At 51.5% G+C, this 1053440-nt stretch overlaps 30 protein-coding genes and 24 long non-coding RNA genes across 95 annotated transcripts in view; 37 read left to right on the top strand and 17 right to left on the bottom strand.

Annotated features, from left to right (window-relative positions):
- Positions 1 to 32877, bottom strand: part of SND1 (staphylococcal nuclease and tudor domain containing 1) — a 280994-nt gene extending 248117 nt beyond the window's left edge. For both annotated transcript variants that reach the window (XM_084504489.1, XM_084504488.1), the window contains exons 1-10: positions 32718 to 32877; positions 30243 to 30392; positions 29105 to 29225; positions 26490 to 26568; positions 23775 to 23935; positions 23399 to 23490; positions 22102 to 22260; positions 21626 to 21732; positions 21316 to 21406; positions 15429 to 15542 (exon numbers count right to left, since the gene is read on the bottom strand). In XM_084504489.1, the coding sequence (XP_084360615.1) occupies positions 15429 to 15542; positions 21316 to 21406; positions 21626 to 21732; positions 22102 to 22260; positions 23399 to 23490; positions 23775 to 23935; positions 26490 to 26568; positions 29105 to 29225; positions 30243 to 30392; positions 32718 to 32792 (1149 nt within the window). In that variant the 5' untranslated portion in view covers positions 32793 to 32877. The remainder of the gene's footprint in view (positions 1 to 15428; positions 15543 to 21315; positions 21407 to 21625; positions 21733 to 22101; positions 22261 to 23398; positions 23491 to 23774; positions 23936 to 26489; positions 26569 to 29104; positions 29226 to 30242; positions 30393 to 32717) is intronic.
- Positions 32878 to 42107: 9230 nt separating this feature from the next.
- On the top strand, positions 42108 to 49322 carry PAX4 (paired box 4; the record flags this gene model as incomplete). The annotated part of the gene is made up of 10 exons (XM_084507929.1): positions 42108 to 42156; positions 45510 to 45611; positions 46144 to 46274; positions 46360 to 46575; positions 47468 to 47558; positions 47851 to 48042; positions 48143 to 48225; positions 48652 to 48787; positions 48934 to 48992; positions 49212 to 49322. Exons 2-10 carry the CDS (start codon positions 45599 to 45601, stop codon positions 49320 to 49322), a joined length of 1032 nt encoding a protein of 343 aa, XP_084364055.1. The 5' UTR covers positions 42108 to 42156; positions 45510 to 45598.
- A 3054-nt stretch (positions 49323 to 52376) lies between these two features.
- On the bottom strand, positions 52377 to 56330 carry ARF5 (ARF GTPase 5). Its single transcript, XM_084507172.1, has 6 exons — positions 56201 to 56330; positions 55430 to 55510; positions 53967 to 54076; positions 53665 to 53736; positions 52960 to 53085; positions 52377 to 52848 (listed from the first exon to the last, which is right to left on the bottom strand). Exons 1-6 carry the CDS (start codon positions 56265 to 56267, stop codon positions 52762 to 52764), a joined length of 543 nt encoding a protein of 180 aa, XP_084363298.1. The 5' UTR covers positions 56268 to 56330; the 3' UTR covers positions 52377 to 52761.
- A 316-nt stretch (positions 56331 to 56646) lies between these two features.
- GCC1 (GRIP and coiled-coil domain containing 1) lies at positions 56647 to 63215 on the top strand. The gene is made up of 3 exons (XM_084507173.1): positions 56647 to 56696; positions 57228 to 58289; positions 59348 to 63215. The coding sequence occupies exons 2-3, from the start codon at positions 57243 to 57245 to the stop codon at positions 60653 to 60655; spliced, it is 2355 nt and encodes a 784-aa protein (XP_084363299.1). The 5' UTR covers positions 56647 to 56696; positions 57228 to 57242; the 3' UTR covers positions 60656 to 63215.
- Positions 63216 to 63347: 132 nt separating this feature from the next.
- LOC311430523 (uncharacterized protein) lies at positions 63348 to 69470 on the top strand. 4 transcript variants are annotated; one of them, XM_084507174.1, is made up of 11 exons: positions 63348 to 64331; positions 64988 to 65031; positions 65326 to 65389; positions 65656 to 65796; positions 66155 to 66253; positions 66477 to 66532; positions 66620 to 66754; positions 66973 to 67015; positions 67396 to 67549; positions 68096 to 68166; positions 68636 to 69470. In XM_084507174.1, exons 1-11 carry the CDS (start codon positions 63791 to 63793, stop codon positions 69373 to 69375), a joined length of 2088 nt encoding a protein of 695 aa, XP_084363300.1. In that variant the 5' UTR covers positions 63348 to 63790; the 3' UTR covers positions 69376 to 69470. The 4 variants fall into 4 exon arrangements, with proteins under 4 accessions (XP_084363300.1, XP_084363302.1, XP_084363301.1 ...); XM_084507176.1 differs by lacking the exon at positions 65326 to 65389 and adding an exon at positions 67244 to 67324 and having other exon boundaries at positions 68636 to 68943; XM_084507175.1 differs by lacking the exon at positions 65326 to 65389 and having other exon boundaries at positions 67362 to 67549.
- A 2188-nt stretch (positions 69471 to 71658) lies between these two features.
- On the bottom strand, positions 71659 to 93735 carry DENND6B (DENN domain containing 6B; the record flags this gene model as incomplete). Its single annotated transcript, XM_084504808.1, has 20 exons — positions 71659 to 72120; positions 72440 to 72514; positions 73380 to 73482; positions 75892 to 76001; positions 76368 to 76421; positions 77418 to 77507; positions 77950 to 78014; positions 78660 to 78725; positions 79367 to 79461; positions 79564 to 79659; positions 80086 to 80208; positions 80822 to 80877; positions 81511 to 81573; positions 81812 to 81891; positions 82442 to 82547; positions 85054 to 85134; positions 86519 to 86631; positions 87925 to 87967; positions 88050 to 88088; positions 93592 to 93735. The coding sequence occupies 20 exons, from the start codon at positions 93733 to 93735 to the stop codon at positions 71998 to 72000; spliced, it is 1725 nt and encodes a 574-aa protein (XP_084360934.1). The 3' UTR covers positions 71659 to 71997.
- Positions 93736 to 94025: 290 nt separating this feature from the next.
- LOC311434742 lies at positions 94026 to 97980 on the top strand. The gene is made up of 3 exons (XR_014691704.1): positions 94026 to 94227; positions 95016 to 95136; positions 97661 to 97980. It is a non-coding gene; the product is annotated as an uncharacterized lncRNA (long non-coding RNA).
- Positions 97981 to 101838: 3858 nt separating this feature from the next.
- Positions 101839 to 207890, top strand: PPP6R2 (protein phosphatase 6 regulatory subunit 2). 3 transcript variants are annotated; one of them, XM_084520611.1, is made up of 25 exons: positions 101839 to 102016; positions 126662 to 126794; positions 135389 to 135465; positions 139433 to 139678; positions 145848 to 146034; positions 146745 to 146882; positions 155426 to 155491; positions 156903 to 157015; positions 161015 to 161128; positions 162372 to 162498; positions 162998 to 163150; positions 163802 to 164005; positions 164661 to 164725; positions 168696 to 168811; positions 169707 to 169792; positions 170140 to 170220; positions 171831 to 171928; positions 174588 to 174645; positions 176130 to 176257; positions 177111 to 177286; positions 178837 to 178999; positions 179428 to 179516; positions 180700 to 180907; positions 191345 to 191500; positions 192934 to 207890. In XM_084520611.1, the coding sequence occupies exons 4-25, from the start codon at positions 139452 to 139454 to the stop codon at positions 192983 to 192985; spliced, it is 2805 nt and encodes a 934-aa protein (XP_084376737.1). In that variant the 5' UTR covers positions 101839 to 102016; positions 126662 to 126794; positions 135389 to 135465; positions 139433 to 139451; the 3' UTR covers positions 192986 to 207890. The 3 variants fall into 3 exon arrangements, with proteins under 3 accessions (XP_084376737.1, XP_084376735.1, XP_084376736.1); XM_084520609.1 differs by lacking the exon at positions 135389 to 135465 and having other exon boundaries at positions 101840 to 102016; XM_084520610.1 differs by lacking the exons at positions 101839 to 102016; positions 135389 to 135465 and adding an exon at positions 113633 to 113760.
- A 1851-nt stretch (positions 207891 to 209741) lies between these two features.
- Positions 209742 to 271981, bottom strand: SBF1 (SET binding factor 1). Of its 7 annotated transcripts, XM_084520542.1 has the most exons (43): positions 271822 to 271981; positions 243801 to 243886; positions 238312 to 238449; positions 238061 to 238189; positions 235390 to 235500; positions 232654 to 232759; positions 232224 to 232356; positions 230890 to 230998; positions 229819 to 229932; positions 229084 to 229161; positions 228492 to 228605; positions 227221 to 227349; positions 226884 to 226982; positions 226113 to 226317; positions 225656 to 225768; positions 225027 to 225176; positions 224827 to 224895; positions 224233 to 224391; positions 223787 to 224046; positions 223376 to 223548; positions 223099 to 223172; positions 222791 to 222986; positions 222376 to 222503; positions 221430 to 221605; positions 220778 to 220855; positions 218938 to 219077; positions 218047 to 218251; positions 217710 to 217906; positions 217474 to 217611; positions 216448 to 216540; positions 216065 to 216142; positions 215313 to 215497; positions 215064 to 215240; positions 214443 to 214544; positions 214177 to 214362; positions 213937 to 214063; positions 213722 to 213852; positions 213028 to 213261; positions 212803 to 212913; positions 212446 to 212657; positions 212161 to 212248; positions 211938 to 212069; positions 209742 to 211788 (listed from the first exon to the last, which is right to left on the bottom strand). In XM_084520542.1, the coding sequence occupies exons 1-43, from the start codon at positions 271874 to 271876 to the stop codon at positions 211690 to 211692; spliced, it is 5817 nt and encodes a 1938-aa protein (XP_084376668.1). In that variant the 5' UTR covers positions 271877 to 271981; the 3' UTR covers positions 209742 to 211689. The 7 variants fall into 7 exon arrangements, with proteins under 7 accessions (XP_084376668.1, XP_084376669.1, XP_084376671.1 ...); XM_084520543.1 differs by lacking the exon at positions 220778 to 220855; XM_084520545.1 differs by lacking the exon at positions 216448 to 216540.
- Positions 271982 to 276193: 4212 nt separating this feature from the next.
- Positions 276194 to 280830, top strand: ADM2 (adrenomedullin 2). The gene is made up of 3 exons (XM_084506717.1): positions 276194 to 276323; positions 276672 to 276810; positions 280309 to 280830. The coding sequence occupies exons 2-3, from the start codon at positions 276704 to 276706 to the stop codon at positions 280760 to 280762; spliced, it is 561 nt and encodes a 186-aa protein (XP_084362843.1). The 5' UTR covers positions 276194 to 276323; positions 276672 to 276703; the 3' UTR covers positions 280763 to 280830.
- A 74-nt stretch (positions 280831 to 280904) lies between these two features.
- Positions 280905 to 286587, top strand: MIOX (myo-inositol oxygenase; the record flags this gene model as incomplete). The annotated part of the gene is made up of 10 exons (XM_084508072.1): positions 280905 to 281129; positions 284953 to 285026; positions 285077 to 285215; positions 285329 to 285491; positions 285569 to 285636; positions 285720 to 285829; positions 285928 to 285995; positions 286114 to 286163; positions 286259 to 286371; positions 286460 to 286587. The coding sequence occupies 10 exons, from the start codon at positions 280905 to 280907 to the stop codon at positions 286566 to 286568; spliced, it is 1119 nt and encodes a 372-aa protein (XP_084364198.1). The 3' UTR covers positions 286569 to 286587.
- Positions 286588 to 286838: 251 nt separating this feature from the next.
- Positions 286839 to 294147, bottom strand: LMF2 (lipase maturation factor 2). Its single transcript, XM_084529346.1, has 14 exons — positions 293989 to 294147; positions 293644 to 293897; positions 290740 to 290768; positions 290398 to 290594; positions 290047 to 290225; positions 289819 to 289957; positions 289391 to 289525; positions 289171 to 289276; positions 288905 to 289001; positions 288595 to 288777; positions 288233 to 288401; positions 288046 to 288157; positions 287727 to 287835; positions 286839 to 287631 (listed from the first exon to the last, which is right to left on the bottom strand). The coding sequence occupies exons 1-14, from the start codon at positions 294083 to 294085 to the stop codon at positions 287293 to 287295; spliced, it is 2145 nt and encodes a 714-aa protein (XP_084385472.1). The 5' UTR covers positions 294086 to 294147; the 3' UTR covers positions 286839 to 287292.
- A 40-nt stretch (positions 294148 to 294187) lies between these two features.
- Positions 294188 to 302281, top strand: NCAPH2 (non-SMC condensin II complex subunit H2). Its single transcript, XM_084529361.1, has 21 exons — positions 294188 to 294316; positions 295297 to 295528; positions 295871 to 295972; positions 296383 to 296438; positions 297653 to 297728; positions 298174 to 298245; positions 298373 to 298452; positions 298845 to 298996; positions 299343 to 299438; positions 299678 to 299778; positions 299880 to 299951; positions 300118 to 300184; positions 300266 to 300373; positions 300786 to 300839; positions 300938 to 301008; positions 301092 to 301191; positions 301268 to 301333; positions 301448 to 301521; positions 301641 to 301742; positions 301821 to 301970; positions 302050 to 302281. The coding sequence occupies exons 2-21, from the start codon at positions 295421 to 295423 to the stop codon at positions 302185 to 302187; spliced, it is 1845 nt and encodes a 614-aa protein (XP_084385487.1). The 5' UTR covers positions 294188 to 294316; positions 295297 to 295420; the 3' UTR covers positions 302188 to 302281.
- SCO2 (synthesis of cytochrome C oxidase 2) lies at positions 302277 to 304240 on the bottom strand. 2 transcript variants are annotated; one of them, XM_084529386.1, is made up of 2 exons: positions 303915 to 304240; positions 302277 to 303276 (listed from the first exon to the last, which is right to left on the bottom strand). In XM_084529386.1, exon 2 carries the CDS (start codon positions 303267 to 303269, stop codon positions 302442 to 302444), a length of 828 nt encoding a protein of 275 aa, XP_084385512.1. In that variant the 5' UTR covers positions 303270 to 303276; positions 303915 to 304240; the 3' UTR covers positions 302277 to 302441. The 2 variants fall into 2 exon arrangements, with proteins under 2 accessions (XP_084385512.1, XP_084385513.1); XM_084529387.1 differs by having other exon boundaries at positions 303935 to 304239.
- Positions 304241 to 305355: 1115 nt separating this feature from the next.
- Positions 305356 to 309436, bottom strand: TYMP (thymidine phosphorylase). The gene is made up of 9 exons (XM_084529385.1): positions 309208 to 309436; positions 308539 to 308741; positions 308319 to 308417; positions 307478 to 307607; positions 307243 to 307361; positions 306968 to 307130; positions 306321 to 306551; positions 305914 to 306054; positions 305356 to 305817 (listed from the first exon to the last, which is right to left on the bottom strand). The coding sequence occupies exons 1-9, from the start codon at positions 309335 to 309337 to the stop codon at positions 305657 to 305659; spliced, it is 1377 nt and encodes a 458-aa protein (XP_084385511.1). The 5' UTR covers positions 309338 to 309436; the 3' UTR covers positions 305356 to 305656.
- Positions 309437 to 310585: 1149 nt separating this feature from the next.
- On the bottom strand, positions 310586 to 312827 carry CIMAP1B (ciliary microtubule associated protein 1B). Its single transcript, XM_084491631.1, has 7 exons — positions 312813 to 312827; positions 312038 to 312171; positions 311736 to 311939; positions 311535 to 311636; positions 311038 to 311159; positions 310816 to 310956; positions 310586 to 310724 (listed from the first exon to the last, which is right to left on the bottom strand). Exons 2-7 carry the CDS (start codon positions 312144 to 312146, stop codon positions 310647 to 310649), a joined length of 756 nt encoding a protein of 251 aa, XP_084347757.1. The 5' UTR covers positions 312147 to 312171; positions 312813 to 312827; the 3' UTR covers positions 310586 to 310646.
- A 6783-nt stretch (positions 312828 to 319610) lies between these two features.
- Positions 319611 to 320985, bottom strand: LOC311430108 (rheacalcin-1-like). The gene is made up of 5 exons (XM_084506461.1): positions 320914 to 320985; positions 320531 to 320625; positions 320293 to 320433; positions 319910 to 320015; positions 319611 to 319745 (listed from the first exon to the last, which is right to left on the bottom strand). Exons 1-5 carry the CDS (start codon positions 320975 to 320977, stop codon positions 319678 to 319680), a joined length of 474 nt encoding a protein of 157 aa, XP_084362587.1. The 5' UTR covers positions 320978 to 320985; the 3' UTR covers positions 319611 to 319677.
- A 2250-nt stretch (positions 320986 to 323235) lies between these two features.
- On the bottom strand, positions 323236 to 331230 carry CPT1B (carnitine palmitoyltransferase 1B). Its single transcript, XM_084515084.1, has 19 exons — positions 331091 to 331230; positions 329244 to 329403; positions 329025 to 329164; positions 328555 to 328726; positions 328317 to 328418; positions 328091 to 328228; positions 327367 to 327444; positions 327146 to 327253; positions 326835 to 326919; positions 326508 to 326703; positions 326197 to 326382; positions 325998 to 326103; positions 325347 to 325463; positions 324984 to 325148; positions 324766 to 324900; positions 324278 to 324430; positions 323950 to 324063; positions 323747 to 323839; positions 323236 to 323382 (listed from the first exon to the last, which is right to left on the bottom strand). Exons 2-19 carry the CDS (start codon positions 329382 to 329384, stop codon positions 323293 to 323295), a joined length of 2319 nt encoding a protein of 772 aa, XP_084371210.1. The 5' UTR covers positions 329385 to 329403; positions 331091 to 331230; the 3' UTR covers positions 323236 to 323292.
- A 1119-nt stretch (positions 331231 to 332349) lies between these two features.
- On the bottom strand, positions 332350 to 336601 carry CHKB (choline kinase beta). Its single transcript, XM_084506716.1, has 11 exons — positions 336411 to 336601; positions 335903 to 336011; positions 335711 to 335824; positions 334576 to 334709; positions 334347 to 334451; positions 334179 to 334237; positions 334002 to 334089; positions 333808 to 333916; positions 333602 to 333708; positions 333420 to 333501; positions 332350 to 333161 (listed from the first exon to the last, which is right to left on the bottom strand). Exons 1-11 carry the CDS (start codon positions 336584 to 336586, stop codon positions 333105 to 333107), a joined length of 1140 nt encoding a protein of 379 aa, XP_084362842.1. The 5' UTR covers positions 336587 to 336601; the 3' UTR covers positions 332350 to 333104.
- An 80-nt stretch (positions 336602 to 336681) lies between these two features.
- On the top strand, positions 336682 to 338383 carry LOC311430205 (adenylate cyclase CyaB-like). The gene is made up of 4 exons (XM_084506718.1): positions 336682 to 336855; positions 337694 to 337795; positions 337886 to 338011; positions 338098 to 338383. The coding sequence occupies exons 1-4, from the start codon at positions 336697 to 336699 to the stop codon at positions 338242 to 338244; spliced, it is 534 nt and encodes a 177-aa protein (XP_084362844.1). The 5' UTR covers positions 336682 to 336696; the 3' UTR covers positions 338245 to 338383.
- Positions 338384 to 340333: 1950 nt separating this feature from the next.
- On the top strand, positions 340334 to 352748 carry MAPK8IP2 (mitogen-activated protein kinase 8 interacting protein 2). 2 transcript variants are annotated; one of them, XM_084505687.1, is made up of 13 exons: positions 340334 to 340423; positions 345109 to 345214; positions 345752 to 345991; positions 347587 to 347689; positions 348036 to 348191; positions 348318 to 350495; positions 350789 to 350864; positions 351026 to 351198; positions 351316 to 351425; positions 351653 to 351772; positions 351859 to 351929; positions 352103 to 352201; positions 352327 to 352748. In XM_084505687.1, exons 1-13 carry the CDS (start codon positions 340359 to 340361, stop codon positions 352397 to 352399), a joined length of 3570 nt encoding a protein of 1189 aa, XP_084361813.1. In that variant the 5' UTR covers positions 340334 to 340358; the 3' UTR covers positions 352400 to 352748. The 2 variants fall into 2 exon arrangements, with proteins under 2 accessions (XP_084361813.1, XP_084361812.1); XM_084505686.1 differs by having other exon boundaries at positions 348036 to 350495.
- Positions 352749 to 360725: 7977 nt separating this feature from the next.
- On the bottom strand, positions 360726 to 730392 carry SHANK3 (SH3 and multiple ankyrin repeat domains 3). Of its 2 annotated transcripts, none has more exons than XM_084506714.1 (23): positions 730196 to 730392; positions 720572 to 720621; positions 707059 to 707358; positions 670893 to 671096; positions 667710 to 667781; positions 655959 to 656067; positions 640876 to 641027; positions 640409 to 640576; positions 639187 to 639303; positions 636726 to 636803; positions 614433 to 614499; positions 598143 to 598482; positions 550186 to 550379; positions 502603 to 502716; positions 476840 to 476915; positions 442430 to 442512; positions 428972 to 429096; positions 409083 to 409218; positions 407167 to 407247; positions 400476 to 400603; positions 399476 to 399581; positions 385238 to 387563; positions 360726 to 361529 (listed from the first exon to the last, which is right to left on the bottom strand). In XM_084506714.1, exons 3-23 carry the CDS (start codon positions 707311 to 707313, stop codon positions 360986 to 360988), a joined length of 5475 nt encoding a protein of 1824 aa, XP_084362840.1. In that variant the 5' UTR covers positions 707314 to 707358; positions 720572 to 720621; positions 730196 to 730392; the 3' UTR covers positions 360726 to 360985. The 2 variants fall into 2 exon arrangements, with proteins under 2 accessions (XP_084362840.1, XP_084362841.1); XM_084506715.1 differs by lacking the exons at positions 720572 to 720621; positions 730196 to 730392 and adding exons at positions 403984 to 404007; positions 713395 to 713521.
- LOC311430206 lies at positions 482028 to 484421 on the bottom strand. Its single transcript, XR_014688616.1, has 3 exons — positions 484312 to 484421; positions 484007 to 484178; positions 482028 to 483347 (listed from the first exon to the last, which is right to left on the bottom strand). It is a non-coding gene; the product is annotated as an uncharacterized lncRNA (long non-coding RNA).
- Positions 730393 to 753339: 22947 nt separating the features above from the next.
- Positions 753340 to 756212, top strand: ACR (acrosin; the record flags this gene model as incomplete). The annotated part of the gene is made up of 6 exons (XM_084508194.1): positions 753340 to 753924; positions 754232 to 754429; positions 754695 to 754960; positions 755245 to 755390; positions 755859 to 756029; positions 756147 to 756212. Exons 1-6 carry the CDS (start codon positions 753548 to 753550, stop codon positions 756210 to 756212), a joined length of 1224 nt encoding a protein of 407 aa, XP_084364320.1. The 5' UTR covers positions 753340 to 753547.
- A 3491-nt stretch (positions 756213 to 759703) lies between these two features.
- Positions 759704 to 764617, top strand: ARSA (arylsulfatase A). Of its 2 annotated transcripts, none has more exons than XM_084529442.1 (8): positions 759704 to 759960; positions 760274 to 760514; positions 761007 to 761138; positions 761720 to 761889; positions 762338 to 762462; positions 762639 to 762766; positions 763168 to 763270; positions 763377 to 764617. In XM_084529442.1, exons 1-8 carry the CDS (start codon positions 759728 to 759730, stop codon positions 763676 to 763678), a joined length of 1434 nt encoding a protein of 477 aa, XP_084385568.1. In that variant the 5' UTR covers positions 759704 to 759727; the 3' UTR covers positions 763679 to 764617. The 2 variants fall into 2 exon arrangements, with proteins under 2 accessions (XP_084385568.1, XP_084385567.1); XM_084529441.1 differs by having other exon boundaries at positions 759705 to 759960; positions 761007 to 761225.
- Positions 764618 to 766788: 2171 nt separating this feature from the next.
- Positions 766789 to 772101, top strand: LOC311430465 (acrosin-like). Its single transcript, XM_084507062.1, has 5 exons — positions 766789 to 769655; positions 769963 to 770160; positions 770426 to 770691; positions 770976 to 771121; positions 771576 to 772101. Exons 1-5 carry the CDS (start codon positions 769279 to 769281, stop codon positions 771918 to 771920), a joined length of 1332 nt encoding a protein of 443 aa, XP_084363188.1. The 5' UTR covers positions 766789 to 769278; the 3' UTR covers positions 771921 to 772101.
- A 943-nt stretch (positions 772102 to 773044) lies between these two features.
- Positions 773045 to 784101, bottom strand: RABL2B (RAB, member of RAS oncogene family like 2B). Its single transcript, XM_084507063.1, has 8 exons — positions 783937 to 784101; positions 783816 to 783845; positions 783542 to 783621; positions 777504 to 777583; positions 776420 to 776531; positions 774386 to 774483; positions 774034 to 774117; positions 773045 to 773740 (listed from the first exon to the last, which is right to left on the bottom strand). The coding sequence occupies exons 1-8, from the start codon at positions 784041 to 784043 to the stop codon at positions 773660 to 773662; spliced, it is 672 nt and encodes a 223-aa protein (XP_084363189.1). The 5' UTR covers positions 784044 to 784101; the 3' UTR covers positions 773045 to 773659.
- A 12-nt stretch (positions 784102 to 784113) lies between these two features.
- LOC311430468 (nucleoside diphosphate kinase 6-like) lies at positions 784114 to 788136 on the top strand. 2 transcript variants are annotated; one of them, XM_084507066.1, is made up of 6 exons: positions 784114 to 784251; positions 784373 to 784475; positions 784567 to 784606; positions 785030 to 785190; positions 785456 to 785633; positions 787180 to 788136. In XM_084507066.1, exons 1-5 carry the CDS (start codon positions 784162 to 784164, stop codon positions 785620 to 785622), a joined length of 561 nt encoding a protein of 186 aa, XP_084363192.1. In that variant the 5' UTR covers positions 784114 to 784161; the 3' UTR covers positions 785623 to 785633; positions 787180 to 788136. The 2 variants fall into 2 exon arrangements, with proteins under 2 accessions (XP_084363192.1, XP_084363191.1); XM_084507065.1 differs by having other exon boundaries at positions 785456 to 788136.
- A 20907-nt stretch (positions 788137 to 809043) lies between these two features.
- Positions 809044 to 810033, top strand: LOC311431100 (olfactory receptor 5AP2-like; the record flags this gene model as incomplete). The annotated part of the gene is made up of 1 exon (XM_084508314.1): positions 809044 to 810033. The coding sequence occupies one exon, from the start codon at positions 809044 to 809046 to the stop codon at positions 810031 to 810033; it is 990 nt and encodes a 329-aa protein (XP_084364440.1).
- Positions 810034 to 811169: 1136 nt separating this feature from the next.
- Positions 811170 to 827637, bottom strand: LOC311430464 (hematopoietic lineage cell-specific protein-like). 4 transcript variants are annotated; one of them, XM_084507061.1, is made up of 15 exons: positions 827497 to 827637; positions 825128 to 825211; positions 823572 to 823645; positions 822371 to 822500; positions 821507 to 821617; positions 820784 to 820838; positions 818864 to 818974; positions 818383 to 818493; positions 817615 to 817670; positions 816540 to 816609; positions 815968 to 816101; positions 815238 to 815345; positions 814446 to 814749; positions 813607 to 813678; positions 811170 to 813218 (listed from the first exon to the last, which is right to left on the bottom strand). In XM_084507061.1, exons 2-15 carry the CDS (start codon positions 825209 to 825211, stop codon positions 813082 to 813084), a joined length of 1557 nt encoding a protein of 518 aa, XP_084363187.1. In that variant the 5' UTR covers positions 827497 to 827637; the 3' UTR covers positions 811170 to 813081. The 4 variants fall into 4 exon arrangements, with proteins under 4 accessions (XP_084363187.1, XP_084363185.1, XP_084363186.1 ...); XM_084507059.1 differs by having other exon boundaries at positions 815238 to 815348; XM_084507060.1 differs by having other exon boundaries at positions 815968 to 816104.
- A 2425-nt stretch (positions 827638 to 830062) lies between these two features.
- On the bottom strand, positions 830063 to 898473 carry GOLGB1 (golgin B1). 5 transcript variants are annotated; one of them, XM_084507055.1, is made up of 25 exons: positions 898105 to 898196; positions 895135 to 895264; positions 893438 to 893582; positions 888254 to 888350; positions 887506 to 887658; positions 886912 to 887064; positions 883135 to 883287; positions 881226 to 881348; positions 880660 to 880773; positions 874329 to 874737; positions 872703 to 872794; positions 872305 to 872404; positions 868028 to 868101; positions 864978 to 865068; positions 863336 to 863403; positions 856978 to 862013; positions 850321 to 852271; positions 848124 to 848302; positions 846235 to 846400; positions 844986 to 845117; positions 843265 to 843423; positions 843041 to 843135; positions 842248 to 842382; positions 832691 to 832796; positions 830063 to 831438 (listed from the first exon to the last, which is right to left on the bottom strand). In XM_084507055.1, the coding sequence occupies exons 4-25, from the start codon at positions 888341 to 888343 to the stop codon at positions 831304 to 831306; spliced, it is 9714 nt and encodes a 3237-aa protein (XP_084363181.1). In that variant the 5' UTR covers positions 888344 to 888350; positions 893438 to 893582; positions 895135 to 895264; positions 898105 to 898196; the 3' UTR covers positions 830063 to 831303. The 5 variants fall into 5 exon arrangements, 4 of the variants coding, with proteins under 4 accessions (XP_084363181.1, XP_084363182.1, XP_084363180.1 ...); XM_084507056.1 differs by lacking the exons at positions 895135 to 895264; positions 898105 to 898196 and adding an exon at positions 898232 to 898473; XM_084507054.1 differs by lacking the exon at positions 895135 to 895264 and having other exon boundaries at positions 898105 to 898204.
- LOC311430469 lies at positions 860641 to 866291 on the top strand. 2 transcript variants are annotated; one of them, XR_014688808.1, is made up of 3 exons: positions 860641 to 860747; positions 865604 to 865724; positions 866026 to 866291. It is a non-coding gene; the product is annotated as an uncharacterized lncRNA (long non-coding RNA). The 2 variants fall into 2 exon arrangements; XR_014688809.1 differs by having other exon boundaries at positions 860666 to 860747; positions 865604 to 866291.
- A 4116-nt stretch (positions 898474 to 902589) lies between the features above and the next one.
- LOC311430467 (guanylyl cyclase-activating protein 1-like) lies at positions 902590 to 908554 on the top strand. The gene is made up of 4 exons (XM_084507064.1): positions 902590 to 902803; positions 904941 to 905090; positions 906479 to 906569; positions 907592 to 908554. Exons 1-4 carry the CDS (start codon positions 902606 to 902608, stop codon positions 907717 to 907719), a joined length of 567 nt encoding a protein of 188 aa, XP_084363190.1. The 5' UTR covers positions 902590 to 902605; the 3' UTR covers positions 907720 to 908554.
- A 2945-nt stretch (positions 908555 to 911499) lies between these two features.
- LOC311430473 lies at positions 911500 to 913754 on the top strand. Its single transcript, XR_014688817.1, has 4 exons — positions 911500 to 911606; positions 913277 to 913337; positions 913498 to 913548; positions 913678 to 913754. It is a non-coding gene; the product is annotated as an uncharacterized lncRNA (long non-coding RNA).
- Positions 913755 to 916918: 3164 nt separating this feature from the next.
- On the top strand, positions 916919 to 963172 carry LOC311430470. Its single transcript, XR_014688810.1, has 17 exons — positions 916919 to 916999; positions 950412 to 950452; positions 950723 to 950776; positions 952646 to 952758; positions 952880 to 952929; positions 953315 to 953408; positions 953518 to 953653; positions 954371 to 954500; positions 954699 to 954737; positions 955416 to 955561; positions 956742 to 957129; positions 957816 to 957914; positions 958662 to 958735; positions 959166 to 959311; positions 960386 to 960783; positions 961576 to 961674; positions 962098 to 963172. It is a non-coding gene; the product is annotated as an uncharacterized lncRNA (long non-coding RNA).
- Positions 917263 to 935455, top strand: LOC311430472. 6 transcript variants are annotated; one of them, XR_014688812.1, is made up of 6 exons: positions 924324 to 924626; positions 927018 to 927146; positions 929444 to 930595; positions 934692 to 934804; positions 934926 to 934975; positions 935361 to 935455. It is a non-coding gene; the product is annotated as an uncharacterized lncRNA (long non-coding RNA). The 6 variants fall into 6 exon arrangements; XR_014688811.1 differs by lacking the exons at positions 934692 to 934804; positions 934926 to 934975; positions 935361 to 935455 and adding exons at positions 917263 to 917452; positions 931984 to 933064 and having other exon boundaries at positions 924464 to 924626; XR_014688815.1 differs by lacking the exons at positions 934692 to 934804; positions 934926 to 934975; positions 935361 to 935455 and adding an exon at positions 931984 to 933064 and having other exon boundaries at positions 929444 to 929890; positions 930414 to 930595.
- On the top strand, positions 939075 to 943121 carry LOC311424712. Its single transcript, XR_014686169.1, has 4 exons — positions 939075 to 939175; positions 940709 to 940782; positions 941213 to 941358; positions 942432 to 943121. It is a non-coding gene; the product is annotated as an uncharacterized lncRNA (long non-coding RNA).
- Positions 943558 to 945219, top strand: LOC311424716. Its single transcript, XR_014686170.1, has 2 exons — positions 943558 to 943720; positions 944145 to 945219. It is a non-coding gene; the product is annotated as an uncharacterized lncRNA (long non-coding RNA).
- A 3451-nt stretch (positions 963173 to 966623) lies between the features above and the next one.
- On the top strand, positions 966624 to 969927 carry LOC311430475. Of its 3 annotated transcripts, none has more exons than XR_014688820.1 (4): positions 966624 to 966662; positions 968285 to 968325; positions 968596 to 968649; positions 968750 to 969927. It is a non-coding gene; the product is annotated as an uncharacterized lncRNA (long non-coding RNA). The 3 variants fall into 3 exon arrangements; XR_014688821.1 differs by lacking the exon at positions 966624 to 966662 and adding an exon at positions 967380 to 967458; XR_014688822.1 differs by lacking the exon at positions 966624 to 966662 and adding an exon at positions 968066 to 968197.
- A 3173-nt stretch (positions 969928 to 973100) lies between these two features.
- LOC311430474 lies at positions 973101 to 981050 on the top strand. 2 transcript variants are annotated; one of them, XR_014688818.1, is made up of 8 exons: positions 973101 to 973430; positions 974898 to 974999; positions 975686 to 975784; positions 976532 to 976605; positions 977036 to 977181; positions 978256 to 978653; positions 979447 to 979545; positions 980729 to 981050. It is a non-coding gene; the product is annotated as an uncharacterized lncRNA (long non-coding RNA). The 2 variants fall into 2 exon arrangements; XR_014688819.1 differs by lacking the exons at positions 973101 to 973430; positions 979447 to 979545; positions 980729 to 981050 and adding an exon at positions 974657 to 974779 and having other exon boundaries at positions 978256 to 978945.
- Positions 981051 to 984565: 3515 nt separating this feature from the next.
- On the top strand, positions 984566 to 987891 carry LOC311430477. Of its 3 annotated transcripts, none has more exons than XR_014688827.1 (4): positions 984566 to 984626; positions 986249 to 986289; positions 986560 to 986613; positions 986714 to 987891. It is a non-coding gene; the product is annotated as an uncharacterized lncRNA (long non-coding RNA). The 3 variants fall into 3 exon arrangements; XR_014688828.1 differs by lacking the exon at positions 984566 to 984626 and adding an exon at positions 985374 to 985422; XR_014688829.1 differs by lacking the exon at positions 984566 to 984626 and adding an exon at positions 986030 to 986161.
- A 594-nt stretch (positions 987892 to 988485) lies between these two features.
- LOC311430481 lies at positions 988486 to 989729 on the top strand. The gene is made up of 4 exons (XR_014688834.1): positions 988486 to 988595; positions 988717 to 988766; positions 989152 to 989245; positions 989355 to 989729. It is a non-coding gene; the product is annotated as an uncharacterized lncRNA (long non-coding RNA).
- A 478-nt stretch (positions 989730 to 990207) lies between these two features.
- On the top strand, positions 990208 to 999017 carry LOC311430476. Of its 4 annotated transcripts, XR_014688825.1 has the most exons (8): positions 991126 to 991398; positions 992866 to 992967; positions 993653 to 993751; positions 994499 to 994572; positions 995003 to 995148; positions 996224 to 996621; positions 997414 to 997512; positions 998701 to 999017. It is a non-coding gene; the product is annotated as an uncharacterized lncRNA (long non-coding RNA). The 4 variants fall into 4 exon arrangements; XR_014688823.1 differs by lacking the exons at positions 991126 to 991398; positions 997414 to 997512; positions 998701 to 999017 and adding exons at positions 990208 to 990337; positions 990536 to 990574 and having other exon boundaries at positions 996224 to 996913; XR_014688824.1 differs by lacking the exons at positions 997414 to 997512; positions 998701 to 999017 and having other exon boundaries at positions 991069 to 991398; positions 996224 to 996913.
- A 4981-nt stretch (positions 999018 to 1003998) lies between these two features.
- On the top strand, positions 1003999 to 1005860 carry LOC311430480. 2 transcript variants are annotated; one of them, XR_014688832.1, is made up of 4 exons: positions 1003999 to 1004130; positions 1004218 to 1004258; positions 1004529 to 1004582; positions 1004657 to 1005860. It is a non-coding gene; the product is annotated as an uncharacterized lncRNA (long non-coding RNA). The 2 variants fall into 2 exon arrangements; XR_014688833.1 differs by having other exon boundaries at positions 1004683 to 1005860.
- A 580-nt stretch (positions 1005861 to 1006440) lies between these two features.
- Positions 1006441 to 1007698, top strand: LOC311430479. Its single transcript, XR_014688831.1, has 4 exons — positions 1006441 to 1006564; positions 1006686 to 1006735; positions 1007121 to 1007214; positions 1007324 to 1007698. It is a non-coding gene; the product is annotated as an uncharacterized lncRNA (long non-coding RNA).
- Positions 1007699 to 1009037: 1339 nt separating this feature from the next.
- LOC311430478 lies at positions 1009038 to 1014876 on the top strand. The gene is made up of 5 exons (XR_014688830.1): positions 1009038 to 1009367; positions 1010835 to 1010936; positions 1012468 to 1012541; positions 1012972 to 1013117; positions 1014187 to 1014876. It is a non-coding gene; the product is annotated as an uncharacterized lncRNA (long non-coding RNA).
- Positions 1014877 to 1017307: 2431 nt separating this feature from the next.
- On the top strand, positions 1017308 to 1017989 carry LOC311430482. Its single transcript, XR_014688835.1, has 2 exons — positions 1017308 to 1017383; positions 1017487 to 1017989. It is a non-coding gene; the product is annotated as an uncharacterized lncRNA (long non-coding RNA).
- A 3617-nt stretch (positions 1017990 to 1021606) lies between these two features.
- Positions 1021607 to 1023763, top strand: LOC311430483. Its single transcript, XR_014688836.1, has 3 exons — positions 1021607 to 1022161; positions 1022432 to 1022485; positions 1022586 to 1023763. It is a non-coding gene; the product is annotated as an uncharacterized lncRNA (long non-coding RNA).
- Positions 1023764 to 1024343: 580 nt separating this feature from the next.
- Positions 1024344 to 1025601, top strand: LOC311430485. Its single transcript, XR_014688838.1, has 4 exons — positions 1024344 to 1024467; positions 1024589 to 1024638; positions 1025024 to 1025117; positions 1025227 to 1025601. It is a non-coding gene; the product is annotated as an uncharacterized lncRNA (long non-coding RNA).
- A 5276-nt stretch (positions 1025602 to 1030877) lies between these two features.
- On the top strand, positions 1030878 to 1032777 carry LOC311430488. The gene is made up of 2 exons (XR_014688843.1): positions 1030878 to 1031019; positions 1032088 to 1032777. It is a non-coding gene; the product is annotated as an uncharacterized lncRNA (long non-coding RNA).
- Positions 1032778 to 1035062: 2285 nt separating this feature from the next.
- Positions 1035063 to 1036957, bottom strand: LOC311430490. The gene is made up of 2 exons (XR_014688844.1): positions 1036908 to 1036957; positions 1035063 to 1036585 (listed from the first exon to the last, which is right to left on the bottom strand). It is a non-coding gene; the product is annotated as an uncharacterized lncRNA (long non-coding RNA).
- Positions 1036958 to 1039694: 2737 nt separating this feature from the next.
- Positions 1039695 to 1041743, top strand: LOC311430484. Its single transcript, XR_014688837.1, has 3 exons — positions 1039695 to 1040141; positions 1040412 to 1040465; positions 1040566 to 1041743. It is a non-coding gene; the product is annotated as an uncharacterized lncRNA (long non-coding RNA).
- A 580-nt stretch (positions 1041744 to 1042323) lies between these two features.
- LOC311430486 lies at positions 1042324 to 1044136 on the top strand. 2 transcript variants are annotated; one of them, XR_014688839.1, is made up of 5 exons: positions 1042324 to 1042447; positions 1042569 to 1042618; positions 1043004 to 1043097; positions 1043207 to 1043342; positions 1044060 to 1044136. It is a non-coding gene; the product is annotated as an uncharacterized lncRNA (long non-coding RNA). The 2 variants fall into 2 exon arrangements; XR_014688840.1 differs by lacking the exon at positions 1044060 to 1044136 and having other exon boundaries at positions 1043207 to 1043581.
- A 573-nt stretch (positions 1044137 to 1044709) lies between these two features.
- LOC311430487 lies at positions 1044710 to 1050760 on the top strand. Of its 2 annotated transcripts, XR_014688841.1 has the most exons (5): positions 1044710 to 1045250; positions 1046718 to 1046819; positions 1048351 to 1048424; positions 1048855 to 1049000; positions 1050071 to 1050760. It is a non-coding gene; the product is annotated as an uncharacterized lncRNA (long non-coding RNA). The 2 variants fall into 2 exon arrangements; XR_014688842.1 differs by lacking the exon at positions 1046718 to 1046819.
- The last annotated feature ends 2680 nt before the right edge of the window (positions 1050761 to 1053440 follow it).

A 1053440-nucleotide genomic window follows, 5' to 3' on the forward strand; every position in this document is an offset into this window, starting at 1 on the left:
CCCCGGAGCGAGCCATCTGCACCCTCGTGACCCCTACCCGCTGTCCTTGGGGACCAAAAAAGGCAGGGCAGGAGAGTGAGCAAGCTGCAGAAGGCAGCTACTGGGAAAAGCAACGGCTCTGTCCAGGCATCTCCCATAAAACCTGCCCTGTGACCGTCCTCTGCCTCTCCCCTAAAACCCTTCAGCGCCCAGCCCAGTGTTTATGGTGCCGCGGGGACGCCCTCCCCAGGGCTCTGGGTCTCCGCGCTCCTTAACACTCTCCAGCAACCATCAAACTCCATCAGGCCTGAAAGCACTCGCTAAGCCCTTCGGGAGAAGCTCTGATTTACACTTTTTACCCCCAATCACGGGGGTCTCCTCTGCCACGCTGTGATGGGAAGAGCAAGGGGAGCCCCCTGCCCGCGCACCGCAGCCTCCGAGGGCGCAGGGCTTTCTGCTTTTCAGCCCAGGGGGGCGCACACCGACTGCCCGAAATCACAGCTGGGGTGATGTCCCCATCGCTCTGACCCACGGACACAAGGCACGGACAGACAGCTGCCCAGCCCAGGAGGGCGCAGAGGCAGCAGGGGAAGCAGGACGTGGAATTTTCTGCAGGGATTTCAGCCTCTGCAGGCAGCGCCTTCCACCACGCGCACAGCTCCGCGGGGACCCTGACCTCGCTCCCCCTCGTCCTGCATCCTGCAGGGGACATCATCCACACCTCCCCTACCCCACGAGAGCCACGCACCCTGCGGGCAGCACCGCAGCATCCCGGGGCAAAAGGCAGGCACATCACCAGCAGCTCCATCTGCCCTGGAAGCAGCCCCCCCCCCGGCAGGCTCAAAACCGAGCTGGGGCGCAGCTGAGGCTGAGGCAGCCGCACTCCTAATTGCTTGCGAGAGCTGAGCGCTTATCTCCCGTCACCACTGTGCTCAGCGTCCCTAATTCCTCAAAAGCCAGCACAAAAAGCACGTTCCTGCTCGCAGCCTGGGCTTCTGCAGCCTCCTCGCTCCTCGCCCGCAGCCGCGTGGTTTGGGAAGGGTCCCCGCGCCCCTGCATCGCTGCGTCACAGCCTGCTGCCATCGCCGTAGCAGCGGGCTCAAATTAATATTGCTCAAATTAATATTATATCGTCTCGTCAGCCTCAGCTGCAGGTTGAGCAGGCGCCCTCTCGGGAGCTGGCTCTCCAGAAGCAGAGGGACGGGACGGATCCTGCCCGTGCAGCGCCGGGACGAGCCAGCATCACTGCAGGATCTGTCCCGAGCCCACAAGCACTTTTGGCACGCTGAGGGTCCAGTGGCCATGGGGCCACCGTGCCCCAGCCCAGACAAGGGAAAGCTGCTCACCCCCAGTGCCCCTCTCCTAGCCCCGCACACCGATCGCAGCCCGGGGCTGCTCCAGGAAGCACAGGATGGTGGCAGGGGGACCTGGAGAGCTCCACCCGCAGAGCTCCTGCGTGAGCAGGATCTGGGTTAGCGAGGGCTGAGCTCTTGGGGCACACGTGTGCTCCGAGGGGGTGCCCGGGCATCGCTGGGGGTGAGGGGAGCAGGCAGATTGGGGTCACGGTGGAGTCTCCATGGGGAAATAACAGAGCCCTGCAGAGCAGCCACGGGACACACGGAAACCACCTGCAACCGGTGCCCTCGCCAGCTCTCTCCCAGCAGGAAAATAAAAAGCAAAGCTGCAGATTCTGCCTCTACGTCCCCCAGGCGGCCACCCTGCCACCCCCGGGACCCCCGGAGGCAGACCCCAGCAGCGAGGCTGCAAGCAGCTAATGGAAGTTATTTATTAGGCGATTACCAACTTGGCTGTGCCTGCGCTGAATTAAGATAATTTGTAATTACGCGCAACGCTTTCAGAATACGGCACGCTTATGTTTTTAGTCACTTGTTTTATTAAATTAAACGCTCGGGCTAATTACAGGCATCCTTTGGATATCTCCCTCTCAACTATCGACACTCGGGGAGCCTGTCGCCGGCAGATAGCGTGTTTATTGCTCCAAGTGTGTTTGCTCACACAGGAACGTTCAGGGCTGTAATCAGCAACTATAAATTACATCGTTAAAAACGGGATCACCCTCTGCAAGGAAAGCCTCTGCTTAAGCCCATCAAAATTCCCACGGAAAGTAATTTCTGAGCGACCGAAGTTTTTGTTTCGCGGATACTGGAGGAGAATGGCTGCAGCCGGGGGAGGTTTGGGAAATAAACCCCGATTCGCACGTCTCCGCGCGGCCACGTGCGGCTGTCGCCATCTCCTCAAGCTGGGAAAACAGGGGAGCATCTTTCTGTGCCGGTAGGAAACCCAGCACCCCTTCCTCTCACACGGCACAGGAACTAATCTGAAAAATCATCTGAGTACAAAATTGCGCATCAATGGGGAATTCATTAGCTGGTGGCGCTTTGGCAACTCGCACAGACAAAGAGCTACCTCTCCACGGACGAGGAGATAATGTCGTCGCTAATGAGGAAATTGAGATGTGTAAAAATACTCGGCAATTTCAGAAGGGTTTTTTTTTCTTCTTCTTCTTTAATTTTAATTTTAACCACCACAATACTTGAATTCTATTTTCAGCGAAGCTGCCTTCCCACAGCCAGGCCCAGGGAGCAGCAAAAAGCACCTGGTGCAGGATGCCCTCAGATCACCCCCAGCTGGCTGCGTGTTCACGAGCCCAAAGCGGACACAGGGGTGGTGGGCAGCACTGCCCAAACGTGGGCTGGCTCACTGCACCTGCAGCATCTCCCCCAGCAAGTTTTTTTTGTCCAAAACAACGCTGTTTCATTTGGATTTAGGTCTGACACCTGCTTGCCCTAACGCAGACCCTCGGAGGGCTCATGCGACATTTAAAAGAATATTTTTCCTCGGTGGGTTTGATGGCTCCTCCTTCCCAATTACTCCTCTTTTGCCTGAAGCCTCAGGAGGCTCGAGGGGACCTGAGCCCCCCTGGAGCTCCCCCCAACCATCCCAGCTCCACACAGCAGCAACAGGAGCGGGCAAAACCCATCCCCTGCAGTGCTCCAGCTCCGGCACTGCCGCGTTCGCCCTGCGCCTCTCCACCCGCACCCATGGGGCAGCTGGGGGCACAGCCCTGCACTGACACCAGGAATGAAACTTCCAGCTGGTGGCTGGCAAGCCATGAAGTTGTCATCCTCTGGCGTTTCCAGACCATAAACTCCTCTCATTTGAAGCAGGGGGATGGGGTGTGCCACCTGAGCTGCCCCTTCTCGCGACACCCCACGCAGAGCAGCACGGCGGTGGGGCCGGGGGGACTCGGATGCAACTCCCCGAGTGCCAAGGCTGGAGACACAAGGCCATGCAGACAAGTTGGGGCAAAAGAAAGAAAAAAAAAAGGAATCCTGGTTCCTGCACAGAGCCAGGTGCTGCTCTGGGTAGAGCTGGAGCACCACAGCCATGCCTGCGGCTGGCACCAGGGAGGAAACGCACCCAAAGCACCAGGAGAGGCGCGGAGCAGAGGAGGAGCAGAAAAGAGGAGAGTGCAGGGCTGGGAGGCACAGAGGAGACCAGAGAGCAGCAACCAGCAGCAGGGCTCAGGGCTCAATTCGCCACCCATTAATCCCAGCTGCTGGGCTGCAAACGGAAGAATTTGGGGCCGAAACCCTTCAAGCACCAGGGGGAAGATGAAGGGAACGCAACTTGGGAAAGGCAGCAGAAAGCCTGGCTGGCCCTGCTCAGGATTGCAACAGAAAACTGTGCCAGCCCCATCACACCTGGTCCCCAGGGTCCCCAGGGCTTGGCTGCAGCAACTGTGCCACACCAGCAGCACGTCAGCACCGCCTGGGCAGCCCCCAAGGGCTGCTCCTGCGTCCAGCACCACCAGGACCCGGGCTGGGCTGCGGCACGCTCATGGCACACTCGTGGCACAACGCCTGCAGCAAGGGGATGCTCATGCCAAGCCGTGCTGCAATCCAGCCACAACCTCGGAAAGAAGGTGGCTATGCAGGAGCAGCAGCAGCACGGTGCAGAGCAGCTCCAGGGGCCGGGCTGTGCCAGCCCTTGGTCAGGGCAGGCGAGGCGCCAGCCCCGTCCCCGCTGCGCGCTCCTGCAGCTGGAGGAAGCCTTCAGGAAGGAGCAGGCTGCCAGGCCGAGCTAGCTCCGGGGCTTTGCACAGCAATCACATCCTGCACTGCCTCCCGAGCCAGAGGGAAACGATGAAATGGAGCTGGCGGTGCTGGGAAGAGGACTCCTGCCAGCCGGGGGAGGCAGCGCAGGGCAGCAGCAGCAGCAGCACCCTCGGTGCTGCCGGGCGCCCACGCTCCTTCAGCCTCTGCGCAGCGTGCAGGAAGGAGCACGAAAAAACAGCAGCTGGCAAAATCGCCAAACCGTGACACTTTTCACCCGGAGGAAGGGACCAAAGCCTTGGCGTGATGTGGAGCACCCTGGGCACCCCGAGTGGCCTTTGGCACCGTGCTGATGGGGTGTCTGGGACCAGCACCGGTCCCTCCTGGGAGCAACAGAGGCTCCACCACGGCACAGGTCACCGAGGGTCCCTCCTGCCACCCTCTGTGCCCAAAGCGCTTCAGGGATTTGCCCGACACGAGCCCCAGGCACCGACTTTGTTCCCACCCAGCCAATTGGAAACTCGTTAAAAAGTGCAAAACCCACTGAGGAGCAGCAGACTGGCTCCATAAACGCTCTCATCGGCACATAATGGGGCTTTTATGCTATTTTCCGACGGAAAAGTAATTTATCGTCCCCGGTCTTGCAGGGAAGTGATTCGATATGCTAATTGTCCCAAACAGCAGCACGGCGGGCGGCTCGCACGGCTGGCTGCGGGCGGAGGAGTAACTCTGCCCACAGGCAAGGCAGGGGGACAGACGGACACCCAACTGCTGCTGGTGGTGAGCACCCACCCCGCGGCGTCACCCCAACGTCTGGCACACGTGCCACGACCCACGGGGTCACCCCAGAGCCTCCAACCTGCTGCAGCAGGGGCTGGGGGCAATGCAGATCTTGCAAAATGGTGTTTAGGAGAGGGTTTTGGGTACCCCTGAGGATGCCAGGCCAGCAGGACACAGGCACGTGCAGGGTTCCCCACATTGTTCCCATGTCCCTGAGCTCCTGCAGGTCCCCAAACCTCTCCCAGCTTCTCCCTGCACTGCTGGTGCTGGAGCAGCAGCTGGGGCAGAGCAGCTCGCAGCGGGCACGGAGCCACAGCCGCTGGAAACTCGGAGCCAGCATCATCTGAAAGTCACCACCAAGCGGCTCAGGGTGGCGCGGGCAGCGAGCCCAGAGCCCCCAGCACCAATTAGCCGCTTGCTGATGACCTCTGCTGAGGATTAAACGTGCTGGAGGAGCGGGGCTGCCTCTGGGAGCAGGCACTGCTGCAGAGCGATGCTGCGGGGCACCGAGGAAGGGCTCGTGCTGCGTTCTGGTCTCGAGCAGCATTTTGGCTGATCCAAGCACAAGGAGCGTGAAAATGCAGCTGCCGGTCTCAGAACGGGGCTGGTTCTGTAGCCAGGCACCGGGATGCTCGGCGAAGCCTGCTGGAAAACATTTCTGCTTCGCTTCAGCCCGGCCCTAAAAGCGGCCCCGAGGTGCCGGGGGCTGGCTCTGCTCAGAGCCAAAGACCCAGGAGCGCTCGCAGGCTCCCTGCCTCGGGTCTGGCAGCCATGTCAGGATTTTTACACCACCTCCATCCTTTCCGAACCGTTAACCCGAATTTTCGATGATGCTGCAAAACCCGGCCGCTTCCTCGCAGCGCCGGCACTCGGCGGACTGCGCCGAGCGCCCCTTCAGAGACCGGTGTGGGGGAGCCTCCTCCTCCCACCACATCCCTGCTCCCGGGGACTTTTACGCCTGTGCACACCCTGTGTGAGCTGCTGAAGCTCAGCACGGTGCTGAGCCATGCACCGAGCCGGCAGCCAGGCAGGGATGCATTTTAATTCACCCGCAACCCCGCTCCGCAGAAGTCAGCAGAAGACAAAGCCCTATTTAAGCACAACGTGCCGAAACTGCGTGTGACGGGGGAAAAGAATAGAAGCGAGGGAAAAGTAGGCCAGCAGAGCCCGGGCCAGGCGGGAGGCAAAAAGCTTTTAAGGATGGAGCTGGGGTCCCCTCCGCGTGGCCCAGGAGAGGGGACCCCACGAGCCACCACCACCGGGGCACGGGCACCCCATCTCGGAGCAGCCACGGGCACCGCCTGCCCCATTTCTCCACAGCGTGCCAAATCTCTGCTCTTTCATCTCATCCATCCCAGATTTCACAGGCCAGCACTTGGGCAGCTCTGGCCGGGTTTAATTCCAGCACCCAGAGGCTGCTGTGAGGCTGGGTCCGTGCTCAGAGCCTGCAGCAGAGGGGAAGGGGTGGGAGCTGCTCACCGGAGAGCTTCCTCCCCCGTGCTCTTCTTCCTCGTTCCCTTTTCCAGCACCTTCCACAGAAGGGGGGGACACAAAGCTGTGCACCACGGGACGGTGCAGGCAGGAACACCCCTCACAACCCAGTGCTCCTCTGTACCCACACGCAGCCTGTGTGCCAGGAACGTGATTTGGGAGCCGGGAGCTGACCGCGTGGCACAGGGGGAGCAGGGTCCTTGGTGCACCCCCAGCCCTCAGCCCCCTCCCCATTGCACCAGCTTTAAAATAGGTCAGCGCCGGGACCCGCTCCCCTCCAGCACACGGCGTGCTGCTGGGCTGCTTCCTGGGGGCAAAATGAAAGAGAAATAGTAAAATTGAGCCTGAGCTGGATGAGCAGGTCAGGGCTGGGGGCAGGCAGAGCCTCCCCAAGGCAGGACACGGCCACGCTTCTGCTGCCCCCCAGGGAGGCAGAGGCTTGCAGCGAGCAGCCCGTGCAGAGGGGCTGTGGGCATTAGCAGGGCCCCTGCTCGCAGGAGGCTTCGTTCTGAGCACGTTGGGAGAACAGAGATCTTCAGAGGCTGGCACTGGTGGCAGGGGCTAAAGCTTTGAGCACCGCACAGCCGGAGAGGTGCGGGGAGGGATGGGCAAACAGCAAAACACCGTGGTGCGGGGGCACCGAGCTCTCCACGCCAGCCACCATCCCCTCTGCGGGGCCGGGGATGCTTTTGCCATCCTTCAGGCTGGAGGCTGAAGAGCTGAGATAAGGCAGCAGGCACGTGCACTGAGCTGTAAAGACGACACTGGCTCTGAGGCAGTGCCCCCGAGCGCACTCACGTGCAGCAATGCCCTACAGCGTGCATCCCAGTACCCCCAGTAGGGCCAGGGGCGATGCTGGGAACTTGCAGGGCACCACAGGGCATGGCACTGCTGGCAGGGACAGCTCTGAGGGCCACCCGGATGGAGCAGAGAGTCCCAAAGCCATCCTCTGCTGGAAAAAAAAAAAAAGTGTTTTTTTGCAGAGGCAGGTCGGTCGCGTACCTAAAATCACAGGCTCAAGTTTCCCGAGGCACAAGGGTGCTGTTGCTAGGCAGGACGTTAATTGCACAGTTCAGCAACGTGGCAGAATTGCACGGCTCCTCTCTAATTTAGTGCAATTTAACCATCAATAGAGGATTCAGAGCAGCTTCCTGATGAGATCAAAAGGTCAAAGCTTCATCCTCCCATCACGGATTCCGTGCTCGCCCGCCAGACTGAGAGGCATTTGCCACCACCACAGCGCTCCATCAGCCCCGGCCACCCCGAGAAGCCGGGGTGAGGCGTGCAGGGTGGCCGGGTCTGAGGCTCGTGCACTGCAAGCCCCGCAGTCCCCAGGGCTCGCCAAGTGCTGCAGCACCAGCTCCTCGTGCCCACAGAGCACCAGGCACAGCCCCAGCGGGGTCACCAGCCTCGAAGCAAGCTGGCAGCTGCCGGGATCCTCCTCGGAGCATCGGTGTCAGAGCACCAGGCGCTTCTGCTGGGTCAGAAGAGTGACAACACTTAAACCTACGGCGCTGGGGAAGCGTTTTAGCACAGCCCAATCTTCGGGGCGTATTACTTACACGGCATCAATGAGACCGAGCACTTAAGTGGTGCCGCGATTCGCACAACATATGGTGTGGAGACAACTTCTTCCTCCCGGCGATGCGCCCCGGGGCCGTGCGCTCTGCTTTGCCTGGGGCAGGGAGCCCGGCCCCCAGGAGCCCATCTCCCCCAGGAGCCCGTCTCCCCCAGCCAGCACCAGCCACGGGCCCAGGGGCTGGCCAGGTGCCTGTAAACTTCAGGCAATCCCCAGCGCTCTGCTGCTTTTCTTTCTGCTTCTTTTCTTTTCGCTCGGCTTTTGCTCTGTAAGCCGCGAGCAATTTACCGGGACGTCAGAGGCACTAATCCCCAGGGGAAGCCAGCTGTGCCAGCTCGCTCAAATGAACCCACCTCGGATCAGGACCCGTGCCCGGCCCCGGCACAGCCCCGAGAGCCAGGCTCTCCTCAGGCCAGGGTGAAAAACCTGCCTGAGGTGAAGCAGCCTGACCTCGTGCATGGCTCCAGCCTGCTCCCTGCTGTAGGGTGGCGAAGCAGGTGCAGAGAGGTTAGGACAAGGTGCCCGAGACAGAACAGCAGGAAGAAAGGAGAACAGCACGGCCAGGGCTGCCAGAACACCTGCACACTGCTCAGGGAGGCTCTGCCCAAAACAGAGAGGAGCGCCTGCTGCGGTGATCGCCCCCATCCACGGCACCCCGAGCGGCCAGGAGCCGGATCCTGGCAAGCCGAAGCCGCAGACCACGTGCCAGACAATCGCCTTCCAGCAGTGGGAAGGCAGGGGGGAAGGGAGAGAAGAACTGCTGAGAGAGATGCAAGCTAATCATTTTTACACTAGAAGGAGCATGCTACCCGGAGGGCAAAAAACAGGTTGCGAGAACATGCTGACTTCATGCGTCTTCGCCCTGGAAGCTATTGCAGCCCCTATTAAATATTGATCGGGGAACTCCAGTGCCCCCACTTTCTGCTCCCGCCTCTCCTCAGATGCACCTCTCCTCTGCCAATATTTAGAATACATTAGGGCCATATGCCCGAGCACTTAGCATTTTACGCTGCACTGCTCCGCCGGCGAAGCCGCGCTCGCCGCGCGCCCCATCCATGCCCGCCATCAGTTCTGTTACACGATACATGGATGAGTTACTGTGATCCTTGTAGCTGTAATTTAGCGGAGATGAGACACTGATGAGTTCGTGGTTTTGTTTCTCATTAATCTTTTATGCTCGTTGAGTGCGGTGCGCTCTTCCTAGTACAAACCCTGCTCGACAAACAGGGAAACAAGACGGTGTCTCCAGGCGGACCCCGCGGCCACAGGAGGCCATCCCTCGCCGCCGGGCAGGGCGCACGGTGGCTGTGGCAGCCTCGGATTCATCTCCAGGAGCAGTGACCCCAGCCAAGTGCCACTCGAAGGCTTTGAGCTGTGGAGGATGGGGGACGTCCTCTCTGCACCTCCTGTGGGTGACGGTGTCGGGCTGGAGGTCCCAGGGAGCGCGGTGGAGCCGGGGACCCGCTGGTTCCTCCAAGGCTCGTTGTGCTGAGCCGCCCTCCTCGGTTAGTGGAAGGAGGGAGGCACCAAGAGCAGACCAAAGCGATGGGAGAAGCCAGGAGATGGGCATTAAAAAAGGAAACGAGGGATGGAAAGCCCTGCTCGAGCTCGGGGCAGCCTGGATGCCCCGGGACAGAAACCAGGAGGGCGCTTGGTGGTGCCAGGCAGAGGGGACATCCAACAGCACCAGCCCAGCCTCGCTGCTGCTGCCCTTTGAGCATCCAGAAGGGGAAGTCTCAGGTGCACCCCGGCCTGGGAACACCCCAGTGGGGCTCCTGTGCCCCAGCCCAGTGCTGGAGGGGCCGCTTGGTGCCCCCCACCAGGGTCACGCCGCCTGCCAAGCCGCACGCAGCCCCTGCAGGAGGGCTGGCTGCAGCACCTGTAAATCGTGACCGAGCAGCTGCAGCGCACGGAGCCACATCCTGGACAGCCTGACCTGACCGAGGAGTGCAGTGCTGCAGTACAAAGCTCTTTTCTGGGGGTAAACCAGCTAAAAACAGGCGTGATGTGACCCCTCCTGAACAGCTTGCCTCCGAATCTTAAAAGGGGTTATAAATCCAGCTCCAACAGAGCCCGAACCAGTAGCTGGAGGGGTGCGGGCTTCCCCTGACCCCCAGATCCATCTCCTGCCTGTCCAGGGCCACGTGGACGTCAGCAGCTCCGGCTGTGCTGGAGGCGGCCGGCAGCAAGCTGGGCAGCTCGCTCTTACAAAGCACTTCCAGCCTCACATAAATATCTTGGCAATCAGCAAGTGACAGCGAAAGGAGCAGAGAGAAAGTACCGCAGTTCAATGGGGTTTGAGTAAAATATTACTCTTTCTAAAATCTGCTGGAGCGTGGGAGAGACTGAGCGATAAAGGAGGGGGTGCGGGGACTCGGCGGTGCCCGCGGGGGTGCGGGACCGACCCTGGCAGCTGCCCTGGTGCCCCGCAGAGGGGGCTCTGCCCTCACCCAGGCCCCGCTTTCCATCAGGAGGTGGCGGAGGTCACGGCACCGAGCCGCAGAAGCCAGGTTGGACAAGAGATTGCGGGCACAGGGAAACCTCATCAGGACTCCACCAGCAGCACCTCGGGGAGCCGCCTGGTTGCCGTCCAGGTCGCTGCCCCAGCGCCGACCTCCTTGCTCTCTGCAGAGGGACAGGGCCACGTGCGTTGTGCACAGCATCCCGCCCCCGGCAGCTTCCATCCCTCTGCTCTTCTCACCTTGAACGGCGAGGAAAGGGGACTGCCTGCTCGGTGAAGCAGCGAGCCAGCCCCGGTGCCAGCTCTGGGCTAGGAGCCCGGCCAGCGCCCACGGCGGGGGCTTCCCACGGATGCTGCGCACAGCAGAGATGCTCTCGGCAGGAGGGGGGTGCTGAGCAAGCACCCAGCTGCAGCCCCCTCTTGCAGGGTGCCCCAAATTCATCTCTGACAGCCTAATGCCAGGCAGGGGAAGGGGAAAGCACACGGCCAGTGGCACAGGTGGGTGCTGCTGGGCACCAGTCCCCAGGGAACAGTGGGAGCTGGGATGCTAGGGGGGCAATGCATGCACCGTGCCCACCACACGCTCACCGGGACGGGCAGGAAAGGTGCCTACCTCTCTCAGACAAGTGGAGATGCTGAGACCCCCAAGCAGGTTAGGCCTGATGGTATCGGGGCTCTGCCATCACACCCAGGCTCCCCCTTCCTCTAATGTTGCTAATTCCTGGCTGTGAGCCCTCCTGTCAGCAGGGACCGCGTGGTGCGTAAAAGCTCTGGGGATGCGTGGGGCCATCTCAGCCAAAAGTTCCCTGCTCCATCAGCAGCCCAAGGAAAAAAAAAAAAAAAAAACAGCCCCAAATCCATCTGTTTTTTTGCCTCTGAAGCCATTTCCAGCTTCCCTACGCTTCCAGCTCCTCGCTGCTTTGTGGGAGTGACGGTTCCCCTAAGCCTGCCTGGTGCGGTGACGGCCGCCAAGACGCACGTCGAGCTCACGGTTAGCAGCCACTGTGCCAGGAAAGCTCCGAGCAGGCACGAGCTCCAGCAGCCCTGGAGGCATGGCTGGGGGGCCAGCAGAGTGTGCAACCCCCCCCAGCTCCCACCGCAGCCTCCTCTGCCTCCAGGGCCTGGCAGGGGCAGCACGGCCCCGGCCCCCCTCGTGTCCTGCACCCCTCCAGGGTAGCGGCCCCGTTCAGGCCCCCAAACACCACCCCCAAGGGCTGCTTCCCTGCGCCTTTTTCCTCCTCAAGCCAGGGTCCGTGTCTGATTCCCCCTCTCCGAGAGTTTTACCAATTAAGATATCAATTTAGATAAATTGTGGGATCGGAGCAGATTTGTGGTGCGGTTGCACCAATTGAGCAAATGCGGCTTGCTAGAACACAGAGCTGCTAACAAGGTTCTGTAATTTAGCTGTCCAAGGGAATGAACTTCTGATTAAAAAAGCTCAGCTGAAATCAAGCTCCCCCGGAGCACCGCGGACGGGAGCTGCCCAAGGGAGCCCGAGGGAGTCCCAGCCCTGGGGTCAGACGCGCGCTCAGCGTCGCCAGCACCGGGCTCTGCCCCAGCTGCCTGGACAGAGCCATCACCAGGACAGACAGACAGACCACAAAACCTTCTGATGGGCTGAGTAGTGCTGGAAACCGGGGTGATTGGTATCAGCTGCAGTGATGGGAGAGGTTTCACCACACCCCAAGGCGCCCTGCTCGCCCCAGAGGTGCCCGAGGTGCCCAAAGCGCACCCAAAGCGCACCCAAAGCGCACCCCATGCTCCAAGCCCCACATTTGGGGCTCAGCCCTGAAGCCAGGTCCTGCCTCAAGCTCCGACCCGACAAATCCCTAAGCTCATGAAGGGGAAGGATCGCTGTGAACACCCAGCCTTTGATGCTGCCCACAAGCACGTGCTCCCCCAAACGGCACCCCAGCCGTGGCAAGGAGCTGCCCCGTGTCTCGGTCCAGACCCTGGCATCGTCCCCGTGCTGCCGCAGCACCGGCACCACACCTGCAGCCCCAGCACCTGGGCAGTGGTGGGAGATGCATCTTCATCTGAATATATTACGTTCCTCGACAGAGAGGAGCAATAGAGATATTAAATGCTATCAGCTCCCGCGCTCAGGATTCATTTCGCGCTGGGTGATGAAGGCGGAAGATGAAAGGCTGTAGGGTTTTATTACATTGAATTTTCAGTTTGTCATTTCCCATCCACTCGATCAGGTGCCTAGGGACCGATTTGCATTCCGTGCGATGGAGACGGATCTCCCCAGCGGAGCAGCACTAGCTACTCGCTGCCTACTACAGGGTGCACGTACCCGGACCCAGGGCAGGGACGAGGCTGCGAGGAGCCCAGGCGAGCCGCAACGGGGCCGCATGCACCTGCCTGAGGACAACGCCAGCAGCTCTGCCGTGAGCTGCCAGACCCATGCACCACGCTGGGAACTCGTGCAGTCCTTGCAAAACAACCTGAAATCAGTCCAAAACATGCCTGTTTTCACGCTCCTTCTTTACAAGGGCAGTTGGGATGGGGTCTGTGACACCAGAAGCGCCCTGCGCCCTGCCCATGTGGAGCTGTGCCGTGTGCCAGCCCCCAAAGCACGGTGCACGAGCCCAGCACCTGCTCAGCGGAGGTGGAGAGGGGCGCACAGACCCCAGTAAGGGCAGGGCTTGGTTGGCCGGGGCTGTTCTGGTTTGCTGTTTAAATTCTAAAGGGAAATCTGGAAGGGGAGGGAGGCAAACATTTCACCGATGGCATTCACAGGTAATTAAGCAGAGCCGGAGATGAAAATGCAGGAGGACCCGAAGAAGGATGAGAAGGAAAAAGAAAGAAATGAGGTTTAACGCGACCACCCACGAGCCAGCGTGGCAGAAGGCGCTCCCTGCAGGGCACAGCAGCAGCCTCGGGCAGCCCAGCACAGCACGGGGGGCACGGTGACATGAGGGACCCAATGCTCTCCTGGGGGGGCTGTCCAAGGAAGGGGGGCAGGCAAAGATGCGCTGCGAGGATGCTCTCCAGGCACCTCTGCCAAAAACCTTCAGAGGAATGGGCCCAGGAGCTGCAGTGCCATGGCTCAGCCCCCGTGGGGACGCGCTCTGAAGCCACCAGCACAGGATGGGGACGTGCGGGGACACCACGCAGGCAGCGGGCACTGCGCGCCCTGGGGTTACGCCGGCACTGCCGCGCTCACAGCACCACACAATCACACACGGTGTGGGGGTTTGGCTGCAGGATGCCAGCACCTGCAATCTCAGGATGCTATTTAATGATGCAGCTGCTTCCAAACGCCCCACCGCTTCCACCAGACGAGCGTCTCAAAGCAGAAGCCAGCAGCGGGCGAGTGGATTCGGGGCGGCGTGGCACCGGCAGCGGGCTGGTGGCCCAGCCCCAACCACTGCTCAGGCTGCTGCTGCAGAGATGCAGCAGGCAGAAAGAGGCCAAATACTGGGCAGAAAGGGTCAGGAGTCCCCCAGAGCCCACATTCTGGGCATCCCCAGGGTATGCCTGTCCAACACGGTGGGGCCGGTGATGAACCCGGCAGGCACGGAGAACGTGACTGCCCGTGCCGTGGGGACACCACTCCCAAAGGAGCAACGCTTCCACGAGCAGAGCGGGCAGCGAGGAGCCTTTCTGCAGTCTCCTTGGAGACCGTGACCACTGCAAATGATCCGTGCTCCCCCCGCAGCACGGCCGCTCCAGGGCAGCCCCCCTGCTGGCACCGGTGCCCGGCCCCGCGCCCTCCCCGCCGCGCAGCGCGCCGCATCTCCGGTCCACCCAGCTCTGACGCCAAAGGAACAGCAGGAGGAACGGGCTAATCTGGGAAGTTATTCATAATTCAGTGTGTACAAAACAAGGCAGCAGCCGAGGTAGGCAGGAATTTCCAAATTATGGTTCCCACAGCAACCCGAGCTCGGTCCCCGCAGCCGTGCGCGGCTCCACGCGCTCGGGGGCTCCCGGCGCCGCTGCGGCCACGCAAAATGCCACGTTGTGTGCGAGCCGGTGCTGCGTGGGGAGAAACAGCCCTGGAAAAGGCAAGCTTTCACGCAATCCTGCACGAAGGCTGGCTTTCTGCTCCCAGCTGGAAACCCCTCCTCTCGCTCGCGGGCTTGGAGCAGCCCTCGCCATCTCGGGAGGCGCGGGATGACAGGGACGGTTCCGCTGCAGGCAAGGCAGGCACCTGGTGGGCAGCTCAGCAGCTCGTGAGTGCATCCACCGCTGGAGGATGGGGGTAAAAAAAAAAAAAAAAAGCAGCCAGCAGGTAAATCCCTGCCCCACGGGGCTCTTGGAGCGGTTCAGAGCCAGCGCCACCAGGCAGCACCTGGCTCCTGTCCCTGCACGACGGGTGCCAGCCCCGCCAGCGGGTGCCCCCGTCCCCTCTGCCGACCTTTCTGGAGGGAGACAGCGGAGATGGAACCAACGCCCTGGCTCCTGTCCCGGCACACGGGCGTGATGCACGGCACCGGGAGCGCGGTTACGCAGAGGCTCAGTGTGTGGCCGCAGCGTACAAATGGCAGGGGTTATTTGGGGCACTTACACTCACGGTCCTGTCGTTCACTCGCAGGACGCGGAAACCCAGCGCAGAGCAGACCGAGGCACGCACAAACGCAGCATTTCTGGATTTCTGCTTTTCTCCTGACACTTTGGGGCCAGGCTGCACGGGGACCCCAGCCCTGCCACTTGTCACGGGATGCCAGCAGCTCTCGTTTTCCCCACACAAGCACTAACACGGCCCCGTGCAGAGCTCCCTCCAACACTGTGGGGCCGCAGACAGCGGCTGAGCACTCGCTGAAGGGCAGGGAGGACAAGGAAAACCAAAGAGGGATTTGTGCACCACACAACACCTCCAGCAGCCCGCAGGCTCCTGCTTCGCCCCCTGGCAATGGGCAAGCAGCAGGGAAGCAGGACAGGGATGGTCACTGTGATGGGAAAGCCCAATTCCCATCTCCTGCAACCCTCAAGAGAGAGGACAGCGCTAAGCAGGAGCTCACAGGGACGGGAATCCACCCGGGGACGGTCACAGACACCGGTGACACTGCCACAGACGCCCCCTCTCACCCCAACGCCACCTCCCCACGGTCACCTGAGTGCTGTCGCCCTCCAGCCGGGGGGGTCGGATGCTGGACAGATGAATGGTTTTGTGGTCCCCAGAGTTCAGCTTCACCACGATGGCGTCGGCGTTCAGCACCTGCATCACCTGGGGAGGGAGAGAGCGCAGCGGTGAGCGGCGTCCCTGCAGGCACCACGACCCCAAACAGCACCACGACCCCAAACAGCACCAGCACGGGGCACGTTCCCAACCCACCCCAGCTCCAGGGGCTGCCATCCAGCGTGGAAGGAGCAGCTCTGAGCCTTGCTTGGGTAGCCAAGGCTCACCAAGACAAGAGCAGCTCACCAGTGCGTCCACCATCCTGCTCTCCAAGCCCAGCACCACTCAGAGCCCCACGGTATTCCCCAGTGATGCCACAGCACACAGGCACACTGATCCATCATGGATAATTATCGAGGTGATGCCCACTTCTCTCTCAAGTGATGGGATGTTTGCTTTATGTATGGGCAAAGGGGCCCCTGCACGCATGGTGCCAGCAGCTGGAGCAGCCAGGGCATGACTGGGTTAGCTGAGGAGCAGGGGAAGGAGCAACGAGGGAACGGAGGAGCCCTGCAGACTCCTCACAGCCTCGTGGATTAGATATATTTTTCACACGACAAGTTTCTCTTGCTGCAAACGTTGCTCCCAACAAGGTTTCCAATTTTCCAGAGCCGTGCCGGGCATCGTTCACCTCCGTGGTGCCCGCAGCGGTGCAGCACAGGGGAGGAACAGCAGCCCCCAACGCACAGCATCCATCCGATGGCACGGTGCCACCGTGAACAGGGGACAACGTGGGGTGCGTCCTGCAGGGGGGGGATCAGGTCCCACAGGGAGCAAACCTCACAGAAAGCTCGGGTGCGTGCATCAGACCTGGGACCAGAGAGCAGCGAGCGCAGGCACAGACCTCACGGCTCAGCTGGTGGCTCTGCACGCACTCAGGGAGCAAATTAATTAGAGCAACTGGTGGCAGAGGCAGGCAGGGCCATGCAAGTAGACGGAGGGGGGCAGGAGGCTCCCAGCTCGCTGTTGTGATCATTTTGGTTTTCGTGAACCACCGCTCCCCAGCCGGGACCAGGAGCATCTCCAAGAGCAGGATGAGACACCGGGGCTCTCCCACCGCCACCATCAGCCCAGCAGGACCAACACAAACTCTCCCTGACCTCCTGCTGGTACCCGTGAGGCTCACCCGTGCCCCGTGTGCCCATCCCAGACACCCCAAACCCACGGCCAGAGCCGGCAGGGAGCTCAGCAGGGACCGGCCCTTCCCCGCCTGAGGCGCTTTTTGCCCCAGCAGGCACATCAGTCCCTCCCCATGCGCTTAGTCAAAGGGATAACAGGATTACAGGAATTAGAATTAAAACAGACATTAAGGATTTCCAGGGCTCCTCGGCACAGCAAAGCCCTCGGGGGGACATCCCTGCCCCCAGCCTCCGCCTCTCCGGGGAGGCAGATCCGGAGGTTTTGCAGGCAGAGCAGAGCCCACGGCCGTCTGCACGCTATAGGGAGCGATCACAGCTTGTGCTTCGGGGCATTCAGGGGTCGGGCAGGGGTCCCAGCCTCCCCGCATGGGTTACACGGGGCTGGGGAAGAGCCCCCCGGTGGGGGCTGCAGGAGCGGGGGCTCCCTGTAAGGGCAGGAGGAGCTGGGTGACCCCACAGGGGTGCTCCCCAAGCCCCTCTACCCCGTGGCATCCCCTCCCCGTGGGCACCAGCACACAGATCAAGGGCAGGCCTCTCCCCCCCCTCACCCTACAGGGCAAAGCCCCCGCTCCTGCAGCCCCCGCCGAGCCGAGGAGACTGGCAGCAAAACCCCAAGGCTCAGCACAGCTCAGGCGCGGGGCCATTTTTCTTGCTCACAATTTCTCAGCTTGCTGCGGACAGCTTCCTTTATCCAATATTTATTGTGGCTTCACCTGCCTCAGAAAGGCACTTTGATAAACGGATTGAAAGGGATTTTTTTTTTTTTTTTTTTTTTTAAATCTCTGCAGCTGCTGCTCGAGGAGCCTGCGTGCCGCGGTGCCGCTCCCCCCCCCCCCCCCCCCAACCCAGCCTTCCCCCAATTCGCAGCCCCCCCCAGGGGGGCCAGGGGCACCTCTCCAAGCCCGGGCATCCTCCTCCTCTCACCCCTCCACCTGTGCCCGAAGGTGAAGGCAGCAGGCAGTGACAATTTCTCACATGAGAAGTTTCCCTGGCTGCAAGCGCTGCTCCCAACAAGGTTTCCAATTTTCCAAGCCAGAGCCTTGCAACACCCTGGGCAGGAACCGGCACCGACCCGGCTGCTGGGGGGGGCGAGGAGGGGCCGGGAAGGGGTGGCTGCACAGGGCACCCCTTGGGGACCCCCGGGACGGGCAGAGGCTGGCCTCCTCCTGGCCTCCGAAGCGCTGCTGCCTCCTCCTTGCACCGTTTTGCCCTGGCTGCGTGCTGGGGAACAGAGACCCCATTCAGAGCTCTCCCAGCTGCCGCGGGGCCACGCAGCAGCAGCCTGGCAGGTCCCCAGGGCTCCCCTCCCCGCGCTAACGAGGGCAGCTCGTTATGGCAGCGCTCCTGGGAGGGGGCTCGGGGACAGGCCACGGGGCAGGGACTGTCCCCAGGGTGGTCCCTGGGCGCTGCTCCGTGCCCAGGCAGAGATGGGCAGGGTGATTTTTTGGGGAGCCAGAGCCCTGCGTGCACAGCACCGTCCCCCTACCCCAGTTCCCCAAATGGGGAAGCGCTCTTGGAGAGGTTTTGGCTTGCTTCTGCAGTCAACTCCAGCAGGAAAGCAGCTCCCCAGACTTGCTTTGGCAGATTCCGCCGAGATTTGAGATGATTTGGCCACGATAAAGGGGCTAAGCATTTCGGAAAGGGAATCAAAAAAAAAAAATAAAAATAAAAACCACAAGGCTGGGAGCTCATCCACGAACGCCTTCTCCGTTTTTCTCCATTTTGCAGAAAGGCTGGAGCCGATCCACAGCGCAAGGCAGGGCAGGACGCACACAGCCAGCCTGCCTGGGGCCCCCCCGAGGGATGCCCGGGGTCACCGTGCGCAGCCCCCACCCGGGTGCACGGGGGGACACGCGGCTCCAGCAGCGCAGTGACAGCTCCCCGGGCACCCAGGGCCCCAGACGAGCGCTGCTGTCATCCCTCTCCTCTTCCTCAGCATCCCCAGCCCCTCCTCGCTCGGGGGGAGCTGATCCTGCCCCAGGGGTTGGGGAGGGGGCAGAGTCCTCCCCGAGCCCTCGCAGCCCCGGGAGCCGCAGAGAAAGAGCGAAAACCGAGCTGCAAACAGCTTTTGGCACGGCCTCGCTGCGAGCGTGATGCGTTCAGCTCCAAGCAACGCTGTCCCAAATTCTTGGGTGCTCTAAGACAAGCTGACGTAGGAAATTCTGAAGAGAGCCTCCTGTCTCTTCAGATTTTTATCCCACCTCTTTTCGTCTTGCCACTCGCCCCACCGTTTATCGGCGGCGAGTCCGCAGCTGGGGCCGAGATTTCAGCCCTGCCCGAACCAAGCCCCCTGCTCAGAGCACCCCCCTCGCTCCACACCGCAGCAGGACCCCAAAATCAGCCACAGCCACGTTGTGCCCATCACTCAGCACCACGGGGGCAGGTTGGGACCTTCCCCTTGTGCCCACTGCCCCCAGGATTGGGCAGGTCCCTTCTGCCACCCCGCCTCGGCCAAGCCAAAGCGACTCATCCACCCCCTCTGCGGTGCGAGGCTGCACCCCACAGAGCCCCCCCGGGGAATATGAGGATTGAGGGGTGTTTATGGCCCCTTCCACGCAGCCCCCCGGGCGCTAGGAGGATTGATGGGTGTTTATGGCCCCTTGGGTGCGGCACCGGGCGCGCGCCCAAGCCGCGTTTAAGCTCCTGCGCTCCCGAGCGCGCGGGCATTTGTCCTGATTTTCCCTGTCACTTGCAATTCTCGGGGAGGGAAAAGGACCAAAAATTGACACTGCAAAAACGACATCGCCCAGGGGGGGCTCTGGCTGACTGCTCCCTAAATGCTGATTTGCGCGTTCCTGCATAAGCAGCAGTTTTTAAGCACAGGCAGAGACTTTCTGCTGCCTCCCCGGGAGGCAGGGGGCACGACGCGGTGTCCGGGGCTCCTCCTGCGGAGCGAGCGCAGCCCGACTGCACCAGAGCCGTGCTCCTGGGGAGGAATTCATCCCTCCCCCGGAGCTGCAGAAAGCTGGGGGGGTGAGTGGGGGGCACAAGGGGCTGTGCCCAGGACCTGGGGCAATCCTGGGTGCTCTGCTCCCAGCGACTGGACGCCCCCTGTGCTTGCCCATCCAAGCCCAGGGAGAGGGCTCGGACCCCCAGGGGGGATGCGCTGCCCCCCCTACCCCACCCCCAGCTATGGGGGCACCCCCACACCTCCAGCATCATCTTCGCCCCACAGCAGTGCCCAGGGGGCTCGGGACCAGAGCCCTGCCCGCTGCAGCTCCCCGGCAGCGCCCCAGCTCGCACGCGAGCCGCTCGACAAAAATGACGGGCGTCTTGGAAATGCCAGGAGCATCCATCCGCCCCCCCTTGCCTCCGCAAGCTGCTGAGCAAAGCATGACTAATGCCCCCCGCGTCTGGTCCTGGCGCGGGCTTGCGTCTGCAGCCTCTGCCAGCGCAGGATGAGCGCTGCGGAGCCGCCAGCGCCGACACACGGCGCTCCCCTGCCCTGCACGGGGCGCTCACCGTCACCGTGCCACCTGGGGCAGGGTCCCCCCACCCTGTGGGGCTTCTCCTCCCTGCCAGGGGCTCACCTCCGTGTTTGGGGAGGGGTCTCGCAGGCCAGGCTCTGGCTGCGCCCCCAAGGAGCCCCCCCCTGGGGTTGGTGCTCAGGACACTTTGATGCACTGCTCAGAAGGGAAGAGCACAGCCAAGCCTTCGCTTGGCTTACGTGAGCAAGCGCCTCCCTGCCCTCGCCCTGCAGGACAGGAGCTGTCACACGGGGACCAGCGACAGCGCCGTGCCTTTGGTGGATGAGATGATGAAGCTGCTGGATTACACCCTCAAGACAGGACCAGGGGCAGGAGCTCCTCACCCCACCCTGCCCGGCACCACCACCGCTCCCTGAGCCAGTGGCCAGGCACAGCCCCGCACCCTGCATCATCCCCTAATTCCTCCTAATTCTCCCCCAAAACAGGGTGAAGCAGCGGCTGGGCAGGACACGGGGACACGATGCTCTCCAGGGGGGGAAACACGGAGCTGGTGCCCAGGAGGTGGCTGCGAGGGGGGGCCGTGGCCCAGCACCGCCCGGCGCGGGGGCTCAGCGCGCTTCCCAAAAAACCCAACTGCGCATTTCCCAGGGCTCCCAGCCCAGCTGCAGCCCGGCGGCTGGGCGAGCCGGCAGCACCACCTAGCGGGGCTCAGCACCCGGCTCAGCACCCGCTCAGCTCGGGGCTCCCTGCTGCAGCACCCCCGACGCGATGCTCCTCCGGTGGGACGCGCGCCCGGGGCAGGCACGGCACCCGGACGGCCACACTCTGCTGCCAACAGCGACCAAACCTCGCCGGGGAAGGGGTGAGCACGGCTTCAGGATGGTGTGCCCACACCAGGGATAAAGGGAAGGGACATGGAGCCACCGTGATGGGAAGGGGAAGCTCTGCTGAGCCCTGTCCCCTGCAGCACCCAAGGGTGCCCAGCAGCCTGTCCCCAGCCCGCAGCCCCCTCCCCTCTGCCCTGTTCCACTTCTCCCCACCCCAAGCACGGTGCAGGGACCATGGGCTGCACGGATGCCATCAAGCCCTGGCTCCAACCCACAGAGGGCAGCCCAAGCCCAGGGGGCACCCAGGTGGTCCACAGAGGGGAATTGAAGCCGCAGGCATAGCCGGGGCAGAGCCCAGCTTTGGGGTTTTTCCAACCACACGCAGGTGCCCAGCACCCGTCCCTGCCCTGCTCCACCAGGCACTCACCTTGGCCACAAACTGCTTGTCCTTCTGGTCCAGGTTGGCCGTGGGGGCCACGTAGTCCCTCCAGATCCTCAGCTTGCGCTCCTTGGCGAACCTGGCGGGGTGGGGGAGACACCCGGTGACACCCGGGCAGGGGTCCCCGGGCACAAAGCTGCCACCTTTATTCTATTCCAGAGGGCATCAGCAAGTGGCCGAGGGCTGCTCCAAGCCACAGCCTGCCCGTGCCACGGCTCAGTGACACCAGGGACACCCGATGGACGTGGACGGGGATGGGGCCAGCACCCCGTGCACCCGCTGGCAGCCCCGGGCTCACCTTTCGGCGGCGCGCAGCTTGTCGGCCCCGCGGGTGTAGACGGCGATGGACCAGTCCACGCAGCGGGCGAAGCCCTCCTTCAGCAGCAGCTCGGTGATGTTGCCGTTCTGCAGACGGGGAGGGGGGTGCACGCTCACACACGGGGCCCCACGGCATCGGGATTTATCCTTCCCTTCCCCAGTGCGCAGCCCCTTCGCCGTCACGGGTCCCCAGTGCCCACAAACGGTGCAAGGCCTGGCCACAGCACCCCAAGGGTGCCACGGCACACCCAGAGGACCCCAAAAGACCACAGGGCTCTGCTCAAACGGTCCCGTGCCCTCCTACATCCCCTGGCAGAGAGCACAGCTCCCAGCCCTGCGGGGCTGCTCCGAGCCCCATGGAGGCGGCAGGACCTCGCAGCGAGCTCCAGCAGGGGATGAAGAGCAGCCTGGAAGCCCCCAGTGCCCCCCCTCCCGCCCCTCACCGCCCCCACTTGCCGGGTGCAGGATGGTGCCCAGGATGTTCTGGTTGTGGCAGCTCTCCAGCACGATCTGCACGTCCCTCTGCAGCAGCCGCGACTCCGTGAAAAACTTTGCCTCGGCCGCAAACGGCTCGGGGACCTCCGGGGCGTCCGCCTCCCGCTTGAACGTGGGGCACTGCGGCACAGGGACACGGTCAGGGCACGGGCGGGCTCCCACAGCACGAGCTGGGCCCCAAAAAACTCGGCAAGGGGGAGAGCATCACCCACAGAGATGGGATCACGGCACTGCGGGGCACCGTGGCACGGAGCCGTGCCGCGAGACCGCGCACGGAGCTTGGCCGGCCCCAAAAACCCCATGCCCCAGAGTCAGGAGGCTCTAAAGGGGTCTGATGTCTGCTCCAGCCCATCCTCCCTGCTGAGGCACCTTGGGCAGTCCCTGCTTGCTCAGGAAATTGGGCTTAAAAAGGGTGCTCACAGAGGGCTGACGGGGCAGGAGCTGGCAGAGCTGCCAGGGACGGACGGGTCCCGGCAGCAGCGGGGCCATGGGGAGGACACAGCAGCTCCACGGGCACCCCATGGGGCCTCTCCCCGTGCTGGCTCCCCAGGAAAAGTGGAGAGGAGCCACGAGCACAAGACTCAGCACAAGGCTGGGCTCAGCATCCCAGAAGTGGAGGAGGAAAACCCCAAGTGCCTCGAGGAGATGTGACCGGGGATGTGTGCACAGCGAAGCTCCGCGGCCGCTCCGTGCTGACGCAGCCCTTTACCCGCCCCAGCAAACATTGCCAGGAGCAAACCAGGGCACGGAAACAAACTCCCAGCGCAGTCCTGCTGAGGATGGCAAGGAAAATGGCAAGGTTCAAACAGAAAGGGGAAAAAAATAAAAAAATAAAATAAAAAATTACTCGTGCTGCAGCAAAGGGCGCGCCCAGAGCGCACGGAGCAGCAGCCCCCAGCACCGGGGGGCACAGGGATGTCCCCAGCTGCCCCCAAAACCCCCCACCATGCAGTCACACAGGGGCTGAGCCCTCCTGGTGGGACGGGGCCTTTCCTCCCCCAGCTGCCTGGGACCCTCCCAGGGCATCCCCCACCATGGAGCTGGTGCCTGCTGACCCCAAGTGTCCCCATCCCGCAGTGACGGCCCCACAACGGTGCGCGCACCCCAGGGGCTGTGCCAAGCACGGTGCCAAGGGACACCCGATGGCTCTGGGAGCAGAGGGTGTGGGTGAGGCCCCTCGGAGGCCAGATCCAGTGCCAAGAGCACGGAGGTGACAGCGAGCACGATGAGCAGGCAGGGGACAGCGGCCAAACCTCACCTTGATCCCCGAGAGCATGACGGTGACCAGGTAGTAGTCCGGGAGCAGGAGGGCTCTCACCACGCTGCCATCCCGGACGTGCTCTATGATGGCTGCAGGACGAGAGCAGAGGTTGGTGCTGGCCACGGAGGGGCTCAGCAGGAGCTGCAGAGCCAGGGCTGCCCCCCTCCCTCCCCATGGCCATGCGCTGCTGCATGGCCGTGCTCTTAAAAAGCCAAGAAGAGCATCACAGCAGCGTGCAGTGCCACGTGTGCAGCTTTGGGGACAGGCTGGTCCCAAAAGCCACTTACAGGCCAGCCACAAAACCCCAGAGCAGGCAGGGAGACGCAGCCCCAGCCACCACCACGTCCCCGTGTCCCCACGGCCACCAGCTCACCGTTGACCGGCTTCTGGTGCATGGAGTCCACGAAGTGCCGGGGGTTCTCGATGGTGTACTTGAGGTCCCGGATGGTGTGGGAGCCCGTGCCCTCGCTCCACATCCCCTTCTTGGCACTCTTGGCCTGCTCCTCCAGCTCTGCCAGCCTGCTCTGCTCAGGGCTGCAAGGAGGGGGGACAGAAACCAGGTCAGGGCAGTGCCACGGCGCTCAGCGGGCACGGGGACAAGCAGGCAGGTCCTGCACATTTTATCCATGGGGACATCCATCTCTCAGGTGCTTTTCTGGATGCTTTAGCACTCTGAGCACTCAGGTCTAGGGAGGGCACAGCCTGGGTGAGCAATGGTTTATGCTGCTGCCAGCAGCGCTCCGTAAATCGAAGCCTCTCCAGCACCCAGGTGGCCGAATACAGCCCAGCTTTAACAGGACAGCGAAGGTGTGAGCTGCACGAGGCTGGTTTTGTGCACCGTGATGGGAAGGTGACCGCTTGGGAAGGTCGGGGCACGGGTCCTGACCCTGCAGGTCCTGACCCTGCGGCAGGGCAGCAGCAGCCCCGGCCACCAGCACCAGGTTTGGGAGCGAGGGCCGTGGAGCTGAGGCTGTGCCAGGGGCTCACCGGGGGCACAGACAGCCCGGGGCGAGCAGCAGGAGGCTTCCAAAGCCAGGAGGCAGCAGCAGGCATCTCTCCACGCCGAGGGGACCGAGTCCCCGATGAAGGAGAGCGCTGCCAAGCGCCGTCACACTTGGCTAAACACACCCCGGGATATTTTGGGTTCATCATTCTTCGGCTCAGCTGAGGGCAAAGCTGCAACCTGAGGAATCCCGAGCTCTGTGCAGAAGCTGAGCAGCCCCGCGGACCAGGAGCCCCCAGGTAAATGAGCCTGGCTTTAAATACCTGCATCCCACGGGGGCACAGCAGCTCCCCGGCACCCCTGGGGCTCACCCAGCACCTCCAGCAGCCTCCTCTGCCTGCACCTGGTAAGCTGAGGATGGACGGAGGCTCCTGGTGCACCCGTTAATTAACACATCCTTTGAATTAGGAGAGCAGCAACAAGCCCCAGGCAGGGTTTAATTGCAGGAAGCTGGGTCCTGTGGGGACAGAGGCACACCAGCAGATCCGCACAGACCAGGGCAGCCACACGTCCTGCACCCCAGCCTTGCAGCAGGCGGCTGCTGGAGCAGAGGGGACAAAGCCCAGAGAGCCCGAGGCCACCAGAAGGTCCCCATGGCCAAGGTCCCTTGGCACAAGCACCACAACCCTGAGCACAGCACGACAGCACCCAGCCTGCGCCGTGATCTCCTCCCATGCCATCGCTGCCCCAGCTCCTCGGGGGTGTCCCCGTGCCACTGCCTGCCCTGGGGTGGGCAGCAAACACCTCCTGCCTCAGGGGGTTTGGGCTAGGGTAGCTGTGGGGCCATGGCACTGAAGGGTCTTGTCCCTGGGGGATGCAAGGAGCAGCCTGGGGTCCAAAGAGCTGGGCTGCCCCCAACTTGTGGTGCTGTTTGCTTCCCAGGGTCCCCCCGTGTGCCATGAACAGACCCAAAGCCACAAACAAGGCACAGCAGCACGGGGCACCTCCTGGGCACAGGGCAGGGGCCACGCTGAAGGTTGGTGCCTGCATCTGTGGTGGAGGAGCTGAGCTCCTGCCTGGTCTGCGCCCCGGTGCCAGGCACGCAGGGGAGCCCCAGCCCTGATGTCCCTGTGGTGTCCCTGCACGGTGACAGCTTCCTCCGGCTGTCACAGCACCACGGCCACAGGCTGCAAGTGACCCAAAGCAGGAACACCAGCGGGGAGCCAGCCCCATGCTCACCTTCATCACCATCACCTTCACCACGGGTGCCAGAGGTGGGAGCCCACAGCACCGGAGCAGGAGCTGGCTCCAGCGATCCTCGTGCATCCCATGCACATGGTTGTGCCTTGCAAGACCCCTGCGAGGGGGCTGCTTGGCTACACTCGCTCTCCCACCAGCATGGGGCACGTCCCTGATGTCCTGCACAGCCCCGTGCCACCTCCCGGGGCCAGGCTCACCACGCAGGTCACAGCAGAGCCCTTGGTGCACCCAGCACGGGGGGACGCAGGGTGCCCATGGCTCACCCCGACCATGCTACAGCTGAGCCTTAATTCCTGTGGGTCACGCAGACCCTACAAGCCCAGGCAGGGGCCACGAAGGCGTTAGGGGGTGGCTGGGCACAGGGACAGGGACCGTGTCCCCGGACAGACAGGGAGCAGGACCCAACAGCGCTCGGGGCTCCTGCAGCGGGGAGCCCGGGCACAAAGCACCCCGTCCTTGCCCTTGGCAGCGCACGCTGTTTACTCGGTGTACCTGTTTACAGGCTGTGCGACTGAAAACACTGCATGGAAAGCACCCAAGTGTGCCAGGAACAGTTTTAGGAAGCGACACGGGCGAGCTTCCAGCCCAGCAGGCACAGGATGGAAATAGCGTCCCGCCGGTATTTATAGCGCCGGCGCAGCAACCGCTCACGGCCCTATAACGGCCCCCGCGGGGCTGCCGGCACGGTGGGCACGGCCAGGCTTCTCCCAGCACCAAGCTGGGACCCCTCTGGGACCACCAATTCCCAGCAGGGCCGGGATAAAGCCACGGCTCCGAGGCTCAGCCCCGTGCACCCAGCACGGGCGCCCTGCTGCCGGGAACCAACGGCGGAGCCCCGCGGTGCGGAGCCGCTTCCCGGGGCTGGAGGCACGGCCACGTACGTACTTGTTGGCTCGGATCCCTTCCCGGCGGGAGGCCAGTCCTTCTGCCACCAGGGACTCGGCGATGTTCTCTCCGCTCGTGTCTGTGGGAAGAGGAGAGGGGTCAGTGGTGGCACGCGGCGGGCGCACGGCACCACGCGGAGCCCGGCACCGGGGTGATTTCGCTGAGCGGGGAGGGAAAAGGGGGGCCAGGCCACGAGGCAGGCTCTGAGCATGGTCTGGGCTCTGTGACAGGCAGCACAGGCTGCCATCGGGGTCTGGAGGCACCCAACCCCACGGTATTTGGGTGGGCTGTGAGACCACCCCCAGCACCACGCGGGGAGGGAGCCCCCGGTGCCTCCGTGTGGGCTCACGGAGATCAGAGCCTCGAGGACAGACCCCAGCCCATCCGCACACCCTAATAACCACGCCGCCCCGCAGCACAACCCGTGGCTGCCTTGCACCAAGTGCCCTGCAGCAGCTCCTCCATGCCCCAAAACCCACGCACGGCGCAGAGCTCCCCTGGGACAGCACCTCCCAGGGGCAGGGGGCCCCCAGCTGGTGCCCAGCCCCGCATCCAGGCGGGTTTGGAGACCCCCAGGAGGAGACCCAGCCAGGAGCCGACCCGATGATCCTCGGGGGTCCCTTCCAACGTGGGATGTTCAATCCTGTGACCCCCCCAGCTCCCCTGCACACCCTTCCTGAGCACAGGGGGCTGCAGCTTTGCTCTCCCCCACCCCAAGCCTACACAAACAGCAGCCCCAACCCCCTCACATTGGAGATTACCCCCCTGCACTTCACCCAGCACTTCCACCTTCCCCGAGCCTTTGGGGAAAGCTCCGTGTGCCCACAAATGACCCCAGGGAGATGCGCTCCGGGACCCCCAGCAGTGTCCCACCTCGACGCCCCCCGTCCCGGGGCACAGCGACCCCCCCCCAGCACCGCTGCCGAGGCATCTGCTGCAGCGCTTCCATATTAATTGCATTTAAACCTTGACAAACTCCATCAGGAAACATTTTATGCTTCATTTCTCACCGCAGCGGCGTGACAGGCTGGGATTTAACAATGAGGACGACACCTACACGGGAGGCTCAGCATTAAAAAAAAAAAAATCCTTCAAGTGGCAGACAACGAGGCTGCAGGTGACTGAAACAAGAGCGCTTCGACTGATCGCGGTGTCACCCGACAACAACCAGGAGTTATTTGTTGCAGGGAACACGACCACATCCAGCCTTTGGTGCTGAGCCGGGTGTCCCACGCGGAGGGGCTGGCTGCGCACACCTCCCCGATGGGAAGCAGCAGCTCTCCGAAGGATGCTCGCCCTGCACGCACATCCCCAGGGGCTCCTGGTGCTCTCCAGCCACAGGCAGCCCTCAGCAGGCTCAGGAACAACTCAATATGGACCCAGGTACCTGTGCTTTGGGCTCACCTGGCAGCGTTTGGGCACCGGGGACGCCCTCCCCAAATGCGCCTCCTTCGCACCGCCCCGGTGCTGGGGTCTCCCCACGCTGCGAGGAGCCAGGGCTGGAGCCTGCTGCACCCCGAGCACCTCGGAGAGCCTCCTGCCCTGTCCTGGGGCACGCGAGCACCCACCCGGCAGCCCCATGGCACACATCAAGGGATGAGCTGCGCCCTGGGAGCCACCCCACGTGGAGCAACTCGTCCCCGCTTCCTGGGAGCTCAGGGTTCAACCAGGAGCCGACCCAGCAGCGTACAGGGCAGCAGGATGCCAGCACCCCCCTGTCCCCAAGCAGCCTTCTCCCTGCCCCTCTCACCAGAGCCCAGAGCCGAATGGGGCCCAAAAACTCCTCCACAAGCTCGGGCTGGGACTCGGCACTGCAGCGAGTGCTCAAACCAGAGGCTTAGAGGCAACAGTCCAACGACAAGATCCCTGCAAGCATCTGGAGGTGGCTGGCCCCATTACGGGTCCCCCTGCCCCACTGAGGGACCCAGGACACCGTGTTCCCTCTGGGATGGCTCAGCAGCACCATCGCGAGCTCTTCCCACTCCTGCTCCCCACTTTGTGTTTTCCTTCTCCACCCCTCAGTGCTCAGGTCCCGGCGCTGCCCACCAGGACGTGCAGCTTGCCCAGCCCAGCCCCAGGGGACCAAACCAGACGTGAAGCCCACCCATGCTAGCAGCGGGTCAAACACCCAAAAAAAAGGCTCTTTGACCCAAATTGCTTATAGCCTGAGCCGGGGAAAGCTCTGCCTGCAGGTACTGCGCACGGCTCGGGGTTGGTGGCTGGGCTCCAGGCGCTCTGCTGCCTGCTCGGGGATGCAGGGAAGCGGGCAGGTAGGTGGGCTCCTTCCAGGTGACTGCTGTCAGCCAGAGGCGAGCGTGAGATTTATAATAACAAGAGATTTATAATGACAAAATGCTCAGCAGATGGAAGTCCCTGGGGATTTGCCCAGCGCCACGACCCAGGCGTGCCCGCAGCGGCACCACCAGAGAGGGGGGAACCCCCCACAGCTCCACAGGCAGCTGGGACGGCCTCTGGCCATCACCCCCTGCTGAAAATTGGGTGACAAAAACTGCCACCGACCACCTCATCCCACCCACCACCTCATCCCACCCACCCTCCTCGGACAGCACCCCAGCCGCGAGCCCTGCGCGCCCCCGCGCCCCCCCGGCGCTCACCTTTGCCCAGGTACACCATGCCGTACTCGCGGCCCTGCGGGGTCTTGTACTCCACGGTGAAGCACACCTCCTTCCCGATCAGCTTCTTCCGCAGGAACTCCCGGGCTGGGAACCCCCAGGGCTGGAAGGAAAGGAAGGAGAGCAGCGGGCATCAGCTCCCCTGCGGGGCACCCGGGGCTGGCACACGGTGCCGAGCCCATGGAGAGGGTGCAGAGCTGGCACAGCTCATCTGTGGCTGTGCCCAGCATGTCCCTGTGTCCCCATCCCTCTGTCCCTGTCCCTCCATCCCCATCTCTCCATCCCCATCCCTTCATCCTTCCTGCACCGGAGGCACGAGCGCGACTCACGGCAGCGCCAGGGCGAGCTCAGCCCCACTCCACCGCAGCAGCGGGTGGGTGGAGAAAGTGGTCCGGAGGAGAGAACATGACGTGCTAATAAACAATTAGCAAAACTGACAGGCGTAATTTTTTAAAAGAGTGACATTTAACGGCTGAAGCAGTGTTTAGAAGACAAACTCCCCAGGGAGAGCAATTAGCTGAGCGCTCTGCGCCACCCCCGGGGCTGGGAGGATGGGTGGCCCCAGGCTCAGCTCTCTGCTACCCAACCCTGCTTCTTCCATGCTCTGCGCCAAGCCAGCGGCACGGGCAGCCCCTGCTGCACCCCAAAATGCAGCATCACCCCTAAGTCCTGTCCCCACGCCTTCAGAGGAGCTGCCAGTGCCAGCACTGCCTGCGACCAGGTCCCCTGAGTCCCCGCTCAGCCCCAGCCGGAGCTCACCAAGCCCCACGCGAGGCTGAAGCCTGATCCCGATCCCCGCTCTGATTAACGCTCCTCCACCCACAGCTAATGAGGTGCCTGCTCCAGAGACGCAGAGGATGCAGGGCCCTCGTGCAGACCCCTTCTCTTGGAGCCCTGAGGCTGAAGATCAGTGAGGAAGATTTCCACAGGGCGTAAAGCGAAGCTCTTCGCACCGCATCCACCCAAAGCGCGCCGGGAGGAGAGATCTGAGCAAAACCCATGGGTCTCCAGGGCGTGAATTCACCCCCAGCAGCTCCCCCTGCTCCAGCTCCTCCCCGACCACGAGCGAGAGACCCCAGCACCACGTCCCCAGGTCCCCACGTCCCCGGGGAGCACCCACCTCGTCCGGGGTGTCCTTGGCGTCCGGCTGCCCGGCGGCGGCGCGGCGCGCGAGGCTGCCGGCACGGATGTTGCTGAGGTTGATCTGCCGCTCAGGAGGGGGCCCGCCACGGGGCTGCCCACGGACGATGATGGCACAACCCGAGAGCACCTGCGGGGAGGCATAGGGTGAGCGGGGACCCCCACGAGATGCCCGGACCCCCAGCCACGCACCTAGCCGAGCCCACACCATTGCGCACGGCAGCTACAAGAACGCGTCCTGGGCACGCTGAACATCCCAGCCCCCCCTCAACACCCAGCATCACCACTCCTGGGGCAGTTTCAGCTTGGCAGGTAATGGGAAGGACGCAGGAGATGGGATTTTGAGTCCTAACCCTGGTCATGTCCCCCTGGGGGGCTGTTTCTGGCCAGAGCTCGGAGCCAGGAGCACCACGCGCGCTCGCTGTGCTCCCATCCTGTCCCATCCGTCCCTCCAGGCTCCAGCAGCCCCATTGCATCCCGCTGCCACCTGGGAGCATTGGGGAGGGCACAGGGGCAGCAGGGCACGGCTCTGCCTCCTCCAGGGTGCTGGGCACAGCAGAGGCACCCACGGGATGTGCTGGGGGACCCTGCTTGGCACCGGACCTGTCCCACTGCTGGAGGTGGCAACCCACTTCTCTTGGTCACACCCTGGCCCCAGCAGGGCCCCCCCAGCCGGGTTTGGAGACCCCCCCAGCCCCTGTTCCCAGTGCCAGGTCCCAGCCCCATCCTCGTGCAGCTCCCTGGGGGTTCGAAGGTTGTAGGGGACCCCCCCCAGAACGAGCAGCCCCAGCTCCCGCAGCCTCCCCTCGCAGCAGGGGGGGGCTCCAGGTCCTGCAGCACCCCGGGGACCCTGTGCTGGGCTCCCCCCAGCCTGCCCAGTCCCCTCTCATACTGGGGGGCACACACGGGGCCCAGTTCCCCGTGCGCTGCTTTGCCCAGCACAGCCCCAGGACGTTCACCTCTCACACGGCAACGGCTCGGGGACCCCCACCGGGACCCCCAGCACCAACCCCTCGTGCACACCACGAGCTGCTGGACCCCGTGCTGCCGACCACCACCCCCGGGGCCGTTCAGCCACCCTCTGACCCCCCTCACTGCCCAGCCCCGTGCAGGCACAACCTTCCCAGGTGGCCACCCTCGGCCCCAAGCCGTGATTTTTGGAAGAGGTCCCAGGACCCTCTCCAAAACCTGGACCCAAACCGCACCTCTCCCTGCGACAGTCACCAGCACCATCCTGCCCAGCAAAAATAAATTAAAAAAAACAAGGTTTTTTTTTTTTTTTAACAGCTCTGTCTGCACATGGCCACGAGCTGCCCGTTCACCGGTGGTGGCCCCGCTCCGTGCCAACCCGGGCACGTGCCGGGGATCCCCGTGCTCCCGGTTTCAGCCCGCAGGCAGCCCCGGGGTTGGGTTTCAGCAGGCGCTGGCTCCCTGCCCGCCTGCAGCCCTCGTCCGGCCGCTCCAGGGCTCGGAGGTTTCATCGGGGTAATTAACCCTGGGCTTTAATTTATAGGGTGCAGGGAAGGAGCCGGGCGCTGTAACCGTTCGGTCCCGTTACCGTCACCCCGGGGTTTGGGGCGGGGACGGGTTTTTGGCCACCCGGTGCACCCCCTGGCACCTTCACGGGGCAGGAGGGGCTCGGAAATTCTGCAGAAACGGGGAAATGGTGAGAAAGGGACGGGCACCACGGGACGGGGAGCAGCGGTGGCAACGGGGACGGGGCCACCCCATGTCCCGGTGCCCACGTGTGGCGCCCGTCCCGGCCCCGCTGCCCCCACGTGCGCACGTCCCATGGGTGGCAGGAGGCCAGGAGGAACCGGGCGCTTTTTGGGGGGGTCCCCGGTGCCCCCCAGGAACCGGGCGGTGCCACCGGGACCTGGCAGCACCCCCCGAGCAGCCGGACCCTCGGGGCAGCCCCCGGCCCGTGCCCCCAGCCCACGTTCCCCGGTTTCCCCCGGGCTCTGCACGGAGCCCCCCGGCCCGGTGCGACCCCTGCCCAGCCTCGGTGGACGGGGGGGGGCTCCGGGGCTGTCCCGGCACCGTCCCCAGGCCGACTTCCAACCCCCCCCCGGCGGGTTTCGGTTCCGGGCCACGCCGCACCGGAGGGGGGGGAGCAACCGGGGCCCGGCTCCGGGGCTGGGCAGCGTCCCCGAGCCCCGTCCGGTACAACCGGGGGGCGAGCGCCGCGACCCCACAGCCCACCCCCTAACCCCAAAACCGGGGGTCACGGCGGGGGATGGGGCAGCACGGAGCGGCCCCCCCGGTGCCGGTACCCCCGGGAGCAGGTCCCGGTAAGGGGGGGGGAACCGGGACCAAGCCCCAACCCCTCCCTAGTCCCGGTTCACAACCGGAGAGCACCGGAGGGGGATGAACCGGGGGGGCCCGGGAAGCACCGGGGGGGCACCGGGGGGGCCCGGTGCCGGTGCCGGTCCCGGTGCCGGTTCCCGGCCCTTACCATCTTGACGATGCCGCGCTGCACGGTGAGGGGGGGCGCGGGGCCGCCCTGCCCGGGGGCCGCCCCGGAGGCCATGGCGGGGGCGCGGCGGCGGCGGCGGCAGCGGCGGGAGCGCGGCGGAGGGAGCGCGGAAGGGAGCCGCGGGGCGGGGCCAAGGGGGCGGGGCCTCTTTCGCGCCGCCGCGCCCGCCCCGCGCCCGCCCCGCGCCGCCGCCGCGCGCCGGCCAATGGGAGGCGCGCCCCGCCGCAAGCCCCGCCCCGCCCCGCCGCGCGCCGGCCAATGGCGGGAGAGCGGAGCCGGCGCGCCGGGCCGAGAGGTTGCCGCGCGGGTGACGTCACCGCGAGGCCCCGCCCCTCCGGCCCCGCCCCTCCCGAGCCCCGCGGAGGAGGGCGGGACTTCCGGGGCACGCGGCGCCAGGGACACGTCGGCAAAGGGGGGCCCCGCGCTCCCACGTGGCCTCCGCCGCGCCGGGGGCGGGGCTTCTGCGGGACACGCCCCCTCGCCGTGACGTCACCGCCGCGCCCCGGCTGCGCGCCGGCGGGACGGGACCGGGACGGGGGGAGACGGGGGAGGGGCGGGGGGAGGGGTTCGGGACCCCCGGGGGGGCTCGGGACCGGCGGGGGCGTCCCCGTGGTGCCCCCCCCGCTCCGCACCCCCACCTCCGGGGGTCCCGGTGCGGGGGGAGCCGCCGGTGCCAGCCCCCCCGGGACCCCCCGGAGCCCCCCCGAGCCCCCCCCAGCCCCCCCGGGACCCCTCGGACCCCCCCCGGGACCCCCCCAACCCCCCGCCCCCATCCGCCGCCTCCCGGTTTTGGGGGGGGGGTCGGGGAACGGGACCCCCGGAGCCCCCCCCCACCGGCGGTGCGCACCGGGGGCACCGGGGCCGTGCAGGGGGGGCCCTGCCCGGTGGCCTCGTCCCCCCCCTTCCCCGGTCCTGAGCCCCGGGGGGGCTGCGGTGCTCCGGGCGCTGCCCCCAGCCCCAGCCGGGCTGGAGCCGTTCGGGGGTGGCTGGAAATCGGCGTCCCCGTGCTCGTGGTGGGCGCACCGAGCCCCCGGGGCACCTGGAGGTGCGCTGTGTGCATCGCTCCCAGGGCACGCACGGGTCCTGGGCACACAGAGACCCCAGGGCATGCACAGATCCCAGAGCACACAGAGATCCCAAATCATGCAGAGACCCCAGGTCATGCACAAACCCCAGCTCACACACAGACCCCAGGGCACACACAGGTCCCAGGGCACGCAGAGATCCCAGATCATGCACAGACCCCAGGGCATGCAGCGATCCCAGGGCATGCACAGATCCCAGATCACACACAGACCCCAGGGCACATGCAGGTCCCAGGGCATGCACAGATCCCGGGGCGCACACAGACCCCAAATCACAGACCCGAGGGCACGCACAGACCCCAGATTCCACACAGACCCCAGGGCACGCAGCAATCCCAGGGCACAGACCCCAGGACACACAGTGATCCCAGGGCACGCACAGACCCCAATCACAGACCCCAATCATGCACAGACCCCAACCACACACAGACCCCCGTCACACACAGACCCCAATCACACACAGACCCCAATCACACACAGACCCCAACCACACACAGACCCCAATCACACACAGACCCCAATCACAGACCCCAACCACACAGACCCCAATCACACACAGACCCCAACCACACACAAACCCCAATCACACAGACCCCAATCACACAGACCCCAATCACACACAGCCCCCAATCACTCACAGCCCCGTGCAGCCCCCAGCACCGACCCATCCCAACCCGCCCCACACCCCAGCCGCTCCCCAAACCCCAAGAGCGGGCACAGCACGGCAAGGTCCCCACGGGGCACCACGCACGCTGCGCCCTCGGGACAGACCAGCCCCTGCCGGTGTCCTCCAGCCGCCCCGGGTGGCGTTTGGCAGCCTGGCTGCTCCCAACGGGGGGGCTCATCCCCTTCCCGGTGGTCCCGGTGCCCGGTGCTGTGCCCTGCCCGAAATTTCGGGTCCCTGGGGCAGGCTGGTGCCCCGCCGCAGGGTGCCCGCCCATCCCTGCCCTCGGCGGGGTTTAATTTCCTCGCTCCCGTCCCGTTTGGCGGTGATGGATGGGTGTGTTTGTTTTCTCCCCCTTTTTCCTTTTTAATATTTCGTGCCGTGATTCACGAGCGCCAGGATGAGCGATGGCGTGTGAAGGGCAGGAAATCATCCCCCTGCCCGCCAGCCCGGCACGGCCGCTCCCGTACTGGGATTTATGGTGTGCCTGCGGCCAGCCTCCCCATGCTGCCTTCCCAGAGCCCCGTCCCACAGTCCCAAACCCCTTCCACAGCCACAAGCCCCATCCCACAGCCTGAAGCCCCTTCCCACAGCCCCAAGCCTGGTCCCACAGCCCCGAGCCCCTTCCCACAGCCCCTAAACCCCATCTTAGTCCCAAGCCCCATCCCACAGCCTTGAGCCCCATCCCACAGCTCCAAGCCCCGTCCCACAGCCCCAATCCCTGTCCCACAGCCTGGAGCCCCATTCCACAACCTGGAACCCCATCCCATAGCCCTAAGTCCCATCCCACAGCTCCAAGCCCAGTCCCACAGCCCTGAGCCCCATCCCAGTCCCAAGCTCCATCCCACAGCCTCAGGCCCCATCCCACAGCCCCAAGCCTGGTCCCACAGCCCTGAGCCCTGTCCCACAGCCCCAAGCTCCATCCCACCGCCCCAAGCCCTGTCCCAAGCCCAGACCCACAGCCCGGAGCCCCGTCCCACAGCCCCAAGCCCTGTCCCACAACCCCAAGCCCTGTCCCAGTCCTGAGCCCCATCCCACAGCCCCAGTCCCTGTCCCACAGCCCCGACCTCCATCCCATAGCCCCAAGCCTTGTCCCACAGCCCTGAGCCCCATCCCACAGCCCCGAGCCCTGTCCCAGTCCCAAACCCCATCCCACAGCCCCAAGCCCCATCCCACAGCCTGGAGCCCCATCCCACAGCCCCGATCCCAGTCCCACAGCCGAGTCCCCTGGCACAACCCCACACCAGCCCCCACTGCAGCTCCCCCCAGCCCCAGGGCTGCCAGTTTCAGCCCGAATCTTTAATAATCGCTTTTTTTTGACTGAAGAAAGAAAGTCGGGGTGTAGGTGGGAGCCCTTTGATGAAATAGGTTCCCTCAGCTGCTGACTCACCCGGGCTTTTAACTCCGAAGTGCGCTCCCCGTAGGAGAAAATCACTTTCCTTGCAGCCACCCCCCCTATGAGGAGTGGGAGCCACCCCCTTGGGAGAGCCCCAAAAAGCCCCGAGCAGCCCCCGCAGGCAGAGGAGCCCCAAGGAGGAAGGGACTGGCTTGTGGGGGCACGGAGCTGACCCCCCTCCGCCGTGCGCACCCCAGCTGAGCCCCCCGTGCCCAAAAGGATGGGGACGGTGCGGCCGTGTGGGGCTGGGGGCACGGGGCAGGAGCTCCCCACGAAGCCCCCGGGGGTTGCAGCCACCTCGGTGAGGTGTGAGGGGGTGTGAAACGCACCCACGGGACGAGGCATGGCCCCGTGGAGGAGGAGGAGGAGGAGGCGAAGGCTGCCCTGCTCTCGGCTCCACGGGGGTGTCCGTGCCCCCGGCGGTGCCGCAGGACCCCGCGCTGCACCAGGACCACCCTGAATCCTGAACCCTGAGCTCGGTCCTGTTGAAATGCTGCCAAAAAAAAGGGCCAAGCCGTGGTGTCGAGGCTGGAGAACCAGAGCCAGGGGACAGGGAAAGCCACCGCTGGATGCCCAAACTCCTGAACACCCTGCTCTCCTTTCTGCAGGGCAGGTAAGGAAATCCCAGAAGTGCTCCAAGAGCCAGCCCCCATCTCACCACCCCATGCGCAGCCCCCAAACAGCTCCAGGACCTCCCCGCACCCATGGGTGCAGGCAGGCGGGGACAACACCTGAACCCCTCTGAGCAGAGGGAGGCAGAAACGCTCTGCCCCCTGCCCCCTGCCCCTGCTCCCTGCTCGGGGGGACTGGGAGATGGAGCCTGAAAAAGCTCCGGGCACCAGCTGGGACCGTCAGGGAGCTTCTGGCTGCAAAAAACCTCTGGCCAGGATCGTTTCTGACCCAGCTCCTGGTGCCATGGAGCTGCTGATGGCATCACCTGGATAAATGAACGTGAGCTGTGCTTGTACTCTCCTCTCAGGAGGCAGGGGGAAGAGGGGCAGCTGCCCCCAGCCCCCCAGTTTGGCATCGCTGGTGCCCAGGGAGCCAACACCAGTGCGCGCCTGGCACGAGGGGGCCGGGATCCGGGGCTGCTCCCCGCTCCAGCTCGTTAGTGCTGACGATCATCACGCCCTGGTGGGGAAGCTACACATCACCGTGGGCAGAGGCTGGATCCCAGAGGAGGAAAAACCCTTCTGGGCATCTCCAGGGGGATGGAGGAGCGGTCTCTGGGAGGGGAAGAGGCCCCCAGCACCCACCAGCACGGCACGAGCTGCTCCGCTCAGCTCAGGCTCTCAAAGCCCGTGGGGACAATGGGGACAGCTCCACAGCACCCAGCCACCCGCTGAAGCCTGGGGCTGATCACAGCGAGGGGTTAATTAAGGCTCAGCAGAGCTCACTCACGTCTGCCCTCAGAGCTCAGGGCTGGGGGTGACCCCCGGGGGCTCCCCCCTTCCCCAGCCACCCCCCGGCCCGTGGTGGTCCCCGGCCGCCCCGCTCCCAGGTCCCCCTGTCCTGTCCTGTCCCTGTGCCACGGGGACACCGCTGGCACCAGGAGATGCCACCAGCCCAAGGCGTTGCTCGGGAATTCCGTGGGGCTCTCAACCTGCCTGTCGGGGGCTCTGCTCGTTTTGCTTAACGAGCGGTTTTTAATTAAACTGTCCTGCTGCACTAAGTCAAACGCCCTGCAGACATCCAATCACCCTATATCAACGCAGGTGCCGTTAGCAGCCAGACCCACGAGGCACCTAAACAAGGAGCTGAGGACAAGGACGGATCCCTCGTGCACCAACAGCACCCCGCTGCTGAGCGGGTCCCAGACAGCATCCCAGCTCCTTCCCTGGGCTTTGCCCTCTCCCTGGGACTTCCTACACCAACATCCACAGCCCCCCACACCCTGGAAGTCCCCCGTTGGTGCCAGTGGTGGCGGGGGGCACCTGGCTGCTTGTGGGGGCTCTCGGGGGGTAGCAGAGCCAGGCACTGACTTGCTCCAGCCCTGGGTACCCGAGGCTGGGAACCAAACCTCCCCGCAGCTCCCTGCCCTGCCGGAGGGGCATGGCTGTGAGGAAGCTGAGATTACACCTCCTCCTCTTCCTCCCCCTGATATCCTTGCTGGAGCTGCCCCCAGTGGCATCCGAGCCAGGGCTGTGTGGGCTCCCTGCCCTCCGGTCCCTGCAGTGCCAGGGGGAGGGAGAAGGGAGCAGATCTGGAGAGCCCCATGGGGTGGGGGGATGCCCCAGGGCCCCCAGCCCCGAGGGATGGGCGCTGCCCCAGCGGCAGAAGGCTCACATCCACATTCAGCTCCGTGCCAGGGGTCAGGATGTCCCAAAAGAGACAAAGGGATGGGTGCACCCGGCTCCTCCTGCCCTGCTCGCAGCCCCGTGCCCCATCCACCTCTGGGCATCGTCACAAACCCACAGCCGTGCTGCACAAAACTCTGCTCTGGGACCTCAAAACCTCAAAAGCTGCAGCTGGAACTGGCCAGTTATCAGGAGAGCATCTCCCCATGGCAAAGCAGAGTTTTCCTGGGGTCAGGAACCTAACTTGCTGATATTTTTTATGTGTGTTCAGATCCATTCCTTCCTGCTGGGCCCCCTCGGGCTGCCCAGCCACCCAGCACGATGCCAGGAAAGACATTTTCAGGGCCAGCTGCGGGGATGCCACAAAGGCTCCGCACGGGATTTTGGAGGCTGCAGCTGCACTTCTTACAGCTGATTTCCTTCTGTCCATCCACCCTTCCTTCCAGCACATCCCACCTTTGTCTTGCCTTGCCTTGCTTTGCCTTTCCTTCCCAATCCTTCCCTCTTCTGCACGAAGGGGAATGGCTCACCCTAAATACCTGCCACGTGTTTATGAGGGGCAGGGAGCTCCCCGGGTGTGCAGGGAGCCTCACCATGCTCATGCCATGCTCTCACCGAGCTCACACCATGCTCACGCCAAGCTCACCTGTGGTGAGAAGCAGCAGCGAATCCCCCCAGTTCCCCTCTCTCCCCCCCCAGCCCCTCAGCACCTCTCAGCCCTGCACACAGACCCTGGGCAGCCCCCGCACACCCAGGGAGGGACACATGGAGGGACCCAGGGAGGGGGACACTCGGTGCCCACCAGCCACCATGCGCAGGGACTGGGGGCAGGCGATCAGCCAGCAGCATCCCAGGCTACTGGGCTGCCAGCTGCTGGAATCCCAGGCAGCACGGCATCCCTGTCCCTCCACAAGGAAGGACAGCACCCTCATCCTTTCCCTGGGATGCACAGCACCCCCACCAGGCAGCTCCCTGGCTTCCAGTGCTCAGAACCCCGGCTCCTCCACAGCCAGAGCACCGCCTGCACCAGGACTGGAGCATCTCCCCCGTGGTGCTGGTCTGCCAGGGAAGGACGTGGAACACAAGAGAATCGTGGCTGTGCTGGGGCAGGGGAGGGAGGAGCTGCAGACACCACCTCTGAGCCCCCTCCAGCAGCACCAGTAAACCCTCTCCATCCCCAGGAGCTCCCTGCCCACCTCTTAGGGGTAAATTTGTGAAAGTGGATCTGAAGCGGAGATCCTGGGATTGATGTTCACGGCCAGGCTGAAGCGAGCTGTGTTCGGCTTTGAAATGAAGTACTGGGTTGGAGAAACAGTAATTATGCCATGATGATAAACAGCAGCGCCTGTGACACGGCCAAGTTCACCAGAAATAGCAATCCATCATCCCAGCGCACAGTGGAAGTTGTTAAGGTGCAAAAACCCTCCCTGGCTTTCTGGGCTGGGTTCTGAGGCACGCTGCAGTGCTGGGTATTTGCAAGGCACGGTCTGAGCTCCAAGCACAGCAGGAGAAGCAGAGACCTGCGCGGTCCTGGAGCACAGGGTGTGGAGACCCCAACCCAGGACCACACACTTCTCAGGTGACGGTGGCACAGGAGGTGCAGGCTCAGGGCCAGGGGAACACCAGAGAGGACAGGGAGCGAGGTGCCAGCACCCAGCGCTGCTTCTGGGGGGACTGCAGGCTGCCCCGCTGCGTGCCCCCCACTCTGTGACTGCCAGGACTGCCCTCCTGTCAGCACCTGCCTGGCACCATCCCACTGTGCCCTGTCCCTGCCCCAAAACTCTCCCAGTGTGCTGCACACCAGAGCTGCCGTGCTTCTGGCCATGAAGGAAATGTCTGCAAAAAGCTCTTCCCTGAGACACAGAGGCAGATGGACAGGAGACACACAAGCACAAACTGCAGGCAGCACGGCAGGGCCTGGAGGATGTCTCCACTTCTCCAACTCCCTCTCTGTCTCTCCATCTCTCCTTCTCTCCATCTGCCTACCTGTCCACCTCTCCATCTCTTCACTTCTCCATCTCTCATGTTTTTCTCCATCTCTCCCTGTATCCACATCTCCACATCTCCATGTCTCCACATCTCTGACTATTTCACCATCTGTCCATGTCTCCATCCCATCATCTTTCCATCTCTCCACCTCTCCATCTCTCCACCTCTCCACCTCTCCACCTCTCCACCTTTCCATCTCTCCACCTCACCACCTCTCTACCTCTCCATTTCTTCACCTCTCCACCTCTCCATTTCTCCACCTCACCACCTCTCCATCTCTGCACCTCTCCACCTCTCTTTCCCTCGCCTCCCCTCGCCACTCCGGACGTCTCCTCCCCTCCGTGCCCGCCCTCGCCCCGTCCCCGCCGCTGTTCACGCTCCCGCCGCTGCGCCCAGGACGCACGGCCCGGCGCCCCGCGCTCCCGCTTTCCCCAGCCCTGCCCCGGCCTGGAGGGCTCCGAGGGCCGCCCCGAGCTGGGGGGGGACCCTCCGGGCTCCATCCGCCGCCGGGGGAGCGGCGGGCACCGCTCGCCTCCGCCGCGCCGGCCCGTGCCCCGCGCCGCACCCCCGGTAGCCGCCTGCGCGCTCGGCCCCCGGTGCGCGCAGCCCGGGGACGCGCCCCGCCGCTCCCGGCCCGGCTCGACCCCGCGTCGCCGAGGCCCCCGCGGCTCCCCGCCGCCTCCCGCCCGCAGCCGCCGCCCGGTTCGGCACGGCCCGGCGCGGGGCGCAGCGGCGAGGCCCGGGGCGGCGGCGGCGGCCGCTTGGAGAGGCCGCGCCGTGCGCCCTGCCCGGTGCGCGGCGGCGGCGGCCGCGGCACGGCGGGGGGCCGGGGCGGCGGGGTGCCGCCGGGGACCGGAGGCGGCCGGCGCCGGGGGGGAGCGGCGGGGCCATCCCGGAGCCGCCGGGGCCCCCGCGCCCCGCCGCGCCCCGCGCCGCGCTCCCCGGCGGCGCGTTACGCACGGGGCTCCCCCGGTCCCGCGGCTCCGCCGGGGCTCCCCGGTGCCCGGAGCGGAGCGGGAGGCCCGGACCCGGGTGCCAGCGCTCCCCGAGCCGCTCGGCCCCGGCTCCGGCTCCCGCGGGCGGCCAGGGGGAGAGGGGGACCGGGGCTCCCCGGGGCCGTCGGGGGGGCTGCGCCGCGGCTCCCCGGGGGCTGGGTCCGGGCCCGGGCCCGTGCCCCGGAGGGCTGTGGTTAATGTGTAATTCGGAGCATATGGCATTTTCAAAGGCGGCCTCTCGTGCGGGGAGAGTGGGGGCCGGGAGCGGGGTGCTAATAATGGCCAATTACTCCCGGGGCTGGGCGAAGAGGGCCGCGTCGCAGGGCTCCTCGCTTGCTAATATTTGCTCTTCAAATATTTTACTTGAAAGGTTTACAACGTGTTTTTATCTGCGGCCCGGGCGAGGGGGGCCATCTGTGCCGGGCCTCGGGCTGCACACCGGGGCAGTCCCCGCAGTGCCCATCCACCCCGGGCCGCCTTCTATTTGTTCAACGCAGGAAAAAAAACTATATCTACGTAATAAAACAGAATCTGGCCTCGATTTATGATTGAATCCGAAGCACTCTACCATATGGCAGGTGTGTCTGCAACACAGCCTGTCCCTGTTTGCTTTGCGGGGGACGCGGGAGCGCAGCCCCCGGGGCTCGCGGGGCACCGGCCGGGCTCCGGGGAGGCTCCGCCGGGGGCTGCGGGGATGCTCGGGGCGGGATGCGGCGGGGCACCTGCTGTCCGCCGCCCGCTGGTGCTGAAATACCGGCGGCACCACCGGCACCGGCCCCGCTGCCCGGCTCGGGGGGCTCCGCCGGGGCTCGGGGCCGGCCGCGTGGGCTGGGCGCGGCTGCTCGGTCCCCATCGGGGCCGCCCCTTCCTCCCCTTCCTCCTCTTCCTCCTGCCCCGTGACATCACGGCCCCGCTCCCTCTCGAGCAGCCCCGCACGGCAGCAGCACGGCAGCACCGGCTGGCTCCGAGGACGGCCCGGTTCGGCTCCACAGGTACCGACCCCCCCGGGAGCCCCCATGCGCGGGGACGCGCTCGCATGGGCACGCGTGTGTGCACGAGAGGCTGTGGACACACGGGCACATGCACAGGTGCATGCACGAGCACTTGCACACGTGTAGGTGTGCACGGGCACATGTGCACAGCCTTGCACCGAGGAAGGGACGTGTGCGTGCATAAATGTGCGTCCATGCACAAAAGTGCACTCGGGTGCACAGATCTGCACCAAGGAAGGAACGTGTGGCTGTGTAAATGTGCACCCACGCCCAAAAGCGCACTCCGATGTGTGTGTGCGTGCACTCACGTACAGGTGTGCACACCTCCACGCACGGCTGCACACACAGAATTTAGGGCAGGACGCGGGAGGGCTGCGTGGGGAGTGTGGGGTCGCGATTTCTGGTCAGGGCAGGTTCACCTGTGCAGCCACGGCGAGCGATTCCTGGTGGCAGTGGGGTGGTGAGGATGCTTTAACACTGGGAAGGTTTGGAGTTTCCTCTGGGAACGGTCTGCTCTGCTCTGTCCCAGTCCATTCCTGTCCCATTTAACTCCTTTCCTTTCCTCTCCTCGCCTCTGCACAAAGCCCACACTCACCACGCCTCTGGCTACAGCTGAGGTCCCCCAACAGCACCCGAGGAGCTCACACCTCTGAGCCGTTTTTGGCTTTCTCAATGCACCCATGGGGAAAGAAGTCCCTGGGTGTCCTGCTGGCGCACTGGCCAAGCCCTCGGGTGGCACAAAGCTGGGGAATGCCAGCGGGGCTATGCTGACCCCCATGGGGAAACACTCCTGGTGGGAAAGGTTTGTTCTCTGCCACCATGCACAGCCTCGGGAGCTTTGCACAGGGGCAATCCGTCCCCTTCCTAGCAGAGAGGGAGACTGGGTGCAGTGCTTGTTGGCATTTCAGGGAGATCTCTGAGTTCCCTCTCTTGTTGAGTTACTTGGATTTATTTTACTTTTGTTGAACTTCATAATCACAGTCAGTGTCTCCAAACAACATCCCCAGGCTGTGCGGGGAGGCATTGAAAATGCTGCTGTGGGATTAGGAGACTCCAGCAGGGAGACCCTCATGCTGGGGACAGGCAGGAGTTTTCTGGGGTATTTTGGGTTAAACTCCAGGTTTAGCAGGCGTGCAGGAGGCTGCCTGCGACTTCTTTAAGGCAGCAGTTGCAGCAGCAGCCACAGGTCTGTGTGGCACCTCCGTGGCTCAGCACGCTGCTCAGGAACTGCCACGACTGCTACTGCATGAGCAGGGAGGGGACTGGGATTTTCCTTGTGAGAGGGGCTGGCACCAGTGCCCTCACTGGAACCATCCCCAATCCCCTCTGCACTGTGAGACGTGGGGCTGCGCTGTGGGGCTGCCCCCCTGGCCCCAGTGAAAGCTGTTTTGTGGAGCACGTGGGGCAGTGCTTGCTCCAGAGGGGTTTGGTGCCATGGGGCTGTCCCCACAGGGGTTTGCCTCGGTTTGCTGTGCCGGAGGAAGGAGGCTGTGGCTTTGGTGTCTCAATCCATGGGAATGCCTGAGGTCGGGATCTGGGGTGAGGGAAGCTGCAGCAGGCAAACAGAAGCACTCAGGGACTTGGGAAAGTTCTCAGGGACTCTGGAAGCGTGCGTGTGCGTGGGGAAACCCAGCCACGGTCTGCTGAGCTGCCAGAGGTGATGGCAAAGCGCTGGCGCGGCTCCGGCTGGAGGAGGAGAGGCTCCTTGTCAGCGGGTTGTCCCTCGCAAATGTCCCTTGGCTGGGCGACACAGGGCTGTAAATCCAGCCCCACGCCATTGCCTGCAGCTGAGCAACCTTGGATTTATGGCAGGGCAATCAGAGCACGGAGCCAGACCACGGCCCTGGGATAAATGCGCTGCGAGACGGTGACGCTGCCTGCGCAGAAGCAGGGGAAGTGGTGAGCTCACGCACTTGTGCCTGGAGCTGCTGGGCAGGCAGCAGAGAGGGGTTCAAGTGGGTGATAAAAGGCTTGTGAATCAGCACGGGAGCTGTTGTGCATGAAAACAGAGCTCCCGATCCTGCTTTTTCTCGGGCTGGTGTAAAGCAGCAGCAGCTCTGCAGAGCCCGCGGCACCGCGCTCCTGCGGCTGCCGGGTCCCTGCTCCCACGGCGTGGACCTGGAGGGATTTCGGGGAGGCTGGTGCGCTTCTGATTCACGTGGGAAAGAGCAGCTGGGTTCAAAATAAATCGAGGGGAGGCTGGAGGAGGCTCAGAGGAGGGCAGTGCCACCGGAGGCCGTGCAGTGAGGGCAGCATTCACCCCTGGGGGCAGCCACCCTGCGTGCACAGAGCGCTGCACGCACCAGGAGGTTGGGGACACTCAGTGCTGACAGCAGCCCCTTGCAGGGGTAGTGGCCTTGACACAGGGGACCCGTGGCACCCCTGCTTCCCATCCCTGCTCTGTGCTTTGTGCTGCAAACCTCTTCTTCCCTCACCCGGCTGTGGCTGCGTTTCCCCCATGCCCGTGCACTGCCCAAGCCCCAGCCCCAGGAAAGCACCACACGTGTGGCAGCTTCTCACAGCAGAAGAGGCGATGAGAAAGAGGCAGAAGTCCGTGACGTCCTGGTAGGATGCGGGGGAAGAAGAGGGAAGCACTGCTCCCTGTCCCTGAAGTGACAGGACTGGGGAATGGAAGGGAAGCAGCAGCAGGGCTGTCAGGAGGCAGCGCTCCCGGCTGCATGGAGCTGGGCTGGCACGGGATAAAAGGGAGCCTGATGCTGTGTGCTTGCAAAAAACAACAGGGCCAGTTTGGAGATGCAAAGTCCCCACAGGGTTATGAACAGGAGGACCCCCCCGGCAGGGGGAGCCCCTGAGCTGTGGCTTGCTGCAGCCAGGGAGGTTTGGAGATGTCACCCGGTGCTGGCCTGGAGGTCACCGGCTCCCCAAAGTGTGCGCATCCCCTGGCTGCTGGTAGAGCTGGGCCGTGGGCTGCAGACACACTCAGATCATGTCCCTGTGAGTCTCCCATCAGCTCCTCTGCCCCCAGAACCTCCTGTCCTGAGACAGCCCGGCTCTGGGGTGGGCACAGGGAACCCCCCACCAGCCTCAGCTCATCCCCAGGAGCGCACGCAGGCGCCGGGATGCGGCTCTGCCAAGCCAGCTGTGCTGCACGCCCTGGGTACAGGCAGTGCTGGAGCAATGCAGGCAGTGCAGGCAGCGTCCCCTGCACCTCCCCAGGCACCTCAGAACCCGAGGGCCTCTTCCAGCTCTGTGAGCACTTTAAAGCCCGAGCTCTGTTGGAGCTCCCCTGGAGTGCAATGATTTTCCAAACGCTCTGATGCCCTCGAACATTTCCATCCTCCTCTGGGTACTTCTGCTCTTGCTCCCTTTTCTTCTCACAGGAGAGTGGGCAGGGGACGTGGCCGAGCCCTGGACATTGGCACTGATTTATCCCCCTTCACCTGAAAGTTCCCCAGCACGGGAAGCCCCGTGAGGCCTCGCCATGCAGCATCAAGGTGAGCAGCGGGGGGGCTGCGGGGAGCAGAGTCCCTGTCCCTGCATCCATGGTCCTGGGGACATCGGGGAGGTGCCGCTGGCCCCAGCTCTGTGACAAGGAGGCTGCCGTTCCCTGCCACTGTGTGTTTAGTGCTGATGGCTGACGTGTGGCTCTGCGGGGTCCTCCTGGTCCCCAGCTGATGTTCGGTGCCCCCCCGCCTACCCCGGCTGCTGGGACCCCCATTTGTGCAGCCCCAGCTCTCCGCTGCTGCCACCAGGATCGCCCTCCTCCCTGTGCCCCTTCACGGGGTGTTTTTTTTCTGCTGGTACCACCTGGGTTCGTGCCCCTGTCCCTGCCTGGTGCCCCTGCACCCTGCTCACACCCACACATGGGATCACCCCAGCACCCCCCACCCCAACAAGCAAGCAGCACCGAGCTCAATCCCACTGCCTGACCCCACCAAAGCTCCCCCAGCACACAGGGGATGGACCCCCCCCAAACCTCATTCCTTCACCCTGCAAAGCCCCCCCTGTCCCCTGTCCTCTCCCCAGGCCCCAGCGCTGTGAACCAGCTGGGGGGGCTCTTTGTGAACGGCCGCCCCCTCCCCTCCTGCAAGAGGAAGCGGATCATCGAGCTGGCCTCCTGCGGCGTGCGCACCTCCGACATCTCCCGCAGCCTCAAGGTGCGCCGGGGCTGGTGGTTGGGGTCCCGGTTCTCCCCCCCCCAAACCTTTCCACCGAGCACCCCCCAGCCTCTCCGTGCCGCAGGTGTCCAACGGCTGCGTCAGCAAGATCCTGGGACGTTTCTACCGGACGGGGGCCGTGGAGCCCAAAGCCATCGGGGGCAGCAAGCCCCGCACGGCCACCCCCGAGGTGGTGGCACGGATCATGCAGCTAAAACGGGAGCAGCCGGCACTCTTCGCCTGGGAGATCCGGCAGCAGCTGCATGCTGAGGGTGTCTGTGCCAGTGACAGGACCCCCAGTGTGAGTCCTGGCCAGGGGGGACATGGGGGTGCCGGGGTCAGGCACCACGCAGGGTCCGAGCCCATGGCTGGGGGCTGGTGGGTGGGGGTCCCGTATTGGGGAGGTGGGATGGGGCAGGCAGGGATGCTCGGAGGGACAGCAAGAACCAAGCAGGGGTGAAGTCTGGATTGTGGGGATGAGGCAGGGGAGCCAGGACCACCGCCTGCAGTAGGAAACACAGCACGGCCACCCTGCGGGGACAGCGCCTGCCTGTCCCGGGGACCCGTCCCCATCCGCACCCAGCCGCCGAGCCCCGTGCCACCCCAAGGGGGATGCGCAGCAGGAGCCAAATCCCGAGGAGGGCAGGGTGCTGCCCAGGGCTGGGGGCTGCCCCTGGGGCTTCCTGGCGAGAGGAGAAAAGCCTTGGGCAGGGAGGGGAGGGGAGGAAAAGAGCTGCCTCTGAGCTAAATCAGCGCGCACAAGCCTGGTGTCAGCTCCAGCGTTTGGCTGCTGTAGCGATGGGTCTGCCACAAGTGTCCCGGCAGGGAGAGGGGACAGAGTGCAGCCTGTACATCTGAGAGCCGTGTGCTGTAACCACAGACCCCCCACAATAACCCCACAGACCCCAGCTCCTCTGCAGATTGCCCCGTTAGGAGCAGATGGGCACGTCCCCAGCACGGACAACCCTTGGCACGTGCTCAGGTGCTTGGTGACCCTGGCACGGCCACAGAAAAGCCCTTCTGGGACAAACATTGGGGCATCAGCTTCGATTCCTCCCTGCCTCGGTGCTGGCTCAGGCTTCCCCCACCGCCCCAAAGCTTCTCCTGGACCCCACTCCCACCTTCGCAGCACCCCATGGCCGTGGTGCCGTGCGCCCTGCTGGCGGCACAGCCAAATTTCTCCCCCCCCCCAGGTCTCCTCCATCAACCGGGTGCTGAGGACCCTGCAGAGGGACCCGTGCCCTGCAGCCGGCCGGGCTTCGGCGAGGGACCCGCTGCCACGGGGTGAGGCTGGCTGGGGGTGAGGCCCCAGGGAGAGGGGCTGGGGGGGCTGCACCCCACGGCAGGGACTGGTTTTGGGAGCACGGAGAGCTCCTGCCACTGCCCTCCAAGCTACACAGCCACGTGCAAATGGATGCACACACACCTGCATGCACATTGCTCCTCTGCTCACTCCCACACTGCCCCCGTGCCCCCAAATCAAAGGGGCTTTTGTCCCTCATTGCCCTCTCCCTACCCTTTCCGGGCATCCCCACAGGCACGGTCCCAGGCTCCTTCTCCCTTTCTGTCCCCGCAGCCCCCCCGCTCACCCCCACCTCCATCCCGCACCCCCTGGGCTGCTGCTCGCCCCCCGAAGCCGGCACAGCCACTGCTCCGGGGACCCAGCGCCCTCCCCGGGGCTCCACGTCCAGCCGGCAGCTCCCCCCAGGCACCCAGCAGCGCAGCAGGACGGTCTTCTCCAGCCAGCAGTCGGAGGCCCTGGAGGAAGGTGCGGGCTCCCCCGGGGCAGCAGCTGAGCAATCAGCCCCTCAGGGCACTGGGGGGGTCACCCCAAGGCAGGGGCTGATTGCACCTTGTCCCCCTTGCAGAATTTCGGAGGGGGCAGTACCCGGACACCAGCACCCGGGAGAGACTGGCTGCGGCCACCCAGCTGCCAGACACAACCATCAGGGTAGGAGCAGAGCCTGGTGGCCGGGGGGGGTCCCCAGCCTGGGCCCCCTCCTGGTCTGATGCCCCCCAACATGCGGGGACGTCTCCAAACAGGCTGAGGCAGGGCAGTGTGTGTGTGCCAGAATGGAGAGGGGGGGACCCCCCAAGAGCAGGTTTTGTCCCCAGAAGAGGGGCAGCGCTGCTCCATCGGTACCTGCCTGCTTCTCCTGCCCTCTCCTGTCTGCTGGGGGCAAGGATGGGGTGCTGGGGGGGGGGACCCCCAGGCTGCTCCGTGGCAGCAGCCCCCGTGCCCTGGAGGGGCTCCCACCACCCGGCCGGCCCCGGGCAGAGCCCCAGGTCCCCAGCCCAGCGTGACCGAGGGAGGGGGCTCTGCCCAGAACCCACCCTGAGGGGGGGGCACAGCCTCACCCCCTCCCTCCTCTCCCAGGTCTGGTTCTCAAACAGAAGGGCCAAGTGGCGGCGGGAGGCCAAGCAGAGGCTGGAGGCCGGCGGTGCAGGTGACAGCCCCCGGGCAGAGGGGACGGGGACGGGGACGGGGACGGGACCCACACCCAAAACCCCGGGCAGGGGCTGGGGGCTGCCCTGGGGGGGAGCACGGCTGCATCCAGGGCTGGGGAGGGGGCATGGCTGCTCGCTGTGCCCCCCAGGAACGGGAGACCCCAGCCCCAAAGCAGGGTCTCCACGCTGCCCTCCCGCTCTCCCCACGCAGGCTCCTGGTGCGACTGGATCCTGCCCCCCCCCGCCGTGACAGCCCCCATCTCTGCGCAGGTAGGAGGGGGTCCGGGCCTCTTCCTGCACCCCGGGGGGGCTGGGACGTGCGGGAGATGGGGGTCTCCAATGTGCCCCCCCCCAGGGTGGATGCTCCAGGAGCTGCCCCCGAGGGCGCGAGCCCCCCGCAGCGTGCCGTGCCCCCGCTGCAACTCAGAGCATCTCGGTGATGCCCCCCTCCCTGCTCCCCTCGCAGCACCTCCTGCCCGCCCCCCCCAGCTCTCTGGAGACCCTCCACGGCCACAGCCACCGCCTCAGCACCCCCCCGGCCCCCCCGGCCCCGCTGCACCTCTGCGCCTCCAGCCCCTGGGACGACGCTCGCTGCGGTAAAAGGGCCACGGGGCAGGGGGTGCCGGGGGCTGGGACCCCCGGGCACGGCCAGGGAGGGAGCCCCCGGTGCCCTGCGGGGTCCCAGGGGCTGCAGGAGGGTGGGGGGAGCTGCTCCCCCTCCCTGCCTGGCCCCGGCCCCGTGGGGGGGTTGCAGTGGGGTGGGTGCCCCTGGCCCCACTGCCGGAGCCCCGTGTGCCGTCCCGCAGGCCTGGCCCCCCGTGGAAGCCCCCCTCCGGCTCCCTGGCAGCCCCTGGAGGGCCCCCCCTTCGCCCTGCTACCCCCCCGAGCCCCCCTGCACCCCGCTGCTGCCTGCTGCGTGCCCGAGCCCCTCGCCCACCTCCACGCACCGCGGTGCCCCTGGCTCTGAGGGCGCACGGCGAGGTGAGGGGGGGGTCCGGCACGTGGCCCCCCCAGGCAGGGTCACCGCTGTGTCCCCAGCTACGTCCCTCGCTCCGTTTCAAGCCTCTTGTCCCCTCCTGTCTGCAACATCCCCAAATTATGGTCAGAAAACCTGATTGCCCACATGTGGGGAGGGGGCGCCGGGTGCCCAAGCGCCCATCCCACTGCCGGGGAGACCCCAGCCCTGCCTGGGGGGCACCGGCCCCAACACCCCCCTGCCCTCCTCACAGGACACCACAGAGCCGGGGGCATCATCCCCACAGCAGGGCCTTGACCACAAAAAAAAAAAAAAAAAAAAAAAAAAAAAAGGACCAAAATGTGCTAATTTGCATTGATTTGAAGAAGAGCTTGCACCAAAAAGCCGTCCCAGAAAGCCCCGCGCTTCTGTCCCTTGTTCTAAATAAAAAGTTTGGGGGTTGTTTGTTTAGAAATTGAATTTAAAACAGCGGAGCCGGGATGATCCCCAGCACGGGGCATCATTTTATTTGAAGGAAACAGCTCAGGGGTGGCTGCACGGGGACACTGCCCCCTGTCACTGTCCCCAAGCCCCCCACAGCCCCTGGCCTGGGCAGGGTAAGGGCCCCTCTCTCCTGGGACACCTCTCAGCTCCAGCTTAGTGCTTGATGAACAGGAAAAAATGATTTTTGTAAGCAAAAAAAAAATGTTCAGCTGGGGAGAGGTGGGGACAGGGATGGGGGAGACGTGGGGACAGGGATGGGGGAGACGTGGGGACGGGGTGACGTGGGGATGGGGCTGAAGAATGCATTTTCATACCCAGGCCTCCAAAAACATTAAAAATCAAAACTGACCGGAATATGCATGATGTAAAAACAAACATTTAGCAGTTTCAGGTGGGGATTTTATGGTCCAGGCCTCAGGGTTGGCACTGCAGCTGCAGAACCCACCCGCAACGAGCCCCGCAGGGGGCTGTGCGTGGTGCGGGATGCTGCCACCACTGGGATCCATCTGCCTGGGCTCAGAGCATGTTTGTAGGGGCTGGGTGCCCTCTGGGGCACCCAAAATGCTGCGGGGTGCTGGGAGCCAGCTGGGGGGAGCACCCTGCTTGCTCTCCTTCCCCTGGGGTCCTGGAGCTGATGGGGACCTCGGTGTGGCCACGGGGACGCGTCCTGTCCCCTCCGGCCACCACGTGCCAGCACCTCCAGCCACGCTGCTGGAGGAGAGGGGGCTCTGGAGGAGCCAGACACCCTCCTGCAGGGGGGACGTGGGGACAGCAGCACCCAAAGGGACCGAGGCAGGGCGAAGAAAAGGGCACGGAGGCTCCCAGGATAGGAGGTGGCAGCGGCTGGGTGCCAAAGTGACACCCGCAGCCACCCCACTGCCATGGGTAGCTCAGCCTGAGGCTGCTGGCCAGGCCAGGCGGGAGGAGCTGCTGGTAAATGGGGCATTAAATCACTCACATTTTTTTTTTCCCAGCTCTCTGAGAGCAGGCTGGCTGCGCCACGCCACTGGGAGAGGGGTAGCACAGGTTGAAGCCCCTCTCCCCTGTGCCACTGCTCCAGGGCGATGGGGACAGCGCTGTCCCCAGTGCCAGCGGGACCGTGCACGGGGCTGGGGGAAGCCCAGCACCAGGAGCTGAAGGGCAGGGCTGAGCCAGCTGGGTCCTGGCTTCTCCTGACCCCTTCTTAGCCCCGTGGGGCAGGGTGGGTGTGAGCCGTGAGACCCTGCCAAGCTGCTGGGGATGCTGTGAGATGTGTTGTGCATGGCTGGATGCCTGCAGTGAAAGCTGGAATCGGGCTGCACGTGCAGGGCAGGACCAAGGCGTGGGGAACAGGCTGAGGAAAGGACCCCACCGTCTCGGGACAGCAGCACCGAGCCCTGGGAACCTGAGCGATGGGGACCCAGTGGCCGCAGAACAAACCTGAATAAATGGTGGCACACGGCTGTAAGCCAGCCTGCAACGGGAGCCCACGCTGCAAAAAACAAACACAAGGGGTAAAAACCTGGGGAATCTGGAGAGCCTGGGACTGCTGTGGGAGCTGGTGGTGCCGTGGGAACCCGTAGACCCCAGCCCCAAGTGTGCTGCCCCAGTGCCACCCCGCAGGGACAGCGTGTCCCCAAAGGGACCGGCAGCGCATGGCTTGGCACGGGGAGCACCTTTCTGCAAGGCACACGGATAGGACACACATCCATCCACCTGGCAGGGGGACACGCACACCCCTGCAGACGTGTGGCAGTGCTGCTGGCAGTCCCCAGGGTGCTCTGTGCCCGTCATCCTTCCCCTGGCAGCGGGGAGGCAGCGGCTGAGCGCACGCGGCTCCGCTTCTGCCATCAGGCTTTGTGCAGCCCCACTAATTGCAACCCAATTAGCAGCCCTGCAGCACACGCCCCGAGGTGACCCCGTGTGCCAGCACGAGGGCTTCCCTCCCAGCACAGCCCCAGCAGCAGGGCTGGCCACGAGCAAACCACCAAACCTCTCCTGGTTTGGAGCATCCAGGCACCGGGGCGGCTATAGGATGGCTCAGGGGACAGTGGGACAGACCTGCAGAGCCTGGGCCCACCTCCTCTGTGTCCCAGCACAGTGCAGGTGAGGTTGAATTGAAGCCCAAATCCCCTTGCCCCAAGATGCTCATTGAAGACACGCGTGGAGAGCAGGGCTCCAAGGTGTCCCCGGAGGCAGCAGGGACGCGCCGGGCGCAGGGTACGAAGTGGTGGTGTTTAATTACTCCACGTACAACAGCACGTTACGCAGCCATACGCCCCCTCCCCGAGAGAACTATGCGGTTTGTGGAAGGACAAAAAGCAGGATCCTTCCTTTCCTGCAGCATCCATGCAGCCCGAGCCCCTCGCCCGGCCCCGCAGGCTCCCGGGGAGCCGCTCGCAGGCAGGGCATGGCCGGCACAGAGGCAGAGCTGCCTGAAGAGTCCTTGAGGTTCAAGTCCTGAACAGATAAACACACAGAGACGAGGCCACGCTGGGGGGAAAGGAAAAACACCCCCCAAAAAAAAGAAAATAAGTAAAGGAACCCAAAGAGAACAGCAGCTGGGAGACGTCCCCGGCCCGTCCGCGCCCCACGCTGCGGCTAGCGCTTGGAGAGCTCGTGCGACAGCCAGTCCAGCCCGTCGTAGAGGCCCGTGCCCTGGGTGGCACACGTCGCCTGCACGTACCACTGCAAAACAGAGGGAGAAGGGGAGGTGGCAGGCGGCCAGGCGGGGAAGGGGCTCCTGGCCGCACGCCCCGGGGTGGCCCCGAGGTCCCCCCGAGGTCCCCGTGCACTCACGGTCCTGCTGCGCAGCGCCTGCAGGCCCAGCTTGTCGGTCAGCTCGCTCACGGCCATGGCGTTGGGCATGTCCTGCTTGTTGGCAAACACCAGCAGCACGGCGTCCCGCAGCTCGTCCTCCTGCAGCTGCGGGGAGGTGGGGGCGGCTGAGCCAGGCACGGGGCCAGGAGGGCTCTGGATCCTCTGCCCCCACCCCTCCCCGCGTGCCCCCATCGCTGCCCGTTGGGCTCGGGGACCGCTGAGCTTCCAGCCCTGTGTCCCTGCACCCTGTGGCCTCCACAGGATCCCTGCAGCATGGAAAACCCCAGGGTTTCTGCAGCCTGGGGGCATCGGTGTCCCCGCAGGGGGGGCTCCCGAGCCCTGCGCCCAAGTCGTGCCCGCACAGGATGGCCCCGCAGCACGACCCCAGGTGACAGAGGGCACTGCTCTGCTCCCAAATGAGCAGCACTGCTTCAAACATGCTAGGGTCAGGGCAGCCAGCTGTCGGGGTTTTCCCAGTGCCTCAGCCAGCAGAGCCCTGGCTAATTATAATTATAACACAACTCAGCATCTCCTTGGCCATCTTCCCCTCTCCAAGTGGGAAAATGGTCCCTGTGCTTTGTCACCGCCATCGGACCCATCCCCAGGGAGCACGCCCCGAGCCGGCAGCAGCCCCGATTTGGGGAGAGCTCTCTTGGGGAGCAGCACCCCCCCAATGCCACTCACCATCTTCTGCAGCTCATCCGCAGACTCCTGCACCCTCTCCCGGTCGTTGCTGTCCACCACGAAGATGAGGCCCTGCAGGGGAGGCCGGGGGGCAGCAGGCAGCGGAGAGGACAGGGCCCCCCCACCCCCTGGCCACGCGGAGCACCGTGGGGGTCAGCGCTGCCACATTTTCCCTATACCTGCTCCCCCCAGGGGTTTCTCCACCTCAGACCCTCCCTTCCCATGGGGAATGCCCCCGTGGGCCCATCCCGATGACCGGGACCGTGGGGTCCCCGTGCCGTGCCCACGGCCACGCCGCGTACCTGCGTGTTCTGGAAGTAGTGCCGCCACAGGGGCCGGATCTTGTCCTGCCCGCCCACGTCCCAGACCGTGAAGCAGATGTTCTTGTACTCCACCGTCTCCACGTTGAACCCTGCAGAGGTTGGGTCGGGGGCACGGTGGGGAGGAGAGCAAGGGGGCACGGCCATGCGTCCCCGGGGAGCGCCTCCACCCGCAGCCGGCGCTGGTGCCGCGGGCTGGCTGGCTCTGAGAGGCACCCACGAAGGCTCTGCCCTCAGCCGAGCACCCCCGTCCCCTAAAGCACCCCCCAGCACGCTCGCCTGGGCCCTGCTGGCTGCCCAGCACCAGCAACACGCGATTGCCCCAGCCGTTTCCCAAAAGCATCCCCTGGAGAACCCGTGCGGCACAGCGCAGCGCGGCGCAGCGGGTGCTCACCCCCCCAAACCACGGCCAGCGGGGGCTGGGGGCACCCCAGGAGCCCGAGCCGTCAGCCCAGCACCACGTCCAGGTGAGTTTTGAAGACCCCCACGGGGGAGACCCCAAGGGGGAGACCCCACAACCTCCCTGCGGCAGGGCTCCGGCCCCCACCCGGCACAGGAGTGGTCAGCGGGAGCCTCCTGGCCCCAGTTTGTGCCCAGTGCTCCTGGTCCTGGCGCTGGGCTCCCCCCAAAAAAGGGATCCCTACACACCGATGAGATGCCCCCAAGCCATCCCAGCTCTCCTCCCGTGGGAGATGTCCCAGCCCCTCAGCACCGTGACCCCTCCCTGGGCTCATTCCCCTTTCTCCTTGTCCTGGGGGGCCCAGCAGCAGAGCCAGCACCCAGAGGTGTCTCAGCGGGGCCGGGCAGAGGGCAGGGGCACCTCTCCAGACCCGCTGCCCGGGGGTGCTGCTCTTCCCCCGTGTGCCTCCCCCTTGCCCCCCACATCCCCAGGGTCTCCGTGGAGCTGCTCTCCAGCAGGACCCGGTGCCTGGGGCTGCTCCTCCCCAGGGGCAGGACTTGGCACTGTCCTCGTTGAGCTTCTGGGGTTTCCCCTGCCCTGTTCCCCCTGCCCAGGTCCCCCAAAGGGCAGCGTGACCCTCTGGTGAGTTCTCCCAGCTCCTCACCACCAGCAGGATCACCATGGGTGCTCCCTGCCCCGTCACCCCGACCACCACCATAGGACACCCCATCGGGGCACCCCACGGCACCAGCCCCAGCCTCCCGGCCCCAATGGCTCAGACGGGTCCCGATGCTCTTCACCAGCCTGGACGGGCAGGGACGGGCCACTGGGATCCCCGTACTGGTGGCCACTGGTGGTATATTGGGGTGAGAGCCAAGATCCCACCCGCACAGCCTGTGGGGGATACTGGGAGGGCAGTGGTGGAGCACTGGGGTGGCCGGGGGCACGTCCTGCTCCTCGCCACCCTGGGGACACGGGGTGACGGTGCCTGGGGACACGGGGTGATGGTGCCTGGGGACACGGGGTGACGGTGCCCGGTGCTCACCGATGGTGGGGATGGTGGTGACGATCTCGCCCAGTTTCAGCTTGTAGAGGATGGTGGTCTTACCGGCAGCGTCCAGCCCCACTGCAACGGAGAGGAGGCATCACCAGCACCGCTCCGTGCCCCATCCCCATCCCCATCCCATCCCCATCCCATCCCCATCCCCATCCCATCCCCATCCCATCCCTATTCCCATCCCAACCCCATCCCATTCTATCTCCATCCTCATCGCCGTCCCCATCCCTATCCTGTCCTTATCCCCATCCCACCCCATTCCCATCCCATCCCTAACCCATTGCCAACCCCATCCCATCCCACCCCATCTCAATCCCAATCCCATCCCCATCCCTGTCTCCATCCCCATCCCAACCCATCCCTGTCCCAATCCCACCCCATTCCCATCCCATCCCTATCCTGTTGCCATCCCCATCCCACCCTGTCCCCATCCCCATCCCTATCCCCATCCCATCCCTGTCTCCATCCCAATCCCAATCCCACCCCATCCCCATCCTTGTCCCAATCCCATCCGCATCCCCCTCCCAATCCCAATTCCAATCCCAATCCCATCCCCATCCCACCCTGTCCCCATCCCAATCCCAACCCCAATCCCACCCCATCCCCATCCTTGACCCCATCCTGTTGCCATCCCCATCCCATCCCTGTCTCCATCCCAACCCCAATCCCAATCCCACCCCATCCCCATCCCCATCCCCATCCCCATCCCCATCCCAATCCCACCCCCTCCCCGCCCCCGCGGCCGCTCCGGGCGCTGACCCATGAGGATGCGCATCTGCTTCTTGCCGAAGATGCGGGAGAAGATGGCGGACACCGTCAGCCCCATGGCGGCGGCGGGGCCGGGCCGGGCCGGGCCGGGTGGGGGCGGCCGCGCTGCGACCCCGCTGCCGGAGCTGCGCCGCGCCCCAGGCCCCGCCCCCGCGCTCCAAGCCCCGCCCACTCCTCGCAGACCACGCCCACTCACACCAGGCCCCGCCCACTCCCTACCCCTCCGCCCTCTGCGCCCGTAGCGTTGCGCCCCGCCCCCTTAACCCAGACCACGCCCCTTTCGCGATTAGCCCCGCCCATGTCATTTTAGCCCCGCCTCCCCGTGCCGGCCGCTACCGACTCCGTCCCGCAAGGCTCCAGCAGCGCATGCGCAGCGTGCAGCCCGGCCCGGCCGTCCAGCCGTGCGCATGCGCGGTGAGCGCCGGTGGTGGGAGGGGGGGAGTCCTGCGCATGCGCTGTGGGCGGCGGCCCCGCGGCCCGGTGTGAGGTGAGGCCGGGGGGCGCTGAGGGGCTGGGGGGGGGCCGGGGGGGGCCTCACGGGGAGCCGGGCGCTGAGCTCTGCCCCCGGGGACAGCGGAGGGGCCCGAGGGGACGGCGTGGAGCTGGGCCGGGGGGGTTCCGGGGGGTTCCGGGGGGTGTGAGGGGGTTGGGGGCGGCACCGGGCCTGTCAGGGGGGGCCCTGAGGGAAGGGCCTGGGCTTGGGGGGGGTCTCTGGGGCCCTAGGGGCTGGGGGCAGGGAGCCCCGAGGGCCCCTTCCAGCCTGGGGCGTTCCGGGAGCCTGGCTCAGGAGCCTGAGGAGCCGGGGCTGTGGCAGGGCTGCGCTGAGCTCCCCCCTCCCCCCCGGCAGGGCTCCGGCACCCGCAGCCCCTTCGGGCCCTTTGCAGGGGGTTTAAAAATGCCCCGCAGGCGCTCGCTGTGCTGCTCTGGGGGGTGTGGGCACCGTGGTCCCAACCGGCCGCGTGCTGCTGGCCACAAAAGTGCTGTTCTTTCAGTCTTTGTGCTGTGTTTTGCCTTCCAGGTCGCGTGAAGAGTCATGGAGAAGTTTGGCATGAATTTCGGGGGCGGCCCGAGTAAGAAGGATCTTCTGGAGACCATCGAGGCGCAGAAGAAGCAGCTCCTTAATTACCAGGCGCGGCTGAAGGATGTCGTGATCGCCTACAAGAGCCTGATCAATGAGAAGGAAGCCTTGGAAGCCAGCTTGAAGGTGTTGTCCGTGTCTCACGAGGCAGATGTCGGCTTGAGCAGCGCTCAGCCCGCGTCCGTGGCTAGCTCCAGCTCTTCCTTTGCCGATTCTGCCGATGACAAGAGCTCGGTTCACAGCGAGGACGGCGTGGGGACAGCTACCAGCGCAGACACAGCCACCAGTTTGGCCAGTACCAAGGGCGAGCAAGGGGCTGAGGATGAGAAGCCCGCAGCGGCAGCCTCCTCCCTTAAATCAGAAGAGACAAATGGTTCGGAGAGCGGCGTCAGCACGAGCAGCGGGGATGTTCCCCCTGCTGCTGCCGAGGCTGACAAAAGAGTGCTCCAGCTGAAGACCCAGCTGGCCACCCTGACCAGCGCGCTGTCAACGGTCACACAGGAGAAATCCCGCATGGAAGCCTCGTACCAAGCGGACAAGAAGAAGATGAAGCAGGACCTGGATGACGCCATGAAGAAGGCGGAGGACGAGACCGACAAGCTGGAGACGGAGCTGAGGTCCGTCCAGGAGCAGCTGGCCGAGACCAAAGCCCGTCTGATCACGCAGCAGCACGACCGGGCCCAGGAGCAGAGCGACCACGCCGTCATGCTGCGGGAGCTGCAGAAGCTGCTGCAGAGCGAGCGGGCGCTGCGCCAGGACGCGGAGCTGAAGCTGGAGGAGACGAGGGAGGCGCTGGCCGGGAGGGTGAGCATGGCCGACCGAGCGGAGGGCTACGAGCTGCAGATCAGGCAGCTGAGCCAGGAGGTGGAAGACCTGAAGAGAGAGCTGCAGGCCGTGCAGGAGGAGAGGAAGAAGCCGGACCCCCGGGTGCAGGATCTGCAGGAGGAGATGGCCAGCCTGAAGAACCACTTCCAGTCCCAGCTGCTGCAGGAGATGCGGAAGGTAATTCCTGCTGCCCCTGTGGGCAGCACTGGGAGCAGGCTCTGAGGCTGGAGGAGCTCAGATTCTCCTTCCCTGCCTTGTCCTACAAAGTCCAGGAGGTTGGCAGCAGGGGAATGTCGCTGCTGTGTTTGCAGGATGAGGTTCCCTGAGGAAAATGAAAGCTGTTGGTGACTCGGTGTGCGAGTCGGGTGGTGGCTGCTGGGTCTGGTTACACAGTGACTGTCCTCAGCAGCCTCTTTCGGCTCTGGTATGGCCAGGCTGGGAGGAGAGAGACCTTTGCTCTGGCCTGCCGTGACAACGAGCACGGTCTTGTCTCTGTAAAGTACTTCAGTGCAGTGCAAGGCACCCTTAAAATAGCTCACAGAGGGAAATAACTGCTCAATAACCCTCCCTAAATCAGGAGGATTAGGGAGAGAGCCAAGGGAATCGGCTTTCCCCTCGTTTATGGTGCTGATGAGGGATTTCTGTGGGCTTCACAGCTTCTCTGACAAAGCCTGTCAGACCGCAGGGGTGCGGATGGGGTCGTGTGGAAGGAGCTGTGCAGCTGGTGGATCTGCACAGGTGGGACCAGCACGGAGAGGTTTGGCCCAGGGGCTCCCCAGACCCACGCTGCTGAAGGCCCAGGGCTTTGGTGGAGCTCGGAGAGCTGAAGGGAAAGGAAAAAAGGCAAAGACAGGGAGCGCTGTGTTTGGAACCGAGCAGTGAGGTGCAGTAAAGCTTTAGGGCACGGGCACGTTTCAAAAAACCCTGCAGCAGCTTGCGGCACGAGCCTGCTGCTTCCCACCCCCTGCACACCTACAGCAGCGCAGCTAATGCTGCTAACAGCCGTTCTGCAGAGCAGGGAACAGAACCAAGTTTATTTCATCATTTTATTTTGTCCTTGAATCTCCGTTTCAAAGGCAGGCACGGCAGGGTGGGGGGTCACATAGGGAGTTAGGGCACAGGATGGCCCCGTGCCTGCTTGGAGGTCAGCAGGGCAGAACCGAGGCCATGTATGGCTGCAGCCCTCATCCTAGAGCTCCGAGATAACTTCCCCTGCCCTGTCTCTTTGCTCCCAGACAGCACAGGCTGAGGAGCAGCTCCGCCAGCACGCCCAGATGGAGGAGCAGCGAGTGGCCGACCTGGAGGGGCAGGTGTCCGAGGTGTCGGGACTGCTCGGCACCTACGAGAAGGCCAGGCAGAAGGACCAGCTGGTCATTCAGAAGCTGAAGGACCGCATCGTGCAGCTGGACCAGGAGAACAAAACCCTGGCCATCGCGGCTTCCAGCCGCTCCCCGGTGGACGTCAGCGTAGAGGAAGCCAACCTGGACGTGAACGTCCTCAAGGACAAGATGGAGAAGCTGAAGAAGCTCCTGCAGGCGGCGGCGAAGAGGAGCCAGCCCGCCCTGGACATCGAGAAGCTGTGCGAGCTGGAGCTGCCGAAGGGCACCGAGGCTGCGGACGGCGAGAAGGCCACCGCCCTGTACTACCAGCAGGAGCTGAAGCAGCTGAAGGAGGAGTTTGAAAGGTACAAGATGCGGGCGCAGGTGGTTCTCAAGAACAAGTCCGTCAAAGACGTCAATCTGGCTAAAGAACTGGAGGAAGCTCAAGAGCAGCTGGCGGACCTGAAGGAGAAGTACGTCGTGCTTCAGCTGTCCGCGGAGGAGACGGAGAAGCAGCACCAGCTGGACGTGGAGGCCAGGAGGCAGGAGTTGTCCCACCTGCAGCAGCTTCACAGGCAGGAACTGGAGCGCTGCCAGCTGGACTACAGGGAACGGGCGCTGAAGCTGGAGGAGGAGATGCACAAGCAGCGGGACCGGGCGCTGGCGGTGCTGGCGGAAAAGGACCAAGAGCTGGAGCAGCTGAGAGCCATCGTGCTGCCTTACGCCGGGCTTCAGGGCTCCAAATCCTACGGGGCGCCGGGCGCCGACGTTGCCGGTGCTGATTCACCAGCCGAGGATTCCTCTGAGGTCCTCCCCCAGGCTCTGCACCTCTCTGCCACCAGCGAGCCCACCTTCTTCTTGTACGCGGAGCAGCTGGCTCGCAAGGAGGTGGAAATCGCAGCGCTGAGGAAGCAGAAGCACAAGCTGGAGATGGAAGTGCACCAGCTGCAGGAGAAAGTCCTGGCTGAGGAGGAGAAGCACCGGGAAGAGGTGTCGGCGCTTCAGAACGAGATCCAGAAGAACTTCAGAGACAAGAGCAGGGAGGGGGCCAACCTGGAGTACCTCAAGAACATCGTCTACAGGTTCCTGACGCTGCCGGACTCTCTCGGGCGCCAGCAGACTCTAACTGCCATACTGACCATTCTGCATTTCAGCCCAGAAGAGAAGCAAACGATCAGGAAACAGTCGGCGTACAGCAGCTGGTGGCCCTCTGGGAAGAGATGAGGTGGTCGGTGCTACCCCCACCAGCTCTTGCCCAGTAACACGCTTCTGATTCCCAGTTAGGACTGGGGGCAGCCTCTTCCCAGCTGTGCGAAGGAGCAGGGAGCTTCCAGCAAAGACCTGGGCTTAGCTGGTGCTGTTAGCACTGGTTTACACGAATTGTGCCAACTGCTCTGGTGGGATCACAGTGCTCTCTGCTGTGAGGATTTGCTCTGAGGTGGAATTTGACTAAAAAAAAAAAAAAAGATACGGATGCTTTTATTTTTTTAACAAAAAAATCTCTACTTGTCAGGCGTAGGGTGAGGAGCTCTGTTAGGGTGGAACTCGCTTGGGTCTTGAAATGCTGTGCAGGCTCGTGACTCAAATTTAAAAAGGGAAAAAAAAAAAAGCACTTAACGTGGTGTTAAAAGTCAAGGAAGCCAAGCTGAAAGCCTGCAGGAAGGGTGAGTCTTAATTACCAGCAGCATCCAAATGCAGCAAATCTTGAGCAGTTTCTCAAAACGTCTCATGACCTCGCACCAAATTTGTACCAGTGGCTGCAGCAGCCCCTCGTAGCGCTGGGGACCACCAGAGGACACTGCATTAAGCTGTTCTCTCGTTTCTGACCAGGAATCCTCTCTGTGCTGGTAGCTGTGTTTCCCAGCAGGATTTTCTAAGGACGCCTCGTGACTGCGGGGGGCACACGGTGCCAGCAGAAGGTGCTGTGTGCCGGGGCTGTTGGAGCTGAGAGCTCAGCCTGCTGACCCTGCCGGGGATGGGAACCAAGCAAGAGGCTGAAACAGGCAACGAGAAACCTTCAGCAGCCTCCTTTGAACCCGTGGGAGTTTCACTGAGCTGCTGGGGCTCCGCGGTTCTGTTTGGGGGCGAGGCGTCGATCCTGCTGGGATGGGAGAAGCCCGAGGAAGCGAGGGGCAGAAGGTGGCAGCTCCGGGAGCGGTGAGGCTGTGCTTTGCTGCCTGGCCCTGGAGGTTCTTGCTTAACTTCCCTGTGAACTGCTGAGCTTGCCAGGAAGGAAGCCGAAGCGTTTTGAAACACCTCAGGTCCTGGTACGCCGCTGTAAGGCCGGGGCTGGTGTTCCTGCTCTTTGCAGCTCTGCTCGGGAGCTGCTGGCTCCTGGCTGCTCAGACCCGAGCTGCGAGCCCTGGGTCGGTGGGGGGGTGTCTGTTGTGTGCCTTTTACAGCTGGCTGCAAAGGCAGAGCCTTTGTGGGGGGGTCACATCAGCCCCTCTGCCCTCCCTGCTGGGCTGGTTGGGAGCAGAGGGAGCAGCCAAGCAGCCGCCCTCCTCCAGGGGCAGGCTCTGTTCCCGGGGCTCTGCCCACCCTGTGGGGGGCTCGATGGATCCCTTGGGTGCTGCATCCACTAGAGGGCACCCCCCGGTCACCCAGGGCCCTGGGATGGGGATGGGGCCCCAAAAAGCCAGACAAAAACCAAGTCCGGGTGACATTTCGGCTGGAGCTGTGCCCCAGGGGGCCACAACCTCTGCCCGCAGCTCGCGTGGGGCTTTGTGGAGGGGATCGCTGTGCAAAGCACCGCTGCTGCAGCGAGCTGCTCCTGGGGCACGGCGCCTGGGCTTCGTGTCAGGGAGGTGAAGCAGGGCCAGGAGGGCAAAACGAGGGTGCCAGGTACTGCGCTGGCAGTGCCGCCTGCTGGCACCAAGTCACCACCTCCAAGAGGTTGGAGGAGCTGTGCCGGCTGGGAGGAGCCCCTCGGGAAGTGTTTGTGCTGGAGTTTAATCGGTCAGAGCTGGGCAGGGACGTTCTGCTTTCAGAAAGAGACGTGGGGGGCCTGGGAGCAAGGCTCTGGATGGGCTCTCGCTGCAGCTCCTGGAGCTGCCTCACCTGCGGGGGCAAAATCACGCTGGAGGCTGGTTGGGGTGCACTTGCTTTGTTTTAATGAAAGCCTGGGTGCTGAAGCACAACTTCCCCGTCCCGGAGCACAGGGGATGTTTGTAATCACGGGCACCAAGCCTTGTTTAACAGTCCCCAGCCCGCTGGGAGCTGTAGCAGCTCGCCAGGGCAGAGCCCTTTTTCCTTTCAGAGCCGTGCCAGCAGTCCTCGTCTCAGTAGCCAAATTCCTGGAGCCCTCTCCACAGCTCCTGCCTCGCTGCTGGCGAGGAGCAGAGCTCCGCAGGCACCTCTCTGCCAACAGCCCCCGGTGCTAATTTCTCCTCTAAAATTCCTCAGGGAAAACTGCCCCAGGCAGAATCCGCAGCTGACCAAGGAGGTCTTGGAAGGGGGCACCCAAGCCAAGCAAGGAACAGCTCCTGCTGCTGGAAGGTGCCTCCGTGCCGGGGCTGCATCCACGTGCTGCTCCGGTGGAGGTGGTGGGGTTGAAATTGGAGAGCTTGCTCCAGGGGTCTCAGGCTTTGAAGCAGTTGTTGGCCCTGCTGAGAGATGTCCCTTCTCCGGTCCCCGTTTGGTGAGCTGGAAGCAGGAGGTGCCTGTGGGGCTCTGTTCCCCCGTAGCCCCTCTCCTTCCCTCACACCTTCCCGCACATCCTTCCCTCTTTCCTCTCCGTTCAGCCAACTCTCTCCCAAATAAACCTGAAATCTCTATATTTGAAGCAGGACTTGGCGTGCTGTTTGGTGAGCTGGGTGGGGGCGCACACCTCGCGGCACCGCAGCCTCCGTGTCAGCACCGGGCACCGCGGGGCTCGGCCGGGCCGTGGAGCTGCTGAGGCAGCACCGGGGCGCTGGGTGCACCCACGGGGTCTTGCACACGCTTCTTTCCTGCTTCTTTCCTGCGCCTCCAGTCCCATCTCAGGCTGTGCATGGACACGGAGGAGTTCGCTCTGTGCACCCCGTACCTGAACATCCCTTGTCACAGGGGGAAGTGGCTGCAGTCACTGCGCCCAATGCGGTGGCCGCCCGCAGGGTGCCTGTCGCGTTTTGCTCGTCCCTCCCCACCTCCAGCAGCCTTTTTGCTGCGCTCAGCAGCGCCCGTCCTGCTCGTGGGGGCTTCCCCTGCCAGAGCTTCCTGCTTTGAGCTGCAGCATCCTGCAGTGAGTGGCTGTGCTGAGCCTGCCCAGCTCCCCGTCCCCGCTCACCCCAGGTGCTTGTGGAGCAAAGGGGCTCGCTTCCAGGGCCCTCTGGCACCATCGGGCCGGGCAGCCAGGCTGTGGGCTCACCTTGCACAGGGATGCCGTGCCTCAGTTTCCCCTTCTCCAGAAGCCATCCTGTGCCTGTAGCAGCAGCTGCGGGGATGCCCACACGGCCTTGTTCGCAGCAGGCCGAGCTGCGGGGATGTGCAGGGACAGAACGGGGCCGCGCTCACGCCTGCGCCCACGGGAGCTGCCTCTCCTGCTCTGTTCCTGCTCCAGGTGCGCGAGGGGAGGCGCGAAGGCTCTGCCGCACGCCCGCCCGGGCTCCACGAGGGGCCGGTCCCCTCCCTGCTCGCAGGGCTTGCACGCAGCAGCCTGCACGTTGCCGGGGAAGTGCCCGGCTGGGCAGGTTCCTCCGGCCGCACCGCGCAGCCAGAGCCACGGCCCAGTCCCACGGCCAGGCGCAGGAGCGAGCCCAGGCGGCTGCGGGAGAGGCTCCGCTGCCAGCGCCACCCCCCCGGCTCCCAGCCTGTCCCCAGGCTGTGCCCGGTGGCAGAGAGGAGACCGAAGGACCTGGCTCGGAGCTGCCTGGCCATGGCCAACGAAGAGGAGCATCCGTCAGCGCTCTCAGACAAGCAGGTAAAGGCGTGCAGAAAGCTGCTGCCAAGCGCTGCAGCCCCTGCTCAGGCCTCGCACACCTCCCTGCCTGGGGTCTTTCCTCGCACCAAAGATCTTGGGGGGGTTGGAGATGCGTTGTGGGGCGCTGCAAAGGGCGATGGCAGCTCGGGCTCCCCTGCAGCAAGGGGGCCAAGCCCGTGCAGCCGAGGCCGGGCAGGTTGGCGCTCGCTGGAGCCGGCGTTTCCCGGAGCTGCCGCTCGGCTCCTCGCCGTGACTCAGCCGTCGTCCTGCCGGTTCCTCCACGGCAGCCCCACACCACGCATGCAGCCTGGGAGCTGCTCTCAGCAGCACGGCCCCGAGCGGGACGCGGCTCTGTGGCACTCCCCAGCCCTGGGCGAGGGAAAGCGGGCGCCGCCGCGTCGCGCTCCGCCGGCTGCGGGGTTTGTCCCTCGTGGGGCTGGCGGGGCACCAGCCACGGGCTGGCAATGACCGAGGGGCTCCAGCCCCGGGCATGGCCATGAACCATGGTGTGGGGAAGGTGCTGGTTTTGCCTCGCTCCTGGCTGCTCCCCAGTGGTGATGGTACCAGGTGGGGATGCCCATGGGAGTGGGTCCGGCTGTGCCTGGGGCTCTGCGTCCTGAGCCTGGCCCTGTGTTCCTCTCTCTGTCCTTTCACAGGTCTTTGTGCTGACGTGCATCTACCTGCCGGCCCTGCTGCTCAGGTGGGTGCTGACCCCCCCAGCCCCTGTGGACATCGCTGGGGGGGGGCAGCGTGCAGTGGCCCTGGCCTCACACAACCTGCACACGGTCCCTTAGGGTGGGTTTGGGGGACGGCACCGTGCTCAGGCACCTGCAGCTGCCTCGGTCCGTGCACAAAAAGCTTCTGGCAATGGGGGTGTGGGCAGGGGGTGCAGCCTGAGCTCCTCGTGTCCTGGGTGTCACGGCTGGGACTCGTGGAGCTCTCCCACACGTGGCTGCTCCGCGGGGACGTTCACTACCAGCCCCGTCTCTTCCAGCCTCGTGGGCAGTGCCTCAGTCCTCGCTGTCACCTCCCGGCGCAGGCGGTGCTGCCACATCCAGGTGTGTGCTGCGGGCCCGGGGATGCGTTTTGGCCCCCTCTAAGCCAAAGCAGAGCTGGGCCAGCACCGCTGCTGCTGGGCTTCAGGCACAGCAGGGCTGGAAGGGGCAGGGATGCAGGACACCAGTGGGCAGGAGCTGCTCCCAGCTCTGCTCAACACAGCCCCGGGAGGGACGTGGCTGCAGCCGCTCTTCACAGCCCGGGGAGAGGCTGTGTCTGGCCAGGGCGGCACTGCCAGCCAGATCTAACGCCGTGTCCTGGCTCCCAGCTTCGCCCCCTGTTCCTGCTGGCCCTGGCAGATTTCCTGGCTGCCGCCGTGCTGCTGAGCACAGCCACCATCCAGCTGCTGCCAGCCCCGCTCTTCATCCCTGCGTACGCTGCCTGCCCCTACGGACTGATGCTGGCCACGGTGAGTGGGGCACCTCGCACCATGACCGGGGCTAACGGGACCTGTGCACCTCCTCCTGTACTGCTGGGAACAGAACAAGACCCCTCTGTGGGCCGGAGCATCCCTGGGGAAGTCCCGTGTGGGGAGGCATTGCTCCTACCAAGAGCTGTCTCCTCTTCCCCTTTGTCAGTCCTGAGCCACCACGACGGCTTCCTTGGGGAAGCACGGCCGGCAGCCCCGGGGAGATCAGCACTGCAGCCCCTCCACTTCCCTCTCATCGTCCCCATGCCCTTCCTCCAGCCACGCAGAGCAAGAGGAGGGATGGGGGCCGGTGCCTTCGGGGCTCTGGGCTCAGCAGGAGCCTGTTTTCCTCTCTCAGACCTTCTATGCAGTCTCATTCCTGATGGTTGTGGTCTATGCGTACGAAGCCTACCGCGCCATCCACGGCTGGAGAGCGTGGCACGTGGCAGCTCTGCAGGTCAGTGTCCCCCAGATGTGGCACAGCCGGGCTGCGCCCTCCCTGTACACGGCTTCTCCGGCCCCACGATGTCCTGGGAAGCAGCGTGGGCAGCCCCCTTCCCTGGGGCATCGCTGGCATCCCCCGCACCCTGCGGTCCTGCCCGGTCCCAGCAGAGCAGCGCTGGAGCCTTGAGCTGCTGTGGGTCCGGCAGGGCTGGGTCACGGCGGTTTCCTCCTTGCAGGAGAGGAGTGGGTGCCTGGAGAGCGCGTGGCGGGGTCTGCCCTACATCCTGGCCTGGTAGGTGCCAGCCACCAGCCCCATCCCTGCGGCACTGCCCTGCGCTGGGTGCCCAGCACGCCTTCACCTCCGCCTCTCCCTGCCAAGGCTGCTGCCGGCGCTGACGCTGCTGGGACAGCTGATTGCCCGCGGCACCTCCCTGACCGACATCGCTCCCAAGCCCATCCAGCCCGGCGTGCCGTCCAACCGCTCCAACGAGACCTACAGCCTGTACTGCTCCAGGTGCAGCACCAGCCTCGCCGCCCGGCCCCGAGAAAGGGCCAGGAGCAGGCACCACGCAGGCACCACGTGCTTTCCCAGCCGGGTTGTGTGGGAAGGCTCCCCACAGGGCAAACCTCAGGGTGGTGAAGGGTTTAGGGGTGGGAGACGGAATCAGAAAGTGCCACGGGGACGGGGCTGTGGCATCGGGGGCCCACCACCCGCACCCTCTGCTGTTTCAGCTGCCTGCTCCTCATTCGCCGTTCCCAGGATGTCTGCTACCAGGTGAGCGCTGCTGGTCCCGTCCCTTCCCCACCTGCAAGGGGGGCTGGAAGGGTGGCTGGGAAGGCAGCGGGTTCACGGTGCATGGGAAAATGCTGGAGGAGGGATGGGGACAGAGCTGTCCCCACCAGAGCAGAAGCGCAGCTCCCAGCTCCAGCACTGCCCCTGTGCCGAGGGCTTGCAGCACGTGGGGCTGCCCCACGGCCCCACTGTTTTCCCGTTGCCTCTCAGTACGTAGGTAGGAAGGACGTGGGCCTGGAGGGGAAAATCATCTTCTTCCTGTACCTGCTGCTGGTGCTCAGCTGCTGCACGGTGAGCCACGGGGCGAGCACGGGGCCCCTGCATCCAGCACGCCCCGGCTGATGCCACTGCCCCGTGCCCAGCTCCTGTACCGCAGGGTGAAGCTCTGGAGCCGCAGGAACGCCGCCGCTCCCTTGCTGGCCCTGGAGAAGGACGGCTTCGCAGGCAGGAGCATCCGCAGTGTCAGCAGAGTCTCGCACTACTTCCAGCTGGTTTTCCTGCTCTGCTGGGCGCCAGGTAAGTCGGGAGGGGGTCAGGCAGCCCCCCAGAACTGGCAGGCAAAAGCCACCGCAGCGCCTGCTCCAGCCCTGCTGGTCCTGGGCTGAGGCAGCGCCCAGGGCCACGAGATGAAGCTGGGAATGAATGTGAGCACACAGCTCGAGGGTGTCTGCAAGGGTCTGTGGCTGGATAAACCCCACAAACCCCACAAGAGGACCCCCCACACAGCATTAAGGCAGCCAGGAGGCTGCTGTAGCCCCCCCGGCCTTTCAGGCAGCATTTCTGAGCTGGAGGCTAGAGAGCATTTCTTGGTCCTGTTTTTATAAATGCCTCATCCCTTTCTGGGCCTGTTTCTACTTCCAATTTTACAGAACCCTGAGGCAATGGGGCTGGGGCAGTGTGCTGGGAAGGACTTTGTTTTACACGTAGGAGCTCGTCCTGCACAGAGCCCTGTGCCATGGGCAACAGGCGGTGCTAAAGGACGAACGTTGCCACTTGGCAAGAGAAGCTCATGATGAAGAGGGGACCAAAAACCATCTTTTTTTTTTTTTTTCCCACCTGCAGCCTTCCTCCTCACCATCCTCTCCTTCACCAGCGTCAAACCTGCCTCGGTCTTTGTCCTCTATGTTGCTACAGTAAGTAGAGCCCTTCCCTGGGCTGTGCACTGGGACTTTTGTCCCTGTTGGTGGTGTAAACGGAGGGGATGTGGGGTCCCAATGGGGCAGCACAGCCGGGAGCTGGGAGAGGGGACTGGGAGCACACCAGCCCCTGGCCACAGTGATGCCCCCCCAGGGCAGGGCGAGCTCCATGGGTGCTGCCACCCCCCTGGTGCCACCAGGATGGACACAAGGCAAAGGCCCTGGCTTGCTGGTGGCTGCCCAAGGCCCAGCTCAGCTTTTTGGGCACCTCAGCCACACAAGGAAGCACCATGGCCATGGGGCTGCCTCTGGTCTCCCCATGTTTTGCTGGGCGATGTCTGGGCCCTCAGCTCCTGCCAGGTGCTTTGGTTCATGTGGCCTCACCATGAGGAAGGCCACCTCCTCCCACCACATCGCCCTGCGTGCTGCTGAGCCCCGTTCCCCTCTGTCCTCTCCTCCCTCGCAGGCCCTGACCACGTCCCTGCAGGGCTTCCTGCACAGCCTGGCCTACGGGTGGCTGAGACGAAATTTCCGCCGGGAGGCAGTGGGCCCGCGGCCCTCCCTGCAGCACCCCCGGGGCCTCCAGGGCTTCTACGACGAGTCCCTGGGGGCCCTCCCCTAGGCTGCCACCCCCGGTCCCGCTGCTCCGAAGCCTCAGCACGATTTGCACATCCCCAGCAGCTCCCCGCAGCGGGGCAGGATCTCGTGGCCCCCTCCGTGCCTGGAGATGTTTGTGCAGCGAGCCACTGGCACGGGACAGGGTCCCCTGGGCAGGTTTCTGACCACGGTGGTGGCAGTGACGTTGCTGTGGTGGGACATCTGCCCAGAGACCCTGCTGGAGGTGGCTGCAGCGTGCAGACATCGAACCCAGGCGCTGCACGAGAGCACGACCGCGGCTTCCTTCCTTCAGACACAAACCCCCAGGCACGGCGCTGCGCCGGGGCCGCGGCTCCGCAGCCATTTCCTCCGCCTGCGCTGCTGCTGCCCCCGTCCCAAGGCAGCACCGAGCTGCTCCTGGCACTCTCACAGCCCACTGCAGAGCCAAATGCTCCGAGCAGCAAGGGCTCAGCCCCACGGCACAGCACAGAAGCTCCAGCAGTTTGCTATGGGGGGCTCGTGGGGCGAGGAAGCACCCTGGTGCTGGGGGGAGGCTGGCAGCGTGCGGGCGATTTGGCAGCCCCCAGCCCTTCCATCAACAGCAACTAAACCAAGGAAGGTGGCGGGGCTTTCTTCTGTCTGTTCTCTTTGGGCTTGTCTCAGTGTTGTTCTTCCTGCCAGCAAGAAATCCCAAGTCCTCTGCAGGGCTTGAGAGAAGGTGCTTGTAAATAAATGTGTTCAGCTGAGGCTCTGCTGCTGCTAGATAAGCAATTAAAGCAGGCAGAGCCGGGCAGCTCCCGCCTCCTTCCTGCCCCCAGGGAAGGCTCTTGGCCAAGGTCACGTCCACAGAGATGGAGGAGCCACGGCTGGGGCAGGTTCCAACCCCAAAGCCCAAAAAACGCCTGCCAGGGCCGGGTGCCTCTGCTCCACAATCAGGTTGGCAGCTCGCCCTCGGCTAATTCTGGTGCTGATGCTGCTCAGCCACGCTCACCCCCATGGCTACAGGGCTCAGCTAGCACAGACACAAGGACCAGCCTGGGGGCATCAGGCCCAGGGAAAATTGCTAAGGAAAAAAGAAGGGGATGGGGGCTGCCAAACCCTGCTGAGGCTGGGAATGGAGGTGGACCTGTTGAGGACTGGGTACAAGCTGACTAAAGATGAGCCAGCAGCTGCTGAGCAGTGCAGTGTGCAAGCACATCGATGCTGACCAAGATGCAGGAAGGCAAATGGCTTGTGTGGTGGCAGGGCAGGATGGGACAGTGCACACATTTAGGATGTGTTGACCCATGGCCACAACACATGGAGCGAGTCACAAGTGAACAGCAGCTAGCCAGGATGACAAAAAAAAAACAAACAAAAATCAATAAAAAAATAATCAATAAGAGGTGACCCCAAAACAGGAGACAGCTTGGTGTAGGGTTTGGTTTTGTTTTTTTTACTATTATTTATTATTTCCTACTATACATTAGTGCTTCATTCCACCACAGTCACTGCAGAGCTATCGCACAGACACACGCACAACCTATGTACAGAATGTACACTGTACAGGCAGGGCTGCCACCAGAACTCTACAGAGCCCGGTACCGGGGGGCAGCACGGCCGAGGCTCCTCACTTGGCTGCTCCAGGCAGGAAAAGGAGCAGCTGCCACTGATCCTGCACTGCCCACGCTGTGCTACGGAGTGGGGAAATGCAGGAAGGATTCAGTCACCTCCAGGACCTACTAACAGCTCCCCAAGCCTGAATTTGGGCTAGGAGGCAGTGCAGCAAGGGGCAGGGATTGTGGAACAAAAACCCAGCTTCCTCCCCAGAAGCACTCGGCACTGCCCAAGGGGTCCTGTGGCAGCTTGGGGCAGGTCTCAACTGAAGTGCTGAACGCCCCTACGGTGTGGAAAGGTGTGCTCCAGAGCCTCCTACACAACACGAGTGCTTCAGGCTGCCAGCCCCATCCTAAAACCCATTCCTTAGGCAAACATTCAGGCACTGGCCAAACTGGCAGATGGTGAAATGCAATTGCAGCAGCAGCAATTATGGGACCGCCCTGGGGTTACGGTAAATCCATTTCCAAGGTAGCTGGCAAAAAGGCTGCTCTCGCAGGCAGGGGGCAACTACCTCCAGAACTCGCAGAGGAGCCTCAAAGCTTTCCTGTATTCGGCCCAGAAGCACGTACCTGTGTCTCTCTTCCCCAGGAGGTGAAAGCGAACAGAATGACCGAGTTGGAAGCTGGGCTGAAGCAAGAACAGACACAGCCAAGGAGGATGCTCCTCACCGCCCTAAGCACAGGGCAGGCACACGCTTCTCACAGCCAGCCCTGCACGCTCACACGAGCACCACTCCACGAGCTTCCACTTGGCAAGGGTGCCACAGGCTGTAAAGATCAGATTCTCCACCAGGTTTTATCAGCAAGTGGGCTGACCGCATCAGATAAAGCTCAGTGTTGAAGGCAGAGCTCCAGCACTTGTACCTTACCACAGCACACAAATGTGACGCTTCCAAGCAGAATAAATTACGTTTGGAGGCCAGCTCCTCTCCGTGGAGCTGCAGCAGCTATCCCATTCACACAGCACACATCTGCCACCTCCAGAGAGCTCTGTTCCTTGCAGAGGCACCAGATCTTCATCTCTGCCTTGGAGAAAAAGCAGCAGCGTTCCACGTCCAGCAGTTCAGCCTCCCACTCCTATCACAGCCAAAGCTCTTGCTGGCGTGAGTCAGGCTGCTGAATGGGCAGCAACGTTTTTTTTTTTCCACGTCATTTACACGTGGGGGACTAGCATCTCTCATTATCCACAGGAGCTGTCCTGAAAACAACTCCCCCATACAGGGCTGGTCCTGCTTCTCCCAGGCTGGATGACGGCACTGAAATTTTGAGAGCCCAAGCCCTAGACAAAGCTGGATGTGTATATATGGGCAAAACATGTTCTGCACAGCCTATCACATGCTGCTGAAAGCCTGACTGTTGCTTTCTGACCTACTACCAGCCACACGGGGAACAGTTTTTCATCTACAGGCCCCTAAATCCAGCTCCAGGAGGCAGGATTAGACAGAATGGTGCACACAGTTCCCCACTGCTGCTACAGCTCTGATCCACGTGCTCAAAATCATACAGGTTTGCGAGCAAGGTCCAGATCTGGTGATGTTGGCTGGATCAGGGAGGAATTTTCCTTTCCAAGTGCAACTGCAGCTGCCCGCAGCATGGGAGGGCCCTTCCTTCTCCAACAGTCCCTTCGCCGTGCTCAGTGGTGGTGCAGCACTGCCTGGAGGTCCTCTGGCAAGGAGTCAATGACGGTGTCAATATAAAGGCCCACCCGCTGCAGAGTCTCCTCCTTCACAGGAAGGTGCTGGCACCTGGCTCTTACCTGCAGGAAGAGAGAGGAGAGAAACTGAGGATTTCTAAAACAGCTTCAGGTCCTCCTTCTGCCTTGCCACTGGCCAAGCAAACCTCCCACTGTCTCTTTGGCTGGGGTAAGAGAAAACAGACAGGAAACTGTCACCTGAATCTAAGGCTGATGAAAAGAAAAAGCTTTGAATCCTCTACTGCGTAACCACTAAGGTTTCATAACTGTCCTGTTTGCCAGTTCTCCAAATCAGGGAGCAAAGCAACAACCATGATCTATGTCCCTGGTCACTCCCTGACACAGAGACACAGAAAGGAACGAGCACAGGAGGAAAACCTACCAGCTTCTCTCGAAGTTTTAGCACCAGGTCTACAATCTCCACCTCAGACTTGTCCTTCATCCAGGCCACGATGTTCTAAAGAAAGAGAAGAACAGTTTCTTCAGGGACTTATCTTCTTTACAGTTTTTTTTCAAAGAGATACCCCTAAGCAAAACCTGAAATAAAAGCTAGGAGGAGGTTTCTCATCCTCTCTCACAACTCTGCTCGCAGCACTTAAGCCTAAGTGAGCAAGACAGAGCTCTCCCCACTTTTCTGCCCACGACAGCATCAAGCTCTTGCCTGCAAGAGAAGAACCAAGGAAAGATGCAGCAATACGTAGACGGTGCCGGTTCCCCTCCTCCAGTCAGCACCACGAATCTTGTGCTGTGCTCAGAATTTACATCTATTTGCAAGTCAGGCCTGTTAAAAAAGGAGACAGCTTTGGCATCCCCACACCATGCTTGAGGACCTGCACTGCTGAACAGTGAAGCGAGCTGCTGCAGCTGGAGATGCACCTGGGTGGGATGCCAGAGCTCCTGGGACCATCCCAGCAGCTGCTCAGTTTAAGAGATTGCACCAGCAGTCACTGCTAAAATTCCTACCTATCTTCAACAGGCATTAAGGAAGCCAGCAACAGATGACGTTTCCAGTCTGGGACTCTGTTGGCTTGGGAAGGGCCTGATGAATGAAAAAATACTTGACAGAAGCAGCCAGGGCAGGATTTGCACTGGCTAACGAAGCGAGGGAGCTGGGCTGCTCATATCCTTGTCCCCCACAAGTGCTGTTATCCCTCTGCTCTGAGGAACACGAGGCAGAACTGTGTTTCCCTCGGGCACAAAGCACTTGTCCCCACTCTTGTCAGTGCAGAAGCATCAATAAACACCCAAGGAGTGCTCTCATCTCCCAGGTTTCAGGTCTGGGCAGTCTGGCACTGGTTTTAATACCTGCAGCTGGGACATACCGCTTCACAGATTGCCTCCAAATGAAGGGCTTCCAGCTTCTGGGTCATTTCCTTATGCCTCTGACGGTACCAGCCATCAAAGTTGGGAGACTTGAAGAAACGCCTGCAGAAAGGGAGGTGACATTGAGAAGAGGGACAAGGAGGGATCCAGAGAAGTATGCTGGGCGCAGATTCCCCTTCTTGCTGCAGCAGACACAGATGTGAGAGGAAAAGACATTTTGATACACAGCGTCTTTAAGGATGTCAACTAATTATGAGCTATTTCACCCTTTTCCTATCTCTTCCTTTCTTCTGTCACGCATTAACATGATACAACTGAGCACCTTTAGCAGATTGTCACCAACAAGGGACAATCCTGCCAGTCTCAAATTCTCCTTTGCATCAGCTCAAGCCTAAGTGATTCAAGAAGTGGTGCTCTCTTCTGTAGCCTTAGTTAGGACCACTTTTCCTGGGCAGTTATGCTAACTAGGATGGTTCAACCACGGGAAGGAATTCACATTCCTCTGCAGTACCTTGCTGAATTCCTCTCCTTTCCTGATATTTAAAAGGTGTCAAACGCTTGCTGGCACAGACCTGAGGCCCATATAATTAGCAATTAATGTCTCTCCCACATAAATAAGGTATCATCGAGGCTGTGTCAATGGATGTGTAATTTCTACCCCTCCAGTGCAGACCAGTAATAAACCTCTGTTTTTACTGATCTACACAGGAAAGCGAACAGGGGGCAGCATAATACCTGTTTTCATCTCGGAGTGTTATAGATTTTTAGATCAAACTCAAAGTGGGATTGAAAAGCTGCTAACAACAACCCAAGGGTTGTGGCAGCAGAGAAAGAAAGTTTGAGATGCCAGAAGTGAGCTGGGCAACCAGCACTTTGTCAGCACATTCTCTGTAATGCTTTCAATAACAGTGGGGATATCTTAGGTGCGGTATTTTAGCATTTCCCCCTATTAAGACTGGCACGTGTAGGATCTTCCTTCACGCTACTTCCTCAGGCTACCTCCAGAGAGCACTTTGTCAGCAGAACTCAGGTGTTGTTTGTTTCTTTTTGCAACTACAGGGACTCCTTTGCTTGTGCACTCTCTCTCCCCAGCACAATGGAGTCCTAAACCGAGCCAAGATCTCAAGATGCTGCTGTGGTACTGACAGATGTTTCTGTAATTAAGGGTTTGACTTAGGAACACAACAAATGCTGCACGCACAAAATCTCACACAGTTAGGAGCCCAGGAATACAAAAGCTTCTGCATGTACATCAGTTCCCAGCAAATCTCAACCAATTTATTGAAGCAGCTTGTTGTTTGTTACTATTTTTCAAAATATTAGATATCCAAGATTAAATCTTGCTGTCTGCCACTCCCACGCCGTAAGGAGTGGAAATGTTTGTTTCCTGCTGAATACATTAAAGCACAAAATGACAAAGACAAAACACATTAATCCATGGTTCTCATTCTCTGCTCACTTTCTGGGCTTTCTTCCCATCTTCCAAACCCTTCTTGAACTCCAGCAGGCTCGGTGCTGTGCCCACTGCTCTGGGGAGCCTGTACTAGTGCTCGACCACCTCCTGGTAAGGAGCCTTTTCCTAACCCCCAGCCTGACCCTCCTCTGTCACAGCTCCACGCTGTTCCCTCAGGTCCTGTTGCTGTCACCTACTGTGGACACCCTGATAGCTTTATGCCCTTCTTATACTGTGGAGCCCAAAACTGCAAGCAGTACTCAAGGTGAGACCACAGCAGGCAGAGCAGAGCAGGACAGTCCCTTCCCTCGACCAGCTGGGTCTGATGCACCTCAGGATTTGGTTGGCCCTCCTGGCTGCCAGGGCACACTGATGGCTCGTGTTCAACTTGTTGTCAACCAGAACCCCCAGATACCTGATTTCTGAATTTTTCATACTCAAATTGTAACCAACTATCCTTTATGAAACAAGGGGTATAATATACTACATGCTCTTCTAAATTATACCCTGAAAAAAAGTATTTTAATGTCCTAACAACATTGCCAGCTTGCAGTAAGAATGAAGTGGCCACTGTACAAAAGTTTATGACAACTGCTGGGTGAGGACCTACAAGTCTTCCTACCCCATCTGCCAAGGACCAGACACTTCAAAAAGATGTATTCCCTGGAGGGCAGTAAATGACATAGCTGCTATCAGAGACGAGTCCCCTTCTTCCCCTTCAGTGAGGACCTCAGTGTTCTTAGGTTTTTGAAGGTAGAGAGTTTTAGCTTCTAAACCTGCATCTGCTCATTTAATAGATTACTTGAAACACAGGACTGATTCTGCCTTGCATTTGCTCTGCTCATTTAATAGATCACTTGAAACACAGGACTGATTCTGCCTTGCCTTTGCTCTTCCTGACCACTATTAATCAATTCTTTATGTGCACGAGTTTCTTAGGTGACCAGTTTCTGTCCCGAAATTTCCTTTTTGCTCCCAGTTCTAATTCAGGATTTGATGTTCATTATAATCTACACCAGCTGTTAAGGAGATAAGATAAGGACCTCCTAAACTCTTACCTGTAGAGGCCTAACCAGTCACCCTTAAGTACACAGGTAAGTTGGGGACCAGCATGCTCAAGGGTCTTCATGAAATCATCTTGTCGGAAAGGGCGAATTTGTGGAGGATTCTGCACAATGGAAAGACAATAATACATGCACCCAAAAGAAAACAGGAAAATAAGGTCTATATTCGCAATAGAAGAGACTGCACAAGGCAGATTCAAAACTATGAGAACTAAAGACGCGTGAACATCTTAACCAGCCTCGCTAGCAAAATTTAAATTAGACTCACAATAGCTGAGCTTACTGCAAAACAGGAAGCATCTGTCCCAATGTTTGTTTCACTTTTTTTTTTTTTTAAAGGAGTAATAACCCTCTTCCTTCAATGAGGGAAGTTCACACAGTATATCAGACTATGTGATCAGCATATGGCATAATTCTTCCCAATCCCTGCAGTCAAAAGAAAGCAGAAGAGACTGGAAAATTGAACTTACTTTCCATGGAGTAATGGCTCTCTGCAGGGGCATCAGACTTGCAATGTAGTGCTCCTAAGAAATACCAAAAAAAACAACCCGATGTCACAACATTGCCTCTTGCATTGTCACTGACCATTATGGTCTTCTCCAGTGCATCATAGGCACAATCACCAGCCTCTTACTCCATTTTTGCTTTAGATCAGGTCAGATGGGGCCCTGGGCAACGATCTGGTGGGTGGCATCTCTGCTCCTGGCAGGAGGGTTGACGATGATCTTTAAGGTCCCTTCCAACCCAAACCATTCTATAATTCTGTGACTTATGCTTGCATTTTACATGAGCCTACGTATCCCAGCTTGTTTCCCACCAAGGGTCGGGTCACAAAACTACGTGCTGCCAGAATCCGAAACATGATGTGAGGAAAGGTCAGGTGGGAAGAAGCTGGCAGGAAGGACTGGAATCCTAGAAGATATTCTGTCATCTCATTTACTGCCTCCTAGGGTGATGTAGAAAAGAAAGTGAAGGAGCCAGACGTGCACCTGAATGGTCACCAAAAAAATATTAATGGCTTTCTAATGAGACTAGACAGGGAAAGCTCTGAAATAAAACATCTGTTAAAATCCGCCTTAGGACAGCAATGGCCTCCTAAGCTGTACAACAGAGCTTTGTGGAAGGGAGATTTTCACACAGGCACTAGGTTTGACTCCAGTATTATAGGGCAAGAGCAATGTTTTGGGCTCCTGCCTCTTCACTACGTATCTGCTTTGACTACCAAATCACGGGGAAGGACTATGCCTGTATGGCAGGAAAAAACATCCTGTCTTCACACATAATGTGCAGCACATCCAACCTGCAGACTTGTACACTAATTACTGAAATTTGCAATCGAGAGAAATTTAATTTCTTACTACGAAGTGACACATCTCTAGAGTGCCACATCCTGAATCTATTACAGGTGCTCAAATATAGGTGAATAAAAAAGGGCAAGTGCAAACTTGTCACTTAAGCAAGCATCTCCTGTTCACCCCCCACACCTTTACACCACTCTGACAAGTCTCTGCTCAACTCACCAGGGGAATAATGAAGCTCTGGGTGAGCTCCAGGAGGTGACGCCTCAGAAGAGCACTTTGGACTTCAGACGGGCGTTTTCGCTGAATCCCCTGCAAGCACAAGCAGGGCGTTCACAAGGATGCTATTCTCTATTATGCAGATAGATGCAGAATTTGCAAACTCTGCAGCTATGAGCAACCAGTCCAGAGCAGCCTGGAAAGCGTAGTGCCCAAAATACATACTCCACTCCCTGGTTAAAGGAACCACTCGTGTTTCACTAGATGAATCTGTTTCTCCAGGCTCTTTTTGCCAATAAGGATTGTCCTCTCTTAGGTTATCATTTGTGCCAGCATTTATTCCATGATATCAAGTGAAAAAAATTAAAACTGGCCTGAGAAATCTGTTCAAGTCTACTTGACTAAATCGTTACAAACTTAAATCAAACTGAAAAAAGCAGTCTGTTCCTTGCAGGATTTTGTCTGTTTAAACCGAGCTGTTAGCACAGTTTTCCCACAATGCCATAAAGAATTTGGAACTGGTTGAATTGCTTACCTTTAGTAATCTTTTTATCAGAGTTTTATCTTTGTGGAGAAATGTTTTATAAGAAGTGTAGATTCCTAGATTGAAAGAAACAAAAACCACCATGTATGTAGAGAAGGCACCATTATATAGTGCAGGGATAACAGAACTGAATGTCCTAGCATAAACCATGGCAACTGTATCAGGGGGCTAATTACAAATATCATAAAAAATTAATTACAAAAATTTTAAATTTGCTAATGCAGCTAGCACTTGCAGCAGGATTAAAGGACACTACACTGCCTCAAGGACCTTCTTACACTAAACTTATGGTGAGATAACTCACTGGAGCCAGCTTATGGCTAGGCCTGACCTGAACAGCTAGTAAAATGACAGATCTGCATTTAAGTAAGCAAGTTCCTTTGACTTCCACTGCATCTAAAAGGCAAATCTGATATATAAAATAAAACCAAGAAAATTCAAACCTGTTCTCTAAAACTAAACTGATTTGTTCAATTATTTTATATTGGCTTTTTCAATCTCAAACGTGCACGGTTTTTCTCTATTAGGTGGGGATGCCATTACAGAGGGCTGTGTGGCAGATCAAGTGTAAGAACATCAAAGTGTCCATTTATTGCAATACAAAGAATAATGTGTGCATTGTTCACATGCCTGCAAAGCCACTAAAATCCCTCATGTGGAAGCGTAAACAGAATTAAACCATGCCTGACAAGAGGACCTACCTGGTTTTGTGTCTAGAGTTTTTAGTTTAGTTAGCTTCTTCACCTTAACTTGCTTGGGCAGGTCTCCTGTGGAAGGACATTAAGTAATTAGTTCAGGTTCTGAATCTCCCCTCACAGCACAGCACGCATGAGACTTCACACTTGAGAACATTCGGTGCTACACTTAGGCATCTGAAGTCACAACCTCCCTTAATTACATCCTCAGTCAAGCCTTCCTGTTTGCTAACTTTGGTGCTAAAAGTTTGGACCAGGAACATGTTAAGGACACACAGCAAAAATAAAAAATAAGTGGAAACCAACAAAAAAAAATAACCTCCCCATCTCCCTCCCCTCCAAAAACAAAACAAAACAGCTTTCTCAGCCTAGAGTGAAGCAGTTTTCTTGGCTTCGTAGACTCTACTTGTCTATGCAATTTTACCTTTCCTGACTAGAAACATTCTCATTTTGTTAATGATTCAGAAAAAAAGGAAAAAAACACAAGTTATGATCTCAACAATTTGTCTTCACCATTGTTCATGCTCATCTTGCATGTCAACTGACTCAGAGTTCAGCCTGGCCTTTGGTTTCTCAGCTCTCACAGCAATGAGGACATTAAACATAAATGAGACATAAAATGAGACATAAAACGTCTCACACTACAGCTGCCAGCTCCCTGCTAGCCCCTCACGAGGTACAGCAGCACAACGGGACCTGGGTTCCACCCCTACCTGACATTCTGAGCTCCCCGACCCGAAGGATGTGTGGCCAGTGCTGGAGTGTTTTGATGAAGAAAGGGTTTGTGACTCCCACGACGATGTTTGGCCTAGAAAGAAAGGAAAAAGTGCAGAACAATGCTACCCTCGGGTATCCTCCACCTCCACCCAGACAGCGGTGAGTGGGCAGCAAGCACCTACAGGCTACTTACGGAGCTTGAGTCCTGGTGGTGTACTCTTTAAATTCACTGTCGTGGATGGTAAAATAGGGACGGTAGTCACAACAGTACCTCAGAGGGGCAAGACAGCTGTAACAACAGACAGAATAGTTGCCACATAAGCTTCACAGAGAAGGAATGTGTGTTTATATCAGGTTAATATCCTACAGCAGTGTTTTGTCCTGCTAGAGGTAACACTGTGGAGGAGTTCCAGGCCTTTTTTTTTTCTTTCTTCTAAAGAAGAGCTCATAGCTGGGTAGAGAAAGCTACTCAGGGCTATAAACCATCAAGTCTCTCAACACAGTAGACTCACTTTTAGTCTTTGCCATTAGTGGAATGTGAGTGAGGCTGTCTTACCATGCTACTTCTTGCCTTAATACGCTATTTCTTGTCATACAAACTTTCACAGACAAACTAAACCTAACACAACTGACTTGCCAGAAGAGCATATGTGAAAGAGAAAAACTGTCAGAACTTATTATTATAGTTATCTGTATCTCAGAACGAGCGCGTTACCTGGTAAGAGCCATAACCATCTCTGAAGAAACTGTAGGGGATGGTGCCATTACAACAATTGGCTCTCCCAGTAACACCAGTTCCCATAACATCTGGATATGAATTAGCACTGGCTGGAAACACCTGTTAGTGAAAGGAAGAATGACAAACTCAGGTTAGAAAAGCAGTTCAGAAAAGACCAGGTACTATTATTGCATGTAAGTGTAACCAGATGTGTCTCTGGGGCATGTGAAATCTAGGACTGATTTCTAGTGTCCCACAACAGAATGTTTTGTGTCTTCACACCTGCTACAGCTCAGCCATCTTACTCATGTTTAGGGAAACACTTCAAGCAATGTAAAGCAACTTGTAGCAGAATGTCCTTTGATCTAAGCAAAATAAAATGCATGCTGATTACAGCAGATGTCTGTCTATTAGAGCAGTACCTACAGTGCTGAAAGGTTTGTTTCAGATGCACAATGTGTATGCTTCAGGGCTTAAGCTGATCAGCATTTGAGGTCAAGAAAAGAAACCCTGCTCTAACCAGGACCCTGGGTGATGTGTTAAAGGCCATGCATACTGGCTTAGACACCGCACAGGTTCTGCAACTCCAGCATTCTAAATGACACTCTGCAAAGCAATAATTTTTGATTCTTCATTTGATATCTTCATTATCCATATGACTTATAGAATACTCTGAGCAGGGAGTATGTAAAGCAGATGAAGAGAAGAGGGTTGTAGAGATAGTGACTCTCACCTGAAGAGATCCAGTTCATGAATGCTTGGCAGAACCATTGGGGCTGGCAAGAGATTCTAAATGAGAAAGGAAAAAAATCCAAAATTGTTAGTAAGTGGAAGCACTCTGACTGAAATGCCATCTAATTTGACACATCAATCAAAGTAGCTCCTTCTACAATAAGCATAAGAAGAAGGGAACAAGATTAATGCTTGGAGATATGAGTCAGGAATAGATCTGGATTGGGCAGTCAAGCTCCAAGTGAATTTCCTTTCTTAGAAGAGAGCCAAGAATCCCTTCTTTGCAAGACGTTAAAGACTTCCCATGGCTGCTACTTTGTTTTCTGGAGCTTCCTCTGGCTGCAGACAGAGCTCAAGATACAGATATGGGCAACAAGGGTTGGAAATATAAGTACCAAAAGTTCAGAAGTGTGTAAAAGACAATAACATTATTAAATGGATAAAAAAAAAGGAAAAGCTGAGATGAACAGGAAACAAAACCAAAGCTGAATCAAAGCAGTAAAGATGTTCTGAACGCAAAGACTACGAAATAACAAGGAAGACTAAGGCAGAGTCTCATGAAAGCATAAGACCCATGCATTAATTCCAAGTGGGACTAGGTCCAAGGAGCCCCATCTTTCTACATCCTCATTTTGTACTAGTCTAGATTCTGCCCATCAGTGGCTTGTGTCATGTCACTCTTTGTCTTACCTCTTGATTGAACTGCTTCACTGGACTTGTTCCTGGCTTATCCACCCTGGATGGGATCCTCACCTAGATTACAGTTAAGAACAGACAGGTGAACCAGGAGATGGAATCAGTTAGCCGTGTTGCTTTCTTCCCTAACAACCACTCATGAAAAGCTTTCTTAATTTTCAATTGCACTGAGGTTAGGCATAAAGGGAAAGAATCTAGAGTCAGCAGCAACTTTAACACCCAAAAGAAAAAGGAGTGTGCGCTCCCCTTCCTAGTTTGTCCCATTCTGCTACTGAGTATCACCAGCAACACGTACCTGAATGACAACTCCCATCACTGGAAGGTTCAGAGTCTGTCCTGGCACAGGGGGCGGCCACTGATCAATCTCATTGCACACTGCAGGGACACAGACAAAGGAAACAGTTGGAACTGAAGGTCAGTACAGCTAATTCAGCTGGTCCTACGAGTTCTGCCAATTTACTTATCGCTCACTCCTAGTTCACGTGTCCCCTTGGCTACTTGCAGACAAACACTACATCAAATAATCGTGCAAGTTTAGGTCAGACACCAGACTTATGTCTGCACCACTGCTTCCAGTGCAGACCCAGCAGCACTACAGTGTTGACAAATCATGATTAAGTTGCACAGTGCAATAAAGGCCCAGACAGAGATGTAGCATTAGCAGTTTTTTCCCTCCTCGGGAATACATTGTACACAAAACTGACAGCATCATCCATTAGGATTGTCAGACATTTCCCATTAATGCATCCTTTACAGCTGTTTATAATTTTGACAAGCCAGCCATTTGGATGAAAGTTTTTCCCTGCTGGAATTTGTTTCAGAACAAACTAATTGGGAACATTTCAGCTGTCTTTCAGGAACCTCCTGATAAAACCTCTGAAAGATTTCAATATGCAAACCATCCCTCCTAGATCTGACTGCTCACCTGCCTCCAGGCATGGCTCCAGCTTGTCAAAGTATTCTGGAGCAATCAACTGCAGCAATGACTGGAACAAGTTCACATACGGAAGGCGTGACACCAGCACCAGAGACTGAAAAAGCAGTACATTTAGGAGTCAGAGACCCCCTGTTGAGATAATTTCTAGCACTGCATACACCTATACTGCTTACTAGAGGACTACACTTAAAAAACAACATCAACAACATGAAAGAACTCAAAAGCAGCACTTTTACTGGTAAAATTTTTGCTAGCTGAGCCAGCAGGCTTAGGGAGACGATAGATATCAAGGAGTTTCTTAACAAGTGATCACAGCTGGCAGCTTCTAGAATGGAGCCGCTGCAACTAAGATGGATGAGTTTGTGATCTAGCAAAAGATCAACTGTAGGAAAAATAGATTCAAAGAGATTTTAGTAGATTAATTAAAATTAAAAATAAAAATAAATTGGCAATAGGTTCAAAGCTATGAAAACAACCATAGCAGACAGAGGAGTATCAAGGAGCAGGCAGCTGAAACTTAAATTATATATACAAATGAAACAAAGGGATGCTGGGGAAGAAAAAACAAAGTAATTCAAAATAATGCTAATTTGTCTCAAGCAATGACATTTGGGTTGTTACTTTGGCTTCTATTACTTTTTATAAAATATATATTTTGTTAAAAAAAAACACTTTTCAATTCAGTCTCGTTGGGGGAATTAATTACTCCACTGATAATTCTCCTCCTCTAATCATTAATGACTACATTATTTAGGATCCAGTGAATATATTTGCAACACTCAGCCAAACCCCTCCTTTCCAAGCCAAAACTTTCCCATTTGAAATTAAAAAAGCCATCCAAGCATGGCAGTATACTTCACCGAAGAATTCTATGTGCCCCTTACTTTTGCAGCTCTACAAAAGAGCACATTTGCTCAAGTTATCAAGTTTTCCCAATCCACCAACGTTTTGAGCAATCAGTCACAGAACGGCTTGGGTTGGAAGGGACCTTAGAGATCATCTAGCTCCAACCCCTCCCATAGAAAGGGATGCCACCCACTAGATCAGGTTGCCCAAGGCCTTGAACACCTCCAGGGATGGGGCAGCCACAGCTTCTCTGGGCAGCCTGTGCCAGTTCCTCACCACCCTCACAGTGAAGAATTTCTTCCTAATGCCTAAAGTAAACCTATCCTCTTTTAAAAGACCATTCCCCCTTGTCCTATCATTATGTACCCAAGCAAAGAGTCCTTCTCCATCTTTTTTATAAGACCCCTTTAAGCAATGAAAGGAATGAGGTCTCCGCAGAGCCTTCTCTTCTCCAGGCTGAACATCCCCAGCCCTCTCAGCCTTTCTTCATGGGAGAGGTGCTCCAGCCCTCTGAGCATCCTCGTGGCCTTCCTCTGGACCTGCTCTGACAAGTGCACACCCTTCTTGTGCTGGGGGGCTGGATTCAGACCTCCAGGTGGGGCCTCACAAGGGCAGAGCAGATGGGGACAATCACCTCCCTCTACCTGCTGGCTCACGTTGAGCTTTTTGTCCACCAGAACCCCAAGTCCTTCCTACAGGGCTGCTCTCAGTGAGTTCTTCTCCCAGTCTGTGCTCACGTCTGGGATTGCCCAGACCCAGGTGCAGCACCTTGCACTTGGACTTGTTGAACCTCATTTGGTTCACGTGGGCCCACTTCTCCAGCCTGCTTCAGGGGACATGAAGAAACTCACTTTTGTATTAATAAGTCTCTTTGAAAGAAACTCCTTGCCACTGCCTACATGTGGATGAGAGAAAGCACAACAGGCCAAAGTAACCACTGGAGGAGGATGGAGCCCCATTTTCCAACAAGGTACCAGACAGATCTACTATGAAGCACTGCTCTTTGAAAAGCAAGTCTTCAAAGTTTATCTGTTCAAGAGGATGCCCTTTTATTTTCTGAGACAGAAAATCACTACCAAAAGAGTATGTATCTATGGAGAAAAATGAATCTTAAGATCAAAGTAAAGTATTTTCCTTCTCTGGAAGGAGTCTGAAATTCCTCCCTGTCTCAGGTAGTTACCATACCTATCTGCCTGAGTAATACTAAGCACTTTGCTTATTTACACTGAAATAAGCATGCTGGTTCTTATTAGTTTTTCCAGTGTCTGTGTTAAAGGAAATTGTGATATGAGGCAAGGTTCGTGAGGTAATAGCAGTGTCATTGCTGCTAGTTAGAAGCAATCCACCCAGCAGGCAATTCATTCCCAGATGGCTTCTAGGAAGATTAACAAAATAAGAGCAATAATAAGAGCAGGACTGAGGCATAACTGGCACAGACTGCAACAGCGAAGTGCATCCCCTCACTGTCCGTAACACTAGAGCACATACTGAAGGAAACGCTCGAGGACTTCGGGATCTCATGATTCAGGCAGCAGGTCACCAACTCATGTGACTAACACACCATGGCAACCCCATCCAGGTTTGTTTGGAATTACACTTTCCACATATTCCTGCCCCCCGCGACCTTTGCTGCTTCCTGCAGAAACCCAGTGGGTGTCACGTAGGAAGTGGTGCTATTTTACAGCTACGGATGGGTGCTGCTTTACAGCGACGTACCAGCTGAGAGTAGCGAGCTATCTGGTTTCAGCACTCACCTTCTGAAAATAACCTCTCTTCATCGAGCTGTCCTTGACTTGCCTGAAGTATACGTAACCAAAGTAATGAGCCGACTCCCGCTGCAAGAGACCAACAGTGCTGTTATGTTCCTGCTAACAGCAGGAGGGGAGCCAGCCCCCCCCGGAGCTCATCCTGGCACCCCAAGCTACCTCAGCTCTGCTCCCACTGTTTCCTTCGGCAGGCAGAGGACAGCGTATTGCTGGACACGACACACCATCTCCTGTGAGGAAATGTTCCCTACCAGACCCACTGCGCTCCTCTCTAGCCAGGCATTTAAGGATAAACTTTGCTTCAGATGGAGGCTGCAGCTCAAAGCCAAATGATGCCCCATTGCATCCATGAAAACTATCAGATTGAACACAAATCCCAACGTTTCAAGCAATTTCTGTCTTCTTGGCTCCCAGAGACACCAAGAAGGAAGAATAGTTATCAGTGCAAACACAAAGATCTTCCTTAATACAACTTTCAGACACACCATGGGCATCATAGGCATCATGGTTTAAGGCACCTTTCTCTTTCCAAATGTTATTTTTCCACATCAGAATCCAGGGCTTTGGAAGTTTTGCTTTCCGTCTTAAAAGGCAGGTGGATTTGTAAGTGTCTGACAACCAACTGCTACAAAGCAGGAAAGATGTACACAAGCTGAACAATCTCTAAACCAGAGTTTCTGAAAAGAAACCCTCCTACTCCCCCCTCAGAGCAGCAATCCATTTCTTATCACGTATCACAAAAGGATCGTGTTAAAAGGCACATGCACAGGAAGAATCATCTCACTTGACAGAAAGTAGAAAGCAGAAGAGGACAATTTGATCTGATGGCCATCTGCTCTACAAAAAGAAGCAGCAGTGCTGAGCACATCCCTCCTCCTGCATGAAGGGGGCAGATAACTCACTGCTGGAAAAACCACAGCTAACAGACACCCCTGGTATTGATGCTTGGGTATGGTTAAACCAGCAAGCTCACAAAGCCAAAGTACACATATGTGCCATGACAGCTACACTGGCTGTTTTTACATCCATCCATCCTGCAATAAATGCAAAGAAGTGTCCTCCCTCAACAAAACAGGTAAACATCTCTTACCATGGACAAGGACATTCTCGTCTTGCCTCACAATAACATGCACAGGTAGCTGTGCACTGGTGGATGTCACCTGGGTCCCTCTAGCTCGACAGGGCCACTGCTCTAATCTGGGCTCCTCCCGGCTCAGCTCCATCGCTCAGAGCAGCTGCAATTCTCAGCACGGCCCTCTACACTTATTAATGTGAAAAGAAATCCCTGTGCTGAAAGCTTTCTTCTTTTCTGACTATTCCCATGGCTCGGGAAAACAACCAGAGACGGGGAGTAATTTAGGCACAGAAAATAAATCAAAAGCGTATTTGGATTTTAAACCCCAAAGCACAGCTGTTTGCTTTGTGTAAGTAGAGCACATGAAATGCAACTGACCTGCAGGGTGAGGGGTGCTTCTCTGTTGTACTCGCCATCATCCTCATAATGAGCAGTCCTCTGTCCCCCCGACTGGCGAAGACGGAAGCTAAACTGAGTGTCCCCCAGGCCACCTGAGACAGGAGATCACAGACGTTCAGGAAGAAGTTTCAGTAAGGGGAAAGCTGGAAATTGCTTAAGTCAGAAGCGCTGACAAAAACAGAGACAAGAAACCCAGAAACTGAACAAAGTGGAGAGTAACGGGACTCTCAGGACCCCAAACCCACTGCAAGACAGGGAGAACCCATCACTGGACACAAGAACTGGTACCATTAAGTTACACCTCGCCAGGTCATTGCCGGAAAACTTACAGACATCAGCCAGAATCATCTACCCCGAGTAGCTGCAGCTACCACCTCTTATCTTACATTGAAAAAAACCTACGAACAGCATTACCCCAAGACCACACAAATGCTGATTTAAGCAACAACCCCCTGCAATGGTTCTAGCAAGTGAGCTGCACAAGCACCACAGGCAGGAACCTCCCAGGTTATACAATATTGCTCTCCCCTGCACCAAAAAAAAAGCAGGGAAAAAAAAAAGGCATGAAATCCTCTGGAGGGGACAGGATGGGCAGGAGAATTTGGAGAACTGGGTTGAGTACTTACAAATAGGTGAGTTACAAGGAGAGCTAAATGTGCCAGAGCTCATTGAACAACCAAGGCTAAACACCCTACAACACTACCAAGGGGCAAGGGATGTGTTCCCTTCCCACCACGAAGAGTACAGACTGTCATGCCCGTTACAAAGGTATTACCAACAGTAAGGAATTGACTTTAATAAAAGGAACATTTAGTCCGGGTGTTCACTAAGCTCTGAGAAACTAGCAAAAGTCCATCCTTAAAAACATTTAAACTAAGCTGGGAAAAACTGTAGAAAACTAAGAGTCAGGAGTCAGTCCTTAAAAAAAGAGGTATTTGTGTGAATTAACATATGTCCTATTGCCACCTTTCTGATCTATAAACACAAGCTTTGGGACTACTTCTGCAGTGAAAGCATCCTCTCCCCATTTATTTGTCTTCAGTGAACGCTTCAGTCAAACACAGAAATGCTGACAGAGTCGACAGCTGCAAACCTCAGGAAGCTTACCCTTCGTGACTGCTTTTTAATCTTTCCTATGCACGGGTGAAGCATGAGCGTGCGGGATTATCAAGAAAATATCCTGTCACCCACGAGATCGCAGGTTCTGCACTGGGAGCAATCAGAATGACACTGAGCTCTGTGCTCAGGCTGCAGGGCTGGGCGCTGGGAGATGCAGCCCGTCAGGCTCTGCTCCATTAGCTGATGACTCACTCTCTCCATGAGAACCCATTTCTTTCACAACAACGATGAGCTGCCTGCAGGCGAGGCCAGCAGATGCCACCTACCTGAGTAGGAGTCCGGGAAGGACAAGTAGCAGATACTGGTCTTCTGCAACAAACAGGAAAACACGGTGAGAAAACCTACCACTGCTGCCCAGCGCCTTTAAAAACAGGAAGGAAGGAGCTGTTACCTCTTTCTCTGTCAGTCGGAAGTCATAGGGGTACACCAGCTGCAAAAGGGATGAGAGGCAGTAAGTCAGGCACGCTGCTCCCCCACGCCAACAAACATTGCTGGTGTACAGCAAGTCACTCGTTCTCCCCAAGGGAACAGACCCTAGAAGCAGCTACCCCTCCACATTCCAACCTGACCGTCCACACCCAGTGCTCTGAGCCTTTCACCGTCCGTATTTATCACAGCGGATTTGGAGACAGGCTGCAGAGCTTGGGTTTTACTTCGATTTTAACTTGAGAGTGCACGAACTGGTGAGGGCTCAGTGCTAGCGAGGGATAGCTCAGAGCACAAACAGCCTCACGACCTCGCTGCTAACTCCTCTGCGCCGATTACTGATATGCAAACACCGGCTGTCTCTGGAGCAGGCAGGATAGGGCTGCTTCAACACCACTTGAAATTACATTCACGTGCATTCACTCCCCAAGCCTAGGAAGCATTAACCATAGGATCACAGAATAGTCACTATTAATATTCACTTCTGATCTAAACATACGCTCACAAATTGCCCCAAATCATGTCCTAAACAGAAAGCTTTGAACTTTGTACATTCCTAGTTGTTTGCAGAAAGGTCACTTTTTGTTTTGATCCTTTGAATCCTGCTAGAAAGTCACTTACAATACGCTAGAAATACCAAATATCCTGAAGGAGCGAGGAAAGCTGGCCTGCTGAGCAGTAAATAAAGATTTCACAATGAAGAAATGAGAAGACAGACAGTGGGCACAGAGTAAGAACGGCTTTGAAAGCCAAGTTCTGCATACACGTGGCGAGAGGAGGACAGCAGACCAGCACGGGCACGGCACAGCGAGCTCGCTGTCCTCAAGGGCAGGGGAAAGGACGCAGCGATAATCGAGAGGGAGCCGACGACACCGGACAAAGGTTCTTGCTGCATGGCGAGATTAGGAAGCGATGTACCCTGCGTATATTAAGCAACACCACGTCTGGTGGTAGGCACGGTTTGTATCCCAGCCTCCGGGGTGCAAACGCTTCTTTATTTATATGAGAGTGGTCAGCTCGAGACGCTGTGCACAGCGACCAAGAACCAGCAAGTGCTCAGCAGAAGCTGGGAGGGATCCAGAGCTCTGCTTTAGCCTCATTGATCTGGGATCTGTTGTTAGAAAGACAAGCCGAGGTTTATTTTGTATGGCAAGAGGTGGTCTGGCACAGACCTCGGGATTCATGCTTTGTCAGCATACCAGTGACAGCTGATCGGAGTAACACCCAATTTATCACCCAGCACTGCAGATAAAGAGATCTTCAAGAAGTTTAAAGTATCTAGTTCAGGATCCTGGCTTTGCATCTGAGCTGTGTGCATGCTGCTCATGCTGCTTCTGCATTTACTGTAACTCATAAAAGAGAACTCAATGCAAGACTTCTCGGGTCAGGGTCGAGCACGGAGCTGCCCTCCATCCCCAGCGAGATCCACCACCAGGCAGTCTCAGCGAGGAGCAGGAGAGGTGAAAATGACGCAGCCACGGCCGTAGTGAGTTGCACGAGCCACTTGGCAGAGGATGGGAACTGAAGTACGTACTTACAAATCTGCAAAAGTAAACCACGCAGTGCTCACAGCACTTGGGGATGGGAAGTGCCGAAACTGCAGGTGGCTTTAAGTAAGAAAAAAAGAGAAAAAGAGAAAGAAACTAGCGCTGAATGACTTGAAAAACGGAGATCTGCTATCAGGCTTCCGCAGCTCCCAGGCAGTAACTGTTTGAGGTCAGCACCAGTCACCCAGCGCTCAGATCAGCAGCTCTGCCCCATGCCCGGCCGCTCGCGGGGCTGGAAATACCCAGGGCCCCCCGCCAGAGCACGGCGAGCTCACCAGCTGCCTCGCTCAGCTCTCAGCATTCCCCTCGGATTCTCGGGCAAAGGCAGCTAACCAGCTTCAGAGAGAGCACCAAACTAATTATTAAAAGCCATGATGATCAGCCTTTGGTAAAGCTTCACAGGAAGAAGAGAGCTGCAAGGAGGCAGGAGCAAAATGATCATGTACGTGCCACAGCACAGCGGGGCTGGAGGAAGGGGTGCACTACAGCTACGCCACGGGAGCCAACACCTCTCTGCTGCTGTGTTTTTGCATTCGACCAAATTCTTGTGGTTGTGACTAATTCAATGATCATACGTTTATTTTGTTCATTCCCCTATAGTAACAACCACACGAGACCTGCACGTCTGACCCCGACGCATCAAGGAGCGCAGGATCTCGCAGCATCCTCCTGTCCCTAACGCTTGCCTGTGATCTAAACTCCATCTGAAGAGCCAGGGCAGACTTCTGATTCTCACACTGCCTTTTCTGGGACGCCTTTCTGCAACTCGATCAGACCAGGTGGATGCTGATGGCTCCATGCCGCTTTGTTAGGATATTTTGGGCCCAAGCTTGAGATCTGCTGAGCGCGTGTTTCACTCAGATGTGTGCTCAGCGTTATGGAAAAAACTAACTCAGGTCCAAATGCTGTCTGAGCACAGAGGCACTGATGGATCCCAACGTTCAGATACTGTGTTTCTGAAAACTAGGCTTCATCTTCTGCATTTCTGCTTCCCCTTCAGGTCAACTGTCTGATGTGTGTCCTCTGTTTGGTGTGGGGGAAATCACTCAATAATGACAAGGCTAAAGAAACAATATAAAATATTAAGTATCGTAGTCACTAGAAGTTTTCAAAAGCAAGAAGACAGCAAACAAAAACACTTTTATTTGTGTTAGTCACTGGATATTACAGAAGTAGCCCAAAAGGGCTTAAATTACATCATTTTTTGGTGATGTGGCTCCCTCCCATCAATAGTGAGTTAACGAGCATGGAGGTGCCACACGCTGTTGAACAGAGCCTGAGCACTAAAGCATTGCTGTTGGTGCCTGCAGCTGTCATAGCAACGAGGAGAATATCCCAGAAAATGACTTCTGGTGACTGAAGCAACACAGCTTCAGAGCAACAAAGTGCCTGTGTCTGGAAAAGCTGGGGAGGGAGGAGTCAGCGCTGCCGTGCTGGGGATGTTTTGGGAGCAGGGGATGTGTTTTTAGCGTGACACAGCCCGTTCTGAGGGATCCCCTCAGAAACACACCCTCTCTCCCACCGCTGCTTTCACTGCCTGGAACCGACTGCTGGAAGAAAGGTAAACTGGTGGATGAGTCAGGACCAGTAATTACACCCCATTTCTGCATTAACCTATGCTTTTTGTGACACCTGTGCTGCCGTGTAAATATAGAGCAGAAGAGTCGGGACCCGCTGGATCCCAGGGTGATGTATCTACACTTGCACGAGTCGGGCGATGTTTGGAAACCTGGGCAGACCCCAAAGGAGCTCCTGGAGCAGGGGCAGCTCTGCTGCTGAAAGACACACAGCACACACACAGCGGGCTCCAGCAGCCTGGCTTCCACTTCGATTTGGGCAGCGAAGGAAGAAGAGATCCTTTATCTGGAAACAATGCTGTACTCAGGGAAAAATAACCTCCCGAAAGATGACAAAACCCAGTTTGTTTGGGTCCCGGTCGGGTTTCTTCCGGTGAGGTTTCCAGCAGATGCGTTTTATGAATTTACAAAGGCTTCTTTGCAGAATAATTAAATATGATTGCACCACAACGAGCAGCTAAGAAATCCCAACGCCTGGAATTAACGCACCCAGGGCACCCACAGGGTACTGAAAAGAACAATCCTGGTAACACTTTATACAGAGGGAGAAGCACCAGAGACCCCAGGGGGGAACAAGGCCTGCACCAATTTCCATTCCAGCAGGCCGAGGAGAAGGAAAGCAAAACCATGCATTACGAAATCTCCAGCTCTGCCCAATTTTTGGCAGGAAAGGGGCACCACCACCTCACTGCACACCTCGGAAGGGAGTGCTCCTCAGCTGTGCCCCCCCGGGGCGCAGACAGAATCACAGAATCACAGAATTTCTAGGTTGGAAGAGACCTCAAGATCACCGAGTCCAACCTCTGACCTAACGCTAACAGTCCCCACTAAACCATATCCCTAAGCTCGACATCTAAACGTCTTTTGAAGACTTCCAGGGATGGTGACTCCACCACTTCCCTGGGCAGCCTGTTCCAATGCCTCACAACCCTTTCAGTAAAGAAGTTCTTCCTAACATCCAACCTAAAACTCCCCTGGCACAACTTTAGCCCATTCCCCCTCGTCCTGTCACCAGGCACGTGGGAGAACAGGCCAACCCCCACCTCGCTACAGCCTCCCTTGAGGTACCCATAGAGAGCGATAAGGTCGCCCCTGAGCCTCCTCTTCTCCAGGCTGAACAAGCCCAGCTCCCTCAGCCGCTCCTCGTAGGACTTGTTCTCCAGGCCCCTCACCAGCTTCATTGCCCTTCTCTGGACTCGCTCAAGCACCTTGATGTCCTTCTTGTAGCGAGGGGCCTGCAGGTCTCAGCAGACCCTGACCAGGACAGCGTGCTCCCACAGCCGTCCCCTGACCCCAGGACCACCCTTCCATGCGTGCCTCTTCCCACACAGATTTGCTGAGACGATGCAAGCCTGTGCTGCCACTCCAGAAGGCTCAAGGCTGCCCTTCCTTCCCACTCGCTTTGCCACGAGCACGTTAGGCACTGTGAGTTACCCCAAGTACCCACAGCTGTCACTGCAGGGTGCTCTGTGAGCAGCCCCTGTCCATAAACCAGTCCTCATCGGGCCGTACCTGCACCCCAAACCACACAGCGCTCTGCCAAGACCTCATCTCAGCCAGCTGAGCCGAGCTGCTAACACCCATGGCAAGGCTCCCTGCAGCCTCCGCCAGGACTGAAGTCCCACGGGGCAGGGTGCCACAAGCCTTGTTCCAACTCTTTTTTTTTTTTTTTTAAGCCAAAAAACTTGCAGTCAAAAGCCCGACTCGTGACACGGCCTCTTCACAGCTGCAGGGGTCGGCACACCTGAGGACAGGGCACAGGATCTGGCCCTTATCTAAAACAACCAAAGCCACGGAGAGAAATAGGGAACAGGCAGAGGGATGATGACATTGCCTGGTGGCAACTGTCCCCTCCCTGTGATGGGTGAGAAAATGGGGAAGAAAGCACCTTGGTGGTAAGTGTCACAGCACGCCTATGGAACAGCAAACTGCAAATGCTCGTTAATATCCCAAAATTCACGTCCTTGGCGGGGTGTATCAGCTCTGGCCCCCCAGGAAAGAGCGTAGGGGTCGTGAATTGGGTCTGCACCTCGTGAATTGGGTCTGCACCAGGTATTTTCGTTTTTCACCAGGTATTTTCGTTTTTCACCAGGTATTTTCGTTTTTCACCAGGTATTTCTGTTTTCTTTTCTTCCGCGTGGGTATTTTGAAGGAGCCTGAGCCCCCCCCGTGCTGCCCGCCGCCGGCCCTGCCCCCCCCTTACATAACGGGACCCGGGGCCTGCACCCACACCGGGGGCCCGGCACCCCCAAGCCCCCGCCTCAGCTCCCCCGGGGCCCTTCCCAGACGCGATCCCCATTCCGGGGCAAATCTCCCCAAAAACCGGCTCCCGGTCCTGCCCCCCCCTTTTCCCCGCAGCCTCCCGGAGCCGCCCCCACGGCACCTCCATGGCCTGTCCCAGCTCCAGGTCGAAGGTGACGACGCACACGCACTCGAGCCAGGCGGAGAAGCGGGCCCAGGGCAGCGGCGAGGCGGCGGCGGCGGCGGCGGAGCGGGGCCGGGGCTGGGCCCGGCTCAGCGCGTCCATGGCAGCGCCCGCTCCGCCGCCACGCCCACTACCGGCCAGGCCACGCCCCCTACCGGCCAGACCACGCCTCCTACCGATGAAGCCACGCCCATCGGCCACGCCCCGCCGCGCCGCGCCCCCCGGTGGTGCGGAGGCCTCCCCCCCCCCCACCAGTGTCATGGCGGCCGTTGCCATGGAGCCGGGCGGAGCCGCGCCTCAGCCCCGGGCCCTGCCAGGCCGCGGACGGCGGCAGGGGGAGGCCGGGGGCGGCCCGGAGCCGTAGCGGGGCTCGCTTGGGTCGGGCTGAGGGCACGGAGTTGCTCCCCGCCGCCTCAGGGGCGGCAGGAGGGTGATTTGTAGGAGCTGGTGGAGCAGCGGCAGTGAGGAACGGCTCCGTGGCGGCTGTCCTGAGGGGCGGCGGAGCGCTGCTGGCTCTCTGTTGGTTGTTGGTGCATTGCTAGGCTGCTGCCGCCGCCACGGAGCTGATAAGCGCGAGGGCTGCTCCCGAAGGAGGTGCGGGAGGAGCAGGGCCTTTGGCTGCCTCACTCACACCCAGGGGTTCGGCCGCTGGGCTGCGTGGGGCAGGAGCTGCTGCCCAGGAGCTGGCGGCCTCATCCCCCAGTGTCACAGAATCACAAAACATCCGTGTTGGAAGAAACCTCCAAGATCACCCAGTCCAACCTCTGACCTAACACTGACCAGTCCTCCACTAACCCACACCACTGAGCTCTACACCTAAATATCTTGTGGAGACCTCCAGGGACGGGGACTCCACCACCTCCCTGGGCAGCCCATTCCAACGCCTAACAACCCTTGGGGAACAAGTTCTTCCAAATATCCAACCTATAGGTAATATTCTGTGGTGAATAACCCAATATCCAACCTATAGGTGTATAGGTTGTATAGGTATATAGGTGTATAGGTTGTATAGGTGTATAGGTATACTCCTGTGGTGTATAACCTAATATCCAACCGAGGTAGCAGTAACCTCAGCCCTAACATGATCCGTGTGTGCTTGACAGTAAAGCCTCTTTATTGGTCTTTTGTTTAATTTTTGGAAAAAAAAGATGTGCACATTCCTGGCTGCTTTCTTGACAAAATACATCATGACCAAAAGGTGCATTGGGGTAATTCTGTAAAAAAACAATCAACTTTTCGGATTTATGTGGTTTCAGAGGAGAACCTGGCCTATTCACTGCAGCTTTGAATAAAGTGGGGGTATCCTCTTGCCCATACAGATGAATTTGTGTCCTTTCTTTTGGTTGTGCCCAGTATACACATAAATTCATAACTCATTTTAGGATTCCAATACCTGCCTGTCTTGCAATACAACTCCTGGAAATTCCAGCTGTGAAGGGATGACTAGAGATCTTGGATTTGTCCTGGCTCGGGGCCTCTCATTGATTCCTGTTTGGATTAAAGGTGTGTCTTTCAATATTAATTTAAGTCTTTCAGCTATTGTTTTCACACGTCTCAGATGTTATAAGTACTTTGATTACCATTTTTATTCACAGTAAATTTTCTGATAATTGGCAAGCCAGGAGTAATGCGTGTGCAGCTGCGGTGAAGTCAGCTGTATAGGACCTCTTGGTAATAAGATCAAAGGTGATTTTTATTATGGGACAAAGGATAACAGGCCAAAAACATGTCCAGTATTTTTTATAATGGCTATTATTTATTTATTTATTTTGTATTCTCATCATGCCTCCTTTCTGGCAAGAATCAGCTGCAAGGTTGTTTTGTCCCTGCTTTTCTTTGATAATATACCCTACATATTAAGCAAGGAAGAAAAATGTAATGGGGTTTTCTGAGATTGTAAATAGGACCTGGCTCTTGTGCTGGACTTCTGTGGAGACCTCACCAACACTTCATATGATTGTGCTGATGAAATTGGCTGATCAGGGAAGTCTGCAGCAATAGGAAGACCAAAGAGCTTGTACGCCTTGTGACAGTTAGAGGACTACATGACACTACACTTTAGGGCTACGAAGTTGGTGAAGGTCCTGGAACACAAGTCTTAGAAGTGGCTGAGGGAACTGGGGCTGTTTAGTCTGGAGCAGAGGCAGCTCAGGAGAGAGCTCTCTCCTTAATAGCTCTCTCCTTAATTGCTCTCTCCTTAATTGCTCTCTCCAACTACCTGTAAGGAAGCTGTGGGGAGCTGGGGGTCAGCCTCTTCTCACAGGTAGCTAGTGACAGGACCAGAGGGAATGGCCTCAAGTTGCGCCAGGGGAGGTTCAGGTTGGAAATGAGGAGACATTTCTGCTCAGAGCAGTCAGGCATTGGGACGGGTTGCCCAGGGAGGTGGTGGAATCACAGTCCCTGGGGGTGTTCAAGGAGAGGTTGGACGTGGTGCTTGGGGACAGGGTTTAGTGGGTGATATTGGTGGTAGAGGGATGGTTGGACCAGATGATCTTGAAGGTCTTTTCCAACCTTAATGATTCCATGATTCTATGATACACATAACATTACTATCAAACAAGTAATGCAGCATATCATAACATACATTCTTTAGGTACAGTATGCTGAGAGCCTATAATAAATAATATTACTAACAGGTAATATAAAAATCCATTTTTTGTATTGGTTTAGCACCTCTGCACCCAAGTAATGGGCCACAGCTACATTTAGCAAGGTGCAATGCAAACTGGACAGAGAGATTATAGGGTTTAAGCGTGAAGAAGCAGCACGTCAAGGTAATCAAAGAAGTGCAAGGGAAAAAAAAAAAAAAAAAACAACAATAGGATGATGCTGGTTAGCACAATATGTGATGGTCCTACCACATCATTAGCCTAACCACAGTATTACTGCATTGCATTATGTTATGGTTTGGAAAACAGTTTATGACCACGTGTAGCTGCTGTGTCATAGCACACACAGGATATCTGAGGGAAGGCCTGGCATTTGATCTTTACTTTGATATCTCATGACAATTTACACAAACTGAGGACGTGCCCCAGAGTACTTTAGGCTTTATGTTGTCTAAACACGGAGCTTTTACAATTAATTTCCTCGGCTTGACGTGAAACAAAAACACAGAAGACTTAAAACAATGACGTGTATCTGGCTCTGTAGCCCTTTGCAAGGAGTAGGGAGAGTGCTGGTCCTGTGCTCCTCAGGACTCCTGCAGAGAAAGCTACAAAGTGGTATTTTCTCAGCAAAAATTTGATCTATTCAGCCTTTGAGGGCTGGGCCTTTTGAGCTTTCGGTCTCTACAAAACATCTAATCACAGGCCCATAATTTCTAGCCTTTTAAGCACCTATATGCTGCTGGACCATATTTGGGCAATAAAGGTTCTGCAGAACTTGAGAACACTGCAGATCCGATCCTCCCCAAAGCTCTGGCCTCGCTGGAGATACCGTGCTGCGCAGAGCCAGCATGTAGTTTTTGCACGGCTCCTAAGCAACCTGAGTAAATAGAACATTTCGCAACCTAAACCACAGCGGTTGCTACACTTTCATCTATAATTATCTTTTGCATCAGAGCTCTCAGGAGCACCGGCCTACCAGATTTTGCAGGATATTTTGCATTCTGCTTCAATTTGTCTGCCTTTTCTCTTGCATTGCCAGTCAGGATAATATTCCCCAGACAAAAGAAGAAACATAAATACCCTGCAGACTAGAGGAACGTGCAATATGCTGTAAGCCAAGAAATGTTAGCTCGCCAGTCTCACTTCTGATTGCTGTTTATATTCTGTGCACTTCAGAGCTTTGTTATTTGAACGAGGCCTTATAACTTGCCCCAAAAGGCAGCCAGATATAATTCTCGGTGTTTGGAAAGCCTAACACACAAATTATGTTTAGGAAAAGAACTTATGACTCCAGTAGAACGTAGCTAAGACTTCTCCCCTCCTCCCTTCAGTGTTTTTCAGAATTCGTGTCAGAACTGTAGCTTGGCAATCCTGATCCAATGTCTGTTCTAACCACTACATCACACTTCCTTTCACAGCCAGGAACGGAGCCCAGCATTCCTGATTGTCGACCTCCTGTTGCTGGTTGTGCAGCATCCTAGCAAAATGCGTGTGGAATCGCGCTCCAGGTGTGAACCGTCAGTGAGGCCCCGGCTCATCCTCCAGCTCCAGACTGGGGAACTGTGCTGAGGGTCTGGAGCCCATAATACTCACTGCGCTGTGGGTCTGAAGACAAAAGTGTCCATCGTCTGCCAAAGTCTCTGTGGCCATGATCTTTGGATTTCTGACAAAAATTCTGTGTCTTTTACACTTTCTCATTAAGCCTCAAATTCCCAAATAAAACTCACTTAGAACAAGGTTCAGTGATTCAAAGAAAGAACCAAACAAGCCATGCTATCCAGTAGTACAGCGAGTCACACCACAAAACAATGTGCAGTATGTCCTGGCGGCTTGATGTGCAAATCAGTTATTTGAGTTAACCAGTGGCAGCTTTTCAAGTTCGGGGGTGAAAGCTAACAACATAGTTTTAGCTGATTTTGTACAGATGTGGAATACATCCTCAATGCGTAGCTAAAAAAGTGAGGCAGTATTCACCAGACTTGTCCAATGACTACAAGTTTGCATACGGGACGAAAGTGCAATTATGCATGCTAATTCTGGGGGTGCGAGCCCAACGAGGGCAGGGCTAACCGCCAGGACAGGACACGGTGGCAGAGCCTGCGGCCGTGGCTCCAGGTGCAGTTCTGCAGCAGTGCAGGCAACGAAGCAACAGCGACCAACGGTCCTCGTTGGGGCCAGTGGGATGAATTCTTGTACCCGCAGAGTGCTTTCTTGGCCACCTGCTAGAATGAGTTCTGTTTGTTGCGTGCTTACACAATTCGGATTGTTTAGAAATGGTCTGTATCCATTATTGTTAGCGTCAACAGAATGCCGAATGACATACAAATTGGCACCGGGACAACTTTGCTATCTCAGAGAGCTTGCAGCTGAGCTACTCTTCCGCGAGACTTTTTGACACAGCGCAATGGCAGACAGATTCAGCTTCTTAATCTTTCTCTAAGACAGGGAGAGCTGAGGTCACCGGCCAGAATAGCGGCTGCATCCCATTGCTTGAGTTACTGTTAATTTAAGCAGAGCTGGCACTGTTGTACCTTGCTCTTTCTTTCTCTTTGTTCTATGTGAGATGAGCAGTAGTGAAACCGGGCGGATATAAAACACTACGTAAACAGCAAAGCTGTTTCTTTCTCTTATCCACAGGCCTTAGGATTTAAAAGTAAATTCACACTTTTGTAACCTGGTGAAATTACTGTTCTAGTTTAATAAGAAATGGTGAAAATCCTTAGGATTTTTTCCTATAAAACCGTGAAAGAGGCACTCCTTTTCTGAATATATTTTTGCTGGATTGGGCACTGACTAATCACAAGATCATTCAAGTGCACGTTGGACTGAATATGGCCAGCATGAATTTCAATAAACAATTGTCTGGAAATGCTAACACCATTGGAGCGAGGACACCAAATCATCGGCTCCTTCCTGTTTAGGAAGGCTGAGACATTGCTGAAAGGAGAGTGACAGGATAATATTTTTAATTATTTATATCCTGGCGTGGATTTTAATGACAGTGAGGGATGTGAAACTTGAAATTGCCAAATTTAAATATGTGCACAAGTGGACAGACATGATTTTTGTATCTGTTTGAACAGGAAAGAGGTCATACCAGTATTCAGCACCTGCGTGTCAGCACGAGTAGCCCCAGAAGAAACCCATGGCTGTTTGCAGCAGAATATAGCTGGCCTCATAAAACACCCAGGGGCTCGGTCCCGTGGGCCATTCTGCTGGCTCCAGTAGCACTCCCAGTTCCTGTGCCTGCCTGCGTGCCGGGTTGGGAGAGGTGAGTTGGCAGCCCGAGTCCGTCCTCACTGCCAAGCCTGTGCAGTTAAGCAGTGTTTTAGTGTATTTTGTAGATCTGGAGGAGAAAAGAAGGAAGCTGTTCCAAGACCTACATTCTAGAAATCAGCTGGGGCAGGCAGGGTCTCCAGCCCTGGCCCTCTGGCTCTGAGTGGGGAGACAGCAAACGAAAACCCTCTGGGCACGGCTGGAAGAATCGAGGATTTCCTTGGATTGCCATTGCTCCGTTCCCAGAAGCCACAGCATGCCATAAAAAGTGCTTTATAAGCTCATTACCCTCCAACAGACAAAACAGAGAAATGAAACTTAAGGAGTTGTACTAATATTTTCTTTTTTCCCTTGTTAATGGCCAACAAAGTGTTAATTACCATACTGGCTGTTAACAGTCCTGGAGCCTTTGCCTTCAAGCCCTTACGATGAGAAAACCAGGCCTAGATGAGAATCGTTGCCAATTTGGTATGCTCAGTGACGGTGGAGATTTTTTATGGTATTTCTGCGGGGAAAAAACCCACCCCTATGGTGCAAACAGGGTGGTTTTAAGGCAGCTCTCTCACCCGCCGTGCTGGCCCCATCTCCCCTGTGTGCTTCCATCCAGGGGGGGCCTGGTTGCCACTGAGACCCTCTCAGCAGGGTTTCCTCCTTAGGTCTGTCTGCAGGTGCTGGAGCAAACACCAATGCGTGACATTATGAACGTGTGACATTATAAATGTGAATTAATAGTGGCAGGCCGAGGGCTGAAGGCCGAGGACTGGCAGAGAAGACGAGACGCGGTGGCAAACCCAATGGCAAGAATTGGCTTTGGGATGAAGAATTAACTCAGTTCCTGCTCGGTTCCTGCGTGGTGCTGGCAGGGAGGAAGCAGTTTATGAGCACACCGAGACAAATCCGGGCAAGGCAGCAGCGAAGCCGACTTAATCCATCACGGCAGCGTGACTCAGAGGAGCCTTGCTGCCCAGCGCCGCTCCGCTCCATCTCTCGGATCGTCCCTTTTCCTTTTCCTTCCTCTCCCATTCCCCCCAGCCCCACACCCTCCGTCCCCATTCCCAGTGTCCCCAGCAGGGCCCAGTCCCCCAGTTCCCAGTGAGCCCAGCAGGGCCCTGCCCGGTGCTCGCAGCTCGGCCTCTGCGTCCCCGTGCCGGAGCTGTGCCCCCCAAGGGCTCTTGCTGTCCCCAGGCATTAAATGCCACCCCAAAGGCCGTGAGTTGCCCCACAGCGGCCCCCTTGGTGCGAAGCCCCCAGCCTGCACCCCCTGAGGCCCCGGGGCCTGTTCCAGCAGTGACAGGGGTTCCCCCATTCCTGACCCCTTCCCCTGGACCCTGTCCCCCTTTCCCCAGGCCCTGTCCCCTTCCCCTGGCCCCGTTCCCCTTCCCCTGGGCCCTGGCCCCTTTCCCCAGTGTCCACAGGGCCGGGACCAAACCACTGTGCCCTGTCCCCTTCTCCTCATGACCCCCCTGGCCCCTCATGTCCCCCCCCCAATCCCCTCACGTCCCCCTCAGGCACCCCTGATGCTCCCCATCATGCCGTGACCCCCCCATCCCCTCACCCTGTGTCCCCCCATCCCCTGACCCCCCCCTCACCCCGTGCACCCCTCCATCATGCCGTAACCCCCCCATCCTCCCACCCCCTCACCCTGTGACCCCCTTCATGGCTGTGACCCCCCCATCCCCTCACTCCCCCTCACCCCGTGCCCCCCCCATCCCCTGACTCCCCCCTAAGGCCGTGCCCCCCCACTGTCACACCCCCTCACCCCATGCCCCCCCATCATGCCGTGACCCCCCCAATCCCCTCACCCTGTGCCCCCCCCCTCAGGCTGTGGCCCCCCCATCCCCTCCCACCCCCTCATGCTGTGCCCCCCCTCACACCCCCTTCGTGCTGTGACCCCTCATCATGCTGTGACCCCCCCATCTCCTCACCCTGTGTCCCCCCATCCCCTCACTCCCCCCTCACCCCATGCCCCCCCATCCTCCCACCCCCTCCCCCTGTGACCCCCTTCATGGCTGTGACCCCCCCCATCCCCTCACCCTGTTCCCTCCCCATCCCCTCTCCCTGTGCCCCCCCCCCTCAGGCTGTGCCCCCCCTATCCCCTCTCACCCCCCCCATCCCATTTCCCCCCCTTCCTCCCCTCTCCCCCTCCCTCCCTCCCTCCCTCCCTCCCTCCCCGCCCCTCTCCCGGCCCCGCCCCCTCTCCCTCCCCGCCCCTCCCTCCCCGCCCCTCCCCTCCCCTCCCCCTTTGGCCCCGCCCCCCGCCCCCGCCCTCCCGCCCTCTTCCCCCCCCCCCTCTCTGGGCGCTGGGCAGCAGCGGGGCCGCCGCCATTTTGGAGGCCGCCGGAGCGCCCGCGCCCGCCGCCCGCTGTCAGCGCAGCCCCGGCCGCCGCCGCGCCCCCGCCTCGGCCGCGGCCCATGCCCGCCTCGCCGCGGGGCCTCGCAGCCAGGCAGCGCCACAGCGGCCCCGCCAGGGGCTGGACGGCAGGGCCGGACCCCAGCAGGTGAGACCCGCGGCCGGGCCCACCGCCGAGCTGTCACCGACACCGGGGCCGGGCCGCGCCGCGCCCCCCCCCCTCCGCACCCCCCTCACCTCCCTCCACCTCCGCCGCCTTCACGGAGGCTCCCGTGGAGGGCTCGGGCCCGCTGGGCCCGGTGGGGGCGGTGCGCGGCCTGCCCCTCACCCGCCTACACCGCGACCCCCGCCCGGGCCCCGCGACGCCGCCGGGAGCCCCCCCCACACCGTGCCGCGACCCCCGGGACCCCCCCGGGGCTGCCCCTTTGCAGGCCCTGGCCCGAGCCCTCCCCGCCGGCCCTGCCCGCGGCCGAGCACAGCGGGGTCTGAGGGGGAAAAGGGGGGATTTGGGGGTTGCTGTGGGGTCAGGGGGGTGCTGTGGGGTCGGGGGGAGCCCCCCGGTACTGTCCCGGTGCCGCCGTCCCGTTGCGGGGTCCCGCAGGGGGGGGGGGCCGCTGCCCTCAGGGGGTCCCTTCGGAAAGCCAGGGCCTTGTTTTGCAGCGCTTCAAAAAAAAAAAAGAAAAAAAAGGAAAAAAAACAGCACCACAAAAAAAAACAACAACAACTAGGAAGTGAAAAACAGGCGCAGAGAACTTGGGAGGGCCCGAGGTGCTTTTCGGCTCTTGATCTCCCCGTCAAGAACAGTGATTCGCAAAGCCGAGGCCTTGTTCCCGATGTAATCTATTTTCTCTGCAAAGCGAAAGGGGAAAGTTGCTATTTCGGGCCTGTCCAGGGCCCAGCGTGTAGCTGCCGCCCGGCAGGTTTTGCTTTTTAATAACGCACGGCTTTAAGGGTGACGGGAGAAGAAACATTTATGATTTTCCTTGTTATCCTGACACTTAGAGGCAAACAGCCTGCCAAAATATTTCGGTGGTTTAAAAAAAAAACAACCCTAGTGCATGGTAGTATAGCAATTTCCATAGCAACGGCTGGTGATATCATGGTAAGCAAAGTTACATTTTGGGCCGCGCAGGAGGGGCGTAAAACGATCCACAGGGCCCTGAGCGAGCCCATAAACGCCTGCTCGGGGGATGACCCAGGGCTGGGCAAGAACACAACCCTTGGAAACTGGAGGCCTGCTTTGATTTTCGTCTCTCTGTCGTGCAGACGTTTCTGGGGCCTTTGGCACGTTCTGGGTGTTACGTTGCAAATCTGGGGACAGCGTCCTGGTGAGAAATGGGGTGGAAGTTGTGGTGTGGCAGCTCCTGGGAGGAGCTGAGGCGGTGGCACAGCGGGGTCGGGCAGGGGGACAGGGGGCAGATTTGAGGTGCTGGGGGGCTCCTGCCCGCTTCAACCCCCTGGGAGGCAGCTGCTGTGCACGGGGCGTTTGCGTGGGGGTGGTGGGGAGCAGCAAATTGCCCTCGTTCTGAGCACGGTGCTCGATGGAACCATAACACTGCCATAGGGACGGGCTGGAGTTTTAAGTTCATAGTTCAGAAATCGGAGAGTGCCATGTTCAAATGGATGATAAAGCGAGCTATCTCCAGCCCCGTATCTCGTTACCCTAGTAATATTTGAGCACCCTCAGACCGTGGGTTTGAGTTGCCCGTAGGACGCGGCAGGGTACTGTCAGCAGTGTCACAGCCCTTCTGCCCTGCTCCCTTGCGAGGGGATGGTGGAAAGCAGGGGGTGCCTGTGGGGCTGCTGGGGACAGGCAGTGCTTTGGGGTCTCCCCAGCTCAGGGCTTGCTGCTCAGGACTCAGCTGGGATGAGCTGGGGCCTCGCTGTCCCCAGGTTGTGCAGTCCTGAGCTCCAGGAGGAAGCAGCTCCATGGACGGGCTTCTCCTCCTCTTCGCAGGGCTGTGCTGGCTGGAAGGAGCCCTTCCTCCCATGCCTGCTCCTTGCTTTTACCGGCTGCCAGCTGAGGTGCCAAAGAGAAACCAAAAGCGCTGCTCTGTCCTGAGCACCACAGAGCTTGGGTGACCGAAGGTGCTGTGTTTGGGGAGAGGGAGGACGGGCTTTCGTGTTCCCTGCTGCTGGTAACGAGGTCTGTAGAGGTGTAAGGGTAAAAGCTGCAGATTATACGTTGGGGAGAGTGACTCCACATGCATAATCAAGCAGTGTGTTTTCTTAACACAGTGGCTTGGAGTCTGAAGTGTCAGTGCCTGAAGGGCAGCAGCTAGAGCAGCCTAATAAGCTCGGCTGTAAAAACGGGTGAACTGGAATGCCGAGAAAGAGGAGAGAGCCTCGTTAGAGTAAATGCTGCTGAAACAATAGTAGAATGACGAGAATAACAGGGAAACTTGGGTGTAAGTGACACGGGAAGAACAGTTGAGGTCAGGGAGTGGGGAGCGAAGCAGGAGCCGAGTGTTGGCAGCCCGGGAGCTTTGCAGGGAGGAGCACCTGGGGGAGGTCTTGTTGCTGGTGGTGGGAGCTTGGTGGAGCACTAATTGCGGGGAGCAGAGGTAAGAGGCTGTGCTCCGGAGCGATGTCGGCTCCCATCTAGGCAGTCAAATATGGAGCTGCAGTGCAGAGGAGCAGTCGTGCGCTCCCGGCCCTATTTATAGGGTAAGGCAGTTCTGTTCTTAATTATCTTTTATGGGCCGGGGGATCGCTTTGGCTGTTTGTTACCTCCTTCTCACGGGAGATCTACAGACGTGAGCGGGTTTACGTGAGGATCAGGGAAGAATGTGGCCTCTCCGTGACCAGTAGTAGCAACAAAGGAGCTGAGGTGTCCTCTCTGATTCAATATTATGAGAAGCAGAAGCATGTTGGCTTTTCTGGCCGCGGCTGTGTTCCTGGGCCGCTTGTTCCTTTCATTGCGCTTTGCTCCTTCCCTCCCCGTGCCCTCCCCTCCCCCTGGGCCTTGTTTTGGTCCTAAGGCAGGCGGCAGAGCAATAACCAATATTGACTTTATCCTGACGTGCCTGGGCTATTTTTACCTGCGTGTTAACTCAGGCAGGGGGGAAATCCAGGCAGAGAAATGTTGAAGTTATCTCAGGGAAGGAAGCTTTCACAGCCAGCGTGAAGAAGCTCGGATCTCTGCAGTGCCCTGTGTGTGCCTGGGGCTCGAGCCCACTCTGTGAGCTGCAGGTCGACAGCTCTGGCTGGATCTGGACAGCACCATTCTGGCTTTTTGCTTATTAATGCCTCTTGGTCCGAGGGAAACCCGAGGGGCTGCCGGTGGCCGCGTGCAGCCAACAGCGTGCTTTGGCAGGGGTCGGGAAGGGGCTGTCAGCAGGAGCGGGATGAGCTCGCTCAGAAGAACGTCCTGGCAGGAGGAGGAAGTCGAAAGCATCGGCCTGAGCCTGGAAGCTCTGCAGCTGTTGTGCTGGGGCTGCTGCCTGCTGCCAGGTTTTTTTCTATTTCTCTTTCTTGGTGCCTGCTGGACTTCTCGTCCCGCGTGGGGCGGCCGCTGGCCCTGTTGGGAGCGAGGTGCCAGCTGCCCTGCTCCCCTGGGCCCTGTCCCCGGCATGGCAAACACCGAATTTCTCACCGCTGCGTCCTGACACGGCTCTGACACAATCTTATCTGTACAGAAGGGAAGCCGGAAGGCACGAGAAAATAACATTATGGGTAAATGGCAAAGTTCAGGGAGCTCCTGAAGGCAGCCAGGCCGCGCTGGGGCCATTTCGTTACCTCGGCAAAATAAAACTTCCACCAAGCTCGGCTTTGGTGGGGGTGGTTGGCCATCTACAGGACTTGCAAAAACTTTCCCAAGGTACTGATTCCTTGAATTCAAGGTTTTTGTTCGGTTGGCAAACGACTCTGCTGCTCTTCCTCTCATGCCTGTTGTAGGCTTTTTTCCTCTTTTCAGTTCTGCAGTTTGCTGCTGTTCAGAACGTCGTGGCTCGCAGTGACACTGGTAAACATTTTGTCACTTTGATTTTGATTTTCTTTGGCAGAATCGGGAGCAGCAGCAGCAGAGCAGGCATCAGCACTGCTCGCTGAGGGGAAAGCACAAAAAGGGTGCAAAGACTGTGGTGGTGGAGGTGGCCGTTCCTGCTGCAGCCTGCGGCAGGAAGAAGGCAACACAACACGTTTCAGTTTCAATTTTGTCTTTAATTTTTCCCTGGTAGACTTATGTTAACAGACAGCGCGTGTGATGGGTATGCCCTCACGTTTCCTGATGATGCCGTGCATTCCCTGCCGTGTTCTCCCTTCCTTTCTCCCCCTTGCTCTTCGTTCCCGATGGTCTGGTGGAACCTGGGGCTGTTCCAGCTTCCCAGCTCCATGTGCACAGGGCAGGGTGGCACGAGGCAGGCTGTGTTTCTGCAGCCATTTACCGTTTCATTTTGTTCCTTCGGAGGATCCTCTGGCACCCCATTTACTGTGATCCTTCTCTTTTAAGACCGATTCCCACTTTTTAGAAGGATAACAGAGACTGCAAGCGGTCAGGTTGACAACTCTCTGCCTCCCCAAGCCAGAGGACAAGGGTGCAGCTCTGAGGCCCTGCGAGCTGGCCCCGGCCCAGGCTGCCGTGTGTTGGCATTAACACTTGTGCTGCCGCTGAACGCCAGCACTGCTCCAAGTGAGGAGCTTTCAGCTGGATCAGCTCCCACGAGCAGCTCGATGTGCAGTTGCACAAGCAGTGCTGACACACGGGAGGATGCGGGAAGCCGACCTGGGAGGGAGAGGAGGGCAGAGCAGGTCTCTGTCTGCATTTGAATAAGGTGTGGTTCCCATTTAACTGATCTGAGTTTGCAGCGTGGCTGTTCCTGCTTTGGTCCCGTGCTTCCAGGGAGCTGCGCTGTCAGGACTGCTCCTCCTGCTCAATTTCTGCTCCCTTATTGTACTCTGGGTACTCAGCACCATAGGGATTGAGCGCTGCTGCCCTGCTGGCAGACCGCTAAACGGGAAGGGGCTGCGGTGGTGTGAGGGAAGGCTGGGATTAAATCAGACTGAGCATAGCAGGTGCCATATCGGGTCATCCTCAGAGTCCTGAGACTTCAGCTCCTGAGCTATAGAGCATCCAGGTGCTGGCCAACAGATGCCCAGCCAGCTCTCTGTTTATCAAATAAGAAGATCCTAAATACCAGATTTCAGCTTGGTTCTATTGCACATTACCCTTTTCTAGTTCTTTTAGCGTGGGTGATTGCTTTTCTTAGGGCTCAGTTGGTTTTTGTTACTTAGGCCTTCTCGCAGTCCTTTATTATACCACTTTTTAACGTTGCATTGCCCATGGTGTGTGCTACATCCTGTTGGTGGCTTTTGTTTTCTCCCGTGGCTTTCTAAGCTGCTTTTCCATAACGTTGTGTTTCAGACTCTGCCTTCGTTTTCAGGGGATTGGAGACTTGTCCCTGAAGCTCAGATCTCTCTGATGTAAATGCCTACATCTGAGGTAACCGTTTAGGGTTCCTTTTTTTAGTCAATGGAGAGACACAGATGCTTATTTTCTTCTGATGCAAAAGTCTGAAATAGTTTTGCTGTAGAAGCGCTCGTTTCTCTCCTACAGCAGCGGGAGTTTGGGTGACTAATTCAGATTAGTCATCGATAGCATAAATATCTACAAGCTAGGTGAGGCAGATCCAGTTCCAGAAGAGCAGACTCGCTGGGCAGAGGTCCTGATGGGGCTCTCCTCGTCTCACTGAGGTTGCCTCCTTGCCCGTGATGGATTGTAAGGTTAATGTGGCCTTGGGTATGTTTTGCAACGTGCTGTGCCCTTAGCTCTGCGTGGTGAGTCTTCTTCCTCTTTCACAGCTGGCTGATGAGTTTGAGGTGGAAAGCAGAGTCTTTAAATATTTCGGAGCACCTGGTGACCTGCTTGAGACCAGTGCAAGCTGAAGTTTTTGTCATCTGCACGACCAGCACAGTTGGATTTCAAGGTTCTGGCTGAGACCTACAGGTGCTAACCAGCACAGTAACTATATCCTGTGGTTGTCTGCTGGGTTGGGGTCATAAACAAACAGTGAGCTCCGTGCTGCAGAAGGCAGCACTTCTCCACGCCTCTGCATTGGTAGCGGGGAGAGGACCCTGAGACGTACAGAAGTTTGGCGTCGCTGTTGCAGTAAACATAAATAGGAATCTTGCTCCTTTTCTAAAGACCATTTAAGTGTGACCAGTCATGGGACTGTTACACGCATCTGGGTTTTGTACAGACTTGGGGCTGAGGTGGCAGAGTTGTTTACAAAAATAAGTCATCTGAGGATGCCGAATTTTGCAGAGAAGTGCTTAATGTTTTAGGGATGCAGCGCCAGGAATAAATGCGTGTTTGCTTTCCATCCATGTTACGCTGTACCCACTGTTTCCTCTTACAAAACAGGCAGCTAATTTCATTACTTCTGCTTTTCCTGATGCTTCTGTCATCTTTGTTTTTAGTTAATCGTAGTCACTGTAAAGTCACCCTTTCAAATAATCAGTGCTAATATCTGCAGTTCTTTCAGCGTGGCGGCTTTTATCCAGTACCAAGTGTGTGTGTGACCCCCAGGTCTTCCTTTCCCCTCCGCTTCAGGCAGCAGCACTGCTGAGGAATGTTTTGTCTTTTCCATCTCGCAGAAAAGGCCTCACCACTTTGACTTCTGTTTTCTTGAGTAAAGTTTTAACTCTGTTGAAGTGAGCTTACAAGTGCTGGTTTTTAAAATACCTGGAAGAAAACGCTGGGATGAATTGGTACAGTTCCCAAGGACAAAACTATTTAATTTTAGTCTAAGAAGAGAAGAGCAAATAAAAATATTTAGTGTATACCTGGGTTTTTACCAAGGATCTGTGAAATGAAACCAAATCACTTGGCAGTCACGGCAGAAATTTGTCATGTGAGGGAAAAAATGGTTGTGTAGCCAAAGTTGGTAGGCTCTGCCATAGTCATGAGGGTACTATTTTGGAAAAGCAGGAATTTTACCAAGCTGCTAACAAACTGATGGCAGACCAAGTGTTTGGAGAAACAGGAGAGTCTCAAAAGCCCATGATAAAAATGAATTGTCTTCCATCGGCCCGTGTGTTGAAGTTTTGGGACATGAAAGGCACTCCTTGCTGGTAGGAAATGACTGCAATTGGTGCACGTGGGCCTGTCTAAACTCTGACTGCCTGATGGGGAAGAGATGGGAGAAGAGCAGGCAGCGCTGTTGGAAGGTCTCTGGAAATTCAGCTCCGTGTGTGAACAACAAGCCAAATAAGAGTGTAGTTGTTGGAATGGGTGCTGTGCCTGGAGATGGTGAAACGTTGTGTGTGGTAGTGGTAGAGACAACATTGAAGTGTCTTTAAAGAAAACAGCATGGCAGAGAAGACTGAAAAATAAGACCGGGTTATCTGCTATATAAAAAAAACAGCAAGGGGAACTGATAGGGTGTGTGGAAGCCCAGACGTATTTCTGGTTCACAATTTCTGGTGTGCAAACAGCTTGTGAAGCTTGGTGTCGGTTATTAATTAGGCCAAGAGTTTGTAGGCTTGACTTCGTGTGTGGGTGTTCCACCTGTGTAAGAGGAGGAAACGTTTGTGTGTGACGTTCGATGACACCTTCGTGTACTGGGAGCAGCACAGGTACCTGTGGAAGTTACTGGTGGAATTGAGAGGTGCCCCCCAGCACCTTGTTCTGCCCTGGTTCCCTCGTGGCTTCCCTTTACCTAATCCCGAGCCAGCTGACTGTGCCTGCTTTTGGGGCCGACTGCCCCAGGCTGTCTCTGTGATGCCGATCCCCATTTGAAACCAAGGATGCTCCCCTGGCCCGCACCGAAGCAGCAGGAACGTTACCTAATGTGGCACCATAAGGTAAGGCTTTGGTCCAACCACTTGTAGAACACAAAATGTGCTCTTGAAGGCATCTCCAGCCGTGTGCCTCCCGCTGGTACAGCCCTGTGCTGCCGGGTGCCTGTGTGGCTGCAGCTCCTGGTGCTCAGGGCTCTTGGCATGGGGGGAATGCAGCAGGGCAGTGGTTTTGCTGCCTGTAGCCTGCTTTGCTGGACGTGGAGTTGGTATTCCAACAAGCTTGGTGTCATGTAAATGAATCTCAAAGATGACTTCTAATTGTGTAGTCAGGTGCAGCACCGAGCAGTCTTGAATACGAGGCTTTACTGCAGCTGGGATGGTCACTGAGATGCTGCCCTGTTCCTGCAGCTACCCCAGTCTGTGTTCTCTGAGGGATTTTACAGACTGAGCGTGTTTACTGCTGATCTTCTGCGCAAGGCCGATGTATAAACTGTGGGAAAAGAAAACAAACTCTAGAATTTATTAAACTTGGAAAAATAGATATCGCTCTTTAAAGCCACTTGAAGTTATCACCCTTCCTGTTGCAGAACCTGTGCTTTTCGTTAGTGTTTTCGGTCATGTTTAAGGCTGTTGAGTTGCAATGTGAACTGCTTGAAACTGGAGCTTAAAGCCATAGTTTGACGTGCATTGAAGCTGGCAGCAGCGCTGGAAGGCTGTCCCTTTCTTGCTGCTCATCCCCATTCTTCGCTTCTCTGCCCTCACGCCTTGCTGGCGCAAGCATTTGTGCAGCCGTGCTGTGAGCCAGTCGGGGAACGATCCAGCTGAGTTCTCTTTCTGCTAGTAGTGCATGGAAAAGGAAAAACGACTTTTTTCATCAGTGCAGCCTTGAATACATGGCAAACTGCAGCAGAATCGCCAGCGCATGATTCCGGTTTGCCATTTGACGAGCAAGCTGAGCTCCAAAGCTTGTTTGTCCGAGTAAACGCCAGAAGGGTGGGTCTGAAACTTCCAAATGATCGTTTTCCTTTCAAGATGTCTCATGACATAAAGCTCGTAAATACACTGAAGTGGTGCCGTTCGATGGGAAAACAGATTGGTGGTCTGTTGTCGTATGGAAGATTTTTGAGTGTTGTAATATTTATTGTAACTGCAGAGATGCTTGGATTGAGTTCCTTGTGCGGACGGTGCCCATGTGATACCCCGAGCGATTAAGGAAATGAAGATGCACGTTTAATGACCTGTTTTAGGGCACTGAGGAGTTACAGTTCTGAAAAGCAGTGTGGTGCCTTGTTTGTGTGGTTTGGTAGAACAGCCGGACATGGGAATATTCTGGGAAAGCTGCAGCAGAGGCACGAGTGTGGCTGTGCCGCTTTGGACTTGTGTTGGGGACCAGCAGAGTAACGCGGGCAGTGGTTTGTCTCGCTTGGTTGAGGACATCGTGGTCCTGATGAAATAGGTGCGTCTGAAACCTACAGCTCTTGATCTTCTTGAAAAGCACAACAGGAAATCTTTTATTTGCAAATGCTGCTGTTTCACCGTCAGCAGTCTGAACGGCGTGCTGTGCTGCTGGCTTGTTCTGGGGGTGCAACGAGGAGAAAATACCCAGGGTCCGGATCTGTGCGGGATGTGGATCTGCACAGCACATTGTCTGTAAAATGCTCCTGGCTGGAGAACACCAGCATCTCGGTTTTGAGATGATGTAGCCAACGACTTCTGAAGGTGATCAGGAAGAGCTCAGTTTGTTGCTTAGAAGTCTGAGTGGCATCCAAGTCTCGTTCACTCAGGTAAGCAGGCAAGGGAGCGCGGGGTGGAGTGGCTGCGGAGTCCTGCAAGAGATGCAAATTGGCATTTAAAACCCCCGTGGTTTTGTTGTGCTTGTTTAACAGCGATTGAGTGCTGGCTTTGTAATATTCAAATTGAATTGCAAATCTTACACGTAAAGGGTAATCTTTAAAGTGAAGCACTGAAAATCCCTGCAGGAGGGTGACTTGGAAAGGCTGCCCCTGCTCGCTGACTTCACGGGGGGCCAGGCTCCAGGATGACTTGGTCCTGTAAGAGTGTGAAATGGTCAGGGATGGAGAGCATTGGGGGCTGGCAGCTCCGAGCTGGCTGTGCCCTTACAGATGGAGGGACGCTGTTAGGCTGGGGAGCCCCATACTTGGTGTGCTCAGTTCCACAGGCTTTCGGCTGACCTAGAAAAAAAAGCCTTTTTTTCTGTGCAATTATGTTCACACTGACTTTGGTGTATTTTTGTGGCTAGTTTTTCTGCATTTTTTGGAAGCATAGCAGTTTCTTCAGTGTCTGGGTGTGTTGAATTTCATTAAAAATGCAACATTTAAAAAAGCTGTGCAAACTTTGTCCTTAGCATGGGGTAGGGCAACGATTTAGCTAGATGCTGGGCTGTTTAGCTAGATGCTAGGTGGGGATAAAGCTGATCTTCAAAACAAAGTACTTCTTGATAGCATCTTTTTATTAGGAACTTCAGAAGCGTAAAATAATTAGAAGTAACTCTTAATTTCGGGTGCATATTTGTTCAACAGACAGCCTTCATCATGTTTTGCCTGCAGCAGTTTTTTATTTAAAGGAATAGAAATGCCTCGCTGTGCTGGTACACCAGGCTGCTGCAGCTTGGCATTTACTGCTTGTGTCCGAGGAGTGTAGGCACGGCCTCTTTCATCCCCCAGTTAGGTGCTACGAAAAAAAGAAGGAATTCCTATTGCTAGTTCAGAAGAGGAAAGCAGAGGCAGGCTCCTGGCTTGCTGCTGAGCTGCTGCTCTGCTTGGGAGCGGGTTTTATCTGATAGCTCCACGCGTGTCTTCGTGTTTGCACATCAGCAGCTGGGGCTGGGCGGTCCCGCGGGAAGGTGGCCGCCTCCTGGGTCAGGGCAAAGTTGTAGCCTCGTGGGGCCAAAGGAGGCAGCGCCTCGGGGCCCTGGGCTGGGGATTGGTCCCGGGTGGAGGATGTCAAAAAAACGCTCTGCTGGGAGACGTGGCTGTGGTGCCCAGGAGGTGCTGGGTGTGCTCGGCAGGACCCTGACCTGTCCTGTCCCTCCCAGAGGAGCTGAACCCTGGGGATAGAAGCAGAGGGGTGTGCTTGCTGCAGGAATGTGATCCCGCTCCCCAGGACCCCGGCCGGCCTTCCAGCAAAGTTTCGCTGCCCTTCTGCTGGGGAAGGGGCCCACAGGCACAGTCCTTGGGGTGTTTAACCAGAGACACATCCTTCACCTGAACGGAACAGAAACTGCTGACTGTTCACCTTTGGAGATCATCTGACTTGGAGGGAGTGGAAGGAAGATGAAGCAATAAATCAGTGATAAACTAATAAACTAAGTGCTTCTTAAACAACAACAACAACTGCCTGGTGAGCACATGGCATGAGATGCAAGGTTTTAAGTGCTAGTTATCCCAGCACTGAGTCAATGGCTAACTGCAGAGCTAACCCAGTACAACAGAGTCGATCAATAACGCTGTGTGCTCAGTTGTAGGAGGTGACAAAGGTTACAATGCCTGAGTGCTTTCTGGTGGTGAGACTTTGCTGTGTACAGGCTCAGCCAGAGCTTGGCAGAATTACAGTGGCTGGTGCCTTCGTCAGCTCCGAGGGCTCTCGTTCCTCCTGCTTTGCCTCCTGATCGCTGCCTGTCAGCGGGGTTGGGAAAATGGGTGAGAGTAGGGCACAAGGAGAAGAGTGCTGAGTGAGAAATGTGCTTATGGAGATTTCTGATGTTAAAAGAGAGGTTTTATTCACGTTCTGCAGCCACAAGGAGCCCTGGAGGTGCGGTGATGACTCTTGCAGGGTTTTACAGAGAACCTTCATGGATAATGCCTCTCGGCACCGCTGTCACTAAACCTGCAGCTGGCTGTTCTAGCAGGGATGGGCTGATGGCACGGTGCTAACTTGGGAGCAGAGAAGGCTGCTTTGGACTCATCCAGGCTCCCCTATTAGGGACAGCTGCTCATTTCATCTTAATTCCTTAATTTATTGCAGCTGTTGCTTACAAAAGCTGTGTTCTTGCACCTGAGGCCTACCTCAGGTTGCTGTGTGAGCTGTGTGTTTCTCACAGGCTGTAACCAACCCTCGCTTTCTGTTTTTCTCAGGGCTTTGTGCTCAGTCTTCCACTGTAGTAGGAAGCTTCAGTTTCAGTGTAGCACTAGGGTAAGTACAGATTTGCCTAAATGTTTTTGATCTTGGGAGATTAAGGCTCTGCATACCTGTAGAAGACAGATTTCTATCTTGCTCTTATGCCTAGTGCCTTACTGCTTGCAACATGCCGTACGTAAAATAATGCCTGCCCATGTTAGCATCAGGTGTGAGAGCACGTGGAGCACGTCAGGTAACCTGCCATAACGGCTGTACTGGGTTGGTGTGACACAGGAGATCTGCTGCTTGTGGGGGGGCCAAAATGAAGCCTGCCAAGGCTCGGTTTTCAAAGGGTGTCTGCAAGGGTATCCCAAAGGAGAACGAACCCCATGTGTCGGGTAGGAAGGGCTCCTCCATCAGAAGGGTGGATTTCCTCTGCCTGCTGAAGATAGCGAGATTACGAAGGGCAGGCATGCCACCGGTTTGAATTTGGAGCATATTTATGAAGACTGAGGTTTTCCAAGTTACAGACTAGATGGGAAGGAGGAGGCTGGCGAGGAAGCTTTAGGTATTTCTTGCCTTTAATTTTCTCGCTTTCACGTTGCCTTCTTGTGGCTCCGTGGACAGCTGCAGCACAGAAGTGCAGCTGGTGGCAAGGTGGGAGGTGGCTGCCTGAGAGGAATTTGCTTGGTTTCCACGTAGCGGTGGGCTTCAGCAGCTCCAGTACTTGCTGGGTACGGCAGGAAACCATCAGTGCCAGCTCAGTTTATCTGGAGACCCACTGACCTCTCAGGGATAAAATCACACTAATCCGAAAAACTTCCTTCATGTGCCATAGCGTTTGTTTACTTAGCAAACTTCTCATTTTCTGTTTTTTTTTTTTTTTTTCCACTTTTCTTCATGCCTGGTGTGAATGCAGTCGGGGCAAGCAGTGCAGATCACGGATGTAATCTTCACTATATTATACTGTGAATAAGGAAACATTTCTATCAGCGCTGTTTCATCCTGGAGATGAGCACTGAGAGAGCAAGGAAGGACCAGTCAGACCCAGCTAAACTCCTTCCATACAGCTGGTGGTTGGGAGGAGCTGCTCGCTGGGTCTGGGCTCTGTTCCTCAGCTGGTTTTGAATAGTTTCACTAACAACTCGTTCCTCATCCTGCTCTTAAGCAAGTAACTCCCTTCTGGTCACCTCCCGTGCAGCGCTGTGTTGTGCAGTCCTGGGAAGACCACAAGTGTCTTCTCAAGCTGGATTCTTTAGAAAAGCAAACATCCAGCTGCTCAGAGAGGTAGTGGATGAGATCCCGTGGGACACGGTCCTTAGGGGGGACGCAGGATCTGGTCAGAGCTGGCAGCTCTTTAAGGACATTTTTCTTAGGGCACAGGAGCTCTCTGTTCCCATATGTGGTAAATCAGGCAGGGAGGGTAGGAAGCAGGCATGGCTGAGCAAGGATCTGCTGCTCAAACTGAGGCAGAAGGAACTGCACAGGTGGTGGAAGCAGGGCTGTGTGCCCTGGGAAGAGGGCAGAAATGCTGTCTGGATGGGCAGGGATGGGGTCAGGAAGGCCAAGGCACGGATGGAATTAAACGTGGTGAGGGAGGCAAAGAATAACAAGAAGGGTTCTGCAGGTACATTGGTCACAAAAGAAAGACCAAGGAGAGCGTATTGCCTCTGACAAATGAAGACAGGACTGGTAACACACATGGAGAAGGCAGCAGGACTTAACAACAACTTCACTGGTGGTCGGGCTTCCCACGTCTCTTGAGACCCCAAACCTCTTGGCAGGGCTGGAGGGAGCAGAGCCCCTCATGCTGTAAGCAAGGAGCAGGTCCGGGACCTCCTGACACAACTGAACAGCTACAAGTCCATGGGACCCGATGCCATGCCTCCCAGGGGCCTGAGGGAACTGGCTGATGTAGTCCCCAAGCCTCTCTCCATCGTGTTTGAAAAATCCTGGCAGCCAGTTGAAGTCCCCAGTGACTGGAAAAAGGGAAACATCGCTCCCGTTTCTAAAAAGGGTGGGAAGAGAACCCAAGGATCTACAGGCTGGTGAGCCTCACCTCTGCGCCTGGCAAGATCCTCCTGGAGGCATTGTCAAGGCACGTGCAGGACAAGGAGGTGATCTGAGACAGCCAGCAGGGCTTCCCCAAGGGCAAATCATTCCTGATCCATCTGGTGGCCTTCTGTGATGGAGCGATTTCGCTGTGAGGGTGGTGAGAACCCGTGGCTGCCCCATCCCAGAGAAGCTGTGGCTGCCCCATCCCTGGAGGTGCTCAAGGCCAGGCTGGACGGGGCTTTGGGCAGCCTGATCTAGTGGGTGGCATCCCTGCCCGTGGCAGGGGGTTGGGGTTAGATGAGCTCTAAGGTCCCTTCCAACCCAAGCCATTCTGTGATTCTTCCCTTTTTCCACGATGCGCTCACCCACCCCTTGGCCAGTAACACAGCGTATCTGTGGAAAGGATGAGCAGAAGCGTGTTTGGGACAGCTGGGGGATGCTGTTAGCAGACCCGCTGGTTGTGCAGTAGGACCTCAGCAGGTGGGAGGAAGCTGAGCCATGGGACCTGTCCTGAGGACAACAGAGTTGTGTTCATGGCTGGGAGAGTCCAGCAGAGAGCCACGGAGATGCTGAAATGGAACATGTGCGATGTGAGTGTTACTGGGACTGATCCCGGAGAAGAGGTGCCCTGGGGGCTTCTCAGCAGTGCAACAAATCCCACGTGGGGGGCAGTAAAATGGGCCCAGGGGAACTCAGCGACAGGAGGAGAGGTCCCCAGGAGTGGATGCACGTGTGTGAGCCCTGGCACCCGCTGCCAGTCGCCTGTGACCCCGTTGGTGTGCCTGTCACAGGCACGGTGCAGCCCCCGAAGCGATGCGCCTGGTGCGGTGGCAGCACGGTGAGGGCTGGCCTGCTGCTTGCTGACGGCCTCAGTCATTCCTGGTGTGCATCCCCGGTGCTGCGTGCCCCTTCGAGAGATCAGCATCAGCTCTGGGGACTGAGCTTGGTGGTTTTTTTTTGTTTTGTTTTGTATCTCCTGGCTGCTGGAGCCAGCTTTGGCTGTGCTGGGGCTCGCCAGTTAACTGTGCATCAGTCTGGAGCTTTGGAAGGTATTGAATCAGCTGCTTCTATGGCAGCCCGTGTGCTTGCTGGCTTTATTTAAAGTTTGTCTGAATAGGAAATGCTCTTCCCAGAAAAGGGGGAATTGTGATTTCTGTCTGAATGGACCCTGACCTGACTGCCAAAGGGAAACTGAGGAAAACGGGTGTTGGAACAGGGAGCAGGCAGGGACCGATCCTTCCACCAGGCGCAGCGGCTTCTCGTCGGTGTGCTGCTGCTGTGGGGTGCTGAGGGACGCTTTTGCATCCGTGGGTGGCACTGGTGGTGTTTAGCCTTTGTGCCAGCCCCATTGTGCAGTGTGGGAGGATGCTGTGTGGTGCTGGCCGAGGTCTGGGCTCAGCACCTCTTGGACAGCACCTCAGTGACCGTGCGGGTTGCTGCCCTCCTGAGGCTCACTGCTGTGCCTGGTGCTGGCTGGCGGAGATGTTCCAAAATTGTTCTAGAGACATTAGAAAAATTTCTAAATAGGACTTGTTTCCAGCAGGAGGATGCGGTTTAAAATACTGCTGGAAGCAGGCGGCATGGGGAGCTGAGGGTGGCTGCGAGTGCTCGAGGAGAAACGACAAACTTCTGCGCTGACCTGGGGAGTGCTGGAGACCCTGGGGCGGGCTGCAGTGAAACTCTGCCTTGTGCTTGTTGGCAGCTCTGGCCCAGCTTCAACTTCAAGCAAAATGCCAGGTCCCCCTTCCCCTGTCCCCCCGAGGCTGGCGTGCCCCTTGGGGCAGCTCCGAGGCAGCCTGGCTTCGGGGGGCTCTCTGGGCACCGGGCAGCCGCTCTTCAGGGCTGTTACTCGGTGTGTGGGGGTGATGTTTTCCAGATTGAAAAGGGCTTCTCTCTTAGTGACAAGGAAAGAATGGGACAGAGCAAAAGTGAGAGCAGGCATCTCTTTACTAACCAAACTTATTTATTGCTGAGTCTTTCTGGCGAGTTAGGCTGACGTGGAAGACTGCCCAGGAGTTCTGCAGCCTTTTTGTTGGTGCAAAACATGTTACTGTAGGAGCTCGCCAGACGCATTTCTTCTGGCTGGTTAGCCAGTAAGTCTGTTAATAGGTACCAAACAGCTTAGCAGTGCTATTTTTTTCCTCCTCCAAGCTTCCAATGGACCCGAAGACTTGGAGCGTGCTACTTGTCAGCAGCGGGCTGCCAAAGCTGCCTTGGAGGGTTTGGAACTAGACACTTTTTCCATTTACTCTGCAAAGTTGTTTCTCTGGTAGTACAAAAAGAAATGTTCCTGGAGCTCTTGTTATGCAAGCTGGATTTCAGAGAAGGTGGCACGCAAATAATGGGCTGTGTACCTGGGAATCTCCTCCTGAGCGCCCGGCGAGGTGATGGGAAACGAGCACACCAGGAGCAGCATCTGCAGGTTCAGTAATTCCAGGAGTGATGCTTTTGCCACACGTGCAGCTGATGTATGTCAAAAGTAAGACTTCAGAAAGAGGTGTCCTGCTTGTCTGCACCATGCTTTGGGTGTGTTCTCCCTGGTGTTTCTGTAATTGCCGTGCTGTGCCTGTACTGTCGTGCTCTGATGGCACGGGATCATCGGTTCCAACAGCATCTTAAAATGCCTGTGTAGAAGCAAGTAAGACGTTCTTACATCTTTCTGTTTAATTCTTAGATGCAACGCCAAGCCCGAGATGAGGAGTGCTATTCTGGAGGTGTAAGCTATGCAGGGTATTTTTACTGGGGACATTTTCACTTTCTTTTGTTTGGCGGAGGGGTGTGCGGCAGTTGGTGTGGCGGCGTGAAGCACCTCTCGAGGCGCTCAGCGCTCTGCAGTGTGAGGCTCACTTCCTTTCAGCTGCAGATCTGATGAGTAAGTTGGTGCTCTACCTGTAAAAGCACTTGTGGGGAGAAGCGAAGAGCCTTGAAAATGAAAAATACGCCCTGGGTTCCTGGATGTAAACGCAGCAGTAGCACACTGAGCTGCCGGGAAGTCCGGCTTAGGAGCCGTGTGCTCTTGTAAGTCCTGCCGTGAGTCTTTTAAGACTGGAGCAGTTCAGTTGAGCAGTCCTCACGGCTGTTCAGCTGCTGTGTGTGAAAAGGATGCTGGATTATGACATTCAGGTTGCGTTGCCTTTGGGTGAGGACAGAAACACCGTGACTGTAGCTTGGAGCCCGTGCGCGGTTGGAATCGGTGTGGGTGCAGAGCAGTTTGCACCTTTCTGGCACAGGCTTTTGTGTGACCGCTTGCTGAGGTCCTGGACACTAAATTGGTCGAAATGGCCCTGGCCCTGCTGCTTGCTCCCTCACCACACGTTTCCTGCCTGCTCAGCACCCAGCCTGGGACCAGCACCGCTCGTGCAGGGCAGGAGGCGCGGCAGCGCGGGCTGGGAGGCTGGTGCTGAGCTCAGCGTGGTCAGGGCAAATAACTCGTGCAAGATCAAATTATTTCTTAGGTGTTTTTCTCTCTTGCTCTGGCCAGCGTAAGTCGTTTCTTGTGTTGTTGAACACATAAATAGAAACTGTTGACAACCCTGTTTTTTTCCAAAGACAGGGAAGAGGAAAATTGAGGAGAAGAGGCTCTGACCTCTCCTAGCAGCAAGGCCTGAGTGTGGGAGATGCATGATAACACGGTGAAAATAAAATGGTGAAAAAGCACAGAAGTCGCAGTGCTTCCAGGTTCTACCGGAATTGCTTCTGGACTGCCTGCTGTGTGGTTCTCTTATAGCTCTTTCATTAAAGTTGCTTCTTTTGTGCCTTGAGTCAGGAGCAGGCTAAGTAGTGAGGGTCTTCGTTTGGGGGTCTTCCAGAAATAGCTGTTGTCAGCTCTGGGCTCAGAGGGATTTTCTTTCTAGTGAGGGATTTTCTAGTTGCTCTGCTGACATTTTTCATTCTGTCCATGTGCCCTGTTCCCACGGGCCTGTGCGTCGGTGCTGTGGTACCTACAGCATTTAGCAAGCCTGCTTTTTGGCATGGCAGCACCAGGGGTTTTGTGCATTTAAGCTAAAAACTTGAATTCTGTTTGAGCAGAGCAAATTTAGCCTGTCTGCTCTGTGTCAGCAGGTTCAGGGCTGTGCATCTCCCCGACGGAGTGCCCGTGGCTGTGCTGAGCCCCCACAGAGGCTTCTTCCACTTGAGGCTGCTGGGGCTTGGCCTCAGGCTGTTGCTGAAGCGCGCTGGTCGCTTGCTCCGTTGCTTTAACTCCTGGTTGAGCTTTAGACCATGTCTGTTCTGCACAGAACAGTTTGGGTTGGAGACCTAGGGTTTTCTGGAGTGAGAGCTCAGGTAGGCAGGGGTGACCCGAGAGCATCTCCTGCCTTTTTGCAGCGACATGGCTCCAGGGTGGCGGTGGCTTTGCCTGCCTTCTGCAGCAGTCACGGCACGAAGACTTCAGATCTGTCTGAGGGCTTCATCGGAGATGACCTGGGACTTCACAGCACACTGGGTTTTGGAGACTCACCTCTGTGGGGAAGCTGTGACTCTTCTAGGCAACTTAAGCGGCGCAGTCAAAAACTTGGGATAACCCAAATTATCAAGTATCTGGGGAAAATCTTGGAGATAAAAATACCGAGAAATAAATTCCTGTGAGGTAACAGTGGTGTTATGTATGAAACTGGCAACTCTCCGCAGCTTGTTGAGTTACTGAGTGGCTTGACAGCTTCTTAAAATGGATTAGAGCTGACTTAAAGCATCAGCTGGGGAGTGTGAATGAGCAGGGCGTTACGTTGGCAGGAGGAGAAGAATTGGTTGCAGTGACTGTCCCCTGCCTTGTAATCGTTGGGCTTCCTTGTGACACTTCTGGTGTTACTGATGCGAGGTAAGAAAGACCAGAACAGTATTTGAGGCCTTCCAGGTGACTGCAAGGCATTTTTTTGGTAGGTTTTAGCTTCTTTTTAGCCAGTGCTTTTGACAGTAAAACGCTGTCCTTGATTTTCTTCCGTGCCACAGTTCAGTGCTGTTGGGCAGTTTATTGCCATGAATAACTGCCCTGCAGAGTCCCCGGCTGGTGCTCGTTGTCTGGCCATGCCTGACCTTGTGGACGGGACTTCTGAAGTCTTTAACTCAGAAAAAAGTGATGACTTCACGTTCAGCCTGTGTTGTACTTAACAGTTTAGAAAATATTTCCTGCGAGCTCTGCTGCCATAACGTGCTGGTTTTGTTAGGGGTCAGCTTCTGAGAGATTGCACGGTGCCTGGCCAGAAGGCTAAAATAGCAAGCGGGCTCGGTTACGTCTATAATTACCAGTCTCACTTCATGTATCTCATGATTTGCATATCGTTTTGCAAACGTCCAGATGGTGAGGAAAATAAGCTCTGAGCCTGAATTTACAAGGGATGTGCTCTGAGCTCCTGGGGGCTGTTAAGGCTGTGCTGGAGGTGGGCCGGGGGGAGCAGGGGGCTCCCTGGCCTGGGGGGCAGAACCAGAATGGAAATGGGAGGGCCTGTGCTGCTCGGAGGAATGCTGTTATCACAAAAGCACAAGAATATTACAAAGTTAATCAAAGATTAAACCGAGTGCTGGCCGCAGGACTGTGGTGTCATAGCTGTCCCTGGACCCTGGGCAGTCCCATTGCTGCAGAAATGCTGCCGATGCTGCCAGTTACCCTCTGGGCTGAAAAAGATGTGAAATGTCCAGTTTGCTGTCCGGGGGAGGTGTTGAAACCAAGCGGGCCGTGGGTTAAGGCAGCGGGCAGCCTTCGGTCTCGTTTGGGAGCAGCGCAAAGGCCGTGCCGAGAGGGCCGACGTGCAGCTGGCCGCTGGGTCTTGTCCGTGGCTCCTTGGGCTCAGTTGTCGCTGAGACAGCAATCTTCTGCTCCTGAACGTGTGCTGTTAACGGGGGGGGCAGGCAGTTTTGTTTGGTTTTTGATTTCTGCAACTTCCATCAAGCTTCAGGCACTCTGAAAATCTGTGGCGAGCAAAATCCGCTTCGGGAAGTGGCACGAGGAGGCAGTGGGAGTTCGAGGAGGGGGCACCCTTTGATTTTAACACAGCTCCTGAAAAGGTAGCACCACTGAGTGATAAGCACGTGCTGGTAACTACCTGAAGTATCCCTTAACTGTGCAGTGGTTCGTTGCTGTAAGCTGCTCTTTGTTTTCTGCTAGGACCAGTGACAGTGGGAATATTGAACTTCTTGAGTTGAGGTTGAGTCTCAAGGATCGTTGGGTGTTTTGTTTTTTTTTTTTTTATTCTCAGTGACAATTTTATACTCATCACACCCTTTTATCCCTGAATTCCTGCTGTTACTGTCTTTACAGAGGTACAATTAGGGAAGAGTTGATTTTGAAAAACAAAACGTCAGGGATTTGTTGCAAACGCGTGGCAGTATAAAAATGCCCTGAACGGGCACCAGTGTTAAAGAGTGCTTGTACTGCTCACTTGGTGCATCCCACGGGAAAGATGGCAAGGCTGACTGCTACGTACTGTCCTTCCCTCTTTGTTTTCCCCTTTGATCACCAGAAAAAAAAAATCATAATCCCATCTTAAAGCAGGTGGGAAGGAGCTGAATGAATTCCAAAATGCGTGCAAGTGGTGGTGAAGCAGATCAGAGGATTGTTGGTGGCTGTTGCTGCTTTTGTTAAGCTACCCGACTGCCTGTCCCCCTGTTTACCTTCTATGGGCATACCCTGCAGAAATGCTGTTTTTCTTAGTCTGGATAGCTAAAATTCAAACTTTATTAATAAGTCATGAGGAACATGGCAGGTTATACAGAAGACTGAATTTAGTGATTCTTGCTTGGTATTCCTGATCAACTACGTGAGCGTTACCAACACAGAACAGTGGTAAGACTTTAATTTCTTTAAAAATAACTGTTTTTGTACAGTATTAGCATGATGTGCCTATCCTTCCATGGGCTCACACCTTGCTGCTGCCAGGTGCCACCAGAACACGCGGGGAAGGCAGGAGTCTCCTCTTGCTCTGCCAAAGCCATGAGAATGGCTGGTGAGGATGCTCCTTTGCCTTCATGTTATCTTTTAAGAGTTAATTTTATTATTTTTACCTAGGGATTTGAATTCTCCTCAGTGTTTTCCTCTTCCAATGCCTCTTGCAGATAAAGTGCCCTCCAGTGCCGGTAGTTACTTAGGAGGAGCTGCGGTGCGGATTCGCTGCGGGGAGGGCGCGCTGCAGGTGCCTGGGTGAGGTTTGATCACTTTTTCCAGCTTCCACAGTAGCAGGGGAGCCCGGGGAGAGTTCTCTGCTTAATTACGGCTCCCTCGCCCTGCCTGCTCTGAGCAGAGGAGCCCTGTGAAAGCGTCAGAGCTGCAAGAGGAGCTCTGGCCTTCTGCTTCTCCGCTGGGTTTCAGTGATGCCAAGAGGAGAGTGATGGAAAAAAAAATAAAATAAAAAATCCCATTCTGGGTGGAAGTTGGTGGCTGGAGAGAGCAGAGAGCGTCACCTCTGCAGCCTCGGAGGCTCTCTTGGTGCCAAGCAGCAGGCCTGCTTCTGCTTTAGTTACATTCAGTCACGGGGCTGGGACTGAGCTGTGCTTCCCCGCAGTTTTTGGGATGTCCGCTGGCCTGTGCCAGGCTCCCACAGAGGCACTGGGCCACGCATGGGCAGCGCTGGGCCTCGTGCTGTGGCACCTGTGCCTCTGGTCCTGCACCATCCCACAAAACAAGGGTGGGTGTAGTGTGTCCTGCAGGCCCCTCGGTAAGTCGTCCCCATGCAGGAACTCGTGGGGAGGGCTTAGGGTGGCAGTCCAGGAGCTGGGCTGCTCGTGGCTTCTTTCTCCCCTTGCTGAAGCAGAAATGCTCTTTCAGGTGCCCGTACGGCTCTGCTTGCTGAGGTGCTTTTGGGGCTGTCTGCGTGGATCCCAGCAGGAGCTGGGGGATCTGTCAGGAGCCTGCTGCTGCCTTAGGGACCGCAGGGAGCAGCGCTGGGGAGGTGGCCGTGCTCGTGGGATATTCGGGGAGAATTGCACAGAGCTGCACCGCTGTGAGCTTGTGCTGGCTTAGAACAAAGCTTTGCACAAACGGGACTTTCTCTCTTGACTGATTATTTTAATTTGCGCCTTTCATGTAGGGATGCGTGCCTCCAAATGCATTAACTTAAAGATATTTTTAGCAGTTCCGTATATTTGGAAACACACTGGCTAATGAAAAGCTGTAAATCTGCAGTCTCTTGAATTCCTTTAGATTTTGCTCACACCAAACTTTGGGCAAGTTCCTCGGGCGTTTTGCCAGCGCTCTTTCATAAAGTGAAAGTGTTTCAATTTTTTCTGCCTTGTTCTTTCTAATGACTATTTGAAAGGTTTGGCTCGTGTGTGACTACTTTGAAGCTGGAAATCATTAAGTAATGACGAGCGGTACATTTATCAGCCTCTCATTCTTTCTATAACAACTTCATTATTCGCTTGCATAACCCAGGGTATTCCTTTTTCCAGGGGCTCCAAGACAGGCAGCGATGACGAGGTGCTGGCGTGGTGGCACGGAGTGCTCAGGGCGGTGGGGTCCCTGTGTCAGTGCTGGTTCCTGCTGCTCGCTCCCCACAGGACTTCGGGAGCTGAGCAGTGGCATTCCTGGGGTGGAATTTGAAAGCAGCTTCTGTGCCGTGTTTGCAGATGAGGATGAGAGGAGCATAGGGGTTACGAGGATTGCTCTGACCAGGTCTCATCCACGTCCCTGTGAACCCGCAGGGAGCTGCACGAGGCCGGGGCCGGGCTCTGCGTGGCACTGCCCAGGACAGGAGCGGAGGCCCCGGGTGCAGCCTGCAGCCAGGAGGCTCCCCCTGGCCCCCAGCAGCACTTCTGGGCTGGGGGGGCTGGAGCCCTGGCACTGGGACCAGGGGCTGGGGGGTCTCCCCCTGAGGGGTCTCCAAACCCACCTGGGAGTGAGGCCGGGGGGTCTGTGAGGATGCCGGGTGCCCCCAGCCTCAGCCAGGCTGCAGTTCTGTGCTGAGCTGCTTACATCCCTTACATCCCATCCCTGGTAGCGACGTGAAGCCCCTGACAACTTTTGGTTGTGGAATTCAAGAGCTAATGTAAGAGGACACTGCAGCCCCTCCCAACCCCACAGCCCCTCATGAACCCCTCTTCTTAATGCCGGCCTCTGGGCAGCTGCCTTGTTCTGTACCTCTGAGGATTTTAATTTTTTTCCCCAAAATGTTTGTCTGCATCCTTGAGCTGTCCAAACCTTCGTTATCCATTCAAACCCGAGATCTGTAGAATTTTACAAAAACTCCTGGCTTCAGTGGCCAAGCAGAGAATTGTGTTGATTAGCTCGGCCTTCAGAGTAATCAGTTCCCTATTGATCGTCCTCAGGCACGCTGCCTTGCCGGTGAGGACTTCCACTGTGAGCCTTGGGATGTGCACGCTGGAGGTTTTTAGGCTTGGAGCAGGTTTGGCACAGCAGCACCTACAGACACTTGATTTCCAAACCCCAAAATGCTCTGTTGGAGTGAGGAGGGCAGGCAGCTCGCATGGAAAAATTGAGAGTATAAAAAGATGACAGCCATGAGTGTGAGGCTGATGTCAGGCAAGCGGTGTTGGAGATCAAAATTAAGGTTAAATTTGGAGGTTAAATGCTCCTTTTCAGGCTAGGACAGCGCCGTGTGGGCTCGCTTCCTTCACACCAGGATGTGGGAAGGCTGTCCCAGTAGGACAGGGCTCTAAAATATGAATAGGTCCCCGAGGCCCTAAAACATGAAGATCCTTGAAATGCTTTTCCAGGGGGAGCGAGATGGGTCCTGGTCCCCCCTCTGTGCACTCGGTGGTACAGGAGGCTTGGGGGGCCTGCTGGGGCTGTCCCTGAAGCCTCAGCTCCCTGTGGGCTGTGTGGAGGTGTGAATGTCTGCGTGGCTCTGGGGCTCGGGAAGATCCACGGGGCGCTGCGTGTGCCAGGACTCAAATACAGAACCGGGGCTGGAGCAGTCCCACGGGTTGTGCAGAAATATGGTTTATCTGGACAGGCACAGCAAGCAAATGCCCAAATGGTAGAGATGTTTTGGATTTCCATAACAAAGCAGCTTTTAAGTACTAATTATGCTCTGTTAAACTTGTGCTGAAGTTGTTGCTCAGAGCTTTTCTTCTCACCCTTTTAAGTAGAAATACAGCAAATATCAAACTACAGATTAATTTCCAAAGCAGTTTGATTTGGAAGGGCTGTGTAGGAAGAGCAGGTTGGGCTTTCTCTGCAGTTCTGTGTCAGGGGGCTCACGTGGTCCTGAGCATCTGAGCATCCAGCTAAGGAGCTGCTGCTGATGTGATGAGGGCGCAGTGCCCTGCGAGCACCCTGCTGTGCTGGGGGGGCCTCCCCTGGCAGCAGTGTGCAGGGCTGGGGGCACAAGGAACGCATGCCCTGGTGTTCCCTAGGGTAACCCCGCTGTGTGTGGGTCGGGGCTGTCCTTGGGATGGGCACTGACAGACACTTTCTGCACGGTGACGTGCCTGTGGTGAGGGGGGTCCTGGCCTCCAGCAAGGCAGGGGATGGGGTAGGTGAAGCCGAGCTGGTCCCACCGTGAATCCTCGGCTGCAGCCGCTGGGGGCTGGCTCCTGGCCCCTGCACCCTCCTGAAGGCTGGAGGGCTCCTGGCCGAACGTGAAGCGTGGGGATTGTTGCTGCCGGCAGTCTTGGAAGGAGTGAAAATGACCTTTGGGTTTCCCTGACAACCTCAAACTTTCTTTCGAAGTGATGTCAGGAGGAGCAGTGTGCTCTTGGAGGAGCTACAGCTCTCGCAGCAGAAGCGAAGGGGTGGTTCAGCCCTGTGCTCACGGCCTGATGGAAAGGTTCATGCTCCTCCTGTGCTACAGGAGGGGAGGGGTGATTAAAAGGGGTAATTAAAAGGACTCATCTGACATGCTGCTGGCTTTGCACACCTACAGTACTATCATGGATTTTGAGTAAAGGGCTGTGGGGAAGTTTGTTCAGGCAGAAGTCTTTGACTGTCAGTTGCCCTTGGTTAACAACCACTTTCTAAAATTTTTTCCAGGATAGGAAGCTCGAGAGAGAATTCACACTGGATGAAAATAATTTCCTGAAGCTGGATATATTCCAGGAACCATAACCCAAATGTTTCTCTGTCCGTGGAGAAGATTTCACGTTTGAAATAACTTCTACTGAAGGTACGCACGTCTACCTTTTCTTCTGAAGCTCAGTAATGTCAGCACGTTTCGTACTTCTGTAGTGTGTGTGCTGGTGGTCGCTGCTGAGGTTGGTGTTGATATTTCATACCTGGAGGCATTTCAGAAGGAGCTGTAATGTCGCTGGGAGGGTCCTGCTGGTGATTCGGGGCTGGTTGTGTGCAGCTGGGGAGCTCTGCTGCTGTTGGATCTGCAGACTGGGCCTGGTGTGCTGGGTGGGATACTCCCTAAAAGCAGGCTGAACTGCCAACTGCTTCCCAAAACATGAACTTGAATTTAATGCCCATAGTTAATGGGAAGAAGACAACTTTTTTTTTTTTTTAAACTTTCCAGTGGCTATAATTCTGGAAGCTGCTTGTGGCTCTTCTAAGAAGTGGCAATATGGAAATGACACACAGAAAAAAGCTTGGTCACTGGGGTAGTGAAAGTGAATAGGCGTGACGTGAGAGTGAAAGGTTTTCATCGGGTGAAACTGGAAGCATGCACCAAAGTGATCAAGCAGGCAGTTTAAAGCAAGTGGAAGTGCCCTTCCATGCAGCCTGTAATTACCCAGGGGACTCGGTGCCCCAGGGTTATTTGGAGATGTCCTGGCTCTGTGAGGCAGGATGCTGGGCTGGCTGCTCATGGGAGCAGGCAGTCCTTGCTGGATCCATGCACGTGGTGGAACTAATGGATTTGGTCATGTTCCTGTGCGTATTTCAGTTAGGAAAAGCTTTCTTAATGCTACAAAGGTAAGAGACTGTGTGTGAAGAAAGGTTTCTCTAGGGGAGTAGGCTGTGAAGGAGTCCCCTTTCCTCTAGAGAAGTACTAGAAAAGTCTGCTGAACCCTTGGATGGAGTGAAGGCGTTCTCAAAGCTCCTGAGAGAATTCAGGAGATCCCAAGGGTTGTTACAGGTGAGCTGCAGAAAGAGGTGCTGCTGCTGCTGGAGCTGGTTATGGTTATGTAGCCTGTTGGACCTGATGGTTTGGAACTGGTGAAAATGGTTCTAGAAGCCATTTGAGCTGCAGCACGTGGATGGTAACAAGGCGGTTGTCTGTGCTAGCAAAATAGATAGAAAATAGTTGGAAATAAGTGTAGCCCACTGACAAATTGCAGTCATTCTCGAGACCCAGCTGGCTCAGGACGCTGATAGCTGTTCCTGCAAAGGATGTGCTGGGGGAGCTGAGAGCAGGGTTTGGGGAGGGCAGGCACTGCAGCTTGCTGACAGCCTCCAGGTTAGTGGTTTATTCTGAACTTGCACAGCTGTGAAACGTTTGAGGATCCTTCATAAACCTGGTTTCTGTCAGCTGGGCTAATGAACTCAGTGTGAAGAGAATTGAGCTTTTGGACACCGTGACCTTCTATGCCAGTAAACTCCCCAGGGTTTTTTCTTGCTGTGTGGAACATAATTAGTACTTCATTCTGCCTGCTCTTAAATTGGCTGCTTGATAGCTTTGAGGTGTCGCCATTCTGAGGTTTGTAGGAAGCTGTAAATGACTGACTGCCTATCCTCCTCCTCAGCGCCATTCACGGCTCTTTGTATCTGCTGGGTTCCTGAGCTGCAGCCATACATCAAGTCGAGTTTCATGCGGCTTGGGAAGCCGCGCTTGCTCTAGTTCTGCTCAGTCCCGTAGGGGAGCTGATCAGACCAGCTGTACTTGTTCTAGCTCTGCTCTCTTTGCAGAGAAGCTAACCAGACCAGTGCTTGAGATGCAAACACACGATAGTCAAAACGAAGTCACGCCTTCTGTTTACTTGCTTATTCCTACTCGTAATAAATCCTGGTGCTGCTTTTACGCCCTTGGCTGCTGCTCCGTATGGAGATCCTTGAGCAGTGGCTCCACAATCTTCTCCTAGTGGCTGTAACAAGCAGCAGCTGTTTAATTTGTGTTAAAGTGCCACATTGCTTCCAAGGAGGGCTGCTTGTTTGCTCCATGCTGGCTGCAGCACCTGATCCTGGTGGAAGCCAGGGAGGTGGCTCCATCCTGAGACAGCTCCGCGAGCCCGCAGGAGGAAGGAAGGAGGTCCTGAGCATGGAGTGGGCAGGCAGAGGAGTGTGAGTGTGTGAAGTTCAGAGGAAAGAAACAGGACAGTGTGGGGTACACCTCGGATCAGCGTGGTGCTGGCACCCCTGTCTGGGCACCGGGCGGCTGCAGGGCCCTGCTCAGAGGGGCACTGACAGCTCGCGGGTGGCTGCTGGGTGCTGGGTTTCCTGCCATGAGCACGGAGTTTGAGCTGCCCTTTTCTTGTCCAGTTGCTTATTACCATGCAATCGTTCTGCAGCTGGTTGTCAGCTTTGAGGTTTAAGCTAAATGTTTTTCTGTGGCTAGTGAATGCTGCTACCTTGCTGCTTGTCTTTCTTCTGATATTACTTACAATACGTCGAGGAGCTCTGGTTCTTTTGGGGCCTTACCTGCTGCATTTTTTCTCTTACTCTTTATGTTTATACCAGCTGCTGATTGACAAGAAACTGAACTTTTCCTTAGGATTATTTGGAGCAGTGTATGCAAAATTCTTCTTTGGGGCTTCAGGCGAACCACCGATCTTACTGTTCCTGGCCATCTGTTTGTTTTTGTTGTGTTTTTAATAAATTGCGTAACAATTTGCTTTAAGCAGACTTTTTGAAAGTAAGTTTCAGACCTCAAGTTCACCAGGTTAAATAACGTGATACTTTATTTCCTGCACTGGTTGTTCAGCAACAGTGTTTTAAAGTTGTGAAGTCTTTGGGTGAGTACCACTAGTCCTGGTGATCCGCTGTCATCTCACAGCTGTGTTCTGAAGCCGTCTCTGTTCGTGCTGCAGTTGGAGATAATTCTCCAGGTGGTTTTCTTTTTCCCATTGTAGAAAAGTTTGGTCACTTATGCTTATAGGGGAAATAAACGAAATTTCATATAAAAATTGAGCAAAAAAAATCATAGAATTCATTTCAGGAATCCACGTCTGGTAAGACTAAGGAGACACGTCGCAGTGAGTGAGACCTAGCGAGACTCTTCACCCCCCTGACTTAGCTGCTGAAGCGGTTGGCCTTTCATGTTTTCACTACAGACAGGATGTTACAGGAGAGTCAGAAGGATTCAAAAACGCTTTCATTTTGGAAACAAGAAGGCTAATACACTACTCAGCATTTCCATGTGTTTCCACTTAGTTACTAAGTGGAAAATGTTCAATGTTTTATTTTATCAGGAATGGGCTTAAATAGGCTTAAATAAAAAGTCCGTAAATCTTGGTAATTTCCTCCCAGTTTCCAGGAGGAGTTGCCTGTGGTGATTTCTGGCCCTCCAATGTTCGTTTTTACTGGTCTTGGAGTACTGAACACTCTGAGAGCATTCTAGAAGGTAGGAAAAATGGTGTGGGATTTTGGTGCTTGTGCGCCCATATTCAGTAAAGCTCAGGGTAGCCTTTGGTAACTATGGAAATAGCTACGGGAATGATCCTGGACAAAATGCAAATGCAGTAATTAAGACAAATTCATCCGAAGTTTTAGGGAAAGTAGGAAATGTGTGCATTTATGGCAGCCAGAGAACTGCAAGGTGCTGTAGGTGTTACGGTAACACAAGGATCGGGCTGCCTGTTGATGAATTTTAACCACGTGTTATTTCTGCAGGCTTTTTTCTAGTGAATGTGGAGGCCTCTGTCAAACCTAATGACACTTGGTGAAGGCTTTAAAAAAGGCCCTCCCTCCACCCCAGCACAACTGTTAACTGAAATAAAGGCCTGACCACAGAGCGGAAATCGCTGCTAGGCGGAAGGCTGAGACAAAGTGAGGCAGGAGGGGCAAAGCAGTCGCTGAAGGCCCCCCAAAAGAGAAAGTAGGCTTTTGATGCTACCTGGGTAAGCAATGAGACAAAAACGTGGTGCTGACTGAACCACGCGGTGAGAGAACTCCTTTATGTTGTGTAGCTCTCTGCCCAGCATCTGTGCTCAGTCACGAATGGCTCTGCGTGTTCTGCTGGTTCCTGATTGAAGCCTGTGCATACCTTGTAAATATTAAAACATTCCTGGAGTGTAGTGTTGGCAAATAGCAAGTGTTTGAATGACAGCTTAATTCTATGTCTATGAAATTCAGAAACGTTCTCCACAAAGCAGTTAATCTCCAGAAATGGCGTTATGCAGTCACAGGAAGCTTGTTTCCTGAAGTCGTCGTGGTTCTCCCTTCAGTGCTCCTGCTGAAATGCACAACCAGCAGCTTTGAAGGGCTTCAGTTGTCTGACTGAAAAAGCAAAAGCTGTTGCTAGTTTGCAGCTGACGCAGATGATCCAGACTGAGTCCCGATACCCGAGGTGTGGCAGGTGCCAGGAAAAAGGTGTGTTTTTGGGGACGTGTTAGGGCCTCGTCTGGTTTGGTGCCCGAGCGTAGCAGGGCTTAGTGCAGCTGTGCAAGTGTCTGACACGTACGGATCATTCATTTCATTAACAAACTGGAAGGGTGGTGATACCTGACTTGTTCAGAAGCATGTAGGAAATGTTTGTCTTTCTGTTCCGGTACTGAATTACAAGACTAACAAGCCCTGCCTCCTCAGAGCTCTGCATCTGGTATTTCTTGCCCACAAAACATGGGGAGGAGGTGTGGATGTGTTACTGACAGGCAGGCACTGAGGAGCAAAACCTTGCTGCAACAAACCCGTGTCCTTCCCTGCTCACACAGGTGAGCACAGCTATGGACCACATTTAAAGATGAGTTTGCAGAAAACTGTGACAGCTAAGCCACTTAGCATTTAAAAATACAAGGAACACCTTTTGGGCACCTTAGTTTTGTTCACTTTTCTTTCTCCTGTCCTCCATCTCCTCAGTACCCTGTGTTTTTTATCTGCCTCCTCCCTGTGTCTGGAAAGCACCTGCCTGCCTTCAAGGCTGTGAATTGTCATACAGGAATCAAGGCAGTCATCTATACAAAATGTTCTGAGCCTGACCTGGTTCTTGCTGTCAGTTGCAATGTGAAATATTTCCTGTTACCTCTTCTAATGGTGTGATTTGTCAGAGCTTCCTGCTGGTGGCAGCCTTCAGCGATGCGCTGGTTGTTCCTCCACCTGGCTTACAAGGAGCCTACTTTGGCAACTCCACACAAGAACAGAAGAAAACTAACAGATCAGAGGACTAAACTGACTTTATTTTGACACCAAAGACGATTGTCATAGGACAGCAAAGCACATTACAAGTTGCATTTAAGACCGTTTTTTTCTACTTGGTTTGCAGTTTGTGTTGCCCCAGCCAATACAGGATTGCCAGAGCCTCCTTTCTTAGTAGCTCTCTAGCAATAAAGGTTTTCTATTACCCTGTGATATTAAAGATGCAGAGGATGGGGAAAGTGCACTTACTCATAGGGATTACAAATATACCTACGTTATTTTAGGTATAAATGAAAATAAGGTCTTAAGGAAACTCCTCAGTAAACTTTCTGCCCAGGTAAAATCCCTTGCAACTGGGTGTCAAGTGCACCGATGTGGTTGAAATAACTCCCTGAAAATAAGTTACCCAGGTCCATTTACGTCTCTGTAGAAAGCTGGACTCCAAAGCTGTGTGAACAGCCCTGCTTCGTTGGGATGTCATTTGGCGACACTGAAGGTGTTAAAGGTCAGTACCAGTAATTGCTCCAGATCTGATTAAAGCAGTTGGGGAAAATTAAGTCCTCAAGTCCCTTACAAATTGTTGAGAACAGCATGTCTTGGCCAAATTGGAGGCAGAATTGCTTGGTAGCCTTCTGTCACCTTCCACGTTGCTCTGACCTAGGCTGCCGTGCAGACACCACCAGCACAGCCCGAGCAGTCCCTGCAAACCCTGCTGGGCCTCCAGGCTCCCAGTGGAACAGGGAGAGCTCTGGCTTCTGCCTCTGCTGCCTGGAAGCAGTGTGGTGCTCCTCGTTGCCTTTAACACTGCTGAAGGCAACCTGCAGGTCGGACAGGTGTCATTCTGACAGCTGTAGTGAGTCCCTTGCAATTTTTTTCCCAAACAAGAGGGCTGGAAAGAGCTTTAAAAGAAAAAATTATCAAGAGTTATCTTGAGTAGCAAGAATGTGAACCTTGACCCAAACATGTTTATTCTCATGTTCTGATTTAACTTTCTTTTTTTTCTTGTTGTCTGAGGAAGGAAAGTGAAACTCGAGGAGCGGTGTAGCAGGGATTGTTTTGAATACCTCCATGTCTGTAAGCAGCCTGTTGGTATCTCAAACGAACTTTGCCTCTACTACAAATAAAGACAGGCTGGTGGTGGAGGATAACAGCTTGGTGAAGAAATACCCGGTTAAGGAAAGCTTATTTTAAGCTGTTCACAGCTGCGAATCTCTACAACATCCCTGCGCTGCTGAGGATGTGCCAGTTCTGTAAAATTGGAAACTTGAACATGGGGACAATAAGTGAACCGTGGTACAGAGGGGTTTTTGGTGCATCGGGTAGGTATAGGCACATAGGGGGTTTTGTCATATGAAGCAGGTGGAAGAATGACAATTAATAGTTGAAAAGGAACACTGTTAGTAAAATTTAGAGAAGTCGAGTTCATTTTGACCGGTAACTATTTAGGCTTAATGGTTAATGCTGCTTAGTTCTGTGTTTGGGTAACTGAACCCACAAGATGGTGTCACGTCAATAGTCGTAAGGCCAAGAGACAAAGCTGAGTAAAAGTCTGTATTTGGGGGTAGAGCTGCATTTTTTGGCCTTTCTCCAGGTGTATGTATTAAAGTGCTCCTGAGTAAATTGATCCATCAGAGCTCTGAGCACCACAACTCGCTGACAGGTCCTGGGAGGCACGGGGGGAGCTGGGTGCTGTGCTGAGGTTAAAGCACCCACGGGGGCTCCCCTCTGGTGTGGGTCCCTTTCCTCGGGGATGCCAGGAAGCCTCTGAGGGCCTCCGGTCTGAGGACTGGGACCTCCTCAAGGGGAACGGCTGTGTGGGAAGCGGTGCAGCTCACTTCAAAGGCACAGGGACCACGCCGAGCTCCATCAGAAGATTCAGCAGTTCTGCAAGAGGAAACAGGGCAGACCACAGAATTACTCGGTGTAGGTGGGATGTTCCTTGTCCTGCTCTGAGCAGAAAATAGTGTCCGTGCCTCTGAGGAAGAGGCACAGCCCCCGAGGGGGCCACTTCTGCTTTTGTCCTCATTCAGACACAAGCTTCAGCTTCGATAGTGACCGCGTAGCTTGCAGTGAGCAGAGTGTGCTTCGTTTCCTAACCTCTTGACTTCCCTACATGGCTCTGGGTACTGCTGCTGTTCCCAAACCTAGCTTTTGCAGCAGAGTGAAACCTGCCTTTCAGCTACCGAGAGCTGGGTGGAAAGGCCCCAGAGCGCCCTGCGTTGTGCGATGGCTCAGATTGCATCAGCACCCCAGCAAAACCTGCAGCTCGAGCACAGAACTCGCAATGCTTAATAGTTGGGAGTACTTTAAAACTGGCAGCATCCACTTCTTTGTGGTCATTTGTCCTGGAAATCTGCAACCTTTTAGTTTTTTTTTTTGTTTTTTTTTTTTTCCCCATTAGGTGTGTAAGATGCTCCTGGCTTGATTTAATTTCCTGGTTTTTATTTTCTTAAGCTGTGCAATGCCACATGCTGCTAGAGAAAGGATGCTCTGTAGCATTCCTGTTTCTTAGCAGCTCCTCGTCTTCATCCATCTCTCAAGATGTGCTGTTTTGTATTCCTTAACTTTATAAGTGGCTTCTAGTGCTCGTAGTGTAGTGTTTAGAAGTTCCTCACCCTTAGCTTTCTGTTATGTCATCCTTCAGACACTGCAGTGACTCTTTGATGCACGGCTTACACAAGAAGAAATTGTGAATACAATTTATTGCTCTTGTAGTACTCAAACTCTCTAGCTGTTTTCAGTTTCTCTGATATTCAGTGGGCTTTTTTTTTTTTTTTTTTTCTTATCAACTGTTTGGCAGGAGGAGAAGATGCACTTTTTTGGTTTATAGAAAAAATGTGGATGCGTTTCTTAGTACCAAAACCAGACTTTCTCATTCTACCTCCTGTCTCTGAGACCCTGTGGTGGGTCCTGTTGATGGGCTGGAGCGTGCTAATTAATGCTGAGGTTTCTCACTGTAGCTCAGGTACCTTATGGGGACATACCATTTCTTAAGGTCCTTCTGTTCTGACTCCCCACAGTTTGTGGAGAATGAGTGCCCCGTTAGTGGTAACTTAGCTGCAGTGAAACACATGAAAGAAATTCATTACCTAATCACTGCAGAATGGGGCAGTTACTTTAGAAGATTACATTTTTTAGGTAATAATGAATGTATTGGATTGCTATAGGAGTAAGTGTTTCCTGACGACTCAAAATGAAGCATTCACAGACGAACACCTTTCTCATCAAACAGATCTTTTCTCCCCACCCTTGTACCTGTTTTCAGGGTGTTTTCATGTGCATCAGCAGCTCAGTAGCGTACTGCAGAAGGCTGCATGAAAACACACACTGAACTCATGTTGTATGCAGGCACCTGCACAGATGTGTGCTCTGGCTGTGTGGATGCTGGGTGGGAAGCTCCTCGGACCATGCAGGGCTGCTGGTGTCGAGGAACACCCTGGTGCCTGAGCTGCTCATTCAGCCTCAGCCACGTGTCTGTGTCCAGAGGCTGCGGGGCTCAGGCCACTGCTCATCGGCCTCTCCTTCGCACAGACAGCTGCTGTAGAACCACGACAAGGTGTGGGGAGAAACCTGCAACCGCTGTGTTCCTGACGGGTTGGTCTCCAAAGGTAAGTTCTGTGTGTCGGCCATGCACGCCTATGGGATATGTATGTATTTAGGTTAGCTGTGCACCCAAACACTCTTAATTTAAGGCCTTTTATGTCAGCTTTTCCCTCGGTGAATTTATAGCTAAGCGTAGTTCGTTAAAAATATCTGAAGAACAGTTTGTGATGAACAAGCTATGCGGGCAAACAGCGTTACTGCCACAGAAATGTCACGTAGGTTGAAAATTCAGATGTCTGTTCCCAGCTCAGAAATTCGTGGAAGCGCATTGCCATAGCTGCACGGACAGATGCAGAAGCTCTTGCTTCTTGCTGCAACGCTGAAATTGAACTTTTTTATTTCAAGAACATTGGGAGCTCAGATTAGAAACCACTTCTTTCTGCCACATGTTTTGCTATTTGTGGTGGGGGAGCTGCTCCCAGAAGATTGGGATCGGCCTAAACTGGTCAGCCTGGGGACATCGCTAGGGAGCGGCGGTGTCGGACCCCATGGGATGTTCAAACCCATTGTACCCCTCCCCAGCCCCACGCCTGGGTGCTGGTAGGTAGCTGCAGAAGCTGCATGGTGCTGAGGGTTTGGCTAAAACCATCGATACTGGGCGTTTAAGAGGAACTGGATGTGAAGTGCTTTTTTAGCTGTGAGGCCTGATCGGGATCTCGGTCCTGTGTCCCCTGGGATCCAGGCTGTACACATCCCCATAAGGTTATGGGATCTCTGCCCGAAGCCGAGGGCCAGCTGGTAAGCGTGCTGTGGGGAGGATGGAGGGAAGGTGGAGGTGGTTACGAGGATGCTGAGCTCTGTGGGTTCGTTTTGGAGCTGTTCCCTTTGTGATCTGCTCTTGTGCCACCGCTAAGTTCACTTTGTCACCTCAGCGCTGCGAAGGACAGGTTTGCAATCGCTGTCTCAATTTCCAAGTCTCTGAGATGAAGAAGGAGATTAAAATAAGAGAGAGTGATGATGTGGGAAAAAGCTCTCCAAACCAAACTCCCTGTGACGAAGGTTGAAGCACTGAGGGGAGCTCCAGAGAGCTGTTATCAAATATCATGGGTAACGGAGCTATTCCAAGAAAAAGAGATGCCTTAATTTCATAAGGTAACGATCCTTCTGTTAGGGATCCTTTGACGCACACGCGCACAGAGAAGAATTCTTAAACTGTAAAATAATAAAAGAAATCGATGTTTCTTTTAATGTGCTTCATGTAATGGTTACTGTAAGGCCTTCAGTTGCAGGTTGTGTTAATGTTACACTGAAAGGGACCCAGGTATTTAAACAAAGGTAATTAGAAAATTAGCCTCAGCAGTATCAGAGGCCCGCTTCTTCAGTAAACCTCCCTGCAGGAAAAACAGGGTTGGTTTCTGCTCCTTTTTTAAAAAGGATCATTTCAAGAATCTGTGGTAGAGGCAGTTATGCAAGCGATGGAGCTAGCAAAGGATGGGGTGTGGGAACGTGCTGGGTGCTGGAGAACGCAAAACTGAATGATTGGAGCAAGTGTTCTGCTGCTCCAGAAATAGTAATGTGGGTTAGGTTAAAAAAGGCATTGCAATGCTGCTGTACGATCCCGTACATCTCCAGACAATCTGCAATGTAGTGCTTTGACATCTTGCATCCGATTTGCTTTGTTTTTTAAACGTGTTGCGGCTTAATAGCGTTATTACGCAGAACATTTATCTTGTTTGAGCTACATCTATCACCTTTGTCAATGGGGAATGACAGTTACTCTCATTTCTGTAGTATTAATGATCGTTTATTTCTTGCAAGTCTCCGCTCCCCACAGCCTACACCACAACACCCTCACCCACTCCCCTGTGTGGCATTGCCCCTCGCTGTGCTCGGTGTCCTTCAGGAGCTGGCTCTTCCTTGCGTTAGGCTTCTGCGCCTGTGGTGGGGCCGTGGGCTCGGAGCGAGGATGGGGCAGTGCCTGGGGAAGGATTTGATCTGAAACACAAAGTGGGAGCCAGGAACGAAAGGCTGTACGTGAATCCTCAGGTAGTTACCTGACTGAGCTGCTTTTTGAAGTACAGATGCCTACAGGTGAGGGCTTGAAGTTACCTTGTACTTACTGAAGGTGCTGGAAGTGTCACTGGGGAAGAGGGAAGAGGTGGGTTACTGCCTTCTGCTCCTTGCAGGGAATGGTAACAGACCCAACGATGAGAAATGAAATGAAGCTCAGTAATGTAGGTTGTGCCAAACTGCTTTGAGCTCTTGCTTTGGCAGCTGATATTCTAAACAAAAGAAATTCAGTAAGTTGTCTTTCTTTGTGGAGGTCATTAAAATATTTTGTACAATAGAACGAGATTGGGAAAGGTTGTGGTTGGTTTAAGAGTCAAAGTGAGTTAGCCAGGTCCTGAGTGAGATGTCCAAGGGCAGAACTGTTAGAGAAAATATTAAGCTGGAGAAGGAGCACTGGACGTTTCTTAAGGATTGGGCTGGGCATTGTCTTGTTTGGTGTAAATAATGACTCTTCTGAAGATGTACTGGGGAAACGAATGAATTAGTAGAGCTCATGTAGAGAAAAGTCAGGATAACTGGAAAGGAAGTGTTAGAGGTAGGAATGGGATGAAAATGAATAATACAATGTGCAGTGCTCTGTATTTATATTTATGTTTGGAGGGGAATATCCCAAACACTGTGAGAGGGCTCGAGGGAGCCCTGGGCAGGGCGGTTCTGTGACTACAGCCAGGTGGGCTCGGAGGGGGCAGGACGTGCCGCTGGGGCTGGCTTTGTTCAGCACCAGACACTGTGCCATGGTTGTGTGGGACCAGACTGCAGCCCGAGGTGCTTTTCGGGAACTTGTCATTTTTTTTTGTTATATGCAGCCTCACTTTTACCACTTTTGTGAAGGACTGTATCAAAATCTGTTGAAATTTGTTGGGATTGATGAAAAATGTCTGGCTGAAGCTTAGTGTGAAGGAGATGATGGTGAGGAGAGTTTCCTTTCACCAAATGCCTACAAAGGCTTCAGACCCAGAGCATGCACAAAAGGAGAGCCTTGCTCGAGTTCTGGTTTCAGGCTTTGATTTGTAGTTTCCTTTCACCACTTGTGTAGTTGATGATCACCTTTAAGCCCCAACCTGAGCTCGCAGCACAACGTGTGAGCCCAGCCTGGCTGCCACGTGGCTGCATGCAGACTGTTAGTGTCGGCTTTGGGATGGGCAGGAGCAAACTTTGGCTGCCCAGTCTCACGTCCTTTAGGTAACAGGAACCACCGGTCTCCAAGCTGTGCTTTTCCCCCAGGAGGAGGAGGAGGGTTCAGGACTGCTGCAGGGGCATGGTGCCATAGGCTGCCTCATGCACTGCTGACATCCGTGGGCACCCAGGTGGGCTCTGTGTGTACCAGCAAAGTGTGCTTGCCTGCCCTGCCAGGGACCACTTGGCTGTGATGTCTGTGAGCTTAGCGGCTTGTAGTCTAGTGTTCATCTTTCTTTACTTCTCTCTTGCCTCTGTTGTTACACTGAAGGCCTTTCTTCCTCTTATGTAAATAAATAATTGCTGAAGTTTTGGCCAGTGAGCACAGTTCTGGAAACTGTAGTAGGAGTACAAAGAGGCAAACTGGGGGCAGTGTGGTTTCCTTATCTGTGAATGGCCTCTGTGGCTGGATCATCACCCTTCCCATGGCGGCAGCTGCTCTCCTAGCAGGCTCTGCACAGGCTGCTCCTAAAGGAAGATCCAGTGCCATCATCTGATGCTTTGCTTTTACAGATCTCCCCATTTGTGTGTACGAACACACTCTGTGGTTTTAGTTCATTACTTGCACTTAAAGCCAGGTCACACGTATATCACCTCCACTGTTGGTATCATACAGCTATAACCCGACTTCTCGCACCAGGAATCAAACAGGACTTAATAATTTTGTGTAAAGGATTTATCTGATTCTTAAAAGCTGGCTAGAAGCTATATTGAGCTATTCTGAAAATATAAAGGAGGAATAAATAATGAAAACTGAAGGGTAACTCCTGTTCTTCTGTGTTACAGCTAGGTGTGTCCCATCATCATGTTCTGGAAGTTTGATTTGAACACAACATCGCATGTGGATAAGCTGCTGGATAAAGAAGATGTGACACTTCACGAGCTGATGGATGAAGATGACATCTTACAGGAGTGCAAGGCTCAGAACCGCAAGCTGCTGGACTTCCTTTGCCAGCAGCACTGCATGGAGGAGCTGGTCAACCTCATCACACATGAGCCCCCTGTGGATATGGATGAGAAGGTCCGCTTCAAGTAGGTATTTGTTTTCTGTCCTATATGAGGAAAACTGAATGGGAGATCTCGATGTTAGAAATGCTCTGGTGCACAATGACACAATATTTTTGGTCGTGCAAAAATCCTTCAAATACTGAAAAATATTTCACAGCATTCTCATATTTGTGGTGAATTTTCAGAAGCTTGTTTCTTTATTATTGATGGTTTTTATTGAGATTGTCTAAAAAAAAAAAACCGTGTCTTGCTGTTTCTTCAAAAACTTTGCAAGCAGAATGATCGGTATCCCAGTAGTTTCTTTAGTACATTTTTATCAAAATTAATCATAAAATATCTGAGTTGGAAGGGACCCACAAGGAACATGGAGTCCAACTCAACTCTTAGCATAATGCTCATTATTTGCTTGCAATTTATAAATTTCCTAACTTGATTGGTTTTCAGTAGTCAACCCACAAAAGAAATTGATCTGTACAGTGAATAAAACATGTAATGTTTTCCATGTGCTGCATATACAAAATCTGTAGGTTTTATTGCACATGCAGTGAGGGAGAGCACCTGTGTAAACAACCTCTTCTTACGATGGTGAACTCCTTAGATGTGCCTGATTCTCTCATCAAGTTGTATTTATGCATCTTATTTAAGTGTATACTTGAAAATATTTGCATTTCGAATTTGGGAAGTTTGTTTTTTCTTTGCGAAGTTTATGTAAAAATAAAAGGCTGCTCCATGTATAAATAAATTAATAAAAGCGTACGAGTTTGTCGCTGTGGGAACGGGTCAGTGTTGGTTATTGCTGTTGTTGCTAGAAATCCACAGAAGGATGGGATTGTTTAGGTTTAGTATTCCGTGAGCCAGTCAGTCTGTTTAGGTGACTTTCCAGATAAGGAAATGCCAGGAAATGCACAATGTAGTAACTTGGAATACTGTATGGCTGATCTGCAAGGCTTCTGCTATCAAGGCTGAATTACCAGAAGGAGACAGGAGTATTTTTTTTATCCTCTTGTCCTACAAATGCGAATTTCACACAAGTACTCCTCAGCCAGGAGCACAGCACACAGCCCTTGCCCAGAGGCTGGGGGGTCTCCTCCTCGGGGGTCTCCAAACCCACCTGGATGTGGGGCTGGGCCAGGGGGGAAGCAGGTGGACCCAGAGGTCCCTTCCCAGCTCCACCAGTCTGGGATTCTGGGATTCTTTGGCCTTGCTGCCTTTCCTGCAGTGTGTCAGGGTAACTGGCTTTCCTGGGGGTGGCTGGCCTGGAGCTTCACGCAGCTCTTTACCCATGTTGTTTTCACATCTCACCTGAAACAAGCTCAAACCCCAAATCTCTTATTGAAGATGCTGGGTAATACCATTCCTTAATGAAGGAAAACTGATTAAAAGTTAATGAGCTGAGAAAATGCTGAACAATGTGAGACTTGTGCACACCTTCTGGTAAAGGGCCACGATGAGGTACCAGGTACCAAGGGCCATGGCAGCACTAATTCATACACTTCCCATTGCACTGCAGAATACTCTAGTACTCCATAAGCCAGGCCATATTTTTATTTTCTGTATTTTAAGGTTGTGATACAGTTCATATCTCTGCTCCTGTGTGCTGCAGGGTGAGGTAGAACAGCCTCTCCTAGCCAAACAGATAACGCAGTAGGAGAGGGGAGGCGAACAGATTGCTCAAGAAGCAAAATCCCTAAAGGAGGCTCTTCCATGAAGAGGGAAGCTCAGTTTGTGAGTGCTTGCTTCCAGGTGCCCTTGTCTTTCACAGGCAGGATGACGTGCCTCTGCAGGGTTTGAGGATACGCATGTGGTTTAGGGAGCCCCAGGTCACAGGGGCAGCCGTGGGCTGGAAGCAGCCTGCCTCCAGATGCCTCCACAGCTGTGGTGCCTGTGCTGGAGAGCTGGAGGAGCATCTGCTGTTGGGGAGGCCCTAAGTGCACAATTTAACTTACACCACCATCTGACACACACCTGTATATTCCTCTAAGAGCAGTGTGTGCAGTGCCTGCTGGACAAGCGGGTGCAGTGATGGGCAGGGTGACCTCCAGCGTGGAGCAGGGAGTGCTCAGCTCCTGAGAGCTGCGTGGTGCCCTGCTTGCTGGGACACAGCTGCTCTCATGAAGCATTTCTCTGGAAGTGTGTCCAGCACTACACACAGGTGGGGCAGAGGAGCATTTCCAAAGCAGGGTGAGGCACTGGAGAGAGGATTGAGAGTCTAAGAGTATTAAAAACCAGGGGTCCTTTTGGAATAGATAAAACCTACGTGAGAAGAATAGGCTAAGTCCAAGCAGAACCCAATTTTTGGCTCTTAAGAAAAGGTGTTAAAAGTTTTTAGACAGGAACAGGGAAGAGAGAAACTTGGTAGGTTTGGAAGGCTGTGCAGCTCAGAAGGATGCGTGCTGTAGAACCGGGATCGGCAGGGTGCTGTGTTCGTGAGGTGTCAGTAGGATGGAAACGTGTGGAGTTCAGAAAAGAAACTGCACGGGACAGCTCAGCCATAAATCCCCTTCCAACCACAGCATGTGAAACCAAACAACCCAATGAAGGCCTGTAGCAATCAAAGTAGTGTTTAATGATTTGAATTGTAATGTCCACTTATAATGAACCTGACCTACTAAGGGGTCTCAGAACTGGTGAGATCGTGCAGCTTCAGGACAGCTCGTAACTGCTCAACGAGCTGCGTGTTGAGTGAGATGAAGTGAGCATCCCAACCTTACGGGTTGGGATGAAGCTCCTGAATGGAAGGGGTGAAGAAAAGGCTGCAAGAGTTGGATGCTCTGTAATCTATAATAGCGAGAGATTTCATTTATTCACCTGGTGCCAGGACACGTGTCACAGGGAGGCACGGTGCATGAGTTCTTAGGAATCAGGAATGCCTTTTGCATGGAGAAATGAGTCAGAAAATTGAAAAAAACCCTCTTCATATAACCTTGAGAGTTGTAAGAAACATAACTTGTAAAATCATTTTGTAACAGTAACCATAAAGTACTCAAATTTGCCTTCCTTGTAGGAGCAAAAAAGATGAGCAGCGTTGTTGTGGGCTTGGGCTTTGCTTTTCGTAACTTTAAGGCACAGAACTGCACACGTGAGGAGACTGGTTAGGAGCTGAATGGTGCTGTAAATGGATAAAAAGCTCATGGTGCGTGCAGAGGTTGTATTGAAAGCAGTTAAATAGCAGGAGCCTGGCTTTGTTAAAGGCATATAATGCAGTACAGGTAGAGCTACATCCTAAAAAAGGACGGCTGTGTCCAGATGTGGAGAAAGGTTACAGTGGCTGGGCTGTGCGACTGGACAGGGGCATTCTGAGAAAGCTTGGTGAAGGCAAAATGCCTGATGCTCCAAAGCCATCAAACAAAGACAACCCATCAAACGTAGGGTGGAGAGATGATCGGAGTGTGAAGCAGACAGGAGCATTGCAGAAAACCTACTTAAATGGTGTGTGGTGGTGCTCACTTCAGAGACTTCTCAGGGGATTCCCAAATGGTTTCTGCCTGTGAGGAACTGTCTCAAACTGCAGCACCTGAGGAAGTACCTCTGGAAGAGAATCACTGGAATAACTGCCAGGATTCGCTGCTATTTCCCTGAGTCATTTGAGGAGTTTGAATACGGAGCAGGTCACCGGCAGAGCAGAAGTGGGAGATGAGACCCAAGTTCTTCGGGGCACTCCAGGGTGATGCAGGTCTGTGAGCCAGAAGAGCTGGCTTGTGCAAATGGAAGGAGAGAAATGGTTATAAAGTTGTGCTTCCGAGACACCTTTCCACATGCTGTCTCCTTGCCATTGCCCAGTCCAGCTCCTCTAGAGGGAAGTCAGGCTTCACAGGTCTCCAGGAGCTGAGTAATGGGGACAGTGAGGGCCGTGGACCTCGCGTGGCGTGAGCACTTCCCTCAGAAGTCTCCTTCAGATACTAAGGAAAGCCTGGAGAAAACAAGCTGTCAGGGGAGAGCAAAGAAGGGCTCTGTTATCAGCTATTAACTGTTTAAAGAGAGGAAATGCATGCGAAGGAGAAACGGGCAGTTCCAGCTTCCTGGATTTGCACTAATCCGAGCCCCAACCTGTTTGGTGTATTCCTGCCTGAAACAAGCAGGAGGGTGAGTTGTAATGTGGGATGGTGACCTGTAAAATCAGTGAGGTTGGTTAAATGAAACGGTAGAAAGGTTTCATGGTATTTTATGGCCAAGTAGAAGTAAAGTAAGTGTAGTCACTGCTGGCTGATGACCCAAGCTACATGTGCACGTTGGTGGGCGTCAGATCGGCTTTTACATCCTGGAAATCCTCAGTCTGGGTGTCCTGGAAGTCCTGCACAGACAGCGAACACCAGCTGTGCTCGGGGCTGAAGGCAGTCTTGGCTCTTCACCTGCTGCCAGGACACGAAGAGTTTTCCTTGCTGAGAAGCGAATGGGACTGGGATGGATAAAGCCAGGCCTACACCGAGAAGGCTGAGGTGTGGGATCTTCCAGAGTAAAAATCTATTGAGTGAGTGTAAGAAAAGCAAACCAGGGGCTGTTCAGAGGGTAAAGGTGGGTGTGAGGTTGGTGTGCTGGAATTTTGGAAGCCCCAGCACAAGCTGAGGGTGGGCAGGAGCTGTGTGTGCATGGTGCCTGGGCAGAGCTGCAGGCAAGCAGGCAGCCACCTGGAGAAGGAGAAGGAGCTGCAGGTGCCAAGAACAGCGTCAGACCCAAAACTGTCTCTCCTGGTGTCCTGCCCCTGGCCATGGTCCTGGCAGCTCCGTTTTAGGGTGGTGTGATTGTTCAGTGCTTGAGAAGCGAGCGTGCCATCGCCTTGCCCAGCAACAGTGTTCCTCCTGCCTGCCCCAAAATTTCTGAGTACCTGCAGTAATTGCACGGTTCCCTCTCTGCCAGGGGGTCGGCAGGTTAGGAAGCACCACGGGGCTGGGCTTGGGGAGGTGGGAGATCAGGGCTGGGCACAGGGGGCCCAGTTTCAGGCTCAGGCGGTGCCGTTAGGGTTTCCTTGTGGCTTTCTGTTGCAGGTGCTGAGGGCAGGAGCCTGACTCTTCAGCTGAGAGAAAGGCACAGCAGATAAGTGCTGCAACCTGGGCTCTGTAGGGCAGTCACAGGTCTTACTGCAAGGGAATTGGCAGACATGAGCATTTCCTGGTTCTTTACCCAACTCTTTTTTGCATTTTTCTTTAATTTGAAATTAAGGTTAGAAGAAATCTGTATATGGAGAGGTTGCGTCAGTTCACTTGTTCTGCAGAAGTCAAGGTATTCTCTGTGTTGTAGTGACGGCCATGGTATTGCAGAAGGGTTTCGTATTGGTTTTGGAGTCAGCTCGTTTCTAAAGTTACAAAAAGCACACCTTACAGGATTGCTAAAATGGGAAAAATGTGTTGGACTTGTGTCTCATGGAATGGCACAGTTGTTATTTGGAAAGTGACTGCACTAAGGAATGAATGGGCATTTGCAACAAGACTATTCGGTAGGATTTTTTAATGTTATTAATTTAATTGGCTGATTTTGAAATATGTAGCAAATTTGCCTTTTGTTTTTGAAAAAAACAAACAACCACCAACAGATTACCAGCTCTGCCTGCAGAGAGGAAATGACTCAGGCTGAAACAGATAGGTTCAGGTTTTGTATTTCTCTGTACCACTTGGTAACAATCAGAACTGCTTTAGGAATCAAGGGTCAGAACTCCACTCAGTTTGGGAAGTTTGGGCTTCAGAAATGCTTCTTCGTGCTTAGAACCTGAAGCACTCGAGCAGACCGGCTCTTTATCTGCAGTCAGTAATATGGATGTTCATTTTTAATTCACCTCCAGTAGTGGAAAGAACAACTTTTCAGAAACATCACAGAAACCTGCTAAATATGCATTCTTCAAATCAGCCCTCAAATTTTAGGTTAATTTTGCTTGTGCAAATGGATTTATGTTAAAAGACTTCAAGAGATGTTAAGCGTACTGAAACTGATTAAACCCCACTTCTAATGATCAGAACTAACTGTAATTTGCAGGCAGCTGAAATGTGCAATTCAGTGGTAAAAACCCCCAGGTGATGTGCAAAGGAAGCAGTTTTTCCTTAAATGTGGCATTAATGGAGATGACCCTCGTTTCTCCTGTTGTTTTCTGCTCCCCCCATCTCCAAGAGGGGTGATCCCCCTGCTCTTTACTTTGTAACTTTCAGAAGTGAAGATTTTCTTGAGAGTTTTCATTTCACCTTTAGTTGCTCTTGTTCCATCCTAGATACCCAAACACGGCCTGTGAACTGCTGACCTCGGACGTGCCCCAGATCAACGACAAGCTAGGAGGGGATGAAACTCTACTGAATATCCTCTATGACTTCTTGGATCACGAGCCTCCACTGAACCCGTTGCTTGCCAGTTTCTTCAGTAAGACGATTGGGAATCTCATTGCAAGAAAAACGGAACAGGTAGAGATGAGATTTGTCCTGATACGTATGCACAAATTAATTCACTATCACGGTTGGTGTTGCACAGCAGGGTCCTTTCTGTCCTCATGCTCTCACTATATTCTCAGAGCTGAAAAACAGCTTTACTCTTTAAGGGTGGAATTGCTTTGAAAAGTTCTTCAAACTTTCTTGGTTGGGGGAATTGCTGACTCGTTTGGACACCTTTATGTAATTTTTGTTCTGGAATTACAATAATAGGGATATTCCTGTGCTAAAGCTTTATTTTTGTACTAAAAGGTATTGATACAGCCTTTGATCATTGCCCAGAACCTTCTTGTTATATAAATCATGCCTCAGTCTCCTATAAAAGAGGTGCTGGAAACGTGCTGTATAGTGTTTTAGAGAAAGACGTGTTCCAGCTCAGAGGTATTATTTTAAATGGAGATTGTTGGAAAGCCATAGTGCAATGAAAAAATTTCCAGCTTCACTAATTCCTTGATACTCTTACTTCAGTGGGGCATAGAGGAAAGAAAAGATAGCAAAAAAGATCTGATTTACTACTGCCTTGAAATGAGAATGTTATTCTGTCTGCTGTCTGGAGAGTTTCTCAACCTTGTAGCTGTTCTGCATCAAGGCTGGGTGGTTGAGAAAAGAACATGAAGTATAGGAAGTCTGGTGCTGTTATGTCTGTTTGTTGTGCTGGCAGCTGATGGTGATGTTTTTATTTTTAGGTGATTGCATTCTTGAGGAAAAAAGACAAATTTATTAGCCTGGTGCTAAAGCATATAGATACATCAGCAATGATGGACCTCCTGCTTCGTCTCATCAGCTGCGTGGAGCCCGCGACTCTACGGCAGGAAGTGCTGAATGTGAGAATTTGCTTCTTTTTTCTTTACAAGATGAGAACAAGGCTTTGTGTTTGTTTGTTAAGGAATATAATTCTGTTTGTCATTTGTGTTGAGAGTGGATCCACTCTTCTGAGAGCTGCTTTTGTTAGTGCTGGAGTCTGCACGTTGGTCCCGTTGGGTACGTCAGCCTGTTTGCTTGCGCAGAGCGCGCCTGGGTCAGTCGCTGGCAGTAAAGGATTTTCGACTCGTTTTTCCATGTAGCAACCAGTGTTTACTCTAGCTGTTTTTGCTCTGACAAAGGAAATTCGTAATCTTTCCCAGTGTTCAGAATTTCATACTAATCATTTGGGACACTAATTTGTTTAATTCCTCACCGTTTTCAAGGGTGTATGAGATTTTTGGAGATGATATCCCGTGTCTCCTCTTCCCCCTTCCTCTTTAATATGCACCCTTATAAAATACCTCACCGAGACACTTGGTTTGCTGTACAGGTAGGGCGAGTTTTTCTCCCCTCATAGCCCAGTCTGGGTGAGGCTGCCTCATCCCCCCGTCTGTGAGCAGTCATGTAGGACTGCAGGAAGAAAGCCTACCTTGGCTCCTGCTCACTAACCCACAAGAACGGTGTGCCATATGGAAAACTGTACTCATGTCACTGAAAACCCAACCAGTATTTACACGTTTGGCAGGCTTTCCTGTCCAAGTCTTCTGTGTCCAGAGCACTGAGCACACCAGTGATTCGCAGAGCAAGCGGACGCTCTCTGCAGAGCCTCGCGATAGATCATGACATCGCTCAGTTCCCCCTCCCGGCCTTGCAGGGTGTAGTGCAGTACTCCTGCTGCTTCAGGGAAGGAGAAAGTCCAGGTGTAAATCGATCCTCAGACTGGTATGGGCATTCACCCATGAAAGGAAGTCATTTATTTTTTTTTAACAGGAAAGTCAGCAATTCAAACTGGTTAGAAATCACATAGTAATGCTAAGAAAAGAACTGGGAGGAAAAAGTCTTCAAGAGATGGACTGATGTTGGAAAGTGACGATGGAGGATGCCAGATGCAGGCAGGGATGCAGGCAGGGATGGCCCGAGGGCTGAGGGCTGGGGTTGCTCACCACTGCTGGCACCCAAGATACTGGGGCTAAGCAGAGGGCTCACTAATGCAGGACAGGCATTGCAATAGTGCAGCAAAGTAATTACCAGCGTAAATGCAGTTCTTTTTCCTTCTGATGTTAAATGACATTTTAACTGAGTAGCTTTTTCCCTGGTGGATGGCTTCCATCCAGGAAACTTCCAAATATCCAGGCTTCCAAAAAACAACCAGCCATAAACTGTCAAATCTGGATGGGATATATTTTAACCCCATCCTGTTACCTGAATTCCACCTGTTAAAGATTTCACACAGTCCAAAAAAGAAACAAAAAACAAATTGAAGATACCATGTGGCACTGGAGGTGTGCCTGACTTTTTTTTTCCAAATAGTCTTAATGTAAATATTATCCTGGAGAAGTTTAAAATCTGGTGGCATGGGGACTCTCTTCAGAAGGACAGAAAGTAGCAGCAATATTGAAATGTGGGTTTGAATGGGTAGAGCGGCCTTATATCTGTAATTATGGTGATATATTCAGAAAATCAGAAAAGTTAATTTGCAATCTTGATTTTTGGCAGCAATTGGAAATTAAATGCCGTGTTCAGGTGTTGTTCCCCATCTGCACGTATTCCTCCATGCAGTAGATGGTGTTCTGCATGGACATCCTGTGCCTTAGCTCTTTACCCATTATTTTTGTAACACTGACAGCAATTACACTTGATGTTTTAAGGTCTGCATGGTACTGATGTACATTTCTACTGGATGATATTTTAGGAGGTCTAATGTATCAAGGTTATGCTCCAGCTACTTCCCAAGTAGAGCATGAGTGCCATCTGAGCAACAAAACGCCTTCTACTGTGCATTTGTGTGACTTAGCAAAAGCTAAAACTTTGTTCCAGAAGAGTTTGAGAAGTGCTGTTGTTCACTAGAAGGTGCTGCTGTTGAGGGAGCCCCAGCACGTTTCCATCTGACACAGCTGTGCTGGCAAAATTCTGCTGCAAACTTCAGTTGGTTTGTTACGTTCCTTGCTGCCTGGAAAGGTGCTGCTCTACCATGTCAGATTTATGAAGAGGATATCTTAACCTTTAAGTTAAGTAAAATTATACTCTGCATACCAAGTCTCACAGCATCTCTTGTTAGGGTTTGATATCCACATTGTGCCTTTGACTTGGTAAGTCAGAGACTCCCTGATAACTGCACAAGAGCCTGTAGTTCTCTGTTTTGCAGATTCCGAGACTGCTAGGTGGTACTGGTGGCTCTGTTCTTTGTTCTGTTTCCTGCTGAATGGACCTTTTTTCAGCGTGTTTGAAGTTTCCTTGGCTGCTCCTTGCTGGGATGACGTTAGCCTCGATGGAGGTGCTCACTGTGTTAGTGCAGTGTTTGACATCCAGAGCCGAGTGAAGCAGAGCCAACAATTCCATGAGCACTTGAAGCTGGCATTGCCACAGAAAGCAGCAGTCTTGCTTCCACTGTCTCTTGCTGCCTGTTCTGCCCATCCAGCTCCTCTTGAATCTTTGCCAGCTGGAGTATTCGTGTGGCTGTAGAGAGACATGGATTGGGGAATCGATACGACTGTGAAAACACCTCTCTTATTTGTGTTCATTGCCAGGATTGTTTTCAGCTGGATCAATTCCTTGTTTTATTTTTTAATTATTATTATTTATTTATTTTTCTTATTATTTTTTTGCATGGCCTTGTACAATGATAAGGGAGTTGAAAAGGAGGAGAAGATAAGTGGACGAGTAGGAGCAGAGAGAAGGTTGGCAGTGCCATTTTGTGTTCTTACAGTGTCTGCAGAGTCTGTGGTGGTTTTTCCCTTTCTCTTCCCTAATCTGCAATTGAGGGCATACAGTTTACATGACAGTATGATAATTCTTTATTCATTTCCTTCTTTTAATGCATGATAGAGGAATGCTTTGTTTGTGTAGTTCAGATTTTGTTGCTTTGAAGAGCAGTGCCATCACGAATAAAACCTTGCTGGCACATGCTGTTCCTACGTACTTCTGTCCTGGGTTTGATAGAAGCACCACTGCATGAGGAAACCTCCAGGTTGAGCAGCCCATGGGTAGGTGCACTGTAGGTGAAATAATTCGTTGTCCACGGTGTGTCTTTACAGAGCTATCTCCTTCCTGCTTTGGACTTTCACAGTTGGAAATATTGGAAGGGTCTTTGGGAGAAGCCTCTAAGGAGGCCCTTCCAGGTAGCTTGTCTTTCAGGCCCTTACCTTTTAATATCCTTGGACAAAACCTACATTGTACAGGTGGATGACAGCATATTTTCTTTGATCACTGTCATTTGATCCTGAAATGTCTCTGTAAATTTGTAAAAGAAATGATATTGACTTTAAATAATTTACTTCTTGTGCAGCAGGAAGGCTCAAATGTAGGTTACTTCTTGAAGCATTTTAATATCAGGACAGATAAATGGCATCAAAGAAGTCTGTCCTCTGTCTGCATGTTATCACTGTACAGTCTTACCCAGAAAAACACAGAGACACAGTCACTATGAGAGGGCTCCACGTCTGATTTTGGTGGCATATACTTGGAATTCACGTGAGGCAGATCCAGTTATTCTGGATGTCTCTTGTGCACTTCACGTTCTCCTGCTTGCAGGAGTGTAAAAAGTCCAGCTCCTGCTTTATAATCTTTACTGAGAAGAATTAGTCTGTCTTCCCTGACTCAGGTCTGAAGGAGAAACCTGGCGTGACTCAGCGGGAGCAGTGAGTCACTGGGCTCTCGCTGCAAAACTCCACCTGTGGGTTGCAGATTTGGTTACACCAGTCCACATAGCTGATAAGGTTTCCTTAGTAACTGGGAGGATGTGATCGGTGGTATTCTGATGAGAAATCTGCTTGTCCTGGATGGATCAGTTTCTTCTCCCTGGTGCTGGTGAAGAGCGACGAGGCCCCGCGGCTTCCCAGGCTGTCTGACTGCACAGAAACCCCTTGCTAGTTCTGCACCGCTTTGGTCGATCTGATGTTCCAGTTCCCACCTCTGGCACCTGGAGTATCGTGGAGCCTTTTCATCAGAGCCTAATGTGGGTTATGATCATAGCACAAAAACTGCACGTTGACCTGCTTTTCTCTGTTGCTTTTGCAGGTAACAAAACACAAGAAAAAAAAAGGCGTACTTTTTATTCTATTTGTACCCTAAAGAAACAGAGCTTCTAGGGCTGGATTAGGCTAATGCAGATACCTTTCTGTGCTAACAAAGGTTGTCCCCCTGTGAGATCAGTCCTCAGCTGAGGGAAGTTTAACGTGAGTACTTTGGTTGAGTGTCTGTTGATGTTTTGATTCTCAAAAGAATCAGACAGCTTAGGCTGTTGATTGCTGCAGTCCCTTGTTTGACGGCTGCCTTCAATAAAAAAGCCTGAACTTTTTTTCTGGGGCTGATGAGGAATATCCAAGCCAAAGTCACACTGCTATTAGGTATATTTTCAGCAAGTTTTAGAAGAAGGAGTTTTGTTGATGTCCTAATAACAGACTCTTTCAAGCATTGACCTACAACACCTGCAAAATCCATTTGTGGCACAGTGCAGGTTGGAAGACCCCTATGGAGGTCCAGTTGCCACCTCAGAGCAGGTCCCACCACTGCAGATTGCTCAGGGCCTTATCCAGCCTGGTTTCCGTATCTCCAAGTGGGGAGACCTGTCTGAGCCCTCATCCGGTGTTTGACCACCCTCACGTAGAGGTTTGGTTTCCCAAAAACTTCTTGGAATTTCCCTTGGGCAGCTTGGGCCTCTTGTCCCATCGTGGCACTGCCAGAGGAGCCCAGCTCTGTCGCCTCTCCCCACCCTGTTAGGCACTCACAGATGGCAGTAAGGTTTCCTTTTCTCCCTGGTCTAAGAAAATCCCACTCTCAGCCTCTCCTCCTACCTCCTGCACCTCATGATGGTTGGGTTCCTCTGAATGACACTCCTTCCTCCTGCATATCTACTGCTGCCCCCCGAATTGCTGTTGTCCATGAACTTGCTAAGGGTGCATTTTTTCCCATTTTCAAGTCTTTAATGAAAACATTTAGTAGTGTTGAACCCTAGTGTGGATTCTTCTTTTTACTGGTAACGTCTCCTGCGAGGCCTGCCCAGCTGCTGAGCCTAGTAGCAGGTTCTGTGGGAGGGCAGTCATCGCAGAGGAGGGCAAGAGATAGAGCACAGCAGCAGAATGGGACGACCCCATGGGCAGAACGTGAGGCAGGCATGGGAGGTGAGCAGGGAACTGCGGCCTGGGCTCACAGAAAGAGCTCCCAAGGTGGAACAGGGCTGAGGTGGCCAGCAGCAGCTGCCAGAGGCTTCCCGAACCAGCAGGAAAGGTGATGAAAGTGCTTTTCTCATGGTGCCAGCTTCCAGCCATTCATGGTTTGGGAGCCTCCATCCTCTAATTTCTGCGTAGTCTCCAGCTGTCCCTTCTTCCATGCACAAAGAGGGCCCAGGAAACCCTGAACATCTCCACACTGCAAAGAAGCTGTTTAAATTCTGTTCGTCCATGCTGCTCTTACGTTGTCTTCTCAACTCCCCGCCTCATAACTCGGTCACTTGGCAGCACAGTGCCTCAGTGAGAGCATGTGAGCACCATTATTTCCACTGGGGGAAGCTCCGGGCCCTCAGGGGCTCCGGTGGCTCGAGGCCTCCCCTGCGCCAGATGTGGCTGCCCCAGCCGACGGTTGCGGCCATCTTGTGTGCCTCACTGTGGTTGCACTGATCTTGGAGTCCCTGTGGTCTCAGGCCCCTTCTGTGGCAGCCCCTTGCTACCTGCGGTACCTGCCACACATAAACACGAGTTTCTGTCCATCCGCTCCCTGCAGCTGCATCATTTATCGGTGAGAATAAACGCTGCTGGGCTGCACGGGGTCAGAAAGTTTGTGTCAGGCGTGAGTCTCGTCCCAAGGGAGGTGCTGAGGGTGGCGGTGCTGTGCTGCAGCCTGCAGAGCAGAGTCCTGCCAACACCACAGCTTCTGCGTGAGGAGTGAACTGAGGAGTATTCCTCCTCCTGTCATGTCAGAGCCCATCTCTTCGACCACAGCCTCGAGACAGAGAAGTCGGTCTCTTCCAGATATGCTGGGGGCCTGTTAATTCACCAAAATTTGGTATTGCTCTTCTGATCTTAACGGATTATTGCAGTTTATTTTGCTTTTGGATTTCATTTTCTGTGTCTCTCAGGAGCAGTGACTCCTCTGTGTGGATGAATGATCATGGTTCCCTCTCCTCAGTACCCCTCTCTGGCCGTCTGCCTTCCCCAGAGCCCATGATCATGACAGTCCAGGCAAAAAGAGCAAACCCACTTGTCCTTGCTTAACACTAATTCTTTGTTTAATGAGGGCCGGAGGTGCAGCCGGTCTGGGGCCTGGGGAGGGTGTTGATGAAGCTGAAACTACAGAATACAAAATAAAGTTGAACTACAGTGAGGGGCTGGGGTTTGACTTACCGTGCTCTGCAAGGGAAAGAAAATATAATGTGGGAGTGCCAATAAATAGCTTTCTGCTGGGCTGCAGAAGTCGTAAGGAGAGGGGGAGCTTTGGCAGGTAACAGTTCCTCTGCCGATGGGGGCTGGCAGGTCGGTTCTGCATGGGGTAAGAAACGGGCAGAAACAGCCACTGTGCTGTGTCTGGAGTTTGTTGTGTGAACAGAGGAAACTTGCAGGTATCAATGAATATAAGGCTTTGCTATCGGAGTTGGGTAATTTGTTTATGCTGTGGGGATACCCGGAGATCGCAGTCAAAATCGGGGCTCGTGGTTGTGCTGTGTAAACGTGTGGTGTGTAACTGATGATGAAGAATGAAGCATGTAAACATCCCACAGCGACGGGTAATGTTATTGTTACAGATAATTTACCAGGGATGGGTAATTTTATTGTTACAGAGGCTGCCAGTAGGCATAACGGATAGATTCCTGCGGGGGGTGGGGAAGGGTTGTCTGCTTGTTTTTGAAGATAGAAATTAGGAGATTTTCATTCATTTGATGAAGCTGTTTCGGTAAGTTACCAGAAGGCTGGGGTTTAGGATTTGAAAGAAGGATTTCGGTCGTCGTACTGAGATGCTTATCCAAGAGAAAAGATGTGTGTTGGCCAGGTGAGCACATGAGGACAGACAGGTGCTGTTAGTGGAACGGAGATGGCAAGGCAAGCAGCAAGACATGCAAGGGGTCAGCTCTGCTGCGGTGGGCTCGAGAAGGGTCAGGGGTTTAATTTTGGTGCTGGGAAACTAGAAACCAGTGGAAGCATCTGAAAAGAGAGGTTTTTAGGAAGAGTGGTGAGGAGAATTGTCTTAGGAACCCATTTTTTTGAACTTTGGGGTAAACTGGGTGTCAGGAAGAAGAAATTCCAGAAACCAGATCTGAAAATACAGCCTTGAATGAAATACTTGGATTCATATCTGTGTGCTGGAAGGATTTTGGGGACTCCAGAAAGGAGGCAAAGTGAGATGTTGCAGGCTTAGTAGGAAAACAGCAGTATTATTCATGGGAAAAGTCACTGAAAATAGTGATCTTGGATTTTTGTTCTAAATCAGACATACGTCACGCTCAACATGGCATTGGAGAGGACAGGTTGGGGTCTGTAGGAAGGCTGCTAGAACAAAACTGGTAAAGAATCAAGATAAGGGTTTGCCATAGTTGAAGTCATGTGAATAGATACCAAAAATTAGTGTTTGAGGGGAGAAGAGATGCACAGAGCTTTCTTACAAAGCAGTGGAAGGCAGGAGACTTCATTTTCTCCATGACTCATCTGAGGGGTGATGGAAGATTATATCATTGCAGAAACCTCCAGAGTAATTTTCCTTTTAATTAGGGTTTGGTCAGTCATTTCAGAAGCGACCGAGAATGCACTAGTTTGGCTGATTTGGCTGATTAGTTTGGTTGATGTTACAGATCTAGCCATTTGCCTGGAATGAAGACCACAGGAAGGTGGGTGAAGGTGGTTGGGTTGGAGGGTGAACTTGAGCTTATAGGTGAAGCTGGAAAGAGGGAAACTGGAATGCATTATTTGCAGATGGCGTACTTAGCTTACATGTGGTCAGGGAAGGGAGATAAAGCTTGCCCTAAGAAAAGGAAGTGGTCTGAAGTGTGGAATAGGGCAAGGAGGTGAGGTCCAGGGGTGGCACTGCTGGGTCATGGCAAAGTCTGAGCAATGGTTTAGGGTAAGCAGTAGTCTGACTGTAAGGATGGGAAGTGGCAGGAGAAAAATGTGGTGGTAGTTACGCCACTGCTGCTTCAGGTGAGACAGCATTTATGGCTGACCTGTTGCATGCTTTCCAAAGTATTTTGGTTTTTATTTTCCTGGGCAGGGTATACATACTGATGCAAATTAAAATACGTCTGTATCTGTGCCTTGGGAGATCATGTATTGCCTGTATCTTTGATTCTAAAATAAAAGAAAAGGGCTCTCCCTTATCAAAAAGCCAATACAATTTAAAGCTTCCCAAAGATCCTCTTGTTTTGAATTCTGTGATACCAAACAAGGATTTTCTTTTTTTTTTTTCCTTCCTTTCCCTCTAGTGGCTTAATGAAGCAAAAATTATTCAGAGACTTGTGGAACTGATCCATTCAAGCCAGGATGAGGATGTGAGTATGACAAGACTTAAGTTTTGTGTTTATGGATAGCGGGTCCCGTAAGGTTCAGAAGAACCTCTCTGTGTTTCCTTGAATGGTGCCCAAGTGCCTTATAGAAGGAGATAATGAGGGATGATCTTCATGGATGGACACCCTGTCCCTTCATTGCAGAGTGCGATATTGAAATGATTTCTTCTATTTTTGATCTGGTTTTGACTTTAATTTTACTAGGTTTCTCAGTTCATCCTAGTGTTACATCAGTTTGTCTCAGTATTTACAGTAGGAACAAGCTATATATAATATATATATATATAAAATATATATATATAATAAATATATATAATAAATAAACAAACAAACAAATAAATAATAAAAAATATATATTATATATATATAATATTTAAGTAGGAACAAGCTATTTGAAATAGACAGTTGAAAAACTTTCAAATTAACTGCTTCACTGTAGCCTTCAGGTCTTTTTAAACCATAAGTAAGTAAACATTCAGTTAAAATGTACAAGATGCAGTTCTCTGAGCTCATGAGAATGACATGGTGAGTATTAAATTACATTAGTGCTTTTTTTTTTTATTTCTATAATTTTAACAAAACTTCCAGGCCAGCTGTTCTCGTTCTGGATTTTGGTTTGCTATGCTATCAGCTGGGTGCTGACTGCCACCCCCAATGCTGAGCAGAAGGAACAGGAGCACGTTGGTCTCTGGCTGCAGCTTTGTGTTATGTGGGGATGGGGCAGTTGTTAACAGATGCCTGCGAGTGCCAGCAGTCAGCACGAACAGTGTGATTCCCTCCACATACTGCAGCAAAAATTGTCCCCTCTGAGAGAACGAATGGGAAGTAACATGCTGATTTGTACGTCTTCAGCAGCACTGTCTTATGGATGAATGCTAAATTACAGCATAAGATGTTACACATACAGCAGCTAGAGACAGTCTTTGATTGATAGCCAGAATGAGACTATTAATTTACCAAAATACTACTTTAAAGCCTTTTAATACATAGTAATTAAATTGTAAAGGGTTTTATCAAATCATTTATTTTTCCTCACGCAAAAGAAACCTCCTGAGTAGTGAGAAGTAAGAATGAAAGACTCGTATTTGAAATTTGCAAGTTAACACACTTGGTCAGAAAGTTTAAAAACAATTCTCTCTTTCTGGAATCTTTAACTGCATTTAATTATTAAGTTCAGGAAAACCCTCTCTTTGATTTTAAAATCTGTTAATGCTTCTAATAATTCATATAAACATACTTAGCAGATAAATAATCTAGAGCATGGTAGCACTGGTACTGAAAAGTTTTGATTTATTTAGCTTCTTGCATTCCCAGCTATGTTAGAATTTCTCTGACAGCCAGAAAGAGCCAAGCTGAGGAATTAGCACTGAAGTGTGCTCTTTGTTGTTGTTTACAGAGGCAATCAAATGCTTCCCAGACCCTGTGTGATATCATAAGACTGAGCAGAGACCAGAGCAATCAACTCCAGGATATACCTGAGCCTGATCCACTTCTCACAGCACTGGAATCGTAAGTACTTGTCAGGGGTTTGTTGCTAAACTAGTTGTTAAAAATATTGTCACTTCTTGATATCTCTGTGGAGACACAAATCATGCAGGAAATAGTCTTACACCTGGGCTTAACTCTTAACAATTATCCCAAGCATTTAATATTGCTTCTAAGTTGTAGTGTCCCTTAACCACCTGTGTTGAGATCTTTGATTTTGTAGCTCTGCATGAATGCGGGAGGTTGGGGTTAATGATTCTCAAAGCTCACAGTCTAGCTCAAGGCAAGGCAACGCTGGGGAGTGCGTTCAAATCTCACGGTGAATTCGGAGAAAGGTGAGCTGTGATGGCAACAGTTGAGGGAAAACCCACAAAGACAAATCCTAACATTCCTGTATTCACTATATTCTTCAGTGCCGAGTGTGACTTGATGTGAAAGGCTTCAGTCCTATTTGTCCAGTCAGTGACTTTTCCTCCCCATCAGTAAATGTATTGCACCGTACAGACAGGTTTCAGGTCGTCAAATTACTGTCCTTCCAAATGGGGAAGAAAATGCTGTGACAACAGAAGGAACTCTCTCACCACAGTAGCTTGCACGTCACTGTGCACTTGGTTTTGTACTGGGCATTTTCAGCTTGCCTTCCAAATATTTCTGAAGCCTGCTTACACGCTCTGAATGTCCTCTGGCATGCTATTTTTGGCTTCTGAGCCAAGTATTAGTTGAAGATTTCTTAACTTATGTAGACCTTGGGTTGTCTGCACTTCTGCATAGATAAGGTGCTGCCAAGATGCTTCGTGATTCTTCTCACCAAAGATTGTCTGCTTGGCTTTTACTTAGACTGAATCATTAATCTGGTTTTATTCTCCAAATTTTGTTGAACCCTGAAGGAAGGAACCCTGCACAATTTAATTGCCTCCCTAGGCCTCCCATCCATTTATTTGTGATGTTAGGGCTAGGCTGCAAGTTCAAATCTCTGTATGCCATCCCAGTGGGTACCTCAATACATTAGAGGTGCTGCCAGGTAGTCCTTTTTCCTCAGAGCCCTGACACCTTTGACCCCTGACACCTTTGACCCTCATGAGCTGTCATTGGGTCTCAGAAACATGGTGCACTGCTTTCATTAGAGGAGGCATGTCACAGTGCAGATATAGAATTGGTTTTTATCATTTTCTGACTTCTGGTTTGCAGACAAGATGTGTAAATAGAGATGTCATCTCTTATTAGGCCTGGTAGTTTGGCTGGAAAGAGCAGAAAAGCTGCTTTGCTTTGCAAGCTGTTTTGTCATGTTTGTACATCTTGTATAAATTAAGCAAAGGCATCACTTGTAATCGTGGGGAGTGGAATCTAGTGAATTCCACCATTTGGGAACTGTTGGTGAGTGCAGGTTGTTTTAAAGACTTAAGCTAGTAATACAGTGGTACTCTAGTGTACAGCCTGCGAAAGAAGCATTTGTACTATTTCAGTTTTTTTAAGCTACGTCCAATAGAAGGTGTTCTCTTGAAGAAAGGATACAGCAGTGCTTCTAGTCCCAGCACTTTTCAGAACCTGCAGTTGTATGTCCAGGCAACTTTCCATGAAACTTTGAGGATTTTTTTTTCCATCTGAAGTGGTTTAAGCTGACTTCTGTAATATTACTGAGGGAATACAGTGCTGATGAACTTTCGAAGAGTATTTTTGTTAGGAGTTATTTCCCAAATAATGTTAATTGAACAGCAAGGGCAGCTGTTAGGAAAGGATCTGGAGCATACAGGTGATAACAGGATGGGAGTTGTGCTGCACACAAACTCGGAAGAGCCACGTTCTCTGGAGATACGTGCTGGGTCTTCCACGGGCTTGAAGGATAAGCCTGCCCCTCTGAGGAAATGCTCTTTTTTAAATCATTTCCTTGATTGCACCTGCAGAAATATGGCGGATCTGGCCTTGTGTCCAATGACCTGCCATGGTTTTTTTTTATCAAGTAAGCACAACGTTGGATATTCAGCATAGATTGCATCCCTGATCCAGCATCTCATCAAAGCTGAATCAATTTTGAGCCCTTCCACTGCTCGATGAGCCTCCTGCTTGGCTGCTTCACCTGGAAAGCCCGGCACCTTTAACAGGTGTCAGCACTTGCAGCGGCATCAGGGGCGGGCAGCCTGGAGAACTCGGTAGTTTTTGACTTTCTCACTAGTTCAGCAGAGGGATGCGGAGCCCTGCTGTGCTCGGGGCAGAAGATTGCTGCCCCATGGTCTTCCGTGAGAGCCTCTGTGGTAGAATTCAAGCAAACTTCCCAGGTTGCACAAAGAATTGTACAAAGCTGCAGTTTGAGGTTTGGCTCATACATCATGGGATGGTCTTCAGCTGCTGCTTCGTCTTCTTTCCCTCTCCCTCCCAGCTGCCCTCTCTTGTGTGGTTTTCTTTGTCTGTGCCATGCTTTGCATGTTTTCAAGCACTATCTGTAACTTCCATGAGATAAATAAACATGCTTTTGCACTTTCAAAGAGCGTTTCTAAAATCGTTATACCACTTCACTATTTAGAAGAAAAAATACTTTCAACAAAAGTGACTTTTTGCACCACTGACGTTTCTGCTGGTGGCACACAGCTGTCACACATCTTGTTCCTGTCACATATCTCATTTCATTTCTTTTCTCTGGTAATTTTTCCAGGCATTACTGGTCACCTTTTTTGATCTTTGGATAACATTTTTTAATCTAGGAATCAGGAATTAATGACCAAGTATTGCTGCAAGAAGGAGCCATGATTAGGGTTACAGAATAAAAATCAAATCTAGATTGTCAATAACTATTTTCTAAACTGTCTGCAGCAGTTTGTTTCGTAGATTACCTGGATGCAACAAAAGTGAATTCGGGTAATCACAGTACATGGTTACTTTTTCCTTACTCTGCCACTTGAGCTTGTGCTGATAAAGTGTATTTAGATGCTATTTATTAAAATAGTTTTATCTCATACATTATTCATGTATTTTTACACTTTTATCTCATCATATGTGTACAAATGTAAATGAGATTTTTTCAAATGTTAGGAAATAGTAAAAATTAGACCGTGAACTTGAGTAGTACTGATTTTAGCTGGATATGTGATTTAGTAACTCAAGAAGGGCACTTGCTGAGTACTGGATTTTGGAGAAATTTCATTAACATTTGCAGAATTAGAAATGGGGAGAGAATCTCAGCCCAGAGGTGGAAGCAGGCACTGCTCTAGTCACTAGCTACAGATGGGTAACAGTGCCAGCCGAAACCTCGTGTTCCTCATATCTTTTATTCATTTAACATAGTAGATAGCAGAGAGAAAAACGTGTTGTTACCTTTGTGATGATTGTTTTTCAGTTCTAAGGTTGTTTTTGAGTATCAAAATCATTTTAAAGACTATAAAGGAATGTCACAATTCATTTCAACTCCAGGAGTCTTCAAGACTTCACTTGGTGATCCTTCCACCTGGCCCCAAATCTGTCAGGATTTGGAAGGTATCTTGATTTAAGGGCTCAAAGAGAAAGTGAATGGATGAAAATATTTCAAGTATATAATAGCTAAGACTATTACAAATGTGCATATTATTTACAATTTTGTTGGCCTCTCTTTCCTGGATCTTACTATGCCAGTGGCAAATGATAAGGGTCAGCTTCCAATGTTTGTTTTCTTTTTTGTGGGATTCTGATGGATAGTTTTAGACTATGAGCTCATAGCTTCATATTGTCTTTAACGAAGTAAATTGACCGAGTTAACACTTTGATTGTTTTCCAGTGTGTAATTAAGAGATGTATCTTGTTGATACAGGAGAACCAGCTTTGTTTGGGAGTCCGGGTGTTGGTAACTAGGTCTTACCTAGTGATGCGTAAGCAACTTTGGAACCTAATGCAGAAGCATTCTTGTATTTGCGTGGAATGTCTCTATTTTTTCTCAAAAACAAACAAACAAACAACTTTTTCTTTTGGAAAAAACAGAAGTGGGTTTTTCTGGTGACTAAAGCAGCTGCCAAACATTTCTGATTCTAATACTGCTGATGTGTGTGTGTTGATCAACAGGCAGGAATGTGTGGAGCAACTCCTGAAGAATATGTTCGATGGCGAACAGACTGAAAATTGCATAGTGAATGGAACACAAGTTCTTCTAACATTGCTGGAAACAAGGCGCTCTGGGTAAGTCAGCACACTTCCTTCCATAGCAAGAACAGTTTTAAGAATTCTGGTCTAGTTTTAATTAAGAAAAAAATTGAGGGTTGGGAGGGGGAATTTTTTTTTGACCTAACATGAAATACTGCGTAGAAATGGGTACAAGAAAAGCTGGTGTTTTTCTGTTTGTTTGATGCAGTGCCTGTACTTCATGACAGCCAAAAAAGGGCACCTTGGCTTTTTTAGGGGCTCTTCCAGTTCTCTTGCACGTGTGTAGCAGAGTTGTGTCTGTTATATCAGAGATCTCACAGCAGAATATACACAGAATGGGGGACAATGGTATAGCAGGCCTAATCTGTGTGATAGTGTGTATGTGGCTATATAGTTTTAATTTTGTTTCTCAAAACTATATCATGTTTTTATTTCTTTTTATGGAGATAGAGGAGAGGTGGGGATAGAGGGTTCTGGGGAAGAGAGACACTGGAGGTCTCACTTTTTAAAAAAGAAGAAAATAATGAACACTGGCAAATATAATGGAAGATTAGGAAGAGTTAGTGAAGAGAGAAGCAGACAGAAGATGGCACTGGGCAAACAACTTGTTACTCAGAGAGTCATGTACAGTTAAAACTGAGAAGTTGAGATACTGACTCTGCTGCGTCTTGTGCTTGGGATCTCTGAAGATTTATGAGTTAGAGACTTAAGTGTTCCAATCTAGAACATGCCTGCCTAGCTGAAATGAAAGCATTTATTTTATTCCAATATGAGACTTTGCTGTTGGAAGGGGCTATTAATAGTTGTTACGATTTACTGCTTACCAGCGAAGAGGTCTGACTGTGAGCATAGCTACGTGTCTGCTCTAGCATTTCACTAGATAGGATACTTAGGTAACATCTTTTGGAACACTTGCAGAAAGTTTTTTCTAGTTTTTAACAAATGTTTATAGATATAAACATCTGCTGATGCATTTTACTCCTCAAATATTTGTGAAGTTTTAAAACCAGGAAGCACTTCAGTAATTTGTCTTTGTCAGCTCCACAGACAGCTTGTTCTCTGTCTTCCCACTCATCTCATTCACAGCTTTGATTATGTGAATATCATCTTGCAAATAATATAATAACATAGTTACGTAAATACCTTCAGTAGCTGTCTGTTATTATTCTTCATGTTCATAGTTGCTTTTCAAGAGAAAATAACCAACATGGACAGCGTGCCTAGAGGCCATTTCAAGATTTTGTCAAATCTTGACTGTTGTGCTTTTTGTTTTTTACAGGGTGGAAGGACTGATGGACTCATACACTCAGGGATTTGAAAGGTCTTACACTGTCAATAGCAGCATCTTACATGGTATTGAACCAAGGCTAAAAGATTTCCACCAGCTGCTGCTCAGCCCTCCCAAGGTAAGGCATCTCATCTTTCTCAGGAGCAAATTGCTGCTGACTTGGATTTCAGGGTTTCCTCTTACTTATTCATGGGATTCCTGGGTATTTCTGAAAGTTGAGACAGGCAAACTCTACCTTGTATCTTTTGAAGAAAAATTCACACTTAATGTTCATAATTCACGTGCTTAGGAAATAGGCAGTAGGAATCGAAAGCCAGTGTGTTGTACTGGAGGAAAACTAAGAAGCACAGAGATGTGACCGATGGTTTATGTAAGGGTGGCTAGGGAGGGAAAGAGACTTCTAGTTAGTGGATATTTTGATCTCACTCTTCAGTTCTGGAAGTACAAATCTAATAGTTACAGGACACTGTTCCTATGTGGGAAGGTAATTTAGGTTTACCTGCAGAGAATATTTACGTAAGAAAAAGAAGTAGTTATATTTAGGCAAATCGATGTGCGTATATACTAAAGGGAATGTTGATCTCTGTTGAGGTTCTCAATATCTGTTTCTCTGATAGAAAACAGCAATCCTAACTACAATTGGTGTCTTGGAAGAGCCACTGGGGAACGCTCGTCTTCACGGATCTCGTCTAATAGCTGCTCTGCTTCACACAAACACTCCCAGTATTAATCAGGAACTATGCAGACTCAGTACCATGAATTTATTACTTGTGAGTAATACAGTATGACACTGCAAACGGTGGGGGGGAAATGGCTTCAAACCGAGAGCGTTTTTACTTTCCCTTTCATCTGTTTAGTGCAAGGTAGTTTGTTTCACGTGTGCCAGTCACATTATTTCCCTAATCTGCTGAAAGAAGGAGCTTTTGTAATACAATTACGGTTGCTTAATATGTTGAACCAAACATCTTGCTTCAAGTTTATTGTTACAAGAGTTCAGTAGTGCGTATGCCAAACAGTCTGGTTATTGAGAAAGCTCGGGGACGTTGTGGAGACAGGCCTCATAATGCTGAGAGCTGACTGCCATTATAAGCAGGACAGTCCTTCAGAAAATTATTTTTATACTTATAAATTTTGTTAATATTTTTCACTCACGGAATAGCTAACATTATTTTCAGTGTTCCTGTGTTACAAGAGCCCTAGCTGTCGATGAGGTCGTTTCCGTTGTGCTCAGTTCATAGCTAATTATGCATCAGAGCAGAGAGCACTGAGCACACTCAGATATAAGTGGATCCTAAATTCTTTTTAGTGTAATTGCTGATTAAACAATTACTTGAGCAGTGTTCTAATATCATTTGATTGTTAAAAATGGGAAAGTGTATTTAGAATGATTTTTAGTTTGTTTGTTTCTTGTTTTATTCCAGGACTTATTTTTTAAATACACATGGAATAACTTTTTGCATTTCCAAGTGGAATTGTCCATAGCAGCTATTCTCTCACACTCTGTGCAAGAGGGAAAAACAACTACTAATGACCTAGAAAGCAAAGAAGAGGTGCTGAATGGAAACGTGGCCACAGAGAACTTAGAGGCTCCAGAAAACAATACCGAGAATATCATGGTTACTCATGTAAGTCTGGTCATGTCACCTGAGAATTTTAGACTGATTGATTCAGTCTGAATATGCATTAGCAGGGGAATGATGTGATGAACTGTCCGAGAGCACGGAGTTTATTTAAAAGTGTTTGGATGTAACTTGGTTCTGCCGGTTCTGGTTGGAACTGTATTTGCTTTTGTAAATTTGTTTTTAGCATTTGGTTACTAGGAAACATACCACCCATCACATTTAATGGGCTTGCGAATTCCTTCTAATTTTTTTATAAAGATGCATATAAACTTTGGACAAAAAAAAAGAACCGTTATAGTAACTACAACTAACTAACCACATTTTAGCTTCTCTATTTTGGCCCTAATGATGAAAACATTTTGTTGTATTTGTAAAGTGACAACAATTATTCCTACTTTGGGGCTTGCGAAGCTCAAAACCAGACTGAAGATGTTTATATGTTTTGCTGTTTTCCATGGATCCTCTGAGAAAAAAAATTGAGAAAGAAGAAACTTGAGCTCTTAATAAAGATAAGTGCTGAACTTTAAGTTCTTGTTCAGTAGGAGTGAAGGAATGAGTGAAAGTAACTCTAGTTCAGTACAGGCTTCCTAAGGCATGAGTATTTCTTTGGCAAACTTTTGAAATGTTCTTCCTCTCTCTCTCTTTTTTTTTTCTCTAGTTGTTCCAGAAATGCTGCCTAGTGCAAAGGATATTGGATGCCTGGGAAGCCAATGACAAAATACAGTAAGGGATTTGGGGTTCAGAAGGCCTTGTTCCAGGGCTGCAGATGTTGAATATTCACTTGAAATATACTTTCAATTATTTGAATTATTTACAATTTAATGTTGTATGGATTTTGATTATGATTTGGGATTTCAACTATTTGCATGTTAAAAACCAAATTCACCAGATAGGTGTATAATGTGAAAGCACGAATGTTTTTATTGTTTACAACATTTCAACCCAAATACACAACATGCTTCTTTCCTGCTTTGTCAGAAAATGTTACATAGCATTTTAACTTTTTCTTCCTTTTTTTTTTTTCTTTTCATAAGTGCATAATTATATTTCTCTAGGGTGAGCAGCTGTGTAGAAACTGAGATGGGCAAGCTTATTTGCCCTAGATTGCACATTTAATATTCTAACTGTATAAAATGCTTAGATTCAGACACCTCCCACCAGACCCTAAACATTTCCAGGGATGGGGCACCCCCAGCTCCTCTGGGCAGCCAGCACCAGGGTCTCACTGCCCTCGTAGTAAAGAATTTCTTCTTACATCCAACCTGAATTTCCTCTCCTTTAGTTCAAAGCCATCCCCCTGCCCTACCCCTCACACACAGTCCCTCCCCAGCCCTCCTGCAGCCCCTTTAGCCCCTGGCAGCCCACTGGGAGCTCTCCCCAGCGCCTGCTCCTCTCCAGGCTGAGCACCCCCAGCTCCCTCAGCCCCCCAGCAGAGGGGCTCCAGCCCCTGCAGCACCCTCGTGGCCTCCTCTGGCCTTGCTCTGCCCCGTCCCTGTCCTGCTGCTGGGCCCCAGAGCTGAACGCAGGCTCCAGGTGGGGTCTCAGGAGGGCAGAGCAGAGGGGACAATCCCCTCCCTGCCCTGCTGCCCACGCAGTGCTGGTGCAGCCCAGGGTACGGGTGTTTTGGGGGCTGTAGGCACACATTGCTGGCTCTTGCTGAGCTTCTCAACCACCACCCCCAGGTCCTTCTCTAATGCTGCTTTCATGCTGATTGGTGTAACAACTAAATAATTAAAAACAAGCAAACAAAATACCACCACACAGATTGAAGTGAAAGTATTACCTATACTCCGGTTTCTTAGCCCATCTGAATGTTTTGGTCCCTCCTCCTTGTTTTTCTCTCTTTATAGCTTCAAAGTTCACTGTAGTCCCACTCTGTTTTAGGCTCGCTGTCAGGCCTGCAACCCCTTGGGCAGTTGATAACAAATTTTGCTGCACAGCTGTCATAGTGCACAGCTTTGGAGGCAGCAGAAATATCTGTGGTTCCTGCTTAAGAGTTTTCCTCATTAAATTAGATGGGGACTAGGACTCATCCATATTTCATGGCAAACAGTTCCAGTCACCACGCTGCAAAGAATCTTAGGGGTGAAAATAAATACTGGGCTAACAGAGAGGTGTCTCAGATGGTGTCCCTTCAGAAGTTTGAGTTCATACAAAGATAATTTTATGCGCTTGATGAGGGGATGGGATGAAGCCCTAGGACCCCCAGGGGCAGAGGTTCCAAGCTGAGAGCTTGGGAGCTAATTCTTAAAAATCAGCAGAGGGAATGGTGGTAATGTGTTCTCCTGTTGGAACGTGGAATTTCTCTTGGGGTTCTCCTGGTTTTAGGTGTTCCCTGCATTTTTGACTTTGTAACTGCTAGAACTTAACTTTTACATGCGGCACATAATTATTTTACTGCAGTACATTTGCCTCAGTAGTTAGAATTTAAAATAGGTAAATTCTGGTCATCAATACGAATTTGTAGGAAACAGCAGCTTACTGCAGCACTTTTCTTTTTTCCTTCTTATTCCTGTAAGTGTAGAAACCACCAAGCGTGGTGTGGTTGACAGCAGTTTATGACGGTGTTGAAATAAAAGTTAATTATACATGCTTGCTGTGTGCATTCCAGCAGTGAGTTAAGGACTGCTCAACTCAGAAAGAAAAAAGCTCGGTTGGTCCTCCCAGAGCACAGCACCTGAGACAGACACAGCATTGCTGCAGGCTGCTTCTGTCACCACGTACTTTAAATTTTTGAGAAAGCCAAGCTTGCAAGCTGGCTGAAAAAAAACCATGCATTTTTACAGAGAGGAACAGGAGAGTGCTGCTGTTCCGGGAAGGGCTGCGTGCCTTCACCCCGTCCGCTGGCAGGCTTTGTCCTCCAGAGCTCTCATGGGGGTGTTTGGCAGAGCCTTTAGGAGGTGCAGGGGGGTTTGCAGCCAGATGTGCCCGCGTGCCCCTCCTCGTGCTGCACCCACCGTCTGCAGCTGCCCTGGTGCAAGGGGGCTTGGGGCTGAGGGATCGGCGCTGGGGCTGGGGCTGTCTCCTGCTGGGCTGGGTACAGAAGAAAATGCCTCTTGCATCCAAAAGTCTGTAGCTTAGCACTGAAAACTCATTTGCAGGTGTTAACTTTTATTTGAATAGTTCTAAACCCTGAATTCGGGGTGCAGGTTAGAGGGCTGTCCTTGGTGCAGGAACCTACACACCATGACAGTTGGTACTGGGGGTACTGGGTTTGGGGACTGGTGTTTGGTGTGGGTACATGCAGACAGGTGTTTGTTTGTTTTCTTCCCAAAAGATCTAATCTCCTCACCTGCTATGTTCAGCTCTAGCACTAGGGGAAAGACTGAGATGATTTCAGTAGAAACTTTTCAGATGTTGAGGAGGTGATGACTGCACTTTCCAAGAGGGGCAGGGGTCATAAAGAAAACCAAAAGTTTGAAAATGTTGCTCTAACTGCATGTTGCCACAAGGAGCTGATGCTGGCTGATGGCTTTGCTGTGTTCTGTCAGCTTTGGTGCTACACACAAATCCCCAGAGCAAGGACAGAGAAGAACTGACATGAGCACAGGATACCAACTCAGAATTAATTCCCATGTATTTAGTGCCTTCCCTCTCCCAAGGAAAAATGGAATTCCTTATTATGTGCTGGCTCTGTTAACATCTAGGAAAGAAAGCTTAGTTGTACAGCTGGAGACCTAGTTAACATTAGCTGGAAACTTCCTGTCATGCTATTCGTGAGGGTTTTATTTTATTTACTTTATTTCCGACCCCCCAGTTTTATTCGTGGTTGCTTGAGTCAACCTTGCATACACCTGTGCTACGTAGAGAAATGATCATTTCTGAACTTAGCTTCAGTACCTGGCGTACTTTAATGTATGTAATGCTACAGCCGAGTAGCAGCGTTGTGTCTAGGAGCTTTGCCTGAGCTTATTTTCAGCACCTGCCAGTTTAAAACCAGAAATGCTGCTCTAAACATGGTGCTGTGAAATTCCTTGCCAGTGGTCTACCACTGGTGTTTCCATGTTTCTTCCCAAATAGTTTGCATACTGTGGAAAGTGGAATTATTGCAGGCCCTTCGTGCTCAGATTTTTGGATTCCTTCTTTGCTATCCAGTGAAGGAGAAGCAGTGCTAACTCAGAGTGGCTTAAAGACTGCCTGGGCTTAGTGTTGGCTTCTTGGGGCTTTGGTAAGGGAGAAACGCGTGGCTGCAGATAAGTCTCTTCTGTTCTCTTGAATTCATCTGCTAAATATTTCAATTGCAAGTAAAGCTTTAAAGCTTTTTTAGTAGGAGGGATGTAAATTCTTACTGCTGCGTTTCCATTATTGAAAATTATAACCAGAATATTGAACTTTGCATTCATCTTTAAAGGTACTGCGTTACCTTAAAGTTTAAGCCACTTACAAAGAGTGTGCAGTGCATTCAGAAATGGACGAATAATCTCTTCCTCTCGATACATGCAAAAATGCAGAAGGGTTCATTTGTTCTGAGTAAACTCATGCTGTGCCCTGCCTGCATGAATGCAGAGTGCTCCTGCTGCTTCGGAGCTGCAGCGTCTTTTATGTTAACGCTGCTTGTAGTAACGCTTGCATATGTCAAACTACTGCAGCAGTGGGAGCTCGCAGCGTTTCTGGGTTATGAAATGGGTTATGACTGTGACCATCTGACTCTCGGTGTCTGGTTATGTTGCTACTGGCTGTTCTCTCCTTGCAGGGCAGAAGGTGGAATGAGGCGAGGCAATATGGGCCACCTCACCCGGATAGCCAATGCTGTGGTACAGAACATGGAGAAGGGCCCCATGCAGACTCAGATTAGCGAGTTCATTAAAGGTATAATCTGCTTTCTCCATTCCATTGTTTTTTCCTTAATTAAATAATCTTTGCAGGACTTTTGGGAAAGTTTTATTGTATTGTATTACATGAGGGTCCCTTTTGTAATGAAAAGGATTGCTAATTAAATATCACAAATCGCCATAATTAAAAAAAAAAAAAACAAAAACAGACCAAATTCAGTTACTCCTTGTTTTCATACACTCATGTCAAAGCTGTTGGAACTTTGGTTTTGTAACCAGAGGCTGGAGGTAATCTTTTTGTGCTAAAGAATGCTTCTTTTCATGTGGATTTTTATATACTTCCTATGAGTGCTGGTTTACAGCATTCTAGGGTGATGTTTATAGCTGGAGTTTATATACTTAATTATTGTTAGACCTGTCTGAGAGGAGGAGAGAGACAAGAGTAAGTGATCACACAGGCCCTACCCCTCTGCTGTGTCAGAGATACTCATCTTTCCATCATATCTTCACTGGACTTTTTTTTGAGAACTAATTTTATCTGAGAGCTTTTGTGTGAGAGAAAATAAGATTTTCCATCTGCATCTATTAACAGAAACAGTGACTACAAACATGACTTGAATTTCCATTTTTGACTTCTCATGAGCATATCAAACAGTGTAGTGACTTGGTTTGTTGTCATATCTACATTAAAATTGATAAATATTTCAGTAAAGGCTGAAAGTTTCACAAGTCAATGTTATTTCTTTCCACTGTTTTGCTGTGCTGAGTCTGGCTGGGATGAAGTTGACTGTCTTCATAGCCCATACAATGCTGTGTTTTGGGTTTGCACTTACACAGTGCATCACTTAGCTCACCTGCAGATTTATGTGTCACTGGCTTTGAGCCTTTCTCTCTGAGTTGTGGTAATCTTTTTGGTGACCTTTGTTTTACAGAGCTGCCTGAAGACTGCAGAGGGAGATGGGAGAGTTTTGTAGAAGAGACGCTGATGGAAACAAACAGGAGGAATACAGTGGATTTGGTGAGAACAGTGATGTTGTGCATACTTCAGATAGGCCTGCTCTCTTCTGGAGTTTCTTTAATAAAGAAGAAGTGATAGTGCTGGTTTTTTTTCTTCTTGATTAAATGCAGTATGCTTTCAAGGACAGAGTGTCTGTAAACATATACGTACATGTATACGTATATATATACTCCATAATAGTTCAACTAGCAGCAGCTCTCATTTGTGTTGGTAAACTCCAGTCCATGCTTCTGTGTCATTCACTGAGACAGTTTCTGCTCTCTGGGGAGTTTTGTCTTAATGTGTTTTTGAATTAAAGTATTTGAGCTTTCTTAGCTTTCCTTTGTCCTTATTTTTTCTTCTTTCAGGTGAGCACTCACCATCTGCACTCTTCCAGTGAGGATGAAGATATTGAGAGTGCTTTTCCCAATGAACTTTCTCTCCAACAGGTGAGTTCACAACGTGTTTTTCACTGTTGCCGGGGAGTTTCCTTCTCTGATTCTTCTTAAATCCTTCCTGTTATAGAGCAGCTTTGTAAATTTTACTCTCGGTGTGTTCAGCTCTTAAGTGTTTTTCCAGTATTGTTACTTAAGTGGCCGGCTTCAATCTAGACTCCAGTTGGGAATAAATTTGGCTCAGACTGCATCCAAGTCCCAGATACATGATGTCTCTTAAATTCCTGTGAGACATTGCATATTTCTTTCTCTTTCCTGGTTCTCTGCACAGTAGTGGGTTGAGTCATCCTGGTGTAGGAGGCAAACTGTGGCATAGTGGTGTAGTTCCCAGCCAACAAGGTAGTTTGCATCACCCACCTGCATTAGAATTGGAGCTGGTAGGGGGGTTCTGCTTCCTCTTGAGCTATACTGACTTCAGTTAAAGATTGGAAAAGCCATACTAAAATGTTAGCAAGTAAAGATCATTAAACAGTAGCAGTAAGAGCAGTAAAAAGCCTGAACTTGAGAAACTGAGGAAATCAAAGCGATTTAGCAAAGACATCAGTCAGGATCCTCAAAATTTGGTGAAGGGTCATCAAATATTTGCAAGCTGCTTTTCAGGATGAAGAATTTAGGCAATCTCCTCCCCACCATTTTTGATGCTAAAAACATGAAGAGCGGTAACAGAAAATAGAAGTTTCAACATGTTCAATCTGAAATCTAGTTAAGGGTTAAAAAGAGCTGAAAAAGTTCTGTCCGAATACTCCAACTGGTTACACTGACATGACAAATACTTTTCTTTTCCTGTGCTGATATTTATAATGCTCATTAAAAAAATGAAATTGCATTGTTTTTGTGAAAAAAAATTGTCTTTTATTGTGAGAAGTATTAATAAAAATATTGACAGGAGCTGGCAGAACTCCTCAGACAGGAATGTGGATACTTCACATCACCTGCGGTGGAGTCATGGCAAAGTCCTGTTGTGTTTGAATTTCTTAGCTGTAGCTGGAGTGGGCCAACCACAGAATTCAGAATTATCCTCCAAATAGGAGGAGTGATCTGACAAATATACAATGCATATGAGCAAGCATAAGATTCTGTTTAGAGGCAGAATCAATCCTTTTCATACGTAGAGAATGAGACATGGATGAGTAGGCAAGAATGTGACCAAAAGAATATCTGGGCGATTATCCTGCATGCAGGCTGAAGAGCAGAGGACCCAAGCTGCAGTGGGAAACCAGAAATACCTTCTCGATGTCCATTATGGGTTTAAGTTGCTGTTAAATTTCATGTTCATCAGGGGAAAACAAACAAATGAATAAAAACCAGTACAATGTTCTATGTATAACACAGAGAATAATGAAGCCAACAAATGATTTCTTAGAAAAAAGTCATAACTCTCTTTGGAAGAAGTTAAGAGTAGATCAGAGAAGCATCTCTCCAGGCCTTGTAGACGTTTGTTTGGTCTTGCTTTGACAAAGGGGATTGGAGTAGGTGATTTCTCAAAGTTTATCAGTTTGCTGTTATTTTAGTGCTTTCTTAGAAAATGTGTTTTCAGCCAGCTTAACTGACACCTGGACACCTGGACACCTATCTGATAGCTCTTTTTGGGTTCCATTGCTCAGGCCTTCTCTGAGTACCAGATCCAGCAGATGACAGCCAACTTCGTGGATCAGTTTGGCTTTAACGATGAGGAGTTTGCAGACCAGGATGATAATATAAAGTAAGTTTATAAAACTTCAAGAGGCTTATGTTGAGCATTTAAGCCTCTTTGCGTCTAAGCTTTCTTCATGTGGTTCAGGTTTTAAAATGAAGCTCACTGTACACCTTCTTTGGTTTGAAACAAACAGAAGACTGGTCAATGGCCTGGAAACATCTGACAATTTACTCACAGTTGTTCTTTTTTATATATCTTAATAGATATTTATTGATTTATTTTTTTCTGATCTACAACATCAGTTGTAGATTCAAGGAAAAATACTTATTCATTTTCGTGAGTATCACTTTAATAAAACATGCAATTATTACCCAGACATATCCTAGAATAAATTTAGCTGCACAAAAAGCAAAGCATTAGAGTTAACTCTAGGGAATTATACAGATATTTGCCAGTGGCATTAAGTCTTTAATGAAAGTAGGAGTAAAAGAATGGTGTTCTGATAAAGTCCACAGAACAATTAGACATTTTTCACTTATGAATATGGAAATGTTTCTAAGGCAGGAAAAAATAATTGTTAAAAGAAGGTAAATTTGTGGATTTAGTGTTACATGACTGGCTGAATTCAGTGTTTAAAAGTCATGCTACTTTTATAGAAGAACTGCTGTAACACAATTAAAAATGCAACTTGTCTTCTCACCTCAAAAATCCAAGCTAAGGAAGTTATTGGGAGTGCAATTATCCTGATTGTCCATACTGGAGAGCTGTAACCATTTAGTATTACATTTATTGTCAGAACGGTGCTCCAGGAGGATACCCAGCATGGCATTCAGCTTCTCAGCTTTGCCCATTCACTTTCATCTCGTGCAGTGTTTGTTTCAATCACAAGAAGTATTTGTCCAAGGTGGCAGGGAGGGATTATGTGGTAGTACCTGCTGTACGTAATGTCCTGAGGGTTGATACTCATAGGCCAGCAAATGTTGGGGTCTGCTGTGCAAAACCTGCAGGATCCTGGTGTGCTGGAATTCTGACTGAAGCAGGAAGCTTTTAGCACAGAACGCTCTGGGCACACCTTATTGCTCTGTGGCTGCTCCAGATTTGTTTTATTGAGGATTCTTTTGCTGGTTCTGCAAAGACCATATTTATAGCAATTACTGGGCTCTGTGAAATACCTTAAATGAAATGACAATGTAGAAATAGTTTAGCTGCTACTGAGTTGCTTTCAAGCATGAATCAAAGTAGCTTGTCCTGATGGCCTTCCATTTTTGTTAGCTCTGAGAGTCTGAGGGCATTGCAGTCTCAGGAACTCCATCACTGTGTTTGCCAGACAGTTGGAAGCTGTAATTCTAATCTGGAGGAAGGTTTTAGAGCCCATCTTTCCTTTCGGAGCACTGTAGATGTCAAGATGTTCAATGAGTCTAATAAGTTTCAGAATGAGAGATTTCTTTGAATATGGATTACTTAGTTCTGTACATTAAAAATAAAAAGTCTTATCAGACAACATCAAATATTGAACTTGTGTGTAAGTGGAAAGGAAGGGTTAAATTACATGACTAGCTGCTGAAGGAAACTAATGTACTTACAGAACGTGAAACTGAACAAAGTCTGTAACAGATGTGCTAGACTTCTTCGTATTTGCAATTGGAAAGGAGAATATACTACAAAACTGTTCTGGTGCTGAGCCTTCCGTGAATGGTGCTCTGCGTCATTTGTTTTTCCAGCTGTTGAAAACTTTGATAGTTAACTTTAATATTTTAAGAAGTATTAATCATGCTTCCATGTCCTGGTGATTTGCAGAACAATGGTTTTTACTAATCAGTCTTCTTTAAAGGAAAATAACACTGTCCAAACGTAGAGATAACTAGATGCAGTGGAAAAACATTGCATGGGCCCAAATTGTGGTGGTAGGTTGGAGTTTTTTGACCTGTAGCACCCTCTGCTGTTCTTATAATACACACACAGGTCCAGATCAGAAATTGGGTTATTTAATGATTTTTTGCTTGATTTTTTTTGACTTTGCTTGTCTTAGTAATGCATCAGAGGTGTTGAGCCACTGTGTACTCTAAGATTCCCTGAGGTTCTTGTAATTATGTTAAAAACAGTCAGGTGTAGTCCTTCGAGGATATTTCTGGATGTATGCCCATCGTGCAGCATTCAGTCCCATCTTTGGGTCTTGCCTCATGCTGAGGAACCTAATGAAATTCTTGGTGAATGTAGTACAGGCATCCGGAGCAGTTGGATGCAGCTCCTTCTGTTTTTAATTAATTATTACTTTAGTTGTTTTGTTTTGTTTCTTTTTGTATAAGCTTTGATTCAGCTGGAGCGATTCAGTGAAAAATCTGAAGATGGCCATTACACTGCATAAGTAATATAAGAGTTGCAAAATAACAGCCAGACATTGCTGTGGTAGCCATGAAAACTCAAAATACCTTATCAGCAAGATAATGCCAAAGGTTCCTCTCAAGTATTGAATCAGACCCAGGAATGAATATCATACATTTAAAAAAAAAATATATTCAAAAATATGAAATGTTATTTTATCTCAAGGAAAGGAAACTATTGCATTTAATACAGCAGAGAATATTGAGGGAACAAGCACAGAAGGCAGTGAGTGTTATATGAAGTGTCTCTGTGGTTAGATGTCTCCTGGACTTGTGCTGGGGCTGGAAAAATGCTGTTTGTTATTCTGTGCTGTCACTGAAGCTTCTTTCCCTTCTTTTTGCAGTGCTCCTTTTGACAGGATTGCAGAGATAAACTTCAATATAGATGCAGATGATGACAGTGTAAGTGGGTATTTGGGGATATTTATTTAACAGGATGAATTCTGGCAAGTTAATTCATGCTTGAATCAGCTGTTGTTATTTTGAAATTGAAATAATCGTTAGGTTGTTTTGGTAAAAGGTGCCCTGGTAGCTGAGTCCAGTTAAGGAACTGGGACATTAAATGCACCCTTGTAGAATTTCCCTGTGTTTTATTGCTTTGATGAGGATCCCCAGAAGTAGCACCCTTTACATTGGAGGAATCTTACTCTATCTGCAGTGTGATTCTGTTGTCCCTATTTTCACTTTGATAATCTTTCCATACACCAATCAAGAAAAGATATAAATAGAGAACTGGGTTTCTTACGGGTCTAAATATTGCCATGCTGTATCTTGCCTTTTGTGTTTTATTGACCAAAATCAGTACTTACTGAAGAATCTGAGTAGTGGCTTAAAAGAGGTGATTCGAGGCTCATGTGTCCTGACTGAAGCTTGTTTTAGTCAATACTAAGACTTAGGTTTCCTTGGTCTTAACATACTTTCTTTTTCACTCAAAAGGTAGTATGAAGAGTTTTTCTTCCCCCTTCTGGCTGCGATAGGCAGTGCTCTATAGATGCAGAAAGTTTGAGTTCTTCATGAAACTGCCAGCTAAGTCTGCAGCCACCAGTTGTTATTGATAGGCTTATCTTAGCTTGGGTGAGGGTTTTTTTGTTTTGTTTTGGTTTTGGTTTTCCCCTAGTAGACTGTGTGTGTGATGGAATTCTAATACAGCTGTTGATTTGCACTGTGCACCATCTGGAAGACAGCATTATCCCTGAAAGCTCAAATGGGCAGATCATTTGTATATTTAGAGGGAAACCTCACTTTACCAGTGTCTGAAAAACTGCCATTTCCAGACCGGAGGGTTATGTGCTTTGAAGGGTGGGTGTGTGTGCATGAGTTAATTATCATCATACTTAGAACTTCCCTGTAATTCTGTCAAGAAGAATGCACTCACTGAAACAAATTGTGTTTCAGTGAGTTCAGTGAGAAACAAGTTGTTTCAGTGGATTTTTAGCCCAAGTGGGACAGATTGCATCGCTTTAATCTCTCAGTTCCAAGCTGGTCAGTTTGTGAATCTATTCTTAAGGAAATTCTTTCCAGCCCTCATACTACCGTGACTTTATATCCCTACCACAGTGAGGGATGCAAAGAGATTCATATAATAGAACAGCTATGAAGCAATGTGCAGGAGTTCCTCCTACTTTGGAAGTATTGTAGGGTGAGACTGTTCTGTTCCTTTCTTGACGTATCATGGGCTTGCTGCTTCTGAGTGTACCGTGCTGTTATTACTCTTGCACATCAGAGCATTGCTTACACAGCTTGGGATGTAAAATCAAATAAGCACCAACACCTTCATGGTACTAGTTGTGTACAAATGCTGGTTTGTGGACTTGCTTATAATCTAAGTTCTTGTTTCTGTCTCCAAAGAGTGAGTGGAATTTGACTTCTTTATAATACTGTTTCAGCCCAATGCTTCCCTCTTTGAAGCCTGCTGCAATGAACGAATCCAGCAATTTGATGACAATGAGGAGGAAGAAGATATCTGGGAAGAGAAGGAGATAACCTATGCAACACAAGTTAAATCAAGAACACGGTAAGGTGAAAATGAAAGATCAATTTTTTTTCCAAATGCTATGAAACTGTACATTTCAGTTAAGTATATGCTTAATTGTTTGTTATTTATGTGCTGTGAAACCTTTTTCTGGAATAAAACAGTGCTTTACATGCTACACTTCTGAAAAAAGAGCTGATGATTTGAATGTGAAAAGATAAAATTTGAGGGAATGCGATGACAGAAGCACCTAATCAGTGATTCCACTGTCAAAGGTTTAAAAAAAATAAAAACTCAGTTTGAAATACTTAGAACCCACTCCTTCCTCATGTTGGGACAATGCTGAAAGCATTGTAAGACTGAGGATAATAGGCAGAATATCCTTTTTCAAAATGCCAAATAAAGAAAAATAATGTTTTGCGTAATGAGTGACGTCCCATGGTGCATCTCTGTCACTGCAAATCATTTACAAATGTTAATCCTTTGATATAGTCAGTTACTAAATAAAGTCACGTCTCTAATTGCAAGTCTGAAAATATAATCAAATGAGACAGAAAAAGTGGTCAAGACCTTGATGTCTGTTTGCCTAGCATTAAAAAATGGGTTGTCTTGCTAATACACACAGTTGATACCAAACCAGTATTCCTCTCATTTGCTACTGTTTTGTCTGTTCATATCAGTCTCCAGCCCAAATATGCTGCTGCAGTTTATTTCTGATTACAGCTCTGCAGATGCATTTTGACAAGCAAAGCCCTTAGGGTCTTCAGTGGAAATATCTAAGAAGTGCCCACTATGAGTTGACAGTTTTTGCTTTCTGCCTGGGGCAGGGAGGAAGCAGCTGAAAGATGAACTGGATGATGTCAGGGTTTTTCTAATTCTGAGTTCTGTGATACAGGTTTGGAGCATCTCAGACCTCAGAGAGCTCATCAAAAAGTGATCTTGAGAATGGAGATCATGATGGTAGTGTGGACTCAGAAGAAGAAGAGGAAACAGAACAGCAGGTGCCTCCTTCCTCAGCAAACAGCAACAAGAATAATGTTTCTGAGCAGAAAGATTCAGACTCTTCTGAAGGTAAAGAGTTCAAAACAGCATCATCCCATTTGAAAAATTCCATTTAAAAACCGGGATGAGATCTGTATCACCTCATATGAGATCTGTAATCATCTCTGTGGAATAGCACTTTGCAGACTGCCTAGTTTCAGTGGCTGTTCTGTATTTCCACCTGCATAGATGAGAAGTGTGAATTTCAGTCTTCATTTTTTGCCTTTAAAACATCAGTGAGATTGAGCCCTGTCCAGCTTCTCCAGAGTAGCAGTGTGCTGCTTCAGTTACGCTAGGACAACCACAAAGGTACAAAAGCAATAATAATACAAGGTACTTTAGTGTGAAAACTAATGAATAAAGTATTAGTAGAGGAGCATGTCCTCCTTACAATATATTAGGAGAGTTTTGTACAGAGCCTTGCTGAGTATCTCCACACCCCCTGTATCTTCCTTTTCTGCCACATTGCTCTTCTAGTTTCAGTTTGCATGTTGTAAAACCGTTCTTAGTGCCTCATGGAAGACTGTAGGTAGACAGATTTTTCCCATGCCACGATACAAGTGATGCTGTGTAACTTCATGAGGCACACAGTGTTGTCAGCAGGACAAATTCAGCCAACAGAAGTAAAGGGACACAAATGTTTTCCCAAAAGTTCCTTGTTCTCTGCCTGTGGTACAGTACCTGCTGTTGGCGCAAACCTTTTCTGTTTAAAAAATGTTTATTTTTCTAGATGATATCTTTGTATTAGTAACTATAACCCATTTTTATTCCTGTAATCAGCTTTCTACAGTCATTTAGTAGTATCAGATATTTTCCATTTTTATTAGAAAGAACTAGTATAAATGACACAAATGGCAACCCTGTGCCTGATGTACATCAGAGTAGCTACCCATTCGGAGACTTTGGTTCAAATTTTGGTTCTAATTTTGCGTGAGTGTAGGTTAGAATAATCTCTCCCTCTCTGAGTTTTGTTACATGCAGATCCATTTGTATGACAGTCTTCTGCAATCTTTTCTTTTTCTTAAGAATAGATAATGAGAAATGCTTATTCAAAAATTATTATCTGTAGGAATAAAATATTCTAATGAATAGTGAGCAGACTAGGATCTTATAAACAGTATTATACTCTTAGTTTTACTTCAGATCACTTTTATGATATTAAATGTTTTAATCCATGTATTACTTCCTTACCTGTAATTCCAGAATTAAACAGTTAGTGATTGAAATGGGTGAAAATCTTGCCACTTAGGTTTTGACAAGAAATGAAGGTACTTGCACAGAGTTCGTTTGAAAAGCACCAGTACAAAGAGTGAAGAAATTTATAAAGTCATTTTTCTTAATTAATGCTTCTCTATTGTGGATAACATTAAGATATATCAGAAAAGGGATCTGGGAGCTACTTGTCTGTAACCTGTGAGACAGCTTCCTGAAGACATTGAAGGAGTGCCATTGGGTGGGCTCTTTTTTTATTTGTCTCTGGGATCTCGTGGGAGTGATCCAAATCACTTTGGAATGCTTTTAGGATGGCTGAAGATTCTGAAAATCCAGCTGAGTCCCAGTGGGTTGTTTTGTGTGTGCAGGGTCTGGATGGACAGCTGTGTTTGAGCCCGTGAACTCAAAGCCCCCCACCCCCTGTGTTGCCATGGATGTTGGATCAAGTGTATGGGATTCAGCAGCCCCGGAGAACACCACGCCAGAGGAGAAAGGATGGGCAAAGTTTACAGACTTCCAGCCTTTCTGTTGGTAAAAGAGGCATAAATTCTTTGCATTTCTTTCTAACTTCTGAATAAAAAAATACTGTAAATATGTTTTGATGAAATACAATGATTGTGATCTTTTTTTTTTTTTCTTTCTCCTCCTTCCTTTCCCTTTGCTGCCCCTTTTGTTTTTTCATATTGTGTGAGTATTCTGGCTCAGGGCATTATCTTTCCCTTTGCCTTCGAGTGCTTCTAACTGGTGTTAGCATGCATTATGATGCAGCAGTACTGTGTGTGCTGTAACTGCTGCTACACTGGGACTATGAAAACAGTAAATGAAGTTTGTAAAAAGTTCTGAGTATTTATGTAAGAAAAGAGCAGTGCTCTAATTCTAAGCCCTTCTTTCAGGGATACTTAGAAGCACAACCAGGATATCTGTACTTCATTCTCAACATTTTTTTTCCCTTACTTTAGCTCAGAATCAGGTCCACGATGCAGTTCTCCTGTGGACACAGAAAGCAACGATTCAGAGGGAAACCCGAAGCAGAGTCAGGACAAGAACTGTAAGTGAGAATGTTACAAGGCAAAACAAATGTATTGTTTAAGCTGTTTGAAATACTGCATGGCATACTGAGTCTACTGGGAAGAGCTTCCCTCCCCTGCTGTCTGCCTTATCTTACTTGACTTGACTCTTTTGTACAGAGATCAGCCTATGAAAACAGTAACTCAGAACCCTGAATATTTTGGGGGATAATACTTTTCAACAAGCAGAAGATGAAGTTTAAGTTAGGAAGAGTTGATGTCACAGAGACAATTCATTTGTAAACTGTTGAAAAACCCTATTTTTAACTGGATACTTGATTATAAAATTACCAAAAAATAAAAGGTTACCGTGAGTTATCTTACAGGTAATTGTACCAGGTCTGTTGGTTAACTTCAGCCTGATTTCTTTCCTCATCCCTTCTGAGGAAGGAGAAATAAAATTCCTTGGTGTAACTAAACCAAGGTTTTGTCTGTGGTTAAAACGGAGAGGTGGATAATGCTGGAATGGACAGCACAGTGCACTTCTCTGCTGCGTGCGTTTTCTGGTGTACTCTTCCAGCTGAATTCAAGATTGATTCAGTTCAGCAGAGCTCAGATAGCAGGTGATGACTGCTTTGTGTATGCACATTTTTAAATCTGCCCAGATAGTGCTCATCAGTCAGACACGGTGTGAAATCAAGCTAAGTGAACATCTGATACCAACCTGGGGAAGAAAAACACCTTCTGAGACTGCAGCACTTCTTTTCCTCTTTCCTGAGAGGAAAGTCCTTGCCAGGGTGCTTGTGGAATTCAAACCAGTGAACACTTCAGAAAGAACAGATAGCTAAGTGTTCCAGTAAGGACTTCTCAGAGCTAAGCTGCAGTCGGCTGGGGTCCCAAGGACTGTCCTAATCCTCCTCTCAGTCATCACCTTTTGCATGCTTTGCAAAGAGTGAAGAAAACAGTCTGCTCTGCAGCGTGTACTAAAATCGGACGTGAGGTGGCAGGACTTTCTCGATGGAGAACACTGATTCGTGTTTTCTTCTTTCCTTACAAAAACAATGTTGTGTGCTGTCAGTGCGGGATCTGCACAGAAACCCTTGTCTCAAAACTGGCAGTAGCTGTGAACGCTCTGTTTGCATCCCGGTAGTTGGCAGGGTCGTGCTGCAGAGTGGTTCCTGAGGTGGTGTTGGTTGTGCAACGCGAGCTGTTTGCTTCTCTCAGTCAGCGCTGCCTCGCCCTGCGTTTGGAACGTCTGCGTTACGAGGAAGGCGCCGCTCGTGGCCTCGGACAGCAGCTCCTCCGGCGGCTCGGACAGCGATGAGGAGGACGACAAAGCCGACGTGGTCACGGAAACCATCAGCACAGGCTCAGGCCAGGAGACCATCAAGCTGACCGTGGATGCTAAGAATGAGAAGGCAGTTTTCACCAGGTGCGAAAGGAATCACCTTGGGGTGGGGTAGATCTCTGCTTTTTCCTGTGTTCCCAAAGTCCTGCGTGATGATGGCTTACAGCTTTCTTGTCCCAGGCATTCTGTTCTAATAAAATGCTTAATTTAATTGATTTAGGCTCATTTTAAGAAACCTGTGGCTCATTTTAGCCACCGAGCCATGTCACAGAAGCATCTCCCATCTGTCCGTCTCGCTGCCCAAGAAGTTTAGGCCTGGCCTGGTGGCAGGGATGCCAGGTCAGATTGCACAGGGGAGTCACACAAAGCCTCAGATGATGGGGAGTACAAGGTCTGACATGGAATCAGTGTGCTGTTTTGCAGGGAGATCTGAATGCCTCAAGCTGCCATTTTTCTCTCATTCTCAAAGTAGTACACGATAAACAATAAAAGATAAATAGTACAAGATGTCTCCCCAAAAGATATGTCAGTTCCTGAGATCAGTTTTTTGGGCAGCAATTTGGTTGGAACTGCATGTGCTCAACTCCAGCCTGCTCTAATGATTTGAGAGTAGAAGTTGCTTTTGCAAAGAGTAGGCACCTAGTTCACCTTGGCACGTCAAGAAATATTACCCAATTTTAATATACGTGTTTGTTTTTTCTTCATATTCCTTACAGATACATAACCTGTGTAACATGCTCTAGGTGACCCTGCCTGGGCAGGGGGGTTGGACTGGATGGTGTCAGGAGGTCCTTTCCAACCTCAGCCCCTCTGTGCTCCTGTGATAGGTTGGGGTTTGATTTAGCTAGCTGCAGTTCCTGTATTTTATGCATATAACTCAGGAACAGATACGTAGTTTTTATGATGCTGTGGTTATGTGACTTTTTTAGATAGTTAACTCAAGCTGCCTGGTATGTGTACAGACTCCAGCAAATAGCTGCTGGGAGCTAAAAAGCAGTGGCTCAGCGAGCAAGTGAAATTACAGAACTAAGTAACATTATGTGAGGAAGTAAACCAAAGGTTTAAGCAACCCTGAATTTAACTTTAATAACTAGACTGTTTTTTAATTTTTGATATCCGCTTCAAATGGCCTTTGACTCTTCATTCTTGAAGTGAGTGAGATTCCAGAGATTGCTTTGCTTACAGTGGTTGCATCTGAAGAGCTATTTGGATAAATGGAGCTAGTTTGTATGCATAGGGATGGCATGGCCAAGCAGACTGGCTTCATGAAAAATGAAAAATGAGAAAAATAAGAATACTGCTTGCTGTGCTAGAAGCAGCCTCTCCTTTTCCAGTTTTCAGTTTTTATTGTATGTAATTAAATCCATTGGCATTTGCGTCTAAAACAAATTCTGTGCTCCAGATGTTTTTCCTCTCTGAATACATGGTGTGTTTGAGTTGTTTTACACATGTAACTATCTGTCTTGATTCTCAGTAGCAGTGTAAATCTTATTTGGCACAGTCTTTCATTTATTGCTTAGCAGGGATAGGGATTTTTTTTTTTTTTAATTTGGCTAGCTAGCTGTTGTAGGCTGTATCTGCTGTTCCAAGCAGTGCAATTACAAATGTTTTTCTCTCTAAATAAGCGTATGTATCTTGAGTACTGTCAGTAAGTACAAGGCTTCCAGAACCTGCTTGGTTTTGCATGATTGCAGTTCTACAAAAGTAATTCCATTTTGGCAAAGAAAGTAAATACTCGAATAACCACAGACTCCACTTTAAAGGTGTCTGTAGCTTTCCACAACTACAACCACAGCCAAAAACAAAAATAGAAGCTGTGGGAAGACAGAAACCTGTTGCATAGATTGTGATTTCAGCTGCTCCAGATCTGTTTCTTACAGTGTAGGAATTGCTGTATTGACCAGTGACAATAGTGGAAACTTCTGATATCCACAACTCCCCCAAACCAATCTGTCTTCTGCTGGAGCAGGTGCAGGTAAACTCAAATGGCCAGTAGAGAATATACTTATTTCTTACCATGTTCCCTAATGATTCCAAGTAAATTAACTGTACTAAACATTTAAGAATATTCTGGGTTGAATATGTGGTTCTTGATGGCTTTCTAGAAGCAAAATTTCAGTTGTGTTACAGCCTTGTGCTGCCCCACCTCCAGTATTGGATGCGGAGAGTTCTAGGTCCGGATACCTGCTTTGGCTTTGGCAAGTCCTTTTGGTATAAAGTTTCAAATTTGAGTGACTCAATCTGTTTTTAAGCATGTGCTTAAAACATAGTTATTTTTCTTTTGCCCAGAAATACTCAGCTTGTAACAAAGCACATTCCTGTTCCTGTAGAAACAAGTTGTTCTTTTTTTTTTTTTTTTTTTGCCCCCCTCTAGTCTTTTCCCAGTACTGAGATCAGTACAGTGAAGATCTTTAATATTCCTTGGAGCTCCCTAAGGTCTCTGTAGTTTCTATGGTCACCAAGGTTATGAAAGCTCCAGATGTTCCAGCACCTGCCTCTAAATGCTCTCTATGTTCATGGTGTTATTATTACTTGCTGATGCTTCTCTGCCTGCCCACACCACCCCGAACATCAAACTCCAGATAGTTAATGATTTCTCCTCACATGGCCTGGTAAAAACGTCCCTCATGGCAGGTTCTGCTTAAGGTAGCCAGTAAAATGAGTGGTAGCTTAAAAATCACATATAAAGAAGGTGTTTCAGATGTAGTTAGCTAACTTCCCAGATCTGATTTACATGGTAGTTTCTTGTGAAAAGTAAGTAGTTTGGTAAAAGTTCTCTCACTAAGGAGCTTCCAGTCCTGCTAAATCTCACAATTTGATAGCTTATGGATTTGTGTGTTGGGCTTGAGAAATACGCTTTTTATGGTGTATTGAATCTTCTACTTTTTATATGTTGATCTGAATTTTATGTGGGAAACGTGGTGTTCAGTGACTGTTCCCTTTGAATGAGCCTTCTGAATGTCCCTGCGTATTCACCTGGAAGGAACCCCAGTCGGAGATAAGGTTGCAAAGTTAACTCATTTGTCTGTTTTTTCATCAATCTTTACTGTTTTCTTCCTTTCTTTGCTCTCTTTTGTTTCTGCCTCTCTTGCCGCCTTTCTCTCTTGCTGTGGGTATTGCTCAGAGTATTTAGACCTGCAGTCAGAGGGTATGTATGACGGCGACGTGCTCAGGGTTCCAAACATCCACCTGACAAGTAGTCGCTCCCGTTAGTTACTTACACTGGGCTGGAAAAAAGAGCTGTTGGACCATTGGGAAAGAAAGCTCATCTTTTCACAATCAGATCAAGCAGATCCTAGAAATAATATGCTGAAATAACTAACAGAATCGGAGGTTGTGTGTAGTCCCTTGTGAAAGCATGCGCACAGTCAGCGTATCCGTTAATGAAATGTGCAAATGCAAATGTGGTGTTCACTCGTTCCATGCATCGTGTGTCCTTGAGCTTCTGCCGTTCCACCTGTTTGTGAGCTCTTTCTGCAAATAGGAATTTTTTATTATGGTTTTAAAGGAAAGTTCACGCTCGGTTCAGGATGACCATAATGAAGCTTTGCTGACTGCTCTTTGCTAACGCACCCACTGCTGGAATCGCTGCCTGCGTTAACTGGGGGCAGGGATAAAGTCTCTTGGGACTTTCTCACACCACCACTAACAAATATTTTTGTTTTACTTGGATGCTGTAATATGCCATGAAATAACACTAGGTATGTTTTCCAATTTTATTTTATTTTATTTTTTTAACAAAGTACTTATTTTTTCTGATGTTTGCTTTCTGTTCTAAATTGTGGGTTCTTAATAATTATTTTCAAAAAATCATTCATTTAAATGATGTTTCCCAGCCACTGTTCAGACTAGCAAGACTTTGCTGTAATTTCTGGATGAGATCAGAGACAAAAAGAGAAAGTCACTGTGTTATAAGCACATCTCCTAACTGTTTAATTTGAAAAGTATGTCACGGAAAGTATGTAAACCTTCATGTCTAGAAAGGACAGATACCTGATGACAGAAATATCATTCTGACCTCTGAGCAGGAGGTTCAAGAAACACAGCTCAGCATGTACCTCCATCCTCCAGAGACTCCAGGTTTTTCAAGTTACGAGCTGTGAGGTATTTCTAAAATACTTGTTTTATTACAACATGTCCTTATTTTACTTACAATTTTAATCATTTCCAAAGCTTCTGAAAGCTTTCTGCCTCTTGTGCAAGAGGTTGTGTACATGCTGCATCTCAGCAGCACTGGCTGCTGGCAGTGCTTTGTGCCAGAAGGACCTGGCAGCGCTCACGCCGTGACCGAGGGGTCGGCGAGGAGCAGCCGGCGCCAGGTCTCTGAGCTGCCCGCGCTGTGGGGGCTTCCCCGGGCTGTGGGACCAAGGGGTAGATGAGGCTGGGAAGCTCTGCCTGGTGCTGGCCTGGGCAGCCTCGCACTTCTCCTGGTCCTCGAGCAGCGAGACCTGCACTGAGTGCAGCAGCAAGTAATGGATGCGAAGCGTATGCAACGTGAGCAGTGCTTTTCTGGGGGAAATGGCTCGCATTTCCCTGTCTGTCTGCTTAACTTTTAGCTGTATGATATTAACGCAAGCTTTTGCACTTCTTTATGTTTTCAAAAGCTGTCTGAAGTATTTCACTGCTGAGCTGTTCAAGTAAGGTTTCTGAGCAGATCCATAGAAGATGAGCTGCACATTAGAAAAAAATTAAAAAGCACACAGCTTTTGCTGTGTATGGTGATAGTGGGCTTGGGATGTTTGTAACTTTTAATTTCTTTTTCAGTTTATTAACCTTACCTAACTACTCATGTTATTTTTTCTTAAACCTTTTTTGCTTTTTTTTTTTTTAAATTGTCCAATATGTTCATTCACTGCCCCCTTCTCCCCACTGCCTCCTCTGCTGGATGGTTTGATAAGCAACCGAAACAAGCAAATTTAGAGGGGAGGCTGGAGCTCCTTCTGAAAAGTGCTGCTTGCTATCTGCTAAAAACAGATGCATTTCTTTTGTGCCAGTATAATATCGACTCTGATTTTGTACATTCCTGAGCTTTGGAGGCAGCCGCTGGAAGTGCCACAGTGGTTTCCTTAGAACCGAGGTGAAAATGAGACAAAACCAGCAATTTCTGCAAAATCACGGTAGAAGTCTCCTCTTGTTTCTGATCACATGCAGTTCTGGGATGAAAGCACTAAACGTGGGTTCTGGCAGCAGTGAAAGCCTTACACCCTCCTGCTGGCACAGCTCAGACGCAGCGGCCGGCGCGGGGCTGACGTGCAGCAGAGACAAGCGCCCTCCATTTCCCCAGGCCGAGCGGAGTTACGTTGTCACAGTGGATGTTTTGAGCTCTCCCATTTTGGGATGCGTTTTTCTGTCCTGTGCCTGCTGACTGCCCACCCTGCATGCCGTGCCGATCTGCCCTTGCCACGACGAGCATGATAAAGCGGCGCGAGAAGTGGGTGCCTTGCTTCTGTCTCACGTCTCTGCCTAGCTGGGAAGAGCTGCTGGAATGCTTTGAAAAGATGATTAGGAGAAATGAGCATGCTGGGGAAGATTGGGCATGGAGCATGCCTCCAGCTTTTCTATAACATTTGGCTGCATATCGGTGTATTTTTATTCTGAGAGTGGAAGTGGCGCAACTAATCCAAGGTCCCACTGCACTACGTTTTCAATCAGAGGTGAACATTTAGTGCCAGAATTGGCATAGGTGGGATCTTGATGCTGACATGTACTGGCCTTTCTAATGTAAGCTTGCATGTACATTCGGCATTCGGACCTCCTGTGTTGGGTGACCCCGTGTAATCCTCACCCAGCGCCCACCTGGCAGCCCGCGGGGCAGCGCGCGTGGCCTGGGGCTGCTGCACCTCTTACGTTGTCTTCTGGTCGGTTGTTGCAGAGTCTGGCTTTTAAGGACTTGCTTGTGGGCTCCGCATGAGACTTGTGTTTAGGTACGCTTTTTATCCAAATCTTGCTTCTTCGTTCATGGTGCCACTGTTTTTCCTAGTGTGTCTTTACAGCGTTTTGTTGTCCATGATACTTATTGACTGTTTACCAAAGAGACTAGAATATACCCAAAGTGTATCCCAGGAGCCACAGTAGTGGGCTTCAGAGGTGGGTAGAACTGAACCCCAGCTGAGGCTGATCCATTCAGTGTCAAATCTTTCCTGAATTACTTAAAGCTCATTTGTGACTACAGCCTGAGTTCTTCACAGGTCCCTTGATAGCGAGATGTAGATCAGTGGGACTTGGCCTCAGGAGAAACTGCATTAGGTGCCATAGCGTGGTAGTACAATTCAGAGCCAGTTTGGCATATCTGAACCCCCAGCAAAGCCAGTACAGCTTAATTTATCTTGCTAGATGCAAGAGGCTCTCAATAAACAGTAGAAAACAGATGGAGAAGTGTGGTTTGTGGTAGTATTGTGGAAATGTTACAAGAAGTGAAACCGGGCAGAAAGAAGAGAGGTGTTCAAAAAATTGCAGTGCTAAAATTTACTCCATAAAGCTAATGGAAATCTACAGGTAGAACTGATTTGATATCAGAAGATATCAAGCTCCTGATGTTTTCATCTTCACAAACAGAACAGCATGTTCCTGTATTTTAATTGGGTGTTAGTTTTGATACAGGATGGTTTTGTGACAACCTCAGTAATTACAAAATGTGAATGTCCTTGTTTAATCCTGTTTTTCTAGGAAGAAATTGCACTGCAAGGAAAACAGTAATGTTGTTAGGCTGAGGAAGCTTTGCATTTGCTGGATTTGGGCACTAAAGCAAAAAATAAACAACCATTCTGTAGCACCTGAGGTCTGCAACGCGGATATAAAATATTTCTTGTAGTACGTGTAATATATTATGTGGTGTAAATGCTGAGAACTCCATGCAATCTATTTGCAATTTTTCTCTAAAAAACAAGTTCATGTAGTTGAATCTCATTAGCTGAGACAGCTCTGAGTTTTCAGTGCATGTGAGAAGCAAATCTCTTCAGAGAATTCACACGGGTGCAGGATGAGCAAGTCATAGACCTTGCACAGGATCGTCCTCGTGGTGCTTCTAGCGGAAGGTGAGAAATTCCCCAGGGGCAGCTGGAAGTCAGGGTTCATCTTCTCAAGCCTCCTGTCTGAAGTAATGTGTGTGCATTTGGGAAGTGGCACTGAAAGCCTTCTTGAAGCCATATATAGTACTACTGCAGCTTCCCATGAACTGCCTTGCCTTCTGGTTTGTTGGCTTAAGCACTGAAGCTGTTCACTTCTCCCAGCGGCGAGGCACTACGTGTGTACGTGTGTGTGCGCACAGGTCTTGCACGGACACTAGGGACTTCGGCCAGAAGGGTTTCAGTTGCCTTTCTTGTTTTATATATGTGTGTATCAGTTAAGACAAAATAACAGCTTGTCAAGAAGTTGTGTTATAAATACTCCTTTCCTTAAAATCAGCATTGTGATTTATCACATAGTTATTCTAACAAACCAAGGTGCTTGGCAGTACCCATCACCCTGGATTGTGCCTTACGATAGGAACCTGCTGCCTAAGGACAAACCATAGATGATGTTTAAGGTATGAAACACATCAGGTAACCATGAAGAGTGAACGGGAATGATTTAATTGCTTCCCTTTCACTCTCCTTAAAATCCCCTGCTGTGCTCCCAGCAGTCTGTGACGTGTCACTTGAGGCTGTCCCCCCCCAGGTGGCCGCAGCTCCCCAGCTTCCAGGTGCTGAAGTGACTCCAGCAGGAGGTGCTCCTTGCCATACATAGCACATAGTTACCTGCCCATCCCCGAAATCCCCAGCTCGTTGGTTTGCTGGCTTTCTTCACTTCCCTAGACACCAGGCAACAGTCTACTGCTGCCACACACCTTCTGTCTCTAGACCTCATCGTTTTCTTCTTCAGGCTCTCCTGTGAAGCCCTGCTGCATAAAGGCCAAGTGGGGACTGTCCTATTGAGCGTGGTGTGAGTTCACCCGTGCCCCACTGAGCGAGGCAGGCACAATAATGGTGCTGAGCACTGTGTTCTCTGGGCAGCCAGGCAGGGGCACGCCAGCAGCCTCTGCAGGGCAGCCCAGAGGCAGCAGGAGGAGACGGCTCCGTCTTACCTTATGCAGGCTGTGTCCTAACCCAGGGGTGAGGATGCCCAGACCTAGTAACGCAGGCCGTACCTTCCAGTCTTATTTACTGTAAGGCTGGAGAGTCTGGGCAGTCAGCTTGTGCTCCGGGGGGGAAGCATCTCAGAAAGCATGGCAGTGTTTGCCGAAAGAGAGAGGCCTCTGTTCTAAGTGACCTCCAGACAGCAGTATTTACAAACTCGGTGGTTCATTTGCAGTTTGGCCACAACACGGAGCTTAGCGAGCACAAAGAGAAGTGTCCGAGTGTGCTGGAAAGCCCCGTGGGCACGGCCGTAGGTGGCATTCACAAGTAGTTTGTGCTGAGTGCTTGGCTGCTGTGAAAAACAGCACAGTTGTGGGCAGACTTCAGCTGCTGCTGGGAGACTTGCAGGAGAGGCTTGGAGCTGGTTAGGACCTCGTTCTTCCTAGAGCAGGGAGAGGTGGAGACCTGGCTGCGGAGCTAACTCAGCAGAGGCTGTGGTAGGTCCGGGCGTTGCTGCTCGTACCTTGTCGTGCTCAGCCTGCCTTGGCCGAGCTTGACAGCAGTTGTGTTTGTTCGCAGGCAGCGTGCTGCCTCTGCCCGTCCCGGCTCCGAACAGCACGTAGCAGGGGCAGCATGTGGCAGGAGGTTTGCCTCTGGTCACCTGGAAGTGGCCCGCGTGGATGGTGGCGCTGGCAGCAGGGTTATACCCATCAGCTAAAAATAAGCTGGGCAGAGGAATAGAAATGCAAAGTATTTATAGGTACCGGAGTTTATTCTAGGCTAGAATTAGGTATTGTCATTAGCCTCCTGCGTGTTCCACACAACCCCTTGTTTTTCACCCCATTACTTTGGCCTCTGAGTGTCCTCCTGCGTAGCCTCGCGTGTCCAGCCTTGCTCTTCGTGAGGCTGTTGAGGAAAGATAAATTTCCATCGCCCTGCAGTGGTCAGGTAACCCCGGGACTTCATAAAACTGGAATCCTTGTATCATGGAAATTGTAGTGATTGAATTTAAGAAGTTTATCTTTGAGCAATTTAAATGTCATGAGCTCAAGTTTCTTGTGTGGGAAGTCATTTTCTAATGACATTTCTGGCAACTCGGTTTAATTCTCTGCTGTCTCAACTATCCCCTGCAGTTTCTCTGAAGTGTATTTTTGTACTTGTGGTATTTCCTTTTAAGAGCACATCAGCTCTTTAGGAAGATAAATGTTTTGATCTCATTATTCCGCATTTTTTATGTATTTTTTTTCACGAGCACACAGAAAAGTAGCTACAGAAATAGAGCCTAGGTCTCCGAATCTGGCCTGCCTTACTTCCCAAGCCGAACACGTCCGTACTTTATGTATGCATTCTGTGTTTTGCTGGGAGCTGTGACAGGATTCCAGCCCAGTCATCTGCTGAGGTTTCCTTCCATTTTTGTAGGCATGCCCTCTGAAAGGAGGAGAAATTTTTCTTGATTGGGTTGAAATGGTGTGGAAGATGATTCACAGGCAAAACTTTCCTCTGCCTTAGAAGGCAAAAAATAACAATGTGCACAGAAATCACTTCTCCCGTCAGAAACGTCGGTCTTTTTAATACAAACCTAGATGTTTGAGAGGTTTTGTACTAGCAGGTTTTTATTTTTTCAGGGTTTCAGCTTCTGTTTTTGTTGTAGTGAGACGTCATTGGAAATGTTATTCCTCCAGCGTGGGGATCTGTCATGGTACATGTTTCTGAAAGCAAGTCGGTTTGGCTGTGGTTGGCTTCCGAGGGTACCACCCATGAGCACCCAGTGAGCTTTTTGTCTCCCTCAGCTTTAGGTGCTGTACTTCAGTTTAAGTCCTTTCTAAGTGCACACAGAAATGCCAGTTCCCACTCCGTAAAAGCCTCAGATTACAGCAGGACAGGTGCCTGTGCTAGGTCGGGAAGGTGCTTTGCCAGAACCAAGAGCTCAAAGAGCTGGGGCCTGCAGGATTGCCTGGAGGTGGTGGGTAGCAGAGGGCAGCTCCAGGAAGGGTGAACGGCGGTGGTGTTGGTACTCAGAGCCATGGCCAGGTAAGCGGCGTGATGTTGGTTTATTTATCTCAGGAGTGACCATGATTTTCTGGACCTTCTAAACTTGCAGAGTTGTGGCTGAACGTGCTTCATGTGTGCATCCTTCCTACTGCTTGTTTTCTGTGTCACTCACAGGAGAGAGCACCAGAGGTAGCTGCAGCGGGTGACAAAGCGTCTTGTTTGCAGGCAGGGGGGATATGTTGGAAACTCTTAGGACCAATTTTGCTGCAGGAGACGAGAATGTCTTTCTTGAGGAGCTACTGTTCCTCCTCCAGTGTACATACAATGCTTTTAATTCCAGTTTATTTTCAGTTCTTACTTTATGAGAGTTGTGTGGCCTGTGCTAGGAGAGGAGGAGGAATATACATTTTTTTCTGTAGGAATTTAAGCCCCATTGATTGGCATTTTAACATGAACTTGACTTCTCCCCACACAGTGATGCAGACTGCATGGTTATTGATAAGCTGGCCATCACGGACATGGGAACGACAAAAGCTTCCAAACCACTGAACAACGTGGCCCAGCACCCGGAGGAACACCAGAACACAGCGGCTGTTGTTACAGCTGTCACGGAAACAGCCACAAAAGACAGGTGAGCTGGCCAAAATTCTCCTTTGCTTGCCTGTGCCAGAGAGTTGATTTTTACTTTGTCACTGATTGATGTTATTCTACCACTAATGTGTGGTCAGTGTTGCACACTGAGTACATCTGGAGTGTCCTGGGGTGCATTATACTGCTGGGAGTGCAGAGCTGTTCCTGTGCTGTACTGCATGCAACTTTCAGTCTCCTACAGGCTCTGCCAAATCATCCGTTACGTTAGAATAACAGACTTCTCATTTCTTCCTCATATAGCAATTATTCAGGTTGGTTTGTTCAAGTGAATGTATAGACACTTACAATTAAGATGGTGTGGGGAAATTTGGGAATGTGTTTTGTTAACTGAAACTGGAAGGAATCTAGAGGAGAAATTATTTCATAATTGTTGTGATTTTTACTGTTTAGGCTTCTTTTTAAAATATAGAAACCAACCATTCTGAGCACTTAGTGCTGTCACCCTCGTAGCTTTGCTGTGGCTTCTGTTTTTGGCCAGCGAGCTGTGTAACAATGAGGTGCTCCTGCTCATCTTGAACTAAAACATCATCTCTGGCATGGCTCATCCCTCCTAGGACAAGCTTGCTGATAGGTTCAGTCTCAGGTGATGGTGCTTAGCTGGAGCCAGACATCTGGGTTGTCCTGCAACGATTATCTTCTGCTAGATGCTTGTGGTGAGAGGAGGAGGTTCTGACAACTGCTTTGAGCTTCATGCAGCAGTACACTGAGCTCCATTAGCATGGATATCAGCAGTATTGGTTATTACATCTTCCCTGTACAGCTTCTGTGTGGCTTTCGAGTCCACAATTTGCAACCAGAACCACAAATTCTAGTGGTAGTTTAACACATGCCGGTGATCCCATCGGGTGGTTGTTCACCACTCCTCTAAGGTGCTGCCAGGGCTCTGAGCGCACCAGCAGGCAGGGGGACATCCACACGGGGCTGAGGGTGACAGTGAAGCCGGGACAGGATCCCCACAGCAAGGTGCCAGGTCCCACAGGACCCCATCCAGCAATGGCCATGCACATCCTAGTCCTGGGATGTGCCAGGGAGCCAAGGCAGCAGCTCTGTGCCAGCAGGGCACGAGGCCTGGCGCTGCGTGCCGCGGGCAGGGCTGAGCGCCAAGGTGCTCTCGGGACACGGTCGCGTGTGTTCCAGACTTCGTTCAGCACATTAATTGGTGTTGTGCAATCAGCAAAGTGGACTTCCCAGTTTCTGTTTTGATTTCTAAATGTGTTTTGTAAAAGATTCGGAAGAGGTTCTGACTAGGAAAGCTAATAAAGTTTTAGGAGGTCAAAGAAACAAAAATAGAGGAGGGATGGCTCAGATACTGGGGCAGAGGGAAGTACACAACCAGGATGAAAGTAAGCTTTAGGGGCGAGTCTGATCCAGTAGCTGTATTTCTCTAATATTACTCTTTGTCCTTGTCTTTAGGAAAGAAGAAGTCTTGCCCTGTGCTGAAGCCACATTAAATGGCCCTGCTTGATGAAACAGATGCAATGGGACGTGTGTGATCCAGGCCAGGCTGCTACCTGGTGATGCAATTTGTCAATTTTTTTTTTTTCATTTTAATTTTATTTTTTAATAAATGCTGCATTGATGAGAGAGCTGGCATTCAGGACCAGACATGCAGTTTCAACACCAACAATCTGTTCTGAAAGACACTTGCATTGTCTAAATGTAGCATTGATCAGTTAGTCATCACAGGAATGATGGGGTTCTTCCCAAGCAAGCCTTCTGCCTAATTTTAGTTCCTTGTCCCCTTCCCTCTCTCCCTTGTTTTTGTTTTGTATTTGGGGTTCAGTCCTATTTTCTTAGTGTTATTGCACACAGTATTCAGCTTCTCTTCAGAAAGGTAGCAGGTCTAACGCTGGGACTTGGACAGTGCACAGGAGTCCCGCAGTCGTGTGACCAAAGTTCCTGATGGAGCTGTCTTTGGGCAGCATTTGCACCGCTTTTGTATAGCAATAAAGCCTTATCAGAAACATTTCATAGGAGGAAAAGATGCAAACACTTTAAATGGGATGAGGCAGGGAGGGCTTTTATTTTACATTTTTGTGGGGTGGGAGGGAAATCATTGACATCATCCCAAGCCAGAGGCCAGGTAGCTAACTTACCGTAATGCTGAACCGTCTTGAGAAGCGGGATGTCTCTGCATTCCAGTGAATTGCTCAGTGCTCTCTCTCGGGAGATGGGACAGTTCACTGCAGGATCTTGGGTCGTTTAGCAATTGGCCTCTTCTGTCCGAGCCATCAAAACTCAACTTCCCGGATGTCGTCCTCAGTTGGCTGCAGAGTATGCAAAGAAGGTAGCATGTTGTTTGCCAGCTGAGAGGATAATGATCCACTGGACTGCTGCCGTGCAGGAACAAGAGCAGATATGGCACAAACAGGTTATCAGGTGTTTGCTGGCTTTTTGGAGACTAATGTATTTTCAAATTATTATGGAAATCCTTTTCTGTTTGTTTTGTTCTGTTTTTAAAGTTTTTAATGGATGCAGGAACAGCAACACTTTTGCACTTTGTACCTAGTGACAACATTGGAGAGTGAAACGGCCCCAGCACAGGACTCCTGCTGTTCCTTACCCCCAGGCAGTCGGGCATGGAGAGGTTGGGGGGGACATGCTGCTGCCTTGGGATGGTAGAGTAAAGCAGTATGGAGAAATGGACTGCGCTTCAAACTGCCTGGGAGCAAGGTCAGTTAAAGATGTGTACTTGACCCTGGAACACAGGATCTTCTGCACAGGCTGAAGGACCTACTCCTGTAAAGACTGTACCAGTTTCAGACACAGGTCTGCACTGGTTTGTGCTGGTCTCTGCATTGAGCTTGTTCCCAGACTGGACTTGTGCACATAGATGATACGGGTGTAGATGTTGGGCCACTTGCAGAACCAGGCTCGGGCTGGTAGCAGCAGATCGCCGTCACCAGTGCTCGTTCTCTACCCCTAGACTAGATACAGAGCTGGGCCTGCTTTTGTGTGTAAGCTGTATGCTGAAATCCACCTGTCAAATGTTAAATGCCGCTTATTTTATTAGTCCAAGATCTAAGCTGGAAAATCATTCACTTTGGAATAAAAGCATGAAGCTTGACACATAGGTAGCCAAATAGCTTATTTTCTGATATACTCTCACTTGTGCATAACGAGGGACTTTACCCTGTGAGTATGAAAAAGTACCTCACACAGATCTGTTGTTATGAGCAAAGGCATCCTAGCCAAACTTCAGTCTTTTAAAAAAATACTTTATTTTTAACTGTGATATGTATGTAGTGCATATGAAAATTTCTTAACTGTGTTGAGAGGTGGTGTGTGGGGGGGAGTGAGATGAACAAAATGTTTTCGCTGTTAGAGTCAGTCTGTTCTGCTGGATCAGTATCCGACGGTGACGTACCCACAGCACGAGGCTATCATATGCCCAAGGATTACATATTTCCATTTTTGCTCTTAGGGAAGGTTGAGGATTTGATTTGTTAGAATGCCAGCTATGGAGATTAGAGCGCAGAAAGCAGGATGAGATTACGCTGTGCATCGTTGAAGTTGCGTGCTGGGGTTGTGGGCCCCTTGTGTGCTGCTGACATAGCTGTGATTTCTCTCAGCTGCAATTACTTGGTAAGCAGGTGCTTTCATGGCACAGTACTGTTGTTCTGGAAGTCTTCTCACTCCCTCCTTGTAATTTAAAATAAATAATTTAAAGATACATTGTGCTAGAAGGAGAAATCTCACTTTCTGCTTCGGTTACCCCGCTTGCTATTTAGAGATCAGTCCCACTCTTAGCCCGGATTTTCAGAAGTGATTAGTAGTTTTGAGTTTCTAATTGGAGACACATTAAAGTCTTAATTTTCAGAGGATTGGTGCTAGAGATTTTCTGAAAATCAGGTTCTCTTTAGGGCGTTCTTTAAACACCCGAAAGTGAGACTATGAAAAATCATTCATCAAATACAGGCAGCATCAGTGTAACTGATTCCAGCAGCTGATTGAAGGCCGTGGTTGGGCTTCAGTCCCAGTAAATACTGGGTGATGACAGCAGTTCCTTTCCAGCCTCTTCTCGTGCACTGTTCCTGACTGTAGTGCTTGCAGGCTCCGCCGTGTTACAGCTACGACCAGGTCTGTTCAGGACTGCCAATAGCAGGCACAATTTGATCTTTCTCATGGCTTGATACATATCCAGCTACCTTGTTAGACTTACAAATGATCTTTGCATTAGGTTCTCATAGACCGGGGTTACCTTAAATCATCATGCTGGCTGATGTTGCAAGGACACTGGTTCGTTGTCCCTACGTGACCTGTTCGTGATGCCTTGGTTTGGGGAGCAGTAACCTCCACCTGTAAAGTGGTACTGAGCAGCTGGCAGCAATAACATCCTGAAGTGTTTCAGAAGGATATGCAAGGACGTGTCTGTCTGTGCCTTTTGTTGCATATTCTCAACTTGTTGTTCATTATCTGTTGGCTTCGAGTCTATACATTTAAACGAAAGCTTTAATGATGTATTTACAACCTTCCCAGTAAGCAGATCTAAAAGTATAGTATAGTTACTGAGGGGATCGTTATCTAAGTTCATTAACTTGATTGCTTGTGTCCAGTTACTTATGTGAACAGACAATTTACCCATAGTTAAAAAGACTGTAGAAATGCGTAAGGTCTCTTGCTTTTGTGACGGGGGGTGTGATTCCTCCCCATTTGGGATTTAAGCTCTGAACTATACCTCACTGGTACCATAGGATTGTTCTTCACACCAGCCAACAAACTGATCTAGGAGGAGGTTCTGACCCCTGCTATCTTGGAGTCTGAAGCTCAGACCAGGTCCAGAGTCAGGTGATGGCTTCCTCACCTGGCTCAGGTGGTTTTTATAGGTAATCTGGGCATACAATTCTTTCTCTTTGTGAATTGGAGCTTCTCATGGATCTCGAGTCGCAATGTGTGTGTGCAGGCTGAGGGTTCCCACTGCCTCTCTCGGTCCTCGTTGCTGTCTGAGCTTTCTTGCTTGCTGTTCCAGACTCGTGCCAAAGCTGCGTGGCAGCTGGGCGGTCTGACTGCTCTTCTGTTTTCAGGTGACCTTAAGGCACGACGTTCAGGGACGTGGCAGCAGCTGGGTGAACCCTTCCTCAGCGCAGTCCAGCGCTGTGTCCGTGGTGGTTGTTCCCAGGAGAGGCGTGTTACCTTCTCACTGAGTAGGCAGTAAGGGAAGGGCTGTCGCTCAGGGTCGGAGCAGGACATGCTGTCTTCCAAAATGGATCTATGTAACCCAGCTGTATCCTTTAAAAAACCATCAACCTATGCTAAGATACTTGGTCAGAAGGCAATGAAGATTAAACAGAAGTTGTATTTAGCACTGTCCTTCCTCATTTATGTGCAGTATTTTGAATCTGTCCATATCTATATGGTATATATAATTTTAGTTTTGAATATGTATACTGATGAGTGTGTATATAGATATATATTTGCAATATGTATTATTCCATGTATATTTATACACACACAGTTGGATATTGTAAGAAACCTGGTGAAGCAGAGACTTGGAGCACAGTGAGCCTGACTTTTGTATGTATGTAAAGGTACATGGTCAATAGCAAGTCACAGACAACCACTCATTGTACAAGCCCAGAAGCAGCAGGGCATGCCTTGGTCCCGTGTTGCTGCTCAGACATTCAGTGCTTCTGCCCAGCTGGGGTTTCGTGATTTTATGCCCAACCAGGTGTTGATGGAGAGCGGCCACGTGTGCTGTGATCCCTGGTGTCGCTCCTGGTGCGCCTGCTGCTGCAGAGCATTGCCCACACGCCTTCACACCGCGAGAGGAGGAGGTGTTTTCTGCAGTTAAAAAGTGGTCAGGTCAGCCAACACTAAGCAATTCTTGAATTGTGACACGTTTCTCTCTAGTTGGTTAGGTTGTGGGAAAAAACACGTTTCTTTGGGTGATCTGGCCATTCAGGAGTACTGTCAGGGTCACGCCAGCCGACTGCTTTCGGGTATCCAGATTTCTGTGTTCAGTACCTGGGTATGAAACATGGGGGCAGGGGAGCAGGGGGCACAGCTGTAGGGACTTGCAATCAGAAAAAACCCTCTGCTGCAGGAAGGTCAAGCATAACAAGTTTGGAGCCATAAGACATGATCTGATAGATAAAAACTTGGATGATTTGATTTTTTTTTTTTTTCTTTCGAATCAGAACTATTCAAATTCTTTTACGCTGCTCACTACAGGCTTTTAGTGCTAGGTGAGGGGAAAACAGAGAGCTACGAAGCAGGCTGGTGCTAGGTGTACCCTCTTCAGACCGAGGAGGGGATTTGGTGTTGGGTTTGTGGGTTTTGAATTCCCTTGCTGTCCCAAAGAGATGAGGTCCTCTCTAAAACTGTATCCATACAGGAGCACGTGCACCAAAATGAAAGTTTGGGTGAGAGAGTCTGCAGGAAAGGGATCAAATGAGGGAACAGGAGCGCAGTTTTTTCAACACTTTCACCAGTCTTCTAACAAAATGTTCTTACACAAATACATAATTTATTGATTCTTCTCTTAAGTTGTAAGAGTAAAGGCAGCCAAGATCCCAGCTGTTCATCTGGATGACATGTCCTCAGCAAAGACTGAATAAATTTCTTGAGTGTCCCAAGGTTTTGTTGCTCTCGTTGCCTTTTACAGATCTGCAGCTGGCAAGCCGAATGGAAAACCAGTGGGCGCACAAACTAAAAAGCAAAACCCAACAACAGTGGAACCTCAGCTACCTACTGCTGGTGGAAAGGCGCTGGGTGTGCCGCACCGTGCGGGGGGGTGAGCACTGAGGGTTATTCATCATTACATATCTAAGGGAGGAACTTTAAGGTGGCTTTCTTGTTCTTCACTGGCATCTCAAAATCATTTCTCCAAAAAGGAGCCAGTGAGCTGTAACTGAAATCAAGATTTATCAGTGGCACGACCTACCACAGCTGGAGACCTCACTGCCAGCTGCTGGGGTGGGCTCTGGGGACCCAGCTCCGTCGCCCCTCAGCCTCGGCTCACCCCGTCCCACCATGAAGCAGCCCCGTGATGGGGCTTCTTGCCTTTTCCCCTTTGTTTGCACTTCTTTTCTGGCACTCTATCTTCAGTAGTAGTTTAGTGGTAAGGTATTTCAGACTTGCTAAGCCCTGTCTTGGTGTAGTGGTAATCAGAAGGAAGCTGAAGGAGCCTCCTTTTCGTCAGTCGTTCATTTTGTCTCACGGGGGAAACAGCTGCTGTGTGGCAGAGTTCCCTTATTTCTGTAGATATTGGTAAAGACCAACGTGCTGTGCCAGTCGTGGTGGAGGAGGTGCCACAATCCCTGCAAGTCCTCGGGGAGTGACCGCGCAGTTTGATGTCCCCTGGGACTGTGCGAGAGCAGTCCTGCGTCCTGCCTGCCAGGTTAATTATTCGTGATGAATAAGATCATCTGATATTTTGGCAATGTAATTTTTGACTTTTTTGATACTATTTAGTAACTCACACTGCAATTTTCAGTCATTTAAAGAGTCAGTTATTTTTTTCCACGTGCTTTTCCCAAAGCAGTGATTTCACCCTGAACCATGTTCAAAACATACAAATTTGTAAACAGTTAAACTTATAAACAGTTTATAAACAGTGATTTTGTTCCTGTAAGCAGTTGATTTTGTTGTTACAAGAGGTTTTGATGTCATTGCAAAAAAGAAATAAAACTAGACCCGCTGTTTACAACAGCATGTTAATTTTTATTACTATTTTTTTAATTTTTAGTTTTTTACCATAATTCAGTTCTCTCTGAAGTCCTGTTCTGCCACGAACTTTGCTGTTGGAAAAGTACCTGTATCTCCGGTTGCAAGCTCTCACAAGGCAAGCATAATGCACTTACACGCTCTTTTGCCAGTCCCAGCTGTAAAACAAGATTTTTGGATGGTTCTCCCAGAAGTGAAAATCTTCATCTCATCTCAGTCCCTTGGTGTTAGGGAAGAGCACTCACTAGGGCAAAGCATTGAAGGGGCCGAGTGGTATTGGGCAGGTTCATGATTTAGGGGGATGGCTGTTGGCCTGTGATGCAGTAGAGTTTTTCTCTGGTTTGAACATTACAGCTCATTGAAAACAAACAACCAACAATTCTCCCTTGTTCTGAGAAGGTCTTACAGCTTTCTGCTCAGATTGTGTGGGCTGGGGGCTTTAGTTTGAAATAAATAAATACAAAATAAGTGTGTTGCCTAAGAAAGAACCGAAGAAAAACGGGGAGCTCTGCTTGTGTCCCTCTTGAGAATGCCATGCCAGGCAAGGGCTTAAACCAGGTCTCACTACGTTCAGTGCTGGGCACAGAAAAGTCCCAGGGGCTGTGCAGCTGTGAATTGATGGTGCCAAATGCTTCAGAGTGGCCTGAGAAAAGCTGTCCCTGTCACTGCAGAACACATTCCTCATCGCTGTTAGCTTCTGGCTTCCTGACAAACATGGTGTTACTGCTTCTTTCTTCTCTAGCCTTGTCCTAACTTGCATGGTTTCCTTAATCAGCGTGCAAAAGGATTTATTTCTGCCTTGTTACTCAAACCTGTGTGTACTCCATAGCGTGGCTGTGTGGAATACAGTGAAAGCTCGCCTTGGAAGCATTTAGTCTTTCTTTTCAATAGAACATGGGCAGTGAAGAGCTGAAGGCTCTCTGGAAGCTCATTAAAGAAAACCCTTGCCTTGGAGGCCATCGAGTGTATTGACAGTGCAGCAATGTGTATTTTCAGAAGGCTGGGGCTTGCCTGTCTGTTTGTAGCTGATCTGTGTTTGATTCAGTTGCTTATCTGATCAGGTTGCAGCAGGATTTTTTCTTTTGTTGCACTGAGATTTGAGTTCATAGCCCCTTGCACTTGTGCTGTGTACCTTTTCTTTTTCAGTCAGCCCCCTTCAGAGCACGTTCAGAAGCTGGAGCTGAGAGCAGCTGGTGTGCTGAGCTGATCAGAACGCCCTGCTGCTGGCACGTGGCACCGGGATGGGGGGGGCTGTCTGTTCTGTTATAACCTGGTGGGGTGGCCTGGATTGGCTGAACGCATCTGTATTTCCCCCTTTTCTTAAGAAATCTGTCTTCTTGTCAAAGTGCTTTTTTTTGTTTTGTTTTGTTTTTTTGTTAGTTAAAAGATGCCTACATTGTTCAAAGTAAAAATTGTTTTCTGAACAGTAAAACTACCTAGACCCTCCTGTAGCTAATTGAATCTTAGAAGGAGACGTTTCATATTAAATATGATTTCTTGAATCTTAAATACTGTCTTCTAAGGTTGCACTGGTACAACCAGTTCAGTGAATCCGAACAGAGTGCCATATCTCAGAGCTGGGCGTTGTGAGCTGTAAGTACATCATTTCCACTGGTACTGAATTTTAAAGTCACTTGGGATGAAGTTTGAAGTAGTCATTTTACCTCTACATGAAAACTTGCAAAAAAAGAAATCCTTCTGGTCAGGGCAACCGTGCGGTGTGAGTTTAGTTATGGACAGTGCCTTAGCTGATTTCCAGAATTATGCATCATTTTTGTAGGTCTTAGCAGAAATGGACACCTCTGGAAGTAGATAAAATGTATTAGACCATTTTTACAATTTACTTTGGTGAAAAATTAAGATCCTTTGGGTTTGATGCCATTCATGTTGATTTCATAATGGCTAAAGTTTCTGAATTTATGGAGAATGCAGGTTTTGTCTGAGGTGAGAAAGTGACTTTTGCGTAGTGGTTTCCCTCTCTGGTAGCTACTGACAGAATTCCAGCTGATGTGACGTTTCTTGTAAACCTAAGCAGGCATTTTCTATGGACAGTTACACATAAACTTTGACAAATTGAAATGCAGAAAATAAACAATTTGGCTCCTATATGTTAGCTTATCTCATCTGAAACTCACTTACCTCATTACTAGAAGGGCATTGTGGTGACCAGTCCAACCTCCCTATTAATTTTTGTACAAAAATTAACTGTATTTCCTAGTGACTGTTACCGGTCACCTTTCACAACTTAAGTATAAAAATGTTAGTGAAATATGCCTATGTGTAAAATGTATTTTTATATTTGATGCTGATCAGGAGAGAAAAATCCTTTTTCTCTCCGCGGAGCTGTGGGGCTTTTGTAAAGGACAGATTCTTCCCCATCTATTTTTTATTTTCTCAAGCGGTTTGGACAGATATAAGCTATTGAAAATCTTTTATCGCGTAATTTTGATGCTCATAGCTAGTTTTGCAAAACTTTCTAGATAGACACGCTGTAGAGAGTTTCCCGTTGTGGGTGGGTGTTGCGTGACCCCGTCTTCTGCAGTGCAGCACGGCGCTGCCGGGTCCTGCAGAAGCATCTCCTCGGCTCAGGCGCTCACGGAGCTAAGCTGGGAACAGAACTAGCTACAGGCACAGCAAATGTTGATCGAAACCTTCTTGTGTATGGCTTGAAACTGTTCCTTGTTCCCTAGTAAGCCCGCTGAAGTGCTGTGCCGGGAAGCTGGGCGTTGTGCCCCAGCCTGCAGGCACCTCGTGGTGTGACCGCGCCGCCTGCGGCCCTTGCGGAGAGCTCGTGCGCACGTCCTCGTCCTCGTAGCTGGGGCTCTGGGCACCCTGCAGCCGCACGTGCTTTCATGTGCAAAACGTGTGTTGAGAACTGGTCTGTGGTACGTGGTGGCATTGAGGTTACCTGAAAGGGAAGTTGTGCTCTCTGCTGCTGGAAGCCCGGAGCTGGCACCCGCGGCGGTCGGTAGCAGTGATTTTGCACTGCAACTCTCTCTCTTTTACTGCTCATCTCATGTTCATACGTAAACACCAAGCTATGACTGACTTCCCAAGGCAATCCGAAGGAAGGACTTTGTGTTGAAAATCGCCTCTTTTCTTTCCTGGGTCGGGTGACACCAGCCTGTACGCAGCCGCGCGTTTTGTCCTGGCGTCCCAGAGCCGCCCGCTCAAACCGCCCCGCAGGCAAAACGGGCTGGTTTGCAGTGGCACCTTACAGAGCAGGGCCGAGTCCTTTGTAGGGGATTTGTCAGATACCTGAAACTTGCCAGTATCGGTTAGAATACAAAGGGCACTAAACTTGCCTTAAAGTGCATTGATCACGTGTAATTTAAAATTCTGTGTTCTTATTCTTTCAGAAACAAAAAAACGTAAAGAAAACCATTAATTACCTCATGCTATAAATTTATGTAAATTGTTGACTGTAACATAAGGATCACTTGAATATATGCATGTTACATGAAAATGTTAGAAGTTAAAGAAAAAGAGTATTTAGTAAATAACATAGTGAATTGTAATAGTTAAGTCAGTGTTGAGTTCCTTTACATGATTTGAAACAGAAAGAGTATCTTTGTAAAAAAATCATCTTTGCAATCATTTTCAAAGCAGTGTTTTCTTTTTGCCTGAGACTTTGAACAGACTTTTCTTTCCTTCTTAAAGTAAACTGGGCAAAGCGCAGGGTGTGGGAGTTCAGAGCACTGGGGACTTCATTTCCTTTCAGAAACTTCTCTGGACGTGATGTGTATACTGTTAATGTGTAATTGAGTTCCAGTTATTCTGTCCCATCATTCCTAGTATTTCCCTTGTAAACTGCTGAATAACTCATCTTCCTCAAAAGAAAAAAAAAAATTATATCTGTCAGTGTACTCGCTGAAACTTTACTAAGAAAAGGAATTTGTGCTCACTTACAGACACTCATCAAGACCTAGCTGGCATAGAGACCTCTATCCTTTCCCTTCCCTTCCCTTCCCTTCCCTTCCCTTCCCTTCCCTTCCCTTCCCTTCCCTTCCCTTCCCTTCCCTTCCCTTCCCTTCCCTTCCCTTCCCTTCCCTTCCCTTCCCTTCCCTTCCCTTCCCTTCCCTTCCCTTCCCATTTCTGACGCTTCCAAACTTTACCTTTTATGCCACAACTGCACAAACCCCTCCTCCCCTTCCCCTGAGCCGCCTGTCCCGGAGACGAGGGGTAGCATCACATCACCTTGTGAGCAGGAACTTTGTCTTTCTGGCACCTGGGCGTGCACCCAGCGTTGACAGTCACTGTTCTGACTAAAATCTCACACGGGGTTTTTGGATATCTGGATGGCCCGTTCTGCAGGGACTGGGTTTGTCTCCCTGCCGTTCCCATCCCTGTCATGTCGGTCCTCACTCCAGGGGAGAGCTCGTCCCGCTCGCGTTCCAGCTGATGACTGAGTGCCCTCACGGGAGCGAACTGTCTGGTTATCTCTAGGGCAAAACGATGATCAGCAATAAAAATTCCAGATATAAAAACGCCAGTGCCTTTGTTTTAGTTCAGGAGTGATTTCTTCTCGTTCCAGCTTTGGAATCATTTTTGGAGTCAGTTTTCATCTCCAGATACCCCGAAATAAAGGGAAAGAGAAGGTGATGAGCAGAAGGATCCCATGCAGTAACAGTAGTGTTAAAGTACCCCGTTGTGGTTCCGAGTGCCTTAAAGCCACCCAGATTCCAACAAAAGGTGTTTCTGTTCATTGTGCTCTCCCTCCCCTGCCTCCCAGCCCTCAGAGCCCCTTACACCATTACCACACCCCCGGCACGTGCCGACCCCACGAGGTGGCCCTGAGGTCCTGGTCGAGGGCCCTCTGCCCCCCTTTGTGGTGCAGGAACCGCAGCCGGAGCACCATGAGCACCTCTAGCACCTGGGGTCTGTGCAGCGTGGTGGCGTTGGTGCCATCGTGGTTCCTGCGTGCTCCTTGGGTGCTGCAAGTCACCAAGTGACCCCTGCCAGCAGCCCGTGGGCTCCCTGCGGGTCGGGGCTGTGCAGGGAGAGCAGGTCCCTTATCCAAAGGAGAACAGAAACGATGTGACGGAGGCTAGTGCAGCAGAGCATTTAACGTGGAGCAGGAAGGGTGAATTCATGCACGTCCTCGTGTCTATTCAGAATGTTTTATTGATACCCAAATAGAAAGTGTGCATTGAACTTGTCCTCCAAGTGTTAGAGAAACTAGGCTTAAAAGCTCCTAAGAAATTGGTTATACATAATTTTGTGTTTAAATATAATATTTAATATTAAATATTTATTATTTAACATGTAATTTAAATAAAAAACACATTTGTCCATATGGCGTGTAAATATTTTCCCCTTATCAAATATAGATATTCCTCATCTGAATTGTGTTTTTTAAATGAAAAGAAACTTTTCTGTAAAACAGTGAGAAATACTTGAAAAGCTGCCGACAAGCTTTCCCATTTCACAATTGTTCACACCTGTCATGGCAGCAAAATACCAGTATAACTGAACGTCATGGAAATACTAAAACATTCTGCGTTAAGTTGCGATAGGCTGAAATTAGCTCTGGCTGCTGACCTTACCACGGAGCCAGCGGTGCCGTCAGGATCTGTGTTTGGTTGGGATCTGGGAACTCCACGGAGATGGAGCCCGGCCCCGAGCTGGGTGCCAGGGGCCGGGGCTGCTGCGGGCGCATGGTGCAGGAGGGAGCGGGGTGGCTCTGGGGGGCTGCCCGAGGCTCCGGGATGGGTGTGCCAACGGGATGGGGGCAGAAATCCCCAGCTCAGTGGTGTGTGGCTGGGCCCAGGGTCACCTTGTGAGGCTCCGGGGGCGCGGTGCTGTGCGTGGTGATGGAGGTGATGGAGACGGGGGCTCTGGTGGGGTGTTCGCCCTCGGCGTCTGCCTCTGCTGCAGAGCTTTAATGTTGGGGCCACCGGGTGACCCCGTGGCCATTTGGTGCCCGGGGAAGGGCTGCAGGGGGGCAAGGGAGAAAATTGTTCTGCCCGCGTTGGCGGTGATCCCCAGAGCAGGTCGAGGCGCGAGGAGCACCCTTCGTTTGTTGCTGTGCCTGAGAGGTTTTTCACCTATTTTTGATAAATTCTCCTGGAAGCATCAGTGTCTTCTCTGCATGCACAAGGCTGCGCGTGGCCGAGGGCAGTGCAGAGCTGGCAGAGGGGGTCGAGGAAGCTGTGGGGGCTGTGGGGGCTGCGGGGACTGTGGGGACTGTGGGGACTGCGGGCTGGGGCAGGACAGGGGCACAGGGACTGGGGCGGGGGCGCTGGGCTCACACGGGGCTGGCTTCCATTCCTTCTCTCGGCCTCTTGTTTGTCGTGTACATAGGGTCTATTTATATATGTATAAATATGTGTATATTTCTAAAATTTCTTCACCTTAGACCTATTTTTCTCAGAGCTTTTGGGTTTGCATTTAATTTCTTGATGGGTAAGTGTGCACCTTCTAAAACACCGTAATCGTTGGTACAAATAATAATAATAATAAAAAAGGTACTGGGCGCGTGGAGGAAGGGTTCTGGGAGGGCAGGATTCACTCGTGACTCGCTTCCACTGGGCTTAAATTTGAGACTTAAACGACTCGTTAGGGTTTCTCAGTTGACAATAACCTACTGTTTCGCTACAGTTATAAATACCTTGCTGCCATTTTCTCTAGGTAGGTGAAGTTAAGTTAAAGGAACATTTTCAGACTGAAAAAAAAAAAAAAAAAGTGCTCAATGGTTTCTCATTTTGGTGTTTTCTCAACGAGGCTCATGGAAAATAAGGTTGTTGATTTTTAATTTTTGTTCCTTGTCTGTTTCTCTGTTTGCCTTTTGTATCCAAACTGGGTTTTGACAGTGTTTAAAATCTAGATGAGCAGCTTCAGTTGAAATGTAAAGTTTTATAGAAACCTTTTTCTTGACCTGATATTTTGTAAACTTTTTCTTTAACACAACCCAAATATTGGCACTAGATCAGCTTGGCAGTGCTTAAGGTGGTCATCATATCTATGTGTGTGTGTGTGTGTGTATACTTATATGCATACATACATGTACGTACTTAGAGTGGGTAATATGTATTATTGCACATGAAAATATCCATGGTTCTAATGATATTTTTTATTATAGGGTGTATCTGCTCAGACAAACAGAAACTTCCTTTTCAAACTCGAAAAGACGCCATGGTTTAACCAGTTAATTTGCACTTGGCATATTTAAAGCAATCAGAATATTAAATATTCTTTGCCACTTTATTTTGATCCACGGTCTCTTGCCTGTAACTCCTGGAGTTGCTTTTCTGGGGGTTTTCCATAACCTCCGTCGGTTTCTGTTCGGTTTGGCGTTAGGCTGCGGTGTAGACGTGAGACAATTGGAGGTGTTTGGCTTTTTGACTGTTAGCACAAACCACTTATTCAAGGCCCGTCCACCCTAGGAAGCTCACCAGTTGCCACCCAGTGCCAGAGGACCTGGAATGCTTGTTTAAACTGAAAGTAACCCAAAACATATTTTTAAAAAAGAATTACTTAACTCGGACAAAACTGGAAGGCTCCAGGAGCCTCTGGCTGGGCAGCTCCATCCAAGCATCCCTGCGGAGCCGCGGCCGGGCGCGGTGCCTCATTTTGGGAGAGGAAATCGTGCAGCGGGCACCGCGCAGTCCCGGTGTCACCGCCGCTCAGCGCCGAGTCCCAGGGCTGGCAGGATGCAGGGCGAAGCCCTCCTGGCTCCTGGGACCCCTCGCAGCCCGGTGCAAGGTGGGCGAATTGCACCGCAGGGTGTGGATGGGGCTGTGGTGGGCTCGGGAGCCGGGCTCTGCAGTGCTCCGTGCCCAGACGGGGGCCCAGGTTTTCAGCAAAGCTCTGCACCCACTTTCTTCTGCTCTTCTAAAATTCCAGGTGTTTTGTTTTGGTGTCTGGAGAGCCAAGTTTCCTTGAAAAATCTGCCTGTTGAGCACTGTTGGAAAGCCCAGCTGTAGTGCTTCCCCGAGGAAAGGCTCGCTGCACATTGGGTTTGTAGGCGCCCCGGTGGCCTGGCTGGAAAAACAAGCATTAGGGGCTGAATCTATGCTTCTTTTTCTTTTCCTTTCTTTCTTTTTCTTTTTTCTTTTTTATTTTTTTTGCCTTTTAAACAAACCATAAAATGGTGGCTGACGATAGGTAAGATGCACTCTGTATAGCAATAAGAAATACTTGCCTGCATAGACGGTGTCCTGAGGCTGTGGTAGCGGACGTGCCAGGCAGCGGCTGCCCGGAGGCTGGGGCTGGCGCGGGGGGGTCCTCGCCGAGCCCCCGGGGGACGCGGAAGCTCAGTCCTAGCTTCAAGTGGCCTTTCCTCTGAATCGGGAGGGGGTGGCGAGGGGGGTGCCCCACTGGGTGAATTAATTTAGTGCAATGACATAGGGGAGCCTTTTTTTCTCATGATGCCTACTGCCCTTAAATGTTGAAACCGGGTCTTTGTAAGCAATGTCTGTGTATCTATGTGTATATATGAGGGACAAATTTTAAATTACTGCCTTTTTTCCCTGTTTATTTTTCTGAGTAATTCCAGATGTACTTTAGTCTCTCTACTGTCAAAACTTTTATATTGTAAAACTGATGCTGGTGGCTTTTGGTTATTTTGGTTTTTGTTTTTGTAAAAAAGAAGAAAAAAAAAGAAAAAAAGAAAAAAGAAAAAGAAAAAAAAAAAAAGTCTGCATCTCTCTATGTTGTCAGTTTTAGGCTGTAAATTCCAACTATCAATAAAAGCTCAAAATTCACGTGCCAGTGGTGGATTCCTGCAGGACGCTGAGCCCCGCCGTGCCGCTCCCGGGAGCCAGGCGCCGTCGCGGTCTCAGCCCGGCCGCTGTGCGCGGGCAGTGCCGGGGCTGTGGGACCCCCCTGCGGGGGTGCAGGAGCCGTGGCCAGGTCTCGGGGCACCTCCCGTGGACATTGTGGAAGCAGAGGCCAGGGCAGTGGGGCTTGAAGGCTTTTGTTGCTCTCGAAGGGGAGGAGAGAAGGTAAAAGCGCGCCGGCACCTGCACCTGCGCTGTCTGAGGAGGTGAAAAAGCAGCAGCAGCGTTGTAAGAGGAGCGAGGCTTTGCTTTTAATCTGCACCACTGAAGCGAGAGTGACCTGGCACCCATCAGGAGCTGGTACAGGGCAGGATTTGGGGCTCTGGATGAAACCTCCAGAGTGTCTGGGGGCTGTGACCAGGGACGTGGCTGATGGTGAGGCCAATGCACATCCGACTGCAGCCACGCTCCTGCTCACCCAGGTTTAGTCCTTGCCACAGCCCGGCCTGCAGGCAGGCAAACCACCCACAGCACCCCGGGTGCCTGGGCTGTTAGCAGCTTTGCCAAATGCTCTGTGTGCAGCCTGTCCCTTTTTGTTGACTCACTACTGTGTTGCAAGAAAAAGCTCCATCCCCAGGAGCCTCGTGACAAGTTTTCAAGTCTTCACTAGCAAGAAAGCCGTGCTTGTTGCAGGTAAAGGCTGTGCCAGCCACCGGCACAAACGTGGAGCAGGGCCGGGACTCACCCCTGGAGCTTGTTCCCCATTGACCCCGTTTCAGGGCTGTGGGATGAAGTCATCACATAAAGCCTTCTCTTGTTCCCTCTGTTTTTTCCAAGGGGTCCCCATCGTGGTGGCTGCAGCCAGGAGCAGGTTTAAGTGAGACAGTTGCGTGAAGTCACAGTTCCCATCCATAGTAATGAAGCTTTTTGGTTGCCCAAGGTGAGCAGCCCCAAGCGTGGTGCACCACCAAGGCATGATAGTGAGGTTGCAAACTGGCATCATTAGGTCTAGGTTTCTTTTTGCTTCAGCTTCACTGGTTTCCATCAGCTGCTGTAGATTTAAGGCAGTTTTCAGTGTGCCTCAGCAGTGCTGTGATTCATCCATGCACAGTGTGAGCTGCTTGGAGACAGCTCCTTGCATCGCCACATGAAAAATGGGAACTGGTTCAACCTCGAAACGCGCTCCTGGGGCTGGAGGGGACCCCAGGGGCGGTCAGTAGGATGGGGACAGGGCCTGAACCAGCTGTGTGCACAGCCTGAGAAAAATGGGGTTGTGTTCCTGCAAGGTGAAGAAGGAAGACAGAAACAAACAAAACCCTTTCATATGGACGGCAAATGGGGAAAAAAAGAAAAAAAAAAAAAAAGTCGTTTAACAAATTGAAAGTCACAGCTGCAAGTTGTGTAGGGGACAGGGGGGAGGATTGGAAACTGAGAGAAAACCAAGCATAAAATCTGAGCTGCTGGAGACTTACACAGCTGTACAGGGGCTGCTGGTTTTGTTCATTAGCTTTTAGTCTTAAAAGTAGCTGCTCCGGATGTCCCCACCACGATGTAGCAGGGACCAGCAGAGATGGCCTCACAGCAGAGCAGAGCTTTAATGCCCCAGGCAGCAAACACCTGATGAACCACACTCTGTGGGCACCGCGATGGGCACCACTGAACCCTGCTCAGCACAGTCCTGGCGGGGCTCCTGCCCTCCTCCTCCTCGCTGTGCTGGCTGCTCTCCTATGGGCCCTGGCCCCGGCCACAGGTGGCAGCCCCCATCCTGCAGCTCCTGTGATGCTGGGGGGCCACGGGGCACCCGCTGTTGGTGCAGTGAGGCACAAGGGGCACGTGTCATATTAATTTTTTTATTAAATTCAGTTAGTCTTCTCTTTTATATAATAACCTTTTTCCTCTAGGCACAATACAATACAAGGACTCTGTATGTTTGACACAATGTACAGAAACTTCAATAATCTACAACTGCTCAGGTAAGTTACAAAACCTCCATGTTACACCAGCTACCTGCCACAGCCATTATTGTACAATAAAACAAAGAGGGGAACCTGGGGATTAAGACTGTACAAAGACCTCTGCACTGAAATAAAACAAGGAACTCCTTTAAAAACAAGACAGGTAGGAGAGCTGGCTGAGCTTGCAGGAGAGGCGTGGAGGGTCGGGCCCTGGTCACGGTCGCTTCGCGGAGCTGGGAGGGCTGCGGGGGCCGGGTCCCATCCTGCGGACGGACGGACAGCCCTGAGCGACCTCCACCTGCCCAGGAAGCGACCTCGGGGTGAGCGGGGCCAAACCCCCCCGCAGTAACACCAGTGCAGGGGATGAGGTGCTGCAGGCTCTGATTCTGTACCGAGATTCCCCCTTTGCACTGACACTGTGACAGCAAGAAGCAGGGAGGCGGCAGCGGGGGGGACGCGCAGCCCCCAGCAGCGCTGTGGGGCCAAACCTGCCCTCCTGCGGGGCCGGGACCCCTCCACGGGTGGGCTCGGCCTGGCAGCGCTGGCAGGGGCCCAGCCTGAGCACAAGCAGGGGGGCTTGGGGAGGGGACGAGCCCCGGAGGTGGGGAGAAGCGGGCAGCACAGCGCAGTGCCCGGCACGGTGCCCGCCGAGGTGCTGCTCGCTCCCTGCCGCAGGACGCACGGGGTGGCCAGAGCGGAGACCAGAGCAGAGGCTGTGTGGCACCCGACAGTGCCCATCACATCCTGGCCCTGGCGTCATCACCTGGCTTCACAGCCCGTGGGCACCCTGGGCTGCAGCCGAGCAGGACCCCTTGCCCCTGGGGCTGGGTGGTCCCCACCTGGGAAGGGACCTGCAGGGACAGAGGGGCACCCCCCAGCCTGGGCCAGGGCCCCGAGGCTGCAGCATTTGGCACCTCCCGTGGGGAACGCACCCCCACCAGCAAGCCTGAGCAAGGAGGTAGAGGCTGCAGCCTGCCAGGGCAGGGAGCCCGCTGGTCACAGCCTGAGCAGGCACCAGCCACGTCCATGCCCTCCCCCGTACATGTGCCTGGCGCCTACAGCTACAACACCGCGAGCAGCCTGGGCAGGCAGCAGCTGTGCTCGTTTGTTCCTGTGCAAGTCTGTGAGAGCTCAAGGGCTGGGGAGCGCTGCCCGAGGGCCAGGGCAGGATGGTCCCAGAGCTCAGGCGAGCGCCCTCTGCACCCACGGGCACCCTGAGCTGCAGATCCCCGGCTCCAGCAGGGCAGGGGCTAAGCCTGGGCCACGCTCGGGCCAGCGACTGCACCGGGGGCAGCGGCACTGGGTGAGGAGGGAGCAGGCCCTGCCCCGTGGGTGCTCGGGCAGACATGCAAGCCGCGGGGAGGACGAGGAAGCCAGGCAGCTCCTGCTTTCTCTAGCAGCACGGGGCAGTGGCGGGGGGCACCCTCTCCAGCCAGCCGGCACCATCCCTGCTGCAGCAGAGCTGGAGCGAGGCCGCCTGGCCCGGAGGTGCAGAGCGGACACAGGGTAATTACAGGGCTCAGACAGGACGGGGGAGCAGAGCAGGACAGGCTCCCGCCCGCACCCCAGCCTGCTTCAATGCGACGAATTCCTCCACTACGCAGTCCTACCATAGTGTAACACGCTGATCCTGCCCCCACCACCACCTGCGGGAGCACGGGCGGCTGCGGGCACTCCGGTGCAGCACACCCGCGGCCGACGGGAAGGGTCCAGCTCCTCGCCAGTCAGTCACAGCCCCGGCTCAGCGCCGAGCCTGGGCACTGCCTCTGCTCCACGTGCTGGGGCGCGGGAGACTCTGTGCCTGGAATAGAGGCTCCTCTGAGCCAGGCTCACGCGTCCGACAAGCAGCTCTGGATGCGGTCGATCCACTGCTGGGCTAGCTGCACGTCCTGGGCGCAGAAATTGTAAACTCGTTTCGTCGTCTTCAGCTGCAGGGGAGGAGAGAGAAGGTGAGCGGGGCCGGGCGGCTGCTCCGGGCAAGACAGTGACACCACGGCCCCCAGGAGCCCAGCGAGGGGCAGGGGCCGTGGGCTGCCCAGCTCCCCTCCCTGCAGCAGGGGCTCAGTGCCCCACTCACATCGAAGAAAGCTTTCTCGTCCACCGTCTTGGGGGCCCCCATGGTGGGGGTGCCAGGCGTGATGGACTCCACGTCGGCCAGGTCAATGACGCCTTTGCACTCCGTGTCCATCCGGCTGTCGTAGTACCGCAGCTGGGGGGAGAGGTCCCGCACACAGCTCAGCACGCGGGGAGGGAGGAGGGGACCCCGGACACGTCCCTCGCCCTGCCCAGCCCCTGAGTACCTGATGCTTGGTTTTATCCAGCACAAACCAGCGAGGCTTCCAGGGTTTCATGAAGGCTCCTTTCTTGTACAGGGTCCCCTCATAGGACCTGCGGGGGGCAGGCAGTGCGTCAGTGCCCCATTGCACCCCGTGGGCAAAAGCAGAGAGGGGCCCGCGTGTGGGTCAGCTGGTGGCAGCCGGACACCAACAGGGACCACCGAGGTCCCTGTGCTGCAGAACCCAGGTGCCAGCTCTCTGGGAAGGGCCCCCCACCCCTGTCCCCCGCCCCTGTCCCCCCCTGCCTGCCTGTTCTCGCTCTCTGACATCTGGAACTGGCTGTAGAGCGTGCTGGTGCTCTTCCGGCCGCCCTGCTTCCCGCTGGACGGGGTGGAGGTGCTGCTGGTGTCGCTGTCCAGGCTGAGGTTGAGCGTGGAGCCCACGCCGCTCTCCTGCAGGTACACGCCCAGCGAGCGGCGGTGGTGGGAGAGGCCGGAGGACATCAGCAGGGAGCTGGGGGTCTGCGGGGGGCAGAGGGCACCGTGTGAGGGGGGACGGCTCCCCGGGCACGCCAAGCACCAGCCCCGGGCTGCAGGAGCCGACAGCAGCCTCGCTGGGCACCCTCGGCAGAACCGAGTCCTCCCTTCAGCCCTGTCGCAGCCCTACCCGGCTGCCCTCCTGCCGGGCCTCGGTGCGCTGGGAAGCTTTGATCTTGTCCCACGTGTCCTTCCAGCGCTCCGGGACCTGCCCCAGCTCCATCTCCAGGTTGTGCAGCTCCTGCAGGGAGGACTCAGGCATCAGCCCGAGCTGTCTGTGTCCCGGGGGGGGCTGCAGAGCGCCGTGCACGGGGCACTGCACCACCTCTGGGGCACCGTCCGAGCCCAAACTCACCTCCAGCAGCTTGGAGATGGCGTCGGGCTCCACGCGGCTGCGGTTGTCGTAGCAGGGCCAGATGATTTTGCGCTTTGTCTGCGGGGCACTGGTGTCCTGCCGGTCTGCCTCCTCCACGTGCTCCGGCTGCCCCTGCACCAGCTCCCAGTCGTAGGAGGGGCCCTCGGACAGCGTCTCCTCCGTGTAGTAGTCCCACACCTTCAGGTTGGAAATGTTGCTGTACGGCCTTAGCACCTAGGGAAGAGCCAGGGTTATGCTGAGAACAGCGGGCGGCATCCAGGCAGACCTGGCCCTGCGGCAGGGTCGCAGATGAGCCTGTGTTGTACTGGTTTTCTCTGTCTGGACTGGAAACCAGTCCCTTCACAAAGAGCTTTCCCCATGGTGATGCTTTCTGGCTGGTACCAAGAGGCTGCAGGCTGGTCAGCAGAGGGCAATGCTGGCCCGGAGACACCAGAGCTGCTGCCAGGACAGGACCCAGCCCAAATGCAGGCTCTGAGCTGCCCAGCCCCAGACTGGGCTCGCCATCCAGCTCGTGGTGGTGACGAGCCCATAAGGAGCCCTGACAGCACCAGCTCAGGATCTCTCCTGTGCTCGAGGGTCCCTGCAGCACCCCCAGAAATCCCTGAGCCCCTGCAGAGTGCGGGGACCTGGGGGGCTGGAGCAGGTGGATCCAGAGCAGCGGCAGAGCTCTCACCTCCCCATCCTCGGGGGCATACATGTAGTTGAAGAAGACGGGAGCTTTCTTGTTCAGCCGGTCGATGTAATCCCAAATGGACTTGTAGACCTGCTGGCTTTTCCGCTCGCCCTTCTCCTCATAAATGAGGCCTGCGGAGAGGAGGGCAGGAGGGCGTTATTTGGGGCCAGGCACTGAGCTGCCCCTCCCCTGCACACCCCGCACGCTGCCCTCACCCAGCTCGATGCGCTCGTAGTCCGAGTCCAGCAGGAACGTCCGGAAGCGGTTGGAAATGTAGTGGTAGCTGAGGAACTTCAGGTAGTACTGGCTGAACTCAAACTCCATGGGGAACTGCAGGTGGATCTGCGAGGAGGAGCATGGTGAAGGCTCCCAGCACACACCCACGCTGGCAGTTGCTGCCCAAATCATGGGCTGGCACCAGTGCTTGGGCAGCCCTGGCCTCACGGGGCCCTCACCTGATGCACGCAGTCCAGGAACTGCAGGAAGATGGGCGCAAAGCCGCTGCTCTGGCTGGCCAGGGTCTGTGCCCCGCGGTGGCTGAAGCGGTGCCCAAAGGACAGCCACTCCTTCTCCACCAGCAGGCGGAAGCCCTCCATCGTCCGGTAGTAGGGGTCCGAGAGTAGCTGCACCAAGGAGACCACCTGCAGGGACAGGGGGGGCTCGAGATGCTCCTGGGGATGCTCGGTGGCAGCCGTCGCGCCGGGCAGCTGAGGGCTCCTACCTGCGTGGTGATGTCCCAGCCGTCCTCCAGGCTGACCAGCACAGAGGAGCCCGTGTCCAGCAGCTCCACCACCAGCACTGAGATCTGCAGGATCTTGTGGATCTGCCAAGGCAAGGATTGACACTTAATAGGGAGCAGGAAGCTCATTTGCTGCTGTGGGGCAAAGCAAGCCCTTCTTCTGGAGCACTCTTCAAATGGAGCAGAGCACAAGGGCTCTGCAGGGCCAGGACACAACTCCAGTGCACCCCGGGTCTGTGCCCAGGGCAGCCCTGCAGACAAACCCCGTCCTGCAGAGAAGCAGAACCTGGGTCCCCCCGGCTCCTGGGTCCCTGCCCTGCTCCTCCAGCCAGCAGCTGCCCCAGATGCTTGCAGCGCTCATATCCAGAGCCACCAAGCAGCACGTTGTCTGGGCTCTTTCAGCCTTGTTCCTCCCAGCCCAGCTTGGTGTTCACTTGGTGTCCCCACTCTGTGCCCAGTGGCACTCGGGACAGAGCCCCCAGACCGCCCCCTCAGCCTCTGCTTCACCAGGAGGGACAAACACATCCCTGACACAAGCCAACAGCGAAGACTCCGGCCATGGGGACAGATTGGGGGCCCTGCAGCCTCCGGGGCACCACTGACCTGGGAGAGCCACTCGGACTCCTCCAGGGACCGCAGGTAGGTGACGGGCGGGTCGCCGGCGGGGCAGCCGGGCACGCAGGCCTTCATCAGCTTCTTGAAGCTGGCCTTCACCTGCCGCACGTCGAACACTTCGATGGGCACCACCTCCCAGTGCTGCAGCGGGTCCGGCTTCACCCCCTGCGGGAGGAGAGCGTCAGCACCGTGCGACCCGCCGCCCAGCCCCGCCGCCACCGCGTCCCCTTCGGCCACCTTCAGCTGCGACTTGTCCCCGATGATGTAGAGCGAGGCGCGGTGCTGCCGCAGGAAGCTGGCCTCGGCGGGGCTGCCGTTGTGCTGGGCGCTCAGCAGGTCCTTCCCCGCCAGGCGCGACCCGATCTCCACGTTCAGGGCGTAGCTGCTCATGCGCCCGCTGGCGCGGATGCTGCCCCACTTGCCTGCAAGACAGATGCAGTCACCAAGGGGCCCCGAGGCCGGGACGGCCGCTGCGCTCACCCCGACCCCGAGGGGCTGGCGCAGGGCGAGCAGCTCTCCGTGGGAGCTGAGCTGCAGGGCAGAGCCCTCGGAGCACATGCTGGGAAGGTGCTGGGCACCAGGTTTGCTTTTGCTCCGTCTCCTCGCTGGGTGCTGTAGGGCCTCCTGCCCGCCGTGTGCTGGGAACAGCCCCAGCCCCGAGCAAGGCGGGCTGCCCCCGTGCCCCCTTCCCTGCAAGCCAGACCCTCTCCTCCGCCGCCACCAGCGAGCACCAGCAGAAGTGCGAGGAGCCTAAAGCAAACCTGGGGGAGGGCGCGGGGTGGGCGCGGGCAGGCCCAGTACTTACCGCAGGCACCGCGGCCGGGCTGCACCGGGGCCGTGCTCAGCTGAGCGCAGGCGTGAGCGGGCGGGCGGTGGTGTTACTGGGGCATTAGTCGTGTGAGGGGGGCGTGGGGTGTGTGGGCTGTGGGTGTGGGGTCAGTCGTCAGGTTAGCACCCGGGTGGTGGTTATGCGCACGGCGGTACCGTACCTCGCGGCGCCTCGCGGCCCTTCGCCGACGCGCACTTGGGGGTGGAGAGGGTGATGACCCTGGCTCTGTGACCGAGCCCTGAGAGCACAGGACGAAAGCAACCTCAGCGAAGGCGCCGGGAAGAGCTGGACCAACGCTCTCGCTGGGCGGACATGGATGGAAGGGACGGGGGCCGGGATGGAGCGACTGGAGCCACGCATGGGATGGAGATGGCGCGGAGCTGCCTCCGGGTCCTGCGGCCGGTCCCTCCCTCCCCTCCCTGCGGCTGCCCCATGCCAGAGCTCTGGGGAAGCAAGAGGGAAGCAGCTACTCTACCCCAGCTGCCCCGGCCCGGGGGCCTTCGCGAGGCCCCCACGAGGCAGCGTTCACTCGCACGTCCTCACCTCCACGGCTAATAGTACCGGGCCCATCGTCCTTCCCTCCCATCACCTGCTTCATGAGCGATCCCAGCTTAGGCTGCCTCTTGTCGGAGAAATCTGTAGCACCAACAAAACGTCAGCTCTGAGCCTCGCTGCGCTGCTCCCGCAGGGCCCTCCCGCCCTGCCTCCCCACGGCTGCTCCAGAGGGAGGGAAGGGGCCCGAGAAGGAACCAGCGGCAAGCAGGAGAGCCCGGGGCCGGGACCAGGGGCCAGCATGCAGGAGACACCTTCCAGCTGCAGCCTGGCACCTGCGGCAGCAGCGTGAGCAGGGGCTGCACCCCACAGCACCAGCGAGTGCCACCGCCCTGCCCCAGCCCTGCTCTGGGTGTTTTGCACTGGGGGCATCCCCCAGCACCGTGCCCGCTCCCTCGCCGCCCCCCAGCCCCTCTGGCCGTGCTGCTCCTGCAGCAGCTTCGGGCAGGTCCCGCACCAGGGAACGAGCCCCGGGGGAGCTGGGCTCTCCTACACCCCTTTGGCCCCCGGTCACCTCCGCAGCAATGACGGGGTGGGATGGCAGGGACAGACGATGAATGGCAATGGAATGGCAGCAATGGAGAGCTCTGCTCGGGCAGCACGAGGCAGACTTACCGCAGCGTCCCGTGACAGACCCCGCGCTGCCCCCGCTGCGCTTGGTGCCGAGGTCTCAGCTGATGGGGTCCGTCCCCTCCCACCCACCCCTGGCTCTCAGCAAGCTCCTGGACCCAGTCGGGAGCTCCCAGTGCTTGCAGGTGCGGGGGCACTGCCTTGCCCAAACCCGTCCCCACCACCACCAGTCCTGGAGACCCGGTGGGAACTGGGAGCTCTGGGAAGTGCGCCGGGAAGGCTCTGCTGCCTTCGTGGACGTGGCAGACCAGGGAGAGCTGCTCACCTGGCTGTCCAGGCTCTGGGACACGCAGCAGGACCCACGAGCAGGGCCCCGTGCACCAGGTAAGGTGCGAGCCTCCTGCCTCCCCTGCGCCCTGCGCAGCGCCACGACCCAGCTGCTCTCACCTGCGCTGCTCATGTGTGCCGAGGTGAAGCCACTGAGCGTGTTGCGCCCACTGGCGTCAGCATAGTGAGGCATGGAGTTGATCACGGCCTGCAGATACTTTTCCTGCTCCAAACTGGTGGAGTCTGTCTGCGAGGGGCCTGGGAGAAAGCCAAGAGCATCAGCACTGCCCCGGGCACAGGAAGGGGCCACAGCCTGCCCCAGCACGGCAGTGCCCAGGGGTGAGGGGGACAGGCACCTGTGGTGGGGGCGTTTTGGGACTTGAAGAGGCCCACGACGCCCTTGCCGTGCAGCCCTCCCGAGCGCAGCAGCACGGCCTTGGTGCGGGAGTTGCGCCAGCACACCACGGGGAAGCGGTTCTGGCGGTAGCAGCGGGAGATGCGCTGGATCGTGTTGTCCTGGATGCTCTGCGGCACGATGAGCAGCCCGGGGTAGCTGCGGGGGAGAGCGGAGGCTCTGCAGGGCGCGGCGAGGGGCAGCACCAGCCCACCCGCAGCTCCCACGGGTGACCGGAGACCCTCGCTGCGCCCCCACGGCCTCTCCCCAGGGGCTGTCCCCGTGCTGCTCGGGCTCACCTCCGACAAATGGCGTACATGCGGTTCACCGTGGAGATGCGGAAGGGCTCGTTCTTGGAGCGCGTGAGGCTGCTGCTGAGCGTGCCCAACCCCAGCCGCTGGTAGTCGCGGCAGCAGGCTCGCTCCACCAGGTGGTTGATGGTCTTCTCCGAAGGTTTGATGGTGGTGGTGGGGGTCAAAGTGCTTCTGTCCATCTCCTCGGACACTGCGGAGACAAAGAGGGACCCGGCTCAGCCTGCAGCTGGGGGCATCGTCCAGCCTGGCAGAGACAGGACGGGACGGGAGCTGCACCCCACTGCCCTCCCCTGCAATGGAAGAGCTCTGACCCTTCCCAAGGGCTCTGAAGCAAGAGCCTTTGCTCGTTAGGTTAACAGAATTCAAAGCATCCTCGTGAACAGAAGGGAAGCTCTGCAACCAGCCATCTACAGTCAGAGGCCAGCCCCACACGCAGCAGGCTCCCTGTGGATACTGCTCCCCCCCAGATCCCACAGCCATGCCTCCTCCAACAGCCCTCCCCGGGGAAGGCTGGGATCCTCAGTACTGAGAACTCCTCCTGGTCCTTTGCTCCTCAGCCCAAACGAGTTTGTCCCACGTCTAATCCAAGCTTTCTTGCTGCAGCTCAAGGCTGCAAATTTTCTCCTGACAGGTTGAGGCCACAACCCCACATGGCTCACTGGGTGTTTTCAGTTCCTAACACAGCAATATCTCAGCTTGCTGCCCCCTACAAGGGGATGAGAGCTGGCAGGCTGCTGGGGACAGCCAGAGGTGACCAGGGCTGTGCGCAGGGAAGCTCCTGTGCCTGCTCCCTCAGCCGAGAGCTGACCCGAGGGGCTCCTGCTGCAGCCTCCCCCTGCTCCCACCACCTCCCTCCCCGCGCAGGGTGCCCCCAACCTGAGATCTCGTCCTCGTTGTCCTCTGCGAAGTGCTGGCTGCTCCGCTGCTCCCAGGCGGGCGGTGTGTATTTCTTCCGTGTCACGTACTGGCGGCCGATTGTTTTCTTGGCGTTTTTCACCAGGTTTTTGGAGAGCGTCCTGGAACAAGAGAAGAGGCCGGGGCCAGCTGACACCCGCTCCAGCACGAGCACAGCCACCAGGGCAGGCTGGAGCAGCACCCACATCACCCCCAGAGCGAAGCAGAGATGGAGCACCCTGAACACCAGAGCACCCTGAACACCAGAGCACCTCGACCACCCCAACCACCAGAGCACCCCGACCACTGGCACACCCCGATCACCCCAACCACCACCGACAGGCACGGTCGCAGTCACGGCCACCAGAGGATGGATGCCACCTGCAGTGCCCAGCACGGGGCGAGCGCTCGGCACCGAGCCCCGAGCCCAGGCTGCAGAGGCTGGGGGCAGCCAGGCTGAGCAGCCCCCAGCGCCCCATCCTCCCGGGAGCACCACGAGCATGGAGACAGACATGTCCCAGGCTCTGAAGCCACCACCTCCACATCTGAGCCCTCAAACCCGTTGATCTGTCGTGTCCCTAGACGATCGTGGATCCCAGAATGGTTTGGGTTGGAAGGGACCCCAGAGCCCATCTCGTTCCAAGCCCTGCCCCAGCCCCGGCTGCCCCCAGCCCCATCCAGCACTGCCAGGGATGGGCACCCCCAGCTCCTCGGGGCAGCCCGTGCCCACTGCCCCCACCATGAAAAAATCCTCATTCCTCCAAGGTGGGCTCCTTCTGACCCCCAGGGCAAGGTGATGGCTGCTGGAGGCTGCGTGGGGACGCTGCCAGCCCAGCCCAGCCCAGCCACGGGGCAGAGGGGAGCTGCTGAAGGCGAGCCCAGCGCTGTGTAAGGGACAGGGACAGCAGCTGGGCTCAGCCCCACACCCGCCCGTGGGGGGACTTCTCTGCCTGCCCAGGGCGGAATGGGAAGGCGCAGGAGGGAAATCTTCAAGAACCTGCAGGTGGTTAGGCTGCGTGGTCACAGCAGGCTCCTTAGGACACAGCTCCAGCAAGCCTATGCTTGAAGGCACGAATGGTCTGCATGTGTGCAGGACCTCACACATCATCATCATCATCATCATCATCATCATCATCATCATCTCAGGGAGCCCACGGGCTCAAAGAGGATCAAGTAAGGAAGCTGCAGGAATCAGGCAGGGATCGGCCACGTCCAGCCCAGAACAGCCAAGCTGGCGCACGGATCTCTGGTAATTCACCGGGTCAGGACTGGGGCCCAAGTGAGAGCAGGGGGCTCGTTTTGCTTTGCAAAGCAGACCAAGAGGGAATCTAACTGCTCCCTACAGTTATTAGAAGAAAAGCCTCAGGACTGGGCAACAGCACTGGGAACCAGTGGTCAGGTACAGAGGCTAGAAGCAGGAGTGCTTCCTAACCAAAGGAACACTGCAGGCAGTGTGGGGCACAGCCGGCAGCAGACGTGGGGTGGTGATGAAGCAGACCTCGCAAGATCTGGGACCGTGCCCAGCAGAGCTGTGCCCAGCAGCTCTGGTGGTCCCCAGAGGTTAGTAGGAAGATGCAGAGCTCCCTCAGCACGTCCTGGGGATCCCCCAGTGCCATGGAGCACTAGGACGGCCGCCCGCGAACTGAGGCTGCGGTAGGAGCGCACCCCAAACCTTCAGCCTGGAAAAGGGCGTCCCCGAAGTGCCAAGCCCCCAGCCCAGGCAGCATGCAGAGGAGGTGAGAAGAAGCCCTGGGAGCAGTGAAGGCTGCAGCCTGAGCCGAGGCCACCTCGCAAGCTCCCGCACAGGGTGAAGGCATCTTACGTGGTTGAATGGCCAAGGTGCCCGAGGGACATGACCCCCACTGTCAGGCCCTGGAACATACCGGTCACCTGCTGGGAGCTGAGTCACAAACACGGGAGAGCAGCTTAGACTCCAGGGCACACCAAGCACGACCAGCAGCAACCAGACCCACAGCTACAGCGGCCACCGAGCGCAGGAGCAGGGTCTGGCCTCGGGCCAGCACCAAGCACAGAGCTCTTCCACTGCCCCGCAGCGCTGCCCGTCCCCCGGGAAGGCAGAGACCACGCTCTCGTGCCCAGTGGAGCTTCTCCCACGAGATGCTTCCTCGGGATTTGTGCTGCTTCAGCCTGGGCGGCCGTGCAGGGAACAGCACTGAAGCCGTCAGCGCGCTTCCCAGGCTTGGCTGGTCCTCTGCTTGGAAAAGGACCCCAAAAAAAAGGGACCGTTCCCCTCCTTGCAAAAACCCAAAGGGAGCAGGGATCCTGTGCCAGGGAGGTCTGAGCAAGGCATGCCCAGGGACCCTGAGATCCAGCTCTGGACCCTGTGCCTGCTTTTCCCCTGCCTGGCATCTCTGCTGATGGGCTGGAGGAGGGAGAGAAGAGCCCCAGCACCGCCTGCGAGGGCCAGGAGCATCCCACGACCGCTCCCCCTGCTCCGGGGACGCTGCAGGTACCTGAGGGAGGGGTTCTTCTCCTTGGCCTTGGGCTGCATGGCTTGCTTGGGCGACTGGCCCACGGTGAAGGCGAAGGTGCCGTGGACGTGCTGGGGGTAGCGCAGTTTGTGCAGGTGCTTCCTGAAGACCTCGGCACTCTCCAAAGCCACCTCATCATCGAAGGCAATCTTCAGCAACTGCGAGGACAAGCAGAAGGCAGGCTCAGGGGGGTCACCGTGTGCCTGGCACCGTGGGGCGAGGGAGAGCAGCAGAGCTCCTCCAGCCCTTCCCCCAGCCCAGGTCCTGCTCAGCAGTGACCACCATGGGCACAGGCCAGGCAGGAGGCTCCCCGTCTGCCCCCTGTGCCAGTTATTTGGTGCCATACACGGCCCTTTTGGGGCTGCTCTGCACATGAGCACTGTCCCTGGGATGTCCCCAGAGCGCAGGGACAGGCAGCAAGGGGCAGGCAGCGCTCTGCGTGGTGCTCTCCTCCCCGAGCTGCTCTGCCTCCACGAGTCTCTCGGAGACACACAATGCTCAGAGGTGACTCCTCTCCTAACATCTCTTCCTGCTGGATTTCTCCTCTTCTAGGACCCACTACAAGGTTTGCAGGATCACCTCTGAGGGCATGAGCACGGCACGTGCCTTCCCAGGGCTCCAGCAGCTACTGAAGCAGTTGGAGAGGAGCCTCCAGCTACAAACAGCGACCAGCCCCGCATCGGGACCACAGCCCCGTCCCTCCTCTGCAAGGGGCCCTCAGGCTCTGTCCCCAGGTGCACTCACCCCCTTCAGAGGCCGTCTTTGGCCCCTGCAGGCAAAACTAACAAAAACCAGGTGAGCACAGGCAGCGAGTGCCTCATCCCAGGGGGTGAAGCCAGCGCCGGCCAGGTCCCTGCTGGGTCCCCCCACCAAGGCTCCCCTCAGCTGTGCTGATGCAGCTCCAAGGAGCAGCCCCCCGCGGCCTCACCTGGAATGTGCAGGAGCGTAGCTGCAGGCCCTCCGTGAGGAACTGATCCTGCTGGCTGTGGATGTTGATCTTCTTCTCTTTGGTCAGCGAGGCGATGGGGAAGGAACGGATCACCACCTGCTCCCCCACTGGGCACAACAGGGAACGCGTCAGCCACCGCCCGGCCAGCTCCCACCAGGCCCACAGCATCAGGAGGCCAGCAACAGGGCAGAGGTGCTACAGCAGGGCCACGGGGCTTTGGAGGTGGGCACGAGCGGTGTAACCTCTCCAGAGGGCGCACAGCAAGAGCAGGCATCCTCCTGTGCTCTGGGAGCACCCACCGAACCGCTGCAGCCCCTGCTTGGGATCGCCCCTGGCCGCCTGCCCCCAGCACCAACACCCCCAGCCGGGGGACGGGGCGCACGGGCAGCCTTACCCAGCGGGTCCGTGGGGGTGCCTTTGAAGATGATGCGGTAGGTGGTGAGGAAGATGGCTCCCTCGGCAGGCAGCAGGGGTGGGCCACCGACGCTGCCCCCCGCGGCCTCTTCCCGCTCGTCGGGCATGAGGCAGACGCGGAAGCCCTCCATCACGCACTCCTCGCCCACCAGCAGGTTGGGGCGCAGCAGCTTTGGCTACGGGGGTGTAAAAGAGGAGGTTTAGGGCCACGCGGACGTGGAAGGGGACTCGATAGCCCCGCGCAGCACCAGAACCTTCCCCACACCCTGCAGCGGGCCAGGCCGATACCTTCTGGATGGGAGGAAGCCTCTTGCTCTCCCTGTGCACGGCATCCAGCGTCTCGATGTGCATCTGCACAATATCTGCGGACAAGCACGAAGTTAGGGACCACGAGCAACTCGTTAGCTCACACACTCCCCAGGCGACCTGCCCCTAGCACTGAGTGCTCCTCTTTCGCCCTTCTTGCTGCTTCTTTCAGAATCCCCTGGTGAGCAGATCCCAGCTGCTCAGGAAGGGTCCTGCAGTGGGATCACGCGGCCGCCCGCCCCCCGGCAGAGCTCATTACCAGGGATCATGACGTGCAGCCCCTTGAGGTGCTCGTTGGTGACGCCGCTCTCCGTGCAGACTTTGTCCACGAAGCGGTTGATGAATCGCACCACGTAGTTGGCCACATCGGAGCTCTCGGCGTCCTCGAAGCCACTCTCTGTGTCATAGCTCTCAGCCACGCTGCCAGCGATGCTGCCATACAGAAGCAGAGAAGATTTAGCTTGGAGCACGTCTCCCCACTGCCACAACCACAGCAGGAGGCCCCTGCCCACGCCAGGCAGAGTCCTAAGGAGTCTTCATCCCTCTTCATATGAACCCAGGGGTTCCACCCTTGACATGAAACAGCCCTGGGCAGTGCAACCTGCACCAATCCTGCCTCGCAGCCCAGGTATGGTGCCAAGGTGTGCTCTTGGCACCGTGCCCCGTGTACCTGTTGGTGACCAGGCTGTTGCTGACACTCTCCACGTCCCCCAGCCCGGAGCTGCGCAGCAGGCGGTTCTTGCTGGTGTCAAGAGGCAGCAGCAGGTAGCTCATGCGGTTGGCGTAGTGGATGGCCTGGCTGAACACGGTGCTCTCCTCCTTCTGGATCAGCTCCTGCTGTTTCTCTCGGCTCATGGTGGGCCAGAGCCTCAGCTGCTCTGACGCTATCTCGAGGGCAGACTTGGCTTCCTGCGGCTCCTCCGTGCTCTCCTGAAGGAGGAGAAGGACGTGTCAGAGGTCTGCATGGACAGGAGACCTGCCAGCCTTCACCACGCTGCCCCCAGAGCAGCCTCCAGCAGCAGGCTGCAGTCCCTCGTCCATCCCTATCAGCCTGTGGACCTAGGGGGGCTGCTTCCGTGCAGCTGCTCTGCGGGAAGCCCGACACCACCACCTCACCTCCTCCGTGTGGTTCTCCTCGTTGCTGTCCAGGTACAGGGCTCGGATGTGGTTCTGCACATCGCAGTAGAACATCGCCTCCCAGAACTGGATGTTGGTCCACACCACGTGCTCCTGCACACAGCTGTAGGCAAACTGCGTGATGCCCGGGCCCAGTTTCTGAGGAAGCAGAAGACAGAAGCTGCATGCAGACACGGCCTTCGTGCCAGCCTCTCCTCCCCAGCTAACCCCTTCTCTCGCCTGTGCCCTTGGGCAGGCAGGAGGGCCGCTTGGATCAGAGCTCCTCCAAGCATTCCTTGCAAACTCTTCTCAGATTTGCTCAGCACTGACCCAGGGCCCAACAGAGATGGGTTTTGGAAGGCAGAATCGATCAGGTGTTGGGACAGGCTGCCCAGGGAAGTGGTGGTCTCCAACCCCAGAGGTATTTAAGAGATTTGTGGACGTGGCACTAAGGGACATGGTATAGCAATGGCACTCAGTGTGCCACATCGATGGTTGGACTCGATGATCCTGAAGGTTTTTTCCAGCCTAGATGGTTCCGTGACCTCAGCCCAGCCTGACTACAGCAGGCATCAGGGCACTGCGGGTACTCACTCGGCAGAAAGCAGTGACCAGCGGCAAGAGAGCAGCTGCAATCCCGTGCTCGTCCATGGCCGTGCAGTCCTGGGGAAGGGAACAGAGCTCAGGGGAGGATTCAGACACCCCGAGGTACCCCCAGCCCCGCACAAGGCTGCCTCCCCCAGCAGGACACGCTCTCCTTCCTGAGGGCTGTGCTCCCCCAGCCCCTCTCCTACCTGCAGGCAGCAGTTCATCATGCGGACTACGAAGTCGAACTGCTGGTGGTCCAGCACGGCCCGGTTCTGCTGCACGTGCAGGTTCAGCTCCTGGGTCAGGCAGTGCCGGGCTGCTCGGCCCTTCATGGCTCGCAGCACGGCAGGGAAGAGCTGCGGGAGGAGAGCAGGAAGATGGGGCCCGGCTGAGCTCTGGGGGACGGTGAGATCAAGGGCAGCCCCCGAGGAGAGGTGCAGGAGGGGCTTCAGGTTCTGGCTGTGCGGGCTGACACCACGTTGTCTGCATGCAGCTGATCCAACGTGGGTGCAAAGCAGAACATCCCCAGCGGGAGCACAGCTCGGGGGGGCTCCCTGCTCAGCAAGGCTGGGGGTAGGACCCCAGCCCGGCCACCTCCGTGGGACAGACCCTGAGGGGCACTGGGAGACCCTGGTGCGTTGGAGGGATCAGCCAACGGCCCAGGGACAGAGCAGGGAGGAACAGGGCTGCGAGAACAAGTGCCCACAGGGCAACTGAGCTGCCTGGCAGAGCTCTGGAGAGAGGCACGGAGCGGCCTCCCCAGCCCATCGTGGGGGAGAGGCAGCCACCTCAGTGCCCTCCCCTCAACCAGCAGCTCCTGGCGAGCCCCCCTCACCTTTTTGGCTTCTAACATCTTGTTCTCGAAGACGTAGGAGATGCAGTTCCTGACCACCTCCAGGCGCCGGGCACTGTTGGCCAGGGCGTTGCCGTTTCGCTCCAGGATGGCAGCTGGGGAGAGAGCGCGCTGTCAGCTCGGGCAGGGCAGGGCAGGGCCATCACCCCAGGGTGGGGGGCGAGGGGTGTCCCCAAGGCTCTGCTGGAGGAATCCTGCAGGGTCTGCAGCTGCTCCCTCATGCTGGCTCCAGCCCAGGGACCTCCAAGCTGGGGTCAGCTAACGGGGACAGCACAGCCGCTCAGCCAGGAGGCAGAACTGCCCACATTTTGCTCGCACGGGACCCTCAGACACGTCGCAGTGCAGAATTGAGGCAGCACCCCGAGAGTGGCACTGCCACGGGGAGCTCCTCCCGAGCAGGGCTGCTCACTGCAGGGACAGGAGCTGTGCGCACACCTACCGATGGGGGGGCCCGACGGCACCATGCACTTCTTCTCCGCCTTCACAGCAGGAGGGGCTGTCTGCAGCTTGGCCGTGGCCTGGTCGATGATCCACTGCACCGTGCCCTCATCCAGGCGGGGAAAAGGCTTCTGGTGGAGGCGCAGGTGGCAGCCCTCCGTGGGCTTCTGCACCTTGTGCATGGTCACTGCGGGGTACGGGTTCTCCTGGCACAGCAAAGGCAGGTTCTTTTCAGGCATGGGGAAGTCGTGTCCCTTCCCAGAGCAGGAGGCTCAGAAAGGCATTTCTGCAACCCCTGCTCCTCTCCTCCTCTCCCAGAAGGTGCTGTACAGCCCCCCGGACCTGCAGTCCTGAGTCCTTAGTTACAGTGCCATCGTGCTCTGCTCTCAGGAGCTGCAAGGACAGCACTCTGGCCCTGAACTCAGCAGCGAGCAGAAAGCCATTCAGGAGGGCTGAAACGCCCAAGGGGCTCTCAGGGCACTGCTCTGCTCTCGGAAGACCTCAGCAGGTCTGTCCTGCGCCATACAACACCTGCATCAGCTGGCCAGCTGCTCCAGAGCAAAGGAAGTGCCTGATGGCCAGGCCACCGCAAAAAAAGGGCTCCTGCTCCCAGGACAGACACCTTCGGGTGTCCTGCCACACCTAACAGTGCAGGGCAGGATGGAACAGCACCGCCAGCACCAGCTCACAGTAACACACGTGGAGGGGGGACAGGATGACCGGGGCTATGACCCAGGTTCCCATCAGTTCCCCTCCAGTGCTCAGGACTCACATTTTTGTAAAGTTTCTCTGCCAGCTCCTTGATGTGCCGCAGGATCTTCTGCTTGTTCCCCTCTTCTGCACGCATGCGCTTCACTTCATAAGCAACGAGCTGGAAGGAGGAGAGGTGGGTGAGAGGAGCAGCAGCCCGCTGGGCAGGATCCCACCGCCCTCCCCGTGCCCCAGCTCCGTCCCCAGAAGCTGCCAGGCCGGGCTCAGCACCGCAGCCAAGCGTCGAGGCAGATCCCCAGCCCGTGCCGTGGGATGGAGCACGTCCCCCCCGTTCCCACCCGTTCCCAGCGCGGGTGGCACGGTGCAGGGTGCCGGCAGGGACCCGGGGAGCTGCTCACCTCATCAAACAGGTCGATGGCACGGTACGGAGCACCCCTCTCGGTCACAAAGCCCGCGAATGCCATGCCCTCCAGCACCTTGGTGAGGAAGTCGTCCTCCGTCAGCCCCCGCTGCCCCAGGAAGGCTGCCTGCAACAGGGAAATGTGGAGCCGTCAGCAGCACGTGGGGCTCCCTGCTCCCCCAGCACCCTCACCCACCCGGTGAGCTGCTGGGAGCAGGGCTGCAGGGTGCTACAAGCAGTCAGCATGGCTATTTGGGCAAGAATGGGATGTTTCTGAGATGCTGCTGTGGCCAAAGCAGCCAAGTGAGCAGGGTTCAGGCTATTTTGTACCGCACGCAGCTGCTGCACGCGATGGTTTTATGAAGTGAATGTTCATTATGCTTCCTAAGCCCTATGGCTGTTTTACCAAGGTAAAGGTAAAAAGTAAAGTTTTTCTTGGTTTTACGGCGTGCTTATAGTTTTATGGAACACATGAATCTTTGTCAGCAATAAACGTTTACTGAGCATTAAAAAAATCATTCAAAACCTGTAAGAACACGCTGGCCACGCTGAGCTGCAGCACCCGAGTCCCTCTGCTCTCTGTCTGTTGTCTTCTCCTCTGCTTGGTCTCCCCACGGACCCCCAAACACCTTGAATATTTTCCTTTTCTCCCTGCCCTGCATTTGCCAACAGCCCCAAGGCACCCGGACAGGCTGGCCCTGCCTGCCTCCTCTCCCCAGGCTCTGCTTCCTTTGCCCAGACTTTAAGATTTTCCCTGAACTTCCTGGGTTTCAGAAAACCCACAGCTCCAGTCTGACATGAGGGATGCCCTCTGTAAGCCTCTGCACGACACCAGGCACAGGAACGTCAGCTGTGGTGCACCTGACATCGTGTGGGCACCAACAGGGAAATGGTATCAGACCTGTGGGACCTCGGGACTCCCAAGGACAAACACGGGATGCAGGTGGAGCTGGCACGGGTGCAGGGCAGGCACCTGCTGGCAACGCAGCTCTTTATTGCTAGATGCAGCTGCATTTGTGCAAACCTTCCCACAGATTCACTCCCCAGCCTTAATTCAACCCATTTGGTGAGGAGTTTATCCACAGACCTACAACGCAGCCTGAAAAAATAACTGCGGTGCGGGCACAAGGCACTGGGGCAGGAGGAGCAGAGTGCCTGCAGCACCACGTCCCCTGCCCGTCCCCTGCCCATCCCCTGCCCACCCCTGCTGGCTGAGCCCCCAGGTTTCCTGCCCTCCCACCACCCCGCGTGCTCCTGCCCCAGCCGTACCTTGTGGAAGCGGATGACGGGCTCGGGATGGATGCGGATGATGTGCAGGCACCAGCGATAGCCCTGCAGCAGCTGTGCAAACAAGCGAAGGAAGACGGCCCGGATCTCCTTGTCCTGCGAACAGGGACGCAGCGCGGTCAGAGGGGCGAGGAGCAGCCAGCAAGCGGGGCAGAAGTTTCCACCCAAGATCCGAGCCACGTGTCAGGCTCGGCCTCTGCTGAGCGGGGCAGGAAACCCAAAGGTTCAAGGGAAAAGGGAGAGGCAGACGGATCCCCCGTGCTCTGCCCTTCACAGTGTCCCTGACACCGCACACGGAGGAAGGAGCTCGCAGCCCCCAGGCGCTGCTCCCAGCAGGGCAGTGCTGCACAGCAAGTGCTGAGCCCCCTCTGGCAGTGCTGCTGGCTCCAGGTCAGAGCACGTCCTGGGGCTGGGGGCAGCGTGCTGAGCCCCCACCCACAGAGGCAGTGGTGCTGAGCGTGGGGCAGCCTGCTCTGTGCCAGCCTGCTCTGTGCCAGCCTGCTCTGTGCCCGCACAGCGCGGTGCCCGCAGGGGCTCTCTGCTCCTGCACCTCCCCTCTTGCCACTGCACTCACCTGCATTTTGAGAGAAGAGGCAGACACAGTGGAAGGGGGGAAGGCGAGATCTGCCACCTCCAGCTCCGGGTCCAAGACCTGCAGAGACAGGGCACAAAGCATGCTCGAGACCGCGGGGATCGGATCCGTCCTCCCAGCCGGGCACGGAGCAGCAGCGCTCCCCAGGAGCCCGGCAGGACCCACGGACGAGGTGTGAGGGGCTCGAAACCTGCAGCCACCAGCCATCAGACCCCCCCCCCGCTGTGCCACGGGCTCCCCGTGGCTGGATGGATGCAGCAGCCCAGGGACAGCTCGGCGGCTGCCTCTCCAGCCCCACGTCCTTGTCACAGCCAGGGAAACGCGTGCCACGGGGGGGGCTCACGCATGTAGCAGAGCTCGGCCCCTCTCCCCCCGGCCCCAGGCCAAGGCTCCCAGCCTTTGTTTGCCTGCGCTGTCCTGGGCACGCACTCGCACGGCCGGCAGGCTCTGGGAACGCGCTAGCAGCCAGAAAAGCAGCTTCAGGGCTGCAGCTGCTTCCTGCCCCAGGGCTGGGAGCCAGCCACCTGATTCCCAGAAACCTTTGGCAGAGGAGCCCCCTGCAGCCCTGCCACGCAGCAGAGGCCATCGGGAGCAGGAGAGGTCCCGTGCGGCGTGGCCAGGGGCGCCCCGAGGCAGGAGCCCTGCCCTCAGCTCCGCTCTGCCCGCTGCCCCCGCGCTCCCCCAGGCCTGGAGGTGCGGAGACGCCGCGGCACTTACCATGGAGAGGGCTTCCCGGGTCTGCTGGAGCAGCGGCTCGGGGAGCAGGGAGATGTGCACGCACTCGGGGACGTTCACTGTCCCACCATCCAGGTCTGCGATAACAACGTCCAGCTGCAAGGGGGGGACAGGCATGAGAGGGGGCCACGGGGAGCTAACGGGGAAGGAGCCCGGCCGAGGGGAGGCCCTCGGGAACCCCAGCTTGTCTCCTCTCCGTCTTCTGCAAGCCCAGAGCACTCTGGCCTTCAGCAGCAATGTTCCCCTACCCACTGTCACTGCACCCAGATATTTGCACTACAACGGCTGGAACAATCCCAGCACTGCCCGCACCCCGCTGCACAGAGCCCACGGCAACGGCACCCAGGAAACAGGGGGCAAGCTGGGTCTGAGGGAGCAGCAGGGGAGGAAAGCTGGCAGAAGAGGGAAGAAGAGGGACGCAGCCCTGCTCGGGAGGCTGGGTCACCGATCCTGGCTTTGTGGGATCAGACTCCTCAGCTGGCTGAGAGGTCTCATGGAGAACACAGACACCGACGCCAGCCCCAGCTCGTCCACCGCCCCGCTTAGCCCAAACGGCACTTCCCAGCTCGTTTGGGAGGCTGCACAAAAGCTTGTTTCAGTTTGGATCAGGCTCATTATGCTTTGATTTAATTCAGTTTCTGCACTGAAGGCTGTCAGGCTGAAGTGCCAACACAGCCTCTTGGACCAGAGCTGCCAGCTGAGTTCCAAACTCCAGCCCTCAGTTAACCCAGGCACTGCTGGCCGGCTGGAGACGTGAGCCCTGCCCAGGCAGCCCCAGGAAGCCCCTGGGAGCCCCAGGTAGCCCCAGGTAGCCCCAGACAGCCCCAGGTAGCCCAAAGCAGCCCCAGGTAGCCCCAAACAGCCCCCCTGGCTTGTGGCCGAGCTGCCTGGCCAGGACAGCACGCCGGGTGCAAGCTGGGTGCTCAGCCTGCTGAGCCAGGCGCCTTTTGGGGCCATTTTCTCTCTCTGGGACCCCTGGCACACAGCCCCACTGCTTCCCCTGGACCATTCCCCGCTCCCAGCCCCCCCAGGACAGGGCAGGGGGGGCCTCACCAGCTCCTGGGTCTCCGACTGGAAGATGGAGTGGACTCCGATGATGAAAGGTGTCGGCGTGCTCAGCACCTCCAGGAGCTGCGCGGGCAGGATGGGCACGTACGTGAAACTGCAAGCAGAAAAAGCAGGAAAGCTGTGAAATCGCTGCAGGCAGTGCAGCCCCTCTCGGTGCCCAGCCCCTGACCCCCCCACGCAGCCCCCCGGCAGAGCAGAGCCCACCAGCCTGGCTCTGCTGCCAGGAGCACAGCGGCGTGTCCCCGAGCAGGGTTTGTGAGCTAGGACATGAGGAGGCAGCACAGCGACCTGCCCCCATCCTCTCTCTGTTCCCTGGCAGCCGATGGTCCCCCCCCCTGCAGGACAGAGCTGTGGGGTGCCGCGTTCCCAGCCAAGCAGATTTTCGTCTGCCACTGTCAGCCCCCGAGGCAACACACGTCTCACAGCTCTGCGAGGTTCCTGAGTGCTTGTGGACACAGACCAGGATCGTTCCCTGGCCCTGGAGTCACAGCCCAAGTCTGGCTGGGGGAAAGGTTCCCAGCACCGCGACTGCAATCCAGCAGAAAGCTTTCCTTGGACTGCAGACAGCCCCTCTGCAGCCTGGGAACACGGCAGGCCAGGGTGGAAACAGCACGACAGGAGCTGGCAGCCACAAGAGCTGGGATGTGGGGATGTGCAGCTAGCGGGCGGGCTGGGGGCTGCGTCCCCACGGCCCCAGGAGGGCGAGCAGGGTGCCGGCTGTCCCACGGGACACTGGAAACAGCTCTGTGTGTGTGTGCCCCGTCCTGGGGGCAGGATCTGCCCCGAGGGTCTTTGGAAGCCTCCCAGCACCCAGCCCTGCCCAGTGGGACGCTGGGGCTGGGACTGGGACTGGGCTGCCCGCAGAAGTGGTGCCCAGAGGCTCAGGGCTCCGCACAGGGGGAGCTACGAGACAGGGGAAGGGAGGAAGGGACGGCCTCTGGGGCACTGCACCCTGCCAGCCCCTCTGAGCACACCCCGGGCTCTCTGCCTGCCCCCAGGGCTAGCAGCCCGATTCCCCTGCCCCAGGACAGGCAGGAGGCAGGGCTGGGAAGCTCACAGCCCTGTGCTGCTGGGGGCACCCGTGGAGTTTCACTGTTGTGCACACCAGAGGCTCCAGAAGGGGAGCTGTGAGCGCAGCCAAGAACAAATCCCTCCTGTTGCCCACGCTGCGTTCACCTGCCCCACGCGGGCAGTGCCCCGGAGGCAGTGATCCCCCAGCCAGGGCACGGAGTGAGGGGGTGGCAAATGCCTGGCTGGTTGTGGTGCCCCTGCTGCCTCCAGCTCTGCGGAGGGCTCGGGGAGCAGGGCGCTTCCCTCACCTGTACTTGAGGGGGAACATGAGGGCCAGGAGAGCCCGGCAGGCGTCGGTGAGCCTCTGGTAGCTGCTGGAGAGAAACAGGATCTTGTGTTCAGTAAGCGCCGCGCAGAAGAGATAGAGCACGTTGGTGATCCCTGGGGAGGAAGGGAGAGAAGAGCACTCAGGAACGAGGGCTGTGCCCCGGCACGGCCCCTTACAGCCCACCCGGCCCGATCCCACTCCCAGCTCCCCGCTCCATGCCGTGCACAGCGGAGGGGCTGACGTCCTGCAGGGAGCCACTGCTGCGGCAGGGTTTGCTCCAACGGGGCTGCAGCTGGAGCACAGCCCCGAGCCCCCACCCCGGGCTGTGGATCTGGTGGGAGCTGCAGCCCAGCGCTCTGCTGGCCTTGGCACTGGAGCCGATGGGAAGGAGGCGCGGGGAGAAGTCTCACCGAGCTGACGGAAGAGCAGGGCCACGCTGCAGCTGCTGACGGGAAGCGAGTCATTGATGGGCGTCTGGATCACCTGCCGGTCCCCCGCGCCCAGCGAGATCGTCCTCTGCAAGACAAAGCAGACGTGTCCGGGGCTTGCACCGAGCGAGGGGACAGCGCCGGCAGCAGCCCGAAGCCCTGCACCAGGACTGAGCCCTCAGCAGCACTTGCAGGAGCGGGGCAGAGCCGTGCTGCAGCTCACGAGGGCTCTCCGGGAGCTCCGTGCCCGAGGAGCAGCTCGCCTGCGCCGTGCCCCCCGGTGCCACCAGGCAGGGGCCGCAGCACCAGCTCTGCACCAGCTCTGCGCAGCCTCAGGCGAGGCCACATCCAAGCAGAGCTGGCCCCATTTGGCTCCTGGGGCAGGGGCTGGGGTGGGCACGCTGGGTGCAGCCCCACGTCTTCTCCCCTGGGGCAATTTTTCCCTGGGCACTGGGAGGCCCCCCAGGTCCTCAGCCTTTCCCCAGAGAGCCGAGGGCAGCCCCGGGTCGCTTTGCTCCTCTCCTTACTCCCCTCCAGGGACACGCTGCTCTGCAGCAGGAGGTTTCGCCACACGACCCACCTCCCCGCTCAGCTCACGCCACCGCAGCAGCCCAGCAGCCTGCCCCGAACGCCGGGCTGGCCACGCAAAGCACCCCTGACCTGCTCTGCCAGCACAGCAGGCCAGGTTTTCACAACCCCCGGGGGAGGCAGAGCACAGCAGCCCTGCTGCCCGGAGCACAGCCCCAAGCACGGCCAGGGCTCCGTGCCTGTGCTGGGGACAGACCCAGCTGCAGGGTGCACGGCCCCCGAGCCCTCGCAGGGCAGGGAGAGGTGGCTGAGGAGCAGACAGACCCGATGAAAGAAGAGGTGTGCGTACCGCTGCTTCGTCGTCCGCGTCAGGCTGAGATAGGGACAGACAGAGATAGCACAGTCAGTTAGAAACACACGGACACAGCCAGGAGAGGGGAGGCACGCACACAGCCACGGAGCAGGGACCCTCAGAGGAGGAGAGGTGCGCACAGACAAAGCGAAAGCAGTGAGACTACACGGAGAGCTCCGGGACACAGCTGGGAACGGGTGAAGCACAGGAAGGGAAGCGCCACCAACAAACTGTCCTCCCTGCAGCACGCTGCTTGTCCCCACGGCACAGATCCATCCTGCAAGGAGCGGGAGCTGACCAACAACTGTGCCAGAACGCACGGCTCACTGAGCCACAGCATCTCCAGAAACCTCCCGGGTGCGAGGCCTCTCCTCGCCCTGCCTGCTGCTGACAGGCTCCACCTGGGAGGAACCAGACGGAGTCAGCCAGCCCTGGGCAGCTCCTGCAGGAGAGCTGCTGCCCGTTCCCATAGCCGGACGCAGCCCGGGATGCTTGGCACAGCCCCAGCCCCGCAGGTTTTGGCAGCAGATTGCTTCCTGCTCCATAGGAGCGGGGTGTGCCCGGCACGCAGCCCTGCAGAGCTCACCCCCACCAGGACCCGCAGCCTCCGGGCTGTTGGGGCAGCACCGAACTGAGGCTGGGCCAAAAAGTCAGCCCAAGGGGCATTGCTGCCCAGCAGAAAGCACCCACACCAGGAACCTGCACGGGAGCAAGAGCGGCCGTCCCCTAGGGTCCTAGGGTCACGGGTGGTGGCAGAACCTCAGCCTGCAGGCAGCGGGGACCTGCAGCACAGCCAGGGCCTTGCAAAAGCTCCTTCCCCTGGGCGCAGAATTGGACGCTGCCTTTTGCTGAGCAGCTGGAAGCGAAGGCACGGCAGGAACAAGTGCCACAGCCGTGGCGATCGTCCAAGGGTTAGCATGGCAAAACAGCTCCGGGGGGTTGCGCTGCTGTCTCCAAGTGCTTCCAGCCACAGGCTCCAGCTGGGCGCTCTCCACTTTTTCCATCTCCTCGTCAATTAGCCCTTACACCCAGCTGCTGCTGGCGTGGGCCTGCAGCCCAGCTGGCCTTCCTGGAGCAGCAGGAGCAGCACAAGGGGAACGCACGGCTCAGGGGGGAAGGGGAGGCACTTTCTGATGGCCCGCTCTGGGCACAAGCAAGGCTGTTGCTCCTCCAGCCCTGTCCAACAATCACAGACACCGGCCACGCACGGGCACAAGCCAGTGGTTTGAGAAGAGAGCTCCGAGCTGTTCATCTAGCAACCAGGAGCCCTGCTTGGCCTGTCTCCCTCGAGCTGGCTCGTCCCTGCTCTCACAGCCGGCCTGTGACCAGCTCTGGAGCAGCTCTCCGTGCAATCAGACAGGGCTGAGTGGAGGAGCAAGACCTCCCTGGAGCAGGGGCAGCCGCAGACCGTGGCAGCTGTTTGCACAGACGGCTCTGCGACCACGCAGCTGGGGTGAGCCCATCCAGCTCTCCCTCCTGCAGGGAGCCACCACAAAGCTGCTTACTCACGGCAAGCCAAGCAGCGAGATGGCCTCAGCTGGTGCAGGAGCTGAGCTGCTCCAAATCACGGAGCTTTGCTGTTTGTACTCAGGAGCACTTGGGAAGGCACCGCGGGCACTACTCAACGCCGTGCCAGCAGCAGTGCCAGCTCGGCAGCAGCCAGCACGTGGAGCCAGCTGCTGCCTGCAGGCCCAGCAGCCCTGCTCAGCTCAGCTCAGCTCAGCTCAGTGCCCAGGACGCAGCCGAGGGGCTGATCCCTGCCCTGTGCCTCCGCTCTGCGGGAGCCGCACGAGGCAGAAGCACGGGGAGGTGGGAGGGGGCGCGGGCAGGCAACCCACCTGAGCTCCCCCGGTGATGGGGATGGTACACGTCAGCAGGTTCCCGATGACATTCTCCAGGGACACGCTCAGTCCGTCCACGTAGATGGTGTAGATCAGGCCCAGGCTGTTCTGCAGAGGGAAGCAGAGCGCGGCTCAGCACCGGCGCAGGGCGCAGCGCGAGGGCCTCCAGCCCGGGCACCGCTCCCTGAGCCTCCCAGTGCCTGTCCCACACAGGAGCACATCCCAGGACAGCCGAGCCCTGGGTGCAGGGCTCGAGGTCTCCCCTCGAGCTTCCTGCAGTGAGTCCTCGTTGGCAGGGTCAGGACATTCAGCCCGTGCCCAGCCTGCTCCCAGAGGGAGCTGGGGCTCAAGGACTCCACAGGCAGAGGGGGAGCTCTCCAGCACTCCTGGTCCCTGTGGAGTTTAACCAAGTCTCATAAAGACCCCAAACAGGGGACAGGGACGAGTCCCCTTGGTCACCGAGGGCTTGTTGGGGCCAGGCTCTGCTCTTCTCACTGCACACACCAAGGAGCCAGCATCAGCTCCTGCACAGGGGCGCAGGCACGGGGCCGTGTTCAACACGTCCTCTGCTGGGACACGAAGAGCCACAGTAATACAAGATATAAAACCAGGAATTCGAGGAATTTGTCTTCAAGGCACTCTGTTTTTTCTCCTCAAACCATCTCTCCGTGTTGGTAGGAAGAGAGGACACCGGCACTGGGCCTTTAGGAGAGAGGTCAGCAAGGGGCAGAGTGAGAAGCGAGTTCCTGTTCCTGCCTGCCCACGGGCACACGGACACACAGACACACGGACACATGGACACACGGACACACGGACACACGGACACAGGCAGCCCTGCTGGCCACACAGCGGAGGGAGCAGGGACCATGACCCCAGCCCAGCACCACAACGACCAAGGGGGAACAGGACGAGGTCTGGGGCTGTGCAGAGACCCCTTCAGAGACCAGAAGGGGCCAGGACAATGAGCCGTGTGCTGGGGAAGCACCAGGCTGCACTTCAAAGTCAGGAAATTCATCTGCTCAACCGAGGGGCAAACCGTGAGGTTTCACCTGTCCCCCTCCTGCTGGGAGGGGCAGGGAGCAGCAAGGATTGCAGCGAACGCTGCTGAAAACAAAACTGCAACAGCGACGCAGCTCCACGGCTCCTCGCAGATCCCAGTGACATTTCTGATCTTCTTGTCGTAGCTTCAGGGGGACACCCCAGGGCCCCAAAGCACAGGAGCTCAGTGCTGCCATGGCTAACTGCTGCCCCGTGGTCACTGGGGTGGGTAACGCACACGCACGCAGCGCTGACACCAAGCAACTGGGAGAGCAATGCCAACACTGCTCAGCCTCCCTGCGAGGGCAGCGGGGCAGAGCGGGCAGGTAGGCAGACATCGAGCTGGGAGCTGTGCCAGCCAGGCTCCAGGCACTGCTGCAGGAAACGTCTGTGTTGGGCAATAAGCGAGCTGACCCACTTTCCTCCAAAAACATCCCCAGCACAACCTGCTCCTGCCCCGTGCGGCAGGCGCGGCGGCCCGGCTGACCTCGCTCTGCCCTCCCAGACCCCAGCCACGAGCAGCTCCTGCGTTTTGGGGAGTCTCAGCTCCACGGGGGGCTGGACAAGGCACAGCTCATCCCCGACGTGAAGACGAACACAGGACACAACTGGTGAGGGGAATGGGTTTTGTGTCCCAGCTCCCGTCTGCTCTCACGCTCCCTCCTGTCCCGGTGTCACTGCTCTCACCGGAGGGTCTCTGTCTTTTCCTGCCACCCCTCAGCCAGCACGGCCTCACGTACACTCAGACACCTTCCCAGCACCATACACAGGTACAAGGTGCATGGTCTGCCTTGCTGTGAGGGTGCCCAAGCGTGGCCCAGGCTGCCCCGACACACTGCATCCGGACACGGTCCTGGGTGACCGGCTCCAGCTGACCCCGCTCCAGCAGGGGTTGGAGCAGAGGTCCCAGCAGGACGTCCCTGCCAGCCCCAGCTGCCCTGGGGTCCTGTGAAGCCCGAGGTCTGTTTGAAGCAGCTCCAGGCTGAAGAATGGAGTGATATTTTTCCCTGTCAGCTATTACCACCAGGAGGGCGCAGCGGCTGAGCACCCCCAAGGAACAGCCCGTGCCCACGGGGCAGGCTGGGAACAAGAGACTCAGGCACGGGGCAGCTACCCCGAAGTGATATCCTCACAGCAGGAGGGAAAAAAGGAAGAATAGAGCCCAGCCTGGTGGAAAATGCCACCCTCCACAAGCGCAGCACCTGGGCTAGCAGCGGATGCTGCCCACATGTGCAGGGCAGAGCTTTAGGAAGGTGCCAGGTCGCAGCCCGTGCCCTCCCAAACCATTTCCAGCCACATAATGCAACGAGTTTGAGGAAAACGCAGATGGTCAAGATAAAGGCTGTACAGGAACAGGCTGTGCTTCATGGTTTTTGCATTAACAGAAGTGGGTCAAGGCCACCAGCCGCCCAGCGTGGCCGGGTCCCTGGTTTGCTGCTCTGTGGCCAGACGTTTGGGTTCAGCGCGCCGAGCGCGGTGGTGCCATGGGACAGGGCGCAGGGAGCAGGCTGGGCTCTGGCAGCACATGGCACTGGGGGACTGCGTGGCCTCCTGCAGCTCCTGCAACCTCGAGGTCTTCACTGAGGTTGCTCCTCCTCGTCTCCCCTCTCCCAGATCGTTTCAGACTTACCCTGAAGACCTCGGCGTGGTCCAGCCGCGACACCAGCACCAGGCTTTTGGGAGCAAAGAGCTGCGCCGGTTGAACAGGAGATGAGGACGACTCTTCCTCCTCCTCGCCATTCCTGGGGTGGCTCTGAGGCTGCGGAGACACGCAGATCAGCCACGTCAGACACCTCTCCCTCTCCCAAATCCCAGGTTCTTCCAGCAGGGGAAAACCAGGCGCCCGCAGCACCAGGCACCCTCCCCGGCAGCCCGTGGTACCTGCGCGCTCTCCACGGCCTCCCAGAAGGTGAAGCAGGCGCAGTAGTGCCGCTCCGAGTTGATGTCAGTCAGCACGGCGACGAAGAAGGTGGGGGGGTTCCTCTCCGTGAAGAGCTGCCAGCCGCTGGGCTGGCAGAACTGCAAGAGAGAGCAGGGGAAGGGGGTGAGCACCGGGACCCGCTGCCACCCCCTGCCTGTCCCGGAGCTGGCACGGGGCTGGGGCTGAGCTGCGCATCGGGAGCGGTGCCTGCAGGATCCGTGCTGGGAGCTCCTCCAGATGGGGTGAGGCTGGGTGCGGGGTGAGGTCAGGGTATGGGGTGAGGCTGGGGCTGTGGGGCTCTGTTGGGGCTGTGGGGTGAGGCCGGGGTGCGGGCACAGCGCTCCGGGAGGGGGCACTGCTCCTGCGGGGCCGGGAGCGCCGACCCGGGCTGCTCCGTGCTGCAGCGCGCGGCTTGGCTGGTTCCTGGGGACTTCCCAAACACCCTCCCGGCCCAGCGGGTAATTCCAGCCCCAGAACTCCCCGCGGGGTTTCAAAATCTCAAGGGATTTTTCTGCATTTCCTCTTCTCAGCATCCGCGTTTGGCTGGTGCTGGCGCTGGAAAATTCCCGGTAGTTTTGGGACCCCACAGAAAGTGCTTGGAGAGCAGGAAAACGCGGCAGCTTCCGCGGGCACAGCCTGGCAGCCCCGAGGACGAGGCGATTTCAGCAAAACGGGGGCTGAGAGTGGGGAGGCCACAGGGCTGGACGGGCACAAACGCCAGCTCCAGCCCTCGCTGCTGAAAGCCTGGGTGCCAGGGGTTGAGCGTGCCATTTCTCAGGCCGTGGGATGAGCAATCTGCATCCCCTGGACTGCTCCCCGTGGAAAACTGCACAAGGACACCACCACCACCACCGCCACCACCGCCACCACCACAGGGCACGGGCCCTGCTCCGCTGCCCCCATAAAGCTGCCCCCTGTGCCGAGGCAGCTCAGACCCATTCTTTTGGGAGCTACGGCACCGCTAAATGGGCGCAGGGCAACGACGGTGCCACACGGACAGGGGCGTGCCTGAGGGTCTTCAGGTGGGCTTTCAGATCTGCCCCAGCTCAGCACCGGAGCCCAGACCTTGATCCTGCCGTGGGAGGCTCTGAACTGAGCCGTCCCGGGGCAGAGGAACGAGAAGAGCTTCAAAACATCCCAGGCTGCTTGGAAGCACAGCACCAGGGCCCAGCTCCTGCTGCTGGGTACCAGCCGTGCACGGCGTTGCTGCAGCCCGATGCACACGATGCTCCTCAGCCATTTATTGTGCACAAGTCCCCACAAAGCAGAGGTCTGATGGGCCTTGTGTCGAGCTCGGTCCTTCTGAAGGGACAAACTGATTCAGCTTCTCCATGGCACATGGGGAAGGATTCAGCTCCTCCGTGGGTGTAGACCAGCTGGGGGTAAGAACAGCAGCGCCCCGGGGCTGGTGCCCAAACGGCAGCACCGTGGAGCTGGGCCACACGGAGCTCACAAGCACAGGAGGACAAAGCCACGGGCCCCCAGGCAGAATTAATGATCCCTGCAGGAGGTGAGCCCGGGGCCTTGCCTCACCCAAACCCGCAGCGGGAGGACGCTGACCCCGTGCCCGTTTCCCCTACGGCTCTGCAGGGCCAGCACCCGAGGCGGGCTGCTCCTCAGCCTTCACGTCTGCAGGAAGGTCTCACAGCAAGACAGAGCCGTGTCCTGGGCTGTGCAGACTCTGCCTAGCGCAGCCAGAAGCATCTTCAGCAACAGAGCCATCCTCTCGTGCCCCTGTGCCTGTCTGCTTGCTGAGCCTTGTTCTCCACAGCTCCGCTTTACTCCTTCAACTCTTCTCCTTCACCGGTGGTGCTGCAGGTCCTCCCCAGGTCTGCAAGGATCGATCTGGGGGCATCTTGTCTATGGCGATCCAGGACAACCCCTGGATCCTTCACATCCACCCCGTGAGGCCAGGGGAGGGCAGAGCCCCCACCGCCCAGCAGGAGGGGAGGACACGGGGAGCCCCCAGCCCCAGCAGCCGGCTCGCTCCTCGCCAAGCCCAGCACAGCCACCGGTGGCTCTGCTCGCTCCTAGCACTGCCAACCCGCAGTCCATGGGTCCAGACCGAAGTGGCAGAGGAGCTCGGCTCAGCTCTCATCACAGCACAGGAGCAAAGTGCCCAAGGACATCTCTGTGCAGCCCGCAGGGGGCCGAGACCCCCAGAACGCAGCCCCACCGAGCCCCCTGCCAGGGCCAGGACCGGCGGCGGCGCGTGGCTGCACAGCCCCGTGCTCTGTTACCCGAACGAGGAGGCTGCAGCTGCCAACACGCAGGCAATTACCTTGTGGTCGGAAAACAAAAGGCCCTCGCTGCTTCACCCCGGGGAGCAGCAGCAGCCCTGATGCTCTCCAGCACGCGGGTGCCAAGAGGAAACGCAGGAAGCGTCTCATCTCTGCCAGCACGCACCAGCTCCCGAGCTGGCGTCTGCCAGCGTTCCCCCTTGGCCACAACGCGCACCTCGACGCCCAGGTGGCCAAAAGGCCAAGAGCATCCTGGCTTGTATCAGGAACAGCGTGACCAGCAGGGCTAGGGAGGTGATCGTCCCCCTGTACTCAGCTCTGGTGAGGCCGCACCTCGAGTACTGTGTTCAGTTTTGGGCCCCTCGCTACAAGAAGGACATCGAGGTGCTTGAGCGAGTCCAGAGAAATGCGACGAAGCTGGTGAGGGGCCTGGAGAACAAGTCCTACGAGGAGCGGCTGAGGGAGCTGGGCTTGTTCAGCCTGGAGAAGAGGAGGCTCAGGGGCGACCTTATTGCTCTTTACAGATACCTTAAAGGAGGCTGTAGCGAGGTGGGGGTTGGCCTGTTCTCCCACGTGCCTGGTGACAGGACGAGGGGGAATGGGCTAAAGTTGTGCCAGGGGAGTTTTAGGTTGGATGTTAGGAATAAATTCTTTACTGAAAGGCTGTCCTGCTGTCCTCGGCCTGTGCTTGGAGAGGAGCGGTGCTGCCACGGGGAAGCACTCACATCCTGTGCCTCTGGAGCAGCTTCCACCAGGAAAAAAAAAAACAAAACAAAACAAAAAACAATTTTTGTTTGGAAATGCTGTCAGCAAGCTGGGGCAGAAGCTGCCAATTCCTCAATTCCTGCTCCCTAAGACACTGAAAATGTGCTCCTCGGAGCAGTCGGACACAGAAGGGACAGCACTGGGGGGCACAAGGCTACCAGTGGGGGCTGCCCGGTGTCCCCACGCTGCCTGCCAGCCCCGCGTGCTGCTCGGCCACGAGCCTCCCGGCGACTGCTGGAAAGCCTCGGAGCCACCCCATGGCTCCCAACAGGACGAGGCTTCAATTGTTTAAATTCCGCAGATTTTTTGGCTGGACAGTTTGGCCCTTGGGAAAAAAGCGCAGCTTTCCTCTTTCTTGGCACAGGTCCCAAGTCCCCTGCAGACAACAAGGAAACGCGAACCAGAAAAATAATACAGATTTTTGCCTCAGACAAAGTAAATAGCGACGTCCAGGAGTGTGCTGGGATTACGGGGAGCACGCAGTAAATAGGAAGAAGGTTTCCCACCGGCGGTCCCGAGGACTGGTGGGCACGCAGCGCCACGTGGCAGCTAGAGGAGCTCCACGAGCAGAGCACCCGAGATGAGAACAGGGACCAGGAGACGTGTCCAGCCCCGAGCTGCTCGCTCCTGGCAGACACCCGGAGCACGTCGGCAGCCCCCTTGGGCAGGGGGTTCACGTGGCAAGGGTTGGGTAGTGGGGGCCAAAGGGGTGGCTGCTGTGAGAAGAGGCCAGAAGCTGACCTGTGTTAGATAAGGGGCCTGCTGCTGGCCAGAGCAGATTGAAGAAAGGGGAAAAAAATTGCTGGGGAACAGCAGCTGGGAGAGAGAGGAGTGAGAAAGCTCCCTGCAGCCCCCAGGTGAGTGCAGCAGGAGGCAGGAGGTGCTCCAGGCACGCAGCACAAGTTCCCCTGTGGGTTGTGGAGAGGCCCCTGGTGGAGCAGGCTGTCCCCCTGCACCCATGGGTCCCACACGGAGCAGATCTCCACGCTGCAGCCCGTGGAGAGGAGCCCACATGGAGCAGGGGGCTGGGGGGAGCTGCCACCCGTGGGGGCCCCGTGCTGGAGCAGTTTGGGACTGGGGGATGGACCCCGTGGGACGGAGCCGTGTGGGAGCAGTTCCTGAAGAGCTGCAGCCTTTGGTCAGTAGGATCATGTGGGATCAGCTGGGGAAGGACGGCATCCCATGGCAGGGACCCCACGGGGAGCAGGGGCACAGAGGGACCGAGGAGGAGCGGAGGAGGAAGAGCGCTGCAGGCTGACTGCAGGCCCCAGGCCCCTGCGCTGCTCGGGGGGAGGAGGTGGAAGAGAGCGGGTGGGGAAAGGTGTTTTGGGGTTGTTTTTGTTTCCCACTGCTCTAGCTTGTGAGCAACAGGCAATAAACTTCATTATCTCCTTTCTCAGAGTCTGTTTTGCCCGTGACGGCAATCGCTGAGTGACCTCCCTGTCCTTATCTCAACCCTCTCCACATTTTCTTCCCCTTTCCCTTTGAGCAGGGGGAGCTCGGCTGCCCACCCCAGTCAAACCCCCGCACCCTGCAGGCACCAGCAGAGGTTTGTGCACCCAAAGTGCTGCCCGTGGGAGAGGCAGGCAAGGCAGAGCCCAGCACACACCACCTCAGCCCCACGTCTGCTCGGAGGGGACGAAGCCCTGGGGACAGCGTGACCCCGATGGGGTCCCCTTCTACATCAGGAACCCGCAGCTCCCCTGGCCAACACGAGGGCTGCTCAGGGATCCTAATGCTTGTAGGGCAGCAAATGAACTTCTAAAACTTCGTCGTTGTCACAGTTTGTGCTCCGCTGCACTCAGCCAGGACCAGGGAAGAGCTGCAGGAGGAGGAACGCAGCCGAGAGGGGGCCTCGGCCTCATGGTGAGGGGGTCCCGCGGAGCCCACGCCGCTTTCCAGCAGAGCGGCAGCCCCGACGCAGCAGGGAAGGGTTTTAAAAGAACTCCTGCTCAAATTTAGAAACCGAGGAGAACAATCCTATTATCCTTGATTAGCTAAAAGCTGGTTTGTGAAGAACCCACGCAGCGCCAAATTAGACTGGGTGTGTCGCTCTGGGTACGACCCAGCAGCGATCGCAACCTCAAAGGGCTGCACGGCAGCGGCCGGAGGGCTGGGGGAGGGATCCAGGGCCCCCACCCCTGGCCCGGCGGATGCAAGAGGAGCACACCCAGCCCTGCAGCAGGGCGAGCCCCCGCCGGCCCGGGCTGGGCAGCGCTGGGAGAGCTCTGCTGATGGACGAGCCCCACTGCTGGGGACGGGGACGTGGAGCTTCATCCGTGCAGCTCCCGAGGGAAGCGTGGCCAGGAGCAGTGGGGGCACGCCGAAACCCACCGCTGCCAGGGCTGTGTTGGGGCGGGTGGGCGCTGCTCTCTGCTGGGGCAGTGCGGGGCCGTAGTGGGACAGCCGGCCCAGGCCCTGGCCCCAAAGGGCAGCACACTCACCAGCTCGATGCCTTGAGGAAAGGGGTTGTCCTCCCAGTCCTTCTCGGGGAAGCGCTGCAGGATCTGTCCCTGTCCATCCCCGCTGCCTGCAGGAAGGAGAGGAGGGTTAGAGGGCAGGCAGCCTCCTGGTGATGCCAGGCAGAGCTCCAGCAGCACGACACCCCCACGGACACGGCAGCGCAGCAGCGACCCCAGCCCCTCCACGGGCACGGCCACGCGCGCCCTGGCACAGGAGCAAACAGCCCCGAGCAGCTCTGGGGATGCACAACCTGGCACAGCAGAAGTGCAGCAGATCTCCGGCCAAGTTTACCCTTGGTTTCCTTCCTCCTTGCCACTGCTCGTTATCTGCAACTTGGCACTCGACGTTTTCCCCGAACAATGGAACCGAGCTGCTCTGTTTCATTTTCGGGTTCCCCTGGGGCCCGCAGCTGCCCCGTGGCTTTACATCACCTGAAGCCCACCCCGCTGCTGAAGGCCACCCACACCTTCCCCCGGCTGAACCCAGCAAAACGAGCATCCCCCGCTCGCCCCCTGCCCGAGCTGGCCACGTAAGCACGGAGCCGGGCACAGCAGGGACGAGGCCAGCGCTCCAGGAGGCACCCAGAGGGCCTGAAGCAGCAGCAAAACCCCACTGAGGCTCCTGTAACTCCTGCTGCGCTCCTGGAGCTGTCTGTGAGGCCAGCGATGTGGCCTGGCACTGCCCACGTCCCCTCAGCTATGAGCTTACACACGGTAAATCCCTGCTCCAGGGCACGGAGCTGCAGGGAGGCACCCAGGGCGCTGGCGGAGGGGTGGCCCCAGCCCACGGACCCGCCGGGGGTCCCGGCGGACGCCTCCTCTCCTCCTGGCAGGGACGTCCCAAGCCTGTGGGGCCACGTCACGGGAGGAGCCGTGCCGGGAGGTGCGCGCCGCCGGCGGGATATTTTGGGCACCCAGACCTGTCTCCACCACCCCGCTCACCACCGGCCAGCCACAGCTGAATTTAGCAGAAGACGGCATCAGAAGAGATGCCACTTATAGCCCGAGGACCGAAATGGAAAGGTCAGTGCCAAGTTGTGAAGAAAACAGTGCCAGGCGGCACGTTGGCCGAATCCCCCTCGCCCGCCCCTCGGGCAGGGCTGGCGCAGCGGTGGCACCAAGCGCCGCGAGGGCTGCCTGCTCCAGCACTGCGGGGCTGCACGGGCAGCACGAATGGAGAGGTCGCTCCGGCAGATGTTGGAGCAAGAGGGCACTCAGCCCCTGGGTTTCTCCAGCACGTTATTTAGCAAGGTGTGCCCTCCATGCGCCCCAGCTCCTTCTGCCAGCACCACCAACCGGCCTGGCCCACAAACTCCGAGCAGCCGTCGGTGCCGAGCCGTCCGGCGCTCCCCTCGGTCCCTCCTCGGGCAGCCCGACCCTGCCTCCTGCTCCCTGCCCCGGCACACATCTGCCTATCGGGCTGTTCCATCAGCGCAGCCCTTCCTGCGGCACGGAGCCGGCCCGGCTCGCCGATTCTTCTGCTCCCCGTCCCGGGAAGGCACGTGTGCGTGTGAACGGGCGCTGGCGCAGCTGCCGCGCTCCTCTCCTTCCTTCCTGCCGGCTCCTCCGCGCAGGAACGGCCGCGGGACCGAAGGTGACACCTGGCCGCTGCTCCTGGGGCAGCCTGCGACGCCCGGGATCCGTGTCGGGCTATATTTGGAAGTTTATGAGATCTTATCACAATACGGGAAACTCTAAATAAGCAAAAAGTTAAACACTCAGCTGACGCACCACAACCCAGTGACCTCAAGGCCCGGGCAGGCACGCTGGCACGCTGGGGACACTGGGGACGCTGGAGACACTCTCCCGGGGCAGGCAGCTCCCAGCCCGGCCAGGGCTGTGGCCGAGCGAGAAGCTCCCCACCGCTCCCCTTGCTCCTGACACCACTGAGTGCTGGGACGAGAGCAGCTCAGCCCCAGTGCCCAGCGGAACAGCCGGACCGGGGCTGCGCTCAGGGGCCCTGTGCCCTGCTCCCGGAGCATCCCCTGGGCCCTGCAGCCCCGTCCCCCCAGCCTGGAGGCTGCCCCCAGCCCCTGCGCACCTCTCCAGGCTGGCACTGCCCGCAGGAAGCTCGCAGCAGTGTTTCCATCCACTTGGACCTGCCCCTCGCTGTGACAGCAGCATGAGGGAACTTGAAGAAACACTTCCATGCAGGGGATCGTGGCTGGCTCAGCTCCTCCCAGGGCCGTGCCTGCAGCCCAGGGCCCTGCCTGCGTCCCCCAGCACTGCACAGCCCGTGCTCAGCCTCCAGAGCACTCAGACATCGCTCCCAAGGTCATTAGGAGCTTCAAATTGCTCCCCGGCATCTCACAGCTGAAATTGGTTCAAGCTCAGCTGTTTTAAAGCACCACGAGGTGCTCAGCCCCCACCGGGCCCAAACCTGCCCGCGCCGTGCCATGGAGGCGGGCACGGGGCTGCCCGCAGGCTGCTCATGGTGCTCCCGGAGCAAGCAGCGACCGAGATAACCCTCACCAGGCCACGAAGAGGGTGAAACAGCGTTGGGCAATCACCCCGCAAGAAGCAGGAGCTATTGCATCAACTGCTGCCCCGCTGTGACTAACGTGCCAGCACCTCTCTGCCGCGCTCAGCTCCACCTGCAGGGCCAGAATCTGGCACCGCTGCCACGCGGTGGCTGGAGAGAAACGGCACGGAAAGGGCCTGGGGAAAGCAGGCACCGTGGGGAAGTGCCCAGGCAAATGTGTGGACCAAACGAGCACCTGAGTGTCCAGGATGGCTGGCACTGAAGCAAGCAGAACGCCGCGTTCAGCTGCTGCGAGGAGGCTGGGGAAGGAAGCGAGCAGCAGGCGAGGCGCAGCAGCGAGCGGCACGGCCCCGGCTGAGCACGGGCCAAGAGCACCGGGCTGCAGGAGCCCGCAGCGAGAAAGCGGCAGCAGGAAGCTCCCCGATTCCTGTTTGCTGGCCAAGCACAAAAGATCTGGAGCACGGGACAGCAGCCCAAGGCTGCGACCCGCACGAGGTTGGCCAGGCACCAGCAGCTCCCCGCGGCACGCTCGGCTGCGGGCTGCAGGCTCGCCCTCGGCCGGAGCACTGCAGGCACCGTGACCTCTGCCAACACTCAAGCCTGCTGAGCAGCACCGAGCTGCCCAGAAAAGCCACTCCAGCTCTTGGAGGCACTACAACGAGTGCCCCCCTTCTCTCTGCCCAGCAGGAGGGCAGGGGACAAGCTGCAGCCACGACAGCCGTGGGGGACGTCGCTGCAGGGCCCTGCGCGGGCTGGAGTGGGCACAGCAGGGAGGGATGTGTCTCCTGCAGAGCCCTGGGAGCTGTGCGGGTCCCCTCCCCAGCTCCCCCAGCAGGAAGCAGCCTCCTTTTTCACCCCAGCACCACTCCTGCTGTTTCACTTTCAGACACAATCCTTACCGGCCGTCACCGCTGGCTCTCATTTCCCCTGCGTTGCCCGTCAGGCCTCACCCCAGAAGAGAAGCTTTGGAGACAGGCTCCAGCCAAATCCCTTCTCATTTCTTCCTTTCAGCCTCAGGAGGAAGCTCCTTTGAGGTCCTCCTCATACAAATGTCACACTGAGGCTCCTGTGTTCACCCCCTTGGCCCCAGAGTTTCCTCCAAGACGAGGGGATTCATCACGCTGAGCGGAGGAGACGAAGCACCGCAGCCAACGGGGGTCAGCACAAAGGCACACAAGAGGCAGGGACACCACAGGGACACCACGGACATCATCTCCTCCTCCGGGAGAAGCTTTGGGGGTTCACCAAACTGTGCAAGGAATCAGGGGGAAGTCAGGGGTTCGGAACTTGATCCTGCAAGCCACAGCCCTGCTTCTCCCTCAGTGCCCTGCAACTTCACAGCTGGTGCCTGGACACCAAGGTGAGCCCCAGGAGGCAGCCAAGGGACCGGTGGCAGCGAGACCGTGGACAGCACGAGGTGGATTTCAGGCCTGGTGCTCGGGAACTGAGAGCAGCCACAGCTCCACCGCCCCGGTACCTGGAGGCAGGGTGTCCCTGTGCTCCTGGGATCCAGCAGGATGGCAGGGTGTCCCTGTGCTCCTGGGATCCAGCAGGACAGCAGGCAGCTCTGTGCTGGGAGCAGGGTGCAGGACCCCGAGAGACCTGCGGTGATGTGCAGCACCACGGTCCCAGCGGCACGAGACTTCGTGCAACCTGCAGGAGCACCGGGCGCACCCCTGCGGAACGGAGAGCGGGGCGCTGCGGGCACCAGCAGCACGGCTGCTTCCCCTCGGGTCGGGGCTGCCCTAAGGGACAGGAGGGGTCTGAAGGCTGCCGTGAGCCAAAAGCCACCTGTACAACCCCAGGGTGAGACAGCAGGTACGGTGCCTGCAGAGAAAGGTGCCGAGCCGTGAGCAGGGCAGTGCTTCCTAAACCCAACCAGGTCCCGGCCGCCTTGGGGTGCTGTGCCGCTGCGGTGGCCCCAGGGAGCAGCGGGAGCATTGCCCCCCCTGGTCCACATCACCCCCCCTGGTCCCTGGGGGCTGCCCCAGCACGTCGAACAGCCCCAGCCCCAGCCCCAGCACCGGTGGCCGCGGCTGCCCCGGGACCAGGGTGGGGAGCGGAGGTCCCAGCCCGGCCAAACCCCGCGCACCGGAGGGCACGGCAGCCCCGAACAACACGGCGAGTGTCTGCCCGGGACACAATAACTGCAGTGTTCCCCCGTTACATATTTATGACACCAGCACGAAGAATGGCTTTGCTATGGGGGAGCACAAAAGGGCTGTGTGCGGTGCTGAGGATGGAGCTGCCCCGCTCCTCCCTGCCCCTGCGCGGTCCCAGCTCCCCCGGGGAGAAGCCCACCCGTGCCCCAAAGCCACCGCGGCCCCGCGGGAGCACGATGCCACCGCTGAGGGCACGGCTCACCGGGCAGCCAGCCGTGGTGGTGGCATTCGCTGGGCTCGTGCTGTCCCCTCCTGCTCCTCCCAGAGCCCCGACCCGCTGCCCCATGTGTCTGCAGAGGGGCCGGCGAGCCAGACCAATAAATAACCCACACTTTTTTCTTCGCTTCATGTTTTAGTGCCACTTCACAGGGCGAAAACTTGGGAAAAGACAAGAGTTCGGCCCTTTCCCAGGCGGCGAGAAAACCAGATGCCTGCGTGCCAGCTGAGTCAAGCAGCCCTGGAAGCAGCCGCAAACTCGAGGCAGATTTGAATCGACACCAACAGGAGCAGCGGCCCCACAGCAAACCTGCAGGACAAGAGCAGGGCGACGCGGAGGCTGCGGGCTCTAATTCCACTTCTGGTGGTTTTTAGGGCGAAACACTCCGTAAAGAACCAAGGTCGCGCTCAGCATGCCAGCTTCTGTGCCGGGTATATCAGAAATAAAAGGACGAAAACAAACGAGGTCTCTGTTTAAAGATCGCCTGGGTGATGTTTGAAGACACGCTCGGCTCTCCGTAAACACGAGGTGATAAGGATCAGAGGGACAAACAGTGCAGGATGGGACCGAACCGCTGGACGGGGAAACGAGCTGCCTACGTGCGGGCCCAACGAGGAGGGGAGCGCCCTGTTGCTGGGAAAGTTTCCTGCAGTTGCGGAACTTCTCCCAGCTGCAGGCGAAGCACTCGACTCTTGGGTCACTTCGCTCCCAGAAAAACGTCCCCGGCACCGCGTCCGCGGGACGACACGGCCCCCGGCCAGACCCGACAGCGTTCCTCCGGGGCACGGCGCTGCCGGGAGCCCTGGGAGCCCTGGCCGAGCTGGGGAGCTGCTCGGTAAGGAGACTTTTATAGAAGAGCTAAAATTAAAGCCTCCACAGAACTGGACGGCGTTGTTCTCCCTCGCAGACCTCTCCGTAATTCTATTTTCACACCATTCCTTGCCCGGGCCCCAGCTCTCGTCCCCAGGCTGTCATTACCGTTCTCAAACCCGTTCTTAGCGATCTCCAATTAGGGCCCAGAAGTGTCACCGAGACATCCCCTCTCCTTCCGGACACCATCCCGTGCGCGGCCACCGCCGGGGCCACCGGGGCCGGGACCCACCGGAGCCACTGCTCGGGGTCTGGGTGCTGCGGGGGGAACCCTGAGAAACCACAGGATGAGTCCCCTGCCCACTTGTGGCACCAGTCCCCTGCATGCCCACGGGACGGGTCCCCTGCCCACCCATGGGTGACCCCGGCTGCCCTCCCACCCCCTCCGGCAGTGCCCGCTCAGATCTCCGACCAAGGCGTCTCCCGAGGTCTCCGAAGCCGCTGCTCGTGCCCACGCAGGATGTTTCCACGATGACAGCCCTGACCCGCAGCCCAGGAGGAACTGAGCGGGTCCGGAGAGATCCCTCCTCGCTCAGGACCCGTCACAGAGGGTGGCTCAGGACCCCCGGGACAGCGGCACGTCCATTGTGCTGGGCAGGGGGGGGAGAAAACGCTTTACTGCCGCCTCCGGCACAGGTTGAGAGCCGAGGCACGGCACATGCTGATACGAAGCTTTCCTCTTTTGTAAAGCTTTCCTGTTCCTTGAGCACACGCCAAGAGGAGAGTCGTATTTATCTTTAGAAACATTAAGGCATAAGAGGAAGCAATTAAAAAAAAAATATCCGCCTGTTTCCAAGAGCTTGTCCCAGAGAAGTGCTGCTCGGGGCCCGCAGGGTTCCTGGCAGCCGGCGAGATAAGCGTTTTACAGCTGCCTACCGCTGGCTCACCCTTGGCCATTTCTGGAAATGCTCCTGCAGGGACATAAGAGGAAGTCCCACACAGAAACCTCGGGCTGTGGAAACAGCCCCCGGCCCACACAAGCCCCCGCTGTGCTCCCAAGGCACCTCGATGCCCTCGGCACGCTGAGGGGCCAGCCCCGGGTGCCCCCTGCGCCCCTGGAGACCCCCAGAGCCCTTCAAGGAGCCCCCCACAAAGGCCGTGCCGAGCCTCCGCGGCCCGAGGGTGCACGCAGGCACCGCAGCACCAGGAGCTGCAGCTCGTGTCGGGGGGATGCTGCTCCTGGTGACACGGTGTGGGCTGCTCCAGCCTCGTGGCTTGCACGCTCCTAACCCTGGTGAGAGCTCCTCACGGGGAACCCGAGCTCCCTGAACACCGGTTTGCCCAGCCGGCACTTTGCCAGACGGTCAGGATGCCAACTCAGCTCCCAGGTTTCCACAAACCACAACCCGAAAGCCACCGCTGCAGTGAAAAGCTGCTGGGGGGCCCCGCTTGTACCCAGCCCTGCCCGTGCCTGTGCCCAGGGCTCCCCAGCCCCAGTGTCAGAGCCCAGCCGAGGGGCGAGGTGTGCGAGGACCCCCAGCAGGCAGGGACACGCTGCCCGGCCCCGACACTCTCCGATTATCAGGGCTTTATGGAGGTGGAGAGAGCCCAAACGGTGCCATGTGGCATTTTACATCATCAGATCCATCAGTCCAGACAAACAGAGGAAGGAGGAGGGTTCTCAGTGTCCCACAGCCGTCCCCAGGCATTAAAACATGGCCTCGAGGAGCATCCCCAGCACAGGACGGGGGAGCCGAGCAGCACAACACCCCCGGCACGGCACTGCAGCCCGGGGCAGCAGGTGCCAGACACCACTGATGGGCTGGGGGATGGCAGAGGGCAGCAGGACAGCTACAGAGGGCATCGCTGCCTCGGCACCGAGCCTCCCCACGCCTTCCCCGTGCCAGGCAAGCCGTGCCATATCGGTTTGCACAAACCTGTGCCCCGTGAGGTTACACACACAGCACGGCTTCAGGCAGCAGGGGCGAGCACAGCGTGGCAACGAGTGCTGAGAGGGAGCTCCAGCTTCGGCCAGGGGCGGGCGCTCCGACGGGGAGAAGTTTCTCTCCTGCAGCTGCTGACCACAACAGGCATTTTCAGCGCAGGACAGCTGGTGTTTGGGGATACAAACCCCGTGATTCACCCACACCCCAAGCCCAACGCCCCGCGGTGCGCTCCAGGGCAGCACCCAGGAGCCGCAGGACCCGACCCACAGCGCTCGTGGCTCTGCTGGGTGGTGGAAGCAGGGCAGGGGCTGAGCTCTCGACGCCCGCCGGTGCCTTGGGCTCTCTGCTCGCCCAGCGTGCGCCCAGGAGGAGGAAGCGACGCAGCGTGCCAGCGTTACCTTCACCGCCTCTTTTCACCACATTTCCTCCTGGCTGCCGGAGGCTGCTGCGTGACGGCGGTGTGATGAGCTCAGTGGGGCTGCACCGGCTGCGGGCACTGCATCTGCTGCATCTGCTGCACCTGCCCCTGAGCACCGTGTCCACGGGAGCTGCAGCCGTTTAGCTGCAACGCAGGAACAGCTGAGTGAAAGCAGGCAGCGAGGGAGCGTGAGGCAGTGCTGGGGCTGGGAGGTGACACGGGCGGACAGCCCACGGTTACTCGGGCGAAACGGGCTGTGTGTGTGAGCATCTCCTTCCCCACAAGAGGCTTTTTGGGTTGACACGGTGCACTCAGGCGTGCTTCCCGAGCACGCGGGTGTTTATGGGCGCGCTGCCTCACGCCAGGAGTCTGTGCAGCCCCGTTCAGGACTTCCACATTCGCAGCAGGGCACATTTTATACAACCCCAGGTGCTCGCACAGCTAGCTGAGGTTCTCCCCGAGAAATGGACGCAGTGTCTGGATGCCTCCCGGGGGGGTTTGTGTCCCGTGGGGGCAGCCCCACGGCACCGCACCAGGCAGGAGAGGCCACAGGGCTGCTGCAAGTGCACTGGAGGAGAGGACGTGGAGCAGGGATGCTGCTCGGGAAGCCTGAGCTGGGTTTCCTCCACCAGCAGCAGCCTCGTGATGGAGGAGGAGCAGCTCAGGGCAGCGGGCACCGAGCAAACAGCGCGGCCCACGCACGGCTCCGCTCGGGGAGGGTGTGGGGGGGGGCCAGGGGACAGCGACTAAAAGCATTTTGGGGAGGAACATGCTCTATTTTTACCCAACGCCAAATTCCAGTTGCTTCCCGGGGGAGCCACGAGCCAGCTCCGAGGGCTCCTGTCCCGATAATTACAGGGCCGCAGCGCCAGCCTAAAAACAGCACGTGCTGCACGGCCCCCCCGCGGCACCGGGCACCTGCTGGCTGCTGCCCCCGGGGTATTTTTGGTGTCCCCCCAGAGCTGCTGGCTGCCTGCCAGCACTCCCACGGCCCTGCTGAGGCCGGGGGGCAAATCAGAGAGGTAAATTTGCCTCAAAAGTGGCACGGGCACCGCGCACATCCCGTAGGACACAGCGGCACGGAATGCCCCGAGCCTGCGAGGATCAGCGGGTCCAACTCCACTGGGGACCAACTAAAAATAAACCACATCCACAGAACCACAGAGCCACGATCAACACCGGCACTGCGAGCGCTCAGCCCGGGCTCACAGCCCCCAGGGCACCAAGGGCTCGCTCACCGACAGCACTGCCAACAGCTCCAGGCACCACACGTGGGCAGAGCCCTGCCCCTGTGCCACGAGCGCTGGGTCTGCTCCACCACCTCTCCTCCTGGAGCCCCACTTCCAGCACCTCTCTCAGCAGCTGAATTTGGGCTCTGAGCCTCCCAAAAGCCTGTCGGGGGCAAGCCAACCGCCCAGCTCTGAGTCAGCACCCCTGGAGCTCTTCAGGAAACGTATAGCTGTAGAACTGAGGTGTGTTTTAGTGGTGGACCTGTCACTGCCAGGGTAAGGGCTGGGCTGGATGGTCACTGAGGATTTTCCCAGCCTGACCCATTCCATGATTCAGCCTCACCCGGCCTTTGGCTGCACCACTGCTGCTCCCTGCGCCTCCCCCAGCCGCAGCGGGGCACGGCGCTGTGCCTGGGCACAGGGGGAGTGCTCGGCACATCCCTGCCCACAACCCATTTCACTGCAGGCCCTCGTAATGCCCAGCCCTCACACAGCCCTCAAACAGCCCCCAAAGAGCCCCCAAAGAGCCCCCAAACAGCCCCCGTCTCCTCCTGGCATTGCGCACCGTTGCGTGTGCCACCATCCCGGGTGACGCAGCCGAGTGCCGGATGAACGGCGCTGCCAGGAAGGGGCTGGGAGGAAAATCCCTCGCAGGTGACGGGCAGCACCGCCAGCAGTGCAAACACCGAGCACAGCGTGAGCACGGGGCACGCCACGGCCCTCACGTGGCGCCGCACGGGGCGGGAGAGGCGCTCCCGGCACGGGGCAGCCGGAGCTGCAGGACGCGGCGTGCCACGGCACGGCTTGGTGCTGCCGAAACTCAGCCGGTGCCAGGCGTCCGGGCAGGATGTGAGCCACATCTCGTGGGCACCGGGCTTCACTTCTTGGAGCTCTGACCCAAGCGTGGGGTTCTCCCACCGCACGACGTTACTGGTGCTGTAAGACCGATCTGCCTTCCTGCTTCGTTCCATTCCGCCGGCAATTCCCAAACGTTCCCCTGAGCTGTGCCATGCAGAGAGGCAGGGTGCTGGTGCCAAGGCAGGGCACGGCCCCGAGCCCCTTCCTGCAGCCCCGCCAGGCAGCGAGGGCTTTCCCCTAACCCCGGGCACTGCTCCCCAGCCGGACCCGCAGCGAGGCACCACCGGAGGCTCGGGACTCCCGGTGGCTGCTGGCCACGTCTGTGCCGTGTCACCATCGGGTGAGCACCGCCACCAGCCAGAACCATTCACCAACTGCTGCCCGCTGCCCAGCCGGGGCATTTCAGCCCCTGTCCCTATGGGATCGGGGCTCCTTCAGCCAGGTCTGCCTTCCTTTTAGGCTCATCTCCACGTGGGAATGGGAGCGCACTTCTGGCACCACGCGGAGTCTGTTACAAACGGTGGAGGACTGGTAACTTGTAAAATTGTATTAAAAACACAAAAGGCACCGGGAATTTCACCCTGAAGGGAACGACCTCTCCTAACCCTGACAGCCCAGTGAGGGACTGACACCAGATGTGAGGGCACGGAGAGGAGCTGGGGGGGACCCATCCCTGGGGGGGCCAAGGCCAGGCTGGAGGAGGGGTCGTGCCCACGGCAGGGGCTGGAACCAGGTGGGCTCTGAGGTCCCTTCCAACCCAAACTCCTTCATTCTCTGAACAGAGCAAGGAGACTCCAGCACCTCTCCCATCTGAGCACACGTGAGGAAAACGCTGCTCCTTTTGCTTGGCAGTAAACTGTAAGGCAGACAAAGAGAGGGGGAAAGAGGAGAAGCCGAGCAGAGCGCTGCTCACCGGCTCACGCGAATCCCCCCGAGCCCTCCCTCTTCCAGCACAGCAGGGAGAAGGAATGACCCGAGCACTTGCCCGGATTGCCCCGACCCCACCAGGAGATCGCTCACATCCACAGCGTTTGCCAGGACCAACATCTCCTGCAGCTGCAGGAGGAGGGTTTGTTCCCAGGTGCAGGAGGCAGCACCGAGGCTGCACCGAGGAGGGATCGGAGCCAGCACAGGGAACGCCACGCTCAGAGAGAACAAGGGCTGCGAGGGGCAACAGCAGCAACTGCCAGGACGTGACACGGGGAGCAGGCAGGGCTCCAGGTGCCACAGCCAGCGCCAGCACTGCTGGTTCTGCCCCGGTGTGTGTCAGGTGAAGGGAGAGGAATCGTTCAGAGGGGTGCCACTGACCCCACTGCACAGCACGGCCGTGTGCGCACCGACTTCTGGTGTGCTGGGGCCCTGGGCAGCCTGATCGAGCAGGAGGCGTCCCTGTCCACGGCAGGGGTTGGAGCTGGATGATCTTTGAGGTCCCCAACAACCCGAGCTGTTCTGTGACACACGGATGAGGGCAGCGGCCGTACCACAGAGCCACCATGTGCTGCAGAAGCAGCCATGGGAAGGCTCCTCAGTGCTCCTCCAGAGTCCATCCTGCCCCAGCCACCCCGAGCAGCCTGGCACGTGGCACTGCACGGGGATTTTGGCTCCCTGCATGAGAGCACAGCCGGGTGGTGCATGAGAAGCCACCGAGCACCACGACCCGCTGCACAGCCCAGCCTCACACCCAGCAGCACCAGCAGCACACGTGGTGGGGACGTCCCGCGGCGGTCACGGCCGCAGCTGCTGGCACGGGCACAAGCAGAGTCCCAGAGCCCTGCTGCAGCGTGGGCAGGGCGGCCCCGAGGTCCGGCTGCTTGCAGGGCTGTGTTTGAACTCGCAGGGCTTCGAGGTGGAGAGCAGGAACGCTGCAGAAACAGCACTTGGGGCCGGTGCTGATGGAGGGACCGGGTCATGGAGAGGGAGGGAAGCGCTGCCCGTGGCCGCGAGGAGGTGCAGGGGGACACTCGCCAGGCAGCCCAGGGCAGGCAGGCAGGGATGCTGCCTTCCCGACACTGGAATTCGCCTCAGACCGACCCAGTGCTTCCCCCGTCCCCCTGCTGGGAAGCGAGGACCGTGCCCCACTGCAGCCCTTGCTGAGAACTGCGCCAGCGGGGAAATGCGGGGATGCTGCGAAAAGTGACGGGCACAACAGCAGGCACGATGAGTCCTGGCCTGTCCATGGGGCCAGGGAACAACAAAACCACCTCGGAGGAGGAGGAGGAGGTAAAGGAGGAGGAGAGGCTGGGCAGAGGGGGGCTGCAGCAGGAACCGAAGCCGAACGGTTCCTGCAGGAACCTCTCCGAGCGCGCCAGGGCAGCCAAGCCCAGAGGGGGACGGGGCTGCTGCTAACGGGAACTGAGAGCAGCGCTAACCTCAGCCCTGCTAGGAGGGAGAACCGACACATTCCCCTTCGGCTTCCATGCGAGCAGCTCCCCGGCGAGCTGGGACTCGCTGCTTAGCTGGAAAGCCTTTAAGAGGCTGGGGAGTCCCCTGAGGTCGCTGGAGCTCGGAGGGAAGGACGGGCGGCACCACGCCGGGCGGCGGGGACACGTATCTCCACGAGCAGGTCCAGCACCTCCGGGCACCTCTTGGAGAGCAGCAGCGTGTGCAGCACCTCTCAGCTCCAGCCTGGCCACGGCAGCCGCTCTGTGCAGGGGGGAATCGCTGCCTTGGGACACCAAAGGCACAGCCTGCGCCCCACCAGCGCACCCAGCTCGCAGCACGGCTCCTGCAGGAGCAGCGCCCTCCTTGCAGACAGACAGACAGACAGACAGACTGACAGCAGCCCCAGGGGAGAATCCTGCAGACGATGCAGCACATCAGCCACCTCGGTGCAGGAGAGGCACTGTGTGATTAGGCAAGGGGACGCTGTGCAGCCTAACTCAGGAGCTGGAAACAAAATCCTCCTCCTCCTCTCCGAAATCAGCAGGACCGAGGCACCGGGCAGGCAGGAGACATCAGTGCCTGCCCCTGCCCACCCCGGGGTCCTCCCTCGGGTTTATCAGCCCCAAAAGTGGGAACCAGATCCTGGAAAGCAGAGGAAGAGGCTGGAAGGAGCTGCACATGGCCTGAAAACGCCTCCCTTCCCCACAGCTACAGCCTCCCAGAGAGCCAGGGGAGCCGTGAGACAACTTGAGACTGATTTTGAGGGTGAGAGAAGCCCGTGGGGCTCCGTGCTGGTGCTTCACCCCTCTCAGGGTCTGACAACCTGCTGCTAGATGAGGGAAGAGCACTGCTGGTGCACTGAGATGTCCTGAAGGCCGTCAGGGTTCCTGCAGCTGGAGAAGGCAGCGTCCAACCGATGCCATGGCCGAGGCACCTCACCGAGGCTCCGCTCGCTGCTCGCTCCCGTCCCACCTCGCCAACACCACTGCAGCTCCAGCCCTCGCCTCCTCCATTGCCCTGCTTCAGACAGATCTCAGCAGGGCTTCATCCTCTTCTCTTCACTATGCCCGTTTCACCCCCCGAGACAGAGATTTCCAGGAGGACAACCAGCTGCAAAGCAAAGCGAAAGCTGCCCAACTCCCTGGTGTCAGGGGACAGGAAGCCTCCAGCCTGCCTCACTGGGCATCGGGAACACCAACCAGCCTCCGTCCCATCTATAAGGGCTCTAGTTCTTCCACACTGAAGTTATTTTTTAAAAAAGAGTAATCACAGCCTCTTAGCAATGAGATGCCTGAGTTCACAGAAACGGTTAATCTTACAATCTAAGTTAGGGCAGTTTTGCCACTACCTCATAGACCAGTCGGAACCTCTTGGCAGCGCCCCTCCAGCAGCTCTGCCACGCACTCACCCGAGCCATCGGTGGCTTTAGGTCACTGCCAGCAGCTCTGCCCCTGAGGTGGGTGAAGGAGCTGCGTGTGCCGAGCCCTGCGCTGCTCCCCCCGCGGGCAGTAACGCCCCGGGGGCACAGGGGCTGCCCAAGTGTGCCTAAGATCCACGGGGGCAGCAGCCAAGGAGTCCAAAGGATGCAACCAGCCCCAGCCCTCGCCACCAGCACAGGCCCCGTGCCCCATTTCGGCGCCCCCACCACAGGTTGCTGCTGCTGCGTTTTACTGTCCTCGTCCCCCAGAGAGAAATCACAGAGCTGCAGCCCACAGGGGAGAAAAGGGGGAGAAAAAGGGGAGAAAAACAGGAGAAAAAGGGGAGAAAAAGCTCCACGCTGAGCTCCAGCACGGCGCAGGAGGCAGTGAGCAGCCAGGCAAGCCTCCAGCGACAGAGGGCTCGGCGTGACTCAACCCACGCGAGGTGCCCACGGGGCTGGGAGACGCAGGGTGCTCCGCAACGCGCGGCACCGCTCAGCGTTTGTGAACGGCTCCTTGCCACATTTGCTCCCCTAAATCAGATTTCACAACTTATCCCAAGAGACTCGAGGGAAAAAACTGCCCCCCACACGATTGCAGGACACGCCACGGGGAGCGTTGGCTCCCGACAGATCCCAAACCCTCATTTTCGAAGATTTTGGCCATTTGTAAAGAGACTCACACCCTGCAGGGGCCGAGCCTCCCACCACAGAGAAGATATTAATAACCTACTGAGCTACCACGTGGGGAAAGAGAAAACATGACCAAAATCAAAACCAAACCTAAAACAGGAGCTGAAGTGGAGGAACTGCACGGGGGGAACAACTCCCGGGGGCAGCTCCTCCAACCGGGCACCGCTCCCCGCACCGGTGGGGCTCCGTCCCGACCCCAGCACAGCACAGAAACCCCTCCAACCAGGGAACACATCAAGTTTTAGGCAGGTTTCAAGCCTTTCCTCCAACATGCCTGAAGGTTTCTGTGTGAATTAACGCAGATTTCCATACAGCCAAGCCCACAGGCGCTGGCTACAGGGCGCGTGCTGCCGCGAGGAAGAAGCCCCCGCAGGGTGGGGACGGCGCCCACCTCGCCTGGAGCCACTGGACTGTGACCAAAACGCCCAAAGAGCCCCTTCCCCACCTCCACACCGCCTGCTGCTCCAGAAGGCAGGCTGCAAGCACTGCACAGGCTGCTGGGGGCACTGCCTGCCGCCCCGCTTCGCTTTTAGCTCATCAATCTCAGCGCCGAGTCTCTCGCTGTCGGCAGCGCTAACGGGGGTGCAGAGGAAACAAAGTCCAACGCGGGCGGGCCGACTGCTGGGGACTGCACAAAAAGAGGAGCGTCAAGTGGAAAAACAACTGTTGTTCTTGATAGAGCAGGGGAAAAGAAACCAAGAGCGAAACTTTCACGCTGCGGGAAAACAAAGCAACGACACAAGCAGCCGACACACAAAACCAACACAGCGCACAAACCGCCCCCTAGTCCCAAAGTAATCCTGCCCGGAGCCAGAGCTGCCAACTGACGTGGTGCCAGGCTGCCAGCACGGATGCCCCTCGAGCATCAGAAGAGGGCCACGGTTTGGTGTGCTCATGGTGAGCATCTCCACGTGCCCTGTGCACGGGGCCAGACCCCGAGGTGCAGGAGCAGTGGGTGCAGTGCAGGACCCCCTGCCCGCAGCCATCAGGCTGGAGAAGCGAGGTCCTCAGCCTTTAAGAACCACAGGGTGCTAAAAAGTGAATTCTGCCCGAGCTCTCAAGCTGAAGGGACTGACTTGGAATAGACGCAGGGGCTGGGACTGCTTTGCCCCAGAGCAAACCACAGCACGGAGCCACAGCAGGAGGTGAAAGGGGCACCAGGCTGGGCGAGCGCGTGCACCCAGACAGCGCAGCCCTTCCTCTCCTCCTGCCGAGCTCCCAGCTTCTCCCGGGCGAGGGGCTCTGCTGTGCACACCCGGGGGCCTCAGAGCCAGCAGACCGTGGGTGAGGAGCCCACAAACAGCCCGAGAGCAGCAGCAGTCAGCGTGGCAGCAGCCAGCATCAGGCCGGGCCAGGCGGCACACGGTGCACAGCTCGGGAGGCAGGGGCAGGCAGTGAGCACGGATGCTCGCAGGGCACCAAGATGCAGGCCCCACGCAGCAAGCAGCTGTACAGGGCCACACACACGAGGCTGGCAGGCAGCAGCTCCTCCCGGCACTGCTCTCACATCCCCTTGGGCAGGCAGAGAGCGAAAGGGCCGTGGCCGCAGCCACCTCGCGACCATCGGGTACGCGGCGACTGCGTCTATATAAGGGAAGAGGAGCGAGGGCCCGCAGGCTGCACAGCACACCCCGGCTTCCTGCTTGGTCCCCTTCAGCCCACAAAAGTTTTTGTGCTTTTCTTTTTTTTTTTTTTCTCAGAGTGACAACAGCAAACAATAGCAGGAACACGATTTTAGTTAGCAGAGCGAGGAGAGCGGGCGGCCCCGGGGAGAGGCGCGCGCAGGCGCGGCGTGCCCACGAGCTCAGGGGCACCGCAGCACAACGCACGCTGCTGCCGGCTCCCCAGGTACGAAGTGTCATCGCCCCTGGCTCAGTTTTATTGTCTGAAGTGCATCAATTCAGCTCGCTGATTGCCTCTCCTCAGGAGAGATGCTAACGGGGTCCTGTTTGGGAAGGATCCTGCCCGCTAGGACAGCTCCGTGCGGGCGCAGGGGGAGCTGCTGGAGGACGCGCCAACAACCAGCAGGAAGCCGCTGGTTCCGAATTCTCGGACTGAAACCTGCTCAGATCCTGCAGAAATGGAGAAGCCACAAACACGGTGGCAGCACAGGCATGAGGGGTCCCTCCTGGTTTCTGTGTAGGGACACAAACTGACCGCAGAGCCCCTCTGCAAATCCCAAAGCCGCCGTGCCCCAGCGAGTGTCCATGCGGTGCCGTCGGTACAGCATGGAGCAGTCAGCACACGGGCTATGTCCCTCTGGGCTCAGCCCGAGCTGGAGAAGCTCCATGGTGAAGGGTGCTCAGCGAGGTGTGGGGCAGAGCCATGCGGGGAGAGGCCCCCCAGTACCCCCAGTCACCCCCTGGGCTCTGCTCCCCACACCAGCGAGCTGCTGGATGTGGAACCCGATTTGCCTCCGCTGTGGCTTCCACACCTCCAGCCCCAAAGGCCTTTGGAGAAGAGGGAAAGGTGCAGCCAGGTCTTACAAAGCCTCCCGACCTCACCAGCCCGTTCCCGTGGGGAGCTCCAGACACGCAGCTCCTGCCCATGGCCTTTCCCTGCCCGCCCAGGTCCGCGTGCCCCCAGGATCCCATCACTCACCGACCGCCCCCAGCCGCGCCAGCCCGGCTGGGGAAAGGAGCTTGGTTGGCTCAGAGCTGCTGAGCAGCAGGAGCCGGGGCTGGGAAGGACCTTCCTGGAGATCCTCAAGGAGGCTGCGACCACGGGAGGGGCTGAACCAGGGCCCCACCGCCCCCCGGAGCCCGGTTGCTGCAGGGCTGCTGGGACGGCACGTGGTGCAGCGATGCTCCCCCAGCTCTCCGTGGGCACAGAGTGCAGCAGCCTCACCCGGCAAGAGGGCCACCAAACAACGCGCTGCTTGGTGCTGGAAACACCAGTAAATCCCAGGATTTACATTAACTCCCAGCAGCGTCTCCATCTGGAAGCTCTGCAAATCCCCAGCCCTGCCCTGAAGCCCTGGCCCCCGGAGCTCACCCCGCAGGGCTGCCCCGTGCAGGTCTCGCTGCGTCCCCAACCAACAGCGGGGAGCTCACCGGGCACCAGCACCCCGATACAACCACACATCCCTCGTCCCGACACCCCGCAGCGCTCCCTGGCAGCTTGGTGGCACCGCACGGCTCCTCTGCCTGCCTCCAGCATCACTGCACCTCACTCGGTTCCACCTTCGTGGAGAGGCCACAAAGGGCACGACAGCGGCCACCCAAAGCCCCCTGCCCCTGCCTCAGCCATGGACTGAAGCGTGCGTGGGCTCAGGTGGAAAAGGTGGTGTCAGACAGAGTGCAACCAGGAGAAAATGGACCTCTGAAGCACAAACACGACGTTACCTGGCATGGGTGTGCTTTCCAAGGGCAACGAGCTACTCGAGAACCTCGGCGGTGCCGTTCCATGGGTACGGGTGCAGGAACAGAGCACAGACAGCTCCGTGGGGCGGACTGCCCGCTGCCAGGACAAACCTTTAATCCCCAGCACAGCCGTGTAACAGACTTCAAGCTGGCTGAAGCGAGTAGTGACCAGGCTGCTGGACGGCCCCTTCCTCCCAGGGCCGTACCTCAGGGCCGGGTCACCCCCACCTCTCCCCGTGCAGACACCTAACACCGCACCTAGAGCAGCTGCAGGCGTTGGAGGTACCCGAGACAGCTCCCTGCTCCCACCCTGCCTGCTCCCCAGTGCCACCAGTCCCATTTTCTCCTTATAACCTCTCTCACCTCCTGCAGTGCATGCCTGCAGACCACGGCCAGCTCCCCGTGCGCCTCCCGGACCCCGGGGACCTCCAGCCCCTGCCTCAAAGCTCTGAGGACACCCCTGTTTGAAGGGAGTGCTTCAGGCCCCCGCACCCCCCCTGCAGCAGGACGGCCCTGGGTTCTGCAATCACCCCTTGGAGCCCAGGATGCGGCTCCTTCCCGTGGCAGAAGTAGGGCAAAAGCTGTGGCAATTGCGCGGAGAGGCGGGGTTGGTTTGCTTGGCTTTTTGTTTGTTTTTTAAAAAACTGCACGGGGGCGTTGTCCTCGAGCAGCTCCCAGTGCTGCTGTTGGAGCACGGCCGCGGGCAGCCCCTCAGCCCCCAAACCAGGGTCCCCTCCGCGGGCAGGGCACCAGGACACCATCCTGCTGGGATGAGAGCAGCGTGCTGGTAGAGCTTTGTGCCCAGGATTTTCACTTCTCACCCTCTGCCGTGTGCGGATCCACAAGGAGCCACCACCACGAGCCACAGACGAGGGCGGCAGCTCCCAGGGTCACAGCACAGAGGCTGCAGGAGCACCGCCGGTCCCGCTCCCACTGCAGCCTGCCGTGCCGTGGCTGCTCCTCTCCTGCTGCCTCCCGGGCCGTGGCCACAGATTTCCTTCTCCAGCAGCTGACTCGGAGGCACCGCAGCCCCTGCGCTGCGCTGGGCTCATGGCTGCCCTGTGGCTGCGTTCCCATCCCCATCGGAGCAGCACTCGTGGTGCTGTCGTCCAGCCCAGTGTCCCACGACAGCACCCGACGACAGCGCGCTCCTTCCCCTTGGCCTGACGCCACCGAGACGCTTCGCATCCAGGAGACGGGGCCAAGATGTGCCCACGGATGCTTTTCAAGAGCCTTTGAGAACATGCAGCTACTTTTTCATGTGCAAAACCTTCTGCGGAAAGGCCGAGTCCATGAAGAAGGAGAGGTTCTGACCTCGTTTTGGGGAGGCGTGCTCAGCTTTCCCGCTGAATGACCTTACCGTCGTGCCCCTCACCGCACCTGTGAGTAAGGCGATAGCTGCACGCCTCTGGGGTTTCACAACACTCCGTCCACCCCTGCCAAAAATTCGGTTCTCTGGGGTTTATCTCATTTGTTCTCCCAGCAGCCTGGTGCAGCCTCAGGTCCTGGAGGCATCGTGGCCTCGGCCAGCCCTTCCCTGTGCCAGCAAACCCAGCAGCACCAACACCAGTGGCACCGACACCCAGCGCCCCAACCAACATCTCCAAGACACCGCCTGACACAGCCCGGCCACCCCACGGCCTCAAACCCAGCTCCTTCCCCCCTCAGAGGCTCGAACTGAGCGAGTCCCCAGACCAAGGAGGTGGGACGGGGGGCAGGAGAGGGGCTGGCACCTCCTCGCCAACGCCACCACCGCGGGGACACGGGGCTGGCCCCGGCCACAAGGCGCGGAGGTGATGGGAGGCAGCGGGCACGGCCACGGAGCACGGCACCACGACCAACCTGCCCGTGGCTGCAGCCCCACGCAGAGGGGCTCTCGGAGCTCACACCTTGCTCCTTCTCCTGCTCCAGGCTGCCCCCAGCCATCACATCAAACACGGAGGCTGCCGGTGGTGACGGTGCCAGGACCAGCCACAGGTGAACTCTCCAAAGGGAATGGCCCAAGCAGCAATCCCGGCCGTCCCCTGGGACAGCTCATTCTGGAGGGACACGAGTCTAAAAATGGGACAAACCTTGCGAAGGAGCATCAGTTTTTAAAAACATCCAACGTGATCACCCCGACATCCTCCACGCTGAGGAATTTCCCTGAGAAGCAGCGTTTCTGAGGCAGTTCTACAAAGTGAGAGTTGCTGAGAAAAGTTGAGGTCAGTAGGGAAGAGCCAACATCCCCATCCTCTGCTTCCTTAACTGCCCAAGCGGCCTCCACTGCCAGCACTCAGAGGGAAAACAGAACGGAGCTGGGAAGGTTACAGCAGGAAGGAGGCAGATAACTGCGCGAAGCAAGCGAGGAAGCCTCCAAACAGCCCAAAACCAGTCCAAACGGAGGAAAATAAAGAGCAAAACCAGAGCACGGTCAAGGCAGCTGAGGGAAACTCGGAGAGCCTGAAGCCAAGGCAGAACAAGCAGCGCGATTCAGCAGCAGGAATTCCCCCGCCAGCAGCTGCAGGAGCTGCAGCTCACGGCCCCGCGCACGCTGCTGGCAGCGCCGCTGCTCGCTGCCCTGCTCCACAGCCCGGGCACGCCGGCTGCTCCTGCCCAGCTCCGCTTCACACAGAGCCTTCGAGGAAACGGCCAGGCGGGAGCGGATCCTCTTCCAGTCAGGGACAGCTCCCCACGCCGAGCTGCCAGGGAAAAGGGCGCTACAAGGGCCTGGAAAACGAGAAACGCAGGCGGTAACCAAAACCCGACGGGAGCTACCCTAGAGCTGGGGAATGAAAAATCTCCCCTAAGGCCTCCGACGTTTTTTGTTCCTCACTCACTTTAAATGCACTGCTGGGAACGGAGCCGCTCCTCTGATCCACAGCCACTGTGCAATTACCCTAACGAGCCGCCCGGACCAGCAGCGTCCGCACAGCGAGGGCACCAGCTCCCCGCTGCGACCCCGGGAGGCTGCAGGGCACCCCCACCACCCGGCCCCTCACCTCAGTGACTCCCTGCGCCCCCACCTCCTCACCACATCTCCCAGTTCCCAGGTGTCCCACGCCCAGCAAGGGCCGAGGGCCCCCGGGGAGTCCCTGGGGTGACGGCGGGGAAGTTGGTGCTCAGCGCAGGGGCACGAGGCGCTCCATAAATCACTTCTGTGCCAGAAGGTGCTGGCAACTCCCTCGTCCCAACTGGCTGGGAATGCTAACGACAGACCTGCCCCAGCTCATTAGGGAGGCCATAATTAACATTACGGGACCTGCTGCAGTTGTCCTGACCGCCCAGCTCCCCCCGTGTGTAACTGGCTGCCCACAGCTCTTCAGCCCCCAGCTCCTGCTGCCCGCGCCACAGGGATCCCCAGCCCTCGGCTCAGAGACACAGATCGGCTGGGGCTGCTCCTGCCCCGCTCATGGAGCCGTGTGGGATCACTCCTCGCCTTCTAGGGGAAAAAAAAAAAGCACTGCCATGCCCCCGGGCAGCAGCAGACCCCGCCGACTCCCGGTTATCGCAGCCCGTGCCGCTGCGCTCATCTGGGCTTTAAGCACACCGCCGGCCGCGCTGCAGCAGCGAGGCTGAGATTTGCTTATCCACTCTAACATCTCAAACGGAGCCAAAAAACAGGAGCCATCGCGCTAGGGCTGGGTGCCCAGGTTTGATCTCTGACAGGGGTACGTGCACACACGGGATCCGTTTTAGCCAGCGCTGCCCGCACGGGAGCTTCCCGAGCTGCCTCTGCCGACGGGCGCTGACCCACGCGGTGAAGCTGCACCCGCACCTGAAGTGACACTGTCCTCACATCCAAGCCACTGCTGGCCCATCGGAGTCACCCCTGCAGATAATTGGCAATAAACTGACAATAAATCAGCATTTTTTTTTTTTTTTTTGCCAGGGGGCTCATTCTGCTCGTTAGGAAGCGAACTGGAGCAGCCTATCTCTGGGACGCCGCACGGCACCGCGCACGCTGCCTGCCCTCCTTCCTAAATAGGTCTGCTCAGTTCACATTCATCTCACCCAGGAGCTTATCTCTCCCCGTTTCTAATCACCTGGCTTTTCGTGGCGAGCCCTGCCACGCCAGCTGACGAAGCCCAGCGGCACGGAGGAGCCCTCTCACTCGCAGCCACCCGCGCATGCCGAGCGCCGCACGAAGCCGGGAGCGCCGCGCTGCTCTCACTGCTAAATAAAAGCGGTGACGCAGCCCCTCGCCGATACCCCTGCTGCCACCACAGCCGCTCCTCCAGAAGGAGCTGAAGCGAGCAATTGTCCTCCGGCCGCGTCCTATTCAGCGCCGAACAGAGATGCTGTGTCCCAGGCCAGCGCCCGGCCGCGTCCCGCTGCCCGCAGCTGCGCCCACCCCGGCTCCAGCTCCTGGTGGGGGGGGAGCCGTGGGGGTGGGGGGCCGCAGGGGGCAGCCCCCGCAGTGGGGAAGGGCTGGATGGGGGGAGGACCACACCGGGACCCACTGTGGTCCTGCTGCACGCGGCCATGCGGGCACCTGGCCCTGGCACAGGGCCTCTGCGCACCCAGCGCGCCCAAACCCCCCGGCTGGGGCTAGCACGGGATTTAGCACAGACCTCCCAGGTGTCGACCCACAGGCACAGCTCTGCTCGCACAACACTGGTGCCTGGCTGCAGGTACCCACACCTGGGCAAAGTCCCTAAATGCTGGGCAAGGTCCCTAAAACGGCATCGGAGGCCATCGCCTGCTCCAGAAGAGCGAGGGACGGGCGCACTGAGCACCAGGGTGGCTGCGTCGCGGGGCTCCCTCGGGACGCCCCATGCCAGGAGAACCCAGAGGCTGCCCAAATCAACCCCAGAGGCTGCCCAAATCGGGCCGGGCGTGGGGGCAGCAGCGCAGCATCGCCTCCCTCGGCGCTGCAGGGGCCGTGACTCAGCCGGAGCGAAGGCGCGCTTATCTGGGCCATCAGCGCGGTTCGGGGAGGAAGGTGACGTAGCGCCGAGGCAGTCAGCCTGCCTCGTTTCTGCTCCACTTCCTACGGCTACCCACAACACCAATGCGTCTAGCAAACAGACAGCTTCAATTCTTCCTCCCCCAAAAAACACCCTGCCGCACCACTTCGATCGAAAAGCAGTCAGAAAAAAAACACAACAACAAGACTCCCAGGCACGGCTATCCAAATCGCAGCTGCCAAACGCACGGGCTGCTCCTGCTCACTGACACGTGGCCGCTTCTGAGCCACGCCATAAACAAAGAGGGGACTGGAATCGGCACAAGGGAAGGGCCCCTGCTCCTCGGGGTGGCCGGCGCTCACAGGGAGCCCCCCGGCACCCCGGGCACCGCGGCTCCTCCTGCTGCCAAGCCGGCAGGGATGTGCGCGCTCATGGACACGCTCCTGGAGCAGGACGATCGCTGCCCCGTGGCACTCCCGGTACCTGCCACAATGGCACGGGGGCATCCAGCACATCACAGCCTCGGGGTGAAGCAGCCCGGCCCGTGAGGCTTCGTGCTGTGATCACAGTGGATGAGGATGGAAGGAGACCCGGCCGTGCCCGCAGGACCATGGCACCGGGGGCTCCTCCGCGCCATCTCCATCCCAGCGAGGCACCGGTGGAGCCGCTGGGCAAAGGGCAGGGCACGGCCCTGCTGCGGCCGAGCCTTCCCCGTGTTTGTTTGCTTTCAGCATCCACAGGACCACAGCTGCTCCTCGGATCTGGCACTGCAGCGCCAGGAACCGGGAAATAAAACCGGCTGGGAACAAAGCCCTCGGGTTCCTGCTGCCTGAGCTGAGGAAAACGCAGGCCGAAGCGAGAGAAATTTTCAAGAATTTGCAAAATTCTCACTGGCAGCGAGCAAAATATTACTAACAGTGGAAGAATTCGGTCACGGCATACGTTTCCAAAGGGTGCTTCCTCCTCACGGTCACCCCCTCTGCCCGAACCGTGACACACGGGGCTGGCAGCTCGGCACGGGGCGCAGCCCGGCCCCAAGGGAGGCTCCTGGTGAGCAGGGCTGGGCAGGACCCAGGGCTGGGGCTGTCACAGGAGGCTCTGCACGGGGCTGGGGCTGTCACACACGCGGCTGTCGGGCACAGGAGTCCCTGCAGGGCCCAACCTGCCCCCCCCGGGGTGACACACGGTGCCCACGGGGGAGGAGGGCCGCCCACGGCGGGGCTGAGTTTTCCATCCCGCCCCCAGTGACGCCGTGGGGTTCCCAGCTGCAGAGGTGAGCGGGTGGAAAGTTTTACCCCAGATGCTTCTTGTGCTGTAGGAGGCGGTTTCGGAGCATCACCCCCCTGGCAGCGCCCCGGGGCCGTGCCTGGAGCCCCCCCAGGCTGCAGCACGCAGCCCCCCCAGGCTGCCCGACCGCAGGACTTCTCCCCTCTGACCCACGGGAGCAGATTCACAGGACGCAGCCCAGGACGGGCTGGGTTGGTGGGGACCTCAAGGCCCCCCTGGTTCTGACCCCTCACCATGGGCACGACCCCTCCTCCAGCCCCCGCTGCCCCCGGCCCGGCCTTGAGACCCCCGGGGATGGGGCAGCCTGCAGCAGGGCCTGGCAGTAAAGAATTTCTTCCTTACACCCAACCTCAGCCTGCCCTCTGCTACTTTAAAGCCCTTACGCCGTGTCCCACCACCACAGGCCCTGATAAAGACCCCTCCCCAGCCGTACCCCCCCGTTAGGCACCGTGAGGTCCCCCAACGCCCCCAGCCCCACGGAGCTGCTCCCACCCCGAGCATCCCCGCAGCTGCCCCAGCCCCGCTCCAGCAGCTCCGTGTCCTTGTGCAGGGCCAGGGGCTGCCAGGTGCCCCCGCTCTGACCCACAGCACCTGGGGGTCTCCTCCAGGACGAGGCCACCCAAAAAAAACCACGATGAGCCCTGCACACGGATGGAGGTGTCGCGGTTCCCGGTACGGCTGGATGTCCCTGCACGGGGCAGGCTCAGCACGGGAGATGCCCCCACTCCCGGCAGCAGCAGCACAGCCCTGCAGGCCGTGTGTGCACGGATCACGTCCTCTCCTCCTGTGTTCCTGCCCCCAAATGTCTGTGTGGGGAGCAGAGCTCGCTGCCAGCACCCACGGGCTGGGCTCCCCGGTGCCCGCCCGGCACAGCGGGACGCGGTGGGACACCTCCAGCCTGCACCGGCTGCGTGTCCTCCTCCGGAGTGCCTCGTGAAGGAGAACGCCAGGGAACATTTTGGGAGCAGGCAGGAGTCACGGCGAGCCCAGAGCCCTCGGAGCAGGCTGCAGAACCAGAGAGAAAACCATTGGGACGGCCGGGAGGAGCGCGTGTCCTCCAGCAGCTCCGCGCGCAGCCGGGCCTCCACACCGAGAGTTTTTTCCGCTCTGCTGCCAAGTCCTAGAGCAGGATCCTGCCTTCCTGCTGCAACAGCTGAAGGGCTCGGCACAAACAAAGCACAGAGCAGCCCGGAGAGAAGCGCTGCACACGGAGGGCACGAGGGCAGGAGGCTCGGAAGGGCAGCTGCAAATTTGGACACGGGCAGAGCCAGCAGCGCGCTCACCAGGGCTCGTTCTGAGCGGCGTTTCCTAAAATCCCCGATTTTATTGTTGTTTTCCAGCTCCCCACAGGGAAGGGGCCGTGGTTCGCTCAGCGCTCCGTACAGAAATCCCAAAGAAACCCCAAAGAGAGCCCTCGGCACGCCCTGAGGCCGCGCTGCTCTGCACAGATCCGGCCCCGCGCAGCCCACAGAGGACGGAGAGAAACCTCCCGGCCCCGGGGGCAGCAGGCGGGCAGGAGGCCCGGCCCCACAGCGGCCCCACAGCGCGGCCGTTCCTCCCCGTCCGTGGGGCTGTGAGAGCCTGGGGGGCTGAGAACAGCCCGAGAGAAAGGCGAGCTGTGGTGGCAGCACGGGAACAGCCCCTGGATGAGCGGGGCCCTTCCCTCTGCCGGCTCCGTGCGCAGCCCCCGCAGGATGCAGCCCCTCGGCCGAGCACACGAAGCCAGCAGGAGCTGGGGGGCGATCCCAGGGCTCGGTGGGATCCTTTTTCTCTATCCCCAGCAGGACATCACCATCCCGGGCAGGCCACCACGACCCCGCACGGTGCGTGCCGGGGGGGCCAGGCCCTTGGCAGCCCCGAGATGCCAACCGTGACCCGGGGGCTGCAGCGGGCTCCCCCGCCAGCCCCGCTTCCTGCCTCTCCCCAGCCCTCGCGGCGCCTCCGCTCGCTTTCGGTTTTGCTCCCAGGAAGGCACAACGAGAGAACGAGCTGTGCCTGGGGACAGCATGGAGCCACCGGGGTCCCCTTCACTGCCACCGACCTGCCCCATCTGCCCACGAACCCCATCGGTGCTCGGGGGTCTCGCAGGCAGAGCCGAGCCCCTTCCCCAGCTGCTTGAGGGTCTCCCCGCGCCGCAGCAGGACCCCCGAGCCCCCCCGGAGGTGCTGGCAGCAGGCAGCTGGGGCGGCAGGGAGGGGACTGCACAGCCCTGCCGGGTCCGCCCCGACCTGCAGGGCAATTAGTCACGGGGGGGGGGCAATTAGTCACTGGGGGGGGCTCCCTCCTGGGAGGTGGCGCAGGAAATCGGCACGGGAACACCAAGTATTGCTGCCACGGCCCCCAGGATCGGATCGGGGGCACAGAGGTACCGGCCAGATACCTGCCAGACCGCGCTTCCGTGGCACTCACAGCCCCGGGCTCCTCACCGGGGGCTCCTGAGGTCGCTCCGAGGCACCCCCTGCCCCAAACCACCCCAATGCTGCGAGGGAGGGCAGCTGGGCTCGCAGCCGGGACGGAGAGCTGCCTGCCCTGCTGTCACTGCTGGGGCTGGCGTTTGCAAGGTGCCACCGGTGCCGTCCCCATCTCCTGGCCAAGGTGGCCTCCAGCGCAGCCCCAGGGGCACAGCGCCCGGGCTGTGTGCTGGGAGCCCCTCGTTGTGCCCTGTGCTCTCCCCTCCTCACCACACAGCTCTGTAAGCAGCTGTCCATCCGTCCATCCGTCCGTCCGTCCGTCCTGACAGCCAATTCTCTGGCTTAGGGCTGCAGCAGGAGGGAAAACGCAGCCCAGCCTCGTGTAGCACAGCACAGCCCGGCCACCAAGCCACCCGCAGGGACAGTGCCCAAAGACCCCAGGCCCCGTGGGGCCGCGGAGCCCTGAGCGCCTCCAGCCCCGCTGCAGCAGCGGCCCCACTGAGCGGTGAGGTGAGGAGAATCGTTAGGAGGCTCGTTAATTGAGGCTTGTTAATTGCTGACAGGTAACGGGGCTGCCCACTGAGCACAGCACCTGGCTGCACATCCCCGGGCAGGTCCCTGACGGCACCACAAGGACCGGTGGTGTTGATTTGTCCCTTCTGGAGCCCCGGTCCCCGAGGGCTGGCAGCGGGCGGCCGTGACACCGGCCCCTGCCACGGCACCGCCACCACCGACAGCTCCGGTACCGGCACCGGGCTGTGCAGGACGGAGCCGGAGGGGGAACTGCGGGGATCGAGGCAGGCACAGCGCGGCCACACGGCGCTGCCACGGCACCACCAGCACCCGGGGCCGCGGACACGGGTCCAGCATCGCCCCCGTCCCTGCACCACGCACAGGGACAGGGCCCGGTGCTCCCGGTACCGGCAGGGGAAGGCGGCCGAGCTCAGCTGGCCCTGCACCGGGACCCCCGGGGCTGCTGCTCGGTGCCCGGTGCTCGGAGCCAGGGTGGGGATGGGCCCCCCGGGCCCCCAGCCCCCCGCTGGGGCAGGACGGGCCCGGCCCGGTCCCCGCAGCCCCCGGGGGTGCGAACGGGGCCTGGCAGAGCCCGGTGCCGGTACCGGGATGGGCGGGGGGGCTGCGGGCAGAGCCACGGCCCCGGCCCCGGCCCCGGCCCTGCCCCGGGGGTCTCCCGGTGCCCGCCCCCCCCCGGCCCCGCCCCGGGGAGCTCCGGGAGCCGCCCCCGGGCCCGGCCCCGGTACCGGCCGCGGGCCCGCCCCGCCGCCCCGCCACGTCGCCACCCCCCCCGCTGCTCCCCCCGGTCCCCCTCATCTCCCCTCATCCCCCCCCGTTCCCCCCCGGTCCCTCCCGGTGCCCCCCGGTCCCGGCGCCGCCCGCGCCCCTCCCCCGCGGCGTTAGCTGCCAGCGGCGGCCCCGGCTCACCGCGCTTGTCCGCGTCGTAGCCCACGAGCACGAAGTAGTCGGCCAGGCGGGCCATGGCGGCGGGCAGGGCCGGGCCGGGCCGGGCCGGGCCGGGCCGGGGGAGGCGCCGCGCTCACAGCCCCGCTCCCGCCGCCGCCGCCGCCGCCCCGACCGCCGCCATCTTGGCGCCGCGCGCCGCCCGGCCCGGCCCCCGCACTGCGCCTGCGCCGCCGCTCCACGGGAGGGGGCGTGGCACCGGCACGCCGCGGGGAGAGGGGCGGGGCTTGGAGGGAAGGGGAGGGGCTTAGGGGGAGGGGGCGGGGCCCGGCGGGGCGCGAGGCGGGAGGGGGCGCGCACACAGCGGGGGGGAGGGGAGGGGACCGGGGGGGGACCGGGAGGGGTTGGGGGGGGTCGGGGGGTGCCGGGGGTCCCCTGGGGTCGGGGTGTCCCCAGCCACGGCACCGGGACCACACAGCCCCATGTCCCCCTGTCCCCGTGTCCCCATGACCCCGTGACCCCATGTCCCTGTGACCCCATGTCCCTGTGACCCCATATCCCTGTGTCCACATGTCCCCATGTCCCCATATCCCCATGACCCTATATCCCATTAAACCCATATCCCTGTATCTCCCCGTCCCCACATCCCCATGTCCCCATATCCCCATGTCCCATTATCCCTGTGTCCCTGTACCCCCATGTCCCCATATCCCCATATCCCTCTGTCCCCATATCCCCCTGTCTCCATGTCCCCATAATGTACCCATATCCCCCTGTCCCCACATCCCCATATCCCCCTGTCCCCATGTCCCCGTGTCCCCATATCCCCCTGTCCCCATATCCCATAACCCCCATATCCCCACACCCCCATATCCCGCTGTCCCCATATCCCCATGTCCCCATAACCCCATATCCCTCTGTCCCCATATCCCCATATCCCCATATCCCCCTGTCCCCATGTCCCTGTGTCCCCATATCCCATTATCCCTGTGTCCCCACATCCCCATATCCCAACATCCCCATATCCCCCTGTCCCCATAACCCCACATCCCCATGTCCCCCTGTCCCCACACCCGCCCAGCAGCCGGTGACGCTGAGCTCCCTGCAGCACCCAAGGCTGAGCCGTGCGTGGGTGCGAGCGGCTCCCAGGGGACACAGGGAGGGAGCGCGGCCGGGGGGCCGGGGCCGGAGGATTTGGGGCTGGGGGGATTTGGGGCCGCTGGAGCGGGTTGCGGTCCTGCCCATGGGGCTGTGGTGGCAGCAGTGGGGTCGATGCGGGGTGACAGCGATTCTCCCAAGTCCCCGTGCCCAGGGGGGCCGGGTCCTGCTGGGGGCTGGGGGCTGGGGGCTGGGTGACCGAGCACATCCATGGGGCAGCTCCGTCCGGGCTGGGTGACATCCTGCGGGTGTTCATCACCGCTCCTCCTCTCCCAAGGGTGGGTGGGTGACACCCCCTGGGTGGGTGACAGCCCCCAGCCCCCAGCCCACGGGGGCACCCCAGGGACCCATCCCTGCAGCGCCCCGTGCTCCGGCATGGCACCAGGTCCTGTGCTGGGGGGGCTCAGCCATGGGAGGGGGGGGGCTCAGCCGTGGTGTGGGGGTCCCAGCAGCACCGTGGGGGCACAGCACAGCCCCCCCCAGGCCCTGTGAGCGCACTGATCCAGGCCGGGTGCCACCCGCACCGTCGCAGCGCCGCGTTCCCCTTCCTGCACCTGCGGCGCTGCTGGACGGGGTGGGGGCTCTGTGGCTGCAGCCCCCAGCCCCATGCCCAGCCCCAGGCAGCCCCCCCAGCCCCGCGCTGTGCTCTGATGTCCCCAGGTGATGGCTCAGTCCCCTGAGTGCCGGCACCCGCTGAGGGGTCCAGGCACCGTGGTGCAGGTACGGTGGATGCAGGGGCACAGCAGGGCTCGGGCAGGGGGCACCAGAGCCTCCAGGAAGCCCCCCAGGGCTGGGGGCTGCAGGGACTGGTGTCACTGTGCCACTTTCCCTCCCCATCCCTGTCCCCGTCCCTGTCCCCAGCGGGTCCTCAGCCGTGTGGGTGCAGCCCCCCGCTGCCCCCCAGCCCCCAGATCTCTCTCTGCCCCCAGCAGGATTCGGGCTCAGGGCTCGGGTCTGCGCTCAGCTCCCTGCCCTCCCCTGCCAGGCGCTGGCCGGGAGGTAATTAAGCTAATTGAAACTTAGCCATCGATTCTTGTGGCTGGACGCCCGGTGTCTCCTCCAGGGGAGAAGCGCTGCCTGTGCCCAGCCACCAGCTGGGGGGGGTCCGGGCTCAGCCCTGCCTTGTCCCCGGGGCAGGGCACAGCCTGGAGCGAGGGCTGCTGGAGAGACCCGATCCTGATCCTGCTCCTGGCCCTGCTCCTGCTCCATGGCAGCACCTGGAGCCTCTGGTTCAAGGCACGTGGGGGCACCCAGCCGAGCCCCAGCCTCCTGCTCCCCCCTGTGTGGGGAGGAGTTGGACAAACCCCCCCCCGGCCACAAACACGAGCCACCCACACCCTGGTTCTCCCGTCCAGGCTCGTGCAGGCGCTGCAGCCCCCGGCCCCCTGACCCTGCCCGTGCGGGGGCACAGGAGGTGCCGTGGGTGTCCCCCCAGCATGGCACAGCTCAGGGCTTGGTTTGGGGTAATGGGGCCGGGCTGGTGGTGGCCGGGCTGCTCCCAGCCCTGGGGACAGCAGGGGACATCCAGGGGAAAGCCAGGGGACAGCCAGGGGACATCCAGGGGACATCCAGGGGACAGCCAGGGGACACCCCTCGCAGGGGCCACCCCTCGCAGGGCACTGGGGCTGGGCGGGGGCCAGGCAGGGTGCTCGTGCCCCCGGCCCCTGGCTGCAGCCCTGCGGCGCGGTTTCGCTGCTGTTTTTCCGTCTCTGCAGTAATCCAGCAACAAACAAGCGGAAGAATCCGGCGTGCCACAGAAATCCCCCGGGGAGACGCCAGCAGAGCCTGGGGATGTGGCACCGGCTGCTCGCCCAGGGCCGGGGGCTGCTCTGCTCTGCTGGGGGGGCTGCAGACGCGGCTCTGCCCCACGGGGGCTGCCTGGGTGCCCGACACCCTCTGGGCCGCACCGTGTGCCCTGTCCCCAGCCCCATCCCAGCCCCGTCCCGTCCCCGTCCCCGTCCCCGTCCCCCGTCCCCGCCGACACACGATCAGGTGCTGCTGCAAATCCTCCTGTGCTGGCCGCGGGTGTTTGAAGCCTTTGTGTCCTGATGATGCAGAAGAATCCGAGCGATTCGGAGCACGCGGGGCCCCCTCGGCACCAGGAGGCCTCAAGGGGGGAGCGGGGCACGGAGGGGGCACCAGCCCCCCGCCTTGGGGTGAGACCCCAGCCGGGGCAGCCCCGGGGTGCTCGGGCTCCTCGCCCTGCCCCAGCTCGGCAGCGGGGCCACTGCAGACGCCCAGACCCACTGAGCCCCCACCCTGGGGTCCCTGCGCCCCAGCTCCCCCTCCTCTTGGCCTGGCATCGCCTGGCGCACGGCCGGACACGGGGTGGATCTGAGCCAGCCTCGTCCCCAAAGCTGCCCCGCTCCCTCCCCTGCTCCTGGGGGCTGCAGCGAGCCCCCCGTCCCCAAACCCCTCCTGCAACCCGAGGGCACAGCAAGGGGCTGGGAGCACCCCCAGGGCTGAGCATCGCCCACCCTGTGAGCACCCCGAGCCTGGAGACCCCCGCGGCCCCCAGCTGAGGGCAGTGAGGCAGAGCAGCGGGGGATAGCGGGGAGCTGGGGGGGGCACCCGGGCTCGCTGCTCCCCAAATTGTGATAAAAGGCCCCAAGAGAAGCTTCAGCCCGGGTCAGCCCTGGGGGAAGCCCTGGGCAATCTGGGGGCAGCTCCGTGGTGGCACAGGGCTCGTGGGGTCCGTGGGGCCGTGAGGCTGGGGGTGCTGCCGCACCGGGCACCGAGTGGTCCCGGGCAGCCCGGCAGGGGGGCAGGATGCGGCCCCCGCCCCACCACCGGGTTTGCCCAGGGCTGTCCCGGGGGACTGGGGCTGGGCACGGCTCCGGGGCTGGGCACGGCTGAGCGCACCCCGGCGGGGCTCCAGCAGCGCTGCCACGGCCCGGCCGGCCCCGGGCAGGGGGCGCAGGTGCGGGAGGAGCCCCCCCAAACCCCCCCAAGCCCCCCCAAACCCCCCCAACCCTCCCCAAACCTCCCCAACTCCCCCCAGCCCCAACCCCGCTCCCGGCCCGGGGGGGTCCCGGCGGGCGGCTCCCGGGGCCGGTCCTTGGGCACCGCGGGGAGCGGGGCCGGGGGGGGCGGTGCGGGGCCGGCCCGGGCCGGGGGGGGCTGCCCCGCGCCCCGTGGCTCCTCCCGCGGCCGCTCGGCTCCTCCTCGCCGCGCCGAGCCCAGCGATATTTAACCTGGGCCGGGCAGCGCCAGCTCGGGCAGCACGGCCGGCGGCGGCACCCCGAGCACCCGCACCCCGAGCACCCGCACCCCGAGCACCCGCAGCCGGCGGCTGAGCCCGGCCCGACCCCATCGGACAGCACCGAGACCCCCCCCCCGAGCCCCCGGCCCGGCCCGGCCGCAGCCAGGTACGGGCGGGGCCGTGCGGGAGCCCCGGCACCGGGGGCACCGGGGGGGCACCGGGGGTGGGACCGGCAAGGGGGCACCGGGGGGTATCGGGGGACACCGGGGGGTATCGGAGGGTACTGGGGGGTACCGGGGGCAGCTCGACGGGGGGGATCCGGGGGCACCGGGCAGGGGGCGCCGGGCTGGGCGGAGCGGCTCGGCTCGGGTCGGGTCGGGCAGAGCCGGGCTGCGGCGCTGGGGTCCCGGAGCCGCTCGCTGCCGCCGAGCCGTGCTGAGCCGAGCTAAGCTGAGCCGTGCCGAGCCGAGCCGTGCCCTGCCGAGCCCTGAGCTTTTTTCTCTTCTCCTTGCAGCCCCGGATCCGCTGCCCCGGCCCAGCCCCGCCATGAGAGCCCCGGCGCCGCTTGCGCTGGGTTGCATCAGCTTGGTGCTGTGTCTGCTGCAGCTGCCCGGCTGCCGGCCCCTGCCCGCGGGGCGCTCGCCCAAGCACAGGTGAGCCAGCACCCAGCACCCCGCACCCCCACCCGGTCCCTCGGGGGGGACGCGAGCCCGACCCCCTGCTCAGGACCCAGCCCAGGACTGAGCCCCGCTGCCCTAAGCCCCCGCCCGGGACCTGTCTGGCACCGGACCTGGCCCCGTGTGCCTGCCCCGCGCCGCTGGGCTCTGCTCCTGGCTGCTGCTTGGTCTGGTGCCAGCAGGGGCCACGTCCCCGCAGCCGTCTGTCCCGCCAGGCACCGTGTGTCCACCTGTCCGGCCACCCAGCACTTCCCCATGGGGCTGCTCCAGCCCCGGACGCTCTCCCTGGGTTCCCCTGGGGTCCAGCACGGGGGGCACCGCTGTGCCTCCTGCCACCAGCACGTCCCCGCTGCAGGACGTGGCCCCAGACAGGGAGAGGACACCCAGCCCCATGCCAAAGCGCCCTTGTGCTGGCAGCAGGTTGGGTGCAGGGTCCTCTGGGTGCAGGGACGGCTCCTGGGGGTGTGTGGAGGGGGCAGGCTGGGGGCTGCCCCGGGTCCACGCGCTCCCTTGGTGATGTTCCCGAAGCGCTGCGGGAGCCCAGCAGCCTGCCCTGGTGTGAACGGGGCTGGGATGGGGCTGGGATTAACGCATGGGGCACATCGATGCGCATGGGGACGGGGGGTGGGAGGGCACAGGGGCCAGAGTGGTACCAGGGTGTGTGTGTGAGTACATCTGTGTCTGTGTGTGCATCTGTGTGTGTGTGTACATGCCCAAAGCCCGGGCAGAGTGTGAGCGTGTGCAAGGGCCGGGCAGAGTCCCTGTGCCCAAGTGTGAGCAGGGGCAGGACGAGGCGTCCGTGCGTGCCGTGCCGGGTGGTGCCTGTGCCAGGGGCCGGGGTGCGCGTGGACGGGGCCCGCGGGGGCGAGGACGGGCAGGGGCTGCGCGGCGCCAGGATCCCTTGTCAGAACTTTCTGCCGGAGGAGGAAGCTGGGAAGGGGATTAAAGCTCCTGCCGGCGCCGTGCGTGCGTGCACGCGCGGGCTGCGCGCCTGCATGTTGCTGCTTGAGGAGCTGGTTGGGGCTGTGCCCTGCGCCGTGGGAAGCCTGCGCCGGGCTCCGTGCGGCTTCGGGGCCGTGGCCGTGGGGTGGCACAGCACGACTGCTGCTGGGGCTGCTGTCCCTGGGGCTGAGGGTGCTGCGGGTGGGTGCCTGGGGCTGCCCCTGCGTGGGTGCTGGCTCGGCGCTGGTGCTATGGGAGCTGGGGTGGGCAGCAGTGAGAGGCAGAAGGAGGGAGGGGGGCTCACCTCGGGGCTGGAAGCTGCATGGAAAGGGCCCAGGGGAGCTGCGGGGAGGCTGCAGCCCGGCAGGGCAGGGGCTGTGGGGGGCCAGTGGGAGCCCATGAGCCTCGCAGAGCCCCAAGGACCAGGCAGGGAGCAGAGCTGCGGCTATCCCACGCGCTGCCGGATGCGCCGGGGCAAAGCCAGGGCCGGGCGGGGAACTCCCCAGCCGTCCTGCGGGAACCCAGCACGGGGCTTTTTGGGCTGGGGGCTCACTGGGGCTGCCTGGGTGAGCGCTGCCAGGGAAAGCCCCGCCGCCGGTTTCCGGGCAGCAGCTGCCTCCTGTAAACACGTCCGAGGAAGGGGCAGGCGAGCGCGAGGCCTTGCCCCGCCGGTGCTTCCTGTCCCTGCCGGGCTGCAGGAATTTGGCCTCCGTCCCTGCTCCCCGGGGCTCGTGGCCAAGCAGTGTCCAGCCTCGACCCCGACGAGCCGTGCCAGGACAAGCCCCCAGCCCCACGGTGCAGGGCCAGCAGCGCCGTGCGGCCACATCCAGCCCCGGCGGGGGGCTTGGTGGGCTCAGGGCGGTGCAGGGCTGCTGGGAGCAGTGTGCCCGTGTGTGCAGGGGGGGTACAGGGGGTGTGGGGGTCTGCGTGCCAGCAGGGGAGGGGGCACTGCGTGTGCACGGGGTCACCGCCCGTCCGTGCGCACTGCGGGACGTGGGTGCGGGTGTTGGAGCGCACGGACGCGTGTGCGTGCCGGGACATGCGTGCACCGCTGCGTGCTGGGCTTGGGGCGTGCGTGCGTGTCGGCATGCACACCGGCACGGGGGTGGACCTGTGTGTGTGCAGGGGTCACGGCACGCGTGTGCGTGTTCACAGGGGTGAGGGGGGGCCGCGTCTGCGGGGACAGCTGCGCGTGCGTGGGGTTGCACCATGCGGGTTGCCCCATGCCTGTGTGTGTCTGCGCGTGGGGTTGCACCATGGCTGTGCCCTCGTGTGCGTGGCACCGTGCTGGTGGTGCAGGGGGCTCAGGCTGGGCTGCAGGGCTGTGCTGGTGCTGCCGTGTGCCAGCAGTGCCGGTGTGTGCGTGGGGGGCTCCCCGACACAGTTCTTGGGTGCCCCCAGCCATGTGGTGCGTGATCCCCCACACACTGCCCCCACACCCTGCCACATGTTCTGCAGGGCAGGGGGCTGGTGTGGGGCAGGGCCTGGTGCCAATGGGGTTGGGGCAGCAGATGTGTGAGCACCGGGGGCTGGGGGGCAAGGGCTCAGCTGCCACACGAAGCCCCTTGGTGCCCTGTGGCTGTGCCGTGCCTGGAGCCAGGCCCCGGGCCAGGGCTGCTGCGCACTGGTCATGGTCACAAGGAGCAGGCGGAGAGGGGCCGGGGTGTCCGGGGTACCTGGGGCAGGCAGCGCCCCTGGGGTGTGGGGGCTGCAGGGGAGGTGGGCAGCAGGCTCAGCAGCCCCCCCAGACAGGGACCTGGCACAGCCGTGGGGCAGAGCACGGCCCCAGAGGTGTCAGCGCTTGTGGGGTGGGTGGGGGCTGGTGGCGGGGCTCCTGGACACGCTCACATAGCGCAGTGGCAGCGGCACGGGGTGGCTGTGGTGGGACGTGGGTTCCCGTGTCCCCGGGGAGCCCTGTGGGATGGGACGAGGGGGGCCGGGAGGGGCCGGGCACACATCCCAGTGCCACTGGTTTGGAGGCTGGGAGCCTGCGGGCGCAGCCGTGCCGCTGGCAGCAGCTCCCCGCCGGCCCTCGTGACGCAGCGTGGGTACGGGTGGGTACGGGTGGGGCTGCAGGGGGCTGCTCCCGGCCCCACGCAGCTCCCTGGGGCTTGGCGTGGGCAAGGGGCTGGGGTCGGGGTCCGGCTGCACCGTGGGTGGGGGGCACCGGGCGGCTGGGCTGGGGGCTGCCGGCACCGCGGAGCTTTGGACCTGCCCCATCCCGGGGGGCACAGGGCGGGGGGTGGGGGAGAGCCCGGGGCTGGGGTCCCCCTGGGGAGGGGGCTTGGTGTGGGGGGGCAGCTGCTGCCTGCAGAGCCGGCTCCCCGTGGCGAGCACCCCCTCCCCGGGGGCGAGCTCGCCCAGCGCTGGCCCCGGACGCCCTCTGCAGGACGCGGCCACCCAGGGCACGCTGCGGGGCTGGGGGTGCCCCAAAGGGGCCGCATCTCCCGGGGGTCCGCGCCCCTCTGCGGCCCCCCCAGCCCGGGGCTGTGCCGCCCACCCTCCTGCTCACCCCACGCTGCTCTCTTGCAGGGAGCCCCCGGACCGGAGACCCTCCCCGGCCTCGCTGCAGGCGCCCCGGCAGCGCCCGGCCCTGATCCCACTCCACGGGGACCCCCCAGGACTGCAGCCCCCAGCCCCACCGCAGCTTGCAGGTGGCCCCCGGCGCAGACAGCTCGCCCCCCGGCACGGCCCGAGGCTCACCCCGCGGCACGGACCCCGGCCAGCCCCCCGGCACGGCCCGAAGCTCGCCCCCCGGCACGGCCACCGCCGCGGTGCGCCCCTGGCCCCCCGGCACCCCGTTGCGCACCGGGGCCGTCGGCACGCCGGGGGCCGCCTGCACCACGCGCAGCTGCTGCGGGTGGGCTGCGTGCTGGGCACCTGCCAGGTGCAGAACCTCAGCCACCGCCTGTGGCAGCTGATGGGGCAGTCGGGCCGCCAGGACTCGTCCCCCATGAACCCCAACAGCCCCCACAGCTACGGCTGAGGGCGGCCGCCCCCCGCCAGACTGCCTGGAGCCCCCCTAGGGGCTCCCACTAAAGCACTTCCAGAGGCTGCCAGGCTCGTCTGCGCCTTTCTGCGGGGTGCCCAGGGTCCCCGCGCGGGGCTGAGCCCAGCGCCAGCCCGGGATGGGGCCGCAGGGCGGCGGTGGCCCCGTGGGGACGGGGTTTTGTCCCCACGGAGGGGCTCGGCGGGACGAGCGCCGTGTCACCGCGGAGCTCCTGGCCCGTGGCCCGGCCACCGGGGCTGTTGACCGCAGGTCCAAGGGGCACCGGTGCTGGCCCTTGTGCAACAGCTCGGGGCTGAGCCCCCGGCCCCGCTGCCGCCTGACTCAGCAGCTCAGCGGCCCCATGGCACCGCCTGCGCCCCCCCCGGGATGCGCGGCGACGCGGGGTCCCCCCCGGCACATCCTGGCCCACGCCTGCCCACTGCTGTGCCCAAACCTGGGGCTTTGTGGGCGCTGCCGGGGGGGGGCACGGGCAGGGGGTCCCTGCTGTCCCCAGGGCAGGGAGGGGCTGGGGATGGGGACACGCAGGGACCACAGGAGCAGAGTGTGGGGGGGTCCCTGCTCAGCCCGGCTGCCCCCAGCACCCTTCTCCTGGCGGGGGTCCCAGGTTGGGCTCAGTGCCCCAGGTCCCTTCCCAAGGCTGAGGAGAGGGTGTCTGTGGGGTCACATCCTCCCCGGGGAGGAGGCTGCCCCCTTCCCCTGAGGCCCTGTCCTCCTTGTCCCCCCCCGAGACCCCCGAAATGAGGCTGGGACCAGCTGCTGGTGGGCTCCAGGGCACGGTGAGAAGTTCTCCTGTCCCTGCCCTGACCCCATTCCTGTCCCTGACCCCATTCCTGCCCCATCCTGACCCCATTCCTGCCCTGCCCTGTCCCCATTCCCCTCCCAGCTCCTGCCCCCCCCCCCGGTCCTGGTGCCACCCCAGGGTGGTGCTGAGGCGCTGGGGACAGGCCCCGTGCCCCCGGAGCACGGCTGGGAAGGGCCCCGTGGTGTCTGGGGACCAGGATTTGGGGTGGGGGGAGGCACAGACACGAGGGGACCCCAAGTTTTCCAGGCACCCCACGCTGTGATGGGGATGTGCACCCCTACTTGGGGCCATGCCTGTCCCCCCCCCGGCTCTTGTCCTCCCCGTGAGCAAGGTGCTGGGGGCCCAGGACCACCCCTGGCCAAATCCCGGGAGCAGAGGGACCCCAACCTGCTGGCAATGGGGCCCAGCTGGGGGGGGGGGGGGGCATGGGATGGATCCAGCCCTCCGTGGAGAGGGTGGGGGGCACGGCGTGACTGCACCCCTTCCTCCTGCAGCCCCATCCCCACTGCCACGGGCACCCTCACCCAACGCCACCCCCATCGGCCCCATCCCTCGCATGAGCCCCCCCCGTCCCCCTGGGTGCAGCCCCCCCCCCCGGTGCCAGCAGTGCCCTCGTCTGTGCCCACAGCCCCCTCCGTCCCCAGGAGCACCCAGTGCCCCCCCCGAGCACCAGGGGGTGGGGGGCACCCACGGGTGCTGCTCCCGGCCCCTCGCCGCCCCAAACCACGGGGCTGGGTGGGAGCGAGACCTCAGACCCCGGCTGGGAGCTTAGCCCGGAAAATCTGGGGTCAGACTCCACGATTTTGGCCAAGCTGCCCGTGCCAGCGCTGGGCCCGTGGCCAGCTGAGCCAAGAGGCTGCAGCCGCTGCGTCGCTGCCCCTGGGACCCGTGGGGACTGGGACGACCCCTGCCCGGCCCCAGTGCCCCCCAGTGCCCCCCAGTGCCTCCCGGTGCCCCCCAGCCCCACTGCAGACAGGAGGCGTCACGGCCCCGGCACTCGGGGGCACGCCGGGCACTCACCCCCCCCCCTGCATATTCCAAAACCCAAAAATTCCAAAAATGGGGTTTGGGCAGAATAAAGCGTGAGACTTCCCAACGGGGGGGAGCGAGCGAACGCTGTCGTGTCATGATGTGTCGCGATGTGTCACGACGGGTTGGGTCGGGTCGTGACAGAGCCCTGCACGAGTGGCTGCTTGGGGGCACTGCCCTGGTCAGCACCAGGCTCCCCCCCCCCATCCCGCACGTCTGTCCGCCTGCCCCCCCCTCTCCCTGTCCGTCTGTCCCACCGCCCCCCTCCTGCCCCCCCAGCCCCCCTCACCTGCCCCCTTCCTGCCCCCCCAGCCCCATGGGATGTGGGGTCCATCCCCACGCCCTCCCCCCAGACGCTGCCCCACGGCCCCATCCCACTCCCGGGGGATGCGCTGGGTGCCCCAGCCCCTGTTGGACCCCCCCCATTTCCTCCTCCCCTCCTCCAGAGCCCCCTTCTCCCATCCCCGCTGGGGGGGGGGCAGCAGTAGGGCCGGGGCTGTCCCACGGAGACCCTTCCCCAGCATTAGGGTCTCTGCAGCCGGTGTCACCGGGACTCCCCCATGTTTCCCACGGCTGCAGCCCCCACCCCAGTGCCCCCCCAGCCGTGTCCCCCCCATGGCACCCCCATGCCCCATGCCCCAGAGCAGCGCAGCCACAACCCCACTGCCCATGGGGCTGCCGGCAGCTGGGGGTCCCCGGCCGGGTCTGGGGGCTCCCCCACTCGGGGGGGTGCAGCCTGGGTCACCCCAGCCCGGGGGCTGGGCCAGGACCCCCCCAGCACCCCCCTGCCCTGGGGAGCAGCGGCGGCGGCGCGGGCTCAAACATTAACCGGGGGCCGGTTAACTGGTGACCGATTGCCCCCGCGCCCGGGGATAAAGCCGGGGGTCCCGGCGGCCGCCCCGTGCGCCCTCTGCCCCTCGCCACGGCCAGCATGAGGCCCCCCCGGGCGGTGAGTACCCCCCCTCGGGGCCAGCCCTGCTCCCCCTGTGCCGTGCATCAGGGGCAGGAGCACCCCTGCAGCCCCCTCCCCACGACCCCCCTGTGCCGTGGGGCACAGCCCCGTGGATGTTGCCCCCCACCCATGGGGTCTGGCGCTCAGGGAACCCCCCACAGCTCGGTGTGATGTGGGGCCCGGCAGAGCTTGGCAGTGGGGTGGCTGAGGGGGGGCGGAGGGGGGGAAGGAGACCCCCCAGGACCCTCCAATGTCCCCCCAGCCCCACGTGGATCTGATCCCCACAGGGACCCATTCCCCGGGGGGGGGGTCCCATCCTCGTGGGGTTCCCACCTCCACAGGAGTCCCAGCCCCCGAGTGGACCCAAACCCCTGTGGATCCCACCCTCAGGTTGATCCCAGCCCCAGGGGGGTCCCAGCCCCGGGGGGGGGCTGATCCCACACAGTCCCACCCCGTGGCACACTGACCCCACACACTGCTCTATGGGGACTCGGGGCAGTGCTTCTGGCCTCCCCCCCCCCTCAGAACAGGGCTGGTGCCCCTCTTGTGCCCCTCTTTGCTCCCTGGGGACGCAGGAGACACGGCCCCGTGCTGGCCGGGTGGCACGGACTTCGTGCCCAGTGGGGACACGGCCTGGGACCCCCCTCCTGGGGGCTGCAACCCCCTGTGTGGGGCGGCCGTGGGATGGGGATGGGGCAAAGGAGCAGTGGGGCAGTGCTGTGTGGTGCTGTGCAGTGCCTGGCAGTGCTGTGCAGTGTGGTGCAATGCTGTGCAGTGCTGTGCAGGGTAATGCTGTGCAGTGCAGTGCAGTGCAGGGCCGTGCAGTGCCGTGCAGTGCAGGGCCGTGCAGTGCCGTGCAGTGCAGAGCAATGCTGCACAGTGCTGTGCAGTGCAACACTGTGCAGTGCCTTGCAGTGCTGTGCAGTGCAGTGCTGTGCAGCAGTGTTGTGCAATGCTGTGCAGTGCAGTGCCATGCAGCACCGTGCAGTGCCACGGAGCACAGCACAGATCAGTGCCACGCAGCACAGCACCACGCAGCGCACTGCAGTGCCATGCAGCACCGAGCAGCACAGCACTGCAGCATGCAGCACAGTGCCATGCAGCACACTGCAGTGCCACGCAGCGCAGCACAGAGCAGTGCCATGCAGCACAGCACCATGCAGCACAGCACCACACTGTGCAGCCTCGTGCAGTGCAGCGCAGTGCCCCCCACACTGCACTTCGCTGTGCAGTGCTGCCACTGCCCCCAGGGCTTCCCTTTGGAGCTCGTGTGGTCCCCACACCCTGCAGGGAACCTTTTGTCCCTGAGCCTTTTGTCTCTGTCCCCACGGCCGTGGGCTGGGTGTGGGATCGGCCCCGCTGACCCTGCCCCCGTGTCCCCAGGACGCTGACCCCTCCGAGGAGCCGCAGCCCGGCAAGGCCAAGTCCGAGTACCGCAACTACACGGTGAGCCGCCGGCACCGCGGGGCTGGCCCTGCCGCCCTCGGGGGGCAGCGGGACGGGGCAGCCCCCCCCCCAGCCCACCCCACTGGGCCGAGCCCCCCGAGCCTGACGCTGCGCCGCAGGAGGGGAAGCTGCTGGACCGCGTCTACAGCACCTACCTGCTGATGCACACCCACCAGACCGTCGACTTCGTCCGCAGGAAGGTGCGTGCCTCTCCTCCGGGCATCCAACCCCGCTGGCACCGTGGTCCTGGGGGTCCTGGGGGGGGGTCCCGGGGGTCCCCAGGCCGGTGCTCACCGCCCCGGTGCGCCCCCAGAGCGCCGAGTACGGGGGCTGCTCCCTGCGCAGGATGAGCGTGATGGAGGCGCTGGAGCTGCTGGACCAGCTGGTGGACGAGTCCGACCCCGACGTCGACTTCCCCAACTCCTTCCACGCCTACCAGACCGCCGAGGGCATCCGTCGCGCCCACCCCGACAAAGGTAGGGCTGGGATGGGGGGGCCCGAGCCCCGGGGGTGCCACCAGAGGGGGGTGACCGATGGTCCCGCTCGCCCCCAGACTGGTTCCACCTCGTGGGGCTGCTGCACGACCTGGGCAAGGTCCTGGCGCTGTTCGGGGAGCCCCAGGTGAGCGGGGTTTTGGGGAGGGGGGGGGGGCAGCGCCTGGCACCGCCACGGGCCCCCCCGGGACACTTGTGGCCGCCCCGCAGTGGGCCGTGGTGGGGGACACCTTCCCCGTGGGCTGCAAGGTGCAGAGCTCGGTGGTCTTCAGCGACTCCACCTTCCACCAGAACCCCGACAGCAGGGACCCCCGCTACAGGTGAGCGCGGCCCCTGCCCCTCTGTGTGTGTGTGTGGGGGGCTCGGGGGGGGCCCAGCCCCACAGCACAGCCCCGAGCCCAGGCCCCTGCCCCCCCAGCACGGAGTGCGGGATGTACCAGCCCCACTGCGGCCTGGAGAACGTGCTCATGTCCTGGGGACACGACGGTGAGCTGCAGCAGGGGGACCCCTTTTGGGGTGGGGGGGCGCAGGGGCTCTGCCCCCATCGCCCCCAATGTCTGGGCAGTGGCTGCCCGCCCCCCCCAGCCGCCCGCTGTCTCCGCAGAGTACATGTACAGAGTGATGAAGTTCAACAACTTCGCCCTGCCCAAGGAGGTGAGGGCTGGGGGCTCAGGGCGGGGGGCCGGGCACCCACAGCCCCCCCCATGCCACGGCCCTGTCCCCCCTCCCCCTTAATCCCCCCCCCCCAGGCCTTCTACATGGTGCGCTTCCACTCCTTCTACCCCTGGCACGCGCACGGGGACTACGGGCACCTCTGCAGCGAGGAGGACCTGCGCATGCTGCCCTGGGTCAAGGAGCTCAAGTGCGTGGTCGAGGAGCTGGGTGGGGGGGGCTGGGACGTTGTGCCCCCCCCTCCCCGTCCGGCTCTGACCCCCTGCTCGCTCCCACAGCAAGTTCGACCTCTACACCAAGCAGGAGGAGCTGCCCGCGGTGCAGGAGCTGCGGGGGTACTACCAGTCCCTCATCGACAAGTACTGCCCGGGGCAGCTCTGCTGGTGAGCTGGGACCCCCCCCCCGGAGCAGCCCCGGCCCCCCCCGGCACACAGCACTGCTCTCGCCCCCCCTGCTTGCCCCACGCCCTGCCCCAGGGCCCCAGGCCACCAATAAACCTGCTTGGCACGCAGCGCGGAGCTGGACGCAGCCAGGGCACAGGGCTGGGAGAGCCCCCTGGATGGGGTGGGAGGGGGGCGCAGAGGGACCGAGTGGGGTCAGCACAGCCCCCATTTCCTCCCCCCCAAACCTTTCTGGGGTGAAGGAGAGGCCTGGGGCTGGAATGTCAAAGGCTTTATTTAGAAAATCATAGCAAACCCCTGTGCGAGGGGAAGCGCGGTGCGGTCAGACCCCCCCCCGGCACGGGGCAGCGGGGGCACACGAGGCACGGGGCCCCTTGTGGGCACACGAGGCCGCGATGCAGCTGCCCCCCCAGCACCGCCCCTGCCCCACGGGACGGCCGGGGGTGGGGGGCAGAGGGGCAGCCCCCGCTGGGGGGCACGGGGAGGCCGCCCCCACCCGCACCGCTCCGTGAAGGCACTGGCAGGGAGAGCGGCGCGCTCACCCCGGGGCGGGGGCCGTGACGGCAGGGGGGGGGGCTGTGCCCCACCAGGACCCCCCCACGGGGACAGAGGCAGCGTCGGGCGGCCGGGGGGCGCAGAGGGGGGGGCCCGGAGCCAGCGGCATCATCCGGTGCCTGGAAGACGGGTCCTGGTGGCGCCCGGCGCTGCTGCTACTTCTTCTTCTTGGTGCCGCGGGGACCCTCGCCGTCGGCCGCCCCCCGGGCTCGGCCCTCGCCCTTCTCCTCCCTGTCCTCCTTCCTCCTCACCTGCCCGTTCTTCTCGCCGCCCCCTCGGTCCACCGGGTCCCCCCGCTTGGGCCCTTTGTGGCGGGCCGGGGGTGTCCCCCCCCGGTGCCGGCGGCCGAGGGCGCGCAGCAGGGCGGCGCTGGCGGCGCCGAGGTACAGGGACCACAGCACGGCCGGGGCCGACAACGGGAGGCTGAGGCGCCGGATGGACTCCAGCAGCCAGGGCAGGAAGGTGGTCGCCGGGCGCTTGGGGGGCGCCTTGTCCTGGGGGGGGGCACGGGGAGAGGGTGAGCGGCACCCCACGGCCACGCAGGGGGGGCACAAACGGGGCTCAGCGGGGTGCGGGGTCAGGGTCTGACCTTCAGCCCGTGCTGCGCGAGGAGGTTCTCCAGCGTGGGGTCGCCCAGAGACACGGTGGGGAAGAACTCCTGGACGTGCTGCCGCCGCCACCACCGCGTGGCCCCCTCCCTACGGGGCAGGGGATGAGTACCCGGGGGGGACGGGACCCCCCCCGCAGCCCCACGGCCCCCTGGAGCCGCGCTCGGGGTCCCGGTGAGCCCCCCATCCCCAGGGCTTGCCCCCGCGGCTGCCCAAGGACAGGCACACGCACGTCGGTGCGGGGTCACCCCCATGGTGGGGGGCAGGGGGGGCAGTGGGGGGTGCCCCCACCCAGCTCACCCGGTCTCGGCGCTGCCGGTGAACCAGTACTTGTAGAGCTGGGCGCGGATGTAGGTGGGCGGCTGCGCGCTGAACGGGTACTTGGCCTCATCCAGCTGCACCAGGCGGATCACTGCGGGGGCGCAGCGTTACGGGGGCCGCCCAAACCCCAGCCCCAGCTCCCCCTGACCCCCCCAGCCCCTCTCACCGTCCTTCTTGCCCTGCAGCAGGCGGTACACGAAGCTGGCGAACCAGGGGCTGCTGCTGTGGTGCCCCAGGGCCGCGAACCACATCTGCCAGTCCAGACGGGGCTGGTGCGGGGCCACCAGCGGCGGGGCCACGCTGACGTTGCCCGGCTTGTACATGAACTCGATCTCCTGCGGGCAGGGCGAGGGGCTCAAGTCCAGCCCACAGCTCCCCTACGCTCCCCCCCGTCACCTCCAGGGGCCGTGGGATGAACGAAGCCCCCCCAGCCCACGGGGACGGCCGGGTGCCCCAGCAGCGCCAAGGCAGCGGGGTGGGGATGCTCGGGGCTGGCTCCTCAGCCCCGTCCCAGCCCTGGGGGCTCACCGTCCAGGTCTGCTTGTCGTAGCTGCCCTCCAGCACCACCTCGGGCCGCCCCCCGACGCCCGTCATCCTGCGGAAGAGCCCGTAGGAGTTCACCACCTGGAAGCGCTCCACGGCGTTGAACATGTGGTGGATGCCGGGCCACAGCTTGCCGTTGGACTCGTAGTCGATGTAGGTGAAGGGCACCTGGGCAGCGCGATGGGGGGGGGCTGCAGGAGGCATGGGCAGAGCCCCCCTGCCCCGCTGCTGCCTGCCCACAGCCCCCAGCCCCAGCTGAAGGAGCGGGGACCACCCCCGTGCCCCCTGAGCTCACCAAGCTGACCGCGAACACCCCCACGGCGGCCGTGGCGAAGACAGCCCACTGCAGCAGAGCCCACAGCTTCCAGAAGCAGCCACGGACACTGATGCACCTGTAGGGGGTGAGATGGGGGGCTCAGACCCGCACGGCCCCCCCAGGCTGCGTGTGCATGGCGTGGGGACGGGGACCCGGGTGAGCCCCTCCGCAGCCCGGCTGGGAATTGCACCCCAGGGCGCAGGGCCCCGCGGGACGTGGTGCAGCAGGAGCCCCGCGGCACTCACCGGTACAAGGCGGAGAGGATCTCCCAGGACAGCGAGAGGAAGCCCACCCCGACCAGCGGCAGCGTCACCGTCCGCAGCCACTGGGTGAACTCGTGGTAGGTGAAGGCTGGGGCAGGGGGACAGCACGGGGTCAGGGCTGGCTGCGGCACCCGTGGGAGCAGCCGGGCCCTGGGAATGGGGACGGGGATGGGGACGGCCACCCAGTGGGGCCGGGACGTACCCACTTTGGATTCCAGCACCTTCTTCTCCCAGTCGATCTCCAGGCCGAAGTGCTGGACGCTCCAGTAGAGCAGCAGGGCGTAGGCAGCCAGCTCCAGCAGCGTGGAGAGGAAGGCGAGGAGGCTGGGGGGCCAGGCTGAGGGCGGGGGGCAGCTCAGCGCCGGGCCCTGACCCATGGCACGCAGCAAACCACGAGCCCAGCCCCAGGAGCCCACGCACAGGGGGGCAGGGGCAGCGCCCAGAGCACGGCCCCGCACCCCAGGGGAACCTGAGCGCCCCGGGGGCGGCAGCTCGCTCAGCACCAACCCGGGGCAGCCACAATGACACCCCCCGGGGCCACTCAGAGCTGTCCCCCCCCATCCCACCCCCAACCCCACGAACTGCAGAGGGCACTGCGCCCCCAAAGGGGCCGTGAGCCCCCCGACTCACAGCTGGCGTGCTTCTTCTTGCTGCGCCCCAGCCAGTACGCCACGTGCTCCTCATCCAGCAGGGAGAAGGCCAGCACGATGGTGAGCGCGTTGAAGAAGTTGTAGTTGCCCGTGAGGATGATGAGGACCTGCAGCAGGACCTGGGCGGGGGCAGAGGCAGGGCTGGGGGCGTCACGGCACCGAGCAGCCTGCGGGCAGCCCCCTGCCACCACCCCAACGCCCCCCGCACCTGGCAGTAGAAGGCGAAGAGCCGGAGGCGGCGGATGGGGGCGAAGAAGAGCAGCGGGACGGCGATCTCGATGACGTAGGTGGCCACCACGCTGAGCTTCTGGAACCACACGGGCAGCTGGTGGGCGAACCAGGCGGCCGGCGTGGGGATGCACTGCGTCTCGTAGTGGTAGGTGAGAGCTGGGGGGGGGGCAGCAGGGGGTCAGCGGCGTGCCCGGGGGCAGGGGAGCAGCTCGGGGCGGGCAGCGCCGTGCCGGGGGCGCTGAGCGCGGTGCGTTTGCACGGAGCTGCCCAGAGCCCCACGGCTGCCCGAGGGGCATAACCCGGGGCTGGGGGATGTGCCCCCCCTCACCTGTGAGCCCCCACCAAGTGGGGCAGCGGCTGGTCAGCTTCACCACGCCGGAGGCGAACATGAGGCGGAAGAGCAGCCAGCGCACCAGCCAGAAGGTGACCCCGTCGTGGGCGCGCCACGCCGCCGAGCGCCACCTGAAGAGGCGCAGGGGGGCCACCAGCACCCCCAGGAAACCCGCTTCCAGCAGGAGGCTGTCCCTAAGGGCACAGCCACAGTCCCACACTGACACCCCGGGGCCGCGTCCCCGAGGTGCCGAGCGGGGACGGAGGGGACGGGAGGCGCGGAGCCCCCCAGGAGGGCCCTGCGGGGTCCGCAGGGTGGGCGTGCGGGCGGCTGACTTACCACTGGAAGTAGAGGAAGACCTGGCCTACCTGCGGGGAGAGCGAGCAGTGAGCGGGGCGGGGGGCTCTGCGCTGCGGGGTGTTGCCCCCCGGGGCCCTGCCCCGCTCCCTGCCCGCGTGGAGCCCCCCCAGAGCCCTGCCAGACCCGAGGCGCGTGGCATTGCCTCGGCACGCCGTGGCGCTGCGATGCCACGGAGGCAGCCCCGGGGTGCGAGGTGGAGGAGGGAGGACGGAGGAGGACAGGACACGGTGCCAGGAACCGCAGCCCAGGAGCGGCTCCAGGCACGGCCACGTGGCCAGCGGGAGAAACGGGGCAGCCTCAGCGGGATGGGGACGGGGACGGGGACGGGGATGGGGACGGGGACGGTATGGGGCTGAGCCCTGCTGCATGGGGCTGCCCCTCCTGGCACAGCCCCTGGCTGAGCCCCGCTTGCAGGCAGGGCAGAGGGGAGGAGGAGGAAGAGGAGGAGGAGGAGGAGGGCAAGGATTTTTCTGCAGATCACCTTAAAAGGGAAGGACGAGGGCCTGGCATGCAGGGCTGGGTGGAGGCTGCTCCGGGAGCCTGCACGGCTCCTGCTGCTGCCTCTCCTGGGGCAGGAACCAAAACAGGCTCCTGTCCTGCCCCCCTGGGACACGGCACGGACAGGGGCACCCCGGGGACAGGGGCACCCAGGGGACAGGGGCACCCGGGGACAGAGGCACCCGGGGACAGGGGCACCCCAGAACAGGGGCAGCCGCGCGTTTTGGGGTTGGAGCAGTGCCACGTGGCCTCCCCAGCTCCAGCAGCAGGCGCCCTGCCGGGGGGGGTCCTGGTGAGCTGCTCCCTGCTGGGTTTCCCCGAATTGGGAGGGAAGAGGAACCGAGAGCCCTGCCGCAGCTGAGCTGACACACGCACACAGACAGGGGCACGCACAGCTGGCACACACCCAGCTCACACGCACACACATGCACAGTTCACACCCAGCTCACACACACAAGCACACGCTCACAATCACAGCCATGCACCCAGCTGACACACACACACAATCACAGCCAGCTCACAGACACCGCTCACACGCACACACAGCACACAGGCACCCAGCTCACAGCCCCCCAGCTCAGCCATGCACACCCAGCTCGCACACACTCATTCACACACACTGACCCAGCTCTTACACACACACGTGCACACACTCACAATCACACACACACAAAGCTCACACACACGCACCCAGCTCATACTTGCACAGCTCACCCATGCACCCAGTTCCGACACCCAGCTCAGCCATGCACACCCAGCTCTCACACACACAATTACACACTGACCCAGCTCACACACAGACAATCACACTCTCCTCCCCCCCCAGCCCCCCCCCAAAAAAAACCCTGAGCTGCAGCCGCGCAGTGCCCAGCTTCAGGATTCTGGGACAGGTCCCAGTGCCAGTCTCGGTGCCAGTCCTGTTCCCATCCCCATCCCCATCTCCATCCCATCCCATCCCAATCCCAATCCCAATCCCAATTCCAATCCCATCCCCATCCCAATTCCAATTTCAATCCCAATCCCACCCCACCCCAATCCCCCCCCGTTACCTGGTACAGTGACAGGTATGCCACGTGCATGGTCCCCATCCCCATCCCACCCCCATCCCATCCCAGTCCCAATCCCAATCCCAATTTCAATCCCATTCCCCATCCCAATCCCAACCCCACCCCACCCCATCCCCATCCCAATCCCCATCTCAATTCCATCCTAATCCCCATCCCCATCCCAATCCCAATCCCATCTCCATCCCAATCCCAATCCTATCCCATCCCAATCCCAACCCCACCCCACCCCACCCCATCCCCATCCCAATCCCCATCCCAATCCCATCCTAATCCCCATCCCCATCCCAATCCCAATCCCAATCCCAACCCCAATCCCATCCCACCCCCACCCCAATCCCAATCCTACCCCATCCCAATCCCAACCCCAATCCCATCCCCACCCCACCAGCATCCCCATCCCAATCCCATCCCAACCCAAACCCAACCCCCCCCCCCGCCCGTTACCTGGTACAGTGACAGATATGCCACGTGCATGGTCCCCATCCCCATCCCCATCCCCATCCCACCCCCATCCCATCCCCATCCCCATCCCACCCCAATCCCAATCCCAATCCCAATCCCAATCCCACCCCACCCCACCCAACCCCAACCCCCCCCCCCCCCGTTACCTGGTACAGTGACAGATATGCCACGTGCATGGTCCCCATCCCCATCCCCATCCCCATCCCACCCCCATCCCATCCCCATCCCCATCCCACCCCAATCCCAATCCCAATCCCAATCCCAATCCCACCCCACCCCACCCAACCCCAACCCCCCCCCCCCCCGTTACCTGGTACAGTGACAGATATGCCACGTGCATGGTCCCCCTCCCCATCCCATTCCCACCCCCATCCCATCCCAGTCCCAATCCCAATCCCAACCCCACCCCAACCCCAACCCCAACCCCCCCCCCCCCCCCGTTACCTGGTACAGTGACAGGTATGCCACGTGCATGGTCCCCATCCCCATCCCCATCCCACCCCCATCCCATCCCAGTCCCAATCCCAATCCCAATTTCAATCCCATCCCCATCCCAATCCCAACCCCACCCCACCCCACCCCATCCCCATCCCAATCCCCATCCTAATCCCAATCCCAATCCCAATTTCAATCCCCACCCCATCCCAATCCCAATTTCAATCCCACCCCACCCCAATCCCACCCCAATCCCAATCCCATCCCCACCCCACCCCAATCCCCCCCCCGTTACCTGGTACAGTGACAGGTATGCCACGTGCATGGTCCCCATCCCCATCCCATCCCAATCCCAATCCCCATCCCAATCCCAATCTCATCCCACCCCAACCCCAACCCCACCCCACTCCCCCCCCGTTACCTGGTACAGCGACAGGTACGCGGCGTGCATGGCGGCGAGCAGGACGCAGTCCCTGAGCGCGGCGCTGAGCAGGGCTCCGAGTGCGGCGGCGGCGCCCAGCAGGCAGAGCAGCTCCGCGCCGCGCTCCGCCGCCAGCCCCGCGCGGGGGCTCAGCCACAGCAGCGTGGGCTCGGCCCCCAGCAGCGCCCGCAGCCCCCGCCCGCCCGGCCGCAGCGCCCGCCGCACCGGCAGGATCCCGTCGTGGCCGTACAGCCCTGGGGGGACACAACGGGGACACAACGGGGACGGGGTCAGAGAGGCGCGGGGTTAACGGGAGGGGATGGGGATGGGGAGGGGGCGCCGTACCGGGCAGCTGCAGGTAGAGCGAGACGAAGGCGGCGAGGTAGGCGGCGGCCAGCCCGGCCAGGAACAGCTCCCGGGGGCGGCGAGGCGGCTCCGCCATGGCGGGGACGGGACCGGGAGGCGGCGGGGATGGCGGCGGGGCGGGGATGGCGGCGGGGCCGTGACGGCAGCGCCCCGCGACCGGGGCCGGCGGAGGGCGGGAAGCGCCAAATGGCGGCGGGGAGAGAGCGGCGCTGAGAGGGGAGGGGGCGGCTACGGGACGGGACCGGGATCGGGATCGGGATCGGGATCGGGACCGGGACCGGGACCAGGACCGGGACGGAGCGGAGCGGTGCGTGGCTGCGGGGTGCGGGCCTGCCGAGCGGAGCCGGGTCCCGGTTCCCGATCCCGGTCACAGGTTGCAGACCCTGTGCCCTGTCCCCGGTTCCCGATCCCGATCCCGATCCTGATCCCATTCCCCGATCCTGTCCTCGGTTCCTGCCCCCGGCCCCAGTTCCCGATCCCGGTCCCGGTCCTTGATCCCTGCCCCGGTTCCTGATCCCTGTCCCGGACCCCATCATGGGTCCCGGTCCCCATCCCAGTTCCTGATCCCGGTCTCGGTTCCTGGTCTCCCATCCCCGGTCCCCTGCCCCATCCTAATTCCCAGGCTCCTGTTCCCAGTGCCCTGCCCTAGGTCCCTGTTCTGGTTCCTGGTCCCTGTCCCTGGGCCCCGTCCCCATCCCTGGTCCCACCCCCAGTTCCTGATCCCTGCCCCAGTCCCCATCTCGAGTCCCAATTCCGGCCCCGGTTCCCGATCCCAGCCCCGGTTCCTGATCCCAGTCTCAGTTCCTGGTCCCCACCCTGGGTCCCAGTCCCCTGCCCCTGTCCCCATCCCCAGGCGCCCGTTCCCAGTCCCCTGCCCCAGGTCCCTGTTCTGGTTCCTGGTCCCCAGCCCCAGTCCCCGGTCCCCATCCCTGGTCCCACCCCCGGTTCCTGATCCCTGCTCCAGTTCCCAGTCCCCTGCCCTGGTTCCCAGTCCCGGTCCCTACTCCAGTCCCGGCCCCACTCCCCAGTTTGGGTCCTGGTCCCAGTCCCCGGTCCCAGCTGGTGCCCCCCGGCTGTGCCCCGGTGACACCCGCACCCTGTGCAGGCCACGCTGTGCCCCGGTGCCCATCCCAGTGCCCATCCCAGTGCTCAGCCCCCATCCCAGTGCCCATCCCAGTGCCCGTCCCAGTGCCCATCCCACCCGCCGGGGATCCCGAGGTAACACGCAGCCTTCCTTTCTTCCTCCATTGGGCTCTGCCCCGTGCCCGCCGGGCTCCTCACCCCCAGCTCTCACCTGCCGGAGCCCCGGGGCCGCCGCTGGCTTCGTGTGACTGCAGCCACCCGCTGCCACCGGACCCCGGGGGAGGCCACCGGCCCCCGGCGGCCTGAGCCCCGCCACCGAGGAGCCACCATGGAGGACGTGGAGTCGCGCTTCCTGCACCTCCTGCAGCCCATCCGCGACCTCACCAAGAACTGGGAGGTGGACGTGGCCGCGCAGCTCGGGGAGTACCTGGAGGAGGTGAGGGGGGCGCGGGGGGCTCCTGCCCCTGCCCCAGAGCAGGGCGGTGCCGTGGTCGCTGGGCTGTGCGGGTGGACGTGCGGGGTGTGAGGTCCAGCGTCGTCTCACGGCCGTCCCTTCTGCGTGCCCCCTGTTCTCAGGGGTGCCTTCCCTACAGTGCAGCCACAGAGGAGCTCCTCGTGCTGCAGGGAAAAGGGGAACGGGTTCCCTCTCTCCTCGTTACATCCCCAGGGTGTCACGTCAGGCAAACTGCTGCAGTTCTGACTTTTTCTTTTTGCAGCGCTACCCTTAAATCAGTCCGCAAACCAGCCCTTCATTTTCCTTCTCTTGTACGTTTTGCAGCTGGACCAAATCTCCATTTCCTTCGATGGCGGCAAAACCACCATGAACTTCATAGAGGCAGCTCTGGTTATCCAGGGCTCTGCCTGCATCTACAGCAGGAAGGTGAGCACGCCGGGGGGCACGGCCATGGCCTTGTCCTGCTCCTGGTCTTGGTCCCTCAGCTGGGGCTCCTGGGGCCGAGGCTCCCACAGGGGCTGCTTTGGGGAGCTGCCCTCAAGTTTGGGAGACTGGAATGTAATAACAGCCAAGGGGTTCAGAAGGTTATTGATCTCCCAAACTCCATCCCTTTATGTGTTGGGGTTGGCAGCCTGGAGAAAAAAGCAACAACCAACCTCTCTTCCCAAACCTGAATTCAAAATGGCTTGAATGGGAAAAAGATAATGAGATTGTCAAGAAACTGAACTCTGGCTGTCTGGGGATAAGGGAAGGGCTGTGGTCATCCTGGCATCAGCCAGAGGGTTTTTTTCTGGGAGCTGCTTTCTCTGTCTCTGAGCCTGGCCCCTGTGTTGCAGGTGGAGTATCTCTACTCTCTGGTGTACCAGGCACTCGACTTCATTTCCAATAAGAAGTAAGTAACGAGCCCCATCCGCTGGGAGGTGACCCTTGTAGGGGCTGGGGTCTTCCTGCAGATCCCACGGCTTTAGCACAACACACGGACGTGTCCCCTCGCTGCACAGCCCCTGTGTTGTGGCACGGCCCCGCTGAGCTGCGGAGCTCCTGCCGCAGCCATGTGCGAGCCCTGCTGGCACTGGGACGAGGCCGTGACCTGTCCCACCTACAGGGAGAGCCCCCGGGGCTCTGCCCCCGCTCAGCGCCACGCTGTGCTTTTCCTGAGCACCCCTCCCTCACGGCAATCCTTCCTTTTAAAAACAAGGCAGCCGATTGCAGCGGCAGCCCCAGGAGACGTTCTCTGGGGGCGAGGATTTCTGCAGGGACTCGGTTCTGTCTCGGGGGCGTGGGGCCGAGCTCTTCCCCCGGAGCATTTCCAGCAGCACCACGCTGGGGTTTTGTCACCCGGCTGTTGGGTAAGGAGAGGGCCGTGCCCTGCGCCCCTCAGCACGCCCCTCGGCACACGACGTGACCCGTGTGGCAAAGAGCCTCGTGATTTGTTTCCCCACCGTGGCAGGGAGCGGGGCGCTGCTCTTGCAGGCGCAGTTCCCAAGTTGTCTTGCACAAGTCGGCTCCTGCCAACCCGGCTTGAGTTCAGAACCTGGCTCCCACTAAGGAGGGGTCAGCTTGCGACACCGCTCTGTGTTTCTGTGCGCCCTCGGGTGGATTTTGTAAAACCTGAGGGTTTTGTGAGGCGCCTGGCACCAGAGGGTGCTGGGCTCGGGCAGCCCCTGCGGGAACCGTCCGTCCTCTGGCTCAGCCAGCCCCAAACCTCATCGGGAGCCTGGGGCAGGGCACCTGAGGGAGGCTCTGTTGGGGCTGCAGCACCGCGAAGCTGCTGCAGAGGTCCCTGAACATCCCCCAGAATTATCTCCACGCTTGCAGCGAAACGTTCTCCTCTTTCAAATTGAGCTCCTGAGCTGGGTGGGATGTTTTTGTTCAAGATAGGATTTACTAGATGGACTGAGTCCTCTCTTCCCTCAAGTCCTGATTCCTTTGCAGCCCCCCAGCACCGCCAGGACCGTGGGTGTCAGCTTGTCAGGGAACGAGCTGATGCCGTGGCTGTCCGTGCCTGTGTGTGCCACATCTGGGCCGGGGGAAGCCTGCTGCTGCTCTGCCCGAGCCTTTACCCGGTGCTGTGCAGTACCTGACCACGTTTCTGCTCCCTGACAGGCGGGAGAAGCAGCCCTGCTCCGTGGGGGAGGACGGCAGGGACGCCGACGCAACCTTCGGGACGGAGGAGGAGGAGGTGAGGGGACGCTGCGCCGTGCTCCCTGCTGCCTTCAGCCCCACGTCTGCCCCTCCTGCCCCCAAGCAGGGGCTCCCTGGGAGGTTTTTTGGTCACGAAACTCCTGTGTGGCCTCCCAGGGAAGGGATTTGCTGCCTCGCAGCCCTGCTGGGAGAGCTTGTCCCCTGCGCAGCACCTGGGGACCTGTCCTGTGCCTGAGCCTTCTGCTGGCACGGCTCGGGTCAGAAGGGACCCCAAAGGCCACCTGTTAAAGGGACCTTGAAAACCATGTGTTAAAGGGACCTTAAAGGCCAGCTCCTGTCCTGGCAGAGGCCCCAAACCCAGAGCTTTTCCCTCTGTTTGGTCCCGGCTGTGCAGCAGCAGCTCTCGGGCCCCACGGGGTGCCGTGGTGCGGCACGCCAGGCCCCGCTGCCAGCCGGTCACCACCACGGGCCTCTCTCTGCAGTTCCTCTCCCTGGACGACATCAAGGACACCAGCCAGGGCAGCGTGGACATGAGGAAGGACCAGCAGCCCAGCGTAAGGGAGCCTGCTGGCAGCCTTCTCATCCCCTGGGGCTGCGAGGGGCAGCGCTGCCCATGCCGTGCCCGCGCCTCCCGTCCGGCCCCCAGCAGTGGCAGCCACACTCCTGTTCTCGTCCCCGCAGGCTGTGAACATTGTTCCCCTGACCCCGATGTCTTTGGTGCCCCCGGAGGAGGCTGAGAAGAGGAACAACCCCCTGTTCAGGTGAGAGCCTGCCTCACTGCCTCCAGCGTCCAGCTGCGCCCCCAGCTCGTGCTGCAGTATGGCCGGGCTGTCCCTGTGCCGTCACGGAGGGAAGGGCCCTGTCCTGGTTAAATCCGGGAGGCAGGGAGGAGGAGGAGGAGGAGGAGGAGGAGAAATAATCCTGAGGGCTCCAGGAGCCCGCAAGGGGGCTGCTCCTGGTGCAGGGGGTGCAACGAGGTCGGGGCTGCGATGGGGAACCCAGGCAGAGCTCTGTGGGTTGGAGGAGCGTGAGGACAGCGGGTGGGGGCAGATCCCTCCTGGGGGCTGTTGGCCTGGGGGCGTCTCAGCCCCGCTCCCCCCATCTGGGGGTCCCCAGGGGGGCCCTGTCCCCCTGATGGGCCCGTTGTCCCCAGCCATAAAGGCGAGGTGCTGGCCAGCCGCAAGGATTTCCGCATGAACACCTGCACCCCTCACGCCACCGGCGCCTTCATGCTGGAGCTGGCGGGGCTCCTGCCCACGGGCCTGCAGGACTGGCACCACGAAGGGAGCGTCGGTGGAGCCGCAGGTACGGGGCCGGGGTGAGGGGCAGGAGGCAGCATGGAGCGGGGCTGCTCCGCTGGGATCCTTCGCTTGCCCTCTGCCTCGAGAGGCTGCGAGCTCTCGGCCCTGCTCCTGGGGGTGGAGGAGATGCGGCTCTGCCTCTCCTCTGCTGCCCTGCCTCTGTCAAAAACACCCAGACTGCCAGCACAGGGGCTGGTTAGGGTGGTTACTGCCAGCACAGGGGCCGGTTACTGCTGAAAATGGGGCATGGGGGAGACCTGGGGCTCCAGCCTGGGGAGCTGCCCCTGCCCTGCCACCACGGCCGCTCTGCATGTGGGGCCGCGGTGACCCCCGCCTCTGTCACCTCTCAGGAGCCCGGTCCTCGGTCCTCGGCGGCGGCAGGGAGCCCCTGCACCTCGGCGCTGGTGCGACGCCCGTGCAGGCACTGAACTTCTCTGAGGACGGAGGTGAGGTGCTGTCCGTGGGGTCTGTCCGTCCGTTCCGCCCTGCGTGCAGGCAGCTGCTGCCCGGGGTGTGCCGTGCTGCTCCCAGAGGTGCTCCCGTCCTCTGCGCACCCCCAGTTGGCCTGGGTGTCGTGATTTAAGGAGTAAAACTCCCCAGGGAAGCTCCCCCTCAGGCAGGGTGGAGAAGGGAGACCCCAGGAGAGGCCGTCCCAGCTCCTGACTGCATCCTGCTGTCCCCGTAGGTGCTGCGGGGCCGGACGACAGCGGGGACGACTTGCCCATGGTCCCCGAGGACAACGTGGAAATGGCTCCGGCTGCCGATGAGCACATCGAGGCGCAGAGGGTAGGGCAGGCAGGGTGTGGGGGGGCCCCGCAGCTCCTGGCTCCTGCCCCGGAGCCCGGCTGCCCGCGGCTCGCTGCTGCCTGACGCTTTGTGTCTGCCAGGGCGCGCCCCAGGCCAAGGGCTACGCGCTGCGGGAGCGAGCCCCTGCCCAGGACCCGCAGGAACACGTCAAGGTGAGGGCCTGGAGATGAGCCAGGAGGGCAGCAGCACTGCCTGGGTGCTGCAGGAAGCCCCAGGGTGTCCCTGCCCTCCCCACCCCGCTCTGTGCCGCGCTGGTGCCGGGGGAGCCGCGCGGCTCTGCTGCCCCCGTCCCGGCTGAGAGCTCGCTTCCTCCCCCAGGAGATGCTGGACCCGTGGCAGAGCCTGGACCCCTTTGGGGACTCCGAAGACAAACCCTTCAAGAAAGGTGGCTGAGGAGGGGCCGGGACACCTGCCTGCCCCCTGCCTCGCCGCTGCTCGCGTGTGGCTCATCCCCCTCTGCCTGCAGGGAGACCCTTCCTGGTGCCGCAGGGCCTGGACGACGTGGTCGGGAGCAAGCGGAAAAGGAAGGGGCCGAGGAAGCTGCAGGACTTCTTGAAGTGGTTCTCTGCCTCCTGTGAGTGTCGCGGCTCTGCCACCTCCCGCCCCGCCGCGGGGTCAGGGCAGGAGCTCTGACGGGAGGCCTCGGGGCTCCCTGGTGCTCCCCGTGTGCGCCCCAATTTGCCAGGTGGGGTGCGGGGTACAGCGGCTGCACCTCAGCACTCGTAGGGCTTCGAGGAGGGAGGAGCAGGTGGCCTTTTGGCTTTTTTATTTTATTTACTTTATTTTTATTGTATGAGTTGGAAGGGCCCCACAAGGATGGAGTCCAACTCCTGGCAGCACACAAATTTTGGGTCTAACCCAGAATTTTAGCCCAAGCAGGGCAGAGCTCTGCGCCCCACCGGGTGGTGCTGCCCTGGTGGGGCCACCAGGCACCTGCTAAGGGGACACTGACAGGGACACGGGGACTCCCCTCCTGCTTCCCGCAGACAGCGACGCCGCAGACGGCAGGAAAACGAAGAGGAAGGGGCCGACGTTCGCAGGTGAGTGGGGGGGTGACAGGAGGGGGGGCTGCAGGGGACCCCCCCCCATCGCTGCGGGGCCGTGGGGCGCTGAGGCCGTGCCCGTGCGGTGCCTGCAGACCTGGAGGTGCTGTACTGGAAGCAGCTGAAGGAGCGGCTGGCGGCACAGAGGAAGCTGCAGAGCAGGGCGGTGAGCGGGGACGGGGCTGGGGGGCTCGGGGGGTGGGTTTGGGGGGGGTCGGGGGGGCGCTGGGCTCAGCGCTGCCCCCCCAGAGGCCGCCCTGGGTGCTGCCGCTGGAGCGCGAGGAGGAGCCGGAGGCGCTGGGAGAGGAGCACGAGGATGACTTCGGGGGGGACGCCGAGGAAGGCCCAGGTACGGGTGGGGCCCCGGGGGGGGGCTGAGCAGGGCCTGGCAGTTGGGGTGCTGAGCAGGCCCCCCCTGCCCGCAGAGGATTTTCTGGAGCAGGAGGACATCCAGCTGCATGCCCCGGAGGTGGCAGTCGAGGGAGCTGCAGGTGAGTGCTTGTGGGGGGCTGTGGGAGGGCTCCCCCCGCTCAGCAGCAGCCCAGGGGGGGCCTCCCCTTCCCCGCTCAGCACCGGGGGGCTGGCACCACGCTGCCCCCCCCCAGCACCACCCTGCCCTCTCACAGGTCCCTGCGACTTGGACGCGCTGAGCTACGAGGAGCTGGTGAGGAGGAACGTGGTAGGTGTCACACACCAACAGCACCCATGGGCTCAGGGCACCCTGCACGCCCTGCAACCCCCTGTCCCCGTGCTCCCCCTGTCCCCGTGCTCCCCCCATCCCCGTCTCTGCCCCCCCAGGAGCTGTTCATCGCCAACTCGCAGCGGTACGTGCAGGAGACGGAGCTGTCGCAGCACATCCGCCAGTGGGAGGAGAAGATGGGGCCGCTGCTGCAGGAGCAGGCACGTTGGGGGGGGGTTGGAGGGGGGCCGGGGGAGGCGTGGGGCCGCCCTGACCCCCCCCCTGTCCTCATCCCGCAGGAGGAACGGGCGGCCTTCGACATCCACAGCTACGGGGACCGGCTGGCCGCACGCTTCGGGCGCCTGGGCGAGTGGCAGCCCTTCCGCAGCCTGGTGGCGGGGCTGCCAGCCTTCGAGGTGTGCCGCTACATGCTGGCCTCCCTGCAGCTGGTGAGTGGGGGTCTCAGGGGCCGGGGAGGGGTCCGGGGGGGCTCAACGCAGCCCTCCCGACCCCCGCCCCTCTCCGCAGGCCAACGACTACACGGTGGAGGTGGCGCAGGACCCGGGCCTGGAGGAGGCGGTGGACACCATGCGGCTGCGGCTCCTGCGGCAGGAGCAGGCCCGCGAGCGCTTCCGCACCTACCGCGCCTCCGTGCTCTGCGACTGAGCCCCCCCGGGTCCTGTACAGCCCCCCCCTTGTGTACAGCCTCCCCCCGCAGTGCCCCGTTGCTCAGCAATAAATGCCCAGTCTCCGTACCGCCTGCCTTATTGCCTTGTTGTGCCACCCCCAGCCCGTCCCCAGCAGCACCCGGCTCCAGCACAGCCCCGTGGGGTTGGGGAGGGTCCAGTCCCGGTGCCGCAGCCCCCATTCCTATGGGGTCCACACCAGGGGGCTGCTCGTTGCCCCCTCCCCATCGGCACTCAGTCGGGGAGCGGCTCGTAGGTCTGCATGTGGCGCCGCACGCTGTCGGCGATCTGGGTGGGGGTCTTGGCGCGGCCGTAGTAGTCGAGGAAGAGCCCGTCGGGGCCCAGCAGGTAGATGACGACCGTGTGGTCCACGATGTAGTCGCCGTCCTGGTCCTTGGGGCCGGCGCGGGCGTAGACGCGGTAGGCGCCGCCCGCCGCCCGCACCTGCTCGGGGCTGCCGGTCAGCCCCAGCAGCCGGGGGTGGAAGTCGCGCACGTAGCGCGCCACGGCCGCCACGTCGTCGCGCTCGGGGTCCACGGTGACGAAGAGGGGCTGCAGGGGGGGCAGCGCCGTGTCGCCCTCCAGCAGCTCCACCGCCCGGCTCAGCTTCTCCAGCTCGTCGGGGCAGACGTCGGGGCAGTGCGTGAAGCCAAAGTAGAGCAGCACCCACTGCCCCAGGAAATCCGCCTTGCGCCGCGGCCGCCCGGTGTGGTCCACCAGCTCGAAGTCGCCCTGGCCCAGCGCCAGCGCCCGCAGCTCCCGCGCCCGCCGCCGCCGCCGCTCCTGCTCCCGGCGCGCCCGCAGGTGCAGCCAGGCCCCCGCCGCCGCGCCCCCCAGCACCGCCACCGCCGCCAGGCGCTGCCACAGCGGCAGCGGGGCCCGGCCCCCTCCTCCTCCTGGCGGTGATGATGATGATGACGATGATGACGATGATGATGATGATGATGATGATGACCCCCGGGACCTCCACGGCCCGCAGGAGGGGTTGGGGGGCGCAGGGGGGGCCCGGAGCAGGGCCCAGCAGCAGCGCAGGCAGCGCGCGGGGAGCAGGGACTGGGCCATGGCGGGGCTGGGGGGCAAAACGGGGGGGGCACGGTGAGCACTGAGACCCCAGTGCCCCCTGACCCCCCCCCGGTGCCCCCTGACCCCCCCCCCGGTGCCCTCTGACCCCTGGTGCCCCCTGACCCCGTCAGAGCCCTTTGACCCCCAGTGCCCCCTGACCCCCCCAAATGCCCCCTGACCCCCCGGTGCCCCCTGACCCCCTCAGTGCCCTCTGACCCCCCCCAAATGCCTCCTGACCCCCCGGTGTCCTCTGGTCTCCGGTGCCCCCTGACCCCCCCGGCGCCCCCTGACCCCCCAGTGCCCTCTGATCCCTGGTGCCCCCTGACCCCCCAATGCCCCCTGCCCTCCTCAGAGCCCTTTGACCCCCAGTGCCCTTTGACCCCTGTTCCCCCTGCCCCCCCGCTGCCCCCTGACCCCTCCGGTGCCCCTCCCCCCCGCAGCACTGACCCCTGGTGCCCTCTGACCCCCCGGTGCCCCCTGACCCCCCCGGAGCCCTTTGACCCCCGGTGCCCCCTACCCTTCCCGGTGCCCCCCCGGTACCCTCTGACCCCCCGGTACCCTCTGACCCCCCGGTGCCCCCCCGGTGCCCCCCGGCCCCCCCCCCCCGTTGCCCTTTGCCCCCCCCCAGCCCCCTCCGCCCCCCACCTGGTCCCGTTGCCGCTCACCGGAAGTTCCCCGCGGGAGGGGCGGGGCGGCCGCGCGCGCACGCGCAGTGCCCGCGAGGGGCAGCGGTAACGCCAGGGGGCGCCGCTGAGCGCGGCCGGCGGGGGGGGGCACCCACGTGACCCTGCAGCTCCCCATGTGACCTTGCAGTGCCTCACGTGACCGCGGCGCTGCCTGCGGGGGGGCCCGGGGCGCCGTTGCACAGCAGGGGTCACAGCCGGGGTCACAGCCGGGGTCACACCGCCATGGCACACCCGGTGTCACCCCCATCACACCCGGTGTCACACCCGGTGTCACACTGTCCCGTCACACCCGGTGTCACACCTGGTGTCACACCTGGTGTCACACCCATCACACCTGGTGCTACACCCATCACAGCCCATGTCACATCCAGTATCACACCCGGTATCACACCCAGTGTCACACCCGGTGTCACACCCATCACACCTGGTTTCACACCCAGTGTCACACCCAATGTCACACCTAATGTAACACCCATCACACTCGGTATCACACCCAGTATCACACCCGGTGTCACACCCGGTGTCACACCCAGGTTCACACTGCCCTGTCACACCCGGTGTCACACCCTTCACACCTGTTTTCACACCCGGTGTCACACACAGTGTAACACCCGTCACAGCCATCACACCCAGTATCACACCTGGTATTACACCCGGTGTCACACCTGGTATCGCACCTGGTATCACACTGCCCTATCACATCCGGTGTCATACCCATCACACCCGGTGTCACACCCGGTGTCACAGTGTTTCCCCCATCACCCCGTACTGACAGGCCGCTAGCAGACCCGTACCAAGCAGCACGCTGACAGTACCCACACCTGGGTGCTAATTAGTGTCCTCGTAACTACCTGCACCGCGCTAATTAACTGAAGCACGCAGCCCCAGGTCCCTGATAAGGGCATGACCCTGTCCCCGGGCACTGGGAGGGACTGGTGCTGGGGGGAGATGAGGCACAGCCAGCAGCAACATCCCCAGCGATGGCAGGGATGGGAGGATGGGGGCTCGAGAATGGGGGCTCGCTTAATTGCATTAATGATTTCTAAATAAAATAATCATTACTGAAGCCAGGAATGGCAGAATGGGGCTCGCATTAAACTAGGCGTCGCTGTGTGTCTGTGCTTACTGCCCTGCAGATTCACCAAAACAAGGCGTCTCGGGGCCCCTCACAGGGGATGGTTCCTGACAAAAACGGGGAACCTGTCCCAAAAAACAGCTGAGACCGACCCGGTGGGTGGGACAGGAGCCGAGGAGCAGCTGAGCCTGCACACAGGCAGGGGGCAGCCAGCGGTGATGAAGAGGAGGCATCGGCCTTCATCCCCATGGCCCCCAGCGACCACCACCGGGAGGGGCTGATGGAAACGAGTTCTGGGATTAATTTAATGTGAAGCGGGGACAGGTTGTGAGTATCTACAGGCGCGTTGGGAAACGCCATGCCTATGGAGCTTTAATGCACGTAGCCAGGGCACGTTGCCGCGTCGGGTGGGCACGGCTTTGGTGGGAGCACCCCCGTGCTGCCCAGTGCCGGGTAAACACACCGAGCACACAGTCCTACTGACGCTGGGGGACGTTTTCCACAAGTCAACTGCTCATCATCACCATCACCATCATCACCATCACCATCACCATCACCATCATCATCATCGTCACCACCACCACCACCATCACCATCACCATCACCGTCACCATCCCCGTGTGCAGTCAGGGCGCACCACGGGGCAGCACGGTCTCGGCGATGCGGGACACGGCGGTGCCGGTGGTGTCGGTGCCGGTGCCGGTGCCCAGCAGCAGCGCGTCCTGCAGGGCCTGGCGCTGCTCAGCCCTCAGCCCCCCATCGTGGTGCAGCCGCAGCCAGGGCTCCCCTGCGGGCACGTGGATGCAGGGCATGGGGCGCAGGGATGGGGGCGCAGGGATGGGGTCCCCACGCCCCCGCTGTCACCCCCCCATGGCCCCCTTACCTTCCCGCAGGTGCTGCCCCACGGCCACCAGCAGCTCGGCGCCCACGCGGGGGTTGATGGCTTCCCCCGCACGCGTCCGGCCGGCCCCCAGCTCGTGCAGCACGCGGGCCAGCGGCAGCGCCTCGATCCCCTGCACCCTGCCTGCGCCAGCAGCAGTGTCACCGACGGCACCGGGCACCGGGCACCGGGGTGGTGGGGAGCTGGGGGGGGGGGTACTGGGACGTGGGGGTGCTGAGCAGTGGGGGGGTCACTGGGATGCAGGGATCTGGGGCTCGGCAGGGGGCTGAGCACCCCGTGGTGCCCACAGGGGTGGTGCTGGGGGTCTGGGGATCAGGGCACGGGCAGGGGGCACGGGGCTGTGCATGGGGTCGCAGGGTGCCGGCCGGGACCCCCGGCCCCCCCCTCACCTTCGCAGGGCGCCAGCAGCTCCTCGCGGGTGCCCGCCTGCCCCAGGACCTGGCGGCGCTGCTGGGGGGTCCCCGCGCAGAGCAGGCGGGCGGTGTCGGGGGGCACCCCCTGCGCCCCCAGCATGGCCTGGAAGGTGCGCAGGGCCGAGCCATCGTCCAGCGCCCGCGCCAGCAGCTCCTGGCCCTGCTCTGCTGTCGGGGCCATCCCGCACTGCCACAGCAGCAGCCCTCCTGTGGGACACGGCACGGCGCTGGGACCCCTGTGCTTACCCCCCCTCAAGGGTGCAGGGACCGGGAGCAGCCCCCCAGGGATGAGTGGGGGGAGCCTGGGGGCTGGGGGCGGTGGGTGGGGGGCGACAAGGGGCAGGGGACATGGGTGGGGGTGTGGGGAGGACGGGGACCGGGAGCAGCAACCTGGGGAGGAGGCGGAGGGCTCAGGGCATGGGGCACGGGGTGGGGGCACAGGACCGGGGGGTGGGACACAGGATGGGGTTGGGGGCCTGGGCTGTGTGTGGGGCACAGGGAAGGGGGGACATGGGGTCTGTGCATGGGTGCAGGGCTGGGGCAGGGGGCTCGTGGGTGCCCTTGGGCAGTGCCCACCCCATCCCCATCCCCGTCCCCGTCCCCGTCCCTGTCCCCGTGCTGACCCAGCACCGTCACCAGCTCCCTCAGGTCATCGGGGCCGCGTCCCTCCAGGCACTGCAGCGCCTCCAGCACCTCCAGCGAGTTGCCCACGCAGCGCCCCAGGGGCTGGTCCATGCTGCTCAGCACGGCGGCCGTGCGGATGCCCAGCTCCTCGCCCACCGCCACCTGCGCGGGGGCACCGGGCGTCGCGGGGGGGCTGCACGTGGCCCCGGCACCCACCGGGCTGGGGGCACCGGCCCCAGCGCTGTCCCCGGGGGGGTGCCCTGGGGGGTCTCACCAGGCTCTGTGCCAGCTCCCGCGCACTCTCCAGGGTCGGGTACAGCGCCGCGCTCCCGAACTTGACGTCCAGCACCAGCGCCGAGATCTGCTCCGCCGCCTTCTTGCTCAGGATGGAGGCTGGGGACGGGGCGGCCGCGTGGTCGCAGCAGTTCCAGCCCCACAGCCCCAGCCCCGCGCCCACTCCCAGGGTCCTGGTTGGACGGGGGGGGTCCCATCCCACAGCCCCCCGGTACCTGTGATGAGGGGGAGGCTGTCGACGGTGGCGGTGACGTCCCGCAGGCTGTACAGCACCCGGTCGGCCGGCACCAGCTCCTCGCTCTGCCCCACGATGCAGCAGCCCACCTGCTCCAGGATGCTCTGCATCTGCGGGGCCGGGGGCATCGGGGTCCTGCATCCCGCATCCAGCCCCCATCCTCCTCCACATCCCTGCCCCATATCCCACCCGGGTCCCACCAGCACCCCATATCCCATCAGTGTCCCATGTCCCATCACCATCCCATATCCCCTCTGATTCCCGTGTCTGTCTCATCATCCCACACCTCGTCCACATCCCAAGACCCTTCAGCATCCCGCATCCCATCGGTATCCCACATCCATCCACATCCCACATCCCATCCGCATCCCGTTGGCATCTTGCATCCCTTCCACATTCCGTCAGCTTCCTGCATCCCACTGGCATCCCACACCCTATTGGCATCCCAAAACCCATCAGCACATCCCAAAACCCATCAGCACATCCCACATCCCATCAGTGTCCCATGTCCTGCTCTGTGCCCCCCTGGCCCTGTGCCCCTCCCCACTCCCCCCATTGTCCCCTTGTGGGCCACCCCTGGTGCAGTGTGCGTGGAGCAGTGGGGTCTGTGAGCACCGGGGTGACCCCAGAGCACCACCCACCCGTCACGGCGGGGGTTAGGGGCAGCTGCCCCCGCAGGCAGAGCCTGGGCTCCAGCCAAATGGGAATGGAGCGGCCCCGTGCCAGTGGGACCGGCAGGGTGAGCGTGGCCACTGATTCTTGTCCCCATCCCATTCTGTGTCCCCATCCCATCCCCATCCCCATCCCGTGTCCCCCCGCACCTGCTCAGGGCTCTGGGAGACGCAGAAGCCAGGGATGGCCTCCAGCTTGTCCAGCGTGCCCCCGGTGTGCCCCAGCCCGCGGCCGCTGATCATGGGCACCTGTGGGTGCAGGAGGGTGGGCGCAGGCGGGGACCCTGCGGTGCTGCCCATCCCCATCCCCATCCCCATCCCCATCCCCATCCCCGTCCCCGTCCCCGTCCCCGTCCCCGTCCCCGCTCACCTTGCAGCCGCACGCGGCCAGGGCCGGGGCCAGGGCCAGGCTGACCTTGTCCCCGACGCCGCCGGTGGAGTGCTTGTCCACCAGCCGCCCCCGCCAGCCCCGCGGCCAGGCCAGCAGCCGGCCCGAGGCCGCCATGGCGCGCGTCAGAGCCAGCGTCTCCTGCGCGTCCATGCCCCGCAGCCGGATGGCCATCAGCATGGCACCTGGGGGCAGGGGGGGGACCCCAGTGACCCCGCGTGGGAGCCCCCAGTGTCCCCAGTGACCCCACCTGGGAGCCCCCAGTGCCCCCAGCCACGTCCCCCCGCTGTGTCCCGCTCCCTTTTGCTGCATCCCCATGCCAGGAGCCCCCCCTGCCCTCCCCATCCCTTCCACGTCCCCCCAGTGTCCCCCCAGCCCGTGTCCCCCCAGCCCTGCCGTGCCCCAGCTGCCTTTGGCCGTGTCCCTGTGCCAGGTCCCCTGGCTGTGTCCTCCCCAGGGATGTCCCCGGGTGTCCCCCCCCGTGCCCTATTCCCCACCACGTCCCCATGCCATGTCCCATACCGTGCCCCAGCTGCCCCCACCCCTCACCTGCCCCCTGCCCCATGCATGCCAGCAGCATCCCCCCGCCACCAGCCCCCTGGTCCCGTTCCAGGTCCCTGCAGTGCCCCCCCAGCCCCACTGTGCCCGCACCGATCTGTCCCTGCTGCGCAGAGCCCTCGGTCACGCCACGCACGAAGCTCTGGATCTCCTCGTCCCGCAGCCGCTCGCCGTCACGCTTCCTGCGGATGAGGGCCGGGAGCGAGACCGGGGGGGCGTCCATCGCTGCCCCCCTGCCACCGGCACCGCTCCTCTGCCACCGGCACCGCTCCTCTGTCACCGGCACCGCTCCTCTGCCACTGGCACCGTGCCCGCGTCACGGAGGCGCCTTGGGCACTGGACTCTGTCCCCAGGGCAGGGAGCGAGGTGGCAGAGCTGGGGCTGGGGCTGGGGCTGGGGCTGGGGCCGGTGCCCTCGTCCCTTCCTGGCTGCCCCCGGTGTTTCGGTTCCCAACGGTGACGCGGGGCAGGAGCAGGGCCCTGCGTGTCTCTGCCTGCCGTGGCACGGGGCGCGGCTCAGCACCCTCCACACCCACGGCACCCGCGGTGGGTGCAGCGCCCACGGGTCCCACGGTGCCCACAGCACCCCACGGGAGGTGCGGTACCCAGGGCGCCCCCAGCACCCCGGTCCCGCAGTGCCTTGCTGATGAGTGTCCCCTCCCTGTCCCCATGGGGCCGTGGTGACCTTGGCACGGCCGCAGCGGTGGCGCGGGGCACGGGAGGCAGCGCCACGGCCCAGACCCGATCGCTCCCAGCCCCACTCGTGCCCGCGGTGCCTGCACCCGTGGGGCTGTGACAGGAGTGGCTGCAGCGTCACCGGGGTCAGCAGGGGACAAGGGGTGGCGGGGGGCAGCTGTGGGGTTGGGGGGGGTAAAGGGGCGTGAGGGACATGGGGGTTTGGGGAGCATGAGGGGATACAGGGAGATGGAATGTGGGGGGACATGGGGATGGGATGGGATGGGATGGGATGGGATGGGGATTGGGATTGGGATTGAAATTGGGATGGGGATGGGGTGAAGATGGGGATGGGATGGGATTGAAATTGGGATTGGGATTGAAATTGGGATGGGATGGGGATGGGATGGGATGGGATGGGGTGGGGATGGAGTGGGGATGGGGTGGGGATTGGGATTGGAATTGAAATTGGGATGGGGATGGGATGGGGATGGGATGGGGATGGGGATGGGATGGGATGGGATGGGATGGGATGGGATGGGATGGGATGGGATGGGATGGGATGGGATGGGATGGGACAAGATAGGGACAGAATGGGATGGGTTGCAGCAGCCAGGCCAGGGCATCGTTGTGCATGGTAGGACTGGAGATCCCCTCCCTTGATCCCCACCTCCCCTTGCTCTCCAAATCCCCCCCTTGCTCCCTGCCCCCCCCATTGCTCCCCAGCCCTCCCCTCGCCCCAGCCCAGACGGGGCAGGCGCAGCCCCCGTCCCGCTGACGCGCTGAGACACGAGGCGAGCGGCCGAGCCTTTTGGCACCGATCTTTTCCCATCAGAGGCCGACCTCCCCCGCGCCCCCCTAGTCGGGCACGTCCACGATGAGCGGGGCCAGGTAGTCCGAGTGCCGGATCCCGAACGTCAGCCCCTGCGGCTTGCCCTGGGGGCGAAGCGGTGAGGGTGAGGGCGAGGGCGAGGGCTGGGGGCTGCCCCCCGTGCCCCGTCCCGTGCCCCCCCTGCCGTGTCCTCACCGTGCTGGGGCTGTAGGCGCCGGGTCCCGGCTTGAGGGTGGTGTCCCCGGGCAGCTCGTTGCGTGCCAGCATGCTGTACTGCGGCGCGCGGCTCTTGTAGACGTTGGCGTCCACCACGCGGTAGTTGCAGGGTCCCGGTGTCTGTGGGGACATGGGGGTGGTGATGCCTGGCTGCCCACCCCTCCCCGGTGCCCCCCCGGTGCCCCCTGACCCCCCCCTCACCTTGCACAGGTCCTGGTAGAAGGCGCCCACGTTGCTGCGCCCCGGCATGGAGTAGTTGGGGGCCGTGCTCTTGCTGACGATGCGGGGCCCCAGCATGGGGGGCAGGCGGTACGCGGCGGGGCCTGGGGGGGCGAGGGGGTCAGGGGGTCCGGGGGGGTTCGGGGGGTAGTGGGCGGTGGGCTTTGACCCGGGGGGAGAGGGGGGCAGAGGGGCTCAGCCCGGGGATGGGGGCTCAGTTCAGGGATGGGGGCACAGTCAAAGGATGGGGGATTGGTTCGTGGCTGGGGGGGCTCAGGATGGGCATGGGGGGGCTCAGGATGGGGTGGGGGCTTGTTGCAGGAAAGGGGGTCTCAGCTCAGGGTTGGGAAGGCTCAGCCTGGGGATGGGGGCTCAGCTCAGGGATGGGGGGGCTCAATTCACGTATCAGGGTCTCAGCCCGGGGTTGGGGGGCTCTCCCCCTGGGGATGGGGGCTCTCAGCCCACCCCCTTTCCCGTACCCGGCGTCTGGTCGCTGGCGAACTCCTTGGTGCGGGAGCGCAGGGAGTAGACGGGCGGCGAGGGGAATGCCCATCTCCCTGCCTTCTCCGGCGAGTAGCAGCCTGCAGCGGGGCGACAGCAGCACGGCCACGTGGGGAGGGGGCTCCCTCCTGCCTCCCCCCTCCCCACCACCACCCTCCGGCACCGTCAGGGCTCCCCACCTGGCCCCGGTGTCCGGAAAGGCTCCAGGTCCCGGGGGCGTCCGTAGATGGAGTACGCGGGGATCCCATCCTTGCCCTTGGCGGTGGTCCTGGGGGGCAGCATGTACGCGGGCCCCGGGGAGCGGTCGTCGCGGTGCTGCGCCGTGCGGGCGCCGAAGCTGTAGGCGGGCGCGCGGTGCCGGGACGGGTCGTGCAGCCGGTACCCTGCGGGGCACGGGGGGCACGGGGGGCACGGTGGGCACGGGGTACCCCGTCCGTCCCCTCACCGCCCCACGGCACCCTCCCGTCCCCCCCCTACTCACCGACATTGGTGGGGAGCCCGTACTTGGGCCCGGGGCTGCTGTAGAGGGCGGCGATGGGGCCGCGGGGGCGGTGGGGTCTCCAGGTGCCCACCCAGGCGCTGGTCGACATGGTGGGCGCGTGGCTCTGCCCAGCCCTGCGAGGTGGTCCCGGCCCCGTCAGCGGGTGGCCACCTCGGGGGTCTCACCGAGGGACGTGTCCCCCCCTCCCCTCTCCACCACGCAGCCCCCGGTTGAGTCCTGGTTCCCCAGGAGTGGTGCCCCCCGTCTGGGTGCCGTGCGGTGTCCCCGTCCCCGTCCCTGTCCCTGTCCCCCAGCAGCGGGGCCAGGCTCACCCCCGCAGGTCCTGGGGCACAGCCAGGCTGTCACAATGGCCCCCGCGGGTGGGGGGCTCTGGGTTCTTTCCCCCCCCCAGCCCTGGTACCCGTGGGGCTGAGCAGAGGCTGTGCCCCGGCTCCTGGGGAAAGAGACCCCGGGATTGCTCCCAGGATCACCCCCAGGTGCCAGGGGAGCCCCAGCAGCCCAGGACTGAACCAGGAGGAGCGGGACCCAGCACCTCCTGGATTTAGCCCCCAGCACTACCAAGATGAATCCCCCAGCACCCCACAAATTCAGCCCCAGCACCCTCTGCATGTTCCCCAAGCACCCCCTGGGTGCAGCCCCAGCACCCCCAGGATGCACCCCCTGCACCCCATGGATGCACCCCCTGCACCCCACGGATGCAGCCCTAGCATTTGGGGTCGGAGCCCCCCCAGCCCGAGCAGGGGTCGCCCCTTACCAGTCTCTGCCCGGGTTTGGGAGCCCGGGCCCGTCCCCTGCCCGTTACCACGGCACCCGGCACAACAAACGGTGCCTGCAGCCCTGCGTGGGGCTGGGACCTGCGGGCACGGCCACCCGGCTCCCTCGTGTCCTGGGGGGCTGCAGGCTGGGGGGGGGCTGCCCCACTGCGGGGCCAGGCTGCACCCGAGGTCATGGGCATGGGGGCTGCGGGGTCAAGGAGAGGTCACAGGGGTCCCTCGTGGCCATGGGGTCCCTCTGTGTCTGCAGGAACCCCATTGGGGTCTTGCGGGTCTCTGAGGCCGTGGGGGTCTCATGGGGTCCATGGGGGTGGGAAGTGCGCTGCAGGGCTGCCCAGAGACTCCCTGTGCTGTCCCCATTCCCATCCCATCCCCATCCCATATCCCCATCCCATATCCCCATCCCATATCCCCATCCCATCCCATCCCCATCCCATCCCCATCCCATCCCATCCCATCCCATCCCATCCCATCCCATCCCATCCCATCCCATCCCATATCCCCATCCCATCCCCATGTGCAGGTGCACGCAGGTGCAGACCAGGCTGAGCTCAGGGCCTTTATTGGGGGCCTGAGGCTGTGCCCGGGTGGGCAGGGGGTGTTGGGGCAGGGGGTGTTGGTGCAGGCACTGCAGGCACCGCGGGTGCTGCGGGCACTGCATGCAGTGCGGGCGCCGTGTCGCTCTAGGAGAGGGACTTGCAGATGAACGGTTTTCTGTCGCTGCAGGCTTCTGCTTCCCACGTGGTGAAATCTGGAAGGGAAATGCGCCGTGAGCCCCCCTCACAGCCCACCCCGCCGGCAGCCGGCACCGTGCCCCGGCATGCGCAGGGCCAGGTCCTGCAGCTGCCAGCCCAGCCCAGGGCACCAGGAGCGAGAGGTGGCCGTGTGTGTGCACAGCACGAGTGTGCGCGTGTGTGTGCCTGTGTCTGTGTGTGCACGCACGAGACACCCACGGGCTGCCCCGGCCATGGCCACGAGGCCACGGGGCTCAGCCGGTGCTGCCGGTGTTGGTGCCACCGGTGTCGGTGCCGCCGGTGTCGGTGCCCCGGTGCCGGGCTCACCCGTGGCGTCCTGCAGCGCGGCGCAGGCTCTCCTCCTGGTGAAGGACGCCCGGTGCCAGGAGTTGTAGGCCACCGCCGTGCCGTCCGACCACTGCCAGCTGCGGCTCTACGGGGGGACAGGGCGGTGCTGGGACCCCCGGGGACCCCCCGCACCCCCAGCCTCGGAGCATCCCGGGGCTGCCTCGGGGCAACGAGGGGGTTTGGGGCCGTTCCCCGGGGCTGTGCTCACCCGCAGAGGCCGGTGGAGGCCGATCCAGACCTCCTCGTCCAGCTCCTCCTCGCTGGCGTCGCCGGAGCGGGAGAAGAGCAGATCCGCCACGGCCTGCAGCTCCTCCTCGCTGTGCACCGAGGCCAGGTGGGTCCTGGAGCCGAAGCGCCGGCAGAAGGCCTGCAGCGGGGAGGGCAGCGTCAGCCTGGCCCCCACCTCCCCAGGAGGAGGGCGGTGGGAGCAGTGCCGGGGCTGTGGGGACGTGGGGACGCTGGCGCCTGGCACCGCAGCCTTGGCGCAGAGCAGCGGTGCCACCGCGGTGTCACCCGGTGCGGTGAGGGAAGGGAGCCCTTGGAGAGGGTCCCCATCATGGGGTGGCCCCGGGGTGCTGTGACACGGCCCCCCAGGGCTGCAGAGCCCCCACACTGCCCGCATCACTCACCTCAGCCCTGTTCCAGCTCAGCTCCCAGGGGAAGAAGCCGAGGCAGCCCCCGCTGACGGGCACCCAGCCCGGGCTGCAGTCGGACAGCTCGGACAGATCCTGCCCTGCAGAGGCACCGGGTGAGGAGGGGGGCAGCGGGGGGCAGCGGGGGCACAGTGGGACACGGGGGGGGCACGGGGCACTCACCCCACAGCGCGGGGACCAGCAGCAGGCAGCCCAGCAGCCAGAGCCCTGGCGTCCACGTCGGTGCCATCTCGCTTCCCTGGCAGGACACCACTGCGGGGACGGGGCCCCCTCAGCACCCTGCTCCTGGGGGCTGCCTCGACTGAGCCCCCCACCCCTACTGGCACAGGGGGGGGCTCCCTTGTGCCTGGAGCCTCTCTTTGTCCTGGAGCCGGGGGCTCAGGCAGGGGTGTGTGGGGACCCCAGCACCACGGGTGTGGGCACTGTTGAGTGGGGGGAGCAGGGAGCGTGGGTGCAGGGTGGGGAGCAGGGTGCGGGGGCAGGGGGTGCGTGGTGTGGGTGGGTGCAGGGCGCAGGCATTCAGGGATGCAAGGTGGGGGGTGCAGGATGCAAAATGTGGGGTGTAGGACACGAGCTGCAGGGTGTGCAGGGTTACAGGGGTGCAGGATGTGAGCTGCAGGGTGCAAGGTGTGGGGTGCAGGGCTACAGGGGTGCAAGGATGCTGGAGGGCAGGGTGTGGAGCACGGGGTGTGAGGATCAGGGCACTTTGTTGTGGGTTTGGGGATGCAGGGAACAAGGACGCCAGGCACGGGAATGAAGCTTACAGATGGTGTGGGGTAGCAGTGCTGGGGCACAGAGGTGCAAGGATGCAGCTTACAGGGGTGTGGGGTTACAGGGATGCAGGGGGCAGGGATATAGAGTGCAGGGATGCGGGGTGCAGGGATGCGGGGTGCAGGTTTTTGGTGCACAGAGCTGTGGGGTGCAGGGATGAAGAGTGCAGGTTTGCAGGGTGGAGGTTTGTGGGGTACAGGGCTGTGATGTGCAGGTTTGTGGGGTGCAGGTTTGTGGGGTGCAGGGCTGCAGGCTGCAGGGTTGCCGGGTACAGGGTTGCAGGGCGCAGGGATGCAGGTTTGGGGTGCAGGGATGGGGGGTGCAGTCTGCAGGGGACCCCAGACCGCTGTGGGGCCGGGCTGGGGGCCTGTGGCTGAGCAGAGGAGCGGGAGCGCAGCCGGGTGCAGCAGGCGGGGGCTGTGGGGGCTCACCTGTGTCCAGCAGCAGCAGCGCTCGTGTCCACGCTCCAGGCGGTCGGTGGCAGCCCCGGGGGTTTTATCCCTGCGAGGGCAGGGAGGGGTCCGTGGGGAGGCACAACACAAGCAGCCCGAAAATGTCATCCCTGCCCCAAAGCAAACAGGGATCACGCGCGGCGGCCTCATCGACGCACTTGGGGAGGCAGCGGCGTGTGGCCAGCGCTGCCGGCCTTTGATGGGGCGGGCGGGGGGGGCCGGGCACCCCTCTGCTGTCGTCCTCGCCGGGCACGGGGTGGCCGTGCTGGTGCCAAGGCGGAGATGAGGCACACTGCATGGCCGCGGGCCCCGGAGCTGCTCGGAGGGGCCGGGGGTGTCTCCGTGTCGGGGGCAGCGGGTGCAGAGCGCGCTGCTGCTGCCCGCCCTCATGCTGCCTTCACGCCCCAAGATCAAACGCCTCTGCCCGTGCCATGGCAGGCGCCGGGCCCTGCGCCAGGGCTGCTGGAGTGCCAGGAGAACCCCGTGCCCGGGGTCTGCGGGAGGGGGGCTCAGGAGGGGGAATGGGGAAATGGGGAAATGGGGGGGTCCCGGTGCCAACGGCTGCCGTGTGCCCAGGTGGCTCGGTGGGCACAGAGCCCAGCATGGTGCTGGTGTCACCCCACAGCGTGCCCCCACTGGCACCGGGCATGGTGTGGAGCAGTGTGAGGGGGGCCTGGGGGCTGCAGGCAGCGGTTGTGGCTGTGCCAGGCTGCCTGCTGGCACCCCGGTACACCGTGTGGTGCCACCCGGCCCCGCAGGGCTGCAGGAGGCTCCAGGCTGCTTTCTTGCAGGTCCCCCCAGCTCTGCCTTCTGTCCCCAGCCCCTTGGTCCTGCTGCCAGCCGGTGCTGCAGGGCACGGCGGGTCTGGGATGGGTTTTGGGGGGCCCTGGGCAGAAGGAGGACTCTGCTGAGCTGTGGCTGCAATCCAAGCCGTGCTGTTCCGCAGAGCTCCGCAGTGGTAGCTCAGGGTTTGTGTTTGGCACAGCGCGGGGCACCCGGCTCAGCACAGCCCCGGGGCGAGGAGCGGGGGCACTGCTCGCGCTGCCCCCTCCACCACATTGGGGGGCTTGTTTGGTGATTCGGCACAAGGTAAAACAGCGCTGGGGCAGCCAGCAGTCACACTGCTCAGATCACAGACACCATTTCTCAAGTGGTACCGAATCCCATGCCTGGTGTTGCTCACACCAGCTGCCACCAGATGCCAGCACAGCCGGCTCCCCAAGCACCTCAGTGCCAACCTCATTCAGCATCCCCAGCACCCCGAGTTGCTGCCTGCAGCCTCCCGAAGCACATTCACAGGACACAGCCCCGTCAGGACGCCCAGGGCACAGCCTGGGAGGGAAGAGGAGCGGCTGTAGCGGCACGCTGCCTTCCATCGCACCCAGGGCAGCTCCAAGGTAACTGCAGCGACCGCGCACAAGCTTGCAGTGATTCTGACCCAGAAACATCCTGGGCCTGCAATAACGAAGCCCCAGCTGCAGGCAGTGATGGGTTTGGCAGTCTGGGACTCGGGACGCTCACAGGGAGCGCGATGGAACAATTGCAAAGGCCCCGTAACGTCAGCGGCCCTGGCTGCACGCGCGGCTGTTCGCAGAGTGATGTTGGCTGCGTGCTGATGGTAATTAGGAAACACAGCGCCCAGGAGGCATCGCTGGCTGTGCAGATCGCCACCTCTCTCGGAGAAGCTCGTTAAGCCAAATGTGCTTCATAAAACTCGATTGCCCTCCCTGCGTGGTGCTCGTCTGCCCACACGGCAATGACTCTGCCGGCCGCTGGCTCTGGCTCCGTGGGGCTGGTGCCCACCAGAGGCACTGGTAGCACAGCACGTCTTTCTCCATTTGACCTAAAATTGTAATGTTTCACTCTCTGCACAGCCAGCACCCTGCACCCAACGGGTGCAAAGCCTTAACCCAGCAGGAAGGCCAGCCGGGCTTCTGCCTGTGACATCTCCAGTTCTGGGTGCGGGAAGGGTCAGCAGGCTGGGGCTGCTTCACTCTCACAGTCCAGAACCACTGGGCCTGGGATGTCCATGATCAGCCTCATGAAGGGGTTTGGGAGCCAACAAACACCCCCTGCCATGTTTACGCTACCCAACCCAAAGGAACTGAGCACGGTGCAATTGCCACTCCTGGTGACAGGGACCCGCCGGGTGACCCGGGGCCAGTGGCTCCATGGGGCCACCCTGGGGGCTCTGCGCTGGGCTCCCCCCAGCCTTCGCAGGCCCCTCTTGTACTGGGATCCCAGCACTGGACCCAGTTCAGAGCCCTTGGAGCAGGACGGGAACGCTGCACCCCCTCCACCACCCATGGAGCTGGGCCAGGGGGAGCAGGACACCAAGTGCTGGCACTCAGGACAAGTGACAAGGGACTGGGCTGGAGACCCCATGGGAGCACGAGGTCCTGGTCCCGATCCCTTTGCTGGGGAGGTCACCGCGTCCCGCTCCGCCTGGCGCCGCCCGTGGCCCGCCCCTGGCACCGCTCGCTGCGGATGCGGCGCGGGCAGCCCCAAAAAATGCTGCCAGTGGCACTGGGTGTGACACTGGACCTGGCACCGGCAGGCTGGCAGGCGTCTCTTGCTGCCCACAGGCGGCAGCTCAAGCAGCAGGAAGCGAGGAGGCTTCGTTGGAAAGCAGCAGGAACGGCCCGAGACGGTGACGTTGGCTTTGGAGAGTTTGGGTGAAATCTCCCAAACGCATTTCGTGCCTTGCCTTCTTAGCGGTGTGCGGACTGCAGGGAAGGGAAGGGTTTCTCATGCTCTGATTAAAGCTCTTTTATTTCTGTATCCCTCGAAATCCTACAAAATGAAGGAATGACTCCAGACCAGGTGGGGAACAGGAGTGGTCTGATAAATCCCTTATCAGCATCATGCTCTGCACCGAGGGCAGCCCGGTGGGCACAAGCAGGGGCAGTGCGTGGGGCAGGGGCAGGACGGGGATGGGGACAGGGACAGGGACAGGGATGGGGAGGGGGACGTTGTGCCAGAGGCACTTGGCACTACTGCAGCAGGGACCACTGGCTGTGCCACTTCTTATTTTGACCACAAACTGTACAAAACCCCCCGATTCCTCTCCGTGCCCCTCATTTGATCCTTCCTCGCTCTCCTCCTACGGGATCAGACCCCCCCATGCACACCCCCACCCATGCCCCCATCCCTTGCGCACCCTTTGCCTTCCCGCGGGCAGGGAATCCCCCACCCTGCCGCCTGCCCCATGCTCCCTGAGAGGTTTTTGGTGCTCGCTGCTTCCCCAAAAAGCCCCTGACCCCATGGCCCGGTGCAGCCCCGGTGCCCCCCATGGTGATACCCAGCCGGGGGGGGCACAGGGGGCTGGGGACCCCTCTCCTCCACCCCGGCACAGCCCCAGGCAGTGGCACCGCTGGTCCTGGTGCCACGTCCCCGTGTGCTGGGGGCTTCAGGGGTGCAGGAGAAGCACCACGGGGGGCTCTGTGCCCAGCTGTGCCCTTTGTGCCCCCCCCCACCAGGAGGCACGGCTGCCCCCTTTCCCCCAAATGAGCTCCAATTCCCTTCAGCAGTGTTCATCCCCCCGGCCCCTGCCCAACGCGCAGCCCCCCACCCACGGGCGCACCTCACTGCTGGCCCCGGTATCACACCATGTGGTGGGGGGCTGCAGACAGAGCCCCCCCAGGGGCAGCCCTGCGCCCTGCCATGACCAGGGGACAGCACCGAGCGGGGCAGGGGTGCAGCTGGAGGAAGAGACAGCACCAGGGTGTGCTTCGTGCGCATTTATTGAGGGGTTCCCCGCCACGGGCACGGCGAGGGCAATGGGAGCGGGGGGGCGCCGAGGGTCCGGGGCAGCAGGCAGTGGGGCGGGGGGACACGGGGTGCAGGGGGACGGCAGGGCCGGGGGGTGGCTCGCTGGTGGCCCCGCTTCTAGGCAGAGTACTTGCAGACGAAGGGGTTCCTCTCGCTGCAGGCGTTGTCCTCCCACGACATGAAACCTGCGAGGGGAGAGAGCAGAGCGAGCGCTGGGGGGGCGAGGGGGGCTGCGTGGGGAGAGCCTTGCTCAGGGTTGGGGGGTCCAGGAGCAGCCTGGGACCGGCGGTGCCAAAAGCAGGGACCGTCCCCCCAACCCCCCCACGGGACCAGCAGCGTCCCCGCTCACCCGAGGAGCCCTCCAGCACCGTGCAGTGCTTCCCCTTGGGGAACTCGTCGTCGTCCCAGGCGGAGTAGCGCTTCTTGGAGCCGTCTATCCACACCCGGGCTTGGTTCTGGGCCGCGGGAGGAGGGAGGCTGGCGTTAGGGGAGGGGGCTGCGGGCGGCTGGGGGGCTGCGTGGGCAAGGGGCTGTGGGGTAGGGGGACATGGAGGGGACACGGGGCAGCCAGGGACAGGGACCTGCTCTGGGATGGGGGCAAACTGGGGGCAAACTGGGGGCAACCAGCACGGTTCCCCTGCGCCCAGGCGGGGTTTGGAGCAGGGCATGCATCCAGGGCACCCACAGAGGGTGGGGGACGTGGGGGGGTCCCGGGCACCCCAGGGTGCTCACCCAGTGGTGGAGGCCGATCCAGACATTGTCCTCCTCCTCGCTGCGCTGGAACTTGGCGATGAACCTGGCGACGGCCGTGTGCTCCTCGGGGCTGTGCAGGGAGGCCAGGTGGCAGCCGGCGTGGATCGCCTTGCACCAAGCCTGGGGAGGGGACAACAGGTTGGTGAGGGGGGGGGAGGGCTGGGGGCTGCCAGGGCAGCGGGGAGCCCGGGACCCCCCTGCAGGGACCCCCACCTACCTCTGCCTTCCTCCAGGTGAGCTCCTGTCCGAAGTACCCGTAGCAGCTCCCCCTGAAGTCCAGCCAGCCCTTGGGGCACTTGTTGGCCTGCACCCCTGCGTGGCACAGGGCGCTTGGTGAGGGGGGGTCCAGCCCTGCCCCCCCCCCCTCCAAGAGCAGGGAGCCCAGGGGTGCTCTGCCCCATCCCTGCTGAGCCGCTGCTTTTTGGGGCAGCCCCGAGCACCTTCCCCCTCCCATGGGTGCTCCGTCCCCGGGGCGATGCAAAGAGCCGGGGGGGCCCAGCGTGTCCCTGGGGCCGGGGCAGGACGGGGTTGGGGGGGTCAGGAGAAGACAAGGGGCAGGGGCTGGGGGCAGGGGCTGGGGGCTGGGGGCTGGGGGCTCACCTGGCAGCGAGGGCAGAGACAGGAAACCCAGCAGGCAGAGGCTGAGGAACGCGGCTGGTCCCATCCTTGTCCTTCCTGCAAAGAGAGCGGCGATGGAGAGGTGTGGGGGCACCCAACGAGGGGGCACCCACCCAGGGGGCACCCACCCGGGGGGCACCCACCGCCCCGCGCCCACCCAGCACCTGTGTCAGAGGCGTGCAGGGGAGCGGGGCTGGTGCAGGACGTGGCCGTCCCGGTGCCTTTATAGCCCCGGTGCGGGTGGCAGCGCCGCGGGCTGGCGGCGAGATCAAAGCCTTGGGGCGACCGCCCCCGGGGATGCGCTGGTCCCTCGGGTGGGTGCCCGGACAGACAGACAGATGGACAGAGAGACAGACAGACAGACGGACAGGCCCCTGACCTCCTGTGGGACCCCAGCCCCCTGGCCCCGAGCCCCCAGCCCCACTTTGGCCACGCTTCTTGTACCCCGGCCAGCCCCAGGGGATGCCGCAGAGGGGCACGGAGCTGCGAGGTCAGCCCCACACTGCTTTGTGCTCCCCCCTTGTCCCCTTGCTGGGGTCCTGAGCCCCTGATACTGGTTGGGGGGGGTCGTGGCTGACTGCTGCACACCCTGCACAGAGCAGACGTCCCCTGGGACCCGGCCCCCCCTTGGCAAGGCTGGCCAAGAGCCCCCCGCGCCCCACAGGGCGGTGGCACCGAGGGGTCCCCGACACCCCCCTGCTCTCGGTGCTCTTTGCGCAGCGTTCGCTGCCCCCCCCAGACCCCGGCAGCCCCACGGCCCTGGGGTGCCCCCGGTGCTCCGCTCACTGCCGGGGGTCCTGGCACATCGCCGCTCACTGCTGGGGGGCCGAGGGGACCCTGTCCCTGCAGCTCCCAGTGGGCATGGGCCTGGGGAGGGACTGGAGGTGCTGGGGAGGGGGCTCAGCACACGCAGCCCCCCCAGCAGGGCCGTGCCGGGCAGCAGAGGGTTACGGCGCGGCTGCACCCGCAGCACCCGGCAGGGTTTGTGCTTATCGGGGGCATCAGATAAGGGACGGAGCTGGTGGGGCGGAGGAGCCCGGCTCCAGACACGCATCGGCAGCTCCTTTTCCTCCGGGCTCCGCCTGGCACAGCCGGCAGGATGCAGCTCTTGGGGTCCCGGCGGCACCTGGGGGGCCCCAAACCCCATCCAGGACCCCCCCAGGCGTGGGGCTGAGCCGTGCCGAGGGGCAGCGCTGGCTCCTGCAGCAAACCCCACACGGGGGTGGTGGCACAGCAGGAGGGGTGGCAGAGCCTGGGGTGCAGGATGAGACCCCAATGCAGTTTTGGGGTGCAGGATGGGGCTGTGGGTGCTCAGCCTGCGCCTGGTGGGCAGGGGGGTGCTGCGGGAGGGGCTTGTAGGGGGCATGGAGCCGAACCCAGGGGCTGGGGGCTGCAGAGCCTGACCCTAACACTAACCCTGACCCTAACCCCAACACCAATCCTAACCCTAGCCCCTAAACCTAACCCTAACGCTAACCCTAACCCCAACACTAATCCCAACCTTAACCCTAACCCTGACCGTCACCCTACCCCTACCCCAACCACAACCCTAACCCTAACCCTGACAGTAACCCTAAACCTAACCCCAACACTAACACCAACCCTGAACCCGACCCCAACCCCATCTCTGACCCTAACCTTCACCCTAAACCCCACCCCTACCCCTAACCCCAACCCCAACCCCAACCCTAACCCCAATCCCAACTGTAACCCTAACCCTAACCCTCACTCCTACCCCTAACCCCAACCCCAACCCCAACCCCAACCCTAACCCCAATCCACCCCTAACCCTGACCCTAACCCTGGGCCCCTCTCTGGGCACGGTGCATGCAGCTGCCCGCGCAGCGCTGTGGGATCACCTCCCCTGCCACCAGGGCGCGGGGCAGCTTGTAGCAGGCACGAGGGGCTCCGTGCTCTCACTGTCCGTATTTCCTGCCGTCTGTCCGTCCGTCCATCCGCTGCGCCAGGGCTGCGGGCCCCGTGGTGCGGGTGGGCGCCGCGCCGACACGGCTGGAGGCTCAGCGCCGCTCCCTGCCGCCGTGCCCCGCTGCACACCCCCGGCACTGCCACGCCGTGCTCCTGGCACCCCCACCGAGGCTCCTTATCCCTGCTGCCTGCGGGCAGGAGGGCCCCTGGGGACCCCACAGTGCCACCGTCCCCTTCCCGCAGCTCAGGGACCCCCACCCTGGCCGTGCCGTGCCCCGGAGAGGCCGCGGTTGGTGGCAGAAACAGCCTTTATTGGCAGCATTTACAGAGAAGCAAGGCCCTGCTCCCCCCCCCCACCCGCCCTCTCCCCGTGGCCCCCCGTGGTCCCGGCTCCTCCGTGTCCCCCGGGACCCCGCGGGGCCGCCCGCGCCCCCCTCACTTCGCCGCCTTCTTGGCCGGCACGTCGAAGAGCTCGGCGATGTCCAGCATGGCCTGGCGGATGTTCCTCCCGAAACGCTTCGAGTCCTGCGGCAGCGCCCGCGCCCCCATCAGCCCGTGCCCCCCCCAGAGAGGGGCACCCCAGCCCTGGGGACCCCCCCCAAGCCCCTGGGCCCAGCCTGTGTCTCCTGTGACCCCCTAGAACTCTGGGAACCCCCCCGAACCTTGGTACCCCCCCGTGTCCCTTGGGACCCCCCCAGCAGGTCCTGCATGGGCAGGAACTTGGAGCCTGGAGTGTGGTTGGGGTCCCATGGAGAGGGACTGGGATGCAGTGAGGCCCAGCACTGCGTGGGGTTTGGGGGGGGAGCTGTCCCTGCCCCAGCTGGGGGCTGCCCAGGCCCCCCCTGCCCCGGGGACCCCCAGCCTGGGGACCCCCAGCCTCAGCCCTCACCGTCTCGGGGCTGGAGTACTTGCTGGAGACGTGGAAGGTGATGAGGTTCTCGCCAGCAATGATGTAGGAGACGCCGTAGCCATCGTCAGCGACCTGGGGGGGGGATGAGAGATGGGGATGTGAGCGGGGCCGGGGGTGCCCAGGGTCTGATGGTCCCCCCCGGGGGGTCCCCATCCCCCTCCCCACGGCCAAGTGACACTGACCGGGCCAAAGCCACCGCCGGTGGAGACGTGGTCCGGGTACTTGTCCAGGTCGAACATCTTCAGCTGCTGCTGCGGCGTCTGGCTGGTGGAGAGGCGCCAGGGCTCCGACAGCACCTGTGGGGACGGGGTCAGAGCTGTGGCTGGTGCCCTGCTGCACCCCACTGCACCCTGCTGTGCCCCACTGTGCCCCACTGCGCCCCACTGCACCCCACTGCACTCCACTGCGCCCTGCTGTGCCCAACTGCACCCCGCTGTCCCCCTCTGCACCTACCCGTGCCCCGCTGCGCCCCACAGCAAAGCGCACTCCCCGGCGCCGTGCCCCGCTCACCTGTGCCAGGAAGGGGGACTCTACCCCCAGGTACCGGGACACCACGTAGAGGCAGAAGAGGTGCCGGTCGATGCCGGCGCCGGTCATGGCCATGCGGTACATGTGCTGGTGCTTCTCCGCCGCCAGCTTGAAGAGCCGCTGGCGCTCGGCTCGCTGCGGGGAGAGCCAAGCTCAGGGGCTGGCACACCCCAAAACCTACCCACCCCGGGGTGCACTGTGTGGGGGGGCGTCCTCTGTCCTGCCTGGGGCTGGCAGCGGCTCTGCAGCTCTGGGGAAACGGTCCCAAGGGATGGGGACATCCCCAAGGGACAGGGACATCCATCGGGGTCAGGGCCCTCCTGTGGAGATGGGTGCTGCCTCCGGGGACCTCCCCGAGGGGCAGGGGCCTCTGCTGGAGACGGGGATGTCCCCAAGGGGAGGGGACCCCCAGAGGGACAGGGATTTGGTCAAGGCACGGCATGAGGGGCGTGTGGCGGCGCGGTGCTCACGCTCTGCCCGGCGTCCCCCATGCTCCGCACGAAGGCGGTCGACTCGGAGGTGCAGGAGCGCACGGTCTCCGTCCGGCCCTCGCGGAAGAGCCGCGTCATGGAGGCCTCGTAGGTGAGGCAGAAGCAGCCCTTGTCCTGCGGAGAGAGGCGGCTGGCAGCGGGCACGGGGGGGGGGACGCCCGCCGGGGCCCCCCGCGCGTCCCCGCGGCGCAGCTCACGCGGAAGTGGGCGAGCTGCAGGGAGATCTGGATGAAGGCGTCGGGGCTGGTGCGGCACTTCTTGATCAGCCCCTTCCCGAAGTCGGAGAACTGGAAGCAGCAGAAGTCCACGTCGTCGGCCAGCGCCTTGGCCACGCGGTACGAGCTCTCGATGGCGGCCTGGCACTGCGGGGACACGCGGCCGTGGCGGTGGGCACGGGGCACCGACCGCCCCGGGACGGGGACGCCGAGGGTCAGCCCCAATCCCATGGGGCCAGGGCGGCACTGGGTGGCACCGGGTGGCACTGGGAGGCACTGGGAGGCACTGGGTGGCTGTGGGGCAGGGCTGGCTCCAGTGCAGGAACACCTCGGGGCTGCACCCACCTCCTGGGGGATGTCCCACTGCAGGCGCTGGGGTGGTGCCAGCCGCGTGTCGGGGTCCCCCACGCAGTGCCCCCCCTCGGTGTAGCCCAGCTGGAATTTGTCCGTCGCCAGCATGAACTGGGGGGAGGCAGGGACTGAGCGGGGGGCACCGGCCTCACAGTGCCCCCAACCCCCAGCCTTCCCCACACAGCGCCATTCACCCCCCAACCTGCCCCCAGCGTGGCCCCACACACAGCCCTCCTGCAGCCCCATTTACCCCCCCAGGCTGTCCCCTGCGCCCCCCAGGAGCTCGCTGTGTCCCCAGGATGGTGGTGCCCAGCCCCGGTGTCCCCAGGAGTGGTGCCCAGCCCGGGGATGCCCAGATTTGGGGGGAACAAGGGGGTGCCCAGTGGGGGGTGCCCACCTCCATGGTGGCCAGCTGGGGGTGCCCACTTCTGGGGGAGCCCAGTGGGGATGCCCAACGTGGGATACCCAGCTTGGGGGGGTGTGCGCCCATTTTGGGGGTGCCCAATTTGGGGGGAGCCCATTTGGGGGTGCCCATTTTGGGGGGTGCCCATTTTGGGGATGCCCATTTTGGGGGTGCCTATTTAGGGGTGTGTGCCCATTTGGGGGATGCCCCATGGGGGCGCAGGTCCCCCCCCCAGCCGGTACCTCCCAGAGGTGCCCGATGATGGGCGCATCAGCCCACGAGTGCTCGGCGTTGGCGCCCAGCTTGCCGTTCTTGTAGACCACCAGGGTGAAGGATTTGTCAAACCACCTGCGGGGGGGGCACGGGGTGAGCGGCGCGGTGCCGGGGGGCGTCCCAGGGGTGCGGGGGCTTGGGGAGGGGGGGACACCCGGGGCTGCCCACCGGTCGTAGCACTGCCCGTGCAGCAGGGACTTGGCGTAGGTGTCCATGCAGTCCTCCTGGTCCGCTCTGTAGCCGTGCGCCTCCTCGTCCAGCGTCAGGAAGAAGGCCGCCCGCTCGATGGCGTCCAGCGACACCTTGTTCTTGCCCTGGCTGAAGAATTTGGCCCGCGCCTCGGCCCAGGGCACCCTGCGGGCACCCCCAGCGGTGAGGGCGGGCGCCTGGCGATGCCCCCGTGCCCCGGCAGCCCCCGGGTGCCACCACCCCTTGGGGCAGCCGGGTCCCCCCTGGCCCCGCGTCCCCTCTCCGGGCACCTGTCCCCGGCCGTGAGCGCCGCCAGCCGCTCCTCGCCGGGCTGGGGGGGCGAGGGGTCGTCCAGGATGCGCTGGAACTGCAGCTCCAGGTCCCGCGGCTTCAGCAGCTGCCCCCCGTAGTACAGCCACACCTTGTAGAAGCGGCCCTTGTGGTACACGGCCAGGTGCTTGCTGTCCAGCAAGTGCAGCAGCGTGTCTGCGGGGGGGGCATCATTGCTCCGCTGCGGCCCCCCCCAGGCACCACGGGACCCCGGGGGGCAGGGGGCTGAGCCCCCCCGGGGCACCCCCCTGCGTGCAGGGCTCAGGACGGCCCCACCGGCCACGTACCCGTCTCCTTGCCGGGGATGCGGGTGGTGTTGAACATCCGCTCCGACTGGTAGGAGCACATGGGCACGATGCCCAGCGCCATCATCTGCGGGGGGGCAACGAGAGGGGCTCCCACCCCAGCCCACTGCAGCCCCCAGCCCCGCTGCAGCCCCCTGCCCCCCTGCCAGCCCCATAGCACTTGCCCCCAGCCCTGCCCCATTACTCCCCTCCCTCCCGTGCCCCACCGGGTTCCCAGACCCCTCACCCAGTGCCCCCATCCTGCCCCGCATCCCAACGCCCCCTCCCCGACCCCGTGCCCCCCCGGTGCTCACGGGAGGGATCTCCCCGCGGTCCAGCTTGCGGCGGTACAGCAGGATGGCGTGCACCACGTTGCCCGCACGGGCAGCCTGCACGTGGCTGGGCGTCACGTAGAGGAAGTCCTGGGGACAAGGCACGGGCTGGGGGGGCGCACGGGGGTCCCTGCCCGGCTCGGTGCGGGTCTGGGAATGTCCCCGGCCGGGGGACGGCGCCGTGGCACCGCCACCCCCCTCACCATGGCGTAGTAGTTGCTGTTGACCATGATCGGGCTGCGGCCACGCAGGTAGATGTACTGCTCCCACCAGTCGCTCACCTGGACGGGGACGTGAGACGGGTCACCGCGGGCAGGGACGGGGATGGGGACAGGGATGGGGACAGGGATGGGGACAGGAAGGGCAGATGGGGCAACGGACAAGGATAAGGGGTAGGGAGGGGGGAACGGGACAGGAACAGGGGACAAAGTGGGGTGAAGGTGGCTGGACAGGGACGTCCAGGTGCAGTGAGAGCAGACACAGACAGTGGGAAGGGGACGTGGGACAGGGGCAGGGGAGAGGGACAGTGGAAGGGGCCAGCTGCAGGAGCAGGGACAGGGAGCGGGGTCAGCCCCTGCCCTCCCCACACTGGGGCTCGGTGCAGGACCCCCCTGTCCTGCCCACAGTGACCTTGTTGGAGTCCCCAGGCTGCCCTGGGGGGCAATGTCCCCATGTCCCTGTCCCCATCCCCATCCCAGTCCCCATCCCCATCTCCTCTGGGCTCGGTGGGCTGCAGAGGAAGGCCCAGGCTGGAGCTTCTCAGCGCATGGGACACAGGAGCAGGGACAGGGGTGGCACGAGGCTGCCCAGGACCACCCCATAACCCCCCCCCCCACAACAACCTGGGTGCCCCAGGGCCCCACAAAGGGGTGACCACCCCCAGGCCGTGGGATCACGGCAGCGTCCCGTTCCCGGGGCTGTGCTCACGTAGTTGGTGGTCCACCAGGACTTGAGGATCAGGTACTTCTGCAGCCGAGGTGCCGTCTTCTCCTTGAACTCCTTGGCCAGCGCCTCCATCTTGCCGTACTTCTCGTCGTCCATCAGCGGGCGCACGGACTCCAGGTACTGCGGGCAGGGGGCTCGGGTCACCACCATCCCCGGGGGGCCGGGAGGGCAGCGCCGGGAAGGTGCCCCCGCCCCGCTCAGCCCTTACCCTGCGGATGGTGGCCTCCACGGGGGGCACGGGCAGCTTGGGCAGCGAGGTCTGGAAGCTGTAGAGCAGGGGCTTGCGGCCCGACAGCACCTTCATCAGCGCCTGCGGGGCCAGCGCAGAGGCTGGGGGTCAGGGGCAGAGGGGTGCCAGGGGTGCCCACGCGTCCCCCTCCCCACAGCAGCCCCCAGTGCCCCCCGTGCAACACGCGCATGTCGGAGGCGCACGCGCGGGCACGCACCACCCAGATCTTGGTGCTGCGGCTCATCTTGCCGTGGGGCTCAAACATCCAGCCGTGGTAGGAGAGGAGCAGCCTCATCGTCTGCCGGAACAGCAGCACAGCCGACAGCCAGACGCCGGTGGAGAAGAGGATGGCGCTCACGACCGTCCGGCTCTCGTAGCTCAGGAGTTGGCTGCGGGGAGCGGGGAGAGGGCTGAGGTGGGGACGTGACCGCGTGAGGGGCACCAGGGGGCTGGGGGGACACGCGGGTGGGATGTCCCGGGGGGTGTCCCCGTGCTGGGGCCATGCTCACGGTGTTGGGGGACCTGTGGGGTGGGACCCCCGGGGGAACACTGCAGGCAGGGACGTGCCCATAGGGCAGCTGAGGGACGTGGGGCATGGTCCCTCCTTGGGGACACCATGCCCATGGGGTGGGGGGGCCGTGTGGGGTGCCCAGAGGCTGGGGGCCACGTGGAGCCGCCCCCGCTCACCTCTCAGGCAGGAAGCAGCGGATGCGGGCGATCAGCCCCATGGAGGGGTCCACCTGGCAGTAGAAGGAGCCGGCGGTGGCCATCACCACCACCATCCAGCTGGAGGGGGACGCGGGGTAGACACCGGTCAGGAAGCTGTTCTGTGGGCACAGGGGGGTCAGGGTGGCGGTGGCGGGGCGGCAGGGACCACCTGGCCCCACGGCCCCCCCCGGGGCCCACCTTGGCGCGGACGAAGCGCTTCTTCCAGGAGGAGATGCCGGCGAGGTAGAGCTGCTTGACGGCCTCGCGGCTGAGGTGGAAATCTAAGCCCTCGGGGGTGACGGTGAACTGGAAGGCCACGGCCTGGTGGGCTTCTGCCATCTTGGGGGGCTGCTGGCACCTGGGGGCGCGCGGGGGTGGCTGAGCGCGGGGACGGTGCCTGGGGATGGCCACACCTGGCACCGGGCGCCACGCCTGGCACCGGGCGCCAGGCTCCGCGGTGCCGTGGCGCCGGGCGCCACCCGGAACACCCCATGACGCTGCTGGCATCGCAGCCCCCCCTGCGCCCCCCCCGGTGTCACCGGGGCCGCCGTGCACCGGGACGGTCACGCTGCGTGCCGGCGGCGCTGCCAGGAGAGCTGCGTCACGTCGGCCCTGGCCAGGCCCCGGAGCCACGTGCGCGTGCCCGCGGGGGGGGCCCCGTCCCAATCACATGGCCCTGGACGGGCGCCCAGTGAGGGAAGGGTCAGGCCCCGTCCCGCTGCCCCAGCCGAGGGGGCAGACGCACGGACACACCCCCGCGGCACACCCTGCTGCGTGGGGGACGGGGGACGCAGCAGCACCGGCCCCCTGCTGCCACACCGCGTGTCCCCACAGCCTGGAACTCTGGGGGAGGGGGCTACGGCACAAGCTGGGCCCCCCCGTGGCCCTCCGTGCCCAGAGTCCCCTTCCTCAGGGGGCACAGGCAGAGCCCCTGCTGCTGTGTGGGGCGCAGGCTCCTGCTGGTGTCGGTGCAGCCAGCTCAGCACGGTGGCGTGGGGGGAGCCACGGAGCTGCCCCCCCCCCCAGCATGTGAGCCTGAGGTGCCCTTCTGCAAGGGCGTCCTTGGGCTGACGGCAAACAGCAGCACGGGGAGAGCCGGGAGTCCTGCTGCTGCCACGGCACCGCGCGGCACGGTGCTGGGGTCCGATGCTGCACGGCACCGCAGTGCACAGCACCGACTGCATGGCACCAAGTGCACAGCACCACCCTGCACAGCACAGCACCACGCTGCAGCACAGCAGGGCCTGTGAGGCTGCCCTGCTTCCTGCTGCGCTGCACTGGGTTGCATTAAACTGCATCGCACTGCACCGAGCTGCACGGCACCCTCTGAACTCATCACACCGCACGGCACGGCACTGCAGTGCATAGTACGGCACGGCGTGGCACTGCAAGGGCTCTGCACAGCGTGGCACACTGCACTGGACTGCGTAGCACTGCACGGCACTGCACGGCACTGCAGGGCACTGCAGGGCACGGCACAGCACACCCCGCACTGCAGGCCCCGGGGGACCCACGTGCCCTGGCCGCTCTGCCCTCTCCTCACGCCCAGCAGCCACCGAGCGTCACAAGGTCACCGGGGCGGTGCGGCACTGGGCCGTGCCCCGGGGGACACCCTGGGGGACACCCCAGGGACACAGCTGCAGCTGCCCAGCCCACGGGGAACCCTGCCCTGGGCTCGGCTCCTGGGGACTATGGGGCCACCCAACAGGGCGCAGTGACCAGGGCACAGTGGGACCAGGGCGCAGCGGGACGGGGCGCAGCGGGACAGGGTGCAGAGGGGCTGGCCAGCACAGGGGTACCCAGAGCCCCCTGGGACGCCCCGGGGGACACAAGGGGACCCAGGGGACACAAGGGGGCCCGGCGGACAGTCCCCAAGCGGCAGCAGCGCGAGGGCACGGCCCCGGAGGGGGCCCGGCGCGGGCCGGGGGCAGCGGCTCGGCGGCGCCCCGGGGCTCCCCCAGCCCCGAGCGGACCCCGACCCCCCTCGGGGCCTCCCCCAGGCCCGGGTGCCGCGGGCGCCCCGCCCGCCCCGCAGTGCCCGGTACCTGCTCGGGGGGTGCGAACGGCGAGGGGCAGAGCCCCGGGGACGGCGCCTCCGTGCGCCCGCTGCGCCCCGGGGACGGCGGCTCCGTGCGCCCCGCGCCGCGCCCCGGGGGGCTGTAACCGGACACGGGCGGGGGGGCCGCCCCGAGACATGGCCCGAAATGGCCGGGGCCGCCCGCCCGCTCCTCCCCCGGGACCCGCCTCGCCCCGCGCCCCCCCCCCTCCCCTCACCGGGGACCCGGCACCCGGAGGGACCCCTCCCCGCGGACCCCCGGCCGGGAGGGCACCGGCACCCCCCGGGGACCCCCAGCTCCCCGCACCCCCACGCCCGTGCCCCCGTCCCGCTGCGTGGGGGCCCCGGCGTGGATCCACCGCGCTGGGGGGGAGCCGGGGGGGCCCTTGCGCAGGGCCCGGCCCCACGCGTGCACCTGCCGGGACCCCGAGCGGCCCGGGGGGAGCCCCCCCGGTAACCCCGGCAGCTGCTGCCGCGGGGGGGGGCCTATAAATAACCGGGACGGGACGGGGAGGAGCGGGGGCAGCGCGCCCCGGGGCGCCCCCCCGCGTGGGGCTCCGCGCCTGGGGCAGGGGGTCCCGGGGTTAGGAGGGGGTCCCAGGGCCCTGGGGGGGGCAGGGGGGTCCCTGCCCGGCCGCACGTCCCCCCGACGGGCTCGCAGTGTCCTCCGGGCCCCCCCCGCTCCCGGTCACCCCCCCCCCAGCAGCAGCTCCGTCCCCGTGCCCGCCCCGAGGGCACAGGGCAGGGTGGGCGCTCTCCTCCTGTCCCCGTCCCCACGCGCCCCCCCGCCCGGCCCCCACCCCACATCCCCATGGGGCTGGGCTCTGCTCCCCCCCTCCCTGCCCGCAGACACCCCCTCCCCATGCACCCCGCGGTGAGCCGGGGGGGGTCCTGTGGGGCAATGGCCCTACAGGGGCTGGGGGTGTCCCAGGGGAGCCAGGAGGGGACCCGGGGGTTGGGGTCCGGGCGCTGTGGGGTGCAGGGGGCGCAGAGCCTGGGGGGGTGCTGCAGAAGCTGAAGCCACTCGCAAGGCAAAGCCACGACCCCCCCGCAGCCAACAGGCACCGAGGAGGGGGAGGCCACCCCAAAGCCCCCCCCATGTGCCCGGGCAGAGCTGTGAGCACCGCCTGAGCTGGCCGGGGGGCAACAGAACCCCCCCCCGGGGCCGCACGCACCCGGCCCCCTCCCCAGAACCTGCAGGGCAAAGGGGGCAACGCCACGGGGGGAGCAGACAGCGAGCAGCCCCCGTGCACCAGCGCAGCGTTTATTGGTCCAGGACTGTACATTCTGCTGTCGGGGGCCCCAGCCCCCAGCCCCCCCCCCCCTCAAGCCGAGCAGTGGCTGTGCAGCCAAGGCAGCGGGGAGCCAGGCAGGGGGACACGGGGGGGGCACAGAGCAGCTCGGGGGTCCTGCCTGGCCCCAGATGGTGGGAGAGAGCTGGGGGGGGGGGTGAGATGCATGTGCAGAGCCCCCCCCCACCCCCAGCACCCCCACACGCAGCCCTTGCAGGGAGCAGGACCACCTACACGACCCCTCCTGGTTCGGGGGGCACCGAGGGGGTCCCACCAGTGCAGTGCCCACGGCTCCAACCCCCCCCGTGCTGCAGGGGGAGGCCAGGGCTGAAGGGGCAAGGGGGGGCTGCAGAGGCTTGGGGGGGTCTGCGGAGGCACTAGGGGGGCTTCAGCCTCCTTTGCCTACAGCAGTAACGGCAAAGGCGAAGCCCCCAGGCTGTGTCCCCTCTTTGGGGGGGGGTTATCCCCTTTTTTTTGGGGGGGCCATCCCCTTTCCCCTCACACCCAGGCAGCCCCACAGCTCACCCCATGCCCTGACGCAGCCCTGTCCCCTGCCCCATCCCCATCCTCCATGGGGCAGCCACGGCAGGGACCAGCCCCACGGCCGCCTAGTGCAGCCCCCGTGGGAGGGGGCGCAGCGTCTGTGGCCCCACGGCACGGTTTGGGGGGCTGGGGGGGGGGGCGCAGGCAGGGCCGGGGATCCGTTGGGTCTCAGCAGCACCGCGCCTTGTGCTGGAAATAGGCCTCAAAGCGGCTCTGGGCATAGTCCTGGGGGGGGAGAAAGGGGTCAGCGAGGACCTGTCCCCCCCCCACCTCCACCCACACCCACAGCAGGGCTGCGAGGGGAGCACCGCGACACCTGGGGGTCTCCCCCTAACCCCCCCCTGCTCCTGGCTGCCCGGACCCCTCCCTGCCCTGCTGCCCTGTGCTTGGGGGGTGGCGATGAGCAGCAGAGCCCCAGGGCAGCCCCGCGTGGGGGCTGGGCCCCTCCCTGCGCCCACCCGGCCCCCCAGGGGCAGCACTCACCAGGTACCCGAACTCGATGGTGGAGATCTTCGCCTGCAGGATGGACCAGAGGCCCCAGAAGAAGTGGGAGGCCAAAGCGAACCTGGGGGGGAGCGCAGCCCTCAGCACCCCCGGCCCCCAGCAGGGCGAGCAGGGGTGGGGGGGGGGCGACCCGGGGGTGCCCCCAGCACCGCGCCCCTCACCGGTTGATCTCCGTCAGCATCTCCTCCTCGATGCGAGCCTGCTCCTCGTGCGTCGTGTCCCCGCGCCGCCCCGAGTCCTCCGAGAGGTAGTGCCGGATGAAATGCAGCTGGGGGGGCGAGCAGCGGGCTGGGACGCGGCGAGGGGAGGGCACCCCAGCCCTGCCCCCCCACCTCCTGCAGCCCCCCGGGGGGGCAACGCGGCTCACCTGCTGCTGCCGGCTGGGGTAGTTCTCCAGGGAAGCCTTGTAGTAGGGCCAGGAGCCGTGCGTGTAGTTGTAGGCCCACTCGCAGAAGTGGTTCCCGATGTCAAAGCCGCTGGGGAGGGAGTGAGCGGGGGTGAGCGGGGAGCTGCCCCCGTTTTGGGGAGGGGGGGTGCAGCCCCCCGCGGCCCCGCGCCCACCGGTAGTTGTAGCTGCTGTACTCGAAGTCGATGAGCATCAGCTTGTCCGAGGGGGAGGCCTCGTGCCCGGCCAGCAGCAGGATGTTCCCTGGGGACGGGGACAGGGACGGGGATGGGGACAGGGACGGGTGAGGGGGACGGGGAGCGGGGCACGGCCGCAGGGCGCTGGGCACTCACCCTCCTGCACGTCGTTGTGGCAGAAGACGACCGGCGAGGGGGTGGCCTCCAGCAGCTCCCTGGGGGGGGGCAGAGCTCGGCGTCAGCCCTCGCCTGTCCCCCGCCACCGCCACCGCCAGGGCGCTGAGCTGAGACCCCCCCGGAGACCCCCGGGGACCCCGGGCTGACCTGAGGCTCCGCATCTCCTGCTGCAGGTTGTAGGCCTTCAGCTGGTTCAGCTTCTTCAGCTGCCCCTCCTCGGAGAAGGTGAGCTCCGAAATCTGCTTCAGGTACCTGGGGCGTGGGATGGGGGAGGCTGCAGCCCCCCCTCGCCCCCTCCCCGCCGCTCTGCGCCCCCTCCTCCCTGAGCCCCCGAGGGGTTTGGGGCTGGGGGAGGCTGCCCCGCAGGAGCCCTCACCACTCCATGGTCCCGAAGAGCCACTTGGGCTCCTTGTTGAAGGGCATCACCATGCCGTGGAAGCGCGACATCTTCACCGCGATCTCCCTGGAGATGTCGGGGTCCCGCAGGTCCTCGGTCCGCAGCCGGCGGCTCTGGGGACGGGCAGCGGCGTCAGCAAGGGGGGCAGCGGGGGACCCCTGACCCGTATCGCCCTGTGTCACCCCGTGTCGCCCTGTACTGCCCCATACTGCCCCATATTGCCTTGGATCACCCCATACTGCCCCGTATCGCTCCGTATTGCCCCATGTCACCTCATCCTACCCTGTAGTGCCCCATGTCGCCCTGTCCTGCCCCGTACCACCCCATATCACCCCGTATCGCCCCGTTCTGTCCCATATTGCCCTGTACTACCCCACATCATTCTGTGTTGCCCTGTATGAGCCCGTGCCACACCATACCACCCCATATCGCTCTGCATTGCCCCGCACTGCCCTGTATTGTTCCATATCACCCTATATTATTCCATATTGCCCCATACTGCCCCATATTGACCCATGTCGTCCCATGCTGCCCCATATTGCTCTATATCACCCTATCCTGCCCCATACCGGCCCATATCACCCCGTATTGCCCTGTACTGTCCCATATTGCCCTGTCTCACCCCATATCACCCTGTACTACCCCATACCACCCCATATCGCCCCGTATCACCCCATACTGCCCTGTATTGCTCCATATCGTCCCATACTGCCCTGTATTGCTCCATATCACCCTGTATCACCCCACAGTGCCCTGTATTGCTCTGTATTGTCCCATATTGCCCCGTACCACCCTGTAGCGCTCTGTTTTGCTCCGTATCACCCTGTATCACTCCATATTGCCCTGTACCACCCTGTCTCATCCCATACTGCCCCATATTGCTCCATATCACCCTATATCATTCCATACTGCTCTGTACTACCCCACCTCACCCCATACTGCCCCATATTGCCCTGTCTCACCCCATATCACTCCGTACTGCCCCGTCTCACCCCGTACTGCCCCATATTGCCCCATCTCATCCCATATCACTCCATACTGCCCCGTACTGCCCCGTCTCACCCCGTACTGCCCCGTACTGCCCCGTATCGCCCCATCCCGCCCCGTGCCGTACCGGGATGTACTGCTCCAGCCGCCCCTGGGGGAAGACGCCGTAGAGCCGCGGCCCCAGCGCGCGCTCGGCCAGGATGGCGAACATCACGCTCTCCAGCACCAGCGAGTCCACGCCCTGCGGACGGGGCCGGTGAGCGGCGGCGGGGCCGGGGGTCCCGGGGGGGTCCCGGGGGTGCCGGGGCCGGGGTCTCACCTGCAGGATGGCCCCGTAGACGCGCAGCAGCACCTGCCGGGGCTCATCGCCCACGCTGAGGATGTGCTCGGGCAGCGCGCACTTGAAGAGGAGGTTGCTGAGCCCCCCGCTGCGGGCACCGCACGGACCGGGTCGGGGGCGGGCACGGCGGCACCGGGAACGGGGCGGGGGGAACGGGGAGGGGGCATCGGGGGGCTGCGGGCACCGGGAACGGCGGGCAGGGGGCACCGGGCTGCCGGTGGTTGGGGGGCTGGCGGGGACACGGCGGGGCACGGGGCCGGGAGGGGACCGGGGGGGGACCGGGGGCACCGGAGGGGGCACGGGGGGGGGGCGGCAGGGACGCGAGGGGACCGGGGGCGGGGACGCGGGGGGGGGGGCTGCCGGTTCCGTTCCCGGTGCCGGTTCCGGTTCCGTTCCCGGTTCCGTTCCCGTTCCCGGTGCCGGTTCCGGTTCCGTGCCGGTTCCGGTTCCGTTCCGGTTCCGTTCCCGGTTCCGGTTCCGGCCGTACCTGACGGGCCCGATGACGAACTCGTCGGGGCCGATGAGCTTCCAGGAACCGGCCAGGAACTCTCGGCACCAGGCGTAGGCCCTCAGCCGGGTGGCGGCGGGCACGGCCCCGCTCCCCGTCCCCGTCCCCGTCCCGGTCCCGGTCCCGGTCCCGCTCCCCGCCGCCATGGCCGCCATGGCCGCCTCGCCCCGCCCCTCCCCGCCCATTGGCCGGCGGCGCGGGGGGCGTGGCGAGCGCGGCCCAATGGGGGCGGCGCGGTGGCGGTGACGTCACGTGGCGCGGCGGGATGCGGCGCAACGTGGAGCTGAAGGCGCGGCTGCGGCGGGGGGCGGCGGCGGCGGCGCGGGGGGCGGCGGAGCGCAGCGGGGCGGGGGGCACGGAGCTGAGCCAGGAGGACACCTTCTTCAGGGTGCCCGCGGGCAGGCTCAAGCTGCGCCGGTTCCCCGTGAGGAACGGGGATGGGGAGGGACCGGGGGACCGGGACCGGGACCGGGGGGGTACGGGGCGCAGGGAGGGGGTACCGGGGTGGAAATGGGTACGGGAGGGGGTAGGAGGGGTACGGGACCCTGGGGAGGGGTAGAGGGGGGGATGGGGACGGGGCTGGGGGTCTGGGGGGTACGGGGTATGGGGTATGGGCTATGGGGGAGGTGGGGGCAGGGGAGGGGGCCCCAGGGGGATGGGAACCGGGGGAGGGCACGGAAAGGGTCTCAGGGCCGGGGGGGGCTGCACGGGGATGGGAGCCGGGGGAGGGGGGAACGAGGGGCAGGGGGAGGGTTCAGGAGGGGGGCGGGTGGGGTACGGGGGGTGGGACGCGAGGTATGGGGGGGGGGCGCACAGGAGGGGGTATGGGGGATAGGGTTTGGGGGAGGGGACCAGGGGGTGTGTGCAGGGGATAGGACCCGGAAGAGGGGGGATGGGGGATGGGAACCCAGGGAAGGATATGGGGTCCAGGGGCTGGGGGAGGTCCAGGGGACAGGAACGGGGCCGGGGGGGGGCAGGAGATGGGACCCCAGGGGGAGGGGGCACAGGGGATGGGACCCTGGGGAATGGGGTGCAGGTGGTAGGACCTGGAGGGTGACAGGGGATGGGAATTGGGGGATGGGTATGGGGTATAGGGCCTGGGGGGGGGGGATACAGGGGATGGGACCTGGTAGAGCAGTGGGCACGGGGTATGGGACCAGTATGGGTGTGGGACTGGGACTGGGGGGTGGGTGTGGGGCCTGGGATGGTGCTGGGACTTAGGGGGGGAGGACACGGACTGACCCTCCCCAATTCCCCCCCAGGATGGCCGAGGCGAGCTCATCTTCTACGAGCGCCCCGACACCGCGGGCCCCAAGCTGTCCCAGTTCAGCATCACCCCCACGGATGACCCCGACGGGCTGGAGGTGAGCACCGGGGCCGCCCCACGGCCCCTGGGGGGTGGGGGTCCCGCTGTGGGTCCCCCCCCCCTGCCAACCTCCCTGGGACCCGTGCAGGCGGTGCTGTCGCGGGCGCTGGGCGTGCTGGGCGTGGTGAGGAAGCAGCGGCTGCTCTACATGGTGGGGCAGACACGGGTACACCTGGACAGCGTGGAGGGGCTGGGAGACTTCCTGGAGCTGGAGGTGAGCCGGGCACGGCTGTGGGGTGGGGGCTGCACCCCCCCGGTGTCCCCTCACCCCCCCCCCCGGTGTCCCCCCGGTGCCCGCAGGTGGTGCTGAGCGAGGAGCAGAGCGTGGAGCACGGCGAGCGCGTGGCCCGCGAGCTGATGGCGGAGCTGGGGGTGCAGGACGAGGACCTGGTCACCGGCGCCTACCTGGACCTCCTGCTGGCCAAGGGGGGGGGCACAAGCCCCTGAGGGTGTGTGGGGGGGGGCTGTGCCGTGCTCCCCCCGCTGCCTGGGGGGGGCCTGGGTCCTGCTCCCTGCGGGTACCGGCAGCCCCCTGCCCTGAGGTGCCCAATAAAGGCTCCTGCAGGCGGTGTTTTGGTGTTTGGGACCGGCTGTGCCCTCATACTGGGACCAGGGGGGGGGCGGGGGGGGACACACAGCCCTGGGGGGGTCGGAGGGGGACAGGACGGTGGCGTGCAGGAGGCTCCGTCCCAGCAGAGCTCGGCCCTAAGCCCGGATCACGTCCTCCCCCCGTGGAGCCCTGCCCGGGGCTGCTGTGGGTGGGGGGAGGCTCGGGGCCGTGGCAGCAGCTGGGTCAGCCGGGGGGGTGGGCTGGGGGGGGTGGTGGTGTCGCTGCCACCCCCCCACCCCATCTGGCTGCTGCCACAGTGTTGTATGGGGTTGTACGGGGCTGGGGCTGCCCTAATCTGCACTGCGGGAGGCAGGGCTGGGGGCTGGTGTCCCTGGGGGGGGGTCTGGGGGTGGTGGGGGCAGTGCTGGACCCCCGGGACAGACGGGCTGGGAGGGGGACACTGCAGGGGCTGGGGACCCTGGCGCTGCTCTGCCCTCCCGGGGCTGGGAAGGGGCTGCAGGGAGCTGGCCCCATACGGGCAGGGGGCTGGGGGAGTCTCGGTGCCCCTCTGACCCCCCCCAGGCACTCACAAAGCCCCAGTAGGGTGGGGGGGAGCTGGGTGCCCCCTGCCTTTGTCCTCCCCCAGGGGCAGTGCCCTCTGGGCCTCCAGCAGTGGGTCCCAAACCCCAAGTGTGTTCAGGGGGCACCCTCGGGGGGGGGGAGGGCACATCCAGGGGGGGTCTGTGCCATTGGGACCAGTACCTCGGAGGCTGTGGTACCATTGGATGGGGGGGGGCTCAGCCCGGGGGGCACCTCTGGTTCCTGCAGACCCCCCCCCACCCTGCCCCATCACTGTGCGGCTGCACGAAGCCTCCTGAGCTCCCGTTGCCCCCCCTGCACCCCGTGTCCCCCCCCAGCAGGGTTGGGGGAGGCGATCAGGCACTGGAGAAGAGGAGGCTGAGGGGGGGCTCATTGGGGTCTACAGCTTCCTTATGAGGGGCAGTGGGGGGGTGGGTGACCTGTTCTCTGTAATGCCATAATATCATAAATCTGTAATGCCGTAATATCATAAAAAATGTGATAGGACCCGCGGGAATGGTGCCAAGCTGGGGCAGGGGGGGTTTAGGCCATCAGGACGAGGCTCTGCACCGGGAGGGTGGTCGCACACCGGGACAGGGTCCCCAGGGACGCGGTCACCGCACCGAGACCGTCGGGATTTAGGAAGAGATTTGGCTGTGCTCTTAGGAACGGGGTCTAAGATTTTTGGTCGATCTGTGCGGTGCCAGGAGTTGGGCTCCGTGATCCTTTTGGTCCCTTCCAGTTTGGGATATTCTGTGATTGTGGGTCCTGGACAGCCCCCGGCCTCCAGCACCGGGTCCTGGACCACTCCTGGCCCCCAGCACCGGGACATTCCCGGCCTCCAGCCTGGGGCAATTCCTGGCCCCCAGCACTGGCCCCGGGACCGTCCCAGCCTCCGGTACCGGGACGTTCCCGGCCTCCAGCCCCGGCTCCGTCCTGGCCCCGGTTCAGCACCGGCTCGCGGACAGCTCCCGGCCCCCAGCACCGGGCCCTGGACAGCTCCCGGCCCCCGGTCCCGGCCTCCCCCCGGGTCCTCCCCCCCCGCCCCGACCCCTCCCCTCCCCTCCCCTCGCCGTGAGCCCCCCCCCAAGCCCCGTGCCCCCCCCCCCTCGCCCACCCCCACCCCCGGCAGCTCCCCAGCCCCCCCCTCCTCCGCGCCCCCCCCCCCGCCCTCCCTCCCCCTCCACCCCCCGTGCGGAGCCCCCCTGCCCCTCCCCACCCCCTTTATCCTCCCCCCCCGCCCCTCCCCACCACCCCCCTCCTGCCCCCCCCCCAACCCCTCCCTCTCCCACCCCCTCCCCATCCCCACCCTCTCCCCTCCCCCTCCCCTCCCCGTGCCCGCCCCCTCCCCTCCCCCCGCCCCTCCCCCGCCCCGCCCGCCCCCCCCGCCCCCCCCCCGCTGTCCGCAGTCCGGCGCAGCCCCCGTGTGAAGATGGCGGATCGCGCCGAGATGTTCTCGCTCTCCACCTTCCACTCGCTGTCCCCGCCGGGCTGCAGGTGAGCGGCGCCGGGATGGGGGTCTCGATGGGGGGGGGGGCTGCCCTCCCCCGCCCTGCCTTTCCCTTCCCTTCCCTTCCCTTCCCTGCCCTTCCCCACCCTGCCCTTCCCTGCCCTCCCCCCCCCCCCCAGCCCTGCCCTTCCCCGCGCATCGCCGGTGCGGGGCCGAGCCCGGGGGCTGCGGGGGGGCCGGAGCCGCCCCTCACCTTGGGCTGGGCTGAGCAGAGCCCCCCCGGCTCCCCCCCACCCCCCGATCCCGACCCCCCCATCCTGTCTCCCCCCCCCGACCCCCGGTCCCGCAGGGGCAGAGCCCCGCTCCCGGCCCCTGCCTTTGTCTGCAGCCGGCGGGGGGGGGCCCGGCGGGGTCCTGGGCTGGGGCTCGGCCCCCCCCCAAATCCCCCTCGAGCCCCCCCCTCCAGGCGGCTCCGCACCCCCGGGGTCAGACGCGGGCGCCGCCGGGGAGGGGCTGCGCTGGGGGGCGCCCCCCGAGGGGCACCCCCGGGGGTCTGGGGAGGGGTCCGGGGGGGGGTCCGGGGCTGTGCCGACGGCTGGGTCCTGGCAGCGCGGGGGGGCGCAGGGCCGCTCCCCCCCCCCAGCACCTCGGCTGACCTTGGGACCCGCTGCGGGGCGCAGTCCGGGATGGGGTCTCCAGGGGGGAGCGGGGGGGTGCGGGGTCTGGGTGCGGGACCTGGGGTGGGGAGGGGTCGGAGAGGTGGGGGGGGCACGGGGGAGGCCCTGGGGGCTCAGAGCTTCGCGGGTGGGGGCTCAGAGGGGACGCAGGACAGCTCCCCGTCCCCTGTCCCCCCCCTAGGTCCTGTCCCGCACGGGGCAGACCCCACAGCCGCCCCCCCCGTCCCCCCCCCAGGCCTCGCAGCGCAGGGACCCCGGGAGAGGCCGCGGCTGCGGTGCTGCAGGGTGGGGAGGGCCCGGCCCCGGCCTCTCCCCGCAGCGCCCGTCCTGCTCCCCTGCCTCCCTCCTGGCACCGGGGCCCTGGCGATGCCCGGGGGGGGCCCGGCCGGGGGCTTGGCCGTGCCTCCTTTGTGCCCACCGCCCCTCCTGCTGCTCCCCGTGTCCCCCCGGCCCCTGCTGCGTGGGGCTCGGGTCTGGCCCCCACAGCTCCACGGCCTCCTCCCTGCAGCCGAGGCCTGGGCCAGGAGCCCAGGAGGGGCAGGGGGAGGCCGCAGCCCCCAGCCCAGCCCCCCCAGGGCTGTGAGCCCCCCCCAGACGGCGGCGTCCCCCTGCCACCACCCTCCTGTCCCTCCCCTGCGGCTCATCCCCGGCGGTGCCGCACGAGCCGCCCCCGGGGCCAAAACCTCTCCTTGTGCCAGACGGAGACACGGAGACACGGAAACATGGAAATGCTGCTTTCTGCCTCCCCCCCGTGCCCCCCAGGAGCAGCAGCCTGGCTCCCACCTGGGCCACAGCCACCGAGCCCCCCCCACGGCCCATCCACTGCTGGCTCCTGTGGCCTCAAGGCCCTGGAGATGCCAGGGCAGGACCGGGGGCTGAGCGCGGCGCTACGAGGAGCAGACCCGTCCTTTGGGGGGGGACAAGGCCCACGGGGGCAGGGGTGCAGTGATGGAGCTGGTGGCTGGCTCGGGGGGCCTGGGGGGGCTGGTCTGGGTTGTGCCCGTTGCCAGCAGAGGGTTTCACAGCGGGGTGCTGAGCTTGTGGTTGGGGAAGGAGAGGCAGGTGAAGGTGAGGGGTGGGCACGGGGCAGGTCCTGGGCAGGCTGCGAGGTGGCTCTTGTGTCCTGTGATGGCTCCTGCCTTGGGGTGGGGGCCGCGGGGCTGGTGCTGAGCTCCCGGGGGTCAGCCCCCACCTTGCTGTGCCCCCCTGGCACAGGGACCGGCAGGCGCAGCGCTGGGCCGCGGGTCACGGTCCCCAGCCCTTCCCTGCAGGAGCCATTGCATCGCATCCAGGTCCAAGGAGAACTGTCCAGGGAGCTGAGCTGAAAATAACGAGGAAATTCAATCTTCCCTTGGCCTGGTTGTTGGTCACTCCCTCCGCACAAAGCCCGGCCCCCGGCAGCTCCCAGCGCAGACACGCCGGCTCCTGGCTGCCTGCTGATGTGTGCCCCTGCCCTGCGCACCCCAGGGGCTGATGTCGGGGCCCTTTTTGGGGCCGAGCCCTCCCCTGCTGCATCCCCCCTGCTCCCCGGTGCCGCCTGGCCCAGCACAGCCCAGCGAGGTCAGCCCGGCCTGGCTGGCAGCACAGCCAAGGGTGCGCGGTCGCGGTGCCGGTGGTGTCCTGCTGTGAGGTCTGGTGGTGTCCCACTGTGAGGTTTGGTGTCCCGCTGCCTTCCACCACCTCCTGGAGCCCTCTCTCCACGCATGGGGCTGGGGTGAGCTCTGTTCCCCCTGAGCCACCAGCTCCGGACCCCCCTTTGGGTGCTGCCCACCCGGCACCACCTCCCTGGCCGCCTTCTGCTCATCACCAGCGCATCCGAGGCACCCGCTGCTGCGGCCCCGTGCCCGTGCTGGTGACGCTCCCCGTTGGCCACGGGGCTGGAGTTGGGGTGTCCCTGGGGCAGTGCTGCAGCTCCGGACCCGCTGTGGCCTCCTGCAGTGGCCCCAGAGCTCCGGCTGTGGTTTGTTGTGGCTGCAACTTGTGACCAGAGCTGCCTGTAGGGCAGAGCACCGGGGTGCCGTGCCATGCCGTGGTGTTCCTTGCCACCCCATGGCCAGGGTGTGCGTCCTCTTGGCTGGGGCTGGGGTCTGATGGCAGAGTTGGTTTCCCCAGCAGGGGACCCATGGGATGCCGGCACATCTCCGTGCCAGGACTCGTGGCTGTGGCTGTCCCCGGGGCTGGTGGCTGGGCTCTGCCCCCGTAGCCCCTGGGGGGCTCTTGGGGTTGGGGTCTGGGGCCTGGGGCTAGTCCCAGCCCTGCACCCCGTGGGCTGGTGCTGCAGCTTCCACCACCAACTGATGATTTCACCGCAGATCGGAGGATATTTGACGTTGTCTTAATGGCCTACTTCTGGGAATTATGTGATTAGGGGAAAATCTTTTTCTCAGTAAAATCGGAGTAAGCTCCCAGCATCCGTGGTGGAGAGGGGAGCTTGGAAATGGGAGTTAAGGGCAAAAACAGAAGTCAAAGGCAGGGAGAGCAACCCTATTTGTTGTTCATGGTCAGGCTGTGATGGGGGGCGAGAAAAAATGCCAGGGGGTGGCTGGGACAGGGTCCGGTGCTGAGCTGGAGCAGGGCACCGGCTGCTGTCCCTGCTGTGGGGCACCCCGGGGTGCGCAGCTCCAGCTGGGGACGCTGCCGTGCCCCTGCCTGGCCGGGCTGTGGGTGCCCACGGTGTTCCCTGAGACCCCAGGGTGCAGGAGGGGGGATCCCGGCCACAGCCCCGGGCCCTGCAGCCCCTCCCTGGTTCAGCGCTGACCTGCGGCGATTGGTTTACGTTTTCCCGGCAGAAAATCCTGCCAAGAGTAATCTTTTTCTTTTTCTTTTTTTTTTTTTTTCTCCCTGCAGAAAATTTTGGTTTCCATGACACCCTGTTCCCGACAGGGAAATGGCTTGCTTTAATTTTTTTTGACCAGCCTTACCTCAGTGTCTCGGTAGGCAGCAGGGCAGCCCTCGGCTTGCCCCTGTGCCGCGAGCACCGCGCTGAGGGGTGGGCGAGCGGGGAGCGCTGGGCTGGGGGCTGCAGCCCGCTGCGTGCCAGCCCCGTCCTCATCCTCGGAGCTGGGCAGGAGCTGCACAAATCCTATCTCAGGTTAAATGCAGACCCCCAAAGGTGAAAGCAGCGACGCAGCTTGGGTCACCCGAAACCCGGTGCCGCCAGCGACCTGGCTGCTGCCACGGGCGCAATTTTTGGACTTGGTGGGGTGGGAGGCTGGGGGCTCGCTGCCTGCTGCGTGGTGGGCGCAGCGCTGCGACCCCCTGGGGTTGTGTGGGGCCAGTCGATGCCATGGGCTTGGTGCCTACCCTGGGCTTGGAGCCTCCTGAGGGTACCATCGGGGTGTCCCACAGGGATGGGTCTGGGGAGGCTCCCGTGGGTGCTTGCCCAGGGGGGCGCAGGGACCCCGTGGGTGCTGGTGTCACACTGGAGGACCTGGGGGTGCTGCCGCTCCTGGGGCCGGGAGCAGACAGTGCGTGGAGGCACCACGTTGCCTCTCCTGGGGCACCCCCAAACCACAAGGCCTCGTGCCACGTGGGGCTCCCATCACCTCGACTAAAGGCTGGCGGTAACCTGGGGATGCTCGGCAGGGAGGGTCCCGGAGCTGAGCCCATGCCAGGCTCTGCTGTGGCTGCCGCCCTCCCCTTCGTTTCCAGCCTCGCCTGTGGGTCAGGCCTGCAGGATGCAGTGCGGGGTCCTGAGCAGAGCTGCTCCGGCTGCCTCGGGGCATGAGCCCACCCCGGGGGATCACGGCCACCTCGGGGGCTGTGCAGCCCCCCTGGGTCCCTCCGCTGCACGGGCAGAGGGGCTGTGCTGTGGCTGTGCCCCTGCCTGTGCCTGCCTTACTCCATGGCACCGGTGTCTCTGCTCCCAAAATATCCTGTGGCAGCCCAGCCACTGCTGCCGTGCTGGGGACCCGGGGTGATGCCGGCACCGTGCGCTCGTGTCCCTGCGGTGCCGCGCGGCTCACCAGGACCCCGTGGTGCTGGGGGGAAGCAGGCATTTCCCCACGTGCAGCCGAGCGATGTCCGCGGCCCTGATGTCCCTGCTCCTCTCCCAGGCCCCCCCAGGACATCAGCCTGGAGGAATTCGATGACGAGGACCTGTCGGAGATCACGGATGACTGCGGGATCGGGCTGAACTACGACTCGGACCACTACGAGAAGGTGCACGAGCCACGTGTGCCAAGGCGGCTGCGGCAGGGCTGTGGGGGGACGCGGGGAGGGGGAGCACAACAAGGCTTGTCCCGAGCAGGGGCTGTCGGGGAGGTGGATTTGGAGCCTGGATGTCCTGGTGGGGCCGAGCTCCGGGCCCCCACCACCTCCGGCCAGGCCCCGCGGGGCAGCCGCAAGAACAGTGATGGCTCAGCAGCCAGCCCGGTGCTGAGCCCGTGGCCGCTCTCACGTGGCTCCAGCTTACTCAGCTCTTCCCCAGCACTGCCCCAGGCACCAGGAGAGCCAGGCTGGGGGACACGGGACGGACACGGGACAGGGACACAGGCGGGGGGGCGGGCAGGCTGCTGCAGAGCTGAGGGCGCACTGGTCCCCGGCACAGAGCAGGTGCCTCTGCCTGGAGGCTCTCTGGGGCAGGGGCAGGAGGCGATGCTGGCCCCGAGCTGCAGGGTGAGCTGTGGGGCTGGCAGCGGGGCCGTGGTGGGGCCGGCACCGCCGGGCTGGCTGCTGACCCCGTGCTGCTCCCCCCAGGACTGCCTGGTGCTGGAGCGCAGCGAGCAGCCGCACCCCGTCTGCACCTTCCAGGATGACTTCCAGGAGTTCGAGATGATCGACGACAATGAGGAAGAGGAGGAAGAAGAGGAGGAGGAGGAGGGCAACGAGCTGGAAGCTCCACCGTCCCCTTCAGCCTCACCCATCCCCTCGCCCGCCCTGGAGGAGACGCAGAAGCACCGGCCCACCACGCTCAACCTGACGGCACCGGGCACCCAGGTGAGGGTCGGGGTCGGGAGCGGGGTCAGCCCCTGCCCGGGGGTCTCTGCTCCTGGGGCCTGTGCATGGGGGGGTCTCTGGGGCTGCCACAGAGGTGGGGAGGATGGGGCGAGGATGGTGAGCACAGGGAGGGCAGAGAAGCGCAAGGCGGGCTCCAGCTCTGCAGTGGTGGAGCTGAGCTGGGGGCATTGGGGCTGGGTCTGTGCAGTGGCTGCTGGCACCGTGGGGTCCCTGCACACCCCCTGCCAGCCCCTGGAGCAGGGCTCTGGGGCCTGTCCCCATGTGCAGGGCTCTGGGGTGAGCTTGGGGTCTGGGACATCTCCGTGGGGCAGCGGTGTGAGGTGCTACCACGGCACCACAAGGCTGGGAGTGCGTGTGTACAGGTGTGCACGGGTGTGCGCGTGCACTGCGTCCCCCGGGGCTCTCTGTGTGGTGGGAGACTGGGGAGGGCCCCGTGCGTGGTGCTGCGGGGGTGTCCCCGTGTCCCTGTGTCCCCGTGCGCACGCGCCTGCGGTGCCGCCACCGCGCTGCCGGAGCTGCCGCGCCGCCGCAGTGCGTGGGCAGCGGGCGCGGTGCTGCCTGCATCCGGCAGCGTTGCCATGGCACTGGGGGCTCCCGGCCCCGCGCGGTGGCTCCGATCCTGGGCGGGGGGCCGGGGGCCGGTGTTGGGTCAGGGCAGAGCCCTGCCGCCCCTCCGTGCCGCGGGGGGATGCCCAATGCCCGGTTGTGCCGGATGACCCTGATCCGTTGTCCCTCGGGTTGTGAAGGGGGCAGGATCCGGCCCCGTCGGCGTGCCCGGGGGGGCAAATCCCGGCTAATCCCGGCTCCGTCGTGTTGTGTCTGCTGGGGCCATGCAGAGCCTGGTGCTGTGCAGCCCCCCAGCACCTTGTCCTTGGGGTGCACGGCACAGCCCACGCGGTGCTGGTCCCAGCCCTGTATCCCCCCCGTCCCTGCAGCCCCCCAGCCCTGCACCCCCCGGCCCTGGCACTGCGTGCCCCGCCGCACGTTGCGCCAGCCCCGCTCGCTAATCTCTGGGCTCGGCTGGATTATCGCTGCCCGCTGGCACTAATCCGCAGCTGCCGCCGCGCCAGACGGGCAGCCCCGGCCCTGCTGGCTCCCATCCCCTCCCCTGGGGCCGGTGTCCCTTCGAGGGACCCTCTCACTATGGGTCATGCAGCTCACGGGGGGACGGGGCTCGTGGGGCCGTGCGATGGGTTTTCCCTGGGGACTGCGCCCGTGCCACCGCGTCCCCTGCTGGGCGCCCTCCTGGGAAGGTGCCGGTCCCCTGGGTCCCCATACTGGGGATGTCACGGCTCTAATCCGGATCAGTCCCGGGCACGTGTCCCAGGTGCTGCCAGGCCGTGCTGTGGGGTGCCACGGGTGGGATCTGAGCGTGGGATGCTCGTGTTGCTGGCAGTGGCCGGACCTGCACAAGGCAGCACCGTGGTGGGATGTCCCCAGCCAGCCCGGTCATGTTTGGTGCCAGCACACATCCACAGCCTGGCCTCGGTGCAGCCCCCCCCGTGTCCCCTCTCCCTCCCAAACCCTGCCGACCGCCCCGTCCCCAGATGTGCCCGGCTCTGCTCTCCCCGCAGGACTCCCTGAACAACAACGGCAGCTACCCGCCTCCCGCGCACCGCACCACGTGGCAGGACGCCCTTCTCCACTCCTCCTCCTCCTCCTCTTCCTCGCACACCGGTGAGCACAGGACTGTGGGGCAGGGCCCTGCAGGGGTGTCCCGGGACCTGGTGCCGCAGTGGGGCTGCCCCAGACCCCGTTCCCCTTCTGCCAAAGCCAAGAGGGTGTTTGGGCCTTTGCGCTGAAATCCTCTCAGGCGTGTCCAATCCAGTCATCCAGCACCGTGTGCGGAGCTGGGGGCTCTGGGGGTCCTGGGCAGAAGGGTCCTCACCCCATGGGGCTGGGGAGCAGGCACAGGCGGGTACGGGTACGGGCACACCTCGGCACCCCCTCCCCATCCCGAGGTGCAGGAGGGACCGGTTGCGTGGCGCGGAGCTGACCTGGGCGCTCTGCTCTTGCCCCGCAGGACACTCGTCTCCCCACGCCTGCATTCAAGACGGACCCTGCCTGGAAAGCCAGAAGGGGCTGGGGCCGAGCCCCGGGGGGACAGGGCAGGCCCCCACCCCGCCGCAGCCTTCCCTCTTTGACTCGCAAGGCAACAGCCACGAGTCTCTGGCACATGGTAACCCATCGCCCGAGCGAGCCGGGGAAGATTATAATATGAATATCATCTCCTCTGCGCTCGGACCACCACATTCCCCGCCTCACCTCTGCCAGCTGCCCCCTGAACCGTCTCTCTCTCCAACAGGGCTGGCCGCTCCTGCTCGCATGCCCGCCGGCTCCGACGTGGGCTCGCAGCCCCAGACCCCCGGGGCCCGGCAGCCCGCGGCTCCGGACGGCCGCTGCGCCCTGCCAAAGCAGCAGGCGGCCGGCGGCCGGGAGAGTCAGGCGCCCAGCGAGGGGGCCGGGAGCCCGGGGTCCCCCGTGGCCCCCCGTGAGCAGCGCGGTGCCCCGCCGCCCCCGGAGGAGCTGGCGGCCAGGGCCTGCGCCCAGCGCAGCGAGGGGCCAGGGTCCCGGCTGCCAGGCCCCCACGCGTGCCCCAAGGGGCCGGCGGAGCAGCTCAGCTCGGACGGGGAGGGCCCCCTGCCCAGCCGGGCGGCCAGCGTGCGCGGGCGCCCCTCGGGCTCCTCGGAGACCACCTCGCCCTCCTCGGACCCCGGCATCGAGGCCGACCTCACCAGCAGGACCTCCAAGCCCTTCCTGCCCTGCAGCCGGCACAGCGAGGACCTCAGCTCGCCCGGCTCTGACTCGGACGTGGAGGGGGAGATCGAGGCGGCCTTCGCTGCGGGGCGCCTGGTCAGCAACATGATCTCCTCCATCTCGGAGACGGAGCTGGACCTGAGCAGCGACAGCAGCAGCGGCAGGTCCTCCCACCTCACCAACTCCATCGAGGAGGCCAGCTCCCCCGCCTCGGAGGCCGAGCTGGAGACAGAGCTGGAGGCGCCCGGCGTCATGGGCATCAAGGACTCCCTGCTGCTGGACAAGGGCAAGGAAGAGGAGGAGACCCTGGACAGGGAGCTCCCGGAGAGCGGCATGGTGAGGCGGGAGAGCCTGGCGGAGCTGAAGATGGAGGGCTACTACGACAGCCTGAACCCCGAGGACTCCTCTGCGCCCGTGGACCAGACGGATGTGTCCACCTCCAGCCCCCTGGACCTGAAGATCGACCCAGACCACAGCCTGGAGAGCATCCGGCGCTCCTTCTACCTGCCCGTGGGGCCCAAGCTCATGCCCGAGGCGGACGATGAGGACAACAGCGAGTACGACTCCGACTCGGAGTCGGAGCCTGACCTGAGTGAGGACTCGGACTCGCCGTGGCTGCTCAGCAACCTCGTCAACAAGATGATCTCGGAGGGCTCCTACCCCATCAAGTGCCCGGACGAGTGCTTCCAGCAGACCCACTCGCTCTGTGACACCATCTCCCCAGCCTCCGACCTGGAGCCCGAGATCCTGAGCGAGGCGCTGGACGAGGAGCCCGGCTTGCGGGACTCCCCGGTGAGCGAGGGGGAGCCGGCCGCCCTGCCCTGCGCCCCGCGCAGCATCGAGCTGGTGGACATGGAGACGCTGCGCAGCTCCCTGCAGCGCGCCGAGGACGAGCGCTCCCTGGGCGTTGGGACGGAGGCGGCGCCGGAGCCACCTGCGGACGACCCGGGCCCGTTCCTCTTCCTGAGCAACCCCACCAACGACACCATCGCGCCCGTCTTCCCGGGGCGCCCCGTCTCCCTCGACAGGCTGGGTGGCTCCGAGGTCCTGGCCACCTTTGGCTGCTGCACGGGGCCGCCCCGCACCCCGCCGCGCGGCTCCCCCGGCACCGAGGCCACCTCCGGCGAGCCCCGTGCCACGGTGGAGCCGGCTGCCGGCACCAAGGACTGGGCCGTCGACAAGGACCTGGACTCGGGCATCCTGGAGGACAACGACATGATCGACGACGTCCGGTTAGAGCCCCTGGGGCAGGACCCCGACGCCTTCCCGCCTGCCCTGGACGTCTCCACTGCCAAGACCAACCGCTGCTTCACCATGGCCTACTCCACGGACGAGGACGAGGCGCCCTACCTGAAGGGCTCGCCCTTCCCCGAGGACCCGCGGGGCTTCCCCGGGGAGCTGCCGCTGCCGCCGGCCCCCGAGGCGCTGGAGCCGCGGGCGCTGGACGAGTCCCTGGCCTACGACTCGGTGAAGTACACGCTGGTGGTGGACGAGCACACGCAGCTGGAGCTGGTGAGCCTGCGGCGCTGCACCTCGGTGCTGAGTGACGACAGCGACCTGCTGCGCGCCTGCGACCGCTGCGACCTGGAGGACGAGGCGGCCTTCGAGGACGGGCTGGCGGCCCCCGACGCGCACAGCTCCTCCGAGGACTCGTCCCCCGAGGCCGACCTGCAGTTCTCCAAGAAGTTCCTCAACGTCTTTGTCAACAGCACCTCCCGCTCCTCCAGTAAGTGGCCGTGCCGCGCTGTTCCGGCCATGGGCTGCCTTGTGCTGGGGTGAGGCTGGCTGCCCGGTGCCGTCCTGCCTTATCCAGCTGGGCACGGCACCAGCACGGCGTGGCACGGCACGGGGCCTGGAGGTGGGCAGGGACCGCGCTGCTGCGGGGCGCTGGGGCTGCTCCCAGCGGCTGGGGGCTTCCCCCTGCAGGGCTGCGAGGTGCCAGTGGTGGTCCTCTGCCCCGGGGTGTGGGACTGGGGGCTCAGGAGGGCCCCAGGGTGATGCTGCCTCTTTCTGCCCCAGGCACAGAGTCCTTCGGGCTGTTCTCCTGCATGGTGAACGGGGAGGAGCGGGAGCAGACCCACCGGGCTGTCTTCAGGTGAGCAGTGAGCCCGGCCGCCAGCTCCGCTCCCCGTGGCCTCTCCTGGCTCGGGGCAGCTCTGTGGGTGCGGGGCACGGCCGTGGGGCACCTCTTGGGGTCTCGCTGCCCCCCGCACCCCCCCAGGTGTGCATCGTCCTTCCCTCCCTCCCTCCTCGCAGGTTCATCCCTCGCCACGAGGACGAGCTGGAGCTGGACGTGGACGACCCCATCCTGGTGGAGCTGGAGGAGGATGACTACTGGTACCGGGGCTACAACATGCGGACGGGGGAGAGGGGCATCTTCCCCGCCTTCTACGCCCACGAGGTCGTCGGCCAAGCCAGGGACGTCATCGGTAGGAAGCGCTCCCAGCCCCGCGGGTGCCTCTGGAGGGCGGCACGGGGTGCTGGGGGGGGGCAGCGGGGGGCTGCGGGGGTCCTGGGCACCGTCTCCCCACTCCTGTCCCGTGCAGGCCTGAAGAGGAACCCGTGCTGGGTGGAGCGGTTCAACGTGCAGTTCCTGGGCTCGGTGGAGGTGCCGTACCACCAGGGGAACGGCATCCTCTGCGCGGCCATGCAGAAGGTGAGGCTGCCGGGGGGGCTGGCAGTACCACGCAGCCCCCCCCTCCCCACGCAGAGACCCTGCTGTGCCCAGGAGGCGCCGTCCTGCTGCCTCCCCAGCTTGGGCAGAGGCTGCGGGTGCTGCGTGGGCACCGGCCCCCTGGTGCTTTCAGCAGGGGTTGGGGGTGGCTCTGTGCCGGGGGTCCCAGCGGGACCACGCGCCCTGATGCCCCATCCCCACGCCCCCAGATTGCCACCACCAGGAAGCTGACCGTGCACTTGCGCCCGCCCGCCAGCTGCGACCTGGAGATCACGCTGCAGGGCATCAAGCTCATCCTGACGGTCAATGAGTACGGCCGGGACGAGGAGGTGCGGGGGCACCGTGGGCAGGGGGTCCCGGTGCGTGTCCCCCAGCCCGCTGGGCGCCCACACCCTGCCGGGGTTTTCTCTTGCAGTTTGAGCGCTGCAGCCACTTCTTCCAGATGAAGAACATCTCCTTCTGCGGGTGCCACCCCCGGAACAGCTGGTGAGACCCCCTGCTCCTGCACCTCGGGGTGCACGGTGCTGCGCCGGGTGCTCTCAGCCCCACATGAGCAGGGGCAGCCCTGGGATCCCCATGGTGGAGCCCCCCTGAGCTGCAGGAGCCCCCAATGGGGTGAGAGTGGGGTCCCCCGCGCTCACCCTGCCCTCTCCCTGCAGCTACTTCGGGTTCATCACCAAGCACCCGGTGCTGAGCCGCTTCGCCTGCCACGTCTTCGTCTCGCAGGAGTCCATGCGGCACGTCGCCGAGTGCGTCGGGTAAGATGGGGACGGGTGGGGAGGGGGCTGGGGGTGGTGGAACAGGGGCTGGGGGTGCGGAGGGCGGTGGTGCCGGGTCCTGGCCCCATCCCTGAGCTGCCCCTGGCCCTGCCCTTGCCTTGCAGCCGAGCGTTTCAGGAATATTACCAGGAGCACCTGGAGTACGCCTGCCCCACAGAGGACATTTACCTGGAGTAAGGGGGCAGGGCGCTGTGTCTCCAGCTTCCGCACCCCCCCAGCCCCACAGACGGCCAGAGACTCTGTCTGACCCCACAACCAGCCGGCTTGGCCCCTAATGCACACGCTCCTGCCCATGCCCGACGGACTCACTGCACATCCTCACTGCTTCCCCGGGGGGCCGGGGGCCAGGCCGCGGCTGTGGGTGATGGGGGGGGCCTTAGGGTGCACCCGGTATCGCCCTGGCCCTGGGGGTGGCACGGCCGTGCCCTGGGCTGGGCCAGGAGCTACCCCCCTGCATGAGCAAACCGGGTGGGGGCATGGCACCGGGGCTCTCAGCTGTGACCGGGGTCAGCCGCTGCCACGCGGGGTGGGGGCACCAGGGGAGAGCTGGGGGGGCTGCTGTGTGCCGAGGGGTCAGGGCAGCACGGGGGGAGGCACGGGGAGGGGAAGGGGGCTGGGGGCTTGCTGTGGGGGGTGGCTGATGAGGGCACGGGCAGGATTTAGGTGCCGGGGTCAGCATCTGCTGCCACGCAGTCCCCAGCTCTGTGCTGCCCCTGCACCCCCACGGGACCCCCAGGCAGACAGAGCTGGGGGGGCTGCAGGAGGGGCTCCCCCCCCAGCTATAGGGCCTCAGGAGCAGCCCCAGACCCCAGTGCCCCCCCTCTAATGCCTCCCCAGCCCCAGTACTGAAGCCCTCAGGAGCGTGGCCCTGCCCCTCCTGCCCCTTCACCCCCCCCCCCCGAGCCTCCTGCCCCCCCCCCAGCCCCCCCAGGGGACCCTGCGTGGCCACGGGGACTGGGACCGGCGCTGGGGTGCGCGGCGCTCAGCCACGGGGGGCGATGCTCCCGGCCCCCTGGGACCCCCCTGGCCTGAATGTATTTGCCCCAGGAGAGGAGGACCCAGGGCCGGGGCGGCCGCTGCTCCCGGCACCGGGCACGCAGCCCCCCCTGCTCCTCGCTGCTGTGCCTGGTGATTTATTTTGCTTGCCGGCCCCGTATATCCGACCAGTGCTAGTTTAGTGACTATACCTCCACTCCGCTCTATGTACCGATATTTATCTCGTAACTCGAACCAACAAGAGGAGTCCTGAGCAACTGTAACTTGTACAAAACCCTGGTTAAAGGTCCCCCCTCACTGCCTTGTCATCCACTTGGTCTTTCAATAAAATATATGCTTGGTGTGACCGCGAGCCCTGGGCGCTCTGTGGGGGTCGGGGTGTGGGGAGGGGGCTGCCTGCATCGATCCTGGGGGCAGGAGCCCTGGAAAAGCTCCCGGGGCTGTGTGGGGGTGGAGGGGGGGACCCCGTCCCTGCTGCTACCGGGGGTCGCTGACGTGGCCAGCCCCCGGGTGGCTGTGCCAGGGCTTGGGAGGGGGCTGCGGGCAGTGGGTGCAGGCGGAGGGGCACAATGCCCTGACCCCTCCCCAGCAGAGCTGGTCCCACCATGGCTCGGATGAGGCAGCCAGCAGGAGATCACGGCCACGCCGGTACCCCAGTGTTTGTTGGCTGGCAGCAGGGGTGCACAAGGCCCTGCAGCCGCTCCGCATGCAGCATTTGCAGCTAATTAAGCATCTTCCAATCAAGGCCAGTAACCCCAGTAAGGGAGTCATGGTGTGGGGAGGTCATCGAGGCGGCTGTGGCTCTGTCCTGAGCTGGGGGCTTTCTCACAGGGCCCCCCCTGGGGACCCTGCACATCTCCCCGGGTGTTCCCCCTTCCTCTCTTTCTGTCCCCCCCATCCCAAGGTGACCTCGGTGTCGGTGCTTGCCATCGGCTGCAGGCATTGAACAAAGCGATGTGCCTCAGCCCAAGTTTGTGCACACACCTCACATTTTCGTGTAATATCTGGGCAGCTCCAGCAATGTGTGTCCTGGGGAGCCAGGGGCTGCTTTCACTGCCCTGCTCCCTGCCAGGTCTGTCGGGGGATGCCGGCACACGCGCCCTTCCCCGGGACATCCCCCCAGGGCTGCAGCTGCAGGGATGAGGACGATGCTTCACCAAGGCTGGTTCCTGATGGAGTTTCCCAGCCCAGCCTGCGGCACCGGGTCAGGTGCTGTGGCCCTGGGGGAGCCCCGCTCTCTGCAGAGGGGCCCTGGCTCTGGGAAGCTGCTCCCCAGTGCAGGGCACCCCAGGGTGCTGGTGTGGGTTGGCCACACGCTGCCCCAGAGCTGTGGGGGGCACCCAGAGGCCCCAGCATCCCCGTCCCCATGCAGTGGGAAGTGGCCTCTGCCCAGCCCCAGCCCCGCTGCTGGATGAGGCTGGGGGGTACAGAAACCCCCCAGGAGAGCAGCCAGGCTGTGATGGGGCCTCAGTGCTGGGGTGCCCCAAGGGCTGGGGCAGTCCCCAGGGACCGCAGAGGGGTTGAAGAGGGGCCCCGGGTGCAACCCTGGTCTGGGGGCTGCTGGAGCAGAAACACCACAGAACAAAGCAGAGCTTTCTTATAAATTTATTACATAATAATAATAATAATATAATATAAGAAACATAGATCTCTGTGGGGTATGTGTATCACAACGTCAAGGGCGGGAGGTGAATGCTCACACCTCCATGACTCTGGAGAAGGAGAAATCTCCTCAGAAAATCCATACAAAATAAGGGTGAAGTCAAACTGACCCTGTAAAATTAAAAACAGAACAAAAACCCACAGGTGAGTTCGTCTGGTGGGGGGGAAACAAGAGTGTGGATGTGAGACGTGTGCGTGCGCGCGTTCACGCACGTGTGTGCGAGGGTGCGAGCCTGTCTATGCACATGCAGAGTCTGAGTGAGTGTGCACGCGCCCGGGGGCCGTGTGCGTGTGGGTATATACGCACATGTATACATGCATGCCGGCGATGGGGGGTATGCACGTGTGCTGGAAAAAAATAAAACCAGGCCGCACTTTGTTGCTGCTTCGAAATGGTTTGAGCTGCAAAAGCTCGCCCACCAGGAACAAAGTGCTTTGGGTTTTGTTTTCTCTTCTCTTAAAGTCAGGATTACAGACAGGAGTTTATGGAGAACAAGGATTGATGAGTTTCGTCTGGACAAAGGAAAAATACCAACAACTTTAAAAAAAATCCCTCCAAAGAAATAAAAGGTGTTTCCATTTTTACAGAAGATAACCCAAGTCATTGAGAAGCCATGAGAATCACAGTAACGGCGGCGGGTCCTGGCGCACCAGGACGTCCTGGCAGGTGGGGCCCGGCTGCGCTCAGGACCCTCGCCGCAAGGCCGGGTGGTTGGGTTCCTCGCCTATCGCTCTGCCTTCTCCTGAATGGCTTTTCAAAATGAAATGTCTCACTGGGTCTGCAGATGTTTGGAATGGAGATGCCAATGCCATCAGAGTAGATATAAAGTCAGAAAAGAGCTATCTACACATGGGAAAAAAAATCCTCTTTGCTTCAGCTGAGAAAAAAAAAAAAAAAAAAAAAAAGTTAAGTAGCAGCAGCTGCGTTAGCTGGAAAGTTACGTTTCTGTCTAGGTGGGACTAGAAATGATCATGGGGCAAGACCACTGCTGGCCGTCAGGCCGGTACGCAACCGACTGCTCCTGGTGGCGCTGCCGCAGGGAACGGAGCCCCCGGGCAGGCCGGGGCGGGGACGTCCTCCAGCAAGTGCGGGGCACTCGAGACCTCGGCTTGGCTGGTGCTTGAAGCGGGGGATGAAGCTGCTCGGGGCCAGCACGGCCACCGAGCGGGGCAGTGAACGGCACCGCCGGCTGGCCAGGCACAGGGGCAGAGCCCTGGGCCGCAGGCGGCACCGGTGAGACCGAGCTGTCCGGGGCAGGGAGGAGCTGGCCCTGGCCGCTCGCGTCTCGGGCAGCACGGGCAGGGCAAGCGCCCCGGGTGCCGCCCCGAAACGGAGCAGGCTCACCCCACGGGTGCCCTAGCACTGCCTGGGACGGTGCTGTCTCCAAAGCCCCAGGCCAACGCTCGTCCAGCTCCGCATGCACGTGTGTCCATGGAGGGGATGGGAGGGTGATGGGGAGGATGAAGCCGTCGCTGCTGTGTGGACAGGGAGAGGGGAGCAGGACTTCGTGGCAGACCCAAGCAGCCGCAGGGACAGGGGCGATGGCACGAGTGTGGTTGGAAGTCGCCTTCTTTTGTGTTATGCCTGACTGGGACCAGCCGTGGTGGCCCTGGGGCTGGCGGCCCCGAGGGTTCACGCAGTGTTTGCCAACACAGGTACGGCTGCAGCTGCTTCGTGTCTTGGAAGCTGGGGTGCACGTCGGGGCGGCGCGGCCGCCGGCTCCGCCAGCGGCAGAGCGGTGCATCCACCATCTCCAGCCCTCGCCTCGGGGAAGGGGCAGCAGTAGGGGTGGAGGAGGGCTCTTCGGAAATGGCAAGAAGGCGTCCAGCTTTCCAGGTCCCAGACCGAACTTCCTGCAGAAAAGTTACGCTCTGCAGTCTTCAGGCCCCTCGCAGCGAGGGGCGGGTGCAGGCAGGGTCTCTGTGCGTCGCCCCAGAAGCAGCTGCAGAAGGGGCAGAGACCCGCAGACCACGGGACAGAGCCCGAGGGGCAGCCTGCACTCAGGACAACACGGTTACACTTCAACCCGCAGTGCCCACCGGCCACCCCGCAGCCACAAGGGCCGGGCAGAGGCTTTTGGGGCCGTGCCGGGGGGTGCCAGGGAGCAGCAGGCAGCAGCTCTGCGTGCTCCGGCTGCAGGAGGGGGGCAGCTCCACGCCTGAGGGACATGGGGCTGCGAGGGGCGAGGGCTGCTGGGGTCTGCACTACCTGCAGGTGGGGCAGAAAGAAGCTGGCAGTGAGATGGAAATGGAAGAGGTGAGAGCCGCAGTGTGGTCAGGGCAGCAGGGCAGGAGCTGGAGGTGCTGGGCTGGGGGGGGGCGCAGGGCCAGGGGCGAGGGCAGGGCAGGGGCTGCAGAGCCAAGCCGGGCAGCCTGGGCCAAGCCATCAGTGGTGCCAAGGTTTGGAGCGGCGCCGAGCTGCGGTGTGCAGGAACAAAGCGTGCTCTGTGGGGCCACGTCTGCCCACACAGCCAGGAGCAGCCCTGGTGGGGACCCATGGGACAGAGCACGGGAGGCTGAGCCACGGGATGGCCAGGGAGTGCTCAAGCATGGGGGAGCAGAGGCAGAAGCCAGCAGAAGGACACGACCAGCCTAGGGACTAATGGGCACGGGCTTCCCATGGCTCAGTGCAGGCTGGAGAGGAGCGTTTCTACATCAGTGAGAGGCTCCAGAGCAACCTCACAGAAGCAGCATGAGGAACAGACAGCCAAACTATTTTTTTTTTTTTAGAAATTCTAATGTTTTACAGAGTTTGTGGCAGAGCCTGCATGACACAGAGCCTGGGACAAGCCTGCTGGTGTGCCTGGTCCCTGCAGCAGCAGAGCTGGCACGCGGCAGCGGCGCAGAGGCTCTGTGCACCCACGGGTGCCACCAGGACGTGGCAGTGCCACTTCGCCAGGCACGGGGCTGAAGAAGCAGCATCAGCCTCAACATTCAGGTTGCAAGGGCACGTGGTGGGCTTGGCTTGTGGCAAGATGTCTACGGACAGCATCGAGGGTCCAGGCACTGCAGAGCATGTGGGAGGCGATGAGGGGGAGCAGGCAGGGGACACACGGAGCCGGTGGGGCTGCGGGCAGCGAGCTACGTGCCAGGGGTGCGGCAGTGGCAGTGGCAGTGGTTGTTGGCACAGCCAGCAAGTGCCACCCCGCCAGCAGCCTGGGACATCCCTAGTACAGGACTGTCCCCATCTGTGCATGAGCACGCCAGCAAGTGTTTGTGATCAGGTGATAATTAATGCCAGGGCAGGCTGAGGAGCTGGAAATGTGGGCGATGGAGAGTGAGTGGGCTGTGGGCAGCGGAGCGTGGGGAGCAGGGAATAATTCAGTGCGTCTGAAAGTGCTGCTGGCCTCGGGAGAGGCCATCGTGGAGGGCTTACGGGTGCCAGGGTGGGGGATGGAGGAGGGCGGGTGGCAAATGGGAGCAGTAGGGCAAATGCAGGGCATGGAGGGGTGCACAGAGGCAGAGGCGTGATGGGGCAGGCTGCAGCGATGAGCACGGGGCAGGCGCGGCGGCAGGGGCAGGACATGGTCACACAGCATACAGCGGTAGCATTGGCACACACAGGAGGGGCGGGGAGGAGACTGATGAATACGATGGCAAACCTGGTCAACAAAGAGGTGGCTTCGGGCAGACACAATGGTTGCTATCACAATTAGGATGCCTCTTGGCTCACCAGGTTATTGGATGGGAGGCCTGGAGTACCCTGGGGTATCTACAGAAGGATTTTTGCTTGCAGAATAAGAAGGTACAGGTTGAAATCCCCTCTTGCCTTCCCCATGCGACTGTCCCAGCTGCAAGCACTGGGCTGTTGCCTGGGGAGGGAAGAAGTGCTGTGAATACACAGAATTCAGCGGTTTCTGGAAAGCTCTAGATAGAGCCGTTTTGGGCACGTGCCCAGCAAGAGAGCTCAGGGAAAAGGAGACAGCACCACAGCCTGCCAGGATCTGTCCCGAAGAGGGCCTCAGCCTGGTGCTCACACGCAGGAGGGGGCCGCAGCCCCAACCCTTGGCCTGTGCCTTTCCACTGGCTGAAGGTTGTGAAGGTTCGGAGATGTGTGAGGGTCAGAAGGAACCTCCTTGTCCTTCCCTCTAGCACCAGAAGAGTTAATGCCTTCATGGGGGACTCAGCTTTTGGGGAACACCAGTCACCAAGCCATCCCCTCCCGAGCTGGCCGGGGCGAGCCCCTGGCCACCCCTGAGCCTGGGTGCGCGATGCTGTCGAGGGTGCAGTGCGGAGGGGAGCGCACGGGGTGGGGGACAGGGACCGGGCTGGGGGACGGGGACGCTGCCTCCTCCGGCTCTGGGGCCGCCCCATGGCGCCCCAGCCTCCTCAGCCACTGGGTGTAATGCCAGTGCTGCCCCTTGCTTGCCTCCAGCTGGGGTTCCCAGCGTGGCGCTTGCTCCGGGGCATGGCACAGCCTGCGCAGCCCTCGGCCGGCCGCGGTGCGCTGCGGGCACGGGGTCCGAGGGCGGGCGATTGCCCCAGCGCTGGAGGTGGGAGGAGGACCTGAAGCCACGGGAGCCCTGCGCCTGCCGGAGGCGCGGGGTTGCTGCAGGGTAGTGGAAGCTCTCCATGCATCTCTGCCTGCGGGGATGGAAGACTTGGTGTGTCCCAAAAACCAAGTTTTGTGTTTCTAAATCTTTAAAATCCAGAGTGTCTGAAAGGAGCTGTTGGTTTTTTTTTTTTTCTTTTTTTAAAAAGACTTTAACATTCATTCAGTCAGTCACTAAAAACTCCCATGAGTCATGGGCGTCCCAGGGGAGGGGTGCAGGCACCACCTCATCAGCATCTCAACAAGTCTAGAGATATATAGATTTAGTAAAATTATAACAAAATCAGGTGGCTATAGCTATAGATATAGATATATAGATATTTGTTCTCTCTTTTCAAATATATAGCTGATTAAAAAGATGCAAAATAAGGATGACTAAGACGGAGTGGGAATCCTGTAGTTCAGTATCGTCTCTTGTAGATCATCAGCTGCTCTCTATATAAATGCACGGAGATTATATATTATCCATCAATGTGTCCCCCTTGGAAACAAGACCCCAAACCAAGAGGAAATAAAACACCTCCCCCCACCCCCCACCCCTTTGAACGTTGGCAAAGCGTTTTCTGCTGGATTCCCCACCAGCCTCCCTCCGACACCCCCCAAACATGCTTCTATCCATGCGGTTTCGGTCCCTCTCTCTCTCCAGGGCAAACCAAGCGCAGCCAGGCAGGGGAGCAGAGTCCACGGGCCGGGCTCTCTCACGCTTGGCGCTCTTCTCACCCGCACGGCAAGGCTTGCTCCTGCCTGCGACGGGTCTGCCGGAGGAGCCGCGGCAGGGCCGGAGCAGGGTGCAGGCAGGAGCAGGGCGGCCGTCACCACGGCTCTCCTGGCACGCAGCGAGGCTGCCCTGCCACAGGCCCTGCTCCCGCTGCCGCCCTTCCTCGCCCGGCCCCACGGGGCCTCCGTCCTGCTCCTGCCCCCGCAGCACCCTGCCTGCCTCCCCCAGCAGCCCGCGCTGCCGGGGCCCTGCCTTGCCGTGCCCCCCACACGCACCCTCTCGGGGCAGCTCGTGTCTGGCCTGCCACCTCCCTGCCTGCCGCACAAGGGACCTGCGAGCAGCGCTGGGCTCGCAGGAAAACCCATGCAGAGCCTGCTGCTCAGGAGCCCTTGCCCTGCACAGGTTTGGTTCCTCGACTGCACGGTGGCCCTGCACAGTCCCCCCCAGCCAGGTGTCGCCGTGCCACAGGTCCCGTGCGGGGAGCCCGGCGCGGCGGTACCTGGCGCCTCGGCCCCTCCTGCCACCAGCGACGCCCCAGGGAAGAGCACATCAAGCGATATACAGGCCAGACTCTCTGGGAGGAACAGAAAAGAGGATGTATTTCATGCAACATTCCTTTTCCCGAAGGCGTCGCGGGCCTGGTGGGGCTGAGCGGGGTCTGCGTGTGCGTGGCACGCGGGCTGTGTGTGAGCGGGCGGGAGCCCCTCGGCTCCGCGCCCTTCAGTGCAGTGCTCAGAGTAGAAAGAGAATCAAACTGGGTTTTATTAGTCTAGTAGAAACGCCCCCCCCCTCCCCGTGTGGTGGCTCTGGAAGAGGCCAGCGCTGCCTAGGACGGTCAGCTGTCTACCAGCTGCTTGAGTGCCCGCTCAATGTTCATACGGTGCCCGACCCGTGTCACCCCCAACTCCACAAAGTCCTCCTTGGTGAGGGCGGGCAGGTGTGTGCCCTCTATTTCATGGTCCTCAAACTTGTCTCGGTGCTCCACCAAGTTGATGCTTTCCAGCCAGTCCCCGACGTCGTACTTGTTCCACAGGTGGAGGGGTTTCTGCATGAAGGGCCTTGGCGGGTGGAGGGTGTGCAGGGGCGGCCCTGGAGAGGGGGACGGGGACGGGGAGCGGCTCCGGGCGCTCACGCTCCTCACCACAAAACGCACCTCCTTGGGCTCGTGTGGGATGGAGAGGCTGGAAGATTTGAGGATGGTGGGAGGGGTCAGACCATAGGGCCGCACGGTGCTGAGGGGCTCTGTCCGATCCAGAGCCGGCTTCACGGGGCTGGGGGTACGTCGGGTTACAGGGTAGCGACTGCCAGGTCGAACTGTGTAGGTGGTCCCGGAGCTCCGCTGGGAAATGGTGCTGAGTTCTCCTAAACTACTGAAAAGTCTGCAGAAAGAACGGTACAGCGAGAGAGAGAGGAGAGAGAGCAGAGGGCGGGGTGAGGCCAGGTCCCCAGACACAGTGGCACACACACAACACGCGGGGCGGCCGCTGCAGGGCTGGGCCAGCCTCAGGCAGCAGGGGTGGCTCTGCAGCGCTCGGGGACATGGGCTCGGAGAACTTTGGCCAAGAGTTTCTGCAAGCCCTGCGAGGTCTATTCCAGAGGAGGCAGAAGAGGTTCCAGCAAGTATCTCCGGTTCCTGGCCAAACCTGCCCTAGCTGCCATGGCCCTGAAGCCCACGGAGACCTCCCAGGGAGCAACCTGGCCCTGCAGCCCCTGCAGTCGTGCTGAGATGGCTGCAGCTGCAGCCCCACACTGCTGCCTGCCTTGGTGTGTCAGGAGCCTGCGGCAGAGCCTTGTGGAGCTACACTGGTCCCCTCCCACCAGGGACCATCTCCCCTGCCTCACACCACTAGCTCCAGTTTGCAGTCGGGTCCTGCCGTGGACCCAGAGCAAAGCATAACACCTCAAGCCATCTGCCACGGGGGCAGAGCCCCTTCCTGCAACAAGAGGACCCCTCTGCCACCTCCCCAGGCAGCGGTGTGTGGGTGGGAGGGCTGTCGTGCCACCTCAAGCATGGTGACAGTGGGGCCTGACTGCCACCAGAGTGGTGGCAAGCAACGGGCAAAGGGGTGCCTGAACAGTCTTGTCTTGTGTTATGCCACGTGTCTGCCTCCCTGGGCATTTTGTGCCTTGGTCTGCGTGTTTGTGGGCAGGCTGACACTGCTGGGGCAGCAAGTCTCACTTGCCGAAGAAGACACAGTATGCCTGGGCACTGGCCTGTCTGCTCCCCACTAGCTCTCCATGCTGCAGGAACACTTTCCTTCTGCCATCACATATTTGCCTTTACTACCTTGCCTGACATAAACAAGTATTTTTGGTATATAAAAAGAAACAGACCAAAAAAAAAAGACAGGGAGAAAACCTGGAGGGCAAGGCCTTTGAGCGTAGTTGCCTGAGCGAGCCCCTCAGCTTGGGAAGCCTGGGGACAAGCACCCACCACCGGTGGCTGTCGGGGCCAGGACCGGCCAGGGGGCCCTGGGGCTCTGCGTGGTCTCTCTGGTCTAGCAGTGGAGTTGAATGCAGCACCCTGAACCCTCCCCAGGCCTTGGATGGGGAGGCTACAGCTCCATCCTATCTCCAGTTACCTTGACTACTGCTCTTTGACTGGGCTGCACTTTGCTAACGTGCACCCAACAGAATGAGTTGGCCTCGGTGGGCCAGCTAGCCCACCACTGCTGCCAGGTCAAATGAGCACAGACGGCTTCTGGAGAGCAGCCGGGTGCTGTGGCCTGAACGCCTGCAGCAGCTCCGAGGCCTCGGGGCTCGAAGACCTGGGCAGCAGCCCATGAGCCCTGGCTGATTGGGGCCTGGCTGGTCCCGCAGCAGAAATGCTGCAGACATGAGGTGGTGAGAGCACTCCTGAATGGAAGCAAGGGTCTGCTGCTCTGGGTCTGCACACCCCTGGCCTGGGAGGCACAGCACTACCGGGGCTGGACTGGCCATCTCTGCTGAACAGCATCTGCCCACTGCTAAGAGTCAGGCAACGTCAATGTGCTTGTCCTCTGAGTGGGGCTGTGGCTCCCTGTGCCTGCAGGCTGCAGGTACGCCACCACCACGTCAGTGCCCAGAGCCCCTCAGCCCAGCCCCGCAGAGCAGGATGCTGCCCAGGCTCCTGCTGCCCCGGGAAGTCAGAGCCTGAAGCTCGGTGCTTGGAAGTATCAGAGCGCTCCTCCCTGGGCCTGCAGCACGCGGGACCTCCCAGTCCTGGTGCTGTGCTTGGGCTGCATGCCTGGGGTGCCCAGGGCCTGGCACCACCGCCTGCAGCCTGACGCACTGCGGTCCTCTGCTCCCTCCGAGCTCTGCCTTCCTCTCAGGATCGCTCCCAGGACAGACGGCCACTGGAGAGCCTTTGACAACTACAACAATCCATGGACTACACTAAGCATGCTGCCATTTACGCAGACACCACACAAGACATGGCCTGGGAAGTTAATACATGTCAATGATTTCTTAGAGAGATGGCTCCGAGAAGATGAGCTTAACACAAATATGAAGGTCTGTCCAGAGTCTGTGGGCTTAGCCACACTGCCTTGTGTTCTTATTTTCTTCCTACCTTGGCACAGAAAGCAAGAGCAGTAAAGAAGCGTGACGATGAATCACATTTAGGAGGCTCCATCAATATAAAAGAGGAACAACCGAATGACCTTGAGGACTGCAGTACGAAAAACAGAACAAAAAGTGACAGTACAAAATTCAGTGTCCTACTGGCAAGGATCTCTGCTTTCAGCTGGAGCTCATTTATTAGAAATGATGAAGGAAGAGAAAGTTCTGGGTCTACTGGTACACCCTAAGGTGGCCGGGAGGCACCAGTTTGGCAAGAATACTGCAAGATCTGAAGTGTGCACTAATGTCACCATACAAGACACCCACACAATCTATCGCGAAATTCTGAGCACAGTTCTGGTCCCGCATGTTCAAGAAAGGTAAATTTGAACAGGAATGGCTGCAGACAGTGGCAGCTGGTGTGCCAGGAACTTGTTCAACCTGGCAAAGGCAGGACAGAGGGGAAATTGCTGTGAGAGGCTGTGAGAGGAGAAGAGAGGCCTAGCCTGGAGGGTGCTGAGGACGGCAGGACTCAAACACATGCTGGCTGGTTAGCAGAAGGCACCTAGCTGTCGGACCGATAGCGCTGGTCAGGGACGCTGGTGGCCCACCAGGCCTCAGGTCAGTCTGCAGAGTGAGGACGTGGTTATGGCCCACAGCGAGTAACGAACCGAGACAAAGCCCTGGGCCTTGCAGTTAGCTGCACAGGGTTACCGCCTGAAGAGTCACCTTCCATGTAGTTTGCAAAACAACCCCAAATCTGCATCCACACATGAATTAACCTGGGTACAGGATGAATGACAACTGCTGCACTGAGGGTTTGAGGGCAGCAACACGCTGCGTGCTCCTGTCTCCAGACATCGTCTGCACTACATCTTCCTGGGCAGCCGTTCACCTTCTGCTTGTACAGTAATGAGATCTTCCACACAAGGCTCTGTACGGTCTGTTGTGAGAGAACTTCTACGCCATGGCATAACCAGGACATTCAGGATGTGAGATCAGACAGTGGAGACCTGTCCCAAAAATGCTGCAACCTGCCTTGAGAGTTTTTGAGTTTAGGCTGCAAATAAAGAGGGTTTGTGAGAGTGGGGCATATCCTTCCAGAGGATTTAGAAAACTCCACAAATGGCACAGTGGGCCATTATTGTCCAGTCGTGCTCTGGTATTACTGCCACCCCTCTTTCAAGAGCTGCTTCTATTAGTTTTCACCTGCTTGTGACAAGGGCTTGCCAACCATGTGGTGAGATGCTGCGGTGCTGGGGGCAGCGAGGCCCTGCTGGCGTTGCAGGCGGTCCTCCTGCAGCAGGCAGTGCCCCCAAGGAGATGCTGAGAGGCAGCAGGACCAAGCCTCCAGCAGTCCTGGGCACGTGCCCTCCTCCTAGGAGTGGTGGGCACCTGGTGCCTGTCCAACAGCATGGCATGGGCCTTGCTACCAGCCATGCAGGTCCCAGACGAGACCGTAGCAGGCCTCTGTGGCTCAGTTTCTTCTCTCAGGGTCTGCAGAGCCTGGGGAAAGGGCCTGCTGTAGCCCCATGCAAGAAATCGGCTGTGTGCCCAGGCTCCCAGGGCCAGCGTGTTCCTGCAGCAGTGACACAGGGGAGCCGAAGCCGACCTTTCTGGGCATGGCCGGTCAGCAGATGTAATTTGCAGGTCTGTTCTCTGCAGAGTACTGGCTGGCTCAGCACAATGGACTGCTGGCAATACACTGCTGGCTCTCAACTGCTTCAGGAGCACTGTTCTGCCAGCCACACATTATGTCTCTGGTCTCTGATGCCCTGTCCAGCTCTGGAAGATGACTTCATTAAAGGCCATCAGGACAATTGTTTGCTCAGAGGCACTTTATTCTGTGCTGAAGCCAGGTAAGTTTTTCTGGATGTGATCCTTCACAAGTGGTAACAGCACAATATCCTTTCTGACAACTTGCACATTATGCATAACAACCATATCTGCTTAGAGGGCTCTTTCTGGGTCATTGCTCTTCGTTACAGGTTCATGTTGGCATATTAGTGTTTTGCCAGAGGACTACACATTGATACAGACGTACCAACCAGCTGTAACAAGCTGAGGCCAAGTGCTACAATGTTTTATGACAATGCTATCAAAGCCTTTACATTTGTCAGGTTTCATGAATACTAAGGTGTTGCCCACGTCTTTGGGCAACATCACAGAAATGTAACTGGGAAGCTTGACTAGAAAAACAAAATACTTTCTTCGCTTTCCACTTCCAGCGATGCTCCAAATGGGCCTTGGAAGATGAGCAGCGCAGAAGTGGTGGGGTTGCTGGCTGTCACAGATTTCACTGTGGCAGCACTGATAGCTGTTACAGGGCTGCCTTCAAGCTTTCATTTTCTGAACAAGTCCAGGTTCTGGCAGCTCTACCCCTTGTCGTGCAGAGTTCAGTGATGGCAGTCTGCTGGCAACAGCGGTAGCAGTAGATTGGTTGCCCAGATTGCTTCTTCAGAGCAGGCAGAAAAAGCAGCCTTTGAGATGCAGAATGCAAGGCCTGATTTGCACACCACAGCATATGCATGGAACTGACTGAAATCAGTAAGGGGGGGGGAGAACAGGTCTCATGGGAAGCAATCTCAAGGCAAAGAAACGCCAGCTTGCTGAAAAAGGAAGTTATAACCAAACGAAGAGGGATTACGCATTTGCAGGACAGCTAATTAAGCCTTCTGGGAATACTTTTACTGAAGGTATTAAACCACAGATTTCTTGAATAAGTCGCTAATGGATGAGCGTTCTTTCTTTGAACTCTGTATCTCAGTCCCGATTTCATCAAGAGTAACAAAGACTAGGGAGGATTCAGCAACAGAGGTAATGCACCGCCAATCACTCCAAAGAGAAATCCATTGCTTTTGCTCAGCAAGTCTTTGTTCTCACTGCTCTTGGCTTCCAGGTGTTTTCCTACCGGTGTTCAAAGGAGTCTCCACTGCTTTTTATTAGGACTGCACGAAGGATTCACTGCACGTGGTGAACAACCTTCACTACCAGATCACCGAGACACGACTGCTCTCGTGAGCCTCCATCAGTGCTCGGCGCACCCAAAGGCTCTGACATGGAGCTCGGTGCAATTTGGGATCGTGGCCAGGCCGTGCTTTAAGGTCAGGATTAGAGACTAATCCTCTCTCTCTCTTTGCTTTACTGCAGCTGGAAACTTTGGTTGTTGCTGCCTAGGAAGGTACATACACAGATGGTATCGCACCTCTACAGCTCTCGTTTCAAAAGGATTTGGTTTTCTAGAATTTTCTCAAGAGAACTGTCCCTGAAAAGGGAGGGCAAAAGGGAAGAGTACAGAACTGAAAGAAAACAGCTCTGGATAGCCTCTAAACCAAAAATCAGAAGCACTTGTGGTACCTGTCACCATGAAAACAACATTTTCATGGGAAGGAGGACAAAGACTGGTGAGAGCTGGTTGCTCCCACGTGCTGCTTGCTATGTGACGAAGGTGCACCAGGGGAAGGGGGACTTCCCATCCCTGCCTGCGGTTCAGATCTTGCTGACAGTCAGTTCGGACACACTTTATTTGGTGGTGCTGGTGGAGGAGTATGGGCAAAAAGCTGTAAAGAAATAAATACACTTCTTCGCAAAACCTTGAGAGAGTCCCCACTAGCAGAGCACCAGGCAAAACCTCGTCATGTCAGAACTAGGGAAGAGCTCTGTGCCCCAAGCTGTAAGCTCTATCTAGACAGACAGCCCACAGGAAAAGAGGCAGCGTCGCAGCCATCCTGCTTCCACACAGTGCACTGCACCAGAGCTGCATTAATGGAAGATTTATGAACTCTTCTCGGGGACCATTTGCTAACCCACTGCTCATCCTTAAGTACTGAATTTCAGCAAGAAATTTGTTTCTGGCTTTCAGCAAAAGAATCCAAAGAGAGGATAAGCTTATCCCCGTAACAGAAGTCCTGCAGGGGAAGGGGTGCCCAACAGTGCGTGAGGCTTATCTGAAGAACTACCGAGAGGAAGGATTTTCTCTGAAGGCAATCTAATTTCCTGCTGTCATTTTTTCTTAGGACTCTACTCGTGCAGCCACCATTTACATTAAGGAGGCTAAATCTGACACTCCTGAATTATTCTCTTTCACAGTAAAAAAAAAAACACACAAAGGGATACAGAGAGGGAACACCTACAGAAGTGACACAAACAAGTGGGGGTAATTGTACACAGTGTACCAGTGTACTGTCCCTCCTGAAGGCAATGCACTAACTCTGCCAGCATCTGGAGGCCCTGATGATGCTGAAGAAGAACTGGACAAGTCCCTCTTACACAAGAATGAGCAAAAAAGAATAAACCTGCTACAGCTTGTAACTCTAAGGGCTGATATGCTTCTGCATGGAGCCTCCTGAGCACAAATAAATGCAGAACTGAGGGCAGCACATACGCATGAAGTCCTGCAGAGCAGGGTAGCTTGGTCCTGTGAAGCAGTTTGCAAAGATGGGGTACCACGGGCAGAGCTCTCATGTCCTTGGCGTGTCAGACTTAAAATGCACAGGAGACAGCTCAGCAGTGCTGATCATGTGCAACTGGTCTCATGTTTCCAGAAAGGGTCAGACTTGTACATGCCGTGTCCTTACCGATGGCCACGGGAGCTAAGCCCTGGCACAGGAGATGTGCAGCCGCTTTGCTGGAGAGCCAGCACACCTTTCACAGGGCTGACTCTGCATGGCACAGCGACTGCATTGTGCGTGACAGATGAAGTTGATGCCTTCTGAAAGCAGCTGATGCACTGCACAAGAGCAGTATAATCAGCTCGTGCAAATGACGTTACTACACACAGTACTTCATGCATGGAACAGCCCTGCTGCAGCAGCCCTGCTGCAGGTCACACGAGCGTGCCACTGCCCAGAAATCTCAGGCCAACTTCCCAAATCATCAGACTCATTCCCGATGCTGTTTCCAGTGGGAAGGTACACATTTCTGGGAGAACTCAGAAGTAGGGCACTTCTCTTCTGAGAATGGTGACTCCTTGGGACCAGACTGCAGGTCTGTTCCTTCCTGGGAAGTGGCTGGTACGAGAGCCGTGTGGGCAATCTGCTAACGTGGAACAGGACAAAGCAGCCGGCAGGCAGCACAGCCTTCCAGACACCCCACGGCATGGGGAGAAAGGGGAACCGTGCGGCAGCTCTGGCAGAAGGGTGGTGATGGGGTACCTGCAGGGGCTGCACCTCCCCTCAGCCTTCAGAGAGGAGGACGAGCAGCCTCCAGAAAGCAATCCTTCTTTCCCCACAGCCGATCGAGGTGCTGTGGCAACCAATGTGCCCAGCCCATGGAGCAAGTGTTTGGCAGTGGCAGCGTGCTCACGGTGCCCATCTCGGCTGCAGCCAGTCCAGCTGCTCAGCAGAGCAGTGCTGTAACACCTCGGGAGCTCCTGCCTTCAGGAAGGGGCACGCAGGGAGCACCAGGCTGGCCAGCCTCACACCGGTCCCTGGGCAGGAGACAGAGAGAATCACCCCAAAAACCATTTCCAGCCACACCGAGGATGAGAAGATGACTGTGACTTTGTGAAGGGGAAGTCGTGCCTGATCAGCCTGGCAGCCTTCCGCAGCCAAATGATGAACTTGGTGGAAGAGGAGAGACCAATGGATATTTTTTATCTTGACTTCAGCAAGGCCAAAAACCCATCTCCAATAACAGCCTCCCTGGCAAAGCAGTGAAGCATGCGCTGGACAAGTGGCAGATGAGGTTGGCTGGGAACTGGACGAGCTGCCAGGCGATGTGAAGGACTGCGGTCAGACGTCCAGTCCAGCTGGAGGCCAGGTAACTGTGGTGTACTCTGGCTCTGGTACTGAGGCCAAAACCACTTATGTCTTTGTCACTAATTGCCTGGATGATGGGGCGTAGGATGCCCTCAGCAAGTTTGCAGATGGGTTTATAAAACAAGGAGGGGTGTCTGATAAACCAAATGCTGCCCCTCAGTGTCCCTGACTGACTGAATAATGGGCCAAGAGTGATCTCCTAAAGTCCAACAACGGGAATGGGATGGGGGAACAGCCCCATCCTCCAGGGGATGCCGGTGGCCAACCAGGTGGAAAGAGCTTTGTGGAGGAGGAATTGGGGGTCCTTCTGGATATCAAGTCGAATACAAGCCAGCAGTGTGTCCCTGTGTAAGAACGATGGTATCTTGGACTTGCACTGCCAGCAGGTCGAGGGACGAGATCCTGTCCCTCTTCTTGGCATTGGTGACGGCACATGGAGCGCAGTGTCCAGTGCTGGGCTCCCCAGTACAGGAGAGACACGGGCATACTGGAGAGATCCCAGCAGAGGGCCAGGAAGATAGTTTAAGGGACTGGAGCGTATGACACAGAAACAGACTGGGAGAGCTGGGACTGTTCAGCCTGCAGAAGGTTCAGGGGGAATCTCATCACTGCCTAACTACCTGATGGAAGGGAGGAAAAAAGACAGAGCCAGGCTCTTCTCAAACTTTGGCACAGGTTGCCCAGAGGGTGTGTGGAGTCTCCATCCCTGGAGGCAGTAAAAACCTGAAAATGTCCTGGGTGTGCTGCTCAAGGTGGCCCTGCCTGACCAGGGGTGGGACAATCTCCAGAGGTCCCTTCCAACCTCAACCATTCCGGGATTCTGTGAGTTCAGACGGTGGGAGACCAGCACAGACCTGCGGGCAGCCAGCAGCAGATGTCCCGATGAGAAAGCACTGATCACATCAGCTCAGCGCTACAGATGACGATTTCTTTTCGCCACAGCTGCCCAGTGGAAGAACCCTCTGTGAGGTTTTACAAGAAGCCTCTGTGAGGCTTTATGCAGAGAGCTTGAGCTTCCAACAGATCCTCCAGACACTGTCCTCAGCTTTCACTGGTGCACACGCAGCAAGCCAACAGCAGGGTAGTCCTGCACCACCATCAATACCTCTCTGCCCCTACCAGCCTGCAGCATTTCAGTGTCAGCTTTCACTTCTCACTGCCTGTGGTACAGAGAGCACTGGAGGCATCAGGAACATTGCCAGCACCAGGTGGTCAAAATCCATGGCTGGGGACTGCGCTCTTTGACCTGCAGAATTTCGCTTTTGCACTCAGCTGCCCATTCCTTTATGTGTATTAACACTGAACTTCCTTTGCTCTCACACAATTCACTCACCTGGCTTGGCCAGGTTCCCTCTAGGTCTTCATTGTCCTCTCTAAGTTCAATGTCCCCCACACTTCCATGTTTTCTGCAAATCATGAATTCTCATTAATTACTGTGGTTTTCATATAATTAGTAACTCTGTTACTAATGTTTAATGGGACCGTACTACAAAATACTGAATCCCTGCAATTAACCTTTTTCCACAATGACAAGCTACTCCAGCTCTTCATTTCTATTTTTTTCCTCTGTAAAACACAAGACCAGTAAGTAAGACCAGTAACAAGTAAGTCCTACTTCTTACTCTGAAATAATTCCTCCGTTTTAATAATCCATCTCCTGTGCTCCCGATGCCCAGCTCCTGAACCACAGCCTGGAGCAGGGGCTGCTGGCTTTGCTCCTGAGACGCAGGCAGCTGCTGGCAGGAGAACACGCACTTGTCTGCCCAAGAGAGTGGCCTTCCTCAGGGGCTGTGAATGTGGAACAAACACAGCTCCCTTGAGCCAAGCGTCCAGAGTCGAAGCACGCTGCATTTAGCTCAGGTCCCATCACGGTACCTCACCACTGACAAGACAACGCAAACAATCCACGTGCAGCTTTCTGTCTGGAGAGGGAAATGCAGAGGAGCCCAGCGGGTCTCTCACTGCACTGCTGGAGGTCCTCAGCAGTCGTGCAGGCTGTGCACGAAGACTTCAGTTTCCAGATGAGAGCAGAACTGCCAGCACTGAAGAAGTGGAAGACACGCGAGGCAATGAAGTGGCCTGCAGAGGACAAACCTCCCCGCACCAAGGCACCTGCACCACTGACACCTCTCTGCATGGGGTAGTATTTAGAGCCAGTGTCTCCTCCATCCATGTCACACTGCCATACAATGAAAACCTTCACTTCTTGCAAGGAAAGGAGGGGGGAGATTTGAGTTTCTGAATCTAAGACATCGAGTTCTGGACTTCCTCAGTCTGCTCAGGACTGGACTTCTACTTATTTCCAGAGCTGAAAATGGAAGAAGCCCTAGAACTGTCATGGATTCAGCATCTCCCTTGACTCTGGGGATAAAAAAATAGATGGAAAACTGATTTCTGTACTTAAGCAGCAAGTAGTGAATATGTAGCAACCAACCAAGTGACTCGGGCCAGCTCTATGCTGCTGTTCAGGTGTTCAGCAAGACAAACTCACTTGAACAATGGAAGCTGTTCATAAACCCTAATGCCAGATCATGAAGGACTGGCAAAGCTCGTAGATGACACAACTACAGGACAGCAGTGCACGTGGCCAGAAGCTCTGTGCTCCACAAGCATGGGAGCGACCAGTAGAAGAAAGCAGCATAACGAAGTACACAACTGCTTTTGGAAGTTGTTTTCTCTCCCAGAGAAGCACAGAGTGAAAGCCACTTAAGCCATGGCTTTTCTTGTGCCGTGGCAGTAACCCCCACACCACTGCTGGGCTGAGCTGCTGGGGTGGCACCGCACGGGCAGCACCAGGCAGACTTGCTGGGAGCAGCCTGCGAGCACTGCAGCCAGCAGCAGGAGAACATCCATCACAACAGACCTGGGCTGCGTGCCTCAACCCGGAGGCTGCTCTGCACGGCCAGCTGCGGGCCTGGCACTGAAGAGGAAAAGCAGGGAGAGACTTGCTGCAGTCAGGGAACACCGTCAGGTACAGAAAGCACCAAGTACAACACGCTCAGTGGGGACAGAAAACGAACAAATCCATGGAAGATAAAGGCAAGCAGACACGAATGGAAAATAAGGCGCATGTGTCAGGTTTGTAGGTGATGCAGACCTGACTGAAGCAGCAGGGGAAGCCCTGGATGCCTTCAAAGCACTCAGACCTGGGTGCATTTCTGGGAAATTCGTGCTAGCCAGAGACAAACTGGGGGCCTGAGGCTCTCCACGCGAGGAGCATGTTAAGACTGGCCTGGTGGAAGCTGTGCTAGAGGTAACAAATGATTTTCTGGATTCTTGTGTATCACTTTAAGCAGAGTACGAAAATCTCCTCCAGAAAGCTACCTTGTCACTGTTCTAGGCCAGTACCTCACCATGTGAGGACAAAACAAAAACTGAGCAATGGGATGGTATCACTGATAAAGCAGCCGAGCCTGCTACTCCTCATTTACCATGTCATAACGATTTTTTGCTCTTCATCACACTATACATGGCCCTTCATGTGGGAATAGGATGTCTCTGCAGCTGTGCTTCTGATGGAAAAAGAGCTAAGGACTTGTGATGCTTCCTTGAGCTGATGAAGGGCATGATGTGGACAAGACAGGACACCTGCCTGGACAACTGGATGGATCTGCTGCTCTGAGGCTTTGGGCTTTGATGAAGTGCAAGGTGCAGCTGAAGACTGAGCCCTGAACTGGCAAAATGTCAAAGGATGAGGCTCACCTCTGGGTCAAGACGAACTGTCCAGTGCCCCCGATCTCTCCACAAATGCACTGCCTTCCTCATGGAGAGAGAGGTCCCTTACCAGCCTCAGTCATTGTCAGATGAAAGCAAATTCCCCTTTTGCTGGGTTTATTGATTTATTTATTTTTTGCTCTCCCAAACTGTTTATAAGACATTTTCACAATGAAACAGAGCCATGAAAACCCTTGAGCCATCTGTCCTTTTGTGGCTTCTCGGTGTAAACGTCTCCTTGTTTCAAACCCACTTTTTCTCTCTCCATGCATTTCCCTCTTCTTTTCTCTGATCACACTCCTGCAGCCAGGACCCTTCTGGCTGTTCCCTGGTAGAGCATTTTCACCTGACCCCAAAGCACGAACTGTCCTTCCTTCACCTGCTCTTCCCAGCTCACCAGTGTCCTACAAACTTCATTGGGAGCGGTCTCCTGAGCCAGAACTGCCTGTCCTACCCTCTGCTGAGCTCCTGGCTCCTGGTCGCAGGAGTCTGACCTTGGCCAGTGCCTGTGCTCAGCAGGCTCTGTGCACATCATGGGACATTGGAGGCCACTGGCTGCTGGCAGATTTGGGGCATTTGATGCACAGCGGCCATTTAACGGGCCCCGTGTAGCACCTAACGCCTCAGAAGTGAGTTCCTAGTTGATAAAGTGACTGCAAAAGAAGGACCCAGGGCTCTTCCTATTTATTGCTCCTGCTGGTTTCAGATCAGAGGAGGAAGGGCACATCTGTGTTGTTTTTCTCTTCCTAATTCCCAGAGCTGAGCTCTGAGAGCCGGCAGAGCCTTCCCCCCTCTGTCAGCACCAGTTGCAGGCACCTGCAGGCCAAACCAAGCCGTGCAGGCACTGCCACCTTCCCCGCTCACCCTGTCTGCTGGCAGCCAGCGCTGCCCCAGGCGCTGCAGTCCCAGCCTGTGGACTGCTTTCTGCTCAGGTGAGGAGCTGTGTCCCATGGGAAGGCTACTTGTGGGCAGAAAATGACTGACCCGATGGGACTGACGAGTGGGAAAGTTGGCCCAGGAGCGTTTGAATTTTGGTGACACAGAAGGTTAACTCATGGGGTTGCAGGACATCGTTACGTACACAGAGCTAACGACATGCCTCCAGCCAGCAGCAAGCACTTCTGTGCCTGAGCTGATCAGGCCTCAGAAGTGGTGTAGAAACGAGTCTCCTCAGTGCAGCCTAAAAATATCTGGGTTTTACACCATCCCTCCTTTCCAGGAAATTAAATGCAAAAACTTGTGCTAGGAAAATATTAAAGGTGCTCAGCTAAGCAGGCACCTGTGAAAAACGGTGTGGATTGCACATCCAGTTTCATCACCGGTCACTTTGGACAAAGACACCAGCTGACTTTTTTGCACTATAATCGAGAATAACACCACTCCCTAAAGTCCCTGTGCAGTCGGTGCCCACCGCCCCCTCCTCCTGCTCGTGCTCACACAGCCCCGTTTGGCCACGGGCCCCCCGCTGCCTGCTGCTGTGCCGCAGCCCCTCTGCAGCGCCCGGTCCCTGTCCCGGCTGCGCTCGGGGCTCAGCGGGATGCTGGGCTCAGGCGAGGTGGTGTCTGAAGCTGTCACACCAATGGGGATGTGCAGCAGAGCAGGAACATGAGCTGACGGGGACACTCAGCCAGCTGGGGCTGGACGGGAGCAGCGCTGGCTGAGCCCGAATGGACGGGTGTGGGCTGGGAGCATTGTCTGAAATGCCTGCTCAGCTGAACAAGGATGGAATTGGCTCCTGCTCGTTCCAAACAGTGATAATCATGTTAATGCTGTCTGACGAGCTGGTGCTGTGCTGGGACCGCTGGGCAGTGTCCCCACGGGTTTGGGGGCTGAAGCCAGGTCTGGGCAGCCTCTAAGTTGGCCCCATCCTGCTGCACGCAGCACAGAGCTGAGGGACGAGCCCGAGTGCCCGCAGCAGTGACAGGGGGGGGCAGGCTCCCCTTGGTGCAGCACCCCCAACACTCAGACGCTCTGTGACACCAGCAACAGGACGGAATGCATGAAGACATGGGCATATGCAATGACATGAGCAGGACCCTCCCACCGCTGACCAGAGGCAAACAAAGCAAGATTTATGTGCCAAACCTGGGGCGCCACTTTCTGCCCAGCTCTAGCCGGAACAGTGCCCCATCTCCAGCTGTACCTACGGGCTCCACCACCTCTCCCCACCAGGACTGGGGCAGATGGCACCTGAGTTTCCCACACTGCTTAAAGCGGCTGTGTGACACAGCCCGGGAGTGGAGCAGACCTGGTCCCTGCGGATGGCATCCACGCGGCTGTCTGGAAAGCGGTACAGGAGAAACCAACAGCCCAGCGGTGGTGTATGGCATCTGGCAAGAGGAGTGTCCTAGTGTGCTGCCACTCTGCTCTCCCAGGGACTGGCCCTGTCCAGCTGGACACCGGAAAGGGGATGCAGACTCGGAAATTCAGCAATTGGCAGAAAATGACAAGTAAAATCAAACATGAGACTGTCCAGAGCTCCGGGTATGCTCTGGGTTTGCTTTCACACATGGAAGCAACACAGGTGTAGGTAGCTAGTTTCATACACACTACGGGTAAAAAAAACAGGACAGACAGACAAACACGGAAGAAGCACAACCAAGACCACACAGCTGGCCATGCACACTGGGGAAATTCACCTGGGGGGCAGCCTGGATCGGGAGCACGTGCCGCAGCTTGAGCCCTGCAGAGCCCTGCAGCCCGTGGGCCATATTCCTGGGGAGGAGGGAGGCAAAGGGCGCCTGCTGCCAGGTGAGTGCACAAAGCTGGCCAGCCAGGGGCTTGCAAGGACCACCAGCAGCACCGGGGGCAGCCGAGACCTGCTGGGGACACGGGCCAAGCGCTGTGCCAGCAAGGACTTCTCCAACTGCCATTGAGCAGCCTGGGAGAAGGGAGTCAGTTTTCTGTCGTGTGATTTCCCCGCAGCAGTCCCAGGTAAACCACGATCTGTGGTTTAAGTCTGTGCCTGCGGTGGCTTCCCTGGGGCACTGCATGTCACCGGCTGTGGGCCACCAGGCTGGAGCTGCCAGCAGGCAGCACTGTCCCCTTCCAGGCCCACCCTTCACTGCCCTCAGCTGGGCTCAAGCCTGGGGGCTCTGCACGATTTTGGATGTAGAAAGAGCACAAAAGGCTGCTTGCTCTGTCTCACCGGGCTACGGCTCCAGGAGGTGACCGGCAGGGAGGGTGAGGCCTGGGGCACCTCTTGAGCATGGGGAGCTGCCGGGGGGCTCGGCAAGGAGCCTGCTCCCTTTGCTGGTGTCCATCCGTCCCCAGGCCCGGCCCTGGCTGGCTGGGGCATGTGGTCTCATCCAGCCACGGGACGGGCGCCATCAAAGCCCGAGGGAATTTCCTCAGTTGTCGCGCAGGAGGCAGCAGCACACAACGGCACGACACGGGGACACGGACATGCTACGGGGCACACGAGGACGGGCGGGCGGACACGCACGAGGCAGAGCGGGCGCCGCTCCCTGCCCTCGGCCGGCCGGGCGCGGGAGCGGGGAGCGGGGAGCGGGACGGGCGGGCGGCGCGGGGACGACATGAGTTTGCTATGAGATGAGAACATGCTCACTTACACAACTCGCCCACCCTCCTGAGGCCAGAGGCGGTTCTAGACAGAGCAGCGCGGACATGCAGATGTGAGAGCAGGAAGAGAGCAATGAGAGAGAATGTTAGCTCCGGTCCGGGCGCAGCAACAACACGGAGTGAACAGATGTCGGCACACGGCCGCGGCCCGGCCAGCCCCTGAGGGACCGGGGGCAGCGGCTGGGGCAGGGGGGCAGCGGGACCCCGGCCGCTGGGCCCGGCGTGACCGAAACCCAGCGGCTCTGGGGGTCGCGCCTGGGTGGGGGGCCCAGGGAACCGCCAGTGGGGCTTCTGGGGCCGGGGGCGTTCAGGTGGTTTCCGCACTCGCTGAGGTGTGGTTTACTAGGGGAAATGGGACAGTCGTAATTGCATGAGTTCAACAGCCAAAGCCTGAACAATTCAACAGTGCTATTTGTAACAGCTGAGAAAAGAAGAAGGGGGGAAGGGGAAGAGAAAAGGGACGGGACGGGGCAGAAATTTGGGGAAGAGCAGAAGGGGGAGGAGAAGGAGGGGAAGGAAAGAACATATGCATGAGAAAAAAATGGTCCACAGCAAGAACAAGAAAGAGTGGCAAATACAGTTCAACATCTTTTCTGACTTTACCAAATATCTGTGTTAAGTGTTTTGTTTTTATGACTGTGAGAACAACAGCTACAACTGAAGGTCAATGGAGTATTATTAGGGCCTTGCAAGTGAGTTAATGTTTCCCAAAGGGGATAATCACAGTTTCTCTGGTACACAAGTTTGTGTTAATGCTTTGCTAGGAGTCTGTGCTATGCCAAAGCACCGGCCCTGAGCTGGCAGGAAAGGCTCTGGAGGAAAAAAAAATAGTGCAGCATTTGATATCCAGTAAGGAGGTGGGACACATCGTGGGGTAGGGGCAAGGACGGCCTTGCAGCCTCTGCCTGGGTGTTGAACTTCCTAAACTGCCTTCTTGTGCACTGCGAAACCCCTCGGCCTTGGCTCATCTGGATGGCATTGCCCACCTCCTCCTAGCCAAGACTCGCTGCCTCCATGCACTGCAGTGCCAGGCCCTTCGTGTTTCCTGAAAGTCCCCGCCATGTTTCAGTTTGGCATGGGGAATACAAACATAAAAAATAATCTCTGGTTTCATTCTTTTTTTTTTTTTTTTTTTTTTTTTCTGCAGGTTGTACTCCTAATGCAAAGAAATTCATAGGAATTTCTCATGCCTGCACCAGACTCCAATGGGGAAGAAGGAAGCAAGACAGTTACAGTCTTCCAGATGGGATTTGCTTGGCCAAACATGGGACTGCAGGTGGGAAGTACTGGCTGGTAGCTGGTGCAGGTCACCAGCACCACGTGAAGCCTGTGCTGTCTGGGACAGAGAATCTGGCTCACTCCTGTGCAACCCGAAGCGAATGCACACAGGCAGCGCCCAGGCAGGACGGCGTGCTGAGGAGGAAGCATGGTTATCCCCTGGGAATGCCAGGCACCGCCAGCGAAGGCGTCCCGGCCGTGTCACGGTGACGGACTCGCTACACTCAAGGAGTGACCTAGAAGAGCAAGAGGACTTCTAAATGCACTTTGAGCACTCTCCTTCTCATGCTTTTCCATACAAGAGGATCTCAGCCTCCAGTGACATTTTCTTGGGCAGTTTTGCAACTGGTGATGTACCTGGACTCTGAGTCTTTCAGACTTGGGCTCCTGCCTGCCTGTGCTGCTTTGTGGAATAGGGAGAGTCGGCAGCAAAACTGGTGTTGGTGAACTTTTACAACAGTGAGTTTCTGGCAGGGTCAGAGCTTTATGGACAGAAGAGCTACGTGCACCTTAAGCTAATGTTAATAATCTCTTGTTGCAGCAAACCTGTTTTGTCCTCCTCTGATCTCTTCTTTTTAGGAAATTTAGGGCCAGTAGCTGTAGGACACCTCGTCTCCTCCTGTGCTGCCTCTGGGAATCTCCAGGCCAATCTCTTCCTAAACCTTCACTTAGGAGTTTGAGTCAACATGGAAGATTTCCTGCAAAACTGCTCTGTTAGCATGCAGGCCTCTTTACAAACAGTTGCTTTGCCTCTTCTGTGTTGACAAAATAATTGTAATTTGAGTGTCTCTTCATTTTTCTCCATAAAAAGGAAAAGCTGCTTTTCTATGACGTGCACATCTAGTCTGCTAAGGCCCTGAAAGGAACATCCCTTACAGCTCTTCTCCTCTACCTGGGAGACAAATAACTCACCGTGGGACCTTCCCTGGGCTGTTATCAGCAATGAGTGACTCTTTCATTCTTCTCTTTGAGCCACCTCAGCACTGACACAGTGTTGGTGGGACCCAGAGCTCTGCTGATGGAGGTCTAGCCAACACCTGCCCTGCTCTCCCTAAACCTCACTCTGGACAAGCATGAGTCAGTCTCGCTTTGCTCTTCTACTCACTCGGAGGAGTGATGAGTGCATGAGCTGTGATTAGTACATGTTAGTGACCAGATGAGGTGAAGCCAGCTGTGCTTGCTGTGATATGGACACATGCTGAGACTTGCTACCCACAAAGCCCCTGTCTCCTTGTAGGCAATGCACATCAACATCAAAAACAGACCCTATGCACCAGTGGCAGGAAGCATCGAACTGGTTCCAGGCTGGTGTCACTCAGGAGAGTTCCTATGGGGCAGGTGTTCTCTGAATTTAGCTCTTCACAGTAGCTCCTAGAAACTCGTGCCATATTTTCCAAATGCCCAGCCTCCCTCAGCTTATCTCTGCACAGTCTGTGCTTCCCCATCCCCTTGCTGTCTGCAGTCCCATGGCTAAGTGGAAAAGCCCATGGGTTGGATTGGGCTCAGCAGTGCCACATCCTCATCCTGGCCTCCCGCAGCGAATGCTGGCACAATGCCATGTCATCAAGGAGCCCACAGCACCTTTGTGCACACCGGTCTGAGCCATCACCAGGAAGCAAGGAGAGCTGCCCCCAGCTGAGCGCACCCGCAGCAGAGCTGCTGGTCCCGCTGCTGCACGCCTCCATCTGCAGCACCTTCCTCCCACCATCAGGACGGGGAGTCCGTGGAGCAAAGGATGCATTTTTATAGTTAGCTGCAGAGATGTATTAAGCATCTGTAAGCAAGCTGCTACAGGAAAACAGACTTGAGTCCCACCACGGCACTGCAGTTTTGCCCTTCTAATCAGTGGCTGCAGGTTTCACCCAGCACATCAGGAAATGTGGCGTGCTCGGGGGCATGCTGCTGGGGCCTCAGGGTCTCCAGGGGACAGCAGGCTTTGGGACCATCAGCAGTCAGGCTGCTCTAGCCAGGACAGCCTGAGGCGCACCCTGTTTTACCACGTCTGGGGACACAGCTGCCAGCCTGCTGGAGCGATGCAGCCTTCCAGCACCTGAGGCCGGGGGCTGATGCTTGCACTCTGCATGAGACTCTATTTCTCATCGGAAAGGCCACCTCCTGCAAAACCTAAATGCAGCACAAATAACTTCCCATATGCCACAAACTCCCTCTGGGGAAGGGGCTGAGTAGCACAGATCCCAGCTGGCCTCGTGAGTGACAATCTCTAGCTTTTCAGCAGCTCTCCATGGACAATTCCCTTAACCATTGGAAAGAAAGCTCAGCTCTGATTTGTGCATCACTTTAGACACCATGAAGAGACAAAAAGCCTACAAGGAAACAGGGGGTTGTATCTGCAGCGGCTGAAAGCTTGCACCAGAAATGTTACACCATTTAACTGAAACAGAATTAATTGATGAGTTTATATAGAAAGAGGTAGCTTTACCCTAGGAGCTAAATGCCTAAAGGGCTTATTTTTCTTCTCTCTCTCTTTCAGATCTGTAGAAATACAAAGCAGTTGTGGGTTTCCAGAACAGCACCTGAAAAACTCAGTTTTGCATCTAAAATTGTGCTTCACATGATACATTTGGCATGTTCGGCTGTTGCTTAAATATAAACAAACAAACAAACAAAAACCCTTTGCAAAGCACCCTCTAACCCAGATTCTTGGCTGAATTAGCTGGAGCCCAAAACTGGAACTGTGTTGACACTTCACATGCTTCTGGCTCGAGTCAACGTGAGCTCACATTTAGCTTTATGTTCTGGCTGATCAGCATCCTAGCAAACCTGTTAGCAGAGGTGGGAGGTTTAGATCTGAGTGTGACTACGCACGATGAGAAATGACACAACCCTGATGAGGCTGGATGGCCACGGCCAGTCACACAACAAAGGGACATTAAACAGGAATGCCATCTTAAACACATGTTCGAATGCTGCACACTGAACGCGTGAGTCACCCTGAGGAGCATGATTTCGGCATCTGGTACTAGGATGCAGTTCTTCAGCTGGCATTTTCATCGCTAGCTATGACTCACTGGATCACTAATCAGAAACGTACACCTCTCATTAGTTAACGTCAGCTTTATTGGGATAATGGATGTCACACAATGAATCCATTTCAGCTCTGAGCTGCAGGTTCCTTCAACTGCTCCTGCTCAGTGGAACAACTGCACGACATCTGCTGCTGTGTTAGCTCTGTCCCAGGGTGCTCGGCAGTTCAAGTCAGAGACATGCCATGGCATCCGGTCACTCTCCTGCAGCTCAGCTTAGAAAAGGCTATTGCGTCTTGGGACACCGGCTCTTCAAGGATCACATTCATGCTAAGCATGGAGATGGCTGCTGCAGGCTTCGTGTCAGCCTTCGTAGACATGCTTTGTTAAAGTAAGTGGCAGAGGAACTCCCAGGTGAGCAACGTTTGCGTGTTCCCAGCTCATGGGTCACCTCATAGTCCCATGAGACAGTGTGAATGGAAGTTGTCCCTGTGCTCTGCTGTCACTGCCACCGCCAAACTACGGTGTCCTGGTGAGCACTGTGCAGAAGGCTGAATCTGAGCAGGTAGGCATGCTACTGCTTCAGTAGCTAACTAAAAGCACAGTGCATGGGTGCAACAAAGCTTCCCTCAACATGCTCAGCCCTGGCCATTCACACAGGGCCTGACGACTGGGGACGATGGAATATATATTCTCTCTATCGGTTGCCTCAACTCTGACCTTAGGTTCTCATTCTCAGTATTTCTTGACCTCTTTTTCAGTCCCTCTTGTCAAATGTCCTCCTGGGGAAGACTGTCTTGGAAGGAGACATAGTCAGAGTTAGTCATGGAGAAAGCAGTTTCTGTCTTCTGTTCCTGGAGGCCCCCAGCCAGGACCTCACAGACCTCTGCAAGAGAGCTGCACCAGCGCCTGTGCTACAGGCAGCACGTGCAACGAGAGGTTACCTGCTCTCAGATGCAAATACTGTAAATTCAGAATTTAATGTGCTAGAAATGAATCCCAGTCATGAACATGCTCCACCTGCTCGCAGGGGCATTTCAAGCCCCTGCAGTGACACCGACAGTGACAGCAGCTCACGGATGGTTTGTGCAAGGGGCCCCTCATCGTCCCACTACGCCCTGTGGGACTCCAGGACAGGTTCTGGCTCTAGGTAAGAGCCGCAGTTCAGCTCATGACAGTTTCTGGAGCAGTGTGAAATGTGAGAATGACAGAAAAAGCTGCAGCACAAATCAGGCCACAGCCGGGCAGTCCTCCAAATGCCCTGCGGAGGGGCTGGAACACGGCTCTGGCTGCGGCAGCACCTGGGCTTTCAGGATGCCTGGACAAAGGGTGCCCCATCCCGCAGCCCCTGGAGGGATGCTCGAGGGCCACCACTGCTGGCAGCAGCATCGGGCCAGCGTGGTCCCACCTCACTCCCTCCATTGCAGTACTGCTGTATTTTGGGGTGTCTGTTGTGGGAGATTTAGGTAATACTGTCCTCAGTATTGTTCTCAGGACAAGCCCAGGGACTGGAAAATGTGTCCTGAAATGGGTCATTTAAGCTTATCTAACTGTTCTTTCCATTATTTTCTGAATTTACAGTAATTTCATAAAAGAGAGGAATTTTCACAATGAAGAGAGTGACTGACATCATTAAATACTCTATTTACAGCTGACTACCTGGGAAATATTTTAAGAATTTGACACCAACCAAGAGCATAAAAATTTCAGAGATGAAAGGCCATGACTTTCAGAGGAAGAGATGAGAAATATTTAACTCTGCAGGGCTGCCAAAAAATGCCAAACGCTTGGTGGCAGGGTGGGTACAGGACAGGAGGCAGGGGCGCACATCCCTGCAGGGCAGGGCAGCAGGTGCTGGCGAGGAGGAGGACGGGGTCTCCACACAGAGGGGACATTGCAGCAAGACCACGTCACGGGGCAGGAACTGTGGCAGGGGTCTGCTGCCCCCGGGAGAGGTGGGGACAGGGAGGCACACTGCCTGCTGGAACACGGGGGGGGACCTGCAGCCGTGAAGGATGGGAGGCGTTCGAGAGAGGCAGAGGATGGAGAAGGGGCACCCCCTGGGAACTGGGGGTTACCTGTGGCGGGTGGCTGCATGAGGCTCACCAGTACCTGGTGGTCTGGACAGACAGGGAAAAGGAAAGGGGACAGGCAGAGGGGTTGCTGAGTTCTGATACCACGTGGGAATTGCAGGTGCTTTTCACTGACACCTCTGGGAGACCAAATGAGGTTGGGGACACACGACCTAGCAGCCCCCCTACTGCTGGCAGGTGAGGGAGGACTAGCTGCGCCCCAGGACAGGTCCCAGCAAGAGGACAACGTCCTGTATGGGTGAGCTGCTTGAGATGCCATCCCTGATCACCTCTAAAAGATGAGAATCCAAGTTCGCTAGCTTCACTGAAGATGTGCATGGTCAGCAATTTGTAGGAATATGAGGCATGGCATGCCTTATTTCAGAAGGGTCCCCAAATGCAACTGAACTAAGGTCATCCAGCTCTGGACCTCACGTTTCCCAACTGAGCAGTGCTTGGAGGAGGGACCATGCGTCAGACATCAGTCTGTAGGGAATGGCCGTAATGTGCATTTGGGTCCGAATCAAGGAGACAAAATAGCATAGCAGGGCAAGATCCAGAGATCTTATTCCACCCTGTGATCGTAACTACAAGCTGGCACCTACCCAGAGGTGGATCATCAGTGCAGCCAGGCTGGCACTGCCCACAGGCACCAGCAGGGAGATATGAGCCAGGTGGAGGATGCAGATACACGAGCGCTCCTCCGGGGCTACATCAGGTTGGGACATTTTACCCCCATGCCTTTGAAATGTCATCAGCTGTGTTAGCACTACACGGATTTGTTATCCATCACTGCGATGCTCTGGTTAGATAAAACACCTCAAAAGAAAGGTTTCCCTTAGCTCAGAGCTCCCTGCTGGTCTGTCACCTTGCTGACCCTGCCAAGTGTCTGCATCTGGGTGGCCTGGACATTGTGATGCCAGTGGGACCTGCTCACTGCGTCTTTGTGACCAGGATGGCATTTGGGTGAAGGGCGGGGTGTGACTGGTATCTTTGGGTCCCTTCCTGCTGTATCTTTACATTTCAAAGCCTTCTAAGGGTTTGGTCTCCAATCTCAGACTCTCAATTAGAGTTTTTGGTTTAGTTTTACACCTAGATTGGTGGGTGAGCTGGGGTGAAAGCTATGGCCAAGGGGGCCACCACCTCCACAGAAGCAGCAGGTCTGAATGCAGCTGGTGAGCGGGATGGGGCAGCCGAGGGGTGCCTGCCATGGGGGAGGCTGACATGGGGGGTGAGGCTCCCTGGGGAACGCGATGGGCACAGCTGCAGTGTGGGAGAGGGGAGCCAGCAGCTCCTGAGCACCTTGAGGGCTGAAGAAATCTGAGCACGAATTTGAATGAGAAAGGCTTCTGACATCCTGGGGGTTCACACCGTAACCTGGACCGTGACCCTTTTAGACCTGATGGGTTGACCAGGCCCTGAGCAGCTCTGTGACTGGAGGAGGACGAGGAGCTGAGAGGATCTGTATTTTGGTGCTACACGGAGACCTCTGCGTGAGCTCTGTGGCCTACTGGCAGGAGGCGCCGCGTGGCGCTGCGAGTGGCGTGGTGCTGGGCTCGTGGTGCTGGGCTCGGCAGGACTCGGCCCCGCATCCTGCCACAGCCCTGCCTCGCTCACACCTGAAACCTCAGCCAAGAGATGTCGTGTGTGGGGTCGCTGTGGCCTTTCTAAAGGCTACCACAGCCCACCCTTGTGATGGCAGTGACTGACCAGAGCTCTACTACGCAGTGTGACAACGTTTGGAGATCCTTTGAAATGAAAAGCACTGGAGAAACATACATTGTTATTAATTGTTCAGGAGAAAACATTTAGAAGTGAAACCCACAACTAAATACAGCAGCTCAACGATAGAATAAAGACAGAGGAGGAACATGACACAACAGGAAGGCAATTTAAAGGGAAAAAACAACAGTGAGAGCTCTCTACGTGTGTGGTGCGTACTAGAGAGGAGCCACGAACAACTCACGCCAACTTCGAGGAAGTTTGTCTCGGCATTTTTTCTCCCCTGTGCAGCTGAGAAGTCCTGACATCTCTGAAATGCCCCTCAAGCACATCCCGAATTACTCAGCACAGCTCTACCCTGCCTGTGCAGCTCCCTGTCTCTCTGGGTGCCTAAGCCCCGCACCAGCCCCTCCCCGACCAGCGACCAGCATCTTACCGTGCCGCGACCACCGGTGACTTCTTCCCGGGATCTAAGGTGGACCCGGCAGGTTCCTCCCCCAGTGATCGTGTATCCTTATTCAGTTGCTGTAGTCGGGAACTTAGCTCACTGATCACAGTTGGCTTGTCATCATCAGCCCCATGGATCGGCCTGCTCTCCATGGGGTCCCCCCATAGCTTGGACCTTCTCTGAAAGAGGTAGCGTGGCCGGCCAATGCTGGCTGATGCCAGAGTGGCCGCATGTTGCTGGGAGATGAGCTCGCTGTCCGAAGACTGCTTCAAAAGTGGGTCCCTGAAAGTAACTGGCCCCTTGCTGAGCTGGGACTTGAGTTTTGGCTTTGGAGGCACTGGTGGCTTCTCGAGTATAAAAGTTTGTCCATCCGCAAAGGAAGTGTATGTGTCAGTAGGCTCCCCGCTTTCTGAGGACAACGTAGACATGCTGGAGACCGTAGAGATGGTGCTTGTGGTCTCCAGGTGATGGTCACTTGAACTTCTGGTGTCCACCTCTTCCACTCCTGAGTCTGCAGCAGACTCTGGGGCTACGGGGGCATCAGAGGGCTTCCCTGAGGGTGTTCCGCCAGTGGTAGAAGGTGCTACTGCTGCCGCTGGTATGGATGGCGTGCTAGGCGTAGCCAGGTGGCTGACTGGTGTGCCAGGGGTGGTGACTAGTACCCCGTTTGCAAACTCATCTGGTGGAGGCACCAGCCCTATCTTGGCCAGCTCCTCCCTGGTCTCTTCATCGCTTGAAGACAACTGAGCTGGTGGGAGGGTGACCGTGTAGGGCTCCACTTCTTCCTCCGAACTCCCTTGTCCCAGTGTCTTGTCAGAGGCTGGACTGACTGGAGGCTTCCCCACGGGACTGGGCTGGGTCTCTGCTTTGGGAGACTCTGCTGGCTCTGTGCATGCTTCAGGGACAGCCGGTTTCTCCTCTTTTACCTCAAGTCCTACCTCGTCTTGGCCATTACTTGTGGCGTGAACCATGATAAGGCCAGCAGTCTTCTGCTGTGATGTATCCACTATACTAATAATCATGGACTTCTTGTCTTCTTGTTTTTTCTCCTCCTTCACAGGTGTTTCTGCTCTTGCCTCAGTTTCTTTTCTCAGTGTGGACGGAGTCCCCCACGGGGTCTTAGTAGGGGCCAAAGTCCCAGAGTCCGTTCCAATTGCCCCTTTACCTCCAGGTGAATACGCAGGGGACACTAAACTCTCCAACTCCCCCCTCTCTGGTTCTTTGGTTTGGATGTCCACAAACAGGGGTGCTGCTCTGTCTGAGTCTGGGCTGTGGATCGGGGTGGGCGACCGGGATGGGACTTGAGTTGAGAGGGCCCGTTCCCTTGCGGCCAGCGCAAGCGCCAGTGGTGAGTTTGGATCCAAGGGCTTTCCTGTGAGGGGGTGGATGAACGTTGAGGATGAGCTGCTAATTAATGGCTTTAAAGCTGAGACAGGGGAAGGCAGTAGTACATCTCGGCTTCCTAACAACCGCTCATCGATAGACCTGGACTGCTGTAAGGATGGCATGTCACTGCTGGGGGGGCTTCCTTCGATGGCCCCAACTGAGAGGAAGACAGTGGATTTCCGCTTCTCATCCAGACGCCGGTCTCTGTCCTTCATGACTCCAGCAATGGCAGTGGCAAAGGGGATGCTTGTGGCTTCGACCTGAGCAATGCCCGTGTGGTGCTGAAATTCCACGCCACTCAGGCGATGGCTCCTGCGCGTGGGAGAGGGCTCCCTGGTAAAGCCTCCAGTGATGGACAGTGCTGCTCTCTCCTGTGCATCCTCTACTTGTAACTGCTTAACAAGAGGACTCTTCTTCCTCTGTGGCTTGGTGGGAGCAAACAGGCTGACATTGAACTGACCCATGTTGGCATACGGGTTGTCAATCACTCTCCCCTTCCTCTTCAGCTTCTCTGGAGGGGTTGCGGATGGGCCAGGCCGGGGGATCTCTGTTGGCTCCACAGGAAGATGAGAGGAATCCTGTAGGATTATCATGGATCGGGCCCTCTTCTGCCTTTCAGGATAAGGAATGGAAGTCCTCGCCTGATCGTACATCTCAGCTGCGCTAATGACCTGTGGGAGTCCGTGGAGCTTAGCCTCCAGGCTTGGCTTAAAGCTTGATCTTATGGTATCATAAGCTCTTCCTGGGGGTGGAGGTGGTGAGAAGGATGGCGGGGGGCCTGTGTCGAAGTAATATGGAGAAGGAGGCGGTGGTGGGGCTGTTTGAGGTGGTGGTGGAATCCCATGCCCTTCCCTAACAGTGTCTTGCATCGATGTGCTCCGGGGAAACTTCCCATCTAGCAAAGAAGCAGCAAGTTTCTCGTCTTCACCTGGAAAAAACAGAAGAATAATCAGGTCAGAGAGGTCTTCTCCAGAGAATCCAGAGTACAGCAGTCACCACAATTCAGATATATGACATCCCTTTCTTCCCCCCACCCCTCCTTCTTTCTAAGGTGACTTTTCTTTTCTTTGCTTGGTGCAAGCATTTCTAGTTTGGCCGCTTGTTCACATTCACTTGGTACAGAAGGGTGGCCAGACTCTCAAAACATCTGACATTGCTTTAAATCCACCAGACAGTCTTGTCCAATACTTTCCAATCGAGCTGAATGCTCTCCAGACCAACGCAGCACTGACATAATTGAACACTTGCTCATCGAACCTGCCGACACCGAGCTGCCAACGTGTGAGACAGCTGGGTGCCACCAGGTTGTGTAGCCTGCAGCAGGCAGTGCCGGCTCCCATGTGTGGTTCTCGCACTCTGAAGCTCGCTGTTCTCGTGTCACACTTCCCCACTCCCCTTCTGAGGGGTTACATATGCTGAAATGTGCTAGACTGAACTCAGACGCAGGGTCTACCAGAAACGTAACTTGTGCATTGCAAGAACTGCAAGCACCCAGGGAAGCCAGATCCTGTCATTCTTACTACTCACTTTCTACCTGGGTACAGCATGAGAGCTTTGCCAGGTACCTGAAATATCGAGGAGGGGGGAGCACACGAGTTAACCAACTTGCCCAGCTCTAGCCTTCTGCATGAGTCTGCTGTTCTTTACCAAGGCCTGCTTTGCTATGCTAACCATTTACTGGCTGTATCGTGTTCTTTTCAGTTACAGTTCAGCTGTCGTCAAGGTTTAAAACTGCTTGTGAGAGAGAACGCTCGGGATGGCAGAAAGCCACGTCTTGGCACAGCAGTACGGTGACCACCTGCGTTTTGGCTCTGTTTATTCTGTAATGTCCACCAGCATTCAAATTGCTTTGGCAACTATGCATTATATTACATCAGCAATTTCACCAAATGCTTGCAGATGTGGGGTCTGCTGGGAGAAAAAGGGAATATTTTGGCCAGTGAGCATTGAACTTTACATCTCATCACATTGTTCAGTCTATCGCTGTGTGATCAAAGCTGTGCTATTTTTGCTGGGCACTCTCTGGGGACTTTTAATACCACGGTAGCATAATGAACTGGAATCATGAAACAGGTTCAAAGAAAAGACTGGACAAAACCATGGAGGATATTTTTGTGGGGGCACTATGCGCACAGAAACCTCTGAGTGGAAGACTCCCTGGGTGGTTATCCAAGAGAAACATCATCATATCCTCACCCTGTTTTCCCTGGACATCTGCTTATAGACAATGCTTAAGACAGGATCCTGCACTAGATGGAGCCATGGTTTGACTTGGTATAGACATTCTCATATTCTTAACAGCATGAGGATAAATAAATAAATAAATAAAGTTATGCCTTTATGCTTATTTCTACTTCTCATGTAGGAATAGCCAAGAGCTGAAACAAGGAAGTTTATGCAGCATGGAGCTCTGTTACCATGTCCTGTTACAGCACGTGGTCTAGCACCTTTAGAGCTTGTCTTTGGGATATGCTGACCATCCAGTGGACAGGCACTACAGTGTCGAGTTCAGAGATATTTCAGGAAACAAAACTGGGAAGTGTGTTCATCCCCAACTTGCTCAAGGTTTGCTCTGCAAAGAGCAGGCTTGCAAAGTGGCTGCAGGCCAAAGGAGAATGTGCCTGTGAAGCCACTGGTTGCTGCAAGTTCTTGGCTTTGACTGTGAATAGTTCTGGTTGTTCTACCCTCTGGGGCTACCAGAAGCCCACAAAGCCTACAGTCCCTGGTGTGAAGATCTTTTAATGAGTTACAAGCAAAATATTTCAAGTGAAGGAAAGGATAAGAGGCTTGTTAGATAATACAAGAATTTTTGCTGTATGGGTATTACTTTTGGTATTAGTTTACATTGCTGCTTCTACAAGTATTCATTTTACTCTCTGCTCTCCACTTGATATTTTTCTCTACTGTAAGCATCTCTCCTGCATTTTTTTTTTTAATATGAGGTGGAAAGCACTTTTTAAAAAGATATCCAAAGCCCTACCAAGTTCAGTAACTAGCTGGACATCTCAAAAGGACCTAGACAGGCTAGAGGAAAGGGTCAGAAGGAAATTCAGAGAATCACAGAATCATAGAACAGCTCGGGTTGGAAGGGACCTTAAAGATCATCTAATTCCAACCCCCCTGCCATGCACAAGGATGCCACCCTCTAGATCAAGCTGTCCTGGGCCTCGTCCAGCCTGGTTTTGAACACCTCCAGGGATGGGGCATCCTGTTTCAGTGCCTCACCACCTTCTGAGTGAAGAAGTTCCTCCTGACCTCTAATCTAAATCTCCTCTCTTTTAGTTTAAAACCATTCCCCCTTGTCCTGTCATTGTCTGCCTGAGCAAAACGTTGCTCTCCATCTTTTTATAAGCTCCCTTTAAATATAGAAAAGCTGTCAATAAGGTCACCCCAGAGCCTTCTCTTTTCCAGGCTCAACATCCCCAGCTCTCCCAGCCTCTCTCCATAGGAGAGGTGCTCCAGCTCTCTGATCAACCTTGTGGTCCTCCTCTGGACCTGCTCTAACAGCCCCACATCCTTCTTGTGCTGGGGGCCCCAGACCTGGATGCAGGACTCCAGAGGGGACAGAGAGGGAAAATCCCCTCCCTCAACCTGCTGCTCACCCCTCTTTTAATGCAGCCCAGGATGCAGTTGCCCTTCTGGGCTGCAAGCACACACTGCTGGCTCATGTCGAGCTTTTTGTTCACCAGAACCCCCTAGTCCTTCTCCGCAGGGCTGCTCTCAGTGAGTTCTTCTCCCAGTCTGTGCTCATGTCCAGAATTGCCCTGACCCAGGTGCAGCACCTTGCACTTGGCCTTGTTGAACCTCATTAGGTTCACGTGGGCCCACTTCTCCAGCCTGTCCAGGTCCCTTTGGATGCCATCCCTTCCTTCTGTTGTATTAACTGCACCACTCAGCTTGGCATCATCTGTAAATGTGCTGAGGGTGCACTCCATCCCAGTGTCTGTGTTGTTGATAAAGATATTGAAAAGCACCAGTCCTAGGACAGACCCCTGAGGGACACTGCTTGTCACCGATCTCCACCTGGACATAGAGCCATTGAGCACCACTCTCTGGATGCAGCCTCCAAGCCAAATCCTTATCCACTGAATGGTCCACCCTTCAAATCCCTCTCTCTCCAATTTGGACATCAGGATGTCACGTGGGACCATATGAAAGGCCTTAGAGAAGTCCAGGTAGATAACACTGGTCAGTCTTCCCTTGTCAACTGATGCTGTCTAGCCATCATAGAAGGCCACCGGATTGGTCAGGCATGATTTGCCCTTGGGAAAGCCGTGCTGGCTGTCTCAGATCACCTCCTTGTCCTCTATGTGCCTTGCACTGCTTCCAGGAGGATCTGTTCCACCATCTCACCAGGCACAGAGGTGAGGCTCACCAGTCTGTAGTTCCCCAGATCCTCCTTTCTACCCTTTTTAAAAATTGGAGTGATTTTTCCTTTTTACCAATCACCAGGGACTTCACCTGACTGCCATGACTTTTCAAATAGGATGGAGAGAGGCTTGGCAGCTCCATCACCCAGTTCCCTCAGGACCCTGGGATGCATGTTGTCAAGCCCCATGGACTTGTACCTGTTCAGTTACATCAGGTGGCCTCAAAGCTGCTCTTTGCTTTCAGTGAGAGGGACTTTGCTCCCTCATCCCTCATCTACCGGTTCAGGGAAATGAGAGATGTGGGAAGTCTGATTGGCAGTGAAGACTGAGGCAAAGAAGTTGTTCAGTGCCTCAGCCTTCTCCATGTCAGTCGTTACCAGCTCTCCCTTCCCATTTAATAGAGGGGGTACACTCTCCTTGTCCTCTCTTTTCTGCCCAATGTACTCACAGAATCCCTTCTTGTTATTTTTTGCATCCCTTGCCAAGCTCTGTTCCATCCAAGCCTTGGCTTTCCTGACCCCATCCCTGCACACCCGTACCACATCCCGTACTCTCCCCAGGCCACGTGTCCCTGCTGCCACTGCCCGTGCATCTCCTCCCTGCACCTCAGTCTGACCAGCAGGTCCTTGCTCAGCCTTTCTGCCCTCCCTGCTCTTTTTTTTTTTTACGTGGGGGACTCATCCTTAAAGAGTTGCCAGATCCGTTCAGCTCCTTTGTCCCTAAGGACAGTGTTCCAGGAGATCTTGTCTCCTAGGTCTTCAAATAGCTTGAAGGTCTCTCTTCAGAGGTCCAGGGTCCTGACTGCTCTTCGCTAGTCCCGTATTCCTCGAGATCACAAAATTAACCAGAGCGTGGTCACTGCAGCCCAGACTGCTTCCAATCTTAATCTCTTTAAAGAGTTTGTCTGCTCTTGTGAGCACCAGGTCCAGAAACACTTCTCTTCTGGGTGGTTTGTCTAATATCTAACACCCGTCCCAGGCAGTTATCCTCAACACACTCTAGGAGTCTCCTGGATTGCTCATGAAATTCATGAGTTTCAACAAGGACAAATGCAAAGTCCTGCACCAAGAAGGAACCCCTTGACAGCAGAAAGGCTGGGGACTGACTGGCTGGGAAGCAACGCTGGGGTCTGGGTAGTCAGCAGACTGAAGAAGGGCTGGCCATGAGCCTTGGCAGCAGACGCTCACAGCATCCCTGGCTGCGTGAACAAGAGCCACTGCAGCAGGCAGAGCAAGAAGATTGTCCCTCTCATTTGCCACTCATGAGACAGCACCTACAAGACTGTGTCCAATTTGGGGGCTCAAGAAACACCTCAAGAAACTGAAGAAAGTTCAGCTGAGAGCCACAGTGATCAGGGCTGGAGCTCTTGCTCTGCCTGGAGAGGCTGAGCTATCTGGGCTCGTTCAGCCTGCAGAAGAAACGGCTTTGGGGGGACCTAACAGCAGCCTTCCCATACCAACGAGGAGGTTATCAAGAAGGTGAAGCCAGGATTCTCACAGTGGAAGGTGGTGGGAAGACAAAAGGCCAAGGCGCAGGAACAAGGGGGAATAGGCAAAACTGAAATGAAATCAGTTTCAGAGTGGTTAAAAAGATAAATTTTATGATGAGGAGAGTCAAGCAGCAAAACAGGCTGCTCAGGAAGGTTGTACATCCTTGGAGATTTTCAGGACCAGACTGAATAAAGCCCTGAACAACATGATCCAATCTCATAGTTGACCCTGCTTTGAGCAGGAGGTTGGACTAGAGACCTCCCTTCCAACCTGAATTATGCATTGATCTTACAACAGAGGAAGGTGGCTTCATTCCAGCTCTGGTTCACAAGCTGACCATCCTGCTCCTAGAAATAGCAGGAATCATGTCTGTTCCCCGTGAAACTGAATGTCTCCTCTTGCTCCTCAGCAAGAAAATCAACACTCAGGAGAGATCACTGATGGGAGAGGTGGGAGGAAAGCAGAAGCTTGGCAGGCTTCTTCTTCACTACCTGCAACTCACCGTTCTGACATAGCTCCTCGTCTCACTGTATCTGTGTGCTCTGCCATCCAAGTCATGCATAAGCAACTACATCCATTTCCTCATCTGCCTCTCCTCTCTCTCTCTGCAGCTTGCTCACTCTCTGTATTCTGTTGATGCCGCCTCTACTCCACTTCTCCATTTCTCCCCCCGAACTGCAGAAAACAAGGGCAATGACTGTGGATTGAATCAAAGGCACATCTAGCCCAGTATGCTGCCCAACAGTGGCCAACAATAATTGCCAGAGGAAGCACATAAGAACACAGCAAGCATGCAGTGCTGCTTTGCGCCTCCCAAATACTCTGTCAGCTTCCAGCAATTTACTGATCAAGAGCTGGCTGAGTCAGACTGCATTTGTATTTAACCCTTGGTAGACGTTCTTCTGTGCACTTGTCACTGCTCTTTAAACTCAGGCAAATTTCTAGCGCCCACAGTAACCTGCAGCAAAGAGCTCTGTGGCTTACCAGCAATGTGTGCGGAATTACCTCCTTCTCTTTCTTTTCAGCCTCCCCCTATTGCCCATCTGGCTTGTAAAGACCTTTTCATTAGGCTTTCTTTGAATTGGGTTGCTGCGTTATTATGCTCTCTTATTCAAATCTTTCACTACCCATTCCTACTGTGATAGCAAAATGATGAAGTAAACCAACCTTTTTTTAAACCTTGCCCACTTAAATATATTATCTGGTAAATCCAGTCATACGGAGTAAATTCTAGCTCTCTCTCCAAAATCTGATTTAGATGATATTTGCCCTAAAGCTAGTATCATCCCAATGCTACCCGGAATCAAATGTGCTTAATCTTTATTAAAATTATTAATGAATTACAAGCAATGTTCTCTCTGTAATTCACTGCTGATTAAATTGTGATCACCAAATCACCCATTTAGGCTTTGTAAAATACAGTCTTCATTACAGAAGGAAACTCCTCACTGATGTTTCAATGTGATCACATAGGCAAAGTGAAACCTCTCCCTTAACATGGAGAAGCATCTGTTTATGGTTAAGCACAAGGCTAATCGTTACTGAGTTTTACTTACTGTCTACGCAGGGTATAGATCTGCTCAGGGAGACTCTGAAGTTAAACAAAGACAACCAACAATCCCTTGGGAGCAGGCTTAAAACCTGATGTCTTGATTAAGCACTGAATTTATGAATTGTATTCAGCCCTTTAGGAGAGGGTTGGACTCTGCATGGACCCCTCCAGAGATATCGAGCACCCAGCCATATGGAAATCCCTTCAGTGAAAGCAGTGCTGGAGACTAGGGTTCTCCTAAAAGATTAGATACCAGACACAAGACTCGTGAAACCACCCTGGTAGCTTTTATCTTGATGAAATGGAGACAGAATCTGTCTGAGCTTATGTAAAATACTGGTAGCTAAAAGCACGGCTCTCTTATCCAACCCCATTTCTATGCCTCAAATGCTAACAGTTAATTACCCGTAGTAAACACGTTCATTTTTCACTTCTATCTTAACGTTTGTCTGCTGGTAAATGCTTCATCAGGTAACGGGCAGACCACAGCCCAGGAGATGGGCTGTCTGTAGAAGCAGGAGCCTGACCGGCTCCTGCAGCACTTGGAGCCCTTCCACAAGACTCACAGGCACGTGAGAGCAGAGCAGCTCCCCGCTGCCTTGTGCACCCACAAACCAGTGCAGCAGCTGGCAAGGGAAGCGTCCCCATCACGAGCCTAAGATTCTCTCCAGCACACAGCACAGGGGGAAGCTCCTTTAAATTTGTAACACCTGAACGATCATCCTTTCATCCTGCCTGATCCCGACCTAGCAATTACCAGTTTGCCATTCGATCTCCTCTGTCACGGGGAACACGTGTGCCTGAGCTCTTTGTCTGCAGGCACGCTTCGCTGCCAGGGACTGCGTGCTGCTGCCTCCCCCAGACCCCGATCCCGCTCCACACACCCGTGCTCTGCTGCCGAGCGTGAAACCTTGTCAGCTGTTCCAGGTTCTGCAGAGGGATGGTGGAGGTGAGGCTGATGGCTGAGAAAAGAGCTGTCTGTCACTGACGGCACGACCCTCTGTGTGCTGCCTCTGACCTCCCCACTGCCACCTCACAGGGTTCATATTCCAGGTTCGTGAATGGAAAACTAAACTTCCCCAGCGAATAAACAGGTGTGCACCTTGTAGTAGGGTGCACGTACACTTCCTACAAGGAGCAGCGAGACCTCACCAGGATCACCCATAACCTACAGAGGTTGGCACACGCAGGAACGAAGAGCCTGGGTCAGGACGGGAGCCCTCCGGTGACCAGGAGGGACCGGCAGACACCTCTGTCCCTGAGCACTGCAGGACGATGGCTCTCAGAGCAGCATCACCCTGCTGTGTGCATGCCTAAAGCGCAGCTTGGCGATCCCGAGCCTCATGGCAACCCCTCTGCAATTCACAGCGCGCACAATGCATTATTAATCTCTAAGGAAAACACAATAACTCTCCATAGTGCTTTTGGGCCTGTTGCCATAACAGCCTAAATCCCTGTGAGAATGTAACTCTGTGCATTAATTTGGGAGAGCTAATGAGGTTACTCTCTCCAGCTCACACCCCGGCAGCCCAGCCTTGCCCTCCCCGCGCAGGGAGGGCCGAGCAGCCCCAGAGCTGCCCCGTGCCGCAGTACCGAGGTGCCAGGCACTGGTACTGGGCTCATTTTTGGAAGGGGAAAGCGGGCGAGTGTTAACATCCCTTGGCTTCGCTGGGCTTGCAGCAGCTCCAGGCAACAACAGAAAGCTGGCAGAAGAAAGATGAGGGAAGTCACCGGCACATCAGAGAGCAGTGAAACAGGGTGCTGGGGACTGGCGCTGCGCAAGGTTCAAATTGCAGCGAGGGTGAGCTTGAAAGCCTGCCTGCCTGAAAGGGAATGAAAGCACTGGGAGCTCATCCAGGTCCTGAACTGCACGGGGAGAGGTCGTGTGCAGCCCATGCCGCTTGCCCTCCTCTGCCAAACCCTCGTGCTGAGCCTGGGGGGATCCGGCATCCCCAGCAGCCCCGAGCGCCCCGGTGCCCGCACCCTCGGCAGCCCTGGTGCTTCCCCCCGGCAGGGCACCCGCGCTGCTTCTCTCCTTGCAGAAACACCTTCCACAGCGTTTTGCATTGGCTCGGGGGGAGACTCGGCGCGTACCGAGACCGTTCTGCAGACATCCGAGTGTTTTTAACTTCTGATGCTGGAGCAGATGGCATGGCAGCTATCTTGGAAGCCTGACAGAGATCTTTTTGATCAGCCTCCCTGCTGCAATGCATTTCTTTCTTCACATTTCTCTTGAAACATTTCTTCTCTTTTGCTTTCCTTGTAGCAAGTGAAGGGTTAATTACCTTTGTCTCAAGAAATATTTAGATGAAAACATGAAATATTTTGATCTTTTGTCACAAGTCCCTGGGAATCTGAAACAGCTGTGCTTGTGGAGCATGTGCAATATGCAAATAATTCAGAGCAATTCTTCACCAAAATAAAACCAACAAACCAAACCAGCCAACCCCTGCTTATTTTTCATCTAGTTCTTTGCTGTTAGTAGAGATTTTTATGATGAAGTCAACTGACTGTACATCGTATGAGCCTGTCATTGTGGGTGTGAAATGACAGCTCAAGAAGGACTTCTAAAACAAGTCAATTGCAACCCAATTTCTAATGTTTGGCCGTTTTCTATTTTAACTTATTTGGAATTCCACGAAAATTAGCTGATTTCTAAGAGGCACTGCTTTTGGTGTGCATTGTAGCAGACAAGCTGGAAGCCAGAAGTTGCTATCCCCTCCTCACTGGAACTGCTTCCATTTTGTGCAGACAGATACCTTTCTTGGACTGAGCATAATTAAAAGCTCTTTGTGATTTTTTTCCTGTGTTTATTGTTAGGTCATGCTTGGATGCTGTGCCTGTGACAGCTGCAGCCATTCCAGCTCAGAATAGGCAATCTCCAGGTCTGCTTTTAATCTTCTCTGATGCAGATTAAATCTAGCATTTACAACCCCTTGTTGCAAGGGGCTGTAAGAGCTGGGAATCCCATGCAGGGATCAGGCTCCCAGGCTCCAGCTGCTGAACAAAAAAGACACACGTAGGACATTATGCTCTGTGCTTGGGAGCATACAAACCCTACACACAACCCTCAAGCCTTACAGTTGTATAAACCCTACAGACTTCAAATTCTTCTTAGGAAGAAATTCTTCACTGAGAGGGTGGTCAGGCACGGGAACAGGCTCCCTAGGTCAGCGGTGATGGCACCGAGCCTGCTGGAGTTCAAGAAGTGAACACTCTCAGACTCACAGTCTGATTTTTGGGTGGTTCTGTGTGGACCCAGGAGTTGGACTCGATGAACCTTGTGGGTCCCTTCCAACTCAGAATATTCAATGACTCTGTGAGGGTGGTGAGGCCCTGGCACAGGCTGCCCCGAGGAGCTGTGCGTGCCCCATCCCTGGCAGTGCCCACGACCAGGTTGGATGGGGCTTTGGGCAGCCTGGGCTGGTGGGAGGTGCTGTGCCCATGGCAGGGGTTGGAACGAGATGGGTTTTAAGGTCCTTTCCCACCCAAACCATTCTATGATCCCATGATTCTGTAATTCTTCCCACGTTTCTCTGCACACCGATATCCTTGACAGGATACCTGCTCTACAAGCATCAGGGGTAGGTTTAGATGGATTTCTTGAACCATTGACTCTGCTTTCACAAGTAAAAAGGAGCTCCTTACAGGCAAGTATCTTGTATTTAATGAATATTTTTCCAGCTTATGATCTATTATTGAGCTGAGATGGCATTTCACACAACAGTTCCCCTTTAAAATGATTTCTAGCTGTTGTGGCTTGATTGAACCTTGAACAAGTTCTGCTTAAAAGCATTTTCACATACATTCTTGCAAATAAAATAAACTTCTAGGACAGAGTTTGCAAAACAGACATGCAGCTTAGACACCTCTAGCCACTACAATGCTGGCCCGCCAAGTAGCAGACAGTAGAGATTTCTGCATCGTTAACATGCCAGGCTAGATGAGATGACTCCTACCCTACATGTGCTACTGGTAGTTTTTACCTTCATGAGAAGATTCACTTGTTATTTCGGCTCTAGCCAGATGCAAATACGTGGGTCACTGCTTTGGTGACCCAAGGTACCAAGGCAGTCAGATCTTCTCCCTTTTCACTATGTCCATCAGCATTTTTGCAACATATGAGTAACTAATTAATGCCTGCATTTGCTTCCAACATTGCATCTTATCATTTGCTCAAGCTCAGGCTTTATTTCAGCTCTTCAGTTACAGGAGCTTTACGCCTGTATATTCCATGGTGTGACAGCAGCTTTATCAACATGGTATATAAGTACACACTAGGGCAGTCCATTAAACACCCACTCTTTTTTTTAAAAAAGATTATCTATTTAGTTTGTTTTTCAGATTTATCATACACGCATTTAATTATCTGTAGCTTTCTACTACTCTCAGACCAATCTCACGTGGGACTACAGGTAGCAGCTGCTCTCATACAAACACAAATGTGAGGCACATATGTACAGCAATTCTGTGCCCTTGTACATATAAAAGTACATTCTGAATATGAATCCTTGCCTTTTTCAAATATTTTTACATTCTTGCTGGGGTTATGCTGCTCTCAGCTGTGTATCTAAACAGAATTTACTTTCTATTCATTTATGTGTGTGTTAAACACACAATCTGTTTTGGCATCACCACTGCTATCAAAAGGGTTTCTTAAAATTAACACTTAGCACACCACCTTCCCCTTGCCCCATAGCTCCAAGTGGTAACGCACTCTCCCCAGCTCCAACCCACACAGCCCTCACACCTTGCTAACACTACGGGTTTGTGTTATCACCCGGATGAAACCCACTGACACACAAGATCAAGAAAATGAGACCACTTTACTGCCATTGTGCCACCACCCCATGTCCATCCTCCAGCATGTTTTTGGTTTCAGTTGCACCATAAACCTTTTGTGACAGGGGACAGGGTCTAAATGTCCCGAAATTTAGATGACGGCTTGTTACAGACCGTGTCATGTTTATCCTTAGAAAAGATGCATTTACTCCCTGCTCTATCATCTGAGCCTGTTACAGCTCATAGCCCCATGCTCAACTCCCCATGTTCAGCACACGGCACTCCCAGCCCAACCACAACATGGGCAGACAGAAAACCACCCACCAGTCTTCACTTGCAAGCACAGAGAATGGGAGAAACGTCTTATCTCTTGCAGTTCTATAAAGAGAATCAGCAAAAAGGGACCTCTGGAGGTCTCTAGTCCAGCCTTCTGCTCAGAGCACGGCTAGTGTCAGTGTTAGAGCAGGTTCTCAAGACACATGCAACCTTCAAAGTACAAATCACATCAAGCATCCCCTCTTAAAAGATCTTCAGATACAAGGCACTGGAGGGTTGAGTCCTTCCTGCTGCTTCTCATGCAGGCATGAATGCTCCCTGGGAATGACCTTTCCTCTTTAGGAACAGATTTCCCCCCAGTTTGCCTTACCTACAGATTTTGTCCGCGGAATTCCTTTGCGTAGTGAAACATGGGGCTTCTCAGCTCCCGCAAGGACCCCCGAATGTGCTGCCATACCCTGGCGTTCAAAGAGTGACTGTAGAAGAGAAAAAAATAAAAGAAATTTCCATTCTGGACATCAGCAAGAATCAGCTGAAAGGAAACAATACTACACCTCAGCCCACCTGATGCTCCCAGCTGCAGAGTTCCCAACCACACGTCTGTCTGCACACCAGACCCTGTCCCTGCAGCTCCACACCCGCACGCAGGTCCCAGGACAGCCTTAGGAGGGACTGCTTCCTCGGGAACAGGCTCTGCCCCCTGCCTCGCTTCTGCCTCCAGCACTCCCCCTTCGGTGCTTCCCAAGGCAGAGTGCCCGGGACCCGGTGCGGCTGCCCTGGGGGCTGCCCCTCCATGCTCCCGCTGCCAGGCCCTGGTGGCACGCAGCACCCGGGGACATGCAGCACCTCCCTGGTGATGCTGCTCCGGAGCAGCAGCCTTCCTCTGTGGGAAGGCTTCAGGCAGGCCAGTCTGCTCAGATCCAGCCCGTCCCATTTTATCTCCTGCTCCAGAAGCTGCCTCCCACCGCCTGCAGCACGCGTTCACAATCCAGATAGCCTGAAGCTCGCATCCCCACTCCTACTCCATCCATGTTTCCCCTCAGAGACTGCCTTTTTCTCTTCTTTGATTCCTCTTAATTTCCAGCTTCACATCCAGAAAACTGCAGCCAGCCTAAGCTCTCCAACGCAGCTCTCCTTGCTCCTGATCTGTTCTGATGTCCCTCCCGCTGCCAATCCCACATTTGTGCACAAAACACCCGGGTCAGCTCCTCCACCCCCAGCTGGGCTCCTGCTCTCTGCAGCTCTGTCTCCCCCCAGCCTCTCCCCCTCGGGAAGCCCCCTCCCCAGCGCAGGTCCTTTGCTGTGGGCATCCAGTAGGTGACTGGCGCCTCGTGCCCTTCCCTTGCCCACCACAAGCCCTCCTCTCTCACACTGATTTCTGCTGGCGTGATGCGCCGGCTTGTTGGTCGCTGCTTCACAGTGGCTGCCCTAGAATCTGCTTCGACAATGTCTGCTCTCAGCGAGGGCTCGGCTGCTGCCAAAATCTCATCCAGTTTCTCTGAAAATCCAAACATAGAAGCAAACCAGTTAGCAAGGACCATTGCGCCAGGGCAGCTCCCCTAGGACAAGCCCGTCCTCTGCAGCGCAGCTAAGCAGAGCGCGAGCTTCTGCTTAGGGAACATGGTTTGCGGGCCTGTTGAAAACAGTCTGAGGACATGTCTGCTTGTCCTCCTCCTCCCCAGAGCCTTGCAGATGAAGACCTTGCTGGCTCTGGAGCAGCACCCCCCTCCCGCTGCACAACCAAGCCCCGACCTCACTCCACGGGGGACCCGCAGCCGGCGGCTCCGCGCTCCCACCCCGGCTGCAGCGGGTGCCCCTGCGCAGCCCACCCAGTGCCTGGGGTCCAACTTGCCCACGCTCGGCTCTGGGGTCTGCTCCCAGCTGCGCAGAGCTGTGCAGAAGCCTGCATCCTTTGATTAAAGGAGCACATTTTTGCCCAGCAAACTCTTGATATTCAGAATCAGTGATGGTGACGTTTTTGATAATCAGAATGAGATCAAATCCCCCAAACTGGGTTACGGGGTGGGGTGGGGCAAGCAGCTGTGCTACTCCAACAAGGGAAAACCCAGGTGTCCTGGGGAACATAGGCTAGGCAGAAAACCAAAGCAGAGCGTGGCACTCCTTGGGACCCCAAGGGAGTCAGCCTGGCTCCAGCTCAACCAGCTCCATTCCATTGTTAGATGGAGACAAACTGGGATGTTTCCTCCCTGGGTGGACTAATTAATGCAGCTGATGGCAGTAACCTGGCCCCATGCACAGCCCACACTCCTAGGCCCAGGGGCTCCAGTTAAGCTTGGGACCACCTGAGTGGTGCTGCAACATCTGCCTGCAGTGCTGCCACAGCCATACCATGGCCAGCCCTGGAGCCTGGCCTGGATCCTGACCCACAGACAGACTTCCAGACTTGGGCTGGGCCCTGCCTCATCACCATGGGCCTGCCTGGAGATCTTGGCTACGTCTGACCTTGGTTACCCTCACAGGACCAGCCCCTAGATCCTGACCCAGCTCCTGCCTAACCTCAGATCTGCCCCATGGCTGCAAACCCACAGAGTTGCGTCCTTCTGCACTTCCCACACCACTTGTGCCAGGAGGGACTGATTACCCCCTCAGACATGGCACCAGGCCCTGTATGCCACTGGGACTACCTGCCAGGGGTACTAAGATATCCTGAAACAAAGGACATTGTAAAGGGCAGCAGGCAGACGCTGGCCACCATCACCACTGACCCTTTCTGAGCTTCCTCCACATGCAGCCTGACAGGGTCCAGCAGAGCCGAGCTAACAAAGTTAGCCAGGTTAACTTCGGGTTTGGGCCACCCCCACTCCTATGGCTGCTGGGGCCTGGCAGGGTTCAGTCTGTCAGCTCCATGTCACACTGTGCCAGCTCTACCTTTGGAGGACAGCTGGCTCTGAAGTGTGCCCACCACATCGGTGTGGTGCTGTGCTGAGGCTGGGGTCTGTCTTGGCATCACGAAGACTGGATGATTCTACCCCCATGGCACAGCTAACCCACAGCTCCAGTAAACTGCACGGGGAGAGGGGTGACCACATGCAGCATTTGCCTGAGGTCAGGGAAAGGCTTGCACCCTTCTGGGCTCTGCTGATCCTAGCGACCCAAGTGACCTGGAGAGCTCTGACCATCAGGCCCCTAATCCTACAGACCCCTGCCCGGGGCTGGTGTGACTCACAGGCCAGCCTCAGCACCTCTGCACCCTGTGGTCACTGCAGCTGTCCACCTGTCTTTGTATGACAGCATTCTCCAGTTATAAAACTAGAAATGAGTGCAGTTGGTGGAGGAGCGAGCCCTGTGCAAACACAGGAGGCAAGTGGTCCTTGCCAAGCAATTCACATGCCCTCTGACACCCACAGCCTTGGTGGCAGGCACCCACGGCCCTGAGACCAAGCAGCTCCAAGGGAAGCCGCTCAGGCAGCTTCTGGATTTCCTCGGCACAAAACCTCCAGGCCTTTGCAGCAGCCCTCCTGGTGCAGCCATGCAGCCTTTTCTGCCTCTGGGGGATGTCGCAGTTCCTCTCCCTCAGAGCCGTGCAGCTCTCATGGGGCTGTCACCGCACGAAGCTCAGGTGGCTTGGCCTGAGCTGCCACCTCCCAGGGGGGCAGTGGGAGCCTGCTCTCCCCGTGCTGCCACACTGTATGGACCTCCAGCAGCAAAGCCTCAAGGGCCACAGGCTGCTTTTAAAGGACCACATGCTGGGAACATGCCCATGGGTTTCTGGAAGCTGTTCTGGGCAGCCCCGGGGGGATCTCAGTGCTGTGACAGGAATAACAACAATGCGAAGCCCTCTCCATCTACCTCAGTGGCTGGTTTTATTCTGCTTTTTGTCTTTTAATACTATCAGAGTGCATCCTCGTGTGGCTCCAGGCTGCTGGGGTGGGAGATGTGGCAGTGCTGTAGCTGCCCTGAGGCATGGGGACCCTCTGGGAATGGGGACAGCCAGCTTCCATGCCAGCACAGCCCTGGTGACCTCCTGCCTCACCGAGGCATGGGACTTCTGCAGTGCCTCCGCCTCTGAGCGCCGGCAGATCTGCTCAGCAGAGAGGTCAGGGGAGGTCCCTGGCAAGTGGCCCCCTCCCACTTGCCAGCCCCATTCAGCTTCTCTGCTATCTCTGTTAGGGTAGAAGAGTAGATCTCCCACCTTTCTGTAGGTTCAGGCTATCAGGACAGAGTTTGGCTGCCGAAAGGCAAAGAGCTGGGGTCAGGACCGCAGGCTGCCCGCAGCCCCGTGCTGGAGACACGCGGAGCAGTGGGCTGCCATGGGCTGGGCCTTCTCGCTGGGCTCTGTCTTTGTGCCGTCCCTTGTGCACTGTCCCCACGGACACCACGCAGTGCAGCGTTCATCCACGCTCCTGTGCTGCAAGCAGCCTCACCCCAGCCAGCTTGGGCACAGAGATCGTGGCCATCACAGCGGGTGGCCCTCTCCCCAGACCTCCTCCACCCACCTAGCTCCTCTCCAGCTAGCTGGGGGATGCCCCCCGAGCTGCCATCACCCCCTGCCCGCAGAGCAGGTCCCCAGGTATTCCTGGGCACTGGGAGCAGCAGGACAGCTCGCAGCATGGCTGTGACCGCAGCATCCTGACCCAGGGGCTGAAGGAGGATGCTCTGGATGACCCCAGACGTGGGGACATTCCTGTACAGGGTATTTCCACTGTGGAGTGCACCCAAAGAAAGCATAACACCCCGAGGAAGCCAGACCTGGACATTCATGGGGCCTGGCTGACAAACAGGAATTGCTGTCCATGCCCAGAGCTCTGCCTGCCTTCAGAATAAGCTTTCCCGTGACTGTCCCTGTGGCAAGGACTGGGGGACTTGCTGGGCACTGACAGGGAAGGGATGAGCCCCAGGATGTGCAGTTTCACTCACCCCCTTTTCTTCTCCGCATGGAGGCTTGGAATCAAGAAACAAAACACAACACATGAATGGCATGCACAGTTCCTGCTTCCATCCCCAGCTCCAGCCTCGCTCTCTGCCTTCTGTGCCTCATCCCCACACTCTTGCCTCCCAGCATGCTGGCAGGATCCGGCCCTGATGGTCCAGTGTGTGTCTGATTGAGGCCGCTCTCGGCGTTACGGCTCAGGCAGTGCATGGCTGCGGGCAGGCGAGAGGTGCAGCACCACATGCACCCCTGGCGCTGCCCTCTGGTGCCATGGAGAAACTCGTGTGAAAGTCATTAATGCCTGCTCACTGCAAAGAGACCGCAGCCTACAAGCCTCCCGAGGACAGTTTCCTCCAGATGTTTTAACTGCATCCAACAAAAGCAAGGACTGTGCAGTGCTTTCTTTGTTAGCAGCTTGCTGGAAATCTGCTTTTCCAAGGGGGCTGGCACAACGTGCAGCACCAGAAATTTTAAGGTATCACTGTGGGCACATGGCACGTATGGCAAGCTGCAGGACAGGGACAGGCTTCAAGGAAGAAGGGGCAGGGCCCATCCAACAAATCTCCCCTGAAGAAGCTGCAGGTGGAAATGTCCTGCTCACTAACACCAGCTTCCCCTCAGAAAAGAAGACCAGGCTCTGACCTGCACACCGCTGAGGTGCGGGGATGCTGACCTGCATGGAAACGTGCCCTTTGCAGTAAAAGCAGGAGAGGATCAACCACCAGAAGACAAAGTGAGGGAGGAGAAACAACCCCATCTTCCACATGCCAGGCTCCTTGGAGAGGCATGGTGGGGCTGGCTGCAGCATGCTCCCTGACCCACAAGACACAAAATAGGGACAACCTGCTAAAGCCTCCTGGAAGGCATCGTGGCCAAGTCCAGGCATTGCCTACAGATTCCTCTCGTGGGAGAATGAGGCAGTTGTCACTCCCAGCCCCTCTCCAGGTAGAAGAGAGGCAGCATCTAGATGCACACTGCTCAGGGAGACGCAGAGGTCTCACCTTTAATATGTTCTCTGGCAGAGATATTTCTTTGCTTTTTGTGACTTCCCTTTCCAGGAGCTTGCACCCCTTCCCCTCACACCTGGCAGCTGTGCTCGTCCAAACACATGCGAGTGTGCCCCGTGCCCTCACGCATGTGCAGGTTGTCCCATGGTGATGTCCCACACCCCACGGGCAGGTGTGTGTGCAGGTGTAAGACAAAGTGCTGTGGTTTGTGTGTCTGTCCCCTTGCCAAGGTGCCTGCGTAAAGCCTGGCTTTGACCTGGGCTGGTGGTCACCAAAGATGGGCCCGTGCAGCTGGGGAACATGTTCTCCCAGAGGCAACAGGATGCCTGTGCAAGAAAACACCTATCACACCAGCTAGAAACTGTCTTCAGGACCAGCACCAGGGAGTAAAAATATGAACCCCGGGGCCTGTGCAGTATCTGTGCAAAGGGAAGAATAAAAAGTAGAATAAATGGGCTGTTCTAAATCTTTTCCTAATGGCTGCTACTAAACACAGAGCCTTCGAATTTGGAAAGCAAGGAACAGGTTAGGGTGAAAAACAAGGCTGGGAGCTTAGCATAAAATCACAATGGCCATCAATCAGTTGATGCAAACCCTTGGATACTAAGATTTCACTTCAAGCCTATGTTTGAGGGTGAACACTAACCCTCAAGGTCTCCCTTCTTCAGAACCCTGCAGGCTATAGAGCCTGGTCATGCGTGTAGCACAGGGAGCAGACCAGAGTGAGGCAGGTCACAGATCTTCCTCCAACGCCCTGATGAAGGGAGGCGTTGGGTCTGTGCCCAGGTTTCTGTCTCCCAGCAGGTCTCCTCCCAGCAGGAGAGCAGCCTGCCACGCGCAGCCTCTGTGCCATGGCCAGCGAGCACAGCTGTGCACACCACCACGTTCTTGCATGGCAAAGAGCTCAGCAGAGAGCAGAAGCAGGAGCCAGGGCAGTCAGCAATGCTGAGGAAGGTTCGCTCGGTAGCTCTGCTGGGGCTCTCACCATGGGCTTGGAGAACGCTCAGCTCACTCCACGTCTGCCCTGCACAGCCGCTCTCAGCAGTGCCACACACGTGTGTACCACAGCTGCGCTCTGAGCTCTCCAAAATGAGGGTGGAGACTGCCCCTGCACCTCTTAGTGCCAGGCAGGACGTGGGATGACCACGACGCAGCCCTTCTGCCAGCCAGCCTGCCTGTCCAGTGCCAGCACCAAACCTCCACCGAGCCCCCTGCCCAGGGCCCTGTGGCCTCTGCCATGCACGGGGATGGGGTGCGGTGAGACGGGCACATGAGCCTGTGTGCAGCAAACAGAATCACAGAATCACAGAATTTTCTAGGTTGGAAGAGACCTCAAGGTCATCGAGTCCAACCTCCAACCTAACGCTAACAGCCCTCCACTAAACCATATCCCTAAGCTGTACATCTAAGCGTCTTTTGAAGACTTCCAGGGATAAACAGACTGCTTTGGGGGGGCATGAACGCTGACAGCCCTGCAGCCCTGGGATATCAGGGGAGGCCAGGACCCTGCAAAGGTGCGGGCTCGGCAGGGATGTCGATACGAGGGAAGAGCACGGGGCTTCATCACAGGGTACCTGGATGTGAGGATGGAGGGGGCGGGTGGAGGGGTGCTGAGAGAACACAGGAACATGGGGCTGCAAGCTGGGATGCCAAAGCATCTGGAAACGTGGGTAGGCTCTGTAGTGACAGCAGATCGTGTGAGCGTGTGTGCATGTGCATGTGTGCGTGTAAGGGAGGAGGGCAGCCCAGGGGGATGCCAGCTGATCTTGCAGCATGTGCTATCTGCCTAGAGGTAGAGGAAAATAAAAACAATAGGCTGCTCAGCGCACGTGAGGCGCAGGGTGCCCGAAGGACGGGGCACGGGGGAGGTGAGCCTCTCTGCACGCACACAGAGGCTCCCAGCGCCCTGTCCTGGTCTGTCCACCTGCTGAGGTGGCACCGAGGAGCCGGTCTGGCTCTGTGGGGGTCCTGTGGGCACTTGGCCCCTCGCACCCCGCGCAGCACAGCAGGGATGTCGGTACGGGAGGAGCGTGTCGCCGCGAGCTCACGTTCATGCACCCCTCAGGAAAATGGATGCTGTGCGTGCTGCCTGCTCTCGCCCCAGCCCCCGCATGCTCGTCATGCTCCTCCGCATGCAGGCGCGAGCCCCGCGCCGCCGCTTACCCAGCTCCTCCAGCTCGGCTGTCATGGACTTGGACCGCAGCGTCAGGGTGGTGCTGGGCGCTCTCTTGGGAGGCGGCGGAGCTGAAAGGAAGAGAGACGGCATTTTGCATTTCTTGTCCAGGAACTTACGAGGAGTGGCCAGATGCAGGTGCCACTTCTTCTCCACAGCCTGGATCTCCTCGTACTCGCGGGATGAGGAGTCGCACTGCTGCAGAATCTTATTGAGGCTGCGCGTGGAGGCAAACTTCTTCATCGTCTCGGTCGCACGGTCCCGAGGGCTTGGGGCAGGCCCCGGCGCGGAGGGGCTGGAGGCTGCCGCAGGCACGTGCACGCTGCCCAGGCTCCCACAGCCCTCAGCGGAAGAGAGTCCAAGTCATGTCCCCGGGCTGCTCCTGCCCCCCTGCCGCTACCGGAGATGCTATGGCTATGAAAGCCTCTCGCGAATTAAATCTGTCTCAGGCAGCTGGCTGCCTGCCTGCGGGACTCAGCGCACAGCTTTGATGGCTGCTTCCCCTCCGCACACGCCATGGGTGGAGGGGTAGGAGGGAGAAGCAAGTCCAGGAGGCCTGATTCTCAGTCTCTCATCCCCGCCTCGGCGCGGCGCGTCCCCCAGCGAAACGCAGCCCACCCACCCTCGTCTCTGCCGGCTGGGGCCGTATCCAGGACGGGTGAGGCTCCCGCTGCCCTAGCGAAGCTCTGGAGGCGGCCGGCTCCGTGCCGGGCAGCGGCACATGGCCGGCGGGCGCTGTGCTGGGGCGCGGGGCTGCCCGGGGGTCCCTAGCCAGGCCGGCCCGCGGGTCCGCCCCGGAGGCGCTCCATGCCACGAGCCCACCGGCACAGGGACGAGTTGAAGGCTCTTCCTCTTCACTTCGGTGCCTCCTCCTCGCGCTCGCGCTGTGACAATGCTGGCTTCAACGCTCAAGCATTGCCATGGCAACCAGAGCTTCAGGCTGGTGCTGGCGCTGCCTGCATCAGAGACCCCAACAGGGGCGGATTCAGACAGAAAACGCCAGTCCCACACAGGCCTCCATCACCCGCAGGAAAAAATGTCCCCAGCCAGGAGGGACGGGGTGGGTTCCATCCCACAGCACCACAGCCGGGCCCTGCTCGATGGCAGCAGTGGGGCTTGGCCCCAGCCCCTGGGCCCTGTGCTGGGGCAGCTCTGAGGGCTGGGCTCAGGCACCAGCAGTGACCAGTGGCTGCTCTCCAGCTACGGGGCTGGGAGCATGAGAAGCAGTGAGTGGCACCGGTGGTGGTCCCGGCACTGGTTCCCAAGCCTCAGCCTTTCCCATAGCTCATGCTTTTGTGCAGCGGCAATGTAATTACGGCGCTTGGTGTCAGCATGCAGAGCTGCCTCCCTCCCCCACGCCCGGTGTGCTGGGCTGGGAGCGCCCCTCTGCTGTCCCCGCTCCCCAAAACCACCACGGCCCCACAGGCACCTCCCCACACACGGCCCCATGAAGGTGAGAGCAGGGCCGGGCAGGGAGAGCCTGCCCCGTGCCGGCTGCTCCCAGCACGCCCCTGCCCTCTGCAGCTCTGTGCCATGATGTGCCCCTGCCCTGCACTGCTGGCTGCCCCTCTCCTGAGGGCTGCCCTGCCCCAGGAGCACATCAGCCTGCCCTCTTGGCCCCCCTCTGGCAGAGGGTCTCGCCTCTTCCCTCAGTGCCTGGGAACAATGGGGCGAAGGCCCAAACCATCCCCACTGCACCACTCCCCACACGTGTCCGTGCTGTGAGGACCAGCAGGGCTCCCACACGCGGCGCTCCCCGCTCCCAGCAGCTGCAGTGCAGCAGTGTCCTCCTGCACGGCTGCTCCACGCCACAGCTCCTTCTGGCATGGCCACGGCGTCTGTGAGCCCACTCACGCCCCGGCAATGCCAGACCCCTGCTCGCAGCACCGCCAAGCTCCGCACTTACCCTTTTTCCGAACAACTTCTTCTGACTCTGGCTTGCGGCTGACGGAAACAACTTTCATCACCAGGTGATTCCCCCCTTGCCGGATGAGCGAGACCACCTGCTTGTGCCCCACCTTCACCACGTTCACACCATTCACCTAAAAAAAAAGAGAAACGGTCCACTACAGAGATGGCTCCAGAGATGCGCCAGGCCAGCACAAGCAGCACACGGTGGGACAGCCGCCAGGCAGCAGAAGCTCTGCCTTCTGGTCTCAGCTTTAGTGGCCAGGGTTACCCACCCTTTGTTAAAAAAAAAGCCAGGTTTGCGCACTTCTGCATTGACTTTTGAAATGTGTTGTGTATTCTAGGACTGCTATTACTCTGGATACAAGATAATGAATGATGGCAAATAAGACACAAGTGATTTTCTACGGGCAGGGCTACGGCAAAAACAGAAACACTTGTGTTAATATTTACGCTTATATTTATGTTTCCAGAAGTGAACCACTCAAAAGATAGGTAACAAGAGTATTTAGGACCCATAATTTCAAGATCAGAAGCTTTATATCCAGGCTGTTGCATGCCACAGGCTTCAGGTCTCTACTCAAAGACACCAGGAGATGAAGAATTTAATGTTCCCGAATCCATTCCCTGAATCTTCCAACTGCCACTGCTTACCCCCCAGTTCCTACATTAAACTAGCATGAAATCAAACTTCAGCTGCTGGTTCTTGTGACACCTTTCCTTATTGTGCAGCACCTTCCTCACTACCAGCCTCACCCTCTGGACCTCACCCGCTGTGAACAGAAGTACAACAACTGAAATGCAGAACTGTCCTGGATGGAGGAAACTTTGACATTTCAAGAGTATTTCCCTTGCATTTGTTCCAACTCCAGCTGGAGATGTTTCATCTTAAAGTCTAAGGTGTTTTTATTAGTACTAATTTGGGTAAATGTTGCTGTTTACATAATTAGAACTATGTAGGTTATTATAGCACTTGTAATTCATGAGCCGTAGTGCGGTCTTCTGTGAAACACCATTAAAAATACAAAAAAGAAAATGCATTGAAGGCAGTTCTGAAATAGAACATCAAGATTTTCTAAGATGCAAAGCTTTTGAAATACTCATTTTATTTCAATTATTTCTCTTATCCAACTTTCATGAAAATACAGGTTTTCCTCAAATAATAGGATTTTGCTGAAATTACCAGCCTACTCTAGTTAAATCACCCCTAAACCTTCTTTTTGGATCAGCTGTATTGAATGGATTGAATTCTGCAGCACGGTTATCCTGTGTTTTCTCCCAATCCTGAACCACTTCAGGAATTATTCCTTGCAAGCAATTTGGATTTTCAAAACACATCTAAACAGCAGACTCTGGGGCTGCACAGCATCCCCCAGTGCCAGCCCATTTTTTGCCCTGTTTCTTTCATCTAAGGCCCTTGTCTACCCTGCTCTCTGCACCTTCAGAGCCACCAGCCCCTGGCCACTGCCCCTGCCCGCAGCTCTGCCCAGGAGGCAGAGCCACGTGGGGCTGATCCATCCCAGTTCCTCCCTCTGCAGACAGCCCTGCTGCCGCCTGTCCAAACACTTCAGCCCGTGGGTCACCATACATTTAATTAGCAGCGACTTCAGGTTCATTTCTAAAATGTTTATGAAAGCACTGAGTAGCATCAGGTCTTGAACTAAATCCTGGAGAGACCATTAGAAGCACGAGCCAGCGATGATTTCTCACTGACAATTACTTGTCAAGACCTGTCATTTAGCAAATTTGTGAACCACTTAACATGTGCTCCACTGATTTTGTACACCATGGACTTTGTAATGGGTATGTTGTACAGTAGTAAACAAAGGCCCCCGTAAAAATCTATTACATCTGAGCAGTTATCTTTACCAAACAAATCTGACATCTCAGAGAATGAAATTAAATTTGTTTTATGTGATTTTCTGGTGTTAATTATATTCTACTCTTTAATTCTTCATCAACTGCCTACAGTATTAGAGTGTCCATTTTTGCCAGAAACTGGTACCAGGCTCACAATTTTGTAATGCAATGGATAATCTCCCTTGCCCCTTCTAAGCACCAGTGCTCTGCCAGTCTCCTGGCATTTCCCCAGTATCATAAAATTAAAAAATGCAAAAACTGAAAAATTACCACCTGGAAGATGCTGACAGCTTCACTTACTAATGGTTTGGAAAGTATTTCATCATCTGCATGTGATACAGGCACATCACCCTGCTCCTTTCCAAATAAAGAACAGAAATACTGATAGAACACGCCTGTGCTTTCTGTTTCATTTTTAATCATCCAAACACGTCCACCCAAATGGGCAGCAGTTCAGATTTTTTAGGTTACTCCAACAGAAAGAAGCAGGAGTGGGAAGCTCTGACCTTGTGGGCTGTAAAGGTGATATTTCCACCCTCTTCTCCATCTTGTTGCAGCAGTTATGGCAGAAGCCAGAGGACGTGGTCTCCAGGAGAGCATTAACTCCTGTGGCTCCACCTGGCAGAAGCCCCATCTGGTTGGGACCCAAGCATCCATATTCTGTCGGTATTCTGGCAGGCTGCTGAGGTTTTTGCTTACAGTTCAAATGACAGATGGAAAATGTGGATTTTCAATTGTTTATACCTTACTGAGACCAGGGATGAAAAAAGCTACCAACATGGCCAGACAGCTTTTTGCCCAATGTGTTTCAAAAGTGCCCACAGATGGACAACTCCTAAGCAAGCCGTAAGACACCAATTTGCGTTGTACAGCGCAATTTCATTCCACTGCTGGGCAATCCTTGACTGATGAGCAGCAGAGAGAGCAACACTGAGCTTACGAAGCACCCTAAGGACCCAGCCATGAAAGACAAGAAAAACATGATGCTGGGCACTAAGTGCTAAGGCTCAGTGCTACACTTGTCCAGGGAAGCTGACCTGATGCTGTGACTCTGAAACATCCTTGGCCAGAAGGACGTCAACCCGCAGCCACAACCAGACTGGCCAGAAATGTGCCAGAGCCACGTTAGGTTACAAAATCTGCCAAGGAAAGCTCGATCACTGGGGTGTGAATGTGAATAATTTGGCCTATGGGAAAAAATAACATCTCTGCCGCTGATTAGGAGAGAGGGAACAGCACATTAAAGGTCTTTCAGTGACAACCGCAAAGTATTAGTCACATGTTGCCAGGCCTTTTATGTGAAAGATGGAATAAAACCAGACAGGTCTGCAAAAACAGGAAGCTGTAGCTAAACCTGACCCGCAGGAAATGACATCCTGCAGAAAGCTGGTAAGAAAAGCAGTCAGGAGGCTAAAATAACACAGGAGGTCAAGAACGAACACCATGCCACGATACAGCAAAGCTAATCACAGAGGAGACTGGACAGACAATTGCATGCACCATAAATTCAAAACTGCATCGACTCAGTATGGCATGGCAAGCTGCATGTTCCAAGACCACAGAGCTGGTTTTATAACCTATAAGGAGCTGAGGTCTCATTAGCAAGCCAGTGGTTCAGGATACCGCTCAGCAGTGGGAAGGGAGATCTGGCAGCAGACAGCACCTTTCAGCCTACCTGCAGGCTGCTGGATGAAGCCACAACAGCCAGAGACCTCCGGCGTGAGGCGCCTGGCAGGGAGAAGAGGCTGCGGTTTGCTGATGATGCTGATCTGCTGAACCCGGAGAATATCTTAGCCAAGACATCCCCCCGCCTTCCAGCAAGACTGAAACGTCAGAAATGCATTCTCAGGAGCACAATACCATCTCCCACAGGAGGAAGAAAAGTACTTAGACAAAAAGAGGAGGCAGCGAAATGAACAAAGCAAACTGTTTCATCTCTCTGAACAGACCCACTGCACGGAGGATCCCTGTCATGCAGACAGCCCTGGGCTGTCTGACGACGTTCGAGTGACACACGGGAATCGCCTGAGACACACACAAAAATCAGTTTTTGGTCCCAGTCTGTGAAGTGCAGATATTAATTTTCAGGACTGGCAGCTGGGAGTCCTCCCCTTGAATTAAACACTCCAAGCACTTGCTGGCCATCAAACGGGGAGGTGTGTCAGAATGGGAAAGATCAGACACACAGTGGTAGAAACATGACTAGTTTTGATCCATCAGTCGAGAAAAACTTCCAGTTTCTTGGACACAGCTGCCTGAGGATGCCCAGCTCTTGGAGATACACTTTTGGCCTGGAAGAAAGCCAAATCAAGAATCAAACCATGCAGAAAGTGGCTACAAAACATCCATGCACAGAAATCTGAGGATGCTATGTCAAAGTCTGTGGCCATTATAAACTGATGCAACTATTTTTTGAGTAGCCAAACGATGCAACAATGCTGATGAAATCCAGGAGGACCCCCAGGCTGAATAAATGTGCATAAGGTGGCAAATGGGTCACCATGCAGATAAATGCAAAGTACTGCTTTTAGGGAAGATCCATCGGAACCATGCTACACAATGCTGAACATGGAGTTGGTGGGTACAGCTCCAGAAAGGTTTTGGAGCTGATGATGACAGCTCTCGAAATCACGGGCATGGTGCACAACAGCAGCCAAAAAAAACCATACCACTAACCAACAAAATATATCAGAAAAGAGATGGAAAGAAGGCAGGCAATGCCATTTGGGGCTATGCTGATCCTGCACATGCAAGCCTTCAGAGCTGTGTGTGGTTCTGGATCAGCATCTCAAGGGGGAAGTGGTGGAGCTAGAGAAGGTCCGGGAAGGACAGCTAAAATAGGGATGGAGCAACTGCCCTACGATGAGAGGCTGAGAACGCTGGGACTCTCCAGCTTGGAGAGGAGAAGGCTCAGAGAGACACATGGCCAAGGCTTACAAAGCCACCCAAGGCAGTGGATACTGTAAATGCAGATCTGCTCTTCACCAAATGGTGCAGCATTAGAAGGAGAGGGCTCACAATGAAACTAGTGGCAGACCAGATACAGACAAAGCGAGTCTGTCAACAGACAAAGCAAGCCTTCTTTACACAGCAGGCACTGGTCTTCCAGATTCATGGAATGGGAGGCCATGGAGGTAGACAGTGCTGTTAGATTCAGAAAGAGATTAGATGAAGACCTGGAGAGCAGATCCATGCACAGATACTAACAGGACTGAGCAGGATCGTTCCTGCTAATGTCCCCAGAACGATGATGTTGGATGCTGGAAGGCACGTGGGAATGGACAACCCAAAATGGCCAGGCACACGTGCTCTCCTTAAGAGCATCTTCTAATGCTCCCGTCACAGCCAGGGAACCGAGCTAATGGACCATTAATCTGGCCCAGCAGGGCATTTCATACTTTCAGTCTGATCCCTTTCAGCGGTTGACAAGGATACAAAACTTCAGCAATCTGTCACAGGAGAAAGTCAACCGTACCCTGGGCTGCACCAGCAGCAGGGCAGCAGGGCAGGGAGGGGATTGTCCCCTCTGCTCCACTCTCTTGATACCCCACCTGGAGCCTGTGTTCAGCTCTGGGCTCCAAAGCTGGTGAAGGGCCTGGGACACAAGTCCTGTGAGGAGCAGCTGAGGGAGCTGGGGTGTTTGGTCTGGAGAAGAGGAGGCTCAGGGCAGACCTTATTGCTTTCTACAACTCCCTGAAAGGAAGGTGTGGGGAGCTGGGGGTCAGCCTCTTCTCACAGGTAACTAGTGATAGGACCAGAGGGAATGGCCTCAAATTGCACCAGGGGAGGTTCAGGTGGGAAATGAGGAGACATTTCTGCTCAGAAAGAGCAGTCAGGCACTGGGACGGGTTGTCCAGGGAGGTGGTGGAGTCACCGTCCCTGGGGGTGTTCAAGGAGAGGTTGGACGTGGTGCTTGGGGACATGGTTTGGTGGTGACATTGGTGGGAGGGGTGTGGTTGGACCAGATGATCTTGGGGGTCTCTTCCAACCTTAATGATTCTACGATTCTGGACTCTTCATTACCCAAATGATAGGAACCAGTGAGAAGCAGTTTGGAGAAATGCACATTGTTAATTTAAATTAGAAGGGCTGAGTTCTGAAGAAAGACTGAAAGGACCACACTTATGCATGATGTGGTATCTGTACCTTCCTTACGTGGTATCTGTCTGTACCTTGCAGTAGGTGAGTGCAAGTAGGTGAGAAGGCTGACCTGACAATAAATCACCACAGTAGTGCAAATTCCCAGGAATAAGAAGAGTTTCTTAGAGGAATGTCAGCGCTGAAGCCTGAAATAAGGTTCTTCTCCAGAGCTCTGTTATGTCCTTCTACCAGGAGAACACCTGGTCCAACAACCAGGAGATGCAGACTGCTAGACAGAACCCAGGGCCATAAATCTTCACCAGCAGGAACAAACCTGGATGCCACTGCATGTTCTGATTGCCAACTTTGTCCCTTCAGTGTTTCAAAACTCTCATGCTGGAGAAAGCTTCCAAGATACTCCAGATCCTAAGTCACTCCTTTTGGGAACTTGAGCTCTAAATTCTTTCCCATGCCTCCCAGGCAATCTCATTCTCTGGGCATAGCATGTACTGGTGCAGAAATGCTTTGAAATGGGATTTTGCTGAAATTCATGATCACAGTTATCCAGGGGAACTTCTGTATATACACGGAGACCTGCCATGAGCAGGACCTCCAGAACAGACCCCCCACAAACCAGGCAATGGAACTCAAACCTCATCGAGTTTAAGATGACCCTGCCCATGGCAGGGGGTGGGCTGGGTGATCTTTAAGGTCCCTTCCAACCCAAACCACTCTGATTCCATGAATTAAACACCTGTGTACCAGGGCTCCTGCCTTCATGTGCTGAACAAGATGGACTCCTTAAGCTTCCCAAGCCTTTTTTCATGTTGTGAATCACTTTGAGGCCCTTGTTCGAATTCCACTCAGTAACTTCAGATTCATCCTGTGGTGTGAATTCCTTACTTGCACAAAGTAATGCTTTAGTAATCTTCCAAAGCTGCAACTAGATATGCAAGTTCACATAACTCTTAAAGCTTATCCTTTACATATACAAACAAAACATCTCTGCCACATCCCACGCAATCAGCTAATGTTAACACAATTATCTTGGAGAAACCCATGTCTTTTGCTGAATTACATTTTCCAGGGTAATCTCATACTGTGTAACCTGCAATCCTTGCTTGCAGACACGTTACATTGCATGGGCTGCTGGAATATGGCTGCTTCGTCAGGAAAGCCCGACCATTCTGCAGCAGTGACTTTACAGGTAGCTATTCCCCCACCATTTGTGACACCTTCAGTCCTTACAAATGCAGCTTCTTTGTCACTATTTTGAAACAGTGATAGAAGTGTTGAGCTGCAGGAATCAAAAACTGAAGCCTGGTTGGGAATGGCTCCACGCACTGGTACCTTCTCCTTAGCAGATGCTCTCTGAAATGCGCCACTGAATGATTTTGTAAAGAATCTAAGCCATACTCTCTCTGTTAATTCCACTTAATGTACGTTTATTTATACACAAATCACATGGCTATTAAGGAAGTCAAAACATGCTATGTAAACGCAGTCTTCACTTTAACCAGTCCTATGATGCTGTCAAGAAAGGACAGCAGGTTTATTTCCACTTTCCATGGAACCACCCTGTATTTTACTACCTGTATTTTCCTTCCCTAAATTCTTTGTCGTGTTCCAAATTTTTCTTTATTTTATGCAGCACTGGTGTTGATCTAAACAAGCTGTAGTTTCCTGAATCACCTATTTTATACCTTCAGAATATTAGAATAGCAACAGCCCTCTACCAACTCTTTGAAATTTCATAGATTAGCAAGATTTTGAGGTATTAACATCAGTGGTTCAGACAACTCCTCAGCAAGGCTCTTTTAGACACTTGGGTATATGTTATTCAAGACTGTTAATTTGAGTATGTTTATTTTTAGCAAATACTATCTCACTTTCTCCTTGGTTACAGCTGGGAAACTTTCTGTTCCAAGCACATCATATGGATAGATACATCCTCCTGATTTGTTCCAAACTCAGAACAGAACATTTTTACTTTTTTTTTTTTTTTCACCAGAATATGCGATTTTATCATTTGCATATAGAAATGGATCTCTACCAGATTTTTTTTTTTTTTGCCTCTAATGCTTAAAAATTTCTTATTATTTTTACATATTGGCCTTTGATATTTCCTTTGGCTTCCCTTATCAACCTCCTACGTACTTTAGCTCAAATTATCTGCATTTCCTTCCCTTTTACTTGCTAACCTTTCCAGTAAGAAGGGGATACTGTGGCTATAAGTAATATTTAACTGCTCCTTCATTATCTCACTGAAGAGGGGCGATGTCTTGCCCAGCAGTTTTTTTTTCTTCTCCTGACTTTTGGGCTGCATTTAGCAATGCGTCCTCAAATAACCTGTAGATTTTCTTCATTATGTAAAATTGATATACCCAAATATCAAAAACTGAGATTCAGAAAAATGACACTCTCCCATCCTCAGGAGATGCTCACAGGTTGCTGACATGCTCTGCACATGTAAGTCACAGCAGATCACGGCCATGAGATCTACTACTACTCCTGCACATTTTTATCAGAGCCATCAATTCTTTTTTTTTTTTTTTTTTATCGTGTCAAATGAAATTAATATGAGATTACAGTATCTTACACCAAGAATATTTCACGAGTGACAGAAGAGATATTCAGAAAATGCTCCCTGGCTGAACCAACTTCTGACATGACATGTCATGAGGTTTTCTCCTTACCCATATGGAAAGGCAGCCAAGGCGGTCTCTTCAGTACCAAACAGGCACAACCCCAGACCAGGCAGAGGTCTACACACCTGACTGTTTGGGCAGTCATATCCCAGGTCAATCATTAATTTCAATTTTCTTTTATTCTAACAATGCTTTTGTACAACTGTGTAGCATAGACATATATAATGAAAATATCCACAGCTTTATATCCATTATTTGTATTTGATGTCCATAAGTTTTGTGCGTATATGCACATATGCATGTATAAAATGAAAATGTACTTCCAAAGGCTGTTTACATCACTACTTACAGGCTCCTCAAGGAAAAATCCAAGTATCTAAAGATGGCCAGGCTCAGAGGAAGGTAAAGAAGGCTAAATACTGCAGACAGTATTCTTGAGTACTGGTCAGATAAGAGAAGACTTCCAAAATCCCATGCCCTGATAGGTCAAAGCTTTGACATTATACCCTTCATTATACAGCTAGTCCCATACCTGTGGCACTTCCCCTGCCTGATGCTGTCCCACTGACTCCATTAGGCAGGTGAGCACTAATTGCATAAGTGTAATTGCCCGTGTGCATTTTGTTCTGGCGCTGAGCATGGAAAGGCAGTCATTTGGGTGCCCTATGCAGTATCTGCCAGGCTCAAATTCTGCTTCATTCAGAGATATCTCACAAAGCCCACCACTGAGCTCTGCACGACCCCTTTATCTTTGCAGTTTGAAAGCTTCCCTCAAGAAGCAGCTCATCTTCATACTCCCGCATTTCACCCAGCTAGATGACATCCATATCTAACATCCACATCCACTCCTCCTGCCTTTTAAAGATTATCTGCCAATAACCAGAGCATTGTCCACAAGCACTTCAAACTCTGATGTATGCACATCCAAGGGCTCAAGCACCGACACTTTATGCCTTAGCACTGTCTGTAGGATTTGCTGTCCCAGTCTGTCTGAATGTAGCATGAAAGGGAAGAGCCCACCCCACTCCTATACTTTTGCCAAACCTTCCAGTTCCAAGTGAAAGGGCCCAGAAAACGTGCACCGGATCCGTATTCCTAGGAAAATGCAGTCCTGATCAGGTAACCTTCCCTTCTCCTTCAATTCTCCTATTTATGTGCATCCTTCCTCCATGGGTCTGCCATGCAGCATCACCAAGTGAAGAAGCTGCAACAGGAGACTGAGCTCCCAGCCAGGGAGACTACAGCACTGCTCTCCCCAACCCTGTGTCTCACGTGCAGGCTGCAGCACTGGCAATGTTAGTGTGGTACACGACAACCTTCAGAATGGAGACTCCTCTCAAAGGCAACCTGGAGGACACGAGCCCTGCTGAAACCCTGGAGAGCTGCTGGCAGTTCCACCCCAGCTACCACACACAGTCTTCCACTGTGCTGCTCTCAGTAAGACAGCCTTTGCACTCAGATCCTCCCTTCTCAGATACCTCTGCTGCAACCCCCAGGAGATCAGGGCATCTTCCCCCATGATTCTGTCAAATGGAGAGTATTTGAAAATGGAGAGAGCTCTGACTTCAAAGGACAAAGCTCAGGCAAGGAACCAGACACAGTTCAGTTCTGCTGGGTGATGCTGTCCTGCAAAAAGGTGGGAACCTTATTTATGACTTTGCTCATTACCCTAGTCAACGTTACTGTCACAGGGAAGGCGTACTGGTGATACACCCAGGAAAAACCTGCAGCTCAAATGGGACTACAGGGCTTTGTGGCCAAGGGTGATGGAAATACAGCAAGAGCATGTTCCAGTTGTGTTGTCAACTGAGTCTGTTTGCAAAAACTCTTCTGATTGAAAGAAAGAGCTGCTGAGGAGTGCACACATCCACCAAACCAATGTCTGGTTTGCATCTGATGCTGCCAGCTACAATTCAGCTTCCTTGATCCAGGTGCCTCCAGGCACCATCTTAAGGATGATGGAGGACTACCAGGAAGAGAAAGTCTCTGTGACCACGAAAGGGATGAACACCTTTGTGAGCACACTTGCTGATGTGAAAAGAAGGATTTTAAATTAAGTTCATCAGAGAATGGGGACCTGAGCTCACAGATTAAACAGGTATGGAGGAAAAGGTCCACAGGGGACATTCATATTCTTGCCCAGAGGACTGAGCATCCGGAGACCAGGTTCATTCAGGTTCCCAGAGCATGGACAGCAAGCAGAAAGAACTACACATCCTGGTGTGGTCCCAGGGCTACGAAATGGTTAGACTCACTGAGAGTCACTGAGGACAGCCCTCATTCATCAGGAGGTGGCCACAGCTGCCTGTAGGCTGTTCGGGAAGGACAGGGAGGTGTCCCCATGTGATGGAGCTCCTGACTGCACTGAGCTGCAGTGTGAAGGCACAGCGGTGCCTCCTGAGAGCCTCTGGGTCCAGGCAGGGAAGGGGAGGGATGCTGGGTCTGTTACAGATACCCAAGAGGAGGTGGTGGCTGAGGCTGTCCACAACCAGCTAGGGAAGTCTCGCAAGCCCTCATCCTCTCCACGATTCTGACTGCCCGGACATCTGCTGGGAAGACAATGAATCACTGGAATCCAGGAGGGTCCCAGACCACTGGTGACAATCTGCTAACACGAACACTGGAGGGGGTTGTCAGAGCTGACCCTGCTTGAGTTGCTGCCCACAAACGTGAAAACTGGTGGTGAATGTGAACACAGGGCAGCTGGGGCTGCAGGAACTGCCAGAGGGCTGTGTTCAGGATCTGGAGGAAGGCTGGAAAGGTGAGTAGCAGAATTAGGATCCTGAGGTCCAGGACAGACAGTGGCTTACTTAGGGAATTGCTGGCACATAATTCCTGGAAAGCAGCCACAAAGGGAAGGTGGTCCAGACCAGAAAGGAAGAAGGATCTGGGCCCAGTTCACATGACCAAAAATAAATAAATAAATAAATAAATTAAAAAAAAAATCAGCCTACAACTACTTGCAAGGCACCTGGAGATCAGTGAGCCAAACTCTTCGGGAAGTAGCAGATAATGGAATGAGCACAGCCAGCAGCCACAAACTGCCTTGGGGCATCCAGGCTGGACTTGGACCTTAGGAAAAAAATTCCAAGCAGAGTGGTGCAGCCCCACAACAAGTCACCAGAAAGTCTGCAGCAAGACAACTCTGCGTGACGGGAAGTAAAATAAAATGCATATTCCTTGCAGAGACTGGTCAAGTTATACCACCATGTAAGTACAGTTGATGAACAGTCACAGTGTGGCTTTCTGGAATATGCACAAGATAAAGCCAGGCCTAGATGAGTAGCACAGGGTCGGGTGTATGGCACAACACCCTTGCCTACTGGAATATGGCTTAACACACCAAAAACGATGGCCTCTGCAGTGATGATCTTGAGGCAAGCCTTAGCACTGTGATGAAACCTTGTGCTACTGAAGTTCGTGGCCCACCATGAGCTGGAGATGACTTCTGTGAGCCAGACTGACTGCACTGAGAGAATGAGATGGGGGAAACGAACCAGATCTCTTCCTGAGGCAATGGAAAGATCATGCTCAGAAACATGTCCAAAGACTGAACCTCCAAAGGTAAGTGTTGTATCAGGAGGGGTTTCTTTCCTCCATGTGTGCTGGTGGAAGACTGCAAACATCACCAAATCACGGCTACCTCAGGATCACTTCTGAGTTTCCAGAGAGGTCAGCACCTCAAAGCATACAGACACCACGAAAGTCTCTGAAGTCACCCTGGAGAGGCATTGCTGGTTTCTTGTCAGGGCTTTGCCACCCATAATCCCAAGAAGTACCTGTGGTGATTGCACATTCATAGTGTCGGTAACACTCCGAGGTCAGCAGTTCCTCTGAGAGAAACCCCTGACAGCACAGAGAGCACATACTGAGTGCTCCACGGAGCGGCTTCATGTTTGGTATTTCTCACCTGCAGTGCTACAGAAAATGTGCTTTTTGCCAAGAGTCTGCAGTGCTGGGATTCACTTGACAGAATGTGCTGTCTATAGAATGGGCACCTACCCCAGAAAAATTGCCCTGCAATCCCTGTCCAGACAGGGAAGAGCTGGTCAGTGAACCTGGCAGACCTTGAGTACAATATGTCACATCCTAAGGCAGACCTCAGGTTAGGTCAGATGAATTAATTACTCCTTGAATTCCACCATCACATTTATTTGGATTCTGCAGACAGAATTGGCAGCCTAGACAAGGCTCCCAGATGTAGCCACCCAGGTACGTGCAGCCTGAAGAGAGGCGAGATGAATCCCACCACAGATCTCTACCAAAGGCAGGGAATTGAGATCACCCGCAACTCTGTTGTCACAGCAGCCCTGTGGGTAATAGGACCGCAGCTGTATTTAGGAAATTAGAGTGCCCCAGGAAATGCTGGCACCTGGAAATGTGAACAAGAACATTGACAAACCAGTGTCAGCCAAGCTAACCAGAGAAAATCAGCCACACAGCTTCATGTGAGAGTTGGCTTCCAACCATTCTACTTGGAGCACATGTGATGGAAGTACAGTTAGGGAGATGCTTAGAAAACACTGAGGTTACTTATCCAGTTATTTCTATACATAGAAATAGCGTGGGAGGTGGTGATCTCAGTGCTGGAAGATCAAGGGCAGAGCTCAATGCCTCTGATCTGTCTGCCCTAAGCAAGCAGAAGCCCTGGAACTTTCTGTCCCTTCACATCCCCGAACAGCCTCTACCAACCAACATGACAGTCAGGCCTGCCTGTGGCTGAGCTGAACCACACTCACCACAGACAGGGCAGGTTCGTCACTAAGAAGAGAGCGTGGCCTTTTCACTGGTGATGAACCGGTGCTCTTCCTTTGACCTGAGGATATACAATCACTTAACTCTGTTCATGTTTTTGCTTTAGCGTTAAGAATCTGAAAATAGGATCTTTTTGTTCGTGGATCAGCAGATAACAAAGATGCTGAGCAGGTACTGCTGAAATTTCACCTGGACTGTTTTTCTGGAAATTTGGGTAGATGCACTTTTTGCAGTTCTCAGGGCTCTTGCTAGGTAAATGAACACAGCAGGAAGCATGCCCACCTGAAAGCACAACCAGCCATGCAGTTTGAAGCCAGACAGAGTGGCCATGTGTACTGGGTCTACGTGGCAAAGGTTTGCTAGACGAGGGGGTGCAGGGATGGCTTCTGTAAGAAGAGTCCAGAAGCTGACCTGTGTTAGATAAGGGCCAGCTCCAGCTGGCTCCAAAAGGGACCTGCCACTGGCCAGAGAAGAGCTAATGAATGATGACGGCTGTGCCTCTGTGAGAGCAGATTGAAGAAAGGGGAGAAAAACTGCTGGGGAACAGCAGCTGGGAGAGGAGTGAGCACCAGTCCTGCAGCCCCAAGGTGACTGCAGCAGGAGGGCCTGTGGAGAGGCCCCTGGTGGAGCAGGCTGTCCCCCTGCACCCATGGGTCCCACATGGAGCAGATCTCCACGCTGCAGCCCCCCATGGGTGGAGGAGCCCCCGGTGGAGCAGGTGGCTGTGGCCTGGAGGAGGCTGCAGCCCATGGAGAGCCCCCGCAGGAGCAGGCTCTGGGCCGGAGCTGCAGCCATGGAGAGGAGCCCACACAGGAGCAGGAGGCTGGGGGGAGCTGCTGCCTGTGGGGACCCGTGATGGAGCAGTTTGCTCCTGGGAGATGGACGCTGTGGGACGGAGCCGTGTGGGAGCTGCTGCCTGTGGATCAGTAGGATCATGTAGGATCAGTTCAGGAAGGATGGCATCCCGTGGGAGGGATCCCATGGGGAGCAGGGGCAGAGAGGGACTGAGAAGGAGCGGCAGAGACAAAGTGCTATAGACTGGCCACAGCCCTCATTGCTTGTTCCCCTGTGCTGCTGGAGGAGGGCATAGAAGAGGTGGATGTAGTGGGGCACGTGTTTTTAGTTTGCTTATAGTTTCTCACTGTTCTAGTCTGCTAGTGGTAGGCAATAAATGACATCAATCTCCCTATGCTAAGTCTGTTTTGCCTGATGATAATGGGTGGGTGATCCCCTTGTCCTCATCTCAACCCTTGAACCCTTTCCAGCATATTTTGTTCCCCTTTTTCTTTGAGAAGGGGGAGTAGGAGAGTGGTTGTGGTTGAGTTCAGCTGCCTAGCTGAGTAAAACCACCACACCATGGCAGGACCAAGGATGGAAAAGGGGGTTATGAAGTAAATGAAAAATTACATCCTAGAGTGAGTAGCAGCTCATGGAAATATGCTGAAGGACTGCAAGACTGACAAAAGCAACCCAGAACAGAGGGGCTGCCAGCGTTCTGAGTTCAGCCAGCCTGAAGGACAGCAGATAGGCAGGAATGCTCTGTCCAGGCTCATAATGGGCATGAAAGCTGCACTTCACGCACCTCTCTGTTCTGCTTGTGTGATATGCAAAATGATCCGTGCATTCCACCTGTCCTGCTGTCTTTATTCTCCTCAGTGTGTCAGATGCCCACCACCCCTCTCACAATCAGGTGCCAGACATCTTACATTTTCCCTACATGCTTACAATCTAGACAGCGGGTAAAATCTCAAGTAATAATGGAAGTGCGTTCTGATTCCCACCCAAAATACGCTGCAGCAAACAAGGGCTGAGTCAACATACAAAAGCAGAAGGTTCAGCGCTTGTTACTGATGCATATGGCTTGCTGGGATTTAAAAAATGAACCTGTTCAGTCCAGTACGATGAGAAGGCTTAGGCTTCCGGAGAGAGAGGACTTCAGGAATGACAAAGGAAAAGAGAAGAAGCAAAAAAAAAAAAAAAAAAAGAAAAAAAGAGATGGTATCTCTGTGAAATAAGAGCAAGGGCCAGATATTCCAGTCTATTATGTTATTTAAGAGTTGCAAATGCTTCTTGGAAGGTCAGGGACTTGGCTGCTGTAAGGCCTCAGCAAAATTTTAAACACACTTCTAATACTTGAATTTCTGTTGATAGATGGCATTGCAGGACTGAGGTTGCTTCCTTCCACAGCTCCAGCTTCTTCTGCCACAGCGCAGAGACAGGAGAGGTTTGGAGGCGAAGACGCACGAGGCAGCCAGGCAGCCCAGCCCAGCCAGGGCTCTGTTAAAACTGGGATCAGCAGGAGATAAACCCCAGTGGCAAAGGGAGAGCAGGCAGAGCACGTGAATACGTAATGCCTGCAGACACGATGACGGGTTGTGACTGTTGGATTACACAATTAAAGGCTAGTCACCATAACCACAAAGGAGCAGAGAACAATGGCATGTGGAGGAACCCAATAACCCGGCCAGTGCTAACGGAGCACCCTGCCTCAGCTGCTCCCAGGGCTACCACAGGAGGAGCCTCGGCCCCAGCCCGGCCCCGACACCCACCAGGTGAGCTGATGGGAGGCTCTCTCCAGGCCACCCTGCAGACCGAGGGGCATTACTGAGGGGCACAGGACATGTTATGGGCTTCCAGAAGGAACATTCTGGGATTGTGCAAGACCTGCTGAGATCAGTGAAAGGACAAAAAGCTGGAGAAGGGGGGATGATGCTGAATCAGGTGAGAACAAGCACAGGAGAATAGAGGGAGGAGATGTGGAAGAAGCCAGCCGAGGGTAAAGAGGTCACTGGTCAGAACGACCAAGTGTCTGAGGCCAGCTTCTGGCAGGTCCAGTGCATCAGGAGATCCAAGCACCAGCAACTGGAGTGGGTCTCAAGGGTTCACATACTCAGGTGCCAGTAACCAGCAATCCATATTGTCTCCACGTATTCATATATGCATATAGTCTGTGTTGACAGGCTTTCGTTCCGATAAGTCAGTGGGGAGGACATGGTCAGGCCACCTGTCTGATTGTGCCTGCAGCATGCGATGCGTTTTCTCTTCTGTGTGGCAGGCTGTGTGCCCATGGGTGTATGGTACATCTGTACGTGTCCCCGCTGGGAACACATGCTAAACCTTGCTGCTGGCTGAACCTGGGAACCTGGAGCTGCAGCGGCCTTGCATTTCCTGCGTGACTTAAAGCTCCCGATTGTTACCAGGGAGTTGGCACTTTCCTGCTTCAAGATTATCTTTGTCTATTCTCCCTGGAGGTGTCTGATGAAATTTTCCACCTTCACACAATTAGGCAGAAGTTTTACAGTATGAACAGAGACCAGTTTCACTGGAGAAAGTATCGGGTGAGGACACCAACACTAATATGTCCGTGCAATTTTGATCTGAATTTAACACATCTCTAATACATACACCTGGACAGGTTGATGAAAATGTGTCTTAGAGACCCGTATGAGGCTCCAAGCCATATCACAGAATCTCTCTTTCTGAATATTGCTCTCGGGATGTAGCTTTACATTGCAGCAAAGGTAATGTGCTCATTCTGAACCCATTTCCAGCTTTTCTTCCCAGGGACAACACACATGCTCACTGCTCCTCTTGCAAAAGATTTAATGATCCTGCAGCCACAGGGGAAGTCAGCTCTCTAGCTGATGGAAGGAAATGGTAAGCTGCTGAGTGCAGGTTACCAGCTAAATACACTTGTTCTGCAGCTGAACATCCAAATTGTGAGGGAGAGGATAGGGACTGTGAATCTCAGCCACAATGAGGCTACTGTGCTGCAGTACTCACCTGCTCATCCCACCCCAAGAGGCTTTATACACATCTGAAATTCCTCCTTGCTTTATAATGTTTATAATACTAGGTATCAGAAAAAGGAGCAGCTCTGTATGATTTTGTCAGGTTTATGCCAATTGGTGTTTCACCGTGTCTCTTTAGAGGCTACAGAAGACACACTAACAATGCAGATGACGCTGCTTGCAATGGTTATTTGGGTCGAGCAGTCTCCGCCAGCACCCCCCAGCTCACAGCTTTTGGGTGATGTTCATGCTGTAAGACCGTGCCCTCACAGCACACGGCCCCCTTCTCCCCTTCCTGCTCTGGTCACCAGCTGTGGGTTCACAGCAGCACACAGCTCCACGTCCTCCTGCCTGCTGGCAGCAACAGGGTGCACGTGGGCACGGTGCCGCCTGCGGGCGTTTCCACTTTGCACAAAGGCTGCAGCACTCAGTGCCTCGCCACAGCACATCACAACTGGTCCCCTGCTCTTGATGTAGGCTTTCCGACAACCACTCGTTCAGCTTTGAGTCTCACAACGGAGCCTGAGGCACTTGGTCTGGAGGGAGCATTCCTAGAAAGAGCCCACAGAGTAGAAAGATCCCACAGAGAAGGGGGATCCTGGTGTGCTGGGCAGCTAGCTGCCTGTTACAATAGGGATGACCACCCATCGAAGAGCATTTTTCACTCTAAGCTTCAGACTGTGGGATGAGTTGCAGCTGCTGGGCTGAGCAAAGCCTCACCACCGCCTTCTCCAGTCCCAGGAGCACTTCTGCAACTGGTACAAATTCACAAATTCACCTACACCACACACAACCACAACTTTTATCTTCACACTGAACCAATGCAGCTGTAATATGCTGCATTACTGGGTTTAAAGCCTTATGGTTTTTGCATGAGAAAACATAAGAAAGAAAATCCCATGGCAAGCCTGTCCTTTCCCTGACTGCACACAGTCTGTTCAGTGTGCACTGTTGCATACTCACTGCGAGAAACCTAACCACACAATTCACCTCTGCTTTCCCCATGGCGTTCCCTTTCCCAGCCCCACCTTACACACACGGCTGTTTCACAGACTCAGTGTCAATTCGGCATCACTCCACCTCTTCTGCGACCATTGCTCCCTTGGTAGAGGCAGGATTTGCCTCACCCCACTGCCTGCACTGACACCATACATGCTCCGTTTGGAGCAGGCTCCCTGGGAACCCTTTACAATGACGGCACAGCAGCAGACATCTTGACTGAGTGATTCACAAACATTTAAATCTTTTCTTAACCACCTTATTGCAACAGCCTTTTCTCTGGCTCCAAGAAATGCAGACTTGGCCTATTCATACTATATCCATTTGGCTTGGATTCTGAACATAATTTTCATTTTCAAGTACCACAGTAATTTCTCCTACACTTCTCTCCTATAGCGATGAAAATCCCCGTACACATTAACAAATTAATGTTATCACTCTCTTTCAAATCACTCCTTAGAACTATCCTCTGCTGTGTTCACTAAGAGATGAAGCAGCTCTGATAGGCAAGGACCAGTCCCTGCAGTGTTATCTCCCTACCTAGGGACAGCGAACACCAGCACTGGAGCACTCACGTAGTCCCATGGGTGCACCACGGCCGTCACCACTGGTCCTGCGCATACGCGTGCTCTGTACAGCACCTAGCAGCACCTCCTGTCCTGCCCCTGCTGTCTGGGCATACGCTAATACAAACAGGAACAGAATAACGATGCAGCCAAGCTGGGCATCAAGTGAGCGCTGCCACTGCTGGAGACCTGTGAGCCACCTTCGGAGCCCTACTGTGGTTTTCTCCAAAATCTCACACCCATGCCTCAGGCAGACTGCAGGCCATACACCACAGAACCTGCCAGGAGGCACCCAGCGTCCTCCCAGCCCACCCCAGCCCCAGCAGGGCCCCCCCAGCCAGAGCCCAGCCCCACGCCCAGGTGGGTTTGGAGACCCCCCAGGAGGAGACCCCCAGCCCCTGGTCCCAGTGCCAGGGCTCCAGCCCCCCCAGCCCAGAAGTGCTGCTGGGGGCCAGGGGGAGCCCCTTGGCTGCAGGCTGCACCCGGGGCCTCCGCTTCTGCCCTGGGCACCACTGGAAAGAGCCTGGCTCCATCTTCATGTGTCTGTATCCACCTCTCCGCATGTACCACACTGTATTCCCCCTCTCTGTAACTTGCTGCTTAACCCATTGGCCATTTTTTAAGTGTGAAATTGCCAATGACTCTAATCCTTGCTTCTCTTTTGTTTTAAACAAACCCAGTCTGCTGTGACCCTAGAGCAGAGTGGAGGCAGGACACAGACTCCAGCAGGACTTTCTCAAGAAAGAAAAAGTGCCAAGTGGGAGATAGACAAGAGCAGAGCATTATGTATTTGCTAAATCTAATTCTTCTCTGTAGACCCCAATACTTGTACCACATTGGGCAAAACTGTAATAAATATCAGTACAAAAGAATCCTGGCAGGCCTCCAGAGAGGACATCTAATGAGTCTTTTCTCTGACTTCCATTTTCCCCATAATTTTAGTTAGCAGAAGGGAACCTGTCAGCACATTTTCTAGCACAGAGAGCATGTATCTGCTTGAATTATTGTACTGAAGAACATTTTTTCATCAAGACATCCAGGCAGCAGACATTTCAATAGCAATTATTACCCAGCTCTCAAAACACCTTACAAAGGAAAATAATTTTGTGCACGATGTTGGCCCTTGTGCTGCAGACGAAGATGCTGCTGGCTGCCATCAGTCACTCTCCCTGCCGCGTCCGGGCTCACCTCAATCAGAAAGTCTCCTGTGCGAAGCCCTGCTCTCCACGCAACGCCTTCCACATCCACTGATTCCAGGTACTGGAGCGCTGGGAAGGCTGGGGTTGGGGTGAACTCCTCAATTGGGGTTTCAGCTACAAAACACAGAGAGAGAGATTGAGACAGTGTGGCTAAGGGTAGGTAGAAGATTGCAGACAGTGTCCAGGAGCCTAAGAAAATCCCCATACATTGGTTTAGAAAGAACACTCATGCAAGGTTCAGCTTGACTTCAGTGCAGGAACCAGAGCAAATGCTATATGGCTGCAGTGTTCATTGGATTGAATCCTGAGATAGCCCCGGAGCCTCCCAGAAATGCGCACCTCCCAGAGCCGTGTATGTTCCCACAAGGTCCTCATTCACCTCCCAGCACCACACACAAAACGCGATCAACATCTACAAGCAGCGCCACGAGGGGTGGAACTCGCTCCTTCTGACTCGTAGCTACACAAGGGATGTTTATGTCTGAGTTAGAAGCTCCAGGACTCCCTCACAGTCAGCAGAGAAGATGTGCCAACCACCTGTGACACTGAAGACGCCAGCCCTAGAGTGGACGGGACCTACAGGAGCCGAGATGCTCAGCAGCAGCAGGCCGCCTGCTGATCAGACCTGCATTAGGCAGATGAACCACTCAGGTTGAATGGCATTCCTGGCAGGAAAACCTGCTCCTGCCCCCAGTAGGAACACCCTGCCAGGGAAGGGACTTCCTCAGGTAGACCCAGGCAGTGCACTTGTACTACCCAGCCTCAGCCCATCCTGCGTCACTGCCCGCCCAGGGTGAAGGGGTTGTCCACCTTACAGCAGCTGGCATGATGCGTGCTACCTTGTGTGATGGGAGGAAGGAAAAAGCTTACACTGTCTGTTTATTGTGAGACTGTTGCAGGCTTTCAGAGACACCAGATCCATGAAAGAAATGAAGCAAAAAGGCAACAGCTACTCTTTGGGCAGTCTCTGAATCAGAAGTGGCACCAGAGGGGTTGCTGTTCTTGGCACAGGGTCTGTCAGATGTGGCTGTTTCAGGGACCAGTCATGATTCTCCAAGAATTTATTTTCCTCTTCATGTATAGTGCAGAGACTTGCTTGACTATGTGCCTGCTTTTGTGCAGAGGGGATTTCTGTGGAGCGATGCAGGAGCAATACAGTCAGGGAGGTCTGCTTCACCAGGCCTTAGGTGACCAGAAACACCTGAAGGGGACCCTGGAGAATCACAGAATGGCTTGGGTTGGAAGAGACCTCAAAGTCCACCTAGTTCCAACCCCTGCCACAGGCAGGGACACCTTCCATTAGACCAGGCTGCCCCATCCAGCCTGGCCTCGAACACCTCCAGGGATGGGGCAGCCACAGCTTCTCTGGGCAGCCTGTGCCTCGCTGCTCTCTGAGTGAATTTCTCCCTAACCTCTAATCTAAATCTCCCCTCTTTCAGTTTAAAACCATTCCCCCTTGTCCTGTCACAATCTGCTCATGTAAAAAGTCACTCTCCACCTTTTCTATAAGCCACCTCTAAGTGGTTTTCCAGGCTGAACATCCCCAGCTCTCCCAGCCTCTCTCCACAGAAGAGGTGCTCCAGCCCTCTGATCAACCTTGTGGCCCTCCTCTGGACCTGCTCTAACAGCCCCACATCCTTCTTGTGCTGGGGGCCCCGGACCTGGATGCAGGACTCCAAATGGGGTCTCAGAAGGGCAGAGCAGAGGGACAATCACCTCTCTCGACCCGCTGAGACCTTTCTAATGAGCCTTTCCTCATGGCATGCCATCTCATTACTGGCTTCCATGTGTTACCAGACAGACGGGCTTTCCTAATAGCCTGCTCCTCAGAGAAGAAAAAGGCAGAAGTAACCTTTCAGAGAAAAGCGCTTCTCAGCACTATGGCACCCAGCCACACATTTGCACAGCCTCCTAGGGAGGATCATTCCCAGTCCTACCTCCACCTAGTGCCAGTCCCAGGACTAGAGTGGGGATTGTGCTTCAGTGAGTTGCACTGCATTGATCTTGGAGCCGTTCTCATCCAGTAGCAGCCTCAAATGTAAAGCTCAAGGTGGGCTACCACATACAGGAGCACTCAGCAATGTTGTGGGGGATTGCAATCCTGAAACCCCGTATGTCAATGAACCTGCTTTCCCTGTCTGCACAAACAGGAGGTGATGTTCCAGGTCACCTGTCACGCAGAAACATAACCACCGACACACTGGGAGTAAGACATGGATGAAAAACCTAGGCATGCTCTGACTGATCTGCACTCTCCTGAACAAAGAGACACACCGGAGGGTCAATGGGTGGGTTTCATTATTCCTTCCCACCTGCAACAGCAGCTTTGCTCAAGGCCAGCTGTCGAGACACATTGTACGGCAGAAGTCCTCTCCTATAACAGCAGCACAGCACTCGTTCTGTTGAGTAGCTCTTGAACGTACTTAAACCACCAGGAGGAGACAGGGTTAACAAGGTGTTTTTTTCTAATGATGCAGCCTATGTCACGCACTAAAAGACATTAATTAGTGCCTGAAACGTCTACATTTTGGCTAGTGACCAATGGCTGGCTGACAGCATGGCACTGCACTTGCACAGGGTCAGAATAAAAGCCTGATGCACAGCTGCTGGCACTGATGGCGTTGGTGCAGATTGTCTCAGTCCAGTGCTCTATACAAGCAGTAAATTTAAGGCTGGGGTGCACAGGGAGTCCTGTTGTACTTCATGTTGTCTCAAGGACGAGGTTGTTAATACAGGAGCGTGTGGAGGGGCTTGCAAGCCAGCACCAAGAGCAGCACAAGGGACTCTGGGAGCTTGGCCGATGGCTGACACTGTGGCTCTCTGCAAACGGTGCAATTCTCACACATTCAGGAGAGAAGCGAGAGCTGGCTGTGACAAACGGAATGGTGAGGACACATCCACAGCTGCTCGAACATGAAGCAGCTGACTCAAACATAAGCAGAGCCAAGGAATTCAAAATAGAGACATGCTCCCCAGCCCCTGGCCAGGCAAGCAATTTGGGGGCCTGGTATGTGAGTTGACACTGAAGGTTCCTGCTCAGGACTTTTGGGGGGAGTTTTGGAGCTGTCTTTTTCTCGCATGAATCTTTAGTTCACACTGGATTCACAGTCTCCATTCAGAAGAACCAAAGGTAAAAGGACATTCTTTGCTAGTGAAAGGACAGCCACGTACAGGATGCACTGAAGGGTCTAGGCCAACTTTCTAAGAAATCAGACACCAAATGTCTTCTTCAGTGGCTGATGATGCTTGAAAAAAACATTTGCCCCAGACATATGCAACAAGCAAGCCAGAAAAAACAACATTATCTAGTCTGATATCATGCATGACAAGGGCCAGAGCCTTCAGCAATTGCTCCTGTAGATCCACCTCTCACCTCAGCTGATGTTTGCAGAAAGCATGCTTTATTTTTCTGAACAATATAGATAATGAAGTAGTGTGTCATCAGCTCTGGACAAGTTATCCATCACTCTATTATTAAATCAATGTATTTAAGAGCTGCATCAAAACCCTTATGAAGCGGAAGATTTAATAACAGAGTCAGCGGATGACCTTGTCCTTAGATCTCCTCCGATGTCAGGTCACTCCAGTAAATGTAACCTACATCCTCTTAATTGACAGATGGCCATGCATTTGTGCAAAATGTATAGTCAGTTATTTTATACAGACAGATTATTTCCATCATTTTTCATAATACTTTTAAAAACTTTGTTTACAATTTTACACAAGATTTGTTCTGCTAAATCAGATAGCCATCAGTCAGCACCAGAGCAAGACAAAGTTTGCCTGACAAGATGCTATTTTCTCAGAAAGAAACTGAACGATCTGATTATGCTTAGATGTTTTTATTGACTGCATCCCAGCACAGCGTTCCATGACCTTCTTCCTTTGATGGATCCTAGCTTAAACTGGCAAGCAGTAGACAAGTCATCCTACCTATTTTTAAAAATGCCAGCGTAACATTTGATTTCTTCAAATCCTTCAAATCTTCCCCAGTGTTAAACTCAACTTCTTGGATCACTGTTCACCAGCAAGCTGTTTCAATAATCTGAATTTGGAAGAACCACCAGCCTGACCTTGTTGCAGATGGCAGCTGCAAAACAAGGTGCCCATTACCTTTTGTTAAACCCAGGCCCAGAGGAACACAAGATTTAAGTGGAGCAAGACCTTGTGTATTGCCTGAATGTCTGAAAATTAGAAAAGGGGAGACTGAATGTAAAGGGGCTCTCTGAATGTAAAGTAAATTATTTATGTAATGATAACGTGACACACAGTCCCTGCAGAATACCAGCACTGCACTTTGCAAAATGGAGCATCAACATGACATCCCAGTACTGCCCTCTTATACACACATCACAATCAAGACTTGAAAAGGCCGAGTGGAAGTGCTGATCCCTGGGGAGGACAGCATTGTGCAGATGAGAGTTTAAGTGGTTTCCCAGCCAGAAGGAGCCTAACATGCACAAACCACCTATCACAAGAGGCATGAGACAGACCTGTCCCTCCAGGCTCACTCCTGCTGTGTTCCCACAAATGTCCAGCACAACCCAGAGGTGCTTGCTGCCCCTGTGCATCCCCAGGTGTACCAGGAGGAAGGAAAGTGAGTGCCCATAGCAAGGCAAAGAGGAGTGGCTTTGGGATTTGGCTCTGTTCCTCCTGTTCCTCTGACCTGCAAGCATCAGCACAGTGAGGGAGCAGGATGGAGGCCCAGAATGGAGGGTGGGAGCATCAAGCTGTGGGCCATGGGGCTGACTAGGGGAGAAACCTTAAATTATAGCTTGGAGTCATTTGAGGGTAGTTCAAGGATGTGATTTCCTCATTGGCAAACAAAAATATATAGGGAATACAAGTAAAATTAACCTAGGAGAAACAGCCTTATAGCCAATTTTGTCATCTGTACTATTGATGTGCTACGTGAGGATGACGGGTAGACCATTTTCTGTGCGCTGCAAGTTATATCTGCAGTAACTGCATGCCACTGTACACAATTTTTAAAGTGTCAGTAATGCCTTAAAAAGTCAGTAAACAAGAAAATGCATCCTGAAGTCAGAACTGTATCCTCATGAAAGCAAATACTGGAAGGAGAATTTAATAAAAGAAGAAAAAAGCTGAAAGAAGAAGCGACCAACTCTCATGTTACTGCCTGAAGTCCCAATACTTAATCACAAGGAACAAGAAGCTCTAGAAGGGACAAGTAAATGTGGATTAAACCACCCCTTCTCCATGCAGAGAATGAGAAGATGTGCAAGGGCAACTGCTCCAGGTGTCTCCATCAGCTACATCAGGCAGTAGGCGGAGGAGTTGTGACCTCTGGATGGAGGTACAGTCCAGTACTGGATTTCCCATCTGCCTCAGTACTGCAGCATTAAGGCAATAAAGGGGAAATCTACTCTTCAGCAGTCTGCAACTGTACTTTCTTGTTTCAGATCTTTCTGTTACAGCTGCTTTTAGTTATTCTGTCAAATATATCAATACTGTGCTTATACTTGCTCAGTACTGAATCTGATCTGTACTTTTCTTCAAAAGAGCTGCAAAGGGAGAAAATGCTCCCACAGTAGTCAGTAATTAAAACATAATCACAGAATCATAGAATATCCTGCACTGGCAGGGACCCACGAGGATCATCGAGACCAACTCCTGCCTCCGAACACGGCAACCTAAGAGTTAAACCGTGCATCTAAGAGCTCGAACAGGCTCAGTGCCATGTTCACTTCCCTGGGCAGCCTGTCCCAGTGCCCAAGCACCTCTGGGTGCAGAACCTTTCCCTAACACCCAGCCTGACCCTCCCGTGTCCCAGCTCCATGCTGTTCCCTCTGGTCCTGTTGCCAAAAAGAAGAAACCAGCGCCTGTCCCTTCATCCCCCTTCGTGAGGAAGCTGTAGATTTCCTTCCCTCAGCCTCCTTTTCTCTGGCTGAACAAACTAATGGGCCTCAGCTGCTCCTCATACATCTTGTCCTCTAGTCCTTTTTACATCTTTGTTGCCCTCCTTTGGACAATCCCTAATATTTTTATATCTTTCTTATGTCGTGGAGCCCCAAACTGCATGCAGTACTCAAGGTGAAGCTGCAGCAGTGCTGAGTATAGTGGCACTATTGCTTCTTTTGCCCAGTTAGCTACATCACTTACAGTGCACCCCAGGGCCCTTTTGGCCCTCAGGGCTCACTGTTGACTCACACTGAGTTTGCTGTCAACCCAAACCCCAGATCCCTCTCCAGCCACATGTCCCCCAGTCTGTACGTACATTCAGGCCTGCATCGCTCTAGGTGTGGAATCCGGCACTTGCTCTTGTTAAATTTCTTACATTTGGTGATTGCCCAGTGCTGCAACCTATCAAGATCTCTCTGTAGGGCCCCTCTACCCTTAAGGGAATTGACGACTCCTACCAAGTTAGTATTGTCCACAAACGTACTTAGTGTGTGCTCAGCTCCTGTGTCCAGGTCATTGATAAAAACACTGAAGAGAGCAGACCCTAACTGACCCAAAACATTGAAGAGAGCTGACCCTAAAAAGGAGCCCTGGGGAACCCTACCAGTGACTGGCTGCCAGCCTGGTGCAACCCCATTTACTATAACCCTTTGAGCCTGACCCACCAGCCACTTGTTTGCCCATCGTACTGTGTCCAAGTCCAGCTGCACGCTGCATGTTTTGTCCAGAAGGGCCCAACCCTGCCTTTCTTTTTAAATTGATGGGTACTGGGCACATTGTTTTCTTGTAAGAAACAGAATTAAATGTAATGTTACTAGAAAGCCCTATGAAGCACCTACAAACCATGCCACATTTAAGACACCTTGGTGGTGGGGATGTCTCCTTCCAAACCACAGCTGAAAGGGGCAGAAGCACCCCTGCAGAATGCTGCTCCGCAAAAGATGAAGTGTGAATGGAAAATTCACTGCTGTGGGAGAAACTCTGACCCTCACTGTCACTCCTCTGCCCTCGAGGCACTCTGTCCAGCCCAGAGCCAGGAAAACCCGTGCTCCTCAGGGGCACGGAGATGAAGAGCTGCACGAGATGTGCTCCACAGGCTGCCCATGCCCAGTGGGATGCAGACATCTGAGCACCGTCTGCACAAAATGCACCTTCTGAAACACCTGGGAGTCCGTGCTGGCCTCACACGGGTGACAGCCCGGTGTTTCCCTTCAGCTATCTCTGAGGTTTGGCCATTTCTAGCATCACTTCCCTTTAAACACCAACGAAACCCAGCCGTCCCTCTCAGCACCACCTGTAACTTGCTCAGCCCTCTCATCGCTACCTGTCCTGCTGTGCAGCTCCTCACATCACATCTGTCAGGACTTCGACCTCCTGTCCTGTCAGCTTCACCTCATCGTCAGCCCAGCCACAAACAGAACAAGGCACCAGAACCGTCCACCACATTCAGAGCCTGTTGTAGCCGCAGTAACGAAGGAAGAAGTCGCCACATGCTCTGTGCACAACTTGGGAAACCCAACCTCTGGTCTCTCAAAACGGCCCAGGCCAAGCCTGAGTGCAGCAACCCAGCCATCCCAAAATTCAGCTTGGAACCAGATCCTCCCAAATACTGCTTCCAGACCAGAGCCTGCAGGAAAGCGTTAGGTCAGAAGTATGTAATATGGGTAACAATTCATCTGTAAGTGCCTACACAGGAAGGAAATAAAATTTAAGGAGGCTCTTTCTATCCTGCTGACAAGGGCAAAACTAAATCAAAAGCTTTGGAATTAAATTGCAGAAATTCTCACTGGTAATGACGCAGAATTTCCTAACAAGGAGGCCTACTGTTCATTGCAAAATCTCATGACTTTAAATCTCAAGAATTATAATTTGTACCAGTCAAGAAATCACCACGTTAATACCAAAGCTTTGTTTGTACAATTTGATCACTGTGGTCATTTCCTGGTCTTAAAAAATCTACTGTCATCTGGGCTGCCGTGCACCAGAGGCTCGACCCTCAGCTGCACCCCGAAGAGTCGGGAGAAGTCCTGAAAGACACAGGTCACCAGGGAGCTCAGCAGGAGCTCAGAGAACCCCTCGATGCCATGGATCTCGGGCGAAGGCCCTGCAGCACCCAAACCCAGCGGGCAGCGCTGCAGGAGCACAAGACACCTGTCCCCGCAGGGCTGCTTTGCCCCTGCCGCATTGCTGCTGCCAGGAGGATGGCACTGATGCCACAGGGGCACCCGAGTAAAACCGATGCCCCAGTTCCTTGGCACCTGCCATGGCCAGAGGAGTGCCCGGACCTGTGAGCTGTCACTGCCCTGAGCTGCTCGTCTTTGCTAGGAGCTGCTCCCAAGGACCTGACGCAGTAAACCCCAGCCCTGAATTTGACTCTTGCAGCATTGCAGTCGATCTCATTTCAAGATGAAGGCTTCACATTTACAGAGTGAAAAAAGAAAAAGGATTCTAAATCGTATTTACTGTAGGATATCTTAGCTACTTGGTACTTCTCACCCAAAATCCTGAAGGCATGTCCCAGAATATTGGAGCTGGTCAGTGGATAACGAGCACCTACAGAGTAAATGTATTTGGAGGCAGGAAGAGGAGGGGTGCCACAGAGGTTAATTAAAACCAGCTCCCAAGTTTTAAAGTTTCTAAGGCTAGTATAAAAGATGGGTCAAAAGCAGCATTTACCATACCTAGATTCTACTGAGCTTTGTTTCTACGCTTCCATTGGATCTCCATAATGATGATACCACCCTTAACAATACAGATGACAGACTTGGTGTTTGAAATGCTTCAAATACATCTTCCAGTCCCACTTTGTTATCATCCTGAGGGTCACAAAGTGTCACAGCACTCCTCTGCATAAAGGCCATATTCTGAAAACCATAAATAAGCTCTTCTAGTTCCATGAAATGTTATGATACCAGTATTGTCCCAAAATTTGCTGCAGGGCTTTAGGCCAGCTTCCCCTCTGCCTGCTACACCAACAGTGAGATCCTCAAGCTCTCACCATGCTTCCTGGACCATGCCCCGTCCTTGTGCCCCAGGGCTGTGCAGAGCAGGAACTGTGACTCTCATGGACTTTCATAAGGCCACGAGACCCAGCACCAAGCAACTCACAGCACTGATGCTCAACTTGTAGAGGCTTCTGTTGCTGAATGTCAGGTCTTCACACAAAATGTTGGACAGGAAAAGAAACTAAAACTCCCTCAAATGCCCGACGGATTGCTACAGATTGAAGCAACTACAAAGCTTGGATCCAGGTGGCTGGATCACTGAATTCACCCAAGGCGATTTGTCTCAGTTACTGCAGTAACATCAATTCTGGCTGTTCTTTACACAAAGGGATGCAAACAAACATCTTTTGCTGAGTATCAAACTTTAACCCTTCCTGCAGAGAAAACCTGGCAAAAGACAAGTGGGAGTTGGTGAAGCACACGCGTCCTAAAATGCCATCTGTGCAGAGACCCTCCCTGACCTGGCCTTGAGCTCTCCGAGCACCTTGCAACTGTGTCTTGACTGTGGAACCGGGCCAGCCCTGGGCATTTGTAGGACTGCAGAAGGAATCCTGGCTTGCTGTGCCCATGCTCACATGATGACCAGGAACAGGCAAAGAGACATTTGTGATAGCTGCACAAGCTTCCAAGTACAAGACTGGAGCTGTGTGGTCACACTGCCCAATTTTCCCGTGATGCTAAACATCATCCAGTGCTCATGGGGAGTGTTCCAGAGGAGGCTGGAGACAATACTGGTCCCCAGGCGGTTCTGCTGTGTCCCAGCAAGGAAGGATTGGGCTGGGTTACAAACTGAGCCTTTCCTGTCTGCCTCAGCTGGCATCTCACTACTGGCACTGGGTTACCTGGCAGCCCCTGCATCTACGGGACGCTGCTGCCATGCGTGTGATGCCAGTCCCACGCTTGGGCTGTCTGAGACCATTCGTGGAGCAAGGGACCCAGTCTCCAAAGCACAGCCACACTCGTGCATTGCTGTGCCCAAGCTTATCAGCTCTGACAGCTCTGTGTGACTCGCTGATTAAGTTGTCCCCCAGGGGGATTTCTGCAATATGTCCCACCGGACCTGGCAGTCACCCCTGGGAATTGCCCAAGCCACACAGAAGCCAGAGGCAGGTTTGGAGCTGAGCAGGAGGTGAGCATGCCACATGGGTTCGGCAAGCTCTCCATAACAGTCCGGCTCAAATGCGTGGACAGACACTGAACGTGGAGGTGGAGGTAGTGCTGTGTCGTGTACAGGAGTGGAGAGGCTGCAGACGGCAGCAGCGGGGACACGGGGCTGTGTGAAAGCAGGGAGCCCAGGGAGGGAGGGCACAGATACAAAGCTTGCTCCAAGGAGCAGCGAGAGCTGGGCAGACCTGGAAAGTGGGTCTGCGTCCTGCCATCAATACAGGTACTCTTGGTAGAGCAGGTAAGTGCTTGCTTGATTGGAAACCTGGCAAAAACAAACAAACAAACAAACAAACAAAAAAAACCACAAAGATTTGCAACATTTTGGAAAGAAGTAGGAGCAAAACAAGCCCTGCACTAGGTTGGTACGACATCTTCTCGCCAGCAGCATACAGGATCAGCCGCTTCAGGAGATACACATATCACAGGAAGCAACAATCTTGGGAGACTTCTTGAATAACATGCCCTGCCTGGGGACTTCTCCCCAAATTAAAGAGACAAATGGAAGCTGATGGCATGGAGCAAGGACTTTGGGCCATTCCAATCTCTCTCTCTCTTTTTTTTTTTTTTCTTTTTTCCCCAAACAGAATTCACATTACAGGCAATATCTTTGCTGTTCATTAAATTATCTCCTTACTTAGTAAATGGCTGAGTCAGGGACTGTGTCCCCCTCCACCACTTTCACAGAACCCACAGCAACCAGACACCAAATGAGTTTGAACTGGCACAGTCAGAACTCCTTGCTCAGGGAACAGGTAGCATGGATTTGGTGAGACCATGTGTGAGGTGTGGTCACTGCATCAGCTGTAACAACCACTGCTTACAAGGATGGCCCCAGGGAAGTATGTAAGAATACTTTATGAATCATACTACTACAGGGATAGTGCCTGATCTGTGGTCATGCTAGGCAGAAAGACAGAGGTTGCTGGAAGAACCTTCTATGTATGCATAGAAGAGTGACTGAGTTCAGGATATTATATGCCTAGAAATATCATCTCTCAGCATTTCATCATGAAAACGTTTCATCTCGTACCTGTGCTCAGCACAGGTCTATCACCTGTGTACGTGAAAGGCAGGGCTGGTCTCTGGGCTGGGAAATGCAGCAGTAAATCCAGCTGCTCACCACTCTCCTTCAGGGTGCTGAGTGAGGGTGCTGCCTCACTGCTGCCCCTTGCTCCATCCACACGACTCCCCGAGACAACAGCTGCTTGCAAACCCCGCATCAGAAAGCTGCACTTCACCTCCTGCAGGGATCCAGGAATAACCTCTGCCCAAATGCCCCACTGGTTTGACTGGGACCTGGCCTCCCCCAGCTGCTGGAGGCAGAGGGAGATGGGCTGGGCTGGGGAGGGCTGGCTCCCCCTGCCTGGGATGCAGCCGGTGGGGCAGTGCCACACGGATGGGCAAACCCAGCTTGGAAGGAAGCAGCACGACTGCTGGAAGCTGTGCAGGATTCTCACACCCTCTGCAGCATGAAGTGCAGCTTCCTTTGAGGATCATCCAGCTGTGTCTCACTTAACCAGCTCCTTCCCGCTGCAGGGACTTTGCTGACTCTGCTCCCTGCCGTTCCCGGGCTCCTTCTCCAGATCACCCCAAGAGACCTGAAGCGCTTCGCGGTCTAAATGGAGCGTGAGCGGTGCTGCCAGGTGGGGCCAGGACAGAAGATCCCAATGCTGTTTCCAGCGTAAAGCCCCAAGCAGCAGGAAGCACGAGGCTGGGAAATAAGGGGGTGACAGAGCTGCCACAAGCCCCTCTCCGCCAGGAGGGTGCTGCTCCCCGGGGGGATCTGCAGACCCACCGGCACCCCTGCCCCAGGCAGCAGCACCACAGACCACGACCGCCCCGCGGGGGCTTCCGAGACGCGGCCCCTGCAGCCCTGCCCAGAGCCCCTGCAGAGCTGCGAATGCCTGAGCCAGACCCAGGTCCCGCACAGCCTCACGCCCACTGCCCAACCCGCTCCAAGTCCGCTCCCTCAGCCTTGGCAGACAAAGGAAAATACAGAGCTTGCAGATGTTAGGAGGGCAAACGCAAAAAAAAATGGAAATAGGGCACAATTTATCCCATTTTGTCCTAACATGACAGCTGCAAGTCTGATCCGGCAAAAAAACGGATGCCATTTTGAGCCCTGAAGTTTCACTCCACATTACACAGACTGATGTGAGCAGTACATGGACAGACACATATGTCACATATTTAGGGAAGGGGAGAGACAGGGAAGGAGAGAGACAGCGACCATATTCTGACTGGAACACAAACACACCCCCCGGCACACCGAGCCCCTCCGAGACACGGACAGAACAAAGGCAATTCAGGAATCCTGACAGAAAATCACACCCAAGATTTAAGCCCAAACCACAACGATCTCCATGCACACGGAAGTACAGGAAAGGTGCAGCTCTACCAAAGGAGCTGACAGCCACTCATTTAAGCTTTCCCTCCCGCATCCTGCACCCTACACGCAGGGGAGGGACGGCAGCCTGTGCCGCTATGCCTCTGCTGTATTTCTATGCTGACAGCAGCTGCATTTCAGAGACCCCCAGCCTCTGCCGTGCCTTCAGCCTGGAAATGCAGGCGAGAGCAGCCCCAGCCTGCGGGGGACCTGCCCCCCATCGCAGGGGCTGAAGCCCATTCCTGTGTGAATATGAGCACATTCATTAGCAGTCCTCAAGGGACTCTTTTTGTAGCAAAAAGATCAGTTCCTTGAAACAGGAGCCACAGAAACAACCGGGTCCAACGTGCCGGTTGCCAGCGCTCAGGTATTGCAGGGCTGTGCAGGTGAAGCGTGCCCCAGGCACCAGCAGAGGCTGGCTGGCAGCACAGGTCCGAGGCAGAGCTTCCACCAGCCTGCCCTCGTGCTGGGGCTGAGCCCCAACACAGCCAGGGCCCCCAGGAGGACCCCAATTGTACACACTCAAAGAACAGTGAAAAACTTCAAGCACTTAAAAAAAAAAAAAAAAGCCATGGAGGACACCGGCCCTGCCCCATGGGGCTTACACCTGTACCTGGAACGGCAGATGCACTTCATACACCCAGTAAATAGGCAGAAGTGAAAACTCCTACAAATTCAAGGCTACAAATACCAGCATCTGTACCAGAAAAACACCCCAGAACGTTCAAGAGATGCACATTTACCATGAATGGCATTTTCTGTACAATGCACGTACCCAGAAATAGACTGCACTCACACTGCCTAGCTGTCAGAGAAGGAGAAAAGAGATTCCCTTAGGAGACCCTGATGCACAGGGGCTCGAGGGCTGCTCCATGCAGCCAGGGAAGCAGGGTCCGGAGCACTAACCGAGGTGACGAGACGGAGCTCTCCCCCAACCCCAGGACCAAGTGAAAGAAGCAGCCCTTACCTTTGGCCCCTCGCAACACAAACCCGAATCCCTCATGCTCCCTCTTCTGCAGCACGGCCGTCTTCTCCTCAATGATGTAGTCACTGGGCAGGAAAGAGCACAAGAGAATGATGCTAGGGTTAGATTTCAGCACCATGCTGCCAGGCGGAGGTGGCCTTTGTGCCTGTGACAAGGAGACCTCTTCTCATCGACTGTTTCATCTCAGCAAGGAGCTGGGAACACTCTGCTTCCCTCCCTCCCTTGCCCAAAGTCAGAACAAAAAGACGAAAGCTACTTTCCCTCAATAGGTAGGTGGAGGGAAGCCCTGGCTGCCTGGATCACCCTTCTGCCCACCGGTCCCCTTCTCAGTCACCTGCATACGCATGCAGGGAGCTTACTGATCCCACTTTGGGCTTCCCTTTAAATGATGCCCTTAACATATAACTGAAGAGTGGAGCGCCTGAGCAGAGGAGGTGCGGGGGGAGGCAGCCATCCATCCATCAGGGAAGATGCTCTGAGACTTTCCAGTTGCCTCTCGTATGAAAAAATTAGATGCCTGACAAAAGGAAAGGTGCCTCTTTGGTAAGTTTCCTGGGAGAGAGAGCAGCAGAGTTTATATCCTCATCCCGATGCTCTGATCTTCTCTTAAAATCCCCCCCCTCGTTGCTAAGTAACCGTCTGTCATTAGAAGAGGGGGGATGCATTTCATTGTCCTATTTTAACAAAGCCGCTCTTCCCTGCCCTCAACAGCAGCTAGACGAGAAGAACGGAAAAAAATCCGGTGCTGGAGAGAGAGGAATGGACGCGTGGCTCCGAGCAGCCCCCGGGTGCTGGCGGCCCTTCCAACCAAAATCGTCCACAGGCTCCAGGAGAGGCGGGGGGGCACGGGGAGAGGGCTTCTCTCCGCAAACGAGAGCTGAAATGCAGCCCTGCAAATCCCTCCCAGCAGAGCCGCATGTCTGACATCAGAGTGGAATTAATCAGGGACCTCGGTCCTGCTCGGCAGCACGGCAGGACGCGTTACGCACCGCGCCACAGCCCGGGCAGGCAGAGGGGGACGGACGGCGTGTGGCGGCCCCCTGACCACACGCGTGGGTGCCGGACCCCGACCCACAGGCAGGGCACGGAGCGGGCACACTGCGGCACGCAGACCCGCCAGCCCCACGGCCGCCCCCTGCCCCGTGTGTGCCGCAGGGAAGCGGCTGCGCCACGCCGGGACCACGCGTCCACGCCAGGGGTGCGGGAGCCACGCTTTGGGGTGAAAAAGGGGCTGCGGGTGCTGCTGCACGGGCCTGGCTGGCGGCCCCGTTCTGTGCAGGCTCCAGCAGCCAGCGACGCCCCCAGACCGGGTGCGCCTCTGCACTCTGTCCATCTGCAGCCCCGCCTGACGGTGATGCCTCTGTGAGAATTGCCATCCGTTTTTTGGTAGTTTTAGGGCTCTGCCCTTAACATCACAATAGTATCTGGCTCTCCTATCACAGGTGGGCAGATTCCTTTGTTTTCCAAGACCAAGGGAAAGCGATCACAGAAGTCCATACACGCCAGGGCCACAGTACCAAGGCACTCTGGAAGACTCAGAAGAGATGCTGTCCAACAAAGTTAAAACAGAAATCAAGCCTAAACTCCTTGGACTTCCCTGGTATTTCACTGTGCGCTATAACGCTATAATTTTGGACATCCTTTGGCATTACACATTAAAAAAAAAAAAGGTATCTATAAACCCATCACTTTGTGCAACAAAGTACCTAGGTGTGGACAAAATTCAACAAAACTGTGTGAACTGCTTTAAAGGAGGTGGCTGCTGTCACACAGTCATCCATTTATGTCACATTTTCAACACATTGCCTGTCTTTCAAAAGCAGAGCTGGGTATGCATATGCTCCTTGACACGTGTAAAACTCTCCCTTCTACAACAAAATCCTCTCTTCCAAGCCTAGCATGTTCTACAGGAAACAGATTCATACACAACGCCCAGAAGAGGCCATTACAGAAGAATGATTCTCCTGTCCACCTAAGGGCAGCCAGACAACCTCAAACCATGATTCCTGTATCAAGCCTTTACCTTCTCCTTGAGCCATGGCTTACTGTCTAGGAACAGAGCTAGACCTAAGACATTTCACATCCAGAGAAATATCCCCCCTTTTCCGTCAAGCCCTTGTAGATGCCCTGTGTGAGATCTTAACCCTAAACCATGAGAAATTCTGCCACCTCTACAAGCGTGCGTTTGTGCAGGTGTATGTGCAGGGGAAGGAGAGAGAGGGAAAGGCAAACAAATGTTCTGTACAAAATTGTGGTTTAAATTTTAGCTAGTGGTGGGCCAAGTGCCCAACTAGTCCTGCTGTGATTGCTTTATCAATGAAAAAGTAAGGAATCCATGATAAAATTCTGTACCTAATTCTTCCATAGGACCTCTGTGGTTGTTTTATCCAGATGACAAAATAAAGAAATTCTTGAAAAAAAACACTTGTATCCTGTATAAGTACAGTTTATGCAGCCTCCAACAATCCTCACCTACCAAGACTTCCTCTAATAATGTACACCTTTAAATAAGCTCAGCCCACTGCTGCTTTACCAAAAGTTACTTTGCAGAAATATTTCGTTCTTTCAACCACCTCTGAATTAAACCTCCACCTGCAAATAAACTGGCGAGAAGTATCTTAATTTAAAATCTAAACTTGTCAGAAACAACAGGAAAACTCCCCAGCATGCTTCTTTCTGTCTCTGGATACTCCACCAGTATGTATGTAGAGCCACCTGTGGGTTTTTTGGAAATGCTGGACATTTATTTGTTTTAGTACACTCCCCTCCTCTATGTCTTCCACAGAGGGATTTAAAAAGTTTGATTTGCAAGGGGGATCTTGCAAGAGCACTCCCAGTTTAAGTCCCTCTGGAACCTGCAAACTCTTTGCCTATTGCCATTTATCTCTACAAACACCAAAAAATGCCTCAGGTTCATAACCGATTACAGTAAAATCCAGTGGACACCTTCACTTTTTGATACAGCCACACTAAATAGTTCTATAGATAGATCTATATAAAAAGTGAAATAAAAACCCACTAAATTTTTGTGAACTAGAATCATGGGGGAGTAGAAAGTCACCTGAGATGCCACTGATTGACACTGCTAGAGCTCTGAGAGCTGGAAAAAGAAGCAAAAACCAGCCTGGAGAAGGAGGTGAAGCAGTGCAATCAAAGATCTGTGATAGTGTCATACCAAAAAAGTAACCTGAATTACTCATTTCTTTATTTTTGTCTAAATAAAAATAGGAACTTTCAAAAAAATGTAGTGAGGAGTTATTTGAATTTTAAAATATTTGAGAAAGATTAAGCAAAATAGTGATTTAATACTCTTGGGACATAAATGTTAATCAAGTTATGATACCTTATGGAAAACAGCCCCTCAGGTTCACTGCCAGATTACTGTGCCCTACATGTAGCTGGTCAATGAGTAAGCAGATGAGCTAGTGTAACGACACAGAGGCATCAGAGCACGGCCCTTCAGAGCTGCTGCTTGAGATGACACAAAGCCTGATGGGTTGCCTCGCTCCCGCAATGCTGAGGTTGGGTATCAGACCTCCTTCTGGTGGTTTACCTTTTACTGAAACCACATTACAGACAGTTAATGCACTTGACCAGGGCTAATTATTTTAGTAAATTTGTGACTGTTTAGAGAGACAAACCCAATAGATCAAATGAACAATTACGAAAAAATAGCAAGGTTATGACTGGACTAAATAGCTACAATTAACTCCGGTCATCCTGGTAACACTGTGATGGCAAAGATGAGCTCTGACCTAAGTGGAAAAAACAGCAATTGGAGGAATTCAATGTTTTTTTTCTCCATTATCTGGGCCGGCTGAAGTTCTCTGAAAGTGCCTGGGGAGCTGGTGGAAAACATCTGAGAGCTGTGATGGATTGTTCTGAGAACCTGCATGGGATGCACGACACTCCAGAAGATTTGAAGAAGGCATCACGCGCATCTTTAAAAACAGGCAATAGAAAGATCAAAGGAAGTATAAATTGAAGTAACTCATCTTTAATTCCCAGGAAAACTCTCTAACAAACAACACAACAGTTTAATAAAACATCTAGAAGAATAGAAGGTGATAAATCCCAGGTGCATGGATTTGAAAGAACAAATCGTGCTAAACTGACCTAATTTCTGTTTGAACATACTAGGTCTCATGAACATGGGAAAGGCAGTTCTGTGATATATATCTTGATGCCAGTTAAACACTTTGAATGCTCTCACAAGACATTCTCACAAAAAGCAAGGGGAACATAAACTGCTGCACAGTGAGTAAATAGCTGGTTTCACATTTTTCACTGTTGAACTGGATGGAAATATGAAGTGGGATTTAAAAGCGGGTCTGTCTTGGGACAATCTCAATGCCTTCATCAATGACTAGGATGCAATAGAGAGCAAACTTAAACTTGCAGAGGATCCTAACTCAGAGGACAGCAAAATGTCGTAAGAGAGGATTTGTATTCATGTGGTACCATCACTGGAGCAATGATCTAAAAAATACTGGAGGAGAAAGGAAAGTGCAAGGCACTAGGCAAGAGCTATGAAAAGAAAGGCAGAGGCTGCAGAGGGACTGGCTGGACAGCCAGCAGGGAAAGCCAGAAATACCACTTTGGACTCAGAAGCATCAGCTGCAGTGTCACACTGGACAGACTGGAGAAAAATAAGCAAGAGTGCTGTCTAAGATCTGACATAATCCTTCTGCCCTACCCCATGCGGCAGTAGCCTTGGGAGTCATCGAGTTAAACGTGGGCGTACATAAAACAAGCACCTACAGTGAGCAAGTTGCTCCAGGCTCCTTTTAGACTCAATGGAGATCTGTTCGGTGAAGTCAATGGAGCTGTGATTCATCCCATGCTGAAATGACCGCCTACATTTTGTCAAATGAATGGCACCCCTGGCTTCACTGACTGCACACATCTGCATCGACTCTCCGGGAAAGCCAGGGCGATGAGCGCAGACACCTACATGGTAGACACCTACAACAAAGTGATGTGAATCACATTCCTAAAGTTAGATGAAGAGCAGCTCAGCTGTCCGGTTGCCAGCACCACACTTCCAGAAAGATGTGGGTCAACAGGAGAGAGTCCTGAGGAAGACATCTGGAAGATAAAGGGCCCAGCAAACATAGCCTGAGGAAAGACCTAGTTTGATGAACTGACTCAATTACTCCCAGGAGAAAATGCTTACAAGGTACCACACCACTTTTCAGCAGTAATGATGCATGCTGAAGCACAGGAACAGAGGTGGTGGTGGAAGGTCACTTACACGGAGCTTTTAGATCATTCCTCCTCAGGAATAATTTAAGGGCAGCTGAGCCTGATGTAGGTGGAATATGAACCACATTAGGCCTCTCCCAGTAAAAACCTCACTTACATACCTTGGTGTCGCAGACCCACAGCCAGGCAGTGACAGAACAGTGTAATTCTGCTCAGGTACCTTGTGCAGAAAATGTCTGATGCAACAGAAGGATGATTTATAGCAACGATGAGTAACCGGGCCACAGGCCAGTCTCTGGCCACAACAGCCCAGGTCTTTGTGGACAAACTTTCTTCTCTGCCCCAGAAAATCAAACCAGAGCACAGAGCAGCTCTTTCCAAGCTGCATTTCAGAAATTGCCTCTGACTAGAGCTGGCCTTGCTCTGTAACTGGGATTGTCTGGGAGTTGGCCCAGTTCAAATCTATCCCGTGGAGCAAGCTAGCAATGAAACAGCACGGATGAGTACGGCACACAGGCCTCCTTCCTAACCCATCTCAATTCCCAGGGCTGGTGATGCTTTAGGGAAAGCAATCACCATTAGACTTGTACACCAAACACTTAAGCTTCTAGCAGAAATCAACAGGGTACAGGCATGTTCCCTGGAGGCTTGGGATGGACTGGGCACATCGCTATCGAGCAGGTACAGCATCCCTGGCAGCAAGGAGGCCGTGGAGATCTGGCCAGTCCCCAGCGCTCTGCAGAGGCAGGTGTCACAGTCCTGCTCTGCTGTGACACGGGTGCTGGCCAAAGAGTAACACGGCTGTACTGGCTCTTTGAATACAAGAGAAAAAGAATGACCACAGCAGGTCAGACTAAGCACCTCATCTCAAACATTTACTGCCAGCAGAAGCCTGGGGAAGAGTAAAGGAGCAGGTGTCCTAAGTGTGCTTCTGTCCTAGAAGAGCCTCCTTGCCCCTCAGACTGGCAGCCAGGGGACCTGAGCAGTAATATCAGAGTGGAACTGGGAAAAGCCCTATCCTGAATGGAAAAATAATCCACTTAAAACTCCATGAAAATGGATCATGACATCTCTGGAAATGCAGGTGACAGTGGTGCTTCTGTAATGAAAGCAAAGGACACCAGGAAATGGAGAGGGGGCCAGAAAGGAGCCTATTTATGCTTGTAACTGATCCTAAGGCACTGATTATCATCAGTAACATTTTCTGTTTAATTCAGTCAGGAGGTAGCTCATTAAAGGCACTGATTATGAACTACGTCAAAAGCAAACTGACACATGAAAAGCAACTCTTCCCCCAGAAGAAACCACCTTCCAGCCACACACATACACACACACAATTTGAAAGCGCAGCAAAATCCCAGGAAGGATGTGTTGTTTGAGATCACTTTTCCCTCCTGCATTGGTCAAACGCATTTCGTCATCAGTTAAAAACCCCAAGGAGGGCTGTTCAGTCCTAGATGAAATGTAGGCTTTGAGAACCAGAGAAATTCTGAAGATCAGATGGTTAGGAAAAAGTGGCACCTTCCCAATTCAAATATGGACAGTTTTCACAGGATATTTTCAGTACTGGAAGCGTTTTATTTAAACACAACAAACCAGTAAGTTCTAGGAAGTTAACCAAAACATTAAAATAAGGCAGCACATTAAGGGAATGAGAAGTCTATGATACATTTCACCAGGACTTCAAACCAACAGAGATGATGAGAAAGCTGTTAAGACCTTGCTGAAAAGCAGTCAAGTGAAGGAAAAGAAGCCATCGCAGAGATACAGAAAAGGTAAGCCTGTGGAATAATCAGGCTGATATTAATGCAGGCAGAAAGAAGCTATTTGTCCCAAATTTTTCTCCTCACTTGCCAGAAAAGGCATTGCAGCTGGAGAGGTGCTGCTCTCCAGCTCCTTCTCACTGGGCATGCTCTCCACCAGACGTGCCGAACCCGACACACCGACAGTGACCACGGGACGCGGACCAGCGAGCGTGGCCCCAGGCTGCAGAGAGATGAGATTCATCATCTGTGACTTCCAGCACCGCTTCTTCGGCAAGCGGTGGAAAATGGTGTCGACTAAAAAAGGAGGCAAAGGCAGGCTCTGATGCATGCTTAACGCTGCTAAATTACACCTGTGGGAATTCTGCTCCACAGAAACAGCATTGTTCAAAGCTGACATCGGAGCCACTCGGTTGTGCAGATGCACAGAGAGACAGACAAGGTAACATGCAACAGCATCTCAAGTCTTAAGATGTATCGCTAGCTCATGAAGCCTATGCTGCATATATTTAAAGGGGAAAATCATCATAAACAGGGACGTTACAGTTATTGGTATTGCTAGCTTCAGTTGCTGTCTGTACTGAGAAAGAATAGATGACGCCTAAAATCTCCCTTTGCCTGAATGAAAGGAGATTAAAGAACATTATGTCTGTGTTTGTCCAATATGTATTTATGGAAGAACAATGCATATTTCTATAAATAATAAAAACAAGTCCCAGAAAATCCAAATTCTACAATGTGGATTTATCTGATCCTCAGCAAAGGAGACAGATGGAGACTGTTTAAGGACACCATGCTGGAGACACAGTGCAAATACATTTTGCAGATTGAGAAAGAACAGAAAGAAGCTGGCATGGCTAAACAGCAGGAAAATGGAGGTTATAAAAGACAAGAAAACATCCTTCTTAAAGCTGAAACCATGGCCAAGTGAGGAACAAGGAAAGAATTGTAACTCCGTCAGGCTAAATGTAAAAACATAGTTATGACAGGCCAAACATAAATCTGTGGAACAATTTGCAAAAGGCATCAAAACTAATACTAAAATCAGTTTTCACACACATATGAAGAAGGAAGCCTACCAGAGAATCTCTGGGGTGGGACAGTCACAGTGCCAAAGCTCCACACAGGGTCCAAGGCCGTAACAGACACCTGAACATAACCCGACCTTCGTGCTGTGGGGAGGTCTTCCCTTTGGAAGCACAGGGACTCGCGGACAGATCCAAGGCTGAAGCGCCTCTACAAGAGGCCATGGAACAAAAAAAGGGTCACAGACCGCCAGGACAAGACTGCAGACAGCCAAGGTCCTGGAGCACCCTGTGTCTGGAAGATCAGTGCTCGCTGCGGTGTGCGGGCTCCAGCAGGGCTGGGCTGGCGGGCGCACGGCACCGCTTTTTGCAGGACAGCAGCAGAGGAGGCAGCTCCAGGCCTGTGATGCCAACACTGGACACGGCTCTACTACTGGGATACGGCAGACAGCCAGCACACACAGGGGTACATCCCAGCATCACAGCTGGGAACGTTAGCGCAGCATTTTAAGAGAACACCTTGCCTCCTAATCTTACTGCAGTTCCCTGAGGTCATGCATATGGATGCAGAGAAAGGAGGTCCCTGTCAGGCTCTGTGATTCAGAGATTCTCTGGGATTTGTAGACAGTGGGGATGAACCTAACTTATGGGGGTGCAGCCAGCCCCCTCAGGATGCTGTCATGGCCCCCCAAAATTACCAGTGCAGAACAGCTTGTGTCTGAACCATTCAGATACCCCTCTTCAAGCCCAGTGCCTATGGACGTGCACAGCACAAGGACAGGCAAAAGTGTTGGAGGCTACAGGGCCTGCCAGGATTGTGCTGGTGGATCATGCAGAGAGGATATCAATCTCACCACCAGCACCTTTAGGAAGTGCTAGCTTGAATCAAATCTCCCCAGCACCACAAGCAGGTTTTCTTCCAGAGATGCAATGGGCCAACACTGCAACAGAGCAAGGGGTAAACTGACATGCAGCCAGAGAGAATGGCCAAAGACAAAGGCCTGCAAAAAAGAAGCATAGATACAAGTTATTTGACAAGAGAAACTGAACTGAAGCCAACTTACAAAACCATTTGACAAAGTCCTGCACTGAGGTCTCTTGAGGAAGCCATGAAGCCATGTGATAAGAAGGAAGGTTCTTGTATGTTCAGTTTATCAGAAGGTAGAAAATTATAGGATTTCACATCAGATTAAAAGTCAGCGGTGGAGTCTTGCAGGAACTGGTGCCGGGACTTAAGCTGCTCAACATACCCCTAGATCACTTACGAGAGAGGAATGAAAGGCAACCAGGTTTTCTGGTGATGCTGAACTATTCAGAATATTAAAGATGAGGAAAACTGTGAAGAACTGTAGAAAGATCTTCTATCACTGGGGTTAAAAATCTAAGATGAAATGTAATGTTGACAAAAACTGAGGCACATGAGGAAAAAAAATCTCTCCTCATACATAAGATACCAGGCTCTGAGACGACCATTACCAACCAGGATTAAGAACTCTGGGATATGGTAAACAGCTCAAGAAAAATGTCACCATAATGTCCTACAGTGGCCAGGAACTATTACCAAAGAAAACTGAATCAGACAGAGAACCATTATATCGCTGGCACAGCCAAAGTGCCCCCACACCTTAAATACTTCTGGTTGCTCTGCTCTTCCCATTTTGGAAAAGAATACAATCAAACTAAAAAAAAAAAAGTTTCATAGATTTTTGGAGGTATGGAAAGCTTTTTTTTTTTGCAGAAGCAATGAAGCAATGGTGCAGCTTAGTACTACATAACCTGGGAAAAACACAGTTCAGGGGAAATAGTTCGACCAAATCCTGAGTGCTGTGGAGGCTAACTTTATGGTCACTCTAGGGAGCTCTGGATAAACCCTTCCCAGCTCACAAACCACACCCCCGCACTGAAAAGACACTTGTCTGCCATAAATACATACGATGGTACTCAAAGTGTTTTCTTCTAGGAAACCCACTTTGCATTTGGGAAGAAATATGGCTCTAAGGAGTCAAAACCGTTACACCTAAGCCACTTCTGAAATCTTGCTGGTAGAAACTGCAGGACCAGCAGGCTTGCACAGATGACCCATGCAAACTTCTCAGACAGCTGGAGTCACTCACTGCACTCTCTGGTTGCTTTGACAATGCACACAGAATCGTGCAGTTTCTGAATTAACACCACTGACAGCACCGAAGACTGGCTGTCCAAAGCCTGGGGAGGAATGTGTCAGTGATGGGACCGGCTGGCCTGCTTCGTGCTCTGGCAGCTCAGATGTTTTAAGTTATTCACACTGATAGCTCTGTTCCTGCAGACCCAAACTGGAGAAAAACAAAGCAAAACAAAACAAAACAAAGCAAAACCCCTTCACACATAAAACAAAAGGTGAAATCTCAAAAAGACCCAAGTATTTGATCGTACCTGATAGGAGATGAGAGCTTCAGCTGCTGAAGAAATGGTTAGAGCACTGGCAGTCCATACAAAAGTTCCCATCAGCTATTGTCTGGTTTTGGTCATTGCTGCATCGTCATTGTACAAATTAAATCAAGAAAACTTATTGCAAGCCCTTCTTGGAGTAGATAATTAGGGCTTCATTTAACTTCTCCTAATAACTCTATCCACACATACTCAGAACTTCCACAAGTGTGAGCTGAATTGCCAAATATTCTGATGGAGATAACTTGTGTGGTGGGGTAGAAGGGACAATGGCTGTTAAGTTTGCACAGTCTCCTGGCTTCCTCTTTTCTGGCAAAAACAAACTATACTTTGGACAGATCTTTTAGAACCTTTATGATTTAACTATGACACGATCCTCATCTCAAATCTTTCTTGCTTTACCCTAGCAAATCCTAGCAAGGCTGTTGACAACTATTTGCACTTTCTTCATCTGGGGTATTTAGAGGCTACAGTTTGTCTTCCTGCTGGAGCAAAAGGAGGAGGAGCGGTGTGTGCGGTGTGTGATTACCTTGTCACCATCCTCCTGCTACTAGAGTGCAGGTAGCTTGCTGAGAAGTTATCTGTTAGGTGGCACTATCAGCACACAGGACTTCTATCTCCTGCAACATCTGCGCCATGGGCAGCGCAGGTCAGCAGCACAGCCCTTGCTGTTGACTGGTTTTCCTGTTCAGGGTTATCAGTACAGGCCATGCCTTCAACCCCTGATTTATTGCATCTCTTGGTGTTTACTCAGACATTTCCACTGATATTTTAGTCATGCCACTCTTGGTATTTCTTTTATGGCAGAAAGCTGCATCATAGGAGGGTCAGGCTGGGTGTTAGAACAGGTTCTTCACCAAGAGGTGGTCAGGCACGGGGACAGGCTCCCCAGGGCAGGGATCATGGCACCAAGCCTGCTGGAGTTTGGGAAGTGTTTGGATGATGCTCTCAGACACACGGTCTGATTTTTGTATGGTCCTGTGTGGAGTCAAGAGCTGGACCTGATGATCCTTGTGGTTCTCTTCCAACTCAGGATTTTCTAGGCTTCTATGGTTCTTGAACAGTTTCCACACCAGGACTCGTGAAGCGTCTGGGAGCCCTGGCCTCCTGGTATGTGTCACAGGATGCTGCCGGTTATGTTGACCTGCTCCCTCTGTGTAGTTGGTCATGCTCATTTTGAAGAAGTGATGCAGAACAGCAACTAATCCGAGGTCACTAGATGTCAGGCTTTCTTGATACACGCTTGCCTAATGAGCTGATTGTGTTCAGGCAGTGCTTCAGCATTGTAATACTGGAAGCTGCTGCACGCTGTAGATATTCTCCAGTCTTGCTCTCTAAGTTATTTAATGGTAATGGTTATGTGACCCAAGATATGGGCACTGTTTCTTCAAATCACACCTCTTTGCATTAAAGGTAAATCCAGCTCCTTGTAACTGCATTCCTTTAAGATATCATCCTCATGAAGCTCAAAGGTAGGGTCCCAAATCATTGAGATAATTTGTCTTACTGCCTTTTGAAAGACCTTAGATTCGCAGGATACTTGAAACAGTAAGAAAAGCAGCTCATGACCCCTAAGTGGAGCAATGAATGCAATGGGAAAATACTTTTGCTGGAACTATGCATTGATTTCCAATTTGCTGAGCAGTTCAATACCTTGCAGCTTGGGGAAGGAGTACCTGGTTTTCTCACTTTTACAGGGTATTTGAGTCTCCCACTCTTACTGAAGTATCGGTGCACAAGCACATGACCTCAGAGTGCCTTGTTTTGAGGACTGTGAGCACACAAAAAACTCATCAGCTGATGCAGTAGCTTGCTTGAGGGTCATATGTTTGAACTGATTTTCAACAGCCTTCGTCAGTGGAGGTGGTACTTAGTAAGGGGCATTGTGAAAAATGTTTGAGTAACCTTCTCAACTTGGGTCCTGTAGTATTGTTTCAGTTTTTCTTTGCCATTTTACAGACAGAACATTTTATTGTACAGGCTGTATTCCTGCAACTTGAGATTTGGCCAATTTAGTCCTAATTTTCTAAGAGCTCAATAGCAATTATTTGATTTCTCCAAGAGTACAGATGTCATGTGTGCAGCATCTTACATTACAGCTGCTTCCTTGCTGTTCTGGCAGTTCACAGGGATGACTTCTCTTGCAAGCAGACTCTTGTCATCAGCTGGTTCACGAGATGAGTCAGAGGACACCTTTAAAATTTCTTGGTGAAACCATGAATGGCTGTGACCACCTCGAAGTGGCTTTTTATGTGTCAGACTGTAAAATCGCCATATCTCAGCTCTAGTCATCAGTGTACATCCCTGGACAGCACCCCCATCATCATCAGCTTCCAGCCCTGAAGGCTTCTTGCCCGACTGCACACATTGATCCCTTCCATGACATCTGCAACAAGAACCTGCTTAATAGATGAGGGAAAGGCCGTGGATGTTGTTTACCTGGGTTTAGTAAAGCACTTGGCACTGTTTCCCATAGTGTTCTCCTGGGTAAGGCTGCTGCTCGGGGCTTGGTTTGCTGGGTGGAGACCTGGCTGCCTGGCCGGGCGCAGTCACAGTGAATGGAGCTCAATCCAGCTGGTGGCAGTCACCAGTGGCACTCCCCAGGACTCAGTCTTGGGGCCTGTATTAACATTTTTATCAACAACTTTGTTGAAAGGATCGAACGCACCCCCAGAAAGTTCATGGATGACACCAAGCTAGGTGGGAGTGTTGGTCTGCTTGAGGGGAGGAAGGCTCTGAAGAGGGGGCTGGATGGGCTCAGTGGGTCACATCCAGTTGTGTGACGTTCAACAAGGTTGAGTGCGAGGTCTTGCACTTGGGTCACAGCAACCCCATGCACTGACACAGGCTCGGGGGAGAGTGTCTAGAAAGCTGCCGGCAGAAAAGGAACCTGGGGCTGCTGGTTGACAGCCGGCTGAACAGAAGCCAGCCGTGTGCCCAGGTGGCCATTGAGGCCACTGCTGTCCTGGCCTGAGGGACACTCCACAGGGGAGTGATCATCCTTCTGTACTCTGCACCTCGAGCACTGTGTTCAGTTCTGGGCCCCTCACTACAAGGAAGACATTGAATTACTTGAGTGTGTGCAGAGAAAAGCAATGAAGCTGGTGAAAGGGCTGGGAAACAAGACATGACGAGCAGCTGAGGGAACTGGGGCTGCTTAGTCTGGAGGAAAGGAGGCTGAGGGAAGACCTCATCATGATCTACGACTGCCTGAAAGGAGGCTGCAGCGAGGATGGTGTTGGTCTCTTTTCTCAGGTGACAAGCGACAGGATGCGAGGAAATGGTCTCGAGTTGCACCACGGTAGGTTTCGACTGGGTATTAGGAAGTATTTTTTTCACAGAGGGCAGGGGTCAAGCATTGGGATGGGCTGCCCAGGGAAGTGGTGGAGTTGCCATTACAGGAGACATGTGGACATGGCACTGAGGGGAATGGTTCAGTGACGGGACTCGGTAGGTCAGGTTGATGGCTGGACATGATGATCTTGAAGGTCTTTTCCAACCTAGTTGACTCTGATTCTAAGAAATGCCTTTAGCATGTAGGTATGTCCAGATTAGGAGTATTCTGCCATTGCAGCTGCTCCAGACTCAGCACAAGCAGTGTAGTCACTACTGATTAACACATCCTTTATGGACTTAACTAAGAGTTTCTGTCTCTTTAATGGATGACTTATCACAAATGATGTTTTTTGGTTTGACACCTTCAGTTGTCCAGCTGAACTGCTCTCTCTGACGAATCAGACCAGGTAGGACTGCGATGGTCCCTCCAGGAAGAACTGTGACTGTGCATCACTACACCAGGGCTGCACGTAGAGCCAGGGTTACACCTTCACCTCTCACTGCTGGGCTGTGAGGGACTGCCGACACCACATACAATCTTAGCTCAGCTTCCTGGCTCAATTTAAGGGACTGCATCACGCAAAGATCATTTCACAAATTTACTGAAATTTGATGAAAATAACTTAGCTTACAATACCGAACGGGTCCACTTCTCAAAACCACTTTGCAGTGTTCTGTGATAAGAGAAGACCACATGGACTATCTTCCTGTGTGATCACCACGGAGTAGCCTCTACCACTCTATTTTCTTCCTGGATTTGTGTTTCCATGTACTACTCACAATATCCAATAATTTGCACAATTCTCATTCTGAAGCAGCGGCTGTTTCCTGTGAGTGTGACACATTTGCTTTGTAATAATTATCATTAACTTTTTACTGTAATTAAGAATAACTTGAAGTTAACTTACTCTGGTGCTCTCAATATATTTTGTCATCTCTGTTTAAAACATGAATGCCCAGAAACAAAACCTCTTTTTTGTACCTTATACACTGATAATTTCACATTCAGTGGTTATAGAGGGTTTCTGCCAAGAAAAGACATAACGTGAAAAACAGTTAATTCACTGCTGCCTCCCAAGTTTATCAGCTACTTACACTGACATTAGTGACAGATACACTGACAGCACAAATTGTTTACTAAACTCTGTTTGCACAATCCTAATGTTGCTAATATTCAACACAAGTGCTTCTTTGCTCTGAGTCCAGTTAGAGGTGGCAAGTATCTTCTCAAACTTACAAACTGAGCAATTTAGATCTGAATCATCAAGAGCCTGTCCCTGTCTGGTATGAGCCACTCTTCCGTACATTACTGAATTTTTGTAAATCAATCACCTTCTCTTTCCTCCCCATCTTCTGTTACTTACTGCCACATACTCATAAAATGGACTGCAGACAAAAACCAAATCTCTCCTTTAGGAACCTGTTCCAGAAGTGTATTTATTACACTTAATTTTGTTCCGATAATAAAACATGCTGGTTGTCCAGAGCCCCATGTGTACTTCCACCCATAAAAAAAAGAACCTACATGTAGAAATGATGCGTACTACCATGAAAGACCATGACCACAGCAGAATACAGCCCACCTGAAAAAGCAATCCAGGATAATTTCCCTAGCCCCAGCCCCAGCCTACCCCTGCCCCACCAATGTCACTGAGTGCCTGTCAGCCAAAGCCCTTCAGCTCGTTTTTATTATGGGAGAGTTCACACTAATTTTTTAGAGAGCCTTGTTCACAGCTGATGGTTTGAATTGGAAATCAATGCAGTGCATACATAATGTGCTTAGCCCAGCTTTCCTTGCTGCTAAGCAAGCTGTTTGTCACAGCATTAAGCTTACAAGTAGTCTTCAAAAAATGAAAAGGCCAATATGACCATGACATAAGCATGTAATATCGTGATAAGGATTGTATGGGAAAAAGTAATGATCTGCTGAAAAAACAAATGTGGAAAAATAGCTGTCAGGCACAGTTGCTTCTCAAGGAAGTGGATGAACATATGGATCTGAAACCTTGCATTTCTTTGACTGCCTAAAAAAAAGGAACATGGTTTACCTACCAAGGCAGCAGACCCAACATTACAGATAGCACTGGCAGCCCTGCAGACTCTAAACCATCACCTTGGCATTGGCTAAGGTTCACCTTATTCTCATTCAAACACTTAAGTCCACACAACTCATAGCACAGGAGTCATATGCCAGAGGCTTCTCTTAACATCAGGGGATGGTGAAGTAAAAAAAAGAACACATTTCTTAAAGCTATAATGCTTTTGACTTCTTGAGTTCTTATACTATAGATTTATTTGTCCACATCAATTTAAAAAAAGAGAAAAAGTATTTGTAAAGGTAATCCTTATGAAAACCACATTTAAAAAAATACCTCCAAGACAGTCACAGGGATGGAAATACTTTGATAATTAATACTTGCACCTTGGGAACCAGTGTATACATATCAAATGTATAGCAACCCTGACAGCTATTCTTGAAAAGACAGAAAATAACATAAATATAGCAGAAACTTAAGGAAAGCAAATAGAAAACTTTTTTTTTTTTTAAGATAAATGATCCAATTAATCACAAGCCTGAAAGTTAATTAGCATTCCTAACAAAACAAACACTAAAGGAAAATCACCCTCACAAAACATTCACAAGCAGCAGTAGCATACCAGCAGCCTTGATTGCTTTGAAGCCAGCACTGAACAGTCAGTGTACGGAGGAAGAGGGACTGATTTATAGTTTGATTCTCTCCTGCCCTGCAGCTTGAGTAGTAATTTACACCCCCACAAATAATTATAAAACCCACTGTGATTTGTTAGTATGTTATTCCTACTGTGCACATGACTGTTAGTATTCATACATGCAAATATATGCAACTAACACATGTAGCTCTACAAAATCTCTGGACTAACGTGAGCAGCATTCCTCATCCATGGCAGCTGTGATCCAGTGCCCTGCAGAAGGGTGGGTGGCTGCATCAGCTCTAGCAAGTCCTATGGAACTGCTCAGGCTCAGCACCACACAAACGACAGCCAGAGATGACCCTGTCCAGCCAGGAAGCACTGGGGACTTACCTTCTGTATGCCTTAAAAATACCATGGCGTTTCTGGTATACCATAAACCATAATATCATGTCCTTTACAGGCAGGGCAGAAGGGACTGCAGGGCAACGTAAAGGTTTTTTGCCTCCATAGTACCAGTTATGAATCTGAAAGTGATGATTATACTATTGCTAATTATAATTAACATTCAGTCCTGCTACTAACATTTTAAATTCATTATTTATAGATAGATAGAAGTATCTGACAAGTGCTGTTCTGGAGACAGACAGGTGGAGACTAAGTTTTCAGACTGTTTATTTTGTTTCCTCAAACCATGCTTTTGTTGCACCAGTACCACGCATTGAGCCTCCTGCTGCTCTCTGCTATTACCTCTATGCACGGTTTGTACTCTGCAGTATTTCTGTGCCTTTTTACAAAGCACTGAAATCTGCCCTTCCCAGAGATGGGCTGTTGTGCACGCTGCTGCTCACAGCAGTTTTGAAAAATGGCTCTAATAGGCAGTTTGTTGGTGTATCTTGCTCGCGTGCTTAGAGCTAAACTGATTAGTATACAACCAAGACATTCTTCTTTAGACTGCTAAGTACTGCAGGGTACTGTTGCACACCTTTTTATTTCTTCTGCCTTCCTCTGTAACATGAAGTCCACAATTCGGGGTCATTTCAGCAGTTCAATTTTCATGCAAAATTAGGAAAGCAGCAGCACCTTATTTCCCAAGTCAGCTGCCTCCAGGATCTTAGGTTCAATCTTCTCTTGCCATAAGATCTATGAAAACCCACTAGAGAAAGCATGATATTTAATTTCATGAAGATGAAAACAGCTCTTCCAGAATACCAATGGGACCCATTATTAAATAACATCTCTGACTGAAACATCCAGTTTCCCATTTGGTGATTGAATTTTCCCTTACCCTACTGAAGCCCTATTTGGCCTTTACATGAAGTGCCAGAACTGGCTATAATCATTTCTCTGGAATGAATCTTCTCTTCCTCAGCATCTCTTAAAGAAGATGGGCCAAGAAGCTACTTTCAAATCCCCATAGCTGATGTCAGCATATTAAACGTTGTACTAACTGGATTCAGTTCAAATCACAAAACGAAGACCTGTTGCTGCTGTCATTTGAACTTGAAGGGTACCTACGCCCTGAGCCAGTTACAGACTCGGTCAGGAGTCCCCTGCCTGCCCCAGTCTCCACCACCACCAGGCAGGGCCAAGGAGGCTGCGGCAGGCCCATGGCTGGGACGTGGCTGTGCCCAGCTCTGGCCTGCCCAGCAGCTGCTGGCTCTGCTCTGCCGGCACCGAGCCCACGCAACCAGGCCTGGCGGCCCAGCCAGGGCAGGTCTCACCGGGCCTCACCGGTGGCTCGGCAGGGAGCGACACGCAGAGTGGTGTGGGGCTGGGGGTGGCCGCCTTTGGGCAGGAGACTGAGGGCTCTGCTCTTGGTACTCCTGTGCTCAGGAGACAGCAGTGGAGCTCTGGCCATGGCCACTCAGCACACACAGCGGCAGCAGCTTGCCACTCAGCGCCCTGGCACGGCTGCCCCACTGCTGCCCCCAGGCACACCTGGCCCGTGCAAGCTACACCAAAACAGCCACCCACGGCACAGAGGACTGTGACTGGCTCCCGGCAGGGCCACCACGGACTTCTGACACGCAACGCGTCCTGGTCCCGCACCCCAGGGCCCAGCCCCAGGCCTTGCAGCGAGGACACGCTTCTCTGCCGCTCACTGACCCCGGCCTCAGGGCTGGTGACTTCCATCAGACCGCCCCCATGGAGGTCAGCCTCCTGGGAAGAAGCCACAGATTTTCACCATGCAGGCCCAGCTCTGATGCTCAGCACAGAGGGATTATCTCACAAAGGGGACTCCACCATGTTCTTTAGCTGTTTAAAAATAAATTACTCGCGCTGTCAAGTGTTACTGTCCGTGAGGCTGTGCTGGGCTGGCAGACCCCAGCCCGTGTCTGCTGGGTGCAGAAGCCAGTCATTATCGGCCACTCCCTGGCCCCGTGTCACAACCAGGCTGAGCTTGCACAGCAAGCCAGCAGCAAAGCAGAGAGCATGGCATTTTAGTTCTGCCTGGATGATTTGCATCACTTTTTTTAGTTCTTCTTACAATGCATGTTTCCTAACAGATGTATCAAAATCTGAATTATCCTTCTCTGTAAATTCAGCACTAGTCACGAGTTCCTCTGGTGGAAGAGTTACAGTCAGCTGAACTCCAGGAATGCAATCGAAAAGAAAACAACACCATAAACCAAGAACACAGGCTGCACTTAGATCTTCAGGACACTACTGGCATAAAGAAAATTTTGGCAAACATTTGCCGAAAGACCATTTAAAACAAACGAGCAAACGGACCTGTACTAGAAATAGCTCCTACTTAACTGAGTGCAAGGGATGCTGCGGATCCTGATTTGGCTGGTAAATCAAAATGACTCCTGCTGAAATAATTTAATCTCACAAAGCTCTCTTATGAGGTGAATCTGCATGGGTTATGTGGTGTAAACATTACTTTGTTCACTTCCAATCTATAGCACATGCCAGCTGTAAAAAGAGATGGCCTTCAAGTTAGATGTGGTGGGTGATGAAATGTGAATAGAAACATAGGAAAGACAGAAATGTCCACTAAGTACTGTGGTGAACTTGGAACAAAGGTGGCCACTGGAATGATATAGGTGGAATGGAAAACTTGTCACCTCTATGGAGTGCATGAAGTACTACCTGTTACAGTGAAGCATTTTCACATCCAGAGCCAGAATACACTAAAGAGCTTTAGGGAAATCAGCTTAGGAGCTATCTCAGTAACAAATGTCAGTATTTAAGAAATTCTGGAAACTTGGGAAATTCCAGAGCCTGGAAGGAGTGCCAGGGATGACACAAGAACTATAAACTATCAGCCTGACACCAATCCTAAGTAAATTAACAAAATGCTTTATCTGGAAGATGGAATAAGAAAAGCTTTTGGTGTTGTTACCAAGAGGTAGATCATGCCAGCATCTTGTCAAGATTCCAATATAATTGATGACAGCAACAATAGGAGACCACTTACTGTGGCTTGATACCACCACATGAATTATCTCTGTACAGTGCAACTTTCTAGTAGGCTGCATTAGTATATTAGAAATTCACTCATCTACAGGTTAAAAAAAAATACAGTCAAAAGCACGCAGACACTAGCAGGGACAACTAACTCCATTTAGTCCCACGAGGACCAGTCCTAATCCGTACTGCAGTCAGTGGTCTATACCAGAGCTGTACAACATCTGCACCTTTACAGCTGAGTTATACTCTTCTGCCGAGTCACACGTGTGGCAGAAATCCTAGGGCTGACCACAGATATCAAAAGACATCTCACACAATTTTAGAGACTGTACAGACTCTTATAATAAGCCATACCCAGTTTGTGAATAACATTGTAAAACCCTGATTTAGAAACACAAGACCTATGTGTTTGAAGAGGATACAGAGAATGCTGCCATAGCAGAGAACTGATTATCAGATTATCAGGATTATGCCAATGAACAATCAGGACAAGAAAGGTTTGAAATACAGGTAAATTCAAAGTGTCAAAAGTACAGGCTCTATTTCAGGATAAACAACATTATTGAAAAGCAACAACTGAAAAAAAGAGAATACTGCTGCGGCATTAACTCTCACTGCAATCAAGTGAAGAAAGGCAATCTCTGGACTTATAAAAATTATACAATAGAAAGAGAATGAGTATTCTCCTCTGGAAACATGAGTAAGACTTTACTGCAATAGTCCTGCCAGTGTCTTCAAGAATGATGTGAAAACATTTGAGACCACAAGGCAATGAAAAAACAGTATTAGGAGTTGGAAAAAAAGTCTTACAATATGAAATTCATCTTGATTTACTCCTATCAAAGAGGTCAAGGGGCATGTAGATCACTATACCAAACATAATGAAAGAGAAATACTTTCAGCAGTTTAGAATTTTCAAGCAATGCAGGGAAAAAAGACCAGATTTCAAGATATGACTCAGAAGCCTTGAAATTCAGCCTTGGAATAAAGCCAATTCCCACTACAGTGGGCAATTAAACATCGAACGCCGTGTCAAGAAAGTGGTGGAGTCTTGCTTGAGGCTCTTCATTGACAACTCAGAAATTACATTTTCGCTTAGCTTCTCCAAATTATGTATGGGAGAGGACTAGGTTGTTTGGAAGCTGATTCCTTCTGATCTTTACATCTGTAATGATTGCACACCCTCAGCTTCTCTTTCCAGTCCCTTCACTTGTGGATGCTACTTCAGGGAAAGCTGAAACAAAAACTAGTTGAAACAGAATAAACGACAATGGATGGCACAAAGCAGCTCTCTGAGGTTGTACAAGGATGCCTGAATGCTCTGAGTCGAACAATTACGGTATTTAAGAGGGGAGGAAATAATCTACCAAATTAGACTGTTAAAAAAATCCAGGAGTTTTCACTTCCTTTGCATCATATGATGCTAGTCATATGCCAAAAACCTGTATCTGCTAAATTCCCTAACAGTAGGAGGGTGTTTGAGGCAAACAACAGTTTGGTCTTGTGAATATGCTAATGTTTTAGTCTACCAAAAGTCTTTGTAATCAAACACAGTACCTAGGTAAAATTTAATGGGCTGTTATACACAGGAAGTCAAATTAAATGTAATTGCCCCTTCTCACTCATATTTTATCAAAACAGAAAACATTTTGGGGTAATTTTTGTCTATTTAATTGAACTACTGTGAGTTGATGAAGTGCTAGAGGAAAGAACATTTGACACTATTTTTAAAAAAATTCATTTGTTTATAATGATCTGATTATCTTCTCTCTGGAAGAACAAGAGCCACCAGCCTCTAATCAAAAGAAAAATCCACCAAAATTCACTAAGAAGATATTGTTAAGAATCTGCACTATCTTTCATAATCCTACTTCTTAGGTAATGATGTAGCTCAGAGAAATATGGCCATCCTCTGTAATACCTGTTTCTAATTGCTTTCTGGAAATACGCAGAAATAATTTACAATTGATCATGTTGAAGGAAGACTTTTGTTTCCCTTTCCTCATGACACTTAAAAGAATAGCTACTGTAGCTGGCAGCAACACATGCAATCTGAAGCCCTAACACTCAGGAATACTTGATGAAGATCTGGAGACATGTAGCACAGCAATGATAATAAAAAATTAGAGAAGCCCTAGTTTACAAGTGATTTTAAGAAGGCTTGCCCCAGTGCAGAATCAATTATACCAAAACACTCGTAACAGATGTTTGTCTAAAGTGTTCTTTATTTACCAAACGAGAGACCTTTAAATAACTATCTAGACAATCTTTTCTAATGCTATGCTACCCTTATGATTAGTTTTCTCCTACTGGCTAGCTTAATTTTGTTTGCTGTGATTATTGCTGATGACTTCTTGTCCTACTCAAAAAGGTACCGTGCAGAGTTTATTCCCACCTCTGCAGTTAAAATTATGTATTTGAAGACTGTTACCATGCAGTCTCACTCAGCACAGCACCCCAGTTTATACTTTACCAGTGCTAAGCTAAGCTAGGGAGAATATTTATTTCAAATGTTTGCTGGAGTTCTGTTTGAATATCCCAGTATCTTTGGGTTTTTACATTTTGATATTGCTCACTGACACTCAGTTTAGGATTGCTGTAACTTCCAAATCTGCTCTGCAGAATTGCTGCATAACCAACTGTTCTCCATTCCACATTTGCACAGTTGATTACTTTTCTGCAAGTGTAGTGATTTGCATTTTTCCTTACTGAATTGCATCTAAGCATTTTCAAAGAAGCGTTTCTATTGCCATGATTATTCTGAATTCCTATCCTGCCTACAAGTTTGCAGTATTTGCAGTGACTCACTGAGGGCATTTACGATGTCTTCTGTTCCTCATCAAGCAAGTATTCTTGTCCAGAAAAGGGGGAGGATGATGCTTGTCCCAGTGCTTAAACATTCTGGGAAGCAAAAGTCAACAGCGGTGCTGTGGGTTTCTCTTCTGCTCCTTCAGGTGTCCGAGTCAATAAACAACAGCAACGATGCTGAAGACATTTACAGTTACTCAGGCACAACACAGGGGAAGGCACCACAGCAGCAACAAATCTTGGTACAAAACAGAGAAGACGTACTGATTGTAAAGGATGAGTCATGTTGTCTTAGGGAATGTATTTGATATCAGATAAATTTTGCTCAGGAATACCTTATTTTTCTGCATCAACAACCGGGTAGTTAAATGAAGAGCTTTTTGTTGCCAGCAGGATGCATCTTGCCTAAGTTATGACAGTGATGGTGGTTGTGGTTTAAACCCTGTGGGCAGCTAAACACCACAGAGCCACTCTTGCTCACCTTCCCCACCCCCCGCAAGAGAATTAGTGGGACAGAAGTTGGAAAACTCATGGGTCGAGATAAAGACAGCTTAATAAGTAAGAAAAGAAAAAAAAAAAAAAAAAAAGAAGAAAAAAAAAAAAAAAAGAAGAAGAAAAAAAAGGAAGAAAAAAGCAAAGCAAAACCAAGCAATGTAAAATGCAACCGCTCACCACCTGCTGACTGATGCCCAGGCAGTCCGACCCAGCACCGGCAGCCCCCGCCAGCTCCCTGATTACTGTTCAGTGTGACGCCACATGGCACGGGATGTCCCTTTGGCCAGCTGGGGTCAGCTGTCCTGGGTCTGCCCCCTCCCAGCTTCTTGTGCACCCCCAGGCTCCTCGTTAGCAGGGCAGTATTAGAAGATGAGAAGTCCTTGACTTAGTGTAAGCAGTGCTCTGCAACAACTAAAACATCGGTGTGTTATCACTGCTATTTTCATTAGACATCCCCGAACACTGCACAATATGAGGTACTATGAAGAAAGGTAACTCCTCCAACCAGCACAATGGTGTACAAATCTCCATGTGTCTAGTACCCCTGGGGTTCCTTTTGATTCATCTTACTTATTTTAGATGTTTTAGACGGAAATTAAGTGCACCCTGCAAGTTCCCTTTTGCTACTTCATACTATAAAGGGAACATTGATGATAAGGTCAGGCAGACAGGTCCTGACTGTCTGAAGGTACACAAGATGAATTTCTCCTCTCTAGTCAGATGACAAAAGTCTCTCCTCTCCCCGTTCAGCAGATGGCAGAAAACCATTAAACAAAGTGCAGCGTTACAGAAAACATTTATGCTTTGGTCAAAGACACCAAATAGTTGATACGAAAACAAAGTTCAAAGACCAAACAAAGAACTGCACCATGGAAGAAAAACAACTGAACTTGATAGCTGTAAAATGTTCAAAGAGCCAAGTCCTTCATTTCTGAAGGTGGCTGAGAAGAAATGAAAAAGCTCCAGCGCGTTGTAACTTATTTTATTCTTCCACCTAGCATGAAGGAACAAGAACATACCTTTTTTTTTGAATCTGTGATTATTTTTTTAATTAGTCTTGAGTGTTAAAATGCACACCATGCTAAAGTACAGAGGGAGACTGATTCCTTCCACTTAATGGCCTTTTGTAAACCAGAATACAAGGACAAGGGTTCTGCAGGAGACTAGGGGTTGGTTCATCAACACCAGTGTCCTTTAATGAATAATGGCCAGCAGCAAACAATGAAGGCAAGACCTTAAGAAATCGCATAAGTGATCAACTCTAGGAATACCCTCCCTGCTTCTGAAAGCTAGTAACTAAATTCCTCCTCTCCAGCCCCTGACCAGGTCACAATGTTTCTTGGTCACAAACTTACTCTCCAGTAATTTTGTATGCACTTTTTGAATGCATTTATACTTTTGGCCTCCACAACATGCAAAAGGAATAAATTCTACAATATAAGCACCTGCAGTGTGACAAAGTACTTTGTTTTATTTTAATCTTGCTGCTTGATAATTCCACTGAGTGCCACCTCATTCCTTTGTACTAAGAAATAACTATTGTTCCAAATTCACCTTCTTCTTGCCTACTCATAATTCTACAAAACTCTGTCAAATCTTTCTCAGGTACCTCTTCCCCAGGCTGAAGAGTTCCAGGCTATTGAATCCTTCCTCAAATTAAAAATGTTCCATGCTTTGGGCCACCCTTTTGCTTGCTTTTGAATCTTTTCTAATTCCTCTGATTCATATGGGTAAACGACAACTGCAATTGTTTTTCAAGAGATTGTCAAACTATGGATTTACATAGAAGTATAACAGGATTTTAGTAGACTTTCTATTTCTTTCTGTTATTAGCTGCTGCCCAGATGATGAGTCTACCCAGCGATGAGAACCACATGGACTCCAAAACTGCTTGGAGTAAAATGCTGTTAGAGGAATCCATCACCAAGCAGGTATACACTTCAATGACTTTCAACCCCAAGGACCCCAGGAGCCAGAAAGACTTTAGTCTCAGACAGACCAACCAGTCATTGCCTCGTTCAAGCTCTGGTTGTGTTCCTGGTATTGCCTAACCAAAACGTACCACAAATACCCCGTGAAAAACAGGACTCCTCTGAACAAGCCTCGTGACAAATGCTGAGGGTGGTGAGTGTTTCCCTTCCCTCTACCCTGCCATAAACCCTTCTTTCCAGCATTTCACCTACAGCAGTATTCACTGCAGCAACAACAGGCACGGCATTGTTTGCTTAACTACAAAAAGAAAGGAAAAGCCCAAGGAACCCCTCCTAACTCTTGTGCATCTAGAGGGTTACTTTGCAGACAGGTTGTTTGCATGTTTTCCCCCAGCCTAATTTCCAAACTGCTAACTAGCTTTCCTGCTTTTCTTTCTTCCTTTTTTTTTTTCCTTTTTTTTTTTTTTTTTCAGAGAAAGCAAATGATTATGGTTTAGTAGACAGGTCTCCTTTCCAATGCTCCTTTTATTATTAAAAAATATCTCTGGAAACTGTAGTTGTTCACAGCTTGGGAACCTTTTTTACCAGCTCACATTGGCTGGCTGTACTCTGCTTTAACCAATTCATTGCAGCATTATCTGGTTCTGTTTCTTGTACAAAAATGGCCACAAAACCTCACATTACCCACCAATTCTAAAATTCTAAATTCTTAATTTCAGAAAAAGCTGAGCAGTCTAGTACATGACTCCAAGCAGAAGGACTGCTTGGGGAAAAGCAAGAGGTTCGTGGGAGTTCACTCTACCATTCCACTGAAACTTTCTGTAAAAGAGGTTAAGTGGTCCCACAAGTCACTGTTCCCCAAAAGATCTTCAAAGACTATTTTGAAGGTATGCTAATTTGACAAGCGGATTATATAGGAGCCTTTTCAATAAGAGATTTAATTTTCTCCCTCTACACTTCTGTTGCTATAGAAATGAACGTTGCACTAGCCCCAATTACTTTTTTCCAACTAGATGTGCTCACCGCTATAAACCTTGTTTCCTGTAATATACCAAAAGCAGGCACCCTTCCAGACCAGCTAAAGTGAACTGGTCAGCAGCTGAAGTTGCACAATAAATTTGTCAAAAATTCATTCTCCCTTGTAGTTGCTAAGCATAAGCTCCTTTTGTGGGGATATTTTTGATGACCCGCTCTGTAAAGCCATTGCCTAGGCCTCTTTCAGGCTCCTTGTTGAGCCCTGCCTGTAACACAGCTTCTTTCAGAGAATGCTTGCTGATTAGCCCAAACTAGTCAGAACGACAGAGAAAGCTGATGCAATTTCCAGTTCCCTGCCTGCTGCTTGCCTCCTAGATGAGAACTTGCAGGAGCATCAGGAAGGGCTCCACCTGTGTAACGCTCAGCACACTTCAGCAACAATCTCACACAAACAGCACACCAGGGACTGACGAGAGAGAAGCAACCAGCAAATAAACTGCAGCACAGAAAGGAATAAAAAGAGTTGTCTCAGAGCCCCACATGGCCATGAAACAACTCGAGGAAATTCAGAGCATTTTACTCGGTCTGATCTGTAAGACTGGCCAGCAGCTTGCGGCCTGCACATCGCGACCACCGGCACCGCACTGGCTCCCCAGAGGCAGAACAGCCTCGGGACACGGCCACACAGAGGTGGGGCACGGAGATGGCCAATTCTGGTGAGGGACACAAGCAGAAACGCTAGTATCGGCGGGGGAGGAGTAAAAGCTACAACTACCACCTCCAAGGGGTACGGTTCCTGAGTAGGACCTAGAGAAAAAGAAAGAAAGTCACCAAACTGACTCTGTACCAGGAAAACGCTGCTGCTATTCTCTTACATGTTGGTGAAAGGAGAAATAGCCAGTTATTGGTGCAGTCCCAAAGATTTCTAGGTTATTTTACCAATCACTTGCAGTACCGATTTGCTCACTCTATCCACCAGAATATTTGGGGGCTACAGCATATGGTGTACAAGGAGACGCAGAGAAAGCTGGGCTTCTTCAGCCTAGAGGAGAGCTGACAAAGGGGACACCTCGCTGCCAACGCAGCTGCCTCACAGAGGCTGCAGAGAAGAGAGCGAGGCTCTTGGAGGCACGCGGGGATGGAAATGAGGCTTCATGCACAGACCAGAACAGTGAGAGGGCACAACTGTCCTCGTGCCAGAAACAGACCCAGATCACAGGCCCTGGGAGGCTGTGGGGCCGCCAGCCCTGGAGACATGCAAAGCTGGCCCTGCTCCAAGCAGCATGTTGTTCTAGAGGTATCCAGACACCCCTTCCAACCTAAATGATTCTGTAACTCCACACATCAACATTTTTGGCCAGTCACAGCGTTTTGAGGCACAAAAATCTCTGCTTAGTGACTCCTTCATGTTTTTCCTCTCTTTTAAGGGAGACCCATCCAGATGGCTTGTGAATACTGAGCGCTGTAATCACTCTCCCTGGTCAGGTAATCCCCATGATTGAATAAAAAAATAATCCTAAATTGTCTGTTGCTCCCGATTCTTTTTCTTCCCAGCTGTGCCATGTAGAATGTGGGCTCTTAATTTTGCAGAGTTAATTTCAAATCACTTTAATCTCTTTCTTTAACACAGTTCATCAGGGAACTCAATTCCCCTTGCGACTGCCTCCTTCTGATAAACACAAGCTCAAACTTTGCTGCCTGTTCACCCTATTCCTCTTTCAGACCAGATTATATTTGCTGAGCTCTATCTCACAATCCTCATCCCCAGAGGTCTGGGGAACGCTCTTGCTGCCCCCAGGGACCTTGAGTGCATCCCAGCTGTGGAGCAGCCTCCTGCCTTCTTCCTTCTGTAGCTGCTGTTATGCTTCAGAATGGTTATCAAGTGAGAGGAGGGGAGCCTGCCCCAGAACAATCTCTCACCCTGTTCCAAAGCAGACCTCCTATCTATGATTTGTTATTGGCAATGTGCTAGTGAGGTTTAAAACTGAAATACTGCTTCCCTAGAGGCTGATTCCACAAAAGGAAAGACATTTTTTCAGTACATAGCCTACTATCTTCTCATGTTCTCAAATATATCCCTCCATGTATTTGTAGCTTTCTTTTCACCTTATTAAGCAAAAAAGAGTAAATTACACACCCCTCCCAAATCTGCTATTCAGCACGTGAATGCTGTTCCCTGCTCTATTTCACAGGATATCCATTCAAACCTTCAGCCATTTCAAAAGCTTTTTCTGAAAACTAAAGTCACTTGTGTGTAATTTTCTCAAGTACTTTTAAGTTGTTCCTCAAACATTGTCATTATGTTAATCTTCTCCCACGTCTGAGACCTCCAGTGAAGTCAGAGTTGACGGAATAAGCACTTGCCTGCAAATCATGTTAATGTCTGCTGCACAGATCTTACAGCATCTTAGTTACTTCTTGATCTCTGCTCTGAAGGGATCTATTGGTTCAAGTGTTTAATTGTGGTGATTTCACACTGATGGGCAGCCAAGTTACAATGTACCGCTCTCTCACTCCCTCTCCTCAAAGGAACAGGGGGAGAAAATACCATTTAAAAGGGCTCATGAGCTGAGATAAGGACAGGGAGACACTCACCAATTACCGCCACAGGCAAAACAGACAGCATAAGGAGATTAATATAATGTATTGCCTCTGATAGCAGAGCAGACCAGGGAGAAATAAAAGCAAACTAAAAACACCTCCCCACCCACCCTCTTCTATCTCCTTGACCTGAGCAGCACAGGGGAATGGAGCTGTGAAGAACAGGAAAAAAAGAATCCATTTATCCCATTTACTAAGGCAATCCTAAAACCAGCATGTGAATCCCCATACCACACATGCCATTCTGCCTCCTCTCAAGTCCAAACTCCATTTCAATCCCGAAACACTGCTGAGATGTGCCCCGCTGAAGGCTCTGCTCCCCGTGCTCGGTGCCACGCTGTAACGCCAGCGGCCAGCGCCAGCCACATGGTGGACTCCAGGGAAGAGAACTGATGTGGCTCCATGGAAATGGAAAGGTGCTGCTCCTGTCCCGGGGTGTTTTTTGCTGTCAGGATGGCTGAATGGTGTTTTTCACATCAGCTGCCTCCAGGCCTTCAGACAGGGTCGTGGGCGCTGCACAGGCATCAGCAAAGCCAACACGCAGCCTCAGGACAGGCAGCAGCTGCAGTTACCTGTCTTACCCTGAGTTGGTTTTCCCTAACTGAATGGTGAGGATGTATTTTGTTTCTGCTTTCAGTGAACAAAGCTTATACACTTTAACAAACTTCTTTCTGATTTCCTATCAGCATGCTGCAAGTATTTTGGCACAGCAGGAGCAGCAGATGCATGCACCGCGCCGCTCAGCACCACCTCTGTCTCACCATCTCCACCAAAGGCAATCCCGTCCCTTTCTCCATTTCAGGAGAGAGAGTGAAAGCACTCGAGTTACATGTCACGAGGCAAATTGATGGAATAACGATCCATTAAAGGCTATTAAATACAAGGACATTGCCTCTGGCACAGGAAGACTCTGAACAGTAAACTGCTGCAGGCAGGAATAATATTTTGGGGAGTTACTGAAATGTGCTTATTCTGTACTCATTGCTGCACCAAGCACTGCCACTGGCCACGGGGCAACACACAATACTGGCCTGTAGGGTCTTTGCCATGCTCCAGAGGGGCCATCTTCACGCTTTTACATTGCATGACTATGCACTATGTTATGGGACAACAGCTAAAATCATCCAATCTGTTTCAGTTTAAACAACCAAAATCTGTCAAAACCCCAAGTTTCCACATCCAGGCTTAGCATTGTTACTGTCATCCCAGCACACCCAGGTCACACTTTGGCAAAGCAGTCCAGCATACCTGTACTTTGCATGCACTGACTGCCTGGGAGTGCCAAGACCAGTGGGACTATCATCTGCAAGAAGCCATATATAACTGGGGACAGGTCCAGAGAGGCTTTGTATCCCCTGACACGCAGTCCCAGGGAACTTTAAGATGGAAAGATACATTATCTTGTCTAAGGTGTGCAGTTAAAGACACAAATATGCAATTACCTGACTTACTCCCCTCCATCCCAGTTGATTCTGGAGTAACAGGACCACTATGGGCAAAACTGCCACCATGACAAAAACTGCCACCATTTTGTCCCCATTTTGCCCTCATTTCATGAGGGTCCCTGGATGCCGAGTTATAAGACAGATGGGACAGCTACTTATTCTCTCGTGCAAGACCATTCCAGTCTGCTGTCCTTCCCAGTACCTTCCCTCCACTGCACTGCCCCTTCATACAAACATTTCTGCGGATTTCCCTCAGGTCAGAGGGAAAACAGGAACAGGCCAGAGCCAGAGGAGGTCACTCTGCTGCAAGCTACAGCCCACAGACTACACGGTGAGCACCCTTCTCTAAGTACAGCTTTTGGTTTACTTCACGCAGGGAACTGCTGGCTCCTGTTTAGCTCAGTGCCCACCAGGACGCCCAGGACCTTTTCTGCAGAGCTGCTTTCCAGCTGGGTGGCCCCCAGCATATCCTGGTGCCTGGGGTTGTTTTTCTCTGGATGCAGGACTTTGCATTTCCCTTGGCTGAACTGCATTAGGTTCTTGCCAGCCCGTCTCTCCACCTGTCCATGTCCTTCTGGATGGCAGCATGACCCTCTGGTATACCAGCCACTTCTTCCAGTTTGGCATCATCTGCAAAGGTGCTGAGGGTGCACTCTGCCCCATCATCCACTGTATTTATGATGTTGAACACTACTGACCCCAGTATCAACCTCTGGGATATTTCAGTAGTGACTGGCTTCCAGCTGGACTTTGTACCACTGACCACAACCCTCTGGACTCAGTCATTCAGGCAGTTTTCAAATCCACCTTGCTATCTAGTTATGGAAATACACTTTGACAGTGCATCTTTGAGGATGTTATGGAAGAAAGTATCAAAAGCCTGCTCAAGTCAAGATAAACAACATCCTCTGCTCTTCCTACATCCAATAAGACAGTCACCTCATTGCAGAAAGTCATCAGCTTGGTAAAGCAGGATTTCCCCTTCACAAATCCAGGCTGACTACCCTCAGTCACCTTCATTACCATGAGGACGATCAGAGGGCTGGAGCTCCTCTCCTATGAGGACAGCACAGAGTTCCCCACACCTTTCTCCTCGCCCTTCCTGAAGACAGGGCTGACATTTGCTTTTCACCAGTCATCAGGAATCTCTCCCCATTAACACAGCCTTTAAAAGATAATGGAGACTGACTTTGCAACATCATCAGCCAGATCCCCCCACGTCACTTCTCCCTGCTTCTTCCCCTTGGACACATCCTTCTTCTGTCTGAGTTCAGTGAGGATCTCCTTGCTCATCCACATAGGCCTCCTGTTGACCCATCTATTTTCCTATTTCTCCCGATGGACCATTCCTGAGCTCGGAGGAGGTGATCCTGCAGCATCAGTGAGCTCTCTTGGACCTCTCCTCCCCCCAGGATGGCATCCCATGGAATTCTGTCACACAGATCTCTGAAGAGTCTGCTCTTGAGACAATCTGGTCAGATGCCCAGGCTTCCTCTATTATCAGAGTGAAGAGTTCAGAGCCAAGGAACAGGACTACTGTCGGCCAGGTGCCTGCCCACAAAGCCATTTCAGCAGCCACACAGGACATCAAGAAGGCAGCCATGCCTTGAAATCTGCTCTCTGGGGAACTTCACCTTGGGCTTCAGAGAAAAGCCTGCTTTACCCCCAGCTCACAACAGCCATCAAGAGGCAGGCCAGGAATCCTCCTGACTTCCTAGCACCAGCTAACCATAGGAACATGGTGAGGAAATTACAACAGAGTCACTGTAGTGCAGTGCTTCTGTACTACGTGTCCCTAACCTCTGCTGCTGCATGACTAACAGAATTCCTGAGTCAGAGCCGATCTCTTCGTATTCAAAAGCCTGCAATGGATTTTTCTTCCTCTGATTTGTCCCGCTGCTTTCTGAACCTGTGTCAATTTTTAGCACTCTGAATGTCACTTAGCAAGGAGTTGCACGGATTAATTGTATGTTACATGAAGAACCTCCTCCTTTTTTTCACTTTTAGCATTCCATGTACTTAATTCATTCAGTACCTCATGTTCTTGCACTGAAAAGACGGAGATCAACTACCTCTGGTTCACCTTTTCCATATCACTTATTTATGAACTTTCACCAAGACCCTTCTCCTTCACCAACATCTTCCAACCATGACTGTTTCAGTCTATTCAGTCTCACCCTTACGGAAGATGTTTCACAATTTTGAGCACCTGTTAGTTTTCCCTGCCAGCTTTTCGACAACTACGTTTTACATCTGAAAGATCAAAACTGGATGCTGGTTTCAAGATACTTGCATAGTGCAGAGTTACACAGACACTAATATTCATGTTTTCCATTTTGTTCTGTTTTCCTTTCTTAACAACTCCAAAAACTAAATTTCCTTTTCCAGGTTTGGCCTGGAATTGAAGTAATCCCCAAATCTTGTTCCTGAGCAGGAGAAGTCAGTCCAACACCTCCACTGAACACAGAATACTACTACTGCTTTTTTGCTTATATGCATTACCTTTTATTTTCTGCATTGGAGTTTAGCTGCTCAGTACCCAGTGTCACTATATTCAGTACTGTGTGATTGTTCTGTAGCTAAACTCCATTTTTTTTACAGCCCTAACAATCTTAGAAGTGTTGACTAATTTTGTTAGCTCACCATGCATAAATGATGTTGAAGGGAACCAAGCAGGTTCAACAGCATGGACTTGAGAGCAGGTTCCCCTGGAAATCCAGAGGTGAGCCTTTTCCAATTGCCCTCCTACACAATAGCTTTAATTGTATTTTCTGACCTACTCTTGTTTGTCTTTTTGTGAATGTCTTGGTATTAAAGAAGATGTTTTCACCGTGGTATCACAGTGATGTCAGATCTTTTATTCCTAAGCAATTACAAAGACATGAAGAATCTTTAATAGGCAAGAGTACCTTGCAGTGTTTCTTTGGATGTGTGCTATCTTTCACGTTGCAAAATAAACTTATTCTATTATCCCACTGTTCATTGACCCAGCTTGATGCAATCTCATCCATCTGCCCTTGTCTTCCTTAAGAATTTTGAATAATCTGCAAATTTTGACCTATTTCCTGCCCTTTTCAAGACCTAGTGCAACCAGTGACCCCAGCACAGACTCTCTGAGTTCCGTGTAGCATTTGGCTATGATGGAAATTGAATGTTTTTCCCCCTCCATTCTTATTCTTCGCTGTTTTCTGAGTCATAGCAACATATTATCTTTTGTCCCATGATCAGTTAAGAATATAAACAGCTCTGAAGAAGCATGTCACAGGATTTTTGAAAATCCAAACAAGTTACACCCATAACTTTGAGCAAAAAAGTGTTGAGAGCCATGGAGACAGATTTAGGATAAGTAGCTCAGAACAAAGAATACATTCACTGCTTTGCTGGTAAACTCAAAGACTTCAGGATAACTTAATTTTGCATAATGAATTGTCACAATTTGCTCCTTTCACGTCATTCATGCTTATTTCATAAGCAATAATGCCCATCCAATTACTTTAATGACCAACAGCTTGAAATAGCAATGAAGCCTGACTGCAAGTAGGGAGTGCATCCCACAGAGTAACTCTACATTTACCCCTCAAGCACATCACACACAAACCCTGTGTCAAAAGCGCTCTCTTGAATCCAAAAAGTAGAGCCACTCCTACAGCTCAGTCTCCTGCGGACATGTCCACCAGCCACACATGCTCAAACCACATACAAAAGAGCAGCATCACCCCTACTTTCATGATAGATTCCAAGCTTACTTCAGTATTAACCCTGACCATTTTCCTGAATGTCAGTCTCCCTGTCAAAGTGAGTACACTCAATTGGACTAGATCAAGGTCCCGTCCAACCCCTAACACTCTGTGATTGTCACATACTGGAACACCCCGGGTGAACATCCCCATAGTCCAGAGAGCACATTCAGTACTGCCAACAGGCTCAAGTGACAGCACTCTGCATGTCACCGCCTGCACAACAGCATCGTCTTCTCCTTCATAAGAGCCATAATCCTCCATCTGCATCCAATCCATTTCCTTCAATTCCTGGAGCACACCACAAAACCTCCAGAACACTTATTTCTAAACTAAGACACAAGCCAGACTGCCCTGCTCAGTTTCAATATTTTATTCAAGCAAGCCTCATCTAGGACTTACAGTTTAGACTACAAATGAATTGACTGAAACAACCAGAAAGTTTCCTTCCCATAAAATTAACATGACACGTACTGCTTAGTCAGAAAAAGGAGATGCTCCTTCCATGGAAATGAACCTCCTTATGATCACAAAGCAAAGATGTCGATGCTTACCTGTGAGAGGTGAAATTGTCGTAAGAGCCCACAGTATAATGTCGGAAGAGACGCTTTGTCCTGTCTTCTCTGGTTTCTACAAGAGAAAAGACACATCACAAAGCTGAGAAATAAAAGAACACTTATCATTGCCTCTGTTTTCTCTACGTGTATACAGTGAACCTTGCTTTCATGCAAACATTAATTAATAAACACACAATAATCTGTGTGCAGACGTGTCAATGTGATCAGTCCCATGCATACTCGTGTACAGTCCCATATGCACACAAACAGCATCAGTGAATGTAAGATCTCTTCACTAGGACTTTTGAACCCAGAGATTTTAACATACCACACTGAAGCATCAAATCTCACCAAACTCCAAAGTAGAGCCAAAGAGGAGAACCAGCCCCAGTAAGGCAAAGACATACTCCATGTCCCAAGCCAGATTTTGTCCCTTTGCTCTGTTTGGCCACTTGAATTTTACACATCTCAAGCGATGTGGATGCCGTTCCCACAGACAAATTGGTAACAACTCCAGTTAGCCTTCATCTCATCAGGTGGTCACCGAGATCTCCAGGTGCACAGGAGGTACGAGGAAGGAAAGCCAGGAACCTGGAGAGGCTTCTGTTGCCACTCATGCTTGAACCAGCAGCACTGCCCCAGAAGCTCTTTGGCCGAGTCAGTGCTTCGGGCTCTTCAGGCCACACATGGACCAAATATCCCCTTTCAGGTGTAACAATTCCAGTCTACTTGCTTGCCTCAGAACTGTGGAAAAAGCCAGAGAAGCTGCCAGCCTGACCTGACACTTCAGGGCAAACACAGGAGCCCACAGGCAGGCACCCAGAGAACTCCAAAGCCAACCAGAGAAGAGATGCTTGGGCCTCCAGGCTGCTGGGTGCTGATGAAAGGCAGCTTGAGTCATGGCTAGTGGACATGGATGCCACTGCAGCCATTGTAATGTGGCTGGCAGCCACTGGCTGAAATGTGACAGGGAGAATTTAAGTGTTTCATTTAACTGTGTAAGAACTTAAGCTGGACATTCCCAGTTACCATTTTCCTAACCCAGAAGAAATTTGCATCACACTACCAAAAATGAATTTATTTGCATGACCCAGAATTAATATGCAAGACTTAAGCTGCAGGGAGCAATTGAGGCATTGCTCTAACCAGACTGAGAACATCACATTGAACCAACTCATACACGGCTACACTAGGATGGTGGCAGGACACCAAACCATCAGGTCACTCCATTTGCCTTTGTCACTACTTTCTTTTGAAGCACTTGGTGCTGCTCACTGCATTACTGGCTACAACATCAGGTAGGCTGCTGATCTGATGTAGATAGGGAATGTCTTTTAGCATGCTGAGTAGGGCAGTCAGAAGGGGAATGAAGGGGGAAGGAGAAGAGATGAAGAGTAAAACATAGATGAGCCTCACCTTTTCTCTTCAGTAGGGAAACGAGCTGTTTGCACCCAAAGTGGAAACAACACAAAATAAATGCTTGCTTTCACCTACTTTGGAATTCAAAATGACAAAAGCCAGCAAGAAGGGACTACAAAAGTAGAGGGACAGGAGTTTTTACTGTCATCGCAACGCTGTCAACCTAAGGAAGCTTGTTTTAAACTCAGGAGAGGATGCACTTTCAAACCTTTCACTCTGGTCTTGCGATCAGAAGGAAGCATCACTGCTGTCCTAAGCTGGTAAATGGAAATGCTGCTACAGGGGTCCCAACGCCAACTGCCTGCCGTGGGGACAGGTGACAGCCCCTGATGCATCAGCAGCTGCTGTGCCACAGCCAACACGCCTTCTCTGCACCCTCGCAGCTCCCCAGCAGGCGCAGGCTGTCCTCCGCTACTGGAGGCTGCGTCTGGAGATTTGGCTTTGCATCTCCTCTCCCAAAGAGGCTTCCATGCGAAAGAGGCACGTACTTCGACAAAGATGTCCTGCTCTGGGGGAATCTCGCCCTCAGCATGCGCTTCCCTTGCACGCACAAAGCACACTTACTACTGCCAAGGTTAAACGAACAACTACCTTCACCAAAGTTTAGATATTAATTTGCCAAACACAGCTTTTTTTAAAAAAAAAAAAAAAAATTTTTTTTTTACATTTTTTTCTTTCTCATGTCCTCTTTTTATTTTTTTTAGATTTTTCTCAGAAGAGCAGCCTTATCACATCCCTGCCAAGTAACGCCCTGTGCCATGGTTCCGGCTTTCCTTCCCACCACATCAGACGCCTCCAGGCATGCCTCAGTGGCCTCCCAAGCGGGGTGTGCGCGACAAGCCAGTGTGGCGTGGCAAAAACTTTTTCAGAAGTGTTTGCTCCGGTTTCATCTCACGCGTTTCCAGTTCCTATTTTTGCACAAGCTTCGCTGTGTACGTGACGGAGCAGCGCTGTGATAGGAACAAGCATGCGTACCGCACTGTGCCGTATTTTTTAGTGATGTGGTTTAGTGTTGGATTGTTAGTGTCAGGTCAGAGGTTGCACGAGGTGATCGCGGAGGTCTCTTCCAACCCAGGTGTCCGTGACCCCGCACCGCGCCGTGCCGGGGGGGCCGCGGCTCGGGGCTGCCGCCGGCAGGGGCCGCCCGCGCTCCACGGCGGCGCCGGGGCCCCCCCAGCCCCGTCCGCGGGCGGTCCCGGGGCGCTCAGGGCCCGGCGGCGTTACCTGGCCGGCGGGGGGGCGCCCCGCGGGTCCTCCGGGCTGGCCACCTTCCCCCGAGCCCCGTCGGCGCGGTCCCCGGAGCGGCTGTCCCAGAGAAGCGGGCAGTTAGTCACAGCGACAGGGGCTGGGGGGCGCAGAACGCAGCGCAGCTACCGGGCGGCTGGGAAGGAGACAGCCCCGCACCTGCGTTTGGAAGTCACCTGAGGCAGCTTCGCACCTTGCTCGCAATCCTCCTCACCTGTCAGCTCCCAGCTCCAGATGGGGATGCCCGACCTCTACCACCGCAGTACAAGCACGCGGACCGAAGGTGGCACCAGGAGCCCCGGCTGGGTCCGATGTGCTGCCAGGGAAGCACCGCAGCAGGGAGCAGCCCCCAGCAGCAGCCCCAGCTCCACCTGCACACCAGCAGCACCACGGGGATCCCACAGTGCTTCCCACAGAGGGAACGAGGTAGCGCTGCAGAGACCTAAGATCCCCCGAAAGCACCTGATGCCACCCAATGACACCTATGGCCAACGTGTCTGCAAGGGTGCTGGCACCCACAGTAACAAGCTGACTTGGATGTAATAAAGGTGGGAAGGGGGTAGTGAAGAGAGAGAGGAGGTGAGCAGGCCCTTGTGGAGGTACTGGAACAGTGCAAGCTGAGCAGACCACGACAGCTGAGGTGAGCACATCCACCTCCTGCCTCGTGGTACGCAGAGGGTCTCAGCATGGAGACATTTGCAGTCCCTTTTGGTGCCCGTGGGGGACAAACACACTGCTGCAGCACAACGAGACCCGCTCCAGACAGGTTTCCCCCCACCTCCGGCCTCTCATTTCTGCTCACAAGGGCCCTCAGAAAGCCCCACTGCCCCTGTCCCCGTGCACCTTCGCTTTAGTCCCTTCTGCTTCCCCTTTCTCTACCGTACTGCGCCTCCTCTTCCTTCATCTCCTGCCTCCCATCCACGCATGCACAGACACGTGTACCTCATCTGCAAACATCCCTATCGATCTCATTCCAGATAGAAAAATGGTGATTTCGTGAAGGGAGCTGGATTTATGGGCTGTCCGCAGCCCAAAGGCTCGTTCTCTTCATGACTTCTAAATATAGCTGCTGTGGAGTGTGTGTTTAATGGAGCCGTCAAGGAGGCATCAGGGGCTGAGGCTGATGGATGGAGAGGAACGAATGCTTCGGAGATAGGTGTGGAGAGGGAGGCTCTATATTTAGGGGACAGGGAGCAAGAGGAGGTAGAGCCGCTGGCTCCCAGGGTGGCCCTGCAGGAGGAGCTGTGCACGCAGGGCTGCAGGGGCTCCTTGCGATGCACACAGCGGCACGAGCAGGGAACCAGGAGCAGGAAACAGAAAATGCTGAAAAGCAACAGCCTAGAAACCAGGAGCAGGTAGATGGATGCAGACTGCACTCAGGCTGTGCTGCAGAGCGCCTGCAGAGTGCATTTGTAAAGTTGACAAATATTTTTTTTCTAGGTAAGCCTGTCTAATACCTACGATGAAAATACAAGAATGGTGATATCCCACAGTGTGCCAAGAGAAGTCTGGATGTGCCAAAGAAAAGGTCACAGGAGAGACACAGCGCTCATGCAGACTGGAGAGAGGGCCCTGCTGGGCAGGAAGCCTGAGAGCCATTCCCAGGCAGTCCCAGTACCTGGGTTATCCCAGTCCTCTCATGTCAGACAGATTATTTTTTCTAGTTGAAACCCAGATTTTGCTTTCTGAATGTGTGAAAAATACCTTTTTATTTCTACAGAATGATATAATTATACTTCTAAATATTACATTTAATCTTATTGAATGCAAGGTTTAGACGGCTGAATATAAGCCAGCAGTGTGCTCAGGTGGCCAAGGCGGCCAACAGCATCCTGGCTTGTGTAAGAAGAAGTGTGGCCAGCAGGGCTAGGGAAGTGATTGCCCCCATGTACTCGGCTCTGGTGAGGCCGCACTTCGAGTACTGTGTTCAGTTTTGGGCCCCTCGCTACAAGAAGGACATCGAGGTGCTTGAGCAGGTCCAGAGAAGGGCGACGAAGCTGGTGAGGGGCCTGGAGAACAAGTCCTACGAGGAGCGGCTGAGGGAGCTGGGATAGCTCAGCCTGGAGAAGAGGAGGCTCAGGGGCGACCTTATCGCTCTCTATAGGTACCTCAAGGGAGGCTGTAGCGAGGTGGGGGTTGGCCTGTTCTCCCACGTGCCTGGTGACAGGACGAGGGGGAATGGGCTGAAGTTGTACTAGGGGAGGTTTAGGTTGGATGTTAGGAGAAACGTCTTTACTGAAAGGGTTGTTAGGCATTAGAATGGGCTGCCCAGGGAAGTGGTGGAGTCACCATCCCTGGAGGTCTTTAAAAGACGTTTAAATGTTGAGCTTAGGGATATGGTTTAGTGGAGGACTTGTTAGTGTTGGGTCAGAGGTTGGACTTGGTGATCTTGAGGTCTCTTCCAACCTAGACGATTCTGTGATTCTGTTTATGTCTCTCTTGTTACTGGCAGCAATTTCTATTTCATCACTATTTTTGATCAACTGTTCCTGTACAACAGGCACAGGTTAATAGGCTAATGTTGGTGACAGAAACGTACCATGGCAGTCAAACAAAGGACAGCTCCTTACAGCCAGAGCCCCCCACCCCCCAAGTGGTTGCAGGCTGAGAACTCTTTGGGCCAGCACAGCAGATTCCTGCACATAACGGGCCAGATTTTAGAAAACGATTTAATGCAGCAGCTGGGACAATATGGTTATCACCTAAGAGCTACATCAAACCACCTGAGAGGTCAAGGTCATAGCAAACCATGGAGCAGTCAACCAGGTAAGAAACTGAGGAAGGGAAATTACAGTTCAACCGTGTGCTAGTCAAGAAGGAGGATTTCAAATGGATACAATCTTCCAAACAGAAATTTCACACTAACATTGGTAATATGCAAATCAGAGGAGAGGGGGTCTCAGGAATGGAGAAGGTCGGGGTCTGTACTTGTGCCTTCTCCAGTACTTGGACACTTCCCATGCCAACACGAAGAAGGCTCACAGATGCCCCGTCTGCTTCAGCAGTCCCTTGTGGGAGTACTGATTCATTGCTTTTTGAACTGCCTCACGGCTCTGGAAGAGATCCCATATGCAGACGATGCTCTTGGTCAAGAGAAATGTTGGGCAGCCTCCTCCTCCTGAAGCAGCTGGACCACAAGCCTTGGCAGACCCAGGGGACAGCCGTGCCACCCCGCAGGCAAAGCCAGTGCCAGGACAGCACAAAATCCCAACTAACACAGGCAGGGCCCAGCAGGGCGAGCTCAAGGGGCAGCTCCCAGCAGGAGGAAGCGCAGCGCTGCAGCCCCTGCTCTGTGCAGCTCCGCAGGCGCTGGCAGACGGAGCCTGCTGCCCATTGTGGATTTCACCCACGCATCCCAAACAGTGATCTCGAGCACCTGACTCGGAGTAGGTTGATGAGCAGATGCCACCACAATTAAAGACTCTTCCAGGCTCTGTGCCAGTCAGCCAATCTGGCTGGGGCTGCCTCCGAGCACAGTGCTGAAGAGAAAGGGAATTATTTCAGAAGAAGAAACGCTGAACTACGCTGAAAGGGGGAAGGGGAAGGGCACACGGAGGCGAGAGAGGATCCTGATGGCCCTCCATACAGAGGACAAGGAGCTGGAGCAGGCAGGACAGTGGTGTGCATTGTCTCTACCACCAGCTGCGGTGACCACTGGCAAGCGCTCTTTCGGCAGCAGCAGGTCCAATACAGACAGGGAGTCTGCACATCAGCATCAGCAAACCTTACTTAAAAGGCAAGCAAGCATGGAAACCCTTGAAGTATGACTCTTCTTCCCTTTCTCACAGCACTGCCAGGAGAATCAGCTAATTCATACCCCTGCTGCACCTGGATCTGTTGACTGAAAACAGAAAAGCCCAAGAATGTATTTGCTTAGAGATTTGTGGTATTACTGTATTTTATGCAGAATGCTTAACTAATTTATGTTTTCCCCATGACTGATTTTTATTCTTTGAAGTTCAAATACAACTTTTCTCTGAAAATGAATAATTCTAGAAGCCTTGCTGTATAACCCTTAGTTTTACACAATAATTTATGTTCAAGATGTAATAATTTGGTTCACCTTTAGCCTGTTACACAAATGCACAGAGGAGATAATTGTATTAGCCCCCTTCTTGCCGTTCATTTATGAGTTACACTTGCAATACAATTATGTTTGTTAGAGTTTTTAGCTTATCTGTTACTGAAAAAATGCAAATAAATGGAAATTCAACTCTCAAATAACTGAGTCAGAGAGCAACATCTGTGCATTACCTCTCACAAGGACTTAACTGCCCAGGTTGTCGGCTTAAGAGGAACAGGGGGATCAGTTAACGAAGCTGTAATGCTGGAACGCCACACACAGCAGTAGCAGGGTCCAGAAAACAATGTTCATCAGGAGGTCTCCACAACCATTCTGTGTAGATTTATATGGATTCCCATATCAAAAACACTTCCAGGAAGTGCCATGCAGGCAGGTGCAATTACTTCTGAATGATCCAACTCCTCACTCAGGCTCACCTTGCTGCAGCGCGATGCAGCCGTGCGGGCAGGCAGTCCAGGCAGTCCTTCCCCACAGGCACCTCCAGGCCCACAGCAGCTCGGAGAGCACCGGCTGCAGCTCCCCTGGCAGGCCGCTCACGCTGCCCCCACGGACTCATCAGCAGGACATGCCCAGAACTCCCCTGCAGCACTATGGGGGGATGGGGGGGGATGGATGGACGATGACACAACCCCTAATGTGGATTTTTTTCCCTTTTTCTTTTTTTTAAATAAAAATAAGACAAGGCTGTTGAGCTCAGGAACTCCCACAAGCTGCTCGTTACCTTCAAAGAAAGCCATTTATGATAATGGTTTGCACAGCCAAATCCTAGCGTGAAGACTGCCACTCCTGCACTGATCCCTACGTGTTAGGACAAGCATGGACCTCAGCAATGCCACCTCCTCGATGTCCAGTAGCTACCAGCAAGAGGCCTCACAGCCATAATCCAGCATAGGTCAGCCTGGGTTCCTAGACCCAGACCATGCCCAACCAGGGGAACTCAGAAGGGCAAGGACCCTACCTGAGCATGCAGACCCATGCAAGTTCCTTCATTAGTGACAATTAGGTTCACCTTGCCATGTCTCCACCTGCCCACCTTTGTTTTCGGCAACAAAACTGGTGAGGGGTCTGGAGCACAAGTCCTGTGAGGAGTGGCTGAGGGAGCTGGGGTTGTTTAGTCTGGGGAAGAGGAGGCTCAGGGGAGACCTCATTGCACTCTACAACTTCCTGAAGGGAGGTTGTGATGAGGAGGGGTCGGCCTCTTCTCTCAGATAACTAATGATAGGACTCAAGGAAATGGCAATGAGTTTTACCTGGGGAGACTTAATTTGACATCAGGAAAAATTTCTCTCAAAGAGTGGTCAGGCACTGGAACGGTCTTGCCCAGGGAGGTGGTGGAGTCACCGTCCCTGGCAGTGTCCAAGAAGCACCTGGACAAGGTGCTACGAGATATGATTTAGTAGCTTAGTGGGTAGTACTGGTGATAGGAGGATGGCTGGACTTTCCAACCTTGTGTTTCCATGACTCTATGACGCCTGGCACATGCCACCTCTCTCCAGACAGTGCTGTCCCCTCCAGGGACAAAAGCCATCCGTGTTGTGCAAGAACCCTAGGTGCCCCTTCCCCATTCACGTGGACCATGGCTCTGTTGGCACCACAGGGGACTGACTGCATTGGCACAGCACAGGACAGACATTTTTACTCTGAACACTTGCACAACAAATTGCTGTCCCACCATTCCAGGGAACCCCAGCTCTGCAACCAAGTGCTGAGAAAATACAGGGTAAGCCAGAGCTATACTCACAGCTCCAGGGAAAAGAGGCAGCTTACAGACAGCATGGGTACCAATTAAAGATGACGAAGACAGCAGGGGAGAGCACTTACTGGCACCATGCACAGCAAGGGAAAAATGGATGCAAGTTTTGTCTGTCCGCCTGTGAGGTAAGCAGTCAGGTCAAGCCTATTTCTCTAAAGCAGATGGTGCCTGCTTTGAACACAGTTAAGAAATGCCAGAATCGAGGCTACCTAAACCTTATTGAGACCACTTCATGTTGGGCTTCTCCAATTCTTCACTTTCTTTTCGTTATTTTTGGAAAAAGTCTCCTTCTGCTTCTCTTACATCCCTTGATCTGCACTTACTGATTTGTGCTTTGGGGACATCAAGGCAGCAGGGAGCACAGGAAACCTTCACTCTTCATAACGAGCCTTCAGGAGATGGGTTGTGTACAGACTTACCCCAACCATAATGTTCAGGTGTGACAAGATGGATCAGCAGTTTCAGTTTTGTAACTTAGGCTCCGAAGTACTGTTTCATATACAACTTAGCCACAGAGGATGGTGGCACTGCAAGAACTACAACAATTTCTACCACAGCAAGTCAGGGAGGATCATTTGTCTTTCTGCCTGCTACTCCTCAAACTTTACGCTCCTACTACAGAAGGAAAATATCCACAACACACCAACTCCCTAAGAGGAGCTGTGGGGAACAATGGCCAGACTTAGGGGGTGGTCCTCGAGTTTTAAGCATGACAGCTGAGGAGCCAAAAGGCACTGCTATGGTCTTGTTCAGATCTGGCTTAGAAAAAGACGGGCTATTACTCTAGGATTCAGTAACAAGAAACAGGAGTACTGCTAACATGGCATCCTCCAACCTGGGAAATAATATGAAGAGTGGGTGGGGAGGGAACTTTAAGCCTGATATGGATGAAAAAGATATTGCTGATTCATTATGTGCCAAGAACATGGTACAGCTGCAGAGGGAAGTCAGTGGAAAGATTGCATCAGTTCTCACTCAGGGCGCTGGTAAAGACCTGGCACTGTTATGGCCATTGTTCTTCATCTTAATCCTTGGCACCAGATGCACCAGCTTCAGGACTGGGGCTCTCTCATTCCCCACAGTGACTTAGAAGACTCCCTGCAGAGGAAGGCTCTGAAGGAAGATCTTTCAGGAGGGCTTCTGGGAGGCTCTGCATGTTGACAAAAAGCAGTGGTCAGTGCAGAGCTCTGAACAAAGACTGCGCTAGCAAAGGCTTCTTTCTTCCCCTCAGCTGAGGGAGTTTCAGAATCATTACTTTATTAAGCCCGAGGAACACAGCCACCGTGAATTTTGCCTAATCTCTTTTTGAAGCCTTTAATCTCCACCCACTGCTGCAAAGAGTTCCAGAACTCCACAGGTTTTGAAAGAGGTATTTTGTTTTCTGGAGTTAAGGGACAGTCAACGAAATCTGTCAGCAAGCTTAATTCTCACATTAAGGCAAACAACAAGAACTCACCAATTTCTCCATACTTTCTCAGACTCCCATTATATTCTCCTGAAAACCCTCCTCACATCTGCCTCTCTTTGATTCTGTCCTTCCTCACCTGGAAACTACCTTGTAGCCTACCACTGGCAATTTCCACCTTGTATAGAGCCTGCATGCCTGTTTCTATCCTTTGCTTTTTATATTTCAACTAGTTATATAAAAGAAGCCTTAACAGCTTTTGGACAGCCTAGGCACAAGATATCAACCTTTGTCCCAGTGTTTCTTGACTCCTTCAAAGACTTGTAGAACATCTAGTGTACTTTCCCCTACAAACGTTTGAAAATGAGGAAGAGTCTAAGTGTCTCTTTATTCTATTTTTCACTAATTTGCATGATGTAAAAAAACATCTTGATATATCCTGGCAGTGGTACTGACCTATTACAATAACACAAAAATAATGCAGGTCAAACTCTGTAAACAGTGCTTGTTCTTCCCATATACATAGAAGAGACCATGCATACTGACTCTCTAGTTTTTATTCTAGTGATAATTACAGGAGATGCTGAACAACAACTACTAGAGATGAGTACCTTCAAATTAACAGTTCCAGGCAAGAGCTCTTAGTGAGATCCTTAAAAGAGCCTAGCTGATGATCTCTCTGGACGTTACATTTTCATTAAGCCTTGGAAAACAGAAGTAACCAAGGACCAGAAGAAGTCTGAGTCAGTGGCAAGCGTTTAAAGGATGAGTGGGGACAAATGCAGCTATGGCATGAAATCACAGAATCATTTGGGTTGGAAGGGACCCTAAAGCCCATTTAGTTCTGACACCCTGACATGGACAGGGACACCTTTCACTAGACCAGGCTGACCAAAGCTCCATCCAGCCTGGCCTTAAACACTTTCAGGGACGGGGCATCCACAGCTTCTCTGGGTAACCTGTTCCACTGCCTCACCACCCTCACGGTAAAGAATTTCTTCTTATATCTTATCTAAATCTCCTCTTTCAGCTTAAAACCATTCCCCCATCCTATCACTACACTCCCTGACAAAGAGTCCCTCTCCAGCTTTCTTCAGGCCCCCCTTTAGGTACTGGAAAACCACAATGAGGTCTCCCTGAAGCCTTCTCTTCACCAGGCTGAATGCCCCCAGATCTCTCAACCTGCCTTCAGAGGAGAGTGTTCCAGCCCCTTCATCATCTTTATGGCCTCCTCTGGACTCACTCCAACAGGTCCACATCCTTCTTGTGCTGGGGACCCCAGAGCTGAATGTAGGGCTCCAGGTGGGGTCTCACGAGAGCAGAATAGAGGGGGAGAATCCCCTCCCTCACCCTGCTGCCCATGCTGCTGGTGGTGCAGCCCAGGGTATAGTTGGTTTCTGGGCTGGAAGCACACATTTGCTCGCTTGTGTCAAGCTTCTTGTCAACTAACACCCCCAGGACCTTCTCCTCAGGGCTGTTTTCAATCCATTCTCCACCCAGTCTGGATTTGTGCTTGGGATTGCCCCAGCCCAGGTACAGCACCTTGCACTTGGCTTTGTTGAACCTCAGGAGGTTCACAACAGGTCCACCTCTCAGGCCTGTCCAGGTCCTTCTAGATGGCATCCCTTCCCTCCAGTGTTGACCCCACTACTCAGCTTGATGTCATTAGCAAACTTGCTGAGGGTGCACTGGATCCCACTGTCCATGTTAATGACAAAGATGTTAAAACAGCAACAGTCCTAAGGTTGACCCCTGAGGGACATCATTTGTTACTGATCTCCACCTGGACATTGAGCCATTGACCGCAACAAGTTTCACCATGGAAGACTGACGCTGATATCGTAAAAGCCAACAAGAACTTGTGGTTAATCATTAATTTGACTAGATTGCTCATTTTGATATTCCTCATGTAACAGCATTGCTGTATCATGCTTTACCCTTGAGTGCATAGAGCAGATCTAGGCTGCTTAGAAGAAACCTAACCTTAACCAATGTTCTTAACAGTGAGATACCTGACCCCAACAGGACCACTCGTGATATGCAAGTTCCTCATGTGGCTAATGGCAAGACAAGCACTACTGATGGCCTCTAGAGAATGACTAGGATCCCATCAATTTGAACTTCAGCTACCTGCACAAAACATCTTCCTGGAGCAAACTTCCAGGACATTTTTACATGCCAGCTTTGAGGACAGGCATCTGATCAAGAGCAAGTCTCTACCCTCAAGTATTTGATTGACTTCATTCACCAACTACCCAGCATCCTAAAGCTGGACAAACACATGCTGCAAGGTGTGAAAGACAAAAAATTAAGAAGCTAACTGAGAAATGCAGGGAACTAGATACAGAAAGGATTTGTGACTGTTTCCTCTAAGACTGTTGAGCTCAGAAATGGTGGGAAATGCATAATACAAGAGAAGAGTACCAGAAGATATTAGCAACTAAAAATGATACAGTTGCTTAAAAAAGTCAGAAATTCTAACTCACTCTGTGAGCTAGTATCAAATACAGCACTGGAAATGAATATAATATAAAACAGACTGAAACTGTCGTGGTTTAACCCGGCCGGTTCTAGCTGAAACCAGGACAGAAACAAAAGTGATCATAAGACATTAACTACTGCAACTTACATAGTATCAACAGACAAAGCAAAAAAACTTACAAAACTGGAAAAAAAGCCAGTGGTCAAACATCCAGATGGCCATAAAAAGGGCTGACTTGTTTCAAGACTGAGTTACGCACAGACAAGCCTGCATTCACCATGCGATGACCAGTGCTTTCCAGCAATGAGAGCAGAATTCAGAATTAACATTGTCACTTAAAGTCATTAGCCAGAATTTCCTCTCCTCCCAGGCTACAAGGCACAAGCAGCAGCAATGCAAGTCTTTGTTCCAGTGAGCCTCTTGCTCCTCATACTCTGCAATGTCAATAAAACAATTCTGCTAAATCCAAATTCTTTCTGTAGGATACTAAATAGCCTTGCTTTTTGTTGTTCTTTTTTTCTGTTCTTTAAAAAAAAGTAATGCTATGGACTTTTTTCCACCCCCTTTTATAAGCTTAAACAAATAAGCCCAGAAGAAACCACTTCAAGCAATTGCCTTGTTTATATTTCAATTTCCTTTGAATTCTGAACAGTTCAAATGTCAACCTAAGAGTGCTTTAAGACAACTGCATCCTTACTCCTTGGAGACATAGTGCAAGTGAGATAAATGGGCTAAGAGTGCTAGAGCATTGCTAAAAGGTTCATAAGTAACTGTCACAAAAATCTTGGTGCTTTGTACTGTTCCTTGATACGCTCTGCTTGACCTCAGTACTCCTACAACCCTTGCTTAAGGAACGGGGAACGTTCAGTTCATGCCCAGAACATTTGCAGTTCTGGTGGTTTTGCCTTGCCGGGCAGCTGAAGTCCACTACAAGCGCTCTCTCACTCCCCCTCCTTAGAAAAGAGGGAGAGAAGAAAGTAGGCTGGAAAGAAAAACACTCACAAGTTGAAATAAGGATAACTTAATTAAGGGGAAAAGGAAGAGGGGGAAGTAAAAATACAAAGCACAGAAGCACAGAGCAAGAGAAAAGAAATTACTCTTTACTTCCCATCAATGAGCGATGTTTGGCCACGTCCTGGGAAGCAGGGCCCCGATACATACAGCAGTTGTTTGGGAGGGCAGACGTCTCCATAACAAGAGCCCCCCCCCGTCCTCCCCCTTTTCCCACGTTTTATTGTTGAGTGTGACACCATATGGCATGGAATATTCCTTTGGTCGGTTCAGGGCAGCTACCCTGGTGATGTTCCTTCTTCACCTCTCGCCTACCCCCAGCCTGCTGGCTCTGGGAGGCTGAGGGAGTCCTGATGCAGTGTCAGTGTTGCTCAGCAGCAGACACAACACCGGTGTGAGACCACTGCTGCTCTAGCTACACGCAGAGCACAGCACTGTAGGGGCCGCTGCAGGGAAAGTTAACTCCATCCCAGCGAGACCCAGTACAGCATGCACTACCTGAGCCTGCCCACTGAAGTACCCATGATAGATGCATGTTTTTGCTGCTAAGTGGTCAAAAGAGTACAAAGTGTTCTGTTATCAGCAATATTACAGGAAAGTTGATCTGGTGCCAAGACTTGCAAGTTTTCGGTGGGGGGTGGAAATCAGCAACTTAACATATATTAGCTTGAGAACCTAAGCAGCACTTGGGATATTCATAACATTGACCTTTTTTCTTGACTGAAAGAGAAGGCTGCCAGCTGAGTATCAGATTAATTAAAATGAGGAGGAAAGTTCAGAGAAACAAAAGGGATCAAGGTTAAAGGCAGCACAAACAGAAAAGAAGCCTACTATGAGAAGCAATGTATTGGATACAGGATCAGTCTTTTGGAAGAAAGTCAGAGAAGTGAAAAAGAAATTAAGGGGATTTTTAGAACATTCGTGTAAGTACCCAGAGGACTCGTTCCCACTTCATGTACAACAAGAAATACACATCAGAGGGGAACGCAGTTCTGCTTGCAATGCTCGTTGGTGCACCGGGCCCAGAGGGAGATGAGAGGTTATCTGAGCTCTTGTTAGATGGTTTTAATTTGCACGCTCCTCCAGCAGCAGCTGGCTGGCTTTGTCAGTCAATGCTCCATAATCTACATCGCTATTGTTACCAGGTCTTCAGCTGTCTCTGCACATGCTCCTATGCATTCATGTGCTGCTGCTCCCGTAACTCCAGCCAAGACAGTAGTCAGCTGCAGGAAGCTGAACACGAGCTTCCTACCCAGGCACGAGAACGTTCCGATTCCATTCTGATAGGGAATTGTCACCTTACAAGTGGTCAAAGGGGTAGAGTCATTTCTCTCCAGCCAAGAGACCACAGTAAAAGCAGATGTATTTAAGTATCAACAAACAGGAAACAATTTGAAGCTGCAGATCTACCCTTACCACCACTTAACGTGAAAGTTAACTTTTATAAGGACAGTGCAGGAAGCTGTGACAAAAAACAAGATATGCAACATCCACTGGCCTTGCCTCGTGGGGCACCAGCCATCCCGGTGCTGCAGGCAGGCACGACCTGTCTGCGGTGAGCATCTGCTGGCCGCTCCAGGCTTTTGCTCCCCTCGCTCCTCCCGTCCTAAGCCCAAGCCTCCTCCAGGCTGCCCGGGCAAAGACGCGGAGCACAAGCATGCCGACTGCCTGCTGGCTCACACACAAGAATGAGGCAGCTGGTGGCCAAGCAAGGAAGGCTCCAGTCCAGCTCCAGTCCAGCCCACGCTGAAGTCTTGTTCTCAGGGACCAGTAACTGTACGGCCTGAAGGAGGAGACCGAGCTCAAAGCCAGAAGGTGACACAGAAAAGTTCCAGCAGGACAATTTACAGTGCTTGAGCTGCCCCACAGCTGCACCCCGGGTGCAAGCTGCCACACAGCATCCTCTGAGCAAGTCACCTTCTGGTTCATGACCCACCATGGGCACCCATTGCGCAGGACTGAGGTTCAGGTCTGCTCCCAGCACAGCTGCTGCAAAGCCGCCACGTGCCCCCCTTCTCAGCTAGCATCCTGCCACTCCACATCGAAGAGCTAGAGAAGTACAACAGGCACCTTTCTTGCACAGCCTCCCAGGGCTGGGCTCCACATCCAAAGCCTGCTCTGCTTTGACTCCCGGCTTACAGCCCCAAGGCAGATGTTTCCCCAGGAGTTCCTTCCCCTCACATTCAGTCTCTCAGAACCAAAACCCACCCAGAAATCCTGCAGCGTGCACACCCAGTGCTCACTGCTCTGCCAGGGTTTCTTGACAGCTGTTGCAACTTTAGCTGATGTGTTTTACCCTTCCCTTTCTGCTGTCCATACTTCATCTCCTAGCACAGTCCTTCTTAAAGCAAGCAAAGTATTCATTAAAAGCAATGATTGCTGAACCAGGCTGTCTGTTACACGCTAGGTGGGTGCTGTGTGCAAATCACTACAACCAAACCAAAGAGACATAAACCATACAAATGGCCTCTGGGGCCACCAACAGCATCTCAGCTGAAGGACTACAATTCCAGTCTAACACACCATCCATTCTCACTATGGATGAGGCTATTATCACCAATTAGTTCAAGATGACTCTACTTTCACTTTAAAGTTCTCCAGAGGAGGATCACCAGGAATCAAGGCAGACTATAATGCACCAAGAAATTGAAAGAAAAGGTGGCATAGATAACTCACCCCTCCATACGCAGGACACAGAGGTAAGTTATGAAATAGACACCACAGAAAAACAAGGCGACCTCCCCAAAGGCTGGAGTAGACCTCCAAGAGGAAGATAAATTTACTGCAGGATGTTAGAGAGCTGTAACTCATTAGGGTACCAAAAGCCTTCACAATCCTCCTCCGCCTCCGCAACCTACGCATTTTTATCACCTGAGGTTGGCAGCATAGAGAGTGAAGAACAACAGTGCCCTCTACCCTAAGAAACAGCCAACAACTTCTGTAACTTCCCATCCAGAGCCCAGACAGCAGGGACAGAAACTGCCCCGCTCTCCAAACCAGGACAGGACTCAGAGCAGGATCGGGCCAGTGGTCGAGGTCCAGACCAAGTCATGACACAGAACTGCCCTTTTGGCACTGAAGCCCCAACACGCATACAAACACTTTATGATCTTCAGAGATGGTGTGCTCCGATGTCTCTAATGCACTGAGACAGAAAATACTTTTTGACTCCCCTAAACACCACAGTGGGAATGGATTATTCAGGAATAGCGCTGCCTACAATTTTTCAATTCCATTCTTGTATTATTTGCTCTTTTGATATCTACACTGGTTGACTTCACCATGATGCTCTCATTATTAAACTTGTAAATAATGTGAAGTATCCAGCAACTGATATTACAATTTCAAATCACTTCTTACATAAGAAACTTGTTTCTTGAGGAAAAGGTGGATCAAGCTCTTATTTTTTTTTTCTTCCCACAACAGGAAGAAGCAGTAACCCTTCTACTACCTCTACTGCTACCCAGAGGTACTGAGGAAGTAACCAACACCTTCCCACTGTAAGAGAGAAACCATCCAAATCTTAAAATTATTTTTCCTTTCCCATAAAAAGAAGAAATGAGAAAGACTAGTTCCACTAGGAACTCTGTTATCATGTTTTCATGTAATAGTAGTTTAGGTGCTGTGATGACGGAAAACAATTGAAAATCTTGCAACAAACAAACGGGCAGACAAGTAGCAATAAGGAAGGAAGTCTCTGCCATTCCATGCGAAGCAGACAGTTCACCAGACATCAATGACTACTCTCATCCTTCTACAGGAATCAAAGTGAGATAAAAAAGGAAAACTCTAATAAGAGCATGCTTGTGGCACAGTTACTACGTACCGAGGACTAACACAGCTCTTGGTCAGTCCCAGCCTCCTGTAACATGCTCTCTGCAACCTAGACCACGTGCCCTGGTCAGCAGCAGCAAAAATCCAAGCCTGTCAGGTCTCTGCAGCTTTGTCTCTTCATCTCCCAAATGGTGAAGGCCCCGTCGTCCTTCTGCAACACCTATCCTGGAGAGCAATTCTGCAATGCGCCCACCTCCTGGTCCCGTAACTGTCTGAACCAGGGGCACTATCAGAGTATCTCAAGTCTCCTCTTCTTTAGAGGGAATGGATAATTCTGTTCCTGAAAGGCCAGGGAGCAGCCACAGGGAAAAAACAGACCCAGTAGGTTTGTAAAAGCTCTTCAGATACAGCCTAAGTCCACAAAGAATTTCCTTTGCGTTTCTCTCCACAAAGACAGATTTGTATGTGTAAGCAGATAAATAGCACAGAGTGTCTCTTCTAAGAGATGTTACATTATCTCCCCAAACAAACAGAACTTGAGAGGCAAATAGCAAGGTGATACCAAACAGTCTTGGATTTCTACCAAGGCCAGGTTCCAGGCTTGATGAGCACGGGAGAGCTTATGCTCCATTATCACACCTTCTCCCAATCCACATACTGTGACAACAGGCTGCTTGCACGTATGCATCGTAAGCATTTGGTACGTTCTGCTTCACAAACCCAAACTTGTCCTTTAGTTTCTGAGTATCATTCCTCAAAGATCAGTGAGCTCTGTATAGCAGGTGAGTTGTTTCACTACTACAATTAGGAGGGGGAGAAAGAGTCAACATTTACCACAATAGATGATTTTGCAAAATGCAAGGGAATGAAGCCATGGAAGAGAGAGACAACAGCTCAGGGTGAAATGACCCCAAACTGGACACACACACTTCCATAGGATTGCAACATCACAAGGTGTGATAAATAAACTTGCACTTTCCAGTGCCAGCATCCCAAGCAGACTGCTATTACCAAATGTTCCTCTTCAATTTTAACCAGAGCTGCAGCTCCTTCTTAGAGCTTCTACCCAGACCACAGTATCAAGGCTACTCTGTGACTGACCCAAAGCAAGAATTAATTGTGTTCAAAGCAGAGGCACAGACATTTCAGTGCCAATTTCAGCAGAAAGTTGTCCAACAAGTAAAAAAAAAAAAAAAAAAAAAAAAAAAACCACACCTAGGTTTAAGAAAAAACAAAAACAAAAAACCTTACATTTAATTCCATATATTGCCAATAGCCCCAGCCACATTACTGAAATTTCTGTGCGCAAGCTTTACATGTCTGGAGTCCCTTGATTCTCACCCAAGAAGAAATCCCATATTCAAGGTTTCGGTTCCTTAACACAAACACGAAGCATGCCCACAGTTTGAATTTCTCTTACTAGAAGACCCAACTCCAAAGAGCGGATATATGCATGTGGGGAGAACAAGACCACTGTGAATTCAGTTTCCTGGGGACAGCAATAGAACGACAATTAATTTCAGATCAGATGTTAACAACTCCTTATGCTGTAGCACTAACACCTCCTATGTGCTGGAAAGGCACTGTACAAGACATCCCAGACTTGTCTGCCTCCTTCACACACACGTTACTCTGTACTTACAGTCATCTCCTAAACCACTAATACACCTCTTTCTGTTGCTTCAACAAGTAAAACGTTAGCTTGCAACAGAAAATTGTCTCAGTAGTTCAGTGCAAGATCCTGCAATTTCATCCTGCTACACCAACTCATCCAGCTTTTCAAGTAGAATGTCCTCAACTCCTGTGATGTCACAAGGAAACATTAGCAACACATTCCAGTTTTCTTTTGGCCACAGCTACTAGTGAAAGCATTTAACAGATGAAACCATTAATCAGCTAGTGACAGATGACAAGCTTCTAGTGCTCCCCCACACTTCCTCCACCTTCACTAATAATTTCCCACGACACAGTTAAGCCCTGTCCTGAAATCCAAAGAAGCGGTGATGATGATATTTCTTTAGCCAACACAATCAATCACCTTTAGCAGAAAAACATACCTGGGTAAACAATGCTCTGTCTTACTCCTTCTCTCATCTTGCCCATTTTTTTCTTCCCTTCCTTTAAAAACTGTCTTAAAGGCTTTCCAGCTGTCAGAGCACTGTAACTCAGTTGCCCAGAGTGCTCTCTCCACCCCAGATCTACTGTCACCTCAGCAGAAGCCTTCACTAATGTACCAGGAGTTTTACATAATACCAGTACTTAAAGAGGGCCTACAGGAAGGCTGAGGAGGGACTCTGTCAGGGAGTGTAGCGATAGGACAAGGAGTCATGGCTTTAAACTAAAAGAGGGAAGATTTAGGAAGAAATTCTTTACTCAGAGACTGGTGAGGCACTGGAACAGGTTGCCCATCGAAGCTGTGGATGTCCCATCCCTGGCAGTGTTGAGGGCCACGTTGGATGAGGCTTTGGGAAACCTGGTCTGGTGGAAGGTGTCCCTGCCCATGGCAGGGGTGTGTGTGTGGAATTGAATGAGCCTTAAGGTCCCTTCCAACCCAAGCCATTCTATAACTCTATGATTATTTCTTTCAGAATATTGGTGTCCCTTGTTTGCTGGGGGCCAAAAGGCCAGGGCTGCTCCCCAAGTGGAGGAGGGCTGGGAACCCAGGGAGACCCCTGCACCGGCAGGGTAAGGGCCTCGCTGGCCAGGGCCTGAGCAAGGCAACGAGGGCAGACCCAGGGATGGTGGCCAGGTCTAACACGGTGTACTATGAGTTGGACAGTGTAACAGCAACAGGGCAGGCCTCAAACAAGCTAGAAAGCCAATCTGCAGTTGGTGTTAGGGTCAGGTCTAATGATCACTGGTCAGGCCCACAGTGACAGGGCAGGTCTGAGGTCAAGCTGGGACATCAGTCTGTGGGTCAAAGTCTGGGTCAGGAGAGTCCCAGGCTGTCTGCAGGCACGACTATGGCTGAATTGGAGACCAGGACTCTTCCAACATAGCTTGGAGATTTCAGCCCCCCCCTGAACTGAGCTGAAGTAGAGCTCCTTGGCCCATGGGCATGGGACAGAGCCCCAGGTGAGGCTGATCTGGGACATGAAGGCACATCAGTGCTGTCGCAGCCCTGACACTGTTCTCCCCAACCATCAGCATCAGTTCTGCCTTAGCCTATCATCCATCCAACATCCTACCCATTTCGACACTCAGGCAAGTGTTCTGGTAGACCCGGAGATTCATCTCATTAACTTTGATCTTATCTCATTCTTGCTGCTTAACAGCTCTACTTCCTCTTTCTTCTCTTAAAATTCTTAATAGTTAACTTAGCTGTGTTTTTAGCAAGTTGCATATTATATTTATGATTTCAGATCCCTCTCATATAGATTTCTTTGCAGATGAATCCTAGTCTCTGTTCTCTGAGCGCTTTGCTTATCCAATTTCTTTCAGACAATCACATTTGGATTCTCTACCTGCAAGATTTTGGTTCTCCCTGGAATACATGCCAGAGATAGTTTTAATACCATTGACTTAAAATATTCACTTAAAATTCCACCTCTGTTTTAACTTGCTGCAGATAGTCAATTCCATTTACTTCACTACATTTGTCTTCATCAGCTATAAAAATCTAGACTGTACCCTTACTACCAGGATATCTTACATTATCTTTTTTTTTTTCTCAAAGCAATTTAAAGGTTTATGCTATCTCTGCTTCTGCACAGTTTATGTACCACATGTGCCTCCCACGCTCAGTTTCCCCTTTACCTCTGTCTTTCCTTAAGGTGCACATGTGCTGCTCTGCCCCATTCTCCCCCCTTGCAGCTATTATATTTCCTGAACCACTTGGGGTTCAGCTTCTTTCCCTCTGTGCTCAGGAGCTGGCATACACTCATCTTACTGGCCACCACTGATTTCACTGGCAGAGAAGAAAGTCTCTTTTAAGAACAAACTGCCTGCTTCACTGCTGCTTTCACCTGTCCACGCAATTCCTCTCATGTTCCTTTAGGCAAAGATATGCGAACACCTATCTGATTTTCCTCTTGCTGTACTAAAACTAGCAACACAGATAACAGCCTATCCAAATCAGCTCCCTTCTTTCCTTGGTTTCAAACCACTTTGACCTCTGGCAGAACAAACGTGGAGGCAGAGCCCCTTCATGGAGCATGCTCTCTGAATGCTTTCAGTGACTGAACAGACAGTGATGTACCAGCAGCTCTGGGAACCACCACCACCACCTGCATGTTCCTGTGGCATTGCCACACCAGGTAGGGTGCTTTAGCTCTAGCAGCTGCCATGCTTCTCCCTACCTCACTGATGATGCTCACCAAGCAGCTCATGTTCAGTGACCTGGCGCTCTCCAAACCCAAACTTTATGATTCCTGGGGTCATACTAGGGGCAGGAAGAAGCATGCGAGGGGGGCGTACACATGGGCACTTACAGACAACCTCTTTTTCTGTTCCATTTTAGTCAAAATTCCATACGTATGCACACAGTGAAAGACTATCTTCCCACATCACATGGAGACAGATCTGCAGACTCTCAGGTACTGTGAAGGTGCTGCCCTTCACAATGAATGAATGAAACTGCTTGACAAGCAGGAGTGGGAGCATGTTCCCTCCAGTCCCAAGATCCACCAGTGCCTCTGCTCTAGGAGACAAAGGTATTTCTCCCCAGAATCACAGACGCAGCTTCCACTTCCACTGCCCAAAGGCAGATCTATGTGACAGTCTCATAACCATCTCAGAGATGGGTAGACTTGACTGGGTGGTGTCTGTATGCATGTTCTTACATCTACAGAGCTCAGACTAACAAACAGCCATGAGGACCAGCTGATTATCTTGATGCTGTATTGACAGAAAGACAAGGCCTGTTTCCACCACATGGAAAACACAGATTAATTCTCTGACTCCAATACAAATGTCACACCTCTTAAAGTACTCTATAGGCTATGGCGTTAGAGGAGATGCTGTTGAAGAATTAAAGTGTATAATGATGGGACTGATGACTAGAACCTGCATCTCCTCTTGGGATATCATAATGCCATAAGAAAGATCACCTTTATGGAAAGATGACTGAAAGCAGATCTCTGACTCAGTAGGGCCACAAGAAATGAATTTAGAACCTAAAGAGTGAATTATTCAGCAGAGAAATTGTGTTTAAGCCCCAAAGGATTTTAGTTTCATAGGAAAAGGGAATATTTAAGGAAAACTTCACTGGGAACTGAGAAACTTAAGTTTCTGCCTTGGGGCCAGAAACTGAGGTGGGCAACGGGACATCTTCCTTTTAACTCCACAAATGCTGCCGTGTCTACAAACTGTGGTCTGAGAAGGAAGCTCTGACCTAGAGGTACCTTTACAGGAGAACATGGCTCATTAAGACAGATCAACATGCAGCTCATGGCCTTTTCCCTCAAAGCAGGAAAACACATGCAGGTTAAAGGAACATCCTAATACCATCTCTAAAATGTCAACCCTGGGACTTGATCTCTGAATTTCAATGAGGATCACAATGAATTTCCTTAGCTACTCTCAACCTTGTGAAAGTCATCTTCAATCTGTCCCAACAAGAGTCTAGTCAGATATCTGCCATGTAACCCTCCTACTTTCCTCAGTCTGTAAACACAGCTGGAGACATCTGTAAGTTTGACATGGCTTTGTTCCCTAGCAATTAACAGTCAGGTCAAAACCTTTTATAGGGTCATAGAATCATCTAGGTTGGAAAAGACGTTCAAGATCATAAAAAATCCAAACCATCAACCTGACTTACCAAGCCCCATCATTAACTCATGTCCCTTAGTGCCACATCCACACATCTCTTAAATACCTCCAGGGATGATGGAGGATGCATCCCCTCCAGGGATGATACCTCCAGTGCAGCAGGAGCTGGGAGGGGACAGACTCAGGACAGAGTGAGAAGCTGAAAAGTCCTTGGCTTAGTGTAAGCACTGATCTGCAACAATTAAAATATCAGTGTGTTATCAACATTCTTCTCATCCTAAATCCAAAACTATCACCCTACCAACTAATAGGAAGAAAATTAACTCTATCCTAGCTGAAACCGGGACACTTTACCACTTCCATGGGCAGGTTGTTCCACCACCCAGCCTCTCTCCGTGAGAAAATTCTTCCTGACATCCAACCTAAACTTGCCTGGCACAACTTGAGGCCATTTCCTCATGTCCTATCACTTGTCACCTGAGAAAAGAGACCGACACTCCTCGATGCAGTTTCCTTGCAGGTAGCTGTAGAGGGTGATGAGGTCTCCCCTCAGCCTCCCTTTCTCCAGGCTAAACAAACCCAGCTCCCTCAGTCACTCCTCATAATTCTTGTTTTCTAGTCCCTTCACCAGCTTTATTGCTTTCCTCTGCAGACGCTTATGCAACTCAGGATCTTTCTTGTATTGAAGAGCTCAAAACTGAACACAATATTCAAGATGTGATCTAACCAGTGCCACGTACAAGTGGACAGTGCATAGCCCAATCAGCTACCAGGCTATACTGAAACTCATAAAATAGACCCTTTTTCTTTGGTCTTGAGGGCAAGCGGCAGAAAAGCAGCATGTCCATATAGCTAAACTATGTCTGTGCACAATCATGATGGTGTTATCCAAGCTACCTACTGCAAACAAACTGTGTCTGAAAAATTGCACTCAAGCTTTGTCAGGAAAAATAAAAGCTGGCAGAAGCCAAAACCATGTCAGGGGACACAGTACGGACAACTGGAGGAAAGTGCTCACACTTCTGCTCTAGTGCCTAGGCACCTGTACTATGGATCTGGACATTTCACTACACAAGTTCAATTTAACACAGACATGGAGCATTCTTTAAGAAAACACACAGCAAACATGAACTCCTAGACAGAGGAAGGAGTTACCACATTAACCACTTAAACCACATTGGTAAGTGTACTCTCTCAATTTAGCATCACAAAGGGAAACGGTAAGTGGCCCTGCAGAGTACAGCTGCAAAGCAAGTATGAGAGGGAGGAAGGTGGAATCCCCTCAGTAAAAAGTCCCAACTCATCAGCTTTAACCACCTCTGGAAAAGGAGGAATATTCCATTCAAGTCTTTATTGTCATCAAGTGTTTCCCACCAGCAAAACAGAAATATTTACTTCACTTCTAAGGGATGCAGAGTTCAGCTGAATTTATAACACTGTGATCAGTCAGGATCCCTTGCTGCACAGGACTGTGAAAAGACAAAGGCGATCAATGACATACACTGGAGCACTTACAAAGATAAGTCAAAGAAAGAAAACAAATGAGCATTGGGAACACAAGCTGGAACTTCAGGCAGGCGAGCTAACAGCTGAACAAATTGGGAGGCTGAGTGGAAGAAAAGCTTTGCTGATTAGCCCCTGCAGCATGCAGGTTCGTAGTTGCCACCAGCAGAACACCGTTTCCACTTACACCTTCCACAGCCACCAGACCCAGGTCCCAAGGGCACCGAACGCACTCTGCACAATGATTGACGTGCAGGCATCCCAGAGCACACCACCCGCCACGTGGTTGTCACAGCACACACAGACTTTGTGGCTCACTTATAGTATCCAAGCGTCCTGGTAGAGAGAGGCCTGATGGTGTGTACATATACATTTAAAACTCTCAGGAAGAACTACGATTACAGTAAATACATGACTTGAAATGGTAACAAGCTTCCAGAAACTAATTAACACTTCTTGTTTTGTAAAGCTGGAAACTTATTTTATTAATTTTCTGTTCTCTAACTTTGTTTCCAACTCCACAGTCAAAGTTAACTCTTGCTTATCACAATCCATCCGATTAATATTAAAACTCATTTAATGTGCAAAGTGAACTTTGCTGAACTTCTCAAGTCAGGGCCACTTCTCCCCCCTTGTAAGTAATAAATTGAGAAACAAAATCTGGATGTTCTCCTCGGTTGCATTAAATGTGGACAAGTTCAGGTCTGCCAGAAGCATCTTCCACTCAGCTCTGAGGCTGGGAGAGGAACACTGCCCAGGCAGCTGTCAGGAAGCTGTGGTGATACAGCCCACAACAGCAGGAAACCTAGTAACTTACTGTGACCTCCAGCAGCACCGTATGTCTGGCACATGCAATTCACAGCTGCTCCCAACACTGCTGTCCCAAGGGCTGCTGTCCTCCAGGAACAGCCAATTCCTCTTAGGTTGTGACTGGCACTGAAGGTGGAGGGTCAGGAGTGCTATGGCTGAGTCACAGCCATTTTTAGTATTTTTTTTTGAACCAGAACGCATGTAAATTACTCAAGATCTATCTAGTGTTTTCCTTTGAAGGCTCCTACAATGCACTGCTGAGTTTGAGGTTCAGACCAACAGTCACTGCATCACCGTTAAAACCTCTACAAAATGAACTGATGATTGCTGTCCTCACAACAGTACCATGCCACTTACATGAACCAGTGTGTCTACTACTGGATGTTAATGCACGCAGTAGAATGAGCTAACACCCCGAGCTATACAGTTCATAAGATGTATTCATCACTCACTGCAAAGAACGGGCAAACACCGAGTGTGAAGGAAATTTAAAATTGAGACTTCTGAATTTCTGGGGCCATTCAGTGCATCTGCTGAGAGAGATTCTGACCTAAGAGCAGCTTACCTTGCCGTGGATCATACTGTCGCATCTGCACCTCCTCAACACATTCTGCTGGGAACCAGCCAGTCCTTCCTTTCACGGTTCCTTCCCAAAAGCCACCTTCGCCAATACTCAGCACTGTGGGAAGAAACAAACAGGTGAGTGAGAACGAGGAGCACTCAGAAAAAGGGAAGGCCAGAACAACCATCCTGTAGTGTTAAGTCAGTGGAAACATGACAGAGCAGCGCACAGAAAAATTCTCAGGGGACACACATGGTCTGGAGGAACAAAGCACCTCAGGAAACTTCCCGAAGGTTTTCTTGCCCACATCAAGTAGAAAGAAAGTGTAGAGAATGGCCTCTGTGCGGCCATGTGATGGGAACATGAACGAGCGGACTTGCACCATCTGTTGTTTTACCAAGGATCATTGACACAAGGACCAGACCTAACAGGACTCTGGTGAGACAACTCCCAGGAACGCTACAGACTGTACCTAAATCACAGCTACGTAAGGAAAATGAGGTGCAGAGAGGGAAAGAAATTGGGCAATGACAGGAGTCACCATGAGAACTGGGGTGTCCTAACAGACCCCTATTCAAAAAATAAAAAATAAAAAAGCTATTTCACTCTAAATGAGACACCAAGCACCAAGGTACTTCAATGTCACAGAAAAATTCTCCCAACCCATTAAGACTTGTTTTTACTTGCTCAAAGCTTAGAGAAACAGAAAGGAAGTCTTGAAACGTGCTCTGAAGATTAAATGAACTCAGAGTCAGGGCAATTTTAATCGAGAATTACATCACCAGTGTCCTCATTAAACCAGGGACCTATCAGCTTGAGCTCCTCACCAACTGCTGTCTGAAAAAGGATGTCTTCCAGGTAGCCAGGATCCAACCTACTGAAGAGCTATGAACAAAACCAGCACTTCTTATTACACCTGAAAAATGAACTTGGGTCCAATGCAGACTAGCCAGCACAGGGTCTGCTATGAAAATCATTACCAGCAAATGTGTGCTGGCATCTCTAAATGTCAGCTGTCATCTCTAAATTCCTTGCAACTGGATCCCCCACACCTTATGCTACCAGGCTCTGCAAGAAAGATTTGTATTGTTTTGGGACATTTAAAAATGCATCAAACATGACCATTACATTGCTTACGGCCACAGAGAAAATGATTGTCTTTCCCAGAGCATCCAAGCAAACAAAAATATGTGCAAGTGGAAAAAAAAAAGTGAGAATCATTACTAATCTGTCTGAATGTTCCCCATTTCTGTATTATATCCCAGAATGCCCAGATATTATCCCCGTTTTATCCAGAAAATGGCCAACGAGCACCTCTCCCTTGAATTCAAGCACTTACAAGGCCAATTATTTGCACCATCTTGATGCAAAAAAAAAAAGTGGAGGGGAACAGTTATATGTTTTCTGGTTATTGTGGCTCACAATGTTCGTGAACTAATGTGTTATACGTAGCCTACAAAATGCTACTTAGATCAAGAGAAACTGCTGCACATCACCCAAAAGTGATAAGCTTTTGATGCTTCATTTGGAAAACACTACGATGTAACATTCGTAATTGCAATTCATTTGATATTCAGACAAAAACAAAAAACAAAACAACAGAAGACTTGTAATATCCTCAAGTTCCTGCTGTCAGAGTGAAATCCCAAATAATCTTCAAACAATTTCCTTAGCATTACCTGGATGGATAAAAAAGTACTTAACACCCAGGCTATGTTACTGAAGAGATGCCCCTGATTAGCACAGAGACATGGGGTTTCCTGGACTTGCTTTGAAACTTCATCAGCAGCTATAAAATCCCCTACTACAAAGAAGGGGCACAAACCCAAGGATAACCTCCAACTCAATAGGATGTGTCTTACCGGCAAGGATCCACTGAACTGAATTCTGAAGCTCCTTCACAAACCCCTGAGCAGCAGGTAAAGTAAGTCTGATGTTGAGTCTGTGTTAGATTTGCATTATCTTGTACTTTTTCTTTATAGCTGTTTCTCCAACTTTGTAATCAGAACTTAACATTGTGGCTTTGACAGCATGAAGCTCAACTTCCTTTTGAGCTTGCCTAAGATCTAAAACATACTCAAGTGAATTTGACAGTTAAAGAGAGCTGTTTCTCCCAGAGGTAGGGACTATAGGTTGCAGACAAGTCTTAGGACCCGTCCCAGCACAAATGCATTGATCTTGGAAGCAGCCGAATACTTCCTCCAACCACCAGGCAGGCCCCAGTAAAAGATGAAGAACCTCCTCTGGCAGATCACCAAAAAGGCCTTTTGGCAAGGGGATGACAGTGACGAGGCAACCAGCAATGGCAGGGAAGCCTTACTGGCTCATTTGTCTAAGTCTGCACTGCGAATAGGCAGAGTAAGCAGTCATCAACAGTTACTCAGCTCTTGTCACAAGAAACTAAGTAAATGAAACCACTGCTAAAACACAATCCCAGGCAGCCAGATCTTTGATCCTCAGTAGGAATAGCAATTGAGATAAATTTTGAAAACATTTGTACCACGAGGCTACGCAAGCATCCTATGATTGCGAATGCTGCCAGAGCTACACAAGTAGCAGTTACTGCCCCTCTTCTCCATAAGATAATTCTGCACAGTTTCCAGTGCCCTATTGCTCCCTCCTCTCGCCACTTTTAAAACAAAACCAAAAACTTAACACCTCAGAATGGGCTGGGTGCTCTGCAGAACACATAGAAGTGCCCTGTTGGAAAGGGAAAGCCTCCACACTCAAAAGGTCTTTTCAGTTCATATTTAGCAAACCAAGTGCCTTGAGGATCCTATTCAGCTGTAGGTGGAAGTGTGAGGCATTTTACCCCAAAAGGCTATCGAGGCAAGGGGGGCTGGCACTCTCAACTCACCTCTCTGGGATGTCCCCACTTCACTGCAGTGCTGGGTAGCGGGGGTGAGGCAGGAGCATCGTGCTCAAGTGACCACACCGCTGTGTGTCACCTGCGTCACCCTGCTGCCCTCCACTCTCCCCAGGGTCTCTCACTGCACCTCTAGCATTCAGGCTTCAGATGCATTAGTTGTTTTCTGCTCCTGCTGTTAATCTCTACACAAAGCACTGTGTAATTCACTCTCCATCAGTATTGGTGTCTCCCTAGTCAAACCTCTTTTTTTTTTTTCTTGATCCAAAATAGCAGTGGCCCCATCCACTCAGGTGTCACGGGAGTCACTGCTGCTATTCCTGGGTACCCACCCTCTCTGAGCAACATGCAAGAAAGGAAAGGAAAGCTATCCTAGGTAGGTAAGGAAAACAACATAAGGCTTAATGTCCAGGTGGCAGATTTATAGCATTTTCAGATCAGGAAAAAGAACGTACAGTTATGCATAAAGCACTGCATCTCCGCATCTTACAAAGGGGAAGCTGATCCACTGGCACAGACCATGGCTGTACTGCTAGCCTGGGATTTCTGTTGCTGGTAACAGAGGGGACAACTTTTTTTTTTCCCCTCCCCTTTTTGACTGGATTAGTTAACAAATACACCATTCCGAAAATATACTCCTGAACTACTATGGTATTTGATATCCCAATTGGCAGAAGGCACAGACATACCCACACTCCTCAATGTGCTGCCACCTCTCTAATTCAGCTGTCTTCCAGAGCTGCACAGACAGCACTATTGGATTTGTCCCTGCACCCATCCACGTAGTGCCCATGTGTCATTCACAGCTAAATCCAGATACGAGAGTTACTCATAAATTACATACTCCTCCATGCCAGCCACAGCAGATTCCCCACAGAAGAGGAGCTTCATGATTGCCTGTATCTAGGCACTAATTCTATAGGAAGCAAGGGAAAGACAAGAAGCTTGACTTACAAGCCAAACAGTAGATTCGTTTAAGTCTCTTCTCTAGATCCTTTCTTGAGATGCTAATACTCCTAATGCTCCCGTTCTCCAAAGGCTGTGATGTTGTCACAGTTTGAAATAGATCTAAATCCCGTATTATATTTCCCACTGCTCTTGTCCATGCATTAGAAGTTCTGATAACACTTCCCAGTGGAAAATTCCCCATCTAGTACTTTGTATTTTTAACTTCCAAACCACCTCTTTAAGGAAGAGAGCTCATTCTGCTCTTCAGATTCTCCTGTTCTTGCATTGTTACGCTTTGCTCTTCACTCACACACTGCTTCTCTTTTAAGATTTGCTATTTCTTGAGGATTGCCAGCACCAAGCTGAACACAGATTTTAAGGAAAATAGCAAGCTGAGTCTATTCTAATGGAAGGGAAACTTTAAAACTTGCTAACTGGCAAAATATAGATTATGAGGGCATTACACAAGACAAGGTCAAGAGCCTTGCTCAAGTCAAGATAAACAACATCCTCTGCTCTCCCCACATCCAATAAGACAGTCACCTCATTGCAGAAAGTCATCAGCTTGGTAAAGCAGGATTTCCCCTGCACAAATCCAGGCTGACTACCCTCAGTCACCTTCATTACCATGAGGACGATCAGAGGGCTGGAGCTCCTCTCCTATGAGGACAGCACAGAGTTCCCCACACCTTCCTCCTCGCCCTTCCTGAAGACAGGGCTGACATTTGCTTTTCACCAGTCATCAGGAATCTCTCCCCATTAACACAACCTTTCAAAGATAATCGAAACTGACCTTGCAACATCATCAGCCAGATCCCTCAGCACTCCCAGGTGCATCTCATCAGGCTCCATGGGCTTGGATGCCCAGTTTGTTTCAGTATTCCCTAACCTGATCCTCCTCCACTGCAGACAAGACTATCTTGGCACGGACTCTCCTTCTGGTTTCAGGGGCCCCACATTCCTGAAGGACTTGTCAGTGAGGACTGAGGCAAAGAAGGAAGCACCTCAGCCTCACTCAGCTCATTCAAACTCTTGCTGCATAAACATTCACCTTCCTTAGGAAGCAGGGAGAGAAAGCACGAGTTTGGGGGCGGGCAGGGAGAGGAGCAGATGGGTGCCAAGGAGCTCTGAAGTTACAGCAATTCATGCCAGGCACAACAACAGGATAGCACTCAAACCCAGCAGCGTGGATTCAGCTGGACTTCAGAAGGGCCTGGCTTGAAATCGGGGTGTCACCTCCCAGCAGTCCATCTGGCCAAGTCACTCAAAAAGCCTGCCTCATTTTCTTGTTCAAAATCATGCCTTTCTCTTGTAGTGCCGTACTCAGAAGTCCTCGTGAGCCCAACTTGTCTGTGACAACCACTGGTCCCTGCAGGGGCCCCAGACTGAGCGGGCAATACCACAGCATTCAAGAAAAAGCTGGCGCTGATGGGAGAAGAGAAATAAATGGTCTATTGTGGGCTACAAATCATTGATGCAAGCTGGGCAACAACCAGCTCTGAAGGTCACCGGTAATTTGAATAGCTATAAACATGGTAATGAGGCATACACCAAGTCATGTTGCAATGCACGCATGAAATACTTAAATACACTTTGAAGAAATTAACAAACAGAAAACAGACTTGAAAAAAAGCTCTAAGACAGATTGCCATCTACCTGCTGTCTACCAGTGTTGTGCTATACTGCCACTTGCTCCACCCAAGCGACTGATGCATTGAGTTGAGTTTGCCTGCCAGCTTCCTTTAGCCTGCTGCAGGACCCTGGAGGAAAAGCCAGCTGCTGAAATCACTCTGGCTTTCTTTCAACCACTCGAGGCATCTCTTGCTGCTCTCCAGTTTAATATCTAATGCAGATATCCTTGCCTTTCCCTTCAAGACAAAAGTCTACCATCCACCACTGTTCTACCATGAACTTGACCCTACTTTCCTCCATCCTGCTATGAGACCTTACTTGTTGACAAACACATCTTTCAGACCTTTACATGCTGCCTCCTACACACTCCACTGTATCTGCAAACATCTCCCTAGGACGATCCACTGCAGCATTCTTCAGATCTTCTGGAAAATGTCCTACTGAAATGATGCTTGTTGATCCCAGACATCTGGGAATGACAAGGCAGATGTCCTGACAAAGGTCTACCTTTTTCCTTTGTTTTCATTCCATTGTTTTCAATTCCGTTTTACCTTTAAGGGATAATATATAAAACAGCTCAGCAAGGTCAGCTCTTCAAAACCACCTCTTTGCACCCCGCATTTGCATTGTCAGCTGTTCTACTGCTTGACTCTACAACCTGCAGAGCTTCAGTTCCACAATTTGGTTCTGTGTATTCTCTGCTGCATACCACAAAGTGGGTTTCCAACCTGACAGGAGCCTAAATGCTACCAGGATATTCCTTTTCACACGGACTAGCAACATCACAGGTGGCCAGGAATGCAAAACTCCTTAGTTTGTTCCTATCACCTCTATTCCTCTCTTTAAGATTCTATTTTCCTTGGTTTCATAAGTTTCAAGACCAAAAAAAAAAAAACAAAACAAAACAAACAAACAAAAAAAAAGAAAAACCCAACATAGTGGTTTTTCCCAAGGGTTTTCCCTTACTTGAGTCCCCTACACACTGATACGCATGGAGTAATTCCAAAAGTTGCTTCTTACACAGTCTCTCAGATACAGATTTGACTTGCTTTGATTTGTTATTGTTTCCACTCTATTAGGAAAGTCACTGCAAGCATCCAAGCTGCTCATTTATTCACGAGCTTGGGCTCAGGCTGTCATCTCACTCACTGCTCAAGCAGAATCCTCCTCTCCTGTTCTGTCTCCCAGGACAATGCATTTCTGACATTTCCCTCTCCTGGTGTATTTGTGCAGGGATCACTCCAGCATGTGCTGGCGATGCAGCAGACACTGGCCAATTTCCCTTACTGTTTGCTCATGAATGATGTTCTCCATCCTGCTCAGAGGAACACGAGATCTCTCTTCAGCATCTGAGATTTTTCTTATAAAAGGGATGTGTTGTCATATTCCTCCTCCTAGCTTCTCCTTGATGAGTCCTGAGGATGGCAGCATGCCTGGCAGCACAGCCAGCAGAGTGCTCCAGTTCCAAGGCTTGCTCAGGGAGCCACACGACCCAGCCACGCTGCTTCTGCAGGAAATCCACTGGAATAGGCTGCCCGCAGACCCTTTAGACTTTGCAGTTGGTGGTATCTTTTAAGAAATGTTTTGATCATCATTACTGTCCAAAGTCATTGTTGCCAGGAAAGATGAGCTGGAAGAGCAGGATCCACCTCGTTGTTGCAGGATATGTGCCTAGAGGGCTTTCCCCAAGGATGACCTGTGGGGTCACCTCTCACACACCTGAAAGTCTCCTCCTGACATGCAATTTAGGTGGGAGCTGTTTGAGACCCAAGCCCTCCCTGGGGGCCTTGATGCACTCACAGCACTACTGCCACTGTAGTTCCTCCAGCATGCCCGTTAATTTATTATCCCTTTTCCTAGATGGAGATGCAAGACAGATGTGTAACAGAGTTGCTGACCAGTTCTACACATACAGCCAGCCCTCGTGTCAGGAGGTCCCATCTATGTTCTATTTGTCACCCCAGAGCTAATGACACAGAATCGGAAATTCTTAACATACTGTGCCTGTCATCTATTGCAGCACATTAAAATCCATCAAATGAGTGATTTCATGGCAAAGCCCAGGTGAACACTGCCCTCAGTCACAGATATGCAAAGTCCCTGTTGAGGGGAGAAGCTGAAATGACCCCAGTTATAGCACTGGGGCCAATGCAGCCATTGAGGACGCAGACATGACTTTCCACTTGGATTCTGCTGTGCTGAGCACAGGTTGTGGCACAAACATAAAACAGCAACTCAGAGGGCAACAAGGAAGACTGCAGGCCCTGCCGCCTAGTCTGTAGCAGCCTTGATTTCATTTTTTACAGCCTTCCTCATCCCAACGCTCACCCACAGGTCTGACAATCTACCCTTGGGACTTCCATGCTAACCTTTGCAGGGGTCTCCCACTCTTGCCTCACAGCCCAGGTTCCCCACACTTTGCTCTCAGGAGGCCTTCAACCCCAACTCCTCACCAGTTCTGAGAGGAGCCTCCTTTGTCCTCCTCTGCAAAGTGGCCCAGGCAGCATTCGGGGACAGTCCTGCTGCTCCCTGTGCTCTCCCTGATGCTGCAGCACAAGGCTGCTTGCCACAGCTTTCTCTAGGCTGCTCCAGCCCGGTCAGTCTTGCCATTTCCTTCTGCAGATCCCGGGACTGCAAGATGCAGGACCCCGGTGTGTTCCCATTGACCCAACCAGCCTCACACTCCTGGTCAGCCTGTTCAGGCATTACAGCTGGCATCTCACCTGCTGTGTTGGTTCTGTGGGGCTTTGTGTCCTTCACAGCTGTCATGGCCAAATTATTTGATAACGGGTTAATTTAGTTTCAGCGTCCTGAGGGGCAGAAAAACATCAGACTTCCCATCTCATGCACTGAGCTACAAATAAGGGACAAATCAATTCTGCTTGTTTTATCTATTAATAACTATCCGGAAGCCATTTGAGGGGGACAGATAGATAATCTGTTCAAGAGTTTCAAACCTAGCGATAAGGCATATCTCAAACCCAGAGGCATCATACCAGGCCTCAGCAACAGGCAGCGTGTGCTGATGCCCTGAGAGGGGTTTTGGCCTTGGGTTTCAGAGACTTTCCAGAACTGCTGTGATGCACAGGCCATGCAGAAGTGAAGGCTGGTTCCTGAAGCCATCCGGACCATATAAGATGCCCTCAGTGGTGAGGTAGGAAGACTGATGCAGCACTCACGTTTCTCTCAAACCCAGTATGTGACTCTCTGAGACATCCCTGCAGTGGTAGGGAACCCACAAAAATGACCACCAGGGTCTCTTGTTCTCAGCACTACGGCTCTCTGTGCCACAGGGCACCAATCCCCCAGCACGCAGCCTGGCTTATAGCTCCAGATTAGTTACAACACGCAGCTTCCCAGTGTGGAGGAAGCCATAAACTTGACTGCAGCTAAAATCTTATTCCAGTCTATATCCAACTCTACCCCATGACAGCTGGTCCCTGGAAGTTACATTACAAGCAAAGAAACTCCAAAAGGCTACAAAATGAGGCAAAAAAAAAAAAAAAAAAAGAATAGGTAGCCTGATGTCACTCCAAGCCTAGATGCACAGCACACCATGGAAATAAAACGATTACATTACACTCTTGTAATCCAAGATTAAGTCGAGAGGAAATTGGTGCCTCTGTTGTACACAGGTCTCTAGGCAGTTTTATTCTAAAACAATTTCCCAGCAAACAAGAAAATATTGCCTCGACTTACACAAGAACTTCATGTCCTCAACAATCTCTCATGTCGCCTGGGTATTAAACAAAGCGCCCTGCACTGCTTGAGAGGCTGACTGGGAGATGACACAGTCTCTCAACCACACTTCTTCACCTTCATGTTTTTTACTTCTGAGCCACTGCTGTACTAGGGACCCAGAAAAAAGGAAGCTGCCAGAACCATGCCAACAGCACAGTTTTGCTCAATGTCAGCTGTAAATTACTGACGCTGAGCTCTCAAAAATCACCAGCGACTGACCCATTTTTTGGTCAAGTCCCTCATCAGAACAGCAGTGTTATGCTATGACCTTCAGTTGGTTTCAGAGCTCAGACTCTGCATTTCTTGCTATTGTTTTCCCACACTAGGAAAGGTTTCTCCTTTCCTTTTAATTTGCCTGTGACTGTACTGAGCCACATTCAAAACTGGAAGCAAGCCAACCACAGAGTCTTGCATAGCTTTAAATCCTTTGCCCTGAGCCCTGTTAACCCCCAGCTCAACTTGAACACCCGAGCATACTGCTCAAGTGTATGCACACAGCCCAGCAAGCCTGAATACGTCTCATATGCACAGGCTACATATTCTCAAGTACATAATTACTTGCACACCTGATACCCAAATCCCAGGAGCTATGTTTGCGAACCAATGTTAGCGATGTTAGTGTGTTTCTGGTTCCTCAAGGAAAGCACGTTGCTCTCTTTGCTCTCCAGTGGGAAGTTCTACACGTATACTGTGGCTGGACCCCCTCCCAGCCCTCCGTATGTGCAGAATTCTCCCAAAGGCACTCCACACTTATCTGCTATAGACCCTTGCAAGTCTGCTGCAGAAGAGCTATGTGCTTTAGAGGTGATATTCCACCCAAGCCTTGCCTTAACATAACACGCTTTTCACAGCCAAACTCCTCAGCACCTCCCATCGGGATGATCCTGCCCTGGTGTTCAGAGCAGTTTATCACACCTACCATTCAGCAGCTAAATGCAGGCACTGCTTAGCCATGCCACTGTTGGGTTAAACCATGACGAGTAGATACAAAGCTTCCTTCACAAGCCTCCCGTCACTCCTGCACAAACAGGCTTTGCTGTTACTCCATGAAGGCCATTTGTCATCTTTCAGCCACAGCTATCTCCTACCTACACGACTTCATGGTAATAAAAAACAGAACCAGAGCAAAATAAGTGCATTTTTCTCACTCAAAGGTTACATGCATTATAATATTGAAACATACTGTTCTGGAAAGAAATCCAACACAAAGTGTTAGCTTAAGAATATGGGATGGTTTTGACACCCTGACACAAACATCAGCTTTCCACATAGGTGGAAAGCAAGCTGGTGGATTTCCTCGTTACATGTTCATCTCTGAGTTAGCAGGTGCTTTATGTGATCAGAGAGATTCATTGTGCTGACTGATGGAGATCTTAACCAAAAAACCATCAAAGAAAATCACAGAATCGTAGAATATCCCAAGCTGGAAGGGACCCACAGGGATCATCAAGTCCAACTCCTTGGTCCCAAAGGACCACACAAAAAATCAGGCCATACGTTGAGAGCAATGTCCAAATAATTCCTAAACTCTGTCAGGCTCAGTGAGATGCCCACTGCCATGGGCAGCCTGTCCCAGTGCCCGACCACCCTCTCAGTGAAGAACCTTTCCCTAACACCTGAGCATCTCCAGCAGAACTGGTGTTAAAACCAAGCAACTTTGGCAGTAATTCAGCATGCCAGATTTCCAAGTTAGGCAGGAAATGCAAGTCATCCCAAGAGAGAAAGGGACAAAAAGGACCTTCAGCTCAAGATAACTCTGAGGACAAGGCACATCAACCTACTTATACAGCAAGAGGCCAAGATGATGGATGCCACTTTTAGTGTCCTGTTTTGCATCCACAATTCTTTACATCTAAATGATTTTTAAAACAGAGAAAGGTGAACAGGAAGAAAAATATTAATTGTTGCATCAGAAATGAAAGGGGGTAGGGTGTTTCCTCACCGTTCCTGAAGAAAATCTGGGCAGAACTTGATTTTACAGCAGCCCAAAGAATCAGCAGAGCAATGCTGAAGCAGCTGTGCTTGAGGCTGAGCACAGAAAAGTTGCGCTGAGTACTTGCTGCAAGTGTCTCTTCTGCAAGCTTGGACTGGCTGTGTCCACAAAAAGAGCAGCCCTGCCTTTGCTGGAGATGATGCTCTGTGCCTGAGGAGCAGAGGGCAGCCACTCATCCCCCCTCAGAGCAGGCAAGGGACCCACATGCCCAGTGAAGCCCAGTTCTGAAGAATGTGAACCAAGCAAGTCCTGATGGGTCTGCCAGAGGTTTACACATACAGGCTCACAACAACCTTTCACATCAGTTGAGACACAGGTTTGCACAGTGGCTCTGCACCTCTTTCTGCAGAGGGAGCCATGGAAGGGACACTGGCCACGCAGTGCAGCTCTACAAACCACGTAGAGGAGCATAGCTGTGCTGACCCAAGTGGGGACGTCCATCCCTTCCTTGCAGCTCCTCTTGTGCCTGAACATTTCCAGCCCCATAGACCTGGTGGTTGCTGCCTAGGGACCAGTACAACATTGGCTACAAACACAACCTCCATTTTGATGATGGTAACCTATTTTAGGGGTTACAAACCTTTTAGACAAAAACAAACAAACAAAAAAGGACTTCTCTCAGCATCTAATCCTATAATTCCTGCACCAGTGCACACTCAAATAGCTTCCAACTTTTTCAAAACTGACATTGAAAATCACAGTAAGTGCTTATGATTTAATAAACTTAAACTTTCAGCTTTTCACACAGACTACCCTAACACAGGCACAGCACAAGTAACAGCCTGGGGTGAGAGGCACTTTCCAAATTGCATCTTCTGCCTCTTGTTAAGTTTGGGGCTCCAGCTATCTCAGAGGAACAGAGGCACAGCTGGGTCCAAACGAGATCTGAGGTAGTGCAGAGCTCAAATATAGCAGCAGAGGAAATGAGATCATTATGGGATGAGTGGAGACATGACCTGAAGAATGGGCACAAAGAACTGGCACTGCAGAGAGAAAGCAGACCACCCTCACCCACACCATCTGTCACCAACTCTTGCACCTTTCCTAGCATCTTCAGATGCAGGCAGGTCAAAGCAATTAAGTTCAAAGTCTGGGGACCTGAAAAGTCTCCAGGAGCATATGGGAACCACCTGAGTGCCATTAGAAGGGAAGGGCAGAAGTGGTAAGAACCAGAACACCCCATCCTTGCCCTACACAGTCCTGTAGCACATCCCAGGGTCTAACAGAAGACAAGCCACAGGCTCTGCAGGGGGCTGTCTCACTCCCTCTCCTGAGCCTTTTCCATTCTATTCAAGTTTTGTGTGACGCTCACCACCATTTTAAGGACACACCACAAAGGCTTTTCCAATGCACCCAACAGATGTGCTCCAAGCCCACCACTCCTCAGCGGTGAGATCTGCATGAGCAGTGGAGCCAGTGGCCAGGCAGAGGAGGACCTGGCTGTGCCACACGCTGACCAGGCGAGCACACTAGCAGAGGCGACCCAGTGAGGAGCAGCAGTCGGTGCTGGATGCAGGAGGCAGCGAGGCTGGAAGGTGAGCCTGGTGAGCCCTCAGCAGGCTGTCTCCCAAAGGACACATCTCACCCTTGCTGGGGTCTGAGCACCACAGTCAGCCACAGCCTCAGCTCCAAGTGCTGGTCCAGGCCACAGTGCTCCTGCAGACAAGGACTTAGACCTTGAACTTGGCTCACCAGTCTGAGGGACTTGGGGCCAGAGGCTGCAGCTGGTGCTGATGCAGAAACACATCATGCTTTGTAGCTTCTTTAATGTCACAGCTCTGCTCCTCATCTGCAGCAACACAGATGGTAGGCAGCAGTAGTACATCTACCTTTTCCCCACCTATTGCTGGTTTAGGCTGAAATTCCTTAAGGCAGAAGGTATTTCTGCAGTGATATTCCATACAGCACTGAACAAGAGGGCCATGGATGGGGGTCTGCGAGTGCAACAGCAGCAGAGATGCTGCATATAATCAGCTTGTGAGCAGACTGCACAGCACTGCCACGCAGATTTCTGCTCTGAGCTATTCCAGCCCTTCAGCCTCCAGCTGCTAAGCTGATTTTTATAATCATCTTGCTTTTAATACAATCATTATACAGTCATTATGCCTTTAATTAAGCATTTATTGTAAAAAATAGTGCCAATCAAAGTCAGCAGGTTGGAATAGGAAAGGAAGGGAATTAACGTATTCCCAAAATGTTAATGAGGACTTTTCTGCCTGAACAGAGCTTCAGGATCTGGTATCCAATAAGCAGATTCAAAATGTGATATGCAAAGCTTGAGCAGGGCAGCCCTGACCGAGATGATCCAAGCTGAAAGGGGACTGTACGGTTCTCCTGATGCTCACGCTTCTCCTCCTCCTCTCCCACCACTGGAGAATCTTTCCACTTCTCCTTCCCCACCTCCCAGTGACACACATCCCACCCAGGCCACTCACAGCAGCAATACTGCATGCCTGAAGGACCAAACTGACCCATCACCCTTCCACGGCCTGTTACAGGCAAAATGTGGCACGTGTCGAGCCCTTTGGATTTCAGACAGCCCCGTGCTGAGAGCCCCGGTCCCAGAAGCGTGCCCCAGCAGTAAGAACCTGCCTGATAATCAGTCCTTCAGGGGGACATCTGGAGACACTGGAGCTGTCAAACCTTTCCTAAAGCCAACCTGCCCTGAAAGACTCGGATGAATCACTGCACGTACTGCTGCACACAACACCCCGGTGTGCACACCCACAGCACCTTCCCTCACAACTGCTCCTCTGCCACAGGGGCTGACATCCGCCTGCCCGAGGTCCCCGGCTTCCCAGAGAGCCCGGGGCAGCCCCAGCAGGGCAGGGTGCTGCAGCCACGTGGCTGCCCCAAAGGCCTGGTCCTGCCAACAGCACACGTGCACTATCACAAGGGCTTGAGCTGCGTCAGACAAGCTGGCAGCGTGGCTCCCTGCCCAAGTCTTCTGTTCACACACACCAGGATCAGCAGGAGGTTCCCCCAGCTCCAGCTCCTTCTACAGTCCTGGTATAGGAAAACCTGAGCCAACGCACGCTACCATGCTGCTCCTTCTTGGGCCTTGCAAAAAGCACATATGGGAACAACAGAGCAGCACGAAGACAGTAAACCTAGTCTTCAGCGGAGACGACGGGAGTGTTAGCAGGTGTTCTCTGAGACGACCTTCCCACACATGCATGCAGAAAGCCTCTGGCTCTGCTACCAGCAACACCGCAGGCCAACACTCAAAGGACATGCAGCAGAACACCCTCCACCCCCGGATCACCCTCTCATGCTTGGAGTACTTTGTGCTGCCAGGAAAAAGCAACAACTTTCACAAAATCCCATCAAAGACCTGGATAGGTCCACACCCCTCCCTGGTGCTGGCAGTCCCACCAGGGTGCAGACTGCCTGGAAAGGCACGGAAGATCCCATCTGCTCATGCTGCAGGGCTCGCAGCTGGCTCCAGCCTCTCAGGAAGGTCCCAGAGAGTCAATGCATCACCCAGCTGGGCTGGGAGGTTGGGAAGGTGCCCCTGGAAGCACTCCAGAGGAGAGCAAGACCTGGACTCTGCTCCAAACACTTGCACTGAGTAACACCAAGCTAGCAGGCAAACTGCCAGCATCAAATTCAATACAGGCAAACATGCCGCAGCTGTGTATGAGAAAGTAATATTACATAAATGGAACTGGGCTCTGACCTGTTGCCACTCAGAAATCAGATTTTGATTTGGATCCTTCCATGAGAACAGCTCAGTGACTGACAGCAACAAAAAAGCAATCAAACTTTAGGAAAGGGAAAGCACCTTAAATACCAGGTGCAGTTCAATTCCCTTAGCTCAAAGGGCGCACAACACCAGTACAGATGCAGAAGGGGTTGACGGGGACAGTGAAGGGTCTGGAACTTCTCCCATACAAGGAAGGGGAAAACTCTATACTGGCTCTGACAGTGAGAAGGGATCCACTGCCTGCTGCTTCTTTCACCAATGATTTAGGTGCTATCAAGCAAAACCAGCAGATAGTAAGCAAAAGAAAATCCTCAAATGAAATGGCTTTTCATGAAATGCACTTTTAAGCTGCTGTGGATACAAAGAACTTGCATGGGCTAAAAACACAAACAGACAAGGTTACTACAAAAAAACACAAAAAACAACAACAACAACAACAAAACACACAACAACCAGAAAACCCAACAAGTTCCATTAGGGCCTGTGAACACAGCAACGCCCCTCACAGATGAGGGCCACTGAGCTTTCCAGTCTTGCTTGCTCCCCTCCCTGGGCACCTGGTACTGCCATGGCTGATGGGACCTCCTGACAGACACCAAAGGGCCGCTGCTATTCCTGCTCCTACAAGGCACGATCATGTCAATGACAACCTGCCTTCTCCTGAAGATGTTCTGCAGCTTTTGGCCCCTAGCCTGGTAAACGTGTGGCTGGCAGCTGTGGCACATCACACACACATTCAAAGAAGCGCTTCCCCAGGAGCCAGAGGGACCAACTGCAAGCACTAGTGAATAGAAACCATGCAGGCCAAACCACCTGGTGGTTGCCTGTCTCTCCAAAAACCAAACAGCAACCCATCTGAGGAGACTTCTTAGGAAGTATTCCAGGTTTCCAGCAAAGTAAGAGAACGTGGCACTGCCACAAGATTCTGGTCATGACACAGCCTTCCTCCACTGGATGGCTGGGTGGAACTGGAAGAGCACTGGGCACACAGTGCCCTACACACAGGTATGCTGTGAGCTTCCTCCAGCTGTGCATCCCAACAGGCATGCTCACAGGAGACGAGAAAGCCTCAGACAAGAAGGGCAAACTTTGCATAAAGTCAGGTCAGATAGAACCCATCCTAGGAAGCACCAACAGCAACCCTATCACAGACCCCACGCTAGCTAGTGTCACCTCGCTCCTTACCCTTTCCCAAAGAGGACTGATACATCCATCCTTCCAGCCTGCCTGCATCTTTCCCTCCCTCCCCTAAGTCTCCAGAGAAATTCCTCCACCTCTGAGAGATCCCACCAACGCTGACCTGAGACTTCCAGAGACACTTCCCCCTGAACGTGAGCCAGTGTGCTCAGGTGGCCAAGAAGGCCAACGGCATCCTGGCTTGTATTAGGAACAGCGTGACCAGCAGGGCTAGGGAGGTGATCGTCCCCCTGTACTCAGCTCTGGTGAGGCCGCACCTCGAGTACTGTGTTCAGTTTTGGGCCCCTCGCTACAAGAAGGACATCGAGGTGCTTGAGCGGGTGCAGAGAAGGGCGACGAAGCTGGTGAGGGGCCTGGAGAACAAGTCCTACGAGGAGCGGCTGAGGGAGCTGGGCTTGTTCAGCCTGGAGAAGAGGAGGCTCAGGGGTGACCTTATCGCTCTTTACAGATACCTTAAAGGAGGCTGTAGAGAGGTGGGGGTTGGCCTGTTCTCCCACGTGCCTGGTGACAGGACGAGGGGGAATGGGCTTAAGTTGAGCCAGGGGAGTTTTAGGTTAGATGTTAGGAAGAACTTCTTTACAGAAAGGGTTGTGAGGCATTGGAACAGGCTGCCCAGGGAAGTGGTGGAGTCACCATCCCTGGAAGTCTTCAAAAGACGCTTAGATGTACAGCTTAGGGATATGGTTTAGTGGAGGGCTGTTAGCGTTAGGTTGGAGGTTGGACTCGATGACCTTGAGGTCTCTTCCAACCTAGAAAATTCTGTGATTCTGTGATTCTCTTCTCACAGGTAACTAGTGATAGGACCAGAGGGAATGGCCTCGAGTTGCACCAGGGGAGGTTCAGGTTAGAAATGAGGAGACATTTCTGCTCAGAAAGAGCAGTTAGGCATTGGGACGGGTTGCCCAGGGAGGTGGTGGAGCCACCGTCCCTGGGGGTATTCAAGGAGAGGTTGGACGTGCTGCTTAGGGACATGGTTTGGTGGTGACATTGGTGGGAGGGGTGTGGTTGGACCAGATGATCTTGGGGGTCTCTCCCAACCTTAATGATTCTATGATTTTATGTTACTAGGTGCAACTGGTGCCCTACCACAAGCCTGGTGTTCTGTGCATCTCAAGCTTCTTGTTTGCATGTGTTCAGCCCCCTTTCATTTCAACCTGGCGTAACAGACCTGATGGGAAATCCTTTGGGAGTTCTCCTGGTGCTGCATACTTTAATCAGATTCACCACAGCTCCTCATCTGTTCCCTGCATGGCTGATCACATCTAGCCAAGAGAAGGAGCAGCTCAGACTCCATTCCCTCTAGCATTCTGAAAATGCCCCGAAGAAAGCAGTTTTGAACTGAAAAACAGTTCCTTCTAGGCTCTTCACCTAAAATACAAGAAATGTGCTCAGTTCAGACAAAGCAAGCAACACTTTCTCTGTCTATTCCTCCCCTGTGCTCATCAACATCTGCTTCACAACATGCAAAGACTTTCAGGAAAGCAGGGCTGGATACCTCAAGCACATTTAAATCCTGCTGCAGGTTACAGGCACTGTTGCACTGCCCTGTGCAAGCGAGCACAGATGTGAGCAGTGAGCACACCTGGGCAGCTCTGGCACAGCGCAGTTGGTGTGCCAACAGGAGCATGGGTGGGGATTCACAAGTATGTGCAAACAGAGGTTAGACAGCAGGTGTATCTGGCACTTTCTGTACCCAAAATGTGCACAAAGCATAAGAGAGGTTGGTTTTGGGGAGCTCTGGTGTGTTGGGAGCTGTTGATGCGCTGGACAGAAGGGGATGTACAAGCCTGTGAGTAGGTGGGCACAGAGTGCATAGAAATCAGCATCTGGGGACTGCTGAGCCTCAGAGGCACAGCAAGAACAATGCAGGCCAGTTGCATGCCCTCCAGAGGTCCCTCACAATCTTAACCATTCTGTGATTTGGACAGAGCTATCAAAAAAATGGGGTCTGAGGACAAACTGAAGGCTACAAATGTATCTACCTTACCTACCCCAGAAGGATGAAGGGGAGACTAGCCAGTAACCCCGTTAGGGTGTCATGCAGCTATGTTTGAGCAGGACTTCATCTAACCCATTCTCCTGTCTGTGAAAGAAGGAGGACAGCTGTTCCGGAGAGAAAAGCAGGACTCCTCCTAACAGATCAGGACAGCATCACTTATTTTTGGGCAGTGCTTCCCAAGTCTGTCAGAGGAGTTGGTTTGCACCTGAAGATTTTATATGCTTATGATTTCTGCCCTGTGCAGACACCTGCAGGTACATCCTCAATGACACAAGTGTCCAGGAACTGGTGCAAAGTCTCAGGGCAGCACCCGTGCCAGCTCTGCCAGTGCCAGGAGGACCAGGCAGACGTCTCACCTGCAGCCTCCAGGAGGACAAGCACGTTCTCCATGGCCACTGACCGCTCATCCCGAGAGAAACAAGTCTAGACGAGGTAGAACAATAATGGCTGCGGAGCCCTGTTTTAAAGCCATCCCATTTGCTCACATCAGAAACCAAACCTAAACAGCCAATGCTGCTCACCGTGAGATGAACAAATGACAACACTGAGTCTGTGGCTTCATTAGGTAATAGAAGTGCTGACAGCTACTGAGCAGGGACTAGCAGTACAAGTCTAGTAATCCCCCCCGGTGTCCTTTGCTCTCCCTGCAACACAGTCTCTCACTGACCCCGAAGTGAGACAGAAATGTAGGTAAAGGGTTCCAACATCTTCACCAAGCTCAATCCAAAGAAGATTAATCACGAGGAATTAACCACCAGTCAGCAGGAAATCAGAGCCAAGGCTCAGTATGATTTTGTGCTGACCAAAGCTGATGGCTCTGAGAGGGTTTGAGAGAAGCTCCAAGGACAGATCCTGCAGCTGGTGTGGCACACCAGGGTCCTGTCCTGGACTTCACCACTGGGCTCACAAAAAACTTCAAGTGCAAAATCCAAACACATCTCTTCCTTCATCTCCTTCAGATGCCTGCCCATGGCTTCAGGATACATGTAGACCTGGGTCTTCAGGCTGCATGTCTGCAAGCTGCCTTCTCCCATATAGACATGACAAACTTTCCAGGGTCAGATCATTTTCCTAGCGTCTTCTCTACACTTCTAATTTGCTAACATCTCCCCCAAAGCACAGACAGAATCAGGAGACAACGATGGACATGCCAATGGCAGACCGAACTACACAGGTGCTGTCCAGATGGGAAGGACTAAAGGTTACAGCAATCTGTTGTGACCATGGACAAGTTGTAATAGTCATCTCCGAATGACCACATAACTCTAGTTCAGCTGTGCCCTACAGATCTGCTGGACCTCAGGTGCCTCCTGCCAAGGGAAGGGCATGCATAGATTGGGCAGTCTGGGAATGGCCAGAACTTCTCCTGTCTGAGCAGAGGCAGTGTTCATGAAATGCCCCTGCGCTGTCTGGAAGAGATGGCAGAACATCAGAGAATTTATTAATAAAACAAAACAACCAAAGAAAAACCCTCTTAGGAACATATACTCCAAAAGTTACAGGCAAGTGTATTCCTGCTGCTGCATCCCTCACATGTCAAGTGTTTAAGGGTCACCTTTCTCTAGTACAATTACAAAAACAATCGTGAAACAATTACAAACAGCTTGGTGACAGCAATGGAAGTGGAGCTCAGTGCAACTAACTCAGCTCTGCTCACCTGCCACCACATCCATCCACACAACCAGCAGCAAGAGGGCCCACTAAGAGGCAAAACACTCAGACTGCAGCTAGGCAAAGCAAGGTATAAGAAAGACACTGTTTCACAGTTGTAGTGTTGGGGTGTTTTTTTGGGGATATATTTACACAGACAGAACAGACTCAAGACTTAGGAGGCTCTTCACAATCTTGAGCACTGCAGAGCAGAACATATGAAAGACACCTGCATGACGCCTGGTCACCTGCAGGCTCAATATCATCCTGAAGGACGAGAGCATGATCTTGATTTCACTGCCACTGTACTACCATATATCAGAAACAACAAACCTAGACATAAAACTCTGAAAACTCAGGAACTACAGTCACCCAGACCACACGTCTCTCCTGCAATATACAAGCCATGCTCCTGCACTCTAACTTCTGCACAGGTTTCTCGCAGAGCACCTGGAAAAACCAAAAGGTCTAGGGGAGGGGGGGGGTGGAAGATCCCAAAAAAAAGCATTCTGTACTTCTTAGAGGTCGAGGTATTTCCACTGCAACTGAGGTAACACGAAAGCCTCTGAGTTTTTTTCCCTCTCCTATTTCGCCCCCCAGCTAGTAATACACAGAACACTAAGTTTAATATATTCAATAAAAGCTTAATATAATCACTGCTTGATTTCTCAGCACAGGGACAGGAGGCGGCAGCTACTCACATCAGTTAAGGTGTGCAGATACTCTGGTGACTAGGGTCTGAAGAACAAGACAACAGAAAACAGCATCTTCCTTCTCCAGTACAGAGAGCAGAGGGAAAAAGAGCAGCTGCCCAGCACAGAGCACTATGGTTGTCCATTTACTGCCTTCCTGGCCAGGTGACACCAATTAACTTGTTCCTCCAGGACCAGAGCATGCCCTGAGGGGTATGCTTGCCCTGAGCTCCTCTGCTGGCAGGTTTAACCCTGGCACCTCCACTACAGGAGGACTTTCTGGATTCTGAGACCACAGTTTAACAGTCCTTGAACGTGGGGACCCTACTGCGTCACCCTGCCTTTTGTACAAAGGGCTGACACGCAGACACAGCAACCCCCCTGCCGTGGCATGTCTCAGTTTTCTCCTCAGCGTGAGACATTTTGCCTTTTTTGCCTCATTACCACCTTACATGCCCTTGCCCATCTCATTTCCAACCCTCTGGTGGGCAATCAAAGAGAAGAGTGGGGCTGTTATAGCACTTAACTGCAGAGCCCAGCACCGCCACTGTCCTGCTGTGCATATTAATGCCTCGCCACGCTGAGCATGTTCATTAGCACTGCAGAGCAGACGCGTGCAGTTCGGTTTGCAGGGGTCACAGGCTTTCAGTGGCATTAGCAGCACTGCCGGTGTGAAGGAAGCAGCAGCAGCACATGCTTCCTTAGCTCTTGAACATGGAAAAGCAGCCAGAGAGGTCCCTCTTAGCCGACTTACACTGGTCGGCTCAGCACACTGCCCACAGAGAACGAACTCGTAGCCGCACAGCAGTGCCAGGCTGCCAGGAAAAAAGAGAAATCTATGAGAAATTCAAATGCTTTGCCAAGCTGCATCACCCTACTTGTTCATTTCCCCCTGCTCCACGCTGGCAGGCTGCTCTCCTGCAGGAGGAACCCCGCCAGAGCCCCAGGGTTCAGGAAATCCCTACCTGCTGCCTGAATCCTCTCTTCCACTGAAGCACTGTGATGTGCTTTGCTGTATTAACACCACTCAAGCAGCTAAAATGCCTTGTCAAAGAAAGGCAAGAAAGCATCTTGGAGGTTATTACAGGCTGATGTGATTTTTCTAAACCCTCCCTGCATGAGCCCCACTCCAAGGAACATTTCAGTATCAGACACTTACATGGGGACTAGCAAATTGCAATTCTAATTTACTGCTGCAGCTGAGAAAGCTTCTCCTTAAAGACAGAGGGATTAGGAATCCCCCAGATCCACTCAAAAGCTATACAGAGAGGAAATCCGGAACTGTAAAGCACTCGGTGGCCTCTTGGGAAGGAATCCCTGCCCTGACACATCATTCTCACCAAATGCAGGCAGAAGAAGCAGACTCTGACTTTGCACAGGCTTGCTGCTGATGCTTTAGCAGCCACTCGTCAGTCCCGTGAACTCCAGAGCAAAGGCTGCTGCCCATAACACTTGTTGCAAGACCAGAGCTAAGTGAAACTCAGCAGCCAGGGAGCCCAGACAGCAGAGAGGCCTGAGCACACACTGCATTGCCTGGCCTGGCGCTCACCTTCGCTTTCTTCCCTTTGTACATCACATGAAGCATAAAGGACAGAATTGTTCTTATTTCTCACATTCTAGCCTTGGACTGCAAACAACAGTCAAAGTATGCAAATGAAAGCAGCCAGAAAGCTTCAAAAGAGGCAGAATCCAGTTCAACATCCAAAAGAGGAGACGTGGGCAACATCAGCTGAGGCACCCTGAACCCAACCAGAGGCTTTACGCCTCCAGCACCCATACACAGCAGCATGCACTTAGAGAACGGCTGCAAGAAGCAGCACACACCAAGCGATCCGTCTTTCAGAGCCTTGCAGTTTCCAGGAGCTGACAGCTCAGGGGATTTTCCGGAGCCGGAGACTGCAGGAGTCATACTGTCTAATAGACACTGCAAATATGTCTGCCATAAATATATCTTCTCCTTTTTAAAAATCCATTCACATCCTTGGCCTCTACAATGTCCTGCAGCAATAAATTCTGCAGTTTAACTCCATGCTAAAAATATATAAAAATAAAAGTGTTCTCCTCTGTCTTAAGGGTGGAACCAACATTTCTTTAAGCATCTCCAAGGCTGCCTGTTATCTTCTACTTTCTCCAGACTAATCATGAAATTACAGACTGCTGTCATACCAGCTTCAACCACTTATTTCCCAAATGGATAAATCCTAAATTCCACAAGGGTATCTCCTCATGCAGATGAGGCTGAACATCACCGATCAGCTTCATTACCCTCTCTGTACATCTTAGGGAGATGGGGACCTGTGCTGTCAGATGAGGGCACATCATTTACACTATGAACGCTGATCATTTTTTGTTTCGGTCCTGACAGCTTTTCTAATAATTCCCAACATTGTTTGTTTTGGTGACTTTGCCCAGTTCCTGAGCACTGCACTGATTTTACAGACAGCATTGCTAGTTATATCTTTACTTGTAATTATTATTGACAGTGCTACAGAAGAACGATTACTCCAAGATCTACTATCTGAATGCCAATAGCAATTGACTCCCTTTGCTGTATATGTAGCATTTGAGCTATTCTTCCCTACGTGCATGATTTGCATTTATTAGCTCTGAAGCAGACACGTATTTCTCATTCACTCTGCATCACACTATCACCCCACAGCTCTCGGTAGTCAGCTTTCAGGCTATGCATCCCAGGTAGGAGCGAATACTGCATTGCCTGTGGATTGGCCAGAGAGAACAAGACAACCATTCTCTGCCTGAATCTGCAGACAGCTCGTAGCAGTTGGAATAGTACGCCACCCTTTCCTTTAAGGCTGGAAGCCATTTCACTGTTTTTAAAAAAAATAAAAATAAAAAAATTGCCAGATCATATACTTCTGAGCAGCCCACTGACACCTTTGCAATTTCAAATGCCAAGAGCCTGCTGCTCTCTAATTAGCAACACAGACCTCTCCTCCTGTCCAAGGCGCTTTGCAGCATGACACTGCACTTCTTAGAAACAGAAGTGAAGCACTCTGAAAATTAAACATCTCCTCTGATACCAAATACACCAAGTCTGATGTAAACATATGAAGCACAGAACTTGAGCGCTGCTGGGGCTGCTCAGCTCCTCGCATCAGCTTCCGCAGGGATCTGGCCCTGGCTTTTCTGCTTCCTGCGATGGCAGGCTGCAAGCTGACCACGAGGGCGATTCCACCTGGCACACCACCAGGACAGCGTGCTGCAAGGCCCTGAGGAGTCCCAGCAACCACAGGATGCTGGGGAAGGGAAGCACAGGAACTTTCCCCAGCCCAGGTTTATGCCTTTCACCACTATTTCTGAAGTCCAATCAGGGGAAATGTTTCTTGTCATCACCCGTGGAAGTACTACCAGGAGATGTCTCAGTTGACCTGAAAAACTTAATACCATGTAGGAAATAACTACAGCCCGGGGACAGATGAGGAGCTGTGACCCTCTCTACTTGGAGTCAGCAAGGGGAGTGAGGGACCACGTGCTTACAGGCTGAGGTCCAAATTACGGTGGAAACTAGAACGATTAGCGCTAAAATTCCTCGTGAAATAAGCAGCACACACTAAAACGGTGCTCAGTCTTTTTGGAAATCCTCAGATTCATTAATAATTTATTTTTCTCTTCCAAAGTCCATTATGGAAAAATGGGCAGGCAAACGGCATCATCAGGGCTGCTGCCGGGGCTGGGCTCAGTGGAGCCACAGGGATGCCGGGCACTGGACATCTTCTTGAGGCCCACGGCCCCGCAGCTGCCCAGGCGCTGCCCTCGCTGTGCTGCCTCTGCTCAGCCTCCCGCAGGCCACCGAGCGCGTGTCCACCGCACTGCTGGGGATGGATCCGGCCGCTGCCACTGCCCGGTGCTTCCAGACACCTGCCTGCACACTGGAGCCACGCTCACCGGCTGTCCCAGAGGCTCTGCTTCGGCAACCCGCAATCCAATTTGCTCGAGACAGAAACACCCACACAAAAGTGAATGAGGGAAAGGAGCAGATGAAAGGAAGGATTCATTTCTGATTAGCAGCCACCCCCGCAGCCCATTCCTGTGGAGACCACAGAGGAACGAGCAGACCTAGCCAGGGCAGAGAAATTGCACTCCTGCTGCAGCAACGGCAGATCCTGGCACGACCCAGCACAGGCGGACACAGGGCATTAGCTGGCTCTGCAGACAGCGCAGCACGCAGCAGCTTGTGGCTCGCTCAGCACGCCACATCTCCGATGAGCCCTGCAACGCCGAGGGCTCGTGCACAGCCCCGAGCCACAGCCCAGCGCAGAGCTGGGGCTCCCCAGCTCTTCCAGCCAGGGCAGGCTGCACGCTTCCTTCTCCTTACCCCCTCACCCTTTCCTTCCCTGCCTTCTTCTCCTTGCGTTTCTATTTCTCTTAACCATGGATTTTTAAAAGCCTGGGTTAGCTTATGAGGAATACAATGCCACTTTGAATGCAGGTCCAAAAGCAGCTGAAAGCAACAGAGCCTTGGGATGCATCAGTATGACATGAGTCTATCAGGTCTTTGTAGGGCTTATCATATTTTGCACTCTTGCAGTGTTTTCCAAGAAGCAGACCTGAAAATAAGGATGTCCTTATGACACATAGGGTAGTTCCTTGCATGGATACAAAACGCAGCACTAGGAGTGGAAACAAGGTTCGTTTCACATCCTATTTCGAAAGGACTAGAGTTCACCCCGCTGCTCCAGATCACCAGAGCTACCTCCCACTCCACCTCTCCAAAATGGCAGGTAGCAACAAAAACTGATCACGCACAGGGCTTTCGAATACTGCTCCCTTCTGAGACAGAGAGGGAATGTTAAATTGAACGTCTTAACTATTCTGTATTTTTTTCTCTTTAATTTCCATATTTAATGCAAGGTTAAAAAGGCTTTGAAAGCCACTTTCTGTAAAAAGAGTAAGCTGGTAAGAACCATCATTTACCCATTCATTATACAATAAAAACCAGCTTCATCAGACAGTTCCCTAGCACTACCTCTCCTCAGGACAGCAAACAAACTAGTGTTTTTGTTCTCTCATTGCTGCAGGTTAAGTAAGGCCAAGCATAAGCCAACCTATCAAGCCACTGTATAAAGCTAAGCGTGCCCACCTATTTAACAGCACACACAGTTCCAATCTCCTCACATCAAAAGTGAGGGAGAGAACCAGAAGAAGTTCCAGAGGAAGGCGATGAGAACAAAGGTCTGGAATGACTTCTGCACTGGAAATAATGCATAGAGTAGAACTGTTCAGGTTGTAAAACACCAGTGGAGTGGGAGGGGAATCACGCATGGCTGGGAAAGAGCTGATGTGTACTTGTCCTTTTCTGCTTCTCCTAACACAAGAGATAGGGTGCATCAACCAGCACTCAGGGTCCTCCCTGGAGATGTTCAAGAGCCGCTTGGATATGGCCCAGGGCACCAGCTCTGAGCAGCCCTGCTTGAGCAGGGGTGGTACCAGATGGACCTGAGGTCCCCTCAAACCTCAGCCAGCTTGTGATTCTTCATACAACACAGGCTGCAGAACACTTTACTGTAGGGCATTACCGACCATGCAAGTTATCACGGGTTCAATCAGAAAAAATAATGAAAGCAAAAAATGTTGACCCAGAACCACAGATTAGTCTTTGAGTTGTTAAACGTGTAACTTCCAAGCTGCCAGCAAAGCCTTGCTATGCACCTCCCTGTCTTAATCCTGCGCCAGACCGTGGCTTCGGGACGCTGTCATAGACTAGACGTGGAACCAGATGGTCCTTGGTCCCGATCAAATACAATCATTTTCACATTCTTATATTAAAGGACAGCAACGCAGAGAAGAGGAGATGCATTTCCACTGAGCTACAGGAAATAGAAAACTACTTTTGCTAATTGGGACAAGGTGATTATGCAAAGAATAAGAGACCTGTATAGCCTCACAGGGTAATTGCATCATACAGCACAGCCAGCAGTTTGTATGATGTGCATCACTCAGTACACTTCAAGAAACCACACTCTACTGCATTCAAACTAAGCGATCCCCAGAGCAAGGAGACCCCAGTAAGCATTACAAGCAGCAGCTGAGACTTCTCCGTAGTTGTCATACTGAAAAAAAAAAAAAAAAAAAAGACAAACAGGAGGATAACACAAACTGCATGACACCTCATTTTCGTGTCAAGTGTGACACTGGTCACTTCAAAAGCACTTCACAGCTACAGAAAAGTTAGTGACCAAAAAAACGACATGACCAAAGCCAGTGAAAGGGCTTTTATGAAAGAAGACTGAAAGTCCTGGGATCTTCTGAAGAAGAAAACTGAAGTGGAGAAAGAGGTTTCATTATTGTAGTTCTTCATAACTACTGTCCTGCACCTGCTTCTTAGTTCTGATATTAAGAAAGAAGAGTTTGCTGCCTTTCTGCCATCAGCAATCCTGATGCCAGGTGGGTTCTCAGGAGAGACTCGAAGTTAGCAGCCCACTAAGATGTATGTGCAGTAAACAGTTCCTCTGGTGTGTGGCTTACAACATATGCTATCCACATGACAAGTGCTGCAAAGCGAAGGAAAACCTTTTGAGGGAGAAGAAATGTGCTAATTAATGAAACAACCTAGGAAGGCAAGAGAAATTCATGTCTAGAAAATGAAGATGGGAAGGAGTTATGAATCCTTCACAGCCAGGCAACAAGCATGTCTTAGAGCAGCAACCCTGACAAAACAACTGGGGAAGATGGGCGAAGAGGGGAGAATAAAAGAAAGTGATGAGGGAGGAGAAAAACACTCAGTTTTTAGGAAAACTCTGAAAGGAGTGGTTCTGAAATACTCCAAGGAAGGCAAGGATGAAGAGCAAGTAGCTCATGCATAGTTAAAGGAGGTGCTCCGTTTCTTAACTAAGAGACAAAGGCTACTGAAAGGTACTGTTTCCAAAAATTAACACTGGTAGCACGGAGTGTTGCTGGGAAGTTCCCAGGAAAAACTGCAGGAGAGAGGCCTGAGCAGCAGCTGAAATACTGCTACGCTCGAAGCAGCTCTTGGTAACAGTTTTTTTGTGTTGTTTTGTTTGTTTTCCCACCCCCCTCTCCTTTGGAAGCAGTGCTTCCTCATTCTGTACTTCATTGTGCTTGGTCATGAGAGCTGCTTCAAGGTAAGCTGGCAAGCGCTGCTGTTCCTTAAAGACGGCACCGCTCGCATTCCTTGCTGCACTTCACCCCCAAGACGAGGTGTGGGGGGTGCCCAGCAGGGCTGTGCCTCGCTGCCCTGCTGCAGGCGGGAGGCTCCGGCTCCCTCCGTCCAACGCCCACGGTGTGCGGCTGGCACCATGGCACGGCTGGGAGAGGGATTCCTCCTCGCAGCCCCGGCCACGAACGCCAAGCAGACAACTCTGCTGCACAGAGCTGGCCTCGTGAGTCAGCAGAGCCCCAGGAAACGCTCCCAAGCAGAATCAGCATTTGCAAATCTAATAGCTTTTCAGAGAAATACTGGCAACAGTTTACAAGAGGATAAATGGCCATGGAGGAGCTGCCAGTGCATTATTATGTCTAACATTTTTTTTCTCTAAAGCGCTCGGTGGCCCTGTGTTTCCAGTGACCTCTAATGTGCCTGAACTTAACTGTTCAGGGTGACTTTCCTACACCAAACATCTGCCTCAACAATCTTTTAAACAAAGCTCCAGCTAACCCCAGATCTGAGGTTCAATTTTTGATCAGAACTAAAAATCTAAAGAAAATTTTTTTTCATAGAATCATAGAATATCCTGAGTTGGAAGGGACCCTCCAGGACCATCAAGTCCAACTCTTGACACCGCACAGGTCTACCCAAAAGTTCAGACTGTGTGACTAAGTGCACAGTCCAATCTCTTCTTAAATTCAGACAGGCTTGGTGCAGTGACCACTTCCCTGGGGAGCCTGTTCCAGTGTGCAACCACCCTCTCTGTGAAGAACCCCCTCCTGACGTCCAGCCTAAATTTCCCCTGCCTCAGCTTAACCCCGTTCCCGCGGGTCCTGTCACTAGTGTTAATGGAGAAAAGGTCTCCTGCCTCTCGACACCCCCTTACGAGGAAGTTGTAGACAGTGATGAGGTCTCCCCTCAGCCTCCTCTTCTCCAGGCTGAACAGGCCCAGTGACCTCAGCCGTTCTTCGTACGTCTTCCCCTCCAGGCCTTTCACCATCTTCGTAGCCCTCCTCTGGACACTCTCCAACAGTTTCATGTCCTTTTTATACTGTGGTGCCCAGAACTGCACATAGTACTCGAGGTGAGGCCGCACCAGCGCAGAGTAGAGCGGGACAATCACCTCCCTTGACCTACTAGCGATGCCGTGCTTGATGCACCCCAGGACATGATTGGCCCTCCTGGCTGCCAGGGCACACTGCTGGCTCATATTCAACTTGCTGTCTACCACGACCCCCAGATCCCTCTCTTCTAGGCTGCTCTCCAGCGTCTCATCACCCAGTCTGTACGTGCAGCCAGGGTTTCCCCGTCCCAGGTGCAGGACCCGGCACTTGCTCTTATTGAACTTCATGCGGTTGGTGATCGCCCAGCTCTCCAACCTGTCCAGATCCCTCTGCAAGGCCTTTCCACCCTCATTCGAGTCCACAACTCCTCCAAGTTTGGTGTCATCAGCAAACTTGCTCAAAATACCTTCTATTCCTACATCCAGATCGTTTATAAAAATATTGAAAAGTACCGGCCCTAAAATGGAGCCTTGAGGGACCCCACTGGTGACCGCCCACCAGTAAAAAAAAAAACTTTTTTTTTTTACTATGTCTAAACCAAACCAAACAAAAAATCTTAAATATTTAGCCAGGAAGCCATCACACTTGGGCATGTCAGATGAGGGTTTTAGTTTGGCAGAAAAGGTCTCTGTCATGTGCTTATTGACACCCACACAGAAAAGCAACCAAATCTGGGAACAGTTTAAAGCTTCAAAAAAAAAAAAAAAAAAGTCAGAGCTGATCACATTTGTGTTGCAACTTTCCCAGGTCTGCCGGTATATGTCTGGAGCCTACTCACAAGGAGGACGTGTGTTCCCTGTTTCTTTGGCACAGTACGAGACCCAGTTTCGTCGTCAGAAGAAATCCACTCCCAAACCTGTTTCTGGACTTCTTTTCTTTTCAATGTTTCCAGCTTCTGCAACCTGCCCTGAAGCTATCCCCAGGACATCCACTGAGTATCCATGAAAATGTGCCTCCTCCTCCCTCCCAGTGTGGGTTGCTACTCTCCCATGCTGAGGCCACAACAGATACCATGGATGGGTGAAGCAAGCCTGTGAAAGCACAGAAGGTACACAGCAATTTCAGCTGCCAGTTCTGCCTGTAATTATAAATTACAGTGTTTGAAGGCAAAAGTCAACTACCATTCATTGTAAATTAGAAGGACAATTCTGTCTTTTTGTACAGGGATTCCTTTGCCTCTAGTGCTGTATCAACCACATCATCATCAGAAACAGAAGCCTGGATTGTGTAAAGGTATTTGGCCATCCCTGTGCTGAAACAAGGGGCCAGGCCTGTTTGGCTGTACATAGACAGCTACCTGGAGTTTTTGCTGGGCTTCTTCCTCTGTAGGCATGCATGACTGTTTTGATGACTTTTTTTTTTTTTTTTTGACTGAGATGGCTGTTTTTAAGATGGATGTTTCTGGTGTGACTCTGCTCCATGTAATCCCAGAAGCAGGTAATGGGAGCAGATGGGGATGTCAGTGGTGCACAGTGCTTCTTGGAGTCCACTCTCCTTGTCCAGATGCTCCCAAGTGACATCCTACAGGCCACAGGATCACATCTCCAGCCTGAGAATGGTATCACACGAGGGAATCTGTCCTTCCTGACATAGCTCAAATACTTATATGCCAGCATTGAAAAAAAACAAACAGCCTACACAAGGCCACCTGGCCTCGGTGATAACTTCCTCCAGCTTGTCCACAGGCAATGGGAAGCAGTAGGGTCTGGTACTCTCTTCCCTGGTGTCATGCACCACCTCAGCAGCCAGGACTTCTGTAGACTCTCCTAGATCAGCTCATTCCTTTCCACAGCTTTTTTCAGACACCACAGGAGTGTCTTCTTGGGAAGCATGTACACCTCCGTTGGTCTTCCCAAGTACTTCACAAGAGACATACAGGAACAGAGAAACTTCAGGGACTGTGGAAAAAACAGCAGGATGGGAAAGGAAAGCCCCCTTCTTTGCTACTCAACCCCATACAGGCTAGACAGCAGGAATCAAGGAAGGAAGAGGAAAAACTCAGCTCCAAAAGCCTAAACTCCTACACGCAAAGGGCACAGCAAGGAGAAGACTAGGAAAAGATGCTGAGGAGTGCAGGAAAAATAATAGAAAAAAGTCATAGTTACCTAGTTCATGAAGCTGCTCGTCTACTGCGAAGCATGAACGAAAATGAAAGAGAAAAACCATGGGACAAGTGCATCAGCTGAGAGCAAAGCAGAAATACACACAGGAGCACAAGAGCTGTCTCCAGCTCAGCTGCGGGGACACCTCCAGGCCACAGACAGCAGCAGGACACTGATGGCCTGGCCTCCTATGGCCTGCAGATGCTGGCCCCGCAGCTCTTCTCACAGCCCAGACACCCGCACACTCTCTAATACCAACTTCAGAGGACAATGCTTCTTTACTCCTTTACCTCATAGCCCCGCATCCATGAGACAAAACAACTCTGCAAGGCCTTCCAGTCCAAAACTAACAGAAAAGGAAATTCAATGTATAAAATAGTCTATGTAAAAACAAACAAACAAACAAAAGAAAACACCCAGCTTTCACCCCCTCCCCCCCCCCCCCCAAACTCCTCTCTCCCTCCTGCCTAAAGTGGGTATAAAAAAAACACAAAACATTTTCCTCCCTGCACCATCTCCTCCCCAGATCTGGACCACTCTCTGCTTTCTTCCTCTGTACAGCCTGCTCACCCACCCGTCCTTCCCTCCCTCAGAACTCCCGCACCGTGTACAGGAGCAATTCCACATCAGCTGACATGCCATTTACATGGCCAGATCTGTCCCAGAACATACGTCCTGTTTGACTGGTGCCAGATGTTGGTTTTAGGCTTCTTGAAACCTCAGCCCAGACAGATGCTGTCTGGTTTGTCCACTCAAGTCCTCAGGAGGCTCCAGGTGGTTCTAGCTCTGAATGAGTAACCACACCATCCAGAAACATACTAACGCCTACACTTCCAACTCCTTTTTTCCAGATAATCTTTCCTCACCAGCTTTGCCAAATCCAGACACCTTCAGACCTTTCAGACACCAAAGCTCTTCCCGGTCACCACCCTAACTCCAGGGCTCAAGGACCAGCTCCCGCACCACCCAGCCTGGGGACGTGGCAGTGCAGCATGGGGACAGCACAGCACAGCACCCTCCTGCTTGCCATTTGGCACCCGGGCCAGAAGCCGGCTGTTGCTGCAGGTTGGAGCCCTCGCACCAGGCCCAGCCCTGCACATTGCCATCAGCTGCTCCATGCCCAGAGCCTTTGCTGGGGCAGTGTCCGAGATGGCTCCGCTGCACCTGCGGGGAAACCACCACCGTAAGGCTGGAGCCACGGCCACGGAACGTCCCTCGAGAGGCAGGGAAGTAAGCATGAGAAAAAGACTGGGTGTGCTTTCTAGCAGCCTCCTGAACCAAAGAGTCTGAAGAAAACTTAAGTATACATAAACACCCTGCAGTGGTGGATGATGGCTGCACATGCCTTTATACTCTCTAGAGGAGACAAACAGTTCTGTATTTTCAGATAATACGGTCCTCAAGACTGTGCTTGTGTAAATCGCGAGGATGCAAAACACACATTCATCTCAAAAGTGGATTTGGAAACACCAGACCGAAGTCCACCAAGGCTGCACACACCTGACTGGCCCCGCAGCCCCTGCCCAGGTGCTTCAGGCCTGCTCATTCCCAGGTTCAGATCCAAGCTCTCAGACTCGGCTGCATGTTGGGATGTGGGGACGTGCTCAACACCATGCTGTCAGCATCCACGACACAGATCCCCAGAACAGGCAGAATACCAAAAGGAGACATACCATAAAAGATGCATGGCCCTTTCAAACCTGTTGCTATCGTCATAGTGCCAGGTACAAAGAAGATATACCAGTACGGAGAGAAGCCAGAGGTTTGTGAGGCAGCTCTCCAGATGCCTAACAGCTTGGCTATGTAAACAGGCTTTTAAACACATAAGCATGCAAACAGCCCATTAGTGCTTCAGCTGCTCTGCAGAGTTGTCCAGATGCAGACCTACATTGCCATGAACACAGTACACACACTCTTTCAGTGAGAAGAAATCCAAGTTATCCTAGTGCACATCAATCCTGCAGCAACTAAAGCCTGGCAAGTTCACACCCAAATTTTCCCTCTAATAATAGGTATGTGTGCCCCCATAGCCGAAAACTGGGACACTACTAAGGTCAAACTGAAGCACACAGAAGATGCTGACTTGAATTAATGAAGCATTTTCTAATTCTGGAAGGTAAATAGGGAGAGCTGCCAGCTCAGTGCACAACTAAATGCATTTGACTTGACCGTCTTACTAATTCAAGTGGTTTCCAAGGAAAGACAGACTATGTATTGTTAAAATCGCAAACCCGATTTCCAACAGGTTTTCTATAGAGGTCATCTGCAAAATACATTTTAGCCCCAGACTTGTTTGCCATTATGCCTGGCAGGAAGATGTCTTTGTCACGTTACGTTTGTCTGCAGCCAAGCCAAGAGGCAAGCCAATCTTGCATTGCCACAATAATTTGACTAATAATTACCACAAACACACCCCAAAACCCAGAGAGCATTTCAAAAGAAGTTAGAATAAATATCGTCCTGTTCATGTGCATATCTAAAAGTGCCCTTAAACTCTCTCTAACTGATTTATAGCCTACAGAAATCTCAGTGTGAAAGGAGGAATGTAAAGAAACTCTTTTTCCCCCGAGAACCCAGGAAAAACAATACCCAGAAACCAAACCATGGGATTTTACATTTACTACCCATATATCCAAAAGTTTGTAAACAGCAACATTGCTGAAAGATGCCCACACACCCCAACCACCTTGTACAGATCAGTACAGTTATATCACCAGGCGCATCCCCTCCTTTTACCTGTCACTGATAAAAAAAAAATTATTACAATGCCAAGATTCTGATGTACCAAAAGATTAGTTAATTTACATTAGTGATCTGAACTGAAATGTATTAGTCACAGCAAGTCATATTTATAAGTAGATGCTCTTCTGCAGAATTAAAGTGAATATAATTTCTTTTATGATAATTGTAGCTTTGGGAGTGGAGAGAACTGAACTAAACTAAATGAACTATTTTTGGTCCAAGTCAGAGGCCAAAAAAGCTGGAAGTGGGTAAACTGGTCTATTACAAAGGGCAGCATGGACCAGCTCTTCTGGGTGCCCTATATAGTGAAGACCTGAAGAAGGAAAAAAAAAAAAAAAGATTGTAGTACCTAACAAAAATCTCAAATGACCAAACTGTTGATAAGCAGATGTTCAACAGTCAGTACTGTGCAAATGCTCACCGCAGACAGCCAATTAACAAGAACTCCCTGGGTTCAAGAACGACAACAATCAAAAGATTCGGCTAAACAAGTCACCAAAATTCCAGAAGCAGATCTAGATGTTAGGGCCACAGAATAGAGCTGAGCAGGAGTGCAAAGAAAACTCATTAACTTAAAGGCCAGCAGTGCTCCTGATGAAACCAGAAGGTGCCCTTACAGCTGGCCTGACTTTGGCCACCACGTGGTCTCACCGAACAACTTGCATTGAGAAAGCAGCCCCAGGCAGGTGAGAACAGGGCTGGGTACAGGGCCCACAACCACAAGCACACACCAAAGCCCTTACAAGACTCAAGATCGAGCGCATGCCTTGTGGTGTCACGTGAAGCTCACGACCCCCCTGACAAACCCATGGTACTAAAAGCTGACACCAAAAATGCCTCTTCCTGGCTCACACAGCCCCCAGATAACCACTGCAGTTAAGTGGAGGGGCTCCCTGCCGTCCTGCAGGTGTGTGAACTTGTACAGGAGCACTGGAAATCCCTCACCTCACCTGCTACAACTTTAAACAGCTTCCTTAGACTGTAATGTTTGTGCTCCTATCAAGCTAGGATTATTCTTACAATTAAAAGTTAACTAAATAATATTTAGAGGTAATGCACAGAACTTAGAGAAAATCATCATAATCACTTACATTATAGAAATAGGCAACAGATGCTCTCTTCATCAACCTGCTAGAAGTCTGCTGAGACATCCATCCATGCTCCCCATGGACAAGGTGCAAGATCTGTGCCCTGGGTTTAGCTTTTACATCACATCGCACCTGAGTTCTTCCCAAGACTCGGCTCAGATTCAAGCCTTCCTTCCCTAAGGCTTTCTGTGAGTTAATAACCGATGTGCTGACACTCTCCAGCTCACAAAGGCAGCAGCATCATCTCTTGCCCAGTCTGTAAGCAGACTGTATTAAACTGTCCCAACATTTTACTCAAGTATATCAATCACAAGCCCACAGAGAAGGAAATGCTTCTTCTGACAGGCAGCAGGAGATCAAATGAGAACAGTACTACATGCACATGATCTGACAGAAAGCCTTAAACAAAGAGCAGAGTATGTGGATCATTACTAATTTTTAATCAAGACAAGAAACAAACACTCTAAGGATGACCCCTCATGCCCATCAGCTACTCCCAGCTGATGTGACAGCAGTGCCTCTAATTTTAAGAGACACTGTTTGGACAGCAAAGAGGCAGCCCCTGGTGTGTCTTACAGGTGTTAGACCCAAGGTCCATATTTAATCCACAAACATGTGGCTGGATTCAAAGCAAGCTGTTACTGTCAGGCACAGAGATTTCTGCTGGCACGCTTCTCCCCAAAGCTGAGGATTCAGATTATTTGGCAAGCCTGTGCCAGCAGAGTCCCAGACAGTCACACAACAGAGCTCCACCTTGGGAGCGAGCTGCTAAAGCGCCAGTCTCACCTCTCCAGAGCTGGAAAGCCTCGAACAGAAACACATCTGATCTTTATGCAAAGGACACCCACCAGCAGGTTTGTTCAGCCGTTAATTAACCTCACCCTTAAAAGACTAAAGATAGGAATTCACTACCTAAATGAAACAGCGGGCACTGAGACAGCCATGAACATCTGTCTCTCGCTCCCTTTGCGAAGCAACATTTCGGCCACATGGAAACCGGTCTACACTGTGAAAGTATGATTCATTAGGGAACATTTTGCTGGTTCCAAGAGAAGACCAATATCTTTAGTTAATACCCACTTGGGATTGGTGAGGAGTGTCAGATTGATGACTGCCCTTTTCATTAACTTCCACAGCCGGATGTTAAGTAAAGACAACAGCAGAACAATTTCTGGACAGAAAGCGGATGTTGAAGTCAAGCAACCCCTTGCTATGGCTTGTAATAGCCACGGCTAATGGTCAAGACAGATGAAACAGAGCTAAAAGGCTATCTATATCTGAGCTAGTCAACAGAGAAATAGCCTATTTCAGGGTGTGATTCATCAGACTTATTTTAAATGTCTAACTCGGGATGAGATAAATTGCACTTTGGAAGAGCTATTTCTTACCACTGACTACAGGGAGTCTAGACAACTATCTCAGGTGTAGCTGTGTATATAGACAGCCACATGCAGACAGATGAATCACCCCCTCTCATCTCTGACAGCCTAGAGCATCCCTCTGGACCCGTCATGGAGGCTCTGGGGATTCACACGGTGCTCAACACACGCCAGCAGGTTTGCAGTAGTGGGGTTACCCTGATCCCAACGTCAGCCCCTGCATGTGGATGGCTGAGCCAAGGCGGTTCATGCTGACACCCCCAGGGGCTCTCCAGGAACAGCCACTCTGCTTTGTGCCCTAAGGGACGTGCTCAAAGGTGACTTTGCCCTGATGGAGTCAGAACAGCCTAAGTAGGAGCTTTTAAAGACTGTGGAATAATACATCTTCTACCTATGCTACTCCTTTCTAAATCTGTCAGGTCACCCAGAGAAACCCTACAGAACACTGATGTAGGAGGGAGGAAATCAGACTTTCTACCCTTTACAGAAATAACTCAAGTGCAACAGACAAAAAAAAAAACATTCCAGAAGAAAAACTTCCAGAGCTGGGAAACTAGCTTGGGGAGGGGAAAAGTAGTCCTTTTATTACTGGGAAACTGCTCGACACAGAGGGATCTAGGAGACAACCCACCTGGCTGGAACAGCTTACTTTCACTGCACAGGTACATGGGATGAGAAAACACCTGATTCATCACATCACCTGGTGGAGAACTGCTCAGTATAAAAGACACACCGGACAACAAGGAAAGCAATGCACCGAGCAGGCACGCCAACGTTAACAAGCAGGTCATCATGAGGCAGCAATGAAGGCCAAAGCTCCCCGTGTCGCAGAATGACAGGCAGCGAGGGAACTGCCGGACACGGCGCTGCAGGGGTCAGCCCGAGCCTCGTAAGCAACAGGGAATGGAAACGCGATGAGCACGGGCACTGCGGGGTCTGCACGGGGCTTGTGGGGCTGCGTGCAGCCTGCTGCGGGACGTCAGACAGGGCGTGAGGGATCGCACAAGTTATGTATGTATAGGCACAGAGATATGTAAGTAAAATTCTGGGAATGTGAACAGACAAATTCTCTCATAGTAAGTTCTCTCATAACCTAACCCAAATTTCAAGCTATTTCATGGTTTAAAACACAAAACAAAACAACACGCAAGTGAGTAACAGCAGAGCAGAACGGCCTACTCGGCCGCTGAGGGCCAGCAGCTCAGGGCCCAGGGGGCACTGTTTGGTGAGGGCAGCTGAAGCCGGTGCCCAGGATATGGCTAGGACAAGCCAAAGACAGGCCTGAACTAAGGGAGAAGAGCTCAATTCGTCAGTGGTTGTCTAGGAATGGGATGGGTTGTGCCCATGGGACGATGGCTGGGTAGTACCAAACAGCACCTGCCAGGGTTTTGACTGAAGACATTCAGCAGCTAAAGCAAACCTCACTGTAATTTGATTTAAGACAGAAAGGCGATGCTGGCTGTCAGTACCCGTTTGTCCCGAAAATGCATCTGACAGATGTGGGAAGTAGAGGAGCATGTGGCAGATGAGATGAGACATTTGTATTTGTCCTGCGCTTCCCGAGTCAACAAGCAGAAAATGTCACCGCGTTAAGAACTGTACCTTGCTAGAGGAAACTGAGGAGGGAATAACCTTGGCTATTATTCCGACAAGTACCTTGGTTCAGTGGCCACTCAGGAAGGCTCTTTAAATTCTTAATACTTTCAAACACTATTCAGCATTGCACAGTTAAGAGACAAATTCATCTTTGCTGTAGAATTCGGATGTAGGCAAAGCATAGGAAATCGAGAAGGACCTTCAGAAGGCATTCAGGAGTGTAACCCCCCAAACACACCTCCCGAAAAGCACTGACAGTGTTTAATTAAGAGGATTACTTTTACATTTTTCCCCAGGCATTTGCACTTTTAAGTACTACAATGCTAGAAGAGCAACCAGTGGATGAAGAACAAATTGCATCATAAGTTTGGTTTAAAATTTTGTTTAAAAAAAAAGCGTACACCTTAAGAGAAAAAATTCTTGTAAGGAAAAAGTCTATCCAAAAGCAAGATGCAAAAAGTAAACAGAGACCTAAAGCCATTCCAAACAACCTGCTGGAAATAATATTAATAAAATTAGATGACATTTCCTGTGCTAGTCAAGCTTGAGCATGTATCTTTTGTCTGTCCTCTGAGAAGAGCATGCTTGGGTCCAGCTACTGAACTGATGTACACAAGCCAAGTACAACCATCCCAATAAAGTCTGCAGTGAACCTTCTGTTTCTCACCTCATTCTGCTGGTCTAATGACACAGCCAACCATAACAGGTACCCAAGAAAAGAGTGGGAAACAGAAGATTTCCATTATGGAAATAAGAGTTTTGATGGCATCTTGTTCTTTGACTTGTCAACAAGGCTTCCTCTCCTACAGTGACAAGCTCGGAAGAATTCTCAGCATATCATTGTAGATGCCAAGCACAAATGTTATCATTTTTAAGGCAATATGCAATAATCCAATCTCACACTGGGTACCTATATGACTTTCAAATAGCATTTCAAAGCACTAAGAATTTCATCTTGGAGCATTTCAAAAAGACACTGAGGCAACATTACTCATTGCTATATATGCAAACAGAGATGTTGACATAGGAAATGATAACCATTCTCTTTAATAATAGAAGAAATTCCCTTAAAAACACACAGAAGAAGAATGAAAAATTCAGAACATCACAGGAAAGAGTCTTCTTGACCTACAGGTTTTCTAACACCCTTTAAAGCTTCAGTGTGAATACTCACAGGCAGCAGACCTGAATCCTGTATGGGAAACAGGCACAACAGGACACTGCACACCCACGTGATTCCCATTAATAAAAACTCTATCTTATATGGTTATGCTTTCACCACCTAATTATCTCACCAGCATGGTGTTACATCTATAATGAGCATCTTTGTAGAAAGCTGGAACTGAAAATAGCTGATGTCTGAAGAAAGTTCCCCTAAGTTTTCAAGACTAAAAGTCCCTGGCAGAGGAACTAATGCTGAAGAAAAAAAGTACCAAAAAGTTTTAGAGGGAGATGTTTTTATAATAAATGAGCAAAACCTCTGCAACCTTTTCCTTGGATGTGAAGTACAGATGGAGACAAATGGACCACAATAGTTCAGGTCAATTTTGTCCTACCCGTAGCAGAGAACAGAGATCCTGATTCTGTTCTGCCTGACACAATCTCTAAATCCTCCCTTTGTTTTCTGACTGTGATTTTTCATTCATTTTTTCAATCCTTCCTCTCCAGAAGGATTATTTGGACTCAGCTGGACATTTTCAGTTTCATAGCACCAACAATCCAGAAGCCATGCTGTTGACCTGCAACACTAATCTCAGTGGAAAAATCCTGCCCTAAACTCAAAGAAATTTAGCACAGCAGAAGGCAGGACTTATGACAGACAGCAATCCCGAGAGGTTGTATAATTCTCATACCAGGCTACAGCAACCAGCCGCATCTTGGCTTCTTCCCATCTCTTTGAAAATGACCTTCCCAGTAGAAGAAATAAGAAGGAACAGAAAGAATTTCCTGACCCTGGTTCAAAGGAAAAGATTGTCCAGTAAACTGAATTCCTTCCTGGTTCTGAAGAAACTAGAAACACTCGGGATTAAACTCATTCACAGAAAAAAACGCTATAAAGGGAAATGCAGGATCAAGGGGTTTATGATAAGTTTTGTTACTAGTGACAATTAAAAAAAAAAAAAAAGACAACAAAAAACTCAGCTTAAGAATGCTCTTAAGACAGTATCTCCTCCACCCAATATGCAACCACTGGAGTCTGCTCCAAACAACCATCCTAAGAGCTCCAGCAGCATCACAGGTGTTGATGTCTGGTAGTCTTCAAATGCAACTCTGAGACTAAGCCCTGATGCCAGATGCAGCTCACCTGCATTTCTACACATACACTACCTGCTTCATTCAGGGATTGTGCTGGGGTTGCTGTTTGCAGCATCAGCTCTGCGCCCTCCTGGAGGGCTCCCTGCCCTGCATCCCGGGGCACTGGTGCAGTGCACAGAAATACCTCCTCTGGCAAGCATGTGTATTCTTTCAGATTACACTGAAGAAGCCCAAGTGTGGACAGCCTGATCTGTGGCAAACAATTAAACTTTGAGTGAGAAAATTTTAGGCCAGACCAATTTTTCTAGTCATAGTTTAGGATTACTAAAAATAGAGTTTATAATGCCAACTGGTGGCAGCTTTAATAATCGTAGAGGGATTACTTGTTCTGCGTGTCCCCAGGGAATCTCCATTTCTTCTTTGCACTTAAGTAAATTTTGACACTTCTTCCTATTGCACAGTCCTCATTAGATACCCCCCCATCTTTTTCTTAATTCTTGATCAATATTAGACCATAAACAACATTTCAAAGATTTTATAAGAATCCAATAAGCTGCTTTCCCCTCCTCCCACTGTCTTAACATACCTCACTGCTTTGTGGGATCTGCGGCACTTGCTCAGAGCCCAAATGTGCAAACCTGCCACCAGTGCTGAGGGGCGCCCAAGTGGATGCAAGTATCCCACAGCCTGCTGATCACCTGCAGCTGTCAGGAAAGCAGGATCCTTAGAGCTAAAACCCCCACACTCCTACCCCAGCTTTTTGGTTTTCTTCTAGGTTATGCTGCAGTAGTGGGCATAATTCAAAGCCACCACAAGACTGCAGCCAGCTCTGAATGGAAGAGGCTGCCGACTAAAAAGTGCTTTCCACCCTGGAGCCTAGGGCTGCCCAAGTACCGACGATCCAGGTGGGACGTTTCAGGCACCTGGGCCCAGGCCAATGCTGTTCTACCAAAAGCTGCTCCAGGAGCACAACAGCTAGCCCAGCACAACCACATAGCTGCAGGTACACAACGTTGTAAGAGTGAGCACCAAAGAGCTCAATGCTGTGACTTCCCACTGCAACCCAGCTCATCATTCCTCTCTTCAATAAAGGGGAGGGTGAAGTTCCAGGATAATCTTGGAACAAGTGGAACAGTTACAACTTGGGTCGCAGTGTATGCAACGCCTCCAAAGAAACACTGGAGATGAAGTACAGTCATCTTCATGTCTTACGTTTAAGAAGTGAATAAACATGCAGAAGAGAGGAAAGCGGTGTATGGTTCACAGCTGAAGCTAAAAATATATGTTTAGTATTTCTAAACGTTGGAAGGTTGTTTTTCCTGGAAAAAGCAAAACAGTGTATATTCTATGTTCTCTTTATCTTAAATCACTTAACCCAAAGCGATGCAAGGTTCGTCAGGATACCACCCAAGACTGTAATCACAAAGATCTATTTATTCGTAACAGAAACCAAACTCATTTAAGAGAAGACCTAAAGGATTGATCAGGGGCATAAACAAAACTTAATTGCGGGAACAGATTTAAAGAATGAGGCGCATTAATGGCAAAACAATGTTTATTTAAGAAGATACAAAACAGGTATATAAAACTGTAAGTGGAATTTCAAAAAGGCAGAACTTCCACGTAACTTCTGGAAAATAAAATTTAAACAAATAAACTGAGGAGTAACATTTATAAACCAATAGAATCGATACTTTCCTACACTGGACGTAACACCCTGTCCTACGACAACTGGCACAAAGAGGACAGCAGGGATGAGAAAGAGGTCAGATATTTATATAGAAAATGAGAGCAGATGGAGTGACACCAGGCAGGATATGACCGAGCCTGCTGACCTTGTGGTTGCAGTGGGAAGCCCCCCTCCCACAGGCCCACCAGCAGCCCCCTGCCCAGCACGACCCCAGCCCTCGTGCTGCTGGGCCAGTGGACGGACTGACCGCCTCATGGTTGTACCGGGCTGGATGGCACATCAGCTGGCTGCTCTGCCCACCCTCCGGTCTCACAGTTTGAGCAGACTGGCCTCGAGACCTCCGCATGCAGGACAAATTTCATCAAAAAGGTTTGAGTAGTTTGAGATTTAGTTTGAAACAAACAGAAGAGAAACAACAGCTGCCTACGCCCAATTGCCTCAGGAGAACAATCTCAAAACAGGGACCATATATTCTCCTGCATCAGGGCACGAGCCAGGTAATGAACGTGGGCTTACCTTGACCTTTTCAGGAGACCCTCACGTTAACTGATTACAGACAAATTAACACCCAGCAATAAGACCTTGCTCAGGCCTAGGAGAGAAATTACACAAGCCTATGGTAGGAAAGCACTACTTCTATGTCCCACTGGCCTGAAAGGCAACAGGCTTATACCCTGTCACCCAGTCACCACAGGTTTGGCCATGCAGTTCTACATATACACAACAAAATCCCCATTTCTTAAAAAAAAAAAAAAAAGTTTCTGAAGGTCCCTAAGACATCTGGGTTTTATTCAGTTCATTTCTTTTGACTTTCGTAAGCAATCTTTATTTTCTTTTTTCTTCCATGACTCATTTTTCAAAGTTTCTAGCAAGAGAAAATAATTTATCTTGGTCTCAAGAAGCTCTCATTATTCCTAAAAAATCTTTTCATTTCCAAATACAGACCACTAGACAACCAGTACAGAAGCAGTGCCCAAGCTCCCACAGCACGTAACCTTGGCCTCCCAATTAGAATGTCCTGTACAGGGCTGTAAAACAAGGCATCGCCAAGTCACACCAGAGCATGTTCAAGGCTGCCGTGCTCATTGCAGAGGGCCTCTGATAAAGCCATGGCAAAGGAGATGCACTGGAACATGATGTGGGATGGGGACTGCTTTGCACTGTGTCTGCCATCGCTCCCCTCCAGCACACAGAGGAACTTCCAAGGAACTTAGGGCTGCCAAGAACCCAGACAGCACTCATCCATTCCCACAGTCCTCATCAAACTCAGGATGTTGGGGTCAAAGACAGTTCTCAGTGCATTTCAGTCCTCAGGACTGCAAAGAGTGCCTCAGATGGAAAGCAAGAATGGTTAGTGTCCGAGGGCTACAAGGGAACCGAGAGAACCAAGACCTGCAGCCTGAGGGGGCAACAGGCCCACAAGGACAACAACAAGGGAGTTCGCTGCCCACCAGCACCTGAGGACAGAGCGGCTCAGGCCAAGGAGACCAAAGAGACGAGGAGCACAAGGAAACGGCCTGCAGCAGGAGGTGGGACACGGCTCTCCAGCACCACTGAAGGCCTTGCACACAACCCTTGATCACAGCCACATCCACCTACTTGGCTGATCACTAGAACAAGGCTAGCAGGTAGTACCCGTGGCTAAGTTCTTTCATTTGTTAAGAAATGAAAAGTCAGTCTCCTTTTTCTAAACAAGGACGCGGTCGCAGCACCTTTGATGTCTCACAGCCAGATCACACAGTCTGCTGTGTCTAAGGCACACCAACAGATGAGACAAAGTACAGAGCGTGGAAGGTTCTAGAGCAGCCTCCCAAACAGACCAGCAGGAAGGAAGCTTCAGCAGATTAACAGGTGGAGCACAACCATTTTACAGGCAGTTGTATGGCAAAGCCACACAGAGCCGGGGACCCGACTCACTGACCACGAGACTCTATCTCCTTCTCTGTTTTTCCAACGCTGGGAACAAGAATAACTCAGGAGGCAGTAGTTTGTCACCCCACCGCTCTAGATCACCATGGTCACAGATGGTTTGGGGGGAAACTGTAAAGATTTGGCTTAATTTTCCAAGTTATTAATGATTCGGTCTCTAACCACCTGCACCTAAATGCCAGAACAGCTGCCTTCCTGCGGGACAGCACAGATCCCATAGCCCTGAGTGAACTGTATGTGAGCAGTCTCTCCCAAACATTTCTGGGTGGATAAAGAAAGGCCAGAGGAAACTAGCTGGCTGATCATCAAACAAAGCCCACAGAGCCTTCCTCTAATAAAAAACACCTTCATTGTGCAAAAACAACTTTATTCACAACTGAAATAATCCTCTCTATCTAAGCAACCTCCAGCACAACTAAGAACTGCTATGATAAAAATTCAACACAAGCATAACCCACAGCCAGCAGAAATTCAGACTGCCATTTATTTCACACAGGGTTAGCTTAGATACTGCAGTAGAGAATGTCAATAAGGAATCACACTACATGGGAAGACTTACTGTTGAATACATATGGTGACAGTTGCTCAAGCCTAATCACAAAGTGTAAAGAAATGAGACTCCCAAACCAGCATATTCACAATGTTCCTAATTTTCCCGTAGTTCCCAGGTTGGTGATTGAATCCCCTCCTTGTACCTTGCCCACGAGCCACTTCTGCCTTTGACCTTGTGATTTCAAGGCTGGTGACTACTGGTTCTCTCTTTGCTTGGGGCTCTCACATCTCATTTAATTTCTCATTATCAGTAACAAGCAGATCAAGGACAGACTCTCCTCTACTTGCATTCTTTTGCTATCTTACAAATGAAGTATCTGTATTGATTATTGTCTTTTGTCATCCAATAGCTACTGGGATGGTTATTCTGTACGGTCAAGATACGCACCCCAACTTTCACCGTGCTCTTGAAACCAAACCAACTCCTACTGAAAGCTCCCGAGGAAATCCACCACACAGCACAGGATCTAGTCATCAAATCTAGCACGAGACCAATGCTTAACATCAATGCCAAGCAGAAATTCACAGGAGTCAATTTGCTTTTAACAAGGGACACAACTTCTGAACACAGCTTTGGTGAATGTTTGAGGATCCTCAGCCTTTTTCCAGGACAGGACACCAACAATCAGCATTTCCTTTGTAACACAGTCGTGCTTCAAACAGAACCATACACAAAGCCTCCTGTGGCTCATGCAAGACAGAGGAACTCACTCCACCTCAAACTCTTTTCTGCAGTTCTCAAGATAAAGAGAAGTCAGATGTTTTGCCATTCTCCTCCTCTCTGATACTAATTCCTTGCAGCCCTACCATATGAAACCATTGAATTTCATTAGATCTAGCTGATGGCTATCAAACCCCCTCACAAGCACTGGCTAAGAGACACTGGTCTTACCACGGCTTCCACGCCTGTGACCTCTTGTCCCAAGGGGCCTCTGCCTGCCCAGCACTGCCCTCCCTGCAGAGCTCCCATCCCAGAGCAGAACCACGCCATGGGACAGTCCCTCGCTCAGACCTGTGCCTTCAGATATGTTCCTCCCTCACATCGTACTCTCACAGAGCTCCCCAACTCCACATCTCCCCAGACACAGCCTCTCTCTCATTAGGCAACTGCCTCCAGCAGTTCTTTGATAACATTCCCCAAACCTGCTCCTACCCTTCCCCAAAAGCTCTTCTGCTCATATGCACCACACTTCAACATTCCCTCCAGGGCCCCCCAGCATCCAGATTGCTGGGTGGCTCTGTTAGTCCCTACATGCTGGCGCATCCTTTTCAGGAGCCCAATCTGACCTCCCCCATGCTGACACAACAGCTGCCCTGCTCTTCATAGAATGGCTTGGGTTGGAAGAGACCTCAAAGCCCATCTAATTCCACCCCTCCTGCCATGGGCAGGGACACCTCCCACCAGACCAGATTGCCCAAAGCCCCTTCCAGCCTGGCCTTGAACACTTCTGGGGATGGGACATCCACAGCTTCTCTGGGCAACCTGTTCCAATGCCTCACCAGCCTCAGAGTGAAGTATTTCTCCATCATATCTAACCTAAATCTCTCCTCTTTTAGTTTAAAGCCATGACTCTTTGTCCTATCAATACACTCCCCAATAAAGAGTCCCTCTCCAGGCTTCTTGTAGTTCCCTTTTCATGGCAAGGCACCATCTCAAACCACTCTCTCCCAATACCTCTCACGGCTGCTGCCTGTTTGTGGACACGCTGACACCCTTGTTAGCTCACAGCCAACCTCCAGCACCACCTCAGGGACCTCCACGTGCCCCAGCTCCTTTATCCCACAGATTGGGTGCCAGAGCATTCCTCCCACCAACTGAAGATCACCTCGTTTCTAACAGCACACACAGCACACCAAACATGACAAAGCACCAGTTGCAGCATCTCTGCTCCTGCTGTTGGTTTCCATTGTACCCATCACTCTACCTGCCTGCAAAGACAGGACACCCAGTCCAATGACTGTCAGTATTCCTATCCTTGTAAAAATAAATCAGCATCACAAAAGCAGTAAATAATTAAGTACTGCCCATCTACACTGTCTTAAGATCTTTTATAAATGAGTCACTAAAGTGATTCTCAATTCTTATTAAGCCTTCTCAGCCACAAATTAGGAAAGCCAGCTGAGAGTGCCTCCAGCTCCGAGGATGTATTCCCCATTGAAGTCCTCTTTTCCCTGCCACAATACGTCTCACAACTTGCTTTCTCTCTGGAGACCATATGAGAAAGACATTCAAACAATTACAGGTGAATACATGAATTAAAGATTCTGGTGCAATTACTAAGGATTGCCATCAGGACCACCTACTTAATACAAATATGTACATAATGCAAATACAAATGTCTGAAGAGATGAATAATTGTGTGATAGAAAGCACTGGATAAGCAGGTGAAGACAAGAAGACAGGAAAGGTGCTTGTGACCCAGAAGCCCTGTCCATCTGGTAATCCCTTCCAGCCTTTTGGCAACCTTTATCCCATGGCCACAAGACAAGCAGCTCCACACATCAAACGACCGTTGACTCCAACTGCACAAAGCCCTGCCATCTGGCACATCAGCCTGATCACAGATGCTTCATGTCTACACCTCTTCCTCTGCTGAGAGGAAAAGAACACACAGGTGGGGGCAAGAGGCAAGTCTGCTTGGACTGTCACCTCCCCGGCTGAGGTTTTCAGCATCCTCGGCACAGGACGTACATGTACATGCAGTCTAACATGCTTCTGAAGGTCTAACACGCTTCTGAACTAGCGATTCAGAGCATGGAACAGCAAGCCCTGTCTCCCAAGCTCAGATTCCTGTTACAGCTAATGCAACTAGTCAGATTAGTGACTGCTCCAGCCCGTATTGTAAGAGGCATCAGCAAAAAAGTGGAGGCAAGGAGATGAAAAGAAAAGAAGATCCTTAAACTTTCAGTGAAAAGCTGTGGAATTAGCCTGCTTGCAGAGAAAGTCTTTTCTTATTCCTGTCTGCTGGAAGCTGACTTTTGACCTACCGCGGGGGTTTACATGCCTTTCAAGAAGTCTTCCCAACATAATGGGCATTCCCATTATCCCTCTAAACCTCTAATCTCCCCAACAGTTCTGCATCACCGTGGCTCCATGGTGCAGGTGGTTGGGAGTTTTGCTTAGAGAGCATTTCCTCACCAGCTTCCTCCCCTCTGCTCCTGCTGCCCATACCCACAACCGGTGCGCAGTAACTGCTGGGCTGCGCGCCCCTGCCAGCACCCCACAGCCTGCCCCATGGTGGGACCAACTCCAGGGCCGTGTAGGGTGGACTCGAGGCATAAAGCCAACATCAGGCAGGGCTGGAAAGGGCTCCGAGATGCACCAACCTCTCCTCGGTGCCCCAGCGCCCCATGCTGCAGGGCTGGAGCCCAGACCCGCACCCACCGAAGGGGCAGCGCCCCAGGGCCCCGCGCCCGCACGGAGCCCCCCACGGCCCCACCGGCGGCCGGGGCTCTGCTGGGGGTCCCCACCCGGGGCGGCCCCGGGGCCCCAACCCCTGCGGCTCCCCGCGGGGGCTCCACGGGGCCAGAGCCCGCGGGGCCCCCCCCAGCCCCGCTCCGCTCCGCTGCTGCCGGCCCCGCCCCGCCCCGCCCCGTCCCGTCGCGGCCCCGGCCCCGCCCGGCCCCGCCGCACTCACCCTTGACGGCTTCGCCCCGGTTGAGCTGGATCTCGCCCTCGCCCTGCGGCGCGTAGCTCTTCACCACGATGAACTTGCGGCCGGGCACGGCGCTGTACAGCTTCCGCTTGGGCCCGCGCAGCGGGGCGGGCGCGGCGTGCGGCGCGGGCTCGGGGCCGGGGCCGGGCCCGGGGGGCCCCGCCGGGCCGCCGGGGCTGTAAACGAAGACGTAGGTTACGGTGCTGATGCCCGGCAGCTCGTGGCTCGGCCCGCCGCGGCCCGCGGGCTGCGCCATGGCGGGGACGGCGCGGCCGCGGGGCTCGGGGCTCGGCGCGGCCCCGGGGCCGGGGGGCTCAGCGCAGCCCCGGCCGCCGCGGCGCCGCCCGGGCGCGGGCACCGGCTGCGGCTGGGGGGCCGCCGCCCGCCGCCGGCTCCATGGCGCGGCGCCGCCCGCCCCGCGCGGCGCTCCGCTCCCTCCGGCGCCGCGCCGCCGCCGCGCGCACCATGGCCCGGGGCAGGTGCCGCCGCCGGCGGCTCCTCCCCCTGCGGGCGGGGACGGGGCCGGCGCCGGCCCGGCCGCCTCCCGCCCCCCGCCCCCGGCCGCCGCCCCCGCCGCGCCGCGGCTCCACCGACCCCGGCCGCCGCCGCCGCCGCTGCCTCCCTCCCTCGCTCCCTCCCTCCCTCCTCCGCCGCCGCCGCCGCCGCCGCGCTCCGCGCCGCCCCCTGGCGGCCGCCGCCGCCCCGGGCCGGAGGGGGCGCGGGGGGCGTAGCGGGGACGGGGGCAGCCGGCGGGGGTCCGGGGGGGGCAGTGCCGGGGGGCGCTGGGGGCGGCCCCGCTCCCGGTCCGGCGGCTGGAGCGGGGGTCCCGGGGGTCGCAGCGCTCCCTGCACGGGGCGGCCCCCGCGGCCCCCGAGCTGCCCCCTCCGACCTGAGCCGGGCCGGCGGCGGAGCTCGGGGCTGGCCCCTGCTCGGGGGATCCCCTCGCTGCCCCGCGCCCGCAGCCCCCGCCCCGTGCCCGCAGCCTGTGCCCCACGCTCGCAGCCCCGGTGTGAGCGTGCAGCCCCATGCCCCATGTTTTACTCCGTGCTCCATGTCTGCAGCTTCGTGCCAAGTGCCTGCAGCCCCTGTGCGATGCTTGCGGACCCTGCTCGTTAGCACACATCCTCCCCAGCTCCCCGCATCTCCCAGGGCTTAGGGCCACCTTCCATAACCCAGATGGGGCTGCCCCAAGCCGTCCCTGCTGCGCCCCCGAGGCTGCAGAGCGCAGCCCTGCTCCCTGCCGGGGCTGTCGATTGGGAAGCGGCACGGCCCCACCGCGGGGTCTCCACCTGCGGACCTCCTCTGGCCCGGTGCTGCATGGAGACGGGGAGGGGAACGGCCGCTGCAGTGGCAAGAGCTGTCCCACGGCTTTTGATGATCAAGAGGGGCACGGCTTCCCCTCCTGCTCATCAGCACACTGCCCAAGCCCTCTCATCAAACTTGCTGTCCCCAGGCGCAAAGCTTCAGTAGAAGGCACTGTCACACCGGGGATGTGTGCTGGGTCACCTGCCAGCCTCAGCCCAGAAGTACTGCTTCGGTACTGCGCTGCATTATAGTCCCTCGAGGGAGAAAACACTTTAATAAGAAATAAATAGCTACCCTTTCCTTATAATACTTCTAAATGTCACTCCAGTATCATGATTTAGTCAATGCAGAGATATTAAAGACCAGCTCAGATCTCTAAAAGGCTCCTTCGTGTTTTTAGAAACAGTCACGAGAAGCATGCAGAAAATGTAGGTATTGCAGGCAGCTCCCAGAAATACTTGCTCAATGCAAAGAGGCTGTTGGATACTGCAGCTCTGCACCGTGCTGCATGCTCACACTGACCCGGTGGTGCCCAGCCCACAGCACAAGACACTCACGTGGGGGGCTTTGCACGCAGGTGTGTGTGTGCAAGCGCCCAGGCTGCTGGTGCGGCCAGCAGAGCCCCGAGTGCAGTGGGATTGCTGCAGCACTCCCGTGCTGCGGCTGCGTATCCCTCCAGCTGCACTGACTGCAGCGGTGCTCACGCAGACCCTCACATTCACGAGGCAGTCTGCAAGCAGGATCCCACTCCTGCCGTGTCACTTCCCCAAACTACTCCCTGCAGCCAGCCCACCTCTCAGCTCAGCACCAGCGCTGTTATTCTTTGCAAATACCACCCCTGGACTAAGAGCCAGTCCTTGCACAAATGCCATGAAGATCAAAATGACAGCCTAAATTCTCCATGACTCCTCTTTAGCACTTGCATTGAGGAAGCATTAATTATGTGGCTTGCAATCCAGTTCATATCTGCCATATTGATTTTGTAGCACATTCATTTTTAAATCGTTAAGAAGTTATTAAGTCAAAATGTCTCAGAAGCCTACATGTATTATATTGAAGATACATTTATAACAAGTTTTGTAATAATTTCAAAGAATACTACCATTTTTGTTTGGTCTGGTTTTTGGCAGGCTCAATTTCAATTAAGGAATATTAATTAGTTTAATCCTTTTTCATGTTAATGCTTACTTGATAGAGATCTGTGTCAGTCATGCAGCTGCTCCAGGTTCAGACTTTACTCTAGGAACATTTCTATATATATATTCCCAACTGGAAAATGTGAGAAAAAACACACAGAATCGGTTTTATGTTTTCTATCAGTCCAGTGTGGAGAATCTCTTGGCATGTTTCCACATGAATTGACAATGTGTTTCTTCACCTACTTTATCACCCTATGCCATAAGGCACCTCGAGGCCTGAAGGAGCGGGTTTCTTGCTTTGCTTTGCCTAGCTAAACTGTAGCTAATCGCTGCTGGATCCATAGCTTAATTCTGAACTGGAGCCAGGACGCCTTGTATATTATGAATAAAACAAACACTACCACGACAGCGTTTATTAAGAAGCTAAGGAGCTTCTTAATGTCTCCAGTGTATAATCGTGATTTCACCGAGCGCAGTGCCCACATCCTCCTCCTCTCCGAGACACAAAGGACATCGCAGCCAAAACGCCTGAGCGCCAGAGTAGACTGCTCCCCACGGGGCTGCCAAGTGGGGGCAGCTCAAATTAAATGTAGTCACTGACAGAGAGGCTGCTCTTTCTTTTTCCATACAGATATCCTGCCCTTGGTGATTACAGGGCTTTTCCCTATGTTGGCAGTTTATCTGAAATTCGTCCATATGAACTGCAAATCAGATTTCACAGCACTGACCAGAGAACAACGTTGGGTAAATAAGTTAGAGATGTAGGCATCTTACAGCTGAAGCACATTGACTGTCAGCTTCTGGTTGGAGTGAGCTTCAATAGCAGATGGAGGACTCCTCCTCCTACTGTCATATGCTGTCCCTGTAACCAGCAACCTATTCTGGAAGCTGCTGAACTGAAACTGGATTTCCTCTGCATGTTTCACCAAGAGCCTCAAGGAGGCTGAGCGCTCTGCACATGACGTTCCTCCTGGAACACGTACACATGTGTACACCTGCTCACAGACAAGGTGCTCGGCTTTGATTTTCCTGCAAATAAAAGGGTGCTCAAGAAACACTGCTATAAGCCTACGCATCAGCAAGAAAACCTGATGACACACACCTTTGTATCAAATGAATGAGGTCTCACAGTTGCTCTATCTGTTGAAAATAGATATCTGAGATGGATTTGATGTGTGACTCCTTGTCTCACACCTCTTACAGATATTTTAGCCATAAAGTGTTCAGACTCAATTGTGTCTGGATAAAGTGATGAAGACCTAAGCATCCGACAGGGTGCCTCCATCAGAAGCCAGTGTTGGGTCTGGGTATGGAAGTTCTTCCTCATGAGAGAGAATAATCCCCTTAAGAAGACACAGGCATTTCTGAGGGAAGACACGGATTTCCCTTCCGTAGGCTGGTGGCACATTCCAACCACCACCAGTGAATTAAATTAACAGACCATAATACTCACCACAATTACTTCAAACACATCAAGCAGTCCCAAATACCATGGACAGCTGCTTCACTCTGCATGCACTCTCAAGGGGCCGATCATCAGAGAATCACTTTTTTGTCTGGTGAGTTCTGGCTGAAGGATTCTCATTTTAGGTTTAAACGGCACTCCTTCTCTGGAGACTTCCTGCCCCCATCCTGGTAGAGCACGTGAGATGGGAGGCGGAAGCACGCTGGTTTTTGGAGAGCACAGCCAGTGGTTTACACACGCTGCAGCTTTTGCTGTCACAGCATGAGCTGTGACGGCAGGACGGGGGATGTGGCAGACCCAAGCCAAGGCGGCTATGCCAGAGCTGTGGGAATAACTTAAGGTTTGTCTTGCCACATTTCTGTATATCTCTGGGAGGCAGTGAAAATACTAAGGTGCCTTGCACATTATCAAGAAAATATCTATTACAGATCCTGAATTTCTTCCCTGTTGAGAGCGAATGTCAGATTTTGTTTTGTTGCTTTAGGATACAGAAAGGTTTTTTGCATGGGGGAGCTTCCTAAGTCTTTTAAAACATACTATAAATGAACCCTGCAGGAACAAAATGTATTTGGCAGCTTAATCTGTTAGCCCTTCCTAGTAACTGTGTGACTGTTTCTTGTTTGTTTGTTTGTTTAATGAGTTGCCTCTGGCATTGGAGTTCTTTTACTTCGAGCATGACAGAAAGGCTTTGTAAACTACTCCCCTTGCTCTGAATCATAGAATCACAGAATCGTTTAGGTTGGAAAAGATCCTTAACATCATGAAGTCCAATCATCCACCTAACACTAACAAGTCCACCGACAAACCATGTCCTTAAGTGCCACATCCACACGTCTCCTCAGTACCACCACTTAGGAGACTCCATCACTTCTCTGGGCAGCCTGTTCCAATGCTTAACCACCCTTTCCATGAAGAAATTCTTCCCAGTATCCAATCTAAACCTCTCTGGTGCAACTTGAGACTGTTTCGTCCCATCCTACCACTTATTACCTGAAAAAAAGAGACCAACACCCTGCCTGCTGCAACCTTTCAGGTAGTTGTACAGAGCCATGAGGTTTCTCCTCAGCCACCTTTACTCTAGACTCAGCTGCCGCAGTTCCATCAGCCACTCCTCATGCGTCTTCTTTTCCAGTTCCTTCGTCACTCTTATTGCTCTTCTTTGAGCATGTTCCAGAAAATGAGTAACTTTCTTGCAGTGAGGGGCCCAAAACTGAACACAGTACTTGAGATACAGTCTTGCCTGTGCTGAGCACAGAGGGACAATCACTTCCCTCCCTAGTCCTGCTGGCAACACCACCTTTGATACAGGCCAGGATGGCACTGGCCTTTTTGGCCACCTGGGCACATGGCTGTCTCCCCTTCAGCCAGCTGTCGACCAGCACCTCCAGGTTCCTTTCTGCCAGGTAGCTTTCAAGCCACTCGTCCTCAAGCCTATGATACTCTGAGAACATTTGTGTGTTCTCACACATACAGCTCAGCACTGACTAGGTACCTGCAGACAATTTCTTTGTACAAACCTTTTTGGAGCCATCTATGGCCAAAGCTGTGATGGGAAGGATCATACAAGCACATGCCGTGCCACGGGTCCTTCAGCACTGTTTAGTAACGTGGCTAGTGACCTCATTTGTGAGTTGTACTTTATGACTTATGGGTAGAAGAAAGATTTTGCCATCACACAAGCAGTATCATAAACTCCAAGTCCTTATAACCTGGTACTTTCAGAAAGCATCTGAGTGACAACCAAACACTCTGTCTCGATTATGGCACTTGCTGTGTGTCACAGAAGCATAGAATCGTAGAATATCTCAAGTTGGAAGGGACCCACAAGGATCATCGAGTCCAACTCCTAGCACCACACACGTCTACCCAAAAATTCAGACCATGTGACTAAGTGCACAGTCCAAATGCTTCCTAAACTCCAACAGGCTTGGTGCTGTGAATACTTCCCTGGAGAGCCTGTTCCAGTGTGCAACAACCCTCTCAATGAAGAACCTCTTCCTGATATCCAGCCTAAACCTCCCCTGCCGCAGCGTGACACAATTCCCTTGGGTCCTGTCACTGGTGACTGAAGAGAACAGATCAGCGCCTGCCCCTCTACTCCCCCTGGTGAGGAAGCTGTAGGCCGCAGTAAGGTCTCCCCTCAGCCTCCTCAAGGAGAAACGCTTTTGCTCTTCTGTCCTTTGGAAGAAATGCTTTTGCTGTTCTGGAGTTTCAAATTGTTACTCTAAGTGTGGCTGACAGATACAGAAATAAACTGGTTCTGATGGAAATGATTTCACACACACAGAATCACACAGAGAATGGTTGAAGTTGGAAGGGATCTCTGGAGATCCTCTGGTCCAACCCCACTGCCAAGCAGGGTCACCTCGCATGTGTTGCACAGGATCTCATCTGGGTGGGTTTTGAATATCTCCAAAGAAGGAGACTCTGGGCAACCTGTTCCAGTGCTCTGTCACCCTTACAGTAAAGAATGTTTTCTCATACTCAGCCAGAACTTCCCATGTTTCAGTTTGTGCCTGCTGCCTTTTGTCCTGTCACTGGGTACCACTAAAAAGAGTCCAGCCCTATCCTTTTGTCACCCTCCCTTCAGATATTTGTACACATTGATAATATTCCCTCTCAGTTTTCTCTTCTCCACGCTAAACAGACCCAGCTCTCTCAGCCTCTCCTCATATGAGAGGTGCTCCAGTCCCCTCATCATCTTCACAGCCCTCTGCTGGGCTCACTCCAGGAACTCCATGTCCCTCTTGTACTGGGGAGCCCAGAACTGGACACACTACTCCAGGTGAGGCCTCACTAGGGCTGAGAAGAGGGGCAGGATCACCTCCCTCGACCTGCTGGCAACACTCTTCCTAATACACCCCAGGATACCACTGGCCTTCTTGGCCACAAGGACACAGTGCTGGCTCATGGTAAACCTGCTGCCCACCAGAACTCCCAGGTCCTTCTCCACAGGGCTGCTTTCCAGCAGGTCAGCTCCTAACCTACACTGGTGCATGGGGTTATTCCTCCCTAGGTGCAGGACTCTGCAGTTGCCTTTGTTGAATTTCATCTCCAGCAAGAAAATATCAGGTTCATTGCTTGTAAAACCTGGATCTGGATCTCCTAAGCCAGAGCACCCTGGAGAGTGGGGCACACATGGAGTGTCAGTGAGTGCAGGTTTTGCTCCACCACCGTTTCTAGATGTGCCAAGAACAGCTGCCAGCATTCAAATCAGTACTCAGGATCCCCAGCAGCATCCCAGAGCCACGTACTGCTTCCTGCTGGCTGGGCGGGTGGTACATGTGCCACCAGCACAGAGGATAAGGGCAGGGAATCGATCCAAGCAGTCCAAGCTAGCCAGGGTGCATTAGCAGAAAAATGCACAAGGAAACAGAATTTGCTATCTTGGTCTCCCTTTATTCCATTCAGTACCTATTGTCTCCCAGGGAGTCTCTGAGAAAGAAGCTAACTTCAGACAATGATGATGCCTACTAGATTTTGTGTATCAAAAAATGCAATCACCAAGGAGGTCACCAAGTTGTTCTTGCCTGCTCTGTCTTTTGCAGCAAACAAACAACTCTTTGGATGGGATATTGATTTTGGTCACAACAGATTCTGGAAATGGTTCGAACTCCCAGGACCATTATATAAGTCCTAACAATTTTTCCTTATCATAAGCAGAAATCAAGGATCTTTAGCTTTACAAATATGACTTTGCTGCTTCAGAACTGCCTGAGGAAATGCAGAGCCAGGGACCCATGCTGCCCCAGCACCACACCTGGGGAGAACAAGGAAATTAAGCAATTTCTGGAAATGCCACAATGAGTGGATGTCCACCCACACCATCTAACAAAAACTTCTGATTGGACAGCTGAACCTGGACACACTCTCCATTTAAGGGAGGGATATGTTTTACTCTAAGCTGCAGAGAGTAAATCTATATCCTACTTCAGATGCTGAACTTTGAACTTCTCTCCTGAAGTGGTACTTTCAAAGAAACAATGGTGATTCAGAGCTTTCCTAGAAGAACGGACAGTGTAAAAAAGGTCAGCTCTTACAGCTAAGACCAACTAACAGGAGCATCCACTCAATAGGATACAGGAGAGCCAACTTTGTAGTCCAGTTTGGTGAGTCCAGTTTGTAAAGGCTTCAGGAGACGTGAACTCACATTGCTCACCTCCTGGTGAAGTCTCAGCTGATGTCTGCAGCACCGTGTGGGGAGGTGGACCCAGTGAGGACCAAGCTGGCCCCACTTTACCAGCCCATTGAGGGTGCCTGAACCCACAGGTATAACTCCCACCCACTCACACCCTCTCTGGTTTCAATGGGTATTTAATTAATCTTTAAAAAGATGAAGAGCTTGGGCAGGAGAAAACCACATGGCACTGTTCCTATCTGTCCTACCTGGCAGATTGGTAGACTCACTGGGGAAAAGAAAGAGAAGTGCTCAAAGCCATGTGAGACAGTGAGCATATGAGTTCTGTGCTACCGTATCACATGCATGTGTTCACACCAAGGGAACACAGGAGGGTACCAGCTTTTCTCCCTATTCTGGTGTATGCTAAGACACTTTCATAGAATCATAGAATATCCCAAGTTGGAAGGGACCCATAAGGATCATTGAGAGCAACTCACTTTCAGGGCTTGTCTGTCATAGAAAGAGTTGGAAATGTTTTGAGGGACTCTTTTTTCCTAGGTCTCCTGCAGTACCCAGAGTTGTAAGACAATTAAAGAATCAAAGACTTCCCCAGAAAACAGGATCTCAAAGTCTGGGAATAAGACCATCTTAGAGAAAAGCATTATATATGGTGATAAGATTCATATGTCAATCACTGAATTGTAGACTGAGGTTGGAAGGGACCTCTGAGGGTCAACTTGTCCAACCCCCCTACTCACGCAGTAGTAGCTCAGGGACACCTAGAGAAAGTTTCCCAGGACTGTGTCTAAGCAGCTTTTGAAGTTTTCCAAGGAGGGAGACTCCACAACCTCCCTGGGCAACCTGTGCCAGTGCTCCAACACCCAACACAGTTATGAAGTGTTTCCTCATGTTCAGAGGGAGCCTCCTGTGCTCCAGTTTGTGCCCACTGCCTCTTGTCCCAGCACTGTGAACCACTGGCAAGAGCCTGGCTCCATCCTCTCTGTATCTCCCTTCAGGTATTTATTATCTCCCTTCAGGTATTTACGTACATGGATGAGATACCCCTCAGCCTCCTCTTCTCCAGGCTGAACAGTCTCAGCTCTCTCAGCCTCTCCTCATAGGAGGGGTGCTCCAGTCCCTACATCATCATCGTGGTACTGCGATGGACTCTCTCCAGTATGTCCACATCTCTCGTACCAAGGAGCCCAGCACTGGACACCATACTCCAGGGGTGGCCACACCAATGCTGAAAAGAGGGGAAGGATCACCTCCCTCCACCTGCCAGCTCATGGTCAACCTGGTGTCCACCAGGACCCCGGGTCCTTTTCTTACAAGTTGCTTTCCATCTGGGTGGCCCCCAGCATATATTTGTGGTCAAGGAAAATTTCCCTTGGCTGTCAGTTAGCTATTTTGGGAGCAATCGTGAAGTCATTAATGGATGAAATCTTCAGAGACACTCTGCCTAGGGTATTACCTGGGTTATCCCTGAAATACTGAAAGACGCATATTCTGTTCAAAATTCAGGAGGCAGTTTCCTACTTGGAGAGCTTTGTGCTCACCACAGAGGCTTCCTCCAACCACAGAAGCGGAGCAGAACTACACCTTCTCTCCCCCCACACATCCCCTGAGCCAGGTAACAAGGCAGACTTCTGGCCGATATTCCATGGCTGGCTGCTAATGCTCTCACACAAAATGTTTTTATTCCTTTCAGTTCCTAGAGCACTGCTCATTTAGCTTGCAGTTCAATCTGCTGAGAAACTTCTGGTCTTAGATCATCTCTGCACAACTAAATGAGAATAACATAATCACCTGCTAACCAGAGCCAATTAGTGGCGGATTCACACTGTTTGGGAAAAGGCAGGCAATGGGAGAACAGGAGTCACTTGCCTTTCCTGCTTCTCCTCGGGCAGCTGTGAGACCAGTGCTCTGCTAATTAGCACCGAGGCCTGAGCAACATTTTAACGCTGAGGAGCCTTTGGGTCAGATCCTGACATCTTCCAGGAGCAGTGGGGGTTCAGTAGGTGGTTCCTTCTGCAGCAGTGGATTTAGGACTGTGCACAGTGCTGCACTGTATGAGGGAAACACAGTGCAGGACAATGTGGTGCAAGAGTCAGCCAACAACCAAACAAGAAAATCCTCAGAAGATGAGCGTTTGGCCAAGAAGCACTGGAAACCATGATCTACAAAATGCTTCAGAAACCTGGGCTGAGACTCTACTGCCAAGGGCACATGGCAAATGGCTGCAGGAGCTTGCCAAAGTGACAGCTGAGAGAGGTCCTGCAGGCACCCTCCTTGCTGGGCAGTGACCTACGCTTTACTGCAATTATTAGTCTGGATGTAGAACTACATCCCTTGAAGTAGAAACACCTCTGCCTGGCTGTAGTCACAGCCTTACAGACATGCCTGGAGAAGATGGAGAGGAACTAGAAACCCTAGAGAGACAATTAATTAAAAGGTTTCATCTCCCCTCATATAATCAAAGATACTGATTCACTCTTTAAAATACTCTGTGTGCATCCCAGCCAGTAAAACATCCACAGTGGTAGTGGGATTTGTACCTCTCCACCCTGACAGCCCAGGGTGTTTTATATTACTGGGTTGCTCCATCAGATCTTAAAAAGCCCCATTGAAAAGACAAGATATAGCTTTATCAGTTTGCAAAGAGGATATAACGGTATTTCTGAAAACTATGCCTTTAATCTTGCCTATCCTGCAAGATCACAGTCCTCAGGAATTTGGACAACTTGTCTGATAAGTCGAGCAAATGCAGGAACAGACAACTGCAGTGAATTAGCATGCACCTCGCTCTGTCAGATACTCTTTACAAAGGTGAGAGAAAGCCTAGTTTTGCTAAAGATTCATGACAAGTTTACAGTAGACAGTAACTGAAGAGAGATGCAAAAGGATTATCAAACCCCACACCCCACTGGAGTCTGGAGGCAAAGATTCAGGTGAATCCTCACAATCTGCTGATGTTCAAGATAAATACTTCAAAAATTTTACTTTAGTAAGAAAAGAAAAATATGAATCATTTCAGCAGTATCTTCTGGTCAGTGCCACCCAGGAGTGAAAGGAGATGATTGATCAGGACATGATCGACTCAGAGGATGGTGAGGCACTGGAACAGGTTGCCCAGAGAGATTGTGGATGCCCCATCCCTGGAGGTGTTCAAGGCCAGGCTGGATGGGGCTTTGAGCAACCTGATCTAGTGGGTGGCATCCCACTAGATGATCCTTGAGATCCCTTCCAACCCAGGTCATTCTACGATTTGATGATTTGTCCCTACCTACTTTAGATGCTATGAACTTTTCAACCCCAAAGATTTGCAGCTCCTAGGAATGGAGGAACCCATACCATGCTGAAGGCAGGAGGTACATTTCCTTCATAAAGAAGGAAATCATTTGTACAGCCTATGACTCAGAAAGCTTTAACACTTTGGTTGTAAAGTCCTTACGTGTGTTCCAGTGAAAACCCAGTGCCCTAAGCATGGCCCTCAGCATCCACCATGTGCAAATGATTCTTAGCTATGAATTCTGTTCTTCATAAACAGATGTTCTCGTCACCACCTCCCTGTACCTGGACAGACAATGAGAAGACTTCAAAGGTCTAGAAGGACATTTCCTAGAAAGCCCTTCCCTGGCTGCCAAGGCAGCTCTACAGAGCACCATGACACCGTGACTGGCATAATCTGGCTATCCCAGTGCAACTGGTAAAGAAGTGCTGACTCTGCAACTTACAGCTTGACACCTGCCTTTACTAAAATTACCTTAGGAAGTCTATTTAGATGGTACAGGCATCCAGAACAAGGAGAATGAGCTGAGACTTTGACAACATCCAACCAGTATGTTTTCTATGATCTGCCTGAGGACCAGGCAACAGGGGCACCATCACCCATACCTGGATGAACCAAAACACTGGGGAACTGGGAGAAGTGCAAGCTAAGACCTGCTGACATCCTGGGTGAGAAAGACCAACAGTCTTCCAAAACTGAGATGGCTGAGCTTGCTTTCTCCTGGACCACCAGAACAACGCTCATACTCATCCCGGAGACTTCCACTCAGGTCCAGAAGTTACTGGAACTGCTTGGAACTATTAAAGTATTAAAATAAGGCCAAAGAAAGGGAACTTACACAGAAGCATACCCCATACCGCTAAACTGTAGTTCAGAATACCACCAGAGGGAAGAGATGCAGCTGTCACTTGGTGCAGTGCGAGGCCAGGCACACAGCAGCTGCACCATCTCCTGACCTAAACCTCACAGGAAGCCTTTGGTGTGAGAGGACATGGGAACACATCTCAGCTGCAAAGCAGGCAGCATCTTTGCACAAAGTTCCCATTCTCTTGGCAGAAAAGTGCATAGTCTCCTCTCTTGGCTGGTCTGCACCACTCGTTTTAGTGACATGAAAACCAAGCTCTTGGAGCTTCAGCCCGAGACAGCCTCCAGAGGAACTCCAGCATGGCATGGATGCAGCCATCTCCCTGTGGTTTGTATATCACTCGGATCTAGATTTTGTTAGCAATTGATGTTTCACTAAAACTGTCATTGCCCAAAGCAATGACATTGTCCAAAGATAACCCAAAGGAAAGAGATTTGGTGGTCAGAGGACCACCAAGTTGGAAATATTTATGTTTTTTTCTTCCATAATACTGTAAAACACTCAGTCCTGAAGCATTTCTTTACTTGAAGTTATGGTGCCATGAATGTTTCTCCATGGCATGCTGCACCTCCCATGAGGAGGGATGGATTTGCTAGAGACACAGCCCAAAACAGCGGTGTTGGGGCCACTGAGACCATGAGACCATGTCTGCAGCTGCTGGGAGCTATCAGCATACATCTCTGGAATCCACCCTCAGTAAGTTTGCAGATGACACCAAGCTATGCGCATGCATCGATCTGCTCGAGGGTAGGAAGGCTCTGCAGGAGGATCTGGATAGGCTGGACCGATGGGCTGAGGTCAACTGCATGAAGTTTAACAAGGCCAAGTGCCGGATCCTGCACCTGGGCCACAATAACCCCAAGCAGAGCTACAGGCTGGGAGAGGAATGGTTGGAAAGCTGCCAGGCAGAGAAGGACCTGGGTGTGATGATGGATAGTCGGCTGAATACGAGCCAGCAGTGTGCTCAGGTGGCCAGGAAGGCCAACGGCATCCTGGCTTGTATCAGAAGCAGTGTGGCCAGCAGGTCTAGGGAGGTGATCGTCCCCCTGTACTCAGCTCTGGTGAGACCACACCTCGAGTACTGTGTTCAGTTTTGGGCCCCTCGCTACAAGAAGGACATCGAGGTGCTTGAGCGAGTCCAGAGAAGGGCGACGAAGCTGGTGAGGGGCCTGGAGAACAAGTCCTATGAGGAGCGGCTGAGGGAGCTGGGCTTGTTCAGCCTGGAGAAGAGGAGGCTCAGGGGCGACCTTATCGCTCTCTATGGGTACCTCAAAGGAGGCTGTAGCGAGGTGGGGGTTGGCCTGTTCTCCCACGTGCCTGGTGACAGGACGAGGGGGAATGGGCTAAAGTTGCGCCAGGGGAGTTTTAGGTTAGATGTTAGGAAGAACTTCTTTACCGAAAGGGTTGTTAGGTTGTTAGACACTGGAACAGGCTGCCCAGGGAAGTGGTGGAGTCACCATCTCTGGAAGTCTTTAAAAGACGTTTAGACGTAGAGCTTAGGGATATGGTTTAGTGGGGACTGTTAGCGTTAGGTAGAGGTTGGACTCGATGATCTTGAGGTCTCTTCCAACCTAGAAATTCTGTGATTCTGTGATTCTGTAACGATAAAAGGGTTGTAGAAACAACTGCTGCCTTGCTTGTTATATTCAAATCTTTCTTTTCCTCTTCCTCTTCCTCTTCCTCTTCCTCTTCCTCTTCCTTTTCCTTTTCCTTTTCCTTTCCTAAGAGAAGTTAGAGGACATGTACTCCTCAGCTGGACATGCATCCAGCTCACTGTGTGTTTCAGCCCCAAAGCAGGTTTTCAGGCATTTTGCTGTATTCTAAGTTACAAATAGATCTGTTTTCAGACACCCTCAGGTCAGAGAGTCAGTCTGTCACCACTTGTACACCTTGCTCTGTCCCTGGTCACTGCCTCTGCCTGAGACATGCAGCAAGAGGGTGAAGCTTGCAGTGAACATCCCAGCCCCTTGAGTCACAAGTTCTTCATACCCAGCAGTGAAATCAGCCTCTCTTCTTGGTTCTCAAACATACAAGCGCAGAGATGCTGTTGTATGTAATATTTGGGACTGGTGTGTCTAAGCACTAATGAAGGAAGCCACGCTCCTGGGTCTGCTGTTCAGGTAAACCTCTCATTTTATTGCAGCGGCTGCAAGGCACTGGGATAAAGCAGGTCTTTCCCTCAGTAGAAAGGGAATGTGGCAGCAGCAGCTCCATACACAGGGACTGCCTGCTAGGGTCCTGGGCTGCCCAAGAGGATCCGCCTGGCATCAGCAGGCACTTGGTGCTGGTATTGCAGGGACCTGAGTGTGTGTGATGTGGTCTAGGGAGTCACTGCTGAGGAGTACTCATAACGGAAGTTTCCCTGGGACTCTAATTAATTTTCAATTTTATTCCCTTGGAAGGAAGGATGTGTCTGTGTCAGATGCCAAATTAAGGGGATTCTTTGTGTAGGAAGTGTAATTGATTCCCATTTACTCCGCATCTGTATTTCTTAAAAAAGGGAGCATGAGTGAGTCATATGCATAGGCAGACTGGCTTGTTATGACGCCTCTAGCAGACAGGCACCTGGGAAGGGGCATATTGTCTACCCTGTTGCCAGAAATACTGTGCCACCACCCAGTCTAATTCAGGATCCAAGCAGTCTAAGCAGACAGTTCTTGCAGATGTGGTGGTCAGGCAGGAGGCATCCGTCAATACGGGTGCAGGGTGACCTTCACGTGAGACCTGGCTTCAGCCTGGGCCACTGTGGTCACCTGGTGCTCCAAATGTTTTCAGGATCGGTTTTGTCTCCAGCTTCTGGCAAGATGATGCAAAGTCAAGGTTTGCCAACAATGAGAGCTGCAGCAGGTGGAAACAGGACCACTGGCACTGGAAATAGACCCGCTGGAAACAGGACCCTCTGGGTTTTCCCTTGTCAGTGTCCAGAGAAGTACCTGCTGTGCAGTAAATAACAACCTGAAGTTTCCGCCACTAATCTTGGCCAGCTGATCTCCAACAAAGTTACTGACAAGATGAACCTGAGAGGGATCAGCCTGAATAGGTCCCTGCACTGTGTGTGCATAGGACAGGGGGTGTTGTGGCCTATTTGCTGCCCTGCTCTGCGAACATGGGATTGAATAGAAGTGCTCAGACTGTCAGTGCAGACTATATAACGTGTTTCATCCTCAAATAATGCAAATCACAACCTGGGACAGTGAACATGCAAGTGTCACCCCAAGAAAAACAGAGGGATGACTGTTTGGGAATACATAGTAAACACAGCAATGACCTCTTTTGATTAAAATGATGCATCTTTGATCTAGGACAACAAATCTGAATAATAGCCTTTTTTCTAACGCTAAATCTCCCACCCACTCTTCTAACAGCCCCCTCCACTTCCTGCAATATCCCTTTATTAGCCTAAACAAACTTGCTGTTGGTCACCTTGCATCTCCTTGGATGCTGCTACAGGGAACCTTTTCTCACTTCCCCTGCCTCTCCTGTCTCACCCCCACCCTGGACTCTCCCTGTCCATAGCAGCCCACTGCCTCCCCTGCTTTCATGGGTGCCCTTTGGCTGTGCTGACTGTGAGGCTGCAGTCCTGCTCAGCCCTAGTGTCTTAGAGCCACCCAGGTGTATTTACCTGTTTCTTGCTCATTTTAACTCTTAATTGTACACTTTTGGGGTCAGAGGCGGCTTTCTTTATTCCTCATCCCACCAGCCCTGGAAGAACAGAACCTCCTTGGCCATCTTCAAAAGCCATCTGGACATGGTCGTGGGCAACCTGTTCTAGATGTCCCTGCTTGAGCAGGGGGTTAGATAAGATGATCTCCAGAGGTCCCTTCCAACCTCAACCACTCTGTGATTCTATGAATAAACTATATACAATACATGGACTTTTTTTCACTCTGCAGTGGTCTTTCTGGTCTACAGAGGATTATGATCCTTTTGTTAATAACTTCTAACACTTGCACATTTTTTTCCTTAATACGTAATTTCTCTATACATCATTCTAGGGGAATAATAAAGTCACATTTGGTTTATTTTATGTTATAGTTGCTTCAGTTTTGCTGAAAGTTAGACCAACTTTGCATAAGCATGCAGTGCTTGTTACTAGCCTTAGCATTTGAACAGCAAAGAACAGGCACAGCATATTTAAAGCACTTACTTAAGTCTGACTGTACTGCAATCACTCATCGAAGTAATTTCCCAGTCCTTAGAGGGGTTGCTTCTTTGAATAGAAACTACTCTTTAAGCAGGCTGGCATGTTTGTCTCATAACCTTAAAATATTCCACTAAAACATGGAAGGTGAACAAAGCCGGGTAGCCCCCAACAGTGGCAGGGCAGACGTTGAAGCCATGTCCACACAGTACAAGGCTGAGAACAGGCTGGGGTGTGTTAGGAGCCACCCCACCACACTGCTCAGGGCCACGGCGACAGCAGTATAGGCACCAATGGGACCATTTGGGATCCTGGACAGGCCGATTGCCATGAGGCTGAGACCACATCTCGCAGTCCTGGTAGAGCCCACTGCCAGTGCCCAAGAAATTAATTACCTATAAACTGTATACTCATTAAAATGACAGTAAAAATAGTTCTACTAAGCTGAAATCAAGCCTTCAGCATCACAGTTACTACATTTTGTCATTGGGTAGGAATTCCACAGGGCAGGGCTCAAGAGAGAAGGATGGGATGGTTTAAGAAGCCAGAGTAGGATGTCCCACTAAGAGAAGGTGCTTGAATGTGAGATACCAGCTGAGAGTTAAACAACAGAATAAGGACCATCTCATGCATTTCCTCAGCTTAGGCATGCAGCTTGAGAAGTATCACATAGCACAATAGTGGGAGATTAAGTTCTTTCCCACGAGTTAGATGTCACGGTCCAGGCACACTCAAGTCAGTTTAAGAGGACATTGCAAGGGCATGGACCAAGAGAAGATGGAAGAACATATTCAGTAAAGACCTAAATACAGTTCAGAATGGGGTTTCCTTCCCAGAAGGTATCAAAAGGTCTAGCGGCCACCACATCAGCACGTGAAGATTCACAAAACTGATACTACACTTCAGAAAGACATGTCCTTTCCAATCCAAACCATTCAATGATTCTATGATACTAACAAAACAGTCAGTAGCTGTTCCCTGACCATTTTATTTACCAAAATAATTGTAGCTGTTTCCGACTCTGCTACAGTCAAAGAGCACTCCAAAGGTTTTATCTGTGCAGAATTACAGTAAGCGTAAATATGAACTGCGGTACACTCGCTCCCCACGCAGACGGCTGCCAGGCAGACTGGGTGTCAGGAGCCCTGCACAGCTCTCAAAGAAGAGCATCTGCACAGGGTGCAAACTGGCTTCTGTGCTGTAAATTCACTCCTCAGCTTATTTAGCACTAACTTCGTCTTGCAGACGAGCATCTTGATTTTGAGCTGTTCAAGTCACACAGAGTGAGTTTGTTATGGAGCACTGTACAACTGCTCTTAATATCTCTGAGCCCAGAAAGTCTAACCCCAAAACTTATACCATAAGGATCACTTATGACAAGCTGTGCACATGATTTGTAGCTTTGGAAGTGTGAAAGGCACCGGATATAAGCATGTAAGTTTGCAAAATGCAAAGACAACGTGACAACTGAATAAAGTGAAACCATTCAGAGATCTAAGATACTGAGTAAGCAGTTAAGGCCAATCACTGAATCAGTAAGTAGATCAGGCAGGGTGGAGTCCAGCCACAGCTATAGAATCATAGAATGGAATCCTAGAATATCCTGTGTTGAAAGAGACCCACAAGGATCATCAAGTTTAACTCCTGGCTACACACAGAACCACCCAAAAATTAAGCCATATGTCTGAGAGTGTTGCCCAAGTGCTTTATGAGCTCCGGCAGGCTCAGTGACATGACCACTGCCCTGGGGAGCCTGTCCCAGTGCTCAACCACCTTCTAAGTGCAGAACCTTTCCCTAACCCCCAGCCTGACCCTCCCCTGTCCTAGCGCCATGCCGTTCCCTCGGGTCCTGTCGCTGTCCCCAGAGAGCAGAGCTCAGCGCCTGCCCCTCCGCTCCCCTCCTGAGAGAGCTGCAGGCCACCGTGAGGCCTCCCCTCAGCCTCCTCTTCTGTAAGCTAGGGGGAGATGAGCTGATGTCCCACTGTGTGGAGCCCTCTCCCCTTTGACTTCAGTGTTGGTGCTGCTGAAGAAGGGCAAAGTCTCATGGCAGAAAAGCATGAAGCTTGAGAAGGGAAAAATGCCACCAGACAAGGCAGACTACAGGTTGATCTGATTACCAAGCACACAGATGAACAGGTTGATGAAACACAAGCAGACTTCATGGTGACTAATGTCCTGTGTGGTAAGATGGTAGACTTTATGTGCAGACCCTTCAAAATTCTGGGGAGGATCTCATGTTTGAGATGCATGGGTCAGTGACATGGGAGGAGCGGGAGAGAGCTGCGGGAGGCAACTTTCTGGGAGCCAATGACCAAGACTTACATGTTAATGTTTTCTGAATAACCCCGAGTGCAATGCAGAAGCCAGATAGAGGAGTGGGGATGTAAAATTCCACTGCACAGCTGAGAACATGGTGTAATAAAGAAGGATGCATAGTGATTGAATACTGGGGAAAATGCAGAAAATAGGATACCTGTGAAGGAGGGGCATACTGTTTCTAAACCAGAGTGGAAGCAGGCTGATGGGATTTAACATAACAAGGTTACAGTAGAGCCTTTAGAGGGAGGAAAGATGGCATGTGCAGAAAAGCACCTGCTTGGGCATGATTCATGATGTAGGGGTGAAGCCATAAAGAGATAGGACAGAAGCTGGCAGAAGTCAGATATAAAACCACAAAGAACAGTTGTACAAACAGAACTGGAAAATAGAAGCCCCAAACTAATGCTAATGTTCTTCTGTACAGAAGCTAGAAGTCGAAGAAGTAAGATAAGAGGACCAGAACACCTAGTTTTAATAAAAATATTGCTACAGTGGGTACTGGAAACTCAATGGAAGAAAGACACAGTGGGAAAGCATTTAAGAAAGACAGAGCATTCAGGGAACACAGAGCAGGCACTGGTAGGGGAGGGGTGCTGCATTGCAAAGAAGGCTTAGAGCTAAATCAGATTAATGAGGTGAGTGCCAGCAGAGAATATAGACTCGCCATGGGCTGATGCTCCAGCGGGACCTGCTTGTGGTTAGGGGTATGCTTCTAGCCAACCAGGCAGGATGGTGATGCTGACAGTAACCTGCCGAAGAAAATCAGAGGGCTCAGCAGACTCCATTGGCATGAGATACAGCAGTTAATTCTGCACAAGCTGACAAATACCATGTCCAGGCATGGCCAGAAGAGCTGCCAGGCACAGAATCCACCACAGGGAAATGCATTCCTGACCTCACAGTGACCAGCAAGTGTCATAGCTCATAATCTTGTTAATGAGGAGACATTATTTAACAGTGACCCTTGTATGTGTAGGTTCATAATCTTGCACAAGCAATGGAAGACAATAAATCAACAACCACTGTGTTCAGTTTAAAACCTAGGGACTTCATAATTCAGAAAAATTAGTTTTGGTAATAAGAAACTAAAATGGACAGTTAAAAGTAAAGCCTTTGTTGTTGTCCTAGAAACTACTTCAAGACAACTTATGTGATATTCAGACACATACTGCCACGACGGACTTTGGAAAGACCTAAAGAAAGCCAGCAAGACTAAAGAATAGAAGTGTAGGTATAGTTACAATAAGTAAGAAATGACAGTCAAAAAGAGAATGTTGTATTGAAATGAGAGAAGAAAACAAAACAAAACAAAAACAACAAACAAACAACAATACCAGAACAGATCACGCATTCTTTAAAGTGCAAAACCAAAACAAAACAACAACAAAACAAACAAACAACAATAAAAAACAACCATAAAAATGCAGTTGGAAGAATGATGTGTAGAAAGCCTAAAAACTAGTAAACCATTTTTCACAAACATCCAGGAACTTAAAAGACTAACAGATAACTGAGGTATAAAAGAAACGTTCAGAGACAACAAAACTATAGTAGGAAAAAAAAAAAAAAAACAACAAACAAAATGAAAATTGCCACCTATATTTTTGGGAGATTGGATAGAGATTGGTGACTTCCCCACAGTGAATCTCTTCCTGACTGGTGGCATATCAGAAAATCTGCTTCAGTCTTGACAGAAGACAACAGAAAAACAGATCAGTAAAGGTGTAGCAAGAAATCACCAGGAACTTCAGTTTGAAACAGCGGAACTGCTAACAGCAGTGCATAACCTTTTGCTCAAATCTTCTTTTAGCATCAGAAGGTGGCAAATGGGCCAGCAATTTTTTAAAAAGGTTCTGAGGGAGGAATAACACAGCATTAAGCCTGTTACCTCTACTTGCCAAATTGAGAGACTATTTAAAGATGAAGAGTACCATACACATGGACAAACATGAATTACTGGGAAGAGTCAACTCATCTTTGTGAATACTCTATGCAGTTCCAGTCTCTGGCTTCCCAAAGAGGCAAGTTCTTTTGCAGATCTGGAAAAGGCTGAGGAACTGGAGACTGGAGTGAGTGAAGGTCTACAGTGGCTTCTGCACAGGGAATGACTCCACAGTAAAGCATCCTCAGTCTGGAAGGAGAACACTGGAGGACATGGCAGAGATCTCTGACACCAGCGGTGGGATTGAGAAGGTCAATAGAGATCTGCTTCTCACGGACTCCCCCAGTACAGGAACTGGATGGCAAAAATTGAGTGGGGAGAGGGTCAGGCCACACAGAGACAAAGAGTCACTTTTTCACATATGGATAAGGAAGCTGCAAACCTCTCCCCTGCTTGATGTTGTGGAAAGGAAAGTTTGCATAGCACTGAAAAGCAACAGACAAAACTCTAGGGAAAAAACTCTCCACTGAGAGCCATCAAATACAAAAGATACCAAGCCTGGCTCAAGGAGGCCATAAGCCATATAGTTAGAAACAAAGAGTACTTTGTAGAATTATAGGTCCCTGTTCTTATTTTTCAAGGCATTAGCTATTAGCCACAGGATATTGGGCTAAATGGACCTTTAATCTGGCCCTGTTCAGCCAGCTTTATGTAGTTACATTAGCTAATGGTAATGCTCAAATATGCACTGTTTTGTTTTCTTTCATTTCAAGTACTGCTCAGCACTCTGAAGTCTAGCTTCACTGAATTATCTTTTCCTGGCAAGCACTGTTTTATCCAGTGCATCCTTTACCGAATGTGGTGGGGAACATGACTACTGAGGATAAAGAAAAGGCTGAGGTTCTCAATGCCTTCTTTACATCTGTCTTTAACAGTCAGACCAGTTATCCTCGGCGTACTCAGCCTCCTGTCCTGGAAGTCTGGGATGGGGAGCTGAATAAACTCCCCATGATTCAGGTTGAAACAGTTTGAGACCTGCTACTTCACCTGGACTGTCACAAGTCCATGGGGCCAGATGGGGTGGCCCATAAGAAAACATGTTAATGGGCCCCAGGGTGCTGAGGGAGTTGGCGGATGTGATTGCTGACCCACTTTCCACCATTTATCCGTGGTCCTGGTCAACCAGAGAGGTCCCATGTGACTGGAGACTTCCTAATGTGGCACCCATCTACAAAGAATGGTCGTAAAGAGGATGTTTGAAGTCCCATGCCTGTCAGTGTTCAAGAGGCATTTGGACAACACCCTCAATAATTTGCTTTAACTTTTGGTTAGCCTTGAAGAGGTCAGTAATCTTTGAAGGTTCCTTCCAACTGAACTATTGTATTCTACATAATATTTTAAATATTGTCTTTCAAGATCTTGTACAATGATGTTAGCATTTGCTCTCACTTCACAACAGACTCCGACCATCTTATTCTGATTATTATTCCCAACCATTTTCCTCTGTTGTTTCCAGCAGGTAAGGCAACTATGAACTCCCTGCAGAAATATTAAATACTTCTTGCTTACCATTTTATCTTATTTCTAGCTTTTACTTGAAATTCTTCATAATATTCCAGCCCTCCTAAGCACTGACTTTATATCATCAGTGAAGTTCAAGATCGTGTTTCTCATGTCAAGGACACTAGAGAAAACACTGGGGACTTTTCCTACTAACTTCCTTCCAACCTGGCAGTTGCCTTTTCAGCAACCCACTGCTCTTGCATGTTTAGACCACTGCTTAATTATATTACAGCTCTGCATTAATGTCATGTTCTCCAGGAGAATTACCTGTTTACAACAGGGCACTGTATCAGATGTTCACCCAGACAGATTAGATCTACTGTGTTCACCTTTCCAGGGGAACCACACATGTAGCAAGTATAAATCTAGGAGGGCTCAATTTAGTGATGATAAAAAAGATGCACAAGCTCCTTAAAACCTGAATAATGGATTAAGGAGATAAAGGGCAAGCTACAATAAACCATTTAGATAGATAGATAGATAGATAGATAGATAGATAGATAAAATACATATATTTATGGATATGTAAAGGACACGCATATAAAAGTGTGTACTCGTGCAACTTCACAGCACTGTAAATCGTATTTAAGCCTCCAATTATACCAGCAGGGCAGGAAGAGACCCTGTCTGCTCTCAACACTTGCGTGACCACGGGCCAATTCCTGCCTGCATTTTGCATGACCACCCTCTGTAAGGGGGTGAGCAAGACTTTCCTGCAGCGCTCAGAGGCTCCCGCTGTAGAGAGACACTGGCAACAGGAAACAGTGGTGCTGTGAGGGGAGGACACCTGATCCTCCTGTCTTCCCCATTCCAGACCATGCCAGTCAGCACTGGTGTCAGGAGAGCAGTGACACAGACGATGCAGCCTAGGGGAGGCTGCTGTAATCTCCAGACTCCCCAGATCAACATCATTCCCTGTGGATGTGTGTTCCCGAAGCAATGCTCCATGGGGTACAGCAATTCCCTTTACTGCCTCAACCTTTGAGCCAATTCCCAGAGGTCCAAGTCACCAGAGCCTCAGGGCAGAGGCAGGCTATGCTAATTAGGACTTAGGGCAACTAAGAGGATTTGGGCTACTTAGGGCTACTAAGATGATTAGAGGACAGTAGTACCTGTCATAGGAGGACGGGAGGAGAGAACTGGGCCTCTTTAGCCTGGAAAAGAGAAGGCTGAGGGGACACCTCATCAATGTGTATAAATATCTGAGGGGAGGGTATCAAGAGGATGGAGCCGATCTCTTTTCAGTTGTGCCCAGAGACAGGACAAGAGGCAATGGGCACAAACTGAAGCTCTGGAGGTTCCATCTGAATATGAGAGGGCATTTCTTTACTGTGAGGGTGACAGAGCACTGGCATAGGTTGCCCAGAGAGGAGTCTCCTTCTCTGGAGATATTCAAAACCCACCTGGATGCTATTCTGTGCAAGGTGCTTCAGGTGATTCTGCTCGGCAGGGGGGTTGGACTAGATGATCTTCAGAGGTCCCTTCCAACCCCACCCATTCTGTGATTCTGATTCTGTAATTTTAACTTTTATGCAGAAATAGGTTATATGATATCGTATTTAGAGTAGCTCCCATGAGATGGTCATCTTCACCACCACCCAACACACACCTCCCCTACTCCAGGTCTCTGCTGAGGCTCCCTGTTAGTCATCCTCACCCACCAACTGCCAGTTGCAAAGATACAAAAGGCAACACAGAAAACTCAAGGCTACTCACCACCCTCGCAAAATGCAGCTGGGACCACCTCTTGTCTGCCCACCTGCCTAAGCAAGTATTTTTGGAAGACACCACAGGTCTTCCAGTGCTCAACTTGGTGGTCCCACTACCTATCCCCGGTGCCACCTGCCAGCACCTCCAGACCATGGGAAGACCTCTTCACATGTAAAGAAGAGAAGATCTCTGAGAAGACCTGAGGCACATCACTCAAGAAAGGTAAAGCCACAGCTGCTAGAGCAACATGCTCCTCAGCATTACCCTGATGCAACATGGTAGTCCACATCCTGACATTACTGCACTTGCCAGCCCAGGACACCACGGTGAGTTCCCTGGGCCAGCAATTGCTGCATCCTTTCTTCATGGGAGAGGTGCTCTAGCCCTTGATCATCCTCATGGCCCCACTCTGGACCCATTCTAACAGCTCGATGTCCTTTTTGTGCTGGGGGCCCCACACCTGGATGCAGGACTCGAGGTGGGACCTCAGGAGGGCAGAGTAGAGGGGGACAAACCCCTCCCTCAATCTGCTGGCCACTCCTCTGTTGATGCAGCCCAAGATGCAGTTGCCCTTCTGGGCTGCAAGCACACACTGCTGGCTCATGTTGAGCTTTTCGTTCACCAGAACCCCCTAGTCCTTCTCCGCAGGGCTGCTCTCAGTGAGTTCTTCTCCCAGTCTGTGCTCATGTCCAGGATTGCCCTGACACAGGAGCAGCACCTTGCACTTGGACTTGCAGAACCTCATTAGGTTCGCAGAGACCCACTTATCAAGCTTGTCCAGGTATCTTTGGGAAGCATTTCTTCCTTCTGCTGTATCAACTGCACCTCTCAGTTTGGTATCATCTGAAAACTTGCTGAGGGTGTGCTTGATCCCAGTGTCTATGTCATTGATACAGATATTAAACAGTGCTAGTCCCAGGACAGAACCCTGAAGGACACCACTTGTCACTGTCCTCCACCTGGACATAGAGGTGTCCTCAGCAACACTAATGTGGTTTCATGTTTCTTTTCAGTTAAAGTCTGAGGGACGATACTTTCACAAATCATGGAAATTTTACCACATCTGGGCTGAACTACAAGATCTGGTTAGCTATGCACAGCAATGCTACAAATCAGGTCAATATAGGATGTGAAGCAGAATGCCACATTCAATTGAAAGTACACAGGGAATTTAGATAAGCAGTTTATAAATATGTAAACTGGAACTTAGCTGAGGGGAAGACATTCCTTATCAGCAATGACAATTCTTCAAGTAGATTGTTGCCATAATATCTATTCTTTGTCTTTGACTAAGCCTTCAGATTCTGATGCTGATAAAAACCCTCCTGCAGCAGTGACTGCCAAGGCCATATCCTCATCCGAACGTTGTGGACTATCGGTATACAAACGATTTCAGCTGGGGGTACCTGTCCAAGCCATGGGCTGCCAGCTTCTCCAGGAGAATACTGTGGGAGACCATGTCAAAGGCTTTGCTGAAGTCTAGGTAGACTACATCAACAGCCTTTCCCTCATCCACAAGGTGGGTCACCAGGTCATAGAAGGAGATGAGGCTGGTCAGGCAGGACTTGCCTTTCATGAACCCATGCTGACTGGGCCTGATCTGCTGGTTGTCCTGCACATGCTGTGTGATTGCATTCAAGGTGTTCTGTTCTGTCACCTTTCCTGGCACTGAGGTCAGGCTGACAGGCCTGTAGTTCCCAGATCCTCTTTACGACCATTCTTATAGTTGGGCATCACTTCAGTGTAGTGGGTTTACGTGGCAAGGTTTTGGTAGTGGGGGGCCATAGGGGTGGCTTCTGTGAGAAGGATCCAGAAGCTGACCCATTTAGATAAGGAGACTGCTGCTGGCCAGAGACAAGCCAATAAGTGATGTTGTTTGTGTTTCTGTGAGAGCAGATTTAAGAAAGGGAAAAAACTCAACCCTTGAGTCCTTTGCATTGTGTTTTCTCCCTCTTTTCCTATGAGGAGGAAGAGGAAGAGAGCGATGTGGTTGAGCTCAGCTGCCCACCCGTGTAAAACCTCCACAATTAGCAAGTCTCCAGTCATTTAGGTCCTCTCCAGATGACCAAGACTGCTCATAGATGATGGAAAGCAGCTCTGCAATCAGATCTGCCAACTCCCTCAGCACCCTCGGGTGCTGCAGTCACTGCAGTCCTGTGTAGGCTGTCAGCCCAGTCATCTGTTTTTCAGGTTATGCAGTTACTAATTTCTGAAAGAAGGGAAACTAGAACTGTACCTTTAAAAAATGCAAAGGAAGCAAGATAATTTGATATATTCCAATAATAAAAACTCTGCTGGAGTATATTAGGCAACTGGAATGGGGATCTGATTGAATTTTAGAAACCGTTCTTGAATATGTGAATCACATTAAGAGGAAGACCTGATGGAAAGAGTGAGATGTGGCTGGTACTCAGTGAGCAAGAGGATCTCTAGAGCATGTAAATACCTTATATGAAGCACTAGAAAGAAGATGAAGGAAACTTGTAGCTTTTCTATTTCATTTTCCTCCTTGTGAAGCAATCTAAAACAACTCCCAGATGATCATAATCTTCTGAAGGTATGTTTCACGTTAGCTGAGCTGTACCTAGAGGATCACTGGGACAGTATAAGAGTAGACTTCACAGAGCCTCAGCAGTACCCTGTGCTGAGCTGGAGGCAACCTGAACGCAGTACTGGTGCAGCGACTGTGGGAGAAGAGCACAGAAGCATTTATAGAGATGGTCTTTGGATTGTGCATTGAACACGCTGTTTTCAGGCCCTCAGTGAAACCTGAGCTACGTTATGCAAGAGCTCTGCAGGACAAACTAACTTCTGAATTGTCACTGTTACCTCAAGCTGCAAGCCAAGACAGACAGGACCTGAACAGGAGAGATAAATGCCCTCTGCTGTGAGTCTCAGTTTGCATGGAAGAACATGTCCTCAGTTATCCTGAGCTGGTCTGTATCACGACCTAGAATGCCTGTTCAGAACTAATCTTCCTCTTTATTGCATCCTCTGAACTGTCACATGTGAGACAAGGGGGAGAAAACTTCAGGGATATGGTTAAAGAAGTTCCACTTAACCAAAGTCACAGATTTAGCCTCAGCAAAGCAAGCAGCAGCTCTGTCAGCACAAACAAAATATTGGTGGGTGCATTGCCCCAGGCAGGGTTCCCAAATGCAGAAACACAACAGCAACACTGGAGCAAAGCTGTGTAGTGCTACCACCAGGGGAGATAAAGCCCGAGGATGGGATTCATATCTAACCTAAATGGATCTTACAAATGACACATCTAATGCAATCAGACGTGTTGCTTACAACTTCCAGCAGATTCTAAAAGTGAAAAGCCTTCCATTACACTGAACATCTAGGGTGGGACCTGAAAGACTCTATACAAACTTCAGATCAAAAAAGTACAACACAACAGCAGAAGTCTCATTGTAAGGTAATTAACAAATGAAACACAAGAAATATTTCACAGGTAGAGGTGAATGGTCTGTTAGCAGTTTTCTGTCTCTGAAAGGAGCATCAGAAGATGCTGTTGAGGAGAGCACATTTACCTGGCTATTCACTTGTTCCTTCCTGCATCCAACATCATTGTTCTGGGGACATTAGTAGGAATGATCCAGCTCAGTCCTGTTAGTATCTGTGCATGGATCTGCTCTCCAGGTCTTCATCTAATCTCTTTCTGAATCTGACAGCACTATCTACCTCCATGGCCTCCCATTCCATGAATCCGGAAGACCAGTGCCTGCTGTGTAAAGAAGGCTTGCTTTGTCTGTTGACAGACTCGCTTTGTCTGTATCTGGTCTGCCACTAGTTTCATTGTGAGCCCTCTCCTTCTAATGCTGCACCATTTGGTGAAGAGCAGATCTGCATTTACAGTATCCACTGCCTTGGGAGGCTTTGTAAGCCTTGGCCATGTGTCTCTCTGAGCCTTCTCCTCTCCAAGCTGGAGAGTCCCAGCGTTCTCAGCCTCTCATTGTAGGACAGTTGCTCCATCCCTATTTTAGCTGTCCTTCCCGGACCTTCTCTAGCTCCACCACTTCCCCTTTGAGATGCTGATCCAGAACCACACACAGCTCTGAAGGCTTGCATGTGCAGGATCAGCATAGCCCCAAATGACATTGCCTGCCTTCTTTCCATTTCTATTCTGACGTATTTTGTTGGTTAGCAGTTTTGTTTGTTTGTTGCTTGTTTGTTTGTTTGCTTGTTTGCTTGTTTTGGCTGCTGTTGTGCACCATGCTTGTGATTCTGAGAGCTATCAGCATCAGCTCCAAAACCTTTCTGGAGCTTTAGCCACCAGCTCCACATTCAGCATTATGTAGCTGACTGTAGAGTATTTCTAATACTTTTAGATGCACAGTGCCTGGGAGTCTTCCTGGCATTCACCAGAACTGTTGCATCATCTGGATACTCAAAAGACCTCATCTCATCCTCAGACTTGAAGGTTTCACTGCACACTTTCTTCTCTAGCTCACTGAGAAAAACAGAGAATGAAGCAGTTTCAACAGCATCTCCAGGTACCCCACTGCTGATGGTTTCCCATCCTGAAAAGGGACACATAAGTCCCAACTTTTGCTTCCTCAATTTACGAGCCTTCAAGCCGTAAGGAAATATTTTATCTGATTCTTAGTTTCAACAGCCTTGATATGAAACCTCATCTAAAGATTTTTAGAAAATCCAAATGTATTTTGTTCACCTCCTTGACTCCACTCAGAGGTCTGTCAACATGTTGCACAGCTCCTATATCAGGTCAGCAAGGGAAGTTTCTCTTCACAAAAGATCTTGGTTTCTTCCTAGTGGGTTGTACTACTCCACATGTTCAGTGATGTTATCATTTATTAACTGCAGACACTACCATCATATAAAGGATTTCCACAGCTCCCTTGAGCCTCTCTAGCCCTTCTGGTGGACGGGCATCACATTGGTAATCACATTACTCTGGCAAAACAGCAGTTTGCAATGACAAGTTTCACACTACATTTAAACTGACAAAGGCTTTCCTTTATATTCCAGTTTAAATACCCCTTCATGACCTGTCAGATCTTGGTACAAGCTGGCTGACTGTCCAGGTGCCTCCTGCTCCTAGTGGCTCTCCCCATTCCCAAATACCCCTCTCTGCACAAACACAATCTGTGCACCAGACACCAGACCTGCCTTTGGCCTCTTTTATGCCACAGGCAGTGTGGCAAGAATGTCACAACTGAGGTCCTTGGCATCATTGTTTCACCCAGAGTAATGCTGGCTTGAAGTTCTTGGGCAACCTTGTCCCTCCTCATGTTATACTACGAAAACAGCAGAAGCCCTGTAAAACATGCTCTTCTGCTGGATCATAGAATCATAGAAACACAAGGCTGGAAAGGACCTATAAGATCATCTATTCCAACGGTCCTCCTATCACCAATACTACCCACTAAGCTACTAAATCGTATCTTGTAGCACCTTGTCCAGGCGCTTCTTAAACACTGCGAGGGATGGCGACCCCACCACCGCCCTGGGCAGGCTGTTCCAGTGCCTGACCACTCTTTCAAAGAAAAACTTTTGCCTGAAATCTAATCTAAATCTCCCCAGGCGCAACTTGTGGCCATTTCCTCGTGTCCTCTCATTAGTTATCTGGGATGACACTTCTCTCAGCTGCTTTCATTGTGGATGCCTGCCACCTTGCTAGCAAAGGATAAAAAATGTCTATCAGGACACCTTGGAGACCAAGCAAAGATGGTAACTGAAAGAAGCTTGATAAAACTGAGAATAGTGAGCTTTAGTGGTGACATGATCTGTAAGAGAAGACAGGATGCCGACCAATAGGGCAAGCAAAATCCCAGGCCCACACTGGGAAGTCTCTTCTCACAAGCATGTGTTTCAGTAACAGGGCTTCCAGGGCACTGGTAGCATCTGATGCCAGAGGAAGGAGAGAGCATAAGTGGAGATCAAGGCTAAAAAGCTCTCCTAAATTTCAGGTAAGGTTACTGTACTCGCCCAGTCCAACCTTCCCCTAACACAGACCACAGACCTCAGTAACAACCTCCTGCCTTGCCCTGGTTAGATCATTGACCCCAACATCCCAGCGGTAGCCCTCCACCACACAGCAGGACTAGAACAGGTCACTTAAATTGGCACCGAGTCTCAGATTAAAGATGACATGATAATTCACTTAAACTCTTAATTATCCTCACTTTAAAAAAACAGAAACCTCAAATCTCATTTGATTTTTTTCTGCACTCAGCTTACATTCAATGTCTTGTGTTATGTGGTCATTGCCAAACTCATAAAAGTTTAGTTTTCAAAATCATCTCCCTCATGGAGACACTCACAGTCCATGTCTAAATCACCTTTCAGATTTCTGCCAGAGGTTTTCAAATTCCTTGAAGTCCTTTTCAATGAGTCTCAAAATTCCTCTTGAAAATATGAACAGTGCATCAGGACACAAAAGTCAACAATGCTCAACTAGTGTACTGCGTAGAAGCCATGCAGCTCATGCTTGCTCTTCCCTTCCAAGGCATTCTTGGATTTTGCAGGCATGGATCATATTCAGGAGGGTCAGTGCTGGGTTTTGCTACGAATGCTGTGAATGATGACAGCTCCTTTTTCTGAACTGTGCAGACAGCAGAATCTTCTCCCAAGACCATTGCTGTCAGTCTTGAGCTCCATGTCACTACTTCTCTGCAATCTGTGCCAAACACAGCTGCCATTCCTGACCACCCAGATGGAAATCCAGTAGATCCTCCGGTGAGCCAGGCATCCACTCTGAAGTGTCAGCATATTTTAACATAGAATCTTCATTCTCGTTTAGGAAATTGCAGAGCCATTTCTCATTCTCAACACAAGACTCAAGCAATCCCTCTGTACATAAAATCATTTCACTGCCCACTCAGTTGTTCAAAGACAGAAGCTGAAGCTTCCACTCCCCAACAGCTTTGCAGTCCTTCAGATCCTGAGAGTGACCAACACCAGCAGCTGCTAACAGCTTGCAGGAAAACAGAACAAGACATCAGCTGCGTCATCCATGAGGGAAGTGTCTTCCCAACTTCAGGTAGATGGAATTTGGTCCGTGCCTAAAGAAGGCACTCCTAAACTGATGGGATGTATTCACCTGCAGCTTCCTTCTTGCTGGATGACAGCAGTCTGAGAGCCTGAGAGCTCAGTGCACCCCTGTGTGTAACTCACTGCTGGGAGCAGAGTTCAGCTCAATACACGCAACAAGATGGGAACAGGAGAGTTCAGAAATAAACAACTAAAATTCTGGAAAGGCTTCTGTGTGAGAAGGCAGTGAAAAGATCAGGACCATGTAACCACAACAGTCAGTCTCAGGTAACCCTTGCAAAGGACATTAAAGCGAACAAGGGAAAGCTTTTCAGGCCTACGGGAACACAGACAGAAGTAGCAGAGTACTATGTGTGAGAGTGGTATAAAGATAGTCTAAAAAGTAATTTAATACTTTGCCTTGGTGTTTGATAAAAACTTAACACAAAAGTTGACTGGCTAATGGAGATGCAACTATGGAAATCAACATACGAGAGGCAGTGAAACCTAGAGCATTTATTGCATTCAGACAGGACACTGGATAATCTTCAACTCAGTTTTCCAAACGAGCTGACACATGACAGCAGTGTAGAAGTAGCACATATTTTTCATGATTTTTTCAAGACAGAGGATACCATATTACTTTGGGAGTCACAAGTCCATTGCCTCTCATTCAAGGAGGGAAAAATTGATACAGGCAACCAAACAACCTGCTTCAGGAACACCCACAGCACTGAAACAGCCAGCGTGGGTCCCAAAACTGCCCACAGGCACAAATGATGCCAGAAACATTTTCCCAACAGATACAAGAGTAATTGAACAGTTATGGGACTCCCAAATAGTCTAAGAAGGTGATTGCTTGCAATGAAGAGGGCAGGCACCTCTGTGCCTGCTGTATTTTTTAGGAAAGGCTTTGTACAGAAAACCAGCATGGTGCTAGGGGGTTCCGACCAAAGATGAGTCATTTTGCTCCAGTGACCCTGGAGCTCAAAATTAAAGGAGCTGTGAAAGCTCTGGCAGAATAAGGCAGGAGGAGGAAAGAGTCTCACACACAGGGCATAAACATCTGATTGTACTTCTGGGCAAGCCTCAGCTCAAATGGCAATGCTGTCCACCACCACCAGACTTTGCTGCTTCTCAGCTGGGGCACGGAACAACTGCAGGCCTCCTGCACGGAGCTCTGTAGCATGGAGGTGGGAACAAGACATGGTCACGACCTCAAGTTTTTGCTGTAATTTACACTGTTGGCAAGGCAAATGCTCAGCTCTGTGCTGGGTTTATATACAGCTCTCACCCTCACTGTTGTGCAGAGCACTCATGCGGACAACAGCAACATCCTAAGTGGACAGTACTCAAAGTTGAAAGCAAGCCAAATCTGACAACTTCTACAAAACCTGTCCTGGTACCTGCAAAGGCAAAATAAGTGTCTGTATGTCCACACACCCTGCAGCTGCCTCATCCCAGCCCTGGGGATACCAGGCAAGTTCTGGGGTGGAGAGAAGAGCACAGCACACCTCTGCTGCTTGTCTGAGCTGAAGCTTCAGCAGGGCTAGCTCTGTGGTGTTCCCCCAGGAGAGCAGATCGTGCTTCCAGCAAGGGACGCCTGTGCACCTGAGATGGCCTCTACAGTGCTCACCAAACCATCTCACGACCCATCTGTCACCCCCTCCACACTTACAGACATGGCTGTGCTAGGAAGAGTGTGAGTGAGCCACTCCAGGAAAGGGCTCCCCACCCTGCACTAAAATGCAGATATTTATCTGGGCTGTGAATTTTGGGGTCTGTTTCAGGATTCCAAGCAAGAACTGTCACTGCCAGTTCAAATGCTCAGTGTGGTCAAAGGCCACACCACCTCATCACCATCACCATCTCATGCCACATCTGGCAGATGAGGACCCAACGCTGGCTTTCTAATCTGCACACTCTGTTAGACTTCCGTGCAGTTTTGTTGGAGCAATGATCAGTAAGTGTCTGAAGTAAAGGGGAAGTGAAGCCAAAGTAAATCTCTCTGTAGAGCTATGCCCTACACCATGACAGAGTTTATGGTACTCTGATTTAGTAGACTGTCATTTATTAAAAAAAAAAAAATACACAAATACAAAACCTGATTTTTCTAATCCCTAGTAGCATGCAAAATTAGAATTCATTCCGAAGTACTGTCACCTTTTTGCTTCACTGCTAACACCGATGTAAAATATTAGCTTTCTATCACTAATTTTTTACAAGCATCATGTCTACTCAAAGAATATATTGCAACCACTTTTCCTTCACCTTTCCTCATTTCAAAAATTCTGGTCCATTTTAACTGAAACTGAACCAGAAGCAATGAAAAACCTGAGAAATTTCAGATTAGAAGATATTTCAACCAAAAGATTAAAAACCGCTAAAAACATTTTTCTACAAGCAGTCTAGCTCAGTAAATGCCACTGGTGAGCCTTCTACCCACCACAAAGTAATAGCCCCATAAACAGGAAACAAAACCATTTTACTACAGCTGAGATTGCTACCCATTGTCAGTGATGCTGAATTCCAGGCAATAATACCATTTTCATGCAAGCCATAAAGTGTGGTCTTATTTGGGGTGCAGATACCATAGCTAGGGAGCCCTATAAAAATGTGTAATAAATACCACATCACTGAAATGGCAATGATAATACATTGCTTGCTTCAGCTCAGGGTCACTCCAGACGGCTTACACCAGAAAACTCTGGGGGTCCTAAATGCCTTTGGCAGTCTTACAGTGAGACTTCTACATGCTGGTTATGAGCTACATAAACATTAAACCAAGACATAAAAGCATTAAAATATCAGATATTTTGGGTTAAAGTCCAGCCTCGTAACTGGGGCATCTCTGTACCTGCGTCCAGTGTGTGGTGGCCCTCTCCTGAGAGCCCACCTGGCTGCATTTCCCACACAGACACCTCGGAGGAACAGGCGCAGGGATGCCAGCTGCAGGTGCAGGGATGCCAGCACCTATGCCCGGGGCAGAGGGTGGTGGCCACGTGTGCTGCAGCCTTGCATCCAGGAGGAGCAGCCCAACGACCCTCAGAAGCAGTACATTGTCCAAGAGCTCACACTGTCTTTCCTGCCAAACTGGAGCCTCTCTAGGCAGGCAGACAAGAATAATGATGCTCCAATGAGCCCACAGAGAAGGAGGTGTTTAACCATTCAGGCCTTGCATTAGGACACTTGCTTGGCAGAAGCACGTAAAAACTGAGATTACGAACCAGCCTTTTGGATTTAACATACACTTCAAAGCTGGCCATCTTCAGGTAAAATCAAAAGCTGTCTTGAGTCCAAAACGCCCACTGAATGGGTGCCATGAGCACTGCTTCCTCCTCTTCTGGCCTTGTGCTAATGTGCATGGTGTACAGGATGTAGGCTTCTTGCACCCATGGTATCTGGTGCCTGGATGATTACAGTCCCTTCTGCACTCTGAAATCTCCAGTACCTGCATCTGTTTTCTGCAAAAAAAAAGACTGCCAAAGTCTGAGACTTGGGTGACATGGACAATTGTGCTGAAGGTGAGCACCACTCCTGCAATGGCAGATGAAGCAAGGTACGAATGACGTGTGTGCAGACACTTTGTCAGCTTTGGTACACACCAATGTGGTGCAGCATGCTGGACCTTTCTTTGCCTGCTGGTGCATACATGTAAGTCACCACCCTGCAGCTGGCTGTGCTTGCACAAGAGCAGAGCAACATTTGCTGGCAGGCAGCAGGGCTGGATGTCTCATGCACAGATCTTGATGGCTCAGCCCTGAGCCTGCTGAAAGGCTGTCTTGACAGAGCATGTGCTTTCCCAGGAGCAGCAGCACTCCCACCTGGTCCCACATCAGCGTGACTGCAGACCGAGGGGTGAGGAAGGCTGGAAAACCTCTGTCACGCAATGTCCTGTGTAACTGAGAGACCTCATGGCAAAGCAACGGTAGAACCCTAGAATTGTCAATTTTGATTTGGAGCCAAAGTCCAGCCTGCACAACTTCCACAGCCAGAAGGAGGCAGGGCTAATTTTTAAGGCGGAGGGTATAAAAGGCAATAGTATCAAGACAGGAATAACCTGCCCCCACAAGGGCATTAGTCCCTTTTAGAAATTTCCACAACATCTGACACGAGGCACTGGAATGGGTTGCCCAGAGCAGCTATGGATGTCCCATCCCTGGAGGCATTCAAGATGAGGCCCTGGGGCAGCCTGATCTGGTGGGTGGCATCCCTGCCTATGGCAGGGGGGTTGGCAGTAGATGATCTTTAAGGTCCCTTCCAACCCAAGACATTCTATGGTTCTATGAGCAGTGATCCCCCTGCTGCAACTCCTGCAGCAGCACTGCTCCTGCATCAGCCAGAAGCCTCATTCCTCTGCATCTCCCTGGGTGCTGGGCCCAAGCCATGCCTATGGCAAGGTGGTCCACAGATTCATTACTTGATGTGCAATAATTACTTCCTTTGCAGTGTGTCATTTCACTGTTTGGTCTCTGCTTCTGTTTGATATGAGTCAGCCCTGCAGCCAGTGTCAGTTTTAAATACTCTGGACTGGCAAAACTGAAATCACCTACTGACGTCCTGCACAGCATCCTTATGCCTCGGGCACCAGGCTCTGCAGTGTCTGTGAAGCAAGGAGCGCTCCCTGCTGAAGAACGCATCCCCCTTTGGCACCATGTTCAGTATTGACCGGCCTCTGCTCCACCTGCCTGCTCATCTATCATCTATAAATACAAGCGTACCTGTTAGTTAAAGGAACAGTGATGCTGTGAGAAATGCTAGTGAATTACTGTGGGGAGGGCACGATTACAAATGGGACCCTGCTCAGAACAGACTATATATTTGATGGCTCCTCCAAACCAACCATGATGTTAAATCACATCCTCCTTGTTTAATCCTGCCTCTGCAGTAACAATCCCATTCTTTCCAACATCTCTGCATACAAAGAGAGCACCTCCAGCCAATGCTTATTTGCTGCATTTGTCTCTGCCTTCACCCTGCACAGCTCTGTTCAAAGCAGGCTGCCCGACAGCACTCACAATATTCAGACTGTGCTGCTGATTGATAAAGGCATGGGGATATCTTCTCTTCTACTTACTACCCTGTCCCTTACATTGCCAAACAGACTGTTTAGTTTCTGGCAGACTCTGCATAGCGGGCAAAGCCTCTCAAGTTGGCTGCAGCGACATCCAGACTGCTGCCCTGCACTAACAGAAGCACACTGGGCAGCGGCCACAGGTGTAGCACCAAAAAGCACAGCCCTGGGCTGGCACAGAGCTGGTGCTAAGGATGGCAGGCAATGCAGGAGGTTAATGCACAGAGACAGGCAGCAAGAGGTGAAAACAAGGGAGAGAAAGTTATCACAGCAGGGTAAAGGGATATCACCTGCAGCTGGGACTGCAAGGGTCTCAGAGATGGGAGCAAAACACAGCGATTCTGCTATGTCCTGTAATTCCAGGACTGAAGTCAAGAGTATTAACTTACTCCCCCAGTGGGAAGCGCTCAGAGATCACATCTTGATGATGCTGTAAAAAATTATTGTACTATCATATTTGGGAAAAGCAGCTGGATGCACAGAGAACATGTAGATAGCTGTGAGTTGAGAGACACGACACATTGCCATCCAGAAAATACATCACTGGAATTAGCCCAGCATGCACCAAGGCACTGCATCAGAGAAGAAAGACGAATTATCTGACTGTCTACTGCAACAGCAGCTTCTTTCTTAGTAAACCTTCACTTGGGACAGCACCGGCCACCTGCTCAAACCGCTTTACATTTCTGTCTGCTCTCCAGGTCCCTGGCGAGGATGGGCGGGCTGCTCGTGCCTGCAGAGCGTCGCAGAGCTCATTCACATTCAGGCCACTGCCTTTGCTCCTGGCCTGCTGGTCTGAGCCATACGGCCACATTGTTGCTTGCGTTCTGCCAGAAAAGCACATTGATGCTGAAACTGGTCCCGGGTCTTGCGAGGACATCCCCTCCCCAAACCTGCAGGGGCCCAGAGTCACGGCCAGACCTCCAGCATGCTACAGGCATAAGGAAGGCAGTGGGGTTGTGTCTGCAGGGAGGGTGCCTTCACACCACCAGCCTCCCGCTGGAGGAATGAAGTCTGTATTGAAAATAACCTTAGTGAGTCTGTTAGCAGAACACACAACTGGCAAGTCAAGACTAAGGAGCTCTTACACTGACACCCTGCAGCTGAAGGCAGATGCTCCTTAAAAAATTAAAAAAGGAAAGAAAGACAGCCCTGAGCAGAAATATTCTGTGGACTGAAAGGCTCAGCTGGGAGAGCAACATCGCAGGGAATGACAGAGTGGGGCCCCAGGAAGGATGTTCGTGGTTCTCTGGTGCAGCCAGGACGTCCATGGGAGTTGCCTGCCTGTGGGAGAGGCGTGGGTGCCTCCACTCAGATGCTGCCCGTGGTGCTAAGCCAGCCCCAGGAAAACATCCTCCTCACCCATCAGCTGATGGTCAAACGACAAGTGTAAATCACAAGATGCAAATCACAACAAGCAGTAACTACAATGAAGTGATTGTGAGAAAGGAAGCTGAGGGAGCTGCATGGCCTAACTAGATGCAAAGGAAAAATATCTGGTAGCTTTAAATGTTGCTTCCCCCATTCTGCGAGGATTTTCCTCACTGGACAAACTCTGTAGCCCCACGGCTGCCCACTTGCAGCCCTGCAGCAGCAGCTCTGCTGCCTCCCTCCTGCTGTGCTGGTGCCCCTCGTTGGGCCAGGGCTACGAGCACTGCACACTGCAGCTGGACTCAATGCCCCACCAAGTGTTGTCTTATTATTGGCATTATTTTCTATCTCATTTTATAAATTCTGATGTTTTGTTCTGTATTTTAATGAGTGATTCCTCACCAAAAAAGCAGTGATTTTTCATGGCAGCACTGACAAGGAAGCCTGTGGGACTGCAGTTAATTTAAAATCCAGTAAAATGTAGAGGGTGTCTGAATTTCTTCCTTGCAGTACTCATTTGCCTGTACTTATCTACACACTTTATCAAACTTTGAAGTCTTACATTTTCCTCCAGTATGAAATAACCAAGCTGGGGATCAGCAATGCAGAGAATCAGCGCGCGAGAGCCACAAAGACCGGCTATGGATGGTTGCAGGGACCCGCACATCTCAGGCTGTCCTAAATGAGGAACAAGGAAGAAGCCAGGAGTGACTTGCTTCCAGTGGCAGCTCCCTGCTGTCCCTGTGAGGAAGCAGCTCTGCTGCTCAGCACGCCCAGAGCTGGGTTGGGACAAGACCAGTGCCAGGAAAAACCTCCATCGCAGGTCCAAGGATAGGCTTCCATACCTCATTGAAAGGCTGCCAGCCTGACTTCAACAGCAGTGTGATTTTTTTTGCTATATCACTACCGTGTCATGGCTCATTTTTAATGCAGATAATTCCTTTTCTCTTAGGTCTGAATGGCTGGAGCAATCCAGATGAACCTCTTAGAATAAGGTTGCTCTGCATCATACCATAAGTGCCTAGTTTCCATATTAACCTCATACAAGAGGAAACCTAATGAAAGCTCTAACAACCCTTGATCACTGGCTCCAGTCAGTGGTCTGCTTGGCTTCATCCTCTTGATGCGTTTCCCATGCCCATCTCCAGTTTGGCCTTTGCTCTTCATCTCCTGCACTCATCCTGCTGTTCACAGCCCTGCACTATCAACAAGATCAAAAAGCTGAGGTGGGAAAACCCATTCTAATACATTATTTGTACATCACTGTATTATTTATAGTGTCGCATTTCAATGTTTTGGACTGGTGAAACTCAAATCCCCTTCAGTTTAAGCCACTCTCCACTCATCTAGCCACCTCCTGCTAAAAACAAGTACGTTGTGCAGCCTTGTTGACATTTCCCATCATGAAACTCTTGCTGCTCAGGGTGACACAGTTTCTTTTCCCAAATCTTTATTCTTCTGGCAATTTAGGGTTGAGAGGTCAGTAAAGGATTTTTCCTTTGAGATGCTTTCCATCCTGTCTGGTGCACCAGGACCCTCACCATAGGTGAAGAACAGAGTCTACACAAAAGTCTCCTTTGGGAAGACAGCTTCTTCTTGCTCCTGGCAGGTCATGCTGTCTTCCCTAGACCCAGATTCCCATTTCCAGTGGTCCCTTTCCTCTCAGAGAGTTTCCTAGCCCTACTGCAGGCAGCTAGATTCCCTTATTGATGAGGTCCTCTCCCAGAGGTCCTGCCTTGTGCAGCTCCAGCTGGATTGCTCCAGCACCTCCTGTATCGCCCTTACGGATGCTACTGCTTCTGATTTTTTAGGCCTTTTTGGTGAATTTCTGTCATCCTTTTGAAATTCCCCTTCAGAATTTAGCATGGCAAGTCTTTTCAGTGTCTCGCCTTCCTCAAGATGCTGAGCCTGGTAATACTGTTGTCATTCACTATTCCACATTTTCTGAAGTGTGGCTATTTCTGTAACTCCGTGTACAGGCAGCACAAGGGCAACGTGCATCCTCTCCTCTGATGTGCTCTGGAGGCAGTGGTCCCGGGCGGGGGGGTGGTCACCAACAGAGCGTAAGCCAGCCCCCAGCACTCTCAGACTGGGGCACCAGAGCGTTTGGCTTCCACCTCCAGGCCCTTCCCCTGCTGAAGTCACCCCACCACTGGGCTTCAGCAGCACTTCTACAGTGGCACCCCCAGGCTTCAGCGCCTGGTCCCCACCACTGCTCACCTGGATTACTCCAGCCATTCAGACTTCAGCTCCTTAAACTGTGCAAAACCTTTGCAAACACTGTGCCAACCAGTCCAGACCTCACTGCCACGTCTAAGTGCTGTGTCAGATTTTATACTCTCCGTTGTTTCTCCTTGCAGTACCATCATGCCAAGGCCCTCCTCCACTGCCAGGTGCTCCAGCCCACCCAGAGCAGAAGAGCTCGACATGAGGGTCCTGTAAATCCTGCACCACTTCGGAAATCTTGCAGCACCGTTTTCAGATATAAAATGTAATGTTTAAACCAACAGAAGGCAGGAAAGCCTATCAAAATGCTTTGTTACTTATTCAGATAGCGAGCCTTATTTATTGTAAGGTCTGCATGCATCATTCACTCTCTTTGCACTGCTGCAGAGTTTTGTAAGAAGGCCCTGGATGACAGCCAGGGCAATTGCCACAGGGGTGGCCTCTGGCCCTTAAGTCCTGGAGGCAGTGTAGGCACTTGCACCCCATCAGAGGAAAGCGCTCTGCAGGGCAGCTCAGCTCCTCGCATCTAGTCCCATTTTAATTTTGCCCAACTAAAATAAATATTCCTGAAGATTCACTGGTGTACCAAATTGACAGCATATATCCTTATGGGAACTTCAATGCAAACAGAAAAAGCTATTACAGAGACAAACATGCCTGGTATGGAGGTAATCTTACTTGAATATTGCTCAGATTTTCTTTTAGTTTATCAAAACTTAAAAGGTGTTTGTCCTAGTTACTTCAGATGCAGCTTGGCAGACATTGAGGGGAGCAGCATGTCTCAGAAACGTTTCATGGTGCAAGCAGTTACTTGCATGGTTAAGGACAGACTCTGTCCTGAGAAGAAATGCTGCCATTGCACTGTTTCTTTCCCCGGCAGCAGTTCTGCATCAAAAGCAGCACAGCCAGCAGGGCCAGGGAAAGGATTTTCCCCCCTCTACTCTGCTCTCCTGAGACCCCACCTGAAGCACCGAGTTCAACTCTGGGACCCCCAGCACAAGAAGGACATGCCCCATCCCTGGACGTGTTCAGGGCCAGGGCTGGTAGGAGGGGTCCCTGCCCATGGCGTTGGAATTTAGTTGATCTTTAAGGTCCCTTCCAATCCAAACCATTCTATGATCCTATGATTCTGCCACAGGCAGGTGGGGGAGGAACTGGCACTGGGGTGCATGCAAGGTCTGCAGGGGGGTCCTGCCACAGCTGCCCCCAAAGACTGGTGAGACGGGAGCTTGGGGCAAGGGCAGGCACCAGCATCTTGGACAGGGCATGTCCTGTGGGAGGAAAATGCCAGGCTGGCAGACAGTGATACTGGGAGTGCCAGGCAGGTCCCTGGGCACACCAGGCACCAGCACCCCACGGCACAGCTCAGGACCAGTGATGGCATCCTGACCTTGGTTCCCAGCCTTGGGACTGGCCCCGACCAGGCTTCCTGCACCCAGAGCCCCATCTCAGCTGCGCAGCCAGGAGCCCCTGGCAAAGGGCAGGAGCATCCCCAAGGGATCAGATGAGGCCCTTCCCACTGTTTTATCAACAAGTTTTTGGAGTTTTCTTTTCTCCTTAAATGGGAGGGTTTGACCAGATGTTCCTTCAGACGTCCTCCAGACATTCCTTCCAATTTTAATTATTCTACAGGTCTGTAACTCCTCTGCAAGCACCCTGTATTTTCTGCACAAGGTGTTCAGTCAGACAACTGGGGACTCACAGTCATTCCCATTGCATGTTTCTTCAAGAAGCACTGTCCATCTCATTCCTTAATGGTCCACTATTCCAGAACAAGGACTTGCCTTAGACAGCAGCACCATACTATGAGCAAGATATCCCCTAGCTTTGTTTCACAGTTGATCCCCTGACAGTTCTTCACTGTTCTACCTCAAAATAAAACATCATACCAGGAGTGTCAGGCACAGCACCAGTACTGCTGTACAGCTTGGAGCTCTCAGCTGTGCTGCAAACAGCACAGGAGCACTTGAAGCAGCCTGGAGACCCTAGGAAAATCCAGAGAAGTGGCGTTTGCACCACAGACCTTCATGTTCCCTAGCACCCCCAGGGAATTATTTTTGCTGCAATAGGGAGGCATGCTACATCTGAGAAGCAGAGGGGACTCAAATTAGCGGATGCTGACAAGCTGAAAACCAAGACACAGAAGAGAGAATGAAACAGATTGTGGCAATTTCTTCTCAAATCCCTGATGCAGGTAGAACAAATCAAATGGCTCTAACCCTTTCAGAAGTCAGGAAGGTAAAACAAATTGTCTAAGGCATTTAATAAATAAATAAATAAACCAGTGACTTAGCAGTTAGGGCAAAGATCTCATTCACTTTGCTGAGGAAAAAAAAAAGGCCCTGGGAATAGAAAAATCAGTTCACACTGTTAAAAGTAATATTACAAAAAAAAAAAAAGAAAAAGAAAAAAAAAGAGAGAGAGAGAAATAGGGACAAGGCATTTGTTTTATTAAAACGCTCAAGGAGAGGTCAAGAATATTAGAAATAAAGTCCCCAGGTTGTGGTTGATGCAATAACTGCAGTTTTAGCAATTTCAGAAGGATATTTGTTCAAGGTGGCAAAGCTCCAAGAATCTTCAGGGGAGGTGCTAGGAAAGGATGCTCTCTCTATTTACTTGCAGCTGAAGAGTAGTGAGCTCATTGCAGTCTGCCTGGAGAGTCTCTCTGAACAACACTCTGCCCGGGACTCTCTGTCCACACGGCAGCCAGTCACACATTAGCAATTCACATTTTCTTTTTCAGAGATGCTCACAGACAGGACCAAATCAGAAGGTATTTCAAAGAATGGGTAGGATAATCCTTGCTTTTCTCAGCATGTGTCCTGCTCTCTAAACATATGCCACGGGCAGCCATCAGCCAAGACATCAGGCTTGGCAGCTATCCGTTCTGATCCAGTATGGTGTCTTTCGCTACACCCCTCTGATGCTAGATTAGGGGACTTAAGGATAATAAGAGATGGCATTTATCTGGAGATCTCCTAGGTAAGGAGCAGGACACTGACTGTCCAGAAAGCTCTTGGACTACATTTGTGACAATTTATTTGTATAGAGAACGTGAAGAAAAAAAGATATAGTGGCTCGTTAAGCACTTTGATTCCAAGTGGCTGAAAACATGAAGGCAGAGGTAACATTGATAGGAATGATCACAAAATGGTAAGTGATCACGGAAAGAAGGAGAAAGATAGGAAAGGAGAGAAACGGGAGTGATTGCTATCACACACACAAAAGAACAAAAATCCAGAAGACACAAGCATGAAAATAAATGTCACTATGGAAAGAAGCAAGAAAAACAAGAAATCATTCTGTAAATACACTGACAGTGAGAAAAAGATCCCAGGAGTTGCTGGTAATTATTGGTGCTCTCTTGGGTAACTGCAGATGGAAAACTTCCAATGGATGAAACTAAAAAGACCAATGTACTTAATATTTGTTAGTCTTTAAATAAGCCTTTAATACAAAGATCAACTGTGAAATGATGTGTATCTTTTCAGAGGCAGACAGGTAAGATCTCACCTGGAAACCAAAAGCAGAAATTAATTAAGAATATTTGGATAAGCCTGACTATACATCTACTAGGAAGTTTAAGAACAGATTGAAGCAATCTAAGAACACTTAAGCTCATCTTTGAAGGCTCACATTATATAGAACATGTCCCAAAAGCATGGAAAATAGCAAATTGCCAAAAAGCAGAAAAAATAAGAGCTAAAGAAATGCTGTAACTTCAGTTCATAGGGAAAACAAACAAACAAACAAACAAAACAAAACAAAACCCACATTGGAACAAATGACAAGCCAAAGTATTTTCACTTGTCTAGGAGGAAGTGATGCAGTAACAGTAAGAAGGGATTTGTCAAGGACAGACCATGAGAGGTGCTGGCAACCAAGAAACAGTCAGATGCTTTCCTTTGGCTTCTCCCTCCCTGTTCCACAGCTGCCCTGGGAAACACAGCTGAGATCAGACTGAGAACTTGCCCTGGTGCTTTGCCAATGGTCCAGATGGGCAGAGGTGCCAAGGGGTTACGAAGGGGCTATCCTAGGTTGGGGTCACCTTTAACAAAAGGAATGATGGATTGGAGAAGATCCTTAACAAATCTACAGGTAGTACAAAGGGCCTGCCTAATATTCCAAAGTCCAGCAAAGAACAAGGCTAGGAATTATATGGAGCCTGATAAACTGAAGGTACTAAATCTATGCAGGAGCCATCAGATGCAAAAGGATTCAGATAGGGAAACACTTGATATGTAGTGGGTTTTGAAGGAGGAAAAAAAAGTGGAGGCTATCACACGCTGAATGTGAGTCATACATCACACCATTTCATAAAATGCAGTGTTATGAGCTATCAAAAACACAGCCTGAAAAACATGCAATGTAATTTTGCTGCTGCACTCCTCTGCTGTCCTGCACCTGCTCTGGGCACCGCACTGTCAGCAAGGAACTGGGCTGGCAGGAGGCTGCAGAGGAGCAGTGGCAGCTCTGGGAAAGCCGGAGGGAAAGCTATCGGGAAAGGCAAGGCAATGGGGGTCGACAGCCAAAAGAAGAGGTGACACTGAGGAAAACACCGCAAGCAGTGTTCAGTGTACACAAAGTTTGTGCAAGGGGGACGCAAGCCAGGTGTTCCCTATACCGAGATTCAGCATGGCATGACAACCCAGGAGAAGTATCAGGTGTGAGAGACCTCCCTAGTGGTGAGGACAGATGGACACAGGGAAGGGGAAAGCCCATGGCACATCTGTCCCTGGGGCTTCCTGTGACCAGGCAGGATTTGTCACACAGGTTGGTGTGTTAGACCCTTCTTGTTAGTTCTCTCTGTTTGCCCTGGGGACCTGCACCAGGGCTTTTGGGGTCAGAGCCAACTGCATCAGCAACTTCCTCTACCCCCCACTTTCCCCAGCCCAAACTTCCTCCCAGCAGCAGGCTGCTAGCTCAGGGGTAGCCAGCCACCAAAAGGCATTTCAGACATGCCAAGCAAGGCTGTCCCAAGCCACACGGAGGTGGATTAACCTCTGGCATCACGCAGGTCTGCCCTACATACATACACACGCCTGTCCTCCAGGACTAGAAGTGTGCTCTTGTTCAGCCTCCCCAGCTGACCAGGGCCTCAGCCTCCTGCAGACCTCCACATGAGGAGACCCATGGACCATCGGAGAACTCAGCCACCAAAGTCACTGGCATAGCTGAAGCCTCAAGAGCAACACAGGTCAACAGCTGCTGCTGCTTCCAGCACAGCTGAATGCCAGCACTGCTGACCAGCCCACAGGCACTCACGGTGCTTGCATGCATCACTCCCGGAAAACATGAAACACTAAAGCTAAACCAGTCTTCATCTAAATTATCTTTGCCATCCTGAATATATTTGCAAAACAATCAGAATTTTGCTGGCAGACTTCTCCCTCAGAATAAAGAATTCCAGGGCACACACTGAAGGCATTGAATTTTCTTAGTATTTACTCTGATAAAAATCTGACCCAAAATCAATTTGTCTGCAAGATTTTTCAAGGAAGATGCATGAGGACTGCATGTGTTTATGGATGTCTTGTCACTTAGTACAAAGAAAAGGCTTTCTTGTTGGAAAAGAAAACATCACTTGGAACTGAATATTCAGATGAGCTAGGGATCCCCGCACTGCTGTTCCCTAGCCCCGGAGTAAATAAAAGCTGTCAAACAAATACACTGGGAACAGACTTGGAGAGCTGTAAGGCCAAACAAGTGAAAGAAATACTGGGTCAAACACAATACAACTATTAGTTAGCTACTGGTAAGCACTAGTTAGCATATAGCTCATACTGAACAGCAGTGGTGCGTGCAAACTTCTATGTAACTTAATATCAGACAATGCAATCTGGAGATCAGCACCCACCCAGCCATCTCACGGGGGGGTGGTGATGTGAGAACAGCTGCAGGAAGGGGCACACGGCACTACTGACACCATGGCCTGGCATTCGCAGCTGGGATGAGGGTGGTGGCATGCTGGAACCACACCGACCACGCTCTGTGCAGCCCTGCCGCAGGCACCAGCAGCCCTGCATGGGAATGTCCCTTTCACCCTGCCCTGCTCACAGCCTGGGGCAGCTGAGCCCTGTCCAACAGAAAGAACACAAAGCAACGCGTGCGAGTGGCTGTCGGGCTCAGATCCCATTGCCTGACTCAACAGACATTTCTTCTCTGCCCCTTTGACTTCACATCTTGTGTTTCTCACGTTACCAAGACCACCTCTGTATGATCCTGACAGCTCTGACATGACTAGCATGTACAAGGTGTTGCGCATGTAGATTGCATGTGTGAGCTTCATTTGCCCCAAGCTCAGTGCTATGAATCTCACAATACTCCTATACCTAAAAAATGATACAAGCATCCAAAAAAATTGAATAAATTGTAGTTTTATATACCTTTTATAAAATGCATGCGGCTAGGAAAAATTAACTCAATTACATGTCAAATGTAATTAAGTCAATTACATGTCAATATACAGTCAAATACTGTATAAATTTGCACAAGCAGGAAACAGAAGACAGGGCAGATGCTTGCTCCAACAGTGCTGGCAGTAGGACTGGAGAGGTGGCCGCCTTCCTGTGCTCCTCACTATGAGCTGGCCCTGCTGGGGGAGGCTTGAGCCTTCACCATGTTGCCCCCTCCTCCTTGTTGCCATCAGGGGCTCCAGGTAATTTTGAGAATAGCTCCAAAAGCTTATTGATTATAAAATCCCATAGCATTATTTTACCCACACCAGCCTCCTAATGTTTTTATAAACATACTGTACTTCTGGCTTTAGCAAGTTCCCGAGGCAGTGAATTCCAGAGCTAACTGCAGGGTGAAAAAAAACAGTCTTGTACTGGTTTTCAGTTTGCTTGCCATTAATGTCATTGCACACTCCTTTTTCCTTGTGCCATGAAAAAAAAAAACACACAGAAGTTCCCTATTTCCCTTTTATAAACCATTCCGTATTTCCAATATTTTTAACATATTTCCTCCTATTCATCTCGTTTCTAAGGTAACAATCCTGCTCTTTTACGTCTCTCTTCAAAGCAGATTTTTTTTTTCATTCCTGATGATTTTTGCTGCATCTCTGAGACCCTTTAACTCACTCTGTTCTCACTCACTCACTAGCAGTGCTCACGCTGGTGCGTAGCACTCGAAGGTGTCATCATAGATTTTAGTCATGGCATTAAACTATTTTCCACTTTATCATTCATCACACTCTTTAGGTGATCTAATATCACTGCATTTTGTACTGAAGCTGAACGTTGAGCAGAGGTTTCCAACGAACTCCTTAGAAAACAACCTGCAACTTTTCCCAAGTTCAACTGTTAATTAGGAATCCTACCAGGTAATTGAGTAGTTCATTTTTTTTTTTCCTTCTAGTAGCTATTTTGCATTTATTTTCATTATTTTGTATTCACCAACATGTTTCTTTTTCCCCAATTTCTTTAAATCGCCTCAAAGGGCCTCAAAGCTGTTTCTGGTATGGAGCTAATGTAAACAACTGTCATCTGCAGACTGGTTCTTCACTGCTCAAACCCATTTCCTGGTCATCAGTAAACACAACCATAGCCCAGACCTGGCACTTGCTCTTCAAACTCCTGCTCTGACCTCACAGTATTAGAATTTCTAGTTAGCCCCTTCAAGCAGATGTTGTTTTTCACCAGACATGGCTGCAGTCAGTCTTGCCTCTCTAACAAAGGACTTGGGGAAGCAAAGCCTGAACCCCAGTCCTCACCAAAGGGACCCTTGTCAACCACCACTCTCCAACAGCAGTTATCCTCAGGGAGGTCTCTGCTGTCCGAGATAACCAGCAGTTATCCCCCTAAATCAGCAACGGGGTCCATGCCTTGACTCAAAGGTAAGCACCAGCTGTGACAAGTGGTCTCAGAGCTGGAGTTCACCTTGCACTTGGCCAGTGAATGGCTGGGGAGCAGCAGGAGAACCAAGAATCACTCCCACACATATTGGCCACTGAAATCATCTGAAGCACCATGAACGCCTTCCCGTGCTGACTAGTGGGTGACCAAGCCCAAGTGGGTCCGACAGAGCAACTGGCTGTGCAGGTAGACACAGAAGGCAGTGATAACAGCAAGTTGGCTTGGATGCATTAGGTGTTGGCTTATCTGCAATATGCCACCTCGAAGTATTAGTTTTCAAGATGCATTCATTGTCATAGCAACAACAAGTGCAACATGGAATTGATGTACTTACCATCCTTCTGAGACGCAAAATTAGACTGAGGGCTGGGGAGCAGATTGAAGAAAACAGCCCCCACAGCGCTTGCACCAAGCCCTGGACAGCCCCACTCCCTGCAGCGCTGGGGTGGGGAGATGCAGCCCTGTACCAGACTGCACCAGCCTCCCTGCTTCTCACCCAGGGTCCCAAAGGCGCCCAGCTCCATGTGGGTATGGGGTTCCCATGGGTGCTGATGCCCACAACAGCCACGGCACAAGTCAACCTTGATTTGCCTCCCCCTGGCCCCTTACCTGGCCTTGCCACGGCTGCTCCTCCGGAGCGTGGGCAGGTCGGCCTCCTTCTCCTCCTGCACGCGCTGCAGGGATGGGGAGCGGCTGTGGGCGCTGCGGGTGCTGCTGGAGCTGGCCAGGCTGCCGTCCCCACCGCCGGCCCCTGCTGCAGCCTCCTGCATCTGCACCAGCAGCTGGGGAGGCAGGCTGCGCAGCGAGGGCACCGGTGAGTAGGACGCCCGGCTCTCTGCCTTCAGGTTGTTGTCGCTGGCCGAGCGCTGCAGCATGCGCGGTGAAGAGAGGCCGCCAGCACCGAGGATCCGTCTCCGCTTTGTATAGCTGGGAGTTTCTCTGAAAGGCACTGCAAAAGAGCCAGGAAAGCAGCATTAGCTACCCAGGACAACGCTGGTGTTGGTCGGTCACGCTGGAGCAGGAAGATGGTGGCAGAGAAGGAGCACAGAGCTGGGGCAGGAGTGGGAGCACAGGAACAGCCACAGCAGATGAGGACGTGTCTCCATCTGCTTCCAGCTTCCATCCCAGCAAGACACCCAGAGCACACTGCTCTCCTCAGGGAACATCTGCAGGCCTGGGAGCACGTGGAGCCAGCAATTTAGATGGCATGGCAGCCTGGGGAGTGTTTGGAAGCAGTGTCTGGAAAAGCATCAAGGAACCCTGTGGGGGCACACAGTGATGGTGAGGGTCAGGACCACCAGCTTCCAGCCCACCTCCAGCTACCACTCTGGTTTGGAGGTGGTGACACAAACACAGGACATTGTTACTGGCCATGATCCTGGCCATCAGTTACTCCTCTGTTCTGGAGGTACAATAGGCCTAAATCTATAGCTTCAGGCATGTGCTATCTCTAAGCCTCAAAAATGTAGTGTACAGAATAAACCACCTGCTACACTCTGCCCTTCCTGACCCTGTAGCTAACTCTTACCAGTGTCTGGAAGAACCAGACCTCACAAAGGCACCTGGAGATGCCAACTCCTGCTTCTGCCAGCAGCTCTGCAGGAGGAGGAGTGGAAATGGAAAACTTCCTGTAGACGCAGAGGGATGAGCACTCTGCTGCAGACGTGGCACATGCACACTGTGGAGCTGGAGTGTTGCAGAACTTAGGTCAGGAAAGACATATTTTCCTGAAGTTTGTTCAGTGAATCCATTTTCATTCTGAAATTTAATATGCTTAAAGTTTGCCTCACATTTGTGAATGCCTTCAGCAGGGAACACATAGTCAACAATATCCGCTTGTTTCATAGAATATCCCAAATTGGAAGGAACCCACAAGGACCATCAAAAAATCTGACTCCTGGCTTTGCAGAGGACTACCTAAAATTTAAACCACCTGAGAGCATTGTCCAAATATTTCTTGAACTTTGGCAGGTTTTGTGCTGTGACCACCAAGGCTGTTGCAAATTCAGTGACGAAAGCAAGGGGATACTTAAAACACAGCATCTGAGGCACTGCAGAGATCTGCACTACAAAGTTCTCCTGCACTCCTGATGAAAGGCATACTCAGAAGTGGTGTGATCCCACTAACAGGGGACTGCACAACTTCACCTTTCCAAGACTACTCCTTCCATGGTAACTTGTACCTGGTGTGCAAACAGGTGCTGAACCCTGAGCACACTTTAACTACCACAGCCAACAGGCTTCAGAGGAAGGGACTGGCCAGGTATCTGAACAGGACATTGCCTGACATTTAGCAAGGTCTCTCACCCTGTTTAACTGCTGACTGAATGCCTTCAAAGCACTTTCCAGCTGTGCTGCACAGCCACACTTGCAATATTTTTCTGAGGAATAATTTAGGTTCAAAGTACAAGAATTTCAGGATCCTGTAAATCTTCCAGTTGTCATAGCAACTCGATGCATTTGTTCTCTGATGTCCCAACCACGTGGTGGGGGATTTCTGCCGGCAGCCTCTGTGCTCCCTACAGCGATTCAGCCCAGCTCCCAGCCCAGCACCAGATCAAGATGTCCCTGCATCTCTGCCCATGGCTGCAGCACTGCAAGTGCCTCGCATTCCTGCAGGAAAAACAGGTCAAAATGGGAACCCAGAAGGAACAAGAAATATCAGATGGAAAGATGCAAGGTCCAGGCCACATAAAATGTGCTGTGGATTCAGGTGTGTGGGAGTCTGCAGGGCTGTAGCAAACAGGACTTACTAACCTGTAGCCAGCCCCATCAATGCAATACACTTGAGCTGAAGCCAAAGTCAAAGTCAGGGCTAACTACTACCCTTTCAAAGGCAACACTGAACATGTTTGGCCGACAAGGACTGCCAGCCTGAGTTTGTGTGTCATCCAGACATTTTATTTTGTACTATATCACCTCTCATAGAAAACCACTTTAAAAAATCAGAGAAGCAAATATTAAATGGATGCATGTCACAGTAACTGACAGATTTAAAAATTATTAGAAATTGGAACTAGTCACTGGAAATGCAAGGAAGTTCCTTGCTACTCTCTAATACCTGTTTTCAAACCAAAGCAATCCATGCACTTCAAGCGTTGTTCTTGAAAAACAAACAAATAAACAAAAAAAAAAAAGAGAAAAAACAAAACAAAACAAAAAACAGAATTACTTAATTACTTTTAGTAAAATAAGTGTTGAATGCCAACTAATGATGAAAGCACATCAGTTAGTGTCATGAATACATTTCCAAACTGAAGGCCAAGGCAAATAGCAATGAGTACACCCATGGTGTGCTTCCAGAAACCCAAAACATAGGTGAAACTCAGTGATTATGGGACTGTAACCTGCGAAAGGTTGTGAACTCATAGTGGCTGTCAACCAAACACAAGCTCAGTGCAACTCTGCCAGGAACAGAGTTAATCTGAGCTCATTACATCTAAACTGGGGAAGAGCAAAGCCCCAGATAGGTGATCTCAACAGTGCTCTATGAGGAGGCAATGTCACAGCTGGAGAAATGCAAGGTTTGGAACCACACCATATTAAACTTTGCTAGACTGAAAATACCAAGGAAAAAATCAAGATCTACAAGAATGTGCCTGGCAAGCTCTTTGCCTGTCTTGGACAAAACCAGGAGCAGCAGTTAGTCTTTTGCAGACAGCTAGGGCTACTGGAGCTCTGCATCAGCCAGTCAGGCTGAGTATGCACTGTGCTTCCCCTGCGCACGCATGGCCTCATACTTTACTACAAGTAGGCCAAAGCAGTCACCAAGTGCACCAGATCTGCAGCCACAGCCCAGCCGTGGCACCAGTGCAGTCACCACTCTTCTGTATCTGGCTGGGCTTGGCATCATTGGTCCTGGCACCAAAGCCAGAAAAAAAAGGAGGAGGAAAACAAGAATACAGCAATGAAAACCTCAGACAGCAGGAGATGGTCTGGTTTGCTTTGGTGCACTTTATAAATTAATTATTAGTTTCTAGATATTAACTGCTTAGAAAACTAAAAAACCAAACAAATAAAAAAAAAATAAACATTGCTGTATGTTGAAATAATTGTGTACAAGCTCACTGTAAAACTATCTCGTTGGCAAGCTGCTTTTACTCAACTGAACTAGAACTGGCAGAACTTGGCCAGAGTTGTGCAGTAGGCATGGTCCTTCATGAGAAAAATAAATAAATAAATAAATAAATCAGGGCAATAATCTGGAAAAAAAAATCTGGAAAACATTGTTAGCATTCAATATAAGAGAAAAGGGGGAAAAATTGAAAAGCAGTGACTTATCTTGCAAGTAAACAAAGCAGCACATCTGACAATGGATCCTTTTAGTCTATGTGAGATCTCTGATCCTGGTAGCCTCAGCTTAACTGAGAAGTAGCAGAAGCCTGAACTGCAACGAGCACGGACATCGCTCCAGGAGATGTGGAGTGGTACAGACTTTACTGTGAGATGTTCACAGCAAGCACCAATTATTAGGCAATGAGACACAAACAGGTTGCTCAAGGACTCCCTGGTGAAAGGGAAGGCACTTTATAATTTCTGACACAGGTCAGGGTAAATTCTTTAATTTAGGCTGTCAAATTAATCACCTGGTTACCCATTTCCACGCTCTCCACAAGCACAGTCATCACCTTACATATGCAAAGTGCTCACTCCCAACACCAAAATTATAGAATTCACTGTAAAAACAGCGCAAAACATAACCACTGTCTCAAATTCACATCAGAGATGAAGAGCAGCAGGGCTGCAGAAAAAAGTCCAGGACCGCTCTGCTACTCACTAATCCATTTATCATAACATCAAGCATAAGAGTCCCTGAATTACAGCATAACATGGCATTTACAGGAGTAAATAAGAAGCTGTCCAGGTCACATAATAGACTGCAAAGGCAAGGTTTCCTGACTGTTTAACTCTAGAAGTGTGTTAAGAAAATGGTATTACAGCTGCAAAGGCAATCTCTTGACAGACAGGAAGATACCTGCACTGACTAATTTTAACTTGTTCCCCAGCACACAGTAACCGCACATGAGGTGAGATCAAGACAGTTTACTTCACTTGCCAAAGTGCAATTTAGGGGCAAGGGAGTCACAAGTCCAGACGACGAGTGAAAAAAATTGCTTTCCAATACTATCACAGGAGCAGAGACTTTTATATGCCACACATGCATACCGTGTGAAGTTCCATGTTTTCTCAGGTGTCCAGCATGCCCTGATGTCTCCTGGCCAAGGCAGCTATACCCCAGGACCCAGGGCACCTACCCTGGCACATAGGGGACAGCTCAGGGGACTCTGCAAAGACCTTGGGAGCCTCAGTGCAGAGGTACTGCTGATAGAAATCTGCCTGCTCCAACTTTAGTGCCTAGCCTCTGGAGTCTAGACTGCCTGTTTCTGGGTCGCTGTGCCTGGGAAGGCAACTGGAGCAAGACCAGTTTCTACAGAGAGGTTAGTGAACCAGGGATGATGACACCTGGCCTGGAAAGCTTGGCTTTAATTGAGAACACAGATGAGCACACATATAGGCAGTTTCATAGGAGGATGGCAATCAAAGGAACACAGCTATTGCTTGTATGAACAGTATAGGACTTTTCTCTCCAGATACTCCAGAGATTCTTCAGAGCCCTCATCTAAACACAGACTTACATCCAGCCAGTCTGGATGCCATGCCACATAGATACACGCAAGCCTGGGTCTGCTCTCACGACAGCAATTAGATATATTCAGAGAGATATAAAAACATGTTCGGCTGTGCTATGCAATGAGATGAAGACAGCAAGGGAGACAAAATCTGTTGCATGTGGCAGAACCGTGGGAGAGAAAATTGTGCCTTGGCCAGATGGCAGAAAGGACAGAAGAGATACCCACATTGCACAGGGAGGTGTGCTGAGGCAGATCCATGGAATGGACCTCAAAATGGACGAGCTAATGGTAGAGGCTGTTTGGTGTTGAAGGGTACTATGGGTGCACTTATTTCCACAAGGAAGTCCAGCAGAAAATCAGCACTTGGCACAGGCACAAAGACAACAAAGGTACCAGGAACATGTCCAGGGGCTGCAGCAGACAGAAGATTGAGGCCACCATGCACTTGAGGCAGTGACACAGGCAGCTGTGCAAAGGACAAGAAAGTGATTGTCCAGTTCTACTCTGCACTGCTGCACACAGTCCTTGAGGTGAGGCTGCACTTTTGGGTATCACATATAAGAAGGATGTAAAACTGTTAGAGCGTGCAAACAAGGGCTGCAAAGATGGTGAAGGGCCTTGAGGGCAAGAGGTATGAGAAGCAGCTGAGTCCACTTGGTTTGTTCAGCCTAGAGAACAGGAGGCCTCATGGCGGCCTGCAGCTCCCTCAGGAGGGGAGTGGAGGGGCAGGCGCTGAGCTCTGCTCTCTGGGGACCCATCTGACAGGACCCAAGGGAACGGTATGGAGCTGGGACAGAGGAGGGTCAGGCAGGGGGGTAGGGGAAGATTCGTCACTGAGAGGGTGATCAGGCATTGGGACAGGCTCCCCAGGGCAGTGGTCATGACACCAAGCCTGATGGAGCTCAAGAAGCATTTGAGCAACACTCTTGGACATATGGCTTTATTTTGGGGTGGTCCTGTGTGGAGTCAGGATTTGGACTTGATGATCCCTGTGGATCCCTTCCAACTCAGGATATTCTATGATTTTGTGATTCGATGAGAGCTGCACTTCCAGCAGAGCCTCGCTCAGTACTGGGAGCTCACCAGGGAACCTTTACTGCTGTTTTTAAAAAGGCCTTTTCTAGGAGCAGTAAGCAGGAGACCAACAACACACACATGTGATTTGCTGTTTACTTCTCTCCCTGGTGGAGCACTGCATATTGAAAAACAAAAATCTGGGGGAAACCCGGCACTTCTTTGGGAGATGAGTGAAAGAGAACTTCCTGCTAGGGCTGAAAATGCTGAATTAACCATCACTCTTTGTTTTGAGCAGCACGTTTCAGAGGCTCTGGCTACCTAACAGAGAAAAAAACAGAACAGCCACAAGCTTGCAACAGCCAAATGACGTGTAATGACATCTAGGTCTCTAGAATGCACAATAATCCCAGGCCCATTTACTGTCTTAAAAGCACAAGAGGACAAGTCTGCCAGGTTGTCCTATGGGACAGCAGGGTCTCAGCTACCATACAGGTGCCAGTGAGGATGCTGAGGTCCTGTCTGGCTGCACTGGCTCTAACCCTGAGGGCCAACCATCTCCAGCATTATGACACAGCTTCATTCAAACAAAAAATTGGGTCACTCAGCTTTACAGAGAACTTAATTGTCTTCTGATCAGAAGCACATTAAGCAAGGTATCCATCAAAGGTATCCATCATGCTGCTCTCCCCACTGCATCCACCGAGTGAGCCTTGACTTGTCACTGAGACATAACTCTGCCCCATTCCCTGCCAGTCATTCTCATACTAGTGCGAAAGAGACTGAAATCATGCTCTTTACTACAAAGATAGCTGGAAAGGAGGACTGGAGAGGGCTGCTGGCAGGTTCTCCTGCTGGGGATCTCTTGCAGGACACTAGATGTGTGTTCACTGATCCAAGGACTCCCCAGCACCAGAAGGTGGTGGCACTCCACCCTGTCCCCTGGGCCCTGCCCACAGCATGCCCCAGTATATCATGCATGACCTCCCAGAGTCCAGGCCAACCTGTCAGCCAGCTTATCTCAACAGCAATGTGGACAGCAGTTGGTCAGTGAGCCCAGCGCAGGCAGAGGGATGGGGTTGCTGTTCCCTACGGGAGTGGGAAGACCAGGCTGGGGGAGCCCAAGGCATGCTTTGGCTAGTTCTATAGGCAGCAAAGCCAGCTTCTCACTGCACCTCAAACTACCTGAAACTGGCAATACTAATAAACTGCTGAGCCTGAGCTGCAGCGACCAGGTGCAGAGACAGGATGGTTTCAGCCTGCTGTGAGGCAGCCAGTTCTAGCAAAGGCTTCCTCTTCCCAACCCCCAAACCCACTGCTCCCAATGGGGAAGGGAGGGAAGTGAGAGCAATAAAAAAAAAAAAAAAAAAAAAAAGGCACCAAAAAACAACTTTGTGCAGCTCATACAATCAGCTTTGAAGATTCTTTTCTATACCTTCTCAAGAGTTTAATCAAAGTGTGTTTACTGGGTTTCTCGCAGCAAAATGAATCACTTCAGTTACCATGACAGCGCTGCTCGAAGAAGCACAACCGTGCTCCAGCCAGCCTGGTTAATCTGACACTTCCGTGTTTGCTTTTGCCCTCCACAAGGAGAAATGCATGGCTCTTGGGTTGAAAATGCCCCTTGCTGCTCAGGTGTGGTAGGAGCAGGGCGTAGCCAGGGTTCCCCAAGGAGTTCTGGGCCCCGAGATGCTGCACTGTCACTGGGCGGCACCTGGACCACGCTCCAAACAATCCCAAGCTTCAGGCTAATGAACCAAAATGTAATCAACACTCTGAGGTTATTTAGAGATTTACTGGCTTGATGTTAAATATTCATGTAAAAGAGCAAAAGAGCACGAAGTGCAAATGTCTCCACAGTTCCAAGCTGAGAGGCCACATTTACATTTTAATAGTGGAAAATTACTAAGCAGAACGAAGAAGGCACATAGCATCTCCCCTCATGTGGCACACTGACGCTCAGGCTTCTCTTCCATGTAGGAGAGAGAGGATACTCCAAGAGACCTTTCAGGTATTTTTTTCCAGGAATGAAAACTAAAGGAAAAGTACACAATGATCAGGCAGACCAGAGCCACCCCCTTAGCTCCAGCAAGGTAACTGCTAATTTACCTCACTACTGAGAAATAGTGCACTGATAGGAATTGGAGTCAGTTCCCCCCCACACACACACACCTTTTTAATTTAAAAAAAAAAATCATCCTCTAATGATTTCTTCAGTCATCTTCATTTGCCTCTCAATTACCCATTCTCATGTTCTCATGTGATGCTTCATCCCTGGACATCGCCCCTCAGAACTACCCCCTCCTACCTCACTCCTCCATCTCAGTGCAGGTCTTTTGCCCCATCCCACTCAGAGTGTCAGCCCTACGTAGCTGGGGACAGATTTCTCTCTGCATTTGTAAACCTTAAATTGAAACTGCTAAAAATACATTTTAATCAAACTTGCTAGCTTTTCTCTACAAACTGTCCTCAAATGTGCTTCCAATTCACCTGTGAGTAGTACATGATATGAGATTGTCAGACTTTCTCTTCAGACAATATTTATCAGCCTGATGCATATCATAACCGGAAGATTTTCCTTGCAAGAATTTTCATTCCTCTGCTTCTCCTTGTCATATTCAGAACATTTAGTGTCCTGCTTGGACTCTTAGGCCACTGCTCAAATCCCCACAGAGGAAATCCTGGCAACTGCATAGACCCATTACAGGAGTGACAAAATGAAATTAACAGTGATGACTAGAAAATCAGAAGCATCAAACAAGTATTTCTGATCTATATTTGAAAATAATTCCTATACATACCTCCATACCATCAAAAATGCACTCAGAAATAAAACAGGTTAAAACTTCCCCCCACAATTCCAAGGATAGCAGTAACAGATGTTTATTCAGTTATATACATTCAAATTAGCGGGTCAAAAGCTTCTGCAGCAATGTTCAAAAGAATTTGCCATACAACTCACTGAATCATTGGTCTATATCTATAATACTCTTTAAAATGTGTCAGTGGACAGGGAGGCAGTTTTGAAAGGGTCAGCGGGATTATTCAGATAACCACAGAAAGCATAGCTTTATATCATTTCTAGGAAAGGACTAGACACACTGAAACAGGACACTTAAGAATTGAAAAATAAAGCATGAGAATTTAATTTATATCACCCAAGATGGCTTTAAGAACTCAAATCTCACTGACAAAAATAATAAGCTTGGGTGAAACCATTGACTTCACTGTAATGATACTGATTACATGCTACCACTTGTCAAGATACTAAGGCAGATTTTAACTGACAGTAAGACAAAATAATCAATCATTAACGAAGAGCAACAATTGGGAATATTTCCAATATTATCCAGTAAGCCAGTTCTTGTTACAGTAATATTTATATTTTTACCTTTACCAATGACCTCTCTATATATGGACGTATATACGGTAATATATATACACATTATAGACAAACACAGATCATTGGCAATAAAACTGCAGGTGATGCCATGGCTGGTGCAATAGCATATGAGAGAGGGTGCTGACACAGTGGAATCTCGAGCATTTGTTAAGATGGGATCACCTGAACACATTTCATTACTTCCTGATGCAAGACAAAGCAGCTGGGAAACACAAACATAGTTTATACAGTACAGAACTGTTCCTTGAAAAAGGAGAGACTGAAACAGGCCAGTGATTCCTGACACAAACCACCTACAGACAAGCTCCAAGACCAATGCAGTGAGCAGAAAAGCTAACATAACCACTAGATGTATCAGTCCCTGAAAAAGGGTAGCACAGTCTGTTCATCCATAAGGTTATTATGGAAAAATGCATCAGAATGCAGTCAACATTGCTAAAAAGAACGTTAAACTGTTGCATGTTTTTTGGGGGGGATATTAAAAAGCAGAAAGAGTTCAACATAAAGCCATGCAAAGGCTCAGAAGCTGGTCAAGCTGACCTAAACTAAGAAAATAAATAAACAGAAGCTAGTCGCTGTTTGCCAAGCTAACAGAGAGTCACAAAATCGTATATTGGGAAAGAGTATACTCCACAATAGAAATTTTCTGCATAAGAAACTTATGCAAAAGTTTGCACAGAGTTGTGCAAGTGTTTGAGTTTTCACCACAAGGTCACAATACTGGCCACTCTGGTCTTAAAATTTATTGTCCCATCAGCATCATTTTGAGGAACTTGTCAAACTCTCCATGAAAAAAATAAACCATAGAATCATAGAATGGCTTGGGTTGGAAGGGACCTTAAAGATCATCTAGTTCCAACCCCCCTGCCATAGGCAGGGATACCACACACTAGATGAGGTTTGGCAGGGCCCCATCCAGCCTGGTCTTGAACACCTCCAGGGATGGGGCATGCACAACTTCTCTGGGCAACCTGTTCCGGTGCCTCACCACCCTCTGAGTAAAGAACTTCTTCCTAACATCCACCCTAAATCTCCCCTCTTTCAGTTTAAAACCATTCCCCCTTGCTCTATCATTATCTACCTGAGTAAAGAATCCTTCTCCAACCTTCTTATAAGCCCTGTTTAAGCAATGGAAGGCCACAGCCTCTGTTGTCCCTACATGAAAGAGCAGAATGAGTGATAGTGCTCCAGCTTAACCAAGCTCAGTAGCCTCTTTGTTATGTCACAAATATGGGCCCCACACAGGCAGCAAACCTCTCAAGAGAGATTGTCTGGGCAGCAAATGGGAGCCTCAGTGCCTCTCATAGGGGAGTCTCCAAATACCAACACCCTCTGTGCTTTTTTTTTTTTTGTGGCACTAGTTTTTATACAAGTGGTTTGCTGGTCCACCTTTTTGCAGTTGCCCTTTCCTGGGTCTTGACCATTACCATTGTTGTCATTGACACTCCTTTTCTGAGCCCCAAAGCATCCTATCTGCTGGAAGAATTGGAAGATGTTAGATTTTTCCACTTTCTGGGTAATCCCAGACTGAGCTTACAGACACAGTTTTTGACATACAGCTTCAGAGTTCATGGAGATACTTGGGACAGGCTTTGGATGAGGAAGGCACCTGAAGGACAAAGGAAACACTGAGCTCAGGTTGGATTCATGACACCTTAATTGGTGAGAAATAACTTATTCTTTGGTTTGAGCTATAAAATGTCATAAAGTTGAGACTTCAAAAACAACTAACAATTCAATGCCCGAAGCCTCATGTAATCTTCCTGATGTGTCATGGTTTAAATTAATATGCTGGCAGCAATTGACACAGAGAAGAAAACTAGGCCACATGCATCACGGTATGGGATGGGTACCTAATGAGGAGTTAGGTGACCAGATCATCTTCTGACCTAAAAACCTTGAAAAAAATCTGTCCCAAGGTAGCAGGAGAGAGGAAGACACTGTGCCAGCAATTCTACCCATACAGAACTAACAGTAAGCCAGGGCTGTAGGATCTTCAGCAGACATGGGCCAAGAGTCTAACACATCCCAAAAACAAGGACCACTGTGGGTCAGTGAAGCTGCAGAACCATACCAGAGGAGATGAGTTACTCAGCCACCCCTGCCTGTACACCTAAAGAAAACAAATGTTGTTATGGTGCACTTCAGTTTGGCAAACAAATGCTGGTGATCTGATACAGATTGTAATTCCCCAACAAAAAAGATATTTTACATAATATAGGATACTTCTTTGGGGTCTCACTATTACTGATAATGAATTAATTCCTTTGACTTGAAGTTAGTGGTTGCTTAGTGACCATGAATCATGACCTGATTATATTCAGCATAAGAAAAAAGAATCCTCAATCAGTCTTATGTACATGTACTGCTTAAGGTTAATTTCTCAGTATTGAGATAATGTTACATTATTTTCTCCAGATCTACTTCCATGCAGATAGAGTAAATACGAATAAAAAAACAGGAGTTCAAAAAAAATTAGCAAAGTTACAATACCACAATTGTAAAATAAAACAGCTGTGGTTAAATGCCTAGTTGGACAAAAGTGGCAAAATGAAAACATCAATTGGTATTGCAAAATATATTTTCCATATTTGAAGTTTAAATAACTGAAATCAATATAGGCTTGCAATACACTCTAAATTGATAAGGGGAGCTAAAACATTAACAACAAAAAAAAAACAGTTTTCAGAATGGAGGAAAATTTTAAGAAGCTTTTTGGTCATTTTGTAGATGTACAAGTAAATTCTAAAAGAAGCAGAAAGAGGCACTTGTATCACATCATGATGACAAAGCATAGGAAACTACTAATTAGCTGAAACAAACACTTAAAAATTTGCAGGCTAAGAAAACTTCCCAGAAAGATGGATAATGAAAATTATTGAGCAGCTGACAAGTGATCCAACTGATATAAATAAATAAATAAATAAATAAAAACTATGTGCAATTAACACTACTGGTAATCTGGTAATGTTTTAGTGGAAAACAGGTCATGTGGTACACACCTGATGTTACTGAATGGAGTTACACATATGGCTGGTAAATTCTGATGTGGACTTAAGACTTGAAAGCTGATGGAACAAGCAAATGGACATGCCAGGAGGCTGATGGTGGTGCTCCAGAGAGGACCGAAGGTTCAGGCGCAGCCCCACTTGCACTGTTTCCCACTGACCAGATCTTGGTGTTCCTGATAGACATGCAGCCTTTTTCCTCTGCCATCCCTTGCTTTTCTAAATCTGCCTGGCATGCTCAGAGACCAGGTTCTGCAGCTATGCGCAAGAGGGTTAGGGCTGCCCTTGCCATTCCAAAGAAGCCACTCCCATATGGGCAAGAGTGGACCACCGCTAATGAACAAGCACTGTGCTATGCTGCTTCAAGCACACAGAGGATCTGTAGTCTCATTGCCAAGTCCTCATGATCCAACCTCTCAGGTCCAACCAAGAGAAAAGGCTGCATTTACTATACATGGCATTCTATCTGCAGACTCATAAAATATGAGAATCAGAAAAAAAAAAAAAAAGGAGAAAAACAAACAAACAAACAAACAAAAAAACAGCCCAATTCCATAATATCTGCTAATGTTCTCCACTTGTAAGAACACATTCTCCCTCCCTGGATTTGCAGCCTTCCACTCTATCTTCAACTTCAGTGCTGGTGCCTGTGATGGAACAAGCAGATCTTGGTGCCTGCACTGACTGAAAGGACAGAGAACTGTGCACAGGAAACTATGGAGTAAACTGCACAAGAAGTCCTGCAGCCCAATAGGCTGTTAAGAGCAGGCACTGATCACCCAAAATCCTCTCTGTGGACGTTTTTGGGCATCTTCCTTAAACTATATCAACCCTAGCTAGATCCATGAACTGAATGCTTGTAAGCAGATAGAGCACATCAGATGGAGCACAGTTTTGGGTTATTTTCACCTAAAAGAATTCACTTCACACTCTCCAGACTTACTGTACATTGTGAGACAAATCACAGCAACTGGGGACAGCCAGCTCCACCTCAGAAGTACACTCCTGATCCAAAGAAACGTTGATGAATGCTCTAAGAGCCAGAAACTACAGCTATGTGCAGAAGGCTGTGCAGCAAGGAGTGAAAGCTATTGCTAACTATCTTTCCTTCCACAGCCTTAACACAGCAGGTCCTCTCTGAATATTCCTGATGGTGGGGGCCACCAGCTCTTGTCTCACAGACAGACAAGTGCTGCCTAATAGCAGGAACTTGAGAAGATTTCTCCAAGAGCTATCATGTACAATGCTGCACTATCACGTATAATTCTACCCTTTCCTACCAGATTGTTTTAGTTTTTTTGCAACTATTGTGATGAAACTATCAGGAAAAAGGAATAGAAACAGCCAGACTGCCTAGCCCTGACCCCTTCCCTATCCTAAATCATGCCAATCTGCTCTCCTCCAGGCAGACACTCACACTTTTCAGATCTTAATGAACTTCAAAAAACAATTTCTCCTTCCTTGGGAAATTCATCTGCTAGTCCCATTGACTCCAGGTGGATACCATCTGGACCTGCTGGTTTGTGTGCGATTAGTTTGCAACTGTTATCTGACCTATTTTATATAAACAGCCGTATCTAGAACATGAACAATTCATTCTTACCCAACACGTTTTCATGCCATTTTCTCATCCATGCCATTTTTCAAGAAAAATAATTGAGCCATTCAATCACATATGGAATCACAGAAAAATTTAGTTTGGAAGGGGACTTTTGGAGGTCATCTAGTCCAATTTCCCTCTCACTGCAGTCTCCTTCCTCTTGAATTACTAGGGTGGCTTTCTTGTGCAAGAAATTTTTGGCTTTTCCTCACATCCTTTCTGACTCTTCTCGCAAATCCTCAGCATCAGTGATAGTTAGCTGAGAAAAGAAGCCATAAAAGGATGGGTTAAGGTGCAGGTTTCTAAACACACTGCCACTTCCAAGAACCAAGCCCAATACTCAAAGGCTGTTTCAGGCTGTACAAGTCTTTCTACTTGATGACTTCTTGTGGGTTAACCCCAGCAGGCAGTTAGCATCTCACAGCTGCTTGCTCACTCTACCCAAGCAGGACTGGGGAGAGAATCGGAAAGATGAAAGTGAGAAAACTCATGGAATGAGATAAAGACAATTTAATAAGTAAAGCAAAAGCTGCACTCACAAGCAAAGCAAAACAAGGAATTTATGCACTACTTCCAATTGAAAGGCAGATGTCCAGTCATTTCTGGGAAAGCAGGGCTTCATTATGCACAATGGTTACTTGGGAAGACAAGCACCATAACTCCTCCCCTCTTTTCCTCCCTTCCTCCTTCTTTATCCCCAGCTTTCATTACTAAGCATGATATCATACAGTTGGTCAGTCTGGGTCCCTTGGTTGTATCCCCTCCCAGCTTCTTGTGCACTCCCAGCCTCCTTGCTGGCGGGGCAGCACATGAAGAAGAACAGTTTCAGACTCAGTGTAAGCACTGCTCTGCAACAACTAAAACATCAGTGTGTTATATCAGCACTGTCTTAATCATAAATCCAAAACTAGCACCATACTAGACACAACAAATAAAATTAACTCTATCCCAGCCAAAACCAGGACATGACCTGATGATTCTTTACCTTCTGTGGAGGTACATGCACTGAGACAACAGTGAGCAAAAAAGTCTTTGTGAACAGCACAAGAAAGAAGGGAACATAGAAAGTTAACACTCTTTATCTCTTTGCCACAGCAAGCTTACAGATTTCCAACTGCCCTTATAAATAGAATGAGCTCAACAAAAACATCCACCTTTGTTATACGTTCTGGGAAGTTTGACACAATTAGACAGAAAGAAATAAAGCTTTCCATTGTACAAGTAGTTATTTATGGCTTCCATACAAAGTTTTTTAACTTCTACGTCATTTAGGCTTCCCAAAAATTTCTCTGAGAAAGGATCAAGGGGAAAGATTAGAGAGAAAGAAGAAATGTATGTCATAACCTCTACTTCTGCTCGTCTCATGCGTTTACCTGAATTGCTGTATGCCATTCCACAGTCTTTTTGGAATCCAAAACATAGCATCACACTAGCTACAATAAAAAAAAATTAACTCTATCCCAGCCAAAACGAGGATATGGCCTTATGATTCTGTACTTTCTGTGGATTTCACATTCACCAAGAATTAACTCTTTACATTGGCTTGTCCCTTGCTCTAGTGAGCTCTGATCCAGTCAACTTTCTAGAACAATTCAGGAAAACTCAACAAGTGGTATGATTTTATACTTAACCTAAAATTCAGCTTTGCATGACATATATTTCATGACAATATCTACACCAAAGGAGGAGAGAGGACGTGCTGCAAGGAAAAAAGATAAACAGGAAATCCAAAAATATTTCTCCATAAAGAAACAATACCAGAATACTACTTCACTTTTTCTTATAGAAGCTCCAGTGTGGGGCAGCTCCATTTCCATTATCGCTACTAAGAGAGAGGACACGTCTCCTTGCACCAAGTCCAGTTAATAGTCTTAGCATGAGAGCATCTCTGATATGAAAGGGCTTCAAGGATGCAGAGAGAGAGAAAAGGCAAGGGATTTCACAAAGAGCTTTTCAGACCCACTCCAGACCAATCTGTCTAATTCTTTAGTTTGCTAATCGCAGCAGCCACAAGCAAACACTGGACTGAATAAACTCACTGATTAATGATGGCCCCGAGAGGAAAGTAGATGTGTCCTGATGCTCCCAAGACCCAAAACTAGCTGCAGGCTGCAGCTTCCACTGATCACTGCAGGCAGCACTAGGAAACCACCAATTAACATATCCATTCTAAAATAGTCCTGGACTCTACAGTAAGATTAAAAAGGGAGAAAAGGTGGAGAGAAAAAAGATCAAACTCACCAACATCGGACTCTTTGTGGGTTTTGATGATTTCAGCCAATTCAAAATTTCCTGCAATGATGGCCACCTGAAAAGAGAGGGAGGGAAGACAGTTGAGCAGCTCTGAACAGCACTGATCCCGTGCTTGCTTGCACAGATACCGCCATATGGACTAATAACAGCTGCCTTCCATGGTGGACGCAGAGCCAACAATTGTTCTGCCTCAGCTCACCCAGTCAGTAACCCCAAGGTGTAAATACACTCTCAGCGTTGCAAGGAGAATTTATGTTGATTGTTTGTGCAATGAGAAGGTGGCAAATAGCTCAGAGACAACCATTCCCATCTCCTCAGAGTTTGGTGGTGATATGCCTAACACCAGCTAGGAATTAATTTTAGGTCTTGCAGGTACTGACTAGCTTTCTCAAGCCTGAAGGCTTTCAGCGAACCACAGTTAGATGATGAAAAGCAGCTTACCAGAAACCCAGCTTTCTGCATGTCCTACCTGCACAGTCCCCAGGACTAGCTCCTGCTCACTCCAGGCTGCATTGGCTGAGGAACCACTTCCACTCAGCTGCTGCAGCAGCTTACGCCAGGAAAGCCATAACATATTAGACAACATTAAATATTGCTTTACCCAACACCCATCCTGTGGTTTCTCTCCACGTGAAAAATCTTAAATAACTCAAAAGGACAGGGGAAGAGGGGAAGCTGAATGTGGATCGGCCAAGGGAACACACAGACATGGTCTGCCTTTCTCCAGGAACTGCTTCCACAGATGCTCATGTCCTGGAGAACAGCAGAACACCAGCAGTCCTCAAGAAGGTAGGTTAGAACATGAGTAAGAGAAAACAGACTGACGTGCTACTCTCTTGAAGCAAGTACTCAACTGATAGACTAGAGACATTACATAAACTCTTTGTTGATTTCTTATATCTTTTGTGAGGGGGGGGAGGGTGGAAGGGGTGAGGGTGGTGGGAAATACAGCATTGAATCACAGCTAGTAATTCCAAACTAGTTGTGATGTTTTTTTCAGAACAAGGTCCAAAAATATTCTTTTAAAATGTGAAAGAACCACAGTGAGGTGGGTAGCAGAACATGAAGTCAGTTGCTGGTCCTCAGAATATTAAACTGGAAGAACTGTGCTGGACCGAACTGTTAAAGTCTTGCATTTGATACAACTGCCCCTGCACACCGGTGCCTCTCCTGCCCACGCAGCAGCATATCCATATCATGCTTACATGGCAGGAACCCCTGAGGACAGCGCAGCACCTACAGCTGATTTGGGAATGAGAACCAGCTGGACCAGATAGATTCCCAGTAGAAAAAAAAGTGCTACTGCTCAGAGCATGAAAACACCTCTACGAGCAGGCTGAGATACTGATGATTATATTGCCTGTCCATGCTGGGACCATTTTGCTGTATCCCCACACTTTTTTAAACTTAGGAGTGACATATGGGACAAACAAATTTGATCAGGCAGTTAGTAGAAACTGAATCAGTCCAGACATCGACAGAGTCAAGAGCAAGACTGGCAGCTCCAGCTGCCTGTTAAACATTTTCCTGCCCTCCTACAAGAACAGCTTTTAGAAATACGAGATTCATTTGCATTTTTACCACTAACTTGTGATGAAGGGATATTTTTAACTTAGTGACTCAGTACAGCATGTACACCTCTCTACTACGATCCTTTATCAGCAGAAATAGTCTTACTATTCTCAATAATGCTCAATATAGCTCAACAATGTTTATATGGCTTTTTTTTTTTTTTTTCCTGAGTCCTAGAATTCATGCTGCAACTCCTCAGCCAGAATTGTAAGAGATCAGTAATGGCTGGAAGAAATGAACCCTTCTGCAATCTCAAAATGAGGCCACAGTAACAGAGAAAAAAGAGTAAGAATTGCTGTTTTCCCCCAAGCTTACTTCCAATTGTAATCTGTCTCTCTATATACATATACAAGGCTTACTGGCCCAAACATCACATTCTCTAAACAGGCAACAAAAGCTTTTGTACAGAAGGACAAATGACCAGAATCTGGGGAGGTTTGATAGCTAAAATACCCACACTAACAAAAGACTGGAAAGGAGAACTTAGAAAAAGCATTTGAACTTCAAGGTTCTTCAAACAATTAACACTGTCTCGGTGAAAAATCCAAACTCAAAGTAAAAATTATGGGTTTCATTAGATATATCCAAAACATATGATTCTATAGTGAATGCACATGCTGCAATGTGAACTGCTTCTGTCACTGCAAATACCCGATGGCATCCCTCCTGGTCAAGCTGCAGGTGGTGGAGGTCTCCTACGGCCTCACCCACCACCCAGCAGGGAGGTCTGACAGCTGACATGGGACCCCTATGTGCAGGCAACAGAAGCACTCTCTTTTATAGCCATGGAACTGTTACAACTTCCAGGAAAGGCGAGAAGAAACATGCTGAATAAGAAGTCTGCTAAGAATATAATCTCACATAAATCCCTAAGAAGAGAGAAGAGCCCTGCTGTTTACATTTTTCAATCCAACTTGGAAAACGCAAAGGAGATGAAAGGATTTCCCTTATTGCATTGTCACCTCAGCTGGGGATTCACGGCACACTGGTTTCCCCAGCAATGATTGTATTCGACAGACACCGTGCGAGCCCTGGACAGCAGGTCACCACAGAACATGGCTCCAGCTCTCGAGTCCCACAGTTTTCTGAGGGAGGAGAAGCCACAGCACAGAGCAACATGAAATCTGTTTTGCTGAGTCTCCTACGGATCAGGGGAGTTTTTTTTTTTTTACATCTATAGGATATCCATCTACTTAGCAGTGTTGTAGAAAGACAGCTCACCACTGGACCGACTGAGCTGCCCATTAAAGCCCATGACTCAGCCATGGGCATGAGGTTACCCAGTCCCACCAGCCACCATGAAGGCAGACTGCCAGTACGGCCAGGATCTTAGTTCTGTGGAGGGCTCCAACCTGCAACACAGTATTTTACACAGGAAACATGAAAAACAGTTCTCCTGAGAATTAAAGATTTAAAAAAAAAAAAAGAAAAAGAAAAAGAAAAAGAAAAAGAAAAAAAAAAAAAGAAAAAAACAGACTTTTCCTGATGCAATGACTGTACAATAGTGAGTATATTGACCTTGAACTTGTGCTTACAAGTACGAACACTGGGAGGTCCAAGATGGATTAACATTATCTGCTCTTTGGTCCCTAAAGATATCCACAGCACCACCTCCCTCTGCTGAGGAAGGGACAGGTCCTGTGACACTTGAAGCTAACAGATTGCCACCACTGGAGATATATTGTAAAGGTCTCAAATGGAAGGAAAGTGGTGGGCTGGGAGACTGAAGAGTAGCAAAGCATATCAACAAGACATGAGTCAGAGTCTTAGCCAAACACATCTGATTATCTGATTTAAGGGAAGCCTCCAGCTGACACAAAAACTGATAAAGATCTCCATGAGGTATGAAGAAAAAGAGAGGATGGCAAATTTCAGTGGCTTTTGATGATACCTTCAAAAGGAAGTTGCATGGATGAAGCACAGAAGAACAGTGAGTAGATGCCACTGGGCGTGACTCTGAAAATGATATTTTTGAGTATTTTTTGTACCCGAAAACGTACATACCCCCACTCACTTGAACCTCTGACTTGAGGAGAAGCAGAAAAAGATTTTTGCTGAATCAAATGAACCACCATAGTTTTTGTTCTGCATTAAACCCTGTTCTTAGAGGTATTTCTTAGGTGCAAACTGCAACAATCAAAGAAGTCCAGAACTTTGCCATTATCATCCTAGGTGTGCAAAATCCATACTGACAGTATTGGGTGCAAAGGCAGCAAAGATAAGGCAAGAGCAGAGCCATGTCTGAGGCAGGCAAAGGTGAAGCTGCATTGGTTATAGGATTCAATGGGTCAGAAGGAAGCAATTATCAGTGATGCTGCTGGGCAAGAAGAGCGTGGATCTTCCATGGAAAAGTAGTCTCTTTTTTTGTTTTGTTTTGGTGTAGGCAGCCCATTAAGTGTCATAACACTTTTAAGCTACTCAGCTTTCCCTAGACCCTGAGAAGCATCCTGTAACCATGACGGACTTCATGATGGCAACTATTTCCAAACCACTTTACCCAAAACGTCTCTAGATACTGAGGCTTTCCATCGTTGATGGTTTCCTCCCACATAACTGAGTACTAAACTATTATTTTTAATCACCACAATTTATAGCAGTGCTACCTGAGTAAATATATCTGGATGTTTTTCAATGTTGTCTACCTTTACTTGGCCAGACAGACTTCAAGCATCTTCTACATTTGTTCTAGATTTCCAGAAATCTGGCACTCCTACTAGGTCATTCCCACTGCTCACATATGGTAGTTCCATCTGGACTGCCATATGAGCAGAAAATCTAGATACATTCATAGCAATGTGTGCTGCCATTATATTGCACTGATGCAGCTAGTCTGATGCTTTCAGGAAGTGTCATTGGGGTCAGTCACTGTATGACTACACTGTAGACCAAACAGTTCCTGGAAGCAATAGACAGGCCTCCTGTGCATGAACTATACAGCTGATCTGAGACAAATGCATCTCAAATGCCCTCTGCTCGTGCAAACCAACTTACTGTCCAAGGTCTATACAGCAAATGAGTTTTTTATTTTTTTTTTTATTTTATTTTATTCCCTATGGACCACACACATATGCCTTGCTTTAGAAGAGGCAATTTAGCCAAGCGGTTAGACTAACATTCTGCCACTAAGTGTACAAGGAGTATCTGCTAATGATCTGCATCAGGCAGTGGGTACAGGTAAACATATATGAGAAACAGAAAAAAATTTCAAAGCTGTAACCATTCACCATTCAGCCCTAGCCCAAGAGAGATAGAGAATCTTCTCAGTACATTCAGATGAGGCATATGGAGCTACCGGAAAAACAAGATTATTCTCCTAATGAGATGCACTAAAAGACCATCCTAAAGAGACTCAGGTAATGCTGTCATCTCTTCCATCAAGGGGAACAGGGTGTTCTGAACTCCTGGGAAGCTAAAAAACCTCAACAAGGCAGCTTAGAAATGCTGTGCTCAGGAAGTCTTTGAGCTGAAGCCATCAGTCTTGGCATGGGGGGATGGAGAGGGGAGGCACCTCCCCTACAGCCTGCTTTTGGAGACTTGCAGGCCAGAGCAGCGATGCACACAATAGCAGCTATACGGGCCAACAGTTTCCATGAATTGGCTGCGTTGCTGAAAGGCTGTGGAAGTGATCTTTGACTTCCCTCAGAGACAAGAAGTGGGTTGGTGGTATCTATTGAAGGCTCAGAGAAAGATTCTGCAAAGGAATAATGACAGGTTTGGCCAGAGCTATACAGCATCTGCACAGAAACTTCACGGTGCCATTAAACAGACCCTAAGAGATCTAAGCACAGAGTGCTGAATGCAAGGTCCATGGATGGTCAGTGCTGGAGAAAAGAAGCTAGTCTCATATCAGTGGTGCCCAGTGACAGGACAAGAGGCAATGGTTCTCTTGGAACATCAGGAAACACTTTTCTACTCTGAGGATGACTGAGCACTGGTACACATTCCCCAGAGAGATTGTGGAGCCTCCATTCTTGGAAATATTCAAGAGCCATCTGACTATGGTCCTGAGTAAGCAGTTCTGGAAGACCCGGCTTGAGCACAGAGGTTGAATCAGATGGATCCAGAGGTTCCTTTCAACTTCTGTGAAATGAGTATCTCAGACACTGGAGAGAGGGGAGACATAAATAAGTACATTTCTCAACTGCCTTGTTCACATGGAGTCATGATGGATGCTGCTGTGTAAAGAAGGTAGCACAGGTTAAAGAGGATAGGCCAGTCCTTCTGGGAAAGAGCTAGTCATAGTCTGGCCTCTGGTCCAGCCAGTGCTAAAGGATGCTCTCAAAGGACAGGGCAGCATGTAGAGAACAGTCCTTACCATCAGAATTAGAATTGCCTCTGACAGACCTCCTGAGAGCTATCAGAAAAGTGGGCCCACGTGAACCTGCAAGTCCACATGCAAGGCGCTGCACCTGGGTCAGGGCAACCTCAGACATGGGTGCAGACTGGAAGAAGAACGCATTGAGAGCAGCCCTGCAGAGATGGACTTGGGGATTCTGGTAAATGAGAAGCTCGACATGAGCCTGCAGTGTGTGCCTGAAGCCCTGAAGGCCAACTGCATCCTGGGTTTCCTTCCTAAGGTCCCTTCCAGCCCAAGCCATTCTATGATTCTATGAAATTCAGGGCTTCCCATGCAAAGCTGAGACTTCAGTGTAACATCTGTAAATGGAACATGACTGCTGCAGGTCATGGAAGATTTCAAGTCAGCAGCATCATCTGGATAATCGAAGCTGAGATGGCATCTGACTCAGAATTAGATCAGTCTCACACTGAAGACTGGAGGAGGAGTGGGAGGGAACCAGGCCAGAAACCTGATCAATTTCTGTAAGACAAACTTCAAATGAAAAGTGAGAGAAAACAAATTAAATAAAATGAGGATAAGAAGAAAGCCTTGAGAGAGCAAGTAAAATAAATAAATAATAAAAAAAGAAGTTATTCAGAAAACTGCTCCTTGGTAAGCAGCCTGCCTTGTACCTGGAGCAGCACACAGGCACATACCTCTAGATGCCCACAGAGGCAGCACACAGGAAAGAAGGATGTGTGTCCCATGCACAGTGGCAAGCCTGGGGTACACGTTCATTTGGCATATACACTCAATCTTTGAGCATCGTCATGCTTGGCCTCTCAGAAAGCAACTTTCAGCCTATTACATGATGACAGAAAATCAATCATGCTCAGATAGTCTTTTCCTCATCTGCTATCTTATACTTGAGCAATGGGAAGCTTAGAGTTTAACTCTTTATGATTGATAAGAGAAGCTGAATAGGGCAGTGACCTACAAGGAGAAAATATTTTAAATCTGTCACAAAGAAGAAAAATCACAGGTCCATCAAAGTCCCTGGTCCATCAAAGATGCAGATGATACAATTGTAGGCAGCATGTAGAAAAGGCTAGAAGGCTGGTATTTAATAGGAAAAGGTGAATGAATTCTTCCCAAATGGCAGAGCATACAGAATGGAAATTTACCAACTAAAAGGAAGGAAGATTGCTGATAGTATTTTCTAAACATAATTAATAATTAAATAGACAAGTCTTGGTAAGTTTCAGAAAGTCTTGAAAAACTAGTAATGGAACTTTTCATGCCCATTAAAATACTGGGTCTTGGAAAATTAGAGAAATTCCAGGGAACAGGAGGATCACCAGTGCTCTCAAATATTTATAATTATCAAAAACATTGACCTCAGAAACCAGAGAATGAGCTGCCTGGCATCAGTCACATGGATGTGAGACAAAATGAGCATTCCCTCGCTGCCTGGTGGCTTCCAGCCCCCTGCAGACAGCCTGCTGTAGAGGAGTCACACAGCTCAGCCAGCACGCTAAGCCTCCCAGCCGTGCTCCCCTGGCACTGTGGCTGGCACGATGCTGGCTGCCGGTCAGTGTGAACCACCACCTGAATTGTCTGCTCGTGCTGAAGGCACTGCTCTGCATGTGACAGCTTTATCCGAGCACATCAAACTATCAGCCCTTCTGAAATAAGAAAAAGTTTTATGTTAACCATGTAAGGGCTGAAGTTTCAATTACAGAGCAGGAATTGACAGAAAAAGATTATGCTCTCTCATTTCATTTCTTTTCTTTTGAGAAAAGCAATTTCAGCTTTCTCAAAAATGAACTCAGTTTTCCTCTCTTACCTGTTTTCCTCTTTATTTTCCTTCCTGTTTCTCATTCTGCTAAGACGCCAGAACTCACCTTCATATTTTCAGTAATGGTGCCTCACACCTTTTCCCATCCCTCTGCTTTACAGTTGCATTTTTTGCCTGTATCTGGGTTTATATTCATATTGTTTCCATTCATTACTGCACCTTTTTCTCATCTGATCGGTTTTCTTGCTATTCAAAACATGCTCAGAAATATAACAATACTTCATGAATTACATAGCACAAAAAATATTAACTACACTCGCAACATCTACTTTGTTTTCTAAAATCTTCAGAGACCATGTACAGTACATTAAGAATACTGATGCATATTTAGCATTTAGAATGCTTCTCTAAATTATTTTCGCCTGCATACCTTACGCCAGTTTTGACACTACAGACTTTAATTAGATTTTATTCTTCCTTTACTGATAATTTCCTTATTTTTTTGAAAAACTTGTTAAAAGAAGAAGGCATAATACATAAATCAACAAATAAATACACTGATTGACAAGTTTATGAGTCTGGCTGACAAACAACTATGTCTGAAGTCAGAAAGATGAAATTCAGGTCTAGCACAAAGTGTTACACTTGGAACAGAGAAATAAAATGCATAAATACGAGGCAGAGAATAACTGGCTAAGCATCATGAAGCAAAAAACATTGTGTGGTAGCATCAGTAACCCCAAACTAAACACAAGCCAAGAAAATGGTGATATTACATAGACAAATTTAATTATTTGTATTACAATAATGTATCACAAGTTGGCAAGGACCCATCTGGACTGATACGTTCAGTTTTGGGACACAGGTCTTTAAGAATGAGGTAAACAAATTGAAAGCAGCAAGTTGGAAAAGAGACTTGGAAAAAATGAAGACTGAGGAAAAATGGAAAGAACTGGGCTTGTTCATCTTAAATCTTTGGAAAAAAAAAAAAAAAAGTATTACAAAAAGGCTGGTGATCAATTATCCTACCAATCCACTGCCGGAAGGCCAAAAAAAAAATACACTTACCTTTCAAAAAAAAATTAAAAACTAAGAACAAATTTCTGATTTTCTCAGCAGAGATAAGCACTGACAAAAACTACTTTGCCTGGATGCAGAGTTTCCTTGGCTGATAGTTGTGAAGCAGATTTGACAAACATTTCCAGGGCTGATTGCCTACTGAGGGTAGCTAGAAAATGTGGTATCTGGATTTCCATTCAAGACATTCGTATCCAAAAACAAATGATACAGCAAATTTAGTTTTTTTGGTGACAGTATATTCAGATTGGGTCCAGAATATATTGATTATATACATATTATTTGTTATATATAAATAACTTGCTAAAAATGCATTTGTTGATGTAGAAACATTGTCAAGGACGGCATTACTCAGTGGCTTTGCTCACCAACCTACCCCAACCTATCCTGTGCCAGTAATGACCACCTGGCCAAAGGTATTGATTCTGAGGGTAAAACTGAAGACACACAGTCTGGTGGGATAAGAGACAGGTCATGGCTACAGCAGAATCTGAGCCAAAATCTGATGTTTGCCTGAGAGCAGCCAGCCTAAGCAACACAAAGGGGAAAACAAACAAACAAACAACAAAAAACTTCTGCATAAACTCTCAGGATAAAATTGTACAGCCAAAAAGAGTAACTGAATGTATCAACTAGATATACACGAGTTTAGTCAAGAGCTCTCTATGTCACAGTAACAGGACCTGTGTGCACTAACATACTGGGATGCTCCTAGTAGCCATGGTAAAGAACATGGGAACAGAGAGGAAGATCTTATGTATACAAAAGTGATCCAGTAGCTATAAAAGCTACTTTAAGATGTGTATGTGAAGGAAATAAAGTTATTTTGCTTATCTGTGGAGACATGATCCCCGTGCACAGGTACTGCAACATGGGGAAGAAGCTCAAGTACAAGGCTTTCCAGTTTCTGTAACACAGAGAAAATCTAATAATGGGAGGATTAAATTAGGCAGAGTGGCACTGAGGTAAGACAACTTCTAGCAGCAAGGGTAATTAAACTGCTTTTGAAGAAAAGTGACAGACCCCACTGCACTGCAATTCTCATGCAGCAGACTGTATGTGAGCAAGGAGCACAGAACCGGTGGTCCCCATCAGCCATATATCCCACCCTCAGGGGTGGGGAAGGACAGGTCTGCCTGCACTGACTGGTGGCATTTCCATCCCTGAATCAAGCCCAAGTATGCACTCCAGCAGGGTAATGAATTTTTGTTTTCAGGAGGAATGGGTTGTTTTATCCTTAATTCCCAATAGGCCTAAAGAGACACAATGACTTAAAAAAAAAAAAAAAAAAGAGAGAGAGAGAAGACATCCACACACAAGAGAGTCATGTTATCTCCTTGGCTTATCAGAAAATCAGAGAACTGTAGAGACAAAATCTCCTCTATGCCTGGAGAAACAAGGAAGGTGGTGGGAGCAGACGATGAGCACCCCAAAAGGTGTTGAATTCTGCTTGGCTTCACAGGCAAAATGAGGAGATGCCAGCCTCACATGTTGAAAACATTACCAATACTATTCATAAAGGAACAATTAGGCACTACAGTTACTAATTATTTATTTTTGCTGCAAACCGTGCTTCTTAAATCCATATTATGAGGAAGTTTTTAATTAATTTTGAGTATAAGAAAGGCTAGTAGAAGCTTGGCTACTATGCTATCTGATCATTGAAGACAACAAAGATCCTATAAGCATATAATAAATTTCTCAAAGGTCAGAAATTGTAATCAATTATAACGTTAACCTTTAACGAACATACTTTTAAAGGTACAAAAAATACGTTTTCCCTCTCAGATAGATAGCAAATGCAGTAAGGATGAGGAAGATGTGTTACATTTTTAATACACAACAGGTTGAATAACCACTCCAGTGTGAACTGCCAACTGGAACTCCACACCTCCATAAATTATTTTAATTTCTACTATAGTAGAGGTAGAGAGAAAAATCAGTAGGCTCTGCACACACTTACAAAAACCCACAACCCTTACAATCCAAACACTTGACAGGAGAGAACAAATGGAGGAGAACAAGGTTACTGTTGTAGTGAGGACAAGAAAAATATGGAGCTTATTAATAAAAATAATGGTATAGACATTTTCACAACAGCTAAAAAATGTTGGCATTAGTTAGTACTAACTCTTTAAAGCATGTTAAATAGCAGATGATGTTTGTGTATTTTACACATGTTGAGGAACAATGGCAGCTAGCTTGCAAGAGTTTACAGCTAAGCTAGCTAAAGTGTAAAATAACTATCTTTGTCATTTCCTTCCAAGTATACTTAACACTGACACTTGTAATCTACATAAGTAGAATTAGATGTATTATCTTCTATAACATCACAAGATATGATGTCATTAGTTAGTTATAAATCTAAACACTGTCAGCTAAAATTTAAGTTAAATTAGAAAAACCATTGTTAAGTGAAGACATTCTTTAACAAAATCACTCCATTTGAGAAAATTCTGTTGCCTGGGCAACATGACTGCAAATTGCAGAGTTCAGACCATGATGTCTATTTTAAAGCAACAAAATACAAATCTTAGAAGAAAATACATCTAACAGCCTGTTTGTATTGTACTAAAAGCTGATGCAAATGGTATGTTAAGTTAACATCAAAATGCAAATCTTTAAGGATTTAAGGTGAACCGTTCAAAGTACTACCAGGCTATTAGGCCCAATTATGTGTGTGACAGATGCAAAAGATTGAGAAAGGTCAAGGTATGAAATGAGATATAGCAACCAAAGTGTGTAAAGAACACATGGGACACAAGAAAGCATAATAATGCTTCTGCAAGAGTGGATCAAGCACACCAGCAAATTGTCATGGGAGGAAAGCGTTAGTACAATGAATGCCAGAGGGTTAACTGGCTTTTTGCTTTAGCTTTTTACTTTGCAATTGGTTGTGATCATTCAGCAAATATCACCAAATCAGCAAATCAGTTGGGCCCGATAAAACTATCACATGGTATTTAGGGCATTATTTGCCTTTGTGTCTGTTTTTGCATTCTGTCTATGAATTGCCTTTACTTTTCTACAAATCACCAGAGATCTGCAGACCATGTGTGAGTCACACTGCCAAAAATCTGCTGGGAGAAATCTGCAGAGTTAGTGGTTTACTCCAATCATCTCTGAAGGTTCTCAGATGCCTGAAAAGGAGGGATGCTACCACTAGATTTAAAATATGCAGCACAAGAAAGAGAGAAACAGCATTAGAGAAGAGACAGCTTAATTTTATTGTCCAGAACAATGCTGGCTGAAGCAGACGATTTTTAAACAGAAGAACAACAGCATTAATTTGCAAAGAGCATAAGGAATCCAAGTTACTTCTATGACAGGGTAGCAAGCCAGGCTTTTTGAAGACCAAAGAAACTAAAGATACCATATAGGTGCCTTCACCAAAAATTTTGACAGTCTTATGTGACATTCTCAGAAACTATAGGAATTAAATGCAGGTGAAACTCCTGCTAAGTAGATGAAAAACTGATCGGAAAACTAATTCATAACTTACTGTCAGTCTAAAAACACACTGAAGGGTTTTCACAGGACCCTACCCCAGGTTCAGCAGTATTTATTTTTTTAATTAACATCCTGGATGATAGAGTACAGAGCCTGCTTATTAAATTCCTAAATGGGATGAACCTGGAAGGAGGTGCAAACTGATTAGAGGCTTAGAATGAAAATGATTGTTGGAAACTCAAGAAATGTATGAGGAGAAAAAAATAGGATTTTACTCAATAGAGAAAACTATAATCTAGATTTATGTTCAAGGATTATAGAAGATGGAGCCAGACTCTTCCCCATGGTGCAAAAAGAATAAGAGGCAACTGGCACAAGTTGCACCAGGTGAAATTTTGTTTGGGCACAATTAAAAGACTCTTCACTAGGAGAAAGGCTAAGTACTAGAACAAGTCCCAGAGAGGTGGGAATGCTCCAGCCATGGGAACTTTCCCAGAATTACTGGGAAAGGCGCTGAGTAACCTCACCAGCTCTGGGGCTGGCCCTCCTCTGAGCAGTAGAGCTGGACTAGAGATGTCCCACGGTCTGCTCAACGTGAATCGCTTGGGTGAGTCTGTGTTACCAGGCAGGGACACATTCCACAGTGCAGCAGGCAACAGTCCTGCTGTAGAAAATCTGAGGATTGCAGGATCACAAGCTCAACATGAATCAACAAAGTCACATTGTGGCAGGAAAAGGGAAAATATACCAGGATTTACAATTAACAGCCTCACCTCTAACCTGTGTGATGTAATCTCTCTGTTCTGTGCAGACCAGTTAGGGTGTCAGCTGGAGTAAGCTACTTTGGGGAACTGAATTAAATAAAAGATATGGGGAGAATCCACAGTAAATCAACAGTAATGATCAGATTATGCTTTCAAAGTCTCTGCAGGAAAACCTGCATGCTCTGGGACACTTAGTCCACGGAACAGAAGATGAGGTGGGGAAGGGGTGATGAGGCCATAAAAGCAGAAAGAAGGCAGCTGCAGCAAGGACAAAAATAATCTGTTTTTAATAACCAAGGAAAAGTGAAGGGCTTAAAATTCAATAAGAAAGATTCAGGTTAGATGTCAGGAAAAAGTCTTCTGACAGCAGAGACAACTAAGCACAGAGACTGTGTTAGGAAGCTGCAGTCAATGTCCAGCACAGGAGGGTCTCAGGAGCAGGTCACACAAACATCAGTCATAAAGCATTCAGACAGTGCTGATTCTGTGTGTGGGAAGAACAGCACACAAAATGGTCTCAGGTTTCTTCTCAGTCTTATCTGCATATGGCCTGCTCAACAGGTGGCTGACACCGAATGAGGGAAGCACAGGAAACATCTAACCTTAACTTCAGGAGGTTTTCAGTGTGGTCTCCAATAGCATCTTTATTGCAAAACAGGACTAGGCTGTTTTGGGTAAATGTATGATGAGGTAGGCAGACATCTGGCAGGACCACCAGTCTCAAGGAGTGACAATCAGCAGTATGAAGCCCATCTGATGGTCTGTTACAAGCTCATTCCTCAGGGATGGCCATGGCAGCTGGCACCATGTGATACCTTCATTAACAGCCATGATGATGAAAGGAAAACCACAGTCAGCCAGTTTAGAAGCAGTCAACAGGCAACAAGAGCCAGGCTGTTCCTCAGAGGGGCCTCCAGCAGCTGTAGGAATAGCCATAAGGACTGGCAGAGACAAGCACCAAGCCCTGACTATGGCCTCCAGCAACCCTGGGGGATGGAATGGGACAGGACCAGATGGGGTGACTGGATAGCAAATGGCTTTGCAGGAAAGCCCAGGGGACCCTAGGGGCCTTCAGACCCAGCACTGACAGTGCCCTCGGGCAGTGATGGCTGATGGCAGCCAGCAGGTGTGGGCAGGGATGGCTCCCCTCCACTCAGCACTGGTGAGACCCATCAAGATACTGAGGCCAGGCTGGACTCACCATCCTAGACCCCCTCACAGTCAGGGATATCCTTAGTACCCTTGGATGAATCCCATCTAGCTCCATAGACTTATGAATGTTCAAATAACATAACAGGTCACTTACAGTTTTCTGCTGGATTGTACTAGTTTCATCTCACTCCCTGCCATCATCTTCCAATCAGGGGGCTGGGTACGCTGAGAACAATTGGCCTGACTAATAAAGACTGAGGCAAAAAAGGCACTAAGTATTAAGCCCACTTTTCCTCATTGTTCATCACTTTGTTTCCCCTCATATCCAATAAAGGATGAATGTTCTCATTAGTCTGCCTTTTGTTGTTAATATACATGTATTTATAGAATGTATTCATTGTCTTTTCCTGTAATTGCCAAATTGAGTTCCTGTTGGGCTTTGGCCCTCCTAATTTTCTCCCTGCACAACTTCATACCAGCACTGAAGTCCTCCTGAGTTCCCTGCCCCTTCTTCCAGAATTCTTCCAAAAGAATTCATAAATTCCTTTTCTTCTTGAGTTCCTGAAGAAGCACTCTGTTTATTCATTTTACATATGAAATTATCACAGCTAAATTATCCCCAGACCTAGGGAAAAAATCCAGTCATGAAGCAGAGATATAAAACTTACTTCTAAAACTTACATTAGAAGTGTTTGGGGTAAGCTAACACAAGCAATCCCATAGCACCATTGGAATACAAGCTTGACAGGAAAGAAACCAGGATCTATGTTTAAAGATGTTTAGTTTCAGCTTGATACCAGTCACCTGTTCACACTCATACTGAGCTGAAGGTTTGCTTATGCAAGACTATTATGATTATCTTTTTCAAATAATATCACTGAATTCGTATCCATTGATAATTAAAACCTTCAATGCTGAGTTCACTTTTTGATAGGTTCTCATAGCCATCTTTATTGGCAGTAAAAGCTACATTGGTACAAGTTCATACATTTATAATAATTTTCCAGTATCCAAAGCAGAGTGGAAATCACACAGACAAATGGATACAGCACATAACCAAGCTGTGTTTTATAAGCGTCTTTTCTTATTTTGATATCATAAGCAGCACTCAGGCACAACAGCTCTGGAGCGTCTGATTGGCCCTAAGGGCCTCTGTTTGAGCACCAGAAACATTCCTGAGAAGACAATGGAAAAACCACCTTGCCCAAACAAAATATTTTGTGGCAAACACAGATGAGAAGCCTCCACCAGAAAAGGCAAGTCACAGTTCCAGTAAAGTATCTTCCATTACTGCTAGGAAAGAAGTATTGGAAAAATACATGCAGAAAGATGACTTACCAGTGACAACACATGCATGTAAACACGGATGTCAACTGGAAATAACCCAATACTTACAGCTGGATTCATTTCCCTTTGAACTACCATGGGAGCCCAAGCTCATCTCTACCGCCCCTCTCCTTCTGAGCCTGAAAACAAAAGCTACAGCATGCCCGTTGCCATTCCAGATCCTCTTCATAGGAAGTCAGTGCCTCGGAGGACTCAAATAAGCATGTACACAATAATCTAGCATGTGAACAAGATTGCTTGATGAACTGCAGCTTACCACCAAGCCTACATGTATGTTTGTGCTATGGATGACACTGAGGCAACCGCATACCTGCTGTAGAGAGCTCCTCAGGTCCTTCATGTGTGCACTAGCAGCAAACCACTCCACCAACACGACTTCAGCTCTGAGGTGGTGCAGCAATCCAGTACACCTGGAGAAGGCAAGGGCCAACCTCCAGGTGTCAGGACCAGAAATATCTGGGGTTGAGAAATTAAACAAGTGATTCTGAAATGACTCAGCCACTGAAAACACATCATCCAGGAACATACAGGGGCAGTGTAAGTAACCTCCAAAGCACTGTCCATATAATAAAAAAAAAGTCATCTTGACATTGAGAACACAAAGCACAGACTCCATGTTAGAGATACAAGATTTAGGAAAGAAAACTGGAAAATTAGTGGTATTAAGATAAAACTTGGATGTTCCTTAAAAGGAAACTGCTGGCATCTCCATCAGGTCACTGAAAAATACAGTGCAAGGTTTAAGTCATCTATTACAATGTGAACTTCTACTTTTTAAACAGGTGTAAGGGCAACTGGAAAAGCTACTTTTATTAAATGAAGGGTTAAAAAATAACCCAGAGTTTTAAAGTAAAAGCATGACAGTTTGTGACCCCTGCCTTACTCCCACCAGCGTACTGGGCTCCTGAGAAAGAAAATATGTAAGTGAGCCCTTAAGACATTCAAAAGCCAGGGAGGAAAAGGAAGGCTTGACCTGATGGACTGGCAGTGACAAGCTAGGTGAAAAGAAACCACAGAACTTAACACAGCTAAGGCAGGGTTTTACCCCATCTCACACCAACCACTCAGAATAGCTGGGACTGATGAACCCATGGGAAAAGGAGACACACAGGCATGGGTAGTAGAAACTAAATGGTTTGTATGGCTACTGAGCAGAAGCAGTTTAGGATTCTCCTGCTGTTTACAGGGAAATCTCTATATGGAAGAGATAGGGTTCCTCTGGTCACAGCAGCTCTCCAACCTGACAGTACATGGTAGACTGCTGAGAGACACAAGTGGCACAGTTGGCCCAGCCTCTGACACAGAGGTAGCAAAATCAGCAGGTATCTTAGAGGACACAGGGAAATAAGACAGATGGGCTCTTCCCATGTCTCATCTCTGTCTGTAATAATGAGGACATTACAGTATGGATGCATGGACAGCTAGATGGGGAAAATAAAGCTGGTTGGATGGTTCAGGTCAAAGTGATTGTGAATGGGTCTTTCTCTACCTAACAGCTACAAACAAGTAGAACACGACAGAGGTCATCCGGTTTGCAGGTACCTCCAGACTGGTGATGATCAATATATTCAAGGGCAGAGCTACAATCAAGATGGACCTGAATAGGCTGGAGGAATAGGCCAGGAGGACCCCCATAAAATTCAGAATGGACATATGCGAAGTCATATCTGAGAAGGAAGCAGCCTTGGCAATGACATGCTAAGGAGCAGTTCAGCAGAAAAGGCCCTAGAGAAAACAAGCTGGATGACAGCCATAGGGACAATGACTTTTACAAGAGTAGAGGGTGTCTTCTTCCATCACACACACTTGTTAACGTAGACTCCAACAATCAAACTGTCACCTGGACATCAAACCTCATGAGACAGGAAGACTGTTTCACATAGCTCATTGACAGCATCAGACGTGGATCGTCAATAAAACTTCATCAACAGGAGGACTTCTGATGGTCCCAGAAAGTCTCATCCAGCATCCTACTGGAAATAGCCCAGGCAGCACCAATTCAAGATTAGGGGAGACCATCTGCACATAAGATGCTCACCTGAGAATCAACAACTGTTCTGATAAAGTTCAGCTTGCAAAGGTAAATGGTTTCATTTCCAAGTCTGGTCATGTAATCTGCATACTCAGAAAGGGACATAGCTGTTCAAAGAATTTGGAAGGTCATCTCTTTTGGAATCACTCTGTCAGCTGACATTAAGGAAAAAGAAATGAGAAGCCCAAAACATTGCAAATGAACAGAAGCTAACGCTTCATACTTCAATTTAAAAAAAAAAAAAAAAAAAAAAAAGAACTGTAGACAGGCTGACCTGGAAGACTTGGAGCTATCAACAGTCCTATGCTTGAGCTAAAATGGGGCTTTTGGGCCCACAGGGTGGGGGCCTGAGGTGAAGCTGGCGAAGGACATTAAGGATCTTGAGTGCCCTCAGGGCCCTGACAATACAGACCTGTAATGGAAGTGGTTATCTTCCTTGACACAATGTTAACCTCAAGACAAGGTAGACTCATGAAAACTGTCCCTGAAAAGGGCCAAGAAAAAGAGACAGAAATAAGAAATGGATCATTCAGTTGTTGGCAACTATTCAGCACCCAAGCATCTGATGCTGTATGATCCCAACACAATAATATCCTATCAGAAGCAAGAAAAGACAGAAAAGGGAGTCTAGAGGACAAAGGGGCATGTGGCATCCACAGAGCACCTTCCTAGTCCTTTCACAGAACAGAAAGGCTGGAGCAGGCTTAGGACAGATAGCATGAAATCTTTGACTGATCTATCCAAAGAGCCCAGCTTGCAGAGCTGTTGTGTCCAAACAGGATCAGTTTCCTTCCACCCCACATGCACTGTGACCACATCCACAGGGATGAGGGATCTGCAACAGGAGAGGTAGAAGGGAGCAAATGCAGGAACGCCCCACATGAAGCTTCTGCATGAGAGCCCTACAGCCATGCTGAGAGCTCATTGTTTTGTCCAAACCATGTCCCATAGCATCTGACCCTGTTGGGGGAAAGGGAGATGTTCTCCTCCTCCCCCAGCAGGGTCAGACTGACCACTCAGCAACCATTCACTGTGTTTGCACAACCACCTACTTGTATGGCTGTCTACACATTACAACCATCTGCTGGATGCCTTTCTGTTGTTTAAATATGATGGTGGGTTCACCACATCCCCAGCTGCAACTGTCAGTCTTCACAGTCTTGGCTTGAGTGTTTGGCCTTCCCATTGCAGGCCCCTGACCCACAGCATGCTCCACTGGCCAGTGCCCCAAGTCCAGTCAGTGAGCACCTGAAGACACATGGGAGGTTTGATGTTTGTGAGACAACTAGTGCTTTAGTAGCACTTTGTTTCTGATTCCCCACCAGCGATGCTGCTAAAATAGCCGGAAGGAAAAAAATATATATTATTATTTTCCAGTGTATTTTAAGTATGCAGTATCCTACCTGAAAAATGATTTATCCAACCATTAGTGAGAAAAACATATTTGGATGATGCTGGGGAGCTTTCAGAAGGACTACATCTGCATACAGGACTCTCATACAATTTACGGAAGTCAAGCCAGCTAAGAGCAATGGAAGACAGATGTAGGTATAAACCCTGGCTTGATAAAACAGTAAGTTGAAGATTTCCAGAAGCTGAAAAGGTACTATGGGAAAACTCTTACCCTAAACCTACCCTGCTTTGGCAGCCCTCTCTGAAGCCTGCCACTAGCCACAAAGAGGTGATAATGCTCCCAGCACTCCTGCCCCACCATACCGGCCATGTGCTGCAGTCCACAAGTGCTCCATCAGGCCATTCTGCAGCTGGAAGAACTCACCACACAACACAGTGAGATGTGGCATTACCTCCCTAGGGAAGGAACATGCTGATTTGCCTCATGGAAGATAAACAAAGAGATTACAACTTTTTAAACCTCTAAATTACTCGGTGTTATCTGAGTGAGCCATCTCAGGCCACTGACACCAAGCTATCTGATTAACAGTAACAATCAAATTAGCACAAGGTATATGCAGTAAACTGACTAAACAGCCATGCAGAATCAGAGGCATTTACACAAGCTCCAGCAGCCACAGAACTGCTGTGGCTAGTGCACACTCCTTTGTACAGGCTTGGCTTTCCTCTGCTGTGCTAAAAATCAGTCACAGAGAGATAGCACCTCTTTACCATGGCTACACAAAGACAAAGCGTGAGAAAGTGCCAGACTTTGTAGCATACGGTAACTTAATCACATGCTGAAATCTTGAGCAAGCAATCTAAGCCAGGAGTTAGAGCGCTTCTGTTGGAAAGCTGGGAGCTGATGGGAGCACATAACACTAATATCAGATGCTAGTTTGGATCAGGTCATACTTGTCAATAAAAAAAAATTCAGATTACTAAGCATGATTTCAATTCTCTGGAACAGAAACTTCCAATTGGTCAAACTACTTCAAAAAAGAAGACAAACACTGCTTATCCCTTCTTAGAACTCACTAGGACTCTGCAGGACATGAGCAAAATCAGAACAGGAGCCATTTGTTCTCTCTCCACCATCTGCTACACAACCCCATTTCCTTCAGATGCCCAAAGCAAAAAGGTTGTCCTTTCTCCATCTCTTGATTCCAAAAGTACAGTCAATTAAACAAGGCAACAGTTTCCTGGAAAAAGTACTTCCCTGGAAACGAATATTTTCACATTACATCTAAGAGCAGTCAGATGGGAAAAACCTCAGCTCCCAGAGGAAAACTCCCTGGAAAGCAACACTTTGAGCACAGCAGATCTTGCTGCCTCCATCCAAACAAACCCTTTCATGGCCCATCTCCCGAGGTGGGAGATTGGGTGAAACATGTAGAAAAAGGTCTGAGTTAAGGTGGATTCATGGAGAAAAGGCTCCCATGGGATGGGGTCCTCACCAAGGGCTGAGCTCACGCACCCTTCAGCATTCGCTACTGTTAACAAGGCACAGTGCTCACTGTAATTCAGAGCAAAGCTGGCTGTGGTGGCACTCTACTTGTGTACATGAGCACCCCTCTGGAGCCAGACCCCCCATGCTCTCTGGGCCACTGTGGAAGGGAGTACAAGCCTCCCCTTCTCTGCAGGCAACTGCAACTCATCACACATGACACTCACAGCTTCACCAGGTATGACCAGACAACAACCACTTACTAGGTGAATACATGAACTTATTCTATTACTGGTGTACCTCCATGGCACAAATCTATGTTAAAGTTCCCACATATGACAAAATACCGGACAGGCTATGAGGAATGCTCAATTTGACCTTCCAGGCCCCTTCTTCTCTTAGCATCCAAGCCAACACATAACACAGCTTGTAAGGAGCTCTGTCTTCCTCAGTCTTCCAAGAGAAATTACTTTCAAGAATATAAGCTATATAATCATTTCCTGAAACTACATATGCATTATTAGTTATGTACACACAAGAACTTAATAACTGGTATCTCTACACAGCTGCCTAATTTGTACATGTGTACTTACCATGATTGTATGTACTCTTTTTGGGACTGTTTGCTGAATTTGCACTAAAATGTACTTAAAATTTAAATGAAATATCCTGATGCAGAATATAGCACCATTCCAAGGCAACCACAGCCAGTTCACCGTGGCTGCCAGTAAGCAGGCAGGTTATGTCAGAGAGCACTTCAGCTCCCCCTGAGTACTCATGGCATTCAAGCTACTCAAGTATTCAGTTCATTTGGAAGAAATATCATCCCTCAGGACACAAGGCTCACAAGAAGTACCCACTTCCTCCATGTGAGAGCCAACACGGGCACAGCACAACCTGAGTGTAGCAGATTTCCAGCATGTGCAGAATATCTGCCCAATTTCCTATCCTTCTCCTCCCAGGACATGCTGCTGCACAAACAGTTGTAGTTGCACGCAGGGAACGAGAGTGATTGCATCTGTAATAAGGCATCTCTCAGCAGCCACTCATGATGCTTGCAGGGGCTGTGCAACTTCATTGTGATGGTCAAGCTTGAGATGCTTTGGCCTAGAACCTCTATATACAACACTGAAAGAGTGAAGAAAAGCATTTCTAAAGGGAAAATGGTTAGGGAGCTCATCTGTGGCTACCCAAGCTAGTACATGATTAAGATGCTGACAGATACGCTCTACTCTCAAGGGACACCTGAAGATTAGTACTAGCTGGACAATGAGTCACAACATTTCTGAAAGGTCCGCAGGTAGAAGATTATGCTTCCACAAAAGCACAGGCAGAAATGCTATTTCAAGTTCAAGAACTTTTCAAAAGAAAGGCAAAGCAGACTGAAGGGAAGAGACTCCCTGTATCAGACTGCAGCCTATGATAATTTGCAGGCAATTACTTTCGCATGACTTGCAGACTTAGGAGTCATACTGCAAAGTGACCAAGTTTCCCTTTTCCATCTGTTTTACCTAACATATTTACATGAAAGCTATTGCAGAATTTCAATCCATTTCAATAGTGGCTTGAGGTCTTCTAACTCCCATTTTGAGTTTATTAACAGCAAGTTCAGGTGCACTTCTGGTGCAAAACTGAATCTTTATTCATGATGATTTTGCTCCCTCGCTAACATTCACTGGAACACTTCTACAGAGAGCAATAATTCCTCCTTTCCACCTCCATTACACATGACAGAACAAGCAAAACTCTTTTAGTCTCCCACCATAAGATACCACTTTCATAGTCCTTCCCATGTTCAAGATGATCGCTTTCCTCCCTCCCGCTCCAGTGTCAAAATAGGCGTCCTGAATCAATGGTTTTGTTCCAGTAAATGTTATCCCAGGCATGCCCAAGGGGCATGTCAGCGGCTGCCACTGCCCATGCCAGAGGAATTGTGTGGGAGGGACTGGGGCCCATAGCTCACTGTCTCACCTGGAATGCCGTCTGGCTGTTGTAGTTGCGAATCTCTTTGCTCGCACCACGGAAGAGGAGAACCCGAGCACAGCTCTCCTGGGAAAGCAAGCAAGGAGGAAACAGGAAGAGTCTGATTAGCACTGTAGACTGGTGACAACAAAGAAGCAAACCACATAGTTTCATTGCACTCAGAAATCCTCCTTTGGCAAGAGCAAGGAATATAAAAGGATCCAGAATCCCCATGAACTGGTTACCTCTGGCACCAAGCTGACCAATTCCATCTACCTGTGTGCCAGCTATAGGTGCTGCCACCATAGTCAAGCCCTATACTCAGTCCAAGACCACACCTATGAGGCACAGTAACCACTACACATTCCCACGTATTGCTATTTCCTAAAGCCTTTTATCACTTCTGTTTTGAATGCTCTGTACTTCTCTACTGTTAATTCCACACGTTTATGAGGCCTTGTACACCCTAATGCTGCTCTCCCTAACCAACCCAGTGGGCATAAACCCAGATATCAGAGTCATAGGTCTGCAGAGTGCACCCATCACATAACAAGCCACAATTCAGCTTCTATTGCAAATTATAAGAGTATTCACTTTTTAAAACATAGGCACCTTGGAATCTGAAAAATTCCCTTTATAGCAAAAACAGAAAATAGAATATATAAAATCTGTAGGAAGGAATAAAACCTACAGGAGAAATCCTTAGATACTGAACTCTACATCTCGGAAAGAGAGCAGTGGGAGGGCAATATCAGAGAGGGCTCTTCCACTACCCTTAATTGCTTCTGAACTGAGATCAGTGGCCCTGAGGGCAGGGTACTCTGCATTGCCTGGTCAACCTTCTTTAAAATTCAGGGATTGGTAATAAGATGTTCATAGAATATCCTGAGCTGGAAGGGGCCCACAAGTCCAACTCCTAGGTCCGCACAGGATCACTCAAAAAATGAGACCATGTGTCTGAGAGCATTATCCAAGCACCTCTTAAACTCCAGCAGACTCAGCACTGTGACCACTGCCTTGGAGAGCCTGTTCCAATGCCTGATCACCCTCTCAGTGAAGAACCTTTTCTTTAAACCCAGACTGAACCTCCCATGTCACAGCTTCTCACCATTATGAGCATTTGTGTCAGGGATAGCACCCCAGCCCACATGCCTGCCCCAAAGGCTGTGAAAGCCACAGGATGTACCCAACAAGCCCTGCTTGGGGCATGTTTAGGATCTGGATAGGCTGCACCGATGGGCTGAGGTCAACTGCATGAAGTTTAACAAGGCCAAGTGCCGGGTCCTGCACCTGGGGCGCAATAATCCCAAGCAGAGCTACAGGCTGGGAGATGAGTGGTTGGAGAGCTGCCAGGCAGAGAAAGACCTGGGAGTGATGGTGGATAGTCAGATGAATATGAGCCAGCAGTGTGCTCAGGTGGCCAAGAAGGCCAACGGCATCCTGGCTTGTATCAGACACAGTGTGACCAGCAGGGCTAGGGAGGTGATCGTCCCCTTGTACTCGGCTCTGGTGAGGCCACACCTCGAGTACTGTGTTCAGTTTTGGGCCCCTCGCTACAAGAAGGACATCGAGGTGCTTGAGCAGGTCCAGAGAAGGGCGACAAAGCTGGTGAGGGGTCTGGAGAACAAGTCCTATGAGGAGCAGTTGAGGGAGCTGGATTTGTTCAGCCTGGAGGAAAGGAGGCTCAGGGGCGACCTTATTGCTCTTTACAGATACCTTAAAGGAGGCTGTAGTGAGGTGGGGGTTGGTCTATTCTCCCACATGCCTGGTGACAGGATGAGGGGGAATGGGCTAAAGTTGTGCCAGGGGAGTTTTAGGTTGGATGTTAGGAAGAACTTCTTTACCAAAAGGGTTGTTAGACATTGGAACAGGCTGCCCAGGGAAGTGGTGGAGTCACCATCCCTGGAAGTCTTTAAAAGACGTTTAGATGTAGAGCTTAGGGATATGGTTTAGTGGGGACTGTTAGCGTTAGGTCAGAGGTTGGACTCGATGATCTTGAGGTCTCTTCCAACCTAGAAATTCTGTGATTCTGTGTGATACGTGCCCTCCCCAAAGTTACATGCAAGCACCTGGACCAAATTAGCACTCTCCACCCAGGCAAACTGCTCCCTCCAGCCAGTGATGGGGGCTTGCTGCACTTGTTGTGAAGAAGGAATAAAAACCAGAGGAAAAATTACAGAACAAGTTAGGCAGTAAATCAGCAAAAATAATCAGGGAATGGGACTAGACTGAACCACAGACTCTTTCCCCTAGCCACCAGACTCTTGAGAAATCTAACGTCAGTCTGGTGCTGCAAACAGAAACAGCCTCATCCCAAGACAGAGGGTGGATACAATTCAGAAAAACTTTTCTAGGCCTGCAAACAGTAATAGCAATCAGAAGATGCCCCAGCCCAGCATTGTTCCCTCTGGCAGGCTGGTTCCTCATCTATGTTTTCTTTGTTCTCATGTCTTGAATCACACAGAAGTACCTGATTATAGAGAGCACAAATATGAAGAGCGGTATTTCCTGAGGCATTCTGTGCAGTCATATCAGCTCCGTAGAAGAGAAGATGCTCCAGGTGCTGAACATGGCCGTAGCGACATGCCTGCTCAAAATGCAAAACGGGAAAAAAGAAATAGAAAAATAAAATGAGAGAGCAGCAGTGAAGGAAGTGATAAACTTCATAACATCTTCCTGTCTCTTCTGGATTCATCTATGCTAGAAAAGTTGTATCAGACAGGAATAGTAACCTGGAGAGATCCATTAACACTCATGCACACTCACTGCTCCTCCTTACAGCAATATATACACAAACACTTATCAGATAAATTACCTTTACACTGATTGCAAATTTGGGCTCAGCATCATGCAGGTATCAGGGACTCCTCCAGATCATTTGCTACATCAGTAATATTTATCTGCTGAAAAAAGCCCTGAAGCACGAGCAGACAAAGCAGAGTGCAATAGATCCAGATCTAGTGTGGTGTTTTCCTCTGTGCTTGGTCCATCCCGGGATGAGCAGACCTCAAAGATCAGCCATGGCAATGTAGGATGAGGCAGGAAGGAGGAGAGTCATGTCCCACAAATCAAGATCACAAATGCATCTCTTGTTTTTTTCACTCATCCATCTGTCCTTTGATGTACCAGTATTCCTTCACCTTGCACGGCCTGAGAGCCGAGTGCTGTGGGAGGCCACAGGCCCAAAGGCAGCCTGCCCCTCTGACAGTGCCAGACTGAGGGACTTGAGGCAGAGCCAGCAAAACCCTCCCTTCTCCAGAAGGAGCTCAGTCTTGAAGCACAAAGCCAGCTCAGGTCCCCTCACCCATCTAGCTCATCTCTTTCTTCCCTGTGCACCCTGTACAGATGTTTTTGTAATCAGGATGCCTCAGGCTCGATCAAGGTCCCAAATCACTGTCCTGGCACAGCTGTAATCTGGGGAGGATCCCAGACCCATTGACTAAGGCCAGCATGAAACAACCTGAATGTTAAGCCTTGGGTGGGACACAGAACTGGCACTCCCCGAGCAAATCCCCAGACAGGACCCAGGATACGACCCTCCCCCCATGCCGGCCAATCCTGCCATGCAGTGCCACCACTGCCCGCCAACAAGACACCGCATCCCTGCAGCACCTGAGGGGACAGGACAGGCCTCTTCACTGACAGTATGGCAGTGGTGGCCCCAGCTGCACCTTGTCCATTGTCTGTCTCACCTGGTGGATCTCCTGCCAGCCGTTCTCATCCACGCAGCCCAGCCGGGCGTAGTCGTGCAGCAGGAGCTCACAGCAGTAGGGATCCCCCCCGACCATGGCGCTGTGGTACAGGGGCGTCAGCCCTCGGCTGTCCTTGTAGTCTGGGGAGGCACCCAGGTCCAGCAGCGTCTGCAGGAGAAGCGCCTCCATTGTCCTGCAGCTCCAGGCAGCCACACAGGACAACCCACCCTGTGAGGACTGGGGTGCTGCGGCCATGGCAGCAGGTGGTGCTCACCCCTTCCCTCCCCACGACTCAGATCATTAGTGCCACATTTTTGTAACAAGCTGTGCTCCCCAAATGCAGCACAAGACAGGTTCTTTGATCCCAGGAGGGCACACTGATGCGGGGGCAGTGACATGAGGCCAGGTCGGGAAGTGGAGCAGCTGGCACTGGGGCAAAGGGCAGAGGGGACCAAGCCATAACTCACCAACAGCGCCGCATGGTTGCGGCACCGCACAGCCTTGTGAAGAGCTGTCATTCCCTCCCGTGTCCGGAAATCCAGGTGTGCTCCCCCATTGCGCAGTGCTTTGATCATCTCGGCACCAAGTTCCAGCTGAGCCGCTGCAGTCAGGGGACACTCTGCAGAGCCCCGAGAGAGGGGTGAGAACCACGTGAGCACACACACAGTGGGTATCACAGCACCACCATGTCTCCTGCCTGGGCTACAGCAATGCTGGGTGCTCCCTGCTCCCCTCAAGGGAGCTGCACCAAGCCCTACATTTGCTCCCAACCCACTCAGACAGCAGTGAGTCTTCTCAAACATGGGGATGTAGCAGTTCTTGGCCATGGGCTGGAGACTGACCATCAATTTTATATGGGTGTGGGATAAGAACCTGGAGGAGATGGGCAAGGCAAGTGCTGTCAGTTTAACAAATGGCAGAAGCGTCATTGCTGGCTCTTACACTGCAGAGAGGGACACATCTGGGCACAGCATTTATACAAAGGGGAAAAGAAGAACAGGGTGAAAAGGATATCCTTGTTCCATTTCTCCCCACAGTAAAGCAAGGGCTACTGTTTTGGGGAAAGATGCACAGCTGTGCAACCCAGCAGCACTGCCAGCATACATGGAGTTGTCCTGAGCCCTTTCACACACATCTGTCCTGTGGCTGGTCCTCATCATATCACATCACCAGCAGCAAGCTCCAAATATGAAATACTCATCCCCAAGAGGTGAAATGCCCATGCACCCATGTGACAAACCCTCTCACCACTGACAAGCCTGACTCGTTGCACACAGAGCCCACAAAAACTCACCTGGCTGACTGCAGTCCAATCTCTGACCAAGAAACAGTCCCAACTCTCAGGAGTGCCCAGTGCATTAGGACTTACTCCACTTAGGGATATAATTAGAGTAGGCAGTGGAAGAACTACAGACATCCCTTTCAACAAGCCTTCCTCACCCAGTGCACCCCCACAGCTCCCTGACCACTCTCTGCATTTGTTTTGCAGATGGGAGCAAGAGCCCTGGTGCAAATCTGTTGCTCTGTTGGTGCATGCAGCTCCAAAAAGCAGAAAGACCCCTCTGCACCAGACAGGCACTGCCCCTTCCATCAGGAGTTGCTACCTCTGTCCGTCAAGCACCTGACTGCAGCCTTCATCATTCAGCCAAGCTCTACCTGGATGGGTTCGCAAGAAGCACAGATTGTCTCCCTCTACAAGTGCATCTGCACACACCCTATTGTGGTCCTACTACAGGCAAGCAAAAAAGTCTTCTTTCTCAAACAACTTTCTAGGTCCTCCCATCCAAATCCCTCGTACCGTATCAAATAGGTGGACACTAGCTGGATTTCATCAGCTAGAAATAAATTCATGTATTTTTTAGGAAGGTACCTAATTTGCACATAAATTAAAAACTCTCTATTTAGTAGAAATAACTATTAAAATGAAAATAATAAAATAGTTTCAGATACAAATACATTAAAAAAAAGCAAGTAAATATTAATTCTAGAGCATTGCTATTAGCTATTTTTTTTAATGAGATAGAAAGAGATCAGACGGGGTTCTGTGGCTTTGCTAAAACTCTCAGGATTCTGTGATACAAGGCACACACACACTGTTGTTATATATCACAGAATCACAAAACAGTTAAGGTTGGAAGGGACATCTGGAGGTCATCCGGTACAACTCAAGCAGAGAAACATAGCGCAGGTTGCCTAGATCCACGTCCAGGCAGCTTCTGAAGTTCTCCAAGGAAGAAGACGCCACAATTTCTCTGGGCAGATATGAATATATCTTTGCATATGTGTCCAAGTCAAGGGTATAATTAATAAAATGAATTCATCCATTGGCCAATGAATGAAGAGGACAGCTACAATACTTTCAAGTTAGAAAATAAGAGATTCAATTTAAACATGAAGGTAATTACCACTGTAACAACATATACATTACGTGGCAATGTAATAGTGTCCACAGGGCCAACAACGTAACCTAAGAAAAATCAGTGGAATTATTTCCTTATCTCAGCAAAAGCTGTGCAAATTAGCATTTGATGGAAAGTCCACATCCCTTCTCACACTGCATGCAACTACCATGAGAGAGCAGTGCCAGACACAGCACAAGAACTGTGGAAAATGCCACTTCTTGGCACACCTACAGATGGATGCTGACGTAAAGCAAAATGCCAGCCACAGCCCAGGTAGGTTCTCACAAGACCTTAGTGGAGTATGCAGAGATGTCACTGTGGTTGTTGCCTTTTGGAAGGGATGGGCAACTGCGATGCAATGTCCGTTTAGACACAGCCCACTATTTACCCCAAGGTAGGATGGGGATAAGGGGTCTCAATTCAACCTTACCCCTCCACACACACACCAAGGGGGATGAACAGTAAGTGACAAAAGGGAAGCTCCTGGGGCAGGAGAGCCTTTCTCCTCCACTCCACCAATACAAAAAACACCTGCTTTACCTCTCCAACTCTCATGACCCAGCTCTTTAGCTATGGCTACCTCCAGCTGAAGGTAAAGGAATGGCTAGAGAGAAGACCCTAGTGAGGTTACAGTCCTTTAAGGATTGTCACTTTTTTTTTTTTGCCAAATATAATTGCTTTATTTTCATTATCACTAACCTCCAGTTACTGTTTTTACACCATTATTATTGTAAAATCTGTTCCCTCTTTTTGATTATTTTTAATTATTTTCAAGGCATGCATTTGACCCATGTGCTGTTAATGAATACTCAGATACTGCTATTAACTTCCTGTTGTGCATGTGAAGTATCTTTGTCAGTCACTGCTCCAGGCATCTTCCTCCATTCCTACATGCAGTTAAATCAGTGGTCTTTTTCAATATCAGTTTAAATGAGACAAACTTTTCAAAGAGGCAAAAGACACAGAAAACAAATCTTCCTTTAGTTTCTGTTAGCAATGTTCCAAATTTAATTAAATATATATACATATACATACATACATATATATATATATATATATACATACATACATACATACATATATATATATATCTTGAACTCCAGACAGAGAAAGGCCCAAACTGGGCATTTCAAGATTCACTGAATTAACTGCAGCTAGCAATTTGTCCACTAAATCTAATCTAATCTCTATCTAATCTAGGATTTTAATGATTACAATCTGCTAATTTTCGGAACTGTGCATATCCAAATATATATTTAAAGTAATTAACTAATAAACACATGAGATCCATAACAGGAAATGAAAACAAGCAAGATGGTATGTTGTACTTTGCAGTGTAAAATACGGATTAATGCACATAAGGAGCTGTAGGTGGGACTCCTTGCCTTTGGGCTATTGGACTGATGAACTTGCCACGTGATTTGATACTGGTACACCCTTCTACACTCAAAAATGGCTCTACTGAAAACACTTGCACAACAAAGTCAGCATCCACCTACGTATGGCAGCTGCTCCTGTGAGCCTCGTCCTTAGCAGGGCTGAGATTAAATGCTGCAGTCAAAATCAGCAACAGTGAATTTTGGCCAGCAGATGAAAGCTGTGCTTGGGAGCACCACCAGTGGTCATAGAAACAACAGACCAGGGAAGGAGCAGGTTACATGGTCCAGACCTATAAAGCTGCCAGTGGACATTTCCTTTAATCAATGTGCCGTAAGAAGCAGAGGAGGTGATTGTTACAGCTGCTGTGGGGATTTCTTTGTGCAAATGGCACCCCTGCAATCCACAAGCCTAACTGGTGAGTGCAGCACAGATCCAAACCACCTCTGGGGGCAGGATGTAGGCACAGCGCTTTGCTGGGGCAGCCAGTGCAGGAAACAGGTACAGCTGTAGAAAACCCTGCAAAAGTTAATTTCTGCTGCATTTAAAGCAGTGTTCTTTCTACATTTCTGTCTTGTATCTGTGTTCTCTCTTCCTTTGACTAAAAAAAGCTTAGGATGAAAAGCACTGCTTATATTTTAATTGCATACAGGGTACTCTGGCAATCCTCAGGCTGGTCACTTCTGTGAACGCAGCGTCCGAACAAAGCTGCGTGGTGGAGGAACAAGTCTGAGCTCCTGCGGCCGGGACACCACAAGACCACCAGCACCAGGCACAGTCCTGCCGACTCAGCCGGCAGTGCAGGTGCTATTCACACACCCCCCAGAAGCCGGCAGCAAAGAGACAGCTTGATGGGACAGCCACAGTACGGAAATGTGGATGTTCCTACACATATCGCAGAAGGAAACTGCGGCAGCTCAGCAGGCGGTGTTGTTATGAGACCTGGAATTCACACGGTGAGGCAAAGGCAGCGACGAAAGCTGAGACCCCAAAGGCAGCTTCAACACAAGCAAGAACTACCTCTTCATTCAGATAACAGATTTTTGTTGTTAAAAAGAAAAAAAAAAAAAAAAAGAAAGAAAGAAAAAAAACACTCCAGAACTTAACTTCAACCTTTTGGAAACAGGAAGATCTCTGTTCAAGTTGAGATGGCAATGGACTTGATATGAAAGTTATCATGCAAGCTACTAGAGAGAGGAGGGTTAACGTATACACAATGTTCCTATACAGAAATATAATACAAATAATAGGAAATATGTACCTATGACAAATGCTATCTAGAAGTAGCACCTCACGGCACTGTTTTTCAGGTGTGGGTGAAAAAACTGACAAAATGACCTTTCATCTGCAATCGCAGTTGAATGTAAACACATCATCTTTCATTAATCTGCATAACACATTGAATTGAAAACGATGCTGCCAGTTCACTTAAAAAAAAATTTTAAAAAAATAAAAAAAAAATGGAGGCTTAAAGTAACTGGACTAACAGACTTTAAACTGAGAATAACCATAACTTTACAAATCACAAGCCACTGAAATTTCCTCCAGTGTTCTCCTATCTAGGCCACAACTGCTGACTGAACCAAAGTGCAACTTTCAGCTTTTAAAATTCAAATCAACAGAAAACATATCATATTTTAAAGTGAGTTATTCAGGTTCTTAATCAAGTAATACTGCTTTTATACCTTGAATGCATTATGCCATAGCTAGCAGTCTGCAGTACAGCACAGCTGAAGCAGGAGATCAGCAGGCTTCAAGTGCCTTGGGCAAACATTTATCCGTAATGTTAAGCAGAAGGTGCAGAAAGCACGGCCATGCACAGTAAGTATCTCTCCCTAATTACCTATTCCTTCAGCTCTTTGTCCTCAGATCATACTGAGCCACAGTCCGTATTGCTGCACACGGTCAAGAAAATTTCTTTGTAAATGCAACAATTTCCTCTCATTGTTGCTGTTCTCCTGTTGCAACCCTGTTAAATATTGAGGATTGCTTTCACATTTCTCCATTCTGAACTAATACTCCGATTTGGGTCTTATTTTAGAATAATAGTAACTTCTAAAGTATGTTTTTCACCTTTAAAATTTGCCTACAGAGCAAGTCTTTTTTCTTTTAAACTGTTTCAAAAACTGTTAATCTTTTCTAGAGTATCTCACCAGCAATCCTGCAGCACTGAAACATAAACTATGGCAAATTGGGCTGTGATGGTTTAAGAAATTGCACTTATCTGCTCTCTCCCCCTCAGCAGACCGAGGAGAAGGGAACGTGTCCCTGCACTTCAGCTGCCTCCACGCAGCTTAAAACCACTCCCAACAGCAGCTTAAGTGGAGATATCAAGCTTTGTGCTTGACTGAGCTGAGACAGCATTGTACCTTCCTGTTGGCTCTGCTGTGAGGATGGCACCACAAATCACACAGTATTTTATGGTGCAGTCTGCATTATTCAAAGTACACTAGATGGATTTAACTCTGCAAAAGAACATTTCTCGAAATAGGCACATCCCACTTACTTTGGGAAACTTCCCATAATACACAGAACCACAGAATGGCCTGGGTTGGAATGGACCTCAAAGATCATCTAATTCCAACCCCCCTGCTATAGGCAGAGAAGCCAGGTGGAGTGCACAGAAATAGAACAATTCAGCAGAGGACAAGCATGTCCCTGGTGTGAACAGGCTGCAAACCTCCCTGCATCTTCAGTAAATGTAACATTAATGTGAGATACAAACAGCCTAGGATCATGGCAGAATAAGGGAAATGTCTACTTCCTACAGGGGACAATTTGAATGACAAGTCCTGAACCAGGACTTGTCAACAAGGCCGTTGCGTGCCTTGGGAAGAGAAAGAACAGCACATGCTGGAAAGAGAAACTGAGAGTAAACACAGGTATTTTGATGGCCAAGAACAACTGGGCAAAAGCGTCTCATTATTCTCCTCTACAATGCAGATAGATCCCCTTTCTGAACTGCTAGAATTGAAACCTCAGGCAGGGTTATTTGACATCTCTCCTTTACATGAACTAGCTCACAAGCAAGGGGAAACCTCTGCTTTCTGGAAAACCTAGCAGGTTGCAGGTAAGACTATTAAATTCCCTATGCTGAACAGTTGTGGATAATGACCCATAAATAATTTCTGCAGTGATATTCTTTTCCCTAGGTCAAGACACGTAGAATAAAAAGTTACAGAAACTGAGAAGAGGATGAATCAGTTTCATTAGGGATCTATACTGCAAAGTCTTTGAGACAGTAATATTGTATTCACTGTCTTAAAAATCAGCAGAGCAGTTTTAAATCACCTTCAGACTGGGATGAAGGAACCACTTGTGTTGCACATGAGTGGTTCAAGAAGAAACCCCAATTTTGTAGGAGGAAGGAGAATAAATGGTGTTTGTAATTATCCAAGCTTTTGAAGACCTGGCCACACAGAAAGAAGCATTTGGTGTCAGGGCCTATTTGCTATATCACTGGTAAACTTATCCTAGAGACTCTGTGGATAAAAAAGCATAGCTGATAGCAATGCTGTTTTGACTCAAAAAAGAAAGGTTTTACTACAGTGATTTTGTATAGCAGAGATGAGAAATTAAAAATAGAAAAAGCTGCTGTGCATAAATGCTATCTTTGCTAAATAACAAGCACTGGAAAAAATGACCATTTATTTATTCCTTCTCTTGAAATCTTAGTTGAAGAGCTGCCCACATTACCATAACTTTACTGATAAATCTGAAAGCTCTGGGTTAAAAATTCAATGTAAAAGCATTCTCAACAAATAAAAAGACTCAGATTTTCTCAGACTAAGGTTTTGAAACATCTTGGAGAGGGGAAGTTTGACTTGGCAGCAAACTAGCCATTGAGTCTTTAAGTAACAAATCAGAAAGAGCAATGCACTGGCCGTGTTTAACCCAGGAACATTAAAAAGCCTCTAGTCAAATGGGCCCCTCCTTTGGGAGAAACCCCACAGAACTGGAGACCTGCTGTGGCAGGAGCAAAACTCCAATGGATGAGCTGCCTGGGGAGCACAAGAAGTTTTGTCTCCACAAGAAATCATTCATGTAGCACAGTAGCAGAAAAAAACTTCTCTCTGAACCACAGTTTTCTGGTTCCTGTCCTGCTTCCAGCTTGCCACCTCAGGTCTCTCCTCTGCACACAGCCATACCTGCAAAAGCTCCACAGCAGGCAGAGCCTGCCCCTCACCCCAGCTTCCCAGAGAAGGAAAACCCCAGTCGTGGCATTACTCCTCGTTTCCGAGAGCAGGTCACAACACTGCAAGCCACCACATCATACATGTAGAGGAGGGCACACTGTAGATTCAAGGATGGGTTAGGAGGTAAGAACTGCATTGAAGGCTCCTGTGCTTCAACAGGAAGATTTCCCTGCAGAGTGAAGGTAGGCTTTAAGAACAAAAATAATAAAAAAAGGCAGCTCCTATAAAACCAGTCAGGTTCTGCCCAGAACTGTAGGTACAGAAGCCGGTTCTTAAATCAGCTTAGTCTTGGCAGGATTCAAGTCTACATCCACACCTACGTTCAGTTCAATAGTCTTCCCTGTTCTGGAGAGGGATATTAAATATTAAATTAATGCTCTCCTTTCTCTCTAGACTGTCTGCTTCCCCAGGGACTTGCAAGGAGATGGTTTCCTAAAATGAGACTTCACTGTCTTGATCCCCAGCAACTCTCTCCCTTCCCAGGTTTCCTGCATCCTACAATCTTGGTGTTGCACTGTGGGCAAGCCAATGTCCTCCTCCTTTGCTTAACCTTGGGGACTGCACATTTTCATTCCACCAGACCTCCTGCATTGCAGACTGAGAATTGGGTAAACCCCTTGAATATAAAACTATGAAAACATTCTTCCATCCATCACTCTTATCTAACAAAGACAGCAGGAATGACATAGAACAATAACATTTTTACTTTACAGCTTACCAAAATAAAATGTTATCCTGAACATATGCATATTTATTTTCTCCACGAACAAGATGCCACAAAAAGGATCACAACTGACACACATCAATCATATTGCTCAACAGACTCCCATAATGTCCTCAGACATTATGGTAAAAAAGCCAATATGAAAACTTTTAAAAGAAAATAAATAGGAAAACAATCCTCTCTCACCAGGTATGTCCAATACCCTAAGGTTCAAATAAAAAAGCATAGGGCTCTTAACAACAACAACACTATTATGAAACAGGAACAGGCTTCCAGTTAAAGGAATGAGAGGGCTGGAACACCTGTCCTATGAAGAAAGCTGAGAGAGCTGGGGCTGTTCAGCCTGGAGAAGAGAAGGCTCTGGGGAGACATCCTTGCAGCCTTTCAGTACTTAAGGGGGACTTAGAGATGGAGAACAACTTTTTGTTCAGTCAGATAATGACAGGACAAGGGGGAATTGGTTTTAAACTAAAAAAGGCAAGATTTACGTTAGAGGTTAGGAGGAAGTTCTTCATTCAGAAGGTGGTGAGGCACTGGAACAGGTTGTCCAGGTTGTGGATTCCATATCCTTGGAGACCAGGTTGGACGAGGCCCTGGGCAACCCTATCTAATAGATAGCATCCCCACCCAAGGCAGGTGGGTTGGAAGTAGATGATGTTTAAGGTCCCTTACAACCCAAAATATTCTATGGTTCTATGATTTGTGCAGCTTTTAAAACTTACAGTACATATTATATCAATACCAACATGATTGACTGCTAATACTGTCATAGGACAATACAATCCATAACTCTGCTCTCATACTCTGCAGCATAGGATCCCTGCATACCCTTCATCTTTCAACCAGAAATTTAGGAAATTCTAGTTTAGTAAACAAGTCCATTGTCAAGACTCCTATCAGGAAAGTAAGACTGCCAAATTGGAGTTTCACAGGGAATATCATTCCTTCTTTTCAGGTATGGATCTACTCCAACTGTACAAACAGAAAAGCTGTGCTAAGCTGGATGCACTATGCTTTCCCTTCTACAAATGGAGAGGAACAGTCCTGCATATGAAGTTCAATCTGGTGACACTTGGAAGATATGGATCAGAAGCACACATTACACTACTATATAAGGTTTGAAAAAATGAAAACTTAGAGGAGGCTGGATGGACAGCTAGATTCAAGAGTCAGCCTTAGAGGCGGCCCAAGGAGAAGGATCGTTACTGTTATGGCCAGAAGTGAAAAAGAAATCAAAAATAAACATATTTTATTTTCTTGCCTATAGTTTCTGATTTCTTTCAGTGAGACTGTCATCTCCTATTTTATACAAAGATTCATGAGAAGCTCAGGTCCTGAGAAAAGTCATCAAGAAGGACTGTTTGAAGTGAGAGGTGAAGAGTAAAACAGTGCACTGTCTTCCTCAAGCCAAAGCCAGAGGCATGGGATTCAGCCCACAAATTAACTTTCCTATTCATGGGTACATAGGCTCCCGCGTGGTTTACAGCAGTGTGGTAGATAACTCAATGGAGCATAGCTGAGCTCACCCTGCAGCAGCCCACAGGTGGGATGCAGCCATCCCCAGCAAGGACCCCACCTGGCAATGCCCATCCTACTTGGAGCAGCAGACAAGTCTCCTGCCAGCCCTGCATCGTGTCTGTCAGGGACTCACTGATGTCTCAGACTGCCCAGAGTGAGGTGCCCAGTGCAGGTCACCGACTCTGCCTCAGAGCTGGCCCCTGAAAGGCATCTGGGTGCCCTTCACCATCATCTGGAACAGGATTCAGTGCACAGCCCATGCTGCATCCCTGTATAGAGGCACTTGCATTTATGTTACATCTTAACACAGAAGATGAGGACAACCCAACGTTTTCCTTCAATGTTGGATAAGCTTGTGAAATTAGACAGAAATTCACTAGTAATGGGACATGAGGACATGCATGTGGAGTTGATTGAAAGAAAAGTCCACGTGCTCATCCCAGGGATCCCTTCAGTCTTACAAGCAGGAGAAGACATTGTTCAGAAAATACCGGAAGTGAACAGCCAACCACATGAGAGCAAAACTGAGTTTTGCTAAACTTGGGTTTAGGGAACACTGGCCCATTCTAGAGGATTTTCTCAGTCAAGAACCTACACTTCACAGAGAGGTGAGATAATGATCTTGGCTGAGAAATAAGTAGAACAATTAGAAAGACATTAAACCAAGAACACAAGTGAAACAATTTCAAAGAGGGAAATAGAGCACAAATGCACCATGTCAGAAGTAATTAAGGCCATTTGACAAAGAATGAGAGTAAGATTTTTCTTTTTCTTTGCTCGTTTCAAAGTACTAGGAGACCAGATAACAGCAAAAAGGATGTGGACTGCTTTTACTGGTAATAAGAATCTTGATATAATTGTCATTACTGAAATCTACAGACAATTACACCATTTTAGAACATTAAGAATGAGAAAGTACTGAGTAGGCAAGGAGGCCCAGAAAGAGAGTTCACATTAAAATCCCATCATCTATCATATGTCCAGCAATAATTCAGAACAGGGCCACAACTTCATGTAAATTAGTGTCTGAAGTAACAAGTTAAAAGATTCTTCATGAGATTTTATTACAGACCAGTAAAGAAAAAAAAATAATTAACCTTTAAGTGTTGATCTCCAAGCTATATGAATTAACACTTGCACTATCAGGACAACTTCAAGTTGAGAGCAAATGCTGGCTGTCCCATCCAACAACCAAAAAAATATCATTTCATTTTCTAAAAAGGAAAAAAAGATTGCTTTTCTATAGATAATGTTTTGCTCCAACATAGGTAAACGCTACTTTAGATTTCAACATAAGGAATAAAAATCTACTAAACACTTGACTGCTGCTTCATCGGCTAAAGACAACGGGGAGAGACGGAAGGCCCAACCAGCCAGGTAAATATTTGATGCTTCCTAAGGGAATCAACCAAGGGAAATCAGATTAGAAAATTTATCGTAGAAAACATGGGAGGCTTAAAATTAAAAAGTAAAAGGTGACTGGGAATTCTTGAAGAACAGTTTCAGGAATACTACTCCATAAATTGAAGAGGAGAACCACTGCTGTGTTCTCCATGCAGGTCAGCACTGAAGTGATAAGAGCAGTTACAAAGACTCTAACACTAGGCCATGATGAAATAATGGTCAGTATGAATTCAAAATTAGAAAATGAAGGGCAAGAACAAGAACAAATTACATAACAGTAAAGAAAACTGCATTTGGCATGGCAAAGGACTACTGAGAGGGGTTTTGTTACTGTTGTTTAAATTAGATAATACCAAAATAATTTCCTACACCCTGTGCAAACTAGTCAACTAAGCAGACAATGAATAATTGCTAATAAATACAGAAAGCAAGATGATCAATATTTTTAATTTTGCTGCTGTGGAAATATTATTTTCCTTATTACCAAATAAGGATTTTTGGCATGAGCTACCTGAACTTGAATAAATTTTTTACATCTAGTGGATGTTGTATATCATCCTCCTTAACTTCTTCCTGAAGGTCTTTCTGGGACAATAAAGTTAAATTTTAATACATTTTGAAATATTAGGACATTCAAGAAGACTATAAAGATAGCAATGTCAGGCTAATATTCAAAAAGGAGTAAGATGATCCACAAAACAACGAGCCAGAAAAATAGCACTGATTCTGGAAAAATGCTCGGAAAATTCATTTGAAATTTAATTTTGACACAGCATTGAAGAATACCAATATCATTAATATTGGCCAGCTGAGTTTTACAGTAAATAGTTCTTGCTACTCACACGTATTTCCTTTTCTTGGTAAATTACAAGTCTGATTGATGCAGATAGTATTGATGTAAGACTCATGCTCAGCTGAGTCCTACATGACATTAAAAATGAGCAGTATAAAATGTCAGCTACACATGTTTTAAATTAACTAAAACCCAGTTAAGGAGAAGCAGTCAGAGTGGTTACTGCGGAACATGTTTGCGTGTGCTGAAGAGGCTGTACAAGGTGTTGGACTTGGCTCTACCTTCATCATCATTATCTTGATATAAATGGAAATTTCTGATCATATTTGTAGGTGACAAAGCTTGGAAGACTGCTGGGCAATTCCAGAACCAAAAACAAAAACCATGGCAATCCTGCAGGATCCATCTTAGCCTGGGGTGAACACATTGCATGGTGGAGGAAATGAGCTGCCCTGTATGGCTGCACCCTGTGGTCACAGCTTTGAAAAATCCTCCTGTGCAGGGGCCAAAGCTGCAGCTGGCTGCCATGGGAGGAGCGACATGCTCCCACCTTGCTCTGTCCATCAGCCAGCCAGGCTGCACAGGGAAGCCAACTGGAGCAAAACCAGCCTCACCAAAACAAAGCTTCCAAACAAGGAACTGCTTCATGGTTTCACCATGTTTCAGGTGACACAGGTCAAATAACCCCGGCAGGGAATGATGTAGAGGTCCGTCGCAGAGATGTGCAGCTGCCAGGGTCCTCCCCAATGAGGCCACTGCTACCACGGCCCAGGAGACCAGAGAGCAAGGACCCGCAGGGAAAACGGCACCTGCCCATGATGAATGGTGCAGACAGAGAGCAGGTTGTCTGGTGCTTGCCTTCTTAAAAACCTCTTAGAAATGGAACAGTAACAGGTAAACCTCAAAAGTGACAGGAAAACTGGAAAAAATACCTTCAATGGAAGGCTAAAGGAGTTTGGCCTCTTTAATTAGGAAAGAGAAGATTGAATGTTGACTTGATTACCATGTACAAATACCTTCATGTGAAGACATACCAGGTTCTAAAGTGCTCTTCAATCTAGAAGATAAAGTATAACGACAGCTGGAAGCTGAAGCATACAAATTTAAATGAGGTACGAATTTTAAACAGTGAGGGTGATTAACCGAATAACGAAAGATCAGCACGGATCCTCTATTCCCTGAATCAAGATTGATGACTTTCTGGAAAATATGTTTAAGCTTTGCTTAGTGAACACACACACACAAGGTGATGAGGATCCGATGAGATGCAGGAGGTCAGGTCGGACGGTATAATAGCTCCATCTGGTCTTAAATTCCAGATACCCATGAATACTGAACAGCAGTTTTATGTCATTCTGTCACGCTCACAAAACAGATTGTAAAGCAAGCAGTAATAAAGTTGTTTTGCACGAGAATTAGGGCTCAAAATAAAGTGTCCAAGACTCCCTCTGCTCCAACACTGTTTTCACATCTCATAAAATCCAGTTTTGCCTTCAGTTCTGAACTGGAAATACATAACTATTTGGATCAGGTGGTTTGTTGTTATGTTTTGTTTTCCTTCCTCCCACTCTGTATTTAAGAGTCTTTGCAGCATGCAAGAGTCTGTTCCTACAAACCCCCACCCTTTTGTGAAATAACATCAGATCCAAAACTTTTCCAGCATCCTAAACTTTACCAGCCCCATTGCATGGGGCTTTGAGCAACCTGATCTACTGAAATGTATCCCTGCCCATGGCAGGGAGTAGGAACTGGATGATCTTTAAAGTCCCTTCCAACCCAAACCATTCTATGATTCTATGATCTCCTCAAGCACACTGCACTCTGCAATATATTTCAGAAAGCTGAATCAGCTTTAGAAGAGCGTAGGACTTTCTTTTTAAAGAAACATCACACAAAATGCTTGAAAGGTCTTGGGCTAAAATGAAAGTGAAATAAAGCTGAGCTGTTTGGGCATGCTCCAGGGCAAACAGCAATCATGCTTGTATACTACTAACGGTTTATTCTTCATATAAGCAGTTGTTCACCAGGACACTTCAGCAGGATCAGACAGAGTGGCTACACCAGCAAATTACACAACACAAACATTACTGTGTGCTGTTTGAATGCTTCTTGACAGAGTTTGGCTAAACCAACTTTCATCTTCCCATTTGAAGAGCTGGCAGAGGCCAAGAGCCATTCTCAAGGGGCAGTTTGGGTGCAGCCCTGTTGTCTGAGAAGATAAGAGAGGTTAACAGTGTGCATGACAGCAGACTGTGCCAGCTGATCTTGGTGTGGAACAACACTCTGGACACACTAGAACTCCTGCTACAGAGGTAGCCTGAATGTCAGAAACAACCTAAAAAGCCATTGAACTGAACTGGAAACACAGAAAATTAATCATCAAATTGGAGCTTGCTCATGGTTTGGCAACGTGCCCGTAATTCACACAAAGAAGTTCAATTCTATGCTAAATACTAATAAAGTGCATTACTTTAAAACAGAAACAATAAAAACAGTAGCTCCTCTCTCAGAACAAGACCATGAGAATCCTCCCTCATGATCCTGTCCTTAAGGAAAATGCATGGGATTGTGATTCTCATTCTTTACACCCAGGATCCTGCAGACAACCCAACAGCCTGTGCTCCAAAGGCCTGACCTATCTGAGGTGCATAAAAGATAAAAATTAAAAAATGAGGCATCCAGAAGCCAAGATTTTATTTTCTTGACCTCCAAAACATTTCTTAAACCTTCTGACAGCTTCATGAAGAAATTTTATGTTCACCCAATACGCCAGTCCAAGAGAAAGCTTTGTCCTCCGCTGAATCCGACTCTGAAAGATGCACAGCCCCACAGCTCTTTCATTTTATGTCATATTCCCAGACTATGCATCTTTCCCTCCCCATACACACCCTTCTGCCAAACACCTTCTGTAACTTCATGTTCCCAAGACCTCCAAGACCCAACTGTCATAACAGGACACACTACTAAGAAATCCAGCTTACATACCTCTCTTCCAAACTTTACATTTCAGACAAATTATCATTTGCTATGCCTCTTCAAGAACAACCACTCCCACAAATTCCCACTGCAACCCCTGGACACGTTTTCCCCCAGCCCTGCCCTGTCATCATCCCCCGTCTGAAGAGGCCAATCTCACCTCCAGTATCCGGGTCATGGAAGTTGGGGTCCAGTCCCTTCTCCAGCAGTCTGCAGACCTTCTCCGCATTTAGCATTTGCACGTACTCCATGAACTTCTTCAGATTTGCCTGCAGCCGTGACACCCCAGGAAAACATACAACACATAGTGTTAACACACCAATGGGAAGAAAAAAGCCACCAGAGGAATATCCTCATTCAGGAGATCCAAGGCAACCAGCAAGGATAATGGTGCAGCACCCACTAGAAGCCAGGGCACTTATTCATTCCCAGGTCCCTGAGACTATATTCTCTACAAGGCAAATACTCTCTTCAAGGGTATGGCATAAGTCCACATGGAATGTAGTCCTTCCTACCCACTCTTCAAGACTGGAGATTGCTGGACCATCCCAAGGAAGCCACCCTCTGCCCACACCACAACGCTCTGCTAAGGCACACTTTCTGTTCACAAACACCATGAGGGCAGGCACCCATTGTACATGCCTGTGACACAGATGCATCACCAGACATCTATCAAGGCATTTGTCAACCATGCAGCATGGAGCTGGCTATGGAAAGTACAGTGCCAACCACCCACTAAACAGCACCAATGACGGCAGAGCACACTTGGGTCTGTGTCTCACTGCAGCATTGCATCTTCTCTTGTAAATAATTTTGAGGCTGTATCATCTGTCTGCCTGTTGAACTTGAAATACTCAAGAAAGATCAAGCTACTCAAACACCAACTATTATTGTATGGTGTAATGGGTATGGCTGTTGCACTCTCTGCTGTGAAATTCTGTTTTATTCTTGGTGTAATTTTCTGTCTTTGGCCAGAGACATACATTTGTTCTCTTGAGGGGACTGAGTGCTCAAAAGACTCCTTTAAGTCTGCCTGGCTGTTTGTAGGTTACTGTTTTTTTTTTTTTTTTTTTTTCTCTTTTGGATAGCTACACTTGATGAACATATTCTTTTATTAAATTTCTAGACTCTAGAAATTGCAGCTCTGCCAGGCAGGCAGATAGCACTTGGACAAAATACAATGTGAAAATACTCATTTCCAGTCCAGTTTTTCAGATCTTTGATTGCAGGTTGGTTTTTGTTTGTTTGTTTTTATTTTTCTTTTAGCTGATTTTAATTAAGCCTTGAAGCAGACAGTTTTAGGAAAGGAAGTCTAGAAAGTGCCTGACATAGCAAAAATAGTGTGCAAACAGCTGAGGGAAGACTTTGGGAAATGCTCTAGCCAACCAGCCAACCTGCAATCAAGAATCAAGGAATAGCTGTAGCTCCTGTGAAACACTGCACTGCTGGCTGAATGCTTCTGAGCAGAGCAGATTTTCCACACAGTGAAAAAAATCAAGATTCAACATTTTCCTTTATTTGACACAGAAGAATGTTATCTTTTATGAAACAAAATGAATTCCAAAGTGTTTCACTTCAAATTTCATTTTGAAGTCTTTCAGCTGAAAAAAAATCTGAAAATACCAAGCACGATGCAGAAACATTTATGATTCTTTTCAATGACCTTCTAAACAAAATTTCATTATGCATTATCTTGTGCAATATTTTGCTTCTGCCAAAGTTTAATTTTCTAAGGGGAAAAGTTAATACTTTTAGAAGCAATTCTACAGAGGACACCGCAAATCCCCAAACTTGGGACCTGTAAAATTCACCTGTGCTCTTTCTCTTGCATGCTGAGGAGACCATGGCAAGAAGTTATACAAAAAGTATCACCAAACTGAGACTTTTAAAAGATGAGGCAAATTCATGCTGGGCTGTTTACCTGGTTAACCATATTCTCTCTGTGTGTAGTTAGTGTGCAAAGCTAAACATTCTTTGCATATGTTTTCTAAGATTGGCACCGCAGACCCATGCCATAAAACAAGCCAGATCACATATGTAAAGTTCTAGTCATTGTAGTGCACCACCCCCTGCAACATTAACTCCATCTCATGAGAGATTATTAGCTCAGGCAAAACCTTGCAGTGGTGCAGCTCCACTGTATGCATACCAGTACTCAAGCGGCTCACTCCAGATGTCCACAGTGACACCCAGACACGGGTCACCCGAAGCAGAACGAGCTGGAAATGTGCATCCACAGCATAATTGATTCCCACAGCACAAATGGGCACGTGCAACTGCCATCAACTGCAGCAGCGCACAAGTGCTGCCTTTCTGATGGCAAGACACCTCCCTGACCCTTTTGTTTTTGTGTTGCTTCTCCCCCAGATTCCTTCTTGTTTCATGAGTAACTAAAAGCAAAATATTTCTCCTGTTTTAGTATTCCACCAGCACAAGTACAGTAACACTGGAGAAGCTCACAGCCACCTGCCAGCAACAGTACAGACTGACCACTCCACAACCACCTCCAGGATGTGATCCCAAAATGCCTATTCTCAACTGTCACCCAATTGTGCAGATTGAACCCTGTTCTTTCAACTCCTGTTTGTCCATATGTCCCTTCTCCTTCCAACAGCCATTTAGCAGATGATGCTAACCTAACCCAACAGACGATGCTCCATGCATGCTAAACCCCAGTACCCAAGAACAGGTCTGACAGTCTCAGCAAGATCCTTGACAACAGAGCTGAGTCCATGTCAATGATGAGCCCATGCCCACCTCCATGGTGCCAGTACCCTCTGCCCATGCACATCCCTTAAGCTGCAGCCTTCCCAGGTCCTCTACGGCCATGGAAGTTTCTTCTGTGAGCTCTCTGCTCAGGCAGACACCGCACCCCTGTGCATGCGACAGCGACTTCTGACAGTTGCATGTTTAGGTTTTTATCAAACATCCCAGGTACTAAACTGAACTGCTCTTGTGGTTCTACTGCTAACTGTTGTTTTCAACCCAGAAGTGCATCCTATCCAGACCATCTACATCCATCAGCAGTGTGCTAGTGTATACTTCTACTATTGTAGAATAGTAGTATATTGTATATTGTAGGTGCTCAGGAAGGTAAAACGTATTTTGACAATCAGAAGATGATGCACTATGCCAACTTTTAACGATAGTTTTTATATTTAGCAAGGCACTGAAGATAAAAGCGCATGAGTAAAAGGAGAATGCAGAAAGAGGCACCTTCACCTCTGGGATGTGCATTCTCCCACTACAGGTGCTTGTTAATCATCAAGGACCTGTGCACCACACAGGCGCTAATGGGTGACCATATGGAATTTCCATTTGGGGGAAATCCATTACTATTCTGTCTTTGCAAATGAAGAACAAAGAATGTTCACCTACACAGATCTCAGATCAAATCTACAGCAAAGCTGCAAAAACAATCTGTCAAGTCCATAGACTTTACCTGTAAAATAATAAATAGAAAAATATTTTCTTCCATTAGTTTATAACTGCTTAGCAGCATGCTCCAAATGTGCATCTTAGTGCCCAAGCTAGGAGTTCACTGCAGTTCACAAACTTAAAAATACAAGGAGAGGACAGAACAAAATGTAGTGGCTTCTTATCATCCCTTGCACAGTTTTGTTCCTCCACTTTTGGTCCTAGACCTTGGAGAACAAGGGTAATACCTAAAAACCGAACACAGATAATGAAAAAGACCATTTACTGGAGGCATAATTATAGATGTTACAAGAATCACATGTCTAATCACAGGACTGGATGACTGCTTTGCTCCACTTAGAAATCTGAATTAAAATATAACGAGGAAACGGACTAATAAAAAGAAAATCGCAACCGAGATGGCATCTCTGATTGAGTTTACAGCATGACCTTACTGGAAGATGTGTTTGTACAACCAAAGCAGTGAACTGTGTCAGCAGATGGGACAAACAGACAGGAGCAGGGTCACCTTGCACCATTTCACTGCCAAAAGACAGCAGGTTTGGAACTGTGTGCTTGAACAGCAAAGCAGCAACCAGAGGGACCCGTGTAATTTTGTTACAGGCACAAGGAGCAGCAGTATTCACAAGCGTAGCTGTCCAGAGCTTCATATTACTACAGTTTTCAGTTTCTTATTCTTCACCAATGGAGAGGTAATAATTAAATCAAGTGAGCTGTTTTCCAGAATAAAGTTAGAGAAAGACATTGTTTCACCAGAGTTAAAATTTTGCAATGACCACAGAGAGAAAACTGTCTCAAAGCACACATACTTGGGAGGCACTCTGCTACTTCCCAGAGAAGTCTCCAGGACTCTGCCAATAGCCAGATCTGAGAAATAACAGAAATCTGATTACGGAAAGGAACAGGATATTACAAATTAAGATGTTTTGGTCAGTTCAGACTTCAAAATGTTGCATCACAATCCAGGCACTCTTGTGCTTGGCAGCCTCTCACATACCTAGCCATTGCAGACAATGCCTCCAGCACCAGAATGCCTGTGGGACTCCATGCTCATCCTGGCTGGCTCCAGGATCCCTGAGCTGAGCCTGCAGGCCAGCCCCAGAGCCTCTCAAGCAGCCCCAGCTCAGAGGGGGATGCAGGCCCTCAACAACAGGCAGACACCTGCCCACAGTCTGCGGGGCAGTCTCAGCTTCTTTTGGCACAGTGGCCCACCCCCAGCAGCACAGCTGAGCGATTCTGCCAGCATTTGAACCAACACCACACCAGGAACACAGCACAGGGCTGATCGGAGTTTAACAGCTTGAACTGAAATCAGACCCAGGTGGCTCCTGGGAGCCACTCTCTGCCCACTTGCCACCGCAGTCATCAGTGGCAGCCCCAGGCACCATGACACACACAGCAGTGCCAAACTAACAGCAACTTCATCCTGGCTTTAATGTCTTTGTTTCAGTAAGATTTCGGCTACAATAAGGGTATCTCTCTTTGCAAAAATACAGCTGTTAAAACCTGTGTTTGCCATGTGACAGCTTATGCTAAATCCATACTTACAAGTATTTAGAAAACTGTATTGATTAAATGGCCCTTCCTCCAATAGTCATGAATTCAAGCATGCTTTATCTGAATCATTTGAAACCAGAAGCAAAACATACTTGGCTTTGTAAATCAACTCAAAAACTATACCATATCCCGTGCTGGGCACATTATAACCACTTTTCAAAGAAGCAAATGCTGGTATTTACATTCTTCCATGTTGTTTTTTTCAGCTTATGGTGCATAGAAAAGCTTTCCTATCAGATTGTTTTTCATTTCAATTTAGCTAGAAACATAGATACTTTCTTTATAATTTGGACTGATTCACTCAAAGCCGAAAGGAGATTTGAGAGCTGAGAGAGTAAGGAAGCTTGCTTTCCTCCCCCAGTTTATGAATATAATCCTATCAGGAAAGGAATGAGATCTCATTATTCTAAGAACCTGAGGATTTGGGGCCAGGTTTTCAAAAGTATTAAGGTGACTAGACATGAAGAGAGAGAGCAAATGTCAGACTCCCACAGAAATCAAGGGGAGCTAAGCAGATGCCTAAATCACTTAGGCAATTTTGAAATCTCACCAGATACTTACTTATTTTCTGTCACTTAAATACCTTTGAGAATTTGTAATGAGAAACACTAATACAAACCAAATCTCCCTTTGTTTAAAAGATCAGTCAGCTTTAAATACAAAATATATGTACTGATAAATTTACTTTTCTTCTTCTGTGTCCAGTACGTTACAGGAACATTTATTAAAGTGATAAAGACACTATTTAAAATGTTATTCCACTTTAATTTTAATTGAATTTCAGCTTCTGCCCAAACACAGTTGGATACAAATCAAAATAATAATATAAAAAAAAATCAGAATCCAGTAAAGGCATCACATCCAATTGCCTATACAAAAAATTAAAACGTAAACGTATTTCTATAAAGATATCTAACTGCTTAAATAAATACTCATAGTGTATCTTCCCACGAGCAAAAGTACCATATTTAGTGTGAAGATCATGGTGATTTTCAAATCAGTGTGCTTGAATGGCTATACTAAGAGGCATGAAGGAAACCTTCCTTGGGGAGAAAAAAAGTAAGACACAACAAGAACTTATGCAAATAAAATTAAACTAGCATATGGCTGCCCCTCGCTGATTTCGTTGGCACTTTGTGCCTATTTCTATTTCACAGAATCACAGAATTTTAGGGATTGGAAGGGACCTTGAAAGATCATCTAGTCCAATCCCCCTGCTGGAGCAGGAACACCTAGATCAGGTCACACAGGAACGCATCCAGGCAGGTTTTGAATTTCTCCAGAGAAGGAGATTCCACAGCCTCTGGGAAGCCTGTTCCAGCATTCCCCCACCCTCACTGTGGTTGGACTAGACCTTGGAGGTCTCTTCCAACCTAGATGATTCTGTGATTCATATTTAAGTGGAACCTCCTATCTTCTGGTTTGTACCCGTTGCCCCTTGTCTTGTCATCAGATGTCCAATTGATTTCCCAATGTCTCGGTGCAGGCCAACAGCAGGTGAGGGCAGGGGTTGGACACAAGGGGCTGAGACAGGTAGGACCCTCCCATTCCAGCACTGGGGCCATTGTGGTCTCTAACAAAACTCTGCAGTGCAGCTGAGCTCACCGCCTCCAGCATCTCTTGCAGGCTGTCCATGAACCCTGCCCTGATCCTGGAAAAGGAGGAGCCCAGTTAGAGGAGACGAGCCAAACCTGGCTCTGCCCTAATCCCACCATTGGGAAGCCACTGGGGCTTCTGCTCAAACCTCTGCCACCTCTCCCTTGTACTTCAGCTCGATTTCCACATCATTACCCAAAACACCCTATGTCAGTAGATGACTGTTGAGCAAGTCTGAGGCGTGTTCACAGAAGTAAGCCTGAGGTTAAGATCAGGAAAGTTCCTGGGGAAGGGACACAGTCGCAGTCATCCTGCTGGGACATTGTGTTCAGCCCATTTTCCCTCATTAGCACAAAACCACAAGAAAAATCAACACCCTACAGAAAATAAAAGCTCATTGAGAAGAAGCTGGTGCAAGGGAACAAGTCTTTCTCTCTTGAATTGAAATGAAAGAAAATAAATGAGATATTCTTCTTGCAGAGAAATTATTCTAACTGTCACTCACTATTCAGCCCAGGCTGGGCGCACAGGAAGCCAAGTGCTCAGCCGCACCGCAAGAGTGGAGAGACAAAACATCCCCTTAACGCCAAGTGCATGCTGATGTTTCCAGCAATTTTAGTATCAAAAAAAAAGCCTAATCTTTCCTTAGGGCCTGGTTTGCTACAAACAGCAGATAAAATTAAGACAAACCATCCACAAATCAGAGTGTGGCAGATGACATGGGGTCACAGTCACCAGAAGAAGTTGGTCCTCCCTTGCACCAGCCATTTTACAAGTTCTCACTGAGGCAATCAGACAGCAGCAAGTAGACATCATTGATTCCCTCAGAAACATCAGATAATCAATTTCACTGCACACAACAAGAATCTTTAAACATCATCTCCGAGGTTGGCTCAGTGCTTCTCCAAACCCTTTTGAAGCACTCCCAGCATGAATGGGACCAACAGCCTGCAGAGGGATGCTCTGGCCCAAGGTCCAAGCTGTGGCAGGGGCAAGCACTCAGCAGAGGACTGAGGGCAGTACCTGCTGTCCCACAGGACACACACCTCCACGAGGGATGCTGCAGGTGTGCTGCTCCGAGTGCTGCTGAGGCAGCATGGGCTCCAGCCTGCACCAGGCGATACTCAGCTAATGCAACCAGACAGGCAGAAGGCACAGTGCACATGGTACCCGAGTAGTTAGTGCTATTTTACAGTACCTGCACAGATGCTTGTCTATTCATGGCAAGTCCTTTCACTGTCCAGCATTTACTGCTGACATTAACGAGTTCCTTTGGCTCTCTAATTGGATTTTCAGGGGTATGACAACATTTTAAATAGGAGCACAAACTGGCCAGCACCGTGGTACCTCAATGGAAGCTCCCAGGCCAGTATGCACATGGCTGCTCTGCCACCAGCAACCAAAATGCTGGCAGCCCATCTTCTCCTGGAGAATACCACACAGGACAATACACTGATACTCCCTAAAAAGGGCTTAAAGAAGGCAGCTGTGCATGCCACACCAGCAAACTTGGTCACTCCTATACCAAACGCCAACGGCCCAGCTCTGCCTGAAGTCCTTCACAGCCTGCCCCGGCTGCCTGCCCCCATGCCTCCTCCCAGCATCACCACGGCCATGGTGGTTGCTCCAATCTCCCAGGTTCATGTAGGGCTAAGACATCCCCCACAGCCCACTGCTCCCTGGAGCTGTGCCACCATCCCCTCCACATCACTACGGCCCTGCTTATGCACCAGAACATAGAGAAAAGCTTGTGGCAGTCACCTGTGGCTGCTGCAGCTGTTGGCTGCCAAGCTGATGCTCTCTCACTGCTCCTTCACCCAGCTGCCTGCACAGACCCTGTCCCATCCCCATGCCTGGGCTGGCTGTCTTCTCTAATTGTACAATTTGCAGCACATGAAGATCACTGCCTACAGCTAATGCTTCCTATCTACACTGATGTCAGTCATCTACAACAGTAATGGCGGACACACTGCTAATAATTGCTTTAAATGTGTCGCTTCTTTCCCATTCAAGGTGGTAATACCCCATGTCTTTTGGTAACACCATGTCCTTTGTGGACATTTTGGTAAATGCCAAGATTTTTCTGCTCAGATTTTTAATTTGTAAACAGGTTGGGATTGCCCTTATATCACATGCATTTTTTTGCCCTCCCATTCCAAATTGTCTACTGCAATTCAGTGAAGAAAAAAATCTATTAGAAGTGTCACTGCCTTCAGATCCCAAAAGGTATGAGAGATTGAATGAAGCTGACTGAATGATTTTACCAAGTCACCTTGTTATTGCTGCCAATTCAAGAAATCAGCTTCCCCACTTCCTAGAATAAGTTGCCTGGCATGCAAAAGGAATTTTTTTGTTTTGCTTTGTTTTGTTTTGTTTTTTAAGTGGCAGTTAAGATTCATACATCAAGAGCATTTAAAGTTTCAGGTAGGATATCCTGCTACCTACATGTACAATGAGACTCTAAACTCTGAATGTCTTGGTACTTTACTCTCATTCGGATGAGCCTGTTAGCCACAGGTCTCAAGATTTCACATATACCACAGCTTGAGGCACAGTCCTACCATCCCATTAGACCTAAAGCTAATTCTTCACAGCACTTTACATTACTGCATTTCAGAGAAAACAAAACAAAACAAACAAACAAACAAATCCCACCAGTAATTCACTACCCAAAAGATTAGGCGTCATTACAAATAATATGGAAACAATTCCATCCTCATGCCTCAAGACACATGCATGGTCTGCACCATTCCACAAAGGGATTGGCGCTATGCATCTCTCTCGCCCTCTCCCAGCTATCAGTGCCGAGCTGTGCCATGCAGTTAGTCACGCTGCTGCCGTTGGCTGTCAGCACTGTCATTGCCCCTTTGAGCAGCTGGCACAAGCATGTCTCCTGCTCACCCACCGCCTGCACCGAAGCCCTACAGGAGCAGCCCCAGGGCAGTACCAGGGCTCCTCTGCCATCCCCATGAGCATCACGGCCCACGGTGCCCGTGGGCTCCTGGAAAATGCCAGCCAAGGGAAATATGCATCAGCATCCTCTTGATGGAGATAAAAGGGGAGCACAGATGCAAGATTTCATTTGGATGCCGTACTTTAGTGGCAAAGAACAGCTTAAAAAACATAGAAACAACATGAAGGAGTTTTGTTATTTTAAGCAGACCTTAAAGCAGAGAGATTACGTGAATATTTAATAAAGCTTATTTATGGCTACTATACAGTCTTAGGGGATGTCCTCAGATGCTGCCGTTTGGGTCTCCCTGTCACAGGCATCTGCAGCCCTCCCTCTAGGAAACGCAGTCTCCCACTGGCAAAGCTCAGAAGTGATTCATGTTTCCTGGCGCCAGGGAGATGCTGAGAGCTTTCCAGATTTGCTGCCTGGATATTCTTATGCCACTAGACAGAAACGTCATGACTTTAATCTTTGTGAGTCAAATTCAAACTCTAGTAGCATTTTGTTTCTCATTTCTGCAGCTCTGCTAAAGGAAGACAGAGGACCTGTTTCTTCCCATGAGGAAGATTTTAACCTTTACAGTAGGTCAAGTACTTTGGGAGAAAGTTTTGTTCCCTCTGTGTTAAGCCTGTAGCTCCACCCCACTCAGCTCTTGCTGCTGTACATGTTAACTGAAAACTTACAACCCTCTTGCAGAACACGTGTGAGCAGGAACAAGGCACCAGCCTGCAGACCTGCAGCAGGAGCAGCACACAGCAGCCCTATGCAAAGGGGCTGAGCAGGCTGCTGGGAAGGCTGAGGAAGAAGCAGAGAGCTCGGGCACACAGCCAGCACTGCTGAAACCTGGTCACCTCCTCTGTGTTTCCTGGAACAGCTGCCTTTCAGAGAAAAGCAGCTAAGCACCACAGCTGACAGTCTGGCAACCGTGCACATCAAGTCAGAGGGCAAAACAAAAATAGCCAGGAAGCCAGCCATACCGCACCGTGGAGCTGTAGCTCTGTACAGCCACAAGGGACCCAGCAGGGAGCCCTGGGGATCTCACCCTGTCCTACATCCTCCTTAAACAAGAACTCTAAAGCCTCCTCGCACTTTCCTTCATGCACAGGCCACACCCAGGATCTCCTCCGTGGCATCGCTCCCTGCCCTGAGCCCCACTTCTCTCTGAACTCTCCAGAAAACAGGCCAAGTTTGAGGGTCACTGAGGGTATCCCCACACCACACAACTATGCAAATGCTGCCAAGCACATTAGAGCCACTGGGCTGCCTCAGGGCCAGCTGTGCTGCTGGAGCCCACCTCACTCCTCCTGCCTGTGGTTTCCCATCTGCCACTGGTCCTGGTCTCCAGGGAAACAACATAGTCCCCACAGGCTACGGACAGTCTCAAGGTACAATTAGTAATGGCAAGAGAAGTCCTTTGATTGTCCCAGACCTCTCCACAGTTACTGTTTTAGCTTCTTAGACAAGAAATGTCATCATGGAACCACTGCAGCTTTCTGGTAAAGTGCAATGCGACAGAACATCCAGCTGCTGTGTGCTCAGGGCCCAGTGACCATCAGCATCCCTGACTCTGCAGCACCCACAGGTGGTACTGGGTTGGGTGTCTCTGTCCACAGAGCCTGGAGAGCTGGGGGGGGTTGGGGAGGAGGGAGGGGGCACCTTCCCTCCCAGAAAACACCTATGCGTGCAAAAAGCATCATCCTTACTGCACTCACTATCCTTCAAACATCTGGAAGACCAAATCAATTCCTGCACTGCTAATTTTTACACATTCCTTGATCACTGTCCACAACCCCTGGACGCAGTAGACCAAGAATGCTCTCCACACAAGGATTGAACCATGCATGGGTTAAAGCCAAGGACAAGGCAATGGCCTGCATGCAATGCGAAGGCGTGCAGCAGCCTCTGGCAGGGGGAGGGAAAGGCGTACTCCTCAATGAACACAATTGTGCTCTCCAGGCATTTAGTCACTTACCCAGGCCAGCAAACAAAGTTTCTCTTGAACTGGCCTATTGTGTGTACCTCTGCCTTACCACCCTGTGGAAAGCTGGCCCCAAGATCTCCAGCAGAGATGAGTCCAACTAGATACCCATCCACAAGCACACGTACACAGTGCATGGACCTCCCTATGCAGGCACCCCACCACAGTTTAGTGGAGTCCTTCAGCTTGCACCCCCATCTAAATCACCCCAGGCTTTGGCAAGCACCAGTATGCTTACACAAGTGACTTGTGTTCTGGCAAGCAAGGAAGGCTGAAACATCTCAAGACCTGGTACTCTCTCTGTAACAGACCACAGCTCATTGGGACAGACCATTGGTGCTGAACATGCTACCAGGGCTTTGAGCTCACAGGCTAGACTCCAGCCTTACCTTTGTATGGAGTTTGGCAAACTGCTTGTCATCCAGCAAAGCCTGGGTGTACACGCGCCTTTTGTACCGGAACTGCAAGAGGGGAGAATGTCAGATATGAAATGAACAAAACACACTCAGCATCAAATTGCACACTGTTATATTCTCTGCTAGACTTGGTGTAGCCAGACAATCAGTAGTGATTTCTCATTCATAGAATCATAGATTATCCCACGTTGGAAGGGATGCACAGGAATCATCATGTCCAACTCATACACACTTACACTCAGATACCTGGGGTAACCATATCAAGCTTGATGTTGGTCCTTAAGAAACCTCACTAGAAATGTATCTATGCAGTGATGATTTCAGTGACAACCACTTTTTAACCATTGATTAGTTAGCCAGTAGCACTTATTCTACTGATGTTTAATAGTGCTAATTGGGAATTTGAATACCATGTAGAACAAAACCAGATATTCCCAAGTGGCTGTTACCTTTGTACAGTTATCTTTATCAAGCAAAATTATAGTTTCCTTAAAGAGTAAAATTGGCTTTGACTAGATCTTTCTTCAATGCATGAATTGTATTTTGAGTTTTTGAATTGCTATGAACTTAATCTGTCACCAACATTTCATTATTTCAGCTGGAACTGACATCAAATTATCTTTGGACTGAAGTTACTTATTTTTCAATGCTGGCAATATATCAGCACATTTTCAATCTTCTGTAGTTGGCCTTGTATTCCAAATTTTATCACAAACTTGTACTACTGGGCAGATGTTTCTTCACACAGCTTTTTATAAATTCTGTGAAAAACTCTCACCCACTGATATACAGATGTTGGTCACTTGAAGACGTTACCAGTGTTGGGGCTCCTTTGCAGATCTCAACACTATCATGCAAGCACCCTTTGGTGGCTCCTCTTCACCCCTGGCATCACGTCCCAGGGTCTGCAAATGAGCTCTGCTCCCAGCTGCCAGCTCTGCATCCTGGGCAGCACACTGGCCTGATCTGGGCAGCTTTAGGCTTCTTGCCCACCGCTGCTGTCCTAGCCTTCAACCCTGGGGAAGCTCCTGAGCACACCTGGTCCCAGCTGCTGTGCACTACAGGGTAGGGCAACAGCAAGGCAGGTCTGAGAGAGGGAAGGCAGGCTGTGTTGGCTTTGATGTCATGACAGCACACAACTGCGACCCTGGGGCAAAGCAAAAACTTCAACTGAGAAGAGTTAAGTTGTGCAACCCATCGTCAGCCACTCAAAACTACATGGCAGAAGTGGACAGCTAACCCTAAGCTACTTGCACCCCAACAGTTCTGCTCTGATAGCTCATCCGTGGACTGGACTTGTGCAAGGAGGACATGCAGACACATAAATTTCAAAATCTCTTTCAAAGCTACAAGGTGCATGAACTGATTGTGTGATGGCTAATAATGGCTGAAACACAACAGTGTTGTTTGGCATACAAATGAAATAGCTACCTCGTTATGAATGACATAGTAAGCATCTGACATTAGATGACAACCAGTAGGATAATGTGGGATATGGTCAATACTATCAAACACACGAGGGTAACTGGATCTCAGCAGATGGGCAGGCAGAAACCTGCCCACTGCTTGAGCACCAACATGCTGTGTTGCAGCTCCTGTTTTATCCCAATAAAGGAATCTGGAGTACCAACAGCTCTCCATGGCAGAGGACTGAGCCAGCATCCCACCTCTCCAGGGAAATACTGCAGATACCTGCTTTTTAACTCTGTAATTTTTCTGTTGCTGTGTGCAAACCCTCATTTATCTGATTACATTCATATGCAGCCTTGAGGGCTAATTTATCTTTTGGGCTCAAGAAACCTCATTGGTATCAACATAGGATTTATTTCTTGTAAATGGATTCAGGATTTTTGGTTTTCCAGCAAGTATTCTTAAGTGCTCGGCTACCATTCTTATCAAGTTATGAAGAATTGAAATGACACATAACAAATATCCGTGTCAAGTCTGCATTTAGATATGTGCACTAAGACATTAAGTATGGACATTATGCTAAATTATACAGAAACGAAGCATTAAAGCCTATGTAAAGAACATTAAGGAATTTACTACCTCATAGGTTTATTTGCAAGCATTCTTAATGTTGTTCCAAATGTTTTTGTCTATATTAAACGTTAGTTGACTAAGAAATTGTGCAGTACTTTCTTTCCAAATTAGTCAGGATTAGTTATAATAACAGCATTCACGCTTGCATTTATAAGAGTTCATGCAGCTTAAGTGTGTAATGCTTTCTAAGTAGATTCTGTGGGTAAAATATAGCACAAGATCCCTAAAACTAGAGGACCACATGCAGGTAACCAAAGTCCCATTACAGTCAGCGGGGAGCCAATGGAGCCTAAGAAATGCTCCAGGTCACCCTTAGAACAAATACCTTCATGTGTTCACCTGAATCCCAGCCAAGGGCAAAATCTATACTAAATGTCAGTACAGCGTAACTCAGTTAATTTCTGTTCCACTTAATTTTCTGGAACAGAAAATAGTATAGCATGAAACTTAGCATTTATCCTCCATGCTTATCACGTAGATGAGGTCCACACAGGAACTGTCATTTACTGTCAAAGCACATAGTTGCCCTCCAGCCTCTAGGTCAACTGTAAATTAAATTAAATTAAATTAATAAATATATATTAAAATAAAGTAAAAAATGTCAAACAGCTTCTTCAGCCTCACATTCAAAGACCTCCCTATGCTTTTCCTTCTGTACCAATAGTTTTCCTTCTGTAACTTCAATCTTCCATGACAGTTAGGTGCCAGTGGAAAAAAAAGAAATTTTGATCAACAGGGTCAATAAACAGGGAAGCCGTTTCACAGGACTGTGGCAGATGTTATGGAGCTCTCTACCAGACAGAGTCATGAGCAACTAAAACTAAAACTCAGAGGCGTTTGCCTCAGCTTTCCCTCAATGAATTCTCTGTGAGTAAACATACACCCACAGAAATTTCTGTGCTTTCACTCCTGATGGCAAATGGGGAAAAAAAGGGGAGGGGGGGCTTAATTTTTGTGGTGCCTCTGGGGAGACTAGAGTGGAAGGGATCATAGGGATCATATGAGTCCTATATACTTATGCATATATATGTGTGTGTGCATATATATCTATATCTGTATATAGATACACACATACATATTTGGAAAAAAAAAAGGAAAAAAAAGGACAGCTACCTCCAGGTAGGGGACAGGAGTGTCTGGATTCAGGGGGTACTCCCGCAGTAGACGCTCCTCATCCAGGAACTTCCCAGCCCTGCCGTTGAAGGCTGGCTGGAAGAGCCCATAGTTGAGAACATCCTTCAGGCTGTGGTTGAGAGTGCACAGAATGCGCTGCTTGGAGACCCACACAGGAACATCTGGATTCAACCGCAGACACTTCTGTGGAGAGACAGAGGGCAATTAGAGCTGAGCATCCCTAAGGTTCTGTAGTCCACCACCACACCCAGGAACAGTCACACTAAGAGTGAGGAGAAGGATGAGATTGGAAAGACACAATCTTTTCCATGTCAGTTGGTTGGAGGAGGGGAGGAAAAGAGGGGGAAAAAAGTTGCAAATTAGAGAAGAATGAGATTTAGCAGATCCCCACCCAACCTATTTTGTGTGGTTCAGGGCAGACTGGTATTTTACAAAATCCTATAAAATGAGATGTGCCAAAGAGTATTTTATGGCCTAACAACAGTATTATAGCAATATTTTAATTAAATATCCCTCTGACAGTGTGTAAGGAGTCTACTGAATTCTCCACTAGGAATTTCACACGTGTGTAAAAAAAGGAGCAGTGCATGCCAGCACTGCAACCCCTTCCAGGAAGGCAAGGCATCCAGTGAAGTCTTCTGTCAACTCTGTCTTCATGCATTCGAAGTCCTATTTTTCCTTTCCACCCTCTAACACGCAGTGAATTTCCCTGGTCCTGTAAGCAGCTTCCCCTGCTCAGGATCTGAGAAATCAAGTGTTCGCAGTCCATCACCTTCAAGCTATGTCTTCTGCAGCTGTCGTGCACCCTGGCTGTCTTGGCTGCAGAACCACAGGCCCTTCACAATGTCTGCTCTCACAGCCAGGAGCAGGAAGGAAGGAAGATGCTGTGCTGGCAGCACCAGAGGTCAGGCTTACAACAGCCAGTCCCCATCAGTGGTCTCAGCTTCCCCTCCCAGGTCACAGTTTTTGCTTTTTGGCCCTTGATGTCTCCTCATTCCGGTTACTTTGGTTTTCCTCCTTCTTTGCTCTTCCACCCCATCCACACTTTCTGGGCAAGGAGAAGAAAGTCTCTGGTCTTGTTTCAGTGTTTTGTTTCAAAACCACTGCCTGTCAGTTCCATGTAGAGCTCCTGATTTCTGTGCTGGAAGGCAAAGTGAGCAACTGCTTTGAAAAATTAAACAGCTTTGCCTAAAGAAAAGCAAATGGGCGGTAGGCAGCAGAGCACCAGTGCTGCACTGCACAGTGCCAGGCCTGATCACCACCCAGAAGTCACCAAGCAACACGGCAACTGAGCTGATGTTATGGTTCATTTTTCTCAAGCAAGGATAACTTGCACTTGGCAGCATGCCATGTACTGCAAACAGAGGTCAGAGTTATCTATTTCATTGCTGACCACAGTAGCAAGTGAGCATACTTATCAACACGTGCTTGTCCTAAAGCAGGCACTGAGGAGAGGCAGACACTTGGTGGTCTGAGACATCAAGAGTTCAAAACCTGTGACATGTCAGCTCTGTTGTGCTTCAGCAGAACATGTATCATTCTTTCAGGGACCCCTAAATAGAAAATCACCATCTACATGTATACCTTCCGACATGCTTACTTAGTCTCTAGGATTTTTCCTCATTGTCAAATTATGCTTTTTGGTACAAAAATATGTGGCTAATGGGAAAAAACTATTGACAGATATGCACATATGTACAAGCACAAGTGCTGGTTGAAGGCACATCCCTATACAAAAATCAGTGAATCTTATATCAAACTTTACACTGCAAAAACATACTCTGGAGAATATTGTTTCCTGTTTAGGAGAGAAAACAGCTTCCATTCTGCAGTGTGTTTCATTAACCAGTGTCAGAAATTGGAAAGAAAAAAATACGTACTTCCACTGTTAGGTCAAAATGCTTCATTGCCGTTTGTGGCAATTACTCTACTTAAAGTGTAATGTCTCAGTTTTTCCAAATACCATTAAATGTATTAATAACTTTCTCATATCAGAGTTCCTGAAACTAAACATGCTTATTCCACTCCATGATGCAGCATAGACGCTCCAGGAGCAATATCCCACCAACCCCTGCCAAATGGTTGCAAAGGATCTCTCTGTACAGCCTTAACTCTGAAGTCTGCATGGATCCACAGCAGAAAGCCGCTCTGTGTTCAGTTTGCTCAGGCAGACACTGCAGCAAGGGCTCCTCCAACTCCTCTTTCACTGGGAATGCATCAATCTCCACCAGCACAGCCAGGACAGCCATGGCAGCTCCCAAATCAGTACCTGGCTGATCCCAGACAGAGCAGGAAATGTTCATCTGCTTGAGCCACAAGCACCATACCAAGCACTGATCCCCACCTCCATCAGGAAAGAGGTGCTGAGTTCAAACAGCACAGGGCCCTGTCGCAGCAGGCACAGGGACATCCAGCCCTGAGACAGCACTTGACACAGGCAGGAATAACTTCCAGCCCTAAGGGCTGGGACACTCAAGCCAACAAGAATGTTAAAAGGAATCAGGAAACCAGTTGTCTCGTGCAGTCCCAGGCTTGTAGGCGAAGGGCAGGTCTGTACCCCCTTGCTCCTCAGGCTCTCCTGACAGGATGCTGAGCACTGCTCTTACACCAGTCCCCATGAGGAACCTGGGCAAGCACACAGAGACACTGCAGAGCCGACCCTGCACCAGGTTGGATGGGGACAGGCTGGAGGAAGCTTTCAGAATAAGCTGCTCGGTTTGGCTCACTGTCACTAGCAATAATTTTTGTCATACAACAATCAAAGCCTTAGAAACAACTCCTGAAAGAAAACGATGCAGCTTTGCAAGTTAGACAGCATGGATGACTCCTTCCTGAAGGAAGAAAGAGCTCATAGCTTCAGATTCAATCCTCAGCACCACAGAGGATGACAGACAAGATCTATTCAGGAACCACCCTGCAATAATGACAATAAAGAACTTATATTTGACGATCCTTTAACAGCAAAAAAGACTAAAATTTTTCATCGAAATGCACAAAAATGAGAAAGAGTTGAAAGGAAATTAAAAGAAGCAGCTGAAAAGGTAACGTGCTTGCAGGCAGCAGGGAATATATTTCATAATATCACATTAGAAGCTCTGAACGAATGTATGGCAAAAATAGAAAAATGGTCTCTAAGAGGTCCCAGAGAAAGACAGAGTAGCCAAAACAACAGAGCAGGGAAAGCTATAGAAAGTAAAAGACTGCCTTTAGAAAATGGAGTCACCTCTGAATGAGAGCAGAACAAACCACATACAAAAAGACAATGGTAACAAAGGCATTAAAAACTAGCAAATGCAAAGGAAGTGGGGAGTCTGATGGACTGTGGGTGAGGCTGGCAAGTGACTGAGGTGTGAAGTCATCCCAGGAAGAGTCCCTGGGCTCCTCCTGTGAGGATGGGCAACAGGACAGGCTCCTTGCTGCCACTACAGCTGCCAACACGCAGAAACTCATAGGTAGGTGACAAAAACTCCACAGCAGGCACAGGAGCATGACAAGTTCAAGAGCAGGCTGATGAAACAGTGTTGACCATGGTGGTGCAAACTGTCTTTGGAGTGGGAGCAGAGCTGAGGCACGAAGCACTGAGATCCCGCTGGGTGCCGCAGTGCCCTGGGTCCCACAGGACTGACCTCTCTGACAGGGAAACGGACAGGACTTGGACAAGCATCCGCACTGCTGGGAGAACAGCTTACTTTCTGTAGAGACATGCCTCCCACCTACGAGGAGAGCTTGGAGAGAACCCATGCTGCCAGAGCAAGGCTGGCCTGCTTACCCAATACACACTCGTACTGCCAAAGTGTTTTCAACAATGTCCCTTGCTGCCATAAACAAGACTTCCAAAAGCAAGGAAGCATTCTTTTGGAATAACCAACAAGGAAGATGGTAAACAAAGGTTAAGGTTAACCAGGCGGGTTTCCTGCCACGGAGGTGTTCATTAGCAGAGTCACATGTGCACATGCCGGGATGTGAGCTGAAGTGATGTAGGCTGAAGGCTGTTACAACACTTAAATTGGCAGCACATCCAGATCTTCTACATCACGTGTGGGTCTGATCACTCTGTCTTTTCAGGAAAAAACAGAAACAGGAAAGGTAAAGATGACAAAGGTGACTGGAGGCATAGAGTGGTCTGCAGGGGACAAGTGTACTGGACTTGAGCCCAGACCCAGAAGTGAAACATCCCAAAGGAGCAGACAGCACCCCACTGCAACAGCCAGGGTTTGCACCCAGTGGGCAGTGGCTCCATCTGATGCAGGGACTGGGACCAAGTCACAGGAACAGAAAACAGGTACAAAACAAACAAGCCCAGGTATCTTTATGACCTTTATTTAAAAGACTATACCTGGTTTTCCCAATTATAAGTAATTTTTCCCTCTGATTTATTAAAAGCCTATCCACTTAAGTAGCAGTTTCAGCAGTGAATTCTTCCTGTGATGTGGGGCAGAGATTATTAATCCTCTGCCTCCACTTGCTCCCCTGCAGGATCCTACTGGCCTTGCTCACAGGAGATGGATCAGAGCCACAAGACAGCACTGCCACTGGAGCCACTGGGGCACTGCCACCAGTGGCAGCCTCAGCTTGCCACCAGCCAGGGAGCCAGCAGCAGCCCTCACTCACAGACGGGCAGAGGTTGAGACAGTCCCTGGCCAGGAAACTGCGGGACGGGATGGACATCTCCAGTGCAGCTTTTCTGCTTCAGCAACACAGGCCAAGGAAGAAGCTGGGTTCTGCAGGGACTGGGCAGAGCAACAACCACCCTGCATTTTAGTGGAGAAGAAGAGAAGCCAGCACAAGTTTCCTGTGCGCTGGATGGTGGTGGTGAACAGACTGGGACCAGCTTACAGAGCAATGTGTATGCTGGCAAAACAACAGGAATTTGGGGGCTTAGATCACCTCCTGAGGAAAGCTCTGGCCCTGCCATCTGATGTGCTGGAACACCATGCTAGGAGAAGCTGCCTCCACCAAGAGGAAACAAGATAAAGAGTAGGAGGAAGGTTCTCAGCTCCCAGCAGGAAGGTGGCTGGTGCATGAGCCCTTCTTGCAGAGTTCCATGCTGTAGATAAAGTATTTTGGCTCACTTAGTTTTCCAGCAAAATGGTTGCTGCTTATGACCCAGTCTGGAAGGATGTTGTTGACTGTTGTATCATCCTCTGGTATCTTTTGTGGGTAGGAAGCTATTCACAGTTACTTCTTTAAAAAAAAAATAAAGTCCAAGAGACCCCATATTACAACCTCTCTGCTGTGCTGACAGTGACAACCATCTCCATCCTATAGTCCCTCCATCATTGCTTTCAGAGAAGCAGCTGCCTCTGATACAAACACAGCTTGAAATGAATGTTTAAAGAGATCCAGCACCTGATTAACTCTAAGTGAGTGGTTTAGGCAAAAGCTCCCTCTTACACAAAGCTACAACAGCTTTATTATTAACCACCTGCAAGGAAAGGGCTGCTGAAGAGCAAAATCACCAGCCCATTTCATCCAACTGCTGAACTCTTCATACAGAAAAGACAGTGCAAAGGAAATGCAAAAAAAGTTTGGGTTAAAGAGATGAGTATTTCCTTCAGAGACCTGGAACTTTTTCCTGATTGGCTCACTGCACCATCACAACCACAACCACAACCACACAACCACACACAGAAAAACAAAACAAACAAAACAAACATAACAAACAAAAAACACCACAAACTACTGTCTAACTTGTGAGCAGTTGGAAAATGAAGATTTGAGAAGCTTTAGCTCTGTTTAGTGCAGACAAAAGCCACATACAGTAAAGCTTCTTCTACAGAAGGGTGAATAAGATCTTCTGTTCATCCAGCATCAATATAGAGAAACAGTACCCGGATAGAAAGGTCCTAATAAATACATGCAGAACTGGTAAATAAATTCTCAGTATAAAGAGTAAACAAAATCAAATTTGACAAGGGAATGGATGAAACCAGTGAAAATAGCATATGGTAGTTGCCTTTGCAGCACACATTCAACATGCCTTCTGATTCAGCACATGTAAAGCCAAGAAAGCCTGTTAAATCATTTATTCTGAGCAATATACCAGTACTCTGCAAGTCTCAACCATTAACTACAATGATCATCTGAATTGCTTCAATTTGGCTGTTTCCTGAAAAGAATCCCTTAAAAATAAATTAAAAAAAAAAAAAAAAAAAAAAAAAGATAGAAAAGGCACTCCTTCCTTGGATAAATTAATAAGTCAAATACTCATCCTCAATGATAAAAGGTAGTCTTCATTCTCATTTGATTTCCTTGGTTTTAACCTCCAATCATTATTTCTTGTTATATCTTGTGATATAGCTTGTGATCTGTGATATTGAATAACTGTTTAGTACTGTGTCTTGCTGTACTGGCAACCCCTGTTTAACATAGTCACCTTTTAGTCTTGTTCAGGGTGAGCTGAAGAAACTAGTATGTATAAATTATAATGCATTTTCTCCAGATCTCAAATCATTTTTGTTGCTCTTTTCAGCACTCTCTTTAATTTTAAATATACCTTTTAAATTGCAGAATGCAGAGCCAGAGGCAAAATTCCAGCATCTGTCTCACAGCTGTCATATACAGCTAAAAAATACCGTCCTCACTTCAACTCACTGTCCACTTGCTTCTAACTCCAGGCATCACATTAGCAGTTTTCAATAAAGCATGTGGCAGTTTGGGTTCAGTTTACTTTGACCACTGGACCCTTTTCAGGCAGTCAAACCCCACATTCTTTCCAATACATATCTCCTTGTTTTCTTGATCTGGCATCAGTCCTTAGTTACCTGTAAAACTGCGCATTTGAATGAATTAAAACATAATTTATTTTGATAGGCTAACATCCTAAACCAGTATTTGTTAAAACAAGATTGTGGGGGGATCAGACTGCAGAAAGAGACAAGGCTTCATGTGTTCCCTAAATATGATACCCTTTAGCCACTAGTAGAGACTGATACAGGGTCAGAAAGACCATTGGTTTGGCCTAGTGGAGCTTTTCAGTCTCCTATTTCATAGAATCAGAGAATATCCAGAGGTAGAGGGGATGCACAAAGATCATAGAGTCATGGAATCATAGAACGGCTTGGGTTGGAAGGGATCTTAAAGATCATCTAGTTCCAACCCTGCTGCCATAGCAGGTATGCCACCCACTAGATCAGGTTGGCCAAGGCCCCATCCAACCTGGCCTTGATCACCTCCAGGTATGGGGTGTGAGAAAAATCTCAATAACTTTCTTCAGACAGGACCTTCTGTGAAGCTATTTCATTCGTGATTGCAATGGCGGGCGTCCTGCAAGCAGGAGCGCACAGTAAAGGTTTATCATAACCTTATATTCCTTATTACCCAACACCTGATTTCTGCCCTGTTTCCTCATTGGCTGAGTACTACAGGTTCACAATCTACTTGACGCACTTCTATACCACATATGTACAATTTTATTTGACTGTTAATTTCTCCTTTTCCCTTTTTTCCTTCTTCTCTCATGATTAGAGGGCCCATGATTTTTGTTTTTACTGACTTCGTACTGCTCATCCTGTTTTTCTTAGCTATTCTCCTTATTTTGGGACAGTAGGACCTTCCCCTTATCTGCTTAACATACTCCCCACAGCTATGCTGCAAAATCACTTTTGAATATGCAAGGTTACTGGGAATTTCCACTGCAAAAACACCTTCTATTGCAAAAACACAATTTTGTTTCTCACATGGGGCATCCATAGCTTCTCTGGGCAACCTGTTCCAGTGCCTCACTACCCTTCCAGTGAAGAATTTCTTCCTAATGTGTAAACTAAATCTGTCCTCTTTTAAAGACCATTCCCCCTTGTCTTATCATTATCTACCCAAGTAGAGTTCCTCTCCATCCTTTCTTTAAGACCCCTTTAAGCACTGAAAGCACAATGAGGTCTCCTCAGAGCATTCTGTTCTTCAGGCTGAACATCCCCAGCTCTCTCAACCTTTCTTCATAAGAGAGGTGTTCCAGCCCTTGAAACAAAAACAAACTGAAGACCCCTTTCCCCCTTCTACCCTCTTCCACCTCCTCCCCCCAAGCGGCACAAGAGGACAGAGGAATGGGGGCTGCAGTCAGTCCAAAACACTTTGTCTCCTCCGCTCCTTCTCAGTCACCCTCTGCCCCTGCTCCATGTGGGGTCCTTCCCAAACTGATCCTGTGTTTTCCTGTGTGAAAACTGACCCCAGTTTTCACAGAAACGTCTCACAAGGTTTTGACCACTGCCTGTGCTGCTCACAGGTCTGGGATGGTCTGGGAAGGGGAAGCAAATTTTTAGGCAAGAATTAATGCACTCAGTGTGGCAAAACTGTGAGCTGACAGCAAAACCCAGCAGAAGGACCTCAGAGCCAAATGGCTCAAGAATAGTGCAGGTAAAAGTGCAGATGAGGACAGGCTCTGAGCAGACTCTTACCTTACTATGGCCAGCAGTCCTATGACCTCACCAGAGCACCACTCAGCAGGTGCCCAACAGAACAGCAGAGACCACTACCAAAGGAGCTGAAAGCACCATTGCATCGGAAGACCCACATCGTGCATACTGCACGCAGTCCTGGCTCCTGTTTCAGAAAGGCCACACCAGAAGTGGTCAAGGGTGCCGACAAGGGAGGGAAAGATGATCATTGGCCTGGAGCAGCATCCATATGAAGCTCAACTAAACATACAAGAATCTTCAGTCTGGGAAAAAGAAGACTGAGAAGGAATATGAGAACACCAAAAGTGGCATGGAAAAGATAAACAGGTATTATTTCCTTGGGAATTGATGCAAACAACACAAGACAAGAAAACAGATAGGTAATCTTCATTAAACACACTTGTGCTGGTCCTTCAGTGGCATGCTGCAGGGTTCTGGAAATTGACTCCAAGCTGGTCTCCCAGGTACCTCAACTCACACAATCATAACCAAAAATCAGCATGGTGTATCATCAGTTGTTTAGCTTAACCCAATCAGAAGACCCTACCCAGATCTGACTCTAATTGCAACAGTTACTCTTGGTTTAGTTTAGGACCACTCTCTACTTTACTTGTTTTACAAAGATCTCAATGACCAGATCCACAGTTTCATGTGTGGCTTCTTTTTCTTCATACTTAAAACTCCAAGACTTTTGCACATACACTTTGTTAGTTAAAACCACATTGGTTCTGTTAACTTGCACTAACTTCCACACACCAACAGTAAAGTCTTTCAAAACAAAACTCGGGAGGGTAATTAGAGAAACTGGCAGAGTCAAAGCTGGACTCAGAATGGCTATTTCTCTACAACCTGACACATGTTCACCTGTGGAGCCCTGCAGCAGGGAGTCACAGACTTATGTCAGTGGAAGAGTCCTGAAAAAGCTGGCCCTGCTCAAGCAGAGGTGACCTGTTAAAGGATGCACAGTGCTGGCCAGAGACCAAGGACAGAGACCCCCATGGCTTCTCAAGGCTCCAGTCCACGTCCCACCTCCTTTGAGTGAAGGGCATTTCCTGACAGGGAAGGATGACATCTCTGGCTGTATCTTGGGCCTCTTGTCCCATCATGGCACTCCCAGAGGAGCCCAGCTCTGTCGCCTCTCCCCACCCTGTTAGGTACTCACAGATGGCAGTAAGGTCTCCTCTTCTCCCTGGTCTAAGAAAATTCCACTCTCAGCCTCTCCTCCTACCTCCTGCACCTCAGTCCTGAGCATCTCAGCGGCCTCCATGACACAAACCTGCCGGATTGTGTCAATGTCTGCCTGGGCTGGTGAGCCCAGCCTGGCCCCAGTATCTTGATGGGTCTCACCAGTACTGAGTGGAGGGGAGCCATCCCTGCCCACACCTGCTGGCTGCCATCAGCCATCACTACCCAGGATGAGCTCAGCCTTCACTGCCCGAGAGCACTGTCAGTGCTGGTTCTGAAGGCCCCTAGGGTCCCCTGGGCTTTCCTGCAAAGCCATTTGCTATCCAGTCACTCCATCTGGTCCTGTCCCATTCCATCCCCCAGGATTGCTGGAGGCCATAGTCAGGGCTTGGTGCTTGTCTCTGCCAGTCCTTATGGCTATTCCTACAGCTGCTGGAGGCCCCTGTGAGGAGAAGCCTGTAAGCACTAAGAGAGTTTAAAATATAATACTACAGTTTCCTGGAAGAGTAAAACTTGCATGCTGCCCACTTTGCTATGTTCCTTTTCAAATTATTAACACTGAACAAAACTTGAGGTATTTTCCTTACTGCCCCTCAGCACCCCACCAAACTCCTCTGAAGACAAGAATTCATCTTTTTTTTCTATGCTTTCCCAAGCCAATCTCTTCACTTGACATTCAGGGTACTACAACTCTTCTTTCCACGTGCAACTTCTAAAAACATTTCAGAGGTGTTTTCATCAAGCTACTTTGAAATCTTGATAAATCCTCTCAGTCATCTCTCACATCCATTCTTTCTTATTAAAGAATGAAAATAGATTAAGGAGACATGACCTTCTAAAAATGCAATGGTTAAATCTTATCAGAAATTATTTTCCAGCTGTTCAATTTTCCTGTTTTCAATTAACTGTATAACTACTATACCACATATAAGTTTATTGGTCATTAACTTTCCACACTGAAGACATCCTTAGCAAAAGCTTTAGTGTCAACAAATCCTTCTTGCTAATCTCTTTTCCATGATTTAATAACTGTTTTGAGTGAAAATACACATTATTACTACCTACTCATCCACTCCATACTTAAAATTCCTTCAATAATTACCTACTGTTTTGTTGTTTTTTTCTAATCAGTTTGCTTCAGAACTCACCTGCTGATCCATTCTTTTGTGAAACATCCCCAACACTTTACACTGTTGATTCAGTTTGTTTCTTCACTTCTTCTACTGACTCCTTGCCCAGCTCTGCCCTGAGCTCCAGATGCTCCAGAGGGACTGCACCTCTACAAAATGGTATAGGCGGTACTCAGGCTGGCACAGCCCCACTCTCTTCTGTTACAGAGATATCAGGTGCAGGGCTGCTGTGCCCAGGGTCCTGGTGCAGACCCCTGCAGTGGCTCTGCAGGGACCCTCACAAAACTCCCATGGATGAACTGCACTTGTCAAAGGGTTACCACCTCCAGCTGCCCTCCTGCCTCTTCGCAGGGAAGCATCCTGAGTGCCCTGTGAGCAGTGGCACTTATGGCAGCATCAGCTGGCAGGCAAGAGCTGATGCTGGAAGAGGCACGCTCCTCTACTCTATGGCTTTTAATTAAAAAAGAATAATGACAACGTTGATAAATTTATTAACCACTCCTCTGATGATCAATTCAGCCAGTATTTGTCCAACACACTGAGCATTGGCAGCCTCCCAACAGCAGCCCAAATGCTTGACTGTTCCCAGGCAACCGAGGCCTCGAGGTTCACAAATGGCAACTTCTACAATATTATCATGTTTGCAATAAAAATTCTGCCGTAGAAAGAAATTTCAAGTTGTCAAATAAACTGAAGTTAATAATAAGTTAAATAGTATTAGAAGGGCCTACATTGACTACCTTACTCCCATATTTTACACAGTTACAAAAAAATAGCGTTTTTCTTCTATCAGCAACTGCAGAGTTCGCAGGCTCTGTATTTATATACTGGAGATTCCTTTGGACCTGTAAGAAAATGTATATCATACTTCCCACAGAAAAACAACCTGAGGCAGAATGCAATTACTTTGGTCACAATGGCTCAAAAAGTACAAAAAAATCCAAAGCAACCCAAAAATTGAACATATTGCTGAAACAGGAATTTGGGAATCACAGAATCACAGAATTGTCTAGGTTGGAAGAGACCTCAAGGTCATCGAGTCCAACCTCTGACCTAACACTAACAAGTCCTCCACTAAACCATATCACTAAGTTCAACATCTAAACATCTTTTAAAGACCTCCAGGGATGGTGACTCCACCACTTCCCTGGGCAGCCTGTTCCAATGTCTAACAACCCTCTCAGTAAAGAAGTTCTTCCTAACATCCAACCTAAAACACCCCTGGCACAACTTTAGCCCATTCCCCCTCGTCCTGTCACCAGGCATGTGGGAGAATAGACCAACCCCCACCTCACTACAGCTTCCTTTAATGTACTTATAAAGAGCAATAAGGTCACCCCTGAGCCTCCTTTTCTCCAGGCTGAACAAGCCCAGCTCCCTCAACTGCTCCTCATAGGACTTGTTCTCCAGGCCCCTCACCAGCTTCGTCGCATTTCTCTGGACTCGCTCAAGCACCTCCATGTCCTTCTTGTAGCGAGGGGCCCAAAACTGAACACAGTACTCGAGGTGTGGCCTCACCAAAGCCGAGTACAGGCTTCCTAGACCTGCTGGCCACACTGCTTCTTATACAAGCCAGGATGCTCTTGGCCTTCTTGGCCACCTGAGCACACTGCTGGCTCATATTCATCTGACTATCAACCAATACTCCCAGGTCCTTCTCCGCCAGGCAGCTTTCCAACCACTCATCTCCCAGCCTGTAGCTCTGCTTGGGGTTATTGCGCCCCAGGTGCAGGACCCGGCACTTGGCCTTGTTGAACTTCATACAGTTGGCCTCAGCCCATTGGTCCAGCCTATCCAGAGTCTAAAATGCAGCAGACTAAAAATGGTAAGACTATAATATAGAAATTGCAACATCTGAGTGTTGAAGGGAGTCTTCTCAGCAACTTACTTAATTTACTGTTAAGTTTAGCATCTGTGCCTGAATCCGGAGGCCCTCAGCCTCCAGCAGCACTAAAGTGGCTCAGCTGAGCAGTACATGGCAGTTTATAGAGCCTCCGTGCTTGCCCTGACATCCCTGGGACAGCTCACAGCACAATCTTGATTCTGCTTTCCCCTTTTTTCCCTGCAACTACTTCACCTCCTTATACTGAAAATTAACAGCAGGACATTACTAAGGGAAAAGAAGGAAAAATGCAATGCCTGTTTTGCTTAAGTAGGTACTGCTGCTCTCACAACCTCCCACCACGCATTTGCACTATGACCTCTACCCATGCATCAGTGGATGCTGCACTCTCCCCTCTGGTACCCAGTCACACTTTCCCCATGCCCACATGGGCTCCCCCCTCCTGACCCCATGCAGGGCACGTGGTCCAGTCCCAAGTACACGTGGCTGTTTGCGCCTGCGGCCTCCAGCACTGCTCCTTTCCCTGGCCCCCTGCATCAACAGCTCACCACTTGTTCTGCAAGTCAATTTTGTAAAGCAGTGATATAACAAAGCATGACTTTCTATCAATAAACCAGTAAGAAGGAAGAGCCAATCAGGAGCAGGGAGTAGGATTTTGTTAGGTTAGCTGGCTGTTTAATTAATCAACCAAGCCTCTAATGATGCCAATGACCTGTGAAAGTCAGGACACATTTAGGAAGCAGTGGTCTACAGCAAAGCTGAGCTATAAGCCAAAGGCAGTTACGGACTGTTTTAATAAAACCAGTGTTATTAAAACCAGTATCAGGAAAAACACGACTTCTAGCAGACTGACAGAAGTTTTCCTTATGTTGAGAATTATAAAATTCCTGGACCATGGAAATAGAGTAAATTCCACATTTTAGAAGCAGTGTTTAATATTCACCTATCTATTCTCTTTAGTGAGCAGCAATAGGACCCGAGGGAATGGAGTCAAGCTGCGACAGGGAGGTTCAGGCTGGATATCAGGAAGAGGTTCTTCACCAAGAGGGTGGTCCCGCACTGGAACAGACTCCCCAGGGATGTAGTCACGACACCAAGCCTGTTGGAGTTTAAGCCTTTGGACTGTGCTCTTAGTCATACGGGCTGAATTTTTGTGTAGACCTGTGTGGTGCCAGGAGTTAGACATGATGATCCTTGTGGGTCCTTTCCAACTCGGTATATTCTGTGATTCTAAAATTCTAATACTGCTTCACGACATCTTGTTTGCATGATTTTAATTTCTCGATTTTTTCTTGAATATGCCACTACCATACTGTTCTTGAGCCCTCAGCCAGTATAGCAGCAACAATAAATAAGGTCAAAGACCTAAATAGAGGAAGGAGGTTAAATAGCATCTGGGGTCAATCAAACAACAAAGACATTAAAAGGAAATAAGATGTTGCTAATAATGATTGCATCCTAAATAAGCAGGAAGTATACCACAAAATGTGATGTTTCCAGACAATGAGACTCAGCAAAGATTAATCCTGTTTTGTAAAACTCTACACACACATACTCAGTAGAAAAGAAAAACTATACAAGTTTCAATGCCTGATAATGATTACACATGAGACAGAAAATTAGAAATGCATTTGTCAGCAATAATGGGGAGGAGAGAAAAAGAAATGTGGAACAATACCCTCTGTTAGATCATAGAAAAGGGAAGATGGATTATCCCCACCCAGCTCCAGCTCAGCTTAATTTGGAGCACCAGTTTCTAAATTGACCAGTGCCTCAACAAACAAGCATGAGCAGTGGGAAGAAACAAAATTTGGCTTGAGCTGCTGGAAATCACCCACAGTGATCTCAGGAGGAAACAAACAAACAAACCAAAAAACAGCCAATGTGAGTGGTCAGCTCAAGCCTGTGCAAGGCTAGTGCCGAGGCAAAAGCTTGAAGATAAAGCGCTGCCACAAATCCACATATATAAACCCCTGGGAGACAACATCCACAGTAAGGATACAGCTTCTTCATTCTCTGCACTGGCAGGTGGCTGCTCCTGGTGTAAGCCAATAGGCTGGTCCTACCCTGAGGTCACACAGTTTGTAACCACAGCACTGCAAAGGATCCATGGGGAGCACCTCTGCATGCCTCCATCACGCCTTACACTGTTACACTGGACAGCCAGGCTCCCCAGGGACATTCCCCTAGATGAGAGGTACAATAAGGTGTTCAAGGAAAGGTTGGACCTGGCTGTTAGGGACATGGTTTAGTGGGTGACATCGGTAGTAGGGTGATGGTTGGACCAAATGATCTTGAATGTCTTTTCCAACCCTAATGATTCTATAATTTTATGATAACCTGCCACACCCCAGTGGGCACAATCAAAGCGAAGGGTCATTTGCAGGTACCTTGTTCCCCTCTCATCTGAGGGCAGGGGAGCAGGACACACCTCCCACTCTGCCCAAGTGGAAGGAAGTACTCAGAGCCTCAGCATGAAGCAAGGACAGAGGGGAGGGGTGGAGGCCACCTCTAGACATGCAGCCCCATGCTGTCAGCAGGCACTGCTGTGCTATGGGGAAGTGGCTCCAGGACTGGGATCCAGCCCTTAGAGCTGAACTTCCTGCTCTGTGCAAAGAAGGGAACATTCAGGGCTACTCCAATTTGTCTTGCCAGTTGGTCTGGATGCCAAAGTATCTAATGCCCAAGAAGGTATCATGGAGCCCTTTTGCTCCCCATTTCCCAGCTTCATCTGTTTTGCTGTTCTTTCTGAAAAAAAAGTACAACCTGGCATCCCTACCCTAGATGCACAAGGACAGACAGGGCCCTCCTGCAGGAGCTCTGCATGTGCCCAGAGTAAGCCCTAGAGGACCTAGATGGCTTCCTTCTGCAGCAACAATTGCATGGTGGCTATGGCAGCTGAGAACGCAGAAATCCCTCTCCAGAGACCAGCAAGCGTGGCACTGGCATCAGCCCATGGGCAGCCACAGGAAAGTTATCTGCAGCTCAAGCACATGAACCCTTAAGGTCACCCTGGGCAGCTCAAGCCATGAGGGTTGAGCAGTGGGACAGCAGACCCTACCAGTGTGCAAGGGCAGCTCAACGCCCAGCTCCAGCTTTTTGGATAAATGGGACAGAGAGGCTTTTCCAGGTTATCCCAGGAAAGGGTACAAGTTGGAAGGAGATCCAAACAGAGCGCCCTACACTTAATTCTCTCTGATGTAAGTTGCATGCAGCTTGTTATGCTGGACCAGAGAACCCAGGTCAACTCCTTAGCCAGAAGTTGAATTGAGAAATGCAATGCATTCACTGCTGTAGAAATTTCCCATAGTAACATGGCACAGTGGCTAGTACCACACTAAAACCTCAAGCAGACAGTGGGTGATGAAAAAAAGACAGCATCAGAAAATACCACTTTCTCAGCAGCCAGGGATAACAAAGTGTACTCTGATCTTCCATGTAAGCAAATAACCTGCTTTCTTGGAACATTTGAGTTAGACTGGACTAAGAATAAATATCAGTGTGACAAGTTATGCTAGAAAAATGCTTACTGGATCCTTTAATTGTTATGGTTCTGGGATTTTGAGCCACATTGCAAAGGCATTACTTCATACTACAACATAATTAAATGCATTTAAGATGATGCATTAATTTTAGGACACTTTGGTATATAAAATAAAATAAAATAAAATAAAATAAAATAAAATAAAATAAAATAAAATAAAATAAAATAAAATAAAATAAAATAAAATAAAATAAAATAAAATAATTTAGAAAACAGCTCATACTTAGTTAATCTGAAGTGATTGACAGAAGAAAAGATTAATAAAAAAAATATTAAACACAACAATAACTTTAATGGATCGCTACAGTGTTGTACACTCACTAAGATAAATAATTTATAGTTCTATTAGTAAAAGTAGAGCAATGTTCCCACACATCCTTTTTAATGCAAACTGTGGAAAAAGCAATATACTGAAATGTACCTTTAACCAGGAAAGAGAAATAGAAATAAGAAGAACATTTACAGGCTGGAAAATTTGTCTTTGCATGTGTTTATACAACACCTAGCATATCGACTCTCTAATCACAAATGAGATCCTGGCTATTATCATAAATAAGTATCAGCATCTCTAACAATTATGCATCCATAAGCCAGTATGACCAATTAGGGTTCTTGCAAAGCTACAGGAAAAATTAGTAGGGCCCCTTGGACTCAATTACCAGCAGCAAGTGCTTACTCTTCAGTTCCATATTTTATTCACTATCGGAGCAACTATCAGCTCTGTGTCTGTCCCATGGAAACCCTTGGGATCACACTGGGCTCAGAATGAGCCCAGACCAGAGCACTTACACTGACTGTATATAGGTCCCATCTCAAAGCAATGGAAAATCTCAAATCTTGCTTGACTCTTCACTAAGCACAAATGTGAGCCAGCAACAGGGACTAAAAGGCACCCAACAACTTGCATTTAACCCTGTTTTTCAGGGTTGTGGTGAGCCATCCTGTTTTCCTTCCTGGCAGAACTTCCTTAGTCCATAGCCCCAGGTGCTGGCAGGGTACTGACAGTGTAGTCCCAAAGCTGGGAAAAACAACAAGAAAACCTTGAAGAAAATAGGGAGACCTGTAGGTTGTGTAGTCTTTTAGCTGAAAAAAAAGAGACAGGTAGCCTTGAGCTAGCAGAAGCAAGAAAGGTAAGGGATAAACAAGAAGGTAAGGTAATAAACAAAAGGAGAAAAACAGCTCCAGACTGACCTATAGTAACCTTTTGTTCATTAGGGGTCATTAACATATTAAAATCACACTCATCAAAATGCTAATCTATGCAAATGTGGGGTTTGGTGTAGTGTCCCCCACACACACACTGTTCCTCTGTAATGCGCAAGCTCAGTAGAGATAAGCTAGGTGAGCTGTAATAGCCAATCAAAAGGAGCCAACGAGAGAGTTCTCACAAGTTTGCTGTGTATAAATGACAGTGACTTGAGACAGAGGTGTGCTTGCTTTGTGAGAGATTTCCAAGCACCTGATTCTGCAGAGTTATAAAATTAATTATTTAATTAAAAGACCTTCATGTGGATTCCAACTCTGTGTGCTTATTGGCACAGCGCACCGGGCACTAACCTACAGACAACAGCAGTGCAAGGAGACACAGGTGAGTTACCTCCTCCCCCAGGGTCCCAGCCATGAGAAGCACAGCAGCCCACTGTTCATCCTCAGTCACCTTTCCAGGGCACCTGGGGCCCTTGTTACTCACCCTACTATTTAATTGAACAAGCCCCAGTTAAATGAAAGATAAAATCTCATTTTGTGAATCCCTGAGAAGGGAATGCTGCTCTGAGGCAAAGCAAATCTGAGGCACTGTCCCTGGGTCTAACAGTATGTAATATCACATAATACCAAATCTTCACAAACTGCTAGGAAACTGAAAGCTAAACTGAAAACAATGCCAAAAACATTTTAATATGTAATCTGCAAATTACAAGTTTATGGATCTAGTCCCAGGGACTCTGAAAAAAGAAATAAGAGGGTGGGAGATGAAGCAGGAGAAGCTCTTATGTTCAGAGATGCTTTCTCCCAAACATGCTTCTGTTGGGATTCTCTTCAAGGAAACACTACTAAATGCAAGGTAACAATATCATTAGGTCCCACCATCAGTAAAGAATGGGTGTAGGACAAACTCTGAAATTTTGTATACTTATAAGCTAACTGAGAAAAAATGGATAAATCAGATACTAAGTTTTCTGCATCAGAGGGTGCTCATGTAAGTAACTTGGAGGCAGAATACTGCTAGGCAGAAAACTTAGCTGACTGTATCTATAAGGAAAAAAAAAAACAGCAAATGCAAGATGCACTCTGTCTGTGCTCTGTTATTTCTTTTGTAACTGCACTGCTCCATTTGTAATTTAGGATTTAAGATTTTTGTCTCCTAGCATAAACCTCTGGTTCTAGCTCTGAGCTTGCTTCATATATGAAGCGGATTTGGATGAACAAAAACAACAGCATTCCTTAACAGATGAGAAATCTTCATAAACTATGTTGAGAACAAATCCTCCGTGGTCTCTGCAAGCACAGCCCCCCAGGAGTTGGCAGTACTGGTTAAGGTTTGGAGAGCACCTGCTCTTAAGCCATCCCATGGTTGCAGGGGTGCAGAAGATGCTGTGGGACACCTGGGACCACTGAGGAACAACAGGCAGTTCACATGTCCTGGGCATGCATACAGGCACCATCCTGACACCACGGCTACAGCAAATGAACAAACTGGATTTTCACATTTACAACTCACTCACAGCTGGAGCTCCACAGCTGTATGGCTAGACACCACAGTGAGGAAGAACATCTCCTAGAGCAATCCTACTCTTTTATGGACTGACAGTCCAGGTAAAAGCAAGAGATTCTCTCCTTTGCTAAATCATTTGACACAGCTAAGAAAAGTGAGCTATGTTTCAGGCCCACCAGTCGCTCTTCAGGCTGGGAACGCTTTGTCCACTTTTTCTATATATTAACAGTTTTTTTCCCCATAAATGATTATTAACATGTTTAACAAAGGATAATGCTGCTTCACAACCCTCTTTTGTCTGTGACAATAAGGAGACAGTAGAGAAGTGGATCAAAGTTCTAGAAAAAGCCTGTGTTGCCATAAAAAATATCTGGGACAAGGCACAATAAGAGCTGGAGAAAAAGCAGGAAACACAATCTAGAACCAGCCTCTATGAGAGATTTGGTGAATCCAAGTTTGAACATCTACACATTTGCAATTATAACGTACTGCTGAACTCTGCTCATTGACAAAATCCCACCTCTACAGCAGGAAAGACCTTCACCCAACTGACTTGCACAGTCTGTCCAACCATACACCCTTGTACAACACTGAAAATATGCTAACTAAATGCATAAAACCTTGACAGATAGTCAGCATGGTGTTGGGCAACAAACTCATTTGTGTTGCTGTAGATTATGTCATCCAATTCCTCCCTCTTAAAGCCTTTTTTGTTAACTTCTGCTGTGTTCAGTCCCCACATGACACAAAGAGAGAATTAATTTCAATTATGTTCCTTCAGCACCTGTGTGAATATTCATTTTAAGGTATATGATTCACAAACTGTAACCACAGCTTGAGAAATGCAGGGGACAGCAAGAAATCAATTTAGAACCAGAGGGAAGGTGTTGATAGCACGGTAGGGTGGTGGATTTGGAGCCAGCCTGTGGACAGAGTGCTGGCTGCATGCAGGGATCCCTGTCTTCCCCCAGAACCCTGGTAGAAAACACCTTAAGTCACCTCAACCACACCTGATAAAACTGTAGTCAGAAAATGAGCAGCATGCCCTAATGTGCTACACCAAATCTCTGGGAAATGTGGGCAACAAAGAGCTGTAACACCATGTACTTTATGAAATTTTTACTGTGTAAATTTATTATTACAATTCAATCAGGGCAGCAAGGGAGGGGATGAACAGCACAGAAGGAGCTGAGGTTGCACAGTGGGGTGAGCCAATCTGATAGGAGAGAGGGTGTCCCTGTGCTCCCTCCCATGGGTGCAGTGTTTTCAGATGGTGAGTGGGACCAGGGAACTGGTCCAAGGGCAGCAAACTCCAGTCCCCATTTGCTGTACACATATGCTCAGATGAACCTAGAAGGAATCCATTAGCAGTTCCAGTCATCAACAGCCAACACCAAGCCATTAACAGAGAAAAACCCTAAGTATGAGAGCATATCAGGAAATTTTTCAGATGTGCTTTAAAAATTTAGGGATACTCTTGAGGTCCCCACAGGCACCATGCCAGTGCTGAGAGACAGAGCACGCTCAGGCATGCTGGCCGGAGGCAGCAGCAGCAGCAGAGACACAGCATGGCTCCAGCTTGTGACTGGGAACACCAAGTCCTCCAGCACTGCTGGGTGATTGAACCTCCCAGGGATCCAAGGTATGGGAGCAATTGCTGCTTGCTCCTGAGTGCCACCAGAAGGACCACGGAGGGTTCAAGGTCAGTGCCAGCATCCCGACCAGGCACAAGTCTCCACCCTGGCCAGGTGCAGGCAGGGACACACAGCAGATTTCATTGGCAGATCTGATCAGCAGCACACACCCTGCAGTCAGCCCTGTGCTGGTGAGTCCATGCCCAACTCCTGTTGGCTGCCTGCAGCAGGATCCCATGCCCTGAGGCAGCCATCCACCTCTTTACAGCTCCTTGGTATTGTCCCTAAGGCTGTGTCTGCAGAAGCTGTCCTTCCAATGGCACCTTGCACAGCCGGCCCTGGTCTCTCCCATGGGACACCTTTGCAAACCTCAGTGCTGTCAGGCAGGGGAATACACTGGCGTTAGCCTTTCCCTGTGCAACAGTTCACACCAATTCTGCTAAAAGAGCATCTCTTGGCCCAGACGGGATGATGCGCATCCCCCGTGAATGTGTCTGATGTCTGTGCTGGCAGACACAAGTCATGTGGGATTCTTCCACCATTATGACCAAGCCCCCATGCAGGCATGCATGTCAGCACCAGGTACCCCCTCTGGAGCAGCTGCTCCCACTGCCCAGTGGCACTGGCCCAGTGGCAGCCACTGGGCACCACATTGCCACAGCAGGACAGAGCTGGGCTGCTTGGAGGCATACAGAGGGCTCAGTCAGGGGTTGCTGCTGCAGGAAGGAGAAGAGACACGTGGGAAGGGGGCTGTGCTCCCTGCGGTGGGGCGCTTCCCTGCCAGCCCCACGGCGTGGTGACAAATCCCTCCAGGCAGACACCCTTCCTCTGCTCATACTGCCAGATGCGTACATTTTCCTTGCATGCAAATAGAAGTGGCAGAGGTTTGGGGAATGGTCTGCAGCATTGATCATTTTTACTGTAAATTTTTACTGTAATCTTCCAACAATTTGTGGGGTTTTTCTTCACCTAAGATTTCATATCCACTTTTCTTGGAAATGCTGACAAATAACTTTGGACATTCATTTAGAACTGGGCATCTTCAGCACACTGGGTGTCTGGTCACAATGCTTCTGGGAATAGGAACACAGCTCGACAGCTGGAGACAGCAGGAAGACTTTTTTGGGGCTGATCCACAAAGAACTATACATTAAAAATGAAGCTAATCTCAGAATTTTCCATCAACCCAGATTTTAATAAAAATAATCTCCCTTGGAGATAGCTGTAATATAAAGCTCCAATACGGCTTCTCATACTGTGGCCCATGCTTTCTTACCAGTAACCGTGAATTATGGCTCAATTATGTTCACTTTGCCCTCTAAGCACAGGCAAGGAGAGAGGGAAGGCTGCCCTCTTGTCTTCTTTCCAAAAGTAGACAGTGCAAGCTTGTGCCTGTTCCTGAGTTCCTCATCACATGCCCAAGCAGGATCATGCTCCCAGCGCAGGGTGCTCTGCAAGCACTTTGCCTCTGAGGATCCATGAAATCTGCCCTGCTCTGTGTCCGATGTGAACAAACCCTCAGCTCCCAGCATGAAGCTGTGGCTGAACCTTCAAGCTGCAAAACCTCTGGCAACTACAAGTGTGCAACTGTTCAGGGGACAGAGCTCAGAAAGACAAAAGAAATCCCTACTTTGACAGTTTAGTCCAAGCTAAATGTACCTGTTGTATCCTCAGTGACTTGCTTGCTCCAAGTTTTCCTTCATGCATTTCACTAGAATGTACATAGGCCCCATAGCCTTCCAGCCCATTGAGTCTCCTTGCCTCGAGCCCCAGCCCCAGCAGCCCCACCACGCCTCCCAGCATCAGCCCATGGGCCATGGTAGCTGCTCCTTCTCCAGGCACATTCTGCCCAGAAAGCAAAGATGTGGGAAAGGGAGCCAGCAAAGCAGCAGTTGCCAAACAGACCAAAGGCAGAGACATAGCAGGAAAGGAGTTTTTCTCTTGTTAAGCAGAAGAAGCAACAGTGAGAACATTTCTACTTCTGCCAGTGCAGCTGGTCTGTGAGCGGGGTGCGGCTCGTGCTGTGTCAAGCCCCTTGCTAAAACCTGTCCCAGCCCCTCAGGCTGCAGCGCTTGCACCTCCCCACCTCCAGCCTTGCTCCAGCAGCAAAGGCTTTCACAGCCTATCTGTGGGGAGCTGGGAAAGGAGTAGCCAGATAAATAATCTTGTCTTCCACAAAGCTGTCTTTGGTGTTGGACAGGAATGGGGAGGAGCATCACCAAATTATCCAAGGGTGTAGGAGACCCCAGAGTGATCCTAATATGCAAGAATGAAATCTCTCCACTGTGAAACATCTCCACCATCACTGTTTCTTTGCCTCCGGGGAGGAGCTGTGACTCTTTGCCTCAGCTCTTGCACTGATGATGCTTAACACTGCTTTTGGCACCAGCTCTTTAATGGTGAAGGGCACATCCTAAACCTTCGGGTAAGGCAACCACTATTGACCCATTTTACAAAAAAGCTCTCTGATAGCTAAAGAGCATCAGTGAAGACAGGAATGAGATGTGGATGCCCAGTTCCAGTAAAACATTTCACCCATGCCCCAACATCCTCCCATGGTGAAATGGAATAAATGGGTGTCACAGTGACCAGTGATGCTCAGTACTAAGAGATCCAGTCACCTGCCTTGTCCTCTCCTCCTCATTGCTGCGCAGTAGTGGCATTGTTACACGAGGACTGCTAGTGCATCAGCCCACAGCTGTGCTGGGATGCCACCAGCACCATTCCCACCTGTAAGTCCCATTCTGACTGAAGGGAAGGACTCAAACTCAGAATGTAGGGTACAAGGTGGAGGCACATGTCTTGCTAGTAACTTCAGTGTTTAAACCTTTTCTGAACAACTCTGGGAGATGCAGTTAAGTGGAGAGGAAGACTGGATCTGAGCAGCAGCCACTGGCATGGCAGAGATAGTTGGGGAGCACCAGGGATGCCACTGGCTCTGCTGAGCTGCCCTGCAAGCGATGGGACAAGGGTACTCACCTTGTGCCTGCCCAACTCTGCATGGCCCATATCCTTCTCCAGCCACTGCAGCAGAGGTTTGGACATCCATGGCATGGGGGCTGTCATAGGGGGAGCCAGCCCAGCTACCGCAGCACCCACCAGCCCTCACCACACTTGCGCTAGCCATGCCTGCCACTGAGGACAAAACACAGGATGAAGGCTTTGCACCATAGCCAGCTGGCTTCACAAGAGCAAGGGGCCTGCACTTACCCGGCCACACAGCCTGGCATGCCCCTTTGCTCCTAGAGAAGGCTCCCCTTTCCCCACTGCCCTCCATCAGGGCCGTGAAATGTTTGCAGAACAAGATACAGGGAATGCTTACTGCTTCCCTGCTGATAGAAGGGCTGAGTTCGTAGCTCTAGTGAATGGATGCATATTTACATCGCTTTCTTTAAATCAAGTTTCAAGAGTTTTATGCAAATAAATTGCATTTACTCAAAACAACTCATCAAATAATTCACCCACAGTGTCCCAAAGGGTGTTGCACAACACTCGGCAGCTAAATTTCCCAGCCCCCAAAATAACCAACCACAGCCACAGACACAAAGCAGTGACCCAAAGCTCTCCTGCTTCAGGCAAAAATCTCCCTCCACACACATAATAAAGTAAAGTAGATTGATTTAAGTCAAAGTGATCACCGATTTTAACCATGATAAATCAGCTGGCAGAAAATCTGGTTATAAATAAATGAGTCTGATGTTGTTCTGCATTTTGTCCTTAGCCATTTTCCTAAAGAAAAGCTGAGTCAGATCAATTCATAGCCATTACATTAGATTAATTTGCGATTTAATATAGACTTTACAACCAGAAGTGCTTCTTCCTAAGTAGATACATGGTAACTCTATGCATCTATTTAAGCAATTACAATGTAAAGTATACATTCTTTTTTTTTTTTTTTTTTAATTTTATCCTAATATTTTAGAAAAGAGTGAGAAGCATTTTTCTTACTTAATAGAGGATGAGTAATTTTTTACTTGTGATTTAAATCAAAGTGGCCTATGGTAAAAACTGGCAATAAAATATTCATTTAGCATTTTAAAATATTTCTGAGTACTAACAAATTAAATAAGCTACCCTACACTACCTGTAGCGGATTCATTGGAAATGCCAGAAAGTAACCAAAATATCCCTTGCACTTACAAACAATGGCCATAAAAAGGGACTTTTATCTGTAGTTACTTAAATGAACTGTTTCTTCACATTCATCAAGATCTCAGTGCTGGTAGGTCTCACCCCCTTGAAAGGGACTTTTATTTCTGGATTAGAGGAAAAAAGCAAGTTCTCCTCTGCTTGCTAAACCTCCACCTGGTTCCTCACTTTTGGATCTGCTCCCATGTGAACTGATCCAGCTGCATGAGCCGGGAGGAATAAAACACGGTCACTGATTTATGGTTAAGGTTGGTTTAGTAAGTAAACTAGTTTCATACGCTCAGCTAAGGACTTCTCTGAGAACCCTCCTTTGATGTGCACTGGCTGACAGCCCTGTGGGTCGGGAACCTCGCTTGGGGACTGTCTAGCTGCAGCAGCCAGAGGAAATGAGCCACTGTCCCGCAGCCTGTCCCTGTGGGCAGGCGAAGTCTGGCTGCCGGCTTCCCTTGCAGCAGCACAGCCAGCAGTCCCCACTTCAGGCTCTGCTGACCCCATCCCAGGTCCACTTCTCCCCTTCCCATTACACCCAGGCACAACTGCACTGGACGTCCCAATGGGCAAAGTAGGGGCGGCCCCACAGGACAGGGACCTGCACTCTGCCCTGCTCCCTGTGCAGGCTCCAAGGTCAGCTCCAGCAGCCCGGGCCAACGAGTTTAGTATTAACTACTAAACCGCAGCCTGAAGCACAGTGCTCTTGCTGAGGTATGCAACCCACATTAATGATTGTACAAGATTGACCACCACCTGTCTGCTCCCCATTCCCCTTGGTGCCTGGAGAAAACTGGCACATCCCAAGGGAGCAGGTGGGCTCCTTGTCTCACACAAGCACTGCACTGGAAGATGTGCTGGCCAGCTGTGATGCCATAGCAAACCCCAAGCTACTCAGCATGGTATAACAGAACACTGGACAAAACCTTATGGTTTGTTACACTGATAATCCCAGTCCACTCTGTAAATCCTACTGTCTGGATACTAGCAGAATGCTTTCATGTTTGTGTTAGGAAAATAAATGCAAAAAAAAAGCTACAAGGAGATTTCAAAATATGTCATGTTTGGTGCAGCATTCAGCAGCATACAGTGAGTGAAGCATAGGGCTGCAGAGTGAATAAGAAAGATTAATAAAAGCTGAACAGCTGTCTCATTCATTGAGCACTATTAATCCGATCTGAAAGAAGCTGGGTTCCTATGGAAAACAATGTGCAGCTTGTAATCAAAAAGCATCTCAAAGCATGTGCATAAGTGGTTTGATTCTTCCATAAAAGGGTTGAAAATCCAATATGACTATTGACATCTAGAGATTTTTACAACAGCAGAAAGCAGATGCTTTGGCCAAGGATCAAAGTTTTAAGTGCAGGTTTAGGCCATTCAGGAGGTCACTTCCTGACCTCCAGATCTTCCCTTTGCAACATCAAAATTCAGCTTTTTTTTTTTTTTTTTTTTCCTGCACTGCTCACATAGCCGAGATGGAGCAAGGAAACAAGAATTTTTAGGTGCTGCATGGTATTGGGAGAGGAGTGAGAAGCGAGGCACAGGGCAGAGGAGATGAGCTTGTGAGCCCAGGAGCCAGGGGCTGGCGTGGTCACATTGTATCGCTGGTGGCCACGCTCCTGCCCAGGGCCACCTACACTCTCACCCCTCTGGCAGGAGCAGATGCAGTGCCAGCCCTGCTTTCCTTGCCCTCTCTTCCTCTCCTTCTCCATCTCTGACAATCAGCTGCCGAAAGCAGCCAATGCACAGACCATCTCCACCAGCTCCACACCACAAAGAAAACCGCAGCAAAGGGCTCCTGTGAGGCCTTGGGACACACGAGATAAATCCTCAGCCCTTCAGGGGATGGGAGTTGTCCCTTTCAGGTCAAGAAAGACCTTTTCATTATTTCAGTTAAAAATGACCTGGGAGAATCTACAATGCTCAAACCTGATTTTGTGCTTTTTATCCCTGCTTTGTGACAGCAAGTAAGGACCTAAATAGAGTGTGGTGTGGGTGGGTATATATTTAAATAGCTAATTAGCACACGGCCGATGCCATCCGTGCTGCCAAGAGCTCACACGGTGTTGCTGGTGCTGCACAGCCGGCATGAAGACCTGAGCACAGCCGCACGCATCCTGGCCCCCATACCTGCCCCATAGCTCTGGGCAGCAAAAGCGACTGTGGGGCTAGAAGGAGCTGTCGCTGTTTCTGACAGTGGCAATACACCAGACCCAACTGAACACCATCCAGAAGACAGAGAAGGGACTTTCTGCACCAAGGACACAGTTTGCAGACTTGTCAAAGTCAAAAATGCTGCTGCCATCTCCTCCCTCGGCTCCAATAGTGCACACGGACCTGACAATGGAAATCTGCTGCAGGCTAGAGCCAGTGGAGGAAGAATGTTATTTTAACCTACAGCAGCTCCTTGGTCTGGTTTTAACATGATTTAAAAAGGGAAAGAAAGAGAGTTCCCAGCACACAATGGAGAAGAAAAACCCTTGGAAATCTCCAGGTGGAAGCCTCATCAGCTGAACACTGCCATTCCTCCAGATTTTTCTGAGCTATTTCAATAAGCTTCAGCTCTCTGATAGTTAGCCACTTCCTAAGTACCACTCTTCTGCAAGCGGCTCTTATCTCTACATATACATTTTTTATGTGATGCGCTGAGCTGTGATTCCTTGGAACAAGTTTTCCCTGCTTCCAGTGAAAATGTAAATGGTGAGGCACTGTAACAGGCTGCCCAGAGAAGTTGTGGATGCCCCATCCCTGGAGGTGTTCAAGACCAGGTTGGACAAGGCCCTGGGCAACCTGATCTGGTGGATGGCATCCCTGCCTATGGCAGGGGGGCTGGAACTAGATGATCTTTAAGGTCCCTTCCAATCCAAGATGTTCTACAGTTCTATGGTTGTGGAAAACCTGTGCCTTTTCGCATTGTATGGACAACATTGGTAGCAACTGGACATACAGGGGGTAGCCAGCACTGCCCAGTGGCAGCAGCAGAACACACTTTCCCACAGGATGTACCCAGGCACCTTCCAACAACCAGCACCAGTGCACACCACAGACAGAGGGGACTTGGATGACTGCTGGAGGACTTCTGCACTTTTCAAGGATTATTTCTGTATTATGGGCCCCCAGAGGAGGTTGGCACTTACATCCAAAGCACTCCTACCACAATACTAGGGCAATCAGTATGGTTTTCAAACATGTTTTAATGATACAGACCTGCAATTCACATCTATTTCAGGAAAAAAGAAAAAAAAATCAGCTTGAGCATGCTTCTGTCTCGTTAAAAAATAGATTATAATCTCATAAATCTTGTAGGTGTTTTGGATAATTTTATCCTGGGTCTCCACCACTCTCTCCCACAGAGCAATACGCAGCCAAAAGCTGAGTTGAAATGGCTGTTCCTGGAGTATAAGCAGCCACCGGATGAATGCAGGAGCAAGCAGATGAGGAGGAGAAGCTCTACCAATTTTAAAAGATCCTCAGGGCCTTGCACATCAGCCTCCTCATTGCTTTGCCCATGCTTACACCCCCTGCCAATGCAAGGGCCAGCACCCATGTGCACCAGCAGCTCACACAGAGCAGGGTTAAAGGAGGAAGGGAGCTCTCCTGGTTATCAAACTCCAAATAAATTACTATCTCAGGAATCATCACAAAACATATCAGTTCCCTGCCCATATGAAGTGAGTCCATGGGGTGAAGCACCATCACAGCACGGACCACGAGCATGTGGAACTCCATGCCAGACACTGCTGCAGCCAGCACGCTGTACCACTCTCACGCTGTACCACCCCACCACAGCTGAGCAGGAAGCGGGACAGCACCTGGAGGTGTGCACTGGGACAGCAAAATGCTGGGGTTGTCTTCATCCCCTCGACAGCACACGGAACCAGGGCAGCAGCCATACACTCCTGTGGGTCTAATAAGCCCCATTGGGTTGCAGCACCCTGCTTGCCCCTGCCCACCCACTCCATGCTGTGAGCATGGCTGCTCCCCCTCGGGCAGGGCTGCTCCCCAGTCACAGCCCCACAGAGGAATAGCACTCAACAGGCAGCTGGCAACATCCTGAGCATCCCAACAAGTGTCAGACCACCAGGAGATGGTCTCTGGTGCTGGCAAGGACAGTAGCACTTGCTAGCCAAGCTGTCCACTGGCATTCACTGCATGTGGACTGTGTTGGCTCTGCCACCTCGTGAGCACAGCACCATGCAGTCCTTAATTACACCACTGCACACTGTTGCTCAAAGACTGCATCACCAACCAGGCAGTTCTTCCTTCTCCTTGGATGTGGCTGAAGCCTTTTGCATTTTCCTGTGCAGCAGCAGCTGATGGTGAGGAAGGATTCTTTCCAACTGAGTGGTACCCTGCGTGGATTCATATCACATTGCATATAGAGCAGATCTACCCAAGTCTGTACTTTAACTGCTATAGCCCTGGTTCTAGGAGTGCTTTGCAGGGGACTGGGATGCCCCAGAGCACAATGCCGCCCTAGACCCCTGCCAGCTTGGACCCAGGAAGCCTTTATTGTCCTGACAACACCTGACAACACACCAGGAGCAACATGGATTTAGGGCAGTAGTTTATATAATGTACACATGCCAGCAGATTTTCACTATGATTTTCACTATTGGATTGGGGACTACGAGACTAACCCACAACAAGCGTTAAGAGTGGTTTCATTCATCCTTTATGTACCAATTTCTTCCACAAACTCAGCAGTTCTTCCTTCTGAACACCTGCAGCTGGCACCACATCACTTAGCATGTGGCACCTGCAGGTAGCTGCAGGGAATCAGCACAAGGAGGGAACACGCTTGTCCAGGACACTGGAGCAGGCTGCAGGCAGGTCTGCTGCTGTGCACACCAGCACAGCACTGCCATGGCCCCCACAGCCACTGCACACGAACTGCTGAATGTCCATCCATAGCTGTCATGCCAGTTTGGGGAAACTGGCCGCACCTCTTCACCTACCTCTCTTAGTCCAACCTGTGCCACAGGCAATCGCTAGGGGACATGGCACGCAGCAGTGGAGTGGTGGCAGTCCCTGGCTCAAATGTGTCCACTGGTATTTCCTGCATCCCCTGCCATCCCTCTGCTTTTCTTTTAGGAAGCAAGTGGCATATTCTACAGAAAAGGCCATTTATTTAAGACACAAGAACCCTGCTTCGCAAACCACCTGGTCAGAACCAGTGTCCCTTGTCACATGGCCCCTCTGCAGTGTCCAGACCATAGCAAAGGTGCCCACAGCCCCTGCACCGCACCCTGCAGGGCTGCAGCAAACCTCCCTGCGGGCACAGGCAGGGCTGCAAAGTCCCTTGCTGCTGTCGGGTGGTGGGCGGCTCAACCAGCCACAGCTCAGGGCCACCACATCCCTGCCTCACCAGGCTGTGGAAACACAGCTGGTGATGCTTGCAGGATGGCCTGCATTCGCTCTCACATGCTCCTGGCACAGTGAATTCACATCAAACCTCAAACAAATGGCCCACCACACCACCTCTTCACAGTCTTCCTTCTTACCATCAGTCTTGGCTAAGCAGAAGTTCAGGAAAATGTCTCTCTCTTTTATAACAGGAAAATTTATCCCTTGGTTTCCCTTGGCTTAGCAGAAGAATCAATGTTTTGTGCAGTTTTTCAGGCTCTTCCCTCATTTGCATCAAGGAGATAACAAGCCAGAAAATATTATCCTGAGTATAGAGCAATTGCGAAGTGGGACCAGAGCAGAGCCTCCTCTGCAGCCATGGAGGAGAACGAGCAACTTCATTCCACAGAAAAGAGACACCTGTCCTGTCAAACAGCCTCTTACAAATGGAGCTGGGTGACACCACATCTCCAAAGCCACCTTCTGCTCTTTATTGTGGGACCTTTCCTCATCAGTCCCTGACATATCACAAAGCCCTGCACGAGGCATGAGCCCTCCTGCAGGACAGATGCCAGCACAGCAAGGACATGTCAGACCCTGCTGCCTGGGCACCTACAGGACTTCCTTCCACAGGGAACAGGCACTCAAGCATCTCACAGGCTATGCTTCAGCATGAGCCCCCGCATTAATTGTTCTTGCTACCTGCTGTCAGGCCAGTGACATGAGATAACCTGGATTCACTTGCCCCAGCGGTACCATCAGACTGGCCACCCCCATCACAGCTGCTGTGCCCAAAGCCTGCTTGCAGGATCATGGCACCCACAGCCCAGTGGGCGGAGGATCAGAAGCCAAGGTCCCATCATGGTGGACCCATCAGGAGGTGGGCAGGAGGGAGACATTTCTCAAAGAACTCAACCCCCAGCACAGGGGACCCTGAAACTCAAAGCTAGGAAGTCCTTTGGAAACTGCTAGTGGGAAGGGTGGGAAAGGGGCGAGGACACAAACCTGAAGCAACAAGATGCTCCCATCCTGCAGAACCTTCCCTTCCTGAGAAACTTGCCATGAGGGCCTCAGCTGCCACACAGAGAAGAACAGCGGATTGGAAATTTGAGGCACCATGAAAAATACCCAGCAAAGCAGCAAGCTGCCTGCCAGGGGCAGGACATAGGACCTTCCTGCAGCACACAACATGGCCAAAGCTGCAGGGCACCATGCAGCTCCTGACCAGGGCCCCGGGCATTCCCCAGAGCAGTAACACTGGTGTCGGCAGTGCTGAGCACCATCCTCTCCCACATTCCCAGCAGCCCATCATCCTGACACTTGCAGGGCTGTCCCATATCCACAGAATTTGGGAAACTTGCAACTCCCTGTGGCATCTTTGCCCTTTAGAAAGCAGGGCCATTTGCAAACTCTGTCAGTCAGCACACTGAGGGGTTTATTGTCTGTTTACAGCTCTAGCAGAGTTCTTCTCCTGCATGTCAGGGAATGCCACCAGCTTCTTCTGCACTGCAACAGGAGGAGTCTCCTTTTAGTAATTAAGATGTTCTCCCTTTCCATCCCAGTGCAGCAGGGTGGATGACTGACTGATGACTTCTGTACTGCAGGAGGACCTTTCCCTCTGCCACATCACTACCTGCTCTCTGCAGCTGGTTGTGTCTGTGCAGAATCAGAGAACATCTTGCAAAGTGTCCTGACTCTCCTGTCCCCCAGGGTCCATTTCTCCAGCTGTTTGTATGGTTATAGGGCAGCTTAACCTCTCTTCCTCAAGCCCAGAGCTAGTGCAGCTTGCTCAGACTATTTAACTTGAAGTGCTGACCCATCATTAGGAGTAAACAGCAATGTGCCTGAAGAGAGTACTTTTCCAGAGCACCACCTCAGGTGGAGATTTGCACCTAACAATGGAAACCACTAACAGTGAATTCAAAGGTTTTCAGCCAAATAACAATTGTGATAGAGTTGCAAAGGAACCTAAAAGAGGATTGGAGATGAATCCAAGAAAGCTGGGAAGCTTGACTTGAAAAGTCAGCCACTTCACTGTCTAAAAGTCCACCTGTAGGCTCCATCCTTGACAAGAGATGTGAACTTTATAAAGTGCACTTTGTCTGGCTGAAGTACAATGGCAGCTAATAGAGTCTGACTTGATACTGAAAAGCTGTGCACTGAAGATCCTGAAAGAGACAATCCCCACCTTAGAGCAGAGCTTGTTATTGAAAAGCCCATGGCTCATCAGCCACAGGCTGTGGCTGCCACACCAGACCCCATGCCCAGAAGCTCCTGTGCGAGGAGGCTATGGGGTCACCTTGGAGTGTTCAGGCCTGGAGGTCAGTCAGCAAAGCCCCTTTGTCACACAAGCCTGCTGTCAGCACCATGGTCCTGCAGAGACCAGTGATCCCTGCTAGCATCCTATCCTTCTCATATTTGCCCTCTCCCGAGTAACCAAGGAAGGAAACCTCTCCTTTCTGGTTGATCCCCAATGCCCCATGGCTCAGTGTAACTCAGCCTCTGTAGAGGTCCAGGGAGGAGATGGAGGTCAGAGGAGGTCAGAAGTGGCCCCTTTATAGGGTCAGTCCTTGGCTGCCCCTCCCAGAGGTGCCACCAAAATCCTGTGTCCCATCCCAGCCTGCAGGACACCCTCCCCTCTCCTTACACCAAGCCCTGGTTTCTACATCCAGGCTGCAAGGTCCTTCAGGGATGCAAACAATGACCCCCTGCAAACCTACACAGGGCTGGTGCTAGCCTCACTGCCAGCTGGCACCCAGGCCTGCAGGGAGGGCCGTGCCACAGTAGAGCCAGGCAGGCGGAACACAGCAAGTTGGGGAAGGACATCTGTGAGAAGACGCCTGCACCTCAGGTCTCATCTTCCTTTGCTGTAGCATTGCCAGGGTACACAACATTGCTGCTGCACCCAGGTCAGGAACCGCCACTGACTGACCACATGCACCACAGAGACCTGGAGAGAGGCCAAGCCAGGAGACAAAGCATGTGGCAATGCCCTCTCATGACCAGGAGGAGCGTGAGCTGCCGAGTGCCAGTGCAGCACCCTCCAACCATGGGGAGAAGTATGACCCAAATGGGACAGCAGCTGAGGAGGGGCTGTGGGGCCACTGCTGCTTTCCAGCTGGGAACAGCCATGAACCCTATAAAAGGGGAGGAGGTGACATAGAATGCACATAACTCCAGAGCACTTCTCTTGTGAGCTTCTTGGAGACACAAATCTCTCATTTTCCGCTCATCTCTTTTCACCATTATCAGCCCCAATGTGCTTGGATGTCACCTTGCAGGCAAGGACCAAGCCTGGAGAAATAATCACTGCAAGTGCCCAGATCAGACAGCTCATGCATGGGCATATGCAGGAGTGAAGGGAAGTGCAGGGCCATTCACTGGACACTATACAGCTTTTAGGGACACATAGTGTTACACCAACCAGGTCTTTCCTGCCCCTTCTCTTTTAAGTGAAGTTACCTCAGCTAGCCCAGAGGAGGAGCCTGCAAAGCAGGCAGTTTCTATTTGGGATGGCAGCCCTCACCTGAGCTGTAAATGTAACAGCCCTTGACAGGGCCCTGATTGCCCTGACACCAGCCCGAGCACCAGCCCAGGGCTGGTGATGACATGGGAGCCATCTGCAGGGCACAGCAGGGGTGTCTGGTTGGCCTCACTGAGCCTGCAGGGTCGCACCTCCCTGCCTGCTCCCCAGTGCAGTGCAGTGCAGGGCTGTCTCTGCTCTGCAGCAAGCCTGCCAGTTCATAGTCCAAACCGCATCCACTGCCTGCTGGGACAGCGGTGACACAGCACAGCCTCTGCCTCCCACCAAATCCATGAAACCCAGTGCTTGCAGCTCCATGGGTGGCAGCCCTGGCCAGGCACCTGGGGCAGGGCTGGTCAGGCGGCTGGCTCGTGAGCTCCTGGAGCTTGCACTGCCATGCTGGAGCACAGAGCTGTGCTGGCCAGGATGCCAGCACTGCATGTTGCCATCTGCACCCAGCAGGCCCTGCCCCATGTCCCTGTGAGGCTCCACCATCCCAGAGAGCAATGTCCCAAGCCCCCAGACCAAGACCCTGGCAGCACACAGGTGTCCTCAGGGGCTCCTGCTCTGCTGACTCCCATCCGCCTGCTCAGAAATGTTTTCTCTCATCAGCTCTCTGACAGACATCTGTCCCAATGGTAAGGGAAATCTGCGAGGGAAATTCCTACATGCAAATGTATACATGCAAAGATGCTCTGCTTTTCGTGAAATGACCCACTCCCTCCACAGCACCGGGTGATCTTGGGTCTGGCACAGCAGAGCTGCCTCGCCTTGGCACTGCAACCATCCCGATTGCACAGGAGGACTTGTAAGGAGCAAGGGGTAGAGTGCTACGGTATACCATCATACTGACTCCAGCATCATAGCTCTTTCCAACATACACACACACTCATAAAACAAAACAAGACGGGGAAGGGAAGTATGGAGCTGTGCCCGATAAACAGAGAAGTGGAGAGGTGGACACCACTGCAAACTGCAGAGTGTGTCCTCACTGACAGTCCTCAGGCTCTGTCCCACGCTGCATCAACGAGATCTGCGGTGAGGGCTGGAGCAGCATGGGACCTGGGTCCTTGCATCTGCCAGGGAATGGGGGGGATGGAGCCAAAGTACTAAGTCCTGATGTGTCAGGGCTAACATGGTGGAGAAGGGAAGAGGCAAACTTCATGTCGCTGACAGCCTTGCTCACAGCTGCAGCAAGGCTGAGGAAGTAGCAAGCAGAGTGAAGCCCTCCCATAGCACAAGGGCTCTCCCCTCCAGAGCAGATTCGACACTACAAGCAGTGTGGCCTCACCTGCCTCTGCCACCCCTCAGTGCCTGTGAGCCTGTGCTGCCAAACGTGTCAGCAACCTGGCCCCAGCCACAGCACCACCATTTTCTCATGAGCTTCTTGGCCCCTGCCGCTGCCCCTCCAGCTCCAGGCAGGACCCCCCCACTGCTCTCCAAAAAGGGACTCTCCCCACCAAACAGGAGCAGTCTCACATCCCTTAGTAACCTGCACACACATGCAGCAATGCTCTGCTTGCCCCAGTCCCCTCTGCCTCCTTACCAGCCACAGCCTCATCCCCAAAGACATCCTTCTCCTGCCCACAGCACCTCATCCCTGAGCTCAGGCTCCCTGCACCTCCCAACCCATCCCTCCCCAGGCAAACTACTGCTTTCAGCACAGCACCCTAATAAGCATCCTTCATCAGAGCCAGTGATATTGAAGTCCTTCAGTGAACTTTCTTCCTGCCCTGACCAGACTCAGCTTCCAAGCACTTGCCCCCAGGTGACCCCAACACCCTGGTCAGTCACAGCCACCCCCCATGGCACACTGCCTGCCAGACACCAAATGCACTGTGTGCCAACTACTGCCTGTGCCCCATGTGCTGCTCCACTTCACAGCCACCCCAGCTGACATGCCACGATGCCCAGTGCCCTCCTGTGTCACACATCAGCTCCTGGCAGGCAACAGGCACATGTCCTGCCTGCGGCACCATCACCACTGCACCGTTGTCCCCACACTGGGGCACCCAGCACACACCACACTGCACTGCACCCAAGCTGGACACCTGAAACATGCTGCGGTCATGTCTACGTCCATTCGCCACTCGTGCACACTCACACCTGGCTTGCAGCCCCGCCGCACACGCACATTGCCCACACCGCTGGCTCACCAGCAGCCATCACCTTTCCCAGCACTGCGCTGCAGCTCCACGCTCCCGCGGTGCCCAGCCAGTAGCGGTGCCAGAGCCAGAGCTGGTTCTGGAGCTGGTGCCGGTACAGGTACCGGTGCCGGTGCTGAAGCCTCCCGCGCTGTGCCCCGCTCTGCCCCCAGTCCCGGTGCCCCCATGCCCGGGCAGGCGGCACAGCGCAGCCTGGCCCCGCTGCGCTACCGGCCCCGGGCGCTCCGGAGCGCCCCGGCGGGGATGGGCCCCGAAAGGCAGCGCCGCAGTCCCGCCGCGGGACACCGGGAGCGGGGGCTCTGCGGGGCACCGGGAGCAGGGGCGGCGGGGAGCCGGGCCACGGGGAGCCGTCCTGCCGGAGCCGTGGCCGGCCAAGCCCCCGCCCGCGGCATAGCGAAGTTTGCCGGGCGGTGCCGGGCGGCGCCGGGGCGCGGAGGCGGCGGCTCTCGCCGGTGGGCGCTGGGCTGGGGGTCGGGGCCGGGCCGGGGCCGGGGCCGGTCGGGGCGCGGGTCGGGGCCGGGCGCGCACTCACCGTCTGCTGGAGGTCGGGGATGCCGATGCGGACGACGATGGCGCCGGGCGCGGGCTCCTCCATGCGCGCCGGGGCCGCCAGCTTGGGGGAGCGGGGCCCGCCGGGGCCCCGGGCCGGGTCGAGCCGCGTCTCCTCCCGCAGGCCGGCGCCCGGCTCCCCGGCGGCGGCGCGGGGCTGTCGCTCCGGCGGCGGCGGCGGCTCTGGCGGCGGCGACTCCGGGCTCTCATGCTTGCTGCCGGCGGGGCTCAGAGGCATGCTCCGTGCGGCGCGGCGGGGCGGCCGGCACCGGCACCGGGGGCCCTGCGGGAGACAAGCGGTGAGCGCGGCCGGCGGGGACCGCGAGGGCACCCCCGGAGGGACCTCGCGCCCCCCCACCACCCATGGACCCTCCAGCAGAGCACATCCAACCTCCGCAAAGGGACCTCGTGGGTTCCCCGACAGGGATCCCAGAGGGGACTCCGTCACCAAACACAGGCACCCCATGCAGGGACCCCCACCCACCCTACGCAAGGAGTCCCATCTCGAAGCCCTCCCTGGGGAACCAACCCCATCAATGCAGGAATCATGTGGGGACACCCCCAACAATAATCCTTGCGTCGGGGACCTTGCAAAAGTGCCCCAAGCTCCACACAGGCACCCCCTCGGGGACCTATTAAAGAACACTTGTACCGGGGAAACCCCAACCCACCACTCAGGAATCTTGCAGACACATCCCCACAGAGGTAGCTCCATTGCAGGGACCTCATGGGGACAACCCCAACATAGATCTTCATGCCAAGGATCTTGCGTAAGACCACCCCCCACCCTAAATGGGAATCCCCATCTCATGGACCCTACAGAGATACCGCACCCCATGCAGGGATCCCCACAGGTGGCCTCCTCCCAGCAGGGGCCAACTACCACCACACACCCTGCCCAGGCCCCAGAATGCAGCACATTTGGAGGGCCTGCCTGGCTCGTTCCGCCAGGGGGGAGTCATGAGGGAGGCTGGACATCAGCAAAACAAGCAGGTGCAACTCATGGAGGGCTCAGCACTTTGCCCATCTCAGGGTTTTATCGGGAAAGGTCTTGGTTCTTGCCCTGCAAACTTCATCCTGCAGGTGCTTAAATGCTGCTCTCTCTGAGGTCTCCGAGACTCCTGCTCAGAGGCTGTCACCACCCATGATGTGGCTGTGCACACCCACCAACAGCCAGATTGGCCCTTGGGGTTCAGCCTCCAGCAGCATCTCCACCAGCTCATCAGGCAGTGAACAGGGGCCATCTGCCAGGGGCTCCCCAAACTGTATTTGGACAACAGGATTCTTGTGCTATTGCCCTTGTGCCAAGGTTTTGGGAGTGGGAGTATGGATGGTCAGTTCCCCCCCAGGAACCTGCCTCAGTCAGAGAAGCACGTGCACGTGGTGGAGCGGTGGCAGGCACAGCTACTGTTAGCTCCAGCTCACAGAGCACAGGCATGACTGGCCACTGCCCCAGGCTGCTATTTTTGCCAGTCCGCCTGCCAGTGAGAACTAGAGACAGGAGAACCCTGCCTGCCTGGCAGGTCAAGTCCTTGCTCCCAGGCAGGGACAGGCCAGTAACTGTCCTGCCAAGAGCAGATGGGATGCTGGGCTGAGCTCTGCAGGACTGTGCATGGGACTATGTCCGGTCCATCGCTGGCCAGGATTCAAAGCTTTAATCTACATGACAATCCTCAAACAGAAATAGCCCCCAAACCACTGAGAGCTGGAGAGATTTACGGTACGGCCTGGATCTGTCCAGGAAATGACTAATGGTGCTTCCTTCAGCCCTCTCACCCTGAGGCCAAGGGACTGCAACGAGGCAGGCATCAGGGAGAGCCTGACTCTTGACAGGGCAGCCTGGCCTCAAGCAACTCTCCCAGATGGAGCAGCATCTGCTGCAAATGTCCTGCACCAGTAGAGAAAGCAAGACAGGCAGAGAAGGCTGCATCTTCAGACCTGTGCAACTCCATGGGACTAACCCCAAAACTGAAATCATGGGTGGATGATGACAAACGAGAGCATCCCAGGAGCAACTGGCCAGTCTCTGAGCTCCTCCTTTCCTTCCCACACCTGCAGACCTGTGCAAGAGATCTGCAGGTCCTGACTGTATGCTGCTGCCTGCCAGGACAAGGAGCAGAGGGTCAGCAGCTTCCCTTGCAGTCACAGCTCCCCTCAACCCTGGACTCCCAGTGTTGCCCTGGCATGTGTCAAGCCTGTGCACCTGCACGGGAGCACACAGTAACATAAGTTTCAGTCATTCCTAGCCAGTCCCTTTCCAAGGTGTGACAACATGTTCTTGCCCAGCAGCACAGAAAGCCTAAAAAGTCACAAGGGGGACTGCCAGTGCAACCGCACCTCTCCTGCTGTGTGCTCCCTAGGGTCTGGGAACAGCACCCTGACAAGGAACTGGGGCAAGAGGGGGGGCTGGAGTGCTGGAAAGCACCTGTGCTCCCCATCTGGGGTCTGTCCAGGCCCTGGGTAAAGGCACATCAAAACTGCAGAGCTTTGGAGAAAATGCCAGCACTGAGCAGAGCATGGGTCTGGGACAAAGGCTTTTCAGAGGAAAATAAGGGCTCCAGGCTAGGCTCTTCAGAGGGTCACAGGGGACAAGGTGGGGCTATCAAGGGGAGGAAGTGGATGAAATGGCCATGAGTCACAAGCAGCTGAGAAGCAAGCCCCAGCTGAGATCTCTGGCAGCTCAGAAGACAAAGGCATAAGAGCGGCCAGGAAGGGAGCAGGCAAAACTATCTGTGGAACAAAGGGCAGAGCAGGAAGCAGAGAAGCTAGAGCTGGGAAGCCAGCAGCTGTGGCTGCACATGGCAGAGGCACTGAGGAGCAGCTGGAGGCCAGGATTAGAAACCTACAACCGTGCAAGCATGGGTCCACAGCACTGCTCCTGGTTGGGCACCAGCAGCTCCACTCCTGTGCAGTGTCTCGGTCCTTGGGGAAAGCACCAGGGCCTGGCCTGTCCCCACACACATGCTGCCCAGCGCAGGGGACACGGCAGGTCCAGGAGATGCAGGGCATGGCTGGCCCTGGCAGAGCTCAGTGCCCTGCAGCACAAGTCCCAGGCAGGACAGGCACCAAGCAGCAGCAGGGATAGGGACTCCGCAGACTCATGGTGGAATTGGCACAACCCACAAACAGCCCAGAGACAGTGCCCGAGACTTTGATAGCTGTGGCAGGGGAAGTGGGGCTGGGGGACACCGGTCTGCACAGAGGAGGCTGTGCCACTTGCAGGGTCAGGATGGGCAAGCAGAGGGGCTGCATCAGGCATCCCTGTCCTGGGACTGCCCCTGAGGCCAGCGGCCAGCAGCCACCAGCAGGGCAGAGCATCATCAGATGCACGCAGGGGATGGACGGGCTCTGCCAGCAGCTCAGTGAGGCCTGAATGCAAACAAGGGCTGAACACAGAGCAAGCAGCTCCAGCTCGTGGTCCCTCAGTGGCAAATCTCCCTCCACCTGCCCTGCAGCAGTACTCATCTCAGCCAGTGCCTGTCGTTCGCTGCTATAGCTCTGTTCGATTATTGCTGTTCAATTATTTTATTTCTTTCCTCTTTTTCTGTCTTGTTATTTCAATAGAGGGAGAAATTAAATGCTCCAGATGGTAATTGTCAGGATTATTCTTGCCTTTTTTCCAATCTTCTGGTACCTCATTAGTTCCCAATGATGTTTCAGATACAACTGTGAATGACTGGAAAAATGTGTTGGCCACCCCCACCCCTGAACTCCATTACAGACTTGCAGAGTCATTCACATTCATTTTCTCTTATTAAACCAACTTCTCTGCCGAAAAAAAAATAATAAAATCACTTATCTTGAAAAAAAGATACAAATTGAGTATCTTAGAAATTATAATCCAAAGAGTTTTATTCCAACACCAGGAAAAATTGATGAAAAATCATCAGAGAGTTATAAAATCTTTCAGGAAGATTTTATAGTGACAGGAACAAATCAGTAATGCTTCTGTCAAAGAAAGTCACGCCTCACCAGCATAGTAGAGCTTCCCACGTGTCACCAGGAGCACCAAAGATGACGTTCAGAACAGAGCCTTTTATTTGGACTCCCAAATACTCTGCAACAGCCCTGACAAGAGGTTGTGAAGTACAGCTACCTTCACCTCTTTTCCTGAGAGAAACAGTGTTCCCTAATCACCAGCCCCTCTCCATCGCTCCCAATGCCACAATCTGAAGTACCACCCCTGCCACCACTTACACATCCCACCACCGAGAGCAACTATGCCACAGGGACTGTCCCAGGCCGTGCTGCTGAGCACCACTCTGACATTGTCACTGTTACTCCCCCAAGAGCTCTGGCCCTCTGCATCTCTGCATCACCCTTGCTCTCCAAGGAGGGCCCTGGAGAATGCCCAGCCTTGGCACAGCAGTGGGACCCAGCAAGGGCTGAAGAAAACAAGCAGCCTCAGGGCATGTGAAGGGCAGGAATGGGAAAACAGGGCACAGGACAGCAGGGGTGCAGCCCAGACTGCTCCTGGGATAGGGCAATGGGCTGCTCCAGTGGCACCTCCGGGGAGCCGGGCAGTTGCTGTCCTCCAGCCCAGCTGGCAGGGTGAGCAGTGGTTGCCAGAGGAGCCCAGGGAGGGCTGCAAAGACCCCTGCCTGCTGTCAGTCAGCATCAGGTCCTGCAGCCCAGGACAAGAGCCCAGCTCCCTGCAGGGCCACAGCTGCCCAGTGCTCGGCTGAGGGAGGGCTCTCCCTGTCCTCAGGGCTAGGGCTGGCACACACAGGCACCAGCTCTGAAACCCTCTTTCCAAATACCTTCCTCCAGGCCTCCTCTCACCCTCTCTCCTCTTCCTGGAAAGCTGTTTCAGACCTTTCATTGCTGTTACGGTTAGCAATGGCCTAATTTCTAGCCCACACAAGCATGGCTAGTTTACCCTATTCCTGTGTCAGCATTGTCTGCTAGCCTGCACAGCTCTTCTCCCCTCCTCTGTTTATGTAAGTATTTATATACGTCACAGACAGCAATTAGAGCCACACTACAACTTTAGCCTGTTTGCAGGCTAAAAAAGTGCTGCTTATGCAGTCTCCTCTTGCATGGCAGACCCCTAACCCAGAGACACTGTGCTGCAGCACTTGGGACAATGGCAGATTCATGAGGGGCCCCAGCACATGTGGAGTCCCAGTCCCAGGGACTGCACCAGTCACTGGCTGGAGTCACACTTAGGGACACCTCCAAAGGAGCCCTCTGCATGGCTCATGCCTTGCTGGGCTTCAAAACCGTTGTCACCTCCCCCCCCCGGCATCACAGAGAGGTCTCGGCTCCGGCCCATGCAGCAGTCCCACAGATTCAAACAGTCTGCTAGGGAGCACAAGAAATGAAACCAGGGTAAAAGCAGCTGACATCTCAACAGCAACAGCAGCTATCTCTCTACACCAAGGGAGCACTTACAAGCCTCAGCATGGGGGCAAGGTGGAAATGCACACCATCTGAGCCTTCCTCTGCAGGGCTTGTTGGCCATCCAGGAATCATGGCCACACACCTTGAGGAATTAACTTCTGCCCAGCCAAACTGACTGGCAGAAACCTGCAAACACCAGTCTACTGTAGCTAGCAATGAGGCCTCCCTGGGATGGGCAGGGTCCCTCTGACTGAATGATGGTTAAGTTTCCTCCCATTTCAGTGCCTGCTTTCCCATGCACAGCAAGGCTTTCAGCGCTGCTCAGGCTTCACCTCCACTCTCATGCCCAGCAACACTGTGATTCCTGCAAGCCTGGCCCTTAGAGGAATGGGCAGATATATCTCAGAGACACGACATGTATGGCGCACCTGGCTCACCATGTCCATAGGCTTGCCTGTGCCTGGGGCAGATCACAGGAGGCTGCAGGTGCTGCTTTCTAGCACAAGTGCCACTTTCCTGGGGGAGATGGCAGGAGCGACAGCTCATGCAGCACCTCAGGGACTGGGGACTTCTTGGTGCTGGTCTATGGGAGAGACATGCACATTCCAACTCTGCCCCATGGCCACACACCAGGGCACAGGCTGTACCAGGTCCTGGTGCTCCAGGACCCCCATTGCAGCACGGGGTTTGTGAGTGAGGGCACCACCACTGCAAGTAGGAGCTAGGGGGAGACCCAGTGTCCTGCCAGGGGATCACTACTGGGTGGGTGTGGAGAGGAGCACACAGTGCTATCACTGCTGGGAGCACTGGGAAGAGGCCCCACGCCTTGGGGCTGTCACAGTTGCAGGGGAGAGCTTCTTGTAGAAGGCCCAACACGTACACACTTCAGGTTAGCACCCAGAAAGCTGCTCTAGGACAGGGCAGCACATCCACCCACCCGCACAGGGAACAGAGTACCAGGTCAATCCACACTCACCCTGCCCTGCCAGATCCATGGCACAGCCACAGAGCCCCAGGCTGTGCTCACCCCTCCAAAGCCTGCAGCTGGCACCAGCTCCAGCAGCCGCCACAGCTCCCCTGGCTCCGCTCCTGCAGCAGTACCAAGCCCAGTCCTGGCGCCTGGTGCAGGTGCTGTGCAAGCTCCTCGTCACCCCTTAGCCTCCCAGAGCTGGGGAGCCCAGGGTCACCTTTCAGAGTCCTACCCAGAGCCCAGCCCTCCCACACCACTGCAGCGAGTCAGCCCTCACCTCAAAGAATTGGGGACCGTCCGCTTGCGCCTGGCTGGCGATGCCCATGGGACAAGCAGTGCCGTTCGCTCACACAAGCTAGTTACTGATTTACCAGGGGCGGCTGCAGCTGCAGCTGGAGCGTGCGGTCGATGGCTGCAAGCGCTGCGGAAGGCTTGGCCTCCACAGGGGGGATGGGGCGAGGGGTACAGCACTGCCTAACCCCGCTGCAGGGCTGAATGCAGCACATCGTGCAGGATGCTGGGGCTCCCACAGGCCACCCTGGGTTGGTCACCTGCCGCTGTGCCCAGGGCTGCAGAGCAGGGTCTGCCCAGATGCAGGGCACAGCAGTGCCAGAGCCGTCCTCATGGCTTGCCTGGGCATGGGCTGTTTGCCATGGCTCCGTCCCAGTCACGCATGACAGGCAGCACAAAGCTGCTTGCACCAGCCGAGCCTCGTCCTTCACCACTGCTGCCCATGTCCTCCAGCAATGACCCAAGCACCAGCATGCCCCATGTGGGCAGGGGCAGGCACTGGATGCAGCCCCATCCTCAGTCCATGCTGTGACAGGCTTGGCTGCATCCGCACCCACCCCATGCTGAGCTACAGCATGTGCAGGATCAGTGCCATGCAGGTGCTTTGTCCCCGCAGTGGCTTTGCACACCAGCCGGGAGGGCTTCCTGCTCCCCCTTCACTGGCAGGCAGGTCAAACAAAGTGGGGTGGCAAACCTAGTCGTGCTCCCTTGCTGGGTGCAGCTCCCATCTACCTCACTGGCAGAGCTGGCAGGGAGGTCAATACCATCACAGCCCCTCTGACCTGTTGCCACAGTCTCTAGCACAGCAGAGGATTGCTGGCCACCCTGCCCTCGCCTACTAGGACTTGATCTTCACCTGTGCCCAGCAAAGGGGTGACAGTGCATCTAAGAGAGCTCTCATGGCATCTTCTGCACCAAGAGCAGACGGCCAGCCTGCACAAGACTGGGACAGCTGCCAGAAGGAGCAGAGAGAGGTCTTCAGGGGCTGAGCAAGGGAGAGCGCCTGGCTGGGTGACAGGAGCAAAGGACTATGTGCTTGCAGTGGCCCCAGATGGAGCATTAAGATGCACAGATTTAATGAGAGAAGGGAGAGGGCAGAGGGGGGAGGGCATGGGGAGCAACGCTCATTGATCAGCCTGCCTACGGCCTGTGTCCTACAGGGCTCAATGGGTAATTCTACTGCCAATTGATTTTCCTTCTCTCAGCCTGCCAGGGTTACTGGGTCACTGGGAATGTGCAGATGATTAAAGGGCGACTCCCGCAACAACTGGGATTGGACCTACTGCACCAGTGCTGACTTTCCCAGGGCAATGGCAGTGTGGTGCAGACCCCAGTGAGGAGCAGAAAGAAAAGGAGCAGCATCTGGTACCAATAGAGTGCATGCACAGGAACACCGGAGCTCACCTGTGCCTCAGTGCCAAGCACAGGGCAGGGGAACCTCTGAACTGTCCTTACACAGTTGTGTGGGTGTTGGAGGCAGCTGCAGTGCCTGGGGAAGGCAATTCATGGGGGATCCCTTCTGCAGAGCCCTTGGGCAAGAGGCTTCAGTACCATGGCTTCCAAACATTGTCCCTAATAGCTGTCCTGCTGTCCCCTGCCACCCACCCATAGAAAGGCACCAAAACCTTTGTCCGTGCCTCTGTGTGGTCTCTGAAAACCAGGATTGCGTCAGGGGTACATGTCTCCAGGGTGTGCTGCTTTCACCCTTGCTACTTCCCCACCCTCTTTGAGCCAGCTAGGTCCAAGTCTGCCACAAGAGCAGCTAAACCTTAGGCAGTTTGAGGTTTAGAGCATCCCAGGCTCAATCCTTGGGCTCTGAACCATTGACAGCCCCAGGGAGAATGTCTCTCTGCAGGACTCCAGGTTCCCACAGCAGCAGAAGGATGTAAGCAGCTACCCCAGCCATGGCCAGCACCACCAGGATAGAGTCCATGTGAGGACAGTCGCTTGAGCCCCTCCAGCCTGGCTCAGTCTGGGATAACACAGAGTGGAGAACCACCTCCCAGATGTGACCTCTCCCTCTCTGTCTGCTCTCCCCAAGCTTTTCCCCATCAGAGGAGATGGGGCCCGTCCCCACTGTTTCCTGTCCCACAGCCTCCTTCCATATCTGTCCCAGTTCCCAGCAAAGCATCAGGGGATGCTGTCTTTCCTCCCTGGCTGCCCTCACCTTTTGCAGTGCAGCACCTGCTCAGTCAGCATCACAGGTGCAGTGTCCCAGCCTGTCTCTGTGGCACACATGGGGTGTTCCTGATCTAAGGGAGGGACAGAGCCGGAAGGAGGGCAGCAGTGGCTGAAGACCTCAAAGCCTGCAGAACCTACTGCCCTGTAATGCAGCTGGAATCTGCAGACTCTCTGTGCCATGAGGGCAACTCATGGGAGCTGGCACTGCTCACGCAGGGCACCAGGGATGCAGTGGCTGCTGCTCAAACAGGGAAGGTGTCCCCAGAGCCCCCTCCCCATTCAGGCTCTGCTCTGAGCCCATCCCAAGGGGGTGTCTCCTTCCCTGCTGGGCACAGAGCTGGGCATAGGCAGTACACAGCCAGTACAGCCTGGGCCCTCCAGGTCTGCAGAGCCCAACAGAGCCCCTGGTGTGTGAGAGTCGTCACAGAAAGGCACTTCTGGAGCTGGAGCCAGGCAACTGCTGCAGTGAGAACAGCCTCACCCAGAAACACCAGCATCCTGGGGGTTTTGCCCCCCCCCCCCATGCAGTAACTCCAAGCACCAGCGGTGCGTAGCCATAGGAACATCACTTAACACAGTCACCTTGGTAACCACAGCTACACGCTCTCACAAGCACGTGCAGGGCCCTGTGCACCCCGGTCGGGGTCCCTCGGTCCTGCACCCACACAGCAGCCTGCAGCCTGCCCAGCCTGCAGGTCACGCAGCCGCACAGCACCAGCAGGACCGGGGATGGACCTGTGTGCCAAGAGCCCCACTGGTGGCACTGCACCACTCTCACAATGATCGGAAATCACCCTCGCAACCAGAGAAGGGAGTCAGACCCTTGCAGAACCCTCTGGACCAGTTTGGCCACAGATGCCTTTGCCTGGAGGTGTGCACTGGACAGAGCAGTGTCTCCTCCTGTCCCACAAGCCACCGAGCCTCCACCAGCTCCTCAGGCAGAGCCAAGAGCATAAGGACCAACCCCACACACCCAGCCCCCCAGTGCAGAAGAGGAAAATGCCTGGGCTGGATTCATGTGAGGACGCAGCTGAGAGGGACAAGACCCCAGTGCCTGACCCACCACAGACAGACTGTCAGAAAATGCAGCTGCTCCCTCCATCTTCCCACACCACCACTGGGCACAACTGCACATAAAAACAGCTCACAAAGGTGGTACAGCCCAAGGACAAGTAAATCTGAGTGTTGGGTCCCCACACCTAGCACCCTCATCTCAGCAAGCACCCCTGCATTCCTGCAGAGAGGGCAGCAGCACAGACCCATGGCTGTGCAGCCAGGCAAACACCCAGTTCCTGGGCACGTGGGCAATGCCATGGATCAGGCTGACCCAGCTCACCACTGAGCACTGCCCTGCCCTGCAGGCACAGATGTAGGGCTGCACAGACACCCCAGCTGCCCAGTACCTGTTGCAATCATGCACTCTTCCTCCACTCTCCTGGCTCCAGCTCAGGAGCAGCACAAGGCAGTGGAAAACAAGAAAACCAAGACCTTCCAGGAATTACACAATCCCTGAAGCAACCTGGACAGCCCCACGGCTAGCAGGACTGACCCACCCACCCCTCACTGCCAGTAGGGAGGCCCATCACCATCCCCCTAGCCTAGCCCCAGCACAGCCCCACGCTGCACTGGCGCCCCACACTTGCCGGTGTCCTGCCCACCCCCACTGACACTCCAGCCCCAGTGGCAGATCACAGGGTGCAGGGCTGGAGGTGCTGCACCCATGTCTGGGATGGGGGGTGTACCTGACCTGTTCCCAGGGACTCCGTGCTGCCCAGGTGTAGCTGCTATCCAGAGCCAGAGCCGGTGTCGGGGAGGATGCCACCCCAGAAAACCATCCTGCCTCTGCAGGAGCCCAACGTGCACACTGATCAGTCAGCCTGCACTCACTACTCGGCTTCTCCTGCTTAGCTCCGGTAATAGGATAACGTTGCCTCCATCTGTTTGTCTGGGACTGAGAAGCTAATCGCCTCCTTGGCATCCTCCCCTCCCCACACTCCTGCCTCCAGCCCCATCCCATCCTTCAGAGCAGTGCAGGGCAGAGCTGCTGCACTCACAGGAGCCAGCAGCAGCTGGCCAGGCAGCCATGCCAGGACAGATCCAGGCAGGACTGAGCCAGACTCCAGGCTCAACGGCAGCCTCCCTGCGTCCCCCAGGCACGGGCTCCTGCTGTAGCTAGGGAGGACAATTTGCTCTTTTAGGGTTAGGAACAAAGCCCTGCAATGGGCTTTGCCTTGGCCGAGCCCAGCTCCACAGGGCCCTGCTCCCACTGGAATCTGCTGTGTTGCTGCTTAGCAAGGAGGAGGAATTTGGTCCAAATGAGAGTGCTGCCTTCTGGGGAGCAATCTGTTGGAAGTGTTCAGAAATGATGCTGCCACAGCATTCAGCTTTGGGCCCAGCAAGTTGTGGATGCACTCTTGGAGCAGGAAGGACTGACTTCATTGAACTCATAAGCCAGTAAAAGAACAGCTTGGAAAAATGTCCACCTTTCAATACAAACATGATTCAAGCCCACTGCACACACTTTAAGACTGCACCTGCCCTGCATAGGCAGCCAATGCTTAGGCAACTCACACAGACCTACAGCTTTTCTGGAAAGCACCACTCAGGGCACAGCCACTCCTCAGCCTTGAGCCACCCAGCACAATGTGGCTCAGCACAGTGCAGCACAGCACTACACAGCACAGCACAGAAAGGCAGAGCACAGCACGGCACAGTGCAGCACAGCACGTCACAGCACGACACAGCATGGCATGGCACAGCAACTCCCCTGTACGGAAGCACGTAGTGTGGCCCACGCAGCACAGCCCATGCAGCTCAGCCCACCCCTGCACGGAAACACGCAGCACAGCCCACGCAGCTCAGCCCACGCAGCACAGGCAGCCCTGCACAGGCAGCCTGAATTATCTGCAGGATTTACAAGGTGATGTTGTAGGGGTCCTGGAATGAAGCTGCAGTCTGTGAAAGAGCCTGCTGAAGCCAGACCCATGCTCAGAAAAAGCACCTCAGTGTTCTTGTGCCTTAGCATTTTACTTTTCGTTTGTTTCATTCTCTGGTTTCCAAACCTTTACACTGAAGCCTACACATTGCAGGCTGCACGCCACAGCTCAGCCTCCCAAGTGCACAGGGCAAGGGGGCAGGGTGAGCCTGGCAATTCCTGAGCCCCAGCCCCACCGAGGTGTTCATGGGGCATGTGTGTGCACTGGAGTCCTGCAATACTCAGCTCACCCCTTCCCCAGGGCAGGACTTCTGGGATGTGTGCATGGCAAATATCTGCAGTGAATGGGGTTGGCAGGAAACAGGGGCAGAGCCGTGCTGGGCACTAAGAGACCCCATGGGAGAGGGGAGGGAGAAGGCTGCTCAGAGGAGCAAACAGCAGGGGCAGGGCAGAGACTAGGGCAGGAAATGGAGCCTCTTGCCAAGCAAAGAATGTTCAGCAGGCAGGGGAGAGAGTCAGCCCCATACCATGAGCAAGTATTTGTCATTTGCTGTCTTCCATTCCTAAAGGACATCTCTCCCCTGCCTTGTCCCAGCTGGGTCTTACAGTTCAAGCTACATCTCCACCAGCCATGGGCTCTCCAGCACTCCTCCCTGTGCTTTCTCTAGTGCCTCCCTGTCCCTGGTGTAGCTCTGCCTGTCCTTATATACCTCTGTGCCAAGTTCTTGCCCTACCAGAGTCACAGTAAGCCACTGCTACTTCTCTTCCCTGCCCGCATCCATTCAGTGCCCTGGGAGAAAGCATGCACCCCTGACTCTTGTCCTGGCATCCTGGGATAGGGGCACCCACCACTGCTTTCATTCTCCTAAGGGACAGGAGCTCTGGCACCCATAAGCGGTGGTGCTGCAGGTTAGCCGTGCACACATGGTGCTGGCTGGCCTCACACCATGGCTCTGCAGCCTCCCTCATGCCAGCCTGACAGCAGCCATGGAAGCAGCACCAAAAGCGTAAACTTCTCTGTGTGTCCAAAGAAAATGCCCTTCACAGCATGTTGCGTACTCAATCCCAGAGCTCCCACTGAGATCTTGCCCTGCCCTGTAGCACAGCATGCACACAGCACCCAGTTCAGACACAGCTGAGGGGTGACATGATCCCACACCAGCCACACCAGCTCTGGGGACAGGCAGCACTTGCAAAGGGTTCAGCTTCCTTGGGCAGGGCAGGAAAAAGCCCCATTGCATTAGTCAGCAGCTGAGCAGCCAGGGCTGGTAGAAGTACCCACAACAGTGAGATGACCAGGAGCCTCCTGTCCTCCAAGACCAGTGGTCCTTGCCCCAGTCAGAGATGCTGGATCTCAGCTGGATGGACCTGGGAGGATTCTATGAGAGATGGCATGCTGGATCCCAGAGGGAAGGGTCTGGGCAGACCCTTTCTCCCCTTGTCTTTTCCTCTTGATGTCTCCTCAAGGCACATACACGATGTGATGACCTACTCCTGACTCATAACTGCTTCTGCATCATTTACAACCTGCCTGAATGCACCTTGTTCCCTTCAGCCTGACACCCTCCATCCTTTTCCAGCCCTCACCAGCCCCATTTTTGCCCTCCGTCCTCCATGCTGCTGCTCAAGAGCACTGGCCAGGTCTCCATCCCCAGTGCCCCAGACAGGTCATGCCCTCCCAGGTGGAGGCAGCAGGGCCCTCATCAGCCTCACTTCCTGTTGGGAGGTCCAGGGCATTTCCAAAGGCAAAAAAGGGAAGAAAAAAACAGCATTTACCTGAAAAGACTGGCACGGGCACGGGGTCACAGCACTCCCTCTTCATCAACCTGCAGATAACAGACAGCAAGGACATTATCAGTGCAATGCACCCCATGAAAGACCCCAAGCACACTACACCAATACCTGCCCAGTGAGAGCTGGTGCAGCCTCAGGACAGCAGGGCGATGTGGAGACCCTCCTAGGACCTGAGTCAGGGAACAGGAGCATCCCAGAGCAAATCCACAGGACAGCAGGGAGAGCAGCAGCATTGTCCACGGCTTGCAGCGATGCCAACTGCCCTGCTGCACTGGAGCTGCCCTGCCCCCGGCCTCCTGCCCACATTGCCAGCAGGAGACCTGAGGGGCTCCCTCCACACCCAGGCACGCTAAGGAACTGGCAGCTCCACGTCTCTGCTGACAGTGCAGCATGGGGCCAAGTTGTGTCTGAGGGCAATGCAACTTTCTGAAAACCACGGGCAGGAGAGCAGGGAGCTGGCACAGCCATGGGCCAGCAGGACTCTCTCCCACATGCCTCTCCCACTCCTCAGCAGGGCTGAGCCTGAGAGCAGGGGCCAGCTCCAGACCAACACCAGCTATGCCAAGAGTCAGCTCCTCTTTTTCAGGCACCAGCCCCAAGGCACCTGCAGAGCCTACCTTCACAAGATCAGGAAGGAAGTTCACCAGGCTAAACTCAAAACAGTGACAGGCAGCCAGGAGACAGCAGAGTGTTTCCATAGTGCCTCTGCTCTCCTGTGTGCTGGAAATGTGCATGCTCTCTATCCTTGTTTCTCATTAAAGATCCTTTCTGGGTGAGTGGCTGAAATGGCTGCTCTGTTGTAGGAAATTAAAAATGTATGACTTGGGATTTCTCGGAGCACGCTTGTTGTGCTGCAGCTGGTGTTGGCAAGTGCAAGGTGCTGTGGGGGGGAAGGGGCGGCAACAAGGATCCCATTTTTGCAAAGCACGTGTGGTGCACCACGTAGGCAGCTGGGTGCCACCAGGCCTTCAACATTTTACAAGATGTACTCCATTCAACTGGAAGAGGTACCCCTGGCACAGTGATTCACCTGGAAAACTCAGCAGCCATTGTGTGCCTCTGTAAAGTGGTGCTGCTAAGGTCACCACGCGGCCTTCACAAGATGCTCCGGACATAGCCGTTACCACCCTGCTGCCCTCTCTCCTAGGAAAAGCTCATGGGACACCTGTGCTGCTAAAACAGAGGAAACCTACTGCAGCAGCTTATGTCAAACCTAGACAAAGCAGCACAGGGCATGCATGTGTCCTGCTTGGACATCCATCGGCCACAGTGAAAGAAGCTTCTCTCCCATCCTTGAGCACTGGGAATACCAAGGCTGGGACAGGCAGATGCTGAGGCAGTGGACTGCCGTGCCCATACGAACATCAAACCTGGATGAGCCCAGCCTTGCAGGGCTTGGGGCCAGAGGGGTGACACCACATAGCCTCCCGCCCACTGTGTACCATCTGAAACCTCTCTCTGCAGCACATAATATGGTTCAAGGGCACACAGCAGCCGCCATCCTCGTGCACCACTGCTGTCTACACTGCAGGGAGACTCATTTGCTGCAATTAGGACACTTGGACAAAGGGTTGTGTGGTGCTGCAGAGCAGGAGCTCACCACCCACCAAAGACACTTTGTGCAGCTCATGCCCCCAGCTCACTCTGCTGCCTCCGGGCAGCCTCAGCCCCAGGACACAGTGGAGTTGGGCTGAAGCTATACAGCATGGCTACGAGTCACCAAGGGTAGCACAACCCCGACACCTGTCACACTGGGCAGCCCAGCTCCACACCCTCTGGGCATTCACATGGCTACTGGACTGGCGCTTAACCAAACCACCCAGGGATAGGCAGTGGTCTGGATCATGGGAGCCTTCTCCAGCAAGATCACACCAAGGCCTCATGTTGAGGCTGCTGCTTACCCAGACAGGGCACAGCCCAAGTAGCCATGCTGGGTCCCAGGGCTCCATATTTGCACCCAGCCAAGCACTCTCTGCACTTTTCCACCATTCCCCTGGGACCAGGAACACTGGGGCACTGCTGGCAACGGCTGGGAGCAAGACAGGTAACAGAGTGCTTGGGGAACGAGCACCTGAACAGCTGTCCTGGGTGCAAAGTGGGTACCAGGGCTCCCCAGGAAACTGCAAAGCCAAGGGGACTCAAACAGGAGGCAAGAGTGGCCAAGGGACTAGGAAAAGTGCCATAAGAAGAGAAAGGAAAGAGCTGGGATGGCTGCCTTAAGAAAGGAGGCAAATAAGAAGGCACCCAGATAAAAGGCTGTAACATCCTGAACAGTCTGCAGAAAGGAGACAACGTTTCTGCTCTTTTCATCTTGCAGCTTAAGAGCAATGGAAAATACAGTGGAACCTCGCACTAAGAAAGGAAATGTTCTGTCACATCACCCATAATAAGACGGTGCAACTCACTGCCACAGGAAGCCCTTGAGGACCAGAGCTTTGCAAGTTTCCAACCAGGTCTAGATGTTTCTATGGGCAATGACACCAGCAACTCTATCAGTGGCAGGAATTCTGGCATGGATGTGAAACCTCATTCTGCAGGGCTCCACTGAGGCCCACTGATGGTGAGCAGGATCGAGTCTCACATGGAGGCAGCTGGTCTCCACCTTCTCAACACAGGCAGCCTCTGCTGCCTCCTCTGCTGCCTCGGGCAGAGTCAGAGATGGGCTAGGACAGCAGGACTGGCCCCAGAGGGCTGTTCCTAGCTGCAGAGCGGTGCCCAGTACTTACAAGGACCTTGTTCCATCTCCAGCATGACAGCTCTTCCTCCCAGATATCCTCTGCACCCTCATCTGCCCACCCAGCCTCCAGAGCAGACCCAGGCCAGTGTGACCATCTCCTGGACTCCTACTGACACCAGCCATTCAAGCACTGTCTTTCTGTCCTTCTGTGACAAGGGCCCAGTGCAATGTTGGCCACATGAGCACGCATCCTGCAATGTCAAAGCACCATTTTGCACAGGAAGCAGCTTGGGAGATAAATTAAATCCTTATAATATGAGCATCTCCTCCCAACACTGATAACAGGCAAAGGAGATTTATGAGTTTATTATTGGACCTGATAAATTAAACTCTTCACAGAGGAATAAATTATGCAGATGATCTGCAATGTGTTTAGACTGTAGCTTGTACATTGCCAGTATCTGAGCCCTCCCAGTCCCTGAGGAGTCTGCTGCCTGTGCAGCCAGAGGGACCTTGTTCAGAGCACCAGGGAGGCTGTCCTGTTGTTGTTCTTGCTCACAAATGGCAATTCTGCCTTTCACCAGTACAAGTTTGACTCTTACTGTGTATGTCCAGACTTCCTGCTTTTCGTTCAGTTTCTTCCCTTTCAAAGATAACAGAGCTCACAGTGATCACAGCAGCTGGTCCCCAGCAGCCTAACGAGCACAACATGATCAGAAATGAAGTTAGCAGAAGTAAAACTGTCCCCAGGACAGAACTGGGAAGCATCTGGAGATTCCTGTATCAGGAGGGCTGTGGAAATGTGTCTGCATGGAGAGACATCCATAGGGCTATGATACGGCAAATGGGACTTACGGAGATGCCTGTGATCAGAGTTCGTGCAGAGGAGACCTGCCCATTTCTGCCTGCTGAGACATCCCAGGGCCCTGGCCCCACAGAGGGACAATGCCACTTATTCCCTCTCACGTGCATCCTTGAGGACACATCAACCTTGTCATCCTTGACAACTTCTGCTCCAGCTGCTCCAGACAAGACCTGCAGGCAAAGCCTTCCCCAGCAGTGGGCAGCAACAAACCCAGGGCCAGGAGATGAAGAGCCATGAGCAGATACCACTGCACATCTCCATGTAAACCCAAGCCCAGCCACTGCTCCGGCCATACCCACAGCCAAACCTGCCACTGTGCCAGAGCCCAGCCTAACACAGCCTGGTGCAGCACAGATGCTCCAGGCACCCCAAGGGCCTGCAGGACTCATGCAAGAGGTCAGCAGACAGGCAGGACGAGCTACAGCACTACCATCATGCCCCAGCAGGCTCTTGTCACAACCCCAGGGATCCGCAACCCAATGGAAGAGCAGGAGCGTTGACAAAGGGGTATGTCCTGCAGCCCGAACCCCAGCGTGATGCCCTGTATCCCCACAGCATGCCGGGAGCTGTAGTCCCTTTCCACCAAGGCCAGGAAATGTTACATCAGGCTGTGAGGTCACTGAGCCTTGCCCTGAGCCTCCCATGGGGAAGGTCCCGGCCAGCGCTGAACAATAGCACTGGGGCTGAGCGCATACGGGGCTGCTGCTCTTCCTGCCATTCTTTGCACTCCCCTGAGGATGTCTATAAAAAGCAGAAGGATCCAGACCAGGAAGTTTAAACCACTCCTTAAATCAGCCACACAGACCAGCCTCGCCCAGTGGAGCCCCGTGGTCCCTAGCTGGGGGGACTGTAAGGAGGTGTGACACAGTCCAGGACCAGTCGGTTCTCTCCTGAGGAAAAACACAGCCCTGAACCTAACTGCACTTCGGGTTTCTCTCTGCAAACAAGTCCGAGCCAACCGCCAAACCCACCCCTGTTTCTCTGTTGCTCTTGAGCTCACACAACCACCCACTTTACCAAGAAACTGCAGCCCAAAGAGCCACCTCCTTCCAAAGGAACAGAACCTCAAAGCAGCAACTGAAATACAAAATGCTGCTGGAGCACAATCACCAGCCCCACACTGAAAGGCTCATGGCAAGTTGAGGTGCAAGAGGCTGCTTAGGGGGTGAACACCATGCACACATTCCAGGGGCTCAGGTAGGCCCAGCTCTGACTGGGGGGAAGTGCTGGAATGAGAACTGGCACCAGTGGTACATCCTGCACCATCCCAGGCACCACACAGCCCCATGCCCCTCCAAAGTCACTTGTGCAGCCACAAATGAGTCTTCATACAAAATCCAGAATCATAAACTCACAGAGCTGCTGCCAGGGAGTGAAGAATACGTTGCAGCCAGAGAAGATCTTTCAATATTTAATGATAGATGATCCTCCTCATCGACCTGCTTCTTGGGTTACAAAAGTCTCCATCCACTCTGCTCCCCACAAGAAGATGGGCAGTCTGGCTGTTCAGTAGTGACACAGACACCTGATCCCCTAAAAGTTTAGGCTGATCCTTGAGAGACTTCCACAAAGCCAGTGCTGACTCCCCCTTCCTACGCTACCAATGGGAGCCAAGGCACTCAGAAGCCAGCGCTTGTGCCTGTTGTCACAGTTACAGCAGCTCAGCTGCATTTAGGAGTGGGATGGCAATTTACTCTTTGTGCTCGTTTTAGCTCCGTGGCCTCCCCTGCGACAGGTCTGCCATTGCAGAGGGGATCCCTGCCCTACAGTTCTGCTGCTCCTGGGGCAGCTGTGCCCCCGCTTCCCCCAGTGTCAAGGGCAGAACTGGATCACCAGGTCCCAGCATCCAAGCTGGCAGCGCTGGGTGCAGTGCTGGGAGGAGGCAGGTAGACTCGGGCAGGGCACAACCGATCCTATCCCGGCTCCGACAGTGCCAGCTCGTTTGTTCCCCTCTCAGCTCCTTCTTATCTCCTGCACCACCAGGCAGGAGCCCAGAGCACTGCTCATGACATTGCCTTGGGCTGTGGCTGGTCCCTGCACCACTCTGAGGGCCTGAATGCAGCCAGCAGAAGCAGCTCAACTCCATCACAGCCACACATGCCCCTGCCCGGCTTGCAAAACGATGTGCCCAGTGCTACTCCAAATGCCATGGCCAGATGCTGGCCTGGCTCTGCAATGTCCCACAGCAGCGAGATGCTGTCTGACATGCTGCAGGGCAGGACCTGCCTGCAGCCAGCCCAAGGGCCCTGTAGTCCTGCCATCGGGGAACCTCACCCCACTGGGCACCCCAGATCCACACACACCTTCCTGCTCTCCGCAAGACAGGGACAGGAGCCCAGCCTGCCAGCCCTTCACCCAGCCTCAGCCTGCTGCTCCATGCACCCCACACAGCCCCACACCCTGCCCCACACCTCCCGTGTGGAAACAGCAGCAGTAACAATTTTTATCTGGTTGAAATCTCAACAGAATATTCTGTAATGGGCTGCTTGTACATGTTCACTTCTATAAGACAACAGTGGTTTAACTAAATGATGTGGTACAAAATACAGTGTATAGATAATACATTATCAAGAAAATACTAAAACGTCAAGAATACTTAGGTGTTATGTGAATATTTACATATTCTAAGCTGAAAAAAAAAAAGATTATCTAAAAAAAAAAGAACCTTGTAATATTCTCCTTTGTGCCCTTTTTCCCCTCTCAACCTCTGTTGCCACATGCACAAGAACTTTGTAATGAATTTAAGTGTTAGTTAAAAATAAATAAACTATGGAAACTTGTCATGCATTGTCTCCATTACCTGTATGTCGCTATAGAGAGAGAATGACGACAAAAGTGATGAATGAAATTTATGAATTTCTGGTGGAAAAGGACCCTAGCATGCCCCATGTAGGAACCATCCCTATTCCCACTCAGTTCCCATACAAGCCCAGGTCTAAGCCTCAGTGCCTGCATGCAAGCAATGCATGTAAAACGTGCTGCATCTCACATGCAGCCATACAATCCCAGAGATTCAAGCTCGCACTCACACTCTCAGAGTGCAGGGTCTTGTGCAACATCCACATTTGCAAGGGCTGCAGCAAGCACTGCTTGGCCAGCCTAGAAGATACCAGCCAAGAGCAACTGCACATCCCAGGCAAAGACACCTTCTGAGGCACCTAGGCCAAGACAAGAGCAGAACTGTGCCAAGGTCATTCCCTAGCCCTCATCTCCTCTCCTTGAAACCCAAGGCTTTGGCACAAACACACTACAGCTAAAAGAGCAGCTGGTATGCTAACACAGCAAGACATTTGCTATAGGCATGGTTACACAGCTAGCCTCCTGTTTGACTATGTTTCTCACAGATGCTTGACAGATGTAACCCTTACATCACTGAAGCCTTTGAGGATCCCTGTCCGTAGGCATTAAGGCAAGAAACAGAAGGTACAGATCCTGTTTAAATCCTGTTTGCTTCCAGGGCTACCATCTCTTCATTCTCACATCCTGATTCACACAAACACAGACACTCGTGTGTACCAGTACCTGCGTAAATCCAGCTCTGGAGTTTCCTGTTTCCTTGACCCATTTTTAGAAGAGGAGGAGAATGGCAGACTCTCATTTTTCCAGCAGTTCCCCAAGACATCAGGGGGCAGGCCAAAACTGCAAACTGAGGCCCAAGCACAGGAGCACGGCCATGTGAGTCCTGCACACAGGACTGTACAGCACATCCTGAGTCCAGAGGCCAGCACATTATCCAGAAGAGACTGGGTTGGAGATGCCTGACTACACAAATTGTGCTTACATACTGACAACAGAACACATGGAAAAATGGTGTGCTGAGCATCATGCACAGGTATGTGCAAAGCCCTGGGTGTGGATACACTCAGTTATACGCAGATACACAAAGATCAAAAAGAGACGTGTTGCAAAATCAATGACATGCCCTCACCAGAAGTAACCCTGCTCCACTTAAATGCTTCTGGACCATGCCACAGGCATCATGGTCCGTACTCTCTGATGTACACTACACCTGTGTGCATGATACCAGAAAGCAGGGCTCCCGTTGCCCAGCACATACACCCAACCATAAATCATGGCCCCTACTTCCCAGCACATACGTGTCACGGCAAACCATGGCATCTACCTCCAGCTACATTCAATTCACTGCAAATCACAACCCTTATCCCCTCAAATACGCCCCCACTACAGTCACAGACCCTTCTTTCCAATCTGCACACCCCATAGCACGCCACAGCCCTCACTCCCCAGCACAGGCACACCAGTGCCAACCACAGCTCCTGTCCTTAAGTGCTGGCACCCTAGTGCAGCTCGTGATTCCTATCCCCCATCACCTGCCACAGCAAACCACGACTGCCACTCCATGTCCCAACATACAACCCAATGCAAGCCACATGTCCAATATACAACCCAACGCAAGCCACATGTCCAATATACAACCCAATGCAAGCCACAGCCCCATTCCCCAAATCATTCGTCCAACTGCTCACCAGTGCCCCTAACACCAGCATGGACAACCAACCACAAACAGTGGCCCAGATTCACCAGCGCAGACGCACCAGACTGCACACCACGGCCCCGTTCCCAGGGCATAAACCCCACCGCAATCCCCAGACCCCACGAGGCAGCACAGCGAGGCAAACCACAGCCGCCGGTTCCCCGCACCGCACGGCGCACCGTGCCTGCCGCCGCCCAGCGCGGACACCCCGCCGTGAGCCACGGCCCCTGTCCGCCCGGACCCCCGGCCCCGCAGCCCCCGGCAGCCGCTCCCCGCAGACAAGCCCCCGGAGCCACGGCTCCGCCTGCCCACGGACCCGCTGCCGGCCGCGGCTCCCCGCCGCCGTCGCCCGAGCCCGCCGGACAGCCCCGCTGCCGCTCGCCGCCACGCGGAGCCGTCCCCGCGCGTGCCCCAGAAGCACGCCGTGCCTCGGCCGGAGCGCGCAGCCCCGCGCCCCGGGGCGCGCTCCGGGGGCCGAGCGGCGTCCGCGAGCGGCGCCCGCTGCCCCCAGCCCCGCCGCCGCCGCGGGCACTCCGCCCGCCCGCCTCGCGCCCGCCCCGGCGCCGGCCCTGCCCCGGGGGCCGCTCTTACCTGCGGGGCGGCGGGCGGCGGGGCCCGAGCCACCATAGCCGCGGCGCGGCCGGGGGCAGCGGCGGCCGCCGGCAGCGGGAGAGCCGCAGCGCGGAGCGGGCGGGGGCGGCGGGGCGCGGGGAGGATCGCGGCGAGCGCGGCGGATCCTCCGCGAAGTCGGCCCCCGCCGGCGGCGGTGGGGCGTTAGTTTAAGGAGTTGTCATGGCGACGGGGAGCCTGTGCGCGGGGAGGGGAGGGCGGCAGGGAAAGTTCACGGACGGCGCCGAGGGTCTCCGCCCCGCGCTCCGACGGCCGGACGGCGCCTGCGGCCGCCGCGGTCCGGAGCTGCCCGGCTCCCCCGAGCCCCGGAGCTCCCCGCGCCCCCCCCCTCCCTCCCCGTTCTCCCCGACTCCTCGTCTCTCGGGCTCTCCGGGCCCCCGGTCTCTCCCCGCACCCTTCGTCCCGGCCACGCCGCTCCCGCCGAGCCCGCGGCCCCCGGGAGGCGCCCGCGGTCAGCGGCAGCCGACATGAGCAGGGAGCAGCGCTCCCCGCCGGGGGGCACCCGCCGGGGGGCACCCCGCCGCAGCATGGCCGCGACCCCGGAATTGCCGGCTGGACGGCGGCGGTGCGACAAACCAAGAGCAGGGCAGCGGGCACCGAACGTAGGCACAGCTGCACGACCCTGCCCCACAGCCCTGCCCAACGACCCGGCCCCATGCCGCTCAAAAGACCTGCTCAGGGCCCGGTCCTGTAGCTCTGCCCAATGCCCTAGCCCGAGCACAGCCAAGACCCATGGCCCTTGCTGCCAGCCCAGCCCCACTGGCCCCACAGCAAAGCCCTTGGGATGGCCCATTCTGCACCCCAGGGTGAGAAACCAGAGCTGCCAGCGGAACCTTCCCTTGGCAGGGCTGCCCCAGCCCCATATCCTGGCAGGGATCAGAGGTGTCCCAGCCAAACGATGCTTGCGGCAGCCAGGATCCTGCAGCCCAGCCCCATTACCTGCCATGGGCCCGCGTGGTGCTGCTCAGGCTGCTCTGGCTCCTGACGCCCTCAGAGCCTGAGCCTACAGGAAACCTGCAGCCGCCGGCTCAGCCCCTTTCCTGCCAGGAAGGGGACACCCCTGCCCCTGCGTCCTGCCGGCTGCCAGCTGGGCTGGGACAGTGGTGCGGGACACACTCGCACGTCCTGGGTCACAGCCTGGCCATGGGCTCCTGCATGCACATGCGTGGCTGCATGGTCATGGGTTTGTGCTGGAGTGCTGCGGGATGTTTTGCGTGGCCGGGGCTTGGTGACGCCGTGCACAGCTCAGGGTCAGTGCACACACGCAGGGGTCAGGATGTGCCTCCGCATCCTATCTGGGGAACCAGGAAACACCTTGCCGGAGCAGAGATTCTCCCTTCCTGCGGGAGCGCCACGGCTGGGAGGAAACCCTGAGAGCACTGCAATGGCAGCAGGAACGGATGGACAATGGGCTGACTGATGGTGCCCAGCCTAGAGGACAGGCTGGGCACAGAGTCTGCCCCGGCCACACATGGGTGGGATGAGCTTGGGAAGGTCAGAGTGTGGGGCTGGGCCAGCAAACACAGGTGGAGCTGCGCAGCAGCACTACGGCCCAGCCTACCCTTTGCCCAGCGAGCAAGGGGAACCCTGCCCTACCCTGACAGCTCCCAGTGGGAACCCTCCCCTCCACTTTGGGCCCCCCACCTGCCCAGCCTGGCAGGCCCTCATGCCCCCCATCTGCTGAGCCTGGCCTGCCCCCTTCCCTGGCTCTGTTCTGCAACCTCTATGCAAGTATCAGTGGCACGTGGCCAGGGTGCAGCATGAGGACATGTGTTTGAGTGGGCTGCGTGGGAAGGAGGTCAGGCACACCTGAGTTGCATGGGGACCTGTGCCCAGCAGCTGCACAACCACACATAACAGCTCTCCTGAACGTCATGTACCCTTCCAGGGACAGACTACTGCCTTGCCCCAGGTGCCAGCTCTCTCTCTGCCTGACAATTGTCCCACCTATGGTCAGCATGAGTCACCCCACAGCAGTCACACACAGCACAGGGGTGCTGCAAAAGAGGCAGAGCCATCCAGCCATCTGCAAGTCCTCATGAGACCCTTTTCTCCATCCACAGGGACCGCTTTCCAGCATGCCCTAAGACCTTCACTGGCCATAGCTCCTACACATCACTCCTCCACCCTCCAAGGGGAGCAGGATCGACCAAGAGATGTCTTCCTGCTACTTCCCAGGGCAGTTTTACCACCTCAGAGGCTCAGAAATAGTGTCCAGGCTCTGTCTGTGCCTTTGGCCTGGTTTTGATCATGAGATGTTTAGTTGCAATTCTTTGGGTATTTTTTAGCTCATGGAGGCAAACTTCCCGGATTTCCTTCACAAGCCTGGAGAGCCGAGAACGCACTGTTCCCACACAGCTGACACATTCCCCCAGTCCCATGACTCCGGGCATTTTCAGATTACTGTGATGATCACAGCAGCAGCTCAGAGCTGGAGCTGTGATATGCTCTGCAGCCTCACAGCACTGAGAACAGCTCCCATATGCACAGGAGGGAACTGTTCGTTGGGTCATAGGGATGGGACCAGTCTTAGGCACATGGCAGTGGGGTGGCATGGGGCTCACAGCCCTGGGAGCCCCATACAGTCCAAGTGGCCTGTGAACAGGTCCTGGCAGAAATCAATTGAGACAAACCTGATTGCAAGGCACAGGGAGCAGTTGAATGGCCAGGGACAGGCTTTCATGAGGTGGTATGTGGCAGAACCTCTTTCTTCTATCCAGTAGCCCCAGGAAGGGCACAGCTGCACTGGAGCAGGCCAATCCTGAGCCCCACTGTGTTACACAGGGCAGCTCAGAATGCATAGCATCTGACATACTTAATGTGGCAGCACCCCTTGAAACAAGCCAAGTGTGAAATAGAGCTGGTATGAGCTGGGAGAAGAGATGTTGCTCAGGGAAGAAGAGCCAAAAGTGTGCTCAGCTCAGGGTATCTCTGCAGCAGCCAGTACATGAGCACAGACGATGAGAAATCCATGCCTGTGTACATGCAATTTGCCCATTCCTGAGAGCCAGGCAAGCCCAAAGAGAGGGAAGCCATCCCTCCTCCTGCCTGCTCAGGAAGTCCCAGAGCAGTCCTGTGGAGAGGACCCATGTTTGTGTGCATGCAGAGATGAGCTTGCATACACAAACATGCACAATAGGCCTGTGCCAGTCACTCCTGAGCCTCACCTTCCAATGAGGAACGTAAGTGTGGTAACACTTGGGTGAGCATATCAGGCAGGTCAATCTGCTAGAATGCAGTCTATGAGGTTGGGCCAGATCACAGACAGACAGGCTCTGGCGTGGTTAAGTAGGAGTCCCAAGCGGGGGCTCTGCTATAGGGAAGGTTGATGGTGGTGCACACACAGTTGGCTCTTGGGGAATACGGGTACACTGGTCCCTGGTAGCTGACACCAGGCACAAGAGGGCTGCCTAGAGTCCTAGCCTGGGTCTGTAGAACTGAGCTTGCTGCCTGCGCTGGTTTCTCCAAAGGTCAGAGAATAAGTGCAATGCAAATGCTGGTGAGTGGGAAGCAGCAGGAAGCAATGTCTCCCAGGCAGGAGTGAGGAGCCAGGCGGAGGCAGGGCCCATCTGGTCCCTCCAGTCTGGCAGCCAGGAGAATAGCAAATAGTGCACTGGCGACCCAGGAGAGACAGGGAAGGGGCAGACAAGGAAGGCAGCCAGGGTTGCCCATCCCTGCTCCCAGGTATACCAGGGCATCCCACACCAGCAAGGCTGGGAAACCGTATCTGGCAAAGGAGCTAAGGGGACCCTGGAGGCATTCCTCTGGGCAGTGAGGTATAGCACAGAAGGAAGTAGCTCCTGGCTCATGATCATGGAAAGACTTGAGAAGCAGAGAGCCAGGCAGAGCTTAGGGGCTTCACTTAGGGTCTTGGGGAACTCTGCTTCTTGCCCACCTACTGAGGTGGGCTACATGGGGATGCTCTGCCATGTTTAAGACAGAGGTATCACTCCATCAGCAGAGGCAGATGATATCTGTGAATCTTATACTCAGCACATGAACTGTGCTGCATATGATGCAGGGCACTGCCTTTCCCCTGTCAAGACATCTGTACATGTGTTTTGCTGAGATCCCATGCCCTGACAAGTGCAAACTGTTGGGCAGCAGGGCCCAGCATCCATAGAACAGCTCAGCTCAACATTCCCCTTTGTGCCCCCTCATTTCACACTTGCCCTTTCCCGCACTAAGTGGCCCAAGGTACAGCAGGAGATGGCAGGAAGGTGGGAGGCCAGCTGAAGTCCCCTGGGCTGCTGCCCTTTGGAGGGAAGGATGTGGCAGCAGTGGCTGCTCCCATGCTCCTCTGCAATACACTATGAGCTGCATACAAAAGCAGAAGGGCAGAGCTGGCACCAGCTTGTGCCAGAGCCCAGCTGGGAGCCACTGTGGGGCCACAGGGAAGGCAGCATTCCCAGGACTGTCAGGGCCACAGAGGGGATCATGCTTGAGCTGGCCATCTCCTTCAGCCTCCATCTAAGTCCAGTCTCTGGGAAGGTCAGGACATGGTCAGCGGATTAATGGGTGGTTCCTGAAGAGGCTTTCTCCCTGGCAGTGGTTAGTGCAAAAACAGAGCTTAGCAGGGAGCCCAGAGATGTGTTGTAAGCTCAGTCCTCCCAGGAGAGAAGTGGACAGAGAAACATGATGGAGAACTGCACCCAACTGACTGGTCCAGCTGAACAGAGCATTGCAGCCATCACCTCCCTAGCACATAGTAACATCTGCATGAGCTGCTCAGGCTGCATTGGCTCACATGCCAGCAAAGTGTCTCTCATCATACAGTGACACCACTTCTCCTGAGATGCCCTGAGTACCTGGGGACTGGCTCCAGGAAGAGGAGCAATTGGCTCCAGCTAAGCACAGGCAAGGACAGGGCAAATGTAGTAGACAGAGAATGCTGATGAGCCTGCTTCACTGCACAGTGCTGTTTCACAACTGCTCTCTGCAGCCCTTCTTGAGGGTGATTCCTGCTGAACCCAATGCTCAGAGACTCATTAGAGTTGGAGTGCTGAAACCTCTGGCTGGAGATGATACTTCACCCATCATCTAAGATGATACAAAAGGATTGCAGTGTGGCTCCTCAGCAGCATTGGCTACCCCAGCCAAAGCCTTAGGTCTCTGCTGGCCCCCAGATCCCTCTGACCAGTGAGCATAGTTCAAGGTCTGGGTCCTTGTCTGCAAGGAGTGCCATGGCCTGGACCAGCACCTGGAGCTCTGGGCTGAGGCTGTGGCTGACCACAGTGCTCGGGCACAGCAGCATTGTCCACAGACAGGGTGAGACCTCTCAGTTGAGGGACAGCTGGCTGAGAGCTCACCAGGCTCACCTCCCAGCCTTGCTACCTCCTTTTCCCAGCACTACCACTCCTTGTTGGGGTCATTTCTGCAAACACAGGTGCAGAGCAGCCCAGATACTGACACAAATGTACAGCCTTCAACCCCACATTGCCCTTCCCAAGGTGAGTGCTCAGTGGCTGCGCTTGCCTACCAACACTGCTGGCATTTGTGCAATAGCTGCATTTGGGATATGCTTGCACCTGGAATCTCTGAGTAGGGTTCTGCCTCTCCACTGGGTCCTACATAGATGCTTATAGAATAAACTGCATTTTTTCCAAGACCCCTTCTCTGTGCCATGTCCCACATGCTGGATCCCACTTTGCAGCCTCTCCCCTTCGTTGCCATTCCTGGATGTTCAGTCCAAAGCTGCAGGTCCTGGAACAGGTCTCAAAGGTGGACAAATCCAGGATAAGGTCTTGTGTTTTCCAACCACTGATGAAAGCAGAAGGTGCAGCTGTCTCTTTTCCCTGAGCTCATGGTGTAGGAGCAGCTGCTGTGGGACTCCGAAACATCAGATCTTCCTAGCTGACACAGATAAGCCTTGGGCTCTGCCAGCAGCAGCCTCTGAGCACACTGCTAAGGGCACCCTATGCCTAGCCCTCTGTTTCCTACAGCAGAGGCTTTGATGAGTGCATGCATTCCATTGTGCATGTGCCTGATTCAGGCTGTAATCTACCTGGGCAGAGAGCACAGGCATATGGTGAGGGGGAGCGAGGTGGCAGTCCTGGGCCATTTGCTGCAGCCCATGGTTTCTCAAAACTCACGTCACACAGTTCCACTGTGTCACAGGAGCATGCAAGACATCATATACCTTACCACATTTCCTGCCCTTGCTACTTGTGCCTTGCTGGGATCCAGCTCCAGAACATCACCACCTACAGCCTGTGCACAGCAACTGGCATCATTATCCTCCCGTGGAAACTTCCTGTGCTAAGTTTTGGACACAGTCCCTGTGGTCCTGCTGCCAAGGAGACTCTGGCTAACACCTGTTAGTGAAGATACCTCTTCTGCAACAATGTCCTGTGTTATCAGATCCTTTTCCAGCCCAGCCTGCTGCATGGCAAACACCCTGTCTCTTAGGCACCTGCCTGGATTACACCTGTTGAATGGGAAATCCTGGCATGTGCCTCACATTACCCTCTACACAAGACAAACACTATGGTAAGATTTAAGAACTCTCTTACTAGGATGACTAACCATCAACAACACTGTGCCTAGGATCAGACAGACAGGGGACATATCAAAGCTTTATTTACAGCTCTCTGTGCTATAAGGCAGTGTTATCTCTTTCCCTTTACACAGATCACAGCTGTCGGTACGCTGACAGCTTTTGGACACAGTCCTTACTCCAGTCTCTACCCTAGGTAGTTCTTTTCCTGATGAGGTGCTAGCTTTGGTGCTACCTTGGCACACTGAACTCTCCCTTGACATCTTTCCAGGTTCACATGTGGACTCTTTCTCTGGATGCCAATCCTTGTGCTTCTCCCAAAATTGCAGACCACCTCCTCCCAAAATTGCAGACCACCTCCTAGAACTGGAACAGGCCTTTGAGTAGGGCACCAAGCAGCTTCCTTGTGGAAGGGATGTCCTCTAGGGTAGTATTTGCATCACTAAGGTGCACATTTTTTGTACTCCAAGGATTCACAAAACAGCCAGACTCTTCCAGTCCCCACTGGAAAAACATGCTGGTCTCCCCGACGAGGAGAGGTTCTCTGTCTGTGCCCCATGGCCTCATTGTTGGACCCTGTGGTAGTTAGTGCCCACATAATATTTGGTACCTGCCCGCATTCCTCCTGCAGGTGGCTCCGAGCCCTCTTGTTTGTTCCTGATCACGGAGCTGGGTGTGCTACCATGCTTTGCATTGGCAACACTGCCCCATGAGTTATGCTGACCTGCAACCAGGCCACCAGACATCCCAAGAATCATCAACAGTGCACCATGCTCAGGCAGCCTCCTACAGCCCAACACCCTGCACCTAGCCCACCTACCCTGGCATGGCCGGGAGCTCTATCCAGATGGGTTTATGCTGCATACCTTCCACCAAGAAACTCCAGGCAACTGCAGGTGTCACATTAGGTAAGCATGGTCATGCTTTGGTGAGTGTGCACCTTGTTTTCCATTACTTCCATGGCCTCTGTTCTGTTCCCTATATGCCTTGCCCCAGGGCCTTGCCCTCTGTTGTATTCCACTTGGGGCTTGTGCTGCCTCCTGGAAGCTCTCTTGCCTTGACAAAGGGACATGTCTGATGTGGCGTAGCCTAGGCAGTTTGACCATCACCCCCTCCCTACGGACCAGGCTGTACAGGCAGGAGCAGCCACGACCCCTGGGGAGGGTACCCGTCCCTGTGACCATATGGACCACCCTCAGCTGAAGGGTGTTGCCCAGGGACCAGCCTTGACCGCATGCCCCCCTGCACCCACAGGCAGGCCCTGGTCAGACCCTTGCTGACAGTGGCCATCCTGGCTCTGGGAGCCCTGGGCTGGAGGCTGCTGTGTCCTGTCCAGACCCCACCAGCACACACAAGCACACGCTGGGCTGTAACACAGTGCAGGTTTGACCCAGCAGTCTTTCAGAGAGGGACTGGAAAGAGCACCACACTGCTGCTGGCCTTGTGCCCCTGCCTGCCCAGCTCCTCCGGCAGCACCCTGTGGCCCCAGGGTCAGGGCACTCTGGTATACAGCTGTGGCACGTATCTGTGCCCCCAGAGGGCAGTGAGCCCACACAAGGGAGGTGTTGTAGGTCAGGGCCAATGTGTGGCATCTTCAGATGTGAACACTGGGCAAGGATACCCATAGGCAGCAGGTTCAGGTCCAGGTTGGCCTTGACATATATGTGGGCATGTATTAGCTAATATGCGTTCCTATGCTTATATCCTTCCACTTCAGAAAACAGAAATTTTGTGTGTGTGTGTGTGTGTGCATGAATGCATGTGGGTATGTACACAACTGGATTTGTGCATATCTCTGGTTTTGCAAATACACAACTACTCTGTGTGTGCCTGTGTACATTTTTTTATTATTATTATTATTTTATTTTTTTGCAGGGGGTGTTCTCCTAGTGTGTGTAAAGGAACAGCATGTGTGCACATTTTTGTGCAGGACTTGTTTTTTCTCAGGGCTCTCTTGTCAGCTCATCTGGCTGTTGCAGCTGTACAGCTAATGCAAGGCCAAGGGTGTGCATGCTCTTGCTATTTTTGCCATCTCAGAGGCTGAGGCCTCAAGTGGGGATATCCCCATGGTTTTGGACCTGATTAATATAGGCAGTACAGATGGGTAAGGACATTTAACTTCACAGAGTCCACCTCAGTGGCTGCAAATGGCCTCACAAGTTTCCCATCTGCACCCTGGAAAACTCTCCTTGGTGATAGCACAGACTTTGTGTTGCACTGGAGAACCTAAATGTTTAAGAGTATTTCTACAGAGATGGTGCTGGACAAAGGGAAGGGAAGGGAAGGGAAGGGAAGGGAAGGGAAGGGAAGGGAAGGGAAGGGAAGGGAAGGGAAGGGAAGGGAAGGGAAGGGAAGGGAAGGGAAGGGAAGGGAAGGGAAGGGAAGGGAAGGGAAGGGAAGGGAAGGGAAGGGAAGGGAAGGGAAGGGAAGGGAAGGGAAGGGAAGGGAAGGGAAGGGAAGGGAAGGGAAGGGAAGGGAAGGGAAGGGAAGGGAAGGGAAGGGAAGGGAAGGGAAGGGAAGGGAAGGGAAGGGAAGGGAAGGGAAGGGAAGGGAAGGGAAGGGAAGGGAAGGGAAGGGCCATCAGCACTATCCCCCATGTGCTGTGCCATGGGCCTCCTGCAGCCCAACATCACTGAGTCAGAAAAGCCACCTGGAGAGAAGTTTGTATCATGGATAACTTTTGCCCATGGAATGGGGAGCTTGTAGGGAGCAAGGAGACAAATAGGACCAGTGGAGCAATGTGATCAGGGCAGATCTGTCTTAGATTGGGGTGGAGGGGGCCCTGGAGACTGGCAGAAGAGGACAGTGTCAGATGTGGACATGTTGGACACACAGCCTGCCTTGCAGTGGGGACAAGTGCTTGCTGCCTGTCTCCTTGGGGTCCTGCTGGCAGCGCCTGCCCCTTCCCACTGATTAATCACCATTCTCTATGATAATGAGGTGACAGCTCCTTGAGGGAAACACGCCTGCTAATTAAGCCCTTAATTTGGTGGCACTGCACATTTCCAGAGGATGATTCTCTGCCTGCCAGACTGCAAGAATGTCCTTCCCCAGCCTGGCCATGGCACAGTCTTCTGCCCTTGTGCCCTGACTGTGCTTGAGCCACAGGACTCCACAGTCCCAGACTCTCACCACAGAGGACTAGGGTGAAAGCAGCTGCCTGCATACATCCCCACCTCAGCTGCCACTGCCATCATGATGTTAGAGAGCTGAGCAAGCTACAGGGACACACTGACTGTGGAGCAAGAGCGTGCAGGGCTGCACACGTGAACAAGGGCTCAGCCAAAGTGTGCACACATGCAGGCAGTGCTCACCAGAGACTGTGCACATGCACTGGCAGTGCTCATCACAGGATGTGCTTGCACACAGGCAGTGGACTACCTATCTTGAGGTCAGTGTTCAGTTTGGACTGTGTGTCCATTCAATGCTCACTCTGGGATGTGCATGTCTCTGGTGTATGTTATGTCTTGCTCTACCTGGGAAGGACTAGCTGATGTGTTTGGTCTGTGTCCTATCAGCCTTGGGGCAACCATGACAGGGACCAGGTGAGGGGAAGAGCTGTCTGGCCAGCAGGGAGTGTGTCACAGTCATGACACACCCAGAGGGCTGTCTGCAAGTGGTCAGAAGAGGCAGCAGCATAGGATCCTCTGCAGTTAGTCCACGGCCTTTACGGAAGGTCTGTGGGAATGCTAAGAGTGCTGAGGTCTACAGGCTGAACAGATGAGGGTCTCTTTTCCCTGTCAAAGGGAGTTAAAGATGCAGAGAGTGTTGATTCTTTGCACCTTGTGAGGGATTTGCACAGGCAGAGTTCTTAGTCTGTCTCTCTTGGCACTTGTGAAGGAGTAGTTTGGATGGTACAATAATGGCTCATGGCAGTGGTTTCCACTCCCAGGTCTTTGCTTTGTCACTTGACCATGGTAGAGAGGCATCCAGCTCGCTTTGGGTCCATGAGCCCAAAGGCATCAAGGCTGGTGAGGCCCCATCTCTGCTACCCAGTATTGATAGCACCTGGAGTCTGCAGCCAGAGATGGTCCTGCAGGGGACTGGCTTTGGCCAGGATGACCACGGTTTGTCACTTCCTTGCAGCACCAAAGCACTCTGTCCTTCTAGTCTGGGTGGAAAAGGCCAGCAAGCAGACAAGAGGCTGCATGGCCAGCAGCTTTGCCAGTCAAGGGACCAGGGCATCTCCCTGGGGTCCCCACTGGCACATTGTCACAGCACAACATGGCATAGCATAGCGTTTCCACACCATGCAGACACTCCACAACCATCATCAAGGACAGAGGATTCAGAGGACAGTGCCCTGCCTCCATGTCCTCCACAAGCACACAGGGAACAAGCAGGGCATGGCTGTTGCCTGGAGCACAGGCAGCTGGGGACCTCACAACAAGACAGGAGTCACTGCATTACATGGGACAATTTCCCAGTCATTGCCAGGCTCCCTGAGGAGGCAGCTGCTAACTCCACTTGTGTCCTGGAAGGACAGTGGCTCCTTGTCCCCACAAGGCAAAGCCTGACCCCAAGAGGGATGAGACCTGCTGCATAAAGCCAACAGCAGCCTCTCCCAAGCTAATTGGTAAGGTGCTAAACCCTGAGTATTATTCATTGCTGTGATTACACATTCAGATAAGCACGAGTCGTGTAGTTATTGCCATGTGATTACAGCTTGCTCTGGGATTAATCAGGTATTTCTCTCTTTCTCAAAATCCCTGGGAGTCAGTTACAGCAATCTGCAGGAGTAGCCAGAGGGTAGGAAAGAAGCTGTCTGGATAGGGACAGAGATGAACAGAAGTGGGGAGCATGATGATGACAGGGATGGGAACAGGGATGAGAATAGGGATGAGGATGGAGTTGCAGTGGGGATGATGATGGGGCTGAGTCTTTAGCTGTGAACAGGGATTGAGATGGCAATTCCAGAAAGGGCAGGTGAATGAGGCAGGGAAGGAAACATTTCAGGGAAAGCTAAGTAAAGTTTGCTGCAGAAAATGATGTCACAGGACTGTATTAACACAGCAGCTGGGTTTGTCCAGCCCCTGTATGCTAGTGCTCAGTTTGGGGCACAGCTCTGGGGCTCCCAGGCCAGACCGGGCACTTTTCGCAGTCATGGAGTCCTCCTGAGCCAGTCCAGCGTGACCCACCACAGGCAGCACCAGAGAGAACAGCTATCCCACGGCTGGAGCAGTTATCTTCATGCCTGGAGGCAGCTTTCTGAGCAGGAAGGGGACTGTGTTTCACCCATGCACATGCTGGGAAAAGACATGCCTGGGCTCACCAGCACTGCAGACACAAGAGGCAGGTGCCTCTGCAGCCTTCCTTGAGGCTGAAGGACTCTGCCTGCTGGGTTGTGCTGCAAAAGGGCAGCAGGGCACAAGGCAGGTGGCTGGGGAGTGGGCATGGCTCATGCCGGAAGATGAGCAGTCACTCTGGACTTCAATGTGGCAAAGGCACTGTCCTAAATCTGTGGGGTCATCCAGGGAGGATGTAGCTGTTACAGAAGTGAAATGCCTCAGAAATCAAAGCTCTTCTGAGCTGTGGGGCAAGATCCACAACTGCTCACCTCAGGGTGACAGCCACAGCAACAGTATATGCAAGGACATTCTAAGTTTCCCCCAAGAAGCAGTGACTGCGGGGTTTACATGCCACAGCCACTGCTAAACATGATCATAGAATCATAGAATAATTAAGGTTGGAAAAGACCTCCAAGATTATCTAGTCCAACCATTCCCCTACCACCAATATTACCCACTAAACCACATCACTAAGTACTACATCCAACTTTTCATTAAACACCCTGTGGAATAATTGCCTAAGGTGACTTGAACTGATATTCACATTTTAAAGAAAATGTACAGCATTGAAGAAGCTTCCAGGGTGGAGCATAGCTGCACTATATAAAAGTTCCCTAGGTCTCCAGCCTTAGATGCTATCGCACTGGGGGAACCTGGTGTGCTGACTCTAAGGAACAGTACAGAGTGTAGAGCGGAGTGGAGACACCGCGGCTAAGCTCTGTGACCAGATGGAGACCCGATTGTTCTTGTGCACACCGAGACCAATAAATTGCATATTTGCTACCCTTGAGCCAACGATCTGTCATGTTTTTGACAAAATGTTGTACTCTAGTAAACTTTGCTCATTATAATATCATTATAACACCAAAACACACCTCCATCCCCAAAGCTCCCTGCCTCCATGGTGCAACCACCCCTCACTTAGCATGCACTCTGAATTTCTTGGAACCTACACCTTTAAATGAAAGCAAGAAAACTTTTTACCAATCATAACCAAGATATGTCTGACTAGAGTTATTCAAGCTCCACCTCAAAGATAGAAAATAATATAAATTGACTTAAGAGAGAGGGGATGTGAGAGAAGATACCATCGTGACACCAGTTGATGGGCTGAGCCTCTGTTCTCTCTCCCCCCCCCCCCCCCATTGGGACGCCTTTGGGTAAGATTTGAACACTTGGTCATACCAAGTGCCTCCCTGAGAAACAGAAATCTCTATAGAGACTTTGTGCCTTTTAACACGTTAATAGCCAGGTTGTGTTACTCATACTTTTGGCTGTTGAGTTTTCTTTGTAGACAGTGAATTTATCACTGGCAATCCAAAGAATCTGTGTACCTGTTGCTGTTACCTGGAGATGAAGCTTGCAAAAGAGATAAAGGATAATAAGAAGGTTTTGTTGTTGTTGTTGTTTGTTTGTTTGTTTGTTTGTTTTAAGTACGTAAACAGTAAAAGGAGTACTAGAGATAATGTGGGTCCCCTGCTTAATGAGGGGGGTGTCCTGGTAATGGGGGATGCTGAGAATGTGGAGATAGTGAATGCCTTCTTTGCTTCAGTCTTTGCTTCATACTCCTCCCTGGACCCTGAAGGAAGAAGAAAGAGTCTGGGAAATGGAGAAATCCCGCCCCCCCCCAGTTGATGAGGGAGTGGTTCAGGAGTGACTGAGTGGGATCAACGCACACAAATCCATGGCACCACTTGACACATGACACCAACCTTGTTGCCTTCTATGATGGCATCACCAGCTGGGTAGATTGGGGAGAGCAGCGGATGTCATCTACCTTGACTTTAGCAAGGCTTTTGATACTATCTCCCACAACATCCTGCTACCAAAGCTGACAAAGTATGGAATAGATGAGTGGACAGTAAGGTGGGTTGAGAACTGGCTGACTGGCCGAGCTCAGATCAGCAGTGCAGAGTCCAGTTGGAGACCTGTGACTAGCGGTGTTCCCCAGGGGTCGGTGCTGGATCCAGTCTTGTTCAACACCTTCATCGACGACCTTGATGAGGGAATAGTGTCCACCCTCAGCAAGTATGCCAATGATACAAAGTTGGGAGGAGTAGCCAACAAGCCAGAAGACTGTGCTGCCATTCAGCGAGACATGGACAGGCTGGAGAACTGGGCAGGAAGAAACCAAATGAGCTTTAACAAGAGCAAGTGTAGAGTCCTGCAAGTGGGAAAGAACAACCACATATATCAGCATAGGCTGGGGGATGACCTGCTGGAGAAGAGCTCTGTGGAGAAGGATCTGGGGGTCCTGGTGGGTGACGGGTTGACCATGAGCCAGCAGTGTGCCCTGGTGGACAAGAGGGCCAATGGGATCCTGGTGTGCATTAAAAGGAGCATGGCCAGCATGTCAAGGGAAGTGATCCTCCCCCTCTACTCTGTCCTGGTCAGGCCTCACCTGGAGTACTGGGTCCGGTTCTGTGCACCCTGGTACGAAAAAGACAGGGATCTCCTGGAAAGAGTCCAGCGGAGGGCCACAAAGATGATACGGGGCCTGGAGCATCTTCCCTGTGAGGAAATGCTGAGAGACCTGGGTCTGTTCAGCCTGGACAAGAGAAGACTGAGAGGGGATCTTATTAACGTTTACAAATATCTTAAGTGTGGGAGACAGTGGAATTTGGCCAACCTCTTTTCAGTGGTTTGTGGGGACAGGACAAGGGGCAATGGCCACAAGATGGAGCATGGGAAGTTCTGCACCAACATGCAAAAGAACTTTTTCACGGTGAGAGTGACAGAGCACTGGGACAGGCTGCCCAGGGAGGTTGTGGAGTCTCCTTCTCTGGAGATATTCAAGGCCTGTCTGGACACCTACCTGGGCAACCTGCTCTAGGGAACCTGCTTTGGCAGGGGGTTGGACCTGATGATCTCTTGAGGTCCCTTCCAACCCCTACAATTCTGTGATTCTTCCAAGCTCCACCATTCTGTGATTCTGAAGTACCTGCAAGCCAAGCACAACAGAGTAGCCCTGAAACCCCAGGTGATTAGCAACGATATGAAGTTCAACAAAGCAAAATGCTGGGTGTTGCACCTGGGACACCGAAATGCCAGACACAAATACACAGCTGGAGACAAGTGGCTGGAGAGAAGCTCTGCAGAAGTGGATCTGGGAGTGCTGGCTGATAGCAGGATCAACATGAGCAAGCAGAGTGCTCTGGCAGCCAGAAGGGCAAACTGCATTTTTTAGGATGCATTAAACACAGCACAGACAGCTGGTCAAAAGAGGTGATTCTCGTACTATATTTAACATCAGTGTGTGCAGTTCTGGTCTCCACAATATAAAAAGAATGTTAAGGTCCTTGAAAGAATCAGAGAAGGGCAACAAAGCTCATAAAAGCGCTGGAAGGCATGCCTTATAAGGAGAGGCTGAGGACACCTGGGTTGTCCAGTCTTGAGAACAGAAAGTTAAGAGGAAACCTCATCGCTCTCTCCAACTTCCTGAGGAAAGGAAGTGAAGAGGACAACACCAATCCCTTCTCCCTGGTAACTGATGACAGGCTGCATGGGAATGGCACAAAACTGCACTGGGGAGGGTCAGACTGGACAAAAATGGAAAAACGTCTACTGTGAGGGTAGTCAAACACTGGAACAGGCTTCCTAAAGAGGTGGTTGATGCCCCATTTCTGTCAGTGTTCAAGAGGCATTTGGGCAATGCCCTCAATAATATGCTTTAACTCTTGGTAAGCCCTGAAGAGGTCAGGGATTTGGACTAGATGATCTTTGAAGGGCCCTTCCAGCTGCTCTATTTTATTCTTTTGCATGAGTATGTGAGCTTAGATACGGTCATCTGTACAGAGCTACTGGAACTGCTCCTAAACAAATGCCTTGGGGTTCAGCTTTTCTGCAAGGTGGCAGAGGCCCCAGCAAGTAGAACCAGACCCAAAGGGAGTGAAAGCCTTCTCAGAACAACTAGCTGATATGTGCAAGCTCACTGAAGTGCACACACAAACACAGTGCAGGGAGAGATACATGCACCTGCACACAGGCCAGCCACATGGCAAATGCTCTGCACTCACGGAGGAGGACTGTGGGGGAGAGCAGGGAGTGCTGGATGTGGAGGCTGTCCTGCTTTGCCTGCCTTTGATGTCCCTTTGCTATTCACCAGTCTCCTGTGGCCGGTTTCTGTTGCCCTGTGGTTCAGCTCATAGTGTAGAGATAACCTGACACCCATGCAAATTGTGTCATGGAGCAGTTCTCCCCTCACCGTGTGCCCTGTGGCAGAGCCTCTCCTGCAGCATGCTTCTCCCCATGCCCAGGATGATGGACCAGCACTCATGGTGATACATGGAATTATTACACTCAACACTGAAGCATTAAATATTGAGTGGCAGTTAAATGCTTATTAGATAGATTTAAACATTGAGACCCAAAGAGCCATTAAATATGCAGCATGCAGGATGGGGAAATCCAATGATTGACTGCACACCATCTCTGTTGTGCAGAGCTGCTGAATCACAGAATCACAGAATCACAGAATTTTTCTAGGTTGGAAGAGACCTCAAGGTCATCGAGTCCAACCTCCAACCTAACGCTAACAGCCCTCCACTAAACCATATCCCTAAGCTGTACATCTAAGCGTCTTTTGAAGACTTCCAGGGATGGTGACTCCACCACTTCCCTGGGCAGCCTGTTCCAATGCCTCACAACCCTTTCTGTAAAGAAGTTCTTTCTAACATCTAACCTAAAACTCCCCTGGCTCAACTTAAGCCCATTCCCCCTCGTCCTGTCACCACGCACGTGGGAGAACAGGCCAACCCCCACCTCTCTACAGCCTCCTTTAAGGTATCTGTAAAGAGCAATAAGGTCACCCCTGAGCCTCCTCTTCTCCAGGCTGAACAAGCCCAGCTCCCTCAGCCGCTCCTCGTAGGACTTGTTCTCCAGGCCCCTCACCAGCTTCGTCGCCCTTCTCTGCACCCGCTCAAGCACCTCGATGTCCTTCTTGTAGCGAGGGGCCCAAAACTGAACACAGTACTCGAGGTGCGGCCTCACCAGAGCTGAGTACAGGGGGACGATCACCTCCCTAGCCCTGCTGGTCACGCTGTTCCTAATACAAGCCAGGATGCCGTTGGCCTTCTTGGCCACCTGAGCACACTGCTGGCTCATATTCAGCCGACTGTCCACCATCACTCCCAGGTCCTTCTCTGCCTGGCAGCTTTCCAACCATTCCTCTCCCAGCCTGCTGCAAGCTTCCCAGCCCATTTGAAGTCTCTCTGCTGTAGCTGTGTCTGTTCCACCTTCTGAAACGTTATCTCACAGCAGCCTCTTGTAGCTGCAGGAGGTGGGCGAGAAACAAGCTGTGGGAAGCAGCAGGGTGTGGAAGAGCAGCTTAGTGATAGAGATGAGCATAGATCTGGTGCAGAGTGGTACCAAGCAAAGACTGATCTGGTGCAGGCCTGGCCTCACTGCTTCCAGCTATGTCAACCTCAACAGGAATGTGGGAGCCCCGCAGTACAGCCGTGGAGCCATGCAGGGACAGAACCTTCCCACGGGGCCAAGTCCTGGGCACAGCATAGCACAGCACAGGGCAGATAGACCTGTAGGATCCAGGTCACCCTGCAAGTTTTCCTTTCTTGCCACCACACCCTGCACTCCCTGCTCCAAATTTTCCCCAGCACAACACTCAGCACCTCAGATGCACTCTGACAGACACACAAGCTCTGCCCCACCCCATGACCACTGCCTCAGCACCCAGATTCAAGCATCATCTGGTCCAGCCCTGATCCCAAGGGCTGCCACAGCATCTTCCTTGGGAGCTTGCAATGGAGGTCCAGATGCCTCTAGCTGTAGTCCTGGAGCTGTTTAAGGCCTCACATGTTCTCAGATCTACTGTCAGGTGCACTGCCTGGGTACAGATCACCTTCCTGCCCCAGACAGAGCAAGAGAAACCATCAAGCAGCACTCCCAGAGCCACCACTGACCCTGAGGAGCTGTTATGAAAGGTCCTACATGACCTGGCAAGCTCTGAGCTGTCTGTGGGTGAAGGGAAGCACAAGGTTTTTGAGAGGGTGGTGAGCAAAGGAGGAAAGCTGGGCTGCCAGAAGCAGTTTCTTCCCCTGCAATACTTTTTCCTGAACCCACTCCCCTTCAGCCAGAGTATCCTGCTGTCTCCAAGGCTTTCTCAGACTGCCATTCTTCCTAAACCCTTTCTCTCCCATCAGTCTGTTGACTCCCATCCTAGCTGCTTGGATCACCCCACAAGGCATAGCCTCAGAACTCATCTCAGACAGCCCCTTGCTGTGCTTCAGACCCTTGCTGTGCCTGCAGCACAATAATGCATTTGGCTCCCATTTGGGAAAATACCAGCTTCCTCCACATCACTTTGCCTGGCACTGAGAATATCCCCTCTGCTCCTGGCAACCCATGGCATGGCACTGGTGCTGTAAGCAGCCAGCATCATCCTGTGATCTGCTTCCTCTGCTCTTACTCATTCAGCTGCACTCACGGTCTGCAGGAAAAGCATCTTCTTGCACCACATGCCACCTTCTTTATTTAAAATGAGTCACAAGCCACTTCTGCAGGAGCCCTTGTCCCAGCCAATGCCTTTACTTCATGTTCAAAGGACTGCATGCAGCACATCTTTCCCATCACCTGGCAATGAAGCCACTTATTCCAGGGAGCAACTGGGAGCACAGACCTTTGTGGGTGCAGGCAGGGAGGCTGGACAGGAAAAATGAGGGATTGTGGGACAGCAGCTGAGCTGCATTTGCACTGAGACAAGAATGCAAATCATGGGGGTAGGAACAAAGGAGAGGGAGAGGGGCCTCTTGAGATTGCAAAGGGGTGCAGCATTCCTTCAGCGCTGTGGGTTTACATGGGCTTAGGGGGACTGGTCTCAGAGAATGAGACTATTTTGTCTTGGAAAGGTGTCCAGCTAATTCTGTCTCATCCTGTGGTGCAGGGAAGTGCTCCTTGGTGCTCTTTATTGTGGCACAACCCTCTAGGAGTGGGGCTGCAGCCCAAGATTGAGTTTTCTTTGCCCTTTCTGCCACTCACTTCCCAGCTTCCTGCCAGCATGACTATGCAAGAACAAGTAACGTGACACTCTTCTAAAAAGCACCCCAGAGGGGTGGCAGGATGGGGCTGATTCTGAAGCACCCAGGACAGAGGAAACATCACCTACCTCCATGGAAGCCAGATGCAGCCACAGCCCTGCTGGGTTCCAAGCCATTATCCCAGTGCAGGACAGAGAAACAAATGCTCAGAGCGGCTCCTGGAGTCCCTGGTCCACTGGGACATGGCAGTGTACATGGGTAGGAGGCAGGCACCTACTCACTGGGCCACGTGCCACTGGCCTGTGAGAGGCCAGCAATGTGGCCAGAGCCTCCTCCTGCTCCCCTCAAGCAGGGCTGCTCGTGCTGGTGCAGGGCAGCAGCTTCTGAGGGCAGGGCAGCCTAGGGACACAGCCTGACCCAGGGACAGCCAGCCTCCCCCTACTGGCTCCCCCCAGACCCAGAGAATTAGCAGCACCTTGGCTTCCCAGCCCACTGCTGGAGGGACAGCAGAGAGAGCTTTTCTGAGCAGGGCTGCATGCACCATGACAGCCTGGATGGCCTGCTGTTGTCAGTCCCTGCCATGCTCTGTCCCATATCATCTCTTCCGACACCATGCTCCTGGCTCGCATGGCCCCATCACTCTTTGTGTGACCTAGGAAGGCTCTGAACTGACAGCTAGGGACAAAGTTGCCCCCAAGGCAAGGGTGGCCAAGCACCTTGCTCTAGGTGCGTGCCTGCCCCACAGTGCCAGGCTGAGTGTGGGCACATTCACCAGAGGCACAGACAAGGTGTCCAGTGAGATGGTGTGAGAAGCCCAGTGCAACCAGCCTGCTCTCTGGGGTGGGGAGGCAAAAGTAAGTGTGACAAACAGTGAAAGGGGAGCAGGTACCCAGCTCTGCATAGGCAGGCAGGTGAAGATGGCTTCCAGCATGACACAGTGCAGGACATTCTGCAGGCAGTGGCCACACGCACCTTGAGACTGAGCATGGAGTGACTCTTATTGGAGAGGAACTTTCTTGTGAGCTCAGACAGAACCATGCTGTAAGCTTGTTTCATTTAACCTTTCATTTTCAGGCTTCTGTGTGGTTGAGATGACAACCCAGGCACTAATTCTGTGGAGCTAAGAAGATGTTCAGCCTCTCTGGGAAGACCTACCCAGACATGAAGAGTGGCAAAAGCTGCATCCATCACTCTGTGCTCATGGAGGTGGACACCATTGCTCTTAGAAAGCTCTGAAGAAACCCTCCTGCATGGTGGAAATGCACCTGACACAGCCCTGGGTACAGATAGGAAAGACATCCGACCCTTCTCTGAGTCCCAACAGCAAGGGGTGTCATCCCATTCCTACACTGCAGCCAGCCCCCAGGGTTAGGCCCCATGACTCCAGCACGCTGGTCTCCTCTTCAGCCCAGTAGGACCTGGGCAGGTGGCTACCCAGTTGTTCTGGGCTTTAGTAGCCTCCACAGAGGCCATGCAGACATAGTGGCCCTTCACCTTGCCATAGCCATCCCATTGTTCTGCAGCCCAGGATAGTTTCAACCAGCTGCACCCCACTTGTCAGCTCTGGCAGGCATTGGCTTCCCCGGCACAGCTTATAGAAAAATTCAGCCTTGAAATGGGTGTAGATGACAGGTGCTAGGTGCCAGGGCAGGATGGGAGAGCAAGGATTTATATAGGGGAAATTGTGTTTAACCATTCTGATAACCTTGTACAATGAGATGACTGCCTTGGTGGATGAAGGATAGCAGTGGATGTTGTTCAGCTTCAGTTGAATAATGTTTTTCATACTGTCTCCCAACACCCTTGTAGAAAAGCTAACAAAGTATAGATTAGAAAAGTGGAATATGAGGTAGGCTGAAAACTGTCTGATAGGCTGAGCCCAGATGTTGGTAAATAGCAGCATCAAGTCCAGCTGGAGACCAGTAACTAGTGGCATACCCCAGGGGTCAGTACTGGGTACAGCCATGTTTTTTCCATCTGAACACAAGAGAACACTTGTTTTACTTTGAGAGTGACTTGGCAATGGCACAGGATTCCCAGAGAGGTTTTGGAGTGTCTGTCCTTGGAGACAAAAAATCTGACTGGTCACAGTCCTAGGCAACCTGCTCTGGGTGGCCCTGCTTGAGCAGTTTGGGGTCCTTTAAGAGGTCCCTTCCAACAATTTCCACGGGTCCCTTCCAAATTCAACCATTCTGATTTTGTGACAGCTTCTCACAGCACTGTCCTTCCTTGCCAAGGTGAGCCAGCCACTCCATGACTCCTGGTGTCCCACATACCTATGCAAGGGAACGGTCCTTCAGAGATTTTTCTAGCCCTGGGGGCGGGCAGCTGTGTTTTTCATCACAGAACACAGCATAACTGCTTTGCTGTTGCTCTGCAAGCAGTATGCATGCAGAGACAAGGGCTCCATCCTGAGACAGTTTGTTCTGCATGACCAGCTGCCCAGCAGCATTCTCCACCACACAGATCATCTCTGTCACGCAGCCCACGGCATAAGCATGCAGATAGAAAGTAGTAGACATGGTCTATGGAAAATAATGTCAGGAACAGGATTGAAGAGACCCAGCAGGAGACTCCAGCTGGCATGTGAGGGGTGGTACTAGGCTGAAGAGGGACATCCCAGATCCATCTGCCACCTGAAAGCTGCAGGATGTCTGCCCAGAACCGCCCCCAGTCCAGGAACAGTGAGGCCATCTGCTGGGGACAATCTCTGCCACATGTCCTCACACTGGCATAGCAGGGCATTGGTCTAGGACCAGGGCTCCCCATGTCAGGAAGCAGCAGTAACTCTGGCCATTCTTCTGGGAGGGATACAGACTCTTCTGAACTTCATCCCTCTTCCCATGCCCCCGATGATAGCCTCTCCACACACATATCTCACTTGTGCGATTCCGCATCCCTGTTGCTCAGGCAGCAATTCCCTGTGCACTCCAGGCTGTGGCTGCATGTGCTGTTGGCACATTGGTCCCCATTCTGGGAACTCACTTAACTTCTTGTTTATCTACAGGGCCTGGCCCCCTGTGGACAGAGGACTTGGCTTGCTTCTAGCCCTGTCTATAGTCACTGGGTTTTTGCAGTGCTCTGCATAACCAGCACACCAAAACAACACATGCAAGTTCTCCAAACAGCCCAAGCTAGTCAATGTCCCTGGGACCCCATTTTACAGCACCCACCCTTCTGCTAGTTGCAGCACCTTGAACATCACTCCAGCTTAATGATGAGCCCTGCATCCCATCCACCACTCTACAGCACCCTCTTGCCGCTCTGCTTCTCCAGCAAAAGACTCCTAGACCTTCAGAAACAGGCATCTTGAAGCACAAAGAAGAGAGCTGGCTGTTACGCAAGAGATTTCCAAGTGCTCTCTCATGAAATGTGACTGTCCATGTAGCTGCACTCAGCTTCACAATAGTGCCACATGAACACTGATGCTTGGGGCAGAGAAGGGACCAGAGCCTGTCATTGGTGCAGCAGTTGCCTCACCTCTCTTCTGTGGATGTCCAAATTTCCCTCATACCCTACTGCTCTGCCTAGCAAACCCTTGTCCTTGCAGTTCACAGCCCTCAAACTCTACGGCAAGTTTTTCCCTGTTTCTCAGCACCAGGCAGCCTCAGGGACACGCTCCTGTCCCTTCAGCACCAATGTCATGCACCAATGACAGCACCCCTGTCATCAGTGCAGCATGGGTGAGACCCAGCTATGAGGGAGCAGCATCAAGCTGGCTCAGAGGCAGCTTTGTGCAGAAGGAGGCACAGGCAGGGTGTGAAACAGTGTTGAAGAGGATCAGCAGCAGCCGCTGCCAGGCCCACCAGCTTTGGCAGGTGGAGGATGAGAGAGATGCAAGAAGGCTGTTCCAGAGGTGCAACCCAAGCTCTGGGAGCTATTCCCGTGCATGTGCAGAACAGGAGTGCTGCCCACACCCCACGTCTACCCCGAGGTTGTCCTCTCCACTCCTTGGTGCTCTCCACCTCCCCCACCGCGAAGCTCCCTCCTTACCTCCCACCCCTCCTCTGCATTGACATGTTAAGTCGCCAACCCTGGAGAAGAGGAATACTGCAATCCGGGGTGTCCAGAGCTCTGTCGGCATCAGAAGTACCAAGGGCATTGCCCATGCTGTTCTCACCTCTGCTCTGCGATCCCTGCAGCTCCTGCCAGCCCAGCCTGGTCCTGGCAGTCCCGGTGAGACTGCCACCCCAAAAGGAAGCTGGTGCGAGGACCTCCCTCGTCCCCTCGTTCCAGGAGGAAACAGGGCTCGTCAAAACGGCAAGTGGCCCTAGGACCTGAGATCAAAGTTCCGGACACACGAGGTGTCTGGTTCCCCCGCAAAGCCCGGAGCTGCAGCGGCTCCGGCTCCCCGCGATGCGCATCCCACACGCTCCCGCCGCCCCGGCCGGCTGCCGCCCGCCCGCCCGGGAAATTGGGTGTCCCGAGCCGCGCCGGCAGTGGGGGTGTCCCCGGGAGGACAACTTCCCACCCCCAGCATGGGGACACAAGGTGGGACAGCCCCCACCCCCGGCACGGCCCGCGGGGGGAAAGGACCACGGCCCTCCCGCACCACGGGGCCGGGACCCCGCGACGGGCGGCGGCGACCCCTGGCGGCACGGTCCGCGTGTGCGCGAGGAGGCGGCCAGACGGGGACACACACCGCACCCCGCAAACACAGGTTGCACATCAACACGGCCGCACCCCCAAAGGTACACAGACTGCACACCAACACGCACGCGCAACACACATGGACCGCACACCAACGCGTGTATAACAAACACTATGCACGCTATCACATGCTGCACACCAATAGCTGCACACATGCACATGCACATGCAGACAGCATGCCAACATGTACACACACACAGCCTGACTGCACATCAACACACAGAGTATGACCTAAAACTAACATGCACACACATTCTGCACACCAATGCACACACACGCACAAACACACTGCACGTCAGCACACACACACCAATACACATTGCACACCAGAACCACCAATTTGTATGTGCACAGAGTGCACATACAAATCCCTTGTACAATATGGAAAGCAGGCACACATGGCATGCACACATTAATCTGAGAATGAATATTCACAGTCTGCACACACAAATCACCGATGCCACAATGAATGTGTACAAGGTGCACTCACACGATGTGTGTACATAGATACAGAGTGCACCCATTCAGAGTGCAAACATGCCTGGTATGTGCACACTAAGAGTGGAAACCACCAAAAGGCAAATCAACACATCTGTGTAATCATGCATGGACATGGCATGCATAACAGGATTCATTGAAACTGCATGTCACTCACTGCTCATCTGCCACAGCTGTATCCAGCCTAGCTCCACAGTGCTCAGACATGCATACTGTCTACAGTAGTTATGTTCTCTGGTGTGTGTCTTTGGGGAGAACCTGCTGGTAAGCAGCTGCAGAGAACAGGGTGGCAGTGAACTTCCCACACAGGTTACAAAATCATGCTTTGGTGTCTCCTGCTAGCTGTCAGCAGGCAGTGCTTGGAGCCATGAGCTGTGCCTGCCATGTGGCCTGCACACACTCGTGCCACCAGAAGAGCATTAAGAGGGTGTCTGTCTGGGGCTGGGCTGAGCCCAAGCCCAGCTTCCACCTCATTTCCTGCCTGGAACCCCCCTATGCAGCCACCCAGGTGGCACCGGCACAGCCGTGCCCAGCACCCGGAACCAGGGGCTCTGTGACATCGGTGTTGGCGCTGAGGGCTCCGTGGGCAACGCGGGCACCACACCACGATCGGTTGCTGTGTTGGTTGCAACAAGCCCAGGGCACGAGCAGCTGCCGCTTGCCATTGGGAGTGATGAATGTGCTGCCCTTCCTCCTGCTGCTGGCCATGGGCTGGCTTGTGCAAGGCACATCAAGCAACTGTGTGTGAGTAGTCTGAGGCTTTGCGAGGGAGCCTGGGGGGACCCTTATGGAGTTCACTGGAGGATGTCCCCTTGTCCCCTGTACCACAGCAGAGCTTCCAAGACCCCATGGGGGAAGCTCAATTCCTCACCAGCATCCAGGCTGCTGGCACAACTCATCCACAGGGCTAAAGCAGAAATGGGCATGGCCAGAGACAACCCAGGGGCCCCACTGTCCACACTGTGCCTCATGGGGAGGGAAGGTGGCTCACATTCACCATGAATAGAGCAAAGGGAAAGTGAGCAAGGCAGTAAAAAGTTTCTGATTACAGGACCTGTGGGCTCCGCCCTATGGCTGATCACTATGGCATGATGCGCGTCGTGGGCGGCACGAATGCCCAGCCAGGGGCCTGGCCCTGGATCGTCAGCATCCAGAATCCCTGGTATTCAGGTGTTGGGCATGTATGTGGAGGGTCCCTCATCAGCCCACAGTGGGTCCTCACAGCAGCACACTGCTTCGAAAATGCAAGGTAAGGGCCCATCTGATTCCCTGCAATATGGCCAGTGCCTGGGCACTGCAAAACCCAGCTGAGGGACTGCTTGTGAGAAGGCTTGGTTCACGCCAAGCTTCCTAGCAGCTTCCACGTCAATGTTCCTTGTGCCCAAAGCATACAAGGGCTATCACGGCCCTCATACCATTGCTTTCCTTTTTTCCTCCACAAAGCAGAGGAAATGCTGGGCTGCTACAGGACATGGCTCTGCCTCCCTCTGACCCCTTTCTCTATCTCCTTCCAGTTATGTCACGATGTGGCGTGTGGTGGTCGGTGCCAACCGGTTGTCTCAGCTGGGCCCTGAGGTTGAAGTGCGCAATATTAAGCGGCTAGTGATGCATGAATACTATAGAAATATCAAATCAGGGCACGACATTGCACTGCTGGAATTGGACCAACCTGTCTGGTGCAGCTACTATATACAACTTGCCTGCGTGCCTGATGCCTCGCTGAGAGTGTCAGATCTGTCAACTTGCTACATCAGTGGTTGGGGTTCCACAGTGGAAAGATGTGAGTTCCCAAAAACACTTTTGTCCAGAGTGAAAGTTTAGCATGCTGGGGAGACAGGGGTTGGGCTTCCCTGATGGCAGAGGCACAACCCAGGGTAAAGCCATGGGGAAGTACGCCTACAGAGAGATGGGCCTGACCCATTTCCCAAAGCAAGACTGAAGGGATACATCAGCACAGTGCCTCTCAAGACACAAAGCCAAGACTTAGGGAAGGGCTATACGTAGGCAAGGGGGGAAAGAACTGGCAATGAGTTGCCGGGTGCCAATTCCTCTATCTGCTCGCAGCTGGACGATCTCCTGATATCCTGCAGGAGGCCATGGTCAATCTCATCGACCTCAAACTCTGCAACAGCAGCCGGTGGTATAGAGGGGCCATCAAGACCCACAACTTGTGTGCTGGTTATATGCAGGGTGGCATCGACACCTGCCAGGTAGGAGCATGCTACAAGTCAGCACACTGCCATGTATTTAGCCCTGACATACGTGCCCAAACGAACACCAGCACATGTAAGCCACCCTTCTAGCTCTGGGTCCCCACCACTTCCACAGCTCACCTCCCCTTTCCCATCTGCAGGTCCTTGCCCAGGCCCCCCTTGTCCCACATCCCCAAGGCTCTGCCCAGAGAGCCCATGCAATGTTCTTGGTGCCTGGTAGACCCACACCTGGAACACCCTTCTTCCCACAGCTGGGATTGTTGCACAAGAGATAGGGGAGAGAGAGAGAGACCTACCTTCCATGCCCACGACCTCCTCCCAGAAAAGCCACTGTAGGCTCCAGAACCCAAGCAGACCTTTTCTGTGCTGTGAATACTGCTCTGGGAGGAGGTGGGAGAGAGGAGCCAGCTCTGCTGCTGACAGCGGACACCTAGTAACACCTTAGGCTTCTCTCCTCCACTGCAGGGTGACAGCGGTGGTCCTCTCGTGTGCAAAGATAACACTGCTGACTACTTCTGGCTCGTTGGTGTGACCAGCTGGGGGACAGGCTGTGGTAGAATGCGTCGGCCTGGAGTATACACCTCCACTCAGCACTTTTACGAATGGATCCTGGTACAGATGGGACTGCACACATCAGTACGATCCTCTCCAGGATCACGGGATTGGAGTCATTTTATCACTGCCTCCACTTCTTTCCAGAGGCCAAGGCCAACAAAAGCAAGCAAGATTAACTCCTGCCCATTTCCACTTCAGAAACTCACAGAATTCTTTAGTCGGGTGCAGGAGCTCTTGTATGCCCTAAAGGGAAATAATGCTTGAGCAGCAGGCTGAGCATGATCCAGTGCAGGCTGCAGTGTACTATAACCATTTTCTTTGGGGGCAGTATCTGGTGATTCAAAGGCAGCCTCAGTGCCAAAGGCCTGCTCTGTCCTGCCCACTCTCCTCTGGTTTTACTTACTCAAATATACTTAGTTCAAGAAATAAAGCTGCCTATTTTCACAGCTAACCATGCCTCATCCTAATTCAATCTCCTGTGCAAGGCAAGGATTTCCATATGTGGCACTTGCAAAATGAAGCTGTGTGCAGACCATGGGTCACAAAGCAGAAAGAATCACCCAGAAAGTATGAGTACAGACTGGGAGAAGAACTCAGTGAGGGCAGCCCTACAGAGAAGGACTTGAGGAGCGTTCAGTGTGAGCCAGCAGTGCACACGTACTGCCCAGGCCAACTGCATCCTGGGCTGCATCAACAGAGGAGTGGCCAGCAGGTGGGGGGAGGTGATAGGCTCCCTCTACTCTGCCCTTGTCAGGCCCACTTGGAGTCCTGCATCCAGGTCTGGGGCCCCCAGCACAAGAAGGATGTGGGGCTGTTAGAATAGGTTCAGTGGAGGGCCACACAGATGATCAAGGAGTCGGAGCACCTCTCCTCTGAAGATAGGCTGAGAGAGATGGAGATGTTCAGCCTAAAGAAGGGAAGGCTCCAAGGTGACCTCATTGCGGCTTTTCAGCATTTAAAGGGATCTTATTAAAAAGATGGAGAGAAACTTCAATCAGATAATGACAGGACAAGGGGAGCTAGTTTTAAACTAAAAGAGGGGAGATTTAGATTAGAGGTTAGGAGGAAATTTTTGACTGTAAGGGTGGTGAGACACTGGAACAGGTTGCCCAGAGAGAAGCACAGAATTATAGAATCATTGAGGTTGGAAGAGACCTCCAAGATCGTCTGATCCAAATATTGCCCTACTATCTATGTCACCCACTGAACCATGTCGCTAAGCACCACATCCAACCTTTCCTTAAACACCCCCAGGGACAGTGACTCCGCCACTTCGCTGGGCAACCTGTTACAACGCCTGACTACTCTTTCTGAGAAGAAATGTCTCCTAATTTCCAACCTGAACCTCCCCTGGCACAACTTGAGGCCATTCCCTCTAGTCCTATCACTAGTTATCTGTGAGGAGAGGCCGACCAACAGCTCCCCACAACTTCCTTTCAGGTAGTAGATGCACCAATCCTGGAGGTGTTCAAGACCAGGTTAGATGTGGCCCTGGGCAACCTGATCTAGTGGGTGGCATCCCTGCCCATGGCAACAGCAGCTGGCAACACCAAGTGTCTCTAGAGCCAGCTACTGGTGGGGTCCTTGTGTGGGTGTGCATGCAATGCACCAGTGAACTTAAAGGTGGACTAGCGCACACACCAGGAGATCCAGATCAGGAAAGACCCAAGGCCTGTCTCAGTGAGTGGCTGAGGAGCTTGACATCCAGCCACAGCTATTACATGAACTTAATTCCCATGCTATTATTTGAAGGATATGTGAATCTGCTCTGCCTATGAATCAAGGGAGTAAATCTGCATGTATGTTTCACTACTGAACACCAGTCCTGATAACTGGAGAGGCAGAAAAGTTCTGGGTTGTGTTTTTTGTACTATGTGGGTGCTGGTAAAGGCATTGTTTCTTGTGCACACAAGCACAACATGCAGAGACCAGACGCAGACACACACAGTGTATGCACACCCAGTATGCATATGCACAGTGTGCACCCACCCGCTTGTCTGCATGCATGCACACACTGTGCATCCAAAGTGGTACATGCATATGCAGAGCACACTCCCAGCATATGTGGGGCTGCACTCAAACATACAACTAACAAGCATCCCACAAACTCACAATCCACTCTCATGCACTCAGCCTGTAAAATCTACCCTTACCATTCCCAACCACAGTGTGCCTGCATGTGTCCTTGCAGAGTGGGCTCCCACAGCAAAGCAGCAGTCACTTGGACCTTCCCTTCTAAGCCCAGACACATGGACACTGTTCATCTGTATGTTCTACCCCTGCTTGCTGGCATTGGTGCAGCTTGAGGCAGTCACACAGTGCCTTGCTTGGCTCCGTACAACTATGTCACCTGTGCACAGTGCACACAGTCCCACATGTCCTTCCCTGTTCCTTGTCTGGTTCCTGGAACTGTCCTCATGTTGTGCCCTTCCAGAGCACAGAACTGCAGTTGTTCTCCTCCCCTCAGCATCCTGCGTGCCATCCCCTTGTGCCACAGTCACCAAGGCCAGGCACTACAGGGCAACCACTGCAATGCCCTATGAATGAAGTAGGCTACATGAATTATACAGCAGCTTTGCCTCCTGCTGCAGTGACAGCCCCCTCGTTCTGCCTCTTAGCCCTGAATAATTGATGTCAGTGAACACAGCAGAAGCAGCAGCCCGAGCATCCTACTTGTGCCAGGGCCAGGCCTTCAGGAGGCACAAGGTGAGACAGGTGGGAAGGCCAGGAGCTATATCAGCAGTCTGAACTGGTGAGGACAGGAAGTGATGGGAAGCTGAGTTCCCAAGCAAATTGTAAAGTGGTTGTAAAAGTCGGATGGGTCTTAGGAAGTGCTGACTAGTAATAATGGTAAAATCCAGAACAGACTGATTACACAGGCTGAATACAAAATATGCTGTATCCACATGACAACATCCAGACTAGGACTTTAGCCAGTTTTACACCTGCTTTGCTTTTGGACTGAAAGTCCTCACCTCTGCCTGCTGTGTGGTTAACCCCATCCCACCACCAGTACATGTTTGTACAAATCTCTGATCTTGCTTTAATCTCATTTTGGGTATGCTAAACAGATGGTGCTCTTCAGGATCTTAGGCCCCAATTCATTTTCAGTGCCTGTCTTCCGAACTTTCTCAAAATCAGGCACAGCAGCATTCTTCTCAGGTGCAGAACTCCCACCATAAAATTGCTATTGCTCTTTGCATGTTCCTTTCCTTATTCTGATTGCAAGTCACTGACCTTTAAGGACACAGGCTTCTACATGCCAAGCACTGCCAGCAGCCCTATTTGTAAGCATGGAATTCTGTCACTGCTGTACACGCTTCACTGGAGAAGCACCAGGACTCCCACAGGGCCAAGTCTGCCCTGAACAAAGCTCGCTCTATTGATTTTGTGCCCTGCAGGCACCCGGGGAGAAGCCCGGTCACTTCTCCCTCCAGACAGCAGCGACCCGGGAGCACGCACCTCGGAGCAGAGGCCGGGCCAGCTGGCCAGGGCACGTGCAGCCCGGTCCCCGCTCGCTGCCTCGCTCCGAGGTGCTCACCGTCCCCCCCAGCAGCCTCCCGGCGGCCCGGCCTCAGCCTGCGAGCGGCCCCAGGGCGGGGCCGGGCCCCCTCTGCGCCGCCGCGGGCCGGGTGCCGGAGGCCCGGGGGCAGCGCCGCGAGACGCCCCCGGCCGCCACCGCCCCGGCACGCCCTGCGGCGCGGCGGGGTCACGTGGCTGGCCGCGCGGGTCAGCTGAGCGCCCGCCCGGCACAGCCCGCGCGAGACGGCGGCAGCGCCATGGGGCCGCGGCGCCGGGTCCCGCTGCGGGCCCTGCTGCTGCTGGCGGCGCTGCGCGGGGCGGCCGGCGCCCTCCCCAGCTTCGTCCTGCTGCTGGCAGACGACCTGGGCTTCGGGGATCTGGGGAGCTACGGGCACCCTTCTTCCGCCACGCCCAACCTGGACCGGATGGCTTCTCGGGGGCTGCGGTTCACCAGCTTCTACAGCAGCGCCCCGGTGTGCAGCCCGTCCCGGTACTGGAGCTGCTGCGGGCCGGGGGGAGGCACCGAGGCGGCGCCCGGCGCTCCGCGGCGCTGCAGGGGCAGGCGGTAAAGCCCCGGCGCCGCGGGAGGCCTGGAGGCGCAGCCGCTGCGAGGGGACCGAGTGCGCGGCCCTGTGGCAGGTGGCTGGCAGCGGCGGCTGTGAGGGCGGGGAGCCGGGGTTCTGGGTCCCTAGGGGTGAGGGGCCCGCTGTGAGAAGAGGTGTGGGCTGCCGAGCAATGCGGGGCGTGCACTGTGCTGTGCCGGGTGTCACGGCTGTCTCCTGCCTCTCTGATCTCTTCTGCAGGGCAGCCCTGCTGACAGGCCGGTTCCAGATGCGCTCCGGGATTTACCCTGGCGTGTTTGACCCAGAATCCCGGGGAGGCCTGCCGCTGTCTGAGGTCACTGTTGCGGAGGTGCTGAAGGCCAAAGGCTATGCGACAGCCATGGTTGGCAAGTGGCACCTTGGTGTGGGCGTTAATGGCTCCTTCCTGCCCATCCACCAGGGCTTTGACCACTTCTTGGGAGTGCCGTACTCCCACGACCAGGTGAGAGATGGGTCCAGCCCATGAGGGTGCATCAGGACCAAGTGGAGGGAGTGCCTCAAAGGTGAACCTTGTGTTTGAGGATGTGTAGGCTGAGTTTTTGCCTGCATGGGTAGATGGGTGTGGGTGGCCGTAGGCCAGGGAAATGGATGTTGGTGGGGAAAGACCTTCTCTGAGGTTTTCATATGGTAGAGCAGTTCTGCAGAACATAGGTAGCAGTTGTGCCTGAGGACACACGCCCTTTAGTGGATTGCAGGACAGAAGGTCAGCTTCTGGGCTACACAGAAATATCTGAACTGCTGTCAGCAGAAAGTGATACTGGTGCAGCATGGTCCTTGGATGGTGCTAGGGTGGACGCAGACCCCTGGGCTTCTGAGAGTGGTTGTCCAAAAGGTTCTTGTAGGACCTGATGGTAGGTTGCTGTGAGTCTCTTTGTCCCCTTCCATTCACTGTCCTGCAGAACAGGTGAAAGGCAGTGTTGTTTGTTCTCTCCAGGGCCCCTGTCAGAATCTCACCTGCTTCCCACCGGATACCAAGTGTTTTGGGACTTGTGACCAGAACCTTGTGCCAGTCCCACTGCTCTGGAACCAAAGCATCGTGCAACAGCCAGTCTCCTTCCCTGATCTGGTGCCACTCTACAACAAATTTTCCCGGGACTTCATTGCTGACTGTGCACAAAGAGGCCTGCCCTTCCTGCTCTACTATGCCTCCCATGTAGGAGAGGGGGAGGGCTATTCCAGGTTTGAGGGTGGGGGAGGAAGCCTTTGTTCAGCTCTGGAGAGCTGGGAAGCACCTCAGCTCCTGTGGTGCTTGGGCTGTGCTGAGCAGTCAATACTTGGATGAGGGATGGGTGAACTCCCTGCCCCTGGCAGATCTGGGGTCAGTGTTCCCATGCCCAGGTTCTGTGGCAGCACCATTCTGGTGATATTCTTGCGTGGCTGCTTTCTGGAGCGTTGGCTGTTTCCCCTGGCCAGTAGTCCATTTGGGAGAACTTACTACTGTCTGAGTCTACGCATCCTGCCTGGGACTCAGCTTCTTTGTACCATTTCTGAGAGGTGTTTCTGAAACTTAGGGGCATGCCCCTTGTTATGTCTTGGGTATTGCCACATATCTGCAGCCTAGCTGGGGTTTTCGCTGTCCTTGAGTGAATTGGGAATGAAATGCAACTCTGGGAGTTTGTGTAGCAACCCTCTCTGCCTTTTCTCCAGCATACACACTACCCCCAGTTTGCAAGCCAGGAGTATGCAGGACAGTCACGGCGTGGGCCATTTGGTGATGCACTTTCAGAGTTCGATGGCTCAGTGGGACAGCTGCTGCAGGCGCTGCAAGAGAATGGTCTTTCGAACACAACCTTGGTGTTTTTCACCTCTGACAATGGGTGAGTGGGCTCACTGGAGGGACTTCATCAATTGGTAAGATTGTACTACCATGATATTGGGCCCCATTGACATGGCATGGCAGTCCCAGGTGACATCCTAGTGACCTGAACTGAGGCAATGTTCTGGTGAGGACCTATTGCATGATCTCCTTGCTCCCATCAATCAGCTGTACTCCTCACAAGCAGAAGCCGCACCAGCTTAGGTCCAGGACTATGCAGCCTGAATATCCCCAGGTTCCTTTCATGTGTGGGTGGCCTCAGTCTCTAGTGCCCTGCTCAAGTGTCTTGCACAGCTTCTTCACCCCTCTCATGCCTCCTGCCTCACAAGGCTGGAAAGGATGTCAGTGTCACTGGCACGGTGTGTTTCTTGTCATGGTCCCACTGGCAAGCAGGGAAGGGGTTGTGAGGACCTGTGAAACTGATGATAGGTGGTTCTTCTCTCTCGCAGCCCTTCTACCATGCGAATGGCACGTGGAGGAAGCTCTGGCCTTCTGAGATGCGGGAAGGGCACAACATATGAAGGTGGCATGCGGGAACCAGCAGTAGCATATTGGCCAGGCCATATCACTCCAGGTGAGACTCAGCACTGCCTGTGCCTTTTGTGTGCTTACACCAGCCAAGGCAGGGGTGTCATGGCAACTCAGTTGCTCTGGGACAAGCAGAGGAGGGGAGAGAAGTGAGGATAGTAGAGATGAGAGTGGAATCAAGCGTTTGAACCGTTCTTTGTGCCTTGCTGTTGTGGGTGGCAGGAGTGACTCATGAGCTCGCAAGCACCCTGGACATCTTGCCAACACTGACTGCCTTGGCTGGAGCGGCTCTTCCCAGTGTTACCCTGGATGGCTATGACCTCAGTCCAGTGCTGTTTGGATCAGGGAAGGTGAGTCCTGCAGGCCAGTTCTGGCTGGTGCGGTATGTGAAAGCTGGGTAGGAGGCCTGAGCTATGTGCTTGATGATCAGTGCCAGCTGAGGGGGTGACCCGTGAACTGGGAGATTTTGTCTGGTCTGGACCATGGGCTTGCCTGGTCTGCTCTGGGGCACACTGTAACAACCACAATATCTTGTGAAGCCTAGTTCCTGTGGCTGCAGTGGATGGATGGGAGCCTCTGTAGCTTTGAGCAGGGAACAAACAGGATGCTGCTGCTCATTAGCTTCCCCATTTTCTGGCTGTAGTGTCAGGGCTTCTTTGTGATTCCCTGGCGCCTCTGCCTGGTCTTGTACTTGGGCTCTTGTCCAGCTTCATGGCCACACAGACAAGATCACCTCTGTTGCTTCCCACAGAGTCCCCGTCAGACCATGTTCTTCTACCCACCGTCCCCTGATCCGCTGCATGGCCCGTTTGCTGTCAGACTTGGGAAGTACAAGGCCCATTACTTCACACAAGGTTAGTCCTGCCTCCCCTCTGCATGGGCAGCTTTGTGAAGTCCTGCCTGGTTCTGCTGTCAAAAGATGAGTAGCAGCTGAGCTACGCTTGGACATCTCTTTTGCAGGTTCCTTTCACAGTGATACCACCCCAGACCAAGCCTGCCATGGGCTGACCCCACTGACCCATCATGTGCCACCACTGCTCTTTGACTTGGAGTCAGACCCTGCCGAGAACTACGATTTGTTGCAGAGTGCTGCAGGGCCAGAGATTTGGCAAGTCCTGAAGGACATCAAACTGCAGAAGATGCTTTTTGAACAGCACATGGAGTTTGGAGAAAGTCAAATCAGGAAGGGCAGGGATCCTGCTCTGCAACCCTGCTGCATACCAAACTGTACTCCCAAGCCCTCCTGCTGCCACTGCTCCTAGCCTCTTGCTGCTCCATCCCCTTCTGTTGCTTCACAGTGGTGCCTATCCCAAATGCGCCAGACCCTCCCCTGCAACTAATCAAGCTTAGCCTTGGAGCTACCTTGGAAGTTTGGCTCAGTGACACGTCTGACAGAGTGCTGGCATAGTGAGCTGCAGGGTTGGAAGGTTACCAACCCTGCTGGATGTGCAAGTATTTGTTGGACCTTCAAGCTGAGGTCTCTTGACAGAAACTCCGACTTGATCAGGGAGGGACCAGGATGTAGCAGCATCACCAGAGCTAGCACAGCTCCTTTTAGACCATCTTTAAGATGAAGCAAAGGGCATGCCCCGGTGGAGATCTCAACTCAGTTGGAAGTATGCTGAACAGCTGAGAGCTGCAGCATCATCACTTTCTGATGGCTAAGGGAACAATGCAAGATGAACGATGAGATGGATGGTCCTGGCAGTTTATGGGGCAGGGTTCTGTACAGATACTGCAGAAGGTATATGTGTAGGTGGGAAGTCTCCTAGGGAGTTACTGAAACGCACCTGGGGGACAATGCAGTCATCGGTCACAGCCAACGTGGGTTCATGAGGGGTAGGTCCTGTTTAATGAATTTGATTTCCTTTTATGATAAGATCACCCATCTAGTTGATCAAGGGAAGCCAGGTGATGTAATCTTTTTGGATTTCAGTAAAGCTTTCAATACAGTTTCTCTTAGGATCCTACTGGACAAAATGTCCAGCATATACTACTAGATAAAAACATGATGGGTGAACAATTGGCTGATGGGTAGGGCTCAGAGTGTTATGGTAAATGGGGCTACATCAGGCTGGTGGCCAGTCACCAGTGGGGTCCCCCATGGTTCCATTTTAGGGCAAGTTCTTTTCATTGTTTTCATAAACAACTTGGATGTAGGACTAGAAGGGTGTTTTGAGTAAATTTGCTGATGATACTAAGCTGGGAGGAGTTGTTGACTCTGAGGGTGGAAAGGCCTTGCAGAGAGATCTGGACAGATTGGAGAGCTGGGCGATCACCAACCACATGAAGTTTAACAAGAGCAAGTGCTGGGTCCTGCACCTGGGATGGGGCAACCCTGGCTATGTGTACAGACTGGGTGATGAGACACTGGAGGGCAGCCCAGTGGAGAGGGATCTGGGGGCTGTGGTTGATAGCAAGGTAAATATGAGCCAGCAGTGTGCCCTGGCAGCCAGGAGGGCCAACCATATCCCGGGGTGCATCAAGCACAGTGTTGCTAGTTGGTCGAGGGAAGGGATTGTCTTGCTCTACTCTGCGCTGGTGTGGCCTTACCTTGAGTACTGTGGGCAGATTTGGGCAACACAGTACAAAAAGGACGTGAAACTGTTGGAAGAGTGTCTGGAGAAGGGCTACAAGGATGGCGAAGGGCCTAGAGGGGAAGATGTATGTCTATTTGCCTATGTCATCGTCTCACAGACGATGACATAGGCAAAGCAGAGACGCTTAACGCCTTCTTTGCCTCTGTCTTCAATGCCGATGATGGGCTTCGGGACCCAGGGTGCCCTGAGCTGGAGGGCCGGGACGGTGGGGATGACAAACTCCCAACTGACCCTGAACGTGTGCGGGATTTGCTACTCCACCTGGATCCCTACAAGTCCATGTGTCCGGATGGGATTCATCCCCGGGTGCTGAAAGAGCTGGCGGACGTCATCGCGGAACCTCTTTCAATTATTTTTCAACGATCCTGGGAATTTGGAGAGGTCCCGGTAGACTGGAAGCTGGCAAATGTTGTGCCAATTTTCAAGAAGGGTCAGAAAGAAGACCCTAGCAATTACAGGCCTGTCAGTCTCACGTCAGTGCCTGGTAAAATCATGGAGAAGTTGGTTCTCGGACTTATTGAGGCGCACCTGGGGGATAAAGCAGTCATTGGTCCCAGCCAGCATGGGTTTGTGAAGGGTAGGTCCTGCCTAACTAACCTGATTTCCTTTTATGATAAGATCACCCGTATGGTGGACCAAGGGAAACCAGCTGATGTGATTTTTTTGGACTTCAGCAAGGCTTTTGACACGGTTTCCCATAGGATCCTACTGGACAAAATGTCCACCATACAGCTAAATAAAAACATCATACGATGGGTGAGCAATTGGCTAACGGGCAGGGCCCAAAGGGTTATGGTAAATGGGGCTGCGTCAGGCTGGCGGGCGGTCACCAGTGGGGTCCCTCAAGGCTCCATTTTAGGGCCGGTACTTTTCAATATTTTTATAAACGATTTGGATGTAGGAATAGAGGGTATTTTGAGCAAGTTTGCTGAGGACACCAAACTTGGAGGAGTTGTGGACTCAAATGAGGGCGTAAAGGCCTTACAGAGGGATCTGGACAGGTTGGAGAGCTGGGCGATCACCAACCACATGAAGTTCAATAAGAGCAAGTGCCGGGTCCTGCACCTGGGACGGGGAAACCCTGGCTGCATGTACAGACTGGGCGATGAGACGCTGGAGAGCAGCCTAGAAGAGAGGGATCTGGGGGTCGTGGTAGACAGCAAGTTGAATATGAGCCAGCAGTGTGCCCTGGCAGCCAGGAGGGCCAACCGTGCCCTGGGGTGCATCAAGCACGGCATCGCTAGTAGGTCAAGGGAGGTGATTGTCCCGCTCTACTCTGCGCTGGTGCGGCCTCACCTCGAGTACTGTGTGCAGTTCTGGGCACCACAGTATAAAAAGGACATGAAACTGTTGGAAAGTGTCCAGAGGAGGGCTACGAAGATGGTGAAAGGCCTTGAGGGGAAGACGTACGAGGAACGGCTGAGGTCACTGGGCCTGTTCAGCCTGGAGAAGAGGAGGCTGAGGGGAGACCTCATCACAGTCTACAACTTCCTCGTAAGGGGGTGTCGAGAGGCAGGAGACCTTTTCTCCATTAACACTAGTGACAGGACCCGCAGGAACGGGGTTAAGCTGAGGCAGGGGAAATTTAGGCTGGACGTCAGGAGGGGGTTCTTCACAGAGAGGGTGGTTGCACACTGGAACAGGCTCCCCAAGGAAGTGGTCACTGCACCAAGCCTGTCTGAATTTAAGAAGAGATTGGACTGTGCACTTAGGCACATGGTCTGAACTTTTGGGTAGACCTGTGCAGTGTCAAGAGTTGGACTTGATGATCCTTAAGGGTCCCTTCCAACTCAGGATATTCTATGATTCTATGATTCTATGTATAAGGAGTGGTTGAGGTCAGTTGGTCTGTTCAGCCTGAAAAAGAGGAGGCTGAGGGGAGACCTTATTGCGGTCTACAGCTTCCTTACGAGAGGGAGTGGAGGGGCAGGTGCCGATCTGTTCTCTTTAGTGACCAGCAATAGGACCCGAGGGAATGGAGTCAAGCTGTGACAGGGGAGGTTCAGGCTGGATATCTGGAAAAGGTTCTTCACTGAGAGGTTGGTCACACACTGGAACAGGCTCCCCAGGAATGTAGTCCTGACACCAAGCCTGTTGGAGTTTAAGAAGCGTTTGGAATATACTCTTAGTCATACAGTCTAAATTTGTGGGTAGACCTGTGTGGTACCAGGAGTTGGACTCCATGATCCTTGTGGGTCTCTTCCAACTTGGGATATTCTATGAAGCAGCTTAGGGTATGCAGCTCAAACAAGTCTATTTGGTGACAAACACCTCATGACTCCGGGAGGTGGAGATGTGGCTGGCAGTTGGCAGGCCTGGTCCATCTGTAAGGTCTGTGAATGCTGGAGCTGGTTGCAACCAGGTGGGCTGCATCCACACGACAGAAAGAGTCTCCTCTTGTTCATGAGCTAGTCCAGCTTCAAGTTAACTAGTGAAACGCATGTGCACAGTGATCCCCCCCAGTAGCTGGCCCTAGACATGTGGTGTTTCCAGTTGCTGGCTCCTGAGGAGCTGTGATTCTTTATGGCATTACAAGTACCTGGGCCTTGTATCCACAGAAAATAAATAATCTTCTCTAAGGCCTTCTGTCTACTATAAGCAGATTTGGGGCACCACCTTCAGGTCAATTTTCAGACACGGCAGTTTTGAGTCCAGTTTGTTTGGAGCCCAGTTCTGGTGCCTATAAAGCCATGATCAGTGTCAAGGGTCTTGAGAACAGTTATTCCACTTTCAGCCAGAGGCTGAATCTTGTGCTTCTCTGTCATCGAAGGAACCAGGTTGCCTTTACATCCATCTGCACAAGCATAGGTAGCAGTAGGAAACTCCCCCACCTCTCACAAGCTTTACAGCTGCTGTTCTTCAAGTCTGCAGTTGTTACTGCATGTATCAGTACAGGCTGGGGGATGACCTGATAGAGAAGAGCTCTGAGGAGAAGGATCTGGGGGTCCTGGTGGGCGACAGGTTGGCCATGTGTCAGCAGTGTGCCCTGGTGGCCAAGAGGGCCAATGGGATCCTGGTGTGCATTAAAAGGAGCATGGCCAGCATGTCAAGGGAAGTGATCCTCCCCCTCTACTCTGCCCTGGTCAGGCCTCACCTGGAGTACTGGGTCCAGTTCTGTGCACCCTGGTATGAAAAAGACAGGGATCTCCTGGAAAGAGTCCAGCGGAGGGCCACAAAGATGATATGGGGCCTGGAGCATCTTCCCTGTGAGGAAATGCTGAGAGACCTGGGTCTGTTCAGCCTGGACAAGAGAAGACTGAGAGGGGATCTTATTAACGTTTACAAATATCTTAAGTGTGGGAGACAGTGGAATTTGGCCAACCTCTTTTCAGTGGTTTGTGGGGACAGGACAAGGGGCAATGGCCACAAGATGGAGCATGGGAAGTTCTGCACCAACATGCAAAAGAACTTCTTCACAGTGAGAGTGACAGAGCACTGGGACAGGCTGCCCAGGGAGGTTGTGGAGTCTCCTCCTCTGGAGATATTCAAGGCCTGTCTGGACACCTACCTGGGCAACCTGCTCTAGGGAACCTGCTTTGGCAGGGGGTTGGACCTGATGATCTCTTGAGGTCCCTTACAACCCCTACAATTCTGTGATTCTGTAAAGTCACTGCTCTCTTCTTTCTGGACACCCAGTCCTGCTTGGAAAAAATGCAGTCCAAGTGGCTGGCTCCAGCCTTTCTCCTGTAACTTCCAGGCATTCCAGCATGCAAACAAGATACACCCATATAGCAATAGGAAGCAAGCTGATAAGAGGCTGATGCAGTATTTAGCAAAGCCATGGAGAATGTAGAGCTGAGAGGAGGAATATCAATTAAACTATGTGTGTTTAGCCACATATACCAGACTCCACAACAGATATCGCCAGACTTGGCCAAGAATGACAATATTATTAATTAAGAGTGGAGATAGTATGTGACGTGAGTATGTTAATCCTGCTACAGGATGTTACTATGGCTGACATAGCGTGTGTAAGCTGTGCATTTCCACTGAGTTGTGTAGGAAGGTTAACCCTGCTTTGGTATGCTTGGCTTATTCAGCTTACACATCACTGCTCATCTGCCACAACTGTATCCAGCCTAGCTCCACAGTGCTCAGACATGCATACTGTCTACAGTAGTTATGTTCTCTGGTGTGTGTCTTTGGGGAGAACCTGCTGGTAAGCAGCTGCAGAGAACAGGGTGGCAGTGAACTTCCCACACAGGTTACAAAATCATGCTTTGGTGTCTCCTGCTAGCTGTCAGCAGGCAGTGCTTGGAGCCATGAGCTGTGCCTGCCATGTGGCCTGCACACGCTCGTGCCACCAGAAGAGCATTAAGAGGGTGTCTGTCTGGGGCTGGGCTGAGCCCAAGCCCAGCTTCCACCTCATTTCCTGCCTGGAACCCCCCTATGCAGCCACCCAGGTGGCACCGGCACAGCCGTGCCCAGCACCCGGAACCAGGGGCTCTGTGACATCGGTGTTGGCGCTGAGGGCTCCGTGGGCAACGCGGGCACCACACCACGATCGGTTGCTGTGTTGGTTGCAACAAGCCCAGGGCACGAGCAGCTGCCGCTTGCCATTGGGAGTGATGAATGTGCTGCCCTTCCTCCTGCTGCTGGCCATGGGCTGGCTTGTGCAAGGCACATCAGGAAACTGTGGGTGAGTCATCTGAGGCTTTGGGAAGGAGCCTGGGGGGACCCTTATGGAGTTCACTGGAGGATGTCCCCTTGTCCCCTGTACCACAGCAGAGCTTCCAAGACCCCATGGGGGAAGCTCGATTCCTCACCAGCATCCAGGCTGCTGGCACAACTCATCCACAGGGCTAAAGCAGAAATGGGCATGGCCAGAGACAACCCAGGGGCCCCACTGTCCACACTGTGCCTCATGGGGAGGGAAGGTGGCTCACATTCACCATGAACAGAGCAAAGGGAAAGTGAGCAAGGCAGTAAAAAGTTTCTGATTACAGGACCTGTGGGCTCCGCCCTATGGCTGATCACTATGGCATGATGCGCGTCGTGGGCGGCACGAATGCCCAGCCAGGGGCCTGGCCCTGGATCGTCAGCATCCAGAATCCCTGGTATTCAGGTGTTGGGCATGTATGTGGAGGGTCCCTCATCAGCCCACAGTGGGTCCTCACAGCAGCACACTGCTTCGAAAATGCAAGGTAAGGGCCCATCTGATTCCCTGCAATATGGCCAGTGCCTGGGCACTGCAAAACCCAGCTGAGGGACTGCTTGTGAGAAGGCTTGGTTCACGCCAAGCTTCCTAGCAGCTTCCACGTCAATGTTCCTTGTGCCCAAAGCATACAAGGGCTATCACGGCCCTCATACCATTGCTTTCCTTTTTTCCTCCACAAAGCAGAGGAACTGCTGGGCTGCTACAGGACATGGCTCTGCCTCCCTCTGACCCCTTTCTCTATCTCCTTCCAGTTATGTCACGATGTGGCGTGTGGTGGTCGGTGCCAACCGGTTGTCTCAGCTGGGCCCTGAGGTTGAAGTGCGCAATATTAAGCGGCTAGTGATGCATGAATACTACAGAAATATCAAATCAGGGCACGACATTGCACTGCTGGAATTGGACCAACCTGTCCAGTGCAGTCAATATATACAACTTGCCTGCGTGCCTGATGCCTCGCTGGGAGTGTCAGATCTGTCAACTTGCTACATCAGTGGTTGGGGTTCCACAGTGCAAAGATGTAAGTTCCCAAAAACGCTTTTGTCCAGAGTGAAAGTTTAGCATGCTGGGGAGACAGGGGTTGGGCTTCCCTGATGGCAGAGGCACAACCCAGGGTAAAGCCATGGGGAAGTACGCCTACAGAGAGATGGGCCTGACCCATTTCCCAAAGCAAGACTGAAGGGATACATCAGCACAGTGCCTCTCAAGACACAAAGCCAAGACTTAGGGAAGGGGTATATGTAGGCAAGGGGGGAAAGAACTGGCAATGAGTTGCCGGGTGCCAATTCCTCTATCTGCTCGCAGCTGGACGATCTCCTGATATCCTGCAGGAGGCCATGGTCAATCTCATCAACCTCAAAATCTGCAACAGCACCCAGTTTTACAGAGGGGCCATCAAGACCCACAACTTGTGTGCTGGTTTTATGCAGGGTGGCATCGATACCTGCCAGGTAGGAGCATGCTACAAGTCAGCACACTGCCACGTGGGTAGCCCAAACAAACACCAGCACATGTAAGCCACCCTTCTAGCTCTGAGTCCCCACCACTTCCACAGCTCACCTCCCCTTTCCCATCTGCAGGTCCTTGCCCAGGCCCCCCTTGTCCCACATCCCCAAGGCTCTGCCCAGAGAGCCCATGCAATGTTCTTGGTGCCTGGTAGACCCACACCTGGAACACCCTTCTTCCCACAGCTGGGATTGTTGCACAAGAGATAGGGGAGAGAGAGAGAGACCTACCTTCCATGCCCACGACCTCCTCCCAGAAAAGCCACTGTAGGCTCCAGAACCCAAGCAGACCTTTTCTGTGCTGTGAATACTGCTCTGGGAGGAGGTGGGAGAGAGGAGCCAGCTCTGCTGCTGACAGCGGACACCTAGTAACACCTTAGGCTTCTCTCCTCTACTGCAGGGTGACAGCGGTGGTCCTCTCGTGTGCAAAGATAACACTGCTGACTACTTCTGGCTCGTTGGTGTGACTAGCTGGGGGACAGGCTGTGGTAGAATGTATCGGCCTGGAGTATACACCTCCACTCAGCACTTTTACGAATGGATCCTGGTACAGATGGGACTGCGTCCAGTGGGAGAGGTTACTTCAACACCACAGCCAGTCGTTGTCTCAACCGCTGTCCACAAGCCAATACCATCACAGTCATCAGGCCCATTTAGATCATGTCCATTTCCGCGCCAGAAACTCCTGGAATTCTTTAATTTGTTGCAGGATCTCCTGCAGGTTTTAAGGAGAAATAATGCTTGAGCAGCAGGCTGAGCATGATCCAGTGCAGGCTGCTATAACAATTTTCTTCAGGGGCATTGCCTGGTAATCCAAAGGCAGCCCCAGTGCCAAAGGCCTGCTCTGTCTCGCCCACCCTCCTCTGACTACACAAACACTCAATTTTACTTAGGTTAAGAATAAAGCTGCCTATTTTCACAGATAACCATGTCTCATCCTAATTCAATCTCCTGTGCAAGGCAAGGATTTCCATACTTGGCACCTGCAAAATATGCACACTGTAGGCCACAAAGGGGAAAGTGTCACCCAAAAAGGCTGAAGCCATGCCTGCTGAGGGAGGAGGGTGCAATGGGACAAGGGAATGCAGGTAGTACTGGCCCAGAGATCTCAGGGACAGCAGCCTGCAACATCAAGTATCCCCGGAGCCAGCTACTGGTGGGATCTGTGTGTGTCTGTGTGTGTGTGTGTGCACAATGCATCTGTGAACTTAAAGGTGGACTAGCTCATGCACCAGGAAACTCAGATCTGGAAAGACGCAAGGCCTGTCTCAGTGAGTGGTTGAGGAGCTTGACATCCAGCCACAGCTATTACATGGACTTAATTCCCATGCTATTATTTGAAGGATATATAAATCTGCTCTGCTTATGGAGTGAAGCTGCATGTGTATTTCCTCACTGAACACCAGTCCTGATAACTTTAGAGACAGAAAATTACAGGTTTGTGTTTATGATCATGTAAGTGGCATTTATGTTTACATGAGTGCTGGTAAGGACGTTGTTTTACCGGTGTTAATCTGTTTTCCATCTGAATATGAGGGGGCACTTTACTGTGAGGGTGACAGAGCATTACAACAGGTTGCCCAGAAAGGCTGTGAAGTCTCCTTCACTGGAGATATTCAAAACCTGCCTGGATGCCATCCTGCACAATGTGCTCTAGGTGATCCTGCTCGGCAGAGGGGTTGGACTAGATGATCTTCAGAGGTCCTTTCCAACCTCCACCATTCTGTGACTGTGTGATTCTGTTTTGCCATCCGCTTTAATGGTATACATGTATGTCTCCATTTGTGTTCTTGTACCTGGCTCTTTGGAATGCACACTACATCATGCATATAGGAGCAGCCACATCCATCAGCCTGGGATGGAAAAAGCCTCCTGGGTGTGAGAGTCCACCCAATTAAACGCTAGAGGACCTGAAAGGAGAAATTTCCTATGTCCAGAAGTCTACCGATCTAGTTGCCCCATAACAGAACGGGGAAGAGAAACCCGAAGAAACTGCAGCAGAGCTAACGGGTGGACTGAGAGTCAGCACTGGCTAGGTTGTGAAATGAATGGGGAGGGCTGGCAGTTGAACTCTACAGTAATTGGACTGCCTTGTAACAAAAGTGCAAGAAGAATCCAAGTTCAAACCTTTGAAAAATTTTTAGTGTTTGTTTTCTCCAGTAGATACTATTAAAGCATCTGGGCAGGACTCTTCTCTGCAGGTCCAGCAGTGGTTTAGCTCTCCCAGCAAGCTTTGCCTTGAAGAAGCATGCAGTAACTCGTAACAGTGTGGATACTTCACCCTTTCCTTGACCGTGATGTGCAGAAGGTTAGGGCCCAGTCAACGAAGGTCATGGTCAGGCCTCCACAAGAAGGAGAAAGGCCCAGCTGCCCATCACCAGAGTTCTCATGGCATGAGAAAAAATGCTTTTCTCTGTGGAGGACAGCTCTAACTAGCCCCTGATAACTGGAGCAGAGAGAAATGATAGACTCAGGGTCTGGTCCTTAGGCAGATGGGGGCTTCTCTTCAGGAAAGCTCTCTTCCTTATCCGACAAATTCTCACTCTTCTTCTCAAGGTCAAAGCTCTGGAAAGAAGTAGGACAAGGAAATGCTGAAAATCATGACAGCTAAACTCTGCTGTGATTCTTTCAAGCTCAGTCTAGAGCAACATGAGCTCTTCAGAAGGTTGCTGCTTCGCCCCTTCCAACCTAGATACGAGCAGCACACAAACCTAGTGGTGTCACCAGCATAAGGCATATCTCTCCTTCCTGCAAAGTTTCACCCTTTGGTATAAACTCTGCTTTTACTGAGGGGGAAAAGGGCAGAGTTACTAATCATTTAAGAGAGGAAGGAGTGCAGGAAGTAGGGCCTTTCTTACCTCCAGTTCTCGCATGACCTCATCCATGAAATCTCCTGAATTCTGTTTATAAGCTACTGCCAGTTTGATAGCATCATTGAAGAGCTGATGAGAAGGAGAACACTTGTCACTCAAAGCAAAGGGCAATGGGTTTCTTTAATATTTGGAAACTGCACCCACACCCCAAGGAAAAAAACAAACAAAGAAACAAACAAAAAACCACTCTACAGCTACCTCTAATTATCATGACTGTCATGAGTAGCCAAGCAGAAGTACCAGGACCTTTTCTATTCTCTGTGCCTACAGCATTCTCCATGTCCTTGGACTGTACAGAGAGGTCTCACAGACACTGAGCCAAACAGCTGTGTTTTACCTTCACTACATTAGTGCCATCTGCAGCAGACACAAAGTAAAAGGGTAAACTGAACTTCCGTGCAAAGTTGAAATTTTTCTGGGTCACCTTCATATCCGCTGGAGGAAAAAACGGAAAAATGGTCATTAAAGTATCACTGTAGGCAGAATGTCAACATATGCAGGGATGATGGAACAGATGGAGACCAGAGTCTGATTTAGCTGTCATGGCCTGGTCTCTGCAGTACAAGGTCAGGTGAAGCTAGAGGGTTTTAAAAGCAACAGCAGACAATTGGCAAGAAGACAAAAAAAAAGGAAAGAGTTCTTATTGCTTTATCCATGGTGTTTGACTGCATTATAGATAGATTCTGATGTGCTATAAATGCATAATGTTTTGCAGCTCAGAACATATCAGCTCACTCACTTTGCAGCAACTATGAATATTTTCTAGGTACATCCCTGTGATTTTGCTGTGTGTCCACGAGACCTGGATACTACTGGCAGCATAAACCATGCTTCTCCTTCCAATTTGGGTGTTTTAACTGTACTTGCTCACTGCCCTTATGTTATGTAACCTATATTACTGTGAATCAAAGACAAACTCACAAATGAATAATGTACATTTTGCACAGGTTTACAAATGACTCAACTGTTATATATGTATATATATATATATATTTTACTTAGCAGGCAATTAGGTCCAGCTACTCCAACATCAGTAGGCCAGAGGCTTTCAGTTTTGGAATAAATTTACTTCATATTTATAGAACATGCTGACACAGCAGTAACAGCTCAAAGTTTTGACTAACAGACAGCTTGTATGCACAGAAGGAGGATGACTCCACACAATCTTGCCTCTCTCACAGAAGCAACAGCTGAAATAGTTCAGACCAAACACCTGCCAGTGAGCACTGCCCAGGCAGCCACTCTCTACCTCCTTGCAGGAAGCTGGCTCCACCATTTCACAGGCTGGGTCTGTGTTAAGAGTGATCATTTCCTTGTCCTGATGGAATACAGCAAAGGCAAGGGAGAAGACTTTCTTGCAGCAGTGTCCACTCTCACATAGAACACTAGGAGCAGGATTCATCTACACAGAAGTAGTATCTATAATATGACTGTCAACAGCAAGTTCTTTTGTCTGGACTTCCTGTACAGTACGTGCAATCAGTGGATTGAAGGTTAACTTGACACATCCTGTAGGAAAGGTTTTTATTAGGTAAGATCATCATAGCCTAGACCGCACCACTGAATCAAATGAACTTCTACAAACTGCAGTGGGAGCCCAGACACCTTATTCAGATGGAGACACCTATTCATAGCTGTGATGACTTTCCACCATGAATGTCAGCAAGGATGCCCCTGTCTGACATGGTACTTTACAGAAAACCAATAGAGCAGGAGACTGTGGACCTATGGGTACGTCTTCTCTCTTAGATGCTGAGCAGAAAGCCAATGCATTATGCCCTCTCATGGAATGCAGAAGACAGATCACAACCTAAATAACAGCAGTTATGAAAGCCTAGCTAGCATTCCTAAGAGGAGGCAATCATCTAGTCATCTTCAGTGGAAGGTGAACAAGTTTTTCAGCAGGTATATTTAGATAGTGTGGCATGGAAGAGTCCCATGGAAACCTGCACACTGAATTAGCAATGCAAAGGCATTTACTGACTGTGTCAGGGAAAGCCGCAGAATAGATTATGCTCCTTTTCCACCAAGACATCCTATAATTTTTAACTAAGTACTGCTCCAGCTTTTGTGTACTTGCTGAATGAAATGGGCAACATGGCAAGGACAGAATTGGAAGGACATCACTTGAATAAACTATAAATGGATCAAATTTGTATTTTAATTGCTAATAAAACAAGGACAAGAGCTTATAAGACACCGTGAAGGGCTACAAGAGGACCCAGCTATTTATTTGGTAAAAGACAGCCCTTGAGGGACTAATATTCAAGAACTTGTCTGGACCCAACAGATGAATGACATTCTTTTACAAATAGGTAAGAAGAGAATAACTTCACAATTCTGGAAGGCTAAAAGAGGAAGATATACTCACCATCAATTTTATTGGCTACCACAATGCAAGGGATCTCTGGGCGGAATTCTCTCAGCTCCTTGTACCAGCTGCTCAGGTTCTTGTAGGTGACTTTTCGCTGCACATCAAACACCTTCCAAAAAAGAACCAGCTATATCATGGGTCCAACAGTAGGACAGCTCCTGATAAAACTACTTTACCGAACATATGTACAGCATCCATAGAATTTTCCCAGGAGGACATCAACATGGGAAACTGGCCTTTGTTAGAAAGCATGAAAGAGAATATGGAGAACATCCAGCAAGCTTTGAAATATGCAGCCAACCCCCTTCTTTGCATGATGCAGGCAACAGTCCCCCATTTTCCTTTACATGCTTATTTCATTCAATGACAAGCACTTTATCACCCATGACGTATCACTGGGAAAGACCTGTTCTGCTAAGTCAATAGGGTCAGATGTGAAGCTTCTCTAATATAACAATTACATTAAAATATCAGTAAAGTTGACTGATGCTCACAAGTGATGAGATATAGTGAAAAATTAGAGCACTAATACAGACCAAGAGATCTAAGTGGGTTAGGAGTCAGAAAACAAAGCTCATTTGAGCTAGAAAAATGGGAAGCTCAAAGTATGTGAAACCATTAAAGGCAGAAGACCAGAAAAGAATATCTTATGTAGTACCCCTGCAGAACATATTAAAATAGTTTTGTACTACATAATTCAAAAGTGACATTGCAGAGCAACATTAGAGTGCCATTTCCCTCACATCACCTGACAGGACTGCTTCTAAAGAGATGCATTTAGTTGTACATATCACATTATTGGAAACACAGTGATGAAAGAAAGGAAACTTAGAAGAAAGAAAACCCAGGAAATGCAGTATTAGTGCTATCTGGAAAGATACAAGAAAGGTAAACATACACAACTACACTGGCTTTATCTGGTGAGAGAATAGGAAACAATGTAGGAAAGTTTTTTAAAACAACTGGAAGAGACAAGAAATATAGGACAGTATAATTGGAAAAAGTAACATACAGGTCAAGTATCAACTGGGACCCCATCAGCCAAAATTCCAAGAGATCGCAGCTGGGACACTACCCTTACCATTATACAAGCATGAGCTTTATGGTAATAGGATGCATGCATACTCTGGAACCTCTCTTGTCCAGCTGTGTCCCAGAAATCTATAAGACAGAAAAACAAACAAACAAACAAACAAAAAACAAACTGGGGATGATACAATGCCCTAAGTTCTGTTTTCCTTAGGACTTAAATCCAGGATGCAAAGACAGAATCACAGAATCACAGAATTTCTAGGTTGGAAGAGACCTCAAGATCATCGAGTCCAACCTCTGACCTAACACTAACAAGTCCTCCACTAAACCATATCACTAAGCTCTACATCTAAACGTCTTTTAAAGACCTCCAGGGATGGTGACTCCACCGCTTCCCTGGGCAGCCTGTTCCAATGCCTCACAACCCTTTCGGTAAAGAAGTTCTTCCTAACATCCAACCTAAAACTCCCCTGGCACAACTTAAGCCCATTCCCCCTTGTCCTGTCACCAGGCACGTGGGAGAACAGACCAACCCCCACCTCACTACAGCCTCCTTTAAGGTACCTGTAGAGAGCAATAAGGTCGCCCCTGAGCCTCCTCTTCTCCAGGCTGAGCTATCCCAGCTCCCTCAGCCGCTCCTCGTAGGACTTGTTCTCCAGGCCCCTCACCAGCTTCGTCGCCCTTCTCTGCACCCGCTCAAGCACCTCCATGTCCTTCTTGTAGCGAGGGGCCCAAAACTGAACACAGTACTTGAGGTGCAGCCTCACCAGAGCTGAGTACAGGGAGACCTGCCTATCTACTCAGGGTCACACATTAGGTTTCACCTCACTAATCTGAAACATTCCAGTACCAAGAAATCATGCAAAACTAGGATATTTTCTTAGCTACAACATTGGTATAAACATTCTAGCAAAAGAGAAGTCATCAGATAAGAACAATAAGATAAAGCTAGTCAAAGGAGAAAAGAGTAGTAACAACGTATGGTACTTTGTCACTAGAGATGGCAATAGAAAAAAATATCCAAATGTCTTGAGACAGCTTGATTTCTTACATCCATGTTAATCTGTGTTAGCCAGGTGCCTGCTAAATGAAATGTTCCATTGACTCTCCCAGACAGTCTGAATCTGCTCCTTCCAAGGGCACAACTGCTTCTAAAATTTTGAAGTTAGCCTGAGACAGATGGGTCCCAATTCATTAAGTACCTTGTATACTAGGTATCATGAAGCATTCCTGAACAGTCATCAATATTTTAATGCCATTTTCTGTTTGTGTGCCTCAAGTAGAGATTTTTCACCCTCCTCTTGCTGGATTTATGGGCTAAAATTTGTGTCTTATATGTTGTATAAATTTCTGCAGCTTCAAGTAAGAACCACTAGATGTAGTTATGCTGTCAGCTAGACTGAAGCACACCAGTCTCCATAAAGACTATTATGCCAGTAACTGGGAATAAGGTTCCACTAAGGGAACCTTAGTGTCTACTTTATATTGCAATACAGGTTAGTTTCTGACTAGATACTGTATCTGACTTTCTGGATGGTAACTTCTTAAACTGCCCAAAATATAGGCAAGTATTCAACAGACTATATTTGCATTCATTCTGGGTAGTTTTGCTTAGCTTCTAAAATTGCTTGACTCTTTCAATGTGCCATTCCAGAATCCTCACTTGCACTCACTTAGGCGATCAGCTCCAGGGAGGCATGTTCTGTATGCATCATACAAGGGTGTTTCCTGAGCCAGGGAAGCCCCGGGGGAGTACAGAGACCTGCTGGGGGCTAGCAGCTGGGGTGAGAGCAGCTGCCAAGGTGTGGGCAGGCCAGCCACCCCTCACACCCCCATAAGCAGGAGCACAGTGTGGCAGTTGGCGCAGGAGGGCGCCCCATGAGGGAAGGCCATTCCACTGGCTGAGTGGGAGGCATCGAGAACACCTTACCCCTGCAGTCAGGCTCTATTCCCTGCCCATCTGCACAGGCCACAGGTGCTCACCTTGCCTGATCCTCAGGGCAGAATGGTGGGCAGTTGTCTCAGGGCAAAGGCCGTGGGTCTGGCTGCGCGGTCTGTGCTGTCTGCCCTAGCAGTGGATGATGCTTCCACCAAGACAGAGCTACTGAAAGGTGAGGCTGCAATGTAGACTTCTGACTGCATGAAAAGCCTAGATCTTTTCCTTGGGGCAGGCACAGGTGGCAGAACTGCCTGCGAAAGGTAGGAGGACCTCCATCACCAGCAGGCTGAGCTGCAGTAGGCAGTGAGAAGGCTGCGTAGCATCAGGGAGGCTGAGGAGTTGGATAGTTGGATCCTAGCACAGTCTGCAGGGGACTCAGCACACAGCCAAACAGCCCAAAACTCCCTCACTGTCACTCACTGAAGGGAGTGAGACCAATAACACTGGAGAGTGGAAGCTGGCAGCAACAATGATCAACAGGAGGAAGAGTCTTTCCCCAAAGCCTGAGATGCCTTTACAGAACTACTTCACCCCTCTGCAGACTGAGAAGGAAAGACCTATTGCAGGGATGGTGGAGCAGAGTAAGCCTGCTCCCTGTGTAACAACTAGTCCAACTAAGAAAAGGTGACAGGTGATAATAGTAGGCAAATCTCTACTGAGAGGCACGGAGGTGCCCATCTGTTGACCTGATCCACTCTTGAGGGAGGTCTGATGCTTACCAGGGGGGGTCATATCAGGGATGTTAGCAGGATACTGACAAGCCTTGTACAACCTAAGGACTATTATCAGATGTTGCTGTTTCATGTGGGCACCAGTGATGCAGCCAGGAGCAGTCTGAGGAGTATCAAGAGGGATTACAGAGCCCTGGGAGCAGCAATAATGACTCAGGAGCACAGGTAGTTTCTTCATCAGTCCTGCTGGGCAAAGGGAAGGGGATTGAAAGGGCCACTCAAATTTAGCAAATCAACAGATGGTTACAGGACTAGTGCCACAGACGGGGGTTCAGCTACCTAGACCATGGGACTTGCTTTCAGAAACCTCGTCTGATGGGGCCTGGTGGGGTCCACCTGTCAGAGAAGGGGAAGAACATCTTTGGTCATAGGCTTGCCAAGCTGATGAAGAGGGCTTCAAACTAGAGTTGCTGGAGGAGAGGAACCTCAATCGATCCTGTTCCTCCCAGTTTGATGCTAGTGTCAGCAAAAGATGCCCAGAGTCTGGAGGAAGGTCATGGGTCAGCAGGAGAGCACCTGAAAAGCAGCACAAAGGAATTCCAGCCAGGAATTTCCAGGAATTTCCAGCAACAAAGGAATTCCAGCCAGTAAGACAGCTTCAGTAGGGGCTCAAATTTAATGTTTCTGTGCTAACGCACGTGGTATTGGAATAAACAAGAGGTGTTAGAGATGTACACACACCTTCAGGGCTATGACTTCATTGGCTTTATGGAGACCATGGGATGGCTCCCATGACTGGAGTGTTAATAGAAGGATACAGGCTCTTCAGAAAGGACAGGCAGGGGAGGCGAGGGGGAGGCATCACCCTCCATGTCAATCAGCAGCTGGAGTGATGGAGCTCTGCCTGGGGATGAATGAGGAGCTGAGAGCTTATGGGTCAGGATTACAGGGAGGGCAGGGACAGGTGACATTATAGTGGGAGTCTGCTACAGGCCACCTGATCAGGAAGACCAAGCAGATGAGGTCCTCTATAGACAGATAGAAGCAGCCTCACTTTCACAAGCCCTGGTTCTCATGGGGGACTTCAACTGCCACATTATCTGTTGGAGGGACAGCACAGCAGGGCATAGGCAATCCAGGTTTTAGGAATGCATTGATGACAACTTCCTTCTCCAAGTGACAAAAGAGCCCCTGAGGAGAGGTGCATTGCCAGACTTCATTCTCACCAACAAGGAGGGGCTGGTGGAGAATGTGAAACTCAAGGGCAGGCTTGGCTGCAGTGACTGTGAAATGGTGAAGTTTTGGATCCAGAGAGCAGCAAGGAAGGAGCACAGCAAGCTTGCTACCCTGGACTTTGTGAGAAACAGACTTTGCCCTTTTCGGGGATCTGCTTCGTAGAGTACTATGGAAGAAAGCCCTGGAAAGAAGAGGAGCCCAAGAAAGCTGGTTAATATTCAATGATCACCTCCTCCAAGCTCAGAAGCAATGCATTCCAACAAGGAGGAAATCAGGCAAAAATGGATGTACACGGAAGTTCTGGCCAAACTCAAACAGAAAAAGGAGACCTTGTGCTGTCTTATACTACAGTATATACTATACTGGTTGTTTAAGAATTGCAGCATTTCATAACTCAAAGCAATGATATACACTAGCAAGTCTGATGAAGGATCATCTCTAATTTTGTAAACCATATTTCAGTCATGAACCAACTGAACAGAATTCAGCGGAAGCATCAAGAATCACCAGAGATCTATACTGTGAAAAAGGCAGAATAAACTGAGGTTATTTAGTCTAAAAGAGAGAAGAAATAAAGGGAAAAACTACAACACTCAAACATGTGGAAAACTGATGCAAGCAGAAAGGGGAAAAAACTTTTCTAGTGCCCAGGAAACATAGAAAATAACTGTTTTACCTTGGATAGAGAAGATTCACACTGAGTGTCAAGAAGCTTTCTAGAAGTAAGGGCATGTATATTGGAATAGATGACCTGAACAGTCTTAATCGTTAAAAGTCTTTGACTAAATGAAATAGATAAGTATCCGTGAAGAGTGTCATTAAGTAAAGAATTTCCCCTGTATAGAGATGCGCTAGATGACATCTCACAGTCCCTTTCAGAGCTGCGGTTTCTGAAAATGCAGAAATTGTAGTGACACCAGCAGCAGTACAGAAGTGCAGTGCTTTCATACTGATGGACAGCTAAGCTCTACCATGCCACTCTCTCACTCCCTTCCTCAAACGAACAAGGGGAGAAAATATGATGAAAAAAGGCTTATGGGTTCAGATAAGGACAAGGAGTTTGCTCACCAATTACCATCATGGGCAAAACAGACTCACCACGTTAAGATTAATGTAACCTTATTGCCTACTGCTAACAAATTACAGCAGTGAGAACTAAAACCAAATTAAAAACACCTTCCCCCACCATCCACCCTCTTCTACATCTTCTGCCTGAGCTGTGCAGGGGAAGGGGGAGTAGGGGTTGCATTCAGTCCATAACACTTCCTCTCTGCCATTCCTTCGTCTTCACTGTCCTCCCCTGCCCCCCAGCATGGGGTCCCTCCCATGGGATGCATACTTCTTGAACTGATCCTAGGCTTCCTGCAGCCTGCAGTTCTTCAAGAACTGGTCCGGTATGGGTCTGTACCATGGGCAGCAGCTCCCACCAGGCCTCCTGATCCAATGGGGGCTCTTCTCTGAAGGCTGCAGTTCCAGCCTAGAGTCTGCTCCACCATGGAGATCTGCTCTGCTGTGGTACACCATAGGCTGCAGGGGGACAGCCTGCTCCACCATGGTCCTCCATGAGCTTCCAGGTATCTTCTGCCCCAGCACCTGGAGCACTCCTTCCCCTCCTTCACTGACCTTAGTGTCTGCAAGGCTGTTTCTCTCACTTTTTCTCACTCCTCTCTCCCAGCTGCTGTAGCACAGCAGTTTTTTTCCTTTCTTTAATCTGCTCTTCCAGAGGCACAACTAGCATTGCTCATTGGCTGAGCTCTGGCCAGCGGCAGGTCCCTTTTGGAGCCAGCTGAAACTGGCTCTTATCTAACATGGGGTAGCTTCTCAGCTCTTCCCACAGAAGCCACCCCTTTGTGTCCCATCCCTTCCCCCTTCTCTCTTCCCCCAGCTACCAAAACCTTGCAATGTAAACCTGTTACACAGAATCACAAACTGTTTGTGCTTTGAAGGGACTTCTGTTAGAAGGGGGAGTGACAGAGGGGCACAGTGGAGCTTGCCTGTTTATCAGTGTGAAACCACTGCAATTCTGTGATTCTGATTCTTTCATTCTCCCATTTCCCTGACTTCTACAAATTGCCATTTGGCATCTCTTTGCCCATTGCAAGTACCTCCCCTGCCGTATTTTGGGGTCTCCGTACTGCTGCGTATGCCAGCAGCACCATCGGCGTCACCCTCTCTCCACAGAGCCGGCACTGCCCCGTCCCCGCGGCCCGCGGAACTCCGGCCAGGGCACTGCCCGCTTACCCACTAGGACCGGCTTCCCGTCCACGCGAGCGCGGTGCTTGTACAGCGTCAGGGCGAAGGTGGAGAGCTGCTGGGGGCGGCTGCGACCGCGTTAAGGAGCCGACGGAGGTGCACGTCCCCTCACCGCGCAGCGACTGCCGGCGCCGGGCCGGACCCGCCGCCCGCCGCCCTGCCCCGCCCCGCCCCGCCCCGCCCCACCGCCCGGCCGGCTGAGGGGCGGCCCCGGCGGCACGACTGGGAATGGAGGGTCCCGAGCGGCGCGGCGCGTGGATACAATCCGTCGAGCAGGAACCTCTCCAGCAGCCTGCGGAAAGAGAACGGCGCAGGGTGAGGCCGCGGCCCCCTCACCTCCCGCGAGGCCCGGCCGGGCGGCGGGGACCGGCGCGGCCACACACTTGGACTTGCCCACGGCGCTGTCGCCCAGGCAGATGATCTTCACGGCCTCCTCGGCGCCGGCCGCGGCCTCCTCCCGGGCCTGCTCCGCCGCCGCCGCCTCCGCCATGGCGCCGCCTCCGCGTCCCCGCTGCTACGCGACACGCGCCGCCCGCCCCGCCGCCCGGCGCCGCCCCGCCCACGCGTCAGCCGTCACGTGGTCGCGCGCCCGGTAGCGGCACGGGGCGATGGCGGCGGCGGGGCGCTGCGCGAGGCCGCTGCAGCTGACGCTGGCGCTGCTGAAGCCGGACGCCGTGGCCCACCCGCTGGTGCTGGAGGTGAGGGCCGGGGGGGCCGGGCCGCCCGCGCCGGGCCGGGCCGGGCCGGGCCGGGCCGGGCCGGGCCGGGCCGGTGGGCCGCCTCGCCCGCCTAGCCGCCGCGCCTCTGCCTGCCTTACAGGCCGTGCACGAGATCATCCTCAGCAACCGGTTCCTCATCGTGCGCGCCAAGGAGCTGCGCTGCGGGCGGGAGGAGAGCCGCCGCTTCTACCGGGAGCACGCGGGTAGGCGGCCCGCGGGTGGCCCGCGGCTCCGGGGCCGGCGGGCCTGGCCGCTGGGCCGGGCCGCGTGACTCCAGGCGCCTTTCTCCCGCAGGGCGGTTCTTCTACCAGCGGCTGGTGGAGTTCATGGCCAGGTACCTGCTGCGTCTGCGGGCGGGCAGCGCGGGGTGCGAGGAGGGAGCTTGCTTCGCGTAGCAGGCGGACCCTTGTCTCGCCTGAGCATTCCTGCATCCGGAGGGGCCCACCTCGGCGTGGGATGCATCTCACACGGCGCTTGTGATGTGCTGAGGGGTGGGCAGATAGCAGGGATCAACTGCAAGAACGGCATCCCCAGTGTTTTGGGTTGCCATCACCTGGGAGGAGGTCATGCTCACAGTCTATTTCCAAACCATGGTCTTATTTGCTGGTGTTGTAGTGGATCTGTGTCTTTTCTCAGAGAACACTGCACTGTAGTTATATTACTTCGCTTCTTGGAGCTTGTCATATTTATAAGAACGAGAAAGCTATACCCTGTTGTAACCTTACCTATTTCTGCTCTTTCCTTGTCCTTTCCTCAGTGGCCCTATGTGGGCTTATATCTTGGCTCATGAGAATGCTATCTCCCTCTGGAGAACCCTGATGGGACCCACCAAAGTATTCCGAGCCCGAAACAGTGTCCCAGATTCCATCCGAGGAGCTTATGGCCTCACTGACACCAGGAATACCACTCATGGCTCAGGTAGGCTTTCTTGGCCGAGTGCTGGGTGGAACTAGAGATCAGTGAGGAGTGAATGATGGTGTTCTGTCTGCCTTTGTTTACTTTCTGTTCGGAGTGTCAAAATTCATGATTTGATCTCTCTTGCAGATTCCACGTGCACCTAGCCTGTTACAACCAAGCCTGGCACTTTTCTTTACATCCTCAGATTCTGCCCTTTCATTTGAGACGTAGTGCATCTTTAAGGTGCAAGACTATCATCTCTCATCTTTTTCCTCTATTCTAACAGATTCACCAGCATCAGCCAGCAGAGAAATTGCCTTCTTCTTCCCAGAGTTCAATGAAGAGCTCTGGTACCAGCAGGAGGAGCCACATCTACGCTGTGGTCAGGTGTATTACAATGCAGAGGAGCGTGTTCACTGTGTATTCAAGGATGAAGAAACAGAGTTGACCTGAGTTACCTGGGGGTATGGCTTACTGATCAGGAAGTAGCTTCTAGCCACTCTGTTTGGGTCAGCCCCATAACAAGCTATAGAACTATGACATGTCATGAGGAGTGAAAGGGAAGGAAAGACCTAGTGCACATTACACAGAGCTGCTTGGGATTGTTGTTCATGCAGTGTGTAGGTTCTGGGACACTTCAGAAAAAGCTTGTCCAGTATTTGGAGCAGTACTCCAAGTTGATACAAATACATACCAATACACTTCACCAATCCCTAAAGTACTTTGTGCATGAGCAGTACAGGTGAGTTCCTCAGAGGATTAGCTGGAAATGGGATTGCTATTTCCAATTATAGGCAGCTAGGGTATAAGCTCTGCCTTATACTAGGCTCCAGATTCTTTTTATTTACTCTGTTCTCTCAGTTCCTTAAGGAGGAAGAGGGGAAAAGGGAGGAAAAATGCAGTGGTGAGCAGTGTAATAGTAACTCTTATGTCATTGCTTTCCTGGATCCAAGCTAAGAAAAGATTTTCTTCAGTCTTGCGATTCATATCGTAAGAATCTGGTAGACGTCATGGTTTGAAGCTGTTTTCTAAATTAAAGCAGTATATTTTGTCAGTTGAGTTTCGTCTGGACTAACAAACCTGCAGCACATCCTGTAGAAGTTACAGAAAGATGTGGAACAGTCTGGTGCCTGTGAAGCATCTTATATTTTGTGCTTTTAGAGTTTCTGATTCATGAGGTTAGTACTTCTTGTGAAATTTGTTAGTGGCTCTTAAGGATGCGAATATTGTGAATCTATAATAAAGGTTAAAAAAAGGTAGTTGAATGCGGGTACACAGAAGCTGTAGAAGTTCTGCCTGGAGCTCTTTACATTAAGCCTTGTAACAAAATATCTAATGGCAACTCAAAGACTCAATTGCATACCCTAAGATTATGGGTTTGCTATGCACTGAAGCACTGAGTTTCATATCCTTTGTAAATTACATGGACAAAATCTTTCAGTCATCCTGATAATTGATAATAATACCATGTGGTGGTGCATGAGTATGGTTTTGATGAGCATGGCAGAACCTTGCATAGTACATCTGTCTTCTTGTACTAATGCATTTTGAGAATGTTTAATGCATTTAAACAGTCCCTTAATAGCTTCTTCCGATGCAGATTTTTTTTTTAATCAAGGTGCCATGTCATACAGAGTGAAATTTCTTTCATGTAATTTCAGATGCGCTGTATCATTGAAGATACGTTTGTAATGTACTTAGGACAACAAGCTTGTTTGCTTGAGGCCTTTTTCTGAAGTTTAATGTGACAAGTGTCAATGATAATAGTTGCTACAGCTCTGTTGACTGAGCTCCAAATTAACCAGTGTGTTATTTTCTCATGGATCAAAAGCAAGTTTCTCTTTGAGTAGTTTAAGACTAAGTTTAAGCTATGTGAAATCTTTGGTACTTGTTCAAAAAAAGTTAATTGTTCAAAGTGGTGCCACAGAGCTTCTTTGTTTAAGAATAGAAACATTTTTTTTCTTTCCTTACTATTATATGAGATTAAATGCAGCTGTTATTTTGTTTCAGGTACAGATCAAAAGGATCTGCTGACTATTTCTGCATTTTTGCTGCTTTTATTTTTACTAGCAGTATCCAAAGGTGGATGTGTTCATGACTGAGTAAGAATTGATACAAGCCTGAAATCATGCTGTCCCGAATGCTACTGACTATTGATATTTTATTGGTTCCCCAAATTGAAGTTGTGTGTGTTTTTTCTTGCAACTATTAATCATTTTTTCACCTTTCTTCTTTACAATGTGTTTTCTTTATTGGTTATTAATTTGGGATGTCATTAAATGATAATTCCTATCTCTTTGCTGTTCATTTTAGGTGTTTATTTTTCATAATCATTTAAGGTTATTACATTTGGTGAAACTGATACACTGTCATGATGTTTTCACAACATAACTAAGAGCTAACATTTACTAGTACTTAGATAGCTGCCAGTTGTTAAGTTAGTATTAACATTTCTTTGGTCTAGCAAGACTGTACTTAAGCAGAGGTAGTCAGAACTGTCAAGTTCCATTTCCCCAGACAAGGTGTTTGTTTTGCAAAACAAAAGATATTCTGTGGAATTTATCAGGAGAGCTAATATTGAAATTAGATGTTAATTAGATGTTAGATACAAGAGGTAATGTCAAAAATATTTTTTTAATGTCTAAGGTAGCCTTTGGATTTGAGATGACAGCAAATGCTTATTTTGAGGGCTCTACTGGCATCCTTTCTGCTTTTTCGCCCTTCCTTGTAAGAGCTTGAGATTTTATTTATTTATTTTTTTTTTTTACTACTTCTCTAGTGACAATTAGCATCTATATTGTACACTGGTGCCTCCTGGTTCTCTGATGATGAGTCATCTTTGATTTTGTAACTTACAGTGATTTTAAAGCAAAACAACCTATACCCTTTCTCAGTCTTCTTTTCTTGCTCCCCCATTCCCCATCCTTAATCTATCTTTAAAGAATAATAAATTCAACTTGTGCTGTATTTTTTAATTTTTTTTTACACTTGAGTCAAACACCTCTTAAGAAATCTTGGTAATGCCTGGCATATGCTATTTCTTCTTCCATATTGATTTTCAGTTTCTTTATTTGAGCTCCAACATTCTGGCTTAAAATATTACAGGCAAATTATCTGCAAAATTAAGCTAAACCAACATTCAATGTTTCATGCTGCAACGTTCTGACGCACAGTAGACAATTGTATATTTGTTGTTGTTGTCCACTTCTTAAAAAGGCTTAAGCACCTTCAGCCTCTTGTTTATTCATGCCTGAATATATATATATTTATATAGATATAAATATATATATAAATATATATATTTATATCTATATAAATATATATTTCATATATATATTTGAATATTAGGTATTCAACACCTAGTGGTACTTGAATATGAGACTGAGATGTTTAACCAGTTTGCTCACTGTGGAGGGAATGCTCTGGTATTTCATAAAAATACTGCAGTCTTTTAAGTATAACTTGACCAACAAATTGCTTAGCTCCCATACCTCTCCTTGGAGTAAGGATATGGGATAGATTTCTGAAAGTTATCTATAGTTTATTTTCTCTGGAAAAAAATAACTACTGTCATTTTTAATGTAAGTATGGAGCTTCAACAACAGCTTGTAGAATTGACTTCTCTTTTCTTAGGTGTTTTGTGGAAAATGTAGAAGTCGGGTTTTGTTTCATAGAATCACAGAATGTCTAGGTTTGGAAGGGTCTTTAAAGATCATCTAGTTTCAGCTGCCTGCCATGGCCTGGGACACCTTCCACTATACCAGGTTTCTTAAAGCCCCATCCAGCCTGGCCTCAAACACTTCCAGGGATGGATTATTCACAACTTCTCTGGGCAACCTGTTCCAGTGCCTCACTACCCTCTGAGTAAAGAATTTATTCCCAATATCTAACCTAAATCTTCCCTCTTTCAGTTTAAAACCATTAGTCCTTGCCTTGTCACTACATGCCCTGACAGAGAGTCCCTCCTTTTTTCTTGTAAGCCTCCTTTAGGTAATGGAAGGCCCCAACTCCTTCAGCTTGTCTTCATAGGAGAACTTCTCCATCCCTCTGATCATCCTCATGGCACTCTCTGGACTCATTCTAACAGGTCCATGTCTTTCTTGTGCTGGGTCCTAAGAGCTGAATGCAGTTCTCCAGGTGTAGTCTTTCAAGAACAGAGTAGATGGGGACAATCACCTCTGTCATCCTGCTGGCCATGGTGGTTTTGATGCAGCCTAGGATACAGTTGGCTTTCTGGTCTGCAAGCATACATTGCTGACTACTGTTGAGCTTCTCATCAACCAACACCCCTAAGCCTGTTTTGACAGGGCTGTTTTCAACCCACTCACCACCCAGCCTGTATTCATGCTTGAGGTTGCCTTGACCCAGATTCAGGACCTTGCACTTGGCCTTGTTGAACTTCATTGTGTTAACTTGGGCCCACCTCTCAACCCAGCCAGTCCCTCTGGGGTAGATGATGTCAGTTGCTCTTTGATCTGCCGATGCTGTAACCCCATTGTAGAAGGCCACCAGATTTGTCAAGCATGATCTGCCCATAGTGAAGCCATATTGGCTGTCACCAATTACCTTTTTTTTCCATGTGCCTTTAGCATATTTTCCAGGAGGATCTGCTCCATGATCTTGCCAAGCAGATGTGACACTGACTGTCTTCCTTTTGTCACCAATATGCCTATAGGAACCTTTCCTGTTGCTCTTGATGTTCAAGTCCAAATTTAATTCAAATTGGACTTCAGCTTTCCTAACCTGATCCCTGGCTGATTAGACAATATCTCTATCCCTCCTAGGCTCCATGCCTTTGTTTCCACCCTCTGCCTTCTTTTTCTGTTTTAGTTTGGTCAAGATCTCCTTTCTGCAGTGCTGGACATGCTTGAACTTCAATATGAACTTGAATCAAAGGCAGCCAAGTGGTATATTACAAATGATATCTCTAATGTGTTTTTCTCCATCCCTTTGGCAGCACTGTGCAAGCCACAGTTTGCTCTCACTAGGTGGGGCATCTAGTACACCTGGAATCGACTGCCCCAGGGGTGGAAACACTGCTGTACCCTTTGCCATGGACTGATTCAGACTACACTGGAACAGGGGGAAGCTCTTGAACACCTGCAATACATCAGTGACATCATTGAGTGGGGCAACACAGCAGCAGAGGTTTTTGAGAAAGGAAAGAAAATAATATAAATTTTCCTGAAAGCTGGTTTTACCATTAAATAGAGTAAGGTCAAGGGACCTCTAGAGGAAATCCAGTTCTTGGGGGTAAAATGGCAGGCTGGATGTTGCCACATTCCAACAGATGTGATCAACAAAATAACTGTTTTGTCTCTGTCAACTAGCAAAAAGGAAACATAAGCTTTCCTAGGCCTTGTGGGATTCTGGAGAATGCATGTTCCAGGCTACAGACAGCTTGTGAGTCCTCTGTATCGAGTGACTCAAAAGAGGAACTACTTTTAGTGGAGCCCCAAGATAAAATAGGCCTTTGAACAAATCTAACAAGAAGTAATAGCTCATGAGGTAGCCCTTGGTCCTGTCCATACAAGATCAACTGTGCAAAATGTATTTTATGCTGCAGCTGGGGAATATGGCCTCACCTGGAGCCTTTGGGGGGTGAAAAACAAATAAACAACAGCAAAAAATAAAAACTCAAGGTCAATCACTGGGTTTCTGGAGCTAGGGCTATCAAGGATCAGAAGCCAATTACACTCCAAGTGAAAGGGAAATACTAACAGCATATGAGGGTATTCAAGCTGCTTCAGAAGTTGCCAAGAGGAGCTGTGCTTCTGTACCATCACAGCTACCTGTGTTTCACTGGAAGTTCAGAAGGAGAATCCCCACTATATGTCATGCAACCAACACTACATGGAGTAAGTGGGTAGCATTAATTACACAGCAGGCTTGAATGGGGAAACCCAACTGCCCAGGAATCCTGGAAGAGAACATGGGCTGGCCGGAAGGCAGAAATCTTGGAGTATCAACCAAAGAGTAATTTGTGCCATAGAAGCACCACCATATAATGAGTTGCCAGAAGATGGAAAGCAGCATGTATTATTCACTGACAGATCCTGTTGTGTGTTTCGGAGCCATCAGAAGTGGAAAGCTGCTGTGTGGAGTCCCCCGCTATGAGCTGTAGATGCCATGGAAGGGGAAAGTGAGTTGAGTCAGTATGCAGAAGTGAAAGCCATCCAACTGGCTCCAAAAATTGCTGAAAGAAAAAAGTGGATAGTATTCTACCTCTATGCTGACTCACGGATGGTGGCAAATGCCCTGTGGGGGTGGCTGCAGCAGTGGAAACAGAGCAGCTGGTAGTGCGCAGAGGTAAACTTACCTGCTCTGTGGCAAAGTATTGCTGCCTGGGTAGAGGACCTGGCCATAAAGGTGTGTCATATAGATGCTCACATGCTCAAGAGTCGTGCCATGAAAGAATATCAGAATAATGAAAAAGTGGATTGAGCTTTGAAAGTTAAAGTGTCTCAGATGGACCTGGACATACAGGTGAGATGCTTGTAGCTCGATGGGCCCATGAAACATCAGGACATCTGGGGAGGGATGCCACACACAGATGGGCTCACGTTTGAGGGCTGGACCTGACCATTAAGGCCATCGCACAAATCATGTGAGCTGCGATGAGGCAAGCCATGAGAGTAATGTTCTCCCTGGAATAGGGGGCAGTGTCTAGGATTTCGATATGGTGAGGCCAGGCAAATTGACTATATTGGACTGGACCACTCCCACAAACTTGTCAAGGCAAATGTTACATACTCGCCATGGTAGAAACAACTAACAGGTGGCGGGAAACACATCCAGTAAACCATGCTACCACCCAAAACACCACCTTGGGCCTGGAAAGGCAAGTTCTGTGGCATCATGGCAGAACATGGCATCACTTCATTAATGACCCTCTATCAGGGAGTGTTGTGATAGAACAAGGGGGAATTATTTTAAACTAAAAGAGGGTGGCTATAGATTAGATATTAGGAAGGTGGGGGGTGGTGGTGGAGTTAGATGATCTTTAAAGTTCCTTCCAGCACAAACCATTCTATGATTCTGTGAAAGTAAGATTCACCTGTAAGAGAGTCAACTTGTGTGTGTAGTTAGATTTAAAGAGGCAAATCTTGTCTTTATTGTTATCAGCATTTTACTTCTCCACAATTCTGGCAACAGCTGGACGCTAGCTACGGAATAAGATTAAATGTGTAAAAGGAAATACTAAATAGCAATGGACACCACCTGAGCTGGGTATGGTCTGGATTATGGTCAGAATGGGAGGAGGGAGAGATTGACCTGTAACTCAGGTACCCACATGCCTACTTTGCATCATCTGCAGCTGAGCTCTACTGCAGCCCCCCTCTGGAGTTCTCACCAGTGATACTCAGGCTCCACCACATGTGCCACACATGTGCCACCTTTGCCCAGGTCACAGAACCACAGAAAGATGGAGTTTGAGAGACAGCAATAGAGACTGACTAGACTAACAACCCTACTCAAAGCAGGGTCTCCTATAGCAGGTTGCTTTGGTGGTTGTCTCATTACCCTTACTGTAAAAAGTAAAATAAAAAAAAAAAAAAAAAAAACACTTTATTATGTTTAAGTGAATTTTTTAGTCTTTCAGTTTGTACCTGCTGTCTGTCATCTATTCACTGGATACCACTGTTTACTGCCTCCTATCAGTTATTTATGTGCACTGGTAAACCCTTCTGAGCTTCTCTTCTTAAGACTGAACAGTCTCTTGGCCTCTCCTCACATATCAGATGCTTAAGTCCCTTCATCATATTCATGGCCCTTTGCTGGACTGCAGTTTTCCTATGGCTGTCTTGTCTTGGTGAGCCTAGAACTAGTGAGAGTACTGTAGAGTAGCCTTACAGGTGCCAAACAGAGTGTGAAAGATCTCCATTGACTTGCTGGCAATGCTCTTGCTAATGCACCTGACGATGCAGTTGGCATTTTCTGCCACAAGGGTGCATTATTGGCAATGCTGTTGACCAGTGTCATGGTAAGCTTGTTGGTCACCAGGACACCCAGGTACTGAGCATTGTCACATGGAATTATTCCTGCCCAGCTGGAGGATATAATATTTCTCTTTACTGAACTTCATGAGATTCAGTAAATTGGTCCATTTCTCCCTTAAGGAAATGAAGCCCAGGGAGGAACCGTGCCAGATCGGGAATGCCCCCAAGGAACTGAAGCCTGTGGAGGAGCCATACAGGAGCAGATTCACTCCTGAGGGAACTGAAGATCATGGGTGAAACACAGCTGAGTAGAGAAAATGAGTAAGAAAGAAAAAGTATTGGAAGAAATAAGTAAGAAGTAAGGAGTGGCAAAAGATTGCACAACATGCTGACCTCAGCCTCCTGCAGTCTCATCTCACCAAAAGAATTGGGAAGAACTGAGCATAACACAAAAGAAACACAAAGGGAGTTGGTACCAGGGAGAAGAGGAGTTAGGCTGAAGCTGAGCCTGGGAAAGGGGAGGAAAGGTTTCTATTTTATTTTATTTTATTTTATTTTGGTATCTCGTTTTTTCCTCAGTACCTGAATGAGTAATTAAAAGTTTACATTAATTGGCAGTGACTTAAGTGAAATTCCTCAAGCTGAGATTGTTTTGCCCATAATAGCGAATGTTAGGGTCCAGGGATGACAGGCTCCTGGGACTGTGGGCAGAGAGTGGGTGGAGGTCCCAGGTGAGAATAGTCAGCAATATTAAGGCATATTAGTACCCTCAGGTCTTTACACTTTTTGCCTTGCTCATTCCTCTCGGTTTCCTGACTTCCTCCATGTTGTGGTTACTGCATGTAAGACTGCCGCTAGCCTTCATATGCCTGAAAACTCTTTCTTATTTGTGAGTACCAAGTCTGGTAGAGAGTGTTCCCTCATCACCTCCCCGATCTCCTCTATCAGGAAGTCAATGGCAATGCTCTCTGGAAAATGGGATTGCTTGTGCCATGCTTGGCATTGAAAGTGGTGCATACCTGCAAAATTGGCTTGAAAATGCCAAAGGTGAGAAATGCTGGTTATTGGAAACAGATTCCAGGGATGCTCAGACTATGTTATGCCTGGCACATGTCTTCAGAAGGAACATGATTCTGAACTGTTCCAGCCTGACAGGTCAGGCAAATTGCTTTCTGGCATGGTTTTGGCTGGGATAGAGTTAATTTTCTTCTTAGAGACTCACACAATACTGTATTTCAGATTTTTGAAGAAAATAGTGGTGATAACACACCACTGTTTTAGTTGTTACAAAGCAGTGTTTACACAGATCTAAAAACCTTTCTGCTCCTTGTGCAACCCTGACAGTGAGGAGGCTGGGGGTGTACAAGAAGTTGGAAGGGGACGCAGCAAGGACAGCTGACCCAGGATGACCAAAGGGATATTCCTTACTGTATGACAACATGCTCAGCAATAAAATCTGGGGTAAAAAAGGATGGTGGGGGTGGGGATTTGGAGTAATGTCATTTGTCTTTCCAAGAAACTGTTATGTGTGATGAGCCCTGCTTTCCTGGAAGTGGCTGAACTCTTGTCTCCTGATAAGAAGTAGCAAATGAATTCTTTGTTCTGCTTTGCTTGCATGCACAGCTTTTGCTTTACCTGTCCTCATCTCAACCCCTGCATTCTCAAACTTTTACCTTCCTGGTTCTCTCCCCCATCCCATCTGGGAAGAGTGAGCAAGCAGCAGCATGGTACTTAGCTGCCTGTGGGGTGAAATTACAACACTCCCCAAAACACCCGTTGCTCTCCATTGTTGAGTAGAGAGCACAGAATGACTACTTCAGGTGAGTTTGTCATCTTTGTGCTACATTAAGTTACTACTCTAAACACATCAAGAAATCAATTAATTGTCTGTAAATTTGGTTATCATACCAGCAGCACTGTCTTTCTATGCAAAACTTTTCTCAAGGGCTCTTGCTGTGCTCCGTTTACTCAAGGCATGCTACATTCTGGCCTCCTGCATTGCCACAGACACTCTTGCTAAATTATTCAAGCAGGAAACCATTTCTAAAACTTTAAAACACACATTTCTGATTCTCTGTCCTAGCTTCACATGGTGAGACCATTCTCCAGGTGCTTACAGCAGACACCGTAGCTCTGACCGATGTGTCTTTGTAGCACCCATGTGCAGCTGTGATCTGGCTCATACCACTCATGAAGTGGGTCTTGTTGCTAAATGCAAACATCTATCTCCCTATGTGTGTCAGGAACCTGTTACTCCCAGTAAAAGGAAGGAATATCAAACTGCCCTTCCTAACTATAAGAACTGGGATATCTGATATGGCTGTAGTGTATGTATATAGCTAGACATACTGCCTCTGTGTAGAGCAGGAAGTTGAGCAAGAAGGTAAAATCAGTATTACAAGTGGTTATGGAACTTCAACTTCATATTTTCTGTTGCAATAATTTATATTTTCCACAAAGTTTGCTGACATTCAGGTATTTCATAATGACTGATAAGGCACTGTTAAATTATTTAGCTTTTTCTCTTTTTGATACTTCAAAAACTCTGTGTGTACTTTTTTTTGGCCTAGAGTGTGAACTTTTCAAAGATGGGAAGGTGTTTTTTCTCCATTTTTCATTCTTCTACATTCTGATGCAATTGATTACAGCAGATGTAAACAGATTCAAAGTTATTGTATGAGTGACTACATCAAACTTCTAATAGCTCCCTGTGTGCCTTGTTTAGAAGTTTCACAAAAACATGCTAGGTGGCAAAGTGAAGTGCTCTGGGCATTTACTACTTGGCACTGAAACCCTGGTGGCATATTCTCTGTGGAGGGGAGCCAGCAGGGAATGTATACCAAGCAGACAAACTGGAAGCAAGAAAACTAACTTTTCTCTCAAACTTCAGCATTCTATTTAAAGCATCTTGTTTGAAGTGCAATAATTGGCCCCCGGGGCAGGCTTGGCGCCCAAGTCTGGGCAAGGGCTGGGTAAGAAGCCTTAGAGGTCTGCCCCATGCAGCATGAGGACGGGACTGGTGAAAGGATAAGAAAGGGATGGAGATAGGGCTGCAGTTGCCATGGCTGTCCATTAAATAATCATTAGGCAAGAATCATAGAATCATAGAATGGCTTGGATTGGAAGGGATCTTAAAGATCATCTAGTTTCAATCCCTCTGCTATAGCCAGGGATGCCACCCACTAGATCAGGTTGCTCAGGGCCTCATCCAGCCTGTTCTTGAACACCTCCAGGGATGGGGCATCCACAACTTCTCTGAACAACCTGTTCCAGTGTCTCACCACCCTCTGAGTAAAGAACTTCTTCCTAACATCCAATCTAAATCTCCCTTCATTCAGTTTAAAACCATACCCCCTTGTCCTATCATTATCTTCATGAGTAAAGAGTCCCCCTCTATTCTTTTTATAAGAACCCTTTACTGAAAGGCTGCAATGAGGTTTCCCCGGAGTCTTCTCTTCTCCAGGCTGAACATCCCCAGCTCTTTCAGCCTTTCCTCATAGGAGAGATGTTCCAGCCCTCTGATCATCTTTGTGGCCCTCCTCTGGACGTGTTACAGAATCACAGAATCACAGAATTTCTAGGTTGGAAGAGACCTCAAGATCATTGAGTCCAACCTCTGACCTAACACTAACAGTCCCCACTAAACCATATCCCTAAGCTCGACATCTAAACGTCTTTTGAAGACTTCCAGGGATGGTGACTCCACCACTTCCCTGGGCAGCCTGTTCCAATGTCTAACAAAATAACGACCTGTGTTATAACAGGTCAACATCTCTCTTGTACTGGGGGCCCCAGACCTGGACACAGAACTCCAAATTGGGTCTCACAAGGGCAGAGCAGAGGGGGACAATCCCCTCCTTTGACCTGCTGCCCATGCCTCTCTTGATGCAGCCCAGGATACAGTTGGCCTTCTGGGCTGCAAGTGCACACTGCTGGCTCATGTCGAGCTCCTCATCTACCGTAACTCTGAAATCCCTCTCTGCAGGGTTGCTCTCAATAGGTTCTTCTCCCAGTCTATATTCATGCCTGGGATTGCTCCATCCCAGGTGCAGCACCCTGCACTTGGACTTGTTGAACCTCATTTGGTTCACGTGGGCCCACTTCTCCAGCTTATCCAAGTCCCTTTGGATGGCATCCCTTCTGTTGTATTAACTGCACCACTCAGCTTTGTGTCATCTGCAAACTTGCTGAGGGTGCACTCTATCCCATCATCTATGTCATTGATGAAGATATTGAAAAGCTCCAGCCCCAAGACAGACCCCTGAGGGACACCGCGTGTCACCGGCATCTAACTGGACATAGAGCCATTGACCACTACTCTCTAGGTGCAACCTCCAAGCCAATTCCTTATCCACCGAATAGTTCACCCTTCAAATTTATATCTCTCCAATTTAGAAATCAGGATGTCACCTGGGACCATGTCAAAAGCCTTACAGAAGTCCAGGTAGATGATATCAGTTGGCCTTCCTTTGTCAACTGATGCTGTCACTCCATTGTAGAGGGCCACCAGCTTGGTCAGGCACAATTTGCCCTTCATGAAGCCATGCTGGTTGTCTCAGATCACCTCCTTGTCTTGCATGTGCCTTAACGTTGCTTTCAGGCAGATCTGTTCCATGATCTTGCCAGGCACAGAGGTGAGACTCACCAGTCTGTAGTTCTCCAGGTTTTCCTTTCTACCCTTTTTAAAAATGGGAGTGATGTTTCCATTTTCCAATCACTGGGGACTTCACCTGACTGCCATGACTTTTCAAACATGATGGAGAGTGGCTTGGCAGCTACACCAACCAATTCCCTCAGAACCCTGAGATGGATGTCATCAGACCCCATAGACTTGTAGCTGGTCAGATGCATCAAGAGGTCCCAAACCTGCTCTTCACTTACAGTGGGATGGACTCTGCTCCCCCAGCCCCCGCCTAGAGGTTTGGAGACTTGAGAGATGTGGGAAGCCTGACTGCCTGTGAAAACTAAGGCAAAGAAGTTGTGAAGTACCTCAGCCTTCTTCATGTCTGTTGTTAGCAGTCCTCCATCTACAATTTTCAGGGTATACTCTCCTTAGTCTTTCTTTTCTGGCCAATGTACTTGTAGAATCCTTTATGGTTATTTTTGCATCCCTTGCCAAGTTTAGCTCTAGTGCCAAGTGCCTTGGCTTTCCTGATCCCATCCCTGTACATCCAGACAGTGTTTCTGTACTCTTCCCAGGACACATAGCCCTGTTTCCACTGCCAGTGTAGTTCCTTCTTTTGCCTAAGTTTGACCAGAAGGTCATTGCTCAGCCATGATGGTTTCCTGCCTTCCCTGCTTGTTTTTTTGCACATGGGGATGGAGAGGTCTTGCGCTCTAAGAAAAATATCCTTAAAGAGTTGCTAGCTCTGATCAGGTCTTCTTTCCCTAATGACAGTGTCCCATGGGATCTCATCCACTAATTCTTTGAATAACTGGAAGTTTGCTCTTCTAAAGTTGAGAGTCCTGACTTTGTCCTTTGCCAGGCCTACGTCCCTCAAGATCACAGACTCAACTAGGGCATGGTCACTGCAACCCAGACTGCCTCCAATCTTAACCTCTTTAATGAGGTCATCCACACTGGTGAGCACCAGGTCCAGAAATGCTTCTCCTCTGGTTGGTTTTTCTAATACCTGGACCAGGAAGTTGTTTTCAATGCACTCTAGGAGCCTCCTGGATTGCATACTGCCTGATGTGTAGCTTTCCTAGCAGACATCTGGGCGATTGAAATCCCTCAGCACAATGAGAACCTGTGAATGTGATGCTTCTTGTAGTTAGAGTAAGAACGCTTCATCAAAAAGCTCCCTTTGAATGCTGCTCATTAGTCACAGGACAGCCTTTACCTATCCCTTTCCTAGTACAAGCTGGCCGGGATGAAAAGCTGACCCTGGAGCTGGTGACAGGGCCCTGTGAAGTTGTTACACCTCCTCCAAACCCTGCAATGCAGGGATGATGCCACAGGTCAACAAGTCACTTTACATTGCCTGATCCATTTATACATACTCTCAGCCCCTGGCAAACACAAATAAATCAGGTCAGCTTTGGCCCTTTTTATAGATGGATTATGTAGGTGCAACCATTACTGACTTTTTTATTTTTCCTGCAAAGTAAATACTAGCGGTCAATTAAATTGAATGAAAATCATAGAACCATTTAGCATGAAAAAAGAGCTCTAAGAACATCAAGTCCATCCATTAACCTAGCACTGCTAAGTCTATCGCTAAACCATGCTCCTAAGCACCACATCTATACATCTTTTAAATATCTGCAGGGATGGTGGCTCAACCACTTCCCTGGGCAGCCTGTTCTAAAGCTTCACATCCCTTTCAGTGAAGAATATTTTCCAAATATCCTCTGATCCAACTTGAGTTCGTTTCCTCTTGTCCTGTTGCTTGTTGCTTGGGTGAAGAGATCAACACCCCCACCTCACTACACAGTACCAAACTAGTTATGCCTGTTCCCTGCTACAGAGTAGCTTGAGGCACTGCAGTTTTCTTCAGAAATTTAATAAATAAATGCAAGTCTTAGAAACAAATGTCACCTTGTATTCCATTACCATTTTCAGAAGATACAGAGTGAGGCTTTTGTCCTATCTTGGGCAGACCGAACTGGAAATGCCAGATTTTCCTTATTCTTGCTTATGGACTGGTCTAGTTAGCAGAGTATTCCAGGCAATTTATCTGAAAAAATAATAAAAAAATACGTGTGTGTATATATATATATATATATATATATATATATATATATATATATATACACACATATACTTCTTGAAGAAAACTCAACTCTTTACTGGAAAAAAAGCAACGAGAGAAATCTGAAATATTGTTCTTACAAAACCTGATAAGAATTTAATTTCAGAGGTCAGACATGCTAGTGGGAAAGAGGTCCAACCCCGCTCAGAGCAGGACCCATTAGCACAGGTTGCTCAGGGCTGTAGGCAGGTGAGGGCTGAGTATCTGCAAGTACAGAGTCCATAGTTTCTCAGGGCTTAGATATAGTGCTTGAAGGATTTTTCTTCCCAGAGGGGGATGTTGCTCGTTACAACTAGGGCCTGTTGCCCTTTCTCATCATAATGCACCTGTGAGAAGAATCTGTCTCCATCAGCTCTTCCTGCTCCCATTAGGCAGCTGCAGACTGCAATGAGGTCTCCCCTTCACCTTCTGCTCTTCAGGCTGAACAAATCAAACTGTCAGCGTCTCTGCATACATCCTGTGCTCCAGCCCCAGAGCCTTCACAGAACCCACTGGGCAATGTATGACATGACTGACTTGTAAAAGGGAGCTGGAAGTTTGGTATGCTCAGTTGTATCGATGCTATAGTAAAAGAGGGCATTTTCCTACAATCTCTGTCAAATAAGTCTGAGTGCTACAACTGTGGTGTTTATAAGAAAATTATGAAGAATATTACCCATGGAGCTTTCTAAACAGGGATATTCAGAGGAAAAGGAGAACACAAGCCTGAGCCAGTTTGTACTAAAACTGTTGGAACTACTGTTTGGCTGACATCTGGCAGAGCAGTTTTAGCACCATCAAAACTACCTCAGTGATAGTCCAAATCACTGAGGAAAAAACAAACAAACAAACAAACAAAAAGAGAGCACAAGCCTGCTGCAGACAACAGGAAGAAACATCGCCATCAACAAAGCACTGAGCTCCTCAATCAGATGTGGCCACAGAAAGAATACAATAAAAGTGTATTTAAAAAAAAAGGGGGGGGGGGGGGGGGAGGAGAGGAACAGGAAGAAAAATGCATTCAGCTTTTATATGTCAAAGCAATAGCAATATCAGTGAAAGCAGTGGTATAAAATTATCTGGATCATCAGGTTCAGAGAATGGTGATTACCAAGTCATTCTCTGCCTGGATACCAGTGACAAGTAGAGCATCACAGATATCTGTCCACCTGACCTGTATTGTTTAGCATCTTCATTAGTTACATGGAAGAGATGGCACTCTTGTCAAATTTGCAGGTGACACCAAATTGAGGGTGTGTATGTTCAAGGGCTGCCTTTCAGAGGGACCTGGTCAGGCTGGAGGAATGGGCCAACAAGAACATCATGAAATTCGACAAGAACAACTGCCAAGTTCTATGCCTGGCAAGACAAAGCACCTGGGAACAAGACAGGCTGGGGATGCTTGTAGCAGCTCTGTGGAAAAGGCCCTAGGAGCCTTTGTTGGACAGTGAGCTGGATACGATGCAGCAGTTTGCCCTGGCAGCAAAGATGGCCAAGGGCATTCTGGGCTGTGTGAAGAGAAGCAAAGAAAATAGAATGAGGCAAGTGGTTATGCCCCTCTATTTGTTACTCCTGAGACCATATCCAGATACTGGATCCAGTGTTGGGCTCCCCAGAACAATGTCAACAAACTAGAGGAGAGTTTCAGTAGAGAGCCACCAAGATGATCAGGACTGGAGCATTTGCCTTGTGAGCAGAGGCTGAGGGTGCTAGGCTTGTTCAGCCTGCAGAAGAAATGGCTTTGGTGGGTACCACCTAGCAGCCTTACTGTACATATAGGAAAGAAATCCAGAAAATAATACCAGGTTCTTCACAATGGGGCTTGGACAGAGGAAGAGAGCAGTAGGCAAAAGTCAGGCAAAGATATTTCAAGTTCAAGATACTTCCTTCTGAATGGATGTAAGGAACAACAGTGACTCTGAAGCTTGTGAGGTAGTTGATCAGCATCTCAGAGAGGCTGTGGCATCTCTGTCTTCAAGGGAGTTTCCAGACCTAACTGACTACAACCCACAGCAGCCTTGTCTGACCATGGAGCTGGTTGTGTTTTAGGTAGTGGGTGGGCTGTGCAGGCAGATTACTGCCACCTGGAACAACATCATTAATTGCATTGTTTTCCTTGTCTCTGTGTCCAAAAGAAACATTTGTGTCCAGGTGCAGTCCATGAACACTGAGTAGGCACTACAGCTGTAGTAAGCTGATATAAGCGATGATGGTTTTTGACTGAGAAAGAATTCTTAAGCTGGTAAAGATACATCTGTCAAAACAAACAGGGAAACATGGAGACGTTCACAGTTTTTTACAATAGTGTATGTTTTTTGAAAAGCTTAGCACTTACGATTGAACAAGTAAAGGGCTCTGCACCCAGTTGAGTCTGATTTCCAGAACTGCTTAGTACTCAAAGGATCTGAGCCCAAACCTTGTGGTTACGCAACCCAAGGATAGACTTGATATGCCTTGGTAGAACAGAGGAGGATACGGCATTGAAGTTTCTCCTCATAAAGGCTGCCCTGAAGAAAGAACTACAAAAAAAAATGGACATGGATTGCCAGAAATAGCTACCAAGTTTCTGGCATCTGACAAGATTTCAGTATATTTTAATATTTCTGCCAAATATTGATGGTCTCAGCAAAGCCTTATTTCAAATATCAGTGTGGGAGGGGGTTTCTCCAAGTGCTGCCAGCATGCGTCTTCATATAAAAACATGAGAGAGTAGCCAGATTATATGGGAATACCAAGCCACTGAATTTCTGTGTGGAGCAAGGAAATATTCATCATTGTTACAAGAGGCAAAACTTTTAAAAGTCTAAGCAAATTACTGTGTCAAAAAGTCCTTTTGTCATGGTGCTTCGACCTTGTCAGCCCAGCTTCCCTGAAAATGCTCTCTCAGACAGGGCCTGGCTGAGTTGCCCTCAGAACAGCCTGGAGCGGTGTGTGGGGTCAAAGTGAGTCTTGTGTCAGGAGGGCTTCATCCCAATTGCTCAGATTCCACTTGTGTAGTCTGACTGGGGTATGTGTCTCTGCTCCTTGCCAATGAACAAGAACTACCTCTGCAAGCCTCTCCCCCAGGGTCCTCATGGGGTTAAAAGCAGCTCCTCTGCTCACAAGCCTAGCGGACACAGAGGCCCTTCCTCATGCAGGTAAGATGCTGTGGGCAGCAGTCATGAACATTGTTATTTTTCCCTTGTAGCAAGCACTGGATATCAGCCAGTTTGCTGTTGGACATGGAGGTAAGGGAGTGCAGGAAGGGCAGGCCCGCTGCCCATGGTCGGGACAGCAGTCTTGTTTATGGTGGGATGTTCTTAGGGGTCTTATTCATGGTGGAACCATCTCAGGGGTCCCTGTCAGCACATGGTATGGCACCCAGGACTCCTAGGTGTTCCAGGCATGCAAGCAGGCTGTGGCTGCTGGTGATGCAATCAAGTCTTTTTCAGAATAAATTAGTTCTGCATTATTGCCGGCTTCCTTAGTTCAGCCATCACCTCAAACTGGTTCTGGACCATACCCAAGTTTCAGGATTCTACCTCCCATGGCTACTTGCTCCAGGTTATCTGGTCTGCTCAGCTAGGTTCAAATGGGCCATGATAGCTTGGAGAAGAAAGCCACATTCTCCTTCAGGAGCAGCTAGCTTCCTTGGGTGGGCACACAGCATATTTGGCTTCCTGTAGGAGGTAGGGTGACACACAACACCCCAAAATGCTGGATCTATGCAGAAGTGCACTCAGATGATGCAAAGCACCTTCTTTAGGCATTTCACTAGTGGTAAGCTGGGTCTCAAACCAGTGCATCACTATCACACCAATCAACAGTGCCTTCCTACATCTACAGGGAGTGAGAGAAACCAATTGCCTCCCCAGCACTAACAGCAACAATGCTCCCTCTCTGCTCATCTACACAGCCTTTTGGGGCTGGTCAGCAGTGAACAACGGTGTAGTTTCACTGGGAAACAGCTGGGGGTCATTAGTGACCATGAGAAATCTCTTTCAGTGCAAGTGAAAGAGGCTCAATCCTGTGCAGTGTGAGGGAGGAAGCAAGATTTTCCTACCATGTTTCCATTTCATTGTGTACAGGATGTCTGAGGACAAAAGATTTAAATCAGGCATTTCTCGTCATGTGGCTGTGTCACTGACTGCTACATTGCTCCATACTATGGTGAAAGATTAGGCTCAGCTTCTGTGAAGCTTCTGTGTCTGCACTGTAGTCCTGTGCCTTAACACCTAATCAAGCCTGAATTTGTCAGTACGGGGAGTACATCATCTGCGGGTCTCCAGCCCTCTGTCACTACTGCAGCAGAACTAACAGTTCCCCGCAGTTGCTGGAAATACCATGATTGACATGTCATCACTGTGTACTTGCATCAGCCCAAGGGCTCATTGACATCATGTGATGGGCTCACTCACCTCTTTCTCACCTACTCTGATTTTCAAGGGTTGAGCTCAGAACATAAACAGATAACTAGCCATTACATACCTAATCTCCTACTTTGAATTTATTCTTATTTTTAGCACTCCTTTTATTGACATTCCCATGTCCCTCCTGCGTAACAGGGAGGTCCCCACCTTAACTGGAGCCATCTCCACTGTAATTTGTCAGTAGACTCCTGCTGCTGGCTAGCAGGTTAGTAGTAAAAGCATCTGACAAGGTCCTTAGCAGAGCATGCACTCACACCTGTACCACGGAGGCATCTGTGCCCTACCAAAACTGACTGCCTCAGTGCTGTGCATGTTCATGTTCATGCATACATAGTTTTGAACCTGTACAGAGAAATGTGCACATTATGCAGCTTTGCAGACAGGGACAGATGGAGATAGGAGATGTTTCCAGGGGAACACTGCTGTGTGCTGTTCCAGCTCTTGTCTCTCTCAGGAACATGATCCTGGTTGCTTTCAGGACTAAAGTAACACTGAGACAAACAAGCTGTGCTATTCTTGCATCAAAATCCATATTGCTTTGGCTGTGGGCTGACTTGAAGGAAGAGATCATCCCTAATTTCCAGAATACTCGATGATTAGTCCATTGGAGTCCAATGGATGATAGTCCTTATGTTCCTGTCAAACATATGCAGAAATAGTAATTAAAACAACAACAAAAACACTGTTAAAGAATATGATGACTTTGGACACTGCTGAAGAGCTTGGCCAAGCAGTTGCCACTCAGCTTTGCAGCACCCCCACTCAAGATGGAGTATCAAGTTTTTATGTCATTGAATGTGCTAAGATGGATGTATATAGACTTTTCAGGACCCATAGGCAGAGAAGGCAAAGAGGTGGAGTAGCCCTCCACATGAGGGAAGGTCTTGATTTTATGGAACTTACTTATAGTGATGAAAGGGTTGTATGCCTTTGGGTAAGTCGGGAGAAAGGCTAACAAGGGAGATATTGTGGTAGAAGGATGTTATAGACCACCCAACCAGGATGAAATATTTTATAAGCAGCTAGAAGTTTTGCAATTGCTAGCACTCATTCCCATGGGAGACTTCAACTTTAAGCGCAGGAAATTCTGGCTGAATATGAGGGAGCACTTCTTTACTGTGAGGGTGACAACACTGGAACAGGTTGCCCAGAGAGGCTGTGCTGTCTCCTTCTCTGGAGATATTCAAAACTCGTCAGGATATCATCCTGCGCAATGTGCTCCAAGTGATCCTGCTCTGTGGGGGGTTGGACTAGATAATCTTCAAAGGTCCCTTCCAACCTCAGCTATTCTGTGATTCTGTGATTCCCAGTTGTCTGCTAGAAATACAATACAGTGGAGAAGAAACAGACTAAGCGATTCCTGGAATGTGTGTCGGTAACTTCCTGACACAGGTGGTCAGAGAACAGACTTGGGAAGATGTCCTACTAGACCCGTTGTTTACAAGGAAGGTTGATGTGGTTGATATGTTGGTTGGAGGCTCTCGGGCATAATGATCTCAAGATGATAGAGTTCTTGATCCTTTGGGAATCAAGGAGGCAGTCTCATTCTCATGGCTTGGACAGATCTACTGTTTGCTGTGTAGAAAACTATCTGGATGGCCAGGCTCAAAGGGTTGTTGTGAATGGAGATAAATCCTGCTGTCGGTCAGTCACAAGTGGCGTTCCCCAGGGCTCGGTATTTGGGCCTGTTTTGTTTAATGTCTTTGCCAATGATCTTTATGAGGGGATTGAGTACATCCTCAGTGAGTTTGCAGATGACACCAACTTGGGTGGGCATGTTGATCTACTTGAGTGAAGGAAGGTTCTGCAGAGGGATCTAGATAGGCTGCATCAATGGGATGAGTCCAATTGCGTAACTTTCAAGAAGACTAAGTGTGAGGTCTTGCACTTGAGCTGTAACAACCACATGGAGTGGTACAGGCTTGGGGAAGAGTGGTTGGAAGCTGCCTGTCAGAAAAGGAACCTGGGGCTGCTGGTCAACAGCTGGTTGAACAGGAGACAGCCGTGTGCTCAGGTAGCCAATGAGGCTAATGCCATCCTGGCCTGCATCAGAAATACCATGGCCAGTGGGAACAGGGGAGTGATTATCCCGCTGTGCTCAGCACAGGCAAGACTGTATCTCAAGTACTGTGTTCCGTTTTGGGCCCCTCACTGCAAGAAAGTTACTCATTTGCTGGAACATGCTCAAAGAAGAGCAATAAGACTGATGAAGGAACTGGAAAAGAAGACACATGAGGAGTGGCTGATGGAACTGCGGCAGCTGAGTCTAGAGTAAAGGTGACTGAGGAGAAACCTCATGGCTCTGTACAACCTGAACACCCTGTCACCTCATGGCTCTGTACACCCTGCCTGCTGCAACCTGAAAGGTTGCAGCAGGCAGGGTGTTGGTCTCTTTTTTTCAGGTAATAAGTGGTAGGATGGGAGGAAACAGTCTCAAGTTGCACCAGAGAGGTTTAGATTGGATACTGGGAAGAATTTCTTCATGGAAAGGGTGGTTAAGCATTGGAACAGGCTGCCCAGGGAAGTGGTGGAGTTCCCATGCCTTGTGGTATTTAAAACACATGGAAGTGATGCTTACGGACATGGTTTAGAGGTGGAGTTGGTAGTGTTAGGTGATGCTTGAGCTTGATAATATTAAGGGTCTTTTCCAACCTAAATGGTTCCACAATAATGGTGAATTAACCTTTTGACTGCAAATTTTCCTTTCAGTATTAAAATTAGAAACAATAAATAGAGAGTAAGAGAAATTAAACAGAACTAAAAGTAGTGAACTTCACCATGGAAACATTAAAGCTCTTAGTCTACTTAGCACATTGAAACAAACACTAAGACTGATTACAGTGTGCAAGTGTAAAAACAAGGAGAAAATACTATCACACTAGAGGCTACCTAATCTGGAAGAGAAAGACCTGAAAAGCATAAATGGGACAGAGCTGACATTCCAGCAATTCCATCAGAACAAAACGCAAAAATTTAGCAATGTTTTTAATTTCTTAGAAAGCATAAGGAAAAAAAAAAAACTCCAAGAAAAAGCAGTAAATTCTCCATTGCTCACTGTTTTAACATCATGCTGCAATGTATGGCAGGGGCTGCACAAATGGAGAGCAACTTGGCTGTAAAGGACCTGGGGATCGTGGTAGACAACAGGTCGAACATGAGCCAACAATGTGCACTTGCCACAAAGAAGGCTAACAATATCATTGGGCTGCATTAGGCAAAGTATTGCCAGAAGGTCGAGGGAGGTGATCCTGCTCCTCTACTCAACACTGAGGAGGCCACACCTCAAGTGCTGGGTCTGGTTCTGGGCTCCCCAGTACAAGAGAGACATGGACATGCTGGAGAGAGTCTAATGAAAGGCCTCAACGATGATGCAGGGACTGGAACCTTTCACTTATGAGGAGACTCTAAGAGAGCCAGGACTGTTCATCCTGGAGAAGAGAAGGCTGGAAGGGGATATCTGAAGGGAGGGTGCAAAGAGGACAGAGCCAAGCTCCTTCCATTGGTGCCCAGTGACAGGACAAGAGGAAATGGGTACAAACTGGAACACAGGCGGTGCCATCAAGAAACTTTTTCTCACTGTGTGGGTGACCAGGCACAGGTTGCCCAGAGAAACTGTGGAGTCTCTCTTGTTGGAGATCTTCAAAAGCTATTTGTACATGATGCTGGGTAAGCAGCTCTGGGTAGCCCTGGTTGAATAGATGGCCCTAGTTGGACAAGAAGATCTCCAGAGGTCCCTTCCAAACTCAGCATTCTGTGATTCTGTGTTACATGCTTTGGACAGAGAAATTAAAAACATATAAATGAATGTTAAGCAAGGATTTATGCCTGAAATAATTTAATCATGTTATTATAGTGAAGAGACAGGACAATTGTAATCAGTTGCTAAAAATGTCTTTGAAGAGAAACGGATTTTGTGTGTGTGTGTGGCATATTCACTTTGGCCTTGTATAATGGCAATGGAACCCTGAATAAGCATCAGGAAATTTCTCTAATGTTCACTAAATTTAGAGTGACAGGAACTGACTGATAGCTTGGGGACATTGCTGAATACTGATCACAGGAGATTTGTCAGAGAAGATCGAACTGTTACCCATGAGGAAAAGCTTCTCACAGATACCCTGTACAGATGCAGGGAGGCAGACATGATGGCGTCTTGTTTTGAAGTGTACAGTTTCCATGTCAGAATAGCAGAGAACTACTTCCTTGAGTTCAATTATGTGCAGTACCCTGCCTTGCACTCCAGCCATACCTGGTACTGTCAGTGAAAACCAGTCCAGAACCCAGCAGCAGCTAGAGTTCCTGGCAAAGACATGCTCAGTGATGGTTGCTACACTGACCAGTTACCTTATTCTCTGATTCAAGAATATTATAGAGCACTAACATAGAATCATATCACAGACTGGCTCAGGTTGTAAGGGATCTTAAAGAAGTAGGGAAGTGTGGGGTCACCATAAGTGCAAACAGGAGAAAAAGAAAGACATGCTGGGTCTTCTTCAATGCAGTGGGTGAACCAAGGAAGTGTAGGTTAGTCAGGATGTGCAGTGGTCATGGTTTTTCCTGTGTGACTCTTGCAGTCAGGTCACCAACACTGAATAACACATCTATTGATTGCAAAATGCCACTGTCTGAAATACCAGTATGGGAGGCTTTCATCCATTACGGAGATAGGACTAAAGCCATCATACCAGTGAAATCCTTGCTTTGTGGGTGGGTGTGCACCAGTCCTGTGGCTCACAATCTCCACCTCTTCCCAGTGCTCTTTTCTGCCTGCAGACCAAACCAGCTGGCCCCATGGCAGGAGAGAACCAGACTCGGGTGACAGAGTTCATGCTCCTGGGCTTTTCTCATGGCCAGCCCTTCCTCTTCGTCCTTTTTCTGGTTGTTTACCTGGTCACGCTTCTGGGGAATCTTGCAATACTTGCCCTTGTGTCCCTGGATCCCCATCTCCACAACCCTATGTACTTCTTCCTCAGCCATCTGTCCTTCTTGGACATCTGCTACTCATCAGTGACAGTACCCAAGATCTTGTCAAATGTGCTGCGCTCACAGGCAACCATCTCCTACTGCGGGTGTCTGGCACAAATGTTCTTCCTGATGGCGTGCGCAGGAGCCGAGTGTGCACTCCTAGCTGTCATGGCCTATGATCGCTATGCAGCAATATGCCAGCCCCTGCACTATGTCCACACCATGAGCCGGGGTGTCTGCACAGTGGCAGCTGCGGGCTGCTGGCTCTGGGGTATGCTGGATTCAGCTGTGCACACACTTCTGGCTTCTAAGCTGTCCTTCTGCGGGGCTGCCCATCTCCAGCACATCTTCTGTGATGCTCCCCCACTACTGAGGGCAGCATGCAGCAACACCCACCCTGTTGAAGCGGCACTCCATGCTGCTAGCGTTTTTGTGGGCCTCAGCCCCTTCCTGTTTGTCATCATCTCCTACCTCCGCATACTGGCTGCTGTCCTTGGGATGCCTGTGGCTTCTGGCCTGCACAAAGCCTTCTCCACTTGCTCTGCCCACCTGCTTGTGGTCACCCTGTACTTCGTGACAGCCAACCTGAACTACAACCGACCGAACACTGGCTACTCGCCAGTGGCTGACACAGTGGTCTCTGCGCTGTACTGCATCGTCACCCCCATGCTGAATCCTCTCATCTACAGCCTCCGCAACCAGGAGGTGCAGAGGGCCCTGCAGAAAGCCCTGCGGGGATGGGGTGTGTGGGGCTCCCCAGGCAGCAATGCTGGTGTGGTGTTGGCCCCTCATCAGCTAGCTGTAGAAAATCTGTGATGGCAGCAGTAGGCTTGGGACTGCCTGGGAAAACAGGGGGTGCTTATGGGATACTGTCATCATGTGTCTGACCCTTGGCATATCACTGATAACAAAAAGGCAAAATCAAGTCGGGATCAAGGCTATAGGATCCAGGTTCCAGGATTATGTATCACATGCTGAGCTCAGAGAAGGACCCACTGCAGCCACATTATCATGGAATCATAGAATCATAGAATGGCCTGGGTTGGAAGGGACTTCAAGGATCATTTAGTTCCAACTACCTTGCCATAGCCAGCGATGCCACCCACTAGATCAGGTTGCTCATGGCCTCCAGCCACCTACACAAGGTCTGCATGATGAGGGAAGCTGTCACAAGCTGTACATGCAGATGCATGCCTGCAGGCATGGCAATGCTTCTGCAGCTGTGCCACAGAGGTACACAGTGGCTGGAAGAGACCAAAACATGATCATCTATACCTTGGTTACCAAACAGACACAGCAAAATTGGGGCGGGGTGTGTTTGTGGGGAGAGATTAACAAACAAAATTTTGAATTAAAAACGACATCTCACCTAAAACATAATGTGTCTTTCCCATGATTGGCAGACAGAGACTGTGATTTTTTTCCAGTCTCAAACAGTAAGCAGGGATGCTGTACTACCCTCCAGGAGCTCATGTTTTTTTTTTCTTGTCCAGGTGCAGGATGGGCCACAACAAACTTGTGAGCTATACTGGAAGCCAAAGGTGCCATAATGGGGTCCTCCACAACCCTGCTGCTGGCATTTGGCACTGTGTTGGGATATGTTTCTGCAGCTTCTCACAGGCTGCAAGGCTCAGCAAGTCCTTGATTTATTCCTGATGTGATGGTACTCACATATCAACAGCCAACTCCTATAGTGGCATGTTGAGCATCTAACCTGGAACACACTGGGTTAGAGGAGGGCTTCAGTTTGCATCGGGTTGTCACCTGAATGCTGCTTTAAATATTAAAAATAAATGTCATGCACATTTCCTCTTACCCTGCTTTCAATCCACTCGGCCTTTTCCTCATATCTGCAATAAAGGAGGGCTAGAAAGGAGGACCCTTTTCACTGTGTAAGGAATGGAGCCTACAACAGACACCTGACATGTGGTGGCATGAAAAACAGGACACAATTTTGATCATGTCAGAACAGAAGCAGTTTATTATTAGTGCAGTGCAGCAGAAGGACAGACTCTGCTCACATGAACTTTGTCCAAATGAGGCAGTTACAGAATTTATATACCTTTAGGTTATGCAACTTGTTCTTTTCCAACCTGTGCCAGCAAAGCAGGATAGGGGAAATAGCAACAAAAGGAGCCCCTAGCCTGTACATGAATAATTCACTCCCTTGTTAATTAAATCATGCTGGCTGGTGAGATAATTAGCTTCAAATAGTCCTTAACTAGTGAGGCCTGCAAGGACCTATGAGGAATAACTATTTCACTTCCATGGTAGGAAGTGGTGGCCTGACTTCAGCACAGAGAAGCAAACCACCCACCAGTACAGGGAAGCTGAACCAAATACTAGATGAAGGAACTCACCGTTATCACTGACTGTAAAACATGCTAGTCTTTAGGCTAGAGAAAAGCTGTGAGTCTGTTTATCTTGCACATGTGCGCTTATTTATACTGTCAGAGCTGTTAATAGGAAAAATGGAACTCAAAAATATACCATTCGCTGTATCCAGCAGCACTTATTCTGATTCATTTTCCAGAAGGAAAGGATCTCCCTAGAAGAACATTCCTCTGTTGGAATGCCTGGATGGCGACCAAAACAGTTAACATATTCCTTATTAAGTGAAGCCTTTTGGTATTTTTCTGTTGCTACAAGACATATTTACCGAAGTCATTGTTCTCAGAAAATAATCTAAATTTTATATTTCCGTTTTCAAAGTTTACCCCAGAAATAACATAGCTCCCAATAATTTTCTTGGCACACAGGGGAAAAACAAATAAGTAATCTACTACCTTAGCAATATTATGCTTCATCTTCATCGACCAACACACACTTGTCTTGTTTAATGGAACAGCTCATTACATCGAAGCTTATGTCTGTTTGCAGACAAACTCAGCAGTGTTCACTGTGAGGATCAGCTGTTCCTAGGTGTCAGCCCTGAATCTGCCCAGATAGCCCCAGCTCATATTTCTTTGCTCTGCACTGCAAACATACTGTGTCTTGCAAGTGGAAACTTCTTGGGAAAAAAGGCAAGTTCAGCCTTCACTGTGCTGTTTTCCCTTGACAACTGGGTAGGATGAAGTCCAGGGCAATAGCTCAGGAATCTCTTTTTCTACAGCTGTATTCTGGACTTAATCCTATGAAGAAAGAAGGCCTGTCAGATAGAGGTGACAAATGGCAATTCAAAAATAAAAGGTCCCTTCTGCCCTGACAAGATTAGTTATTTTTTCTTGCTGTGAATTGCCCTGATGAAACAGAAATGGACACACTTCTCTTGCAAGCTTTCCAGTTGACATATGGGACAGTCTAGACAGAAAAGATGTCATATCACATCCACATGTTCTGAAAACTGTCCCATATAGAACTGGATGGGAAACAGAATATAAATATCTGAGTGTGGGTGTCAAGAGGATGAAGCTGCTCTCTTTTCAGTTGTGCCCAGCAATAGGATGGGAGGCAGTGGGCACAGACTGAAGCACAGGAGATTCTGGCTGAATATGAGGGAGCACTTCTTTACTGTGAGGGTGACAACACTGGAACAGGTTGCCCAGAGAGGCTGTGCAGTCTCCTTCTCTGGAGATATTCAAAACTCGTCAGGATACCATCCTGCGCAATGTACTCCAGGTGATCCTGCTCTGTGGGGGGTTGGACTAGATGATCTTCAAAGGTCCTTTCCAACCTCGGCCTTATTGTGATTCAGAATCCATCCTGGGCACAGGCCAAACATCTTGTTAGAAACTGCCAATTTGCTCACTGGTACTTCTTGCACGTAGACATGCCAGGCTGAGCCAAATTAAGCTAACAATATGTAGAAGGCTGAAGCAGACAGAGGCAGAAGTTTGGAATAAGGCAGCTTGGACAACGCTGGTCTCACTGCAGAAGCTTCACATAATTTGCTGGGAAGAGGCCTACTTTTCCCCGGCACTGACCCCGCCACCAGCCTTCATCTACCATCTCGATGTGTGTGATTGTGTCATCAGGATCAAAAGAAATTTCATCATCTCCATCTGCAAGAATTGATCAGAAAACAAAGTCACAGTGTAAAGATAACCCCAGAGTGAACTGTTTTAAACCCTCCCTTAACTCTGCCCAGGAGAATACAGAACAAGCAGGTTGATAAATCCCAGAGTTCATCTTATCCCATCTATTTCTACAAACAGCACAGATAGAACAGAGAAGGAGCAGGACTTCACAGATGAAAGATGAAGTGTCTATGTTCCAAACTAAGGTCTCATTCTATTTTTCCATGAGGAAGAAATTGAAACAACCAACTCAAAATCCTTTTACCACTGTTGATGGTGTGAACAACCATCTCCCCACCCCACCTTGGCCAAATTCCCAGTGCCTCTCCTGTCAGGATGATTGCCTTTCCCACATCCTGGATGGCACACCTACCTCCTTGGTAATCATAGAGAGCCACAGCACAGGTCCCAGGGCTCTCCACCTCATAAACATTGTGCATTTCCCCTGCAGAAGACAGGATTGGTAAATAAGAAAGAGGCTGAAAGCAACCAAAAAGATCTGTTCAGTGCCACCCTCCACCCATCTGTAAGCCTTGGTGAGAACCATATCCAAACGCCATCAACAGGTAGAGGTGTTTTATGGCTCAAGGCATGGTGCAATTTGCCTCCGCTTCTGGAATGGGAGAGGAGAGGATCATAATGCTTCCTGTTCCTCCTTCCAAAACAAAAACAAAAACTGATGTAACTCCAGTTTGCCTCCTTTGCCATTTACAGTACTGGTGAATTTGAGATGGAAATATCAACAGTAGCCTATGCAATTTGCTCAGGTGCTTGGAGAAAGTCTACCTTGCTGCCTCCCCCCTTCACACCCAGGAGACCAGATCAGGTCTCATGAGCACCAGCATTTTGAGTGACAAACTGTGAATAAACAGGGATCCCTGTATCCTCAACACAGCACTGGCAATCAATTGCCAAGACACACTGCATCAAGTTAAAGAGCGTCAGTCCAGGTGCAGCTTCTTCAGAGCCCATGGCAGCCATCCTGCCCTCTTGCCTGAATCCTTCTTCAGCAAAGATACCTGCTGCCTGATGCAGCATCCCATGCAGCTGATTTTGCATCTAAGAGCAGGGCAAGGGGCTAGGAGACATAAAGTCTCTATCAGCATGGATTGTTAACTTGACCACAGAAGATTTCAGGACACAAAAGCCCTCTGGAGTCTGTCCCATACACCCTCTGATGCAAACAGACAGATACACTCTCTCTGTACTCACCCACACAGGGCTGGCTGGACGCCTCAGGAAGGATCTCCTCATAGTCCTCACCTCCGTCTTCTCCATGGTTGATGATGGTATCTGGCTTTCCCAAGGGTGCTGGCAGTTCCTCATAGTCAGCACTTGCACTGATGCCATCACAGTAGTCAGAGTGCTCTAGCAGCTCCTCATAGTCTCCACTGACATCCAAACTCTCACTGTAGATGGGTTGATCCTGGCTGGGAAACTTGCACAGCTCTTCAGCCAGATCTGCTGGCCTTGGTGGCAAAGTGGGGGGTGTTTCCTCATCCTCCCCTTTTGCCTCCTGCCAGGAGGTAAGAAAGTGACAAGAAAGTCAACTGGAAAGCATTCACTACAGGCAGCTCTACTATGACTGCACAGCACCCAATGCAAGCGAGCCCACTCCGCTGCATGTGTTTAGTACTACCATGACACAAATAGAACATCATCCACAAAAGGAACTCAGCCACTAGGTCTGGGCTGAACTAGAACCTGGGAGTGCTGAACACACTTTGATGACTCGTTTTTGAGCCTATCTCACATGCATAGCTACAGTTCACTCTACTGCTGCTGCAGTGACCCCACTCCAAGAGCCTGTTTTGCACGGTAAAAGGTGCTGTGCAGCCATATCCCATCACTATCCCAATATTTCCCCCTTACTCTTTGCAAAGCCTCTTCCATGATGTGGCTGCACCCTTCTTCTTTGTGCATGTCTACCTGTGAATCACAGTCCCCTCATAGGCTCGATCCCCTCTGCTCCCCTTTCTGGCTCCCCCCAGCCTGCCTCAGCACCTGCTCTCCTTGTGACACAGGCCTGTCTTGGACAGCTCTCTCAGGGACTCTTGCTGTCACAGTGGCAGGAACTGTCTCTCTGTGGTCCTTCTCTCTCTGTGGGATTTCCTGCTGGAGAAAAGTCATCACAGCTCCTCAGTCTCTTTCAAACAAGTCCATTCCCAACCAAGCAACTCTCAAGACAATTTTTCTCACACTGAAATCTGTTCCAGCTGCCATAAACCTGCTGTACAGACTGGACACCAGCAGGCCTGTAACTACTACTGGGTCTGCAGGAAGCAGACTCAAGGAGGAAATATGTTAGAGAGTGTTTTATTGAAGAAACCTTATCTGCACAACAAACATAGCAACAGCGCAATGCAGAAGGAAGTCTTTTACATATGAAGGTTTGGGTACAATCTCCAGTTTGGAAAACCTTGAATACATACTGCTGGGATGGCAGTACCAAGAAGGTGCATATTGCATTGTGCTTGCCTGTCACTAGAGGCAAGGAGACTAGACCAAACTGCAGGGTGACATGGTTGGGTGCTCACACATCCTGATCTGTGTGCTGAACCAGGAAAAACTGAATAGCATGGCATTCAATGGCAGTCTCTGGCAGGTACAGGGAAGCTGTTTAGGCAAGAGGTCACTGTAACAAGATTTGGTAGAAGCAGATGGACCTATGTGGCCCTTAGGAAAAGCCTGTTTCACAAGCACTGGGGGACATGGGAAGATGGTCATTTCTCACCTTCTGCCGAGCTGCCTGGCACTCCTGAGCTTGACGTCTCACCCGGTCTTCTTCTGCCTGCCTTTTGCTCTCCTCGTCTGCCAATTTAGCCAGGTTTTCAAATCTTGACCGCAGGCTGCTTGTGCTGCTGGAAGCTGCTGTGGAGATGACAGCTGCTCAAGCCTTCCCAATGGCTTGTTAGACATTGGAACAGGCTGCCCAGGGAAGTGGTGGAGTCACCGTCCCTGGAGGTCTTTAAAAGACGTTTAGATGTAGAGCTTAGGGATATGGTTTAGTGGGGACTGTTAGTGTTAGGTCAGAGGTTGGACTCGATGATTTTGAGGTCTCTTCCAACCTAGAAATTCTGTGATTCTGTGATTCTGTGATTCCTTTCCACCACCCCAAGCACCCAGGGGACACCTGGACCTCTGCCTCTGCCAGAGAAACTTGCAATACAGTCACCTTCTTCAGTTTTTCAACACAGGCTAAATCCACAGCCCACCACAGCCCCTGCCTGCCAGTGTGCTGCCACAAAGGGACCATGAGATTCACAGCTTCCCACCAAGCCCAGGACTGGTACACAATTATCTCACCTGCCTCCACTGGTCTTGTTTTCTCATACGAGGAAGTTGGACTTGCCATCTCGTTAAAGCCAGCAGCACTCTGCAAAAGGAAGTGTCCAGCTTGTTAGACAAGGCCAGTACTGAGATTCCACTAGATGGGTTTGGCTGTTGGTGACCACAAACAAGTCACAGCTTTGTTCCCAGCTATGTCTGCCTTCATCAGTAAAACTGCCACAGCTCTGTGGGAAGGGAGGCTGCTGACTGCAGTCCTGCTCTCCAGTGCCTCCCTGCACTGCCAGAAGTATCTGCTGATCTCCAGCCAAAGGCAAGGGCTGTTCCTATAGAGAGGCAATGCTCCAAAAACTTCTAAAGGCTATGTGGAGCCAAGCCAAGGAGGTTTAACAGTGGTAAGAGGACTCCTGTATGGGACAGGAAGGCTGGGCACTCAAGGCACGAACACTCACATATAATGCTGCAAACAACTGGGGTGATGCCTGACAGTCCACCTCTTCCTGAGGTCCGGTAAGTGGTGAACCAGTCCCCTGCACCCCCAGAGGTATGTGGCATGGAAGCACTTCCCTGTTGAATGCACAACCGCAGCTGCACAACCATGAAAATGGCACTGCCCTTCATCAGGTCATTGCCTGCAGTATATTTACACAACAGCTGGGGCTGGAAAACTTTAAGGAAAAAATGTGTGTGTGACTATCTGAGATCCTGATGGCTTTATGAGGTGTGAAGAGATGGCTAAACTGTTAATTAGATGTATAGTACAGTTTAATTCTCTTAGAGAGTTCTTCACTGGCTCTACTCATAGTCACATCACTAAATACTGCCACAAGAGAAAGCAGGTGTGTGACTGGTCAGTCTGAGAGTGGAATGATTCAAAAGCAACTGAGAATGGAAAATATTTTTCCCTTCCTCCCTGTCTTCCCAGGCTGCATCCCTCTGTGCCCTCTGGCATTTACAGTTCCCTCATGCCTGCAATGGTTGTGCAGTGACCAGTGGGACCTCATCTCCATCTGGGAATTCTAAACTCCTGCAGCAGTGCAAAGAGCACTGACTAGCAGGAGGCAATAGTAAACTCCTGCATGCAAAGACTTACCTTATCTACCCTGTCCTTCTGGACCCCGTAGCGGCCTCCAAATCCTTTGGCATAGTCTGTATGGAAAAAAATGAGGCTAATTTATATTTTATATTTTATAGGCTCCTCTGACTTCAGCATGCTGTGACTAGCGAAACAAGTTAGTTTTGTCTTAAATTGAATGGCACAATGTCTGGTAGCTAGCTACCTGCATCTCATCACACAAGGACCTATGTAAATGAGGCAAAATGCTCTACATGGAAGATTTTAAGACTAATTTTTTCATTCCTTTCAGTGAAGTGCACTGCTGTTCACTACTGTATGATGGCAAATCTCCTTCCAAGTCACTGGGTCACTTCCAAGTGACTGGGCCAGTCATGCCATTTGAGTGCAGTGTAGCCTTGTTCACTGAAGTTAGATATACAGTGCTAGAAGCACTCAAGCCATTTCCTTCCCATGTGCTCATTTTTTTTTCATGAGCTTATACAATCAGGACTGTACCTGACAAGAGAAAGCATAGCACAGTTGGAGAAGCCTGATTCAGGCACTTGTATTCACATCTGTCACTGATCCAAACAAGCTGCACTCTAAACCCTATTCTGGCAGAGTTTATCCTTGTGCTTTGGGAGTTCACAGTGTCTCAGCTGCTCCACCTGCCTGCAATTCCACAATATGCTATACACATTCAGTTTATATCAGCTGGATCTCTGTCAAGTACAAACAGGTAGCTCTACACCTACATGTGCTTCAAGGAAATTATGCTGCCACAATCTGGCAGCATTGCTATACCTGTTTGGGATGCATGGGGTTGTACTTCCTCCTGATGGTCCCAGCCAAGAGCACTCTTGTCCTGTCGATCCCTCTGGACCCCAAACTTCCCACCAAAGCCCGCAGAATAGTCTTCAGTCATGGGGATCCAGACCATGGAATGGAGGTGAACGGAGAATGGAGGGAAAGAGAGAAGTGGTAGAACTGTGAGCACAGGCTGTTCTCACAGAAGCAAGGACTTGGAGAGAGATGATGACAGACAGGGAGCAAGGCCAGAGCTCTCCACTGGTGGATACATCAATAACCCTCCCTCCTCCTGGAGACACAACACCTGCAATCAGCATCTCAGCATAATCAGCATCGGGCATGCAACAATTCCCTTAGCATTCCACCACACATACAGCAGGTTGCAAGCACCAAGTACAGAACTACATGGCCCCAACAGGGATAGTCCCAAGCCCCAGTCCTGACACAGCCGCTGCAACTGGCTTCCCAAGCTCACCTTTCTGAGAGTCATGCTTCTCCACCTGGCTCTTGTAGTCGAACCCCACTGCTGCTTTGTCCACCTTGTCCTTCTCCACACCATAACGGCCACCAAAACCCTTGGAGTAATCTGGGGGGGGGCAGAAATGACTGAGATTCTACCTCAGGTATGGGGCTGGTGAAGGAAAGACTGAAGATGGGGAGGAGCATCAGGGAGAAGGACAAGTAGCAAAGATGATGGACAACACTAGAAACAGCAGGCACTCGGAGAGAATAGAGTGGAGGACAGGGAGTACCGAGGGCCATTGAGGATGAGGGTCCATAGGAATGGATGTATGAGAGAAGACTGGGTCATACCAGCAAGAGCCCAAGAGCAATGGGCAGCAGGAGACATGTCATGCACAGAGGGCAAAGAAGGAAGGTAACATGCCAAATGCAGATGGGGAAGCAGTAGGAGCTCCAGCCATCAGAAGATGCAAAGCCACGACATGACTTAGGGGCCCTGAGTGCCTGGGTATCCACTCACGCATCTGCACAGCAAGCATCTCAACTTGTGGTCTGCCTGAACAGGTCTTTGAGTAAGCCTTTGAAATCACTGAAGAAATGGCAAACTTTTTTTGTATGGCTTATATTTGCCATAGTGGAGTCCCAACATCTACAAGGAAACCGCTGAGTCTGGATGCTGCAGCAAAGGCTGAAAGCCACATTTCTGGAGACATGCTACAGATCCTCTCAGTCTGTCTCTGTATCTTCTAGAGAAGCCTAGCAAATTCAGCCTTATCAATCCATGAAGATTTTGCCCTAGAGAAACATGCATGAAAACATTTTGGATTCATGAATGGCTCTCAGAATAATATTCACTCAATTTCATAGAAGCTCAGTCACTTAAGGTTGAATAAGACCAGAAAGTAATTATTAAAATCTGTAATTCTGAGAAATTTCTTAAATTTTTCTCACTTCAACTATTATTTACTGATTAGACCATCACAAAACACACCTTTTAGGAAGTTGTCTTCAGCAAATATAGATTTTATGACTGTTACCTTGATGCTAGAGTTTTCAACATTGAAACATTTTTATGAAAAATAAAGCAAATACGCAGCTGTTCAGTGTAACTTCTCCTTGCCTTGCTCCAAACATTTTCATTTTGTCCTGAGTGATTTCTGTGGTTTTATACTGCCTGACGTTTTATGCCTACAATTTACTATGAGGCCTCTTATACAAGAATGTGTTAATGTAACACAATTTTGCTTGAGTTATTACTTTAATATCAGCTAAGAATGCCTCAAATCTTTTTCCTTCTTTTATAATTTCCTCTGAAAAATAATTACAAGTCTTCTTTTCTTGGTAATGCAGCATTCTCCACATTTATGTGAAACAGTAACAGGCCTCGTCCTCTCTTCTTCTCTTGTCTGCAGAATATTTAACCTTTCATTTCAGTTCTTGCAACGTTCTTTCAGAATATAGCTGCTTTTATGTATATGTCAAAGTTTGATTGAATGATCTCCAGAACTCTGCAAGAGTTTGAGTGCTGTAAAAGCTTTTGTTTCCTTATCTATTGTTGTGCCTTTTCTTATATGCCATTTTTTTCAGAAATCATTTCTTATATCCTGCAGTGATTGGGTACTCGCTGTAGCAGTTTCTCAGGAGGACTTTTAAAGGAATGGGATAATCAGCCATTTGTCACCAGGTGTGTGGGGGGGTGTCCTCTCTGCTCAGTCAGGACACAGCAAAGCATAACAGAGAGGCAAGAGGGATGTACAGCAGAAAGGTGGTTACAGGACAGCAGGCAATGGAGCCACAGTGCTGAATGACTGAGAATAGGAATCTGCAGACAGGAGGATAATAAAGGAGGTTGTTCCATAGCAGACAGCACAGGATATCGGGAGAAGAGAAAATGGGTGAAGCATTAAGGGACCAAACATGCCCATGGACTTGCCTTTCTGGGACGAGTGTTTCTCCACCTCACCCTTGTATTCAAAACCCAGTGCTGACTGGAACAAGAAGAGGGAGGAATGTCAGTCATCCTGGGGGCCAAGCCAGATTTCATCCACCCTCATCCACTGCCCTGGGGCCTGCCTGGGACCCTGCTCCCAGTCCTGTGCTCTACATGCAGATACATGGCCACTCCTCGTCTGGCAAAGACCTCCTCAGACTTGCATTCCCATTGTCCCTGTGGCAGAATGCCCAGAAATGCAACTCAGGTAAAAGGGCCATAATCCTGACCCCACAGCCTGTTAACTGGCAAAGCCTCTGGGCAGTGTCTGCAGGACTGCATCCTGCTGTCACTGGCCAGTCCTGCTGTGGCCAATCACTGCCCATGGCAAAGCTTGTGGGTTTGGAGATGAGAAACACCCCCAGCTCCCAAGAGCAGCGATGTCCATGACACAAACATAGTGCTGCCTGGATAGGACACTGCAGGCATATTAATACACACCAGAGAGCCAATCTGCATAAGTACGCTGCAAATTATCAGCTCTTGTCCTGCACACAAGAGGTGAGCTATGTTACAGTGGAGACCATGGTGCACAGCATACCTAGACCTACTCCCATCAGCACATTGAAAACTGCAGCAACAATTCTAAATGTAGTAATCCAGATTTTAGCAGCAGCACTCAGCATAGGCTGCAAAAACATACTTCAGTTGCTCCATTCAGCTCACCTTATCAATCCGGTCCCGCTGTATTCCAAACTTCCCACCAAAGCCCTGTGCTGCATCTGTCTGTGAGGAATGCTTCCCGACATCAGCGACATACTCATGGCCCATGGCACACTAAGGAGAGAGAAAGCATGGCATGAGCTCCTTGACACTCAGTCCAGTGGACTAACAGAGACATGGGCACCGAGTTGTTATGTCCTGTTGACAAAACGCTTGCGGCCATAAGGAGACAGGTCCAAATTGACTACAAGGCAGGAAGGTCCGGGTACGACTGCTCCCTTTTGGCCTCCTGGAAACTCCGCTTCTCACCCTGTCATCCTAGTACCATGCAAATCTACATGGACCACACAAACTGAATAATATTGCAGTCTTATCATCTCACTTCAGACAAAAAGGTATTAAAAGCTGAAAGCTACGGAGAGAATTATGATGATGATTAGCAGAAAACATAAAACATTTTATATGAGAACAAAGATAACAAAGACTATGGACCAGGGCTTCATCTGGGGGAGGTATGAGAGAGGTCTGTAACAGAGAATGTGAGTGGGGGATTATTATTCGTTATTTCTCCAAGCACAAGTAGGAAAGCACCTAATTGTTATGCAGCAGTTTTGAAACAAGCAGTATAAAGTCCTTCTTCACAGAGTAGTTAACTAAGGGGAATGTTGCAAGGAAGCTGTAGAGACAAATTATACAAATAGGTTCAAACACATCGTGGAAACAGACTATGGGCTAGATGGACATGTGTGAATCATGCCAGCTTTCCATTCCTTCCCTTCAGGGTCAGGCCAGAAGACAGGGATGCTGTCTCCTTGATGCAAAAAAGCCTCTTCCAATAAGCCCAGGCAAGTCCTCTACAACTGTTACCTTATCCATTCGGTCCTGCTCCGTTCCAAATTTTCCCCCATAGCCATAGGAGGCCTTAGGGCCAGTCTCCAGCTCCTTCTTCTTGATGACTTCATGTTCCTCTGACACCTTGCTCCTCAGCTGGTGGATGCTGGCAAGACAGTGTCAAGGCAAGTCACTGTGGGATTCTGCAGACCTGTGCATTCAGCTGGAGCAGCCGTGTGCCACTATGCCACACAGAGCCCCATGCACATAAGCACACTGTCAGCAGCCACCATGTGCCCTCAGTGGGCCCCTCTGTGTGGCAGTCACACCTGCAGCCACTGCCCAGTAGCTGGGAGGTGATGTTACCGTGGGGCTTGGCAAAGGACCCAGAGAAGCAGGATCAGTAGATGCACCCAGTCCCTAACCTGCAGTCCCATTCAGGACTTTCACATGAACCCAAGCTTTCCTTCTGTGTGCTGCAGTACTTCACAATGCACAAGGCAGTACCAAACGTCCCAAGGGAGCTGCTAGATAGGGGTGGCTTTGGAGACAGAAGGAGCAGGATGTCTTTAGGATCTTAGGAAGAACTTCTTTACCAAAAGGGTTGTTAGACATTGGAACAGGCTGCCCAGGGAAGTGGTGGAGTCACCATCCCTGGAAGTCTTTAAAAGACGTTTAGATGTAGAGCTTAGGGATATGGTTTAGTGGGGACTGTTAGCGTTAGGTCAGAGGTTGGACTCGATGATCTTGAGGTCTCTTCCAACCTAGAAATTCTGTGATTCTGTGATTTTACCACAGCAGAACAGCCTCGGTCTGAAGGTATTTCACAGTTAACCCCCGATGGCATCACCTGCAGGCTGTGAATTTTGCTTCTGGTGCAACACAAGCACGTCAAAACAAGAGCCTGGGTGCAGCCGGCCGAGCCTGGACGGGCAGGCGGCAGTGCAGGGCGGCCCCGTGCGAGTGGCAGCGCAGCTCCACGGCAGCCGGCAGGCCGCTCACGCCGCTCCGAAACCTCTCTCGGCCCCCTTGTACCCATCGGCCTGGCAGACAGCCCGGGGCGGGCAGCGGGGAGGCCCTGGGTTCCGCTCCGCCCCCGCCGCGGCCCCGCTGTGTACAAGCCCTTATTTGGCTGCTTTCGGCCCGCGCGCGAGGCCGCGGCGGCCGCTTCCCCTCACCGCCCGTGGCCGCGCTGACAGCCTGCCGCAGGCTTCCCGACCCGCCCGGCCGCGCTTACTCGATGTGCTCGGCGCGTCCAGAGCCCGCGATGGTCTTGGCCCCCCAGCGCTGCTCCTTCTCAGAGATGTCGTTCTGCAAAGCGAACCGCAGCCGTCAGCTGCAACCCCCGGTTCCCCGCGCGACGCCTGCTGTCCTCCCGGAGGGCCGCGCTCGCTGCAGCCTCGCCGGGCCGGGCCTGGCTTCGCCCGAGACCGGACGACCCGGGCTGGAGCGAGCAAAGGGGGCCCGGAAGGCTCCCGGGCACGGACAGAACGGGGCAGCGGGCGAGGCATAGCGCGGGCGGGCGAAGGTCGTCTGCCGCCCTGCCGGGCCGGCGCCTGGGGACGCCGGGAGATTCCTTCCCTCCTCTGAGGGAAGACCTAGCAAATAAAAGTGCTGTCGAAATCAAATGATTAAGAAAATATTAGAAAAACGCCAAAATTGACATTTTACTCAAGGTCGGCTGTTCTGCTTCAATTCTTGTATGACAGCACTTGTTCTGACTTTTTGTAGGTCTGAAACTGTATTTGACCAATTGAAGCATGAATAAACTCTTTCCTAATGTAAAGCTAAAAGAAGTATATACAAAATAGAATACATGGTCTCATTCTGTTTGGGCTTATTTTAAATATATTCACAAATGGATGAATTAAGTAAAACAAAATAATTTTGATGTCACAGATTTTATTTTTTAACATTAGTAATTTGAGGCATGTGAGAAGGGGACTTTCTCTTTCATTCCAAGCTAGAATTTCTTATTGGAAATTACTAGGCAAGACTGAATCTTCAACACAGAGGGCACTAGTTGTGTCACTGGAGACTGTCCAGCAAAAAACTCTCTTGGAAAGGAAAATTTCACATAGCTCAGAGAGACCTGTGATGGTAAGGTACGGCTGGCACTCAGTACCACAAGGAGCAGAACTTTTCATGTTCCCAAAAGGTTTAGAAAAAGATTATGAAGAATGAGATGTTTTTGTCTTGAGCCATGAAAAGATAGTTTACATTGACCAAATACAGGAGACAACGCAGTGCAGAAAAATCTTGTGATGCCATATCAACAGGTGATAAAATTGTAAATGAAAGCTAGTGTTAATAAGTACTAAAAGCATATGGAAAAAAATAATCCTGTATCTGAACAACGATGGTTCCAAAATATTCATTCAGGAATGAGTATGAAGTAGGGAATTGCATGCAGTTATGTAGCAGAGTAGCAAATAAGGAATTGGCCAAAAGGCCAAAGTGTGAGTAACTTATTGGGAAAGAAATAGAGAATTAAAAAGAAAGCAAGTGTCATAACATTTTCTGAATCCATAGGGTTCTCACAGGCTGAGCACTTCTACGCTCTCATCATCTCACCTAGAGAATTACAAAAAATACAAGGAGAGAACAGAGCTATTTAGAGGCATGGAGCTGCACTTGTACTGGGTGACAATAAATACTGGGATTTTTCTATTAGGAGAAAAGACAGAGAAGGACAATGTTGGAATCCTGCACCAAGCCCTCAAGCACAGCTGACAAGCATGTGTCCAGACACAGCGGGACTCAGTGACGTGACTTTCTATACCAGACACTCACCACAAAATCGGGGTCAGTGTCCCAGTCGTCTCCCTGAGCCTCAACCTTCACCGACACATCGTGTCCCACGACTGCTTTCCACATCTGCACAGGGAATACATTTTGTCACCTGGGGCCTGGCATGCAGGCCCTGCTGGCTCGCTGCCATGGACCTGTCATATCACATGGACGTTTGGAGGCTACCTGCCTCATTGAGCTTGTATATTGCCTCATACAGCACAGGGCACCCCAAAATAGTTTCTCTTGAGCTCCAGCACGTCTTTCAGCAAAACACACAGTGAATCTAAGAGTAAACCACAGCCTTCTAGCCCACCATCTTCACAGTTAAACTGCATACTTTATTTTAATGCACGAATGCACGTTAGCACTAGCATCCAACTATCAGATTCTTTTTTTTTTTTTCTTTTTTCTTTTTTTCCCATCATATATTGATTTTCTGTGCTCTGTGAGGTTCTTCCATGCATTAACTTCCCTTTTGCTAACCACAGTCACAGCATCCCACTAGAGGCTATGGCTTCCTCTGCTACCACGATACAAAACATTTAATTGAGATTGAACTCCTGAAGTCTCCCGTTTTTCAAACTTTTAATCACTGCTTAGTGTGCTAAAGACAGTTCAGAGAAAAGTTGCATGTTGGTCTTACAATGCTGGTAGAGTGTGGTGTTTATGTCAGCTATAGAGTAAAAGCAGGAAATGAGGGCTAAAAGCATTAAGCGTGCATGGTGGGAAAGGCTGAAACTGCAGCAGTACAGCTCTTACAAGCTGTCTGAAGAGGCCTGGAGGAAGTGATATACCCGGGAAGAGGAAGTTAAAAAAACTAATGTGAAATCTAAAGCTCCTGAATTTCATTTTCAAGGTGACTGACAAAAGACGATGAAAAAGCCCCTCCCAAAAAACACAGTGTCTGCAAAATGAGAAGCAGAAGAAAGATTACATGGCTTGCTGGTCCATATACAACAGCTCATTTTCATCAGAGCTCTCACTTCTCACGTCCTGTATTTCTGCCTGTGGTGTTGAGGAGCCCTGAATTGTTCTTACGGTAGCCCAAAGAAGCTTTTCATTAGGGTAGAGAGAAAGACTGAACAGGATGTGCAGCATTGTGCCTGTGAGCCCTGTTTCACACCACTGCAAACATCCCACAAAATAGTGAACAAACCAACAGGAGGGAAGAGAACTGTTCTTTTCTGATCCTCATATCACAGCATATTTTTATTATGTGCTTCTCAACAGTACCAACTCCTCAATCCCACAACAGGACAGAAAATAAACTAGTACACAAGCTGACCCCATGTGCCCAAGACTGTTGCTTTCTGTGCAAGCAAAATGTTTATCATGAACTGGGAATGTATAGTCACAACAGCTGAATGAATAACCTTCCAGCCCAGCTCATTGCCCTGAGTTAAATTGTCCAGACAGCACTGAGAGATCAGGGAGCAGACAACAGGAAATGAAAGAGCAGAGCAGGGACGAATCTTTCATTTGGTTAAAAAAAGCCAGTCAGGCTAAGCTAAGGCAGAGTATTTAGGACCTAGGTAGGTACTGTGAAGATCTGACTTTAGGCCTTCCCCAGGTTGCACCTGGAGTTAAAAAAAAAAAAAAAAAAAAAAAAAAAAAAGTGTTATACTCCAGAAAACAGGAGGCCTGGAGACATACTCTGTGCTTCTGTGCTCTGACAACAATCCTATGACAGAACATAGCTACTAGCAAACAGGTGAAAAAGAAAGGTTGATGTGGCCAACATAGCACAATCTAACAATATATTTCATCTCCTTTTCCTCTGCCTAATTTATTAGCATCTCTCACTCCAAAGACTTTTAAAGTTTGTGGCTCATTTTTGTTTGTGTTAGAACAGCAGCAATAACAAATTAACACAGGGCTGTTCAACTCAGGGCAGCTAATATGATCAGCCAACTCTAATGCAAGTGGTTTAGGGTTTTAAATCCTACTGTAAAAGGTTCTTGACCACTTACTCTCCAAAGCCACCCACCAGGCATCTTGGGAACCATAACAAACCACAGTCTGTAATCACACCACAGGACTCCAGGCAACCTCTAAGAGACATACTACCAAGAGCAGAACATCAGTCTCATCAGTTTGTTCCATTCTTCCCCCAGAAGCATCCACTACAGCACAAATACAGGGCTACCACTTAGCACAGTTGTACCGGATTTGGAAACTTGTTTTTTTAAAGCCTCAAACACAAAAGCAACAATGATGACAATGAATCTATGATTCTAGGACCAAGGAGCAGAGACGTAAATACTGAGCATAATCAGCTCACACATGCTGGGTCAGGAATCTGCTCTCTCTGCCCACCAAAGTACTACTTTTGTTGTTGATCACTTTCCACTCTCAAAAGCCAGTCTTACCTTAAAAGGCCCACTAGCTCCTGCTGGCAAACTTGCTTCTTTTTGTCCCAGCACCTGATGCTAGTAACAGCTTCTAGACTTCCGTGCGTTCTGGGTTCCTGTTTTAACTTCAGCTAACTTCACTTCCTGTGTCCCAGCCCCCAACTTTGCTCAAGTAATGAGCACCAAAACCTGCTCTAGGGTGCTGCAGTTCCCTCACACACTGCCTGTGCTCTGGAAGGCTGACGAGGAGTATACACAGGATACAAATTGCTCCATCCATGTGTAGGGCTTAAGGACGCATGAATTTCTTAGTGTGCAAAAAGAGATTGTGATCTCCAGAGTAACATCTGCTCCACAGACACACACACACACACACAAAAATAAATTAAAAAAAAAAAATCTGACAGAAAAGTACAAGAAAGAAAAATGTCTGAAGCCATGGGCTTGACAATTACAAAGAGATCCCAAGAAAGCAAACTGGTGGTTACAGAACTTGTTACAATGCTTGGATCTGTACTTTACAGCCCTATCAAAAATCCATATAAACATATATCATAGAATTGTACCATAGAATCATAGAATGGCTCAGGTTGAAAGGGACCTTAAAGATCATGTAGTTCCAAACCCTCCCTGACATAGGCAGGAATGCCACCCACTAGATCAGGTTGCTCAGGGCCTCATCTATCCTGGTCTTGAACACCTCCATGGATGGGGCATCTACATCCTCTCTGGGCAACCTGATCCAGTGCCTCACCACCCTCTGAGTGAAGAATTTCTGCCTAACCTCTAATATAAATCTCTCCTCTTTTAGTTTAAAACCATTCCCCCTTGTCCTGTCAATATCTGATTGAGCTGAGTTGCTCTCCATCTTTTTTATAAAAAGTCCGCCTTCAAGTACTGAAATGCTGTAATGAGGTTACCCCCGGAGCCTTCTCTTCTGTAGGCTGAACATCCCCAGCTCTCAGCCTGTCTTCGCAGGAAAGGTACTCCAGCCCCTTGATCATCTTTGTGGCCCTCCTCTGGACTCGCTCTAGCAGATCAACCCTTCTTGTGCTGGGGGCCCCTAAGCTGTACACAGTACTCCAGGTGGGACCTCACAAGGGCAGAGTAGAGGGGGACAATCACCTCCCTCAACCTACTGGACACTCTTCTTTTAATGCAGCTCAAAATGCAGTTGGCCTTCTGGGCTGCAAGTGCTCATGTCAAGCTTTTCGTCCACCAGAACCCCCAAGTCCTTCTCCACAGGGCTGCTCACAATGAGTTCTTCTCCCAGTCTGTACTCATGTCTCTGATTGTCCTGGCCCAAGTGCAGCATCTTGCACTTAGACTTGTTGAACCTCATTAGGTATGTGCATATATATGTACGCATACACATAAATGAAAGCTCTTCCAGGTCAAAAAATGTAAATACTCTTAAATAGGAATATGGAAAGGATGTAGTTAAAGAATCCTAAGCACTTAAAGACCAGACTCTTCAGTATGTTGCTCAGTGGTGGGAAGTGCACAATTTTGGAATGACTAACATGAATTACACTGGTTCAACACCAAACTTCTCAAACCAAAACTACCTCCTTTCCAAAGTGTCAAGTGATGCAAGCGCTTGCACAGTCATTTCTACTTGACACAATGACAAGATACTTGGGGCTTTTTGCTTAATCAAAAGAGTGGGCGGGACACATGCATCCACAATGGGAAGAAACAAAAGGCTGAAACATTCAAAACAGGAATCATCAGGTAAAATTCTCTCTTTCATTAGATCAAATCACAAATCTATTAGGTCTGTCTATGATTATCAGATTAGGAGATTCTTCTGAGGTTTTATTCTATTTATTTATTTTAAGCTCTAACCGTTCCGTCTGAAGGTGTAAGATATTTAAGGTCCCCAAACCAGCAAAAGGTTGTCTTATTTCAGTTTACAAGAAAAGCAGGTCCTGAATTTGAGTCATGTGCATCATGGACTGTAAGGAAACATATTTCACTTGTAATTCTTGCTCCTATTAAATGCACCACGACCATCATATACACATACATATCATATACAGTCTTACAATACCCTATTTACCGTATTACTAACTTTTGTTCTAATGGTAGTTAGATTATAGTAGTGAATATTAACAAATGTACCTGTCTTTGGCTACAAAGCTGAAAAAGAACAGTATGTTCTAACTAGTCCCACCTAAGTTAGTGGCATATTTCCATCTTGCTGATGCTAATGCCCCTGACTTTCTTGGGGGTTGTACAACTCTTAACAGGGTGCAGAGCTCAGTTAAATTTACGTAAGTATAAACAGAAGTAAGCCCAAGCAGATCTTCAGATTTATTGGAATTGCTTTCAAAACTAAATGCCTCTTTCCTTCTTTGGTCATTACAGATAAAGTGGAAAAAGGATGGTAAGTGAGATAGCAGAAAAGGTCATCTCCATGGATGTTCAAATAATATGAAGAAACATATCTTCTGTAAATAACACACAAGCAAGTGTACAAAAAAAGTGACATACAGTTCCATGGTGGTCCTGTAAAAGGCATTCTATAGCAGCACTACACCCTCAAGAGACCTCTGACATTTACATGACAACGTTACACAACTTCCATCTGAAAAATAATCTTTATTATATACAGGAGCACATGCCCTGGGAAGCTATAGGCAAAGTATTTGGTCGCAGAATTTTATGTAGTTGAGGAAATTCACACAAATCATCAAGGATAGTGCAAAAATGGCTATTTTGTGCCAGTGTTCTGCCAGAGATCTAATTATTTGAGCTACAATGATGAATTCAATCCATCCTCAAACAGAGTTTATTCAGTGACTAGAGACTCTTAGGTTACCAGCAATATCAAAAGAACTCTCTACTTCCCATGTGAAAAAATGCAAACATGAATAGTCCAGCAAAAGGCAGATACAATCCTTCTGGCAAGTACTCTGAACAGAGCGATGGCTTAGTCTTTGAAAAGAAACTGAACTAGCACTATCTTTGCATTCAACATTCTCCCTTTGGAAGAGGGCACTGTCTCAACTCCAGGACATTTTCAGGAGTTCTTTAGAAAAGCACAGCTTTTCGTGTATCCTATTTAATCAAGTCCATTTACATCAGTTTGCTTTAGTCAAACAAGTCCAATGATCACAATTAGTATTCTACACGCTTTTCTTAAAGCAACGATGCCAAAGACCTCAGAACTCTTCCATTCCCCAGCACATAGGGAACAGTTATAGTTAAGTTCTTCTGCATTTGATTTGGACCCACATACCACATTATGGAACCCTTCAACACAGCCTCTACAGGTTTAATCTTGTGACAAGGGTACAGTGGAGCAGAATGCAAGAGTATGGCTGCTCTCTTTTCAAGAAGTATGCAAGCACTTTCCCTCTTCAGTAAGAGGTACACTAATGCTATAAGCAGCAAGGTTATTAACTTGGAGCTAAACCGTTTCTTCCTCCTATTCCTTTTCAATAATTACATCTCTGACATTATTTTACAAGCCTGTCAGAGCAGACATACAACTGTTTTTAAACTAAGTGCTCAGTAGGTCCAAACATACTAATTTTGTCCCTGTTTCAATAGGCAATACAACTGAGCAGGAAGCATGATTTTGAAATTCATATTCCTGAAAGTGTCCACAACCTCCTTAGGATATGCATTTCAAATAGCTGCATATTCAGACAGCAAGCAACTTGTGTTCAGGTTGCTGGGTGGTGCTGCCCCTTAATGGCTGATTTGGAAAGGGAAGGCTTCTGGGAGGTGTGCTGGTTACAGCTACCTGGTGGATAGGGAGTACAGGCTCAGGAATTACACAGAGGACCGTGGCTCAAGAAAAGGCTGTTGTTCTGTTCATAGGTGGCCTGTAAAGCACAGGAAGAGCAGGGCATGGAGAGCAAGCAGATACATGGCCACTAGCAGAGGCAAGTGGGTCCGGGAACGGAAAAGAGAGCGTAACAAGCGTCGTAGTCCAACAATATTCCGAGTCTGGAAGAGAAAAAGAGAGACCAATCAGTATTAGGAATGGCTAAATCCCTAGCTACCTTCACCAAAAGTTCTCCATACCACAAAGATAAGATTGTTTAATCTAAATAAGCACAAATTTTCCCAAACCCATTTCAATGTCAGATTCGACCTCTAGAGCCAATCCTCAGTGAAATACTCCCCTTTCCTATTTTCAGGTTTACCCAGAAAACCTGCTCTCTTCAGATTTCTCATGAACTATCTCTCTCTAATTTCAAACAAGAAAGGACAACAGAATGCAGAATGTTTCCCCCTAACATTTTCTCTCTACAAATTTCTAGCCCTTCCCAGTGAAATACAAACAAATTGATCAATGGTACTTCTCTGCTAGAGACTCAAACTATTAGGAATCCTGATTCACCCATCCTCTGGGCTAAAAGAAGAGAATGGTTATTTATTTGATGAGATCTTTCATCCTTGCAGCTGACTTTGCATCCTGTTGAATGCGCCGCCCTATTGCGATCTTATACTACAGAGGCCTTCAAGGAATCCTCAGACAATGTAACATCTGCTGGCAACTTTCCATAACAAAGAGAAAACTGTCTATTCTAGTGACAAACCTCCAGCATTAGTAAAGGGTTCCATCCAGTTGTGGGTCTTGCCCTACTTCTAGCGTTGCTGCTCTTGGGAGCACCAACCCCAAATGCTGAAGAGATAAGAGGCCAAGCTCTTCAGCAGGGCTTATTCCTTAGCAAAACTGAACAAGTGGCTGTCAGACTCTTATTCAGTACAGTGAAAAAGCATCTCTCCACTTTGGATCCCAGCCTGACACAGGCTGAAAGATAGTGACTGAGGGAAAACTGAGATGGTTGCTAAATAAAAGGTCAGGCTCTCCAGACATTGCAGATGCTGGGCCAGTAACATGTATACTTTGTATGTAAGATGTTTGCACAGACTTTGCCTGTTGCTCACCACTGGGGCCTTGACTATGCCACAAGGAACCTGGGACCAGATTCTGGGCACAAACAATGCTGTTCTACATTTCAGTGGCTTCTGAAATTTACTCTGTTTCTGCAGATTGTAGCAGAGAAACAATTAGTATGAGGCTTTTGGCATGGAAAGCAGAGCAAGCCAAGAGCAGAAACCTACCAGACCTTTACAGACCTAAATATGCCTACAGAAGGATTTAGCTGCTATTGATTCACAGTTTTCAGTTCACCTTTTCTTACATCAGCCAAGATTCACATTATTGACAGCTGTGAATGAAAATTCTTACTTTGCTGAAACTATTATCCATGGAATCAATCAGCAAGGAATGCTCATGACCTGGAGTCATATCAATGCTACCGCTTAAGGAAGATGTCCACTCACTTGACTGCAGCCTGCCACAGAAACAAACAAACAAATGTTAAATCAACGAGTACAAGGATTGGGTGATGCAAGTAGCAGCAATCCTCTTTTATTTCATTAAATATGGTTTCAAAATTAAATTATTGCCTGATTTTCTGTAGGCTAGTGAAAATGTAACAGAGTTGGTATATTGCATTATTGTATCCATAATTGTTACACTTGCTCAGTGTAGCCTCTTTCTGTGTCCAAAGTCAGAGAAAAATGGAAAATTTCCATGTTGCATGATGCACAGATTACCATTCCTCACCAGTAGAGGGAAGTTCAGTTGTTGGCAGTGAAGTCCTTTCTCTCCTAATTTATGTCCTACAAATTCCGAACTCTTGATTTCTTTTTGGTGCTGCTTTTTCTCTTCGGGAATTTCAATCTCTAACTTAACTGAGGTGTCTGTGTTCTGCATGGGGGCTTTCAAGTGAAATTTAATAGCATGTGATTTGAAAGAAGACAGGGCATATGATTTAATTATCTTAAATTCCATTAAAATATTTTGGAAGCCAGCTTAGATCCCAACAATGCTGGTTGTTGCTAACTATTTCCCAGTAACAGATCTTCAAGACTGGTAAAATACTATTAAAGGATGAAATGCACAAGCAGCACCATCAAATCTTTGGGTTAGTGTTAGTGAAGTGAAATCAGTTGTAGGAGGTTTTCATAGATTTCAATGCTAGAAATAGCAAAGGTTATCTGAGTTGTGGAACAACCAGGAAAATTAATCCAGAATTCTTCTATCTAGACCATTATTTTTTGTCAGAATCAGCATTTGTGTCAGAAAGAAAGCCAATGTTTTGTTGTAAAAGATTCCAACAGTGAGATTTAAATAAACCTCTAGGAGATGCATGCAGCTCAAGTATCACAGAATCACAAAATCACAGAATCGTCTAGGTTGGAAGAGACCTCAAGATCATCGAGTCCAACCTCTGACCTAACACTAACAAGTCCTCCACTAAACCATATTGCCAAGTTCAACATCTAAGCATTTTTTAAACACCTCCAGGGATGGTGACTCCACCACCTCCCTGGGCAGCCCATTCCAATGCCTCACAACCCTCTCAGTAAAGAAGTTCTTCCTAATATCCAATCTAAAACACTACCTACAAACAAGTTAAGTGACAAAAAATACTTTTATAGTCAATGACAAGAAACAGGCATGTGACTCACACTGCCTAATCCTAACATCTAGTGTATGTCAGACTCCTTTTCTCTACTGACTGTAATGGTACCTGTCAAGTAACCGGAGATAAAGTGGGCATCAACAGCAAGGTTTTGGTAACAGGGAGCTGCAGAGGGAGACTGTGTGGTAGGAAGCCATGAATTGCCCTGTGCCATTGACAGATGTTTTCATCTGGCTTGGCAATGGCTGATGACACCTCACTGCATGCCAAAACATCAGAAGAACATATTGTGTGTTTGCTTATTTAAAGAAAGGGTGGTAGCTCATAGGGGCAGGAGGAGGACATGTGGACACAGAAGAAGATACAGGAGGTGGTATGTGGAAAGGAACATTCTGGGTGACACAGACGGAGATTCACTCTTGTAAGGAGACACTCTATGCTGGAGAAGGTATGTCTAGGACTGTGGCTCAAAGACAGGAACATGCTGGAGTAGCTACATCCCCAAAGGGACAGTGGCCTATGGAGGAAGCTACACTGGAGCAGGTACTCCCCTAAATAGCCTGCAGCCATGGTGGGAGCAGTAATGGGGGTAACCTGACTGTAATAACAAAAGGTCTGACAACTTGAGAGCCAAGCCCAAGAACTTGTCTCTTGGCCTAATTAAATGAGCCTGGGAACCAACATCCTTGAAGTGTGGCTGAATAACTCATAATGGGGAAGCATCCTGAGATACCACTCCGTTGATCAGTACAAAACAAGAAAAGGAGAACAACTTATCATCTGAGAAAGTGCGAATTGATGTGAGAAATAAGCTTTAGTTTAAAGCAAAATAACAGAAACAAGAAATTTTATTTATTGACTCTCTCAGGAAGAAGACCACTACTAACAGCACCTGTTGCTTGCATAACCATGCTGTCCTACTCCTTCTTATGTCTTAATAGTATAAAATGGGCTTGATTTTCACCCAAGACAGTTTTTCTCTTTGAGAAACTTCTCTTTGTTTCCTTTGTTCCCTTTTCCCTCCTTAAACAGGTTGAAGCTTTGCTGGAACTTTAGGTTAACTTTGTGACTTGACCAGGTATACTCCTAAACCCCCTAATACTCCTCAAGTGGTGACACTTCAACTTTGAAGTGTGACTCTGTTACTTTATTCCCTTTCTGGGCCCCTTAGGGTTGTCTGTATTTTGGGAAATTGTTTCGTTTTTGACCTGTTTGGTAGTCAGTCTTGAGAATTGTTTTATTGATATTACCACCATCCCCTTCCTTTGTTCCCTTTTAGGATCTGCTTGATGCATTCAGTACTGGTAATTATATGAATATGTATGTATATAATCTGTCATAAGTCTAGAATTGATAAGGGTAACCTATTGTAAGTCTGTTTACTGTCAAAGTATTGATAAGTTTGTCATAAGTATTTTCACTGTCACAGTAATACTGATAACTTTGTAAAACCTATAATTACTCCCAAATCATATCTGCTGTTACATTACTGATTTTCTTACCTCAAATTGCATTTCTACTACTCCTAAGTGATATTACTATTAATTGGTACTACATCCTTGACACTTGTTGCATATATGTATATCTATGCATGCTTGCTTCCTGGTAATATCTGTAATAGCTTGGTATCTATCTTTCATCTTAGAATCATAGAATCTCCTCAGCTGGAAGGGACCCATGAGGACCATCGAGTCCAAATCCTGACTCCACACAGGGCAACCTAACAGTTAAACCATACACCTTAAGAACATTGTCCAAACACTTCTTGAACACCAACAGTGTATCTTCAGTACAGAAGGGAAGGTCCAACTAGAGAAGGACGTATTTATTTTTTCCCCCAAAGTGACATCAATCAGTTTTGTCAGAAATACAATTCCATACGTATTTGCCTGATTAATCATAGCATTCTTGATAGTGGTGATTCACGTTGATTAGTAATAAATAGAAATCCTTAGTGAATAAAGCCTGTGTGTCCTCGTGTATCACAGAATCCTACAAACTCACTGTTACGATCATTATGATCATTGAGTCGGGCAGTTTCCTTCTCCTTTTGGATCACGACAGGTCAGTAAAGGAACCCGCAGCAGAGCAGAGGAAATAAGTAAGAAGCAAGGAGCTGCAGAAAGAAATCATTGCATACTGACTCCATCCTCTTGTGCTGCCTTTTGCCTCACTGAAGGGAATGAGTATAATGTAAGGTGCAAACAGGAGTGAGGACTAGGAAAGGGGGAGAAGTGTCTACACTGAAATTGAGCTGAGGGTAGGGAGAAGTGTTTACCCTATATTAATTGCTTCTCAACACCCAAAGTTTATGTTCATTGGCAATAAATTTAAATTCAGTGAAATTCCTCAAGTTTGTTTTGCCCAAGACAGATAGGTGCTTACTGAAGAGACAAAACCCTTGGAAATATTGGGTCTTGCCCTCTGTGTTAGGGAATGGATTGATTTGGAAAAGTTAAGGACCAGACCAGTAAAGAGTACCTTGTGGCTGGGGTCTACTACAAGCCAACTGATCAAGAGGAGCCTGTTGATGAGGACTTCTTGCTTCACCTACAAGAAGCATCATGCTCACACACTCTCATCCTGATGGGGGACTTCAACCACTCGGATGTCTGCTGGAAAAGCTACACAGCAGGCTGTAAGTAATCCAGGAGATTCCTAGAGTGCATTGAGCATAACTTTCTGGTTGATGTATTAGACAAATCAACCAGAAGACAAGCGTTACTGGACCTGGTGCTCACCAATGCAGATGAACTCATTAAAAAGGTTAACATTGGTGGCAGTCTGGGCTGCAGTGACCATGCCCTGGTTGAGTTTGTGATCTTGAGGAATACGGGCCCGGAGAAGAGCAAAGTCAGAACCCTGAATCTCTGAAGAGCAAACTTTGAGCTATTTAAAGATCTAGTGGATGAGATCCCCTGGAACACTGTCCTTAGGGACAAAAGAGCTGAACAGAGCTGGCAACTCTTTAAGGATGTTTTTATCAGAGTACAAGAACTCTCCATCCCCCTGTATGTATAAAAGACCATGCAGCGAGGCACGAACAGTCCAGGAGGTTCCTGCAGCGCACTGATGGTATCTTTTTGATGCAGGTGGTCGAGGAGCCAACGAGGAGAGGTGCGCTGGTGAATACTGTGCTTACAAACAGAGAAGGGCTTGTTGGAGATGTGAAGGCTGGGGGCACTCTTGGCTACAGTGACCATGAGATAGCAGAGTTCAGGGTCTTGCAAGAAGGAAGCTGGGCAAGAAATAGTATTACAACCCTGGACTTCAGGAGAGCTAACTTTGGCTTCTTTAGGGACCTACTTGGAGGAATCCAAGTCCAATCCAAGGAATGAGTCAGAAGGTCCAAGAGAGCTGGTGAGTATTCAAGCATCACTTTCTCTAAGCTCAAGAACTATATATTCCTATGAGCAAAAAGGCAAGTAAAGGGGGCAGGAGACCTGCTTGGATGAGCAAGGAACTCCTGGAAGGACTCAAATGGAAGAAGGAAATACACAGGATGTAGAAAATGGGACAGGCCATTTGGGAAGAATATAGGGACACTGTCAGAGGATTCAGGGATGCAACAAGGAAGGCCAAGGTCCGTTTGGAGTTAAATCTGGCAAGGGGTGCCAAGGACAAGAAGAGCTTTTTCAAATATATTAATAGCAGAAGGAAGACTAAGAAAAATGTGAGCCTGCTGCTTAATGAGGTGGATGCCCTGGTGACAAAAGATACAGAGAAGGCAGAATTACTGAATGCCTTCGTTGCTGAATGTCTTCACTTCTAAGACCAGCCCTCAGGAATCTCTGGTCCTAGAGACAAGGGAGGAAGTCTGGAGAAATTAGGACTTTCCCTTGGTCAAAGAGGATCAGGTCAGAGATCTCTAAGACAGACTTGACACCTACAAATCCAGGAGCACAGATAGGATGCATCCATGAGTGGTGAGGGAGCTGGCGGATGTTATTACTAGCCCACTGTCCATCATCTTTGAAAAGTCATGAAGAACAGGAGAGGTGCCTGAGGACTGGAAGAAAGCCCATGTGACACCAGTCTTCAAAAATGGCAAGAAACTACAGGCCAGTCAGCCTCACCTCCATCCCTGGAAAAGTGGTGGAATTACTCATCCTGGAGGTCATCTCCAAGCACATGGAGGAGAAGGTGATCAAGAGTAGTCAGCATGGGTTCACCAAGGGGAAATCATGCTTGACCAACTGTCCTGGTTTCAGTTAGAACAGAATTAATTTTCTTCCTAGTAGCTGGTGGAATGCTGTGTTTTGGCTTAGGATGAGAAGAGTGCTGATAACACCCCGATGTTTTAATTGTTGCAGAGCAGTGCTTATACCAAGCCAAGGACATCTCAGCCTTTCGCTCTGTCCTGCCAATGGGCAGGCTGGGGGTGCAGTAAGAGCTGGGAGGGGACAGATCCAGGACAGGTGACCCAAACTAGCCAAAGGGGTATTCCATACCATCTGACGTCATGCTAAATAATATATAGGGGTGGCTAGCCAGGGGAAGGGGGCTGGACTGCTCGGTTAGGCTGGGCATCGGTCAGCGGGTGGTGAGCAATTGCATTGTGCATCACTTGTTTGTACATATTATTATTATTTTCCTATTATCACCATTGTATTATTATTATTATTATTATTATTATTATTATTGTTATTATTTTGTTATTATTATTTTCCTGTCTTATTAAACTGTCTTTATCTCAACTCACGGGCTTCACTTTCCATTTCTCTCCCCCGTCCCAGAGAGGGAGGGGGGAGGGTGAGTGAACGGCTGCGTGGTGTTTAGCTGCCAGCCGGGTTAAACCACGACAGTCTTTTTGGCGCCCAACGTGGGGCCCGAAAGGTTGAGATAACGGCAGATGTGACCAGAGTGTGTTAAACTAAAATTGGTGTAAGTATTAGACCTGCTTAATAGTCACTTGTCCTAATGCTGATTGCTTTAATCTCAACTCTGCTGCGCCTGTTTTCCAAATTGAGTATTATAGTACATTATTTTCCGTATTTGCTCTCTGTCATGTTGTTTATCCTCTCCGGGCCCTGGTTTCAGATCATTATGGTACTGAGTGTTGTAGCAATGGCTTATGAGACGATGAGATATCTGGTCATGACTCTAACTTGGTATTTGTACTCAGTAACATCATCGACTCTGTATTTTGGAAACTGTATCTTGGAAACTATTAGCAATTATACCTATTGCTTTTTTCCATTAGGGAGTCAATCTGTGGAGGGGAAAGGGGAAGATATTTTTTCTTACTTGATTACTCTCCCTTTCTCCTTCACCACCCCTGTATCCTCCTGGATCACTCTGCCTTCCTCCTTCACCACCCTCTTACCCTCCGAGCTTGCTACAATAGTCCTCCAAGATATTGAATATCCTTGGGATACTCAGACCAGCATAGCCTTGGTGTTAATTAATTCTGTTCTAACTGAAACCAGGACACCAACCTGATAGCCTTCTATGCTGGAAAGACTAGCTGGGTGGATGATGGCAGAGCAGTGGATGTTGTCTACTTTGACTTCAGTAAGTCTTTCAACACTGTCTCCCATAACATACTCATAGGCAAGCTCAGGAAGTGTGGGATGGATGAGTGAACAGTGAGGTGGATTGAGAACTGGCTGGATGGCAGAGCTCAGAGGGTTATGATCAGTGATGCTGAGTCTAGTTGGAGGCCTGTAGCTAGTGGTGTCCCCCAGGGGTCTGTATTGGGTCCAGTCCTGTTCAACTTATTCATCAATGACCTGGAGGATGGAATACAGTGCATCCTCGGCAAGTTTGTGGATGACACAAAACTGGGAGGAGTGGCTGATACACCAGAGGGCTGTGCTGCCACTCAGAAGGACCTGGACAGGCTGGAGAGTTCAGTGGTGAGGAATCTCATGAAGTTCAACAAAGGCAAATGCAGGTATACCAAGGGCAGAATAGCCCCATGCACCAGCACAGGTTGGGAACTGACCTGCTAGAAAGCAGCCCTATGGAGAAGGACCTGGGAGTCCTGGTGGACAGCAGGTTTACCATGAGCCAGCACTGTGTCCTTGTGGCCAAGAAGGCCAGTGGTATCCTGGGGTGTAATAGGAAGAGTGTTGCCAGCAGGTTGAGGGAGGTGATCCTGCCCCTCTTCTCAGCCCTAGTGAGGCCTCACTTGGAGTACTGTGCCCAGTTCTGGGCTCCCCAGTACAAGAGGGAGAGTTCCTGGAGCAAGTCCAGCAGAGGGCTGTGAAGATGATGAGGGGACTGGAGCACCTCTCATATGAGGAGAAGCTGAGAGAGAGAGCTGGGTCTGTTTAGCATGGAGAAGAGAAAACTGAGAGGGAATATTATCAATGTGTACAAATATCTGAAGGGAGGGTGTCAAGAGGATAGGGCTGGACTCTTTTTAGTGGTAGCCAGTAACAGGACAAAAGGCAACAGGCACAAACTGAAACATGGGAAGTTCTGGTTGAATATGAGAAAACATTCTTTACTGTAAGGGTGACAGAGCACTGGAACAGGTTGCCCAGAGTCTCCTTCTTTGGAGATATTCAAAACCCACCTGGATGAGATCCTGTGCAACATATGCGAGGTGACCCTGCTTGGCAGTGGGGTTGGACCAGAGGATCTCCAGAGATCCCTTCCAACTTCAACCATTCTGTGATTCTGTGTAAGAAGAGAGGCAGGAAGGACAGAAACTGGGATGACTATGCAAAGACCTGTGGGTCAAACTGAGGTGGAAGAAAGAAATGCAAAGGCAGTAGAAGCAGGGACATGTGTCCTGGAAGAGTACAGGGATGCTGTCCAGATGGGCAAGGATGGGGTAAGGGAAGCCAATGCACAGATGGAAATGAGCTTGGCAAGGGATGCAAGAAATAACAAGACGGGATTCTATAGGTACATAGGCCAGAAAAGAAAGGCCAAGGAGAATGTTCCCCCTCTGATAAGAAAAAAGATAACAAAAAACCGCAACAAAAATAAACAAATAAACAAAAAAAACAACCACCAACAACAAAAACCTGATAACAACAGGCATGGAGAAGGTTGAGGTACTCAACAACTTCTTTGCCTCAGTCTTCACCTCCAGCCAGGCTTCCCACATTAGATGTTAAGAGGAAATTCTTCACTCAGAGGGTGGTGAGGCACTGAAACAGGTTGCCCAAGAGAAGCTGTGGATGTCCCATCCCTGGAGGTGTTCAAGACCAGGCTGAACAAGGCGCAGGACAGCTTGATCTATGGGGTGGCATCCCAGTGCATGTCAAGGGGTTTGGAACTAGATGATCTTTAAGGTCCCTTCCAACCCAAACCTTTCTATGATTCTATGAAATACCTGAGAACTCCTTTTTTGTCTTCATCCAATTCTCATATCCAAATTATATTTTCCAATAGTTAATATAATTCATTAAGAAAACTGTCATTTCTAGTCAGAATTTGTCTTATGTGAGTCTTCACTCAGTTGTCTCATTCAATCTTTGTCTACAGTTGAAGGATAGACACAGCCTAGTCATTTCAATGTCCAACAGCGTAGAGAACAGTCATACTTGTTCTGAGAAGCACAAGCCATGGGCAAAGGGGAATTGAGCATCTTGTTCTAGTTTATCTCTTATACAAACTTTGTGGTTGGAGGTCCGCAAGCTTGATGAGAGGTTGCTGAAGGAGGGAGTCTTGTGTTGGTGGGATGGCCCTGCTTTGGCAGCAGAGCAGAATCTTAAGGGCCACAGTCCAAGAGTGTAACCTTTTGCTTCATTATGTGTAACATTAATATTAAAGTTCACACCCCCGAATATGATAATGAGCTTAAAGAAGTACATGCTAACCATGTATGATTATAGTACTCAACACTTTACCCAAATCACGCTAAACGTCACCCCAAGAAAGGAAGAGATAATAGATAAGGTTAGGATATAAAAGAGTGTTAGGAGTTAGTGTACATGTATAGGAGAAGAAAAAAGAAAAAAGAAAAAAAAAAAAGAAAAAAAAAAAAAGAAAAGATGAAGTTAGAGTGAAGAGCTGGGCGGGGGAGAAGAAATTCTAAACGTAGAAGAGGATGTGACCTTTCTCCTCCACCAAGACAGGGACATCTTCTTGATAAGCTCTGTGCCTTTACCCTTTGTTGAGGAATAAACAGGATAGAATTTTGTTGGTGCTATTATAATATATTAGCACTACTGCAGTAAGTGTATTTATCAATGGCAATGCCAAATCTGTTATACCTGTCACATTATTAAATACATTAAAAACATTGTTGAATGTCATGTTGAACACATGAATGTAATGAAGTGCAGAAATGAACAAAGAGCTATGATCACCATACTCTTACGGTAATACTGCTCATTTGGTCAAGCTCCCTCACCTCCTGATCTGATCCTGTGCTGCAGAGAGTGCTTCCTCTACAGCAATACGACGATCCCGTTCTTCCTCCAGTTGCTCCTCTAAATACCTCAGATCTTGCTTTGTGCTGCTGTGTAAATTTTCAGTTTCAGACAACCTGTCAGAAAATAACCAAGCACATGTGAAAAAATGGTCTAATTCACAGACTATTCTGTTTCTATTCAATAATGCAGTATGTGAACAGATTCCAACTCCCTTCCACTTACACAGAAAATGGGTATTTTTCATGAATATATTTAAATTATTTGGAAATAAAGAGTGAGAATATAAGTCTCTTAAAGATTCTGTGTCACATCTGGAAGGAGCTTCTTGGCTTTGTCATCCATGACCCCACCTTCTGCTAACTGTTTTGAAAGGGCACAATGAATCATGTGCTAAGTTTCAACTCCAGACATACTAGCAACAACAGTGAGACCAGGCTAACAACTCACAACATGGATACTAGGCCAAATTAATATACTTCGGCAGCTACTGAGGAACCAGCCCATCAAATCAAAGATGGTAGTTCGGCTGGTAATGGTGAACCAGAATTGCTACTGAACGTTGTCTCTTTACTGTTTGAAGTTCTATGCAAAGAAACAACTAAATATAGCTGTCAAGCATGTGACAGTACCTCCACTTCAACAAAGTCCTAGGGTGGAAATGAGCTGTTGAAAGCTCTGACAAATGTAACTCAACTGTGCTCTTTTCACCCTGAAGATCTCCATCAGGACTAACACTCTTCCTGGCCCCAAAGTTTCTTAGGTTTTCTTTACCTCAGCTGCAACTCCTGTAGTTCAGGTGTGTAACTCCCTCCAGGCTCATTCTTTTCTTGGGGTGCTCCAGGAGCTGCATCTGTTGTAAAAGACTCCTGAGAGATAGTATGAATATATAGCATAGGGCACTGAAAGATGATAGAAACTAGCTACAATGCTGCATGCTGAGTGGAGCCATCTGCAGTAAGTTTTGCACTCTCTTGCACCCAGAGGAAGACTCTTACCATGCTCTTGTCTGCAGACTGCAGCTCCTGGAGCTGCCTTTCAAGCACCAAGCAGCGGTTCAGAACCTCATTGTAGTGCTGGTGACTATCACTGATGTTTCGACTGCTACCACGCAGCTGGAGGGAGAGGGCATTTTTCTCTTCAAATACCTGAGAGAGCTGAGAAGAGAAGACAACTGTTGAGTAAAGAACTCAAATGTTTTTGTGAAAGTGAAATTTTCTGTGTAACTGAGGCTAATAATTCTAGTGGGAACATAGGTATTACCACATTGTACATTTCTAAGGTTCATACACCAGTGACAATCTCCAACAGTAGCTTGTGGCTAAAATTTCCAGCATACCTTTACTTTCTGCAACTTGGTGCAGCTTTGCCTGAAGACAGGCAAAAAAGTCATTGAGTACCTCGGCCGCCTTCTCTGTATGCTGGATAACTAGGTCTCCCATTTCCTTCTGGAGAGGGCCTGCAATTTCCCTAGTCATCATTTTATCACTGACAAATCTATGGAAGCTTTATTGCTGCCTTTCTCACTCTTCCTCCTTCCCCTGCTTCCCTTCACTCCCTCTCCCCTTCCCCCCCTAACCCTTCATCTAGCTATCAGTTAGACAAATGAACTGCTACATAGGCCCAAAATTGGTTGGACTCAAAGGTAGTGGTCAATGGCTTGACAGACAGCAATGGACAGAATACTCCTCTGGCCTGCTTGAGGTACATATTGCTAAGTACTGACAGCAACATAAATTGACACAGTACAGCATCAGGAAATTTGCAGTCAATATTGAATTTGTGGGATTGGCTGACATAACAAAGACTGAAACTTCAATCTAGAGGGACCTTGTACCAACAGAAATCTTTAGTCCAATAAAGGGAAGTGCAAACTTCTGCACCTGAGGCAAAACCCATGCATCAATACAGGATAGGAAGAGCCTGTCAAGGCAACAGCTCTGCTGTGAAAGACAAGGGAATTACAGCAGCTGCCCAGCTGAATACAAGCCAAGAGGACACTCTCACTACGGACCAGGAAAATTGTATCCTGGGTTACATTAGGAGAAGTAAGGCCAGCAGACTGAGGAATGCTACTACCTGATCTGTTTGGTAACAGTAAGACTGCACCTGGAACATGGTTATTAGTGTTGGGTCCTTGTTTCAAAATGGACAGAAAGTCCAGAAAAAGGCTACAGTGACAGTCAAAGGATTGAAGCATGTGATGCCTGTGAGAGCGGAGCTGCTCCATCCTGGTAAAAGGAGGCTAAAGGGTGATTTTACAGTCTTTTACAGTTACCTTAAAGGGAGTTGTAAAGCAGGCAGATCAAAACTCTTTTTGGTAGTGGCAAAAAATATAACAACAGACCATAGACTGTGGCTTAGAGAAGTCAAGCTGGACATTAAGAAAAAACATTTTCATTAAAATTGTAGAGCAGCATTGGACAAGGACCGAGAGAGGTTCTGGAATATCTGTTCTTGGTGGTTTTTACCACTTGGCTAGGGAAGGGCATGGATGACTTGATCTAATGTTCCTGACAGTGCTGCTTTGAGCACCAGAAGGGTGTACTAGATCATCTCCAGAGGTCTCTCCTAACTAATATTTCTGATTCTGTGTTTGCTTCAGTGAATGCCCACAAAACCAGAAAGATCTATTCTTGCTCTCTGAGCCTTATTCAAGCCTACCCTCTTCCTCACATTCCTCAGCCCAAACTCTGTGAATAGAAAATATTATTTGTACCTTACTGTTCAAATGCTGAATTCTGAGCTCTTTTTGGTGCAGTTCTTTCAGGCAGTCACTTAACTGGGCCTGGAGATGCTTTGTCTCTGTTTCTAGGCTTGAAAAGTCCCCTCTCAGAGCTTCTGGAGAAATCTGCCAGGGAAAGTACAATGAAAAACATTGTGCCAATCCATTCTCATATTAGTCCTCTTCAGTACTTCAAGGTTAAAGCCCTACATTATTCCTAGGCCTGGAACTTGATGGCAAATGGCAAATAAATAGAAATAACCCAAAAGCCATCTGAAAAGCTAAACAATTAGGAACGATCACTCTACGTGCACATAGGATGAGTCCTTCTCAAAAGCTGTCTCAGGGTTGTCTACAATACAGGAAGTAAAAAAATTTTATGAAAGAGAACAGGAAAACAAGAAAAACCACAAAGCAATGACCTGATTACTCTCATTCAGCACAGACTAAAAGGTTAGCACTGAAAAAAAAAAAATATCACATGCACATTGTTTTAGCTTTTTCTTTGCGTATATGCATGTGTGTCAAAGGGATAGGGAAGGTTTCCTCCCTACTTCACTAACAGAAAAGCTTTTCACTGGACCGTTACAGATATTGTCAGGAGAGTGGTTTCCTTATTCATAATGTTAAGGTACTGCACATGCAGCAGGGAAGTCTCTTTCCCTAAACCAAGCAAAACAGTCAACTTATTCCACTCTTAGGACTGCCATATGAAGAAAAGAAGGCAGAAAGTGCAACATTCAATCCTCAACCTCTCTGGGCTTGAGTAAGGATTGTAGATTCCTGTCATAGTACAAACAACAATAAAAATTCTGTAAAAGACTTAAAAATTAGAATGCGAAACTACAAAGGACTAAAACAGAAAATAAGATTTCAGACTCAAAAACAGTGCAAGAGGCAACTCTAAAATAGCCAGATCGAAAGACCTGAGAAGATCCAAACTGCTCAGAGGAACAAAGGTGCCTATGAAGCCCCATCTCTTTGACATAACCTTATATGCTCTTCCTATTATTCACTTTTCCTAATGTTTCAAGAAAGAGAGTAAAAGAGAGTTTTCTAAAAGTTTTCAACAATTCAAGTTACAACATTGGTATAGCCCTTGAAGGCCACGTAACTAAATACAATACTATAGTCTGGAAAACTTTTGACCTCCAAGATCTAAATATAAGCAACACATGCTACTTTGGCTGAATTTCAAACCTCACATTTCCATGCAGTACAGAATCTATATATTTCTACTTACCTTCTTTTGGTACTGCTCCTCTACAGTTTGAAACTTGGTAAGGGGCAGCCTCATTTCTTGCATGATCTTTTGTAAATGGCTCAGCTGCTTGTCTTTTTCTGCTATGACCATCAGGTACTGCTCTTTGATGCTGCAGATCTGCTTTTCCCAAGTAATTTTCTCTTGTCTGCAAAGCACCATGCAAAGGAAATTACCAGGAAATTACTAGTATTGCTTATGACATCCAGGCACCCAGCTTAGAATGAGACAAGAAGGATTATAACTATTTCCTACCACTATTACATGCCAGATAGGAAGTTTTGTAATGAAGACAAACTGAAACAAAAACCACTGAAGTATAAGAACCTTAAAAGCAAGTGCTGAAGCGAGTCCAGAGAAGGGCAATGAAGCTGGTGAGTGGCCTGGAGAACAAGTCTTACAAGGAGTGGCTGAGGAAGCTGGGATTGTTCAGCCTGGAAAAGAGAAGGCTCAGGGGTGACCTTATCGCACTCTACAGGCACCTTGAAGGAGGCTGTAGCGAGGTGGGGGTTGGTCTATTCTCCCACATGCCTCGTGGCAGGACGAGGGGGAATGGGCTAAATTTGTACCAGGGGAGGTGTAGGTTGGATATTAGGAAGAACTTCTTTACTGAAAGAGTTGCTAGGCATTGGAATAGGTTGCCCAGGGAGGTGGTTGAGTCACCATCCCTGGATGTTTTTAAAAGACGTTTAGATGTAGAGCTTAGGGATATGGTTCAGTGGAGGACTGGTTAGTGTTAAGTCAGAGGTTGGACTCGGTGATCTTGGAGGTCTCTTCCAACCTTGATGATTCTGTGATTCCGTGATTAAGGAAGTGTTCTCCATTCGGCTCAACAGTGCAGATTTTTCAAGGCTCATAGTTTTCATATTCCAGGACATTGTCTTGTTCTTGCTGAACAAAGAGCTTTTTTTCTAGGATGCTATTAACAATGCCTCTTGTCATTATAACATTAGCACTGCCTCAGTCACATATGCACAAGAACCACAGCATGGATCACAACATGCAGACTTGGGGCCTTAGTATCACTTGTGTTGTAAAAGCTATCCAAGAAATAACCCTTTTCTTCTATCAGGTGATATATAAAATTTGTAAGCTGCTTCACACTTAATGAGATTTGTTTAGTTTGGAGGTCAGATTTGCAAGGAAGGGAAAATGAGCACTAAAAGCTGTTATATAACTTTGGACAAAGATAAGCCATACATCTTTCTACAAACTGCCCCTGCTTCTCCCCCTCCTTCCCCTTTCACTCCAGGTTCAGTCATTCTTGCAGTCATTCTTCAGGATCTCTGAAGTATCTGAAACATTTTTTTCCCCATTTTTAGCACAGAGCCTATTTGATTAATTTTAGTCCAACGAGAGACGACAACTTACTAGACTTAAATTATAGACATTTTCAAATACAAGACGTAAAGCAAGTGAAACAAAAGATTAGACAGTCATACAAAATGAGTATTTTCTATACAATGATATCAGAAAGATAATAAAGAGTGTTCATTCTATTATCAGCTTTGACCGGAGAGTGCTATAATTATATATAAATAAATTCCAATATAAGAAACAGCTTAAGTTTCCTCTGAAGCAGATGACATTGGCCACCACTGGAGGAAGGAAATAAAAATTAAAAGGCCATTAACTATTTCACACAGGCTCTTCCTTCCAGTATGTCAGGTTGTAAATCTCCACCCTAAGCCTTAAGTAAAATGCTGAACAAGGGAAATGTGTGCCCACTCCTGAATAGGGCAGGTGATTTCGTGACAGTAGACACATGTAAGGCTGAGGAACTCAATGCTCTCTTTGCCTTCTGCCCACAATGGCATTTGGAAAGAAATGATACATTAACATCTCTGAGACAGTAAGAAGATAATTCTCACCTAAGCTGCTGGAGCTCCTGCTGGTAGAAAATACTTTCTTGCTCCAGCTGCTCTTGGAGATGGTGCTGTTTTTCTGCTTCTTGCTGATATTCCTGTACTTGTGCCTTTAAGCGAGAGTTTTCAGCTGATTCTATCCCAACTAGTACGTATTGCTGCTGCAGATTCTTCAGCTCTCTTACCTTTAATTAAAGGGAAATATCAGTGTGCATGACAACTGAGCAAGCAGCTATGTTTATTATTTCCAAGTGTTTAAGAACATTTGTCACTGTGGCATCTGGAGAAAAAGTCACATTCAAATGACAGATAAACTAGAAATTGACATCAGTGATAACAACAGGCTACTAAGAAATGCTCAGAAAAAAAAAAAATAAAAATCAGAGAATTCTATTGTGAATAACAGCATAGTGAGTTTTGAGACCTTTCATGAAGATTTGACACACATCAACAAAAAGACCCTGGACTACGACATTAATTTACGTATACAGAGGAAACCATAAAGTGAGATAGAAGGAGCTGGTTAAGAAAAAATCCTGAAGATGGTACTTAGTATAAACTAGGGCACTGAGGAACTAAAATCCTTCCAACAGTCTACTCTGACTGGAATTAGAATAAGTTGTCATTACATTGCAACCAGTTTTTGAGGTTTAGATGACATGACTGAGTCTGGAGACATACATGTAGAAGTACTTAATGAGCCAGATCTCTCTACTAAGGCTCTCTCTTAGTATTAGCAGTGCTACACAGGTATGTAAGTTCAACAAAACAGTAGTAGAAGAGAAATAAATCTACAAGTAACTGAGATATTAAATGGACAAAAATGGTCCTTTGTGAGGATTTGTGAGGATCCACGAAGATGATCAGAAGGCTGGAGCACCTCTCCTCCAAAGAAGACAAGCTGAGAGAGCTGGGGATGTTCAGCCTAGAGAAGAAGAGAAGGCTCCGGGCTGACCTCATTGCAGCTTTTCAGTACTTAAGGTGGGCTTATAAAAAAGATGGAGGAAAACTTTTTGCTCAGATAATGACAAGACAAAGGAGAATGGTTTTAAACTAAAAGAGGGGAGATTTAGATTAGAGGTTAGGAGGAAGTTCTTCACTCAGAAGGTGGTAAGGCACTGGAACAGGTTGCCCAGAGAGGTTGTGGATGCCCCATCCCTGGAGGTGTTCAAGAACAGGCTGGACAAGGCCCTGGGCAACCTGATCTAGTGGAAGGCATCCCTGCTCATGGCAGGTGGTTGGAACTAGATGATCTTTAAGGTCCCTTCCAACCTGAGCCATTCTGTGGTTCTATAAAAAAAAAGAAGTGTTTAAGACAGTATCACAAAGTACATGTATGTGGTGAATTAACAGAACAAAGAGAAAACTAAGACCAAGCATCAGTCGAAAACGGTGGTAAAAGTCTGTCATCTGAGCAGCAACTAGAAGTCTAACCGAGCTGCATTGTGTCAGAGAATACACAAAGACAGACACAATAAGTATGCAAGCAAGGATGTTAAAATGAATTTGCAATGTCTCGTACCTGTCTTGAGAATCAGAAATCACGAGGAGAAACCAACCCTTGTGTTAGATTACTAGCAGACTATAGCAAAGACAAATGCACGAGCTTCCACAGATGGAAGACTAACAGGGAACACATACCTTACTTCCATGGTTCCACGTTTTAAAAGAAACTAATAAGAGAAATTACTTTGCAAAGTTAACTATGAAATCATAAGTTTCCCTATGTCAGAAAGGGTAAGATAGATGGCACATACTAATTTAATAGGATCCGATGGAGTGCACCCACAAGCAATGAGGTCATTGGCAATTCTCAATTACCTTTGAAATATCATAGTGCTCAGCAGAGGTTTCTGAAGACTGGAAGAAGTATCATCCCTACCTTCAAGAAGGGCAAGGAGGAGGATGTGGGAAACTGCAGGCTGGTCACCCTCACCTCAATCCCTAGGAAGGTGATGAAGCAACAAATCCTTGAAACCATTTCCAGATACAAGAAAGAACAGGTTGGCCAGGGGACTTGTGGAATATCCACCACTGGAGATACTCAAAACTCAAGTGGACACTGTTTTGGGCAACCTGTTCTAGCTGACCCTCTTTAAGCAGAGGTGTTGGACTTGATTTCCAGAGGTCCCTTCCAACCTCTGAAGATCCTAATCTCCTACGGAGCTTTAAATAAGAGCAAGAAGAGAAAACAAGGACGTACTAATCTGTCTCTGTCATTCTGCAAGGAGGACAGTGCCTTCTTAAGACTCTGCACTTCTGAAGGACTGGTCAAACTGCTCCCTTCTGCTCGCTGCTTCTCTTCTTCAATCTTACGTGTTTTGTCCAATTCATTCAGCAGACGGTCTCTTTCATCCTGCAGGCTTGCCATAGCCTTGGAGAAAGATTTGACTTGGTTGGAAGAGCACTCCAATTCTGAAGACAAATGGAGAAGCTCATCATCTTTGGCTCTGAGCTTCTTATAAAGTTTCTCAATCTGGGCCAAGAGACCTCTTTCATCAGCGGCTTTCTGCAGTTCTGTCAGCTCAGATCTCAATGTGTCTCGGTCCCTGGCAGTAGAATTTTGATCCTCTTGTAACTGAACCATCTTTTTCTGAAGCTCCTGCACTAGACTCTGTTGTTCCTCCAAGTCTGCAGAGTATTTCTGTTTCAAAACTTGAAGCTCTTCATTGGCCTGGTCCCTGCTATCTTGAAGAGAGCTCATGGACTTCCCAAAAGACTGAATTTGGGCTCTCAGATCTTTGTTTTCATCTGTAACTGCAAGGAATTTCTGTTCCATTTCCATCAGGTCCCGTGCCAACTCTGCTACTCTCTCCTCTGCTGTTTCTGTTTCATTCCTCATTATCCCTGCATCATGATGCAGGTACTTTAATTCCTTTTTAAGCCTGTCTTCAACCTCTCCCACTCTTTTGGCTGCATCCCTTTGAACACATACTAGTTCTTCCTCAAGTTCCCTTATTCTTTTCTGTGAGAGGGCAAGCTTATGATTGAGTTCTTGTGCCTCTTCCTCCCGGGCCTTCAGTTGTGCTTGATACTCAATGATAGGACCCCCCTCACATAATGCTGCCATCTCACTCTGTACCCGGGACAGAGAGGAAGTAAGGGTTTCAACCTCTTGAGACATACTGACTTTATCCTCTCTCAAGACTTCCATGCACTTCCTGAGATTATCCTGAGCATTTTCAGACTCCTTCAGCTGTGTTTCTACTATTGCCTTCTCCTTTTCCAGAGTCTGGATCCGCTGAAGCTGTGTTTTGAGAAGTTGTTTCTGTTGGGAGTCCTTTATTGAAATTACTTGGTTCAGATCTTCTCTGTACCGCACCAACTCTGCACTCAGCTTGGCATTCTCAGAGTTGAGGTCATCCATCTGGCTATGAAAACTTCTGATTTCTTCCTTGAGTTTATTATTTTCAGCTGCAGCCTCTTGAATTAGCTGGTCTTTTTCCAATATTATAACAAGATGACGTTCCTCAAGTTGCTTGTAGTCTCTCAGTACACGATCTCTATCATCTTGCAAAGATGACATGGATTTGGTGAAGGATTCCAATTGTGCCTTCTGCTGCTTATTTTCTTCTCTGATTATCTTAATCTTTTCAGTGAGATGATCAAGTTTGTCAAGAAATTTGTTCTTCTCATTTTCCAATGCTTTTTTATCTTCTTCCTCCTTTGTTAGCCTATCCTCCATCAATGTAATTTCTTCAGAATATTGCTGCCGTAATTCAGATAGAGCTGCTGTAACTGCTTCTTCCTTGGCAGACAGCAAACTAATGATCTTTTGATCTTTGGCACTGGTTTCTTCATGCAGTTTATTTGTTAAATCCTTGGAAGCCCGCAGATCAGCCTCAAGCTGTTCACAGCTGAATTTAAAATTCTGGATACTGGTCTCTTGCTGCTTGACCATACTCTCCAGCTCTTCTCTGACCAATTCACATCTGGCAAAGGAACTCTGCAAGTCAGCAAGTTGGTCTCTCAGGCTCTGGATTTCTGACTCCAGTTTCTGCTGTTCATTCTGAGACTCCTTGAACAGTTTCTGAGACCCTTCTAGCTGAGTTAAAAGCTCCTTTTTTTCTGCCTGCAATATTTCGCATGTCTTTTGATGATGCTGAATTTCTTTCTTATATTCAGACTCCCAGTCTTTCTTACTGCATTCCAGCCTGAAAACAGAGAAAAGAAAACCAGTCACAAATCAATGAAGTATCTCAGTATTCAAAACCACACAGAAAAACCACACAATTAGTTTTACTGTAAGAAAATTATCTAGAAATAATTATCCTGGCTTGTATCAGAAACAGTGTGGCCAGCAGGTCTAGGGAGGTGATTGTCCCCCTGTACTCAGCTCTGGTGAGGCCGCACCTCGAGTACTGTGTTCAGTTTTGGGCCCCTCGCTACAAGAAGGACATCGAGGTGCTTGAGCGGGTGCAGAGAAGGGCGACGAAGCTGGTGAGGGGCCTGGAGAACAAGTCCTACGAGGAGCGGCTGAGGGAGCTGGGCTTGTTCAGCCTGGAGAAGAGGAGGCTCAGGGGCGACCTTATCGCTCTCTATAGGTACCTCAAGGGAGGCTGTAGCGAGGTGGGGGTTGGCCTGTTCTCCCACGTGCCTGGTGACAGGACGAGGGGGAATGGGCTTAAGTTGCGCCAGGGGAGTTTTAGGTTAGATGTTAGGAAGAACTTCTTCACTGAAAGGGTTGTGAGGCACTGGAACAGGCTGCCCAGGGAAGTGGTGGAGTCACCATCCCTGGAAGTCTTCAAAAGACGTTTAGATGTAGAGCTTAGGGATATGGTTTAGTGGGGACTGTTAGCGTTAGGTCAGAGGTTGGACTCGATGATCTTGAGGTCTCTTCCAACCTAGAAATTCTGTGTGTGATTCTGTGTGTGAAATATCCAGATTATTAGCTTCCCTCAATCTAAAATTCAAAGTATCAGGCGCTCTTCTGGACCTCATACACACCAACAAGCAGCTTGTTGGGAATATGATGGTCAAAGGCAGCCTTGACTGCAGTGACCATGAGACAGTGGAATTAAGGATCCTGAGGGCAGGGAAGAGGGGGGAAAAGGAAGCTCACAACTCTTGATTTTCATGTCCCCTCTGCTCAAGCAGGGACACCTAGACCAAATTGCCCAGGGCCATTTCCAGATGGCTTTTGAAGATCTTCAAGGTTGGAGACTCCACAGCCTTTTTGGGCAGCTTTTGCCAACGCCTGGCCACCCACACAGTGAAAAAGTGTTTCCTGACGTTTAGATGGCACCTCCTGTGTTCTGGTTTGTGGTCATTGTCTTTTGTCCGGTCACTGGGCACCCTCCAGCATCTTCTGGTGTCTGGAGTCATTCTGGCCTGGGTTCAGGACTTTATACTTTTCTTTGTTGAAATTCATGAGGTTTCTATCAGCCTGTCCAGGTCCTGCTGGATGGCGGTATGACCTTCTAACAAACATAATCATAGAATGTTACACACCTTAAGTAGCAAACAAAATCTGAGCCTCACTGCACATGGAAATGAATTTCTCCTATAAAAGACTGAAGATGAAACAAGCTGTAGCTTGGAATGAAAAGGGAATAGAATTTGCATGGTCTAGAGAGGACTATTGTGTCTTGGCTAATGTAATTACAGAATCATTTAGAGTCATTTATGTTGGAAGAGACCCTTAAGATCATCAAGTCCAACCATCAACCTAACACTACCAAGTCCACCGCTAAACCATGTCCCTAAGTGCCACATCCACGTGTCTCTTAAATACCTCCAGGGATGGTTACTTAAGCACTTCCTTAGGCAGCCTGTTCCAATGCCTAGCCTCCTTTTCCATGAAGAAATTTTTCCTGATATAGAACCTAAAGCTTGTGCAACTTGAGACCATTTCCTTGCATCCTATCACTTGTCTCCTGATAAATGAGACTGACACCCTCCTTGCTGCAACCTCCTTTCTGGTAGCTTTAGAGAACAATGAGGTCTCCCCACACCCTTGTTTTCTCCATAAAAAGGAGTATCAGCCACTCCTCCCTGTTTTGTGTCATCTGCAAACTTGCTGAGTGTACACTCTGCCCCACCATCTAGCAAATCAATAAAGATATTAAATAAGACTGGACCCAGTATTGACCCTTGCGCTACACCACTAGTTACTGTCCTCCAACTGGACTTTGTGCCACTGCTTATCACTCTCTGGGCTCAGCCATTTAGCTAGTTTTCAACCCACCTCACTATCTGCTCATCCAGACTGTACATCAAGAGCTTGTCTATAAGGATCTTATGGGAGACAGTGTCAAAGGCCTTACCGAAATCAAAGTAGACAATATCCATTGCTCTCCTCTCATCTACCAGGCTGGTCATTTCTTTGTAGAAGCTTATAAAATCAGTCAAGTATGAATTCCCCTTGGTAAATTCATGGTAAGTGTTCCTCATGAACACAAGCCAACAGTGTGCCCACGTGGCCAAGAAGGCTAATGGCATTCTGGCTTGTATCAGGAATAGTGTAGCCAGCAGGACCAGGGAGGTGATCGTCCCCTTGTATTCTGCTCTGGTGAGGCCACATCTCGAGTACTGTGTTCAGTTTTGGGTCCCTCACTACAAGAAAGACATCAAGGCCCTGAAGCATGTCCAGAGAATGATTACAAAACTGGTGAAGGCTCTGGAACGCAAGTCCTATGAGGATTTGCCGAGGGAACTGAAAGTGTTTAGTCTGGAGCAGAAGAGGCTCACAGGAGACCTTATTCTTCTTTACAACTACCTGCAAGGAAGGTGTGAGGAGCTGGGGGTTGGCCTCTTCTTGTAGATAGCTAGTGATAGGACCAGAGGGAATGGCCTCAAGTTGTGCCACGGGAGGTTCAGTTTGGAAATTAGGAGAAATTTCTTCTCAGAAATAGTTAGGCATTGGAATGGGTTGCCCAGGGAGATGGTGGAGTCACCATCCCTGGAGGTGTTTAAGGAAAGGTTTGATGTGGTACTTTGGGACGTGGTTTAATGGATAATATTGGTGGTGGGGGATGGTCAGACCAGATGATCTTGGAGGTCTCTTCCAACCTTAACGAATCTATGATTCTATGATTTTCTTGTCCCTCATGTGCCTGAAAATGGTTTCCAGGATTAGCTGCTTTATCATCTTCCTAGGGTTTGAGGTGAGGCTGGGCAGGCCTATTCCCTGGGTCCTCCTCCCTGCTCTTTTTAAAGATAAGAGTGATACTTGCTTTCCTCCACTCTTCAGGCACTTCTTCCTTTCACCATGATCAATCAAGGTTTATCAAGAGTGTCCTTGCCATGACATCTGCCAGCTGCCTCAGCACTCATAGGTGTATTCCATCAGGACCCACAGTGAATGAGCCCCATGAATGTCCAGTTTGCTTAAACCTGATACAATCTGATCCTCTTTCTTGGTACATCTTCCTTGCTCTGGCCTTTCACTCTAGTCTCTGGGACCTGGGATTCCTGAAGAACAGTCTTGCCAGTAAAGACTGAGGCAAAGAATGCATCTGAGTACCTCAGCCTGTGTACCTTTACCCTGTCCTGGGTACCCTGGTACCCCATTTCATACAGCAGTAGACCCACATTTTCCTTAGTCTTCCTTTTATTACTGGTGTATTTATATAAGCTCTTTTAATGATCTTGGCCAGACTCAGTTCCATTTGGGCTTTAGCTTTTCTGACTTCATGCCTACATGCTCAGACAATCACAGAATCACAGAATTGTCTAGGCTGGAAGAGACCTCCAAGATCACCTAGTCCAACCTCTGGCCTAACACTAACCAGTCCTCCACTAAACCATATCAGTATGTCTCTGTATTCTTCCCAGGTTACTCGTGACACACCTCCTGGCATTTTTGCCTTTCTATTCATTGGGGTGGACTGCTTTTGAGCCAAAAAGAGGTGATCCTTGAATATCGTTCAGCTTTCTTGGGCCACTCTTTCTTCCAGAGCTTTATCCCATAGGACTCTTCCAAGCAGATCCTTGAAAAAGCCAAAGTCAGTCTTCTTGAAAACAAGATGCCAGATGTGCCTTCCAACCTCAAACATTCTGTGATTATGTGATTATTTTTCAGTGTTCAGTGAAATAAATCTTTATGTCAATATTGTCAAAAAAGGTGAAGGTTAGATGTTGAGTATTATCACCTCCTTTTTCATCAAAATACTCCTTTTTCTCTCCCATTTTATCTGGGAAGTATAAATCAGTGAAGTTGCTGTTCTCAGTTGCTTGATACTCATTTCACTTTCCAGCATATAAAAATAGAGCATTTTGATCGCAAACTTTGTCAAACAAATTTACTCAATGGTTTGTTTTTAATGTTGGAAGATAAAAGATAGCTTTTCATTGTATTTCTCTTGCTCCGTCTTTCCCTTAAAATCTAATATGGGATTAAACTGGAATTATGTATCCCAACCCTCTATTGACTTGCCAAATTTAATTTCTAGGAGTGACAATTTGATGCAAAAGAATATTTTGAATTTCAGACTACTAAAGACTCAGGATAGTACTCAGTTGGCTACTGACTGTTACAGGGAATAGATCTAACAGGAGTACTCTCATGATGAGAAGGGGGAATAGTTCACAGTGTTAATTCCCCTGTATCTTTGTGCATTCAACAAATACATACTAACTCCCTACAGCCTAACTCCAAACCTCTTTTCTATTCAAATGCAAGTGATCCAAGAGATGAGCCTAATTATGTTTTGTTTGTTTGTTTGTTTAAGAATAATTCTTCTCTCCATCTTAGGCATTCATTACTTTTGCCAATTGTCACATTTAGCATATTTATGTATTCATAATTCTTTCTTTACAGTATGTTGCAAAAGGAAGTGGAAGTCCTTTCTTACCTTTGGCTGCTGCTTCTTAAAAGGAAATACATTAATACCAGCTTAGTCATTATCACCTTCTTTACCTGGATATATGAATCTGAAGTTCTTCCACATGTATAGTCATCTGCTTCATCTGGTCCTTTAGCATAACACACGTTTCCTCTTTTGAACGTATTTCTTCCTCCTTCTTTTGAATAGTTTCTGTGAATTTCTTCTCCCATGTTTTGGATTCATCTATCACTCTATCCCTGTCATCCTGAAGGGAAGACATGCTCCTGGTGAACGCTGCAAGTTGGGCTAGTGTTTTGTTTAGGTTGCCTTCCAATTCCTTGGCTTCTTGATCCTTTGTTGTCAAAGAGTCTTGAACATCACGAACAGTTGTTTCCATATAGTCTTTCTCCCTCTGCAAAGTTGCCAGCTTTTCTTCCATGTTCTTGATTTCCTTTGAGTGCTTGTTTTTCTCCTGTTCCAGTCTTCTTTCAAAGTCCTCATCTTTTTTCTTCATTTGAATTTGAATATTCTCTTTGTTTGCACGTAACTCTTCTTTTACTTTGACACTCTCTGCTAGAACCCTTGCTGCCTCACTCTGTGTGTCATCCAATACTACTCTGCAGAGAGCAAGCTCTTTCTGGGCTTTACTGGTGTCTTCAAGTGCTTTTGCTAAAGTTTCTTTGGCTGCTTCTAGATCTTTCTGAGACTCGCTCTGGACAAATTCCAGAGCTTTAACAGTTCTTTCTAAACTACTGATTTTTTCCTGGCTTTTAATACAGTCTTTCTGCAGCTGCTTAATCTCCTGCTGTTTCTGCCTCAGCAATTCCTGAAGCTCCTTTACATGTGTGCTACTGTCTCCCCTCCACGTGTCCTTTAGCTTTTCTACCTTTTGATTTTCTGAACTTGTTTTACTATTCTCCTTTGCCATCTGACGTTTCTCCTCCTCTACTTCATGTATAATTCTCTGCAAACTCTGAAGCTCACGTTTCAGTTGCTCATTTTCAATTTGGAAGTCTGTTGCATTTTGCTGATAATTTCCAATACTCCCATTAAGTTCTGCCAGCTGATTCATGAGCCTTTCTTCCAAATCATCCTTCTCAGCCTCTAGAGTGTCCTTCAGTTCAGACATCCTGATAAGGTCTTCTTTTGTGTTTTGAACTGTTTGCTCCATCTTTGCTACTGTGTCCTGGAGAATATTCAATTCATGGACTTTCACTTCCATTTGGGTCTCTAAAGCCCTCTTCTCACCTGCTAAAGTCTCCACACACACGCGGATGTCACCCAGCTGTTGTTCTGAAGCCCTCCTATTATCTTCTAGTTCTGTGATTCGCTCTGTGAGCTCAGCTATCTTTTTTACATAGATATTAAGATCCTCAGATAAACTACTATCTTCAAAAGCTTTTTGTTCCAGCTCTGCATTAGGAGATTTTGGTCTAAAGCTTAAATCCACTTGATTTTCAGTCCTCTCCACAGGTGGTGGCATGTCAACTGCCTGATTTGTTTCTTCTCCTGTTGTCTTCTGGGCACCATACTTGTCTATCAGTTCTCTGCTTTCCTTCAGCTTGGATTCTGTTAACTGCAAGTGATGCTTTAAGTCTGTGATCTCTTGAGTAAGAGACTCTTTTTCAGCCATTACTGTTTCAAGCTGAGTAGAAAGAGACTGATAATCCCTCCTAGAGCTCTCCAGATCTTCTTTCAGGCTAATATTTGTAAATAAAGATACATCTCTGGTCCTGTGTAGGTCCTCATCTGTAGAATGTATCTCTGATCTAAGCTTCTCATTCTCCTCCTCTAGTTCCAGGATCTTTTGTTGCTTTGATTTTGCAAATTTCCTCATTTTCTCCTTCATTCCATCAATTTCCTGCCCAGCTTCCTGTAGCTGCTTATCTGTTTCTTCTCTTTTTGCTTCAGCACTTTTCAGCTTAATGAAAATTTCCTGCTTTTCCTGTCTAACAGTTTCCAAAACACGCTGAATCCGCTCAGCCTCATTACTCACATTTTCATATGACTGCAGGAGAGTTTCATATTCTTTCTGAAGCTCCCTATATTTCTCACACCACTCAGAACTCTCAGCAGCTTGAAAACATTTCAAGGATTCCATCTCCTTCTCCTGCTTCTCTTTCTCTAGAACAACTCTGTCTAGAGTCAATTTAAGGTTTTTACAGCATCCATCAAGATTCTGATTTTCTCTAACTACCTTATCAACTTCTGCAATAAGTTTTTCTCGCTCTTCAGTGAGACCCACTAACTTTTCTGTTAAACTATCTGTTTCTTTAACATGGCCACGTATTTCACTTTCCATATTTGTCAGCTTGACAGAAAGATTCTCAATAATAGCTTTGGCATTTGCCAGTTCCTCTTTCAGAGATTTGCTCTCCTTTAATGCTTCTTTTCTAGAAATAAGTGCAGCTTGCAACTTTCTCTGCATTTGATTCTTCTGTTTAGCTGCTTCTGCATTGTCATCTTGCTTGTGCTGAATTTCAGGCTGCTCAGTTTGCAGTCTCTCGCTTTGTTCCTCATGTACCTGAGCTTGAGTTTCAAACTGACTACAGAGTCTCTTGATCAAATCTTCTTTTTCCAGCAACTGTGCCTCTGCGTTAATGAGAGCTTCACTTTTCTGCCTTAACTGCAAATTAAGGAATTCAATTTCTTCATCCTTTTGATGCATAAGTGTTTTCAGGTCTTCCAGATTGTCTTCTCTAGAAACTTTTACTTGACTTTCCTCCAATTCTGTCTGAAGTCTTGCTGTGTCAGCTTCAGCTTGGTCGGAGGTTCTAGTCAGTCCTGTCTCCGGAAACAACTGTGCTATGCGTTCTTGCAAACGAAAGACTAATTCTGATTTGCAAGCAAGTTCACTTTCCATATGGCTGACCTGATGTTCCAATTCCTCTTTTTCCATCTGCAATTTCTCAAATTTTGTCTTATACTCTTCCTCAGAAACACCTGCAACTTGTATAAGCTTGCTGTTTGTAGTATTTTCTGCTTCCAAGCACGAAGAATCCAACCAACCTTGATTCTCAGGAATACTCTCTCTTGATCCTCTCTGTTCTTGGAGTTGTCTGAGCTGAGCTTGGATGCTTTCCTTCTCTTTGCTTTGCATATCAAATTGTTCTTGTAAGATGTTGTAATCATCTTTCTGCTGTTTAAGCTGTTCTCTGTGATGCCTGTCTTTCTCTTGAGCCTTCTTTATAGTGTCTTTGCGAGACACCAGTGCTTCCTGAAGTTTTTTTTGAAGTTGTTCCTTTTCTTGTTCAAGAGTTGAAATCCTCTCTTTCAGAGCAGACTTCTGGTTTTCTTCAAGATTTGTAGCTGCTGAACATTTTTTTTCATTTTCTTCATAATCTTCTGGGCTTTTATTGGTTTCAGTTAGTTTGTCAGCAATTGTCTGACCTTTCATGATTTCAACTTCAATCGAATCAATGTTTGTCTTTCCTTGCAAGCTTTGCTTCATTTCCTCAATCACTGCGTGTAACTGTGCTTCAGCAGTTTCTTTATCTAGCAGGTCCTTCCGGATGCTCTGCAACTCCGATTCCTTTTCAGAAAGCAGTTGAATTAGATACTCCTCTCTGGGCTGGCTTTCAAGATTCACTTCTTGGCTTATTCTAACTGTCATATTTTCTCCTCCTTCAGCTTCTTGAGCCACTGAGTTTTCTGATTCAGCCCCTCTTCTCAGCTCTACTAATTCGTTCTCCAATTTGCTAACCTTCTTCAGGAGCTCCTTCCTGTTAACAAGTGCTGCTTGCAACTTCCGCTTTACTTGTTCATTTTCTTTTTTCAGAAGTTCAAGTTCACTTACTAATGTCTCACTTTCTTTACATGCTGTTTCTGTCCCATACTGCTGCTCAGATGATTCACAGCTCAGGTATGTATCTTTTGCTTTTATGTTTTCGTCTTTTTCCTCCTTGGCTTTTAATAAGAGGCTTGTTTTCTCTTTGAGACTCTTTAACTCAGTTTCTAGAGAAAATTTTTCTTCATTCAGCAGTACTATTTTCTCAGACATGCTGACACTGATCTCTGTCATCTGTTCTTCTTTCTCAAACAAGGTTTGCTGCAGGGTCTCTATACACCTGGTATGTTCAGCAACAAGCTGTTCTAGGCTTGCTGCTTCATTGCCCTTTAAGGTTAAGCTTTGGGAAAGCTCTTCTATCTCAGCTGTTTTCTTCCTCAGAAGTTGTTCCAGGTCAAGTACTTCACATTCCTTGTTCTGGACCTGGCTTCTCATGTCTTTTAGTTGCAGGTCCTGATCAGAAAGCTGAAGTTGTGCTTCATCCAAGTCTTTTTGCAAAGCTTCAATTTTTATCTCTTTGGATTTAAATTCATTTTTTAGGCTTTGGATTTGTTCTCTCAGAAGACTGTTCTGACTGTCTGACAGTCTCCGCTTTTCTGAAAGAGCTAGATTTTCCTCCAGTTGCTTCACTTGCTCCTTCAGTTCTGTTATGGTAGAAAGGTCCTTTGCCTGACAAAGGAGCTGATCTCTTTCTTCAGCCAAAACACAAAATGCACTGTCAGAATCCTCTATCTTTTTTCTGTATTCCTCAGCCAACTGGTTTAGCCTATTTATTTCGTCATCTTTTTCTCCCAGATCTTTCTTATAGGATTCTTCTGATTTCTGCAGAATTATTTGCAGTTCTGTAACTTGATTTTGCAGCTTTATCAGATCTTCACATTGAGAGGTGCCAGGCTCTGAAACTGTTGTAGAGACTACCTGTGTTGCTTCCATTTCCCTTCTGTCATGAACAGCACTCCCCTGGGGCACCTCTTGAAGACTGGTTTTGTTTTCCTGAAGTGCACTAATTTGCTGTATTTCTGTTTCTCTCAGTAATGAGCTATTGATCAACTTATTTTGTGCATCTGAAGCCTTTTGCTCTTCCCCGTCAAGATGCTGTATCTGGGAATTATCTTCCAGCTGGTTAGCTTCTTCTCCTGCTTCATTTACTGTAGAAGTTTGACTGTTTGGGTCCTTGAGCTGCCCTTTCAGAAATGCTATTTCTTCTTGGGCTTCTTTCAGTTCCAGCAGCAAAACTGACAGCTCCTTCTGTTTCTCTGCAGCAAGATATTCTAGAATTCCAGACATACATTTTTCCCCAGTAAACTGCTCACTTCCCCTGGGAAAGCCATCTGTTGTTGCCTAAAACACAACAAAAGGTTTCAATTTTCCTTTGAATCCTGTCAAAGGGACACTTTTCATTGTTCTCAAAGTAACTGCGTTCTACATTTTGTAGTTTAAGGTTACCCTTTCTTGTGCTATCAAGTGCAATACCCTTATTAAAAACAGGAGGACTCCTCAGGTCATTTCAGTTCCTGAATATATAAGGACAATATAAGAAGGACATGGTTGTATTAGAGAAAGTCCAGAGGAGGGCCACAAGGATGATCAAAGGGCTGGAACATACCTCTCCTATGAAGATAGGCTGAGGGAGGTGGGGTTGCTCAGCCTGGAGAAGAGAAGGCTCTGGGAAGACCTTATAAGGGCCTTCCAGAACTTAAAGAGAGCCTACAGGAAAGCTGGGGAAGGACTCTTTATCAGGGAATGTAGTGATAGGACAAGGACTAATGGCTTCAAACTAAAAGTGGGTAGATTTAGATTTGGTGATGGGAAGAAATTACTTACAATGAGGATAATAGTAAACATTATTTGTTTACTGGAACAAGTTGCCCAGAGAATTTGTGGATGCCCCATCCCTGGAATTGTTTAAGGCCAGGTTGGATGGAGCTTTGAGTAACTTGGTCTAGTGGAAGGTGTCCTTGCCCATTGTGGGGAGGGGGAGTTGGAATTAGATGATCTTTAAGGTCCCTTCCAACCCAAGCCATTCTATGATCCTATGAAGCAGCAGCATGAAAGACTGTTTTGAGGATTAAACCATAAATGTAACTTCCTGTTACCTTATTTCACATTCTTTCTTGGTTACAGGATAGTCTGATTCTGAAATGTCTCAGTTCTCCTGTGATTCTCAGATGTATTCCACTAGACTTATCTACTGTATCCATAGTCTCCAAAACAGGAGGTTTTGTCCCCTATTCTACTTGCCCATTTAATGTGGTTAAGAAATAATATAGAAACACATATTCCAGTATGCGTCCATCTCCAAAGTATGAAGACTAAACAAAACATCTGGTCTAAAGTGCTTGAATTTTTCCAAATATTAATCTTAAAGTTTCCTCTTACCCCCCAAAACAGTCACAAATCCTGGCCATAAAGCATGGATCACCAGTACAGAAATAAGTCAGTATCTTGTATTACAAAGACTGTCCATTCTACCAGGTTGCAGGGCAGAAATAATTTATGAGGAACTATTAAAAAAAGCTATGTATTAAAGATTACTAACTAGTTGTTATTATGGGATGCTAAAACAAAAACTGTTCTTTGGGGCTTCTGAAATTACAAGTAGTTACCATATCCATGGATTCATACAATATTGAAAAGTAAAAAGTATGGGGTAAAATTTGTACCTCAGGTAGCACCGAAGTATCATCAAAAGGCTTTTGCACTTCTGAATTCACCATCAATCCTGACATACCTAGTCATAAAATGTATATGTCACCATAAGTAAATGAGTTGTACATTAATTCAGTAGGTAATCAAACAGGCAATTTACAGGACTGGAGTTTCTCCAGTTTCCAAGGTAGGAAATAAAAAAGGTCAAGAGTTTGAAGCTATGGACTGGGTCCAGACATCCCCAAGCTCTGCAGATGCAAAAACTACTGCATTTACTGCATGCTGGCATCACCCAAGTCTACAGTATATCTAACCTCTACAAAAGGATGAAGAGACAAAGAGAAAAGTGAACCAGTACACTTGCACCCTTAAAAAAAAAAAAAAAAAAAAGAAATGAGGATTTAATTATGAACCCTGCAATTACACCTCTTCTTTGAGAAAATTACTTTTTTTTTTTTTCTGATAGCTAAATTAGCTCTGTCACACTGCTAGAACTATTATTAAAAAAAACCTCTGAAACCTCATTTTCTGTTTTGTTGGTTTTGCGTTGTTTCTTTTTTTATTGTTTTGTTTGTTATTGTTGTCAAAACCGAAAAAATCCTAGAAAATTATAAATATGTGCATTAAGAAAAGCAAGGTTGTAAATCTAAGCTCTTAAATGCTAAGAAACACCAGAGATTATAGTAGTTGCCCATTCAGGTTTGATTTTGCTATTTTGCTCATATTGTTCTCTCCAACTACCTGAAAGGAAGTTGTGGGGAGCTGGGGGTAAGCCTCTTCTCACAGATAACTAGTGATAGGACTACAGGGAATGGCCTTAAGTTGCACCAGGGTTAATTTAGGTTGGAAATTAGGAGAAATTTCTTCTTAGAAAGAGTAGTCAGGCATTGGAATGGGTTGTCCAGGGAGGTGATAGAGTCACCGTCCCTTGGAGTGTTTACAGAAAGGTTGGACATGGTGCTTACGGACACGGTTTAGTGGGTGATATTGGTAGCAGGGGGATGGTCGGACCAGATGATCTTGGACATCTTTTCCAACCTTAATTATTCTATGATTCGATGATTGTTGGCAACAGCTTAAGCTTTCAAGCAATTAAGCAAGTGATCATCTCTTCATGAAGTGCGAGAAGGTAGAGATATGAGCATTTAATCATAGCATTACTAATTTTTAGAAGCCTTACTCTGCAACCACCCAGGTAACAATTTTTAGTTGGTGGTGATGGTGGGTTTTTTTTGTTTGTTTTGTTTTGGTTTTGATAATTTAGAGGTAGGGTGGGGAGGGAAGGCAGTAGTACCAGAGACAAAAAAAAAAGCTTGCTAGTTTGAAGACAGGAACCCAATCCTTCATCTTACCTTAAGTCTCTTCCACGTACTACACATCAGTCTCTGCATCAACAAATAGCCTCCTTCAAAACGTTCTCCCTTTCACACAGTATTAGGGACAGTAGTAGGGACTACTTTTTTCTTCTCTTCTGATGCATTACTTCTTGCCTGCAATAGTGTTTTCTCTTCTAACTCCTGTGTATCTTTGCTAATTCCTGTGTATCTTTAGATTCTGACCTGAAAGCTCTGCTTTCCAAATCACCTTGGATTTTTCCATGACGACTCTCAAATTTCCACAGTTTTAAGGTCAATGTAATTTATTCTACGTCCTTACCTCTCAGTGTAGGAGAGCAATCTACATAAGAGGCTGGATCTTCCAGAGTCTGCAAGTCTTGCATTTTCACCTCAGATCCAGCATTTTTGTTCTATTGGTGGAAGAAAACATACTTAGTTTTGAGCTACAATCTTTGCATTGGAAGATAGCTATCTTAGCTGCTATTCTGCCAAGCTTTGAGTAAAACCTGACATTCCCTACTTTAGACCCATTTCTGATGCCTAACAGAAATAAAATTAAAAAAAAAATAGATTATTTATGATGGTAAGCAGAAGACTAAGACGTCTTTCTAAGATGAAAGACTAAAACTAAGACATCAGGTTACGGTATCCGATCAGATTTAGGGTATGAGTTCAGGATATTACTGAATGCAATTAATCTCCTTCCCACCTTGCTTACTCTTTCATCTTCAGTGCTTCAAAGCAACTGATAATAGATTTTTAACTTTTCACCACCCAAGCAGTGAATGTGAGAAATCATGTGTTTGTCACTGTATGCTTTACTGTTGGAGCAGATAAAGAACCTGCAGTCTCTCAAGGAAGGTTACACTAGGCTACATAACGTAAATGAATTAACTACTCAACAAGAATCTATTAACTGCTATACCTCTCCTGCTTCTCTTTCAGATAGGAAAGAACCTGACTGCTGAAGTTGGAGCATACTGCTAAGAGAGAGGAGACTTTGCTATTTCACAGACCCAGACTCCTTTTGCCCACACAAAGACGTTGAATAAAACTCAGGAAATTGGTTAGTTTGCTATTGACATTCATAAAAGAAGTAAGACTTACGGGTTGAGTTGCAATTAAAGCAAATTTCAATATTCCATGACAGTTCCTAACATATACTGTCTCTCACAAGAACTACCTCTGTGGGAAAAGGTTTGAACTAGAGTACAAAGGGACTACAAGTCATAACTTAAGTAGAAATATTGTGTTTGTCTGGGATAAGTTAATTTTCTTCATAGTAGCTCATATGGTGCTATGATTTGGATTTGTGATGAAAGGAGTGTTAATAACACACCAATGTTCTTTTACTTTTTGCTGAGCAGTGCTTGCATAGCATCAAGGCCTTTTCTGTTTCTCATAATGCCTGGCCAGTGTGTAGACTGGGGAGGCACAAGAAGCTGGGAAGGGACACAGCTAGGACAGATGCCGCCAGCTGACCAATACAGTATTTCACATACGATGCTGTGCTCAGCAATTGGATGAAGAAATAGTGAATGAAATCAGTTGGCAATTAATGAATTAACTCCTTATTTTGCTTTGCTTGTACACACCGCTTTTGCTTTACAATATTAAACTGTCTTTATCTCAACTCTGGAGTTCTCGCACTTTGACCCTTTTGATTCTTTTCCCCATTCCACTAGGTGAGAGTGAGCAAGTGGCTGTGTAGTGCTTAGCTGCTTACTGGTATTAACCCGCAACACTAGAGTAAAACGTCTTTAAAAAAATCTACTCCTCTCTCCTCTTGAAAAACAAAGACAAAAACAACATCCCAGTAATGTAAGGACATAAAACAAAATGAAGTGAATAGAATTAACACTTGCTGTAACTATCTAGAACATAAGTACATGAGGTGCTAACAGGTTACCCAGTCATATGGAAGCAATCACCAGACCCACATTCTAGAGTACTTTTGCCTTTGCAAGCTGCACACATTGAAATTAAATGTACGGGCTGCATTAAAATAATTTGTGTACACAACACAAACTGCATGTATTGGAATTGGATTCATACATATCTTTGCCTAAAGTAATGGGTCAGGAGCATGAGTTGCAGGATACAGCTGTCCAAATGTGAACACTGCATAAAAACTGTTTATATAGGCATACATATGTATGAAGGCACTGAAATGGACACTTCCAGAGTTGGATTCGTCCACTGTTTTAAACACCCACCTTGGTCAAGGTGAATCATATGCTAAACCACCTAGTCTCACCAATGCTTATAAAGGGGCTCTATAAAATAGCTCAGAGGCGTACAGCTGCCCTTGAAAAGACCACATGCATGCGTTTACACGTGTGTATACCTGTTGATCCACTAGATTAGACCTCAAAAATAGGCAATTGGAACGTAAGGCTCTGAAGTCAAGCAGGATGAACTGACTCAGAATGCATGAGTCCCAAATGTCAACTTTTGCCTTAATTACTCCACAGCAATACAAACTTAAGGAAACAGTCTTTGGCATTTTCATATGTAACACCTTCCATCCTCATTTTTAAATCAAAAGCTAATGAAAAAGTCAATAAATACATGTATGAAGCTTGATCTTTTACTATACAATTACTGGAGAAGGAGAGAAGCTGGAAACTTCAAACTGCCAACTCTCTCAGTTGGAGAGGATTGTTTTAGATAAAACACAGCATCATCTTCTTCCCCCCTGCAGGCAGACTGGAACAGAGTGCAGCAGTCTGGAAAGAGCCCAGACCATGCCCTAAGCTGACAAACAATTCTACAACAAATTCTTATTACAAATATACATCGGCAGCCATCTCCATCACCTGGCTGACTGAGTATAAAGCAAAGTAGAAGGTAGGCAATCCTGCACTCTTCTCACCAATGGATTACCTGCAACTGTACCTAAACCTGTTCACAGTGAAAGAATATATAGTCTAGTCTCCTGTTTTACAAAGAGAACTCAGCTTCTTCCAGTCAGTCTGCCAGATCCCCAAAAGGGCAGCGGGGATAAGTAGGGTTTGAAAGGTATCCTATAATGACAATTGAACCTTTGGAATTGTGTTTCCTGAAACTTCCCTCAGTTTAGCCTATGATTTAGCTGCAGAACTAACTCATAAGAGGTATAAAATAGCAAGAATATGGATTGGGTGAATGAAGGACACAAGAATTCCACACAGACAGCAAAGGGAAATACAGTCTGATAAGAACACAGGACAAGCAGTATTTGGAAGCTATTTCTGTCTTTCGCCATTAATCCGGTTAATAATAACCTTTCAAAGAGGATTGTTAAAAAAGGCCGTAACAGCTTAGCTGTTTTAAGGCCAGTCCTTGACCTGTTTTAGTTTTGGCTTATTTTTGCTGCTTAATCATTACCTCCTTTGAATTTTCTGCAACCATCGCAGCTTCCTGCTGAGGCTCCTGGAGAACAAGTTGCAAGCGTGGTATATCTGAAACATTCAAGAACGCATGCACATGAAACAATTTATTTGAAAATTAAAACTCTCATTTAGAGAGTGACATGATACTCTTTCAGGAACTTTATAGAACAGGACACGTGGCTCTAAGCAGCACTTCTGCACTGAAGATACATAACATTGTCATTGGATAACGTGTTAGTTATTTTTTTCTCTGAAAGACACAAACTACCAAAACAAATTAATGATTTTAAGCACCTTTTAGAAAAGAAAACTTACTGTTCTTTTCCCTTTCTCCTTCCCCTGAAGAGGGGAAATAGAGAGAGATGTGATGATCTCTTTTCCCTGGTAACCAGTGACACAAAATGTGTGCGAATGGTATAAAGCTGCACCAGGGAAGATTCAGACTAGATATTTGGAAAAATTTCTTTACTGTGGGGATGGTCAAACACTGGAGCAGGCTTCTTAGCAAGGTGGTTGACGACTAACGGCTGTCAACATTCAAGAGGCATTTGGATAACGTCCTTAATAATATGCTTAAACTTTGGTCTAGCCCTGAAGAGGTCAGACAGGTGGACTTGATGATCTTTGTTGGTCCTTTCCAACTGAATTATTCTATTCTATTGTTATTTAGATTGAAATTAAAGGATAGCTGATAGAGCTTCATGTTTTGAAAATCATTCTTAAAAAGGAGGGGAAAGAAAGAATTATTGTAGCAGAATGCTTCAAATTTCATTAGCATAAAAATGAAAGAGAAACTGTCAAAGCTGGGAGAGAATAAAAACACTGGAGGGCCATTGTCCAAATCAAGAACAGTACAAGAATTCATCTGCTGTTTGACTCAGGATATTTTTATTTTTATTTCTGAGAACTGGCATGTAAACACCATTCATGATAGGTATGTCACTATACTGCATATGATGAAATGACTGAATTGGTAGATAAGGGGAGAGCATAAGTATTGTCTACACAGACTTCAGTAAGGCTTCTGCCACAGTGCAACATAAAATCCATACAGACAAGCTCTTGAGGTATGGGCCAGGCCCAGAGGATGGTTTTTAGCAGAATGAAGTCTATCTGGAAGCCAGTAACTAACCACAGAGCCAATGTGTCAATACTGGGTCCATGGCTGTTCAACCTCTTCCTTAATCATCTGGAGACCACCAAAGGCCTCTAAGTTAATTAAAGGGTTAGAGCATGTCTCCTATGAGGAAAGGCTGAGAAAACTGAGACTTTTTAGCCTAGAGACCTGAAGGGGGGAGGGGTCAAAGAAGATGGAGCCAGGCTCCTTCCAGTGGTGCCCAGTGACAAGACATGAGGCAATGGACACAAATTTGAAACACAGGAAGCACTGTCTGAACACAGAAAAAAACATTTTTTGCTGCTTTTTTTTTTTTTTTTTTAAACTGTGAAGGCAACTGAGCAGTAGTACACGTTGCCTAGAGAGGCTGTGGAGTTTCCCTTGGAGATATTTAAAAGACAGCTGGACATGGTCCTGGATAAGCAGCTCTGTGTGATCCTTCTTGAGGAGGAGGGATGCACAAGATTACCTTCAAAGGTCCCTTCCAACCTTAACCGTTCTACAATACTCAAAACATTCTGATACTCAAAAGCAAAAGAAAGGCAAAAACATGTCCTGTACCATATAGAATCATAGAATGGTTTGGGTAGAAAGGCACCTTTAAAGATCATCTAGTCCAACCCTTGTGCCAAGGGCAAGGATATCTTTCACTACAATTACATCACTCTAAGCATGATTCAACCTGACTCTGAACACTTCCAGTGACTGGGCATCCACAACTACTCTGAGCAACTTGTTCCACAACCTTAATCATGAAACATTTATTCCTTATATCCAATCTAAATCTACCCTCTTTCAGATTAAAACCTTTGCCCCTCATCCTGTCACTACAGTCCCTAGTAAAAAAGCCTTTCTTATCAGCCCCCTTTACAAACTCAAAAAGGTCTCCTCAGAGACTTCTATTATTGTCCAGGTTGAACAACACCAACTTTGTCAAGCTTTCTTCATACAAGAGGGGTTCCAACCCTCTGAACATTTTAGTAGCCCTGCTCTGGACCTTATCTAACAGGTCCATATCTTCCTTGTACTGGTGATTGCAGAGCTAGTTACAGTACTCCAGGTGAGGTCTCATGAGCAGAGTGGAAGGAAAGAATCACCCTTGACCTCTGGCCACACTTCTTGCAAAGCCCAGGATATGACTGGTTTTCCAATTTACAAGCACACATTGCAAGCCCATATCCAATTTTTCATCCACCAGTATCCCCAAGTCCTTCTTTGCAGGGCTACTCTCAATCATTTCATCATCCATTCCATGCTGATGTTGGGGATTGCTCTGATCCAGGTGCAGGACCTTCTACTCAACTTTGTTGGACTTCATGAGGTTTATATAGGCACAGTTATCACACCTGTCAAGGTCCCTCTGGATGGCATCCCTTCCCAGTAGTGTATCAACCACACCATTCAGCCTGATGTCATCCGCAAACTTTTTGAGGTTGCACTCAATCTCACTATTGATTTTATTAGTGATGTTATATTGTATTGGTCCCAGTACAGACCCTTAAGAGACAGCACTCATTACTGGTTTCCATTTGAACACTGGGTTATTGACTGTAACTCCTTGGATGCTGTCATCCGGTCAATTCCTTATCCATCTATCAGTTCGTCCATAAAAACTATTATCTACCCAATTTTGAAGCAAGAGTGCTGTGGGGGACTAGAAAGGCTTTATAGAAATCCAGGTAGATGATAACAGTTGTTCTTCCCTTGTTCACTGATGCAATGATCAGTTATGGAAACTGGGGTCTACAGTAACTGAAAAAATGCAAATGTTGTATCCTACTTCAAACAAAAGAACAAAAAGATGATCTGGAAAACTGCAAGCTGGTGTGCCTTACTTTGGTCTCTTGGAAAAATCACAAAATGCGTCCTCTTGGTAAGAAAGAGTCACAGCATCATTCAGGTTGGAAAAGACCTAAGATCATCTAGTCCAACTGTTCACCTAGTACTAATGTCCACCACTAAAACATGTCTAAGGTCTAAATATACACGTTTTTGGAAGACCTTCACAGGTGGTGTCTCAACTACTTCCCTGGGCAGCCTATTCCAATGCTGCACAACCCCTTCAGTAAAGAAATTTATCCTAATATCCAAACCAAACCTCCTCTGTTTCAACTTGAGACCATTTCCCCTTGTCTAATCACTTGGTGCTTGGGAGAAGTGCCCAATACCCACCTCGCTACAACCTCCTTTAAGGTAATTGTAGAGTATGATAAGGTCTCCCCTTAGCCTTCTTTTCTCTAGGCTAAACAACCCTAGTTCCTTCAGCCACTACTAATAAGGCTTGTTTTCTAGACCCTTCACCAGCTTCATTGCCCTCCTTTGGACACACTCCAGCACCCCAATGTCCTTGTAGAGTGGTGCCCAAAACTGAACACTCAGTTCAGTTACTCACTAAACCATATCCCTAAATACCACATTGAACCTTTCCTTAAACACCCCCAGGGACGGTGACTTCACCACCTCCCTGGGCAACCCCTTCCAATGCCTAACCACTCTGAAATAAAGAACATAAACCGAAGCAAGCTTAGAAGACCACTGAGATGGTCATGTGAGGACCATGTGAGGAGAGGCTGAGGCAACAGGGCTTATTTAGCTTGTATAAGATGCAGCTTTGTAGACACCTAAAGTAAGCCTTCCAACACCTGTGAAGAGGTTCTTGAGAAGACAAAGCCAGGGTTTTTAGAGCGGTGCAAGTTATGAGGATGTAAGACAACAGGCATATGCTGAAACAAAATAGGTTCCAACTGGATATCATAAAAATCATTTCTTCCATGAGGACAGTGAAGTGTCAGAAGAGGCTGCCCAGGAGGTTGTATAGTCACCATCCTGGAAGTTTTCAAGACCTGACTAGACAAAGGCCTCAGCAACTTGGTCTGATCTCATAGCTGACCCTGCTTTGAACAGGAAGCTTGACTACAGTCTGCCTGAGATAACTTCCAGCATAAATTATTCTGCGATTCTATGATTCATCTTAGTTCTAATTCTATTAGCTAGAGGTGCTGCCTGAACCCTTCAGTATAAGAGCTAATAAATTCTACATTTAACAACTGGAAAGAATTAGCATTTTTTTATGATCTTGTCAACAAAAGCATATTGAACCAGTAACTGTGGACATGTTTTTTTTCTAAAATAGATAAGAAGGAGGATAATTATACCATCTTCAGTCTTCTGTCTTTCCAAGTTTTCTGTGGATAGTAGTAAAGTCCCAGTCCCATCTTCCTTCTGTATCATTTTTTCCTGTGAAGTTGTTTCATCCTGTATAAACATAGGATGGAGGAGAGAGACATGTTTGCATTCAGTTTTTACAAAAGCATTCGTCTTTGATTTTTCAGTTAGCCCTTTAACACATCAGTTGGCAACTTCTGAATTAGTCAGATTGTGTCCTAGTTTTGCCCAGGCTCTTATAGTAATAACATGTCTGTCCATGAGCTGAGAGAACCCAAAACAATCTTTCTGAAGCAACACCACATGAAAAAGAATTTTTAAACATTTCACTCTGTTTCAGTTCCTCAACATATGGGAAAATTTTACAGGACTTATGAAAATACCATACCTCTTTCTTCAATTCAGAGACCTCCAACACTGGCCAGGATTTCAGCTTATTCTGACAGCATACAAATTCTTCAGATTTCTGTATAAGTTCATCTAAAGGAGGAAGAAAAAAAGGGAGTTAAGGTGTACCTTTTTTGCTGAAATACACCCAGTTTACATGTATGCACTATAGTACATGGATTCTTTATATCCCAGTCACCGCTCCCGTTTTGGGACCTAAAGTAGCTGGAAAAAAAAACAAAAACAATTTGAAATATTAGCCTCCAGTAAGATTAGTATTTTTAGTTCTGATTCAATATAAGCTTACAGAGAAAAGTGGTACAGTTTGCTTTCCTTGGTTGCTCGTTTAACATTTCGGTAGAAGAATCTGAAAGATTTTGAAGAATGTGGCACATCCAAGAAGAACTTGTACAAGTTGATGGAAGAAATAGGAATCCAATGAATTATTAAAATTAATTAAAAATATATATCTGGCTCAAGAAATTAGCACGTCTCAAAAAACTATAGGCTACAACACCACACAAAGAAAGTACAACAAATGCTACCCTTTTCAAATAATATTTGGGAAGTTGTGGCAGTCTGGTGAAGTGCCAGTGACTAAAAAAGGGGAAATATAACCCCCATTTTTAAGAAGGGGAAAAAAGAAGATCCAGGGAACTACAGGCTTGTCAGTCTCACTTCTATGCCCAGTATGATCATGAAGTAGATCTGCCTGGAAACTACACTGAGGCACATGAAAAACAGAGATGACTGGTGACAGATAGCGTATCTTCACTAAGGTCAAATTGTGCCTGACAAATGGTGGCCTTCTACAGTGGGGTTATAGCACAGCTTAATAAGGGGAGAGCAACTGATGCCATCTACCTGGACTTGTGCAAAGTATACAATACTGTCCTGTACAACTTTCTTGTCTCTAAAATGGATTACATAAATGGACCACGTGGTAGGTAAGGAATTGGCTAGACAGTTGCATTCAAAGAGTTGCGGTCAACAGTTGCATTCAAAGAGTTGCGGTCAACAGCTCAATGTCCAGGTGGAAACCAGGATAAGCTGGCTTTTATCATAAATGGTGTGGCCAGCAGGACTAGGGCAGTGATTCACTCAGCTTTGAGTATTAGAGGCTGCACCTCTAATACTGTGTTCAGTTTTGGGCCCCCCACTACCATAAGGACATCGAGGTGCTGGAGTGTGCCCAAAGAAGGGCAACAAAGCTGATGAAGGGTCTCGAAAACAAGTCTCATTAGGAGTGGCTGAGGGAACTAGGGCTGTTTAGCCTAGAGAGAAGGTGGCTAAGGGGAGACCTTATCATACTTAGGTTGGATATTAGGAGAAATTTCTTTACTGAAGGGGCTGTACAGCATTGGAATAGGCTGCCCAGGGAAGTGGTTGAGACACCACGCCTGGAAGTCTTCAAAAAACATGTAGATTTAGAACTTAGTTTGGTGATTAGTGGTGGACTTTAATACAATCTTAAAGGTTGATGATCTTAGAGGTCTTCTCCAGCCTGAATGATTCTATGGTCAGTATTTTCTTATGAGTCATCATAAAAGCAAAGTCAAGTAGAAGGCAACCCAGATATCCTTCGGTTCTTGAAAACCTGCTTCACCAAAATACCATGCTTACTCACCCTGTAGTTTCTTTATTGTAGTACTGTTTTCAGCAGACAGCATCAACAGTTGGTCAACATCCTGTTTCAGCTTATCATTTTCAGCTACAAGGGCAGCATAGCTAGACTGGAGCTCTTGTTCAGCCACCTTAAGACAACTGATCTGTAGGTTTTTCTCTTCCACCTCCTGCCTTTGTTTCTTCTCCAGGCCTCTATATCTCTCTAATTCCACTTGCGCCATTCTTGCCTCTTGTAGCTGTTCTGAGAGACACTGTACCTCCTCCTGCAAGTGATGGCAGGATAGCTTCCTCTCGGCTAGTTCCATCTCCATTTTCTCTCTAAGACTCTGAGACTCTTGTCTCTCTGCATCTAGCACATCTTTCAGAGAGCTTAGATCCACTGACATCTTCTGGCATTGATCTTGTAACATCTGTAAAAAGTTATGGAAATTAATTTAACTCTTATCTAGATCAATTCAGCACCAAAGCAAAGTACCTGAATTAAATCTTAAAATTGCCATTATATCCTCCTCAGATATTTAAGTAGCAGAACAAATGAAATAAACATGAGAGAAACCTCGATTTCTTAGAGAGAACCTGCCCTACTACATCCTTCTTGAAAGGTCATAAAGCTGGGGTAAACATGAACTCACAATTTCAGTTCAACTCCCAAAACTAAAGAAAAGAAAAATCTAAATTTATTGCAGGGGAATAGACAAGAAGAAAACAGTAGAACAGTTACCATGAATTCTGTTTTAGAGGAAAGAAAGCTTCCCAAAAAGGGGAAGAAGCATGACAACAGGAAAAGGAGAATTAAGGAGGACAATTAACAAATGGAACAAAAGCGTGTACGTGAAATTGGGTTAAAAATGCTGAAAAAGTAAACCATAAGTGACAGAGCACTCTACACAATGCCCAGCGTAGAGAAGAAAATTCATCAAATTTCCTTCTCCTGGGCCTATGGATGATCAACATATTTAGTTTCCAGAGGAGGCTGATGAGGAGCTCCCTTTACACTATGGGTAGGAAGAGAAGCTTCCACCCCATGGCCCATGGCCTTAGGATGTAGGTATACCTGGATCTCCTGATGACCATATAATGGCACAAGGGGATTCAGAGCGTGGAAGAGGAATCAGGGGACCCTAACAACCGTGCCATGAAGATATTGTCCTGGTTTCAGTTAGAACACAGTTAATTTTCTTCCTAGTAGCTGGTAGAATGCTATGTTTTGGCTTAGGATGAGAAGACTGCTGATAACACCCCGATGTTTTAATTGTTGCAGAGCAGTGCTTATACCAAGCCAAGGACATCTCAGCTTCTTGCTCTGTCCTGCCAATGGGCAGGCTGGGGGTGCAGTAAGAGCTGGGAGGGGACAGACCCAGGACAGGTGACCCAAACTAGCCAAAGGGGTATTCCATACCATCTGACGTCAGGCTAAACAATATATAGGGGTGGCTAGCCGGGGGAGGGGCACCGGACTGCTCGGGGTTAGGCTGGGCATCGGTCAGTGGGTGGTGAGCAATTGCATTGTGCATCACTTGTTTGTACACATTAGTAGTAGTACTATTATCATCATTGTATTATTATTATTATTATTATTATTATTATTATTATTATTTTCCTGTCTTATTAAACTGTCTTTATCTCAACTCATGGGCTTCACTTTCCATTTCTCTCCCCCGTCCCAGAGAGGGAGGAGGGAGGGTGAGCAAACGGCTGCGTGGTGTTTAGCTGCTGGCTGGGTTAAACCACGACAGGTATCCATGCTACCACTCCACAAAACTCTCTGGCAAGCAGTAAAATCAACAATGAGTACATGTCAGTTCACTGAGGTTCCTCACCTCTTCTTGATAGTAAGAGGTCCCACCACTGTGCCTGGTTGGGACACATGAACAAGAAAATAGAGTGGTGCATAAAACTTTTAAAGAAATGAAAAAAGTTTCCAAAATGCGGCTCAGCACTGGACAGGCTTTGCGGAGTGTGTGTGTGTAGAAGCTATGAAGGCTTACAAAACAGATGTCCATGAGGGACATCTGGGTATCAGGTAGGAAATATTTTCTCTCGGCACGTGACTGAAGCAAGACAGGAGTCCTGGCCATTGCTGGAGGAATTATTGGGCAGGCTACAATTCTGATTCATTATGGTGACTCCTGTGAGAAGAGGTCCATAGCATTTTGCTTACTTGTAAACTGTATTGTAATCTAGCATTACTCTACCACTGGGGACTGGGCTATAAGGGGTCAGAAGAAAGCCATTGTGAAAGAGCTCCAAATTATGTTTACAAAACATATTGAAAATCAGAGCTCTTCAACCAATATACATGAAAGGAACAAAAAGTGTTTTTTTGCCTCCTCATCAAAACTACATTTCATCCACTAAACACCTTATGCAAATTCTATAATAATAACGGTAATAACAAAATACATGTACATTACCAAGAAGAATCACCAAAATAAACATGTTTCTTTGTTCATTGTCTTCAAGATCTAAACAGGAAGAAACTATTTCCAAAATATTCAAGAAGTTTCCAGCATTTTGGTCAGAAATCAATTTCTTTCTGCTTCTCTCCAAATGTACAAGACAATGAATCAGCTCACATTTGCTTCCTTCAAATACCTTGAGACCTTTCAAAGCCTGACCAACAGATCTGGAAGTAGATCAACCTGTTGTGTTCTGATAGAGCATAATTATAAATAAATAAAGGACGAGAGGTGGTAGAATTAGATATTGCTTTGAGACCAAGGATATTTATAATAGAATCACAGAATCACAGAATTTTCTAGGTTGGAAGAGACCTCAAGATCATCGAGTCCAACCTCTGACCTGACGCTAACAGTCCCCACTAAACCATATCCCTAAGCTCTACATCTAAACGTCTTTTAAAGACTTCCAGAGATGGTGACTCCACCACTTCCCTGGGCAGCCTGTTCCAATGTCTAACAACCCTTTCAGTGAAGAAGTTCTTCCTAACATCTAACCTAAAACTCCCCTGGCTCAACTTAAGCCCATTCCCCCTCGTCCTGTCACCAGGCACGTGGGAGAACAGGCCAACCCCCACCTCGCTACAGCCTCCCTTGAGGTACCCATAGAGAGCGATAAGGTCGCCCCTGAGCCTCCTCTTCTCCAGGCTGAACAAGCCCAGCTCCCTCAGCCGCTCCTCGTAGGACTTGTTCTCCAGGCCCCTCACCAGCTTCGTCGCCCTTCTCTGAACCCGCTCAAGCACCTCGATGTCCTACTTGTAGCGAGGGGCCCAAAACTGAACACAGTACTCGAGGTGCGGCCTCACCAGAGCTGAGTACAGGGGGAAAAAAATAATAAAAGCTATCATTTCGCCAGGAAGAACAATATTAATGTTCAAAGCTTGAATTAACTAAGGACACTAGAGAACAGCACAACCAGTGACAACAGTAGAGGTCTCTTTTGTTTGTATGTAGAAACGATGAACATTTGAGCTTAAAAATTAATTTGTTAAATATCTGCTTGTTTGACCAAAAGTGCAACTGATGTACTGCACCACTCTCCCACGAGACTGATAAAGCAGAAGGTCATTCTAAATGGTGGAGATTTTCAGAAGTTGTGTTACTGAGGGGAAAAAAAAAGGTACTCATCATACATCTGCAAACAAATCTTTTAAGGGATCTCATCTCAAGGGGCATATGTATATATAGTCATATATGTAGAGACTTGATCTCATTTTATTCACACTCCAAAATGATTAGGTAAGAGCCAATACCACTGCAGAAGCTGTGTCATACTACCAAGTCCTTAGGAAGTTGCACCAAAGAACATCTGCCTTTGATCTGGCCCGAACACTGTAGTCCAGAACAGTGTAGCTATATTAGCACCATGCTAGGTACTTTTGTCTTAGGTGAAGCACTGTGTATTTGTCAGCTTTGAATGCATGAGACAGCAGTGCACAGTATGGTTAGATTTTGTCCCTGTTCACATGCACAGAAACCACACTGCTAGGGAGGTCTTCCAAAGCATCTTAATCCCTGTTGCTTGGCTGGACTAACTGTAAGCAACGCACAGAGACCTGTAGCTCTAAAACCTGCCTTAGAAAAAGTTCAAGTTGAGTGCAGATGCACATGTTAGTGTGGTGGCTAGAGCCTCCTAAACAACTATCACCTGGAAAATCTACAGCTAGCCACAAAACCAGATTACAGAAACACAGAATCACACAGAATCACAGAATTTCTAGGTTGGAAGAGACATCAAGATCATCGAGTCCAACCTCTGACCTAACACTAACAGTCCCCACTAAACCATATCCCTAAGCTCTACATCTAAACGTCTTTTAAAGACTTCCAGGGATGGTGACTCCACCACTTCCCTGGGCAGCCTGTTCCAATGTCTAACAACCCTTTCGGTAAAGAAGTTCTTCCTAAGATCCAACCTAAAACTCCCCTGGCGCAACTTAAGCCCATTCCCCCTCGTCCTGTCACCAGGCACGTGGGAGAACAGACCAAGATTAATAGTTACAGAGCCTTGTAGTCCAATAGTGTAGCATTGACACTACTAGTAACAGGGCTCAAAGCTTTACATTGTATTTACAAGTCCTCAGGAACAAGGCTCATCAAGCCTGCTGTCTGCCCATGCCTTAAATTCCTGGAAATGATTTTACTTAGTTTAGCTATAAAAATATTTCTTCTTACCATGTAAATAAGCAAAATTTGTTTTACTTATCTTCATATGGTATTATTGCAGCTTTTTTTTTTAGTTTTTCTGTAATAGATAGCAGCTACAAAGACCTACTCTTTGTAAAATGAAATAGGTATGACTAACAGTGTAGAAAAGTGCAGGCCTGGTGAGACAGCAGAGGCATTGAGAAGCAGGAACACAGAATGGGATGCAGGGAAGTACATGAAGGCAGGGAATGACAGAAGGTGAGGCACGCATTGGAACTGAAGACCCCGAGGCTATAAACATTTCACCAGTGGTCAGTTGAAAAAATGCACACTGAGAACTGGAGAAAATTGGACAGAGTAGTAACAAAATAGACAAAGAAATAGAACTCTATTTGATGACATAAAGCATGACATGTAGACAATATTATTTTATTTCTATGACATAAAACACACCATGTATAGTAAAATCAGATGCAGCATGAACTTGTTGTCTAATGAAGACAAAACAAAGTGTAAAACCATTTTAGCAAACATAAAAATAACTCCAAGTGGATCCTGGATTGAGGAATAAGCCACGGACACAAAATTGCTCCTGTTTGGAGATTTGTGATGCTGTCAACTTGCTGTAAGCCCTTATCCTCAACCAGACAGAAGTCATCAACTTTTGGGGAGACTGTACAAGGCTGAGCATAAAGCCAGAAGTAAGGTTAGAAAGTGTGTATAGTAATTTTTAATAGCGATATTTTGAAATCTTTTCTGCATAGTAGTAATCATTTTGTTTTCTTTTCCGGAACCAAAAAAAATCTGTCCTCTTCTTTGAAAGGGAGGAGTATCTTAATTTTGAGGTAACAATCACGTGATTCCCCATTCAGACTAAACTGCCTCTTATCCAAGAATTAACATTTTTTCTCTCTGAGCTGAGGGAGTTGCCAGCTTGATTTCATGCTGGAAACTTGGTGTCAGAAATAAGCTGATCTGGTAACTGGCTACTGACAAAAGTCCAGTCTACCGCATTCAGTCTGGTGCACAAAAAGTTTGACACGAGCCAGCAGTGTGTGCTTGCAGCCCAGAACAGCTGCATCCTGGGCTGTATCAATAGAGGAGGGGCCAGCAGGTCAAGGGAGGTGATTTGGCCCTCTCTGCTCTGCCCGTCTGAAGCCCCACTTGGAGTGCTGCATCCAGGTCTGGGACCCCCACAACAAAAAGGATGTCCACCTGTTAGAGCAGGTCCAGAGAAAGGCCACAAAGATGATCAGAGGGCTGGAGTGGAGCACTTCCCCTATAAAGAAAGGCTGAGAGAACTGGGTCTGTTCAGACTGAGGATGAGAAGGGTCTAAGGAGACCTCACTGCAGCTTTCCAATACTTAAAGGAGGCTTATTAAAAAGATAGAGAGCATCTTTTTGCTCAGGCAGATACTAATAGGATAAGGGTGAATGGCTTTAAACTAAAAGAGGAGGAATTATATTAGATGTTAGGAGAAAATTCTTCACTCAGAGCGTGGTGAGGCACTGCAACAGGTTGCACAAAGAAGCTGTGGATGCCCCATCCCTGGAGGTGGATGAGGCCCTGGACAGCTTGATCTAGTGGGGTGGCATCCCAGTGCATGGCAGGCGGTTCAAACTAGATGATCTTTAAGGTCCCTTCCAACCCAAGCCATTCTGTGATTCTATGACTCCACTAAAGAGACATGACAGTAAAGCAATAAGCAAAACATGAAAAAGTACCTGTTTTTGTTGTTCAGCCATATGCAATTCCCGCTGCAGAAATTCTACCATCTGAGTTTGTTCTAGCAGAGCCGTTTCCTTTTCCTGTAGCTTTCTCTGAAGTGTATGCAGGTTCTGTAAGAGAGACAGCACTGTAACAGTAATCTGAGAGGCTAACATAAGAAGGCTAGGTTCCCTTATTTCATCCATAGACCTACTTTTCATAACACAGTTAATTTTACAGCCTAAATAACTTTGTTCTTTATTGACATTTATTCTGGAACCATGGTACAGTAAGAAGAGCACACCACTGTTTCACAAATAGGGAACCAGAGCACAATAAATGAGTACTTCTTAACTGTGATAGGGAAGGTTTTATAGCAAATCAGCACATTGCAGCTGGAACTCTGAAAGTCAAAGATAGCATCCTAAAAATAAACAACCAAGAAAAGCAGACAATCAAATCAAACCCCTTCTCGTCCCTTCTGACTTACTTTGCTGAGAAGTGCCTTCCCAGTGAGTCCTCAGACTAATAAAAATTATTTTCTTTTCTCTTCACCTTCATAAGATTATTATGACAAATATACCTGCTGCATCTCTACATCCAGATTTGACTCAGCTGCTATCTTCAGCAATTCAGCTTGGTGCTGTTGAACCTGCTCTTTTAAGAAAGCTTCCTTCTCCTCAATTACTTTCTGCAGGTGACTCAGCTGAAAACATAAGCCACAATATATATATATATATATATGTATATACATAAACAAACAACAAAAAAAGACAAAAACAAACAAAAACCTGCACAACAACAACAACAAAAACAAACAAGAAAGTTATGAGCTTAATAAGCGTGCATGCCAGCTTTCAACTTCAGAACACCACATGTATGTGTGATGATGTCTTCAGCTTGGTAATCCTTTATGTCACCTTGGTTACACGGTATCTTTAACCTTCTAATATATATACATTAACTGATATTTCAGATTCCAGAAAGCAGAAAATGTAGATTTTTCATTTACAACTACACAGAATTTTAAAAGATGTAATTTCTACATAAGTGCAACTTCATAAAACTTCTGGTTTTGTATTTGCATAGGACACAGTCTATTTCACACACCAAAACCTAAAACTGACATCGGTAGTATTAACATAAATCATGTTATAAATAAATACAATAGCAGCAACAGTTGTTAAGTTATGTGATAAAAAGCTTATCTACGCATCCATGGCAGAGCAGAGAGAGTCAATGGCAGGTGTGGGATTAAAAAAATAATACTGTGTCCCAGCTACTCCAAAGCCCACCATAGGACAACAATAAGCCCACCAAAAGCCCACCTACACAAGCCTAGAAGCACAACAGCAGGCAGACAATAAACCAAATTCTGACTCAGAGCCCTTCTAAGGGCTGCTTCCGTAGTACTTCCTCCTCAGAGAGCCATCACTCCCATTATTTAAGCGTGAGACTCATAACAGCAGAGCACTTTTAGCAGTGGTTACTGCCTAGGGATACAGGATGTATTACTGGAAGCAGCCAAAGAGGACTGCAATTCTGGGATTGTGCAAGACTTATTATGGGATGTTTAGAAGAGGAAGCAAAGGCAGGGAAATTGATGGACCTAGGGTATTTGGAGAGGAACAAGCATGAAAAAAAAAGGGCAGTAAAGGTATATAAAAATAAAAATCAGTTGTGTGTGTAAACAGTGTCTTGTCTGCCATGCCCTGTGCCTGATCAGCAGTTTATTTCATCTTCTTATAAAAGTCCATTTCTCTTTTTCTCTTCTGTGGGAAGCACCCTCTATCCAGTGTGCACGTGTGTGTATTGGGGGAGAGAGGTCTGAGTACCAGTGACTAGAATCAGACTGTGGGTCAAAGGGCCCATGTGTCTGTGGCGCCAGCAACTGTAGAAAGTGTCAGCATGCAAATGAGTGTATGTTCACTAGCTAATACCAAGCCAGACTATCTGGCAAGTAGGTGAAGAGGCCTGGGAGCCAGGACAGAGGGCGTATGGCGCCCAAAGACAAGACCACAAGCAGACTTGACAACTGGATGGTCAGGGGAGCTTTAGCTAGCTACCGGAGTCACCACTGGGTCCTGATGAGGTTCTCTAAGAGCAAGACCTGCCTTTGTGTATTTGCATGTCTCTGAGGGTGAGACGACAGGGAGCTGGCTACTGGAAAGACCAAAAGAGTCCTGGTCAGGGTGTGCATGAGTGTATGTTATGTATGTCCATTAGTATGCCTGTACCTCTCCAAGGCAGGTACAGAGTTAGCAATTGGAGGGACCAGGGGAGTCCGAGTCTGTCAGGAATTTTCTGCCAGGAATTGCATTCTCAGGCTGGACCTGGGATCATGGAGCTATGGTAGCCTCACTTCTGTCAAGACTGCCATATTTGGCCATATACCCTAAGCAGCAGCATGCCCTCAGGAACAACTGTCCTAAATTATGCCAGCGTCAGTGGTGGAGTGAGAAACACACAAAAATAAAAGCCTTTTTGTGTACCTGTGTTGCATACTTGATTTCAGCATCATTAAGATTCATCTTGGCTAGAGCCAGCTGTTCCTTCAGATCCTGAACAGTATCCTCTTGTGTCCTGAGCTGCTCTATTAGTCCTCTGGCTTCATCTCTATGCCCTTCATTTGTATTTTGATTACTCTGATATTGCAAGAAGAAAGAATTGAGAAGAAAAAAAAACACAAGAAAGAAAACTGATTAGTACTACTGCTCAATTTTAAAAATAAACAAAAGAAAACGAACATGAAACGCTACATCACTCTTTACTCCAAATCATAAATCATTTTTTATTTCTTTACTTATTCTTTGTTTCTTAAAATGAAGTTAGTCTACATAAAGTAACATTTTTCCTCATTTCTATATAGGTACGTACAAGATGTCTTTAATTGGGAAGTGTTTCCTAAGTATTTGCATTGACAAATCTGGTGGCCTTCTAAAATGGGGTTACAGCATTAGCAGATAGGGGAAGAGCAACTAACATCATCTATCTGGACTCGTGCAAAGAATTGGATACTGTCCCACATGATATCCTTGTCTCTAAACTGGAGAGCTATGGATTTGACAGATGAGCTGCTTGGTGGGTAATGAATTGGCTGGATGGTTGCACTCAAAGTGTTGCAGTCAACAGCTCAATGTCCAAGTGGAGATCAGTAATGACTGATGTTCTTCATGTGTCAGTTTCTTTGTCACTGAAATGGACAGTGTACAAGCAAGCCTGCCAATACCACCAAGCTGTATGGTGTGGTCAACATGCTAGTGGGAAGGGATGCCATCCAGAGGGACCATGAGAGGCTTGAGAGCCTCATGAAGGTTTGTACAGGTTCATAAGGCCAAGCACAAGGTCCTGCATCTGCAAGCTGTACATACCCCATCCCTGGAGGTGTATGACATCAGGTTGGACGAGGCCCCGGACAGCCTGATCTAGTGGGCAGCATCCCTGTGCATGGCAGGCATTTGGAACTAGATGTTCTTTAAGGTCCCTTCCAGCCCAAGCCATTCTGTGATTTTATGTCTAGGTCTCTCTTGTACTGAGTAAAGGGTAAGGATCACCTCTCTCAACCTGCTGGTGGTAATTTGCCTAATGCAGCCACTAGCCTTCTTAGCAACAAAAACCTACCCTTTTAATGAAAATCTACATCACATTGATTCACTGGTGATAAACTCTCTGATTTTGCCTTCAACTGATGAATTTGAATTTTGCAGCAAAAATGCTCATTAGTCCGTAACAGTCTAGGAAATAAAGCCTGAGTGACATATCTACACAGACTGAGGATTTTTTTCATAGCCTTGCAGTATACAGTGGCAGGATACCAAAACTGCTTGATCGTATGTCTGTTAAATTATCTCATTTTCATGTTATGTTAATCCTCAAAATCATCCAGTTCCTCCTATATGAAAACCAAGTGCTAGTTTGTATTGAAAAAGGTTATCAAGATGATATTATAAAGCAATTTACAGCAGCAAATTCATGTAATTTTTTGTGATGTCATCCATCAACAATATTAAGTACAAGTTATGTAGCCAATCATTACTCCATTAGAATCATAGAATATCCTGAGTTGGAAGGGACGCATTAAGATCATCAAGTCCAACTTTTAGCTCCAAACAGGACCACCCATAAATCAAAACATATGTCTGTTACCCAAATGCTTCTTGAACTCCATCACACTTAGTGCCATAAACACTGCCCTGTGGAGCCTGTTCCAGTGCCCAACCATCCTCTCAGTGAATAACCTTTTCCTAATATCCAGCCTGAATCTCCCCTGACACAGCTCCATGCCATTCCCTTAAGACCTGTTGCTGGTCCCTAGAGAAGAGATGAGTGTCTGCCCCTCCACACTCCCATCATGAGGAAGCTGTTGGCTGCCATGAGGTCTCCCCTCAGCCTCCTCTTCTCTATGTTGAATGAATTAAGTGTCCTCAGCCACTCCTCATGCATCATGTCCTCTAGACCCTTCACCATCTTTATGTAGTTTTCCTTTGGACACTAATAGCTTATATTCTGGCACCCAAAACTGCACACAGCCCTCACGGTGATGCTGCACCAATGCAGACTAGAGCAGGACAGTCACTTCCCTCAACCAACTAGCAATGTTGTACCTGATGCACCCCAGGATATGGTTGGACCTTTTGAAGGCCACGACACACTGTTGACTCATATTCAACTTGCCATTAAACAGAGCCCCCAGATCTCCTTCTGTGGAGCTGCTCTCCAGGCTCTCATCCCCCTAGTCTGTACATATATCCAGGGTTACCCCAACACAGGTGCAGAATCCAGCACTTGTTCAACTTCATGTGGTTGGTGATTGCCCCAGTCTCTAATTTGTCAAGATCTCTCCGCAAGGCCTGTCTACTCAGGATGGAGTCAACCACTCCTCCCAATTTAGAATTGTCCACAAAGTTACTTAGTATACCTTCGAGTCCTGCATCCAAGTCCTTTATGAAAACATTAAAAAGAACTGGCCCCAAAATAGAGCCCTGCAGAACCCCATCAAGTGACTGGCCACCAGTCTAATGTAACCCCATTTACTATAAACCTTTGAGACTGACTCATCAGCCAACAGTTCACACATTGTACTATGCATTTGGTCAGCTGTATACTGGACATTTTGTCCAGAAGGATACTGTGAGAAACAGTATTGAAAGCTTTACTGAAATCCAAAAAGATTAAATCAACTGGCTTCCCTTGGTCAGCTAGGTGGGTACCTTGTCATAAAAGGAAATTACATTTGTTAAATGGGTCCTTCTCCTATTGAATCTGTGTTGGCTGTGACCAATGACTGGATTGTCTTTCATGTGATTTTCAATTAATAGCCACTCTTTACCTGACAGTTCACCATTAAATATCACTTACACTCACCTTTTAACATTTTCCATAATCTTTTGATCTTTTTTTCAATGTTTCTATTAGCCCTTATCTTCTCTAGTGTAATCAAGCCACCATCTGCAGCCAGTTCTCTTTAGTATTTTTATCAATGAAACGGACAAGGGGATCAAGTGTAACCTCACTAAGTTTGCAGACAACACCAAGTTGGGTGGCAGCATTGATCTTCTTGAGGGCAGGAAGGCTCTACAGAGGGATCTGAACAGACTGAATTGATGGGCTGAGGCCAGCTGTATGAGGTTGAACAAGGTGAGATCCTGCACTTGGGGCACTACAACCCCCTGTAACACTACAGGCTGGGGGTAGAGTGCATGGAAAACTGCCTGGCAGAAAAGGAACCTGGAGGTATTGCTCAATAGCAAAATCCCTACTTTTACCCTGTTTTATATAAATAGGTCTTGTTAATCATAGAACTTTGAGGTAGCACAGCAAGCTACATGGCTTGGAAATATTTTCTTTTTACATTTAAGTTACTGCCTTTCAAATTTAATAACCTTCTTGTTCTTGTATTCCAGCCAGCCTCATCATTCCTTTTCTGTACTTACATGACAGGTAATCTTTAGAAACTTACAGCTTAGACACAGATGTGATTTCTACAGGGAAAAACTTAACTGTAACAGAATACCAAAGATATGGGAAAGGTATGCAAAGTGAAACTGACCCATACCCTTGAGGACATCAAGCTGTGCACCCCAAGGGCATCTGTAGTACTAGAAAGCTGGACAGGCCAGCTTCCTACAGGACAGACATCTTTGCTGGAACTATTAATGACCTGCTAATAACAGAGATAGGCCCTACTACATCACTGGGACCTAAGACGTAGGAGAATACCAGACTATATCTAGAGGCTAACATCTTTTAAGTAGCCCTGTTCTCCCAACCTTAGAATACAATTGCTCTTCTGATAAGGTCTGTGCAGGCATTGGTGATCCTTTCTCTGTTAACTCCTCAATGCGTTTGTTCAGAGATGCCAGTTTGGCTTTGGCCTGAAGTTTCAGCTTCATCAGTTTTGCATCTGCAGCCTCCCGCTCTTCCTGTAAAAGAAAGATTCAAAGGGATTATGCTTAAAATACATACGTATCTTTGGTTAAATGCCATAAAACCACTGGACCACTGGATGGCTGCAATACAGCCCATTCTGTCTCAGAGATTCTGAACTGGAAAAAAAATCACAAGAGACATTTTTATACTAGTATAAAAGTATATATGAGGACTCCATGTGGGCACAGAGGAGCTCCAAGACAAAATACATGGCATGCAGTGTATCTACTCTAAGGCATCTACACCTAAGCTAAGTGTAATCCTACATCTCTTTGGTTAGCACACATTCTTTGGAATTCAATCGTTCTCTGAAATTGATGCATTTAGTGGTGCAGACATCTCTAAGGCTTGGAAGAAAACTGAGACTGACTCACACAGAAAGCTGATGCAGCATTTAACTCTTGTTCCCAAGTCCCCACTGAAAGAAATTATACCTTGAGTACGGTTTCTTTTTGCTGGAGCAGGGCATCCTTTTCTCGGATCAAATCTTTCAGCTGGACAACTAGTTTTTCTGTTTGAGCTAGGCGCTCCAGTAACTCCCCAGGTGCCTCCTCCACGCTTTCTGCTCCTGACTCTGAAGTTTGTACCTGAAATAGTGAAATGAGCGCTCTGGAGGAAAGAAGTCTGAAAAGACTGAAGTATAGCATCCAAATGGTATCTTCAGTGCCACTCCTAAACACTGCACTCTTTCATGCAGCCTACAGAACTGTATGCAATTACGTGAAACCAGAAGAAAAGCTCGGGATAGCCTTGACAAAAAATATACAAGAAAAAAAAATTGCCAAACACAACAGCAAATCTGAAACAGTTTGGGGAAGATGCCTCACATGTTCTGCACTGTCTCAGGTATCAGAGAGCAACATGTAGATCAACCCTCCCACTGTAACCCAATTATGCAGAGCTCCCTTTTATACTATACAGAATATTTAGCACTCTTATAAGTCTTTCTTCACTCAGAAAGTTTTTTTTTCCTAGATGAGATGCTGAAACTAAGATTATTGTCTTCATCGCAGAAGTGTTGACTTAAGAGGTCAGAAATGCAGGAAACAGAGTGGAATGCCAGTTCAGTCTAGCACTCAGCTGCAAAGAAACAGGAAATGGTTTTCACTGAAACCAAATACTTTACACTCCCCAACTAACTCTCAGTAAGATGTGAAAATCTTTCCACTACAACAAACTTACAGTCACAGAGGATTCAGTAACTGCATCTCCACCATCACCTGAGAACTCCTGTAGAACAGTATTTGCTAAACCTGACAAACGGCTCAGCATCTTCAGCCTGAAACAAAATAAAGAGTCAGAATACAGTTGCAGTCAAAACTGACTAGGATAAAGCAGGTATCCCTCCAGGCTGATTTTCAGTGTTACAGAGGAAACCAGTCTTACAAAGAATACATCTCATCTGCCAAGAGAAGGTTTTGGATGGGATAGAGTTAATTTTCTTTGTACAGGTTCCTATGAGAATGTGTTCTGGATTTTTGATGAAAATAGCGGTGGTAACACACCAACGCTTTTTGTGGTTGCAGAGTAGTGCTTACATAGAGTAAAGGACCTTGTTTCTTATGCTGTCCTACCAGCAACGAGGCTGGAGGCACACAAGACGACTGGAGAGGATGCAGTTAGGACAACGGACCTGAAATGACCAAAGGAATATCCCTTACTATATGACTTCATGCTCAGCAATAAAAACTAGAGTAAAGAATCATAGAATGAATCATAGAACGGCCTGGGTTGAAAAGAACCTTAAAGATCATCTAGTTTCGAACCCCCTGCTCTGGGCAGTGTTGCCAACCACTAGAGTAGGCTGCCCAGAGTTGCATCAAGCCTGGCCTTGAATGCCTCCAGGGATGGGGCATCTATAACCTCCCTGGGCAACCTGTTCCAGGGCCTCACCACCCTCTTAATGAAAAAACTTTCTCCTAATTTCCAACCTAAATCTCCCGCCTTAGTTTAAAACCATTCCCCTTTGTCCTATCACTACCAACACATGTAAACAGGTGTACCCCCTCGTGTTTATATGCTCCCTTCAAGTACTAGAAGGCCACAATGAGGTCTTCCTGGAGCCTTCTTTTCTCCAAGCTACACAAGCCCAGTTCCCTCAACCTTTCTGCAAAGGAGAGGTGCTCCAGCCCTCTCATCATCTTAGTGGCCCTCTTCTGGACCCATTCCAAGAGTTCCATATCCTTGTGCTAGGGGCCCCAGGCCTGCACACAGTATTCCAGGTGGGGTCTCACAAGAGCAAAGTAGAGGGGGACAATCACCTCCCTCTCCCTGCTGGCCACCCCTTTTTTCATGCAGCCCAGGACACAGTTGGCCTTTCGGGCTGCAAGTGCACACTGCCAGCTCATGTCCAGCTTCTCGTCCATCAGGACTCCCAAGTCCTTCTCCGCAAGGTTGCTCTCATGTTCCTCTTCTCCCAGTCTATATAAATATCTGGGATTGCCCCAGCTCAAGTGCAACACCTTGCACCTGGCTTTGCTGAACCTCATTGGGTTCTCATGGGCGCACTTCTTCAGCCTGTCCAAGAAGGAGGACAGCAGAGATGTTTGGAGCGATGGTGTTTGTTTTCCCTGTGTGATGAGCTCTGCTTTCCTGGAAGTGGGTGAACATGCTGATGGGAAGTAGCAAATTGATTCCTTGTTCTACTTTGCTTGTGCACAAAAGTTTTGCTTTACTTAGTAAGCTGTCTTTACCTCAACCGTGAGTTGTCATACTTACCTTTCCAATTTTCTCTCCCATACCACATGGGGAGAGTGAACAAGAGACTATGTGGTACTTAGCTGCCAACTGGGGTTAAACCACAACAGAGAGAAAAGTCAAAGCCAAGCCTCAGGAGTTGTGTTGGGTTTACATGGCAAGGTTTTGGTAGCAGGGGAGTGGGGGGAGGGGCTGCAGGGGTGGCCTCTGTGAGAAAAGTCCAGAAGCTTCCCCATGTTAGGTAAGAGCCAGTTCCAAACAAACTGGTCCAGCTCCAAAAGGGACCTGCCATGGGCCAAAGCTAAGCCAATGAGCAACACTAGTTGCACCTATGTGAAAGCATTTTTAAGGTTAAGAAATGCTGTACAACAGCAGCTGAAAGAGATGAGTGAGAAAATGTTGAGTGAAACACCAAGGTAAGTGAAGAATGAGGGGGAGTAGGTGCTCCAGGCACTGGAACTGATCACCTGCAGCCCATAGAGACAACCATGGTAGAGCAGGCTGTCCCCCTGCAGCCCATGGTTTATCACAGCAGAGCAAATATCCATGGACCAGCCCACAGTGGAATAGGTAGGTATGGCTTGAAGGAAGTTGCAGCCCATGGACAGTCCATGCAGGCAGAGACTCTGGGCCAGAACTGCAGCCTCTATAGACAAGCCAATGCTGTAGTAGGTTGTCTGGCAGGAGATGCAGCCTGTGAAGGACTCATGCTGGAGTATGTCCAATCCTGAAGGACTGCACCACATGGTATAGACTCATGTTGGAGCAGCTCCTGGAGAACTGCAGTCTGTAGGAAGCCCATGTAGAATCAGTTCAGGAAGGACTACATTCTGTGGGAGGGACCCCATGCTGGAGCAGGGAAAAAGAACGAGGATGAAAGAGTGGCAGCAACGAAGCATTATAAACTGACCATAACTTTCATTCCCCACACCCCTATGCTGCTTGGAGGGAGGAGGCAGAAGAAGGTGGATGTGAAGGAGTATTTAAGTTTGCTTTTAGTTCTCACTGCTCTAGTCCATTTTTAATTGGCAATAAATGACATTCATCTCCCTTATGCTGAGTCTGCCTTGCCCATGACAGTAACTGGTGGGTGATTTCGCTGTCCTCACTTCAACCCACAAGCTTTCTTTCATCGTATTTTTTCTGCCTGTCCTTCAAGGAGGGACAGTGAGGAAGCAGTGTTGTGGTGTCCGGCTACTAGTCAGTGTTAGACCACCACAGGAATACATAAGTGATCATGTAACCAAGAAAAGACAGACTCCTTAAACACATCAGCAGATGTATTGTTAAGACAAGATGATATTTTTATCACTGTACATGCATTATTGCAAAATACAATTTATACAGGATTTCAATTTACCCTCATAGTTCATTCTTGATCTTCCTTAACAATGTCATTACAAAACCACAGACAAAGAATCAACAAGGTTGGAACAGACCTCTGAAGATCATCTAGTCCAACCCCCCTGCTGAGCAGGATCACCTAGAGAACGTCGCACAGGATGGCATCCAGACAGGTTTTGAACATCTCCAGAGAAGGAGACTCCACAACCTCTCTGGGCAATCTGTTCCAGTGCTCTGTCACCCTCACAGTAAAGAAATGCCCTCTCATTCAGCCAGAACTTCCTGTGCTTCAGTTTGTGCCCGTTAGCTTCTCATCCTCTGAATGGGCACAACTGAAAAGAGACCAACTCCAGTTTACTGAATTATAGTTATTCAAAAGAAGAATAACTGACTCTTACATGAATAGACACTTCTTTCCGGGCCATGCATATATACGGGCAACAATACCTGCAAAACAAGCTTTCTAGTTATAGTAGTGGGAATGGTGAACTCAGTCTTGATGTTTAAGTTGATGAAGGTATGTCCCATGAGAAAGAGGAGACCTTCGCATAACACATATATGACAGGACCTTGACAGAGAGATACAGACTGGAGAGGGCATATATGCCCTGGCTGACACTTAGTATACCTTCTTTCCTTTCCTTGAAACTCAGAAGCAAAAATGGGGCTGAAGAATCAGAAAACGGCAGCTGTAACACCCAGCAACACAATTTGCCATCTTGGGATAAGTGGCGGAATATGATCTTCATTAATAACCCACCCACAAAAAATTCTCCAAATTGTGAGGAGCAGTTGATAAGCCAGAGTACAGAACTGACAATCAGAAGAATGTCAGCACGCTAGAGAAATAGACTGATGGAGTTCATCAGAAGAATAGACCTCATGAAGTTCAGCAACTTCAAATAGAATCCTACACACAGGGTAGAATAAACATATGCAGAAGCACAAAATAGGGGCCAACTGGCTGTAAAACTGTGCTGTAGAAGACAAACTGGGGATGCCGGCAGATAAGTTTACGATAAATCAGCAGTATGCCCTTGCAGTAGAGAAGACCAAGTACATACTGATTTGTATTAGTAAGACTGTACCAAGTAGGCTGAGGGAAGCAATTCATCCTTTCTGTTCAGCACTTGTAAGACTACATTTGAAGTATAGAGTCCACTTTCAGGCTCCTTGGTACACAAAAAAGGTCAGAAAGGAAGTGGAGCAAGCACAGCAGAAAGCTCCCATGATGATCAGGTTCTGGATTTCAAGACACAGAGAGACTGAGAACGCTGGTTTGTTCAGCTTTGAGAACAGAGGGTAAAACGGGACATATAATAATTGTCTTCCCTTTAATAGAAAAGGACCGAAGGAACAGCAAGAAGCTACATCAGGTGAGGTGCATATTGGGTATTAGGAAAAGGTTCTTTACTGATAGGGTGATCACTCACTGCAACAGGCTCCCCAGAGAAGTGGCCACAGCACCAAACCTGCTGGAGTTCAAGAACTGTTTGAACAACACTCTCAGACATATGATTTAGATTTTAGTTAGTCCTATGTAGAGCCAAATGTTGGACTCAATGATCCTTGTGGGTCCCTTCCAACTCAGGATATTTTATGATTTTCACAGAATGGTGTTTTCTATCCATCAGGTAGTTGAAGACAGAGCCAGACACTTCCAAAAGGTGCACAGCAAAAGGATATGAGTCAGTGCACACAAGTTGCAGTATATGAAATTTCAATCAGAGGAAAAAAAAAACAAACAGCAAAAGGTGACAAAAGAAAACAAAACACACAAAACCACACTGGAATAGGCTTACAGCAACCTGATCTAACTTTAAAGTTAGCCAGGCTAAAAACAGAGGGTTGAACCAAATGAACTCCCAAGGTCCCTTATGACCTAAATTATTCTAACATACTGTGAAGACCAGGTCACATGGGACATTTGACATCTCTCTCTCAAAAAAAAAAAAAACACAACAAACTATCCGTACCAACTGTAAAACATATGAGTATCACATTAGATATAAACTCTAGTTTATATTAGAATAATTATTTCCACCATATAGAACCTTTTAGTTTGACAAGATGTTTTACCTAGAGGTAGGCTTCTAAAGCTGGCTACAATGATCTACTCATTCTTGCCCCCATTTATCTTTGTAAGCTTATCTTTCATATTACATTGCCACTTAAAGCATGGAAATACTGACAGTTGAAAGGACACTTTTTCTGTGGCAGTCACACCTTTTAATTACCTGATTTTACAGAAGCAGAAAATCATAGAATCATTGTAATAATGCACATTTCAGTATCAGTTGCAGAAAAGGCCATGTGAACACCAACCTCTTCCATGCACTGAGTAGCTCGGAGGTATGCTTATTCAGTAGTGAAGAGACTTCCAGACACACTATTCATCACGCACAGGTCCTTCACACCAATCTTTTTTTTTAAATCTCTTGGATACTGACAGGTCGCAGGAGCCAAGACTCTTGGGGAGAGAAGAAAACAATTTAACAGAAAGGAAATAAGCACATTATTCATCCTACACAGCACATTCTTGGATTATTACAATCACTCATTTGGAATAAACGTAAGAAGTGAAAAGTCTTCCTTATTCATAAAACACAATTTCTCCCATTCTTGCAAACACACACTGATTCCTAACGCTTAATGGCATGAACTTAATCTCTGCAGCCTACAGAATAAAATACTTAAGAAGCAGTTAGTGAAGCAAAAAAACAAAACAAACAAACAAAAAAAAAAAAGCCAGGCCTCAGACAGTCTTTCCTGCAAAGAATTCTGGAGATGGCACTGCTGCTGGAGAAGGACACCATCATGTTGCACATGCTCTGTATCAATATGATAGTCAGTGAAAAAAAGTACTAGCATTTTGCACACGTCTTAGCTGGCCCTGCATGAGTCTAAGTCATAGAACTCCAAAGTAATATAGCCTATATAATTTCTACCCGAGACATTTCTTCCTTCAGCATTAACTGGTCACCAAGTCAGTAATACAAAAGACTCATTTAAAGACCTGAAATCGATGGTTCATAAGAACAATAAACTATTAAAGAATAAAAATAATAAAGGTGGTTTGTAAACCACCACCCCCACCGTCCTCCAGTGAGGAACACGCCCTACTCTCTTGGCAGCGGTAAAAGCATATTTCTAAAATGTCAGCCAAATGCACAAATGCCTATTGGTGACAATCACCAATATTTGAAGAGGATGACTCTGATTTTCCTACTAACCATTAAGCCACATCTCAAAATCACAAATACACAATCTGCAGCTGAGAGGTTACATGAAATAACATATAACATGATTCAGGATTGATAGAACTTAAATGCTACCTGAAAGAGGAATTATTAGAAGTGCTATTAGATACATGGGAAAAATACATAAAATCTAGGCATCTGCAGGCATTTGTTGTAAGCAGAATGTGTTATAGCGCTCAACACATATCTGCAGTCTACAGGAATTACAATTTCAACCATCTGTACGTGGACTTTGAGGAGAAACTTAATATTCCCTGGCCTATGTCCAGACTGACTGCAATAACCTGATACTGAACTACAGGTAATATGCCTTGCCAGACTTGGCTCAAAACCGGACTACTCAAAATGCAAACAGAGGAGCTGGTACCTATTTGCATAGACACGGAGTTTAATAACCTGAGCTCAAGTCTTAAAGATTCATGTCTTTTGAACTCACTTTTAAATTATTTTCTCAGGTGAGTTGAATATGGCAAGGGATGCAAAGAGCAACAAGAAGGGATTCTGCAAATACATGAACAGCAAAAGGAAGTCTAGGAAAAACATGGGCCCACTGCTAAATGTGGCAGATGTCCTGATGACAAAGTGCACGGAAAATGCTGAGGTACTCAATGCCCTCTTCCCCTCAGCATTTACAGGTAAGACCTTCAGGAATCCCAGTCCCCTGATTACAGCCTGAAAGTCTGGAGCAATGCAGATTTAAACTCAGAAGAGGACCAAGTTAGGGAGCACAAACTGGTCATACACAAGCCCACAAGAACGTACCCACATGTGCAAAATGAGCTGGCCGATACTATTGCAGAGTGTACCCTCAGCAAATTTTCACAACACACAACGGGGAAGACGTGCTGATACACCAGAGGGTTATGCTGCCATCCAAAGGGATCTGGAAAGGCTGAAGAAACACATTGACAGGAACCTCATGAAGTTCAACCAACAGAAATGCAAAGTCCTGCACCTGGGGAGGAACAACTGCAGGCACATGCTAGGGACCACCCAGCTGGAAAGCAGCTCTGCAAAGAAGGACCTGGGGGTCATGGTGGACAACAGGTTGACCGTAAGCCAGCAACGTAGCCTCATGACAAAGACAAACAGCATTCTGGGCTGCATCAGGAGTGTCACCAGGAGTGAGGTGTTACCCTTATCCCCTACTCAGTATTGGCAGAGCCATAACTGGAGTATTGTGTCCAGTTCTGGTCTCCCCAGTACAAGAAAGCTGTGAACTTGATGGACCAAATACAGCAACTAAGAGAACAGTGAGCGGAGGAGGATCTTTTTCACAGAATGGCTGAGGTTGGAAAGGACCTCCGAGGGTCATCTTGTCCAACTCCAACGCTAAAGCAGGGCCACTCAGAAACACTTGCTCCAGACTATGCCCAGCTGACTTCCCAAGGAGGTAAACTCCACAGTCTGTGAAACCTGTGCTACTGCTTTGTCACCCATGCAGTTTGTTTTTTTTAAAAAAAAAAAAAAAAAAGTGTTTCCAGATGTTCAGAGATAATCTCCTGTGTTTCAGTTTGTGCCTTCTGCTTCTTATCCTGTCACTGCTCACCACTGGAGAGCTTGGCTTCATCCTCTTCGCTCTCTCCCTGAGGTTAAATCCAAGAATAAGTATAACACTGTTAAATACCATCCCAAAGCCAAGAGTCAGCAGACAAGCTGGTAGCTGTCCTTTACATTAGCGCCACAGACTTGTAGCAGAAATAGCCTGGTGCTCACACTTCACATTTACTTAGAATCATGAAATAGTTGAGGTTGGAGAAGTCTCTTAACATTAAACCATATTAAACCATGTCCTTAAGTACCTCTAGGGATGGCAACTCCACCACTCCCCCAGGCAGCCTGTTCCAATACCTAAATACTCCTTCCATGAAGAAATTCTTCCCAGTATCCAATTTAAACCTCCTTGGTGCAACTCAAGACTGTTTCCTCGCATCCTATCACTTATTATCTGAGAAAAGAGATCGACACCCTCTTTGCTGCAACCTTTCAGGTAGCTGTATGACGACATTTTCTCTCAGCTGCCTTTACTCTAGACTCAACAATAACCTTCTTGCAGTGAAGTGCCCAAAACCGGATACAACACTTGAAATGCAGTCTTGCTTGTCCTGTGTACTGAAGGACAATTCCTCCCCTCCCTAGTTCCCTAGTCCTGCTGGCAACACCATTTTTGATACAGGCCAGGATGGCACTGGCCTTATTGGACACACCAATGGCTCCTGTTCAGCCATCTGTTGACCAGCACCCCCAGGTTCCTTTTTTGCTGGACAGCTTCCCAGTCACTCTTCTCTAAGCCTGTACTGCTGCATTGGTGTTGCTATGACCTAAGTGCAGCAGCTGGTACTCAGCCTTGTTGGGCCACATCCAACTGTATGGCATTCATCTATCCAGATCCCCCTGCAAAGCCTTCCTTTTCTCAGGTAGATCAATACACCCACCCAACTTGGCATCATCTGCAAATTTGCTGAGGGTGTACTCAGTCTCTTCATCAAGATCACTAATAAAAATGTTAAACAGAACTGACCTCAATACCGAGCACAACAGAACACCACTTAAAACCAGACACCAACTAGATTTAACTTCATTTACAAGGACCCTTTGGACCCAGACATCCGGACAGTATTTTTTTTTTTTTTTACCCAGAGAACAGTACATCTGTTCAAGCCATGAACAACCAGCTTCTCCAGGAGAATGCTGTGGGAAACTGTATCAAATGATTTGCTAAAGCTGAGCTTATAGCAGTAAAGCATTATATAGTGCTGGCCAATTTCCTTATAAACAGTAGACAAGCACAAAAGTACACAGGTTATTCTGTGCTCCACTGCCTCACCCACATAAGTAAACAGTACAGCTGGCAGAGACAAGCATATTGCTCTTCTGGTATCACACTGACTTGGATTTCCATTTTTGCATACAAGCAATATATTAGGCATAATTGTATCCATTTCTACCTCTACATATCAACTAATGATGAAAGCCTTGACAGTATTTGTGACTGATTTATTCAACTGTAACTTTATTATACGTAAATTAAGTTTAATTCTTTTTTTTTTTTCCCCTCCTTTGGGAATCAAACAGGCATTGAAAGCACTGTTGCTGTACAGAAGCCCTGGGACAAACCTCTCACACTGAGCTGAGGGTCCCTAAAAGGAACACGGAACGAAGGAGCGCAACAGGCACCAACCACTACCACCTGCCCACAGCTCCAGATCTCAAGGAGCCGGCAGCAACCCCTGCCAGCCGGTTCGCCCGCGCGTCCCAACGCCGGCGCAGCTACAGGAGCTCCCGGCTGCCCCGTCAGTCCCGCACTTACTGGCGAGGACACGGTGACCGCTATGCCTCCGGCGGGGCTCACAGGGCAGAAACCTTCCCAGGAAGGGCTCCGCTGCTGGTTAAAGCTGGGCACTGAGCTCAGACCCCCAACAAAAGAGGCTCGGTCGTAGAGCAGGCACCGGCGTACCGAGACCGGGCCTGACCACAGAGCCCGGTGAAGGCGGAGACGGCCGCCGGCCCAGCCCACCCGGCCGTTCCTCACTGCCCTGGACCCCAAGGAGCCGCGAACCCGCCCCAATTCCTCCCACACACCAACGGGGTCGCTCCCGCCAGAGCCGGCAGCGGTGCCCAGCGCCGCACAGCGGGCCGTGACCGGTCCAGGTCCGCCACCGAGAGCCGCGCGACAGCCCCACCAGACCTCACACAACCGTAGGACGGCACCAGAAGAGAGAAGGCACCGACCTACTGGCAATCAGCACGCAGCGAACCCGAACGACGGCTGAGCCGCCACAGCACCGAGCCCGCCCCCAGCCACCTCAGCACCGGAACGCTCCGACGTGGCTTCCGCCTCCCGTCCGGCCCCGCCTACCCGCCGGAGAACAGCCAATCGGCTGCGGGGCGCAGGAGATCGCTCAGCCAATCGCTGCGAAGGATCCGCCTCGGCGCAGCGGTCGCGCTGACGCACAGCACGAACCCACCAATCCCGAGGAGGCCTTGCGGCCCCGCCCGATAACGAGGAAGCAACCCGTTAGCCAAGGCTTTCTGAGGCATGCCGAGGGGTGCGGTGAGACGGCGGGCGGGACTGTGCGTCTCGTCCGCGCGCGGGGGCGGAGGCACCCCGACGCTTGGACGCCCGGTCCCCGGCCAGCCGTGCGCCCGGCCTGCCCCCCCAGGCGGCCCCGCCCCCGGCCTGCCCTGCTCCGGGCGGCCCCGCCCCCAGGCGGCCCCGCCCCCGGCCAGCCCCGCTCTGAGCGCTGAGGGGCGGTTCGGCTCGGCGTTGCTTGGCGGCTGTGTTAAGGGAGACGCTCGAACACGCTGGTGTTTCTGCTGCCGATGTGACCGCGATGTAACAGGGCATTGCTATAGCTAGGAACAGAGCATAGGCTCTGTATTGAGCTCATAAGGCTGCAGGACTGAGGCTTGTCTGAACCTTTGCGGTCTGCCTCTGGTTTCGTTTCACTTTGTTAAGATGTGAGAGCAATTTCTATAATTATCAGGTGTCTATGGCTAATTTGTTTTACTTTTGTTTGTCTTTGTGGGTTATAGTTTCATACAGGTAGTAATAACAAGCAGTTATTCTAGAAAGATATTTAAAACTCTAACATTAGATGCAGAGTAGAGAAATACAGGTCTGGTACACCAGCTGAGGTCTTGAGAAGTAGAGACAGTATTTGGTGTAGAGAATAGGTGCAGGATAACAAGAGGTATGGCGCAGGCTCCAGTGCTGGAGACTCCTTGTCTATAAACAAGTGACTAATGATTAGTTTAAAAATGTAGAGCTGGACAAAACAGGTTTTGATATGTGTGCAGGGCACCATACCAAGTAAATTCAGATGTAGTGGAGCTGTGGATCAGTGAAGAAAGGTGTAAATGTAGGTTCCAAAATGTAGATAAGTAAGCCTAAGGGGAAGGAAAGAGAAGAAAGGGAAAAAAAGGTGAAGGAAACCATCAACAAGGATATCATATTCCTCCCAGTGAAGGGCTCAAGATGCTGACAACTGACCATGACACCTCCCCACCGCCAACACTACAGTGAACCGCAGACCTTAGGACCCAGAGCAGTGGTCTGGTGAATGTAAAATCAGAAATATTGTTGAAACCATATGTGTGTTTTGCAATATTGATTGTATCATTGCTATTAGTACAACTTTTACCTGAGGATAAGTACTCAAACATTATTTTTTTTTCTGTAGTTAGATCTAGAGTTATGACAATTCTTGAATTAGACTATTAAAATTTCCATTACACTAATAATAAATTATTGGCTTTACATACTTACATAAAGTGTTCTTCCTCTTTGCCCATAAACAAGATTTTGAATGTGACACTGCAGTCTAAGTTTAAGAATGTTTAGTAATGTTTTCTAACAGAGACAGAAGCTATCTTCTTCATGTACTTACGTTTGTCTTACATGAATTACCATTGATATTTTTCAGGGCTCAGTTCCAATAGTATCTCGCTACATTCCCTAACACCAACATTTTTGAATGGTCACAATGATGTTGTGGTGTTTTTCTTTCTTTCTTTTTTTTTTTTTTTTTAAATTATATAATGCTTCAGTGTAAGTAACTGAAACATTTGTTATGCATAGATTTGTTGCATTGATTTAATATGCTCCTGACTGTCGTGGTTCCGCTCGAGTGGGCAGCCAAGCTCCACCACAGCCGCTCTCTCACTCCCCCTCCTCAATGAGGAATGGGGAGAAAATATGTGAAAAGGGCTCAAAGGTTGAGATAAGGACGAGAAAATCATGCAGTAATTATTGTAATGGGCAAAACAGACTCGGCATAGGGAGATAGTAAGATTTATTGCTTATTACTAACAAGCTAGAGAAGTGAGAAACAAAGGAAAGAAACCAAAAGCACCTTCCCCCCCCACCCACCCCCTTCCACCTCCTCCCCCCGAGTGGTGCAGGGGAACGGGGGAATGGGGGTTATGGTCAGTCTACAGCACTTCTTCTCTGCCGCTCCTTCTCGGTCACTCTCGTCCCCTGTGCTGTGGGGTCCCACCCACGGGACACAGTCCTTGATGAACTGATCCAGTGTGGGCTTCCCACAGGCAGCAGCTCTTCCAGAACTGCTCCAGATATGGGTCCGTACCACGGGGTCCATCCCTCAGGAGAAAACTGCTCCAACCTGGCTCCCCCACGGGCAGCAGCTCCTGCCGGGTCACCTGCTCCTGCGTGGTCTCCTCTCCACGGGCTACAGGTCTGGCCCAGAATCTGCTCCGGCAGGGGTCTTCCACAGGCGGCAGCCTCTGTTGGTGCAGGGCCACCTGCTCCACCGTGGTCTCCTCCACGGGCTGCAGCATGGAACCCTGCTCCACCGTGCTACTCCATGGGCTGCAGGGAAACATCCTGCTTCACCATGGTCCTCACCACAGGCCGCAGGGGACTTCTGCTCCGGTGCCTGGAGCACCTCTCCCCCTCCTTCTTCACTGACCTTGGCACCTGCAAGGCCGTTCCTCACTCCTTTCACTCTCCCAGCTGCTGTGTGGCACAGTGTTTTTTTTTCCCTGTCTTAAATATGCTCTCACAGAGGCGCAAAACAACATTGCTTATTGGCTCAGCTCTGGAAAACAGTGGGACCCTTCCCAAACATGGGGCAGCTTCTAGATCCTTCTCACAGAAACCACCCCTATGGCCCCCTGCTACCAAAACCTTGCCACGTAAACCCACTACACTGAGAAAGTTAATTTATGTACTACTTACATTGTTATACGATGCTAGCCATAAAAGATAAGTACATGGATTGTTTAGTACTGTTAATTGTTTCATCATCTAAAATTACTTCTCTGTGTTTTATTAAAAAGTCTTTATGTTTGAGGGGTTGTTTGTTAGGAAATTACACTATAAAAATAAACTATTACTGTGTTTTAACAGAAACCAGTTTTTGAGGAAAAAACTTGGAATTACAACCATTCCTAAGTAAAGCAGGTAATTGTCTCTGATTCTTCTGTGCTATTGTTCGGAGCTGTCAGATCTCCTGTCCTGATAGAAGTGAGGCTGCTACAGCTCCATGCTCCTAGGCCCAACTGAGTGCTCTGGCTGCCAGAGCACTCTGCTTGTTCGTGTTGAGGCTGCTGTCAGTTAGCACTCCCAGATCCCTGAATGTTTAATTAGAAGACAAGAGTCTTCCAGCATCCCTAGAACTCTAGAGTTTAATAAGAAGTCAGGAAAGACTGTGCTGATCTGGTGCAGGGCATGCATACTAAACAGCAATGTTTACATTCAACCAGCCCCTTTAGTCCATTTTCCTTCTATTTTGCCATGCTTGTTCCTTCCCAGACCATCTAGACCCATCCCTTTCCCTACCCTTGGTTCCTCCCCTAACCATCTCATAGTCTTGTGCAATCCCCCCAGTGTGCTTGCCATGCAACCCACAATGTTTTCTATGCCCCTGTGCAGTAACTCTCCAGTCAGCAAGGTACTCTGACAATTGACTCATGGTGATGGGTGTCACCTTCAGGCTGATGGGACTGATGGGTCCTCTATGACAGCCTTAGGAGAAGCTGAGGCAGGGGCTTATTTTCTCTTATTAGGTTAATGGGGTTCCCTCCCTATTATTGTCTCTTTTTTCTCCTTCTTGTTTGTGCAGTTGAGTCTTTTATGGGTTGATTGCCGCTCTGTAGTGTTTCTGGGGCTAGCCAGATCAGGAGATTATTTTGGTTCCCTCACCTGCTGTTGTTCTTCTGTGCCCCTTCATGTGTGTGGAGATGATTTTTTTTTCCCACATAGCCTAATTCTTATGAGGAGACATTTATGTGAATTGTTTTGGTCCTATAGTCTAAATTATTCAAGTTCTCTAGCTGAGAAGACTCTCAAATTCACTTAGAGGAGCAGATCTTCACATCAAATCCCCCATCTTGTAGCTTTTTCCTCTCATCTTCATGTATACTTATATTAATGTTAAAAATAGGGTAGTGTACAAAACCAGTATAGCTCCTGATGTATCTGCTTAACCTTCTCACCCCTTCTGATTTGTCTCCTGAAATAGCAGTGATTTACTAGATTATCTCACACCTTCTTTCCATTCTAAGAAGACTGTTTGTATCATTGAAACTTTCAGGTTTGTAAATCAGCATTTAAGAAGATTAACATTTATAATTGGCTTGGGGAAGGTTAGATCTTTACTTATCTAAGTCTAATGTTGAATGTGGAAAGGAGCAAACGGGCATTGCTGTGAGAGCTACAGGACGAAGAGGATCATTCCTATAACATCCATTCTTCTGAACACACGTACATATGGGGAACAATAGCAGCTCCACAGTGGATGATCTGCAGGCTGTTGAGATCCACCACTGGTACAAAAAGTTCATGACGGAGTGTCCTTCTGGACAGCTGACAGAGCATGAATTTAAACAGTTCTTTGGGCTTCGAGGGCTGGATCCACAGGCCAATGAATACATTGAGCAGATGTTTCGCACATTTGATATGAATAAGGTGAGTTACATAGCAAGAAAATGAAATACCTTGTACTGATTAAAGTAAACCGAGTCTTGCAAATTTTGGGAGTCCCTGTATTTTTTTTATTTTTTCAAAACTGCTGAGGGATGTCAATGTAAAGTAGCAGAATGTAAGGGGCAAGTTAACATGTATAGATAATGGCATAGATAACAACCATAGATAATAGCACCTCATTATCTAACTGCCTTGTTCAAGTTCACCTTTGAATTTTAAGAATTCCTTATAGTGTTTTAATTGGTTTGGCCTTGTTTGACTAGCAAAATGCTAATGGAAAGAGATGATGCTGAAATCTAGAGCTTTTAAAGCCTTTTATTATTCTTCAAAAATATGCATGTTAGATAGTAGAGACTACATGATTCAAAGACAATAGAAATCTTTATAACATTTGTAGAGGAAGTAATTTCTGAGTGACCTCTGGCTGTCTCATGTAAAAAACAGTAGCTCCCATAATGTCTTTAATCATTAAATGCCCCTCATTTTTGCCTGTTTTTGTTTTTTTTTGTTTTTTTTTTTTTTTTTTTTTTTTATCTGTATATACTTCATCCTGTGCTTGCAGGCCTGCAATCTCAATGGCAGATAAATTTGCTCATACAGCAACACGGGAAAATTCAGCTCTGCTCCTTGTTCCAACATTCTGAAATAGCCCAAATCAAGGAGGAACTGGGTGCTGAGACATGTGAAACAGGTGGTAAATCTCAGGGTAAATTTTGAAGAAGGAAAGGCTGGGGACTGAGAAAGGAATGGCAGTTTGGACAATATAAGAAAGCATATGGAGTTAAGGAATGCTAAAGAATATTGCAAAATTACTACAGAAAGGTAAGAGAGGAGCAGCTAGACTCCATTAGGATTGCTGAGATATTGTGGTGGATGTAATGACTGCAAGTGACTGCAGACATCAAATAATATTCTTTCTCATTCTAATGTTCTCTGTGCCCAGGATAGTGATGAGAAGCAGTTTTATAAACTAAACCAACACGTTTACAGTTCTTGCACAAGCTTTTCCCTTTACCTCTGTCATTTCTTGAGAAGTTTAAGGATTTGAATATTTGTTCAAAAATTTTGCACTGTTCAAAGTTCCTCATGAGCTCCAAGTTATGCACTGAACAATGTTTTAATAAAAGTTTCAAATTCAAATGAGATCATATTAAGTTAAAGAGCTATCATCTGAAGAAAATGATTTCAAGAGGAATGAAATAAGAGTGTGACAACCAGTGGCGATGGACCTAAATCAGTTAATCTTAGCTTGTTAAAAGCCATTTAATCTAACTTCATTTTATAATCAATGTCAAGGAACAAAAGCACCCAGGGGAAGAGCCACCCTGCAGTAATACAGATATCGACACTGGATGAAATCACCTACCTGGACATTCAGATTCTGAGAACTTTTCTGAGGGCAAAGAATAAAAATTTTCAACTGAGCTATTTTGTAAATTACAATTATCCTCTCCTTCCCATATTGAAAGTTGGTTATCTGTGCTTTCTGTTATTTTGCTCAATGAAGTTATGAAAAATTCATGTAATGGGAATATGGCAATGATCCTGAATGAATATTCTAAAATATTGTGGTCCTTGCTGTAAAACAGTAGTGCTCAGCTAGTCTACCTACATTTGCATTTTACATATATTTACGTGTATTCCAGAAAGGCATCTGACTTTGCCTAAATACCTCAGTAAATAAAAGTTTCATTTTTTTCCTTTGCAATGTGTTGAAGTAGTTACTCAGAATCACTGAGGAACATATGCACTTTATTTTTTTCTGTCTTAACTAATATAAATTTTAGTCAGTGTAAAATCTAGGGATTACGAACCCTTACTGTAAAAAGAGCACTGGCCACAAGGAATGACATGTTCTGTCTGCAATTGGTGATGACAGATTATCCTAGACATGTAATAGATCAGAAGTACAGGAATCCAGATGTTTAGGACATCTTAAAGGCGACCAGAAAATAAGTGTGTGTACATATACTTGTTCTAAAGCTTGTACATACATATGCGTTTCTGTGACATTTGTTTTTCTCTTTTAGCTGTAAATCTACACAGGAATAAGGTAAAGCAGCTCCAGAGACACAACTCCCCCTTTTCCTGTCACAAGTTGGTTTTTGTTTTGCCACAGGATGGATATATTGACTTCATGGAATATGTGGCTGCCCTCAGCCTTGTTCTCCGTGGAAAGATGGAACAGAAATTGCGGTGGTATTTCAAACTGTATGATGTAGATGGCAATGGCTGCATTGATCGACATGAATTGCTCAACATCATTAAGGTGAGTCTCCAGCGGTCCCTCCCCTCCCCTCCCCTCCCCTCCCCTCCCCTCCCCTCCCCTCCCCTCCCCTCCCCTCCCCTCCCCTCCCCTCCCCTCCTCAAGAGAAGTTCCACCACACAAGTAGGACTTCTGACATTCCTCACATGGATGATCATGGTTGACATCTGCTATAAAAGCATTTTTTTAGCAGATTTCCCTACAATCTCATAGTCCAATAAGCAGACTTAGCAGTCTTCTTTACCACAATAGCATATATTACTGCATAGCATCATAGAATGTCTTGGTTTGGAAGGGACTTTAAAGATCATCAAATTTCAACCCCCCTGCCATGGCCAGGGACACCTTCCACCAGACCAGATTGCTCAAAGGCCCATCCAACCTGGACATAAATACTTCCAGAGGCAGGGCATCCACAGCCTCTCTGGGCAACCTCTCTTACTGCCCTCATAGTAAAGAATTTCAGAATGTCAAATGCAAAGAATGTTTGACAGTGTTTATTGAGCTTAGTGCACCATAGGGTACTAGAAGGTGGATTAGCAAAAGAACAAGGCGTGTAAGGAAGTTAAATTGTGTCTTTGTATCATGTTTAACTACAGAGGAATCTAGGAAGATTCACACATAAAATAGAGTATTTTCATGCTTTTTCTCAATCAATTAATGTGTGGAATACTTCAAAAATGCATAGCATTCGCAATGATACTAGATAATATGAACTGTTAGCAAGATTTTCTGTGTGGAGCATGAAATCCCAAAGGGCTGCGAGTGATCTTTTTATATCCAGTGCTTCACAGATAGATTTGAATGTTTTGCTTTTAACCTGTCAGATTCTGAAGGGGTAATTTATTCCATCTTCACTTCACACCTGAAAAATGATAATCTAGTTTTAGATTTGGCATGGTTCGGCTGCAGTGGATGCATTGAAACGGGCATCTGTAGAGAGACATTCATGATATCCATCTAATAGTTCTCAGTACAGAGTAAATTGGTCTCCAGAAATGTGTCTATCAATATTCTTCTTTTGTTTAGAGGTAGCACAGATGGTCATCTTATATCTGTGAATATAGATGGCTTAAGTTAGGTATGTCTGGGTAAGTGGCCGTGATCCTGATTCTGCCATATCTGCAGTACCTAAGCTCTACCTAAGCAGATTTAGGGCAGTCCTCTGGTTTTAACTGCTCATTACATGCTCCAGAAGCACTCTTCTTTCGTACCCTTCAGTGCAAACCATAAGGCCAAATGATTTCTGCTGTGTTTTTCCTATGATTATGGCATGGAAAGGTACCATGCATGACTACCTTGTTCTGAATCTATGCCGACAGGCTGCAGTGAAGTAGTCTATTGTTCTGGGAGTCAATAGGCAGCTTCCCATTCTTGCTTTTTTCTTTTAGGCTATTCGGGCTATCAATGGTGGTGACCATGAAACTAGTGCAGAAGAGTTCACCAACAGAGTCTTCAACAAAATTGATGTGAACGGAGATGGTGAGAATGCTATGTCTGTCATCCTACTTAGATAGTCTCAGTGCTAAAGAGAGAGATCCATGTTTTCTTTCTTGAACTTTATGGTTCTTCATTTTATATTTGCTTGTTACATTAATCCAGTTTTCATGAATTTTGCTAAGACACTTTTCTCCTTGAATCATACATAATCACTACTATAGAATTTGTTCCCTGGTACTAATTCTTAGCTACATTTTCTCCACAATAGTTTTGTAGGGTTTGTTTTTTCTTTCCTTTTTGTACGTTTCTGTGTAACTTATGTCAGAGGTAGAAGTGGGCTGGGCTATCAGGTGTTCCCAGCTGCTCCTAACTCTTTCAGCAACAGGAGAAGGAAGAACTGGAATTTAATGTTGAAGTTCTGAATTCCTTCACTGAGACTGTTACAGGCTGTACAGCAAGTCCTTTAAGTGCTATGGACCAGTCAGCCAAAAGATACTCAGTGGCACTGTAATCGTTGCATTTCCCTGAGAGGTACTTCTTTCCTTGCTACTTCATGTGCTTATCTTATCATATGCTCTTGTTATTCCAGAAGAATTCTGCTGAGCTGCTTCCCTTAACAAGGTCTTATTGGTCTAGGACAGAAAACCTATTTCTGACTGGCACAATTTCCTACTGTCACTTCACTTTTTCATGAAAAACAGCAATTATGGGACAGGTTTAGCAGTATGACAGGTTACACCAAAAAGAAGTAGACTAATCCAGCCTTATAAATAGGAATCTATGACCCTGTTCCTTAGCCATAGACTTCTTGTATTTCTTGTAATGTATAAAATTATTCCCTTGAATGTACAAAATATTTCCCTTGGAAGGGAAAAACGTGAGAGTTGGAGTTCCTGGATATTGGCTAAGTTTCAAATAAAATTAAAATGACTCTCAGGCCTCTTGGTGCTTGAGAACAGTGTATGTATACCACGTTGTCCCTAATGTCAGATTACTGTACTTTTTTTTACTGTTCAAATGTGGATTGGCATGATTCTGAGGTCTTCTGTTTGTGCCTGACACAGGTGAACTTTCTCTGGATGAATTTGTGGAAGGAGCAAGGAAAGATGAGGAGTTCATGGAGGTTATGATGAAAAGTTTGGATCTGTCACACATTGTGGCCATGATCAACAACCGTCGGCATAGTGTATAAATCAATCTGGGAGAAAATGGTGTGCCAATGGACTGAAGAGTGTACACACACCAGGAAGGACAGAAGTTTTTAAAAAACAAACAAAATTTCCATAAGCATACATATGGAAGTAGGAACAGAAAGAAACTGTTATATGTGTGTACCTGAGTCCATGTTCTTGGACAAGTGTTGAAACTTAGACACACATATGCAGGGGTGGTTCAGAAAAACTGGGTCTGTGTAGCAGTATTCAACTTGACTTCCTAAACACTAAAGGGCAAGTTTCAAGACACAAATTACTTCCTTCTGTGCCCCAGATTGTCACTTTGCAATGGACTAAAGGTAATCCTAAATTTGCAAAGAGCACTGGGAGAAAGAAGTGATGGGCTGTGAAAAATATCAGATGTATACAAAACAAGAGCTACAAATTGTTATCAATGGAAAGAACTGTCAATACATTGTAACATCCCCTGTTCTTGTCATGATATTAGATCATAAACACCAGCAGGCTTGTCTGTTCCAGATGTGCTCATATTTGGTAGTCTCTGATAGCCTTGGTAGCTTTATTTATAAGAGCTTGACAGCTGGAAGAAACATCAGTCTTTAAGGCTCATAATGACTATTCTGTTCCCAGCTGCACTGTCAGTAATGCTGCCATTTGCAGCTTTTTTTGATAAAAGTACTCTTTACCAAACTAGTCAATCGTTTAGGAGCAACTTCAGTAATCAGAGAAAACATGCCAGTCGTGTTCTCAAAGAAAAAGAATTACCTGAGATATCAGATCATTTTTTGCATTCCTTGTAATTCCTACTACTCTTCTCTCATACAACTGAATAAATGAAGTATGTGAAGATGATCCTAACTATTGTTGCTTCACACATCCTTATTGGTCTTTTTTTTTTTTTTATTCTTGGGGAGAAAATCTGAGAAGCAAAAGGCAACTCAGTAAGGTGACTTGTGAATTCTGCTGTTCATGCAATTGTTGAAGTTCATACTATAGATCAGTGTTGCCACGAATGACTATGTGTCTTTGTAGATGATGGGATGAGTAATGTAGCATGGATAGAAGCTGAGCCATGTAGCATGGATAGAAACTGAGCCAACTGTTTCCTGTTCACTAATGTTAGGTAAGGTCAGAATCAGAGGCTCCTTTGAATCTGGAGAGAGAGATAGAAGGTAAGAGAATGCAGGAAAAGTTCAGCAGAGTGCCTATGCCACAGTTGTTTATGCGATTCCTGTGCAGAAGGAAGAAGTTGCAGATCTATAACAAGAAGACTTTAGACATTAGGAGGGGGATTAATCTTGCTTATATTTTAGCTTCCGTGATGTACCGATATATACTGAGCAAAGTGTCTAATCTTTCATCTAAGTCAAGGAAGATTTAGTCAGTATTGTCACTAGAGCTTGAGAGTGTGACTGATCATTTTTAGCCTATGTGCCAATATTTTGCCAAGGGGGCTCACACTCTGGGTCCCAGTGGCATGTACCCATCTGCAGTCTTAGAGCTGCTGAGAAGAATCACAACCTGCATATTGGTAAACATTGTTCAGTTGTCCAGAGGATTATTATGAACATATGCTGTTGGATTCTGCTGTCTCTTTGTACTAAGAAAGACAGACTTTAAAAAAAAAAAAAAAAAAAAAGAAAGAAAAAAAAAAGCACCTCTATTAAACATGTCCTGTACCTGTTACAATTACTCGCTCTATTGTACCTTTGTCACTTAGCTACATGTAAAACTGCATTTTTAGTATCATCTGACATACAGAAAAAAAAAAATCTAATTTTAGTTCTTAGGAAAGAAAAGAATTTTTGTAAGTTTATTTGTAATAGATACAAAAAAATGTCCAATATGTTATCATTACACTCAGCTGCAGACATGCACTGTGTTCTCAATTTCTCGGTTTTTATGTCCTTCTGTTACTGGATGATTTCACTTATTTTTGGCTTTGCAGCAAGCATGTTTTTTTGTGAGACCATGCTGACAGTGTATGTGCCTTTGTCAGAACCTACAGGGAAGAAAACTGAGGGTGTGGGAAAGAGGAAATCTCTGTAAAGGGGACGATGGTTGTTTTCTAACCTATTTGGCTTTCTTTGTATATAAAGGATTAAAAAAAAAAAAAAACAACCAAACAACCAAACAAAAAAACCCACAACAATAAATCTATCTTGGAACTGTTACCTTTGTTAGAAAAATAGAATCACAGAATCGCAGAATCACAAAATCACAGAAGGTTAGGGATTGAAAGGGACCTTGAAAAGGTCATCTAGTCCAATCCCCCTGCCAGAGCAGGAATACCTAGATCAGGTCACACAGGAATGCATCCAGATGGGTTTTGAATGTCTCCGGAGAAAGAGACTCCACAACTTCTCTGGGCAGCCTGTTCCAGTGTTCTGTCACCCTCACTGAGAAGAAGTTTCTTCTCTTATTTAAGTGGAACTGCCTATGTTCCAGCTTGAACCCATTGCCTCTTGTCTTATCATTGCATATCACTGAGAAGAGCTTGGATCCATTCTTCTGACACTCACCTTTATGTATTTATAAACATTGATGATGTCACCCCTCAGCCTCCTCTTCTCCAATCTAGAGACCCAGTTCCCTCAGCCTTTCCTCATAAGGGAGATGCTTCACACCCTTAATCATCCTTGTGGCTCTGCGCTGGATTCTCTCAAGCAGTTCCCTGTACTTCTTGAACTGAGGGGCCCAGAACTGGACACAATATTCTAGATGTGGTCTCAGCAGGGCACAGTAGAGGGGGAGAAGAACTTCCCTCGACCTACTAACCATAGCCCTTCTGATACACCGCAGGAAGCCATTGGCCTTCTTGGCCACAACGGTGCGTGCTGGCTCGTGGTCATCCTGCTGTCCACCAGGACCCCCAGGTCCCTTTCCCCTAACGTCAATCCTTAACTTATACTGATATCTGGGGTTGTTCTTGCCCAGATGCAGGACTCTACACTTGCCCTTGTTGTATTTCATTAAATTTCTCCTTGCCCACTTTTCCAGCCTGTCTAGGTCTCGCTGGATGGCAGTGCAACCTTCTGGTGTGTCGGCCACTCCTCCCAGTTTAGTGTCATCAGCAAACTTGCTGACAGTGAACTCTATTCCCTCATCCAAGTTGTTGATGAATATATTGAATAGTACTTGTTCCCATACTGACCCTTGAGGGACTCCACTAGATACAGGCCTACAACTAGACTCTATTCTACTGACCACAACTCTCTGTTTTCTTTCCTTCAGCCAGTTCACAGTCCACCTCACTACCCGATCGTCCAGACCATGCTTCCTCAGTTTAGGTGAGAGAATGCTATGGGAGGCAGCATCAAATGCTTTACTGAAATCAAGATAGACCACACCCATTGCTTTACCATCATCTATCCACCTGGTTATGTCTTCATAAAACGCTCTCAGGTTGGTTAAGTATGACTTCCCCTTGGTGAAGTCATGTTGACTGCCCATAATGACCCTCTATCCTTGATATGCCTAAAGACAGTGCCAAGGATAAGTTATTCCATCACCTTTCCAGGGATAGAAGTGAGGCTGACTGGTCTATAGTTACCTGAGTCCTCCTTCTTGCCCTTTTTGAAGACTGAAAAGAGTAACATTTGCTTTTCTCCAGTACTCAGGAACCTCTCCCGTTCCCTATGACTTACCAAAGATGATGGAGAGTGGCCTAACAATGACTTCTGCCAGCTCCCTCAGCAACCACAGGTGCATCCTATCAGGACCACAGATTTATGGAAGCCCAGATTACTTAATTGGTCCTCATCAACCAAGGCAAACTCCTCCTTTATCCTGGCTACCTCTGGGGACTCAGGGGTTTGGGGCTCCTTAGGAAAGCCTCCAGCAGTATAGACAGAGACAAAGAAGCACTGGACTTTGCCCAACAGTTCCCTGTTTAACCATGCAGGTCTCCTGGCTCCCTTTCTTGACTTCCTACGGGTTGAGATGCTCTGATCTTGAGCTCGGAAGAAGCAGTCCGAGATGGATGGCTGGGCCCAAAGAGTTGTGGTGAATGGAGTCAAATTCAGTTGGAGGCCAGTCACTAGTGGCGTTCCCCAGGGCTCGATACTGGCGCCAGTCCTCTTTAATATCTTTATTGATGTTCTGGATGAGGGATTGAGTGCACCCTCAGTAAGTTTACAGATGACACCAAGTTAGGTGCGTGTGTCGATCTGCTCGAGGGTAGGAAGGCTCTGCAGGAGGATCTGGATAGACTGGACCGATGGGCTGAGGTCAACTGTATGAATTTGAACAAGGCAAAGTACCAGGTCCTGCACCTGGGGCGCAATAACCCCAAGCAGAGCTACAGGCTGGGAGATGAGTGGTTGGAAAGCTGCCTGGCGGAGAAGGACCTGGGAGTATTGGTTGATAGTCAGATGAATATGAGCCAGCAGTGTGCTCAGGTGGCCAAGAAGGCCAACAGCATCCTGGCTTGCATAAGAAGCAGTGTGGCCAGCAGGTCTAGGGAAGTGATTGTCCCCCTGTACTCGGCTCTGGTGAGGCCGCACCTTGAGTACTGTGTTCAGTTTTGGGCCCCTCACTACAGGAAGGACATCAAGGTGCTTGAGCGAGTCCAGAGAAATGCAATGAAGCTGGTGAGGGGTCTGGAGAACAAGTCCTATGAGGAGTGGCTGAGGGAGCTGGGTTTGTTCAACCTGGAGAAAAGGAGGCTCAGGGGTGACCTTATTGTTCTTTATAAGTACATTAAAGGAAGCTGTAGCGAGGTGGGGGTTGGTCTATTCTTCCATGTGCCTGATGACAGGACAAGGGGAACAGGCTAAAGTTGTGCCAGGGGAGTTTTAGGTTGGATATTAGGAAGAACTTCTTTACTGAGAGGGTTGTGAGGCATTAGAATGGGCTGCCCAGGGAAGTGGTGGAGTCACCGTCCCTGGAGGTCTTTAAATGACGTTTAGATGTTGAACTTAGTGATAGTGGTAGGTCAGAGGTTGGACTCCATGATCTTGAGGTCTCTTTCAACCTAGACAATTCTGTGATTCTGTGATCATCGAGTCCAACCTCTGACCTAACACTAACGAGTCCTCCACTAAACCATATCACTAAGTTCAACTCCACCACTTTTCACCAATTTACACCTTTCATCTGCAAAGGGTAAGTCTGTGATTACCCCTGCTGGGGCTGCTGTGTGTGCATGTCTTTTTGGCATTTGCAGAGCTCAGTTTTTGTTTTTGTTTTGTTTTGGTTTTTTTTTGGTGTGTGTGTGTATGTTCTAACTTTGCTTTTTTGAGGGGCAAATAGTGTGTGTGCTGAGCGTGGTTGGCAGGAGGAGGTGGGGAGCTGCTCAGGACTGCTAGGTTTGGTTTCTAGGAGTGTGTGGCATTCTTCCTGTGCTATGCGACTGATTGTTGGGCAGGAACATTCCAGCTCGTGTGTCTTAAACAATGTAGCCTGTGTAGTGTGTGTTGTGTGGTGCGGGCAGAGTTTGCTGCGGTGCTGTGAGTGAAGAATCTCAGAGCTGGTGAGCAGATGAAGTAACAGAGCTGGGAAGAGAGAGGTATTGCAGCAGGTACACTGTGGCTGTGAGGCGTCTCTGAGTGTGCTTTTTTCTTGTCTCTGCAGGTGCTTCATGCAGTCGTGGACAGGGAAGGCAAATCCCCGTGTCATGCAGCAGTGAGGGAAGGTGAGTGCTGTAAACCTGGTCATTCCTTATCTGCAGTGAAGGGAAGATGCTCAGGTGTTTCCCTGTGAGGGTCCGAGGTGAGGCTGTTTGGGATAGAGGAGCAGTGTGACAGGTGGTTGCTTGCTAGCACAGTGGTTGTTTTGTCCTTTTGAGTTCCCAGGTGGTGTGGATGATGCTGGCCGCTCCTTTTGAGCTTGGACCTAATTCGCAGGTACAGAGGCAAGTGGATTGCTGTTTTGAAAGGATAAAACTAAAGATGGGGTCGCTTATGTTGTTGAGGGATGGGTGCTACTGCAGTCAGCTGAATGTTTATCTTCTGCCTGTGTTTTCCTTTGTTCAGGCTGAAATGCAGTGTGCAGTGCAGGACGTCACGACCCGAGCTGCCTCTGCAGTGACTCTGGAGCATGATGAACAGAGGTAGCTGTTATTTTTGGGGTCTTGTTGTCACTGCAGTTATTTTCCTACATCCAATAGAGTATAATTCCAGTTTGCCTTTTAGAGGTGCTATAAGTGGGTAAAGAGAACAGGTGGAAGCATCTGCCATGTGGGGCAGGAAGGTGGCTGAGGTACAGGAGGGGATGAGAGTAACTGTCCTAAGGGTGCTGTGGCTTTTGCTGCTGCGGTTGCTTTCTCTCCTGTTTATCAGGTGCCACAGACAATTTGGGCTGAGATAGCCTTTAGAAGACGAGGAAAGCATGTATCTGGAATGCTGTGTGGTTCCTGAGAAAGGTGTTGTAGAGAAGAAAAGCTTTCGATATTGAAAGGTGAAGCAAAAGCATGGGGATTGTTGCTTCTAGAAACACCCCAGGTCTCTTGTCTGCACTCTGCATGCTGTTGTGCTAAGCCATATAAATAAGTAAATAAACCACAGCTGCTGCTCCTCCTCTTCCTACTTTCTTGTGCTTTGCCCCTGCACTTTCCCAGGTGATTGGCTTCAGGTTCCAGGTGGGACCTAATAGTAACTGAGTTGCAGGTGTGCCATGAGAGAGCTTCTTCTGCCTGGGCTGCTCTTTGGGGTAAGTGCTTTGTTTTTCCTTCAGTCAGTTGCAGGGTTCTTTAGGTGGGTCAGAGTCTATGGACTGATGCGTTTTCAAGTAGAAACCGGTACGCATATCTTTTTGAGGTGGCAACTGGTAGGATCTGTCATAGTAAAGCAATCTAAGTAGTAGGTGCCTGTATTGCACGCAGCTCTTCCTCAGGTGAGTAGTTATTACAGCAGTTTTACAGATAGTATGGCGATGTTATTTTGTGTGTTTGCTTTGTGTTTCTGGGTCCCTTATGATTTTTGCAGAATTACAGGGCTTTTTGTGAGTCTTTGCCTATATGTCAAATCTTATCAAAGTCACAACCTTGGTGGCAAAGTGATGGAGCAGGGTTTAGGAGAAATGCATCATCGAAGCTCCCTGTGTGAGCGTGTATCTGAAAATGGCAGCATTGGGCATATAAGCGGTGGTCTTTCTCAGGGTTAGGGGCGGTTTGTTATATTTCTGGAGCTTTTGCCTGTGTGTTTGCTGTCTGTTGAGTCGTTAGACCATAAAGCCTTCTAGGCTTTATGTGCATGGAATTCACATATTTGAGGTATGTTTATGAGGGGTTGCCAGGTACGTTGTTTTTGGGAAACCGTGGGGTACGGTTTCTTGACCGCGTAAGTGCAGTACTGCCAAGAGACTGAGCAGGGTCACCTTCTTCATCACTGAAGAATAAGTCTGTTCGGGCACATTTTAGCGCGGCGCCGCCCGGGCACATTTCTCAGTTGGAGCTACTGAGCAGGTGAGTTAAAGGAACCGGGAACAGGGAGGTATTGCACAATGATATGTTGCATTAGTAGTAGTGAGCGTTGTGCAGGACGTGGGTATTAGCTCTGGCATGCTAGTGAATGCTGGTTCTCTGTTTTTGCAAGTGATGATGAACCTGCTTGATGTAATTCCATTTGAAAAAGTTCCAGTTACTTGACTGGTCGTGTTGTCCTTTGAATATTAAAAGCTGCAGCAAAAGCATGAGGATTGTTGCTTCTAGAAACACCCCAGGTCTCTTGTCTGTTCTCTGCATGTTGTTCAGGTAAAGCAGATTTAAAAAAAAAAAAAAAAAGAAAAAAAAACCTGCTGCTCCTGCTCTGCTCCTACTTTCTTGTGCTTTGTCCCTCCCCTTTACAATGTGATTGGGTTTGGGTGCGGGGCAGGGCCAAATGGTATATGAGCCCCAGGCATGGCATCAGAGAGCTCCTTCTGCCTGGGCTGCTCTTTGGGGTAAGTGTTTTGTTTTCCTTCAGTCAGTTGCAGGGTTCTCTAGGCAGGCTGGAGTCTATGGATTTCTGGATTTCTAAGTCCTTGGAATTCATTTAGTAGAGGGATATTTAGTAGAGGTTGCTGGCTTACTGTTCTTTGGGATGGTGGGATACGCTTCTGTTTTTGAGCTATAATTTAATATTTAGATGTATAAACCTACTTGTGTAATTTTCCAGAGGACTAAAACCAGCTTCATTTCATGCTACATGTGGCTTGGCAGTGTAGATGCAGCATTACCAAGAGCCTGAGCAGGGTTGTATCAGAGTCTGCTCTTTCCTCTGCAAAGGGTATGTCTGTGATTACCCCTGCAGGGGCTGCTGTGCGTGCACGTCTTTTTGGCACTTATGGATCTCAGATGTTTTTTTTTGTTTTTTTTTTTTGTTTTTTTTGTGTGTATGTTCTAAGGTTTTCGTTTTTTGATGGGCAAATAGTGTGTGTGCTGAGCGTGGTTGGCAGGAGGAGGTGGGGAGCTGCTCAGGACTGGTCGGTTTGGTTTCTCAGAGTGTGCGGCAGCCTTCCTATGCGACGCGACTGATTATTGGGTGGGAATGTTCCAGTTTGTGTGTCTTAGCCATTGTAGCTTGTGTAGTGTGTGTTGTGTGGCCCAGGCAGAGTTTGCTGTGGTGCTGTGAGTGAAGAATCTGAGTTAGAGCTGGTGAGCAGCTGAAGTACAGGAGCTGTGAAGAGAGAGGTATTGCAGCAGGTACACTGTGGCTGTGAGGTACCTCAGAGTGTGCGTTTCTCTTGTCTCTATATGTGCTTTGTGCAGCTGTGGACAGGGAAGGGAAATCCTCATGTAACGAAGCTCTGTGGGAAGGTTTGTGTTGTCAGCCTGGTCATCCCTTATCTGAAGCGAAGGGAAGACGCTCAGGTGTTTCCCTGTGAGGGTCCGAGGTGAGGCTGTTTGGGATAGAGGAGCAGAGTGGCAGGTGGTTGCTTGCAAGCACAGTGGTCATTTTGTCCTTTTGTTTTCCCTGGTGGTGTGGGTGATGCTGGCCGCTCCTTTCAAGCTTGGACCTAATTTGCAGGTACAGAGGCAAGTGGCCTGCTGTTTTGAAAGGTTAAAACTAAAGTTGGGACCCTTTTGTTGTTGAGGGATGGGTGCTACTGCTGTCAGCTGAATGTTTATCTTCTGCCTGTCTTTATCCTTTGTTGAGGCTGAAATGCAGTGTGCAGTGCACAGTGCAGGACGTCTTGACCCGAGCTGCCTCTGCAGTGACTCTGGTGCGTGATGAGCAGAGGTAACTGTTGTTTTTGGGACGCGGTTGTCACTGCAGTTATTTTCCTATATCCAATAGAGTAAAATTCCAGTTTGCCTTTTAGAGGTGCTATAAGTGGGTAAAGGGAACAGATGGAAGCATGTGCCACGTGGGGCAGGTAAGTGGCTGAGGTACAGGAGGGGATGAGAGTACGTGATTTTTTTCTGGGGATGAAATGGACTCAATTTTGTTGGTGTATAATGTGTTCTGCTCCTAGATTTTTCTTTCAATGTGAAGAAAAGTTTGAGCTAATTCCAGGTAAGAAAGTTCCAGTTACTTGCTGGGTCGTATTGTCCTTTTAATATTCAAAGCTACAGCAAAAGCGTGGGGATTGTTGCTTCTAGAAACACCCCAGTTTTCTTGTCTGCACTCTGCATGCCGTTGAGCTAAAGCAGACTAAAAAATAAATAAATACAGGAAACACACGCACAAAAAACAACAATAAAAAAAAAAAAACAAACACCATTGGCTGACTTGTTGTGAACGCAATGATCATTTAATCCCTTTGTTTTCCCAGGTGGTGTGGATGACACTGGCTGCACTGTTGGAGCTTGGACTCGGAGAGGAACAGGTGAGCACAATCGTATGTTGCATCAGTAGTGGTCAGCATTGTGGAGAAGGTGAGCAATGGGGCCGGCGTCCTAGTGAATGCTGGTACTCTGTTTTTGCAGCTGATGATGAGCCTGGCAATTGACTAAGATGACAATCAGTGCCTGTGCGTTTCTTGAGGCGGAGGGAATTTACCATTCAGCAATCTGAGAGCTAAGCTGGGGGGCACCTGGTATTTGCATATCTGGGGTGGCTAATGGGAGCTGGGAGTCAGAGCAGCATGGAGCCAGCTGGCTGCCTAGACTTGGTGCCACGGTGAGGGTGGCTCAGGCTGGGTCACGTTCAAGCTGCTTGTGGCTGGGTCACCAGCCTAATAGAAGAAGTGGGATTATTTTGTAGCGTGAGTGCGTGCGCCAGGCAGGACAGTTTCCTTCTGTTTGTCTGCCTTGTGGTGTTGCTTCTGCAATGTCTGTTCTGTGCTTCTCGGGTCTTGATATCCTCCTAGCTTTTTACACTGGACTGACCAGACAGGCGACTTGGTAGCGGTGCTGAAGGGCCTCAGTGCTTGTTTTGTCGTCATGACTCTGATCTGAGCACTTCTTGTGTTGCAGTCACTGCTTAAAGAGCAGGTCTGTTTCAGGTCTTGTGCATCGTATTTGGTTTGAGATCGCGTCTGTTTCCATCCTCACTCTTGCAGAAGTCATCTGGGCCGCATCAGGAGCTCTTGCTTGGGAATTGATTTCCTAAGCTTTGTCTTATGGGGTTTTCAGTCCCCATCCTTCTGGTCTCTTGTCTTGAAGGCAGGCTTTTTAGGCCTCCATCACCCCAGTTCTGGCAGTGTCTTCCAGTCGCGTGTCGTGACATCTGAGTCTCTCCTAGGGTCTGGTGCAGAGCACCTGTTCTGACTTGCTGTTGCCATAGGGCTTCCCTCCGGGGGTCACTTTTTCTTGCGCCTTGTGTTGTGTGTTTTGTTTGTAGTGTTTGTGGCGTGGCTGTGTGTGTATGTGTTTGGTCTGGAGCTGTCCTGCCTGGCAGTTAGTGATGACAGCTAACGTGGCAGTGCATGGGTGTACTAATACATTGTCTGGACTGTTTAGGCAAAGTCATCTGGTCTGCCTCTGGGCACGTGCTGAAGGGCAGCTGTCACAGTATATCTGTTTGCGCACAACTGCTTGTTTACCTCTATTCATTTAATAAATTGTAAAATTTAATTGCAATCCAATTTGGGACCCAGTCATGTATGACAACTGGGGGCTTGTCCAGGAGGGCTTTGGTTCCTGAATTCTTATTTGATCTAGGAGAGGCACCCCACCTTTTGGTGGCTGCTGTTCGAGTCAGGTCGGGACTAATGGCGTCTTGAACCTGAATAAAGGTAAGCAAAGGTTTTGATTTTTTTTCAGCTCCCTTGCTGGCTGCAGCACTATATTTTGCCCGTAATTCTGCGTGTGAAGATCTGAATGAAGACAATGGAGTCATAAGCGTTTAAAGCGTATACTGTTCTGTTGGGTGGGTTTCGGTTGCCTGTGTGTGTAAGAGTGTGACTGAGACGGAATTCAGTTCCAAAGCGATTGTGGAGGTCTTCTAACCACGGTTCCAATCTCCCACGAGGGACTTGGCCAGTGAAGGACCAAAGGGATTCCTATAGGATTTGTGGGTGGGTGATAGATCTTAAATCCTCTGTAAGACACTCTTATTAAGATAACCAAGGGCTGTGGGAATTGCCACAGTAACATTCCTAGATGGGTCAGACAAAATTTAAGACAAGGGACCAGAAGAAAGGGAGCAAATTACCAGACATACCACCAGAAAGTCCATTAGGAATAACGGTTAGAAATTGGAATGAGAGGGGCCCCAGAAAAGGAAAAAGTAAATAAAAAACGGTCCAGTATTGTGTGATGGAATGGCCAAAGGAGCCTTTAAGACCACATGTCTTTCAGCCTGCTTTTGGATCCTTTGAAGACTGTATTTGTCAGGCCTTAAATACACATGTTAATTCGAGGGAACCTTTTTGCCGGGAAGAAAGTGATTATGTAGGATTATGGATCAGGAGGACTTCATGTCCTTTTCCAGCCTCAATATTTACACTAAAAGCAGGTAAGAAATTTGAAGAAGAAGAAGAAGAAGAACAGGAAAAAGAAAAAGATAATAAACGGGAGCCGTTGGATAACCTACTATCTCCATATCCTAACAATTCACCTCCGGTGGCTGTGGTATCTCCAGCAGTACCACCGTTGCCCCAGCTTTCAACACCATCAGCACCTGAATGAGACCGACCACCGGCTGCATGCATGAGAAGTAGGACTGCCGTATCTGAGAGAGCTCCTCTATATCCCTTAAGGGAGGTAACTGGTGTGTAACTGGGTTGGAGTTTTAACAGGGTTTTAATGGTTTCAGGGTTAGCGTGTTAGGGTTTTAGAGTTTTTTTTTTTTGGAATGGAGTGTTGCTATGTTTTTTAGGGTTAGGGTCCTAGGGTTTTGTTTTTGGTCAGTTACTTAGGGTTAGTGTGTTAAGATCCCTTTTTTTTTTTTTTTTTTTTTTTTCAGGTTAGGTTCTCCAGGGTTAGGGTTTTGAGCGTCCTAGTTTTTTGGGTTAGGGCTTTGGGTTTTAAGCATCCTAATTTTTGGGTTAGGGTTTTGTGTGTCTTCATGTTTTCAGTTTGTGCTTAGAGTGTCCTAAAGTTTAGGGTTTTGGTTTGTGTTTTGAGCGTCCTAATGTTTAGAGTTAGGGTTTTGAGCATCCTACTGTTTTGGGGTTAGGGCTTCAAGCATTCTAATTTTGTTGTTTAGGGCTTTGAGAATCCTAATTTTTTGGGTTTGGGTTTTGAGCGTCTTAAGTGTTTGGGTTAGGGCTTTTAGGCATAGTACTTCAGGGGTTTAGCGTGGTAAATAGGTTGGGTTATGCCTGTAGGGGTTTCGAAGTTTTTTAGTGTTAGGGCTTGAGGCTTTTTTGAAAGGCCGGTAAGCGCTTGGTTTACAGTGAGTGCCGGTAAATGTATTTCTCGAACTCTCGGCCTGTGATTGGTCAAGCCAGCTGCCTGGGGAATGCTAGTAGGCGTAGTTTTCCGGCACTGGGCTTCCGGGAGGCCATGCTTGTTGCATGGCCTGTTTTATCCAAGGGTTGACTGGTGGTGCCCAATATATGCGCCCGGCGGTGCATCTCGTAATCCCATTTTTGTTCTTAAATGTTTGGAGCGTGACAAGGAGGAAGGTGGCGGCATTATCTAAGTGACAGTTTAGAAGTTTGGATATATTCGCTGTGGTGTTCGGTCGGTTTCCCAGGTATCGGGGGAGAGGGGCTGACCGATTATCAAAGAGGCAGAACGGAGGGAGTCGCGTCTGCGGTGGTTTGGGCTTGAGCCCCTTGGAATTTGGTTAGAAGGGGGAGAGCGAATTTATTTAGGCCTCAATACCTTTTCAAACCCCCATATTGATGGATCCGTAGGAGTGATGCCTTGTTTTGTGTGAGCTTGCTAACAAAGTGCATGAGAAAAACTGGCACTCGGCTTGAATTTCGGTCCTGCTGAAATGTAAATTTTGTGGAAAAGGTGGTATTGTTTGTCTAGAAGACGGAGGGCTGAGTGCTTCAGGTGTCCTCCCGAAGTCCTGTGGATTTCTCATTGGAACGGGGCTCATCAATCATCTGAAATAGTAACGTTTGTACGTGGACAGAAGAGTTGAGTCCCAGAGAACTGGGACATTTGGGAAGAAGATTAGGAAAAGAGAGTAAAAACCTGTCGCTGGACCCCCAGTCACTGGAGCCCCAGGTGCGGCTAATGAGGGTGGGTAGTGATCTGGGCAGCCCCTCCTCATAAAAGGGCTGCACCTGGGCGGGGGTGGCAGCTGCGGGGCTGGTGGAGGAGGAAGGCGATGAGGGGGCTGTAGTTGCAGTTTGTCTGCCTTGCGGCCCCTCTGCTGCTTGGGGCAGCCAAGCTGGGTCCGGAAAGGTCTTCAGAGAAACCTCGGAGCACGGTGAGGTTACTGAGCGTTGCTGGGACCGTGGCAAGGAAGAAGGTGCGTGCAAGCAGGAGTTCCTGGGATCGTGGAAGTCCTGGGCAGCAGGGCTGCCTGTGTGCTGAGGCTGGGTGGGGGAGGACTCGCCGAAAGCTGGGGTGGGCGGGTGGGCGCGCGCAGGCACAGCGAGCCCCGTATGCGAGGAAAGCCCCGCACGTCTGTGCATGTGCTGTCATTCTTCATGAATCTGAGCGACTCTTCCTGTAATGCCCTTGAGTCGACACACGGCAACTGCAGACGACATGCAGCATTATACAGCAACTAACATTGTACGACCCAAAGGACTGCCTGTTCTCACCCCAGATGCCCTTGAGGGTTTTCACACTGCCCCATACTTCTGCATCAGCTGCCAAGCGCACCCACGTCCTTGAGCAAAAGCAGCCCCATGGACGGCTTTGCCTTTGCCTGAGGCAGGCATAAGTCAGACCGTCTTCACCAGTATGGCTTTTTTTTTTTTTTTTTTTTTTTAATATGCACTGCAAGGACTTTATCCCTTTCTCCGTGTGTAGGAGTTTTCATTGGGCAGGGCTAGCTCGATTGGCAGACTAACCAGGTGGCTGTTGCTACATGTGCATCCTACCTGGGCAGCCTGCTCTAAGGAACCTGCTTTGGCAGGGGGGTTGGACCCGATGATATTTCGAGGTCCCTTCCAAGCCCTACAATTCTGTGATCTGTGGTGGCTTTACCTTTCTAGGCAGCTGACGAACTCCACCGCAACAGCTCTCTCACTCCCCTTCCTCAGAAGAGGAGGGGAAGAAGAAAAGGAAAGGAACAACTCGTGGGTTGAGATAAGGATAATTTAATTAAAGGAAAAAAAAAATATCAAGGGAAAACTGTTATTAAATAATTCCCCTAAAGGGAAAGGGGGAAAAAAAAAAAAAGGAAAACAGAAGTAAAGGCTGTGTGGAAGTGCAGAGGAAAGAAATTACTCTCTACTTCCCCCCAGTGAGCGATGCCTGAGCACGTCCTTGAAGCAGGGCCTCAATGCACATAGCCGTTGTTCGGGAGGACAGATGTTCTCCCCACGAGAGCCCACCCCTCCCCTCTTCTTCCACTTTTATTGCTGAGTGTGACGCCATACGGTATGTATGGAATAGCCCTTCGGTTGCTTTACGTCAGCTGCCCTGCTGATGTTCCTTCCTCCCCTCTCGCCCACCCCCAGGCCTGCTGGCTCGGGGCGGGGGTTGAGGGAATCCTGACCCTGTTGCCAGTATTGCTCAGCAGTAGACACAACTCTGGTGCGATACCAGTGCCGTTCTAGCTACAAGTGCAGAGCACAGCACCGTGTGGGCTGCCGCGGGGAAAGTGATCTCCGTCCCAGCCACACCCAGTACAGCGCCCCAATGGTTGAATGTCTCAGCACCCATTGCTTTCAGCGTACTCTTTGTCAGTCTGTTGTTGTTTGTTTGTTTGTTTGTTTATTTTCCCTGGACGCTGGTGCAGGAGAAGGGATGTGGTATACCCATTCGATGCCATGCTCTTTGGTCCAGGTGTTTATGAGGTCATTGTGGAAATGAATCCCATTGCCTGATTCAATTATTTCTGGCGTGCCGGGTTGACATGGGACTGTGAGAAAACGTTGCGTCTTTGCAGTAGAATGTGTTTTTGCAGTGGAAAATTCCACTAGGCTTGCATATCCAGAAGTGCTTGTGCAGGCACGACAGCAGCCCAGCAGTGGAGAGTACGCTAAGCAGATAAGGGGAAGGTTCCCACTGTCCCAAAATGAGGAGGACGGGTAAGAAAAGCAGGGCGAGCAGTGCAAAATGACTAAAAGCAAAAGATCGTGGGCCCTGTGGTCACAAGAGAAGATGGGGCGGAAGGAGAAATTAACGGTTGGTCAAGTAAAACTGGACCTGTGCGGTACAGTGACAAGAGCTGAGTAGCTCGTGAACCTGTTGCACTCAGCCTGGGAGGAAACGGGAGGAATCAAGCCTTGGGTAAGAGGGTTATAATATAAGGTTATGATATACTTTTGCTGGTTGCTCCCGCTTGCAGGACCCCCGCCGCTGCAATCGTGAATAAAACAGCTTTGCAGAAGACCCCGTCCGAGCAAGTTATTTATTGATTGATTTATAATTATTATATTCTTTCTTTTTTTCCTCCCCTCACAAGACTTGCCTTTCAAAGCCCAGGACGGTGTTCCGGGTGGAAAGCTACGTTTCCAGCCGTGCAGTGGCTGCTTCCAGCACCCCAAGCACACGGCGCTCGCCAGCTTCACGGGAGCAGGTTCTGTAGCGGGGCGGCCCTTCAGCTGCCGGGGGGGGGGGCGGAGGGAGGGGAAGGCGACAGGGCCTGGCCGCGATGCCGGGGCAGGGGGAGCCCCTGCAGCTGCTGAGCTTCAGCACAGCTCAGCGCCACGCAGCCGTTTCCTCACTGCCTCAATCTCACCCCTCCGGGAAAGGGGGGAGAATCGGGGGTGGGGTGGGGTGGGGTGGGTAACGCGTGCCGGCTGAGATAAAGACAGTTCAATAGGACAGAAAATTAAGAGAAAGTAATGACAACAACGTGCACGCAGGCACCGAACTCCTGATGCACGCTGCAGTTGCTCACCACACGCGTGTCCGACGGCCCAGCCGCTTCCTGAGCAGCAGCCGCCCCCCGGCCATCCTTCCCGGCCGGTGCTCCGCGTGATGGCGTGCGTTCCGGACAGCCCTTTGTGGCCAGCTCGGGTCGCTGTCCCGCTCGCGTCTCCTCCCGGCTCCCGGGGCAGACACAGCGTCTCCTCTCCGGCTCGAGCGCCCCTAGAGGGAGGAGGGTACGCTACAGGCTGACCGATGGAGATGTCGAGGGGGGGGGTCGCTGGCCGACAGAGATGTCGGGGGCGGGGGGGTGGTGTGGAGGGGGTTGCTGGCCCCTATTGTGGTGCACTGGGAATAGCTTCCCTCAAAAAGTGCGCACCAGCCTGGGGAATAGCTTCCCTCAAAAAATGTGCACCTTCTCAGTCATCTCTCACAGTGTTATACATGAATACTATTCCATTTTACATGAGCTCTAATGCATATTCATTAATTTCCCTGAACAGGTGGACCTCTTCCAAATACTCATTTCCATACTCCTCCCTTATCTCCTCCCAGTTGCGCCTGTGCAATGTAGTCTGGTGGTCGTGGGCAGGGGTCTTTCAGGATGAAGGCAATGAGGAAGAGGAGGTTCAACTTTTTACCTTTGTGGACTTTGACCTTCTGTTGGTAGGTATTTATGCCTTTTTTGCTTATCTTTGCCTTGTTTTCTGCCAACAAGTTGTTCATCCTTCCCTAACGAGATGTTTGTTCTTCCCTTAACTGTTGGCCTTGAGTGATATCTGCTTTTTACATGTGCTTCTCGTAAGGTTCTCATCTACATCCCGGATAATTATGATATTTTTAGGTTCTCATTTACATCCCCGATAACTGGGATATTTTACCATATATGTAGCTAAATACTAATTCGGATAAGTTTTAGCATCTTTCCCATCTCAATAGCAGCAGGGAATATATTAAGAAGATAAGGGGAAGGTCCTGCTGTCCTAAAATAAGGAGGATAGGTAAGAAAAACAGGATGAGCAATGCAAAATCAGTAAAAACAAAAACCACAGAGCCTCTAGTCATGACAGTGAAGCTAGGGATAGAATGGGGGCTTGTTTAATCACATTAATGATTTCTGAATAAAACAATTGTAATTATTAAAGCCAGGAATGGAAGAATGGGGGCTCGCTTAATCACGTTAAAATAGATACTGCTGAGTGTCTTTGCTTACCACTGTGCAAATTAACTGAAACAAGGAGTCTCGGGGCCCCTCACAGAGGATGATTCCAGACAGAATGGGGAACCTGTCTCAAAAACCACTTGAGACCAACCTTGTGGATTGGACAAGAGCCAAGGAGCAGCTGAGTCTGTACAAGGCAGGGGGTCAGCTAGTGGTGATGAAGGGGAGTTATCGGACTTCATCCCCATGACTCCCCGACGACCACCACCAGAAGGCACTGTGCAAGCACAGTTGGGAGGAGTTTATGGTGACATTGCATAAACTCATTTTAGGATAGAATAAATCTTTCAGGGCAAGCAGGTGATCAGGCCCAGTCAGCATGGGTTTATGAAAGGCAGGTCCTGCTTGATGAACCTGATCTCCTTCTATGACAAAGTGACGTGCTTGGTGGATGAGGGAAAGGCTGCGGATGTGGTCTACCTTGACTTCAGCAAGGCTTTTGACACAGTTTCCCACAGCATTCTCCTCAAGAAACTGGCTGCTCTTGGCTTGGACTGGCATACACTTCATTGGGTTAGAAACTGGCTGGATAGCCAGGCCCAAAGAGTTGTGGTGAATGGAGTCAAATCCAGTTGGAGGCTGGTCACTAGTGGTGTTCCCCAGGGCTCGGTGCTGGGGCCGGTCCTCTTTAATATCTTCATCAATGATCTGGATGAGGGCATTGAGTGCACCCTCAGTAAGTTCACAGATGACACCAAGTTAGGTGCGTGTGTTGATCTGCTCAAGGGTAGGAAAGCTCTGCAGGAGGATCTGGATAGGCTGGACCGATGGGCTGAGGTCAACTGCATGAAGTTCAACAAGGCCAAGTGCCGGGTCCTGCACCTGGGGCGCAATAACCCCAAGCAGAGCTACAGGCTGGGAGAGGAGTGGTTGGAAAGCTGCCTGGTGGAGAAGGACCTGGGAGTGATGGTTGATAGTGTGTGGCCAGCAGGTCTAGGGAAGTGATTGTTCCCCTGTACTCAGCTCTGGTGAGGCTGCACCTCGAGTACTGTGTTCAGTTTTGGGCCCCTCGCTACAAGAAGGACATCGAGGTGCTCGAGCGAGTCCAGAGAAGGGTGACAAAGCTGGTGAGGGGTCTGGAGAACAAGTCTTACGAGGAGCGGCTGAGGGAGCTGGGCTTGTTCAGCCTGGAGAAAAGGAGGGTCAGGGGTGACCTTATCGCTCTCTACAGGTACCTTAAAAGGAGGCTGTAGCGAGGTGGGGGTTGGTCTGTTCTCCCACGTGCCTGGTGACAGGACGAGGGGGAATGGACTTAAGTTGTGCCCAGAAAGTTTTAGGTTGGATGTTAGGAAGAACTTCTTCACCAAAAGGGTTGTTAGGCATTGGAACAGGCTGCCCAGGGAAGTGGTGGAGTCACCGTCCCTGGAGGTCTTTAAAAGACGTTTAGATGTAGAGCTCAGTGATATGGTTTAGTGGCGGACTTGTTAGTGTTAGGTCAGAGGTTGGACTCGATGATCTTGAGGTCTCTTCCAACCTAGAAATTCTGTGATTCTGTGATTGTAGCTAAAAATGTAATGAGAACAAAATATATAACATCTTGTTATCTGTTGACCTTCAGTTATGCTGAAACTTGAGCTAACTTGAGCCAACTTGGCATTCCTGCGGCTTGGAAAAACAACCAATTCAGCCAACTCGGCATTCTTTAGCAAAAGGTGAAAAGTACACCATGAGGAAGACCTACGGTTATTGTTTTGCTGTATAAATACAAGATAGTTTGTCACTTTGAACATGCACATTAGGCGGAAGGATCCCCCATGCATCCAGTGCTGATAATAAAGGATACCTTGTCACTTTGAAATTTTGGCATTGTTCTTTGAATCAATCTGGCACCCCAGATGGGACACCCACTCTGCCGGACTGCAGGACCTGCTGGGAATGGGACTCCCTAGGGTACCTCTGGGATTTCTCGGAGGGACTCCTTGACTCAACGGATCACTGTGGAGGCAGACAAGGACCCCATTGCTGTAAGTGACAGTATTCTTTATTTTGGTTTTGGTTTGTTTGTTTGGTAGACCGGTCATTTGAAACCGCCCATAAGTCAGAAGATAAAAGGTCTGCAGAGTGGTGTATACTTTTGTGGCTACCACCTTAAGTATACATGTACGTTTGATTTTGTTGGCATTCAATTGCCATTTGGAACCTGGTAAATTTGCTTATAAGGTTCATTTGTTATAGTGTTACTTATTTTGGTTTTCTGACTCGTCGCATATGGAATTTGACTCTGATTATTGTTATTGTGATTTTGGCTATATTCTTGGAAATAATAGTAGGTTCTTGGCGTTGCTATAGAAAGATACCTGCATGCTGCATTTCATAAGTGCATATGGTTGCACACTGGAACAGGCTCCCCAGGGAAGTGGTCACTGCACCGAGCCTGTCTGAATTTAAGAAGAGATTGGACTGTGAACTTAGGCACATGGTCTGAACTTTTGGGTAGACCTGTGCGGTGTCAAGAGTTGGACTTGATGATCCTTAAGGGTCCCTTCCAACTCAGGATATTCTATGATTCTATGATTCTATGATTCTATGATAAGTGATAAGTGTATTCTGAAAGTGTGAACTGGGAAAATGGGAGAACAGCAAAGTGGTGGGATTTTAAAGAAAAGCCCTTTAGGACGTGTTTTGAGTCATTGGAAGGATATTGGAGGATCTGCTGCTGGAAACGTGAACAGGTAAACATTGATAAAATATTGTTATCAATGGTGGCTGCTTTATAAGCTGGAATGTGGAGAAAAGTGGCCCCTAAATGGAACTAATAATTATAATACCATATTATAGTCAATGTTGTTTTTGAGAAGGAGAACAGGATGAAATGTTGGATACTGATGTTGTTTCAGCATCTTGGAGGGAAAAGGTACGGAATTAAGTTGGCCCCTGACTGAGCCTTTGATGTTGGCATTAGAAAAGTACAGGCTGGAGAAAGATAAAGGAATTGTTAAAAGGGTTGTTGAAAGTGTTAAAGGTGTTTGAAGTTGAATGAGCAGGGAAAGAGGATGTAGGAATGTTAATAGTTCTGCCTCAGCCCGAGGCTGAGATCTCAAAATCAGGGGTGTTAGCCCTCTGGGGCAAAGGAATCATGATGGGTCCAAGACAGTTGTCATGGAAACAGAAAACCGGAGTTCATGTGCGAGCTCAGATTGCCAATGGGACTGCTCAGGGAATTGTGAACAACTGCATTCCCCTGACAGACCCCTACTGAGACCCTAATCATCCTGAAAATTATGAACAGTTAAGTAAATACTAAAATCTGGTTGAATTGGGAATTGAGAATATGCTTCCGACAAGGTCCAAAAGAAACCCCTATGGAATTTTTGGACCAACTCTGAAATGTAATGGAAGAAAAACAAAACAAGCAAAAAAATGATTTGGACCTAGCTTTGTAGGACAAATTGACTAGCCTTTTCCTAGGGTAATCATCGGCCCCTGATTTCAACAGGAATAACGGGGACCTGGGGAATCTACCCTAGCAGATCCTCCACTGGTTATAATGAAGTTAGGGGCGGAATGGAAGTGAAATTTCTTGTTGATATGGGGGCAACGTATTCGGTTCTAAATCAAGTATTAATGCCTTTATGGAATGATTATGTTAGGGCAAAAGGTGCAACTGATCAACCTGAAAAGGCATATTTTTGTGAACCTTTGAAGTACAAGTTAGGGAAACAATGGGGCATACACAGATTTCTATATATGCTTAACTCCTCATGGGCACTCTTAGGTAGAGATTTATTAGAGCAATTAGGAGCAGAAATTGTCTTTGAAAAAGGGAAAATGGAATTAAGGATAGGAGAAGAACAACTAATGAATGTGTTGAGCTTGTCACTAATACAAACTGACCCTAAAAGTGAAATACCCTTAGAGATCACAGATCAAGTATATCCAGGAGTTTGGGCCACCAAAGTCCCTGGAAGAGCTAAAAATGTGACCCCAATAATTATTAAATTAAAGCCAGGAGAGAAACGCGTTAAGGTTAAGCAATATCCTTTGAGGATGGAAGATAGGAAAGGAATTAAAGAAATAATTGATAGATTTCTACAGTATGGATTATCGGTTGAATGTGAATCGGAATACAATACACCCATATCTGCCTTTTTAACAGGCAGATGAAAAAGCTATAGGCAAGTTCAGGATTTGAGAGCCGTAAATAAAATCACCGAGGATATACATCCAGTAGTGGCAAACCCTTATACTTTGCTAACTAAATTAAAGAATAGTCAAGTTTGGTTTACTGTACTGGATTTAAAAGATGCCTTCTTCTGCCTAGCCTTAGCCACAGAAGGCCAAAACCTATTTGCCTTTGAATGGGAAAACCATGACTCAGGCAGAAAGACACAGCTTATGTGGACAGTACTACCTCAAGGATTCAAGAATAGCCCCACCATTTTTGGAAACCAATTAGCAAAGGAACTCGAGACTTGGATGCCTCTGGACACTGAAGGGGCTTTGTTACAATATGTAGATGATCTCTTAATAGCTACTGAAACTAAAGAGAGTTGTATTCAATGGACTATAAGTCTCCTTAATTTTCTGGGTTTAAATGGATATCGAGTCTCTCAACAGAAAGCCCAGCTAGTTCAACAATGCATGACCTATTTGGGATTTGAAATTTCGGGAGGACAACGAGAACTAGGAACTGAACGTAAGGAAGTCATTTGCTGGACTCCAGAACCCCAAACGGTAAAGGAGCTATGAACCTTTTTAGGAATGACAGGTTGGTGTCGCCTTTGGATTTATAATTATGGACTAATGGTAAAGCCTCTATATGAATTGATAAAGAGTAATCAGTCAAAGTTAGTCTGGACTGGAGAAGCACGAAAAGCCTTTAAATGAGAATTGATGCAAGCTCTGGCTTTGGGATTACCGGATCTCTCAAAACCCTTTTGGTTGTTCTCTCATGAGAGACAAGGGATAGCTTTGGGTGTACTAGCACAAAGATTGGGTCCCTATAAATGAGCAGTAGCTTACTTCTCTAAACAATTAGATGAAGTAAGTAAAGGATGGCCCGGATGCCTTTGGGCTGTTGCAGCTGTTATCAATATACAAGAAGCTTGGAAGTTTACAATGGGACAGAGAATGACAGTGTTAGTCTCCCATAAGGTCTCAGCAGTTTTGGAACAAAAAGGAAACCATTGGCTTTCACCACAGAGGTTTTTAAAATATCAAGCAATATTAGTAGAACAAGATGATGTGGAAATTGTGGTCACTAACATCGTAAATCCAGCTTCTTTCCTTAGCAGAACTCTGGATGAACCCATAACCCATGATTGCATAAAAACAATGGAGACTGTATTCTAGTCGACCTGATCTTAAGGAAGGACCTTCAGAAGATGCTGACGAATCTTGATATACTGATGGAAGCAGCTTTGTGTAAAAAGGACAACATAAGGCAGGGTACGCCGTTACAACCACTCAACAGGTAATTGAGTCCAAACCATTACCCCCTGGGACGTCCGCCCAGAAAGCAGAGATAATTGCTCTTACATGAGCACTGGAACTAGCAGCAGGAAGGAAAATAAATATTTGGACAGATTCTAAATATGCATTTGGCGTGGTACGTGCTCATGGAGCAATTTGGAAAGAACATGGATTGCTGACTGCTCAGTGAAAACACATAAAGTATGCTGAAGAAATTTTAAAATTGTTAGAGGCTGTAAAACAACCAGAAAAGGTAGCTATCATGCATTGTCGGGGACACCAAAAGGGGAACACTGATTTTGAAATTGGAAATCGATTGGCAGAGGCTAAGCAGGCAGCTGAAATAACCGAGGTGAAGGCATTGTCTTTGATACCAGACAGTAAAATCCAAACTATATCCAAATTACACAAAAGAAGACTTAAAATTAATTGAAGATTTGAAAGGTAAAACGAAATCAGATGGATGAGTATATTTAAACGATAACCGCATAATAATACCCTCTAATTTGACATGGCCCATAGTTCTTAACAGAACATGATAAAACACACCGGGGAGCTGGCACACTGCATAAGAGCCTGAGTCAGACATTAGTGGGACGAAATTTATATACAACAATAAAACAAGTAACTCAACAACGTAGCATTTGCTTACACGATAACCCCAATACCGAGAATAGAATAAAATTGGGAATAATTGGTAAAGTAAATTATTAAGGGCAACAGTGGCAAATTGATTTTTCAGAACTCCCTAGAAAAGGGGGGTATCGTTATTTACTGGTTCTGACTGACACGTTTTCAGGAAAGCCCAAAGCCTTTCCCTGTTGAACAAACAAAGCAAGAGAGGTGGTTAAAGTCTTGTTAAACGAAATAATACCATGCTTTGGGATTCTAGTAGCAATGTCTTCTGACAGAGTTTCACATTTTTGTGTGCAAGTAGTACAACAGACAAGTAAGATTCTGAAGACAGCTGCATACTCTTATAGACCGCAGACAGGTAACCATTTAATTAAACAGCTAAAATTGGACAAGAAGCTAACTTGTCACGGCCTCGATCCCTCCCTTTAGCATTACTTGGAATCAGAGTTAAACCTAGAATAAAAGGTAATTTGAGTCCCTTCAAAATCTTATATGGAAGGCCGTATCAATTTCTATTTAGTGGAGAGGACCTAACACAGTTAGGATCAGAATATTTATATGCTTATATAACTGAACTTCAGAAACAATTAAATAAAGTACATAAATTTGTTTTAGGGACCAAGGCTAGAGGGTTGGATCAACCAATCCACCCCTTTAAGCTCGGGGATTGTGTGTGTGTATATGTGTGTGTGTATATATATATGTGTGTGTGTGTGTGTGTGTGTATATATATAAATAAAAAGACTTTTTCAGGACAACCCCTAGAGGAAAAATGGAAGGAAAGTGGACGGGACCATACCAGGTATTACTGACAACACACACGGCCATTAAGATTAAGGAGCAAGCAGTTTGGATCCACAATTCAAGGGTAAAGAAGGCCCCGGCGAGGATATGGACCACCACTCCAATTGGACCAACAAAATTATGGTTTTCCAGATCCTAATGATTGCAGGGGTGTGGTTCTTGGATTTGGGGTGGGCAGCTTGGGATGAGAACTCACACCTGTCCCTGATACAAACAATATCTCAAGTAATCAATAAGACGAACTGTTGGGTATGCACCCATCTGCCACAGCATGGGAATAAGGGTGTATCGTTAATCGGGATACCCTCGCCTGCAAACTTATCTTGGACTAATTTGTGGGAAAACGCATCTTGGGGTCGAAAATACAAAGAAGTTTTGGAACTAGAAGTTAGTAGCTTTGTGCCGTTGGAATCTTACTATGTATGCGTACAAAGGTGTAACCCGCCTAAGGGTATGGGAAAACAGGATTGTATAAATACAGGTACTACTTACGTGGGGAATCAGACATCTTGTAATTGAACAATTGATATTAGTACAACTAGCAGTTGGGCAAATTCAACCAGCTGGCCAGTACCAGAAGGAAAAGGGTGGTATTGGCTATGCAATGATACAGCCCATAAGGTCTTGCCCGAGAATTGGAAGGGAACTTGCACTCTTGGAGCAGTAGTCCCCAGTATGACAGTACACGATGTAGTGCCTCGAGCCTACTTGAGAAATCATATCCGGAGAATCAGAGGAAAAATTAACCATCCATTGATAGAGAGACACACCCCTTTTCATAGTTTTGTGCGATGGTTTATCACATGGTTAGGAGTGAGTGAATTGGAAAAGGCAACAGTTAATATTTCTGCAATTATAGAGAAGTTAGAAAACAAAATTCTGGATGCTATAAAGGCTCAACAAGAAGAGAGACCTAGTTTATCACAGGTAGCGTTACAAAACCGGATGGCCCTAGACTTGTGATTGGCCACTCAAGGGGGAGTCTGTACAGTAATAAACGCAAGTTGTTGTATGTATGTAGATCACAGAATCACAGAATTTCTAGGTTGGAAGAGACCTCAAGATCATCGAGTCCAACCTCTGACCTAACGCTAACAGTCCCCACTAAACCATATCCCTAAGCTCTACATCTAAAATTCTTTTTTCAAATGCTTTCAAAGAAGCTGAGCTTTGTTATTGATCTGTCACATTTTACTTTTTATGGGAGCCAAAGAAAAGCAAGAAAGCAGTCAGAGTGGAAGGATCTCTAGTGACCTGGAAGAAATATGGAAGCAGACAAGGATCCTACATGAGATCAGTAAAGATGATCTTTCATATTTAGTTTAGTTTTAGTGAAATATGGAATAAGTTAACCTCCTGGTTGCCCGATTTCCAATGGTTGAAACAAGTGTTCATTGCTCTAATCGCATTAGTAGTGTTAGGAATATTTGTGTGCATGTTGTTTAGATGCCTGCTTTGTTGTGTTACTGTAAATAATGAAAGCATCTGATGCAAAAGAATTTGCATGGGAAAAGAAAAAGGGGGATTGATTAAGGAGGTATTGGGGAGGCAAGGACAGTCCCCAGACAAGGACTGTATATCTCGAAACAAGACACCGGAACTCACGATAAGGAAGCGGCAGACGGACAGAGAAACAAATGTAAGGACTATAAATCTCAAAACTGGACGTTGGAATTCATTATAAAGACACAACAAAGGGAAGAATTAGCAACAGCCAGCTCTTGCGGTTAAGAAACATGCCAACTCAGCGGATTCCTGACCAAAGGTGAAAAGTACAATGTGAGGAAGACTCGGGGTCTTCCTCCCAAAGACCCCTGCCCACGTCCCAAAGGCCCCTGCCCACAGTTCTTGGGAGGCTCTACTCAGGCGCAAGGTGCCAAAAGGCTAATTAGCATGAGAAGCGAGGGAAGGCGGGGGTAGGCAATGAATATGTATAGGCGCCGGTAGAATATTGATAGATTGATTGTATAAATTCAAGACTGCTTTCTGCTTTGGGTATGCACGATAGGTGGAGAGATCCCCCCGTGCATCCAGCGCTGCAATAAAGAATATACCGCTTAAAGGAATTTCGGCTTCGATCTTTGAATCATATGGGGTTTTCAGTCCCCATCCTTCTGGTCTCTTGTCTTGAAGGAAGGCTTTTTAGGCCTCCATCACCCCAGTTCTGGCAGTGTCTTCCAGTCGCGTGTCGTGACATTTGAGTCTCTCCTTGGGTCTGGTGCAGAGCACCTGTTGTGACTTGCTGTTGCCATAGGGCTTCCCTCCGGGGGTCACTTTTTCTTGCGCCTTGTGTTGTGTGTTTTGTTTGTAGTGTTTGTGGCGTGGCTGTGTGTGTATGTGTTTGGTCTGGAGCTGTCCTGCCTGGCAGTTAGTGATGACAGCTAACGTGGCAGTGCATGGGTGTGCTAATACATTGTCCGGACTGTGGTGGCGAAGACATCTGGTCTGCCTCTGCGCACGTACTGAAGGGCAGCAGGCACAGTCATCTCTGTGGTGTTTGTCAGATGTGCGTGTGGGGGGGAAGAGTTGAGCTGCTTGTGAGCAGCTGCTCGCATAGTGCTTGAACGGTGTGCTTGAGGAGGAGGTCTGTGGAATCTTGAAAGCTTACAGATAAGGGGTTTTTGAAACTTTTATTTTTATTTCTCTCCTGTCCCCAGTAGAGTGTAAACCTTTGGAGGAACCTGTCACAGGAAAGAGCTCCTTCCGGAACTGTTCAGCGCTCCGTAGGCAGCTCGGTGACTGGCTTGGTCTACTCCTGAGGTGTGCTGAGGTATGGGGGCTGCTGTTTTGAAATGATAATATTGTAAACGGGGTCCCTTTGTGTTGTTGAGGGATGGGTGCTAATGCTGGCAGCTGAATGATTATCTTGTGACCGTTTTCATTTGTTAAAGCTGAAACACAGTGTACAACGCGGGACTTGACCGGAGCTGCTTTTGGCAAGGTGAGCGATGAACAGATGTAGCAGGTACTTTAGGGGTGCAGTTGTCACTGCAGTTACTTAACTGCACAAAGTACAGTAAAAATCCTGTTGATATTTCAGGGGTGTTGTAGCTGGCCTAAGAGAGCAGATGGAAGCATCTGCCTCGAGGGCAGGTGAGGGAGCAGAGGTTAGGGAGCAGATGAGAGTAACTGTCCCAGCTGTGCTGTGGCTTTGGATGCTGCTTCAGCCTATGCTTTTCTTTTTGTTTCACAGGTGTGTCGCACAGGCTCAGAGGGGCCAAGCTGCACTCTGAAGAGCAGCACGGGAAGGGCGGGCTGTTTGTGAGCTGGATTGGAGCAGAACTGCCAAGTAGCACGAGGTGACTGCGAAGGGTCTTGCTTTGCAGGTGCCATGGCAGGCTCTCCGCAGAAGCGGTTGAGGATTTGAGAAGAGGTTGCAGATCATCGAGGAGCGACACGTGCAGGGACGGCTTGAAAACGGTATGGCTGCTTTCTCTTCTGTTTATCAGGTGTCCCAGGCGACGTGGGCTGTGATGTTAGCCTTTAGGATCGGAACAAAGCAGGTGCTGATGGCGGTCTTCTTCGGTAGGCAAAGAGGTGCCCGAAGCCCCCTCCTGTGCAGCCTGAGCACGCCTCGCTGAGGATGAAGCTTGCTTTCCAGCAGTTCTGGAAACTGTGTTGAGGCTGAAATGCTGCGTCTGTGTTCGGGTTGGGGTTGCACCTTGGTGAGTGTAGGGATGGGTTTTAAGTGGGTGCAGCGGAGGGCCCGGCCCCAGTGTCCTGTAGTGTGTTTTGACCCATCAGCATAGCCTTTTGGTTCTCAGATAGCCTGCTGAAGTAAGTGATTTTTGCTGCGAGTGGAACGGAATTGATTTTGTTGGCGTATAATCTGTTCTGCTCCTAGATTTTTCTTTCTGCGTAAATAAAAGTTTGAGCTAATTCGAGCTGAAAAAGCTTCAGTTACTTGCTTGGTTGTGTTGTCCTTTCAATATTCAAAGCTGCAGCGAAAGCATGGGGATTGTTGCTTCTAGAAACACCCCAGTTCTCCTGTCTGCCCTCTGCATGCTGTTGAGCTAAGCCTTATAAATAAGTAAATAAACCACAGCTGCTGCTCCTCCTCTTTCTACTTTCATGTGCTTTGCCCCTCCCCTTTCCCAGGTGATTGGGTTTGGGTGCTGGGTGGGACCAAAAGGTATATGAGCCCCAAGTATGCCGTCAGAGAGCTCCTTCTGCCTTCTGGGCTGCTCTTTGGGGGTAAGTGCTTTGTTTTTCCTTCAGTCAGTTGCCGGGTTCTCTAGGCAGGCTGGAGTCTATGGATTTCTGGAATTCTAAGGGCTTGGAATTCACTTCATAGAGGGATATGTAGCAGAGGTTGCTGGCTCTACTTTTTTTTTGGGATGGTGGGATACGCTCCTGTGTTTGATCTGTATTTTAATCTCTAGATGAATCAACCCACTTGTGTAACTCTCCAGAGGACTAAAACCAGCTTGATGACATGCTACAAGAGGCTTGACCGTGTTGGTGCAGTATTACCAGGAGACTGAGCAGGGTCACCTTTTTCATCTGCAAAGGGTATGTCTGCCATTACCCCTGCCGGGGCTGCTATGCATTCATGGCCTTGTGGCATTTGTGGACTTCAGTTTGTTTGTTTGTTTGTTTGTTTGTTTGTTTTATTTGTCTGGCTCTGGTCTCTGTGTTTGAGTCCTCTGCATGTGCCGCACTGTTTGCGTATCCATTGTGGATGTGACCTTCTCTCTTTGTTTCTTGTAGCTCAGGGCGTAGGCACGGAAGCTTGAACGAAGCATGAGGGTGAGTGGACAGCAGTGGGGGCCCCGAGTTGCTCGGTGGACTGTGTGAGTCTGCTTCAGCCGTCGGGCCGGCTTTGCAAGTGCCTTGCGACAGCAGAGTACGTCTCCTGCCACGTTTCTGACACGTGCCAGACGTCAGCGGTTCCAGGGTTCCAGTTCCTGAAATGCTGGAGATGCTCGGAGCACGAGAGGAGCTGGGGCGGCTTCGGGGGGCTGGGGGAGAGGGGACAGGGGAGAGGGGGGGCGGCTGCGGCGGCGGGGGGGGGCAGAGAGGGCAGCAGGAGGAGGTGCCGTTGCGTGCGCGTGGCCGACGCCCCTCTGGATTGGCTGGAGTGCTCCGTCCCGAGGCATGCTGGGAGCTGTAGTTCTGCGCTGCCGGGCGGCCACGTGGGCTCCGGGCTGCGCGGCCGGGCCGGGGCCGGGCCGGGGCCGGGCCGTGCGCGCCGGGAGGCGCAGGTTGCCGCTGGCGGCGAGCGCGGTTGCCGGCGGTGAGGCGAGCGAGAGCCTCCGGGGGTGCCTCCTCGGAGCGTCGGGCCGGGAGGGGCGGGGGGTGTTGAGGCCGGGCGCGGGTCCTCGCTGCGCTTGATCGTTGGGCTGCGCCGCGCCGCGCCTCGGAGGCTTTCCTCTCCCTGCGTCCTGACAGCCGGCTCTCTCCTTGTGCTGCGGTTCACCGGGGCAGAAGCAGCTCCCCGCCGCTAGGACCCCTGCGGGGTTTGTTGCCGAGCGAAGGTGGCGCACCGGGTAAAGCGAGGAAAGCCGCAGCTGGCGTGCTGCGGTCGCAGGGTTCTCAGGAGAGAGAGCAGCCCGTCCGTCCCGACTGCCCAGGTAAGTCGCAGCGACCTCGGGGTGGAATCAAGGCGTGCTCGTAAGCTTCCTGCAGCCCCGGCTCCAAGGCTTCATTGAATTTGCGGAAGCGCGAGCTGCTCGGCGCTGGGAAGCGCAAAGGGAAGGAAGGCACGTAGTGCCTGCCGAGTCGTAGTAGCCTCTTAGACCTAGAATGAACTGGCCTGTCAGGCTCTGTCTGTTGCTCAGTCTTTGGTACGAGAGGCTAAACTTTGTCCCGCCTCAGCTTTCGGAGTTGTCCTAGGAATAGACCGGTGCTTGCGGGGCTTTCCAGGACGCTGGTTGCGGTCAGTGAGGACAGACGTGAGAGGCAATTTCTGTCTGTCTGTCTGTCTGTCTCTTGGTTATGTCCCAAGAGTTTTGCTTGAACTGTGTGCAATAAAGGAGGCCTTGGGCCTGTACTGAGCAGCGAGAGAGAGCAAAACTCTGCGTAAGCACTGGCCGTGGCAACGTTGCTTGGGAGTTGAGCGGCTGGGGGTCTTTCCAGAGGTGGGGGGGTCTTCCCAGCGGAACTCGGTACGCAGGCAGAAACGTGACCTTCGAGGTCTTTGTTTGTCTTGCGCTGCAGCTGTGGTATTTGCCCCATAACTGTATGGAGTTGCTGAATTCTAGAGGGGATGATGATAGAGACGTCCCTGGTTCAGCCTTTTTTTGCCGCAGTCCTTGCAGAAGTTGTGGAAAAATGAGTAGTATCCTTCTCTTTAAGTTCACCTTTTAAAGAGTTCTTCCTGCAGACTCCTGTCTCCGTGGTTTAGGTACGTGATCTGTGTGAAACAGAGCCAGGCTTTCCTGTTAACGAGTGCCCTGATTGAAATTCCCTGTTGTTGGAGAACAAGAACCATCAGTGGTGCTTGGCAGTTTAAAACCTCTTGGCTTACGCAAAGGCTAACTTGCCAAAGCGAATGGGAAGTAGCCTAAAGTTCAGTAAATGCGCTGAATAGAAAAGGCCGTCTTCTTGACGGGAAAAGAGCTTTGCAGAACGTGAGCTTTGTTTCCCGTAGGGCTCCCTGCTTGCCCACCTGTTCAGCGATTACTGCAGGCTTTGACTGGTCCCCTCAGGCCCAATATCGCACACGTGCTGTGCTGCAGACGGTGCCTTAGCTTCCTTGCCGTCTCGTGCTGCGTTACTTGTACCTGCGGAAAATTTACTTCAGTGTCACAGAAACCCCGTGGGAAGCGTTCCCGACTCACGCCGGTAGGACCATCCCGTCGCGGCTGGTAAAATCCAGGAGCAGGACGATGCTTGGAAGAACGTCACCTATGGAGGAGAAGACAACAGTCTCCTTCCTGTTAGGCAACAGGTTTCCAAGACTGGTTTCCCCACCCCCCTGTGCGTTTTGAAGGAGGCAGTCCCTAAGCTGATGCAATCCAACTATCCAACTGCATCTAAGATGCTGGTTGTTACTTCCATAAGCTATAAAGGAACTTAATGTGTTCTGTGTTTTTAGGTCGAGGCTCGTGTGCGTGAGTTTGGCTTGTCGCGATGGCCGGTGTAGATGATCGCTCACGTGCCCCAAAGCTCCTTGTGCTGATGCTGGATCTGCCCCACGGTAAAGGACCGCATGCTGTGTGTTCAGCTTTTCTTCCTTACCGTGTCGTCCGTATGTATGTATGTATTTACTTCTCTGAAGGAAAGGGTGGATTTTTCGTGGGTCCCTCTGTGCGCGTCTCGAACCAGGCTGCAGTAAATACGCGTAAGCGAGTAGGCTGCTGCAGCGCGTCCTGGACAGTATCAGGGTGCTACTCTGCTAGCAGTGGAGAGCTGGGTGAAGGTGCCCAGGGTAAGGGCTTGTTCTGCCTCAAGTTGAACAGAAAGTTTCAGGAGTTGAGCATCCCAGGGGATGTTTGTGGGACTGCTGTTAGACGATAAAGGTTCGGATGGCTGTCGACGAAGGGGATTTTGTTGGTTCTTTTTCGATAGCTGTTCCTGCCAAAGATCGCGTCGGTCACAAAAGGTAGTAGTAACCTTGCGGTTTCTATGTTCTGTAGCGTTTGTACTAAAATACACTGGCAGATGAATAAATGAGCAGGTACAAATACACGTGACTCTGTAGCTGAGACTAAATAACGTGCAGTTTCTTCTGTGTTTTATCTTTCAAAGCACGTTGTTGCTGAGCGCCTGAGCTTTTTGCTCGCATTACCGAGGAAAGGAATGGCAGTGCTTCTTCCCCCCTCATCTCTCTTTTTTTTTTTTTTTTTTTTTTTCCCCCCTCTCCTCTTCTTCCTCGATGACAGGGTACTCAATGTTTTCCTCGGATGTCCACGTGAAAAACGAAATAAATAAATAAATGCTGATGGTGAAGACACTGACAGAATTGGGTGACATTTTCAAGGTAGAGGAGGGGCGAAGAATGTGGAAATTCCTGGTACATTAGTGGTGCTCTGTTAACAAAACTGACGTATACGCCACTTGCTGTTCCTAGTTTTTTGGTTTGGTTTTCCTTTCAGTAGTCTCCCCGAAGGCTTTTGCGGACACACGGTGTATCTTTTCTGTTCTTTTCAGTATTCTGAAAAGTATTCAGTATTTCTTTTTCAGTATTCGTTTGTCAGGAAAGACGACCGTGCAATCCGAGGGCTGTGGACAACCATCTACCAGGTGGTTGTTGCAGCCTCCATCGGTCATGTTATTTGTGCTTTTAGCTCGCCCTCTCCTGTATCTTGAGTTGAATTTTTTTTTTTTTTTTTTTTTGGCAACACTATGTTTGCAGTGATAGCATTGCTGCCGAGGTATTTTTGACTAAAAATGATCTTAACTGTAGTAGTGAATTCACAGAGTGTGGCTTTGTGTAACGACTCCCGCGATCACAACTTTTTTTTTTTCCTTTGTCACAGATAGGAGGAAAGCTCTTTCCAGAGAGATGGAAAGAAAGTTGTTTCAGAATACGTTCAGAATGTCTGAAGTTGTTTTGGAATTTTTTTTTGTTTTGTTTTTTTTTTTTTAGTAGTTAACGGTAGTACAGCCCACAGAGCAATTTCTTTGTGCGTGAGAACTCGCGGGTTAACTGAAAGTTACTTGTTTTATTATAAAACTAGGATTTGAAGCCACGGGCATTCAGAAATGCATATGATATGTCTTGTCACAGTCTTCTAGATCAGCTAACCGGAATGAGAACCAATCTTCTGAAAACACAAAGGGATATCGTGGGGCAGGATGAAGGTAAATGGACACAATTATTTATTAATATTCTGGTACAGCTATTTAATTCACCTAAGTAGTGTTTCTGTCCTCGGTGTGGGAGAGGAAGTAGACTTTGCATCGTTTCTTGGGTCAGTCGTCCTTCCCTAGATTCCGAAGGAAAAGAATGAAATTTCTGCCTTCTGTCACAAAACATGTTGTGCGTGCTTGGAATTTGAAAATTAAGTTTCATGGGTGAGCTTTCCTGTGCAACAGGATGCAGTAGATGTTCTTATAGTGATGGTGAAAGGAAAGAGGGGCTTTATTTGCCTTTTGCTTTTCCTTTGTTTTGTAGAGGGAGGAAATAGTGATTTCTAGATCTTAAATGCTAACACTGGAAATGGAAGCATGCGAGGCTTGTATTTCCTTAGTCTTAAGGTAGACTAAATTTAGATACCTTGTTCTGCTGCAGACTGCCTTCACGGCGTTCCTGTTGCTCAAAGGGGAAATCATCAGGAGTAGTTGAAAATGATGCCTTCACCCCTTCGGGAGATTGATCCAGATCAACCAAAAAGGCTTCTTCATACACTTGGCAGTCTGTTCAAACAGGATGAGAAGGTAGGAGAAGTCTTGCTATCTGCTGTATCATTATTTGAAAAGTAACTGAATTGTAACACGGAGGCAAATACTCTGGTAGTGAATTGACGAAGCAATTGTTTTTTACTTATATTAAAAAAAAAAAAAAAAGTCTTTTCAGGGTACGATGATAGATGAAGCAGATAAATTTGTTGCTGGGCCTCAGAATAAGATCAAGCGTCCTGGAGAGCCCAATACTCCAGCATCACTAAAGAGAGAAGGCGTAGCACGTCGCCGCTATTGCGACGGCCACAGTCACTGTTGTGACAAACCATGTTGGTGGGAAAGGGCCACCCTGTGCTGCTGGATCTCCGTCACCATATCTGAACCTCAAAGGCATGCCAACAAATAAAGGTGTGTTGGAGTTGTTGTAGTACAGGAACTTGTGTGGTCATAAATGGACATAGTGTGCAGGAAAAAAAAAAAAAAGGTCTCCGTGCTTTCTGTGTTAATTCAAAAGGACACGTAAGTTTTAGAGTTAATTGGGACTGAATTTCTTTGGTCGGCTTAGACAAACAGGCTGTTGCTATAGGTAACGAAGTCCTGAATGAGCAATAATTTGGAACTGTTTCTAAAAAGTGCTGAAACCTTTCACCACGATGGTTTGGCGGTAGCAAGGATTTCATTTCAGCTTTTAATTCTCATTTGTGTATTCTATAGTGGGGAAGGGAGAAGTGGGGAAGGAAAGTGTGTAAAAAAAAAAAAAAAAAAAAAATTTTAAATTTCTCACAAATAGTAATTTACCCACCTGTTGCAGCAGAGTCGAAAGAAAAATTTGCTGGAACTGGGGGAAGGAGGGGAAACTTTAGTTTGCTTTAGTCACTGAAATGGGAATACAGCAAATAACTTCACGACAGTCATATGAGACGGTAGCAGCCCAAAAGGAGGTATTCCTGTGGTTGCGTCAAAGGGTGAATAAAACTACTGAAGTGATCTGACAGTGCTGAGTAACTCTCTCCACAGTACTTTCAACAAGAAGGGATGCAGAATAATGTCCTTCTGTGTTTTTTGATCCTGCAGTTATATGCACTACTAAGCTCCTTCTTAATTTTCAGACACTGGTATCAGTACTGTCCAAGATGGTAATGGAGAGAAGAAAGCAGAAAACTGTCAGTTGCTGGAAGAGCAAATTGATGGCTTGTCTGTGCAAATGGCTTCTTCGGTTCCAGCTGTTAAGGGAGAGGATGAAATGTCACCTGGTGACTTAGACTCTCTACATGATGAGTTCAATTGCTTAAATGATGCAAAGATGGCTTGGATCGTAAACCTGGTACCAATGCACTTGTTCGAGGGCCTCTAAATTACAGCGTGGCTGGAGATGACCAAAAACGAGTGATGGAGTCTACTTCTGAATCTGTGCCAAATTGATTTAAAATAACACCTACAATGTTGGAGGGAAGCGATGCTGGTATTAAAATCAGAGTGGTGAAAGAGGTTTGCAAACGTGGAAGAAGTAAGTTCTTTATTAGTGTATTAAAAATAGGCTAGGGGTACAGAAGACTTTTTCTTGAAATGAGGATCTATTTTGAAAATAAAACCTCAGATTTGGAATGATTTTTGATTACTCGTGTACAAGTAGTGGAAGAACAAGAAAGTAAGTACATGTATTCAGAGTCCAACTTTATATCCTCACCGTCCTTACTGCAGCACTCTTAAGCAGGCTTAGTCACAGCACCATTCGTGTTTTCATAGTTGGTTCAGAGAAGAAAACACAGAAACCAATGAAAAAATACTGTTGTTTCACATCTAAGGTGTCCGGTTCATTCTTTTGCGCTACTTTTTTTTTTTTTTGTTGTTAAACTTTATACGAGACAATCGTGCTCATGCTCCACATAGATCGGTCATCTTGTAAAGAGTAGTTATCTTAAACCTCTGCTTTCAAAAATGACAGCTCTAGGTTGAAACATGGCTCGGTATCCCTTTGTTTCTATTAACTGCTGATCATGGCAGCGTGTTCGTGGAGATACAAGGCTTCTCTGCTGATTAAACCTAGTCTGCATTTTCCAAGGGCAGGTGTTTCTAGATACTGCTCTTTTAAGAGAACAAAATTCAGCGTTACATTTGAATATCAGCTAATCGATATCACTTCAAATTATTGGTATGCTGGCTTTTTTTTCTTACGTGCATTACTGTATGCAGAAATGGGAAACTCTAGGCTTTGTTGTTTTTCCTTTGGCTGTTGAGATTTACTGAAAATGCATTTACAAGATCTGTTTCTAATATCTGTTTGGATCTCTTCTTTAAGATCGTGAAAAAAATCTTCTCTCTTCTTGAGGAGGTACGTACAAGGACGGATGGAAACTCAGAAGTATTTCATTGAATTTGCTATAAGGGAAGGAGCAAGGTTTGTATAGATACGAATGATTCGGAGTTAAACGCTAACGTTGTTCATGATAGCAAATCTCAGTCTTTTCCAAAACAAGTGTTTTGTTTTGACATACTTAAATTATTACAGTTTCAGCGGTCAAACTGCCGTTGTATTTTTCTGAAGTAAATGGTCGTTACCTAGAGCTGAAGTGTGAAATAGAAAGATACGGGTGGTTATGGAAGAAAGACCCAGAATTTGCGTGGGTTGGGGAAAGATGGCTGTATCAAATTAAATTTGCCATTCTGATGTCAGAAATGAGGGAAGCTCTTCCATGCTGGAAACAGAGAGCCTCCGCTAATACTGTTTGTCGTGGCCAAATAATACTGAGTTATTTAACTGCTGTTTTTGGAAGAAGAAATGAAATTACTTCCCTAGGTTTAAAAATCGTGTCTTAATACAGCACTTAGAGAGAACGCTAGAGGAGCTAGAGTTCAACAGCCTACCCAACAGAGTTAATCAGGTGAACGGTAGATAATAGTGTACCAGCCAGAGGAATACGGACCGGGAATGAGTTTGCTGTGCCGCAGAAGAGTGGAAGAGGACGTAGCTGTTGCCCTCGCCATCCTGGCGGTCAAGTGATCTTACTGTCAGAGTCCGAGAAGAAGCAGCAGAGCTTTAACTTTACGAACCTCTATCGGCAGAAGCTGGGCTGTAACCTTAAGGACGTGCTATGAAAGGTGTGGCTTTTTTCCTGTGGAGGGTGCTCTTTGCTCAACAGGCTGAAAAAAATAACCATTGCTGCCCCTCCTGCAGGTGGTGAGAATTTACTCACTTGAATACTGTCATTAGCCGTTTTACGTGCAATAGGCAGTGGATCGCACTAAAATGGGGCACTGTCAAATGCACACAGTGTCTGCATTGTGGAGAGATCCCATCTGTTGTGTCGTCCCCCCCCCCCCCCCCCCCCAATAAAAAACCAACCAAACAAACAAAACTCCCAGAAACACCTGCACTGGTAATATTGCATGTTGCCAGCACAGAGACGAGGGCCTTGTTCCCGAGAACTGCTAGCCATGCCTTTAAACTTGAGATTCAGCGTAGATCGAGAGTAAAGAAACTGCTGTTGTGTTAATGAAAGCTAAAGACAGCCCTGTGACTGTTACCACTTGGTGGTTACTAAACAATCTACCTCAGACTCTCTTCTGTTTTTATCTGCAGACATTATGAAAGCGCACCTGAGGCTTCCCAGGTCCCTGACTTCAGTTCTCTTTCCTCCCGTGAGGAGGACGGAGATTCTTCAGGTGGCCTTGCCTTGGCACACGCTGTGCTTTGGAAGCACTAAAAAGAAATGCTTTTAAAAGTGTGCATTTATTTTAATGTTCATACAAAAGAGATTGGTTTTGAACAGTGTTGTTACCGGATCACTAATTTGATATTTTAACTGTATGCATTTTTTTGAACATAGGTGGGGGTGTGTGTGTGTATATGTGTGTGTATATATATATATAAAAAAATAAACCGTTTTATTAATTCTCGTTAAGTGCTGATCTGAGGAGTCTGTAATGGGCAGCGCTGAATTCCTCGAATTGTCTGTCACCAACAGACCGCTAATATTTTTTTGTGAAACCAGTCTGCATATCCTGAAACCCCACTTCTGGTAATAGCTGCGGAATGTGTTTGTTACTTACCTCCCGGTAGCACGTACCCTGGAGCACCTGCCTCATCAGTCAGCTCAGCCTGTACAGGGTGTACATTTTTGCTCCAAGGCTAAAGTGTTAAAGACACCAAGTTCCAGCTTACCAAATCCTTGGTTACCCGAGTTAATATCCTCCCTTCCGTTCCTCTTACTCTTTTGTTCAAAGGTAATGTTGTGAATCACAGAAAATGCAACGAAGACTGGAGCACCTGCACGTAATTAATATTTTCCTTTTAAACGGTAATATGCCAGTAGTAAGTGGCTCTTCAGATAATTTTATTTTCGGTTGTTCTCATTTAAAAACAGTCTCCTGCTCCTTTAACAGCTTTCTTTTAAAAGACAGGTTGAAGTTGTGCTGGCGTTAAGAAGCTCTTCACAAGGTACTGGGGCTGTCCTGAGGATTCCACTTGACCAGCCAGCAGAAGAGGCAGGGAAACATACTTACATTGATGGCCTGAACTTCTCTTCCTATTACTCTTTTTAGTACTAGCCAGCGTGTGTGAGACATCTTTTCCTTCTCCTGTGAAGCAGTGGGCTGGTCTTTCTGGAAGAGGTTGTTTGACCATTGGAATTACACCAGTGAGATTCAAGAAGGAAATAAAATCCAAAAGCAGCAGCGTATCTTTATTACTACGTTAAGTGAGAAAGTGACACTTGGAACGAACTCGTTATAAACAATTCTGAACTCTTTTCTTAGCGGGAACGTACTTGAAAAAAAAAACAAACGAACCACAGGAGTACCTTGGAATACATAGGGCGATTCATCCCTTCAGGATCATTACACGGCAGCTGTATGTCACCACAATACACCTCTTTTGCTTAATGGTGGACTTCTCAGAGGGAATTTACTTGGGTCAGGTATACTGTGTGTATGTGGTTTTATGCACGTAGAACTGCCTGTACTACACTATCTTTTAAATAGGTGGTGGTAAGAGGAGACAGCTTTCTTCTAGTAGATTCTTCCTTAAGTTTCTTTAGTGATTCCGGGGGCGCTCACTTGACCGTGATGTGCCTGACCTGGTTAGCATCTAAACCTCCTCCTCTGATGTGGTACAGCTGTCTGCTAAATTAGTTACAGAAAGATGGTGACTTTAACTCAGACAGTTCTCTCTTACCTCGCTATTGTTTTATCTGGATAATTTGAATTTGGATTAGAGCAGCGGAGGGAAAAGATGCCTTACACTGAAACGGACGCGAGTCTGTGAGAAGAAAGCCAGGCGTCCTTGGAGACTGTGCCAATGAAAAGGGGAAGAAAAATGAGTGGAATAAATCTGAGTGCACATAGTCCTGCATCCCGAAGGGAGCACAGAAGGAAGGTTGCTTGCTTAGAAGAGCAGTGGACGCCTTAAAGAGAATATTAACAGAGAGAATTCTTTGTAAGACAAGCTGCCCCGCGGGGTGTGGGTAGCAAATACGTTGGAAAAAATACAGCCACAAGCTCCGAATGGCACAGTAGGCGAGCTGTGATCCGCCCGACAAGGCCTCCCGCGGGCGCCCTCTGCCGCCACCTGCTGGTGGAAAACGAGTACTGCAGGCGGCCGAGGGGCGCGCATGCGCGGTGGCACCGGCGGGCGCCCTCTGCCGCCACCTGCTGCTGTTACTCGGGTACTGCAGGCGGCCGAGGGGCGCGCATAGCGCGGTGACTCCCGCGGGCGCCCTCTGCCGCCACCTGCTGGTGGAAAACGAGTACTGCAGGCGTCCGGGGGCCGCGCATGCGCGGTGGGGTCCGGTGGCGCCCCCTGCCGCCACCTGCTGGTGGTGAAGGGGTACAGCAGGCAGCCGGGGGGCGCGCATGCGCGGTGGGGCCCGGGGGGCGCCCTCTGCCGCCACCTGCTGGTGGGAAGCGAGTACTGCAGGCTGCCGGGCGCCACGAATGCCGCATGACGCCCGTGGGCACCCTCTGCCGCCATCTGCTGGTGGAAAACGAGTACTGCAGGCGGCCGGGGGGCGCGCAACGCGCGGTGACGCCCGCGGGCGCCCTCTGCCGCCACCTGCTGGTGGGAAGCAAGTACTGCAGGCGGCCGGGGGACGCGCATGCGCCGTGGGGTCCGGTGGCGACCTCTGCCGCCACCTGCTGGTGCAAAACGAATACTGCAGGCGGCCGGGGGACGCGCATGCGCGTTGGCACCCGCGGGCGCCCTCTGCCGCCACCTGCTGGTGGGAAAGGGGTACTGCAGGCGGCCGAGGGGCGCGCATGCGCGTTGGCACCCGCGGGCGCCCTCTACCGCCACCTGCTGGTGGGAAGCGAGTACTGCAGGCGGCCGGGGGGCGCGCATGCGCGGTGACGCCCGCGGGCGCCCTCTGCCGCCACCTGCTGGTTTTAATCGGGTACTGCAGGCGGCCGGGGGGCGCGCATGCGCGGTGACGCCCGCGGGCGCCCTCTGCCGCCACCTGCTGGTTTTAATCGGGTACTGCAGGCGGCCGAGGGGCGCGCATGCGCGGTGACGCCCGCGGGCGCCCTCTGCCGCCACCTGCTGGTTTTAATCGGGTACTGCAGGCGGCCGGGGGGCGCGCATGCGCGGTGACGCCCGCGGGCGCCCTCTGACGCCACCTGCTGGTTTTAATCGGGTACTGCAGGCGGCCGGGGGCCGCGCATGCGCGGTGACGCCCGCGGGCGCCCTCTGCCGCCACCTGCTGGTTTTAATCGGGTATTGCAGGCGGCCGGGGGGCGCGCATGCGCGGTGGGGCCCCGGGGGCGCCCTCTGCCGCCACCTGCTGGTGGAGAACTAGTACTGCAGGCGGCCGAGGGGGGCGCATGCGCGGTGAGGCCCGGGGGCGCCCTCTGCCGCCTCCTGCTGGTGGAAAACGAGTACTGCAGGCGGCCGAGGGGCGCGCATGCGCGGTGGGGCCCGGGGGCGCCCTCTGCCGCCTCCTGCTGGTGGAAAACGAGTACTGCAGGCGGCCGTGGGGCCGTGCATGCGCGTTGCTTATTACGTCGTTGTTTTTTTTGCTGTGTAATTTCCTACGCTCCTAGATTTTTCTTCATATGTAAATCACACAGAATCACAGATCTTCTAGGTTGGAAGAGACCTCAAGATCATTGAGTCCAACCTCTGACCTAACACTAACGTTTGAGCTAATTCCCGTGGAAAATATTTCATTTACTTTCTTGGTTGTATTGTCCTTTCTATGTTCAAAGCTGAGGCATAAATACGGTAAATTTTGCTTCTAGAAACACCCCAGTTCTTTTGTCTGCACTCTGCATGCTGTAAACTAGGGATAGGCACAAAAAAAACCAAATAAATAAATAAATAAAAGAACACAGCTGCTGCTGCTCCTGCTCTCTTTCTTGTGGTTTGCCCCCTCCTCTTTCCCAGGTGATTGGGTTTGGGTGCTGGGCGGGGCCAAATGGTATAGGAGCCCCAGGCATGCCATCAGAGAGCTCCTTCTGCCCGGGCTGCTCTTTGGGGTCAGTGCTTTGTTGATGCTTCTGTTAGCTACATGCAGGGTTCTTTTGGTGGGTCAGGGTCTGGTACGATCTTTTAGAGGAAACCGATCTAGTAGTATGTGCATTTATTGCTTGAAGCTCTTTGGAGGTGATTAATTGTTATAGCACATTTATGGATAGGATGTCAATGTTATTTTGTGCGTTTGCTTTGTTGTTCTAGGTCCCTCGTGATTTTTGCAGGGTTACAGGGCAGATGCCACCAGATCTACCCCTTTTGTTGTTTTTGTTTTGTTTGATTTTTTTTTTTCTTGATTTTTCTTTTTCTTTTTTGGAAGGGGGTTTGGGATTTGAGCATCTCAATTTTGCGGGTTTGGGATTTGAGCGTCTTAATTTATTGGGTTAGGGGTTTTAGGCATAGGACTTCAGGGGTTTAGTGTGGTAAATAGTTTGGGTTAGGTCCGTAGGGGTTTCGAGGATGTTTAGGGATAGGGCTTGAGGCTTTTTTGTGTAAGGGCGGGAAGGGCTAGGGTTACAGTGAGCGCTGTTAAATGTAGTTCTCGAAAACTCGGCCTCTGATTGGCCGTGCTGGCTGTCCAGGGAATTCTGGTAGGTGTAGTTTTCCGGCACCAGGCTTCCGGTAGGCCGTGTTGACTGCCCGGAGCATGCCGGGAGATGTAGTTCTGGGACTCCGAACTTCCGGGAGGCCATGTTGGGTGCCCGGAGCATGCCGGGCAATGTAGTTCTGGGACTCCGGACCTCCGGGAGGCCATGTTGAGCGCCCAGAGCATGCCTGGAAATGAAGTTCTCGGGAACCAGGGTTGGGCTTAGGGACTAGGGCTGGGGCTAGGGTTAGAGTTTAGGGTGAGGGTTGGGGTTAGGGTTAGGGCTAGTGAATGCTGGTTCTCTGTGTTTGCAGATGACGGTGAGCGTGTTTAAACTAATTCCAGTTGAAGAAGTTTCAGTTACTTGCTTGGTGCCGTTATCAGTTCAACATTAAAAGCTGCAGCAAAAGCAAAAGGGGATTTTTGCTTCTAGAAACACCACAGGTCTCTTGTCTGCTCTCTGAATGTTTTTGAGATAAAACAGATTTTAAAAAACAAAGGAAAGGAAAGGAAAGGAAAACAAAACAAAACAAAACACAGCTGCTCCTTTTGCTCTCTTCCTACTTTCATGTGCTTTGCCCCTCCCCTTTCCCAGGTGATTGGGTTTGGGTGCTGGGCGGGGCTAAATGCTATATGAGCCCCAGGCATGCCATCAGAGAGCTCCTTCTGCCTGGGCTGCTCTTTTGGGGACAGTGCTTTGTTTTTCCTTCTGTCCGTTGCAGGGTTGTTTAGGCAGGCTGGAGTCTATGGATTTCTGGATTTTAAGTGCTTGGAATTCACTTAGGAGAGGGATGTTTAGTAGGGGCTGCTGGCTCAGTTTGGGGCGCGGTTGTCACTGCAGTTATTTTCCTACAGCCAATAGAGTAAAATTCCAGTTTGCCTTTTAGAGGTGCTATAAGTGGGTAAAGAGAACAGATGGAAGCGTGTGCCACGTGGGGTAGGCAAGCGGCTGAGGTACAGGAGGGGATGAGAGCATGTGATTTTTTTTCTGGGGATGAAATGGACTCAATTTTGTTGGTGTATAATCTGTTCTGCTCCTAGATTTTTCTTTCAATGTGAAGAAAAGTTTGAGCTAATTCCAGGTAAGAAAGTTCCAGTTACTTGCTGGGTCGTATTGTCCTTTTAATATTCAAAGCTACAGCAAAAGCGTGGGGATTGTTGCTTCTAGAAACACCCCAGTTTTCTTGTCTGCACTCTGCATGCCGTTGAGCTAAAGCAGACTAAAAAATAAATAAATACAGGAAACACACACACAAAAAACAACAATAACAAAAACAACAACAACAAAAAAAACACACCATTGGGTGATGTGTTGTGAACGCAACGATCATTTAATCCCTTTGTTTTCCCAGGTGGTGTGGATGATACTGGTTGCAGTGTTGGAGCTTGGATTTGGAGAGGAACAGGTGAGCATAGTTGTATGTTGCATCAGCAGTAGTCAGCATTGTGGAGAAGGTGGGCATCATGACCGGCATGCTAGTGAATGCTGGTACTCTGTTTTTGCAGCTGATGATGAGCCTGGCAATTGACTAAGATGACGACCAGTGCCTGTGCATTTCTTGAGGCGGAGGGAATTTACCATGCAGCAACCTGAGAGCTAAGTTGGGGGGCACCTGGTATTTGCATATCTGGGGTGGCTAATGGGAGCTGGGAGCCAGAGCAGCGTGGAGCCAGCTGGCTGAAAATACTTGGTGCCGCTGCGAGGGTGGTTCAGGCTGGGTCACGTTCAGGCTGCTTGTGGCTGGGTCACCAGGCTAATAGAAGCAGCGGGATTATTTTGTAGCGTGAGTGCGTGCGCCAGGCAGGACAGTTTCCTTCTGTTCGTCTGTCCTGTAGTGTTGCTTCTGCAATGTCTGTTCTGTGCTTCTCGGGTCTTGATATCCTTCTAGCTTTTTACGCTGGACAGACCAGACAGGCGACTTGGTAGCGGTGCTGAAGGGCCTCAGTGCTTGTTTTGTCATCGTGGCTCTGATCCGAGCACTTCTTGTCTTGCAGTCGCTGCTTGAAGTGCAGTTCTGTTTCAGGTCTCGTGCATCATATTCGGTTTGAGATCGCATCTGTTTCCATCCTCGCTCTTGTGGAAGTCATCTGGGCCGCATCAGGAGCTCTTGCTTGGGAATTGATTTCCTAAGCGTCGTCTTATGTGATTAAGGAGGTATTGGGGAGGCAAGGACAGTCCCCAGACAAGGACTGTATATCTCGAAACAAGACACCGGAACTCACGATAAGGAAGCGGCAGACGGACAGAGAAACAAATGTAAGGACTATAAATCTCAAAACTGGACGTTGGACTTCATTATAAAGACACAACAAAGGGAAGAATTAGCAACAGCCAGCTCTTGCGATTAAGAAACATGCCAACTCAGCGGATTCCTGACCAAAGGTGAAAAGTACAATGTGAGGAAGACTCGGGGTCTTCCTCCCAAAGACCCCTGCCCACGTCCCAAAGGCCCCTGCCCACAGTTCTTGGGAGGCTCTACTCAGGCGCAAGGTGCCAAAAGGCTAATTAGCATGAGAAGCGAGGGAAGGCGGGGGTAGGCAATGAATATGTATAGGCGCCGGTAGAATATTGATAGATTGATTGTATAAATTCAAGACTGCTTTCTGCTTTGGGTATGCACGATAGGTGGAGAGATCCCCCCGTGCATCCAGCGCTGCAATAAAGAATATACCGCTTAAAGGAATTTCGGCTTCGATCTTTGAATCATATGGGGTTTTCAGTCCCCATCCTTCTGGTCTCTTGTCTTGAAGGAAGGCTTTTTAGGCCTCCATCACCCCAGTTCTGGCAGTGTCTTCCAGTCGCGTGTCGTGACATTTGAGTCTCTCCTTGGGTCTGGTGCAGAGCACCTGTTGTGACTTGCTGTTGCCATAGGGCTTCCCTCCGGGGGTCACTTTTTCTTGCGCCTTGTGTTGTGTGTTTTGTTTGTAGTGTTTGTGGCGTGGCTGTGTGTGTATGTGTTTGGTCTGGAGCTGTCCTGCCTGGCAGTTAGTGATGACAGCTAACGTGGCAGTGCATGGGTGTGCTAATACATTGTCCGGACTGTGTTGGCGAAGACATCTGGTCTGCCTCTGCGCACGTACTGAAGGGCAGCAGGCACAGTCATCTCTGTGGTGTTTGTCAGATGTGCGTGTGGGGGGGAAGAGTTGAGCTGCTTGTGAGCAGCTGCTCGCATAGTGCTTGAACGGTGTGCTTGAGGAGGAGGTCTGTGGAATCTTGAAAGCTTACAGATAAGGGGTTTTTGAAACTTTTATTTTTATTTCTCTCCTGTCCCCAGTAGAGTGTAAACCTTTGGAGGAACCTGTCACAGGAAAGAGCTCCTTCCGGAACTGTTCAGCGCTCCGTAGGCAGCTCGGTGACTGGCTTGGTCTACTCCTGAGGTGTGCTGAGGTATGGGGGCTGCTGTTTTGAAATGATAATATTGTAAACGGGGTCCCTTTGTGTTGTTGAGGGATGGGTGCTAATGCTGGCAGCTGAATGATTATCTTGTGACCGTTTTCATTTGTTAAAGCTGAAACACAGTGTACAACGCGGGACTTGACCGGAGCTGCTTTTGGCAAGGTGAGCGATGAACAGATGTAGCAGGTACTTTAGGGGTGCAGTTGTCACTGCAGTTACTTAACTGCACAAAGTACAGTAAAAATCCTGTTGATATTTCAGGGGTGTTGTAGCTGGCCTAAGAGAGCAGATGGAAGCATCTGCCTCGAGGGCAGGTGAGGGAGCAGAGGTTAGGGAGCAGATGAGAGTAACTGTCCCAGCTGTGCTGTGGCTTTGGATGCTGCTTCAGCCTATGCTTTTCTTTTTGTTTCACAGGTGTGTCGCACAGGCTCAGAGGGGCCAAGCTGCACTCTGAAGAGCAGCACGGGAAGGGCGGGCTGTTTGTGAGCTGGATTGGAGCAGAACTGCCAAGTAGCACGAGGTGACTGCGAAGGGTCTTGCTTTGCAGGTGCCATGGCAGGCTCTCCGCAGAAGCGGTTGAGGATTTGAGAAGAGGTTGCAGATCATCGAGGAGCGACACGTGCAGGGACGGCTTGAAAACGGTATGGCTGCTTTCTCTTCTGTTTATCAGGTGTCCCAGGCGACGTGGGCTGTGATGTTAGCCTTTAGGATCGGAACAAAGCAGGTGCTGATGGCGGTCTTCTTCGGTAGGCAAAGAGGTGCCCGAAGCCCCCTCCTGTGCAGCCTGAGCACGCCTCGCTGAGGATGAAGCTTGCTTTCCAGCAGTTCTGGAAACTGTGTTGAGGCTGAAATGCTGCGTCTGTGTTCGGGTTGGGGTTGCACCTTGGTGAGTGTAGGGATGGGTTTTAAGTGGGTGCAGCGGAGGGCCCGGCCCCAGTGTCCTGTAGTGTGTTTTGACCCATCAGCATAGCCTTTTGGTTCTCAGATAGCCTGCTGAAGTAAGTGATTTTTGCTGCGAGTGGAACGGAATTGATTTTGTTGGCGTATAATCTGTTCTGCTCCTAGATTTTTCTTTCTGCGTAAATAAAAGTTTGAGCTAATTCGAGCTGAAAAAGCTTCAGTTACTTGCTTGGTTGTGTTGTCCTTTCAATATTCAAAGCTGCAGCGAAAGCATGGGGATTGTTGCTTCTAGAAACACCCCAGTTCTCCTGTCTGCCCTCTGCATGCTGTTGAGCTAAGCCTTATAAATAAGTAAATAAACCACAGCTGCTGCTCCTCCTCTTTCTACTTTCATGTGCTTTGCCCCTCCCCTTTCCCAGGTGATTGGGTTTGGGTGCTGGGTGGGACCAAAAGGTATATGAGCCCCAAGTATGCCGTCAGAGAGCTCCTTCTGCCTTCTGGGCTGCTCTTTGGGGGTAAGTGCTTTGTTTTTCCTTCAGTCAGTTGCCGGGTTCTCTAGGCAGGCTGGAGTCTATGGATTTCTGGAATTCTAAGGGCTTGGAATTCACTTCATAGAGGGATATGTAGCAGAGGTTGCTGGCTCTACTTTTTTTTTGGGATGGTGGGATACGCTCCTGTGTTTGATCTGTATTTTAATCTCTAGATGAATCAACCCACTTGTGTAACTCTCCAGAGGACTAAAACCAGCTTGATGACATGCTACAAGAGGCTTGACCGTGTTGGTGCAGTATTACCAGGAGACTGAGCAGGGTCACCTTTTTCATCTGCAAAGGGTATGTCTGCCATTACCCCTGCCGGGGCTGCTATGCATTCATGGCCTTGTGGCATTTGTGGACTTCAGTTTGTTTGTTTGTTTGTTTGTTTGTTTGTTTTATTTGTCTGGCTCTGGTCTCTGTGTTTGAGTCCTCTGCATGTGCCGCACTGTTTGCGTATCCATTGTGGATGTGACCTTCTCTCTTTGTTTCTTGTAGCTCAGGGCGTAGGCACGGAAGCTTGAACGAAGCATGAGGGTGAGTGGACAGCAGTGGGGGCCCCGAGTTGCTCGGTGGACTGTGTGAGTCTGCTTCAGCCGTCGGGCCGGCTTTGCAAGTGCCTTGCGACAGCAGAGTACGTCTCCTGCCACGTTTCTGACACGTGCCAGACGTCAGCGGTTCCAGGGTTCCAGTTCCTGAAATGCTGGAGATGCTCGGAGCACGAGAGGAGCTGGGGCGGCTTCGGGGGGCTGGGGGAGAGGGGACAGGGGAGAGGGGGGGCGGCTGCGGCGGCGGGGGGGGGCAGAGAGGGCAGCAGGAGGAGGTGCCGTTGCGTGCGCGTGGCCGACGCCCCTCTGGATTGGCTGGAGTGCTCCGTCCCGAGGCATGCTGGGAGCTGTAGTTCTGCGCTGCCGGGCGGCCACGTGGGCTCCGGGCTGCGCGGCCGGGCCGGGGCCGGGCCGGGGCCGGGCCGTGCGCGCCGGGAGGCGCAGGTTGCCGCTGGCGGCGAGCGCGGTTGCCGGCGGTGAGGCGAGCGAGAGCCTCCGGGGGTGCCTCCTCGGAGCGTCGGGCCGGGAGGGGCGGGGGGTGTTGAGGCCGGGCGCGGGTCCTCGCTGCGCTTGATCGTTGGGCTGCGCCGCGCCGCGCCTCGGAGGCTTTCCTCTCCCTGCGTCCTGACAGCCGGCTCTCTCCTTGTGCTGCGGTTCACCGGGGCAGAAGCAGCTCCCCGCCGCTAGGACCCCTGCGGGGTTTGTTGCCGAGCGAAGGTGGCGCACCGGGTAAAGCGAGGAAAGCCGCAGCTGGCGTGCTGCGGTCGCAGGGTTCTCAGGAGAGAGAGCAGCCCGTCCGTCCCGACTGCCCAGGTAAGTCGCAGCGACCTCGGGGTGGAATCAAGGCGTGCTCGTAAGCTTCCTGCAGCCCCGGCTCCAAGGCTTCATTGAATTTGCGGAAGCGCGAGCTGCTCGGCGCTGGGAAGCGCAAAGGGAAGGAAGGCACGTAGTGCCTGCCGAGTCGTAGTAGCCTCTTAGACCTAGAATGAACTGGCCTGTCAGGCTCTGTCTGTTGCTCAGTCTTTGGTACGAGAGGCTAAACTTTGTCCCGCCTCAGCTTTCGGAGTTGTCCTAGGAATAGACCGGTGCTTGCGGGGCTTTCCAGGACGCTGGTTGCGGTCAGTGAGGACAGACGTGAGAGGCAATTTCTGTCTGTCTGTCTGTCTGTCTCTTGGTTATGTCCCAAGAGTTTTGCTTGAACTGTGTGCAATAAAGGAGGCCTTGGGCCTGTACTGAGCAGCGAGAGAGAGCAAAGCTCTGCGTAAGCACTGGCCGTGGCAACGTTGCTTGGGAGTTGAGCGGCTGGGGGTCTTTCCAGAGGTGGGGGGGTCTTCCCAGCGGAACTCGGTACGCAGGCAGAAACGTGACCTTCGAGGTCTTTGTTTGTCTTGCGCTGCAGCTGTGGTATTTGCCCCATAACTGTATGGAGTTGCTGAATTCTAGAGGGGATGATGATAGAGACGTCCCTGGTTCAGCCTTTTTTTGCCGCAGTCCTTGCAGAAGTTGTGGAAAAATGAGTAGTATCCTTCTCTTTAAGTTCACCTTTTAAAGAGTTCTTCCTGCAGACTCCTGTCTCCGTGGTTTAGGTACGTGATTTGTGTGAAACAGAGCCAGGCTTTCCTGTTAACGAGTGCCCTGATTGAAATTCCCTGTTGTTGGAGAACAAGAACCATCAGTGGTGCTTGGCAGTTTAAAACCTCTTGGCTTACGCAAAGGCTAACTTGCCAAAGCGAATGGGAAGTAGCCTAAAGTTCAGTAAATGCGCTGAATAGAAAAGGCCGTCTTCTTGACGGGAAAAGAGCTTTGCAGAACGTGAGCTTTGTTTCCCGTAGGGCTCCCTGCTTGCCCACCTGTTCAGCGATTACTGCAGGCTTTGACTGGTCCCCTCAGGCCCAATATCGCACACGTGCTGTGCTGCAGACGGTGCCTTAGCTTCCTTGCCGTCTCGTGCTGCGTTACTTGTACCTGCGGAAAACTTACTTCAGTGTCACAGAAACCCCGTGGGAAGCGTTCCCGACTCACGCCGGTAGGACCATCCCATCGCGGCTGGTAAAATCCAGGAGCAGGACGATGCTTGGAAGAACGTCACCTATGGAGGAGAAGACAACAGTCTCCTTCCTGTTAGGCAACAGGTTTCCAAGACTGGTTTCCCCACCCCCCTGTGCGTTTTGAAGGAGGCAGTCCCTAAGCTGATGCAATCCAACTATCCAACTGCATCTAAGATGCTGGTTGTTACTTCCATAAGCTATAAAGGAACTTAATGTGTTCTGTGTTTTTAGGTCGAGGCTCGTGTGCGTGAGTTTGGCTTGTCGCGATGGCCGGTGTAGATGATCGCTCACGTGCCCCAAAGCTCCTTGTGCTGATGCTGGATCTGCCCCACGGTAAAGGACCGCATGCTGTGTGTTCAGCTTTTCTTCCTTACCGTGTCGTCCGTATGTATGTATGTATTTACTTCTCTGAAGGAAAGGGTGGATTTTTCGTGGGTCCCTCTGTGCGCGTCTCGAACCAGGCTGCAGTAAATACGCGTAAGCGAGTAGGCTGCTGCAGCGCGTCCTGGACAGTATCAGGGTGCTACTCTGCTAGCAGTGGAGAGCTGGGTGAAGGTGCCCAGGGTAAGGGCTTGTTCTGCCTCAAGTTGAACAGAAAGTTTCAGGAGTTGAGCATCCCAGGGGATGTTTGTGGGACTGCTGTTAGACGATAAAGGTTCGGATGGCTGTCGACGAAGGGGATTTTGTTGGTTCTTTTTCGATAGCTGTTCCTGCCAAAGATCGCGTCGGTCACAAAAGGTAGTAGTAACCTTGCGGTTTCTATGTTCTGTAGCGTTTGTACTAAAATACACTGGCAGATGAATAAATGAGCAGGTACAAATACACGTGACTCTGTAGCTGAGACTAAATAACGTGCAGTTTCTTCTGTGTTTTATCTTTCAAAGCACGTTGTTGCTGAGCGCCTGAGCTTTTTGCTCGCATTACCGAGGAAAGGAATGGCAGTGCTTCTTCCCCCCTCATCTCTCTTTTTTTTTTTTTTTTTTTTTTTTCCCCCCTCTCCTCTTCTTCCTCGATGACAGGGACTCGAAATGTTTTCCTCGGATGTCCACGTGAAAAACGAAATAAATAAATAAATGCTGATGGTGAAGACACTGACAGAATTGGGTGACATTTTCAAGGTAGAGGAGGGGCGAAGAATGTGGAAATTCCTGGTACATTAGTGGTGCTCTGTTAACAAAACTGACGTATACGCCACTTGCTGTTCCTAGTTTTTTGGTTTGGTTTTCCTTTCAGTAGTCTCCCCGAAGGCTTTTGCGGACACACGGTGTATCTTTTCTGTTCTTTTCAGTATTCTGAAAAGTATTCAGTATTTCTTTTTCAGTATTCGTTTGTCAGGAAAGACGACCGTGCAATCCGAGGGCTGTGGACAACCATCTACCAGGTGGTTGTTGCAGCCTCCATCGGTCATGTTATTTGTGCTTTTAGCTCGCCCTCTCCTGTATCTTGAGTTGAATTTTTTTTTTTTTTTTTGGCAACACTATGTTTGCAGTGATAGCATTGCTGCCGAGGTATTTTTGACTAAAAATGATCTTAACTGTAGTAGTGAATTCACAGAGTGTGGCTTTGTGTAACGACTCCCGCGATCACAACTTTTTTTTTTTCCTTTGTCACAGATAGGAGGAAAGCTCTTTCCGGAGAGATGGAAAGAAAGTTGTTTCAGAATACGTTCAGAATGTCTGAAGTTGTTTTGGAATTTTTTTTTGTTTTGTTTTTTTTTTTTTTAGTAGTTAACGGTAGTACAGCCCACAGAGCAATTTCTTTGTGCGTGAGAACTCGCGGGTTAACTGAAAGTTACTTGTTTTATTATAAAACTAGGATTTGAAGCCACGGGCATTCAGAAATGCATATGATATGTCTTGTCACAGTCTTCTAGATCAGCTAACCGGAATGAGAACCAATCTTCTGAAAACACACAGGGATATCGTGGGGCAGGATGAAGGTAAATGGACACAATTATTTATTAATATTCTGGTACAGCTATTTAATTCACCTAAGTAGTGTTTCTGTCCTCGGTGTGGGAGAGGAAGTAGACTTTGCATCGTTTCTTGGGTCAGTCGTCCTTCCCTAGATTCCGAAGGAAAAGAATGAAATTTCTGCCTTCTGTCACAAAACATGTTGTGCGTGCTTGGAATTTGAAAATTAAGTTTCATGGGTGAGCTTTCCTGTGCAACAGGATGCAGTAGATGTTCTTATAGTGATGGTGAAAGGAAAGAGGGGCTTTATTTGCCTTTTGCTTTTCCTTTGTTTTGTAGAGGGAGGAAATAGTGATTTCTAGATCTTAAATGCTAACACTGGAAATGGAAGCATGCGAGGCTTGTATTTCCTTAGTCTTAAGGTAGACTAAATTTAGATACCTTGTTCTGCTGCAGACTGCCTTCACGGCGTTCCTGTTGCTCAAAGGGGAAATCATCAGGAGTAGTTGAAAATGATGCCTTCACCCCTTCGGGAGATTGATCCAGATCAACCAAAAAGGCTTCTTCATACACTTGGCAGTCTGTTCAAACAGGATGAGAAGGTAGGAGAAGTCTTGCTATCTGCTGTATCATTATTTGAAAAGTAACTGAATTGTAACACGGAGGCAAATACTCTGGTAGTGAATTGACGAAGCAATTGTTTTTTACTTATATTAAAAAAAAAAAAAAAAAGTCTTTTCAGGGTACGATGATAGATGAAGCAGATAAATTTGTTGCTGGGCCTCAGAATAAGATCAAGCGTCCTGGAGAGCCCAATACTCCAGCATCACTAAAGAGAGAAGGCGTAGCACGTCGCCGCTATTGCGACGGCCACAGTCACTGTTGTGACAAACCATGTTGGTGGGAAAGGGCCACCCTGTGCTGCTGGATCTCCGTCACCATATCTGAACCTCAAAGGCATGCCAACAAATAAAGGTGTGTTGGAGTTGTTGTAGTACAGGAACTTGTGTGGTCATAAATGGACATAGTGTGCAGGAAAAAAAAAAAAAAGGTCTCCGTGCTTTCTGTGTTAATTCAAAAGGACACGTAAGTTTTAGAGTTAATTGGGACTGAATTTCTTTGGTCGGCTTAGACAAACAGGCTGTTGCTATAGGTAACGAAGTCCTGAATGAGCAATAATTTGGAACTGTTTCTAAAAAGTGCTGAAACCTTTCACCACGATGGTTTGGCGGTAGCAAGGATTTCATTTCAGCTTTTAATTCTCATTTGTGTATTCTATAGTGGGGAAGGGAGAAGTGGGGAAGGAAAGTGTGTAAAAAAAAAAAAAAAAAAAAAATTTTAAATTTCTCACAAATAGTAATTTACCCACCTGTTGCAGCAGAGTCGAAAGAAAAATTTGCTGGAACTGGGGGAAGGAGGGGAAACTTTAGTTTGCTTTAGTCACTGAAATGGGAATACAGCAAATAACTTCACGACAGTCATATGAGACGGTAGCAGCCCAAAAGGAGGTATTCCTGTGGTTGCGTCAAAGGGTGAATAAAACTACTGAAGTGATCTGACAGTGCTGAGTAACTCTCTCCACAGTACTTTCAACAAGAAGGGATGCAGAATAATGTCCTTCTGTGTTTTTTGATCCTGCAGTTATATGCACTACTAAGCTCCTTCTTAATTTTCAGACACTGGTATCAGTACTGTCCAAGATGGTAATGGAGAGAAGAAAGCAGAAAACTGTCAGTTGCTGGAAGAGCAAATTGATGGCTTGTCTGTGCAAATGGCTTCTTCGGTTCCAGCTGTTAAGGGAGAGGATGAAATGTCACCTGGTGACTTAGACTCTCTACATGATGAGTTCAATTGCTTAAATGATGCAAAGATGGCTTGGATCGTAAACCTGGTACCAATGCACTTGTTCGAGGGCCTCTAAATTACAGCGTGGCTGGAGATGACCAAAAACGAGTGATGGAGTCTACTTCTGAATCTGTGCCAAATTGATTTAAAATAACACCTACAATGTTGGAGGGAAGCGATGCTGGTATTAAAATCAGAGTGGTGAAAGAGGTTTGCAAACGTGGAAGAAGTAAGTTCTTTATTAGTGTATTAAAAATAGGCTAGGGGTACAGAAGACTTTTTCTTGAAATGAGGATCTATTTTGAAAATAAAACCTCAGATTTGGAATGATTTTTGATTACTCGTGTACAAGTAGTGGAAGAACAAGAAAGTAAGTACATGTATTCAGAGTCCAACTTTATATCCTCACCGTCCTTACTGCAGCACTCTTAAGCAGGCTTAGTCACAGCACCATTCGTGTTTTCATAGTTGGTTCAGAGAAGAAAACACAGAAACCAATGAAAAAATACTGTTGTTTCACATCTAAGGTGTCCGGTTCATTCTTTTGCGCTACTTTTTTTTTTTTTTGTTGTTAAACTTTATACGAGACAATCGTGCTCATGCTCCACATAGATCGGTCATCTTGTAAAGAGTAGTTATCTTAAACCTCTGCTTTCAAAAATGACAGCTCTAGGTTGAAACATGGCTCGGTATCCCTTTGTTTCTATTAACTGCTGATCATGGCAGCGTGTTCGTGGAGATACAAGGCTTCTCTGCTGATTAAACCTAGTCTGCATTTTCCAAGGGCAGGTGTTTCTAGATACTGCTCTTTTAAGAGAACAAAATTCAGCGTTACATTTGAATATCAGCTAATCGATATCACTTCAAATTATTGGTATGCTGGCTTTTTTTTCTTACGTGCATTACTGTATGCAGAAATGGGAAACTCTAGGCTTTGTTGTTTTTCCTTTGGCTGTTGAGATTTACTGAAAATGCATTTACAAGATCTGTTTCTAATATCTGTTTGGATCTCTTCTTTAAGATCGTGAAAAAAATCTTCTCTCTTCTTGAGGAGGTACGTACAAGGACGGATGGAAACTCAGAAGTATTTCATTGAATTTGCTATAAGGGAAGGAGCAAGGTTTGTATAGATACGAATGATTCGGAGTTAAACGCTAACGTTGTTCATGATAGCAAATCTCAGTCTTTTCCAAAACAAGTGTTTTGTTTTGACATACCTAAATTATTACAGTTTCAGCGGTCAAACTGCCGTTGTATTTTCTGAAGTAAATGGTCGTTACCTAGAGCTGAAGTGTGAAATAGAAAGATACGGGTGGTTATGGAAGAAAGACCCAGAATTTGCGTGGGTTGGGGAAAGATGGCTGTATCAAATTAAATTTGCCATTCTGATGTCAGAAATGAGGGAAGCTCTTCCATGCTGGAAACAGAGAGCCTCCGCTAATACTGTTTGTCGTGGCCAAATAATACTGAGTTATTTAACTGCTGTTTTTGGAAGAAGAAATGAAATTACTTCCCTAGGTTTAAAAATCGTGTCTTAATACAGCACTTAGAGAGAACGCTAGAGGAGCTAGAGTTCAACAGCCTACCCAACAGAGTTAATCAGGTGAACGGTAGATAATAGTGTACCAGCCAGAGGAATACGGACCGGGAATGAGTTTGCTGTGCCGCAGAAGAGTGGAAGAGGACGTAGCTGTTGCCCTCGCCATCCTGGCGGTCAAGTGATCTTACTGTCAGAGTCCGAGAAGAAGCAGCAGAGCTTTAACTTTACGAACCTCTATCGGCAGAAGCTGGGCTGTAACCTTAAGGACGTGCTATGAAAGGTGTGGCTTTTTTCCTGTGGAGGGTGCTCTTTGCTCAACAGGCTGAAAAAAATAACCATTGCTGCCCCTCCTGCAGGTGGTGAGAATTTACTCACTTGAATACTGTCATTAGCCGTTTTACGTGCAATAGGCAGTGGATCGCACTAAAATGGGGCACTGTCAAATGCACACAGTGTCTGCATTGTGGAGAGATCCCATCTGTTGTGTCGTCCCCCCCCCCCCCCCCCCCCAATAAAAAACCAACCAAACAAACAAAACTCCCAGAAACACCTGCACTGGTAATATTGCATGTTGCCAGCACAGAGACGAGGGCCTTGTTCCCGAGAACTGCTAGCCATGCCTTTAAACTTGAGATTCAGCGTAGATCGAGAGTAAAGAAACTGCTGTTGTGTTAATGAAAGCTAAAGACAGCCCTGTGACTGTTACCACTTGGTGGTTACTAAACAATCTACCTCAGACTCTCTTCTGTTTTTATCTGCAGACATTATGAAAGCGCACCTGAGGCTTCCCAGGTCCCTGACTTCAGTTCTCTTTCCTCCCGTGAGGAGGACGGAGATTCTTCAGGTGGCCTTGCCTTGGCACACGCTGTGCTTTGGAAGCACTAAAAAGAAATGCTTTTAAAAGTGTGCATTTATTTTAATGTTCATACAAAAGAGATTGGTTTTGAACAGTGTTGTTACCGGATCACTAATTTGATATTTTAACTGTATGCATTTTTTTGAACATAGGTGGGGGTGTGTGTGTGTATATGTGTGTGTATATATATATATAAAAAAATAAACCGTTTTATTAATTCTCGTTAAGTGCTGATCTGAGGAGTCTGTAATGGGCAGCGCTGAATTCCTCGAATTGTCTGTCACCAACAGACCGCTAATATTTTTTTGTGAAACCAGTCTGCATATCCTGAAACCCCACTTCTGGTAATAGCTGCGGAATGTGTTTGTTACTTACCTCCCGGTAGCACGTACCCTGGAGCACCTGCCTCATCAGTCAGCTCAGCCTGTACAGGGTGTACATTTTTGCTCCAAGGCTAAAGTGTTAAAGACACCAAGTTCCAGCTTACCAAATCCTTGGTTACCCGAGTTAATATCCTCCCTTCCGTTCCTCTTACTCTTTTGTTCAAAGGTAATGTTGTGAATCACAGAAAATGCAACGAAGACTGGAGCACCTGCACGTAATTAATATTTTCCTTTTAAACGGTAATATGCCAGTAGTAAGTGGCTCTTCAGATAATTTTATTTTCGGTTGTTCTCATTTAAAAACAGTCTCCTGCTCCTTTAACAGCTTTCTTTTAAAAGACAGGTTGAAGTTGTGCTGGCGTTAAGAAGCTCTTCACAAGGTACTGGGGCTGTCCTGAGGATTCCACTTGACCAGCCAGCAGAAGAGGCAGGGAAACATACTTACATTGATGGCCTGAACTTCTCTTCCTATTACTCTTTTTAGTACTAGCCAGCGTGTGTGAGACATCTTTTCCTTCTCCTGTGAAGCAGTGGGCTGGTCTTTCTGGAAGAGGTTGTTTGACCATTGGAATTACACCAGTGAGATTCAAGAAGGAAATAAAATCCAAAAGCAGCAGCGTATCTTTATTACTACGTTAAGTGAGAAAGTGACACTTGGAACGAACTCGTTATAAACAATTCTGAACTCTTTTCTTAGCGGGAACGTACTTGAAAAAAAAAACAAACGAACCACAGGAGTACCTTGGAATACATAGGGCGATTCATCCCTTCAGGATCATTACACGGCAGCTGTATGTCACCACAATACACCTCTTTTGCTTAATGGTGGACTTCTCAGAGGGAATTTACTTGGGTCAGGTATACTGTGTGTATGTGGTTTTATGCACGTAGAACTGCCTGTACTACACTATCTTTTAAATAGGTGGTGGTAAGAGGAGACAGCTTTCTTCTAGTAGATTCTTCCTTAAGTTTCTTTAGTGATTCCGGGGGCGCTCACTTGACCGTGATGTGCCTGACCTGGTTAGCATCTAAACCTCCTCCTCTGATGTGGTACAGCTGTCTGCTAAATTAGTTACAGAAAGATGGTGACTTTAACTCAGACAGTTCTCTCTTACCTCGCTATTGTTTTATCTGGATAATTTGAATTTGGATTAGAGCAGCGGAGGGAAAAGATGCCTTACACTGAAACGGACGCGAGTCTGTGAGAAGAAAGCCAGGCGTCCTTGGAGACTGTGCCAATGAAAAGGGGAAGAAAAATGAGTGGAATAAATCTGAGTGCACATAGTCCTGCATCCCGAAGGGAGCACAGAAGGAAGGTTGCTTGCTTAGAAGAGCAGTGGACGCCTTAAAGAGAATATTAACAGAGAGAATTCTTTGTAAGACAAGCTGCCCCGCGGGGTGTGGGTAGCAAATACGTTGGAAAAAATACAGCCACAAGCTCCGAATGGCACAGTAGGCGAGCTGTGATCCGCCCGACAAGGCCTCCCGCGGGCGCCCTCTGCCGCCACCTGCTGGTGGAAAACGAGTACTGCAGGCGGCCGAGGGGCGCGCATGCGCGGTGGCACCGGCGGGCGCCCTCTGCCGCCACCTGCTGCTGTTACTCGGGTACTGCAGGCGGCCGAGGGGCGCGCATAGCGCGGTGACTCCCGCGGGCGCCCTCTGCCGCCACCTGCTGGTGGAAAACGAGTACTGCAGGCGTCCGGGGGCCGCGCATGCGCGGTGGGGTCCGGTGGCGCCCCCTGCCGCCACCTGCTGGTGGTGAAGGGGTACAGCAGGCAGCCGGGGGGCGCGCATGCGCGGTGGGGCCCGGGGGGCGCCCTCTGCCGCCACCTGCTGGTGGGAAGCGAGTACTGCAGGCTGCCGGGCGCCACGAATGCCGCATGACGCCCGTGGGCACCCTCTGCCGCCATCTGCTGGTGGAAAACGAGTACTGCAGGCGGCCGGGGGGCGCGCAACGCGCGGTGACGCCCGCGGGCGCCCTCTGCCGCCACCTGCTGGTGGGAAGCAAGTACTGCAGGCGGCCGGGGGACGCGCATGCGCCGTGGGGTCCGGTGGCGACCTCTGCCGCCACCTGCTGGTGCAAAACGAATACTGCAGGCGGCCGGGGGACGCGCATGCGCGTTGGCACCCGCGGGCGCCCTCTGCCGCCACCTGCTGGTGGGAAAGGGGTACTGCAGGCGGCCGGGGGGCGCGCATGCGCGGTGACGCCCGCGGGCGCCCTCTGCCGCCACCTGCTGGTTTTAATCGGGTACTGCAGGCGGCCGGGGGGCGCGCATGCGCGGTGACGCCCGCGGGCGCCCTCTGCCGCCACCTGCTGGTTTTAATCGGGTACTGCAGGCGGCCGAGGGGCGCGCATGCGCGGTGACGCCCGCGGGCGCCCTCTGCCGCCACCTGCTGGTTTTAATCGGGTACTGCAGGCGGCCGGGGGGCGCGCATGCGCGGTGACGCCCGCGGGCGCCCTCTGACGCCACCTGCTGGTTTTAATCGGGTACTGCAGGCGGCCGGGGGCCGCGCATGCGCGGTGACGCCCGCGGGCGCCCTCTGCCGCCACCTGCTGGTTTTAATCGGGTATTGCAGGCGGCCGGGGGGCGCGCATGCGCGGTGGGGCCCCGGGGGCGCCCTCTGCCGCCACCTGCTGGTGGAGAACTAGTACTGCAGGCGGCCGAGGGGGGCGCATGCGCGGTGAGGCCCGGGGGCGCCCTCTGCCGCCTCCTGCTGGTGGAAAACGAGTACTGCAGGCGGCCGAGGGGCGCGCATGCGCGGTGGGGCCCGGGGGCGCCCTCTGCCGCCTCCTGCTGGTGGAAAACGAGTACTGCAGGCGGCCGTGGGGCCGTGCATGCGCGTTGCTTATTACGTCGTTGTTTTTTTTGCTGTGTAATTTCCTACGCTCCTAGATTTTTCTTCATATGTAAATCACACAGAATCACAGATCTTCTAGGTTGGAAGAGACCTCAAGATCATTGAGTCCAACCTCTGACCTAACACTAACGTTTGAGCTAATTCCCGTGGAAAATATTTCATTTACTTTCTTGGTTGTATTGTCCTTTCTATGTTCAAAGCTGAGGCATAAATACGGTAAATTTTGCTTCTAGAAACACCCCAGTTCTTTTGTCTGCACTCTGCATGCTGTAAACTAGGGATAGGCACAAAAAAAAACAAATAAATAAATAAATAAAAGAACACAGCTGCTGCTGCTCCTGCTCTCTTTCTTGTGGTTTGCCCCCTCCTCTTTCCCAGGTGATTGGGTTTGGGTGCTGGGCGGGGCCAAATGGTATAGGAGCCCCAGGCATGCCATCAGAGAGCTCCTTCTGCCCGGGCTGCTCTTTGGGGTCAGTGCTTTGTTGATGCTTCTGTTAGCTACATGCAGGGTTCTTTTGGTGGGTCAGGGTCTGGTACGATCTTTTAGAGGAAACCGATCTAGTAGTATGTGCATTTATTGCTTGAAGCTCTTTGGAGGTGATTAATTGTTATAGCACATTTATGGATAGGATGTCAATGTTATTTTGTGCGTTTGCTTTGTTGTTCTAGGTCCCTCGTGATTTTTGCAGGGTTACAGGGCAGATGCCACCAGATCTACCCCTTTTGTTGTTTTTGTTTTGTTTGATTTTTTTTTTTCTTGATTTTTCTTTTTCTTTTTTGGAAGGGGGTTTGGGATTTGAGCATCTCAATTTTGCGGGTTTGGGATTTGAGCGTCTTAATTTATTGGGTTAGGGGTTTTAGGCATAGGACTTCAGGGGTTTAGTGTGGTAAATAGTTTGGGTTAGGTCCGTAGGGGTTTCGAGGATGTTTAGGGATAGGGCTTGAGGCTTTTTTGTGTAAGGGCGGGAAGGGCTAGGGTTACAGTGAGCGCTGTTAAATGTAGTTCTCGAAAACTCGGCCTCTGATTGGCCGTGCTGGCTGTCCAGGGAATTCTGGTAGGTGTAGTTTTCCGGCACCAGGCTTCCGGTAGGCCGTGTTGACTGCCCGGAGCATGCCGGGAGATGTAGTTCTGGGACTCCGAACTTCCGGGAGGCCATGTTGGGTGCCCGGAGCATGCCGGGCAATGTAGTTCTGGGACTCCGGACCTCCGGGAGGCCATGTTGAGCGCCCAGAGCATGCCTGGAAATGAAGTTCTCGGGAACCAGGGTTGGGCTTAGGGACTAGGGCTGGGGCTAGGGTTAGAGTTTAGGGTGAGGGTTGGGGTTAGGGTTAGGGCTAGTGAATGCTGGTTCTCTGTGTTTGCAGATGACGGTGAGCGTGTTTAAACTAATTCCAGTTGAAGAAGTTTCAGTTACTTGCTTGGTGCCGTTATCAGTTCAACATTAAAAGCTGCAGCAAAAGCAAAAGGGGATTTTTGCTTCTAGAAACACCACAGGTCTCTTGTCTGCTCTCTGAATGTTTTTGAGATAAAACAGATTTTAAAAAACAAAGGAAAGGAAAGGAAAGGAAAACAAAACAAAACAAAACACAGCTGCTCCTTTTGCTCTCTTCCTACTTTCATGTGCTTTGCCCCTCCCCTTTCCCAGGTGATTGGGTTTGGGTGCTGGGCGGGGCTAAATGCTATATGAGCCCCAGGCATGCCATCAGAGAGCTCCTTCTGCCTGGGCTGCTCTTTTGGGGACAGTGCTTTGTTTTTCCTTCTGTCCGTTGCAGGGTTGTTTAGGCAGGCTGGAGTCTATGGATTTCTGGATTTTAAGTGCTTGGAATTCACTTAGGAGAGGGATGTTTAGTAGGGGCTGCTGGCTCAGTTTGGGGCGCGGTTGTCACTGCAGTTATTTTCCTACAGCCAATAGAGTAAAATTCCAGTTTGCCTTTTAGAGGTGCTATAAGTGGGTAAAGAGAACAGATGGAAGCGTGTGCCACGTGGGGTAGGCAAGCGGCTGAGGTACAGGAGGGGATGAGAGCATGTGATTTTTTTTCTGGGGATGAAATGGACTCAATTTTGTTGGTGTATAATCTGTTCTGCTCCTAGATTTTTCTTTCAATGTGAAGAAAAGTTTGAGCTAATTCCAGGTAAGAAAGTTCCAGTTACTTGCTGGGTCGTATTGTCCTTTTAATATTCAAAGCTACAGCAAAAGCGTGGGGATTGTTGCTTCTAGAAACACCCCAGTTTTCTTGTCTGCACTCTGCATGCCGTTGAGCTAAAGCAGACTAAAAAATAAATAAATACAGGAAACACACACACAAAAAACAACAATAACAAAAACAACAACAACAAAAAAAACACACCATTGGGTGATGTGTTGTGAACGCAACGATCATTTAATCCCTTTGTTTTCCCAGGTGGTGTGGATGATACTGGTTGCAGTGTTGGAGCTTGGATTTGGAGAGGAACAGGTGAGCATAGTTGTATGTTGCATCAGCAGTAGTCAGCATTGTGGAGAAGGTGGGCATCATGACCGGCATGCTAGTGAATGCTGGTACTCTGTTTTTGCAGCTGGTGATGAGCCTGGCAATTGACTAAGATGACGACCAGTGCCTGTGTATTTCTTGAGGCGGAGGGAATTTACCATGCAGCAACCTGAGAGCTAAGTTGGGGGGCACCTGGTATTTGCATATCTGGGGTGGCTAATGGGAGCTGGGAGCCAGAGCAGCGTGGAGCCAGCTGGCTGAAAATACTTGGTGCCGCTGCGAGGGTGGTTCAGGCTGGGTCACGTTCAGGCTGCTTGTGGCTGGGTCACCAGGCTAATAGAAGCAGCGGGATTATTTTGTAGCGTGAGTGCGTGCGCCAGGCAGGACAGTTTCCTTCTGTTCGTCTGTCCTGTAGTGTTGCTTCTGCAATGTCTGTTCTGTGCTTCTCGGGTCTTGATATCCTTCTAGCTTTTTACACTGGACAGACCAGACAGGCGACTTGGTAGCGGTGCTGAAGGGCCTCAGTGCTTGTTTTGTCATCGTGGCTCTGATCCGAGCACTTCTTGTCTTGCAGTCGCTGCTTGAAGTGCAGTTCTGTTTCAGGTCTCGTGCATCATATTCGGTTTGAGATCGCATCTGTTTCCATCCTCGCTCTTGTGGAAGTCATCTGGGCCGCATCAGGAGCTCTTGCTTGGGAATTGATTTCCTAAGCGTCGTCTTATGTGATTAAGGAGGTATTGGGGAGGCAAGGACAGTCCCCAGACAAGGACTGTATATCTCGAAACAAGACACCGGAACTCACGATAAGGAAGCGGCAGACGGACAGAGAAACAAATGTAAGGACTATAAATCTCAAAACTGGACGTTGGACTTCATTATAAAGACACAACAAAGGGAAGAATTAGCAACAGCCAGCTCTTGCGATTAAGAAACATGCCAACTCAGCGGATTCCTGACCAAAGGTGAAAAGTACAATGTGAGGAAGACTCGGGGTCTTCCTCCCAAAGACCCCTGCCCACGTCCCAAAGGCCCCTGCCCACAGTTCTTGGGAGGCTCTACTCAGGCGCAAGGTGCCAAAAGGCTAATTAGCATGAGAAGCGAGGGAAGGCGGGGGTAGGCAATGAATATGTATAGGCGCCGGTAGAATATTGATAGATTGATTGTATAAATTCAAGACTGCTTTCTGCTTTGGGTATGCACGATAGGTGGAGAGATCCCCCCGTGCATCCAGCGCTGCAATAAAGAATATACCGCTTAAAGGAATTTCGGCTTCGATCTTTGAATCATATGGGGTTTTCAGTCCCCATCCTTCTGGTCTCTTGTCTTGAAGGAAGGCTTTTTAGGCCTCCATCACCCCAGTTCTGGCAGTGTCTTCCAGTCGCGTGTCGTGACATTTGAGTCTCTCCTTGGGTCTGGTGCAGAGCACCTGTTGTGACTTGCTGTTGCCATAGGGCTTCCCTCCGGGGGTCACTTTTTCTTGCGCCTTGTGTTGTGTGTTTTGTTTGTAGTGTTTGTGGCGTGGCTGTGTGTGTATGTGTTTGGTCTGGAGCTGTCCTGCCTGGCAGTTAGTGATGACAGCTAACGTGGCAGTGCATGGGTGTGCTAATACATTGTCCGGACTGTGTTGGCGAAGACATCTGGTCTGCCTCTGCGCACGTACTGAAGGGCAGCAGGCACAGTCATCTCTGTGGTGTTTGTCAGATGTGCGTGTGGGGGGGAAGAGTTGAGCTGCTTGTGAGCAGCTGCTCGCATAGTGCTTGAACGGTGTGCTTGAGGAGGAGGTCTGTGGAATCTTGAAAGCTTACAGATAAGGGGTTTTTGAAACTTTTATTTTTATTTCTGTCCTGTCCCCAGTAGAGTGTAAACCTTTGGAGGAACCAGTCACAGGAAAGAGCTCCTTCCGGAACTGTTCAGCGCTCCGTAGGCAGCTCGGTGACTGGCTTGGTCTACTCCTGAGGTGTGCTGAGGTATGGGGGCTGCTGTTTTGAAATGATAATATTGTAAACGGGGTCCCTTTGTGTTGTTGAGGGATGGGTGCTAATGCTGGCAGCTGAATGATTATCTTGTGACCGTTTTCATTTGTTAAAGCTGAAACACAGTGTACAACGCGGGACTTGACCGGAGCTGCTTTTGGCAAGGTGAGCGATGAACAGATGTAGCAGGTACTTTAGGGGTGCAGTTGTCACTGCAGTTACTTAACTGCACAAAGTACAGTAAAAATCCTGTTGATATTTCAGGGGTGTTGTAGCTGGCCTAAGAGAGCAGATGGAAGCATCTGCCTCGAGGGCAGGTGAGGGAGCAGAGGTTAGGGAGCAGATGAGAGTAACTGTCCCAGCTGTGCTGTGGCTTTGGATGCTGCTTCAGCCTATGCTTTTCTTTTTGTTTCACAGGTGTGTCGCACAGGCTCAGAGGGGCCAAGCTGCACTCTGAAGAGCAGCACGGGAAGGGCGGGCTGTTTGTGAGCTGGATTGGAGCAGAACTGCCAAGTAGCACGAGGTGACTGCGAAGGGTCTTGCTTTGCAGGTGCCATGGCAGGCTCTCCGCAGAAGCGGTTGAGGATTTGAGAAGAGGTTGCAGATCATCGAGGAGCGACACGTGCAGGGACGGCTTGAAAACGGTATGGCTGCTTTCTCTTCTGTTTATCAGGTGTCCCAGGCGACGTGGGCTGTGATGTTAGCCTTTAGGATCGGAACAAAGCAGGTGCTGATGGCGGTCTTCTTCGGTAGGCAAAGAGGTGCCCGAAGCCCCCTCCTGTGCAGCCTGAGCACGCCTCGCTGAGGATGAAGCTTGCTTTCCAGCAGTTCTGGAAACTGTGTTGAGGCTGAAATGCTGCGTCTGTGTTCGGGTTGGGGTTGCACCTTGGTGAGTGTAGGGATGGGTTTTAAGTGGGTGCAGCGGAGGGCCCGGCCCCAGTGTCCTGTAGTGTGTTTTGACCCATCAGCATAGCCTTTTGGTTCTCAGATAGCCTGCTGAAGTAAGTGATTTTTGCTGCGAGTGGAACGGAATTGATTTTGTTGGCGTATAATCTGTTCTGCTCCTAGATTTTTCTTTCTGCGTAAATAAAAGTTTGAGCTAATTCGAGCTGAAAAAGCTTCAGTTACTTGCTTGGTTGTGTTGTCCTTTCAATATTCAAAGCTGCAGCGAAAGCATGGGGATTGTTGCTTCTAGAAACACCCCAGTTCTCCTGTCTGCCCTCTGCATGCTGTTGAGCTAAGCCTTATAAATAAGTAAATAAACCACAGCTGCTGCTCCTCCTCTTTCTACTTTCATGTGCTTTGCCCCTCCCCTTTCCCAGGTGATTGGGTTTGGGTGCTGGGTGGGACCAAAAGGTATATGAGCCCCAAGTATGCCGTCAGAGAGCTCCTTCTGCCTTCTGGGCTGCTCTTTGGGGGTAAGTGCTTTGTTTTTCCTTCAGTCAGTTGCCGGGTTCTCTAGGCAGGCTGGAGTCTATGGATTTCTGGAATTCTAAGGGCTTGGAATTCACTTCATAGAGGGATATGTAGCAGAGGTTGCTGGCTCTACTTTTTTTTGGGGATGGTGGGATACGCTCCTGTGTTTGATCTGTATTTTAATCTCTAGATGAATCAACCCACTTGTGTAACTCTCCAGAGGACTAAAACCAGCTTGATGACATGCTACAAGAGGCTTGACCGTGTTGGTGCAGTATTACCAGGAGACTGAGCAGGGTCACCTTTTTCATCTGCAAAGGGTATGTCTGCCATTACCCCTGCCGGGGCTGCTATGCATTCATGGCCTTGTGGCATTTGTGGACTTCAGTTTGTTTGTTTGTTTGTTTGTTTGTTTTATTTGTCTGGCTCTGGTCTCTGTGTTTGAGTCCTCTGCATGTGCCGCACTGTTTGCGTATCCATTGTGGATGTGACCTTCTCTCTTTGTTTCTTGTAGCTCAGGGCGTAGGCACGGAAGCTTGAACGAAGCATGAGGGTGAGTGGACAGCAGTGGGGGCCCCGAGTTGCTCGGTGGACTGTGCGAGTCTGCTTCAGCCGTCGGGCCGGCTTTGCAAGTGCCTTGCGACAGCAGAGTACGTCTCCTGCCACGTTTCTGACACGTGCCAGACGTCAGCGGTTCCAGGGTTCCAGTTCCTGAAATGCTGGAGATGCTCGGAGCACGAGAGGAGCTGGGGCGGCTTCGGGGGGCTGGGGGAGAGGGGACAGGGGAGAGGGGGGGCGGCTGCGGCGGCGGGGGGGGGCAGAGAGGGCAGCAGGAGGAGGTGCCGTTGCGTGCGCGTGGCCGACGCCCCTCTGGATTGGCTGGAGTGCTCCGTCCCGAGGCATGCTGGGAGCTGTAGTTCTGCGCTGCCGGGCGGCCACGTGGGCTCCGGGCTGCGCGGCCGGGCCGGGGCCGGGCCGGGGCCGGGCCGTGCGCGCCGGGAGGCGCAGGTTGCCGCTGGCGGCGAGCGCGGTTGCCGGCGGTGAGGCGAGCGAGAGCCTCCGGGGGTGCCTCCTCGGAGCGTCGGGCCGGGAGGGGCGGGGGGTGTTGAGGCCGGGCGCGGGTCCTCGCTGCGCTTGATCGTTGGGCTGCGCCGCGCCGCGCCTCGGAGGCTTTCCTCTCCCTGCGTCCTGACAGCCGGCTCTCTCCTTGTGCTGCGGTTCACCGGGGCAGAAGCAGCTCCCCGCCGCTAGGACCCCTGCGGGGTTTGTTGCCGAGCGAAGGTGGCGCACCGGGTAAAGCGAGGAAAGCCGCAGCTGGCGTGCTGCGGTCGCAGGGTTCTCAGGAGAGAGAGCAGCCCGTCCGTCCCGACTGCCCAGGTAAGTCGCAGCGACCTCGGGGTGGAATCAAGGCGTGCTCGTAAGCTTCCTGCAGCCCCGGCTCCAAGGCTTCATTGAATTTGCGGAAGCGCGAGCTGCTCGGCGCTGGGAAGCGCAAAGGGAAGGAAGGCACGTAGTGCCTGCCGAGTCGTAGTAGCCTCTTAGACCTAGAATGAACTGGCCTGTCAGGCTCTGTCTGTTGCTCAGTCTTTGGTACGAGAGGCTAAACTTTGTCCCGCCTCAGCTTTCGGAGTTGTCCTAGGAATAGACCGGTGCTTGCGGGGCTTTCCAGGACGCTGGTTGCGGTCAGTGAGGACAGACGTGAGAGGCAATTTCTGTCTGTCTGTCTGTCTGTCTCTTGGTTATGTCCCAAGAGTTTTTTGCTTGAACTGTGTGCAATAAAGGAGGCCTTGGGCCTGTACTGAGCAGCGAGAGAGAGCAAAGCTCTGCGTAAGCACTGGCCGTGGCAACGTTGCTTGGGAGTTGAGCGGCTGGGGGTCTTTCCAGAGGTGGGGGGTCTTCCCAGCGGAACTCGGTACGCAGGCAGAAACGTGACCTTCGAGGTCTTTGTTTGTCTTGCGCTGCAGCTGTGGTATTTGCCCCATAACTGTATGGAGTTGCTGAATTCTAGAGGGGATGATGATAGAGACGTCCCTGGTTCAGCCTTTTTTTGCCGCAGTCCTTGCAGAAGTTGTGGAAAAATGAGTAGTATCCTTCTCTTTAAGTTCACCTTTTAAAGAGTTCTTCCTGCAGACTCCTGTCTCCGTGGTTTAGGTACGTGATTTGTGTGAAACAGAGCCAGGCTTTCCTGTTAACGAGTGCCCTGATTGAAATTCCCTGTTGTTGGAGAACAAGAACCATCAGTGGTGCTTGGCAGTTTAAAACCTCTTGGCTTACGCAAAGGCTAACTTGCCAAAGCGAATGGGAAGTAGCCTAAAGTTCAGTAAATGCGCTGAATAGAAAAGGCCGTCTTCTTGACGGGAAAAGAGCTTTGCAGAACGTGAGCTTTGTTTCCCGTAGGGCTCCCTGCTTGCCCACCTGTTCAGCGATTACTGCAGGCTTTGACTGGTCCCCTCAGGCCCAATATCGCACACGTGCTGTGCTGCAGACGGTGCCTTAGCTTCCTTGCCGTCTCGTGCTGCGTTACTTGTACCTGCGGAAAACTTACTTCAGTGTCACAGAAACCCCGTGGGAAGCGTTCCCGACTCACGCCGGTAGGACCATCCCGTCGCGGCTGGTAAAATCCAGGAGCAGGACGATGCTTGGAAGAACGTCACCTATGGAGGAGAAGACAACAGTCTCCTTCCTGTTAGGCAACAGGTTTCCAAGACTGGTTTCCCCACCCCCCTGTGCGTTTTGAAGGAGGCAGTCCCTAAGCTGATGCAATCCAACTATCCAACTGCATCTAAGATGCTGGTTGTTACTTCCATAAGCTATAAAGGAACTTAATGTGTTCTGTGTTTTTAGGTCGAGGCTCGTGTGCGTGAGTTTGGCTTGTCGCGATGGCCGGTGTAGATGATCGCTCACGTGCCCCAAAGCTCCTTGTGCTGATGCTGGATCTGCCCCACGGTAAAGGACCGCATGCTGTGTGTTCAGCTTTTCTTCCTTACCGTGTCGTCCGTATGTATGTATGTATTTACTTCTCTGAAGGAAAGGGTGGATTTTTCGTGGGTCCCTCTGTGCGCGTCTCGAACCAGGCTGCAGTAAATACGCGTAAGCGAGTAGGCTGCTGCAGCGCGTCCTGGACAGTATCAGGGTGCTACTCTGCTAGCAGTGGAGAGCTGGGTGAAGGTGCCCAGGGTAAGGGCTTGTTCTGCCTCAAGTTGAACAGAAAGTTTCAGGAGTTGAGCATCCCAGGGGATGTTTGTGGGACTGCTGTTAGACGATAAAGGTTCGGATGGCTGTCGACGAAGGGGATTTTGTTGGTTCTTTTTCGATAGCTGTTCCTGCCAAAGATCGCGTCGGTCACAAAAGGTAGTAGTAACCTTGCGGTTTCTATGTTCTGTAGCGTTTGTACTAAAATACACTGGCAGATGAATAAATGAGCAGGTACAAATACACGTGACTCTGTAGCTGAGACTAAATAACGTGCAGTTTCTTCTGTGTTTTATCTTTCAAAGCACGTTGTTGCTGAGCGCCTGAGCTTTTTGCTCGCATTACCGAGGAAAGGAATGGCAGTGCTTCTTCCCCCCTCATCTCTCTTTTTTTTTTTTTTTTTTTTTTTTCCCCCCTCTCCTCTTCTTCCTCGATGACAGGGACTCGAAATGTTTTCCTCGGATGTCCACGTGAAAAACGAAATAAATAAATAAATGCTGATGGTGAAGACACTGACAGAATTGGGTGACATTTTCAAGGTAGAGGAGGGGCGAAGAATGTGGAAATTCCTGGTACATTAGTGGTGCTCTGTTAACAAAACTGACGTATACGCCACTTGCTGTTCCTAGTTTTTTGGTTTGGTTTTCCTTTCAGTAGTCTCCCCGAAGGCTTTTGCGGACACACGGTGTATCTTTTCTGTTCTTTTCAGTATTCTGAAAAGTATTCAGTATTTCTTTTTCAGTATTCGTTTGTCAGGAAAGACGACCGTGCAATCCGAGGGCTGTGGACAACCATCTACCAGGTGGTTGTTGCAGCCTCCATCGGTCATGTTATTTGTGCTTTTAGCTCGCCCTCTCCTGTATCTTGAGTTGAATTTTTTTTTTTTTTTTTGGCAACACTATGTTTGCAGTGATAGCATTGCTGCCGAGGTATTTTTGACTAAAAATGATCTTAACTGTAGTAGTGAATTCACAGAGTGTGGCTTTGTGTAACGACTCCCGCGATCACAACTTTTTTTTTTTCCTTTGTCACAGATAGGAGGAAAGCTCTTTCCGGAGAGATGGAAAGAAAGTTGTTTCAGAATACGTTCAGAATGTCTGAAGTTGTTTTGGAATTTTTTTTTGTTTTGTTTTTTTTTTTTTTAGTAGTTAACGGTAGTACAGCCCACAGAGCAATTTCTTTGTGCGTGAGAACTCGCGGGTTAACTGAAAGTTACTTGTTTTATTATAAAACTAGGATTTGAAGCCACGGGCATTCAGAAATGCATATGATATGTCTTGTCACAGTCTTCTAGATCAGCTAACCGGAATGAGAACCAATCTTCTGAAAACACACAGGGATATCGTGGGGCAGGATGAAGGTAAATGGACACAATTATTTATTAATATTCTGGTACAGCTATTTAATTCACCTAAGTAGTGTTTCTGTCCTCGGTGTGGGAGAGGAAGTAGACTTTGCATCGTTTCTTGGGTCAGTCGTCCTTCCCTAGATTCCGAAGGAAAAGAATGAAATTTCTGCCTTCTGTCACAAAACATGTTGTGCGTGCTTGGAATTTGAAAATTAAGTTTCATGGGTGAGCTTTCCTGTGCAACAGGATGCAGTAGATGTTCTTATAGTGATGGTGAAAGGAAAGAGGGGCTTTATTTGCCTTTTGCTTTTCCTTTGTTTTGTAGAGGGAGGAAATAGTGATTTCTAGATCTTAAATGCTAACACTGGAAATGGAAGCATGCGAGGCTTGTATTTCCTTAGTCTTAAGGTAGACTAAATTTAGATACCTTGTTCTGCTGCAGACTGCCTTCACGGCGTTCCTGTTGCTCAAAGGGGAAATCATCAGGAGTAGTTGAAAATGATGCCTTCACCCCTTCGGGAGATTGATCCAGATCAACCAAAAAGGCTTCTTCATACACTTGGCAGTCTGTTCAAACAGGATGAGAAGGTAGGAGAAGTCTTGCTATCTGCTGTATCATTATTTGAAAAGTAACTGAATTGTAACACGGAGGCAAATACTCTGGTAGTGAATTGACGAAGCAATTGTTTTTTACTTATATTAAAAAAAAAAAAAAAAAGTCTTTTCAGGGTACGATGATAGATGAAGCAGATAAATTTGTTGCTGGGCCTCAGAATAAGATCAAGCGTCCTGGAGAGCCCAATACTCCAGCATCACTAAAGAGAGAAGGCGTAGCACGTCGCCGCTATTGCGACGGCCACAGTCACTGTTGTGACAAACCATGTTGGTGGGAAAGGGCCACCCTGTGCTGCTGGATCTCCGTCACCATATCTGAACCTCAAAGGCATGCCAACAAATAAAGGTGTGTTGGAGTTGTTGTAGTACAGGAACTTGTGTGGTCATAAATGGACATAGTGTGCAGGAAAAAAAAAAAAAAGGTCTCCGTGCTTTCTGTGTTAATTCAAAAGGACACGTAAGTTTTAGAGTTAATTGGGACTGAATTTCTTTGGTCGGCTTAGACAAACAGGCTGTTGCTATAGGTAACGAAGTCCTGAATGAGCAATAATTTGGAACTGTTTCTAAAAAGTGCTGAAACCTTTCACCACGATGGTTTGGCGGTAGCAAGGATTTCATTTCAGCTTTTAATTCTCATTTGTGTATTCTATAGTGGGGAAGGGAGAAGTGGGGAAGGAAAGTGTGTAAAAAAAAAAAAAAAAAAAAAATTTTAAATTTCTCACAAATAGTAATTTACCCACCTGTTGCAGCAGAGTCGAAAGAAAAATTTGCTGGAACTGGGGGAAGGAGGGGAAACTTTAGTTTGCTTTAGTCACTGAAATGGGAATACAGCAAATAACTTCACGACAGTCATATGAGACGGTAGCAGCCCAAAAGGAGGTATTCCTGTGGTTGCGTCAAAGGGTGAATAAAACTACTGAAGTGATCTGACAGTGCTGAGTAACTCTCTCCACAGTACTTTCAACAAGAAGGGATGCAGAATAATGTCCTTCTGTGTTTTTTGATCCTGCAGTTATATGCACTACTAAGCTCCTTCTTAATTTTCAGACACTGGTATCAGTACTGTCCAAGATGGTAATGGAGAGAAGAAAGCAGAAAACTGTCAGTTGCTGGAAGAGCAAATTGATGGCTTGTCTGTGCAAATGGCTTCTTCGGTTCCAGCTGTTAAGGGAGAGGATGAAATGTCACCTGGTGACTTAGACTCTCTACATGATGAGTTCAATTGCTTAAATGATGCAAAGATGGCTTGGATCGTAAACCTGGTACCAATGCACTTGTTCGAGGGCCTCTAAATTACAGCGTGGCTGGAGATGACCAAAAACGAGTGATGGAGTCTACTTCTGAATCTGTGCCAAATTGATTTAAAATAACACCTACAATGTTGGAGGGAAGCGATGCTGGTATTAAAATCAGAGTGGTGAAAGAGGTTTGCAAACGTGGAAGAAGTAAGTTCTTTATTAGTGTATTAAAAATAGGCTAGGGGTACAGAAGACTTTTTCTTGAAATGAGGATCTATTTTGAAAATAAAACCTCAGATTTGGAATGATTTTTGATTACTCGTGTACAAGTAGTGGAAGAACAAGAAAGTAAGTACATGTATTCAGAGTCCAACTTTATATCCTCACCGTCCTTACTGCAGCACTCTTAAGCAGGCTTAGTCACAGCACCATTCGTGTTTTCATAGTTGGTTCAGAGAAGAAAACACAGAAACCAATGAAAAAATACTGTTGTTTCACATCTAAGGTGTCCGGTTCATTCTTTTGCGCTACTTTTTTTTTTTTTTTTTTGTTAAACTTTATACGAGACAATCGTGCTCATGCTCCACATAGATCGGTCATCTTGTAAAGAGTAGTTATCTTAAACCTCTGCTTTCAAAAATGACAGCTCTAGGTTGAAACATGGCTCGGTATCCCTTTGTTTCTATTAACTGCTGATCATGGCAGCGTGTTCGTGGAGATACAAGGCTTCTCTGCTGATTAAACCTAGTCTGCATTTTCCAAGGGCAGGTGTTTCTAGATACTGCTCTTTTAAGAGAACAAAATTCAGCGTTACATTTGAATATCAGCTAATCGATATCACTTCAAATTATTGGTATGCTGGCTTTTTTTTCTTACGTGCATTACTGTATGCAGAAATGGGAAACTCTAGGCTTTGTTGTTTTTCCTTTGGCTGTTGAGATTTACTGAAAATGCATTTACAAGATCTGTTTCTAATATCTGTTTGGATCTCTTCTTTAAGATCGTGAAAAAAATCTTCTCTCTTCTTGAGGAGGTACGTACAAGGACGGATGGAAACTCAGAAGTATTTCATTGAATTTGCTATAAGGGAAGGAGCAAGGTTTGTATAGATACGAATGATTCGGAGTTAAACGCTAACGTTGTTCATGATAGCAAATCTCAGTCTTTTCCAAAACAAGTGTTTTGTTTTGACATACCTAAATTATTACAGTTTCAGCGGTCAAACTGCCGTTGTATTTTCTGAAGTAAATGGTCGTTACCTAGAGCTGAAGTGTGAAATAGAAAGATACGGGTGGTTATGGAAGAAAGACCCAGAATTTGCGTGGGTTGGGGAAAGATGGCTGTATCAAATTAAATTTGCCATTCTGATGTCAGAAATGAGGGAAGCTCTTCCATGCTGGAAACAGAGAGCCTCCGCTAATACTGTTTGTCGTGGCCAAATAATACTGAGTTATTTAACTGCTGTTTTTGGAAGAAGAAATGAAATTACTTCCCTAGGTTTAAAAATCGTGTCTTAATACAGCACTTAGAGAGAACGCTAGAGGAGCTAGAGTTCAACAGCCTACCCAACAGAGTTAATCAGGTGAACGGTAGATAATAGTGTACCAGCCAGAGGAATACGGACCGGGAATGAGTTTGCTGTGCCGCAGAAGAGTGGAAGAGGACGTAGCTGTTGCCCTCGCCATCCTGGCGGTCAAGTGATCTTACTGTCAGAGTCCGAGAAGAAGCAGCAGAGCTTTAACTTTACGAACCTCTATCGGCAGAAGCTGGGCTGTAACCTTAAGGACGTGCTATGAAAGGTGTGGCTTTTTTCCTGTGGAGGGTGCTCTTTGCTCAACAGGCTGAAAAAAATAACCATTGCTGCCCCTCCTGCAGGTGGTGAGAATTTACTCACTTGAATACTGTCATTAGCCGTTTTACGTGCAATAGGCAGTGGATCGCACTAAAATGGGGCACTGTCAAATGCACACAGTGTCTGCATTGTGGAGAGATCCCATCTGTTGTGTCGTCCCCCCCCCCCCCCCCCCCCCCAATAAAAAACCAACCAAACAAACAAAACTCCCAGAAACACCTGCACTGGTAATATTGCATGTTGCCAGCACAGAGACGAGGGCCTTGTTCCCGAGAACTGCTAGCCATGCCTTTAAACTTGAGATTCAGCGTAGATCGAGAGTAAAGAAACTGCTGTTGTGTTAATGAAAGCTAAAGACAGCCCTGTGACTGTTACCACTTGGTGGTTACTAAACAATCTACCTCAGACTCTCTTCTGTTTTTATCTGCAGACATTATGAAAGCGCACCTGAGGCTTCCCAGGTCCCTGACTTCAGTTCTCTTTCCTCCCGTGAGGAGGACGGAGATTCTTCAGGTGGCCTTGCCTTGGCACACGCTGTGCTTTGGAAGCACTAAAAAGAAATGCTTTTAAAAGTGTGCATTTATTTTAATGTTCATACAAAAGAGATTGGTTTTGAACAGTGTTGTTACCGGATCACTAATTTGATATTTTAACTGTATGCATTTTTTTGAACATAGGTGTGTGTGTGTGTGTGTATATGTGTGTGTATATATATATATAAAAAAATAAACCGTTTTATTAATTCTCGTTAAGTGCTGATCTGAGGAGTCTGTAATGGGCAGCGCTGAATTCCTCGAATTGTCTGTCACCAACAGACCGCTAATATTTTTTTGTGAAACCAGTCTGCATATCCTGAAACCCCACTTCTGGTAATAGCTGCGGAATGTGTTTGTTACTTACCTCCCGGTAGCACGTACCCTGGAGCACCTGCCTCATCAGTCAGCTCAGCCTGTACAGGGTGTACATTTTTGCTCCAAGGCTAAAGTGTTAAAGACACCAAGTTCCAGCTTACCAAATCCTTGGTTACCCGAGTTAATATCCTCCCTTCCGTTCCTCTTACTCTTTTGTTCAAAGGTAATGTTGTGAATCACAGAAAATGCAACGAAGACTGGAGCACCTGCACGTAATTAATATTTTCCTTTTAAACGGTAATATGCCAGTAGTAAGTGGCTCTTCAGATAATTTTATTTTCGGTTGTTCTCATTTAAAAACAGTCTCCTGCTCCTTTAACAGCTTTCTTTTAAAAGACAGGTTGAAGTTGTGCTGGCGTTAAGAAGCTCTTCACAAGGTACTGGGGCTGTCCTGAGGATTCCACTTGACCAGCCAGCAGAAGAGGCAGGGAAACATACTTACATTGATGGCCTGAACTTCTCTTCCTATTACTCTTTTTAGTACTAGCCAGCGTGTGTGAGACATCTTTTCCTTCTCCTGTGAAGCAGTGGGCTGGTCTTTCTGGAAGAGGTTGTTTGACCATTGGAATTACACCAGTGAGATTCAAGAAGGAAATAAAATCCAAAAGCAGCAGCGTATCTTTATTACTACGTTAAGTGAGAAAGTGACACTTGGAACGAACTCGTTATAAACAATTCTGAACTCTTTTCTTAGCGGGAACGTACTTGAAAAAAAAAACAAACGAACCACAGGAGTACCTTGGAATACATAGGGCGATTCATCCCTTCAGGATCATTACACGGCAGCTGTATGTCACCACAATACACCTCTTTTGCTTAATGGTGGACTTCTCAGAGGGAATTTACTTGGGTCAGGTATACTGTGTGTATGTGGTTTTATGCACGTAGAACTGCCTGTACTACACTATCTTTTAAATAGGTGGTGGTAAGAGGAGACAGCTTTCTTCTAGTAGATTCTTCCTTAAGTTTCTTTAGTGATTCCGGGGGCGCTCACTTGACCGTGATGTGCCTGACCTGGTTAGCATCTAAACCTCCTCCTCTGATGTGGTACAGCTGTCTGCTAAATTAGTTACAGAAAGATGGTGACTTTAACTCAGACAGTTCTCTCTTACCTCGCTATTGTTTTATCTGGATAATTTGAATTTGGATTAGAGCAGCGGAGGGAAAAGATGCCTTACACTGAAACGGACGCGAGTCTGTGAGAAGAAAGCCAGGCGTCCTTGGAGACTGTGCCAATGAAAAGGGGAAGAAAAATGAGTGGAATAAATCTGAGTGCACATAGTCCTGCATCCCGAAGGGAGCACAGAAGGAAGGTTGCTTGCTTAGAAGAGCAGTGGATGCTTCGTGCCCGCCTTAAAGAGAATATTAACAGAGAGAATTCTTTGTAAGACAAGCTGCCCCGCGGGGTGTGGGTAGCAAATACGTTGGAAAAAATACAGCCACAAGCTCCGAATGGCACAGTAGGCGAGCTGTGATCCGCCCGACAAGGCCTCCCGCGGGCGCCCTCTGCCGCCACCTGCTGGTGGAAAACGAGTACTGCAGGCGGCCGAGGGGCGCGCATGCGCGGTGGCACCGGCGGGCGCCCTCTGCCGCCACCTGCTGCTGTTACTCGGGTACTGCAGGCGGCCGAGGGGCGCGCATAGCGCGGTGACTCCCGCGGGCGCCCTCTGCCGCCACCTGCTGGTGGAAAACGAGTACTGCAGGCGTCCGGGGGCCGCGCATGCGCGGTGGGGTCCGGTGGCGCCCCCTGCCGCCACCTGCTGGTGGTGAAGGGGTACTGCAGGCAGCCGGGGGGCGCGCATGCGCGGTGGGGCCCGGGGGGCGCCCTCTGCCGCCACCTGCTGGTGGGAAGCGAGTACTGCAGGCTGCCGGGCGCCACGAATGCCGCATGACGCCCGTGGGCACCCTCTGCCGCCATCTGCTGGTGGAAAACGAGTACTGCAGGCGGCCGGGGGGCGCGCAACGCGCGGTGACGCCCGCGGGCGCCCTCTGCCGCCACCTGCTGGTGGGAAGCAAGTACTGCAGGCGGCCGGGGGACGCGCATGCGCCGTGGGGTCCGGTGGCGACCTCTGCCGCCACCTGCTGGTGCAAAACGAATACTGCAGGCGGCCGGGGGACGCGCATGCGCGTTGGCACCCGCGGGCGCCCTCTGCCGCCACCTGCTGGTGGGAAAGGGGTACTGCAGGCGGCCGAGGGGCGCGCATGCGCGTTGGCACCCGCGGGCGCCCTCTACCGCCACCTGCTGGTGGGAAGCGAGTACTGCAGGCGGCCGGGGGGCGCGCATGCGCGGTGACGCCCGCGGGCGCCCTCTGCCGCCACCTGCTGGTTTTAATCGGGTACTGCAGGCGGCCGGGGGGCGCGCATGCGCGGTGACGCCCGCGGGCGCCCTCTGCCGCCACCTGCTGGTTTTAATCGGGTACTGCAGGCGGCCGAGGGGCGCGCATGCGCGGTGACGCCCGCGGGCGCCCTCTGCCGCCACCTGCTGGTTTTAATCGGGTACTGCAGGCGGCCGGGGGGCGCGCATGCGCGGTGACGCCCGCGGGCGCCCTCTGCCGCCACCTGCTGGTTTTAATCGGGTACTGCAGGCGGCCGGGGGCCGCGCATGCGCGGTGACGCCCGCGGGCGCCCTCTGCCGCCACCTGCTGGTTTTAATCGGGTATTGCAGGCGGCCGGGGGGCGCGCATGCGCGGTGGGGCCCCGGGGGCGCCCTCTGCCGCCACCTGCTGGTGGAGAACTAGTACTGCAGGCGGCCGAGGGGGGCGCATGCGCGGTGAGGCCCGGGGGCGCCCTCTGCCGCCTCCTGCTGGTGGAAAACGAGTACTGCAGGCGGCCGAGGGGCGCGCATGCGCGGTGGGGCCCGGGGGCGCCCTCTGCCGCCTCCTGCTGGTGGAAAACGAGTACTGCAGGCGGCCGTGGGGCCGTGCATGCGCGTTGCTTATTACGTCGTTGTTTTTTTTGCTGTGTAATTTCCTACGCTCCTAGATTTTTCTTCATATGTAAATCACACAGAATCACAGATCTTCTAGGTTGGAAGAGACCTCAAGATCATTGAGTCCAACCTCTGACCTAACACTAACGTTTGAGCTAATTCCCGTGGAAAATATTTCATTTACTTTCTTGGTTGTATTGTCCTTTCTATGTTCAAAGCTGAGGCATAAATACGGTAAATTTTGCTTCTAGAAACACCCCAGTTCTTTTGTCTGCACTCTGCATGCTGTAAACTAGGGATAGGCACAAAAAAAACCAAATAAATAAATAAATAAAAGAACACAGCTGCTGCTGCTCCTGCTCTCTTTCTTGTGGTTTGCCCCCTCCTCTTTCCCAGGTGATTGGGTTTGGGTGCTGGGCGGGGCCAAATGGTATAGGAGCCCCAGGCATGCCATCAGAGAGCTCCTTCTGCCCGGGCTGCTCTTTGGGGTCAGTGCTTTGTTGATGCTTCTGTTAGCTACATGCAGGGTTCTTTTGGTGGGTCAGGGTCTGGTACGATCTTTTAGAGGAAACCGATCTAGTAGTATGTGCATTTATTGCTTGAAGCTCTTTGGAGGTGATTAATTGTTATAGCACATTTATGGATAGGATGTCAATGTTATTTTGTGCGTTTGCTTTGTTGTTCTAGGTCCCTCGTGATTTTTGCAGGGTTACAGGGCAGATGCCACCAGATCTACCCCTTTTGTTGTTTTTGTTTTGTTTGATTTTTTTTTTTCTTGATTTTTCTTTTTCTTTTTTGGAAGGGGGTTTGGGATTTGAGCATCTCAATTTTGCGGGTTTGGGATTTGAGCGTCTTAATTTATTGGGTTAGGGGTTTTAGGCATAGGACTTCAGGGGTTTAGTGTGGTAAATAGTTTGGGTTAGGTCCGTAGGGGTTTCGAGGATGTTTAGGGATAGGGCTTGAGGCTTTTTTGTGTAAGGGCGGGAAGGGCTAGGGTTACAGTGAGCGCTGTTAAATGTAGTTCTCGAAAACTCGGCCTCTGATTGGCCGTGCTGGCTGTCCAGGGAATTCTGGTAGGTGTAGTTTTCCGGCACCAGGCTTCCGGTAGGCCGTGTTGACTGCCCGGAGCATGCCGGGAGATGTAGTTCTGGGACTCCGAACTTCCGGGAGGCCATGTTGGGTGCCCGGAGCATGCCGGGCAATGTAGTTCTGGGACTCCGGACCTCCGGGAGGCCATGTTGAGCGCCCAGAGCATGCCTGGAAATGAAGTTCTCGGGAACCAGGGTTGGGCTTAGGGACTAGGGCTGGGGCTAGGGTTAGAGTTTAGGGTGAGGGTTGGGGTTAGGGTTAGGGCTAGTGAATGCTGGTTCTCTGTGTTTGCAGATGACGGTGAGCGTGTTTAAACTAATTCCAGTTGAAGAAGTTTCAGTTACTTGCTTGGTGCCGTTATCAGTTCAACATTAAAAGCTGCAGCAAAAGCAAAAGGGGATTTTTGCTTCTAGAAACACCACAGGTCTCTTGTCTGCTCTCTGAATGTTTTTGAGATAAAACAGATTTTAAAAAACAAAGGAAAGGAAAGGAAAGGAAAACAAAACAAAACAAAACACAGCTGCTCCTTTTGCTCTCTTCCTACTTTCATGTGCTTTGCCCCTCCCCTTTCCCAGGTGATTGGGTTTGGGTGCTGGGCGGGGCTAAATGCTATATGAGCCCCAGGCATGCCATCAGAGAGCTCCTTCTGCCTGGGCTGCTCTTTTGGGGACAGTGCTTTGTTTTTCCTTCTGTCCGTTGCAGGGTTGTTTAGGCAGGCTGGAGTCTATGGATTTCTGGATTTTAAGTGCTTGGAATTCACTTAGGAGAGGGATGTTTAGTAGGGGCTGCTGGCTCAGTTTGGGGCGCGGTTGTCACTGCAGTTATTTTCCTACAGCCAATAGAGTAAAATTCCAGTTTGCCTTTTAGAGGTGCTATAAGTGGGTAAAGAGAACAGATGGAAGCGTGTGCCACGTGGGGTAGGCAAGCGGCTGAGGTACAGGAGGGGATGAGAGCATGTGATTTTTTTTCTGGGGATGAAATGGACTCAATTTTGTTGGTGTATAATCTGTTCTGCTCCTAGATTTTTCTTTCAATGTGAAGAAAAGTTTGAGCTAATTCCAGGTAAGAAAGTTCCAGTTACTTGCTGGGTCGTATTGTCCTTTTAATATTCAAAGCTACAGCAAAAGCGTGGGGATTGTTGCTTCTAGAAACACCCCAGTTTTCTTGTCTGCACTCTGCATGCCGTTGAGCTAAAGCAGACTAAAAAATAAATAAATACAGGAAACACACACACAAAAAACAACAATAACAAAAACAACAACAACAAAAAAAACACACCATTGGGTGATGTGTTGTGAACGCAACGATCATTTAATCCCTTTGTTTTCCCAGGTGGTGTGGATGATACTGGTTGCAGTGTTGGAGCTTGGATTTGGAGAGGAACAGGTGAGCATAGTTGTATGTTGCATCAGCAGTAGTCAGCATTGTGGAGAAGGTGGGCATCATGACCGGCATGCTAGTGAATGCTGGTACTCTGTTTTTGCAGCTGATGATGAGCCTGGCAATTGACTAAGATGACGACCAGTGCCTGTGCATTTCTTGAGGCGGAGGGAATTTACCATGCAGCAACCTGAGAGCTAAGTTGGGGGGCACCTGGTATTTGCATATCTGGGGTGGCTAATGGGAGCTGGGAGCCAGAGCAGCGTGGAGCCAGCTGGCTGAAAATACTTGGTGCCGCTGCGAGGGTGGTTCAGGCTGGGTCACGTTCAGGCTGCTTGTGGCTGGGTCACCAGGCTAATAGAAGCAGCGGGATTATTTTGTAGCGTGAGTGCGTGCGCCAGGCAGGACAGTTTCCTTCTGTTCGTCTGTCCTGTAGTGTTGCTTCTGCAATGTCTGTTCTGTGCTTCTCGGGTCTTGATATCCTTCTAGCTTTTTACGCTGGACAGACCAGACAGGCGACTTGGTAGCGGTGCTGAAGGGCCTCAGTGCTTGTTTTGTCATCGTGGCTCTGATCCGAGCACTTCTTGTCTTGCAGTCGCTGCTTGAAGTGCAGTTCTGTTTCAGGTCTCGTGCATCATATTCGGTTTGAGATCGCATCTGTTTCCATCCTCGCTCTTGTGGAAGTCATCTGGGCCGCATCAGGAGCTCTTGCTTGGGAATTGATTTCCTAAGCGTCGTCTTATGTGATTAAGGAGGTATTGGGGAGGCAAGGACAGTCCCCAGACAAGGACTGTATATCTCGAAACAAGACACCGGAACTCACGATAAGGAAGCGGCAGACGGACAGAGAAACAAATGTAAGGACTATAAATCTCAAAACTGGACGTTGGAATTCATTATAAAGACACAACAAAGGGAAGAATTAGCAACAGCCAGCTCTTGCGATTAAGAAACATGCCAACTCAGCGGATTCCTGACCAAAGGTGAAAAGTACAATGTGAGGAAGACTCGGGGTCTTCCTCCCAAAGACCCCTGCCCACGTCCCAAAGGCCCCTGCCCACAGTTCTTGGGAGGCTCTACTCAGGCGCAAGGTGCCAAAAGGCTAATTAGCATGAGAAGCGAGGGAAGGCGGGGGTAGGCAATGAATATGTATAGGCGCCGGTAGAATATTGATAGATTGATTGTATAAATTCAAGACTGCTTTCTGCTTTGGGTATGCACGATAGGTGGAGAGATCCCCCCGTGCATCCAGCGCTGCAATAAAGAATATACCGCTTAAAGGAATTTCGGCTTCGATCTTTGAATCATATGGGGTTTTCAGTCCCCATCCTTCTGGTCTCTTGTCTTGAAGGAAGGCTTTTTAGGCCTCCATCACCCCAGTTCTGGCAGTGTCTTCCAGTCGCGTGTCGTGACATTTGAGTCTCTCCTTGGGTCTGGTGCAGAGCACCTGTTGTGACTTGCTGTTGCCATAGGGCTTCCCTCCGGGGGTCACTTTTTCTTGCGCCTTGTGTTGTGTGTTTTGTTTGTAGTGTTTGTGGCGTGGCTGTGTGTGTATGTGTTTGGTCTGGAGCTGTCCTGCCTGGCAGTTAGTGATGACAGCTAACGTGGCAGTGCATGGGTGTGCTAATACATTGTCCGGACTGTGTTGGCGAAGACATCTGGTCTGCCTCTGCGCACGTACTGAAGGGCAGCAGGCACAGTCATCTCTGTGGTGTTTGTCAGATGTGCGTGTGGGGGGGAAGAGTTGAGCTGCTTGTGAGCAGCTGCTCGCATAGTGCTTGAACGGTGTGCTTGAGGAGGAGGTCTGTGGAATCTTGAAAGCTTACAGATAAGGGGTTTTTGAAACTTTTATTTTTATTTCTCTCCTGTCCCCAGTAGAGTGTAAACCTTTGGAGGAACCTGTCACAGGAAAGAGCTCCTTCCGGAACTGTTCAGCGCTCCGTAGGCAGCTCGGTGACTGGCTTGGTCTACTCCTGAGGTGTGCTGAGGTATGGGGGCTGCTGTTTTGAAATGATAATATTGTAAACGGGGTCCCTTTGTGTTGTTGAGGGATGGGTGCTAATGCTGGCAGCTGAATGATTATCTTGTGACCGTTTTCATTTGTTAAAGCTGAAACACAGTGTACAACGCGGGACTTGACCGGAGCTGCTTTTGGCAAGGTGAGCGATGAACAGATGTAGCAGGTACTTTAGGGGTGCAGTTGTCACTGCAGTTACTTAACTGCACAAAGTACAGTAAAAATCCTGTTGATATTTCAGGGGTGTTGTAGCTGGCCTAAGAGAGCAGATGGAAGCATCTGCCTCGAGGGCAGGTGAGGGAGCAGAGGTTAGGGAGCAGATGAGAGTAACTGTCCCAGCTGTGCTGTGGCTTTGGATGCTGCTTCAGCCTATGCTTTTCTTTTTGTTTCACAGGTGTGTCGCACAGGCTCAGAGGGGCCAAGCTGCACTCTGAAGAGCAGCACGGGAAGGGCGGGCTGTTTGTGAGCTGGATTGGAGCAGAACTGCCAAGTAGCACGAGGTGACTGCGAAGGGTCTTGCTTTGCAGGTGCCATGGCAGGCTCTCCGCAGAAGCGGTTGAGGATTTGAGAAGAGGTTGCAGATCATCGAGGAGCGACACGTGCAGGGACGGCTTGAAAACGGTATGGCTGCTTTCTCTTCTGTTTATCAGGTGTCCCAGGCGACGTGGGCTGTGATGTTAGCCTTTAGGATCGGAACAAAGCAGGTGCTGATGGCGGTCTTCTTCGGTAGGCAAAGAGGTGCCCGAAGCCCCCTCCTGTGCAGCCTGAGCACGCCTCGCTGAGGATGAAGCTTGCTTTCCAGCAGTTCTGGAAACTGTGTTGAGGCTGAAATGCTGCGTCTGTGTTCGGGTTGGGGTTGCACCTTGGTGAGTGTAGGGATGGGTTTTAAGTGGGTGCAGCGGAGGGCCCGGCCCCAGTGTCCTGTAGTGTGTTTTGACCCATCAGCATAGCCTTTTGGTTCTCAGATAGCCTGCTGAAGTAAGTGATTTTTGCTGCGAGTGGAACGGAATTGATTTTGTTGGCGTATAATCTGTTCTGCTCCTAGATTTTTCTTTCTGCGTAAATAAAAGTTTGAGCTAATTCGAGCTGAAAAAGCTTCAGTTACTTGCTTGGTTGTGTTGTCCTTTCAATATTCAAAGCTGCAGCGAAAGCATGGGGATTGTTGCTTCTAGAAACACCCCAGTTCTCCTGTCTGCCCTCTGCATGCTGTTGAGCTAAGCCTTATAAATAAGTAAATAAACCACAGCTGCTGCTCCTCCTCTTTCTACTTTCATGTGCTTTGCCCCTCCCCTTTCCCAGGTGATTGGGTTTGGGTGCTGGGTGGGACCAAAAGGTATATGAGCCCCAAGTATGCCGTCAGAGAGCTCCTTCTGCCTTCTGGGCTGCTCTTTGGGGGTAAGTGCTTTGTTTTTCCTTCAGTCAGTTGCCGGGTTCTCTAGGCAGGCTGGAGTCTATGGATTTCTGGAATTCTAAGGGCTTGGAATTCACTTCATAGAGGGATATGTAGCAGAGGTTGCTGGCTCTACTTTTTTTTTGGGATGGTGGGATACGCTCCTGTGTTTGATCTGTATTTTAATCTCTAGATGAATCAACCCACTTGTGTAACTCTCCAGAGGACTAAAACCAGCTTGATGACATGCTACAAGAGGCTTGACCGTGTTGGTGCAGTATTACCAGGAGACTGAGCAGGGTCACCTTTTTCATCTGCAAAGGGTATGTCTGCCATTACCCCTGCCGGGGCTGCTATGCATTCATGGCCTTGTGGCATTTGTGGACTTCAGTTTGTTTGTTTGTTTGTTTGTTTGTTTGTTTTATTTGTCTGGCTCTGGTCTCTGTGTTTGAGTCCTCTGCATGTGCCGCACTGTTTGCGTATCCATTGTGGATGTGACCTTCTCTCTTTGTTTCTTGTAGCTCAGGGCGTAGGCACGGAAGCTTGAACGAAGCATGAGGGTGAGTGGACAGCAGTGGGGGCCCCGAGTTGCTCGGTGGACTGTGTGAGTCTGCTTCAGCCGTCGGGCCGGCTTTGCAAGTGCCTTGCGACAGCAGAGTACGTCTCCTGCCACGTTTCTGACACGTGCCAGACGTCAGCGGTTCCAGGGTTCCAGTTCCTGAAATGCTGGAGATGCTCGGAGCACGAGAGGAGCTGGGGCGGCTTCGGGGGGCTGGGGGAGAGGGGACAGGGGAGAGGGGGGGCGGCTGCGGCGGCGGGGGGGGGCAGAGAGGGCAGCAGGAGGAGGTGCCGTTGCGTGCGCGTGGCCGACGCCCCTCTGGATTGGCTGGAGTGCTCCGTCCCGAGGCATGCTGGGAGCTGTAGTTCTGCGCTGCCGGGCGGCCACGTGGGCTCCGGGCTGCGCGGCCGGGCCGGGGCCGGGCCGGGGCCGGGCCGTGCGCGCCGGGAGGCGCAGGTTGCCGCTGGCGGCGAGCGCGGTTGCCGGCGGTGAGGCGAGCGAGAGCCTCCGGGGGTGCCTCCTCGGAGCGTCGGGCCGGGAGGGGCGGGGGGTGTTGAGGCCGGGCGCGGGTCCTCGCTGCGCTTGATCGTTGGGCTGCGCCGCGCCGCGCCTCGGAGGCTTTCCTCTCCCTGCGTCCTGACAGCCGGCTCTCTCCTTGTGCTGCGGTTCACCGGGGCAGAAGCAGCTCCCCGCCGCTAGGACCCCTGCGGGGTTTGTTGCCGAGCGAAGGTGGCGCACCGGGTAAAGCGAGGAAAGCCGCAGCTGGCGTGCTGCGGTCGCAGGGTTCTCAGGAGAGAGAGCAGCCCGTCCGTCCCGACTGCCCAGGTAAGTCGCAGCGACCTCGGGGTGGAATCAAGGCGTGCTCGTAAGCTTCCTGCAGCCCCGGCTCCAAGGCTTCATTGAATTTGCGGAAGCGCGAGCTGCTCGGCGCTGGGAAGCGCAAAGGGAAGGAAGGCACGTAGTGCCTGCCGAGTCGTAGTAGCCTCTTAGACCTAGAATGAACTGGCCTGTCAGGCTCTGTCTGTTGCTCAGTCTTTGGTACGAGAGGCTAAACTTTGTCCCGCCTCAGCTTTCGGAGTTGTCCTAGGAATAGACCGGTGCTTGCGGGGCTTTCCAGGACGCTGGTTGCGGTCAGTGAGGACAGACGTGAGAGGCAATTTCTGTCTGTCTGTCTGTCTGTCTCTTGGTTATGTCCCAAGAGTTTTTTGCTTGAACTGTGTGCAATAAAGGAGGCCTTGGGCCTGTACTGAGCAGCGAGAGAGAGCAAAGCTCTGCGTAAGCACTGGCCGTGGCAACGTTGCTTGGGAGTTGAGCGGCTGGGGGTCTTTCCAGAGGTGGGGGGTCTTCCCAGCGGAACTCGGTACGCAGGCAGAAACGTGACCTTCGAGGTCTTTGTTTGTCTTGCGCTGCAGCTGTGGTATTTGCCCCATAACTGTATGGAGTTGCTGAATTCTAGAGGGGATGATGATAGAGACGTCCCTGGTTCAGCCTTTTTTTGCCGCAGTCCTTGCAGAAGTTGTGGAAAAATGAGTAGTATCCTTCTCTTTAAGTTCACCTTTTAAAGAGTTCTTCCTGCAGACTCCTGTCTCCGTGGTTTAGGTACGTGATTTGTGTGAAACAGAGCCAGGCTTTCCTGTTAACGAGTGCCCTGATTGAAATTCCCTGTTGTTGGAGAACAAGAACCATCAGTGGTGCTTGGCAGTTTAAAACCTCTTGGCTTACGCAAAGGCTAACTTGCCAAAGCGAATGGGAAGTAGCCTAAAGTTCAGTAAATGCGCTGAATAGAAAAGGCCGTCTTCTTGACGGGAAAAGAGCTTTGCAGAACGTGAGCTTTGTTTCCCGTAGGGCTCCCTGCTTGCCCACCTGTTCAGCGATTACTGCAGGCTTTGACTGGTCCCCTCAGGCCCAATATCGCACACGTGCTGTGCTGCAGACGGTGCCTTAGCTTCCTTGCCGTCTCGTGCTGCGTTACTTGTACCTGCGGAAAACTTACTTCAGTGTCACAGAAACCCCGTGGGAAGCGTTCCCGACTCACGCCGGTAGGACCATCCCGTCGCGGCTGGTAAAATCCAGGAGCAGGACGATGCTTGGAAGAACGTCACCTATGGAGGAGAAGACAACAGTCTCCTTCCTGTTAGGCAACAGGTTTCCAAGACTGGTTTCCCCACCCCCCTGTGCGTTTTGAAGGAGGCAGTCCCTAAGCTGATGCAATCCAACTATCCAACTGCATCTAAGATGCTGGTTGTTACTTCCATAAGCTATAAAGGAACTTAATGTGTTCTGTGTTTTTAGGTCGAGGCTCGTGTGCGTGAGTTTGGCTTGTCGCGATGGCCGGTGTAGATGATCGCTCACGTGCCCCAAAGCTCCTTGTGCTGATGCTGGATCTGCCCCACGGTAAAGGACCGCATGCTGTGTGTTCAGCTTTTCTTCCTTACCGTGTCGTCCGTATGTATGTATGTATTTACTTCTCTGAAGGAAAGGGTGGATTTTTCGTGGGTCCCTCTGTGCGCGTCTCGAACCAGGCTGCAGTAAATACGCGTAAGCGAGTAGGCTGCTGCAGCGCGTCCTGGACAGTATCAGGGTGCTACTCTGCTAGCAGTGGAGAGCTGGGTGAAGGTGCCCAGGGTAAGGGCTTGTTCTGCCTCAAGTTGAACAGAAAGTTTCAGGAGTTGAGCATCCCAGGGGATGTTTGTGGGACTGCTGTTAGACGATAAAGGTTCGGATGGCTGTCGACGAAGGGGATTTTGTTGGTTCTTTTTCGATAGCTGTTCCTGCCAAAGATCGCGTCGGTCACAAAAGGTAGTAGTAACCTTGCGGTTTCTATGTTCTGTAGCGTTTGTACTAAAATACACTGGCAGATGAATAAATGAGCAGGTACAAATACACGTGACTCTGTAGCTGAGACTAAATAACGTGCAGTTTCTTCTGTGTTTTATCTTTCAAAGCACGTTGTTGCTGAGCGCCTGAGCTTTTTGCTCGCATTACCGAGGAAAGGAATGGCAGTGCTTCTTCCCCCCTCATCTCTCTTTTTTTTTTTTTTTTTTTTTTTCCCCCCTCTCCTCTTCTTCCTCGATGACAGGGACTCGAAATGTTTTCCTCGGATGTCCACGTGAAAAACGAAATAAATAAATAAATGCTGATGGTGAAGACACTGACAGAATTGGGTGACATTTTCAAGGTAGAGGAGGGGCGAAGAATGTGGAAATTCCTGGTACATTAGTGGTGCTCTGTTAACAAAACTGACGTATACGCCACTTGCTGTTCCTAGTTTTTTGGTTTGGTTTTCCTTTCAGTAGTCTCCCCGAAGGCTTTTGCGGACACACGGTGTATCTTTTCTGTTCTTTTCAGTATTCTGAAAAGTATTCAGTATTTCTTTTTCAGTATTCGTTTGTCAGGAAAGACGACCGTGCAATCCGAGGGCTGTGGACAACCATCTACCAGGTGGTTGTTGCAGCCTCCATCGGTCATGTTATTTGTGCTTTTAGCTCGCCCTCTCCTGTATCTTGAGTTGAATTTTTTTTTTTTTTTTTGGCAACACTATGTTTGCAGTGATAGCATTGCTGCCGAGGTATTTTTGACTAAAAATGATCTTAACTGTAGTAGTGAATTCACAGAGTGTGGCTTTGTGTAACGACTCCCGCGATCACAACTTTTTTTTTTTCCTTTGTCACAGATAGGAGGAAAGCTCTTTCCGGAGAGATGGAAAGAAAGTTGTTTCAGAATACGTTCAGAATGTCTGAAGTTGTTTTGGAATTTTTTTTTGTTTTGTTTTTTTTTTTTTTAGTAGTTAACGGTAGTACAGCCCACAGAGCAATTTCTTTGTGCGTGAGAACTCGCGGGTTAACTGAAAGTTACTTGTTTTATTATAAAACTAGGATTTGAAGCCACGGGCATTCAGAAATGCATATGATATGTCTTGTCACAGTCTTCTAGATCAGCTAACCGGAATGAGAACCAATCTTCTGAAAACACACAGGGATATCGTGGGGCAGGATGAAGGTAAATGGACACAATTATTTATTAATATTCTGGTACAGCTATTTAATTCACCTAAGTAGTGTTTCTGTCCTCGGTGTGGGAGAGGAAGTAGACTTTGCATCGTTTCTTGGGTCAGTCGTCCTTCCCTAGATTCCGAAGGAAAAGAATGAAATTTCTGCCTTCTGTCACAAAACATGTTGTGCGTGCTTGGAATTTGAAAATTAAGTTTCATGGGTGAGCTTTCCTGTGCAACAGGATGCAGTAGATGTTCTTATAGTGATGGTGAAAGGAAAGAGGGGCTTTATTTGCCTTTTGCTTTTCCTTTGTTTTGTAGAGGGAGGAAATAGTGATTTCTAGATCTTAAATGCTAACACTGGAAATGGAAGCATGCGAGGCTTGTATTTCCTTAGTCTTAAGGTAGACTAAATTTAGATACCTTGTTCTGCTGCAGACTGCCTTCACGGCGTTCCTGTTGCTCAAAGGGGAAATCATCAGGAGTAGTTGAAAATGATGCCTTCACCCCTTCGGGAGATTGATCCAGATCAACCAAAAAGGCTTCTTCATACACTTGGCAGTCTGTTCAAACAGGATGAGAAGGTAGGAGAAGTCTTGCTATCTGCTGTATCATTATTTGAAAAGTAACTGAATTGTAACACGGAGGCAAATACTCTGGTAGTGAATTGACGAAGCAATTGTTTTTTACTTATATTAAAAAAAAAAAAAAAAGTCTTTTCAGGGTACGATGATAGATGAAGCAGATAAATTTGTTGCTGGGCCTCAGAATAAGATCAAGCGTCCTGGAGAGCCCAATACTCCAGCATCACTAAAGAGAGAAGGCGTAGCACGTCGCCGCTATTGCGACGGCCACAGTCACTGTTGTGACAAACCATGTTGGTGGGAAAGGGCCACCCTGTGCTGCTGGATCTCCGTCACCATATCTGAACCTCAAAGGCATGCCAACAAATAAAGGTGTGTTGGAGTTGTTGTAGTACAGGAACTTGTGTGGTCATAAATGGACATAGTGTGCAGGAAAAAAAAAAAAAAGGTCTCCGTGCTTTCTGTGTTAATTCAAAAGGACACGTAAGTTTTAGAGTTAATTGGGACTGAATTTCTTTGGTCGGCTTAGACAAACAGGCTGTTGCTATAGGTAACGAAGTCCTGAATGAGCAATAATTTGGAACTGTTTCTAAAAAGTGCTGAAACCTTTCACCACGATGGTTTGGCGGTAGCAAGGATTTCATTTCAGCTTTTAATTCTCATTTGTGTATTCTATAGTGGGGAAGGGAGAAGTGGGGAAGGAAAGTGTGTAAAAAAAAAAAAAAAAAAAAAAAATTTTAAATTTCTCACAAATAGTAATTTACCCACCTGTTGCAGCAGAGTCGAAAGAAAAATTTGCTGGAACTGGGGGAAGGAGGGGAAACTTTAGTTTGCTTTAGTCACTGAAATGGGAATACAGCAAATAACTTCACGACAGTCATATGAGACGGTAGCAGCCCAAAAGGAGGTATTCCTGTGGTTGCGTCAAAGGGTGAATAAAACTACTGAAGTGATCTGACAGTGCTGAGTAACTCTCTCCACAGTACTTTCAACAAGAAGGGATGCAGAATAATGTCCTTCTGTGTTTTTTGATCCTGCAGTTATATGCACTACTAAGCTCCTTCTTAATTTTCAGACACTGGTATCAGTACTGTCCAAGATGGTAATGGAGAGAAGAAAGCAGAAAACTGTCAGTTGCTGGAAGAGCAAATTGATGGCTTGTCTGTGCAAATGGCTTCTTCGGTTCCAGCTGTTAAGGGAGAGGATGAAATGTCACCTGGTGACTTAGACTCTCTACATGATGAGTTCAATTGCTTAAATGATGCAAAGATGGCTTGGATCGTAAACCTGGTACCAATGCACTTGTTCGAGGGCCTCTAAATTACAGCGTGGCTGGAGATGACCAAAAACGAGTGATGGAGTCTACTTCTGAATCTGTGCCAAATTGATTTAAAATAACACCTACAATGTTGGAGGGAAGCGATGCTGGTATTAAAATCAGAGTGGTGAAAGAGGTTTGCAAACGTGGAAGAAGTAAGTTCTTTATTAGTGTATTAAAAATAGGCTAGGGGTACAGAAGACTTTTTCTTGAAATGAGGATCTATTTTGAAAATAAAACCTCAGATTTGGAATGATTTTTGATTACTCGTGTACAAGTAGTGGAAGAACAAGAAAGTAAGTACATGTATTCAGAGTCCAACTTTATATCCTCACCGTCCTTACTGCAGCACTCTTAAGCAGGCTTAGTCACAGCACCATTCGTGTTTTCATAGTTGGTTCAGAGAAGAAAACACAGAAACCAATGAAAAAATACTGTTGTTTCACATCTAAGGTGTCCGGTTCATTCTTTTGCGCTACTTTTTTTTTTTTTTTTTGTTAAACTTTATACGAGACAATCGTGCTCATGCTCCACATAGATCGGTCATCTTGTAAAGAGTAGTTATCTTAAACCTCTGCTTTCAAAAATGACAGCTCTAGGTTGAAACATGGCTCGGTATCCCTTTGTTTCTATTAACTGCTGATCATGGCAGCGTGTTCGTGGAGATACAAGGCTTCTCTGCTGATTAAACCTAGTCTGCATTTTCCAAGGGCAGGTGTTTCTAGATACTGCTCTTTTAAGAGAACAAAATTCAGCGTTACATTTGAATATCAGCTAATCGATATCACTTCAAATTATTGGTATGCTGGCTTTTTTTTCTTACGTGCATTACTGTATGCAGAAATGGGAAACTCTAGGCTTTGTTGTTTTTCCTTTGGCTGTTGAGATTTACTGAAAATGCATTTACAAGATCTGTTTCTAATATCTGTTTGGATCTCTTCTTTAAGATCGTGAAAAAAATCTTCTCTCTTCTTGAGGAGGTACGTACAAGGACGGATGGAAACTCAGAAGTATTTCATTGAATTTGCTATAAGGGAAGGAGCAAGGTTTGTATAGATACGAATGATTCGGAGTTAAACGCTAACGTTGTTCATGATAGCAAATCTCAGTCTTTTCCAAAACAAGTGTTTTGTTTTGACATACCTAAATTATTACAGTTTCAGCGGTCAAACTGCCGTTGTATTTTCTGAAGTAAATGGTCGTTACCTAGAGCTGAAGTGTGAAATAGAAAGATACGGGTGGTTATGGAAGAAAGACCCAGAATTTGCGTGGGTTGGGGAAAGATGGCTGTATCAAATTAAATTTGCCATTCTGATGTCAGAAATGAGGGAAGCTCTTCCATGCTGGAAACAGAGAGCCTCCGCTAATACTGTTTGTCGTGGCCAAATAATACTGAGTTATTTAACTGCTGTTTTTGGAAGAAGAAATGAAATTACTTCCCTAGGTTTAAAAATCGTGTCTTAATACAGCACTTAGAGAGAACGCTAGAGGAGCTAGAGTTCAACAGCCTACCCAACAGAGTTAATCAGGTGAACGGTAGATAATAGTGTACCAGCCAGAGGAATACGGACCGGGAATGAGTTTGCTGTGCCGCAGAAGAGTGGAAGAGGACGTAGCTGTTGCCCTCGCCATCCTGGCGGTCAAGTGATCTTACTGTCAGAGTCCGAGAAGAAGCAGCAGAGCTTTAACTTTACGAACCTCTATCGGCAGAAGCTGGGCTGTAACCTTAAGGACGTGCTATGAAAGGTGTGGCTTTTTTCCTGTGGAGGGTGCTCTTTGCTCAACAGGCTGAAAAAAATAACCATTGCTGCCCCTCCTGCAGGTGGTGAGAATTTACTCACTTGAATACTGTCATTAGCCGTTTTACGTGCAATAGGCAGTGGATCGCACTAAAATGGGGCACTGTCAAATGCACACAGTGTCTGCATTGTGGAGAGATCCCATCTGTTGTGTCGTCGTCCCCCCCCCCCCCCCCCCCCCCCCAATAAAAAACCAACCAAACAAACAAAACTCCCAGAAACACCTGCACTGGTAATATTGCATGTTGCCAGCACAGAGACGAGGGCCTTGTTCCCGAGAACTGCTAGCCATGCCTTTAAACTTGAGATTCAGCGTAGATCGAGAGTAAAGAAACTGCTGTTGTGTTAATGAAAGCTAAAGACAGCCCTGTGACTGTTACCACTTGGTGGTTACTAAACAATCTACCTCAGACTCTCTTCTGTTTTTATCTGCAGACATTATGAAAGCGCACCTGAGGCTTCCCAGGTCCCTGACTTCAGTTCTCTTTCCTCCCGTGAGGAGGACGGAGATTCTTCAGGTGGCCTTGCCTTGGCACACGCTGTGCTTTGGAAGCACTAAAAAGAAATGCTTTTAAAAGTGTGCATTTATTTTAATGTTCATACAAAAGAGATTGGTTTTGAACAGTGTTGTTACCGGATCACTAATTTGATATTTTAACTGTATGCATTTTTTTGAACATAGGTGGGGGTGTGTGTGTGTATATGTGTGTGTATATATATATATAAAAAAATAAACCGTTTTATTAATTCTCGTTAAGTGCTGATCTGAGGAGTCTGTAATGGGCAGCGCTGAATTCCTCGAATTGTCTGTCACCAACAGACCGCTAATATTTTTTTGTGAAACCAGTCTGCATATCCTGAAACCCCACTTCTGGTAATAGCTGCGGAATGTGTTTGTTACTTACCTCCCGGTAGCACGTACCCTGGAGCACCTGCCTCATCAGTCAGCTCAGCCTGTACAGGGTGTACATTTTTGCTCCAAGGCTAAAGTGTTAAAGACACCAAGTTCCAGCTTACCAAATCCTTGGTTACCCGAGTTAATATCCTCCCTTCCGTTCCTCTTACTCTTTTGTTCAAAGGTAATGTTGTGAATCACAGAAAATGCAACGAAGACTGGAGCACCTGCACGTAATTAATATTTTCCTTTTAAACGGTAATATGCCAGTAGTAAGTGGCTCTTCAGATAATTTTATTTTCGGTTGTTCTCATTTAAAAACAGTCTCCTGCTCCTTTAACAGCTTTCTTTTAAAAGACAGGTTGAAGTTGTGCTGGCGTTAAGAAGCTCTTCACAAGGTACTGGGGCTGTCCTGAGGATTCCACTTGACCAGCCAGCAGAAGAGGCAGGGAAACATACTTACATTGATGGCCTGAACTTCTCTTCCTATTACTCTTTTTAGTACTAGCCAGCGTGTGTGAGACATCTTTTCCTTCTCCTGTGAAGCAGTGGGCTGGTCTTTCTGGAAGAGGTTGTTTGACCATTGGAATTACACCAGTGAGATTCAAGAAGGAAATAAAATCCAAAAGCAGCAGCGTATCTTTATTACTACGTTAAGTGAGAAAGTGACACTTGGAACGAACTCGTTATAAACAATTCTGAACTCTTTTCTTAGCGGGAACGTACTTGAAAAAAAAAACAAACGAACCACAGGAGTACCTTGGAATACATAGGGCGATTCATCCCTTCAGGATCATTACACGGCAGCTGTATGTCACCACAATACACCTCTTTTGCTTAATGGTGGACTTCTCAGAGGGAATTTACTTGGGTCAGGTATACTGTGTGTATGTGGTTTTATGCACGTAGAACTGCCTGTACTACACTATCTTTTAAATAGGTGGTGGTAAGAGGAGACAGCTTTCTTCTAGTAGATTCTTCCTTAAGTTTCTTTAGTGATTCCGGGGGCGCTCACTTGACCGTGATGTGCCTGACCTGGTTAGCATCTAAACCTCCTCCTCTGATGTGGTACAGCTGTCTGCTAAATTAGTTACAGAAAGATGGTGACTTTAACTCAGACAGTTCTCTCTTACCTCGCTATTGTTTTATCTGGATAATTTGAATTTGGATTAGAGCAGCGGAGGGAAAAGATGCCTTACACTGAAACGGACGCGAGTCTGTGAGAAGAAAGCCAGGCGTCCTTGGAGACTGTGCCAATGAAAAGGGGAAGAAAAATGAGTGGAATAAATCTGAGTGCACATAGTCCTGCATCCCGAAGGGAGCACAGAAGGAAGGTTGCTTGCTTAGAAGAGCAGTGGATGCTTCGTGCCCGCCTTAAAGAGAATATTAACAGAGAGAATTCTTTGTAAGACAAGCTGCCCCGCGGGGTGTGGGTAGCAAATACGTTGGAAAAAATACAGCCACAAGCTCCGAATGGCACAGTAGGCGAGCTGTGATCCGCCCGACAAGGCCTCCCGCGGGCGCCCTCTGCCGCCACCTGCTGGTGGAAAACGAGTACTGCAGGCGGCCGAGGGGCGCGCATGCGCGGTGGCACCGGCGGGCGCCCTCTGCCGCCACCTGCTGCTGTTACTCGGGTACTGCAGGCGGCCGAGGGGCGCGCATAGCGCGGTGACTCCCGCGGGCGCCCTCTGCCGCCACCTGCTGGTGGAAAACGAGTACTGCAGGCGTCCGGGGGCCGCGCATGCGCGGTGGGGTCCGGTGGCGCCCCCTGCCGCCACCTGCTGGTGGTGAAGGGGTACTGCAGGCAGCCGGGGGGCGCGCATGCGCGGTGGGGCCCGGGGGGCGCCCTCTGCCGCCACCTGCTGGTGGGAAGCGAGTACTGCAGGCTGCCGGGCGCCACGAATGCCGCATGACGCCCGTGGGCACCCTCTGCCGCCATCTGCTGGTGGAAAACGAGTACTGCAGGCGGCCGGGGGGCGCGCAACGCGCGGTGACGCCCGCGGGCGCCCTCTGCCGCCACCTGCTGGTGGGAAGCAAGTACTGCAGGCGGCCGGGGGACGCGCATGCGCCGTGGGGTCCGGTGGCGACCTCTGCCGCCACCTGCTGGTGCAAAACGAATACTGCAGGCGGCCGGGGGACGCGCATGCGCGTTGGCACCCGCGGGCGCCCTCTGCCGCCACCTGCTGGTGGGAAAGGGGTACTGCAGGCGGCCGAGGGGCGCGCATGCGCGTTGGCACCCGCGGGCGCCCTCTACCGCCACCTGCTGGTGGGAAGCGAGTACTGCAGGCGGCCGGGGGGCGCGCATGCGCGGTGACGCCCGCGGGCGCCCTCTGCCGCCACCTGCTGGTTTTAATCGGGTACTGCAGGCGGCCGGGGGGCGCGCATGCGCGGTGACGCCCGCGGGCGCCCTCTGCCGCCACCTGCTGGTTTTAATCGGGTACTGCAGGCGGCCGAGGGGCGCGCATGCGCGGTGACGCCCGCGGGCGCCCTCTGCCGCCACCTGCTGGTTTTAATCGGGTACTGCAGGCGGCCGGGGGGCGCGCATGCGCGGTGACGCCCGCGGGCGCCCTCTGCCGCCACCTGCTGGTTTTAATCGGGTACTGCAGGCGGCCGGGGGCCGCGCATGCGCGGTGACGCCCGCGGGCGCCCTCTGCCGCCACCTGCTGGTTTTAATCGGGTATTGCAGGCGGCCGGGGGGCGCGCATGCGCGGTGGGGCCCCGGGGGCGCCCTCTGCCGCCACCTGCTGGTGGAGAACTAGTACTGCAGGCGGCCGAGGGGGGCGCATGCGCGGTGAGGCCCGGGGGCGCCCTCTGCCGCCTCCTGCTGGTGGAAAACGAGTACTGCAGGCGGCCGAGGGGCGCGCATGCGCGGTGGGGCCCGGGGGCGCCCTCTGCCGCCTCCTGCTGGTGGAAAACGAGTACTGCAGGCGGCCGTGGGGCCGTGCATGCGCGTTGCTTATTACGTCGTTGTTTTTTTTGCTGTGTAATTTCCTACGCTCCTAGATTTTTCTTCATATGTAAATCACACAGAATCACAGATCTTCTAGGTTGGAAGAGACCTCAAGATCATTGAGTCCAACCTCTGACCTAACACTAACGTTTGAGCTAATTCCCGTGGAAAATATTTCATTTACTTTCTTGGTTGTATTGTCCTTTCTATGTTCAAAGCTGAGGCATAAATACGGTAAATTTTGCTTCTAGAAACACCCCAGTTCTTTTGTCTGCACTCTGCATGCTGTAAACTAGGGATAGGCACAAAAAAAACCAAATAAATAAATAAATAAAAGAACACAGCTGCTGCTGCTCCTGCTCTCTTTCTTGTGGTTTGCCCCCTCCTCTTTCCCAGGTGATTGGGTTTGGGTGCTGGGCGGGGCCAAATGGTATAGGAGCCCCAGGCATGCCATCAGAGAGCTCCTTCTGCCCGGGCTGCTCTTTGGGGTCAGTGCTTTGTTGATGCTTCTGTTAGCTACATGCAGGGTTCTTTTGGTGGGTCAGGGTCTGGTACGATCTTTTAGAGGAAACCGATCTAGTAGTATGTGCATTTATTGCTTGAAGCTCTTTGGAGGTGATTAATTGTTATAGCACATTTATGGATAGGATGTCAATGTTATTTTGTGCGTTTGCTTTGTTCTAGGTCCCTCGTGATTTTTGCAGGGTTACAGGGCAGATGCCACCAGATCTACCCCTTTTGTTGTTTTTGTTTTGTTTGATTTTTTTTTTTCTTGATTTTTCTTTTTCTTTTTTGGAAGGGGGTTTGGGATTTGAGCATCTCAATTTTGCGGGTTTGGGATTTGAGCGTCTTAATTTATTGGGTTAGGGGTTTTAGGCATAGGACTTCAGGGGTTTAGTGTGGTAAATAGTTTGGGTTAGGTCCGTAGGGGTTTCGAGGATGTTTAGGGATAGGGCTTGAGGCTTTTTTGTGTAAGGGCGGGAAGGGCTAGGGTTACAGTGAGCGCTGTTAAATGTAGTTCTCGAAAACTCGGCCTCTGATTGGCCGTGCTGGCTGTCCAGGGAATTCTGGTAGGTGTAGTTTTCCGGCACCAGGCTTCCGGTAGGCCGTGTTGACTGCCCGGAGCATGCCGGGAGATGTAGTTCTGGGACTCCGAACTTCCGGGAGGCCATGTTGGGTGCCCGGAGCATGCCGGGCAATGTAGTTCTGGGACTCCGGACCTCCGGGAGGCCATGTTGAGCGCCCAGAGCATGCCTGGAAATGAAGTTCTCGGGAACCAGGGTTGGGCTTAGGGACTAGGGCTGGGGCTAGGGTTAGAGTTTAGGGTGAGGGTTGGGGTTAGGGTTAGGGCTAGTGAATGCTGGTTCTCTGTGTTTGCAGATGACGGTGAGCGTGTTTAAACTAATTCCAGTTGAAGAAGTTTCAGTTACTTGCTTGGTGCCGTTATCAGTTCAACATTAAAAGCTGCAGCAAAAGCAAAAGGGGATTTTTGCTTCTAGAAACACCACAGGTCTCTTGTCTGCTCTCTGAATGTTTTTGAGATAAAACAGATTTTAAAAAACAAAGGAAAGGAAAGGAAAGGAAAACAAAACAAAACAAAACACAGCTGCTCCTTTTGCTCTCTTCCTACTTTCATGTGCTTTGCCCCTCCCCTTTCCCAGGTGATTGGGTTTGGGTGCTGGGCGGGGCTAAATGCTATATGAGCCCCAGGCATGCCATCAGAGAGCTCCTTCTGCCTGGGCTGCTCTTTTGGGGACAGTGCTTTGTTTTTCCTTCTGTCCGTTGCAGGGTTGTTTAGGCAGGCTGGAGTCTATGGATTTCTGGATTTTAAGTGCTTGGAATTCACTTAGGAGAGGGATGTTTAGTAGGGGCTGCTGGCTCAGTTTGGGGCGCGGTTGTCACTGCAGTTATTTTCCTACAGCCAATAGAGTAAAATTCCAGTTTGCCTTTTAGAGGTGCTATAAGTGGGTAAAGAGAACAGATGGAAGCGTGTGCCACGTGGGGTAGGCAAGCGGCTGAGGTACAGGAGGGGATGAGAGCATGTGATTTTTTTTCTGGGGATGAAATGGACTCAATTTTGTTGGTGTATAATCTGTTCTGCTCCTAGATTTTTCTTTCAATGTGAAGAAAAGTTTGAGCTAATTCCAGGTAAGAAAGTTCCAGTTACTTGCTGGGTCGTATTGTCCTTTTAATATTCAAAGCTACAGCAAAAGCGTGGGGATTGTTGCTTCTAGAAACACCCCAGTTTTCTTGTCTGCACTCTGCATGCCGTTGAGCTAAAGCAGACTAAAAAATAAATAAATACAGGAAACACACACACAAAAAACAACAATAACAAAAACAACAACAACAAAAAAAACACACCATTGGGTGATGTGTTGTGAACGCAACGATCATTTAATCCCTTTGTTTTCCCAGGTGGTGTGGATGATACTGGTTGCAGTGTTGGAGCTTGGATTTGGAGAGGAACAGGTGAGCATAGTTGTATGTTGCATCAGCAGTAGTCAGCATTGTGGAGAAGGTGGGCATCATGACCGGCATGCTAGTGAATGCTGGTACTCTGTTTTTGCAGCTGGTGATGAGCCTGGCAATTGACTAAGATGACGACCAGTGCCTGTGTATTTCTTGAGGCGGAGGGAATTTACCATGCAGCAACCTGAGAGCTAAGTTGGGGGGCACCTGGTATTTGCATATCTGGGGTGGCTAATGGGAGCTGGGAGCCAGAGCAGCGTGGAGCCAGCTGGCTGAAAATACTTGGTGCCGCTGCGAGGGTGGTTCAGGCTGGGTCACGTTCAGGCTGCTTGTGGCTGGGTCACCAGGCTAATAGAAGCAGCGGGATTATTTTGTAGCGTGAGTGCGTGCGCCAGGCAGGACAGTTTCCTTCTGTTCGTCTGTCCTGTAGTGTTGCTTCTGCAATGTCTGTTCTGTGCTTCTCGGGTCTTGATATCCTTCTAGCTTTTTACACTGGACAGACCAGACAGGCGACTTGGTAGCGGTGCTGAAGGGCCTCACTGCTTGTTTTGTCATCGTGGCTCTGATCCGAGCACTTCTTGTCTTGCAGTCGCTGCTTGAAGTGCAGTTCTGTTTCAGGTCTCGTGCATCATATTCGGTTTGAGATCGCATCTGTTTCCATCCTCGCTCTTGTGGAAGTCATCTGGGCCGCATCAGGAGCTCTTGCTTGGGAATTGATTTCCTAAGCGTCGTCTTATGTGATTAAGGAGGTATTGGGGAGGCAAGGACAGTCCCCAGACAAGGACTGTATATCTCGAAACAAGACACCGGAACTCACGATAAGGAAGCGGCAGACGGACAGAGAAACAAATGTAAGGACTATAAATCTCAAAACTGGACGTTGGAATTCATTATAAAGACACAACAAAGGGAAGAATTAGCAACAGCCAGCTCTTGCGGTTAAGAAACATGCCAACTCAGCGGATTCCTGACCAAAGGTGAAAAGTACAATGTGAGGAAGACTCGGGGTCTTCCTCCCAAAGACCCCTGCCCACGTCCCAAAGGCCCCTGCCCACAGTTCTTGGGAGGCTCTACTCAGGCGCAAGGTGCCAAAAGGCTAATTAGCATGAGAAGCGAGGGAAGGCGGGGGTAGGCAATGAATATGTATAGGCGCCGGTAGAATATTGATAGATTGATTGTATAAATTCAAGACTGCTTTCTGCTTTGGGTATGCACGATAGGTGGAGAGATCCCCCCGTGCATCCAGCGCTGCAATAAAGAATATACCGCTTAAAGGAATTTCGGCTTCGATCTTTGAATCATATGGGGTTTTCAGTCCCCATCCTTCTGGTCTCTTGTCTTGAAGGAAGGCTTTTTAGGCCTCCATCACCCCAGTTCTGGCAGTGTCTTCCAGTCGCGTGTCGTGACATTTGAGTCTCTCCTTGGGTCTGGTGCAGAGCACCTGTTGTGACTTGCTGTTGCCATAGGGCTTCCCTCCGGGGGTCACTTTTTCTTGCGCCTTGTGTTGTGTGTTTTGTTTGTAGTGTTTGTGGCGTGGCTGTGTGTGTATGTGTTTGGTCTGGAGCTGTCCTGCCTGGCAGTTAGTGATGACAGCTAACGTGGCAGTGCATGGGTGTGCTAATACATTGTCCGGACTGTGTTGGCGAAGACATCTGGTCTGCCTCTGCGCACGTACTGAAGGGCAGCAGGCACAGTCATCTCTGTGGTGTTTGTCAGATGTGCGTGTGGGGGGGAAGAGTTGAGCTGCTTGTGAGCAGCTGCTCGCATAGTGCTTGAACGGTGTGCTTGAGGAGGAGGTCTGTGGAATCTTGAAAGCTTACAGATAAGGGGTTTTTGAAACTTTTATTTTTATTTCTGTCCTGTCCCCAGTAGAGTGTAAACCTTTGGAGGAACCAGTCACAGGAAAGAGCTCCTTCCGGAACTGTTCAGCGCTCCGTAGGCAGCTCGGTGACTGGCTTGGTCTACTCCTGAGGTGTGCTGAGGTATGGGGGCTGCTGTTTTGAAATGATAATATTGTAAACGGGGTCCCTTTGTGTTGTTGAGGGATGGGTGCTAATGCTGGCAGCTGAATGATTATCTTGTGACCGTTTTCATTTGTTAAAGCTGAAACACAGTGTACAACGCGGGACTTGACCGGAGCTGCTTTTGGCAAGGTGAGCGATGAACAGATGTAGCAGGTACTTTAGGGGTGCAGTTGTCACTGCAGTTACTTAACTGCACAAAGTACAGTAAAAATCCTGTTGATATTTCAGGGGTGTTGTAGCTGGCCTAAGAGAGCAGATGGAAGCATCTGCCTCGAGGGCAGGTGAGGGAGCAGAGGTTAGGGAGCAGATGAGAGTAACTGTCCCAGCTGTGCTGTGGCTTTGGATGCTGCTTCAGCCTATGCTTTTCTTTTTGTTTCACAGGTGTGTCGCACAGGCTCAGAGGGGCCAAGCTGCACTCTGAAGAGCAGCACGGGAAGGGCGGGCTGTTTGTGAGCTGGATTGGAGCAGAACTGCCAAGTAGCACGAGGTGACTGCGAAGGGTCTTGCTTTGCAGGTGCCATGGCAGGCTCTCCACAGAAGCGGTTGAGGATTTGAGAAGAGGTTGCAGATCATCGAGGAGCGACACGTGCAGGGACGGCTTGAAAACGGTATGGCTGCTTTCTCTTCTGTTTATCAGGTGTCCCAGGCGACGTGGGCTGTGATGTTAGCCTTTAGGATCGGAACAAAGCAGGTGCTGATGGCGGTCTTCTTCGGTAGGCAAAGAGGTGCCCGAAGCCCCCTCCTGTGCAGCCTGAGCACGCCTCGCTGAGGATGAAGCTTGCTTTCCAGCAGTTCTGGAAACTGTGTTGAGGCTGAAATGCTGCGTCTGTGTTCGGGTTGGGGTTGCACCTTGGTGAGTGTAGGGATGGGTTTTAAGTGGGTGCAGCGGAGGGCCCGGCCCCAGTGTCCTGTAGTGTGTTTTGACCCATCAGCATAGCCTTTTGGTTCTCAGATAGCCTGCTGAAGTAAGTGATTTTTGCTGCGAGTGGAACGGAATTGATTTTGTTGGCGTATAATCTGTTCTGCTCCTAGATTTTTCTTTCTGCGTAAATAAAAGTTTGAGCTAATTCGAGCTGAAAAAGCTTCAGTTACTTGCTTGGTTGTGTTGTCCTTTCAATATTCAAAGCTGCAGCGAAAGCATGGGGATTGTTGCTTCTAGAAACACCCCAGTTCTCCTGTCTGCCCTCTGCATGCTGTTGAGCTAAGCCTTATAAATAAGTAAATAAACCACAGCTGCTGCTCCTCCTCTTTCTACTTTCATGTGCTTTGCCCCTCCCCTTTCCCAGGTGATTGGGTTTGGGTGCTGGGTGGGACCAAAAGGTATATGAGCCCCAAGTATGCCGTCAGAGAGCTCCTTCTGCCTTCTGGGCTGCTCTTTGGGGGTAAGTGCTTTGTTTTTCCTTCAGTCAGTTGCCGGGTTCTCTAGGCAGGCTGGAGTCTATGGATTTCTGGAATTCTAAGGGCTTGGAATTCACTTCATAGAGGGATATGTAGCAGAGGTTGCTGGCTCTACTTTTTTTTTGGGATGGTGGGATACGCTCCTGTGTTTGATCTGTATTTTAATCTCTAGATGAATCAACCCACTTGTGTAACTCTCCAGAGGACTAAAACCAGCTTGATGACATGCTACAAGAGGCTTGACCGTGTTGGTGCAGTATTACCAGGAGACTGAGCAGGGTCACCTTTTTCATCTGCAAAGGGTATGTCTGCCATTACCCCTGCCGGGGCTGCTATGCATTCATGGCCTTGTGGCATTTGTGGACTTCAGTTTGTTTGTTTGTTTGTTTGTTTGTTTGTTTTATTTGTCTGGCTCTGGTCTCTGTGTTTGAGTCCTCTGCATGTGCCGCACTGTTTGCGTATCCATTGTGGATGTGACCTTCTCTCTTTGTTTCTTGTAGCTCAGGGCGTAGGCACGGAAGCTTGAACGAAGCATGAGGGTGAGTGGACAGCAGTGGGGGCCCCGAGTTGCTCGGTGGACTGTGTGAGTCTGCTTCAGCCGTCGGGCCGGCTTTGCAAGTGCCTTGCGACAGCAGAGTACGTCTCCTGCCACGTTTCTGACACGTGCCAGACGTCAGCGGTTCCAGGGTTCCAGTTCCTGAAATGCTGGAGATGCTCGGAGCACGAGAGGAGCTGGGGCGGCTTCGGGGGGCTGGGGGAGAGGGGACAGGGGAGAGGGGGGGCGGCTGCGGCGGCGGGGGGGGGCAGAGAGGGCAGCAGGAGGAGGTGCCGTTGCGTGCGCGTGGCCGACGCCCCTCTGGATTGGCTGGAGTGCTCCGTCCCGAGGCATGCTGGGAGCTGTAGTTCTGCGCTGCCGGGCGGCCACGTGGGCTCCGGGCTGCGCGGCCGGGCCGGGGCCGGGCCGGGGCCGGGCCGTGCGCGCCGGGAGGCGCAGGTTGCCGCTGGCGGCGAGCGCGGTTGCCGGCGGTGAGGCGAGCGAGAGCCTCCGGGGGTGCCTCCTCGGAGCGTCGGGCCGGGAGGGGCGGGGGGTGTTGAGGCCGGGCGCGGGTCCTCGCTGCGCTTGATCGTTGGGCTGCGCCGCGCCGCGCCTCGGAGGCTTTCCTCTCCCTGCGTCCTGACAGCCGGCTCTCTCCTTGTGCTGCGGTTCACCGGGGCAGAAGCAGCTCCCCGCCGCTAGGACCCCTGCGGGGTTTGTTGCCGAGCGAAGGTGGCGCACCGGGTAAAGCGAGGAAAGCCGCAGCTGGCGTGCTGCGGTCGCAGGGTTCTCAGGAGAGAGAGCAGCCCGTCCGTCCCGACTGCCCAGGTAAGTCGCAGCGACCTCGGGGTGGAATCAAGGCGTGCTCGTAAGCTTCCTGCAGCCCCGGCTCCAAGGCTTCATTGAATTTGCGGAAGCGCGAGCTGCTCGGCGCTGGGAAGCGCAAAGGGAAGGAAGGCACGTAGTGCCTGCCGAGTCGTAGTAGCCTCTTAGACCTAGAATGAACTGGCCTGTCAGGCTCTGTCTGTTGCTCAGTCTTTGGTACGAGAGGCTAAACTTTGTCCCGCCTCAGCTTTCGGAGTTGTCCTAGGAATAGACCGGTGCTTGCGGGGCTTTCCAGGACGCTGGTTGCGGTCAGTGAGGACAGACGTGAGAGGCAATTTCTGTCTGTCTGTCTGTCTGTCTCTTGGTTATGTCCCAAGAGTTTTTTGCTTGAACTGTGTGCAATAAAGGAGGCCTTGGGCCTGTACTGAGCAGCGAGAGAGAGCAAAGCTCTGCGTAAGCACTGGCCGTGGCAACGTTGCTTGGGAGTTGAGCGGCTGGGGGTCTTTCCAGAGGTGGGGGGTCTTCCCAGCGGAACTCGGTACGCAGGCAGAAACGTGACCTTCGAGGTCTTTGTTTGTCTTGCGCTGCAGCTGTGGTATTTGCCCCATAACTGTATGGAGTTGCTGAATTCTAGAGGGGATGATGATAGAGACGTCCCTGGTTCAGCCTTTTTTTGCCGCAGTCCTTGCAGAAGTTGTGGAAAAATGAGTAGTATCCTTCTCTTTAAGTTCACCTTTTAAAGAGTTCTTCCTGCAGACTCCTGTCTCCGTGGTTTAGGTACGTGATTTGTGTGAAACAGAGCCAGGCTTTCCTGTTAACGAGTGCCCTGATTGAAATTCCCTGTTGTTGGAGAACAAGAACCATCAGTGGTGCTTGGCAGTTTAAAACCTCTTGGCTTACGCAAAGGCTAACTTGCCAAAGCGAATGGGAAGTAGCCTAAAGTTCAGTAAATGCGCTGAATAGAAAAGGCCGTCTTCTTGACGGGAAAAGAGCTTTGCAGAACGTGAGCTTTGTTTCCCGTAGGGCTCCCTGCTTGCCCACCTGTTCAGCGATTACTGCAGGCTTTGACTGGTCCCCTCAGGCCCAATATCGCACACGTGCTGTGCTGCAGACGGTGCCTTAGCTTCCTTGCCGTCTCGTGCTGCGTTACTTGTACCTGCGGAAAACTTACTTCAGTGTCACAGAAACCCCGTGGGAAGCGTTCCCGACTCACGCCGGTAGGACCATCCCGTCGCGGCTGGTAAAATCCAGGAGCAGGACGATGCTTGGAAGAACGTCACCTATGGAGGAGAAGACAACAGTCTCCTTCCTGTTAGGCAACAGGTTTCCAAGACTGGTTTCCCCACCCCCCTGTGCGTTTTGAAGGAGGCAGTCCCTAAGCTGATGCAATCCAACTATCCAACTGCATCTAAGATGCTGGTTGTTACTTCCATAAGCTATAAAGGAACTTAATGTGTTCTGTGTTTTTAGGTCGAGGCTCGTGTGCGTGAGTTTGGCTTGTCGCGATGGCCGGTGTAGATGATCGCTCACGTGCCCCAAAGCTCCTTGTGCTGATGCTGGATCTGCCCCACGGTAAAGGACCGCATGCTGTGTGTTCAGCTTTTCTTCCTTACCGTGTCGTCCGTATGTATGTATGTATTTACTTCTCTGAAGGAAAGGGTGGATTTTTCGTGGGTCCCTCTGTGCGCGTCTCGAACCAGGCTGCAGTAAATACGCGTAAGCGAGTAGGCTGCTGCAGCGCGTCCTGGACAGTATCAGGGTGCTACTCTGCTAGCAGTGGAGAGCTGGGTGAAGGTGCCCAGGGTAAGGGCTTGTTCTGCCTCAAGTTGAACAGAAAGTTTCAGGAGTTGAGCATCCCAGGGGATGTTTGTGGGACTGCTGTTAGACGATAAAGGTTCGGATGGCTGTCGACGAAGGGGATTTTGTTGGTTCTTTTTCGATAGCTGTTCCTGCCAAAGATCGCGTCGGTCACAAAAGGTAGTAGTAACCTTGCGGTTTCTATGTTCTGTAGCGTTTGTACTAAAATACACTGGCAGATGAATAAATGAGCAGGTACAAATACACGTGACTCTGTAGCTGAGACTAAATAACGTGCAGTTTCTTCTGTGTTTTATCTTTCAAAGCACGTTGTTGCTGAGCGCCTGAGCTTTTTGCTCGCATTACCGAGGAAAGGAATGGCAGTGCTTCTTCCCCCCTCATCTCTCTTTTTTTTTTTTTTTTTTTTTTTCCCCCCTCTCCTCTTCTTCCTCGATGACAGGGTACTCAATGTTTTCCTCGGATGTCCACGTGAAAAACGAAATAAATAAATAAATGCTGATGGTGAAGACACTGACAGAATTGGGTGACATTTTCAAGGTAGAGGAGGGGCGAAGAATGTGGAAATTCCTGGTACATTAGTGGTGCTCTGTTAACAAAACTGACGTATACGCCACTTGCTGTTCCTAGTTTTTTGGTTTGGTTTTCCTTTCAGTAGTCTCCCCGAAGGCTTTTGCGGACACACGGTGTATCTTTTCTGTTCTTTTCAGTATTCTGAAAAGTATTCAGTATTTCTTTTTCAGTATTCGTTTGTCAGGAAAGACGACCGTGCAATCCGAGGGCTGTGGACAACCATCTACCAGGTGGTTGTTGCAGCCTCCATCGGTCATGTTATTTGTGCTTTTAGCTCGCCCTCTCCTGTATCTTGAGTTGAATTTTTTTTTTTTTTTTTTTGGCAACACTATGTTTGCAGTGATAGCATTGCTGCCGAGGTATTTTTGACTAAAAATGATCTTAACTGTAGTAGTGAATTCACAGAGTGTGGCTTTGTGTAACGACTCCCGCGATCACAACTTTTTTTTTTTCCTTTGTCACAGATAGGAGGAAAGCTCTTTCCAGAGAGATGGAAAGAAAGTTGTTTCAGAATACGTTCAGAATGTCTGAAGTTGTTTTGGAATTTTTTTTTGTTTTGTTTTTTTTTTTTTAGTAGTTAACAGTAGTACAGCCCACAGAGCAATTTCTTTGTGCGTGAGAACTCGCGGGTTAACTGAAAGTTACTTGTTTTATTATAAAACTAGGATTTGAAGCCACGGGCATTCAGAAATGCATATGATATGTCTTGTCACAGTCTTCTAGATCAGCTAACCGGAATGAGAACCAATCTTCTGAAAACACACAGGGATATCGTGGGGCAGGATGAAGGTAAATGGACACAATTATTTATTAATATTCTGGTACAGCTATTTAATTCACCTAAGTAGTGTTTCTGTCCTCGGTGTGGGAGAGGAAGTAGACTTTGCATCGTTTCTTGGGTCAGTCGTCCTTCCCTAGATTCCGAAGGAAAAGAATGAAATTTCTGCCTTCTGTCACAAAACATGTTGTGCGTGCTTGGAATTTGAAAATTAAGTTTCATGGGTGAGCTTTCCTGTGCAACAGGATGCAGTAGATGTTCTTATAGTGATGGTGAAAGGAAAGAGGGGCTTTATTTGCCTTTTGCTTTTCCTTTGTTTTGTAGAGGGAGGAAATAGTGATTTCTAGATCTTAAATGCTAACACTGGAAATGGAAGCATGCGAGGCTTGTATTTCCTTAGTCTTAAGGTAGACTAAATTTAGATACCTTGTTCTGCTGCAGACTGCCTTCACGGCGTTCCTGTTGCTCAAAGGGGAAATCATCAGGAGTAGTTGAAAATGATGCCTTCACCCCTTCGGGAGATTGATCCAGATCAACCAAAAAGGCTTCTTCATACACTTGGCAGTCTGTTCAAACAGGATGAGAAGGTAGGAGAAGTCTTGCTATCTGCTGTATCATTATTTGAAAAGTAACTGAATTGTAACACGGAGGCAAATACTCTGGTAGTGAATTGACGAAGCAATTGTTTTTTACTTATATTAAAAAAAAAAAAAAAAGTCTTTTCAGGGTACGATGATAGATGAAGCAGATAAATTTGTTGCTGGGCCTCAGAATAAGATCAAGCGTCCTGGAGAGCCCAATACTCCAGCATCACTAAAGAGAGAAGGCGTAGCACGTCGCCGCTATTGCGACGGCCACAGTCACTGTTGTGACAAACCATGTTGGTGGGAAAGGGCCACCCTGTGCTGCTGGATCTCCGTCACCATATCTGAACCTCAAAGGCATGCCAACAAATAAAGGTGTGTTGGAGTTGTTGTAGTACAGGAACTTGTGTGGTCATAAATGGACATAGTGTGCAGGAAAAAAAAAAAAGGTCTCCGTGCTTTCTGTGTTAATTCAAAAGGACACGTAAGTTTTAGAGTTAATTGGGACTGAATTTCTTTGGTCGGCTTAGACAAACAGGCTGTTGCTATAGGTAACGAAGTCCTGAATGAGCAATAATTTGGAACTGTTTCTAAAAAGTGCTGAAACCTTTCACCACGATGGTTTGGCGGTAGCAAGGATTTCATTTCAGCTTTTAATTCTCATTTGTGTATTCTATAGTGGGGAAGGGAGAAGTGGGGAAGGAAAGTGTGTAAAAAAAAAAAAAAAAAAATTTTTAAATTTCTCACAAATAGTAATTTACCCACCTGTTGCAGCAGAGTCGAAAGAAAAATTTGCTGGAACTGGGGGAAGGAGGGGAAACTTTAGTTTGCTTTAGTCACTGAAATGGGAATACAGCAAATAACTTCACGACAGTCATATGAGACGGTAGCAGCCCAAAAGGAGGTATTCCTGTGGTTGCGTCAAAGGGTGAATAAAACTACTGAAGTGATCTGACAGTGCTGAGTAACTCTCTCCACAGTACTTTCAACAAGAAGGGATGCAGAATAATGTCCTTCTGTGTTTTTTGATCCTGCAGTTATATGCACTACTAAGCTCCTTCTTAATTTTCAGACACTGGTATCAGTACTGTCCAAGATGGTAATGGAGAGAAGAAAGCAGAAAACTGTCAGTTGCTGGAAGAGCAAATTGATGGCTTGTCTGTGCAAATGGCTTCTTCGGTTCCAGCTGTTAAGGGAGAGGATGAAATGTCACCTGGTGACTTAGACTCTCTACATGATGAGTTCAATTGCTTAAATGATGCAAAGATGGCTTGGATCGTAAACCTGGTACCAATGCACTTGTTCGAGGGCCTCTAAATTACAGCGTGGCTGGAGATGACCAAAAACGAGTGATGGAGTCTACTTCTGAATCTGTGCCAAATTGATTTAAAATAACACCTACAATGTTGGAGGGAAGCGATGCTGGTATTAAAATCAGAGTGGTGAAAGAGGTTTGCAAACGTGGAAGAAGTAAGTTCTTTATTAGTGTATTAAAAATAGGCTAGGGGTACAGAAGACTTTTTCTTGAAATGAGGATCTATTTTGAAAATAAAACCTCAGATTTGGAATGATTTTTGATTACTCGTGTACAAGTAGTGGAAGAACAAGAAAGTAAGTACATGTATTCAGAGTCCAACTTTATATCCTCACCGTCCTTACTGCAGCACTCTTAAGCAGGCTTAGTCACAGCACCATTCGTGTTTTCATAGTTGGTTCAGAGAAGAAAACACAGAAACCAATGAAAAAATACTGTTGTTTCACATCTAAGGTGTCCGGTTCATTCTTTTGCGCTACTTTTTTTTTTTTTGTTGTTAAACTTTATACGAGACAATCGTGCTCATGCTCCACATAGATCGGTCATCTTGTAAAGAGTAGTTATCTTAAACCTCTGCTTTCAAAAATGACAGCTCTAGGTTGAAACATGGCTCGGTATCCCTTTGTTTCTATTAACTGCTGATCATGGCAGCGTGTTCGTGGAGATACAAGGCTTCTCTGCTGATTAAACCTAGTCTGCATTTTCCAAGGGCAGGTGTTTCTAGATACTGCTCTTTTAAGAGAACAAAATTCAGCGTTACATTTGAATATCAGCTAATCGATATCACTTCAAATTATTGGTATGCTGGCTTTTTTTTCTTACGTGCATTACTGTATGCAGAAATGGGAAACTCTAGGCTTTGTTGTTTTTCCTTTGGCTGTTGAGATTTACTGAAAATGCATTTACAAGATCTGTTTCTAATATCTGTTTGGATCTCTTCTTTAAGATCGTGAAAAAAATCTTCTCTCTTCTTGAGGAGGTACGTACAAGGACGGATGGAAACTCAGAAGTATTTCATTGAATTTGCTATAAGGGAAGGAGCAAGGTTTGTATAGATACGAATGATTCGGAGTTAAACGCTAACGTTGTTCATGATAGCAAATCTCAGTCTTTTCCAAAACAAGTGTTTTGTTTTGACATACCTAAATTATTACAGTTTCAGCGGTCAAACTGCCGTTGTATTTTCTGAAGTAAATGGTCGTTACCTAGAGCTGAAGTGTGAAATAGAAAGATACGGGTGGTTATGGAAGAAAGACCCAGAATTTGCGTGGGTTGGGGAAAGATGGCTGTATCAAATTAAATTTGCCATTCTGATGTCAGAAATGAGGGAAGCTCTTCCATGCTGGAAACAGAGAGCCTCCGCTAATACTGTTTGTCGTGGCCAAATAATACTGAGTTATTTAACTGCTGTTTTTGGAAGAAGAAATGAAATTACTTCCCTAGGTTTAAAAATCGTGTCTTAATACAGCACTTAGAGAGAACGCTAGAGGAGCTAGAGTTCAACAGCCTACCCAACAGAGTTAATCAGGTGAACGGTAGATAATAGTGTACCAGCCAGAGGAATACGGACCGGGAATGAGTTTGCTGTGCCGCAGAAGAGTGGAAGAGGACGTAGCTGTTGCCCTCGCCATCCTGGCGGTCAAGTGATCTTACTGTCAGAGTCCGAGAAGAAGCAGCAGAGCTTTAACTTTACGAACCTCTATCGGCAGAAGCTGGGCTGTAACCTTAAGGACGTGCTATGAAAGGTGTGGCTTTTTTCCTGTGGAGGGTGCTCTTTGCTCAACAGGCTGAAAAAAATAACCATTGCTGCCCCTCCTGCAGGTGGTGAGAATTTACTCACTTGAATACTGTCATTAGCTGTTTTACGTGCAATAGGCAGTGGATCGCACTAAAATGGGGCACTGTCAAATGCACACAGTGTCTGCATTGTGGAGAGATCCCATCTGTTGTGTCCCGTCCCCCCCCCCCCCCCCCCCCCCCCCCCCCAATAAAAAACCAACCAAACAAACAAAACTCCCAGAAACACCTGCACTGGTAATATTGCATGTTGCCAGCACAGAGACGAGGGCCTTGTTCCCGAGAACTGCTAGCCATGCCTTTAAACTTGAGATTCAGCGTAGATCGAGAGTAAAGAAACTGCTGTTGTGTTAATGAAAGCTAAAGACAGCCCTGTGACTGTTACCACTTGGTGGTTACTAAACAATCTACCTCAGACTCTCTTCTGTTTTTATCTGCAGACATTATGAAAGCGCACCTGAGGCTTCCCAGGTCCCTGACTTCAGTTCTCTTTCCTCCCGTGAGGAGGACGGAGATTCTTCAGGTGGCCTTGCCTTGGCACACGCTGTGCTTTGGAAGCACTAAAAAGAAATGCTTTTAAAAGTGTGCATTTATTTTAATGTTCATACAAAAGAGATTGGTTTTGAACAGTGTTGTTACCGGATCACTAATTTGATATTTTAACTGTATGCATTTTTTTGAACATAGGTGGGGGTGTGTGTGTGTATATGTGTGTGTATATATATATATAAAAAAATAAACCGTTTTATTAATTCTCGTTAAGTGCTGATCTGAGGAGTCTGTAATGGGCAGCGCTGAATTCCTCAAATTGTCTGTCACCAACAGACCGCTAATATTTTTTGTGAAACCAGTCTGCATATCCTGAAACCCCACTTCTGGTAATAGCTGCGGAATGTGTTTGTTACTTACCTCCCGGTAGCACGTACCCTGGAGCACCTGCCTCATCAGTCAGCTCAGCCTGTACAGGGTGTACATTTTTGCTCCAAGGCTAAAGTGTTAAAGACACCAAGTTCCAGCTTACCAAATCCTTGGTTACCCGAGTTAATATCCTCCCTTCCGTTCCTCTTACTCTTTTGTTCAAAGGTAATGTTGTGAATCACAGAAAATGCAACGAAGACTGGAGCACCTGCACGTAATTAATATTTTCCTTTTAAACGGTAATATGCCAGTAGTAAGTGGCTCTTCAGATAATTTTATTTTCGGTTGTTCTCATTTAAAAACAGTCTCCTGCTCCTTTAACAGCTTTCTTTTAAAAGACAGGTTGAAGTTGTGCTGGCGTTAAGAAGCTCTTCACAAGGTACTGGGGCTGTCCTGAGGATTCCACTTGACCAGCCAGCAGAAGAGGCAGGGAAACATACTTACATTGATGGCCTGAACTTCTCTTCCTATTACTCTTTTTAGTACTAGCCAGCGTGTGTGAGACATCTTTTCCTTCTCCTGTGAAGCAGTGGGCTGGTCTTTCTGGAAGAGGTTGTTTGACCATTGGAATTACACCAGTGAGATTCAAGAAGGAAATAAAATCCAAAAGCAGCAGCGTATCTTTATTACTACGTTAAGTGAGAAAGTGACACTTGGAACGAACTCGTTATAAACAATTCTGAACTCTTTTCTTAGCGGGAACGTACTTATCTGTACCGTTGAACGTACTTGAAAAAAAAAAACAAACAAACCACAGGAGTACCTTGGAATACATAGGGCGATTCATCCCTTCAGGATCATTACACGGCAGCTGTATGTCACCACAATACACCTCTTTTGCTTAATGGTGGACTTCTCAGAGGGAATTTACTTGGGTCAGGTATACTGTGTGTATGTGGTTTTATGCACGTAGAACTGCCTGTACTACACTATCTTTTAAATAGGTGGTGGTAAGAGGAGACAGCTTTCTTCTAGTAGATTCTTCCTTAAGTTTCTTTAGTGATTCCGGGGGCGCTCACTTGACCGTGATGTGCCTGACCTGGTTAGCATCTAAACCTCCTCCTCTGATGTGGTACAGCTGTCTGCTAAATTAGTTACAGAAAGATGGTGACTTTAACTCAGACAGTTCTCTCTTACCTCGCTATTGTTTTATCTGGATAATTTGAATTTGGATTAGAGCAGCGGAGGGAAAAGATGCCTTACACTGAAACGGACGCGAGTCTGTGAGAAGAAAGCCAGGCGTCCTTGGAGACTGTGCCAATGAAAAGGGGAAGAAAAATGAGTGGAATAAATCTGAGTGCACATAGTCCTGCATCCCGAAGGGAGCACAGAAGGAAGGTTGCTTGCTTAGAAGAGCAGTGGATGCTTCGTGCCCGCCTTAAAGAGAATATTAACAGAGAGAATTCTTTGTAAGACAAGCTGCCCCGCGGGGTGTGGGTAGCAAATACGTTGGAAAAAATACAGCCACAAGCTCCGAATGGCACAGTAGGCGAGCTGTGATCCGCCCGACAAGGCCTCCCGCGGGCGCCCTCTGCCGCCACCTGCTGGTGGAAAACGAGTACTGCAGGCGGCCGAGGGGCGCGCATGCGCGGTGGCACCGGCGGGCGCCCTCTGCCGCCACCTGCTGCTGTTACTCGGGTACTGCAGGCGGCCGAGGGGCGCGCATAGCGCGGTGACTCCCGCGGGCGCCCTCTGCCGCCACCTGCTGGTGGAAAACGAGTACTGCAGGCGTCCGGGGGCCGCGCATGCGCGGTGGGGTCCGGTGGCGCCCCCTGCCGCCACCTGCTGGTGGTGAAGGGGTACTGCAGGCAGCCGGGGGGCGCGCATGCGCGGTGGGGCCCGGGGGGCGCCCTCTGCCGCCACCTGCTGGTGGGAAGCGAGTACTGCAGGCTGCCGGGCGCCACGAATGCCGCATGACGCCCGTGGGCACCCTCTGCCGCCATCTGCTGGTGGAAAACGAGTACTGCAGGCGGCCGGGGGGCGCGCAACGCGCGGTGACGCCCGCGGGCGCCCTCTGCCGCCACCTGCTGGTGGGAAGCAAGTACTGCAGGCGGCCGGGGGACGCGCATGCGCCGTGGGGTCCGGTGGCGACCTCTGCCGCCACCTGCTGGTGCAAAACGAATACTGCAGGCGGCCGGGGGACGCGCATGCGCGTTGGCACCCGCGGGCGCCCTCTGCCGCCACCTGCTGGTGGGAAAGGGGTACTGCAGGCGGCCGAGGGGCGCGCATGCGCGTTGGCACCCGCGGGCGCCCTCTACCGCCACCTGCTGGTGGGAAGCGAGTACTGCAGGCGGCCGAGGGGCGCGCATGCGCGGTGACGCCCGCGGGCGCCCTCTGCCGCCACCTGCTGGTTTTAATCGGGTACTGCAGGCGGCCGAGGGGCGCGCATGCGCGGTGACGCCCGCGGGCGCCCTCTGCCGCCACCTGCTGGTTTTAATCGGGTACTGCAGGCGTCCGGGGGGCGCGCATGCGCGGTGACGCCCGCGGGCGCCCTCTGCCGCCACCTGCTGGTTTTAATCGGGTACTGCAGGCGTCCGGGGGCCGCGCATGCGCGGTGACGCCCGCGGGCGCCCTCTGCCGCCACCTGCTGGTTTTAATCGGGTATTGCAGGCGGCCGAGGGGCGCGCATGCGCGGTGGGGCCCCGGGGGCGCCCTCTGCCGCCACCTGCTGGTGGAGAACTAGTACTGCAGGCGGCCGAGGGGGGCGCATGCGCGGTGAGGCCCGGGGGCGCCCTCTGCCGCCTCCTGCTGGTGGAAAACGAGTACTGCAGGCGGCCGAGGGGCGCGCATGCGCGGTGGGGCCCGGGGGCGCCCTCTGCCGCCTCCTGCTGGTGGAAAACGAGTACTGCAGGCGGCCGTGGGGCCGTGCATGCGCGTTGCTTATTACGTCGTTGTTTTTTTTGCTGTGTAATTTCCTACGCTCCTAGATTTTTCTTCATATGTAAATCACACAGAATCACAGATCTTCTAGGTTGGAAGAGACCTCAAGATCATTGAGTCCAACCTCTGACCTAACACTAACGTTTGAGCTAATTCCCGTGGAAAATATTTCATTTACTTTCTTGGTTGTATTGTCCTTTCTATGTTCAAAGCTGAGGCATAAATACGGTAAATTTTGCTTCTAGAAACACCCCAGTTCTTTTGTCTGCACTCTGCATGCTGTAAACTAGGGATAGGCACAAAAAAAACCAAATAAATAAATAAATAAAAGAACACAGCTGCTGCTGCTCCTGCTCTCTTTCTTGTGGTTTGCCCCCTCCTCTTTCCCAGGTGATTGGGTTTGGGTGCTGGGCGGGGCCAAATGGTATAGGAGCCCCAGGCATGCCATCAGAGAGCTCCTTCTGCCCGGGCTGCTCTTTGGGGTCAGTGCTTTGTTGATGCTTCTGTTAGCTACATGCAGGGTTCTTTTGGTGGGTCAGGGTCTGGTACGATCTTTTAGAGGAAACCGATCTAGTAGTATGTGCATTTATTGCTTGAAGCTCTTTGGAGGTGATTAATTGTTATAGCACATTTATGGATAGGATGTCAATGTTATTTTGTGCGTTTGCTTTGTTCTAGGTCCCTCGTGATTTTTGCAGGGTTACAGGGCAGATGCCACCAGATCTACCCCTTTTGTTGTTTTTGTTTTGTTTGATTTTTTTTTTTCTTGATTTTTCTTTTTCTTTTTTGGAAGGGGGTTTGGGATTTGAGCATCTCAATTTTGCGGGTTTGGGATTTGAGCGTCTTAATTTATTGGGTTAGGGGTTTTAGGCATAGGACTTCAGGGGTTTAGTGTGGTAAATAGTTTGGGTTAGGTCCGTAGGGGTTTCGAGGATGTTTAGGGATAGGGCTTGAGGCTTTTTTGTGTAAGGGCGGGAAGGGCTAGGGTTACAGTGAGCGCTGTTAAATGTAGTTCTCGAAAACTCGGCCTCTGATTGGCCGTGCTGGCTGTCCAGGGAATTCTGGTAGGTGTAGTTTTCCGGCACCAGGCTTCCGGTAGGCCGTGTTGACTGCCCGGAGCATGCCGGGAGATGTAGTTCTGGGACTCTGAACTTCCGGGAGGCCATGTTGGGTGCCCGGAGCATGCCGGGCAATGTAGTTCTGGGACTCCGGACCTCCGGGAGGCCATGTTGAGCGCCCAGAGCATGCCTGGAAATGAAGTTCTCGGGAACCAGGGTTGGGCTTAGGGACTAGGGCTGGGGCTAGGGTTAGAGTTTAGGGTGAGGGTTGGGGTTAGGGTTAGGGCTAGTGAATGCTGGTTCTCTGTGTTTGCAGATGACGGTGAGCGTGTTTAAACTAATTCCAGTTGAAGAAGTTTCAGTTACTTGCTTGGTGCCGTTATCAGTTCAACATTAAAAGCTGCAGCAAAAGCAAAAGGGGATTTTTGCTTCTAGAAACACCACAGGTCTCTTGTCTGCTCTCTGAATGTTTTTGAGATAAAACAGATTTTAAAAAACAAAGGAAAGGAAAGGAAAACAAAACAAAACAAAACACAGCTGCTCCTTTTGCTCTCTTCCTACTTTCATGTGCTTTGCCCCTCCCCTTTCCCAGGTGATTGGGTTTGGGTGCTGGGCGGGGCTAAATGCTATATGAGCCCCAGGCATGCCATCAGAGAGCTCCTTCTGCCTGGGCTGCTCTTTTGGGGGCAGTGCTTTGTTTTTCCTTCTGTCCGTTGCAGGGTTGTTTAGGCAGGCTGGAGTCTATGGATTTCTGGATTTTAAGTGCTTGGAATTCACTTAGGAGAGGGATGTTTAGTAGGGGCTGCTGGCTCAGTTTGGGGCGCGGTTGTCACTGCAGTTATTTTCCTACAGCCAATAGAGTAAAATTCCAGTTTGCCTTTTAGAGGTGCTATAAGTGGGTAAAGAGAACAGATGGAAGCGTGTGCCACGTGGGGTAGGCAAGCGGCTGAGGTACAGGAGGGGATGAGAGCATGTGATTTTTTTTCTGGGGATGAAATGGACTCAATTTTGTTGGTGTATAATCTGTTCTGCTCCTAGATTTTTCTTTCAATGTGAAGAAAAGTTTGAGCTAATTCCAGGTAAGAAAGTTCCAGTTACTTGCTGGGTCGTATTGTCCTTTTAATATTCAAAGCTACAGCAAAAGCGTGGGGATTGTTGCTTCTAGAAACACCCCAGTTTTCTTGTCTGCACTCTGCATGCCGTTGAGCTAAAGCAGACTAAAAAATAAATAAATACAGGAAACACACACACAAAAAACAACAATAACAAAAACAACAACAACAAAAAAAACACACCATTGGGTGATGTGTTGTGAACGCAACGATCATTTAATCCCTTTGTTTTCCCAGGTGGTGTGGATGATACTGGTTGCAGTGTTGGAGCTTGGATTTGGAGAGGAACAGGTGAGCATAGTTGTATGTTGCATCAGCAGTAGTCAGCATTGTGGAGAAGGTGGGCATCATGACCGGCATGCTAGTGAATGCTGGTACTCTGTTTTTGCAGCTGGTGATGAGCCTGGCAATTGACTAAGATGACGACCAGTGCCTGTGTATTTCTTGAGGCGGAGGGAATTTACCATGCAGCAACCTGAGAGCTAAGTTGGGGGGCACCTGGTATTTGCATATCTGGGGTGGCTAATGGGAGCTGGGAGCCAGAGCAGCGTGGAGCCAGCTGGCTGAAAATACTTGGTGCCGCTGCGAGGGTGGTTCAGGCTGGGTCACGTTCAGGCTGCTTGTGGCTGGGTCACCAGGCTAATAGAAGCAGCGGGATTATTTTGTAGCGTGAGTGCGTGCGCCAGGCAGGACAGTTTCCTTCTGTTCGTCTGTCCTGTAGTGTTGCTTCTGCAATGTCTGTTCTGTGCTTCTCGGGTCTTGATATCCTTCTAGCTTTTTACACTGGACAGACCAGACAGGCGACTTGGTAGCGGTGCTGAAGGGCCTCAGTGCTTGTTTTGTCATCGTGGCTCTGATCCGAGCACTTCTTGTCTTGCAGTCGCTGCTTGAAGTGCAGTTCTGTTTCAGGTCTCGTGCATCATATTCGGTTTGAGATCGCATCTGTTTCCATCCTCGCTCTTGTGGAAGTCATCTGGGCCGCATCAGGAGCTCTTGCTTGGGAATTGATTTCCTAAGCGTCGTCTTATGTGATTAAGGAGGTATTGGGGAGGCAAGGACAGTCCCCAGACAAGGACTGTATATCTCGAAACAAGACACCGGAACTCACGATAAGGAAGCGGCAGACGGACAGAGAAACAAATGTAAGGACTATAAATCTCAAAACTGGACGTTGGAATTCATTATAAAGACACAACAAAGGGAAGAATTAGCAACAGCCAGCTCTTGCGGTTAAGAAACATGCCAACTCAGCGGATTCCTGACCAAAGGTGAAAAGTACAATGTGAGGAAGACTCGGGGTCTTCCTCCCAAAGACCCCTGCCCACGTCCCAAAGGCCCCTGCCCACAGTTCTTGGGAGGCTCTACTCAGGCGCAAGGTGCCAAAAGGCTAATTAGCATGAGAAGCGAGGGAAGGCGGGGGTAGGCAATGAATATGTATAGGCGCCGGTAGAATATTGATAGATTGATTGTATAAATTCAAGACTGCTTTCTGCTTTGGGTATGCACGATAGGTGGAGAGATCCCCCCGTGCATCCAGCGCTGCAATAAAGAATATACCGCTTAAAGGAATTTCGGCTTCGATCTTTGAATCATATGGGGTTTTCAGTCCCCATCCTTCTGGTCTCTTGTCTTGAAGGAAGGCTTTTTAGGCCTCCATCACCCCAGTTCTGGCAGTGTCTTCCAGTCGCGTGTCGTGACATTTGAGTCTCTCCTTGGGTCTGGTGCAGAGCACCTGTTGTGACTTGCTGTTGCCATAGGGCTTCCCTCCGGGGGTCACTTTTTCTTGCGCCTTGTGTTGTGTGTTTTGTTTGTAGTGTTTGTGGCGTGGCTGTGTGTGTATGTGTTTGGTCTGGAGCTGTCCTGCCTGGCAGTTAGTGATGACAGCTAACGTGGCAGTGCATGGGTGTGCTAATACATTGTCCGGACTGTGTTGGCGAAGACATCTGGTCTGCCTCTGCGCACGTACTGAAGGGCAGCAGGCACAGTCATCTCTGTGGTGTTTGTCAGATGTGCGTGTGGGGGGGAAGAGTTGAGCTGCTTGTGAGCAGCTGCTCGCATAGTGCTTGAACGGTGTGCTTGAGGAGGAGGTCTGTGGAATCTTGAAAGCTTACAGATAAGGGGTTTTTGAAACTTTTATTTTTATTTCTGTCCTGTCCCCAGTAGAGTGTAAACCTTTGGAGGAACCAGTCACAGGAAAGAGCTCCTTCCGGAACTGTTCAGCGCTCCGTAGGCAGCTCGGTGACTGGCTTGGTCTACTCCTGAGGTGTGCTGAGGTATGGGGGCTGCTGTTTTGAAATGATAATATTGTAAACGGGGTCCCTTTGTGTTGTTGAGGGATGGGTGCTAATGCTGGCAGCTGAATGATTATCTTGTGACCGTTTTCATTTGTTAAAGCTGAAACACAGTGTACAACGCGGGACTTGACCGGAGCTGCTTTTGGCAAGGTGAGCGATGAACAGATGTAGCAGGTACTTTAGGGGTGCAGTTGTCACTGCAGTTACTTAACTGCACAAAGTACAGTAAAAATCCTGTTGATATTTCAGGGGTGTTGTAGCTGGCCTAAGAGAGCAGATGGAAGCATCTGCCTCGAGGGCAGGTGAGGGAGCAGAGGTTAGGGAGCAGATGAGAGTAACTGTCCCAGCTGTGCTGTGGCTTTGGATGCTGCTTCAGCCTATGCTTTTCTTTTTGTTTCACAGGTGTGTCGCACAGGCTCAGAGGGGCCAAGCTGCACTCTGAAGAGCAGCACGGGAAGGGCGGGCTGTTTGTGAGCTGGATTGGAGCAGAACTGCCAAGTAGCACGAGGTGACTGCGAAGGGTCTTGCTTTGCAGGTGCCATGGCAGGCTCTCCACAGAAGCGGTTGAGGATTTGAGAAGAGGTTGCAGATCATCGAGGAGCGACACGTGCAGGGACGGCTTGAAAACGGTATGGCTGCTTTCTCTTCTGTTTATCAGGTGTCCCAGGCGACGTGGGCTGTGATGTTAGCCTTTAGGATCGGAACAAAGCAGGTGCTGATGGCGGTCTTCTTCGGTAGGCAAAGAGGTGCCCGAAGCCCCCTCCTGTGCAGCCTGAGCACGCCTCGCTGAGGATGAAGCTTGCTTTCCAGCAGTTCTGGAAACTGTGTTGAGGCTGAAATGCTGCGTCTGTGTTCGGGTTGGGGTTGCACCTTGGTGAGTGTAGGGATGGGTTTTAAGTGGGTGCAGCGGAGGGCCCGGCCCCAGTGTCCTGTAGTGTGTTTTGACCCATCAGCATAGCCTTTTGGTTCTCAGATAGCCTGCTGAAGTAAGTGATTTTTGCTGCGAGTGGAACGGAATTGATTTTGTTGGCGTATAATCTGTTCTGCTCCTAGATTTTTCTTTCTGCGTAAATAAAAGTTTGAGCTAATTCGAGCTGAAAAAGCTTCAGTTACTTGCTTGGTTGTGTTGTCCTTTCAATATTCAAAGCTGCAGCGAAAGCATGGGGATTGTTGCTTCTAGAAACACCCCAGTTCTCCTGTCTGCCCTCTGCATGCTGTTGAGCTAAGCCTTATAAATAAGTAAATAAACCACAGCTGCTGCTCCTCCTCTTTCTACTTTCATGTGCTTTGCCCCTCCCCTTTCCCAGGTGATTGGGTTTGGGTGCTGGGTGGGACCAAAAGGTATATGAGCCCCAAGTATGCCGTCAGAGAGCTCCTTCTGCCTTCTGGGCTGCTCTTTGGGGGTAAGTGCTTTGTTTTTCCTTCAGTCAGTTGCCGGGTTCTCTAGGCAGGCTGGAGTCTATGGATTTCTGGAATTCTAAGGGCTTGGAATTCACTTCATAGAGGGATATGTAGCAGAGGTTGCTGGCTCTACTTTTTTTTTGGGATGGTGGGATACGCTCCTGTGTTTGATCTGTATTTTAATCTCTAGATGAATCAACCCACTTGTGTAACTCTCCAGAGGACTAAAACCAGCTTGATGACATGCTACAAGAGGCTTGACCGTGTTGGTGCAGTATTACCAGGAGACTGAGCAGGGTCACCTTTTTCATCTGCAAAGGGTATGTCTGCCATTACCCCTGCCGGGGCTGCTATGCATTCATGGCCTTGTGGCATTTGTGGACTTCAGTTTGTTTGTTTGTTTGTTTGTTTGTTTGTTTTATTTGTCTGGCTCTGGTCTCTGTGTTTGAGTCCTCTGCATGTGCCGCACTGTTTGCGTATCCATTGTGGATGTGACCTTCTCTCTTTGTTTCTTGTAGCTCAGGGCGTAGGCACGGAAGCTTGAACGAAGCATGAGGGTGAGTGGACAGCAGTGGGGGCCCCGAGTTGCTCGGTGGACTGTGTGAGTCTGCTTCAGCCGTCGGGCCGGCTTTGCAAGTGCCTTGCGACAGCAGAGTACGTCTCCTGCCACGTTTCTGACACGTGCCAGACGTCAGCGGTTCCAGGGTTCCAGTTCCTGAAATGCTGGAGATGCTCGGAGCACGAGAGGAGCTGGGGCGGCTTCGGGGGGCTGGGGGAGAGGGGACAGGGGAGAGGGGGGGCGGCTGCGGCGGCGGGGGGGGGCAGAGAGGGCAGCAGGAGGAGGTGCCGTTGCGTGCGCGTGGCCGACGCCCCTCTGGATTGGCTGGAGTGCTCCGTCCCGAGGCATGCTGGGAGCTGTAGTTCTGCGCTGCCGGGCGGCCACGTGGGCTCCGGGCTGCGCGGCCGGGCCGGGGCCGGGCCGGGGCCGGGCCGTGCGCGCCGGGAGGCGCAGGTTGCCGCTGGCGGCGAGCGCGGTTGCCGGCGGTGAGGCGAGCGAGAGCCTCCGGGGGTGCCTCCTCGGAGCGTCGGGCCGGGAGGGGCGGGGGGTGTTGAGGCCGGGCGCGGGTCCTCGCTGCGCTTGATCGTTGGGCTGCGCCGCGCCGCGCCTCGGAGGCTTTCCTCTCCCTGCGTCCTGACAGCCGGCTCTCTCCTTGTGCTGCGGTTCACCGGGGCAGAAGCAGCTCCCCGCCGCTAGGACCCCTGCGGGGTTTGTTGCCGAGCGAAGGTGGCGCACCGGGTAAAGCGAGGAAAGCCGCAGCTGGCGTGCTGCGGTCGCAGGGTTCTCAGGAGAGAGAGCAGCCCGTCCGTCCCGACTGCCCAGGTAAGTCGCAGCGACCTCGGGGTGGAATCAAGGCGTGCTCGTAAGCTTCCTGCAGCCCCGGCTCCAAGGCTTCATTGAATTTGCGGAAGCGCGAGCTGCTCGGCGCTGGGAAGCGCAAAGGGAAGGAAGGCACGTAGTGCCTGCCGAGTCGTAGTAGCCTCTTAGACCTAGAATGAACTGGCCTGTCAGGCTCTGTCTGTTGCTCAGTCTTTGGTACGAGAGGCTAAACTTTGTCCCGCCTCAGCTTTCGGAGTTGTCCTAGGAATAGACCGGTGCTTGCGGGGCTTTCCAGGACGCTGGTTGCGGTCAGTGAGGACAGACGTGAGAGGCAATTTCTGTCTGTCTGTCTGTCTGTCTCTTGGTTATGTCCCAAGAGTTTTTTGCTTGAACTGTGTGCAATAAAGGAGGCCTTGGGCCTGTACTGAGCAGCGAGAGAGAGCAAAGCTCTGCGTAAGCACTGGCCGTGGCAACGTTGCTTGGGAGTTGAGCGGCTGGGGGTCTTTCCAGAGGTGGGGGGTCTTCCCAGCGGAACTCGGTACGCAGGCAGAAACGTGACCTTCGAGGTCTTTGTTTGTCTTGCGCTGCAGCTGTGGTATTTGCCCCATAACTGTATGGAGTTGCTGAATTCTAGAGGGGATGATGATAGAGACGTCCCTGGTTCAGCCTTTTTTTGCCGCAGTCCTTGCAGAAGTTGTGGAAAAATGAGTAGTATCCTTCTCTTTAAGTTCACCTTTTAAAGAGTTCTTCCTGCAGACTCCTGTCTCCGTGGTTTAGGTACGTGATTTGTGTGAAACAGAGCCAGGCTTTCCTGTTAACGAGTGCCCTGATTGAAATTCCCTGTTGTTGGAGAACAAGAACCATCAGTGGTGCTTGGCAGTTTAAAACCTCTTGGCTTACGCAAAGGCTAACTTGCCAAAGCGAATGGGAAGTAGCCTAAAGTTCAGTAAATGCGCTGAATAGAAAAGGCCGTCTTCTTGACGGGAAAAGAGCTTTGCAGAACGTGAGCTTTGTTTCCCGTAGGGCTCCCTGCTTGCCCACCTGTTCAGCGATTACTGCAGGCTTTGACTGGTCCCCTCAGGCCCAATATCGCACACGTGCTGTGCTGCAGACGGTGCCTTAGCTTCCTTGCCGTCTCGTGCTGCGTTACTTGTACCTGCGGAAAACTTACTTCAGTGTCACAGAAACCCCGTGGGAAGCGTTCCCGACTCACGCCGGTAGGACCATCCCGTCGCGGCTGGTAAAATCCAGGAGCAGGACGATGCTTGGAAGAACGTCACCTATGGAGGAGAAGACAACAGTCTCCTTCCTGTTAGGCAACAGGTTTCCAAGACTGGTTTCCCCACCCCCCTGTGCGTTTTGAAGGAGGCAGTCCCTAAGCTGATGCAATCCAACTATCCAACTGCATCTAAGATGCTGGTTGTTACTTCCATAAGCTATAAAGGAACTTAATGTGTTCTGTGTTTTTAGGTCGAGGCTCGTGTGCGTGAGTTTGGCTTGTCGCGATGGCCGGTGTAGATGATCGCTCACGTGCCCCAAAGCTCCTTGTGCTGATGCTGGATCTGCCCCACGGTAAAGGACCGCATGCTGTGTGTTCAGCTTTTCTTCCTTACCGTGTCGTCCGTATGTATGTATGTATTTACTTCTCTGAAGGAAAGGGTGGATTTTTCGTGGGTCCCTCTGTGCGCGTCTCGAACCAGGCTGCAGTAAATACGCGTAAGCGAGTAGGCTGCTGCAGCGCGTCCTGGACAGTATCAGGGTGCTACTCTGCTAGCAGTGGAGAGCTGGGTGAAGGTGCCCAGGGTAAGGGCTTGTTCTGCCTCAAGTTGAACAGAAAGTTTCAGGAGTTGAGCATCCCAGGGGATGTTTGTGGGACTGCTGTTAGACGATAAAGGTTCGGATGGCTGTCGACGAAGGGGATTTTGTTGGTTCTTTTTCGATAGCTGTTCCTGCCAAAGATCGCGTCGGTCACAAAAGGTAGTAGTAACCTTGCGGTTTCTATGTTCTGTAGCGTTTGTACTAAAATACACTGGCAGATGAATAAATGAGCAGGTACAAATACACGTGACTCTGTAGCTGAGACTAAATAACGTGCAGTTTCTTCTGTGTTTTATCTTTCAAAGCACGTTGTTGCTGAGCGCCTGAGCTTTTTGCTCGCATTACCGAGGAAAGGAATGGCAGTGCTTCTTCCCCCCTCATCTCTCTTTTTTTTTTTTTTTTTTTTTTTTCCCCCCTCTCCTCTTCTTCCTCGATGACAGGGTACTCAATGTTTTCCTCGGATGTCCACGTGAAAAACGAAATAAATAAATAAATGCTGATGGTGAAGACACTGACAGAATTGGGTGACATTTTCAAGGTAGAGGAGGGGCGAAGAATGTGGAAATTCCTGGTACATTAGTGGTGCTCTGTTAACAAAACTGACGTATACGCCACTTGCTGTTCCTAGTTTTTTGGTTTGGTTTTCCTTTCAGTAGTCTCCCCGAAGGCTTTTGCGGACACGGTGTATCTTTTCTGTTCTTTTCAGTATTCTGAAAAGTATTCAGTATTTCTTTTTCAGTATTCGTTTGTCAGGAAAGACGACCGTGCAATCCGAGGGCTGTGGACAACCATCTACCAGGTGGTTGTTGCAGCCTCCATCGGTCATGTTATTTGTGCTTTTAGCTCGCCCTCTCCTGTATCTTGAGTTGAATTTTTTTTTTTTTTTTTTTGGCAACACTATGTTTGCAGTGATAGCATTGCTGCCGAGGTATTTTTGACTAAAAATGATCTTAACTGTAGTAGTGAATTCACAGAGTGTGGCTTTGTGTAACGACTCCCGCGATCACAACTTTTTTTTTTTCCTTTGTCACAGATAGGAGGAAAGCTCTTTCCAGAGAGATGGAAAGAAAGTTGTTTCAGAATACGTTCAGAATGTCTGAAGTTGTTTTGGAATTTTTTTTTGTTTTGTTTTTTTTTTTTTAGTAGTTAACAGTAGTACAGCCCACAGAGCAATTTCTTTGTGCGTGAGAACTCGCGGGTTAACTGAAAGTTACTTGTTTTATTATAAAACTAGGATTTGAAGCCACGGGCATTCAGAAATGCATATGATATGTCTTGTCACAGTCTTCTAGATCAGCTAACCGGAATGAGAACCAATCTTCTGAAAACACACAGGGATATTGTGGGGCAGGATGAAGGTAAATGGACACAATTATTTATTAATATTCTGGTACAGCTATTTAATTCACCTAAGTAGTGTTTCTGTCCTCGGTGTGGGAGAGGAAGTAGACTTTGCATCGTTTCTTGGGTCAGTCGTCCTTCCCTAGATTCCGAAGGAAAAGAATGAAATTTCTGCCTTCTGTCACAAAACATGTTGTGCGTGCTTGGAATTTGAAAATTAAGTTTCATGGGTGAGCTTTCCTGTGCAACAGGATGCAGTAGATGTTCTTATAGTGATGGTGAAAGGAAAGAGGGGCTTTATTTGCCTTTTGCTTTTCCTTTGTTTTGTAGAGGGAGGAAATAGTGATTTCTAGATCTTAAATGCTAACACTGGAAATGGAAGCATGCGAGGCTTGTATTTCCTTAGTCTTAAGGTAGACTAAATTTAGATACCTTGTTCTGCTGCAGACTGCCTTCACGGCGTTCCTGTTGCTCAAAGGGGAAATCATCAGGAGTAGTTGAAAATGATGCCTTCACCCCTTCGGGAGATTGATCCAGATCAACCAAAAAGGCTTCTTCATACACTTGGCAGTCTGTTCAAACAGGATGAGAAGGTAGGAGAAGTCTTGCTATCTGCTGTATCATTATTTGAAAAGTAACTGAATTGTAACACGGAGGCAAATACTCTGGTAGTGAATTGACGAAGCAATTGTTTTTTACTTATATTAAAAAAAAAAAAAAAGTCTTTTCAGGGTACGATGATAGATGAAGCAGATAAATTTGTTGCTGGGCCTCAGAATAAGATCAAGCGTCCTGGAGAGCCCAATACTCCAGCATCACTAAAGAGAGAAGGCGTAGCACGTCGCCGCTATTGCGACGGCCACAGTCACTGTTGTGACAAACCATGTTGGTGGGAAAGGGCCACCCTGTGCTGCTGGATCTCCGTCACCATATCTGAACCTCAAAGGCATGCCAACAAATAAAGGTGTGTTGGAGTTGTTGTAGTACAGGAACTTGTGTGGTCATAAATGGACATAGTGTGCAGGAAAAAAAAAAAAAGGTCTCCGTGCTTTCTGTGTTAATTCAAAAGGACACGTAAGTTTTAGAGTTAATTGGGACTGAATTTCTTTGGTCGGCTTAGACAAACAGGCTGTTGCTATAGGTAACGAAGTCCTGAATGAGCAATAATTTGGAACTGTTTCTAAAAAGTGCTGAAACCTTTCACCACGATGGTTTGGCGGTAGCAAGGATTTCATTTCAGCTTTTAATTCTCATTTGTGTATTCTATAGTGGGGAAGGGAGAAGTGGGGAAGGAAAGTGTGTAAAAAAAAAAAAAAAAAAATTTTAAATTTCTCACAAATAGTAATTTACCCACCTGTTGCAGCAGAGTCGAAAGAAAAATTTGCTGGAACTGGGGGAAGGAGGGGAAACTTTAGTTTGCTTTAGTCACTGAAATGGGAATACAGCAAATAACTTCACGACAGTCATATGAGACGGTAGCAGCCCAAAAGGAGGTATTCCTGTGGTTGCGTCAAAGGGTGAATAAAACTACTGAAGTGATCTGACAGTGCTGAGTAACTCTCTCCACAGTACTTTCAACAAGAAGGGATGCAGAATAATGTCCTTCTGTGTTTTTTGATCCTGCAGTTATATGCACTACTAAGCTCCTTCTTAATTTTCAGACACTGGTATCAGTACTGTCCAAGATGGTAATGGAGAGAAGAAAGCAGAAAACTGTCAGTTGCTGGAAGAGCAAATTGATGGCTTGTCTGTGCAAATGGCTTCTTCGGTTCCAGCTGTTAAGGGAGAGGATGAAATGTCACCTGGTGACTTAGACTCTCTACATGATGAGTTCAATTGCTTAAATGATGCAAAGATGGCTTGGATCGTAAACCTGGTACCAATGCACTTGTTCGAGGGCCTCTAAATTACAGCGTGGCTGGAGATGACCAAAAACGAGTGATGGAGTCTACTTCTGAATCTGTGCCAAATTGATTTAAAATAACACCTACAATGTTGGAGGGAAGCGATGCTGGTATTAAAATCAGAGTGGTGAAAGAGGTTTGCAAACGTGGAAGAAGTAAGTTCTTTATTAGTGTATTAAAAATAGGCTAGGGGTACAGAAGACTTTTTCTTGAAATGAGGATCTATTTTGAAAATAAAACCTCAGATTTGGAATGATTTTTGATTACTCGTGTACAAGTAGTGGAAGAACAAGAAAGTAAGTACATGTATTCAGAGTCCAACTTTATATCCTCACCGTCCTTACTGCAGCACTCTTAAGCAGGCTTAGTCACAGCACCATTCGTGTTTTCATAGTTGGTTCAGAGAAGAAAACACAGAAACCAATGAAAAAATACTGTTGTTTCACATCTAAGGTGTCCGGTTCATTCTTTTGCGCTACTTTTTTTTTTTTTGTTGTTAAACTTTATACGAGACAATCGTGCTCATGCTCCACATAGATCGGTCATCTTGTAAAGAGTAGTTATCTTAAACCTCTGCTTTCAAAAATGACAGCTCTAGGTTGAAACATGGCTCGGTATCCCTTTGTTTCTATTAACTGCTGATCATGGCAGCGTGTTCGTGGAGATACAAGGCTTCTCTGCTGATTAAACCTAGTCTGCATTTTCCAAGGGCAGGTGTTTCTAGATACTGCTCTTTTAAGAGAACAAAATTCAGCGTTACATTTGAATATCAGCTAATCGATATCACTTCAAATTATTGGTATGCTGGCTTTTTTTTCTTACGTGCATTACTGTATGCAGAAATGGGAAACTCTAGGCTTTGTTGTTTTTCCTTTGGCTGTTGAGATTTACTGAAAATGCATTTACAAGATCTGTTTCTAATATCTGTTTGGATCTCTTCTTTAAGATCGTGAAAAAAATCTTCTCTCTTCTTGAGGAGGTACGTACAAGGACGGATGGAAACTCAGAAGTATTTCATTGAATTTGCTATAAGGGAAGGAGCAAGGTTTGTATAGATACGAATGATTCGGAGTTAAACGCTAACGTTGTTCATGATAGCAAATCTCAGTCTTTTCCAAAACAAGTGTTTTGTTTTGACGTACCTAAATTATTACAGTTTCAGCGGTCAAACTGCCGTTGTATTTTCTGAAGTAAATGGTCGTTACCTAGAGCTGAAGTGTGAAATAGAAAGATACGGGTGGTTATGGAAGAAAGACCCAGAATTTGCGTGGGTTGGGGAAAGATGGCTGTATCAAATTAAATTTGCCATTCTGATGTCAGAAATGAGGGAAGCTCTTCCATGCTGGAAACAGAGAGCCTCCGCTAATACTGTTTGTCGTGGCCAAATAATACTGAGTTATTTAACTGCTGTTTTTGGAAGAAGAAATGAAATTACTTCCCTAGGTTTAAAAATCGTGTCTTAATACAGCACTTAGAGAGAACGCTAGAGGAGCTAGAGTTCAACAGCCTACCCAACAGAGTTAATCAGGTGAACGGTAGATAATAGTGTACCAGCCAGAGGAATACGGACCGGGAATGAGTTTGCTGTGCCGCAGAAGAGTGGAAGAGGACGTAGCTGTTGCCCTCGCCATCCTGGCGGTCAAGTGATCTTACTGTCAGAGTCCGAGAAGAAGCAGCAGAGCTTTAACTTTACGAACCTCTATCGGCAGAAGCTGGGCTGTAACCTTAAGGACGTGCTATGAAAGGTGTGGCTTTTTTCCTGTGGAGGGTGCTCTTTGCTCAACAGGCTGAAAAAAATAACCATTGCTGCCCCTCCTGCAGGTGGTGAGAATTTACTCACTTGAATACTGTCATTAGCTGTTTTACGTGCAATAGGCAGTGGATCGCACTAAAATGGGGCACTGTCAAATGCACACAGTGTCTGCATTGTGGAGAGATCCCATCTGTTGTGTCCCGTCCCCCCCCCCCCCCCCCCCCCCCCCCCCAATAAAAAACCAACCAAACAAACAAAACTCCCAGAAACACCTGCACTGGTAATATTGCATGTTGCCAGCACAGAGACGAGGGCCTTGTTCCCGAGAACTGCTAGCCATGCCTTTAAACTTGAGATTCAGCGTAGATCGAGAGTAAAGAAACTGCTGTTGTGTTAATGAAAGCTAAAGACAGCCCTGTGACTGTTACCACTTGGTGGTTACTAAACAATCTACCTCAGACTCTCTTCTGTTTTTATCTGCAGACATTATGAAAGCGCACCTGAGGCTTCCCAGGTCCCTGACTTCAGTTCTCTTTCCTCCCGTGAGGAGGACGGAGATTCTTCAGGTGGCCTTGCCTTGGCACACGCTGTGCTTTGGAAGCACTAAAAAGAAATGCTTTTAAAAGTGTGCATTTATTTTAATGTTCATACAAAAGAGATTGGTTTTGAACAGTGTTGTTACCGGATCACTAATTTGATATTTTAACTGTATGCATTTTTTTGAACATAGGTGGGGGTGTGTGTGTGTATATGTGTGTGTATATATATATATAAAAAAATAAACCGTTTTATTAATTCTCGTTAAGTGCTGATCTGAGGAGTCTGTAATGGGCAGCGCTGAATTCCTCAAATTGTCTGTCACCAACAGACCGCTAATATTTTTTGTGAAACCAGTCTGCATATCCTGAAACCCCACTTCTGGTAATAGCTGCGGAATGTGTTTGTTACTTACCTCCCGGTAGCACGTACCCTGGAGCACCTGCCTCATCAGTCAGCTCAGCCTGTACAGGGTGTACATTTTTGCTCCAAGGCTAAAGTGTTAAAGACACCAAGTTCCAGCTTACCAAATCCTTGGTTACCCGAGTTAATATCCTCCCTTCCGTTCCTCTTACTCTTTTGTTCAAAGGTAATGTTGTGAATCACAGAAAATGCAACGAAGACTGGAGCACCTGCACGTAATTAATATTTTCCTTTTAAACGGTAATATGCCAGTAGTAAGTGGCTCTTCAGATAATTTTATTTTCGGTTGTTCTCATTTAAAAACAGTCTCCTGCTCCTTTAACAGCTTTCTTTTAAAAGACAGGTTGAAGTTGTGCTGGCGTTAAGAAGCTCTTCACAAGGTACTGGGGCTGTCCTGAGGATTCCACTTGACCAGCCAGCAGAAGAGGCAGGGAAACATACTTACATTGATGGCCTGAACTTCTCTTCCTATTACTCTTTTTAGTACTAGCCAGCGTGTGTGAGACATCTTTTCCTTCTCCTGTGAAGCAGTGGGCTGGTCTTTCTGGAAGAGGTTGTTTGACCATTGGAATTACACCAGTGAGATTCAAGAAGGAAATAAAATCCAAAAGCAGCAGCGTATCTTTATTACTACGTTAAGTGAGAAAGTGACACTTGGAACGAACTCGTTATAAACAATTCTGAACTCTTTTCTTAGCGGGAACGTACTTATCTGTACCGTTGAACGTACTTGAAAAAAAAAAACAAACAAACCACAGGAGTACCTTGGAATACATAGGGCGATTCATCCCTTCAGGATCATTACACGGCAGCTGTATGTCACCACAATACACCTCTTTTGCTTAATGGTGGACTTCTCAGAGGGAATTTACTTGGGTCAGGTATACTGTGTGTATGTGGTTTTATGCACGTAGAACTGCCTGTACTACACTATCTTTTAAATAGGTGGTGGTAAGAGGAGACAGCTTTCTTCTAGTAGATTCTTCCTTAAGTTTCTTTAGTGATTCCGGGGGCGCTCACTTGACCGTGATGTGCCTGACCTGGTTAGCATCTAAACCTCCTCCTCTGATGTGGTACAGCTGTCTGCTAAATTAGTTACAGAAAGATGGTGACTTTAACTCAGACAGTTCTCTCTTACCTCGCTATTGTTTTATCTGGATAATTTGAATTTGGATTAGAGCAGCGGAGGGAAAAGATGCCTTACACTGAAACGGACGCGAGTCTGTGAGAAGAAAGCCAGGCGTCCTTGGAGACTGTGCCAATGAAAAGGGGAAGAAAAATGAGTGGAATAAATCTGAGTGCACATAGTCCTGCATCCCGAAGGGAGCACAGAAGGAAGGTTGCTTGCTTAGAAGAGCAGTGGATGCTTCGTGCCCGCCTTAAAGAGAATATTAACAGAGAGAATTCTTTGTAAGACAAGCTGCCCCGCGGGGTGTGGGTAGCAAATACGTTGGAAAAAATACAGCCACAAGCTCCGAATGGCACAGTAGGCGAGCTGTGATCCGCCCGACAAGGCCTCCCGCGGGCGCCCTCTGCCGCCACCTGCTGGTGGAAAACGAGTACTGCAGGCGGCCGAGGGGCGCGCATGCGCGGTGGCACCGGCGGGCGCCCTCTGCCGCCACCTGCTGCTGTTACTCGGGTACTGCAGGCGGCCGAGGGGCGCGCATAGCGCGGAGACGCCCGCGGGCGCCCTCTGCCGCCACCTGCTGGTGGAAAACGAGTACTGCAGGCGTCCGGGGGCCGCGCATGCGCGGTGGGGTCCGGTGGCGCCCCCTGCCGCCACCTGCTGGTGGTGAAGGGGTACAGCAGGCAGCCGGGGGGCGCGCATGCGCGGTGGGGCCCGGGGGGCGCCCTCTGCCGCCACCTGCTGGTGGGAAGCGAGTACTGCAGGCTGCCGGGCGCCACGAATGCCGCATGACGCCCGTGGGCACCCTCTGCCGCCATCTGCTGGTGGAAAACGAGTACTGCAGGCGGCCGGGGGGCGCGCAACGCGCGGTGACGCCCGCGGGCGCCCTCTGCCGCCACCTGCTGGTGGGAAGCAAGTACTGCAGGCGGCCGGGGGACGCGCATGCGCCGTGGGGTCCGGTGGCGACCTCTGCCGCCACCTGCTGGTGCAAAACGAATACTGCAGGCGGCCGGGGGACGCGCATGCGCGTTGGCACCCGCGGGCGCCCTCTGCCGCCACCTGCTGGTGGGAAAGGGGTACTGCAGGCGGCCGAGGGGCGCGCATGCGCGTTGGCACCCGCGGGCGCCCTCTACCGCCACCTGCTGGTGGGAAGCGAGTACTGCAGGCGTCCGGGGGGCGCGCATGCGCGGTGACGCCCGCGGGCGCCCTCTGCCGCCACCTGCTGGTTTTAATCGGGTACTGCAGGCGGCCGAGGGGCGCGCATGCGCGGTGACGCCCGCGGGCGCCCTCTGCCGCCACCTGCTGGTTTTAATCGGGTACTGCAGGCGGCCGAGGGGCGCGCATGCGCGGTGACGCCCGCGGGCGCCCTCTGCCGCCACCTGCTGGTTTTAATCGGGTACTGCAGGCGTCCGGGGGGCGCGCATGCGCGGTGACGCCCGCGGGCGCCCTCTGCCGCCACCTGCTGGTTTTAATCGGGTACTGCAGGCGGCCGGGGGCCGCGCATGCGCGGTGACGCCCGCGGGCGCCCTCTGCCGCCACCTGCTGGTTTTAATCGGGTATTGCAGGCGGCCGAGGGGCGCGCATGCGCGGTGGGGCCCCGGGGGCGCCCTCTGCCGCCACCTGCTGGTGGAGAACTAGTACTGCAGGCGGCCGAGGGGGGCGCATGCGCGGTGAGGCCCGGGGGCGCCCTCTGCCGCCTCCTGCTGGTGGAAAACGAGTACTGCAGGCGGCCGAGGGGCGCGCATGCGCGGTGGGGCCCGGGGGCGCCCTCTGCCGCCTCCTGCTGGTGGAAAACGAGTACTGCAGGCGGCCGTGGGGCCGTGCATGCGCGTTGCTTATTACGTCGTTGTTTTTTTTGCTGTGTAATTTCCTACGCTCCTAGATTTTTCTTCATATGTAAATCACACAGAATCACAGATCTTCTAGGTTGGAAGAGACCTCAAGATCATTGAGTCCAACCTCTGACCTAACACTAACGTTTGAGCTAATTCCCGTGGAAAATATTTCATTTACTTTCTTGGTTGTATTGTCCTTTCTATGTTCAAAGCTGAGGCATAAATACGGTAAATTTTGCTTCTAGAAACACCCCAGTTCTTTTGTCTGCACTCTGCATGCTGTAAACTAGGGATAGGCACAAAAAAAACCAAATAAATAAATAAATAAAAGAACACAGCTGCTGCTGCTCCTGCTCTCTTTCTTGTGGTTTGCCCCCTCCTCTTTCCCAGGTGATTGGGTTTGGGTGCTGGGCGGGGCCAAATGGTATAGGAGCCCCAGGCATGCCATCAGAGAGCTCCTTCTGCCCGGGCTGCTCTTTGGGGTCAGTGCTTTGTTGATGCTTCTGTTAGCTACATGCAGGGTTCTTTTGGTGGGTCAGGGTCTGGTACGATCTTTTAGAGGAAACCGATCTAGTAGTATGTGCATTTATTGCTTGAAGCTCTTTGGAGGTGATTAATTGTTATAGCACATTTATGGATAGGATGTCAATGTTATTTTGTGCGTTTGCTTTGTTCTAGGTCCCTCGTGATTTTTGCAGGGTTACAGGGCAGATGCCACCAGATCTACCCCTTTTGTTGTTTTTGTTTTGTTTGATTTTTTTTTTTCTTGATTTTTCTTTTTCTTTTTTGGAAGGGGGTTTGGGATTTGAGCATCTCAATTTTGCGGGTTTGGGATTTGAGCGTCTTAATTTATTGGGTTAGGGGTTTTAGGCATAGGACTTCAGGGGTTTAGTGTGGTAAATAGTTTGGGTTAGGTCCGTAGGGGTTTCGAGGATGTTTAGGGATAGGGCTTGAGGCTTTTTTGTGTAAGGGCGGGAAGGGCTAGGGTTACAGTGAGCGCTGTTAAATGTAGTTCTCGAAAACTCGGCCTCTGATTGGCCGTGCTGGCTGTCCAGGGAATTCTGGTAGGTGTAGTTTTCCGGCACCAGGCTTCCGGTAGGCCGTGTTGACTGCCCGGAGCATGCCGGGAGATGTAGTTCTGGGACTCCGAACTTCCGGGAGGCCATGTTGGGTGCCCGGAGCATGCCGGGCAATGTAGTTCTGGGACTCCGGACCTCCGGGAGGCCATGTTGAGCGCCCAGAGCATGCCTGGAAATGAAGTTCTCGGGAACCAGGGTTGGGCTTAGGGACTAGGGCTGGGGCTAGGGTTAGAGTTTAGGGTGAGGGTTGGGGTTAGGGTTAGGGCTAGTGAATGCTGGTTCTCTGTGTTTGCAGATGACGGTGAGCGTGTTTAAACTAATTCCAGTTGAAGAAGTTTCAGTTACTTGCTTGGTGCCGTTATCAGTTCAACATTAAAAGCTGCAGCAAAAGCAAAAGGGGATTTTTGCTTCTAGAAACACCACAGGTCTCTTGTCTGCTCTCTGAATGTTTTTGAGATAAAACAGATTTTAAAAAACAAAGGAAAGGAAAGGAAAACAAAACAAAACAAAACACAGCTGCTCCTTTTGCTCTCTTCCTACTTTCATGTGCTTTGCCCCTCCCCTTTCCCAGGTGATTGGGTTTGGGTGCTGGGCGGGGCTAAATGCTATATGAGCCCCAGGCATGCCATCAGAGAGCTCCTTCTGCCTGGGCTGCTCTTTTGGGGACAGTGCTTTGTTTTTCCTTCTGTCCGTTGCAGGGTTGTTTAGGCAGGCTGGAGTCTATGGATTTCTGGATTTTAAGTGCTTGGAATTCACTTAGGAGAGGGATGTTTAGTAGGGGCTGCTGGCTCAGTTTGGGGCGCGGTTGTCACTGCAGTTATTTTCCTACAGCCAATAGAGTAAAATTCCAGTTTGCCTTTTAGAGGTGCTATAAGTGGGTAAAGAGAACAGATGGAAGCGTGTGCCACGTGGGGTAGGCAAGCGGCTGAGGTACAGGAGGGGATGAGAGCATGTGATTTTTTTTCTGGGGATGAAATGGACTCAATTTTGTTGGTGTATAATCTGTTCTGCTCCTAGATTTTTCTTTCAATGTGAAGAAAAGTTTGAGCTAATTCCAGGTAAGAAAGTTCCAGTTACTTGCTGGGTCGTATTGTCCTTTTAATATTCAAAGCTACAGCAAAAGCGTGGGGATTGTTGCTTCTAGAAACACCCCAGTTTTCTTGTCTGCACTCTGCATGCCGTTGAGCTAAAGCAGACTAAAAAATAAATAAATACAGGAAACACACACACAAAAAACAACAATAACAAAAACAACAACAACAAAAAAAACACACCATTGGGTGATGTGTTGTGAACGCAACGATCATTTAATCCCTTTGTTTTCCCAGGTGGTGTGGATGATACTGGTTGCAGTGTTGGAGCTTGGATTTGGAGAGGAACAGGTGAGCATAGTTGTATGTTGCATCAGCAGTAGTCAGCATTGTGGAGAAGGTGGGCATCATGACCGGCATGCTAGTGAATGCTGGTACTCTGTTTTTGCAGCTGGTGATGAGCCTGGCAATTGACTAAGATGACGACCAGTGCCTGTGTATTTCTTGAGGCGGAGGGAATTTACCATGCAGCAACCTGAGAGCTAAGTTGGGGGGCACCTGGTATTTGCATATCTGGGGTGGCTAATGGGAGCTGGGAGCCAGAGCAGCGTGGAGCCAGCTGGCTGAAAATACTTGGTGCCGCTGCGAGGGTGGTTCAGGCTGGGTCACGTTCAGGCTGCTTGTGGCTGGGTCACCAGGCTAATAGAAGCAGCGGGATTATTTTGTAGCGTGAGTGCGTGCGCCAGGCAGGACAGTTTCCTTCTGTTCGTCTGTCCTGTAGTGTTGCTTCTGCAATGTCTGTTCTGTGCTTCTCGGGTCTTGATATCCTTCTAGCTTTTTACACTGGACAGACCAGACAGGCGACTTGGTAGCGGTGCTGAAGGGCCTCAGTGCTTGTTTTGTCATCGTGGCTCTGATCCGAGCACTTCTTGTCTTGCAGTCGCTGCTTGAAGTGCAGTTCTGTTTCAGGTCTCGTGCATCATATTCGGTTTGAGATCGCATCTGTTTCCATCCTCGCTCTTGTGGAAGTCATCTGGGCCGCATCAGGAGCTCTTGCTTGGGAATTGATTTCCTAAGCGTCGTCTTATGTGATTAAGGAGGTATTGGGGAGGCAAGGACAGTCCCCAGACAAGGACTGTATATCTCGAAACAAGACACCGGAACTCACGATAAGGAAGCGGCAGACGGACAGAGAAACAAATGTAAGGACTATAAATCTCAAAACTGGACGTTGGAATTCATTATAAAGACACAACAAAGGGAAGAATTAGCAACAGCCAGCTCTTGCGGTTAAGAAACATGCCAACTCAGCGGATTCCTGACCAAAGGTGAAAAGTACAATGTGAGGAAGACTCGGGGTCTTCCTCCCAAAGACCCCTGCCCACGTCCCAAAGGCCCCTGCCCACAGTTCTTGGGAGGCTCTACTCAGGCGCAAGGTGCCAAAAGGCTAATTAGCATGAGAAGCGAGGGAAGGCGGGGGTAGGCAATGAATATGTATAGGCGCCGGTAGAATATTGATAGATTGATTGTATAAATTCAAGACTGCTTTCTGCTTTGGGTATGCACGATAGGTGGAGAGATCCCCCCGTGCATCCAGCGCTGCAATAAAGAATATACCGCTTAAAGGAATTTCGGCTTCGATCTTTGAATCATATGGGGTTTTCAGTCCCCATCCTTCTGGTCTCTTGTCTTGAAGGAAGGCTTTTTAGGCCTCCATCACCCCAGTTCTGGCAGTGTCTTCCAGTCGCGTGTCGTGACATTTGAGTCTCTCCTTGGGTCTGGTGCAGAGCACCTGTTGTGACTTGCTGTTGCCATAGGGCTTCCCTCCGGGGGTCACTTTTTCTTGCGCCTTGTGTTGTGTGTTTTGTTTGTAGTGTTTGTGGCGTGGCTGTGTGTGTATGTGTTTGGTCTGGAGCTGTCCTGCCTGGCAGTTAGTGATGACAGCTAACGTGGCAGTGCATGGGTGTGCTAATACATTGTCCGGACTGTGTTGGCGAAGACATCTGGTCTGCCTCTGCGCACGTACTGAAGGGCAGCAGGCACAGTCATCTCTGTGGTGTTTGTCAGATGTGCGTGTGGGGGGGAAGAGTTGAGCTGCTTGTGAGCAGCTGCTCGCATAGTGCTTGAACGGTGTGCTTGAGGAGGAGGTCTGTGGAATCTTGAAAGCTTACAGATAAGGGGTTTTTGAAACTTTTATTTTTATTTCTGTCCTGTCCCCAGTAGAGTGTAAACCTTTGGAGGAACCAGTCACAGGAAAGAGCTCCTTCCGGAACTGTTCAGCGCTCCGTAGGCAGCTCGGTGACTGGCTTGGTCTACTCCTGAGGTGTGCTGAGGTATGGGGGCTGCTGTTTTGAAATGATAATATTGTAAACGGGGTCCCTTTGTGTTGTTGAGGGATGGGTGCTAATGCTGGCAGCTGAATGATTATCTTGTGACCGTTTTCATTTGTTAAAGCTGAAACACAGTGTACAACGCGGGACTTGACCGGAGCTGCTTTTGGCAAGGTGAGCGATGAACAGATGTAGCAGGTACTTTAGGGGTGCAGTTGTCACTGCAGTTACTTAACTGCACAAAGTACAGTAAAAATCCTGTTGATATTTCAGGGGTGTTGTAGCTGGCCTAAGAGAGCAGATGGAAGCATCTGCCTCGAGGGCAGGTGAGGGAGCAGAGGTTAGGGAGCAGATGAGAGTAACTGTCCCAGCTGTGCTGTGGCTTTGGATGCTGCTTCAGCCTATGCTTTTCTTTTTGTTTCACAGGTGTGTCGCACAGGCTCAGAGGGGCCAAGCTGCACTCTGAAGAGCAGCACGGGAAGGGCGGGCTGTTTGTGAGCTGGATTGGAGCAGAACTGCCAAGTAGCACGAGGTGACTGCGAAGGGTCTTGCTTTGCAGGTGCCATGGCAGGCTCTCCACAGAAGCGGTTGAGGATTTGAGAAGAGGTTGCAGATCATCGAGGAGCGACACGTGCAGGGACGGCTTGAAAACGGTATGGCTGCTTTCTCTTCTGTTTATCAGGTGTCCCAGGCGACGTGGGCTGTGATGTTAGCCTTTAGGATCGGAACAAAGCAGGTGCTGATGGCGGTCTTCTTCGGTAGGCAAAGAGGTGCCCGAAGCCCCCTCCTGTGCAGCCTGAGCACGCCTCGCTGAGGATGAAGCTTGCTTTCCAGCAGTTCTGGAAACTGTGTTGAGGCTGAAATGCTGCGTCTGTGTTCGGGTTGGGGTTGCACCTTGGTGAGTGTAGGGATGGGTTTTAAGTGGGTGCAGCGGAGGGCCCGGCCCCAGTGTCCTGTAGTGTGTTTTGACCCATCAGCATAGCCTTTTGGTTCTCAGATAGCCTGCTGAAGTAAGTGATTTTTGCTGCGAGTGGAACGGAATTGATTTTGTTGGCGTATAATCTGTTCTGCTCCTAGATTTTTCTTTCTGCGTAAATAAAAGTTTGAGCTAATTCGAGCTGAAAAAGCTTCAGTTACTTGCTTGGTTGTGTTGTCCTTTCAATATTCAAAGCTGCAGCGAAAGCATGGGGATTGTTGCTTCTAGAAACACCCCAGTTCTCCTGTCTGCCCTCTGCATGCTGTTGAGCTAAGCCTTATAAATAAGTAAATAAACCACAGCTGCTGCTCCTCCTCTTTCTACTTTCATGTGCTTTGCCCCTCCCCTTTCCCAGGTGATTGGGTTTGGGTGCTGGGTGGGACCAAAAGGTATATGAGCCCCAAGTATGCCGTCAGAGAGCTCCTTCTGCCTTCTGGGCTGCTCTTTGGGGGTAAGTGCTTTGTTTTTCCTTCAGTCAGTTGCCGGGTTCTCTAGGCAGGCTGGAGTCTATGGATTTCTGGAATTCTAAGGGCTTGGAATTCACTTCATAGAGGGATATGTAGCAGAGGTTGCTGGCTCTACTTTTTTTTTGGGATGGTGGGATACGCTCCTGTGTTTGATCTGTATTTTAATCTCTAGATGAATCAACCCACTTGTGTAACTCTCCAGAGGACTAAAACCAGCTTGATGACATGCTACAAGAGGCTTGACCGTGTTGGTGCAGTATTACCAGGAGACTGAGCAGGGTCACCTTTTTCATCTGCAAAGGGTATGTCTGCCATTACCCCTGCCGGGGCTGCTATGCATTCATGGCCTTGTGGCATTTGTGGACTTCAGTTTGTTTGTTTGTTTGTTTGTTTGTTTGTTTTATTTGTCTGGCTCTGGTCTCTGTGTTTGAGTCCTCTGCATGTGCCGCACTGTTTGCGTATCCATTGTGGATGTGACCTTCTCTCTTTGTTTCTTGTAGCTCAGGGCGTAGGCACGGAAGCTTGAACGAAGCATGAGGGTGAGTGGACAGCAGTGGGGGCCCCGAGTTGCTCGGTGGACTGTGTGAGTCTGCTTCAGCCGTCGGGCCGGCTTTGCAAGTGCCTTGCGACAGCAGAGTACGTCTCCTGCCACGTTTCTGACACGTGCCAGACGTCAGCGGTTCCAGGGTTCCAGTTCCTGAAATGCTGGAGATGCTCGGAGCACGAGAGGAGCTGGGGCGGCTTCGGGGGGCTGGGGGAGAGGGGACAGGGGAGAGGGGGGGCGGCTGCGGCGGCGGGGGGGGGCAGAGAGGGCAGCAGGAGGAGGTGCCGTTGCGTGCGCGTGGCCGACGCCCCTCTGGATTGGCTGGAGTGCTCCGTCCCGAGGCATGCTGGGAGCTGTAGTTCTGCGCTGCCGGGCGGCCACGTGGGCTCCGGGCTGCGCGGCCGGGCCGGGGCCGGGCCGGGGCCGGGCCGTGCGCGCCGGGAGGCGCAGGTTGCCGCTGGCGGCGAGCGCGGTTGCCGGCGGTGAGGCGAGCGAGAGCCTCCGGGGGTGCCTCCTCGGAGCGTCGGGCCGGGAGGGGCGGGGGGTGTTGAGGCCGGGCGCGGGTCCTCGCTGCGCTTGATCGTTGGGCTGCGCCGCGCCGCGCCTCGGAGGCTTTCCTCTCCCTGCGTCCTGACAGCCGGCTCTCTCCTTGTGCTGCGGTTCACCGGGGCAGAAGCAGCTCCCCGCCGCTAGGACCCCTGCGGGGTTTGTTGCCGAGCGAAGGTGGCGCACCGGGTAAAGCGAGGAAAGCCGCAGCTGGCGTGCTGCGGTCGCAGGGTTCTCAGGAGAGAGAGCAGCCCGTCCGTCCCGACTGCCCAGGTAAGTCGCAGCGACCTCGGGGTGGAATCAAGGCGTGCTCGTAAGCTTCCTGCAGCCCCGGCTCCAAGGCTTCATTGAATTTGCGGAAGCGCGAGCTGCTCGGCGCTGGGAAGCGCAAAGGGAAGGAAGGCACGTAGTGCCTGCCGAGTCGTAGTAGCCTCTTAGACCTAGAATGAACTGGCCTGTCAGGCTCTGTCTGTTGCTCAGTCTTTGGTACGAGAGGCTAAACTTTGTCCCGCCTCAGCTTTCGGAGTTGTCCTAGGAATAGACCGGTGCTTGCGGGGCTTTCCAGGACGCTGGTTGCGGTCAGTGAGGACAGACGTGAGAGGCAATTTCTGTCTGTCTGTCTGTCTGTCTCTTGGTTATGTCCCAAGAGTTTTTTGCTTGAACTGTGTGCAATAAAGGAGGCCTTGGGCCTGTACTGAGCAGCGAGAGAGAGCAAAGCTCTGCGTAAGCACTGGCCGTGGCAACGTTGCTTGGGAGTTGAGCGGCTGGGGGTCTTTCCAGAGGTGGGGGGTCTTCCCAGCGGAACTCGGTACGCAGGCAGAAACGTGACCTTCGAGGTCTTTGTTTGTCTTGCGCTGCAGCTGTGGTATTTGCCCCATAACTGTATGGAGTTGCTGAATTCTAGAGGGGATGATGATAGAGACGTCCCTGGTTCAGCCTTTTTTTGCCGCAGTCCTTGCAGAAGTTGTGGAAAAATGAGTAGTATCCTTCTCTTTAAGTTCACCTTTTAAAGAGTTCTTCCTGCAGACTCCTGTCTCCGTGGTTTAGGTACGTGATTTGTGTGAAACAGAGCCAGGCTTTCCTGTTAACGAGTGCCCTGATTGAAATTCCCTGTTGTTGGAGAACAAGAACCATCAGTGGTGCTTGGCAGTTTAAAACCTCTTGGCTTACGCAAAGGCTAACTTGCCAAAGCGAATGGGAAGTAGCCTAAAGTTCAGTAAATGCGCTGAATAGAAAAGGCCGTCTTCTTGACGGGAAAAGAGCTTTGCAGAACGTGAGCTTTGTTTCCCGTAGGGCTCCCTGCTTGCCCACCTGTTCAGCGATTACTGCAGGCTTTGACTGGTCCCCTCAGGCCCAATATCGCACACGTGCTGTGCTGCAGACGGTGCCTTAGCTTCCTTGCCGTCTCGTGCTGCGTTACTTGTACCTGCGGAAAACTTACTTCAGTGTCACAGAAACCCCGTGGGAAGCGTTCCCGACTCACGCCGGTAGGACCATCCCGTCGCGGCTGGTAAAATCCAGGAGCAGGACGATGCTTGGAAGAACGTCACCTATGGAGGAGAAGACAACAGTCTCCTTCCTGTTAGGCAACAGGTTTCCAAGACTGGTTTCCCCACCCCCCTGTGCGTTTTGAAGGAGGCAGTCCCTAAGCTGATGCAATCCAACTATCCAACTGCATCTAAGATGCTGGTTGTTACTTCCATAAGCTATAAAGGAACTTAATGTGTTCTGTGTTTTTAGGTCGAGGCTCGTGTGCGTGAGTTTGGCTTGTCGCGATGGCCGGTGTAGATGATCGCTCACGTGCCCCAAAGCTCCTTGTGCTGATGCTGGATCTGCCCCACGGTAAAGGACCGCATGCTGTGTGTTCAGCTTTTCTTCCTTACCGTGTCGTCCGTATGTATGTATGTATTTACTTCTCTGAAGGAAAGGGTGGATTTTTCGTGGGTCCCTCTGTGCGCGTCTCGAACCAGGCTGCAGTAAATACGCGTAAGCGAGTAGGCTGCTGCAGCGCGTCCTGGACAGTATCAGGGTGCTACTCTGCTAGCAGTGGAGAGCTGGGTGAAGGTGCCCAGGGTAAGGGCTTGTTCTGCCTCAAGTTGAACAGAAAGTTTCAGGAGTTGAGCATCCCAGGGGATGTTTGTGGGACTGCTGTTAGACGATAAAGGTTCGGATGGCTGTCGACGAAGGGGATTTTGTTGGTTCTTTTTCGATAGCTGTTCCTGCCAAAGATCGCGTCGGTCACAAAAGGTAGTAGTAACCTTGCGGTTTCTATGTTCTGTAGCGTTTGTACTAAAATACACTGGCAGATGAATAAATGAGCAGGTACAAATACACGTGACTCTGTAGCTGAGACTAAATAACGTGCAGTTTCTTCTGTGTTTTATCTTTCAAAGCACGTTGTTGCTGAGCGCCTGAGCTTTTTGCTCGCATTACCGAGGAAAGGAATGGCAGTGCTTCTTCCCCCCTCATCTCTCTTTTTTTTTTTTTTTTTTTTTTTCCCCCCTCTCCTCTTCTTCCTCGATGACAGGGTACTCAATGTTTTCCTCGGATGTCCACGTGAAAAACGAAATAAATAAATAAATGCTGATGGTGAAGACACTGACAGAATTGGGTGACATTTTCAAGGTAGAGGAGGGGCGAAGAATGTGGAAATTCCTGGTACATTAGTGGTGCTCTGTTAACAAAACTGACGTATACGCCACTTGCTGTTCCTAGTTTTTTGGTTTGGTTTTCCTTTCAGTAGTCTCCCCGAAGGCTTTTGCGGACACACGGTGTATCTTTTCTGTTCTTTTCAGTATTCTGAAAAGTATTCAGTATTTCTTTTTCAGTATTCGTTTGTCAGGAAAGACGACCGTGCAATCCGAGGGCTGTGGACAACCATCTACCAGGTGGTTGTTGCAGCCTCCATCGGTCATGTTATTTGTGCTTTTAGCTCGCCCTCTCCTGTATCTTGAGTTGAATTTTTTTTTTTTTTTTTTTGGCAACACTATGTTTGCAGTGATAGCATTGCTGCCGAGGTATTTTTGACTAAAAATGATCTTAACTGTAGTAGTGAATTCACAGAGTGTGGCTTTGTGTAACGACTCCCGCGATCACAACTTTTTTTTTTTCCTTTGTCACAGATAGGAGGAAAGCTCTTTCCAGAGAGATGGAAAGAAAGTTGTTTCAGAATACGTTCAGAATGTCTGAAGTTGTTTTGGAATTTTTTTTTGTTTTGTTTTTTTTTTTTTAGTAGTTAACAGTAGTACAGCCCACAGAGCAATTTCTTTGTGCGTGAGAACTCGCGGGTTAACTGAAAGTTACTTGTTTTATTATAAAACTAGGATTTGAAGCCACGGGCATTCAGAAATGCATATGATATGTCTTGTCACAGTCTTCTAGATCAGCTAACCGGAATGAGAACCAATCTTCTGAAAACACACAGGGATATCGTGGGGCAGGATGAAGGTAAATGGACACAATTATTTATTAATATTCTGGTACAGCTATTTAATTCACCTAAGTAGTGTTTCTGTCCTCGGTGTGGGAGAGGAAGTAGACTTTGCATCGTTTCTTGGGTCAGTCGTCCTTCCCTAGATTCCGAAGGAAAAGAATGAAATTTCTGCCTTCTGTCACAAAACATGTTGTGCGTGCTTGGAATTTGAAAATTAAGTTTCATGGGTGAGCTTTCCTGTGCAACAGGATGCAGTAGATGTTCTTATAGTGATGGTGAAAGGAAAGAGGGGCTTTATTTGCCTTTTGCTTTTCCTTTGTTTTGTAGAGGGAGGAAATAGTGATTTCTAGATCTTAAATGCTAACACTGGAAATGGAAGCATGCGAGGCTTGTATTTCCTTAGTCTTAAGGTAGACTAAATTTAGATACCTTGTTCTGCTGCAGACTGCCTTCACGGCGTTCCTGTTGCTCAAAGGGGAAATCATCAGGAGTAGTTGAAAATGATGCCTTCACCCCTTCGGGAGATTGATCCAGATCAACCAAAAAGGCTTCTTCATACACTTGGCAGTCTGTTCAAACAGGATGAGAAGGTAGGAGAAGTCTTGCTATCTGCTGTATCATTATTTGAAAAGTAACTGAATTGTAACACGGAGGCAAATACTCTGGTAGTGAATTGACGAAGCAATTGTTTTTTACTTATATTAAAAAAAAAAAAAAAAGTCTTTTCAGGGTACGATGATAGATGAAGCAGATAAATTTGTTGCTGGGCCTCAGAATAAGATCAAGCGTCCTGGAGAGCCCAATACTCCAGCATCACTAAAGAGAGAAGGCGTAGCACGTCGCCGCTATTGCGACGGCCACAGTCACTGTTGTGACAAACCATGTTGGTGGGAAAGGGCCACCCTGTGCTGCTGGATCTCCGTCACCATATCTGAACCTCAAAGGCATGCCAACAAATAAAGGTGTGTTGGAGTTGTTGTAGTACAGGAACTTGTGTGGTCATAAATGGACATAGTGTGCAGGAAAAAAAAAAAAGGTCTCCGTGCTTTCTGTGTTAATTCAAAAGGACACGTAAGTTTTAGAGTTAATTGGGACTGAATTTCTTTGGTCGGCTTAGACAAACAGGCTGTTGCTATAGGTAACGAAGTCCTGAATGAGCAATAATTTGGAACTGTTTCTAAAAAGTGCTGAAACCTTTCACCACGATGGTTTGGCGGTAGCAAGGATTTCATTTCAGCTTTTAATTCTCATTTGTGTATTCTATAGTGGGGAAGGGAGAAGTGGGGAAGGAAAGTGTGTAAAAAAAAAAAAAAAAAAAATTTTTAAATTTCTCACAAATAGTAATTTACCCACCTGTTGCAGCAGAGTCGAAAGAAAAATTTGCTGGAACTGGGGGAAGGAGGGGAAACTTTAGTTTGCTTTAGTCACTGAAATGGGAATACAGCAAATAACTTCACGACAGTCATATGAGACGGTAGCAGCCCAAAAGGAGGTATTCCTGTGGTTGCGTCAAAGGGTGAATAAAACTACTGAAGTGATCTGACAGTGCTGAGTAACTCTCTCCACAGTACTTTCAACAAGAAGGGATGCAGAATAATGTCCTTCTGTGTTTTTTGATCCTGCAGTTATATGCACTACTAAGCTCCTTCTTAATTTTCAGACACTGGTATCAGTACTGTCCAAGATGGTAATGGAGAGAAGAAAGCAGAAAACTGTCAGTTGCTGGAAGAGCAAATTGATGGCTTGTCTGTGCAAATGGCTTCTTCGGTTCCAGCTGTTAAGGGAGAGGATGAAATGTCACCTGGTGACTTAGACTCTCTACATGATGAGTTCAATTGCTTAAATGATGCAAAGATGGCTTGGATCGTAAACCTGGTACCAATGCACTTGTTCGAGGGCCTCTAAATTACAGCGTGGCTGGAGATGACCAAAAACGAGTGATGGAGTCTACTTCTGAATCTGTGCCAAATTGATTTAAAATAACACCTACAATGTTGGAGGGAAGCGATGCTGGTATTAAAATCAGAGTGGTGAAAGAGGTTTGCAAACGTGGAAGAAGTAAGTTCTTTATTAGTGTATTAAAAATAGGCTAGGGGTACAGAAGACTTTTTCTTGAAATGAGGATCTATTTTGAAAATAAAACCTCAGATTTGGAATGATTTTTGATTACTCGTGTACAAGTAGTGGAAGAACAAGAAAGTAAGTACATGTATTCAGAGTCCAACTTTATATCCTCACCGTCCTTACTGCAGCACTCTTAAGCAGGCTTAGTCACAGCACCATTCGTGTTTTCATAGTTGGTTCAGAGAAGAAAACACAGAAACCAATGAAAAAATACTGTTGTTTCACATCTAAGGTGTCCGGTTCATTCTTTTGCGCTACTTTTTTTTTTTTTGTTGTTAAACTTTATACGAGACAATCGTGCTCATGCTCCACATAGATCGGTCATCTTGTAAAGAGTAGTTATCTTAAACCTCTGCTTTCAAAAATGACAGCTCTAGGTTGAAACATGGCTCGGTATCCCTTTGTTTCTATTAACTGCTGATCATGGCAGCGTGTTCGTGGAGATACAAGGCTTCTCTGCTGATTAAACCTAGTCTGCATTTTCCAAGGGCAGGTGTTTCTAGATACTGCTCTTTTAAGAGAACAAAATTCAGCGTTACATTTGAATATCAGCTAATCGATATCACTTCAAATTATTGGTATGCTGGCTTTTTTTTCTTACGTGCATTACTGTATGCAGAAATGGGAAACTCTAGGCTTTGTTGTTTTTCCTTTGGCTGTTGAGATTTACTGAAAATGCATTTACAAGATCTGTTTCTAATATCTGTTTGGATCTCTTCTTTAAGATCGTGAAAAAAATCTTCTCTCTTCTTGAGGAGGTACGTACAAGGACGGATGGAAACTCAGAAGTATTTCATTGAATTTGCTATAAGGGAAGGAGCAAGGTTTGTATAGATACGAATGATTCGGAGTTAAACGCTAACGTTGTTCATGATAGCAAATCTCAGTCTTTTCCAAAACAAGTGTTTTGTTTTGACATACCTAAATTATTACAGTTTCAGCGGTCAAACTGCCGTTGTATTTTCTGAAGTAAATGGTCGTTACCTAGAGCTGAAGTGTGAAATAGAAAGATACGGGTGGTTATGGAAGAAAGACCCAGAATTTGCGTGGGTTGGGGAAAGATGGCTGTATCAAATTAAATTTGCCATTCTGATGTCAGAAATGAGGGAAGCTCTTCCATGCTGGAAACAGAGAGCCTCCGCTAATACTGTTTGTCGTGGCCAAATAATACTGAGTTATTTAACTGCTGTTTTTGGAAGAAGAAATGAAATTACTTCCCTAGGTTTAAAAATCGTGTCTTAATACAGCACTTAGAGAGAACGCTAGAGGAGCTAGAGTTCAACAGCCTACCCAACAGAGTTAATCAGGTGAACGGTAGATAATAGTGTACCAGCCAGAGGAATACGGACCGGGAATGAGTTTGCTGTGCCGCAGAAGAGTGGAAGAGGACGTAGCTGTTGCCCTCGCCATCCTGGCGGTCAAGTGATCTTACTGTCAGAGTCCGAGAAGAAGCAGCAGAGCTTTAACTTTACGAACCTCTATCGGCAGAAGCTGGGCTGTAACCTTAAGGACGTGCTATGAAAGGTGTGGCTTTTTTCCTGTGGAGGGTGCTCTTTGCTCAACAGGCTGAAAAAAATAACCATTGCTGCCCCTCCTGCAGGTGGTGAGAATTTACTCACTTGAATACTGTCATTAGCTGTTTTACGTGCAATAGGCAGTGGATCGCACTAAAATGGGGCACTGTCAAATGCACACAGTGTCTGCATTGTGGAGAGATCCCATCTGTTGTGTCCCCCCCCTCCCCCCCCCCCCCCCCCAATAAAAAACCAACCAAACAAACAAAACTCCCAGAAACACCTGCACTGGTAATATTGCATGTTGCCAGCACAGAGACGAGGGCCTTGTTCCCGAGAACTGCTAGCCATGCCTTTAAACTTGAGATTCAGCGTAGATCGAGAGTAAAGAAACTGCTGTTGTGTTAATGAAAGCTAAAGACAGCCCTGTGACTGTTACCACTTGGTGGTTACTAAACAATCTACATCAGACTCTCTTCTGTTTTTATCTGCAGACATTATGAAAGCGCACCTGAGGCTTCCCAGGTCCCTGACTTCAGTTCTCTTTCCTCCCGTGAGGAGGACGGAGATTCTTCAGGTGGCCTTGCCTTGGCACACGCTGTGCTTTGGAAGCACTAAAAAGAAATGCTTTTAAAAGTGTGCATTTATTTTAATGTTCATACAAAAGAGATTGGTTTTGAACAGTGTTGTTACCGGATCACTAATTTGATATTTTAACTGTATGCATTTTTTTGAACATAGGTGGGGGTGTGTGTGTGTATATGTGTGTGTATATATATATATATAAAAAAAATAAACCGTTTTATTAATTCTCGTTAAGTGCTGATCTGAGGAGTCTGTAATGGGCAGCGCTGAATTCCTCAAATTGTCTGTCACCAACAGACCGCTAATATTTTTTGTGAAACCAGTCTGCATATCCTGAAACCCCACTTCTGGTAATAGCTGCGGAATGTGTTTGTTACTTACCTCCCGGTAGCACGTACCCTGGAGCACCTGCCTCATCAGTCAGCTCAGCCTGTACAGGGTGTACATTTTTGCTCCAAGGCTAAAGTGTTAAAGACACCAAGTTCCAGCTTACCAAATCCTTGGTTACCCGAGTTAATATCCTCCCTTCCGTTCCTCTTACTCTTTTGTTCAAAGGTAATGTTGTGAATCACAGAAAATGCAACGAAGACTGGAGCACCTGCACGTAATTAATATTTTCCTTTTAAACGGTAATATGCCAGTAGTAAGTGGCTCTTCAGATAATTTTATTTTCGGTTGTTCTCATTTAAAAACAGTCTCCTGCTCCTTTAACAGCTTTCTTTTAAAAGACAGGTTGAAGTTGTGCTGGCGTTAAGAAGCTCTTCACAAGGTACTGGGGCTGTCCTGAGGATTCCACTTGACCAGCCA

Source organism: Aythya ferina (assembly GCF_964211825.1).
Source record: "Aythya ferina genome assembly, chromosome: 1".
NCBI classification, from domain to species: Eukaryota; Metazoa; Chordata; class Aves; order Anseriformes; family Anatidae; genus Aythya; species Aythya ferina.

Excerpts from the sequence above, each read along its gene's own strand:
- ARF5 (XM_084507172.1), bottom strand. The coding sequence starts at position 56,267 with ATGGGGCTGACGGTGTCCGCCATCTTCTCCCGCATCTTCGGCAAGAAG. Across the intron at positions 55,511-56,200 it reads GCAGATGCGCATCCTCATGG|TGGGGCTGGACGCTGCCGGT; the intron begins GTCAGCGCCCGG and ends TCTCCGTTGCAG. Across the intron at positions 54,077-55,429 it reads CACCACCATCCCCACCATCG|GGTTCAACGTGGAGACGGTG; the intron begins GTGAGCACCGGG and ends CAACCTCTGCAG.
- GCC1 (XM_084507173.1), top strand. The coding sequence starts at position 57,243 with ATGGAGAAGTTTGGCATGAATTTCGGGGGCGGCCCGAGTAAGAAGGAT. Across the intron at positions 58,290-59,347 it reads TGCTGCAGGAGATGCGGAAG|ACAGCACAGGCTGAGGAGCA; the intron begins GTAATTCCTGCT and ends CTTTGCTCCCAG.
- LOC311430523 (XM_084507174.1), top strand. The coding sequence starts at position 63,791 with ATGCCGTGCCTCAGTTTCCCCTTCTCCAGAAGCCATCCTGTGCCTGTA. Across the intron at positions 66,254-66,476 it reads GGCACGTGGCAGCTCTGCAG|GAGAGGAGTGGGTGCCTGGA; the intron begins GTCAGTGTCCCC and ends TCCTCCTTGCAG. Across the intron at positions 68,167-68,635 it reads TTGTCCTCTATGTTGCTACA|GCCCTGACCACGTCCCTGCA; the intron begins GTAAGTAGAGCC and ends CCTCCCTCGCAG.
- PPP6R2 (XM_084520611.1), top strand. The coding sequence starts at position 139,452 with ATGTTCTGGAAGTTTGATTTGAACACAACATCGCATGTGGATAAGCTG. Across the intron at positions 161,129-162,371 it reads CTGGAAACAAGGCGCTCTGG|GGTGGAAGGACTGATGGACT; the intron begins GTAAGTCAGCAC and ends TGTTTTTTACAG. Across the intron at positions 163,151-163,801 it reads GTACCATGAATTTATTACTT|GACTTATTTTTTAAATACAC; the intron begins GTGAGTAATACA and ends GTTTTATTCCAG.
- SBF1 (XM_084520542.1), bottom strand. The coding sequence starts at position 271,876 with ATGGCCCGCCTGGCCGACTACTTCGTGCTCGTGGGCTACGACGCGGAC. Across the intron at positions 238,190-238,311 it reads AGGCCGTGGAGAGCGCGCAG|CCTCAGAGCCACCCCAGGAA; the intron begins GTACCACGGGCT and ends GTGTCTCCGCAG. Across the intron at positions 220,856-221,429 it reads GAGAAGAACCCCTCCCTCAG|CTCCCAGCAGGTGACCGGTA; the intron begins GTACCTGCAGCG and ends TTTGTGACTCAG.
- ADM2 (XM_084506717.1), top strand. The coding sequence starts at position 276,704 with ATGAGAGCCCCGGCGCCGCTTGCGCTGGGTTGCATCAGCTTGGTGCTG. Across the intron at positions 276,811-280,308 it reads GGGCGCTCGCCCAAGCACAG|GGAGCCCCCGGACCGGAGAC; the intron begins GTGAGCCAGCAC and ends GCTCTCTTGCAG.
- LMF2 (XM_084529346.1), bottom strand. The coding sequence starts at position 294,085 with ATGGCGGAGCCGCCTCGCCGCCCCCGGGAGCTGTTCCTGGCCGGGCTG. Across the intron at positions 288,158-288,232 it reads GCTGCAGGGCAAGAAGGACG|TGATCCGCCTGGTGCAGCTG; the intron begins GTGAGAGGGGCT and ends GCGCCCCCGCAG. Across the intron at positions 287,836-288,045 it reads ACCGGCAGCGCCGAGACCGG|GGAGGGGGCCACGCGGTGGT; the intron begins GTGAGCTGGGTG and ends CCTGCCCCGTAG.
- NCAPH2 (XM_084529361.1), top strand. The coding sequence starts at position 295,421 with ATGGAGGACGTGGAGTCGCGCTTCCTGCACCTCCTGCAGCCCATCCGC. Across the intron at positions 299,439-299,677 it reads GAACTTCTCTGAGGACGGAG|GTGCTGCGGGGCCGGACGAC; the intron begins GTGAGGTGCTGT and ends CTGTCCCCGTAG. Across the intron at positions 301,009-301,091 it reads GGAAGCTGCAGAGCAGGGCG|AGGCCGCCCTGGGTGCTGCC; the intron begins GTGAGCGGGGAC and ends CTGCCCCCCCAG.
- SCO2 (XM_084529386.1), bottom strand. The coding sequence starts at position 303,269 with ATGGCCCAGTCCCTGCTCCCCGCGCGCTGCCTGCGCTGCTGCTGGGCC.
- TYMP (XM_084529385.1), bottom strand. The coding sequence starts at position 309,337 with ATGGACGCCCCCCCGGTCTCGCTCCCGGCCCTCATCCGCAGGAAGCGT. Across the intron at positions 307,608-308,318 it reads TCTCCCAGAGCCCTGAGCAG|ATGCAGAGCATCCTGGAGCA; the intron begins GTGCGGGGGGAC and ends CCGGCCCCGCAG. Across the intron at positions 306,055-306,320 it reads GCTGCTGGCGCCCTGCGAAG|GCAGGGTGCAGGGGATCGAG; the intron begins GTGAGGGGGGGG and ends CTGCTGGCGCAG.
- CIMAP1B (XM_084491631.1), bottom strand. The coding sequence starts at position 312,146 with ATGTCGACCAGCGCCTGGGTGGGCACCTGGAGACCCCACCGCCCCCGC. Across the intron at positions 311,637-311,735 it reads TTTCCGGACACCGGGGCCAG|GCTGCTACTCGCCGGAGAAG; the intron begins GTGGGGAGCCCT and ends GCCCCGCTGCAG. Across the intron at positions 310,957-311,037 it reads TCTACCAGGACCTGTGCAAG|ACACCGGGACCCTGCAACTA; the intron begins GTGAGGGGGGGG and ends ATGTCCCCACAG.
- LOC311430108 (XM_084506461.1), bottom strand. The coding sequence starts at position 320,977 with ATGGGACCAGCCGCGTTCCTCAGCCTCTGCCTGCTGGGTTTCCTGTCT. Across the intron at positions 320,434-320,530 it reads TCACCTGGAGGAAGGCAGAG|GCTTGGTGCAAGGCGATCCA; the intron begins GTAGGTGGGGGT and ends TCCCCTCCCCAG. Across the intron at positions 320,016-320,292 it reads GGATCGGCCTCCACCACTGG|AACCAAGCCCGGGTGTGGAT; the intron begins GTGAGCACCCTG and ends CCCGCGGCCCAG.
- CPT1B (XM_084515084.1), bottom strand. The coding sequence starts at position 329,384 with ATGGCAGAAGCCCACCAGGCCGTGGCCTTCCAGTTCACCGTCACCCCC. Across the intron at positions 327,445-328,090 it reads CCTGGTGGACCACCAACTAC|GTGAGCGACTGGTGGGAGCA; the intron begins GTGAGCACAGCC and ends GTCCCCGTCCAG. Across the intron at positions 325,464-325,997 it reads TCATCGGGCACCTCTGGGAG|TTCATGCTGGCGACGGACAA; the intron begins GTACCGGCTGGG and ends GCCTCCCCCCAG.
- CHKB (XM_084506716.1), bottom strand. The coding sequence starts at position 336,586 with ATGGCGGCCATGGCGGCGGGGAGCGGGACCGGGACCGGGACCGGGACG. Across the intron at positions 334,710-335,710 it reads GGCTGGAGCAGTACATCCCG|AGCCGCCGGCTGCGGACCGA; the intron begins GTACGGCACGGG and ends GCCCGTCCCCAG. Across the intron at positions 333,917-334,001 it reads TACAGCAGCTACAACTACCG|CGGCTTTGACATCGGGAACC; the intron begins GTGGGCGCGGGG and ends CTCCCTCCCCAG.
- LOC311430205 (XM_084506718.1), top strand. The coding sequence starts at position 336,697 with ATGCGGCGCAACGTGGAGCTGAAGGCGCGGCTGCGGCGGGGGGCGGCG. Across the intron at positions 336,856-337,693 it reads TCAAGCTGCGCCGGTTCCCC|GATGGCCGAGGCGAGCTCAT; the intron begins GTGAGGAACGGG and ends ATTCCCCCCCAG. Across the intron at positions 338,012-338,097 it reads GAGACTTCCTGGAGCTGGAG|GTGGTGCTGAGCGAGGAGCA; the intron begins GTGAGCCGGGCA and ends CGGTGCCCGCAG.
- MAPK8IP2 (XM_084505686.1), top strand. The coding sequence starts at position 340,359 with ATGGCGGATCGCGCCGAGATGTTCTCGCTCTCCACCTTCCACTCGCTG. Across the intron at positions 351,199-351,315 it reads CCAAGCCAGGGACGTCATCG|GCCTGAAGAGGAACCCGTGC; the intron begins GTAGGAAGCGCT and ends TGTCCCGTGCAG. Across the intron at positions 351,773-351,858 it reads AGTACGGCCGGGACGAGGAG|TTTGAGCGCTGCAGCCACTT; the intron begins GTGCGGGGGCAC and ends TTTCTCTTGCAG.
- SHANK3 (XM_084506715.1), bottom strand. The coding sequence starts at position 707,313 with ATGCCTCTGAGCCCCGCCGGCAGCAAGCATGAGAGCCCGGAGTCGCCG. Across the intron at positions 636,804-639,186 it reads TTTGTGCTCTCTATAATCAG|GAGAGCTGTGCTCGGGTTCT; the intron begins GTACTTCTGTGT and ends TTGCTTTCCCAG. Across the intron at positions 614,500-636,725 it reads ACAGCCAGACGGCATTCCAG|GTGGCCATCATTGCAGGAAA; the intron begins GTGAGACAGTGA and ends CTCTCTTTTCAG.
- ARSA (XM_084529441.1), top strand. The coding sequence starts at position 759,728 with ATGGGGCCGCGGCGCCGGGTCCCGCTGCGGGCCCTGCTGCTGCTGGCG. Across the intron at positions 760,515-761,006 it reads TGCCGTACTCCCACGACCAG|GGCCCCTGTCAGAATCTCAC; the intron begins GTGAGAGATGGG and ends TGTTCTCTCCAG. Across the intron at positions 763,271-763,376 it reads GGCCCATTACTTCACACAAG|GTTCCTTTCACAGTGATACC; the intron begins GTTAGTCCTGCC and ends TCTCTTTTGCAG.
- LOC311430465 (XM_084507062.1), top strand. The coding sequence starts at position 769,279 with ATGAGCTGTGCCTGCCATGTGGCCTGCACACGCTCGTGCCACCAGAAG. Across the intron at positions 770,161-770,425 it reads CACTGCTTCGAAAATGCAAG|TTATGTCACGATGTGGCGTG; the intron begins GTAAGGGCCCAT and ends ATCTCCTTCCAG. Across the intron at positions 770,692-770,975 it reads GGGTTCCACAGTGCAAAGAT|CTGGACGATCTCCTGATATC; the intron begins GTAAGTTCCCAA and ends ATCTGCTCGCAG.
- RABL2B (XM_084507063.1), bottom strand. The coding sequence starts at position 784,043 with ATGGCGGAGGCGGCGGCGGCGGAGCAGGCCCGGGAGGAGGCCGCGGCC. Across the intron at positions 774,484-776,419 it reads GGTAGCCAATAAAATTGATG|CGGATATGAAGGTGACCCAG; the intron begins GTGAGTATATCT and ends TTTTTCCTCCAG. Across the intron at positions 774,118-774,385 it reads ATGGCACTAATGTAGTGAAG|CTCTTCAATGATGCTATCAA; the intron begins GTAAAACACAGC and ends CCTTCTCATCAG.
- LOC311430468 (XM_084507065.1), top strand. The coding sequence starts at position 784,162 with ATGGCGGCGGCGGGGCGCTGCGCGAGGCCGCTGCAGCTGACGCTGGCG. Across the intron at positions 784,252-784,372 it reads CCCACCCGCTGGTGCTGGAG|GCCGTGCACGAGATCATCCT; the intron begins GTGAGGGCCGGG and ends CCTGCCTTACAG. Across the intron at positions 784,476-784,566 it reads CTTCTACCGGGAGCACGCGG|GGCGGTTCTTCTACCAGCGG; the intron begins GTAGGCGGCCCG and ends TTTCTCCCGCAG.
- LOC311430464 (XM_084507058.1), bottom strand. The coding sequence starts at position 825,211 with ATGTGGAAAGCAGTCGTGGGACACGATGTGTCGGTGAAGGTTGAGGCT. Across the intron at positions 820,839-821,506 it reads AGCGGGACCGGATTGATAAG|TCAGCACTGGGTTTTGAATA; the intron begins GTGAGCTGAATG and ends TTCTTGTTCCAG. Across the intron at positions 813,219-813,606 it reads TCTCTATGATTACCAAGGAG|ATGGAGATGATGAAATTTCT; the intron begins GTAGGTGTGCCA and ends CAATTCTTGCAG.
- GOLGB1 (XM_084507056.1), bottom strand. The coding sequence starts at position 888,343 with ATGCTGAGCCGTTTGTCAGGTTTAGCAAATACTGTTCTACAGGAGTTC. Across the intron at positions 874,738-880,659 it reads TGGCTGAACAACAAAAACAG|ATGTTACAAGATCAATGCCA; the intron begins GTACTTTTTCAT and ends AACTTTTTACAG. Across the intron at positions 865,069-868,027 it reads TTGCAGAAAATTCAAAGGAG|AACAAAAATGCTGGATCTGA; the intron begins GTAATGATTAAG and ends TTCCACCAATAG.
- LOC311430467 (XM_084507064.1), top strand. The coding sequence starts at position 902,606 with ATGGGGAACAATAGCAGCTCCACAGTGGATGATCTGCAGGCTGTTGAG. Across the intron at positions 905,091-906,478 it reads AATTGCTCAACATCATTAAG|GCTATTCGGGCTATCAATGG; the intron begins GTGAGTCTCCAG and ends TTTTTCTTTTAG. Across the intron at positions 906,570-907,591 it reads AATTGATGTGAACGGAGATG|GTGAACTTTCTCTGGATGAA; the intron begins GTGAGAATGCTA and ends TGCCTGACACAG.